General features: G+C 35.1%; 2 protein-coding genes and 3 non-coding genes across 15 annotated transcripts; 2 read left to right on the forward strand and 3 right to left on the reverse strand.

Moving 5' to 3' along the window:
• Positions 1 to 50,689: 50,689 nt before the first annotated feature.
• Positions 50,690 to 918,576, forward strand: Diaph2 (diaphanous related formin 2). Of its 11 annotated transcripts, none has more exons than XM_046427823.2 (30): positions 50,691 to 51,117; positions 114,059 to 114,091; positions 116,787 to 116,963; positions 138,249 to 138,353; positions 143,553 to 143,573; positions 256,847 to 256,986; positions 282,363 to 282,437; positions 282,512 to 282,581; positions 287,046 to 287,182; positions 289,331 to 289,439; positions 301,209 to 301,319; positions 304,938 to 305,056; positions 306,943 to 307,059; positions 309,542 to 309,660; positions 313,615 to 313,679; positions 316,652 to 316,756; positions 323,584 to 323,892; positions 325,863 to 325,977; positions 439,834 to 439,935; positions 443,188 to 443,282; positions 467,910 to 468,011; positions 480,781 to 481,020; positions 506,754 to 506,883; positions 588,824 to 588,948; positions 687,267 to 687,431; positions 731,395 to 731,530; positions 766,506 to 766,601; positions 796,869 to 796,906; positions 877,014 to 877,049; positions 913,668 to 918,576. In XM_046427823.2, the coding sequence occupies exons 1-29, from the start codon at positions 50,986 to 50,988 to the stop codon at positions 877,017 to 877,019; spliced, it is 3,294 nt and encodes a 1,097-aa protein (XP_046283779.1). In that variant the 5' UTR covers positions 50,691 to 50,985; the 3' UTR covers positions 877,020 to 877,049; positions 913,668 to 918,576. The 11 variants fall into 11 exon arrangements, with proteins under 11 accessions (XP_046283774.1, XP_046283775.1, XP_046283776.1 ...); XM_058573738.1 differs by having other exon boundaries at positions 796,873 to 796,906; XM_046427818.2 differs by lacking the exon at positions 877,014 to 877,049 and having other exon boundaries at positions 50,690 to 51,117.
• Positions 130,250 to 130,444, forward strand: LOC124081633 (U2 spliceosomal RNA). The gene has a single exon (XR_006848093.1). It is a non-coding gene; the product is annotated as a U2 spliceosomal RNA (small nuclear RNA).
• LOC124081627 (U6 spliceosomal RNA) lies at positions 495,506 to 495,613 on the reverse strand. The gene has a single exon (XR_006848088.1). It is a non-coding gene; the product is annotated as a U6 spliceosomal RNA (small nuclear RNA).
• Positions 541,873 to 541,975, reverse strand: LOC124081631 (U6 spliceosomal RNA). The gene has a single exon (XR_006848091.1). It is a non-coding gene; the product is annotated as a U6 spliceosomal RNA (small nuclear RNA).
• LOC124081613 (etoposide-induced protein 2.4 homolog) lies at positions 720,929 to 723,425 on the reverse strand. Its single transcript, XM_046427831.2, has one exon. The coding sequence runs from the start codon at positions 723,312 to 723,314 to the stop codon at positions 722,292 to 722,294; it is 1,023 nt and encodes a 340-aa protein (XP_046283787.1). The 5' UTR covers positions 723,315 to 723,425; the 3' UTR covers positions 720,929 to 722,291.
• Positions 918,577 to 1,153,433: the final 234,857 nt, after the last annotated feature.

Here is a 1,153,433-nt window from a genome sequence, read left to right on the forward strand (position 1 = left end):
ACCTCAAAACTTTCCAATATCAGTCCACCTCTCTTTAAATCAAAGCCAAAGTCCTTACAATGGACAACAGAACTCTTCAGAATAACTTGCCTCCCTTACCCTTCAATGTTCTCTTTGAACCCTTTTTCTTCTCCCCCTTTCTCATTCCATGTTAGCTATTCTGGTCTTCACCTTAATAATTTTTCTAATAAGTAGCAGCCACAGAGAACTTATACTTTGATATTCTTTTTTTTTCCTTTTTTTTTCAATTTTTTAATTTTTTTTTATTGGTTGTTCAAAACATTATAAAGCTCTTGACATATCATATTTCATACATGAATTTTTGATATTCTTTATGGTTATAAAAGTAGTAATCAATGAAAAATCCATGGCAATATCCCAATGTGCTTTACATCATACACTTATCCATTCTGGAAAAACCCCTCCTTTTTTGTTTGTTTTTTCCTGGTACTGGGAATTGAACCCAGAGCTCTACGCATGGCTGACAAGTGCTCTACCATTGAGGTACACTTCCAGCCCTTCTCTTGGTTCCTTTCACTTCCCTTCCTGTCTTCTTGCTTCTTCCTTCCTTTCTTTCCTCCCTCCCTCCCTTCAACAGGATCTCCCTAAGTTTCTGAGGCTGGCTTTGAACTTGCAATCCTCCTGCCTCATCCTCCCAAGTAGCTGGGGTTACAAGCCTATGCTACCATGCCCAGTCTCCTTATTCATTTCTTAAACACTACTCACCTAATTCATTCAGTTAGTCAATATTTATTAGAGCCTATTTTTGTTCCAGATACTGCTCTACATCCTTGGCATATGTTAATGAACAAAATAAACAAAACTTTTTACTGAGGATTTCGCTCTACAGGGCAGGGATTATGTAACAAGTCAATTGTGAAGTATGTTAGAAGCAATAATATTACAGAAAAATATAGAGCAGGGATGTGAAGTTGGGAGTGTTTGCATTTATGTATGCATAAGTGTGTGTGTGTGTGTGTGTGTGCCCAAGTATACAGTTTCACTGTTGTTTTTTGTTGCAATGTCATGCTTGGATTTGACATAATTCATGGACTGCATTTTGAATAAGTCAGAGAATCTGTGTACATGTGATATCCAGGTTTCTGACATGGGTTCCCCCATAACTTGGCTGTTATGTGTGGTGATCTTCCTATACTTTCCAGCATAACCTCCTGTTTCTTTAATTTGCTCTTACTCATTCCTTTGCTTAACATCTAATGCACTTATCTTGCTGCCCTCTGGGTCTGTGGTTGAAATAATGGCTGGCACCTTAAGAATTTATTGGTTATCTTCTACCACAACCACTTTTCTTCTTCCTTTTGGTATTCTCTCTTGTTTATGCCTCAGGCCTGCCAGTGGCTGTCAGTGACACTCACACATATTCCTTAACCTCAAGAGTTTGATTGAAACTGCCATAGTCAGAAATGAATTATCTGCAAGGAATTAGACCGGTTGAGTCAACTGGTTATATTTTTAAAAATATGACAATTCCAGTCAGAACCATTGTTCTTTAGTTTTACATCAGTCCATTGCTAATCCTGGATATGTTCAAATAGCTGAGATGATTCTGGACTCCCTTAATTTCTCAAGTCTGAGACTTGGGCTTACTGTGGAACAATGCTTTAGGTTAGCCCTAAAGGTTTCAGGAAAAAGGAATTTTTTAATCTACTGAACAGCCTGACTATTCAGATAACAGGAATTTAATTGGCTTACCTATTTAGGTGATTCTGCTTAGAGATGAACTATGGCAAAATATAGCTCCACTATGAACTTTTCCCTTTTCTCTCCTTAAAACTGATTTTCTCATAGTCCAGTCCAGCTCACAAGGGTTTTAAGCGGATTAATTAGTGCTTAAAAAGCACCTTTATAAATGAAAAGTGGCAAAGTACTAAGATAATTGTTTAAATTCTGGATGTTTGCCTTTTTTATTCATACCACAGTTTTAATTTCATACTTTTCCCATAATGTCACCAGATTGTAGGTGAACTCCCAAAATAGACTGTTACTAGGACTAAAACTGTTGTATGACCCAATATGCAAAACAGCTCTGGGAAAGGAATGCTGAAATTGACTTGACTGTAGCAATGGCCTATTCTTTTTCAAGAATTCTTGTTTATTTGATGTCATCACAAACAGTTTTCTAGGGATTTGGAAATTGGAGCATTTTGTATTTGGTGAAGGGCAAAAAAAAGCTATTTAGTATAATAGTCATCACAGATTAGCTATAATGCTTTAAGAAATTTTGTTTCAAAATTCAGGCTTGTAACTTGAGTTTAGCAATAGGTCAGATTAATTTTCATGAAAATCTTGGTATTGTGAGCCATCTTCCTCCTTCCTTAAAGTTTTCATTGGATTTTTACAAATAAAGCTTAACAGGTAGCTTTGAGATATTTCTCTCTGAGACATTGAAAAATATTCTCTTATATTTAGAAACAAGTATCTACAAGAGAAACAAATCAAAATATTAAACCTACAGGCAATGCAAAAAGACCATTACATTTTAAGAATTTTCTATTTTATTTTACCTTTCCCCAAGTATCTTGCCAAAAAAAGAGAGAGAGAGAGAGAAAAGACTGAGGGGGAAAAGAAAAGGAAAAAAAAAGAAGCAAAGAAAGTAAGAAAGAGCAAGCTGATAATATGAGCTGAAGCTACCAAGATTTGAAACAGGCAGGTTACTGAAAGGTGGTTGAGAGTGTGTGGGTGTATCATTATTTCTAACTTTGAACAAGTTTAAACTTTGGTAATTAGTTACTTTGGTAACTATAATTAGTACATAGATTCTATTACAAAGAAAGTCTTGTTAGTTTGATATATCTACCAGAACATAATGAGGATCTATTGTCATCCATAATACAGAAAATAATTACTTAATGGTCTTCTCAACTAGCTCTATGTATATAATATTAAGCATAACAAAAACTTAACTGCCATGTCTATTAATTTATTAATTTTCAAACTTTGATCTTTGGAAATAATGCCTTGGTTTTGCTCCTCTAGGAATTCTATAATATAGTCTCTGAAAACTTAAGTGATCAAAATTGGTATATTATATCAAAAATGAATTAAATTCTCATGTAGGTTTCTAAACTATTGGTACATAAAAATGAGTCAAACATTTGCTATAAAGTGTCTTATGAATACATGTCTTAAATGATAAACATGTCAGATGTGTTTAGTTGGTTAAGGGAACAATAGTTAATATATGACAAGATTTGGAATACTGGAAAAATTATTTTTTTCTTTTTTCCCTTTTTTTTTCAGTTCCTGTTGTGCCCATCAAGGAAGAAAAGGCCACTGTGAGGCCAATCCAGGAAAAAAAATATTTTTAATGAAAAAAATTAGAGAATAGTAATTTGTGATATTGAACAGGTAAAATAAATGGCTAACCACTAAGGTCAAAGTGTTTGCCTTCATGAAAACAATAGTATTCTCACATCTTTCAATGCTGGCCTATAATAATCAAAAGGTGAGCACATGCCACTTTAACTACAGAGTATAAAGTATTTAAGATCTGGAAAGCTAATAATATAAATAAATGACCAATTTTCAATGTGTATTAAAGGTTAATAAGGAGGTGCTATAGTCCCATGTATGACTGGTAAGGTTGCAGTTTTATAAATTTATTAGGAATCCAAAGAGGGATGAATAGTAGAACTAGTCAAGACGGGGGGGGGGGGTGGGTTTAAAATACTCCTGGGGAACCAAGCAAATGTTATCATTGGGCAACAGATGAACAATGGCAGATACAATTTAATATCTCTGTGTACAAGTCAATGCACATTAGAAAATGTTAAACTGCCTGCATATTCTTAAAGATTCTGAATTATATCTTGCAGAAGTAAAAAAAGACTTAAATGCCCACTACAGATTGTTTAGTGAAATTGTCTGCTCAATGTTCAGCTGTGGTCAAATTCTGAGCAAAATATTTTAAAATATCATGGAAAACTGGGCACAATGGTGTATGCCTGTAATCCCAGAGACTTGGGAGGCTGAGGCAGGAGGCGCTTAAGTTCAAGGCCAGCCATGGCAACTTACTGAGATCTTGTATCAAAGTTAAAAAAATAAAAAGGAGTTGGGGTATACCTCAGTGGTAGATAATCCCTGGGTTCAATCCCTACTACTACTACTACTACTACTAATAATAATAATAATAATAATAATAATAAAATGAGTGAGTGAAAAATATTCATAATACCCCCACATACATATATAAGCTTTGCAACCATAACACACATATACTATATACATAAAATAAATGAATGAACAAATAATCATTTGGCCTTGTTTAGAGCAAACAAATATCTTTCCACTTTATTTTGTATCATGAAACAAAATTAAGAATACATTTAGTAGTTCATTGTCCCTTGGTATCATCAAATACATAAGAAAAGAAAATATACAGAACCACAGCTGTTTAGCATAAGTAGATAAGAAAGAGAATATCTAATCAAAACAGAAGATAGCACAGAATAGTAGATATGAGAATGGGCTTTGTTATCAGACAAATGGGAATTCCAATTCCACCACATCTTTTAAAATGAAATCCTAGACTGGGGTTGTGGCTCAGTGGCAGAACACTTGCCTCTCACATGTGAGGCACTGGGTTCAATCCTCAGCATCACATAAAAATAAACAAAATAAAGATATTATGTCCATCTATAACTAAGAAATTTTTTTAAAGATACTTTTTTTAAAAAGGCAATCCCTACGTCAAGAGATTAACCTATTTTCGGACACGTAGTAAATTTTCAGTAAATGAAAGTTTTGAAAAATGTAAATTTCGCATCATAGATATTCTTAGAATTTTGGTGTTTTTTTTTTTTTTTTTTTGGTAAGGGGATTGAACCAAGGGACATATAGCCACTGAACCACATCCCTAGTCCTTTTTTTCTAATTCTTTATTCAGAGATAGGGTCTCACTAAGTTGCTTAGGGCCTCACTAAATTGATTTGAGATCCTCCTGCCTCAGCCTCCCAAGCCACTGGGATTACAGGTGTGGCACCTGGCTCTTAGAGCTTTTATAGAACTCAATAGATCAAATTGGCTCAATGATTAAATGCCCCTGGGTTTAATCCCTGATATAAAAAAAAACTAGTTTCTTTAGTACAGTTTGTATCAAAACATAACATACATTCAAAAAGTACACAAGTCACAACCATACAGCTCAATGGATTTTCATAGAAAAAAAAATCTGGGTAACCATCACCCAAACTCAAGAAATAAAACATTAATCAAACTCAAAATGTACCTCTCCCCAGGGGACTAAGGGAAGGTAGGAAAGGGGAAGAAGCTTGAGGTACTAGGGAAAGAAATTGACCAAATTATGTTATGTGTTTGTATGAAATCCACTATCATATATAATTATAATGCATCAATAGAAAATGAAAAAAAGCCCCAACTCTCCTTCCCACTTATTAACTCCCCTCCTCCCCAATGGTGAGCAATATTTATTATCAGACATCAGTTTTGTGGTTTTGAACTTGTTAAATGACATCAAAGAGTATGTGGTCTTATGTGTCTGACAGTTTTCACTCAACATGCTTGTGAGATTCATCCATGTTGTTGCCTATGGCAACAGTTGGTTCATTTTCATAGCTGTGAAGTGTTGAGTTGTCTGAATACACTTCAGTTTATGTATCCATTTTCCTGTTAATTAACATTTTATTTTTTTCTGTGGCTCTGGTATAATGCTGCTGTGAAATTTCTGGTAAACACTTCTTGGTAAATATATGTATGCATTTGTCAGGTTTGAATTTTCTGGATCATAATTAAGCATATATTTAGATTTAATCAAAACAGACAAGCAGTTTTCCAAAATGATTATACCAATTTACACTTCCACCGGCAGTCATGAGAATTCCAGTTGCTTCACATCCTAACCAACACTTAATTTTGTAGAAGTTTTTCTTTTTTTTATTTCAGTTATTCTTGTGAGCATAATAATTTATTATGAATGCATGTTTCCAGATGTCTCTTATTTATACAGAAAAAAAAACAGATAAAACAATGGTGAGATTCTTTGATTATCTATATTAAACATAATTAGGCAGGTTAAGCAGAATTACTTAGATATACTTCTACTTTCCATTCCTTTTCTCAGTGTCATAATTGAAAGTTTTAAAAGCAAAGAAAATCTCAGCAAGCTATGTTATAGATATTGACAAACTAATTCTAATAATTACATGGAGAGGCAGAAGACCCAGAATAGTCAAAACAATATTGATGGAGAGAAACAAAGTGAGAGGAGTGACACTACCTGACTTCAGGAGTTACTATAAAGCTACATTAATCAAGAAAAAAGTCAATCATTGGAGGAAAAAATAGTAAAACAGATCAGTAGAACAGATTAGAGAGCCCAAAGTAGACCCACACAAATACACTCAGCTGAACTTGAAGCAAGAGCAAAGGCAATACAATGGAGAAAAGATATAATCTTTTGAACAAATGATAGTCTTTTCAACAACTGGGCATACACATGCAAAAAAACCTCAACACAGACTTTATATCCTTTACAAAAATTATTTAAAGCTGGACCATAGACATAAATACACAAATATAAAATGCAAAATTATAAAACTCCTAGAAGATAACAGGGAAAAATATAGATGATCTTGATATTGGTGATGATCATTTTAGACACAATAACAAAGTAATAACTCACAAAAGAACATTTTGTTAAGTTGGACTTAATTAAAAATCAGAACTCCTGCTCTGTGAAATAAAATGTCAAGAGAATGAAAAGGCAAGCCACAGACTAGGAGAAAATATTTGCAATATCCAATAAAAGATTGGTATCCAAAATATACAAAGAATTCTTAAAATTCAACAATAAGACAAACAACCTAACTTAAAAATGGACCAAAGATCTGAAAAGATAGCTCACCAAAGAAGATACATGAGGTAGCAAATAAGCACATGAAAAGATGCTCAACATCATATGTCATTAGGGAATTAAAAATTAAAACGAGATCCATTGCATTCTATTAAAATGGCTAAAATCCAAAACACTGACAGAATCAAATGTTGGTGAGGATGTGGAGAGAACAAGATCTCTGATTCACTGCTGGTGGAAGTGCAAAATTTACAGCCACAAAAAATTTGGAAGAGAGTTTGGTAGTTTCTTACAATACTAAACATAATATCACTATATGATCCTGCAATCTTGCTCCTTGGCATTTACCCAAATGGATTGAAATCTCATGCACACATAAAACACAAACTTGGATATTTAGAGCAGCTTTCTTCATAACTGCTCAAATTTGGAAGCAACCAAGACACTCTTCAGTAGGTGAATGGATAAATAGACTATGGTACATCTAGACAATGAAATGTTATTTAACACTCAAAATAAATGAGCTATCCAGCCATGAAAAGTTCTAGAGGAATCTTAAATGCACATTTCAAAGTGAACAAAGCCAATCTGAAAGGCTGCATACCATATGATTCCAATTACATGACATTCTGGAAAAGACAAAACTATGGAGACTGTAAAATGATCAGTGGTTGCTAGGGAAAGAGGGAGGAATGATTAGGCTGAACATAGATGACTTTTAGAGTAGTGAAACTATTCTGTATGATACTTTAATGGTGGATATATGTCATTATTCATTTGTTCATTCCCATAGAAAGTACAATATCAAAAATGAATCTGAAGTATGGACTTGGGGTAACAGGATGTATCAGTGTAGTTCCCTTGATTGTGATAAATGTACCTCTCTGGAATGGGATGTTGATAATAGAGGAAACTATGAATTTATGGGGTCAAAGGTTGGGGAGAATGGGAACTCTCTGTACATTTGGCTCAATTTTCCTGTGAGGCTAAAACTGTTCTAAAAATTAAAATCTATTTTTAACATGTAAAAAAAAAAAGGCTAGTGGTTCCTGGGGAATATACTAAGGATACAGCCATTGTGAACTTTATTTTATTAGAAGGCCAGGATTGCAGGAATTTTTAAAAGCATGCAAGCTTTCATTTGGACCCATCAACACTCCATTAAAATTATGTTTTTATTATCTCCATTATCATATAATGGGAATCCAAACTGGGAATACACTTCTGAGACACTATTTATTCCCTACCATATGAAGTAGAGGTACTTTTTAGGTAAGCAACTGAACTGTGTGGTGAAATACAATTCCATCATGGGATCTCCTTCTTTGACTCCCCCTACTTTAAATGAATCCTTCCTACTTTTCACTTTTAACATCTACTATCTATCCCATTCATAGAATGACATTTAGAAGGTGTTCTATATTTGTTGAATAAATTAACTGATTCTGTTTTTATTTTTATTCGGATTTTTAAAAACAACATCATATGATCCCTGCCATCTTAAAAATGAGTATTTTCTTTTTACTTTTTAACTTGTTAAACCCAAGTTCTTTAAGCCTGGATATCTCATACCTTTCTTTTGAACTAGTTTATTTACTTTGTTTCTTACAAGGGCAAATAACATGACTTTTAAACAAACAGACTCTCAAAGTGGGTTGAAAGTCCAGATGATTTTGAATTCATTGATGTTGTTAACCATGCTCATCTTCTAATTTCCATATGTGGGCTTATAAAGTGTACATATAAATGAAATTTATTCTTGCCTTTTATTATATTGGTTCTCCTAATAGAAAAATTAGATGACAGTCTAGATGGCTCCAATTTACAAGAAGGAAGTTAGAGCTCATTTCTATGAGTTCAGCTTTATTTATTTTTCTTTTCCTTTCTGTTATACTTATCTTAAGGCATCAATACTTCTTCCTGTATCTTCACACGTCCACTCAAACTGGCATCAGTGTGGATCTTCTGTCATTATGGCCACTACTTACCACCTGGTCTGACTCCAAATCACTATAATGCCTTCATAGACATATACCCATTTCTTTTCTAGCTTTGTGATTGATTGCTAAGCCTTTGATTCTATACTGACATATAGCCAAACTGCTTTAGAATTTAAACAGTTTGGTATTCTGCAAAGTACACTAGAAAATGAAAGGGAGAAACAATAATTGAGGTAAATCAAAAAAATCACACATTTGTATGAAAACCATCTGTGAGGAGGTGGTAGAAAAAAAACCTTAAAGCAAAATGAATATTGTCCTTCTGTATATAAGATGAATGTAATCTGGGATCAAGAAAAAAATTCCCCTTGGAGTGTTTTATTATCCAATCCCACAGAGTGGGATTTATGCTTCCCCTCTGCTATTGAGCACTGTGTCAGAAAGATGTGAATTAAACAGATGGCTAAAAACACATTTGATGCCTAGGACTCTAGGCCTTGAAATAATAATTTAGCAAATCCTACCCTAGTGTCTGACTTTACTCCAAGGAGTGTTTTACAAACTCACTTATGAGCATAGTCTCCAAAGAAAATAAATTTTGTAAGGTAATCCTTTAAGTTTTTCCTTTGAAATGCCAATAAAGCTCAAGCAGTCCAGTCAACAACTTCCTAATCTTATTTATAGATAATAAAAGCCTGGTTATTGTCCAAATATCTGTCATTTTTCTATCACATCAGTATCTGCCTGTGTATTGGAAGCAGTCTTCCACTGTTTATGAATAGTAGCAGCACATATATAGTGACAGCATCTTTTCTAAGTCTTCTAAAGTGCCCCCTCTAGACCCATTTGATTCTAAAGCAGTATCATTAAGCCAAACCCTACCCAGCTGAAACAAATGGTTACTGTTCTATAGTTACTTGGTTCAAATATGGGATCCTGGTTTATACAATCAAGTCCAGAAGTTTAAGCTCAACCAACCTTTTCCAATCATTGTTCTCAGCTGCAGACATCAGCATTTTCACTGTAGCAGGTATGTGTCTGAATAAGCTTCAAATGATAATAATTTATTTCATTGCAAGCATTTATGTTACACATTTACAAGTTTACTGTTACTCCTAGGGAAATTGTTAGGTTATGAAACATAATAGATATGCTGTATATACATGTACACATGCATGCACACACACACACACATACATATATACACATATACAACTGCAAAATAAAAACACTAACAGATGGCACCATCACCTTATTAAAATGATTCAGAATATGAATAAAAAATTTACAATAAAAACTAAGTTAAAGGTTAAAAAAAAAAAACAAGTGCTAGCCTACTCCATCCTTTATCCAGGCTTGGCCTAACTAAAGAAAGAATGTCTAAATGGACAAGAATGGAAGTAGCTTTCATTCCCTTTGCCATTTCCAGGGCTTTATGTTCATATTCCCTAGGCTGGATTGAAAGAACCCAGACATTGCAAAAATATTTTAATGAAAGTATCAAGTAAAACTCAAAATTGTATCATTACTTAGCAATGCCTCGAGCCTGCATCTCCCTGCCACCATTATCACAATAAACTCATAAAGGTGTAAAACTATGCAGAGCTATGTCAGACACATTAAAATAACATCTGCTAAATGTCTCATGCTTTCCATTCATCATTTTCTCCTTACCTAGTATTGAATGGAGCTGAAATAAGAAACAAATAGAAACTTTACCTTGGTTTCTGTAGTATAGCTGTTTTACTAAAATTTTTTACATACTTTTTTGTATCTATGCTCTAAAAAATATTAAAGGATAGCACATAACTAATATTGTTCAAAGATAAAATATTGTTTCCTTGATCTCAATCTACTTGGGAACTTCCTAAAAATAATAAGTATATATTAAGTGTCAATTTTACATGTTGAGGAAGTATTATTACTACTTCAAAGAGACACATTTTTGTTACAGTTGACAAAACACACATTTACTTTGGTTATCAGATATATCAGAGTTTGGATTACTTCACTGTCATCTCCTGTATTTCCTATCTTGGTGAACCATCTGGTCACCCAAGACAGAAACCTGTGATTCATCCTTGAGATGTCCTTTCCTTTAAATTCCAATAATCAATCTACATTGATCCTACCTCTTGTTATTTTAATTTTATTTTATTTTTTTATTTTTGTCACTAGGGATCGACCCCGAGGGTCTGAGCTACATCCACAGCCCTTTTTATGTTTTATTTTGAGACAGGCTCTCATTAGGTTGCTTACAGCCTTGCTAAGTTACTGAGGCTGGCTTTGAACCTGTAATCCTCCTGCCTCAGCCTCCTGAGCTGTTGGGATTACAAGTGTATGCCACCACACCCAGCTGATCCTATCTCTTTGATATATTATGAGTCTGTTCTAGGGACCAGTAATTAGTAATACCAATCTTTTCTATCAGTTCCTATTTCCACTATCTTTGTTTGGTTTATAATCAGCTGGATTATTCTGTGTCCTATCTATTCAGCCCACCATCAAACTCTCTTCTCCCAACCATCCTAAATATTCTAGTAAAATGATCTTTCTAAAATGCAAATATTAGGTCATTTAAAAATTCATAAGTGATTCACCTTACGACCTTACAATGAAGCCTACATTCCTTAATATGGGCTATAAAGAACTGGCCTTCACTTCCACTATAAAGAACTGGCCTTCACTTCTCCAATTTCATCTCTGGTCACTTTGCCTATATAAATTCATGCAGTGTGGTCTACTTACAACTTGTTTAGCTTAAACACTTCTAACTCCATGCTTTTGCATGTGCCATTATTTCCTATGCCTGGGGTGCTTCCCTTGAACTCTCTACTACCAAACCCCAATATGTTTTTTTTTATTATTTTGCACTTTAACGATACATAATAGACACAATAGAAAAGTGACCATAGTGACTTGAACAAATTTCAAGTAAAATAGAAGTTGCATGATGTCATCAATGACCCAGATTCCTACTATCTTATTTTACCATTGACTATAATGAGGCTTTTGTTCCCAAGGCCTTAAGATGGTGGTTCTGTCTCTGAGTTTCACATCTGCATTCTAAGAATGAAGAAAAGGAAACAGGAAGAATTGGCCAGTTTGGTTTGTTTTTATCAAGGGGGAAAAATACTCAACAAAACCTCATCCAGTGGACTTTCATGCATATGGTCATTCATGAGGGGGTAAGTAATTTTGTAACTGGTCAGATGCTGCCTAAAAAATATTCAGGGTTCCATTTGTGTGCCAGAAGAGAAAAATAAATGTTGTTTGCCACATCCTTTTACCTTTGTTACTGCTTACAAGATACAGATTAAGCTTAACCTTCTCTTGGTAAGTTGGTTTATGATGCCACAAATCTAGATTTAGGGTCATTCTCTGATTCCCAGACTAGTATCTGGTAAATAGAAAGGCATTCAATACATTGGTTAACTGAATCACAAATGAATGAATGAATAAATAAAAGTTACCTCTAGGAGCTGGGGCTGTAGCTCAGTGGCAGAGCACTTTGCCTAGCATGTGTGAGGCACTGGGTTCTATCCTTAGCACCACATAAAAATAAATAAATAAAGTAAGGGCATTCTGTGCATCTACAACTACAAAAAAAAAAGTTACCTCTATTCTCTGTGCTTTCAGCACACTATTCTAGAATCATCAGTTTAGATAATTATTCCTTCATGGACCTGTAAGTTTTATAAGGCTAAATAAAGGCTTGTTTTATTCACCTTGATATTCCACAGTATATAATATATAGCACTCATTTGACAAATGTTTGTTGAGTGAGTAAGTAGAAGGACACATTTTAAAATGAGATTTTATAGGCAAGTGGAAAAATTTAGAGATGCAAAGATTAAATTTTTCCTGAGTTGAGGAATGGTAGCAGGCATCTATCTAAATAGAGGTACCATAGGAATATATTAATCTTAGTATCCAGCATAGAACTCCAGCCGCTAACTAGTACCAATAGCTGAAGCCATTGAATTTCCTACAGATCCAACTCCATCCCCAATACTGGAAATATAATCTCCAATATCAGTACTCCTATCTTTATTTTAGATGTCCTTCTGACCTCCTGTCTTATTATAACCAATCTTAGTTTCATACCTAACCTGAAATCCTTGTCTAAAACGTCTCTTTCTTTGCAATTAGAATCTGTTTCAAAACATATCTTCATGATTCATCTCCTGCCAATATCTTGCAAACCCCCTTTTATATCAATCCTTGGCCTGATTGGACCTCAACGTTGTATCTGGGCTCTGTATCTGGCCATCTTCCTGATGCCTGCTGTTAGGATCTTTTCAGACTGTAAGTCTGAATTAAGTTCTCAGCCCTATCCTCTTCCTCTCTGGACATTCTGTCAGTGAGACCAAAGCCTGGTTTTGACATTTGCGGGTGGGGTTGTGTTGACCTAGTGAGCACTTTCTCAAAATAACTACAGTCAAAGAGGAAGCAGACATTTGATAATAATTCTGAGAAATACTCAGAGAATTGAATGAAATAAAATTTTTATTAAATACATAATTTTCTGAACTAATTTGCATAATGCTTTCTGTTTCTTAAAGATCTTAGGAAGCCAACACACATATTTTTCTTTTTTATGCAAATGGTGGCTCCCATCAATCTCTCTATTTCTGATTTAAGGTTATTGTCATAGAAAAATGTAAGTTTAGTGTTTTTCACAGCTGTCAGAATTACCTTGTTTTTTCTACCAGCAGTTAGCAAAGAAGTGTCAATAAGAATACAAAAAAATCTGAAATATCTGATTTTTATGAAATATCACTATTTCTACAAATTATCTCTTTTATATATGATGACTTTAATGCCATGCCCAGTGTCTACACCGAGGAGCGTTTCTCTTTGTTCCTAATATGTTTTTACATAGATTCACCTGAAATAATAGGTATGAAGTTAGATAGCAGGTAATTCATATCTATACAAATATAATGGAAGTGAGTAGATTTGTTTAAGTTTCTGTAACTCATATACTGAGGCCTATAGATTCTAGTTGTATTACTACAAATCATAGGGATGATTCCTTTCCCTCAAATTGTAAATGACACCTGCCAGTTTTCTTAGTCTTCCATTTATTTTGTTAATATTGATTCAGCTATAGTCAATCCTAAATACTGCCATTTTAGGGGTGCAAAATATAAATAGCAAATGCAAGAGCAGACTTGCCAAAATTTTACCATCCCTTGCCCTATGCTGCTCTATGTCATAGGCCTCAAGCTAAGCACAAAGTGGCTATGTGGAATTCTTTCATTCCCATCTAATGTACATTAAATCTTTATTGAGAGTCCATTATGGGCACCATCCTTTGCTAGATGGAGGAATACATAGAAATCTGAGACAAGGTGCCTGCCCTCAGGAAGTTTACCATCTACTTGATTGGAAAAGGTGATAATACTCTTAGTAACAGTTAACAGCCAAACCTGATGTGACAGTGCATGCCTGTAATCCCAACTACAGAGGAAGTTGAGGCAGAAGGATTCCAAGTCAAGACCGGTCTGGGCAACTTAGTGAGTCCCTGCCTCAAAACAGAATAAAATGAAAAGAGTAGGGGATACAGCTTAGTGGCAGAGCACTTGCCAGTCCCAGTACCACAATCAATCAATCAATGAAATTAATAGTCAAAGACTGAAATAGCAACAGAAAATCACTGTATAAGTGAAATCTCAAATTCAGTTTAACTTCCAGTAAAAGCTATGCTCTCTGGCTCCCCCATTAGTGAAATAGCAAACCAGCCCTATGTTACATGGATTTTCACAGTTGAAGTACATTTACCATAAAATAATGAGATGATTTCACAAAATGCGTACCTTGACAATACAAACATTTCCTTCATTCTTCAAATAGCACTGAAAAAAGGTTTATCCTTCACTTCTTAAAAAGTCTAAATGGCCTCTATAAAGACAGAGGGCGGGGGGAAAGCTAACCATGGAGAAACAAACTAAATTAAAAAAAAAAAAAAAGAAGAAGATAAATAATCAAACATGGCTGGAAGTACAAACCATATATCAATAGTAACTCTAAACATTAATGGCTTAAACTCTCCAATAAAGCGACATAGGCTGGTAACATGGATTAAAAAAACAAATCCAACAATATGCTGCCTCCAGGAGACACATCTGATTGGAAAAGACATACACAGGCTGAAGGTGAAAGGTTGGGAAAAAATATACCATGCACACGGTCCTCGTAAGCAAGCAGGGGTGCCCATCCTCATATCGAATAAAATTGACTTCAAGACTAAATTAATCAAAAGGGATAAGGAAGGACATTATATACTGTTAAAAGGAACCATTCACCAACAAGACATAACAATTATCAATATTTATGCACCAAATAATGGTGCTGCGACGTTCATAAAACAAATTCTCCTCAAGTTCAAGAATCAAATAGACCACAACACAATAATTATGGGTGACTTCAACACACCTCTCTCACAATTGGACAGATCCTCCAAATAAAAGCTCAATAAAGAAACTATAGAACTCAATATCACAATCAACAACCTAGACTTAACTGACATATATAGAATATATCAACCATCATCAAGTGGATATACTTTTTTCTCAGCAGCACATGGATCCTCCTCAAAAATAGACCATATATTATGCCATAGGGCAACCCTCAGTAAATATACAGGGGTGGAGATAATACCATGCATTTTATCTGATCATAATAGAATGAAACTGGAAATCAATGATAAAAGATGGAAGGAAAAATCCTACATCACATGGAAAATGAACAATATGTTACTGAATGATCAATGGGTTACAGAAGACATAAAGGAAGAAATCAAAAAATTCTTAGAGATAAATGAAAATACAGACACAACATATCGGAATCTATGGGACATGATGAAAGCAGTTTTAAGAGGGAAATTCATCGCTTGGAGGTCATTCCTCAAAAAAAGGAAAAACCAACAAATAAATGAGCTCACACTTCATCTCAAAGCCCTAGAAAAGGAAGAGCAAAACAACAGCAAATGTAGCAGAAGGCAAGAAATAATTAAAATCAGAGCGGAAATCAATGAAATTGAAACAAAAGAAACTATTGAAAAAATTAACAAAACTAAAAGTTGGTTCTTTGAAAAAATAAATAAGATCGACAGACCCTTAGCCATGCTAACAAAGAGAAGAAGAGAGAGAACTCAAATCACTAACATACGGGATGAAAAAGGCAATATCACAACAGACACTACAGAAATACAGAAGACAATTAGAAATTATTTTGAAAACCTATATTCCAATAAAATAGAAGATAGTGAAGACATTGATAAATTCCTTAAGTCATATGATTTGCCCAGACTGAGTCAGGAGGATACTCACAACTTAAACAGACCAATAACAATAGATGAAATAGAAGAAGCAATCAAAAGACTTCCAACCAAGAAAAGCCCAGGACCGGATGGGTATACAGCGGAGTTTTACAAAACCTTTAAGGAAGAATTAATACCAATACTTTTCAAGTTATTTCAGGAAATAGAAAAAGAAGGAGATCTGCCAAATTCATTCTATGAGGCCAACATCACCCTGATTCCGAAACCAGACAAAGACACCTCAAAGAAAGAAAACTACAGACCAATATCTCTGATGAACATAGATGCAAAAATCCTCAATAAAATTCTGGCGAATCGGATACAAAGGCACATCAAAAAAATTGTGCACCATGATCAAGTAGGCATCCCTGGGATGCAAGGATGGTTCAATATACGGAAATCAATAAATGTTATTCACCACATCAATAGACTTAAAAATAAGAACCATATGATCATCTCAATAGACGCAGAAAAAGCATTCGACAAAGTACAGCATCCCTTTATGTTCAAAACATTAGAAAAACTAGGGATAACAGGAACTTACCTCGACATTGTAAAAGCTATCTATGCTAAGCCTCAGGCTAGCATCATTCTCAATGGAGAAAAATTGAAGGCATTCCCCCTAAAATCTGGAACAAGACAGGGATGCCCTCTATCACCACTTCTATTCAATATAGTTCTCGAAACACTGGCCAGAGCAATTAGACAGACGAAAGAAATTAAAGGCATAAAAATAGGAAAGGAAGAACTTAAATTATCACTATTTGCAGATGACACGATTCTATACCTAGAAGACCCAAAAGGGTCTACAAAAAAACTACTAGAACTCATAAATGAATTCAGCAAAGTGGCAGGATATAAAATCAACACGCATAAATCAAAGGCATTTCTGTATATCAGCGACAAAACTTCTGAAACGGAAATGAGGAAAAACACTCCATTCACAATATCCTCAAAAAAAAATAAAATACTTGGGAATCAACCTAACAAAAGAGGTGAAAGATTTATATAATGAAAACTACAAAACCCTAAAAAGAGAAGTAGAAGAAGATCTTAGAAGATGGAAAAATATACCCTGTTCATGGATAGGCAGAACTAACATCATCAAAATGGCGATATTACCAAAAGTTCTCTATAGGTTTAATGCAATGCCAATCAAAATCCCAATGGCATTTCTTGTAGAAATGGATAAAGCAATCATGAAATTCATATGGAAAAATAAAAGACCCAGAATAGCAAAAGCAATTCTAAGCAGGAAGTGCGAATCAGGCGGTATAGCGATACCAGACTTAAAACTATATTACAGAGCAATAGTAACAAAAACAGCATGGTACTGGTACCAAAACAGGAGGGTGGACCAATGGTACAGAATAGAGGACACAGAGACTAATCCACAAAGCTACAACTATCTTATATTTGATAAAGGAGCTAAAAGCATGCAATGGAGGAAGGATAGCATCTTCAACAAATGGTGCTGGGAAAACTGGAAATCCATATGCAACAAAATGAAACTGAATCCCCTCCTCTCGCCATGCACAAAAGTTAACTCAAAGTGGATCAAGGAGCTAGATATCAAATCAGAGACTCTGCGTCTGATAGAAGAAAAAGTTGGCTCCGATCTACATATTGTAGGGTCGGGCTCCAAATTCCTTAATAGGACACCCATAGCACAAAAGTTGATAACAAAAATCAACAAATGGGACTTACTTAAACTGAAAAGTTTTCTCTCAGCAAGAGAAACAATAAAAGAGGTAAATAGGGAGCCTACATCATGGGAACAAATTTTTACTCCTCACACTTCAGATAGAGCCCTAATATCCAGAGTATACAAAGAACTCAAAAAATTAAACAATAAGAAAACAAATAACCCAATCAACAAATGGGCCAAAGACCTGAACAGACACTTCTCAGAGGAGGACATACAATCAATCAACAAGTACATGAAAAAATGCTCACCATCTCTAGCAGTCAGAGAAATGCAAATCAAAACCACCCTAAGATACCATCTCACTCCAGTAAGATTGGCAGCCATTATGAAGTCAAACAACAACAAGTGCTGGAGAGGATGTGGGGAAAAGGGTACTCTTGTACATTGCTGGTGGGACTGCAAACTGGTGCGGCCAATCTGGAAAACAGTATGGAGACCCCTGGGAAAGCTAGGAATGGAACCACCATTTGACCCAGCTATTGCCCTTCTTGGACTTTTCCCTGAAGACCTTAAAAGAGCGTACTACAGGGATACTGCTACATCGATGTTCATAGCAGCACAATTCACAATTGCTAGACTGTGGAACCAACCCAGATGCCCTTCAGTAGATGAATGGATAAAAAAAATGTGGCATTTATTCACCATGGAGTATTACGCAGCACTAAAAAATGACAAAATCATAGAATTTTCAGGGAAATGGATGGCACTAGAGCAGATTATGCTTAGTGAAGCTAGCCAATCCCTAAAAAACAAATACCAAATGTCTTCTTTGATATAATGAGAGCAACTAAGAACAGAGCAGGGAGGAAGAGCAGGAAGAAAAGATTAACATTAAACAGATACATGAGGTGGGATGGAAAGGGAGAGAAAAGGGAAATTGCATGGTAATGGAGGGAGACCCTCATTGTTATACAAAATTACATATAAGAGGTTGTGAGGGGAATGGGAAAATAAACAAGGAGAGATATGAATTACAGTGGATGGGGTAGAGAGAGAAGATGGGAGGGGAGGGAGGGGGGATGGTAGAGGATAGGAAAGGTAGCAGAATACAACAGTTACTAATAGGGCATTATGTAAAAATGTGGATGTGTAACCGATGTGATTCTGCAATCTGTATTTGGGGTAAAATTGGGAGTTCATAACCAACTTGAATCTAATGTATGAAATATGATATGTCAAGAGCTTTATAATGTTTTGAACAACCAATAAAAAAAATAAAAAAAGAGAGAGAACTAGGACAAATTTGGAACAAAGAATCAATATTTTAAACTTTCAATCTTGATTCTTTCACTTCCTATTAGTGAAAACAGCCAAATTTCAAATGTCTACCTAATGTTGAGATTATAATATGTTGTAAGACCAGTATTAAATGAAAAGATGAATCTAAATTTACTTTGAAAAAATATACATGAAAATATTATATATAGTAATATTGTCAGGACGTAGCAATCAACTATGGCAATAAGTGAATTAAAAGAAAGAAGTTTTAATTCTCATCTCAACAAATTAGTTAACAATCTGGTACAAAATATTGGCACTTCCTCTCTTTCTCGTTTCCTTATTTATATGTGAGGTTAAAATATGGCCTTACTCAGAGAAATGCTGTCAGGGTCAATGAATTTTCCACGATAGCAGGTCATCAAATATAGTTTATCTCTATACTGGAATGTGTGTTGGGGTTCTGATATTTGGTTTTTATGGTACAATGTTTGTGATAACTTATTCATCTGCACCATTAATGCTCATAAAAGTAATATTAATGTTCAATGTTTGGAAAAAAAATATACACAGGTTTATTCCTACAAAAAAAAAAAAAGAAGTCTAAATGCCTTTTCAAATAGTGTCTGCATTGTACACCTTGTTCTTGAATTTCAAATGCATTCCTAACATAATTTACCAATGAATAATAATTCAAGAGTCAATTCTGATACTGTTATAGTGGAAACTACTTAAGGCCTGAGAAAAATAAACAAGAGGAGTTTGAGAAGTCTAAGGAAAAGTTCTCATATTTCAGATCTTTCCTATTCTTTTCATCCTATTCTCCAACTAGAAAAGAACTTGTATCTGCCAGTTGGTGGCCTGACCTTAGACCAGGTTTAATTAATTAGCAGTCTTCTCCAGCTGTCATCTGGCCTCATTTGCCTAGGCTGTAACCACAGCTCAGTATATTACTGAAGCTAAGACTCAAACCATGACCTTTTTGGTCCACTGAGCAGCAGTGACTCAACAGCTAATCAGATCTACTTCCTCCTTCTGCTGTGCTCCAAACTTCTTCACTCCTGACAACAGAGACTAACTTTAATTTACCCCATGTACATCAGAATTTCTCAGAGCATGGTTTGGACTAGTGCTCTGTACAAAACTGTGGGTGTTATAAAAATGCAGATTCCAAGGTGCTGTTCTCTGAGATTCTGATACAGTAGACAGGGGATGAGGCCTGAGAATGTGCATTTTCAAATGTTCCCCTTTGTGACTCTCATGCTGTCTAAGCTTTAGCCAAACTGTACCATTCCTTCTTTCCTAAACATGCCCCTTGTTTTCCTTGCTCCAGGTTCTCACCAGCTCTGTTCCCATTGTTTGAAAATTCCTCCCCCCTCCATCTGTTAAGTCCTTATTTATCATTCGGGATCCAGCTCCAGTACTACCTCATTCATCCTGCAACTGAATGTATTCTTTTCTTCTTGGGATTAAAAAAAAAAGCATCTTGTGTTTTAAAGCTGCTTATCACACTCACACTTCCACCATTTAGGGGATGGGAGACTTGTATTTCCACAGAGCCTTTCCCATAGCACTTACTTTAAAATTGTGTGAAACAAATAAATTACCTTTTCCATAGCACTAGGGAAATACCCCAAGTGAAGCCTACTAGTATAAAGAACAAGAGAAGCTTTCCTCCCAGCATATGTCCTGGGTTCATCTTCTCTGAGTCTTTGTTTATCCTTATGTGCACCCTTAACTCTATGTCCCTATTCTCCCCATCTTTGTATTTCTCTCTGAGTCTCTTCAACTCCCTGCCTCCTCTATCTGGCACCACCCGTCTTTCTCTCTCAGCATCTTTTCATAGTCTTTTCCTTGTTATCCTTGGTATGTCTTTGACTTGTTTTGTTTTCCTCTATTTGTGTTTCTCTGACACCCATCCCCTTCTAACCTGGAGGTCAATCTGTGAAGCCCTCTCTTTCCAAGGCCTGCTTAAACTGTAACTCAAAGTAGAGTGTTATTGGGCCTTTTCAAGTTGGAACTTAGAGGCTAAAGTCTAAAAACATTGTAATTGCAAAGCTGGGGATGTAGTTCTGTAGTAGAGTACTTACCTAGCATGTGTGTAGCCTTGGGTTTAATCCCTGGTACCAGAGGGAAAATTCTCCATCATGAAAACCTTGTAATTGCAAAAAAAAAAAAAAAATCAACTTCCCAGACACAGGTGACATCCAGTTTCTGTGATAAAGGGTATGAATTGGAATCCTCAGACACTCTGGATGCTTAATTTACATGATAAGACTAAAGATATAAAAGATGACCCACAACAGCTAATCACACTAACAATGCTAATTTCTCTAACTGGTTTCAAAGATAAGAACATGTTAGAGAGGAAGAAAAAAGTTCTAGAAAATCATGGACCATTTTGGCACCTTGCCTGGGAGACTCAAAGATTCATATGCAACTATGAATCAATTGAAATTAAAGACACTTAATAATAATCTTAACTATTCTTTTTCAATGCCCACTCCAAGACAAAATGTTTTACATACATTAACTTATTTAATCCCAAAACAAAATTTGTAGGGATGGAAACTGAAGTTGAAGGTAGTTGATGAACTCCATGATCAGTCATCCCCAAAGAGGGGAACTAGAATTTGAACTCAGGTATCCTCTGATAACAAAGCCTGGGCTCCTAACCCCTCCAGCATTTCTCAAATTTGCAAGCTCTTAGAACTCTTCTGGGTGCTCATAAAACCTTCAGATTCTTGAGCTCCATCCTAAACCTACCAAATCCTAGGGGAGGGGTCTGGAAGTCCACTTGTTTAAGAAATGACTCAGATGATTCTGAAGGTTAGACCTGTTTGTGAAATACAGCACTACACTAATAGCTTCCCTAACCAGGATCTAAAGGAAGGGAGAGTTAGAGTTTCCTGACCCACCTTCTGTCACTCAGTGCTTTTCCTAACCTCTCTTCTCCAGAGAATCAAAGATTAGCCTTAGAATCTTCATTCAATCTATTGTTTAAATCCATAGAAGTATCCACCCTGGGGCCAGCTGAATTTTGAACAAGGTCAATAGAGAAATGGGGCTTTAATGGTGGAATGAAATTGAGTAGAAGAATATACTGTGTTTATGTGGGGAGAGGTGGGATGATAGGGCTAAAATCCTCTTGATAGTCTTAAAATTATACCAAGTAGGTGATTGATCATTTTACCTTTTAAAGCTCAACCCTTATTATATCAGGGATTTTTCTTTTATTAATAGAATGGACCTGAAACTAGTAATAGTAAACAGCAAGAAAATATACAGGCTGAAAATACAAAATAGAAATTATATATGTACAAAGCATTAATTGTTGGGCCTTATGCTTAGTGATTTACAAGAATTTTCTCATTGAATATTTACAACAAATTTGTGAAGTGGTGTATTAGTTTGCTCTCATAGGGAAATGCCTGAAAAAAAAAGACACTTAGAGAAGGATAGATTTATTTTAGAGATTTCAGAGGTTTTAGTCTGTGGACAGCTGACTCCAAGGAAGAAACATCATGGCAGAAGGGCTTGGCTGAGAAAAAGTTGCTCACCTCATGGCAGCCACAAAGCAGAGGGAGACAGAGATAGAGACAGAGGGAAGACAGGGCCAAGGACAAGACATAACCTTCTAAGGCGTGACCCCAGAAACCTATTTCCTCTAGTTGAGCCCTATCTCCTACAGTTTCCACCACTCTTCAATAATGCCATCAAATTATAAATCCACCAATGTAACATCCACCGATGAGGTCACAGCCCTCATGATCTGATCACTCCCTAAAAGCCCATCTCTGAACCTGGTCACACTGGGGACAAAGCCCTCAATACACAAGCTTTCTGTAACAAGTAGCTACTTTATCTACATTTTTACAGATGATGAGACTGAGCCTCAGGAAAATTATTTGACCAAGACCTAAGATTCCAACTCATTTGTTTGACTGCAGTGGGTGCCCATAGTGCTCTGCTGTACAGCTACCACTACAAATAGGTCAAAAATTTTAGGTATCTTCAATGATGTAGATTCCTAATGAGATATGAAAAGATGTTTTAGGATAATCAGGGAATTTTGAAAAATCTTTTGAGGTTATTACTTGGGGGAAAGTACAGAATCATTCCGCAAAAATATACTATGTCTCTTGTAAAGAGATACTGATTTGATCCACTATAGCATTTCCTGCATTCTTATCATTTGGGGTTTGTTAGCAACTATTCTGTTACTCAACTAGTGCACCATTTGAATCAACCCTTTTGAATTTGAATTCACTATGAATGCTTTTCCTGAATTCTCAGAACCTCAAATTTCCCAAATTTATCACTTTAAGACATACATTTAAAATATTTTTCCTCTATGATTGTCAAAAACTCCCTGAAAGTAGAAGGATGAGGGGAAGAAGGATGAAGATATTTTCTTGATTTCTCCCCTGTTCCTGAGTTTTTCTCCCCATTATGTAAAGAGGGATAATGGTGATGTAGCATATAATAAAAATGCCTTTCAACCAGGAGTACAAGATATTTGATATATATGTACAAGTAGCTTGTCAACAATTCTTTTCAACTCATAATGCTGTACCAAAATTATATATTCTTGAATAAAAGCCTAGTAGCTTTCAAATATCTGAGTGCTTACCATTTCCAAATTTAGAATTCCTTTCTTCTACTCAAACTGTACAAGTAAGAATAAATCAGAATTTAAAAAAAAAAAAAACTTCAGCTTTCAAAAAATGAGTGATTATCAAAATGGCTAACTTTATTGCTCTAATCATTATCTGACTTACATAGCTTAGTGACTTCAAATAAGGGAAGAACATTTTAACCTATCTAATGTTGACTTATTAACCCATATTCTACAAACTTGTTTTTTTTTTTTTCATAACAAAGCAATACACATACTGGGTACATATTTAACCAGTAAAGAATGGCTATTCCTTTTTTCCCATATTTTCAATGGTAGTATACAACCACTTTCAAATATTAAGGTTTTAGTTCTTCTGTGTAAGCTAATAACTAATATTCCAAGCTGATTTTTTTCTATAATAAAGCCCATATACCAATCTGGGATTGTAGCTCAGTGGTAGAGTGCTTGCCTAGCATTTGTGAGACACTGGCTTAGATTCTCAGCACCACATATAAATAAATAAAATAAAGGTCTATCAACAACTAATATATACAAATGAGCATTAGTGCCTTATCTAGATCCCCCCATTCCATTTATTTCCCCTGGAGTTTCTTTTCTTTTTTCTCCCTACTAACCAACCATTTCTTAGGGCCAGGGGGATCAAGTATATCTTCTAGCTTTACTCTCAGCTCTCGTATACCTTGTCCACTGCCTGGAAACTCTATGTTTCCTCTGTTGTTTGCAGAGGAAACTGTTTATATGGCTAGGAACACAAGAGAAAATTCAGAATCTGTAACATTAGGTGGTCTTTTAAACAGCACATATTAGTTTTATATTTTTAGTATAACTAATATACAATGAACTGCATATATTTAAAATGTACATTTTGAAGGTTTAAAATATGTATACACTCATGAAACCAATACAAAGTAATGAATGAACCCTTTGACCCCAAATGTTTCCTTTTCTTTTTCTATTCCATGCTGAAGCTTGAACCCAGGGCCTCCCACTTGCTCAGCATGCACTCTAACACCAAGCTAAACCCCTGGCCCCTCCCTAAATATTTTCTCTCTAAACCCTTCCCCCAATCTGAAATCCATTGATCTGCTTTCTTGCATTATACATCATTTTCATTCCCTATAGTTTTAAATAAAGTATAATTATTATGTGATTTACTCCTGTTATTGTGTGATCCATGATTATTTTATTTTGATTGCTGAGGAATTGTCCATTGAATGGATATATAACAGTATGTTTATTCACCTCTTGATGGATATTTAGGCTGTTTCCTCCTTGGGGCTATTACAAATTTGGACATTCATGTAAAAAAAATTTGTGTGAAAATATGTTTTCTTTACTCATGGGTAAATATATAGAATGGCTGTAGTGGGCTGTGCCATTTTATATTCACATCAGTAGTGTGTGAGAGTTTTAATCCCGCCACATCCTTGCCACACTTGGTATGATCAATCTTTTTAATTTTAGTCATTGTCTAATAGACACATAATAGTATCTCTATGTGCTCTATTTTGTATTTTGCATTTCCCATACGACTAATGTCATTAAGGAGATTTTCATGTACTTATTAGCCATTATTTTATCTTCTTTGGTGAAGTATCTGTTCAAATTTTTTTCCAATTTGTCTCAGGGCTCTTAAAACAACTTCAAATTCACTAACTCACTAGAAGGACACAAAACTGGGCTGTGGCTGTAGCTCAGTGGCAGAGCACTTGTCAGGCACATGGGATACACTGAGTTTGATCCTTAGCACCACATAAAAATAAACAAATAAGATAAAGGCATGTTGTCAATCTACAACTATAAAAAAATAAATAAGTAAGTAAATTTTTTAAAAAAAGGACACAAAACTCCATGGAAGCTTTTACTCATGGCTAATATTTCTTTCAAAAAAAGTGCACAATATAAGTGAAATAGGAACAAAATGTCTATTGGGTGCAGTCCAGAGTAGTCAGGGACAGAATATCAAGTCCTTTCTAATCTGGGTTCTCACAAGATATAGTTCTTCTCTGGTTGTGAACTGCAGGGACATATTATATGAAGACTATATATGGAAGCCCATTGTCTTAAGATCTAAGGTTTTCATAGAAGGCTGGTCACATGGGACAGTGAGATCGGGTGCACATCATCAAACTTGATGTTTGTGAAAAGCAATCCAGACAACATGATATAATACAGTCCACTCTTCCAGTTGAACACAATAAAATCCTCAATCATTAACTAAAGATTTATCCAAGTACCACATTTCCAGAATTGTCCAGGGATTGATAATGGATTCAAGTTCTCTTGGAGATTTGTGATGAGTGAGTAACAAGACCTGCTGTGACAAATCTTTTCTCATGCCCATTTTATTATTGGGTTGTTTGTTTATTGATTATTTAATTTTAGCAGTTCTTTATATATTCTGAATATAATTCTTTATTAAATGCATGCTTTGCAAAGATATTGTCAAGCCCTGGACTTTTCTTTTTATTCTCGTAAAAGTATCCTTTGAATAACAGAAGTTTTAAAAACAATTTTATGAAGTTAAACTTATTAATTTGTTCTTTTATTCATTGTGCTGTTGGCATCATATCTATGAAATTTTGGCCAAATCCAAGATCTTAAAGATTTTTTTCTTATGTTTTCCTTTAGGAGTTCAAGGTTTTACATTTATGTCTATCATACTTTTTTGAGTTAACTTTTGTATATGTTTTGACCTGCAGTATTTTAAAGCAAATCTTTAACATCATGTCTTTTCATGCATAAATATCTTAGTATATATCTCTAGAAGATGAGGATTTAAAAAACATAATCCCGTTAACTTTATCATAATTGCTGACTAGCATCCAGTATCTAATCTGTGTTCAAATTTCCCCAACTGTCCTAAAAGATATTTTTAAAATTTGAATTATATCCAAATAAAATGAGCATATTGCATTATGTTGATTTGTTTCTTAAATATCTAGTGATCCACATCAGTGCCCATACCCATTTCCCCTGAGCCATATCCTTTGTGCTATGGAATTTACCACATTCTGTATTTGGCTGAATGTATCTTTATGGTGTTTTTAGTGTCTTTCTCTGCCCCTGTACTTTTACTAATACTGCTGTTTCTTGACTTATTGATTTTGGATATTACACATTTATGCTGTGCTATGAAAGAAGCTTTGACTAACATACTACTCTCTACTTCCCTCTCAAGAATTATTCCTTCAATATCTTTAAGACATCAAGATTCATGAAAAGTCAACATGTATCATTATTGGCCTTTTAGCAAGTAACATCTTTATTTTGTCTTGGCTCTGCCATGAACTACCCCACACTACAATAAACTTGCTTTTATTCAAAGTAATATTGAGGGAAGGTGGAGAATAGTAATTTGAGAAATATCTCAGAAGATCTGATAACATTGAATAATGGAAGGTAGAGACAAGGAATGTAGAGTGACTGTTGTGTTTCTGGCTTCAATGACTGGGTACATAGTGAAACCATTGCCTAGATAAAGAATAGATGAGGAAGAATAGGTTTGGGGTAGGAGTTTTGAGCACAGGAGGAAAATAAGTTTAATTCTGAACATGGAGACATGGGGTACATTTAACAATAGAATGGAGATGTCCAGTAAACAATTGGAAGTATGAAGCTGGAGTTCAGAAGAGAGGTGTGGGCTAGAGTTATATGTACATGAAAGTCATTACTTATATGGGTGATAATTGAAGCCATAGGCATGGATAATATTGCCCAGGAGATATGTAAAGAATGGAGAAACAGGAAGACAAACAACAAAATCTTAAGGAACACCATGATTTAAGGAGGCAGAAACAATTGTTACGGCATGTAATAAGTACCACAATAAAGACAAGCATGAGATAGTCTAGCTACACAAAATGAGATTTAACAGCTTTGTGGGAAAGCGTTATCATCAAAGGTCCTACTTTGGTTTGTATGTTGAATGTGTAGGAGTGTATTAATGGAATGAAGGACAGGAAAGCAGACTCCTATTTTACAAGGAAAAATGGAGGATTCAATTGAGAGCTCTTTCAAGAATTCCTCACTCTATATTATTGGCCTTTTACCAAGTAAAATCTTTATTTTGTCTTCGCTGTGCCATAAACTACCCCATACTACAATAAACTAGCTTTTTATTTTAAACCTAGTTTATTTATACAAACTAGATTTTCTGGCCACACTTTGAGAAACACTGTAATTCAGATTCAGAGCAGTGTTTCTCAAAGTGTAGCCAGGAAACCCCTGATATGAGAATCTTATAGGGGCTTTATCAAAATGAATATCATGCACTGAATTTTGTATGAACTGATCTAAGATGTAGCCATGAAATGCACAGCTAAAGCGGAGTGGAGATAAAAGGCTTTGGAGCATATGCAGTCAAATTGTAATCTTCAAGTTGTCAGCTTTACCAGGAAGGCATGGTGGGAAAAATGGGGAGAGGGAACAAGGAGGTTTTGCAAGGGTATAATTGACTCAATCTATTTACCCTCATTAGAAAGGAAAAATGAGGGCTGGGGGTGTAGTTCAGTGAAAGAGCGCTTGCCTAGTGTGTATGAGGCACTGGGTTCAATCCTTAGCACCACATAAAAATAAAAAAATAAAATAAAGGCATGCTGTCCACCTACAATTACAAAACAATTTAAAAAAAAGAAAGGAAAAATGAACCAGATAAGACTAAGAAAGGAGCAGTTTTCCTTTGAGCTTGTCCCAAGTAACCTTGGCAGCACATAGTCACCTTGATGAAAAAGAAATCAACATTTGATTTGGTTAATTGGATGTGCTTGCTAAATCAACAAAAACAACAACACACCCATGAATTACCCTGGTTTTGTTTTCATTTTTCAGCTGGTTATGTGGCACTTTTTTAGCCTTTCCTAATGAAATGATGTTACCTGATGTCACTAAATGTTTAGTTTTTCATTTGGTCAGTAATGCTGAGGAATAACAATTCCTTAATTTTTATCCTAAAAAGAAAAAAATCTGTTTAGTCAGAAAATGTTTATATCTTCATAAAAAAAGATAACTGCATGTTTGGAAATACATTGTTTGAAGTACATCATGAACTAGAATACTCTTGGGAATTAAGTTACTTGTGTCTTTAGAGAGTCCCCGGGCTGTGCTCTCAAACTAAATTTGATAACCTATAAATATTCTACTATGGTTAGAAATATTCTTCTGAGAAATCTGCTAATGCATTTTGTTATTACGTCAAAGCAGCTATCTACATGGTTCTCCAGAGTTGGGTATATCTTGTTAGAAATATGCTATTGAACTTCAAAGATTGTAACATATTACTTTGTTGTCAGAAAATCTCTGAATATTTCTATTAATTCCTAGTAACTTCTTGGGGAAAAATCATATAAAAACAATAGCATCCTTTGAAAAGACTAAAATATCAGGCCATTTTCTGTGATAAAATTAATTTAATTCTGATTTAAAAACTAAATATGAAGAATGATAAGATTTCATAAAATAACTAGCTCTTCTCTTTGTGCATTTACTAATTCCATTTCTAATTCATAGTTTTTGGAGATAAATATCTTGGCCCACATATTGTCCAAGCAAGTTAGTAATGCATGAGAAACAGATGATAATCCCTAGTTAAACGGAAATTAGAAGAGTCTTTAGGAAGCATGAGAGGTGTGAAGGAGAAATGAACTGTCATTTCTGCTGTGATTCTCTTACCCAAGAGCTGAGGGATTGTGTCATGAAGAAGGAGGAGGAGGAGGAGGAGGAGGAGGAGGAGGAGGAGGAGGAGGAGGAGGAAGAGGGGAGAAAGAAAGAAAGAAAAATAGAACCATGAAATCTAGAGAGAGCAGAGTCAGAAAATAAGGAATTGTCAGTATGTGTGCAAATTTCTGTAAGGGAAAGACACTAAAGAAAAGAAACACTGGGTCACACTAGAGTTACATTTTCTATAGTATATGTAAATATTCCCACAGGACCATGAGATTTCTTTTTTTAAAATATTTTTTTAGTTGTCAATGGACCTTAATTTTATTTATTGATACATGGTGCTGATGATCGAAACCAGTGCCTCACATGCTAGGCAAGCATGCTGCCACTGAGCCACAACCAGCCCAAGAGATTTCTTTTATTGGAAAAAAAAATCATGCACTGGGGTTGTGGCTCAGCGGTAGAGTGCTCACGTAGCATGTGCAAGGTCCTGGGTTCATTCTTCAGCACCATATAAAAATAAATAAATAAAATAAAGGTATTGTGTTCAACTACAACTAAAAAATAAATATTAAAAAAATCCTGTACTTACCAAAACAATCCTTTAGTGATTTTATTAGTTTGCTAGCTATTGTATTAATTTTTTTGCAATTAAATAACAAAGTACTAGATACTAAGTGGCTTAAACAACAGAAATTTATTTTCTCATAATTCTTGTGGCTAGAAGTCTGAGGTCAAGGTGTCAGCAGGGTTGGTTCCTTCTGAGGCCTCTCTCCTTGGCTTGCAGATAGCTTTCTCTTCCTTGTGTCTTCACAAAGCCTTTCCTCTGTGTGTTTGTGTCTTAATCTCCTTATTAGAACACCAGTTATATTGGATTAAGGCCCTAATGAACTCGTTTTATCTTAATTACCTCTAGAAAGGCCCTATCTTCAAATACAGTCACATTCTGAGATACTAGGAGTTAGGATTCCAAAAAATGAATTTTGGGAGGTACAGTTCAACCCATATCAGTCATTATTTCAGATTTCCACATATATTCATGCAAAAAAGTTCCCTGAAAATATATATTATATATTATCAATTTTTTAAGTTCAAAATAGTCACATACATTTTATTAAATATTGGTATCCATACAACATCAGAGGAAATCAAATAAATTCCTATAAAGAATTGTAAAGCATCAATTTTAAATATCAGATTGTTTGGCAAAATCTGGTTCACTGCAAGTTACATTTCTGAAGTCCTAATCCACCTGGGGAATCAACATGTATTTGCATGAATGCCTGCTCTATTACAGGTACAGGTGTAGATTCTAGGCCTGGAAAGATGAGGGAAATACATTTGTTGACCTTGGGAAGTTGGCAGTCAGGAGGGGGGCAAACAGCATAAATATGCAAGTACAATAAAATGTGCTAAATATTTTTGAAGTGAAAATGCAAATTCAGCAAGATCCATGATGACCCAAATAAAGCAAAGCAATGTATTAAACCCCAGAATACTAACATAAAATATTAGTTACTATTATTTTTTGTGTATGTGGTGCTGGGGATTGAACCCAGGGTCTTGTGCATGTGAGGCAAGAACTCTACCAACTGAGCTATATCCCTAGCCCTAAAGCTTATTGATTTTAAGGCTTAATTTTTCATTTGTTTAAGTTTTTTTTTTTCCTGGAGTCTTAAAATTCATTTGATGTCAAAATAAACAAAACTACTTCATAAAATGCTATGGTTATATTGGTTAAAAATATTCAGGGGCTGGGGTTATGGCTCAGTGGTAGAGTGGTTTCCTAGGATGTGTGAAGCCCTGGGTTTGATTCTCAGCACTGCAGATAAATAAATAAAATAAAGGTCTATTGACAACTAAAAAAACATATTGAAAGAAGAAAAATTTAAAAATATTCAATAGAGGGCTGGGGCTGGGGCTCCTGGTGGAGCACTTGCCTAACACAGGTGAGGCACAGGGTTTGATCCTCAACACCACATACAAATAAATAAATAAATAAACTTATGTCCATCTACAACTAAAAATATTTTTAGAAAATATTCAGTAGAAATGTCAAATTTTTTTGTCATGCAAAGATGGTCATGACCTTTCAAACTATGTTACCCAAATTAAAAATTATCTTGATAGGAACTTATAGCTAAGTCATCATTAAACACCAAGAAAAAAAATACACACACACACACACATATATACACATATATATGTATATATAAACTCAGAAATCCAAGGAAAGTTTTAAAAAACTACACATGAATTGTTTGCCAAGAACTAGAACAATTCCTAATGATACATAAGAACCAGAGTGAAAAAATGGTAATGCAATTCATTATCAAGTACTGCATCACTTAGATAGCAGTTATCTATCTTATAAAATTTATCCTGAAATTATGATACACTTCAAGAAGCATTGAGTTCATTCTAAATTATTTTTCATAATGTCACCATTTTTCCTGATAACCAAGGATAAATTTATCACAAATCTCTACATACACCAGTGATTCATCATTTTAGATCTATTTTCTCTTTGGTTCTTCAAAGATGCTATTAGAAACCGAAAGAGAGGTTTCTGTTCTGCAAATGATATCAAGGAAAGATTAGAGAATTTTCTTTGGAGTTGTATATTCAAGATGATATTCTAATATAACAAATAAAGAAAAATATGGCACAGCAATGCTAATAAGTTAAGGATAAGGTTGTTAAGGACTGTTAAGCCCATTTCATCAAGTAACTACCTTTTGCTTCTTATAGATTTCTTCTTCCTCAGTTTTCTTGAAAAAAAAAGCATAGATATGTGATTTAGATTTGAAATATATAAAATGAGAAAGTTGAATTAAATTATTTCATTGTCCTTGACAGGAACTTTGAGCGGTCTGAGATTTTACACTTTGTACAAGTTAACAAGTTAGCCAGTTAGCCATTTTCACAGATGCTGGCAGAAGACACAATACTCCAGGGTCAGAGGTAAATAACAGCAATGACAGTAGACAGAGTATCAGCATTTGTATTGGAATTGAGCTCCAATTCCCAGGAGGTGATGCAAAGAAGGCCAGAAAATACCTGCCCATGAAGTAGGGCATTTTATAAAAGAGGAATACTGAATTTACGATTTATCATAGGCAGTGAGCTCTTGAGGGAAACACTACTGTTTTCCATGGCTATTCCACATACATTCTTTTTAAAATTGAGATAAAATTCAGGTACTATAACCCTTTCAAAGTGCACAGTTCAGTGGTTTCTAGTTTGTTCAAAAATTTGTACAACCACCACCACTCTATAATTTCAGTAGATTTTTCATTATCTGAAAAATAAACCTCTTATTCATTAATTTCCACTTCCATGAACTCCTGGGAATCAGTAATCTACTTTTGTCTTCTGGGTTTACCTATTCTGGACATGTTGTATAACTGGAATCATACAATATGTGATCTTCTATGACTGACTTCTTTTTACTTACTTAGCATAATTTTTTCAAGGTTCATCTATGATGTAACATGAATCAGTTGTTCATTTTTTATATATGGATAACATTCCATCATATGTATATAACACTAATTGTTTATCCAATCATAAGCTGGACATTTGGGTTGTTTCCATCTTTTGGCTATTATGAATAATAGTTATGTGAACATTCATATACAATTTTTTGCAAGGACATGTATTTTCTATTCTATTGAATATACAACTAAGAGTGGAATTTCTGGGTCATATGGCAACTCTGTTTTACTTTTTGAGAAAATGCCCAACTGTTTTCCAAAGCAGCTTTAACAGTTTGTATTCACACTAGCTATGCATGAGGGTCGCAATTTGTCCACACTCTTGTCAACACTCTTTTTTTTCTCATCTTCTTGATTATAGCCATCATAGTTGTTAGGAAGTGGTATCTCATTGTGGTTTTGATTTATATCTTCCTTATGGCTAATGATGTTGAACATCTTTTCATGTTCTTATACTTTTCAATTTTTTGAGAAATATCTATCAAATCCTGTCTCCTTTTCTACGCAGGATTGTCTTACTATTATTGTTGTGTTGTAGGAGTTATGTATATATTCTGAGTATTAGGCCATTATGAGACATATAATTTGCCAATATTTTTCTGTAGGTTGTCTTTTCATCTTTTTGATGGTGTCCACCAAATGACAAAATAATTTTAGTTTGAAAGTTTCAATTTATCTATTTTCTTTTGGTCCCTTGTTCTTTTGAGATCATATATAATATAACAAGGTCAGAAATATTTGTAACATATTTTCTTCTAAGTGTTTGATAGATTTAGCTTTTTTATTTAGGTCTCTCACCCATTTTGAGTTCTATAGTGTGAGGTTAAGGATCCATCTTCATTCTTCTTCATGTATATGTATTGTCCACTCAGATGTATTTATTGAAAACATTATTTCCCATTGAATATTTCCCTTGTCAAAAGGTCAATTGACCATAGTAATTGGTTTATTTCTGGTTTATCACTTATGATAGTATAACATGATCTTGATTATTGATGCTTTATGCTCAATGTTGAAATCAAGAAGCTGACAAAATCCAATACTTTTATTGTTATTTCTATTCAACATTAGTACTGGTAGATCTACCTTCTGCTATTGAGCATAAATAAGAAAATAAATGCAACTAGATTGCAAAGGATGAAGTAAAACTGTCTTTTTATTTTCTCCTTTTAGAAGACATGATTTTCTATGTAGATGATCCCGTGATTTCTATAAAGGAGTTACTGGAATTCATAAGTGAATTTAGCACTTTTGGAAGAATCAAGATCAATATGTGAAAATAAAATTGTATTCTATACAATAAACAATTTCAAGCAATGAAAAATTGGAAATTAATTTTTTAAATACCACTTACAATATCATAAAATATTAAACAAGAATAAATATGACAGGAGAGAAACCTTATATTTAAAACAAACCAATCCTGAAAGAAGCTAGACAAGGCCTAAATCAATACATCAATACCTTTTTCGAGGACTGAAGGACTAAAATTTGCAAGTGTGCCATTCTTCCCAAATTGTTCCATAGAATCAATGCATTTCTATCCTAGTCAAAGTCCCAGCAGAATTTTGTTTTGTTTTGTTTTTTACCCTTTACTTTTTTTAGAAATGCAGACAACTTTGAAAGGAAAGAGCAAATTTTTTATTTCAAAAAATATTTTAAGCTATAGTAATCAAAACAGTGTGATATTATACTAAAGATAGATGAATGGAACGGAGTCCAGAAATAAACCCACACATATATGAAAAACTGATGTTTTACAAAGGTGTGAGGTTGAGGAAAGTGAAAAACTGGAGAGAGTATAGATTTTTCAATAAATGGTAGTAAAACAACTGGATGCCCATATAAGAAGATAAAAACCAAATTTTCAGCCAGGTGCAGTGGCTACTCAAGAGGCTGAGGCAGGAGGATCACAAGTTTGAGGATAGCCTGGACTACTTAGCAAAATACTGTCTCAAAATAAATTTAGAGCTGGGGATATATAGTTCAATGGTTGAATGCTTGCCTAGCATGCTTAAGGCCATGGATTCAATCCCCAACACCAAAAAAACAAAAACAAAACAAAGCAAAAACAAAAATAACTCAACTATTTAGAAGAAAAACTAGGAGAAACATGTTAAAAGCTTAGGTTAGGAAAAGAGTTCTGTGATATCATACCCATTGTATAGTTGCTAACATAAGGATTGGTAAACTGGACATCTTCAAAATTAGAAACCTCTGCTTTTCAAAAGATATATTTATGAGAGCAAGACAAGCCACAGACTAGTAGAAAATATTTGCAAATCATATATCTAATAGAGGACTTGTATTAATATAAAGAGTCTCAAACTCAATAACGCAATCCAAGTTTAAAATAGTCAAAATATTTTGAAAAACACTTCACTGTTGTGAAGATATCAGGATGGCAAATAAACATGTGAAAAATGTTCACCATCAATAGTTATTAGGAAAATACAAATTAAAACCTAAGGAAATGCTGCCATACATTTGAGTGGCTTAAGAAAGAATGGCCTCCAGTGTTGCCAAGGATATAGAATGAGTGGAACTCATACATTGCTGGTGGTAATTTAAAACCATCCAACTTCTTTGAACAATATATTGACAGTTTCTTAAAAAGTTAAACATACACCTAGCATATAATCCAGCCATTTTACTCCTAGGTATTTTCTCAAAAGAAATGAAAATCCACCTATATATAAAGACTTGTATGTGAATATTCATAAAAGGCCTACCTTCCTCCCTCCCTCCCTTCCCTTAGTAATGGCTTCAAATCCAAATGTTCATCAATAGGTGAATCAATATAAAAACCTGTGGTTAAAAAAAAGGATGGTATATCCATAATATGGAATATTTTTCAGTAATAAAACTAAGAGTACAGATGAATCTGAAAATAATTATGCTAAGTGAAATAAAGCAGAAAAAATGAGTATACATTATATGATTCCCCGTATACAAAATTTTATAAAATGCAAACTAGTCTATAGTGGCAGAAAGTGGATCAGTATTTGCTCGAGGACAAAGCTGGAGTGGGAGGGAGGAGAGGTACAAGGAAACTTATGGCATGATGGATATATCCATTTTCTTGTTTGAAGTGATGTTTGTACAAGGTTATATGCATATGTCAAATTTTATCAAATTGTACACTTTGTATGTGCAGTTTTTGTATGTCAATTATATTTTAATAAAACATTCAGGAAATTACACATAACCTTGAGGAATAATAATAGTAGTTAACATTTATTGAGTACTTATTATATGCCAGGTACCATACTAAGCATTTTACATGCCTTAATTAATTTCTTGGTCAAAGCAAGCTATGGAAGTGGCATTATTAATACCCTATTTTATTTATGAGGAAACTAGGCACAATAGAGATCAGTTGTTTGGGCAAGGTCACAAATGCTGAAGTAAATCATAACACCTACTTCCACTGACAAGTATAGCTGAAATGTATTAAGCATTTTATGTGTCAGATTTTATGTATCAGAGCCTGAAATAATCATTTGGCACACACAATCTCATTTAACTTGAATCAATGCTATGAAGCAGGCACTATTTTACAGATGAAGAAACAGGCACAGTGGAATTAAGCAACATGCCTGAAATTATACAGTGCATAATGGAGGAGCAAAGATTTGAATCAAGGATCTTCATCCATCAGACACGTCCCAGTGTGAAATAGATTGAAAACTACTTCTCTGTTGAGCAGTTGGAATTGTGGTACATGCAGATAAAACTGTTCCTTGTTCAATAAATCCTTGCCTGATGTTTAATACAGTTATTGGCTACCTGGATCCCTCACTGCCTCAGTCCACCCACCCAACTTGATTCTTAGGTACTACCTATAGCCTGCATTTACAGTGGACTCTGCTAAGTGTATTTATCTGAGCAACCACCTCCTTGCTCCTTCCCATTGCCTCAAGTCAAACTATCCAGATGTGTTGGTTTTCAGGTCTTTGACCTTAAAACCTGGGCTTTTTACCAGCCCTAGGTAGTTTCTTCTCACAGACTTTGCATGCATGATAACCATAAAACCCCCTAGCAAGTATATCTGAAATAGGAAAAATAAACTAGTTCACAAACCATCTTAGGTTTAAATGTTTATCTACTTGCTACAGATTGTTTTAGTTACCTTTTAGTCACTGTGACCAGTATACCCAACAAGAACAACTTAAAGGAGGGAAAGTCTATTTGGGGCTCATGGTTTCAGAGCTCTCAGTCCATAGATGGCCAACTGCATTACTCTGGGCTCAAGTTGAAGCAGAACATCATGGCAGAAGGGCCCCATGGAGGAAAGTTGCTTAGCTCATGGCAGGGTCAGGAAACAGAGAGGGAGAAAGAAAAAGAGAGAGAGGTGGAGGGAAGGACCACAAGGAAGATGTACCCTTCCAGGGCATACACCCAGTGAATCACCTTCTCCAGCCACTCCTTACCTACCTGTATTTACCACCCAGTTAATCCATTTGAGTGGAGCAATGCACTGGTTAGGTTAATGCTCTCAAAACCCAATCATTTCACCTCTAAACTTTCTTGCATTGTTTTACACATGAGCTTTTGGGGGACACCTCATATCTAAATCATAACACACAAGAACCTTTAGGAAATAACTCATAACACAGATCCATTGATTTCTGTTCACATGAGATATTCCACTCACTTGAGGACTGTGAATGTGGAATAAGGCAGTTTCATAGGTGATATTCCCTGCCAAAATACTGAGGGCCTGTATTATACTAAATGCCTTGATTCTTTCAAATACCCACTCAGGTAATTTTGGAACACAAACACTGACATGTCTATCTTCCTTCCTTGACCCCATTCCAATCCCTGGAGCTGCCTGTTCTCTTCTCTAGCAGTTCAGAGCTTCCCTAACCATCAGAAGCAATGGAGTCATCTCTTTGCTCATCTACCACTGTGGTACACTGTTCCACTCTTGAGAGTTTCTACTGGTTTGGATTTGATCCATCTCTTATGCTATCTATTCTGACTCTGTTCTTGTCCTTCACTGAACATTTGGTTGTCACCCTATTTATTGCTGCATTTTAAATGTGCAGTTTTGCACTTTTTAAAACATCAGCATAATAGAATTGTTATTGAGAAGGCAGTCAGAGAGATGCCATTTTGGTGAACTACACCTTCAGTTTTCCCCTCTGTAATTCAATTACATCTCCATCACTGGTACCTTATTAGTCTCTTCCCTCTGTTCTCTAACCCCCCCCCCCCCGATCATTACTTTTTTGCTTCTACCTCAGTTGTTCTCATACTTTATTTGAGCATCAGAATCAGGTGGAGGACTTATTAAAATATGGATTGCTGGATCTCACCATAGAGTTTCCAATCCAGTAGGTTTGGGTTGGTGCTCAAGAATTTTCATTTCTAAAATGTTTCCAGGTAACACTGAAACCTAACACTATTAATATTGGCCACCTGTTTATCTCTATGGCTTGTTTTTTTAAGCCCTTCCTTGTGAATTATTTTGATGTGCAAAGCTGGCTGGTGTGGCTAAGAATCCTCACTTCTGAAGACAACATGGTAAACCCTCTGGTTTTGACATAATCACTCAGAGGCAAGTCTCAATCATGAATGATCTTGAGTGATCCTAATGTTAGAAATTTAATGTGCTGCCTAGAGGTAGGAACTCAGAATCAAGATATAGCATCTTTGCTGGAAAGATCTTGAATGTATTTCCAAAGTCTAGCTCACTATCCAAATTAAGCCAGTTCCACTTTCTAGAAAAGAAAGAATGAATTTAAAAAGTGAAAAGCAATCTACTCCCAAATAACCAAAATAAGTGTGGCCTCTCATATTCATATTCTTTCTTTCTGTCATTAATAAAATGGGCGTGTTTGTATGTGTACATGTTAACATGATGAATTAAGGATTATCTATGTGTGTATCTATTTGTGGGATTTGTATATGCCTTTTAATATATAAGCATACATCTAAGCAATTCTTAACTTACTGTAATTTGCACATTATAAACCTTCAGCACTTATAGCAGCCTTCTAGAGCACAAATAAAATTATGGTGTTGTTTCTGATACATTCTAACTACTGCTCCCCTTGGCTGCTAGATTGAATTTGGCTCCTTGAAAGTAGCTCTACCCTGTATACCCTGTTTACTCTGTGTCTGTTAACAGGCCAACACCAGCAGAGACTGTGGAACAGGCATTCAGTGTTAGGACTACTACATCTGGCAGAAAAGGGAGAATAATGAATTAACTTGAATAAGAGAAGGGGGAAGAGTAAAAGGGAGAAATAGACACACATAAATTCCAAGAGTGGATACCCTCTGACTATGGAAAAATGAGAGTGTTTTTCTTGTTTGGCTGGTGAACTGTCTCTGAAAGCAATTTCAAAAGTGGAGTTTTTTAAATTGAGCAATGTTAGCTTTATTTTGATATGGGTACAGTCTTTCAAGGATACCTCATTTCTAGAAGGAGCAATCTGCCATCAGTTTCCTAATTTCTGTCTTTAATGCCACCAAAGCCCTCATCCTTTCTGACTAACATCTCTTCAAGGTTTATGTATGGCTTCTATATTATTGCACTCTCCTGGATCCATCCTACTTGTTTGAATTTTTGTATATATGCATATGTGTATGTGTGTGTATTTTTTTTTTTTTTTTGAGACATGGTTTGTTATACTGCCCAGGCTTGTTCTGAATTCAGGCTCAAGCAATTCTCTTGACTCAGGCTCCTGAATGGCTAAGATTACAGATGTTTGACATTGCACCTCATTTATCATTTTTGTTGTTACTATCCAGCCATCCAGTATTTCTCCCAATCTGCATTATTGTATCATGTTATCACCCCACCCCAAACCCTTGTCACTCAATATTGAAATCTCAGAATCTACTATGAGTAATAAACTCCATTAGGCTCTATCCTTGGGTGATTTCTTTCCCCTGTCCACACTTAAAATGAGCTTCCCACACACTTCTTTCCTTGGTTCTCATAGCTGTCTATACTCTTGATGATTTCACCTACTCCTGTATCTTCATCTAATATGTTACTCAAATGACTCTAAATCTTCATCTTTGTGTCCAAATTTCATTTTTGTCTCCACACATTTTCAGAAGTACCAGACTTAATTTCTAATGAAATTTCCATCTGCATTTCTTGCAGGCATCTGAAGTGTTGCTTTTTCTATATATAGCTCATCTTCGTAATTTTACAAATACATGTCTGCTTCTAGATTTCCAATTTGAATGTAGTTTTATCATTCTTCAAATCTCAGAATCATCTTCTACTCTATCCATTGCCTATATCCGGTCATCAAATTCTGAGAAACTTACCTGTGAAATCTGTTCTTATATTTTTATTCTCTTTTCCACTAGCCCAGATTCTGGTTTTATTATTGTGTTTATCATTGAAATATATAAGTGGCTTTGATCCCTTGAACCAGACCAACATATCTATGTTGGTTATATCAGCTAACCAATAAAGTTAGTTTGTGAATGCCTGTAGGTTGTTTACCACTGATTCTCCTTTCTTCCTTAAGATACCATCTTACTTTAAAAAAAATTAAATTTATTCTCATTTGTTATATATGACAGCAGAATGCAATTCAATTCATATTACATAAATAGAGTACAATTTTTCGTGTATCTGGTTGTACACAAAGTAGAGTCAAACCATTTGTGTTTTCATACATTTTTAGGGTAATGATGTCTGTCTCATTCCACTGTCTTTACTACTCCTACGCCCACTCCCCTTTGCTCTATGTAAAGTTCATCTATTCCTCACATGCTGCCCCAGCATCCCCATTATGAATCAGCATCCTTAAATCAGAGAAAACATTTGGCATTTTTTTTTGGGGGGGGGGGATTGGCTTACTTCACTTAGCATTATATTCTCCAACTCTATCCATTTACCTGCCAATGCCATGATTTTATTCTCTTTTAGTGCTGAATAATATACCGTTATGTATATATACCACATTTTCTTTATCCATTAATCTACTAAAGGGTATCTAGGTTGCTTCCATAATTTAGCTACTGTGAATTATGCTTCTATAAATATTGATACAGTTGCATCAATGTAGTATGCTGTTTTTAAGTCCTTTGGGTATAAACCAAGGAGTGGGATAGCTGGGTCAAATGGTGGTTCCATTCCCAGTTTTTCAAGGAATCTCCACACTGCTTTCCATATTGGCTGCACCAATTTGCAGTCCCACCAGCAATGTATGAGTGTGCATTTTCCCCCACACACTCACCAACACTTATTGTTTGTATTCTTTTTTTAAAAAAAAAATTTTAGTTGTTGATTGACCTTTATTTATTTGCTTATACGTGGTGCTGAGAATCAAACCCAGAGCCTCACACATGCTAGGCAAACAATCTACCAACTGAGCCACAACCCCAGCCCTTATTGTTTGTATTCTTAATAGCTGCCATTCTGACTGGAGTGATATGGAATCTTAGAGTGGTTTTGATTTACATTTCTCTAATTGCTAGAGATGTTAAACATTTTTTTCCATTTATTTGTTGATTTATTGGATATCTTCTTCTGAGAAGCGTCTATTCAGTTCCTTAGCCCATTTATTGATTAGGTTATTTGTTTTTGTGTGTGTGTGTGTTAAGATTTTGAGTTATTTATATTTTCTAGAGATTAGTGCTGTATCTGATGTGCATGTGGAAGATACCATCTTACTTTGATCCTGATTCCATCTTGCATATTCTTGGGTCCACAAGCCAAGTCTGATGAAGATTTTTATGCTTTGCACTCTGTTAAATCTTTTTTTTTATTTCTAAATTATTATTATTATTATTATTATTATTAACTTATCTTCAGCTCACTCTTTCAGCTATTCTTTCTCTAGACTGTCTTGATTATATATCTGAGGTGGGGTTCCCATAGCTGGCACACAGGCTGAGCTAACATAGTCATTTCCCAATAAGAGAATGACTTTTGAAAGTGGTATTCTAAATCAGATAAATTATCTCTCCACCTCAAATTTCTCATCTTATAAACCAATACCAGAGTATTTTCCCTAAAACATAGATCTGATAATGTATTTCTCTTATTTATATATTTTTCTGGAGACTCTATAGCCTATAAATAAATTTAAAGTTTAGGTTATTATTCAAAGTCTTTCTAATTTGGTCCCATTCTGCTTTTCCAGCTTTATCTCCCACTCTAAAATCACAAAATCTACCTTCCAGCCTCATTAGACCACTGATTGAACTCAGCCCACATTTTCCTTTCTCTGTGTTGTTGGTCATGATATTCCTTCTACCTCAAATGCCCTTTCCTCTCATTTTCCACATTTGGGATGTTATTATATGTAAAGGCCCAGCTTTTTTATAAAACCTTCCCAATTCTCTTCCTCCTATCTGCTCCTGAAAAACTCTTTGCAATTAGTGTGTACATATCAGTTGTATCCATTAAATACTAAGCCCAGGGAGATCATGAATAGTGTATCTTTCACCTATCCTTAGCACATTGCCCTGGACATGGTTAGTACTAGTATTTATTAATATTATTTAAACTAAAATTATAAATTCTAACATGCTATATAAAATCTGGTTATCATATAAACCTACATCATACTAAATAGCAAAAATAGTTTATAAAAGGAAAAAAGAAATCTTCTAATAACAGTTAACCACATCCAGGGATGTACGTGCAATGGAAGAACATTTTCTGTGGACTTGGAATCAAGCTGAGCCCTATATGTCCATGAATTTGGCCACTACTGAAGCCAAGTTTTGGAGGCATTTTAATTGTGCAAGGCAACAACATGGTGAGGGATTAAAGTATGAAAATTCTGATGCTAATCAGAGTTGTTCATAAGGTTTAGAGGTAGGTCTGCCTTCATAAAATGCCTGGGTGAGAGATGAAGCTAATGCTGATGAAATGGCTCAAGTTAGCCTTTCTGTTTTAAAGGCAGTAGAAGGCCAATGTTACAGGGCTTTATTTGAAAACAGTAATAAATAAAATAAAAGAGCAGGAAAATAGTTATTCAGGCGTTCATTTTTTTTTGCATAGAGTGACCAAAATCTTTCCCTCAAATTTTCTTAAAAATTCATGTGATGGGGATGTATCTCAGTGATTGAGCATTTGCCTAGCATATGCAAGGCAAAATAAAATAAAATAAAATAAAATTGGTTGTCAATTTCCACAAAGAAGGCCTTAGGAATGATCTGATGCCATTGTAGATGTACATTTTTATGTTTAATATGTTGGCATAGAACACTTAACAATAAATAAGACAAGATCCAGTATTCTGTGCTAGAGTATTAGGTAAAAAACAATGCAATTGGTTTCTAGGTTACCTGGTTTAATCAACTTAAATAAATTTAATCAATTTATATAAACTCTTAAGAGCTGTTCTGGCACATAATGTATACTTGATCACATACAGTGTTTGTGGTCATTTCTGTAAAATGTGAGATATTGGAACCTAGGTTAGAATTCCATTATATCATTATGTAGGAATTGAACCCCAAATCCCCTGCTTTTTGCAAAAGAGGTGGGCAAGATTGATGTTCATGTGAGAATGTCAGCTCTTTGGAATTGCAAGCAGTTTGTTACTGTGTGCACAGAAGGGAGGGGGCTTAAACAACTGACTTCTATCTATGTCCAATAAACAGGTAAGAATGAGCAAATAAAACTTGGTACAGGATGGATGAAAGTTGAAGACATTATTCTCAGAGAAAGACACCAGTCACAGAAGACCACATATTGCATGATTCTATTCCTATGAAATGTCCATGATAGGCAATCTACAGAGACATGAAGTGAATAAGTAGTTGCCTTGGGCTGGGGGCAACTGCAATTGTGAGGACCAGGGGAAGTAATGACTAAGGAGTAGATTTTTTCTTTCTAGGTGATGAAAATATTCTCAAATTGTGTACAATTTCATGAATACACTGGACACTTTAAAGTAGATTTATGATATGTGAATTTTATTTATTTATTTTCAAGATGTTAAAACGGATGGAAGAGAATATATAAAATACAAATAAACCTGAATTTAGGCTTGCCTAGTTACTGATCCCCAGATATGTTTTTAAATTTTATAATTTACAGATGTCAACACATGTTCTTTAGTTTTCATGTAATTCATATTTTGAAAAGGTCAGAAAATAAACATAAACCACAAAATAAAAAAGATAATAATTGCACAATTTTAGTCCTGCTTTTGGACTATATTCATTTTCATGAGACTGCATATACTGATTTTTAAAACAAGTATAAACTTCATAAAAAACATATCCCTAAATACCATCATGTGTCTCTCTGATCCACATAATTTAGCAAGAAAATTGAAAGCTTTTCTTTCACTGTTCATTTCTATACTTACATCTTAGTAACTTACAGATTGTACAATTACCATTCATGATCTGTTAAGCCACACTTGAAAATCACTTTGGGACTTTAGTTAATGTATAACAGGGAAGTCTGTTCTTTGTTGGAAATATATTTTCCATGTAAAATTCAAAGGGTTGATTTTCAGCATACTGCATTAAAGCATAGGGGACATGAATCTGGACATTTTCAAAGTCTCTATGAGGTTTGACACTTTCTTCAAAAGGAGAAAATGGTGCTGTTTTATCTTAGACAAACTTTGCCAGGGCTCTGCTTTACTTGCCAGGCTTCCTATCTCCAAAACCCTATAACTGGTACATTCAAACCATTAATCTGTACTTTCAAGTAAATGACCATCTCTGTTTATTATTTCCAGGTCTTTTTTGTTGGTGGTCTTTTCCTCAACTGGGACCAGTCTTGCTCCTAGTCAGACAGGATTTAAGGAACAGAATTTTAGTAGTTTGGTGGTTTAGCCTCAAGTGGAGCTATTGCTGGTGGACCTACTCTGACCTCACAGATCAGGTGAAGTAATTGGGCATTTTGGGTACCAGTTTTATTTGCCTGTATCTGCCTTTCTTTCATGAACTTCATCTAATATGCTTCTCTGTCTTGTTCACACTTGTATTGCTAGACTTCTTAAGGGACTTGTATTTTGTTTCTTAATTCCAATCTCTATGACTGGATTCCTGCTACATACTATTTGATTCAACCTCTGCTTATTGCCTGCTGTCAGATTTTCTGGATTTTAATTTTCTGTCTGCTTGCCAGGATATCCATTGCTGAACTTCCAGAGTCTGGCTGCTTGCCTGTTTGTTGCCTACTATTATACTCCCCTTATGCTTTACCAGCTTGTCCAGGTTCTTCCTGTTGGTGATTACAGGGACCTTCTTAGCTTTCCTGTCCTGCCTTAATTGGTTTCTTCAGTTTCTGGATAGCAGGATTCTTGATCTGGCTCTGCCTGAAAATGAATGCACCTGTTGAGATAATATCTCCCAGTTTACCACTAGTCTTCTTTTATTTTCTTGGGCCAATGTTTTGCTAATTCTTGTTACTCTTTATTTTCCTTTGCTTCCTGCATATAATCAGTGAGGGGAAATAGTTTGTTTCTTTTATAACATCTCTTGGATTCATTCCTTTCTCTTCATTTCCTCTGGGGCCTCTGTAGTTCCAATCCTCAGGATTTATCTTGTTTTAGCCAGAGTTCAACAGTGGTGCCTCAAAGGGTTCTCAGAGGATGAGAGAGAAGCCAAGTGAACATGAGCAGGTCTCTGCTTCCACACCAACTTCAAATAAATCAGCCCTGTATCTATCGTGTATATTGGGGTTCTGTGAAGGACTTTATTTACAAAAATAATTCCTGTACTAATGGGAAAATTAATTTGAAAATCAGTGTTCAAAGTCATTCTGCATACCACTGCCAAATCAGCTCTTAAAACACTCCTTGTTTTATAACTTCCCTGTTAAAGATCCTTATCGGTTACTACCACTATGTCGTACATTCAAATCTGTTTGCATAGTGGGAAAAGGCTGTGGGTATAACCATGTTTCCTACTATTCTTCAATAGCCAGGTTCTCAGCATTCTAGTCAAGTCCCACTGGCCCCTCAGCATTATAGGTCAGTATTGTTTCCAGACAATTCCATATGTCATCTTTTCCTTACTTCCTTTGTTTTACCTATTCAAATCTGATTTCTACTTTAGAGTTAAGCAGCTCAAGTATTACCCCCTTGAAAACTTTATCATCTATTGTAGGCCTAACTGATCTCTCCCCTTCACTTTATTATGTTGAATCAGTATCTCTGAAATAGGCAGCTAATTTCCTGTTTTACACCTTTGATTTCTTGTTTGTCTTCTGAAGTAGATTTTAGGTCTATTGATAGCAGAGATTTTCTATTTCATAGTCTGTTCCTTTACAAGCATTTGTGTACCAGAAATAGTACTTTAGCAATTAGTAAATAGGATAATGATGTCAAAATAATGCGGAAGTCCAGTTGATTCAAGTGTGAATTTTCTTTGCACTTTAAGTTTTGAAGTAATCCAAAGCAAACTTTCCTCACTATTGAAGCCAGATATACAGATAGGTAGTTAGTGTAGTTACGTAAATTGGGTCTAACATCGAGTAAAATAAAGAATGGAGGCCATTATAGAGAATGGATTCCAGGAAAGCAGAGCAACACTTGGGGAAATTGAAATGTTAATGTCCCCAAGGCCCCCTAAACCCATCCTAAAGAACAGCAAACAGGGAAGTGCTAATCCAAAAGCCACCCCAGGCCCTTCTTTCCCAGATTACTCCTTCAGCCCCCCTATCTCCCACCTTTTGGGCCTTCCCACCTGCATTCTACCACTGAAAGATAAAGGGAAACAAAGGACTGGAGTGTGGGAAAGCTGAAAGAAGACCTTAGCTATAAAAAAGGGAAGACCTCCCCCTTTCACAGATTCTGCCTTTTGGGTCCCCTTCTTCCTCAAGGGAGAAGTCTTTTCTGCTGTCCTTTAATAAAACTTCTACTTTCCACTCTAAACTTGCCTCGAAGTGCTTCTCTGGTGTTATACTTCAGCATTGGGGAAGCAAGGACCGGTAAACAGCGGTAACACTACTAAGGAGAAGTCTTTACAATATATGAAGACTTAAAAAGTGAAGAATTGTGCATATGACTCTGCCTTAAAGTGTAAGTTGACTGGTTTAGTGGATTAAACTTTGAAGTTTTCAACAACTTTAAACTATCTCTTGAAGCTGTGAGAACTGATAATAAAGCTGTGAAGACCTTTCATTACATGTTTTTTAAAAAATTGCCAGGTACAGTGATGCACTCCTATAATCCCAGATTTTTGGGAGACTGAGGCAGGGGAATCCCAAATTCAAGATTTGATAACATTGAGACCCCATCTCAAATCAAAAATTAAAAATAATAAAAAGAACTAGGGATGTAGCTCAGTGATAAAGCATCCTGAGTTCAATTCACAGTATTAAAAAAAAAAAGGAAAGAGAAAACGTTGGCTACTCTTCAATTAGATTTTTAATTCTGGTGAAAATGGCATCTATTAAAAGTGAATGCCTTTGAGGATCCACACAGGAAAGAAGCAGCAGAAGCATGAAGTCTACCAAGCATCGATGACTGTGTTGCTTGATACTTGGTGTAAATGCCAATGGAGATTTAACCTCATCAGTATTTTTGTTAGTATGGTTATTGTTTTCTTTAGTGCTCTGATCACAAAGTTGCATTAGATTTAAGTGGTTTTCCTGAACCATATTTTTCTAGAAGCCTGATTATCTTAGGCATGCAATTTTGAAGAATGAAAGATTCTTCAGGAAGACATGTTATAGCAGAATGTTTGGCACTTTTTAAAAATCATCTGCATGATATCCAGTTTGGTGTTAGCCACATAACATGTTTAAAATAAATACTTGTTTACTTGTAGTTATCTTTTAATTTATAAATATTTTTGCTGTGACCCTGGAGTTGGTGATTTCTCATTTTTTTCTGATCCATATTTCCTTTAATTTCTCTATGAATGACCCAGATTGTTTAGATGAGGATAAAGGATGGCCCTAAGGTCAGTTTGAAGAAAGATAGAGCCCTACCAGCCTCTTATCTTTCTTTCTTCCCAGAGCTAGCTTTTAAATGCTGATTGGGTTCTAGGAATCACCAGAAGCCAAAGGGAGAGGCCACAGGATCAGTGGGTCTAAAGTACAGTTTTGATACTCCACCTGATGGGGTAGCCTCTTTTATTCAGCTTCAGAGAAAAGAGTTCTCTCCATCCACCAGCCTATTTGTGTGTCCCAGGGAGGCAAAACAAAGGATCACAGGTAAGATGAGGGCAGCTCCAGGAATTGGTGAAGCCCTTGGTTCACAATTGGTGACAAATGTCCTTGCCTGAGAGCTGTGGCCCCTTTTGTGTATTAGCTTCTAAGAGAGGCCAATGACCCTGATGCCTAAATAAGGGATTTCTGTTTTATTGTTTTTAACTGTTCTTTATATTAACTGGAGCAAAATGCTGAAAAACAAACACCAAGAATTAAGACAGGGGCTGAGATAATCACATTAAAGTCAAATATAAGCTATATCTGGAACAGGTTTTTTAATTTTTATTTTTTCACTTTTTGCCAAAAATATTGTAGATCTTTTCCAGTTACCTCTAAGTGAATATCAAAGGTAGCTTAGCCTGGCCTGAGGATAATGAAATGCAACCTTACATTTGAAATAATATTAGTTAATTTATGAGTCCATTTATGTACTCCTAACAGAAATCATTCATATTTTAATACCCTTCCCTTGCCCCCACTCTCCATTTCTTAAATAGTGATGAAATGAAATTTACAAGTACAGGGGGGCCTTCATGATCTGGACTTCCTTATCTGTTCTGTTTCTTCTCTTGCCAACAACCTCCCACACAGTCCAATTTCTTAACCATAGGGTCTTTTTGCATGTGCTATTTTCATTTCCTTTGCCTGGAATGCTCTTCACTTACTTGTATTGAAATTGCTCAATATATTTTTGTTTCAAACCCTCTCAAAGAGCCTGAAGGCTTCACAAGAGCAAATCATGACTGTCTAGTAGGTTGCCAACAAATACTTACTGACTTTATTCAGAACTTTATCACTCAGCTAGAACATTATCTTCTTTGGGATGGTGTCCCTGAATCTTTGACACTTGGTTAGCTACCTCTTTCATAGGCTCCCTGTTCAAATCTGTTACTCTGTAGTGCAATTCTTTAACAGTCTGTCTCTTCCATTATATTGAGGTTCTAAAGGACAGAAATTATGTCATATAAAGTACCCACAGTACTTTGTTTATCATCTGGTATACTCCGAGGAGTTATGTGTACTGAGAAGTTTCTTTCTTCCTTTTTTTCTCTTTTGCCATATTGGGGATTGAACCCAGGGGTGCTCAACCAATGAGAGGCATTCCCAGGCCTTTTTTTTTTTATTGAGAAAAGGTCATGCTAAGTTGCTGAGGCTGCCTCAGCCTCCCAAGTAGCTGGGATTCCAGGTGTGTGCCACCACACCCAGCTGTAACTCAGCAGATTATTGAGTAATGTTTGAACTTGGAGGGCCCTTGACTTCCACCCACAGCCACATCTCTCATAGAGAAATTATATGAAAGCACTGGGTAAATAGTTCATTCCCTTCTGCAGCATCCATTTTCAGTATTTCAGAAGGGGGCACATTTAGATCAATTAAATCCTGTGCATGCATATATGTGTACAGTGAGTCAAATTCAAAATATACATCAAATTTAAGTCAAACAGGAACTTCAACATAGCAAATTTACCTTGGGGCTCCTTGTTCAACCTGTCTGGGAGTGTGCATTCCTTCTTCACTCCTGTCCTTGGGTAGTTTACTACTTTAGTAAAAAGAAAGTTAATGACCAGGACAAAGATATCCAATGTTCTTTGATTCTACTGTCCAAGTTAGTTGCCTTATCACACCTATATCATGGTTTAATTCACTGTAATGCACTCTGAATAAATATGTTCAGATACAAACTGAAGTCAGCATAGGGAACTCCAGGTTGAAGGGAAGAAGCTTAAAAGAAGCCAGGGCCCTAAAGATTTCTTCAGTAACAAGCATGTGGACATGTTTATGGACTTTACATTTTCAAGTAGCTTCTCTAGCATATGGGCTCTTATTCCACCATGGGGGTTCATTCAAATACTGCCTTGCTCTTCTAATGTTCTTCGTGTGCACCTTTATTTTTAAAAGGTTCCCTTTATAAAGGATGGACAAAACGCTAGTATACTCTAGGGACTAAAGACTTTACACCCTGGCCTGCAGCATAAAAACACCTACATTTGTCTAGAGATTTATATTTTAAACAAAGCTGTGACACACATATCTTATTCACTGCCCACGACAAACCTAAACCTAAACTAGTGCGGGGAAACTTAAGATAGCACTCACTGGATGCAATTGTAAACTTTAAATCAGTGCTTTGGTTAAAGAGCCTAACAACACCTTCGGGATTAAGCAGTGGGCGCCTGCTGCTCCAACTACCTGGCAACCTGGGAATAAGGGAAAGGCTGTTATTTCTTTGGTCACAACGCAATCATGGCAACAGAAGCACCCACTCTTTCCACTTTGACCCATACAATCTGTCTAGGTAATTAATCAGCACTCCCTGCGGTTTTCCTATAGGCTGCCAGTTGTCTTGCTAATTAAACCTTCCCACGCAGTGTAGCAAGACCACACCCCCGTTGAGGCCTCTCTAAGGAAAGGTGCTTTGGTGTACACTTCTGGAAGCTGACGCTCAGGTCGGGGTGCCGATGAAACTGACACGGGAATTCTCCTAGACCTCAGTTTCCTCATCTTTAAAATGGGCTACCCCTCTCTCTTGATTAGGTCCCTGCCATTTCACGCTGGGCGGGTAGGAAGTGAAATCAGTGATTAACCACAGCTGAAAGTCCTCTGTTGGGCTCCAGTCACCATGCCGGGCATGCTCAGTAGCAGGGGCCGGCTCAGCACCCTGAGTAGGAAGCGGCTTTCCGCGCCCCAGCTGCAGACTGCGGGCACTTTGATGAATCACGTGTGTTGAGGCCCTCTTAAAGAGATAGGCACCTACTTTCCCTCCACCCTAAACACCGCCCTGAGGGCGGCGGCGACTGTGGTAATTGCAGCTGCTTAGGGGCAGGGCTTGCCCCAGCACTGAGTAGTGGCAACAGCGTGGTTGCGTCGGGGGTGTTGGGAGCCGGCAGCCCCGGGGGCCTGAATTAGGCTACTCCCCGGGCTGACACTCTCTCCCTAAGGGAGACGTGCTGTCGAATCAGCGCTGGGCAGCGACAGCGCCCAGGGGGGCTTCTTCATTTGAGGAGAGGTGGGGTTATAGGGCACAGGTGACAGGGCCGGAGAAAGATGGAGCAGCCCTGGGCGGCGGCGTCGGGAGCGGGAGGCGGCAGCGAGGAACCCTGTGGGGGCCGGAGCAACAAGCGGAGCGCGGGGAACCGAGCTGCCAACGAAGAGGAAACGAAAAACAAACCCAAATTGGTGAGTGCTCCCGCAGCCCCCGCCGGCCTTGGGGATAGGGAGAGCCCCGGGGTCCTCCTGCCATTGAACACGGGGAACCCGGGGCCCCCTCCCAATGGTGACCGCGACCTCGCTGTGCTACTCCGGGAGCTGCTAAAGGAGCGGAGCGGCCAAACCGAGGCGCGGAGACGGCGTGGGGGCGGAAGAGCACCCCCTTCTCCACTTAACCCCTTTCTCCCTCTTGTCAGCCTGGGAGGCAGTGAGGGAAGGAGAAAGGCCCCACCCCAACTTGGGGAGACCCCGAGTCCTAGAGTATTGGGTAGGGCTGTTGTTTGTCTAACTTGTGGCCACGAACCTTCTTTGAGCGATTCCATTTCCCTCCCACCTCTTGTCAGTTGCTGTTTTGACTCAACACTTAGGGTCCGGGGCAGGGGAACCTTCCTCCTTTTTGGTCCCAGGACTTGGGAGCCCGCTCAGAGCCTTTCAAATCAAGAAAAACACAACGTAGGCCCCCAATTCTTCAACTTAACCAGAAATCTAAGAGGCGCCTACGTGCGGCACCCCCGCCCCGCACCCCCGCCCCGCACCCCCGCCCCGCACCCCCGCCCCGCACCCCCGCCCCGCACCCCCGCCCCGCACCCCCGCCCCGCACCCCCGCCCCGCACCCCCGCCCCGCACCCCCGCCCCGCACCCCCGCCCCGCACCCCCGCCCCGCACCCCCGCCTCTCTCTCCATGTGCTCTCCCAAGAAATATTTCTTTGGAGGAGTGGGGGAAGCGTGGGAGTTGAGGCTGGGTGAAGTACCACCAACTGTCCTTTGTGTATGTTTATGTAGTCATACAGTACTTCAACCCAGTTGATTATGAACACTTAAAAGTGGTAGGCAGACTGTGCACTTCTCACAGTCCTGGTAGTGTTGAACCACTGGTAGCAGTCCATTTCCTGCCGCTGAATGTGCAAAATGAAATCTTTGGGGCCTGATATTGCATTGGGAAATACAGGATTTCTTCAACTCAGTTAAAAGGGTTCCTCTTTTTGTAAACTTTGTAATTTGGGTGACATTGAGGGGGAAAGGGTTTTTTCCTGCACAAATTCAGCAAATACTGCCAAATAATCTTAGTCCAGATCCGAAGTACATGCCACATGTTGCATATGTAGATTTTAGTTTTGAGCAGCAACTTGACAGGGGAGTGGGTGGGATGGGGACATATAAATAAAGCCATTTCCCATGGAATCTGGCCATTTGGTATGGACATGTTGTATTTGTATTTTGGTTCCTATTTGCTTTTCAATTATGGACTATCTATTCATAATGGAAAACAGTGGCCAAAGAGTTATTGTTTTAGGAAATATGCAGCCTTACATTATGTGGGAAGGGATTTGTAGATTAAGATGGCAAATTTAAAATCTCATCAATTCCACACTAAGTGGACACAAATTGAAAACTAGCTTAATAGGTGCGACTTTTACCCCAGTATTTACAAATGAAGAATTTGAGTCACAGGCTCTTTGTGACTTGTATGTGCTGGTGAGAGGCTAATGGGTGCCTGCACAATCATAAAACTTAAGAAAAGTTTTGAGTGTATCACTAGAGTTTCATGTGTTTGAAATTCTGTTGTGATTTTGAAATTTATTGGTTTTCCTTTTTTTACGGTAGCACAAAACTGTGGTTTAATCAGTAATCACAATTTTAAGTAAACATAAAATTTAACTGATAGTTTCCACAAATAGTTTTGTACCTATACCAAGAACCCTCCAGTTTTAAGAAGAACACTATCAAGAAAAGCATCTATCTCTAATAACACTTTGAGTATATTTTTCCTTTCCCTTTGACTATTTGCCCTGTTTCATCTTTTGTTTTACTTGGTTTGACAAGCAAACTAGATAGTTATGAGATGGTATCACTTTCAGTTCCTAACTAACCTCACTGTTCCATGTTGAACATAGCTTGATAGAGCAGAACAAGTTTTGAAATCCAAGAGTTTCTAAAATATCAACATGAGTGTTTTTCCTGAAACATAACTTTTGAGCCTTACATGATTTTACAAGCAGATGTGTCAGAACTGATAATAAATTTAGGAAATCATTATAGGACATTTTAAGGCAAGCAACTTCATCATACAAATAGACTTGGTAAAACTTTGTAAGAAAGTTCATCTGGGATTCTTCAGATTTTGCTAAGTTAGATGAAACTTGATTGAGTCTAAACTTTATTATTTTAAGCATTATGTCAGTCACTGTAGTAGTGCTTAATTCGTGTGTCTAAGTATGTACAAAGGAGTTGTGGTATGGAATTATAAAAGCACAGTGGTACAAAAAGTTATTTGTGTGGGTGATTGTAGGGTACAGGGTCTCAAACTCTTCAAAAATTGAGTGCATGTTCTTTTTTCTGGGCCCCATAGCGCTCATCAGCTTCTCAAAGGCAATGATCACCTTTAGAAAGAAGAACTATTGCAATATCAACAAAAGATAGTAAAGGAAATGATAGTTGATGCTAAGTTTGGGATGGGAGGACGTCAGTGATGAAGGGAGAAAGGAAATCACACTGGCCACAAGGGTGATTGACTTGAAATTTATTCTAGGGGTAAAAAGTTAACTACACAATGTCTAAACAGTATTAGGTAGGATCAAAGTTTCTACTACATAGAAAAATTAACTTGGTCACTCTAGTGAAGTATAAGGCTTGTGATTCAGTTGTTTGCATTTAGTTCATCATGGTTCTGAAGAACTGGAAATGGAAGGCATGCATTCTATAAACAGGAACTACTTTCATTTATATCCTCCATTTTTTGATGGATATTATTAGTGAGACTTTCTTTCAGAGTGGCACTTTCGAACTGTAGAGACTTCTGTTTAGGGTTAATTAACTCAAAATTCAGCAAAATTTGCTTCAGTTTTCTTCATATATACATCTTTATAATGATCCGTTCATTTTGACTTCTTTTTAAGTGCATTTGTGGGGGAGTTTTGGATTTTATGTAACTATCTGGTTAGGCCCAGATAGCAGCATGCCAACAAGCAGCATGACTCTTAGATTAATTAGTAATTTTATGTCAACTATGAAATGTATGTTGTTAAATTGAGTAGGAGAGAGAGCTCTAGAACTGTTGTGAAGGAACTTCAATCTTGAATCTCACATATTTAAAGCAGTCACTTAATCATTGAAAGAAGGCCTCACACACAATGGTAGGTATATAGTGGCTTGATAGTATTTGATATTTTGCCTTTTGAATTTGCATTTATGTGTACTTTCTGAAACCTTTGTTTCTTTAGACAGTAAATTCAGATTAGTAACTTCAAATAACACAAGTTGTTTTTTTATTGTTATATAACTTCCTGCATATTTGGTGATTTTTTCATACTTAGATAAATCATGTTTTGATTTTAAATAATTTCTGAGCACAGTGGTTTCATTTATGCAACAGATTGACTAAAGTACTACAATGCTGCATGCTATTCTAAGGATTGGTGATATAAAGATGCTCATAGTCTACTAGACAGGAAAATTGATAAAAAGCAGTGACAGTTATCATAGGAATATACTTTGGAGGGTATTATAAATGTACAGAGAGGCATCTACTCAAATCAGATGCTGAGGGAGGTAAGGAAAGACTTATCATAGTAGACAATATTTTGTTGAGATTTGCAGAATAGGGCATTGAAGAAGTGGGGAAGGCATTCTAGGTTGAAAGAATATCATGTACAATGGTAGGGAAATACAGGAGCATGGCCAATAAAGAAGATACATGTGGCTGAAATAAAAGGTATATAAAATATTAAATCTGCCAGAAAAGTCCAAATCACAGTGAATCTTTGTGTGTCATGTTAGAATTTCAACTTTTTCCTGAAAGAATAAGTGTTGAGAAGGTTAAAACAGTAGACTTGGGGCTGGGGTTATGGCTCAGTGGTAGAGCGATTGCCTTGCACGTGGGTTTAATCCTCAGTACCACATTAAAAATAAATAAATAAATAAAGGTATTGTGTCCATCTATACCTAAAAAAAGAAATTAAAATAAAAACAGTATAATTAACTGGTCAGATTTGTTTCAGAAAGAAATTTAGAACTGTGGAAAATTCCTTGGATAGGATTTCCAGAATGGAGGTAGGAGGAGCACAGTGTAGTGGAATGGAGTTCTACATTTAGGGTTGGAGACCTGAATTCTGGTGGCTGCTCACCTTCTCATCCATTTACCAGCTTATCAATTTCCTAGTACTATTTCTCTATACCCTAGTTTCTTCCTGCCACCCATTGTGAACATCCTTACCAAATCTGAAATATCCACTCTGTTTCTCTTCAGTAAATCTCACTCCTTTTCACTGCCCAGTTCATGCCTAAGTGTTTTCCTGTTCTATTAGACCTTCATTAATTACTTCAGTTTACTGAGGGGTCATCTTTCTTCTGAGTCCATAACTATTGTAAGTTTAAATGTTATGCGTTCATCTAGTCTGTACAAAGATTTAAAATTGCTTTTGGGCAACGGTCCTTGTTTATGTTATTCTTTAAAATCTGACAGGTTAGTGCTCATGTGCAAAATAACTTGGTAAATGATTATTAGCTGGGGAGTTTTTCCTTATAAGCCAGACATTTTGAAAGTATAAATTGTTGAAAAGAGGCTTAAAAAAGTGTACTTTTATACGTTTTTTCTTAGCATATATCCTTCATCAAATGAATATATCTCTCTGTACATTCCTCTATGTCATCTCTAATTTTGAAATTCTGGAAACTTATGGCTGAGAGAACTCTCCTACTCCCCTTGTTTGTTTAGATTCTTGTGATGTTGGAGCTTGAACTTTCATGCCGAGAAACAGTACCCAAACCATGAGCCAAGTAACATTTTGCTGTTAGTAGTAGGAGGCTTCAGATTATTGGCAAACGAATATGGGAATGGAGAGCCAAAGGACCTGGGTTCCAGTATCCCTTCTATCTTTTATTTGCTTGTGATCACTGCTGAGCATTTAACAACAGAAGTTTGAGCTCTTTGATTAATGTTAATCAGTCAGAGATAACATCAACATTGCTGGCCTTGTTTTTGTTTTTTGAGAGGGTCCCACTATGTTGCCCAGGCTGGCCTCAGATTCTTGGGCTCCTGTGATTCTCTTCCCTCAGCCTTTTGAGTAGCTGGAACTATAGTCATGCACTATTGTGCCCAGCTCACCTGCCTGATTTGTTTGACAAGGTTGTTTAGATAAAATATAGTAATGAACGAGAACAAATTTAGGAAATTCTATACTATTATATAAACATAAAGTATTATAATTAATTTCTTATATTGCCCAAATCCAATGTAATTGTGGGGCTAGGGGAGTAGAACACTTGCCCAGCATGCACAAGGCCCTAGATTCTATCCCCAGCCAATCAATAAATAAATGAATAAAAGTGATTGTGGTTGAGTGGTTTAATGACTTTCTTGCAATTTGATAGCTCTAATATTATTGTAATTATTGCACAAAGTACCATAATCTGGTTATATGTTGATTAACTTCTCATTCTCAATTCCATTTGCCCTTTTGAGGATTATGCATTCTTTCCTTTTACTAATAATTCTTTCTTTTGAGTGAATATGGGATGTGAGCTTAACATTTTTTCACAGTAATTTTTTTTTAAGAACTAGGCTACCTTTTCCCTTTCAATTTATCAAAGGTATTTAAACTCTTTTGTTAAAAACTTTTGGGACATATTTATGACATCATTCCTTGTCATGAAGCTTCCTGATGTATAAATAAGGAAGCTGAGTCATTGAAGTTTTTAGTGGTCTGACTTAGAAGTTTATAAGCTATTACCTCTATTGTAGAAGTTATCTATAGTACTGAGTCATTATGCTTCAGGGATTCTGAAAGGCAAGAAAAGTTTTCAATCTCTGTCATCTCTTGTTCCTTTTGAACAATTTATAATTGTAATCCACCCAGATTTCACTCCAGGTATGAAGAGCTCTGGCAGTAGCAACATGTCATTGAAGTGAAATATTCTTTTACAACCTGGTCTCAAAGAATACTGTAAATGCTCTGAAAACAATACATAATATATGCTAATTTACATGAATCAGCACATCTGGTTAAATATTACTGGCTATCATTAGCACCATAAGAATTGTTCCTGAAACCTGACTTCCCCCTGTTCCTGTATTCAGTCTGCCATGCAGAAAAGACCAGCTCTTTTTGCCATATTTGGGGTGGTTGATACTTAATTTTCTTCTGAAGACTGAAGAAGCTAGGATGATGGCTAGGTGATTTAAAAATAGTTATAAATTTGATATCTAAGTGGTCATTAAGTAGAAGACACCCATTGTGGAAGACAGCTCAAAATTGGTGCATGTAAAGGAAGGTTTAGGTGTATTTTCATGTAGCTGTTTATCATGAATGTCAGCCATAGAAAGAAATTAACTCATACTAATTTAAAATTTGTTTACTTGATCAAGCTGAATCTTTTCCAGTTTAAGTGATATGCTCTGGCTGTAGCTTTAAATAGAGACTCAACTGAAACTTGGTCTTTCCTTGCTTTGTGTGAGATGGCCTGGGAAAAAAGGAATTGCCACCTTTCTCATAAAAGAATGTAGAAAACAAAATTCTAACTAATCACCATTTTCACAGGCTTTGGTTTAATGAAGTTACATGTGTTGCTTTAAAAAGAGTAAGCTATATTGCTCCCAAACACAGATCCACAGGATTGGCCACCAATCTTTTCTTCCATCAGGGCTCTATAATAAAGTGATGCCTATTACAAGTCAGAAGTTTCTAGGTGGCTCTTCAGGTAGGCTGCCTAGGAATCCAGGACTTCATTAGGAAGAAATTAATCCCAAGTGGCTATTGAGTCAATCACCTGGCAATTCTGATAGTCACATAAGTGAGAAGAGATCTAGGGTACAATCCTCTTTTTTTAAACTACTTTTTATTCTGTGATAGCCACATTTTGATAAAGGTCTGTTCAAAATTCTGAGGATTTAAAAAAAATCTAACCTTAATTTGTTTGTCTCTTTTCAAGCTAAAAGTAAAAAATAAAGTTTTTACTTTATAATAAGGACTAATAATTTTTTTTGTAAAACTTATGAAAAATTTCAAAAATATTAAAAAGTGGAGAGGACAGTATGATGAACCACCATCTATCCCAGATAGATATCCCAATTAAGATAAGTATGCTTCATCCATCCTTTGTGTTTTCCTTGCTGAAGTATTTGAGTGCAAATCCCAGATATCATGTCATTTTACTTCTACATACTTCAGTGTACATCTCTAAAAATTACTGGCTTCTTAAAAACATAATCACTGTCACTGTCACATCTTTAGAAATTAACATATTCCTTGCTATCATTTAACACTCAATCCATAATCAAACATCCCCATGCCTCAAAATAGATTTTTAATCTAATGTGTGCCTAATTAATGTACATGCCACTGAACTCTTAAACAAATAAAACTTTAAACTGATGGTAAGATCTTGTTCGAAGTTATTCCACATAAAGTACTCTCATAAAGCATCAACCCAGGATAAATTCACTCCTGTCTTTAATTCTGTAGAAGTATCTGCAAAAATTGACTACACAAGTGTGGGTAGACACTCTGGAACAGTTACTATGTACCATAGAAAAAAGGCCAAATTAATACTTTTGGCTTTCACTAACTGGTTGAGTAATCACTCATTCTTCATTTCTGCACCTTGTGAAGTAGGGTGGGGTTTTCATGTGAAAAATTTCTTCCCAGGGAAATGTAGATAGTTGGGTAAAGGAAAAATATTCTTGTATTCTCTTGATAAATGATTCACATAAATCTCTGATACGTGCACACAACAACCATGTTTATGTTACTGGCTTTAGTTTTATTTAAAAATAAATGCCAATTTTGTACTTGAGGTGTCTGTTTTTTAGCCACTTTGGTAAATTCTGGGTTACTCAATCTGGATGATTGGGGTGAGCAAACTCTTGGAAAGAACTATTATCTCCTTATTTAGATATCCAGGGTTACCAAAAAGAAAAAAAAGCAGGATTTACTAATGAGGAGCTGGGGATGGGTGGAGTGGGTATGAGAAATTGACTTGGGCAAATGGCCTAGACAGGGATTTACTAAAGAAGCTGTGTAACCACTACTTTCCAATCAGCAATTTAGTGCTATTATTGTGCTGGGAAACAATGGGCATATTATTTCTCTAATTTTGAGTATTCAAGTAGGTTTAGACTACTCATCCATCTCCACTCTACATCTTCTTACTGTCCATTTACTAACCCAATCAGTGGGGTGATTTTTCAGAAAACAGGTAAACGAGTGATAGTTGTTGGGGTCTGACTTGCTCAGAGGAAGGAAAGCTATGGAGATGTTTTTCATCAGCTTTGAAATCAATCACTGGTAAAGTCTTAAATGTTTAATAGCATATTATGCTGACTCCAGCTGTTAGGAAGATTCTTTCTTAAAGAGAGTAAGACCTAGTGTAGTCTATATACTTATATTTTGAAATTTAAAAGCATGTATGTGTGGTAGAGACCAGAGCTACTTTATATGATTGGGATCTCCTCAAAGGTATAAAACCATGGGGATCACATTATTTACCAAAATGCCAGTCACAAGCCTGTGTCTTCCTGGTGCTACTTTTTATAATTCAAACAAAGGTCACATCTGGGCTTGTTACTGCCATTTAAAACCAGGTGGATTCTATCCTTATCCCTGATAGGAAATTCAGCAAGCATAGGACATGTTTTAAAGTCTTATTTAGAAAGAGAATTTTTCATATGTCACTGATTCTGAGAAAGAATATAAGGTGTATATTTATATAATACATTGTTTTATACCTGATCACATCTACTTTTGAATTACTGGAGTCCTCAAATATGGATGACTGTGTCCTTGAGGGCCGAGGTTGGAGGTTCAGTATGTTGATCACCTTCTCTAATTAAGGATCCTCCTTTTTGTACCCCTCCTAGTCCTTTTCTTGAAATTGTTTCATAGAGCTTCCCATAGTTACAGATAATATGGATAAGATATATTGTTTAGAAGTTTGTGTCATAACTTTAGCTTACTTTCATTTATATTACTCATGCTACAAAGCTAGAACATATAGAAAGTTAAGATGGGTTAAAATAAATTGGCAGAGACATTTCCTCTAATAATATGTTCTGCAGTCTGTTACCTCATATTACAAAATCAATGTTTTCCAGAAGAGTCAGTGTGTACATAAAACATTTGTGAGTGAAAATAACCTTTTCTTAGGCTGCCCTCACAGCTTGTTTTTCATTGGCTGCATTAGCTTACATTTCTCCCCCTTTGGTTGAGTAGCTAATGGTCTTTCAACAAGCAATTAAAGGGAAGAATAAGTTTACAATGCAAAAAATAAAAATGGCCTGGATTTTATCCATGTTGGGTGGTTTGGATTTTCATGTGTTTCCTCACTAAAGCAGGGTTTACCCACATTCTCTAATATATCTTTAAATTCTTAGATTTCTTCAGTGTAGCCTATACTTGCTTTATTGACTAGTCTTATGATTTTCTGTGAGGTACAAATCCTCCAGTTTATATAAGTCAACTTGGCCCAAGACCAAATCCTAAATTTTAAGTGGCCATATTTCTATATGAAATGGATTCAGGGTGTTAGTTGTAATTTAAAGTAGGGCTATGGGCCCAATTTTTCACTTTTCTCCCACCAATTCTGTTGTAGCTAATTGTGGATCAAAATGTTATTATTTTATGTTAAAATCCCTGCTTTCAACCTCCTCCATCCCCTTTAAATAATATTATCACTTGCATGTTTCTGACTCTGTTTATTCCTTGCCATTTTTACTAGTTTCTGTGAATATTATCAGTGTCGTATCCTATTGTCTGATCACAAAAGTTATGTGCAGAAGGATGGCCATTGGATGTTAAATTAGTCAAGTGTTAGATTTATTTAAGAGCATTTCCCATCCATACCTATCACCAACCATGTTGCTGTGAACTAGTGGAGAGTGTATTTTTATCTTACCACCGACAGTTTGTGTTTTTAAGACCCCACATCTTATTTTATAGAATTTGAAAGTATTTCATATGATGCACAGAGTTGAAATATGCTAAATAGGATATCTAGCTGATCCTGTTAGGTGTTTTTAAAGGAGTTTGTTCTTGGCTACTTAAAAGGGTTATATAGAAGTGAGCTGATTACTTTTTAAAAATGTAACTGTGGGTAAGTCATTTATTTATCTTCTCTGGCTGTCAGTTTATTCTATAAAATAAGAGAGTCTAAATAGATGAACTGCAAGTTTCCATTCAGCTCTAACATCTGAGAGTCAAAGTTTTGGGAGCTGTAATGAATCTGCCCTAACATAAGTATGTGACATATGGATTTCAGTTAGATGAAGAGTTGGAATTATGAAAGATGGTTGTTAAAGACTGGGTACTAAAGAGTAACTATCCCAGCTAATTACTGAGCTGTTTTTGGAGTCTGATTTATTTTGGTCCAATTAATTCCTCATCAACATTCTTTTTTTTTTTTTTTTTTTTTTTTAGTACAGGGGATTGAATTCAGGGGCACTCAATCACTGAGCTACATCCCCAACACTTTTTTGTGTTTTATTTAGAGACAGGATCTCACTGAGTTGCTTAGTGCCTTGCTATTGCTGAGGCTGGCTTTGAACTTGTGATCCTCCTGCCTCAGCCTCCTGGAGCCATATGGATTACAGGTGTACACCACTGCACCTGGATCAACATTCTTTTAATCACATTTCATATGTAGGACAATGTACTGAGTCTTAGAGAGTGTTGGCTTTGTTTTAGTCCATCCTGACTGTTTTCCTCAGTTCAGCGACCAATTGCAGAACTCAAGATACCTAGAGGTGATCCTCAATAAAACAATATCATGGCACCAGTTGGTATTCTAAGGACTTGTATGTATTTGTCAAGAATTATGCAAGGTCTGGGATTTTATCTACTTACCTATCAGTTATTGTTTGGTGGATGATTGCAGAAGACCCAAGACTCCAAGGTCAATTTATTATTCATTGCAAAAGTAGTATTCAGAATGTGAGCATGACACACTGATTCACCATGATCTTAGGTCCCACAGGTGGACCAGGATGATGCCTACACAAGCAGTTAGTTGAGTTACACGAAAGGAACACCACACTTGGGGGATTTGTTACTTTTATGGTGAGAGGAAGCCAGCCTATTCTTTTGGGGATGGGGAGATATTACCTCATTCTGAAGATCACTTGGTACAAACAAAGCCCTGGGAAATATCATGTAAAAAATGCTGTCAGCACCTTTCACCTTGGCATACCCAGCCAGAAAGTGCAAGGATGCTTAGGGATTGATGATGGGTTGAATCCCCCTCAGTATTAACTCACTTTATCCACATAGCAGTCAGTTTGTAGGTGATGAAATAGGCTCCTAACAGATAAGTAATTTGCCTGAGGATATTCAGTGGTGAATTTGAAATTTAAGACCAGTGTGACTGAAAAATCCATGTTTTAAATCACAAGTTTTCTATACTTCCTAAGAGCCTAAACTTTGGGGTTGCTCTAAATTAACCTGGAGACCTAAACCTAGTTAATGGTCTTCTAGATTGTTTTCTAGATTCATATATACTATGTGTATATATCATTTAGAAGAGAGATTTAAGGGGACATTCATTTTAGTTACCAATAATCAAAAGGTAAAATTCTTTGAATCACTGCTGTAAAGTGGGGTAGACATGTGACTACTTGTTAGAAAAGAGCCATAGGCATGAAACTGATGTAACTATGGATTTTAAAGACACATGAACACAATTCTTAAAAATAGCAGTCTGATCAATCTGGCCTTTATTAAATAATTTTATGGTTACCACAAGGCTTCTGTACTTGACTTACTGTTGCTGATTTTTTTTTTTTGTCACTTGAATGTTAGCCTTGTAGAGAGTGGATTCTGAACCAATTACATGGCAAGTCCTACTGCCTGCCTCATTTTTCAGTTGTTTTCTCTGCTCCTCTCCCCACTCCATTTCTGTTTGTGAACTTTTGTGCAAAGTAAAACTGTTTGAAACAACTAATGCTATCTCCTGTTATACAAGTACATGACATGCATTGTTTCTTGTTCAGGGGAGTGCCAAGAACCACCTACCTTCTCCTGCTGCTTCCTGTGTCTGCTTTGCCTAAAGATTGGCTGCTATAAAAGTGTGGCATAGTCAGCCAAGTGCTATTTTTTAAAATTAGTCTGCAGAAAGTGTTGTGACAAACTATTTCAGAATTGACTTGTAATGAGTAATAGAGCCCTACACTATGGACATAAGTGCCAAATAATATGGAAGTGCATAATGTAATTTGAGTTTTTCTTCCTTCAGCTTCTCCTATTATCCCTCTCAAAAGAAAAAGGAATCTTTGATTTTAAAACATGTGGTAGATAAAATCAATCACGGATATACTACTATATGCCTAGAACTTGGAATTGGGCTATTTGGAACTTAAGATGACTAATACAAAAAAATTGATTTTTTTGTGATACTGTGGATTGAACCCAGGAATGCTTTACACTGAGCTACATCCCCAGCCTCTTTTTTTTTTATTTTGAGAAAAGGTCTCACTAAGTTGGTCAGGCTGGCCTTGATCCTCCTACCTCAGCCTTATAGGTGTGTGCCACCATGCTTAGCTTGAAAAAATTTTTTAATGAGACATGATATTTATCTTTATGGGGCACATTATAGTAATTTGCTGTATGATCACTAAGCCTAATAAGTTAAACTTTCTCTGTTGATTTTGTTTATAGAATTACCTATATTGCAACATGAAACTAGAGGATGAAGGATGGAAAAATTGTTAGTCAGCTTGCTGTGATCAAAATGCCTTGTAAGGGCACCTCTTTAGTGCTGGCGAGGATGTGGGGAAAAGGGTACACTTGTACATTGCTGGTGGGACTGCAAATTGGTGCAGCCAATTTGGAAAGCAGTATGGAGATTTCTTGGAAAGCTGGGAATGGAGCCACCATTTGACCCAGCTATTCCACTTCTCGGTCTATTCCCTAAAGACCTAAAAAGAGCATGCTACAGGGACACTGCTACATCGATGTTCATAGCAGCACAATTCACAATAGCTAGACTGTGGAACCAACCTAGATGCCCTTCAATGGATGAATGGATGAATGGATAAAAAAAATGTGGCATTTATACACAATGGAGTATTACTCTGCATTAAAAAATGACAAAATCATAGAATTTACAGGGAAATGGATGGCATTAGAGCAGATTATGCTAAGTGAAGCTAGCCAATCCCTAAAAAACAAATGCCAAATGTCTTCTTTGATATAAGGAGAGTAACTAAGAACAGAGTAGGGTCGAAGAGCATGAGAAGAAGATTAACATTAAACAGGGATGAGAGGTGGGAGGGAAAGGGAGAGAGAAGGGAAAATGCATGGAAATGGAAGGAGACCCTCAGAGTTATACAAAAGTACATACAAGAGGAAGTGAGGGGAAGGGGAAAAATAATATAAGGGGGACAAACGAATGTCAGTAGAGGGAGCAGAGAGAGAAGAGGGGAGGGGAGGTGAGGGGAGGGGGGATAGTAGAGGATAGGAAAGGCAGCAGAATACAACAGACACTAGTATGGCAATATGTAAATCAATGGATGTGTAACTGATGTGATTCTGCAATCTGTATATGGGGTAAAAATGGGAGCTCATAACCCACTTGAATCAAATTGTGAAATATGATATATCAAGAACTATGTAATGTTTTGAACAGCCAACAATAAAAAATTAAAAAAAAAATGCCTTGTAAGAATACTTAAGAAGGAAGGATTTATTTTTGGGCTCTTGTTTTCATAGGTCTTAATCTATGGTTCACAGCTCCAAGTCAGAAACAACATGGTGAAAAGGGCATGGCAGAGGAAAGCTACTTGTCTCATGGCACACAGGAAGCAGAGAGAGACAGATACAGATAGACATGAAGGATCCAGGGATAGATAATAGTCCCCAAGGCCATTATCCCATTGACATATTTCCTCCATCCATAGCTTACCAATATAATTTTCACTAACTCCCTCTAAGTCCATTCAGATTATTAATCCATCAAATTGACATTCTATGGACAAAGTCAGAGTTGTCACAATCCAAGCATTGCCTAAATGCCCCACCTCTGAACATTGCTGCATTGTGGATAATGTCCTCCACACGTTGGTTTTTGCAGGAGACAGTCTAGGTCCAAACCATAACAGCTGGTAATTCAGCAGGTTAAGAATTTTATTAAATTTCTGTTTTTCAAATATTCTTCTTTTCCATCCTCACAAATTCATATTTCCTCTAATACAGTCCTGGTTGTTGATATCCTCCTTCTTTTTTAAATTTCACTTAACCCAAAGAGCTTTGTGTTAAGGACACATATATATGGAGTAGTATTCCTCTGTCCCCAAAAGTTTGTTATTTTTCTTTAGACCAGTAGTTCTTAGTGGGGGATGGTTTACTAACCAAGGAGTATTTGGTATTGTCTGTAGACATTTTTGGTTTTCATGATTGGGTGAGGGTGCTGCTGGGATTTAATGGGTAGAGGCCAGGGATGCCTGGGGACATCCTGCAATTCATAGGGCATTCCCCAGACGCAAAGAATTACTCAGCCCAAAATGTCAAGGTTTAGAAAGATTGCCAAGATTGAGAGACCTTGCTTTAGATATTATGACTTTGTGTATATTTTGTTTGAAAAACTCCTATTGTTCTTCAGATGCTCTTTAGTTTCCATTGTGCCCTTTGCCCTGTATTGAGACAGGGTCAGATCATCCCTGTCCCTAAGGAAGCATCCTTTGTTTCATTGACTGTTACCACTTTTCTTCTTTTCTACTATCACAAACTTGCTGGACTGGATTGTTACCAACTTTGTGTTTGCAAACATATCTCTTGTCACTTATCTCATTTATGACATCCCAGGAAAATGTTCATTCTCATTCTCATGAGTTTAAAAATCTATTTTTCTATCTGTTCATTCCTTGATACCTAAACACTTTTGATGCTGGAAACTTAATTCATGTGTATGGTTTTTAGACTTCATGGTACAGTCTTCTCTGGTAGTTCTGCTTCTTGTTAACTGCCAAAGTCTGAGCTTTCTTTGCCTCCATTCCTAAAAATTCCTCACTGTTTATCTGCTCTTTTCCATATACAATCACAGGCAGTTATGTGCTTCTTCAAATACCACCTGAATGCTGATGATGCCAAACTTTTCTATCTACATTGGCATCTAAGTTCAGTACTCTATCATTGTTAGCTCTGGAGACATCTCTGAACTATGTTAGTTATACTAGAAACAATTTATAACTTGAAATACTTTATGGCAGTGTTCATTTTAATATTCTTCCTCTTTTCTAGGAAAATAAAAATTAACTTGACCCCCTACCCCATACTGGGAATTTATAAAGTTTACCTTTTCAAGCTAAGGTTTGCTCTTTGCCTCATTTATTATCAGACTATATTTCTCTATTATGAGTCACTCACTGACCTTTACAATTTGTGGTCTAATTGAATCAAGGTTATCTTCCCTATTTGACCAAAGTCAGTGACTACTTTGCACCCAACTCATTGGGGCCAAGTGCATTTTTATATTTAGGGATACTATTAAGCACCTAATTGTATCATCTTATCTTCCTCAGTCTATTTGTGCCTTTATTTAAACAAGCCATTAGCTGCATTGTCCCATGTGCCTGGAATAACCTCTTATCCTTTTTTTTTTCTTAGTGAATTCTAAGGACTTTTCTTCCATTTCTTCCTATAACTGTTAAAATCTTTATTGCTTGTTTGAAGGTGACATGATCAGTTTATTCCTGTTCAACCTTCAATTTCCAGTACAGAGCCATTTCATTCTGCAGCATGTATGGCTTTATTAACAGTTATGCTTATTATAATTATATGTTACAGTGTGTAATCATTCCACACATCAAATTCTCATTTTGTATGAAAAATTATAGTGAGGCATAAATATGATTATACACAGGTTTTACTCTTGAGGAGTTCATGGCCAAGTCAGAAAAGAGGGACAGATAGGTAAAAAGTCATAAGTACTATAGTAAAAAGACTTGAGCAGAGTGCTCTGAGGAATGCCACATACTGTGCTTAGTAGGGACAGGAGAGACTTCATGGAGTCAGCATTTGATCTGGATCCTAGAGAATGAAGAATAATTTGGTAAGGTTAAAAGAGAAGTCATTCTAAATAGACAGTTCAACATGTACTCAAGTTCAGAGTTATATAAAGGCAATTACTCAAAAATGGTAAGATTGTGGGAAGAAGGTTGCTTGCTTTATAACTGAATATAGGCAAGCCTAGAAAACATTTTTTTTTTCCAAACCATAGTGGGATAGAGATAAGGAACTAACATTTCTGACATCTACAATGTTTCTGGCATCTTTCTAGGTGCTTTATGTCACCATCTTAATTTTTATCATAACCATGTATGTTAAATTTAGTTATTTCCCACATTAACAAGTAAGGGAAGTGAATCTCAGGTTAACTGATTTCTGATTCCAAAATAAATGCTTTTTTTTAAATAAATACTGCCATCTTAGAATTAACAGACTATTTTTAAAATATACAAATGAGCTAAAATTTCTCAATTTTATTTTTATATATTCACATTTTACATAAAATTCTAAATACTGTATTTTTCTCCTATCACAGACACTATTAGAAGTCCACTAAATGCATCTTAACACATTTTGTCTTTGTTGGATTAAATTAGTTTAGAAGGAATAGAACTTGAGAAGTTGGCTGGGAGTTGTCTACAAGCATCTGATTAGTAGCTATATGTGGCTAGTTTTACTACAGAGGATTTAAGTAAGCTTTTCATTTGGAAAAATTCTCACTCTGAAATTGTTTTCATTCAATACTTTGATTAATTCAATATTAATTAAATAAATGTTTTGAAGAAGCCCACCTCAATACTGTTATAGACATAATTAGAGTTAAAATAAATAATTTCTGCCTGCTCTGAACATAGAACTGGAGAATCAGATGTTTTCAAACCTATGGGCCAGGGTAGAGTAGGGATAAAAGGTGCTGTGGGAACACATATGATATCACTTATAAATGGAATGTTAGAGATGGCTTCATGGAGAGAGCAGCAATCAAAGAGAGTCTTAAAGAACAGGGATTATTTTTAGCAGGTAGAAAGGGCATTTCCTGTAGTGAGAACAGTATGCATATCTTAACACAGACTCCTATAGTAAAGTATCATTGGCTTATGAACAATAGAAATTTATTTCTCACGGTTCTGGAAACTAGAAGTCCAGGATCAGGGTGCCAGTGTGGCCAAGTTCTGGTGGCTCTCTTGCAAGTTGCAGGCTTCTGACTTGTATCTTCACATGGCAGAGAGGGAAAACAAGTTCTCTTAGAACTCTTTAACAAGGTCAGTAATCCAATTCATGAGGGCTCCAATCCTTCCCACTCCCAAAGACCCCACCTCCTAATGTTGTCCCTTGGGAGAGGAGAGCGTTTCAACATAAGAATTTTTTGGGGGGAGGCTGGGGTTGTGGCTAAGTGGTAGAACACTCGCCTAGCATATGTGAGGCCCTGGGTTTGATCCTCAGCATCACATAAAAATAAATAAACAAAATAAAGGTATCCAAATACAACTGAAAAATAAATGTTAAAAAAAGAATTTTTGGGGTACACAAACATTCAGTACATAACAATGCACAACTGTAAGGGAGCTAAGAACTTAGGGCATGTTTGAGGAAGTATGAGTTAGCCCAGTGAGGCCCAAAAGTGTGTATGAGAATATTGGAGGTCAGCCTAGATGGGGAGATTCCAGGTCAATCATGGTGCATTGAAAGCTTGCCTAAAGATTTTGGATGTCATTCTATAACCCAAGTGGCATATTGGAACAGGGGAGTTAGAGGAATGATGTGATCAGAGCTTATAAACGACCTTACTTTAGACGTTTTATAATTGGAAATATCATGAAGTCAAAAATCTTTTGTCAAAATTCCATGGTAATTGGCCCGTTTGTAGTGTAAATATAAAGGCATCCATTAATTCTGATACCATTTGCCAAGCTTTAATTTGACAGCTTTGAACCTGTGAAATTAAACATGTACTGTAAATAGTGTGCACTTTGATAACTTACAGTTTTGTACCAACTTAATTGGTCCTTGCTCCCAGCCTACTATTCTGTAGATTTGTGCCTCTGAAGTTCTTGTTCTAATTCTAAACAACTTGCTTTTGTTATCCCCCTTCCCCCCAATAGATACTGCTCTAAATGTCAGATAGCTTAGATTACAAGGCTTTTGCTGTCACATGAAAGTGTTATGTCTTGGCTGAATTACAGTCTTACAGTCCCTGGAATATTCCAAGAGTAGCTGCAAGATTTATGACATATACAACATTTTCATGTGTGGCTCTCCTAAGACAAAAGAAGAGAGACACTGTTCTTATCTATGGCAAAGTACTCTTAGGGCTATGCGTTGAACTGAAGTCCTCTACTTAAAGTAGTTGACTTAAACAATTGAGATTTGTATTCAGACACTGTCAACTTAGTTTTATTTCTATAGCTTTTAAGACAGAATAATTAGGAACAGGGCTCCATATGAATTTGAGATAAGAGCTGGGAGAATGAAAATTTATCCATTTTCATTTGGAAAACTTGTCCAGGGTTCTACATGTGTTGAGCTATCAAAGTCTGTGTAAATGTGTATTCTTATCTAGTTCTTATTCAAACCCTGATTTATAACATAACAAATAATGACAATTATAATTGTTATTATTACTGATTATTTTAATTTGAGCATATTTGTGTGTGTGTGTGTGTGTGTGTATACGTATATGTGTGTACTGTTTTTTGGGCTTAACTGCCCCCTTAAAAGTAAATTCATTCTTTTGATGCATATAAAAAGTCATTTATTGTTTCAGTTTAGTGGAAGGCAAAGATACTTAGGCTAAAATTGAATGTTTTGTGGTTATTTTCTGACTTTAGAGATAATACTGATGATGTGTTTTACTGAAATTGAATGATTATTCTTTTGTGAAGTGTGTTGTAGCTATAGAGACAGGACATTATTTCACAAGGTATAGGTTGAGAAAGATTTCAAGCTCATTCTTGGGTTACAAAATTATTCTATTCTAAAAAGACATAGTTCTTTGGAATGTGAATTATTCCTGGTTAGACAACTTTCTCATGAGAGATTTGTGATTCTTATAAAATCCCTGTTGAGCCCTCCAAACATGAAGAGTGTTTTACTATAAACGCAAAGGGCAGGAACTTCCTGAGTTATAAATACATGGCCATATGAAAGGCCCCTGGGCAGGGGCTCCCCTGGTATGTTGAGCCGAAAATACTTCTGGCCTGTTTCTCCTTCTTCCCACTGATGTTGTCTTGGGAATTGGAGGCTCACTCATCAGTTGGAGCAATCTATTTTGTTTCTTTCTCAATGACCCACCCCATCAGTATTGTGGTACTGGGAACAATCTATTTCTCAGGCATCTTTGTCATTGGTCCTGCCGTATGAGTTCATTACCAAAATGTTGGGGCTGGTAGGAGATTTTCCCCTGCTCCTGTTTCTTCTTACCTTTCTTTTTGCTTAATACTATGGGTCATATTTTCCTATTGACATCATTCTTTTGTTTGATATTCATTGTAGTATAGTTCAGTTTCCTATTATTATATTTAGTGCTAAAGTGTATAGGTCATGAAATATAGATGCTTGTGTCAGGAATTTACATATTATAAGGAAGATAAGATTTGTATATACTTTAATATTTGATAAGTGATCTAGAATCTAGACACAGCAAAGATTAATAATTTGGGTTAAAATATGTCAGGAACTGGGTCATGAGGAACTAGTCCCTGCCCCCCCCCCCCAACACACACACGTTTAAGGCATAGATATGTCTTACTTTAAGAAAATATAAACCAGCATGAAGTTTGAATTTAGGAAGCATTCAGTTAATGAACAATGACTGCTTTTTGAAGAATCAACTCAAGTTTATTGTAGACAATTCCTTTCATCTTTAGAATGTTTGACCCACCAAAAATATATAAATAGCACTTTTTAAATAAATACTTTAGTAAAAAAGCTGTACCTGATTTTCTTAGAAGACTGCCTTATATTTTAATGCTAATTATAACTATCACTCTGCTATTGATCTGAAATGTCCAGAATGTTGAAAAAACTTATTAATAATTCTCATTGGATTCATATATCACTTGAAAATATACAATGAATAAGCACTATTGTTCAAAGTTGAAACACATATGATACTTATTTGTTCTTTCTGGGACAGCATTAAAATAAGAACATTTTGAAGTATTTTAAATGTATTAGAAATATAGTTTCCATTTTCCCACTGTTCTCATTCCATTCAACCTTTGAGATTCCTTTTCATGTAGATTCATCAAAAGTGGTTTTAGAACTACCTGCCTCAAAGCCACCAGGAAAGCCTGTTAGAAAACTAGATTCTGGAGCCCCAATGGACCCACTGAATCAGAATCCTTTGAGTATGGGTCACAGGAATCTGCATTAATAAGCTTCCTAGATGATTCTGTACTCTAAACCACTAATCTCATGCATAGTTTGCATTATGGTAGCTCTGCAAGCATATCTGGCCCACAGATTTGTTTTGTTTGGCTTTCAGTGTTTTGGCAGTGTGGTTTTAAATTTGATTTGTTTGCACTCTTTAAGAATTGGAGTTTACACATATAAATCCAAATTTCTGGCTTCTTTGGAAACATCAGAATATTTTTACAGTAATGAGCCCATGTTCTCACATGGTTGGCAGCAATCCAGTATACCTGAATAAGATTTGTCTCATTTGAATGGACCATGTATTCTTGGATTTGCTACAATACACCCCTCTTGCATTTCAGCCAGGGTCAAGAGTTAGTTTACATTTATTTTCCTGCAACTGATCTGCATCACTCAATTTTGTTACCTGTTTAGAATCCATATGCATTTGTATTTTTGACTGTGGATCCAGAGGTTTAAAACAGCTAGGAGAGATGTTTGAAAAGCAGTGCAATTGGAGGCTGGAAGTTATACTAGTAAGTTGTACTAGTATAAAGTTAACTAAAAGTTACACTAGTAGAGACAAGAAATGAGTCTCTGAACTAGTGCAGTGGTATTAGGAATGAGAAGAGGAAGTTAGGATTTAGCCTTGGTGATCGTACTGTGGTGAGAACTGGATGGGAGAAGGAAGAATAGGCATGGTGGAATGGGGAGAGATGGGAGTAGGTTAGAAGATGGATTTGTTTTCAGGTCTGCAAACTGAAAAAAATTACAAAATTGTTATTAGCAGGAATAGACAGAAAACAGAATATTCTCAACCTTGATCTAACTAGGGCAGAGATACAAACAGAATGCCCAAGTAGGAGTGTACTCCAATCCTTAGAGGATGTGAGAATTTTATCCAAGGGAGTCACAGTTTAGCAAAGGTTGACACATTGCAATAAGATATCATGATGACAGAGTGATTTAAAGTAGCCACTTCTTTATTGCACATGGTAACTTTATTTTTCTTTCTCCCTTTACCTCTGCTGCATTTAAACTTTTTTGCTTTGAGTATCCTTTTCTGTGGATACTAGGAGCATGCTGTATTCTAAAAATTGTTTGCAAGAATTTTTGTTTCTTTTTGTATATCTTAAAGAAATTGTTTCTTGGGGAACATGTTATAAATGGATGTTAGGTTCCCAGGGTAGCTCCCCTTTTCTAGATCCCACTTAATCTACATTGCATACAAGTGGTTTTATTGAAGAAACTGTAGTATGAGTCTGATTTCTGGGAGAAGACATGTGCCATATGGTTTAGGAATAATAATGAAGGAAGCTCTCTTTTCTTGGTGCAGGACTATGCTTTTAAACTGGTCAGTTTTACCTGTGAATCCCTTATTTCTCTCTTTGTACCCCTTTTCCATATAATAGTGCCCCACTATTCAGTAGACACCTCTTCTTCCGTGACTGTGTCCTCATTTCTAGCCCAAATTACCTACCTCTTCCTCCCAAATCTTGATTCCTGTCATACAACTTAACACTTCTAAGTATCAAATGAACTAAATTGTTCTAAAAGCATTTCTGCATGTGGTATATTTATCATTTTTAAAATGATTGTTAAAAAATTAATTGCTTGGTAAAATATCCATCAGGTAGCACCGAAAAGTGAATGAAGGGAGGCAGCAAAGGAGAATGTTTGGGGAATGTATGAGTAATCATAAACACTTCTCCCCTAGGGATTACTGTCTTGAAACTGTTTGAACTTTTTTCAAGTCTTGCTTTTATTTACTTAGGAGCTATCTCTCTCAGAGTTTCTCATTTTTTATGGCTGCTCCCAAGAGAGCAGCAAAGAAGCTTCTGGAACTGAGGGTAGGCAGATAAGGCAAAGAAGAGTGGCTGTGTGGGACTTACATGAGTCTGGGATTGCCTATATGGCATTTTGAGTGAAATGAATATTCTGTAATGGCTTAATTTAAGCAGTAATTAACAAAATAGTTTCTTCTTTCTGTCCCGCTCTCACTGTTTTTGCAGTACTGGTAATTGAACCCAGGGGCACTCTACCACTGAATTACATTCCCAGTGCCTTTGAGGCAGAGGCTTGCTAAGTTGCTGAGGCTGGCCTCAAACTTGTGATCCTTTTGCCTCAGCCTCCTGAGCTGTTGGGATTATAGGAGTGTGCCTCTGTACCTAGCAGTGTTTCATATTTCTTCTCCACAAATGGCAATGTGCAGTATGTAAACTTAGACAGTTTGATCATTGAGGAAATGATGAATATCAGTAAAAGCATTGGTTTCTAATACTTTATGAAGTTCCTATCTGTTGAACTGTGTGCTTACCAAAAGGGCAGTTGCCTCTATTCTCAGATGTATTTCCATTTATTCCCAGAACTATATCTGCCAGCTGTAATTGCTGTTGTAATTATATGATATAATAAAACATCATGTAAATTGATGAGGTATGTGTGTAAGAAAAAAGAGATCAGTTTATGAAAATTCAGTTCTTGCATGAGTTGGTAAAGCAGCTAAAAGATTGCTACTGGGGACTAGGTTTGTGGTTCAGTGGTAGAGCGCTTGCCTAGCATGTGCGAGGCCCTGGACTCGATCCTTAGCACCACATATAAATTAATAAGTAAAATAAAGGTTAAAAAAAGATTGCTACTCTTTAAGCATAGGTGAGGTAACTGAAAGCCTAGGGAAAAAATAACACCAACCTAGGATTCATATGGTTTTGCAGATATCTCGGGTTCTCTCTTCTAAAGAAAATGAAATTGCAGATAGTAGACAATGCATTTAAGGATGTGGTTTATGAAAGGAAGATTGCTCTGAATTCTAGCTGATGAGTCTATATTAAACAGCCTTTATTCTATGTCAAAAGATCCATAAATGATTGCATATTTCAGTGTTGTAAAGTATTAAAAGTGTTGAAGAGCTGGGCATGGTAGCACATGCCTGTGATCCTAAGTGGTTTGGGAGGCTGAGGCAGTTGGATCACTAGTTCAAAGCCAGCCTCAACAACTTAGTGAGGGCCTAAGCAACTTAGTGAGACCCTGTCTCAAATTAAAAAAAAATAAAGAGGGCTGGGGATGTAGCTCGGTGGTTAATCATCTCAGGTTCCAATCCCTGGTACCCCCCACCTCCCCAAAATGAGTTGAATATAATTTTTCCTTTTAGTAATTCCTCACTCTAACTAACTTTTAGAAATTATCCACCCACTGGACCTTGTCATATCCATATAATACTTTATGGTAAAAGCTCATTTTCCATGCTATGAATGGAATTTTAGTTAGTATTTACCTTCTTTGCTATTTCTTGGCATAATGAGGGACTAATGTACCTTTGAAACAAACTTTATTGAATGTTCATGGTAGCCAAACAGATTTTATTTTAACTCTTTATAAATTACTAATCACAAATTGTTGCTTTATTACAATATCCTTGCCATTCTGAAGAAACAAAAGTCCAGTGGTTCACTTTCAGAATACAGTATTTAGCTTTAAATGTAAAATGATTTGGGATGTAAGAAAGGCAGATGGATATATATAGAGATGTGAAAAATTGTGGTATATATGTGTAATAAGAATTGTAATGCAAAAAAAAACAATAAAATTTTATCATATTAAAAAAAGAAAGGCAGATGGAGGGGTGAACAGAATGAAAAATTATAAGAAGTTAACACTATAGTGTAAAAATTCACAGATCCCTGACAGACAGGAGGTGAGAGGGAAGTGGCCCCTACCCAACCAAAGGAGAGAGACAAAAGAACAAAGGAAGGTGGGGACAATGAAAGGTATATATAAATAATCTAATAGGAGACAGTGAAACCTAGGTGATGTGCAGGAAGATTATGCACCCCATAGTCCTTAGCCAATGAGGAATTGGGAGAGAGATCTTGTGCTTTAGGGGATAAAACACTGGTGGTACCCAGTCTGTGGGTCCCTGACCACCAGGCACCTGATCTTGAAGACCATCATTAAAACAAAGCCTTGCTTTTTGCTGTTTCTTGTATCTGTTAGTCCATTCTTTGGGCTTGGACAGATGAGTGTGTTTCTCACACCATGCAGATGAAAGCATTTATTGAATATGGAAATTTTATTTTGTGGGAATCATAAAGTAGGAAATGATTCTAATATAGTGACCGTGTCCTTTTTTAAAAAAATACTAGTTAGTTGTAGATGGACACAATATCTTTTTATTAATTTTTATGTGGTGCTGAGGATTGAACCCAGTGCCTCACACTTGTGAGGCAAGTGCTCTATCACTGAGCTACAGCTACAGCCTGTGACTGTGTCCTTCTAATTAAAGAGTTTTTCAAGTACACTTATCCAGGAATATACTTTCCAGAGCATTCATGGTTCCTCTTAGGTAACCTTGAGGGATTCTACATGTTTGCACGTTGACTTTTCCTCTTAGCACTCCTTGTTTTTTGATAGGATTTTTGTTTAGGAGGTTGGTAAGTGTCATTTATAATTGAATTCTGATAGGGTGATTCTGGAGCCATTCCCATATCACAACAGTTCTTTTAAAATGCAGATGAACTGTCATTCAGAGAGACTACCTAGGCTTTCTTAGATCTGGCTCAGCCTTTAGGGTAGGATGAATGAAGTAGTATGTTTTGTTCATAACTCCAGTCCAAAACATAGCATACTTAGCCACTGACCCTTTATGTAGTAGTCAGGTGGTTAGAATGTGGATGTATAAGCATATGCCATATCAGAGTTTTCATTGCAAATTGCTGCTTCACTCTCCCGTCTACCACATTCTTTCTAGTGATTCTAGATTTGTATTGATTGCTTTTGATGGACAATGACGTTTCCATTTTTCTTTTGTTTCTTGGCATAGATTAGTGCTCTGGATTCTAAAACCTCATGCTAGTCAATCTTTGGATCACAGGTACCCCCTTAGGAGGAGAGGGAAAATTAGCAACTTGTTAGGTTATTAGATTTAGAATTTTTTACCAATATATTTTGTAAATATATTGGTGATACAGCATGGTAGCATCCCCATGTATTTCCATGTCAGGTGTATATTTAATCAAATGGGTGAAATATCAGAGATTCTATATGAGGTAGAGAATGTGTCTCATTTTTCAAAAAAAAAAGTTCTTTTTACTTTTTTCCACTTTCAGAAATAACTTTTAGCTCACAATTGCTTTGTTTATCTAGATGAGATTTTAGATGCAGCAGTCTGTTCAAATGTCATTGTATTTGCTAGCATTTTCTGTTTCTTTCATCTAATCAAAGTAGACTTTATATAGGAAACATGTCTGTAGTCAGAATATAACAAAATGAAAAACCCCAAACTTCTCAGTGGATGATATTCTTGACAAACTGAAGTGATTATCTGGCTAGATATTGAATTCTTAGAATATCGAACTCTGCTGAATAAGCAGGCTTATTACAAAGAGATTGTAAAAAGGTGAACTTGGGTTCAGATCTTGATTTTTCTGTGGTTTTGGCCACATCACATCACTCTACTCCTTTGGCTCTCCTTTGTGTTCTGTGTCTGTCATCTTGTCTTTAATCATTATATATTTTTCTTTCCAATTGTGTTTCCATTGAATTCCTCAAAGCCTACCAATCCTGTCCCTAATGTTATTTTTCAGATGTTTTATTCACTTTATTGTTGCTTCTTTTGTGGATTTTTAAAATAATTTTTCATCCTTTCTTTCTAGAACTCTGCCAGTTTGGTTTCTACTTCCTCCTTTTATCATTTTGTTCTTCAAAAGGTCATTATTTTTATTCAAGTACTAAGTGTGCATAATAATAGTGTATAGAAGGACTTGTAATAAAAAGTAATAATTCATGCCACACCCTTTCCTGTCCTTAGTGTTGCTCACCAATGGCACCACCACTTTAGCCCTTTTAATAGTTTTAATTTTTTCCTGGTAACTTTCTTATCACTTAACAACATGCTTACACTATTTTGTATCCTTTTATCTATTTTAGATATTATCTATTGACTTCCTTCTATGATAGAGAGGATTAAGCTCACATACCACACTTCTTCATGCCATTCTTATCATTACAATATAGTTATTACTATTTTTAGTTTCTCTAGTCTAAGTGTCTTCTTTGATTTCTTCTTACATAATCACATGTAATTTATTTGCAATTATGAAGAACACTCTATGAAGTCCACCCAGATTTTGTTTTTTTCAAATTTTATGCATGGATTCTCTTCTGGTCCCCTTCTGATCATTTCTGTTTTTCTCTTTTTTTCTTAAGTTCTTTTTTTTTCTTTAATTTTCCACCATGTTGGCAAAAGTTACCAGCAAGCTTAATATTTTATAACCATTTTAACTGTAGCTCTTTTCCATTCCCTTCTTTTGAATTTACCAAGCAGAAAGGAGGAGAGCATGAGTCCCAATTTTCAGTGGTTCCAGATCTTTTCTTGGTATGGGGTATGTGGTATTCAGATGTGCACATGTCTCTATAAGCCATTATTTACATAGAGCACATCCTAATATATATATTTCCAGGTTCATCCATTTGAGGGGAAATGATAAAGAGGACCTGGAGTAATTTAAAGCCTGAACTTGAGCTTATATACCTTTTTACCTAATTTTCTCCCCAATCATTTATCTTGACAGCAAGTCTTCTTCAGTTTTTGTTTTTTGCTTTTGGGGTTTTTTTGGTACCAGGGATTGAACCTAGGGATGCTTTACTGTTGAGCTACATTCCCAGCCCTTTTATGTTTTTATTTTGAGATGGGGTCTCCCTAAATTGCTGAGGCTGGCCATGAATTGTGATCCTTCTTCCTCAGCCTCCCAAGTTACTGGGACTACAGGTACATGCCACCATGTCCAGATTCTTCCTCAGTTTTTATAATTAATGGTCTATGTAGCAGTGTCAAGATAAAAAGTCCTGCCTTGACTGTGTGTGTGGGGGTTATTTTAAAAACCCTATTTTTATAGCATTTTTAGGTTCATAGCAAAACTTAGAGTTTGCATATACCCTCTGCCCCCACACATCAACAGCCTTCCTTGGTATCACATCCCACACCAGAATGCTACATTCATTAAAATCAAGGACCTGATACTGACTCATCATTATCACCCAAAGTTCATAATTTACTTTAGGGTCTTGGTATTGTGTATCCCATTTATTTGGACAAATGTATATGACATGGACTCAACATTATGGTACCACACAGAGGTTTTGCTTCTTCCCCCTTACCCTTGGCAACCACTAATTTTTTTTTTTAACTGTCTTCATAGTCTTGCCTTTTCTAGAATGTCTCATTGTTGGAATCATTTAGTATGCAGCCTTTTCAGATTGGTTCCATTCATTTAGTAATGTGCTTCTAAGATTTCTCCGTGTCTTTTTTCTTTTTTTGTATTAACTTATTTATTTTATTTAGGTATATATGGCAGCAGAATTAATTTTGATTCATTGTACACAATTGCAGCACAACTTTACATTTCTATGGTTGCACATGATGTAGTGTCACACCATATGTGCAGTCATAGATGTAAGTAGGATAATAATGTCCATCTCATTCCACCATCTGTCCTGCCCCCTTTCCCACATCCCTCCCCCCCTTTGCTCAATCAAAGTTCCTCCATTTTTTCCCATGCCCCCCCTTTATGGATGAGCATTCACTTATCAGAGAGATCCCCATGTCTTTTGTGACTTGAAAGCTCATTTCTTCTTTATGTAACAAATAGAATATACAACACCAAGAGCCTAAAGTAAATTATGAACTTTGGATGACAATGATGTGTCAATATTGGCTCCTAGATTTTAACAAATGTAGCACTGTGGTGTGGGGTTGATAGTGGTAAAGGCTCATAATATTCCATTGTCTGGGTATACCATAGTTTGTTTATCCATTCACTATAGAGGTCCTACTCAAGGATATCTTGGTTTCATCCAACTAATTGGGGTAAATGAGTGCAATTGCTGGATCATATGGTATGAGTATGCTTGGTTTTAAAAGAAACTTCCAAAATGTCTTCCAGAGTGGCTTTTATTGACTTTTGCATAGGTTGTTCCTACTGCCCCCTCTTTTTGTTCTAATTAACCTGTACTCTTTTGTTAAGATTTCAGTTTAGTTATCTCTCATTACTTCATTGATTTAGTAATTTCCTCCCATCACATGCTTTCATAGCATGTGGATCTTTCCTTCATACCACTATTATAAGTTTGTGTGTATAATTACTTAATGCATTTCTTCCCTATTAGTTTGTAAGCTCTGTGAATGCATGGATCATGTCTCATTTTTTTTTTGCTCTCCATTTTATCTCTAATACTCATCATAGCATCTGACATTTTAGCAAGTATTTATGAAATGTGTATTAAGTGGGTGAATGAATGAGTCAATCAATAAATTGGATCGATTCTATCTTTTCCATGGCGATTGATAATGAGGTTTTGATTCAGAAACTTTATTTTGCTTAAAGAATTCTACCTAGAAGACAGCACACCAGCTAGGTGAAATCACTTGAAACTGTATTTCTCTAGATTCCATCTTCTGTATGTGTCGCCCTCTGTATATTCCCATGTGTATACCCATGTGTATATTTAAGTACTCAAAATAGCATGTTTTCAAGGGAATTAATTTGTGATGGCTATTCAGCTAGCAAAGAAAATATTGTTTTTGATAAGTGTGTATTAAACAAGGGATTTTCCTGATTTCTGTTAAGTATCATGATTAAATAGTGAATCAGAAAGTTCTGTATCTTTTTGAAAGTCTCTATGCTAAAACTTGACTTGTATTCTTGTTAGGATAAATGCATATTACTCAGAAAAATGCAAATGTAATTTCAATCATAATGAACACTTGCATGTAGTTTACGTTTTATAATAATTTGATTACCCTTCAACATGTAGCAAAAGAATTTATGGAGCACAGTGTTTGTTCAAGACATTTATTTTTGTGCAACACAGGAGCCCTGCAATTGACAATGAACTTTAGAACAAAAATTTTCAGCTCATGGCAACAGTTATTGACTAATGATTCAAACTATTAATGGAGTCAAAACTAGTTGAAAGTGACATTTTAGGGACAATTATTACAATACTTCACTCTTTATGGCTGGATTATATATGCTTCCACATGGAAATATTGATAAAATAGTGAATATTTATCTTCTGTCATCATTGGAGATAAGAAGTTAAGAGGAAGTGGGGCACATACAAGATGAAATGTGATGTTTTGCCTCATCGTGTTTTTTTTTTCCCCTATTTTAAGCTTTAATGATCTAGAGTATTTGGCAAGAAATTTCACATATAATTAAGAATGAGTCTTCATGTTTGATTATTGATGAAAAATGATTTGAGGGAGTGACTACTACCCAGATGTATTTAAAAATAGCCCAAAGTAGGACAGTTACGATAAAAAAAAATATTTTAATATAATAGCCTGAGAATAAGATTTCTCCATTGTCTTCCTTGCTTTTGTTTAATCTTTTTTTGTGTGTATGATATCACTGAAAAACAAAAGTATGATATCACTGAAAAACAAAAATCTAAACCCTTTTTATGTACTTTGAGTACATCTCTTCTATAATGTGTCACATATTGAACCCAGAGACACTGTACCACTGAGCTCCTTCCACAGCCCTTTTTATTTTTTGAGACAATCTCGCCAAGTTATTGAGAGTGTGATCCTTCTGTCTTCAGCCTCCAGAGTCACTGGGATTACAGAAGCTACCACACCCACCTATAGTGGTAATCACAGTTTACTATTTTTGGAAGAAAACAAGTGATTTGAATATGTATATTTTAGTATATTAAAGAATAAATTCAAAACTAATATTTTATTTTCACACTATAGAGATAAGTTGGTTTCTGGAATACAGTCTTTATTTAAACAGCTTTATTGAAGAAATTAATGGAATATAATACACTGCAAACATTTAATGTGTCTAATTTGCACATCTGTAAAACCATCTGCATAATCAAGGTAATAAACATATCCATCACACAGAAAGAGGTCATGCCTCTTGGTAAGCCCTCTATTCTCTCTCTTGTCTCTTCCTTTTAAAAAAAAAATCCTTTTAAATATATTGAGAATCAGTTTGCATTTTCATCCGTTTTCTGGAAGAGTTTCTGTGAAATCGATGTTTAATAGAATATAACAGTGAAGCTAGAGTTTGAGTCTTCTCTACTTTTTTTCTTATCAGTTATTATGCATCTTGGTTTTGTTGATTTTTCAAAATCCTCATCTTCACTCTTCTGCGTACATGGGTTTCTTTTTCTATTTGCTTAAGGCTGTAGCTGAAGGTTGTTGATTTGAGAACCTTCTTATTTTATAATATAGGTATTCATTACCCTAAACTTATCCCTTTATTAGTGTTTTTGTAGTATCCCATACATTTTGATATGTTTAGATTTGATTTTCCTTTTAGTTCAGAATACTTTCTAATTTCTGTTTTGATTTCTTCTTTTACCCAACATTCATTTGGAAATGTATTACATATTTTCCTAACATTTGTTGGTTTTCCAGAAATCTTTTGTCTTTGATTTCTAATGTAATTCTGCTGTGGTTAGAGAACAGACTTTGTATGACTGAATTCTTTTAAATATATTGAGTTTTTTTGTGGTAAATGTACCTTGAGCACTTGAGAAGACTGTGAATTCTTTGGTTGTTGGCTTGAGTGTTGTTCAAGTACTCCATATTCCTGCTGATTTTGTCTTCTTGTTCTATCAATTACTGAGAGAGGGGCATTGAAATCTGAGTATAATTGTGGATTTGTCTGCTTCTCCTTGAATTTCTATCAGTTTCTGCTTCATGCATTTTGAAGTTGAGTCAATTATAGACATAAACATTTTATGTTGTGAGTATATCCTTCTGATTAATTGGTCATTTTAGCATTATGAAATAACATTTTTTTAATCCCTGGTAATATTTGTTGCTGTGAAATATACCTTGCCTGCTATTAATATAGCCATTCTAACTTTTTGACTAGTGTTCATACGGCTTACCTTCTATTCTTTTATATAACATGTTCTCTTTTCTTCCCTTAGACTGCTTTTTAATTTTTTTTTTTTGGTACCAGGGATTGAGCACTAGGCCACTAAGCCACATCCCCAGCCCTATTTTGTATTTTATTTAGAAACAGGGTCTCACTGAGTTGTTTAGCACCTCACTAAATTTCTGAGGCTGGCTTTGAACTCCCCTGATATTCCTGCCTCAGCCTCCTGAGCAGCTGGGATTACAGACTGAGCCACTGTGCCCCACAGCAATTTTTTTTTTTTTTTTGTGGTGCTGAGGATTGAACCCAGAACTTTGTGCATGCTAGGCAAACACTCTACCAACTGAGCTATTTCCCCAGCCCCCTTAGACTGCTTTTAATATTTTCTCTGTATCACTGTTTTTCAGTAATTGAAGACTTGCCTTAGTGTAGTTTTCTTCATGTTTCTTGAACTGCAGGGTTGTTGAGCTTTTTGGATCAGTAGGTTTATAGTTGTTGTTTTTTTTTTTTTTAAATCGGTTAAATTTTTGGCCACTAAATCTTTTAAGTATTTGTCATCTCTTACTCTCTTCTCCCTTCGAATTTCAACTACACATATGTTTTGTTTTTTTTTTTTCATTTTGTCCTTGTCTTTGTTTGTTGTTTTCTTTTTTTTATTTTCTTTTTTTTTATTGTTGGTTGTTCTAAACATTACATAGTTCTTGATATATCATCTTTCACACTTTGCTTCAAGTGGGTCATGAACTCCCATTTTTAGCCCATATACAGATTGCAGAATCACATCAATTACACATCCATTGATTTACATATTGCCATACTAGTGACTGTCATGTTCTGCTACCTTTCCTATCCTCTACTATCCCCCCTCCCACCCCTCTTCTCTCTCTACCCCCTCTATTGACCTTCATTTCTCCCCCTTGTATTATTTTTCCCTTTCCCCTCATTTCCTCTTGTATGTTCTTTTGTATAACCCTGAGGGTCTCCTTCCATTTCCATGCAATTTCCCTTTTCTCTCCCTTTCCCTCCCACCTCTCATCTCTGTTTAATGTTAATCTTCTTCTCATGCTCTTCGTCCCTACTCTGTTCTTAGTTACTCTCCTTATATCAAAGGAGACATTTGGCATTTGCTTTTTAGGGATTGGCTAGCTTCACTTAGCATAATCTGCTCTAATGCCATCCATTTCCCTGCAAATTCTATGATTTTGTCATTTTTTAATGCAGAGTAATACTCCATTGTGTATAAATGCCACATTTTTTTTATCCATTCGTCTATTGAAGGGCATCTGGGTTGGTTCCAAAGTCTTGCTATTGTGAATTGAGCTGCTATGAACATCGATGTAGCAGTGTCCCTGTAGCATGCTCTTTTTAGGTCTTTAGGGAATAGACCGAGAAGGGGAATAGCTGGGTCAAATGGTGGCTCCATTCCCAGCTTTCCAAGAAATCTCCATACTGCTTTCCAAATTGGCTGCACCAATTTGCAGTCCCACCAGCAATGTACAAGTGTACCCTTTTCCCCACATCCTCGCCAGCACTTGTTGTTGTTTGACTTCATAATGGCTGCCAATCTTACTGGAGTGAGATGGTATCTTAGGGTGGTTTTGATTTGCATTTCTCTGACTGCTAGAGATGGTGAGCATTTTTTCATGTACTTTTGATTGATTGTATGTCCTCCTCTGAGAAGTGTCTGTTCAGGTCCTTGGCCCATTTGTTGATTGGGTTATTTGTTATCTTATTGTCTAATTTTTTGAGTTCTTTGTATACTCTGGATATTAGGGCTCTATCTGAAGTGTGAGGAGTAAAGATTTGTTCCCAGGATGTAGGCTCCCTATTTACCTCTCTTACTGTTTCTTTTGCTGAGAAAAAACTTTTTAGTTTGAGTAAGTCCCATTTGTTGATTCCAGTTATTAACTTTTGTGCTATGGGTGTCCTATTGAGGAATTTGGAGCCCGACCCCACCGACTGTAGATCGTAGCCAACTTTTTCTTCTATCAGACGGCGCGTCTCTGATTTGATATCAAGCTCCTTGATCCATTTTGAATTAACTTTTGTGCATGGAGAGAGAAAGGGATTCAGTTTCATTTTGTTGCATATGGATTTCCAGTTTTCCCAGCACCATTTGTTGAAGATGCTATCCTTCCTCCATTGCATGCTTTTAGCCCCTTTATCAAATATAAGATAGTTGTAGTTTTGTGGATTGGTTTCTGTGTCCTCTATTCTGTACCATTGGTCCACCCGCCTGTTTTGGTACCAGTACCATGCTGTTTTTGTTACTATTGCTCTGTAGTATAGTTTGAAGTCTGGTATCGCTATACTGCCTGATTCACACTTCCTGCGTAGCATTGTTTTTGCTATTCTGGGTCTTTTATTTTTCCATATGAATTTCATGATTGCTTTCTCTATTTCTACAAGAAATGCCGTTGGGATTTTGATTGGCATTGCATTAAACCTATAGAGAACTTTTGGTCATATCGCCATTTTGATGATGTTAGTTCTGCCTATCCATGAACAGGGTATATTTTTCCATCTTCTAAGATCTTCTTCTATTTCTCTCTTTAGGGTTCTGTAGTTTTCATTGTATAAGTCTTTCACCTCTTTTGTTAGGTTGATTCCCAAGTATTTTATTTTTTTTTTGAGGATATTATGAATGGAGTGGTTGTCCTCATTTTCATTTCAGAGGATTTGTCGCTGATATACAGGAATGCCTTTGATTTATTCGTGTTGATTTTATATCCTGCCACTTTGCTGAATTCATTTATTAGCTCTAATAGTTTCTTTGTAGAGCCTTTTGTTTCTGCTAGGTATAGAATCATGTCACCTGCAAATAGTGATAATTTAAGTTCTACTTTTCCTATTTTTGGGCCTTTAATTTCTTTCGTCTGTTTAATTGCTCTGGCCAGTGTTTCGAGAACTATGTTGAACAGAAGTGGTGAGAGAGGGCATCCCTGTCTTGTTCCAGATTTTAGAGGGAATGCTTTCAGTTTTTCTCCATTCAGAATGATGCTAGCCTGAGGCTTAGCATAGATTGGTTTTACAATATTGAGGTATGTTCCTGTTATCCCTAGTTTTTCTAGAGTTTTGAACATAAAGGGATGCTGTACTTTGTGGAATGCTTTTTCCGCATCTATCGAGATGATCATATGGTTCTTATTTTTAAGTCTATCGATGTGGTGAATAACATTTCTTGATTTCCGTATATTGAACCAGCCTTGCATCCCAGGGATGAATCCTACTTGATCATGGTGCACAATTTTTTTGATATGTTTTTGTATTCGATTCGCCAGAATTTTATTGAGGATTTTTGCATCTAGGTTCATTAGAGATATTGGTCTGTAGTTTTCTTTCTTTGAAGTGTCTTTGTCTGGTTTAGGAATCAGGGTGATGTTGGCCTCGTAGAATGAATTTGAAAGTTCTCCCTCTTTTTCTATTTCCTGAAGTAGCTTGAAAAGTATTGGTATTAGTTCCTCTTTAAAGGTTTTGTAAAACTCTGCTGTATACCCATCCGGTCCTGGGCTTTTCTTAGTTGGTAGTCTTTTGATGGTTTCTTCGATTTCCTCAATTGATGTTGGTCTGTTTAGGTTGTCTATATCCTCCTGACTCAATCTGGGCAGATCATATGACTTAAGAAATTCATCGATGCCTTCACTATCTTCTATTTTATTGGAGTATAAGGATTCAAAATAATTTCTGATTATCTTCTGTATTTCTGAAGTGTCTGTTGTGATATTGCCTTTTTCATCCCGTATGCTAGTAATTTGAGTTCTCTCTCTTCTTCTTTTCGTTAGCATGGCTAAGGGTCTGTCGATTTTATTTATTTTTTCAAAGAACCAACTTTTAGTTTTGTCAATTTTTTCAATTGTTTCTTTTGTTTCGATTTCATTAATTTCAGCTCTGATTTTAATTATTTCTTGCCTTCTACTTCTTTTGCTGTTGTTTTGCTCTTCTTTTTCTAGGATTTTGAGATGAAGCATGAGATCATTTATTTGTTGTTTTTTTCTTTTTTTAAGGAATGAACTCCAAGCAATGAATTTTCCTCTTAGAACTGCTTTCAATGTGTCCCACAGATTCCGATATGTTGTGTCTGTGTTTTCATTAATCTCTAAGAATTTTTTAATTTCCTCCTTGATGTCTTCTATAACCCATTGATCATTCAGTAACCTATTGTTCATTCTCCAAGTGATGTATGCTTTTTCCTTCCTTCTTTTATCGTTGATTTTCAGTTTCAGTCCATTATGATCAGATAGGATGCATGGTATTATCTCTACTCCTTTATATTGTCTAAGCGTTGCCCTGTGACATAATATATGATCTATTTTTGAGAAGGATCCATGTGCTGCTGAGAAAAAAGTGTAACTGCTTGATGTTGGGTGGTATATTCTATATATGTCAATTAAGTCTAGGTTATTAATTGTGTTATTGAGTTCTATAGTTTCCTTATTCAACTTTTGTTTGGAAGATCTGTCCAGTGGCGAGAGAGGTGTGTTGAAGTCTCCCATGATTATTGTATGGTGGTGTATTAGACTCTTGAACTTGAGAAGAGTTTGTTTGATGAACATAGCTGCACCATTGTTTGGGGCATATATATTTATGATTGTTATGTCTTGTTGGTGTATGGTTCCCTTAAGCAGTATGTAGTGTCCCTCTTTATCCCTTTTGATTAACTTTGGCTTGAAAACTATTTTATTTGATATGAGTATGGACACTCCTGCTTCTTTCCGATGTCCATATGAGTGATATGATTTTTCCCAACCTTTCACCTTCAGCCTATGTATGTCTTTTCCTATCAAATGCGTCTCCTGTAGGCAGCATATTGTTGGGTCTTGTTTTGAGATCCATTCTACTAGCCTGTGTCTCTTAATTGGTGAGTTTAAGCCATTAACATTTAGGGTTATTATTGAGATATGGGTTGTTGTTCCAGCCATATTTGTTTATTTATGTTACTAAACATGGTTTGTTTTCCTCTTTCATTATTCCCCCCCCTTTACTGTCCTACCTCCCACTGTTGGTTTTCATTGTTATTTTCCATTTCCTCTTCCTGTAATGTTTTGCTGAGGATGTTTTGAAGAGATGGTTTTCTAGCTGCATATTCTTTTAACTTTTGTTTGTCGTGGAAGGTTTTAATTTCATCTTCCATCCTGAAGCTTAATTTCGCTGGATACACAATTCTTGGTTGGAACCCATTTTCTTTCAGTGTTTGAAATATGTTATTCCAGGATCTTCTAGCTTTCAGAGTCTGTGTTGAAAGATCAGCTGTTATCCTGATTGGCTTGCCCCTAAATGTAATCTGCTTCCTTTCTCTTGTAGCTTTTAAAATTCTCTCCTTATTCTGTATGTTGGGCATCTTCATTATAATGTGTCTAGGTGTGGATCTCTTATAATTTTGCACATTCGGCGTCCTGTAGGCTTCTAGAATTTGGGATTCTGTCTCATTCTTCAAGTCTGGGAAGTTTTCTCGTATTATTTCATTGAATAAATTGCTCATTCCTTTGGTATGGAGTTCTATACCTTCCTGTATCCCAATGACTCTTAAGTTTGGTCTCTTAATGTTATCCCATATTTCTTGGATGTTCTGCTCATGGTTTCTTAACAGTCTTGCTGAGCTGTCTATGTTCTTTTCCAGTTGAAATACTTTGTCTTCATTGTCTGATGTTCTATCTTCTAAGTGTTCTACTCTGCTGGTAGTACTCTCAATTGAGTTTTTAAGTTGGTTTATTGCTTCCTGCATTTCTAGGATTTCTGTTTGTTTGTTTTTTATAACTTCTATCTCCCTGTATAGTTGATCCTTTGCTTCCTGGATTTGTTTGTGTAATTCCTTGTCGAAGTGATCTTTCATTGTCTGATTTTGCTGTCTAATTTCTTCCTTGATACTCCAGATCATCTGAAGCATATATATCCTGAATTCTTTTTTTTTTTTTTTTTTTAAAGAATTTTTTAATGTTTATTTATTTATTTTAGTTTTCGGCGGACACAACATCTTTGGTTGTATGTGGTGCTGAGGATCGAACCCGGGCCGCACGCATGCCAGGCGAGCGCGCTACCGCTTGAGCCACATCCCCAGCCCCCTGAATTCTTTATCTGACATTCCATCTGCTGCAGCTGTTACCTCTTCTAAAGTTGAGCTGACCTGCATTGCTTGTAGTCCTTTCTTTCCTTGTCTTTTCATACTGCTTGCGTTTCTTTCTTCTTGGTGAAACTGTTGTGTTTTTGAAATTCCCCCCCCCCCCTATATATTTATATTGCTCTTGTATAGTTGAAAATTCTCCCTTGCAGGTGCGGGCAGGGGCTCTGCTCTGCCCCTCCTCCAATTGGTGTGAGGTGTCTACCACGCCCGCGGACCCCTGGGCCTGATCCGCTGTTCTGTCGCAGGTCTGCCTGCCTTGCAGGTGGGGGCGAAGGCTCTGCCCTGCCCCTCCTACCACGCCCGGGGACCGCTAGGCCTGATCTGCAGGTTGGTCGCAGGTCTGCCCACCTTGTGGGCAAGGGTGTCAGTTCCGCTCCGCCCCCACTCCAATTGGGGTCACTTGACCACCACACAGGCGAGCTGCTGGGCCTGATCTGGGCGCGGGCTAAGGCTCTGCTCTGCCCCTACTCCAGTTGGGGTGAAGTGTGTACCACGCTGGCAGGCCGCTGGGCCTGATCCACAGGTCTGTCGCAGGTCTGCTTACCTTGCCAGCGCGGGCGGTGGCTCTGCCCTGCCCCTCTTACCTCGCCTGCAGACCACTGGGCCTGATCTGCAGGTTGGTCGCAGGTCTTCCTACCTTGCGGGCGCGGGCGGCGGCCCCTCTCCTCGCCTCTGGCTCGATGACAAAGCGAGAGAGACTCGGGTGTCTGTGACTCACCCTCCCTACCAGGGGACCAACTGTTTCCGTCGCCGCTGGCACCGATGAAGTTTTCTCCTCGGCCGCTCTCCGATGACATCAGATCTCTGCCATGCTGGCATCCCCTGTTCTATGGCTGAATCCCATTTTCTTCTCTTCCAATAGGCGGAGCTGTGCCCTCTGAGCTGAGCTTCTGCCCTCTATGTGCTGACAGAAATCCCTGTACGGTGGCTCCTCTACACATATGTTTTGGATACTTGGAATCCCCCCCCCCTCCATATATCTCTGATCCTTTTTTTTGTCTGTTTTTTTAAATTCATTTTGGAGAGTTTATGTTTCATATGTCTGCAAATGTACTGATATTTCTATCTATAATATATAATTTGTCATTAAGCCTATCCAGTGAATTTTTCTGCTGAGACATTGAGTAGAGTTTCTTCTCTAGAAGCTCAATTTGGGTCTTTTTTGTATCTTCTACATTGTTGCTAACCTTTTTTTTTTTATCATGTAGAATAGAGTAAAAATAAGCTTTAATGTTCTGGTCTGCTAATTTTAACATCTGGGACCATTTTGATTGATCAGTTTTCTTTTTTGCTTCATTATGAGTTATATATTTGTGCTTTTTTTGTGTGTCTGCTAATCTGTGATTGAATGCCAGATTTTGTGATAAACATTTTACCTTGTTGGATGCTGGATATTCTCATATTCCTATAATTATTTTAGAACTTTTCTGGGATGTAGTTAAATTACTTGGAAACAGATCCATCCTTTTGGGTCTTGTTTATGTTCATTTGGCAAGGCCAGAGCAAGGTTTAGTCTAGGGCTAATTTTTCCCTACTAAGTAAGGTAACAGCCTTCTGAGAGCTCTATCCAGTGGCACATTCGTTTTGAGGTTTTCCATTCTGGCTGATAGAAGCAGGTTTTATTCCTGGCTCCTTGTGCCAGATAGTTTTCTTCTTCTTCAGTCTCTTGGATGGTTCTTTCCCTATCATCAGTACCATTTGATACTCCACTGAATATTCAAGGTGGATCCTCTGCAAATCTCCTGAATTTTTTCTCTGTGTGGCTATCTCTCCCTTCTGGCACTTTGTGTTCTGAGTTCTAGTAGCCTGACCTGCATGGATTCTTAATTCCTCAAAAAGAGTGTTCACAGAGCTCTGCCTGGGTTCCTTATCCTGAGGCATGGCCTGGAATCTCTCAAGGCAATATGGGGCCCTGGGGATGTATTTCAATGGTAGAGTTCTTGTTTAGATGCATGGGGCTCTGGGTTTGATCCCCAGTATCATACACACAAAAAAATGGATTGTGGGAGGAGTGGCCTGGGGAGGTTCAAGGGATCATAGGGCTAACCTCATTTGTTACTGCCCCCCACCAACCCTATACTAGGGACTGAACCCAGGAGTGCTTAATTACTGAGCCACATCCCTAGCCCTTTTTATTATTTAGAGACAGGGTCTCCAGAAGTTGCTGATGGCCTAAGTTGCTGAGGCTGGTTTTGAACCTGAGATCCTCCTGCCTCAGCCTCCTGAGCTACTGGAATTACAGGTGTGGCACCACTAAGTGAAACTCTCATTTGTTTACTTTTCTGGTGGTTTTGGAACATATGGTAAAACAGGTAGAAATTGAAGTTTTAGGCACTCTTTGTCTTTTTTTTTTTTTTTTTTTAAAGCCAGTTTGACTTAGCTAATTAATGTGATTGGGATTTTTTTTCCACTACTGCCTGGGACACCTGGTCAGTCTTGGATGAAAATTAGCCAAGCAATTTCAACTTTCTTGCTTAGATTCCAGGTATAATCTCTTTGATTTAGGTTGGAATTGTCTACTCAACAATTATTGTAATTTCAGTTTGGCAGTCTTCCTGTACTTTGATCAGTTGTTATTTGGCAATTCTTTCGTTTACTGAAATTGATTCATTCATAAAAAAATGTATATATATATATATATATATATAGCTTCTGCCACTTCCCAGTTTTTTTTCCTGTTTTTCCTCTGCTCATGTGATATATTTGTTTATTTCCTATTTATTACAACACCCTCCCCAGCTTTGGTAAAAAATTCCATCCTTCTGGGTTTACATACCAAAGTCTTTAGCTCAAACACATCATTTAAAAAAAAAATTAGAAATATAGTAGTCCCTTCTTATCTATTGGGGATGTATTCCAAGACACAAATAATAACAAACCTATTTCTACTATTTTTATCCTAACATACATATGACAAAGTTTAAAAAGTAAGTATAGTAAAAGATTAACAATAATTACTAGTAAAATAGAAAAATTATAACAATATACTGTGGTAAGAGTTATGTGACTATGCCTTCTGTTTCTTGAAAGGGTCAAGACAATGTAAATAACTAGTTTTTGCTGGTAACTGAAACTGGAGTCAAATGACAGATAATGGGGACTATTGTCTAGCACAGAAAGTGAATTTTAATGCTAACAGTAACATTACAGTTTATGCTCTCTAGTAAGCAGGTTTTGCCTCATTGCACAATATTTAAAATGTTTATCCTTGATTATTGTAAAAACTCATATAAAACCTTGTTATAATGCTTACAATATAGAGTATAGTTTGAGGATTATTTTATTAGTTTAACTTTGTGTATTATTTAAGCTAAAACATTATCACTGGTCATGCTGGCATGGAAATAAAAAGGCAGAAGAAAATCTAAGTCATTGTTCAATAAGAACAAACATTGCATTTATGCTGGATGGTCACATCAACGTGGATTTTGGCAGAAAACTCTTCAATTTGACAGATCTTACTCATGATAAATGTACTTCTAGAAGGCTTACAATAAACTACTAGGTTATAAATGAATATTTCTGAAGTAATCCTGTCTTATTTGTTTTCACTTCCAGTTATCCCCCCCACCTGAAACTCTCTCCTAAAATGACTTAATTAAAACACATGGGATGTAGGGATTAGGAACCTTTTTAGTAGCATATTATACACATGACTTCATTTTATCCTGGGTTTCCCCTCCTGATTCCAGTTAGCTAGACAATTGTCTGTACTTCTACCTTCTTGCTGGAATTTGAGGGAAGCTTCTGTTTAATAAAGTTAGGTCTAAGAAAGAGAATGAATTCTTCATTATTGGCATTCTCTAAAGTTTATATTGAAATTCTGAAGTCCTTTAGGGACTTATTTTATGCTTATTTTATATGATGCTGGAACTAAATTTTGGTGGATGAAAGCAAAAAAAACAGGAAGGTTACTATTATTATTATTTTTTTGGTACCAGGGATTGAACTCAGGGGCACTCAACTACTGAGCCACATCCCCAGCCCTATTTTGTATTTTATTTAGAGACAGGGTCTCACTGAGTTGCTTAGTGCCTCACTTTTACTGAGTCTGGCTTTGAATTCTTGATTCTCCTGTGTCATCCTCCTGAGTCTCGGGTATTACAGGCATGTACCACCATGCCTGGCCCAGAAAGTTTCTTTTTTTAATGTTTTGTTTTGGATATCAATGAACCTTTTTAAATTTTATTCATTTATTTATATATGGTGGTGAGAATTGAACCCAGTGCTCTGCCACTGAGCCACAACCCCAGCCCTCAGAAAGGTTTTTAATCTTTGTTTTAAGATTTATTATATATGAATGGAAGACCTAATTTTCTTGTCATGTAATTGAAATAAATAGCATAAATGTTTTTAATGCAAATTCAGAAAAAATCATCTTACAGAGATCATTAGTATTTATTTCATGACATTTTCCTTCTATATTTTTTTTTCACACAAATACCATGGAAAACTCTTCTCATGTATGCTTATGAGGGTGCATTTATTGCTTACTGACTATTTTGTAGTCTGCTAGTCAAGTGCTGATTAATGAATGCCTGCAAAGGTCTGTGTCAGAAAATAAATTCAACAGCTTTATATACAAGCTAAGTTACACGAGTTAAGTTCATAGGAAGTGATCTGGGAGGCATGTGACATTTGAGCTCTATAGCTCTTGTTTAAATTCTGAAAGTAAATTATGTAAATGATCTAAGATGTCTGGTTAGAAACTTTCATTGTTTTTCAACTAAGGAACTATGAATATGCTGAAGTGCTTCCACCTGTACACTATGATGGGTCACACCATACCCTAGCATTGTGTTTGCTGCTTACTTTGACTGGCACAGTTATGTTGCATATAAGTCAGGGAACATTATATAAAATGGTTTTGATTCAAGCATAATAAGCTTGAATCAAATGTATGAAATATGATATGTCAAGAGCTTTGTAATGTTTTGAACAACTAATAATAAAAAAATTAAAAAATAAAATGGTTTTGTTTAACCTCTGTGTGCCTCGGTTTGCTAATCAAAAATACAGGAATAAGAATAATACCTATATTATAGATTTGTTGTGAGGTTTAATTAAAGCACTGAGAACAGTGCCTGGCACATAGTTGGTGCTTATAGTATTGATAGTTTTGTCTTTAGGTCTAGCTTTTTTAATTTCTTTTTTTCAATTTTAGTATACAAATTATAAATTAATACCATTCCCTGATTGGTATTCCCTTCTATAATTTGGCAGTTAAAGAGATTATCATCATTCATTCATTTATTCACTAATTCCCTTTCTGCTTCCCTCCCTCTCCCTTCTGTTTCTTCCCTTCCTTCTTTTTCCTTCCTCCCTTCCTCCACTATATTTATTTGACATGCTCCTTTCTAGCTGCAGCAGTATATGCCAACTAGGCAGGCTCTTAATGCCCCCAAATTGGTTTATTTGGGCTACACTTAAGACAAGTGACTGTATAGAAGTTTGCATTTCACTTATGTGGGCTTTGAGCTAATGGGTCTTAGCCTGATATGAACAAATAAATAGCATAGGGCTGATCAATATACAGAGGCCATCTTTGCCTAATTTACGTAACATATCCCAAACTATATGAGATCCAGGCTCTACCTCAAGAAATTCATACTTTGTAGTGGGAAATTATATACTATGATAAATACTATAATTAAGGTTTGAAATAGGACCGTAGGAGTAATAAAAAATACCAATTTTGTGGCATTTCCAGGTTCTTTAAAGCATACTGTAATCAGTAAAGCAGTCTGTGCTGCTGGCTCTTGGTGACTTCAGAATTTTAAACCTGTCACCCCTTCAATGTTTGTGAGTTACATGTTCATGTTTAGATACTACCTTGGTTTGGATCGACATATAGTCTCATTTCTGCATTTTTTTTGTGAAACAAAATGCTTGTCTTAGCACATTCTATTATGGTATTATTAAAGAGGAAGAGGTCATTAAATGTTTACTATTTAAAGCTCAGCTAGGCTGGTTGCTTATGTATAGTTTGTGAAATTTGAGGTATTCTGAGTTCAACTGCTATCTAAAAAATGAAGAGACTTTTCACTTGGTGGATCAAATTTGTTCTTAAGCTCTTGAACAAATTCAATGTAAGTGCTATAGAGGCAGTGTTTATGAAGGGATTTGGATCCCAGGACAATTTCTTTTAACAGAAGGGGCAAATTGCCCCGTTTCCCAGTTAAGACACCCAAGGAGGTTAATCTAGAGAGTTGTCTTCCTCTGTGTTACTCTTTGAACTCTTAAACTGAAGTAAGTGGTTTCTCCTGTCCTCTTGTGGACCACTGTTAATGCAGCCAGCCTTGCCTACAAAAAAGAAAAATCAAGCTTTTTTTTAATACCCTGAGTCAGAATGTATATTTTCTACAGAAAATGTTTCAAAGGAGGACAGAGTTAGAATATTGCTTACTTGAGGTGTGGATCTGAAGTATTATAGGTTAAAAAAAATTTCAAAAGCTGATTTGGGAATTTGGTTGTCATTGAGAACTTTGGATCTCTAGGAAAATGTAGTGACCAAACTAAGTTCACAAGCTAAATCTGGGCTATTTGTTAAGAACTTATTTAGTATTAATTCTAGTTTTTATACCATATTTCACTTTGTTTAGAATAAGAGCACCATTATTAGCAAATAGGATGGTACTTGAAGAGAAGTCAATTTAGGAATTTTGTAAAAATCTTGGCTATCATGCTGGTACTGGTACATTAATTTAGGGCTAGAATTCCTGACAACAGAGCCAGAAAAATTCTATAAATGTTTAAGCACATCTATATTTGTATTTCAGTGATCTACTGATGATAAATCATTCTGTCAGTTGCATAGTAACTTTTAAGTTCAACCTTCCTAATCCCTAATTTGCCAAAGTGTTATAAGACCAAACTACTCAGCAGCGAGGAAAATAGAAACTTCGACAGACACTATTATAATAAATTTAGACCTTCTCAAATTTATGCTGCAGAACTCAGACTTTCTGTTTTATCAAAGAGAATTTCTCATACAAACTGAGTGTTATTGGCAACATTAATATGGCTGAAGTAGTAATATAGATGTACTCTATATTTTTTGGTTTCAGGAGTTTCTATGAAAGGGCTTGATTTTGCTGGTCAGAAGCCTTTGTTGCCATCAGCAAAGTCCAAGAATTGTAAAAGAGGTTAATAGCCTCTTTATTTTCTTCTGACTTTATGCAAACTCTGATCTATATATTGATGTATAAGACTGGTGTTTTAAAATCTAGGTGAAAAGAAAAAAAGTATGTTTTCTATCTCAAAATCTACAGACCAAGATATTTTGGTGATTCACTCTGTGTGTGTGTGTGTGTGTGTGTGTGTGTATATATATATATATATATATATATATATATATATATATATATATATATATATGTAATTTTTTCAAGAAGAAAATTTGAATTGTTTGCTTTGACCTGCACAAGTGTAAGGGTCATTGTGTTAGTTCTTTGGCAGGTACAGGGACGAGCTCATTTTTTTTTATATTGTAACATAGTGATTATATACTACACATGATGCTTCAAGAGCAAGTATACTTACTGATTTTTATTTGCAGTTCTTATTTATCTTCAGTTATTCAATAACTTAAAGGGTTCATTGTAAAAGAAACAACAACACAGAATTAATGTAGAAGAAATTGAGGACTATCCAAATAAACATTAATATAATTGTTACATTGCCTAAAATCATAAAAAAGTCAGAAAATTAGAACTACCTGTTAATTCATGATGATAAAAGTTATAAAATACAGTGGCATGAATGACATTTTTTTTTTGATACTAGGGATTGAACCCAGGCCTACTTAACCACTGAGCCACATCCTCGGCCATTTTTATTTTTTATTTTGAGATAGGGTCTCACTAAGTTGCTTAGAGCCTTGTTAGTTCCTGAGGCTGGCATTGAACTTGCAATCCTCCTCTCTCAGCCTCCTGACCTACTGGGATTATAGGCATGTGCCACCGTGTTGGCTATGACATTTTTTTTTCCTGTAACATGTTTTCTGTTTACTTATTGACAGAGTTTCTGTTCCTATCCTAGGAAAGAATCCCTTAACCAAATTAAAACCAAGGTGTTTTTGTTTTTGTTTTTGTTTTTAATTAAGGAATAGTATGGGACAGAAGCTTTTAGTAGAGTTGTTACTTCTCAGGATTTTTCCCCAAAGTGGGAAAAGTGAATTTTGCAAAATTTAATAATTTATTGTTAATACTACATTCTCTCTCAAACCCTTTGTAAGTTTTCTGAAAATAATCATTTTACCTATTATCATATATTTGTATTTTGCTTAAGTTTTAATGTTTTAAATATTTTTTAGAATATTTAGTTATTTTTAAGTTCGTCCTATATAAGTCCATATAGGCTGTTTTTATTTTCCATGGATAGAAGGCTGCCTACTTTTAGTTTGGAAACCATTTTTCAGAGTTGTACCTTTGGAAACATATTTTTCCAAGAGATGAACAACTACTATTCAAATGAACTTTTAGACATGACTCATACCTGAATTGAGGATTGTTTGCAAATTCAGGAATAACAGTTAAAAGTACTGATATTGAAATTAACTTAAATTGTTGGTTGACTTTTGTGTATTTTTTCCCTACAAAAAGTATGTTATAATAAAACCTTATTTACAACTCAGGTATAATTTTCAGTTTTAGGTGATTTAGGCTCTTGAATTTTTAAAGGAGTGAATCATTTTGTTTTGTCAGATTAATTTTGCAGCTACATCAGAAAACTAAATGATGTGGTTATTTATAAAAGCTACTTGAAGTACATACATGGCAAGTCATTGTGAGGTGAAGTATCTCCAGAGTGATAATCATAGCCATTTAGAGGTTATTTGTGTGTTGTGAAGTTAGTAATCACAACAACAGATATTTAAATTACTCTATTTAATACAAACAACAATCATATGTCTGGTACATTGCTTCAATAACAAGTGTAATTTTAAACAAAATTACATATACTGTCTTCTGTGTTCCTATTACTACCATCAGTCTGAGCTCTTATCATCTCATAACTGGATCTCTCCCTTTTTCGCTCTGTCTCCCTCCTCCCCCCACAGCCCCATTCCATCAAGCATCACAGATTTGAGTTCTTACTATAAAAAACCCTGAGGAGACTGGGAACTATGAGAGATCCAGTCCTTACTACACTGAGTTTACAGTACAGCAGGAAAGGCCCATATAGATAGGTGAATATAATTTGATAATTGGAATGTGTTGCAAAGGGAGAGTTCAGGAACTATGGGAGTCTATAATAGCACAAATGTAAAATTTGCTGAGAGTAGGAAGGATGAATAGCAGATGGACAGATAAAGAAGAAAGGAGGGTGGGAGGGGTGGGTAGGTCACACATAGCAGAGCAAAGAGCACATGGTATGGCCAAGATTGAAAAAGAGCTTGAATTCTAGCCAGATATGTCCTGATAAAGACTCTTGCACATAGATTTCAGAATGTAGATAGAGATTATAGAGTTCTGGTGTAGTCAGACCTAAATGCTAATTCCAAATGTGTAATTTATTATCTTTGTGACTGAAAGCAAATGACTTAATGACTGTAAATCTTGGTTTTCTAAGGCAAAGCACAGGATAGTACATTCCTCTTTTTCCCCATATTTTTTATTGGTGCATTATAATTATACATAATTATGGGATCTGTTATTACATATTTGAATACACATGATATAACAATATAATTCAGCCAGTATTCCTTACCAGTATTCCCCCTTTCCCTCCCCAGGGTGGCATATTCCTATACATAGCATTATTGTGAGGATTTAAATGAGGCAATACATGTAAAGCTCTTAGCATAATACCTGGCACATAGTAGATGCTCAGTAAATGGTAGCTATTGTTTAGAACAAATTTAATGATTTCTGGGAGCCTTCTCTTAGACCTTTGATTCTTCCTCTAATAAGTCCTGAACATTAGAGGTCCACAACCCTTTTCTGAAATTCTAAGTTCTGAAAATTCTGAAAACAGACTTTTATAATTTGACCACTAACTCTAACCTACTTGAGGATATTTATAGTTTCTATACATCCTTTTTTGATGGAACATTCATGTTTTACTGCTTAACTTGAATGCATTTGTGGCAGGTGCTACCCCAGATCTCATTGAGTGTGTTTTGTGATATATGGTACACATACCATAGTCCTTTCTCAACTACAAAACATTCTGAATTCTAAAACACATCAGGCTTTAAGAGTTTCATGGAAACATTGTGGTCTTGTGCTACCCAAAGTCAGCTTTCTAAAATGACACTTTCTTCGTGTCTTTCTGTGAATCCCAAAGTCCTAAGGACCCTCAGTAGTTGTCAAATTTAGTCTAGACTTCTCCTCCTAGGTGTCAAGACTGTCTGTAATCTGACCCCACCAATATATATTCAAAATTTATCCCCCTCTCTTCTTCCCTGAAACAAAATATTAATGTAATTCTTTTGGTGTTTGACATCTTCTCTTCTTTCCCTCTATTTCTGCCCAACAGTTAAAGTACAGTTCTTATATAGTTTCTCAATGAAGCTAGATTTATCTGTTTCTTCTCTGAATTCTTATTGTACTTATATGAATTTATTCACCAAGTATTTGAATAGGTATTATGTGCCAGCTGTTGTTCTAATTATCAGAGAACAGAAAGTGAATAGGACAGTTAAGGCCTCTGTTGTGAGGGAACTTGTTTTCTACAACCCAGAACCCAAACAAGTGAATAATGAACAAGGTTATTTCATATAGTGGTTAATGCTTTGATATGAGAAGACAGGACAATGTGATAGTGCCAAGGGAGAGAGAGAAGTGACGTACCTTAGAACCTCATAATTTAGCATTCATTTATTTATCTATTTGTTTTTATGTGGTTAGTTTTTACTCCTTGGTTATGTTGTAAAAGCTTTAAAGGAAGAATTATACCTTACACTTCTATATGGCATAAAGTGCTAGCTGGTATTTGATTAATGTTTGGTTGATTAATTTGTCTTTTTGTTCAAACAGAGAAGGTAGAAATTTATTTATTAAATATTAAGCCCCATTTGTCTAAGAGTATCTTGTTATGTACTGGGTACTATGCCAGGTTTATAAATATGTGTATTTGTGTAAAACTAGCTTTCTTTTTCATTCTATTTTATTTCATTTTTTTTCAATTCATAGACTTAAGAAGAACTTTCATGTCCAAACATTTTTCCCCCTTTGCAATGGTTTAGTAAAAAACATACAAACACTATTTGTATACCTTTAGAAGAAGCTACTACTTTTAAAAATCTGGATGATTCCTGCAATTGGTTGTATTTAATTCAGGTACTGAGCAATTTCCTCTAATTCATTAGTGTGAACTTTTTAAAAGACCTAAGTGGCAAGCATACATTTCCTGAACCATTTACCCATAGTCCTGGAGTTGATCATTCTTGTTAAGCAGAAGAGACTGCTGGATTTCCCTATCATAGTCACCCCTCTTGAAGTTCAACATTGAAATTTATATAAGACAAGGCAGTTCATTTAAGATTGAGCATATGTTGTTTTGACAGATTAACAAAATTAATCCAGTGACTTAACAGCTTATTGCTTCATGAAGAAAACTGAAGCCCTGTACTGTGATGTCATATTTGACCCTTTGAACATAAATATTTTGTTTTTTATAAGATGTAAGAGCATGTTGGGAGGAAAAATCCCCAAAGGATTTTTTTGTGTGTCATTAAAGTGGTGAAAGTAATTTTGATTTGTATTAGCAAAGAACTCTGTTGGGTTAATTTTTGAGGCTTCTGATTTGACAGTGCTTCTGAGATGGTATGCTTATGGTTGCAAAAATATAGAAGTATTGCTCTACTAAAATGATGAAATGGATAGTTTGAGATGTTAACGATAACAAACTAAGGTGAAGAATTGGATTGGGGCTTAATTAATGTCTGTGACTTCATCTTCTCACCTACTAGGCAAAATACTTCGGGGATAGGGCCATATCTTTAAATTCCCAGTGCCTAGCACACTGCTGATTGATCTGACATCTATTTGTAATTGCTAATGGTAATAGAGGACAGAAGTGCCTGAGATGATATACGGGTATTTGAAAATGACCCTTATTGTCAGAAAGTAGATGAAAGAGTGTTTTGGGATAATTTTAAATACAGGCAGTAAATATTTCAATGATTGTGAAAACTAAAATTTGTTTTCCTCCAGTCATTCTTTGAACCAAACCTCTACATTGAACTTGCTTCTAAAAATCACATGATAGATATCTTTCTTGGTGAAAGATACAACCGAGCAGTACTCAACTAATGCATAGTTCTTTATAATAAAGTATTTGAATGTCTACACAGAATGTTCAGCTTGGTTACCAGGTGGTTGAATGGCTTTGGATTGTCTTGATTGCTCTTACTGTTTTTTAAAGTCCATAGTTTAGGATCTGAAAAGTTGGAGGTAGACCTTTGAATAGTAAGTACTCCTTTTGTGACTGTCCCTGATCTGGATAGGTGTTGGGCAGGGATATAGTCCAGAGGAATCAAACCCTGGATCAGTGGTTGATACTGATCACCTTCCTCGAGGTCTTTCTCACTTGGAATATGTTTGGAGGCTTTATCAGAGCTCTCAGAATCTTTTTATTGTTATTGTTCTTTCTTTTCTCTGATCTTCAACTAAACTATAACCTCCATAGGAGAAAAACATGCGTACCTTGTTTACCATTGTATTCCCAGCGCCCAGCATTGAACAGGTGCCTTGAAGATGCTCAAATATTTGTTCAGTTGAGTTAAAAGTATTTTTTTTCCTGTGTCCTGTTGCCCCTGTTCTTGGAGAGCATGAAACTTAAAGCTGGGTAAATAATTGACCCTTCATCTTTGTTATAATGGCCAACTTATTGATTTTCTTTAAAGAGAAGAAAATTGTCAAAGAGTGTGACTAAGTTTTTGAGTTGGTGATGAGACTTTTGAATTATATGCAATTTAGTTGTCCAATTTCTGTGGTACTAGAGTAATTGCACAATGTTTATAAAACATTGTATTAGCATGTAACATTAGCCATAAGAGAGTTGAATCTTTACATCTTGCTGTTTTTGTTCATTTCTGGCTGATTGAAAAAATTAAAACTTAATTTTCTTGGAATAATGATCTCTCACATTGCAATGAGAACTACAGCATTAGAGTTTATAAGTAAGTCAGCCGTTTCTCTTATTCTTAAGGGGTTGAGGCTCTAGAGTGTTACTTTTATAATCATACAATACTCACATAATACTGTACTATTATATTTAATATAGCTGATCATAAGTGAAGTTTAATAAACTCTGATTGTTTCACTAATGCACAATCTGATTGCTTTACCAGAGTTGATTTTAATGAAAATATATGGTCACTATACTTATTGGTGCAATCTGCCCTTATTGTAATGACTATTATCATTAGATTTGCATAATAAAAACTTACCAAAATGACTTTAATCAGTGCTTTTAATTCAAGGGTGTGATTCTAATAAAGATTTTGGGGGTCATTTTTTTCTTTTGGCTTGTAAATATTTTTAACTCCATAGTAGCTCTATAGGTTGTACATAGGAGTAAAAATCCATGATGTTTACTTCTATGTGGTGTGAGGAAGAGATGCATACACCTATATAAATTTGGATAAAATTTGAGAGCTTATCCCTGAACACTGTTATTGTAAATAAAAATGAATTATATTTTATTTATTATTTTTTTGTGACACTGAGGATTTAACCCAGGGTCTCATGCATGTCAGGCAAGCATTCTACCACTCAGCTGCACCTCAACCCTGATGATGTTTTTTTTTTTTTTTTTAAATTTTTTATTGTTGGTTGTTCAAAACATTACATAGTTCTTTTTTTTCCATGTTTTAAAAAAATATTTATTTTTTAGTTGTAGTTAGATACAATATTTTTAATTAATTAATTAATTAATTAATTTTTTTAATGTTTTATTGTTGGTTGTTCAAAACATTACATAGTTCTAGATATATCATATTTCACACTTTGATTCAAGTGGGTTATGAACTCCCATTTTTACCCCATATACAGATTGCAGAATCACATCAGTTACACATGCATTGATTTACATATTGCCATACTAGTGTCTGTTGTGTTCTGCTGCCTTTCCTATTCTCTACTCTCCCCCCCTCCCCTCCCCGCCCCTCCCCTCCCCTCCCCGCCCCTCCCCTCCCCTCCCCTCTTCTCTCTCTACCCCCTCTACTGTCATTCATTTCTCCCCCTTGTATTATTTTTCCCTTTCCCCTCACTTCCTCTTGTATGTACTTTTGTATAACCCTGAGGGTCTCCTTCCATTTCCATGCAGTTTCCCTTCTCTCTCCCTTTCCCTCCCACCTCTCATCCCTGTTTAATGTTAATCTTCTTCTCATGCTCTTCATCCCTACTCTGTTCTTAGTTACTCTCCTTATATCAAAGAAGACATTTGGCATTTGTTTTTTAGGGATTGGCTAGCTTCACTTAGCATAATCTGCACTAATGCCATCCATTTCCCTGCAAATTCTATGATTTTGTCATTTTTTTAATGCAGAATAATACTCCATTGTGTATAAATGCCACATTTTTTTTTTATCCATTCGTCTATTGAAGGGCATCTAGGTTAGTTCCACAGTCTTGCTATTGTGAATTGTGCTGCTATGAACATCGATGTAGCAGTGTCCCTGTAGCATGCTCTTTTTAGGTCTTTAGGGAATAGACCGAGAAGGGGAATAGCTGGGTCAAATGGTGGCTCCATTCCCAGCTTTCCAAGAAATCTCCATACTGCTTTCCAAATTGGCTGCACCAATTTGCAGTCCCACCAGCAATGTACAAGTGTACCCTTTTCCCCACATCCTCGCCAGCACTTGTTGTTGTTTGACTTCATAATGGCTGCCAATCTTACTGGAGTGAGATGGTATCTTAGGGTGGTTTTGATTTGCATTTCTCTCACTGCTAGAGATGGTGAGCATTTTTTCATGTACTTGTTGATTGATTGTATGTCCTCCTCTGAGAAGTGTCTGTTCAGGTCCTTGGCCCATTTGTTGATTGGGTTGTTTGTTATCTTATTGTCTAACTGTTTTTTGAGTTCTTTGTATACTCTGGATATTAGGGCTCTATCTGAAGTGTGAGGAGTAAAGATTTGTTCCCAGGATGTAGGCTCCCTATTTACCTCTCTTATTGTTTCTTTTGCTGAGAAAAAACTTTTTAGTTTGAGTAAGTCCCATTTGTTGATTCTAGTTATTAACTCTTGTGCTATGGGTGTCCTATTGAGGAATTGGGAGCCTGACCCCACAGTATGTAGATCGTAGCCAACTTTTTCTTCTATCAGACGGCGTGTCTCTGACTTGATATCAAGCTCCTTGATCCATTTTGAATTAACTTTTGTGCATGGCGAGAGAAAGGGATTCAGTTTCATTTTGTTGCATATGGATTTCCAGTTTTCCCAGCACCATTTGTTGAAGATGCTATCCTTCCTCCATTGCATGCTTTTAGCCCCTTTATCAAATATAAGATAGTTGTAGTTTTGTGGATTGGTTTCTGTGTCCTCTATTCTGTACCATTTGTCCACTCGCCTGTTTTGGTACCAGTACCATGCTGTTTTTGTTACTATTGCTCTGTAATATAGTTTGAAGTCTGGTATCGCTATACCACCTGATTCAAACTTCCTGCTTAGCATTGTTTTTGCTATTCTGGGTCTTTTATTTTTCCATATGAATTTCATGCTTGCTTTCTCTATTTCTACAAGAAATGCCGCTGGGATTTTGATTGGCATTACATTAAACCTATAGAGAACTTTTGGTAATATTGCCATTTTGATGATGTTAGTTCTGCCTATCCATGAACAGGGTATATTTTTCCATCTTGTAAGATCTTCTTCTAATTCTCTCTTTAGGGTTCTGTAGTTTTCATTGTATAAGTCTTTCACCTCTTTTGTTAGGTTGATTCCCAAGTATTTTATTTTTTTTGAAGATATTGTGAATGGAGTGGTTGTCCTCATTTCCATTTCAGAGGATTTGTCACTGATATACAGGAATGCCTTTGATTTATGCATGTTGATTTTATATCCTGCCACTTTGCTGAATTCATTTATTAGCTCTAATAGTTTCTTTGTAGAGCCATTTGGGTCTGCTAGGTGTAGAATCACATCATCTGCAAATAGTGATAATTTAAGTTCTTCTTTTCCTATTTTTATGCCTTTAATTTCTTTCGTCTGTCTAACTGCTCTGGCCAGTGTTTCGAGAACTATGTTGAACAGAAGTAGTGAGAGAGGGCATCCCTGTCTTGTTCCAGATTTTAGAGGGAATGCCTTCAGTTTTTCTCCATTCAGAATGATGCTAGCCTGAGGCTTAGCATAGATTACTTTTACAATATTGAGGTATGTTCTGTTATCCCTAGTGTTTCTAGAGTTTTGAACATAAAGGGATGCTGTACTTTGTTGAATGCTTTTTCCGCATCTATCGAGATGATCATATGGTTCTTATTTTTAAGTCTATTGATGTGGTGAATAACATTTATTGATTTCCGTATATTGAACCAGCCTTGCATCCCAGGGATGAATCCTACTTGATCATGGTGCACAATTTTTTTGATATGTTTTTGTATCTGATTCGCCAGAATTTTATTGAGGATTTTTGCATCTAGGTTCATTAGAGATATTGGTCTGTAGTTTTCTTTCTTTGAAGTGTCTTTGTCTGGTTTAGGTATCAGGGTGATGTTGGCTTCGTAGAATGAATTTGGAAGTTCTCCCTCTTTTTCTATTTCCTGAAGTAGCTTGAAAAGTATTGGTATTAGTTCCTCTTTAAAGGTTTTGTAAAACTCTGCTCTATACCCATCCGGTCCTGGACTTTTCTTTTCTTTTTTTTTTTTTTATTTATTTTTTATTGTGGTAGTCTTTTGATGATTTCTTCTATTTCCTCAATTGATATTGGTCTGTTTAGGTTGTGTATATCAACCTGACTCAATCTGGGCAGATCATATGACTTAAGAAATTTATCTATGCCTTCACTATCTTCTAATTTATTGGAGTATAAGGATTCAAAATAATTTTTGATTATCTTCTGTATTTCTGAAGTGTCTGTTGTGATATTGCCTTTTTCATCCCGTATGCTAGTAATTTGAGTTCTCTCTCTTCTTCTCTTCGCTAGCATGGCTAAGGGTCTGTCGATTTTGTTTATTTTTTCAAAGAACCAACTTTTAGTTTTGTCAATTTTTTCAATTGTTTCTTTTGTTTCGATTTCATTAATTTCATCTCTGATTTTAATTATTTCTTGCCTTCTACTTCTTTTGCTGTTGTTTTGCTCTTCTTTTTCTAGGATTTTGAGATGAAGTATGAGATGATTTATTTGTTGGTTTTTCTTTTTCTAAGGAATGAACTCCAAGCAATGAATTTTCCTCTTAGAACTGCTTTCAATGTGTCCCATAGATTCCGATATGTTGTGTCTGTGTTTTCATTTATCTCTAAGAATTTTTTAATTTCCTCCTTGATGTCTTCTATAACCCATTGATCATTCAGTAACCTATTGTTCATTTTCCAAGTGATGTATGCTTTTTCCTTCCTTCTTTTATCGTTGATTTTCAGTTTCATTATGATCAGATAGGATGCATGGTATTATCTCTACTCCTTTATATTGTCTAAGAGTTGCCCTGTGACATAATATATGATCTATTTTTGAGAAGGATCCATGTGCTGCTGAGAAAAATGTGTAACTGCTTGATGTTGGGTGGTATATTCTATATAAGTCAATTAAGTCTAGGTTATTAATTGTGTTATTGAGTTCTATAGTTTCCTTATTCAACTTTTGTTTGGAAGATCTTTCCAGTGGCGAGAGAGGTGTGTTGAAGTCTCCCATGATTATTGTATGGTGGTGTATTAGACTCTTGAACTTGAGAAGAGTTTGTTTGATGAACATAGCTGCACCATTGTTTGGGGCATATATATTTATGATTGTTATGTCTTGTTGGTGTATGGTTCCCTTAAGCAGTACGTAGTGTCCCTCTTTATCCCTTTTGATTAACTTTGGCTTGAAATCTATTTTATTTGATATGAGTATGGACACTCCTGCTTGTTTCCGAAGTCCATATGAGTGATATGATTTTTCCCAACCTTTCACCTTCAGCCTATGTATGTGTTTTCCTATCAAATGCGTCTTCTGTAGGCAGCATATTGTTGGGTCTTGTTTTGTGATCCATTCTACTAGCCTGTGTCTCTTAATTGGTGAGTTTAAGCCATTAACATTTAGGGTTATTATTGAGATATGGGTTGTTCTTCCAGCCATATTTGTTTATTTATGTTACTAAACATGGTTTGTTTTCCTCTTTGATTATTTTACCCCCTTTACTGTCCTACCTCCCACTGTTGGTTTTCATTCTTATTTTCCATTTCCTCTTCCTGTAATGTTTTGCCAAGGATGTTTTGAAGAGATGGTTTTCTAGCTGCAAATTGTTTTAACTTTTGTTTATTGTGGAAGGTTTTAATTTCATCTTCCATCCTGAAGCTTAATTTCGCTGGATACACAATTCTTGGTTGGAACCCATTTTCTTTCAGTGTTTGAAATATGTTATTCCAGGATCTTCTAGCTTTCAGAGTCTGTGTTGAAAGATCAGCTGTTATCCTGATTGGCTTACCCCTAAATGTAATCTGCTTCCTTTCTCTTGTAGCTTTTAAAATTCTCTCCTTATTCTGTATGTTGGGCATCTTCATTATAATGTGTCTAGGTGTGGATCTCTTATGATTTTGCACATTCGGCGTCCTGTAGGCTTCTAGGATTTGGGATTCTGTCTCATTCTTCAAGTCTGGGAAGTTTTCTCGTATTATTTCATTGAATAGATTGCTCATTCCTTTGGTTTGGACCTCTATACCTTCCTGTATCCCAGTGACTCAAGTTTGGTCTCTTTATGTTATCCCATATTTCTTGGAGGTTCTGCTCATGGTTTCTTAACAGTCTTGCTGAGCTGTCTATGTTCTTTTCCAGTTGAAATACTTTGTCTTCATTGTCTGATGTTCTATCTTCTAAGTGTTCTACTCTGCTGGTAGTATTCTCCATTCAGTTTTTAAGTTGGTTTATTGCTTCCTGCATTTCTAGGATTTCTGTTTGTTTGTTTTTTATAACCTCTATCTCCCTGTATAGTTGATCTTTTGCTTCCTGGATTTGTTTGTGTAATTCCTTGTCGAAGTGATCTTTCATTGTCTGATTTTGCTGTTTAATGTCTTCCTTGATACTCCAGTTCATCTGAAGCATGTATATCCTGAATTCTTTATCTGACATTCCATCTGCTGAAGCTGTTACCTCTTCTAAAGTTGAGTTGACCTGCATTGCTTGTGGTCCTTTCTTTCCTTGTCTTTTCATACTGCTTGCGTTTCTTTCTGCTTGGTGAAACTGTTGTGTTTTTGAAAATTTTTCCCCCTATATATTTATATTGCTCTTGTATAGTTGAAAAGTCTCCCTTGCAGGGTTGGGCGGCGGTCTGCCTACCTTGAAGGCGCGGGCGGCGGCTCTGATCTGCCCTAACTCCAATTGGGGTGACGTGTCTACCACGCCGGCGGGTCGCTGGGCTTATTCCGGGTGCGGGAGGCGGCTCTGCTCTGCCCTTACTCCAATTGGGGTGACGTGCCTAACATGCCAGTGGGCCGCTCGGCCTGTCCTGGGCGCGGGCGAAAGCTCTGCTCTGCCTCTACTCCAATTGGGGTGACGTGTACCATGCCGGCAGGCCACCAGGCCTGATCCGCGGGTCGGTTGCAGGTGTGCCAACCTTGCAGGCGCGGGCGGCGGCTCTGCTCTGCCCCTCCTCCAATTGGTGTGACTTGTCTACCACACCCGCTGACCGCTGGGCCTGTCCCAGGCGCGGGCGAAGGCTCTGCTCTGCTCCTACTCCAACTGGGGTGACGTGCCTACCACCCCGGCCGGCCGCTGGGCCTGTTCCACCGGTCGGTCGCACGTCTGCCTACCTTGCGGGCACGGGCGGCGGCTCTGCTCTGCCCCTACTCCAAATGGGGTGACGTGTCTGTCGCGCCGGCAGGCCAGTGGGCCTGTTCCGCTGGTCGGTCGCAGGTCTGCCCACCTTTCGGGCACGGGTGGCGGCTCTGCTCTGCCTCTACTCCAATTGGGGTGACATGTGTACCACGGCAGCAGGTCATTGGGCCTGTTCCGGGCACGGGAGGCAGCTCTGCTCTGCCCCTACTCCAGTTGGGGTGACTTGTGTACCACGCTGGCAGGCCGCTGGGCCTGATCCGCCTGTGTGTCGCAAGTCTGCCTACCTTGCAGGCGCGGGTGGTGGCTCTGCCCTGCCCCTCCTACCACGCCCGCGGACCACTGGGCCTGTTCTGCCGGTCGGTCGTAGGTCTGCCCACCTTGTGGGCGCGGGTGGCGGCTGCTCTCTGCCCCCACTCCAATTGGGGTCACGCGACCACCACGCCGGCGAGCCGCTGGGCCTGCTCCGGGCGCCGGCGGCGGCCCCGCTCCTCCCCTCTGGCTCGACGACAAAGCGAGAGAGACTCGGGTGTCTGTGACTCACCCTCCCTACCAGGAGACCAACTGTTTCTGTCGCCGCTGGTATTGATGAAGTTCTCTCCTCCGCCGCTTTCTGATGACATGAGATCTCTGCCATGTTGGTATCCCATGCGAATGGTAGCATTTGGTTCCCTTTGCCGGGTGACCAAAGCAACGAGTGAGTCCTGTCCGGCCCTCACAGGCCCCGTCTCAGTCCCGTTGCCATTGCCCATGAAGGCTCGGTTGATATTTACCTCCATAGTACTCAGCAGGAACCAGACCGAGAAGCAGTTTCCGCGGGCTCCTTAGCCCTGGGCCAGAGCAGTTCCGGGAGCCGGAACTCGGCCGCTCCGTGCTTGGTGCATGCTCTGATAAGAGCAGGCTCCAAGAAGCTCTTTCCGCGGTTTATTTAGCACTGATCCTGAGTAATTTGTCTGCAAGCCGCAGGCGAATGGCAGCCTGAAATTACCTGTTCTATGGCTGAATGAGCTGCGATCAGTCGGAAACAGGGATGGTGACGTCAGCTCCCCAAGATGGTGGCCGCTGGCCTCCTCTGTGGTCTGACTGGTGTGGAGAACCGAATTGGACCGCTTCCTTCCCCCGTCTCAAACCCAGAATTCAGCACTGAGTACGGTGCTTGCATAGCTGGCAGAAGCCCGCAGAACCTGCAGCGCTGTATCCCTGCGTTGCTATCTCCTCGTTTCCCAGCGCGCCGCAGACTCTAGCCGTGGGGCGATTTGCCGAACAAGCAGCGTGACCCTCCGTGCAGACAAATCTCTCGCGTTTGAGCCCCCGTAGCCGATCCTCGTGCGATGGAAATCCTTCCTCCAGGTTCCGGAGCACCCCACTTTTATTGGAAATTCCTAACAAGATAGCCTTTAGCCGTCCTGACTCGTCATTCTCCCGCACAGTGACGCGGCACACGGGGGCAATGCACTCCCCTCGCCTCCATCTTCTCCCTCATGATGATGTATTTTAATACAGCCATTTTTCACATGTGTTTTAAAGGTCAGTTCACATAAAAATGACTGATTTAATCTTGTCAAAAAGCAGCTCTTTACAATTATCTGAAGTTGTTTCTTTTTGGTGGTGTTTTTGTTGCTATGATGGAGTCCTTTTGTACCTTTCTTTTTTGACTTAGATTTAAAGAAAATTGTGTGGCAGAAATCTTTTCTGTTGCAGGAAATTTAGTTGGAACTTATACAATGATTTCAATACATTTTTAATGCACAGTGGCCCAAAATCCCCACTTCTGAAACTCAGTCTCTTCATATGTGCTTTAAGATTTTCATCTTTTATAGACCATGTTTGTCTCTTTTCTCCCTAAAGTGTTACAACGAAAAGTTCTAAATAATGTTATTATATTCATAAAATGATATTTATGAAAACATTTTTCATGAGGGAAATATATGATAAAATATCCATAATCTAATATTATTAAATGTGCACAATTATATATATAGTGTGTGTATATATATATTTTTTTAAAGAAAATTATATATATATACACACACACATACTGTAGCTGAATGAAATGTATAAATCAAGAAATCAAAAGCAGAGTGTTTTTTTTTTTTTTATGGTTCTCCATCACAAGTAATTGGGATAATTTTTTACATGAGTATAATTTCCTATGTGCCTTGGGGTATTCTATCACTCTTGAAAATGTGTTAGGAAAATAAATCTTTAAAATAAAGCACAATCCTCTTCCAGTATTATTTTTGATCAGGGTTCCAAATTTGGTTTATTTTTTTCCACATTTGGTTTATTAAGAACCATATTTTAAATTCAAGGGCTCTAGAAATGGAAACCTATCTAACAATATGAGTATTTGAGATCAGAGGGAACATGGAGGTACAAACAGGAGGTACAAATAGGACATCATGGAGCATGCATTGGGAAAAGGATTTAAATTTTTGTTTTATATAGCACAGGGTTCATGAAGGAAGAAGAAGAATGTAGCCTTGGGCAAAATGCGTTATTTGGGAGATTACTCTTTATAGGTCATGGAGAGGCATTGAATATTTATGAATGGGAGCACGATAGTCATTTATAATATTTAGTGCACTTCAGTGTACCAAGTACTGCTTTAGGCATTAAGGGTATATCCCCAAACCAGACAGATGAAAAGTCCCTGATCTTGTGGAGTTCATATTTTTAGTGAGAAAAAGACAAAAGTTAATAATAAAGGAAATTACAAATTGTTTGACATGTTAAGTCCTATTGGAAAAAAGAAAAATAGCATGATAAAGCAGTTCAGGAGTGACAGGAGTGTGTGGAGAGAGCACCATGGTTCCATTTCAGATAGGATGGGCAGAATAGCAGGGATTGAAGGAGTAAGTCATGGGAATAATGGAAAAGAGCCTTCCAGGCAGAGGGAAGAGCCAGTGCCTGTGGCTTATTGCCTGCCTGGGGAACAGCGAGGTGCTTTGTGTGGCTAGAGCTGGATGGATGAAGGGACTGCAGTGGGAGGTGAGGTCAGAGGGATCTGGGCAGTGTGCAGATCCACAGGGCCTCATAGGCCATTTTAACAACTTGGATTTGTACTAGGAGGGGAAATAGACATTGCAGAATTTTGAACCAAAGAGTGACATGGTCTGACTTTGGATTTCACAGTATCACTTGGTCTGCAGTGTTCAAAATTAACTGTAGGAAAGCAAAAGTGGAAACGGAGATAAGTTAGGAGGTTAATACAGAAATCTAAGAAAGAATTGATGGTGACTTGAGTCAGATCTTTGTGAACTGTAGAAATATGAGAGTGGGACTGGACAGCTAGATGATTGGTTGTTGTGAATGAAGGAGAAGGGAGAGACCAAGGTGACATGAAAGTGTTAGATGTAGAAAATTGGAATGCAGGTGTTACCCCCATTTTTTAAAATGAGAGTTTAGATCAGATTATCTCAAATTTTCTCCAAATCTTGGTAGTCAATACTGTGTGGCTTAATGTGGACACAAAGTATGTTAATTGCAAAAAAGAATAGTGAGGGATGGAGATGAAGACTCAGTCTCTTCCCTTAGGATCAGGTGGAAAAATTGCTAGTGATTTTTTTTCTTATCTTTGTCTCCCATCATTAAACTGTCAACATGTATTCAATTGAGACACAGATTTGAAGCATTTCTGACATTTGTGCACCTTAGGGAATTTGACTAAAGCAAATTATATTTCCCTTTAATTTACATTCTTGCTTTGGAGATACAGGTGTGTTTATAGTTTTGAGTTTACAACTCCAAAGGATGGGAAAAAAACAAAATAAAAATCTACTCGTATAACTGTATAATCTATCTCAAAGTCCCAAGTGGAGAAGGCACCCATTCAGATGGTAGAAGGTTTACTTCAGGCAATTTTGATACGATGACACTTCTTTTTCTGACTTTGTGTTACAAGAAATCATGAAGCTCCTCATTGTGTATTAAAGTTTTCTGTAACCCACTAGAAAAACTAAAGAGAAAACTAACAGAGTCCTATGGTGCTTTTATCTTTCTTAAAATGGCTTCAATTCTCATATAAATAATCCCCCCCCTTTTCTTTATCTATGGCAATAGATTGGGATTTGTGATGAAAATAAAGTATACAGGTTAGAAGTTTAGATTCCCTAGGGAATCAAAAGATCAAAAGTAGAAAAACAGGTATCCATATAATAGTATATTTACCCCAGCTGATCTAGGGAAAGTTGAACTTTATAAAGCCACAGGTTTGGTGGTATTTGAAGACAATTTCCTGAGATCCTGAGACCAAACAATTCTCACTTAAAACTCCTACTGGAATTCTCCTCACCATTGAGAAGACTGTTTTTCTTAGTAAAAAGGGGTGTGAACATGCATGATCAATATTAATTTGAAGAAATAAGTGTATGAAATGGGGCAGAAGGCTTAATTTTTTTTTTTTTTGTCCTGGAGATTGAACCCAAGTGTGCTTATCCACTGAGCCACATCCCAACCCCTTTGTATTTTTTATTTTGAGATAGGTTTTGACTAGGTTGCTTATAGCCCTGCTAAGTTGCTGAGGCTGGCATCAAACCTGTGATCCTCCTGCCTTAGACTTATGAGCCACTAGGATTATAAATATGTGCCACTGTACCTGGCCCCCTAATGGACCATTTTTAAAAATCTGATGCTTTCCAATTAGATCTCTTAATTGATGCTTCAATGTATAGTCCTGAATACTATAACAAAATTTCAGTTAAAATGGACCAACATATGGACCAGTCCCATAAAATTTTATCACCTTGTGATGTCATGGCCATGTTAATTTGTGTAGTACATTATTTGCAAGATGAAATCAGCATGCATTTTGTAGAACATATCCCCAACATTAAGCAATGCATGACTGTTTTTATTATAAGTGCACTCCAGTTGCGCATGGTGGCACTTGCCTGTAATCCTAGCAGCTCAGGATACCGAGGCAAGGGAACCACATGTTTAATGCCAACCTTAGCAATGCCATAAGTAATTTAACAAGACCCTATCTCAAAAATAGCTGGGGATGTAACTGGTTGGTAAAGCACCTGGGGTTCGATTCCAAATATAACAACAAAAAAAGATCTTGGGAGATTTTGAGAAATTGGCATATATTAACAGGATCACAAGATTCAGTTTTATTTAGAATATTTATAAAGGTGTCCTTTAAGTATCCTTCAAATGTAACACTGAATTCTGAGACAAAACTGTTTCATTACTACTATTAAATGTGACATTTAGGATAAGTGTACATTTAGGATAGTGTACATTTAAAAAAATTAGATATGTTTAAAACATGGTTATTCATTGAAAAACTGAAAAAACTTGCAAGACTTATTATTTTGCTGTGTTTTTTTTTTTTTTTCTCATTTGGACACTGATATCTGATCCAGATTTGGCTTTAGCGTCTTGGGATCCATATTTAAAGACAAATAGATCACCACTTCTCCCAACCAAACCTTCGTTTTAAATCTCTAAGCTGCTATTTTTCTTTTGTAAATGATATATTGCTTATATATTAAACTTTATACTTCTTTTTGACTATAGTTTATAAAATAAAAAATAAGAACCATTAACTTACTATTGTCTTGTTTGATATGTGAATTTCTCTTACCTGACTGGTATTTCTTTTTTGTTTGTTTCTTTTTGGTTTTAATAGAACATTCAAATAAAAACTTTGGCAGATGATGTGGTAAGGTGGTTGTAGCAGCATGTTATTACTTATGCATGTTGCTTTTTGAAATTAATATGTGTGGACATTAAAACATTGATATATGTAAGATGAAGTGGATGTTTACATAGAATAGAATAATTGTTAATAAAATGACTTCTCATTTTTGAACATTAACAAAGAATTGTGTGAAATTTCAACAAAATTTTGCTGTCAACCTGATATATACTGTAACCAAATTTTTTTTAAATTCTGTGTTTATGTCTGGATTTTGAGAAACACAGATGTTTCCTTTTCCTATAGCCAAATCAATTGTGAATATATTAAGCATTAATATTAGAGGAAATTAATTTGAAATAGAAAGAAAAATAAGTTTAATATGTTACATGTGTACTGTTAAATTTAAAAACCTTAAATATTTCTAAGCAGAGTCTATCATAGTAAAATTTATTAGAAGTTATGTGCTCAAAATTCAATTATGCCCTTTTATAGCTAAACTTTAAAAAATGGTATTGTAAGCAATGTCATTTTTTTCTGTGTGAAATTACCTACCTATCTACCAACACTACTCTATGGAGGTGAAAATGTGTGGCTTGACTTGATTTTCTTACCAGGACACAGCTGAAATCAAAAGCCAAATTTTCAAGATAAAAATGAAGGACATAGTGAAAGATCAAATTTACATGTTAGCAATGGTACTAATACTGCAAGAGTAAATATTAAGTCATATGAAGGAATGGAAGATAGATATGTTAATTTATTGTCAATTGCATATTTAAATGCTTTCATGTCCACCATATCTTTTACTGACATTTGAGTGTTAGAAATATACTCAGCTTATTTGGGATTACTTAATTTGTTTTTCTGGAGTTATGTGAAGACAGACAAATCTAAACCAAATTAATTTCCCTCAAAGAGTTAAAAGAAAATTGATAATAGAGTTCAGAATAATGCAAAGAATAAATTATATGTTATGATGAAGACTGATAGGAACCAGGGGCTTATGAATTTAGGTGAGTCACTTTTCCTGTGAAATGAGGGAATTGGTCTAGATGATTTTTCTTGTTCTTCCCAGCTCTAAAATATTGTACTTTATATAATCTCTTTGTAAGCAACCATGCACTCAAATCATTTTTTGTAATCCTCAATAAGCTGCTTAAAACTGTTCATATTTCTTTCAAAGTACACCTTTTATTTAAAAAAGGTATTCTTTGAATCAATAAAATGAAAGACATGTTCTTTTAATGGGGTCAACATGCTTTTATACCAGATGAATTAATAACATCTGTGATGCTTTTTGTATCATTGAGGTAATTTGTAAGGACCCCTTTCAACATGGCAGTGAACGTGCATTGTTCTCATATCTAACGGGTCTGCTTGTGTAATGTGAGCTGATGATATGCATGTGCTTCCTAACAGAAACCCAAATAAAACTGAGTTGCATTCAGTTTTATGTACATTACTAATTTTTGATGTCTAATGTTTTGCAGTCTAAAATAGAGTGGCCTGTTTACATGTAATTGAAGTAATTAACTCACTTTATGTGAAAGAGCAAGCTAATTATTAGAGATTGTACATGGAATCAATGGTTCAAAGTCAATATCCATAAAATAGTGAGTTCTTCATAATTGTATTTATAGGAAAAAGATATTTCTGTTTATGTTATATTTCCAGTAAATGGAAAAAATGGTGTTTTTATTTTTGTCTTGCTTTTGCCCCATGTTTTAGGAAATAAAATGTTGGAGGAAAATAATAATAATATTAATAACAACAATAATAAATAGTAGCTAAGCATGTTTAGCATATTATTTAAAACTCACAATAACACTGTGGTGTAGGTCATATCCTGTTTTTAAGAGGAAAACATATCCCTGTTTTTAAGAGGAAACAGACATAGTGAGAGCACGAAGCTTTTACTGGATTATTCAGTCAGTGAATGGCAGTCTGGATTTGGACCCAGGTCATTTGGTTTCAGAGTCCATGCTTATTCAATTGCTACATTGACAGATTATTGATATATACTTGCCACAACTTTTGTACTTCTTTTTTGTGGTGCTGGGGTTTGAATCCACAGTCTTGGACTCTCTAGGAAAGTGCTCTATCACTGAGTTGCACACCCAGTCTAGTTTTTGCATGAATTATTGCCATAATTTTCCCTTAGAATTGAGTACCCACAGTTCTCTTCATTTTCTTTCTTTCCTTTTTTATTCATAGTTCTAAATTTGCCACTAAAGACATATTCTTCCTGAAATAACCACAGGATTTTGATTACTGGGGATTGAACCCAAGGGCACTTTATCACTGAGCTACATCACCAGTCTTTTTTAAAATTGTATTTTTTTTTTAATTTTGAGACAGAGTCTTACTAAGTTGCTGAGGCTGGCCTTGTACTTGTGATTCTCCTGCCTCAGCCTCCTGGAGTCACACTTGTCTCTGAGACTTCTTTGAACCTACTTATTGTGCAAAATAGAAATGGCAAGAGACTTAAGTTTTACTTTTGAGGAATACTTTTCACCCTCAGACTTCTAAAGTTGAAGAGCTACTTCAAGGTTTCAAAATAGTACAATCTCTAACTTGAACTTGCTGCTTAAAATAACATTTTGTCAAGAGACAATAATAATACATATTATACTAAGTGCCATTTTGATATTTCAGTTCTTTATGTTCATGGGTCTCGATCTTTTTCTTAGGGCTTTTTATCTTTTTCTGTTTGCAGCGTGACCGAATTACAAGTTTTAGAAAATCTACGGTCAAGAAAGAAAAGCCTTTTATTCAACATCCTATTGATTCCCAAGTCGCAATGAGTGAGTTTCCAGCAGCTCAGCCATTATATGATGAACGATCTTTGAATTTGTCAGAAAAGGAAGTACTGGATCTCTTTGAAAAAATGATGGTAAGTTAGACCTAATTTTGTTGTAGTTTTAAAATGTGTGTGTCAAGAATAGCACTGGATTTTAGGTACATGTGTTTGTGTAAACTGTATATATCATGTATAGCACAGACCAGAAACTCATTGATACAACAGAACTATTTGCACAAGTATGTGTTTTTTGAGCTAAAACATCCTTGCCTATCTCTTCCACTGTGAGCTCCCAGAAGCAGGGATAGTTTGACTTACCTTTGTCCTCTAGTATTCACTAGTTTCCAGCACATCAGTCAATTTTTCAATTACTGATTTGTATGCTTCTTTCCATAAAGCAAAATAAGTCTTAAGTCCACAGGGTTTCTTGTTGGTATAGGAAATGGAGTTGAAAGAACAAAGGGTAAAAAGAAAAACAGAAAACCAAAACAAAACAAAAAACAAACAGTAAACGGAAAGAGAAATTAATTCAGTCAAGTTTGTTCTATTAGCAAGGTATACCACTTATATTTTAAAACATATTTCTTATGTTTTCTAGCTTGTTGTCATAATTATTTCTTATATTAGATAATAAACATAATAATTTGACTATTCAGCAGTCTATGGAAGGACAAGGGAGAAATGAGGCATTGGGCCATATTACATTGGTTAGCCTCACCAGAGAAGAACTGGAGCTCCAAATCCATGGTTCATTATTTTAAATTTCTGTCTCATTCATCAGTGTAAATTCTATATAAACAACTTTATAACATTTGTAAGCATTTCCTTCCTTTATCTAATAAGCCCTATTCTTCTTTAGTTGCCAGTATTTTCTGATTACCTAGATGTTCCTCAGTTTACCACTCTGTTGTCCTATCTAAATTTTCAAAAATGGTGGAAATAAAAACAAAAATAGAAACAGTCCTGGAGACTGTTTATTAGCACTTTAATCTTTTTAATTCTTCTTTCTTCACTCAAAAATAATTCTTGCAGCTTTAATCTGCTGATCCTTTTGTTTACTACTTTTTGCAACATTCGAGTGTATCAGTGGCCTTGCCATACTCCAGTTGTCTTAAGCTCACCACTGTGGGACCATTTTCTACTCTATTCATTTTTCTTAGTCACTCTTAATTGCTTACCAAATCCCATTGGTTCTACTTTTATAATAACTCTGACATCTGTGTGTCCTCAGTTGTCCTCTAGCTGTTCTTGCCCTAGTTTAGATAATCTTCCTCTTGTGTTTCTTGTAGCCACTAAGATGGCCTTTTAACTGGTCTTCCTCCCATCTTCCAGGTTTTGCCTATTCTAATCCAGTATTGCCCTATTTATAATTCTGAAAGAGGGCTGAGTGAGGTCTTAGCTCATTGGGTAGAGCGCTTGCCTCGTACATGTGAGGCACTGGGTTTGTTCCTCAGCACCACATAAAAATAAATAAAATATTGGGCTGGGGATGTGGCTCAAGCGGTAGCGTACTCGCCTGGCATACGTGCGGCCCTGGGTTTGATCCTCAGCACCACATACAATAAAACAAAGATGCTGTGTCCACCGAAAACTAAACAATAAATATTTAAAAAAATATCTCTCTCTCTCTCTCTCTCTCTCTCTCTCTCTCTCTCTCTCTTTTAAAAAAATAAATTAAATAAAGGTATATATAAAACTAAAAAATATATATAAAAAAATTCTGAAAGACATGCCTTTTCCAAAACCCCTTATGTTTTCAGATGATCATTTTATATGTCCCTATTCCATTCCCTCAACTATGCTCCTTGGTGACTATTTCCCACCTTTGCTGCTTAAACCTTTGAACTATTCCCCATCTTTATTTTTTGCTGATGACCTTGTTGCTTAATGAGTAAACTGAAGGAATCAGAAGAGAACATCCATAGACTTTTACCACCACACCTGCCTACCTTTTAGGATCTGTACTCAAGTAGTCTGCCTTGCTTCTTGTCATCATAGATGAACTTTTCATGTCTCTGTCCTTCCACTTGTTCCATCCCATTCCCTTTTATTTACTCAAACATTGTTTCAGTGACCTTCTCCTCTCTTTTCTACAATTCCCATCAGCATACAAACATGCTGTCCCTTCTTTTAAAACATTCCCTCTATCTCTGTTGTCAGCTACCTCTCTGTTTATTTACTCTACTTTGAAATGAAGTTTCTCACAATAGTTTTACTTATATGCACTGTTTTCAATTCCTCTCTTTTCACTTTCTCTTCTGAACTCATTCCAACTATGCTCCTCTTCTACCATTTCACCAAAACTGCCTTTATAATGTCAACAGAGATCTTCATGCTGCTAAATCCCATGGTAAGGTTTTAGTTCTCATCTTAATTGACACATCAGGAGCATTTGATTCAGTTGATCAATCTCTCCCTGTTTGAAGCACATTTTTTCCCTCAACACATATTTGTTTTCCTACTACCTCTCAGGCTTCTCCTTTTCATTCTTTCTTTATGATCCCTTTTTATGTCTTTAACCTGTAAATATTGGCTCAGGGATCAGTTCTTGGACATCTTTTCTCTATCTCTTTTCTATCTTCAATCTTTGATGATAGCAACCAGTTATATGTCTTTTGAATTTCATTTGTATGCTCATAATTCTCAATTTTTCTCCACCCTAGTCCACAACTCCAGACTCATATGTCTAACTTTGTAATGAACATCTCTCTTGGATGTTCAAAAGATCTCTCAGAATAATAGCCAAAACAGAACTGCTGATATTCCTCTCCAAATCTTCTCTAAAATTCTTCCCCTCATTTTTTGGGGGGTACTGAGGATTGAACTCAGGAGCTCTCGACCACTGAGCCACATCTCCAGCTCTATTTTGTATTATATTTAGATAAAAGGGTCTCACTGAGTTGCTTAGTGCCTTGATAAGTTGCTGAGGCTGGCTTTGAACTGGAAATCCTCCTGTTTCAGCCTCCTGAGCTGCTGGGATTACAGGTGTGTGCCACTGGGCCTAGCTAAAATTCTTCTGCCTTACAGTTGACAGTATGCCCATCTATCTTCACAGGCCCCAAATGGGGTATCCTTTATTCCTCTCACATTTGACATTCAGGCTTTTAGGAAATTCCATTATCTCTCCTTTCAAAGTAAGGAACTTACAACATCTGACCATTTCTTACCACCTCTATTGATACCATATTTTTTGAAGTCTCATCTGGATTGCTACAACAGTGGTAGGACTATTAGGATTACCAGAACTCCTAACTGGTCACTCTGCCTCCATCCTTGATCCTCTATAATATATTCTCAACAGAAAAAAAATATTCATTTAAAGCATGAACATCATATTACTTGGCTCCTAAATCTTTATCAGGGCTCTCTGTTCCACTTAGTTTAAGAAAGGCCATCGTGGGGCTAGGGCTGTAGCTTAGTGGTAGATCACTTGCCTAGCATGTGTGTGTAAGGTACAGTGGGTTCGATCCTTAGCACCACATAAAAAATGAAACAAAGGCATGGTGTCCTAACTACAATACAAAAACAATTTTAAAAAAGTTTATTTAATCCTCCCATCCCCACCCCAGCATATTATGGATCAGCATCCTTAATCTGATCTGCATTTGGATTTTGGGATTGACTAATTTCACTTAGCATTATCTTCTCTAACTCCATCCATTTACCTGCAAATGCCATGATTTTATTCTCTTTTAATGTGAGTAGTATTCCATTGTGTATATATACCACATTTTGTTTATCCATTCATCTCCTGAAGGGCATCTATGTTGGTTCTACAATTTAGCTATTGTGAATTGTGCTGCTATAAACACTGACGTGGCTGTGTCCCTGTAGTATGCTGTTTTTAAGTCCTTTGGGTATAGACCTAGGAGAGGGATAGCTGGGTCAGAAGACACCAAGGATATGACTCTACTTTGTGTACAACCAGAGATATGAAAAAGCATGTTCTATATGTGTAATATAAATTGTAATGTATTCTGTTGTCATATATAATAAAATTTAAAAATAAATTAATTAATTTTTAAAAAGACTGTGCAGAAAAGAAAAAAAAATAAAGGCCATGGTACATACAATAGCTTATAAAGCACTATATGATCTTGTCCCACCTTTTACCTCTTTGATATCTTCTTCTACTCTCCTCCCTTGCTCACTATGATTCAGTTCCACTTATGGCTTTGATGTGATTGTAACCCTAAGCAACAGTGAATCCTGGTCATTTTCAATTTGTGTGCAGTATTGTGTTTTAAATGTTCATTCTAATGTTTCTTCAGAAAATTACCATTTTCCTCTATAAATGTGGGATATTTTCAAAAAGATTTGCTTGTTGGGTTTATAAATGTGATGTAAAGAAGTGTACAACTTGGTGCCACATTTTCCCTAATGGGAATTTTTCTTTTCATGGAAATTTGGGAATAAGATATCAAGAAAAGATATCTTTCAGGTACTATCATATTGTGTTATACTTTAATTTGTTGGATCTCATTAATGTTATTATCAACCATATACTCACATATTATAAACTTGTATATTGGCTAAAAACTTATTTATATTCAGTAGTGGGATTGCTGGATCATGTGGTAGTTTTATTTTAAAAATTTTAGGACTCTCCATACTATTTTCTATAATAGCTGTACTAATTAACATTTTCATTAACAGTGTGTAGGGGGTTCCCTTTTTCCCACATTCTTGCCAACACTTTTTATCTTTTGTCTTTTCCACATTAGCTATTCTAACATGTGTGAGATTATTATATCTATTTATAATTTTAGTTTCCATTATGTTAAATGAGGCAGGTCAAGCACAGAAAGACAAATATTAGGATTTCACTCATATATGGAGTTTAAAAATGATGATCTCATAGAAATAGAGGGTAGAATGGTGATTACCAGGGTTTGCGGTGGTTGGGGAGGGATTGGGGAGATGTTGGTAAAAGGATACAAAGTTTTAGTTAAGAAAAATAAGTTCAAGAGATCTATTGAACAATATGGTGATTATAATTGATAATATATTGTATTTGTGAAAAAAGCTAAGATTAGATGAAAAGTGTTCTCAACACAAAATTGATAGCTATATGAGGTAATCCATATGTTAATTAGCTGGATTTGGTCATTGATATACATCATGACATACAGTTTTGTCAATTAAGCCTTATTTATACATAAATGAATAAAGATAAAATCAAATACATAGTTTTTGAATATATATATTATTTTTATAATAAATAAATATTATAAAGGTCTGTAACAAACATTCCCTCCCATTCTCAAATAAGTTTCATTATTTCTTCAATTGCCAATATTTTCTGATCACCTAGATTCCCTCAGTTTATCACTGTTGTTCTATTTTAATTACCAAAACAGTGATGATAATAACAGCAAAACCAGAAACATTCATTATTTATTAATGAATATATTATTTTAAATAATAGGATAACAGGAGTTGGATATCAAGAAATATGCTGTGATTTAAAGTTAACAACCAAAATATTAAAGGAAAGATTTTAAGGATTATATCTCTTATTTGAGAAAAGTCTACTTGAACATTATGTATATGAGGTATTATTTTTAGTTTGAAAATCATTGATGTACAGTGAAAAAGTTATTTTATGAATAAGCATAGTTTATGTTTACTTATGACCCAGGCACGTAACTAAACAGTTTGCATGTATTATTTCAGTTGATCCTTATGACAGTGCCACAAAGTAGGTAACATTGTTATCCCCCCTTTTCAGATAAGGGAATTGAGGCTTAGAGAGAGGCTTAGAAAACTGGTTCTGTAAATTGCCTAATAGCTGAGCTGGAACTCAAATCTAAACCATTGGCATTTTTATAACATCTACATTTAATAGTGTTTTATTTAAGCTACATATAAAATTGATATGTTTTTCTTGCATACATACTGTGTGGAAATAAAAAGCAACTCACAGGTACATTGAGTGGTAGGTAAAGCCAGCCTGGGGTAGATTATTTCCTACTGATGACAGAAAGTTATCTGTAATCACTTTTTACAGAGCATCAATTGAAAAGAAAGAGGCCAACAATCTAGTAATGGAAAACTGATAAAATGTCATTATCACAGTTGATTGGTAGAAGGCACTTAAGTCATTTTGTTTCTAAAACACAGTAGTAGATTTTTAGATACAAAATTTCCCCTTTTGATTTCATTCCTGTAGGTGTCCTTCTTTCTGCAAACAATGTAAAAGATGTTCTTGTCCTATTTGATGGCAACCTTGCTTCTCTTGAGTCTCTTGATGTTACCCTTTATTGTGCTGTTCCTGGTGATTGGCTTTTTTAGACTTTAGAGAACCATCATACAATGTTTAGACCATTTGGCCTAAATGCTATATCCATGTTTTAGCCTAACATGCTCTGAGATGTAAAACATTTTAAATAATTGGATCAAATAGCAGGACATTATACACAATAACAATGTATGAGATGCTTGACAAGAAATAAATTACCTTAAAATTACTGATACAGTTTATTACTTGGGATTTCTGGGTAATGATATGTTTTCATGAAAGTTTTACTTGCTGAAAAAAATTAATGAAAAACAATATTCAAATATAACTACCTTACTCTGATCATTGAATCTCTTGTTGAATGAAGAGTATAACTACCAACAATAGTTCTTATACATGGCTGTGTCTGAAATTAACTGCAGGATGGAAGTTTTAAAGAACATTAACTATTTTATTTAATTAGTAATACCTCATTTTAAAAATCACTTGATTCTTTATACTTAAGGAAAATTCTGAAATGAATCCAGTTAAGTAAAAGATCTAAGTGGCTCAGTTTCACTTTACTGATGTTTTAGTACATTACTAATGTTCCATTGACTCTGACATCTGTTCCATGCATTGATAAATCACTTCATATTGTAGATACTCAATGAAGCAATTATAGACAGACTTTCTGAGTAATGGTACCAATGGTCATTGCTGACAGATTTAAAGCCCAAAATCTGAGATTTTTTAGGTGATTATTTATTTTACAGAACACTGGCTTCTTAGTAAACAATGTGCCACCTTTAGTTTGTAAACTGAATTTTGTGCTTAGAGTATGGTCACCAACAATTGTTTGAAAATTGAGAAATGGTTCTTATATTAAAACTTTCAGCAGCGCATGGTGACACATGCCAGTAATCCCCGCAACTGAGACTGGAGGATTGCAAGTTCAAAGCAGCCTCAGCAATTTAGTGAGGCCCTAAGCAACTTAGTGAGACTCAAAAATAATAAAAATGGTCTGTGGATGTAGCTCACTGGGAAAATGCCCCTGGGTTAAATCCCTGGTATCAAAACAAAAACAAAAAATAAGACAAAACAAAACAAAAAATAAGACAAAACAAAACAAAAAACAAAAAAACAACTTTCAAGAATTCAAATATATCATTGTTTTTATATGGTTGATATAATTACCTGCATGGAGTAAATGATACTTTTATAGGGTCCTACTCCCTTCTTCCCAGAGTCATGTTTTTCAAATCTTCACCAGTGGGTAAAGTTATCAGGAAGAAAACAATACTGCTTCAACATTATTGATTTAGTAACTTTCAAAGGTGACTGAACTATAGTGGTATTACACATAATTTGTAACCCCAAACTTAAATTAAATGAAGTTCATATTTTTAACCTTTCTCATGTTAACCAGAAATATTCTGTATTGCCCTTAATTAAGATTGAAAGAAATCTCTCCACTGTTCACTTTAAATCTAAGAAAATTAATAAAATGCTGCATTTTATAGTGATTCAGCATTTAAAGTTTTCATAGCTTTGAGCTTCCCAAGAATAACTGAACTTTGTTTGTATACTGAATATACTGCTTGGGAATTTTTAAACATTTAATAGTATAACTTATTTTTATACAAACAGAATCAAGGCAGAGTCCTTTGTTTTTTGGGAGGGAGTATGGAGGAGTTGAGAGATTTCCATTTAAACATTAAAAATATAAACACACAAAAACTTCTTGGGAGTTCAAGTTGGAATTTGATTTCTATTAGCTATCACAAGGGTCTGGTCTATCAGTGGAGGTACCTAGGTTTCGTTGGCAACATTGGATTCATATAGAAATGTCAGTAAGGACTGTGTTCTAATACAGGTAATTAAATAGTTTTTTCTTATGCAAGTGGATAAGGCTAGAAATGATTTGTGATTTCTAGGCAATTTCATTTAATATATACGTAGTAAAGATAATGTTTCATAGGTGAATACACATGAAATTTTATGTTTTAAACTTTTTTTTGTGTGGCAGTGCTGGGGATGGAAAGTAGGGTCTCATGCATGCTAGGTAAGTGCTTTACCACTGAGTTATATTCCTGTTCTTACATGTTTTTCTATTCAGTGATTTATATTAATGCAGTGTGCATTTTTCAACAATTTTAGTATAATTATATGCACTAAATGCTAAATTATCCGCTATTCCATCTGTTAGAACTCTCATAAATAATCTCAAGGTTTTTAACTTTTGTTCTCTCAATTTTCCCTTTTCTTTGGATAGCAGGTGTTGTACTTTAACCCAAGTATACTTGTTTTCTCTTGACTGTTATTACAGGTTTCTTTTTAATCCAACACCAGTCTTGTAGAAGTTGGTTAGCTTGGATGAGAACCTTTTAGTGCTTTGAGCATAAGTACTTTTAATTAACTGTTAAACTACCATAAACTAAATTATAGTAAACTAGGTCTTAGAGTCTATAATCAGCCATAGAAAAAGCTGTCAAAAATGGTCAGATTCTCAGAAATTGTCTAGATGGCATAATTTCCACTGGTTACATTTACATTCCTAGTATCCTTACTTCATATTATTAGACTATTGTAATGCCAGCATTATTCTGGACAATGTGTTTTATTTTCTCATACAGACTTTTAAGAAAAAATAAGAAGGAGCAAAACTTATCCAGAAAACAGATTTAAAAGGTAACTAAATATGACTCAATTTTAAATTTCCTTACCAAGTATGTTCCTCATCAAAGGTCTACAGCTGAGGGGATAGTAGAATAGGAGTTCTAGGAAGAGGAATTCAAAGAAGCATGTTTGAAAATTTACTGTCACTGGTAAACTTCACAAATTCACTGCCTGTGTTCTATGTTTATATATAGAAATATTTTTTTAAATACTTCTGTTTAAAAAGTTCCTGCCAATATTTATTGCTATAAATGCATTTCAGCAACCATTTATTGATATGTGTAGTGTGCTAGGTAGTGCTGGAGTTATAAAGATGAATACAATATCTCCCTTTCCCTTAGAGAGTTTGGAGTTTAGTCAGGGAGACAAGTAAAGAAATGATTTCTGTAATACTAGAATAGCTATGAATAGGCTACTTTGGTGGGTACGTAATACTGTGCAGGGGCTCAGGAAGGAAGCAGAGAAAATCTAAACAAACTGAAACTGAGTGTCACTTTTGAATTATCAATCTTAATTGGGGCATAAAAATGTCCTTATAGTGTGAACAATTTAGTTTGTCAAAGTCCAAGGCCTTCTATAAGCAACTTGTTTTTAATTTTTTTTTTGTGGTGTTGCAGATTGAATCTAGACCCTGTGTGTGCATGCTACGCAAGAGCTCTACCACTGAGCTCCATCCCCAGCTCTAGGTACTGTTTCAAGTTCTGAAGAGTTCAAAGAAAATCCCTACTTTAAAGTAGCTCTTGTTATGATGATAGGGGTGACATATAGAAGCATAGGTGGGTGGAATTATAACGAAGAAAAAGCAAAGGCAAGTTTCCATGTCATGGTAAAGTTTCTTTGATGGCTTTCTGCCAAATGCCAGACACTTTGCTAGTCATAGAGGATGTAAAGATGTCAAAGATATTATTGCTGCCACAAGGGTTTTATTTTGTTTGGCCTGCAAGCTAAGAATGGTTTTTATATTTTTAAGTGATTAGCAAAAAAGAAAACTGTTTATGAGCCCATGAAAATTATGTGAATTTCAGTTGTCCACAAAAAGGTTTTGTTGAATGCAACCACATCCATTTGTTTATGCGTTTTCTAGGGTTCCTTTGTGCTACTGTAGAATTGAGTTCAAAGACAAAGATTGTATAACCTGTAAATCCTAAAACATTTACTATCTGGAGATTTACCCCAAAACTGTCCTAGTCTCTGGACTAGTGCATTAGTCTCTAAACATTTTGATTTCTTACCCCATGGTGGGGGATTTGTTTTCGTGTGTGTGTGTGTATACTTTAAAAATATAGATATATTGGGCTGGGGATGTGGTTCAAGTGGTAGCATGCTCGCCTGGCATGCGCGGGGCACTAGGTTCGATCCTCAGTACCACATAAAAATAAAAAAAAATAAAGATGTTGTGTCCACCGAAAACTAAAAAAGAAATATTAAAAAATTCTCTCTCTAAAAAATATAGATATATATACACACATACATATATATAAAATTCATATATATTATGTGTGTATATTCATACACATTTGAGCAAGTAACCCCAGTATTTTAAATTATATACATATTGCATATACTAATATCATTTACATTATAAAATGTAGACATAATAAAGTGTGAGAAACATGAAATGAACAAGATTTTAAAAAATGATTGAAAATGAGTTTGTTTTTTAATCATACAAAAGCCTTTGCTGTCATGGTTAATAATGTTTTAGTGAGAGTAGTGTCAATGTGTCATTATTTTTTATGTCTTGCTTAAAAACAGGCAGCAATTAGAAGGTTTAGTTCCAAGATCATTTTATTTTGATATTTGGCTTAATGTCTTTCATAGTTGAACATAAATCTGACAAAGATACGTAGATCCGAATAGTTGCAAGTACATAGTTAGCAACACTTATTAAATCATAGTATTAACTTTCATCAGTCCAATTCATGAATCAAGTAAATGTTTCCTGCTGAACAGTGACTAGTAAATTTCCTTCTTTGTTGATGATAGTCAGTTTCTCTTACAATGAATCCGGAGTGTTGCATTTTTATGGTTTTAAATAAATGGGTTCAAAATGGGTTTTAGTGAACAAACGTGTCTTCAACAAATGTCATGAGAGAAATGGGCTCTTTCCTTTTTTTTCTTCCTTGTCTTTAATCTGTAGAACCTTATCTTCATGTTTGTCTATTCGTTCCTGCTTCAGACAATATATCCAACACCAGGAAGAAAGAGGAAGTAAGGGTGGAGGTGACTGATCTGGGAAGGGGGATGGTGTCCGTTGTCAATGTGTGTCTTTTTCAGTGAAGTTTGTTGAAAGAAGTTATTTTCTTATTAATTATCTTTTTTTGTGTGAATGATAAACGCCTAAGTCATGCTAAATTTCAGTGGTTTTAAATGGCTTTGAGATAACCAGAGATATCTTTTGTAAGGTACAAAATGTTTTCATGTTCCTTTCCTGTCTCATTTCAAAATATTGTAGATGTTCTATTGTATTTGAAATACCTTGGTTTATTTTAAAAGATTTTTTTAAAGAGCTACACAAAGCGGGAGGGAGGGTACGGAGTGTGCATGGGGGCAGGAAAGATGGTGGAATGAGATGGACATCATTACCCTAGGTACATGTATGACTGCACATACGGTGTGATGCTACATCATGTACAACCATAGAAATGTAAAGTTGTGCTGCAATTGTGTACAATTAATCAGAATGCATTCTGCTATCATATGTACCTAATTAAAATAAATAAATATTTTTTTTAAAAAAAGAGCTACAATTTTGACTGTGTAGCATTCTGTATTCTTTAAAATTCTGGCTTGAATTTTACAAGTTGGGCTACCTTATTCAAGAATCCTGCCCACTTATACTTTCCATAAAATTTCTTTTGTTAAAGAATAATTAAGTTTGGAAGTATGTTTTCTCTGTTATGTTGTCCTATCAGTGACTCAAAAGTGGTTTATTTATTCCATTATTGAAACAATTTAGCAGATACTATAAGCTGTTAAAAACAACCCTGTATTTTCATCCAGCTATGTGGTAAGCCTCCCACATCGAGTAATTTTTCTAATGCTTGCTCTAGCAAATTTTCAGCAATGATTTCTATGTGTCTTCTGACAGTATTTGCTGACAAGGGATGTATTTTAGTTGACTGCTATGCTGTTTTGTATGTATTATTTCATTTGCTTTTACCAAATGTTTCCTCCATGCCATGGGACCTTTTGTCTTTTGCTATCAAAGAAAGAAAATTCTAAAGAAGCTTCTAAGCATGTGTCATTAAGTTTATATGGTATCAATAAGGTGCTTGATTATCACATGATTCTAATTATTGCTGAGAAAATTGAAGAAGTTTTATTCATGCTCTGGATGCTTGGATTTTAAATAGCCTGCTAATTTGAGGTGGCTTTATACCATCATTAGCTAACATTTTAATGTACAATAAAGTGAGGGTTATCACAGATGATTGATATGCATCCGTATTTTAAGTAGTTACCTTAATAATTTCAATCTTGTGGGTTTGCAGTTTATTAGCCTTAGATTTTTGTTATTTTTGCTGTGTGATAAAAGAATCAGAATTATGAGTAGGAGAAATAGCAGTCTAACATTTTCTTGTTCCCTTGTACTTGCATTATTGGTATTACTATCTTCAGTCTGTTGCCTTTGTAGGAATCATTTATAGCTACTTTTTCATATCTTTAGGGTCAATTGAGTTAAAACTAGATAAAATAATCAATAAATCCATTAACCAGGTACATGTCAACTGCAGTATGCTGCAGTACAGAAAATAAATATTCATTGTACATACACCACTTTTCCTGTAAGCTCATGTACCTTTTGAACCTGTAGATCCAATGAGGGATCTAGTGGTTACTCTTGTGAAATATCAGTAAGTCTTCTTTTCCTTTTTTTTTTTCTTTTTTGAATAACAGTATTTCCTAAACCCCAGTGGGTCTTTTATGTAATCTCTGTACTCTGGAAACCATTGGTTAAAGACAAGCTCAGGCTTAAGGATTACAATAGAAAATAAGTAATATTTATGTTTTCTAATATTGAATCATGTTCTGAATTTACCCTCTTGATAATAAAGGGGGTATATGTAGGTATTCAAAGTTGGATCCTTCCAACAGGGCTTTGAAAGCAGAAATAGATGAATTTTTGTGCTGTACTCAGTAATATTCACTTAATATTGTGTCCTTTTTTCCTGCTTTGGGCTGCACACTATTTTCACAAATAATGTATTTGAACAACTTTTTTCCTTTATCTTTGTTTTCTTCCTGAGCTCCCATATTTTCAATGGTTATTTAGATAAAATTAACTGGGTCTTTTGAAAACATGAGGTAGTTAATTAATATCAGGTAGAATTGGCCAGTTAGTTTATTATGTAGAAAAATACCTGATATTTTCATTGGGATTTTAAAAAGAAGTGTTTTGTTCTTTCTAGCTAGAAATAATTATGGAACCAAACTAGAATAATTATTCAACATCCCTTTACAAAAGAATTAAACAACAATCGCTTCTCGGCCTTTTGGCTAAGATCAAGTGTAGTACAAAAGAATTAAACAAATCTTATAAAAATTCATTAATTTAGAACCTTAATAAAACATAGTTGTAATCATTGTTTGTGCTAGGATGTATTTTAGGTACTGGGGTGCCTTCATTCATTCATTGTCTTTAGAGGTACAGATCTTCCCAAGCCTAGAAGTTGAAGGATACTTGAATAATTACTATTTTAAGAAACGAAAGTAAGATGGCAAGCATTTAGTGCTGAAGTTGAGTTCAGATTTAAGAAGAGCAAGTGTAAAATTCATCCTCAAGCTGAAATCAAGACATGTTGCAGGAACAGAAATATATAATTTGTAGAAAATATATATGAAATTTATAACAGATATACCAGTGTTACTTTTGTCTTACAGGGAAGGAAGAGAGAGAAAAACATAGAAGGTTGACATTTGTCTCATAAAGCAAAATAGAAAACCAGAGGGAAAGAAAGGAAAATAGACATAATGTTGGAAGGTGAAGGGAAAACTAAAAAAAAATTATATTGTCCCCTACTTAATTATGGTAGTGGAGAGAGAAGGAGAGAAAGAATGAGAATGAATTAATTAGAAAACAAATGAATGAATAGGCAGCTGGCTTAACTTTTGACTTTCTCATATGACTCATTTTATGTAGTTCATTATTAAAAATTTTAAGAAGATATTGTTTGTGGCTAGGGGTGTAACTCAGTGGTAAAGTACATGCCTGGAGTGTATGTGGCCATGGGTTCAAACCTCAGCACCAAGAAGATAAAAAAGAATACAGTGTTTGCTGAAGAAGTGAAGGAACTTGTCTATAAAGAAAAATTGTATCACAACATATGTGGACAGAGGAAAAAATACTTTCTTAGTTGCAAATGGGGCTTTGAAGTATTATAAGTGGTCAGCTATTGTGACTTCAAAGAACATGTTTTTAGTAACTACACTCCTCATATATGGTAGATACATTAAATAAATGTTAAACAAGCTAAAAGCTTGTTTTTGTGTTTTGACTACTGTAAGAACTCTGTGTTTAGAAGTAGGTTCATATTCAATTAAGTTGTTTAGTGTTAATACTGAATTATGAGTATTGCTCTATTTAGTTTTGCTATTATATTATAAAGCTAGAGTTAATGATTTGGAAGTATCAGCTGCCTAATTAGTAATATGTTTTTATTTCTAGAAGGAGAAAATAAGTATGGACTCTTCTGTTCACATGAATGATACCCATTTTCAGTCAACCTATACAATAAATTTATAAATATAAAAATGTAGATGACTCTAAAGCAATTTAAAATATTTAAAGAAAATGTCCTAAATATCGCATTGGTTCAATAAATCTTTGTTTATTTCTTAGTACATTCCCAGAACTGTTCTTTGCTGGGAGTAAAAGGATAAATAAGTTCCTGCCCTCAGCTCAGTTTTGAGGAGAGAGAGATTTATCATGTAGTTTTAATGTAAGTGGAATTAAAATGAAAGAAAAGGATGAGCCATTTCCAAATGAGGTATTTTGGGGTGAAATCTTCCTGAAAAATTAGTGAGCATAACCTTGAAGTATAATAGTTAACCAGATATGGATTTGATGGGGAGCTGTGGTTTACAAAGGGAGAGAGGTGGCAAATTGGACAGTATTTCAGGCAGAGCAAGAAGCATCATGAACAAAGAACATAGTACTTGTAAGAAAACTATGAAGAACATAGTGTTATTAACACATAAGGGTAAGATAAAGGTTCTTTTTTTTTAAATATTTTTAAAAAATTTTTTAGTTGTCAATGGACCTTTATTTCATTTATTTATATGTGGTGCTGAGATTTGAACCCAGTGCCTCACACATGCTAGTCAAGCATTTTACCATTGAACCACAACCCCATCCCTAAAGATTGGTTTTTAGGGCTCGGGTGGTGATAACATTACTAATAGCTAGCATTCTTTGAAGACTAGTTAGTACATTACTTGATATGTATGATCATACTTAATCTTGACAACATTCCTCTGGGGCATATAATCCATTACCCTTATTGTCTTGCCTACTTTCCTACAAAATAATTTTACTCTGATGGCATGATCTCAGCATTGTGCATCATTAAAAATTGAATGGAAGTACATAGTGATGTAGAAATGACACTGGAAGGAGAGGAGACTGCTTACTTAGAGACTGCCAAAAGCAGCACACCACCCTCTTTGGCCTGAGAAGTATACAAATACACAACTTAATCTTGTCAGTATTCCAGAGTTGATTCTACTGGGAGGGTATAGATTCATGATAACCACATTTATTGGAGACTGCAATTTTACCAGAAAATTTGGAGACTGAAGAGACCTAGTCCAGCATATGTGAGCAGAAAGAATTTAGGGATTTTGATGAAAATGAGCACACTATAAATGAGCAAAATGATATGCTTAGCCAATAAGATTGTTAAATCAGAGGCCGAATTAAAGAGGTATACTACAACAAGATGAAAGAGATGGAAGTCTTTTCTTTCCTTGTGTTTATCAAACCACAGAATATTTGAGAGATAGTCATGGATGCTAATCGATGTCACATGAAAATAAATTGAATTTAGTAGCTTGAAGGAGAAAATGTCACCTTCAAAAAACATGTATATGGTTCTTGAGTTAATTTCCTTTTGTTTTATCTATTGTCCTTATCACTAGTCACTTGAAACACTTTACTAGCCCAAATATGGAACGTAAGAAAATCCATTCTGGCTACATTAAGTAGAAGATATTATTAAGGGATATTAAACAGGAGGGTTACACAAACAGGCTCTAGATACCATCATAGGAATAACTTCCAAAACTACACAACTGAAACACAGTCCAATTAAGGAGCTGTTGCCACCCTGGAACCACTTGGTCAAACTGTCTTAATAAAAAATCTGCCATCGATTCTGTAATTTCATGATTTCTGTTGCTACCAAACCCCCCCAAATGGATGACCTATTCATGGCCCATTTCCTCTAATATACTTCACTTCTGGATTTGCATCTCTTATAAATGCATTTTGTTGGTGGAGACTAAACCACATACCTGTCATCTAATTTTTAAGAGAGACTGGCAATTGTAACTTTTTAAAATTCTACTTTTGTTAGGTGGGACTGATAATGTGAGGATATATTAAAATATAGAGGCCAGGTTCAAATGATGTTGGGTAGCCAAAAAATAAAAGATGACCACTAGAATCTCCTAGCTAGTCTCATAGCCTTTAGTCAGATTTTCCTTATCCTTCATGACCCAAATCCTAGTGAGGACTTCTCTGACTTTTCCACCTGTCCTATGTGTTTCCAAAGAGTCCATCTATTATGTTTGTTTCCACTAGACCATGACTTATATATGTGTAGCTTTCCCTAAGTGTCAGGCATTGCTTTATAAATAATAACCTTTAATTTGAATATAAAAGCAGTCTCTCAAATTTATACTCTCTTAACCAGCCTCACATAGTCCCTTGTGCATAGTATACATCTGGTAAATAAGTGATTATAAAATTTAAAAGTAGAGAAGGAAAGAAAAGGTACAATCTTGCCACCTTAACACATTAATATTCTGTTACACATATTTCAAGTCTAGTCTTCCAAGGAAAAAAGCTAGCAAAAATTTAACTGTCCTAAGATGAGCTGAGCTGCTGGAGGAGGTAGTGAGTTCCCCGCCAGTTGATATAGTTTTAGAACATAGATGAGCATCTGTGGAGTTATAAAAGTGCTGTCCAGACTAGTTACTCTGATTCTGTTTGGATTCAACAATGCTAGAAACTAAGAGAGGGAGAGGCAGAGTGTATTTTCTGCTTTCTAGTAAGTTTTTAATAAGCTATACAAATGAAAAAAATATGGGTATAAGATAGAAAAGGTGAGAGTAGAGACAGTGATCCAGATGAGTATGGAAAAGAACTTGTATATATAACATGAAATTTATAGATATTGACTGTGTATAGTCATAAGAATCACTGCAGTGGGTACAAATATAGGTCAGGTGATGTTTGCTGTCACTAAAGTTAACCACGGTATACCTTATCCAAAGTGTGTGGGACCAGAAGTATTTTAGACTTTCACATTTTGTAGTATATGCATAGGCTTTACTGGTTGAGCATTCCTAATTAGAAAAATGAAAGGCTCTAAAATCTGAAATGTTTTCAATGTCATATTAACATTCAAAAGGTTTCAGAATGATATCCTAAAAGTTTTGGATTTCAGAACATTTTGGGTTTTGTATATTAGGGGGATCTGTATCCAATAGATAAATGACACTTTGTTACTTTTCATAGATTCTTTGGTTTTTCCACCACATTATCACATAGGAGTCTCTAAAATAGCTTTAGTATTATTCTTTGTCAATAAATTTACTTTATTGAAAATAGAATTGTCAGAATTACCGAAAGAATAAAGAAATAAAATATTGATTTTTTTAAAATTAAGATAAAATTTTTTAGACTCCATATATGACAAAGAACGTGAGGTATTTCTTGATCTTTCTGTGCCTAAACTTATTTAACTTAATGTCATGATCTCCAGTTTTATCCATTTTGTCACAAATGACAGGATTTCATTCTTTTTTTTTAACCGAATAGTGTTCACTTTTTATATGCACCACATTTTCTTTTTGTATTCATCAGTTGATGGACACTTAAGTTGTTTCTGTTTCTTGCTTGTTGTAAAGAGTGCTGCATTGAACTTGGGAGTGCAGATGTCTCTTTGACCACTGATTCCATTTCCTTTGCATATATACCCAGTAGTGGGATTGCTGGATCATACGACTGTTTTAATTTCTTTTCTTTGTTGTTGTTGTGGTACTGGGGATTGAACCCAGGGCCTTGTGCATGTGAGGCAAGTACTCTATCAGCCGAGCTATATCCTCAGCCCCATGATTGTTTTAATTTCTGAAGGAAATTAACTTTCCACAGTGGCTATACTAATTTACATTCCCATTAATTTATTTTCTCATAGAATTTGAGAATAGAATAGTAGTTAACAGAGGCTAAGAGGCAGTAAGGGGGAGATAGGATAGGGAAAGGTTGGTCAGTTAAGTCCTGGTGTTCTATTATACAGTAATGTGTCTATAGTTTAAAAATAATGTTTTCTATATTTCAAAAGAGCTAGAAGATTCGAGATCATTTTGGATATTCCAATACCATAAAGAAATGACAAACGTTTAAGATCATAGATATGCAAACTACCCTGATTCAATCATTACATGTATCCAAAGATGATATTGTACTCCAAGGATATGTGCAATTATATATCAATCAAAATTAAAACTTAGGAATGTAAAATAAATTAAGATATAATTCACATAACATAAAACTCATCCTTTTAAAGTGTACACTTTGGTGTTTCTTGGTATATTTCAAAGATCACCATAACAATCAAACTGTTTTAGAACAGTTGCATCCCCCCAGAAAGAAACACCATACCCATAAACAGTCATAATTTAATCTTCTTTTCCTCTTTTCTGGGCCTTGGCAACCAATAATCTATTTTCTAATTCTGTAGATTTGATTTTTTTATTGATGGAATCATACAATATGTGGTTTTTGTGACTGGTTTCTTTTACTTGCATAGTATAATTTTAAGGCTCATCCATTTTATAACAATACTTTATTCCTTTTTATGGCTGAATACTATTGTATATGACAAATTTATATGGATATACCACATTTTGTTAATTTAGTCAGTACTTGATGGACACTTGAATTGTTTCTACTCTTTGACTATTAGTAATAATGCTGCTATAAACATTCATGTGCAAGTTTTGGTGTACAGATATTTTCATCTTTCTTGGGTATATGATCTGAATCGTATGTGTGACCTCTCAAGAAATTGCCACATTGTTTTATCAAAATGGCTGGCTGCATTGTTTTACATTCCCACCAGCAATAGGTTAGTGTTTCCTCGACAACCCTTCTCTAACATTTGTTGGGGAGTGAACCCAGGACCTTGAACATGCTAGGAAGCTCTGTATCCTCCCCATCCCTTCCTTCCAACATTTATTATTTTAATCTATTTTATTCAAGCTGTTTTAGAGAGAAGGGGGATCACATTGTGGTTTTCCTTTGCATTTCCCTAATAAATAATGATGTTGAACATCTTTTCATATGCTTATTGGCCATTTTCATATCTTAAGAAAAATGTATGCTCAAATACTTTGCCCATTTGTAATTAAGATATTTGTCTTTTCATTGAGTTGTAAAAGTTTCCTTCTATGTGAGTATCCATCCCTTGGCAGACACAATTTCTAAACACTTTGGCCCATTCTCTGTGTTTTCTTTTCACTTTTCCATTTTGAAGCATAATCATTTCCATCTTGGTTTTGCAATCCCATCCAGGGTGTCTTTTTCTGTTGTGGGTGTTAACATAAGTGTCAAAATGAAGAAAAATAATTTGTGTAATGAAAGTGTTATATGTGTGCATATTCACAAAATAAAGGTGTATTCCCAATCTCATAAAGTTTACTGAACCTCAGTGTGTTCTTATAAGTGAATATTTTTCTGTCCAATGAGTCATTTTAAAAATTTTATAAAAAAATATTTATTTTAATTAGTTATATATGACAGAATGCATTTTGATTCATTGTACACAGTTGCAGCACAACTTTTTATTTCTCTGGTTGTATACAACACAGTATTGTATCATATGTGCAGTCATACATGTACCTAGGTAGGGTAATGTTGTTCATCTCATTCCACCATCTTTTCTGCTCACATACCCCCTCCCTGCCTCTCCCCACCTTTGCCCATCAAAGTTCCTCCCTTTTTTCCCATGCCCTCCCTGCTTTATGGATCAGCATCCACTTATCAGAGAGAACATTCAGGCTTTGTTTTTTTGGGATTGGCTTACTTCGCTTAGCAAGATATTCTCCAACGCCATCCATTTATCTACAGATGCCATAATTTTATTCTCTTTTAATGCTAATACGCCATTATGTATATATACCACAGTTTCTTTATCCATTTATCTATTGAAGGGCATCTAGGTTTCTTCCACAGTTTAACTATTGTGAATTGAGCTGCTATAAACACTGATGTTGCTGCGTTACTATAGTATGCTGATTTTAAGTCTTTTGATCGAGGAGTGGGATAGCTGGGTCAAATGGTGATTCCACTCTAAATTTTCCAAGAAATCTCCATACTGCTTTCCAGATTGCTTGCACCAGTTTGCAGTCCTACCAGCAATGTATGAGTGTGCCTTTTCCCTCACATCCTCACCAGTACTTATTGTTGTTTGTATTCTTGATAACTGCCATTCTGACTGGCATGAGATGAAATCTTAGTTTCAATTTTCATTTCTGTAATTACTAGAGATGTTTAACATTTTTCATATATTTGTTGATCGATTGTATATCTTCTTCTGAGAAGTGTCTATTCAGCTCCTTAGCCCATTTAGTGATTTTTGTTATCCCCCCCTAACTATAATTCTCTTTTTTCTTTTTTAAATCCAACAACTTATTATGAATTTTTCTTCAGGGATATGTTATGGATGCATATTCCCTCTTTGCCAGTCATATTTGCTTTCTTGGATAATAGTAATCCTAAGCAATTTGTATGTGTGTATTTGCTTTTGCTATCAAGTTAAACAAATAGCTTTGGTAGGGCAGTATAATGTATATCTATGCTCTAAACTGCCAATTTATTCTGTGGAATAGTTTAAAAATACCTTTTTCTCCCTGTTTACTGATTGACTTGGTAGTAATATAAACCTTGGGTGCATGGTAAAATTTATGCAAGGTTATGGAATCTAGAGTGAAAAATAATAGTGAAGTATCCAGAAAAAAAGAGTTTTGTTAGTTATAGCAGGAAGTATTTATTTAAGAAGTAGATTTTGTTAATATTTGTTATTATGGTATCTTAGGGTAAAAAATAATAGTGAAATATCCAGAAAAAAGAATTGTTAGTTACAGAATGACTTAATATTTTAAGACATAGACATCATTAATATTTATTCATCACTTTAGAAATGCTTAGGCAGAAATTTATCAATGCTCACAGTGAATGTTCTTTCTAACAGGAGGACATGAACCTTAATGAAGAAAAAAAAGCTCCTTTACGAAACAAAGATTTTACCACCAAGCGTGAGATGGTTGTCCAGTATATTTCTGCTACTGCCAAATCTGTAAGTAGAGAAACTTTCCTGGTACCAACAGAATGAGCTTAAGCATTATCTACTTAAAAGATGAACAAACCTCAGATGTTCAAGTTCTTGCTGCAATGTATTCAGACTATTTAGGAAACAATTTGTGTTTGATTTTTATACATTTATATATTTCAAAATGTATATATTTAAAAATGAAACTGTTCATCTTTGGAAATGAGAAGCTGTCATTATTATAAACAAGAAAGCTTAGAAAGGACAGCAGGCTCTTGAAGTAATTCAGTGAGTTTCAGGGCAGAGGCTTTGTGCAATTACTAAAAATTGACAGCATTTTGCAGGTATTTCACTTAATGTATGGATTGTTAGATAAAATTTTTGTATTTTGAGGGAGAATATAAGAAACAACATAGTCATCTTTAATTAAGTTGACATTAAAGCTACATGTCTGGTGTCTGCTTGCATGTAATTTTTAGCAATGCTTTTTAATATGCAGTGTTGTTGGCTTTTTTCATCATTTATGTAATGCAGACTGTGTAAGCTGCCTCATAATTGTTATTGTACAGCTTTGTTCAATATAAATGAAAGTGCTTAATAGGAACTTTAATCAAATCTGTGCGAGTTTCAAGACTTGAAAGTAGGTTTATTGAAAGGACTTGTTATCAATGGGAAAAACTTACTGTTTTAATAGAGTATTTTGTTTTTTTTTTCACCTCTTAAGGCACTTCCAAATTAAATCTTTGGGTTTAATTTTTTATGTAGAAACATGTATTTTTGAAAGGGCAAAATGTGTCTTTTACATGTCTATAAAGAAACAGCTTTTCATATTGAGAGATCATAAAATCAGTGGATGTGTATGTGTGTGTGTGTGAGTGTGTATATACAGTGATTTTATCTGTAGGTATATGCATATATATGCATGTAGACATGCACATTTAAAACATTCTACACTTGAAGAGTTGACAACTAAATTTCTTCATTGGAAAATTATATTCTAATATTATTTGGCTATGCTATTAATGCTATTAGCAATTACTGAATTTTGCAATTGTATTGATTCTATATTGTACTTTAAGCAAGCTAAATCTGAATGCTGAACTATTTAAACATAACGCATCGCAGCTCTGCCAGAGCAGAGCAACAGCATGTTTTTTAATTTGCTTCTGGTATCCAAGGGCAGAAATATGTTTCAAGTGATAAGTGAAATTTGCCATGAGCGTCGTTTTCAATAGAATTAGATGATGCATAGGGTTTTACTTTGAAATTCTGATGAATCTCTTCTCATTTTTGCACTCAAGTTATTGTTCACAGTAAAATGCTTTAGGAAATGCAGGGTGTACATTTAGTGTTATTTTTCAAATACCTAAAGGCAAGTATGCTAGTAAATCTATATAACTAAATCTGAATGCAAAGTACAGATAATACTATATGACTAGTCATATGATATTTTTAATGATAGGATTTTGTTAGTGTCTCTGGCTTATTTGGGTCGTTGTTTGTGTAAGTGGGACTGACGATAATGGAAATTATATATAAATGATGCTCTTCTACTTTGACCTTTTGATTAGTATCTGATCTGTATGAAGAAGTTGTTTGTATTTATTCTCATAGTTTCCTCTTCAAGTGATCAAGGAAATGCACACCTTAAGTTATATACTCATTTTTCAGATTAAAATGCAGATTTGTTAAATATTAGATGAGCTCATTCAATCTGCTTTTTTCAGAAGATGGAAATGGAATGTTCTCAAAAGACATGAAAATTTCATGTTTAAGTCACCAGCCTCAAAACCAGTACTACTGAGTATTTGTCCTTATTTGTTTCATTCAGAATAACTATGAGCACCTCATATATGCATAGCACATTCATAACAGTTCCAAGATTATATTTGTTTTTCATGGACCAAATATTATGATGGAAGAAAGCCTGTTGACAACTATGTTTTGAAGCTTTCTCACCTTGGGGAAACATTAATTAGTACTGTTTTCTGTCATTAAAACTCTGAAAATTATTTGTGTTATTTCTTTTTTAAAGGTGAGAGGGATGTGTATGTGTGTGTGTGAGTGTGTATATGTGAAAAACAATATTCTAATCCCTTGACCTTTTCATGATCAGGACAATAAAATTTGCACCAATTATTACTGAATGTATGACTGTTTTCCCACATGTAACCAGGCTTCCTTCCCATCCTGCTGTCTTTCATTAGGCTTTGGTTGTGCTTTGTATGTCTTGTACTTTTTTTACCCTTACTTTTGCATTATATTGATGTACTCATTAAAAATGTTTACTTGTTTAGGGCTGGGGATATAGCTCAGTGGTAGAGTGCTTACCTAGCATGTGTGAGGCTCTGGTTTCTATCCCTGGTATGGGGGGAAAGGTTTCCTCATTTAAAGCAAAGTTAAGGGCTAGAGTCCCTGATAGAAAAATGTTTTAGACTCAAGTGTAAAACGTGGCAATTAAAAATCAAACATAAATTGTATATTTTCCCATTTAGTCATCTGCATTAGTCCTTTGGTATGGGATCTAAAACCAAAAGAACAAAATGTGAGCTCAGTGAGAAATGTCCATTATGCTCCTTGGGTTCTTGGGTAAGGACATTAAAGAGAGATGAAGCAATATACAGAAATATAATCAAAACCTGTTTCTAAAGCAAACAAGACTCTTTTGTTGTATAATTAACTTTATTAAAATTAACATGGAATAAGAGAATATTAAGGAAATCACAAGATAATGATGTAAACCGTGACTTATTTTTTTTTCTTAATTCATAGTAGAGAAAAACCATATGAGTGTTATAGGAAAAAGTACCTTGAGTAACTCTGTAATGAGTGAACTCCAAATAGGTGGGTAGAGAAGAACCACCTGTCTGCATTTATCTCCTATGAGTTGTACTTTTTTTTTTTTTTTTTTTTTTTGTTGGTGGGAACCAAACCCAGGGGTGCTCAACCACTGAGTCACACCCCCAGCCCTTAAAAAAAAATATCTTATTTAGAGATAGGTTCTCACTAGGTTGCTTAGGGCCTTGCAAAGTTGCTGAGGCTGGCTTTGAACTCCTGCCTCAGCCTCCCGAGCCTCTGGGATTACAGGTTTGTGCCATTGGCCCATCATGAGTTGGACTCTTTGATTACTGTAGGAAGTGTGGTTATGGACTGACCTAGGCTAGCAGTATATGTGGATGATTAAGCCACAGATAACCTGGGAGACACTCTATTTTCAAAACATGAGCATGTTTTTAGAAATGGAAAACTGTGCTTTGTTAATATTGCAGAAATTGTCCTACCGATTCATAATCCTGAAACAGGCACAACATGTTGGAGATTTATAGAGGGTTTTACATATATTTAACAGCATATTTTGACACTTAGGAAAAGTTATTCACTGAAGTCTTAACATTAGTTTGCCAAATGCTAGTGACTTCATTAGAATACCAAGAATTTAGTTTATTTCTAATTTAAATCAGTCTTTGAAGTTGAGATTTTAGAATATGTGAGATTATATTTTTGAAGACATAGGAACCTTTGAGAAGAATCATTGATTTAAAAAATCTCAAATAATTTAAGAAGTGAAACCAACTGTATTCACAGATTTGCTAGACTTACTTATATAACAAGTACTTAAAAGTTGTAGTTCATCTGTATATGCGTGTGTGTATGCATTTATTATAGTTTTGCTTTTGTCATTATCAGAGACTTTCTTTCTTGGGTCATTTCCAGCTATGGTCTGGATATGATGAAACAATTAAACCCAGACATGACCAAACTAGTTTATTTTAGCTTCCCTTGGCTAATCAATCTAATCTAATGCTGTATGTGCTTTAGCTAAATGCAGTCATTTTGCAATCTAAATGAATCATTAAATGGCCCACATTGTGGTTGTTTCACTGAGTATAGACCTGCCTTAATTGTTGAGACAGGCTTGCCTTCTCTTTTTAGTCTTATGTCTGTGCTAAATAGACAAGGGACAAATACAACCTCTGTCTTTTTTGGTGGGAGGAAATAATTTAGGTCAATAGCATATCTTTCAATTCAGAAGAGTGTTAATGGCACCAAAGAGGCTTTTATTCAACTAAATAATCACTGACTGTAAATAGTCTGTTGAATGAATATTTAAGAAACATGCTTCTCCATTTGGAGATTCTTGGATTCCTCTGAAATAATTTACTTGGAAACTGTCATTATCTTTTTGCATCTTGTCATATCGTGTTTCATTTGGGATTCTTACTGGGGTTGCAATTAAATTTGATTTTTATTTTTAAAGCACTGGCTGAAAAATAGAATGCATCTTGATAATAACCGCTATCAGATTAATGGTTTTAGATTGTGGATTAGTTTTTTTGGGGACACTGCTTGATATTCAAATGTGGGAATCTGATAACAGTGATTTGATTTATATTTGGATTTTGGCATAAAATTATGTTTAGGACTGTGAGTTTACTTCTTGTTTTCTTAAACACATCTTTTCCTCTCAGATTCTCTTATCTCTTATCTAAAGCTCAATATTGAGATTTTTGGATTATTTCCTCCCAGTGAATATAAGCATTTATATTTATATATAAAATCTTCATTGTCCTCACATTATATAGAAAACTCTGATTTTATAATAGAAATTCTAGGATGACCTAGAAAACTAGAATAATAAGCAATCTTTCCTTGTAATTTTCAAGTATAAGATAAAACAATAGTATAACCCTTAAATTTATAACAGATAAAATGTTCCAATTTTCAACCTAAAGTTTACTTCTGAACTTAATGCATGACTTTAAATGTGACAGTTTGTTTTAAAACACCTTATTTTAACCTTAATAGTATACTTGTCATAACAAAGAAAGAAAAAAGGGCAATATTTGAAAATAAAATCTATTTTGTATTGATAATTTTTTTGAGGGGCTGTGAGCTGATTCCAGATTGCTATTAACTTTGCATGACTTGATATTTAGATTGTATTATAAGAGAAGCTCATTAAAATACATTCAAAAATTCTCAAAATATAATTATCCTTTATTTTGGAATCCTTATTCCATAGAGGACATATTTTTGAAATATGGTAGAAATGAATATTTATTGATTTGTTTTAACTTCTAGATCTAAAGTATTCAAAGTGTAAGTAGGGTTAACTGTTTACTAATTTACTAAACACTTCTGTGAAAAAGCTTCTGATTACTAATATTGTTGCTGTTTGTTTTTTTTTTTACACCATAACCTCTCTTCGTTGACCACTGCATGCAGATAGTTGGGAGTAAAGTTATGGTAAGTACAAAAGATGTGTTTTAACCTTAGATATAAATTTGTGCTTTGGGAAATTATGATTGTTGTTAGTATAGTATTTTATATGTTTGGTTCTTCTTTTGGCATATATTTTACCAAAGCAATGGGATTCATGTTAAGATCAGGTGATTAGGATTTATCTCTGTTTTGTTTTGGGATATGGTTTAGAATTAGAATGCTGGTATATTTTCTTAGAAGGTTTACCTTTTGTTTTTTGGAAGTACTCTTGGGTTAGTCTGTGTGAGTCTCATGAAATTGTATGTTGTACCTCAGTTTCTCAGTATGGCAGAGGAAGATTCCTAAAGTATTGGTTTATGTACATTGGAGTTCTTTTTTTTTTTTTTAATACCAGGAACTGAACTCAGGGGAACTCAATAACTGAGCCACATCCCCAGCTCTTTTTATATATTGTAAAAATTTGAGACTGGGTCTTGCTGAGTTGCTTAGGGCCTGGATAAGCTGCTGGAGGCTGGTTTTGAACTCTTCTTGATCCTCCTGCCTCAACCCTTTATCTCCCCTAGGCACTGGGATTACAGGCTTGCTCCACTGTGTCTGGCACATATAGGAATTCTTATTAGGCAATCTGAATTTGACTTTAGTATCACTGGGCATATAATGTAATGAAAATGACATTTGCCATGCAGTCAGGGGGCCTGGATGCTTGTTTTTGTTGGGTGCTATTAATCAGCTCTTTGAGTTTGGGCAAGTCATATTTATTTTGGGTTCATTTATTAAATAGATATTTTGAAATCATTTGCTTAAATTATCTACTAAGGGTTTTTTTTTTTCCTTTATTGGTTTTGTACTCAAGGTGTAGTATATTGTAGTTCTGTAATTATATGATGCACTACTATATAACAAGCTAAAATTGGCCTATATTGTGATTGAGAGCTATCTGTAATTTGCTGTCTTGATTGAGCATTCTTTTTCAAAAATTTTTTTAGTTGTCAATGGACCTTTATTTTATTTATTGATATATGGTGCTGAGAATCGAACCCAGTACCTTACACATGCTAGGCAAACACTCTGCCACTGAGCCACAACCCCAGCCTGAGTATTCTTTATTTAGAGAAAAGGATAGCAAACATTACCTTTAATATATTTGAGCACAGAGGTATCTAGAACAGTGCATGTATTAGTATCTGTTTTGCTTTTAAAAATATATTTTCTTTAATTCATGTGACATCTAGAGGGAAAAAAAGCCATCAACCTTTTGGAGTAATTTCAAAGATCAGATATTTATTTAGTTTTTTTTATGTGCCAAGAATTTTACTAGGTACATTGATTAGAAAGTTTATGTTAGATAAGACATGTTGAAATAATCAATATATTAAATTGTGCACACTACCTATAAGTGTAATAGGAATTCATAAGTGGGAGAGAGAGGGAGGGTTGGTGTAATTAAGGGAAAATTCATGCATATTTCTGGACCTAAGCTTGGTTTTCTGGAATCTTTCCTTATGAGGATTCACGGATTTGAGGATTTGGATTTCAATAGGGAGAAGCCCTCAAGATAGTAAATGTAAAGGCCTGGAAAGAGAACCACAATGTGTGTGGGGGTAGGAAAGAGGGAAATGAGATGAGGTTGACTTTGACTTTGTTAGAATGTATATTAGAAGGATTTATAAAACCAAGTTGAAAGAGGGTCTGGAAGTTCAGGAAGAATATAAAAAAAATTAGTTTGGGCAAGGAGTGATAGAATATAAACAGGATTTAAGAAACATACATTTGATAGGTATTTAGGTTAGATAAGGATAAAGGTTCTCAAACCTGACAGTGCATGAAAATGCAAATGTACCCCCCTCCCATCCCAATCCAGGATTGTGATTCCTGAGGTCTGGGAAGTAGCCAAGAAATTTGCATTTTTATCTAGCACCACAGGAGATTCAGTTAAGGGAGCTTGAGGAGCACACATTGTGAAATATAGTCATGCACCAAATAACCTTTTGGGGGTGGAGATGCTGTTTCCTTAAGATGGACCTGAAAAATTCCTATCAATTAGCATTTCACTATATATTTAGCTTTGTTTAAATACACAAGTTCTTAACACTGAATTTCAGTGGCCTACAGGATTAAGTATGGTAAAGTGGTGCAGTTTTATAGCCTATGAGCTGAAGGGGGAAGGGCAGGATGGAACAGCCCAGGACACACTAACAACTTTTACAACTCAATGAAGGGAGGGCCAATTCCTGGGACTGGTTACATTAGCAACAGGTTGGGGGTGGGGGTGGGGGTGCTGGTTATCTTGATTCGGTGGAGGAAGGGCTCTGAAAGCATTTCAGTCCCTCTGGGGGCAGTCTCCAACTTCCCAGACTCATTCAAATTGGCCTCCTTGATCTGACCTGACTCAATTTACCCATCTTTACAGATTGCCTGTCTAACTCTGGCTTCAATAGGACTATGTCAGAAGCCAGTGAAATATTAGAGATTCCTTCATATCCAATCAGTTATTAAATTCTGTTGATGATTTTTCCTAATTAACTCTCAATTTGTTACCTAAAGCTTGTTCTTTGTCCTCGATGCCAATTCAATAAAAAAGGACACATTTAAAAAAATATTTTTTTAGTTGCAGATGGACCTGTATTTTATTTATTTATATGTGGTGCTGAGAATTGAACCCAGTGCCTCACACATGTTAGGTAAGCATTCTGCCAGTGAGCTACAAGTATCCCAGCCTCCAAAGGGCAGATTTTTGAGAACTTGGAGAAAGAAGGTTTATTGCTTTGCTAGCAAAGGAGAAACACAGGGGACTTCAGCTCTAGAGGCTGTGATTCTGCCAATCCCTGAGAACAGGGGTTTTTAGAGAAGTGATTCATTCCAGGTGTTTCCTCTTCTTATGGCTGAATAAACTGTTGTATATATATATGCCATATTTTCCTTATCCACTCGTCTATCAATGGACACCTAGTTTGGTTCTATAACTTGGCTATTGTAAATTGTGCTGCTATTAATATGGGTATGCATGTAACTTTGTAATATGCTGACCTTAATTCATTTGGTTAAATACTGAGGAGTAAAGTAACTAGATCATATTGTGGTTCCATTCCTAGTCTTTTGAGGAGCTTCCATACTGATTTTCATGATGGCTGTACAAATTTATATTTTTCACCAACAGTGTATGAGTTCCTTTCCCCCCACATCCTTGCCAGTATTTATTATTGTTTGTATTCTTGGTGCTTTCCATTCTAAATTGAGTGAGGTGGAATCTGACTTTAATTTTGATTTATATTTCCCAGATTGCTAGAGATGTTGAGCATTTTTCATATAATTGTTGGCCAAGCACATGATGTTTGAATAGACCTCAAAGAAATTGGAGAGATCCATATAAATATTGAAGGGAAAGCTATGCAGAAAGAGAATGTCAAGTGCAAAGGCCATCATTTTAGGAGAGAGATGCCAAGAGTTGTGACTTTAATAGTCAGTGAAGCAGCTTAGAAAGACCTCATAGTTTTGAGCTATGGAATGACAACCTCTGATGTATATTTGGAGGAACATAAATGTGACAGTGGAAATTAGAGAGATTAGAGATGAGAGCAGGGAGATCGAACTAGGGGTTGTTGCAGTAATAAGTAATAAGACCCTGAACTGGAGGGTGGAAATATAATGACCATGCCATTAGGAACTAAATGGAGGGGGGAGAGAGGGAGAGAGGAAGAGAAAAAGGAATATATCAGCCTCAACAAATGATTAGAAAGGGCAGAAGAGATATGTGAGTCAATAATGATGAGATGATGAGTTCAGTTACATACGTAAATCAAGGAGAAATGAGTAAGATCACAAAAGCAGGAATGAAGTTTCACCATGCAATAACATTTTTCTAGCATCAACAATGTAATTATCTTGTTTCAGATAAGACTTTTGATATTTTAAATATTCTTTGTGCTATTTAATATTTTAAATTTACCTTTGATGAAAATGTTGGTTATCATTCGAATACCTTTTTCCCATTTGTAGAGGGAAGCCTGAACATCTTTACCAGGTAATCAAGGCTACATGCACATCTAGATGACTCAGTGAAGAGCTAAACATTTTGGTAGCCTGTGGTACTGTTTGTGAGATACAACTTCTTAATTAAAAGTCATATTTGTGGGGCTGGGATTGTGGCTCAGCAGTAGAGCACTAGCCTAGCATGTGTAAGGCCCTGGGTTCGATCCTCAGCACCACATAAAATAAATAAAATAAAGATATTGTGTCCAACTACAACTAAAAAATAAATATTAAAAAAAGTCATAGTTGTAGTTTTTGCAGTATTTCTAAATATCCCCATCATAGTGAAGGTTTAGTAAAAATGTCTGTTCATATACCCTAAATGAAGCATGAGACTATTAAGGGACCACTATTAAGGGACCTTTTTCTCAAAATAGAGCCACGTGGGTTTGTTTCCCCAGGCTGATGAAGAAGGTAATACCAAGAGAAAGTTCTTGTTAAAAGTATAAAGTTCTGGTCAGGTTCAAAGTAAAAAATTTAAAATACTATTGATACATTCTTACCATAAGCTTCCTAGTAATAGTAATATTCATAAAATACTACTGTGCATTTTTGTGGGCTGTTTAGCTGTTCCTACATGATTAAATTGAAGTTTTAATAGCTTATTAATAGAGTAGTTTCTTAATGAGTACCTCATATAATATTACATTTGTGTCAGGCCAATTATTTGAATATATTCTGCAAAACAAAATTAAATTTTATTTTGCTTTTTTGTTTTTCTTTTCATAATTGTGTAGTCCAGAAGGGGGAGACAAAACATTGATTATTGGAGTTTGAAGTAGTTACTTCATGATGATAAAACATTGCTTTCTTGGTCTCCAACTTGATTGTTTTTTTTTTTTTTCTTTCTTCTTATGAGTTTAGAAATTATGGGATAGTTGCTACTGTAAAATGTTTAGTTTTATGGTAGTGAGCATTTTGTTAAAAATCTAAATTCAATCAGAATGAAAATAATCAATGCCATTATTTTTAACTAGTATATATAAAGTAGAAAAACTCATTCGGTAATCAGATGAAAATAAGACCTGAGACTACTTAATGATGGTATATAATAAGTGATCTTTTAAAAATAGCACAAACTCTATTAAAGTACCAATTTCGGTCCTTTCTAATTTCAGATTCCTTATATGCAATGAGTAGCTATTTTCTCATTTCCTGATGTTTTAACACTTTAAGTTGGCTTGTGTATTATACATTGTTTTGGATAAGGGTATTTGCATATGTTTTGAAAGCTTTTATTACTTAAATGTGCATTCTTTCTTAGAATAATTTCTTAATGGCTCCTTATCCCCTAGTACATTGTCATTATATTGTTATGCCACCTTAAAAATTGTTTAAGTAATACAAAAACAATGTAGATGATGAAATATTAGCAAGTCATCTCACCTCTGGCATTTGAAAGCCTCTAAAAAGCAGCATGAACACCTATGTTATATTTAGACATATGCTTTGTACATTGATAATATTTATGAGAATGGGATAGTTTGTTTTAAAATATTTCGATATTAGAAACAAAAAGATATACTTTTCTCATAGGATTCTGTGTTGAAAGTTTATTAGCTGTGTATCTTGGTTGTGATCATGTTAGAAATTTCTTTTTTTAAAAAATATTTATTTTTTAGTTATAATTGGACACAATACCTTTATGTAGTGCCGAGGATCAAACCCAGGATCTTGCACATGTGAGTCGAGTGCTCTACCACTGAGCCACAACCCCAGTCCCCATGTTAGAGATTTCTATTGAGCATTTCTTGGTGTGTACAATTGGATAAAAGAATAGATTTAAAATAAGATGCTTGATATAAGACATATAAAACTAGTATAGAGATTATTCAAATTGTGTTGGTCTATTTTTCTTTTTTTAAAATATTTATTTTTTAGTTGTAGTTGGACATAATACCTTTATTTTATTTATTTATTTTTATGTGGTGCTGATGATTGAACCCAGGGCCTCACACGTGCTAGACAAGCGCTCTATTGCTGAGCCACAAGCCCAGCCCAGTCTATTTTATTTTTTAACTATGTAAAAATTTTGATCAGCTACATAGCATGAGGTAATTGTATGATAAGTGTTGTTTTCCTGTGGTTTTTTTTTTTTTTTGGTGGGGAGTATGCCAGGGATTGAACTCAGAGGCACTCAACCACTGAGCTAGATCCCCAGCTGTATTTTGTATTTTATTTAGAGACAGGGTCTTACTGAGTTGCTTATTTCCTCACTTTTGCTGAGGCTGGCTTTGAACTCATTGATCCTCCTTCCTCAGCCTTCTGAGCCACTGGGATTACAGGTGTGTTCTACTGCACCCAGCTTGTGTGTTTGTTTTTGTTGTGAAACTATACAATCTCTAAGCTATGAATCCTTTAAAGACTCTGTGTAAAAATTGCTGTTACTATTATAAAACTTAAAGTGGGAGGACATAAAGATATTTTTTCTGAGATGATACTTTCTTGATCCTAGTTTTGCCAGCAGGAGAAAATGTGGAAGCAATCAGGTTAATGTTTAAAAGCTAACTTAACTTATGTATAGCAAAATTGTCCTTTTTCTCACATATTTGATTTCATTTCCTATTTTAGTTAATCAGTTTTCTTTTATCTGTTTGAACCAAAGTTAGCTCTTTTGAATGATATAAGGGCATGGTAAGTGCTTTAGGGTGTTTAAAGCCCTTTCACATACTTTCTGACTTAAGCAACAATTTTGTGTGTGTGTGTGTGTGTCTGTGTGTGTTCTTGTGTGTGCGTGCATGTTTATTTCTGTGGGTTTGTACACCATTTTTTTTCAGGAAGACATTACCCTTATCCCCCAATTCCTGGAGGCTGGTTAGAAAGGGTCTGACCTTGTCCTTTGGATATTTTTTTTTAATGGCAGATAATTATATGAATAGTAGATACTGGCCAAGGTATATTCATAATTTGAATTAGTATCCAGTTTAGATTCTTGTATGAAATGCTTTGTGCGTCTCTGGCTCTAAATGGTCACATGACTAGTTTCATTAAGCATATATTTTTTTAAACTGGTGTCACCACAATTCAGATACTATGATTACTATATTAATTGCATGTGCTACTATAGTTGCAATCACAGTTACCTGTATCAGTACAGTATAGAAACTAAAAATGAATTTTAGCATCATCAGTGGAAGATATTAGAAGCTGTCTGGATTCAGTTTTATGCTGATTTGTTTATAAATTTCTACTAACCTGTCATATCATTTTTTCCTTCAATGAACTTGTGATTTAAGGAGAAAGTGACTACTTATGCATTGTGATTCTTGTGCTTTGACATCAGTAACTACTTTGTGTACTATAGATAAATCATTTATGTTTATTGATAATGATGATTTTTTGGGCAGTTTTTTTTGGTCATGCATTCATTGAGCTGTTTTATAAAACAATTAGTTTCTGTGTCCTAGTTTTACTATGTATGTGTACACGCGTCTCTATTTATTCATCTATGTGTCCATCCTCCCAAAGTGAAATGAGCTAAAATAGGTTTTTTCCATGTTAGAAAGCTGAGAAGTATTATAAAAAAAGATACCCTTTCCCCAAATTAGTTCAGATTTTCTTACTGAGTGGAGTGCCTTTGGTTGGTATAAGAAAAAGTGTATGTTATGGGCTGAATTGTGTCCCCCCCCCCCCATTCTGATTGTTGAACACCTAATGCCCAGTCCCCCAGAATAGGACAGTATTTGGAGATAGGGTCTTTAAAGAGTTAAATTAAAATGAGGCTGTTAGGATGTGCCTAATCCAATCTAACTAGTGTCCTGATAAGAAGAGGAAATTTGGACTCAAAACATAAAGAAAGTGGCCTTATGCAGTCAAGGAGAGAGACCTTAGAAGAAACCAAACTTGCTTACATCTTTTATGTTGGACTTTTAGCCCTGAAGGACTATGAAAAACTGTGTTTCTGCTGTTCAGGCTACTCAATCTATGGTATTTTGTTATGGCAGCCCTAGCAAACAAATTTATAGTATTCGTTTTATTTTATTTAATACTTAAAAATAGCTAACTTTTAGAGAATACTATGTACCAGGAACTGTGCTAACCAGGCTCCATATAAAAAACTAATATAATTCTGATGACAATTATTACTGCTATTTTATAGATGAGAAAAGTGGAGTTTAGAAAAGCAAGTACATTGTCTAGGGTTGTGCAGTAAGTAAGTGGAAGGGGTGGGATTTGAATCCAGTCAGAAAGAATTCAGAGCTTGTCCTCTTACCAATACCTAAGTAAGATTCGGTGGATTTCAGGCAGTTGTGGATAATGATCCACATCATGTGTGCCTACCCTCTCTATCACTGTTAATATTTTGTCCTTTCCCATGTGCCAATAGGTGATTCTTATTTTCTGCCACCTAGAGAATACTCACAGTCATACATACAACACCTTGAGAGCCCTGCCCATGGAAAAGCTGTTGTATCACACATAGTGAAATTCCTCTCTGCTCATGTTCCTCTCGGTAAAAAATGACTGAGCAGAAATTATCTTTGTGTTTCTGTAGCAGGTATTTGCAAAGAGGTAACATCAGTGCAGATAAACATGATATAGTTTAATGATACAGTGAGGAAAAAGATACTGCCACCTTAGGAACCAAAGAACAATATTAGAAATAATTCAATTTTTAGCAATATTGTGTAATTTTTCCTTAGTTGTATGTCTAAAGTAGATTAAACATGTGCCTCTTTGAGTTTTATACCATCCATGTTCACCTTTCCTATGCACTCTTGCCTTTTATAATTAATTTCAGTTAAATATTAGTTTTGTTTAATACTGTGTAATTAAAATGCTTATAAGCTCTCAGAGGGCAAGGACCATGTCTTAATATACCATAGACATTTTAAGATACACTAAGCTATAACAGCAATAAAATAATTAAACATCCTTTTCTTCAGTCTCTACACATTGACAACTCCTATGACACTGAACTATATATAAACTAAAATCAGAAACTGTTAGTTATTTCATAATGCTTCTCAAAAGTAGAGTCCTCTTCCTTTGGAAATTCAGTCCAGCCTCTCAAGATCTTTTCAAGAATAAAACTGAATTTTTTTCTACTGCAATTTAGGTTCCTTTCCCCTTGATAGGCTTTCTACTGGGGACTGTTGTTCATTATTGCCCATGAAGTTTCTGTCAGAGTACTTGTAAGTTTAAGTGGCCCCTTAGCTGCTGTCTCATACTTTCTTTATCTTTTCTAGCTATTGCGGTCTACTTTCTAATTGCTTTTAGACTTTCTATAGTTTGGCGCCTCAGAACTGTAAATGCTACTTGATAACATACCCAATCTAAATGTTCTTATTGTGTGTGTGTGTGTGTGTCTCCTCAGTTTTCGTGGTGGTGCCATTTTTATTGATGATGACTGTGACTTTTGTGTATAGATGTGACTAACAAATACTGAGAATCCCACCCCACCTTCTTTTCCAAAAACTATCTAGGGAACTCCAAAAATAGCTGTTCATCATACCAGCTAGAAATATCCTGAATGTTCACCTGCACTTTGTTTCCAATTGTGTTTGGTCACAGTTTGGTGAACAAAGTGAATCTCTTACACATGAAAAAACACACGTGAAATGGATACTTAAATATAAGTTAGAAAACAGTGAAATTTATATAATTTGGACTTTGAAGGCCTGGTGTTTGGATTGAGGCTCCCTTTCTCCCCTCTCTCTCTTCTTCTTCTACTTTTTCTCCTTTTCTTCTTGAGACAGTGTCTCACTTCATTGCCCAGTTGGCTTGGAACTTAATATTCTCCTAGCCCGACGAATAGCTGGGATTATAAGCATGCACCACTGCACCTTGCTTGGGCTCCATCTCTTAACGGTTGAGTGATTTGGGGTAAAACACTCGAACTTCCTTTAGCCCAAGTCTCTGTCTGTATTTACTGTCATCCTAATAGAGTTATGAAGCACTTTATAAACTGTAAAACACACCATGTTTAAATCATTATAGTAACATTCACTTAAATAAATGATCTTCATCATGGTTCCTAATACACATTTTGGAAGAATGTGTTGAACTACAGCTACTGCTAGCTTATAATGCAGTCGTACATTCATTCCTTCATTACTCAGTGTTAGCTTAGAAGATGGATATGGTTATAACCTTTATGAAAGCTCAGGTTTTCTAAGGTGGCTCCTGGGCTACAGACTGCCTTTAGAGTCACCGTCTTTAGGAAAAGGCACAAACATTGGTGAGCCTTATCCCTAATCTTCCAACTACATGTTAAAATACCTGCATTTTAAACTGAACAGTTGTAGTATCCATTTCCTTTTTCATGTGAAGTCTGGATTTCTAATGAATGCTTAATATACTGTATAAATTAGGGTTTTGACAACTATTTCTAAAGATAAAATCATATGAACTCAGAAAGGGGAAGGTTTCTGGAATACTACTTTGAGATTTGGGGTGGTAGTAAAGAATTGCCGCCCTTTCTGGTAATATTAAATGTTTAAATACAAAAAGTCACATCTCCTTTAAATATATGGTTTAAAGCAAGTCCTTTTCAATTTTACTATCCTCATTATAAGACTAGTACAATCCACTTCTGAAAATCAGATAATGGAAGTAAGGGAAATGGATTTATAAAAGACAATTACTCCTACTCTTATATTTCTTATGTAAACCACTATTAATAATTTCATACATTTATATCCAATCAATTATTTCTGCTGCACACTTAGAATTTTAGAATAGTTCCTACCAGTTTTTAGAGATCTATTTTCCTTTCAGAAATTAATCTCTGTTTTAGGATGAGGTAAACTGATATAGATAATTTTGGTAGATTATATAGTTGATTACTACAACGTATTATTTTAATAAACTCTAGCACCCTTACTTCCTTTAATTATAGTCTGGTTCCTGACAACTCTAGAAGCATTTTAATTCTTCAAATAGTTGTGGCATGATTTTATCTTTAGAAATGTTTGGGTTTATGAACAGTTTGTAATGTGCTTTCCTGGTTAGCTTTAAAAACTTGGGGAGGAATGTCCATGATTTTTCCTATTATTGGATTAAAAAAATAATACACAAATTGCTATCAAGATGTAAGACAACACTAAAGCTCCACTTTCTCAGATGGGTAACTATAACAATAATTTTTTCATACTTATGATATATGAATAATTTGGTGAAAAATATACAGGTGTTAAATGCATAAGTAGTAGCAGGAAATGTACCAATGTGTCTCATGAAATTTTGTGAATCCCTATTCATTATTTTTGGGGGGCGCTGTTGAATTGCTATTGCAAATGAAGCAATATTTTCATTTGGAAAAATTACTTGTATTAAACAGATGACTAGGCTGAAATAGCTGCTAAAACAATTTCATGCTTTTGTTTTTAATGTAGTCCAATTATGAAATGTCACATCAGATTGTATGTGAGTACACAAGTGCATAATTTTATTTCTGAGTTATCATGTTTCAAGAAGTTGATTAAAATCACCCAAAATATTTTCTAAGCTTTTTTGTATATAACAAATTAACCATTTTAAATGAGTTAAAACAAGATTGAACTTTTGGCAGTTAATACCTTTATTAAAGGAATTGACAAGTTATAGTTATTCATTTTGTCCTTTTTCTTTATACATATGTTAGAAAATGCCATATTTTATTATAAAATCTTATCTGCCAGGGGCTGGGATTGTGGCTCAGAGGTAGAGCGCTCATGTAGCATGCATGAGGCACTGGGTTCAATCCTCAGCACCACATGAATATAAAAATAAAGACATTGTGTCCACCTATAACTAAAAAATTAATAAAAATATCTTATCTACCTATCGAATTAGAATGCTTTTAGCAATCTTCGTTTTCAGGGGTCCACTTCTGTTTAAAAAGTTATGATGCTGTATATTTCTTTGTTATCAATCGTGAATACCTCCAAATATGTTTCTGGAAAAAAAAAACATTTATGGTGCCTGCCTAGACTAATGTTGGTGCCAGTGTTTGATCATCCAGAATAGAGCTTTTTCAAATTATATTCTTTTCTAGCTCTTCATCCTAGGATTTTATAGAGGTGCTTCATAAGCTTTGCAAATGTCTCCCGTCCTCAGGTCTGTTTAAAAAGAGAGCTCTACTTATTTAAAGAGGTTACAAAACTAAAATCCAAGTTCAAAGTTCTCCTAATGAATAGTTTATAAGACTAGATAAATTCATTATTGTATACAACTCAGAATGTAGCTTCTCTTCACTTTTTTAAGGCTGAAGTATCTTAAGATTGCAAGATATGCTATATTAAAATTCTTAACATTTCTAGATTCTTATTTGTGAAAATCTTGACTTTCTTCATATCCTACAACTAAAGCAAAATATGTAAATCATTTAGCTGTTTTGTTTAATAGGACTTGTAGCTCTTGTTTGGTGTTAGATGTTTCTATTTGCCCAAATAGTTTTACTGTTTTTGATTGACTTACAAAATCAATTCCTACTAATGGAATACTACTTTAATATGCCTGAAAAATGATTAAGGGAAGAAAGCTTTTTTTTTTTTTTTTTTTTTTTTTTTTAAATTGGAAGAAAGCTTTTAAACCACTGATCTTAGAGAAAATATCTATTTCAGTATGTGAATTTAGTGTATCCATTATTTAAAGTGTGTGTGTTTGTGTGTGTGTGTGTGTGTGTGTGTGAGAGAGAGAGAGAGAGAGAGAGAGAGAGAGAGAGAGAGAGAGACTTTTAAATGAGTTTGTATTCCTATCGTGGGACACTGAGTCAGAATTTTAAAATTAGCTCTCCTTGATCTTTATAAAATAAGATAAATGGTGGAACTTAAGATTTCTTGTGCTGCTCTTATGTAAAAAAAAAAAAAAAAGAAAATTTTAGTGGTCTGGATTGAGGCATCATGAAAAGCAGGTACACTTAGCTATAAATCTTTGTGGCTAAAGTTTAGATTATGGCAAGTGGCCAAGTAGCTTTTAGGAGAGTAGCAATATCATGACCTTTACATATTTCAGATCTGTCATTGGAGTTTATATTGTCTGTAAAATCAAAGTAAATTTTATCCAAAACTCTTGTAGTCCTTCTTAATCTGAACCATACGGATTGTGTTAGTCAGTTTTTGGTCACTGTGACAAATACTTAAGAAAAATCAATTTAGAGGAGGAAATATTTATTTTGCCTAAGAAATTCAGAAGCTTTAGTCCATGATCAACAGACTTCATTTCTTTGTGTCTGAGGTTAGGGAAAAGGTATGGTAGAATAAGGCCACTCAGCTGGTGTTAGCCAGGAAGGTGGGTGAAAGGGCAAGAAACAAGATATAGTCCCCAAGAGCACACCCGCAGTGACCTACTTTCTCTATCCATGCCCTGCCTACCTATACCACAACCTTCCAGTAGTACATTCAGCTATCAGTGGACTAATCCACTGATGAGATCAGAGCTTTCATCTAATCCCAAAAGCCTTATCTCTGAACATTCCTGCATTGGTGTCCAAGCCTTCAACATTAGTCTTTGGGAGACATTTCACACGTAAACCATAGCAGAGATGGAACATTTCTCTCCAACACAACCATTTTCCTTCTGACAGTGTTCTCCGAATTACCATTACCAAATTGAACTGTCCATTTTGTATCTGTATCTTGATTTCTGCCCTTTTGATTGGTTTGCTTTGCATAATTATGATAAAGCATTTCTGAAGTTTAATTATATAAGCATTACTTGGTTTCTTTTAGGGCAAAAATAACTTTTCATGCACATTTTCCAATTTTCAACACTATTCTTTGCATCTACAATTAAATTATTTCCTTGAAATATTATATCACATACAGAAAAAGAAAATGACTATATAAACATTTTATAAGTAGAACATGAGATAATTTCCTTATGTGGGGAACAATAATACATGAATTCTTTAAGGTCTTGTTTATAATTTATGCAAAAGAATACTTCAGGTAAAGTAGTATATTGGATAATTGTTAGGGAGAAATAGACTGAACTAAAGATGTCTTAAAACACATTTATAAAACAGGCTTACATTTTATGAAATAAAATTATATACTATCAAAAGTAGAGATATAAAAATGATCATATAGGGATTTTAAATGTATGTAAATTTCCCCAGTTTCAAAGGTGTGAATCTATTCAAAAGTGAACTGTCATTTTACGCTATATAAGCCCCACTGTATTTCCTCAGTATTTTTTGTGTTATTTATTTATTTAGAAATTTCTTAGGTGTGCTAGGGTTGGATCAGGCCACAAAAGGGGACAAAAGTTCCCTGGAGATTCAAGTTTACTTGGGATTGTTTTAGAGTAGACCACTGACACATGTGTTTGTTTGTTTGGTTTCAGTTCCTTCACTCTAAGGGAGGTGGTGGTGGTGATAGGGTAACATTTTCTAGTTTTAAATATATCTTTATAAATTGAGCATTTTACTTGATTAAAATGTACTTGCATTAGCCTCTCCTATTTTGTTTCCCCCATAAGGCACTAGTTAGTATTAAGTGACCAATGCATAAAATCAGACCACACTGAAATCTTAGTAAGCCAAGGGTAAATCTTTTTGATACTGCTAAAACAACCAGAATAGATACCACTCCACAGTAAAGAATGGGGTGAGGATTTACTGAGAAAGAGAGAAAAGCTCTGAAAATCTGAACAGTGACTAAAATAGAAGAAGACGGGGAGAGAAGGAGGAAGGGAGGAAGAAAGAACGAACATGAACACCAGCCAGAGCCAAGGAACATTCAGGAATTACCTTTTTACATTAAGTCATTTTACATTAAGTCATTGGTTTAAAGACAAGAAAAAGGCAAATTCTGACTTTGGAAACCTAGCCTTCTTGGACACATGCTAAAAAGAAAAAACAAATGAAGAAGGGAGAGAAGAGTGGAAGAGATCAGTGGTAACATTCATAGCAGTCGCTTGCAGATATTAAAACTGTTAGTAACAGATACAAACTAGAGGTGGTGGTTATTATTTTCTAGTGGTCTTTAGAATTAGTAGTTGAGATAGTTGGATGGAGAAGAATGTAGTAAAGATAGATAGAAGATCTCTGTATATTAGCAGTTCAAGGGTAAAAAGATTGACAAGGAAAAGTCACAAGGTATTACCTCTGTGGAGTCAGCTGCAGATAGGAATGTCACCAGTTTGAGAAACCTCCTCTTCCTCCTCTCAGCTTTGATTCTGAGGACAAACAGTTTTAACTGGAGAAACTTCCCTCCCTTCCCTTTATTGGAATCATTCCTGTATTTTGTGTGCTTTAAGACTGTATGAAAAAGAAACAACTACTGGTGTCTTAATAATATGATATTGGGTGATTGTAGAACCTGTGACACACATTGGTCAGTCATTTGGCCCTAGTAACCATCTTTTTGCATCTGAATTATTCCAGTCATATCTTGAGCATATTATAACATGTTCAGATCACTAGCAAGTATAATAATATATTGTAGACAGAGACATGTTTCAACCTAACACCTTAAAATAGATGTGTTGGAATGGAAACTTTCATCTCCTTAGAATATTTTTTTCCTAAAATGTCTCGTTTCCTACTGATTCTAGGTAGGGAGGTATTTGGCTTTGCTGATCTGCTTCCTGGCTGTTGGGGATTTTAATATTCCATATAAGTGCACCAGTTTTCTTTCCAAATAAGGACACAGAGATTACATAATTATAAATATAAGATTCATGTTGCTAAAGTAATGCAAGAGGATGAGCGTATCTTTGAGTAAGCTGCTTATTTTTATTAAAATAGGAAGATTCATATTATAACCTCATCTAATTTATTTGTTTATTGTCCCCTAGTTGGAATCAAGGACCATATTCTGGCCTTTGATTTCTTGTAAATTAGTGATATTGATTAAATTGTAATGCAGTCCTTTTAACTTTGGTATTTTACAAGGAGATTCCTCCATCCACTAAAACGTTTCTGAAACAAAAACAGTAAGCACTAGTATAACTATAAGCATCCATAATTAAATGGGTAAGATGAAGTTCATTTTCATGACTAGTAGAGTTTTAAAAAGTTGTGTAGTTTGAATAAATTAAAGCAGAGGAGATCATATACCAAACCAATTTAAACATATCTTGCCTTTCTGATATATCTACATTATGTATAGGACTTGCTTAATTAGAAAGATGTGTTGGAATCATGGCCCGTGAGTTTGGAGAACAGTGAGGGGCATCAGGGCCTGGATGATAAAGCTGGACTTGAGTAGAATCAAGATTATCTAACTGTCTAGATATTGAATTTTTGTGGAATAAATCATCAGTGCAGAATAGAGACTTTGGAAATGTTAGCTGGACCTCAAGTACAATTGAGGAGAGTAGCCATTTCTTTAAGGTTGGCTAAATCATCACCAGATGATCTTAGATATGATTAGCAGCAGTGGTTAAGAATGTAACCTTTGGAGTCTAACTGGACCTGAAACCTGAGAGGCTGTGTAATCTTGGTTTTCTCATTTGTAAAATGAGATGATAAAAAAGAGCCTCTACTTCCAAGGTATGTGGAGAAAATTAAATGTCAGTCATTGCCACTGTTGTTCCTAGAAGAGGCAAGAGATTTGGTTTTGGATACCAAAAAATGGAGTTGTTTTGTAGAAATAGTTCAAATGTTAAGTGGAAATATCTGCCAAGCTGTTGGAGAAATTAAACAGAAATTAGGTAAAAGGGACAGAAAAAGTTTTTGTAGGTCAGTGTCTTAGTCTATTTGTGCTGCTATAAGAGAATATCTGAGATTGGGTAATTTATAAAGAACAGAAATTTAGCTGCTCACAGATATGGAGGTGGCATCTGGTATGGGACTTTCTTGATGCCTCTTCCAGAGGGGAGGAACGCAGTGTCCTAACATGGTAGAAGGCAGAAGGGCAAAGCGGGGGAAAAAAAAAAGGCCAAAGTTGTCCTTTTATAACAGCAGTAATCCCTCTCAAGAAGGCTCTGCCAAGGGTTCCACCTCCAAAAATGACCATAACGACAATCAGATTTCAACATCGGTTTCAGAGGAGTCAGAGTTTCAAATTATAGCATTCCTCATATAGGAGTCATAATCCAAACCATAGAGAACTTGGGACTTCCTGAGGGAATTTAGAGGAGACAGAATAAAGGGTCCAGGAGTGTATATCAGGGATTATTCACATTTAGAGAGCAGAAAGATGAACTGAAGCTAGTGGAACAAATAGGGCTGACGAGGAGCATGGCTTTGAGGACCAAAGCAAAAAGGAGGTGAGCAAAGTGAAGTGAAGACTTTCACAAAGTTGAAGAAACCTGTGTATTCTTGAAGACAGTTGAAGAAACCAAAAGAGTTGATCAAATATGTGATCATACCCTCAGTCCCTTTCCACAGAAAAGTACTAAAAGTATCCTGTTTCCGTCAGTGAAACTTTACACTATTACATGGTATAAAAGTTATTTAGTGTGGTAGTAATCAAGAATTTGGCAGCTGAAATGAACTAAATGGCCCCCTGATAACCTCCAAAGAAGTTGCTCTCCTACTGTAAGTGCTCACCTGATTACCAGGGAGTAATTAAGGTAGTGTGAAGAAAGGGGCTTCTGGTAATTAGAACTTGGAATTAGTCCTGTCTGTTTTGAAGAGCTGTGATTGTAAGCAGATTCTGTGAGAGCATCAAAACCAGTAACAAATATAATTGATGAGTACTGCCAATGTTATTTGCATAGCTGTTTAACAGAGGAAATAAATAGTTATAGAAGATAAGCAAGAGAGCTCCAAACTGAAACATTGCTGCCTGGGCTTTACTGTCAATGCTGATGATACACTTACTTTTACTTCAGTAATAATTTAATGCTTTGTTCTGCAGACTAGACTCCTTATAGTATTAGGAAGAATTCAAAAGGTAAAGAGAGCCCTGGTCAATATTATATATGTTATTGCTAGTAAATTTTCTTTTAATATTGCCTGTGCCAAATTTTAGAAAATGTAATGATCGAAGCTAGTATGCAAGCAGTAGCTTCTGTAATAAAATAATTTTTTATTATGTACCATGATGTAAGCCTTATTGCTTGCTTTGATTTATATGCAAATATTTCTTTTTCTTAGAGTTTATACTGCTTTCAGCTGCTATCTTAGTTTTTGTGCTCTAGACTATCTCCATTTTTTCCATGATTACCACAATAAAATAGGCAAGCAAGAAAAATTATGGCTAGTTCCTGTCTCATTTTGTGTATTTGTTTCAGTAGCAGTACCAATCTTTTAGGCAACCAGTATTGTCAATGTCATGAATTTACAGTAAACCCGTGGAATTTACATATATAAAACATAGATGTCATGCTGGTGAATTCAACTTACAAGCCATGGAATAGAACTCTTGCAGTGAGGCTATTAGTTTCAGGTAATTTAAATCTCAGTGGGAACCAAGAAATGGATTTTGAACTAATATATTTTTGAAGTCCTCAAAGATAGGCGGTTGTAATATTCTGTGTAAAGAGAAAAAAAACATCGGTGATGTTTTTAAGGTAAAGAGGTTTAAATTTAATGAAGTGATTAAAAGTAATTTCAAGATTTATTTCCCCTCTATAAACATTGTTTTTTGTTGGCTCAAAGGAAATTGGTTTAAAAATTAGGCTCCTCTTCAACATAATGTCAAATAGAATGAAATATCTCTCTAAATGTTGGGAACTTTTCCTAATAGGAGAAATGCAAAATTACATGTTTTTGAGGATATACACAAGGCCTAATGCAATTTATTCATTAGGTTCTGTTGTTGATTAGGATGGTAGGCATTGCTTTCAAAGGATATTTTATACTAGCTTTTATAGCAGGTAAATTTCTATCTTGATAAAATGTTTTGCTAATTTTAGAACTTAGAGGAAAGTGTAGAACTATTTTAAAGTACAGGTAGGAGTAATCAGCTAATTTCAAGACTAAAATTTCTAACATTTATGGTAACTAATGTTAGAGATCATCAGTTATGTGTTCCTTGTCTACATTGTCATATCATCTTGTGTAAGTTTCTCGCCCATGTAATCTGGAATTATAATCATTTGTGTACTTCTGTATCTCTTTTAGGAGACTGTGGGATCCTTGAGGTTAGGACTGTATTTGTGTTTCTATTCCAAACAAGTTTCACACACTGCGGAGTCATTCTGGGAAGGTTCCTACAATGTGTATTTAAAGGATCTAGCAAGATTTGGGACCTACTCCTGCTCCCTCTCTAAAGGTTTTGAGGAAAGTTAATACCACTATTATTATCCAAGGAAGCATGTTAATTGTGCAAGTCAAATTATAGATCAGAGAAAATAGTAATGTCCATGTTGGAATAATTAATATCTTTTTGTTTTTAGTATTTCAGGCAATGTCATTTCCAAGAGGACCGCTTGTTACTGTGTACAAATTCTACTAGTAGTGTAAGTCCTTTCATAAAAGGGCTGTGCTTAGTTTTTATGTTTCCATTATGTCATTACTAACATTGCCAGGAATTCAGTAAATGCTCATTAAAATTTTGAATAACTCATCAGTGTGTGTTTATTGTCAGTATATTCTCCCTACTCTCCCATTAGATAATAAGTAATTTTGAGGGTAGGATCCAAATGTTAGCCATTAAAACAAAAATCATCCACATTCAACACAGTGCCACATGTGTCAAAGGTTACTATGAACATTCCCATTTTGGGGGGTATTTGTTAAGAGAATTTAGAGGATCTAGAGTATAGCTTTATTAACAGCTATGATTTATAACTGTGACAAAGTAGGGATACACAGCTGGATCATAAGGGGAAAAAGATAAAGGCAGAGTCTGGAGGAATCCAAAAGCTGCCTTGCTGGCTCCCTCCTAAGAGAGGTTAACAAAAAACAACTCTGTTCCCCCAGCATGGAAAAGGAAGCAATATGGAATGGGGATATAGCTCAGTTGGTAGAGTGCTTTCCTTGCATGCACATGGCCCTGGGTTCAATCCCCAGCACTGCCAAAAAAAAAAAAAAGGCAGCAACATATGTGCCATGTTCCCACCTGGGGCAGGCCAAGCTGGTCATTAGGCACTCTGTTTAGCATGTACCCAAGTTCTAGTCTCTCAAAAGGAAAGGCATAAAATTTTTGTTCATATAAATAGCATGGCAAACTATCCTGATCAGTTAGAGAGCAGTGGCAACCCTCCCCAAATCCACATTCCCTGACACTAGCCAAGGACCAATTTTGTAAGCAAGCCTCTGTAGAGAACAGTCTTAGGCTGTTTATGTTTTTCTGTACAACATGGCTTTGGATGAATACTGCTTTTGGTAATAGAAGGAAACCATATGGCATTTCTTTTAGTATTTCAAATGAGTCACGTGTTTAATTCTTTGGACAGGGGGATTAAGGTTTCTATTCTTTAGTAGAGGTGCCTCTGATGCCTTGGCAGTTTAAGTGCTTGTTCCTCAACTGGCACTCTTGTTAAATTCACTTTTTGAATGAATCTAGCAACCATAGCTGATTCCTCCACCCCTAGCCAGAGCTTGAAAGCTTGCTGAAAGTATAGTTGCTTATATTCCATGTCTTCTTGCAAATACAGTCAGCTAGACATACTGTTGTTGAATTCTGGTTACAGATAGTTTTTATAGAGCCATATAATATTGTATTGGCTTATATTCAGACTTTAATTTTCTTTAATTTGGTGGGTGGGGTATTCATGGGAGTAAAGAAAATAATAAAGCAAAGACACATATGCGTATTCTAGAAAGTCTGGGCTTATTGTTGTAGTGTCACCTGTTCTAAAAATGTTCAAAGCTTAATTTTTGAGCTATTTAGATAAATCATGGATAGATGGCACCTCCATGGTGATTGATAGAAAACCACCTTTGATTACTGCTTTATTTGTGGTTTTTCTATGATAACATGTTTTCTGATTCTCAAGGTTTCTATCAATTGGGCTTTACCTTCCTACTTTTTGGAATACAATTATGGCATTTTTGTATTCAGCAGAGGCCCCCACACTTATCAGGAACTCAGTACTTCTGGCTGATTTCAACTATTTGCAGTATTCCTTGCATTTTTGCAAATTAAGAGGAAAAAAAGACACGTATGTATCTTAGAGAATCGTGGGTGTCAGCTCAGGCTCTCACCCAGTTAATCTTATGTTTTGAAAAGAAAAAAAAATGAAAGGTGCTATTGACAGTGAGATGTGACAGCTAACAGCAGAAGGAGGAACTATAAAAATATAGTAGTCTTATTTCACAGAGAGAAAAACAGCCTCACAGTCTTCAATGGTTTCAGAGGGCATTGCTGTATTATTGCACAGAATAGAAATTGATCCTGATGAGGAATCATCAAGGGGAGATTCAATGTACTCTTCATCAGTGTGGTCTATGTATAATATATTTTCTAAAAGCTTCCATCAGGAATGATTAGCTCCCCCCCTTTTAAAAAGATGTCTTTCAAGCACATGACATAATTCATGGATCACTGATTATGCTGGATGAAACATTTACTGTATTTAGTTGTCCTTATGAAAGCTCATGGAAAAACAGATACCTATGACATACTCAGCACTTAATATAATTAAAAAAGTTAATGGGTATGACTATAGAATAACTGCACCAAATGAAGGAGGGAAGATTCTAGAAATTTTTTCTAAAATTTAGAATGTTTTTTTCATTTTCCCTGGTGTTACATTAATATTTCTGAGATTTACTTATAAGGAAAATAATTGGTTACCAATAAAATATATTGTTTTTAAAAAGTTTTGGAGGCATAGAAGTTTTAAAACATTGTTGGGAAAGGTAAGGGAATTAAGGATAGAAATAAGATAAAAAATACTTGAACCCTGGTGCCATGCTACAGGGAGGGGAAAAATATACCCTATTTTTCAGGTTTTTGGAATGTGTTTCTTTAGCAAGCTGGCAGTTTTACTTATCAAGTGGGAGAGGAATGATGCCAGTTATATAAAGGTCTATTCCTGTCCCAGCCTGTCTGCTAGGCAACTGTGCAATAACATTTACTGATCACTTACTATGTGTGCCAGGCACTGAGATAAATAAATGTTTTTCATGGATGACCTTATTTAATCCTCACTGTAATCCTACAAGGTGATCATTATTATCTCCACTGTGGGTAGAAACTAAAATTTAGAGAATGTCATCAACCAGCCCAAGGTTAGCTGTGCATGAGACTGAACTCTGTTATCTCTGAACTGCTATGCTGTGCTGTTTCTTACCAACACACTCCCTAGGTGGCATGATTGATACCCAGTGGGTTTGTTCCAGTCACTATAGGGCTACTTAGATAATTGTATATTAAGAACATGCAACAAAGTGGTTCCTTTTTCTTCTAGGAATTTTTTAGTAGAGAAATTTACCAGTTATAAACTCTTCCTGGGTTGTCTTGATACTTTCTTTTTTTCATATTTTTTCAGTTGACAATGGATCTTTACATGCTAGGCAAGTGCTATATCACTGAGCTACAACTCCAGCCCCTGATACTTTCTTATAAGCATCTCCAATTGTTCATTTACAGATAATTCATTTATCTTACTGAACATGGATATTCAGAAACCATAATTCTGGAACTCTCTTTCATTGCTTTTGGTCTCCTTAGTGCTACCAAAGCTGGAACAGTGCTCCTTTTCTCCCCAACACCCAATATTGAGGGCTTCTTCTTGACCCCCAATCCCTTGCTGCCACTAGTTGCAAGGGATTCAGGGATTGCTACTTCTGTTATTGTTAATGTACACTATTTTAGGGGTCTAAGTGAATTTTTCTGGGTAGTCTTGAAACTTAAGTATTTTATTTAAATTTAGTTTACTTGTAAAATATGTCCCAGGGTTTTTTTCTTTTGACAATGATTTACAAATAGACTTTAGAATACAACTTTTGTGTAAATTGGAACTGCTTGCATAACATATAGAGAAATTTGGGGATACTTTTCTATCAGATAAGCTTGAATATTCTTGTTAATTTGAATCCTGTGATATATATGAAATTGTGTATGCTACAGTTAGTTTAACACTTCAGTTGCTATAAAAACATAATTTCAATAGTATGTAAATTTAATGTAACTTTGGAGACAGAGTTGGTTTGTTCATTTCAATGTTAATTTATTTAAGTTTTAGATATTTTAAAATAGGCTTGCTTGTGTAGGCCTGGTAATGTCTTTTATTTCAGTTTCATTACATTTTGAAATGAAAGTTACTTTAAAATAGGCTCCAAGGAGGTGTTAGTTAAATTATTAGTAATGAGTTTGGATGCTTTGAAAAAAGTATACTTGTCAATGAATAAACATAATGGGACAGCAGTAGAATCCCTTTGTAATGCTGCTGTTACACGGCACACTACCTGTTACAATGACTACTTTTGCCATAGCATTGTTTTACTATGTAGGGTGAGTTTTGGGAGCAGTAGGATTTTACTTGGACATTAAAAGCTCTGTTATTTTGGGCTGTTGAATTTTAGATTATATCATATTACAACTTCCATTAGAGGCAACCACACTTGGAAACCTACTTCCAGAATCTTGGAGAGTTGGTTCATTATCCAGTTGGTTCATTATCCATTATCCCTGGTTCATTATACAATTTGATTTTGCTTCCTGTTGTGTATATTTTTGCTGGTATTTGTTATGTTATCCTTTGAATTTCTGTTTCCTCCACTTGTACACATACTACAACCACCTTATAGAAGAACTAGTTAAGAAAAATAGTCTTCCCCCTCCCTATTAAAAAAAGCCTTTTAATCTCACTGTCCTGAGGAAAATAGTGTTAAGGTTTGTATGTACGTGATTTTTTTATTGTTACTCTCCACGATATTATGGTTGTCTTTTCATGAGAATATATACAACTACATACTTTTTAGAGGGTCTATGCTATTCTTTTACACTACAGATTTGGCAGATACTCCATTCTCCAAAAAACCTGTAGACTATTTTGGTAGTAGGGAGATCCTAATTGGCTTACCTTAGGGAAATAAACTGTAGGTGGGCAGCATTAGACTTATAGGGGGCATGTAGGTCCAAGTTAAAAGAAGAAGGAAATAAGATATGGGTTGATAAATGAGTAATGAGCTTTAACAGAATAATCCTGCCTCATAGTGAATGGAGGCATAATGAATGACAGAGTCCTGCCAAATGCGTTGTCTAGATAAACAAGTCATTTCAGGTGAAGGGGAAAATGAGGACATAGAGAGGAAGATGAAGAAAGTTTCTTACTAATATTGTTCCCTCACAGAGAATGAGGGAACAGTCCTCTCTCTTTGAAAGTGTATGTTTTGCATTTGATGGATATATACAATATACAAGTATTTCAGTGTCAAAAGACATTTAGAATACTTTCAAGGTTTTACCAGTACAATTCTAAAATGAACATGTTTATTTGTGCAACCTTAAATACATGTTTATTTTTTCTCTTTAGATATAATAAATAAAATTTGTCAGAGAGTATGCCTACTTGAAGACTTTTGATAACTTCTACAAAGTTGCCAACCTTCACTCATGTCTTTTGTGTTCCATTTTTATTAGGGAAATAGAAAATAACTTACATTTTAGGGTACTTACTATGTATGTGACATTTACTGTTGTTTAATTTTCACATTTTTTGAGGTAGATGGTATCTTTACTTTCCTCAAGAAGAAAAACCTGAAGCTGAGAGGGATAATATAACTTGCTTAAAGTCACAGAATTTGTGGGATGTTTTTAGATTCAGGTTTGATACCAAAGTGTCTGGTCTTTGTACTGCATTGGATGAATCTTTTTAATTCTTCTGTCACATTTCTGTAATAATAAAACCATGTTTTACTAAAGAATAGGTTATCTAGACTGAGAACACAAGAGCAATTGAAATTAACATCCCAGGATTTTGTTTCTCTTTACTTTGTTCTCAACATAACCATTTAGTAAGAACACCTCTGTTCTCTGACTAGAAAGATTAGTCTTCTCCTTAACTAGCCATATCATCTTCTTTATCAGAAAGGTAAGAATGTCAGAAAGTGGAAAATTCAGAGCAAGAAACTTATCCCATCCCTTATCTTGAGTTTAAAAAAAATCTGTAGATAGGTCATTTTACATTTGACTAGTTTCAGAAAAGTTTTATTGAACTTTTCAGGTACAAAACACTGGAATAGCCGCTATCAGAGAGGTAGGGTTACTATAGAAATGGAACCTTATTCTTACCAAATATATAATCTAGTTCAGAGAAAAAATAATGTGTAGACATACATACATATATATCCATGTATATTCATGTATATTTTGTTGTCTTAGTCAACTTGGACTACTGTTACAAAATGCAATAGCCTGGGTGTGTTAAATAACATACCTTTTTGACAGTTCTGTGGGAAGGCCAAGGTTAAGGTACTGGTATGTTTAGTTTACTGAGGGCCCTCTTTTTGGTTTATAGACTGTCTCCTTCTCACTATGTCCTCACATGGCAGAGAAACTCTGATATCTCTTCCTCTTCTTATAAGGGCACTAAATCTCATTGTGGGGATTTTACTCTAAACCTAATTACTTCCCAAAGCCCCCAACTTCTAATACAGTCACATTGGGGGTTGGGCTTCAACATAAGAATTTTTGGGGGGAGCAATCAAACATTCAGTACATAACAGATATTTTTTTATTCTATTATTATTAGAACTTTATGGTTATACATAGTAGTTTTGTGTTCATCCTGGTAAACTCATACATGCATGGAAATTGATTTCAATTCATGATCCTCTTTACCTTTCTCCTTCCCTCCTCCCTCTCATCCCCGCTCAACCCTCCCATTCTTCTTCCTTTAATAGACTTTCTTTTGTTCCTCTATTAATTTGTATTTGATTGGCTCTTTATATTATCTCGTCCTTCTCTCTCCCTTTTCTTTATTTTACTCTAGCTTCTGCTTATGAGAGAAAACATTCAACCTTTGAGTTTCTGAGATTGGCTAATTTCGCTTAGCATGATATTCTCCATTTCTATTCATTTACCAGCAATTGCCATACTTTCACTCTTTTTTATTTTATTTATTTATTTTTATTAGTTGCTCATGACAATTCAATGATCTTGACATATCATACATTTGAATCAAATGGGGTATAATTTCACTCTTTTTAATGGCTGAGTAGAATTCCATTCATAATCAGTTTCTTAATCCATTCATCTTGGACAGGCATCTGGGTTAATCACATAATTTAGCTATATTGAGTTGTGCTGCTATAAACATTGATGTGGCTGTGTCACTGTAGTATGCAAATTTTACATCTTTTGGAAAAATGCCAAGGCGTGGGATAGCAGGGTCATATGGTGGTTGCATTCCTAGTTTTTTTTTTTTTTTTTTAAACCACAGCTGAACTTTTATTTTATTTTTTTTTGAGAGAGAGAGAGAGAAAGAGAGAGAGAGAGAGAGAGAGAGAGAGAGAGAGAGAGAATTTTTTAATATTTATTTTTTAGTTTTCGGCGGACACAACATCTTTATTTGTATGTGGGGCTGAGGATCAAACCCAGCGCGGCGTGCATGCCAGGCGAGCACGCTACCGCTTGAGCCACATCCCCAGCCCCCCATTCCTAGTTTTTGAGGAATCTATAACAAGTGTTTTCTTAAGAACTTAAATAATTTAAGAGACTATATTAGAAAATAGTGTACAGTAAATATTTCAGTGCTTTGGGCATATAGATTAGAGGAAAACTTGAGGTAATGTAGCTAGTGAGGCAGAAAGACAGAGAGACAATATATTGTTCATATATATATATATAAATAAATATATATAACCTGTCTTAGTTTGTCCAGGCTGCTGTAATAAAATACCAAAAGTGGAGTAATGTATAAGCAACAGAAATTTATTGATCACAGTTCTGGAAGCTGGGAAATCCAAAATCATGGCACCAGCACACTTGATGTCTGTTGAGGATTCAATTTCTGTTTCATAGATGGCACCTTCTTGCTACATCCCACATGGCAGAAGGAGCAAATAAGCTCCCTTGAGGCTTTATTATAAGGGTCTTAAATCCATTTATGAGGGTTGCACTTCCATAGCACTTCTCCAGCTCCCTGCCATCTTAATACTGTCACACTGGGAATAAACAAACATCCAGACCATAACATTATCCTTAGTAGAGATCATAGTGCCTGTCACAAAGTAGTCTCTCAGTAAGGTGTGTTAAATGGATGAATGAAAAATCATGGAAATGTACTTTTGAATTGCCAGGTAGTCAGGTAGTCCACTTGCCCAGTTCAATTCTAGTAGGGGCATTAAAATAACAGAATACCATTTTATACTCAATAAATTGCAAAAAAGTCTGAAAGTACTCTCATTTTCTGCTTTTAAAAGTGTAATAGGTATAATCATATTGGACAGCAAATTGATAGTATCAATTGAAGTTGAAGATAACTAATTATATCTTATGATATAGCAAATCTCCTTTACTGTGTAAATTTTTGAATAACTCCCACCTATGTTATTGTATTAGTATCCTGGGGCTGCTATAACAAATTACCACAAACTGAATGACTTAAACAACAGAAATGTATTATCATATTTCTGGAGGCCCAAATCTGAATTTAAAATGTTGGCAGAGCTGCACTTTTTACAATAGATCTAGGGGGAAATTTTTTTACCTCTTTGTTTCTGATGACTCTGGGCTTGTTGATGCACCATCTATTTTTTCAGCTTTACAAGGTCTTTTGCTTTTCTTGTTGTGACTCCTCTCTGTCTTTTTTTTTAATATTAGTTGTTTCCCTCCCTCCCTCCCTCCCTTCCTTCCTTCCTTCCACTGAGAATTGAACCCAGTGCCTCACAAGTGCTAGGCAAGCAATCTACCACTGAGCTATAACCCCAGCCCCCTCTATGTGTCTTTTATAACCTGTCATTGAATTTAGGGCCCATTTATTAGTTGACTATTATATAATTATAGGATATCATTTTTTTATCTTTGGGACTATTCCTTGTTCTAAAGTCTTTACCATGTAACATTAAGTAGCTACTCTAGATTTCTTATGATTACCATTTGTGTGATACATCATTTTCTATCCTTTTAAACTAACCCATCTGTATCTTTGTATCAAAAGTAAATCTGGTAGACAACATATATTTCACTATTTTTTATTATTTCTTATGAAGGAGTTAGAACATTAGCTTTTTTAGTATATTTTTTTAGTTGTTGATGGACACAGTATCTTTATTTTATTTATTTATTTTTATGTGGTGCTGAGGATTGAACCCAGTGCCTCGTGCAAGGCAAGCACTCTACCACTGAGCTACAACCCCAGCCCTATTTCAGTATTTTTAATTCTGTGTGAAAACCTCCATGTTTTAATTGGTTTGGTTAATTCATTTGTATTTAATGCAGTTGTTAATATGGTCATTTATATTTTCTTTTTTGGTATTTGTTTTCTATCTACTCCATTTTCCTTTTTTTAATCTCTTTTCTTACCTTCCTTTTGATCATTATGTTGAAGCTTACCTGTTGATTTATTAGATATGCCTCTTTGTTATGGTTTCCAGTGATTTCCAAAGGGTTTATAATATGCAATTTTAACCAATGACACCATAGCTTTAAATAACATATATATTTTCTTGTATGAGCACCTTAAAATAAGCATACTTATATTTCCCCCATTTTTTCAAAATATATTTTTTTGTTGTAGTTGGACACAATATCTTTATTTTATTTTTATGTGGTGCTGAGGATCGAACCCAGGACCTTGCACATGTCAAGCATCATAACCCCAGTCCCATCCCCCATTTTTTGTTGTTACATATTTTATTTCTACATATAATTCTGACCATACATTATATTTTTTCTTTAAATTATCAGTTATGTTTTAAAATAAACTGTAAACAGTGTCCTATGTATTCTCTATATAGTGTCCTATATATCCTTTCCCACACAGAGTTCTGTAAGTCTTGATTCCTTTGTGTAGATCTGAATTTGTGTCTGTTATAAATTTCCTTCAGTCTGAAGGATTTCCTTTAAATATTTTTCATAGTATAGATATTCTTACATTGGACTTTGCATTGCAGTTTTTCATTGAATTTTTAATGTATGTCTATATATGTATTCATCTTCATTTTTGAAAAAGACATTTTTACTGGATACAGATTTCTAAGATGACATTTGTTTTTTTTTTTCCCTTTTTGTGGTTTGTTTTCTTTAATCACCTTGAATATATCATCCATGATTTTCTTATGTGTATTGGTTTTGATGAGCAGTCAGAAATCATTTTAAAACTCTGTTCCCCTCTATGTAACATGTCTTTCTATCTTCCATTCATACTTTTTTGTTTATCATTTTTTGAGAAGATGATTATGATGTTCATTGGAGATGTTTAATTTTTTAAATGTTTATCTTATTAGGGGTTCATTGAGTTCTTAAATATGAAGGTTGATATCACTTATTAGATTTGGAAAATTTTTGACCATTATTTCTTTAACTGTTTCTTTGTATTTATTTCTCCACTATTTTGGAAGTCATTTCTATAGAAGACCACTTTATGTCATTGAGGTCTGGATACATTTTTTCAGCCTTTTTTTCCCTCTCTATGCTTCAGATTGGTTGTTTTTATTGAAATTATTTTAATGTCACTCATGTTTTCTATTATTGTGTCCAATCTCCTAAGCTCATATTGTGGAATTTTTCAGATATGATGTTTTTTTCAACTCTTGAGTCCCAGTTGTTTCTAATAGTTTTTCTTATTATATTCATGTTTCTTTTAAAATCTTAAATATACTAGTAATATCTTTTTTTAAACCTTTATTTTATTTATTTATTTTTTTGTGGGGCTGAAGATTGAACCTGGGGCCTCACACATTCTAGGTGAGCGCTCTACCACTGAGCCACAACCCCAGCCCTTATACTAGTAATATCTGTGTTAAATTTCTTGCTTGCTATTTCTATCACTTCTGTAATGTCTGGGGATTCATTTCCATTAAGTCACATTTTCCTGCTTCTTTGATAATCTAGTAGTTTTTGATTAGCTGCTAGATATTAGAATGTGACATTGCTCAGTGTTGGAATTTAGCTATTTTAAAGAGTATTAGGCTTTGTTTCAGGATGGAGTTTGTTTGTTTTGAGATGCTAGGGATTTAACCCAGGTCCTTGTGCACCCTCAGCAAGAACTTTACCACTGAGCTACATCCTCAAACTCCAGTTAATTATGTGCAGATTAGCTTGATTATTTTAAAACTAATTTTTAGGCTTTGTGTACATGGCTCTAAGGTAGCACTTGCTCTGGGCTAATTTAGTCCTACACCTAAAGTGTGACCTTTTTCTGGTCTCTGCGCTCTGAGGAATCAGAACTCAAATGTCTCTGAGTTGTAGGTGATCTCCATTAGGTGCTAATTCTCTGGTAGTTCTCTTTCTGATACTTGTTCTCATGGAGTCTCCTCTATGCAGGTGCAGATTGTTATTCAGCCAAAGAATCAAGTAGACTGTACTGCAAATCTGGAATTATTTTTCAGTGGGGATTACTCTTCTTTGGTACCATACTCCATAAATCCAAAGTGCCTTAGCCTCCCCCATCTCTAGTCTCTCTTTTCAGCTCTGATTTTATGTAGTACTCTGCATGTTTTGTCCCCTTCCTGCCTTGAAATGTGGAAAGTACTTCCAACACAAAGCCTGCATGGCTATAGGGCTCACTTAATTTGTTTCCTTTGTCTTGGGGATCATAGCCCCTGCAGCTTATTGTTCAAAGTATGCAAACAATTATTTTATGCATTCTGACTGATTTCCTAGTGTATACAGATGGAAGGCCAGTATAGTACCAGTTATTTCTTTATGGCTAGAAACAGCAGTCCCTCCATGTAGCTTTTTTTTAGATGTAGAAGATGTTTTTAGTTGCCTGTTTTAGTTAATAGACTCTTGGATTTGTATTCACTCTTTTTTTGGATGTTGCATTTTAAGAGTAACCTTTCTTAATTCCAGGACAAAATCACACACATGTAAAACTGTGTGATAATCCTATAGGTTTAACCAGTCTTGTGTGTTTGTGTGTGTGTGTGTGTGTGTGTGTGTGTTTAATTCCTGCATGTATGAGAGGCATTTACATGCTGAATTTGTATGAAGTCTTTTTCAAGTAAAAGCAAATCATTACAATTGTGACCTACTTTTTTCCCATTGGATTTTATTCACTAATAGTGAATGAAGTATTTTGATAGAGTATAAAGCAACATTTTATTAATTTCTCAAATCCCTTGCTATGCTCTTTTGCAGAATGAAATTTTTCACTATTTACGTCTTAGTGATAGAATATGAAAATATAATTGTCCACTTCTCTTAACTGCAATTGCAATTTGAATAGTCTCACAAGATGCATTTCTTTTCTCTTAGGTATAAGTGAAGCCTCTTTCGAGTTCAGATCTAAAATTAAGGACTATTTTAGATTGAGTCCCCAGGACACTCAGTTTTTCATTCTAGGTAGCACTATCTCATTTTTACATTTCCTGTGTTGTCTCTGTAGATGGTTAGAAAAGCAATACTTCATCAGAACGATGGGTTACTGCCAGCACCCCTCTGTGAGATGGTTATTAAAAGCATGTCCTTTCCTCTCCAATTCAGAGTGTAAGGCTTTCACTGATGTTATATACTTGAGCTCTTCTGTCACAAGGGAGAGGATAGCTAAAACAGCCCTCAAAGCTGGGTTTATAGCCTTTCATATCATTTGGCATTTCCGTGAACTAGGTGAGGTGGTTCTTAATCTTTCTCTACCTCTCTTATCATTAATATGGTTGATCGTCAGTGAGAGCTGCAGTCAAACAAAAATGGAAACTTTGTAATTTATGTATAGCTTTAAAAAGGCAAAGAAATGAAGGATTATTGCAGTTGGTACAGTCCCCGATACAATTAATATCAAATGCATATAAATCCTATTAGAGATCTGTCATGGGTGGAAAAGGAATATGAAAAATGCGTGACCTATCTTTATTAGATTCAGTTAGAGAGAGACCATACAGAGTTAAGGAGCTTTACGAACTGCATATTAATCATAACCAGTCTTCTGAGATAAACCTATTTCTTGTAACTTATCAAAGCCATACAGAAGATTAGTCATTCCCTTTGGTAAAGGAATGTTTTACATATTGTTCTGAGTTTTGAACATCACAGCTTTAAAAACTGATTAACAGATATTTTAATACTAAAATATATCTCATTGAATTATGTAGCTTAGACAGCTATTATCCTGTAATGCCACCTCAATAGGGAGATGGGCTCTTTGTCAAAACCTCTATATCATTGTTTTGTTATGTATTGAACAAGACACTGTTGGGAGTTGTATTAGAGACCAGACAAAAGAACTTTGCTATAGCAAGTCATCCTTAAATCATGCAGAAATATTTCTTTCTTAAATCTTTACTTTAAGCAACAATTCGTAGATGCCAGCACCATTTTTTAAAATGTCACTTTCAATTCCTGAAGTCTTTTATCTCTTTGAGAAGGAGGAGAATTAGCTTAAGGGGACCGTTAAGACCATCATATTAATGCACAATATTCCTAAAGATAGGGGATGTATAACAGGTATAATCTGACAAAGATAATTAAGATTGTATTTTAAGAATATGAGAGAGGGTTTTATAAGATTATGAAACTTTTAAATAAAATATAAAAGGTAACACGTTATAAAATGGATTTTGTGTTGTTGGCTTACAAAACTTTGAGGTATTGAATGATTTAAGGATTTAGTTTTTGACCTTCTATTGCTACTTGAGTGCCCACAATTTATTAGGTCATAACAATAAAAATGCAGAGCTTGGTGGGAATTTTAAAATTTTAACATATTATTTTATAGTTTTGTTTTTATATTTCTAAAACAATAGTTTGTTTAAGAAGCTACATTTGACAATTTGGTGTATGATAGCTCTAAATACTTTAAGAACTCATTCACTGAAGGAAGACAAACAGAAAAGTGTATAAATCACAAACTTACAGCTCAAAGAATTATCTCAAAATGAATGTGCCCAATTCAAGAAATGAACATTCCCAGTTCTTCCCAGTTTCTACTGCCTTCATCCTCCTCAAAGACAACCATTAATTTGACTTGGAACCTTCTTCTAGTTTAGTACTGCCTGTTTTTTGAACTTTTATGTATCTGACTTCATTCACTTAACTCCATGCTTATGAGTCTTGACAGTCTTGAGTATAATTATAGTTTTTCATTTTATTGTTCTGTTGCCAGTCAGCCAACTTTTTTTTTTTTTCAAAGGGACAGATGGGAAATATTTTAGGCTTTGGGGGTCATATGGTCCTTATCACAACTGTTCAACTTGACTGTTGTAGCACAAAAGCATGTAAATGAATGTGCATAGTTGTATTCCAGTAAAACTTCATTTACTAAAATAGGCTTCAAGATAGATTTGGCCTCACTCATAGTTGGCCATAGATACATAAACCAAATTAATGAATGCTATAATATAGTACAAGATTCCAATGTATGAATATTTCACAATTAACTTGCCCATTCAGATATTGGCAGACATTTAGTTTATTGTTATGAATATTCTTTCAACTGTTTTTATGCATATGCATTCATTTACTTCTGTTTAGTCTATGGAATTGCTGCATAATAGGGTATACATTGATTTAACTTCCATAGTAATGACATAGTTTTCCAAGGTGGTGGGTTAATTTATAACTCTGTCAGTAGATATGCTCATTATCATTTGCTACCATCAGTCTTTTTAAAAGATATTTTCTTTACTAACTTAGGTTATATATAATATATGATATTTTCATTTTAAAAATTATACTATTATTAATTATGCTATTAGAGTTTATATTTACCAAAGCACAGAAATCCAGCTAGAAAATCTGATAGTTTTCTGATTTAACGTGTTACTGTCCTTAATCTTACAATACTAAAGGATCTTCACAGCATACATTTTGTGATTTTATATAGTGAACTAATTTTCATTCTCAAAAAATGTCTAATAGTACCATTAGTGTAGCCATGAAGAACAAAGGAGAATATGTAAATCCTAGATAACATAATTTCTGCACACACATTCTTATTAATATCCCTTTCCAAGATTATCTCTGACCAAGAGTCCAAATCCAAAAGTCCCCTTTTCAAATGTCATTTTCTTCAGACCCTTTTTGGCATTTGATACCATGTACTATCCATTCTTTCCTGAAACTCCTGTGCTTCTACCTCTCTGCACCCTGCTTCTATTACCAGCATTCAGCCTTCTTGCCCCAATAATTTTGCTTAATTCCTGTGTTTTTGTTCAAGCTCTTTGTTCTTTTCCTGTTCAACTCTATACATCACAGTAAGTTTATTTTACCAACCTTATGTGAATACTTCTAAATTTATGTCTAAAATCCAGATTTCTCACCTGCTTTCTGGTCTCATATTTTCAGATACCTAAAAGTTACCACATTTCATCTCCTCAAATTTAAATGTCTAATGTGAAACTCCTAATATTCATATTCAGTCTCTCTCCCCTCTTACCCCTCTTCTGTACCACCTAAAATTCTCAACTTGCCCTTTTCTCCATTTAGCAAATATGAATACAAAGAAGTGTTTTTGTAAGCTTTGATAAATAGCAAAGAATTGAATTGTTTCTCTTGTTCATTAAATGAAAGGTAAGGGAAGGAGCAGTACATTTTATATAACTCTTGTTAGGAAAGAGATTTGTTGTATTCTAAATGATATGAAATATTGTTAATTTTAATATGTGTTCACCAAATATAAATCATTTTGCAGTCCTAATTTGGGGGTGGTAAGGCAAGTTAATTTTGGAAGATGGTGCAGAAATAGTGCTAAATCATTCTAATTGAACAATGATCATAGTTCAATTCTTTCTAGTGTTCCAAAAATAAAGTTATAAATATATGCTAAAATTTAAAAATAATTCATTCAGTATAAATAAGTGATAACTATCATTTTGAAAAAGTAATTGCTTTGGGTAGAAAGAAAAAGTATGTCTTTCTGTCGAAGCACTTAATATCCTCTGAATCTAAATGGAGTTAGTTTAAAACTTTTGAGAAAAGCATATAATTTGTCAGAGTGTCATTTTCAAACTTAGAAGCCCTTAATTTCATAGGGAATGAGGAGAGTGACTGAAATTCTTTAATATTCCCTGATGTACTACCAAGAAATGGGGTTACACTGAGGTGAATTCCCTGGTGATAATCCCAGCAATTAGGTAACGTAGTTTTTTAGTTTATATATTTGGGCACTTACTGTCTTCCAAGCATCATTGTAGTAATTATATTCACACACACACATATCCTTTTACATTTACATATCTGTATTTTATATACATAGGCATTTACACACACACACACCACCCACACACCCACCCACACCACCCACACACCCACACACACACACACACACACACACACACACACAACAGGTGTATGTTTTATGGAGAAATGGAGAAAAGAAACAGGACATGGTAGGGTGAAGGTTGCAATTTTAAATAGGATGATGGAGTAGGCCTCACAGAGAAAGTGGTATTTGAACAAACCTAGGAGGAACAAGGTAAGGGAATGAGCCAAGGGGATATCTTATATGGTCTTTATTTACTTGGATTTTTTCTTAAAATTAACTTTTTACTTCATTCCTGAAACGATTCAGTCTCTAAATTATTTAATGGATTAAAACTTAAGAAAAACTTGATACACTGACATTTTCTCTTTTTGGTAGTATAAGGGGACCATGCTAGGGAAAATCTAGTCCACTCTGGAGAATGCTGTGACTGGGCTTTTGCCTGTCAGAGCTCTCACTGGGTAATAAGCTGCCACAGCTATGTAGGATGGATTATTTATTCCATGTAATGTGTCCATACCTCATGCAAATGGCTTATATTGAAAATAACCCCATTACCTTAACCACTGAACTTGGCTCTTTATAAGCACAGATTTTCTATTGAATAAAGCAAATGAGAGAGAATATGAAAATGTTTACTGGAAAATTCTAGGTAAAGTACTGTATAGGTGTTGTAACAGTGAGTCTTTGGAAATATTTATTCTAGTGTTATTATCTATTGAGTGGAATAATGCTGAATATTTCTGTTTAGGTAAAGGGGAAGGCAGATGAGACCTCAGAATAGCCCTCAAATCACATAGTATAGAAAATTACCTTTTCCAATTATGTAGAATCTGCCCTTATTGCTGACTTTCCCCATTACTTGCCATCACTGTAATTGGGAAACATGGAAAGCTTAGAAGTGAAATTTGAATAGAGGGCTCTTAGTTTGCTTTGTTGCTAGTAGCTATCATTGGAATAAATTCAGGTGTAGTTTTACAGGTTGTTTGGTGATTTTTTTACTTAGAAACCTAACAGTTGTATTATAAATTCCTACCTCAGTATTCAGAATTCTAATCTATTTTTCCAGTTTTTCTTTTTACTTATGTAGAAATGTGCCAATACATCCTGTTTTTTCTAATATAATAACTTATCACTGATACTTAAGTTAGAATACCTGAGCTTGTAATTTGAAAAATTAGCCATTGTAAAATAGATTTCCTAGATTATAGCTAAATATGACCTCATGCACTTTTGCTTAGTTTTCTGGTTTCTGTTTAACTGGACTTACTATTTTAACATGAAGTGCATTTGTACATTTTACTATCTGTTATTTATTTTTTACTCTTACAAAAGGGAGGATATTTTAGATAACCTGGACTGGTTTGTGAAGGTAATGTCAGATCAATAATAATTCCTCTGGGTCAGTGAACAACTTACTTTTGGTACCAGGGATTGAACCCAGTGGTGCTTAACTCCTGATCCATAACCCCAGCCCTTTTTATTTTATATTTTAAGACAGGGTCTCTTTAAGTTGCTTAAGGTCTCACTAAGTTGTGGGGGCTGGCCTCAAATTTGGCAATACTCCTGCTTCAGCCTCCTGAGCCACTAGGATTAGTGGTGTGCACCACCATGCCTGGCACCAGTGAACAACTTTAAGGAAGGCAGTTAACATATAGGTCCACAAAGATAGACTCCAGTAATGAAGAGGAATCACCAATAGTGTACTGTTAAAAGATGAACAAGCATATGTGAAGTTTTAAGGAGTGTATTTTAGCAAACAGAGATTTATGCAACAAATAAGGCCAGACCATAAGCAATTTAGGGGCTCAACTCAAGGAACTTGAGGGGGAGGCTTTTATTGGGATGGACACTGAAACAGGGAAAGGAAAGTTCTTGATTGGTGAATGTGAAGCAGTAGCCATGTTTGGATCACTGCAGTGAAAAGTCCCTAGTTAAAGGTAAGTGCAGTTTCTGATTGGTGAAGTGTAAGTTTAATTTTCAAAGAAGGTGACTTTTTTTTTTAAGAGAGAGAGAGAGAGAGAGAGAGAGAGAGAGAGAGAGAGAGAGAATTTTTTTTAATATTTATTTTTTAGTTTTTGGTGGACACAACATTTTTATTTTTCATTTTTATGTGGTGCTGAGGATCAAACCCAGCACCCCGCGCATGCCAGGCGAGCGCACTACCACTTGAGTCACATCCCCAGCACAGAAGGTGATTGTTTATCTGGATTGGCTTTTGGTTTGCATACATAAGAACCCAGGATACTAGATTTGCCTCAGTCTAATGATCTCCCAATTAATTTCTTAACACTAAGAAACTGGGAAACAGAGCTTTGAGACTAGTAAGAGGGTCTGGATTAAGAAACAAGTTTTAAAAATGCCAGACAGAGGGAAAAGTGCACTGGGAATTCATAAAACTTGATATGGAAGTAGTGGTTTAAAACCATGGGCTCTCCCACTCAGGAACATATTAGTGCAAGAAGGACACTCAGAGAACACCTTGTTGCAGAGTCTCAGATTGACAAAGGGAGAGATCCCACATGTACTGTTCATGTCTCTGTGGACCTTAAAATATATATAAGCCTTCTTTGAGGTTAATTTTTTTCATAAACCCCAAATAACTAATTATATCACAAAAAAGAACTGGTATAAAACTATATTGTTTGGCCAATTCTTAAATGGGAAGATTTGGTTTCATAATGCTGTGTATTACTTATCACTCTAATTCCTGAGTATTTTAATACTAATGCCATCCTTTTCATTCTCTCATCTCTTCATGGTGGTGCTCATTTAATACTTAGTAAATAGAGAAAACTTCACCTAGCATTAATTGAACTCAAATGAGGAAAAATAAAGAATATAACAATAACATTTATAAAATGCCATATAATGTGCTAGTACCTGTATCACTGTAAAAACTAATTATTATTCTAAAGTTGTAGTGACAAAGGTTGAAGTGAAATTTTTGTTCATTCTTTTCCTATCGCACCTTATATTTTAAATATACTTGCGAGGCTGGTTTGAATCTTGCTTAAGTTTACATTAAAAAAATGTATGTACTTCACATAAGGGTGGTAATGCTTAATTGTCCATTAAAGAAGACATTTTGAATTTTCAACATTGAATGCTTCCATACTCTAAACATTTTTATTAAGTCATTTATTCAGCAAAAGTGGGCCTGCACAGCAAGCATTAGTGTGGTTATTTTTCAACTACTACTGTCAGGAACTTAGATAGAAATACATTTGAAGTACCATGTTAAAACAAAAAAAACTTTAATAGAAATCCAGCTAATACCAAAAATTATTATTGCCATTGAACTGTAAGATGAGAGTTCGATTTTATGACTTTTTATATATTCTCTCACCATTTCTTCCTAAATTTTCTTCTAATGAGTGGTATTAAATTATACAATGCTAAGGATCTTATTTCAACTTTGTTCTCCATTCAGAAATGCTTTTAGTACTGCCTTGAATAGTACCATGTATTTATATATTTGAAAGTTATTTTAAGATGTTCTTGAGAAGGATATTATTAATTGCTTATGTATTAATTCATTGATTGACATATAATGTAGAAAATTATTGCATTTTTGGACTCTCATTCACAAATATTATCACCTGATATTCCATGACAAGTTTGCATATTGCTCCTTTAAGTAGTTAGTGTAAAGATACTATGTCTCTACTCCCTTTACCTCTTGCTTTCCCTCTTTATTCCAACTTTTTTGAAGACTTAAATATGATCTCTTGATTTCTTCAGAGAGAAATGTAGTAGTGGCTTCGTGTTCCAAAAAATAGTAACCTCACTTTTTCAAAGCAGGACTGAATATGTTTGCAGAGTCCAGCTGTATTTTATATGGCTCTGTTTTTTCAAAAATTATGCTAAAAAGATATAACATGAGCTCTACCCTTTTAACACTTTTTAAGTCTACAGTAGAATATCGTTAACTTATAGGTGCCATGCTATACAGCAGAACTCCAGGATTTTTTCACCTTGCATGATCAAAACTTTATATTATCAAACAATTCCCCATCTTCCCACTTACCACAGACCTGGCAACCATAGTTCTATTTTCTGCTTTGATTAATCTGACTATTTAGATACATCATATAAATAGAAGCATGCTGCATTTGTTCTTCAATGATTAACTTTTTTCAGTTAACATAATGTCCTCCAGATTCATCCATGCTGTAGCATAATAATAGGATTTCCTTCCTTTTATGGCTGAATAGGATTCTTGTATGTTTTCTTTTTTAAAAAATATTTAATTTTTAGTTTTAGGTGGACACAATATTGTTATTTTATTTTTATGTGGTGCTGAGAATTGAACCCAGTACCTCATGCATGCTAGGTGAGCGCACTACCACTTGAGCCACGTCCCCAGCCCCTCTTGTATGTTTTTTATCCATTCATATGTTGATGGACATTTAGGTTGTTTCCATTTATTGGCTATCATGAATAATGTTGCACTGAACATGACTGTACCAATTTCATTTGGAGATTCTAATTTTAATACCTTTTGATAAATACACAGAAGTAGGATTGCTCCATCTTACAGTAATTATATTTTTAGTATTTGTAGGAACCTCCATACCATTTTCCATAGTGGCCACATCATTTTATATTCTTAACAACAGGGCACAAATGTTCTGGTTTTTTCATAGTCACGCCAACCCCTCCCTTTTTTAATAATGCCCATCCTGACAGTGAAATAATTTATAATTGTGGTTTTGAATTATATTTCTTGGTGATTCATGATATTGAGCATGTTTTCATATACCTGTTGACCATATGTATGTCTTTTTTTTTTTTTTTTTTTGAGGAAGGTCTCTTCAAATCCTATGGCCATTTTTTGAAGGGATGGGTGGGTGGGTACTGGGGATTGAACCCAAAAGTGCTTTATCACTGATCAACATCTCCATATCCCACCCTCCTTTTTGAGAGTGTCTCTTTAAGTTGCTTAGAGCCTCTCTGAATTGCTAAGACTGGCTTCAAATTTGCAAATGTTTCTGTCTCAGCCCCCTAAGCCACTTATGCCCATTTTAAAATGGTATTATTTGATTTTTTTAGCTGTTAAGTTATAGGAATTTCTTACACATTTTGTGTATTAACCCTGTGTCAGATATAAAATTTGCGAATATATTCTCACATTCTATATGTTGGCTTTCACTGTATTGATTATTTCCTTTGGTGTGCAGAAGGTTTTTTAGTTTGATGTTTTCCCACTTTTCTATTTTTGCTTTTGTTTTGTGTGTTTTTGGTGTTATATCCAAGAAATAATTGCTAAAACCAATGTCTTGAAGCTTTTGCCCCATGATTTCTTCTAGAAGTTTTGTAGTTTCAGTTCTTATGTTTAAGTTTTTAACCATTTTGAATTGTTTTTTTGTGAAGGGTCTTTTGCCTATGGACTTTCAGTTTTTCTACCACCATTTATTAAAGAGACTATTCTTTCCCCATTATGAATTCTTGGCACTCTTGTAGAATATCATTTGACTGTATATGATTTGGTTTATTTTTGGGCTCTTTATTCTCTTTCATTGGCGTATATGTCTATACCATATTGTTTTGATTATTATAGCTTTGCAATATGTTTTGAAATCAGGAAGCTTAAGGTTTCCAACTTTGTTATTCTTGAAGTTGTTTTTGTTTCTCTTTTTTCTTTATTTATGGTCTTCATGGCTTTTTAAATGCATACTGGGGATTGAGCCCAGAGGTGCTATTGAGCCATATCCCCAGCCTGTTTTTATATTTTTATTTAGAGACTGGGACGCGCCGAATCACTTAGGATATCACTAAGTTGCTGGCTTTGAATGTGTGTTCCTCCTACATCAGCCTCCTTAGCTGCTGGGATTATAGGCTTGTGCCACCATGCCCAGCCATTTATGGCCCTTTTAGTTGCATATTAATTATATGTTTTCTATATATCTGTAAAAATTACTATAGAAATTTTGATAGTGATTGCATTGACTCTGTGGATTGTTTTGGGCAAGGATGGACATTTTGACAATATTATGTTTTTTCATCCATGACCATGGTCATCTTTCCATTTCCTTGTGTCTTCTTTCTTTCAGCAATGTTTTGTAGCTTCCAATGTACAAGTCTTTAATTTGTTTGCTTAAGGTACTAAAGCAAAGAATTCCTGTTTCTCCATAAATATTCAGAAGCAGAACAAACCTTTTGAAGTAAGCAATTTTGTTTCTAATTCATCATTTGGAACTTTTTGTATATTCATTCTTTGTTTTATTTATTGATTCATTCAGGAAATTCTTAATGTATGCACTGAGCATTCTGTTAGGTACTAGAGATAAAGCTGTAAACTAAACAGACAAAAAAATTCCTTCTTTCAAAGAATTGCCATTTTAGTGAAATTAAACTTTAATCCAGTTTAGTAAACTTTTGAGATGAGTAAAAGGAAAGGATTGTCTCAACTTGCCATCTCCTCCCCACAAACACCAAAAGCTGGTTCATGTTCATAATGTGCTGTGCTACAGCATAATTTGTTGTGGCAATAAGAGAGAGAAACAGGGCAGATCCAAATGGCAGGCAGAGGCAAGAACTCTTATCCATTCTTCATTCTATTAGAGATATGAACAAGAAAAACTAATTAGAAATACAGTTCATTGATCGTAAAATATTTTTCAAGCAAGTTTATCTTTAAAATAAGATATACTCATGGAGACCTGATCTGTTCTCAGAAGTAATCATGATCATTCATAGTTGATGAAGGATCATTCACAGTTGATTTTCAGAACAAATAAATATGCAAGCCAGTTAAATGTATTTACTAAAAAATTGAACAGTATATTACAGTGTTATAAAAATACTAGAGATAAAGCAGTGAACAATGTCAGGTGCAATGGTGCATGTTTATAATCCCAGCTATTTGGGAGGCTGAGGTATGAAGACTGCAAATTCAAAGCCAACCTCAGCAACTTGTTGAGACCCTATCTCAAATTTAAAAATAAATAAATAAATAGGGGCTGAGAATATAGCTCAGTGATTAAGCATCCCTGGTTTGAAGTGAACAGACCAACAACAATTCTTGCCCTCTTGTAATAAAGAGAACAGGTAAACAAGTAGTTGACTAAGAAAGCAAAACAATAATGGTGCTGTAGAGAGAATTAAAATGGAAAGATGTGATAACAAGGTAACTACTTTCAGTGGATTCCCAGAGAATCCCTGTTCTGGTCTAGTGAGTTTGTAATCCCAGACCTGAATGGTATGAAGAATCTAGCCACTTGCAAATCAGGAGGAATTTTCCATGCTGAAGGAACAGTTAAAATAAAATTAACATGGAAAGTACATGACACTGTTTCAAAACCGGAAGAAAACTATTTTGGGTGTGAAGTAGGAGTATGAGAATCAAGTAATATGATAGTTTACAGAATGAGGTCTGTTTGCATTTCTGATTAGGTCAAGTATTTCTATTTTACATATGTCAAAGTGAGCTTAAACTGATATCCATCCTTACAGTAAAATTGATTCCTGAGTGGCCAATCCTAAGTACTGTCCAGGTGCTCATAAACGAGAATGGAAATCATTATAGTTTAGGTTTCACCTAGTAGTGAACACAATTTCAAGTTCCACTGTTTCATTTTAAGTTATTTGTTTTGTATTCTCCTTTGCTCATTTTTCAATGATTTTTTGTATTACTCTGCATTTCAATCTCTGAGTTCCTTGCATGGATGAACACAGAGTGAGCTGTGACAGTCCTTTAGCCAGGGCTCTGGGGTGGGGGGGAGCAGGAGTCTATACAGCTTTCTAATTCTCTAGATGTGTATGCAATCAATAATGATCACATCCATGTCTCACAGATGGTGGAGTCAATCATTTAACATGTTTGAGGTTATAGTAGTCTCTTCTTTTCCATGGGGAATACATTCCAAGACCCCAGTGGATGCCTGAAACTGTGGAGAGCCAAACCTTCATATGTACTATGTTTTTCCTATATATGCCTACCCTTATCAACCTTACTTTATAAATTAGTTACAGTAAGAGATTAACAGCAATAAGTAATAATGAAAAAAATTATAGCAATATGCTGCAGTAAAAGTCATTTAAATTTTATGTATTGTTTATTTCTGTAACTTGCCATTGAACACTTTCAAACTGCTGTTGACTATGTCTAACTAAAATCATGGAAAGTGAAACTGGCTAAGCAGGGGACTATTGTATTAAAATATTGGAATTAGAAACACTAAAGAATATAGTAATGACTTTTAATTTTTAATGAGGTTTTTTTCTTTTAAGTTACCTTATGGCTGAAATGTAACTTTTCAGTCTTAAATCTAGCATCAATCACCCTCCCATAATTTAAAGACTATTTGGTTCTATTATATAGTTTTTATATCCTTTGAAAGTAAGAGACTGAATGTAACTCTGATAGTTTGCTGTCACTAATATGGGTACTGGATCTGACTTTTAGCTCTTAAAAGTTATTTTCACTTTGGAAACATTTTAAAGATGCATTGGACTCTTTTTCTAAAGCTCTATAATCCATTTATATACACAAGACATAGTAGCATACGTCTCCCACATACAAGGCTCACAACAGGCAAAATTCTATAGGTCTGCTTTAGATTTTCCTGTCAAATACATTGTTGTGGCTGCTTTTAAAGCATCAAAGATATTTCTGCTAGGTTATAATTTTCTGGGGGTGGGATCTGGACCTTTTGAACATTTTTATATTACTCTTTCTTAGATTGCATATAGAATATAAAGTGCAGTTAAATTTTATGAACGATGGGTATCTTGAAGGCCTTCTGGACATAATAAACTATCAAATTCACATTAAAATCTGCTCTTCTGTATTGTCAATTTATCTCACTAATATAAAAATAACTATTTTGCAATGATACAACATTAAACAAAGGAGCGATGGATTTGGTTTCCTGAGCAATGTGTTCTTCTCTTTCCTGTCTTCCCAGTACCCACTGGCTTGCTGTTGGATTATGCATGAAATTAAAGGGAACTTGATTATATAAATTGTGCAGTGGATTTGATTGATTGAAGGGATCTTATTAACTCAAGAATGATTTTGATGCCTTTGAGCATTATCATAAGAATTTTAGTCTTGAGAGAGAGGTGGCTAAGCATATAGCCTTCACAACTACTGCTACTGGTATATTTGTGAGAATGAAGGGAAGAGAGGGAGGATCGGAATAGGAAAGACAGTAGAATGAATTGGATATTACTTTCTTATGTTCATATGTTAATACAAGACCAATGTAACTCCATATCATGTAAACCACAGTAATGGGATCCTAATTGGAACAAGTTATTCCATGTATGCATAATGTGTCAAAATATTCTGTCTTATATATCTAGAAAGAACTAATAAAAATAAAAGATTTTAGAAAATTTTTAAAAAGTGTCAGAAGAGTTATTGCAAAGAATTCTTTTTTAAAAATATTAAAAATTGGGTCTATATGTGTAATAAGAATTGCAATGCATTCCACTATCATTTGTTTAAAAAGAATAAAAAAAAATAGAAATTGATAGAGACATTTGAAATGAGAAGAGTATCACTTAGTTGACAAAATATTTGTGAAAAATATATAAAATATATAAAATTCCCTGTATCACACCTTCACCAGAATAGATTAAATAACAATGAACAAATTGGGTATAGAATGAAATCACATATAAGCTAGGGCTAAATATAGATAATATCTATTTGCTTTTGAGGCAAGAATAGCTTTGTAAAAATAAAAACAAAAGTAGGAGATGTAAAAGAAAAAAAAAATCTTTCCCTCTACACAAATTAGGAACTTTTGTAAACTGAGAGTATAGTATGTTTTTGAAGAACAAGTGATGAATTTGGAGTAAGTTTAGAAAGCTTTGATAATAGATTCATATCTTTATATATAGAAGTTTCTATATATCAACAAAAATAAATATCCAAATAGAAATATGATTAAAGACAATGAACATAGTATTCACAAGGTGTGAGTTATATATGATCACATGGTATATACACGGTATCTATGAGTGCACTTGTGTGCGTGTACATGGGAGTTCATACAGTCAGCCTCACTAGCAAGAGAAATTCGTATTTTAAAAGTATGTACAAGGATGGTTGGGTGGTAGGGTGAGTTTGAGGCCCTGAGTTTGATTCTCAGCACCACTTAAAAAAGGTACATATGTCACAATGAACCCTACAGTTATGTATAATTATAATGCACTAATATGAACAAAAAGCATTGTATAGTTTAATAGACAAAAAGGGGAGGTGCAGAGGAGCATACATTCTCATTTTTGATGCTGATTTGTAAAATGATCCAATCTTTCTTGAAGGAAATTTAGCAGACTGAAACACAAGCAATGAAAATCTTTATATTGACACCTAATAATTCCATTTCTATAAAATTTCCTAATGAAGCAGATGTATGCTTCTGTATCTGTACATGTATGTTTCTGTATCTGTACATGGATATTCACTGCAGCATTTTTTCTATTAGGGATAAATTAGAAAACAACACAAATACCCAGTGATAATGGTTTTTAAAATACATATTACATGACCATTAAACAACATTCTGAGTATTTTATGAAGATGTTCATGACATATTAAGCAATAAAAGCAGAGTATAATACACACAAACACACAAAAAAAACCTTCCAGTATGACCTCAGTTTTTTATAAATTGGAAAACAAGGTTAGACTTTGTTATAAAATATTCTGAGAACTATGTTGATTTTTATTTTCTTCTTTTGCAATAACTATATTTTCTAAATTTTCAGTAATGAACATGTGTTTTCTTTGGAGTGAGATGAAAGGAAAAACATGAGAAAGAAAGAAGGAGTTAGATTGTATTATCTTTATTTCCTCTTAGTGTTTACAGTATGGCAATTATTGATAGAATTAATAAACTCTCTGCTTGTTTACTAATTTTGAGTTTAACAAGAGGAACTATTATTTAAATAACATGTTGTTTGTAAAATTAGAAAACATTTTCTGTCTTTTCTATAGTGAAGTGAGGGGGTATAAAGAAAGCCCAGCAAGTATTTTTTAACCTACCATTTATTTTAGATATTAAATAAGATAAATATTCTATATTCTATTGATTTTATTAAGGGAAAACAAGAAATTAGATATATAAAATTATCCACATTTCCCTTCACACCTTGATATCTGGGAATATCTAATCTTCAATTTTAGATAGGGCATCACTGATAATTTTTAATTTTTTTTGAGAGAAAGAGAAAAATTTTTTTTTAATATTAGTTTTCGGCAGACACAACATCTTTGTTTGTATGTGGTGCTGAGGATCGAGCCCAGGCCGCACGCATGCCAGGCAAGCACGCTACCGCTTGAGCCACATCCCCAGCCCATCATTGATAATTTATTTTAACCACATTTGTGGGGTCTTTTACCGGGGGAGTCTCTAATGATAATAAATTTAATGAGATTTAACATTTAGAAATAGATGTGGAGCAGGTTTTGTGCTTTTTATAAAATAAGCTGGAAAGTTAAAAATAATGCCTTTTAAGGGGAAAAATTGCAAACAGATGAAATTTAACTGAGCACCAGACATTGAAAGTTGAAGAGCACACATGGGGGAAATTGTATGTCCTTAAATTTTCAACTTATTGGAAATGAAATGCTTTGGTACAGATGTGAAGAGTAAAACAAAAAGAAGTCTGATAGTTGGTAACATCTTCTCATCTGCTCTTTATATTATAAGTCGGAGTCCCACTGTCCAAGTTCATGGCAATCAGCACATAAAAAACAAACAAATAAATGTTTCACAATATCAGCTTTAGATAATGTATTCAGAAAGAGATGATAATATCATGTGTAGTTGTAAGGGACAAATATACTAGTTTAATTTACCTACAGATGTTCTTTGGGATGCTTTTCCCTCAAAGAGGTTTTGATTTTCTCAAAGACCAGTCTCATAAACTACTTAAGAAAATGTCAGTTGATTGGCATTTGTATACAATTGAGTTCATGAACTATATGATTTTATCCCCTAATTATTTATGTAAAGTTTTAAATTGAACTTATAACACATATCACAAACCTGTGCTGCATGTTAGCCACGGCAATTGCTTTGCTTAGGTTTCTCTCTTAAGGTGGGACATTGAATCCTTTGGTAAGTGCTTTTCTTAAAAATTTTTTATTAATTAATTAATTAATTTTAATTAGGTATATATGACAGCAAAATACATTTTGATTCATTGTACACAATTACTACACAACAATATAACGTCACACCATATGTGCAGTCATACATGTACCTGGGTAATGATATCCGTCTCATTCCACTGTTTTTCCTGCCCCAATGCACCCTCCTTACCCTCCCTCCCCTTTGCCTAGTCAAATTTCTTCCATTTTTCCCCATGCCTCCCCCCTCTCTGTTATGGATCAGCCTCCATTTATCAGAGAGAACATTCAGCCTTTGGTTTTTGGGGGGTGGGCTTACTTTGCTTAGCATGATATTCTCCAGCTCCATCCGTTTACCTGCAAATGCCATGATTTTATTCTCTTTTAGTCCATTGTGTATATATACCACAGTGTCCCTTCATCTATTGAATGGCATCTAGGTTGCTTCCCCAGTTTAGCTATTGTGAATTGAGCCTCTAAGATTTCATCTCAAAGCCAGTCAGAATGGCAGCTATTAAGAATACAGACAACAATAAATGTTGGTGAGGATGTGGGGGGAAAGGCACACTCATACATTGATGGTGGGACTGCAAATTGGTACAAGCAATCTGGAAAGCAGTATGGAGATTCCTTAGAAAACTTGGAATGGAAGCACCATTTGACCCAGCTATCCCACTCCTCAATCTATACCCAAAGGACTTAAAATCAGCACACTATAGTAATGTAAGTGCTTTTTTATATGTAACTAAAGCTTTCCCCCCTTCCTACTGAGGGGGAAATACTTTTAAATTCAGGTAGAATCTTCATTTTGAAAAACACAGAATTTTAATGTAATTTGTCTATTACATTGTTTTTTTTTTCTTTTGCCATGTTGACAAAGAATATAGTCAGTTATAAACTGATACCATGTATATTTTCTTGGGAATTTTAAAGTTTTTTTTTAATTGGCCCTGTTTATATGGGTAAGAAATAATGCTACTATCAGAAGGACTTAAAATTAGCATACTTCAAAGATGCAGCCACGTCAATGTTTATAGCAGCTCAATTCATAATAGCTAAGCTATAGAACCAATGCATGTGCCCTTCAGCAAATTAATGGATAAAGAAAATGTAATATATAAACACAATGGAATATAACCAAGCCATAAGAAAGAATGACTTTATGACTTTTCCTGGTAAATGGATGGATCTAGAGACTATCATGATAAGTGAAATAAGCCAATCCCCCCAAACCAAAGGCCAAATGTTCTGATACATGAATGCTAACACACAACAAGATGGAGGGAGAATAGAAGTGCAATGGATTAGACAAAGAGGAATGAAGGAAATTGAGGGGGTATGGGACTAGGAAAGACACAGGAATGAATCAGACATAACTTCTGGCAAAGGGTTGCTTCATGAAGTCTTTTTCATCTATCACTATTTAATTTATGTTTTCATTACATTTATATAATACGAGTCTCCCTAAAACATTATGAATTCAAAATATGATAATTTTCATGGTTAATGCTATTGAAAAAACAATAATAATAATGATAACATAGAAGGGGTACTTTGCTATCAGTTACCTGTTGGTAGATTACTGCCATTTTTGGCGGACTCAAATCATGTACTATTGTGTAAGTTGAATATATGTATAACTTTACCTTGAATAGGTGCTCTCTTGGATAGTAGGGGGCATGTCATTTATTCTAATACCCTCCTTTTACAGAGGGAATGGAGTGTTTTTCCCAGGTTTTTGTAGCTATATATAGACCTACATAGCTAGGAGTAGAGTAGTTGAATTTATTACATAAATGAGCTAATGTTTGAATTATGTAGGAGAAAAATACTTAAACATTTGAAATAGAATTAATTTTTAATGAAGTAAAAAATGTGTATTGTAGTGCTGGGATTGTGGCTCAGTAGTAGAATACTTGCCTAGCATGTGTGAGGCACTGAGTTCGATTCTCAGCACCACATATAAATAAATAAATTAAATAAAGGTCCATCAACATCTAAAAAAAAGTGTATTGTATTTTTAAGTTCAAAATATATTGTGAAACACATGGACATATTTTCTTGGTAAATATCGGCGTAAAACAGGATAATTCACTAAGATAAACATTATCAGATTACAATTGATAGATTATTTGTTACCTAGTTAACAATTAGGTAACAAATAATCTGTATCAATATTTGGAATCTAGATTAACATATTGTTTTAACTCATACCTCTAATATTTCAAGTTCTATTATCTGTGCCTATATAACACTTTTAAAGGATACGAGTATTTTATTGTAAAATAAGGGAGAAATTATTAGCTAAGGATTTAAAGAGAAAAATCAAGCCCAGGGCTTGAAAATGATTTTTTGGATAGAAAATTGGCAGAGCTAAAGAGGGTATTTCAAAGAAAAAAATATCATGTCGTTTATGTATCTATTAAGCCATAGTCCAAATAAAGAGAGTTTGTTGGGTTAAAAACAGAATTAGTACCTTGAAATATCTGGAGGGCTGCTTTTCAGGGAGAGAATACCAATTGTTTTAGAGGGACAAAACCCACTTAAGCAGTTATGTGTAATGCCTTTTAAACTTTTTGGTCTTAGGTTCCTTTTGTATCCTTCAAACTATTGAGGACTACAGATAAATTTCTTACAGTGATTTATATTTATTGCTATTTTTCAGGGATTTAAAACTGAAAATTTTAGAACGTAAGAATACACAGGGACAAGCTTCCATTTGCCATGGTAACTCCACTCTACAGTTGGGAGTGAAAAGGCCAAATAACTTCTTCCTATTCTTACGAGAACAGTCTTGACTTGGCATTCACCCATAAGGATCCCAGGGATCCCTGGAGTCCTTTGAGCATACCTTGAGAACGGCTGCTCTTCACCAGTAGTCTTTGTAGGTGGACCCAGTGAAGCCAGACAGATGTGTATGTTAAGAGACTAATGTGTAAAAAGAGAGAGAGAGAGAGAGAGAGAGACACACACACACACACACACACACACACACACACACACTAATGTGTATGTCCTTTTCTCTTCTCTTTTTCTCTCAGTGGTTCAGTCTCATTCCCTCCTACCAGACATAGACTTTTCAGGTTGGCAGACATCTTGTTTATCAAAAGCATTGAGAGCAGTCAGATTGGCTAGATAGTTTTTCCCTTTTCTGTGTTTGGGTGCCAGTGTTCAGTGTGATTGTGTTTTTCCATGTATGATTGTGTGAGATGTTTTAGCTGAATAACTTTGGAAAATTTGGCGTGCTATATACACCTTCACTCTCCATTTCAAGAATTACAGTGTACATTAATGTTAAATAATTTGAAATGTCTTATGGAAGAAAAATTAAGTTTAGTGAACTCACTAATTCTGAATCTTAGGTGATTGTAGAGCATTTATCATTATCTCATGAGATATTACTGTCCCTTATGAGTTTGTGAAATCTTGATTTGGATAATATAAAACTTTGATCCCATTTTTACATTGTAGAATTTTTTATATTGCATTCTTCTTTCCATTACTAGTACAATTGGTGTGGTCTATGTGAATAAGGAAGCAAACCAAAGGAATTTAATGTTTTTTTTTTTTTTTTTTTTTTTTTTTTTTCTCATGGTGTGGATTGAACCCAGGGCACTCTATCATTAAGCTATATCCCAAGCTATTTATATTTTATTTTGAGAGAGGGTCTCACTTAATTTTTCAGGCTGGCTTCAAATTTGTGATCTGCCTGCTTTATACTCTAAAATTGCTGAAATTATACAGTTGTACACCATGCCTGGATCAGTGTGATAATTTTTTTGGTACCAGGGATTGAACTCAGGGGCACTCAACCACTGAGCCACATACCCAGCCCTATTTTGTGTTTTATTTAGAAAGAGGGTCTCACTGAGTTGCTTAGCACCTCATTTTTACTGAGGCTGGCTTTGAACTTGTGATCCTATTGCTGTCTCAGCCTCCAAACAGCTGGGAGTACAGTCATGTGTCACCTGGCCTGGCTCAGTGTGATAATTTGATACATGTATTCAATCAGATTTCAGATTTGATTCCTGGAAAGAAACATGGTTGGTCAAGGGAGATGATAGGCTGCAGCATTGGCTGCAACTAGCAGTCACTTATCTCTGCAGGGATTGCCTTTTTAATCTTCTAGAGATGCTGGGATTATATCCATGTGCTACTGGCCCCATGGCAAATATGCATCATTTGGTAGCATGTTACTGCCAGGGAAAATTGTTCCTAAATAATAGGCTTGGATTTTTTTTTTGAGCATAGATAAGTAGAAAAAAGTACACAACTCAATATGTATTTTCAAAAGGTCTTTGATTGTGGGCACAGAGGTGCATCCCTGTAATTCCAGTGGCTTGGGAGGCTGAGACAGGACGATTGCAAATTCAGAGCCAGCCTCAACAACTTAGTGAGACTCTATCTCAAATTAAAAAATATAAAGTGCTTAAGTGATCTTGAGTTTCCCCTGTACCAAAGGGAGGTGGTGGTAGAAAAAGAAAGGGTGGAAAGAAAAATCCAACAAAAAGATCTTTGATAAAATTTAGCATATTTTCTATTTAAAAAAATAACACAATAGGGATAGTACTTATTTTGTTAATGTGATAAAAGTGTATATCCCATAGCAAATGTCACCCTTATATATGATGAAGAAACACTTGAAGAATTCCCATTAAAGTCATGAGCAAGACCATGGTATTTATAATAACCATTATTTTCTAGCTTATTTTTTTTTAAAAATATTTCTTAGCTGTCAATGGACCTTTATTTTATTTATTTATATGCAGTGCTGAAAATTGAACCCAGTGCCTTATGCATGCTAGGCAAGTGCTGTACCACTAAGCCACAACCTCAGCCCCTCTAGTCTCTTTTTCCCCACTTTTTTAATAGGAAGATGACAATGCATATTAGCCAATGCAAAGAGATATTAGAAATAGAAATTTTAGAAAGGAATATGTGAAGATATTTGCATATCATATGAATATCTGATGAAAATATGTTAACATTAATAGCATTTCCATATACAAATAATGAGTTAAATGGTTACTAATGAAAATAAGTCCTGTTTATTATATCAATAACAAAGATTCAATAACATACCAATAAAATTGCAGCAGGATTTATTTTAGAAACTGGCAGCATGATGTTAAATTTTATTTGGAAGAATAAACATGAGAATAGCCAGGGGAAAACTGGAAAAGAAATGTAGTGAAGTAGAAAACTCCTACCAAATACATAAAAAAAGTTAAAGACATAGTAATTAAAATGGTTTTATTTGTTTTAGGAATAGACAAATAGATTAGTGGCACAGAACAGAGAGAGTCTAGCAATAGACCTTAATACATGAGGGAATTTAGTGTATGATCAAAGAAGTATTTGAACTCAGTAAAGATCAATTATTATTCAATTTCCTAAATTTGGGTGATAAAAGGATCATAAGCAAAATTAAGTGCTACATGTTGAAAAAATATATTTGTAACACATTGACAAAGGGCTCATGATGTTAATATACAAAGACTTTTTAAAATAAAATAAGCATAAACAAAGTAAACTCCTAGTTTAGAACATGGAAAAGCCTTTAAACTTGTACTTCACAGCTAAAGAAATACAAATGACCAATAAATATAGGAAAAGGATTTAACTTCAAACAAAATTAAACAAATTTAGATAAACTAGCAATGGCATAGCATTTTAAAAAAATCTAACACATTGGCACAGGTTTTATTTTTATTTGTTCTTTTTGTTATACATAACAGTAAAATGTATTTTGACATATGTTCATGGAGTATAACTTTCTCTACTCATAGTTGTTTGTGATGTGGAGTCACACTAGTCATGCATTCACTTATGAACATAGGAAAGTTATGTCTAATTCATTCTACTGTCTTCCCCATTCCTATTCCTTTTCCCTTCCCTTCATTCCCCCCTGTCCAATCCAGTGAACCTCCACTCCTTCTCCCTCCCCCTCCCCCTGGCCTATTGTCACTCAGCATCTGCATATCAGAGAGATTAAGTGGCCTTTTTTGGGCGGGTTTGTTTTATTTCACTTAGATCTTCTGTTGGCAAAGGTTTCAAAAGTATGATATTAGTGTAAGAGAGGGTAAGGGAAACAAGCACTCTGTTCTGTTGGTGCCTGTTTATCTGCCAAAATTTGCCCCAGTGATTCCAGTTATTAGGATTTATCTTTCACTTATTCCTATACAAATTCATGCAGGTGCATACAGAAGAATATCAGATGCAGACAATGTTGTCCACTATTGGAGAATTGGTAAAATAAAACTTCTCTCACTCTTCCCCTGGTCCAAGTGCTCCAACCACACTATCCATCCTTCTTTCTGTTTCTGGAATACACCCAGTCATTTCTTTTTTTTTTTCTTTTTATATATTTTTTGTTTTAGTTGTAGTTGGACACAGTACCTTTATTTTTATGTGGTGCTGAGGATTGAACCCAGCACCCCGCACATGCTAGGCAAGCGCTCTACCACTAAGCCAAAACCCCAGTCCCACACACAGTCATTTCTACTTCAGGAACTCTATACTACCTAATCCTGCTTGGAATTGTTCCCTGATCCCCCAGGCTTTTGACATGAAGGACCCTTGTTATTCAAGTCACAGTTTAAGAATCACTTCCTTAAAGAAGCCTTTTCTCACTTTATTCCATAAAGTAGTTCCCACTCCCTATCATATTAATCTGTTTTATTGTCATCATAGTATAGTAGCTATTAGTATTTGACATTACTTGCATTTTCATGAGTTATATGTTTCCCTGGAATTTGGAAACATGGTATAATTTGGTAATTGAAAGCATTGGCTCTGGAGCCAGACCTGGGTTCGAATTCGGGCCCTGACATATTTACTATGTACTTGGGGACTTGGGGACAATCTCACCTTCATCTCCACATGTTTCTCTTTCCTTTTCTGTAAAACTGAGCAAAAATAGAATCTGCCTCATGGACTTCTGGGAATTACATGAACATTAAGATTGAAAGTGTTCAAGGCAGTATTTTAGGACATGCTAGACATTCAAAAAATACTTGTTGATCAAGTGAAATAAAATAATCATTCATTCATCCAAAAATATCATTCCAGTGGATGAAGTATGTCTGTATGTGCTGATATGTGTCTACTTCAGAATGTAATATTAGTGAGAATAAACTAGGATACACTGTGAGGATAACATCCAAATCTCTAACAAATAAAGGCTTATTTCTTGTTCATGCTACATATTGACTACATGTCAATTAGGGTCTCTTTCCCATGTTATCCTTACTCAGGGTCCTGAGTTCCCACCATGTGGCAAAAGGAAGTAGAAGATGGGTAAATGGCATTTTAAATGCTTCCACCTTGACACCCCATCCTTTGCTTCTACTTATGTTGCATTGTCAAAAATTAATCCCATTGCCACATACAACTTCAGGGGCTAGGGAAACACAATTCTACCATAGCTCTCTAGGGAGGAGAACCAGAAATATTGGTGAGCAGCAATTTTTAATGAGACTGCAATTATTGAGAAAAAATAGGTACAATTTTTTCATATATGTATATACATACATACATAACACATGTGCCAATTATTGGGGTATGTTTATGACTTGATTGGATTAAGAAATGTGGAAGATTAAGAGATTTATGGGTGTGTCAATAAGGGCATGTCTAGAAATTATTGACATGTGGGATAGCAAACTGAAGTGGAAATGCTCCCTCTGCATGAGTAGCACTTAATAGGATGGTGGCTTGAATGGAGAAAAAGTTGAAAGAACAAGGAAGCAGCAGCATTTGCAAGCTGGATTCTTCTTGGTGGGTTCTTGACTGCTGCTGAGATCACCTGAAGATATCAGACTCTGGTTCCTTTAGTCTTCCAAAGCGGACTCTTCCAATGTTTCTCCAGGGAGTTTCCTAGTCTTAGACTAGGGTAGCACCATTGATCCCTCTTGTTCTGAGGCTTCAGCCTCTTGGACTGCACAGCTACTGGTTCTTCCAGCTCTCCAGCCTGTACATGGCTATTGTGGACTATCCAGCATCTGGTCCTGTAAGCCTATCTAATAAATCCCCTTTTTATAACCATACTTCCTGTTGCTTCTGTTCCTCTAGAGAACCCTAATACAATAATAAGTGCATGAACCAGTAGCGTAGTCATTTATTATGAAGTATTATGTACTATAAAGATTGCATATGCTGTACTTTTTATTTTTTAAATTTTGATTTGTTATATATGACAGCGGAATGCATTACAATTCATATTACACATATAGAGCACAATTTTCATATCTCTGGTTGTATACAAAGTATATTAACACCATTTGTGTCTTCATATATGTACTTTGGATAATGATGTCCATCTCATTCACCATCATTTGTAACCCCATGCACCCTCCCTTCCCTTCCCATCTCTTTTCCCTATCTAGAGTTATCTATTCCTCCCATGCTCCCAGTCCCTACCCCACTATTAATCAGCCTCCTTATATCAGAGAAAACATTTAGCATTTGTCTTTTGGGATTTACTAACTTCACTTAGCATTATCTTCTCTAACTCCATCCATTTACCTGCAAATGCCATGATTTTATTCTCTTTTATTGCTGAGTAATATTCCATTGTGTGTATATGCCACATTTTTCTATCCATTCATCTATTTAAGGGCATCTAGGTTGGTTCCACAGTTTAGCTATTGTGAATAGTGCTGCTATAAACATTGATGTGGCTGTGTCCCTGTAGTATGCTGTTTTTAAGTCCTGTGGGTATAGACCAAGGAGAGGGACAGCTGGGTCAAATGGTGGTTCCATTCTAAATTTTCCAAGAAATCTCCATACTGCTTTCCATATTGACTGCACTAATTTGCAGTCCCACCAGCAGTGTATGAGTGTACCTTTTCCCCCACATCCTCACCAACACTTATTGTTGTTTGTATGCATAATAGCTGCCATTCTGACTGGAGTGAGATGAAATTTTAGAGTGGTTTTGATTTGCATTTCTCTAATTGCTAGTGATGATGAACATTTTTTCATATATTTGTTGATTGATTATACATCATCTTCTGAGAAGTATCTCTTCAGGTCTTTGTCCCATTTATTGATTGGGTTATTTGTTTCTTTGGTGTTCAGTTTTCTGTGTTCTTTATATGCCCTATAGGTTAGTGCTGTATCTGATATGTGAGAGGTAAAGATTTGCTCCCAAGATGTAGGCTCTCTATTCACCTCACAGATTGTTTCTTTTGCTGAGAAGAAACATTTTAGTTTGAGTCCATCCCATTTATTGATTCTTGGTTTTAATTCTTGCACCACAGGAGTCTTATTAAGGAAATTGGGGCCTAATCCCACATGATGGAGATTAGGGCCTACTTTTTTTTCTATTAGACACAGGGTCTCTGGTTTTATTCCTAAGTCTTTGATCCACTTTGAGTTGAGTTTCCTGCATGGTGAGCGATAAGGGTTTACCTTGAACATACCTGATCTAGTCTGATCTCGAAAGCATATGCTATACTTTTATACAACTGATAGCATAGTAGGTTTGTTTATATCAGCATCACCAAAAACATAGGAGTAATGCAGTACACTAGTGTTATCAGTAGATGGTAATTAATTTTCAGCTCCATTATAATCTTTGGGACTACCATCATATGTGAGGTCTATTGTTGACTGAAATATTGTTATGTTGTGCTTGACTTTATGTGTGTGCACTATATATATATATATATATATATATATATATATATACAGCATGTATGCATTATTAAAATGTTTGGAATGGTCCATCAAAATCTCTTTATAATATGCCAGGCATGGTGATGCACCCCTGTAATCCCAGCTGCTCAGGAGGCTGAGGCAGGCAGATTGTGAGTTCAAAGTCAGCCTCAGCAAAAGTGAGGTGGTAAGCAACTCAGTGAGATCCTGTCTCTAAATAAAATATAAAATAGGGCTGGGGATGTGGCTCAGTGGTTGAGTGCCCCTGAGCTCAGTCCTCAGTACCCCCTCAAAAGTAATCTCTTCATAATGGTATACTGCACAGAAGGATATTTACTTGTCACATTATATGTTTATGTATTATTTGATTTATTTTTCAATGTGTACATGAGTTATTTGTATGACTTAAAATTGTCTCCCAAGTACCGTCACATACACTTTGACCAAGTGCCATGGTTAATATTATTACAATTGAGTCAATGTGGGATGGCTTATATTATATAATCACATGCAGAAGGAAACCAACTTAGCATGGAGAATAAAAGAGGAGAATAAAGAAGAATAAATAAATTATGTTCTGCTTAGAGAAGCACAGAGTGGGGTTCCTCAAATACTGGTAACAGTACTAAAGTTTTTTTTTTTTTTAATTAACTATCTGATAGATGAGGCTGCATGATAAAAATTTCTAAGATCACTAGTAACAAAGTATTTTGGGTAGTTAAGTGCCAAGCATGTAGGAGCAGACGATAAAAAGATTTTTGCACCAATTTGCACTTAGATAGATATATAACATTTGTAGGATAATATATTCCTAAATAAATATTAGTAATCCTTCCATGACCTCTTAAAGTTACTGTTGGCAGTCATTCCAGAGTCTTTCCCAGCTTGGAGATTTTAAGTTTTCATACTTTTAGTAAGATATAAAATGATTTTAAGGCGAAGTGGCAAGATAACGTTTTATCTTAATACTGTTTGCCAAATTACTTTGACGAAAATGTGAACATGTATTTGTGTACGATTTGCAAGAATATGGAAGAAGTATTGATTTTAGGAAATATGTTTCCATTTAAATGTTATTTGAAGTATCTGAAACACATACACACACAAGGTTTGTGTGTGTGTTTATTATCTTTTGCTTAATCATACATATATATATATATATATATATATGTGTGTGTGTTTATATATACACACACACACACACACACACACACATAGTAAATTAATTTCCTTTTTATTTACTTTCTATTCTTTTTGCATTCCTTGGAAATGCATATGGTTTGGAGAGAGGCTGAAATATAGGATATTCTGTATACAGGCACAGATTTAGCCCTAGTATGTAAAATGGTCAATTGAAAGGTTTTTGCAATTAAATGATGTACAAAGTGGTATAAGAATTTCATACACAGAACATATTCAGAAAATTTGAATGAAAATTTTGTTTTCCTATACTCTGTAATATTTTAACAATTGGTATTTAATACTTACTTTTAATTAAGCTATATTTAAAATTATATTTAAACCAGAAAATTATGATTTAGAATATCTTAAGTATGTGTTTTTTGTTCCTTTTCACAGCCTTTGCCAAAAAGAGTAGCATAATGCCTGAATTTTACATAGGAAGTCAATTATAGGCCTATTGAAAATTAGTCAAAATATTTAAAGGATTGGGTTCAGGTATTGAAAAAAATATACATCGAGCATTTTATAAAGGAGACTTCAGAAAAATCACATAGGCACATAAGCCTTTTAATTACTGAGTCTGATAACTTTTCAAATGGGTTTATTGCCATGCACAGAGATATGTGAGAATGTTGCCTTACAATCTTGCATGATCATATTTAACACAAGAGGATTTGCTTAACTGTCCAGAACATCTATTATGTGAAGGAATGTTTTGATCTAAGTATTGTTTATTAAAATCAACCATAGTTAGACTGTGTGCCACACTTTTATACCTTGGTTTTTGATCTGCATCAACTTGTGAGATAGGAATGCCTTCTAAACAAATTGAGATACATCTTGAAGTATTTTGAAATAGTTATCATAGTCTCCCTTTCTTTAAGTTTCCAATAATTGTGAACATTTCCCTTTAATAATTATTCATGCATAATGAGTTTTCTAAAATGACTGGATATGGTAATCAAAATAACTATCAAAATCAACATGGTGAAAAATAGGAATATATATTCTATACAACCTTGAAGATTGTTTATATATTTAATACAGATGGGGACCTCTACATTTTAGCAGTATGCTAATTTTGTTTAAAAGGACATATTTGTTAAACATTGCCTTTACTTTTTTCTTGTATTAATAAAATAATATTTCTTGATAAAAATTAAAATGAAAAATATTGAGTCCAGATTGGTCAGCTATTATTGCACACTCTCTTGTGGAGCATGCTGGTAAAAATAAATAAAATAAAATAAAATAAAACAACAAGTCTACTAGTTGACCAATATTATTTGTTGAGCTTCTTTTATTTATATAGCACTGTAATTACATGCATAGAGAATTCAAAAAAACAAGTTCAAAATATCTTTATTTCAAGAAAGTTAAAATTTTACTGTTTGATCTGTTGAGAGGTTAATTGCATAGTTTAATTGGACTTCATGCTCTTGGGAGAACAACATCAAAAATGCAATTAAAAAAAAAGTGGCAATGAGAAAAATGGCCCAATCCAAACAGAGGGTGTACCCAAGGAATGAAGAGTAGCAACAATAATAATCGATTATGATTATATAATCCAATGATTTAGAGAATTTCTGTTATCTAGAGTTTAAGGTACTCATAAAATGCTGTTTGGTTACGGAATGAATTTTCTTTTGATAAATGACTGTTCTCAAAGGCATATTGATTTCCATATAATTATATAGCTAGTTATACTTTAGTTTATTAGCAAAACAGTCTTGGATTTTGCATAATTTAATGAATATAATTAATGACTAACTATTCTTCTTTCCTCTGATAGGCTAAGTAATCAGGCTGACCTAGACTAATTCTTTATACTCATTATAGAGTAGAAAAAATAGCTGCAAAATATTATTTTGCATGATGGCTCTATTTTTCTCAAATTCCAATCATACACCTGATTAATTTCATTTCAAAGCAGTTTTACAGGTATATTTAATGTAAGAAATAGAGACATTCTAGCCAAAATAATGGTAAAGTAAAACTCAAATGTAAAATATCCCTTTCCTTGCATGCCTCAAAGTAAAATGATGTCACTGGGAAGACAGGCATTGGTATTTTAGATATCCACTTATCTTTAATTAGTTTATTATTTAATTATTAAGTAGGGGTGTTTATTTTTGTGAAATATGTATGTAAAAATCTGAAGTATAAATCATGTTAACTAATGACCAGTTCCCAAAGGGACCTTATAAATAGCTTCATGAACATGTTCTCATTTATGCTTTATCTTTTTAGCAGCTTACTGTGTGTGTGTGTGGCTGAGAGAGCAGCCAAGAAATTAACTTCAAGGTGAGGTAGTGAAGCCCCATGGTTGGGAAAACAGAAACCACCAAAGCAATTCATCTCCTTAAAGGCAGAAAATGTATTTTATTTTCCCTCTAAGGCCTAGAATAGTGTGTAGAAATAGTAGATGCTCTAGAGTTTTGATCATATTATTCTAAGTAAAAAAGGGCTTTGGATTTTGGTTTTAAAAATGTTTATGCTTTTTTCAGGGATGTGTATATTTTATCAAATAGAATAATTCTGTTATGGAAACCTTTGTTGCATATCAGAACTTTTGACTATACTTATGTTTTTTTTTTTCTTTTGTGTGTGTGTGTGTGTGTGTGGGGTGCCCTTTTCTATTGATTTCCCATAGCATAAGTGTATTATATGCATCCATTGATTTCTTTTTTTTACACATTTATTTTAATCCTTAATTTATTCAAGGGCAAAAATGAAATATCAAAAGGGAGCTTGAAAGATAAATTAGCTTATGCAAATGAAACAAATTGTATTTTACTAAATGGCTTTAGATTTGTTACTTTTAAATACAAGAGGAAGGGAATCAAGGGGATATCTTGATTTCTTACTTTTTATTGGGCACCATGCTACTACTCTTACAAATGCTATATTTACCAGACAACCTCATTATGTGCCTGAGAGTAGACATTATAACCTTAATTTTTCAAGTTAGCAGATTCTGACTCAGAATTTAAGTAAATTGCCCATAAGTTGCATGGTAGTAAACTCTGGGGGTTATACTTGAACCCAAGTGGCATTTCTCTCAAACATCCTTGCTGGAAGTAAATCTTTATCTACTGAGAGTGAAAATAATCTTTGGAAATAGCCCAAATTTTCTGCCTTAAGTTTGATGAATAAGACGAGTGCCTAAATTGATCAAATTCTGCCTTAAAATATAAAGCAATGAGACATGTTTTATTGTTTGGGTGGGAAGCTGTCCCTGAAGGTAATTTCTTTATCCAAAAAAAGATGTTCAGAAATGTTTTTAGCAGTGGCAGCATAATTATAGTAAGTATATAGCCCCTGAGATAACTGTGATAGACAATGCACATTTGGAAGATTAAGTTCCGTTTGTTAAAAAACAAAAACTGGATAGTTATTTATAGTCACATTTTGTGATGCCAAAGTAAATCATTTTCATTTCGTTATCTAATTGTATACATTGTTTTAAGAAATGTAAAGAAATATTGCATTAGAGCACAAAATTACACCATTTATGTTAGTGTGGAACATTTGATCATTTCCAAGGGAAAATTACAAAACTATTTAGCTCACCTTAGTTTCTATAGTGCAGCCTCTAAAGTCTCATTTCCTTAACAGGGCCTTGTGGGTGTTCTAAAGGAATGATTGAAATGAAAAAAAATGAGAGAGTCAAACAGTGTACCATAATAGATGAAATGGAAAGTAATTATGTTAATGTTGACTCATTATGAAGCTCTAACCATTTTTACCTGCTCATTTCTGTGTGGAAACCTGTGCAGCTGAGATGCTGAATAAGAAATTCTTGTACAAATGAGCCTAGAGGCATGTTTCTAATATTGGAGCTAAGCCTATGCAGAATTGTAATGAATTTCCCTAAGTCAGTATTTAAATGTGCTATCAGAGGAGGTAATTCACCTGCCAGAAAATTTGGAGTCTAATGTTTACCACCAAAATTTTCGCTATATATTTGAATGTTCATAACTGTATATAATTAATTCTCTAATTAGGAGGAAACAGTGTTAAATTCTATAGTACATCAATATCATATATTGTGTCAGATTTTCCAAGAGATATATAAGAAGCATTTTAGATAAATTGAAAGGAAAGGATTAGTTAGCAGGGCAAAATGATAAATACCACTTGACAAATATGTACTCTGGAATATTTTGTAAGAAAGCAGTTGTAAATTACTCATTCAAGAACTTTGGCCTAGTGGTGAAGATTTTTTGTTCTTTGGTGTGTGTGTGTGTGTGTGTGTGTGTGTGTGTGTGTGTGTGTATAAGTACATAATCAAAATCATCTGTATACATGAAAATATATGAAGTGCTTAAGATTTGGAGTCAGGCATACTCAATTTAAACCAAGTTTGTCTGACTCTAAATGGAAGCCTTTATGCATGGTCAGAGAGTTTTTAAGTGTCATTCCCCTGAATACTTACACTGCTCCCCCCATTGCACTTAAATGTCTCTCTTTGCCCATATCCTGTTTCTAAAGCATTTATCTTTTGGTCATAATGTATAATAAAGTTTAATGCTCTTAGCTTTTATAACTAAAATGTCCTGCCTGTATTCTGGAAATAAAATATTATAGAGAATCTCTCTATGTTAAATTGCCAACTCTGGTTTAATTACTTCTTAGAAAAATGGTACATTGTCATTTTTAATTTAAAGAGGCTTAATTTTTTTCGATGCCAATGAGTGACTTCTAAAACAATTCAATTCCTAAAACAATTAAATACCTAATTTTTGTCAAATTATGTTCAACATTAATTTAAGAATTTAATTGAAGCAAAAGACTATTTTACCTTGAGCATGAACTTTTCTTGCCTGCTGTCAGTGCAAATGCTTTTAAGTAATAAACTTAAATTTCATTTTCTTAAAATCAACATTATTGCTTATAATGCTCTTTTGTATTTGCTGGTTATTTAGTGTCAGTCTTTTATTTTGAATCTTTTATTTTACATTTTTGTATTTTTTTCCCAGCAAAGATGCAAAACCTAGTTATACTTTATTTTTAACGGTGAAATCTTGAGAGCATAGAATTATTGCACCAGAAGGAATGTAAAAATTTCATCTAGAGCAGAGCTGTCTAGAAGAAATATAATGTGAGCCACACATGTAATTTTAAATTTTCTAGAAGCCACATTTAAAAAGTAAAAAGAAATAGGAGAAATTCATTTCAATAATATGTTTTATTGGATCCAGTATATTGAGTACATTATCATTTCGATATATAATTAATATAAAATTACTGATAAGATATACTACAATCTTTTTTATACTAACTCTTCAAAATATGGTATGTATTTTATATTTTTAGCACATTTCAATTCCAACTAGGTGTATTTCAAGTGATCAGTTGCTTCATGTGAATAGTGGCTATCTTATTGGCTAGTGTACATTTAGTCTTGGTTTATTTTCTATCTCTGTATCCCTAAAGATATGGCACACTGAAAATAGTGCCAAGGGCTCACTCAATGGGACATACCTGCCTATTAAGGCATTATTAGAAAGTCCAAGTGAGAGGAGCTGTCTTCTATAGTTTGGGAGGGGAAATTCATCTCATGGATCTAATCGATATCCCCCCCCCATTTGGGACAAGGTAGTTTTTAACTGTCCATTGAACTTCATGTGTCTTATTTAACATCCTAATTTTGTGCATGAGGAAATAAGGCCCAGATTCATTAAAAGTCCTGTGTTGTGCAATAACACAGATTTCTTCCTGTCTTGAAATTGCCTTTTTCTGTGTTGTCATTTTGGAGATGTAAGCTTTCTTTTTGTTCCAGTGTGGATATTTAATGGAATGGAGATACCATATATCATTGGTGATGATTCTGTTGATCATTTCTCTTATTCAGTGTCTATTGCCTCTGCTATGGTTTGGATATCATTTCAATATGTTTGCTAAGGGTTCATGTGTTGGAAGCTTGGCCCCTAGTGTGATGTTATTGGAAAGTTGAATAGACCTTTAACAGGTGAGGTCTAGTAGGAAGTCCTTCGGTCACTGAAGCTCCTGCACTCAGAAGGGATTAAAGTAGTTCTTAAGGGACCTTAGAGTTAGTTGTAAGAGTGTTGTTACAAAAAGAGCAGAGTTGGCTCCCAGTCACTCTCTGGCTTCCTGTTTAGTGGTGTGATTTTTTTCTGCTTATGTGTACTCCTTGTATGAGGCCTGCACCAGAGGTGATCCAGTGGGGCTTGGTCTTTCAACCTCTAAAAACTGAGCTAAATAAACCTGTTTTCTTTATAAAGTCTCCCAGCTTGAAGTATTTCATAATATGATGAAAATGGACAAATATAGCTTCCAGTTCTTCAAATCTTTCTTAGTCATTTAAGCCACATTCTGTTGAAGGCATAACTGGTCAGAACCACTTGCTTTGCAGATTGAACATGAATTGCTACATATTCTCTGTATTGAACAACATTTCCTTTTCATTGGTTTGTAACATGGGTTTTGTTTCTCTTGAACATGTATTCTAAGCAAAGAGCCTATCCCTTCACTTTCATGCTTCCATTATCCTCTTATCAAATAAAGTAAAGCCCATAGTGTGATTGTTCATTGGGAACTAATTGAGAAAAGTATGGCAAACAGAAAAAAAATCTCAAGAATTGAATGAGGCTGGCTCCCTGTGTTTGATTTGTTCATATTTCAAACTCTGATGAAACAGCTTTTAAAACAATTGCTTTCACCTATTCCTTTTCTACTTCGGTACTTTTTTACTAGAACTTGTAGGAGAACCTCCCAGATTGTACCCATTATCCCATGTAAGTGCTTCCAGAGTTATTATTCTAATAATAAAGCTTGTCATGGGGTTCCTTGTGGTTTAGCATAAACAACAGTGAGATGCTTAGAGTCCTTAGTAGCCTGGTTCCAAAACCTACCATTTCCCAATATTGTCTGTTAGGGTGTAGATATTAGGTAATCCCTAAAGCTCATGCATGAAATAACACAAGAATTTTCAGAGTGAAATGATTAGATTATGAGAGATATAACCTAAAATGTGGACTAGTCCATTGATATGGATAAATTGGGAGGTAACTGAAAGCAGATAGGGTGTGGCTAGAAGTAGGTCACTGGGGGCATGCCTTTGAGGTTTATATTTTATCCCTGGCAGTTGGAGCTCTTTGTGCTTGCAATATCCAGAGCAGCTTTTCTCTGTCATACCCTTCCACCATGATATTCTGCCTCACTTGGGGGCCCAGACCTGTGGAGTCACCTGATCATGAACTAAACCTCTGAAACTGTGAGCCAAAATAAATTTTTCTTCCTGTAAGTTGTTTGTTTCAGGTCTTGTAGTCAGAGATACAAGAAAGCTGAGTAAACTTATTCCCTTTTTCCTTGATATCCATTCCCTGCAAACCTAAACACCCAGCACTCTAGTCTAATTTGGTTATTCATAATTTCCAAATTCACACAAAATTTCCCGCCCCTATTCAAGATTTTCCTCCATCACAAAATATTATCCTTTAAGCTATTCTAAAGATCCAGTGTCATCTGTGGTGTCCATAATGTCCCTTTTCTCCATTGGAATTACTCTTGTTTGTATTCCCTTGACACTTTTTCATTCATAAATTTCTTGCTTTTTACATCATGTGGTAATTGCACATCTCTTACTTCTTTTTGATGGTAAACTCCTTGAGTTAGAAATAAACATAACTGGCATTGATTGAGCATCTAGATGCTAGACATATTTCACTTATATCTTCAACCACAGCAGTAGGGTAGTATATAGTAAGTATGCAGTAAATATTTGTGGAGTTATATGTTGTTTGCTGCTTTTGAAATCCATTGAAATTCCTTTGGGGGATCCTAACTTAGCAGTTCCATATGGGAAGAAAATGACATGTATTAATGCCAGCCAGGTGCTTTGCCCACATTATTTCATCTAGTACTGGTGATACCACTCTGCAGTTGGTGAAATATCCCCATTTTAGAGATGATATGAAGCTCAGTGATCTAATTACCTAAATTACTCACCTAGTAAATGGCAGGGCTGCGATCTCAATCCAGGTGTGACTCAAGAATGCCTCTTTAGTTTTAAAAGTATGGACTGTAGTACAGAAATACATTTGGATGGAGACAGGAGGTAACAGTCTTTGGTAACTAAATTGATTGATCCAAAGATGACAGGTATTATGGTACAGTTATTTCCACCTGACAGCCCTTACTTAACCTTCCTCAAGTTTAACTGTGTTTCCATCTCCATTTTCCTGTGTTGGTATATACTAAACTTTGAGAAGGTTATTATTGATATTCTTGTAATGGTATATACTAAACTGTGAGAAATATACCCATGTAAAATGTGAGTTAGGAAAAGATGGCTATATATAAAGACTCTTTTTAAAAAAAATAAAATATCTTTATTTTATTATTTATTTTTATGTGGTGCTGAGAATCGAACCCAGGGCCTCGCACGTGCTAGGTGAGCGCCCTATAGCTGAGCCACAACCCCAGCCCCAAGACTCTTTTTTTTTTATTGGTTGTTCAAAACATTACAAAGCTCTTGACATATCATATTTCATACATTAGATTCAAGTTGGTTATGAACTCCCAATTTTACCCCAAATACAGATTGCAGAATCACATCGGTTACACATCCACATTTTTACATAATGCCCTATTAGTAACTGTTGTATTCTGATACCTTTCCTATCCTCTACTATCCCCCCTCCCCTCCCCTCCCATCTTCTCTCTCTACCCCATCTACTGTAATTAATTTCTCTCCTTGTTTATTTTCCCATTCCCCTCACAACCAAGACTCTTTTAATTAGTAAAAACCATGGGTTAGAGGAATTTTCTTCAAAAGAAAAATAGTGATTGGGTGTAGGCTAACAGCATTGCTTAGCAGAGGACTTTAGGGAACCGGTTTTATTGGATGTATGAGAGCTTTCATTAATTGCCATATCAATAATTTGTCAATATGAAGGGACTTCACAAATACTTAAGGGCACTTGAAAGAGAGTAGAATACTAGCTTTAATTGAGTGTTGCAATTTATGAAATCCTCACATTGCCCTGTGAGGTAGGTTACCAGAGATTTGTAAATTGAGGTTTGAAGAGGTTAAACCACTTTCTTAAATTACACAGTAAATGAGTGGCAGAGTAACATCCAAGTACATGTTTCTCTGACTCCCCCACATATCCTTTAAGATATGCTGATAAGTATTTTCATTATTCTTTCTGTAATATTTGTTACAACATTAATTTTATTAGCAAACATATTTCATAAGTAGTACAAAGTTGAATTTCAAAACTGCTCCATCAATACACATACAAAATACACATTCATAATTCTTGACTATACATGCTGAATGAAACCATATTGTAACCATTTAAATGGCCATGAATCACTTTCTTCTTTTCTGTTATGCATAAACTTTACATATACTTCCCTTATATATTCATGGCCTATTATTGTCTTACTGTCATTCTAATTGCTACCATTCCTTTTGTCCTCATGCACACTGCCATGACATTCTTTGCTGCTGTCTCTGTGAATGAAAGATAATATATATAGAGAGGAAGATGGCGTCGAGGGGAGTGCATTGCCCCTGTGTGCTGCTTCACTGTGTGGGAGTATGACAAGTCAGGACGGCTAAAGGCTATCTTGTTAGGAATTTCCAGCAATAGTGGGGTGCTCCGGAACCTGGAGGAAGGATTTCCATCGCACGAGGATCGGCTACGGGGACTCAAACGCGAGAGGTTTGTCGCACGGAGGGTAACACTGCTTATTCAGCACATCGCCCCGCGGCTAGAGTCTGCAGCACGCGCTGGGAAACGAGGAGATAGAGATGCAGGGATACAGCGCTGCAGTTTCTGCCAGCTGTGCAAGCACCGTACTCAGGGCTGAATTCTGGGTTTGAGACGGGGGAAGGAAGCGGTCCATCTCGGTTCTCCACACCTGTCAGACCACAGAGGAGGCCAGCAGCCACCATGTTGGAAAGGTGATGTCACCATCCCTGTTTTCGACTGACCGCAGCTCATTCAGCCATAGAACAGGTAATTTCAGGCTTCCATTCGCCTGTGGCTTGCAGACAGATTGCTCGGGCTCAGTGCCTGGGTGCTTCTTAGTGCCTGCTCTTATCGGAGCGAGCGCGAGCGCGGGGCGGCCGAGTTCCGGCTCTCAGAACCGCCCTGGCGCAGGGCTGGGGAGCCTGCGGAGGCTGCTTCTTGGAGTCTGCTCTTATCAGACCATACACCGAGCACGGAGCGGCCGAGTTCCAGCTCCCGGAATTGCCCTGGCCCAGGGCTAGGAGCCCGCGGAAACTGCTTCTCAGTCCGGGTCCTGCTGAGGGCCGCTCAGGACTCACCCTTTGCTTTGTTTGTCCGGCAAGGGGAACGAAATGCTGCCATTCGCATAGGATACCAACATGGCAGAGATCTGATGTCATCAGAAAGCGGTGGAGGAGAGAACTTCATCAATACCAGCGGCGACAGAAACAGTTGGTCTCCTGGTAGGGGGGGAGAGGCACAGACACCCGAGTCTCTCTCGATTTGTCGTCGAGCCAGAGGGGAGGAGCCGGGCCGCTGCCAGCGCCCTGAGCAGGCCCAGCGGCTCGCCGGCGTGGTGACCGTGTGACCCCAATTGGAGAGTGGGCGGAGGGGAGCCGCCACCCGTGCCCGCAAGGTGGGCAGACCCACGACCCAGTGGTACACGGGCGTGGTAGGAAGGGCAGGGCAGAGCCGCCGCCCGCACTTGCAAGGTAAGCAGACCTGTGACAGACTGGCGGGTCAGCCCCAGTGGCCTGCCAGTGTGGTACACACGTCACCCCAACTGGAGTAGGGGCAGAGCAGATCCTTCGCCCACGCCCGGATCAGGCCCTGCCGGTGTGGTGGTCACGTGACCCCAATTGGAGTGGGGGCAGAGCGAAACCGCCACCCGTGCCCGCAGGGTGAGCATACCTGTGACCAACCTGCAGATCAGACATAGCGGTCCGCAGGCGTGGTAGGAGGGGCAGGGCAGTGCCGCCGCCCCCGCCTGCAAGGTAGGCAGACCTGCGACAGACCAGTGGATCAGGCCCAGGAGCCTGCCGGCGTGGTAGCAGAGTCGCCGCCCGTGCCAGGAACAGGCCCAGCGACCTGCCGGCGGGGTAGTCACGACACCCCAACTGGAGTAGGGGCAGAGCAGAGCCACCACCTCTGCCCGAAAGGTGGGCAGATCTGCGACCGACCCGCGGGACAGGCCCAGTGGCCTGCCGGTACAACAGACACGTCACCCCATCGCGCCTGCAGGGTAGGCAAACCTGCAACTGACCGGCAGATCAGGCCCGGTGGCCTGCCGGCGTGGTACACTCGTCACCCCAATTGAACTAGGGGCAGAACAGAGCCGCCGCCAGCGCCCAGAACAGGCCCAGTGACCTGCCGGCGTGGTAGGCACGACACCCCAATTGGAATAAAGAGAGAGCAGAGCCGCCACCCGCGCCTGCAGGAAAGAAACGCAAGCAGTATGAAAAGACAAGGAAAGAAAGGACCACAAGCAATGCAGGTCAACACAACTTTAGAAGAGGTAACAGCTGCAGCAGATGGAATGTCAGATAAAGAATTCAGGATATACATGCTTCAGATGAACTGGAGTATCAAGGAAGACATTAGACAGCAAAATCAGACAATGAAAGATCACTTCGACAATGAATTACGCAAACAAATCCAGGAAGCAAAGGATCAACTTTACAGGGAGATAGAGATTATAAAAAAAACAAACAAACAGAAATCCTAGAAATGCAGGAAGCAATAAACCAACTTAAAAACTCAATGGAGAATACTACCAGCAGAGTAGAACACTTAGAAGATAGAACATCAGACAATGAAGACAAAGTATTTCAACTGGAAAAGAACATAGACAGCTCAGCAAGACTGTTAAGAAACCATGAGCAGAACATCCAAGAAATATGGGATAACATTAAGAGACCAAACTTAAGAGTCATTGGGATACAGGAAGGTACAGAGCTCCAAACCAAAGGAATGAGCAGTCTATTCAATGAAATAATACGAGAAAACTTCCCAGACTTGAAGAATGAGACAGAATCCCAAATCCTAGAAGCCTACAGGACGCCGAATGTGCAAAATCATAAGAGATCCACACCTAGACACATTATAATGAAGATGCCCAACATACAGAATAAGGAGAGAATTTTAAAAGCTACAAGAGAAAGGAAGCAGATTACATTTAGGGGTAAGCCAATCAGGATAACAGCTGATCTTTCAACACAGACTCTGAAAGCTAGAAGATCCTGGAATAACATATTTCAAACACTGAAAGAAAATGGGTTCCAACCAAGAATTGTGTATCCAGCGAAATTAAGCTTCAGGATGGAAGATGAAATTAAAACCTTCCACGATAAACAAAAGTTTAAAAAATTTGCAGCTAGAAAACCATCTCTTCAAAACATCCTTGGCAAAACATTACAGGAAGAGGAAATGGAAAATAAGAATGAAAACCAACAGTGGGAGGTAGGACAGTAAAGGGGGGGAAAATAATCAAAGAGGAAAACAAACCATGTTTAGTAACAGAAATAAACAAATATGGCTGGAAGAACAACCCATATCTCAATAATAACCCTAAATGTTAATGGCTTAAACTCACCAATTAAGAGACACAGGCTAGTAGAATGGATCACAAAACAAGACCCAACAATATGCTGCCTACAGGAGACGCATTTGATAGGAAAAGACATACATAGGCTGAAGGTGAAAGGTTGGGAAAAATCATATCACTCATATGGACTTCGGAAAGAAGCAGGAGTGTCCATACTCATATCAAATAAAAGAGATTTCAAGCCAAAGTTAATCAAAAGGGATAAAGAGGGACACTACATACTGCTTAAGGGAACCATACACCAACAAGACATAACAATCATAAATATTTATGCCCCAAACAATGGTGCAGCTATGTTCGTCAAACAAACTCTTCTCAAGTTCAAGAGTCTAATAGACCACCATACAATAATCATGGGAGACTTCAACACACCTCTCTCGCCACTGGACAGATCTTCCAAACAAAAGTTGAATAAGGAAACTATAGAACTCAATAACACAATTAATAACCTAGACTTAATTGACATATATAGAATATACCACCCAACATCAAGCAGTTACACTTTTTTCTCAGCAGCACATGGATCCTTCCCAAAAATAGATCATATATTATGTCACAGGGCAACTCTTAGACAATATAAAGGAGTAGAGATAATACCATGCATCTTATCTGATCATAATGGAATGAAACTGAAAATCAACGATAAAAGAAGGAAGGAAAAAGCATACATCACTTGGAGAATGAACAATAGGTTACTGAATGATCAATGGGTTATAGAAGACATCAAGTTGGAAATTAAAAAAATTCTTAGAGATAAATGAAAACACAGACACACCATATCGGAATCTATGGGACACATTGAAAGCAGTTCTAAGAGGAAAATTCATTGCTTGGAGTTCATTCCTTAGAAAAAGAAAAAACCAACAAATAAATGATCTCACACTTCATCTCAAAATCCTAGAAAAAGAAGAGCAAAACAACAGCAAAAAAAGTAGAAGGCAAGAAATAATTAAAATCAGAGCTGAAATTAATGAAATCGAAACAAAAGAAACAATTGAAAAAATTGACAAAACTAAAAGTTGGTTCTTTGAAAAAATAAACAAAATCGACAGACCCTTAGCCATGCTAGCGAAGAGAAGAAGAGAGAGAACTCAAATTACTAGCATACGGGATGAAAAAGGCAATATCACAACAGACACTTCAGATAATATATAAGGAAAAATAGGTCAAGTGGCTTATTTTTCATGGGGTTCACTTGCTTAAATGCACAATTTAAGGTAGTAGTCACTGTCACACCTTTTCACTGACATTAATATTCTTCAGTGAGTCATTTAGTTTGCTTTTCCTTTATTTTGAAGCAAGTCAGGTTTTTAATTTGGCTTTAGCCAAAAGGAAATTATATAAAAATAAGTGTCATTTTTAATGTGAGGAGTAAAAATTTTGTTGATTTACATGTGGGGTCTGAAGATCTAAATGCTTATTTGATTTTGTCAATCAAATTTCTGACCCACTATAGTACATGAGAATAGCCTGATTTCATATGGTTTTGTGGATAACAGTAAACCCATATGAGTGTAGGAGATTTATGTTGACACACAGATTTTTCAGGGATACTTAGCATTTTGCAGAGGGAGGCTATTTCACATCAATACACTAACCCTCTCTGAACCCCCCATTCATTGAAAACACTGAACACACTATTCATTACACTGGCCAGAACTCTTAAAAGCTAGCAAGTTTTAGCATTCTCCTTATAATTCAGTTATGGTTATGAAATATGAAAAATAATATTTGAAGATTTACTTTAAAACACTTTGGTAAGGAAAACACATTTCTTCTCAGCCTGTCATTAATCTGGTTTTACATATGGGCCAGTCCCACTTATCCTGGAGGCAGTTAATCATTAAACATTTTTAGTGGCAAAAGCCTCTCCTTATAAAAAGATTTTTGTCTTCCTGTGATAAATTTCTCATTTTTCTTCCTGGATTTTTAAGCTAGAAAATGCCGTAAATATCTTAAGGTAGCATTGCAATTTTTCTTCCGAACTCAAATGATAGCTGTCCAACATTGTTTATCCTTCTTTATAAGTGGCATATTGTTTACTAGTTGCTGACTTGTCTCTTCAGAGATATTTAAGTACTCAATCCTATTCAAATATATACTGATTACATTTCACATAGACTCTAGATTGACTATCTAATTAAAATAACATTAATCCTACTAGCCCAAACCAAGGATAACTGCTCTTGAACAGGACAAGCTATTAATAAATTAAGGAACATTAACATCTTGGTGGGCTTTCCCTTAAAGTGTATGGAAAGTCAGTTTATTGATAAAGCACCATTTCCATGTTTGAAAGGCAGCAATGTGTTACCCTTTTCTTTAATGAGAGGATTCATAATTTTTTCCTGTTTCTGTCTCTGTTAGGCCTGATTAATAAATAATGTTTCCATGTAAGGAAGCAGGTAAACTTTACATTTACAATTATTATTATTATTTTTTTATGTTTTTGTTTTTGTCCTTTTTTTATTGGTTGTTCAAAACATTACAAAGCTCTTGACATATCATATTTCATACATTAGATTCAAGTGGGTTATGAACTCCCATTTTTACCCCAAATATAGATTGCAGAATCTTATTATTTGGCATGAATTTCATTCAGTGGAGTTCTTGATACAGGGATGAATATGGCAAGAATATTTCTGCATTTTACCTTTAATCTTGTAATTTAATTTAATTTCATTTGCTGTAAAGTATAAATTAAAGCAGGAACACCATTTATAGTTAATCGTGTGGAATCCTAGCAGGGGTAGAAAGAAAAAAGGGATTTTCATCAAGCAGTGCATTTCTTTGGGTCTCCTCAGTGACTCTGTATTTTAATTTGAGTACCCTTAATTATGAAGCCTGCAATAATCAATAAAAGGTAAACACCAGACTAAAGCAAATGTATAAGTTTATCCAATTGTATTTGAATTCAGTTGCTCCAGTTTTTCATTTCACACATTTAACAAAGCAAGCCATGATAAAATATGCATATCTTGAATATTATCATTTGCATTTAAAACTGCAGACTTTTCTGGCTGAATGAATCAATACTACAAATATTTTTCTGATTAGCTATTTAGTGTTCTTTAGTAGTATTTTGTATAGTCTAACAAATGAAAAATATATATTTTTTTATTTTAAAGGAATCTGACAGATTTGATCATGTGTTTCAAAGTATGGTGTGAATTCTGTCTGTAATCAGGATAGTTTTTGCTACACCAAACTTGAGTTCTATATAATATCTGTTTAGAAGCACATTCTTGTGACTGCTGGAAAATTCAGGTTTAGTAGAACAAAAAAAGCTATGTTAATAAGCTTTTCTTGAGAGAGAGGATTTCCTGGCTTAGATACTTCCCTTATATATTCATGGCCTATTATTGTCTTACTGTCATTCTAATTGCTACCATTCCTTTTGTCCTCATTCACACTGCCATGACATTCTTTGCTGCTGTCTCTGTGAATGAAAGATAATATATAAGGAAAAACTTGTAGGAGGGGCCTTATAGTTATTTTAACGATGTAAAAAAGATTAATTTAGAAGGATTAGGCCTATTCCGTGTTGGCCCAAAAGGAATAAGAGGAACCAAGGCATAAATTACTGAGAAGTATATTTTACATCAATAAAAGAGCTAAATAATCGATAACCCAATATTCCTTGATTTGTTTTGGCTACCTTAAGGGGTGCAGAGTGGAATGATGACCGGGCGGTAAAGTGGAAAGAACAGTGAGCTTTGGAACCAGGCAGATCTGTATTTCAATTTTGGCTCTCCTTTTTTTTTATTTTTTAAAAATAATTTAGGGAATGGGTATTTATTGAATTTTAAACATATATACATGCCCATCAGGCATTAAGCATTCCACAATGTGTTATAATTTTTTTTTAATTCTGCTTGCAGTAGACACAAAAGTATTAGATATACAGCCTGTCCAGGGGGAATGAATTATTTTTTTCCTTTTTAAAATTGGTACATTATAGTTCTACATAATAGTGGGATTCATTATGCCATATTTGTTCATGTACATAATGTGATTTGATCACTTGGATGTTATAGCTGTGTGGCTCTGAATCACTGAGTGTGACAGACTTCAATTTATTTACTTCTAAAGTGGGAGAACAATGCTTAACTTGCAGGTTGGTATAACGGTTAAGACATGATGTGAGTAAAACTCAGCACAGCACCTGGCATGTAATAGTCATTGTTTTATCCATTTAATGAGTGATCAAAAGCCACACTTTAGAAACCATGGTAGAAGATCACTCAAGGTAGTTAATTAAATTAGATAACTAATATTGTTCCATTTACCTTGCTCATATAATCTTGTATTGTTTTTAAAGATTTGTGGGTGTCTGGTAATGAGCATTTTTCCTGTCTCTCACCATGATATGTTAAATAGGAGAGTAATTTATGGAGAGAAAACTAGATTGATGCCTTGTTCTCTAGAACCCCACAGGTTTTTCAGGTGAAAATATGAGTTATTATATGGGAATTAATTATTATTAATGGCTATTTCAGCAACCATTTTGTTTCTTTTGAACCATTTTGTTTCTGAGCTATATGACATGGAGCCATAGCCCACACAGATTTTGAGGGCATTTTCCAAATCTTTATTTCTGCAGTGCCTAGCAATGCGCACATTCTATAGCAAATAGCGGTAAATGTTTTTTTGTTGAATAAGTGGATACCAGGATTGAGTTGTTTGGCAATTTGATGCATTTCCAGTCTGTTGAAAGTGAATTGACCATTTGCTCAAAATCAGTCAACATTAAGCTATTAAAGTAATTTTCATGTCTGCATCACTGATAATTTTTTGGGAAAAAAAGTAGGAAATATAGAGGAGGATCATGATAAAATGCATTTGCCTTAGTCTGCCTTTTGAAGAGAATCTTAAAGGGCACAAGCTTTTTGGCTCAGAGATTATTAAGTGATAAATGATTAGTGACAAGAGTGGTGATAGTTTTTTATTTTTCCATCACAGTTTTTGGAATCAGGGTAAGTTTGAGAGAATAATATCCTAAACCTTAGCTTCATTAAATGCTAACAAAACTGTCATTTGTGTTCTTTGATCATCACAAGTATTATCTAGAACATTATTCACTTATGACTGTAACTTTGGGCCTAATAGGTATGTGATTTTATGTAACATACTTCCTAAGCATTTGTGAAAATAGCTTTGATTCTTTGAAGTTGATGTGTGAAGCACCAACATTATTTTCAAAGTTTTCTTACCTGAAGGGGCTTCTTTTCCCCAAAATAACTACTGTTTGTATGGGGCCAACACTTTTTTTTTTTTATTACTACTATTAAAGATAATCTTATTTTTCGTTACTAACCTTAATATATACTTTGGCTCCTTTTACTCACCTGTCATTTGTCAGGAGTAGGAGATAACTGGTAAAATCATTCCTCACAAATGAAGCCACCAGAGATTCAGAATACTTTTGGATTGGAGACAATTGCACACTAAAATATTGTAAAAATGATCTGAATGAATAATGAACCAAGACTACTTCTACTCACTTAAGAACATACATAATACAATTTTTCAAAAGAATGCAGTGACCTTTCTATTGCTTAATGGTTCAATAACCTTTCAATGCCTCTACAAATGCAAAATACTTCTTTAATAAAATGCAGCAGATATAGAAAATCTTCTATTGTTGTTTTAATGGAACACAAAGGGACTCATATGTGACACTTTCACATTTTCTACTTCTGTTCTTCTAATAAAAAACTAGAAAATTTATTCCCAGAGGCCTTGTGATATTCTCATCCTTAGGGTTCATACTGCAGTTATTTCAATAAGACCCTCCTTATAATATTAACTACCATAATCTAACACGGTGTATTGACATAAAATTGATGTCCTGTCTAAAAAAAGTGTTTATCTTCATGTTCAGAATAGTTACAATCCAGAAATAGGTTAGTGGGCTTGATAACAATAGATAATTTTATTGAGCACTTACTACATGCCAGTTCTAAGTGTCTTACATACCTTAATTCACTTGTCACAACATTCCAGTGAAGTAAGCTTGTATTTTATTGCATTCCAAACTGAGATTCAGAGAATTTCACTTCCCCAAGATTGCATAGCTAGTTAAATAGCTCTAACCAAGTCTTAAACATTATCTGATACTTTGATATGCTAGAGTGCTTTTTCACTACATGACTGTTTTAGTTTCCATGGCCATGTATTCAGGGAGATCATTGAAAGGGAAAATACAGAAGCTCCTGTGTTTCTCCTGTTTATTTTAGATTGTCATCCTATGGTGTCTGTCTCTGTATGAGTTTTCTGAGGTCAGTAGAAACTATTATTATGCCTTATGTTTCTAATCATCGTAATTGCTTCATGCTCTAAGACACACATCACTTGATATTATTTCCATACACATTGATTTTCAACATTTACAAATGCTGGTTTAAATGGCAATTGAAATATAAACTTTAATGCAGTGAGTAATGTTTGGTTGGTGTCTCAATTGAAAATTTTGACTAGATCTTGTTTTTTATTCCATTCTAGAGTGAGGTACATTGATACTTGATATTAAAAAAGATTGCCCCGAGAAACTTATCAAAATCTTTTGTTCCTTATAGTATATTTATTGTTATGGTTTGGATGTGAGGTATCTCCCAGAAGCTCATGTGTGAGACAATGTAAGAAGGTTCAGAGGAGAATGATTGGATATGAGAGTCTTAACCCAATCAGTGAATTAATCCCCTAAGAGGGATTAACTGAGTGATAAATGGAATGGTAGGGTGTGGCTGGAGGAGTTGGGAATCAGGGCATGGATTTGGGGTATATATGTTTGTATCTGGCAAGTGGAGACCTCTATCTCTGCTACCTGATCATCATTCCTCTGCTACACTCTTTCACCATGATGTTCAGCCTAAACTTAAGCCCCTGTGGAATGGAACTGGCCTTATGTGGACTAAGACCTCTTAACCTGTGAGCCTTAAATGAACTTTAACTCCTCTATAGTTGGGCCACAGTAGTGAAAAAGGTGACTAAAACACTTATTAAAGCAGGAATGTGGAGGCTTATGTATTTTTACCAGCATAGGTTTAAACAATAGTAGCAATGATTAAACCAAGGTCGTGTAGCCATGAAAAGTTTAAAGTGAAAGTTAACTACAACTGCTATGGTATGAATGTGTCCCCGTGTTCATGTGTTGATATAATCCATAGGCAATAGTGTTGAGAGGTAAGACCGTTAAGAGATGATTAGGTAACAAGGGCACAGATTAATATTGTTATTTCAGGAGTAGGTTCATTATTGCAGAATAAGTTTCTTTTTAAAAGCAAGTTTGGCCCTCTCTTGCTGCCTCTTAATGCACACCGTCTATTGCCTTGCCTTCTGCTATGGGATGATATAGCAAGAAGGCCTTTGCCTGGTCTAACCAGCCTCCAGAACTGTAAGACATAAATCTTTGTTCTTCATAAATTATGCAGTCTGTGGTATTTGATTACAGACTACAAAACAGACTAAGATGGTAACATAGTAAATCATAATTTATACTATAATTTATAATTATACCATGAATTGTAATTTATGGTATGTTACTGTTAATCAATATTTTGATTTTGAAAGAGAAGTAATTGCATGTATGTCATAAAAATTCCACTGTGGTGAGTCACAGAGGAGATTGGTAATCATATTTTGTTTGTTATAGTAAAACATCTTGTTCAAAGCTTTATTTAGTACTAAATGAATTCAAAATGTATATTACTCTTACTTTAGACTGTCCAGTATCTAGTCTATTTCATATTTTGAATCTAAAATGTTAATTTATTTTAATTATTAATTTATTTTAATTATTGATTGAAATAAAATAGATATCAAAATTTTCTTTTAATGCAGTAGAATATCCTTTGAAATCCTATAGTGTGCTGGACACTGAATGTTTCAGAGACCATTAAGAAATGATTCTGGGCATGGTGGCAGACACCTGTAATCCCAGGATTTCAGGAGGCTGAGGCAGGAGGGCTGTGAGTTCAAAGCCAGCCTCAGCAACAGCAATGTGCTAAGCAACTCAGTGAGACCCTGTCTCTAAATAAAATACAATATAGGGCTGGGGATGTGGCTCAGTGGTCAAGTACCCCTGAGTTCAATCCCCAGTACTGTTCCCCGTCAAGCCTCTGCCAAATGGTTCTTGTGTTTCTGAGTTCTTTAAAACAGCGTGTTCATTAAATTCATCAAAGTTATTACATTTTTAAAGAAATATTCTTCTTTAAGCTGTGTGTAGTGGCATATGTATGTAATCCCAGATATTCAGGATGCTGATGCAGTAGGATCTCAAGTTTGAGACCAGCCTTGGCAAGGCAACTTGGGAGACCTTGTCTCAAAATAAAAAATAAAAAGTGCTAGAGGTATAGCTTACTTGTAAAGTACTCCTGAGTTCAATCTAGTACAATGAAAAAAAAAAAAAAGGAAATATTTCTGACATTATTAAATTGCTGAATTCTTTGAATATATTCATGTCAACTTTGCAGAAATTATATTGAATGTGATGCTTTTAACAGGTGCTCATAGTTTCTAGAAAATTTTTGTTGCCTGGTCTTTATAACAATATTTAATGAATATTTGGTTCTAGCCAACTTCCTGCTAGTTCAGCTAGAGGGAGCTAGGATACAAAGGAGGACTCTATAGAGGGACCATATAAAGGAGAGTCAAAATATTGTCCTGGGTTGCTGATCCGAAAAAACAGAAAGTCTGAGTGACAGAGTGAGGGAGGCAAGAGATTGGATGCAAGTCTCCAAAAGTCTAAAGATATGACTTCCCATAGTTTTCTTTTGCTCTGCTGGGTCATGAAATGTGGCTCCCTTGAAATTTTGTTACACAATTGGAAAAAACATTTCTGATATAAGTATTAAATTCTTATGATCTTTTAGTGAATTGATCATTTTGCAAATAAATTTTTCTTTGCTGTCAAAGTGGTTCCAATGCAAATGGAAAATATTACCTATAACAATTTTCAGGTTAAAAAAACCCCACATCTTAACTGTTCCGAATCTAAAACAACCCATCAGAAGTGGAGTTATTATTCCTATTTGCTATATCTACTTAATACTGGAAGGTTCACAGAAGCTGAGTTACTTGCCCTTGGTCAAAAAATAATGAAAATGGAGGAGTCAAGATTTTACACAGGTGTTCTGGCTATAATGCCAGTTAATGTATTACCATTAAACCATTTTGTAGACACACACTTTGTATGGATTGTTTTATTCAGGTTTTTGAGGGCTACAGAGATGGGGATGGGAGATGAATTGGTAGCAAAGTTTTCCCAATTAATGACATAGTTATATATACTTTTCTCATGCTTAGGAAATCAATTTTAACAGGAATTGTTCCAGGAAGTTTTAAACACATTTAGACATAAATTAACTTATATATTATTGGTTTAAAAATTATTAGGCATTTGTTACTTTTGTATATATGAGAGGGGGGAGAGGGAGAGAGGGAGGGAGGTGGGGGAGAGAGGGGGGAGGGAGAGGGGGGGAGGGATAGAGAGACACCCCCCACCCCAAGGACAGAATATAAACCCCATGGAATTCTTCCTCCAGCCAGACCCTACCTGCCTACAGTTACCACCTAATATTCCATCCAAATTATTAATCTGTAAATGGATTGATTCACTGATGAGGCTATAGTACCCATGATCTGATCTAATCATTGCCTAAAAGACCTACCTCTGAACCTTGCTGTATTGGGGACCATGGCTTTTAAACATGAACTTCTGGGGGGAGATTCAAGATCCAAACCATAACAGTGGCATTAGATCATATTAAGTTCTAATCTTTTGATGTTTTTTTCCAGTTTTTAGCTCTATTCTGTGTGTTCTTTTCAAGTTTTTTTTTTTTTTTTTTAACTTAGCAGGACCAGAGTTTTCCTGTTTTAGATTGCTAGTTACTCATACTAAGTTCTGTTGATTCTCAAAGAGAAATTCACAACACCTATTGAACTGCTATAGTCTGTGTCTTACTATTCTGTTTTAGTACTTTACTTTTCAGAAATAGCTGTAAAACTTTCTTAAGCATTATGAATACAATATTTTTCAAATAATCTTAAAACATTTACTATTTATTATTTCTGTTATTAGGTATGGCTTTGAAAGTGGTTTAATTGCACTTCAAGACTATAGAATTTTATTGATTTTGTTTTTTGAAAGCTGTTTAAGTTTTATAGTGTTTAATGGAGGATAAGTCACCAGTCACATGATAGTGCGCATATTCTAGATTTAAGTGTTTAGTGCTTACTTTTGACAACTTACTAAAGAAGATCTATGTACTAGCTCAAGATTTATTTTGAAATTGAAAAATTGTGCTTTTAAAATTATTATGGGTAGCTTCAGTTTGTATTATAGTTTACCAACACAAATACATTATTGGTGTCACCTTATGTGATGTATGAAAATATGAGGTACTGCAGTATTGATAAAATTCTATTTATTCCCATGTTCTCATTAATTTTAATCCATAGATAATTCTTCCCACACTTATGACATATTCCCTTTACATCATAATCAGAGATTCTAATAACATGACACAAAAATATATATAGAAAATAAAAAAATAAAAAATAAAAATAAAAACGGCCTAATTCGTCTTTTAAATGGTTAAAGAAACTGAAGTAAAATGTACAATATAGTGACATGATGGCTAAAAATACTCAAACCTTGTAGCTGAGCTTGTTCAATTATGGATTTCATATGAGCATACTTTGAAATGAAATGCTGTTAGTTTAAGACTTTTGTTTTTTTGTTTTTCAACTATCAGGTGGCATGCTTATAACATAATCTTTGGTTTTTACACCTATCTCAGATTTATCTGTATTGAACATTGAGCTATTTAGTGAATATTTTATAGCAGCTCTCTTTTTGTGAAGCTGTCTTTGCTTTGCTTTCTTCTAAATTCTAGAGTTACAAAGCTGATTTGCATCACATTTTGCACCTTAAATTTATTTACTTTTTATTCTTTTTAATCTTATGATTACTCTTTTCTTTAGAATGTCTTTCTGATGCTATTAAAACTTATTTTTCCTTAGATTTTCATTGAAATGCTGATATAGTTTAATGGTTTTACTTTATTTAATCAATTAGAGAAACTATCTTGATTGAACATATCTTATCCAAATTTGAACTGAGAGCTGTGGTTTTATCTTCAGCACTAGCAACTTAAATATTCCTAACCTTTATTTTAACACCCTTCAAATCTGGATTGCGTTTATTATGTAGCATGTGAGAGCAAGAGCTATGTAGCCTCTGGTTTATAAATAAATATGATACATATTGAAGAAATAATATTTTGCTGTATATTCATTTACTGAATATGCATTTTTATTGAATATTCTACAGGAAGACGCAACAAAAAATAAGTGTGGCTTAGCCCCTATCCCAATGAAGATGAAGAGGCAGATATAAAAACAATATTCATTTTAATTATCCTACATGTTTAACTGAGATATCAGGAGATTAGAGAGACATCATTTGGGAGGACAGGGAAGGCTTCTCTGAGGAAGTGATATTTAAGCTGAATTTTTAATGATGAATAAGAATTGGATAAACAATAAGTAGGAAGAACATTTTTTCAGTATAGGTAAATTACAGACTAATGTTTTAAAAATAAATGAATAGAATCTGATATGGAGGATAATCAGAGCTAATAATTGAAGTTGTTTATAAACATTTCAAGCTTTTAACCAACATGGAAATAACAGACTATGGCAATTTTATGGTTCAGATATGAGGTGTCCTCAAAAGATCCTGTTAATGCAGGAAATGTTCAGAGGTGAAATGCTTGGATTGTGAGAGCTCTAACCTAATCAGTCCATCCTAGTTTAAATGGACTGACTGGGTGGTAATTATAAGCAGAGGGGACATGGCTAGAGGAGGGGGGACACTGGGGGCATGCATTGCAGGGTGCATCTTCCTTCCCCCTTTTTATCTTTCTCTTTACTTCCTTGCTGCTATGAGGGGAGTGGCTTTCCTCCAACATACACTTTCTTTCACCACACACTCACCTTGATGTGTTCCTTCAACTTAGACCTTAAACTTTTTTCTTTCTCTAAATTGTTCTTGTTGGATGTTTTGGTCACAGCAACAAAAAAGCTAACTAAAACAGGCAGTTTTAAAACCTTGCTGTCAATTAACCTTAGTGAATCTAGATTTTATTTATTTTTATTATATTTATTTTCCAGTACTGGGGATTGAACCCAGGGACTCACACATGCTAGACAAGTGCTCTACCACTGAACTACATTCCCAGCCCTAGGTTTTATTTTGAATGAAGCTTTGAGGTACACATTGGTTCAAACTGGCTGTAACTAGAATATTGGGAAGGAGATGTGGCAGCCAGCCATATGTCATTGGGTACTTTAAGAATAGAATATGGTAAAACAAATACTTTAAAACTAATCTATTAATTCATGTGTGTGTAGAAAAGAGGGAGGAATAGTTCAAAACCTGAAAGATATTGATAAGGAGCTGCTGTGCTATCTAATTCTCCATGTCATTTAATAAGCTGACTGAGCATACATGATTGGATGCCTGACTTATTGATCCCAATAACTCACAATTAAAGTGTTTACTAGATAATTTTCATTCATTAACAATTTTCAGTATGTCTCTCCTAGTTGAATATATGCGTGAGCCTTTTGGGCAATAAAAGGTATTTTATTAATTGCTTTTAGACACCCCAGTTTTCACAAGGTTAAATAAGTTGTATGGCTTCTAAATTTTAGCAGAAGATTTTAACATAGAATTCAAAGTTGTTGATGTTGTTTTTTTCTCTAGCACTCTCTTACTATAGTGACACTGTCTTTAAACTTTGTAATACTCTGGTAGCATAGGTCTTAATTAGTTTGATTTCTATACTTCAGAAGAGTTGAATATTTGTCCTTAAAAAAAGGAAAGGAAAACTTATAGAGAAGGGATAATATAACAAACTTTCTGATAATTCAAAGCGGCTATAGCTATTTTTTTAACTCTTTCAGCAAGTATTTATTGAGTATCTCTGGTGTGTGGTATTGGAAAGATCTTAAGAAACACAAAACAGGGTCTCCATACTTAAGTTTGCAATATTACTAGTGAAATGAAAGGTATATTCCTTATTACCAGGTAGTAAGCTGGAAACAAGAAGTATTTTTTGAATTCAGGATTTTGTGATTGTTTTTTTTTTTTAAATTTCTTTTTTTAAAAAAATCATTTTAAATTAGATATATATGACAGCAGAATGAATTTTGATTCATTGTACATAATTGCAGGACACCTTTTCATTTCTCTGGTTGTACACAATGTATACAGTCATACATGTAACTAGGGTAATGATGTCCATATCATTCCACCATCTTACCTGCCCCCATGCACCCTCTTCACCCTCCCTCCCCTTTGTCCAAAGTTCCTCCATTTTTCCCATGCCCTCCCCTATTATGGATCAGCCTCCACTTATAAGAGAGAACATTTGGCCTTTGGTTTTTGGGATTGGCTTACTTTGCTTACGATATTCTTCAACTCCATCCATTTACTTGCAAATATCATAATTTCATTCTCTTTTAATGCTGAGTAATATTCCATTGTGTATATTGTTTTGTTTTTAAATTAAGGAGAGATTGAAAATATTTGCCTGGGTGTTTCATCTCTGATGCATTCTACATGAATATGATGTGAACACTTTTTGAACATATATGCTATAGAACTTATTGAAATTTCAGCAAGTTTATTTACATCATTTTCAGGTGTATGTGTTTCCATTTTTATAGGAAAAAGTGAATAAATACATTTCATAATAATATTACCTATTTACAGAAATGTTCACAAATTGCAAATTACTGCTTTAACAAAAAGTTAGAATAGGTTTTCACAGTAGTGAAAGTTCTAAAATACAATTTCTAGAGATATTACCTATGTTCAAAGAAACACTTAAAATTCATTTAAATGTAGATTTCTACAATATTTCCTGCAATATATGTCACATCTTCATATAAAAATTCAGTATCTTTAACAGGTACCAAAGCAACTATTTTTGAGTATGTTTCCAAAATTTTTTGTAAATTATATTGCTTTTATTATTTTGTTAGAAGTTTCTTTCCAATGGCATAAACAGATTTGTCTTTAAAAGGTCTAATATATAATATAGAAAAGAAAACTGAACCAAAAATAGCCAAATATCACCCAGTTCTATTGCTTTCTGACATGTTGCTGCATGAGTTTCAACAGTGCATTCAGCTTGTGTGAACCTTGGTTTCTTTGTTCTATTCTTCTTTGCTCTGTATCACATGTATATCAACATAGCTGTTATAAGAATCAAATGACATAATACATATATGAAAATGCTTAATACTTGCTATTTAATGTAAGGTACACCTATTTAATGGAAGCTAAGCTTTAAATATTTTTATACAGTAGAGACAATTAACTATATGCCTGTTATAAAAACCAGATCTAAATTTCTCCTCTTGTTAAGATTATTTATTATGTTAAAGTAAATGTTTGAAGCAAAGTAAATGCATGTGAAAAAAACAAATTTTATGTTTTTTTTTTTTTTTTTTTTTTAGTTGTAGATGGAAACAATGCCTTTTTTATGTGGTGCTGATAATTGAACCCAGTGCCTCACTTGTTAAGCAAGTGCTCTACCACTGAGCCACAATCCCAGCCCATGATTATGTTTTTATCAATAACACAAATGATAACATATTTGATAAATACAAAGATATTTAATAGTATATTAAGTAAAATGACAAAGCTCATTTGATTGTCTGGAAGTATATTTCTAGATAACTTTAGTGTGTATTTTAGCATACTGGAGAATGTGATTCATGGTTCTCACTGGTTATTTATACTATACATTAGGCTGTTTCAGCCTTGAGGCTTCCTGTATTCATTGATGTAATGTCCATTGGTAAAATGGATTAAACTAACAACCATGAATTATAATTTCAGAACTTATCTGAACCCTCCACGTGGGGCAACCATAGGTGAAATCAAGGTTAGATAGATGTGTGAAAAGGCATGTTATCTGACCCATTAATGGTATTTAAAGAATCTGCTCTGATCATGAGTGCACAACTACATGATCTTCTTGAAAGGCCTTTGGCAGAATTGTGGTTCCAGGTGATCAGTCTGTTTTGAAGCAAACATATTTGCTAAACTTTGGGATTTACCATGCAGGATGCTGAATTCAGTTCCCAGGAGAAAAATTTTGACATGATGCCAAGTTACCTAGGGTTCAGGGCAAGTTCCTGTCTCAGCAGGGGATATTTCCCTAAGTGTACTGGGTTTAATGCAGAGTAATGGGAATCCTAAATATTTGAGTTCCTTGATGATAACTGAGCCTGAAGTTTGAATGTGTCAATGCCTATAAGCAGTCATTTGTAAATCTGTTGGAACACAGTAGCAACGTGAAATATGCAGCTGATACACACACACACACACACACACACACACACCTCTTGAATTCAGTTGACTAATGTTAGGACTAATGGATACAATCACAAAAATATGTGAGAAATGCCTCTAAAGACAATGAAACTCTGGAATAGAAATCCAAGAACGTGGGAGCACATATATTTTCATCTCATCTTCCAGCTGAAGGATGGAATTCTGAGAGTTATGAGGATAAAGATAATCAATAGCACTGGATACGGTGGTGCACACCTGTAATCCCAGTGGCTCGGAAAGATGAGCAAAGAGGATGGTGAGTTCAAAGCCAGCCTCAGCAACTTAGCAAGACCCTGTCTCTAAATGAAATACAAAAAAGTGCTGGGGATGTGGCTCAGTGGTTAAGCACCCCTGGATTCAATCCCCAGTACTGCCCCCCCCCCCAAAAAAAAAGTCAATAGCTACCTGTGTACCTTAATTTAAATCTTAAAAATTTAATATTTACTAACGTGATATGCTGTCAATTCTATTTCTTATAATGATAACATACAGTTAGAGGACACAATTCAAAAGATCACGTTCATAAGAGTTACAAGGTGTGAGTTGATTTGAATAAATGATAGGAGATGTATATAATCTACATAAATACAATTATAACACTTTGAAAGTTATAGAAAAAGACTAGAATGAGAATAAGACGGTATAGTTCTAGATGGGATTAGCAAAGGTCAAAAATAGAAACATTTTCTCTAAACTTATACTTTTGACATAATAAAACTGAGCATTTTAATTAAATTTAACAAGATTATTATACATATGAAAAGGAAACTGTCAAGAATATTAAATGCCATTTTGAGAAACAGGGCAATAGATTGGTGGCGGAAAACTAGTCCGATAGTAAGATAAAGCATTATAATTTTAAAAAGAGATAATAGCATATATGTTCATATAAATAAGTGGGAATAAAAAGAAAGCTCAATAGTAAATTATATTTTTGAATATATATTTTAAGTTTAGCATAAAATGTTTTTTTTTGGGGGTAAGGATATAAAATAATGGGGAAGAGATGAACACTGCAACACAGTTCATTAAAAACCTGCCTATAAATCTGGGGAAAAATAGGTCCATAACTCATATTGTATATCAAAATCATAGATTCACAGTAATTATTAAAGTAAAAATTTGTAAGCTTTGGGCTGGGGATGTGGCTCAAGCAGTAATGCGTTCACCTGGCATGCGCAGGGCACTGGGTTTGATCCTCAGCACCACATAAAAATAAAAGAAAGATGTTGTGTCCACCGAAAACTAAAAAAATAAATATTAAAAAATTCTCTCTCTCTCTCTCTCTTAAAAAAAAACTTTGTAAGCTTTGAATAATTGAGATCACAAAGGAGAAAATTTACTATATTGAATACGTAAAAGGTAAACAAGAGAAAATTATTTCAAGAATGAAACAGAAAAATAAAATTTATTACACAGGGATAAATATTGTTGGAATGTAAGCACTGTATATAGCATGATGGAAACATTTAGGTTCAGATAGATAAATGAAAAAAATATAGACAATTATGTACAAGAATAAATTAAACTATAAAAATTGGGAAAACTTTAATGTAACAATTGAGAAATGCAAATTTTGAAAATGAGATTATTTTCCATCTATTCAGTTGGAAATAATAAATGTGACATTACTCAATACTATAAAATTTTGTACATTATAGTGTTGTGCTGGTAGCATGAAATCTGTTTGAAAATCAATTTGACAGAATACACAAATTGTTTATACCCATTGACCCCTGTGATATAGTATATTGGAGAATTTATCCTAAGGAAATTATCCTAAAAAAGGAGAGATGTTTCCTAGCAGGATTTTTTTTATACTAATGGAAAATTGGAATGGACAGAAACCTTAATTTGCAAAAAAGGGAAAGCTTAAATTATAGACTGTGTACTATGGAGAATATGAGGAAGGCAGTATAAAATGACTTATATAGAATATATAGAAAAATGAAAACAGTCTTCTAACAGTGATTTTAACCATGTAAAATGTAAGCATGTAATCAAACATAGGATGAGAATGTGAAAACCAGTTTCTGGTGTGGTGGGATTTTTTTCTTTCTTTCCTCCTCTTCTCTTCCTTTCCCTTCCCTTCCCTCCTTCTGGGGATTGAGCCTAGGACCTAGGGCATGTTAAGCAATGACTCTACCAGTGAGCCACATCCCTGATCCCATATGGTAGGATTTAAAAACGTTTCTTTTAATGTTTGCCTCAATATTTATTTTTAGAAGATACAGAGAAAATAAGAATGAGATTAACTTTAAAATATAATGTTAAAATGCTAAAGTATGCTTCTAATTAATAACCATAATAACTTATTAAGCACATTGTTTGGACTATGAGCCACTTTAACTACTTTGCATATATTCTTTCATTCTAAAACATTTGAAAGCTGAAAAATGTTTAGGCAGGATATACTTACTTGTCTTTATATAATTGAAGGACCATGATAGGAGAGCACAATTAGAATAGCCTTATTTATTCCTTTTTGGAAGTTTAAAAGATATGTGTTATGAACAATGTATATCTAAAAAGAAGAAATAAATTTAAAAAAGAAGAGGGTAAAAAACTAGAAGGAAACAAATTTTGGCTTATTACTAACAAAATAAATTGAAACATACATGTTCTTCCTGCATGTTCAACTTTGGGAAATTGACACCACCATGTGTCACAATGTCAAAATTGGAAACCTACCTTTAATTCTTTTTTCCCCTTCTTTTTGCATTGCATTTTAATTTAATCTTCATATTTTTTTTGACTGTAAACATTGTACAAATTCATGGGGCATAACATGATATTTTGAAACATGTATACACTCAAATGAGGTTAATTATTATATCTATCACCTTAATGATTTATCCTTTCTTTTGTTGAAACATTCAAAATCCTGTCCTTTAGCTATTTTGAAGCATAGAATACATGATTGTTAAGTATAGTCACTCTAGAGTGTCAGAATTTATTCCCTCAATTAAATTAATTTTACACCTTTAGAACATGCCCTACTTTCTTGATTCCTTAAACTTCCTCATTCTATACTTCCAACAATTACTTTATTCTAATAACTGAAATATTTCAGGTACTCATGCACTCCTCCCTGATTGTACTAACACTTTCTCAGTTTAGGCCACCATCCCCTTTATCTCAATTATATTAGCAGCCTCCTAAATGATCTCTTTTCTTTCAGCCTTGCCTCCCTTCCTTTCACTTTCTACACAAATCTAAATATGTCACTCCTACATTAAGGGTTGTCAGTGATTTCATTTTGCTAGATTAATTCCAAAGTCTTTATTGGGGCTTTCAAGAATCTTCATGCTGTGGCCCATTATTTATTTAACCAGCATCTGCTGCCCTGCAAATAAATTCAGTCCCCCTTTCCCTCTTTCTCCCAACTCTTAGTCTGTCTCTCTATTTCTCTGTCTCTCTGTCTTTCTGTCTCCCCCCTTCTCTCTCTCTCTCTCTCTCTCTCTCTCACACACACACACACACACACACACACACAGTTAGCCATGTTGAATGTCTTCCATTTCTATAACTCTATTTTATTCTTTCCCATCACTTAGTCTTTACAAGCACTCTCACTCATGTGTCAAACTCTGCCTAAACTTTTTCTTATGTTCTTTAATTCTTGCTTAACTGTCAGGTTTCCTTTTATATATTACTTCTTCTAGGAGTACCTTATAGACATCTGGGTTTCACTCTCATGTGTGTTTCCATAGTACTCTATGCCATTCTCTTTCTATGTATGTTACTAAAAAATAAGGATCAACTGAGTAGAGGCCATTGTTGACTTGATTTTTAACTGGATCCAGTTACACACTGTCTGGCACATAGTATATTCTCCACCTATATTTGTTGAATAAATCCATATGGTTACAGAGTATATTTTACAGTCCTTAAGATTTATATTTTTAACTTCCAATATGAGCACTGTCTTCTTAGCCATCATCTCATTAACATGAAGCACAATGCCCTCACACAATAAAGTTTCACTAACAGTTGGAAATGATGAATTACTAAGTATTTGATTGAATGAGTCACTGTAATGGTGACACGTCATTGAGGTTAATTAGCACTCCCAAGTTCTTGGAAGGCAAAGACTATCTCATTTGTCTCTTTTACCTACTGTACGGAATATACTGACTTTACATATAGTAGACAATCAATGAATAATTACCTTGAATTCCCATGACTGAATACTACCTAGAGAATTGTAGATAACATTAGTGTTAATTAGGTGATCTTAAACATGTCTGCAGTTTGGACTTTAGCTGGATATCTCTTTATATTTATGTATGTGAGCATATGTGTGTGGCCTTGTCAACATTATTTCTTTAAAAGAAGTAGACTGGTTACATATTCATTTATACTAATTAGTGACCATTAAAACAATACCATCATCTACAATTCATCCATGTTCTCTTCTCATTATTAGGTTGTTGATTTGCTTTACTGTGGTTGTTTTGTGGTTGATATTGTAAAAAATCCTGGGCTGCTATGTAAACATTTAAGGCAAGGTCCCAGTAATACAGTGTCAGGACTTTAGGGTAAAAAAAAAAAAAAAAAGCTACCCAAAGGAAATACATGAGAAACTCTTTATGGGAAAGTTTTTGGATTTTTCCTTTTTTTCCCACTTGAATATAGAACTTAAGGTATTGCATAACACAGATTTCTTCACCTTTTCCTCCTTTCAACAATGTTTTACTTACAAAATCTGCCTATAAAGAAATGTCCTGAGGCCTGTTTTAACAAACAGAAGGTGTTAAGTTCTTGAATAAATATCCTCTTAGTGTTTGAGGTTGAAGGAGTACAAATTGTTTTTGTTTGAAGCAGGATTATTTCTGCTTGATTTTGAGGGAAGTCTTTTCTTTTTTGCTGTATGTTTTTTCTTTCTCCATTTTTTTTGACCTGTGCTATTTTGTGTCTCATTTGTTTGTTAATTATTAATTTTATTCTTTCTTTAACTGTTTTATTTCAATGTTTTCTACTCTATTAAAGCCTTATACCTATGTATATATATAAATTTGACCAAAACAAATGATACAGCTTTCTTTTTTTTAAAATAGTATTTAACATATTTTAATTATGAAAATAATGACCTTCAATTTAGAAAACCTAGAAATAAACCAAATCTTTTTTTGTCTGTTTTTTACTGCTGGTGATGGAACCCAGGGTTTAATGCATGCTAATCAGTCTACTGTTGCGCTACATTCCCAGCCCCTACAAAGCAAGTTTTCCTTTTTTTTTTCAACCTTTATTTCATTTATTTATTTTTATGTGCCACTGACCATCAAACCCATTGCTTCATATGTGCTAGGCAAGACACTACCACTGAGTCACAACCCCAGTCCATAAAGTGAGTTTTAAAGAGGAAAATATGCACTAAAATCCTATTACTTAGGTATAATTATCATTAAAATTGCCATAGATTACTGTTTAAGTGGTAGAAACTTCTTTTTACCTAATTGAAATGGTTCTGTACATAGAATTTTTGTATCATTTCAAGTAACATTGATTCAAAGACATATTTCTACATCATTAAAACATTCTATTTGTTGTATAAGATTTCCTTTTAAGGGTCTGGCTGGGGTTGTGGCTCAATAGTAGAGTGCTTGCCTAGCATGTAAGAGGCACTGGGTTCTATCCCCAGCACCACATAAAAAACAAACTAAATAAATAAAGTAAAAGTATTAATAAAAGTATCCATTAAAAAAAGATTCCCTTTTATGTAGATATCACAATTTTACCTCTTCATTTCTCTATATATGGATTCTTAAAAGTATTAACAGATTTTCATATTGTAAAAATGATGTCATGAACATCATGCTCCACTGCAGTTCAGATTATTTCCTGTGATAGGTTCCTAGGAGTAGCATTCATAGGGGAAAGAGACTTCACAGTTTTTGAAGGTCTTGGGTCATTTTACCATTTTGTTTTCCAGAAGGGTTATGCCAAAACTGCAGTTGCTGCTAGCTTTATGAAAGAATTTCCATCCTTATTACTTGGGTAGAGCTTTTAATTTCTTTTTTTTATTGGTTGTTCAAAACATTACAAAGCTCTTGACATATCATATTTCATACATTAGATTCAAGTTGGTTATGAACTCCCAATTTTACCCCAAATACAGATTGCAGAATCACATCAGTTATACATCCACATTTTTACATAATGCCCTATTAGTAACTGTTGTATTCTGCTACCTTTCCTATCCTCTACTATCCCCCCTCCCCTCCCCTCCCCTCCCATCTTCTCTCTCTACCCTATCTACTGTAATTCATTTCTCTCCTTGTTTATTTTCCCATTCCCCTCACAACCTCTTATATGTAATTTTGTATAACAATGAGGGTCTCCCTCCATTACCATGCAATTTCCCTTTTCTCTCCCTTTCCCTCCCACCTCATGTCTCTGTTTAATGTTAATCTTTTCTTCCTGCTCTTCCTCCCTGCTCTGTTCTTAGTTGCTCTCATTGTATCAAAGAAGACATTTGGTATTTGTTTTTTAGGGATTGGCTAGCTTCACTAAGCATAATCTGCTCTAGTGCCATCCATTTCCCTGCAAATTCCATGATTTTGTCATTTTTTAGTGCTGCGTAATACTCCATGGTGTATAAATGCCACATTTTTTTTTTATCCATTCATCTATTGAAGGGCATCTGGGTTGGTTCCACAGTGTAGCAATTGTGGATTGTGCTGCTATGAACATCCATGTGGTAGTATCCCTGTAGTACGCTCTTTTAAGGTCTTCAGGGAATAGTCCGAGAAGGGCAATAGCTGGGTCAAATGGTGGTTCCATTCTCAGCTTTCCAAGAAATCTCCATACTGCTTTCCAAATTGGCTGCACCAATTTGCAGTCCCACCAGCAATGAACAAGTGTACCCTTTTCCCCACATCCTCTCCAGCACTTGTTGTTGTTTGACTTCATAATGGCTGCCAATATTACTGGAGTGAGATGGTATCTTAGGGTGGTTTTGATTTGCATTTCTCTGACAGCTAGAGATGGTGAGCATTTTTTCATGTACTTGTTGATTGACTGTATGTCCTCCTCTGAGAAGTGTCTGTTCAGGTCCTTGGCCCATTTGTTGATTGGGTTGTTTGTTCTCTTATTGTCTAATTTTTTGAGTTCTTTGTATACTCTGGATATTAGGGCTCTATCTGAAGTGTGAGGAGTAAAGATTTGTTCCCAGGGTGTAGGCTCCCTATTTACCTCTCTTATTGTTTCTTTTGCTGAGAAAAAACTTTTTAGTTTGAGTAAGTCCCATTTGTTGATTCTAGTTATTAACTTTTGTGCTATGGGTGTCCTATTGAGGAATTTGGAGCCCGACCCCACCGACTGTAGATCGTAGCCAACTTTTTCTTCTATCAGACGGCGCGTCTCTGATTTGATATCTAGCTCCTTGATCCATTTTGAGTTAACTTTTGTGCATGGCGAGAGAAAGGGGTTCAGTTTCATTTTGTTGCATATGGATTTCCAGTTATCCCAGCACCATTTGTTGAAGATGCTATCCTTCCTCCATTGCATGCTTTTAGCCCCTTTATCAAATATAAGATAGTTGTAGTTTTGTGGATTGGTTTCTGTGTCCTCTATTCTGTACCATTGGTCCACCCGCCTGTTTTGGTACCAGTACCATGCTGTTTTTGTTACTATTGCTCTGTAATATAGTTTGGAATCTGGTATTGCTATACCGCCTGATTCACACTTCCTGCTTAGAATTGCTTTTGCTATTCTGGGTCTTTTATTTTTCCATATGAATTTCTTGATTGCTTTATCTATTTCTACAAGAAATGCTGTTGGGATTTTGATTGGCATTGCATTAAACCTATAGAGAACTTTTGGTAATATTGCCATTTTGATGATGTTAGTTCTGCCTATCCATGAATAGGGTATATTTTTCCATCTTAACTGTACTCTGTATCAGCATGTGCATAATTTCTGTGTATTCTACATTATTAAATCAAACTATTATAGAAAGAATTCACATACCCTTTCAAATCTTGTACAACTTATTCTGAGGGCAGTGAGTACATGGTGTATTTTTCACTTGAAATCTGTGTGCACATTCATGTGTGTGTGTGCACGCACATGTACACTTGCATGCATGAGTACTGGTTTATTACTGTGATATTGTACTACTATGTTAAATTCACAAATGAAAGTAGTTAATTTCTTTTATAAGTTCTGTATTTTTGTGACCTTGAAAATTGAGTTAGTCCTTTGGAGAATAAGGCAGCTTGGATTGCATTTTTGGACAATAAGAAGTGCCAAAGGCATGAGAGAGAAAAACTAATGGATAGGACACTAGAGTATAAATCAGATACCTAGGTTCTGTTCCCAGATCCATTTGTCTTTGTATATCATGGCCAAATTTTATTAAAGAACTTGCCCAGTCTGTTAAACAGGGATAGCATATGTTATCTTGCAGGGATACTACTGGGATTACTGAGATATATTTTTCTAATACATTTTGTGTTTTTCCAGGACAGTTCTAATATTAGGGACCAAATGCTAAAGTCTATGTAAAATTTGAATGGTAGAAACTACTTATTATATTTTCAAATCTTTTGTCTCCAGTTGTTTATGTTTTGATGTTTGGGTACTAGGGATTGAACTCAGGGACACTTGACCACTGAGCTACATCCGCATCCCTATTTAGTATTTTATTTAGAGATAGGGTCTCACTGAGTTGCTTAGTGCCTCTCTTTTGCTGAGGCCATCTTTGAACTTGGGATGCACCTGCCTCAGCCTCTTGAAACTGGTGGGATTATAGGCTTGTGCTGAAACATCTAGCTTCCATTAATAACCAGTGACTTTAATAATTTCTTATGCAAAGAGTAGACTGATCACAGAATTTCTCTACATGTAGCAAAAACTGATATTTAGCATATGAACAATTAGTTTCTTCTTTATAACTTTGTAATTTACATATATTATTTTGTATTTATCATATATTGCATTAAAATTCAGATGGGAAACCTATTCTTTAAAATACTTTCCATGAGTTAACATGGTAGGTTTAAAAACACTATACAGGGGCTGGGTAGAGCACTCGCCTCGCACATGTGAGACCCTGGGTTCAATCCTCAGCACCACATAAAAATAAATAAGTGAAATTAAAGTATTGTGCCCAACTACAACTAAAAAATAAATATTAAAAAAAAAACATTATACAGTTACTTGCTAATTTGTGATATTTCATTTGGAGAAATAGACAATGAAACTAGCATGAAAAATAATTTATCCTCATTACTTGAATCAATTTTTTTATTTTTCAACATAATATCTTTTTTGATATCACTTTCTACAATTGAGAAAGATTAGTATTTGAAAAATAATAGAAATTTTAGAATAAATGAAATATTTATTAAAATTCTGTTATTAGAAAATGCTATTATTATCCTCTTCAACCTGCCTTTGAGCTGTGTTTTAGCCTTCTTTGTTTAACTAGTGTCTAGCACATAGTTGTTGCTTAGTAAATGTTCCCTGAATCCACTGGTAGAGATAAAAAAAAATGTGATTCATGAAAGTAATTTGTTTCCATGAAAACGTTTATACCACAGGAACTCTTAGATTCTTTGGAATAATTAATGTTGTATGTAAAATAATAACACTTTGTACATGTAAGGCACTTTCCAAGGACTCAATGCATTTACCACTATTCAAAATTCATGTTTCTCTTTTGCATCTCTTTGAATAGAAGGTAGGGTCATCACTACAGCTCCTAGGCTCAGGCCACAACTTTTTCAATAGGACCCTAAAGCTCAGGAAATAATATCAATAATTAATAAATGGCATGGCATCACATTAAACAATTGTGCCCAGCAAAGGAAACAATTAAGAATGTGAAGAGAGAGCCAACAGAATGTGTAGACATCTTTGCTATCTACTCTCTTGGCAGAAGATTAATATCCAGAGTGAAGAACTCAAGAAACACCAAAAACCTGAAATGACTCTTCTAATACATGAACAGATGAATTAAAGAGACACTTCCCAAAAGATGTGTCTACAAATGGCCAATGAGTACATGGAAAAATGTTCAACATCTTTAGCAGTTAGGGAAATGCTGATCAAAACTACACTGAGGTTTCATTTCACTTCAGCCAGATTGGCAGCCCTCAGGAATATAAGCAACAATAAATGCTGGAGAGGATATGGAGGAAAAGGGATACTTTTATTCAGTTGGTGGTATTGTAAATTACTACAAGCACTGTAGAAATCAATATGGAAGTTCCTCAAAAGTCTGGGCATGGAATCTCCGTATGACCCAGCTGTACCCCTGCCCCCCGTATTTATCCTAAAGAATTAAAGTTCTCATACTATTGCAATGAATGCATACCCATGTTTCCAGCACCACAGTTTACAGTAGCCAAACTGGAACCAGTCTAGGTGTCTGTAAAGAGATGAATGGGTATGGAAAAATGTGGTATATATACATAATGGTGTTTTATTCAGCCATAAAGAAAAAGGAAAAGGGGAAACACTTGGGAATGATATTGCCCAAATTATATTGTTATATTGTGTGCATATATATGAATATGTAACAACAAATCCCACCATTATGTATAATTATAGTGCACCGATAAAAATATGGAAAAAAAGTCATGTTTCTGTGGTATAAAGGTTATGATGTATGTTGACATTTCAGATTGGTTCTATTTTGACCACCAAGAGCTTTTTAAAATTTAATTTATTTTTTAATTGTTCTTTTAGTTATACATGATGGTAGATTGTATTTTAACATATTATACATCCATGGAGTATAACTTTCCATTCTGTGGTTGTACATGATGTGGAGGTACACTGGTCATGTATTCACATATGAACATAGGAAAGTGAGTTCATTCCACTGTCTTTCCTATTCATATTCCCTGTGCCTTCCCTTCCTTCCCCTTTGAAGAGCTTTTGCTTTGTGTGAAGCCATACAAGTGAGTATTTTTCTGGGGGAAGAGTGCATTCTAGTTTTTGTTTTATTTTTGCTCTCAGGGATTTAGCTGGTTTGATAGTGGGCCTGAATCAGTTTTTATTATTCTAAGAGGGACTCTTTTCTCTGAATGCTTTGGAATGTTTCAAATTAATTTTTTGCCATATTTAGTGGTAATGATGCATGACATTTTGTTTGAATTGTCACAAATTAGTTGTAAGATGCACATCTGTAAATTTACTAATGTATATGATATTTCTCATAAAATTGCTTCCCACATTCAGATTTTTATGCTTCAGTAAATGAACATTATATTGGAGGAACAATGCCCCTTCTCCAACCCTTAGGTTTTATAATATTCTTATAATATAAAGTATATCACATGTTAAGCAATGGATATATTCCTAAGGAAGTGTATAAAACATTAAAAAGTCCCTGTACTGGAAGAAATTTTCTGAATGGGTACAAGTTATATTGACTGGTGGATGAAGTAAAGATTTATTGAGAATAATGGTGGAGCATTAAGGAGTCTCAAGGGTAAATAATCTGTTCACCTCTGATATCTATGCAGTGACATAGAATAAAATTCAAAAATTTCTAAGTCATATGGGACTTGGAATTCCAGTGGAATATGGCTCTTAGACACTTAGGTTTTCAAAAATGGGGCTGGGGATTAGCTCAGTTGGTAGAGTGCTTGCCTGTTACACACAAGGCCCTGGATTCAATCCCCAGCACCACCAAAAAAAAAAAAAAGTATGTGCATATGCCATGTTTTTTTGTCCTGATACTACCCACTCTTCCTCAAGGGTCTTAGGTAATATCATTTCTCATTATTGTATCCTAGAACTGTGGAATGTTCAAGCCATAAGCACTCATAGAGATAATTTGCATAAGAGGAGGGAGCAGATTCACCCAGAGAAGCTGGGTGCTTATGTCTTATGGCACAAAGCAAATGGTAACATGGTTTTTATTTCAACGAGTTTCACTCTTCAGTACAGCGCCTCCTTAATATTACTGGTAGTGTGTTTGAATTGGCAACCTAATCTAGTGAAATCTCTTAGACCATCTTCTCCTCATCTAAGAAGACAGATGTGGGATGTTGACTGGTCAAGGGACTTGCCAGATGAAATGGACTGATTGATGGATCAGAGTGTGGTTCAGAAGGAGAACAGATCCCCAGGTTTCTATATAAAGTCAGGAATATAGAGGTTTGTTTTCAGATCGGGTGAAGGGCATTGATCTGTCTAAAACTAAGACAATCTGACTTAAGTTGAACAGTTTGTTCTCAGTACAGGTTAAAGAGTGTATTTGATATGTGATAAAGTATTTTAGGCAAACTTGCCACAAATTGTTTCCGTAAAGATTTGTGTCTTGTGAAAAATCATCTACTACACAAATTTGGTGTACATCTGTGTCTGTGTATACATGTGTATTTTGATGACTGAATTAAAATCTCAAGTTGTATTCATTTATTTATTATACGTATCCATTCCTTTATTTATTCATCCAACAAATTACTAACAAAGTGCCTATGTTCTAGGCACTTTGCAGTGGGCTGAGGATAAAGTTTGTCAGACAAAACTGCCTCTAGGGGACCTTTATTTTAGTGAAAGGGATAATCAAAATATGAATAAATAAAGAAAATGCCAAATAGTAATAAGGACCCTCCAAAGACTAAAACAGTGACATATTTTTTAATAATGTTGTTTTAATAGTGAGCTACATCATATAGAATGGTTGGAGAAGGCCTATGTGAGAGAGTGATGTTTGAATAATTTCAAGGAGGTAACCATGTACAAATTCAGGACAAGAGTCTTCTAAGAAGACAGAAGACATGCAGAGGCCCTAATGTGAGAATGGCTTTAGGATATTTCCATGTCATATAACAGACTAGTGATGTGAAGGCTAGTGAGTAAGAATGGGGAATGGAATCAGATGAAATTGTAGAAGGAGGTAGAATCAAAATCATACAGCCTTGTAAGCTCCTGGAAGGAGTTCAAATGGAGCAAAGTTTGCATCTAGTTATTTACTTTGCGTCCTCAGATAAATTTCTTAACTTCAGTGAGCTTCACTTTTCTCATTTGTAAAACGGGAATAAGTATTGCTTTGCAAGCTTGTTTTTAAGGATTAGAAAAATAAATATACAGTGACTGGCACAAAGTACACTTAAGAAGTGGATGTCATGGATAATGATAATAGGCAGTAAATATGCACTATAAACCCATGTGTTAGGTGTAGTGCTGTGTTCTTTATACTTGTTTAAATCCTCAAATCTGTAATATGTATAGAGCCTCAGAAAAATTACTTGTAGAGTTAAATTAAGTAACAGACACTGGATTTAAATCAAATTTCCATGACTCTAACCCTTGTACAATATCAGGAGACTCAATCATCAATAATGTGTTGGTTGGTTTTACATGTTAATTCAATTTGAGATGAGATCATTCTTTGATCCTACATGAAGAGCTCCTGCCAGGCTGGAACTTTTTTTTATATGTTCACATTTCTTTCAATGCTTAGTATAGTGTCTTGTTCCTTCTAGAAACTCTTATGATATTGTTTGACTAAGTGGATCTGTATAACAACATTAAAACTTGCTAGCAACGTGCCACAACTTTTGAAGTAACCTAAGGAATCTTCAGGTTTTTAATTTTTCCCAAGAATCGTTATTTTTCCCCAAAGCACACATCTTACAGCAGTTACTTCTTTGGGTGTGCTTTGTACTTAATTGTACTGATTTGAAATGTCAGAATAGTGCATTAACCTACTGAGCTTCAGAAGGCGCTTTTTTTGTTGTTGTTGTCGTTGTTGTGTCTTTGTCTTGTTTTGGGTAAAGAATGTGGTATTGGCAGCAGAGCCCTCTAAGTGATGTCAGATTTGGACACTGTAACTTGTTGTGTTTAATATAGAGTAACACATGAGTTGTGTATTTTATTTTTTACCATACAAAGTATTATGGGATATATTAATAAAGACTAGATATATTAATAAAGACTCATTTTGTAAATAAGTTTAAAAAGAGATTATTGGGCATATTAATCACTGAAAATGTTTAATATGTGTATCCTCCTTCAGATGGTAGGAGGAACGAAATATTTTAGAGGGGTGTTTGTTGCACTATTAGATAATATTATTATTTTTTCTCTAGAAAGTATAGGACATGCTAATTTAATAAATTATAGAATTTGAACCATGAAGAAATATTGTTTCTAAAATAATTATTTGGAGGAAACAGGAATGTATATTTCCTTACATTCATTTTCACAACTTAGGTCTTTAGAGGTAAGACTGCTATGAGCACAAACAGATGGTTGGTAATCTATAAAAGTCATGCCATTATGTTGGGTAATGTTTTACTGTTGTTTATATTGCCATAACCTCTAACTGTAGCATGATATACAGCACTTATGGACTGGAACATTGTACTTTTATAAAAACTCTATGAAGACTATATGCTTAAATACTAGCTCAGTATTCTTATCAGGTTGTTCTTTCAAGTTAGACTAGAGCTTTGGGTAAGCAGTATTTCCTAATATTCATTGTATACTATTTGAGAACTAAAATTGGTTCTCATGCGGCACAGATGAATTATTTATCACAAAAGCTTGAATAACTTCTAAATTCATCACTACTGTATGAAATAAACACAAATGTTTGAATTTGTTAGGAAAAATCAGTTTATTGAAATGAAACTCAAAAAGCTCAACTTCTGTGTATTCTTAAATTTACATATACTAATCTAAACAAATCATTCCTCTTTTAAACACTAAGTAGAAGACCTTCCCACTAAAATATTATTTGATTCCAAAGATGTGAGTTTATTTAATTAACCTGAGCATTTGTAGTCCTTTTTAATGTTGCAGTGATTTTTTTTAAGGGAGGTTAGCTTACATGAAACGAAAAATGAGTATCTAGTTTGCATGCATACAAATTAAAATTCCCTCTCTCACATGTGCATTCACTCTTGTCCATGGATAAAATATTATTTTCTATATTTTTTGCTATGTACTTCTAAATGTGAGCCCTGTTCAGAGATTCTTTTTCAATGAATTCATTTTTACATTGACATATAAAATTTTATGTATTATGTACAATATGATGCTTTGGTATATAAATATATTGTGTAATGGTTCAATTTAGCAAATTAACAAGTGTGTTACCTTACATAGTTATTTTTTCTGGTGAAAACTCTTTGTATTCACTCTATCATTTTTAAAAAATACAGTGTATTAATCTTTAACCATAGTTACCATGCTATACAGAAGACCCCTTGAACTTATTCTTCCTGTGTATCTATAAATATGTATTTTTCGACTAATATCTCCTTAACCCCTCCTCACCTATAATTGTCCCAACTTCTGGGAACCACCATTCTTCTCTCTACTACTGTAAGATCAACATTTTTAGATGACACTTATGAATGAGATCACACAATAATTGTCTCAGTGGCTGCCTTATTTCACTTAACACAAAGATTCAACTACGTTGTTGCAAATGGCAGAATTTCCTTCACTTTTGAAGCTGAATGGTATTCCATTGCGTGTGTGTGTGTGTGTGTGTGTGTATGTATCTCACATCAGTCTCATATCTTGGCTCTTGTGACTAATGCTGTAATAAATAGAGGAGTGCAGTTATCTCTTTAGTACAGTACATTCCTTTGATTATATACCAAGTGATAGAATATTGGATTATATGGTAATTCTGTTTATAATATTTTAAAAATAGATCCTCTGTATATTTTTTATAAGAGCTATACAGTTAATATTCCCACTAATAGTGTACCAGCATTCCCTTTTGCCCACATCCTTGCAGTTACTTAGTTATCATTTGCCTTTTGCTAATAGCCTTTATAGTAGGAGTGAGGTAATATCTCATTTTGGTTTTGATTTACATTTCCCTAATGATTAGTGATGTTGAACATTTTTCTTATACAGTTGGCCATTTGTATGCCTTTTTTGAATAATATTTATTTAGTTTCTTTGCCCATTTTTATATTGGGTTGTTTTCTTTGTATTGAATTTAGGTTTTTTGGGTTGGTATTGTGTCACATTCCAAGACCTAATACTCAGGGTCGCTCCAGGTTAACTGGACTGGAATGAAATAATCACACAGAGGCAGAGAAATACCTTTTGCTTTGGATCCTGTGATGGCTCCTCTGACTTTAGGGGTCTGTGGAAAGAGAGAGAGGAGCATGTGCTGAAACCTTTTATTGGGCATAAGCCATTCAAATGAGGCAAAGGGTAGGATTACAAAGGAATAAGTGAGTGTAGCTCAACCCCCTTGGGTGGGTGACACCTACACCTGGAGACTTGCCTTGCTATCCCAGCTGGGACAACGCCCAAGTCACCATGAAATGTAGTGATTGGTTATAGCCTCCTGCTTCAGGACTGGAAGGAGTGTTCATTCACAGTGGCTCCCCACAGTATTGAGTTTGAGCTTCCTGCAAAGGGTCCTAGAATGCTATGGAAGCCAAATGACCACTTCCAGCTTACTCCTCCCACTGCAGAGCCCATAGGCCCAGGGGAACTTTCTGTTTATTGCATGACCCTAGGATGGGGGAGGGACAGTACAAAGAGAACTGTTTCTCTTATTATTGGATAGAGGAGAGGGTGGCCTTGCTGCCAAATTCTATGATATTCACTATTGTATACAAGCCTGTGGATAGTTGTTAGTTGGGTTTCTGTGTGAAGGAGTGAAGCCAGAGAACTTCTATTCTGCCATCTTGACATCTTGGTGATGTCACTTGATCATGTTGATCCTCCATAACTACATCTCCCCCATCTCAGTCCTTGAGAAAAAGGAAGGCAAAGAGTCAACTCTGACCCACAGGTTTTTACTTGCCTTCTCATCTCACTTTCTATATTCTTGAACTGAACTTTGTTACCATTAATATGGAGATAAGCACTCAGTTGTTAAGCACATATTATTTAGAGATAGACCTGAGATCAAATTTCAGTTTCTGCCACTTACTAGTCAAGTGACTTTTTTTAAAACCTCAGTTTCCGAATCCGTAGAAGTACAGATAACATTAACACTTACCTTAGAGGGGCTGCCTAATCCTGGGAAGCATCTTAGTTGCCCTAACATTCCTATTACCTTATCTAGATGAAATAAATGTATGAAGGGACTCCCTAATCCAGTATTTCTAACCCAGAGTCATGATTAGTGTGTATCGTTACATTTTTTCTGGATAATTAAAAACAAGTCTTTATAAACAAACCCGCTGCTTCCTTTCCCTCCCCCAGTTGCTTCAACATACTCCTTTGCCTGAGTGATCATTTAACATACAGATATGTTTGTTACTTCCCAGCCTAAACGTTTTTAGAGCCTTCCTCTCACCTATGGCAGTTTCTGAAAAAAAAAATTAGATCACTTTTAAATGAAAGTCCTTCTCAAAGACCCCAGTGCTGACTTAAATATTTTAATTATATTATTTAAGTATATGTCAGTGTAAAATAAGATATAAACTATGGTAATAGCATTATACAACTGATAAAATCAAGTAGATGAGTTAAAACAAAAATACAACACCAATGAAATTTCAATTAACATGATTTTAGTGATAAATGATTTTCTGAATCTGAATTGCTGTGCACATTATGAATTTACTATAAACTACAGGCACTTTTGGGCTCTCTGTGCCTATAGCTCCATAGGATGCCCAGCTGTGCCACCTGTGTTTGTTCTGTTTGATCTTTGGTTAAGTTTTGATGAATATAGACAACATGCTGTGATGTCATTTGTCCTTTACTTTGGTACAAACATATTTTCATACTAGGGTTATCTCGTTAGCCTGAGATAATGAAAGTTTTACTTCCCAGTGATATTGTGATCCTAAATGCAGATATGGATACTGAAATTAGATGGCAGGACTCAGTTAGCAGGTGGCTATTAAGATGATCCGGTTTATATTGTGCTTTGTCATATTATCTTAAGAAATGAAACTATAGAATTTTTATTTATTTATTTATTTATTTGTTTGTTTGTTTATTTATTTATTTATTTGCTATGCTGAGATTCAAACCCAATGCCTGACACATGCTAGGCAAGCACTCTCCAAATGAGCTAAAACCCCAGACCCAGATTTTATTTTTTTAAACTCTGCTCACAGACTGCAATAATTCATTAGAACTTTTTTCCTAATATTCAATAGTAACATTGTCTCCCCTGCTCAGCTAACTAATATTCTACTCTCAACCTCTATGAGATCAATTTTTCAGTCTCCATGAAAGAGTAATGTTATGCAGTATTTGTCCTTCGAAACTACAGAATTTTTAATCACCTTACTGGACTCAGAGACCATTGAGACTAACTAATGTTGAGAAACATTAGCCCTGAGTTGCAGGTGTTTTGATCTTTTGGCAAATTCTGAAACATGATCTCTACTTATTGTCCTCACCATATTCCAAAGATTGTATGCTATGTTATGGCAAGGGTGTATCTTAGCTTCTCTTTACATTTCCACATCTTGGACCTCATGAGAACTCAATAAAACTCAATAAATGTTAAGTGGTAATATTTAATATGAAAAGGACACATAAGTATGATGAGAGAGAACTTTGTTTCTGTAAATTTGTGAAGAAACCAAAAACCTGAATAATCAATGTGTGTACAGAGCATATAGTGCTCAATTAAAATTTCATACTACAAAAAAGTAAAACTTCTGCTTTAGTAAGACTATGGATTCATACTTTGAATCACAGATTCAAAATGGCAGGACCTTTGAGATCATCTAGCTTAGTGGGTTTAAAACTTCCTTTTATTTAACATTAGAACTGCTTTTCCAAAAGAAATAGTATATGGAATATGAATATATTCAGCAGACAAATGTGTAAATGCTCTCATTATTTGGGGAATGGAAGACTTGGGGGACTCTGCCAGTGAGCCTTCTTTTTTGCACATTCTCTTCTCACTCCTTAAGACAACTCCCAAGACACCTGAAGGAACTTTATGGACACTCAGAACACAGTTTGAAAATAAGGGTCTACTCTCCTACTTAAGTGATAACATGAATAAATTCACTCAGCTATTAAGTGTAAGAAATATTGAGGAAATTTGCCCACTTTTCTTCTTTTGTTATAATTCTATTAGGGTGAACAAACAACCTTCTTGAATATGGTTTTGTACTGTCTTCAGAAAGGAAGTCTCTAGGTTCTAGCTTGCTTCCTGAAAATTACTTGCTAGTCATATAGTCTCAGAAAAGTCATGATTTCTGCATAACTCAATTTACACAGCTGCAAAAAGCTTTAGTAATATTTTCCCATTGTTGGACTCAAATGATGTAGTGTATTGGAAAAGTTGTGTAAGCAGTTTGTGCTACAGAAATGTAAGGCATTGTTTACCTAAATCAATCTCATTCAATGCTTAAGACACACATCTATTTTCATGTCAGTTAGTGCAGTTCTTTTACTTTTTCTTGTTTGCCCACCCTTTGGATATTTTACTATTGATTCAGTACCTACTATCAGCAGATGGGCAAGCAATTGAATAGTTTTTGGTACATTCATTTTGGTTGGTAGCATTTACTAAAATGTTTGGAAAGCTAGGGGTTTGAAAATAATAGGATAATTTTTTGTTTTGTGGGAAGAATTTTTCTTTATTTCATTTACAATTTATAGCTTCATTACCTACTTAAAATGTAGTTTCTATCTAGGTTATAGGAAACATTTATAATCTGGAAAAGTATTATTAAACTGGCTTTGTAACAGTGTCTAAAGTTACTCTTGGAATTGAATCTATAAAATGGGAAAACATATTTAAATATCTTCATAGGTTTTGCTTCAACATAACAAACACTAATAAAGTTTTTACTATGTTTCTTATCTTTAAATAGTATAGAGAAGAATCTGGCTGGGCCAAATATATTGGTTATTTTATTGCACATTATCATTGACCAAATCCTGTTCATATTTTAAAGTCACTATTTACATGGATGATCTTTCTCTCTTTATTTCATAGGGTAGTGAGTAGAGTAAATAAATGTAGTATGATTGGAAAAAAGAAGAAATAGTGTTCTTATTTCATCTCATGGACCATTTGGCAGTCTCACAAGCCTATGGACACCGTCTTAGAATCGTGTTTTTAAATGAAACCACAAAATGCATAATATTAAAAAGGAAAGTAATTACTTGAAAATATACTTACCAAATTATTTTTTTAAATTGACACATTCCAGATGCATAAAAGCTTACATTTACACAAAAACCTGTGTGTGGATGTTTTAGGAGTTTTATTCATAATACATAAAAGGTCCTAACAGCCCACATGTTCTTCAATGGGTACATGATTAAATAAACTATAATATAGTTACACTGTGGACTACTTTTTAGCCTCAAACAAGAGCAAATCATTGATTTATGCATTAATTTGTATGATGTTCCTGGGATTAGGCTGAGTAAAAAATGCCCATGCCAAAATATACATGGAGTATGAGTCCACATATATGACATTCTTGAAAAGAGAAGAAAAATTATAGAAATGGAGAGAAGATTAGTGATTGTCAGGTTGAGAGTTGTGGCAGGTAGGTAGGTCTGATTACAAAAGGGCATCATGAGGGATCTTTGTGGGGAGGGAACTGTTCTACATGTGGTAGTGGATACATTAGTGTACACATGGTAAAAATTGCATAGAATGATATACATATACAACATCCTCATACAAATAAGTGCAGGTAAAAAATTAGTACACTCTGAATAAGATAGCTGGTTTTTACTAGTGTCCATATTACAGGTCTGCAAGATATTGCTATTAGGGAAAACAGGGATCTCTTGTAAATTATTTTTTTTTTACAATTGCTTTCCTATTTCCAGAATCTCAAAACAATTTTAAAAATTGAGACACAGTAATATGTTTCTTTACAAGATTTATTGAGTAACAACACAAGGGTGTAGGTTGTATAACAGGCTTAATTTTGAAGAAGTTATGAGCAAAAATGATAACTGGATACTTCTACAAATGTTGTATATGTGATAGCATAGGAAACTATCTGTGATGTTTATTGGTTATTAAGTTGCACATGCTGCTGATACCATTGTAACCCATTGCCTCCATTCATAACTGAAAGAAGTACTACATTTACATGAGAGGTTACTGAAAATAAAGATGTTATATTTCCCCTTCAAATTTACATACTCCCTGGATTGGGATCTCAGGCTAAGAACCCCTGCATTATGTTAGATCTGTTTACATTTAATTATCTGATATATCTTAAGGGGTTCTGTCAAATAAAAAAAAATAGACATAAGGCTCATACCTTTTTCCTCAAGTACTGTAAGTAGTTATAAGGGCTCAATAAAAATGGTAGTAGACATACTTTATAGTTTTAAAGATTTACTTGGTGTCATTCATTCATACACATTGTTCATTATAATTGCTTAATACTTATTTTAAAAAATGATTATGATAGATTTTAATTACAGAAGGGCCCACACATTTATTGTTTGATATGAAAGAAAAATGTATAAGATTGATTTCTTTTTATCCAGATTGACTAGTATTGAATATCATAAAATATTTTAATTTGCTTTCATTACCAAATCATCAGTGGGTTACTTAGCCTTTTGGTATTGATATCTCTGAGAATGTCTAGATCAAATGTGGTAGTTTGGTAGTTGATTTACAAGGAATGAAGTGCATTGTTTAGAATAAACATTATTCTTTAGAATATCACCTTTTTATTTCAGTTAATGTTAAAATTTCAAATTTATTGTCTTTTAAATATGTAGTTATTTGTTATTATGAAGTATTTTCCTGTATATGCTATTAGTTAAATATGTGTTCACAACAAAAGAAAAAAAAATAATAGGTCAGCAAAATTGAATGTTTAGAGTTTCTTTGTGTATGTGATATTTCTAATAGTCACGTGTGCTCAAAAAATAATTTAAGCATGAGGTGTAGCTCAGTGGTTGAGCACCTGCCTAGCATTCACTTAGGCCCTGAGTTAAATCCTCCCCCCATTTTTTCCGTCAATATAATTTGTTGGTGAATGCTTAACTGATATACCAAATTTTCAATAACAAAACAATAAATAATTTCATCACAGAAAACCTTATAAGTACCTCCACTTGTTAAATATTTTAGCCAATCACATTTAGTTAAATTTACTTAGTCAAATCCTTTTGAGGAAAAAAATGGGATGTATAATCTAAAGAATTATGATGCTTCTACAGTGTAATATTTTTTTTATTCCTACCCTAGAATTTGGATTTTTTTAAAAAAATTCACATTACTTTCACCCTCTGAAAATTCCTTAATTAAAAACTGTTTCCTGAATGGGGAATGAGGGTATATGAAGTAATCTCATGATAGTCATTTTCTGCATAGGTTTTTTTCTTGCAGATGTTAAAATTGATAATAAATAGTAACTTTTACCCTTTATCTTTCATGTAATTAAAATACTTTTCAATGAAAATTGCAAATGAAAATATTTGACATATTACAGTAAAGTTAAGATGCTTTTTGTATTTTTTAATAAAAGATAATGCTCTTCCTTTAAGAGTTGTTTTTCTTATATATGTAGAAGCCATCTAAAAGTTTGGTAATATATTCAGAGTGATGTCACTCACCAAATACATCATTATCAGAATAAATAAGAACACTTATTTTGTGTTCTCTTTCTATCCTTGACTCAAAGAACTGATGATGAGGAAAACAATTTTTCAATTTCTCATGTTTTTAAAGTTATAGGAGTCTCTTAATGAAGTATACTGTCAATCTTTGTAGATATAATTTCAAATTTGTTAATCAATAAATTGGGTATTCCAAGAACTACACTGATAAGAAACTCACTTGATGAAAGTAAAGCTTGAAACTTGACTGCATTAGGGTTTCTAAAACATAATAACAATAATATTATTGTTTTTACAACAATATTGTTTTTCTGTTTGAATATGATACCACCAATAGTAATTGCTATCTCTGTGCACACTGTAGCTGAAAAGACTTGTGTACAGTCAATAGTTCCATTCAGTGTCCATGGCAAGATATTTTTATAGCTAAGAACTCTGAAACTTTTTCTCAAGTTGTAAATAATTCTGAATTTATATTAAAGAATGAAATATAATGATTAGATTAAGTATCTAAACTCAGAAGTAGTTATCTCTTCTGAAAAGTTAAACTGATCTTTTTACAATATTGCTTGTTTGTTTTGGAAATTAACATTTTATATCAGACTAAGGGGAATGTGTGATTATTAAACACACTGAAAGTACCTTTAAGTTTTTTGTGTACTGTTTTACAATAACACAAGCACAGTCATACTGACAACTATCTATATCCTAATGATTTTCAAATTAAGGAATGACTTCAAATTAGGAAAGCTTTTTGTTCACCTAGCTTTGGAATAGCATGATGTACACTAATTGCTAACTTTGTTGCATTATTTTTTAAAGATCAAATGGGCACAGTGGTAATTTTCATTAATCTCATACAGAGCAGCTAATTAAAATTTCCATTATTATCCATCCATTATCTAGTTGTTTCCTTTGTTCAGTATCAGAACAGGGTTTTAATAATAAGCCATTCTTGTGTTACAGCCCTATTAAGTATGGTGAGATTTAGTTTAATCTGTTGTACTGTTTTGTTTTTAGGTGATTTCTTGAATATTATGCTGCACCATATTGATTATACTGAGGATACATCGACACTTTGACATTATGTAATAGAGATTTCAGAATTAAATACTTGTTGCTTCAATTTTTTTTATTCAGTATTGGGGAAAAGTAGCATATAGTGGATAAAAGAATGACCTGTGGATCAGAGTGCATGTGTTTTAGTCCTGCCACCTCACTAATTATGTGAACTTAGTGATGACCTGAATTCTTTATTTTTATAATGCAATATTAGAAGAGCTGATCTTCAAGGGCCAGTCTGGCCTTAATGTGCAATCATATTTTCATAATTTCTCAATATGGACTTCTGTTAAAACTCTAAATTCTTTCTAAACTTATAATGACAGAGTATCCTAAATTGTGTGATTTAAACAAGTTTCTAAGTCTTGGTGGTGGTGGTAAGGATAAACTCCAAGGTGATGGGCTGGCCCAATTCTCCGTAAACACTGTTTCAAATGTGACCACATGCCCTAATTAAATCAACCCAATAGAAAGTCAGTTAGAAAAAAGGAACTGACATTTTCTGTGTCTGTGAGAGTGTATTTATGTACACACACACACACACACACACACACAAACACACAAAATGCCTGTGTTAATCCTCATAGTAAACATGAGTGGTAGATATTTCTTTACCCTTTGTCATGGTTGAGCTAATTGGGTTAAAGAGATCAGTTAATAATGTTCCTGGAGATTGCTAGAAAATAAATGGTTAGAACCATGAATCAAACAAGGTGGTAAAGTCTAAGTTGTCCACAGCTCACAGTGTCCCAGTTTACCTGTTCTGTACTCAGCATCTCTGAATATATTCTAACTGCAAGTTTCAGAACCTATAATATTCTGAAGGAAACCTAAACTAAGCTTAGATGCTCCAGCATGTTGAAACTCATCATTCGTTTACCTATCTCCCTGCCTCCCTCCCTCCCTGCCTCCCTTCCTTCCAGGAAATACGTATTAGATGCTTACTGTGTGACAAACACTTTGTTAGGATCTCAGGATAGAGTGGTAAACAAGGCAGACAATATTCCTACCTCATAGAACCCATGTTCTGTTGTGGAAGACCCATTAAACAGCTTGATAACTAAACAAGATAAACTTACATGAAGCTAATACTATCAATGAGATCTAAAATGTTGTAATGATAACTAGAATGTGGAGGGGAGACTTAAAAGATGTGAGTCAGCAGTGGAAAGGTTGAGCTGGATCTTTCAGGCAGAGAAAATGGCAAAGTACGAAAGAAGAAGCTCTATATACAAGCCTGGTTCTACTGTAGGATCAATAGGGATCTTTTATTTTTTTTATTTTTTATTTTTTTAATTTTTTATTGTTGGTTGTTCAAAACATTACAAATTTCTTGACATATCATATTCCACACTTTGATTCAAGTGGGTTATGAACTCCCACCTTCACCCCATACACAGATTGCAGAATCACATCAGTTACACATCCGTTGATTTACATATTGCCATACTAGTGTCTGTTGTGCTCCGCTGCCTTTCCCATCCTCCATCATCCCCTCTCCCCACCTCTCCCCTCCCCTCCCCTCCTCTCTCTCTACCCCCTCCACTGTATAACCCTGAGGGTCTCCTTCCATTTCCATGCAATTTCCCTTCTCTCTCCCTTTCCCTCCCACCTCTCATCCCTGTTAAATGTTAATCTTCTTCTCCTGCTCTTCATCCCTACTCTGATCTTAGTTACTCTCCTTATATCAAAGAAGACATTTGGCATTTGTTTTTTAGGGATTGGCTAGCTTCACTTGGCATAATCTGCTCTAATGCCATCCATTTCCCTGCAAATTCTATGATTTTGTCATTTTTTAATGCAGAGTAATACTCCATTGTGTATAAATGCCACAATAGGGATCTTTTAAACCTATTGATTAAGAAAATAAGTGTGAGGATTGTATGAAATTGGTATGAGACTGTAGACTGGCAAAATTTTAACTTCTTGTAGTTTTCAGACTGGGGCATGCAGTGAATATTTCCATTCATTGTTGTGAAAAGTGAGTTGGTTGAGCAAAAATATTATTTCAGAATTATGATACAAATGTCTACTTGCTGTTGTTACTTGTTGAATAAGAGATGGGTAGATAAATTGCAGGAATTAAACATCTACTGTATCTGTTAACAAAAAAAAGGGGGGGTGCTGGGGATGTAGCTCAAGTGGTAGCGCACTCGCCTGGCATGCACGGGGCACTGGGTTCGATCCTCAGCACCACATTTAAAAAAAAAAAAAAGATGTTGTGTCCGCCGAAAACTAAAAAATAAATATTAAAAATTCTCTCTCTTTCTTTCTCTCTCTCTCAAACAAAAAGTCTAGTCCGTGACTATTGCACAAAGTATGGGAGCTAGAGTGTGAAATTATATTTCTTCTTCTGTAATTGTTATTAGCAAAACCAAGAATAGCACATTTTGGTTGACGCTCACTAAATTCAGGCACTCTGTTAGGCACTTGGCTTACATGGTGTTTCCAGTGTGGAAGAGATAGACACACATGATAGCTTCTACTGGAATATGTTAGATACTATAATAGTGAATATAGCCACAGTACTATAAGCAAATAGAGTTTCTGTATATGTGTAAGCCCTTTTCAGACTTTTAACATTTATTATTTAATGGAATTTATTAAAATTCAAAAATTAAAAATTATTTATAATTTCTATATTGTGGAGGTATTTCTTAAAAAGTCAAATAATATGAAACTCTAGGGAACCAATTTCTCATTATTAACACATTGTTTTTTTAAAAAATCTATGTACTCTAATGATATAACTTCTACCCAGTGGGGGAAATTGGCTTCGATACTCAGTATAAACTTAGGGTAATTAGTATGAACTTGGGAAAAGGGAATCTAGCTAGAGTCTTAATTCAGGAGAATACATTTATAGTGTAGGAAAATAACAGTTATGACTGGGTATGTCTAGAATGTGAAGCTATGAGTTATTAGTCTAGTGAATGTGTTGATGGTGTTTCTCTCCTAGTCTTTTCCCTGAACTACTTATATAGTTATAGCAAGGTGATGAAGCTAAGGAACTGTGATGAGATAATGAGTTCTGGAAGTAACCCTATGTATATTAGAAATTAAGCTAAAAACTAGTAGCTATTAGATAAATGTATTTAATGACTTTTTTAAATTAATCTGCAACCTGGGAGTAACAGTTAGGAAGGAATACCTTGGAATTAGTGAATGCTTTACACTGATTTAATTATTTAACATTCTAATTGGAGATTATATTGTTTTCCATTTTAATAAGTGTTTTCACTTGGTTTTTGAGATATGATATTCTGATATATCTTTCAGTTTGTTTTATATATTTTGTGAAATTGAATATGAATATCTTAACTAGGGAAATTAATATGATGATTTTTTAGTGTTCATTCTTTGGGTTAAAAGAACTGGGTAATCTTAATCCTAATGCCTGAATTTTAAGTTTAGACATCAGCAAAACTTCATATAATTTAGGTCCATATTCTCTTTATGTCATGAGCACCAGCAGTGGAATTTTCTTTTAAATGATGATGAGGAGGGTGTTGCAATATATATGATACAATTTTACCTGTCAGTTCTTTAAACACTTTAAGATCTGCTTACACAGATCAAGTATGTTTAAGTGCCTAGTACTGCAAACATTTTAGATGGTAAAGTATTTATAGATTTATATATTTTATGCAGTATTTACTTTTAAGTGTTTAAAATATAACTTGTTTGTTTAAAGTTGTTTCTCTTTTTTAATAGGGTGGTCTGAAAAACAGCAAGCATGAATGTACCCTGTCTTCACAAGAATATGTTCATGAATTACGATCTGGTATTTCAGATGAGAAACTTCTTAACTGCCTAGAATCCCTGAGGGTTTCATTAACCAGCAATCCTGTCAGGTAGGTGGTTCTTATGATTTTAGTATGATTCATACAATTCATGCTATATGTTATTGTTTGGGAATATAATCAGTTATATTAACCTCAGGATTTTGCTCTGATATTAACTAATACAATAGCAGTGTCTGAGCATTAATTTGTAAACATTTAAAAATATATCTAGTTAATCTGGTCTTTAATAATGTGTAATTTTTAAGGGTTCATATATTACTTGAATATTTAATTATTCTTTATTGTATAAAACAGAGATAGAAATTAAATATCCACATTTACGTGGAAAGCTGTTTGTGTATTCAGATAATGATTGTTACATATTTATTTATAAAACAAATTAAGTATATTTAGCTCTAGAATTTTATTCACTTTAAACCTGAGAGTTATATATAATTTCATATCCTTTAACAATTTTACATATACTATTCACATATTTCTGTAATTTTGAGATAGAAATGAAATTATTTTAACCAATAGAAGAAATGAGACAGAAAATATTAACAAACTATTTAAAACTTTACACATTTAGGCTTTTACATAGCTCAAAATTATTTTTAAGGAACAGGGTACTTACCAGTGATGGATTGTAGAAACTATTATTCCTTTATTAGCCATATAAAGCCTTTAAATTAATATCCAAATTAAAATATATATAAAGAAAAATATATTGCATTGTAACATTGCAAAAAAATTTAAGATCTGCATACACAGTTGCTGGAATCTTGAGTTAAGAATTTACTAGATAAGAGTATACAAAAACATGATTTTATTCATGTTTTTCTTAATATTCAATAGGCTCAAGTCTTGTACCTTTTTGATCTGTACACAGAGCCTTGAAAATAATTTAGAGCTCAGTCATTCAGTTTGGATATATTTATAAATTCAGATGTATCAGTAATTAAAATATTAGTGCATTTTGCAAAATAATTGGAAAAAATTTATGACAAAATTTTAAAAGACTGTGATAAAATATGCATTTTTTGGAGTATGATAATTGTTCATAGGTGCCTATCTTGCTCTTTCTTTCATAATGCTTTTAGTAAATGATTTGAGCAGCTGGTGTGAGTTGAGAACAGTAACCACCATGTACCCCCACTCCTACCCAATATACCTGCAGCACCCTATGTTAGTACTCAGCACTTAGGTGCTCCAAAATTTTCTATTGAACAGTAGATTGGTTGAGTAAATAAATATTTTAATAAGGGACTATGGAAGTTGTGGCATTCAGAAATAAATGGGGAAATTAATGAAATTCATTTTTTATAAAAAGAATTGGGAAAGCTTGAAATTATGTGTGCATCTTTTAAAATGCAGAACAATAAGGAGCCACATATCCCCAAAGGGTTAATAAAACAAGCAGGTGCCTGGCAGGCCCTGATTGGCTGGAGGCAGCTGCATTCCAGTAGTTGATTGGCTCTGAAAGTAGTGTGGTGTGGCTGTGTTGTACATTCCATTGTTGCCCCAGGTAGATCTCCTAGGCAGCCTGTGGAGCAGCCCTGACAAGAGACAAACTGTACCTCCTCTCCTGCTGAAGCTATCTTTAAGATAAAAGTGAGTGTGTTTGGGGGTTATGGCAGTATCTCTGCTTTGGATGGGACCAGTGGAGGTAATGGCCAACAGTCTGAGGGAGGCCTAGCACCTGCTACTTAGATCCTAAGATCCAGGATCTGAACCCAGAACATTTTACCTTGTTATTTTAACTGGTTGACAATATGTTCAAGATTAGGGGATTCAAGGTTTCCCATGTCTCCATTGTGGGGAAAATCAGATGGGCAGTAGGGCTCCAAACTGTATTTTTTACAAAGTTGATGATATGAACTCAATGCAAGTTGAGGCCAGGTAGTGCTTGGCTCACATACAGCCAAGCAGGGGATGACTGAACTGCTAGTAGGAATATATGCCAAAGTGTTCAGTGTCCTCAAATCATCTGTGGAAGGAAAGAGTTTAAGATATTGAAATTCCTAGTCCTAGAGGGCATGAACCAGTTCATCGTATATATTTTGGAGACCATCAAGACACATGTGATGGTGGATAAGGCTCTCCATGTGTCCTGGGGAATGTGTGTCCTGGTGCAATTAGAAATGGATGATGCCGCTGGGTGTAGTAGCACATGCCTGTAATCCCAGTGACTCAAGAGGCAGAAGCAAGAGGATTGGGAGTTCCAGATCAGTCTCAGCAATTTAAGGAAGCCCTAAGCAACTTATGGAGACACTGTGTCAAAATAAAAAAAATAAACAGGTCCAGGGATATGATTTGGTAGTTAGGCAATCCGGTTAAATTCCCAGTTCCCCCACCCTCACCCCCAAAAAAGGATGATGCCAAGGATTATCCCAAAGATTACCTCAACTTCATCCAGAAGGAGGTGCTGCTTTTGATTCACAAGTGTCCTCTGTAAGAAGGGAAGAAGAGCTTTAGCAAGCTGCATACTGAGCTCTGCAGCCTGAAGCTTCAAGGTTATCAAGCCTTGATCATCAATCAGGTCAGATTGATCATCTGGCCATTGAGGGTCACATTTATCCCTATGGATCAGGAACATTTTAAATCTGTTGGTTGAAACAGCCAAAATAACTTTTCATTTTCTGAAGACCCTTGCCTCCAGCTGTGAGTAATTTTGACCTGTTGACTTAAAGGAAGTGGAATTTTTCAAAAAGATCTCAACTGGCATCATTTGTCAACTTTTGTAACTGGTTTGAACTTTTTTATGTTTTTCTAATTATATTTGAAGTTCAGAGGGAGATGTAGATGGATAAATTGGGGCTTTTTGCAAGATTTATCAGTAAGATAAAAGAAACACTTGAAGATAGATGAATTTGGGAGATAAAAGCTGTGGAAATAGTTGAAATTTATTATTTAATTGTGTGCAAGTTTCTTTCTCTGAAATATCTATATCTATATATATCTATATCTATATCTATCTATCTATATCTATATCTGTATATATATATATTTTTTTAAACCAGAAGTCAGGGATTCAGCTAAGAGAAAAAAATTAACTAATTTTTCATTAGACTCATTTTTCATGTTTGGATAGCTTATTATGGCTATTATTACTTCTTAAACATAGTAATTGATTAATTCAAATGTGTTAAAAATAGTAACTTATGAATCAGATGCTCACTTTGTTTATTGAGTGAGTTGCTCTTATACCATAGATTCATGTTTTCTTTAATTAAGATTATGCTATAAATACTTTTATTTATAGCATAATTTATTTATTTAAATAATTTGAATAGATAACATATTAAAAACCTGTCATTTAAATTATCAGACATTTTTGAAAACTCTGTCTTCATAAGCATAAGAAATGCTCAACTATAGTTTGTTGAAAAATAGTACTGTCCTGGAGAAAAATGGGAGGCCAGGAAGGATACATTTCTTCATCAGAATTACAGTGCTGAAAGAAATAATCTGAGTGACATTTATCATTTATACAAATGCAGAAACGTAATATCTAAGATTAAGATCTGATGTTTATATCATAATATAGGTCACTATCTTAATTGTGATTTGATTCAACTGGCCAGTGGATGAATAGCCAGTTTTCTTTTTCCTACTCTAGTTGTATACTTCCAGAACTAGGGAAAAAAAAAAAAAAAACAAAAAAAAAAAAAACGAAGTTGCTTTTGTGCCTGTGAACTGATATATTGAGGTATGTGTACCTGATTATAATGTGGAAAAGCAACCTTTCCCTGTCCTCCCAGGGGAAAAGTCCTCTATGATCCTTTTGGTGTTATTAACTTTACCCTGTTTATTCTTCCTAATGGAGTTATGTGCTTTACTGGGATTCTGCTGTAGGTAAAGGACTGGAAGGGAAGACTAGATAAGGAAGTCTAACTATAATATGAGAGGAAATAACAAGCATTTTTAGGGAGAAAATAATTGCCGCACTGTTTTATGTACATACAATTTGGGACATGGTAGATGTGTCTTAATTTTAAAGACTCATTGTAAACTACCTACCTGGCCTGCATACTTTTCTAGTTTTGTTTAGCCTGGAAATGACTTGGCAGACACTTCTCTTCCTCCTTGGTCCTGACCTGTATGTGAGCCAAAATTTGGAGAATAAGAGACATATTCTGGAAAAATACTATGGATGGTTTTGGGCAAGAAAATCTAAGCATGACAAACCTGAAAAACATAATTCATGATTATAATCCACTTATAGTTTTTTTTTCCTGTGGCTCATAGGCATATGGGATATAGTTATATATATTGAAGTGGATTCTAAATTAACTATAAATAAATTTAAAATTATTGTCAATTTTATTTATTATTACAGTTTATTATTACTGTTGTCATAATTATTTTTGATCATTTTATACTTTTACCTACTAAATGTAGCAATATTTTGAGTATAATCTAAGAAATATAAATTCTTTCATTTTGGTAGTTAAATTTTGAACTTATCTGCTGATTTATTGGGGATGATACTACTAGTAATTCAAATGCCATATGAAATATATTTAAATTTGCCATTACATGATAAATTAATTTTTTAACCAATAAGAGTTAATTTTCTTAGGCAAACTCTTAAATTGAATCAGTTCCAGAAATACTACTTAATATTGTATATGGCCTGCTTTTACATATCACATGGGTATCCTATAAAGAATAACAAAATAAATTTCCCTCATCCAAATAAGAGTTGTTCATATGGAGCTTACATTCTAGTAAGGGAAATCAGACAATATTTTTAAAAAGGATACCTAAAATGTGATACATGCTGTGGAAGGGATGTTGCTATTTTATGTCAGATGGTCAGCGGAGGCCTCCCTGATTTTAATGACATTGGGAAGAAGTGTAAAAAAGTGCAGGAATGTGTAATAGCAAATACTGGAGATGGGAGCATGCTTTGGCATGTTCCAGAAATGTCAAAGAGACTATTGTATGTAAAGTCATATAATGTAGAGTTTGGAAGCCACTGGAAGAACTGTAGTTTTTATTCTGAGTGAGCTGGGAAGCTGTTGGAATTTTTGAGGAGAGGAATGACATGACCTAGCCTACATTTTTAAAGGACAACTCTGGATAAAGGAGGGAAGCTATGTTATACATTGTAGCAAGGGAGCTACAAATCCCACAGGAATTCTAGGGCCAGCTTAGTGTAGCTGTGCTTCATAGAGGCTAAGATAGAAGATCATTTAATATCAGAGGATAGTACCAGAACTCAGTTATTTTTGTCATGAGCCTTCCTCAATCAGCCACAGAAATTCATGGCACATCACTTTGAAATTCCAGTGTTAACATGGACTCTCTATGAATTGGCTTGTTTTTCTCATATTTATCTGCCTGACCTTCTGATTTGTATTGCCCAGTTGAAAAGTCTGAAGAGAAGATACTGGTCCTTATTGTTTCTGCTTAGGCAAAACTTTCCATGCCAGGCCACCTAGCAGGCCAGATTAAATGCTTGTACATGGGTCAGGTGCCTATCCATAATCAAATCAGTTTTGCCCTTGGTGAGGGTGTGGGAATCAAGATGATGAAGTTCAGAATTTATCCACCTAGGACTCTTCCTTGGGAAGGTGGTTTATGGGGAATTCTCCTGCTAAGAAGGGTTTATAAGCTTGTTAGGCACCAGGTAATAAGGCAACTTTGATAAGAGGAGAGGGAAAGTTACTTTGTAGAGAAATTCTTGAAGTTGAAGAAAATTATCTTTTTTTTTCATTGTATATATTCTACATGAATGTATATTTTAGCATAAAAGTTGTGGCATTACAAGTTGAGTAAGTGAAATGCTGTTGCTGCCAAGTATTTGTTGTGTGCCTGTATCTATATGTGTGGGTTTTAAAGAGAGGAGAAAAAAGCAGGGAACACACTAGTTTCTTTTCCATTCAGTTTCCTGAAAATTCTTTTCAAAGTTTAGCAAATTTACCTCTATGAAGTGACCCTCCTTGGCTTTTTTATCTACCATTCTAATTGGGTCCAAAATTCCTTTTTCTTTCTTCTGATAAGGGGATATTTTCCTCAACATACTTCTCAAAAAGAAAAAAATAAATAAATTAAAAAAAGAAAATCAACAGCAGAAATAAAAAACTGGTGGTGGTGGGGAATGTGTTTATGTAATGTGGTTAATTATGTTCTGAAAGTGTAGTGTTGGATTTTTCTCTTTGGAATTCACCATGAACATAGGCTTTGAATTTACATAAAGCTTGTAGAATTCTGTGCTACAGAATAGAAACTTATTTAACTTATTAACACAAAATTTCCAAACATGATTTTATTAAAAATTTTAAAAAAACTAACTTTTTATTCCTTGAAAAACCTCTACATGTATTACTACCAGATTCAAATCTACCATAAACCATAAGACTTTGCTCTCTAGCTAACTTCCACTTCAGAACTCATAATCTCCCATACAGAAACAACAAATAAGCAACCAAACGAACATATCATACAGCTAATTAATCTTCCTACTGGACAGAAACAAATATGTAAGTGAAGGCAATGGAGCAACAACATAAAAGTCAGAAAAAGTTAAAACCAATATAAGAATTAATCCAAGAATAAAAATAATTTATATAAGAAAGAAGTTTAACAGAAAATAAAGAAAATTAACAATGGAAACGTAAATCACCTCAGCGTTCAGTGTTTTTTTTTTAATGCTTTATTTTTATTTATTATTCTTGTACATTACATTAGAATGTATTTTCATGTATTATATATTCATGGAATATAACCTCCAGTTATTGTGGTTGTACATGACATGCAGTTACACTGTTCATGTATTCATGTATGAACATAGGAAAGTGATGTCCACTTCATTCTACTGTCTTTCCTATTCTTATCCCTCTTCCCATTTTCCTTTGTCTACTCTAATGAACTTGTATTCACCACCCTTCATTGTGTGTTAGCATCTATATATCATTGAGAACATATTCAGCCTTTGGTTTTTTGGGGATTAGCTTATTTCACTGGCAGGATAGTCTCCAGTTCCATCCATAATTTTATTCTTCTTTATGGCTGATTAATATTTCATTGTGTATGTATACCATATTCTCCTGTATCCATTCATCTGTTGAAGGGCATCTAGGTTGGGTCCATAGCTTAGCTACTGTTAATTGAGCTGCTATAAACATTGATGTGGCCACGTCACTATAGTATGTTGATTTTAAGTCCTTTGGGTATATCCTGAGAAGTGGGATAATTAAGTCAAATTGTGGTTCCATTCCAAGCTTTCTGAGGAATCTCCATACTGTGTTACAGATTGGCTGCACCCAGGAGCCATGTATTTAGTGTTATTTATATAACTGTAAAAATTTCCCTGAAATTAAACAGAAATCATTGACTATAATTTTTTAAATTTCTTTTTTAGTGTAAAATATTTTATTTATATATGACAGCAGAATGCATTACAATTCATGTTACGTATATAGAGTATAATTTTTCATATCTCTGGTTGTATACATAGTATATTCACACCAATTTTTGTCTTCATACATGTACTTTGGATAGTAATGTCCATCACATTTCACCATCATTAATTACCCCATGCCTCCTCCTTTCCCCTCCAATCCCTCTACCCTATATGGAGTTCATGTATTCTTCAAATGCTGAATGTTTTCTTTGATATAAGGGGGCTGATTTTTTTAAAAAAATCTTAGGGTTTCTATAACATTCACCACAAACTGGTGTGGTAAATGTAAATGTATGAAATTTATTGTTGGAATTTTAAAACAAAAATTTGATTTTTCACAGTTTAGGTAGCCAGATGTGTGAGTCAAGATGCCAGGTAGCTTCCTCCAAATACTTTAGGGAGGATCCTTGCCTGTGTCTTTTCACTTGTGGCAATCCTTGGCTTGTGGCATCATAGCTCCAGTGTGGGCCTCCATCATCAATCACATGGTCTTCTCTATGTGCCTGTGTCATCTTTCTGTCATTTTAAAAAATATTTATTTTTTAGTTGTAGTTGTACAGAATATCTTTATTTTATTTATTTATTTTTATGTGGTGCTGAGGATCAAACCCAGGGTTTTGCAAGTACTAGACGAGCGCTCTACCACTGAGCCACAACCCCAGCCCTACCATTTTGTCTTTTATAAGGACATTATAACTGCATTTAGGGCCTACCATGATACAATATAAATGTTACCTTGATTCTTACCTTAATTATATTTATCCTATTTCTGAATGAAGTCATATTCTGAGGCTCTGGGTGGATACTGTTCAACCCACTGCAATTATGCAAATGAATATTATCCTTAAAAGTATTGACATAACAAAATTAAGCTACATTCTATCTAGGTAACAGCATTAACTAGTTCAAAATAGCTGGAAAAGTATACTTATGTATGTGTGAAATTAATTAATGAATTTAAAAAATTGCCTTATAAAGTAAAATATTCAGTAGTACTAAACTCTGAGAGGTAGAGTGTTATATGATAGTCACAGTGGAATACCAGTTCTGAGATCTGAATTCCAGTTCTTGATCACTTGCTCCATGTGTTGACCTTAGTCTAGTCAGTGGATCTCTTTGAGTCTTAGTTTATCCATATGTAAATGAGATTGAAGCCTTCTAGCCATAAACCTCTAGGTTCTTTATTCTCATTTCCTTAATTCCAATTCTTTTGTATTAGAATTAGAAGATTAGAATATGAGAATTATTTTGAAGAATGAGAAAACAAGTTTCCCCACAAGGCTAGAAGATTTCCTAGCATTCTATTCTTCTGCTGTATTTATACACATATTATTTAACCCCAGACAGATAGTTATAATTTCCTTTAAATATTGAAGAAACCAGTTTCTAAAATTGTTGATTAACTATTTTTCAAGCTTGATATTAATTTTAACTCAGTCATTTGCCCTCTCATTATCCTTACCACAATTTTAATTGATTTCTTCTTGTTTAGCCACTAGTAAAATAAAAAAAAAAATAAGTACATGTACATACACAGATACACATACTAATAACTTTACTCATTTTGCAATATAAAATGTGGAGTCATGACTTTCAAATTCATATGGTATTTAATCTCTCCTAATAACGGCTTTAAAAATCTTTTCATTATATTATTTTTACCTAAAGGCAAATATTTAAAATCACTTTTATAAACCATCATCAATTGGCCATATCCCAAATCACTTCCTTACTATACATTCCCATAACATTTATTTTCTACTGTATATATTTACCTGTACCTGCATATGCTCTAAAATAGTTTTATACATATATGTCTGCTTTTCTCATTTAGATTTTAGTGTCTTCTGGGGAACGGGCCCTCTTTCCCTCTTATTTGTTTTGTGATGGCTGATACTGTGTAATTTATATACAATAATGTGTGATTTGATGTGGATATTGACCCACTATCAGTAACAACCTATGCTTTTCCAGCAGTGAGAATGAATTTGCATTAATCTGGCACTATTTTGTGGCTACGCATTTTTAGCTATAATCAGAGCAAAAGAATGCAGCTAACTTCCTCCACATAGGAATGAAATGTATTGGTTTGATTTGAACCATATTCATAAGCTACAGACAGCATAGCATGCTTTACACAATAGTCCTTTTACAGTTTCATGGTGAATTAATGAAATTAAATGTTTAGAACTCTATTTAATGCCCTAAAAATCCATGTGCTTTGACTATAAAATAAATCCCAATCTGCCATCACAAATTGCATTAGAATTCACATACCATGGTCTGTCTGTGGTTTAGAATGAGAACTACATTATTTACAGGTTTTTATTCCTACTCCTTTACTGAAGTTTATGAAAGGAAGCAGTGCCTATTGAGAAATGACCAGTGAGTTTGGATGATTTTATTCCCAGCCAAGCCCTTACAGGATGTATAGGTATTGGGCAATGCATTTTATGAAGATTCAAAGAAATGTGCAGCAATAAATCATTGTCACTAAGGTTTCTCAACATATGACAAAAACGGCAAATACGAGTTTGAAGAATAGTATCAGAGAGTTGTGATTGCATAGAATTCTTTTCAGAGTGTTGCTGAAATTGCCTTACAGCTTGAGGGCTATTTTACCCCACTAGGAAACTGTTTTTTTTCCTGGTTTGTTTTGGATATAGTTATCTGCCAAACTCATGGCTCAGTGTCTGTGTTCACTCCCTGTGATGTTAGTATTCTTAGTCAATGTTTCCAAGCAGGTGAAAATATAGAAAATATCTTTTTAAGTTTATAAATATGTAGTTATTTGTATTACCTCTGGAATATTTGCTTTTACTTGATGTTTTCTCATCTCCCTTTAGACTTAAATGTATTTTTTAGCATATTAACAAATATGCATTTCACCATAATCATCGTAATGAAAATAGCTGAATCTTGACAGCAATACAAATTAGAAATAAAAGCACTTTCCCAATTATGAGTGCTAATAACTATTTAAACAGTCTGTATTAAACTTATTAAAAGCTTGGCAACACAGCCAACACTACTTAGAGAGTTAATATAATGGTAGGTGCAGATCAATACTCTTTAGAACGTTTTACAGGGGACTACCTATGCAAAATGGAATAATGAGGCCAATTTTTTTATGATGCAGAAATGTGAACAGGACTTAATATTGTGAGTACATCTCATAAGGCAGTATTATGAGCAGTATTACTAAAGCAAGATTTTAATATTGGTATTTTGAATTTGTTTGCTTTAACTTTGAATTACATAAATAATTTTTGAGTACCACTATTACATTTATACATAGTGTAGAAAATTCATTGCAGTTATGTCATTTTATATGCCTTATTTCAAAATGTTGATCAACAATTTCAATTAATATCAACTATATCCAAGCTAATTTTATTAAACTGCTATCATAAGTATTAAAGCAACCTTGAAGTTTTAATCCATATACTATTAGCTTAAAGACAGAGTTTTGACTTAGGCACCCTTGATATTATGCCTTACAATAAAAGCAAACTAGATTTATGTGTCCTGTATTATTTTTTTAAAAGAATTAGGCACAGAAAATACTGTCCGATTTTTGAAGTATTGCTTTAGGGGGGAGAAAATGTTATAGACATTAAGATAAATAGTGGCTCTCATGTTGACATTTATTTTATTACAATATGGCATATGTAAGCTCCACCAAGGCAACAGATGTTTTTATTTAAAAGATGTATTTTAAGTTAGAGGACCAATTTACATATAAAAAACATCTAAAATATTTGGTAACTTGTAACTTGACACACAGTTATATATGTATATAAAATCTATTAGCAGAATCTAGGCACACTAATTAAATGGATCCCTTAATAGTTGGTTAACTTCATTTTAACTATTTTGGATATGTTGATTGCATTTTCTCTACATTCAAAATTATTCTTTGGAAGAAAATGCTTATGCATTTATGTCACTTGAAATATTTTGAGTTATATGAATTTAACTAAATGCCTTGGACACATACTAGAGTCATGCCCCCTCCCATACTGAGAATTTGGTAATTGAACCCAGGGGCACTTTACCACTGAGCCATAATCCTAGAATGACTGACTATCTGTCTGTCTGTCTGTCTATCTATCTATCTGTCTGTCTGTCTGTCTGTCTATCTATTTGACAGGATCTCACTAAGTTGCTGAGGGAGGGGGCACTTTACCATTGAGCTATATTTCTAGACTATTTATTTATTTATTCATTTATTAGACAGGCTCTCACTAAGTTGCTGAGGGTTCTGCCAAGTTGCTGAGGCTGGCCTTGAACTTGTGCACCTGGTAGAGCTTCAAAAAATTCTCTTTTTATGAAACTATTACTAAAGCAATTGAAACTTACAATAAGATACAATATCCCATTACTGGTAAGACCAGGATAAAAATACAAGCTCTAAGTGACTAACGAGGGAAGGTTGTACATACCAAAAAGCCTAGGATTATGCCAGGTAATGATACGACTATAAAGTTGTCTCAAGTTTTCATGTATTCAAGGGAGGAAGAAAGGCAAATATTGAGAAACATAGTTGTTACCTGACAAATGGTAGTGAACTTTTTTCCCCCTTAGGAGGGACATTCTTCCCAGTTGTGAACTCAGAGAATTTTATTTTGTGGCTCTTTAATGAGGGATATTGAACGACATAGTAGACTGAGTCCTTGATATTCTTTCATAAAGTACAGAGGATCTCTATGAATGTCCATTTCCTACATGAGCCTGTGACTTAAAAGAAAAAAAAATCAAGGTCATGATATTTCTACAAAGACCTAGAGTAATAGTATTGGTATGCAGTTTTCTAGTAAACGAATCTGCTACTAGGTTGTACTGTACTTGAGAAATGCCCCTGAGGCTCTCCTTCTGGAATATCTATCATCTCAGCTGGACTTTTTATAGGAGCTGGATAGCAGACAATTCACAATTAAGATGCCAGGTAGCACCTGGAAAGCAGGTATTCTATATGTTTGATTGAAAGAAGATCCATGTGCACTAGATAACAGTATTTGCTCTATGACCCCAGCTGTTTGACTGGCGTTAGATAATGGACAGCTAATTTGGAGAGATTTCCCACCTGGTCAGCAAAGCTCTAGGTGTATAACTTCTCAAATCAGGAAGTTTAAACCTGAACATCTTCTATAGAGATGGAGTCCATGTAGGTTGATTACAGAAGACAGCATAATTTATAGTGAACTTTTAAAACTAAATTGACATCCTTTAAGATAGTTTAGTAGCTTGCCATTTAAATGTGAAATTCAAGACTTCTTAAAACCCCAATCAATCCACTTCTAATTGTTAGATCTGTTCTGGAGAATTTATTGTTCTTAACACTCTGTGTATTGACTCCATTCGTCTGTATTTTGGAGGATATTGCCTGAGTAGGTTTTTTATGTGGTTTTTATATCATACCTACCTAGATACCAACTTCCAAGAGTTTCATGGAGATCCTTTGTTAAATTTGTGCATTCAACAATTCATTCATCATACATTATTGAAAACTGGAGTGGCATAAACAGATTTTCAAAAATTGAGTTATCATAAATTTTCATATGTGCATTAATGTTTGTCAAAGAATAAGAATACCCTGAAGTAGATTCACCACTAAAACTATTAAACATGTAATGAAATTTTCGTTGATATAGAAAGTTTAAGAATTTGTAGTGCCTTTGAGATCAGCATTATTAATATCAACTAAAATACCACAATATTTTAAATGTTTGTGGTATTGGATATTGACCTGGGGGTATTCTCTGACCTTATGACATATTTTTCATTTTAAAAACTTATCTATTTATTCATAATTTCTTTCTCCTGACAGGATTGTGTTAAGTTGTTTGTAGGCTTTTAAGATAATTTAATTATCTGCTATTATTTTTTCTAACTTCATATTGACACATTCTAACTATACATATGTATGTTACATTTCAGTACATATATACAATGTGTAATGATCAGATCAGGGTAATTGACATATCCATCACTCCAAACATTTATCATTTCTTGGGAACATTCAAAATCCTCTTTAGTATCTATCATGAAATATGAACTTAATTTTTGTCAACCGTAATTCTCCCACTGTGCTATAGAACATTAGAAATTATTCCTTCTGCTTTGTTCTACTATTTTTTTTATTATTTCAACATGTAGATAATAATAATTTACATGTAGAAATCATGTCCTTTAATTTGATGATGACCATAGTTTGACTCCAAGCATTAAGCTTCATGAATTTCTCAACTCTTTCAAATGAACTTGAAAAATTGGAGTAATAAAAGGTAAGAATAAACAGGTTTAGAGAATTCATTTCAAGGAGCTGGAATAAATTGCATATACAGTTTTTTTTTTCTTTTTCAATATATGACTGGAAATTTCTGAAACATCAGTATGAAGGATGGTAGATAAATATATCAAATAGTGGGGCTGAGATTGTAGCTCAGTAGTAGAGCACTTGGCTAGCACATGTGAGGCACTGGGTTCAATCCTCAGCACCACATAAAAATAAATAAGAAAAAAGGTATTAAAATATACATTAAATAGTACAATGGATATACAAGTACCATGTTGAGTACATACTATGGAGGTATTTATGAGCATGGTGCTAGACATTGTAGTCTGCAAGCTCACAACAGATTTGTAATCAGATAATAGCATTTAAGTATTTATAGAAACAATCCTCAGTCTATTCTCTATCTTCTTAGAGAGACTATCCATCCATTCAAGATTTTTGCTTTCACTGTGTGTGTATGGTTTGGAGTCATCTTTCATACTCTTGTGTTTATCACATTTGCCCATTTTTTAAAATTTGTGATATCTCTTGTAGCTTTAACATTTTCATTACCAGTACTTTAGTTCAGGTCTCACTCTACATAGAAATATGGATGAACAGAGGAACTGGTTTGTTTAACAAAAAGAGGTCACTGGGTTTATTGGAAATTCAGTATAACCAAAATCAATAGGGCAAAAAGCACAAATGGATAGTGAAGTAAGGAAGTTAGCAGGAAGCAACCTTAAGAAGACTGACCACCTTATTCCTGTTGGGCAGAGAAGTGAGTAAAGATTAACCAAGGACTATTATTCCCAAATTAAAGTCAGTGTTCCATTTTTTTCCCCATGTGCTTCCTGTTATATGTATTTTGTCAAGTTAAATATTTCATTGATATGTTTCCATCCCATAATAATGAATTGTAGTATAAAAGGGCTCTGTTGTCTATGCTGACCAACTAAATGTTTTATATTTGTTGGTGTGCAGAAAACAAAATATGTTTTTAGACATGTCCAATGTTTTTTATTATCTTAAAATTTCCTTGCCTTCATGGTGAAACCTAACGTCAATAATTAAAAGGTAAAAAGCAAATACCTCACTGGAATTGCTTTCAATTATGGTTATATCCATTGTCAATTTAAAACAATATCATTTAACTTTTATCCACTAGTCAGGAATGAAAGGAAAAGAATCAATAAACTTATATACATTAGTGGATAATTTTTATTTTATTGATAGTAAAGTTGAATCTGAGGCAGGTAAGAAAGAAGTTCTGGATTCCAATCATGGACTTGTTATTAGGAATCTCTGTGATGTATGACAAGCCACTAAACTTTAGTTTCTTTTTCTGTAAGATGGGGTAACATATTTGATTTTATAACCAGTAAAGCTAGACTATTCAGGGTGCATTTTTCCATGGGAATTTGTAACTGAGGACAAAGCCATGCCATTAATTTAAACTTTTAGTTGTTTATTTTGATATCTAGTTGTTCCAATAAAGAAAAAGTCCCTGTCATTTTGAAGAAGGCCAAAGTTCTTTCAGCAGTTAAAACTTCACACTTTTTAGAGCACACTTATATTTTCTGAAAGTCTTTATTAGCATAAATGCTTATCTTTCAGCAGTAGCTGTGTCTTTAGGTATTTCTGAAATAATTGCAAACCAGGATGAATACCACAGAGGCTAATGCCTCTTTCTTAGGGACTTTATATCTTTATATTGTATTTAGTGATATAAAGGTTTTTTCTATGTGTTTTAATATACTTGGTAGTTTTGTTCTGATTTTATTGCTTCAGATGGTTTAAATCATTGTGATAGAGAAAAATGATGAGTAGGTTTGGCTTAATTTGTCTTAGATAGCCTTAACAATTCCCAAGTTGTTGAATATGTGGTTATTTAGGATTTTGAATAGTCATTGTTCAAAATTATGTTTTGAAAAATTTTATTGACATGGATATATTAAGATATTTATGTTTTTCAAAAGATACAAATTTCATTTAGATAGGAAGAATAAGCTCAAGAGATCTATTGTATATCTTGGGGACTATCATAAATAGCAGTATATTGTACACTTGAAAAATGCTAGGAAAGTAGATTTTAAATGTTCTCACCACAAAAATTGGTAAGGGTGTGAAGTAATTCATAGGTTAATTAGCTGAATTAAGCCATTCCAAAATGTATGCTGCCATCCAACATCTTTTTCAATCCCATAAATATATGCAATTGTTTTCAGTTAAAAATTAAATGTAATGAATGAAGAAAAGGTATTTACCATGAATATAATGAATGAAGAAAAGGTATTTACCATGTATGTGCTACCAGAACAACACGTAGTCTCCACAGTATCTTTCTCAGTTATAGGCAGAAATGGTTTAAAAATACATGAAAATAAACAAGAGAAGACTAAAGCAATTACCATTACAGATCACATTCTGAGAAATAGAAATTTGAACTTGCCAATTTTTTTTGACATCCAGAGTAAGAATCCAAGGAAATAGTTCTTTTACATTTGCTTTCAGTTGTCCTGTGCTAAAAATATCTGTGAACATTAAATTTCTTTGATCTTTGTCTGTGTAGCTATCACACGCTATAATGAGTCTTTAATTATATATTTTTGGCACTGCACCTGGTAGGTGAGAAGGACTGTTGCATTTCTGTTGTTCAGTCATCAAATAGCAATTACCCTTCAACTCTCCTTACCCCTGTTACCATGCAGGAAGATTTATTTAACTTCTCTGCTGCCCATCAGAATTAGATAGCATAACATACAAATTGGATTAGAAAAAAAAATATGTACAGGTATATGTGCTAATGTCTCTGTTTTCGTCTTGCATTCAAAGAATTTCTTACTTACCTTATTCATTACAGATAAACTCAGTGTCAGCTCTGTTTCATTTCCAGGGCTTACAGATTAGGAATGTGATTTCTTGGAGTAAGTTCACTTTAATAAAATTCCACTAAACTAAAAGAAATTGGATGTCCTGTGGAGTACATGATAGAATTTTAACTGTATTACTTAGCTTAGGAAAATAAACCAATACATTTTTCTTGTGGAAGTTAACATTTTATTATAGGTTTGATTCGTTATATCACTAAGAAGGCAGCTTTAGTAAGTGTCCTAACATAGTTATATTTACAATTTCAGATGTAAAATGTGGCTGGCTTTTGCTTGACTATTTGGAATGGCCTTTCTTCTTGCCTCGTCCTATTGACTATATATTGAAGATTTTCATTTTTATTCACATTTTTAATAATTTTTCCATCAGTAGTATAGAGTAAGACCTTTTCATACAAAAATTTTTAAGGGAAGGTGGGAAGGAAAATATTATTGTGTAGCTTATAAGACATTTGTACAGATTCAGACTTAAGCCATTTCTTAGACTATTTTCAAATTAATTTAGGCAACTTAAGAAATTGATTTTAATGAATATGAAATTTTTATCCTTTGCTAGAGAATTTTTACTTAAATTATCTCCATAGGGTTGGGGAGACAGCTCAGTGGTTAAGCATTTGCCTAGCATGTGTGAGGATCTGGGTTTGATTCCAAGTACTGGGGGAAAAAAAGTGCATCTCAACTCTTGTCCTAAGGATATTTTTCTACGTAACTGGAGCATTTACCATTTCTTTTGTAAATATGGAAAATGGATTTGTTTATATATAATATAAACAACTGGAAATAATGCATATTTTATCTTTGTAAGTGGCTCTTAAAATATATACGAATAGCATGAAACAGAGCAGAAATTTTCAATGCAGCCAGAGAAAAAGATGGTGTTTTTAAGAAAATTATAATCTATCATAGCATTGAAGTCAGAACCACCAAGAAGTAGAGCTGGAGAATTGACACATTCAATCTGCCTATGTATCAGGTGAAATAAGCGGTCAGTTGAATGTCATGCTTCAAAGACTTATGCACAAGTGTCTAGAAGTGGTAGCATTACATCAAGTAGGTATTTATAATTGGTTAGAGATAGTTCTCACATTAATCCACCAGTGGATTATTTGCAAGGATATTCAAACATTCAGTGCTATTGTATTTTGGTACTGTGTTTACTTTCATGTAGACAAACCTGAGTGAATATATATATTTGTATTGGATTAAGACCAAGTCAATCATAATATATAGAAATCCCTCTTGTTGTGTTTCTCTTAATTTTTTAATTAATGAATGTGTATGTTGATAGTAGAACTGTCTGTGGTGTTGATTGAGGCTGAAAAAATTGTGTAATGATGCCAAAAATATGAAGTTTTTTTTGGCTACCCTTTGGGCTACCCTTGTAGCCATCTGTGGATTGAATGTGCAGTATTGTTTATGAAGGGTTACACATTGGCTTTAATTACCTAAGGATCTTTTTATTTTCCCAAGTACACATAACTAAGGATTGGTTTTAATTGCATTGAAAAACATTACATTGGCAACATTGGTATTAAAATGAGATGTTTTTCAGTAAAAACAAAAACAAAAACACCATTTACAATAAACCTTTAAAGTTTCCTCAGCTTTTTGAATTAGTTCTTTCATGTGTTATAATTTTTTACCAACTTTCTGAATTTCCCCAAGAAACTCCAGACTATCATTCATTTTATTTGATGTTCCTGTGATTTGAGTTGTAGTATGAGATTACACATGGGAATTGAAGACCATTAGAGAGAAATAAAATCTTTTGTACAGAACACATACTATACTAGCCTTTAGCACTGCACAAACAGTGATAAAGGGATGACATGACAAATATTGGACTCCTTCACATGAGACCAATAGCATTTACAGTTTATGGGACTCAGTATAGAATTTTCTAATTTTAGCTTTAACCATTTTGAAAGATAGACGTTAATCTGAACAATCTAATCGGAAGTGAACATGCAGTTACTATGGCTTACTGTGTCTGTATTGTGTATAAGGTACTGAACTAATTTGTCCCCCTATCTTTAAGTTATATTACATTAAATATAACTGAATAATTCAGAGTTAAAATTTCTAATTTACAGATAGAAGGTTGAGGTTTGGGGAAATGGAACGGTTTTGTCCTTTACATGGATCTGAAGGGAACAGAATTTCACTCACTCCTTTAATAGAATAGGTACATTGCAGCGTTTTTCTCATTTTGTTTTGCTCTGGAGAACTATGGAGGGAAAGAATCTTGCTTTCTCTTGGATTTCGGATTAAATGAATCCTCTGATACTTTCATGAAATGTAAGATTTTCTTTCCTTTGATAATGCTGATCAGTGTTAAGTGGGCCCTTTAAAAATAATGACCTCAGAAATTCTGAAAGCTAGGGAGATATTTCTGTCTTAAAACTTTAGTGTATTTTGATATAATTCTCACTGTCAAATTGTGCATGAACTATAAATTCTCTCTCTCTATTTTTTTTGCTCCTTTTTCACCCCCGCACCATTATGATTTCTGTGACTATTCTAATGTAAACTGGTCAGCACTAAATATAGTTAGAATTAAATATACACAAAAGTAAATAACAAATTAAAGAAAGTACATCAGGCAATAAGAGTTCCAAATATTTCAGTTGTGAAGTTTATTTGTCTGACAGTGAATAGATGAAGTCTAGTATGGTTTTAGAGTCCTCTGCATATTTCATAAAAATTAAAATACTTTGTACTGAGTTAAGTGTTAATATTGTTAAAAAAGATTCTTATCTGAGTGTGGTGACACACACCTGTAATCCTTGCAACTGAGGAGGCTAAAGGAGGAGGAATGGCTAAAGCAGTTCATGGCCAGCCTGGGAAACTTAGTGAGACCCTGTCTTAAAATAAAAGAGGGGTAGGAATGTAACTAAGTTGACAGAATATTTGCCTAGCATAAATAAAGCCCTGAATTCAATTCCCAGCACCACAGGGGCTTAATAAAAATATTCTTTAATGCATGTATAAAATTTATACTGGTCTTTGGATTAGAATATTCAAAGAGTTTGCATTTTGGATTTTTAACATTTTGGAAAGTATTTTAATACTAGCTTCATTGTGCTGTTTCACATACATTATTATTCCATTTAATAGTCACAAAGAGTTTATGGGCACTATTCTCATCCCTAGATTATAATAAAAAACAAGGTTAAGTTGTTTAAGTAATGATCAAAATAACACAGCTAGAATTCCTAGAGATGGGATTAGAACCTAGATCAGTTTTTCTCTAAAGTTTATGAATTTGTCATAGCACCATGTGGGCTCACAGCATAGTTCATTGATGGATGATGGAATATTTTTTTGATCCTCAGTAAGCTTAGATTCTAATACTGTAGCTGCTTTCTATATCTGATAGATATAGTCAAACCTTTTGGTATAACAATAAAAGACTTTTTTACTGAGAGTCATTCTTGTTCCTAAGATATTCATACTGGCTTCCTTTTCAGATCTAATCCTGGTCTCCTTCTTACTTGTACATTAATTCTCCTGGTCTTTCTATTGTTTTTGTTTAGGTGGTTCATTCGTCCTACCTGGTTCCCTGACAAGTGGCCATCTAATAGCAGCTTGCATATCAAGATGATTCTCTAACCTAATAGCATAAAATTAACAATATGTATGTTAATACAATAATGTCTCAGAAATTGAGATTGTAGTTTTATAGCCCCACTCCCCCCTGCAAAAAAAAAAAAAAAAAAAAAAAAAACTAAGCCCTATTTTGACTCTATTTTTTTCTGATAAACTTCTTTTCCTAAATCCTGACTGGAAATTTTAGCTGCAGTCACAAGATATCTTAGCAGTATTTGCTAGACTTCTTAACGAAACTCGGGTCTTTAAAGATAATAAAAACATGGATTATAACGTAATTAGCCTATCTAAAGAATTGAACTAAGCTATATAAATAAATATAAGTGTGTGTCTAGGCATAGATATATAGATATAAAATCAATGCAGTTCTGTATCAATCATAAATTGTTCTTCATTGAGTTATTGGTGAGATCATTAGCCAGATATTTTTATAGAAAACAGTGTAGTGCTCTTGTTTTAGTAATTTCTAATGATGTGGTTGAAAGAAGTAAGGTCTTGGGAGTCCAATATGGGTTTAGATTCTAAAACTGTAGCTAATTTCTTATTGACTGATGTTTTCCAAGTTACTTAACTGCTTTACTTATCAAGTTTCTTTACCTGAAAGCTGTTTTTAGAATGGCTGAATTTAAAAAGACTTTCAATATCAAGTACAGACAAGGATTTGAAGAATTTGGAACTGTAACACTTTGCTGAAGTAGTGTCAAATAGAATGGCTAACTTGGAAAGCAGTTTTTTTAAAAGTTAAACATGTACTTACCATCAGACCAAGGAATTTCACCGCCAAGTATTGTCTGGAGAAAAAATAAACATATGCTTACACAAATACTTCTATGTGGATGTTTATAGCAGTTTTATTCATAATTATTAAAACCTGGAAACAACTGAAATGTATATCAACTAATATTAGTAGATAAACAAATGGTGGTATATCCATATAATAGCAAGGAATGGACTGCTGAGACATTCAACAAAATTGTTGGCTATTATAATTTTTATGCTGAGTGATTCTAGTGCCATGTTTAATGAAAAAAAGCAAATAAAAATATTTATGCTATGTTAAATAAACCTGACATAAAAATGTGCAAACTGAATAATTCCATTTATAATGACATCTGGAAAAAGCAGAACTATAAGGACATAAATCAGGTAAGTAGTTACCAAGGGGTGAGATAGAGAAAGGGTATTGACTACAAAGGAGAATTGGGCAATATTTTGGGATGATGGAAATATTCTGTATCTTGTGTTGGTGATTATATGACTGTAAAATTTGTCAAAATGTTGAATTTTACAGTGTATAAATCATCTCAGTAGAAATGAAAGAAAAATGTTTTATATTTCAGGGTAATTATGGAAATTATAAAAGATCATTCTTCTTCCCCATGTTGTCTTCTGTTTCGTTCTTCCTTATTCTCTGCTTCTTCTATGTTTCGCAAATTTAAGATCTGTGATGAATTGCTCTTTCTTATTTCAGGGCTATTATGCGACAACAAAATTTAGGTCTGTCTGTCTTGATCTGCAGTCCCCATGTTGGACTTTAAATGAAGTCATCAACTTTATTTTTAAAGTTCTGGATGTCAATTAGTATTGAATAACTCAGAGCTGACATTTTTATACTTTGTAAAATATGCCAATAATACCTGCTTCACATCAATTCCTTTTTGTCCTGTGGCAGTGGGAGTACACCGTATGGTTAGGAGGATATACAAAGCAGTCTTGGATTCTGAGCCTGAGTTCTGCCTGAGAAAGCTTTCCTCTACTTCTCTGTAAACCATGTTCTATGCCACTGGTGCTAAAATATGAGCAAGCATTAGAACTACCAGGGAGGACTTAAAACATAACTTGTTCACTCCGCCGTCCCCCTGCCCTATTTACTGATTTTATAGTTCAGGACCCAAGAATTACCATTTCTAACAAACTTTCAAGCAATGTTGATGATGCTGGTTTTGGATGCACCCTAATAAATACTAATTTATACTTCTTTTGTTGCAGTGTCAAAATTCAGCCCATGTATGGGAGCCAACATTTTGGTTTTAACTGCTTCATCATTTCATGGCACGTGTGTGTGTGTGTGTGTGTGTGTGTGTGTGTGTGTGTATACATACGTACATACACACAGAGAATGAGACTGTGTATGAATAGCAAACACTTGGATAGAGGCCACAAAGGCTTGATGTCTGTAAGATAGAAAAATGGTACTGGCAAGAGAAAAAGGAAAAAAGATGTGCAGCTGCACATTCTTTTAATCTCCTGAGTGTCATTATACTGCATCATAATTGTTGTATCCCTTTGGCAATAAACTCCTTTCAGGCTACTATTCTATTTTAAAAACTCTGAACTCTTTTATTTATTTTTGTATTGGGGATGGAATACAGAGATGCTGTACCACTGAGCTATACCCCAGCCCTTTTAATTCATTTATTTATGTTTAATTTTGAGATAATCTCACTAAGTTGCCCAGGCTGGCCTTGAACTTGTGTTCTTTCTTCATCAGCCTCCTCACATGCTGGGCTTACAAGTGTGTGCCACTGTACCTGGCTGAAGACTCTTATTAGGTCTCCTGTGGCCATCAGCCTACAGTATTCACAACTGAGACTTTTCATTGACTAGTTTGTAATAAATAGGCCCTTCTTCCTCACACTGAAATTTCATGGTTATTTCCTCCCCCATCCAAGATCAATAGAAATTTTTACTGAATGAAACCAAAGTACCATAAACTGCATGATTTGATAACATTCTGAGATGTGTGGGTGACTGATTTGTGTCAAATAATTTCCTAGACCAAGAAAGAAAAAATCCTAATGATTTTAATAGCACTAGATGTAACAGAAATATGAATAAAACCTATAATTTTAAAAACATTTTGTAAATGTTAAATTTAAAGAAGTCACAGATTGTTTTTTCTTCTTCCCAAATGCCAAAGAAGATATTGACACCAAATTCCAAAGCAGATATTGAGGGCTATCTACATAAATTTGTTCAGAATTCCTACTATGTTAAGGTTGTAGATTATGCTGTGCAGTAATGATATCTGCTGATTATTCTCTGTGATAGATTAAATATAGTATATTATGCTTAGAGCTGATGTCCCTTTAGCCCTCTACCACCACGTCACTGATTATTGAGAGTCTTTATAGAAAATAGCTTATTGCATTGGGTGATTACATGCTTCAATTGAATAGTAGCTTACTGCCAATTATCATTACAATGCCATATTGATTTTTCTCCCTTCCATTATGGAAATTAAAGCAGAATTTGTTTAAAGTTAGCATCCATATATATTATAGATGTGACTAGCTCTGAAAATGTGCTATTTCTAAATGTACTTTCTTCAGTGATCTGGTCTTACTGATAGGCTCTTATAAATGTAGATCTCTCCTATGTTGGTAAGCTTTACCTTAGGTAGGGATGAAGTGGATAAAGACTGTGGAATGGAAATATGTGCATGGTTTAACTATTTGAAGTATGAAGCTGATGATGTTGCTCTGTAGTAGAATACTTGCCTAGCATGAAGGAAGCCCTGGGTTTCATCCCAGCACCGGCGCGGGGGGGGGGGGAGAATAGACCATAGATTTTAATCAATGTTTCACAGAAATCTGCTATATATTTATTTTGATGTATGAACTTCTTGGGCAACGTGAGACTGCTTATTCTCTTAACTACACACATTAGTAAATTTATTAAATTTAAATTAGTCAACAAATATTCATGGACTACATATAAACTACTATGGTAAGTGAAATAGTAGCTAGAAAGATAAATGAAATAATGTACTGTCTTTAGAGAATTCATAACCCAAAGGGGTGGGTAAGCCATGTGTGTCAAGAATCATAATGTCAGTGAGGGTTCTTAACAAAAAGAATTTGTATATTGTTAGAGGACTTACAGGGGGAAGACATCATTAATGGTTCAAAACAGTCCTTTTGAGCTTTGAAGGTTTAGTGAGATGGTGTTGGGGTGACCTTTTGGAAGAAAGAATAAATGAACTAAAACAAGGAATTGAAGGTAGTACTACAGGAATAATAATTTGTTTGATTTTATTGGTACATATAGTATAAGGTCTTAGGCTAGAAAGTTAAACTGAGGCTAGATTAGAATGTTGGGCCAAATTATTTATATATATTAGGTAGTTCAGGGGAAATTGTTGGAAAAAAGACTATGATTAAATGCAATTTAATCTGGCAGTTAACAAAATGAACAAAAGAAAAAATGAAGCTACAGAGACCTCATTTGGGAGTCTCCAGGTATATAAAGGAAAGGTTAATAGGGCTAAACTAGACTGTTAGCATAGATAACAATAACAAGGAAGGAGGGGGCATTTGAGAAATAATTCTAGAAAATTTATGCCTGGATGCCATAAAGTTAGATCAAGTTCTATTTAATCTGTCTTCTAGCTTTGTACCATACATGGTATTTGATCTCCTTAGTCATTCCTCTCCAATGCACTGATCTCCTCACAGTCTTTGGAGCATTTCAAACATACTATTTAACACCTCAGGAAACAGTTTGCCTTTAATCCTGTACTGAAAAATTCTTCACTTCCTTCAGGGCTCTGCTCAAATGTTACCTTAACTGAGGACCTTTTGCTGACCACACACTGAAAAGTAGCATCTTGGTTCTCCATTTTATTTAATTTACCAATTGTTATTTTTCTTCCTTGCATCAATGCACTGATATTTATTATAGTTGGTTATTTGTTATCACCTGTCTCCCTCTTTCTACATGGTTGTCTTCATGAGTGTAAAGGGCTTAGTTTTGTTGTCTATCATAGCTCGGTCACCTAAAACATGCTTGGTATAGACACTCAGCAAATATTTGTTGAATGCACAAACAGAACAAATGCAAAGGGGAAGTAGAATGGGAGATCAAACAATTATGGAATATTTCAAGTATGAAGGATTCAAAGGGTCATAATGTTATTTACAGAATGTTGTAGAATAGAAGAGGAGTTGATTTAGAGGATTGGAAATGGGAAGATAAATTCAGCACATAAATTCAGACTTAACTATATGATGGTAGTGAAACAACCAAGGCAGTGCTGTTTAGTGGGCAATCAAAAATGTGAAGAAAGTTCTTGGATTTAGGAAAAGATCTCTGAGTTATGCATATACAGTCAGTATTTGAATCAGTATCAGCAGAGAAAACAATAGTAAGATAACATTATCAGAAATGAAAATCAAAATGTCATTCTGAATATTTAATGTCTTAAATACATGAATTTAATCATACTTTTTTTGTTTGTGTGTTCTTTTTATAGTTGGGTTAACAACTTTGGACATGAAGGTCTCGGGCTCTTATTGGATGTTCTGGAAAAGATTCTGGACAAAAAACTGTAAGAATAAACATTAAAAATTTTTCATCAAAGGGGAAAATTTGAAGTACAACACCTTATTATTTTTTTCTTAGGCAAGAAAATATTGACAAGAAGAATCAATATAAACTCATTCAGTGCCTCAAAGCATTTATGAATAATAAGGTAAGTAGTATTTTCTTCTGCCTTTGTTACAAAAGGGGGAAACTTGCTTGACAATGTGAAAGTATGAAACAGATGAGATAGTATTTATTTAATTTACAAAATGTCTTTATGATGCAAATCATAAGTTTCATTGAAAGACTATTTAAAATATACTTTTGTTTTATACAGTATTCATTAGTAGGTATTGCAATCATGTAAACATATCAGTCTTGTTTTCAAATTAGAAATACTTTTATTTTTCTTTTACTGTAGCAGTTAAAGGTCATAAGTTGGAATACTATTTCTATACGGTTTTTATTCCATTGAAAAAGAAAATTTAATGGTCAGGTTTGACTTGGTTTCTATGAACATCATAAAGTTAATATTCTCTTTTATGTTGAGTAAATGTCATTTATGAGCATTATGGTTTGTAAATGTGATGCCCCCCCAATCCTTTGTGTGAACGCAGGAACATTCAAAGGTGAAATGATTGGATTGTGAGAGCTCTAATTTATTTAGTCCATCCTAGTTTGAATGGACTGACTGTGTAGTAAGTGTAGGTAGGTGGGGTGTGGCTGGAAGAAGTGGATTACTGCATCATGCCCTGGAAAGGTTCATCCCTGCATCCCCATCCCATCCCATCCCACTCCACTTCCTTACTGCCTAAAGGAGAACAGCTTACCACTGCCACACTCTCACACTCTTTCCCCATGGTGTGCTGCCTTATCTTGGGCCCAGAGCAATGGACTTGGCCACCTATGAACTGGACTTCTAATATCATGAGCCAAAATTAATGTTTCTTCCTCTAAGTTAATCTTTTCAGGAATTTTGATCACAGTGACACAAAAGCTGACTAAAACAGAAATTGGTACTGAGAAGTAAGATCATTGCTGTGACTGATCTGACAACGTGGTTCAAAAGCATTTGGAAATGGTTTGTGGGATAAATTTGGAAAAGTTTGGAAATGCATGCTGGAAAGCCTTAGTATATTTTAAACAGAGCTTAATGGATGATTCTGATGGGAACCCAGAAGACCAGAATGCTGATAAGAGTGAGAGCTATGATCTTGAAGTTTCAGAGAAAAATGAAGACTTTGTTGGGAATTGGACTAGAGGCCTTTTAATGTTACATTCTGGCAAAGGACCTGTGTACAATTTATTTGTGTCCTGAGACTTTGTGTCAAGCTTAATTTAAAAGTGATGAACTAATTAATCTGTCAAAGGAAATTCAAGGTAGCACAGCATTCAATCAGTGGCATAGATATTGCTGGCAGCTTTTAGCCAGGTTTACTGTGACAAACAGGAGCAGATAGCAGAAGTGAAGTATTTTAAAAACCTGTAGTTTGACCAAAAACATGCATGTACAATTAATGCCAAGAGAGTTGTGCTTGTTGAAGATATTATGGTACCTATAGAGACCCTAAATACATCACAGAGAAAATAGGAAAGATGGCTTGAGGACATCTCAGGAATTTACATGACCATAACCCTTCTGGGCTCTAGGGTGTAGAAGGGAAAGTTCCTTTGAGAAGAGATCACTGGGATTCACTGCTTTCACAGGGGTACCTAGGAAGTTGTACCCAGCCATCCAGAAACTCAGAGTCTGTAGAAGCCATGATTCCACAGGGCCCAGGTATTGTAAGAGCTGGGCTGGCAGCAGACCTTGTTGTCATCCATGTCGTGTTGGTTCTTCAGGAATACAGGATGCTAAAGTTAAGGGGTCATGGATGTTTACACTGAGAATTAAAAGGAAGGCCTGGGAGGCAAGGGAAAGTGTAACACCATCTGTCTATGAGAGGGCAATGCATGAAGCTGTAAAAGTGAAGCCAAAGCTGAAATGGAGACCCTAGGAATTAGGAGATTCCAGTAACATGGACTATCAGCCTAGAAAAGCTGCTGGCTATGAGCAAGCCAGGTTAAAAGATAGCCCAAGTGCACTGTAACTAGCCAGACCAAAGAGGGGAGGGGTAGGGCTGCCCAAGTCCTTCGGAGAGTACATCTTATGGGTATGTGACTTGCTATAAGCATATTTAGCGGACTTGTTTGCCTGGCTGACTTTAGACTTGTTTTAGCCCCACCTTTTTTTTTCTTTTTTGTGCTCCTATTCCTCCCTTTGGAATGGGAGTGATTATGCTGTGCCACTATATTAGATAAATGTAACTTCCTTTTGATATTTATAGGAGCTCATAACCAAGAGACCAAGAGTTTGCCTTGAGTCTCAGAAGAGACTTTGTTTGTTTGTTTGTACTGGGGATTGAAGTGGGGCAGGGGTGCTTAACCACTGAACCACATCCCCAGCCCCCTTTTAAAGTATTTTGAGACAGGTTCTTGCTCAGTTGATTAAGGCCTAACTGAGTTGCTGAGGCTAGCTTTGAACTCGAGATCCTCTTGCCTTAGCCTCCCGAGCCACTGGAATTACAGGTGTTGTGCCACCAGGCCGCCTCAGAAGAGACTTTGAACTTCACTTTTGGGAAGTATGGGAACTCTTCAGACTATGGGAGTCTTTGGGATAAACTAAATGTGTTTTGCATTGTGAGAAGAACATGAGCTTTTGGGGGCGGAATGTTATGGTTTGCATGTGAGGTGTCCTCCAAAATCTCTTGTATTAGTGCAGGAATATTCAGAGATGAAATGATTGTCAGAGATGTAGTCCAATCAGTCCATACTAGTTTGAATGGATTCAGTGGATTTTAACTGTAGGCAGGTGGGATGTGTCTGGAAGAGGTGGGTCATTGGATGGGAAGGTTGCATCTGCTCTGTAGCCCCTTTGCTCACCTCTCTGCTTCTGTGCTACCATGAGAGGAGAAACTTCCCTTTGTCCTGTCCTTCCCCCATGATATGCTGCCTCACCCTGGGCCCAGAGTAATGGCGTCACCTGTCTACTGTGAGCCAAAATAAATGTTTCCTTCTCTAAGTTGTTTTTGTCAAATATTTTGGTGTCAGTGATGCAAAAGTTGACTGAAACATTAATGACATCTCTGGAAGACAGCAGGGCTTTATTTTTTGTATAATACCAGTTGTGTAATTAGGAACTATATGAATTTTAGGCTTTTTATTAGTGTCTTAGAAATGATGTAACTTATATACCTACAAGTAAAATACCATTGATTAATTCACTTAATTACATAATTGCCTTTAGATGGCATTCTATAATCTCAAAGTGCCTAATAGAGATATGTAATTATATGGAATCTTGCCATATGTGAAATAAAACTATTAATAACCAATGAAATAAAATTTTGTATTTAAGGAATCTGCAGTCTTTCTTAGGCATATGAAGTTATATAATCATATATATTTTATGTACATATATCAATGAAAAATATTATTGGCACATATGGTAGATGCTTGCTAGTAGACATGAGATTCTTAAATACACTTATAATGCTGTTTCTGGAAGTTTTTCACAGAAAGATCCCTATCCATATTAGTACAGAATTTTTCAAATGCTGTGCTCTTAGTCTTTGGTTACAATGTTATGCAGACTTTGATGGGTAACAAGAAAGAACTTACTAAATGTTGCTTCTCCATGGTTTACAATGAATCTCTTTTCAACTGAGGGAAATAATGACATAATGGAAAGACAACATAATACCAGAAATCAGGGGTTCTGCTGAACTATACAGAGTTCATGCTTTGCTACTAATAAGTTGAGTGGCCTCTGAAAAATAAATTCACCTCTCCAGCTAATCAGTCCACTCATCTGTAAATTCAACTATAGTACCCTTTGTTCTGCATTCTCATTGATTCATGTTGTCAACTGTCACAGTTTTCTAGGACACCAACTAATTATAATCAGTATAGTCACTAGAGAAAATTATATTGGTGAGATTTTCAATAGAGCCTTTTCCCCACACTTTGTTATATCAACACATAGGTTCTTATTTTGTAAGGGTTTTGCAGTTTTTGAAGAACCTGCTAATTTGACTTAGATTATTCTAAACTAAGGGTAAGTTTTAGTTAGACCACATTTATGTCTTGCATGTAGGCACTTAGAACATGAACAATTGGATCATCTAAATTACAGGCATGTGAAACAATAGGCATAAATACATATTCAAAATAGAAAATATACTGTTTTGTATTAATTTCACATGGAATAAATTGTCTAAATCAGAGGAGGAAACATTAATCAGAAATTACTTAAATGTCAGGTTTTTTTTTTTTTTTGGCCCCTTGGAATTTAGATTACCTTCTGAAACTCTTATGAAAATCATAAAATGTAAACCATTATTCCTTAGCTTCCATTTTGATAATATTGCTCTGATGTTTGGATTGATGGTTTTCCAGATACATGTCTTATATCTTTACATATTTAGTATGTCACTGCATGTAAAGAACATTTATATAATTAGTGAGAACCTCTTTGCGGAGGTACAGATTTTTTGGGTAATTTTGGTTTAGTTCCTTTTTATTTAATGAAAGATGCTCCATAGACATTTCATTTTGTATGAAAATTTTATATTTCATATTTTCCTCTCTTTAGTTTGGATTACAAAGGATTCTAGGGGATGAAAGAAGTCTTTTACTATTGGCAAGAGCAATTGACCCCAAACAACCCAACATGATGACTGAAATAGTAAAAATACTTTCTGCTATTTGCATTGTTGGAGAAGAGAATATGTAAGTATTGCTGTACTATATTTATTGCATAGAAAACAACTCTTTGAGATAAGTCTTACTTTTAATAAGTCTTACTTTTGTTCTCTTTCATTGGATAACTTGTATAAAAAAAGTATTAGACTTTAGGGTTTTTTTGATTGACACTTTTGTCTTGTATATTTATATTGTAACAGTTTTTGGAGATTATGGAAGCTAGATTTAAATGGAATCCTACTGGGGAATTTTTTAAGGCAAATTTAAAGTGAATAAATAGAATGTTGTCTTGCCAAAGGTGAAGCCATCATTAGAAAAGTGGGCAAAATTTAAAAGTTAGTTATTTTGGCAGTCTTTCTCTCTCTCTCTCTCTCTCTCTCTCACACACACACACACACACACACACACACACACCATGCTGCACATCACACAATTTTATGTCTGTAGTTGAATTGAATATATGCTTTTATTTTAGTATAATTTTTTGGATAGCCTTTTAGTTTGAATACCTATGATAATTGAAAAGATGAAGTACTTATTGATAAGTGAAATTAATTAACTTTTCTTTTTTTCTTTGTTTTTTATAGGTGTGTGTGTATGTGTATGAATATGTATGTATATATATATATATATATATGCATATATATGTATATATATATATGTGTATGTCTATATATATGCACCCAATTTAGCAAGTTTTGCTGAGTATGTTTTGGATCATATATTCCTATGGAAATGATATTGAATCCAAATCAAAATTTCACATTTATTTCATTAGTAATTTTAGTTTGTAAGAAACCATTGTGTGAAAATTGAAATATGTACTATGGACATGAAATGAAATATTTTTCTCAAACCTTTGTGTGAGAGTAATAATTTCAGTTTGATTCACAGGGTGGACCATGCAAATATTTAAGGAAATTTCAATATGCTGACTTTCTCATAATTGTTAGAAAAAATGAGATGTTGTTTAGTGCTAGCTGTTGTCTTCAGAACTCAAAAGACAAACATTAAACCTAAAATATTACCTATAATGTTAACTCTTTTCTCAGTGAGAACAAATGAAGTAACATATGCAAAAGTAAAGTTTCCCTTGGCTTTATAGAAAAATCAGCTTATACATGAATAAGAAATACTGTTTTCTAGTCAAGTAGATTTCCATAACTTAATATGTAAAAGTCATCCTAGCCTGATATAATTGTTAGGAATTAATTATAATTTCAGATATTATTTGATAAAAATAGAGTACTACATAGAGGTGCATTTGATTTCAACATCATATGGTATAGTTATCAATATTTTTATCTAGGTAAACAAATTTCTTGTGCTAGATAAGGATGTTTCTTCAATTACCTTGAATTTCACTTTTGGTTTCTTTTTTTCTTATTCTTTTATCAAATAATGTTGATTAAAGTTATTTTTAAAATATTCTCTCTGTCCAGCACTTTATTATTAAATCACAGTGTGTTTACAATAGAATAATCTATTAATTATACACATAACATTATACTTAAGTGATATGAAGATCTTTATTAACACATGATATTTCAAAACCTGAAAATTTAAATTTTAATGTTTTTCTATCAAGAATTCTTTTGAAGGTATCACCCAGAAACATTATTTTTCTCAAGACTTTTCTAATTGAATTTGAATTTTCATGCTCTAAAATTATTTAAAGTTATCAGTATTCAACTTGTAGGAATATGTGGACAGTAGCTCAATTATTATATCGTAATGATCTTTCAGTTGGAAAGAATAAATCAAAGAGATCTATTGTATATTACGTTGTCTATAGCTGATAATATAATCTGTAATTGAAAATAGATGAGTAGATTTTAATTATTCTCTTTACACACACACACACACACACAGAGAGAGAGAGAGAGAGAGAGAGAGAAACACACAAGATAAGTCTGTGAAGTACTGCAGATGTTAATTACCTTGATTGAACCATTTTATAATATATGCATATTTCAAAATATTATGTTGTACACTATAAGTATACACAGTTTTATTTGTTGATGAAAAAATTAAATGATTTTAAAACATGTAATAACATACATAAACATTATGCTCCAAAAGTAAAACTGGTAAGACTGAAAGAAATAACCAATGTTCATAATATATGTGTAAGAAGTATTTTTCATTTCTGTTTCTTTTTTTCCCCCTCTGTAGTCTAGATAAACTTTTAGGGGCTATAACTACTGCTGCAGAGAGAAATAACAGGGAGCGATTTTCACCAATTGTGGAAGGATTGGAAAATCATGAAGCTTTGCAATTACAGGTAAGTTAGTTTTGTCTTTTCTTCAGAAAATAATAAAACTTGCTGTCCTTTTCTAGGTGGTTCAGGAAATGATCTATGTTAACTTTATTCTTGAGGAATAAGAACTCATATTTATGGCGCATATTTATGATATGAGCTCCTAGACTAAACATTTTAATTTGCATATGTCATTTGATTTAATTCTCCCAACAACCCAGCTTTATAGGTATTAATATCATCTCCATTTTGCTCATAAGAATGAAGAGTAAATAACTTGTCTAAGGCGATACAGCTTGTAAGAGACGGAAATTGATGCCAGCTTTTTTGGTCTCTGATGCTAATACTCTTTATTTTAGATAATGTATGCCATTAAATGCCATTAAATGCAATGTGGAAAATTGCTGAATGAATTTTTTTTATGCTGTTGAACTGTCATTCAGCAAAGACAACAAGTTTTTATATTTAATTTTATCAAATAATTTACTAGTATTTAAATATTAAAATTTCTTATGAGAAACTAACACAATTAATTTTCTCCTTTTCAAAGTTATATTCTGAAATATATCTTTTTTTCTCTAGAGTTTGAAATTGTATCAGATAAATGAATTGGCTTGTTTAAAGAGAATATGTGATGTTAAGAAACCTTAATGCTTCTTCAAATATATAAGTAATTTTCTTAATCGTGTGTTCTTCTAGTTCAATTATGATGAACATTTTAGATAAACTTTTATAGTGTGATTATGTCAAAGGTATTACATATTTAAAAGTTGGAATATTTTCCCAGTTTTTTTTTTACGAATACATTTCTTCTTGCCATAAAGCTTTGTACTTCTCTTGTAAAGTATCTTTAGGAGGAATGAAGTAGTTTTAGCTATATTCAAAGTTTTCATTACATTTTATATTTAGTTTGTCATACTTGGGCAAAGTACAATTACATATTTTAAAAATCCACCTTAAATGAATTTTAAAGCATAATTCTGTGAATTACGTGTTATTACCTCCAGTTTACTGATAAGAGAATTGATTTGCTGGAAGGCTAAATCCCATTGAAAAATCACATAATGGTTAAGTGGTAGAACTGTGATTTGAACTTAGGTCTTTGTGATGCCAACATTTGTATATTGCATTGCCTGTATTTTAATGTGACACCACTACCATAGATTAGTTTACCCCAAACAATGAGATGAGATTAATATTTGCTATCCTTCAGGAAGCTGGACACAATGGAATGATAAAGTAGAAAATGTTTAACAAATAACATATGGAAAAATCACAGACATCTTGCTAAGTATTCAAGAAATTGTTGAATACTGATTATAGATGCAAACTACAATTTGAAATTTCCTATTCTAATGAGCTACAAAAATTAGCAATTTGTTATATACTGAGCCTTGTACTCTCACAAGAATTGAGTGAATTTGTTTATTTGTTGTATTTAATGTGAATAAAAAATATCCTTGAAAAGTTTAAAAATATATTCAGAATGCAGAAATGAAAAACAAAAGTTTAAATTTGTCGTTTAAGAAATATAATTAGTACAGTATTTTAACAGAATTACTTTTCTATTTTGGTAGTATCCTGAGACATCTCAAAATGTTATTATAGTCTCAGGAAGTAATTTTGTTAAAATACAGGACTAATTATATTTTAATATAATAACTATATATACCCCTCTTTTATTTTAAAACAGATTATTGACTTCTCAGTTTTTTTCTTAGTCCATCTGTAAAGTAAACTTTTGTACCTGTGATAGGTTTTTCAAGAAATAGGCAGAAGATAAACCATCTATCTTGACACGTTCTATCTTTACTGTCTTCCCTTTAACTTAGTGTCATTCTCCAGTCTCACATCCTATGATGCTGGTTTTCATCTGAGTTATGCTTTTAACTAGCCTCTCATATTGCTTTATCATTTTATAGTCCATGTCTCTAAAAGAATAATCTCTACTTGTTTTCTGTTTTAAATTACCTTTCATAACTCAGATTTCTCACAGTTCTCAAAAAGGCATACTGTCATCCTCTAATTTCAAAAATCCAATGGCCTCTTTCCAGTGGAAGAATGCCACTGATATCTAGGTACTCTTCCTCATCGTCTTCTTTGAAAGTTTTTCTTCCTTTGCCTTCCAGGCACAGTTTTCTCTCTGCTTTATGACTACCTGTAATGGTTCTTTCTCTATTTTTTTTCTTTTTTGATACTGGGGATTGAACTCAGGGGCACTCAACCACTGAGCCATATCTCCAGCCGTATTTTGAATTTTATTTAGAGACAGGGTCTCACTGAGTTGTTTAGCACCTCACTTTTGGTGAGGTTGGCTTTGAACTCCTGACCCTCCTGTCTCAGTGGTATGCCACTGAGCTTGGCGTTTCTCTATTTTTAAATATTTCTCCACTTTTGACATTCACATTTTCTGTCATTGATCCTCTCTATTATCATTTTACATCCACCTATCCATATATACATATGTACTTATACAAATACATGTATATATGCTCATAGACATATACATATTTATTTTCTCCATACATATTCTCAGTTACTTCTCTAGTTTTAACATACAACTTATATCCTAGGAAATCTCCAAGTTTATAAATGCAGATCATACCTTTCTCTCCATTCACAGCTGTATATCCAAATACTGAACTAGTTATCTTACAAATGTTGCAAAAATAAGAAATTAAAAATAGCATTCATGAGGCTGGGATTGTGGCACAGTGGTAGAACACTTCCCTAGTGTGTGCAAGGCCCTGGGTTCAATCCTCAGCAGCACGTAAAAATAAATTTTAAAAAAAGGCATTGACAACTACAACTAAAAATTAAATATTTAAAAAAATAGCATTCATAATTGAAAATTGCCAAGTGTCAGACAATGTTCTAAATACATGTTATCATGTTTAAACCTCACAGGAATTCTAAGAGGAGATAGTTGCAGTAGCCCCATTTTATGGATAAGGAAGCTGAGGCCCATAGAAATTAAGTGATATTTCTAAGGTCACAGCATGGCATAATAGGAGATAAAGCCTAGATCAGATATCAAGGTGTCTGGCTCCAGAACAAATGCTATAACTACTACACTGTACCACCTTTTCCATTGAAACTTAGCTTATTATTTCTTCCTCTTAACCTGATTCATCCCAAGGAGTTCTAGTTTTCTCCTTGTGTTTTCCATTTTAGAATTTACAGGCATTTTTTTCTCCCCAAATCTTTAATTTTCCTGAAGACATTGTTCTTCTTTGCCCCTGTAGCCAGGCAATCATTATGTCTTCTTATTGTATAGTATAGACTATGACTATCACATTCTCTCTTCACTACTGCCTTTATCTTCTCCCACCAATATTATTTCAATAATTTCCTAATTAATATCCCATATTTTTACACCCTTCCCCTCCAGAAAAATGCTCTATGATGTTCTTAGTTATTCTCAAGAAAGAAATCTGATTCTACTATAAGCATATATTAGAAAAAAACCTTATGTTTATTACCCAGTGCTATCTTGATGAAAGTGGAGACCTTACTTGTGACATATGAACTTTTTCAGCATGGCCCCATCTTAACATGATGGCCTTTTAGCCTGTTATTCTTCCCAAAGTACCTTGTGTTTTAATGAAACTAAATATAGTACTTCCCAAACAGTATATAGGCTTTGCAAATACCTTCATTTTATCATGCAGAACACTTTGTCTGAAATATCTACCCTTGACCACCAATATCCCATTACTCTTTGTAAAATTTAGTGAGAGCCCAAAGGAAGGTGAAATTAGGTATATCCTGCAGGAGACTGGGAAGTTTTCAGTGATGATAATTCAACTAGGACATGAAGGGTAAGAACATTCCAGAAATTATCTTCTCTAATAAAAAGTAGTATTGTGTAGGATGAGAGGCAAGAAGTGCTTCTGATAGGTAATAATATAGGCTACAGTAGTATCCCAGTTACTTCACCAAAGAAGACAAAACAAGGTATTTTCAACATTTAGTTGAACCTTATATTTACATAGCCAGACAGGAGAAGCCAGGGTATACTGAGCATTAATAATTGTTTATGGAAAGAAAAAGTAGTATAGTTAACATCCAGTGACATGATATCAAAACAGTCCCTGTCTTCGTAGACTGCAGTTAGTATGAAAGGTGCCATGTCCTTTCAGCATTTAGGAGCTATGTAGAGAAGTGTGTTAGTCTGATTTAATACATTTTAAAATGATTTTCTAACATGTCAAAAATAATAGACATGTTTTCCATGTTGTAATTGGATCTGGTACACAAAAACAGAGCAGTAAATACACCTGCTTCTAATGTGTAATAGCTTCACTATCCAGACCATACCTATTTAATAAATTCATCCTTTTGGAATATAAATGAGAACCAAAAAAATGGTATGCAATCTGCAAAATGCCACCAAATCCATCTCTTAAGCTTCGTGGGAAGAAAGACCCATGAGCCTTTTATCAGCCTCTCATCCTTCTCCTTGCCCCTTGTGGTATCTTAATGAGCTTAATTATCCATTTTCCATCCATCTCAGACCAGAAGCACAAATTAGGAGAGGGTTTGTCCCGACTGTTGTACTGGGATCATCAAGAAGTGATGGCTGGGACTGGGGATGCAGCTCAGTGATAGAGCCCTTGCCTGGCATGCATGAGGCCCTGGGTTCCATCCTTAGCACCACCAAAAAAAGGGGGAAAAGTGATGGTTGATAGCCTAGCAACAAGAGAAGAATACTTAGAAACAAAAACATAAAAATACTGAAACTAGAATGCAATCAATAACATTTTATTTTACTTGTGCCAGGGCGAGTAGTCATGCATACTTCAATAATTCCCCAGGGTATCTGTGTTTCAGCAAAGCCCACTAACTCCCATATTTAATCTTCCTGATGAGTCATCAATAATTTATTTAAATGGTATCAACTATGATTTTTAAGAATGTGAGAATTATGTAACTCAGATCATGTCCTATGTGACCACATATGGTGATGTTTAAGTAAACGTTCAGATATATGGAGTGATTTTATGTAGCTTGATTCTTTCCACATTGTTCTTAATTTTTGAGATTTTACTCTTATCATACTTTTGAACTAGCTATTACCTTTGCTTCTGGATGCTAAACTTTTCTTGTTTTCCTTTTGCCTCTATGTTTTATTAAAATTTCCTATGTGGTTAGCCTTTAAATTTGCTGATTGCTAGAGCAATCATCAGACCTTTGATCCTCAGTCCTTTGCTTTTCTCATTCTGATGATCCTTGAGCAGTGTCATTCAACCTCTGGACTTCAGGTAGCACTCATATATAATGTCTCCTTCTGAGCTTCCAACTTTCTCCTGACTAACAGATCCCTTATATTTGTCAGCCTCCAATTGAAGTTTTATGTTGTTCTTAACTGTGCTTATCTTCCTGTTCTTCAGCCTTTTCTAAACTTATCTCTTGACCTATCTTCATCTTATATTTCCAAATCTGGTTAGGCTTACCGTTATTGACCATTTGGAAGACACCAGAAAAATAGTAGTCATATTTACCCTGATCCACTGTCCATTCCATTATTCAACGAATTCTATCAATTTTACTTCCTTACTGTTGTACTGCCCTTCCTTGGCATAGTATTCCTCTCTCTCCATCCCCATTGCTGTTTTTTAAATTTCAGGGTATTGTCACATGCCATTATTTAATCATTTCCTCAGACCCTTTAACATCTTCTCTCCTTCTTTCTAAGCCCTTTTAAGTAATATCCTATAAAATTATCTTTCAAAAATGTAATTCTTGTCAGAATAAAAACCTACAAACACATTCTATAGGCTCTAGGATTAAAATCTACATAAAATACTCAATCATCTAGCCATTGATTTCTCTTTGACCTCATATTCCACAGTTCTTCTACATAACTATTTCCTTGAGCCATACTATGCTTTATTTCCTGAACATTCTATGTTTTTCATCCCTCTTAACTCCATAACTTTGTACATGGCTTCCTTTGCCTGAAATCCTTTTCTATTTCTTCACCTAATTAACTGAGTCTGTACATGTGTATCTTTCTTGGTAGGTACTTATGTTGACTTAAACCATCTTTATCCCTAACTCCTGCTGGGCTAGGATAAAGAAACACCTTATTAATGTCAACAGAGTACTTAATAAGGTCAAGTATGTGACAGTGTCAATAAAGTTTTAAAAGCACAGTTTGTCACAGTTAATGGCAATATGGATAATCTGTCTGACAGTGCCCTAAAGTTGGCAATTATTGCACTCCATTGCTCTATGAATTGTGATCCAACAGATAGTTTGTATTATTTCTAAGCCTGTAAGTTAAAATAAATAAGAGGTTTTAGCATTTCTCAGTAATTTTGAAGAAGCTCATGTTTAAATATTTTTTCCTCCTATGATGAATAGCACGCACATGTGTGTATATGCTAGTGAGTGAATACATATAAAATGTACAAAATATAGAAATTTCCTTATAATGAGATAATTGACTAAAATTACAAATATAGAAACTGATTCCATTTGCTCTTTAAACATCAGAATCATGTATAATCAATGTACAAAATTCACGGCCTTCCTGGAAATTCGATATTTTGTTTCTGATGGGATCAGTATTAAGAACTGAAATATACACACCAATTTGTGTCTTTATACATGTACTTTGGATATTAATGATCATCACATTCAACCATCATTAATTACCCCATGCCCCCTCCCTTCCCCTCCCACCCCTCTGCCCTATCTAGAGTTCATCTATTCCTCCCATGCTCCCTTTCCCTATCCCACTATGAATCAGCCTACTTGTATCAAAGAAAACACTCGGCATTTGGTTTTGGGGATTGGTTAACTTCACTTAGCATTATCTTCTCTAACTCCATCCATTTACCTGCAAATGCCGTGATTTTATTCTCTCTTATTGCTGAGTAATATTCCATTATGTATATATCCACATTTTTTTATCCATTCATCTATTGAAGGATGTCTAGTTTGGTCCCACAATTTAGCTATTGTGAATTGTGCTGCTGTAAACATTGATGTGGCTGTGTTAGTATGTGTAGGCTCTATATTAACCTCACAGATTGTTTTTTTTTGCTGAGAAGAAACTTTTTAGTTTGAATCCATCCCATTTATTGATTCTTGATTTTGATTACATATTGGTGTGAATATACTATGTATATAACCAGAGATATGAAAAATCATGCTCTATATAAAGAATTGTAATGCATTCTGCTGCTATATAAAATAAAACAAAGAAAGGGGAAAATGTAATGTATCTTACAATGGAATATTATGCATCATCCTTAGTGAGTGAAGTACTGCTATATGTTACAACATGGTTAAACCATGAAAACATTATGCTAAGTGAAATTGTAATCACTTAGATTATGTTATTCCATTTATGTGCAGTATTCGGAGTAGGCAAATCTGTAGAGATAGAAGATAGATTAATGGTTGCCTAGAGGTGGGGGGTGGGATGAGCAGGGAAGAAAATGGAAAGTGACCTGTAGTGGGCACTTTGTTTATTTTAAGGTGATTAAATATTCTAAAATGAATTGTCATGATTTATGTACAACTCTATAAATATATTAAAAAGTGTTAAATTATATACTTTAAAAAATAAGAGAGAGCCATTTGGATGAACCTGTATTCTTCAGTTTTAATCAATCAATCTCTCTACCCGCCCCCCCCCCCCACACACACACATGCACCAAGTCTTTATAGCAGTAAGAACTCAGCCTTCCTTATCTGAAAGAGCATTAGGCTATGCCTTTATTTACTTCTTCCCAGCAAAAGGATATTGTTAACAGAAGGTATCCCTCCAGCTGCTCTTTAGTCTGCAGAGAAACTGAGGCATTTGCAACACTGAGTCAGTTAGAGGCCATCACCCATGTGATGCTGGAGAAGAGATTAGATTTCTTAGGATGAATCCTTTTCTTAGGGTCATACTTGCACATTACTATTAACATGGATTTTTTAATTGTGTACAGAAGGGAAAGAGTTAAAATTTAACAAGTCAGTGATGACCAGTAATTTACAGAATATAATTAAAATAATTATAGCCACAAAAAACCCCTGAAATACATATGACCATTTTGACATCTAAAGCTATTATAAAGAAAATAAGCAACAGAGGAAATCTGGGTAATGGACTCTATGATATTCAATTCAAGGGCATTTATTTTCTTTTTGCTATAAAGATAAATGTTATTGAGCAAGACTAGATTAGCATGTTATGATGTAGTAGAAATAATCCAAGGTTAAATGTCATAAAGCCTCAGTTCTAATCCCAACATTGGGGCTTATTAGCTATATGAACTAATTAACTAGTATCTCTAGGTTTTATTTCTTTACCTTTAAATGAATATACTAGCATAAAGTATTTTATGTTTCTCTGATTTTAAAATACCATGATTCTTTACTTTCTATCTCTGGAGTTAGATTTTTTTAAAAGCAGATTGATTTTACATTGTAAGAGGACAATACAGTTCACTCAGGCTTTTAAAGATTTTTATACTTGGAAGTTGAGCATACCAATTTTAGAAGATTCATTATTTGGGAATGAGTTTTGTATTTCTTTGGTGCTTAGGTTTTAGAGATTAGGCAAGAAGGTTTTTTTTTTTTTTTTTTTTTTTTTTCTTTAAAGTCTCCAGTGCTGGACTATTTGGTCAGACTTTCTTCAGTGTTCTATATCCATGCCATCCACTATAGTAGCTACTAGCCACGTGTAACTTTTAAGCACTTGAACTATGGCTAGTGAAAATGAAAAAATGAGTTTTTAATTTAATTATAATTACATTTCAGCTGTGATTAGGGAGTATAATATTAAACATTACGGTGTTATAGTATAAGTGTGTGTCTATACATGCACACGTGCATGTATTTGCATACATATGCATGCAGAGTAGGGAGTAGTATGACAGAAAGGAAGGAGAGTAAGAGACCTTTATATTGGATGAAGGAATCCTGTCCATGTTACTGCTCAGAATGTATGGATTTGGATTCCCCAATCCAGCAATCATTTTCTACTTTTGTGGATTTTTTATTCATATTTTATTATATATATGAATAACCTACTACTTTATGTGGTAGGCAACATGTTGTTAAAATAGTTCTGTTTTTCTAAGTTTGATATTCCTAGTATATCAAGCACAATGTACCCATTAAATTTATTATCTTACCTATCTTTAAAATCTTTTATTGGATCAATCTGTGAATGGAGTTTATGAGATGTCTGGATTATGTGCTGAAATTTTCTGTATTTGTAGTAAAGTGATATTATTTAAGAACATGAGTTTTCTCATTGCTCTCTGACCCCATGTAAGTTATTTATCTGCTTTTAGCCTTAGATTCCTCATCTGTGAAATAAAGATAATAGTAATATTTATCTCATATGTTTTTTAAGAGGATGAGATTAGATAGTGACTTATATGAAGCTCATACTACATTGTCTGGCATTTAATGATATTAAAACTAATGATGATGATGAAGAGTTGGGGTTTTGTACTCTGCTAGGAATTCAGAATTCACCCAATGGATATATTTCATATTCATAATTACATAATTGAATATTCTTTCCTATAAGTCAATTAGGTTTTTATTAAATTTTGAATTTGTAAATAGTGTTGTTATTCCAATTTTGAATTGATATTCTGTTTTCTGGAAAGGGCAGTAATTGTGACATAAAGGAATGAAGATAATTAGGTGACTTTTGTATTCCTCAAATTCATGCAGTATAAATATTTCTATAAAAGAGTTCTGTTCTAGCAGTGAAAATTGGAAAATGATGTGGTAATATTATGATTCATTGTGTTGTTTGTAATTAATTAGATGCCTATTAGAATTTGATGAACAATAAATGGTACATTGTCAAACTATTCCCTTTATTAAAGTACTGACTTGAAAGTGTCTCATAATTATTTTATACCATCGTCAATAAATTCATCATCCTTGTTCAACTATATATTAATATACTGTAGGTAAAATATTTAGTGGCATTGCAGTGTTATCTTATTAAATATAGTTATTTAGATGTTGGTATATTCATTAATTTTGACTTTTACTATTTTTACTGTTTCTTGGTTTAAATACTTTTATTTGTGCAAAGGTACAATTATAAGACTCATTAAGTTGTTTCTTATGGAAATGTTCTCTTTACTAGTTGGGTATTAATACAAGCCATTAAACTTGAATTTCTGGCAAAAACCATCATAGCAGATGGAAATTTTTCTCTCTATTAATTTTGGATTGGTCATGTACTTTGGCTTGTTTGGTCTTGTCATAGTTGTAATGTAACAAGAATCATTCAAGCAAATACAATGTTATAGTACTATACACAGGATGCAAACATATATCCTAGCCTATGAAAACAATATAAAGTCTTACACAATTTCTTATTTTAATTGTAAGGTTATATATTCCATTAATACATAAACTTCATAATAACTTGGTTGGTGTATCCTTGTAACATAATGCCAAGTCTATGAAAATATTTAGTTGTTTGAGTATGTTCTCCTGATATCTGAATATCTTAGAAACTGGACTACATTGTTCACTTATCATTTAGGTATAAGTAATGTTCTAAACATCCTTAGTTGTCTTCTTCAACTCCTTTAAAACATGCAGCTTTTGATTTTTTAATCTGGATGTGAGATAGAAGGGTTGATCTCCCCAAGAGCAGCTTTAGATATAAAATTAAAAGCAATGTACCTTTTTAATCTTCTCTATGTTAAAAAATTAACTCTATGTTAATAACAGGTCTAGAGAAGTCAAATGCATTTGAAATATATTTGTTAATGTGTATTTTCCATTATAACTACTTATTTATGTTTTTATTTATACATATTTAATATCTTTACTAAATTTGGCATTTTCCATGAATCCCCTAGAAGTCAGCTCTTTAAGTATTCTACTACCTATTACATATATTAAAAATAGTCAGTTTAAATGTGTACCTCTTCAATTAAACTATTAGCCAGTTGCCTTAGATTTTTATCAGCATTTTCTAAAAATGCTATTCAAGAATAATATATGCAACACCTGGAAATGAGCATTTTGCCAGTTCTCTTCTTGCTTGCAATTTCCAGATAAATTTCCTTTTGAAAGGAAATTTCAAAATCAGAAGGTTAGAAGAGCAAAATTCATTTTCTAATAGAAATATAATTAATGAAACATTTCTTTTGGAAACAAACATGTACACTTCATTATGCTGAACATGTTAGTATTGGTATCACAGTGCCTTCTAGTTGATCTTAACTCACTCACATTAATATTTTACACTAACCATGTTAATTCATTTAGTTACATATTTTAATACTCTATATATCCCAATAAGAGGACAGAAATAGTGTAAATCAGAGTAATTATTTTCCCAAGATGTTACTGTTCCCTGTTTGATAATAGGCTAATTTTATAACTATATTTGATTGATTTTAGAAAAGTATAACCATATAGAATTGAGGCCAAGTGCACTCTGAGGAAAGCTGGATATGAAAGATGCATTTCACGAACTTTTCAAGGGGCCCAATATGCACACTCTTTGAACTTTGGTTTTCTCAGAGGGAGTTTAATATTCTTTCATATTGTTCAGTAAAGCATAAAATACTTGATCATACACCACATTTTTGTTAGAATTATTTTGACATCAGAAACTTTATTGTTTCTTTGTTGTTCTTAATCTAAAGTCATAACCATCGTTATAAGTATTTGCATTTCTTGTTTTATAATATGTGTGTATTTTTGCCTTCAGTGAATGCATTTATCCAAATGCATTCAGTAAATATTTCCTTAATTTATTTGAACATATTTTTTAACAAATTTGCTTTCTTGTTTCAGGTGGCGTGCATGCAGTTTATAAATGCCCTTGTCACTTCTCCATATGACCTTGATTTCCGAATCCATTTAAGGAATGAATTCCTTCGTTCGGGACTAAAAACCATGTTACCAGTAAGTTTAGTGTGTATATTATGCTGATGAACTTTTAACAATTTTCTCTTTGGACAAAAGTATATTTTGAAATAACATACTTATGTGCCTTGCAGTTTTCTTTTGTGAAGCTTTACATGTTATGTAAGCTATTTTTCATTGCGGTAATGTCATTCTCAGTGTAGAAATCATGATTCCAAATTCAGCTAATGGTGTGCCCTGAAGTGATGTAGATTTTTTTTCTTCTTCAAGTCAAAAGGGAATTTCTTTTCTTTGAATTTTGAGAATATAGAAAACTAGTTTGTGTGTGCATACGCGTGTGTTTTTGTGTGTGTGCAGTCAATTTTCAATTAGAATTTTTTACTTTTTGATAACTTAGATTGCTCTCATTTGTATTCAAAATAAGTATGTATAGAGTTCTCATTAGTTTATTCTAGATGCATTGCTTAAGAATGGTGCTCTTGTAACAGTGCTTTAGGAACTTTTGTAAAGAAAAGTAGTTTTACTTCTTAATTGAATGTGAATTTTTGTTCTAATTAGTAGTGTTAAAATAGGTTTGGAATAATTTCATAGTCAGAATTGGAGACAAATGAACACACTTATTCTGTTAATACAAGTCCAATTACTGTGGCTCTATATTTTATTGTGTTAAGCATATTAACTGAAGAGTGACTTTCTTTAAGATTAAGGCATTGTAAAAGAGACAAGTGACATTTCACTATTCTTTTCACTTAAGCTATTGAGAACACACCTGAGAATTAAGAAGTAAAAGTCAAGGAGGAAAAAGAAAGGGCTGAGCAAAGAAAAATCTTAATAATTTATGTGTAGTACCTGGGTTACTAGACATGCCAAAATTCGGGAAATTTCTTGGTGAGGAGCCAGCATGCAATATGCATCTGTCACTTGTGGTTGGATACTCTTAAATGAAACCCATTATACCAAATTGTAAGATTGGGTGTATTTAAACCCATTTTAATAAAATATATTTTGAGTCTTCCTCATTTAATGCATTTCTATGTTAGTGTCATCTTGAGTGGCTCTTTAATTTTTGACTTAAAGTCCAGTCAATTGGACACAGTGAATCCAAGCAACGTTTTTTTGTGAACCATGTAGAGATTCACGTTCAGTGTGTAGTTCATGTAAGTGCATTCACCAGTTATAGGATATGTGACATGTCCTTATTTTTGTTTTATCATTAATCTCTCTTTCTGCAAAACCTGTGGCCTTAGATAGCTAGAAATGATCTTATACTCTTTTTATTTTTGGTTGCTTTTAAGTTGTCATCTTAATGGTTTTCATGGCTACTCTTACTTGTCTTGTTCTCTGTTTCTGGGAAAATAATGTGTTTGGATACTTGCAGTTTCCAGGGGATCCTTAGCATACTTTCCTCATTTACTAATATGCCATGTTTCTGCTGTACTTATTACTACACCTTTCAGTTCCCTCTCTCTAGAATGAAATGTTCATTTTCTTACTACTACTAATGAATTGCTAGTTAGGAATACTGTAATATTTGTTTTAATTTATTTTATTCCTCATCTTTTCAGAAGAGATATGGTAGGGTTGATCCTCAGCACCACATAAAAATTATATATAAAGATATTGTATATATAAACAAATATTTTTTTAAAAGGGCTGGGGGGTGTAGCTCTGTGGTAGAGTGCACTACTACTGCAAAAACAAAACAAAATTCCTAAAAAACCCTAAAAACAACAAAAATCTGAAGCATATTTTTAATATTTTCCAAATTAATGATAGTATAATTTCATATTTTTTTGATATTTCACATCTTATAATATAAAACCTTGGTGATACATTTCCATTTTCCTTTATGTGATATCTATCATATCATTTGTACTTCATAAACTTTTTTTATTTCATTAAATATTAAATATTTGGGGATATATCTTTCAAGATTTGACATTTGAAAAGATATTTTATAATTAAGAATAGATGTATATATATATGTATGCATATGCATTTATATTAATAGTTCTTGGCCATTATTAATAAAGAACATATATATTGCATTTATATGTGTCTATATTTTTTATATTATGCAATGATATTTAGACAGTCATTTTCACTGAAAATATTTCATTCATGCAGACTGGTTTCAATGTTTTGTAAAGTTTTGATACTAATTAAACGATGGTTTTATTTAAATTTTTCTATTTTTCACACATTTACCTGTGTTCAAGTTTTGTGATGAATGTCTAAGACAATATATTATGACATGAGAATAAAGAAAATTTCATATTATAAAATATGTGAAAGGTTGTTTCTGTAATAATCAGCATACTGGACATCTCCAACTTCTGCAATTTTTTGAATAGAGTTCAGAAATTAACTCATGATATTACCCACTAATGTTAGGTAATTTTGCATTGCAATAAATCCTCTATTCCCCTTCAAATTGGAAAACTGGTGTCAAAGCAGGGTATTATTAAGAAGGAAACTAAGTGGAGATACATTTATTCATTATGTATTTTATTTCAGATTATTTAAAAACATTAAACAATGTCTTCATATGCTCTATACATAAAGATGAATGTTGATAAACATAGGTAAATGTGAATGTATGTTGAATGTTAGAAAAAGAACATCTAAAAATTTCTTATACTGGATTTGCCTTCAGTTATAGCCATTACATCCTCATTTATAATTGTTCTACTGAATAAAATACAAACAAGAAATGCATCCCAATTTGTTTTATTTACCTAATTTGAAGTACACCATGCTTGCATTTCTTTTTAGAGTTCAAGCTCAACTCTGAATATCCTATTCCCACTTTCGGTAACACCCTTGAGCATCCACAGTTGTGATTATCGATTTGGGTTTTGAAAGCTGCAACTTAATGGACACATATTAAGAGATATTCCAGGTGATATATATTAAGCCCAACAATCTCTAGTGTGGCATGCTCCCAAAGTTTTTTTTTATACTATTCTTTTGAAAACTATCAGAGGTTTGTAATGCATGTGCTTAGGATGTATTACAAAAATCTTCAAAGCCCAAGTTGATATTTTGTGATTAGGCTAAGCAAAAATGAAAGGTGGGGGAGGAGGCTAAGAATTACAGTTTGATAAAAAATTCCTAACACCTTTTTGCTTTAAAAATCACAAAATATCATTTAATATAAATTTGTTTAGACAACTTTTTCACGCCATACTTGGGACTGTTGTGCTTGAATATATCCTTGCATTTGTCCTTTATTAATACAATTGGTCTATATTTGCTCATTTTTTTTGGCCAGAGGCTATGTGTGAATGTTTTAACTGCATGAATTCTTTTGTGATCTTTGATTAGTATGTTTAGTCAAAACCACAGCATTTATTTGAGTTGTTAGCAATTAGTATTTTAGTTGTTGTTGTTGTTGTAGAAGTAATCATTAATTTTTTAATGTGAATATCAAAATCGGGGCATGGAAGGAAAGTGCAGTGAATGCAGTGAGGATCTTTTATTTTTAAATAGAAAATATTTGTTACATTTACTTTCTTTCAGGAAACCAACTGCCTTGGTCCATTTTTGAAATTGCTTATGTGTGTATAAATGAATAATTGTGTTATTCCCCTTATTTTCAAAATTTGCTGTTGTCAAACTTTTATTCATCTGCTAAGTTTTATGTTTATATACTAGGATCTAAAAGAAAAAGAGAACGATGAGCTTGATATTCAGTTGAAAGTATTTGATGAGAACAAAGAGGACGACCTAACTGAATTATCCCATCGTCTCAATGATATTCGAGCAGAAATGGAATATCCTTTGACAACCCCAAAATAATTTTGTGCATATCATGTAAAAGGGATTTGTGGGTAATTTGGGGGACCATTATTAGAGTTCTTTTCTGCCAGCCCAGATTGTATCCGTGTATTTACAATGGAATCTTGTTCTGATGTTGTCCTGGAGATTTATGCTGAGGAGCTGTGAGACTCTCTTGATGGTGTGTACAGACTACATTGAAATCTAGATAGTGGCTCAATGTATTATAGGGATATTCTGCTCACTAGTCTTGAATAGACAAGTATAACTTACATATAAGAATGAGGAAAAGTCCACAGAGTTCCTTTGTGACTATAGGTAATATGGTTTTTCAATTTATTAAATGGTACTCCAGTGAGAGATATCAGTCCATTAAAATAAATGTCTTATTCTCTATCTGATGTCTGTTTTCTTTAGTAGTAATAAAAATGTTTAGATACAATAGTAATTGACTCCATCAAGGCTATGTCATAGAAGGATCTGGGTCAAATATAGCTAGATTATAATCTTCCCTTGGCATGGACATGTGAAATGATTTTTGACACAAGACATGGTTGTCATAGCACTGTTGGCCATTTGCTTCACATCCATTGAATTTCTTACTCATAGATTCTGGGAAGTTGGGAAATCTTCAGAACCATAGTGACCTTTGAGCTGGACTTTTTCCCAGTGATATGTTCTCTTCCCTGTAAAAAAAAAAAACTGTAGTTATATTCCCTTCCTTGACATTCCCAGAGTACTTTGTTTGTTCTGTCTTATTTATGTACACTTCTCTGCTCCTGTGAGATTGAGGGCAGAAATGTTATGTTTCATTTTTTCCTCCAGTGCACCTATCGAAGTCATATAAAGATAAGTGTGTATGTAATGAATAAAAAATTTATTATTATGAGGAATAAGTTCTAATCCAAGTTTTAGTGATATATGTCTGCACTAGCTTTTCTAATATTAAATGCTTTTTATATCAATTAATAAATATCTTGCTTTTTATAGATTTCCCTTATAACCAAATGTCACTGTATAGCTATTGTTGGATTCATTCTGTAGCCATTTAAGGGACCTTATGATACTTTAACACAAACCTCTTACATGGGTCTAAGAAGTAATCCATCATATACTTAATTCTACTTCAGAGAAAATGTTGACATTTCAAGTTATTTTTAGGGTGTTGGATTACATCTTGTCTTTTACCTTTATTTTCAATCGATTTTCTAGGTCTTCACTTTTGTTATGAAACTGAATTCATTTTTGAATTGTTTTCTCCTCCACTAAAAGCACCTGCACTTCTACTTTATTCCTAAGAAAAATATATTTTAACCTCCTTTGTCTTTACTCTCCCAACTTCTTTCAAACCGTGAACAACAAATGAATACAAATAATAATTTCATATTTAGTATTTTATCTAGGTAAAATAAAACTGCTTTTTTGATCTTTTAGTAGTTTAAAAGCATGCTCATTTGCCTTCTATCTTATATGGCATTGAAAATACAGTAGTAGTGGTTTGTACGGATAATGTAGGCCCACTTTGAAAACCACAGGGACATCAAGATAAAACCATTTTCATTGATGGTATTGCTGTTCTAATGGTACCAGCTATAATCTGTACTTCAAAATATAATGAATGAATTATTACTCAAGCTTTTGACAGCCAAGTGGTCTTGGAAATGCTCTTTAGGTCTGATTTTCTGGTTAAAAGACTAAAATTATTCCATAGAATCATTTTCTTTACATAAATGTTTAAATACTGGATCATGGTGTTGAAGGTTTAGAAACAGTAATAGAAGTAAAATGGTAAACGTAGTTTTTAAAAAATTAAGTTGCTTTTGTTATGAGTGAAAATTTCATCAAGAATCTTTGATATTTTTTCCTTTACTTACTTTTTTACTGATATGAATGAAGTATATCACCTTCTATATAATATGTTGAAAGATACTGCAGCTGAAAATTACTTATTATCCATTCTGCAACACTTTTTGCTCATCAGAAATGATTATTATATCAGGTAAGAGGCACTTCTAAGAGTAGCATATTTATAATTTGAAATGGATGTCAAAGGAATAGAACCTAGGCAATATATACATATGTACATAGATAGGATATAGGAACTTGACTAGGTTACATTTTTTGTGGGGGGCACCAGGGATTGAACTCAGGGATACTCAACCACTAAGCCGCATCCCCACATCCCCACATCCCCAGCCCTATTTTGTATTTTATTTAGAGACAGACTCTCATGGAATTGCTTAGTGCCTTCCTTTTGCTGAGGCTGGCTTTGAACTCGGGATCCTCCTGCCTCAACCTCCTAAGCCACTGGGATTACAGGCATGTGCCATTGCCACTGGCAGTAACATTTTTAAAAATGTATTTAAAATGAGCCAGAAGAGAGATGTACTTATAAAAATGGCGTATCCCAGGAATAGGACTGTTAGTAGCAATGAACCCAATCGAAACTACTGACTCTGATGAATTTCCTTTGCTAGATAATGGTAACACAGAGAGGTAAGACCAAAGATTCTAGGACATTTAAAAATCCTGAACATTTTAATAAGATTTTATGATTATTTCTCTTTTATAGCCTTTATAGAGTAATAAATATAATTTAACACCTTTAGAAAATATGTATGCAGGGGCTAGGGATAAAGCTCAGTTTGCAGAGTGGTTGCCTCACCTGCACAGAGTTCTGGGTTCAATCCCCAGCATCACACACACACCCACACCAAAAAAAAAAAAAAAGCAAATATTTCACTTTTATGTCCACTGATATAATTTTTCTAAATGAGTCTGATAATAACCCATGAAGTTAAAAGTTTTAGAATTTGGTAACAGGGAATGTGTATGCAAATCAAAGTTATAAAATGGTTTCTGAATGATGGAAATTATTTATTGTCTACTGACTTTGATCTTATATTTAGCTGTTAATTGTCTTCATATTTTAATTTGCATAAAATTTTGACCACCTACATTTTCTGATTTTCAAAAAATGCTTGATTAAGGGGAAAACGAAGGCGACCATGAAGTAAGGTTTGGTTGCAACAAAAATGATGGTTTTAAAGCAATATGGAGAACGTTATAGATCAGTACAGATCAATAATTTGATAGATATCACAGCATTACAGAAACATAGAAAAAATGTTAAAATATTAAATTATATGCTCTTTTTAAGCAGGAGAGATGCTACTGCGTTAACAATGATTTATTGTTTTCTATATTAAATTATGACAGTTAAAGAGATATTGTGCTCTGAGGTGACCAGTTACCTGGGGTAACCATTCATATAAAACTATTTATTTCTCAGTAAGTATAATAAATGACAAGTTGCCCACACATGGTTTCCTTTTCATACTGAGAATATCTCTTTGAGGTAGATGTGTAACAAATACTTTTATTCCACTTGAGATTATTAACCTGGTTTCCCAGAGAACAATTATATTTGCCTTATTTACTCAGAGTTGTCAACTAGACTCGGATCATGATCCAGTATTATTTACCATATATCAAATAATGACTTTGGGGGAAAAAGCTCCAGATATATAATGTATAGTAGTTCTTAATCTTATGACCAGCCTCATAACTAAGGACAGAGAAAAAACAAATAGAATCTGTTTGAGTTCATTTTCAAATTTTTTTAGTGGGTTGAGAAGCATTTATTTAGGAATGTTTATGTCATGATTTGTCTATAGTAATACTTATTACTGATTTTCTCTGCTGAGTTTATTAGCCTCTCCAAAATTCTAAATCTTCTTAAAATTTTAATGCAAAAATTGCCTTTTTTATTTTGTAGTATGAATGTCATCTTTTTTTAAGGCCAAAATTACCTTGATAGATTACAGAATCACCAGATGTTTTAAAACCTTTGACACTTTAAACAAATTGGGACTACAGCCATGCATATTAAGTGCACATGCTTTTATGAAATGGATCTTTTAAAATATGTTATACAAAAAAATCTTTGAAATAGTTTGAAACATCAGTGGCTCAGTACAGTTTTATAAACTGTTGCACATATCTTAAGGAAAAGTACTGTAGTAAATTTAAGATGTTGCTTGCCCCCTAATACCAAGAAACTCATCACTTATTGAAATTTAGAACTTGTGCATGCCTACAGTCATTTCTGTGTCCATGGATATAGAATAAAAGGGGTCATCTTTTTCATTAACTTTAGAAACAGTAGTTCAAGCCAACAGATAATGTTTTTAAGTATCTTTGAACACAAGCGTGAATCTCTGCAGACTAGAAGATTAAGTCACCAAGTATTTCCATTTGATTATATCACAATGGGTTTGGCACTATAACATCCAGAGCATCTTTCTTTAAGCTTTGGCATATTTTTTCCAAAGGTAGTGTACTGGTTAGAGGGCTTTCTTTCTTTTTTTTAAATAGCTCTAATAAAAGACAATTCTTTGGACACACTAATTCTTTTCTTAAGAAAATTTATTTGTACAAGTAGAAAATAATTATTCACATATACTTTCTCTCTTTTTCAGGCCACAGTATTATAAAATAATTGAGGAGTGTGTTTCTCAGATAGTGTTGCACTGCAGTGGCATGGACCCAGACTTTAAGTACAGGCAAAGATTAGACATTGATTTTACTCATCTGATAGGTATGGAATATAATCTTCACTGTCCTATGTGCTTTATATCTTCTATATAATGGTACTTTTTAAAAGTAGGTCTCTCATTGAATAACTTCTGTTACCATCTGGTATATCATTATGTCTGTAAGTATCTTATTGCTGTAATTATTAATTATGATGATCATGGAAGTTCTGCCTGTGTGATTAGATCTGTTAACCTATTTGTTAAGTACCAATAGTACTGAACTCAGTTTTAACTCATTGTCCCACAAAAAGGCATTTTATTATAGATGAATGCCTTGCTTTTTAGAAGCATGAAATATTTTAATTTAATATTTTAAATATTTTAATTCAATATTTTAAATATATTAATTCAATTTATACTGGTGTCTTTGAAATCATGTGTATAATGGGATATCCTTAGTATTGCTAAAGCTTAAGAGATAAAATACTCACTTATTTCTGCAACTTAAGACCTTTTTAGGCTATCAAATAACTCAGTTTGTATTTTCATAGACATTAGAGTTACCAAAAATTCTGAGGTCATTATGTACATGTCTTTGGATTGCTGAGGAAATAACCTTATATCATCCTAGACTGCTATTTATCAGTGCTTTGTAGAATAATCTCAGAAGGATCATGTGAAACTTCCCTCATGAAATATGCTATGATATATGACTTTACAGTTGAGCAGTTTTATTTATACCTAATTGAAATCACTATTGCTTAGGTTCAAGCACAAACTCACTTCTAAACAACAGCTGTTGAATGCCAAATATCTATTATTTTTCACTCCATAGCACAGGGCAGAGTTGTTGGAATGTTCAAACATGTATAACTTAATATTACCATGTATTCTTTTCTGTTTTGAAATGCAATCCACACTTATTGTAGGAATCTTGAGTCACAATTCACATTACAATTAGTCCCTTTTCAGTTCTGTACATTTCCTTTTGTCTGTTTATCTATGTGCTTGCCTTTCTGCCTGTTCGTCTGCCTGTCTATATGCTGATTTTTCATGGAACATTATATGATGATTTTTTTTTATGTTAACTTTCAAAATGTGACTTTTAATGTCTGTATAGTATTCCGTTGTATCAAGTATCATGATTATTTTAATGAGTTCTTACGTATTGTATATCTAGATGGTTTTCACCTGAATTATAAATGAATCTTCACCAGCATTCTTGTTTAAAAATGTTTGACTTTTTCTCGTTATTTTCTTAGGATTGATTGCTGTAAGCACAGGCTTGAATTTTCAAAGCCAAATGATTTTCAGAAAGCTTGTGTTATTTGCCTTTGTCCTAGCAATGAATGTGAATGCTGGCCTTAGTTCATATTTTTCACTGAGTTTGATAAACTTAGTTTATTTCACATTTTGTTGAGCAAGTCATAAGGGACTATTTCCAAATCCATGTGTTGGCTTATAATCCATTAGGGTCCCTAGTTGGCACACATAATCTATTGCTGATTTTGGATAGCTGTTTTACTGTTCAACAGATATTTGTTTTGTGTGCTGTGTGCCAGGTGCTTACAATTGTATAATGTTTATGAAAAGAATTGAGGATGACAAATGAAAGGATCAATTGAGAGAGGATAATCAGCATCATAAACCCATTATGACCTCATCCACATATCATCACTGTAATTGTGAACAGATCTTTAACTTCTTTAAGTTCCAGCTGCCTCAGTTCTAAAACAGGCAAATCAAATATTTAGGTAGCTCTTGGTTAAAGTCCTTTTTGAAAAGCTGATGAATCCCATGAACCTTTAATTAGAACACATATACACACACACAAATACACGCAAAATTATCAAGTGCTTCAAGAACTCCTGGGAATTCTAATAATTTCTTTTTTAAAATTACTTAGACTGAGGTTGCTAAGATTTCTTAATTCTGTAAGTCTAGTATCTTTCACAAATTGGATCAGATTGGATCCTTGTGTAAAAATCTCCTGTGTTAGTTTACCTCAGCATTTCTGTGACCAAAATACCTGACAAATATAACTTAGAGGAGAAAAAGTTTGTTTTGGCTTCTGGTTTTAGAGCGTTATTCCATGGTGTCTCATCTCATTTCTCTACACTCCAGTGTGAGGCAGTACATTATGAGGGAAGGGCCCAGAATAGGAAAGAAAGTTGTTCCTCTTTTGCCAGATCAAAAGGTGGTGGGGAGGCCAAGGAGTGCAGTGAAGGAGCCATTGGGAAGATGCATGTTTCCAGTGCAGGACCCCATTGACCCATCTCCTCCAGCTATGTCCCACCTGCCTCTGATTACCACCCAGTTAGTTCATCCAAACTAGGATGGCCTGATTAGGTTACATCTCTCATAATATATAATCATTTTACCTCTGAACAGTCTGAACATTCTTCTATTATTAACATTCTTCTATATATTCTTCTATATAACATTCTTCTATTATTAACATTCTTCTATATAACATTCTTCTATTATTACCTATTAAGGTAGAAGTATTAACATAGTTTGGAGTTGGGGAGCCTCATATCCAAACGATAACATCTCCAATGCCTTCCTATTCAAATTTAAAGTCAAAATCATTTCCAAGTATGGCTAACACAGCATGGGTGTGGCCTTCCCCTTTGACCTAAGAACCTAGTGCTTTTCTTCTTTGTTGCTTTGCTCCAAACACACATTTAAAAAAGAAAGAAAGAAAGAAAAACTGTATTGAGATAAATGTGACATAATAAAAAATACCTATATTCTAAGTATTCAATCTGACAAATATTGAGACATATATACTTAAAATCATCAGAAAATCAAGATAATAAACATCACTATTGCTCATTAATGTTTCTGCATACTTTTAATCCCTCCTTTTGCCTTCTACCTGTCCTTATTCTAAGAAAACCACTGATCTCTCTTTACTTTCTCTTACTAGTTTCATTTTCTAAAGTTTTAAAAATTTTGAAAATTTGTTCATCTTCTAATATTTTTATATAAATAGAAGCACATAGCATGTACTCTTTGATTCAATATAATTATTTTAAGATTTATCCTAATGTTGTATTGCATGTATCAATAGTTCATTCTTTTTTATCACTGAGTACTATTCCAGAATATGGATATATGAAAATTTATTTGTACATATATTTGTTGATGATCATTTAGTTTCCAGTTTTTATCTATTATAAATAAATCTGTTATGAACATTCATATAAAAGTCTGGGTACAGACATATTTTCATTTTTGGGGATGGGATTGAATACATAGATGTGGAATGGCTAGGTATTATAGACTTTTTATGTAATTATGAAAGATACAATTTTTCCCCAAAGAAATACGTCCATTACTTATAGCTTGAAGTACTTGATTGGACCTGAGAAGTTTTAAGTTTGTTTCCCTATGTTCATGGCACATTTTGTACCATATTAAAAGTTATTTTAAATTGTTCACTGGAAAGCATGAAGTAATGAATGTGACTCTTGTCTCCCCCCTTCAGCATTTTTTGAAGAATCATCTTGAGTCTTTATGATCTTAAATTTGAGATCTTTGCCACCTGTTCACCCAAAGTCAAATACAAATTTTTTAACAATTCTATAATTGTATAAGTTGAAACATAATTAAATATCTTTATAACAATGATAAGTTAGTCAGATATATTTATAGATGCTTGGTTTTGTGCTTTAGAATGCCATCATTCAATTCAGTTAGTTTGTCCAAGAAAAATGTCATGTTTGTTTGATATATGGTATAGGTTAGTTTCTCTTTAATAGCAACTGGCATAGAAATGATAGTGTGGGGTTCGTGTTGTAACTCAGTGGAAGGGTGCTTGCTTAGCATGTGTGAGGCATTGGGTTTGATTCTTAGCACCATGTATAAATAAATAAATAAAATAAAGATCCATCGACAACAAAAAATATTAAAATGAAATGATAGTGTGCATAGAATTATAGGCTGGCAGCTACCTTTGGGCTAGAGATCTCATGTTATAATTTCTAATTATTTCTGATAAATCTTACTAGATTCTTGTGTGAACAAGGCAAAAGTTGAAGAAAGTGAACAAAAAGCAATGGAATTTTCAAAGAAGGTAAGGCTTATAAAATATTAGCCTAATTGTCAAATTAATCAGCATTTTGTCTACTTTGTTTCTTTATATGAAATCTGATAACTTTTGTTTCAGTTTTATAGTACTTTATATCTCAGGATTCAAATGAAACAACAGAATATTGATTTATTTCCTGATAGGGTAAGGTCATTACTCTTCCCTTCTCATCACCTTGAAAACACTATCCATATTATACTAAAGTGATAAGAAAAATTCAGCTGATGAAAGCACATATTTAGAAACATTCAACCAAAATAAAATGTCTCATTGCTTTCCTGTATCTCTTACTTAAAATAGGTATCATTTTGGCTAACTAGGAGATATTTTACTGGTCTTTAAAGCTACTGTCTTTAAGTCAGTGTTGTTGATAGCAATAGAAAGTTGTAGTATTCTCTTTCTCTGTCTCTTCTTAGACTTAGCTTCTTTAATTTTGTAATTGCCACTTGTTAAAGGATGCTGCTACTTCATGGAGTCTTGCTGGAATCTCACAGTGCCCTTTCTTTCTGTGCTAATGCCTTATGTAAATGTCTTTGAATATTGCCAAAATTATGAACATCTTAATTTTATTTAGACCTAAGATTACCTTTTCATTGTTTCCTATAAGCATAGTTACCATTTAATTAATTTCTACCAAGTTTCTTCCTTCCTTTCTGCTTTCTTTCCCTCCTTCTTTTTGTTCTAGATCCTTTTAAGAGTTGGTGTAGTGTTTCTTTCTTGTTGGGTGCAGGGAAGACCAAAGCACAAGTCTAAAAGCTCTCCAGTTTTCTGCCTTCTGACAGCAAGATAAAGTGCTTACATATTGCTGTCTCTCCAAAGTTATGACTTACCTTGAAGATTAGATAATCACTTTTGCTATCACTCTAGAAATTATAGAGTTACTTCAGGGCATCTGAAGAAATGTCTTTGCTCTTTCAGTTACTAGAATAGATTTTTAAGAGCTTGAGCATAAAATGTTTGTGTGAAGCTGTCATTTTTATTGGCGAATGAAAATGTGTGCTTTTTGATTAATAGACCTTTATATTTCTGATGTTCTTGTTTTAAGTAGCACACTTTAAATTCCTTTTGAAAATCTTAGAATCTCCTTAGTTTTTGGCTGGTATTGTGATTAGACATCATGAGAAAAGTAAATTTTGATTATCTTTCTAGTGAAGCTTTCTATATGCACATAATATGGGGAAAGGGGTCCTGAAATTATGGAAATTTTAGTGTTTGATGCTTTAGTCTCATTGCCAACATTTAGAATAGGAAGGTGTGGAGATAACCCATTGGTTATCTACATGCATTCTTTTGTTCTGGTTCATCTTGAGAGACAATATAAAGCAGGTTTTTAAAAAAGTGTTTGAATGAGAGGCACTAATTGTAAGATCTGATTAACAGCTTTTCCACTAATTAGCTTTGACTTGAAACCACTTACTCTCTTTGGGTCTTAGTCTCTTCATCATTAAAAGGAGAGGATAAGATTAGTTGACTTGTAAGAAGACCTCTTTCAGCTCACATATTTCAGTCTTCTGCGATTCCTTTAAAAATAAAAGTAGAGACATTGTGTGCCTCTTTTCAGATGTATTTATAAACAATTCAGAGGAAGAAGATGTGTACAGTGTGTTTGTGTAGATACATGTTTGGACCAGCTTCTATGGAGCACATAGGAGATGAGAGTATAGCTTCAGAGAAATCTTAACATGTATGATAGTGATGTCAAGCAAGCTCACATTCAAGAATCTCCATCTTCTTGGTGAACTGGGAAACAAGGTCATTGAAGGATCCTTCACCCTAGGTACCTGGAGTGCTTTTGAAATGTAAAGATAATAGAGATTTGGACCAGATTCTATGGGGCATTTTTCAGGCACTCAACTAGAGGTGGATAAAAGTATTACCAAATAATATTTCAGGTTTGATGTAAATATTATTATTATCCAGTCTGTCCAGCATTCTTTCTTTAGACTTAAGATCACAATGGCATTCTAGAATATCCAAAGATCAAATCTGCTATGAGGATGAATATTTATTACAGTGAACATACTTTTGTATTGTTCCACAAACTATAAAGACAGCTTTGGGCAGTAAAAGATATTATTTATAGAAACAGAAATAACATTGTTGGAATAATGTGTAGATCTATATAATGACTTCATGTGACATTGGCAATAAAAGGCAAATAAAATATTCTGTAGCCGGATGAAGGCAGTATGCACTATAAATTGTAGGCTGTTGTGGGCCGGCTTAAGAGTTCTGACTGAGGCACAGACTTGGGCAGGATGCAGCAAATTAATATTCACTATGTAGACAGTTTCTTTGGCTTAGTCTGTGTATCTTAACTTCTCATGTTTCCCTCTTGTAACATCTCATACAAGTATTTTGGTTAACCATTTGACCGAGAATGGTATATAACATATCATTCTACTATAAGATTTTGTATAGTACCACTTTTTGGATACTAGAAAATTAAGATTTGAGAGAAACATTCCAGATTGTATTCATGTACATTCATTTGTGGATTCTAAAAGTGCAATACATTTTCAAGATTAAATATATTTAAGGAGTTGAAATTCTTTGCTGGCATACTTTTAGATTCCATTTTCAAATTCACTAAACTTAATACTATGGGATGAAACAGTAATTATAAAATCAACATTTTAATAATAAAGCAAGAAATGTGTCCATTATACAGGAAGAGAGAATTCTCAGTTCAACCTTTTCTTTTGTATTTGTTTTTCAAAAGTGAAAATGGGTTTCCTTACCCCTCATGGGGAATATATTTCTTCTTTACTCTCCAAAGTTAGAGCCTCATCCTAACATGGATACTTAATTATCATGAAAATAAACAAGAGCTTTGATTTTCTAAGTGACCTAGAAATTCATATAGGAAAGAACACTCTAGTTATTTACTATATAATGTTTAAAGCTTTCTGAAAAATATATTATTAACTCTACATTTATGGTGGTGATCATTGCAGTTTGATGAAGAATTCACAGCTCGACAGGAAGCTCAAGCTGAGCTTCAAAAACGAGAAGAAAAAATTAAAGAACTTGAAACAGAAATCCAGCTACTTCGAATCCAGGTAATGAACAAGATATAGACTTTGTGTCATGTCACAGTGAGTTTCATGGTAGAAAATTATCTTGTAAGAAAGAAGGAAAACATGTAACTGGAAGTGGACTTTTTTTTTTTTTTGGCAGTTTCACATTTTAGTTGAAATAAACATACAGATTTTATTTTTGTGAACAATAAATCATTTTAGTATTTGGAAAAAATAAGGTATCAGATGCTGCAAGTGCCCTGCATATTTTAAACAAAATGTTATATGAGCAAAACTGTTTTTGAGATGAAATTTTCATGACTGAAAAATTACATGGTATTTTCTTTCCAAAAAAGTATGAAAATGCTCATTAATTTTAATTATCCCCAAAGATTCTTACAGTCTCTTTAATTCCAGATTATCATCATTTCAACCTGTACACTCAGAAAAACGAGAAATTATATCCCATCTGATTCAAATATAAAAAAACAAACAAACCTGTACACTTTACATTTCCACCTACATTCCTTAGGATGAAAACTTCCCATATGCACTTAAAGTCTTAATTAGGGTCTCTAAAGTTTTAGAATTGATTAAGTACTCTCTTTAACACACTTTATGTCTCAAATGAATATTAAGAAATTGAAGAACATGCCTTTAGTTAGTGAATGTTTGGTCAGTGTTGGTTGATTAACTGGACAAGGTCTGGTTTTATCCTTCTACTAAAAATATTTAAGTGAGTAGTAACCTGCAAAGTACCCAATGTGGTAACCTTTTTCTATCCATAATCTACATCACATATCCTTAATATTTGATCATTTCTTTTCACAGAATCATCTCTCTTCCCTCTGTACCATCTGACTTCCCTTTTGAAATGTCTGAGGACTGTTTTTCTTTAGTTTTTCATTCTCCAAATGGAGATATTCCTCAGTGTTCTGTCTTCTGTTATTTTTCTCTGTATATTCTTGTTCAAAATTCCATTCAACATCGTATATTCAAATATCACCTTTTATTAGGTGTCAGATCTTTTTTTGTTGTTATCATGCTTTAGGATTATGTTTTTTTTTAATGTTTATTTATTGTTTTAGTTATCGGCAGACACAACATCTTTGTTGGTATGTGGTGCTGAGGATCGAACCCGGGCCGCACGCATGCCAGACGAGCGCACTACCGCTTGAGCCACATCCCTAGCCCCAGGATTATGTTTTGATGCTGTTATTTTTTCTTTTGTAATTGGTGCATTATAGTTATATAGAATCATGGAATTCATTGATACACATTTGTGCACATAATATAATGGTATAAGTTGATCAGTTTTATTCCTAGTACCTCCCCTTTTCCTCTCCCCCTCCCTCCTCCTGGTCTCCTTTTGTCTGTTCTCATTACCTCCCTTCATGAAATCCCTCTCCTAACTTTATTTTCCTTCTTCCTCTCTTACTTCCATATATGATAGAAAATATACAACTCTTGACTTTCTGAGTTTGGTTTATTTTGTTATACATAATGCCCACAAGTTCTATTCATTTTTTTGAAAATAACATAATTTCATTTTTTATGACTTAATACAACTTGATTATGCATAGATACCACATTTTCTTTATCCATTTCTCCATTGATGGATATCTAGAATAGTTCCGTAATTTGGCTGTGGTGAATTGTACTGCTATAAACACTTATATGCATATAACACTATAGTATGCTGACTTTAATTCTTTTTTTAAAACATTTATTTTTTTAGAAGTATTTGGACACAATACCTTTATTTATTTTTTTTTAATTTTTATGTGGTGCTGAGGATCCATCCCAGGGCCTCACTCATGCTAGACAAGTGTTCTACTGCTGAGCCTCAATCCCAGCCCCCTGACTTTAATTCTTTAGGGTAAAAACAAAAGGGTGCTATAGCTGGGTCCTTTGGTGATTCCATTTCTAGTCTTTTGAGGAATCTCCTTACTGATTTCTATAGTAGTTTTATTAGTTTACAATCTTACCAACAGTGTGAAAGTGTTCCTTTTCCCCCATATCCTCTCTAGTATTTATTATTGTATGTATTCTTGATGGCCTCCATTCTAAATGGAGGGAGATGAAATGTCATTGTAGTTTTGATTTGCATTTCCCCGATTGCTAACTATGTTAAACCTTTTTAAAAATATATTGTTGGCCATTGTGTTTCCTCTTTTTTAGAAGTATCCATTTAATTCAGTTTCCTACTTATTGATTTTTTTTTGGTGTTATACTTTTTGAGTCAGGATATAAACCTTTTGTTGGAAGAGTAGCTAGCAAAGATTTTTCTCCCATTATGCTCTCTCATTATACCCTTAGTTGTCTCCTTTATTTCACAGAAGCTTTTTAATTTGATGCCATCCCATTTATTAATTCATTATGTTTTTTTCATGACCTTTATGAGTCTTTTTGAGGAACTTATTTGTGCTTATATGTTGGAGTATTGACCCTATATTTTCTTCTGTCAGGAAAACAGCTGTTTTTGGATCAAGTATATCTGAGCTGTAATTCATACAACTCTAATCACAAGTGATTTTTCTTTGGCCATGTTTTATAAATTCTCTAGCCTCAGTATTTTCTTCTTGGACAGGTTCATTCCCAGCAGTGTAAATCTAAGTCAGCATAACAGACCAAAGAACTGGAGTGAGAGAATACAGAACTTTGTGGGATATTTCCATCTACCAGGTAGTTCATTACAGTCAGGTTACTAAGACCAAAATGTTCCCAATTTCATTTAAATCTACATAGGAAATAGTTATGTAACAAAGACTTGGTTTTGCCAATGTGAATGTTAGCACTGGTACTGAAGTTCAAACACAAGGGTTCTCTGTTGGAGTTAAACATCTCCTTTAGCTTCAGATTTGGACCCTGACGTGGAATATTTCACTAGATCCTTCTTTCCTCTGCTGTTTCAAGAGGCAAAGCAAAGCTCTTGAAGCAATCATGAGCTAACTTATGCCTTAGGAGCCACTTTCTTCCAGACCAGTCAAGCAAGTCACTTGAGTTCTTTTTATATTTCCAGCTCTTGATTAGCAATCTTTATAGGAAGGTCCTGCTGCATATAGAAATCAGACCTAGTATCCATGATTTCTTCTTTTCCTCAAACTAGCTTGGTATCCATTTTATTTGTTTAAATTTTACCACCGTTTTTGAAGATAGTAAAGTGGGAGTTTTTTTTAACTTTGCCTTGTTCCACCTGTAGCAAAGTAACCTACTCACAGTTTTTTGTCAGTTTTTTTTTCTCTTTTCTTTTTTGCACCAAATCCCAGAACTGGTCAGATCCACTCTCAATATATCTTGCCTGGACTATTATAATTGTTTTCTAATTTTTCTCCCTTGTCTATATTTTATTCCTCCTCAAATTTATCCTTTATGTTAGTGGTAAATTAATCTTCCTGAAACACTGCCATGATTATTATCATTCCAGCTTTAGTATGTTCAGTGGTTGCCTGTTATCATCAGGATTAAATAAAATCTCCTTACCGGGAATTTTAAGCCCTTCTGGCATGGGCTCCCTTGTTCCCCTTTGTACTCTAGGCTCTGATTGCTCCCTTAAATATAGTCTCTTTTGTAGCTAAGTTAACTTTCCTTCCTTCATATTTGCAACTTCTTGTCTCCATACTTTTCTTCCTGCTATAATTTCTCAGATTTAGTTAGAGAGATGTTGATTTTTTAATCAGGAAAACATTTCATAGTCCACTAAATTGAGTACACATGAAATTGTCTCTTGGTAATTTACAATATTCATTAATATTAAACCATATAAGAAGTCCTACGCTGGAGAAACTGTATACCTCTTTTATATAATTTTCCTAGACAGGTTTGACTACAGAACTCTTAATGTCAGAACACATATTAACATCTCTTGGAAATATCACTTGCATAGAATTTACTTGAGAAATGCTGGTTTATGTTATACTCTTTCAGAAATCCCATACCTTGTTCATATGTGCATGTGAAACATATACTATAAAGGAGAAACTAAGTAAGGTGTCCTTTGGAAACCTTCAATACCTCTATCATGGAATTTCTCTGAAATTCCATATTACTATCTAAGTCTACTATTGTTTTATTTATTTATATGCCTTCTCTATTTATTCCATATGAGTGTAAGCACCTTTAGGATTTAAGCTCACCTAGCACAGGGCCTTATTACTTAGTAAGTATTTATTTACTGTTAACTATAAAATTTTGTTACACTGCACTTTCTAGTGTTCCCCAAATGGTTTAAAATATAAAATTATTAATTTAGTGTGTTAGGTCACAGTACTATATTGTAGCCTAAATTAATTGATCAATTCCTAATTGCTTATTAGAGGTAAGAAAATACTGATAATATTTGAATTTAAAGGTCTTTTAATTTTTTTAATTGAAATTGGGGGCATTTTACCACTGAGCTACATCCCCAACCCTTTTATTTATTTATTTATTTTTATTTTGAGACAGGGCTCACTATGTTGCATAGGGCCTTGCAAGTTTGCTGAGTCTGGATTTGAACTTGTGATGCTCCTGCCTCAGCCTTCCTAGCTGCTTGGATTATAGGTGCTTGCCAGTGAGCCTTTAATGTAAACACTGGAGATTCTTAATTAAAAATGTAAGATGTATATTTAACTTAAATGAATTGTTGATTTTTTTTTTTTTTTAATGGTGGTGCAGGGGATCAAACCCAGGGTCTTAAACATGATTGGCGATTCAGCCATACTGAGCTATGCCTCCTGCCTAAAATTCTATTTAAAATAATAACATTGTTGTGGTTATACAAGTTTTATAATAAACATATGACACAAAAATTTGATGTTTATACGTGTGTCTTATTTGCTATTTCTTCATTTTTAATTTTGCCATCCAATAAAAAATGGGCAACACATTTTGCATTTCAAAATATTTAAAAGTCTATTTATGCACAAACACTGTAGGAAAAATTACTATGATCCTGAATTTTTAATTTCCCCACAATTTCTTTGATCTCAGTCAAGACTGTGATTGTCACTTTTTTATGATTTTGCTAATTAAAAGTAAAATTAAAAGTGTTTTGCATATTCAAATCATGTGTGATTTTTCCTGACTTCAGGAGAGGATTTGATTCCCTGGGAAGATTCATTGCTAAGTACAGGAACACTTTATTAATATATATTCATATAAATACATAAACATTCATATATATGAATAAAATACTTGATCATTGTGCATTGAATATTATGGAAAACATTTCGCTGATCATACTGACCTATGGCTGTTAATTTTTAATATTTTTATGAATAGGAAAATCATCTAAATTGATTCTTCCAAAAATATGTTTTAAAGTGTGTTGTAAAGATATTTCTAAGTTTAATTAGTACAATTAATAGTCCAAGTAGAAAATGTATATTAATAAAGGTAAGAGGATTTTCTTCACAGATGAAAATAATACTATACCAAGAAATTTCATTAGTTTTAAACCTGTTGTTTGGTTAATCTAATGTCCTTTCTTTATTAAAGCAACGTATGTTCATTGATAGTTTTCTGTAAGAATATTTATAATGAACAGCTCCACTTTTATATTCGTTTTAGAAAGTGAATCATAGTTATCAGTAATGGGTTAAAGAAATAGTCACAGATTCATCATCAAACAAGAAGACAGTATGTAATGCAGTATCTCTTTCATCCATTAACCATTGTCATTAGCAAATACATTTGAGGTTACTTTCCCATAGTAGAAAAAAGTTATTCTTCTTTCATAATCCAGTCTGTGAATGAATTCTCCTCAAGCAGATGACACCCATTCATGAAAATATAGTCTGTTATTACTGGAAAGAAGACCACATTTGCTGTTAGAGGCATCACATTTAAATCCTAATCACCTTTCCAACTATGTAGCTTTTGTTCAATCATTTAACATTTTGCAGTTAGGGTTTCCTCCTCTGTAAGCAGTGAAATAAAAATGCCCTATCTATACTGCAAGGTCATAATAAAAATTAAAAAAAAAAGAAATAATAGCTGTAAACTGTTGATAAGCATATATTAGTATGCAAATTAATGCTCTTTAGTATTAATTATTGGTATTAGAAGACAGCTAAGTTCCTGGTGCTAAGAAAGAGACTCTTGTGTAATGCTAATTGGCCCCCAAGGGATTTGAATCTGTGACCTTGTATTAATTAGCCCCTAGTCAAACCAGCTAGTCTAACATGCCCAAACTATATACAGTACTTCTTCTTTGGATATATTTATGATGAAATATAGTTTTTCATTATTTTTGTAGAGTATTTCAAAAAATCTTGAATGATGCCAGCTTTTGTATCCTTGATGTATTAGCAGTACTAGTTGCTTTCCAGACTTTGTAATGCTTACCAAAGTGTACACAAGTCTTTTATATGTACTATTAAAGTATAAAATCTTAAGGCTTCAAAAAGGCATATGTAGGGGAAGTTTTGTTGTTCAGCGGTAGAGTGCTCGCCTCGCACATGCAAGACCTTGGGTTCGATCCTCAGCACCACATAAAAATAAATAAGTGAAATAAAGGTATTGTGTGCAACTCCAACTAAAAAATAAATATTTACAAAAAGGCATATGTAGTCTTTTTTTTTTCTTTCTTTTGTACCAGGAATTGAACCTGCGGGTGCTTAAATATTGAGTCACATCCATCCACAGCCCTTTTTTAAACATTTTATTTAGAGATAGTGCCGCTCTGTGTTGCTAAGGGCCTTACTAAGTTGCTCAGGTTCGCTTTGAACTTGATATCCTCTTGTCTTAGCCTACCAGGCTCCTGGGATTACAGGCATGTGCCACTATGCCCAGAAAGCATATATAATCTTAAACCACAAATGTCTACTATGTGTATACTTTCTGCTGTATTTTATTCTAAGGTTAAACTCATACCATTTATTTTTTAGGGCCATGGATCCTTGGGTTCATCAGGAACTCCAGGTCCTCCTCCACCACCTCCCTTGCCAGGTGTTGGCCCACCACCACCTCCACCACCTGCACCTCTACCTGGAGCTCCTCCTCCTCCACCTCCATTATCTGGATTTGAGGGTATTCCACCACCACCACCACCACCTTTATTTGGAGGACCTCCTGCACCACCACCCCTCGGAGGAATGTCTTCTCCCACAGGAGTGCCACTTGATCTACCTTATGGAATGAAGCAGAAGAAAATATATAAACCTGAAGTGTCCATGAAGAGAATCAATTGGTCAAAGGTAATTGTTTTAGACAACTTTTCGTCACCATTACCTAAAAATCTGATAAGAATGAGGAGGAGAAGTTTGATGCTCATGGTTTCAGAGGTCTTAGTCCATTGATGGCTGATTCCTTTGCTCTGGGCCCAAGGTAACATTATGGCAAAAGTGTGTGGAGTAGGATAGCAGTAAGGACATGGCAGATATGAAGCAGAGAAAGAACTCTGCTCAGTAGGGACAAAGTATAAATAGCAAAGGAAGACCCATGTGTTGCACTTCATCCCACCACACCCTAACTATCTATAGTTACTACCCAGTTAATCCTTGTCAGTTCATGAATCTACTCATATGGTTACAACTCACATATCTAATTCTTTCTCCTCCAAACAATTTTGCATCACCTCACATGTGAGCTTTTGGGGGCACATCTCATACCTAAAACATAACAGTAATACTGTAACTATAGAGATTTTTGTCTTTGTTTAGCCATGATTGACCATTAATGTGCTGAATTCATTAGTACATGTAAGTGTTGCATAAAGTTTGAGATGACTAATGACTTGTACTGCTTTCCTTTGTGAATTCACCATCTTATGTCCATCTTTCAGATTACTACCTAGATGAGTAGAACCCCCCCCCCCCCACACATAGTTTGAAATTATAAGGAAGGCAAAAGGAAAATTAAAAGTAGTATAGAGAATGCTATATGGAATATATCATCAAATGAAAAATAATTAAGATTTTTACCTCTGTTAACTTGAAGTAACCTTTCTTAAATAAAATCTCTTCTGTTATTGGGTTTTGTTTTTTTTTTAGTTATTTTTACTCAGAAAGTAATTATTTTTTGGTTTTAAACTTTCAGATAATGTGCAGTAGCTGACAATATTCAGTGGTGACATAACTTAAGTATTTTTGATATTGTATATGAAAATATTTTCTTCTGAATGTTATTTTGCTTTGCTATTATTATCAAATAATATGTTTTTTAAAAAATTATTATACAGATTGTCATAGTTCTCATTCATTGGAAATTAATCTTCTAATGAGAATATATTTACCCAGAAACATGTAAAGCTATATCTGAACCTGTGTGTATTAAGTTGTTTTAATTCAATTGATGATTCACTTGTTTTTAAAGATTAAGCTCAAAAGAGTATATTAATTATAAATGGTTTTAGTGTACAGTTATTTGTAATTAGTCACAGTCCACCAAAATATATGATTCAGAATTCGTTAGTTCAGTTTTCTGTGTATGTAAAAGTAATGATAGGTTTGTTAATTTAGTGTACACTGGAATGATACTTAATGTATCACCAAAGCATCAAAATGTACTGAAAATGCATAATTCTAATTTTGGATTTGTTGTAGTAAGATCACAATTCTACGGAACTATACTGCCTGGATTGAAAACCCAGCTGGGCCATTTACTAGCTTCAGCAGCTACTTAAACATTTCGGAGCTCAGTTTCCTTCTCTTTAACATGGAGATAATAATAGGTCCTGCCTTGAAGGACTATTGTGAGGATTAGATTAGTTAATATATGCAAATCACTTAAGACAGTAACTGACACATAGTAGGAAGTATGTGTAAGCTGTTATTATGGTTGTTGCCTTCAACTTAATAAAAGAACATGGAAAATTCAGTGGTTCTGAGTCTTACATTTCCTGTTTTCAAATAATTAGTGTATATAGAATGCATGTGAATTGAAGAAGGATTTACTAAATTATTTTAAGACTCTTTTCAGTAGAAGAATTTTTAAAATGTAATTTTCTATATGGCCTATTGTTGTGTATCTTTTCTGCATGCCAACAGAATTTTCAGAGTTTTGCAATGAATATTTACTCTATGTGTGTTGTTTTGATAGATCCTAAAATTGCTTTAGTGGTAGATGAATAAAAGAATTGCCATTCAACTCTGCTGAAAGTGAAGTCTTTGAAAAATTTAATATGAAATAATAACTTAGAAACTTATCTTTGCTATTTTTGCCTCAGATCGAGCCTAAAGAATTATCTGAGAACTGTTTCTGGTTAAAAGTAAAAGAAGAAAAGTTTGAAAATCCAGATCTCTTTGCAAAATTGGCACTGAATTTTGCTACCCATATAAAAGGTACATCTTTTAAAATATATAAATTTCTGATTCTGATGTATTGCAATTTAGTACCATGCCAAAGATTTTTAGAAATGTGTATATGTGAAATTTTTCCATACTGGATAGTGTCAAACAAATACATTAACAAATTAGCTATATATTATCCAGTAATGAAAAAAAGAAAAAAAACCTCTTTTTCCTTTGAATTTTATTTTGTATAAATGTTATTGTTCATCTGAAAATATAGGTTTTATCTTTTTGTGTTTAATATGTGTACTATCCCACATATTAAATTACAAAATTGTTAGTTTTCCTGAGGAACAGAGGAGACAAATTTGTTGATTCACCATGTAACGGAATGAATGAAAATAATAAAATAAAAAGTTTAACAGAATACTAATGTCTCAGAAGTTTTCACAAAATTGGGATAAGATGTTGCCTTGGGGCTTACGTAGTCTTTTTCTTTTCCATTTATATCACTAACCAAGTTGGTTTCTTAGGAAATATCATAGTTTTTGTTATGGGTAGGTTTTCTGGATTAATATAAAAATCTGATGCCCAATAAGTATGTTTACTTATTTGATAATAGAGTACATTATTTATGATTAGATCCTTAACCTCTTGTGTATTTCATACATATTTTTGATATTACTTTGTTAACTTCTCAATCTCATGATTAATTATTGTGGTTCATGATTTCAGGTAATTGTCATTTCTGTTTCATAGTTACTGCAGAATTGATAATTAAGAATAGAATTTTTCTGTCTGAAGGAGTCTTAACAGCTAAGAAATGGAAATATTCTGTACTCTTTTGCCCTTAGAATTAGCATTTTTGCCATCATTTGTCTGATTTGTCACACATGCCCTACAGTGTGAATTCTGGAAAATTTAGAGAGAGAAAGAGATGAAAATTATTTCTTTTTAGTTCTTTTAGCACATCTTGCACACTGGGAGTGCCCATGTTCTATTTATTGTTTCTTATAGATTGAATTTTATACATACTTGCATCTGCACATGCTTGCGCACACAGAGAAATCTGGGGTGGTTAGAGTATTCTGAAAATTTTTTACCTTAAAAAAATGTTTTGCCAGTAGTATGTTTTTTCCTTATTTATCATAATAGACTTCACATTTAAAAGGTTCTTCAGTGACTTCAGAAATAACTATTTATTATAGTCACTTCTTTAAATTGAAAAATTTCTTATAGCTAATTACTACACAATTCTTATGATAGTTATTAAAATAATATTTGTGGTTAAAAAAGAAAGAACTTTCCCTTTAATCAGATTTTTACCTTTCTTCCACAGAGAAAACCATTACTACTGAATTCCCACATTGTCTCCTAGAAATAATCTGTGCCTCTAGAAGCATATGATATTTATTATTTATTTTTTTTGATTCATGCTGTTTTCACTAAATGTACTTGTGGCTTATTTCATGTGAACTTGCATTTATTTACTGTGCTCTCTTTGCATACTGCATTGCTTTCTGTGGTATGGAACTATCTTAATTCATTTCAGCAGTCCCCTATTGATGGTTATTTAGACTGGTTCTAGTATTTTACTTTTTCAAAAAAGTGGTGTGGCAACTCAGTTTGCACATGTACTTTTGTGTACATACATGAGAATCTCTAAGATAAATTCTAGAAGTGGAATTTCCTGAAAAAAATGTTTTCTACATTTAAAATTTTTATATTATGAATTTTCCTGCCATGAAGTTTGTGTCTATTTATGCGATCATCAAGAATGTATTTGAATACAGGTTGAACATTCCTAATCTGATAAACTCTGAAAATTTTTGATTGCCAATATAATGTCACATGTAGAAAATTCAATGCCTGACCTCTGTGACAGTTTGCAGTCAAGACACAGGCACACTATAATTATTGAATAAAATTATCTCAGGCCACATGTATAAGGTATACGTGAGCCAAAAATGAATTTCTTGTTTAGACTTGGGTCTCCTCCTCAAGATATCTCATTATGTATATGTATTTCCTAATTTGAAAATAGAATCTGAAATCCAAAACACCTCTGGTCCCAAGCATTTTAGAAAAGGGATCTTATGCACATCTCCTTCTCTATAGCCATTGTCTATCTCAGAGGTGAAAATAGTAAGTCATGGATGTTATAATTTTTATTTTTTAAGTCAGAAGTGAGGTTGAACAGTTTTTATCCTGTTTATAGGCAATTTTTTACTTCTTTTTCTTTGAACTCCCTCCTCCATTTCTTTGTACATTTTCTATTGACCAGTTGCTGTTTTGCTTATTGATTTATTTGTATTGAGCATTATAAGAAACATAGGTTTCATAAAATTTTATTTAGCCTGGACCACACAACCAATTAAACACAGACTATTTTACTGATGAATAAACTCAAGTAAGAGACAGAGAAGTTAGTGTAAAAGTCAGTGTAGTAGAGAGTTTCCAAATGTAATGTGTTAAGAGTAGAAAAAGCCAGAGTATATAGAATCATATCTTCTCCCTTTCTGGCTTTGATACTTGTAATCTCAGTTACTAAATTTTATGATTCATAAAATAAATACACTGATGTTTACCTAGTAGTATTGTTAGAATTAAATAAAATTATATATTTAAAGTACCTAGCATAATGATTGCCATCAAGCATGCACTTAATAAAAATTAATTGGCTTCTCCCTCTCATTTACTTGATACTGTTTATACGTGTGTGTGTGTGTGTGTGTTATTATTGTTGTTTTGGCTATTGTCACTTAATACAACTGTTAATTCAACAGGAGATTGTCTTCCTCTTCTGTGTAGCATGTGCTAGAGCTAATCAGTTACAACAGAAGCAGTCTTTACGGCTGCTACCAAAACCTGATGAAACCAAAGTAAATCCAACACAAAAATCATATAAACGCTCTCAATTACTCACTGCTGTGAATGTTGCATTTTCATTCGTCTTAATTTAATTCTCTAAATTTTTTATGTTAACACTACTCCTAGTTTCCTTACTTTGAATATTTAAGTACAAATCAGGATGGGGCATCATCCCTTTCACCAAGAGTTATTTCTGAAGGGACATTTAAGGGATGAATTAACCATCATAGAATATTCTAGATATGCACAGCATAGCCAAAATAAATTTTAATGATAGAAAACTGCCATTTTTTTTGTAACACTCAATAACTATTGATTGGTCTTCCAGTAATATCTGAAGTCCCTTGTCACTTGCAGTGCCTGGATTCATAATTTGGTCAATGGGTGGCAGGCTCAGTAAGAAATCAGCAGGAGGTTCTGGCTCCAGCAAACTTAAATAGCACTGCCTTGGCTTCCCTAGCTCTAGGGCACCACTTTATTCCCCATTATGCTTCTCATTGCAGTTCATTCAGCTGTATTCTGGAATGAGCAACACAACCCTTGTTTCTAAGACCTATTTCTAAAGCTCTTAGACTCAGTGTTCCAAAACCTTTGAGAACATTCCTCTCTTGCAAGGGCATTGGAGAGTTCACATCTCTCTTCTTGCTAAATGCACTGTAAAGCATCACTAGTCTGTTTGCAAGAAAAAGTTAAAAATTTTATAGTATCTTACAATTGTTAAATAGAAGTTTTAAAATACACTAGTTCTGATATGTCTAATATTCAAATATTTAAATATTTAATATATGAAAGAACCATAAATTTTACTATTTGAATTATTTTTTAGAGTTTTAGAGAAAATTACTTTTAATATTCTGTTAAAGATAGATTGTTTCTGTTTTAGCAAAGAATGACTCTTTTATTTCATTTTAGTTTGTAGAGTACCTAATATGTGCAAATTACTAAGCAAAATAGGAAGGAAAAATAAATAAAATCTTCATTTACTAGGGTACCCATAGTCTACTGAGGGAGGTGGGAAGATGTACACTTCATTTAGTCAAATCATAATTTTTTAAAACTATAGGACCACAATAGAAATGGTTAATTTTGAGTAGGGACAATAGAGAACCCAGAGGTGGTATTCCTTGAGTTGGGCCTTAACAATTAAGTAGAAGTTCAACAGAGAAAGTAGAAGAAAAAGGCATTTTAGCTAGAGAATATCATGAACAAAGTCTTAAATTAAAAACTAAAGATGAATTAAATTTAGCAGAAATTATTTGAGCAAAGAATGATGTATTATACATCACTAAGAACCGGAAGAGGTTCAGAAAGCTCTACCTAGCATTGTGAGCAGTGATCTTTTATAGACCCAGCACTGAAACAAAGTAGAGAAATCAACTAATTGTCTATAGTTTTGCATTTGGCTTATTCAGGCATGGTCTTATCACTTGACTACCTGTGACTAGGTGAAACTTGGCTGTTTGTGATGGGTTGAAACTCACCTGTGTATTATAAAAAAATAAACTTCCAAATTAGGTTTTGGTTTCTTAAGTAGGAACTCCATGTTCAGAGACAACTCAGGCTTATGGTCTATCATTAATTTAACAGCATGGAAAAGAGAAGCACGTATTTTGTTGAAAGCTCTGGAGGGAGCTGGTTGAATTGGGGCTGTGGAGTGAAGGCTCTTGGGAGTAAAAGTAGTAAGGAGAAATTCACACTGAAGAATTTTGGTTTTATTTTTTAAGCATTAGAGGTACAATAATTTGATCATTTCCCCTAGACTAGACCTTTTTGGTGGATAGATAGGTGATGGAATTGACAGATAGGTAATGGACTGATGATTGTGAATAAATATTAGTAGGATAGATGAGATATGATATCCTGACTAGTGTGGATGTTTAATATTAATCTCTAAGATCTCTTCTAGTTTTAGAATCTCATATTTTTATGCTTATGACATTTAGGTTCTGCCTATAAAACCATCATGATGCCTTAAGACAAAATGCATATTGAAATCTGGATTAATGAAATATACATGTCTTTTCTATTTTTAGTGAAGTAATGGAAAGAAAAAAGAGAGTAAGGTGGGGGAAAGGAAGAGGGAGAAGGAGGGGAGACAGCTGGAGAAGACTCTATTAGTGATTAAGAATATGATTGTATGTGAAACTGTTGTAATGTGTATGTGTGCATGTTTTCTAGTTTATTAGTCAATTTGATAATATTTGGAGACATATAGTCATCAAGGCTATAATGATAGTGTCATTTTCCTTTAAAAATCTGTAGTAATTATAGATAATGATGATATTATATAAGAATTAAAGTAATGATGTTTTACATTAACTAAATTCAAAATAATAATAAAATATGTAGCTTATAACTTCTAATTCTAATTAGAATTTCTAGGGTTCTCTAGAGGCTTCAGGAAAAACAAAGATAGTGTGTATGTGTAAGTTGTAAGCAATTTTTTGGTTTTAATGTTGCTTGGAGGAAATATAAGAAATAAATATAAGAGGTTAATAAAATTTAGCTTCTTCAATAATATATTTCTACAGTGCAATTTAGCTTTAATAATAACAGGAATTGAGGTGTTATAAATATTTCAAATCCATATAAATGTCATTTTGCAATGCTTGAAATATTGGGCATAGCTTCAAGATTATGGTGGAGGTGCATTTGAAAATGCATGTATATAAAAGGACTTTTTCTCTAGGATCATATTTTAAATTGTGTTTCTCAATCTTAGAATCAACTGGCAGCTTTTAAAGATACACACCATTCTATCCTTGTTTGATTACTCAATACAGTCAAAAATTTAGTGAAATAATCAATACACAAAAGAATGCTAAAATCTAATGAATCAATTTTAATGATAAATAAATTCTTAGAATTGACTTGAAAATAATAAGATTTCGGTCTCACAATGTACATTCCTTATAAGATAGTGCTAAACTGTCCAGAGAGAGCCTATGTCCTATCAAATAATTTGTCATCTTAATGACATAATTTATGCATGCTTCTGTAATATAAGCTTTCTACATAAGGGAACAAACAGAAAAGGCTTAATTTTTTCAGATAGCAAACTAAAAACCACACCTACCTGTATTACTTTGGGCTGCTATAACAAAATAATGTAAACTCAGTACCTGATTATTATGGATTAGACATGAGGTGTCCCCCAAAAACTCATGTGTGAGACAATGCAAGAAATTTAGAGGTGAAAGATTGGGTTATGAGAGCCTTAAACTAATCAGAGCATTAACCACTTGAATGGATTAATTGGGTTATAAATGTAGTTAGGTAGTGTATGACTGAAGTAAGTGGGTCATTTGGGATGTGTCTTTGGGCTTCATATTTTTTAAAATTTTTTTTTTAAAGAGAGAGAGAGAATTTTTAATATTTCTTCGTTTTCGGCGGACACAACATCTTTGTTTGTATGTGGTGCTGAGGATCGAACCCGGGCCGCACGCATGCCAGGCAAGTGTGCTACTGCTTGAGGCACATCCCCAGCCCTGGGCTTCATGTTTTGTCCCTGGTGGTGCTTCAGTTTCTCTCTGATTGTCATGTTCTGAGCTGCTTTTTTCCACCATGATGTTCTACTTTACCTTGGGCCCAGAAATGGAGTGGCCATCTACGGACTGAGACTTCTGAAATTGTGAGCCCTCCAAAAACTTTTCCTCCTCTATGTTGCTCATTGTTAGTCACAATGATGAAATACTAACACACTTATAAACAACATATACATTTGTCTCACAGTTCTGGAGCAGGAAAGTTCAATTTCACTTGAAGTCATAGAGGGGGATAAGCTTGAGGGTTATGTTTCAACATATGAATTTTAGGGGAACATAAACATTTAGTTTATTGCAATACCTGTGTATAATTTCATCATTGTTATTACATATTATGCTTTTCGGCTTTCTGAGGATATACTGATTATCTTTGTTATTTTACCAAAATTTGTTTTTTACAGTATGAATATTTTATGTATTTCATCTTAGTATATCATATGCATTCATTTCCCTCCAATTGCCATTTTCCAGCATGAAATAATCCCTTCCTTTATACAAAGGAGGAAGCAAGGAATTTTTGAGCCAGGATAACATGCTATTGTTTAATTATAAGTCACCAATTACAGAGATCAGTTGAGACTGAACATCTCCTGCCTTCTAAATAAGGAGGGTCTCTAAATGGCTCTGTCTTTACATATTGGTCATGGTCTGTTGATTGTACTACTAATATTGACACCATCACTATAGTGACAACCTCTATCAATAATAATGTCAATCATTATAATAACAATAGTACATTTATGAAGCATTTAGTATGTCCCAAGAGCTGTGATAAGTATGTTAAATCCATATTTCATTTAGCCTTCACACCAGCCCTAGATACTTCTATTATTGTTTTATAGGTGAAGAAACTGAGGCTATGAGAGATTAAGCAATATGTTTGGTTATATAGCTAGTAAGTGAGAAAAATGGGATTTGAGCCCAGGTTTGTTTTTAATCACTTCCCTATGCTGTAGCAATGACTGTTAATGGCTTCTATGCTCTTGTAATTTGTGCATTTTGTTGCATAGTTAACGAGCTCTTTTTTGTACAGTTAATGATATATTTCCACATACATTGTATTATCTTGTGAAATGTGTACTCCTATTACCTTGGCACTAAAGACAGTTCTTAAGACCTGAAACCAAAGTTAGGAAGTTGTCTACTATCCACTGAAGGGAATAAGTTTATTCTTTCCATGACTTAGATGTTTTTTAGGGATTTTCTGCATGGAATCTCTCACTGATAAAACATTGCTGTGAGATGGATTTCTCTCTTCTGATAATGGATGAAGTAATGTGGTCCTCATGTCATTAGGCATTTGGTAATGATATATTAATATACATGGAATACATCAAGTAATCGTATCAGTTTTTCACTTGGGCTCTTTCAGAGTTGACTTTTAACATTATAAATACTTTAATCTTAACCCCTTTAAGTCTTGAGTTAGACTGCCTTTCTTATTTCGGCTTGCAGACATTTTATAGATTAAGCATCGTAACAGGTGTTCTTTTGATTGCATTTGTAAATCACAGTGATTCTCATTCACATTTGGCACCATTGTTCTAGCTAAATCAGTTTTGTATACATAAATATTAAATTATTTACATTGAAATCCTGGAAGTTTTTAACTTTGCTTCATAAAACTACAAAGGGCTATATATTAGTGGTAGGTAAACTAGTCCTAGACCATATCTTGCATGGTATCAGAAGTAAGAACAAGAGGTTTCTCTGATTTATGAAATATATTTAATTAAGAGCAGTTCAGATCTTGTTAAATTTTCTCAGGCATTATGTATTAGTTATCCCTTTGTTAAATTAATCCATGATGGTTAGAGTGCATTTAAATCTTTCTTCTATTTAGTAATACACACAAAATATTTAGAAAAAAAACATAAAAGGCAGTTTGCTTTATTAAATAGTGAAGGAGTGAAGTAAGAATTAAAGCAATAAGGAAGTCATGGTCATTTATAGCTACAGATGATCTTTAGAGGCAAGTAACTAGGTCTCACCCTCATGCACACATACTCTCACACTCACATGGAGGAGATCACTGATAGGTACGAAAACCCAGAGACAGGTTTAGGAGCCATTTTAGAAGTTGCCTGCCATGTGGTTACTGAAAATATGATTTCTCAGTAATTACAAATGCTGTAACATCTCTTTTCTTGATAATTTCAAAAGAGTGTCAGTTAGTCTCTGTGCCTTCAGTCTCATTTGTTGTGATCACAGCTGTCAGGTGTTTGTAACATTTTATTCATTATCCATTGTCTTCAGGATGACATTTAAGCTCTTTCTCATGTATGTCAAGGCCATTTACCTTTTACTCCCTGAGATTGTACTTGGCCTGAACTCTTATGCTCCTCAAATAGAGACTTAACAAGAATCTGCAACTTCTTTTTGAACACCCTTAACATTTCTTCACTTTGCATCTTTCTTAATTATTGTCTTTACTCACTGTGTCCACTGTTAGACAGTGACCTTCTTGCAGTCAGGATAAAGCATTGCCATTTTGTGTACCCTAGTTTTCCCAGCATGCACTACAGCTTCTGTCAAGTATAATTCTGTTCAGTGAATACAAAAATAAATTTTAGTTAATTATGGTTAGTTTCATAATTCCAAAGCAAATAAAATAAAGGATGGTTGGTAGCCCATATAGTATGAACTCATTCTGTCTTTATTTAGTAGTTTATCTAGTGATACATTCACATACATACACACACTATATTTCAGTCTCTTAAAAGTTTTTCATTAATCCTGAGCTAATAAACATAAATCTGCATAACTAAGATAATTGAGTCAGATTGTAGTAATTTGCGAATGTGAATTTGCACATTTATATTTCTATGATTTAGTAATTCAGTTAAATTGGGTGTTTATTTTTGTTTCTTTAAAAACAAATTTGGCCAGGCATGGTGGTGTACACTGGTAATCCCAGCAGCTTGGGAGGCTGAGGCAGGAGGATTGCAGGTTCAAAACCATCCTCTTACCTTAACAGGGCCCTAAGATACTTAGTGAGACCCTGTCTCAAAATAAAATATGAAAAGGGGCTGGGGATGTGGCTCAGTGGTCAGGTGTCCCTGAGTTCAATCCCTGGCACCAAATAGATAGATAGATAGATACATAGATAGATAAATAACTTTATTTATTTATTTATTTATTTTTCTTGATTGAAAAACTTGTTTTAGTCTATCACATATTATCTTTTTTCCTATTTCTTCTTAATTTTAATTTTTGTTAATTCTAATCAGTTATACATGCCAGTAGAAAGCTCTTTGATTTATTGTCCACAAATTGAGCAGATTTTTTTGCTTCTTTGTACATGAAGTAGAGTCACACCATTCATGCAATCATAATTTGTACCTAGGGTAATGATGTCTGTCTCATTCCACCATCTATTCCAACCCCTTGCCCCCTCCACATATTTTATTTAAGTTTTCAAATGTAAAAGCTAGATTTTTTTTCCACATTGGCTTATGGTTGATTTCATCATGTATGGTTGGCCTGCTTAAGTATACAGAACTTTAGTGTGCTGAAATATGTGTGTATAGGCTTATTTGATGTTAAGGAAAATGCTTATTTTCTTATTGTCTTTAAACAAATAAAAACATATGATAATAAAATAGGATGACTATCAAAAGGGTTTTGCTGACAAAATCGATAATTTCAACCACTGTGTTAATATTTGTTGTATACTTAGTGTATGCCAGGTTATTTGTACGGTTTTTTACATGGATTAGTTCATTTTTCTTTTGTTCTCTACCCTATGTAGTAGGTACTGTCATTATAGCTATTTTGCAAAATGAGCAAAGTAAAACTGCAAATCAAGTTCAACTGCAAATCATGACTGACACCATACTATACTTAACCATGTTACTTTACTTTGACTACTAAAAAAGCAGGGGCATGGAAACACCGTGCATTAGAAGAAGCCTGAATCTACTCTTAAGCATTACTATATTGCTCTGTAGTGTATCTGTGCCCATGAAAGCTCCATTATCAGCAATATTAGTTTAAGTCCCCCTTATCTATTCCATGGGACAAGAATAGGTTGTTACGTGTGAATTTTTGTCATTTGAAGTACCTAACTCTATATAATCTGTGTAGAGTGTAAGTGTGTTTCTAGTAACTGGACCCAGTAAAAATATATTCAATAAAGAGGCAGAACTGAATTTACTAATTTGCCCACTAAGTCATTTACAGTGTGTTGAAACATGTCTTTCAATATAAAACTAATCTCGAATGAGAATGGAAAAATATTTAAGTCACTGGCCACCATTAAGTTCTCCATGCATGTGTGGTCTACTTTTGGCTTTTAATGGAAAAATATTAATGCTAGTCTCATTTTTCCCTGCCTCCTAACACCATTTCCTCATTCTCCTTGCAATCTGTTGATATGGGCTTAAGAATCATTATTTTTAATTTAAATTAATTTTATAGAAGCCTAAACAAAATATGTGATGCATTGAAATGGCTTACTGAGAGTTGCCTGTGTCTGGTTTCATGTGATAAGAATAGACTGATAACGTGCTCCTGGCAATGTGTGAGGAACAGTGTTGTTTCCTAGCATGTAATAGCTTTTAATAGAAGGCAACGAAAGTTAACTACTCTGTAACATGTGATGCTATTAGGATATTTGTAATTTTCTTTGAAAGGAGAAGCTGGTGTGATCAGATACCTTTTGTCAACTAACAGCAATAATAAAGATGCTATCACTTTTTGGTTTTACTTGATGTTTGTTTTGGCAGTATCAGATCACATCCTTGTTAATTATTGGTATTTTGATTCTATTACACATGCTTTTGTTTTCTCAATGCTGACATTTTAAAAATTTTAATAATTTATTATATTTTCAAATGTTAATATATCTGCATGATAAATAGTTCAGAGATCTTTGTATTGTAGTTTATAGACATTCATTTTATTAATAATAATACAAATTGGCCTTACACAGTTTCTCAGTCTATTTCAGGGCATAAACGGAGAATCATAGGAAATTTCTCAGATTTCACATAGGGCTTTGGGACACTAGTCTAGCCATTTTTTAATTTTTCAAACTAAGGTATAATTTAGATAAGAGATTCCATAGGAATTTTTTTATTATTTACTTAGAAAAGACTTTCAATCAACTATAATATTTTTTGAGTTCACTTATGTATCTAAAGTGGGTTTTTTGGTTAGTGTTTTCTATTGGAGAGTCATTTGGTCTGCTAATTGGCTGTTATCTTTATATAATGATGATGATGCCCACTGTAATTAGTAGGACATAATGCTGTTTTTATTTCCAGTAGTAATGATTTTTTAAACTCATCATTTCATCTAGCTGTGTCCAGTCCTTCCTCTGAGCAGTGAGATTATGATGATAAGGGACTAGGGGCATAGTGTGTGCCCATGGTGGAGAACAAAACAAAATGACCAGTAAGCATTATATTAATGACCTTGGTGTTAGTACTGTGGTGCTCAAATGAATTTAAATAACTGGCCACAGGTAGGTTTATATGATTACAAATATAACTAAAGTGGTTAATTGTTTTAATCAGCCTTTTCTATAGTAGGTGTGAATTTGATGGGGTTTGCTTTCTGTATTAGCAGTACTTGAGAACAGCTTCATATTATACTTATGCTATATTTCATACTTCAATTCTTTAATCTTGAAGAAATTTGAACATGCTTTTGGAATTTGTTACATTCCCAGATCAAAGTGTAACAATACATAATCAATATTGTTTTTATTTCATATCCATTGCATAACTGAATATATTTTAACTAAAGTTTATGAAGAAATATTCACTAATGCAAAGCCTTCACAGCATTTTCCTAATATTATACTGTCATTTCCACTTTGTTTCAGTGATAGTTTCCATATCCTTATACCCTCAGAGATATTAAGGCAATTATTTAATATTATCAGTTCTTTCAGATTTAATAATGTTACTGAAAATACCATTATACATTATCTGGGTGGGAAGATTATAATTGTGCCTCAACATTTATATATTGCATAATATTTGCTTGAGAATTATTAACAATAAATTCCTTTAATTAGAATGGACCCTGGTTGGAACCTAATAAGTATTTAGTCTTAAAAGTTTTCTCTGATCTTTATGAATTTTACAAATGGCTACTAATGGGTAATCTCTTTAAAAATTTAGTATATTATGTGACATATGTAGCTACTCTCAGTTATCTCTTTTAATAGAGGGGAGCAAGTATACAGAACATTAGAGATATATGTGAAAGGGAAAAACAATGAAATGTTTTTATAGTATTTTTTGTTTGTTTTTGATATCTTTAGTGCAGGACTATTTGTATTCTCCTAGACAAGGGATAAGAAGAAAGAGTGGTGAGGAAAATCATTCTGTGATTGGATCTCTAGGGATTCTTTAGAGATTTTTCTCAAAGATAATTTGAAGTTTTGTCAGAAGAGAAAAAACATGGAGTGTATGCCTTTGGAAAACTTGCTATACAGATCATTCTCAGTCCATAAAGTTATTCTGGGTCATATATTTTAATCAATCCTATGTGAATTATTGATTCCTTCATGGTCATAAAAATTACTATAGGTGTGTGCCATATGGAGTGTTAAGTTGCTAGACAGTCCTTTGGAGAATTATCTTCACATTCTCCATTAATTGTCTCTCGTAGCAGTGGTGATATTGTTGGTTAGTGTTTTAGTTAGCTTTTTCACTACTGTGACTAAAAGACCTTACATGAACAATTTTAGAGGAGGAAAAGTTTATTTGGGGGTTCATGGTTTCAGCGGTCTCAGTCCATAGACAGCAGGCTGCATTCCTTGGGAAGAATGTGGTGGAAGGAAGTGTTCCCATGATGATCTAGGTAGCAGAAAGAGGGACTGTATTTCCAGGTACAAAATATGTGCCCAAAGTCACACTCCTAGTAACCTACCTCCTCTAGGCACACCCAACCCACCTTCAGTTACCACCCAGTTAATCCTGTCAGGGAATTTGTTCACTGATTGCGTTAAGATTCTTGTAACTGGATCATTTCTCTTCTAAACCTCCTTGCATTGTCTCACATATGAGCTTTTGCAGGACATCTCACATCCAAACCAAAACAGTCAGGATCCAGGACTTCTTGATTGATGGGTCAGAGTTATAAATACAAGTAAAATTAATTAATTCATTATGGTCTTCCAGATTCACTTTGTTCTGTAAGCATTCTGTTGGCTGTTTGTTGAGAGTGCTGTATGTTCATTAGCCTCTGTCTAGTTGCCAACCCAAAATATATATAATGAACCAGAAATTCAGATATTTAGTAAGAGAATGGGTATCATAGAAAGGAGTTGATTCATACAGCATTTGTTTCTGTTCATTCTTGAGAACATTTTATATAAACTAACTTATTTAATTAATATTTATGAAAGGAAATCTGTAAGATAATCATATTTCTCCAGGTATATAGATGACTTATCTATGTACAGGGAGATTAAGTGACTTGCCCAAAGGTCACAAGGGTAGTAGTGAACAAAGCTGAATTTAAATCTAGTGTTCTTAATTACTATATAAATTGCCAGCCTCTGGTTCATTCATATGATGTCAGTTACATAACTGATAATCTAGATTCCTTTTTTCTGTATTATAAAATATGTATAATGGAAACCATAGAAACCCATTCTGTCAGCCTGGTATGTGTCCCCTCAGGTCTAAAACTTATCTGGATGCTAGGATGGATATGACAGGGAAGAGAGTTATTTCAGATTGATGGTCACCTTTGTGGGAGAATCTCCAGACTATCCACATTTCTGTCTTGGAATTACTTCTGAGTCTGAACAGTGTTATTTATTCTTGGCATCTCAGTGTACTTATTCTACAATCACATCTTGAAAGAGACACAATTTGCGATGAACATAGAAAAACTCTTAACAGAACTTGCTGTTGTTTTAACCCTTGTAATTCTGTATTCTTACCAAAAGACCTTTACTATTATAAGAAAGCTAAAGATGTTTTGAAAGTTTATTTTATTCTTATGTTAAAGGCTGAGCATTCTAAACCAGTATTACTATATCTTCTTTTTATGTGCATAATGATCATTTTTTTCTCTCATTGATCCTAACTAAAAGGAGGAACTATATGGGGTTAGATTCAGTTAATAATGTTCTTTTGCCTTCCTGGAGGCCTCAACTTCACATAAATCTTAGAAATACTGTAATCTAAGTACCTAAATTCCATCAATATGCCTGAATATAAATATTTATGCTTTCCTAATAGTCTTTTGAAGTGAGGGATTTTGAGACCCAAGGTCATTCCATAGTGTTTCCTAAGAGGTTATTGTTAGCAGTGGCAGGCATGACAGCATGTGTTTTTGAATGAAAGGAATCAATATGTCAACCTATCAAAATCCCTTTTGTATACTGTTTCAAAAAGGTTGCTTTCAAATGGTATTAAAAATATAAAACACTTAAAATGTTGTGGAAAGCTTAATTTCATAAGAATTTTCTGTGAGGGGTACCAGGGATTGAACTCATGGGTACTTGACCACTGAGCCACATCCCTAACCCTATTTTGTATTTAATTTAGGGACAGGGTTGCTTTTGCTGAGGCTGGCTTTGAACTTGCTATCCAATTGCCTCAGCCTCCTGGAGCCACTGGGATTATAGGCATGCACCATTGTGCCCAGCTCATAAGAATTTTTGCCAAATTAATTATTAGTAAGAACATTCTATTTGATGGCTATCAGTACTGTTTAATCAAACTGTTTGGTGTTCATAGACTTTGCCTTCAAATTTTCTGTTATTTCCAGTTTTGAATTTGGGTCAGATTAGAAGGTTCACATGAAATATTTTAAATTTGAATCATGAAAGGGGGTCATAAAAATGAACTTGTATATGTAGTGATATTAGTAATGTCATATATTAATAATTGTGAATTATGATTAAGTTAATCTTTCAGTAGTTATCTGGATTTGGGTTGCTTTGGTTTGAATTGAAGAAATTTTTTCTTGACCCTTGTCACTGAGGTAGTTCATATTAGAACCAAGCAACTTTCTATATTGTAAGAAACAGTCAGTAGGACATTGGAGTTTTTGAAATGGCTCCATATAGAACATCAATATTTTGCTTATATTATTAAAATTCATTTTTGGTATCTCTTGAAAGGCAATAAAAGAATGTCCTGCTTTATTATTCATATTTGCATAAGAGAAATACAAAACTTAAGGAATAGATTTGCTAATAATGCCTTTGCTTGAAGGACGTGTACCCTTAAATTTATAGAATTACAGTAATTTATTTTCCTTATAATATAGAGGTTGGCACACAGGATACATGAAAGATTACTTATTTTTCAGTTAAAATAGACAGTGTTTTGATGAAATAGTAACTTTCAGTGAAGGAACCAGCTAGGAGTGAAATAAACCATTTAATAGACTTAATATGTTAATATGTCAATCGATGTACAGAATTTGCTGTATGGACATTTCCCAAGAGATACTCAATGCTAATCTCTAGTAGTAAGCACTGATTGAAGTTTTTTTGAGACTAAATTTTAATCAAAGACTAAATAATTTTTACAAACATTACAGATAATATCATAAGCCTAAATTCAATGTAACTGAACTTTGAAAAATAGTCCTTCAGGCTATTTCCATCATTCACATCTCCCTTCTCTCACTAGGTCCATATACCTGAATAATCAACATAGTGACAGATTTTCTTCCTTTTTGAAGTCTTGAATCAATTGGTGCTTGGGTGTTTGGAGCTACATTTCAGTATATAGGTATTAATAAGTAATGGTGGTCTATGTAGAGATTAATTTACTGTAGAAATGAGATAACAGCATTAGTCTAGCAATTCTTTCAAGCTGCCATTGAGGCTGTCCTCCTTGTCTTATTTGTGCATTCAACAAATATGTATTGAATTTCTATCATACAGTATATGCTACCATTTTTCACAGAATGCTTATTACTCCATTAGGCCTGTGACCCACAGAATGAATAACTCTGAATTCTCAGTGGTGAAAATGAAATTTGTTTATCTCGTTTTGCATCATTGTGTTTTTGCACTATAGACGTTGCTTATTTACCTAGATTCAAGATAAATATTTTTTCCTACTCCCTTAACAGTTTCCTAGGGTCCACATTATTATTTTTGTAGAGGTTGTTTAGACTTGCTTAAACTGTTGTGTTTAACTAACCCAACATCTAGTATGATAATCAGTTATTTTCCAGAGACCTTCTGTTATTCTTTTATTCCTGGCTCATTTTTAAATCTGTGTCCTCTCATTGCTTCCTAATACTCAATATGATCAAAGAGATCTAGTGAATGTGGGGGTGATCTGTAATTCGAGTTTAGAAATGGGAGCAAAGAAGAAAAGAAGAGTAAATAATAAAAACTAAAAAAAAGATAGTGATAGATGAAGCCTGTTAGAGGTATTGTGTGTAACATGCTTGCTACCTCACTAGGCATTTGTTTTATAGAATTATTAATTGAATTTTTGTTTTAAGGCATTGCTTCTTTTTCCTCAGAAATGTGCTTTAAAATAAAAAAACAACTTTTCAGAAATCGTGTAGTAAAGTGTCTTTCTGTATATGAGTCCCTTAATAGTAATTAGTAAATTCATTTTTCTGTGTATTCTTAAATTCTGGCACACAAAGAGTTATATCAGTCTCAATGTGTACACTCATATATTTACACACACACACACACACACACACACACACACACACACACACATTTACTCTGTGCCAGATTCTAGTCTAGGCCTTGGAGGATATAGCTTTGATTAAGACAGATGTGATCTTGACTTTTTCAGAACTTATAGTCTAACAGAAAAGATATAATAATAAACATGCAATTAAATAACTGTGAATTTCATGTAGTGTGAAGTGTTTTAAAGAAGACAAAATATAATAATAAGATGGAGAATTACGTGGGAGATTAAGGGTACCAGTTAAGGAAAGCAACTTTAAAGGAATATCAATTGGTAAATTTAAAAACATATCTTGAGAAGCAGAAGCCAATAGGCCAATAGGCCTCATTGATGGAACCTAAGAAAAATCAAGGAATAAAGATGCCTTATAGGCTTTGGGTTTGAGCCAAAGACAGTACTGTCCAATGAATATCCTATATTAAGCACCACATCAGAAAAGACTGAAGAGGTAATATTAAGAAAAATGGTGGTTGAGGATTAAAACAATGATAATCAAGCCAACCATGAGTTGATATACTGTACTAATATTTTGAAAGGAATGAAATATGGTGTAGCTTGTATTAGTTCAGTGTTGATATATAGAAATAAACTATTTCTTTAGCATTAACCTTTGCTTTAATTCTAGGGATTTGTTCCTCTTTTGATTTGACTGTAAAGAAAACCTTTACTTTTTTCTCTCTATTTAACCATTTGGTCAGATGAATAGTGCCCCTCTAAGTGTTTCTTTTGATTTACTCCAGGCTGAGGTCATACTGTATAATATCTGTGAATTAATTACAAATTGAACAATTGTACTCTAGTGAAGAGAATTTTATTCTCATTCTTATTCAATCTGTGATCTTAGAAAGATTTTTATATTCTTTATGTGCTTGAGGGGCACTGAAAGTATACTGATTAAAAACCCTTCTGATAAAAATACTTATTTGGAAAGATATAGGTCATTTCTTTTGAATCTTTTACTAAATGATGTAAAGCATCATATTCCAAAGTTCTTCCCTTTCTAGATAGAAATAATATCTTATACCCAGGAAAGTGTAAAAGGCTATGCATAATCCTGTTCTAGAATTTGAGAGTAAATTTAGCATTTTAATTATTGTGAAATTGCCAATGTAGATTATACATTTATGCCTAAAAAAATCTTTTCAAGTATTCTCATTTTGATGCACTATTATTTACCATAGACCACCAAGGGACATTTTACTCATTTCTTGGTGGTCTCTGTTTAAGTAGACATTTCTCTTAATAACTGAGTCATACAGAATTAATATAATTAGGTAAGCACCTGTGGTTTTTGATTATTTCCTCATCCTCTGTAGCCCAGAAAACTTCTTAATTCTCAGTGGGTTGACTGAGCTTTTAAACTTTTATCTTGGACTACTGAAGTATGTTCAACTATAGTAATTTAACTTATATCTGCTTGGAAGAGAGGTATTATTTTCATCACCCTACAAGAAAAACTTAGAGCAGGAAAAGTTTATATGGGGCTTATACTTTCAGAGGTCTCAGTCCACAGACAGCCTATGCCATTGCTTTGGGCCCAAGGTGAGGCAGAACATCATGGTTGAAAGGTGTTGCAGAGGACAGCTGCTCAGCTCAGGGTGGGCATCACAAAGTGGCAGGGGTTGGGGATCAGAATGTGGAGAAGAGAATCACAGAAGATGTACCCTTCCAGAGCATGTCCCCAGCAATCTACCTCCTCCAGCCATGCCCTCCTACTTGCCTACAGTTAACACCTAGTCAGTTAATTCCAAGTAGGATGTACTGACTAGTTTAAAACTCTCATATGCGATCATTTCACCTCTGAATATTCCTGCCTTAATACTGGACCATTTGGGAATATCTCATATTCAACCCATAACAGATATTTTAGCATTGTTATAATTATACTGTGAAAATGTTGGGGAATGTCATTCATCAACATACTGTAATTTTTCTGTATGACAATCTTTTCAAATAGCATTCTGTCACATGTTCAAAGTATATTGCATATTAGATTTACTAACCTGTATCTAAGCTTAGTTTGTTTGGTTAACTAACTCCAAAGAAATTATTTTGAAATAATAATTATTATTGAGAAATACATAAAAATGTTGAGAACCAACTCTTGCAGGCAACTGGTCTCCCTTCTATTTCTAATGTTTGTTGTTCACTTCACATTTGAATTAGTAAAGTGAAATGGATCATATAATTTTTGTAACTGGGCTTTTGTGTTCTAGAAGGTATATTATACTATGGATTTTAATTTATGCATATATCATGCATATGTGTATGGAAGGGTATATGTGAAAACATTGCTTTAGTTTTTTTATGCTAAGCTGCACATACCAATACATCTTGAAATTTATGTAACGTTTTTATATTTCTACCTAAAATCTCAGTTATTTCTGTATGCCCCAAATTACACTGAATTCTGTTCTGCTTAGTGATTCTTCCCTCTTGCTAGGGAGAAAAATGAAGTTAACCCCAGAGAAAGTACAGAACTAAGTAATGGAAGTGTGTTTGTGCCAGATTTAAGAGACCTCAGTCTTTCTACATTTGTCTCCCAAACAATTTATTTCTAGTTACGTAGTAATGAAGGGCAAAGACTTTCATTCTGATAGTTCCTTGTACAAAGATAGCTTGTTGAGGGTTTAACTGAGGGCTGAATTTTGGCACGTACTCAACTTGCCCAGCAGTATCCCCTCAGATTTCTATAAAACAAAAGGGATTGACTTGTTTAATTTGTACTGTAGTGTCATGTAGTCTGGATATAGTCCAGGAAGGCCATACTGAAGGTAGCCATTGCAGTTGACTCTACTTGCCTTCATTCTTCATGTTCTTCTGAAAGTATTTTCTTCAGACCTTCTGGCTCTTTGCTGCTCCACTCTTTTCTCTCTTATTCTTTTCTGCCTTTCCCTTGCTATCAGGAACCTAATTTTATTAAGTGTACTTAATTATTTCTCTTTGTTGGAAATAAGGGTAATGTTACCCTAAAGAGTTATATTTGCTATCATTATTATGTCAGTTTGAGTATCACTGGAGTCCAGAAGATATCTCAGCATCTTCTTTCTCTCTCAACACCTCTTTACTTCTGAATGTAGCCTCTTTAATTGTAGTTTGCATACCTCCTGATCTCTGCATGAATAATGATCATAGTTTTACATTTTCAAAAATTCAGTTTAAATAAATAGATTCAGAAATGGAAGATGGAAAAGAAGTGATAATAATAAATGCTTAAACTTACATAGCATTTAGTACTCTATGCCAAGTAGTGTTATAATTGTCTTACATGCATTAACTCATTTTATCTTTTCAATAACCATTTAAGGTTACAATTATTAGTCCCATTTTATGCATGAGGAAAACAAGGCACAGAGATGTTATATACCTTATCCAAGATAACACAGATATTAAATAGGGAAATGGTGACTGTTTTATGGCTGTTTAAAACTGTGCTTTAATTTATGAATTTGCTAATTGCCTCAATATTATTTTCTCTTTAACTTTTCATGAAGTTCTACAATAAATCATCACTTATTTTTTCTGGCTGTTCATTGGGGTTAAAGTAAAGCCATATAAGTAACTATAAGAAGTTTTCCATTTAATCAATGTAGTACTTTTATAAGTGAGTACATTATAAAAATTGCATTTTCTTAATGGATGACTGGAAAAATCGACTTATTGTCTAAATATGAACAAATATATAACCAAAAGTTTGCTTTCTCTGTCTTTAAGCTAGTGAGGGAGTATATAAATTTCAGTATACCTAAAGGATGGTTATGATACTTAAAATCATAGGCATTTCTTTAGGAAGAAGGCAGTACTCAAAAATGATTGGAATGTATCAATGAAGTAATGAAAATCCTGGTCTGTATTGACTTTTCAGTTTCATTCACTATCTCTTTCCCCTGGAATATACATGTATGTCTCCAGGTGGTCAAAAACATTGAGATGTACATCTTCACTAAATTTTCATAATCACCTAGGTTTGCAATAGTAATTTAGAGTTCATACATATATATTCCACGAGTATAGGGAAATATCCATATATGCATGCTATATACCATTTTCTGACCTGAAATGTTAATGTGATGAATATTGGGATTTGGATCCATTTGGATCTGTTAAACTAGATCAATTATTGATAATAGTGTTTTGACTGATTCATTGGCATAAACCTCGATAGTATTGTCAAAATGTAATTGGGTAAAGGGCAGTGATAAAACTAACTTAATAAAAGCACAAAGCAGAAAAGGATTTACCCCCCCCCCCCTTTTTAACACAGGCTATGCTATTTGCCATTTTCATTTTGGAACTTTGCTACTTGCACGTAGTTGAAAGTATTTTGTGAAAGAGATCTACATCAAAACTTTCCTAATGAAAAGATAATGGATAGTGCTTTCTAGTAAAGAGAATGTTATATCATAAATTCCTGTGTTAGTTAGCTCCATGTTTCCGTGACCAAAATACCTGATTAGAACAGTTTATTGGAAGAAAAGTTTGTTAGGCTCCTGGTTTGCATGGTTGGTTAACTCCATAGCTCCAGGAGAAAATAATGCAGGCAGTGTGTGGCAGAGGAAAGCTACTCACTCCATGACAGCTAGAAACAGAGAGTGAGAGCATAAGAGGAGCCAGGCCAAGATATATAGTCCCTAAGAACATACCCTCCATTACCTGTTTCCTCCAACCATGCCCCACCTGCCTACAGTTACCATCTAGTTAATTTGTTCAAATTACTAATCAATCAGTTAGATTAATCCACTGATTGGGTTACAGCACTCATAATCATTCTACCTCTGAATATTTCTACATTCTGACATGAGCATTTTTTGGGGGGAGGGTGTGCACCTCACATTTAAACAATAAGAACCACTATGTTTCTTTCACTTTTAGGCTGTAGGCACAGAATGGAATGACCTGTCTATCCTCTTCATGCTACTTCCTCAAATAATGACTTTTTTGTTCCTTTTATTTCAGGTTTTATAAGTGGTTTTTGTGTTATCAGGCAATGCATTTTTCCTTTGCAATTTTTATATCCATAGTAATACATCAGTGATCATCATAACTGTTTAATGTTCAGACAATAGGATGGGATAGTGATATGAACAGTGTAAACAAGCGGAATTAGCAAGGGAGACTTATTGAGATGGTAATGCTTGGCAGAACTCAGAGATAGTCTCTCTAAGTGGGGAATCAAAATAGAAGTCTAGAAACTCATTTCTAGTTGAAAAGATGTTGGGAAGTCTATGTGGAACAGAAGTTTTCCCAACCAAATTCAGTTAATGAATGATGTTTATATCATGATTGCTTCCATGTTTATATAGAAGGTGTTATGCAGTTATTTCTATGCTAGCACTAACTGTTATGTTCTCTCTCAAAAGACTTGATAAAATCTAAGTTAGAATAGCTTTATTATAGAGGACACCCGGAATCTACTTCATTAAAAAAAAGATTTCCAAATTTCCATGAAGTGTTTCTAAAAATAACAGCTTAAAATGTTTGATTCGGGAATATGGTATGAAGGACAGAAGGGAGATGACTTGGAAATATAAGTTGGAGCCAGTTCGTAAAAGACCTTTTTATTATGACCTACGGGTAACCTTTAATGGATTTTTAATTAAGGTTTGTGATGGTCTGATCAAATTACATTTCAGGATGATCACTTTGTAGGAAAATTTAGGATTGATGGGAGACCATTTCAGAGGCTTTTTAATAATAGTCTAATTGAGAGATTTTAGTGATTTGAATTAAGATGGTGGCAGTGTAGATATTATGGAGGGAGCTAAATATTTAGAAAGTGAAATTAACACTTATTAGTAACGTACTCAACTTGGAGAATTGAGAGAAAGTGAAGAAAGAGGAAAGAGGCATCTAATCTGATTCTCATGTATATTGCTTATGCAGCCAGGTAGATGATGATGGTATTTTCTAAGATAGGGGAGAACAGAAAAACAAACAAATCAACCACAGTTCCGTAGATGAAGCTTCATTGACCATCCTCATGGACATTTAATTGAAACAAAATTGGATCCAGTTCATTATGGAAAATTGCCAAGTTTTATTAATGTCTGACATATAATAGCAATACACACATACATCACATTTTGCTATGGAAGACAGTTGACAAATGAATGAAATGTGTTAGCATAGCTTTCTCTAAGGACTAATTATATGAATATACTATAATATGTCTTAATGCATTTTATACTTGAGTGTGTGGCTTCTTGGTCTAAGATCCTAGTTAGTTAAAATAAATAGTGAAATCAGGTATCCATATGAAATCCATACCTAATCAGGGGGCTAAATATGGCTCAGTGATAGAACACTTGCATAGCATGCAGAAGACCCTGGCTTCGATATTCAGGTCTGCCCCTCCAGAAAACAAAACAAAAATAAAATAAATAAGATAAAAAAGGAGAGAGAGAGAAAAAAGCCAAACCTTATCAGTAGAAAAGAATGGCTTAAATTTTTATCATTTTTACAATTTTTTTTAGTTGTCAATGGACTTTGTTTATATGTGGTGCTGAGAATCGAACCCAGTGCCTCACGCTTGCTAAGGCAAGAACTCTACCACTGAATCAAACCCCCAGCCCATATTATTAATAGGTTTCTATTTTATGTATGTGTATATATATATATATATATATATATATATATATATATATATGCCTCATATTTCTGTCAAGTTCCATATATTATATGCTTATTTATCTCTACTGTTTACCTAGAGAATAAATACAGTCAGACAAATAGCTGAGAAACTCTGAAATTCAAAGTACTTGTTTAGAAAATTAATTCTCTTTAAGATGTATGCTGAGATGCTTCTTCATTCACAATGGAGTATAATGGTTGAAAATGTGGAAATGACCACATTTGATTTAAATTATTTTTGTCACATAGTTTTTGATACTAGTAAAGAAACATTGGGTATGATTGACCTTATTAATTTTAATTTTATACAATTTAATAAAAGTTATGTTAGTGATTTTACAGAATGAAACCTTTATTCATTTATGCTTCTGAAAAATGACCTTGTAAAATGTCAAAATTGCTATTGTATGCTTTTGAAAAATACTTAATGATTTGTGCTTTATGCATGTAAACTCTTTATTGAAGGTCAAGGATTATATTAGGGCATTTTAGTCAGTAAAATGTTGACAGAAATGAACTAGGTGGTTGAATTCTCACTGACAATATGTCATATTTGTTAAGAAATTGTCTAATGATAAGGCCAGATTTTTGCTCATTATTTTTCTTAGTAACAACCACTAGTTCATTAAATATGGCCTTAATTAGAGTATGTGTTATGTCAAAACTTAGGTTCTAGTCACAATTCTTATTTAATAGATATTTAGTTTAAATTGCTATAGTTATGTTTTCTTCAATGAATATGTGTATATGCCACGTACTTGGATGAGATGGAATTGTGGGGATATTCCAAAGGCATTGGTAATTATGTTGACCTCAATGTATTTTTGATATTCAGCATTAAATTTAGACATCCATAATTTGATCTAAGAAGTCATACTGCATTATGGTTGAATAGAACATGTCCTATCAAAGCTGTTATCCTTCTATAGGAATATTCAGATATGAAATGGAATTCCTGGTGATAATTATAGGAAGGTGGGACATGGCTGGAGGAGTTGAGACACTGGGGACATGCCCTGGAATGGTACATCTTACCTGAAAGCCTTCCTATATTTGTGTCTCTCTCTCTCTCTCTCTCTCTCTCTCTCTCTCTCTCTCTCTCTCTCTCTCTCTCCTACCTGGCTTCCATGAGCTAAGTAGTTTTCTGCCTCTGCACACTTCTGCCATGATGGTTTTCCTCACCTTGGGCCCAAAGAAATGGAGTGGTTGGCCCATGGTCTCAACCTCTGAAACTTGATGCCAAAATAAACTTTTCTTCTTTTGAGTTGTTTTTGTCAGGCATTTGGTCACAGCAATGAAAAGCTTACTGACACACACTTCAATCTAGAAAAGCCACAAAACAGAGGCAGTGAAGACAAACTGAGATCTTGTCTTATTTTCTTTTTTATAACTTTTCCTTATCACCTGATCAGTGCAGTATATTTGTTACCACCTACAGGAAGAGTTGTCTTTGTTTCATGGTGGTGTTTTTTTTTTTTTTTTTTTTTTTAAAGCCTAGTCTTCTTTAAGGAGATGGTTGTGATAAACAAAATAGTTGCAAAGGCCTAATATTGAAGTATAGTGAGCAAGTAGACATGTGAATTTAGTGTTAACAAATCTTGAGATTGCCTATTTTATGTATTACTTGAATGAAAGCTGCTTATGTGAATCTGTCTAAAGATCACATTGTCTTCTCTGGATTTTTCTTTATCCATACCTGCACATATATGTCTTGTTAATGTAGCATATGGACAAATATCTTAAATGCATGCATCTTTGGAGATGCTGCAATTTTAATTTCAAGGAATCATGTAAATATCTTGAAATTATCCTTTAGATTTCATTTGCTATAGTGTGTGAGAGAGGCTAGATGATATTTACAGTATCATATTCTTTCATTCATACTGTCTCATGATATAAATAATCATTCAACTTATTTTTCTCAGTCACATTTAGAAAATTGATCTGTATCTTGTGGCTCCCCAATACTTTGGTATTTTCTAAGTCGTTTTTGATGTTTTGAATCCCATTAAACTTTGTGTGGCCTATAGGAATCATGAGGCTCTAGGTTACTGATGATTACAGGTCTATGTCAGTCTCAAAGCTCAGAATACAATTGTTCTTTTTTTATGAGTTGTTAGTGAGTTTTATGGGTCTTCAGAAGACCTTGAAGCACCATTGCTCTTTATCTAGGTAGGCTGTATTCATACCCTCACTTAGATAGTTATCTCCATTTTATTAACAGTCTTTAATGTTTAATGTGCTTTGTTGAATTTTCTCATTAAATATGTTGATTGTGGTAATTTTATTTATATTAAATGTCATGTTTTAATATTCCACCTTTGAAAAGATATTTCGATGAATAGCATAAACATTAAAGGTGAGATAATGAATTTATGCTAACATGTCTTAAAGAAGAAAACTAGCTATCTTTTGGGTAATTCACGCTTTTATTACAAATGTTATTGCCTACTAATGCCGACTTAGTTTTTTTATCAGATTAAATTTTGGGAGGTTGTATTCATAGTCAAATGACAGCATATTACAGTATTTGCTTCCTCTGTAATGTATGTGTATTTTATATATATATATATATATATATATATATATATATATATATAAAATACACATCCATCTTTCATATATATATATATATATATATATATATATATATATATATCATCCTTTGCTTCTACATCTTGTGATTTAAGTTGTATATTTTGCCTGTGAGAAGAAATGTTTATACTGTATCTCAATGAGCATAACAATTAATACATATTAGCCTTTATCCTCTGTGACAATACTGTTTGGTGAATGTGAATAAACTCCATGTTATTTATCTCAAAATAAGGAGGAAATAAAAAATCTAAAAATCTATTTTACTCACATGGTTTCTGTCACAATTTACTGGATGCAATTTTTATTTGGAGGAAAAGTGACATTTGTCTCAGAACCAACTTTTGTAATACATCCCTAAAATTTTTTTATATAAGGATGAAAAATATTAATGGTCAGTTTATGAAAGACAAAATTATTTTAAGATTGAGAAACAGGATTCACTTAATATTAGTAATTTTTTGTTGAGTAAGCCAAACATATTAATTTTCTATTTTTTATGATATGAGTGAAACATGGTTTAATGTACATTTTCATGCTAAAGGGATTCCTTTATGATAGAGTCAATATTAATGAACTTCACTTGCTTTATTTCTATGCTATAGCAGCACAGGGTCATGGTGAAAAGTTAAAGAAGCACGATTAGTAAAGCAGGATATGAGCCAGGTACCATGGGTTGTTAAAGAAAATTGTATTACTCCCCAAATTTGCAGAAGACTCTCAATGGTTTAATGGAGTCCATTGTAAAAAACATTATTTTGTAATTTGTAGTAAAACTTTTCTGTAGCCTATGATATAAGATTATTTTAAGTTTTCACTGAAGGGAAGAGTGTTTCCCTAGCTTTAACATGACTACATTAAATTGTAATCATGCCCCATCATTTATATGTATATGGTTTTACATAGGTAGTGTACAGGATGCATTAAGCTCTCTTATGATATAAATTTTAATTATTTGGGACCATATGATCATTTGTCTGAGAAGAGCTTTCTGATTTCATTATGCTTTTCTTACCCAGCAGAAGTAAGCTGTTTACTTTAGAATTAAATTCTGTGGGTAAAGTAAGTGGTAAACCTCTGAACTGCTTTCCCAGATCTTCCTATTTTAGTGTAGGACAATGTCTTGCTAAATTGTGCAATCTAAACTTGACATCCTCCTGCCTCATGTTTCCAAGTAACTAGAAGTACAGGCAGGCACCACTGTGTCCCACTTACTGTTAGGTGTATTTTCTACCTCACTTTAGATTAAAAATTATATTCTCAGAGTAGTCACAGCTATGATTTGTTCAAGACCCACTTCTGAAAAAAAATGTGGTAGTGGGCTGGGGTTATAGCTCAGTGGTAGAGTGCTTCCCTAGCACAGGCGAGGCACAGGTTCTATCCTGAGCACCACATAAAAACAAATAAATAAAATAAAGATTTTTATCTACAACTAAAAGTATATTTTAAAACTATTGTTAACACCACAAAAAGCAAATAAAAAAGTTTAAATTCATAATAATAAAAAAAAAATAAAACTCACTTCTAATACTGGTGTGAACCTGGGTAAGATACTTAATATCTAAGTCTCTTCATCTATAAAATGGAACAGTAATAGCATCTATCCTTTAGGTTTATTTTGACAGTTTTAATTTATATAAAATGTTTGGAAAAATACCCACCATGTTGACATGGAGTTGTGATCATTTTTATCATTTCTTTAGTACAGAGGTGTAGTCAATTTTTTTGTTGTTTGTTTTCAAGGACAGTGGTTGACATATTTGACAACTTCAATACTGTTCTTATCTGCTCCACTTGATTTAGAGACTATGAGCTGGTTAACTAAATGTAGCAATCTGATTTTGCAGAGGAAGACACTGTGGGACAGAAATGTATCCTATTACAGTAATAAAACAGTAATTAAGTGTCTAGTTTTGAATATAGCTCCTCTGAAAGTTTATTGTCATTGCTCAAATTTGTATGTTCCTCCATTTTGGAATAATGTGTTCTTTCAAAATAAGTAATATGTGGTAAATGTATAAAATGTTAGTACATGTATCCATCATTTTGCTTTTCTTGGGGGAAAAAATGTGAACTCTGAAACATCTTACTGTTGATGTGTGTTATCAAACTGTAGATATGTATACTTAAAATGTAACAAACATTTTGTCCAAAATGTAGAGGGACCAGGTTAAAGACAAAAAAATGAAGAAAAGACTCAGTTCTTGGCTTAAGCTGTTATGTTGGTAGACATAGGGCAAGAAAAGAAAAAGGAAAAGGAAAAAAGTCTATGGTTGGAATGTAAGATTGCCAAGTTGTTCACTCTCAAAGTAAACATATAATTTAATATTTACAAATTGTCCATTTTCAAAGTAAAGTTCTAGCAACTATTGGATTGAAATTTCCTCCAACTCAGTAAAAAGCAATGGCTAAAAGTTTTAAGATTCATTTAGTCCTAAGGCTGTCAGATGAATACTATTGATTCATCTCTCTTGAGTCTTAATTCAGAGGTTCAGGTTTCCATGATATGAGTATTTTATCAAACATGAAAAAAATATATATACCTTTTGATATCTGTGGGATTTTATTTACTTTAAGTTAAAAATATACCTGTAGCACATTTGAGTATGAGAATAAAAATTAAAAATTCTTGATGTGTTGCTATTGTCATCTGTCATTTTATCTACCAATTGACCATTGTACCCTCATTTTTTGAATTTTAGTGTTCAGTGTATGTGAACTATACTTTTACTACAGCAAGGCCAACTTGATTGTCCATTTATGCATATGAATTATGTAGTCTGTGCATATGCCTATCACATACCAATTCCCCAAGTGAAATATCTGATACCTCTGAATCATCTAATCATGGCACTTACCTCCTTTATAGTCCTGTTTACTCTTTCTAATTAATCCTGACTTCAAATTTGAGAATACAGAAGAGAGTTAACTGTGCCTTAATGGAGCCTTTCATTTTCTTAAAATGCATTCTATTAACTTATGCCATTTGCTTTCTAAATGCCTTTGAGTTGCTTTTAAATGTTCTCTTTGGTATCTTCAACCTGCATCTAGCATCTCCAGGGTAGGAAACAGGTCACCTGTTTGTTTTGTTCCCTTCACAACACCAGTAGGTGTTTAGTTAAACTGTTTCCTGACTTCTTTAGTGAGGAAATGCTCAGGATATACAAATTTATTTTAAAGTAGCTTACATAATACAAAACTGTTTAGACACAGGAGTTGGTGAGGTGCATGGTCTCCTTAAAACCCTAAGCCAAATATGTTCATTATCTATATGGTGTATATATATGTTGAACTCCCCCTTTGTGCATCCTTTGTATATTTGTGTATTTTTGGTTCCAGAGATTGAACCCTGGGGTTCTTAAACACCGAGCCATATCCCTAGCCATTTGTATTTATTTATCTTGAAACAGGGTCTTGCCAAGTTGCCCAGGATTACCTCAAACTTGTGACCCTCCTCCTGCTTCAGCTTCATGAGTAGCTAGAATTACAGGTGTGCATGACTGCACCTGGCTTCACAATTTTTCAAAATTTATTTTGTAATACATGTTTTTGAATCCTGTGGCACTTAAACACTGAGCTATATTGCTCCTACCACCTTTTTAGCTTTATTTTGAGATAGGGTCTCACTAAATTGCAGAAGTTGACCTCAATCATAGGATCCTCCTGCCTCACCCTTCCAAGTCTCTGGGATTCCAGGCATATGCCACCATGCCTGGCTTGTCCATTCCTTATTTTTAACTCTAAATAAGGGAAAAATTCTTAGAGATTTTAGGTATTGAAGATATTGCCTGTAGTCTTGAAATTTTTGCTTGGCAAAGTAGTCCTGTTTAGCAATGTATTTTAAGTGGCTATATAGCTGGAATAATGTTGATTTTATTTTCAAATTTGATTCAATATTTTATGCAAGCTTAGTTTTATCTTGAAATCAGAATTAATATTCCAAGATCATAGAGGAAAATAATGCATAGATATAATTAACTTTTCTGTTAAAAAAACAATAAAAAGACCTATGAACAAATAGGTGATTCAAACCCTTAATCCATGAATGTGTATTAGTCTCACTGATTGGGAGTCTCTTGTCACTCAGTAGGTCAAATCTAATCCATGTATCTATAGTCTTAACTACTCATTTGCACATTGAGTTAACTCTGTGTATTTAAGCATTCCATGTTTTTATAATCTAAGCTTGAGTGCATTATTGAAAGTTTTATTCATTATCTTTGCTTCCCTAATGAAGAAAAGTGATAATGAATACATACACATTTGCATCAGTGTCATGAGTCCCACCGCTGTAGACTGTAACAAGTATGAACAAAATATCTGAGTTCTTAGCTTTCATTTAATTTGCACCTGTTATATCAATGAATTTTAATAAAACAATAGGTAAAATTGACATTTTCTTAAAGCAAGACCAGACTGATTCCATAAGAGACTTTGTTAATTGTTAGGCTAAGATCTAAATATGCTCTACTTTTCCTTTTTATTTTTGCTCACTGTATTAGATTGATCACTTTTTAGTATATTTTTAATTATGATTTGCATCAAGAATGAATTATGGGCTGGGGATGTGGCTCAAGCGGTAGCGCGCTCGCCTGGCATGCGTGCGGCCCGGGTTTGATCCTCAGCACCACATACAAACAAAGGTATTGTGTCCACCGATAACTAAAAAATAAATATTACAAAATTCTCTCTCTCCCTCTCTCTCTCTCTCACACACACTGTCTCTTTGAAAAAAAGAATGAATTATGTTCTAACTTTTCATTTCTAATTGTTTTTACATATTTTTTTCTCTCAACTCACCATGAAGTAGAACAGGGGCATGGTAGAGAGTCATTTTCTTTGTGTAACATTTTCTTTTTCTAAACACTTTTTTTGGTTGTTGATGGACCTTTATTTTATTTATTTATATGCTGTGCTGTGAATTGAACCCAGAGCCTCTCACAAGCTAGGATAGCACTTTCCCACTGAGCCACAATACCAGCCCCCTATGTGACATATTACATAAAGGTTTAGGATATTATTTTCATTATTATGAAACGTATTTAATACTTGTAAAAATTGTCATACCAAATAGTCTTAGATCATATCCAGGTAGTGTTGTAGTATTTTTTTCAACACTGTACTATGATTTAAGATGATAATTTGCTATTTTCCATTCTACTCTTTAAATGCAAACCAATCCCAGTTACCTTTATTTAGCATTTTCTTTTCTGCTTTGCTTTCCATTTCTAGCCTTCTCCCTATTTTTTTCTCTTTTTCCTTTGCTTTTCCTATACAAACATACTTCTTGGGTACACAGAACTACAACCATACAAAAGGAGGAAATATTGTAAAATCTTCATGTCTTTTAAAAATCCACCCCATATATTATTATTTATGATCATGCTATAATTTCAAATGCTTCTGCTTTGTAAACACAAGACAAGGTGGAAAAGCTTAATTGTTTGCACAAATTCCAAATATTTATCTACATATACACTTTCATGTTATTCCTTCAAACTGAAATAACTCATGAAGATGTGAATTCTTATCAAAATATTTTCTCTGAAATAATTGTAGTATATAATTTATAAATGACAACCTGAAGTTTAGTTACTTCATAATCCTTCAAACTTCCATTTAGACATTACATAATATATTGTTTAGCCTTTGCTTGCTTCATTTATTCATCAGTCATTCATCCAAATAAATTGTTCTTGAGAATCAGCCATATGTCATGTTCTCATTGGGCTGGCTCTTAAACAATGAATAAAATGGGAGTCCTGACATGGAAGAATTCACAATCTAGTTAGAGACATGGGTGTATAGATGAACAGATAAATTACAGTGTAGTGACATAATAACTATAGTTGAGGTGTGAAAAAACTGCCCTGGGAATCTTAATTTTGCCTGAGGCAGTTGAGAAGGTCTCACATTGGAAGAAATTTTGTTTCTGAAGAATGAAAAGAATTTTGCCAGATGGAGAAGACAGTTGAGGGTATTTGTGGTAGAGGGATATACACATGCCTGTATATCATTGTTGAGGATGATGTTCCAGAATGGAATAAGATGTGTCCTGCTCAGAAAGAAGAGTTTTTGCAGCATAGGGAGGTGGATATTAAAACAAATAACTACTATTCATTCTCGGTAGAAATAGTGTGAGTTAAGATTGAACAGAAACATGAAGATATTCCTAAGTGTGCCTGACTGGGGCAAGCTTTTTAGAACAGACAATAATCTTGCTGAAAGAAGTAGTTCCTGAGATGATCAACCTCAACAATAAGAAGAATAATAGCCACTAACATTTATTGAAATGTTACTCAGTGCTTGCCACTGTGCTAAGCACATTACATGCATTCTCTCATTTAATCTTCACAGCATTTTGAAGTAGATACTATTATTGAAACCTAATTAGGGAAAAATAGTTGAAGCTCCAGATGGTTAAGTGACTCCCCTAAGATCTCATGGAAATGACAGAACTGGAAATTGAGCCTGGTCAGTCTGAGTCTAGATTCTTTGTCCAGATATAAATTCCATGCAATAAGCCATCTTATATGTTACAGTAGAAGTTAAAAATATGAATATTAACCATGATTCAACCTCTCTCCTTGAAGGTTTCACAATCCAGTGCTTGCACATGACAACTCTTATAGATAGTTATCTAATAAAATGATATGTCTTAAGTTTGAGATATTTTTAAGATTCTGGGGGCAGCTCTATAAAGTTGTAAGACAACCACAAGATTTATTGCAAAGGAAAAAATTTAAAACTTAATCTGTTACTACTTGTGTACTGCTCAAAAAGTTATCTAGCAGCTTTGAAGCTCAGGATTGTAAATTGAATTTAATAATAAGTGCTTTTCAGCACTGTTATTAATAGTAAAGGAGATAAAAAATCATAGGCTGCAGAAAGCACTGAGTGACTTGGACCTAATATCTTCAAATGATAACGGATAGAATTTCTTTCAACAAAAATGATGTTTAAAAGAATGTGGGTTTTGGAGTTTGACAAATCTTACTGCATATGGAACTTTAGCAATGTGGAGTCATAGTAGAAAACTATCAACTTTATGTGGTAGGTTTGGATATCCTACTACACATTCCCCAATAGTTTATGGAATGCATCAGAGAATAAGTTGCCTTGGAGTTTGGAATGAGTAAGATTTCACTGCAGAAAAGGAGTTTGAAAGAACAGGATGATGTCTTTAGAGGCCTCTGAAGAAAGCACCTGGAGTTTGTTAACAAAGTTGCCGAGTTAAGTATTGCCTCTGTCTGTTATATGGGAAACTTTGCAAGGAAAAAGAGACAGCCGCAGACCAAACACAGAGAAAACCGGAAGGACTGGAGAAATAACTCTGCCCACCCCCCTTTTTCTTTCATATGTTCATTGAGCAGAAAATAGTCATGAAGAAAAGAGGGTAGACAGCTGCTCTGTTCTTGCTTGTCAGTTTTCAGTTGGAGAGAAATGCACAGAGAGAATACCAGGAGAGGCTCATGGTCCCAGGCTGCTGTCACTTAATAGTTTTTGTGTCTTCTTTTTATAGGTATGTTGTCTTCTCCCTTGCTGTCAGCTGTCAGTTTGCATGGTTGTCAGTGTGTCTTCCATACCTCAGTAGTTGGGGCTCCAGTGCTAGCATTAAAGAAATTAGAGGCAGTAACACCTTTGTATTTAAGTTACTGAATTAGCTTGGATTTTTCAAAAGCTTCCAACCTCATCAGGCCAATAGGAGTACCGGAAGAAAGATACTTAGCAGAGTTAACGGGGTGTGCCAGCAAGATTACTGGGGGCCTTCCAGTTGGGTTAAGAAATGGAATGGCAAAGGAAAAGAATAGGGAAAGTAGTACAAAGAAACACTTTGGATTTTAGATTCTCCTAGAAGAACTTGGACAGAAAGTTGAAACTTACTATTTGGTTTCGGCTATCAAATAGTTAAACAATACCTATTTTCCAATGATGTGATGAAGGCTCACTTAGCACATTTACTTTGCTAGAATAGACATTAGTAGTCATTCATTTACAATACACCCCTATAAAGAAATTCATGTAGATACGTATTAAAATATGCAAGTTCTTCATATTTCAAGTTGTTTACAGTTTGCAAAAAACAATTATTGGATGATAATATATATTTTAGTCAGTTTGAATTAGTAAACACATTGAATAATAGTGAGAAATACATTTGAGAAGGTTACAATGGGAAATGAAAAAGGGAGAACTGTTCAGATGGTTCACTGAAGACAAATTCTGGTCATGAACTTAAATCTTACTGGCATTGGTAACCTTGATGGATCTAGCAGGTTAATATTTGAGAGGATCAGATCTGGCATGGGCACTAGAATGGAAGAAATTGGGTACAGGGATATGAACTATGTGATTTTTAACAAAGGTTGAAGTATTGAAAACTTACAAACTGTGTTAATAGAAGTGGATTTTGAAGGGTAGGAGACAGGATCAGTGAGTGTTGATGATGGAGCCATAGGATCAACTGGATGATAAACCCAGGAAATTAGAAAATGGTTCTGGTGATAGTACAGTAGCAAAGGACCTTTTTGTAATGAAATGCCCATGCTTACTTTTCTGATACAAATGTTATAATTACAGATGTTTTTCATGCAGCTAAAAATAAATATTTGGAAAAATAACTTTTCTAAGATTTTCTAAAGATCAAGGAAGAAGAAATACAATATTGAACCATAGAAGGCAAATATGGTTAATGGCAAAAGGAAGAAAAGAGAGATGTGGGGATGGTGATCAGTGTTTAAGATTAAGTAATAGTTCAGGAAGAAAGAGAATGGGAAAAATTTCAGGGGAAATTTATGGACAAAATTAGCAGTTTCTGTCAAGTGGTATATCTGAGAACCAGGTTGCTAGAGCTTAAAGATGGAACAATTTGTTTCTTGGCTGTGTTTCTTAGAGTGATTTTATTTTCCTTTTATAAAATTCACTTCTATTTTTGTTTCACATTTCTGGAGTTATTACTTTTGATATGTACTTTTCTTTGCCTCTCTTTCTCCCCACACTTATTTTCTATTCTTTCTCATGAAACATCATATTTTTAACTTTTTTTCTAATCCTTTCATAAATCATGAGACTGTACCTTTATGACACTTTGAAACAGATCAGTTCCTCAGCTTCTACTCCTCTGAGAACTAGGTACAGACATTTGTCATTTAAAAACTACTTGCAAGAAACCATCAGCTTTTTCCACAGTGATTAGAAGTTTCTGAAACTCCAGTGTAGTGCTAGAAAGCAATGAACTCTGAATTCAGTTTTATCATCTGTAAAATAAGATGGATAATAATTTTACTTTTCAAGTAAGTTAATAATGAACCCAAACAAATTATGGTATTTTTGAGGTTTCAAAACATGAAAATATTTAGAATAGTTACCTGGCTCATAGTAAATCACTTATGAGTATTAGATACCATTGCTTTCCTCTGCTTATTATTCAAATTTATTGGTCTTATAAACTTGAAGTGTGTTGACTATTAATTAGAATTATCCAACTTTTAGACATGATTTCGTTATATCCTTTGGTCTGTTAGTGAAGTTTGCCCTCGGAGTAATTGATTTTATTTTTAAAAGATGCTGTTTAATCCAGTCTTATTAAAGATGGGATGGTAATTTCCTTAAGGATACATTTCAGGAAGAATACTCATATCTCTCAGTCATCAAAATATACTATAGTTAGCTTCAAAAATTCTCTAAAGGTGAAAGACATCTACAATGAAAACTACAGAACATTGAAAAAAGAAATTGAAGAAGACCTTAGAAGATGAAAAGATCTCTCATGCTGTTGCATAGGTATGATTAAAGTTGTCAAAATGGCCATACTAACAAAAGCATTATACAGATTTAATGCAATTTCTATTAAAATCCCAATGATATTCTTCATAGAAACCTAAAAAAGCAGTCATGAAATTCATTTGGAAAAATAAGAGACCCAGAATAGCCAAAACAGTCCGTAGCAAGAAAAGTGAAGCAGGGGGCATCAAAATACAAGACCTTAAATTATACTACAGAGCCATAGTAACAAAAATGGCATGGTACTGTCAACAGAACAGACACATAGGCCAATGGTACAGAATAGAAGCCACAGAGACAAACCTATATAAATACCATGATATCATATTAGACAAAGGTGCGAAAAACATACCTTGTTGAAAAGATAGCCTCTTCAACAAATGGTGCTGGGAAAAGTGGAAATCCATATGTAGCAAAATGAAATTAAACTCCTATCTTGTACCCCACACAAAAGTCAACTCAAAGTGGATCAAGGAATTAGGCACAGAGACTCTGTGCCTAAAAGAAGAAAAGTGGGCCCAAATCTCCACCACGTTTTCTTAGGAACTGATTTCCTTAACAAGACTCCTCTGCTTGGGTGTTGGCTCAGTGGTAGAGCACTTGCCTACCATGTGTGAGGCACTGGGGTTCAATTTTCAGCACCGCAAATAAGATAAATGGTCCATTAACAACGGAAAAACAAAACAAGACTCCTAACTCACAAGAAATAAAATCAAAAATCAATAAATGGGATGGACTCAAACTAAAAAGCTTCTTCACAGCAAACTATAACACGAAGAGAGAGCCTATAGAATGGAAGAAAATCTTTACCATATACACCTCAGAGCATTAGCTCTAGGATATATGAAGAACACAAAAAACTTAACACCAAAATAATAAATAGCCCAATCAATAAATGGGCAAAGGAACTGTACAGACACTTCATAGAAGAAATATAATCAATCAAAAAATATGTGAAAAAATGTTCATTTTGGGAGCATATTTCTGCCATACACACATCAGACAGAGCACTAATCTCTAGAATATATAAAGAACTCAAAAATCTTAACACACACACACACACAAAAAAAAAAAAAACAACAAAAAAACAAATGACCCAATGAATAAATGGGCTAAGGAAATGCACAGAGACTTCTCAGAAGATTATATTCAATCAATCAACAAATATATGAAAAAATGTTCAACATCTCTAGCAATTAGAAAAATGCAAATCAAAACCACACCAAGATTCCATCTCACTCCAGTCATAATGGCAATTATCAAGAATATCAGCAAAAATATAAGGTGGTGAGGATATGGGGAAAAAGGTACACTCATACACTGCTGGTGGGAGTGCAAATTGGTGCAACCACTATGGAAGGCAGTATGGTGATTCTTCAGAAAACTTGTAATGGAACCACCATTTAACCCAGCTATCCCACTCCTAGGTGTATACTCAAAGGACTTAAAGTCAGCACATTACAGTGATACAGCCATATCAGTGTTGATAGCAGCTCAACTCACAATAGCTAAACTATGGAACCAAACTAGATATCCCTCAATAGATGAATGGATAAAGAAACTGTGGTATATATAAACAATGGAATATACTCAGCCCTAAAAGAGAAAGAAATTATGGCATTTTCCAGTAAATGGATGGAACTGGAGAATATTATGCTAAGCGAAATAAGCCAATCCCAAAGAACTAGAGGCTGAATGTTTTCTCTGATATGCAGATATTAATTCACAATGAGGGGGAGAGAGGTTCTTTGTATTAGACAAAAGGGAGGGGAGCGGGTATGGGGGTAGAAATGATAGTAGAATGAATTGGACATTATTACCCTATGTGCATATATGATTACACAACCTGTATAACTGTACATCAAGTACAACAAGGAGAATTATACTCCATTTATGTATGATGTGTCAAAATACATTCTTTTGTCAAGTATAACTAGAACAAATAAAAAAATTGAAAAAGAGAAAACCCAAATATCTTCTAAAATCAGTTGCTATATGTGAAACAATAATCAGTATTAACAAACATTGTATTTGAAGAGACATTATTCAACAGCATGGCATTTCTTATTGTGTGAATGTTCTGCCTTTTATAAGTCCACTAGTGTTTCAATTTTGGGAACATCTCATTTTGATTTTCACTGATGCCTAATAAAACAGTAGTGAATTAAAACTTTTCCACTGTCTTTCCTATCTACATTCATTTTTTTTTTCTTCAATCGACTGGGTTTCTCATGAGCCTTCCAGGTTTGTTATAGTAGTAAGTGTGATCCAGTATGTTTATTTTATGTCAAATTTACTTTTTTCCCTTTCTCGTTATTATTTATTCCTAATTATTCATGTGCATGTCCCTTCATGGAGTGGCTCTGTAACACTTCTTCCTCAGCTCCAGGAAATGCTGCTTCAAAATCTCATTTGTCTCTAATTTTATAGCAGATGATATGTGTAAGAGAAAATTAATAGCTGTACCCAGAGTTCTCTAACTTCATATTTGTACACTAAAACTATATATTGTTCAAACTTGTATGCTTTCTTTAGTTCTGAGCAAATTATATTTAAATAGTTTTGTTTCTAGTAATGTCTTTTTTTATTTTTAATTTTTTATTGTTGGTTGTTCAAAACATTACAAATTTCTTGACATATCATATTCCGCCCTTTGATTCAAGTGGGTTATGAACTCCCACCTTCACCCGATACACAGATTGCAGAATCACATCAGTTACACATCCATTGATTTACATATTGCCATACTAGTGTCTGTTGTGCTCCACTGCCTTTCCCATCCTCCCCCCTCCCCCCTCCCCCCTCTCCCCTCCCCTCCCCCCTCTCCCCTCCCCTCCCCTCCTCTCTCTCTACCCCCTCCACTGTATAACCCTGAGGGTCTCCTTCCATTTCCATGCAATTTCCCTTTTCTCTCCCTTTCCCTCCCACCTCTCATCCCTGTTAAATGTTAATCTTCTTCTCCTGCTCTTCATCCCTACTCTGATCTTAGTTACTCTCCTTATATCAAAGAAGACATTTGGCATTTGTTTTTTAGGGATTGGCTAGCTTCACTTGGCATAATCTGCTCTGATGCCATCCATTTCCCTGCAAATTCTATGATTTTGTCATTTTTTAATGCAGAGTAATACTCCATTGTGTATAAATGCCACATTTTTTTAATCCATTCGTCTATTGAAGGGCATCTAGGTTGGTTCCACAGTCTTGCTATTGTGAATTGTGCTGCTATGAACATCGATGTAGCAGTGTCCCTGTAGCATGCTCTTTTTAGGTCTTTAGGGAATAGACCAAGAAGGGGAATAGCTGGGTCAAATGGTGGCTCCATTCCCAGCTTTCCAAGAAATCTCCATACTGCTTTCCAAATTGGCTGCACCAATTTGCAGTCCCACCAGCAATGTACAAGTGTACCCTTTTCCCCACATCCTTGCCAGCACTTGTTGTTGTTTGACTTCCTAATGGCTGCCAATCTTACTGGAGTGAGATGGTATCTTAGGGTGGTTTTGATTTGCATTTCTCTGACAGCTAGAGATGGTGAGCATTTTTTCATGTACTTGTTGATTGACTGTATGTCCTCCTCTGAGAAGTGTCTGTTCAGGTCCTTGGCCCATTTGTTGATTGGGTTGTTTGTTCTCTTATTGTCTAATTTTTTGAGTTCTTTGTGTACTCTGGATATTAGGGCTCTATCTGAAGTGTGAGGAGTAAAGATTTGTTCCCAGGGTGTAGGCTCCCTATTTACCTCTCTTATTGTTTCTTTTGCTGAGAAAAAACTTTTTAGTTTGAGTAAGTCCCATTTGTTGATTCTAGTTATTAACTTTTGTGCTATGGGTGTCCTATTAAGGAATTTGGAGCCCGACCCCACCGAATGTAGATCGTAGACAACTTTTTCTTCTATCAGACAGCGTGTCTCTGATTTGATATCAAGCTCCTTGATCCATTTTAAATTCACTTTTGTGCATGGCGAGAGAAAGGGATTCAGTTTCATTTTGTTGCATATGGATTTCCAGTTTTCCCAGCACCATTTGTTGAAGATGCTATCCTTCCTCCATTGCATGCTTTTAGCCCCTTTATCAAATATAAGATAGTTGTAGTTTTGTGGATTGGTTTCTGTGTCCTCTATTCTGTACCATTGGTCCACCCGCCTGTTTTGGTACCAGTATCATGCTGTTTTTGTTACTATTGCTCTGTAGTATAGTTTGAAGTCTGGTATCGCTATACCGCCTGATTCACACTTCCTGCTTAGCATTGTTTTTGCTATTCTGGGTCTCTTATTTTTCCATATGAATTTCATGATTGCTTTCTCTATTTCTACAAGAAATGCCTTTGGGATTTTGATTGGCATTGCATTAAACCTATAGAGAACTTTTGGTAATATCGCCATTTTGATGATGTTAGTTCTGTCTATCCATGAACAGGGTATATTTTTCCATCTTCTAAGGTCTTCTTCTATTTCTCTCTTTAGGGTTCTGTAGTTTTCATTGTATAAGTCTTTCACCTCTTTTGTTAGGTTGATTCCCAAGTATTTTATTTTTTTTGAAGATATTGTGAATGGAGTGGTTGTCCTCATTTCCATTTCAGAGGATTTGTCGCTGATATACAGGAATGCCTTTGATTTATGTGTGTTGATTTTATATCCTGCCACTTTGCTGAATTCATTTATTAGCTCTAATAGTTTCTTTGTAGAGCCATTTGGGTCTGCTAGGTGTAGAATCACATCATCTGCAAATAGTGATAATTTAAGTTCTTCTTTTCCTATTTTTATGCCTTTAATTTCTTTCGTCTGTCTAACTGCTCTGGCCAGTGTTTCGAGAACTATGTTGAACAGAAGTGGTGAGAGAGGGCATCCCTGTCTTGTTCCAGATTTTAGAGGGAATGCCTTCAGTTTTTCTCCATTCAGAATGATGCTAGCCTGAGGCTTAGCATAGATTGCTTTTCCAATATTGAGGTATGTTCCTGTTATCCCTAGTTTTTCTAGAGTTTTGAACATAAAGGGATGCTGTACTTTGTCGAATGCTTTTTCCGCATCTATCGAGATGATCATATGGTTCTTATTTTTAAGTCTATTGATGTGGTGAATAACATTTATTGATTTCCATATATTGAACCAGCCTTGCATCCCAGGGATGAATCCTACTTGATCATGGTGCACAATTTTTTTGATATGTTTTTGTATCCGATTCGCCAGAATTTTATTGAAGATTTTTGCATCTAGGTTCATTAGAGATATTGGTCTGTAGTTTTCTTTCTTTGAAGTGTCTTTGTCTGGTTTAGGTATCAGGGTGATGTTGGCCTCATAGAATGAATTTGGAAGTTCTCCCTCTTTTTCTATTTCCTGAAGTAGCTTGAAAAGTATTGGTATTAGTTCTTCTTTAAAGGTTTTGTAAAACTCTGCTGTATACCCATCCGGTCCTGGGCTTTTCTTAGTTGGTAGTCTTTTGATGGTTTCTTCTATTTCCTCAATTGATATTGGTCTGTTTAGGTTGTCTATATCCTCCTGACTCAATCTGGGCAGATCATATGACTTAAGAAATTTATCGATGCCTTCACTATCTTCTAATTTATTGGAGTATAAGGATTCAAAATAATTTCTGATTATCTTCTGTATTTCTGAAGTGTCTGTTGTGATATTGCCTTTTTCATCCCATGTGCTAGTAATTTGAGTTCTCTCTCTTCTTCTCTTCACTAGCATAGCTAAGGGTCTGTCGATTTTGTTTATTTTTTCAAAGAACCAACTTTTAGTTTTGTCAATTTTTTCAATTGTTTCTTTTGTTTTGATTTCATTAATTTCAGCTCTGATTTTAATTATTTCTTGCCTTCTACTTCTTTTGCTATTGTTTTGCTCTTCTTTTTCTAGGATTTTGAGATGAAGTATGAGATCATTTATTTGTTGGTTTTTTCTTTTTTTAGGGAATGAACTCCAAGCAATGAATTTTCCTCTTAGAACTGCTTTCAATGTGTCCCATAGATTCCGATATGTTGTGTCTGTGTTTTCATTTATCTCTAAGAATTTTTTAATTTCCTCCTTGATGTTTTCTATAACCCATTGATCATTCAGTAACCTATTGTTCATTCTCCAAATGATGTATGCTTTTTCCTTCCTTCTTTTATCGTTGATTTTCAGTTTCATTCCATTATGATCAGATAAGATGCATGGTATTATCTCTACTCCTTTATATTGTCTAAGAGTTGCCCTGTGACATAATATATGATCTATTTTTGGGAAGGATCCATGTGCTGCTGAGAAAAAAGTATAACTGCTTGATGTTGGGTGGTATATTCTATATATATGTCAATTAAGTCTAGGTAATTAATTGTGTTATTGAGTTCTGTATTTTCCTTATTCAACTTTTGTTTGGAAGATCTGTCCAGTGGTGAGAGAGGTGTGTTGAAGTCTCCCATGATTATTGTATGGTGGTGTATTAGACTCTTGAACTTGAGAAGAGTTTGTTTGATGAACATAGCTGCACCATTGTTTGGGGCATAAATATTTATGATTGTTATGTCTTGTTGGTGTATGGTTCCCTTAAGCAGTATGTAGTGTCCCTCTTTATCCCTTTTGATTAACTTTGGCTTGAAATCTATTTTATTTGATATGAGTATGGACACTCCTGCTTGTTTCCGAAGTCCATATGAGTGATATGATTTTTCCCAACCTTTCACCTTCAGCCTATGTATGTCTTTTCCTATCAAATGTGTCTCCTGTAGGCAGCATATTGTTGGGTCTTGTTTTGTGATCCATTCTACTAGCCTGTGTTTCTTAATTGGTGAGTTTAAGCCATTAACATTTAGGGTTATTATTGAGATATGGGTTGTTCTTCCAGCCATATTTGTTTATTTCTGTTACTAAACATGGTTTGTTTTCCTCTTTGATTATTTTTCCCCCTTTACTGTCCTACCTCCCACTGTTGGTTTTCATTGTTATTTTCCATTTCCTCTTCCTGTAATGTTTTGGCGAGGATGTTTTGAAGAGATGGTTTTCTAGCTGCGAATTCTTTAAACTTTTGTTTATTGTGGAAGGTTTTAAAGGAAGGTACAGAGCTCCAAACCAAAGGAATGAGCAGTCTATTCAATGAAATAATATGAGAAAACTTCCCAGACTTGAAGAATGAGACAGAATCCCAAATCCTAGAAGCCTACAGGACGCCGAATGTGCAAAATCATAAGAGATCCACACCTAGACACATTATAATGAAGATGCCCAACATACAGAATAAGGAGAGAATTTTAAAAGCTACAAGAGAAAGGAAGCAGATTACATTTAGGGGTAAGCCAATCAGGATAACAGCTGATCTTTCAACACAGACTCTGAAAGCTAGAAGATCCTGGAATAACATATTTCAAACACTGAAAGAAAATGGGTTCCAACCAAGAATTGTGTATCTAGTAATGTCTTAAAAAACTTCTTGGCCCTTTTTGGGAGATGTAAGTTAAAGGATTATGTTAGGAAATACAATTAACTTTCTATAGTAGGAATATATTGTCTTTAAATTTTAATCCTGGGGTTGCTGGGGTTGTGGCTCAGCAGTAGAGCCCTCACTTGCACATGCAAGACCCTGGGTTCAATCCTCAGCACCATATAAAAATAAATAAGTGAAATAAAGTTATTGTATCCAACTAAAACTAAAAAAAAAATTTTTTTTAAATTATAATCCTGGCAAAAAGGTATGTCTTGAAACAAATCACAAGCTGTCAAATTATTGGTGATATATATATATATATATATATATATATATTTTTTTTTTTGTATTTTCATTTGGATCAGTAGGTGGGGCAGTTCACCAAGTGTGAAATTTACATTTAATCTTTCTTTTCATGAAATGTAAATCCCCTGGTGGCTATTTCAAGTATAATTGATACTGAACTTTTCTTAACCTTAGGTTGTTCTTGTTTTTCTTGGAGAACACCTCAGCTTGAATTTATTCATTTTGATACATTGTGAAAACTTCTTTGGAACTATGAAAATTAATTTATGCTGGTCTTTGTACAGTAGAATGTAGACTTTCAGTCTCATCACAGTGTTAGTAGGAAAGAATAAAAAAAAATAGGAGAGATATTCACCTTTCTTTATAAACAATACGGTTCAGTGTATTGTAGGTTACTCATCTTTACTGAGTATGAAAAGATTTGGTAATATTGATCGAGTTTCTGCCCTCTCTCTGCAAGTTTACACTCACAGATCAGGAGATAGAAGCCCCCCCTCCTTTAAAAGTTTGAGACTATAAACACTCTTTATAAAAGACTGGAGTGCTGTTGAGAAGTTGCTTCCATCTCTTCTGAAGGAAAATTGTTCAAAAGGAATTAACTCATTCTAAGGTGCGTTGTATTTAACTGTTATCTCTGCTTCTGTTGTTTTTCTTCTATTGGCCAGAATGTAATTTTATTAACCTCGCAAATGTATCATCATCAGGCACATTTTATCATTGTATCCATTTCCTTTTTCTGTAATTGCCTCAGTTCATACTGTGGCTTGTCAGAGATGTTGGTATTTTATCAGTTATGGCAGGAACTTCTTGGTGATTTTGTGTTGCTGTTTAATGTCAAAGGTGTCTATTTTTTAATCCTTGGCACAGCAGGGAGTCTGTGGGGTCTGTCACAGGCTCCTGTGTTCAAGCTGGCGATTAAGGTGTGTCTTCCTTCCTTCCTTCCTTCCTTCCTTCCTCCCTCCCTCCTTTTCTCCCTCCCTCCTTTTCTCCCTCCCTCCCTTCTTTTCTCCCTCCCTTCTTCCCTTCCTCCTTTATTTCCCCACTTCCCCACCTCCTTCCCTCCTTCAGTCCACCCAAAGGAAAGGACTTTCTAGCTACCTTTGTTGGAATATGCTTGTTTTAATATTTGTCAAATGTAATTACCAGGACACCTTAACTTTGTGATGTCCCTCAATACAAACTTGGTAATTGCTACATCTTTTTAATATGGACCTTAGAGGAAAGGATTGTAAATAGCTACCAGGAGTCTTTTCATTTCTCTTTTAATATTACTGTATCTGAGTAGGTAAAAATTTTAATCTTTTTTTCCTTTGTGTGGTGGTGAGGGAAGAATACTCATTTTTCAAAGATTATAAATAGTATATTAAGTCAAAGTTCATACATACAGTAAAATCTTGAAAAGCATATGCAGTAACATGAATTCTTATATAATTTGAAAGGGGAGGATTAGAAAGTAAATCTGTGGATAATTTGGGACCTTCTTTGTTCATTTTATAATCATATATATTCAATGTAAACTTTATTCTCTTTGTTTAATATTTTAAGGCAGTACAGATAATTTGAAATATATGGTTTTTAATTAAACTCATGATAACACAACCATCCATTTTATTTAATTCAATTTTTAACCCCACCTGTGAGCTTATTGCTTAGCTTGATGGTAGTTGGAAGTGCAAGTAATGCTCAGTAATGTGTTCTCTTAGTGCTTTTCAAATATTTCAATGATGACAACATAAAATAAATAGAAAGTTTCCGTGGTGTGGCTTAACATTTTTTTCCTGATTGCCTCTACTCTCAAATACTGGCATAATTTTCATAAAACCCAGATAATAGAAGGAGGAAAAGCCATGTGAGTGGAACTGACCAGCTGAAAATTGATTGTACTTTGTACATTGTGCCAAGATAGCATGGTGGAAAGCCAGGACTTGAGAGAGACACATGAATTATAGCAGAATCTTAGTTGCCTAGGAAAGGAAATTGTTGCTTGCAAAACCTATTGGAAGTTATTAGTTAATATGAGATGTTTTAGCATTTGCATTTATTAATCTGACTTATGCATTTAAAATAAGTTTCTGTATTTAAATGTACACCTGATCTAGAGGACACTGAGTGCCCCATATGTCCTTGAACACCAATATCATAATACTCATATGTTTTCAATTGATTGATTAAACATTTTAAGTAAAATGCAGTTGTCTTGTCATGTTACCATGCCTCTGATTTTATTTACCTATTCATATGTGAGACAGGACAGTCTAGCATCTTAGGAATTCAGTATAAAAATTATACATGATATACACTTATTTTAATGAAGTTTTGGTATGATTTTTTAAGAAGAATCCTTCAGTTATTACAATGTAAGTATATGATTCCAATTTCTGTTACTATAGCTAAACAACCGAAGTTGTTTTTAACAAGAGATTTATGTAGCTCATAGTTTTGGAGGCTGATAGTGGTGCATCAGCTCTGATAAGGGCCTCCTTAGATGTATCACATCATGGCAGATATCGTTATGGTAAGAGTGTGTGCTGGAAGGAGAGATCACATAGCAAAACCAGAATCCATTGCAAATTTGAGAGGGACCAATAAAGATCTTCCTCTAGGCCTCACCCTCTAAGGGCCCTATCAGCTGTTAATATCAGGATACTGATAATCAAGCTCTCAACACATGTACCCTTGGGGAACACAAACCAATTCCAAAACATAGCAGTAAGGGTGTAAAACAAGATTCATTTATTATTGGTTTTTAGTTTTTGTTTTTATGCTATTATGCCAACATTACTAAGATACTAACATACTAACATTTTTATATATTATCCTTTTGTTTTTGCATCATGCTTAACATGACTTTCAGAGGGAAATTAGTCATATGTTGTGAACCCATGTCCTTAATTAGCCATTCACAAATGATTGGTGCTATATTTTTTTAATGTTTTAATTAATGGAAATTTTTATAGCAGGTTTAGGATTACAGAAAAATCAAGTGGAAAGTAAAGAGAATTCCCATGCACACCCTCACCACTGCTCCCCCTCTCCCAGTTTACATTATTAAAAATATTAGGGTTTACTTCTTGAGTTGTACAGTTCCATGGGTTTGGAAAAATATATACTAATATATATTCATCATTACAGTATTGTACAGACCCTATATGCTTCATCTACTCTCCCTCTGCTGGCAACCACAGATAATTTTATACTAAGTATCTCTGATCTTTCCACCCAAAACAAAATGGAGAGTCTTGACAATCACTTATTACTTAAGTATGTTCATCTCTTAACAGTGTATCCCTTGTGTCTTTCACACAGAGACTAAAGCCATTTTAGCTTTAAATGTTATAATGGTTTTATATTCATACTTATTTTTTAAAACTTATTGAATTGTTTGGGATATCCTCCTCAGGAATAATCATCCAATGAAGTTGAAATGGTTTTTCCCCTCTAAATATACAATAGGCCTTACTAGATTTTCACTTGAACTAATACTAATTTTGTCCATTTTGATGCTGTTCCATGCATTAATGATGTATTTTCCACTGGCAATATAAAAAGAAAATCATATGCTGAAAAACTAAGGCTGTTAGTAAAGTTATAAAAATCAGGAAAGACTACGATTGTCACATCATTATGTGAAAGAGATCCTTGGGGGAATACATCAAGTTGTTAATGCCAAGACTCCTGTATTTTAAATCTACCTGCAACCTAAAGCTAATGGTAATAATGCCATTCCAACTGAAGCATCAACTAGATTAAGAGAGATCCCAAAGGACAAGGCAAATTCAAACATTTGGCTGTGTGGTGCTGCAGCTGACCCATTTGCCTCTCTGGTAAGGTAATGTAGTTAATATCAGCTTAGGTATCCATTCATTTTAACACGGGATGGTCAATGGCATTGTTTAAAATACTTTCTCATGAAAATGAACCTGAGTTATCCCATAAATAAACTGTTGTTTGAAGTGACTCAGGAATATAATTCCTAATTTTCTTAGTGCTCTTTGAATGTGCTTATGTGCATTCCTGTGTGTGTACATGCACTGCTATAGCTTATGGGATTTCTTTTTAATTAACAATAGTTAACTTTTGGATGCATGTTTATGGTAGAAAGGTAACTTCACAGTTATAGTTATTATCACTTTCTAGCAAATGTTTTTTTGAATGCTTTTTGTTGTAGATGAACACAGTAACTTTATTTTATATATTTACTTTTATGTGATACTGAGGATCAAATCTAGAGCTTCCTACAGTTGCCCTATCACTAACCTACAACTCTTACCCTGGCAAATGGTTTTACATATAAGGAAGAATATTTAACCATCACAAAAGTTGTAGATAAGATGAGCATTAACTATTGTTTTCTTATGATGCCCTTAACTCTTTGAGAAGAAAAGAATGTCTTTCTCCCAGAAAGTAAGATTTTAAAGATGGGATAGGGTCATCTTTCATTCCTCATAATGTCCTTTGGGACTTATGCATAGAATGCCTTAAAAATTATAATTGTATCTATGCATGTTGACAATCTTGACTAATGTTATTTATAGCAAATATTATGAAGAGCTCTCCTAAAGACCAAAAATATATAATGTAAACACTATTAAATCCAGAAATGAAAATAACAATGGCCAGTAATATTGAAATATAAAAAATAACTAGAATCTGAAATGATGAGTGAAAATAGTAATTCCTTGTTATTATGTAAGTATGTTTGATAAAGAAGAAGTCTAAGACTGGGTAAGTAGATTATATTGTATAAAAACTATAGTTTATTCATTCAGACAGTATTAACTAAAGTTTTTCTTTGAGTAGAATACTTTCCCTCATTTGGGGGATACAAAGTTAATCAGTTAAGACCACTGTTATAAGGGAGTTTATACTGTAGTAAGGAGCAAAGCTTGTAAATAACTAGTTAAAATACAGTAAAATTGTTGTTATAATGGGATAACTAAATATAAAACTAGTGGAAATGATAGGGAAAGAAAGCCTAAGGCCTGCCAGAACAGAGATGAGGGTTTGCAGTTAAATTTTTAAAGGCCATGGGCTACAAGGGATGTGCCATAGAATAAAATATATTTACATACTGGGAATCAGAAGATACAAGTTACTGACTCAGGTCTAAATTTCTAGCCTTGACATCAAGTAGGTCAATTTACATGTCTGAACCTTTTTCTTCTAATATAAAAGGTAGTTATTGTTGTTGTTGTTATTATTATTATTATTATTATTATTATTATTATTATTATTATTATTTTATGGTTAATGAGAAATGGTAGAATTTTTTATCCCATATTATGGTATATACTTTTTTCACATACATTGCCTCTACTGTTGACAATGTCTGGTGCCCAGCCTGACCTGAAGTCTGTTTGTTTGGGGAATGGTGTGTTATTATTTTCCATCTGTTAGGTAGAATAGGAAAAGTTCAGCAAGGTAGCTAAGATGAGCATTGGCAAAGGAAGACCTGTATTTATTCTCTAGGAAGATGTATGTACCAAAATGTAAATCTTTTACAATGCAAAGTTTTTTTATATTGTTGCTTTTTCTCTGAAAATAATATTTCAAAAGTATTAACAAGAAATATTTTATTATGAAATTTATAGTTGGTTATAAGAAAAATATGGAAAATCATTACTAAATTTGGAAAAGAAATATTAGTTAAAAAGTTAATATGTTGATTTTTGGCGTCTTTTTAGTTATATTCTGAAAATCCCAACCCTTCAGACAGATACAAATTTCTCAACATGTTACATGTGTGTATGTGTAATACAGTGATATATCTGTGGTACTCACAAATATAATTGAAATTCAATATAGTACTCATTTATTATTTAATAATATGAGTTTATGATGCATGCTTATTAGTGGATTCAACTACATATAATACTCTGTTACCTTGAAAGCAATAAAGATTTTATTTTTGGATTTTAGTTGCTTCATTTTGCTTCATTTTAGACATTAGATTTGCTATTTTTTCTTGTTCTTTTACTGTTTCTAATTTTCTTTATGCTGACTTTTATAGAAAACTTCATGGTTTTGATATGTTTCTGTATACCTGTTAATTGACTCTGCTTATTTTACTGATTGTAAAATATTAGCCAGCATCTATCTGGAACTTGTTATGTGACAAACATTGCTCTGTTTTACACATATAAACTCATTTAATTCTCAGATTAAACAAAGAAAACTATATTATCTTTATTTTAAAGGTGAGAAAAGGTGAAACACAAAGAGTTTAAGTGAATGAACCAAGGTCACACATCTAGTAAGTGGGATAATTTGAGTCTGTACCCAGGCAGTCTGTTTACATAGTTCATGCTTTTAACTCTTTCATCATAATGTTCCGCTTGACTTATAGGACATTTAATCAAAGAAAATAATTAACCAAAATAGGCATTACATTTTCTGTATTCAGTTATTTTTAGATGACAAACATACTTGTGTTTCCTAATCACTATCATATTAAAAGTTTTTGAAGAGTGGGTCAAATGGTGGTTCTATTCCAAGTTTTCTAAGGAATATCCATACTGCTTTCCAGATTGGTTGCACCAATTTGCAGTCCCACCAGCAATGTATGAGTATACCTTTTCCCCTGCATTCTCACCAACACTTATTTTTGCTTGTATTCTTGATAACTGCCATTCTATCTGGAGATAAAATCTTAAAGAGTAGTTTTGATTTGCATTTCTCTCATTGCTAGAGATGTTGAACATTTTTTAATGTATTTCTTGATCAGTTGTATATCTTCTTCTGAGAAGTGTCTGTTCAGTTCCTTAGCCCATTTATTGATTGGGTTTTTTTGGTGCTAAGTTTTTTCAGTTCTTATATATCCTTGAGATTAGTGCTCCCCCTTCTCCTCATTGGTTGTTTCTTTTGCTGAGAAGAAGCTTTTAAGTTTGAATCTATCCCATTAATTGATTCTTGCTTTTATTACTTGTGCTTTAGGAGTCTTGTTTAGGAAGTCAGTGTGTAATCCAACATTGAAGATTTGGACTTACATTTTCTCCTCTTAGGCATAGGGTCTCTAGTCTAATTCCTAGGTCCTGATCCACTTTGAGTTGAGTTTTATGTATGGTGATCGATAGGGGTTTAGTTTCATTTTGCTGCATATCGATTTCCAGTTTTCCCAGCACCATTTCTATGCATTAAATACTTAAAAACAACATACTACAGTGATGCACACACTTCAATGTTTTTAGCAGCACTATTCACAATTGCTAAACTGCGTAAGCAACCTAGATGACCTTCAATAGATGAATGGATAAAGAAACTATGGTATATGTACACAATGGGATATTACTCAGCTATAAATAGAATAAAATTATGACATTTGCAGGTAAATGGATATAGTTGGAGATTATCATGCTAAGCAAAATAAGCCAATTTGAAAAACCAGGGGCCAAATATTTTGTCTGAAAAGTGGATGCTAATTCATAAGGGGGCAGGGCATGGGATGAGTGGAGGAACTTTGGATGGGGCAAAGGGGAGAGGGGAAGTTGACAAAGGGTTAGGAAATATGGTGGAATGAGAATATAGTGGAATGAGATGGATATTACTACCCTAGGTACATGTATGATTGCTCCATAGGTTGGACTCTATCTACTTCATGTACAAGCAGACAAGTAAAATATTCTGCTCCATTTGTGTACAATGAATCAAAAAAGCTTTCTACTGTCATTTATAACTGATTAGTACTAATAAGTAAAGAAAAAGAGAGAAAAATATAGCAATAACTAATTAAATGTGATGTAAATTTATGAAGAAACAGAATTAAAATAAGTTGATAAAAATAATAAATAAAAGGTGAATAAAATAAAAAAGAAATATTTCAATATATGAATATAGCACAGTAAATCTCAACATTGTGTACATCCACAACACTGGGATCCTAATTAGAATAAGATATACTCCATGCTTGTATAAATATGTCAAAATGGACTCTACTGTCATATATAATTAAAAAGAATAAGTAAAGAAATATTGCAATCCTTGGAAAAAAAGTTTTTGAGGAAAACAGATTAGAGGCTTGAATCCAGATCTTCTTCCAATTTGGTATAGAGAAAAGGAAGGGATCCTTTTATTCTATTATTGGGAATGTAAATGAGTACAGCCATTTTGAAAAATAATATGGAGGTTCCCAAAAAACCTAAGAAGTGAATTACTATATAATACAGCAGGTCTTCTTATGGGTATATTTCCAAAGGATTTAAAATCATGTATGTCCAAGACATACTGTACATACCAATGATCATTTCACTATTATTCACAGTAGCCTAGATATAAAGGCAATCCAAATGTCCATCAATGGATAAAGAAATGTGGTGTATGTACACAATGAAATAATGGCCTTGAAAAAGAAGAAAATTCTGACATTTGCAACAGCACAAATGAAACTGGAGGATACTTTATTAAGTATAATAAGCCAGGCATAGAAAGAGAAGTAGTTTATGAGCTCATTTATATGTGGGATCAAGAAACATCAATCTCATAACAGTTTTCTTACATATCAAGTAACATGGGAAGATGCTGACATTGTAGGTCATAGGGCTAATCACAGTGGATTAGAAATTTGCACACCCCTTATTTCCATTTAGGATATTTTACCTGCCAAAATGTTTCTCCTTTGTACATAGATTTTGTTTAAAGTATGATATTGCCTTTATTGATAGCAATTAATACTGGCAAACTCTTTGAAATAGAGAAATATTTAAGATTCTTCAATGTCTATGAAACGTTCAGTAATACCTTCAAATGAACCCCTAGGAATACTATTCATATCCACATATATTCCAGAGCCAGTATCTTAAAGAACTGTAGATTCAGATCATTTCCATATCATTGAATGACATGCTTCAGTCTGTGTGGGCCAGGAAGGTACCCCTAACTCTCTTTCTATTTCTGTCATTTATTACTCTTTTACCCAAATTAAGTCTTGGTCTCCTTTCTCTCAAGGCTCTTAGTTTTTTGGGGATTGTGTTCAAACATCAATTTACCAGAGATGTGCTATAGTAGTGGTCTTGAATAGCTTCACTTCTGTTTCTTTATTTCTTCTTAGTATGATCTGATGAGAAGAGGTAAAGAAACAAAGCAAGCCGAATTTATGAAAGCTGTATTATCCCTGTCTGTAAAAATCTCTGATTGCTCTTGATATCTAACTCAAAATGATTGATTTCTTTCTCAAGTTGGGGATGATCTTATCTGTTAAAGACACATCAGCTCATGAACTCTGACCAATTCTTTAAAAACCTAATAGGTTCCTGTTGATTAGACACCATTCACTATATTTTATTTTTGTAATATTCTGTACTGGAGGGAGGTTGTTACTACTGGGACAGCTGACACAAAGCTGTATGTGGAACATTTGCTTGTGACAATAGCCTTAGTGTTCTTTCATGTTAGTTTTTATGATAGATTCAGCTCCACACTTTAGAGTTATCTACCCAGAGGTCATATGAGAATAGAGTAATCTCTACAACAAATCTTAACAGCTTAGTAATCGTGTAGTTTTTAGAATTGGTAGAACATATTAGAAATCATTTCATCCAAACTTCTCTTCAGTCTCAGGTGAAATAGATTATACTTCATTGTGAAAGGTGAAATGGGAAATAAGCTATTCTTCTTGCCTAAATATTGATATCCTTAGACTGTAGCATCCAGCAAAGACTTACGGGCCAATACCAAGTATGACATTACTTCTAAACAGACTCTCATGGTTCATAATAGACTGCTCTTGCCTGAAGTCTTTGTGGATTATCTGAGATACATTCATTTGAAAGTCTATTTCATACTACCATGAGGACATTATTTTACCCAACTGGTGTTAAAGACAATAAAAGTATTTGAGAATCATTGTAATCCAAACTTGTAAATGTAGACTTCCCTTTAAAAAAAAAGAAGCACAAGAAAACTTTATATTTTGACATTCTCCCCTAAACTTGAAGATGGAACTCATGTAGATTAATATGATTGCATAATTGATATGAAAATATCACTTATGAGACAAGATCAGCTGCCATTTTGGTAGGATATAAAAATCAAACAATGTAATAGGTGTTCAATAAATGTGTTTTGATAAGTGAATACATCAGTGTACAATTGTACAAAACTAAAAATTTGAGATTGAAATGATCATAGATCTCAAAATGCTATATATTAGTTTTACAATATTTCTGAATTATATTCTTATGTGCCTTCCTAACCAAGTCTAAATTAATCAATAGTACTTGGAGACTCATCCCCAGAAACAATGCTTTTAGGTGGAGGGTCAGGAAGTTTCATATTTCTGAATTTCAAACTGCAGGTGGCTCTCTTGATCTTTCAGTTCAAAGTTTAGAGTAAGAACTGGTACCTTCTACCTGTCTTCTAAGTGCCTAGAAAAATATTTTCATCTAGATTATCAGATTTCCTCTTGAAACTTCTGATAATTGTCTTATTATTGGATTGCAACAACACAGCTTTTTTTTTCTCACATGTGGAAGTAGTTTTGTTTTAAAATAGATAACTTACTCTTAAAACGTCTCTGACTTTCTTTTGCATGGGATTTGCTGTATGTAAAATACAGTGTTGCTGATCCTTCCTAAAGACCATACCACTGTTCTAACATTATTTAAACAAAAACAACAAAAATGCCCCAGTGATTCTCACCTTCCTTCCTCGCATTGTCCCAGTTACATTGCTATTTTATCCAATTATTTATTTTAGGCACACTTGGTACTACAGGAATTATAGAAGTACCAAAATAAATTAATATGTAAACCTGTTGATAATATTTCTTTTTTCCCCGAAGAAGTTATGGTTTTTTTTATTTTTTTTAATGTGTGTCACATTAGATTGGGTAGAGAGAAGTGATGAGTGTTGATAAAATTTCAAGCAAAAAAAAATCTAAGCTTCCTCTATATCTTAATACATTCTGATTGTTATTTTTAACAAATTGCCTAAGTCCATTAGGGTGAAGAATATCAAACATTTATGCAATTTATGTGCAGAAATCAAGTAGTTGTTAATGTGAGTTCTACAATCATCACTTGAATATCACTTGACAATTTTATAAACTACAAGTCAGATCCTTCCCTTTGCGAAGTACATAAAGTATATGCAGTTGATACTTTAAAAATAGTAGATTAGTCAAAAATATGATGCATAATACAGAAAGTGCCATCAAGAATTTCTTGTCAATATTTAATTGTGTTAAAGTGGTAAGCACCAAGAGCTAAAAGATTGTTTGCAACAGAGGTCTTATACTAAGATCAAGTAATGAAATATAACCCCAAATTTCAAACTTTATGTGATGTAAGCCTTCTAAATATCCTTGTGATACTACTATAAAAAAAAAAGGAACAGATACCAAACTGACCTTAAAAATGACACATGTGCCATTACTGCAGCTGGGCTATTGTCTAGGAGATTCACAGAGGAGGCCTCCCAGGAATTATTTGTATGTTTCTTTTGTGTAAAGTTTTTGTCTGGCATGGCACTGTGCAAACAGTAGCTGTTCCATAGCACCTGCTTCTGTTGAGAGAGAGAGAGTCTTTTATTTAGAGAGCATCAGTAGCCATTTCATTCATCACTGCACAATGGACCTACATAAAGAGTAACATTCCAATGATGCTGAAGAAGCCAGAGCTTCCAATAATCCCAGGCGCTTGTAAACATCGAGTCTGCCTATGTTTCTTTTTTACTTTTTATGCAATTAACATTCAGGTCTTTATTTTGAGGAAAAAAATAATTGATTCAGAACAATCCTAGGAAAAGTTCTAAACTGCAGTTTTTAATTTAAAAAGATGTATTATGTAAAGAGCTGCGGCAATGTCATATATAAGCTTGGTTATTTGCATAAATATTACTTTAATCTTCTTAAGGTATTAGAAAATTAATTGCATTATAGAAGTAACGATGCCAAAATATTCCATAGAATATCTTCGTAAAATGGTTATGGAATTGTTTTCAATGTTTCTGTTATCCTAGCATGGAAATGATTTTGGTTTTTATCCTTTTCATGTCCAATTATGTTCAATGTGAAGTCTCTGCCCAGTACTTTCTAGCTCTTTCAGACTGCGGGCAGTGTGATGCCATCTTTATTACTCTACTGAAACTACCCTCTCGGAGGCCTCTAGTCACAATCCCCCAACCTTCCCTGGTATACATTTCTTATCTTTCTTCATCTTTACTTTGAACATGTGATCCTCCTGCCTCAGCCTCTGGAGCTGCTGAGATAACAGGCATGCATCACCATGCCTGATGAGCTAGTACATTATTGTGGTTTGATTTGCATTTGCCAAGTAAGTAAGTGTGTTAAGCATTTCTACATGTGTTTATTGGCTCTTTTTATATCCTCTCTATAGAAATATCTGTTAATATCCTTTGCCCCCTTTCATTTGATTTATTTGTCTTTTTATTGTTGAGTTGTTGCCAATATCTTCCCCCATTTTGTGAATTTTCTTTTTATTTCCTTCATAATGTCTTTTGAAACACAAATATTTTCAAAGACTATATTATTTTTACTTTCATTGGGTGTATTTTTGGTGTCATATTTAAGAAATTTGTCTAATCCAAGGTCACAAAGATTTATGCCTATATTTCCTTCTAAGAGTTTTATTATTTTAGCTCACTTAAATCTTTAACATATGACCAAGAATCACAGCATCATTTGTTAAGAATGCTCTTTCCCTTAGTCATTTTGAAACCCTTACCCAAAATTCATTGACCATAATGTCAGTGATTATTTCTGAACTCCCAGTTTTGTTCAATTGCTCTGTATATCTATTTTATGCTATTTTTATGCACCACAGTGTCTTGATCAATACAGTTTTGTAGTAAGTTTTGAAATTGACAAGTGTCAGTGTTCTTCTTTGTTCTTATTTTGATACATAGACTTTTGCTTTCTTATGATGATCAGCTGATCAGCTTTTCTTCCCACCAGTTTGTGACTTCCTTTTCTCTGGTTCCTTTTAAACATTTCTTTACTGGCTTCCATTACACCAAGCACTTAACATATTTACCTTTTCAGATGATGTTACATGATCCTATTTTCTTCACAGAAAAATATTCATAAAGTTACAAACTCTACATAATTTTTGTGGGTTGAAAAATGGTAGTTTGAGGAACAAGTCAAATATCTGAGCTTAGCTTTAATCCACCTCTGTCTTACCCAACTAATATAACTCAGATGTGAAGCAAAATCATAATGATAGTAGGGATGGAGAAGTTGTTGAGAAATCCTTAAAAGATAGTATTAACAAGCTGGGTGCTGTGACACACACCTGGAACCTCAGCAATTTAGGAGCCTTTGGCAGGACTATTGCAATTTCAAAGCCAGCATCAACAACTTAGTGAGGCCCTTAGCAACTTAGTGAGACCCTGTGTCAAAACAGACAGACAACAAACAAACAAAAAAAAAGGGCTGGAGATGTGGATCAGTGGTTAAGCACCCCTGGGTTCAATTCCTGGTTAACCCTCCCCCCCAAAAACCAATTCTATTATTGATAGAAAGATAATAATTAACATCACATTTGCTATATTTTGGCCAAAATTGTAATCATCACTATTTTCCATTTTCGTTCACAAATTGGATAATTGCATTTAAGAAAAGTGTAAAAATCTGAGTGCTGTGGTGCATGCCTGTAATACCAGCTACTTTGAAGCCTGTGACAGGAGGATTACAAGTTCCAGTCCATCCTTGGTAATATTTAAATAGGGCTGGAATGTAGTTCAATAAACACACACACACACAGTATTATTTCATTTCAAAGTGTGAGAACATGATACAAATGTTTTTGACAATTTTGTTATATCTACTAGTAATTTTGCATGAGAGGGTTAAGCCTATTTACACCTTCCCTATCCACAGGATATAAACTGTATTTGGCTTCAAGGAAAGAGATGCAAATCACAGAAATAAAGAGCTCATATTTTTGTATTGAGATCTTCAGAATTATTTTAATGTTTTCCCTATGTCACTCATCAATTATGATTTTGGGGAAGTACTGGGGATTGAACCCAAGGATGTTCTATCACTAAGCTATAGCTCTAGGACTTTTTATTTTGAGACAAGGTCTTCCTTAATTGCTCAGGCTGGTGTCAAACTTATCCTCATAACTCAGCCTCTCGAGTCAGTAGGATTACAGGCACATGTCATGGTGCCAATTTCATCAATTATGGTTTTAAGTATAAAATTACATTAACCCCTATGGATTTTAACTGAACTGTTTTTTTCATGGCAATTTGAAATTAGACCAGTTTCAGTTGTGCCATGATGATACAGCTAACAATTCAAAACTGTCAAGATTTAAATTTAGTGACTGAAAATATATGTTTAAATTAGTTTTAATGCAATAAAATATTCTTTGCACTTTTTCTTTGTGGTACTAGGGATTGATCCCAGGGCCTCACAAATCCAAGGCAAGTGCTTTGCCACTGAGCTACACCCCCAGCCCAATAAGCCATACTTTTGAAATATCTGGTCTTTATTTCATTTCAAAGTGTGAGCATTCATTTTATTTCCTGTTTAATTGAGAAAAGAACTTTATTCAGGGTTTTAAAATATGTCTAGCTCAGTAGCCATTACTTCTTTTACCTTCTTTACATTTGTTCTGACTTTCAAATCTCACTGATAAACTATCCTTTGCAGTATTTCTTAGCTCTAATACATGAGCTCAAATCATGGTTCAAAGGAGTATATTAGGCATTTGTAGTAGCCAGTGTCCACAGGTTACCTCAGGGAACCATTAATATATGGAGGCCATTGGCATCTGGAGCCCTATAAAAGGTTTCCATGACTAGTTTTTGCCAGAATGCAAAATGATAAAATTTTAAGGAATAATCTTACATTTTCATTTAGAGTCTATAGAGGGAAATCCCAAAACCCTTATAATACAATATAAGAAGTGGGAGGAATAATGAAAAATCTTTAATTCTATAAACCATATAGCAACTCCATCCCCTGCTCCTAGCAGAAAAGGATATTCATTATAGAAAATACATTCCCATATTTTTAAAATGTCATTCCATTGAGGGACTGCTTGCCTTAATCCAGTCTTTTTAAAAAAATTAAATGTATTTTTTAAAATATTTGTTGTCAGTGGATTTATTTTATTTATTTATATGCAGTACTGAAAATTGCACCCTGTGCCTCACACATGGTAGGCAAGTGATCTACCACTGAGCTACAACCTCAGCCCTCCAGTCTTGTTAATAGGATGTTAACTGTAAATTTTAGTTGCTTTTCTATTCTCTTTAATCAATACTCATTTATTAAGTGCATCCTTTTTTTTTTCTAGACACTGTGCTGAATGCTAGAGATACAGAAATGAGATATCCTCAGAATTCAAAGATAGTAGGGAAGATAGATGGGAAATAGATTATTATCACAACATATATAAATGGCAGAATAGGGAAGAATAATGTAGGACCATAGAGGAGGAAGGGGCGGGAACTCACATGAAGAGGAGTAAGCAAGAATTTCCAGTGGATATAGGTACCAAGTATGAATTTCATAGTCTTAATGGGGATTAGCCAATTAAAAAAGGATTGCAGGAGCAAGAAATTCTAGCTAGAGTTAGAAGTACATATTTAAGCACATATTCATTTTTGAGAAAACATGATGTTTTGAGGAAACTCAGATGGTTCTTAGTGTACTTCTAGGGAAAGTAGTAAGAAATATTGTATGTAGAGGTGATTAAAGGACCAACTTCTTAGAGTTAACATGCAAAGTTTTGATTTTTAATGTAAAGACAGAATAAAATATGAATATGTTAAGCAGAGAAAAGTAACATTGTCACATTAAAATATTTGCACTCTGATAATGATATGACAGATGATTGGGATGTGGTTGAGAGTGGGACAGGAGCATTTGACCTTGAGGCAGAGAGACCTGACTGGAATTTATTGCAGCAGAAATCTAGGTAAAGAATTGCACATACCCGAACATGTTAGAATAAGAGGTTGATATATATTCTATAGGTGCAGAAAGTATAAAATTTAGTTTTAGAACCTGATATGGGCTATTATATCATATTATTCAATTCACAAAATTACATTTCTGTTACCTGAGGCCATCCCTGTCACCTTAATTGGAATTTTGAGTTTTGGTTAATTTAGTGCCAAATCTTTGAACTAACCATTTTCATGAGAGTAGATAGCCTGCACGTAATGGCTACTATTAGCTATTTTCTAGTCTTGTTTTCCTAATATTTTAGCTCTTAAGGACTGGTATGTTACTCTCTCCTGTCCCTTTTTTCATTATTGCTATTTTCCACTGAGAAATTCATTCGAGTCCATAAATCTTAGTTTTTAAGAAATAGATTATCCCAATTATGAAAGGACTTACATCAGTTTCCTGGAATATTTCTGAGGGGTGTATTCTGAAAACATTATTTTATTTGCACCCTTTTAATGCTTTTGATTTTTCGCGCTGGAGATTGTACTCAGGGCCTCATGCATGCTAATATGCATGTACTCCACCACTGAGCTACGATCTAAGCCCTGTTTTGCCCAAAGGATGGGATTCCTTTATTTAATAGAATATAATTTCATAAGTAACTACACTGTTTTTTTCTCAAATATTATATTGAGAATATTTGATCTTCAGATGTAGTTATGTTTCCCTAGATATATCTAGTTTATATATCCATTCTTTGTGAAGAAATGAAAATGTGAGATTTTTATGAGCAATATTAGAAAACAAAACCAGTTAGCATCTTTAAATATTTAAAATCCTCACATTCATAATGTACTGATTCTCCAAAGTAAGGTAATAGCATTGGAGACCAGAAAGATGCGAGAGCTAATAAACTGAGTCAGTTGCATTATAGCTCTATAGTAAATGTCTTTTTGAAAGGTCATCTCCATTAATTTATCTGTTCCTGTCCTTGTGGGTTTTTTCCCTCTTTCCCTCTATTCCTTTTTCAAATGATCACCAGTGTACCATAACTTACTTTTTTTTTAATTTTTTTATTGTGGGTTGTTCAAAACATTACAAATTTCTTGACATATCATATTCCACACTTTGATTCAAGTGGGTTATGAACTCCCACCTTCACCCCATACACAGATTTCAGAATCACATCAGTTACACATCCATTGGTTTACATATTGCCATACTAGTGTCTGTTGTGCTCCTCTGCCTTTCCCATCCCCCCTCCCCACCTCTCCCCTCCCCTCCCCTCCTCTCCATAACTTACTTTTAACTAAATAGAGAACTTTATGAATTATTCAAAGTCCCTTTGCAAAACAAAGCAATAGAGAATGTCTAAATAGTATAACATAAGTAAACACATACTTTCTTTAAGGATGTTTGAAAGAAAAGAGCTGAAAAATCAGTCATTGTTAAAAGAATTAGTAAATTCCTCAGAGTCAGTTATTTTTAGTACAAATAGGTAATTTTTTTAGAAGTTGGTGGATTGTGGTAACTTTATAAACTCTTAACCTATAAATGTTGCCTCAGTCCTTGCCTTGATTGATTATAAAAGTATGAGTAGGTATTAAACAAAAGGATTCCTAAAAGAAAATTTAAGCATATTGAAAGTACCAAAGTGATTTACACTTCTTCTTTTACTCTTTATATTTCATATCTAAGTTTTTCTACTAATTAGTATGAAAGGAACTTCCCTCTTAAGTGGAGATGTCATAATGTCAACTTACTTTAACTTTCTATGCTATTGATGATTTAATAGGGATTTAAAATTTAAATTCTGAAATCATTATTATTATACATTAGGCATTGTTACATATGCATTTCTTTGGGACAATGTTTTATGAATTAAATTTAATAAGGGAAAATACTTTATCACTGCAAAAAGTGAAAAGTATTGGCAGAAAGCATTTGGTCAGAGTTGGTTGTATATAGAACTTAGTATGAGGAAAAAGCCATTGAAAAGTATAATTATTCCACTAAGCTTTTTAGTCCACTTCATTATTACATATGTAGATTTTTAACAGTTTCAAACATTCTGAGGAAAAACACATTTGTGATATAGATTGGTCTTTAAAACAATCCATACAGTATATATAGGACAGAATTTTTTCTTCATGTTGTTAGCCTAAGGTTCCAAAAAAAAGGAAAGTGAAAATCAATGTGGAATTGTCAAGTCTGCAAAATATCTTACCTTGGGATTGTACAGAACTGGTTTTGAAAGAAAAGTCAAAACTTCATCCTCCAGCAATGTTCTTTCATAACGTTAGACTGGAAAAAAGATAGAAATCAAACTACCACCATGTAACGATTTAAAAATTAATCCATACTTGAGACCCCTGTACTACTGTATTATTTTAACATAACCTCCTTCTGTCACTTATAAAGAACTAGATTCAGAACATTATAGTTCAGGCAGGAATACATTACCATTGTAACTCCTGAACACTCTCTGCTACTTAATTTAAAAAAATAAAAATGTATGTGTGTGTGGACTGGATACAGTAATCTAGGAAAAGTCTCTGTGTAACAAGGAGCATGGTATTTTTCTAGACATGGTTAGTCTCAGAGGTCCCCATTAAAAAGAATAAGGGTTGCTACTTCTCAGACCTTGTCAGATGCTGGGCATATTACCTGCATGCACAATGGAGGCATTGAGGATACCAGTCTACCTTTGTGATAACCTTGTTTATACACTCACAGAACATATTGACTACTGTATGCATTATTTCAACACCACTACCAGAGCTTTGCTTGTAAGATTTTGTAAGAAATACACAAGAGGAAGGAATCATAGGCCTTGGATTCTGAAATGTCGAATTCAGTCACAGTGATGCAGTGCTCAAATGAACTATAGCAGATTTAATGAGCAATCTAGGACAGAGGCACATGTACTGGACACACCAGGGAAAGAGATTACATGTACAGAGACTAATTAGCATGAAATATGAATACATTCATATAAGTAGTCTTGATCTATGGGATGCCTTCATTATTGGGAATGATTTTTGCATGAAGTTAATGAAGAGAAATTCAGGGATTATGCTGTATAAAGAATTTTAAAATAGTATTTTAAACTTTTTGGTTCTGCAAAGTCTCAATTTCTAGACCAAAAAAGAAGTTGCAAATCATGGAATAGTATGATCAAATGAATATGAACCTACTTTTTATAATGTCTCCAATATATAAATAAAGTAGGAAACATTAGCTGTCCTTCAGATAACAAGATAACAGTCAACAATTAGTTTTACTTCAGTCTCTAGGACTAGAAATGCCTTAGATATTGGGTATCACCTTGATATTTTACATAAGGAGATGTGGGTACATTTTATTCTAGAATATGCCCCTCTATGTCAAGAGATGCAAACCTTGTATTTAGTTCTTCCAAACTTCTAACTATCCTTACTAAAGAAATCAATCTTGAAGGGATCTAGAGAAGAAATGGAACTCTTTTAAGTTTGCTTAATGCTCATGAGAATGAGAGTCAAAGAAAATGGAAGGAGGAACAACATTCAAAATATATTTCACTCTGATTGAAAGAAAACTCCAAGATTATAATATCCATTTGAACTTTATATCTTCAATTTAACCACCATTTTTTCTTAATTCAGTGTTTGAAATTTAACATATGAACACTTAAGAGTTTAAAAATACTTTTGATAAGTGTTAAACACTGTGTTTGAGGAGTTGAGCTTATTTTTACCACTCCTTCTCTTTCAAAAAATAGTTCAACATTAGATTGCTTAAATATATGGCTAGATTTTATGTAAACTAATGAATGATAATATTTTAAATTTGACATTAGTAACATTTTTCTATTGCTGTTTGCGGATACCTTAGAAACTACTATAAAACCCAGTATTCTTGAAGAAAATTCTGTATATTTGGGATGTAACATTATAATGAAAAAAGCTAAAAGAGTCTAGAAACTCATTTTATAGACTGTTTGCAAGAAATAGAATATTTTTATGGAGGGTCATAGCACTATCTGTCATCTAGCAGAAATATAAGACTCTATGACTCTGTGTTACGCATTCTCATGGTTCCCAATAATACTGAATACACACTTTTATACACATAAAATGTGCATAAGTGGATCAGGGAATTACTGGGGCTGGTGATAACAATATAATATAGTCAGAATAGCAATTAATTTACAAATGACCATCATTCTATCTGTAGTAGCCTTGGGCAAGTCAAAAAACATGTCATTATTTTTTTATTTATTTATTATTTTATTTTTTTTATTCATGTCATTATTAGGGCACCTTTTGAGAGAAAGAGTTTACTGACCAAAGGTGGGTCTTGAGTCAGACTATTTCTTTGTTTTATGGGAACATGGTTAATTGTGGTAACATTAACTTTAGGGAAAGTGCAATAGCTACTTGAGATTCATTATGTTGTATTTTATAATGTGCCAGATGAGTTTACCTCAGTGTCCTCACTTAAATGCTACCAGATTGCTTGTGATGTGTAGGCACTATGCTTAATCTCACACTTTATTTGAAGAAACAGCGGGTTAAAGAGCCAATTATTTTGCTTGAAATTACATGACTTTTAAGTAGTGGATTCAGAATTCCAATTTGAGTTACTCATAAAATTGAAAGTGTACCTCAAATGAGGGGGGTGCAGTAGATTATAATTAAACAGTGAGATGTATAAAAGTTATCTCAAGTTTTTCTATTTAGCTGGGCAATAAGGTGACCTAATTTCAATTTTTCTTTGTGTGTGTGTGTGTGTGTGTGTGTGTGTATTTTATTATAATCCAGCTGAAGTGAAATCACAGCAGGCTTTTTCTGCTGGTTAGATCTGAATATACATATCCCAATGCCATTCCTCCTATCTTTTGCTTTTGGAAATACTTGTAATTTGGCCTAAATGTTCTTTGTCATAGATTCTGTTTGTCCCAAGATTTGCCTTGGGGGATAGTTTTATCTGACATGTATGTTCATTTGATACCATTCAGGAAGAGACTCTTTTTACCCAAGTCTCTTGAATTACTAACCCAATTCTAATACCCAATGATACCATATTGTTATATGTTTATTTATTTAGTCAACTTTTTTTGCCACTGTGCCACAAAGGCCAGACAAGAACAATTAGAGGAGATAAAGTTTATTTTGGTTCATGGTTTCAGAGGTCTCATTCCATAGATAGCTGAATCCATTCCTTGGGGGGCTAAACTGAGCTAGAACATCATGGTAGAAGTGTATGGTGGAGTAAAGCAGTTCATGGTATCAGGAAACAGAGAGAGCTTGGCTCAACAAGGACAAAATGTATACCCCAAAGGCCCACTTCCTCTAGACACTCCCTACTCCCCTATGGTTACCACCCAGTTTATCCCTATCAATGGATTAAAGCACTGATTAGGTTATAGCTGGCCTAACTGAATCCCAGCTTTCTTGCATTGTTTTGTATATGAGTTTCTGTAGACACCTAATATTTAAAACATAAGGTTTTTTGCTTGTGTTTTGCCATGCAAATATACCTCCTTTTTAAGAAAATAAATAGTACTTTATTGTATATGTTATATATATTACAATATATATAGTAGATATTGTATCTTGCTTTTTGAACATAAAATTCTATAATTGGAGCATAAATGATAATATTCTATGAATACTGGATAAATACATGGGTAATGGCTATATGAAACTCATAAGCATGTCATCAAAAAAAACTATTCTTGTTGTTTTAAAATTTAGATTGTTTCTGATTATTATTATCTTATACCACATGAAATAGTCTTGTATATAAATCTTTTGGTAAATTGCTAACTGAAATTACTGGGAGAAGAATATTTTAAACTTGTTATACTTGCTAAATTGTTTCTGGAAAGAGTTCAAAGTTTTATTCCTAATATATATATATATATATATATATATATATATATATATATGACAATCATTTAAATACCCCATCAATACTAAATATTATGATTAAAATATTTGCCAAATTTATGAGTGAAAAATTTTGCTTGTTTTTATTTATACTTATTTGGATGATTATGTTAAACACTTTTATTTCATGTATTGATTATTTGTGTTTCTTTGTCCATTATTTTATTTTTGCTCATTTTGCATTACATGAGTATTATTTTTCTTATTTCTTTAAAGATCTTATTATATGTTTATATTAACCCTTCATTACCTTTGTTCCAACTGAAGATTTTGTGGTGGTCGTCATTTGTGTAAAATTGGTAAAACTAGAATTTTCCTTTTAGATAGAGAAGCTTTGCTTTAGTTACTTCAGGGAAACAGAGCAGAATATAATAATTGTAATAGAGACAGACTCAAGAGAAATTATACAAGTAGTTCTATTCATTATCCCTAGCTTCCATTCAAATAGAGCTAGATTTGTTATTTTCATATTCTTCTTCCTGAGTATCCATCTGTGACAATCTCTTGGCAGGATTTCATCCCACTTCTAACTTTCATATTTGTGGTTGGAGCATAGCCAATTTCTCTTGCTTTCTGGGGGGAGTGCCTCATCCTTGTATATCTATTGTCTTGGAGCTCTTTTAATAGCGGCATAATACATGCAAACATGGAGGGCATTGAAGTTTAGTTAAGTTTAGTTTCCTAAAAATCAAATGGGTCATATTTATTTCATTAAACCAAAGCATTTGAAATCTGAAAGTTGCCATAAAGATTGAGGTCTAAAATTATCACTATGAAGATGAGTCAAATCTAGAGATAATCATTTTGCATGCTTTCTCAGGTACACAGGCTTTACTGAAAAAGGGTGAATGAACTTGGTTGATTCCCTTGACAGCCACGTTCTGTTGTAGAGACCTTGTTATTATTGATCTCATTTACATATTTAATTTACACCTTGTTTATGAGAGTGAATAGTGTCTTTACTTATCTAGGCATGTTTCTTTATTGAGTGATTTGTATGATTTATTTTTGTCACATATTTTGAAGGATGGGACTTGGCAAATAATCCAGCCTTGAGTGTGTGTGTGTGTGTGTGTGTGTGTGTTTTCCAAATGTGTCTATAGTAGTATTCTGTCTTAGGCATTATTATGGAAAACATTTATTAAACACTTTTGCATTTTTGTTAACATAGTGAGATAAAAGAAAGGGGTCTTCACAGTTTACATAACTTAATAAAACATATCTCAGTCAGTGTGAGTGCTACTTAACTTATAGGTCCCACACAATTTTGCCTCACCATCATTTCCCAGCTGGGGAGGTTGTAGGCATGAAATATGACGGGCCCTTAGATGAAATATATTATTTCTTCCTAACCTGACATGTCTGTAGCTCACATCATCAGATGTCAGGACTTTGAGCAAGTCTGCCTCTAGGTGGTTTGTCTTTTTCAGTGATTTGAGACTTGTGCTTGCATTGAATGTACTTTGAATTTCATGTATATCTAAGCTTTATTAGTCTGTATTTGGTTTGTTTTTGAAGGGTTTTTATTTTAATATGTAGATTGACATGCTTTTATACATGTTGCTGGAGGCGCTTTTGCACTGCTGCATTTTAGAAATCAAAATAATAAATAATACATATGGTGTTCATTATTTTTCTCTCCTCAGTCTTTTCATGATTGTAATCTTTCAGTTGGAAGTGTAACATTCTTTCCTCATTTACTTTTTATCATTTTTAAAGTAACAATTAAAAAGTTTAGCTTTTCATCCAGGCCTGGCATTTCCCAATTTGAAGACATAGTGTTCCCTTTTGAATAGACTTTAATTTTCAGGATAATTTTAGTTTTACATAAAAATTAAGTAGAAAGTTCACTTCTCATCTATTCCTTGTCTCACCAACATCATTCCTTGTGTGTGTGTGGTGCTGCAGATGGAAGCAAAGCCCTTCCTCACCATGCTGGGGATGCTCCCTACTCCAGCTCTCCCATAGAATTGCCCATATTATAAATATCTGAGTATGGGAAATTTTTACAGTTTCAGAACAATGTTTAGAAATTATTATTCTGTAAAGTCCAGAGTTTATATTGAAGTTCACCCTTTGTGTTATTCACTTATGGATTTTGGTAAATGAATATTGTCTTTTGTATTATATACTGGTATTTAATTTTCCCCTTGAGGATGGTGTAGTCATCTATTTATTTGTTCATTCATTGTTTTCATTTATACATTTTTCTGGTAACTATTTATTGAGAACTTCCTGTAATATGGCACTGACAGATGTTGTAGGAAATTGCCAACCTATGCACCCCCAATGACAGAATGAGGTATTGTGTGAAGACAGGCCTTATAAGGATAAAACAAACAAGCAAACCTTTGGTGACAGAATGGATGATTTCTGCTTATTAAGTAATTGCCTCATTTCAGACAGGAGTGACATGTTCTAATTATGTTTCAGACATTTATTTGCATAGATGTGGGGTGGTTATATCTCTGTTCATGATGGATATTTCTTTATATTTTGCTTATTATAAGTTGGCAGTGATATTCTAAAGAGCAGTATTTTCCCTCAGAACTAATTATTTGTTGATTCTGGGAAATTGTAAGTTAATGGGAAATTTTGACTTCACTTAATGAATTTCTCCTTATAAACTTTCCGCAATAAATCTATTGATTTGTGAGAGAAATTTTGTAATATTTACATTGGTGAATGAAATATGGGTTGTTTTTGTTACTGAAACATAGCATTCAAAATAAGTAATTATCAGCAGAAATGAAGAATATAAATGTAGACTTCATGTTCTTTTTGGATTCTATTAGTCTGTTTTCTTATTAGTATTATACATTCACAAGCTAGCTGTGACACGTTTAAGCTAGGCATTATTGTAATTTTATTTATAGACTCTTACATCATCTTCTGACTGTTACTCTTGCAGAGGTCAAAAATATGAGGTTAAGTATTAGCTGTTATGAAACCAGGAATAGGTGTGTTAACTTCTCTGAATCTGAGATATTTTATGTCAGGATATGTTAGATGAATGTTAGCATGATTAAATAGAATCATATACATAAAAGCATTGTTATTAATCACTTCTTAGAATTGATATGATGATAATGGCAACTATATTGTAATAGACCATCAGAATTCTAGATCTTTGAATACATTTCTGATGTTTTTTAGATGAAGTTATTGAACATTGGAAATATTTTTTTTAATTGCTAATGACTGTGCTTTGGAAAAAATTCATATTAAATGTGGAACTCCAATCTTCTTTCTGGGTGAATGGAGAAGGCAGTATATTACCTTTATATGATTTCACTGGGTGGATATTGGATCATTGCTAAGTCATAAAATAGAATCTGTTCATAATTCTTTCAACTATATATTACAGTAAAGAAAGCCAGACTTTTAATGAATTTTAGTATTATGATACTAACTATTTCATGTGTGTACACATGTATGAGTTGCTGGGGGGGGGTTCCAGGGATAACCAGAAACATTATTTCTGTTCATATTTGTTTTGTGAGGAAACTCCACTATGATAGTCCTGTAAGAATCAAAGAAATGCAGCAATTATTGTTACTACATTGCTGAAACCATTGCTTATCTTGTTATTTGGGGTATTTGCTATGTAAATTGACATTGAAGCAAAATTCATCTAAGTTTATGTTGACTAGAGTTGCCGAGAGTTGAAACTTGCTGTAGTTGATTAATGTATATCAAAAGAAATCCATTTTTATTCTATTTTTCCTCTCCCTACCCTTCCTTGTTGTGGGTTAGCATCTACATATTACAAAGAATATTCAGCATATTTAGTGTTTTGTTTTTTTAGGACTGGCTTATTTCACTTAGCATTATATTTTCCAAACAAAGGGGGATTAAGGGAAGGGAGGGGGAAGAGAATAGGAAGGACAGTGGAGTAATTCTGACATAACTTTCGTTTGATCATAAATGAATACAACACCAGTGTAACTGCACATTATATTAACTCCACATTATATTAACTCCACAATATATACAACCAAAAGAATGGGATCCCAATTGGAATGGGTTGTATTCTATGTATGTATAATGTGTCAAAATACACTCTGCTATAATGTATATTTTAAAACATCAAATAACAACTTAGGAAACATTTAATACAAAAATCCATTTTCAATTGAAATCATTATGTTGAAGATACACCTCTATTTGCATGTATATTGCAATTCTATTCACAGATTGCCAAGATATGGAATCAGTATAGGTGTTCACTGCCAGATGACTGGATAAAGAAAATGTAGGATATATGCACAATGGAATATAAGACAGCATTAAGTTCTGTTATTTACAGCAACATGGAATGTAACTAGAGAATGTCATGTTAAGTGAAGTAAGTCAGGCACAAAAAGACAAACACCTTTTCTTCTCACTTATATGAGGAAATAAATATTTGATCTCAACTGTAGAGGATATAATGGGCCAAGGATCTGAAGAGATACTTCTCAGAAGATGATATGCAATCAGTGAACAAATACATGAAAAAACCTTCATCATCACTAGCAATTAGAGAAATGCAAATTGAAACAACTCTAAGATTTCACCTCACTCCAGTCAGAATGACAGCTATTATGCATACAAACAACAATAAGTGTTGGCAGGGGAAAAGGTAGATTCATAGACTGCTGGTAGGACTGCAAATTGGTGCAGCCAATATAGAAAGCAGTATGGAGATTTCTTGGAAAATTGGGAATGGAACCACCCTTTGACCTAGCTATCCCTCTCCTCGGTCTGTACCCAAAGGACTTAAAAAAAAACATCATACTATAGGCACACAGCCACATCAATGTTTATAGCAGCACAATTCACAATAGCTAAACTGTGGAAGCAACTTATGCGCCCTTCAGTAGATAAATGGATTAAAAAATGTGGCATATATACACAACATATTATTACTTAGCATTAAAAGAGAATAAAACCATGGCATTTGCAGGTAAATGGATGGCCTTGGAGAAAATAATGCTAAGTGAAGTTAGCCAATCCCCCCAAAAGAAATGCTGAATGTTTTCTCTGATATAAAGAGACTGACCAATAATGGGGTAGGGAAGGGGAGCATGGGAGGAATAGTGGGAGGGAAGGGAGGGGGCAGGAGGTTAGCAATGATGGTGGAATGTGATAGACATCATTATCCAAAGTACATGTATGAAGACATGAATTGGTGTGAACATACTTTATATACAGTGATGCGAAAAATTGTGCTCTATCTGTGTAATAAGAATTGTAATGTCTTCTGCTGTTATATATAAATGAAAAAAGAAGAGAATATAGAATAGTAATTACCAGAGCCTTAGAAGGGTGTGGTAGGTGGAGGGATGGAGAAACAATGGTTAATGGATATAGGGTAACAGTTGAATAGGAGGGATAATTCTTAATATTCTATGGCACAGTATGATTAGTTGAAAATAATAATTTAGGGTTGGAGATGTGGCTCAAGTGGTAGCACACTCACCTGGGATGCGTGAGGCACTGGGTTTGATCCTCAGCACCACATAAAAATAAAATAAAGGTATCGTGTTCACCTAAAAACACTAAAAAATATTTAAAAAGAGAAATTAATAATTTAATATTACAAAATAACTGTAGAGATATATGTTAGCCAACTTTCTGTCACTATAACAAATACCTAGGATAATCAACTGATAAAGAGAAAAGGTTTACTTTGGTTCACAGTAACCTCATCATTAGAGGTTTTAACCAGTGGGCCTGTGACAACACACCATGGGGGGAGCATGGGGCAGAGTAAAACGACTCATCTGGTGACCAGGAATGAAAGAGGAAGACACTGATGTCACACAATCCCCTTAAAGGATATGTGCCTAATGACCTTCCATTAGGTCTTTTAAAATTTCTACCACCTCCCGATAGCATCAAGGCAACCACCATGCCTTTAACATATGCACCTTTGTGGGACATTCCAAATCTAAACTACATCAAGAGAATTTTGATTGTTTTCAGCATGAAGAAATGATTTTTGTTAGAGTAGATATGCCAGTTATCCTCATCTGATGATTACATATTGTATAACATGCATTGAAATGCCACACTGGACCCCATAAACATGTAAAACTACTGTGTCAATTAAAAGTATATTTAAAAGACCATTTTTCAACCAGATTTTTTAGGTAGGTAGATAATCCATTGAAAATGCTTTTATTTTAAAATAATCTTAACTATTATGATTAATATACAAATTGATAATTATGAATAAGAGTGGTTTTTAAATAATACTTTTCTGGAAATATCTACACATTAACATGTGGAATTCTTTCTAATAGTTAAAATTTACTTATTTAAACATTTGAAAATGTGATTTTTTTTTGTTTTTTCCAGAGTAATATTTTGTAAAACCCAGTGGATAATGCATTTCTTTAAAAAAATGGATACATTTTATGGCTGTTAGTATTAGTGAGATTAGAATGTTTACCCCTATTGGTGGTTTTGCAAATGAGTGACTGTGATTTTTGTGAATATGGCCAACTTCACTAATTTTAGTATTTCAACTTTACCTCTGCACCGAAGACTTTACCTCTCCAATTCTTGCTATCTGTGCTTTATAGAGAAAGAGGATTGGATATCTTTGAAAACTCCCTTTTGCTTTTTAGCCTAAGTAGTGTTTTAGTTGTTCTGTAATAAAGTGGTGATGAAAATTGAAAGACTTTAATAGCTTGGAATGTTTTATGTTTCATGGATTTATTTTATATTTATATCTGGGCGGGCATTTGTGGATTTTGATATTATTAATTTATTTTTTTCTGCTGGGGAAATAAAGTCGCCACAATATCAGTTTATTTCCTTAAATAAAACCAGTAATATTTTGCCTTTTCTGGAAGAATTTCTAATGGTATACCACAGAGGTTCAGTAAGAGAGAATGTATGCATGCTTGTAATATTTATTAAGTATTTTGTGGGCCATGCATGAAAGCTGTATATAAACATACTACCTATAATATAACACCAATAATACAATTGAGATATTAAAAATAAAAAGTCAACTTACTATCAAGTAAGCAGGGGTTTTCTTTCCCTAATTTGCATTTAGAAAGCTCTAAATTAAAATGCTAAAAGGAAAGCAAACAATTTCAGCCAGTTCTGCTGGTATTGTAAATACAACTTGCTTACTTGATATCATTTTAAATAAATACTCTTGACATTAAGACATCATGCTCTCTGATCATGTAATGGTAAACCACAGAATAATAGAAACATGCTTGAATTGGGCATAGTTTTTACCACCGTGCAACTTTAATTGCATGCTTCTATATCTTCAAATTAATTTCTGACATCTCTGGACAGAAAGAGATTCATATAAAGAAAAATGAATAACTTGTTTGTCTATAATAGTGTCATTTCATGTTGTGAACCATTATAACAGAGATTTCTATTTGGATATACAGCAAAAATATTGTTTTCTTACAAAAATACTTTGCTTGTAATGAGAAATTGTGCTTTCACAGTAAAAGAAAAATCCACTAAACTGGTATGTATGTGAATTTTTTTTTCTTTTTTGTCAAATACTACATGTGAACAAATAGGCACTCAGTGCTGTTGTTATATTCTCTGTCTTGCTGTTTAACATAACTGTTTCCCACCTTTTATTTTCAACTTATTTTATGCCCCAACCCTAGGTACCTAAAGTACACACTACACAAAGTCACACAAATGCACACACATACCTGACAATCCATGTCATAATGCATTGACAAATCTAGAAGCCTGTACATCTTTCCCTGTTAAATCTACAAAATTATTCCTCATGTTTCTCCGTAATACTTCTTATTACTTTGAATAAAGAGAGTTCCTGCACCAATTGAAGACTGTCCACTTGTACCATGTTTTCCTTCCCTTAGTGTTTTAACTCCTTCCCTATGCCACATTCATTTTTTTCCCTCAAGTGATTCATTTTAAGCAGCACACTAACATGCTCCAATTTCTCTTTTCTTGATTAAAACACACACACACACACACACACACAAATGTCCCCATAGTTTTCTTCAACTATTCCCCATCTCTATGCTTCCTAGAGACTAAAAACCCTTGAAAATTTTCTCTATTAGTCGATGTCTCTGTTTTTATATTCTTACTCCTTCAGAGTCCATTTAAATTAAACTTCCATCTCCATCACTCCACAGTGCCTGCCCTACTCAAGAAATCTAGTGCCCTTCAGTGTTTGTGTCTCAATTATTATTTTAACCTTCTGACAGCATTTGATGCAGTTGACCGCTTTCTCTTTTTTTAGAGGAGATTTTTATATTGGTTGTATGATTTTGTAGTCTCCAGGGTTTCTTCCTTTTTTATCAGCCCACTCTTTCTCAGTTTTCTTTGTTCACTGCCTTCATTGCTTTTGAGATGGTTTTTGGGGGTAGAACCATTAAGACTTGTGGTGAATTGGATGTGTGGGATTAAAGAAAAAGGAATCCAGACAGACTGCTTCATAATTGTTTAGCGTAAACAACTGGATGATGCCACTATTTATTGAGAAGTGGGAGACTTGGGCAGTGGCTCTGTAAGGGATTAGGAATAAAGAGTTTTGCCTTGCCCATATATTTTAAATATCATTTTGACAAAAATCATAGCCTCGCATGGAAGCATATGCCTGAAATCTTATTTGGGAGAATAAGACAAGGGGATTGTAAATTCAAGGCTAGCCTGGGGAACTTAGCTAATAGTATCTCAAAATAAAAACTAAACACAGGCTTGGTGTGTAGCTCAGTGGTATAGTGCTCCCAGGTTAAATATCTACTACCAAAAAACAAAAAAAGAAAAAAAGAGAGAGAGTGAGAAAGATAGATATATTCATTGATCTTAATTGAGGTGTTAGGTAAGTAGTTATATCTTCCGTGTGGAATTTCAGTCATCAGTCATCACTAGATATATCAGTTTGAGATCAATGTCATATAGTTGACATTGAAATAATACATGTGTATGAAATTGTTTTGTGAAAATTTGTGCATGCAGAAGAGAAGAAAGTATAGTTCCAAAACTCTGGAGCATTCTGTCAATTAGAGATTGAGGAAAGGAGAATGATTCAGGAAAGTATGGCTAAATAGTAGGGACATTGTACTTTCATAGAACAAAGATAAGAAAATGTTCCAAGAAAGATGTTATTATCAAGTGAAGCAAATGTTACTAAGTGTTTAGGTGGGAGGTGACCAAGTATAAACTGAGGTGACGAAACATGGGTGTCATTTATGCCTTTAAGTTTTGGAAGAAGGTTTGATTTGGACATTGTGTTGGTATGAGTTGAAAGATGAAATAAGAGGTTATAGGAATGTAAACAGAACATGTAGATAACTCTTGGAAAGTGTGGCTCTAGAGAAGCAGAGAGAAGGTGTTACCTTAAAGTAGTATGGTGGCAATTTTATTTTTTATTAAAGAGGGAAATGCTGATGGGAATAATCTTGTTTGGAGGAATAGATTGAAGATATATAAGACAAATAAGATTAAAAGTTAAAACAGATCAAAAGAGAGTGGATGCACTTGTGGAAGAGAGTTGATGTACATGTGGAAGAACTTAACCTTTGACACGATGACCCTTTTTTCATTTATACAGTAAAGAAGATGGTGTAAATGCAGGATTATTTGCTGGTGGCATAACTAGTTTGTTTACATTTGATGATGTCTATTGTTTTATCAGTTAGGTAGCAAGATTATAGCAACAGTGTGGGTTATTGTTGATGAAGAATGGATCATTTGCAAAAAAGGGGAATAATTATTGGTATGGTATTGTTATCACTGGGCAATAGTGAATATGTATTTGAAATTGATGATTATTGCTTTCAAGTTCTGTTGTTATTTGTAGTTATGTTATTTGCAAAGTACGCTATACAAATGCAGGCCTAGAAAAGGATGTTTAACCTTTAAGTGGAAAGAATGTTAGGTATGGGTGCTACACAATGATTATTAATGTCAAGTGATACTTATTGGGTCAAGGACTTAAAATAGAAGACTGTAGAGGAATTATGGTGGATGTAAGTAGTAAGTGGAGGATGTAAGTAGAGGATGGTGGATCAAAGGTTGTTATCTTCATTGACCTTTAGAACTGATTCAGAGGCAGAGGATGCAGCTTAATGTGAGTGCTTTCCTAGGATGGGCAAGGACCTGGGTTTGATGCCTCACAGCAGGGTGGTGACCTGGGTAGGGATAAGTAAAAAGAATTGTTTTTGAATGGATTCTTGATCAATTAAGCTTGAACTCTAGGGAAAACATATTCATCAGATATTGTGATTGAATTGGAATTAAGGAGCTTTTCTCATTTGGGTGCTTAGAGTGTGACCATGCTATTTGTTTGGTCTAGGCTACATTCAGGAAAAAATAGAAAAGAGAAAGTAAAGAAACACAGACATAGGTTTTGAATGAAGATGATGAAGTCACTGAAAACATTAAGTAATTAAGAGTTGACAAAAAGTTTCTAGTAAATGAAGGGGTGTGACAAAGATATCTGAATATAAGATGCAAAATGCTGTTTATCCAAAGTATGCTAGCTAATACCCATTTTTCATGCAAGGTCAATATGGAAATTAAATATTGGCAAACCAATTATTTTATAAACCAATGACTGAATGAAAATCACTTAATGCATTGTTAGAAGTCAACCAATGAAAATGAGTTCTATTGTATTTATATAGTTTAGATTATACATTTAATGAACACAGTTTAAGTGGAATGATGGCTACCAATGATTACAATGAAGTTTTCAAGTTTCTTCATTTAGGTTTACATAGTACCCCTTATCTGATAAAGCATGTCGTAAAGAAAAGGTATATAGTTATGAACTATTTTAAAATGCACACACTCAATATAAGTTTTAAGAGTTTAGGGAATAAAGCACATTTTTGTGTTATGTTTAATTAGAATAGTATATACAGGATTACTTGAAACATTTCAGATTGTTAAAAAATTCTTTGGCATGTAGTAAATCTCGAGTAGTCCTGATGTTTTAGTGTTGGTTCTCTCTAACTGTGTGACATAATTTTATAAACCGAAAAATGAGGTGCTTGTAGTAGACATTTTTAAGGGATCCTCTGATGGTTCTATGAGTCTATGAAAAAGAAATTTGAAACATATTTGTGGAAATTGTCTCTTAGCTTTTAATCAGACAAATTAAAATATTCTGTTACATGTTTGTACCCCCTTCACCTAGGATTCCAAACTATTAGTGGTATAATTTAGTGATAGTATGATGGTATAATTTAGTGATAGTATGATTTAGTGATGGTATGATTCTGATTATCCTTTTTCTCTATAATAATATGAATCATAATCCAATTATTTCCTTTAAAGCAAGACCAAGAAAGTAGTATAAATTGGTCCAATAATAAACACCAAGAAATCGCTGTTTATATATTGTGTTTTTATTTGAAAATAATTTCAAACATACAGAAATTACAATGTTCATAATACTACATATCTTTTACATTTAGCCTCCTCCTTTCCCCCCTCTCTCTGTTCCCCACCTCCTCCCTATCCCTTTCTTTTTAGGCCTCCCTTAGTCCCTATCTCCATCTCTGTTTCTTCTTCAGCCTCCTTTCATTTGGAAGATTTTGACAGCCATTCTTTGTCTGTTATGATATTAACATTTAAAAAGAATATCAATCTCCTTTTTCATTAATAGAATTTTCATTTGGGTATTTCTAATGTTATCTCACAATCAGACTCAGTATGGGCATTCTTGACCAGAATTGACACAGAATTGTACACAGGTGTTACACGAAATATCACAGCTGGAGGAACACAGTAACTTTCTGCCTCTCATTAGTGAAGTCAATATTGATCATTTGGTAAAGTTATTATACAGTTTCTCTAGTATTTAGTTATTATTTTCCCTTGCAAGTAATAAGCAGTCTGTGTGGAAACACTTTAGGAACTTGCAAATATCCCGCTTTTCATCAAAATGTTCCCATAGGTTCTCGAATATTTTCTATAATAGTTATGAAGTGATGAGCTAACAACTCCAATACTTTCTCCATACGTAACAGTTGGTACTTGCCATGTGAGATTTCTCCCCCCTTATCTATCTACCTACCTAGCTACATATGTACTTATTGATTGATTTCTTACCAGTATGGATGTATAAATTCCTATTTTCAATGTCTTATCATTTATTATTCTAGTAAATAATTTCAGTGCTCATTTCTCCCATATTTTGTCAGTGAGAGCCCCTGCAACCTGGCCTTGTAATGTGTCCCCATTGTTTTTAGCACTGTTACTTTATAAAATTAAAATTTATTTTAATTTCATTGGGATAGCTACCCTTCCACAACATTGCCGTCAATGATTTCTCTGAGGAGCTTGGTTCCTTTTTCCTGAGAACTGTAAGAGAAACCAATATTTGTGTAGTGAGTGTGTGTTTGTTGCCACTGGAATATCAGAAAAGACATTTTAAATTAACAGATTACAAAACATTAAAAATATAAATAGGATATGATCTTTAAGTTAAATCATGTGGCTCTACTTTTACTTATGCCCCATTTCTGTGATCAGCTGTGAGATAATTTAAATCCATATATAGTGGCCTAATTGTAGTTAATATATTTAATTTTTAAAAATAATAATGTATAAGGTGTGGAAGTAGCAATACATACTGCTATAACAAAGGGAAAATATGCTGATTTATCTAAAGGCTGTATATCATTTATCTAGTTCAGTGACTCAGTAAAATAAATTAAAATATCAAGCAATTAAATGTATGGTTTTAGTGAAAAATCAGAATGTGCTCCTACCTCCAAAAGTCACAATTATGCCATAGCTTTACCTGTTCACTATGAAGTACTAAAGGTGTTCAAATATTTTCTTGAAATTGTTTATATATTTCAACTTAAAAAATCTCAGCTTCATAGAATTTATGTGTGATAATTCTTTGTTTTTATAAATACATCTTTATCATAATTGGGAAAGAACATTTGATGAAACAGACTTCTACATGTTCAATGAATTGAATAATTCAATTCGGAGCTCCTATATTCAGTGTCCTAGTTTATTTTCTCAAATTATGTCTGTTTATTTTAATTCCTTTCCTCCTCTTAAAGAATCTCAATTGTCTCCCTTTTCTCAGGGCATTGTTTGATAACTGATCTTAATACAAATAAGCAAATGCTGAGCCACAGAAACAGACATGTAGTTCACATACTTTCTATTATACTCGAGATAGTAATTGAGCACTTAATACATGCAAAGCACTGTGCAGGGACCTCTGTTTCTTCTACAGTTATTTGAATTACTTGTTTGCAATGAAGCTAGCTAATGGTTGACCATTCCCTCCCCCACAAAACTACATTAGACCAGCTTGTCAGTTGCATTATTCATTAGGTTGCTAAGACATAAGGTCCGACCTTGAGTTTTATGGCTTGATGACATATTTTTCTTCTATTGATTATCTGTGCCATGTCTGGTAGTGAAAACAGATATTTTTAATCTTTTTTCTCTCAAAATATATTCTAAAATCTCATATTTTTAACCATTAAGTTTTCTTTAAAACATATCTTGGAATTAATGGTGTACTTTTTCCTTCTTTATTATGACAGTGATGATCAAGTGCTTGCTTTTTGAAACGTTTTCCTGACATGTCTGAACTGGATATATTTTTAACCAGTGCTTCTTTTTGATTCATCTTTTCCTTTTATTGCCTTCCTTTTGATTCATCTTTTCCTTTTATTGCCTCACACTTTATGAATAATCATGTATTCTCACTTGGTTCATTAAATAGTAGTAGCATAATTAGGAGAGTATATTAATAAAATTTCATTTAGATGGAGACATCAACAATTTACAAATAATTGAGTGATGGTTTGTGTTTTTTTTTTTTTCTCCTCTGAAAAGGAAATACTCTCACTACTAACATTGAAATGGGAGTCATCTTTGGACTTTTATTCAGATGTGTCAGTTTTGTGAGACCATACCAAGATGTTCACTTAGCTTAAGGGAACAGAAGAACTTTGTTATGCTCTTTGAGTGTTACATTAAACTAGATCATTGCCTGAGGACCCTATTTAATATGTCCATCTGATTTATGTTTTTTTTGTACTTCTTTTTCCTTTGATTTGTCTCAGCTTTGGAAAACTTGGCATTTATTTCTATTTTACTTTTTACACTGTCTCAACAAATATCTGTACATTCATTACTTTTAGTTCAATTACGTGTTGAATTTAAAGTAAATAATTTGGTATGTCGTGTTTTGAATTTACAATCATGCAGAGTGAAGGAAGCAGCATGAGTTGTGGGTTTGCAGAATGCTTTTTTTAAAAGTATGTATTTCAGGCTGGGGATTTAGTTTAGGGATAATAGCATTTGCCTAGCATGCAGAAGGCCAATCTCAGCACCCCCTCTCTAGGTATCAATTACTGTAAATTCTTAAGAGGCTCTCTATAACAATATGAGTAGAAATATATGTTCATTCAAATTTTTATTATTGATTTAAAGAGACTTTAAATTTCTGTAGCAAATCTCATTTCTCCCTTTCTGGCCATCTATCATATAATTAAAGTGATATCAAAGACTGATTAGAATATTTAAGTCATTAAGATTTTAATTCTTAATTGTATAATCTCCCTTGCCAGGGCTGTTAACTTTTATGATACAGGGAGGGTAGAAATTCAGCAGAGGCATTTATTTATTTTCTTTTATGAACAAGGCTGTACAATTTGCATTTTTTCCAGGTGGTACTGGGACTGTGTGAATAGATCACACAGCTGCTGGCTTGGTCGGTTTGAGGGGTATGTTTAGCAGATGTTTGCAGGATCTGGATTTTAAAGTATTCTCAGATATATTTAGAGACATAGATATCTAGTCTCTGGGTTTATATTTTAGGTAATGTCTATTTCTTTGGTGTCTTGGTGGTATGTTACTGCCTTGCTTTGTTTCCTGTTGCTTGAGTTTGTTTAGAGAATATATTTACCATAACCTTTAAATTATATGGCTATTCTTGTTAGGTAGCTGAATACATTTTTAAGGATAATATGGGATTTCTATAATTAGTTCAAGAAAGAAAATGAAAATACAGCTAGCCACATTTACATGGCTCATGCCTGAGTTAGAATCACAGATTTGGAATAAAGAAGTACCACTTTCTCCATTTATTCTGAAATGAGCCAGCCTGTGAAGAACTTGCACCAATCTGATTTTTACAAACTTATTTATATTTTTTGCTGATTTGGTTAAAAATAAAAGCTGACAAATGACAGGAATTTTCAGTGGCTATGATTCATTTTATAGGTCCTTGATATCATAGTTGCAAATATAAGTGCTTATGAAAGCCAATGATTTTGGTAATTATAACAGTGTTTCTTGATAACCTATTATATGAAAGGTACTATAAGTATTATAAGGTCAGATTTGGGCCCTTACATCTAGGAGCTCAGTGTTTAATAATAAAATATGTGTACAACTAATAAGAAAACACCAAACATAAACCACCGATAAATGAGATAAATATGAAGTAGTATTTCTTTCAAAAGGATGAGGGAAGGGCAGACAAAGGGGAACGTTGGGAGTCATCATGGAAATGGAGGTCATTTAGCTTTTTCTTTAAAGCTAGGTAAGATTCAGTCATTTAATAATGTGACTGAGGGAAAAAGGATGTTTTCCGCATAAAAACTTACATGTTGAAAAACCTGGAACTTCTAATGTTGTTTTCTCAAAGAATATGGGTGCATAATATGTGAGTACATTACAAGGTTCATGTTGGACATGAAGAAGGGCTAATTTCATTGGAAATGTCTGAAAATACATTTAGAGAGGTATGTTTGAGCTGAATTTTGAGGCCTTTAGATGTTAGTCTAAAAAATACAGACTTTAATTGATAAGAAATTTGGAGGTATCTTAAGAAGACAGACATGAGTAGACTTATGCTGAAGGAAGTTTAGTGCATTAGTTTAAGGAGAGAGGATTGAGTAAGAGTACAGGTGTTGAGTTGGAATTTCTAGGACTAGGACTCATGTTGTCTAGAAGGGCATAGGGAGGAGTTAAAGACAACTTTGCAATTTTAAGACTATATGACTGCAAAAAATGGAGGTACTTTTAACATAATTAAGGAGAAGGGAAAAGGAACAGCAGCTTCAGAGAAAGGTGATGAATGGATTTTGATAACTGGGAGATTGGTTTGCTGTTTAACACTGTCTAACAGGAAATACACAATAGCCTTGGACATGCCACTCTAGTCTTGCATGAGAACTCTCTTAAAGTATATTCCTGGAAGAGAATTTGCTCCGCTGTTGAGTATGTACATCATCAGAAAAAGTAGAATTGTTATTGCAATTGTTTTACTAAATCAATATTTGTTTAGATTTGCCCACATATTTACAACTTTCTTTCTAAACATACTTTCACGTATTTCAGATCTTAATTCTGTAATCATTTCTTTCACTAAATTATGATATACTTAAAACATTATCTTTAGTAAGTGTCTATTCGTGGTATACTTCCAGGTTTGGCTTCTTTGAAAATTCCTTTATTTTGGTGTCTTTTTGAAAAAAAGTTTCTTCTTTGGAAACATGATTATGAATTATTTTTTTCTTAACACATTGAAAGTATCATTAACCAGTGTCTGGCTTTCACCGTGTTAATTCTCACTATTTGTTCCTTTTAAGGTAATGTCTTTTGTGTATATTTGATTTTAAGATCATCTTTTTGTCTTTGGTTATAAAAGAATTTTGCTGTAGTAGGTTCAGGTGTAGATTATTTATCTTTCTAGGGATTTTCTGGGCTTCTTATATCTGTGTTATTTTGTCTTTCTGAATATTTTAAAGTTGTGAGCCATCATTTCCTTAAATATTGCCTGTGCCTTTTCCATCTCCATGTTTGGACCTTCCAGGATTTGGATTAAATGGAAGTTACATGTAGTTGGTTTTGCTCCATATTTTCCATCAGTATCTCAGCAATACATTCTGGATAATTCCTTTAGCTTTATCTTCTATGTCATATATATTTCTTAAGCTCTGTCTTATTTTCTACCAATCTTACCCTCTGAATTTTAAAATTTTAATTGTTACCTTATTTAATTTGAAGAAATTTTATTTAGTTATTTTTCATATACATTCATTTTGATAGTACCTTTTTCTTTATTAATATTAAAAATCTCTTTCATTTTTTCAAATTGTATTAACCATGCTTATTGTTCTGGTACATTCATCTGTGAGAGTATGTTAAGGTTTAGTTTGAAAGTTAAATTTTCTTCAGGGGAGATTCATATTTACTTTTATTACTTTGTCACCAACCTAGGATCATAACATTTTGGCTTAAGGTATGCTTTTATTTTGGTTGGTTGTTTTTTATTTTTATAAAACTCTTGTGGAACTATGAATTTAGGCTGTATGAAGGCTGAGTTTTGGCTAGGAATTTTCTGAAAATTCTTACCTTTTTTTTACTCATCACCAAGGTTTGATATGGACAGTTTTCTTTTTAGGCCGCTAAAGAGATGAACAAATTCATTTCTAACTTATTGTTAAACCAATGTTTAGTACTTTGTGGTTTAAGGTGCCATTTCCTATAGTTCTTTCCACTTTGATAAGGCTCTGGGCTTGGTTTCCATTCTCCTTTATTTGAGGTCTTGGAAACTGTAGCTGAAATCTGAGTTTTGACAATTAAAGGTCAAGGCTGGCTCTGCTGATGTACTCTGAGTTCACCTTTCACTTATCTTTTGGCTGTTAGTATTCTTTGCTTTCTTACCAATTTACTTGTACATTTTATATTACTTCAAGCATTGGTCAAGTGTAGTTCCTTTTACTGAGAGTTTATAATCGAGGTATATATTCTATCATACTTTGAGAAATGGACATTCAGGTAAGGTATTTTTATATGGACACATGACATCTCAAAATTACTCTTTTCTATTTTACAGTTTCCCAAATGTAAAATATTTGTACTTGAATAGAGAAATTACTGTACCTGTCCTTTTCTGATTCAACTTAATTATATACTAATACTCATTTTTTAGACTAGAGACAGACATTGTTATCACCACTTTTTGGAAGAAATAGTAATTCAGGAGATGGTTTCATGAGTCGTATCTATGTTTTGTCAATAGTTGTAGTTGCCAGTCACTCACACAATTCTCCTCTTTACCATTCACAAAATAATTTTTAACATGGGAAAGTCCAAGAAAACAAATCAATGCAGTATGGACAGCATTATCTTATTAATGGGCCATTAATAATGATTGCACACATGCTTCTGTGTGTATATGTATGGCTAAGATTTTTTGGTCCAGGATGAGAGGGCTTTGAGTGAAAACTGCCTGCATGCAGTTGCTTCAAGCTGTAGGATCTCTTACAGAAGCTCTGTTTGCCAGGTAGAATGACTTGATACTGTAGCATTTTGCCAAAGGAAAATCTTGTCTTTGTTGTTACCTGCCACCAATAATGGGTTTTACTAGAGAAGCACATATACCAGCTATTAAGTTTTCTATTAGTGATGGGAATATAAACTGTGAATTAATGGTAGAATAGCCATTATTAAAAGTGAAATGTACCAATGAATGACTATTGCATTTTACATGTAAAACTTAGGAATTTTTACATTGCACTTTCATTTAATTCATCAAGCATTATTTTCAGTGCCTAGGCAGTTTCAAATTCGTACTAGTTTCTCGGGATTCGAAGATCATCAAGACATGCCTGATGCTCTAAGGAGCTTACACTTAATTGGGGTGCTGGATATATAAACTAATGATAGTACATTATATTATGTGTTATATCCATGTTAGGAATAAAACATAGTAGGGACCCAGAGGAAGGAGTTATTAATTTTGCCTGAAGACTTCAAGATGGCATCCCAGAGGAGATGGTATTTTAGTCATGCCAAATGTGTTCAGGTTGAGAAATATTGGGATATAAAGAACACTCAACCAAAAGTAACAGGCTTGGAATTTCCTGACTTTGTCCAGGATTGGTGAGTACTCTGGTGTGGCTGGAACATCTGGGGACCTGGGAACTATTAAGTTAATTTGGAGCTGCGCTTTGAAAGGCCCTGAATGCCATGCTTATTACTTTAAGCCTTAATGTATAGCTAGTAAGAAAAAAATTAAGAATAAAAAAATAACATCTTGGGGGCTGAGAATATACCTCAGTTGGTAGAGTGCATACTTTGCATGCAAAAAGCTCTGGGTTCAATCCCCAGCACCACAAAACAAACAAATAAATTCTTAATATTCTAAAAGATAACCCCAATAGTGAACATCATTAAGAAATTGGAGTAGATTGAAGGGAAGAGAAAAGTGCAAATCAAAACAAAAGTCCAGAAGTCTAATGTAAATTTCTAACTGTTTTCTATACCTTGATACATAGTTTCAGCTATTCTTTTTTTCCACTAACGACCAAGATTATGCTTTAATAATTTCTGCATTTATATTGCTTATCATAATGTGTGTAATAAATGTACAATAAATGAATTAATGAATGTGTGAAATAAGCAAGAATTATCGAGGGTTCTAAATATGAGAGGAAAAATGAAAGTATAATTTATAGGAGGAGGGTTGGCTTAGAGAGAGAAGAGTCCGAGATGACTTGAAAGTTTCTTCTGGGATCTATATTGGGTTCCAGTACCTTTTGCCAGTTTAGGGAACAGGCATAAATGAATGAATGAATGAACGAAAAAATGAATGAATAAATAAATAAACAAACAAACAAACTTTTTAGGTTACTGGGAATAAGTTCACGTTGGAGAATCTTTATTTGGAAGGTTCAAGAAATATGAGCACATTGATCAATGAATAAAGTCAGTAGTGTGGTGGATCATATGTGGTAAGAATATAAAGCAAAAAGACTAGATCATGGGAGTTTGGGGTCACTTATATTTAAGGTATAGACAGAATAGAGGACACAATATGGAAAACTAAAAGTTTAAATAGAAGCACAGGATTATTAGAGAAGTCTGGTCTCTGATATTATTGAGAAGAAAATTTCAAAAACAAATTATGTTCAAAATTTAATAATTCTAGTTTCCAGTATGGATGGAGAGATATATATATATATATATATATATATATATATATATATATATATGAATGAATATATAGCACACACACATTGATATATAGTTGAAAGCCAACAAGATGGCTTTTGATTTGTGTTACACAATTTCATATTGTAAGCCAGTAAAACAATTTTTAGGAAGGATTGAAGAGAACAAAGAACAGACACTTCTTTTTTTAATTTTTTTTTAAATTTTTATTGTTGGTTGTTCAAAACATTACATAGTTCTTGATATATCATATTTCACACTTTGATTCAAGTGGGTTATGAACTCCCATTTTTACCCCGTATACAGATTGCAGAATCACATCAGTTACACATCCACTGATTTACATATTGCCATACTATTGTCTGTTGTATTCTGCTGCCTTTCCTATCCTCTACTATCCCCCCTCCCCTCCCCTCCCCTCCCCTCTTCTCTCTCTACCCCCTCTACTGTCATTCATTTCTCCCCCTTGTATTTTTTCCCTTTCCCCTCACTTCCTCTTGTATGTAATTTTGTATAACTTTGAGGGTCTCCTTCCATTTCCATGCAATTTCCCTTCTCTCTCCCTTTCCCTCCCACCTCTCATCCCTGTTTAATGTTAATCTTCTTCTCCTGCTCTTCGTCCCTACTCAGTTCTTAGTTACTCTCCTTATATCAAAGAAGACATTTGGCATTTGTTTTTTAGGGATTGGCTACCTTCACTTAGCATAATCTGCTCTAATGCCATCCATTTCCCTGCAAATTCTATGATTTTGTCATTTTTTAATGCAGAGTAATACTCCATTGTGTATAAATGCCACATTTTTTTTATCCATTCTTCTATTGAAGGGCATCTAGGTTGGTTCCACAGTCTTGCTATTGTGAATTGTGCTGCTATGAACATGGATGTAGCAGTGTCCCTGTAGCATGCTCTTTTTAGGTCTTTAGGGAATAGACCGAGAAGGGGAATAGCTGGGTCAAATGGTGGTTCCATTCCCAGCTTTCCAAGAAATCTCCATACTGCTTTCCATATTGGCTGCACCAATTTGCAGTCCCACCAGCAATGTACAAGTGTACCCTTTTCCCCACATCCTCGCCAGCACTTGTTGTTGTTTGACTTCCTAATGGCTGCCAATCTTACTGGAGTGAGATGGTATCTTAGGGTGGTTTTGATTTGCATTTCTCTGACTGCTAGAGATGGTGAGCATTTTTTCATGTACTTCTTGATTGATTGTATGTCCTCCTCTGAGAAGTGTCTGTTCAGGTCCTTGGCCCATTTGTTGATTGGGTTATTTGTTATCTTATTGTCTAATTTTTTGAGTTCTTTGTATAATCTGGATATTAGGGCTCTATCTGAAGTGTGAGGAGTAAAGATTTGTTCCCAGGATGTAGGCTCCCTATTTACCTCTCTTATTGTTTCTTTTGCTGAGAAAAAACTTTTTAGTTTGAGTAAGTCCCATTTGTTGATTATAGTTATTAACTCTTGTGCTATGGGTGTCCTATTGAGGAATTTGGAGCCTGACCCCACAGTATGTAGATCGTAGCCAACTTTTTCTTCTATCAGACAGTGTGTCTCTGATTTGATATCAAGCTCCTTGATCCATTTTGAGTTAACTTTTGTGCATGGCGTGAGAAAGGGATCATGCAATGGAAGAAGGATAGCATCTTCAACAAATGGTGCTGGGAAAACTGGAAATCCATATGCAACAAAATGAAACTGAATCTTTTTTTAATTTGTAAAGTTGGAGATGGATATGATCTTTCTTTCTTTCTTTCTTTGTTCCTTTCCTCCCTTCCCTTTCCTTCCTCCCTCCCTCCCTCCCTCCCTCCCTCCCTCTCTCTCTCTCTCTCTCTCTCTCTCTCTCTTTTTCTTTCTTTCTTTCATTTTTAATGTGGTGCTGAGGATCGAACCCAGTGCCTCATGTGTGTGTGGCATTCTACCACTGAGCTATGACCCCAACCCCAAAGAACGGACACTTCTTGATTTATTTCTCATTTGAGAGAATAATACTCTCCATTTTTCTAATGATCAGGTTGAAGTAGGGTTTTTTTTTCATTATTTGTGTTTCTACATTTCAGTTTCATTGATTCTGTGCTTTAAAAGGTTTTAATGTGGCCAAGTGTTGAAGATGTAGCTGTAAGAGTTTTTATGTAGAGGTAAACTCCAGCATTTAATAACTGCTGAAAATACAGCATCTTCTCTCTTATTGTATTTGACAGGGTTTTTGTTATTGTTTTGATAGTCTTTATTTTGCCAACAGGTAGCTTATTCCCAAAGGTTTTTTTATGCTGGGGAAATTTCATTCCACTTTGTATAGAGGGATAGATTTTATATTATCTTTTGAGTGCATTTTTACTGTGGATTATTAATTACTAGAATTACTTAAGCAAAATTCATACCAGGGGTCTTTATTTTAAAACTGATAATGAAACTGAGCCCGCGGGGGCTGCTTCTTGGAGCCTACACTTATAGGAGCTTACACCGAGCACGGAGCGGCCGAGTTCCGGCTCCCGGAACTTCCCTGGACCGGGGCTAGGAGCCCGCGGAAACTGTGTCTCGGTCCGGGTCCTGCTGAGGGCAGGTCAGGACTCACCCATTGCTTGGGTTGCCTGGCAAGGGGAACGAAATGCTGCCATTCGCATAGGATACCAACATGGCAGAGATCTGATGTCAGCAGAAAGCGGTGGAGGAGAGATCTTCATCAATACCAGCGGTGACATAAGCAGTTGGTCTCCTGGTAAGGGGGGTGAGGCTCAGTCACCCGAGTCTCCTCAATTTGTCCTCGAGCCAGAGGGAAGGAGCCGGGCCGCCGCCAGCCCCCGGAGCAGGCCCAGCGGCTCGCCAGCGTGGTGACCGCGTGACCCCAATTGGAGAGGGGGTGGAGCGGAGCCGCCACCCACACCCGCCAGGTGGGCAGACCCACGACCCAGTAGTACATGGGCGTGGTAGGAGGGGCAGGGCAGAGCCGCCCTTCGCGCTTGCAAGGTAAACAGACCTGTGACAGCCTGGCGGGTCAGGCCCAGTGGCCTGCCAGTGTGGTACACACGTCACCCCAACTCGAGTAGGGGCAGAGCAGATCCTTATCCCACGCCCGGATCAGGCCCTGCCGGTGTGGTGGTCACGTGACCCCAATTGGAGTGGGGGTGGAGCGGAACCGCCACCCGTGCCCGCAGGGTGAGCAGACCAGTGATCAACCTGCAGATCAGGCCCAGGGGTCCGCAGGCGTGGTAGGAGGGGCAGGGCAGATCCGCCGCCCGCGCCTTCAAGGTAGGCAGACCTACAACAGACCGGCGGATCAGGCCCAGGAGCCTGCCGGCGGGGTACAAACACCACCCTAATTGGAGTAGTGACAGAGCAGAGTCGCCTCCCTTGCCAGGAACAGACCCAGCATCCTGCAGGCGGGGTAGTCACGACACCCCAATTGGAGTAGGGGCAAAGCAGAGCCTCCACCCGTGCCCGAAAGGTGGGCAGATCTGCGACCGACCAGCGGGACAGGCCCAGTGGCCTGCTGGTACGACAGACACGTCACCCCAATTGGAGTAGGGGCAGAACAGAGCCGCCACCAGCTCCCAGAACAGGCCCAGTGACCTGCCGGCGTGGTAGCCACGACACCCCAATTGGAATAAGGAGAGAGCAGAGCCGCCGCCCGCACCTGCAGGAAAGATACGCAAGCAGTATGAAAAGACAAGGAAAGAAAGGACCACAAGCAATGCAGGTCAACGCAACTTTAGAAGAGGTAACAGCTGCAGCAGATGGAATGTCAGATAAAGAATTCAGGATATACATGCTTCAGATGATCTGGAGTATCAAGGAAGACATTAAACAGCAAAATCAGACAATGAAAGATCACTTCGACAACGAATTACGCAAACAAATCCAGGAAGCAAAGGATCAACTATACAGGGAGATAGAGGTTATAAAAAACAAGCAATCAGAAATCCTAGAAATGCAGGAAGCAATAAACCAACTTAAAAACTCAATGGAGAATACTACCAACAGAGTAGAACACTTAGAAGATAGAACATCAGACAATGAAGACAAAGTATTTCAACTGGAAAAGAACATAGACAGCTCAGCAAGACTGTTAAGAAACCATGAGCAGAACATCCAAGAAATATGGGATAACATTAAGAGACCAAACTTAAGAGTCATTGGGATACAGGAAGGTACAGAGCTCCAAACCAAAGGAATGAGCAGTCTATTCAATGAAATAATACAAGAAAACTTCCCAGACTTGAAGAATGAGACAGAATCCCAAATCCTAGAAGCCTACAGGACGCCGAATGTGCAAAATCATAAGAGATCCACACCTAGACACATTATAATGAAGATGCCCAACATACAGAATAAGGAGAGAATTTTAAAAGCTACAAGAGAAAGGAAGCAGATTACATTTAGGGGCAAGCCAATCAGGATAACAGCTGATCTTTCAACACAGACTCTGAAAGCTAGAAGATCCTGGAATAACATATTTCAAACACTGAAAGATAATGGGTTCCAACCAAGAATTGTGTATCCAGCGAAATTAAGCTTCAGGATGGAGAATGAAATTAAAACCTTCCACGATAAACAAAAGTTTAAAGAATTCGCAGCTAGAAAACCATCTCTTCAAAACATCCTAGCCAAAGTATTACAGGAAGAGGAAATGGAAAATAACAATGAAAACCAACAGTGGGAGGTAGGACAGTAAAGGGGGGGGGGGAAACAATCAAAGAGGAAAACAAACAATGTTTAGTAACAGAAATAAACAAATATGGCTGGAAGAACAACCCATATCTCAATAATAACCCTAAATGTTAATGGCTTAAACTCACCAATTAAGAGACACAGGCTAGTAGAATGGATCACAAAACAAGACCCAACAATATGCTGCCTACAGGAGACGCATTTGATAGGAAAAGACATACATAGGCTGAAGGTGAAAGGTTGGGAAAAATCATATCACTCATATGGACTTCGGAAACAAGCAGGCGTGTCCATACTCATATCAAATAAAATAGATTTCAAGCCAAAGTTAATCAAAAGAGATAAAGAGGGACACTACATACTGCTTAAGGGAACCATACACCAACAAGACATAACAATCATAAATATTTATGCCCCAAACAATGGTGCAGCTATGTTCGTCAAACAAACTCTTCTCAAGTTCAAGAGTCTAATAGACCACCACACCATAATCATGGGAGACTTCAACACACCTCTCTCGCCACTGGACAGATCTTCCAAACAAAAGTTGAATAAGGAAACTATAGAACTCAATAACACTATTAATAACCTAGACCTAATTGACATATATAGAGTATACCACCCAACATCAAGCAGTTACACTTTTTTCTCAGCAGCACATGGATCCTTCTCAAAAATAGATCATATATTATGTCACAGGGCAACTCTTAGACAATATAAAGGAGTAGAGATATTACCATGCATCTTATCTGATCATAATGGAATGAAACTGAAAATCAACGATAAAAGAAGGAAGGAAAAAGCATACATCAATTGGAGAATGAACAATAGGTTACTGAATGATCAATGGGTTATAGAAGACATCAAGGAGGAAATTAAAAAATTCTTAGAGATAAATGAAAACACAGACACAACATATCGGAATCTATGGGACACATTGAAAGCAGTTCTAAGAGGAAAATTCATTGCTTGGAGTTCATTTCTTAAAAAAAGAAAAAACCAACAAATAAATGCTCTCATACTTCATCTCAAAATCCTAGAAAAAGAAGAGCAAAACAACAGCAAAAGAAGTAGAAGGCAAGAAATAATTAAAATCAGAGCTGAAATTAATGAAATCGAAACAAAAGAAACAATTGAAAAAATTGACAAAACTAAAAGTTGGTTCTTTGAAAAAATAAACAAAATCGACAGACCCTTAGCGATGCTAGTGAAGAGAAGAAGAGAGAGAACTCAAATTACTAGCATACGGGAGGAAAAAGGCAATATCACAACAGACACTTCAGAAATACAGAAGATAATCAAAAACTATTTTGAATCCTTATACTCCAATAAATTAGAAGATAGTGAAGGCATAGATAAATTTCTTAAGTCATATGATCTGCCCAGATTGAGTCAGGAGGATATAGAAAACCTAAACAGACCAATATCAATTGAGGAGATAGAAGAAACCATCAAAAGACTACCAACTAAGAAAAGCCCAGGTCCCGATGGGTATACAGCAGAATTTTACAAAACCTTTAAAGAAGAACTAATACCAATACTTTTTAAGCTACTTCAGGAAATAGAAAAGGAGGGAGAACTTCCAAATTCATTCTATGAGGCCAACATCACCCTGATACCTAAACCAGACAAAGACACTTCAAAGAAAGAAAACTACAGACCAATATCTCTAATGAACCTAGATGCAAAAATCCTCAATAAAATTCTGGCGAATCGGATACAAAAACATATAAAAAAAATTGTACACCATGATCAAGTAGGATTCATCCCTGGGATGCAAGGCTGGTTCAATATACGGAAATCAATAAATGTTATTCACCACATCAATAGACTTAAAAATAAGAACCATATGATCATCTCGATAGATGCGGAAAAAGCATTTGACAAAGTACAGCATCCCTTTATGTTCAAAACTCTAGAAAAACTAGGGATAACAGGAACATACCTCAATATTGTAAAAGCAATCTATGCTAAGCCTCAGGCTAGCATTATTCTGAATGGAGAAAAACTGAAGGCATTCCCTCTAAAATCTGGAACAATACAGGGATGCCCTCTCTCTCCACTTCTCTTCAACATAGTTCTCGAAACACTGGCCAGAGCAATTAGACAGACGAAAGAAATTAAAGGCATAAAAATAGGAAAAGAAGAAATTAAATTATCACTATTTGCAGATGATATGATTCTATATCTAGCAGACCCAAAAGGCTCTACAAAGAAACTATTAGAGCTAATAAATGAATTCAGCAAAGTGGCAGGATTTAAAATCAACATGCATAAATCAAAGGCATTCCTGTATATCAGTGACAAATCCTCTGAAATGGAAATGAGGACAACCACTCCATTCAAAATATCTTCAAAAAAAATAAAATACTTGGGAATCAACCTAACAAAAGAGGTGAAAGACTTATACAATGAAAACTACAGAACCCTAAAGAGAGAAATAGAAGAAGATCTTAGAAGATGGAAAAATATACCCTGTTCATGGATAGGCAGAACTAACATCATCAAAATGGCGATATTACCAAAAGTTCTCTATAGGTTTAATGCAATGCCAATCAAAATCCCAATGGCATTTCTTGTAGAAATAGAGAAAGCAATCATGAAATTCATATGGAAAAATAAAAGACCCAGAATAGCAAAAACAATGCTAAGCAAGAAGTGTGAATCAGGCGGTATAGCGATACCAGACTTCAAACTATACTACAGAGCAATAGTAACAAAAACAGCATGGTACTGGTACCAAAACAGGCGTGTGGACCAATGGTACAGAATAGAGGACACAGAAACCAATCCACAAAACTACAACTATCTTATATTTGATAAAGGGGCTAAAAGCATGCAATGGAGGAAGGATAGCATCTTCAACAAATGGTGCTGGGAAAACTGGAAATCCATATGCAACAAAATGAAACTGAATCCCTTTCTCTCGCCATGCACAAAAGTGAATTCAAAATGGATCAAGGAACTTGATATCAAATCAGAGACGCGCCGTCTGATAGAAGAAAAAGTTGGCTACGATCTACAGTCGGTGGGGTCGGGCTCCAAATTCCTCAATAGGACACCCATAGCACAAAAGTTAATAACTAGAATCAACAAATGGGACTTACTCAAACTAAGAAGTTTTTTCTCAGCAAAAGAAACAATAAGAGAGGTAAATAGGGAGCCTACATCCTGGGAACAAATCTTTACTCCTCACACTTCAGATAGAGCCCTAATATCCAGAGTATACAAAGAACTCAAAAAATTAGACAATAAGAGAACAAACAACCCAATCAACAAATGGGCCAAGGACCTGAACAGACACTTCACAGAGGAGGACATACAGTCAATCAACAAGTACATGAAAAAATGCTCAACATCTCTAGCTGTTAGAGAAATGCAAATCAAAACCACCCTAAGATACCATCTCACTCCAGTAAGATTGGCAGCCATTAGGAAGTCAAACAACAACAAGTGCTGGCGAGGATGTGGGGAAAAGGGTACACTTGTACATTGCTGGTGGGACTGCAGATTGGTGCAGCCAATTTGGAAAGCAGTATGGAGATTTCTTGGAAAGCTGGGAATGGAGCCACCATTTGACCCAGCTATTCCCCTTCTTGGTCTATTCCCTAAAGACCTAAAAAGAGCATGCTACAGGGACACTGCTACATCGATGTTCATAGCAGCACAGTTCACAATAGCAAGACTGTGGAACCAACCTAGATGCCCTTCAATAGACGAATGGATAAAAAAAATGTGGCATTTATACACAATGGAGTATTACTCTGCATTAAAAAATGACAAAATCATAGAATTTACAGGGAAATGGATGGCATTAGAGCAGATTATGCTAAGTGAAGGTAGCCAATCCCTAAAAAACAAATGCCAAATGTCTTCTTTGATATAAGGAAAGTAACTAAGAACAGAGTAGGGACGAAGAACAGGAGAAGAAGATTAACATTTAACAGGGATGAGAGGTGGGAGGGAAAGGGAGAGAGAAGGTAAATTGCACGGTAATGGAAGGAGACCCTCAGGGTTATACAGTGGAGGGGGTAGAGAGAGAGGAGGGGAGGGGAGGGGAGAGGTGGGGAGGGGGGAGGGTGGATGATGGGAAAGGCAGCGGAGCACAACAGACACTAGTATGGCAATTTGTAAATCATTGGATGTGTAACTGATGTGAATCTGCAATCTGTGTATGGGGTGAAGGTGGGAGTTCATAACCCACTAGAATCAAAGTGTGGAATATGATATGTCAAGAAATTTGTAATGTTTTGAACAACCCACAATAAAAAATTAAAAAAAAAAAAAAAAAAAAAAAAAAAAAAAAAAAAAACTGATAATGACCATATGCATTAAAAGGCAGGCCCAGAAAACTGTCAGTGAATAATCGTCTTTGCCTTTGGGAAACATTTAAGTCATTGCATCATGCTTGAATTACCATCTAATTTATCAGTGGATATGCTCATTGATTCATTTCTGTTCTTTTCGTTAAACCAGCATTTTCTTGTATCATCTTTTAGTAATGGGATTTGTTATGTCTGCTATGCTTAGCTATAACTTAACAGAACTTTGTGTAGGTCACTCTGTTGGACTGCACATAATATAGTGTTTGTTGGAGGCCACTGAATGGAAATTGGCTTAGATATTCTGATTATATGTCAGTCATTTTGTTTTGTGTTTTATATGTGTTAGTTTACTTGATGAAACTATAGATAAACATGCTAAGAGAGGGAATTTGCTATAGTAGAATAGGGTGGAGATTGGAAAGTATACTGATCTGAATTTGAATCTTTGCTCTGTTAGTCATTAGGTGGACAAAATTACTTCATTGGTCTGAGCCCCAGTTTTGGTATAGAAAAAAATGAAATTCTTACCTTGAAGTGTTAATATTATAATTAAGGGATAGAAATATATATAATCTAAGACACTCATTAAATAGGATATATATATATATATATATATATGTATATATATATACATATATGATAATCAACATCATTAATAACTACTATTAGAAAGGATATTAAATATTTGCTTTGCTTTGGGTGCTATTACTGAATGATAAGTCATGCTGGGCATACAGAGATATGGGAGGATAGAGATAACCATTTTTTTTTATGTAAAACTTAAAAGATTTAATGGAACTATTAATTTGCCAGTCATATCGGACATTATAAGGTTTTTGTTAGCTCTTCATTGTTGTGACAAAATAACTGAGAAAGACAACTTAATAGAGAAGAGATTTATTTCGGCACACAGTTTCAGAGGTTTCAGTCCATGGTTAGCTGGCTCCATTGCTCTGGACCTGAGGTGGGCAAAAGATCATGGAAGAAGGGCATAACAGGGGAAAGCTGCTCAGCTCATGGCAGCCAGTAAGCAGAGTGTGAGAGAGGAAATGTCCAGGGTAGAATACATCCCTCAAAGGCATAGCCCCATTGACCCATGTCTTCCCACCAGCCTACCTCTTACAAATTTAACATCATCTTCCAATAACACCACCAAGTAGGTACCAAACCTTCAACACATGAACCTTTGGGAGACATTTCCGTTTTAAACTATAGCTCTTTGGCTTCCTAGGGTCGTACTTTGCCTGCCCAAACTAGGAGCTGAGCTGTTTTTTTTAATTATGTTATGCTTTCATTTTGAGAAAGCATGCCTTTTCACTAAATGAACCCAGTAAATTTTATTCTTTTATTAGAATGGTTTCTCTTAGTAAGGTTTACAATTCAGTCAGTAAGTTAAGAGAGTTACCTGTTATGTTATTGGCAGGCCACTTACCTGGTCCGTCTGTACTTGGTGTTGAAGCTTTAATAACTACCATTAGGTTTATATATTGTGAGAATTCACACATTCAGGACACCATCGATAATTTTGTGACAGCCAGGTTATTTTCTTCAACTAACGTTGTAGGTCATACTCCATATTAGTTTTCCCCAAATATAATGGAAGTAAATAGTGCTCTAATCTTCATTAGTTGTTTGCTATCCAGTAACTTTTTGTCTGCCAGTAAAAATGGTAGAGGCTGCTCTTCAGTGGCATTTTCCTTTGAACATATCAGTTTTGTTGACTCAAATGGGGTTGTCATGTTTCTTTGCCAGAAATGTTGACAGTCTCATGCACTGTTTGTTATATAGTCTTTCCTTCCCTAAAGAATCATTTCCAGCCTGGTTCTGTTGGTATACTGCTACATGCTACTTTTTTTTTCCTTTTGTGATATTGGGAAATGCTGTTTTGCCATCAGTGAAAAGAGGGAGTGGTACTTGATTACTGTGTATGTGGACTTTATTTTTCCAGTTGATTTTGTTAAAGAGCAATTTCAGGAAGCTTTGGGCCATTGTATCACCTTGCCTTATCCCATTATAGATATTGATGCAACATGGATCGTTGAGCAGTATAATCTCTTTTGTACAGTTTCTATTGATCTTTTTCAGTAAATCATTGTATGCTGGGTTTGTTCTGAAATCATTTTGGGCATAAAAGATGATCTTGAGTTTGACATCCAAGTACCTTCTTGTAATGGGCAAACTTATACAAAGCTCAGATGCACTAACTTTGTTTCTGTCTTTTTCACACTATAGATATAACTATTTTATTAAATAGTCAAATGTTAAATGCCTCAAGTGAGTGGCCTCTACTCACTGTTTCCATTTACTTGTTTCTCTCTACTGTAACATGGCTTCTGTCATTGTTCATTTGAAATTGTTCTATGTGGTCTGAAATGGCCCATTTTCTTCTAAGTTTTTTTGGGGGGTGGGGGATGGATTTAGACTATGCCTGATCTTCCTGCTATTTTTGACACTGTTGATTTACTTTCTCTTATTGGAACATTTTACTTTCTCACTTTTGTGACAATGTACTCTCCTGTTTCTCACATCTTTTCAATTGTTCTTTTTTGTCCCTTTAATTGGTTGTTCTTTCTTCTCTGAGTCTGATATCAGACATCCTCAGTGCTTAGGCTTTAGTTATATTTCGAAGTCAGATGATCATGAAATTCACATTTTTTCCAGTACCCTCATCATCATCCCATTTAATATTTCATATTATTCACATATTATATCCTGAGTATTACCTTCCACATACTTTTGATGTGGAAGATAAAGTTGTATCAAGCATGTTCTTTTTTGTAAGAGTTTGCAAATTGTATGTAGATGAAGAATATAGTGGAAATTAAGGAAGATTTTGTAGAGAGTGACACCTTATTTGGGTCTTAATGGATAAATAAAAATGATGTTAAATGAGGCAAGCTCAAAGTATTTTGCAGCCACTTAAGAGTTCTGGCATACCTTTTCTATTTCTGCCTGTACTTTCCATAATCTTTTCATCCATATTAGGCACAAAGAATTACAGTATACATGGAATCATATCATGGCAGTAACATATTAAAAATGCATATAATTTGGTAGTAAGACTTTAAGTATGATGTTAATTAAGTATAACTATTTCACTTATATATCCACTTATACCTGATAGGCCTCAGTTTTCTTTAGTATACCAGGTAGTTGATATAATTGATGCCCTTTCAAATGTCTTGTCAGATTTAATTCCATGTGATCTAAATGGAAATCAAGACATACTAGCATTCTTTAGTTATTTGTTTTTGCCATACCCAACTTTGGAGTGCAGGTTTTTAAACTAATACTTTTGGTATGATTTCCCAGTCAGAAATCTGTGTTAGTCAGGTTTCTGTCACTGTGGCAAAATGCCTGAGAAAAACAGCTTAAATAAAACAAAATCTATTTTGGCTCATGGTTCCAGAGGTTTCAGTTCATGGTCACTTGGCTTCATTGTTTCTTGACCTGTCATGATAGGGATACATGGTGCAACAAGGTTACTCACCTCATAGCAACTGGGAAGCAGAGAGACGAAGGGGCCAGAATCCTGTTCAGTGACATTTTGGGGTCACTGGGGGTGACTTTTTCCTCCAAATAGTCCCCACCTCCTAAAATTTCCACATTTTGCCAATAGCACCACCTGCTGGAAACCAAACCAGTAACACCTGAGCTTTGAGGGGATCTTTTATATCCAAACTGTCACACTATGATTTCGTATTTGTCAATTTGAAGCTTTTAATTTGATTGTGTTTATTTATGATACTTCTTTTCCAAATTTTATGTATTAACTTCCTCCTCTTGGTCTGTAGTTTTAACCAGTGGTTAAGTTCAGATTCAAAGCATTGTAGGCTAAAGGCAGAAGCATACTTTGGTGGCAGCAATGAGGGAAACAACAATGATCCCCCACAGTGATAGGACTGAAGTGGCTGGGTTGAAGTAAAGGCCAGCTTAATGGTGAGCACAGCAGGTTTGAAATAGTTTGCTAGGAAAAAGAGCCAGCAGGTTGCTGTCCTGATCCAGTCAAATTTATTTGCTGTCTGTGACTATTAGCAGCTGCATCTTACCTGGGCTATTTCTTTCTCTTTTATCTTTAGTAAGTTTCTGGTAAAACCTCCAATTACAGAGATTTCTGACCTTTTTCTCCTTACAATACAGATTTCATTCTAACATCCAGGAAATGTGTTTTACTTTACACACTAATAGCTGTATCTGCATTTTAGAGATTTCAAAATAACTAGTTCGAGTTTTCAGGGCCATACATGGTGAATATAGTGTACATTTGAATTTTTCTTTACTCTAGAAATTAGTGTTCAGTTTTAAACATTGTTTTTATCCTATGTGCTTTTATAAACAGTATAGGATCCTTTATTGTTTAAACTCTTGGTCTTAAAAGTTAATAAAAGGTACACAGTAGGAAATTACTAATCTACAATAAATTACTAGGTTTATATTCTTGTTCAGTATTATATCTTTTACAGTAATGTTAAAAATGCTCAGTAGCACTAAATATGGTAATATTAAAAGATAGTTCTCAGAGGAGATAGAGGTTTTCATAGCTGGGCCCTCCTCCAAGAATTAAAACACACACACACACACACACACACACTCTCTCTCTCTCTCTCTCTCTCTCTCTCTCTCTCTCTCTCTCTCTCTCTCTCTCTCTCTCTGTCTCTCAAGTTCTTAAAAGCTTACAGTCCAAACCATTTCTGGCATTTAGTAGAATTAAGTACCTCATGGATGTTCATTGTTAAAACTACATAACTATGATCTATTTAATGATATATACACATAGAGAGACCAGTTGTGATTATCAATGACTCAATATTAAACTGAGTTCACCTATTAAATTGGTTTTATATCAGTTGAGTATTTTTTTTGATAAATAGCTTTCATGTTGAACTCAGGTGATCATTATTCCCATTTTTTATAGGTGGCATCAATATGCTGCTAGCTAGGAACATAAGTAAAATTTAGCTGACATGAACAGAGTATTATATTTAGGAATATGCATTTTCAGTAGAATTTGGTTCTGTTGATCTAAGGCACACAAGCTTTAAACTGACTACATAGTGTGCAATAGCAATGAAACTAAGCTGCAGTATGCTTGCTTAGCACTTTGTCTAGCTCATCTCTGTGTTTTGGTTAGACTGAATTTTCCCTTTTTTTGAAGTACCCAGTTTTTATTGAATAAAATATTTTATCTCTTTCTATTATACATATTCAAAGTCCTTACCAGCCCTGTTCATTTTCAGTGACCTGGCAAAATAGAAATATATACACAAGCAGGAATACATTTGATTACTAACTATCATTTGCTTTCCTTTTCAATAGCAAACTTTTTTCTTCTGCCCCTGTGAAACTTTACCTATGAAAGCAATAATGTCAGTATTTATTTTAGTATTTATTATGTGCACAGGCAGTTTTAATTACTGCATCAAATGTATTCTCAATTATTCTAAAAGCTTCTATATAATACAAATATATGATAGATCCTAGTTTTCAAGGATATATCTAGTTCAAAATTGATTTAGAAATAAACTTAGTGTGCCTTGAGGAAACTTCTCTTTCTTTTAAACTCATTATTTAATCACTATTGTTAGCTCAATTGTTGACCAACTATTGCCTTTAGTGTTAGATTCTGAGATTTAGAAGAAATTACAAAAAGGATTTCTGTGGGTTATTGTTGACGATATTTGTACTTTTCAATTTGAAAAGTATTTTCAATTTGAAGTACTTATTGAGCTATCATAGAATGTTCTGTTATGTGCTATAGAGTGGTTGCTTCCAACCTTGCTAGTAGTATCCAGAGTAACCCAGGTAGTTTTTAAGAGATTCATGTCCAGATACCTTTCTTATAGAGATTTTGACATTCTGATTCTGTATGTAGGGATGTGGTTAAAATTCAGATTGCAAGTCAGTGAAGAGAAAGGAAATACAGAGACATTGTATCAGGTACTCTTGCAAGAAGCTTGGTAGTCTTTTTTTTTTTTTTAGAGAGAGAGAATTTTTTAATATTTATTTTTTAGTTATCGGCAGACACAACATCTTTTGTTTGTTTGTGGTGCTGAGGATCGAACCCGGGCCGCACGCATGCCAGGCAAGTGCGCTACTGCTTGAGCCACATCCCCAGCCCACTTGGTAGTCTTAACAGGAAAGCCTGATAGATTGAAAATAAGAAGGGAGTTGTGCTTCTCCTAAGAACGGGAGAATGTAAAGTTTTTGTGCATTTTATTATTACTGTAATTTTTCACATCTCAACAAGAGTCCCAGTATTTACTTTTATTCTTTCAAATAAAGTCACCAAAAAGACTAAACTGGAGCTAAAAAAGAAAGAAATGAAAAGTTTGTATACTCTCTCTCTCTTACCCTCTTAAATTTTTTCTAATGCTTCAGTCACCTTCAGCAGAACACACTGATGTGGTTTCTGAACTAAAGAAAATTGCTGCTGGAAGATAAAATTGAAACCAGTTGGAATCCGAATGGGAAAAACAGAGACAATGAAGCTCTGGTTGTTTCCCATTGAGCTCAGCCAGCAACAAACCAAATTGAGATACTCAGTAATATTTTTATGTGCATAAAGTAAGAGAACTGTATTATATAAAATTCAAAGGCTTGGTTTGTGTGTTTTTTGTAGAACTTCCTTTTTTATTTTATCATAAACCAGTGTATCCCAAGTGAAACATTACTAAACAGTGTAGCACCTTATGGGTTCTCATTCAACCCCAATAATAATGGGATTGTAGAAATAAATTTTATGATGTTATTAAGGTTAATTTACTTTGATTGGTATATTACATGTAGACATATGGTAAATTTATGTGAGAATATATGTGGAGTAAAACAAAGGATAGTTACAGTTAGGATTGACACATTTAAGAAACATGAGAAGTATAAATGTGTTTGATTATGTGAATGCTATTTGAAAATCAGAATTACCAATAAAAAATTACAATAGGGCATTTCTAGATGCTATTTCACATGGGAAGTGTTGAGTATTTTTCACGTGTTCAAAAGTAGAAACAAGAATAAATTGACCTTAGCTGCAAAAGGAAGGGTCTAAGGGACCAGACACATATGAGGTTCCTACTATGTCAGGGGTTGACAGACTATAGCCAATAGGCCAAATCCAACTAGCCAGCTATTTTTGTAAACATGATGTTATTGGAAGCCTGCCCTACTCATACTTCTTGTTAATGGCTGCCTTTACACTAAAATGTCAGAGTTGAGCTGTTGCAATAGAAATTACATGTCTTACAAAGCCTAAAATATTTGCTATCTGGTGCTATACAGATAAAGTTTCGTTGGGCTGGGGATGTGGATCAAGCGGTAGCGTGCTCGCCTGGCATGCGTGCGGCTCAGGTTCGATCCTCAGCACCACATACAAACAAAGATGTTGCGTCCGCTGAAAAAACTAAAAAATAAATATTAAAAAATTCTCTCTCTCACTCTCTCTCTCTCTTTAAAAAAAAGTTTGGTGACTTTTATATTATGTTACTAGAAGTATTACATGTGTGCCCCATGTATTCTAATAATGCCCCTATGAAACATGTATCAGTACACACATGGTTTAAATAATCTAAATTTTCTGTAATTGAAAACTCACAGCTGCTTTCTTATTAATAACTACCTTTTCATGGTCCTGATCACTTACTTCTCCTACTCCTAGAATTTGGCTTTATTGCTTTTCAGAGGTTCTCTTGGCTGATGCTGGGAGTCAGGAGTAGGGAGGAAGTAGTCGGAAATTAGTCAACTATTATTCTTTGGCCTGGGCTTTATCATGCCTATGCTTTCTGTGAGCATGTTCTTCTACTCTGCACAACCATTTTTTTTTTAAATCCAAAGACTTCTTTGAGTCCTTGTATCCTTGACATATCTTCCTACCATCTCATTAAAGTTCTTTGGTCATAAGTTATACAAACATCAGGTTTATAAGGCTGGTCTAAGTAGGAATGGAAAGCATCTCAAAGCATTGCTCAATTTCTATTATCTTGTCTTTACTTTTCTCTGAGACTGATAAAATAAACACCCCGTACCTCCTGCAGAGATTACTGATCACGAAACACAGAATTCAAGTTTGGACAAGTAAGGATACCAAACCATATGTTAAAAACAAAGCAACCACAGCTTTGAATTAATTTCTTACATATCTGTCTTAGTCCATTTTGTGCTGCTATAATAGAATATCTGAGTATGGATAATGTCAAAAGAACAAATTTATTTCTTATAGTTCTGAAGGATGGAAAATCCAAGTTTGAGGGGCCAGTATTTGGCAAGGTCTTCCTTGTAGTCTTATCCCACTAGAGAAGACAGCAGGACAAGTACATGTGTGCATGCAGGAGAGAGGAAAGAGACAAAACATGCCACAAGCATGTATACATACTTCCCATGAACAGTCGTGTGTGTGTGTGTGGGAGAGAATCAGACTCACACCAATAACAAACCCATTCCTGTGATCAGGAACCCATGTCTATAATCAATTCCTGGCAATCCCTTTGTGAGTGTGGAGCGCTTATGAACTAATCAGCTCTTAAAGTTCCCACCACTCAGCATGGTTGCTTGTAGGATTACATTTCCAACACATGAGATTTGGAAACACATTCAAACAACAACTATATCCTATCAGAAACATACTATGCATACACCAGATAGTATGTATAAATATTGTTGTTTTTCCCCGCATAAATGGTAGCATGTATTTCACAGTCTATGCACTCTATTTCATTTGATATTATTTATTAAAGATCATCTCATATCATTTCGTATAGAATGGCCTTGGTCATTGATATAGCAACAGAGTAGTCCATTTAGTAAATGTTCCATAGTTTAACTGTCTTTTTGGAGAAGATTTTCACGTGCTTCAGATTTTTTTGCTATTATATACAATGCCCAATGTATCACAGTTTATTCACTGTGACTCTGTTTTATGAACATTTATAATATTTTGCTATTGGCAATACTAATACTTAATGCCTTTTACATAGGTCTTTTTGCACTAGCAGGTGTGTGTGTGTATAATGATTCTCTTCTAGGCATAATTATACATACTAGTATAGGATAGTCACTGTTACAAACAGAATAGTCACAGATCCCTTGTTTTTAACTGAGCTGACATCATAGACAATATAAAAATAAGTAAGGCATAATACTTATAATAGTAGTATAGACTTATGTTGGGTAGCTATAACTGCTATGGGGAAAAGTGAATCAGGCCTAGGAAATAAGGAGTGTCAAGAGGGAGACATTACAATATTTAATTGCCTCATCAAGAAAGTTCTCTGTGAGAGGATGGCATAGAACAAGATCTAAAGATCTGAAAGAAGTGAAAGACAATCTGAGGATGATAGAACATCATATGCAAGGACTCTTCTCTAAAAAGGAGGTTTGAAATATTTGAAAAAAAAAAGAAGGCATGTGACTGAAGTAGAATAAATGAGAGAAAAGTAGTAGGAAATGAGGTCAGAGTAGCTAAGGAGTGGGTGTGAAATAAAGTAAGGCACTCTAGACTTTTTTAAAGGTTTCAGCTTTTACTCTGAATAAGACAGGAAGCCATTGGAAGGTTTTCAGCAGAGGAATAACATTGATTAGCTAGTTGTCAGGATAGAATGAAGGTGATATGTCATAGTGTAGACCAGTTATGTGGCCACTGAAATACCCCAGGACATACTTGATGGTGAAGAGAAGTGATCAAATCCTGGGTTTGCTGAAGAGTGGGATGTGAACTGTGTGAGAGAAGACTCAGTGAAGGCTCAATATTTTTTTGGCTTTAATAATTATGATTGTGTCACCATTTGTGGAGACTGAGATGAAGGAGCAATTTTGAGAGTAAGATCCAGACTTCAGTTTTGGATATGCTAAATCTGAGAAACTCATTATAGAAGTAGCGATATCTAAGAAAAGAAAAGGAACCAGCAAAGCAGCCTCTTTTAGGAAAAGTAGTCCCAGTAGTCCCATTTGAATAAATCTCTGGTGAAATCTACAACTCTGATTTTTTTCTGCTTTTCTAGTACTGTGACCAAAAGACCTGACAAGAACAATTTTAGAAGATGAATGTTAATTTGGTGCTCACAGTTTCAGAGGTTTCTATCCATAGGTGGCTGACTCCTTTGTTCTGTGCTTGAAGTGAAGCAGAACATCATAGCTGATGGCCATGACAGAGGAAAGCTGCTCGGGAAATCCCCCCCAAGAAGCAAAGAGATACTTAGCTCTGTTAATCTCACCAGGGCTCTCTGGCTCATCAGGGCCAAACTTTATATCCCAGAGACACACCCCAAATGACTCCCCTCTTCCAGCCACAGTCTACCTACATAGAGTTACCACCCAGTTAATCCCTACCAGGGAATTAATTCACTGCTTAGGTTAAGGTTCTCATAACCCAGTCATTTCACCTCTAAGCTTTTTTGCATTGTTTCACACATGGACTTTTGGAGGACACCTAATATCTAAACCACAACAACTGACTTCTAGACATGCTGAAATGTCCCTGAAACTAACACTTAAAGATCCTGCATTGTCAAGGTGAGACCCTGGCTACAAATGTTTTTTCACTGAGTCTTTTTAAGCACAGTTTGCTGTGTTCTGCATAAGACTAAATTGTGTGCAAGATTTGTACCCATCTAAGATTAACCACATTACATCAGAAAAGCCTGTGTGTAATGAGTTCCCAACTTATATCATCAACAAGAACTGCCCTATTGGCCTAGGGTACTGGATTTTAGCATTGTATTTTATTCCTTTATGCTTTTTCTAGTATTTTTCCATATTTGATTCACCAACCTCTTGGAGTTTATTACTTGACTCATTGATTTGTGACATGAATTATGAGATTTAGTATAACAGGGAGTTCTGAGTATATGGGATAGCCAGAAAAATGTCACTTGGTACTTACAAATCAAGAGATAACGTGTGGTAAAAGGACTGACTGTATCTTGAATAGGCACTTCCTCAAGGTTGAAGGTTAAAGGTTTACAGGAAGAACTTCTGCAAACTCGTTTGTTAAATACTAGTTTTGAGGTAAGAATCAAATCCTCAGTTTGGGTTTTTAAATTGCCCCTTGACATAAGGAAAATTTGTTCCTAGAACCCTAAGACACCTTTATTGGACCTTCCAAAATATACATTACTTGCTAAGCTATGGAGGTCCATTTGAAAATATACAACGTTAGCTATGCACATTGTTAAACATAGTGTTCTGGTGACATTTAGCATTGCTCAGTAATTGGCTTAATGAACAGGTGTACAAGTATATTAGTTATGCAGATGTTAATTTGCAGTAACATGTGCTTCCTGATTTTGTGTGTGGGGGGGGTTCTTGTATAAACCACAACCAGTAAGATTTCTTCCTTAATTAGGAAATCATTACAAAGTATGTGTGTGTGATTCCTATCATTAGAGCCATTAGTCTTGTTTAATGTGCTCTGAACTTCAGGAACATACCTGATAATGCCATTCCTATTGCTTCAGGTACTATGCAGGTGTCAGGAGGAGACCTGCTTTTCTGTAGGATACCTTAGTGTACAGCTGTACACTAAGGAAAGGGGAAAGGGGAAGTTTCATAGCTACAATATGTAGCATGTAAAAAGAGACAGAAGTGCAATGTTTTATGCATATTACAGCAGCTTTCCCTCTCAAGGTTTGACAAACAAACATGTTATTATACACAAAATAGACTCACAAGCAATTGAACACAAAGTTGTGGTTCTTTCCCAAACTGAGTAATATTTACCTGCATTTTTATTATTCTCTTCCATATTGTTTGTGATACCTATCTAGGCTTGATCCTCAGGATTTCCAACACTTAACAGTTTATAAAAATTGTCATGTGATTTTTTTTCGGTCAAAATTAGAAAACTGCAAAGGCTAATATAGTAAAATCCCATACACCAGCCACCTATAATGAACAGATGAGATCGAACAGATGTTAACATTTAGTTGTATTTACTTCAGATCTTTCCTTTTAAAGAAATAAAACATTAGAGGTAAGTTTTATGATTCCAAGGTTGTACCTATTCCGATGGAACTGCTATTATTAATCTGCTTTGTATATATTCATCTATGAACAACACACAAGACAAGTCTCTGTATTATTTTTAATTTAGATGAATGATATTGTACTGTGTGTGCTGTTTTCCACAACTTTTATTTTTCTTCTGTTATACTTGGGATCTGTCCTTGTTGAAATATGTAGCTATAGTAACTAAAGATGTGTTTTGTTTCCTTATATTGATATACCACAGCATTGTTTTATCCTATAACTCTTGGATCTGTGCATTATTTCCAATTTTTGTACTTTTATATACATTGCTTTAGTGTACATCCTTGTTTCCTTGATTTTCCTACGTTAGGTTTTAGTTATGGTAAGCACACTTTCAAATGATTAGATGTTAGTGTGTAAGGTTGATTCCAGATTTTTTACTACTGTTGTTGTTATACTCAGATTCTTGTTAATAATGTCATCAATACTGGTATACTGAAACTTTTTTTTAAATTTCCAGTTATATGACTGAAATGATATTTCTTTTAATTATTTTTATTTACATTGCTCTGATTACTGGTATGCTGAGCATCTTTTCATTATTACCTACATGAACTTGGTCAGATGTTTATTTTTTTTTCCTCATTTGTAAAATGACCGTAGTAACACCTGTCACATAAAGTGATATAAATATTAAATTAGTGCCAGATACCCACTGCAAATATTTAATTAAATGTTTGTTTTGGTGATGACTGTGGTAGGAGGGACTACTAGTACTGTTATTTTTTTATATTTGCCTGTGCTGTTTGTTGTCTGTCTTTTTCCCTTGCCCATTTTTCCATCAAGTTTGTATGATATTTCCAAAAATACAAAGGCAAGGGTGATTCAAAAGAGAAAATGGAAAATAACAAATAAACTTATTGCAGCTATTACAGAACTCAGATATTCCTACCTGACATTGTCATTGTACTCACTTTAACATTACCAGGTAATTAATTGAAATTAAAATGATACCTGCTTCAATTAATTAATTAAAATTAGTTTCATGTATTTAGAATCAATTATGGAATTGTATCAACATGTATAAAATTACATTGAAGTTTATGTTGATTGCAGTTCTTTTATTTGTATGATATATCTAAAAGAATGGTCAAACATTTGCTTGTTGAATATATCTATAGGTATATGCATGAAATTATTACAAATTTTCAATATGGTTTTGAAAACTAACATTATTAACTTTCTTTTTATATATGTTGTATAGGATTTATTTATCTTTTAATTCCCCACATATTCTTTATAATATGATACAACATATCAATTGATGCTAATTCAAAAAATACTTTATTGCATAATATGAAACTAAATTATTACAAAAACAGAGAATTCACTGTGTGACATGCGTGTATACATCTAAATTCTCTGGGTATGAATAGAGGAAATCATAAATTTTAGAAATCTTTTGGAGATATTTCCAGAATTTGTAGTTTACATATGATGATGATATATGAGTAGATGTTATGATTTTATGCCACTGTTATGTACACTCTTGCCAAAGCTAACATATAGTAGGTGTTCAACAAAAATTTATTATTTGTTCTTTTTAGCTATATATGATACTAGAATGTATGTTGGCAAATTATACATGCATAGAATATATCTTATTCTATTTTGTACCCTATGCTTGTGGTTGTCCATGATGCAGAGTTACACTGGTTGTGTATTCATTTACAAGGCTAAGAAAGTTATGTCCAGCCAGGTGTGGTGGCATACTCCTGTAATCCCAGGGGCTCTGGAGGCTGAGACAGGAGGATCATGAGTTCAAAGCTAGACTCATCAACGGTGAGGCACTAAGCAACTCAGTGAGATTCTGTCTCTAAATAAAATACAAAATAGGGGTGGAAATATGGCTCAGTGGTTAAATGCCCCTGAGTTGAATCCCCAGTATCAAAAAAAGAAAAAAAAGTTATGTCCAATTAATTATGTTTTTTCCTATTCCCCTCCCCCTTCCATTCCCTTGGTTTTCCTTTATCTAATCCAATGGATTTCTATTATTCCCCCCCTCTCCAAACTCCCTAGTTTTGGGATCTCATCCACAAATCAAGGAGAACTTCAGTTTTTAGGTTTTGGGGATTGGCTTATTTCACTTACCATGATATTCTCCAATTCTATCCATTTATCAGCAGATGTCATTATTTCATTATTCTTTAAGGCTGAGTAACATTCCATTGTGTATATAACACATTTTCTTTATCCATTTATCTGTTGAAGGACACCAAGGTTGTTTCCATAGCTTAGCTCTTATGAGTTGAGCTGCTATAAATATTGATGTGGCTACATCACTGTATTATGCTGTTTTTAAATCCTTTGGTAGTAGACCAAGGAATGGGACAGCAGGGTCAAATAGTAGTTCCATTACAAGTTTTCTGAGGAATCTCCATATACTTTCCATAGTGGTTGCACCAATTTACAGTCCCACCAGCAATGTATAAGTGTACCTTTCTCCCATATCCTTCCCAAAATTTATTGTTACTTGTATTCTTTTTTAAAAATATTTTTAAAATTGTCATTGTACCTTTATTTTATTAATTTATATGTGGTGCTAAGAATCGAACCCAGTGCCTCACAAATGCTAGGCAATCGGTCTATCACTGAGCCACAACCCCTACTTGCATAATTTTTTAATCTCTTTTTAAAAATTTATTTTTTATATATGACAGCAGTATGCATTACAATTCATATTATGCATATAGAGCACAATTTTTCATATGTCTTTTTGTACCCAAAGTTGAGTCACAGCACTGGTGTCTTCATACATGTACTTAGGGTAATGATGACCATCGCATTCCACCATCTTTCCTACCCCCATGCCTTCTCCCTTCCCCTCTGACCCCATTGCCCTATCTAGAGTTCATCTAATCTTCCCATGCCCCCTAACCTCATTATGAATCAGCATCTTTAAATGAGAGAAAACATTTGACATTTTGTTTTTTGGTATTGGCTTACTTAGCATGGTATTCTCCAACTCCATCTATTTACCTGCAAATGCCATGATTTTATTCTCTTTTAATGCTGACTACTATTCCATTGTGTGTGTGTGTGTGTGTGTGTGTGTGTACACATCACATTTTCTTTATCCATTAATATACTGAAGGGCATCTAGGTTGGCTCTACAGTTTAGCTATTGTGAATTGTGCTGCTAAACATTAATGTGACTGTGTCCCTGTAGTATGCTGTTTTTAAGTTCTTTGGGTATAAACTGAGTAGTGGGATAGCTAGGTCAAATAGTGGTTTCATTCTCAGTTTTCCAAGGATTTCCATACTGCTTTCCATATTGGCTGCACCAATTTCCACTCCCACCAGCAATGTATGTGTGTGCCCTTTTCCCCACATACTCACCAACACATATTGTTGTTTGCATTCTTAATAGCTGCAATTCTGATTGGAGTTTGATGGAATCTCAATATAGTTTTAATTTACATTTTTCTAATTGCCAGAGGTCTTGAATATTTTTTCCATGTATTTTTTGACCATTTATATACTTCTGTGAAGTGTTTCTTCAGTTTCTTTGCCCATTTATTGATTGGGTTATTTTTCTGGTGGTAAGTTTTTTGAGTACTTGGTGTATCCTGGAAATTAATGCGTTAACTGAAATACTGGTGTTAAAGATTTTCTCCTATTCTGTAGGATCTCTCTTCACGTTCTTGATTGTTTCCTTTGCTGTATAGAAGCTTTTTAGTTTGATATCATCCTATTTATGGACTCTTGATTTTATTTCCTGTTCTTTAGGAGTCTTATTTAGCAAATTGTTTCTTAAGCAGACATGTTGGAGAATTGGGCCTACTTTTTCTTCTAGTAATAGCAGAGTTTCTGGCCTAATGCCTAGGTCCTTGATCCACTTAGAGGCAGACTTTTTGTGCAGTGTGAGTGTGTATATTGATTCTGATTGTAGCAAACTATCTCACTAGAACTTTAAGATAAATTAGTTATACATATTTTATTAGAATTTATGGTTAGATATTACTGTGTGAAACATCCAGTTACTCACTTAGAATATCTTAATATTTGCCACAAATTATAAACATTTTTGTCACATGGTCTGTGTATCCAGTGGGATAGCAAAATTTGATAGGGGATTTCTCAACATTTGCCCAAATTAGTTTGGGAAAATATATAACCATGTTTATTTTATTTGTGTCGATGAACATCCCTCAGTTGTAAAGGAATAAATTTATAGTACAATTGCTTATAAAAATCCATGCATTAAAGGAAAGATGAGAATACTCAGTGGGCATTTTATCTTAGATAATGAGTATCTTGATGTTAACGTATCTTTAATAATAATACAAATGTCTTTATTATTAGCATCATTATCTTCCTACAAGACACTATTTTATAATGTTTCATTATTATTCTGTCGATTAGAAGTGCCAGTTTAAGCACTTGAATTAATTTGATCCATTGGATTCAAACCTAGTTTCAATATGTTTTTTCATTTGCACAGGGAGATCACATTTGACTGGAGGCATTGCTGAGTACCTCAGGACCTTAGGACAATTGATGACAAAGCCAATTCTTGATATTTTTGTACTAAAACTTTTTTTTAAAAAAAGTCTTCAGTCCATTCTAAGTAATTTCAATTAATTATAGAATTACTATAATCATTTATTTCAAGTTTTGTAAGCATTAGAAATGTACATAGAGTAAAATCATTCTATTAAAATGACATTTTGAGGGTATTATGAATTCAGGCGATTTTTAACATGAAGTTTTCAATTCTATACAGATATTTGATGTTTCATTGTTATTCTTTGAACTCTCTATCTAACTCTGTGATTGTGATCCCTGGAGGAATACTTTTTAAAACAAAAAGCCAAAGGCAATAATAGCCACCAGTCAATTAGCTACTTATCATGGTAAAAACATGATTGTTTTAGAAAGCTTGTCTAGTTAAAGAACTATTTTAAGCTTGCTTTTACTATAGTGATTCTCAAAGCAGCAGTTCTCACTCATGGAATTCCTGTTTGAACCCAGGATTTAAGCCAAGTTGTATAACACAAGGATTCCAAAAGATTCCAAAAGCAAAACTGTGACTATTGATATTTAGGATGACAAAGTCTAATTTTAAACAATTTGTTCATTTGAAAAGGGGAAAGGATAGACTATATTTTAATGAAAACATGCTTAAGTATGAAGTCATGTATTGAGCATTATTTATGCCTAGGTTAGCCAGGAGTCTGTTTACTGAATATTTTTAATATCCTCTTCATGCTATAGCACTTTCATCTCATATGTACTTGGATACTTAGTCTCCCATACTGGAGATTGAGGTGTATAAAGAAATTAGGATACTTTTCTTCACTATTTCTGTGGCTTCTAAAATTTGCATATGCTTCCAGCAGTAACGTCAATATGATTAATATATTTTCATAGACAGAAGAAATGACTGTTGAAATGTGATTTCTTCATATACAGTGGTCTTAAGAAACTTAGGGTGTCTGAGAGTGGCTTGAAAATTAGAATAACTAAAATGTGAGGATGACATAGGTGAGACACTGTGCCCTTAGAATGATCCTTTGAGGACACTTGAGTTGATTTTATGTGTCTATGTATGTGATGCTGTGGATTGAACACAGGCTAGCCAAAAGCTCTACCACTGAGCTATATCCCCAATCCTAGTGGTGGATTTTGAAAGAAATAACATTAAATGCAGTTATTCTTTGAGTAATAGCAGTGACTTTGTGTTGAGTTAGCATGGAAACTATTTGCTACCTCTTATAAAATGATAATTTTCCAGTGTAATTATTATCTAGTCTCCTGAGACTATATATCATTTTTAGATTGGTTAAGTCAGGTAAAGCTTAGCACTATTAAGAATTTAGTTATTTAGGTGACTTATTTTGTCTTTTATTTCTGTGCTTAGTTGTGTGTATTTTACACCATTCAAACAAAGATAATCTTAATAGACTTGCAATACGTTCATGCGTTTAATGCCATGCTGAGATTTTTTTCCCAGATGCCAATGTTCATGAATACATTGTCTTTGTAAAAAATGTACTATACTAGTAACTTTTCCCTAAGAGAAAAAAAGTTACTTGTAGTATCCTTCACAAGTTTTAGATCACAGTTAATTTTTTTTTAAATTTATTTGTTTTGGTTTTTGCATAGTACTTGGGATTGAACCCTGGGCTTCCTACATGATAGGCAATTCAGCTAACATGGATCTACACTCCCAGCCCTGAAGTTATATTTTTTAAAGTGCAAAGAAATAGCACAATTGTGGCCCTAGGAATCACTTATACAATTGAGCATCACTCATTTGAGGACAAATGCCTATCAGTGTACTTGATTGAGAAAAAATTGTCCCTTTTACTTTTCTCACATAATTTGATGGTCCCATTAACCACCACACTATTTTTATAATGGAAGCTGTAAACTGCCATACTTTAGGACAATGATAATTGAAGATGTTCTGTACAGGAAGGGTTTATGGATTTGACTTCTTCTTTATTCGTGTAAGGTTTTTACATTTTTTTCTGTGGTGGCTTCTTTGGAAGGTGTACTCATAGAGATTATGGATAGGTAAAGCCACTCCTTAGCATTACTACTCCTTACAGTTTTTCAGTTTTTTTAAGTCCCTGTGACCATTTGAATTAAAATGTGACCTGAGGAACTCAAAAGTAAACATTTTGTTGAAACAAAACAAACAGTATTTCAAAAATGGGGAAGGAGACAAGGCTAACTTAATCAAAAGACCATCACTTTGAGGTTCAGCACACACACACACACACACACACACACACAATGCTACTGTTTTTATTTTATTTATTTATTTTTGAGACAGAGTCTTGCTAAGTTGATGAGGCTGATTTTGAACTTGAAATCCCCTGTTTTAGCCTTGCTGGTTAATAGGATTACAGGCATGTGCCACAACAGTCTGAATTATATCTACTCTTCAAAGTAGAGTCAGCTGGAATTTTTTTTTATGGCTACCTGTTTATCAATTAAGTTACCTTAGGTTCTTTAAAGCATTTTCACTGAATTAAAGAAATTTTTGCATATTTTAGAAGAAGTCTTTATCTTCCTTTTTTTCTCACTTAGTCCAAATTAGTGAGATTTTATTATATATTTAATTCCATTGTGCTGTAGGTATCTGGTAAAGGAGTAATTAATGTTACACATTAGGTAAGAAGCATCAATTGATTTTTGTTTCTATTTGGCTTATCTTTTCTGCTTAAGTGCTGATATTTAATTTGTAGGGAAACCTCTAAACAGGTCTGTATTTTTATGTTTATCATCTTCCCTGAACTAATTAAATAAACACATTTATTGATTTCAGAATGAGTTTTATTAATGTAGTTAATATGCCTTACTAATGTTATTTCATGTACTTGGATTAGTATCATTAATGTTTATGAATAAAAATTTTTCTTTCAGTTCAAAAAAATACAGAACCTTCAGAAATAAAGAAGAGTATACCTGCAAAGAAGAAACTGAAAGAATTAAGAGTTTTGGATCCGAAAACAGCTCAGAATCTGTGTATGTAGTATCTTCCACTTAGGGGGTGGTTGTGGTGATGGTGAGGGGTTGCAAAATGTATTTAAACAAAGTTGTAAATTTTTTGAACAATATTAGTATAGATGGAAACAAAATTCTGTAGGTGGACATGGTGGAACACACCTTTAATCATAGAGACTTTGGAGGTTGATTGCAGGAGGATCATAAGTTCAGAGCCAGCCTCTGCAAATTATCCAGGCCCTAAATAATTTAGTGAGACACTGTCTCAAAATACAAAATAAAAACAGAAAGGGCTGGGGATGTGGCTCTATGGTTAAGCGCTACTGGGTAAATCCCTGGTATAAAAAGAAAGTACTAAACAAATAAAAGTAAAAAAAAGGAAAAGAAACAAACTTCTGTGTAATTATGATTTGGGTTACCTTTTTGTCACTTAGCCACTATAAATAAAAATCACAATTTAGCCTTGTTCTGGAAAGTACTGTTAATAAAACCTTCTTAGTGAATCTTGTCAAACAAGGCAAAGTTGAAAAAAAAGAGTATTAGGTTTTTTTTTCCCTTTTGCTTGAGTCTGGCATTTATAATTTTAGAGTATTCACATTGTTCCCATTCTGCAAAACTCCTTTTACTGCTATCCTTTGCACTTGAGTAATTGTGAGGCCAGCTAGTAAAAATTTCAACTGTTGCACTTTAAGAGAGGTTACTGACAATTAGGGATATAGTTCAGTGGTAGAGTTCCTGCCTAGAAAGTGCCGGGCCCTGGGTTATATCCTCAGCACATCAAAGAAATGACAAAAATGGTAACAAAAATCAAGAAGAAATGAAGAGTAAGAAAGCCCAGACTAATTACTGAACCTTGAAACCTTTACCAAAACTGTCAGCCATTGCTACAGTAGATGGACAGTTAAACTCATCTTCATTTAAGTAGCCCTTTAAGTTTTATTTTGTTGTACTCTTCCCTCTGCGTTGGATTCAGAATATTTTTTGTCAGTATAGTAGACTGTTGAGATTCCAAGTGTACTAAAACACTATGCATGAGAAATTTCAACACATCAAGCGTTTCTAATTGCTTAAAGAATACCATGGGAATTTATTTTGTTAAAGAATGTGCTATAGAGAATCAGATTAAAATAAACAACTCATCATTCTTGTGTCAGTAGGAATGTAGCTGTAAAAAAAAGCAGTGTACTAATAGCTGTTTTGAATTTGTACATTGCTTACTTGGTCATACATTTTCTTTATAAATTTGATGTTCAGTACTTTTTAAAAAAATACAATATGATCTCAATTGCTTGTTGACATCTGTCAGAATTATTTACTTAGATTTTGGAGATCTCCTTTGCTTTTTATGTGTAGGTAATCATTTGCATAGACAGGATTCATTTTTCTTTTAGTACCTAAAAAGTCATATAGACCGTTTCGTGAAAAATAAATCCTATACAACATAATATTGATTAAAAAATAGAAAATCTTAGGTTCTAGTGATAAGAACACATCTATCTATATTATTTGAAAAATATATTTAATGGAGATTAAATCGAATGTGTTGGAAAATACTTTCTTAGTAATTATAAGCTATTCTAGGTATAATTTGTTGAATTATTCCAACATGACATAAAATTTGTGTAATTCAGTCAATGTTGACAGGTGAAATAATGACTTAATGCATAAAGCAACTAACAGTACACCACATGAGTGTCGGCGGGAACGCAGGGTACTTTGATGACTCAGGCACTTAAAATTTTTTCTTGTGTGGGAGAACTGCTAAGTACAGTAGTTCTTCCTTCTCTGCGTGGGATATGTTCCGAGATCTCCCATGGGAGCAAGAACCACTGATAGTACTGTACCCCATATGTGCTATGTTTTTTGTTCATATATATTACGTACCTATTAAAAAGTTTAATCTATAAGTTAGGCACAGTAAAATCTCAACTACAATAATAAAATAAAACAATTATAATTGGCCTAGGGATATGGCTCAAGCAGTAGCGCGCTCCCTGGCATGCGTGCGGCCCGGGTTCAATCCTCAGCACCACATACAAACAAAGATGTTGTGCCTGCCGAAAAACCGAAAAATAAATATTGAAATTCTCTCTCTCTCCTCTGTCTCTCGTCTCTCTCTCTCTCTCTCTCTCTCTAAAAAAAAAATTAAAATTAAAAAAATTATAACAATCTGAAATAAGTGTTATGTGAATGTGGTCTCTCTCTCGTTTTTTCCTTCTTTCTCCAAAAATATCTTATTGGTCCGTGCTCACTCTTTTAGTGATTTTGTAAGATGATCCCTAAAGGAAGCACTTTAGAATTTCTCTTTGGCAAATTGAAATTGTCAGAATCACTATTTTTTTCAGTTTGGGGCCATTTTTAAGTAAAATAAGGGTTACTTGAACATAAACACTGTGATAACATAATGGTAGTTCTTATAACCAAAAAGACTATTAAATGATGAAGGGGCAGGTAGCATATACTTTTGGATACACTGGAGAAATGGATAATTTATACCACCAGTGAGGCAGAAGTGACACTGTAAAATGTCATTGGGCTTCTCAGAACAGCACATACGTTAAGATTTACAAATTGTTTATATCTGGAACGTTGCTTGTATTATTTTCAGACTGTGGTTTATTGAATGTAAATTTAAAAAAAACTGTTGTGGGGAATACCATAATATTGATTTGATTTTTTTAAATGGATAATTTACTGTCATTCCTGAAAAGTACTGTGTTTTTATGGATCATTTTATCAGCTCAACTTAACCTGCCTAAGACATACAGTCAAGAGTGTTGTTTAGCCCTGCATGGTGGTGCATGCCTGTGATGCTAGTAGCTTGGGAGGCTGAGGCAGGAGGATTGTGAGTTCAAAGCCAGCCTCAGCAACAGTGAGGCACTAAAGCAACTCAGTGGAGACCCTGTCTCTAAATGAAATAGAAAATAGGTGTGGGGATATGGCTCAGTGGTCGAGAGCCCCTGAGTTTAATCCCTTATACCAACCCCTGCAAAAAAGAAAAAAACAAAAACAAAATGCTGTTAGTAGTTGTATTTTGTATGTAAATATTCATGATCTATAAACATTAGAGCCTAAGTTAATAGACCATTTTGCCTAGATGGATAGAAACTTATCTATCAAATGGAAACAACTTTTGATTGTTCATAATTCTGTAAATTGGTATGAATGACAGAAGTTTTAATATTTTGAATCTATAAAATGGAAAGCATATAAACCCTATGGCTTTTACATTTATTGCTGTCCTAATGGTAATAAATTCAACTTTTATTTTAGCTATCTTCCTGGGATCATATCGCATGCCATATGAAGATATTAAAAACAGCATTCTAGAGGTTAATGAAGACATGCTAAGTGAGGCCTTAATTCAGGTAAGTTGAATATATTTCTTTTAAAATTTATTTTCACAGATATTTCTGGATTTCCATCTTCTCAATTGAGTTGAAACAGAATAATTTTCTGTTTTAATAATAGTATCAGAAGTATATACCTGTACTGATTAGTAAGAGGAATTATACCCTACCCTTTAAGACCTAGGTTTTAAATCTCTCTGCTATTTATTAGCTACACATCATTTTAAATATAAGCATATGTGTATGTAGGCATATCATTCTCTGTCATTCATTGTACATGAAATTACATGTGTTTTATCATTACATTGGCCCCATTAAGTAGTTATTATTAGCATATTATGGATGAAAATCTAAAAAGTCAAGAGGTTAAATAGCTTGCTCAAAAATCAATGGATAAGTGGTAGAGTTACCTTTTTATTGGGCTGGGAACTTACATATTTTGGGGATCATGTCAATTGCTCTATGTGTTTATTATCTCATTGAATCCTCAAGTAATTCTGTGAGAGCAGCAGCTATCCTTCTTTTACAAAACAGGCAACTGAGGCTTAGAGAAATTGTTGAGTTTCATAATGCTCCTTAATTCAGAGTAGTAGACAAGGGATTCAAAACAAGGTCTATCTTGACATGAAAGTCATTATATTATTCTGGATAAGTTAAAGCTTTCTAAATCTGTTTCCTTATCTGAAAATATAAGGCCCTTTTAAGAATTAAACCAACTAAAGTGCTTTGTAGTATAAAATAGTATGGAAATATAACATATTATTAGAATTCTTGACGTATCTGGGCCTTTCTAGTTTGGTTTCTGGGAATAAGTGCTTCAAATATTTGTGCAAGGGCATAGACACATGTTCCCCCCAACCCCGGGGCATTGTTGTTTGTTGTTGTTGTCTTTTGTTTTTGAGCCATACAGTTTGTTTTTATTTCAAGAGGATATCAAGTAGTTTATGCTACATAACTTAAACAATTTAGCCATAACCCCCTCTCACTCCCTCTAAATCTCAGAGAACTGGTAATAGTTTGAGCAAGCCATGTCTATATGGAAATTCCTCTATTTGGGTGTGTGGGCCTGCATAATGGTTTACCTCAGGTGTTTTTATCTATCTATCTATCTATCTATCTATCTATCTATCTATCTATCTATCTATCGGTACTAGGGGTGGTTAACCACTGAGCCACATCCCTACCCCTTTTTCTTTATTTTGAGACTCACTAATGTTCTCACTAAGCTGCTTAGGGTGTTACTGAGACTGGCTTTGAACCTGTGATCCTCCTTCCTCAGCTTTCCGAGCTGCTGGGAATACAGATGTCCAACATTGCCCACCAGCTGTTGTTTTAAATTTAGACATTATTTTCTATAGGAATGAGGGCGAATGAGTATATTTAAGCTCCTTATTATTACAATACACCTACATCTATAAGGGATACATTTTCATAAGAAATAACTTTGTTGAAACAATATAGATAAATACACCACACAGACATGCCCCTCCCCAACACACACCGTTCCCACCCTGGGGAAACAAGCAAGTTCATCGTTCTCTGAGTTGAAATGGGTAGCTGATTATCTGAGTCCTACATCTCTTAGTTCCAGGATTGTTTGCACAATAATCAGAATGAGCAAGGCATTTGGCTTAAATGTAATTTAATTTTTCCTCTTTTCTTCAATTTGAGGATTTAGCTATAAAATATAATAAGGCAAATAAACTTTTGACTCCTACTCAATAATTGAAGCTTTCTAATCTTCCCTGTATAATCGAATTATACTAAAATAGAACTATATTTTGAAGAATTAACTGACATAGTCATTATTTTATTCACTAAAATAGTATACCATTTTTTTTACGTACCTTGGTAAATGCCAAAAGTATAAATATGGAGAATGTTGCCATGGTATTTATTTGCCAAGGACATTTAAATAAATCTTTATTATTAAGTCACATTTTCAACTCTTTAGGGAATGTAAGACAGGAACAGAGGTTCTCACTTATGAATGTCCCTTACATACAACAACAAGCTTTTAAAATGTATATATTACCCAGGATTTTTGTTTACTATTTCACTTTATTATACACACACACACACACACACACACACACTTCTCTTTAAATTGGATAAGCCTGGTCCAGTTGGGAGAAATGGATTCCTTATAGTTTGGAGATAGCAGTAAATTACATGTAAATTCTTGAATTTGCTAGTTTAATCGTGTCTACTCTGCAGTCAAAACTATTGCTTTAAAATCACATTATTATGCTAAAATTTGAATTGTACTCTAAGAAGGTGAGTGAAGGAGAACCAAGTGTAGCTCCTGCCAGATTACTTTGTACTTCCATATATTTCTTATTTGCTGTGCATGGGTTGACTTGGACCTGTCTCAACTCTTCCTATTTACTATACTTCCATTCACTTTTCTAAACTTTAATATTTTCTTCTCCTTCACATTCTTACATTTTACCCATTTCCTTCTTTGCTACACCAATTTTATGCCTTTTATTTATTTCATGCTGTATCCATCAGCTTCTCATTGCTGAGACAAAATACCTGACATGAATACCTTAAAAATTTTAAAAAAGATTTCAGGTTATAATTTCAGAGGTTTCGTTCCATCATCCACTGGCTCCATTACTGTGGGCCAGAGGTAAGGCAGAACATCATGGTGTAAAGGCATGGCAGAGAAAAACTGCATATCTAATGGTAGCCAGGAAGCAGAGAGAAGGAGAAGGAGCTGGGAAAAGAAATACCCTTCTAGGGCACACCCATATGACCTCCTTCCTCCAACTACGTCCTACCTCCTAAATTTTGTACCACCTCCCAATAATATCATTAGCTATGAATCCATGAATGGATGAGGTCAGAGATCTCATGATCCATTCACTGCCCAAGAGCCCTACCTGTGAACATGGCTGAATGGGGACCATGCCTTTAACACTTGAGCCAGGTGGGGGACATTTTAGATTCAAACTGTAACATGTGATTTCTGTTTACTAGAATTTAGTTTTAAGAGCCTTCTATTTCTTGTCAGTGCCACATAGTCTCAATTTTTTTTCTCATTCCTTACTCCACTTAATCAGAACTCAGTTTTTTCTTCTGCTTACAAGAAGCAAACATTTTAAAATGTAAGATAGTATGCATAATCAGAATTTGGCTACTTGGGTAAGAGACAAACATTGTGTAACTCACTTGAGTTATTAAGGTAAACATTGCTATTATCTAGGTGAACCAAACATCTGAGTATCTTCTGATAAGGAAGATGCTCCTAGGTTGAAACAATTCTATGATTTTCCAGTCCCCAATGAAGAGTGCTTCCTTCATGCAAGAAAACAGACTAGAATCACCAGCGTCTCTCTCTCCCTCCCATCTCACAAATGTTTGCTTCAGTGATGCAGAAGTAACATTAATTTGCCATTCATATGAGCTGTTTACCATTTATGTCTAATTATCATGTAGCACATCGATAATATGTAGCATTAAATATGTATCATCAGATTAACTTTGTTGTAAGTTCTGTTTGATTACAGTGCTAAACTCCATCCATGCATAATCATAGTTTGTTGCTCATGTAGCATGGTTGTCTCCTCATGACAACAAAAACAACAAAAATCAATTAAAGATACATCATTTCCCAGAGACTTGAATTAACTCCAGTATTTTCTCTGCAAGTGTGGGTCAATAGTCACTTCCTTGCTAGGCAACTAATAGATTTTAGTTATTTTGTAGGATAAATGTCTTAAAAATAATTAAAAAACTATTTTATTTAATCAACAAGATCAAGGTAAAATGTTATGGTTATTAATAAAAAAACTAATTTCTCCTTTAGTTCAAAATGCCTAAACTTCAGTGATAAACTGAATTTATCTGTAGAAGAAATTGAAATGTCCTAAACTATTTGCAGTAATACATAGAAACTTTTAAAAGTACACCATATCCTGGGGTTGTTGAGGAGATTTTAATATGTGCAATTATGAATAAATTCCAAAAAATGTGTACTAAATTTAGGTGATCCTTTGCATCATTTTTCCAGCTTTGAAAATCTGCTTCAGTGTAATTTCATTTGATCTGTTTAGAGAAAAATTCAAGATAGTTATTACGTGTGGTATCAGTGGAAAAAGAAATACTTGTAGACACACTTACATATATAACATTGACAAAGAAATTAATCTACCAGTTTCAAAAAAGTGATTCAAGTGTTAAAGGGAAAATATATGTTCTATTAGAGACAATTAGTGCATGCAAATGATTTTTTTAATACCTGTATTTTATTTATTTATTTTTACATGGTGCTGAGGATTGAACCAAGTGCCATGCACATGCTAGGTGAGCACTCTACTACTGAGCCACAATCACAGCCCCAAATAAATGATTCTTAAATGCTCAGGAAATATTGTTTCGGCAGGAACTTTATGCTCATATTCACAAGGCATGTGTAAAATAAAACATGATCCACAGAGAAACTAGTATATTGTTATTACAGAATTGGGGACCCATGGAGAGGATTCAGAAGATTCAGAACTTGGATGTGAAAAATATTGCATCTTTATTTTTTTGCTTCTAATTAATATTTAGTATTTCATTTAATTAAGAATGTAGGTAACAAACCAAAGTAGTATTAGCAGTACTTCTAACTTTGACACTAATAGAAATAATAAATATTTTCATATTATATTCCAGTGATGGCAGATATCTTGAAACATTGTTTACACTCATTACCACTTAAGAATTAAAGTACTTATTAGAGCTGCCACTAGATCTTTTTAATGCTTTAATCATGCACATATGTTATTATATCACTACTTACTTTTATAAATACGGTGATAACTGTTTCAATATAAGCAATTTCTGTTATAATTCTATGTACTTTATTTTATTCTGAGAAGAGATCCCAAAGTGAAATAAGTCCATGACACACAAAAACATGCCAGAAACAGGTACAGTGGCTTATGGAGGGGAACTGTGAGAATGGGCTATAGCTAAGGTGGTCTTCCTGGAAGAAATGCTCTTGAACTGGACTTTGAAGCACTAGTAGGTTCAGTTAGGAATTAGGAAAAAGAAATGTTATACAAGAGCTTGAAAAATATAAAGTCTGATATAGTTCAATAGTCATATAGGGTGGAAAAGAGAAAGAACATATAAAAAAAGTCTTAGATTGGTTCAGTTCATGATGTGGAGCCATAGAGATCACAAAGTAGTGACCCTAAGTCGTTCACCCACTCTCTCCAAATATGTTTTATTTGGCCCTTATAGTGGTTAAATAATAGAATTTTAATGTCCCACATTCTCCAGATTGCCACAGTTCTCAATGTTCCCTATAGCCTACTCACTTTGACTCATTTTTGGTTTCTGTAACACTCAGACATTGTGGTCCCTGGTAGATACCTTGAATGCCAAGGTGTTGAGTTTGTACAGGGTCAAGTTGTATGTTTTGGAAAGTTAATGTAGCTACAGCATATACTAATTGGCTTGATATAAAGAGACTAGTTAAATTATCACAATTTAAAGTTTAGTTATAATAAATTTCTGACATATCAGGGGCATAGAAAAAGGAAAGGTAACTAAACAAGAAGTAAAAAAAAAAGTCATTGAAAAATCTTGGTGATAGAATCTTTTTACCATTGACAACAAAAAGAGGCAAAAAAGGTAGGATAGAAATCCAGGGCAGAGGAGAGAAATTGTACAGATAACATTACATTTGAACATGTAGTGTAAGTCATAATAGAGGTCAGGACTGAGAATAGAGTATTGGAGTCATTTGCAAAGAAGTGATTGTTGGAGTATAAGGGCTAGTGAAATTCTTGAGGCTACTAGAGGAAAAAGGTGGCAAATGGAAGATTAAAAACTGTATTTCTGGAGACCACATGCTTTGATGGAAGGGGTGGTGTTAAGAGATTTCAGATCATTGCAGACCAGGATGCTATGATGTGTCATAAGTCAATAGAGGGCTTGAGTTTTTAGGTAAAGTAAGTAAGAAAATGAGATCCAGGGAAGAAATATCTTTTTTTCAAAAGCTTATTTAAAATTATTATTTTTTCACTGCTTTGACTAAAAGATCTGACCAGAGCAATTTATGGGAAGAAAAGTTTATTTGGGGACTCGATAGTTTCAGATGACTTGGTCCATAGAAAGCCAGCTCTATTTCTTATGGGTCAAAGTGAGGCAGAACATCATGGTAGAGCAAAGCGGTTTACATGATGATCAGGAAATAGACTCTACTACCAGGTACAAATATATACTCCAAAGCCACATCCCCAATTCCCCACCTCTTCCAGCCATATCTCACCTGCCTCCAGTTAACACTTAGTTAATCACATCAAGGATTATTTCACTGATTGGTTTAAGGCTCTCACAACTTAATCATTTCCCCTCTGAACACTCTCATATTTTTTCACACATGAGCTTTTCGGGAACACCTCACATACAAACCATAATATTCTATAAAGTTTAAATCTGACATAACATATCTATCTCTTTACACATTTATCATTTTTCCTGGAGAAAACTTCAAAGTCCTTTCCCACCGCCAAGGATTTTGAAATGGACTGTACAACCCCTGTAGTTCTTTCTTAAAACAATCCACACAATGTATTGGACACCCATATTTTTAAAGCAAATGTTCTGTGTATTCATGGTTTTTTGGTATCCATCTCCCTCATGTTTAAGGGAAAAGTGCATTCCTGCTGGACAGGGTACTGTCTGATGTCTGATTAGCTGCTCTCTGTCCACTTGGTTCATTTTCTCTATGTCACCCTCTACCTTCCCTCTCCCTTCCTTTTATTTTAAATACATTCTATCTTTAGTGAAAAGATAAATTATCTTCAGTAAGACCCTGGATTAAATCCAGGTCCAAGATACCTCCTTAATGCCTAGAAACTACTCAAATATTTCCGTAAGTATTCCTCTGCAGTGCATGCATGGGAATATTTCAGCTAACCCCCCCCCCATGATTTCCATATATCCTGGTTATATTACTTTTTAAAAACCCAGACAATATCCAGGACCATGTTGTATATGATATGCAGAATCTACAGTTTGCCACATGATTATGTTTCCCAAATGTGATTTTACATCTCCAAACAGTTTATATGATCTATATAACTTATTCTTTAATCGTGACAGAATGATTAGAGGGAAGCAAAGGTCATGTAATCCATCGCCTGGACTCCAAGCAATGCCACACCTAAGTCATCAAAGATAGATGGGTATCTATTGATTCTGCTGGCAAAAAAAGATTCGTCACTTCCCTCAATTAACCAGTTCTAGAGAATAATTATTCTTATAGTCAGGAAGTTCATGCATGTGTAATAGTAGAGCTCGTTTTTGTCTCCTCAATCCATCTTTGTAATCATTGATCTATTTACGTGGCTATCGACCATCTGTATTTTATGCAGGCTTGTGAGTCTGCATGTGTTTGTGTGCTTTATAAGGGTTGATGTCTTTAGAAGACTACAAGTATATCAATTAGGACTATAATAGCATTAGTATTGTAGAATTTGAAACATTTTTCTCTTAAATAACAACTGGTATTCACCATGTACATTTTCATAATTCTTTAGGGAAAATGAAATGTTAGCGATGACAGTAACAATCATAAAACATTTCTTTCTTATTTCTCGTCATAGTGGAGTGAATAATTATTTTTGGCAGGCTATTACAATTTGAAAATACTGGTATTACTTTTATCCATGAACTGTCATTCTTTTTCCGTCTTTTTGTTTTAATTGGTTAGTTGAATAATTTTTTAAAATACAAGAAATATCTTTCTTGACTGAAGTCCTGTTTGACCCTAATTTACTACTTTCAGTCTATTTTTAAAATCACACCTATTCCAAACAAATGTTTTAGCTCCTTATTTTCATTTTCTCATGTCCATTGTTGATTAATACCAGTATTTCATTTTTCACCAACACTGGTTGTTTTATTGTTTATAAAGAAAATAAATTGTAATTTTTAGTAATTCTTTTTTTAAATCATACTAATTTGTAAGAAATATTCTTAAGGTGCAAAAAATTGAGCCTATAAATGTGTGTGTGTATTTCTTATTAATAGTCAAGCCACATGTGGCCTCAAAGATCATATTTTTGTTGTCTTATACACTTTAAGCCATAGTTAAGCTTCATTAAAATTCTGTTTCTTTCATACTGTAGATCTATTGGGTTTATTGGACTGAGATCATGATCAGCCTACAGCAGCAGTTCCTTTGCAATTGTAGAATTTGGACACTGTAGGGTTTTTTGTTGTTGTTGTTTGTTTGTTTATTGTTGGTTTTTTTAGATGTACTTTCATAACCATGAACTGGGAAATGGGTATTAATGTTATGCCATAACCATTACTCTAATTTGAGGCTTCAAGGCTACTTCTAAATGAAAAGCGGTAATCTCTCAATCCAAGAGAACCTAGGGGCAGAGTGCACTCTCCAGTAGCCTCAATAGAATTCATGGAACAAGGTGGAGGACAATAATACTTTGTTTTCTTACTGGATTCATATTCATTTTTTACCATTCTGACACCATTTTATTAAAGTATAAAGTAGTTCATTGGCTCAGCCAAAGTTCATTTTTATAGTGTATAAATTTGCCTCAAATCCAACGATTATCAGGTAGTCATAAATTTAATGAATTGTAACACTTCATAATTAATTATATGTATAAACCCACTTTATATTATGTATTAAGGAAGTAATCAAAACCTTTTAATACTCAAGGAATGAATCATTACATACTATATGTGCTTTGCAAGTTTTTATTATAATTCTATATTTCAATGTAAAGTAGAAATGTATGTAGTCATTGAAACTACTAAAGAAACATGTTTGCACTATAATTTAATGTAATATAGGATAATTATCATGGTATTGTATAGTTTATCATAATGTAATATAGATTAACCATAATATTACCTTAATTAATCTCTTTAAATGTATTTTATAGAGACAGGAAGGAATACCCAAGAAAGATTAACTCCATTTTTTTTTTAATTTTTTATTGTGGGTTGTTCAAAACATTACAAATTTCTTGACATATCATATTCCACACTTTGATTCAAGTGGGTTATGAACTCCCACCTTCACCCCATACACAGATTGCAGAATCACATCAGTTACACATCCATTGATTTACATATTGCCATACTAGTGTCTGTTGTGCTCCGCTGCCTTTCCCATCCTCCATCCTCCCCCCTTAACTCCATTTTTTAAGCTCAGTATTCACTGTCTTATGGTATATATTTTTGTATGTCTAATATTGCATAATCAATATATTGAAAACAAGTTTGGTGGGTGTTAAAATCTTACACTTAAGGCACATTTTTTGAACACAGGCAGTATGATATTTTAGCCCCCACCCCTTTTTCGTTTTTTGCAGAGTGATGTCTTGTTAATTCTAAGACATTTAGCAACTTCCTTGGGCATTACCCTCTAGATACCAGTAGCAATCCTCATCACCAATTGTGACAACCCAAAATGCCAATGGACTTTGAAAGATATCCCCTGGGGGGCAAACAATGTTTCCAGTTGTAAACCATTGTCCTAAAATTGCTTTTAAATATGAAAGATAGTAAGGTTTTAGAATTTAATAATCTTTTGGTCATCTGCTTCTATTTTCTATATTCATTACAAATTTCATTGACAGAAGTTTTGAACATTTGATTAGTATGGGCCAAAATAAAACAAGAAGCCATATCATGCATTTAAAACATCAATTTCCCAGAAATATAAAGTTCTTATGTTTAATTCTGATTCTGACAGAATGCATTCTCATGCAGCTTCAAATACCTCTTGTCGACATTGCTTTAAATTACAGGCCATGTTATTTTTCAGCTGTGAATACAGATAACCATATTACTTGTGAATTGGCTCATTTCCCTTCATCACATAGTAGGTGTTTTTTGTTTTATATTTATAGCTTAATTTTGTTGAACTCTTTACTTTATGCTATTTTTAAAAAGAATTTATTGGGCTGGGGCTGTAGCTCAGTGGTGGCGGGCTCTCCTCACATGTGGAAGGCACTGGTTCGATCCTCAGTACCACATAAAAATAAAATAAAGGTATTGTGTCCATCTACAACTAAAAATAATATTTTAAAATGTATTTATTTTTAAACATGTCATTTAAGTCATTCAAATAATATCACACAGCGAGTCTTGGATCGCAGCTCAATTCGCAGTTGATTGTTTTTTTTCTAAACCCCTTTGTTTGGTTGACTAACCAATGTTTTTACTTCTGTGGTATGCAGGTGGGTGAGTGAGTTGAACTAACTGTAGGAAAGGAGTAAAATGTAGCCACAGGGCTGGGGTTGTGGCTCAGTGATAGAGTGCTGGCCTAGCACATGTGAGGCACTGGGTTGAGCCTCAGCAACACATAAAAACAAACAAATAAATGTATTGTGTCCTACTACAACTAAAAAATATGTATTTTAATAAAGTAGCCACAAAATGCAGTTAATCAGCTCATGCAGTGTCTATCATTGGAAACTGGAGTAGGAATTAAATTATCCTTTAAAATTTCTTCTTCCAGTAGACTGGGGATACAGCTCAACTGTATGCTTGCCTTGTGCTTACAAGGTCCAGGGTTCAATCCCCAGCACTATACACCCCCCAAAATGTCTTCTTCCAGGACTGGAGATGTAACTCAGTTGTAGAGTATTTTCTTAGCATGTATGAGGCTCCCTGTGTTGAATGCCCCAGTACAGCAGAAAAAAAAAATAGTCTTTTACATTAGAAGACATGAATTCATTGACATTATTGTTTGTGTTGTGAAGTATGTGATACACACACACACACACACACACACACACACACACAGGAGGTACCAAGAAATAAAGATTTAATTTTACTTAATGCCATGTAAGATGCACTGGATCCTATCTATATTAATAATAACATTTTAATAAAATGAAAGTGTAGTTCAACTACTTAATAAGTCCATTGTTTATTTTGTCCCATTTGAAGGATTCAAGATGACAGAATTATTCATTGTAATACAATCTTTCAGTTTTGTGCAAAAATTAAGAGTAAATATTTGGGTTTTCACTTTATAATTTTTCTTCAGTATATGTAGCTCTGTAAAGTTGAGAAATTAATTATTTCTCAGGAAAAGCATATAATATGTTTGCTTCTCCACCTTGAGTACTAAGACTAATTGCCATATTGTCTCCTTGGATTTTCTATTCTTCATTGGTTTATACTTAAAATACCATTTTCAGTGTAGTGGTCAAAAAATTGTGTTTCATTCACTTATTCCCTATATGACTTTGGTCATGTCAAATTTTATTCTTTTAGTCTTAAACGTTTTAGCATAGATGGAGTCAAAATATAGTCTTACAAATTGGGTTATTAGGAAAATTAAGTAAATGCATATGTTAAAACCTTTGCAAGCTATAAAATGCTAAACAAATGCAAGTATTGGTGAGTCTCTTTGATATATATTTAGCCCTAACTCCTCATGTTTTCTAACCATTTATCTAAGATAATATTAACTGTCTACTTGAACATTCAGTTATCACTTGAAAGAGTATCCTCAAATTCATATTCTTGTTTCAAACTTTTCCCAAATAAAGGCCTTCCTTTCTTGAGTCTCCTATGTCATTATCCCCACTCCGTGAGACTCAGCTTCTTGATGTGATTTAGCCAACGGAATATCTGTGGTCTCTATTTATCTAAGTTACTGTGAATAATATGTTTAGCATATTAGATCCAATGAGAATGGCGATGAGGTTCAATTTTTATAAGTTATATATTGTATATCATTCTAAAAACAAAATCATGGCTACTTTGAGATGAAGAGATTTTCTGTTGATGATGAGCATCATTATGTTATTGACTGCCCTAAATCCATGCAGAACATTTGAAATCCTGTGAGGAACAGGTACCAAACAGATGCATATAATGTGAATGTATACTTCCTCTTTGCATAGGAAAAGTGACAGGTCTAGGTAAGGGTTGTATGTACTTAAAGGTCAATATGTGGATGTTTACCAGGCATTTCTTTAGATACTGAACATATGGACTTATGCTCAGGTCTCCTCAGAAGGCCCAACAGGTCAGGTGTAATCAAGAGGATAGGCTTTCAGAGGATGAATGACTAGTTGATGACTGATTGAGCCATCCCATAGGAGTGACTAGTTGGAGTGGGACTATATATAAAATAAAACCGGGATTTCACAAAATGATTAACTTTATTGTTTTTTTTTTAGTTTTTTTTTTTTGTAATTGTAGATGGACAGAATTCCTTTATTTTTATGTGCTTCACACATGCTAAGCAAGTGCTCTGCCACTGAGCTACAGCCCCAGCCCTATGATTAACTTTCTTAACCAAATAAAATCAATCATGGAAAAAGAAATATATTTGGTCACCCTATATTGGTACACTGACTTTTCTTTGTTAATTAATAATCATTTCTTTTGTGGAATTCAGCATCGGCATATATATTCCAAATCCTTTCTGCATATAATCCCTGTTCCTTTGCATTTGATGGTAGTGTTGGTACAGTGAGCTTGGTGAATGTTTATAAATAAACATGAACACATATTTCCAGTTGGGCAAACAATCAATTTTTGAGGATTAAGGTGAAGACTGTTATTGGTATTATATCTGTTAGAAACTCAGTGCCCCAGGCCAAATACACTTTTATGGGTTATTTTCATAGATAATTTGAACACTGCTTTTAGAGGGAAATATTTCAAGCAAAACTAGGTTTGTAATTTATTGTAGAATTTTTTTTTCAATTTCTGTTTGACTAGCTCCCCTCAGTTCATGTTACAAATGAATTCCTAGGACTAAGACTTGTTCAAGATCATCCGATGTGTCTTACCTCACTATTTTAAAACTCAGTTGACAATTCTCCTTGTGAAAATATATGAGATATTTAGAAAGGGTTCACAAAAAACAATAATTATTATTTTTTAAATATATTTAACTTGTTAATAGACCTTTATTTTATTCATTTATTTATATGTAGTACTGAGAATCGAACCCAGTGCCTCATACATGCTAGACAAATGCTCTACCACTGAGCCACAACCTCAGCCCGTAATTATTTTTCCTCCCAAAAAAAAAAAAATGCTGGCTTAAATTTAAGTGAGTTTAAGTCTTGGGGATTATAATTTAATCTTCATAGGTAAAGGAAACTGAGGAGCGAGGATATACCTTGCAAATGTGAAGGGTCATTATCTAGATGATAGACAACAAAAAAATGTTCCGGACTGCCTTGTCAACAGAAAATTATATTGAGTTGGATCAGATGAATAGAAAGCTAAGGCCCAAACTATAAAATTTTAAGGAAACAATGTGGACTTTCCTAAAGTGTTAGAATATTTTTGAGAATAGAAAGTTCAACTAAGTTTTACTACAGGGTCATTTGGGACACTTCTATAACTTTAAGCTATATGCCTGTAATTCATTGCATAGCATTAATAAAATCTAAACATCTATATCAAAACCTGTGAAGCCCATTGTTTATACTCTGTCCGAAGAAGAATCCACTATTCTGAATCTTCTGCTCCTCATCTTTATTCTTTTCTTTATAATTTTCTTATACATGCATGTATTTACATATATATGTATTTGCATATATATTTACATTTTTCCATGTTTAAAACTTTCTATAAATGGAATAATACTGCATATGTATTCAAAACTAATTTTTTTTCATATTTTTGAGTTTTTTCCTACCATTTTGATGTGTGAAACCTGTTAGTGGTTGTTATATAGTTTTCCATTATGTTTATATATATTCTTTGATTTATTTGCCTTTGGATAAAAGACAAATATAAAAAAATAAATAATAATAATAATAATAATAATAATAATAATAATAATTTGGGCCACTTGTTATAGGATACATTAGTGAACATGCAAATTGTTCTGAAGTTTGAGTTTTATTGCTATTGTTGTTATTGTTATCATTATTATAAGTAATACTGCTAGTATAAATAATGTTGCCATGAAGTCTGTATGCATGATCTTGGTAGAAATGCTGACAAACTCCTCTCTATCAGTGGTTCTCAAAGTGTGATAGCTAGACCAGCAGCCTCAGCATCACCTGGGAACATGTTAGAAATATAAAATCTCCACCCAAACCCAGACATACTGATTCAAATTTTGGGGGTAGGGCCCAGAAGCCTGTATTTATCCGTTCCTTTGACTCTGTGAGACACAAATTGAAACAGGATCTAGTGTCTCAGAATTGCTGTAGAGTACTATATATCTTTGGCATTACTGAATAATGTCAAATTATTTTCTGAAATTGCTGTACAATTTATCCTGTTGTTACTACATTAGAATTCTCATCACTCTAAATTAGTAATTATCAAATCTGGCTGTATGCTAGTATTATTTATGGAACTTGAGGAAAATATAGTTGCCTTGATCACCCCCCAGATCAATTAAATCACCATTTCTTGGAATGGGATCCAGGCACCATTTTTTTAAGCTTCCCAAGCTATTTTTTATCTGAAGATTGTGATAAAAACCAATGATATACATCCTTGGAGACACTTGATACTCTAGAATTTTATATTTTTGCCAGTCTGCATTATATCTGAAAGAAGAATTTCATTTGTGTGTTCAATAAGTGTTTTCTTGGTTACTACTCAGTTTGAGCACAGTTGAGGACATTTTGGGGCCACTTGTGAGCCATGTGTATTTTCTCTTCTGTAAATGCTTGCTTTGATTTTTTTTTAAATTTTTTTCTCATATTGCTTATCTTTTCATGTTGATTTGCAAATGTTATTGATGTATGCATAATAGTAAGTTATTGATTATGTATTAGAAGTATTTCCCATCTTTTTAATTTATTTATAGTATCTTTCCTGCAAAGATAATATGCTAATTTTAATGTAGTCTAATTCATCAGCTTTTTAAAAGTTTTTTTTTGTTGTTGTTGTTTTAGTTGTTGATGAACCTTTATTTTATTTATTTATATGTGGTGCTAAGAATCGAACCCAGTGTCTCACATATGCCAGGCAAGCATTCTAACACTTAGATACAGCCTCAGCCCACTAATTCATCAGCTTTTTCTGTTTGTGTTTTCATATCTGATTTAAGAAATTCCTTTCTTAGGCATAGCCAGAAAGGTATTGCTCTTAAATTGTCTTCTAAATGTTTTAAAGAAATTGTCTTTTTTCTTTAGGTCATTAATCCATCTGTAATATATTTTTGTGTATGCTGTGAGAAGCATATCCAATTTCAATTTATAATGTATGAATGACCATTTTTTGTGAAATAATCATATTTCCCCTAATTTTTCTAATATTAACAGTATCCAGGTATTCATGACTCCGTTTCTGAAGTTTTTAATTTGGATCCATTGGCCCATTTGTCTATACCTATACCAATGTCATGTTATTTTTTTAATTGTCATAATGTGATTTGATACGTGATAGGGCAAGTCAGCCCCTATTGTAGTTATTCTTCAGGGTTGTTGTGACTGGTACTCGCTCTCCAACCAGCCACATAAATTTTAGAATTAAATTTTAGAATCAGCTTGTCAAGTTCCAATGACAACAATAACAGTGCTGTCAGAGTACTTGATTTGCCTTTGGTGTTCTAGTTTCATTGTGATGTTTCTGTTTCTTTATGGATTTCTTTTATTTATCATTTGTTTATCCTGAGTCTATGAGTTCCTGAATTTAAAAATTGCTCTGTTCCTTTAGTTCTAAAAAAATTTCTGGTATTATCATTTAGAATATTGTTTTTCTCCTACTGTTTTTGCTTTCTGTAGCTCTAATATTAGAGTTTATTTTAAATGTTGTCATTATTTTTTTTAATTATCTTTCATATTTTATCTGTGTATACTGTACTCCAGTACATTATTTTTCAGGCTTATATTCCAGTTCACAAAGTCTTTTCCCAAATCTTGTAATTAATCCCTTATAAAGAAGTTCTAGTATTATTTATTGTAATTTTTATATCTAGAGATTCTTTGTTTTTCTAATGTTATATCTTATGTTTTTATAGATTTTATTGTGGTATTTATTTTTGCTGACGCTTACTAATGTTTTTTGCTTCTTCCTGTGTTATCTACATTTTTGGTTTGAAAACTAAATCTTTATCTGTGAAAAAAAAACTTTGAACCTGGAAGTTAAGGTACTTTCATTCTTAGACATTTGTGTAAATTATTGCCAGGTTTCTAGAGGTACTACCAAAACCTTAAGTTTAAATTCTCAGCTTACTTTTTGACAACTCAGTAGTTTATATTCTGGGCCAAAATATGCATGGGGGCTATGTTGTAGATACAAGTTTTTGGTAAAGAATTTCCTTACCATCCATCCCAGACTCAAAGACAAATAAGATTCTTTAGTCTTTTCCTCTGCAAATAGGCTTTGTTTTTTCTTTTTTCCTCCTAGGTATACCCTTCCCTTGAGATATTACTTTTAGGGTTCTAGTAGGTAAGGATCTTTATTTACCCTCTCATCTTATGAAAGCTTTAGGCTTTGTGTACTATCCTCTGTTTGAGCCCCATTAGAGATAAAATTGCTAAACCATTGGAGATTGTTAGATGTTTCTAGTGCAGTCTTGGCCTTCAGTGTTTGGTTATGTCTCTGTGCTTTCTTCTTTTTCCCTTTTAGAGTTGTGAAGTTTGGTAATGAGAATGTTTTCTTAATTTCTAGCCAGTTTAGCTTTGCATCTAAAGATATTTTTAAAGACTTTTATCTAGTATTTTAGGTGTTCTGCAAATTGATGGTTCCTTGGTAACTCCTCAGCTATGTTGCTATAAGCAGAAGTCTTTTTCAGTGTATCTCTATGACATTTTAATTTGGAAATTAGGAGACATATTATGTACTGTTTAAAGTACCACTCTGTTCAGGTAAGTGTAGCTTAAGTTCTTGTCAAATGTTGTCAAATGTTGTTTGACAACTTGTCAAATGTTGTTTCTGCTTAGTTTAAAAGAAAAAAAAAGGGCTGGGGTTGTGGCTCAGCGGTAGAGCGCTCACCTAGCACATGTGAGGCCCTGGGTTCAATCCTCAGCACCATATAAAAATAAATAAATAAAATAAAGGTATTGTGTCCAACTACAAATAAAAAATAAAATATTTTTTAAAAAGTGTCAGCTAGATATACATATCTGGTTTGTCAAAATGTTCAGGATATTTTGGATGCTTCATTTTGATTCATATTTATTTAATTGAAGGGATTACTGAATACTTTTGTTTTTGATGCAGGCATCTCTAAGTAGTATCTAATGGAAAGTAGGAAAATAAATACTTCAAAAACAGTTGTCATGTTTGGTGGTTTTATTAAAAATCTTTTGATTTAATTGAAAGTACTCCCTTGATTTTATAATGATTCAAATGTGGACACAACTCAGGTTTGGGTGATTTGTTTTCCCTGACAGAGAAATATTTTTGTCTTATGACCTACATAAAAGTGATAGCTTTCCAATGTACCATGTTTCATTTCACTGTGGTCATTCTGGTAATGTGCTAATTTTCATAGTCTGAATAGAATTATGTAGTTTCACATGCTCAAACCAAAATCATGAAGAATAAACATTGACATCTAAACATGAAATGATAGAGTATACCTTAGTGAAATTTTCAAATTGTCCTTCTGGGTAGGCTACAGAGAGTACATTGCACCATTCTTATTTCAGGACATACATCTGTTAATTACCTTCAAATTCTACAGTTGCCCTAGATAGAAATCTTGACCATTGGGGTAGGTGTCAGCTTTAGAAGCAACAAAATGTAATGCTTTATTGTAATGAATCCTTGTGTTGCTTTGTGGTAGTTTTCCCTGTCCATGATACGGTGTAGCTAATGAAAGTAGAATGCTGCATGAACTGAATATTGTACACCTGTCATCCTATTTTGTCTATTGAAAATCTATTGTGTATCTGAGCTTATCAATTTGACCAGTTATAATGAAAATATACATTATGTTTCATTTGAAATATGGTAATTTAAAGTAAATGAAATGTACTTAATTTATAAAAGAATATCAATAACATGAATGCCATCTACATTATACATAGGAAGAATATGTTTTATTTAAACATGATTGTCCACACCTCCTATGCCTTTTAGTCATCCTAATGAGTTATTCTATATGTTATTTATTCAATGCTTAAATCACCTTTTAAATATATTATGGTTTATAATTTTTATTTTAGAGTACAAACTGTGACATAGACAAAAATAAAAAGAAAATTAGGATTCATGAATACTTCTTTTACTTACCTTTTGATTAATTGAAAATTTCTTAAGTTATTTTGGAAAGCAACATGTTTCTGCTGCCAAGGGGATCATGACATAGCAAGAGTTGAATTTTTATATACAACACAGTTAAACTTTTTTTCCTTTTAAAATTTAGGAGTTGTGTATCTGTCATCTATAATAGAGCTAGAACACTTTGAAGAATTTAATTGAACTTAATTTAGGAAATGTTTAGATACCATGTGGGAATTCCAGATTTTTGGCTGTGGAATGTAAAGGAATGGTTGAACCTGAAAGAGGTTTTTCTGGGATGAATTATCAGAATTTGTGCCAGAAAAGTAATTGCTGGTTAAAAATCTTAGAAGATAGAGAGGAGGTCAGTTCTACTGGAAGAATGCAACCATTTGGAGGAGCTGTAAGGAGTGGGAATGTGGTATCACAGGAAGAAATAATCCTCCTTTAGATGGATTTCATTTGAGTTGATGGTGGGACATCTGGGTGAGAATGTCAATTAGAAACATGGAACTTGATAATGATTAAAAGTGGTCAGGGCTAGTGATGTTTATTTAGTCTCATTGACACTGAGATGATATTGATTCTGAGGGAGCAGGGGACTTGAGTATAATCTGAATGTTTGGTCTCAGAATTTCAAATCATTTAAGAAAACTTTTCCTAACTGGGACATTATCAAGTAATGATTTTTGGAAGTAGTGGTTCCAAGGAGAGGATTAGAAAAACCTCCTCTGAATGCCTTAAGCCAGTTAATAAGCATTTTAATATACTTTAATATGTTGACTCTTAGACTTTAGGAATGACAGAACTATTAGGAATTTTGGATCGAATGAGATAATTTTACCATCACCACTTGAAGGGCAATATCATTTAGAGTAAATGGAATATATAGTACTGTCTCTGGTATGTTGATTGTGTTTTCACAGTGTAAACAGGACATACATGGTCTTTTTGGACCTGTGATCTTACTGAGAGCAGAATTTCTAGTGGCTAATGTGGTGAAAAATCACATAATAGACACCCAGTATATATCAATTGAATGGATGGATAAAACAAAAACTTAGCTTAGAACCAAGCTCTGACATCAAAGTGTTTAATATTTAACTTAAATGAAGAGGAGAACACATGAATAGAATTCAGTAACATTAAATGCACATGTACATATGCTCATATTTAGCCATATATTATAAGAAATTCTTGGAACACATGACATCATAAATTATAATAGTTAAGGAATTGAGTTTTCTGATCAAGAAAAATGGGAGAGAAGTGTGTTAATATAGAGAGATTTAGAAGACTTTGGGGAAACATTTGTTACCTGGATTAAGAAAAAAATATTTATCAATATAAGTTAAGACAATACTGATCTATCTAAAATAATGTACTGATATTTTTTAAAAAGAAAAATTCGTTCCATTCCATTTACGTGGAAAATTATAGACTTAATCAGAGTGAACCTAACTATACTATCCTACTACTAAAATGACTTAATGATATATAAGACAAAAGAGAAAGGTTATGTTTTGGCAAGAAGGAAAGGGCATTATGGTTCAGTACTTTTACTTAACTAACCTTTAAGTGTGCAATTAACATTTAAAGGAAATAAAGTTTTGGAAGCATTATAGAGTAATAGCAGAAATGTAAAAAGTAGTTAAAAGCCTATGGTCTGTAAGGAGAATTTCCTTCAGATAAAACTGACAGTCATCAGAAAGTGAATTTGTCATGCATAAAAGATGAAGAAAAATCTGCTCATATGGTGACATAGTTACCGTTTTCTCCTTTGTTGTTTTCTTCGTGAACTTCAACTCATTGACATTTTCTAGAATGAAACTTTCATACTGACCCAGAATTGATCTTTTAAACACAATTCTGAAGTTTTTTTTTTTTTTTTTTTTGGGGGGGCGGGGAGGAAGATGCTTTGCAAGTGAGCAGGAGGAGGGAGAAATGGAAGGGCTTATGCCTTGAAATTTTACAGGATATTTGCCTATCAACTTGAAGTTTTTCAGAATCTGTTATATTTAAAAATTTATAATATCTAGCTTCTGCTACTATGAATAGCTTTTCACTTACAGCAGGTATTCAGGGTGTCTGAACTATCAACTCACCTTTGCAATTTATTTTGAGATCAGAAGTAGTTGTAATGTCAATTAAATGTGAAATTCAAAAGCTATTTTTATTTTTTAAAATACAGAGTACTTAGATAATATGAATTTTACAACACTAGCTGATTCACACCAGTTTACCTACACTGTTCTTGCTCTTGCTCCTAACTGCTACTTCAGGACCCTAACTCTTTTCAAAAGCCAATACACTATATGTCTGTAGGGACTTCAGGGAATAGCTTGTACATTCTCCATATAATTTTTTTCAGCTTCCACGTAGCAGCTTCAGGTGATTCTTCTGGTTTCCTGTTTTGACCCGTCCCCTAGGGACAACTGTGTGTGGGGAGAGGGAAAGAATTTCTCATGGGGCACAACTATGAAGCCTTCTAAATGAAAAGGCTGTTTTGGGGGGGAAAGTATGGAAATATATCTGTTGTCTTCTCTTTCTCTCTCTCTTTTTTCTGTGCTGGGGATGAAGCCCAGGCCTTATACCAATGAGGCAAATAATCTACCAGTGATCTACAGTTTAGCCCCTCTCCTTTTTTTAATGTACTTGATTAAATTGGTACCAAAGTAGTGTTCTTTATACAGTTCTCTTTTCCACAGCACTCAGAAGTTTGACCATTTTGAGAGTCAGTAGGCTGGGTCTGGAGACACATTTAGAAAACAAATATGTTGCACTCAGAATCACCTCAACTCTTTGCAAATTGAAGGCCTTCTTGGTGCACTCTGCTTGCCACTGGCTTCCCTTCCTTTAGATTTTTCTCCCAGGAGGCCCCTTAGTTCACCACACAAATACACTTCAGACTTATTCCTAGGATTGTACACATCAGTCTCATGCTGTGCCTTACACTACTACATTTTTTCCATTTTCTTCTCTTGATATACTTTTGATGAGTAGGTGAAAGAGAGTGGAGGCAAATGAATACTGCTATATCTCTCTTTCCTCTGTATCTTCTTATCTTTATCCTCTTCTATTCAATTATTTATAGGCATGAAATATTGTCGAGTTTTATACTACATTTTTGTCTTCAAAGTAATGTAAAAAAATGAGGTATCATTAAGCATTGGCTATGATGATCACTTGCAACATGGAACAATATAGAAGCTGACTCATTGAAGCAGTATGTTCTGTAATAGTAATCTGAATCTGTGATAAATTTATAAATTTGATAGTGAATTTGATTCTAATTGTCATTTTCAAATAGAAAATACTAAGCAATGGACGTTCTAAAAGTCTATGCCTTTCAAATAAACTATTATCCAGAGTCAGAATATACCCAGGCCCAATGAAAGTGTTAAATATTTCATATAGCTGAACAGAGAAGAAAAGATATGTCACCTCCTACTGCAGAGCCTGCATTTGGAAGATGATTTAACAGGTTATCTATAGCAATAAGTGAAATAAAATAACAACAACAAAAAAAATCACATTCTGTGCTAAAATTCTGTTTTAGGCTAAATTCATTCTGTATTGCTTATTTGCACAGTTAAACCTACAATTGAGAAGGAAAGTTTTCAAAATAGAGAATTGAATTATTTCATAATTATAATAATGTTCTTAATCTTTCTAATTTAGTTTCACTATAGTAAAAATTATTCAAGTTACCAGTCTTTGTTTTTTAATAATAACATACTGTACAAAATCCCACTAACAGTAATATTTTTAAAAATTGAATAATTTTCATGCATCAAATATTCTAGTAAAATGAAAATAATATTTTAGCAATTGTTTACATTTTCATTCTATTTGACAAAAATCATACTAATGAAACAAATAATGTATGTTCTTGATTTCATTTTAACACATGTATATTGTCGTTCTATCCATATCTGTATCTCTTTTAAATCAAAAAGCACAATATTTTAAAATTTGAGTATCATAAGTTAGATAATGGGTACCATTACAGGCTCAGAGATTAATGGAAAGCCAGTTGAGTTGAAGAAGGGAAAAATAAATGGGGAGAAGAAAAAGCACACTTGCAGGGGTGTATGATATTTTTGTTATTTTCTTCCTGTTATTAGATTTAGATTTAGTTTTTCCTTTTCTAGTTATGTAATATGTAAGTTAATTTATTGATTTAAGATTTTTCTTCCTTAATTTAAGTATTTACTAGTGTAATTTTTTCCTCTTAGTATGACTTTTACTGTATTTCATAAGGCTTGGCATGTTGTTCTTTTTTTTCCATTCATCTCAAAGGATTTTGTCATTTCTATTGTACTGATTTTTTGGCCCCATTGGTTGTTTAAGAATGTGTTGATAAATTTCTGCATAATTAGAAAATTTCAACTTTCTTTTGTTATTTCTTTTTATGTTCTTCCCATTTTGATCACAAAAGATACTTTTGTTTAATTTTAGTCTTTTTAAAATTTGTTAGTACTTGCTTTGAGGCCTGACATATGATTTTTCCTGAGGAATGTTCTTATGTGTGCTTGAGAAGATTATACATTCTACTGTTATTGGTTGAAGTGTTTCGTATATGTCTGTTTGTTCTAATTGGTTTGTAGTGTAGTGTAATGTAATTTCTCTCTCCTTATTACTTTGTTTTCTAGTTAGTCTATCCACTATTGAAAGTAGGGTATTTAATTCTCTTTGTATTATTTTAGAATGCTATAATTCTTCCATCCAGTCTGTCAATTTTTATTTCAATTTTGGAGCTCTAGTCTTAGGTGGGCATGGGCTTATAATCATCATACTTTCTTGATGGAGTAACCTTTTTATCCATATGTAATGTCCTTCTTTGCCTCTCATTATATTTTCTTTTTTTTTTTAAAGTCTGTCTTGTGTCAAAAATGTAGGAACCTCAGTTCTTTTGGTTGTAATTTACATGAATATCTTTTTTTCTATTCTTTTTTTTGGCCTTTTTGTATCTTTTTATGTAAAATGACTCCCTTTTATACCAGTAAATAGATCATATTTAATCTATTCTACCAGATACTTGTTTTACTTGGAGAGCTTCTTCTTTTTCATATGTCCATGAAAATTCCATACAAGCCCCACAAATATTCACTGCAAGACAATGTAATGATTACAACTGTACCATAGGGTTGAGGATGTGGATTAGTGGCAGAATACTTGCCTAGCATGAATGAGACCTGGGTTCAATCTCTAGCACTGCAAGCAACAAACAACAATAACAAAACACAGTACTATATTTAAATATAGCCTGAGTGGAGATGACTTTATTAATGTTGATTCTTTCTGGCATTATTAAGCATAGTTCAGGTTTTTATAACATAGTATTATAGGGCTAGGGATATAGCTCAGTTCATAGAGTGCTTGCCTTGCATGTACAAGGCCCTAGGTTCAATCCCCAGCACCCCAAAAACAAACAAACAAAACAAACATAGTATTATAGACTTATAAACAACAAAATTTATTTCTCATTATTTTGGAAGCTTAGAAATCCAAGTTCAGGGTGCCATCATTGTTGGGTTCTGGAGAGGGCCATCTTCTGGATTGAAGACTCCTTAGTTGTCATTGTATCCTAAATGGTGGAAAGAGAACAAGCTAGCTTTCCGTTCCCTTCCTATTCTTTCTTTTTATTTTCCTTTCCTTTCCTTATTTCTTTCCTCATTTATTTATTTGTTATGGAGATAAAACCCAGAGGCACTTAACCACTGAGCCCCATCCCCAGACCTTTTATATATTTTATTTAGAAACAGAGTCTCTCTAAGTTGCTTAGTGCATCACTAATCCTCTTGCCTCAGTCTCTCAAGCTGCTGGGATTGCAGGCATGGGCCAGTGCACCTTGAGGTATAGATTTCAACATATGAATTTTGGAGGGACACATCCTCTCATTCTATAACTGGCCTCACACTTGGGTATGCCTCATATTTCATTACTTTTGCTGGATTCTCCATTATAATAAGAATCCCTAACGTACTTAAACATAGATATTGTAAATAATAGGCAATTTTTGAACAGGCCAAGTGTGCTTTATAAGATGGAAGGTGGTTCCAAATTTTGAGAAATGAATAGTAGAGTTGATATTTTGTTTTTTAGTATTACTATACACAAGCTAATACTACATAATGTTTGCAATTTCCAGTTTAGATCATCATGACAGGAAATCAGAGTTTAAAAATTATGATCTGTATTTAAGGCCCAGAAGCTTAGTCATTTTTTGAAAGCCATTTATTCTTACATACACTTTTTATTTGACATTTATGTACTATAATGCATAGAAATCAATCAAATTTGTACATTGTATATACTTAATTTAGTTTATTTTTAAGTTACATTCTGTAGGAGATAGGAAGGGAGTGTGTATCCATGCAATAACAGCTGCAACCAGAAATTTACTAGTTTATCACTTTTAGAATTGTTTCTGCATGCTTAAAGATCCTAGTCATAAAACATTAATTTTTTGCTTCCATTTCTTTTTAGAACCTTGTAAAACATCTTCCTGAGCAGAAGGTACTCAGTGAATTAGCACAGCTTAAGAATGAATATGATGACCTCTGTGAGCCTGAGCAATTTGGAGTTGTGGTATGTATTGAGTAGAAAGGCCTCAAAACTCAACTGGGAGGTAACACTTGTCAGAAACAGTGAAAAGAGAGATATTTCCGATGTTGATTTTTTTTCTGACTTTGTAACTACATAATTACATATAATATTGACTGTCAGGAAAAAATCCTTATTTACCTCTAATATTTTTCATGGTATTAAAAAGTAACCAAGTTAATTTTTATATTCACAAAATACCTTACGATATCTCACGAGATCCTCTCTATTAAATTAAATTGAAATTAAGTTGTATTACTATATGTAAAATACAAAATGCAATATTGTATTGGCTATTTTTTCTTCCATTCAGATCTCCATGTTAGAATTTGCCTCCCCCAAACCTAGTCTTCAATGCAAGGATAATAACTGGATAACTAGCTAAATACTAGAGACTTTTCCATGGTATATATTATGTCAGAAAAAGCATGGGTATTTTCAGATTTTCTAGAGTGTCATTAATTGATTGAAAGCTCTAAATATGCTGTTTCAGGTGAGACCAATATCTTACAAATATACCTCATATGGTTGATACTATTGGAATTAATCAATTTTCTTTATTCCCCCTTCTCTTAAGTGCTTCCAAAGATGACTAGGTATAAGATATGTACTATAGAATGTAGTTAATATATTTTAAGTATTCCCAAATTCTGCTATTCAAATAGTTGGCAATTTTTTTTCAAAAAAGGTAGGGAAGAGGACATCATGATTTACTTCATTTATTGGAGTTCAAAAGGTATATTTTACTTAGATATTCAATACAAATTTGTTTGTCATGTGAATGAAACAGTTCCATTATGAATGCTAGGTTTTCTCAGACTCCCTGAACATTTTCTGTCTGCATAGTAAACATTTTTAAATCGCCATTTGGCCTGATAGTCAAATACTGTTGCTTCATCCAAAATATTTTATAAGGTTTTTTAATAGTTGTATATTTGAAACTTTGCAATTTCAATATCTTGTTTAAAATCAATATATGAAAGATGAGGCTCTGCATATTCCATTTGAACATGTGGAATAACTGCCTGCCGATATTTAGAGTAATTTAATTCTAATACATGTCATTCCCTACTGATTTAAATGTTTTTTTTTTTTTTTTTTGTCAAATCCCTTAAAAGAAAATCAGACATAGACATTTGAGATCAACAAGAGCATAAAAAGTTACCTGAAGAATATATTTCACTAACTTTTGAGTTAGGAAAATTAGTCAACTGAATCAGCTAAATATTATTTATTAAATTGCAGCATTTCTGCTCCCTCTACTGACATTCGTTTGTCCCCAAGAGGGGAGGGGAGGGGAGGGGAGGGGAGGGGAGGGGAGGGGAGGGGAGGGGAGGGGGGATAGTAGAGGATAGGAAAGGCAGCAGAATACAACAGACACTAGTATGGCAATATGTAAATCAATGGATGTGTAACTGATGTGATTCTGCAATCTGTATATGGGGTAAAAATGGGAGCTCATAACCCACTTGAATCAAATTGTGAAATATGATATATCAAGAACTATGTAATGTTTTGAACAGCCAACAATAAAAAATTAAAAAAAAAATTGCAGCATTTTAGCACAATGTTAAGTAATAAAATTTTCTAAACCAAAGGCCACACTTGAAACCTGAGCTTCTCAGATTCATATTGTAATTGAAGCAGGGCTATACACCATGTGAGATTTCCACTGTGTCATGATGGTTATGAGTTTTACAGTAGGTACACTACGCAATTTCTCTGAAGCCATTTTTTTCTTTGAATGCAGTTTATCTTAGAAGATGTATTAGTTTGCCAAGCAAGTCCTTCAAGAGGAATATCCTTGGTACCACTCAGGAAATGAAGTTTGGGACATAAAAAGCAATATACCTTCTGAACTAAAGGCAAAATAGAAAATGGAAGAGATTTCTTGTTTATGCACATAACCCTAAATAATTCTCAGTCTGTGTGTACATGAATTCACCTAGTCCTCTTATTTACTCTCACTATACTTAGTTACATGTCTCTGGAGGAAAATATCAAGGCAATTACAAAACAGTTATACTATGTAAATTACCTAAGAACATATAAAACAGAATTTGCCAAATAAAATTTAGGTAAATGCATTGTTAGGAAAATATTTTTAAAATTTTTTTAGTTGTTTGGGCTGGGAATGTGGTCAAGCGGTAGCACGCTTGCCTGGAATGTAGGGGGCACTGGGTTCGATCCTCAGCACCACATTAAAAAAAATTAAAAATAAAGATGTTGCGTCCACCAAAATCTAAAAAAATAAAATAAAATAAAATAAATAAAAAAAATTCTCTCTCTCTCTTTAAAAAAATTTTAGTTGTTGATAGATATTTATTTATTTTATTTATTCTTATGTGGTACTGAGGATTGAACACAGTGCCTCGCACATGCTAGGCAAGTGCTCTACCACCAAGCCACAACCCCAGCCCCAGGAAAATATTTTTTAATTAATTATATACTTTAGTCGTTTAAGCATGTATGTATGCATTGCAGTGTTCAGAACAGTATCTTGCATAACTAAATGATGTTTATTGAATTGAACTATAGGACAATTATTAAAGGGCAATTATTAAAGACAAGTATGTGGGCTGGGCAAGGTGGTTCATGCCTTTAATCCCAGAGGCTTTGGAGGCTGAGACAGGAAGATAGTGAGATCAAAGCCAGCCTCAGCAACTTAGCCAGGCTCTAAGCAACTCAGTGAGACCCTGTCTCTAAATAAAATACATAAAAGCGCTGTAAATGTGGCTCAGTAGTTAAGAATCCCTGGGTTCAACCACTGCTACCAAAGAAACAAACAAAAGAAAATAAAAGTACGCAACTGAGCTATAAAAGTAAAAATCATGCTAAAACATAAAAAGTTAAATTATTTTGGTGTGAATATACCCAAATACCTTAACTGAGGATACCTTTAGGAATACATGTACTCTTCTGCACTAATGAGAGAGGCTCCAAACTCTAGAGATGCCTTATGTCTGCTCTTTTCACCTATCAACACTATTAATTTAGTCTTCTGAAAAAATATGTGTTTATCATATAATTTCTTATATCAAAAACCTTCAATGTCTCCCTGAATTTACAGAATAGAAGTAAAACTCCTTTGCATTCTCATCCTGCCTATTATCTCTAGCCATATCTTTTTGTTTTCTTGATATGGGCTCTTTCTTTGTTGCCTAATGTGATCCTAAAATCATGAGCTCAAGTGATCTTCCCAGCTTAGCCTCACATTTAGCATTTCCTGACTTAATGATTTTTTCTGGGGGGTGCTGGGGATTGAACCCAGGATGTTGCACATGCTAGGCAAGTGGTCTACCACTGACCTATATCCCCAGCCCCATATATTTCATTAACTCATTTTCTGCCAAACCTCAGAAAAAGAGATGTACAATTATTATTACCAATATTATTGGTATTATTTTTAAATTTTTTTGTTTATTATTGGTACTGGAGATTGAACCATTACAAGTGATGTATTGTGAGTAGTAAAAGTATAATGGAGACTTACTGTGTCATGTTCTGTGCTAAGCATGATTACTTGAACTATCTTATATATTGTGAAGAACCCTTTGAAGTTGGCAATATTATTAGCTTCATATTACAGAGGATGAAACTGAGGACAAGAAAGGCTAGGTAACTTGTCCAAGGGTGCACAGATACAGAATTCAATCCCAGACAGTCTGAGTTCATAGCCAGTGCTTTTAGCTACTGTTCCCTTCTGGGGTGTGTGTGTGTGTGTGTGTGTGTGTGTGTATGTGTATGCGCACGCGCATGCGCGCATCTGTCTCTCCTGTGCCTACTTAAAGATATCAGTATTTCTTGCCTGCTTAGCTTCCATTGCATATTCAATTTGCCAGGCTCCACTATACTTTTATTATTTATGGGGGAAAATAAGTCACTTGCTGTCTAAAAATGAATGAATCTATAGATGGATGAATGAATGCAACATCTATCATTGACCCTAAGGCCTTTGCAAGCTACTGCCCTTTCTCCATTTCTCACTTTAGTTTTGTCAAAGATTAGTCTCCATTTACTCTCTAAAGCCTTAGCTCTTATTCCCTCTTCAACCAATAGCAATCAAGATTCTGCCTTAAATAATAAATTGAAATTGATCTAGGAAAGAACATTAATTACCTCTTAATCACACTTGAAAAATACATCAGATCTACTCACTTCTTACCATTTGTACTAGTACTGCCTTAGTCCAGATTAGCATGGCCATTGTCTTTGACTATTACAACATATATTTAATGTTTGTGCATACATACAGTACTAGGATTAAACTTGGGGGTGCTTTACCTCTGAGCTTCATCCTGAGCACCCTTTTTACTGTTTATTTTGAGACACAGTCTCACTAAACTGGGGAGGCTGGCTCAAACTTGCAATCCTCCTGCCTCATACTCCCAGGTAGCTGGGATTACTAGTGTCCATCACTGTGTTCAGCTTTAACAGTATACTTGTAGCTGGTTTCTCTCACTTACACTTTGGCCTTTTTCTGCGAATCAGTCTAAGCATAGTTGTCCTCATGGTGGCATTTCTAGAGTATATTTGTATTGCATTATATTATTTATCTGCTTAAAACATCAGTACTGTTCTATAGCAGTAAAACTATAGTATTGTCTCCTTCCTGTGGCCTTTAAGGCACTGCCTGGTCTGATACTTGCACTCATCTACTACTTTTCTCTCTTTCTGCTTGGCCTCTTGCTTATTATGCCTTAGCCACATTGTATTTCATTTTTATGATGGTTGGATTCGGCTCTCAGCACTTCCCTACCTCAGGACTGTTTTATGTGCTGCCCTATCTTACTCCCTCTCCCTGCCTGCCTCTCCCCTGCTTATTCTTCAAGTATTAGCTTAGATTTTGCATTCCCAGTGACACCATCACTTACTTATCAATCAAAAATTGGTCTCCCTATTAACCTGTCCCAGAGCAACTTTTTAAAGATTATCATGCTGTTTAATTGTTCATTTGTTAGGTTGAACGTCTGCAACCCTTACTAAATTGTAAGATCTATAGGTAGATGAATCATGTCAATTTTATTCATGCATATGCACCTAACAAATCTTGATTGAGTCTTTTTGCATAAATGCAAAATCAAGTAAACTCTTTTCAGTCTAGTCTTAATTTGTATCCATAAGGCTCACATAACATTGAAGAATTTAAATTCCTTTTTGAAACCTTTTCTGCCCTTGCCTTCTTAAACAGTAAATACTCCGCTGATTTTATTCCTGTAACTCTGGCCAGTGCCCTATAGAGTTTCCATTGTTATGTAACTTCCTAAATGATAAAAACAGAAGCTCACCAGGTGGGATAGACATATACCAGAAGTGAGATTTCTCCTGCAAGAGGGATTAAAATAATAATAATAAAACAATAAAATTTTCACAATTGGCAGAAATTGTGAAAAAGCTTATCTGAGACAGTGGCTGGGCTGATAATCATTTTCCAACTTTTTTGTTTCTTTGGAAGTCATATCATTGGGTTGACTTATAATTAATTACATATAATCAGATGGGAAGGGTGAAGAGAGAGAAATAAAGAGAAGAGAGTTAGGAGAAAGAGAGGAAGAAAAGGGAAAGAAACAACAACAAAAAAACCCATACACAAAAAATACAAAGACCTTTCTACTGTCTAGTAGCAGACCTCCTGTTAAGAGGGATATGCTAGTTCCCACATCTTCTGTGATCAATAATCCTCTTCTTTAGGGGGGTAGATTGGCTGCATAGCTTCCCACTGACTTGTCCTCCAACCTGCCTCCAACAGAATTGAATTTGGTACATAGTTGTAATTATGTGCTGTACCTTTACTGGAAGAAAAGCACAGATCTTTGAAAGCTCTGGCAGTTAGAACCCCCAGCAGGAGCTTTTAGACTCTTCAGAGTGTTTGCAGCTCAGCTGTTCTTAAACCTCAGAGCTATGGAAATTCCCACTTGTCTTTCACTGGGGATGGAGACCCATACTGTGTACATCTATTAAACTAACACATCTTCTGAGAAAAGGAAGGCAATAATTAGTATTTTTAGTAATCTGTGCTTTGTTTTTCTGATTTCAAAATTACCCATATTTTTCAATTAAAAACATTCTAAAGCTATAAACAAAAAGATGTTGAGATAGCCTACATAAAAATCATTATCATGAAAAGCACAGATTACATGATATTGCTGACAGCACATGGAACATTTTTTTTCTTTTTTTTACACAAACATTTGAAGATGGGAGGAGAGATTTATGCCTGTAATTGGAAGTATGATTATTAAGTCACTGTGGCATTTAATTTTTTTAAAGCCTTATACGAGTTCATAAGCTCTATTCAAGGTAGCTTACCCAGGTGAAAAGAAAATTCTTAAAAGCGTTTTAAAATTTTTTCTCCTATGTATCATCAAAGGCAATTAGTGTGGTAGAAAATTATAGGTCCTCTGTTATATTAATATTGAATCAATTTTTGGTTTGCATCTTCATTAGGGAACATCTTTTTCTTTATTTTATCTGCTTGCATTCAGAGTATTCATTGTTTTGATATATAATGCCCTGATTGTTTCTGTTTTTATTCCTTCTGAATACATGAATGGTACCTCTTAATTCTACATGTGTATTCATCTTATGTGAGTAAAAGCTCATTTAATAATTTTGAGATCAGGTAAAAGAAAATTCACCATGACTCATTTGTAAATCCCCGTATTTATGTTCTTGTTCATTTCATTAAATTCTTGTAATAACCCATTCTTGTGACAGGATTATTTATTTTCATCTGTTTTTGCAATGAAATAAGGTAAAATTAATCCACCTGAAAATTGGATGTTTACAGTTGTCTGTAGCTGTCAGTTTTGCAATTGATTGCTTTTCATTAAATTCAAAAAATCAAAATCTGACCCCCTTGTTTTTTCCCCATTTATCATTAACTAATCCCTAAAACAACAGCATAACACCACAACAGTTTTAATGGTCCTACTTGGCCTGAAGCCCTTGTTTTCAGAAGCAATTTTTGAAATCTTGCTTAACTTCTTAGTGTGATTCTTCTCGAGTTTTCAGTGTCTTTTGGGGCAGACATTGTTATTATGTTCTGTTCCAGACTAAAGGAAAGTAGGTATTTGTCAATGCATAATCTCACATATCACTATCTTTGGGGAAATATTCTGTATCAACACATCATTATTTTTCTGATGTAGTGTCAGTTTTCAACACTATTTTTTCAAAGATTCAATTCGCAGATTAACTATGGTTCTCATCTCTCATGGCATCTAATGTGCAAATATTTGTCATTTACTTATAGCTTGTATACATGTATTGTTTTTTTGTCCAGGCCTAGTACTGAATTTGTTTTTGGAAGTACAGCAATGTATTGTAGAGGCCCTGACCTCAAGAAGGATATTATCAGTAAGAAGATTAGAAAATTATTTAATAGAGAATGACAAATGTATTTGCTTTATTTTCATGCTTGCAGGCAGAATGTTGCTCAGTCATTGACTCTGAATCTCAGTTTTATAGGCAGTTATGCCTGCTCTCTAACTTAAATCCATCCATCTTTAATGATATTTATTCATTTCCTGTATGTAGTTACAGATACAAAATTATTTTGTATATTCAGTGAACTCTTGGTCACAATAGTGAATATGTGTTATAAATTTATCTGTTTATTCTAATGAATTCTAAATATTTATATTTTGAAGAGACTGGAGTTTACATTATGCTTTTGTATAATAGTTGTTAAGGGTGTGTTTCTTTAAAAAAAAACATTTACTTTTTAGTTGTAGTTGGATACAATGTCTTTATTTTACTTATTTTTATATGGTGCTGGGGACCGAACCCAGGGCCTCACACATGCTAGTCAAGCGCTCTACCACCGAGCCACAACTCCAGCCCAAGGGTGTGTTTCTTAGCAGTTCAGAAGGAAAAGTGATAGAAATAACTCCAAACATCACACATGAGTGCAGATGTGACATATAGCGATCTGTGCATTCACACATAATTTTTGTACTCTTGCCATTTTTTTTCTGTTTCTTTGAATTCTTTTGGTAGTTTGGTAGTAGATCAATATTCACCAGCTGTATAGGTATGAAGTACATAAAATTCAAATTATATAAACAAAACTGTGTCTAACTCTTTGGGGAAATAACCCAGTTGTAACTGCTCTCACTAAAGCTGTCAATGCACTTTTTTTTGTTTTAAATATAGTGCAGATCAGCTAAAGAAATGAGAGTTGCTTGATGTGATTTGATAGACAAGTACCTCGTAACACAAATAAATCCCCTACGTAATACAACACCCTGGTCAGCTTCCCATAAGCACTTCAAGGAATGAATTATAAAACAAAGAATGCCAGTCAACTAAAGTGCTGCCAAGGACCACAATGCAAAAGAAGCACACATTTCAGCAGAGTTTTTGTTTTATTTACTTATATCACTTAGGTGCATTCAAGTGCCTTTATGAGACATGAGCCATTTAATAATTATATATAATGGCTGGGGATATAGTTCAATGCTTCCTATTTTTTCCCATGCTTGATTGTCCAAGATATTTCCTTACATAGCCAAATCTTTTGATGGAAGTTTGTCTGTTATATATCAGACACTGGTCTGATCATAAAAATGCATATTTTTGATTGCAAAAATTCTCTAGGTCTAATCAATACATACTGATTTGTTGCTTGTATTAAGAGATATACCCATATAGCTTCACCTCCTTGAAGTCTCTTGATTTTAAAAGAACACATTTTCAAAGATAATATTTCAAATGGTAGAAGTATATTATGAATTAATTATGGCTCAGTAGAGTACAGCACAATTTTTGTGGTGTGTTTAAAGATAATAAGCTGTGTTGTTCAGTGGACTCTGGAAGCACCCTTTCTTAAATTATGGGTGAGAGGAACTTTCCCTCAGGTTTGAGAGAACAATTAGGAGTCATATTTCCTTCTTACTGAAACTTTATGAGAAGAAATAAAGAAGGTAAGGACAACAATAGCCATTTGTGTATAGTACTTACATTGTTTCAGTAAGTATGAAAAGAAGCCTTATACATAGTATCTCATTTAAGTGTTTCTACAACTTGCATAGACTATTTAATGAATATATTTTCCAGATAAGGAAGTAAAGACTCTAAAACATTAGAGAACTTACACTAGGCCACACAGTTAGAAAGTGATTGAACTGTAGTTCAATCTCATATCTCTGTAATTCAGAAGTCCCTATTTCTTCCATGGCAGCATACATCATAGGTCTGGAATTTATACTTTTCCCTCCTGAGGTTAGGTAAAAAAATCTCTCTCAAAATATATCCTTAAAAATGTGGCATTCCAAATGTGAGTTATTTGTTGTCCTGGGCAGTATTGTTGGAATGACCTGCCTTGTAGCAAATGACCTTGCATAAGATACCTCCTCCTTCCTTACCTGTCTTTCTATTTTACCTGTTCAAACTATGCATCTTCTTAATCCAGCACTTTGTTGATATTGCAGTTTTTATTTGTGTGAATGAGGAGTTTCATTTATTCGTTAACTTTACAATAATTTATTTTTAAAGCACCTATCATATATATCATCTGCCATGTATTAAACCTTCTTGTAGGGGAATGAATGAATGAAGAATGATTTATCAGATCCAAAGGCAGCTCTGGCCTCCCTTGTTATATACCACTTATTCCTAAAATCAGGGTGATTGATAACAGATTAATATCCAGTGCTAGCAGTTTAGCAATGATAATTCCCTTGCATTCCTGTTTTGACATCATAATCAGAGGTATTTGTGGGGACGGGGGTAAAATATTTCCATCAGCTCTTAATTTTGTTCAATAATTCTTCCTCTTGGGAGAATATCTGGAAAATGGCTAGTCAGCTGAGGAGTGCTGCTAACATCAGCAAATATTTGAATGTCTAACATATGCAAGACTCTGTGCTTGGAACTTCTCAAAGTGCAGTCTTTCTTTAATGGAGTGTAGATACCATGAGATCATGAGAAGGAAATTCACTTACATTCATTCTCTGAAACAAAAGCCACGTAATAAAACACCAAATCAGCCTCACCTTCTGCCTTAATTAATGCCCATATTGTTCTGCCTCAGAGCAAACTTAAATCCTTGGAGCCATGTTCGACTTCCTTCTTCTGTACATGGTCAATTGCTAAGTCCCATTGATTTTTGACTCTTGTATCAGGCCAATCCTTTTTCTGCCTACTGCCAGCATTCTTCCTTATTAACTGTTTCTCAAGCCATTTTGATAATTTATTGATGGTCTCCCTGCTGCTGGTCTCTCTTTCCTAATAAGACTTAAGAGGCAGTGTGATGTAGTGGTTGAATCTGGCTTCTGTAACATGGATGCGTATGATCAAATCTCTATTTCTCCAACACACAATTTGACATTTCCTAATCTTTACAATGATGGATGATGATGTTGATGTTGATGATGATGATGATGATAATAATTTCTTCAAGTATTATATGCCGAATCAAAACAATTATGTTTTAATAAGCTTTTTTTTTATCACTGTGACCCAAAGAACTGACAAGAACAACATAGAGGAGGAAGAATTTACTTTGGCTCATGGTTTTAAAGCTCTGAGCCTAAGATACCATAGAATATCAAGGCATAAAAGTATGGCAGACGGAAGCAGCTCAAGATACAGCAACTAGGAAAAATAGAGCTTTGCTCACCAGGGATAAAATATAAACCCCAAAGACACATCCTCACTGACCTACCTCCTCCAACCATACTCCAACTTCCAGCTATTTCCACCCTGTTAATCCATATCTGATTCCATTCTAGCTCTCATAATATGATCATTTCACCAATGAATATTCTTGCATTATCTCACACATGAATTTTTTGGGGGACACATAATATCCAAACCATAACAGATTTATACATGTGTCATACATATGTAGAAGAATGCCTGTAATAAAGTACTCAGTAAATGTTAATTGCCATTATTATTTTTACTATTCTTAGTATAGTTTTGATCATGTTATTGCAGTAGGAGCTATTATTAAAAAATAAAGATCAAATTCATACTCTGACCTTGTAGGGCAAGGATTTAAATACAAAGCCCAGTAAGGATAATAATATAAATGAAGACATATGATATTAAAACATAAGCAAGACTAAGAGTTTCTGCACATCTAAGTAAGGCTTATGTTTCTTGTTGATCTGGGAACAAAGGCACCTTGGCGAACTGAATCCCTACTAAGCATGGTCAGGAGAACACTTCCATGGTGATTAGCAGCTGGTCAAGTAGATGCATGGCTTTTTCAGCCATCAAGGACACTAGCTAACTATTCCCTAAACATATAAAATGATAGAAAACATGCTTTTTTTTTCTAGTAATGACCATTTACTAGTGAAAGGAAAATAAAAGTAAAGTGGAAATAGATTTGGAAACAGTGGTAGAGTCAGATATGAAGGGAAAATACATATTGAATCCCAGATTCCTATATAAAATAATTTGAACATTAACAGATACATAGCCTTTGATGTGATTAGTTTCCAATTTCTTGGCATTTATATGAGATCTTCAGATACTTTGGTCCATATTTCTGCACCTATTTGTAAAACTCATATATGCCTAACCCATAAGCTTTTTCTTATACTATTCTCTCTCTCTACCTATTTCTCTTTAGTTCTAAGTGTGTGTATTGGCATATGCATACACACACATATATACACATGCATATGTATATATGTGTCCATTTATTTTCCCTCTATAGTGAAGCTTTCATTAAACACCCAGCTCATTTGCTGGTTTTGAAGGTACTTTACATTTTAAAGACTTTCATTTATGTTGTCTAAGTATTTTCAGATTATTTGATGTGCTTAAGCTGTGCTCATAATTTTTATTTAAGAAAATAAGCTATAACTATAAAACAAAGATAATTAGGATGGTTAATAATTTCTGTTCATTGTGTGTATGTAGATAAATGTTTATATGGTGTCTACTCTCCACCAACCTCTCTTCCAGAATTTGTTTATAATAAAAACTAGTAAAATAATTTGGAGCTATAGCAAGTTAAAAATTAAAAATAATTATTTATGTAGAAGCTATGCCATAGGTATATATGATAATTTTTTGAATCTATATATGTATAGATACAATCTTAAACAATTAACTAAAGTTAAACTCCTTTGAAGAAACCAACATAGAATTCTTAAAGAATTTACTTGAAAGTAAGTTCATGTGATTTTATCATAACCTAATTATTTAGCATCAACATCTGTCACATAGGTGAAATTCCTTAGAACATATATAAATATTTAATGTATTTTATGAATAGAAATCTTACATTTAAAATTATTAAATGGTCAATCAGAGCTGGGTGTCTGATTTCAAACTGCATAGTAATAGGTAATTTCTTAGGTAATGTTTCACTAATATTTTCTGTCATCATGTATACCTATTATCTGTGGCCCAACTATTCACTCAATTCAATTTCCTATTTATGAATTTCCCTAGTTCGCTTGAGGTATAGATTTGGACAGCTTGAATTCTATAGATAGCTTATCATTATGTGATTGTCATATAGCAACTATTCAGCTTCAATAATAATTTATTAATGCTATCAGAATGATTTATTTTATTTTTAAAAGATGAATAAGAAACTGTTATTGAAACTTTGTTACAATTTTCCTTTGGAATGTTTAAAGCAAACAGAAATAATATTTTTGAATACCCAGGGACAATTTGCTTTAATGTAGGCTTTTACAATATTGTCTATGAAATTTTCCCCACTAAAGAGATAAAATAACAGCCTTTCAATGTATGTTCTCATAGAGTATTCTTCATCTTACAGATGAGCTCAGTGAAAATGTTACGGCCTCGTCTCAATAGCATTCTTTTCAAGCTCACATTTGAAGAACACGTAAACAACATCAAACCAAGCATCATAGCCGTAACTCTTGCTTGTGAAGAAGTGAAGAAAAGTGAAAGCTTTAATAGACTTTTAGAGTTAGTTCTTTTGGTTGGAAACTACATGAACTCAGGCTCAAGAAATGCCCAGTCTTTGGGATTTAAGATCAACTTCCTTTGTAAGGTAAGATGACATTTTACCATGCTAATTTATAATAATAATCTTGTAGATGTGAAGGTTAATCTAAATGTAAATACCGAATATCTGCAAAGTTACATGCATTGAGAGTGAAATTTATGGTATGCAAATTCTATCTCAATGAAAACAAACAACTTTTTAAAAATATTATTGCTATAAAATCCAAAAGATTGAATTCTTTGGTAGTACAGTACTTAATTCTTGCTGATTAAATTTTGCTGAAGTTTGTAGACACAAAAAATGCTGTTATAATGCTTGTGTTCCAATCTATTTGTACTTATTTTATGTCTCTCCAAAAAGTATGTGAGAAACTAAATTTAATGAGGAAAATGGTCAGAAATTTCTTCTTGAATATACTTCACTGTTTCTACTTTTAAGAAAATATCACTATATTTGAAGACTGTTGTATTACTGGGTTTACACTGGTTTTTATGTGCATTACCTTCAAAGATTAAAAAAAAAAATCAAGTGATAGTCGTCTTCACTATTTTGATTGTGCCATTTCATAATATTATTTTTCAGACTGAATTTTTGTGAAAAGTAAACAAAGAAACAGAGAAGCCCAAAAGTAATTGCCTGTGTCTATTTTGAGGCTGGGGCAAAGCACCTTGTTCAAGAAAAAGATCTGTCTGTTACAGAGAGAAAACTGAACTGACTCAGGGGTGAAGGCCTAGAAGAAAGCTAGAGATGAAAATAAATCTGAAAACAAGCAATCTATCTTTGACATCTCACCATGCTTTCACTTTTTTTCCTTCTCACATCTGAAAACATTGCAGAATTTTGGTTAGTTCCTAAAGTACATTATAACAAGAATCCCTAGGAATGGATATGAATTTCTTTTGTGTTCATACATTAAGTAGATTTGTATTACATATCAATAGAATGATATTTTAATATCTGTCAATAAAGATTTTATCCTGATAATTCTAACTCAGACATAAAGATGAACATGTATAGATAATTAGATATATAATGAAATTTTATCTGTTTACTCCTCATATATTTATGAATGGTATAAGAAAAGAAAATAGAGATTATTTGCAAATGCCAATTTTTGTTTTAAAAAAGTATTTCTTCTTCTTGCGATATTTGAGGACATGCAGAATTATTTGATAATACCAGAGGAGGAATAAGGCAGTGTTCATAATAAATTAGAATAAATCATAGCTGGATTTGAGGTAAAACTATTTTTAGCACTTTCTCATTATATCTTGCTGCCATATTGCCTGATACTAATGAAGTCATATCTTACCAAGATACAACTTGGTTACAGTATATTTCAAATGCACAGTGAGTAAATCCAAAATGATCTTTGGTGATGCCTATAAAAATAACATACATTATCATTAAATATTTATACTAGATGTCTATTTCACATTTAGTTCACATAAAATATCTTGAACAATTTGAATATGAACAAATACATTCCTTTATTTTCAATTGTTTTGATTTTACCATATTCAAATTAATTACATGAACTTATTTCTTTGAAGCAAGAATGTATAAGTCCTTTATGCATAGGAACAAAAGATTACATTAATCTCAAGAAAGGTTTTATAGTTATATCTTATATTTGGGAGAAAGGCTTCTTCCTGTCATCAACCTGTCAAATAAAAGTTCTTCCACACAATGCTGATCTATCACTAGAGGTATGCTCAAAGGATTCAGCACAAAGATTTTTGCCAACTTCAAATAAAATATAAAAATAATCTTGTGGGAAATACTATCATGTAGTAATAGGTGTTCTAAAAGAGAAAGAAGTGAAGGTTTTAAAATACTTCCCCTCCCACTTTTCAGTAGAATTTTTATCTTCTGGTAAATAATTATAGGGAAATAGTTGTCATTAATAAAGCAAAATGTCATATACAAAAATGATATTCCCATAATTTATACAATTTAAATTATATTCCTAGAATATAAAGGATTCTGCATAGATATAGATATCTAAAAATGACAAAAAATTACTGAAGTACATAGAAAACGCTTAGGTCTATAATCTATACAAAATGGAATTAACTACAAATTTATTATTAGCTAGAATTGCTGCTAAATTTCATTTATGTCATGAATGGTTACTTGGTTGATTTTTCTTTTTTGATTTTTTTTTTATTTACAAAATAGCAGGGAGAATTCCCTGTTTAGTGTTTACTCACCTAATTTTTCTTATGTTAATTTCCTTTCTCAGTGATTTTTAAATGTAATCAACTGCATTTTACTAGAAGCCAAAATGTACATTAAAATATTTTCCCACTTAAAAAGGAGTCCTGATATAAACAGTTAAACTTATCAGATATGTCTTAAGAGTAAGGTAATATAAAAAATTCAGATGGTCACAATTGGCTGCTATGATATTTGGGAAGAAAAGGAAAACAAATCGGTTAACCAAATGATAACACTTAAAGGGTATCGTTACTCTAAGTACCACCCTCACCACAAAATGCTTTATTAATTTCAGCAGTGAATTATCACTTTGTGAGTTACCAAACAAGTGTGTTGAACTGTAATAAAAATCATTTCAGTGGAGATGAGTTCTACATGTTAGTTTGCCTTGTACTTGCCTGTTGGTTATTAAAATTCTAACCAATAGCAAAGCTGTACTTCAGAGACATTTGTTATTTTTGTTTTCAAGATGTAATAGCATATACAATCTGCACAAGAACAAAGCATTTAAAAATACTGAGCACTCCCTAAGTGCTAAGCTTTGTAGGTATTTTATATAAGGATCTTTGCATACAATAGAAAGTGACTCTGCTCGATTCAAGGTAAACATGGAATTTGCTGGAAGAATATGAGGTAGCTCAGCTAGAAATTGGGGTAAAGCTGAAGAAGTTGGCCTTTAAAAAGAATACCAATTGTGGCAGCCTAGAGAATTCAGGTAGCAGTAATGAAGGAAAATCTTTTAAGAATGTTGCCTTTGGGAGGTAAGAACCCCAGCCATTTTCTTTTCTTTTCCCTGATCATTTATATTGTAATTAAAGTGTAATTAACCTAGAATGTATTACAGGGCCACTGCTTTTCCAAGGGGAGAGCAAAGAACCTTGAGTAACAGTGCTACCAAGACTACCTGTAATGGCAGACAGATCTTGACCTACAGAATACTCTTGCCAAAGATAGGGATACCAAATTTGAAGGGGTATCAGGCAGGCACAAACACACAAAGAAAAAACAAAACTGATGGGTTTGTGTACCAGGAGCATGCAAACAGTTAAATAATATACATAGAAAATATCATGTGACATCACAAGGCACACTGTCAATAACTGCAAAAATTAATGACCACTCAGATTAGGAGTTCAGAGGAATGATGTTAGAAATTTGAGACAGAAAGATCTTGAAGAGTAGAAAGTATTAGGGTAAAAGAAGAAAAGCCATAGCTGTACCCAAGAGGAAAGTGCCACGGGCTTAGAAACTAAGCACATTTCAGTTACTACTTTGGCAATTATCAGCCAAACATTCATGGCTAAGGCTATTCCCCACTCTGACTCTCAGTTTCTTCATCTGCACATGAGGAAATTCACTGACCCCTGTTTATTTTCATGTGGTTGTTTTCAGGTCAAATAAAATGAATTTATGATAGAATACATTGAGAAATTATAATGTTAAACAAATGCTGGTTCTTTTTAATGATGATACACAACTAGGAGTAATCATGATATATATGAGAATGAATTAGAAAACCACACTGCCTGGAATATTGGGTTTATGTTGGAAACAAGTAATAACATGGTAGGCAAGTTGTAAAATTTTTAGTCTTTTGTATACTAGTTTGGATATCTTGGCTATTTTGGGGAAAAATCACAGCTCACTTAATAACTTTAAAAAGCCTAAAATCTTTGTTTAGTATACTGTCCAGAGACTTCTGAAACTCTTTCACTAGTATTGTGACTTTCTAGGCATTCTGCTAAGCAAAACACAAAAATTATGATACAGCACAATGGTATGCTTACATACAAATGTGAAATATATCATTGAAGAACTCCAAAGAAAACATGTATGTTCACTATGGAGAAAGTTTTAGATATGTTTAAGTCATTAGGATTAACATGATAATGTAATTGCACTGTATTTCTAATATTCACCATTTACATAGACTGTGAAAGTAAAAGCTCTATAACCTGAAGGCCATCTCATGGTATTAGTGACAGAGTATTATAGGCATCACCCAAAATATATAAAGATTCATCCATTACCTCTCTGTAGAACTTATAAGAGGGGGAAGTAAAATAAGTTTACCTCCTTTGTGATATGGAAGATTAGTTACCAGAAAAAAAATGATTTGTAAAGAAAAATAGCCAGGTGCAGTGATTCATGCCTGTAATCCCAGTGGTTCAGGAGGGTGAGGCAGGTGGATCTCAAGTTCAATGCCAGCCTTGGGAATTTAGTGAGGCCCTAAACAACTTAATGAGACTCTATCTTTAAATAAAATACAAAAAAGGGCTGAAGATGTGTCTTGGTGGTTAAGCACCCCTGGGTTCAATCCATGGTACCCTCCCTAAAAATAAACAAAAATGACTCCTGTCTATGGCAGTAAAATTTGTAAATATATAATCCAAGAGAAAAATCTATAAAAACCTAAGAAAAAAAATCTCATATACTTCAAAAATTTCACATTGTCTAATTTAGCTGAAATGATGTGGATTCTGTCCATACAAACTTAGAATTTAGCATAAGAAGATATCTAGTCTAGCCTCTCCAGTCTACAGCAAAAAGACTTATGGTCAAAAGGGGAAACTACTTTGGTTAGTGTTTTAGTCATCTTAGGCTGCCATAATAGAAATACCATAGGGCAGATGGCTTATACAATAGAAATTTGTTTTTTCAAAGTTTTGGAGATGTGAGGTCCAAGGTCAAGGTGGTTTCTGGTGAAGCTTTCCTCCTCTGGCTACACCACTTTCTTGCTGTGTCCTCACTTAGGACTTATTATAACTTAACTCTTATTTTTCGGTCTCCTTCTCAAGATTCATAACTCATCAAATTTGGGTGGATACTTTATTCTACATTATATCCCCAGTGTCTATTATGTATGAAACCCTTAATAAATGGCTGTTGAGTGAAAGGCAATTTAATTAATTAGAAGTTTGTTGTTAATATTCAGCATAAATGTTAATATTTTTATTGTTTTTTTAAGTGAATTTTGTTTCTCACAGGTATATAGGGCATATTTTTACCAGCAAAACATTTAAATATGTAATTATAAGATTTTGTTATGGCTCATATTTAAAGACATAAAAAATGTATTGTTTCCTATAAACCTAAACCACTATTACACCTTCAATCATGGGTTAATAAATAAATTAATATGGGAATATTAATTTAAAAATACAGATAATTTAGAAAATAAACACCTTAGGATTTTCTGAAAAATAATCTTACAAATATTAGTAAATCCTGGAAACAGTCTATACTTTTAGGTAGTTGTCTTTTATAGTTTGTGAAGTACTTTCTTTGTGTTCAATGAAGTTAAGTATTATTAACCCCATTTTGAAAATTAGAAGACTAAATCCCCGTGAGTTTGTATAATATTTCTAATATTAGGAAGCTAGAAAGTATGGAAGATGGGACTTAAGTCTGGGTTTTCTGTATCCAAAGCAGCGGCACACCCTGCTTCTCATTGCATTATAAGTGAATTTTGGTCATACTTGGTTCATTTCGACAGAGCTTTACAGAACAAACTCTGCCACTTACAGATTTTGGAAAATGGAAAAAACAGAAACAACAACAACAAACACCTCATGTGGATTTTTATGGCTCTCTGGCAGCTTATGAAACTTGGACTCTATTTTTTTCCTTAAATTCAGTTGGAAGTAATCATAGTCATATTAATAGAAAGTTTCTCTTCCTATGATAGACTGAAATGTATCCAGGCAATAAAGATGTGTAGGGGTGTGTGTGTGTGTGTGTGTGTGTGTAAAATAAAATGACACCTAATAATCTGAATAATTATAAAGCCATCTCCTGTTGTTATGTAAATTCTCTGAGTATATCAGTTTTATACAGGCAATGTTGACTGCTATTCTCAAAATTTATAGATGTGAATCTGCTCTCCAGAGAGATGTCTTACCAGTGATCACTAAGTGACAAAGGCAGAGGTGGGATCCATCTTCTTTTATGACTCTAACAAATTTTTCAGTGGATCCTGTTATTTTTGTAATTTGCACTGACTATTTGACTTCACCAAAATATGCTTTTTCCTGTCAGGGTTTAGCATTATTTGACAGTTTGTCAAGAAGAAAATGACTTTGAGGTTTATAATTTAGCTTGGGGAAAAAAATCTATGGAAGGAAGATTAGACCCTTTACCAAGTGAGAAGTGAGGTGAAATAATGGGTCTTCTGTCCAGATTTCTTCTTCTCTTTGGATCCTTTAAACTTTTCTTTCGGTGAGGTTGCTTGCAGCAAACAGTTTTCATTTGTTGAACCATCCAAGTCACTCTTTGGTAATCAGTGATATATGATGTTATGCTATGGTAAAATGTAGAGGAGTGCATTATGGTACTTTGCATTTAAAATGTCAGCATATAATATACTGACACACTGTAGCATTTGTTCATAATTCATGATCAGGGCATGCAAACATTTCGATTTAAGGGTCTGTCTGTACCTCATTATATTACAATGAAACCAGAACATTCACTAGTTTAGACCTTTGGAATAACTAATCTCCACAGAATGACACAAGGATAGGATATCATTCTTAATTTTAAATAGTTTCCTTTGTTCAATTAATGTGATGTTTGACCTTTATTTAAGTCCATGTATTTTATTGTATTGTATTTACTGGGCTCTCATCATCAAGAACCACTGAATAGTTTCTCAAACTTAAAAGTGAATGTTATATTGTGGTATTATGCCAATGGTAACATTCTATAGTTGGCTTTATAATTGTGTCATATCTTTTTGTTTTCTGTAGTTCATTGTGTAAATCAGTACACCAAAATTTGTAACTCTAAGGCAGAAAACGTTAATATTACTTGAGTCAATTCGCCCAGAAGAGTTTAAGTTTATAGAATATTAATTTTAGTTTTTTTTAAGGAAATAGTTTTCCGTAAGATCTTCTATTACCATATGTTGTTACTCATTATACATCCTGAAGCACATACTGTTAACCTGTGCATATGGATTTATGCTCCTAGGCAAATGGTGATAGTGAAAGATTGCTTTCGGTGAAACATGCTGACTCAAGCTTGTAATCCCAGCTCCTCAGGAGGCTGAAGCAGGAGGGTATTATATCTGAGGCCAGCGATAGGATCTTAGTAAGACCCTGTCACAAAATGAAAAATGTGAAAGAATAGTGATAGAGCATCTCTGCATTCAATCCCTAGTACCCAGGGTGTGGAATATTGCTTCAGTAATTTCTCCAGTAATAAATCTAATATTAGCTCAGACACCCATGGAAGATTGATTGCTTCAGTAATTTCTCCAGTAATAAATCTAATATTTGCTCAGACATCCAATCCAAAGTCCTCACCTCTTATTTCCTCTATGCCATTAAAAATCTGAATGAACACAGGCTTCTTCTTCTGACTTTATCTAATTTAAAAAGGCCACCCTGTTAAAGTTGGAGACAGCTGATTATGTTGCCTTGACTTTATACTCCTGTGTGCTTTGAAGTATTGTTCTTCAATTAGAAAATCAGCTCTTTTCCCACTCCTAAAATGCAGGGTATCTGGTTTGGTCTCCTTACCTATATTCTATAGTGTACTTTTGTGTACTTGGTCAAAGTCATACTTACCTCTGTCTTCATAGTGGCCTGTCTCTCTCTATTTCTCTGTCTCTGATCTTTATTAGTCTCATCTCTTCTTTCCTTCTGCCAATTTTGGATTTGGTTGGTTCTTTTTTAAGACCTTGAGATGGATGCATATTATATTGAGATATCTCTCTCTCTCTCTCTGTCTCTCTCTCTCTCTCTCTCTCTCTCTCTCTCTCTCTCTCTCTCTCTCTCTCTTTTTTAACTGGGGATTCAAACCAGGATCACTTTACCTTTACTTCACCATTCCTTTTTGTTTTGTGACCAGGTTTTGCTAAGTTGCTAAGTGTGATGTCAAACTTGTTATCCTCCTGCCTCAGCCTCCTGAGTTGCAGGGATCACAGGCATGTGCCACAATGTCTGGCTAAGTTATTATCTCTCTTACTCTCTGTAGCCCACATTCTAACTTTCTAATAAGCCAACCCCAACAGGGGGAAAGCTACATGATCATGTTAATCACAGGAATTAACAACGTTTGTAGATATACTTGTTCAAATTGTTGTAGTTATGAAAGAGTATGTTTCTCAGAATATCTTTTTTGAAAATGTGAGTCATGACTAAAACAAATAAACTTATACCTTATTCTCTTCCTTGCTTCTAAAAATATAGAAGTCCCATGAGCTTACTTAAAAGATTTTTTTTTTTAGTTGAAATCATTAATTTACATTCATTGGTGCAAATTAGCTAATACGTGCTTGTTTTATCAGAATTTGATTACATCTGTTTACACATCATCACATTTACAATACTGTAGTTTTGCTTTTGGGAAAACTTCATTATACCTCCAAATTTTCAGTTTCTTAAATTCTCTAGTTTCTAAATGTAATTTATCTGATGTAGACTTGATTACTACTCCTTGTCAATACTGACTGCTTCAAAGACTCCTTTTGTTCCTCAACATATTTTTCTCTATTATAGTTATATGTACATTAAAATAGTTTAGCCCCTAAACACACACACAAATGCACATGCTCATGCAGGCACACACACCAGGTCCTTATGTGCATTGATGCATTGATTAATATTATAAAACCTGGGCTACTATCTGATTTAACTTATATGTTATATATATATATATATATATATATATATATATATATATATATATATATATATAGTGTTGAAAGAGAGAATGACAGAGAAAAGAAAGTAAGTTTAAAGGAAACCAGGAGTGATTTTCAGAATTATGTTATCAGAACAACAGGATTAAGTTAATGTTTATTCTTTTACATAAATGGAAATAATTGTAGATAGAATTGAAAAAATAAGAGTTGCCAAATTATGTTCTTTAGATTCTGAAAATAATAAGTATTAAAAAATCAACTATATATATTTGTATTCAGAACTGGAGTGAAAGATGTAATTTCTGTAGAGGACTCATGTATGGCTTAGTTTCCTTTTAAAATTTTTATTAAGTACTGAGAGACCTTTATTTATTTCTTTGTTTGTATATGGTGCTGAGAATTGAAACCAGTGCCTCATATATGCTAGGCAAGCGCTCTACCACTGAGCCACAAGACCAGCCCACTTATGGCTTAGTTTTGACTCATTCAATACAAATCTATTTCACGGAAACAGTGAACAAGAATATATCGATATTTTCATTCTTTTTTTCAAAAATTATATTCTCATACACTAATACAAAAGAAAAGGGTAAAGCGTATACTGTGCCATAATTATACTTGTTGAATTCATTGTAACTAAACAATAATGAGGATGATGAGCTGTTCTGAGTAGTATTACTGGCAGAGATGAATAATTCTCTAGTTTACAAAATTTGGGGGATGATTATGATGAGTCCCCCCACATACCAGAAGTGGCAATACATGTTGTCAGTACTGGAGTAGGCAAAAAATGATGATTTATGGGACTAGCTGTGGGTCTTACTTGGTTCACCACAAAGACTGTTTCCATAGAGGATTTAAATGAACCCAGCTGGCTTAGTATTCTGTGAATTGCGGTAGTCATTTTCTGAGTTTAATCTTATGACTGATTTTGTAATTCTCACAGTGGGGGAAAGTTGACAACATGAACAGCATTTAGTGAATATAATTAGTAAGTTTGAAAACAAATGCCTTTTTATTCTATAAAAGCTCTGTTCAAAGGGGATTTCAACCCTGTGTGAAGCTGTTGTTGAAAACACATGGCTGCAGGGCTGAGGATGTAGCTCAATGGAAGAGCACTTGCTTGGCATACACAAGGTCCCTCGGTTTGATCCCCAGCAACACACACACACACACCACACACACACAAATAAAAAACACCAACTACAAACCCATGGCTACAGTTTTACAAACTGATTTTCATGTCAAATGAAGCTGTCCTACTTCAGGCATTGTGCAGTCTTAACAAGGAGAACCAATGACCATGGAAGGTGGTTTATAAAGTGGCAGTTAATGTGAACATAAAACTCTGTGGTAATTTTGGAGAATCTAAGAATTATTTATATTCATTTAAATTCCTTTTAGTTAGAACTTAGGTAGCTAGTTGATCATATTTATTGAGGCTTTACTCTCTGTGGAAACCAGTGTTAGATATTTTGCAGGGATAAAGAGAAATAAAACATATATCTCCAGTCCTTGGATTACTTATGAGCTAGTTGTTAGATATAGAACATTGTAATACTAAAGCAAGAGACAGGAGAGAATACTGTGTGTATGTGTGTGTGTATGTATAAAGCAGAATGGATTTTATATTAATAACACACATGAAAAATAAATAGTGTTGTTCATAAATACTGGCTAACTAACTACAAGACAATACATATCCCACACTGAAAAGCTGCTCTACCTCTTTGTAAAGGAATACTACAATACTGGCCCCATTTATAACATTTACTTCACTTCTATTATACAAATAATATTTTCAGTCTTACTTTCCTTGACTTATTTCATGGGGGCAAGCACAAATCCTTGCCCTTCTTTGATTTTTCTCCCTTCGTTTCCTGCCCCCCATTTAAAATCTTGATTTGCATGCTACTCTCTTTCCTCTTACACTATTTTTTTTTTTGTGTGGGGGAACTGGTGATTGAACTCAAGGGTACTCGACTACTGAGCTACATCCCCATCCCTATTTTATATTTTATTTAGAGACAGGGTCTCACTGATTTGCTTACATCCCCACTTTTGCTGAGGCTGGCTTTGAACTCAGAATCCACCTGTCTCAGCCTCCTGAGCCACTGGGATTATAGGCAAGCGCCACCATGCCTGGCTAATAATGGTATTTTTAAAAATGTTTCTCAAATTACTATTTTCTACATATAAATAAATGTCATTAGTTTTTATTTTTAAATAAAACTCATCAGGAAGTTTTCCAAAACTATAAAAATGATACTACTCTATGACTGTTCTATGCCATATCCCTTCTGATTCAATAATTATGTAGAACCATCATATTTCTGTCATGAAGAGGCTGTCATGAAATTTTCGATATAAATAGTAATTAAGAAGGTTTCTGTTTAACATTTAGTATGAGGGATCGCTTTATAATCCAAGCATCCAGGAATGAGGAAATATAAGGTGTGTGAAGGGTTATTGTTTTAGGAAAGGAGCTCAAGTCTTCAAATTCAAACAAGTGAGAAGGTGCACTTATTAAAAAAGAATACTTGGAAATTTGTGCTTAAGGAAATAAAGTATTATAAGCTACATTCAAATATTTGGGGGAAACATGAAGATACTGAATTGCAAGGATTTTTCATCAGTCACAGACTGGCCCATTCAGATCCCTTCTTGATTCCAAATTTCAGGTTTTTTGAAATATATGAGAAAGACCAGATTATTAATTGATATCTTAAAGCATCTCCTTAGGACTTTTATTGGGTTTTTATATTGTTATTTTATCAGAAGTCAAATGTGTTCATGGTTAATAGAGCTTAAACCTAACCAAGCTTCTTTTTTTAATTTTAAATTTATTTATTTATTCAAATTTGTTGTACATGACAGCAGAATTCATTTCAATTCATAGAGCACATATAGAGCACAATTTTTCATGCCTCTAGTTGTTCACAAAGTAGAGTCATATACCATTCATGTCTCCATACGTGATCTTAGGGTAATTATGTTCATATCATTCCACCATCTTTCCTACCCTAATGTGCCTTCTGTTTTCCTCTCTAGCCTTTACCCTATCTAAAGTTGCTCCATTTCTCTCATGCTGCCCCCCATCCCCATTATGGATCAGCATCCACATATCAGATAAAACATTTGGTCTTTACTTTTTTGGAATGGCTTTTTTCACTTAGCATAATGTTCTCCAACTCCATCCATTTACCTACAAATTCCATGATTTTTTAAAAATATTTTTAAAATTGTCAGTGTGCCTTTATTTTATTTATATGTCATGTGCTGGCAGCTGGAATGCCGCAGTCTGGCTGGGCACAATCAGGAGCCACTTGTCAAAAGAAACTAACTTTATTTTTAGAACCACACACGCCAAACAAAACAGCCTCTCAGGAAAAACCCTCAGAGCCTCAACTGCCACCACCGGCTTTCCACAAGCCTCTCTCTCCCCCACAAGCTTCTCTCCACCTCCCACAATCCTCCTGCTCTTGAGGCCGATTGGCTGGGTCACGTGGGCGGAGCCAAAAAAGTCCCCCAATGAGCAGCTCCGTGGTCTGAAAGAGCAGGGAAACAGCCCAATGAGCATCACCGCAGAGGAGCCAATCAGCTAGATGTTGCTGGGGCCGAGGAGCCAATCAGCTAGATGTTGCTGGGGCCGCTGTGAGCCAATCATCAGCCAGCAGCTGGAAGTTTGCTGGCAGCTGGAAGTTTGCTGGGGCCCCTTTGGCTGTGGCTCTCAACAGTCATGCTGAGAATCAAACCCAGTGCCTCACAAATGCTAGGGAAGCACTCTACAACTGAGCTACAATCCCAGCCCAAATTCCATGATTTTATTCTCTTTTAATGCTGAGTAATATTCTATTGTATAAGTATACCACAGTTTTTTTTAATCCATTCATCTACTGAAGAGCATCTAGTTTGATTCCACAGTTTAGCTATTGTGAATTGTGCTGCTATAAACATTGATGTGGCTGTGTCTCTGTAGTATGCTGTTTTTAAGTCCTTTGGGTATAGACGCAGGAATGTGGTAGCTGGGCCAAATGGTTGTTCCATTCCCCGTTTGTCAAGGAATCTCCATACTGCTTTCCATATTGGCTGCACCAATTTTCAGTCCCACTGGCAATGTATGAGTGTGCCTTTTCCCCCACATCCTCACCAACACATATTATTGTTTGTATTCTTAATAACTGCCATTCTGACTTGAGTGAGATGAAATCTTAGAGTGGTTTTGATTTTTCTAATTGCTAGTGATGTTGAACTTTTTTTCTTATGTTTGTTGATTGATTGTATATCACCTTCTGAGAAGTGTCTGTTCAGTTCCTTGGCCCATTTACTGTTTGGGTTATTTTTGTTTTAAGTTTTTTGAGTTTTTATGTATCCTAAAGGTGCTCTATCTGATGTGCAAGTGGTAAGACTTTGCTCCAATTCTGTAGGCTCTCTATTCACCTCACTGATGATGATGATGATGATGATGATGATGATGATTTTGCTGAGAAGAAGATTTTCAGTTTGAATCCATCCAATTTATCAATTCTTGATTTTATTTCTTGTGCCATATGAGTCTTATTAAGGAAGTGAGGGCCTAATCCAACATGATGAATAATTGGGCCTACTTTTTCTTCGATTAGGTGCAGGGTCTCTGGTTTAATTCCTAGGTCCTTAATCCACTTTGAGTTAAGTTTTTTGCATGGTGAGGGATAGGGGCTTAATTTCATTTTGCTGCATATGGGTTTCCACTTTTATTGCACAATTAGCTAGGTGTAGGAAAGTTGAGCCATATGGAAAGTATAGGTTTCATTTGAAAAGATATTGTTTTCCAAATTGTTCAAATCATTTTTATTTATACGATTAAATTAAGTAAAGTCAAAATAAAGATGAGGAATAAAGGGAATTGCTGATAAAATAGTAACTGGGTGCATGCATTGTAGAAGACAATTTGGTACAGTCTAGAAATGTTGAAGGAACAATACCCAGATCTGCTAAATCAGTACTCTTGACAGATATTCAAGAATGATCACACCATCAAAGGTCATATCAACAAAGTAAAAAGACTACATACAGAAATGGAGAATAAATTTGTGAATTAGGTATCCAATAACAAGTTAATATCCAGAATATGTGAAGAACTCCTATGACTTGGTAACACAAAAACAAGGAACACAGTTAAAAAAAAAATAGGCAAAGGACTTTTTAAATCGATATTTCTCCAAGAAGATATAAGCATGTGAAAAGTTGTTCACCATCACTAATTATTAGCAAAAGCACAATGAAATACTACTTTGTACCTATTAAAATAATTGCTGTCAAAACTAAACCACAAAACAAGTGTTGGGAAGGATTTGTGGAAATTGAGATCCTTATATATTACTAGTAAGAGTGTAAGATGGGAAACTGTATGGTGGTTATCACAAAATTAAGTTAAAAATTATTGTATAATTCAGCAATTTTACTTCTGGGTATATACATAAAAGTCATGAAAGTAGGGATTCCAGTGATTGCACACTAATATTCAGAATAGTATTATTCTTTTAATTTTTTTTAGTTGTAGATGTACCAAATATCTTTATCTATTTTTATTTAGTGCCAAGGATCGAACCCAGTGCATCACATGTGCATGGCAAGTGCACTACCACTGAGCCACAACCCAAGCCCAGCATTATTTATTTTTTTAATATGAAACGCTTCACGAATTTGCATGCCATTCTTGTGCAGGGGCCATGCTATTCTTCTCTGTATCGTTCCCATTTTTAGTATATATGCTGTCGAAGCAAGCACAGCATTATTTTTAATAAGAAAAAGTTGGAAAGATCCAAACGTCCATGGATAGATGAATGGACATACAAAGCTTAGTGTATAGGTATAATTGGATAGTATTCTGCCTTAAAGAATAATGAAATTTTAGGGGCTGGAGAGATGTAATTCAGTTGTAGAGCACCTGCGTATCATGTGGGAGGCCCTGAATTTCATCCATAGCACCACCAAAATAATAAATAAAAGAATGAATTTCTGGTACATGCATATGTGATCCTTGAAGACATTTACAGAGTGAAATAAACCACACACAGAATGACAGATATTGTATGATTCTGCTTATTTGAGAGTTACCTAGAATAGTCAAATTCATAGATACAAGAAAGTAGAGTAGTGGTTACCAAGCATTAAGGAGAGAGTAGGATGAAATGTTTGTGTTTAATAGGAACAATTTCAGTTAGGGATGATAAGAACCTCTGAAGATGGAAAGTGGTGATGGGTGTACAACAGTGTCAATGTACTTAATGCCATTGAACTATACATTTAAAATGGTTAAATGATATATTTCATGTGTATTTTACTTCAATGAGAAAGGATGTTTACAACAGGATTATCTGTAATAATATCTGAAATAATGATTTCCCTGTGCCCCCTGCTAAAAAAAAAAAGTAAATGAAAAGTCCTTAAGGAAAATTTTCAACAGGAAAATATAACTAAAATTAGTTATATGGCAAAATAGTATGTAGCAGTGGAAATTAATGAATGAATATAGCCACTAGCATCAACATAGTTAAAAAACATCCCTAACTTTAAAATGCTGAATTCTAGTTATCTTTCCAAATAATACATGTCTTAAACCAGTTTGTTCTAATCTTTGGAACTATGTATGGAGAAAACAGCAATAGGAAAATTATTATTTGACCCACTCCAAAGGCTAATATAAACAATTTTGTTATTTCCTTTATTTTATTATATTGTGTGTGTGGGGTCTCACTCTGTTGCCCAGGGTGGCCTTGTACTCGAGATCCTCCTGCCTCAGCCTCCCAAGTATTTGGGATTACAGGCATGCACCACCATGACTGACTAACAGTTTTAAGTAAAATACTCATTGTAATAAAAGTTAAATGTTTTAGCTAAGTGTTTATATCTGAGAAGAAACCATTTAATACCCAAGAGATATTCTTGTTCATAAACTATTTCTATACCAATTTAAAATAATTTGATTTTTATTAAATCTGTTCTCAGAAGAGTTTCTAGTTAGTAAACCTAATATAGACAGGTTGATTAATTGAAAACACTTGAAAGTAGCAGAACAACTTTTCTTTGTTAAGTATAGACATATTTCATTAATTTATTCTGGGCTTTACAAAAATGAGTACAAATAGTTGTTGATTTGCCACTGGTCACAGCTACATTAGGCTAATGCACTTGCAGCATTTTCTCCTTGAATAAGTGGAACTAGAAAGGAAAATACTGAGAGGTGGAGCAGGAAGTGTAGGAAAGCAGTAATTGTCTTGTCTGAGAAGCTAACATCATGAGTGCCCTGCTGGGCCTAAAGGTGGCAATTGAGATGAATCCTTATTCCATTTAATGTTGTCATGGTTTCAAGTTTAAGCTCTCCTTTCACAGATTGCTACAATAAATTAAGCTAACAAGTGTAAAACTCTTAAATTGCTTGACTTTTTATACAGTTGATATCATCTGTTCCCTTTTTGTTGGCAATACCATTATAAGACCAAAATCAAGAGTGTAAAAAAGGGACAATCGGGCCTACATAAAGAATTAAGACATCTTTCCACCATAAATTACATTTGGCTGAATTAATGTCAGTCCTGGTCATGTAGGACCCCCCAAAAAGGCATTTTTGGTTACAGATTTAGAAATAAAACCAGGAAAATGTGTATTAAACCTGTCTGGTCGTAGCTACAAAGCTAATGTCTTTATGGTAATTGCAATTCTTAGAAATACTTTATCTTTCTCAATGTTATTGCAATGTGTGGTGGTGTTGAAGAATGCAATAATTTGTAAACAACCCTTGGCAGAGAGCACAGAACTTAATTTTGTTTAAATAAAGGAGACTAACATTAGAATTCATGTGCTGTATGAAGACTGGCAAGCAGTACTAGTTGTTTTGATATATGCACTGGAGCATTCATGATTGCTTAAATATTAACTGTTCCAAGAATATACAAACATAATAGAGGGAAAAGAAGCCATGATTAGGAAAATTTTTACTAAAGCTTATAAAGTTGAATTATCTGATTGTATTGGTTGATGGTTTTGTTTCAATGGCTCAACCAGATTTTTTACTGTATTTCAGTATCTCTTTTTCAAGGACTGTTCAATATAAATGTGTACTGTGATGTGTTGCTATATGTTAGGGCTATTTCCTTGATACAGAGGGATGAGGAAATTTTGGGTTTTTCTGAGTATGGGACCTGTTAGGTTTGCCGAGATCCATGAGACCATTTCTGTAAATATCATGTAATAGGAGGAGCTCTGAAAGGGCTTCCTTCTGATACAGTCTTGTAGATGTGGGAAGTTATCTCACACTAATGTTTTAATACACTTTGATAATAGATCTGTTTAAGTGTGCCCAGAAACGTTTCCTTAAGTGATAACATTTCATTTCTTTCATTCTTTATGTGTGAATCAGTTTTTGTCTCAGATATGCATTCAACAGCAATTTGTGCAAGAGCATGGTGCTCCCCCCATGCATTTCTGCCTCTTTCCAGAAGAGCACCCATTTCATGAGGCTGGATGAATATTTATTCCTGTAATCCTTCTTATCCTTCTCTGCACCACTTTACATTTGAGGTGTAAGATTGCTTTTGGGCAGTGGTATTAGGCCTACTGCTTTGACACAATATAATATGTAATGCACTAACTGAGCAACATCCTCACACTTGACTTTCAACCCTGAATGGGAATGCTGAGACTGGTAATGCAGTACCAGCATATGCCAGTTGAAGGACAGGGATAGTGTTTCCTCCTTTCCTTTCCTTATTCTTTATATACACACACTGTGGTCTGATTTCATATAAGTGAACTGTTTAGTGTAAGGGTAAAGATATTAGGCTTCTAAAAGTCAATGCAATGGCAGTGAAACTCAGACATGGGAAATTCATTAACAGTTTATGAACTTTGATGTTAAGCACTGAACTCTGTTATCTGCAACATAAAATTTTGTATTCTGATTCAAAATTCCTGGGTAAATATCTGAGCAATAATTTAAATGTGCCAATAAGAAGCAAATTTGCAGCCGGTGTTAGCTTGGAAAGCATGGATGATATGCCATTTTATCTAGTCCATCACTCTGCTGATCATAGTAGACAAAATTCACTATAGAGTTATTTAAGTGTGTTTTAATACACTTTCAGGTGAAGGATGAGAGTGAGTTTGGAAGACTTATGAACATGTATCTGAAATCTTCACAACATGGGGCATGCCATTTGGCTCATCTCTTCTTGCACTAGTAGATGCTAAATTATGGTATAAATCAGTCTCATTTCTTTTATTAATGAATCAAGAATATTCAGAGCAATTCTATCCCTCATAATCCACAAATTGCTACATAATTCTCTAGTTGTAAATTGACTTCAAGCTTTGAAAACATGTTGACAATTAAACTTGTTATGTTTAAAAGTAATTGTAAGAGTGCCTAGGAAATATGAAGATAATTCCCAAGCACCTTCTCATCTGGAAATTTCCTTCAAGTTTGCCTTAGTGGCTCTCAGATTTATCTCCCTAACACATTAAAATACAAAATGTGAGACCAAAACCTCAAAGTTTCTGATTCACTTAATTTGAGCCCAGATTCCAAAATTTATATTTCTAATAAGTTCCCAGGTAAGGCTGAGACTCTTGGTTCAAAGATCACAGTTTGAGAACCAATAAAGTAGTCAGTGTCCATGAATTCTCAATTGTTCATTCTTATTTCTTCCAGTGCTTATTCCCCTCAGGCCTAATTATGCTGAACTTATTTAAGATGATAATTATAATAACTTTTTGTCACTAGCCTCACCATTTTCCAGCTGCTGGCTCTGCTGCCCCCTCTATTATCCAGTTATTATCCACAGTCAATATTTTGAATAAATTATCCTTACATGTTACTTCCTCTCTCTGGCCACCCATTCCTTTTAATTTTGTATCCTTTGCACTGTACTGCAACATTGCTTGAAGGACACTAAAGATTTCTCTAGTCATCAAATTAGCTCTAATCATCTTTGACTTATCTGTAGTATTTATTCATTCAACATTAGTGAAAAAAATGATAACAGTCCTAATTTTTCAGGAGGTCACAATCTGTTGGATGAGACTGATTTTCTAAACAGAATTATATATTTTGGATAAATGCTATAAGTAGAATATATAAACCACTTTGAGACAACAAAAGCAGAATTACTCATTCTATTCAGGGAAGTTTAGAAAGGCTCCTTACTAGTAACTCTGTTACCTTTGAATGATCCTTCCCCTCTTCATAACCCATGAATCTTAATGCAGTCCTGTAGGTATGAATCAAATACCCAGTGTGCGTAAGCAACCACACCAGGTAATTACACTAACCCTTATTCGTGGTGTGAATTAGGTTAAACTGATTATGTGCTATGACTTACCTTTAAAATGACCATATTAATAACTAACTTGCTGAATTGCATCAAGAATGTAAAAGAAAAGTGACGTAAATCACTTATCAAAGTGCTTGACACATAGGCACCTGGTAGATGGGTAATGAATGCTGGTCCCCCTCCCCCATTTAAGGTGGGTAAGATGATACCTCCTGATGAAGAGAGGAGGGTCTTCTGAGTTGATAAGGAACACAAGTAAATGGGTAGAAATCTTCACCCATTTTTGCAATCTACAAATACATATTGAGTGCCATTATTCTAGATGCTGAATAGATAAAGTGAACAGGACAGACCAAAACAAAACAACAACAACAACAACAACAACAACAACAACAAAACCTTTTAGTTGTGTCTGGCCTAGCTAAAATAGAGCTGAGAGTGGGAAAGGCATAAAACCAAACATGAAATCATAGTTGTAATAGGGGGACCACACCACACAGAGACTTAAGTGATGGTGATTTACTCTATGTGAAGATGGGAAGCTAAGGTAGGCTCTTATAACTTCCAATTTGGATAATGCTTGTGGTTATGATAATGTATTACCTTATTCAGATTTTGGGGGGTATAACAGGAATTGAACCCAGGATCACTTAACCAGTGAGCCATATCCCCAGTCTTTTGTATTTATTTTTATTTTGAAGCAGGTTCTCCCTAAGTTAATTAGGGATTCACTAATTTGCTGAGGGTAGCAATGAACTTGAGATCCTCTTGTCTCAGCCTCCCAAGCTCATAGGATTATAGTTGCGTGCCACTACCTGTAGAATCCTTATTGCTTTCTATTAATGGGTCTGTGAGCATTGGTACTTATTTAATGCCTATTTTATAATTCAGTTTTTTATGAGCCCAGCATCATAGAACTAGGAAATGGTGAGTCAAACTTTAAACTTGGTTTCAGCTGAATGCAAATTCTGTGCTCAATAATTATTGTGAACACAAAATTTAGTATTATGTAAATTTTTGAGACCCATTGACTTTTTTTTAAAGAAGGGAGTGATATGGCCATATATATGTTTAAGATCCATAGCATGGTTAAATCATGTTGGATACAATGAAGCAGAAAGAGAGTTCATGACCATCTTCTCAAGACAGTGTGTCTACATAGCTGATACCTCTGTTTAAAATATTACTGACAGGGGCTGGTGTCATGGCTTAGTGGTAGAGTGCTCGCTTGGCATGTGTGAGGTACTGGGTTTAATTCTCAGCACTATATATAAATAAGTGAATACAATAAAGGTCTATCACCAACTAAAAATATATTTAAAAATATTACTGACATCTCCTTTCTAAAAGCCAGCTCACTCTAGAATCATCATTTTCCTTTTCTGGGCATAGTACATCATTCTTTTAATCATAATGACTTTAAAGCTTTTGGAATCTTTTTTCCCTTTTTCTCGTGCCATCATTCATTGAATAAATCCTGCTGCCCCCAATGACTCTCAAGTTTGCCTTTGCCTTTTTGTATGCCTATTCTAGTTATCATTCTTTTGTAATATTTTTTATTTATTTATTTTTATGTGGTTCTGAGGATCGAACCCAGTGCCTCACACATGCTAAACAAGTGCTCTACCACTGAGCCACAACCCTAACCCCCTAGTTTTCATATTTAATTTTACTAGTCTTTGAAATTTGCCACTAAATTACTTTTATACCATGTCTTTTCTATATAATTTTATAATTTCCACTAAATTCTGAACTGGAAGCTTTAAAGGTACCATACCTTATTATTTACCTCTTATCTCTAGTATTAAGTACAGTCTCCAACTCACAGTGGGAAAAATTATAACTTATTCTAGAATTCACTTCCACCTAACTCTTTGCACATACGGTGTCCTGGAGAAGCTTCCCTCTGTAGTCAACGTGTGTGTGGGCATAAAAACAAGAGTAAAATTTAGAAGTATTACTTTATACTACACACGAGGGATTTTATGTGGAGAAAAATTCTTTCATACACATTTATTGACTGCCTAGTAGGTTCTAGAATTCTCCTAGGTACTGTGTATGTGTGTGTATGTGTGTGTGTGTGGGTGTATAAACAGAGTGTCTCCCCTTGATAGAGCTCATATTGAGTACAAGAAACTACCATGTTGAAATGTTTACAGAGGAGAAGATGATCTAAAAAGTCCTAAGTCACTCCTAAGATAGCGAAGTCTACAGAAATGAGGTGATACTTGAGTAGTATTCAACTGTAAAGTTATTTACTTGACAGAAAAAAAAAAAGAGAGAGAGAGATGGGAGGACATTTAGACAAAGCAACTGTGCAAGAGCACAGTAGTATGAAACTGTGGTATGTGTTTAGGGAGTTGTAATCATACTGAAAGCAGCAGGAAGCAGGTTAGAAAAACAGAGGAAGACCTTCTCACAGTGGGTCTTATATGGAAAACCAAGAAGTTTGCCTTATTTCCCAGTAGATGACAGCAGCCTTTGCAATGGAAATTTTGAATGAGTCCTAATCACTGTGAAAAAAATTAAACATTTGAAGAATAGTGTCTATGTGGAGAAGTTGAAATACCTGCATTTATTTGGTTCAGTTTAGAGATCAGGACCAAAGAGAAGCATACTTGACTCTGAGAGGTTGTTATAAAGAGGATAGTGACCAGTTATTTTCAGTTCACACTGAGGACAAAGCAAGAAGAAATAGGCTTAAATCTTAGCTGAAGGGAAAATTACCTACAGGAGAGGTCCTTCACAGAAAGATGGAGGGTGACTGACGTAGATCATTAAAATGTTGTGTTGGACTGTCTGGCTGCATGCTGGTTTCTGTGTACTCAAACAGCCAATTTTAGAATTATGGGAAGACTGATGATTTTCAAACTTGAATAGGGTATTTAGAATAAAGAAATTTCTTAAGGGTCTATTATTTATTCAGATATTTTACTATGTGCCCAACAAAAGTTGTAGTAATATATTTACGTGCGGAAAAGTTATTATTTCTTACACAGCATTCATATTCCTTTAAAAAAGAGAAATAATCAGAATTAGTTTTAGAAATAGGTATTGTTGTATTAAAGGTATTTTGTATTCATGTACCATTGCAGAAAGTTATTAAAGATCAGGTAGATATAATTAATTTAAATTCAGTTATTAATCTTTATGGGTAACATTTATTGGTCAGATGATTACAATGAAAACCACTACTTGGTTTATTAGCTGGTGGCACTTTGTCAGTTAAAACAGTGACTCACTCTTCTCACTGTTTTAATTTGTGGGTGAGTCATTTATTAAAATAATATAAATGTTTTTTGCTTTTTCAAAAATGCTTAATTTCTGAAACTGCTGTATGTGTGCTTCTTGTTGTAAAATGTATACAAGATGGAGAGTTGTAATCAGACTGAAAGCAGCAGGAGTGGCTATTATGTTCATCTTTCTGCTCCCTTAGTCAAGTGTCTGTCTTGTGGGCTGCCTAACAGTGAAAGGAAGAAAGAGATTTTGCTTCTGGCTAGAGAAAACCTTGAAATGCTTACTGTATAGTCTTCAATAAGACTTAGGCAACCTTGGCAAGCACTGTTTGGATATTTGATGTTAATGTAAAATTTTAACATGACTTCAAGTTAATCAGGTATCAAATGGTAATCAATTTTATTTCCTAGTAAATCATCCCAAACACTTTGGAAGTGATTTTGTACCTACTCAGATTGAATTACTTTTGCTGTGCCCCAAGAGATATTTATATCCAGCTAGTACACTTGCAAGAGCAAATTATTGGGTAAATGTCATTAACTAGTAGAATTGATGAAAGTGAATCTTTTTAGTTGCCTTCTGTGCTGACATTGAACAACACAATAGGGCCTTGGAGAGAGACAATAGCTAGTATCTGAATGATATAGACTAGGTAAGAGAGATAGAAGACATGATAATAAAAAGTAAATGTACTTCACTAAGGAAAAATTCTGTTCTGTTATATTTTAGTATTATGTATTTATTTTAAAATACTTGGTTTAAGGGTCATACACATAAAGATTTAATTTTAATAGCTTATTTGTCATGATTTCCTGCCAGTTTGAAACATTAAAATGGACTGTGTGAATTTTTTTAAAAAAATTAAATATTGGGCTGGGGATGTGGCTCAAGCAATAGCATGCTCACCTGGAATGTGCGGGGCGCTGGGTTCGATCCTCAGCACCACATAAAAATTTAAAAAAAAATAAAGATATTGTGTCTACCGAAAACTAAAAAAAATAAATATTAAAAAATTCTCTCTCTCTCTCTCTCAAAAAAAAGTAAAAATTGCAATTCAAATTAAGCAGTTTCTCTTCCAGATAAATGAAGATACTTCTCAGCTTGACCAGACAGGTGGTTGGCCACATTTGCCCGTGCTTTGAAAGGAATATTGTGATTCCAAAAAGCACATGTATTCTCTGTGAATGAGCCTTTCTGATTTCATCAGATACTAAGATATTTACTTAACTGAAAATGTTATGCTTCATTTATCTTTTTAAAATGTGACCATTAACTCTACTTAATTTCATAAGAAATTAAGTTGTTAATGACACTGATATTGAATATTTTAAAAAATTTTCTGAAAATTAAACTCTTTATAAATATATGCCAGAAGCTAAATTTTTAATGTAAAATGATAACACCCATGAGAAAGAAATAGAAGAATATCACCCATAAAATTGACACGTGAGCAGAATGCCATTTTTCTGTTTCCGTGTTTCCAATATTAGTTATGTGCAGTTTTTTAAAAAACACAGTGTCTTTTTAAAAATATTTTTAGTTGTAAATGGACACAATACCTTCATTTTGTTTATTTAGTTTCTGTTTTTTTTTTTTTTTTAAGGTGGTGCTGGGGATGGCACCCAGTGCCTCATGCATGCTAGGCAAGCACTCTAACACTGAGCCACAACCCCATCCCAACCAGAATGTGGTGTATATTTAGTGTCATTAAAAAACATGGTGGGTTTATAGTATTGTTTAGTATTTTGTTCTTTGTTAGTTATTTTTGTTTGATTCTCAACCAAATAAAACATAGATCACTTTCCTGCCTTTAGGAAGATGTACCTGAGTTTCTCTAAGCTCCTGTTGTTTTTAGGATTTTAGGATTTATGAGGCTAGCTAATTTTTTAAGAAAAAAAGAAACTGTTAATTTTCTTATTATTTGAAATGTCCAATATATTCTGAAAATGATGTACTTTATACACAGATAAGCACCCTAATCTCAGATAAAGACCCTTTGTCAGGAATGAGAGCCCCCCCATTGAGTACTCAATAGCAGCTGGCTTTACTTAAATACAAATTGCCCTTGAGGTTTGTATTGTTTTTTCTTCTTATACCTTGTCCTTGAGGTGTGTTGTTCTATCTTTAAGCATTTAAAAGTACTTAGAGGATCTGTGTGCTAATGCCAAATTTCAAACATTTTACCTACATGGGATAAGGCAATCCTAGAAATTCTAAAAGAAATATTTAAGACCATTAGAACTATCAATATTATGAATCCCCTGGTCATTTGTATTTTTGCAGCCTTGAGATTAAAAGCTGTAGTACAAAATAGATTCAGTATGGGCCTGATTTATTAAGCGCTATTTTTTTTTCTTAGTCACTAAAACAATGAGGATTAATTTACTCTATAATTAACTAAATATCCTCTGCAGTCTTTTCATAAACCTGTTTGTGAAGAATATTCATTTATCTTAAACAGAGTAATCTTTAACCCATCATCTAAGGATTATAGAATTAAAACATCCAATAGAATGAAAAAAATTTGATACTTTATGCTGTATTTATGCTTTGTATCTAAGTAAATCCTTGATTTCATTTGTAGCTTAGTCTACTATAAGTTATATTCAAGAAGGCACTAGAATCTCAAATATATATATATATATATATATATATATATATATATATATATATATATATATGCATACATATATATCTATACTTTAAAGATTTTTTTATTTTTATAACTTTGACATGTTTAACCTGGTGTCTCTGAAAAATCAATGTAATATGTAAGCAGATACAGAAAATATTTCATGTTATCACAATTGTGTGGTCAGATTCCTTTTATAATTCTGAACAGAGCAGCCTCGAGAATTATTGTCTGATGGCCCATGCAAGTAAAGGAGGGTAAAATGTACTTACTCTTACATTAATTTACATCAATGATGGATAGAAATAAATACAATTTCACAAATGAATCCAGCTTTCAAGAATATATTTTTGTAATAAGCAAAGAACAGAATGCTGCTAACATAAACACACATTAACTTAGACTATTACTATAAATATTTAAATGAATGCTTTTCTCTCATGAAAAGAATAGTTCATTTGCCATAATGATGCAGACATTTAAAAAAATATATATTAAGGTTTAATTTGGCACATTTGTTGGTCATATTTCTTGCTTTTATAATGTGATGCTTGTTTTAAACTCCACATCTTTGCCACTAGACCCCATTAACAATCTGCCCCTGAGTTTTTAAAAAAATTTAAGGGAGTTATAACGAATTGAATTCACTCATTCATTTGTTCCAGTTTAAAAAGTCCATTTAAATTACTAAAAAATTACTCAAATGTTTTATGTTGTTTCCTTCCAGATTAGAGATACTAAATCAGCAGATCAAAAAACAACCCTTTTGCATTTTATTGCTGAAATTTGTGAGGAAAAATACCGAGACATCCTGAAATTTCCTGAAGAATTGGAGCATGTAGAAAGTGCAAGCAAAGGTAATTGATTTAGAACTGCTTTGAAACTATTCCTGGTCTACATATTAAATGATAATATTAAAGAATTTATAAACATTAATCATAAAAATGTTTTTGTTCACTGATATAAGAAATGCAAGAGATAGTTTTCGTTAGTATGTATTGATAGTGTTGTACATTTTAATGGCCTGTTTTTGTCTTTTTTTTGTAACGGTACTAAGTTATTAAAGTATTCATATGTATGGTCAGACAATATGTTCATTCTTTAATTTGATAAGCAATGAAGGGCATTTTATGTTATATGTAGTATGGTATCTTTTAGTGATTTGAAAATGATCATAGAACCATTGTTCTTTGAATGTGTTTAAAATCTTAAAGTTGAGGAAAAATAATTATGTATATACACACATCCACATGAATAACCGATAGAACAAGGATGAATGTGAGAAGGGTACATGAAAAATAATATCTTGTAGTTGAAATGCGGAAGAGAGTACTTTTGAATGTTTTGATTAGAGAAGTTTTTATGGAAGAGGCCAGGAGTTAAAATATGAGGGATAGAGTGTTAAAGGCATGGAAAGGGGCTTGTATTTTTAAAGAGAAAATAAGCTGAGCAAGGCACAGTAGTAGAATGTTTTAGATCAAGTGAGAAAAATAGTTGACAGTAAGGCTGGAGCAGTAAAGTAAGCATCTCAGAAACTTCATTGACAGCCTAATGAGTCTCTGCCTGATGTTGCAGGCAGCAAGGCATCAGTTAGCAGGAAAGAAAGGGCAGTTCTTGGCACCAGTGAAGAACACAATGGGGAAAGTAATAATGCTTCTAAGATTTTAATTTGAAGTAATTAGCCTTGTCTGTTTGTATTATTTACTCCTGTAAGAGATTAAAAAGTAATAGGAGGTTAGATCAAGGAAACATTTTCTGAGGATGAAATTATATATTTTGCCTTTTAAATAAATCTTATATTTGAAATATATAATCTTATATTCAAATCTTATATTTGAAATTGTATTGCATTGTATTATAGAATGGAATTATTCATTTTATAACTCTGAGTACTTTCAGAGCTCAAAAGTGTATGTTTGCCAAATTTATTTCAGACCATATAAACCTGTTTGTGTCCTTTGAAGGAAAAAAAAAAGTGATTCCATGAAACCTAGAATTTTGTTTGTTTAGTATGGGTTGTGGTAATCTTTGCTGTTTTGGTTTTATCGATCAAATAGACCATGAACATATCCCCAGTGTATTTTGGTTTTTGTTTCACAGAGCAGGATGACAGTAGAATACAAGGTACAAGTCCATGGTGCTATGTGTATTCTTTATTTTAAGAAAACTCTCTATATGATTGAAAATTATACTTTCTACTATCATAATACTAGCTTTCTGGCAATTGCTTTCTAAAGAACTTCTGTATCTTGAAACTTGTATTTAAAAATATGCCTTTGTAGTTGGGTATGATTGATAAACCTATAATCCCAGCTGCTTGGGGGGCTGAGGCAGGAGGATCCCAAGTTCAAAGCCACCCTCACCAATTTTGCGAGGCCCTCAGCAACTTAGTAAGACACACACACACACACACACACACACATACTCTCTCTCTCTCTCTCTCTCTCTCTCTCTCTCTCTCATATACATATTTTTAAAAGGGCTGGAGATGTCTCGAATTATAAAAAAATAAAAAGCTGGTGATGTGGCTCAGTGGTTGAGCGCCCCTAGGTTTAACCTTGGTATTAAAAAAAAAAAAAAAAAAGCCTGTGACTAAAGGCTTTTGAGTATGTAACTAATGTGGAATAATCACAATGCTTTAATATTGTATTGTAATTTAAATACTATAAAATGCCTCAAATAGGACCAGTTTTGAATTTAGATCATTTTGGTGCCACTATTGCTTTTTGATTGCCCTTTATCACATTATGTTTCCTAAATTCTGTTTAATACATTGAAACAGTTTTGAAAAGATTTTGGGCCAGTTGTGGTGGTTCACACCTCTAATCCCAATGGCTCATGAGGCATAGTCAGGAGGATCATGACTTTAATGCCAGCCTCAGCAATTTAGCAAGCACATAATCAGCTTAGTGAGATCCTGTATCAAGATAAAAAGCTATGGGGGATGTGGTTTAGTGGTTATGTGCCTCTGGGTTCAATCTCGAGCACAAAAAATAAAAGTAAAAAAAAAAAACAATTTTAAAAGGAAGTATATCAATAATATATTCAGATAAAAGTTTCATCCTCAGTTTTGTGATGATAATTTTTAATTCTTATATGAAAAATATTTTATATGAATATATCTTTTATAAATATATGTTTTTAGTCAAAAAATCTGCAATGACTGAAGTGAAATAGATAATAAAGCTTGTGTCAGCATCTAAACCCCTAATAATTATGTGTGTGTGTGTGTGTGTGTGTGTGTCTGTGTGTGTGTCTGTTTCATGTTGCCATGACGGAACTCTGCAAACCCGTAATTTATAAAGAGTAGGATTGTTTCTTGTAGTTCTGTAGTTCTGTAGGCTGGGAAGTTCAAGATCAAGGGGCTGCATGTAATATAGTGAGCGCCATCTTACTGTATCATAATGTGGTAGAACTCATTACATCCTGAGAGAGAACAAGAGCTTGAACTTATGGCCTCATGCCCCTTTACAATCAACATAAATGCATTCATGATGGTGGACCTCAACTTCTCCCATTAGGCCCCACCTACATGTTTTTTGGAGAACACATTCAAAATACAGCAGTGTGTGCTCATATCTATTTATATGCTATAGGTATTGTAATAATTATATAACCATACAGTCATGAACCACATGTTTTGGTCAACCATGGACTAGACTACATACATGGTAGTCCCATAAGATAATATCTACTGGTGATACTATAGCCATGTAAGTTTGTGTAAGTACCCTTGGTATTTTACCAGTGATTAAGTTGCCTAATGACTCATTTAGGACTACATTTATAAATATAGCATTTATGTGTGGGTGTTTTGAAGAGCTATAGAGATATGAAAAAATATCATGTACTTTGACCTGTTATTGCTAATGATAAAGGTAGACTCTAGAGCACAGTCTTTTTAGTTATATATTACAAATTTCTAATCCTAGCCCTGCTACTTACTACTTCTATAAACTTGAGCTTCCAAATTTTCGTTTCCTCATCTGTAAAAAGGGAATGAAAGTAACAATAAGATTATATGAGTTTACACATACAAATAGTACACAACTGTCTCTATACTTCTATGTTTAGTATTACAGAAGCAGTTGTTATACTACTAAGAATATGATGGTTATTTTTATTGTCTTATTAGAAGGGAATAATCTTAAGGCAGTCATAAATTTCTTCCAATCTTAGACAAGAATATATTCAGTTTTATTTGTTTTTTCCCTCTTCCTGCGTTTTTGTTAAATCCTTTTTTATTTTTCTTTTATAACATCACCAAGTTCTTTCTCCCTATTTCAAGAGCGAAATATGTCCATTGTGCTTTGTTTATTTCTGCTTTTGTGCATTCTTCCTGACAGTGTATTCAAAAGACTGTTGCCAAAAATCCGATTTCTATCCCACTGTTTGGGATGTAGCAATCCCCATTCTCAAGTTTTTTTTTTTTTTTTTTGTCTAGTTATTTCTTTTTCCTATGAAATTCAAACTCAGAGTTCACAACTCGAAAAGTTCTTAAGCACATTCTGCCTGCTTGCATCCCTCTTTCATTTCTTCCTACTTTTCATTTCATTGTACTGAGACATATATTCTCTCGAGCTGTTTTTATACCTTTATAATATCCTGTCTCTGTATACAATTTTATGCTGCATCCTCTGCCTGGAAATCTCACCTGCCTTGTCCTCTAAGGAAACTGACTATCATTTGTCAAATCACTGTTCAGAATCCATATTTTTTTCTTTTCTTTTTAATGTTTTTTTTTTCCCCAAAGCCTTAGGAGAAAGTATTGTTGAATTTAGTCTGCAGGAAGAAACAAAATATAGTGAAAGGTCAAACCACTTACCTCTTATTTATAGTTAATGTTTTTCCTTGTTATTTGAGTTGAACTTGTCTTTCTTCCTTAATATACCTTTTAGCCCCATATGAGTCCAGGATCCCACCCTCAGTACTGTGCATAATATACTGTATGTATAATATTCATACTCTACCTGTGAAAATAAAATTAGATTAACATTATATAATTCATTTTATTTGATAATGGACTACTTGTGAAATGGAATCCCCATTTTGTCAAAAACAACCACAAAAATGTCTCTTACAAAAAACTGAACTGAAATAGATAAGAAAAAGCTAATTTAATTAATTATTTGAAGAACAGTATTGTTATGTCTAACATTGCTTTTTTTAAGATTAGTAGAATCAAAGTACTTCTTTGAATGAAAAAAGGATCTATTCTATCTAGTATAGAAAAAAAGTTAATTTTCTTTCAGTCAAACAAAAACAAAACAAACAAAATACCACCTTGAAGTAAAAGGTAAGCAAAAGGAAAGAAGTATGTAAGATCCATGGGAAAAAATTATAATTACCTTTCTTCTTCATAAATTTAAGAGTGTTTCTTGGAAGGTGCAAAGCCATGCTGTAAACTTAGCATATTTTCCTAGAGTTCTGAAACTCAAAGATATTGGGGGAAACACCTAAATTTTAGATTAAAACAGATATATATTATAGAATAGAATGCAAAATCCACATGAGTTTTTAAAATAAAACAGATGACTTCAAAGCAATTTCACACTTGCAGCAGATCCTTAGGGGCACTTGTTCAATCTTCTCTTCCATCAGGGATACTTTGGTGGGAAAAATATAGGAAGTATTGCCTGGAGAATTAGAGAGTAGTTTTGTTTTGACTTTGGTTCATTTAGTTAGGTAGTTATTGTTGTACGGAGAGGGGAGGAAGGCAGGCAGGGTCAGAGAGGAGAGTACTTCACTTTCTTCAAAATAATATTGTCATAGCCCTTAGGACGTTCAGAAGTAAATAGTATAATGCAACTTCATTACAAGAAAAATTAATACAATGGCATTGCTCTGGTCATTTTATTTCTGGTTAAATTATAAATCTACAAGTCCTTTCATTCATGATTGACATATCAATGAGTCTTTAGAGAGAGAAAAAAAGGTTGCTATAGAAACTCCAATGCCTTTAAAACAATGAAAATACTTGTGATAAGCCACAATTACCTTTCTTCCATTGATTAACTTTAAAGATTATGTGTGTTTATGAATATTTGTAAGATTATATGCAGTAGGTATATATTACATAGATTATTTCTGGATTATTAGACATATTTGATAATTTCTTTATTTCTACCCCCTGTGGAGGATTTTCATAGTTTGATTTAAACCTTTACTGCTTTATAGGTCAGCTTGAGGGATTAAACCAAAAGGGTTAGTAAGGTTTAATTAAAACTATTTCATTCAATAGGGGAAAATTATATTAATGTATTTGAAGGCACTATTAATCCTAAGGTTCTGCATAAATCCAAAATAGGTTTCACTTTAGTTAAATTAGTACCATCCTACAGGATAAGAACTAAGTAACTTTGCTATGAAGTGTATTAATTTCTTGTGAATTGAATTATTATAAATTTTAACAGTCAGCTATTCCTTTCAATAACTGCCACGTTTCTATAGCATATTAGTAAAGCATTAACTGTTTATCTGTTCTGACTTCTACACAGAATAATTAATGATGAAAATTCAGATTAAGAAAAATGTAGAGGAAACTTCAGGAAAAAATAAAAATAAAATTGTAACACTATGAAAGGAGAGGGAAAGGGAAAAAATAATTTGTTTTCAGAAATTTCAGAGCTGGTTAAAGCTTCGGAGATGATCTCATCCTTGTAAAAGGGGAGACCCAGAATGATGAAGGAATTTCCCAAGATCATACAGCTAGATGGTAGGTTAGTGTATGTTTATAGACCCTAACATTTATTTATTTATATATATATATATATATATATATATATATATATATATATATATACACACACACATACATATATACACATACATACATACACACACATACATATATATATATATATATATATATATATATATATATATATATATATATAATTTATATTTCAGCTACATTTGTACTTCCTTTGTGGTTTAAAATATACAACAGAGATGCATGATCCAATATTGGAAAAAAAGAAAGTAAATACTGAACTAGAAAAAAAAAACCTGGGATTATAAATGCTATTCCTCTATGTAGTTGTTGGTCTTCTCTCTAGCTCCATTTGGACCGAATTACTACTTCCCTTGGGTAAATAGCTACATGGTATCCTTATTGGTAATATAATATATACCACATTAGCATTTTTAAAAGTGTTTGCTTCTATCTATACCTCCTGGATTGAATTCCTTAGTTTCAAGGGCTATGTCCTTTTTGTCCTTACAGTCTCTGTGCTAGCACAGCATCCCAGGACAAAGTGCTTAATAAATGCTCTTTAAATTGAATAATAGCAAATTATTTTAGTACAACAGGCATATTTCAAAATAAGACATTGTGGGAAGTTGACAAATAGAAAATAGCAGTCTAACAATTATTGTTCTCTATAAATGCAAGAGGGAAAATAAGGTAAGTTAGAATGAGGAGAACAGTGGGACTTCATAATATTTCATGTACAATGTTTTATTCCTTTCAAAGAGAAAGTTAAAATTTGAAAAAATTGAATTAATAATGGAGAGGACCTAAACTTAATGGCAACCACCAAATAGTAGTGGTTCATGGTGTACTAAGTAACATCCAAGTCTCATAGAATTTAATAGGAGCTGATTGTCCCAATATCATGTGTAACTAACTGTTTAAACAGCTACTATCTTTTATTCTAATGCCTTCCTGAAAAAAAATGTATTTTGTGTACTGGTATTTTCATTGGAAAGTAATTTAGTTTTGGAAGAAAATCCTAGTGTTTTTAGAGAATTTAACTTACAGGGCCTATCTCTATGATTCCCTAAAAGATTCGAACTTTGAGTTCTAATCTTATTTTCTTAAAAGCACAGAATGATAATGTACCAATGTGACAAAATATCAGTAGAATTCCTTGACCTTACTTATATGTAAGCAATCCAAATAAAAATAAATCCATGTGTTATTGCATCATTGTAATTAAAGTTAATATTTTTACTTCCTTTGGACTTTTTTTGTATATATTGTTTAAAATAATTCAAACCATTTTTGCTGAATTAATTGCATTATATTATATGAACTCCAAAAACATGTTATAAAATTTAGGGAAATACCATTAAGATTAGGAAATTAAATATATATTTATGTAAAATTTTCCAGTTTTTAATAATTTTTCTTCTTTACTCTCACCAAGTCACTTCTAAGAGATTTTTAAACCAAGTGTCCTTAAAATAAGATAACACAGTAAGAGATCCTAAAAATGCATAATTTTTTAAGTATTGTAAGAATAGTTAAACTGAGATTGGCATAATAAATTCAGTCTATGAATGCTTGCTCAATATCAACCTAAAACTAGCTGCCTTCTTTCTTTAACCCACCGAGAAACTTTATAAGTATCGGGGATTCCTAAATTATACTTGTGGATATAGAATTTCTACTTCTTACCTTTTAAGCAACAAGTAGAAAAAAACAGATCTTCAAAAAATATTCTTTGAAAAAGTGGTTAAAACAAAAGCAATCATTATTAATAGGTATCTTTGGGATTGGTTAGTATATGAGGGCTTTTCAGGGACTGGCCATGTTCTATTTCTCCATCTGAATGCTGGGTTGATGTGTCTATGTGGCTTGTGAAAATTCATTCAGCAAATTACTTATTTACCTTTTTCTGAGTGTATGTTGGACTTCAACAAGTCATATTTAAAATGCCAGTCATTCAAAATTTTAAAATGTGTAATGACTTATGAAAAGTGAGGAAAGAACTACATATTAATTCAAAAGGTTCTCTTATTTTTATGCATGCTTTGTTACAATGATCACATGCATCTGACAAGGCAGCTGCTATCAAAGATGATTTGATGTTATTGTAAATAATTATTGTTTTTCAGCAGTTGTGTGTATGACACTTAAGGCTTTTATCAAATCATCTTTAGTATAAGAGTAGATGGTTTTGCTTTCTTAAAAAAATGAAACAAAAAATACACCTATCAACCACATTATATACCATTTAAATATCACAGTGGGCTTTACCATAGTTGTTATCAATAATATTATGCTATTGTTGTCTTATGTGTCATTCAATTCTAATGTGTCCTTAGCACATTCTGAATTAAAAATTTCCACCAAGAAAACTTGTCATTGCTATTTTGTTTTGTTTTAATTATTGAGCCTTTACTTCAATGTCAGGAAATACAACATATGATAATATTGGCCAGTTTTATCTTATTAGGTATTCAAGGTAGTTTGTAAGAATGTAAATTTTCATACATTAAGTGTCCTAATTTGATTGACTCCTGATGCAAAACATAGGGACACATTTTATATAGGAGGTTAAATGACTGATGTTGAGTAGTATGGTCAAGGTGAAGGGGGAAGTAGGGAAAGATGGATGAAATGAAGAAAGAACAAAATTTCTGATGACATAGCAAACTTATTTTAAAAAAAAAGGTAATTTTTTCTGTGAATGAAGACTCCTTTGTACTGCTATGCCAATAGGTGGAACCTACTGCTTTAACTTTGCTGCATTTCTACAGTTTTCACCACTACCAATCCTTCTGATATACTAATCAATAAGCATGAGACTGGTGTAGGGAAATAGAGGTTATGGAATTTGGATCGGTATTAGAAAATCATGAGAACTACCTAAACAATTGCCCACATTTTCCACTTTTTATGCATTTCAAAACTAACTTGACTACAAGGACTATATCCTAGGGGCTACCACTGCTATTGTGATTTCCTGAAATTAACTGGAGTCTTTTGCTGAAATTTGGATCTTAGAAATTGATGGGACAAGCTTAGTAAGTGGAGAATATAACATTTCCATGTGCTGATTGTATATGACCCAAATTCTTTTAATAGTAGTATTTCCATGTAAAATAAAAGGGAGCTGGCATGATTTGTAGATTCATGGAAGTGGGTAAGTAAGAAACTTTGCCTCCTATTGGAAACTAACTCTGTGGCAAAGGATTTTGGTATAGTCATATCTGAAAGAAACCTGCTAATGTGAATGATAACATACACATTCTAGTTTAAGCTAAGTCACCCACTTCTTATTTGATCATAGTTTGGCCATCAAACCTTTCATTTTCCTAATACCTCATTTGTATACATTTGAAATTTGAAAAATAGAGTTGGTAATTTTTAGCCTACTTTTTTTCTGAAGGTGATTAGGTAAACAAAATCAGATATTCAATGTGTAAATGCCTTAGGGATGTTATACATAAATAATAATATGTTATTCAAACTAGTATAATGATATTAATTCAGTTGATTTTGGTCTGGTTTTTATTGTTTAGTGTCATTATTCATTATTTTTTTTTTTTGTATCAGAGATTGAACCCAGGGATGCTTAACCACTGAGCCACATCTCAGCCATTTTTTATATTTTATTTAGAGACAGGGTCTTGCTGAGTTGCTTAAGGCCTCAGTAATTTTCTTAGGCTGGCTTTGAACCCATGATACTCCCGTCTCTGCCTCCTGAGCCATTGGGATTACAGGTGTGCACCACTACACTGGACGTGTTTAATCTCACTTTTATTTTTTTTTTATTATTTTTTTTATTTCCCCTACTATTCCTCTAACTTTAAGATAACCTAGAGTATTTAAAATACAGTCAGACTCATACAATTTTTACATTTACACAACATAGCTATCAACTAGGCTCTTAAATAATTTTTGTAAGTGTAATGCAGAAATGAGGTTTGAGATGTCATCTCATAGCTGGTCATCTGTATCCAAAGAATGTTCATAGAGGTGGAAGCCAACATAGAAGATTTCTATTGACCTGCCTTAGAATTCTTTACTTGATAATAACATTTCTAAAATTTTCTAAATGATTCAAATATGCAGAAATCATCTCAAAAAGCTCAAAAATAAAACAGTGAATTTGAATAACAACCAGATTCAAACTTGATGTCTCTTAGCTTAGAACAAGAACTGAAGCTAAGATTATATTTTCAAAAGGATAGCTGTGAGGTCCATTTAGTTTCTAAAAGCAGTCACCAAATAACTGGGTTTTGAAGTCCTAGATTACCAACAATTGGGTTGTTAAAAATAATTTTAGTTCACTTGAATATTAGCTAATAGTAGAGAAGAAATTAGTGTTATACTTTATTTGTACTCATAGATGAATAAAGTCCAGATTAAAGAAGGTCAGCAACAAAAATTACAGCATGTTGTCCATAAAGTGATGTATTTTGGACCACCTGTCAGGGATATAGTAAGAAAGAATGCCTTTACTAGGTGGGATGTTAGCTTTGATGACCTTAAAAGCGTCTTCTAAATCTGGTTGTGCAGTTTAAATTGAGTTTCCAGGCACCTACAAACAAACCCACCAATGTCTAATTAAGCCTTATTGACATATATGTAACTATTTTACTTCATTTCTTTGATTTATAATGAATATAAAACATTATTTTCTTTTTTTTAATTAATTTATTTATTTTTTATTGGTTGTTCAAAACATTACAAAGCTCTTGACATATCATATTTCATACATTTGATTCAGGTGGGTTTTGAACTCCCAATTTTACCCCAAATGCAGATTGCAGAATCACGTCGGTTACACATCTACATTTTTACATAATGCCCTATTAGTAACTGTTGTATTCTGCTACCTTTCCTATCCTCTACTATCTCCCCTCCCCTCCCCTCCCATCTTCTCTCTCTACCCCATCTACTGTAATTCATTTCTCTCCTTGTTTATTTTCCCATTCCCCTCACAACCTCTTATATGTAATTTTGTATAACAATGAGGATCTCCCTCCATTACCACTTTTAAAATGAAGTTTTGTAACAGAGGGTGTAGCTCAGTCATAGGCCCTGGTTTGATACATAGTGCCAAAACCCAAAAATAAATAAACATCAAAATTCACTTATTAAATCATAAAACTTTCTGAAATAGTTTATGATGTTAGTAATATTATTTTCTTTATGTTTTCTTATACTGTTTTTCATTTTGGAGTCTTTCAGGAATATTATATAATCATAAAGGCTCATCTCATTTTGAATTACATCTCCAATTTTTGATGGAAAAATCATCATCTTATATTAAAATGCTGATCATCAAAGTTCCAACATCTTGGTTTATTAGGGTCTTTGTCCTTAGCATGTATAAACATAGAAGAAAAGAAAATGCATGTAGAATTTAATTGAATAGTCTAAATAATTGCTGATAAAGTTTAGGGACAAACAAAAATAGTTTGAAAATATTATTAAAAATGATAACAAAGCATTTTCTTTTTAGTTCATTTTAAAGGAGTAGATTCTGCTAGTGTTTGTAGCAGAAAACCCAAAGCTAATGTGAATGTCAGGTACTGTTTATTCACTTAGTTATACAACTTCTGATAACTAATAGTCACAATAATAACTACTACTATTTCAGAAGAGTTTACCAAGTACCAGGTATTATATTAAGTATGGTTTTCTAGAAAAAGAGACTGAGTTTGGAAAATTCAAAGAAAGTCCTCAAGTTCACACTGTGAATGTTGAAAGTTTCTTCGGCTTATACCCAAATATGTACTTGTAAACTAGAGCTTTTTTCAAGAAGGAAGACTGAGGTATATGCCTATATTTTGATTATATTTTCATATAAATAAATGTAATTATTCTCAATGTAGTTAAAATAGGCAGGCAATTTCAGGAAGTGGACACAGTTTAAATCTTAGTAGAGATCCTGTGGATAGTGGATAGCACTATCCACTGTTTGACCCCGCTATCCACAAAAAAAAGTGGATAGCGGGGTCAACAGTTACCAACAAGGATTTTGTGTTAAGATTGGGGTAACATCTTCAAAGGCCTGACACCATTGCAATGTGCAGTAAGCAGCACATCTCTAACATTTTGCATTGCTAACAATGAAGTTAGACAGCTGTTCTTTCCAAAGTAAGTGAGCCAAATGCCAGCCCAGCTAATTGCTTCACTTGGAAAATGCTGTTTACCAACATAAAGTTTAGAATAGTGAATTTCCAGTACATACCTAATAAACTCCATCTGCATGCAGATAACCAACTAATCTTGAATTACACTTGCTCCAGCACCAAAGCTATTACATGGTTTATATAGTTCTCTCCTGGGGAGGAATACACAAAAATCATCACTGATTTTAAATTTTTTTCTCTTTCACTCTTTTTTTTAATCCATGCATCTCTTTTGTATAACTCTCCATATTGTCAAGTCTTAACTAAGTAATGAATGTGGAACAACTCCCAGAAAGAAACATATTGCTAACCTTAAAAGGGTTTTTCTTTTTAAATGATTTATAGACACAATTTGAACTCTTTAATAATACAGTCAAATATTTGCTTTATAATATCCTTCAAGATCTGGAACCTCCAATTTTAGTATAAGCTGAGGAGCTATATTAGTGAAACTAGAAAGGATAGGAGTCGGGAACGATGTAGGACTTAAATATGTATTTTATTTGGGATGTGACATGGGTAGTGAATGAGGAAGCCACCAGTGGGGAGAAAAATTGCAAAAACAATTGTTAATATTTGAATTCAGATACTGCATGTAAATAATATATGTTATAATTTGAAATTACCTGTATCTATTCTTATTATACATGATTCCATAAATTAATTTTATTTCTAATATCAACAGTGCCATACCACTAACACTGAAAAGTAAAATCAAGATTCTATAATTAGCTGTTATTTCATGTTTAATATCATCAATTAAATTTGGAAATATTAAGAAAGAAAATGTTTGTTCTGCCTGACCAAATCTCTAAAAAATGTGGATAGCATATTCAGTTACCATATTTGTAGTTTATGTTCTATTTTTCACTTTCTCAAACTAATTATTTCTCTATGATTTACTAACACTTGAAGTAGTTAGCACATAAAAGTATATTGTGAACCTTATTGTGATGTTAAATGCTTATGAAGTTCAAATATTGTATAAAGTATAATTTAATTATCTGTAGTTATTAATTGAGTTGAGTAACCCTCTCTGAACACAGTATTGTATAAAATCATATAGTCACAATTTATTACATATGAAAAGAAACATATTCATAAACAATTTTTATGCTTACTTCTCTAAGAACCATAATCAGTTAATCATCTTCATTCTTTTGCTACTCTGGTCTTCCATGGTTTGAGAAAATGGAAAATGAATGTGACTAATGAAGGTATTTGCAAGATTATATTTAAGACCATATTCACATTTAAATGTGACATTGTTTAAATTATAAACAAACATCTGAAATTAGAGGAAATATAGAGTTCTGTATCCTATAAGTAATTATCAAATTGTTCTAATAATAGTTAATGTCAGTTAGATCAATTCTGTTTCATTCACTAGATTCTTGAATTCCATTTGTGCAAATTAGACTTGGGGGGAGTATCTACATACAAGAGCATCAACTCTCTCTCAGACTATCAATGTTCTTCTCACCAGTGCTCATAGCCAGCTATCAAAATGTGCAGTGTGTGTGTGGCTCTGAGTGGTTGAATACTGTAACATTTTAATTAAAATATAAATACCTGCACCTAGGGTGTAGGGCAGTGGTATAGTGCTTGCCTAGCATGTACAAGGCTCTGGGTAGGATCCCCAACACTGCAAAAAAAAAAAGTAAATAAATAAATTGCAACTATAACTGTTGATTTTGCTAGTGTATATTTCTTTTTTACTGAAGTGCTTGGTTTCCTTTTTTCCTTTATCATTCAATATTTGCAAAAAAGAAAATAAATCACTCCTTTGATATGGGGGCAATGAATAAAGTGCTAATTAAAATAATATGGTGAAATAATACTGTCCTCTTTAGTTCTACACTGACATTTCTAACACAGAGACACTTTAACAAGCCTTGCAGATCAGAATCTGGTGAGCCCCTTTATTATCTCTCCAAATTCAATGAACAAGTCCATTCCCTAGGATATTAAAAATGTAAAGCAAGACCAGACAAAAATAACATTTATTTCATAAAAGTTACATTAGCAGTCTCACCAGCTAAAGATAAAGGAAAAAAAATTTCACAGGGAGTCATAGGAGATATGAATATACACAGATTTTTTTAAAAAACCAAAACACAGAAGTCTGCAAAACCATCAGGTACTGCTTTGAAAGGAATACAGAAGTACATGGATTTCGAATGTGTTGAAAAATGGCTTAAATACACTGAGCTGTTCACAGCCCTTGGCTTTTACTTTTTATGTGAGTTATATCTGAACAAGGATTTTATTATAGTCAGTGTTGTTCAGGCTGCTATACTTAAGATCGTCAGCATTTCCATTACAAACCCACTATTTCAGCTGGGTTCATAACTCAGCTTTAGACGTCACCCAAGGCTAAAGGTTGGCATATGCATTTTCAACCTGTAGTGGTGGTGATGACTGTGAGATTCAATATGTAGTCAACATTCAAATTAATTAGTATACTTGTGCTTGCAGTGTTGTGGATTGAACCCAGGACCTCACACATGCTCATGCTAGGCAAACACTAACTACTTATGCATCCCTTCCCAAACATATATCACTTTTTTATTTTATTAAATATTTGAATACCATAATGTATTCTGGTTCCTTAATTTTAGTAACTGTCTCATAAATATTAAGTCTGTCTGTGTAACTGATTAACTCTGTTAAAAGAAAACTTTCTTTTCTGCCCCAAATCTAATTAGTCCTCATAGCCAAGAACTCTGAATTTATCTTGGAGCCATAGGCCAAAATACTTTTTGTCTACCCAACTGAGTAATGGCTTTTAAAAGACACTCAGAAATATATCAATATTAAAACAAAATAATATCCAAAGATTAGTGAAAGCCATCAGGATTGAAAGGTTAAACTAACAGTTTGAAATTTTATATGAATCCATAGCCACTGTTTAGGTAGCTAGCAGATTTAAAAACAATAGAAATGTAATCTTTTGAATTAATCACACATTTTTATTATAAAGTTCACATTTAGCTGGGACTATAGCTCAGTGATAGAGTGCTTGCCTAGCACATGCAAGACCCTGTATTTGATTCCCAGCAATACAAAAAATAATAATAAATAATAAAATTTAACTAATATCCCTAGTTACTAAAATATTTTAGGCTACTTACTCAGTACAATTTTTATATAAAAAATAAAGAAGAAAGTAGGTATAATTTATCAAACTGGAAATAACTAGTAACATGTTGGTGTATGTATCTAATCTTTCCTTTATGAACACACACAGATACATGCATTACAAAATTGGGATTATCAACTTAATGTACCTATTTTTTTTTCTATGCAAGAGAGCACAAACTTATCATTAAATATCTCTCTAATGTATAATTTCCATGGCTGACCAGAATTCTTCTGTATGGGTATACTGAAGTTGAACTTACCAGATACTGTTTTGGGTTTTGAAATTTGTTTCATTTAATCTTCTATACTTTGCTTTACTTACTTTAGAATAAAAATCAGAAAACCTCTTCAGCAGCTAGAGTTTGCTCAGGCTCTTTATCTTTTATCTGCCTTTAGCCATTTACAGATACCCTACTTACTGTGTTTCCCAAATGTTAACAACTTATAATGATTGAATGGGGAAAATGATTTGAAAATTTATTATAGATTGACTGAATAGAGATACCACATATCAAGTACTCAAAATTATATTGACAGGATTACATATTGATACTTACAATATTAATGGAACACTTTGAGAATCAGTTTATTTCCAAACAATGGAACAATCATTTTCTTTGAATTCCTATTTTTCAAACTGAAAAGTGGGCAAGAAAGAAGCTGTATTAGAAATAACACTTTTCCCTTTAAGGTTTTTTGGATTTGGGGAATAAAATCGGAAGAGGTTCTGCATAGGAATAGGATGTGATGAGTTCTGTGATGGAAAGACACACATTTAAATCTCACCTTGTGTGTTTTCTAACTATGTATGTGATGTTAGATGAGGTTTTTCATCCACATGTGCCTTATATTTTTCTTCTATAACATATAGATAATATCTTTTCTACAATATTGTTATAAATATTCAATGGATTATTATCCAACAAATCATTTATTCAGCTGATATTATTGAGTCATTATTCTCCTGCCTCATAGTGGATTAGATAGATATAACTCCTGCCATCTTGGAGTTTATCATTTAAAGGGAAGAAGAAAACAAACAAGTAGATACATAAATATGTACTCATGAAATGGGATGAGTGCTGTGAAATTATATGACAGATGCTCCTGATTTGGTTGGGTGGGTTGAATGTCCCTAAGGGTGTGATATTTTGGATTTCCAGGGAGGGGGAATAACAAGGAAAGTAGCCTCTAGGCAGAAAGAGCTTAGCTATTCTAGCCCCTGAGAAGCAAGTGAACTAGGAAATACTTGGAAAAGGGAAAGTGGTGTAAGAAGAGGCTGCAAAGATACACCAGGTGTGGCTAGGTCATGATAGAAATGAGTACCTAGCAGAGTGCCTCACAAAGAGGACGTCCTCAGTAAATTTATAAACTTCCTTCTTTCTGAACTTTAGAAGTGAAACCTTCTTTGTCAAGGGCTTTAATTCTTCAAGTCATGTGATTTCTTTTTAGGTGTTTCTTTTGCAATTTCATGATGATTTTAAATAAAGTCAGCCTTGTTTACTTGGGATTTCTGTGCAGGTAACTCCTTTTTCTTTTATTTGGACCCTCTCCTCTTTCCCTCTCTCCTCCATACCATCTCATTTATTCACAAACATACAGATAATCTCCCTGTTGATGATGTCCTACATTTTTTACCTTTTCCTTCCTGCCTCATCTTCCTCTCCTATCATCCTCTACCTAGATTTATCTTATCTTCTTTTTCAGATTATTTTATTATTCATGATTAGCCTTTGTAATATGAATACTGCAAATCAGTGAGAGGTCAGTAAAATGGCAAGATGGTCAAGTGAAAAATTCTTAATACTGTGAATCTTTAAATATCTCTGTCACTCAAATGAAGAAATAAAAGTTCATATGTATCCTTATACTGCCCCATGTTTTTTTTTTTTTTTTTTTTTTTTTTTTTTAAACCCAGGAATGCTCAACCACTTGCTACTTTTATTTTCTGTTTTGAAACAACCACTTGCTACTTTTATTTTCTGTTTTGAAACATGGTCTCACTTTGTTGGTGAGACAGTCCTCTAACTTGGGATCCTCCTTCCTCATCCTCAGGAGCTGCTGAGATTATAGGCATGTGCCACCATGCATGGCTCCTATGTGTTGTTCTTATATCCTACTTTCCTCCCCAGACTCTGAAGGTTACCACTGTACTGGACTATGTGTCTATTACCCCGTTCTTTTTCTTTTTACTTTTGCCACATATTACATATCTCTAAACAATATAGTGTCTAACTTTGCTCAGTTTTAACCTTTAGGGAAATAGAATCATAAATATGCATTAGTCTGTGATTAGCCTTTTTTTCACTGATCATCGTATTTCTGAGATTGATAAGATTAGTTCATATCTGAATTCCATTCACCTCTCACATAGGATTCCATACTATATGTTGAATATGCAGCAAAATTTATTTAGCCATTCTCCTATCAGTGTATGTGTGGTTACCCCCACTAACAAGTCCCATAATCCCCTTTGAAGGCATGCCCCCAGTGGCCTAAAGACATCCCACTAGGCCCTACCTCTTAATATTTCCATTGCCTCTTATTAGCACCATGCTGAGGGTAAAACCTTTAATTCAAGGGCCTTTGAAGGACATTTAAGATCCAAACTATAGCAATTATGAAGAGAGTGATAGATGATAAAAGGGAAGAGGCCTTGAGTCCAACCTGAGATATTATCACGTTTAGAGGTCTGGGAGACCTGTAAAGGAACCAACAAAAGGGACAGAATGATGACCAGGGAAACAACATTTTATTTAAGTAAAAGCCACATGAAGAAAGTCTTTATTGGAGAGAATTGATGAAACTTATGATATAAAATGAGGTCAAGTAAAATTAAATCTGTGAATTAAATATGAAATCTCACAACATGAAATCCATAGGTGCTATTGAGTTGGAGTGGTGGGGATCAAAGCCAGATTGGAGGAGGTCGAATAGAGAAGAAAAAGGGAAGAATTCATAATGACAAGTGTTTTCTTTAAACACTTAGATTTTAACCACATTCTTTAAATGCTTTTCTTTTTCTTTATTACAAAAGTAATAGTGTCCCTTGTAGAGAATTAAGGAAAGACTTAAAAAGAAGAAAATAGGTATTTTCTATGATCCAACCATTCAACTGGAACCGTATTAATGTTTTGGTTTCACAGCACTTGGGTATTTTTTTCCCTGTGCATTTTTAAAATTGGTTTTCAAAACAAAAAAATTAAAATACAGGACAGACCAATTTACTATGATTTTCTTCAATTACCAGGTATACAATGTTTTATCTTCTCAGTGATATTCTTCATGATTTTTAATGTTAATATAGCATTATATTATGTATTATAGTTTATGTGCAGCCCAAATCCTATCATTAGACGCTGAGGTCATTGTCCAGTTTGTAACCTTATTTTTTTAGAAAACATTGCAATGTGTTGAAAGTGTAAGTGTTGTCTTTTCATTGGTATATTCTCAGTAATTTAGACTATTAGTCCACTGAGATATGTCAAGAAGAAAATACTCTGATGGTGGTGGGTCTGTAATCCATGTCATATAAAGAGAGAGATTAGGAAAAAATTGCTCCCATAGCAACGGTTGGCAGGGTTTTTGTGGAAGAAGAGAAATATCCAGCCACAAAAAAGTAATTGTTAGGAGGGAAGGGAAATTCTCTGCCAGGTTGAGGTCCCATCCATAGAGAAGATCTAGGTGGAATTATAGCAGTTGTTTATAGCAAATCTAAATCAGACACTCTCCATATTTTCTTGAATTGTAGGACATACAATCTAAGTTATACCATATATCCTTTATAAATACAAACATTGTATGCATTCTAGAATCAAACACAAGCCTATTTGTGTGTTTGTGTATCTGATGAACGTTTATTTGTATGTTACACTAATATTTTACTGAATCAAGATTGAAATACATTTCTAGAATTAAAAAGTAAATTTGAATCATCTTGGAGAGGACTCTATTTTTTGAAAAAACAAAAAGTGTAAGCATTTTCTCTTTCTTTACCTTAAACTACTTAAACTCTAGTTTTCCAGTTTGTATACTATCCTGAGGAATGTTCATCAGAATTTAAGAACATATTTTTTTTCTGAAGTTTTCTGTTGTGTTTTCCAGCAAAAGGGTCAATGTAGATGGTGCTTTACATGATGTTAATGTTGCTTAGAAACATAACTGACAATCAGGTGTAGTCTCTCAGTTTAGATTTACTAAAGGCCAAATGACTTGGATATCATTAATATTTGCAGAAACATCTCTCACCTTCCTTTTCAAGCATTGTATGTATTTCAAACACTAATAAGTAAGATAATTTTTTAATGCTTTTATATAGCCTCTGATTTTCTTCTCAGTAAGAGTGCACTGCTTGAAAACTCAAGGGGAAAAATAAAACTATCTAAAATTATTTTAAATAATGAAAAGAGGGCTCATATGAAGAGTTTATTACACATGATAGTACTCCATTTTATTGCATATGTGTACAACCAATTATGCTGCTACTTAACAATTAAATTCTAAACACTTTGCTCTGAAGATCATGTCCTCTGGTTCTAAATCATCTTCTACACTTCTCATTATTGACTCTGTTCTCCCAGAGAACTGAAATACTTTCTCTTCACTATTCACAGAATGCTTAGTTCTACTCCTTTCTGTATGATATTCTCTTTACCGAGCTTTCCTGTGTTCAATATTTTGTAAGTCTATATCCAATCCATAATTTAGAGTTCAGTTAAATTCCCATTCTCTCCAAGTAGGTTTCTCTGAACACCACAGTGGAAGTAAAGTTTCTTCCATTGAACTTTCATCTATTTCTGTATTTATTTTGACTATTCAATTAAATTCTACATGTGTTTTATTTTCTTTCATGTTTATACATGCTAAAGACAAAGACCTTAACAAAACAAGATGTTAGAACTCTGATGATCAGCTTTTTATCTGGAACTTAAAGGCATTATCTTACTTGCCTAAGTTTCCGTAAATAGTCAAAGGCCTCAAGACTTTTAACCAATTCAGTATACTGAAATTTAAGTCTAAGAGAAGCCCCCAAAAGAAAATAAAGCTTTAGAATACAGAAAAAAAATGAGAGAAATTGTATTTGGGTTTTAGGAGTACATGCCCATGTATTTATGGATGAAGATACTACTTTGTTGTTACAGGGATGAGGGCTTTCTGGGAAACTGAGACAGCATGAAGAATCCCCTTCAAACCCTGATCCTTATGATTAAGTCAGAAAGATTTCAGACATATCACTCAGAGTAGTAGGCTTGAGTTTATTGAAGGGATAGGAAAAAGGAAAGGGAACACTCTCAAGGGAGAGTGTGGGTCCTCACAGAGAGCAGAACAGTATGCTTTGCCTGTACTCTACTTTTATTGAGAATCCCGGAGAATTTTCCAGAGGGTCCCACCCAGTTACACCTCTTGACTTTTGACAGCAGTATGTGATCAGATTTCCAAGTCCCTACTGCTGTGACAATTCTAGGTCACTTGGGCCCATGCTGGCTAGTTCTAATTGGATTCTTAATCATAAATTCTTATAGACTTTATGTTTAGGAGGAATTACTCTTATCTCCCCGAGTTTCAGGATCTAATCTATGAAAAAGGGTCACAAAACCTCCCCTTTCAGGGTAACTTGGGTTCCTCTTATCAACATTATTTCAAGTCTGTATTTCTCCTTTAGATAACAGGTGTTTTGCTGAGGAATGTGACATATCCTTTATACCTGAGCCAGGCAGGGCTGCAGATAAGTTGCTTCTTGGAAAAGAAAGCATGTAGAAGTCAGCACAGTTGGCCCATTTTATAGAAGTAGTCCCTTGACCTCGTGTTCCCACCATTTGCATCTGTCTATCTTCATCATTGTGACTAAGAAATGTTTTATCTGAACTATGAGAGATGGTTAGAGAGATGGTTAGGTTAATATATCTTTAGTTGTCGTAGATATTAAGGGGAAATTATTTATAAGAACTTTCATAAAATAATTTGATTCCTTTATGCTTCTAAATCTATTTTCCCTTGAAACATTAGTTTTAAATAATAAATTATCGACTGTGGGGTTCTTAAGAAATCTAATTCTTAGAGTTAGATTTTTAAGAGTTTGTGTCTGTTTTAAAGAGCTGTTAGTAAAACTGCAGTATACTTTATTCCATTGTGCTATTTTAATTATTTTTGACTGATCCTGCTTTCTAAACTTCAAATTAGAACAACCTCTTTAAAATATTTATTAAGGAGAAGTGCCTTAACCAGTTTAACCTGACATTTGCAAACAACATCTTAGAGCTGTTCTTTCCTTAGAGAATAATGACTTAGAGAAGGCTGTATTGGTGCTGTTTGATAAGCCTGTTACACTAACATGTGTTTCTGGAAAGAAAGAAGGAAAGAAGCAAGGAGGGAGGGAGGGAAGGGGAGAGATAGGGAATAAGGGAGAGACAGAGAGAGGGGCAAAGGTAGGGAGGGAGGGAGTTATTCTGAATTCTTTGAAGATTTCTAGCCAAAGAATTATAGTAACCATTATCACAGTTTTGACCACCTGGATGAAAGAATGTTTATGCCAGTAGTCCTACAACCAACCTGACAGGTATGTATGACATTAGCAACCTATTTCCAAATATTAAGAAAGAGTTTGTAACAGGTTTATGGTTTCTTTTTTGCAAATGACATTTATAGCATTATGGTATCAGAAGGAACTGTTGAAGAAAATAATCACTTACCATTACCTCGAATAGGAAATTCCCTGTGCTGTTCCTTCAGTATCTAATAGTCTGTCATTTGATATCAGCATTTAAGTAATGTCACAATAGGTGGTGCCATAGTTCTATACTGCCTTACATAGAAAAATATAAAATATTATTTGACCTGTTAAATAAAAAGGAGAAAAGAAGTATTTTTAAAGTCTTCTGAACTCTGCTTTTAAGAAATTCATGAACAACTGAAAAATTTTCAAAGGACTGCATTCTTCCATTCTCAGTAAAATACTTCAACTGCCTTCTTGATTCTGCTAGCAGCCAGAATGGCAGTACGCTAGGGTTTGAATGGCAAATGATATTATCTGCGGCATTGATGTCAGCCTGCATGGAGATTAATTACTATATTTGTAGTAAAGTGTTTGTTATGTTGCAGGCACAGTCTTTTAAAACTCCTCCCCTCCTTTGGTCATTTCTACTGACAATTTACAGTAAACTAGCTGACAACTGCCTATGATTAGTTTAGCCAGATGCTACTTGCTCTGGTAAATTCATTTTGAGAATTTGACAAGACTGCAAAGATTAGTGCCAGCCAAACTAAAAATATTTTTACAGTCTTAAGATGTGTGAAAAGTCGGTTACTTTCCAGGTGTATGATGACTATGTAAATTAACTGACAACATACCTTCATTGGTGTTTATTTGTGAATCACTTGTCTACTTCATACCACAATTGGTGGAGTTATCCTTCACAAGCTATGTTCAGATGTCACCAAATAGAGTGCTTAGTAGTTTCTATATTTTATTATGTTCTGTGAATTTCCTTCACTCCAAGACTTAGGAGTTGAAAGATAAAATTAGGAACCTCTTGATTAGAGAAGGAACATAAAATGAGGGTTTCTTTCTTTTATGTTATTGTTTGAATATGAGTTATCCCCCAAAGGTCCTATTAATGCAGTAAATGATTGAATTGTGAGATCTGTAACATGATCAGTTCATCCTAGTTTGAATGGAGTTATTGATTGGTAACTGTAGGAAGGTAGGGACTGGATGAAAGAGGTGAGTCACTAGGGGCATGCCCAGGAAGAATTTATCATCCCTATGGTCCCTTTCTCCCTTAATGATCCATTATGACTACTTGATTATTTTTTTAACCTTTGCTCATCCTCCCCCCTCCTCTTTATCTTTAGTTTTCCTCTTAAACACCCATTTTCTTTCTCACTGTTAGGCTTTCTTATACCATAGAAATATTTCTATTCATGATTATTGTTTAAAATTTGATTGCTTGAATAAAAGTGAATTTAGATTCTAGATTCCATCTGTTCCTTAGGATCTGACAGCACTATCAAATGTAGCTATAACTATAGGCTTTGAGCAATTTCCAGTCCTCCTTTATCCAACTGGAACTGACCTGGTATATTAAAATTTCACATATGCTTGGTGCTGTAGTGACTTTGAGATGCTGTCTCCTCCTATCACATTTTACCAGTAATGAAACGGAGGTCCTGTGATTTTAATAATTTTGTCAAATAGCACATAGCAAATGGCTTAGATAGAATTAGAATCTAGTTTTCTTCACATTCCAGTATTTTATGCACTGGGTTGTGCTCCCTCCCAACTTTCTCCACTTTGTAAATTGAATTTCTTTATACTTTTCTGACTTTGAATTCTTCTGCTAACATCCTGACTTAACTAAGTTCTGAATTTATCTTCAAAACAAAATACCTATATGAAAGTCTTCCCTTATGCCCCATTTCTTTCTCCTGTTTTCTTTCCTATTTCTATCTCCCAATCCCAATGAGTACTCCTTCATTTACAGCTTTTTCAAACACTGTGTAGAATCAATGATTGGCACTTGAAATTTGCTTATAAATTTGTTTATTTTCCCACATTCCTTTTTATTATAGCTCTGAAAATCTTCCTTAAAGAAAAGTTTTTTTAAGTCAATTGCTAATTGCCTTTTCTTCTTGGTCTATTGAATAAAGCCCTAGATTGCGAGTAAGGAAACCTTGATGCTCTTCCTTACCTTGACTAATGACATAAACACTCTATGCTCTGCTTTTTTACCAATAGCTGTGTTTATCTGCCCTGCATTGTCATCAACCTAATATAATTTAAAAGTCTAGATAATGTTTAGGGGTTTCTCAGAGAATGGTGAATAGAATATATAAGATGGTTAAACTAAGATATGTAAAATAATCATGGCTGTTTTCATATTGATGGTTATTATTAATTTTTAAAGACCAGTATACACAGAGCTTTTCAGGACATTGATTAAACAATCTTTTCCTGTGACACAACTACATTTCTGTTCACTCTTATTTCACTACTGGTATGATCTGAATGTTCCTCAAAACTCATGTGTTGAAACTTAATCACCATGGGATGGTATTAAGAGATGGAACATTTTGTATTAAGTAATGAATGTAGAGCCCTTATGGATAGAATCAGGTCCCTTATAAAAGGGTTCTAGTAAGTGAGTTCCTTTTGTTTTTCTCTGCCATGTAAGGGATACAGTATTTTTTTTTTCCTTCTGGAGGACACAGCAAAAAGGTGATATCTCGGAATCAGGAAGAACCCTTACCAGACATTCAACCTCTCAATGTCTTGATTTTGGACTTTTCAGCTTCCTCCAGACCTGTGAGGAGCAATTTTCTATTGTCTATAAATTACAATGTCTTATTCCATTATAGCAGCCCAAGCAAAGTAAGATGATTATTAAATGCTTTATATCAACTCAGCCTCTACCATACATCTAGGAAATTGGTGTAATTGGTGGTGATGGGGTTACTAATGTGTGTATTATGTATATAATGAAAAGGATCCTGTTTCTAGTTTTGTTCAATGTAACAATTGTAGTCTTTTACAAAGTAAAGTATTACAAATAGGTTAATTTTAACATTGAATGTGCTTTAAAGATTAAGACCAATAATGTGCTGTAAATTTAATTTTTACAATATCATATGTTGATATGTTTTGCGAGATAGTTACAAAGAGTTTACAAGCCCTTTTCTTATGCCACAAGTCATCAATCAACCATTTGCTTTGCCTCTTATTACTTGCTGTCATTTATTAATATCCTTAACAATAAAAATAGATCCTGAAATGCAGTATATGAAACACCTTTGGAGTTTATTGAAGCTGGAGATAACTTTTAGCTTTGGACCAGGAGAAAAGCCAACAGAATGATGGAATCACTTGGGATTTCAGTAGGTTGAGATCTTGATTTGGCCCATGTTGGCTAAGGATGATAAAGGACAGAGAGGTTGGAATTTTAGTATAGAAAGAACATGTTAAAACCAGACACAGGGTGAGTAAACTTTGAGAGGAAGAGAGTAGTCCCTTTTGGCTAAAATGCAGGATATGATTATGGAATTAATAGAAATTGCACTGAGAATGAAGTTTGAAAACCACATCAGAATGGCCTCAAATGTCCTGATAAGGATTTAAGATTTTATTTATAAGGCAGAAGGGGAGCCACTGCATGATTTTTAAGGAGGAAAAGAATATTAGAAATGGTTTGGAGAAGAACAATCTGAAAGATATGAACAAAATGGATGCAGAAAATACTAAAGAAGGAGAAACTAATTGTTAGCTTATAGTAATTGTTCAAAAAGAAGAACTTAAAGAAGGGCTGGGGTTGTGGCTTAGTGGCAGAGTGCTTGCCTCACACATTAGAGGCACTGGGTTCAATCCTCAGCACCACATAAAAATAAATATAAAAAAATAAAGATGTTGTGTCCATGTATAACTAAAAACTATTTTAAAAAAGAAGAACATTGTGAAGTATGTTCAACATTGTGAAGTATGACTGAACAGTATTTCATTTTTCTATATGTACAGAAAAAGATCAAAGACAATCCTGAACCTGAACAACTTTCTGAATAGGGATGTGTTTTTGTCCTTTTTTAAAAAATAAAAGGAGGAAGGATCCTGGTTGGGGGAGAAATTATTTTTTTAACTTGTCTGGTTTGATGTATAGACCAAGTATATAGGTATAATTGCTTACTGGGGAGGTAAACATATGGTGTTTGAATTAGGAGAGGAGTGGGTGTCAATACTTTTCTAATTTTGAAGCTTCCCCTACAAAGGTAATGATTAAAATGATGAGATTTAAAAAAGATCATTGAGGCACAGAATGTGAGAAGGAAAGGACAAAGAAACATCTCTGTTCAATTTAATTATATAAATAAGAATCACTAGGGAAGGAAAAGTCAAAGAAGTTGGGTGGGGGAAAATGTGCTTAAGCAATGTTTAGAAAACCTATGGAAGAAGGGCTGGAGTTATGGGTCAGTGATTGAGTGCTTGCCTCACACGTGCAAGGCCTTGGGTTCCATCCTCAGCACTACATAAAAATAAATAAATAAAATAAAGGTATTGTGTTCAACTACAACTAAAAAAATAAATATTAAAAAAGAAAACCTGTGGAAGAGATTTCATGAAGAGGGGATTAATCAACAAAAAAGTTTAAAGAGAAAGCACATAGGCTGAGGATGAAAAAGTAGGTCACTGGATTTTCTGGCCTAGGTCACATGTCTGTTGCTGCAACAACAATTTTGGTAGATTGGGAAGGGCAGAAATCACATTGTAAGGGGATAAATAAGTCCTGGGTGATAATATAGTGAGGTCAGATTTGTATAGATTGCAGTCTTTATGAAAGGCAAACATAGTTTATTTTGCCTTCATAATATTAAACTAGGTCTATCCTAAATTTTAATATCACATGAAAGAAGCATTTTTGTAATTTTGCAGTAGATTTTTGAAATTATAATTTCATATTTTTTAACTGATCAGCATGAGACAGACTCTCTTTAGCACCATTTTTGTTCTGGACAAAATTCAAGCTGGGTATTACTGATTATTCTGAAATGCAAATAGTGCTATTTTGTTTTACAACTATCATTTAAAAAGCCATGTACTCATTAAGATAAATATGTACTGCATGAACAACAAAAAATGAGAAAGAAAATGGATATTATTTGTATTTTGTAGGATCTCTGATATAGAACTGAATGTACTAATCTTCCAATACTAATGAGCAGCAAAATGTAATTTACCAATGCACAATTAAGTTCTGACTAGCTTCTGTTGATTTGTAGCGCTATAACCTGATACCAGGTGAATTTTTCCATTTTTGGAGGTTTTATTTAACCAACCTTTTTTAACCTTTATTTTATTTATTTATTTTTATATTGGGCTGAGGATTGAACCCAGTACCTCACACATGCCAGGAAAGCACTCTACCTTGAGCTACAACCCCAGCCTCTTTAAGCAATATTTCTAATTGTGGCCAAATAATTAGATGATTGTCATGAAAAATATTATGTTGGAGTAAATCATATTTCCACGGAGCTCTGTTTATACTTTTTGTATTGAGTCATCTGTTACTAAGGTTATGAGCTTTTGTTTTCCTCTTTTTCTTTCTGTTCTTGTCTTTTTGTCATTAATAAGGGCTTCCCTCCAAATTCTCAATTTGGAAATAGCTAGTACCTTGTCTTTGTTCCAATATATTATATCTTATATGACTATGTTGTCACTACTTCTCTTCTTTCTCTTCATCTTTATTATTGTGTCATGTAATTTATATATATACATATAAAGACATTTGTATACACACATATGATTGCATATATACAGCCATTCATAGATATGCACGTGTATACATACATAACATCAAAGAGTAATGGAGGAAATGGTTGTAGGATATAAAACTTAGCTGTTCAGTTCATGGTCTATCGAGGAAGATTTTTGTCCCTTACTTCACATGAGAAAATGCCTACTCTGTAGTCATAAGCTAAAATTCTAAATTCAGCTAGCCATTTTATATATATACCTATGTTACCTGGGGCAATTGGGGTAAAGAATATATGGCTCAGGAATTGGGTTAAAAATATATGATATGATAAGACCAATCATAATTGTCAAATGAACTCAAACTATTAGGGCAGTCAGGAATTTTGTCTGTGCAACACCCAAAGTAAGTAGCAGATTACAAACCAGTGGAAAACATTGAAGTTGTGGTTCTCCCATGGTTTCGTTTAATAATTGTTTCATAGAATCTTGAAATCTTGATTGCTAGAGAGACCTTAGAGGATCATCTAATTTAATCTCTTTTTCTAAAGCATCACTACTTTCTGTAACACCCTTGAGAGATCAGTGTCTGGTGCCATGGAATTCCTTACTTTATGTGGGTGTCTACTCCCTTATAAATACATTCTTTGTATTTAATATAAATCCGTCTTCCTGTAAGCTCTCCATTCATTTCCATTGTGGAAAACAGTACAGAATCTGAGTCTTACCTCTTCCTCATAATAGTAATTCAGATATTTGAAACTCTGTCCATTTTGTTTGCTTTTCCAAAGTACTTTTATACATAGCATGTATGTGTAGCTTTGTCAACCATTCCTTAATTATTCACCTCTCCAGAATGTCAGTTGCTCCTGTTCTCACTTGTTATGATTTGTAAATGCCCCTCCTAAAATGGTATGTATTATTTAACCTAATACTTCAAATAAGATTTTACCTTAATGTTTGAGCAATACATTATATATACATTAGAGGGTAAAATGTCAATTCTTTAGAAAATATAGGTTCCCATTCTAGATTATCTATGACAGACTATCATTTATAGCTTTTATGGTAATTGTGTCTTGCTTTGGGTCGCATGTTGACTCTGTGGCTATTTAAAAACCTTATTTCTTTTTGTTTTGTTCTGTTTCACTTAAAAAAAAAATAAAAACTACACGCAACTTAGTCTCCCAAATCCTAGACCTATGTAATTAATATTTATTTTATTTTTTATAGGGGTGTACCAGGTATTAAACCCAGGGGTGCTTAACCACTTACCACATCCTTAGCCGTTTTTAATATTTTATTTAGAGACAGGGTCTCTTTGAGTTTCTTAGGGCCTGGCTAAGTTGCTGAGGCTGGCTTTCAACTTAAAATCATCCTCCTCAACTTCCCAAGCCATTGAGATTACAGGCATGTCACAGCTATTGTCTGATTTTTTTTCAAACTAGCTGTAAGATTTGTGTCTACCCTTATTAAATTTAATTTTCTTTGGTTTAAATTCATTGTTGCTACCTATTCCAAATTTTGAATCCCAATTCTGCCACCTAGCATATTAACAATTCCTTTGGGTATTGTGTTATTCACAAATGAAACATGTGTACTGTCAAACAACTTCTTCTAACTCATCAATATATTGAAAAAGATAGGAATAAGAAGACATGCCTCTGACTACTAGAAGAAACCTCCTCTTAGGTTGACACCAATCTAATAATTAATAGTCTTCAAGTTTAATTTTAAACCAAATTAAAATCTACCCAGCTGTACTGTTTTCTAGTGCATCTACCTTTTCCTCTCCCGCAATGGTATCAAGAGAGAATTTGCCTAAAGTCATTATAAAATAAAAATATTTCATTACTTTATCACCCAACTGGTTTTCTCTAATAAAGAATTGCCAGTAATTTGGCATTGGCCATTTTGCATAATCCATGCTACTTCTTGGTTTTAGTATGATATTATATAACTTCATGAAGACCTTTTTGTACACACAAGCATGGGACAGGGCTAAGGGTTCTTCATTTTTGTGACACAATTGAGAGAGATTGGTATTTATATCCATACATTTGCTAAAGAAGAAAGAGGTTGAGGTATTAGAAACCTAAACAAAATGGTTTACTAATACTGGAGTAACATAGGCTCCAAGGCCTGACCCATTCCACTGGAGAACCATGAAAGGTAAAGGCATCACCTTGATGCCCTCTTTCCAGTCTTTTGTTCTGCTTCCACATTTTGAGTATCATTTGATAATTATCATCCAGAATCCATGTGTGATGATGCATACCTGCAATCTCAGTGGCTCATGGGGCTGAAGCATGAGGATTGCAAGCCAGCCTCAGCAACCCTGTCTCAAAACAAAAACTAAAAAAGTCTAGGGATATATCTTAGTGGTAAAGCACCCCTGAGTTCAATTCCCAGTAGTAACACACAAAAGCAACAATAACAAAACCCCTCTAATTATACAGGATAGTTAATTCTTGATATTATGACCCTTGAATATAGACCAACAGAAGCTATGTCCTTTCTTTGCTTGTTTACCTATGCTAGGTGTGTGCTCTGTTTGTTTCTAGAATGAAATATATGCCTTTTCTAAAGGTGAGTGTTACCAGAAATGGCCTCATCCTGTCTGAAACCCCACTGTACCCACATGCTTATGAGCTTTGTTCATACATATTTTTAGAACTGTAACTTAATTCATGGTGATGTGGAATTCATATAATAGGAATTTCCAGTCTTTAACAGAGAATATGATCATCATTTGCCACTTATTTTGGCCCCAGTTTTGAAAATGTATAAGAGGAATGGTGAGTAAGTCATATGATCTGCCCAGATTGAGTCAGGAGGATATAGACAACCTAAACAGACCAATATCAATTGAGGAAATAGAAGAAACCATCAAAAGACTACCAACTAAGAAAAGCCCAGGACCGGATGGGTATACAGCAGAGTTTTACAAAACCTTTAAAGAGGAACTAATACCAATACTTTTCAAGCTACTTCAGGAAATAGAAAAAGAGGGAGAACTTCCAAATTCGTTCTACGAGGCCAACATCACCCTGATTCCTAAACCAGACAAAGACACTTCAAAGAAAGAAAACTACAGACCAATATCTCTAATGAACCTAGATGCAAAAATCCTCAATAAAATTCTGGCGAATCGGATACAAAAACATATCAAAAAAATTGTGCACCATGATCAAGTAGGATTCATCCCTGGGATGCAAGGCTGGTTCAATATACGGAAATCAATAAATGTTATTCACCACATCAATAGACTTAAAAATAAGAACCATATGATCATCTCGATAGATGCGGAAAAAGCATTTGACAAAGTACGGCATCCCTTTATGTTCAAAACTCTAGAAAAACTAGGGATAACAGGAACATACCTCAATATTGTAAAAGCAATCTATGCTAAGCCTCAGGCTAGCATCATTCTGAATGGAGAAAAATTGAAGGCATTCCCTCTAAAATCTGGAACAAGACAGGGATGCCCTCTCTCACCACTTCTGTTCAACATAGTTCTCGAAACACTGGCCAGAGCAATTAGACAGACGAAAGAAATTAAAGGCATAAAAATAGGAAAAGAAGAACTTAAATTATCACTATTTGCAGGTGACATGATTCTATACCTAGCAGACCCAAAAGGGTCTACAAAGAAACTATTAGAGCTAATAAATGAATTCAGCAAAGTGGCAGGATATAAAATCAACACACATAAATCAAAGGCATTCCTGTATATCAGCAACAAATCCTCTGAAATGGTAATGAGGACAACCACTCCATTCACAATATCTTCAAAAAAAAATAAAATACTTCGGAATAACCTAACAAAAGAGGTGAAAGACTTATACAATGAAAACTACAGAAACCTAAAGAGAGAAATAGACGAAGATCTTAGAAGATGGAAAAATATACCATGTTCATGGATAGGCAGAACTAACAGCATCAAAATGGCGATATTACCAAAAGTTCTCTATAGGTTTAATGCAATGCCAATCAAAATCCCAACGGCATTTCTTGTAGAAATAGAGAAAACAATCATGAAATTCATATGGAAAAATAAAAGACCCAGAATAGCAAAAACAATGCTAAGCAGGAAGTGTGAATCAGGCGGTATAGCGATACCAGACTTCAAACTATACTACAGAGCAATAGTAACAAAAACAGCATGGTACTGGTACCAAAACAGGCGGGTGGACCAATGGTACAGAATAGAGGACACAGAAACCAATCCACAAAACTACAACTATCTTATATTTGATAAAGGGGCTAAAAGCATGCAATGGAGGAAGGATAGCATCTTCAACAAATGGTGCTGGGAAAACTGGAAATCCATATGCAACAAAATGAAACTGAATCCTTTTCTCTCGCCATGCACAAATGTTAATTCAAAATGGATCAATGAGCTTGATATCAAGTCAGAGACACGCCGTCTGATGGAAGAAAAAGTTGTCTACGATCTACATACTGTGGGGTCGGGCTCCAAATTCCTCAATAGGACACCCATAGCACAAAAGTTAATAACTAGAATCAACAAATGGGACTTACTCAAACTAAAAAGTTTTTTTCTCAGCAAAAGAAACAATAAGAGAGGTAAATAGGGAGCCTACACCCTGGGAACAAATCTTTACTCCTCACACTTCAGATAGAGCCCTAATATCCAGAGTATACAAAGAACTCAAAAAATTAGACAATAAGAGAACAAACAACCCAATCAACAAATGGGCCAAGGACCTGAACAGACACTTCTCAGAGGAGGACATACAGTCAATCAACAAGTACATGAAAAAATGCTCACCATCTCTAGCTGTCAGAGAAATGCAAATCAAAACCACCCTAAGATACCATCTCACTCCAGTAAGATTGGCAGCCATTATGAAGTCAAACAACAACAAGTGCTGGCGAGGATGTGGGGAAAAGGGTACGCTTGTACATTGCTGGTGGGACTGCAGATTGGTGCAGCCAATTTGGAAAGCAGTATGGAGATTTCTTGGAAAGCTGGGAATGGAGCCACCATTTGACCCAGCTATTCCCCTTCTTGGTCTATTCCCTAAAGACCTAAAAAGAGCATGCTACAGGGACACTGCTACATCGATGTTCATAGCAGCACAATTCACAATAGCAAGACTGTGGAACCAACCTAGATGCCCTTCAATAGACAAATGGATAAAAAAATGTGGCATTTATACACAATGGAGTATTACTCTGCATTAAAAAATGACAAAATCATAGAATTTGCAGGGAAATGGATGGCATCAGAGCAGATTATGCTAAGTGAAGCTAGCCAATCCCTAAAAAACAAATGCCAAATGTCTTCTTTGATATAAGGAGAGTAACTAAGATCAGAGTAGGGACGAAGAGCAGGAGAAGAAGATTAACATTTAACAGGGATGAGAGGTGGGAGGGAAAGGGGGAGAGAAGGGAAATTGCATGGAAATGGAAGGAGACCCTCAGGGTTATACAGTGGAGGGGGTAGAGAGAGAGGAGGGGATGGGAGGGGAGAGGTGGGGAGGGGGGAGGGTGGAGGATGGGAAAGGCAGCGGAGCACAACAGACACTAGTATGGCAATATGTAAATCAATGGATGTGTAACTGATGTGATTCTGCAATCTGTGTATGGGGTGAAGGTGGGAGTTCATAACCCACTTGAATCAAAGTGTGGAATATGATATGTCAAGAAATTTGTAATGTTTTGAACAACCAACAATAAAAAATTAAAATAAATAAATAAATAAAAGAAAAAAAAAGAATTGAAAAACAGTTAATTAGCTATTATTATTGTTCTTGTGAGACATGGAGAATTACTTCTTTGTAGCAATGTGAATTAAGTATACTTAGTTTGGTAGCAGAACCAGCAGTTGACAAAATATATGAGATAAGGTAGTAAAAAAGTCAAGTATAAATATTTGAGCCAAGATTGTTGAAATTTGTTGTTCTTTTTAGAAAAAAGAAAGTTATGAATAATATGGAGTGGACTGTGAGGACAGGGTGAAAACTAAGAATGGGTTTAAAATAGTGCTGGCATACTCTGGGTAGAGATTTTAGGCAGCCAAAGTTCCTACCTCCAGAGAGATATTTGGAAGTTGCCAAAAAGATAACTGGTGAATTCACATAGTTTTTGGAGCACAAGAAAGGCTACAGATAAAATCATAGAGAATAATGCCTACATCTAGGATGGGAGTTGAGAGGAACTTGCAAAGAGAGTGTTAGAAAAAGGTTGAGGATAAACAAAACTGGTGCTACCTCTTAGGAGCCTAGGGAAGAAAGCATTTTTTAGAATAGTATGGAGTAAAACAACACCATCAACTTCCAAGAAGAAGTTGAAAAGTATAAACTGCTATCAGGTTTTTAAGTTTGGTGCTAGTATTAGTTATTGGTCACATTGAGCAGAAGAGGTTCTAGAGAATGTAAAAGGTAGATTGGAAGAGTTTACATAATGTATGCAGCAGTGGAGGAAGCTGAGGCAATAGACTAGCCTGTTTAGCTAGTAGTTCTTTGGATGAAAGGCAAGGGGGAGTTAGATAAACTTAGTTGTTGAAAAATTACTGGAAGTTTGTTATATTGTTTTAATTGATTTTAACTTCAGACTGTTCAATAATGAGTGCATAGTTTAACCACCATAGGAATGAAATTAATTGAGTTCTTTGCTCTGCATAACTTTTATAACAGACAGATGTTGGTTTTCCAGTAAAAGCAACGGAGATTGTTCTCTAAATTACTTTGGATTTACAGTGCTACAGAGCATTTTAATTACAGTCATATGTGCATACATTAGAAACATAATTTCAATACATTTTACTTGGTAATAGAAGCACATTTATGCCACACCATGTGACATGGCAAGCATTCTCTGTTGAGTGGTGTAAAATCTTTGTAACTCTTGCATTTTGCATTTTTTGCTTTGAGATTGCCACCATCATTTACATTTGCTAGTAATCCAATTTTGGATTTCATGGGTATATATGAGCATGTGTGGACAGGGTGCCAGTGGAAAGCTACGAAATGAAGAAAGGTAAAGAACAGCCAGAGGACTTGGCAAAATTACTCTTTCTTCACTGAGCCAAGGCAGCTATTTTAGCTAAAAATAAGGAAGAAGGGGTGTGGAAGAATTTAAAATTAGGTACATATAGGAAGATAAAAGCTGGGTAAATAATTCAGGTATATAAGCAAGTTCAAGAGATGAATGAAGATATTACTCTGTTGAATAGGAGAAGGCCAGGCAAAGGATGGCTTACAAAAAGCCATATGTGAACCTAAGGTAATGAATAATTGTGGTTAACTAGAAGTTTTGTAACAGTGGTATTTAGAAGAATAGAAGAACGATGTGGTTCCAAGCACCATATTAACCAGAAAGAACTTTCTGAGAAAGGAGACAAGTCTGTGAAATTTTTGTCAGGATTCCTCCCTTACTCCCTCCCTTCCTATTCTTCTGTGCTATATAATGCCTGGGTACCTCAGATGTGGTTTATCTCAGGAATGGATAGTAAGTTAAATTATATTTTTATCAAAATATGGGTTTTTTTGCTTTTTAATTGACATAATAATTGTACATGTAATGGGGTAAAAACAATTGTTCAATACAAGTATACAATGTGTAATGATAAAATATAGAACACTTGGCAAATTTGCATGTCAGCCTTACACAGAGGCCATGTTAGTTTTCTATCATTCCAGTTATAGTGAATGGGCTATCAAATTTAGCACTATAAATGATATTTAAAATAACTATTGTAGTACCTGTGTATATAAGACATTATGTTCATTAAAAATTGCCAAGTACGGGCTGGTGTTGTGGTCAGAGGTAGAGTGCTTGCCTAGCATGCATGAGGCACTGGGTTCGATCCTCAGCCCCACATAAAAATAAAATAAAGGTATTGTGTCCACCTATAACTAAAAAAATATTTAAAAATTTGCCACGTTCAACAGATAATGGTAGAAAATTGAAGCCTCAAGTAAATGAAGAAAAAATAAGAAGAAGCAACTTAAAAAATGTTGTTTGCCTAGCCAAAAAGGGGGAAAATGCAAGTAGGATTTATTATGAGAAAATGTAACCTTTAAATCTGCCTCTGTAGGGCAAGGCCCTGAAGAGATGCTTAACTAGGCAGGTATGATGATTGCAGAATTCTTAGGGCAATAACAGAGGCGGAGATTGTCAACACGTGGGCAGTGAAGTCTGCATACTCAAACTCTGGGCACTTTTTCTTGGCTTCTCAAGTTGTGTGTATTTGCATGGGTGTGTTGGCTCAGGAGAAAAACTCCAGTGCTGTTAGAAAATGTCTGTTACACAGACAATATCAAAACAGCTTTACCAGTCTTAAATAACAAAGAAGGAGTAGAGACAGATTTAGAATTTAATCCCTTGGGGGGCTGGGGTTATGGCTCAGTGGTAGAGAGCATGCCTAGCAAGTGTGAGGCATTGGGTTCCATCCTCAGCAACGCATAAAAATAAGTAAGTAAAATAAAGGTATTGTGTCCAACTACAACTAAAAAAGTATTTAACAAAAAAAGTAATTTAATCCCTTGGTTTTGTTACTTGCTTAGCAACTGCTGATATGCTGTTTTCCAACCAAATTCTGAGTGCATTCATAGCATTTGTAGCTCAAACAGTGCCCATAACTGGAGTGATACACAGTTCTACTTACAGTGGTAGGGGTCATAACCAGGGTAGATAGGGAGATTTATGATTCTAGGATGTGTGCTAACCCTAACTGGAAACATTTTAAAGGCTTAGAGGTTTTTCTGGGGGTTGCCTTTTGTTTCACTAGAGTGATAGGAATTATAAAGCATGCACCCTTAATACTACCAATAGAATTTGAACTTCGTGTTGTGTAATGTTTAGAAACTTTTTAAAGTATTCATCTAAGAAACTTCAGAAAGACAACATGAGATTGAGCCTCATTGGAGACTGGAGATACCATCCCATGTTGCTACCAAGAAGGAGAATAAAAATCAAAGGTTTTGATCTCTGGGTGAGCTGGTTTCTAGAACATGAATCACTGCCAAACTTCACCCCCACTCTGTTATCTGAAGACAAAAGGCAAAGTTCTTGGTCTTAACCCTATAGAGCCCTTTTCCTTTTCTCTCCTAAATTTCTGTGTGATAGGCCTCTCTTTCCTATGCAAAGTGAACCTGGATCCCATACACAGGAATAAAAAGTTACACATTTGTTGAATTTCTTTCTTTAGGCAATTTGAGTAGAGTTCTTCCTTTCAAAATTTTCAGGTAGGATCAACACACAGAAAGCATTTTGGATCCTTAATGGGAAGTAGGATTAAGGAAAGCCTTGTGTGGCATATATACACAATGGAATATTACTCAGCAATAAAAGAGAAAAAAATCATGGCATTTGCAGGTAAATGGATGCAGTTGGAGAAGATAATGCTAAGTGAAGTTAGCCAATCCCCAAAAAACACATGCCAAATGTTTTCACTGATATAAGGAGGCTGAATCATCATGGGGTAAGAAGGGGGGGCATGGGAGGAATAGATGAATTCTAGATAGGACAGAGGGGTGGGAGTGAAAGGGAGGGGGCAGGGGATAGCAATGATGGTGGAATGTGATGGACATCATTATACAAAGTACATGTATGAAGACACGAATTGGTGTCAACATACTTTATATAAAACCAGAGATATGAAAAATTGTACTGTATATGTGTAATAAGAATTGTGATACATTGCGCTGTCATTTTTCAAATCAATTTAAAAAGAAAAAAATAACAAAAAATAAAGGTGTAGGCAAGGCTGCTTGAAGTATAGCTATATTTCTATTTATTTTAGCATAATTATGTTAATTACTTGCTAAGTAAATAGAATAACCCTTAAGAAACTTACTCTTCATTCATTACCATTCTGTGTTTATATGATCCCAAATATGACCAGTTATTTTTATAGTTTAGTCTTCGCAACTTTCCATTTTCATAATATCATCAGTTTATAATTAAATTTGAGGAAGAGTAAGAAAAATAGGAAAGTGACTGCTTGGCAGCATGAGCTTTGTTGCCTCCAAATCAATGCTGAAAGAATGAACATGAATCTTCCATACCCATTTTGAAAGGAAGCAATGAAAAACTAAAGATTACTGTGGCCAATGAATATAATGCTTAAATGGCCCCACACTCAAAAATTCATCCTTCAAATGATAAGACTCTTTGTCTTGGCTGAAGGGAAAATAAGTAATTTATTAACTAAGTAAAAATTCCTTGTCATCCTCACCCTTAACAACCAAAATTAATACCTATTATATATACATGCATATACTTATTTTGTGAAACACGATCATGCCCCCCAAAAAACGAAGAAAGAATTGAGCCATAGAATATAAGAGCTAGAGGCATGTTTTCAATGGTCCTAAAACAATCAGTGGTTCTAAAACACTGATCCATGGACTAGTGTCAATCTATGAAGTTTTCACCAGTATGTAGCTGACTATTTGAAAGATATTTCATAAACAGAAAGTTAAGCAAAATTTAAAAGCTATTGAATGTAAAAAAGTGCTCCTTTATTCTGAGATTCTTTCTTTTTTTGAAGATAACATATCCTTTAATGAGATGGTGATGATGATAAATGGTAGGATTTTTCCTCCTAAAATAATAGCCTCTTTGACAGTATATAAAATAAGTATCTCTTCCCTTCTTTTTCATGGATTCTCAAATCCTAACACCTTAGAAAAACTTGTATCATTTACTCTTCTTATTACACAGTTGAAAAAATTAAGGCCTTAGTGAAGTCAAAAAAGTTACACAAGATTTGCCACCAGGAAATCATGGAATTAAAACTAGAACCCAAGCATTCATATTCCTACTTCAGAGCTTTGAATTAAGGAGCAAATTACCTATTCTTTTTTTCTGAAATAACACATTTCTAGATTTAAATTAACCTTAATGTTGTCTATTTTATTTTCCTTTTTTTATCAGATTCATACCTCTATATTTTTATATAACAGTGCTACATTTGATTACTTTCATTATGCAGTTAAATTAGTTTGTCAAGTATTTTTTAATTATTGATTTGTCTTATTAAAGTGAATTAAAGGTACATTTGTCTTCTCAAAAATTTCAGGCCTTTTTATTCTCCTTGTACAAAGACTAAGTCATCTCCCATTTGTATCATTTAATAAAGACATTGATTGCATTGTACTTGACCATCTCCTGGTGCTGCAAAGCTATTTCATCTGGTGAAGTTTATGCCAACGAGTTGTATGGAATGGGTACTAGTATAATGCATTTAATTATGTGTTATATTCATTTATTTTATTTTGCTATTTATCAAGCAGGATTTTAGCATCTTCACAAATTATTATTTGACTCAATGAACTGCCTAGTCAATTTGCTTTCTTTGTTGGAGCTAAGATATCAAGTCAACTGGAGAATTTAAGTCCATGTGTGATGGGTTCTAATTCCTGGTATATAAATAAGTTGATAAGACTTTATATTTATCTACTGCTGTAAATAATGAATGTGTTTATTTTTATTGGTTTTCAGTGAATCTTTTTGCTATTATCAGACTCCCCCCCCAATAACACTGTGAGGATATATTTACTGTAATTACTATTTTTTCATGACACAATCAAATATCTTAAGTAGTATGCCCAAAGCCACACAACTAATGACTAATCATCTGGATCAGGACTAGATCTCCAGGTCCAGTGATTTCAAAGTTCCAAAATTCAGCTCCAAAATGGTACTTCTCTTTATATTTTGTTTTTAAATCGTTTCTCTTTTCCCTCCCTAATAGTGATATAATTTTAAATAAAATATCCCTTCCCATCTTAATTTCCTAGACATGTTTTCAAATGGTTGAACTTATTTTAGTGCTTTCACCTGCTAGGTAGGATCAAACTATCTTAAATAATATGATGAGAAAGGGGGAAATAAATCATATTGTTACAGAATTTAAGCTTAAAATAAATATAAAATCATCAATTCATATTAAATGTGATTAAGAGAACCATTTTATAGCTTAGAAGTATACAAAAACATATTATTATCAGCAAGAAAAGCAAACCATATTCATGTTATAAAAGACTTATGTTTTATTTTAGATACATCGAAATAGCTTCCCATACTTATAACTACCTTCCTGAAGGATGAATTTCTTAGTTAGTAGTTCTTAAATTGGGTGGAGTAGTAGTTACAGTTCAACCTCACACCATATCCTAAAATGAATTCCACATAATTTCAAAAAGGAAAAGTTAATAAAAAGGAATCAATAAAAGTGAAAAAGCAAAACATTGGTGACAATTTTCTGTTCATGTTATAGAGCTTGAATTACTGAACACAAAAGTCTAAGAAAAACCTGCAATAAATCTTATGAGATATGTATCAGTTGGTAGATTCTGAAGTCCATAAAAGGTATTAACAAAATATAAAGCAAGTTGTATCCTCTGGGAGATACTTAAAACAGGTAACATCCACAAATATTTGAATAACATTTCATCAATTATGGGTATTACAATAAGTGGCTGATTAAACATTTAAATATAAATAAAGTTCAGCATTGTTCCTTGAGGTATGTTTAGAAACTGACACTGAGTATTCTCATTCATAAATGGAATATAATTAAAAGTAGATCCATTGTTGTAAGAACAAAGTAGTACAAACCTAAGATAGCATGTTCCAGTGCAGCACTATGGATGAAACCTAGTGCCTCATGCATGCTACGTAAGCACTTTATCATTGAGCTGTATCTCCAGCCTGATGCTGGCAAATTTGGTGTTGAAATATTCTATACTACATATTAATGAATAGAAAGGAAGTAAATTAACTATATTGTAAAATAATAGACATCCATGGGGCATTGGTCACCATGATTTTGCATATATCAGAATCAGTTCTGTAGCTGGATAGTTCACTGATAGACAAAACCTAAATATGTAAAGAAAACACAAGTTAATTACTTGATATGATGGCATTGTTTTTCCTTTTTTCCATGTTTTCTTATTGGTGCATTATAATTATATATAATGGTGGGATTTGTTGTTATTTATTCATATATGCATGTGGTATATCAATATAATTTTGCCAGTATCATTCTCCAGTATTTCCTCTCTCCCTCCTGTTCTCCCTCCTCCTTATTCTTTTCCTCTACTCGATTGATCTCCCTTGATTTTCATGAGATTCTTATACCTTTCTTTTCTTTTTTTTTTCCTTTATAACTTCCTCATACCAGAGCAAACACATGACCCTTGACTTTCTGGAGTTTTGATCCCATTGTTTTTCAAAATAAAACAAAGCACTCTTGGGAAGATTCCATTGTGATGAATGTCTCAAAGGATAACTGTGTTCAATTTTAAAATATGGACTATAATAAATGAAAAAAAAAATATATATATATATCTCCCTGGTATCTTAATAAACTATTAGTCTTCTGAAGCACATGGTGACAATTACAGAGCAAATCTTGGTAACTTAACACTGGATTGAGAATTCATAATTGGCATTACATCCATATCCATAAAAATATCTGTAGATGTATACACATACACACACACACAACATACATGTGTATGTGTGTATAGTTTTGTTAGAGTTCAGAGAATGGAAAAGAACAATAAATCAAGGGATTTTCAGCATTATATTTTACCATCCTTCATTCAGTTCCACGTTACTGCCCTCTTATCTGTTCTGAAGCCAAAAAGGATATAACAAAAGATTGTAGGCATTAGGATATCATCAGATACTAACAGATATTTGTTGAAAGAAAATATGGTTGTAGTGGTATGAAATTCACAAAACTAATAACAAGGGAGTTATCTCAAATGTTAATAAACAGAGAAGTGGTAGAGATGCCAAGAAACAAATAACCTGAAGTACTTCAATTATAAGCTGGTATTGGAAATTTGTTACAGAAAAAGAGGGAGAATGTTCACTATGACCTTTTCCAACACTGTATACAGTAGCTCTTCTATATCTCTGGTTTTACTTCCAATGGTTTCACTTACGCAAGGACAACCATGACCCAAAAATATTAAATGGAAAATTACAGAAACAAACAAGTGTTAAAGTACATGCTGTGTCTTGAGTAGCATTATGAGATCTCACCTCTTCCTACCCCAACCAGCCCAGGACATGAACCATCCCTTTGTCCAGCACATTCATACTGTATATGCTACCTGCCTGTTAATGGCCCTTTGGGTGATAAGTTCATCTGTTCTGGTATCAAAATGCTTGTTTTCAAATATCCCTTACATTGTAGCCTTATGCTGTGTCATAGTGAGTAGATCACTCACTTAATTTTAGCTCACATTAGCATTATATCATCTCACATCATCATAAGAAGCGTGAGTGTAGTACAATGAGGTATTTTGAGAGAAATCATATTTAAATAATTTTGATTACACTATATTGTTATAATTGTTCTATGTTATTATGGTGTTGTTAATCTCTTACTGTACCTAAGTTATAAGTTAAACTCTGTCGTAGGTGTGTGGATAGGATACAGTAATGTATTTAGAGTACAATATTGCCCACAGTTAAAGGCATGCACTGGGAGTCTTGGACTATATTCCCCTTTATCTGCATATTGAGAATATTTATTTGAAGTTGGTATATGCCTGATTTTCATTTTTAAAATGTAAATGGCAAAAATTTTTTAATCAAGTATTTGAATGATTCCATTATTTCTATTATTTGGTTTTGAGGAAGGTTGGTAGATTATGTCAAGTTCAGAAAATTTTTCAGTGTATGTATTACACATGGCAGTTATAGTCTATATTCTTGATTTGTGTCTATAAGTGTGCAAAAAATATGTAGGTGAATATACACATAACCTTCCATATGAAGTAGAATGTATCACCTAGAAAATATAGTTTTTCTTATTGTATACCTAAAAATTAGGTAACCATTTTTCTTCTGTAATATTAGAGGAAACAAAACTAGTGCATAAATATAGTGAGTAAAACAGGTAGGCAGTGGCAGAGCAAGTTGTCTTCTGTTTACATTCTATTTCATTTTTTCTTCTCCAATTAATAATTTTTATGTATTTCCTCAAAACTGCCTAACACCCACCTATTATGTATTTTAATTTGCATTAGATTATCTCTAATTAGAATAATCTATATTCATAAGGGAAAACATTTGATTATTTCTTTTATATAAGGATAGAGTGCAAGTTGTTCTTATAAATTTCCTTTAGGTCTCTAATAATTCCATATATGAGAAATTTGCTTAGTCTATGAGAATATAATTCTATAGTAGGAAGCAAATTATATCTCCCTTTTAAAATACGTTTACTAAAGATAGCATGTATTTCAGTTCCTTTGTTTACCAGGATCATTGGAGGGTGATATTTATATCACAAAATTAGTGGCTTCAACTTAATATTCACTACTCTTCAGCCTTTAACCAAAGTTAAGTTTGAAGTGTACAAGTCATTTTTGGGTTTGCTTGACCACAGCCAAATTGGATGTATAAAGCTCGGATATTTGCTAATGCCATCTGATCAGGTTGTTCTTTAAAAACCAGTTACTTTAGTTTTTTCTCTCTTTCTCAAGCCTCTGCATTTCCAGTTGAATAAGAGATAAGTAGAGAAGGCTACTCAGTATTCTGAAGCAAATCAGTTGTGTTTGCATGGCTTAGACAGCTTTATAGGACTCAGAGAAACTGTCAGATTTATGAGAGTCAGTTGAAAACCATTTTTTTTCCTTTCAAAAGACAATGGGAATGAATGATCCTGGTGTATGTGTCATGAATGGTGAGAAGCTCATCTTATGGTTGAAAACAAAACAAAACAAAACACCACATTGGACTGGATTGTTCTTGTCAGAAATACAAGAAACCCAAGGATGCTGTGTTTTACCTAAAATGTGTCAGATCAAAGCAGTGAGATATCTATAAAAAATGTATATATGCATACATGTATACATACATGTATATAAACACATGCATTCATATGTGTATTTATGTATATATGGATAATTCTATTAATATATTATTGAAGGCAATATTTTCAAATATTGCACATGGTCATAAAATTCTTTCCCATAAAAAGTTCTGTAGGAAATGAAATTAGAACTTATTTAATTTGAATAAATATAATGTGCAAATGTGTATGCACAAATTGTATTAATTTGTGCTACTATATTTGCGTTTATAATTAATACACATTTATTGTATGTAAAATATCACTGCTAGTTTACAAAATCATCAACAGTACTTTTAAGTGTATTGTTCCTTCTAATCTTTTAGTCCATGAAAATTGTAAGTGCTTCAAGCTAATGGTCCATACCAGCTACAATGTTTTTATCTATTAATGGAGTGCTGAGTATAGACAAGCAAGTACTTGATAGATTTAATCAAATATATTGAACTTCACCTACACACTTTAAGCAATGTGGTCCTCTGAAATCTTCAACTTACAGTGTTTTCCCCACACCTTCATTTGATATTTTCATCCCTGACAGCTCACAAATCCTCTCATACTTATTGACAGCATTATATTTTGTTAAGGAAAGAAAGCAAATGATATCCTTTATCTTTCAAATATATTAGGTTGACATGTGGGCTGTGGTCAACCTTGATTAAAGGTGAGGGGGAATTAGTATAGAAAGAAGAATTAACAATCAGAAAAATAGATGACTTGGGATGATGGGGTCCGAGTGGGAAATAGGAGAGGGTTTAGCCATAAGCTAGGACATGTTTCAGAGGGAAGGCAGTGCTAAGTTTTTCCCTTATTTTATAATCTCCCCTTATAATAGTAAGTCACCTTCCATCTAAATAATTATCCTGTATGGTTAAATATAAATCTGAATTTATATGAATTATATAAGTATCAACTCCTTGGTGCCTCACATTTTCACCTGCAAAGTGGCGTGTGATGATGATAGTTCTCATCTCATAAGGTTATTATAAGGATTAAATAAATTAATTCATGTAAAGCACTTAGAACAGGGCCCAAAATACTATACTATGCAGTCAATAAATGAGAGTTCTTACTATCATCACTACTATCTGTCTTTGTTATTATTGTTAACAAAATTCCATAAACAGTCTTAAAAGATGCCCATAAATCCTTAATGGATAAACATATATTATAAAATTAACTGTGGCTTTATCATGATTTATAATTTAAACTGGTTTTATTCTCTCTGTGTGTGTGTGTGCGTGTGTGTGCGTGCATGAGTGCCTATTCCTCCAAGCAAGAATTTATGGAAAGCTTGTTCCAGTGACATTTCTTTCTTTATATTGTGGTCCTTTCCTTTTTATTGAAGCAACTTTTACTTGTCCTTTCTTTACTCCCTTAATGTTTTAGTTCTTGTGAAATAGTCTTCTCAGCACTGAAGCTGGGACCTTGACATATACCAACTGCTGTTTTCAGTTTTGATTTGAACCAGAGCTGGTTAGAGGGGTGGGGAAAGGAGACTTCCTGAAACCATGTTGATATTAATAGCAACTTAATGCTTTGGCTTTCACTCTGATGTCTATAGACTGTACATTCATCCTCTTGTCCTTGAATTATCTGAAACCTTTCTCAGCCATGAAGAAATCTGAATATATGGTTTATTATATTTCCTTTCTTGACCTAACTGCTTTTTATATATTGCCTACTTTTAAAAGAATCAGACTGAGTGAATAAAAGTACACACCCTTATAGGAACATTATTTAGCTCTGCCTATCAGGGCTACTTCTGGAAATGATATGTTGTAGAAAGACCAATCTATTTAAATAATGGAATGATTTTGTATATATTTATCAAGGGGTCCTGAAATGCTGTTTCATTATGGAGTTTAGTAGTTAAAATGGATACTTATCTTTCCTAATGTGGCACATTGAAAGACTTGAATCATACATGAAGAAATGTACAGAGGCATATATAATGTATAACCATATATATGTTTATATATATATATATATATATATATATATATATATATATACACACAAACACACACACACACACATATATATATATATATATAATTTAATATCCATATATGTTAGTCATATCTATTGTGATATTAAGTGATAAACACATACATTTAGAATCTAACCCATTTTAAGCTCTGTTGAGATAATACTAAATGTAATTAAAAAAAAAACCCTAGTGACTTTAAGGTAGTATGACCCCCCACAAAAAAATCAAGGTAGTTATTCCAGGCAATGCTTTTATGATGTTAGGGTTCAGGAAGACTTAGATATATATACTTGTGATACATCAAAAGCGTCCTTGCCAGGAATGATAACATTTGGCAGAATTATTTTAAAGCCCTGTGACTGTATCTTATGTCTATATTACCAATGACCTTGACTATGTTTTCAAAACATGCTGTAGATTTTGGATTTTGTCATCTTCCTCATTCTAACCTCAATATCTTATAGTGACCTCCTATTATCTACCTTCTCCTTGCCTCTTGGTATTTGTAATCACTCCTAACCAATTCTTTATCATGGTAACAGTATCTTCATTGGTATTTTGGCTAAATTAATAGCTGAGTTGAATATTTCTGTGTCTAATTACTTAAAAAGAAATTACTTAATATAGTAAAAAATGTTATCATTTTTGTACTTTATTTTTTTTAATTTAATTTGTTTTAATTAGTTATACATGATAGTAGAATACATTAATGCACTTTGATACATCATACATAAATGGGATATAATTTTTCATTTTTCTGAGTATACATGTTGCAGAATCATATTAGTCATGCAGTCACATACAGTAATAATGTCTATTTCATTCTACTATCTTTCCTATCCTCACATCCTCTACCATCCCCTCCCATCACTTCCCTCTACCTAATTTAAGGTAATGCTATTCTTTCCTAGCCCCCTCCCCGCCTTATTTTGAATTAGCATCTGCATATTAGAGAAAACATTCTGCCTTTGGTTTTTTGTTTTTTTTTTTAGTTTGTCATTTATTTTTATTTTTTTTTTAATTTATTTTTTTTATTGGTTGTTCAAAACATTATAAAGCTATTGACATATCATATTTCATACAATAGATTCAAGTTGGTTATGAACTCCCAATTTTACCCCAAATACAGATTGCAGAATCACATCGGTTACACATCCACATTTTTACATAATGCCCTATTAGTAACTGTTGTATTCTGCTACCTTTACTATCCTCTACTATCCCCCCTCCCTCCCCTCCCATCTTCTCTCACTACCCCATCCACTGTAATTCATTTCTCTCCTTGTTTGTACTTTAGATACCATGTAAGGATGTCTAGAGAGTTTATTTGAAAGACTTTGACATTTTAAAATATAATATTAACTGAAATTATGAGTGACTTTTAACACTATTGGAATTTTGTAATAATAATAACAATAAGTATGTTGACGATGATGATGATGATGATGCTGACAACTTCTAGTTACTGACTTTGTAGTTATGTCAGACTCTGTTCTTAGCACTTTAAATGAACTAATTAACTTAATCCTTGTAACAACTTTGAGGTAAGAAGTATCATTAATCATCCTACTTTACATGAGGAACTACTGAAGTAACAGAGTTAAGTGAAAGACCTAAAGTAGGACAGTTAGGAAATGTAAACGCCAGAATTTGACCTCTGTATTCTTTTCTCATACATGAACTCCACATTTTCCTTGCCTTTTGCCAAGTACTTGATTAATAAATTTTGAGTAGTTACACAAACCTAATACTCCTTAATTTTTTTTATTGATCATGATCTGTGTATAGAGAGGACTAAGCTGTGTGCAGTAATGATTTTCCTATGCAAATTCCCATTTTATTTTGTAAAAGTAAGAACCATCATGGAAATGAAATTCTGGTGTCTTACTTTCTGAAAATTCTTTATTTCCATCCATCCATCCATCTTTAAGGAGTTCCTTTGTGATAACAGTGATAGATGATGAGAATATGATAGTAAACAAGACCTAGTCCTTGTAAAAAAAAAAAAAAACTTAATGGAAGTCAGGAAGAGAACAAAAATCCATTTATATTTCATCATATATTCACCTTCCTAAAGGCAGATTAACTCTCAAGAAGGCAACCAGTTCTGCAATTCAGATTGTAAGAATAAATTTTACTTCAAAATAGAATTTAATTTGCTTAATTTGTTTTAGTCTGTTTTCAGATTAGTTTGGATCTAATTAATGCATTAGGTATTATTAGATAACAGTTGCTTTTCTCTGTTAGCCACTTTTGCCAAAAGGGAATGAGTGACAAAATCTTGCATAAATTCAAGGGGAAGAATAGTCTGTTTTCTGTGGCAATATATATTTAGGGAGGAATATGTAGAACTTTTGAGTGTTTCAAGATAATGAAATATTCTCACAAATGTTCTTACAAAAAATATCTTTTGAGTAGGTTGCTCATTCTGTTGGCCCAGAATTAAGTGGAATATTATGTAAGCCTTTGCATTATTATAATTTTATCATATTTATGTTTTAAGCAACATTAAAGCAATATAGGGAAGTTTTCAATATTCCTTTTCCAGTAATCTAATAAAATGAGCAATTCTTTTTATCTCGATTTTAAGGATTTCCCCAAATCTTTGTCCCTAGACAATGTTTATAGAACTATGTGTTATTTATTCACATTTATCATATTAATTATACTTAATATGTTTAAAACATGACACTCAACAGTTCTTAAGGCAATATTTTCTTGCTCAATATTTTCTTCATATGGATTTTTAGTAATTCAAACTTCACTGAAACTGATACACCAAATTTTATCAGATCTTTCTCTTATAGAGTTCAAAAACCTCTAAATTTTGACACTTGTTTTTTTGGTGGTGTGAGAGATTGAACCCAGGGTTTTGTGCATGCAACACAAGTACTCTACCAACTGAGCTATGTTCCCATCCCTATAGTTTGACTTAAAAATTGTAATTTCTATTTTACCATTTCTTCAGTTTCTTTGATTTATTTGATTATTTCCTTTATATGTTAAGATCAACTAATATTTTTCTGCTCTTGAACTTTTCAGAAATATTATTTTCCAGGTAGATTGTATCAGTGTACATAGTCATCAGGAATAAATAAGATTGTGAGTTTCTCCGCAGCCTCAAAATAGTAGTTTTGTTCAATTTTTTATGTTATACTGATTTTCAAAAATAGCTGATGATAAAATGAAACAAACATACAAATGCAATAAAAATATTTTTAAAATAAGATATTAAAAACATTGTTACAGTAAATATATAGCAATAACCTCTTTTGTTAAAATTTAAGTTTCTATCACTCTGAATGAAAGAGTACATTTTCTATTTTATTATCATATTTGTGAATTCACTCCTTATGACTTTTGTCCATTTGTTGTCTGAGATCAAATGATTTGCTCTTTATTTTGTATGAATCATTTATATAACACATTTATTGAAAATGTTTGCTGATTTCTGGTATAACTATACTTATTGTAAAAAATCTCATCAAGATTTGTGACTATGATTTGGTGTATTTGCATTTGCAAATAGTAATTTACTTTTAAAGTTATTCTCATGTAATTTTTACATGAAATGCCTATTGATTTGTAATCATAGATATTAATTGTGTTCATATTCTATCAGAGCTGTTATAAACTTATAACAGCTTATAACTCCATTCTATTTTTCAGACTATCATCTTCTTATCATTTTAACTGAAGTCTCTTCCTAACTAGTATATCTCTTCATATTTCTTTTAGACATGCCACCCTTATTTTCATTTCTCTTAATAAGGGAAATTTTCATATTTTAAAAACATATTTAATGCTTTAATTTTCCAACAGTGTATTTCTCCTCACTTTTGAAGTGTCAACACCACTCTGTGTTCTCAGGTGGTTATGACAATGATGACACACTGACTTATGGAATTAGCATAGACACATGGAAGCTATTTTATGGTACTGACATAACAAGAAACCAGTTCTGGGCCATGATTGAGACCATGAGCTAGTGAGGTTCAACAGTTTCTATTCCACAGAGTGCCATTTTGTCCTAAATGATTGATGACATTCTCTTGCCCTATTCTCCACAGATTATAAGAACACTATTGCAATCTAGAGCTTCTGTAGATACCCGCTTCATTAAGCATGATCCCAAAATGTCATTTAATTTATTTCTTAGATCGAATGTCTCATTAAACTCTAATGAGGCCAGGAGCTACTTTGGGCTGGACTTGTTATGAAGCACTCTTATCTTAAAATTTAGTTCTGTCCCTGTTGGCAAAGGAAATGGACAAGACATTGAAATCAATGCACAGTGCACTTTATCTTTGACAAACTGAAATATTGTTTTGCTAAAATAGGCCCATGGGGTAGAGATTAAAATCAGACATAAAGCAGATCAGTCTAAAGAATGAAATTACAAAAGTTACGCGGCATTTGGTGTGTGTGATTTTATTTTGGCTTATTTTGACAAATAGAATGTGTCTACTTAATTAGGCAAGATACTGACTTCCACTTATCCACATTTGAAAAGTAATATATATATTTTTTTACTTTTTGAGTTATACAAGATGAAGTAGGGTATGAGCAATATTCTTTCAATTTTTGATAAAATGTATAACTCAATAATTGTTTTTCTCACCTTATAAAACAGTTGTATACCACACAACAAAATGACCTTGTAATAATTTTATTTTCCCTTCATTCCCCATTGTACAATTAGGGGCATAAGAGGTTGGTGTGGGTAGGAGATGGAGAAAGGAGCTGAATCCTTCAGTAGATCAAATACTTTGTGAATAAGGAATTAAGTGTTAACTTTGGTCATTAGGGCTATCATAATACAAGTTGTGGATGCTTCCTTAGTGTTAGAATCACTCTGGACCTACTGATTTTTCTTTCCCAATTCCTACATCCTGCCAGTCTATCACTGCCACATTATACTCTCAGATCATAACCCCATGTACCCTTGCTCTAATTCCACATCTGAATTTATAGAACTCTGCTCTTCTTTTGTCTTTTCTCTGAGTCTTTATACAGCATACTAGAGAGCTACTCTGCTGTCTAATACCTTGTAAATAAATAGTGTCATATTGTTGTATGCTGTTGCCTAAAATATCTTGTGTCTGCAGGCTCTTGCTTCGCAAAATGTTATTTCTCTATCTAATCAGATATGAAACTTTGAAAATTTGGCCACTTTTTGAATTATCACTGTGAAATACTGTTAGGTGTAGATAAAATCATCAGAAAATGAGAGGGTGGTAAGACAGTTATTTAATAAACATGGTCAATGTTTATTAACATTATCAGTGTATTTCAGGGCATGTAAAAAATAATCATGATTTCATGTTAGCATTTTGTAGAGTATTTAAGAAAAAGATATGTGAGATCCTTTGGATTGTGTTTTTGCTTAAATCATCAGCTGCATGAGTAGGGATGCCCAATTTCAGTTTGTTTTGTTTAAACAGCTGACTTTATTTTTATCATAGTGATTTTAAGGCAGACCCAATCAAGTTCCTATTTTTCCCTTTCTTGCTGAAGAAGTAATGATAAACTGGGTGGCATTAACTAACATGAATCCATTTTTTCCCCAAATTGTTGTTATGGAAGATGAAAGCAGTCTTAGGTGGATGGGCTAATTCACAGGAGTCCTAGGAGTTCCTGATTTTTTAGTCCTTCCTCTGTGAGTAAGTACATGTGGGATATTAGGCATACTTATAGAATTTCTCAGGAGTAAGCTCCTCCTGTGAAATAACTTTGGTTATATTATTCAAATCTGCTTCATTAAGACTATTTCTAAAATTAAATGAGATAATCCACCTAGTCAGTACTTTGCTTGTTATAAAGCAGGAACATTTGTGGTTTATCACATTATGTAGCCTTTTGAATTTGTAAGTAGGAATTTATTAGCTAAGTAGTTGAAAGTAATGTTTAGCAATATTCACCATTATACAGCCATTATTATTGCTTAATTTTGTGTCCATGTTGTAAAAGAAGAGTTGAAATGTATAGCCAATGTGGTTTTGGTCAGTGATATTTAGAATATGCTTTATATAAATTACCTTCACTGTAGAGAAAGGAATTGTACATAGTTTCTTATTGAAGCATATGAACTTTAACAAGGCAACCTAAGACTAATCACCAAGATATGAAAAAAGTGTTAAAATTTTAAAAAGTGTAGACGTGTTTCAAACTATAACTTCAGTTGAAAACATAGATCACATTTTCAATTCACCAAATCCAAGTAGATTGTTTCCTTCTTTATTTTTCTCCCTTTCTATGCTACTCATCATAATCTCTTAAGAATGTTTCTATTTTCACTTTGTTCCCAAGATTAAGAAATGCATTTTCATTGAAATGTTAAAATATGCATACTATATGGCATTATGGTGTTAATATCATTCAAGACTAACAACTAAGCCAGTTCTTTCATTTTCTGTCAAATTGCTTTTAGTTACCAAAGCCACCTAAATACTATTATATATCAGGTTTTAGAATTTTGCTTTGCTTTATAAGAAGCTAAGATGCAGCAAATATAAACATGTTTCTAATAACTTGTAACTACATTAAATTTTAGTAAGGGGGGTAAATATTCTTGGGCAATATGCAAATGTATTCTTGATTTACTATAGAGAATCATTTTGTTAAAATGATTGTATTTTCATTTTCACTAATTCATTCAATAAACAATTACTAAAAATCTCCTATAAATCAGATATTTGAGGATACAATGATAAATACTGTGTAATTCCTGCCATCTAGAATCCCACATTATGACAAGGGAAACAGATATCTAAGCAATTATAGTTTAGCATAACCTCAATACCATGGAATGCATTGGACATGGCAGTCAACTCCACCTATTAAAGTCCAGGACCATTTTACTGAGCAACTGGCTTTGATCTTGATCTTGAAGTACGAGTAGAGGATTGCCTAGTATAAAGGAAACTGTATAAGTGAAGGCAAATAAATGTGCAAAAACTGGAATCATAAAATATTCTAACACCTGTAGACAACATAGGAGCTAATTGTATGAACACAAAGTCAAGTCTTTGAACACCACAGACTAAATTATATTAATTGTAGAATTTGAATATTACATGCTTTCACTGAAAAGTAACAACCAAATGTATTTGTTTTTTGTGTGTGGGGGTGCTTTTATAGTGTTAAAAATTGTAATATCTTGGACTGTAGTTTAATGGTAGAGCACGAAATTCCTGTGAGGGATGCCGTGTGCGTGTGCGCGCGCACACACACACACACACGCCCCTGCACACAAATTGTAATATCTTTTCTTCCTAGAAACTTCTTTTTTAAAAAGGCATTGATTCTTACTTTTAAAACCTCTGTTATAAACTTGGAGATTAAGTTCTGTTTTTGTTGAGTTATTCAGATTTTTTTCTACAATAATAAGCATGGTTTAGATAAGAAATGCTTAACTTAGTGAAATTTTAGAAATTCCAGTAATGAAAATGATGAAGTTGGTTTAGCCTCCTATAATCTTGCTTAAGAAAAAAATCCCCTGCTATTCAATTTATATATAGCATGCAATCTAGATGAATAGGTTTTTTTTTAATAACAACATGAATGAAAGGAAATATAATGATCTCATCAAATCTGTCTCCTTCTGAGAGACAGTGGCCTTCTGGTCTTCCTCTCAGCATCCTTCTAATGTAGTTTTCTTGGATATTAGATGGTTTTGTATCATTGAATCTTGGCAGTTTATTGCTTTAGAGCCCTTTTACTGAGTTGGGTCAACATTCCACATTGAGATTTTTCTTCCCTAGTCATGCAAGAATTCAACTATTATTAACAGTGATATGAATCATTCATGTACACTAAGAGGGTAATAGGTTCCAGTTGTTTCAAAAACTGTTAATTTCTAGTTCTAACCATGAGTAGCTCTGTGAAGCAAATCATATCACCATCTGTGGAAAAAAGAAATGGGAATTAAGTTCTTTTTTCAGTATCAGCTGTGCGTTCATTGAAGATGAATGCTAAGGAGATAAATCCTCTACTGAGTATTCTGTCCTTTATCCAAAAGGGCATTGTATACCCATTTAGCCTCAAAATTGTATAGTAACATACTGCATGGTAGTGTGTGAACCCCTGTATTTTCTATTAAAGACTGTGAGATGAAAAATGGGGATTAAACTGCTCTTTTATTCTGTTAAACAGCCGCTACCCTTTAATGCCAGATTAAAACACATTTCCATAGTGTGGATATTAACATACCTATACAGATGGTCTCTGGCTTACATGGTTCGACTTACCAATTTTTTGACTTTCAGATGGTGCAAAAGCATACAAGTTTGGTGGAAAGTATGCTTCCAATTTTGTATTTTGATCTTTTCTTGGGCTAGCAATATACTATAAGAGAATCTGCTGCATTGCTTGGCAATGGAAGCAAGATGCAACTGCTATGCAGCCAGCTGACCACAAAGGGAAACAACCTCTACTCAGCAGTCTACTGTGTTGTGAAGCACAACTTGAATAGATTGGATATATTTCATGCATTTTTGGATGGAGACATTTTCAAATTATGATTGATTTATTGGCATGAAACCCCATCACATGATGAGGAGCATCTGTATAAACATACATGCATTTATACAAAGGCCACCTGTACTTATATGGCATACATATTAGTGTTGACAGCGAGGAAAAATTAGTCTATAGTTTACATACTTGAAAAAATTAGTAATAATTAACTAATATAATCATAGTAATTACTGTTTTCTAATTACACAAAGAACATACTAATATATTTTTTGTATTAATGTAAACTCTATGAAATGAAAGTCTTCCAGACAATATCCATCCCAGCTCCATCCCAGAAATCACTTGTTAGGAGTGATGTGGTCAGGGTCAGTGGCACACCCCATAATCAATGCTTCTCAACAGGATGAGGAAGGAGGTTCAGAAGTTCCAAGCCAGTCTAGTCAGTTCAGCGAAAACCTGTCTCAAAATAAAATCTTAGGTAAGGGGTGGGAATACAGCACAGTGGTAGAGTACTTGTGGTCAACGCCCTGGGTTCAATGCCCAGTAGAGGGAAAAAAAAGTATTGTGATGTTATTGTCTCTTTCTCATCACATACACACACAGAGATAGACAAATTTTGTTTTGCCTTTGCATAATTGTACAATATATCTTGTTAGTCAATTTTTAACTTAAATACATATGTTTTGAAGATCTTTCCTATCAATAATACAGTCAAACTCTTTCTTTTTGTACTGAAAAATATATAACAAACTGGGTGTATCAGAGTGTATTTAAGCCCTAAACTCCTGATAGATATTTAGGTTGAATCCAACTTTTCTCTAACAATAACACTATAAAAATAACTTTTCCTAACAATAACACTATAAAAATCCTTTTTAAAAAATATTTGTTTTTTTTAGTTATAGGTAGACACAATATCTTTAATTATTTATTTTTTATGTGGTGCTGATGAGTGAACCCAGTGCCTCACGCGTGCTAGGTAGAACGCTCTACCTCTGAGCCATAAACCCAGCTCTATAAAAAATCCTTTTATTGCCTTTTTCTTTAAGTTATTATTTTTTAAAAAATGTTTTTGTTAACATATCATAGTTATACCTAATATTTGGGTTCATTATATTCCATGCATACATGCATGGAATATTATGTGCTCCAATTCAAATTAAGTCCAATTCCAATTCAAATTAATTCAAAAAAATCCCCAGTGCTTCCTTTTTCCTCTCCCTTCTTCCTTCCCTCTCTTCCCTTTCCTCTACTGGTCTTCCTTCTATTTATTTATTTTTTAAATTAGTACTTTATAGGTATACATAAAGGTGGAATTCACTGCTTTATAGTCATACAGGTACATAGCATAATTTGGTCAATTTCATTCCACAGTTTCTCCCTTTTCCCATCTCCTCTCCCTCCCCCTCAGTCTCCTCCTTCTACTTCCCTGGTCTTTCCTATAATTGAAAATGTTTTCTTCCCAAACATACAAATAAAAATTGATAGTCAAATCCTGAGAGCAATATTATACTATGTAGCAATTGAGCGTTTTTTGGTTGTGTCACAATTCATCCACTGGACTAATTTGCTGAAAAAATGTTAAACAGCCATATCAATCCAAGAACTGGTAGATTTACTTGAGGGATGTAATGTATATTTTTTCTTAGTGAGGAATGCTGTTATACAAATATAGATACCAAAAGGCTTTTAACAAGAATCTTCCTGAAAACCATCTTTTCTATGATATTCACTATATTAAAGATATTTTTGGTCATAGAGAAGATAAACTTGTTAGCTTTTGCCTCGCATTTTCTTAAAAAAGCAACAAATGTTAAGAAAAGAAAGGGGGAAGGAAAAAAAGAAGAATGAAGCTGTGAAATTTGTGTGATCCTGGTATCTATGTGGTACTGAGTTAATATTAATCAATTCACAGAAAACATTTATACTGGAATATGGAGTAAAAAGCTAAGGATAAAAATTAAATATAAGGAAAAGTATAGTCATACAGGAAAAGTATTCCAAGCTTTAATAAGTAGAACCCAAGCTATACCCATCATCATCACCTTTCCTATGCACCCTTAATCTTATCTGTAGAGACATTCAAGACCACATTAAAAACTATGGGATTAGTTCATATCACTTCAAATTTATCTTGTTTCCTCAGAACATACTGAAAAGATAAGTACAAAACATCATACAAACTCCATCCCCTACTTAAGTCCTTTGGCCCCTGCTTTGGAAGCTCACCTGCTGTTATAAGAAATAAGAAAAAACTCCTCTGTTCCCTGGTTTCTTGTGGATAGTTGCCCTGACACTATCAGGATCCCACTCCAGAGCTATTTTGCAGACCCTTTCATGTTTTGTCTTGCATCTGTATTCTAGGCCACTAATTCTACCAGATTCACATTTATTTTCCAAAAAAGATACTGTTCTGTCCCCACCCTGAGTAAATGAGATTTTTTTATCCCATTATCCCCCATTCATTTCCCTACCTAAGCAAATTTTGCTGACACTTTCATACAGGGTTTCATTTATACTTTGTTTTTTCCAATTTCAACAACAATGCTCACATTTTTGACAAAAAGAAATTCAGGATTTCTGAAAATTTAGAGTTGGGTGTGCTCTAGGAATACAAAGAACAGAACTCCCAATTTCTGTTTTGAGGTGTTAGTACAAGTTTTTCTCATGTAAAATGACATTTGAGCTGATTCTTCCATGTAGCACTATAAAACATGCACATGTGACAAACATCTAATAAGTTGTATAAATAATGTCAGTTGTTATTATGATAAATCTTAGGTGTATGTATATTTTATTTCACTGTTTTCATTTGTTTTATTGATGATCAAGCCCAGAGTCACTTTACCTACTGAGCCACATCCCCAGTTTTCTTTACTTTTTTATTTTGAGACAGGGTCTCACTTAGTTGTTGAGGCTAGCTAGCTTCAAACTTAGGATTCTCCTGCCTTAGCCTCCAGAGTTGCTGGGATTACAGCTGGGAGCCAGTGTACCCTGCCATTCCATTGGTTTTTTTTAACTTTAATATCTGGAAGAAATACAAAAAAATTAAATATTCCGTTTCAGTATAAGAAAAAAATCAAGCCAAATGTAATTGCTAGCAAAAAATTTTCTTATCTATGGCATACTGTAACTCATACTTACAAAATTATTTGTTAAAATTAGAATAGGATATTTTAGACTTCTTCTAAGTATAGACTTCTAGTAGAGAGTCTTCAGAAGAATTATACCTTCATATAATTTGTTGAGTATATATGGAATTAACAAACTAATGTAGTATAAGGTATACATGAAAAATCATTCCTGTGCTCTGCAGGTTCTTTTTTATTTACACACTGGGGATTGAACTAGCATGTGCAATATAACTAAGCTTTATTCCAAGCCCTTTTTATTTTTTACTTTGAGACAGGGTGTCACAGGGATGCCAAGGCTGGTCTCAAACTTATGGACCTTCTTCCTCAGCTCTTAGTAGGATCTTCTGAAAACAAGTCGAAGTCATGGAGAAATAAATATAATTTTCTTTTAAAGTAAAACTTGAAAACTTGATGCTATATTTAATATCTTAATGATTTCTATTATAGACAGTAAGTATATAAAGCTGGCATGGTAGCATAAGCAGATTACTTTGAAGGTACATTAAAAAGTTATAAATGTAAATATGAAAAGGGAAATATGTATTACAAGTACTGTTGTCAATTTTAAAAATCCCATCCTTGACACATTTTATTATGATAGTACAAACTCTATATATATATATATATATATATATATATATATATATATATATATATATAGTTATTTATGTAATCTTATCCTTCCCTCCCCTTTCCTTTATTTTACTCTAGCTTTCACATTTGAGAAAAAAACATTCAACCTTGGAGTTTCGGATTTTGGCTAATTTCACTTAACATGATATTCTTCATTTCCACCCATTTACTAGCAAATGTCATCATTTTATTCTTTTTAGTGGCTGAGTAGAATTCCATTGTTTATATATTCCACAACTTCTTAATCTATCCCTCTATTGATGGGCATCTATCTGGTTTGCTTTCATAATTTTCATTAAAAAAGCTATTGTGAATTGTGCTGCTATCAACGTTGATGTGGCTGTGTCTCTGTAGTATGCAATTATAGATCTTTCAGGAAAATACCCAGGAGTGAGATAGCTGGATCACATGGTGGTTCCATCCTAGTTTTTTGAGGCATCTCCAAACTGCCTTCCAGAGTAGCTGTACTCGTGTGCAGTCCCACCAGCAACATAACAAGTGTTCCTTTCTCACCAGCGTTTACTGTTGCTTGTGTTCTTGATCATTGCCATTCTGACTAAAGTGAAACTCCAAGTAACTTTTCAAGTTGTGTACAACTTGGCCGACTGCAGACATATATATATATATATATATATATATATATATATATATATGCAGACATATATATATACTGCAACATATATATATATATATATATATATATATATATATATATGTTGTTGATAGACCTTTATTTATTTTTTATATGTAGTGTTGAGAATCGAACCCAGTGCCTCACACATGCCCCCCTTGACACATTTTTATACTTAGGAATTCACATTTAAAGTTACAATGAAATTCATTGAATAAATATGACTAAACATATATATACAACTTTATATGTTCTTTCGTCAATAAAACAAAATGTATATAAATGGAAGTAGAATACTAAAGAGAAATTAACCTGATAAAGTTAAATGACTACCAGTTGTAGTTTCATTGCTATCCCATGATAGACTTCAGATTTCTGCACAATCATTTTTCATCTTACTCTCCAACTGAATATCTTTTATAGATGTCAGGGTGATTAGATTTACTGTCTGCAAAATACTCATCATTGAGGAATTATAGACCACTTAGAAGATTGGCAAGGACAAGTTAAAACTGAAAATAGGTCTCTCAACAGGCATGCAAAATCATAGCTGTGATTCCGTAAATTTTCAGGGACAGTTTCCTTTCATGATAGGGGAACATTTATATTTTCACATTGTTTGCAGACTAAATACTTGGAGCAGAAAATGACTCCAGTATTTATTTGCAAGGTGCATTTGTTTTATAATGCATTATCCTCCTTCAAAGACACACCCCACTTTCTATCAGAATATTTCTTTGCTGTGCATGGGGTTCAGTTCTGTTCAAACTTCTAGGATTCTGGTACTTTCATACTTTTCACCTAGAGAAGTGAAAGTTCTGTTTTTAAAAATCCTGAATACATATAAGTTTCATTTTGACAAGCCTCTTTTGGTCTGACCTTATCAGTGCTTAGAAATTTTAGAAGAAAAAAATCTAAGATGACCTTTAATGTCATTATTTAACTTGGATCTTGAGGAGAGTAAAAAAGGAACAATTTGAAGATGAAGGTTTACTGGTAAACACTTCTGTTCCACCATCTGCTCCCCGCCACCCCATAGCAGAGTTAAATAGGAATAAGATACCAAGATGGGCCAGGGGGGCCAAGGTACAATGGGGATGAGGAGATAGCAGGGGAGGTGGCATGGGAGCAGATGGTATCTGGGAAGAGAGCCACTCCATGGCACTGTTGGCATGGTTACAAACAGGTAGATGTAGTAACAAGCTGTGCCAATTTCTGAATTTTCAAAACTTCACTTTGTGGCTTCTGGCTTCAAACTTTACTCATTTGCTGTCATATAGCTTCCCCTATTGCCAGGAGTTCTTAGGAAAGCACTCTTCTAATACTGCCTAAAAGCTATTTAAAATTGTTTCATATGCGCATATTGTAATTAACCTGAAAAAATGCAGGGAAGAAAGTGTTCATTGTCTTGGTCCTCACATGAGTAATAATTTGTGCATGTAACAAATTCAATAATAATGTAAAATCTATTTATATCACTGGAGCAAATACTGTTAAAAACAGTTTGGTGTATTATTTTTTTGCTTTTTTACATTCAGTATGTAGGATTCATATGAGCATTTGTTTGTCTCATCTTTAGTTGAATTTCTATTTTTCATTAAAAAAAGGAAAGAAATGGCCTAATTTAAATTGAAATAGGTTCTTGGCTAAAGTCTTATTTTTCCCTAAAAATGCATCCATTGCAAATGTTACTGCCATTTCTAGTGCCTAAAGTGTCCTTGGAGGATATGCATAGTGAGTCAATTTGAAGTTTGTGGCCATATGGCATGGTTGATGCAAAAACATTGTAGTGGGTCAAACTGTGTAATTTCCGATACTTCAAAAATTTTAAATTATAAAAAAGCAATTTTGCATGGTTCAAATTGATATAAACTTTTTATGTTGAATTTGGATAAAAATAAACAATAAATTTTAAACCATGCACATGTATGTTTGATCTTGCAGCTAAATAAAGATGATACAAAATTTTCTAAGCCTTCAGAGTACCGTTCAACTAAAAATACTATTTGCACAGGTGTGGAGGTTTGTCTCTGTAAAAGTGCTCTGAGAGCATTGGTTGATATACAATTTATTAAACAAGTTTTTTTTTTTCCTTATGGATCTACTCAGAAGTAACTTTGCAGTACAACACTAAAAATTTTCATTCGACAGAGAAGTTAGGGTTTTAGTTAGCTGTACAATGTCCTTTTTTGTTTACTAATTCATATGCTGGTCACTGGAATTTCATGTTCAAAATTTAGTCCAAAGTAACAGTATTAAAATTTTTCACAAATAAACAAAATGATTCTTTTTTTTTCCTTTATGAGGCTGTTTTCAGATTGGAATGAACTGGTTCTATAAAGTATACACATTATTGCTATTAATTATCTCTCTCAGTGTTAATGTGAATAGTGTTTTAAACAGATGAACATTGAATTGGGATTTGTGCCAAAGATTTATGTTTTGATGAAGTTTTTCCAACAGTTTAGTAATTGTTAATTACATTTCAGTAGCAAACCTCATTGTGGTACACGGAAGAAAATATAATATTTGAAAAATTTCTCATCCACATCCAGGCTATTCCTTTATTTTGTTTCCTATGTTGGTATTTGAAGAATACAAGGAATAACTAGATTTTTAAACAGAAAAGGAAGTGCTCCTCAATGAGAATATTTCTGACTAAAGTATATTATCCAATATAGAGAAATTAAAATTGATTTTTAAAGCAAGTACACATATTAAATATGAATTTTCTCTGGGATTTCTCCTGAATTTATATCAACAAATCTGATAAAGTGTGAGTTTTTAAAGGAAGGTCAGAAAGTCATATAATCAGTCTTTGTTCATTTGCATGCTTATATTAAAGCACAATGCTAGTATATGTGACCACTGAGTTCGGAGAAAATTATCTAGACATTATAGTTTGTTTTGTGGTTTGTTTCTGCTTTGTATTATGATGCAAAAGGATCTCAATTTTGTTCTTTTCTTTAAGCTTTGCTTAATTCTGGGTTGTAAGTGCATTTTTATGTTTTAAAATTAACAAATTTTACTGTTTTACATGTGGTTCAAATATTCACTCAAATTTTTAGATAATTTATCTAAGTGTCTTCTTGCTACCTGTAGATTCACCTCCAACTTTGCCTCCCTAAATTTCAGCTCACTAACAGTATTGCTCTTATTTTCTCAAACACATGTGATACAAATTGACTTATATCAGTGATTTTTTTAAAGACATTTTATCTCCCGCTGCTTTCTTGGACAGAAAATGGCAGCTTATTTTATACCATTGTTCAATTATTTTAAAGTCAAATACTGTCAATTTGTCATTTATTTTGATATGTTTTATTTGATTATATATATTTCTCCACATGCAATTGAATAGATCAAGTTAAAAATGTTCTTGACAATTTCATAGTGCCTTTCTCCTTGTTTTATTTATTTGTACCTGTTACTAATACATGTATCATGAATGATCATTAATAATCATTTATATGATGGGCTATAAACCCCATATTTCTACTGAATTAAGTCAACAGTTTCCTACCACTTATGATCCATAACATTAAGCAGCCTTCAACTCTTTTAAATTTACTTGTTTCATCCATAGGATCAAGTATGTGTTGAGGGAAGAATTTTCAAAATAGCAATTAAAGAAGCAGCAGTCACATTTTCGTTTTGGTTTTCTCGGTCAGAAAACAGAGATTGAAATGGCATAAAGTAGAGGAAATTATTAGTAATTTGGTTTCCTTTTTTATTGTGAAATTAAATGAAAACCACAAGGATAGATAAGTCTTGACTAGCAAGTGGAGTAGCATGTACTCATGAAAAGCAACTATTTCCTGATGAAAAATTAGACCCTTACTAACTGTAAAACCTGTAGTTATTTCATTTATTTGGGGTATGCTGTTATCCTGATTGTTAGTTATTTGTTTTTGAGAATATCAGTTTGCAACATTTGCAAGTTTTCAATTATACCATGGTGACTAATGTCAGTGTTTCTAATTACTACAGATTTATTCAGAAAAATTATGATATGGTCTTTCTTAGGTATTGTTAGGTCACTTAGTATCTGCTTAATCTTTTTACACTTTAATAAACTAAAGGAAAGATTGAGATCATTAGAAATCCAACTGTAATTTGGCATTGTCGAGATTAAGGACGGGATTATGGTCATTAGGAACAAAATGGTTTTATTTATGGACTGAGAACAATGAGGCCCATCAATAAATCACTTTCTGCCTCTAATGATCCTACTTTTCCCTAATTGTGTTCAAATCCAACAACAACTCATTTTCTTCTTTCATTCTGAAAAGGAAGATCGTTAAAACAAATACTTCAGGTTTGTGTTGCTTTTGATTCCTTGTATTTTGGTTTGTATTCATGAATTCAGTAAAATAACTGATATGTCTTTTAAGAGAAATATGCAGTGTTCCCTCCTGATTTATCAACATAGTTTTTGGAAAAGAATAGATTTTTTTTACATTAGATGAGCTCCAATATAATTGGCATCTTAATTCTTATACAAGTCATTCATTTTTGAGAGAGATACATGTCTTATAAAATCCCTGACTCATAATATCTGAATGTGCTGAGAATTGAAATTTATATCTGTTGTTGGGTGTTCTGCCATTCTTTGCCCTTATGGTAGGAAATAACCCATCTCCCTATAATCAAGTTCCTTCAGAAATCAATTATACTTCACTAGATATGAAGTGTTGACTATGGACTGGGGCACTCTGAGTGCCTACAAGGCATACACCCTGGCACTTATACTCTTGACATTTCAGATTGTGGTTACCGTGAATAAACTGTGCTTGTTCTCCAACGTTTCTATATGGGGCAGTTGTACTTGTTAGTACTGTTATTTACTTCAGTTAAATATTATGTGTACTGGGATGGCATTGTGGCTCAGTGGTAGAGCACTCACCTAGCACTTGCAAGGCCCTGGGTTCAGTCCTTAGCACCACATAAAAATGAATACATAAATAAAGGTATTATGTCCAACTACAACTAAAAATAAATATTAAAAATTATTATGTGAACCAAGAAATCATTTTAGAAAAAGAAAGATGGATCATTGTTACAAAAACAATGTTAACTTCTTTGGAAAAATCTTGTCATTTTAAATTTGCTCTCTGATATGACTAAACAAAAGATATGGACCAATTCCAAAAAAAAAAAAAAAAAAAAAAAAAAAAAACTTCTGTTATCAGATTCCTTCATAAAGGTTTAAGTTTTAAGAACTTAAATAACTCTAGAAACCCGTACATTTTGTATGTGCGTTATGTGCCAACAAGGCTCTGCTGGGAGCCAATCAGGGGATCCTAACTCATATAGGAAACCTTAGCTCCACATCAAAATAATACATCTCCTAGTCATGTCTAATATATTAAAAACTTTATTGCTGCGAGCCCATATTCAATAAATATGTTAACTATAATCTAAGTTCTATCCTTCTTCTTTCCAATATACTGTATAAAACGGACCTTTGCAATTTATTTTTTCGTGGTACTGGAAATCCAACCCAGGACCTCTTCTATGCTAGGTAGAATTCTACAATGAGCTACACCCTCAATCAAGTCATTTATATCTCAAAGATTCATTTCACCACCTCTGTAAGATAAACACCCATAGGCTGTTACCATTTCACCCAATTAATAAATATATGTGTGTATATTATATGTATACATAAATATATGTGTGTATGTATATATAAAAAAAATATATATAATTATGATAAGGAGGACTTCCAGTGGTACCCAAGTATACTATGTCCTTGAGGAAAATGTAGCTTTTCTAGAACAACTTCCATTTTTATTAAAGAAAGAAAATTTTGAGCTGGGAAACGTGGAGAGCAATGGAAGAGACTCTAATTCTTATGAGATATGGGAGATTATACATTTTCTAGGACCTAAGAGAAAGAAGAGCTAAAATGTATCATTATAGTCCCAGTCTTTAAATATTTACTCATGTCTGAGTAAATGGAAGAATGGGTTGGAAAGACTTGGAAGTTAGTAGGTATTATTAGTGGAGAATCCTTTCCACTGTAGACTGGGAAATAGCTGATAAAATGTAAGCCTATGAAAATACATACTTCAATAAGAATTATATAATATAATTAAAAACACACCAGGACTTGTTTCTGCAGGGTGATGATTGTATATTTGAAAGCATATAATGTAAATACTGAGATAGTCAATGAAGTCTACATAATTCTGCTTAGTAGGCTGATATTGTAACATGTTCCATCATCTGTACCTTGACGTGGATCTATTGACCTACAAAAATTGCATTTTCACGTACTTCAGCCATTACTTTTATATTCAAAATTCCCTAGAGAATTTTAATCAGGATAAGTATGTGAATGTGTATGTGTGTTGTGTATCTAGCAGTCACATTTAATGGATATAAGTATGTCATAACAATATTGAAAATATGTTAATGTTAAAAATTATATTACATTTATTTATTTATTTTTGTCTTTTTTAAATTGCTTTTATTTTTAGATACATGACAGCGGAATGCATCACAATTCTTATTACACATATAGAACACAATTTTCATATCTCTGTTTGTATATAAAGTATGTTCACACCAATTATGTCTTCATACATGTACTTTGGATAATGATGTTCATCGCATCCACCATCATTGCTAAGCCCCTGCCCTCTCCCTTCCCCTCCCACCTCTCTGCCCTATCTAGAGTTCGCCTATTCCTCCCATGCTTTGTCTCCCTACCCCACTATAAGTCAGTCAATTTATATCAGAGAAAACATTCTCCATTTGTTTTTTGGGGGATTGGCTAACTTCACTTAGCATTATCTTCTCCAACTGCATCCATTTACCTCAGAATGCCTTGATTTTATTGTCTTGTATTGCTGAGTAATATTCCATTGTGTATATATGCCACATTTTTTATTGGTTGCTCAAAACATTACAATGATCTTGACATATCATATTTCATACATTTGGTTCAAGTGGGTTATGAATTCTTATTTTTACCACGTGTACAGATTGCAGGATCACATTGGTTATACATCCAAGTTTATACATACTGCCATACTAGTGTCTGTTGTATTCTGCTGCCTTTCCTATCCCCTTCCTATCCCCCTCACCCCTTCCCTCCCCTCCCTTCTTCTCTCTCTACCCCATCTACTGTAATTCATTTCTCTCTTTTTTCCCCTTTCCCCTCACATCCTCTTATATGTAATTTTGTATAACAATGAGGGTCTCCTTTCATTTCCATGCAGTTCCCCTTCTCTCTCCCATTCCCTCCCACCTCTTGTCCCTGCTTAATGGTAATCTTCTTCTCATGCTCTTCCTCTCTGCTCTGTTTTGAGTCGCCCACCTTATATCAAAGAAGACATTCGGCATTTGTTTTTTAGGGATTGGCTAACTTCACTTAGCATAACATGCTCTAATGCCATCCATTTCCCTGCAAATGCCATGATTTTGTTATTTTTTAGTTCTGAGTAATATTCCATTGTGTACAAATGCCACATTTTTTTTTATCCATTCATCTATTTACAGGCATCTAGGTTGGTTCCGCAATATAGCTATTGTGAATTGTGCTGCTATGAACATTGATGTAGCTGTATCCCTATAGTATGCTCTTTTTAGGTCTTTGGGGAATAGTCCGAGAAGGGGAATATCTGGGTCAAATGGTGGTTCCATTCCCAGCTTTTCAAGGAATCTCCATACTGCTTTCCAAATTGGCTGTACCAATTTGCAGTACCACCAGCAATGTACAAGTGTACCCTTTTCCCCACATCCTTACCAGCACTTGTTGTTGTTTGACTTCATAATGGCTGCCATTCTTACTGGAGTGAGATGGTATCTTAGAGTGGTTTTAATTTCCATTTCTCTGACTGCTAGAGATGGTGAGCATTTTTTCATGTATTTGTTGATTGATTGTATATCCTTCTCTGAGAAGTGTCTGTTCAGGTCCTTGGCGCCTCCATCTTGTGGGGTCGGGCTCCAAATTCCTTAATAGGACACCTATAACACAAGAGTTAAAATCAAGAATCAACAAATGGGACATACTCAAACTAAAAAGTTTTTTTCTCAGCAAGAGAAACAATAAGAGAGGTAAATAGGGAGCCTACATCCTGGGAACAAATTTTTACTCCTCACACTTCAGATAGAGCCCTAATATCCAGAGTATACAAAGAACTCAAAAAATTAGACAATAAGAAAACAACCCAACATGCCACATTTTTTAAATCTATTCATCTACTGAAGGACATCTAGGTTGGTTCTACAGTTTAGCTATTGTGAATTGTGCTGCTATAAACATTGATGTGGCTGTGTCCCTGTAGTATGCTGTTTTTAAGTCCTTTGGGTATAGACCAAGGAGAAGGATAGCTGGCTCAAATGGTGATTCCATTCCACATTTTCCAAGGAATCTCCATACTGCTTTCCCTATTGGTGGCATCAATTTGCAGTCCCACCAGTAATTTATGAGTGTAGCAGACCTTAAACTATACTACAGAGCAATAGTAACAAAATAGCATGGTATTGGCACCAAAACAGACTGGTAGACCAATGGTACAAAATAGAGGACATAGAGACTAACCCACAAAATTAAAGGTATCTTATATTAGACAAAGACACCAAAAACATGCAGTGGAAAAAAAGATAGCCTCTTCAACAAATGGTTCTGGGAAAATTGGAAATCCATATGCAACACAATGAAATTAAACCCCTCTCACCATGCACAAAACTCAACTCAAAGTGGAACAAGGACCTAGGAATTAAACCAGAGACTCTCTGTCTAATAGAAGAAAAAGTAGGCCCTAGTCTTCATCATGTGGGATTAGGCCCTAACTTCCTTAATAAGACTCCTACAGTGCAAGAATTAAAACCTAGAATAAACAGATGGGATGGACTCAAACTAAAAAGTTTCTTCTCAGCAAAAGAAACAGTCTGTGAGGTGAATAGAGAGCCTACATGTTGGGAGCAAAATTTTTACCCTCACACATCAGATAGAGAACTAATATCTAGGGTATATAAAGAACTCAAAAAGCTAAACACCAAAAAGCAAATAATCCAATCAATAAATAGGCCAAGGACATGAGCAGACACTTCTCAGAAAAGGATATTTATTCAATAAATATATGAAAAAATGTTCATCATCTCTAGCAATTAGAAAAATGCAAATAAAAACTACTCTAAGATACCATCTCACTCCAGTCAGAATGGCAGCTATTATGAAGACAAACAATAATAAGTGCTGATGAGGATGTAGGGGGAAAAGTACATTTATTTAATCACCTAATATAATTAGCATAGAGAAAATACTTAGCTATCCATGGCTCTCACATGTTCTGAGCACAATGCAAGATTTACAAAATCATTAAAGTAGGGCTAGGGCTATAGCATAGTGATAGAGTACTTAGTTAGCATGCATAAGGCCCTAGGTTCAATCCTCAGCCCCACAAAATATAAAATAAAATAACAAAAAATCATTGAAGCTATGTGGTCAACACAGTACATGAATATCATTAAGGATATTTCCCCATTCTCTTTATTATTTAGGACTTCATATAGGCATTCTTAGCTGATTAACAATTAAACCATTGAATAGTAAGATGTTTATTCATTTAACACAACAGTTACATAGTTAACTATGTGTAGTGCCCTAAGCTAGGCTGAATGACAAGCACAAAAAGTACCCCTTATCTTCAGCCAGGTAACAGAAATAGAATTTTCTTGATAAAATCATTACAAAATATTTCATGGATTATCTCAAACAGGTCTTCTTTGTTCCAAGTCTTGCAAAGTCAGAATTACATCTGATGGTAAACACTGAAGCAAACATGCTGAAGCAAACATGACTATTCTTTAGATCATATAAGAAAAGGCATTAATCAGAGTCAAACCCATTTGTTACATTTAGGTCAGTTTAAGTCATGCACTACTGTGTAAAACAATTTGTACCCAGCTTTTAAAACAGCAAGTTATTCTTAAGCAAATATTTAGATCCTTAAATTATGTATATTATTAAATCCTTCCCCCAAATTTATGTTAGGAAACTCAGCAGGTTCATGGTAGTATTTTTGCCTAATACTTAAACTTTCACTGAAATAATATGAGAAAATGGGCCTCAGAATTTTGGGGGTCATAGGCTGGATTCTGTTGAATATGATAGAAAATTTGAAAATAATATTTTTGTGAGGAGAGAATTCATGTAGAAAATGAAGTTTGTTGACATATGGTAAATATGACAAGTGAAAACAATATTTTCCAATGTTACTTGTTTCTCTGGTACTACTCATTAGTGTAGGCTCACTTTTTTCTTCCTAAGTTCATACCCTTTATTAGGCAGCAATATCTTGCTAATGGAGAAAAGAAAATGAGCAGTTTACAATTATGTAAATAAGACATAGTTTTTCTATTTCTGAAAACTAATAGAACTTTTCCCCATAAATGAATAAAATCTCAAATGAAATTAGAATCTGTGCACCTCTCTTCTCATTAAAGGGTGACACTAGTAACAATTTGCAAAGAGGAAGCTGTAGAAATGCAATAAAATAAGATTATCTTGGCAAAATTGAGATTTCTCTCTGTATATCATGCTAAAAATGTAGCCGTGAGCTGGTCTTTGCAAGATCAATGAGGGATGTATGCATGAAATGGGATTTGCATATTTAAAAATTGATTTAAATGATGGTTTATAACCCACACCACAGGGAAAAATAATAATGTAATGCTGATGTACCCCTGTCCATTCATGTGTTAAGAGGGCACAGGTGCACTTTTAATTCCCTAGAGATGGTAAGGCTGCTATATGGGTTTTGTCAAAGCTATTTCACTTTATGTTCACCATGGAGATTACGAGTTTTTGTGGTTTTTTTTTTTTTTTTTAATTTGGGATGGCACTTCAGTTTCCCACTAATTTGTATTACTTTAATGCATTCTATCCTAAAAACCTCTTCATTTGTGTTCAGGATATTAGTCATATTCATTAGTTTCTAATTGCATTCTGTAACCTATGGTAGCTTTTGGGACTTCAAACGTAATTGAAGGTTTTAATTTTAACTCATAGAACCAAAGAGTGATATGGTGACATCAGTGTTCTAAGAATTATTTTCCTCTCCCAAGGTATTATGTGAGATAGATTGAAAGCATGGAAACCAGTTGCAGTTGTCTAACCTTTAGGTGATGTGAGCTTTGGAAAAGCCGCAGTTGCAATGGAAAAGCAAAGATGAAAGCCAAAATGTATTTTGAAAAATAAGGATAGATGATACGTGGTAACCTGCTGGATATAGTTAACAAAAAAAGATAGACAGGAAAAGCTAACTGTGTGGTTTTGAGCAATGGCAGCTTGAGAATTGTGAGACCAGCGGGAAAAGAGGATAATCAGAAATTTTCAGTCTCTGGGGGAAATGATCTCTTCGTGTTTGTATATTATGTGTCTGAAGACATGGAACACCAAGTTGGATGTGTTTTATTGTATGTAAGAATAGATGAGTATCCTTCAAATAAGAGATTGGTGATTGGATATATATTTGGAGACCCTCAGCTTATATATAATAAAAATGTCTTCATGCAAGAGCAGTACATTAATATGAAGAGTTTATAAAGAAAAGAGCACAGGGTCTTGGGGACTGTTTCCATCTAAATGGTGGGAAGAAACCTAGAGAACATCAAATGAAACAGATTATATATATATATATATATATATATATATATATATATATATAATCTGTTTTGTGTACCACACACATAAACACATTTAAAATGAAAGAAGTTTGCATTTGGAATTGAAGTTGCTTTATATTACTGATATTATTGGCCTCAAATAATATTTCCATGTGTCAGATCAGGTAGTCACTTAAGTAAAATATAAGAAATCTTCACAGATACCTTAATAATGGTCCCTGGAATTCTTTGTGTTGTATACTAAGGGATTAAAATCAACCATAGTTATTTTTATGAGTTATACAGTTCTACTAAGTGCAGACATTCCTTGTTGTAGAATAGAGGCATTTCTGAAAAATTTCCTATGAAAATTCTACTCCATGCACTGTGCCTTTCTTTCTAAATATTACCTTTATACAAAGAGACTTATGTGAATGAGCCAAAGAGTAGCCTCATCCTTATACCAAGTGCAGTGTCCTTATGGTAACATTTATAATACCATCAACTAATGATTTTTATAACACAAATATTATTTACAAAGAGGCATAACTCATTTGTGTTTTTATAACCACCCTACAAGGTAGGGTGTGTTAATGTTGTTTTCCAAGTGAGATAAATGAGGATCAAAGATGTGTAGGCCTCTTGCCCAAGATTTTATGGAAAGTAAGTGAAACCAAGGTCTTCTGATTCCAAGACCAGCTTTCTTTTTGCTGTTAATGTGCTGTGTTATATTTGTTACATTTCCTAAAGACAGTTGTGAGAGAAACTTTAGAATTTCATCAAAGCAAATCCTAAAGGTATATGATCAATTTGTTCTCTGCTTTAGAGAGTAAAAATCTGTTTAGGCAGTAACCGATATGTTAGGTCACAAGTCTAAAGTAATTGATTACTGGGCTCTTTTGGCACATTTTGAGGCATATTAGTTCTTTTAGGCTTGTGGTTGGGGGTAAATTCCTCTTGAAAGGGTTCTTATTGATACCCTCCAGAGGCATAGAAGAGTTAATTGGCTTACAAAACATATGTGGATTGTACTCTGGGAATAGTTCACTCATCTCTTAACATCTGGATATACTGTTTTATTATTTTTACCATTATGTATTCATAACTGAAAACTATTGCCATTTAAAAAATAAATATAGTATGTCAACAGTATGTATGTAATTAAGAACAATTCACTGTAACTCTGTGACACTTTATAAAAATGTTTTTTGAAAAAGAAAGAAAAAGAAAAGCTTTCAAGTTTTTAGTGCCATGTTAGAAATATCCTAGTGTATCTATGTAACTTATGAATTCAATGTAATTTAAATAACTAAAAAACAATTTTTACAGTAACATGCCATTCACATTTTGAAAGTATTGCCAATTATTTTTACATTATCTACTTTGAAAATATGGGAAACAAAATTATTCAAGAAGTTTCTGTGCATGTCATTCTGAGAACCAAAACACAATTTTTGTCAATCTGCATTCCCCCAGAGAGATAATAAAATATTGCTCTGCTAAAATCTGATTTTCACCTTATGCTAATCATACCCTCTTCCACAGACTTTTCCTACTTCCTTCTAAACATAACCCTCCATCAAAACAAAAAACAACACAAAAACATCCTCCAAGGAAAAACATTACAAAAACACAAAAGCAATTAAAAAAGAAATGAATGTTTATTTATCAGGTAACAGGAGATGAATGTTCATGCCTCTCCATTGAAAATGATGTCCAATCCCACACCTCGGCCTCAGAATTCCTTGGCCTTAATTTCATCAGCATAATTTTTTTTTCTCTCTGTTCTCAGCTTCCCCATAGCATGTAAGCATTCATGTTTGTAATCTCATAGACTATGGCTATCACCAAGAACTTCTCTTTGTGCCTTTCTATCCACAATCATCCTTATATAATTGTTGACTCTTGATCCTGTTTGTCTGTTGCCCTCATTTTGTCTTGAGCTTTACTGTTCATTATTCCCCCCACTTTTCTCCCAACGTGTGTGTTCTCCTCCAGCTGTATTTGCCACACACCCTGCTATTCCTGTTGCTATGTTCCAATTCCAACTTCTGCATAGGTGAAAAAAGTCACACAGTCCACCTGTTGGGATCCATTATTCCTCGATTTGTAACCTTAGGCTCCTAGGGAGTCAGAGGAGCTTTCTATTTAACACTCCCCCCACCACCTGCCAACCACAATTCCAAACCAGGCCTGTTCTCCTCAAACACTAAAGTGCATCCTCCATTATCCCAGATAATTATCTTTTCTCATTCTTGACTGTAAACATGAAGAAAATACCCCTTCCTTTTACTATCATATATCTCAAAGGATACACTTTTCACCCTCCCTTTTACTATTGAGTGTATCAATTTGACTGATATTCCCATGAATGCAGAGACTGTTTTGCTGTTCTCTTATTTCCTTAAATTTTACTATTGTAATCTCATATTTTTGTGTCATTAGCAGATACAAATTATAACTACATGTTAAATTCCAGGCATAAAAGAACTTTCTTTAGGTACCAGGTTCTGCTTGTACTTCCCTTACTTGGAGATGCTACTTATTTAAAACTTCTCTCATTCCTGAAAGACAGTAGAGCACATTGGTTAAGAACAAAGACTAGACTGCATAACTTCAAATATGAGCTCTGCCGCTTACTATTACATGATCTTGATGAAATTATTAAATGACTCTTTGCCTAGGTTTCTCATATATAAAGGTGAGATAATAACAAGATATATCCTATACCACTGTTGTTAAGAGGATGAAGTGTGTGTGTGTGTGTGTGTGTGTGTGCGCGCGCGTGCACCGGCAGAGGCACACACACACATAACTATAACATGGAGATCTTTAACTTGGTAACTTGCTCAAATGTATTGGAGTATCATTTTAATGCCCATGATTACTATAAAGAGAACATTACTACAGGATATGTTTTGGTCAATTATTAGATCATTAGAAATGTCCAAAAGAAAAATATAAGATAGGATAATAGAGAATTTGATTTGGATGGAGAATTGGATTTAGATTATTTTGTGTTATTCTGAGAAGTGATATTTGGCCAATGAGATTGAGTTTCATGTTGCTTTTTAGTGGCTGAGTTTTTTGCTTATACTGACTGGTATATAAGCTCTGCATTTGTGTGTTGCTTTTATATTTTATTCAGTAATTTGAGGATATTTAATGTATATTTTCTCAGGAGTACCTTGATCCTGTCATGAGATATATGTGCTAACTGTATTAAAAAAATATTTTTGTGGGGTGGAAGAGTCTTGTTAAATTTTTATCATTGATATATTTGGCAGAAAAATCTAACAAGATCTACTCCACATTCTCCACATTATGGAATTCACAATGTATGTTTGACCCCTCAGAATGATGGAAACTGTCTATGCAAAAAATGCAGTTATTTGTATTTATACAAGAACCAGAAATCCGGAAACCTGGCTCTGTATTCCTGAGCAGGCTCCTTTTGGTTTCTCTCTGTTTTTATACCCTCATGAGAAACCTGGACTAGGAAAATGCAGATGTCCCTCCCAAGATTGCTTTTTTATGAATCTAGAACATGGGTCAGCAAACTTTTTCTGCAGAGAGCCAGATATTAAATATTTTAGGCGTTGTGGATCACACAAGGTCCCTGTCACAAGTCCTCAAGCTGCCTTTGTAGTTCAAAAGCAGACAGAGGTCTTATGTAAATGAAGAGGCCTGGCTATATTCCAATAAAACTTTATTTATGGACATAGAAATTTGAATTTCATACAATTTTTATGTGTCATAAAAATATCCTTCTTTTTTCAACTATTTAAAATGTAAAAAGCATTCTTAACTCAGGCCATACAAAAATAGACAACAAGACAGATTTTCCTGTGGGCAATAGTTTGTCAACCCCTGATGTAGTATAGCAAAACAATTTATACATAGATCTATTTGAGAACATTCTGTAGTACTTGTATTAGTGACCAGTTTCACATTCCTTGCTCACTTCAAAGATGGGATAATAAGTGTATTTGTGCTTGTATATATTTTTGCCAGACCCTTTGAAAGTCTGTGGGCTTTCACTTCCTAGTATTTTCCCAATTATGCAGATGAATGGAACATTTCAATAGCCTATCTTTGCATGACTTTTGAGACTAGGTGCTGTTTAAATTATTAAAAAATGTATCTAATAGCCCTTTGCATTTTACTCCTTTTTTGTTGTAGTAGAAGGACTTTTTACCAATATATTTGAATAGGTTGAGAACTCTGTAAAACAGTTTGTGTGTTTATTTGGATCTTACAGAAAACCAATTAGGAAATTCATATCATATCTGATTGTATCATTATGAGTAATTCCTGTGGCCATATCCATTAAAATGTTATTCTGAAACTTTAAAATAGCCAACCATATTTGACACAGAAATAATCAGCACTTTCAAATTTGTGGAAGATTAATCAACCTGCATAATTAATATTAAGTTTTGGTTGTCCAAGATTAAAGGTAATTATCATTTTTTCATAACTTAGTATCCCCTAGGAAGATATCCAAAATATTGACAAAATAATTTGGGCAAAATGACCAATATTGTTTTACCTTATTTTAGAATACTAAAGGCTAGATATTATAGTGGCAAATGTAACTTAAATATGATAGTTTTCCAAGTTCTAATCAGTATGTTGTTGATGAATCTTTCGAAGTTTATAGAAAGCTAGATTCTTAAACAAACAAGAAGAACTTCTTGAAAGACTTTATTATATCTAGGGAAGCAACTGAATTACCAATTTGTGAACAAACATACATGTGTGAAGCATCCCCATGCACGCAGAACACTCAGTAGTGGTAACTGTATTGTTCCAGTTGTACTAAAATATAGGTAAGCATTGTTCTTTGTCTTAACAGTTCACCAATAAGGAACTCAGCATTTGATTGCAATGACTGTTCAAAGAAAATCAGTGTTGATCCAGACAAATGGCACATGCCTGTAATTCTAGCAACTTAGGAGGCTGAGGCAAGTTCAAGTGTAGCCTAGGCAATTTAGTGAGAACTTATCTAAAAAAAATTGAAAGTCTGGGGATGTAGCTCAGTGGTAGAACCCCCTCTATGTTGAATCCCCAACACCCCCCCCCAAAAAAGTGAGAGAGAGCAAGAGAGAGAGAGAGAGAGAGAGAGAGAGAGAGAGAGAGACTAACTACATTGAAAGTGAGAATGTATATATCCTAAAAAAAGACTGTAGAGCTACAGCCAGGAAGAAAATATGCCTTTGGATATGAAGTGAAGGGATGGAAGAAAGATGAAACATACACTGAAATTTATTGGCTAAACCACCCTTTACCCCTCACTTTCGTACTAGTGTTAATGTGCCAAATGAAAAACAATGGAGTCTTTCAGATTTTTCCTCTTTTAGGCTGAAATTGTGGCAGTTATTTTCATACATTACAGGGCTGGCAGTCTTTTTTTTTTTTTTTTTTAATTTAATGAACTCCCTTTACCTCCAAATGTAGTTAGCTTCTTGGTTCTTATTGACAACATTTGTTTCAAAAGAAGAGATAAGTGTAACAGCAAGCAAGAATTTTGAGGGAGGAAACAGTCTTAATAAAAATATTCATGGTATTTGTGCAAGTTCATATTAAGTCAAGGAAAGATAGACTTTAGGAAATGTAGGAATAAGTTACAAGCATAGCCCAGAGGAAAATGACCTTAACCAACATCTAGAAATGTTTCTACTTGAAGTGGGTCTGGGATGCAGGAATTATTATCTGAATTTATATACCCAGAAACCTAACTGCAGACTAAATTATATAATAACAATATAATGAAACATAACTGTTCTGAAGTGGGATATATATGCAAACGGCTTCCTATTTCCTGTGTCCTTCTCAGACCTCTCTTCTCTGCTCCAGATTCAGTTGCCTATTTTAAATCTCAAAAGGGATGGCTCTGACATTTGAAACTTATTAGACCTAAAATTGAACGCTTGATCTTTTTTGCACAAATCTTCCCTCCAAACTTCTCTGTTTCTGGCCTTGAAGCCAGAAACCAGAATTTGTTTTTATTAGCTTTCTTCTTTACCTTTAACATCTCTTCTGCTTCAAGTCCAACCACCCCTACCTCTAAAATACATACTGCAAGTCATCCTTGGTCATTCTAATCTGAGCCACCATAATTTGCTGTCCAGGCTACAGTTATTTCCTATTTTCATTTCAATCCTTCCCTCCATCTTTCACAATAGATGCCTGTTGTGGTTTGGATGTGAGGTGTCCCCCAAAAGCTCACGTGTAAGAGAAAGCAAGAAGGTTCAGAGGAGAAGTGATTGGATTGTGAGAGTCTTAACCCAACCAGTGAATTAATCCCTTAATGGGATTAACTGAGTGGTAACTGCAGTCAGGTACAGTGTGGCTGGAGGAAGTGGTTAATTGGGGTTGTGGCTATGGGGTATATATTTTGTATCTGGAACTGGAGTCTCTCTCTCTCCTTCTTGATCACCATGATGTAAGCCATTTCCCTCTGCCACACACTCTGCAATGATGTTTGGCCTCATCTCAAGCCCTGAAGACTGGAGCTGGCCTTCTCTGGACTAAGACCTCTGAAACCATGAACACTCAAACAAACATTTCCTCCCCTACAGCTGTGAGTGCCTCACCATTGTTGAGGTTGGCTTTGAAATTCTGGTCATCCTGTCTCAGTCTCCAGAGCTGCTGTGCTTACAGGTGTGCTGCATCCAGCCCCTATGCATATTTTAAAATTGCATTTAATAAGAATGCTCGTTACATTGCATGTTCCATGGATAACTTTCCTTTTTTATTTACAACAAACTTTTTATTAGAGCTTTGTCATTATACATAGTAGTTGGGTTCATCCCTACAAATTCATACATGTATGGAATTTGATTTCAGTTCAAATTCCCCTTTACCCTTTCTCTTTTCCCTCACAGTCTCCCTCCCCTCTTCAATTCTTTCTCTACTATACTAGACTTCCTTTTGCTCATCTATTTATTTATATGTGATTGGTTCTTTTTACTTAAACATAAAGGTGAAAATCCCTGTGGTTTGTTTGTTTATTTATTTATTTATTTATTTATTTATTTATTTATTTATTTTGGTTGGTACCAAGGATTGAACTTAGGGGCACTCAACCACTGAACCCCATCCCCAGCTCTATTTTTGCATTTATTAGAGACAAGGTCTCACTGAGTTGCTTAGTGCCTTGCTGTTGCTGAGGCTAGCTTTGAAGTCATGATCCCCCTGTCACAGCCTCCGGAGTTGCTGGGATTGAGGTGTGAGCCACCACACCGTGCCCTATAGTTTATTTATATATGCACATTATGTGATTTTTTAAAGTATTCATTCTGCACTGCCTCCTGTTACCCATCCCTCCACTCTGCCTCTCAATCTCATTCTTCTGTATTACTATTGTAGAAGTTAATTTTCTTACCAAGTTTTTTCTCCTTAGAATGAGTCATTTTCTAATACAATTTTTTTTTATTGTATGGATTTCTTATTTGGGTGCCATTTAAAATCTGAAGAAGCCACAATGATGATCTTTTGTTATTGTGTTTGTATAAACATATTTGCTTCATTTCCATGTAAAGCTTTCCTATAAAATTAAACTATAAATGTATAAATGCACTTGAAAAAGAATAAAACAATGCTTATTGTTCAATGTGCTTCCAATATTCCTTTGTTATTTTGTGTTTTTTTAATGTGTGCTTTCTGGATGAGTCACTTTAATGGTGTGCTGTCCAGCTGATACTAATTCTACAACTAAAAATATTCAGTTAAGGAACATTACAGAGTTATTTTAATCATGTTTGGGTCTGCTCATATTTAGAGTTTCCAGAGTAAATTTTTATGTGGCCTTTCTTAGAGCAAAGATGTAAGAAGTGCTCTGTTACAAATCAGTAGTTAAAATTAATAGAAGTATTTAATTCTGAGAAAAAATCCACAAGATAATTGAAAAGCTTTTATATTTACATAAAATTATGCATTTTGAAATGAGCTAGAGAATGTCAGCAGAGAACTGATTTTTTCCTTAAATTTATATTAGTTTTCTTACATACTATGTAATTGAAGAGTCATTTTATTCAAAGTCTCACTTAAAATATGTGTCTTTTTCTTTTTCTTTCTTAAAATCATGAATTAGCAAAATTTTATCACTTAAAATGTTTTGAGTGATGATCAGGCCACTGTCATATTTCCTCAAAGTCAGGAAAATGTGCATGTATATTTTTCAACTGAAACAAGTAGATAAGAGAATGTACTAATGTTAAAAGTTTATTTATAGAGTACATGAAAAAAAGTTATAATAGAAAAACCAATAGCTATAATTTAATTTTTAGTGTTACAATTCAAATTCAGTAATTTAATAGTAGATGTAAAAATGAAATCAGAGAAAACAATTAAAGTGCCTTCAGACTGACTAATCAGTCATTGAAAATGCCTGTAGTGGGAATTTACTCAGATATAAAATGTTTGCACTGTCATTAAGTACTCCCTAATTTATATTAGTGAACGAATATAATGACAGATACAAAAATATACTCCGAGGCTGTGGCTGTGCAGAAGACAAGCATTCCTAACCCACACTTTTGTTTAAATATCCCTGTGGCTCCGAGTACCTTCATCTCTCTGCCACCTTCAGTTAAATATTTCTGTCTCTCTCTGTTTCTCTTTATACATATAGACACACCCTGCTAATAACTATGAAGTGTTAGGTGGACTGATTAAATAGTTAAGCATAACTTTCTTTGACTCCCTCTTAAAATTGAGGCAAATGCATCTAAGGCAAGTCATCAGGCTGGTAAACACATATTAATTCTTTTCTAATACTTTTTAAAATTTTTGTCTGTTTTGTTTTAGACAAATCTAGAAAGCCAAAATAACTATGTTATAAATGTCTCCATGGAAATATAGACTATTGTATAGATTTCAGTTTCCAGAAATCATCTTTCAATTTGAAACTTACTACTATTTCAAACAGATTTGCTATTTGTTAGTATAATTGTCACTGGTTCCCAAACCTAAAATTCCACATACCTTCTAAAATATACGAATAGAAAATACAATCTAAGTTTCTTTCTCTTGATTAGAAAGAAGATCAATATTAAATGAAATCAGACCCTAGTAGAGGTAGCAGTAAATAAGTCTGGTTTAGTTTTGTTGTTTCCTTCTGCTTTTTTTCTTTCTTTTTGTTTTCCTCTTTCTCTGATTCTTCTTCATTATTTTTATCCTCCTTATCCTCTTCCTTTTTTTGTTTATTGCATCTCAGTTGTTTAATTCTTGTTGGCACATACACAGAATTTGTATGTTGGAAAGGAGGATATAGACGGGAAGGTAATGAAATATGAAAGGAGTATTTATGGATTAACGTGTTATACATCATATATAATGATAGATACTTACATTTATTAAAGCATTTAACTTGAATGACTGGCATTTATTTAAGGAGAGTATTATCATCTGAATTTTGCAAATATAGGAAATGAAGGTCCAGAGAAGCTAATCCATAGGCTTATAATTGGTATGGCTAATAATTGGTATGGCTGAGATTTAGAATGTACGTCTGTCCGGTTCCTAAGACCATTGTTGCTGCATCCAGCTCTCCACAGCTGTGTGTAAAAGTAATATGGCTTTGTGCCATGAGTGATAAAAAGTACAGATTTTATTTTAATATATTATTGTGTAAAAATTTAAGTAATTAATTATTTCATATCATGGGAAGACTAATTGAAGGAACTGGTTTACCTGAGTAGATTAAAAAGATGCATCTAATCCATTTTTCATAAAACAGAGTAGACTTGATCAGTGCAGGCAAAATTATTGCTAATGGGTATGAGTTCAGGTAGGCTGGTTTTGAGTCTTAAGTAAATTTAAAAAATTTCTAACAATTTCAACTGTCAAAAAAAGGAATAAGCCACTTAGGATGTAAGGAATACTCTGTTCAAGGTCCAGAGTATGCATCATCCTAGATTTACTGGGCACCCTTTCTTTGACATGCCCCCACCACCAGGCTATTTGCTCCCCAGCCAGAGCAAGAAATTAACACCCTTTAAAACAGAATTACAGTCATGAAGGAACTGGCAGGTGAATGAACTGCTCACTCCCTCTATCTAACTCTGTAAATTATATGTGCTTTATCTGGAGACTAACTATATAATTTGTGAGGCCCAGGGTAAAATGAAAATGTGGAGCTCTCCTGCAGAGGTTACTTACTGGGCTGAGGCTATAGCTCAGTTGGTAGAGTGCTTGCCTTGCATGTACAAGGCCCTGGGTTCAATCCCTGGCACCACACAGAACAAAAAAAAAAGGAAAGAAAAGAAAAAAAATTACGTATTTAGAATTATTTAAATTTTATCTGTAATGGTAACTTTCAGGAAAAAATAAAGACCCACAAGAAAACACTTATATCTGAACATTTTATGTTGGTTTGATGAAGAATATTGAATCCCAAACCCTGATAGGAGAAAAACACATAGGAGCTCATTGGAATGAGGGAACTTTTGTTGTTCAGAGTTTTCTGTCTCATCTTCAGAGATTAGAAGGTTTGTTTTCTCTGGGTTTAAGAAGGATACTTCCCACATGAGAATCTTATGACCTCTTTCAAGGACCATCTAAGTCTCTCCTATACATGTCATTTCTCAAATTCCTTTAGCTTAAAATCCTCAGTATGACAAGGTGCAATATTTTGTGATAGCCTGCCTCGAAACCCTTCACATCCGTGTAACATGAATGACACAAGCAACTGTTCAATTTCATATGTTTAGTTTCAAGTAAGTGGGGAAGAACAATTTTACAGAGTTATAGAGAATGTACCAGTAAAACCTAAGGGAAAAAAAATTCTATTTTAAAGTTAGGAAGAATGTTTTCCTTCCCAGCAAACTCATTCTTTAAATAAATGAGTAGTGATTGCTGAATCATTAGCAAATTTTGGGCAAGACAAAACTCTTATATTCTCCAATAATAATGATTTCCAAGCTTGTCAGATCTAAACAAATGGAACTAACTTGGACAGAGCTATTTAATTGACAGATTAATAGAAAAAATAGTCTAAACTATTGGTATTTGATTTTCAGTCTCTTGAACTTCCATGTGTATCTAAGGTGATTTCTCCTTGTTGAGTATGAAGGTGTGTGTGTGTCAGCATGATGAATTTGTATCAGAACAGTCTGGTTGAAATTTGTCAGTAGGTCGATTTTTTTCAATCTCTTAAATTTTTCATTGTAATGCTGCTGTGTCTCTGAATGAAACAAAATTTACTTTAAAAATAATTATATAATATTTTTCTATTTCTGCTACACAGTCTTTAATGAAAAGAACAGGGCTCAGCAGCCAGGACTTAAAATCCAGTGTCACAGGCTGCCTACCTGTGGAGTTGTAATGCTTACCTTGTCTCTTTAACTAGAATGTTGTATCCTTCTGATGATAGTGATACAGATGTCTTTGTACATAGTTGGCAGTCATGCTGTATCTATAAAACAGTTAAAAGTTTCTTTTTAAGTACCTCTGTGAAAAGAAGGCATCATGAGAGATCTGAAAAGTATGCAGTTTGAACACAATACTTAAAATTATTAGTTGTCAATGAGAGAAAAAGAGAAGTGCAGAGAATGTTAGGGGTAATTAAGGCAACTAATGATAGTGTTTGAGGAATGCCGAAGCTTTGTGGGTGTGTATGTGCATGTATGTTCACTGGGGTTTGCTCTAAATTTTCTTTCTATATCAACAACTATTTTTCACATCTCTGTTGAGTACGAGAATGACTGAAGATGGAAACTTTTACTACAGGTGTTAGTTTATAAAAATCAGCATATTTCAACAAAAGAGGAATATTTGATTCTTTTATGTAATTTCACCTTAAATCATTTATAGAGTGAAGAACATGCATTAATAAGATAAGGTCTTTTTGAACCTTAGTTTCTCTTTAATCTTCAAATTAGATTTTAAAGAATGGAATACTAGAGATTTCTTCAATAAATTTAAATGGAAATGGATTCATTGAACTAATGGCTGAGTAAAATGGTGACATTGTCATATTAAACATGATGAGTTTTTTATATTACACATTTTCATTTATTTCATGGAGAGTAGAAATTTTATGAGCAGTAATTCGGAAAAATGTGAGTTGACTTTATGTAACTGTTCTCCCTGTTAAAACAACACTTTAAAACAGTACTTTAAATGATATTGGTTTTAGTTATTTTGTGGAACACCTGGTAAAATATTCTAAACCTTTTGCACCTTGTTATTTAGTTTCAGCTCAAAATCTTAAGAGCAGCCTTGCAGCAATGGAACAACAAATTGTTCATCTGGAACGTGACATCAAGAAAGTTCCCCAAGCAGAAAATCAACATGATAAGTTTGTTGAAAAGATGTCTATATCCTTTATTTATTTAAGTATTTTGTTTATTTGTTAGTCTGTGTCTGTCTGTCTATTTACCATGTGGTTAATTCTAGACTCCATGGTCTCTAACACTGTCTGGTTGAATTTGTGTGTATGCTGTTTTTATATTAGCTGCATAAATTTTGTTTCATGATGCTTAGAAACAGATAGAGTATAAGCAAGGGAATGATTAGACCTGAAAATTGCCATTTCTCAAAGAAGAATTTCATTTGAAAGCCCATAAGATATGCAAGGTAAGTCTTATGAGGCTTGATTAGACCTAAAACAAAACAAAAGAAAAGAAAGAATCTTCTTATGTAACCAAGAGCATAAAAGAGGTGATGGATATTAATTTTTTTTGGTCTGAGATTTTCATTTTCTTTTTGCATTTGTGCATTCATTTTTTGAGGACACGTGTGTATTTTCTGATGGCATTTGTATGTTTTGGAGGACAATTGGAAGATGACTAATATCAGTAGACTAAGAGGATTATGAAATACAAATAGATGCAGGCATGAATAGATGAATTGATCAGTAGGTGATATATTTAAATTATAATTTATATTTGTATATACATATAAATGTAAAACATTAAGCATTTCTGGCTAAAATATTTTTCAAACTCCTATTTTACATGTGGTATACTCATAAATTTTAGAAATATATGAAAGGAGAACTTGAGAAATAGCATTTAGCTTGAATTGTTTAATGTTAAAGCTGGTGTCTAAAGATAAACTACATTAGAGCTGAGTTTTTTTTTTCTATTTTGGTTTTCAAAGTTAAAGCCATATCCTCCTCCTCTGGGTTTAAATAAATATCTTGAACTGCAGATTGATTCACCATTTTATATCTCTAGAGGGAATAAATACTGTAAATTCTTTATCTGATATTAATTCCTTCTACAACTACATGGGAGTCACCTTGTTTCAAGGTTAAAATATTGCCTTTTCTTCTCTCATATACTTTCTTTCCTTTCCAACTTGGATGTCTTGGTTCTGAACCCAAATTATTTGAGCATGACAATTTAGACTTATGTTGAAAGTTCTCTTTTGTTTTTACTGTTTTTGTTCATGAATTAACACTGTGTTTTATGTTTTCTTTTAATTATGCTGAGTACTTTTATAACTAGGAATATTGGAAGCATAATCTCACAAGTGTTTGGAGATAGGTAATCCTCAAAATTAACCTTGGATTGCATAACTGGCTACATTCAGATACTTACCATGAGGGTTTCACTGTATCGCTGATTAGATCATTTTCATTCAGATATAATATATTGTCCTGTCACTGGAAACACAACTTTCTTTTTTCACCTTTTGATTTTGGTTCTTGCCTCATACATTTGAATTTAATTCCTGATCCCCTCATTCATTTGAACAGTTTCTTCTGTAGTTGGCTTATGGCCACACAACAGCTTGCAACATTGAGTTTCTGTTGCTCATTTAGAAAAAGAAAAGTAATTTCAAACCCTCATGAACTTGGCTTGGACTCCTTATTTTATTTCTGTCTTCGTGCAGGTAATTAAGCACTTTTAAATGAAAATCCAGAGCATTCTGTATCTGTATGTTACAGATGAATGGCTATTCTTTATTTAAGTGGCACTAAAGTGTGACTGTTTGCCCACAAGGGGATTGAAAACTATATTAAAATGTAAGGGGCTGTTACTTTGCATATCATATTTAAGAAAACAAAATAAAATATACAGCAGTTTATTTCAGAGAAAAAGAATATTGAGTTAGTTAAAAACTAATTAATTACAGCAGTAAAACTATTGTAGAGATTATTATTCTTGTGTAAGACTCCTTCAGTATTTATCGAGAGTTTCAGTCTTCCAGAAAGAGGCAGACAAAATGCATGATCATCATGTATACATTATGTGAGATCCGATGCCTGCTTTATATTTTTGTACCCTTCTGGACATCTAAAAAAGAGAAGAATTTTTTGATTGTGTGATAATTGATCCTGTTTTAAAATCAGAATCATGTTTTCATTTTTATTATAGGATTCTTTGTACTGGATGATCTTCCAGTGTTTCTGTCCCCTGTCAAAAATTGCTTTGCTTTAGGCACTGGCACTTTAAACTGAATTACTATGGGCACAGTATGACAGTAGTGTGTCTTAAAATCACCTTTCCTACTACATGCTAATATTTCTATATGAACTGTGAATTCAGAAACTGAATAGGATTCTCTACCGTTTTGGACTTTGAGAACAGGAACAGGGCTATGGTAAGCAGCAATGGCATGATGGCCACAGAGCAACTAAATAGGTACATTGAATCTTTTTGCCTAATCCTTAGATTGGTCTATGTAAGACAGCACCTTATGTTCACCTTACTCTTTCATAGTATCCACCAAAGCTTACAGTTAGTGTTCAATGGTTTATTGCTGAGCAAAGAAAATGTAGCAGTGCACAAAGTAGAAACTTGACCTTAAGCTGCTGACAGTCTGGCACTTACATCATTTTTGCTGTCCCCATCACAGAGATCATATCTGGTTTATTAATTACCATGTACTCATAATAATGCCCACCACCTTGCCTAGTGTAGGCATTTAGTAAATGTCTGTTAAATCACAGAATTCTGTAGGTACAGACAATGGTGATCACCATAGTGAAGCATCTACTTTTACTTCACATATCAACAGGGATATTGTCAAGCAGTGGCAGGTTGTGCTTATAGTAATAAAAATTTTCATCATAGACGTGTATAGTGGCATATACCTGTAATCCCAGTGACTTGGAAGGATGAGGCAGGAGGATTGCAAGTTCAAGGCCAGCCTTAGATCTTATCGAGACCATAAGCAACTTAGTAAGACCCTGTCTCAAAATAAAAACATTATATTAAAAAGGCTGTTTTTATAGCTCAGTGGTAAAGCATCCCTAGGTTTAATCCCATAACCCCCCAATTATTTCAGTCATATAAGTCTTCTCAGGAACTTGAGTAACATTAAATCACCTTTTTAGAGTATGCCTGTAAAAAGGTATAATAAGTTTTAGAAGTGATGGTTCATGCCTTTTAAGGTAAATGTCAAAAAAATTGACCAAAAAAGAGAAATACTCTCCTGTAAAAAGAGTTGCCTGGCTGCTTTCAGCCTTCTGATGCCAGTGATTTTAGAAGGAAACACATCACCTTTGTCTCCCTTTTCTATCCAAAATTGGTTGCTTTTCTGAGTCAGAAGAAAATAGATAGTGTGGGGAAGAAAAGATTCCTTCTCTTGCCTATTGCAAGGTTCATGGCTGAAACCTCTATAAGAAAAGACATTATCAACAAAAGAAAAGCACACACATTTATTTAATGCAAGTTTTTATAACACAAGAGCCTTCATATATGAAGAGCCAAAGAAACAAGTAATACTGTATTTTTATGAATTGTTGTGATCATAAGACAGAGGAGTATGATGTAATTATAATAAACTGGGATGGGCTGCAGAGGACAACTGAACAAGGTCTGTTTGTTCAGATACTTGACTTCTCTATGCAACATTGCTTTCTTCTGGGTATGGGGCAGGATACCTGTTCCATGACAGAGGAAGGAGGAAGAAGGTCAGACAATGACCCTTCCTAGGTTTTATAGCCTACTTCTCTGAATAAGAGGCAAGAAGAATTCTAGTTTCTGTGAACTCCTTCAGAAGAGAAGGGTAACAGATTAGGAGAACTTTCTGCTTCTGACATGTACCTCTGTTTCCTTCAGCTTAAAACACTATGTAGGCCAAGTGATATGGTTTGAATATATCCTCTTTAAAATTTGTGTTGAAATCTAATGTGCAGGTTATCAATAAAAAGAGGCAGGGGTTTTCAGGAGATGATTAGGCAATGTAAGTTCTGCTCTGATGGATGGAATTAGTGCCTTATAAAAAGGCTAGAAAGAAAGAGTCCAGCTTCCTCTTTGGCCCTTTCTGCCATGTGAGGATACAGCAAAGAGGCACAAGCTGCCCCGACCAGATATTGAATCTGCTAGTGCCTGATCCTGGACTTCTAGAACCCTGAGAAATTTCTGTTACTTATAAATTACCCAGACTAAGGTACTTTCTTATAGCAGCAGGAACAAATATGTCCACATGCCGTATTTGGAGGTAGCATTTCCTGCACCCCATGGAAGAACAAAGCAAACTAACCTGATTAGATTATAAAACAGGAAGAAAGTCAGGAAATTCTCTCATACAACATAGGTGAGACGTTCTAGAAGTAAAAGGGGTGATCTTGATAACCACATGGAGAAAATAGTAGTTATCCTGATATTTTTTTTCATGAAACAGTATTCTTGGTACAGATACTCCCAACTTTAGACAAGGTTATGTCCCAATAAACCCATAAAATATCAAAAGTTGAAAATGCATTTAATATACTTAACCAACCAAACAGATACCTTAACTGTGCTGACCTCAATCATGGTCAGAATACTTACATTAGCCTATAGTTGGGCAAAATCATCTAACAATAGGCCTATTTTCTAATAACGTGTTGAATACCTCATGTTATTTATCAAATACCTGTAACAAATAAACAAACAAACAAACAACAACAACAACAACAAAAACCTCTGGTGACCTAGTACACTATAGAGTATTGGTTGTTCTCTCTTCTTATTGCCTGGCTCATTGAGAGCTGGGGCTGGTTGTAGTTATCCAGCATTTCAAGGGGGTATATTACAGAATATTTCTAGCTTGGGCAAAGATTTTAAAAACATTCAAAGTAAACTTTCTATTCAATGCATATTAGCATACACACTTGCCGCAGTCTGGCTGGGCACAATCAGGAGCTACTTGTCAAAAGAAACTAACTTTATTTTTAGAACCACACACGCCAAACAAAACAGCCTCTCAGGAAAAACCCTCAGAGCCTCAACTGCCACCACCGGCTTTCCACAAGCCTCTCTCTCCCCCACAAGCTTCTCTCCACCTCCCACAATCCTCCTGCTCTTGAGGCCGATTGGCTGGGTCACGTGGGCGGACCCAAAAAAGTCCCCCAATGAGCAGCTCCGTGGTCTGAAAGGGCAGGGAAACAGCCCAATGAGCATCACCGCAGAGGAGCCAATCAGCTAGATGTTGCTGGGGCCGAGGAGCCAATCAGCTAGATGTTGCTGGGGCCGCTGTGAGCCAATCATCAGCCGGCAGCTGGAAGTTTGCTGGCAGCTGGAAGTTTGCTGGGGCCCCTTCGGCTGTGGCTCTCAACATCTCCCCCTCTCTGTTTAAACAACAAGCATGTGGCTTAGGGACCATGTCTGTTAGGCAGTCCAATTCAACATATGGTCCTTACCCGTCATCGGATGAACTGACCTCTAGGCGTCAGCCTCCTGTCTTAGGTTGGTACCACTGCAATTGGATCATACCCGTCACTGACTACCGGTCCAGCATACAGCTATACTTGTGGATAGGCCTTTGCACCAGTGGGGGGGTGAGGTTCTTTGCCTCACCTCTGTTGGCCCCCAAATTTTAGACCATCACTAGTAGAGGAGGATGCAAAATGCCATGACATTAAGCCAATTGAGGGCTCCTTTGAAAAATTGTACCACCGGTGACACCATCAGCAAAAATACTCCAGCACTACCACAATTCGCTGTACCAACAGATAGTTCACAATGCATACAGGTGACCTCACAATGTGTCCAGGCAAGTTCTGCAAGCAGTTCAGTGATGGCTATTGTAGAAGCTGTAGATTGGTTTTATCTTTGACTTCACCAGCACTGGGATGAAGATAGGAATTCTGGCAATAATGGCTAAAGAAAAAATTATGTAACATTACAGAAGGCACTAAAAGAAAACAATTTTCTTAACAATTTACATTGTCTTCACCGGCACTGGGATGAAGATAGGAATTCTGGCAATAATGGCTAAAGAAAAAATTATGTAACATTACAGAAGGCACTAAAAGAAAACAATTTTCTTAACAATTTACATTATCTTTAAGAGAATTATTAAATATAATGAAAAGGAAAGGTGAAAGTAAACAAACAGATCTGTTAACCTTTTTTGTTTACATATTAAAACAATCCTCAACAGTTGTTTACCCAATTTAAATTAAACCATATAAATCACGTGAAAAAAAAAATATTTGGATCCATTTTATCATGAGCGCTCATCATATATGATATATGGACATACGTACATTCAAACATATAACACAAAACACAAGTGTGCACACATAATATAATACATACAACACATAACATTATAGTAAAGGCCTTATAACTTTTTACAGGTGACATCTCCATTGCAATGTTTAAAAACTCTATAGTCAAAAAATAGAACTGATCAGCAAAACATTAACCTAGGTCTGTATGAGCTCAAAAAACAAAATAGAACTTCATGATATGGCAAAGGGCAATAATAAAATAGATATTGAAAAAAGCATCCTGGTTCTGTTGCAGATGTAAGAATAGCCAAACTGGAGTTTTGGATATCAGTTGTTATGGATTTGAGCCAAATCATCTTCTTTTTGGTCTGTAGAAATCGCTTTAGTTAATCTTTCTGGAATCCAAATCGGCTGCTGTTCTCCCTGTGGAAACACATAAACAGACTCCCGACTCCAGACAATCACTGGGTCAGGACCTTGGTTAATCTCTCTGGAATCCAAATCGGCTGCTGTTGGTTGGACACTTACACCCTCTGGTGATAGAAAGGTGTTAGTAGCAGTCTCCTGTTGTAACTTTCCCCCTGATGGCTTTTTTCTGTTTTACACTTTCTTTCTCTGTCTGACTAGCTTGAGAGGCCTTCTCTTTTACTTGAATCTTTTCCTCTGTCTGACTAACTTGAGAGACCTTCTCTTTTGCTTGAATCATTATGTCTTCTCCTTCCTCTACCATTGTCTGAACTGAAGGCTTTGGACTAAGCAAACAAGATACGAAGGTCCACAATGGCAATGTGCCAACTGGCAGAGTCCCTGGGCTTTTCTTTTCTATTCTTTTTAAATCTTCACCATGATGCTTCCATTGTGATATATTTAACAACTCCTCCTTAAAAAGCCATGGGCTACATTTTTGTATTGTATCAACGTATGCCCTGATTGTTCTTGATTTTACTGAGATGCCTCCTTCCTCTAACAATTTACTTAACACTCTTTCAGTTTGTTTTTTACTAATTTCTGATCCCGTATTTCTAGTATAATACAACCCAACAAGATGACGCCAAACAAAACCGAGACAGAATGAAATAAAAAGGGAACAACAAAAAGTCATTATAGCCTTTCTATCCTCCTGACATGTGCATCCGTCCTTTCTTCCTATCTGTTCCTCAGACGTAAATAGTTTTTCCTCAGATGTGAGCGGTTTTTCTTCCGTCTCACTCATCTCCAGGGACAGGCAACTTAAAACAAAAGTGAAGCAAAATAAAAGAGGAATCTTAAAATGGCTACCCATCCTCTCGCCCTGCCCTCAGGGGCGAGCAGTTTCACTTACCCTCAGTCGCTCCCCGTGCGAGCCACCAAATGCCGCAGTCTGGCTGGGCACAATCAGGAGCCACTTGTCAAAAGAAACTGCTCGCAGTTAGCATACACACTTAAGTGCCACCATAAAGTTGAAAAATAACAAGTCAAATTCTAAGTCAGAGACCATCAATATTCTTTATATTAACATGCTCATAACAATCCTAGTATTGGAAGGTTTTAGCTCAATTGTTTGCTCAGTGAATTGAAATAAAATCTTTACTAGTCTTTAGTAAATGCTATAGATATTCATTTATCAAATATTTATTATGTATTACATATTGTCTAAAGTTACCTTCGTGAACTTTCCAAAAAATGTTCTCATTATTAAATGAGGAATATTTTCCATTTCTGATGATAACATCAACCAGTTGTCCCTGTGTCATTGTAGTGAGCTAGAGTTATGTTAGGATAGCATTAGTAACTTATAAACCTATTTACCACAGTTCATATTCTTCATTCATTCATTTCTAAGAGTCATCTCTTTTTATCTTTTAAAGTTACTGTGAATTCTATAGTTTATGTCTGTATTTGGCATCTCCTGTGAATATTTGTGGGGTGAGGTTCAGAGTCACATCTGGTTTCCGCTCTTTGAACAATAACCCATGCTTGAAAGAGGTGAGAAGAAACATCATGAATAGACTGCTAGCTGATCTTGGGTCTTCTCTTGGACTTGACAGTGTATGTGACACTGACATCATTTGCAAAATTGTAGCTTTTGTCTTCTTGGACAGTAGTGTGACTGAAATAATTTTTCTTTTGTAGTGGAGGAAAAGTAGTATATTTTCCTCACACATCACAAGGTTGATGGCTCACATCACCTCCATCAAAAGATAGATTAATAAGAGAAAACCACAGCAAATTTAATTAACCACCATTTTATGTGATGAAGACTCCAGAGAAAACTGCCTATTGCTTATTGCTAAGTCTGTTAAAAGAAGTGGATAGTTGAAGAGAAACATGATCAGATGAAAAGTGGCATAATCTCATGTTAATAAACAGGGAATTCACTGGACAAGATTCTTTCTGGGGTCTCTGCATTGACATTTCTTCTCTCTCTCCCCCCCTGGGTATAGGGCAAGACTCCCACCAGTCACATGAACATTTTCAGTGGAGAAGGGAGGAGCTCCGAGTGATTCTTCGATATTTTATGGCTTGACTGGAGGGGAATTCTATTTTCTGTGATCCACTTCTGGGAAATGGGCAACAAAACTTCAGAGAGATCTTGTTCTGGGGTCAGTGTATCTCCTGCATCTGAAAATACTTAGCATGCGAAGGCACCATGTTTTAGGAAATTGTGTTCTGAGGCCTAACACCTTTGCTTTCTATCATTATTTTTCTCTTTTAATCAAAGTATTATTTTACTTACTTTTCATTGCTTTTTCAGACAGGAAAGAAGCCTGTTCTTAAAAGAGGACTTCATAGACTTTTAAATATGTATTGTGGCCCTTCCTTAATATCTTAAGCTGTCTAGAAAAAAGCACATTAACCACAGTGTTGACCTTAGTGCTTATATCCTGTTGACAAATTTCTTACCACATTTACTCACAGAGGTTTTGTCAATGGCAGGGCTGTCTATTGCCCCACATCAGCTTAGCTTTTTGATTGACTGCTGGCGAAATCATTTCCCCAACTGGAGGACAGGGAGTGACTGAGCAGCAGGAACACCATTAACACATTGACAAGAAGAGCTGACAGAATGTTAATGACATTAACACCCTGTCAACTAACTATCAACACCTGGGATTTCCTCCTAGTATGAGGGAGAGTCATTCCAAGTGGTTACAAATGAAATCTGTGAGGAAGCACATTGTCCTTTCCAGATAATTCAAAACAGATTTGAGGTCTCTAATGCATTGCCATTATGTTAATTTTATTCCTCTATTCATTATTAAGAGAATAATTTAAAATAGATGAAAAAAATCTAAATTATTATTCAACTATAAGTAATACTTATCATCTTTGAGAACATGCCAATAACAGGGTTTAGTGGAATGATAATCTAAATGTCATTTAAAGTTCACAAAACAAAAACAAAGAACAAATATATTTTTTAAAATGTAGTATACAGGCCATTTTTTGTCTTTTAAACAAAAATTGAGAATGTCAGACTAGACTTAAGGGAAAATCGCCACTTCTGACTGTTGGTCCTTACTCTCTATTGCCGGTTGTTCAAAAATTCAGAAAATTCAGGAAGTTCTAAGCAAGGTTTCTTTAATGAGACTCTTCAAGTAGGAGAGGGTATAGGATAGAAAAAAAAAGAAAAGGGGCATGGTCAGTAATGGAAATAATACATACATTGAAATGCATATTGTTGCCTGACATGGTGGTACAGGCCTGTCATCCCAGATATTCTGGAGGCTGAAGCACGAGTATCTGAAATTGGAGGCCAACCTCCACAACTCAAAGTAAAAAGAACTGGAGATGTAGCTCAATGATAGAGGGCTTGCCTAGTATTCACAAGGCCCTGGGTTCAACTACCAGTACTGGCAGGAAAAAAGCAGATTGTTTCCAAAGTCATTATGGAACCTTATCCCACGGAAAAACCAATGACTGAGAGAAGAGTATTAGGGAGAAAAAAAATGCTTTATTCATAGGCCAAAGAATAGAGAAGAAGGTACCTTGTTCACAAATAAGCTTCTCACCTTCAGGTAGTTGAGGGGTTACAGATATAGGATGGGAATAATAAAAGAAATGAACTGGCTAATAAAAGAGGAATATTAATATATTTTCAGGGAATGAGTGTATATATTCCAGGAACTCAGGGTCACCTCTTTTCATTCCTTTTATGATCTTGTGTTTCCAGTCTTGGCAGTTGGGAGGTGGGGGACTAGGCAAGTGTACCTCAAGTTAACCTTTTCAACCAGATATTTCTCAAATGATTGTCATGTCTGTAATAAGTGGTGAGTAGAATCTGGTCCAAAGTTTTAAGTCAATAAAGGAAACAGACAAAATGAAGACAGAGATTCCACACATTTTCATTGTGTTTCAGTCACCCATTGGATATCTTCAGGCCCATGTGAAGAGTCAGTGATTTCAGCAAGAGAGACCTTCAGTTCCCTGAAGAGTAACCTAGGTAACTATTATCATAACACACACATCAGGTGTTATCTATAGCAAAGCTAATAGGAGAGTAATAATGTATGACCTCCAAAATTAATGATTTTTAAGTTGACTAAGAATAAGTGAAGCTAGAGGGTTTATTTAGATTTCTCCTTGGTAAGAAAAGCACATAGGGAAATACTGTTCTTTTTAAAAGGGAGATTCTTAGCATCCTTTGAAAGGCACACTCTTGATAGTGATATTGGAAATTTTCTGTTCCATTGTACATTGAACTAGATAGAAGGTATAATCATTCATGATAAAATGGTAATAACATAGTAATAATAACAACTATTATCGAAGAGAATCAGAACCATATAGAAGTGAAAGCAGTCAAGGCAAATTTTATTCAGAAACTATTGTGATAGAAAAGAGATTCCAGTTTACAATCGAGATGCATTTCGAACACAAGGGCAAGTGGGGATTTGTAGCCATGGAACAGGGTAGAAATCAATAGACGGAAAATTACCAAGAGGAAATATCCAGGATAAAAAGGATTCTGGCTTAACCAATTTGACAAGATTCTTGATAAAGGCACACTGGGTTGAAAAGAAACAGAAGTTTGGAGATGAGGAATTTGGTCATATACCCAAGGATGGAGGATTTTCACTCAACTGACCCATCAGACCTCTTGCTAAAATTGAACCATTCAGGACTAAAGAGAAAACCCAATGGTGCGGCCTAGTCAAAAAGAAGAATCGTGGTTCTTGTTTAAAGAGAAGTGTTTTTACTATTTAGTGAATGTCATGTGCCAGCCATTATGCCATGGTGTAACTATACACACACACACACACACACACACACACACAGAGAGAGAGAGAGAGAGAGAGAGAGAGAGAGAGAGAGAGAGAGAGAGAGAGATTTTGAATATCCCTTATTTGAAATGCTTGAAACCACAAGAATTTCATATTTCAGATTTTTGGACTTTGGGTATGCATAATGAAATATCTTGGGGATGGAACCCAGTCTAAACATGAAATTCACTTTATATTTCATAAACACATTATGCACACATAGGCTGGAGGCAATCTTACACGATATTTTAAGTCTCCTGCATTTTAACTGTGACCTATCACATAAAGTCAGGTGTGGAATTTTCCACTAGTGTTGTCACATCAGTGCTCAAAATGCTTCAAAATGTAGAGCATTTTAGAATTTAGGTTTTCAGATTAGGTATGTGTAACCTGTTCCCTGCCACAAATCATCTCCAAAGCAATCCTATGAAGTAGGTACTATTATTAACCTTATTTTAATTAGCCTTATTTCAAATATAAGAAGGCTAAAGAGGTTCAGCCATGTACTTGATATCACATAAGTAATCAATATCGCTGTGAGAGTTGAGATCCAAATTTTGTTCATTTGGAGTTTAACCCTTGTCATAGTGTTATGTGGCCTTTGAATTCAGAAGGGTTCATAAATCTGAGATGAATTCTACATTTGTTCCCTGTGAAACTACTTTATTGTGTCCTTTCCTGTCTCGCTCAAAATGGAAAACTATTCTTTTTGAAAGGATTGTAAGCTAATTTAAAAATTAACTGTTCACTTACACTATCTCCTCCAGAAAGCCTTTCTAATCATAGCAATCAAAATTAATTTCCTTGTCCCTTGTGTTCTCATAATATTTGAATACTTGGATTAGCATACTTGCTCATTTGCCTATATTCTGTTTATGTACATGTCTGTTGTGTACACTGGGTTATAAATTTTTGAGATATGTATTTTTATTCATCTGAATATTCTGCAACAAGCTTAGCACAAAGCTTCATAGAAATTTAAGTACTTAATAAATGTTTAGTTAAATAGGTTTCAGTTTCATTGTATAATGATATTAAACTTAGCACTCTGGCAAGTAAATAGAGAACATATTATTCTGGCATGACCTCAGTTTGACAAGAGAGGACTCTAACATGTATCAAATATTAGTCCTTTATCATGTTTTGACTTTAAATGCAGGTATTGAAAATTAGCTCTTAGCAAACCCTTAGTAGAAATTATATTCTAAGAAACGCCTGAATATAGCATGTTTTTTAGGATCTGTTAGTGTGTGTGCACACACACACACACAGAACACACACACACACACACAAGAAAAAACGTTTCTATTTGAAGAGTCTTGCTTGTTTGAAATTCAGCCTGAAATTACACTGACTATAAGTACATTTTTCAAACATTGTTCAGGGAATTGACAGACATTTGGTGCATGATGTTGATGATGAGAACAGAATATATTGCTCGTTTAAAGGGTGCGTAAACCTTTTCAGGCCTCAGGAGACTCATCTGGGAAATCATCTTTTTCAGAACATAAAACGGGACTTAATTTGTCTGAAAGAGTTAATGTACCCTCAGTCTGACAAATTCTCATCATTCTTACCAGAAGCTAAGTTTTAACAGATTAAAAACCTTTCTGTGGGATTTATATATAGAAATAAAACAAAAGGAACCTTGAGAAAATTAAATTACCCAAAATGGTTATTTTTATGTGAGTGTGCATATATACTAGAGAACATATAGCATACCTATTATATCTATTCATAGTTATAAAGATAAAGCCATTTGGATTTTTACAAGACCATAAATTGGATATAGTAATGAATCTATGAATTTGATTCATTTTATTTTGATTTAAAATTTACTGAAACTCTTTTCAAATATGAAATGCATTTGTGGTATGTTAAACAAGCATGCAATGATAATGATTATGTCAGTCAACTTCTCATCCCTGTGTCCGATATACCTGACAAGAAAACTTAGAGAAGGAAAAAATTATTTTGGCTCATGCTTCTAGAGTTCAGTCCATGGGCAATCAACTCCATTGCTCTTGTCCAAGGTTAGGCAGAACATCATGGCAGAAGGGTGTGAAGAGGAAAGCTGCTTAGCTCATGGCCATCAGGAAGCCAAGAGAGAAAGGGTGAGGGGGACACAGGGAAGATGCATGCTTTTAGTGCCTAACCCAGTGACCTACCTCCTGCAGCCACTCCCCACCTACATACAGTTAACACCCAGTTATTCTGCTCAAACTAGGATAGACTGATTAGGTTATATTTTTTATAATCTATCATTTCACCTCTGAATGTTCCTGCACTAACACTGGAGCTTTGGGGGAGCACTCCATATCCAAATGTTAACAGTAATGTTAGTATAACTCTTTATAACTAACAGCAAAAATCACAGTCATACTATTTTCAATATGTAGAAATATATATCAGTATCTCTTTCTATCAATGTCTGTTCACTTATTTGTAGTTGGAATATGTTTTACATATAGTTTATGAAAATACAGCAAAGTAAACTTAGCTTCCTGGTGACTATTCACAGTTTTATTTATTTTTCTGGGTTTAAACTTTAAGATAATGAAAGAAAATTCACTTTATAAGGTGAAGACTGATAAAAATGTAAGAAAGCAAGACTGATTATTTAGTAATCATGCAATGGTACTCTCCTTTGTGTTGTAAAGATCGGATGATAAACTTATACTTTTCCCAACTCATTACTGAAGTTAGAAATCGAAAGAACTGTATGACTAACATTACTGAAAATTATCCAATTGAATTTTGATTTTATACACACACACACACCCCTCATAAGATACATTTAGAGTGATAATGAACTTGAGAGGATTATATCTCACGTACACATTTAAGGCTAAGGGACTCACTAATGGTGAGAATGGAAAATCAATGAAAAATAAGAAAAGAATAACATACATGCTTTCCAGAGGTCATCAGTGAGAGGGGGAACAGGACCTAATCATCATTTGATACTGCCTGAGTACAGAAAAGGAGTAATTGAGATAAAAAATGGTTCAGAGGTGGAAGTATCAACCCCTCTTTTCCTCATCAAAAGTAAATATTTAATAAATGGTTTTTTGATATCTGCAAAGGCATTAACAAATTTGTGTACAGCAACTTTGTTTAATTACCAATATCTAGATTCCTGAGTATGGGCCTGAGTCCAAACGTACAGCAATATCATTTCATTTTGCACACCATTTAGAAATGCTCTGGCCACTTTGTTTGTCATATGTACACACACACACACAAAGTTCTTTCAAACTTTGGTGTTCTTACAAATGCAAAGTGACTGTCTTAATCCATCTGAATGAAATATTTGGACTGGATATCAGTGGACCTAAGATCTAGCTTTATCTTCTGATCTTAGAAAAGATGTTCCATTTACTCTTTTGTAAAACTGAAATGATAATATTTGCTTGCCTACCTCATGTATGTTGCTATTTGGATTAGTTATAATGACTCAACATGCTTCATAAAGTGGAAAAGATACATAAAAATTGTCTTTTATTTATAATTCTGCCCTAAATCTCACAAATAGAAAATTAATTATTTGTCTACCGGAAAGCCATGATCTGATTTTGTCCAACTTCATTCTATATAATTTTCTTTAAAAAATCTGTTTTACATTTTTGTTTGAGTTTTTTTTTTTTGTTTTTAGACTGATAGATAAAAGGTATGTTCTTCAAAATGTAGTAAATGACTATGAAAGAAGTAGGATAGTTATTCCTCATTATGGAAGAAGTATCCAGGTGTTTACTGTTAAAGGAATCCATACCCTTTCCATCTGGGTAGAAAATAGGAAGAGACAACAGATGGAATTTGAAGATTCTTGCATGCTTCATGGAAAAGAATATTCTAAATTCTTTGGTACTTATAAGATTAGGGTATGTGTTCTGCTTTCAAGAAAGTATGTAGTCAGGGAGGTAAAACTGACAGAATACAACTACAAACAATACAAGATTATTGTTTAATTTTCAGCATTTCTTAACCATATTTTTATTTGGTGAGAAAGCAAAACCTTTGGCCACAGTTGGGAATTAATATTGCAACTTCACTGTTGGAAATGTATTGTCAAACCAACCAAGAGACCCAAATGAAATGTTATATATGAGAAAGCATTCCAAAGCTAAATGACTTTTATATTATCTTTTGTTTTGAATTAACTATCTCCTTTAGCACAGATAATTGGGAACTGTGTGTGCCAACAATTCCTCTGGGTTCACAAATACATTGCTTTCCATGTTTTTATTAGTCAGACAGCATATATTTATTAAGCAGTCACTGCAGTTTCTAACACTATAGTAAGTGCCATGGTACTACAGTATAAAAATGAAGGGCAAAATATTCTCTTGGCTATAAAGGAACTTAGCACTTAGTTAAGAGCATACATATGAGAAAAGTGATTCTAAAAGGATGGTATTTAATTAAGTTTAATTATGTGGCATTGTTATAAATTCATTAAGAGTTAACAAGGCAGTGCATATTGTGCTTTGGAGTAGCTTCATGAAGAACTTAACATTCAACTTTTGCTGAAATGCCTTAAGTGTACACGAAGTTTACCATGTTTGCTTTGTGGTGATCATCTTTTGTACTCCCAGTGCCTGGCACATAGTAGGGCTCTATTTGTGTCTGGAAAAATGAATGAATATATGACTTGCCCTTCTCTGTCATTTTATTTTAATGTTATACTTGACCCTGAAAAAACATTTTGCTCAATATTCTCACAGGTCATCCAAAATGTTATTCTAATTGATTTTGGAATTCACTTCATGTCTTTATTTAAACAAATGAAAATTCCTCCTTAATTATGTCTATATTAGATTAATATTAAAAATGATTTGAGGGCTAGGATGCAGCTCAGTGGTAGAATGCTTGCCTAATATGCATGAGGCCACCCCTGCACTGTTCCTCCAACACTTCAAAAATTGCATTTAAGGAACTCTACTAAACTAGACTGGGTTAAAGAAGAATTCAAAATTTAAGATATAACATAATCAACAGATTAAATTTAAATGTATAAATAGATTTTATTACTAAACTCTGTTTTGTTTAGAAATCCCTGTATTATGTGATTAAATAGTTTAAACTCACAAAGCCTGTTAAAAAATGATTGATTGTAAACATTGAGATGGCATATGACGGGGCATATGTGTTAAGTCATCTAACATATCTGCCTATGCATTCATATATTAGGACATAATTGACACAGAGAGTTTTGCCTTCTGCTCTATGCTGCATTTCCCTTTATCCAAACATATCTTTTGCCATTCTTGTAATGCCTGGATATGCCTTCTGTAAAAAGCATTAGGATTGGGAGGTATACAAACATTAATAAGACATAGAACTTCCATTTCTGAAACATGTACGTTAGGAAGCAGAATCAATAATATGCCCAAACCATTATAAGACAATATAGGTATGACAAATGTACATACATGTTTGAAAGTTCTTTCTATAAAATAATGAAACCTAGTATTTCCATCGAGATTTTTAGTCTTCATAGTATTTGCATACATTGTCTTAGTAGTAGTTCAGATCAGAAAAAGATCTGTCTTTCTGATGACTTGGTAGTGGAGGTTTTATGGAGAGTTACAATCCAGACACAGGCAAAAAGTCAGTCCATAAAGTTCAAAAAAGTGTTGAAAGAAAATGAAGTAGACCTGTTTGACTGCAAGTAGTAGGATTTATTACTAGGAAAGGGGATAAAAATCAAGTTCCAAATGATCAAGAATAATAGTCTAAAGAGTTCAAACAGTATTTGGTGGGTCATAAATTATTGAAAGGCCAAGGTTCCTCTCTCCTTCCAAGTACCACATGATGTTCCCTTAAATGGGGTGGTATGGTGGTACTTGCCACTTCCCCACTACTGATCCACATAAGTCAGAATCATTTCCAGTATTAGAAAGCTGAATGTACATATTCAACTATATTTGTATTCTTAATAACAATTTGCATTTATATTGTTTTTACAGTTTTAAACTGTAGAGCTATTTTATTCACACTCATGCCTACTCCAAAATGTTCTGTAATTAAACCATGATAACTGTATGTTAAGAAAAAAAGTATCATTGTTTCCTCTTCTCTACCACCACAGTCTACACAGAAGACTTCTCTCACCTAAAAAGTGTGGTGAGTTCTCCCCACCAGCAAGAAAGCAACTTTGCAGAAATGGATAGCAGCTCGAAGTCCTCAAATTTAATTCAACTCTAACATGTCTCCCTGGAGATAGCATCAGATACCACAAGTTGAGAGTTCTGTAGCAAGACTGTGGTCCTCCCTCTGAGCCCTGCCCCAGCAATTTAGTAAAAGGCGAAAGATTTATACGATCTGAAGAGAAACCAGAGTATGAGCAATTTAGAATCTAGTCAAAAGCCCCAGGTCATTTTACCTGGGCTTCTGATCCACCAGCTATAAATGGAGGTTTTGAACTTCCCCTCCTTGGATATGGCCAATTTTCTTGAATTGTTAACAATCTGGTGGGAAACACTTATGTTTACTTGTTTGTTATAAAAATGCAGATGAGGGAGAAGGAAGATGGCGGCGAGGGGAGTGCATTACCCCCGTGTGCTGCTTCACTGTGTGGGAGTATGACAAGTCAGGACGGCTAAAGGATATCTTGTTAGGAATTTCCAGCAATAGTGGGGTGCGCCGGAACCTGGAGGAAGGATTTCCATCGCACGAGGATCGGCTACGGGGACTCAAACGCAAGAGGTTTGTCGCACGGAGGGTAACACTGCTTATTCAGCAAATCGCCCCGCGGCTAGAGTCTGCAACGCGCGCTGGGATAGAGACGCTGGGTTACAGTGCTGCAGTTTCTGCCAGCCGCGCAAGCACGCACTCAGGGCTGAATTCTGGGTTCGAGACGGGGGAAGGAAGCGGTCCATCTCGGTTCTCCACACCGGTCAGACCACAGAGGAGGCCAGCAGCCACCATGTTGGTAAATTGACGTCACCATACCTGTTTTCGACTGACCGCAGCTCATTCAGCCATAGAACAGGTAATTTCAGGATGCAATTCGCCTGCGGCTTGCAGACAGATTGCTAGGGTTCAGCGCCTGGGTGCTTCTTAGAATCTGATCTTATCGGAGCGAACACCGAGCGCGGGGCGGCCGAGTTCTGGCTCCCGGAACCGTCCCGGAACCGCCCTGGCTCAGGGCTGCGGAGCCTGCGGAGGCTGCTTCTTGGACCCTGCTACTCTCAGAGCATACACCAAGCACTAAGAAGCCGAATTCCGGCTCCCGGAACTGAGCCCGCGGGGACTGCTTCTTGGAGCTTACACTTATAGGAGCTTACACCGAGCACGGAGCGGCCGAGTTCCTATAGGAGCTTACACCGAGCACGGAGCGGCCGAGTTCCGGCTCCCAGAACTTCCCTGGACCGGGGCTCCCCGCGGAAACTGCGTCTCGGTCCGGGTCCTGCTGAGGGCCGGTCAGGACTCACCCGTTGCTTGGGTTGCCCGGCAAGGGGAACGAAATGCTGCCATTCGCATAGGATACCAACATGGCAGAGATCTGATGTCAGCAGAAAGCGGTGGAGGAGAGATCTTCATCAATACCAGCGGTGACATAAGCAGTTGGTCTCCTGGTGGGGGGGTGAGGCTCAGTCACCCGAGTCTCCTCAATTTGTCCTCGAGCCAGAGGGGAGGAGCCGGGCCGCCGCCAGCGCCCGGAGCAGGCCCAGCGGCTCGCCAGCGTGGTGACCGCGTGACCCCAATTGGAGAGGGGGCGAAGCGGAGCCGCCACCCACACCCGCCAGGTGGGCAGACCCGCGACCCAGTAGTACATGGGCGTGGTAGGAGGGGCAGGGCAGAGCCGCCCTTCACGCTTGCAAGGTAAACAGACCTGTGACAGCCTGGCGGGTCAGGCCCAGTGGCCTGCCAGTGTGGTACACACGTCACCCCAACTGGAGTAGGGGCAGAGCAGATCCTTCTCCCACGCCCGGATCAGGCCCTGCCGGTGTGGTGGTCAGGTGACCCCAATTGGAGTGGGGGAGGAGCGGAACCGCCACCCGTGCCCGCAGGGTGAGCAGACCAGTGATCAACCTGCAGATCAGGCCCAGGGTTCCACAGGCGTGGTAGGAGGGGCAGGGCAGATCCGCCGCCCGCGCCTTCAAGGTAGGCAGACCTACAACAGACAGGCGGATCAGGCCCAGGAGCCTGCCGGCGTGGTACAAACACCACCCTAATTGGAGTAGTGACAGAGCAGAGTCGCCTCCCGTGCCAGGAACAGGCCCAGTGTCCTGCAGGCGAGGTAGTCACGACACCCCAATTGGAGTAGGGGCAGAGCAGAGCCTCCACCCGTGCCCAAAAGGTGGGCAGATCTGCGACCGACCAGCGGGACAGGCCCAGTGGCCTGCCGGTACGACAGACATGTCATCCCATTTGGAGTAGGGGCAGAGTAGAGCTGCCGCCCGCGCCTGCAGGGTAGGCAAACCTGCAACCGACCGGCGGATCAGGCCTGGTGGCCTGCCGGCATGGTACACTCGTCACCCCAATTGGAGTAGGGGCAGAACAGAGCCGCCGCCAGCTCCCAGAACAGGCCCAGTGACCTGCTGGCATGGTAGCCACGACACCCCAATTGGAATAAGGAGAGAGCAGAGCCGCCGCCCGCACCTACAGGAAAGATACGCAAGCAGTATGAAAAGACAAGGAAAGAAAGGACCACAAGCAATGCAGGTCAACGCAACTTTAGAAGAGGTAACAGCTGCAGCAGATGGAATGTCAGATAAAGAATTCAGGATATACATGCTTCAGATGATCTGGAGTATCAAGGAAGACATTAAACAGCAAAATCAGACAATGAAAGATCACTTGGACAATGAAATACGCAAACAAATCCAGGAAGCAAAGGATCAACTATACAGGGAGATAGAGGTTATAAAAAACAAGCAATCAGAAATCCTAGAAATGCAGGAAGCAATAAACCAACTTAAAAACTCAATGGAGAATACTACCAGCAGAGTAGAACACTTAGAAGATAGAACATCAGACAATGAAGACAAAGTATTTCAACTGGAAAAGAACATAGACAGCTCAGCAAGACTGTTAAGAAACCATGAGCAGAACATCCAAGAAATATGGGATAACATAAAGAGACCAAACTTAAGAGTCATTGGGATACAGGAAGGTACAGAGCTCCAAACCAAAGGAATGAGCAGTCTATTCAATGAAATAATACAAGAAAACTTCCCAGACTTGAAGAATGAGACAGAATCCCAAATCCTAGAAGCCTACAGGATGCCGAATGTGCAAAATCATAAGAGATCCACACCTAGACACATTATAATGAAGATGCCCAACATACAGAATAAGGAGAGAATTTTAAAAGCTACAAGAGAAAGGAAGCAGATCACATTTAGGGGTAAGCCAATCAGGATAACAGCTGATCTTTCAACACAGACTCTGAAAGCTAGAAGATCCTGGAATAACATATTTCAAACACTGAAAGAAAATGGGTTCCAACCAAGAATTGTGTTTCCAGCGAAATTAAGCTTCAGGATGGAAGATGAAATTAAAACCTTCCATGATAAACAAAAGTTAAAAGAATTTGCAGCTAGAAAACCATCTCTTCAAAACATCCTCGACAAAACATTACAGGAAGAGGAAATGGAAAATAACAATGAAAACCAACAGTGGGAGGTAGGACAGTAAAGGGGGGAAAATAATCAAAGAGGAAAACAAACCATGTTTAGTAACAGAAATAAACAAATATGGCTGGAAGAACAACCCATATCTCAATAATAACCCTAAATGTTAATGGCTTAAACTCACCAATTAAGAGACACAGGCTAGTAGAATGGATCACAAAACAAGACCCAACAATATGCTGCCTACAGGAGACGCATTTGATAGGAAAAGACATACATAGGTTGAAGGTGAAAGGTTGGGAAAAATCATATCACTCATATGGACTTCGGAAACAAGCAGGAGTATCCATACTCATATCAAATAAAATAGATTTCAAGCCAAAGTTAATCAAAAGGGATAAAGAGGGACACTACATACTGCTCAAGGGAACCATACACCAACAAAACATAACAATCATAAATATATATGCCCCAAACAATGGTGCAGCTATGTTCATCAAACAAACTCTTCTCAAGTTCAAGAGTCTAATAGACCACCATACAATAATCATGGGAGACTTCAACACACCTCTCTCGCCACTGGACAGATCTTCCAAACAAAAGTTGAATAAGGAAACTATAGAACTCAATAACACAATTAATAACCTAGACTTAATTGACATATATAGAATATACCACCCAACATCAAGCAGTTACACTTTTTTCTCAGCAGCACATGGATCCTTCTCAAAAATAGATCATATATTATGTCACAGGGCAACTCTTAGACAATATAAAGGAGTAGAGATAATACCATGCATCTTATCTGATCATAATGGAATGAAACTGAAAATCAACGATTAAAGAAGGAAGGAAAAAGCATACATCACTTGGAGAATGAACAATAGGTTACTGAATGATCAATGGGTTACAGAAGACATCAAGGAGGAAATTAAAAAATTCTTAGAGATAAATGAAAACACAGACACATCATATCGGAATCTATGGGACACATTGAAAGCAGTTCTAAGAGGAAAATTCATTGCTTGGAGTTCATTCCTTAAAAAAAGAAAAAACCAACAAATAAATGCTCTCATACTTCATCTCAAAATCCTAGAAAAAGAAGAGCAAAACAACAGCAAAAGAAGTAGAAGGCAAGAAATAATGAAAATCAGAGCTGAAATTAATGAAATCGAAACAAAAGAAACAATTGAAAAAATTGACAAAACTAAAAGTTGGTTCTTTGAAAAAATAAACAAAATCGACAGACCCTTAGTGATGCTAGCGAAGAGAAGAAGAGAGAGAACTCAAATTACTAGCACACGGGATGAAAAAGGCAATATCACAACAGACACTTCAGAAATACAGAAGATAATCAAAAACTATTTTGAATCCTTATACTCCAATAAATTAGAAGATAGTGAAGGCATAGATAAATTTCTTAAGTCATATGATCTGCCCAGATTGAGTCAGGAGGATATAGAAAACCTAAACAGACCAATATCAATTGAGGAAATAGAAGAAACCATAAAAAGACTACCAACTAAGAAAAGCCCAGGTCCCGATGGGTATACAGCAGAATTTTACAAAACCTTTAAAGAAGAACTAATACCAATACTTTTCAAGCTACTTCAGGAAATAGAAAAAGAGGGAGAACTTCCAAATTCATTCTATGAGGCCAACATCACCCTGATACCTAAACCAGACAAAGACACTTCAAAGAAAGAAAACTACAGACCAATATCTCTAATGAACCTAGATGCAAAAATCCTCAATAAAATTCTGGCGAATCGGATACAAAAACATATCAAAAAAATTGTACACCATGATCAAGTAGGATTCATCCCTGGGATGCAAGGCTGGTTCAATATACGGAAATCAATAAATGTTATTCACCACATCAATAGACTTAAAAATAAGAACCATATGATCATCTCGATAGATGCGGAAAAAGCATTCGACAAAGTACAGCATCCCTTTATGTTCAAAACTCTAGAAAAACTAGGGATAACAGGAACATACCTCAATATTGTAAAAGCAATCTATGCTAAGCCTCAGGCTAGCATCATTCTGAATGGAGAAAAACTGAAGGCATTCCCTCTAAAATCTGGAACAAGACAGGGATGCCCTCTCTCTCCACTTCTCTTCAACATAGTTCTCGAAACACTGGCCAGAGCAATTAGACAGACGAAAGAAATTAAAGGCATAAAAATAGGAAAAGAAGAACTTAAATTATCACTATTTGCAGATGATATGATTCTATACCTAGCAGACCCAAAAGGCTCTACAAAGAAACTATTAGAGCTAATAAATGAATTCAGCAAAGTGGCAGGATTTAAAATCAACACGCATAAATCAAAGGCATTCCTGTATATCAGCGACAAATCCTCTGAAATGGAAATGAGGACAACCACTCCATTCAAAATATCTTCAATAAAAATAAAATACTTGGGAATCAACCTAACAAAAGAGGTAAAAGACTTATACAATGAAAACTACAGAACCCTAAAGAGAGAAATAGAAGAAGATCTTAGAAGATGGAAAAATATACCCTGTTCATGGATAGGCAGAACTAACATCATCAAAATGGCGATATTACCAAAAGTTCTCTATAGGTTTAATGCAATGCCAATCAAAATCCCAACGGCATTTCTTGTAGAAATAGAGAAAGCAATCATGAAATTCATATGGAAAAATAAAAGACCCAGAATAGCAAAAACAATGCTAAGCAAGAAGTGTGAATCAGGCGGTATAGCGATACCAGACTTCAAACTATACTACAGAGCAATAGTAACAAAAACAGCATGGTACTGGTACCAAAACAGGCGGGTGGACCAATGGTACAGAATAGAGGACACAGAAACCAATCCACAAAACTACAACTATCTTATATTTGATAAAGGGGCTAAAAGCATGCAATGGAGGAAGGATAGCATCTTCAACAAATGGTGCTGGGAAAACTGGAAATCCATATGCAACAAAATGAAACTGAATCCCTTTCTCTCGCCATGCACAAAAGTGAATTCAAAATGGATCAAGGAGCTTGATATCAAATCAGAGACGCGCTGTCTGATAGAAGAAAAAGTTGGCTACGATCTACATACTGTGGGGTCGGGCTCCAAATTCCTCAATAGGACACCCATAGCACAAAAGTTAATAACTAGAATCAACAAATGGGACTTACTCAAACTAAAAAGTTTTTTCTCATCAAAAGAAACAATAAGAGAGGTAAATAGGGAGCCTACACCCTGGGAACAAATCTTTACTCCTCACACTTCAGATAGAGCCCTAATATCCAGAGTATACAAAGAACTCAAAAAATTAGACAATAAGAGAACAAACAACCCAATCAACAAATGGGCCAAGGACCTGAACAGACACTTCTCAGAGGAGGACATACAGTCAATCAACAAGTACATGAAAAAATGCTCACCATCTCTAGCTGTCAGAGAAATGCAAATCAAAACCACCCTAAGATACCATCTCACTCCAGTAAGATTGGCAGCCATTAGGAAGTCAAACAACAACAAGTGCTGGCGAGGATGTGGGGAAAAGGGTACACTTGTACATTGCTGGTGGGACTGCAGATTGGTGCAGCCAATTTGGAAAGCAGTATGGAGATTTCTTGGAAAGCTGGGAATGGAGCCACCATTTGACCCAGCTATTCCCCTTCTTGGTCTATTCCCTAAAGACCTAAAAAGAGCATGCTACAGGGACACGGCTACATCGATGTTCATAGCAGCACAGTTCACAATAGCAAGACTGTGGAACCAACCTGGATGCCCTTCAATAGATGAATGGATAAAAAAAATGTGGCATTTATACACAATGGAGTATTACTCTGCATTAAAAAATGACAAAATCATAGAATTTGCAGGGAAATGGATGGCATCAGAGCAGATTATGCTAAGTGAAGCTAGCCAATCCCTAAAAAACAAATGCCAAATGTCTTCTTTGATATAAGGAAAGTAACTAAGAACAGAGTAGGGACGAAGAGCAGGAGAAGAAGATTAACATTTAACAGGGATGAGAGGTGGGAGGGAAAGGGAGAGAGAAGGGAAATTGCACAGTAATGGAAGGAGACCCTCAGGGTTATACAGTGGAGGGGGTAGACAGAGAGGAGGGGAGGGGAGGGGAGAGGTGGGGAGGGGGGAGGGTGGAGGATGGGAAAGGCAGCGGAGCACAACAGACACTAGTATGGCAATTTGTAAATCAATGGATGTGTAACTGATGTGATTCTGCAATCTGTGTATGGGGTGAAGGTGGGAGTTCATAACCCACTTGAATCAAAGTGTGGAATATGATATGTCAAGAAATTTGTAATGTTTTGAACAACCCACAATAAAAAATTAAAAAAAATAAAAAAATAAAAATAAATAAAAATAAAAATGCAGATGAAGTGATGCACAAGGTTAGGTATGGGGGAAGGGACACAGAGCCCCTGGTCGTTACATATGCATGGTTGATTAAATCTTTGGCCATTGCTGATATATTTAACCTTAATTCCAAAATCGTGTCAACCCCCAGCCCAAAGCTACCTGAGGGCTGGTAGTCATCAGTCATCTCACCACAGTGAAAAACAGCAAGATCACCTCAGAGATCCTAAGAATTTGTTTAGTTTTATGCTAGGGAAAAGGGAGAAGGGCTGAGGAGAAATAAAATACTTGCACCTAGTTGATGTTTTTGAGGATTTGCCCATCACACAAATATTTATTTATTTATTTACTTACTTACTTATTTATTTAGATACTGGGGATTGAACTCAGGGATGCCTACCATTGAGATATTCCAAGGTCTCTTTATGTATGTATGTAATTTTGAGCAAGGGTCTCACTAAGTAGCTGAGGGTCTTGCTAAATTGCTGAGGCTCTCCTCAAACTCTAATCTTCCAACCTTTAGCTTCCCAAATCTCTGGAATTACAGGTATGCACGATCATGCCCATTCAAATATTTACTTATTTATCATTTACTATGTGCTACATACAGGCCATGTAAGGCATTTGCAGTACTGTGGTGAAAAAAACTATAAAAAGTGTACCCTAAAGAACATTTTTGTCTGCTATAAAATGTAAACATTAAGTAATTATATATACAACCACGGCAGGTGATGTGGAAGATATTTCTTTTGGTCGACTAAGGGCCTCCTAACATTACTGCTGAGTTGAGAAATAAAGGATGGATCAGAATTAAGACAAGAGGTGTAGATGAATCTTTTTTTAGCCTGTTTATCTACCATTGCTTAAAATATTTGGAAGCTGGGTAATTTGACAATTATTTGGTTACTTGCATTTCTAGTGAATTTTAGTTTCTTCTCTGTGGTCTCACTGGATTTATACTCCTAGTAAACTTTGAAAGTTGAACAGTTAGAATGATCTCAAATTGAGCCAAATACTGAGGACATTTTTTATTTCAAAAACTCTGTTAACTTTTTTTGCCAAAGTTGCCTTTACTATTAGCTAGGGATTGAGTGTGGGTATTTTTGAAGAGCTATGTCAGATTTAGTGGAAAACCTAAAGCTCTACTAACCTTGTGGGAGTTGGAATTTTTCAGCTAAAGAGGTTCCAATAGATTTAGGTATTTATCCAAACCGAACTTTCAAACCACCTGAGATTTTCCCATTACTAGTTTACATAGGGCTTAACTACAGTGGTTTCCTCTTTCAACATTTACTTTTTTTTGTTTAAACAGCTTAATCGAGAGCTATAAAAACACTGGATCAGTCTTTTCAAATAAAAATGAAATGCAGCTGCCATGGGTTAGTCTTACAGAAGAAACCCTGCTGCCTGCAGGTAGTTTAGGTGTTAAAATGATATTTTTTAAATACCAGAAGATCTACTTTTTGATTGCAAGGTCATATCTTTTGAATTGCAAGTTTATATAAAAAACTGGCAATTCTTTTGGTTAGTGGTAGTGTGGAATGTGGACATGAGCATGTTCGTGCATGTGTGTGAAATACCAAAAGAGTTATGAGATTTACATTATTTGTATGTTAATTAAGGGAAGTGTCCCATAATTTTATTAACTTAGTCACACTACATATGGGACATAACTTTCCACTTTTTTTCTGCATATATTTTATATGTTGTTTGTGTTTTCATAAAATGCCAAGATGTGCTTAGATTAATAATATTAATACTCATCCAAAATTCTTTAGACATATAAATGATTATTGCCTATTTTCACCTTCTATAGTTCATTACATTGCATTTAAATTCAATGTTATTAGGGAAAAATCTTTTAGTACTCATTTTCTTTAGAGGAAATAGATTATCAACTTTCAGTAGATTAGCCTGAGCATGGAAAGTTAGGGAAAATGAAATACTTCCAAATTATGCAAATAAATGTTTCAGTACAAAGTATTGTATTATGTAATCTTGAACATTTTTTTCAGCTCTAAACCATTCTTAACATCCCTAATTCTATGTAGTGTATTCATTGTTGTTCTGCTTAGACATTAATTTCCTCCCTGATTCACTTCACCAGTACTGATAATATGATACTTTTAACAGTATTCCCACTGGTAACAAATTCATTTATTCATTCAGCAAATATTTATCAAATACCATGTGCCAAGTCCTGCCCACCCTCCTGCCTTGGGGAATAAAAGATGAGAAACTTTTTTGAAATTTTCTCTTTGAGCATATTCTAGCATGATAGACTGTCAAAAACCAAATATGTAGTAAGATATGATATGTAATATGATATCAGATGATGCTAAATGTTAAGAAATTTAAAGCTGAGTAAGCTGAGTAAAAGGAATAAGAAATAATGATTGTTTTTTAAACAGATAAATTGGTCAGAGCAGGACCTCTCTGAGGGAGTGACATTTGACAATAGAATTGAGTCACTTGAGATAATTAGTGGATAACAGAGGAATAAACTTTTCTTCCAGAGGGCATAGTTAATGTAAAGTCTGTAAGATATGAACATATGCATACTCAAAGTGGACCAGCAGCTGGATTGTAGCAAGTGCAGGAGGACCAGCAGCTGGATTGTAGCAAGTGCAGGAGAAAGTCCTCAGAACAAGAATAGTTCTGAGGTGAAATTGTGGAAATCCTTGTTGTTTAGTGGGACATCATTAGAAAACTGAAAATGGAATGAAAGTTACAGAGATGGAAGATTGGATGAACAAAACAGGAAGTTGTGAGGTGATGAATAAAGAGTTTAGTTTCAGGTATGTTGGGCTTGGGATGTGTATTAGGCATCTGTTATGGTTTGACTCCTCTTAATGTGCAAATATTCTCAAATGAAAAGATGAGATAATGGGAGCTGTAATCTAATCAGTATTGATACTTTTGATGGAGTAATAATTTGAAAGAGCTACTGTATTGGGTGGTAACTGTAGCAGGTGGGACATGACTAGAGGATATGGATCACTGGGGGTATGCCCTTTGGGATTATATCTTGTCCCTCTGTATCCTCCCCCTCTCTCTCCTTCCTGACCACCATGAGGTGAAGCTTTCCTGTGGCATGCCCTTCTACCATGATGCCTTGCCTCACCTTAGGCCCAGAGCAATGGAGTTGGCTGACTATGGACTAAACCTCTTTAACTGTGAGCTCAAAATATACTTTTCTTCCTCTAAGTTGTTCTTGCATGGTATTTTGTTCACAGCAACAGAAAACTGACTAACCCAGGATCCAACTAGAGGTGAAGATACTTAATCCTAGAGCATAAGGAAAAGGTACAAATTAGGAGTTGCCGGCATATGGATTGTGTGTAAAGCCATAACACTGGTTACAATTACCTAGAAAGTGTGTATAGACAAAGAAAAGAAAAGTACAAGGACTCAGGTCTGAGTCACTTCAACATTTAGAAATTAGGAAGATGAGAAGAATTTTTAACAAAGCTGTGGGGAAACTTAAAATGTGTAGCCTGTGTAGTAGGGGGAAGCCAGAAAACTCTATTAACCTAAAAGCCAAGTGATGAAAATGTTTGAAGAAAAATCCTTTTGAATAGAAACTCGTTTATTCTATGCATTGATTAAAAAGGTATAATGTATAATACATTGAACACAGCTGAGATGAGCTAGTGACTTCATATCTCTTGAAGTATTTTATTGACAAAATGAAGACTTACATCACAAATTTCTTCTTTTACTTTGCTATTTGTTTCGATGGCACATGCATTAGATTTTTTTTCTTCTGTCATATTTGACTTTCTATTTCCAGATCAATCAAAATGCCCCCTTTAAATTGTCAGTTAAATCACAAACAATTGTCATAAGCCATTCATTTTGTGTTTTTAGAACCTTGTGCATTAAAGGATGTGAAATTCTTTGAGCAAATGTTCAGTGAAGTCTCAATTATCTGGAATTCTCTTGACATATATCCATTTGTAGATAGCAAGGGCTTCCCAAATTTCAACATTAACGATTTGACTGCTGCAATCTACCTTTATTTTTTAAAGAAAAAGTCTTCTGAAGTATGTTATATGTGTGGTAGGTGTTTTGACACTGCAGCTATATATTCTTATCAGCCTTTCTAAACAATATTCCACCTGTAATTTAACCATATCCTGATGACCTGGGATAATGATCAATTCCTGTGGAGTACTTCAGAGATATCTCTGGTGGTGCACTATTAGATGCATCTGTTTTTCCTTAGTTTTCAAACTTTGTTTTCTTTTTTGGCCATAACAGTGTCACGTTGGGACTCTTGAGGCACAGATGATTGATTGTGATTATGATTATGTGTGAACACTTGGACATATGTCTTTCTTGTCTCTTTTCAGTCATTCTAATTGCACATACATCTCAAATACTTCTGCACAGATATATATGCACCATGACATATTTAAGGGCATTATATTGAAGTAAAAGTGGCTGTTTATTTCCTGTTCATGCACTGATAAGTTCATACATGCACAATTGTGTGCACATGTCTCTGATGCCATTAGTAGATAATTGGTCCTTGAGTGTGTATATTTTAGAGGAGTTCTCTCACTTAAAGGGGTGCATTGCCATTGTTTCTCTTAATCACCCACCTTTTGAGAATTCAGGGATGGGCAATCTTCTGTCTTTAGAAATGATTTTACTATCTATGGTCAGTGTACTCTATCCCTGTTATTGCTCTGAATTTCTGCAAATGTTAGTCTACCATTACTTTTATTCCAAATCTCATCAATCCATATCAGTACAGAGTAAGAATTTCAAAGCTGACAATAGTGAAGATGGAAGACATAAAACATACCCCTTTCTCTTGTAGGAAGCCTGGGCATTGCATAATCAAAGAGGAGTGTCAGTTTAATAAGATGGCTCTGCCAATAGCAATAGAGTGAATAAGCAAAGCTAGAGACTGAAAACAGGAATATTAATTAACACAGTTTCCTACACATAGCCCCCAACTTATGATGGTTAAGCTTGCAATTTTTTGATTTTACAAAGCTACAAAATCAATACACATTCAGTGGAAACATTACTTTGAATTTTAAACCTTGATCTGTTTGTGGGCCAGTTATATGCTCTACTATATTTTTAGGAAGCTGAGTGGCAACATTGAGTACAGCTCCCTGTCAGCAACATGATCATGAAATAATACCCCTCATAGTCTATAATGCACTGTGTTCCTGAACTGTGATGTTCAGTATGTTAGGTATAATAAATGCATTTTTTCAGCTTATGCTATTTTCAGCTTATCAGCACATAATTATCAAAAGGCAAGAAACATCTGTATTTCCTGTGTGCCATAGGAAATAAGCCCTTGAGGTAGAGAGATTAATGAAATAGACGAGGTTCCTCCTCTATTTTTGTTAGGGACAGAATGGGGTTGAGGAGTTAGTGCTATATAGTGCTAAGTGGTATTAAAAAATATTGCAGGGTTATGTAATAATGACTGGAGTGCTACTTTAAGTTTGGAGGGAAGAAAAAACCTTTTTTGTCAAGTTGATATTTTAACTGGGGCCAAAAATGTACAAGGATTCCAACCATGCAAAATATAGATAAAAGCATTTAGGGCAGGGAAATATCTCATTCAAAAATGTGAGGAAAGGAAAATATACTTATTATGCTCAAGAAACAGAAAGAAAGCCAATATGACTTGTGTGTAGTTAACAACAGAGAAATTAGTATGAGTACTGAGAAACAGGCAGGGGAAATCTCATGGAGATTTTTGTTGGCCAGGATAAGGAGTTTGACCATAGCTGTACCAATCTGGATGTCCAGTAATATTAAGTTCAGCTGATTTTTAACTAGCCAGTTCTTTAAAAAAGTTAGTTAGCTTTTAGGACTAACCTATGCTCACAGCATCACTCAATGTCTACAAATTTTATTATTTGTTAATGCTCTCAGTTTCTCACATTCTTGAAATTCATTTTTTTTAAATAACAAAGATAGCCCTAATTGGATTTCTTGCAAGAGCATTTTTTTTTCTGAGCGTGTGTGTGTGTGTGTGTGTGTGTGTGTATATATATATATATATATATATATATATATATATATGAGAGAGAGAGAGAGAGAGAGAGTGTGTGTGTGTGTGTGTGTGTGTGTGTAGGTTATAACTCATTGGTAGAACACTTGGCTAGTATGCATGAAGGCATGGTTTTGATCCCCACCACTGTGAATAAATATTGACATGATTGGGCTGTGGCTCTAACTCAGTGGTAGAGAACTTGCCTCACATGCACAGGATCCTGGGATCAATTCCCAAGTAATGCCTAAACACACACACATACACATACTCACACACACAGAGTAGTTCTATTCAATCTCATTGACTACTTTGTTCATTTCTTGAACTATATTGTTTGACTACTGTGAGCCAGAAACTGGTGAATGCTGCAGATCTAATGGTGAATAAGTCATAGTATTTGCCTGAAGGAATTTATAATATAAATAATAAATAATATATTTTTTTGATTAAAGAAAAAAGAATTCTGTCCATAACACAGAAGAATATTGGCTATTTTATTTTTTGTTTTATACAAAATATTCTGTCTGGTTAGGTAGGTTGCCAGTGTTTATTTTAATGATGGACTTTGAAAGTGTACATTTCATTCACTCTCAATTTGTACAGTATTATCTTTATGTTCAGTTCCTGAGAATTAGCTTAATGACTGTTATTATCTTTAATGGAATACCACCAGGACATCTGGCAACAATGTCTAATATAAAGCAACTATGCTGGCTCCTTCCAAATAAATGATTCTTTGGTGGTTAGATATTCTATAACTTCTTCACTTATGTAATTCTCTCTGCCATGATCTATTTTACAGAGTAGAGAAAGAGAAAAAAGGAAATTTGCAAAGAAATACAGAACACAAACTCTTTATCCTGGTAAAGTATCTCACATTTTAATTGTTGCTCTGTTTTTCAGTATAGAATAAAATGTGATTGTAAATATGGCTTTTATTTTTTTTTACTCTTGGTAGAATTTTTTTATGGTAGGATTTTTTTTAGCCAAAACATGCTTTTAATTGCCAAATCTATTTTGGCTTTACCTTTAAAGAAAAATTACTGAACTTTGCTGCATCTGTCAAAAATGGCAGGCTAATTATTTGAGCCAAAACAGTGTACATGAAATGTGTTTTTTGTTGATTTTCTGAAGTATAACAGAACTTATTTTTTGACACATCCTTTACTGTGGTTATGATTCCATGGCAGAAAACAAACTGCTTATTTTGAGTTTGCAAAATATAGCTAATCTATAAGAATAAGCATTCCAATATCTGCTATCAAACCAAGAAATGTTGTACTTCACCAGAAACAGACACATATAAAAGCATCAATTTTCTCACACAGGATGCTGCCACTCGGACTGTATGTAGAGTTGATTTGTAATATAAATTAACTTGCCAATTATCGATTGTTCCATCTGACTTTTTACACATTAAGAATCTGCAGAGTTTCTGAGTTATCAATAATAAGAATGCTGTATATGAAATGTAATGGGGTGCGTCAGCTGGATCTGAGTTAAATATTTCAGTAAATGTTGCTCAGCTTTGCCATCTGTCACATATTCTTTGTGTGTAATATTTTAATCCATTAAATGTGGGTTATTTTCTTTAAAAACATAACTTACTTTGGCTACAGTGGAAAACCTATAAGATCTAGTCTCTGACCACTGACCTTTCTAATGTCTTTAGTTTTACTGTAACTTGTTTTCCAATCTTTGTACCCTCATTTAGATGAATATTCACAATACTTAGAGCATTCAAAGCTCCCAGTTGCAAAACTAACAAGTAGGAAGTTCCATTAACTGCTTAACTTCTCAGACAAGAGATAAATTTGACTATGAGATATTTTGGGGAGGAACATTTTGTTCTGAGAAGCAGTGGCAGAATAAACTAAAGACTTCATTTCACTAAGTAGAATGGAAAACTCATGTCACAGCATGTCAATTCCTGCTTTATGAATAAGATAATCCCCTGGGACATATATTAGGTACTTTACCTACATAACTCTTTAAGGGCATTTGGACCCTATTGATTTCCTTCTGTGGAATATCATCCACGTAGCTTAGAAGACTTAACATGCTGCACTACTTTGACTTCCATGAATAGGTTCCTCACCTGGGATGGTCAGGTTCAAAATAGTCTCCTCTCCTTAATAAAAAAGTGAACTCTTTGCTCCCTGTTGGCTCACTACTCTCAGGCCAGTAAATGAAAGCCACTTGGGTGTCATTTAGAACCATTTACCAAATGAACTATTGTGGCCTGAGAAAGTTAAGCACTGTTGGGCCTGGCAATTTACCATAATCAAAGAATTACAGTAAAAAATATGCAAGTTCTGATTTCTGGCCAGTTGTGTTTTTCCAGTGTTGCTTTTGGCAGCTCCCTATGTTTTGAGTAGCCTGCTCTTTTACTTTGCCCCTTGTTATTAATTTGTAAAATGAAACAAATTACTGACCCTTGAATTGTGCTATTACACATGCTTGAGTAATTTTATTTCATTTACAAAGAATTTCATCTCTTTTATTTATTACTTACGCTCTACCTACTTCCCAAACAGTGTGCATTGGCTTATTTATAAATCATTCTAACTCAAATTAACAATATTTTTCCAAGTCCTAACCTGAAGAAGGCTTATGTCATTGCATATTATTTCACATTTGCTGTTCCTTAGTGATATGTTGATTATTATGCCATTTCTTTGATCACCTAAAAATAACTCTATTAACAAAATATCATGCCTGCAATCAAATGTAACTTCTCTTGAGATTATATAGTCTCTTGGGAGAGAACATGTAACTTAGAGTTATATGCCTACTTCTACCAATTCTGGAACCTTGGGAAAGTATTTGCTATTTCTTGTACTCAGTTTTAAATGTAGGGGTGAATGCTTATTTACCCAAATCTTAAAAAGATAATAATAATCACTGTAGTAAATATTTATTGCATATAAAGTATTTTTGAATTCCCATGTTTCTCCCATTATTAACATTAGGTAGTGCAACTGTCATTTGAATTGAACTTATCAAGCAACTGTCTTGTATTTGAGCACTGTTCAGACAATTGGGAGCCAGAGTGACAAAATGGAGTCCCTATTTTGAGGAGTCCTTACTGTTGCTGGGAAAAATGCCTAGCACACAAAAAATTATGGCAGTTTCTGATGGTATAAGTGGCAAAAGTATAGGGAAGTGCCAAGGTTGACAGGAAGAGGAAGCAATGAACACTGATCCAGGAATTTGGAAGTAAGTGAAAATTTTGGATAAAGCATGATAATTTCTTCAAAAACACTTTTTTTAAAATTTGTAAGATATTATAAGACACAATCTTATCAATAGTGTCATTTATTTAACAGGCATCTTATATAAAATGTGGTATATGCCAGCCACTGTTGTAAATGCTTTATAGTAGTAAATCATTTGATGGTATTAACAATTATAACAAGGCTGATACTATTGACTTCATTTTACATGATGAAAATAATTGTGTTCCAGAGGAGCTAAAGTTGCCCAGGGTCACACAGCTTAGTGACAGAACTGGAGTTTGAACTCAAGTCAGGCTCTGGAGGGGCACCCTTAACTCCGAAGTTCTACTGCTTCTCTATCACCTATTGATTCAGAAGTTGACATCTTTGCTTGAATATGGTGCCAGAATTCCTTCTCTAACATCCTGACAAGTGGTCATTTTGATCTCTGTTTGAGAACTTATAGAAATGACAAGGACATAACTAGCTCTTGACACAGCCAGCTACATTTTCAGACAGCTGTAATCACTAGAGTGTTCTGAATGTGAGCTAAAATCTGCCTTTCCTATAATGTCCATTCATTGATTCCCATGTCTCCTTTTCGACTCTGCTCAGACTAAAATTTCTTCCACATGATAACTGTGAAAGTATTATAAAACATCATCTATGCTTCCTGATTAAATTCTGCACTATCTTTCCCATTTGTTGGGCACCAACATATAAAAGCAAGTGGCATTTAAGAATACTTAGTAGATACCATTTTTTCATTGAGTACATACTGTGTGCAAACTATGCAAAGTGTTACCAATTGGAGATAAAATGAATGTCAGATTCATATACACCAGATTCATATACACAAATTATGTGCTCTCCAATAAGCTACTTCATTGCTATGGAAGAAATTGCAATTATTATTGAAGACACAAACCTATGAGTAGAATTATTGTCTATACTCATTTAAGTCAGGTTTTAAATAAGCAGTGGCTCCTAGGTGCCTTAATTCATCCACAGGATTACACACCTGTATGCAGAGACTGCTAAGGAGTCTTGTATTTCTCACAGTACTTTAGCAACAGGCCTTATGCAGAGTAAAGGAATAGTAGATAACTTTTGAATGAATGATGATTGAACTAGTCAATGAGTGAGTGAAATGCAGTATTTATTAATGTAACCCTTCAGATAAATGTTCTTAAGATGTGCAGATGTGGTTATAACCATAAGGATGACAGTTTTTCTTTGATATTTAAATCTCTTTAAAGTTTTGTTTGGCAAGATAAATAATAGCCCTAGTAAGGCAAATTTCCCTGGAAGAAATGTCTGAATGAAATGTTGAGAAGACAACAAGGTAATATAGCAGCCAGAAGGATAGGGCTTTATACTATTGATCAGTCCTCAACACTGTTTGAAAAGATTCACTGTTATCATCTAAGGAGCTCTGCCACCACATGAGTCCAGTAGAGGCAATTTCTAGGTTACTATCATGGGGTGCTCCTGTTGTGCCAGTTGTTCTGCCTAATTTTGTTATCATAGTGGAGAATGTGACAACACATTGAGTCTGTACCCTGGCCATTCAGTTAATTCCTGCTTTATGAATAAGATAATCCCCTGGGACATATATTAGGTACTTTACCTACATAACTCTTTAAGGGCATTTGGACCCTATTGATTTCCTTCTGTGGAATATCATCCACGTAGCTTAGAAGACTTAACATGCTGCACTACTTTGACTTCCATGAATAGGTTCCTCACCTGGGATGGTCAGGTTCAAAATAGTCTCCTCTCCTTAATAAAAAAGTGAACTCTTTGCTCCCTGTTGGCTCACTACTCTCAGGCCAGTAAATGAAAGCCACTTGGGTGTCATTTAGAACCATTTACCAAATGAACTATTGTGGCCTGAGAAAGTTAAGCACTGTTGGGCCTGGCAATTTACCATAATCAAAGAATTACAGTAAAAAATATGCAAGTTCTGATTTCTGGCCAGTTGTGTTTTTCCAGTGTTGCTTTTGGCAGCTCCCTATGTTTTGAGTAGCCTGCTCTTTTACTTTGCCCCTTGTTATTAATTTGTAAAATGAAACAAATTACTGACCCTTGAATTGTGCTATTACACATGCTTGAGTAATTTTATTTCATTTACAAAGAATTTCATCTCTTTTATTTATTACTTACGCTCTACCTACTTCCCAAACAGTGTGCATTGGCTTATTTATAAATCATTCTAACTCAAATTAACAATATTTTTCCAAGTCCTAACCTGAAGAAGGCTTATGTCATTGCATATTATTTCACATTTGCTGTTCCTTAGTGATATGTTGATTATTATGCCATTTCTTTGATCACCTAAAAATAACTCTATTAACAAAATATCATGCCTGCAATCAAATGTAACTTCTCTTGAGATTATATAGTCTCTTGGGAGAGAACATGTAACTTAGAGTTATATGCCTACTTCTACCAATTCTGGAACCTTGGGAAAGTATTTGCTATTTCTTGTACTCAGTTTTAAATGTAGGGGTGAATGCTTATTTACCCAAATCTTAAAAAGATAATAATAATCACTGTAGTAAATATTTATTGCATATAAAGTATTTTTGAATTCCCATGTTTCTCCCATTATTAACATTAGGTAGTGCAACTGTCATTTGAATTGAACTTATCAAGCAACTGTCTTGTATTTGAGCACTGTTCAGACAATTGGGAGCCAGAGTGACAAAATGGAGTCCCTATTTTGAGGAGTCCTTACTGTTGCTGGGAAAAATGCCTAGCACACAAAAAATTATGGCAGTTTCTGATGGTATAAGTGGCAAAAGTATAGGGAAGTGCCAAGGTTGACAGGAAGAGGAAGCAATGAACACTGATCCAGGAATTTGGAAGTAAGTGAAAATTTTGGATAAAGCATGATAATTTCTTCAAAAACACTTTTTTTAAAATTTGTAAGATATTATAAGACACAATCTTATCAATAGTGTCATTTATTTAACAGGCATCTTATATAAAATGTGGTATATGCCAGCCACTGTTGTAAATGCTTTATAGTAGTAAATCATTTGATGGTATTAACAATTATAACAAGGCTGATACTATTGACTTCATTTTACATGATGAAAATAATTGTGTTCCAGAGGAGCTAAAGTTGCCCAGGGTCACACAGCTTAGTGACAGAACTGGAGTTTGAACTCAAGTCAGGCTCTGGAGGGGCACCCTTAACTCCGAAGTTCTACTGCTTCTCTATCACCTATTGATTCAGAAGTTGACATCTTTGCTTGAATATGGTGCCAGAATTCCTTCTCTAACATCCTGACAAGTGGTCATTTTGATCTCTGTTTGAGAACTTATAGAAATGACAAGGACATAACTAGCTCTTGACACAGCCAGCTACATTTTCAGACAGCTGTAATCACTAGAGTGTTCTGAATGTGAGCTAAAATCTGCCTTTCCTATAATGTCCATTCATTGATTCCCATGTCTCCTTTTCGACTCTGCTCAGACTAAAATTTCTTCCACATGATAACTGTGAAAGTATTATAAAACATCATCTATGCTTCCTGATTAAATTCTGCACTATCTTTCCCATTTGTTGGGCACCAACATATAAAAGCAAGTGGCATTTAAGAATACTTAGTAGATACCATTTTTTCATTGAGTACATACTGTGTGCAAACTATGCAAAGTGTTACCAATTGGAGATAAAATGAATGTCAGATTCATATACACCAGATTCATATACACAAATTATGTGCTCTCCAATAAGCTACTTCATTGCTATGGAAGAAATTGCAATTATTATTGAAGACACAAACCTATGAGTAGAATTATTGTCTATACTCATTTAAGTCAGGTTTTAAATAAGCAGTGGCTCCTAGGTGCCTTAATTCATCCACAGGATTACACACCTGTATGCAGAGACTGCTAAGGAGTCTTGTATTTCTCACAGTACTTTAGCAACAGGCCTTATGCAGAGTAAAGGAATAGTAGATAACTTTTGAATGAATGATGATTGAACTAGTCAATGAGTGAGTGAAATGCAGTATTTATTAATGTAACCCTTCAGATAAATGTTCTTAAGATGTGCAGATGTGGTTATAACCATAAGGATGACAGTTTTTCTTTGATATTTAAATCTCTTTAAAGTTTTGTTTGGCAAGATAAATAATAGCCCTAGTAAGGCAAATTTCCCTGGAAGAAATGTCTGAATGAAATGTTGAGAAGACAACAAGGTAATATAGCAGCCAGAAGGATAGGGCTTTATACTATTGATCAGTCCTCAACACTGTTTGAAAAGATTCACTGTTATCATCTAAGGAGCTCTGCCACCACATGAGTCCAGTAGAGGCAATTTCTAGGTTACTATCATGGGGTGCTCCTGTTGTGCCAGTTGTTCTGCCTAATTTTGTTATCATAGTGGAGAATGTGACAACACATTGAGTCTGTACCCTGGCCATTCAGTTGGCCTTTGTATACAGACAAAGTCACACATTCAAGTTTAGATCAGATTTTAACCCCGATACTTTACTGTTAGCTATGCTTTATGATGAGCATAGAATGTGTGTGTGTGTGTGTATGTCTGTGTGTATTTCACTCTGTTTTTCACATTTATGAAAATATATTTATTTTCAATGTGTATGAATGTACTATATAAATAATTAAATAGTAATAATAAAATGTCACATGTCCTTTTTAAAAATTTTAAGCATCTGTTTGTGAACAAATCATTTCTGAAGTCTCATTTGGCATAACCTTATTGCCATGCATTTATTCATATTACCTTATTGAACAATTTAGAAAATTTTGATAGCCAAGCACAGTGGCACATGGCCTGTAATCCCAGCAACTTGGGAGGTTGAGGCAGGAGGATTGCAAATTCAAAGTCAGCCTCAGCAACTTAGTGAGGCCTTAAGAAATTTAGCAAGACCCTGTCTTAAAAAAAAAGGGCTGGGGATGTGGCTCATATAACCCAGTGTATAAGCTCCATGGGTTCAATCCCTGGACAAAAAAAAAAGAAACTTTAGTATAGCAGAATTTTTAAAAATAATTTTAAGAATAACTTGATATTTTGTTAGACAGGACCTCTACAAAATGGCTCTTTAAGATGAGAACAATAATATAATGGGAAGGGAGAGGTTCTTTCATTATGTTAGAGATTTTGATAGTGCTAGTCCTATAACTAATTAACATTTCATTAATGATCTGTAAGGAGTACCAGTAAACAACACTTTAATTAAGTTCATGGGCAATAAATTAATAGGTGTAGAAAATATCAATGAAGATAGGAAAAATAATTCAAATAGACAAGAGAATTTATAAGATAGGAATATAACAGGAGTTTCATCAACTAAATGTAATCCCCTACTTCAGCAAATAAAAGGGGATATTCATTGCATTCATGAGATATAGAATATAACAAGCACAATTAATAAATATCCTTTCAACAATGCAGTGGCTACAGGAAGCCACAACCTTTGTTTGTGCTTAGGCTCTGAAAATATTTCAACGTATAAGTATTTTAGCTTTCTATATTTAGAAAATAATTATATTATTTGAATAGTAGGGCTTGTAAAGAAGCTACTGACATTTCGAATACAAAGTACTAGCCAGTCACTGTATTTAGGCACATTAAATACATTATATGTTTTCAATATTCTCTCATTTTTTAGGCTCATAGACATTGTGTAAATTCTCAAAATCTCATTTCCATTTAGTGGTAGAGCTGGATTTGAACCTAGATCATTCCATGGTGCATCCAATAATGGTATGAAGGTTTGTGTGATCATGTGTGTGGTGTGTGTGTGTGTGTGTGTGTGTATGTGTGTGAGAGGGAGAAATAGTTTTGGAAACATTTGTCACCAGTTAAATGCTATGCTACTCAGAGTGACTCAGATATTTTTCTGTAAGCTTAGTGTTTAAGGGGAGAATTATTACATGTAAAATAGTTCCAGAAGTCTGTTTGACTAATTAGACCAACTCGGGACAAGGATCATAGTTATTTTCTTATTTTCACTGAGTCATTGTCTGGTTTAACATATTATTAACCATTGGTCATTTTAATAAATACTTGAGACTTAGGAAACTTTATCCACTATGCCAGTAATTACATGTGTTTACTCTTGGCCTTGACATCATTTGCTAGCCAGAACTAGATATAGTCATCATTAATTTTCTTCTAATGACTTAAACCAAAACAAATCTTGAAACTTAAAGAGCAAGTAAAATTAATGACCTGTGTGTGTTGTAGAGAGAGATGATGCAATTTTTATTTTCTTTTGTCTAAACTATATAAACTAAGTAGATATTGAACATCCATTTATAACAATTATATGTGGCAGTAGAATATATGGCAGAATATACATACATAAAGTATAACTTATTCTATTATATTCCCACTCTTGTGGTCATACATGATGTGGAGTTACCCTGGTTGTGTACACACATACAAGACTAGGCAAGTTATGACCAATTAATTCTATTGTCTTTCCAATCCCCCTCCCCCATCCCTTCCCTTTGTTACCCTTTGTTTAGTCTAATCTCTTTCTATTATTCCCCTCCCAATCTCCCTTGTTTTGGGGTTAGCATCCACAAATCAAAAAGAACATTCATCCTTTGTTTTTTGGGGGTATTGGCTTATTTCACTCAGCATGAAATTTTCTAGTTCCATCCATTACTGGCAAATGCCATAATTCTATTTTTCTTTATGGCTAAATAACATTCTCTCGTGTATGTGTGTGTGTGTGTGTGTGTGTGTGTAATACACATTTTCTTTATCCATTCATCCATTGAAGGACACTTATGGTGTTTTCTTTTGGGGGGGAGAGAGAGAGAGAGAATGAGAATTTTTTTTAATATTTATTAGTTTTCAGCAGACACAACAGCTTTGTTTGTATGTGGTACTGAGGATCGAACCCAGGCCGCACGCATGCCAGGCAAGCGCGCTACTGCTTGAGCCATATCCCCAGCCCCACTTATGGTGTTTTCATAGCCTGGCTATTGAGAGTTGAGCTACTATAAACATGGATGTAGCTGTGTCACTGTAGAAGCTGTTTTTAAGTCCTTTGGGTATTCACTGAGGAGAGGGATAACTGGGTCAAATGCTGTTTCCATTCCAAGTTTTCCAAGGAAAACTTGCTTTCCATACTGCTTTCCATAGAGGTTTCACCAATTTGCAGTCCCATCTACAATGTATGAGAGTACCTTCCTCCCCATATCCTCACCAACATTTATTGTTACTTGTATTCTTTATAACTGCCATTCTGACTGGAGTGAGAGGGAATCTCAGTGTAGAACATCCATCTTTGAGTTAAATAACTCATCAAGCAAAACTAAGTCATTCTATTGGCAGGGGATCAGTAAAATCATGTCAGTGTATAAAGGGCATATTTTTCTTCCATCGTCTTTTCAGCCTAAGTTTTAGAATTATTTTATGATTTTTTTTTCCTTTTCTTTTGCTTGCCTTCAGTCCTAAAGCTTTATGTGGTGGAAAAAAATGAGAGGCAAAGTCATTTACCTTGCTGACTCACTACAGTGAGTTCATTCCATAACTAAGCCACACACCAGTTGATTTAGCCATGAAGTCCCACCTACATTTAGGGTTTTACTTTTAAGAGGTGGAATACCTCATATGAGGTTCCTTTGTTAAGTAGAGCCAGAAATATGAACCATATTTCTAGACTTACTATCTTACCATTCTTTCTACTATCAGAGATGACCTCAGAATTCTTCTCAACACAGTATTATATGCCATTTTGCCAGCTGCTTTGAGTTGTCACATAGGCTGAAACATACATTTTTATCCTCTCCAAAGTTTACCATGTGAATCTTCTTATAGAAGATAAATGCCTGTAGTTATAACTCAGTGTGACATTAAGTAGTTTGGACACAAACAAGTTAATTGGCATATTGTAAACAGCTTTATATGAAAACATATCCTTGAAATATATAAATTGGTCTGTATCTATTCCATAGAAAAAGAACCTAGGTGTTTAAATTTAGTTGCCTAGGTGTTTAAAGTGGATGTTAGAGAAACTGAAATGAAACCTAAATGGCAAAATCTATGACTCTATGGCACCACTTCTTCTAGTCAATGTTAGATGTTTAATCCTGTGATCAATTAAACATTTTTAAGAAAAAAAATGTTACTACTCAAGAGACACATGGGGTGATAGAGTATGAAACTAGAAGATAGGGATCCAAATCCTGACCCTCCCCTTCCCCCAAAGAAAGCTGTACAGTTGTTTAAAAATCAACTCCTCTCTATAGTTCTCATCCCTCATCTGGAAAAATAAAGAAGTTGAACTAGATAACCTTTACAATTCTTTCTAACTCTGAATGTTGAGTCTGCTCCCACAGGTTCATAGGGGATATAAATAATGGTTCCTCTTTGAATTTGAATGTCCTGTGAATATTGCATGAAAGACAAAGAAAGCTTGAAAAGACAAAGTCATTAGAAAAAAAAATGAGAACATTATAAAGTAAAATTTAGGAATACTGTCTGTATTGAGAAACTTGTTTATCAACCAATCAAAAAAGTTTATTTAGCATGTTTAACACAGTAAAGAAAATCCATTCATCCAAGAAATTGCTATTGAGCACTTGCTGTATTTTATCACATTGTATAAAATCCAACCCTTAAGCAGCCTGTAACTCAGAAGAGAAGCTATAGCATTTGTATAAAATTATGATACAGCAAGGCCAATTTGGTTCCTTTCAGATATTAGGTTAAATGTGGAGGTATCAGAGGAGAGACAGAGAGATCAACACTATTCTGTACCATTGGTCCACCCGCCTGTTTTGGTACCAGTACCATGCTGTTTTTGTTACTATTGCTCTGTAGTATAGTTTGAAGTCTGGTATCGCTATACCGCCTGATTCACACTTCCTGCTTAGCATTGTTTTTGCTATTCTAGGTCTTTTATTTTTCCATATGAATTTCATGATTGCTTTCTCTATTTCTACAAGAAATGCCTTTGGGATTTTGATTGGCATTGCATTAAACCTATAGAGAACTTTTGGTAATATCGCCATTTTGATGATGTTAGTTCTGCCTATCCATGAACAGGGTATATTTTTCCATCTTCTAAGATCTTCTTCTATTTCTCTCTTTAGGGTTCTGTAGTTTTCATTGTATAAGTCTTTCACCTCTTTTGTTAGGTTGATTCCCAAGTATTTTATTTTTTTTGAAGATATTGTGAATGGAGTGGTTGTCCTCATTTCCATTTCAGAGGATTTGTCGCTAATATACAGGAATGCCTTTGATTTATGCGTGTTGATTTTATATCCTGCCACTTTGCTGAATTCATTTATTAGCTCTAATAGTTTCTTTGTAGAGCCTTTTGGGTCTGCTAGGTATAGAATCATATCATCTGCAAATAGTGATAATTTAAGTTCTTCTTTTCCTATTTTTATGCCTTTAATTTCTTTCGTCTGTCTAATTGCTGTGGCCAGTGTTTCGAGAACTATGTTGAACAGAAGTGGTGAGAGAGGGCATCCCTGTCTTGTTCCAGATTTTAGAGGGAATGCCTTCAATTTTTCTCCATTCAGAATGATGCTAGCCTGAGGCTTAGCATAGATTGCTTTTACAATATTGAGGTATGTTCCTGTTATCCCTAGTTTTTCTAGAGTTTTGAACATAAAGGGATGCTGTACTTTGTCGAATGCTTTTTCCGCATCTATCGAGATGATCATATGGTTCTTATTTTTAAGTCTATTGATGTGGTGAATAACATTTATTGATTTCCGTATATTGAACCAGCCTTGCATCCCAGGGATGAATCCTACTTGATCACGGTGCACAATTTTTTTGATATGTTTTTGTATCCGATTCGCCAGAATTTTATTGAGGATTTTTGCATCTAGGTTCATTAGAGATATTGGTCTGAAGTTTTCTTTCTTTGAAGTGTCTTTGTCTGGTTTAGGTATCAGGGTGATGTTGGCCTCGTAGAATGAATTTGGAAGTTCTCCCTCTTTTTCTATTTCCTGAAGTAGCTTGAAAAGTATTGGTATTAGTTCCTCTTTAAAGGTTTTGTAAAATTCTGCTGTATACCCATCCGGTCCTGGGCTTTTCTTAGTTGGTAGTCTTTTGATGGTTTCTTCTATTTCCTCAATTGATATTGGTCTGTTTAGGTTGTCTATATCCTCCTGACTCAATCTGGGCAGATCATATGACTTCAGAAATTTATCGATGCCTTCACTATCTTCTAATTTATTGGAGTATAAGGATTCAAAATAATTTCTGATTATCTTCTGTATTTCTGAAGTGTCTGTTGTGATATTGATTTTTCATCCTGTATGCTAGTAATTTGAGTTCTCTCTCTTCTTCTCTTCGTTAGCATGGCTAAGGGTCTGTTTTGTCAATTTTTTCAATTGTTTCTTTTGTTTCGATTTCATTAATTTCAGCTCTGATTTTCATTATTTCTTGCCTTCTACTTCTTTTGCTGTTGTTTTGCTCTTCTTTTTCTAGGATTTTGAGATGAAGTATGAGATCATTTATTTGCTGGTTTTTTTCTTTTTTTAAGGAATGAACTCCAAGCAATGAATTTTCCTCTTAGAACTGCTTTCAATGTGTCCCATAGATTCCGATATGATGTGTCTGTGTTTTCATTTATCTCTAACAATTTTTTTAATTTCCTCCTTGATGTCTTCTGTAACCCATTGATCATTCAGTAACCTATTGTTCATTCTCCAAGTGATGTATGCTTTTTCCTTCCTTCTTTAATCGTTGATTTTCAGTTTCATTCCATTATGATCAGATAAGATGCATGGTATTATCTCTACTCCTTTATATTGTCTAAGAGTTGCCCTGTGACATAATATATGATCTATTTTTGAGAAGGATCCATGTGCTGCTGAGAAAAAAGTGTAACTGCTTGATGTTGGGTGGTATATTCTATATATGTCAATTAAGTCTAGGTTATTAATTGTGTTATTGAGTTCTATAGTTTCCTTATTCAACTTTTATTTGGAAGATCTGTCCAGTGGCGAGAGAGGTGTGTTGAAGTCTCCCATGATTATTGTATGGTGGTCTATTAGACTCTTGAACTTGAGAAGAGTTTGTTTGATGAACATAGCTGCACCATTGTTTGGGGCATATATATTTATGATTGTTATGTTTTGTTGGTGTATGGTTCCCTTGAGCAGTATATAGTGTCCCTCTTTATCCCTTTTGATTAACTTTGGCTTGAAATCTATTTTATTTGATATGAGTATGGATACTCCTGCTTGTTTCCGAAGTCCATATGAGTGATATGATTTTTCCCAACCTTTCACCTTCAACCTATGTATGTCTTTTCCTATCAAATGCGTCTCCTGTAGGCAGCATATTGTTGGGTCTTGTTTTGTGATCCATTCTACTAGCCTGTGTCTCTTAATTGGTGAGTTTAAGCCATTAACATTTAGGGTTATTATTGAGATATGGGTTGTTCTTCCAGCCATATTTGTTTATTTCTGTTACTAAACATGGTTTGTTTTCCTCTTTGATTATTTTCCCCCCTTTACTGTCCTACCTCCCACTGTTGGTTTTCATTGTTATTTTCCATTTCCTCTTCCTGTAATGTTTTGCCGAGGATGTTTTGAAGAGATGGTTTTCTAGCTGCAAATTCTTTTAACTTTTGTTTATCATTGAAGGTTTTAATTTCATCTTCCATCCTGAAGCTTAATTTCGCTGGATACACAATTCTTGGTTGGAACCCATTTTCTTTCAGTGTTTGAAATATGTTATTCCAGGATCTTCTAGCTTTCAGAGTCTGTGTTGAAAGATCAGCTGTTATCTTGATTGGCTTACCCCTAAATGTAATCTGCTTCTTTTCTCTTATAGCTTTTAAAATTCTCTCCTTATTCTGTATGTTGGGCATCTTCATTATAATGTGTCTAGGTGTGGATCTCTTATGATTTTGCTCATTTGGCGTCCTGTAGGCTTCTAGGATTTGGGATTCTGTCTCATTCTTCAAGTCTGGGAAGTTTTCTCGTATTATTTCATTGAATAGACTGCTCATTCCTTTGGTTTGGACCTCTATACCTTCCTGTATACCAATGACTCTTAAGTTTGGTCTCTTAATGTTATCCCATATTTCTTGGATGTTCTGCTCATGGTTTCTTAACAGTCTTGCTGAGCTGTCTATGTTCTTTTCCAGTTGAAATACTTTGTCTTCATTGTCTGATGTTCTATCTTCTAAGTGTTGTACTCTGCTGGTAGTATTCTCAATTGAGTTTTTAAGTTGGTTTATTGCTTCCTGCATTTCTAGGATTTATGTTTGTTTGTTTTTTATAACCTCTATCTCCCTGTATAGTTGATCCTTTGCTTCCTGGATTTGTTTGTGTAATTCATTGTCGAAGTGATCTTTCATTGTCTGATTTTGCTGTCTAATGTCTTCCTTGATACTCCAGATCATCTGAAGCATGTATATCCTGAATTCTTTATCTGACATTCCATCTGCTGCAGCTGTTACCTCTTCTAAAGTTGCGTTGACCTGCATTGCTTGTGGTCCTTTCTTTCCTTGTCTTTTTATATTGCTTGTGTTTCTTTCTGCTTGGTGAAACTGTTGTGTTTTTGAAAATTTCCCCCCCTGTATATTTATATTGCTCTTGTATAGTTGAAAAGTCTCCCTTGCTGGGTTGGGCGGTGGTCTGCCTACCTTGCAGGTGCGGGTGGCGGCTCTGGTCTGCCCCTCCTCCAATTGTTGTGACATCTACCACGCCCGCGGACCCCTGGGCCTGTTCTGCAGGTCGGTCGCAGGTCTGCCTACATTGCAGGCGCGGGCGTTGGCTCTGCTCTGCCCCTACTCCAATTGGGGTGAGGTGCCTACCGTGCCGGTGGGCCGCTGGGCCTGTCCCGGGCACGGGCGAAAGCTCTGCTCTGCCCCTACTCCAATTGGGGTGACGTGTGTACCATGCTGGCAGGCCACCGGGCCTGATCCGCCGGTCGGTTGCAGGTCTGCCTACCTTGCAGACGCGGGCGGCGGCTCTGCTCTGCCCCTCCTCCAATTGGTGTGACTTGTCTACCACACCCGCGGACCGCTGGGCCTGTTCCAGGCGCGGGTGAAGGCTCTGCTCTGCTCCTACTCCAATTGGGGTGACGTGCCTACCCCCCCGGCCGGCCGCTGGGCCTGTTCCACCCGTCAGTCGCAGGTCTGCCTACCTTGCGGGAACGGGCGGCGGCTCTGCTCTGCCCCTACTCCAATTGGGGTGTCGTGACTACCATGCTGGCAGGTCGCTGGGCCTGTTCCTGGCGCGGGCGGCGGCTCTGCTCTGCCCCTACTCCAATTGGGGTGACGTGACTACCACACCGGCGGGCCGCTGGGCCTGATCCGGGCGCGGGTGAAGGCTCTGCTCTACCCCTACTCCAGTTGGGGTGACGTGTGTACCACACTGGCAGGCCGCTTGGCCTGATCCGCCGGTCTGTCGCAGGCCTGCCTACCTTGCAGGCACGGGCGGCGGCTCTGCCCTGCCTCTCCTACCACGCCCGCAGACCACTGGTCCTGTTCTGCCGGTCGGTCCCAGGTCTGCCTACCGTGCGGGCGTGGGTGGCGGCTCTGCTCTGCCCCTACTCCAATTGGGGTCATGCTGGTGTGCCGCTGGGCCTGTTCCGGGCGCGGGCGGCGGCTCTGCTCTGCCCCTCTGGCTTGATGATAAAGTGAGAGAGACTCGGGTGTTTGTGACTCACTTTCTTTACCAGGAGACCAGCTGTTTCTGTCGCCGCTGGTATCGATGAAGTTCTCTCCTCCGCCGCTTTCTGATGACATCAGATCTCTGCCATGTTGGTATCCTATGCGAATGGCATCATTTCGTTCCCTTTGCCTGGTGACCAAAGCAACGGGTGAGTCCTGACCGGCCCTCACAAGCCCAGTCTCAGTCCTGTTGCCACTGCCTATGAAGGCTCGGTTGGTATTTACCTCCATAGTATTCAGCAGGACCCAGACCGAGAAGCAGTTTCCGCGGATTCTTTAGCCCTGGGCCAGAGCAGTTCTGGGAGCCGGAATTCTGCCGCTCCGTGCTCGGTGTATGTTCTGATAGGAGCAGGCTCCAAGAAGCATTTTCCGTGGGTTAATTAGCACTGAGCCTGAGTCAGTTGTCTGCGAGCCGCAGGCGAATGGAAGCTTGAAATTACCTGTTCTATGGCTGAATGAGCTGTGATCAGTTGAAAACAGGGATTGTGACGTCAGCTCTCCAAGATGGTGGCCGCTGGCTTCCTCTGTGGTCTGACCAGTGTAGAGAACCGAATTGGACTGCTTCCTTCCCCCGTCTCAAACCCAGAATTCAGCACTTAATACAGTGATTGCACAGCTGGCAGAAGCCAGCAGAAACTGCAGCGCTGTATCTTTGCATTGCTATCTGATCATTTCCCAGCGCGCGTCGCAGACTCTAGCCGCAGGGCGATTTGCTGAATAAGCAGCGTGACCCTCCGTGCGGACAAATCTCTTGCGTTTGAGCCCCCGTAGCTGATCCTCGTGCGATGGAAATCCTTCCTCTAGGTTTTGGAGCACCCCAATTTTGCTGGAAATTCCTAACAAGATAGCTTTTAGCCATTCTAACTCGTCATTCTCCCATACAGTGACGCGGTACACGGGGGTAATGCACTCCCTTCGCCGCCATCTTCTGCAATAGTTTTTTAAGATAGTCATCTTTTATTTAGAAATATGCATTTAATCTTCCTCCATGGCTTTTATATTTATATATGACATCAGAATTCACTACAATTCTTATTACATGTATAGAGCACACTTTTTCATCTCTGGTTATATACATAGTATATTCACACTAATTTGTGTCTTAATATCTGTACTTTGGATAATAATTATCATTACATTCCACTATCACTAATTACCCCATGCCCCCTCCATTCCCCTCCAACCCCTCTGCCCTGTCTGCAGTTCGTCTATTCCTCCCATGCTCCCTCTCACTATCCCATTATGAATCAGCCTCAATATATCAAAGAAAACATTTGGCATTTGTTTTTTGGGGATTGGCTAACTTCACTTAGCATTATCTTCTCTAACTCCATCCTTTTACCTGCAAATGCCATGATTTTATTCTCTTACTGCTGAGTAATGTTCCATTGTGTATATATACCACATGTTTTTTTATCCATTCATCTATTGAAGGGCATCTAGGTTGGTTCCACAGTTTAGCTATTGTGAATTGTGCTGCTATAAACATTAATGTTGCTGTGTCCCTGTAGTATGCTGTTTTCAAGTCCTTTGGGTATAGACTGAGGAGAGGGGTTGCTGTGTCAAATGGTGGTTCCATTTCCAATTTTCCAAGAAATCTCCATACTGCTTTCCATATTGGCTCCACCAATTTGCCGTTCCACGAGCAATGTATGAATATACCTTTTTCCCCACATCCTCACCAGAACTTATTGTTGTTTGTATTCTTGATAACTGCCATTCTGACTTGCATGAGATGAAATCTTAGAGTAGTTTTGATTTGCATTTCTCTAGATGATCGACATTTTTTCATATATTTGTTGATTGATTGTATATTATCTTCTGAGAAGTATCTGTTCAGGTCCTTGGCCTACTTGTTGGTTGGGTTATTATTATTATTATTATTATTATTATTATTATTATTATTGGTGTCTAGTTTTTTGAGTTCTTTATATACCCTAGTGATTAGTGCTCTATCGGATGTGTGAGGGGTAAAGATTTGCAACCAACATGCAGGCTCTCTATTCACCTGACAGATTGTTTCTTTTGCTGAGAGTAAACTTTTAAAGCTTGATGGCTCATTTATTTTTATTGCTGAATAATGTTCACTCATCAGGATGCCGAGAAATAACCATTTAAAAAAATAGTTCCAAGGCATATTCCTATTTGGCTTTGTCCCTGGCACAAGTTGCAATATATTGTTGTGGTAAAATACACTGTTAAAACCATAGGATTGTTGTCACTGAGATGAGTAATTGATTTGCAGCACTGGTTTGCTGGTCAAAACATTTGAATGTTGAAAACTGGAACGCAAGCTTTCAGGCATCTGAAGTTCATGTTTGTGCTCTGCAGCTTGCCAAGTGACTTAAAGAAGATACTTCATCCTTCTGCATTTTGGTTTCTTCATCTATAAAACAAAGATGCCCTCCAAAGCTTCTCTAAATTCTAAAATTTGACTATCTGGTTTCATCCCCTGGTATTAAAGGTGAGAAAAGTAAGGGAAATTAACAGATCTAAATGAGATCATATAATGCTAATTGTTGACATTACTTGGATCAGAAATCTGGCCTATACAATTGGTCTAATTTTTTTTTTTCTATTTTTCACCCTGTGTATTTTTTCACCTTGTGTGACTTGATTTTTCATATTAAGAGCCTATCTTTATCTTTCTTATAAACCACTGATTTGTATAGGTAAATTGGTAGAACAAGATTATATATATATGGAGGATCTATCTCTTTGACTCCATGGAAAATGTCCACCCAGTCTCATTTCTAAAACACATAATTCTATAATGCTCCAAGGATGACAGGTTTTGATAACATTTTTTACCATTGGTTGTTCAGACTTAACATGTGAGATTCAAAAGGGTATTGATCATTTATATCCATAAGGACAAGTGCAGAATATAACAAAAATAAGGAGAAGAATATTCTTCTTGAGCTCTCTTTACTATGTATAGTCAGGTGACAACACTTCTAACAACTATAATCACCCAGGACTGAGGTCACTGGTGACAAGAAAGGTGAACAAGTTAGCCTTCTGTTTGACTTGGTTGCAATTAATGTGTGTTCCAAAATCTCCCATTTTATATATCATAAATATATTGAAAGGTAAGTAGATTTATAGATAAGGATTTTTTCCTATCCTTCATATTTACAGAGTGTAGAATTCTGGAGTGTTTTTCCTTTTAAATATCACTTTTTTTTTGTTTCAATCCTTTTTAAGTGTTTAGTCTCTTACATATGAGAGGTGAATAGGTTCACACCAAATTAGAATTACAATAGCAAAAATTAAGGACTAGCATGAAGACTCTTTTTAATCATAGAGTTGCTAAATCTGAAGTGTAAGTGAACATTTGTAGTAATCCATCAAGGTTAAGTATTTGTTTAATATGATAGTCAATGAAAAAATTTTCTAGATGAAAGCTTGGTGTTAGAATTATTTTATGTGTTCAGGTTGCCTAGAGAAGTTGGTGAGGAACTAGATGTTATATCCGTTCTCCTTGAGATCATATAGTTTTGATTTAATTAACAGAGAAAGTCTGCATATACAATAGGGGATAGAATGTGGATTTTACTTCTTTAATAGTTTGACAAGCAGATTGCAACAAACAAGGCATTTGGAAGCCTGTTAGGGTCCCACAGGTCTTATAAATATGCAGTGCACTTCTCTGCATTTCCCTGGGTCCCTGAGGTAGAGAAGTGATGAATAAAATTTTAAAAACCACCAGATCTTTTTGTATAGCTTTCAGCTATCACTAATTTAAACTGAGTAATGACTATTTTACAGGTGTACTTTCAGTTGTTTAAAAAGTAAAGGAAGTGAAATGTGAAAATATGTTCTGACTTTGTATTAAGTTCTTCTTAAAATGAAATGTTTTCTACATTCTATATCATGATGCCTTTTCTTAAACCCAATTCCAAGACTAAAACTCTTTATGCCCCCTTACATTGGTATTATTTTTAATAGTACTATTGAGACTCACATGGGTCAAAGCATGCAGATACAGTATTTTTTTTGAAAAGTGATATATATTTATGTGTAAACACCTCATTGAAATAGCCTAATCCATCTGGAAGAAGTTCATCCTTAGAATTTGATTTTAATAGATTAACACCGTTGCTGTTTATCGTATTTGTAGTTATTCATGATTGAATAGATCTCACCGGGCCATTTTGAAGGAATTTTTGAAACTTTCTGAAATTCATGGATAGATCTTTAAGGCATATTATCTAGGAATAGTTGAATATATTATAAGATATATGAGAATTGTTAAGCTAAAACACAATTCATTGTGTTTACATTTGCAACAAAGTTCATTGAAGTCAGTGGGAAAAATGTGTGACATAAAGCTCCTTATGTTGATCTATAAAACCACAAAAGGTAAATATTGCAGTAATATTATGCACACACACACACACACACACACACACACACATATATATATATATATATATATATATATATATGAGAGAGAGAGAGCAACAGTGCGCATATATGCACGCGCAATTTTTTTTTTTTTTTTTGAGAGAGAGAGGGAATTTTGATATTTTTTAGCTTTTGGCGGACACAACATCTTTGTTTGTATGTGGTGCTGAGGATCGAACCTGGGCCACTCTCATGCCAGGCGAGCGTGCTAAGGCTTGAGCCACACCCCCAACCCTCGCATGTGCAATATTGGCACTGAATGGATTTACATTTACTGAAAAGGCTGGAGTTTTCTAATGTGAACTCTAAGGGAAGAGGGGGAGTCTCTTGATTTAAAGCCCACATTGTTATGTGCTTTTAAGAAAGAGAAAATAATTGATGGTGATATGAAATTTTTATTTACTGATTAAGAAATCAGTTGAGAAGCTTGGGGAGTGGGAAAACTAATTTGTCAAATTATGCCCTCTTAGTTCAACAATAAGCTAGATGCAGTCTCCAGGGCTTATATATAGCAGAAGGCACCTGTACTTCGTTTTAATGTATCTGTGCCTTCACAACTGCGACTGAATCACACCCAGAAGTGCTAAATTTTAATTCCCAGCAGCCACTTTAGTGCATTTTTAAAAGAATATATCCAAATAACAGACAATTGAATTAAGAAAAGCACATTCTTTTACTGAATTCATCCTTAATTCTTTCCTGTTATTGTCCTCTCGATAGATGTACTTTATATTTTTGTATTTTGACAATTTCAGCCAGAGGCATGGTGTAACTAAAATGAGGTAGGAAACAACGCTAACGTGATAAGAAAAGTCTCTGAATTAATTTATGCTCATAGTTTCCCATTGTTCTTTTCATACCTTCCCAACAACAATATTTTCAGAATCAGAGAACCAAAAGATTGTGACTTAAGCCATGATATACATAGCAAATTTCATGTACCATACAATGTTTCATGTTTATCAGACTTTGGCATTTTTTCCTGCTTAGATACTAGGATGTATATAATTGGATGTCAGACATAGGCTTGGAAATGATTGGTATTGGTAGATGGAGGCTGACAGATACCTTCCAGATCTGATATAGTATTCTCTAGCCAATTATGTAATTTGCACTGGTGATATAGCCAGTTGATAGCCAAATCAGGAATAAAATGTGTACCTTTCTATCTATTGTCTATAGATCTATGTATTTACTTATTGACAGGGAAGAATATACATGTATGTCTAAGTGATTTCCATTTTGTGTTTATTTTTTTTTAACTCGTATCATAAGTGAAAATGTTCATGGATGTCCTACCTGTCTAATGATGACCAAGGATATTAGCCAATGAGGTAGCCACTATTCTTTAAGGCTCAAAATGCATATTTATAGAGATACAATAACATGCCAGTGCTCACGTATGTAATAAGTTTGCAGAGAGCTAGATAAGTTCTATCTTATGTAGATAAAGAACAGCTTAAAGGGAAAACTGCTCTCTCTACATAAACTTGTAAGGACACTTTTTCCACTTCCATACATGTATGTTCAAAGGAGTCTTGTTGGCTTGGGCAGTTTTAACATTTCTTTGTATTCATGGGATGATATTTTAAAATGATTTATCAACTGCTTTGTCAGAGGTACTGACTAATCAGAATGGATGCAGTCAAGCTGGAGTGGTACCTAGGAGGCCCATGCTTTGCCAGGTTAACTTTTAAATGCCAGATCATGGACTCATATTAATAATTCTGAGATGAAAAACCAGGATAGCAGCTATTTTTCAATTGGTATATAAGTACTATTCATATTTTAATAAGCATGGCCATTCCCACGTATCCCGAATAAAATTCATCAGAGTGTGTTGTCCCACAGGTGGACATCAACATCATCAATAGTGATCATTGTCACATTCATAAGAACATCTCTAATTGCTATTTATGTGTGCAGGACATGAATACAAAGATTTTTTTGGCACCAGGGGTGCTTAACCAGTGAGCCACATCCTCAGGCATTTTTATAATTTATTAGAGACAAGATCTCTCTAAGTTGCATAGGGCCTTGCTAAGTTGCTGAGGGTAGCTTTGAACTCATGATCCTCCTGCCTCAGCCTTGCCCAGAATAAAAATATTTTTGAGAAATCAATGACCTTGAGCCCTTGTACAAAGGCAGATATCATGCTTCATGTTCATTGTTCCTCTTACCAGTCCCCCCAGGAGTTTTGTAAACTGGGAATAGTTGGAGTTAAAGCCAGAGAGTGTATGAGAGAGAGAATGTACACATGCACACTAGAGTGCTCAGCATGCTGTATTTTGTATACCTTTCTTGTTTCAGAACTGTGAATACTTATGAGTAATATATAGCCCTTGACTTGTTACATAGTATAGTACTTGGCATGGAGCAGCTACTTAATAGTTATGGAACAAACAAAAGCTTTGGACCCCACTAATGAAAGATTGTTCTATTGACAATCAAGAAGCATAAATTTTAAAAACTCAGTTCCCCAATCTTGCCAAAGTCATTAAACTGGCTGTAAGATTGCTTCTTTATAAAATTAATAACAATACAGTGTCCCCATTGCACACAGTGTGAGGCCAACTGGCAAATGTTTATAATAATCAGATTTGGTGGCACATGCCTGTAATCCCAGGGGCTCGGGAGGCTGCAACAGGAGGATCACAAGTTCAAAGCCAGCCTCACCAATGGTAAGGCACTGAGCAACTCAGTGAGACCCTATCTCTATACAATATAGGGCTAGGGATGTGGCTCAGTGGTTGAGTGCCCTTGAGTTCAATCCCCAGTACCAAACAAACAAACAAACAAAAAACCCAAAACCACCAAATCAGATTTTCAGTAAAACATCCAGAAGCATATTCAGTTACATAAATGAATTATTTTCATTCTACCTTTCTTATATTTTATATGGCAATGAATGACCCTTTCAAATGTAGCTTTCTAGGATGTTTTCAAGGTTCAGTCATGGTCGGACTTTCAATTTCTGTGATTGCTTCCAATGCTCTGTTGTACTATTTTTTAACATTAAATCAGTGTGTTGCATAGATACTACAAAGTTATAGCTGGAATCTTGAACTTTTAACCTGTTCTTGGAACAAACATAACCCATAGAATATGATCAAACAGCAATCATGTGTCTTTTGCTACTTCTTCAACATTTATTCCATGGGGATTATCTTGCCCTGCATGTAGATGAAAATGTAGGCAGTTCCCATGACTTTTCAGCTTACTTTTAGGTCTCTAAAGTCTTTTTTACGTTGCAAGCACAATCTCAGTCTAGAAATTAGAATGCTAGCCTCTAGCATGCTAGCAGTACTGGCAATCTAAACTCACAGATTTAAAGTTGAAAGTAAAATCTATTCCAGTTTGCAAGCTGGCTGTTTCACTGCTAGAGGGGGCAAGGTCCTTCCCTCCTTTGATAGCTTCCCCAGCATCTCCCTTGATATGGATAATGCATTTCCTTCAGCTTGCCACATCCCCCTTGTCACACTCTCCTGGGAGCTCTGTATGTATGAGTGATAGCAAGGATTATCTGGTGGAATATTGCTACCCTCCCAGATGTTCCTCTTGGACCACACTACAATGTGGGCACGAGATCACTCTGCCATTGAGTGGGATTTAGAGTTTAAAATTTCAGAGGTGGTAAGTATTTGTCATCTGGGCAATGACAAAGTGCCAGTGTGGGAAAGGAGGACTATTTAAGTCATGCAGAATGATTTTAAGTAGGATTAGCTGTGGAGAATCGATCTGTGAGCTAGGTGCCAAAGACCTAGATACTGGAGCATGGTTGAATTGACTGTGGCTTGCATTAAGGGAACAATAGTAGGATATTGTTGGAGTTGAATAGTATGCATACAAGGAAAAAGATGAAAGTGGAGAGGTTAGAGAAGAGAACTTATATAAAGAAGACTGACTTTTAGAATCTACCATGGATTGAGCACTTCGTGTTTATTTCTAATCTTTACCCTAACCAATGTAGATACAACTTCTTTTAATTTGTTTGTTATGGAAAACATTGAGCATATTCAACTCCAACAATTATAAATATTACCACTTTATCCATTTAAAGATGACAAAAACCTGAGGGTCATATAGTTGAAGTCGTTTGCCCAGGATTCCATGGCTAGTATGTAGGTGGTTAATCCAGACTCAAACCTAGACCTATCTGACTTCAAAAGTCCATGTTCTTTCTACTACACTTTGCTCTTTCCCTACAAGCTGTCACGTTTCTCTTTTTAAGAACCTTTTTCACTCTAGGAGCATTTTCCTTTAACATGGGAAAGTCAACCAGTTGTAACTGATTAATCTCTTATATTCTTCTTGATTTCTTAGCATCCCCATGGTATTAACATGTCATTTCCTCCAGGTCTTCCATTTTAAATTTTATTGTGAGCAGAATTTATTCTCTTGTAACAACCTTATCATTTAATCTTTCAGGTTAACTCTTGGTTTTAAACTGAGGACCTCTTCTCAGATATTTTCTGAGCTTACCAACATTTTTTCCAGGGTGCTGCTTCTCCCCTGTATATTTTATAGGTGGACATACTATTTTTGCTCAGTTGAATTGTGGACTCTACCTGTGAAATGCGGAATTGTTGAGAGAAATCTGAGAAACCAACAAAGATATAGAAATCTTGCTTTCTCAGTTAACCTCAAGACATAACATATCCATAATTATATAATATTTATTTGTGTATAATTTTCTCAGGTGTTGAAATGGTAGTTTCACACCACTTGCCTTTCAACATATGTAGACATTGTTTAATCAGTTCAGAAACTTGGAAATCTTTGAGATGAATCACAAACACATGCTGTAATGCCTCTAATCTTTTCTATTTGATTTGCTCTAAACTGTAGTCTGTTTGTATCTTCATTTATGTTGTCCATTTAATAGGCTTTCCCGGCAGTCCTGCTCTGGTAATTAGTTGGCTTATTTATATCTTAACACCTTGAGCTGCTACATCTCATTTAACTTATTGCTCTTTAAAGTTCTTGTAACTCAGTGGTTCTCAGCCCTGGATACACATTAGAATCACCTGGGGAACATTAAAAAAAATACTGATGCCTGGGTACTATCCCAAACCAATTAAATAAGAATCTGAGAGATGTAGTTCTGAGAACCATGGTAGTTCCTAACCTTTGACCAGTGCCACTCAGAACACCATGCTCAATGTGAGGTTGAAGCAATAAAACCAACAGTTCAATTGTTTATCTCATCCCTTCCACTTTCATTTTTCTTTCTTTGACAATAATCTAAATTGTATGTGGGTGTGTGCTCTATGGGTGTGGTTGTGATTAGCTTCCATCACATTCATGGGTTCTTAGAGCTTGGTATTTTTCTAGCTGCCTCAAATGCCATTGCAAAATGCAGCAGGATTCTGGAAGTAAGCTTGTATTTGAAGATTTTTTTAGATGCTCATTTTCTTTGCCTTCAGTTTATGTAATACAAAGGGGAAAGGGCAATGAGACTAAATGAGGAAAGACAAAGGAAATTGAAAAAGCATAGAATATTTAGGGAGCTAAAGATTGTTTAGCATGATTGAGTCTTAGAATAGGTTCTGAGGGAACAGGAGAGGCAAAACTGGAGAGATAAGTACCACATCTGGAAGGACTTTGGATTTCATGTCTATGAGTTTTATCATGACTGGCTACATAATTTGTGGAAAAGTACAAAATTAAAATGTGAAGCCCATGTTAAAAAAAATCATGAAGAATTTCAGTAAGGCAGCAAACAAGTGTTAAACCAAACATAAGACCCTTGTAAACATGGGTTCCTGTGTGACTGCACAGATTTCAAGCTCATGAAGTTGGTCCTGTGTTTATACCCTGAAGGTGATGAAGACTTGAACTATTTAGGCAGGAGAATGACTTCAGGTTCATTATAAAGATTATTCATACCATGTGGTAGAAAATGGACTGTTGGACTTAGAGACAGTATACTACCAGTTGCTTTAATGAAACTGGATATGTCTATGTCCTTATTTTTTCTTTAATTTTAACTGCTATGATGGTAATAGTAGTGATAATATTAGTTACAGCTTCTATTGGTGTGGCCCTGAAAAAATTTCATATACAATACTGCCATTGAGCCTTCAACCATCTGGCTGTCAAGTCAGACATATATTGTTATCCTTGGTTTACAGATATTAAGTGACTTGCCAAAAATTACATGACTAGTGATTGATGAATACAGGATTCGAATCAGTCTTTCTGACATTTACACTACTGATATTTCGACCTTACTAATACTTCTAGTCTTATTATTCAGAGCTATTTATAGGAATTTCCTTATAGAATGAAATTTATAGAATTTCTTATGGAAAGAAATTTTAAAGCATGCATTTGTATAGCATTTTAGTGGATTTTGCTAAATTGTAGTTGAAATCATTGTCTACTGTGTTTTTACAACACCTCATATAGAAATACACATGATGAATTTTTTAGTTTAATGCCCGAAAGGTCTTTGTGTAGAAAGATGCCTATTTCCTTCTGGTCAGGCATTATAAATTATTATTACATGACTCCCTCTTTTGCCAAGCTGCAGGAAACTTTAATTCAAGCTTAGTACAGAGTTATCAGAACTAGTTTATATAGGCCCTCAATTACTTTAAGAAAACATCTACTGTCCTATTTTCACATTTTATTTAATTTTTATACTGCATTTTATGCTAGTTCAAATACATGTGGCAGCAACCAGAATATACATCCTTATATATTAAATTAAATACTAACCATTTGGAAATTTATGTAAAAGAATAAACACTCTTTTAATGACCAAGCAATGATATAACATACTTTCACATTGAAACTTATTAAAGCAGGATGTAGCTAACAAGTCAGATAAGCATTCCCTAATTAAATGAAAAATAGATTGAGTGGTAACAGGAAAGTTTAAAAAGATGTATGAAACTACAAAAGACTTAGGCCAACAAATCCACACTTAGAGATTATATGTCACTAAATTCTAGGACCTCAGTATTCTTTTCAACATCTCTCATGTTTCTGTAGTATTTAAAAGTCGGGTCTTATAATTTTAATTTTAGCACTCAGTTTTTTTGGCATTTGTTTATTGTTATTATCTTGTACCATGACTAGAGATTTAGATATTTGAAGGTGTAGTCTCTCACAGTGGATATAATGACTAAATTTGGGAGATGTTTGTTTTATAAATATTTGATTATTTTTATAGAATCACTGTTTTAATTGTTTAGTTGTTTATTTCCTTGTTGTAATTTAAGCAATAGGACTTAATTATACTCCAGGGAAAAAGAACATTCTTTTTAATAGTCTTGGTTTCACATTTTCTTGAGTTTCTCATCTTTCTTAGTTTGCCTCAAATTTGTACACAAGTAGTGAGTACAGTTCAGGCTGGCTATTGCAAGAGATAATATTTGAATTTCAAAAACTACCTTATTGCTTTTATGATAATAGTATGTTAAAAGTATCTAAGGTAAAATTTTAGCATATGAGACCAAGTGGAATATAAGCTGCTATGTACAAAGACGATTCTATAAAAATACCTTGAAGGAAGGTATTTACCAAAATACATTGGCTGGATCCAGTCTTTAGTCTACCAATCACCCCTATACCATAATGGAGTCCTTGTTTATCTTGTCACTTGGCAACTCTTGTTGTCTACCCTTGAATTCATATCTTTAGTCACAGATAACCCCTGAATTTTCCCTTAAATTATTTGATGGTCAGTACCCAGTGCCAGACTTTTCAAGCAAGATTTCTATAAAGATATTATCTTTATTTATTAGGACTATTAAGTGCTTTAGAAATATTCTAGTCCATGGATCTTAATTTGTGTATGAGAAAACTGAGACCCAGAAAAAGGAAGTGACCTCTATCTGCATTGAATAACATTTCATGACAGTTTTATTGAAATCCAGAGATGGAGATTGTTCTTACAGAGCTTTGAAAGAAATTATATTTTCCTTGAGTTATTCAAGTTATATTTGTACATATTAGTTGTAAGACGCAGACTGGCTTTTTATTTGTTTGATTGATTGATTGATTGATTTTGTTTTACTTTATTTGGCATCGATAGGAATGTTGAGCAACCAAAAGAAAAAAAAAAAATAGATAGTACTTAGCATAACAATTTAGATATATTATACTCTATTGAACCTTGAAACTATCTGTTACACAGTACCATCATTATATTATTTTCTCTAGAAAATATGTAGGGCATACACTTGAATTGCAATATTGGGAGTAATTTTGTTAATTTAGCAAATTTTAAGCTAGTATTTATGGAGCTTTAAGAACATGACTTCAATTTATATTTTATTTACTCCATTAATATAGTTGATCTTGCCTTTGGATTTGAAACACTCCATCTACTTTTAGAATTTCCTTCTCTTCACTTCTTTCCTCTTTTCACTTGGCAGTTTTCACCAATCACATAGTACCAAATTTCTCATTACTTCTTACCAGTAGTAGTCTAACCAGTTTGCCAAGACTCTGTCTTCCTCCAGTCCATTTCATATACTGTCCTGAAATAAATCTTCCTGAAGCATGATTAAGTGCATTCAGCTTTCCCCAGCCTAAAAAACAGTGGAGTGGCATTAGGCCTAATAGGAATTTTCCATACTATCCCTCATTTATCCCATGCTCTAAGGAAACCTAATTACTACCTGAAACACCATTTTCTTTATATGTTGATTTATCTCTGGCTGAAGTTCTCAGCTTTCTGTTCTCACTTATGTATAAAATTATATATCAATATCCATATTGTACATTATCCTATGTGTGTGTGTGTGTGTGTATATCTCCATATATCCATATATCTTTGGAATATATAATAGCCACCATATGTATATTACTTGTTTGTCCTCTGAAAGCTTTAAAGTTCTTTCACATGTAAGCATATATTGTTGATGTATTCTGAAAATGTTTTTGATGTGTAACTGGCATGCTTATGATTTTATTACTATAACTTCCCAATGTTTATGTGAATATATTAAGAATGCTACTCTCTATTTGAATGTGAAAAAGAAACTCTTTACTTGCTCCCATTGAGGCATGTGCCTTGGGGTGTCTTACCATCTCCCTCTAAATCTTCTCTAGTTCCTTTTCTTACCATGGACAGGAATCTGTATCCTAGTTAGTTGCAGGTACTGGCTGTATAACTTTTCTTTTTCTTACAAAAGTAACTGGCTCATACAGGAATCAGGCTCTTGACCTTGGCCTCATTAGCACCTTGAGCTAACTGACTCTGACATTTATATATCACACAAGTAACAAATCATAAGAGAAAACAGAATTGTAAGATGGCATATTGGGAAATAATTTTCATAAGGAGCATATATGAATTGAGGACTACATTTAATGGCTTATATCAAATTCTTGATCACGGGGTTGCTTCATCTTAAGAGTGAAAAACAATATAACAATAGCAATAGAGATTGAAAGCAGGAAAGTTGCCCTGACATACTGTTTTATTTATTATATAATGTAGATTTATATAGAACAAGGGCTTTAATCATCTGTCAGTAATATGTTAATTTTGTCAATTTTCCTGTAGATTTTTATTCATGAAAATAACACTGATGGCAAACATGAGCTAGTGAGTGAAAGTATCCTACACAATTTCCCAAATAACTCTGCCAGTTTATTTCAGTGTTGATTTGTAGTGCATTGATTTTTCCCCCCTGTGTTGTTGGACTGAAGCAAAGAATAAGGGAAAATTGCCAATGGTTCTTACAGTTTGGATGAATGGACAGGTGCCAAAGATTACCCCAAGATAAGCATTACTATTACTACTATTTTGTTTTCACCTTACAACGTGTGGGGTGAAATCTGATAGAGCTTTTATAGTGAAAACTAATGCCTATTTCTGATTCTCCTCTGTATTTCATAATTTAGGAAAATCATTTGGTTTGAATAAATAGCAAAATATGGAAATAACAGTTTTGGGTTGTTTTTATTTGAGATAGCTCAAGACAGACACAAATATTAAACATGAAATGTGACATTATCAATACTATACTTAGTAATAACAAGAAACAGTCAAGGGAGTCTTCTTATGGTTTGCTTACTTTTTTCAATATGGAAGTGAACCTAACATATGATAAATAAAGCATAGCTACCTCACTGTACTTAAATTTAAAAGAAAATTAAAGTTGAATGATAAGATTTAAGAAATCATGTTTGCAAAACTTGTAAGTATGGAAATTCATCATTAGAAAGCTCAGTATAAAGAAGTTGTTATTAAATCATTTATGAAATTACAGGTTTGATGTATGTTATTTCCTCACATTTACTATCTCTGAACTCTCACTTATTCTCGTACCTGTGTGGGTTTATCCCTGCAACACAAACTAAAAAGGATGTTAATGGGCTGGCTTACTTCCCTTGAACTGTTAACCACATATTTGAGGCAGAATGGAAAAGGAGGGGGACTTAATTAAATGTAATAAACTTTGAATATCGTTCCAGGCCAATCAAGCATTCATTTCATTACTTTTCAGACAGGCAAGAAATGTTCTGTAAAGAAGGAAAATAATAGAAGTGAGCTGTGTATATTAAGACAAAAATATATAGGGTACAGCATAATGTGGAGCACATAGTGTCCTATACATAGTAATAATAATAATTATTATTATTACGGATAAGATCTGCTGTGGGCCTTGTATCACAGTTAGTATTAATAATAGTAATATTAATATTAGAACTACTAATACTATTCTGTTTTCAGGTGGCAAGCTATATATGTGAAAACATAATAGTTTAGGTTTAAATATGATGAGAGGGTTACCATCAACCCATATGGATATGATGTTTCATTTTGGAGAACGCTGGTAGAAAATACTAGATGGACAAGTCAGAAAAATCCCATGTTACAGAAGAAATATTTTGAAATTAATCTTATTCTAAGAATTTCAATGATGGAAAATGCTTTTGCAAGATTTAAATCATAAATTGAGTTTTAGGGGCTTTAGACATCAAAGAGTTCAATCCTCCTCATTTCTGAGATGCTGTGAGGTCCATTAGTGGCAAAACAAGGTCTTGTACCTCAGCTAGCTGACACAAAGGTATTCCAGTGCTATTTCCATTTTAACAATTCAAGAAGAGAGTTTAAGATGGATATTTTAAGGGAAGTTTCAAATATCACTCTAAAGCAAAATATTTTTGTTTTTCAATTAGAGAATGAAGAGATGCATTCAAATTAGATATGATATAACTATGCTGACCAAAGTAAACAGACTTTTAAAATTTGAAACTTTGATAAAATCTGCATAATAAATGCCATTTATAGTTAATTTATTCCCTATGTCATACATTTAGAATGCATTCCAAATCAAATATCAAAACTAAATTGTACTCCAATTTAAAAAGCCATGGCAATTTCCTTTTTGTTCAAATACTAGTTGAGATTTTTTATAGCACCTCTTTCTTTTGGAACAATAGATACGTGAGAACTATACTTGGCAATATAATAAGAAAACCTGATTATAGTTATAAATGATGATATGAAAATTCTATTCCCAATTGTGTGTTGTAAGACTGACAAACATCAGATTAACATTGAATAGGTAATATGCAATTCTGTTCTATTTGCAGAAATCTCATATTTTGCTGTTTCTAGGAACTTGCATATGAGTTTCTTTGGAGGTTTTCTGACAACTGAAAGACTTTTAAAATGGTAGACTTTTCCCATAGTAATTCATGGAATAAGTAGAACATGTTATTTCCTAGAGTATATACCTTTCTATTCCATGTGCATAGTGATACAGCTTCTTATTGTCTACTAAGATATAGAATAATAGATGTATTCAATAGTGGAGTACTCAATTTAGTAGCAGATTTTGATTGATAATGAACAACAGCTCAAAAAATTGAATGGTATCTTGATTCCTTTTTTAGTTCCAAAATGGGAACACTCTAAAACATAGTATAATGTTATTCAGATCTGTTATCATTTGGATTTCTGAAGAAAAATAAAGATTTCACATGAGTAATAGAGTTTGATATTTAGGAACATGTAAAAGATACCTTATCTTACAGGTCATAGAAAAATGTACTGTCCCTATTTCTATTGTGAGATAAATGAAAGATGCCATATTTCAAATCTTTTATTTTATTTGAAGAAAAAGAAACAATTTTCCATATTCTGATATAGTATTCTTACTGTTTGTATTGAAATATTTTCTATAATAATTATTCAGTATATAGTTATAGAGACAGAATAATTCAATGAAGTTTCCTAACTTTATCAGGACCTAATTCCTGTATTCTACCAACCCCAAAGTGAGTAATTCTAGAAGAGAACTGGTAATAAGTTAGTCAATTTTTAAAACCAGTCTAGAAGCATGGTGCCGTACTTACTGATAGCAAGTGTGAAACTTTAAGTAATTAGAAAGGCATCTTTTTTTAATAAAATTGGCAAATATATTTTATATGTTTCTGATGTTCAGAGAATTAAGATATATACAGATGGCCCTCCACATCTCTGGGTTCCCCATCCATAGATTGAACCAACTGCAGACCAAAAATATTCAGAAAAATAATTGTAGCTGTACTATCATTATTCCCTAAGCAAAACAGTATAACAGCCATTTATTTGGCATTTACATTGTATTAAGTTTTATAAGGAATCTAGGGATGATTTAAATTATACAGAAGATGTAGGCAGGTTATATGCAAATAGTATGCCATCTTATATAGGGAAATTGAGAATCTGTGGATTTGGGTATCTGTAAGTGGGTTCTGGAACCAATGCTCCAGAGGTAACATTTGATGACTGTATATACAATTAGTCATAAGTCATTTGACATTTAAATAAACATTTAAATAAAATGTGTTGCATATGATACATGGCACCTTAAGTTGTATAAGAGAGCTTAAGTTATAAACTCTTTATAACAACAAAGAAAATGAAGTATTCAAAGTGGCTTGGAGCAGGATACTGAGACATGTGAAGGACTACCAGATTGTTCTTGATAATATACTTCCCACCTCTGGCTCAGTTATGGTTAACTTTCAAAGAATACGCATAAAATATGTTAGTAAAATAATCAGATCTGTTATCTGCATAATAAATGCCATTTAATCTTTTAAGGATTTTAAAAGATTTTACTAAAATGTTAAGTTTTAAACAAAACTTCAATCCTAGAGATATGTGAGCATAAAAATGATGAAGTAAGAGAAATCTGCAGTTCATTTTTATGAGAAAAGCTTCAGTATCCAAAACTGACCTGAGTAGTCTAGTCTTGAAGTAACTATTCCCCAAATAGTGACAGCTGATTTACATTCTTGCCTCAATACCTTATCTCATGGTGAACTGGCCCTTTGAGTAGTATGGCTTAGTTGATCTGAATTATTAAGATCAATAGAGCTTAGCATAGGACCATAGAACTGTAATGCTGCAGTCAATATATTAGATGCTTATTAAACCTTTTATAAAAATATTGAATAGACTTCATTCACTCTCTGTGGAATCCATGAAACCCAAAGAGTAAAAACTTTTTTACCTATTTCTTACATACAGCTCAGATTTCTGCTGCATATGTTCACTATTAAACCAGCTATTAAAAGTAATTCTGAGGATTTCTCCCCTATATCATACATAACCATATTATGTGAGGAAAGTTTAAATTAATTAAAATTCCAGTTTAATTTGGTTTTCATCCTTTTGATATTCTTAGTACTGACTTAACTTTTTGATTTACTGATTTTCATGTTACTTACTCTTTTACTTTATAAATAAGGGGTCTGTGCCCTTAATGGTTTAAATTTTAGTTACTTGGTATCTTTGATCAGTAAAGAGAAATAATTTGGTTTAGCATGCAATGGATTTCAGTGTTTCCCAATTGCTTTTGTTTTCCACTCCACTCAAACATTGAACACTAGATTATCTTGTTTTTGTTACTAATAGGAGATACTCAACTGTAGTTTGTGTTATAACTTTGTATACATAGAGGGTTTCAAATTCCTAATGTTCTCCTTATACTAGACAAAAATGTTTCATACCAGTCTTGATAAACTGGCATTCTTTAGGGAAAAAAAAGGTTATGATTGGTTGCTGTTTTGAGATGTTGAAATTATGTTAAATTATACATGGGAGATATTATTTATTTATTGAGTTTATTGCTTGCTCCCAAACTGTTTTCTACAGAGTATTGTTCCATGGGATGTTAAAATAACTTTAGAAGAGAAAAGGTCTGGCGGTAGTCAGGGGGATTGTCTATGGCAAAAAAGTTGTGGAGATACTGGGTTAAACAAAGACAATGGTTCTGTTTAGTGCAAAATTTCTCATGACTTTCAATATGCCTACTTTATTATATATTTATAAAAGAAGCTGTGTTATAAAATATTTCCTTAAATTATTTAAGGCAATAATTAAATACTTTGTGTGTGTGCAGTACATTTTAACATATCAAGTATGGTACACAGTTTGGGAAAACATGGTCTAACTATTTATGAAGCATAAGTAAAATGGGCACAAGGAATAATTTCTTAGTTATTTGTAAAATGCCCAAAGATTTTATTAGCAAAACTTCTCGACTATAGGAAATCAACACTGTAATGTTGGGGATGGGGGAATATAAAACAGGATTACTTTAGAAGATACATTGGCAGTACCCTTGGTGTTGAATATAGGAAAGAATAGAATACTTTTAGCTATCATATAAATAAAAAATATAAATGATTTTATAATTGACTTCAGAAAAGTATAAAGGTATGCATGAATGCCAGCCTGGTTATTGTTAATTATTTGTGGCTTGGGACATATGATCCAGTTATACCAACACACCATAAATACTGTACAAGCACCATCAGTTTCTAAGCATATTATTTACTGTGTGAGTTTCTTAAAACATAGAAAAGGTGGGTTGGGGTTGTGGCTTAGTGGTAGAGTGCTCGCCTACCAAGTGTGAGGCCCTGGGTTTGATCCTCAGCACCACATAGAAATAAATTAATTAATTAAAGGTAATCCAACTAAAAAATAAAAAATAATAATAATTTAAAAACATACAAAAGATGTGTTTAATAACAGAACTAGTTGATCTGAAAATAAATAATAGTGGCTGAACTTGAATAATTATATCAGCAATGTTAAGTATGTGGGACTGCAGTGAAGCTGTGAACATGAATGAACACCACATTACAACATAAAACCCTCTGTGAACCATTACTGAGAACAGAATAACACTGAAAATGGCCCAGATAGATATATTGCTAAGAACAGTTGCCCTAGTTCTGTAGTTTTGAAATGAAGTACCAGAGAATTCCATATGTGAAAAGCACTTGTATGTATCTCTGTGATGGTGATCATCTCATGATGTTTGATTCCATTTTGATGGTTTTGTGGATAGTATGATTCTGGCTGTCATTATGATTAGTGTTTATTGTAGCTATTTCCTTTTTAATAAAAGATGCTGTTGCATATAAACACTGACATGAAGTTGTCTTTTCAGAAATTGCATCCTGTATGTTGCTATAGTCATTGCAGTGTTGTAACGTGAATATTGTGCTACTAACAGAGTAAGATTATATTTTAATGTATCAATTAGTATGTTTTGTTGTTTCATTATAAGAAAGGACTTATAGTTAAATTTATTTTGCATTTTCCAAGGTATTGTGCACACTTTCAAGGAGAAATAGCAATGTAGGCAATTTCAGTGTGGCTGAAATATATTTTGATAGAACAACAAAGAAAGGACTGTGCAGAGGTGAAAATGAGTATATAGAAAGTAGGAGGGTATCATATTCACCATAGTCTAAGAGTCCTGGTAAAAGAACATCCAAATCAGTAGGCATCATTTATCCTATATTTTGGGGAGGCAGTGTCTAATGCCATAGCCAAGAGTAGGTGCTAAGGGATCCCAGACTGAGAGCAGAGCCAAAGAATGGGGTACAAGAAGGCAGGGAGCTGTCACTAGAGCAGTTGTAGTGGGTGGTGTTTTTCTCAGATGGAGTTGCTTTTAACAACCACCTGCCCATTGTCGTTTTCATATTCCTGTCTGAACCCAGAAAGGGTTTTTTGTGAAATAAATAGAACAAGGTTGAATAGACTGTATGAAGAAAAAAAATGAAGTAAACCTGCTGTAATTAATTTGCAGTGTTCTAGCAAAGTGTCGTTGAATGCATTCTGATCAGGCACAGATTGGCAGCAAACCCAACCTTACTATTCCCTCTCCTCCCAAACTCCTTCTCAGGTTAGAAAAAATTCCCAGTTTTATTAGCTAAGGATGCACCACATTGTAGAAAGTGTGGGCAGAAGCACATGCAGAAGAATTTAGCATAGCTATCCTTGGCCTGGAGAGTTGCTTCAGGGAGCAGGACTGGCGGGGTTGGGGAGTGGGAGTAGGTAGGGGTTGCAATTGGTAGGAATATGTTTGCTATCCTTTTACTTTTTGCTGTCACCAGATCTGAAAGTTTAAATCTTGCCAGGCCACTGCTCATTTTCACAGAGAGTCCTATCATTAACCATTCATGGAAAAATTTCACCATCTGTGTAAATTCTTATTGAATGGAATGTTATAAACACTGGACATCCCTTATCTCTGAACCAAATTCATCATTACCAAAACCAGATAAAGTAGAGTTAATGCTGGGTAGCCTGGAGCAGTATTTCTTTCTCTGTTTCCTCACATTTAGTTTATGACCCCTCTCTTCTCCCCACCACCTACACACATGTTCACTACTTCCCTTTTATCTAGGTAGTTATGATTCTGCCTTGCTTCTGGAGGGCCACAGTCACAAATCCATTTCCCCAAGAGTCTTTTTTTGTATGTGTATTTATCCAACTTAGCTTCATGGAAGAGATAGATAAAAACTTGCTTTGGAACTTTATCCTCTATCTCAAAGGAATTGGCTTTCAGCTTTGTATCCAATGTAGGGAAGGAGATAAGACTTTCTACACCAAAGGGACATTGAAAAAGGATGAGAAGTGGGAAAATCTAAAAGTTAAGAAGCAGTGAGTTGTTGTATTTAATTGGATTACTGGGAAGATAATGAATTTTGAATGGGGTAGTGCAAGATAAGGTCCAAATCGTCCATGGAGACGAGGCCCCTCAGGGTCTTCAGTGCCTAAAGAAGAAACTCTTATTATCTGTTTAAATAAAATTTTGGGATAGGACCCCACTGTGAGGGGGTAGACTTGAAAAAGCCAAGGTTAGGTCACCAAGATGATCTTGCCAGTTACAGAATCCTTGCCATGTGAAGCTAAAATTTTATCGCCATAAAGTTCATATAGTCAGAGCACTCGCATGTGTTTTTTTCCCCCTCTCTCTCATATATATCCATACATATATATACATATATGAAGAAAGTATTTGTATAAAAGCTCGGAGTGTTCACTTGCCTTTCAAGTTTAATTCTTTTGTCTTATTTGTTAAACCAGTTTTGCCCTTTGAAATAGTACTCTCCTTTATCATAACGGGAAATCCTTTCTGTTACAAGATTAAATGATAAGCTGATTGGAGGAAGACTATAATTACATATGATTTATAAGCAATACATTTTGCTTCTGGAAATTCCAAAGTCTTGTATAAGTTCTCTTTTTAATGCTTCATAATATTCACTAAGCTCTTATAGATTTTTTTATAAGTCTGAATAGAAGATAATGCAAGCACTAGTTATATAAATTTTGTTACCACATACTGTTAGCTATAAGAAAGCATCAACCCTGGATGTGGTAGTGCTGGCCTATAACCCCAGGGACCCAGGAGCCTGAGGGAGAAAGATTGCAAGTTTGAGGCCAGCCTTAGCAACTTAGCAAGACCATGTCTCAAAAATTAAAAAGGACTGGGGATGTGGCTTAGTGGCTAAGTGTCCCTGGGTGTAATCCCTGGTACCAAAAAGAAATGAAAGAAGAAGAAAATAAAGCATTAGCACAAGCTAGTTTGATAATTCTACTTCCTTTCAAGACTGGTTGTTCCTACCTAGTATATTTAGGCCTGCCATTTGGGGACCTGGAACTATGGTAGTATTGTGCCTTAGGTAGTTTGAAACATAGAACCTATAGATTATCCAAACATAGCCAGACAAGTCTCAGAGACTCACCTACTTTTCAATGTATTTTTGGTATCAAAAGGAATCATTTCAAACAGTACCATAACTGTCTAAACATAATTAATCAGACATGAATATTTGCAATAATAAAAAAATTATTTGAAACAAGATTGGTAAGAATGAGAATCACCTTGGCGTAAATCACATACCTTTCTAATTAAGTCAAACAGTATTTCATTACTACTTAAGCTACTCTTGACTCACAGACTGACCTTGACTCACTTCCAGGCCAGAAGTCTTCCCACACTGTGCTCATTAAGGTCCCTGATATTTGAAGTGCCAGAGCTACTCTGATCCTCAAATCCTGCCACTCTGGTTTGCTTGCTATATTCCATTTTCCCTTCATTTTTGTACAGCCTACAAGGTCTTATGTGTTAAAAAGTGTCTGCTGGCAGATTTTTGTTCAACATTTTATATTATCAGTGGTTTGCCTCGATTTTGCTTTTCTAAGACCCAGTTTTCATTAATACATTTTCAAGGCTTACATCATAATCAAAACACCTACCATATATATGTCTCCTGATGCTCCATTGACTTTATCAGTTAGACAACTTTGTCATAGAAGAACCAAAAGGAACTATAGTTAAGCTTTTAAAATGGCTTGTTTTAGGGCTGGGGCTGTGCTTGCTTAGCATCTGCAATGCCCTGGGTTCAATCCCTAGCCCCCCAAATAAATAAATAAGGATGAAATGGCTTGTTTTTCTAGTGTTACTATAAAAACTATTTATAAATAATGCTTTATAAATAAATTTTAAGAATGCTGTTACTTTGAATATCTTTATAGTTGCCTGAATGTTTCCCAGCAACTTATCTTATGTCTATGAAGAAGGTGGTATGTTTAGATAGCGATCACTTCCCAACCATTTATGTAGATAGCAACATTAAATACCTGTTATACAAAGCAATAGATAAGCTATCTAATATTTCATCTCCTCTTTTGAATGATCTGCTTGAATCATTGAGTAGTAGAACCATTTTGGTGAGGAAAACTAGTAAAAAGCTTTAGGGTCCAAGGTTTGGCGATATCATGAACCTGTTTCTTCTCTGATAGTTCAAATCATGACGTAACATGAAAATTTCTACACAAGCAATCATGACCTTACTAGGGCAAGAAAGTAAAAGGAAAGAACAGATAAAGGTTAGGCTGGTATTCTATTTCTAACAAATGCCATAGAGGAATTTAAAGTAATCCTTACCATACTACTTTACTTGACCTTCTCCTGGATTAACACATACTGACTCATGAGGCAAATGAGATTTCCTCACTCTGAATTTTCCAAGGGACAAGATTGCCACCACCAAAGAATTATCATGAATGAGATTTGAATAAAATAAGAATAATGAATTAACCTACTCATGAGCTTCATTTTTTAAGACTCATTCATTCATTCAGCAAAAATGAATTGAATGCCTCCTATTATGCTAGACACTGCACTAGACTCTGAGAACACCAAGGAATGCAGAACATATAGAATTTTCTGCCTTCATGAAGCATAGGAACTAATAAGTAAAAGCAGACAAAATAAAGGAATTGTTAGGACTGAAGGAATAGCTCAGTGGTAGAGTAGTTGTCTAGCATGCATGAGGTCCTGGGTTCTATCCTCAGCATTCCAAAAAAAGATAAGGAATTACAAAGTACACTGTACTTTGATAAATGTCATAGGGGGAAAAGAGTGGAAGAGGAGTTGGGGCTATTTTGATATTTAGGCAGAGTATCAAGGACAAGTTTGACATGGTGATTTCTGAATAAGGATCCAAATTTAAATCACTCAAGTGCATGGGGAAAGAGTACTCCAAGCAGAGGAATGAGCAAATTCAAAGGCCCTGATGCAAATAGCATACCTTACATTTCAGGAAAAGTAATAAATCTAGCTACCTGGAATAGACAGAATGAGGGGGATAGTAATAAAAGATAAGATTTGAAAAGTCTTGAAGAGGGGAGGGGGTTACACACCTAAATGATTTCAGACTATATAGGTTATAATAATACTGTGAGTTTTTATTTAAAGAAATATGAGATGCCATTGAAAGATTCTGAACAGAGACATGCATTGAAATTGATATTAAACAAAACCACTCTATGGTTTTAAGAACAGACTATTAATTGTGGCAGGCTAGAAGGAAGGAGAACAGAGAAGTAGTAATTGCAATAATCCAGGAGGCTATTGCAATGATCTAAATTGGAGAAAATAGGTGTTCCGTCCACAGGAGTCTTAGTAGAAGGGATAAAATGTAGTAACATACATAGATCTATACATTTGAGCCATATAAAATTACCAATATTTGGCCACTTTTGATCAGTAAAAACCATAGCTTATTATGGTGCTTTCTAAAGTTTTGAAAGTAGAATGTATACAATCTTACTAAAACAATAGAATAGCTGTGTGCGATATGACAGGAGAGAAATCAAGAAAAACTCCCAAGGCTTTTGACCCCAGCGACTCTTAAGAACAGAGTTGCCATTAATTGAGATAATAGTGATCCCAAGGGTAATAGTTGGACACCTTTTTGAGCTAGTTAGCTTTACTGTTTACTGAACTTTAGCTTTAAGCAACTGTTTTGTTTCTATATGCCAATGACCAGAAGTGGACATTAGATAATAGCCTGTTCATGATTCATTATAGGTCCATCCACATTGCTGACAAAAATAATCAAGCATTCCTGTTATATGGCTTCAGTGTGGCCATCTTCATATAATAAAAACATATTACTTCTGTCTTTTCTATAATATGGTTTGAAACCTGTGATTTCGTCATTTTTTACACCATGCCACTTCTTTGAACTTTTATTGTCTAAGCTCATTTTCTTCCTATTTTATTATATTTTCTTATTACTTCCTGCCATTCTAAATCAGTTAAGATTCAGCTAGAATGTATGTGGGTGCATATAATTGGGAAAGATTATCTTTATGCTCTGTGATCAATTGTCGAAATAGAATCAAGATAGAGTAAGGCTTTATCATTTTGTAAAGCTGCTTTGAGGAAGCAATGAAGGGAGATACAAAGAAGTTGAAGTTGAACAGCATGGCATCTCACTTATTTGAATGGCCTTACCAGTAATATTTTATATTGCCTAACATAAAATATGCATAATATAAAATAATTTATTACTTCTGTGTGTGTTTCTCCATTAAAACAGAAGCAAAACATTTGGCAATATATCTTCTCTAGGTACGTGAATATATGAGGCAAGTTCATAGCAGCAAAATATAATATTGTGTAAAATTTGAAGTATTGAGTTATACTCTAATCAGATATTAGAAAACACTGATAGCTACTTATCAAGTGCTCTGATAACTGTGCTTCTGGTAGGAACCACAGTGTTTGCCTACTATGAGTTGAAGATAAGCGTCTACCCATGTTCTATGACTATCTTTTGCCTGGCTATCAGTTTCTGTGGCATATATCTTTGTATACTGTGGGTGCTGATTTCTTCTTCTGCATTTGAATTTATGGGGGAAAAATAGAACTGGACTGAAAAGGTGTTAAAGAATTTAGAGGAATACTTAAATGAGTCATTGGGTTTGCCCAAATTTATAAACCATAAAAGCTGTTTGTTCAGGTTACTATTTTCAAGATAACATGTATATGGATGTAAGTGGTGCCCCAAGTCACTGGAAGGCAAGCTTGGATTTGTTGCTGAGAAATGCTTCTGTTGAACAATCCTTAAAAGCAGAATTGGTTACATCTTTAACATTTTCCTCCATTAGATATGTGATAAGAAAGGAAGGGATGATGAGAAATAATACTCTACCCTTTTTATGGTACCATGCCTTACATGTACAGCTGAGTAAGTTTTATTTACTGTTCTCCTTTTTATTAGATTCTTACTTTCTTGCCTCTTTCATTAAAGACCTGTGGTAAGAGAGACCAAAACAAGTCCACAAATGTAACAATGTGCTTTTAAGAAAGAGAGGCGCTGGGGTTGTTGCTCTATGGTAGAGGCTTGCTTAGCACATATGAGGCACTGGGAATGATCCTCAGCACCACATAAAAACAAATAAAAATAAAATAAAGATATCATGTCCATCTACAACTAAAAATATTTTTTAAAAATACATTTGTGTTTTAAGTTCAGTTTTTACTGTAGATTAGCATGTGAGAGGATATGAATTTAAGGTTTGATGATACAATACAATAATTTCTCAAAGCATGCTCCAGGATGCCCTAGAGGTTTCCATCAAGATGCATCAGATGTTGCTAATGGGATAGGGACCTCCCCCTCTATTTCTGTCCCCTTAAATACATATTCACACATAGCCACTCTACTTCATCAGTTTTATGAATTTGATTTTATTTTAAGACTTTGTGCAAAGAAATAGTTCTTTTGATTTGAAATTTCCAAAACCACAGGTTTAGTAGGAGAACATGATCTTTGGAATAAGTGACATCTGGGTGCAAGTGTCAGTTCTGCCCTTAGATGATGCTTAGCCCATACATCACCATAATCTCTCCATATAACTCTCTCCATTATGAAGATCAAATGAGAGACTTGTGCAGAGTGCCTGTTGCAGTGGCTGACGAAAGTTTCTTATTGGATCAGAAAAATGTGAGTAAAATTCAACTATTTCTATTTGTACCAGAAATCAAACCCAGGAGTGATTAAACAACTAGCCACATCCCCACCTCCTCCTTTTTAATTTTTTTTTTTGTTTTTATTTTGAGACAGGGTCTCACATAGGGCTTCGCTAAGTCCTGAGGCTGTCCTCAAACTTGCAATCCTCCTGCCTCACCCTCCTGAACTGCTGGTAATACAGGCATGTGCCACCATGGATAACTACTTTTTGTTTCATGGATATTATTTTTAAAACTTAAGAAAAACAGGTTCATGTACTGACCAAGCTGATGATTAGTGTTTTATACATGTCTATTCCAAGTTTCTTCATGTGTTTTTGCCTAAATAACTATATCTGGCTTTGTTTAAACCATCTTTCTATATTTGTATTTGTTTCTCATCCCCACAAAACATATAAGCATTTCAATTATATTTGATTCTACAGAGATTATCTTCTTTCTTGCTAAATTATATAGATTTGGGGATCTAGAGCAGATATTCCCAAAATTTCAACACTTTCTGTGTTGAAATATAAAACTCCTTAGCCTTTAGCATAGGCAGTACCCTCTAACACATTGCTTTAGCATCTTGGAGCAATTTCATGCATTTCCCTTAGCAAGCCATACAAATGAAATATTGTCATTTCTTATCCATGCCTATATATACTAAGATTTAGAGAAGCATAGGTGGTCATTCCTATTCCCTTTCCTTTTCTCTTTTTCTCCTTCCCCTCTATTCTTTCTCTTCTCATTTTCTTACCTTCAAACCCCCTGGTTTATAAATACAAAGAAAGGAGTAGACTAGTGGTAGTGGGCATGGGCCATTTGAAAAAGGAAGACTGCCTGTTCTTCCCCCTCCGCCCGGACACACATACACACACACACACACACTCTCTCTCTCTCTCTCTCTCTCTCTCTCTCTCTCTCTCAAGCCCTATTAGATAGACTTTTATTTACACATTAAGGGAAAAAATGTGTTTTGACAAGTTCACTAGTTTCCCTCTGGGTTTCCATTTGCCTTGAGCAAAATCTTCAACAGTCTTGTGTAGATGGTGTTTATGTATTGGGGTCCATGCCAAATGAAAAAGTTAGATGTGCATTGGCTTCCATAATAGGAACAGCACGAATTGAAACAGAAGGATAATAGAAACCAGTGCAGGGTGTCTAGGCAAGATGAAAAAGCAAATTGCTTGGAATATGAATTGCATGATGACTATTGTAATGTTCCTATTATTTTCTGAAAACTCAGGATGACTTTATGTTGAGCTTGAACCAGAAGGATTACTATGTCCATTCTGGGTGCAATCTATAAGAAATGAACTAAAGCAGGTGAATACTGAAAATGTTAAAATGTCATCATTTGTTTTACAGCCCAATCTCTACTTTTCTGATTGCAAAGTAAGGTCTTCAGTCTACTCCATTGTTTGTCAGTAGTTCTTATGATTAACTTCTTAAAACTCAAATAACCTTATAAGAATGTTTTAAAGTAAGCATTATGCTAGAGGTGCAAGGACTGTTTTTTTAAATACCTCACCTTTTCTTGCCTAGGGAATGCAAGGCAGAATTCAGATTTGAAATATAATTTTCCTTTCTTCTGAATGATTGTTCATGTCTTTTAGTTGATTATAAATAGACATTTATCTTGTACTTATCATTACCTGATTATAATTCAATTTAAATTAGTAAGATGTTAAAACTTATATATATATTTGATGGGAGAAATGTCACGGTTAACACCAAACCACATTGAACTTGATCTTAGAGATATAAGCCCTTTTGCAAGAGTGTGTTTTTGACTAATAATACCAGAGGGAAATTAATGGAATTGTGGAATATTACACTTTGCATTTATGAAAGAATTCATATGCATGAATGTGACTGAAGGGAATAGTAAATATCCACATTCCTTTCTGCTTTAAGAACAAATGTATCTTGACATTGTCAGTGACTGTAATCACTGTAACTTGATTACAGTGTTTAAGATGTCAAGTCATCACTGTTTCTTATAGAAACAGTAAACTTAGGTAAACCTTCTCCAAAGTAATATATTTTTTTCTATTCTTTTTTTTATTGGTTGTTCAAAACATTACAATGCTCTTGACATATCATATTTCATATATTTGATTCAAGTGGGTTATGAACTCCCATTTTTACCATGTGTACAGATTGCAGATTCACATTGGTTACACATCCACGTTTATACATACTGCCATACTAGTGTCTGTTGTATTTCCAAAGTAATATTAATAAAATCAGAAACATACAATTCTTTCTCATAGGGACTCAAATAAAAGAATCTCCAGGAAGCACCAGTGGTTGTATTTTTTCCCCTTCTGAGACAATGGTCAGACTATTGGTAGACTTCTTGAGATATTCTATTTTAATTCTTTAAATCTAGAATGTTGAGACTGAATATTTTGTATTCATAATCCCAAGAATTTTCTAAAATTGGTGAATGAACAGCTTACACAGTAAGAAAAAAATTGAATAAAAGTCAGTTGATAAGGAATTTCTTTCTCTCTCCAGCAATCACTGAAGTTTCAAATCTATGTTCCTTATCTCCTCCATGGCAGTGGAGAAATTTTATGCATTTAATTCAAGTTTGGAAAATGACCTTTTCTCCTACTCTGATTAAAGCAATTTAATTCTTTTCTAGACTATCAGAACTTTATACTACCTCTGATGAAATACCTATAATATTGTTTCAAAAAAGAATTAGTGCCTCAAATGGTACCAGGTATTATGTAGGCATTCAGTTTATATTTGTGTAAGAAAAAATAGATGGAGGATATTACAAATACAATTGATGTTATTACATATAGGAAGACTGCCCTTCTATTGGCTGTGAGACATAGTATAGTATTTTCTAACTAAAACAACAAAAAAAGCCTAATAAAATTTTTATGAACTATTCAGAGCACAAATGGTTAAACAGCCTAAAGGACCATGTGAGCATGTGTTTGCACTTTACCTATGGATTAGCCACTTTGAAGATTTCACAGGGAACTAGAGAGTTCTGCCATCCTAGGCTTTGAGTGCTAAAACCAGGAACATCACAGACCAAGTGAAATAGTCTCATCACTTTCAACTTTGTCTCTCAATTTAAAGTTACATCATACGTAGTTAAATCTTTCTGAATAATGTGCATTAAAGTTTTGGCCCATTTCTTAAATAAAACCTAACATTTCTTAAACCAAACCAAACAAAGGATCCTTCCTTTTACTTGAATTATATAACATTATATTGAGCATAGGAGGAGTAAAAAAAGTATAAAAATTATTTTCATTAAAGGCTATGTCTTTAATTTCAGATGATATTTGAAGAGATTTTATTACTAATTCATTTAGTATTTATGAGTCCACTATGGTTGTCAGTTACCCTTTATGATATCATTTATAAGATGACTGAATAGGAGCACATTTTCTAAGCTGAAACATTTGAACAACATTATGCAATTCTTTAATAGCTAGAAATTGGAAGAGAGAGTGCTAGATAGAGAATTAGCCTCTACATCATGTTATACACTAGGGAGTGAGGGTTGCATTTGCAGTGGCATGGAAACAAATTTAAGAATAAAGTAGGTAGTAGAACTTCATAGCATGTTTCATTTTTTAAAAAGCCAGAGATCAAGTATATCATGTGAACTATAGCATTACTATGCAGCAAAACTCAGAAATAATACAAGTAGCCTTTGACAGGAATTGAAATAGTTCTTAGTATGCAACAAAAGATGTTATTTTCCCTGCTGTTTCTTTGCTCTAGGAAGTTATCATTGCAAAATAAAAAGCAATGTATGTTAAATGATTTTACACTTGCATTCAAATTCACATACATATATGCATGCATTCACATTCATATATATTCACATGTGTATGTGTTTTAAATGGCCTCTTGTCAGACCTTTAAAGTTGCCTTCCAAAATGTGTTGAAAATCACATTAGAAAATGTTTTGATTTTAGGCATACTCATCCAAATGACATGCTAATTCATACCTTCATAAGTATATTTGCATGTAGAATAATTTGGAAAGATACAGTATTCTTTGGATTAACAAATACTAGTGTCAAATGCAAGAGTCCATAGCAGTGGAATTGAAAATTTATTTGTTTCTAGGTTTTAATGTGTTCATCAAATATATATCCCACTGTGTTTAATGAAAGTATATTGTTTTATCCCTCACTTTGGAGACCCTTTTCTAAATATATATATATATATTTGTTGATGTCCCTTTAGTTTTATTCATCTAATTATATATGGTACTGTGAAGCAAATCCAGTGCCTTACACATGCGAGGAAAGTGCTCTACCACTGAGCCACAACCCCAGCCTGCTGGAGACACTTTGAACACAATAAAAGCATACTTTGAGGAAATAAAACTGTCTATATATTTTGCAAATTGGAGCCAATATTTTTCTGAGCTTATCCTTATTAGTGCCAGTGCAATTTTTTTTAACAAAATGAATTTAGAAGCTTCATATTATTGTGGCACATTTCTGTAAGTTAAGCCTATGGTTCTTTATGGGAAAGTACAAAAAAATCAAATTTATTTTGTGGGTTATAGGGGAAGCCGAACATAGGATATAGAAGGGGCAATGCCAAAAGGAAAGGAAATTAGTATGTGGAAGGTCCATATTTTTAATTACTTCCACAGGGCACTGGTATATGTTTTATAAGCATTCATCTCTGTTTTTATGAAGCACTAACTCCTTGAAGCACAAAATTACATGCGTGTGCCTGAAGGCATACAGGAAAAAAAAAAAAAAAAACACCAGACACCATAACTGAGTCTTAGCTGCAAGTTTAATATGTACAGTTTTGGAGAGATCTAGGAGTCCAGCAGAATCTACTGATTTTGATTATTTTTTCAAGCAGAAGAAACTCTTCTAAATGAAAACCTACCATTTATGTTAGAGATAGTAGTTTGAAATTCTCTTCCTGACGTATCAAATAGGTTGTTAATAACAAAGATCTTTTGCAACTCTATTTGGCTGTAAATGCTGGTATATCTTTGCAAATGGAAATATTGTAACATTTAAGTTTTTCTCAGTCCTTAGAAAACACACTCAGAGAAGAGACGCTTTTTAGACTAACCTAAGGAACTTGTTGAACATAATTCTAAAATTTGGCTCTTGTCAATTATACTTATTAGTAGCTAATGTAATCTGACTCTACTAATAATCAACTTGGAGGGAAGGAGCTAACCTCTCATGCCTAAACATTACCCTGCTTTTATGAAAACATATTTGAATAGATAATAAGTGTTTTGCTCATAATTCAGACTTCAGTGATATTCCCATATGGGAAGCTATTTTCTCAAGTAGTTCCAACAAGTCTTCAACAGAGGGTGATGTGGGACTCATAAGAAGGAGTGCCTTGTTTACTTCTATAGAATGCTATAATAAAAGAAGCAAATAAATGCCTCGCATAGCTTAAAGTCACATGTATTTTCAGATGGCAACTGCACTGTCATTTCACATAAAATTCCTTTCATTAACTATAAAAAACAGTACCTGCCTGCCAGATGTTTAGAAAGCATCCTAAGATCAATAAAATGGCAAAATAGTCAATTCCACACTCACAGTGGATACAATAAGCTAGTCAAATGATAAATTTTTTAAATTCGTCTTTTGCAAAAGGAATCTTTGCTTTTCATCTCTTGCAGTTCTTAATGACAGCATCTCGGTTTTTTTTTTGTTGTTGTTGTTGTTGTTGTTGTTCATTCTGTGTGATCTAACAGGCATATTGTGATAGTGTGTTGTCAAATACAGAGGTTTAAAAGATCTGGGAGAACCTACATATAGTACAGTAGGAAAGGAATAAAATACATGTATAGCTTAAGACTATATCCATGTATAGATGCCCAGAGGAAAAGGCCATTGATCAGAGCTTTCTATATTCTCTATTAAGGCAGTGATAAACTAAATCATCTCTGCAAGACTGCTGGAAAGTTATAAAAATAATTTTTCTATTAAACACATATCTCTCATCTTGGACTTTAAACAGAGTGACTCAAGCAGTGATCATGGTTATTTGTTCACATGGCAGTAGAGGAAGAAGTCAATTGGCAGCCTGCATTGTCCATTACATGCATTGAATGACCTTGTGTGTGATTAGTGTAGAAGTCTGCATCTGTAACTCTAATTTATAGAGATGCAATATAACTGATAGCATCTCTCAAGGAGACATAGTACATATACACATATTCAGGAATATAAGACCATCTGCTTAGAATTACTTTTAATAGCTACATTGAATATTAGTAGTTGATTGTTAATACAGATAGCAGAAAGGTCATTATAATGCGCAGTAGTAGTTCAGTGTGGGCAGTCACTCAAATATCTTAGGCAGGAGGAGTAAGTCTTGCAATGTGTAGTTTTTTTTTTTTTCCTAGTGTTATTTTATGTGTTTTAGGTGTAGTGCCTGGTTTTTCATTCTCACTAAATATTTCTTAATGCCTAGTTCTAGGAGGCTTCATTTTAATGTGATCTACTTTATTTAATCCAGGGCATTTGTAGCATTGTTTCTATTCTTTAATTTAGTCAAGGGAATGTTAATAATTGCACTCTTTGGAGTAGAAAGTCTTTGTGAATTTAAATATATGTTGTATAGAACTCTAACAAACAAAATATTCTTTTAAAAATATGGTCAAAAACAAATTGAAAGCAACTACCATCTGTAGAAAATTTTTCATAAAAATCATTGACTGAAGGAACAAAAGCATGTCACTGTGTATACCAACCTTTTTTTATGCATTATCCACTAAAATGACATTTCAAAAGATTCACAGTGGGTAGCATATGGAATACTCTATAAACACTGATTAGATTTAATAATGTTTGTATCACTGTTTAGGAACATGTACAAGGGACGCAGCAGCCATATATTATTAACATCAAAATAACTCAAAAGAAAAGCTCTTAATTAAAGCAGGACTAGTTTAGAAACTTAGCAAAATTGTTGCCAGAAATAAGCACCTCTCTACCTCCCCAAGACTTGGGACTTTCTTTTCTGTATGCAAAACAGACTTGATTCCTAGAGCTTAGAGATGGCTGCTATGAAAATTATAATGGCTGTGACAATGCCATTTTCAGCCTGTCCAGAACTACACAAAACCTAGTCTCAGAAGGACAATGTTGTTGCTAGAGTTGTTTCAGCCAAGTGGCATCAGAGGAAAGCAAGATTGTGGTCTGCATTTGTGCTGAGCTGCACTTCCTGATTAATCTCCTTTTGCTTTTCAAATATGCATATATTAAGCTCAGCATTGCAATAGCAGAGATTCACTCATGACCTTCCATGGTAATTGATGCACACCTGTCCTGTGGAGTGATGTGTGTAGTTCTGTTGTGTTTTCATAGAAGGAGTACCTGGGGTATTTTTTTTAAACATTTTTTTTAAGTTGTCAATGGACCTTTATTTTTATTTATTTATATGTGGTGTTGAGAATCGAACCCAGTGACTCACACATGCTAGGCAAGCGCTCTACTGCTGAGCCATCACCCCAGACCCCCTCGGGTATTTATGCTTGATCATTCTAGAAGACAAATAGAAGGAGATGAAAAGTAAACAGGAAATAGAATTTGGGGGGGTGTTTTTGTTGCTGTTTTACTTGTTTGTTTTGTGGTACTGGCATTTGAACCCAGGAGTGCTCTTCCTCTGAGCTACATGCATCCCCAACTCTCTATTTTATTTTTAAGACAGAGTCTTGCTAAGTTGCTGAGGTTGACCTCAAAATTGTGATCCTCCTGCCTCAGCCTCCCAAGTGGCTGGAATTACAGGTGCATGCCACCATGCCTGGCTGAGAATGAAACTGTTACATAGAAGGGTCTTAAATTCTGTTTGGGGAAAAATAAACCTACAATCAAATTCAATACTTAAAATTAATTTATATCACCATATTGTAAAATGTAAGAATGTTCCAATAATTTTGTTTTTATGAGCAAGTTTCTTTGGACTTAGGAAATTTCTGTTACTAGTTGGAATTTCCCTAATACTTACATTGCCTTTTTAAATAACATTTTTATACCTTCTTTATAGCCATTTAATCAGTTCTTTCTTAAGTCATGTAAAAGCAAAAATGCTCTCAAAATAAAAAAAGAAACAAAACCACAATCAATTCACTTTTCTTGTTTTTTAATGGTTTCTAAACATATAGCTAAATAGTATTTTGGAGTCTAGTTTAATCATGTCACCCTTTGGTCCTAGAAATATAGTAAGTATCTCCTTAAATATTAATATATCTTATTGTTTTCTCTAGATCGAGCATTAGTAATTACTCTTATTTAGTTTATGCACCTCTGTTTCAATCAATTTATATAAAATGTCAATTTTATTAGCTAAAATTACTTCATCAAAAAAATGTAAAAATACTTAATGATAATTTTCCACATGTTCTTTTAACAACCTATTTTCTTTTTTTTATTTTACTTAGTTACACATGACAGTACAATGATCTTGACATATCATACACTTGAATCAGATGGGATATAATTTCTTATTTTTCTGAGTATACAGGTTAGCAACCTATTTTCTACTTTTATTTGGATATGAAAAAAATAACTTCTAAACAGGATAATATTAAAATATATAAATCATGTATTAATTTGACCCATGAGTTTAAGACACATTTTACATATACTAAACAAATGTACACTCATTCATCATATTTGCTATTAAATTAATATTTTTATCTAAATTAGTTTTTATCCATCAATGGATTGGAAACACTATAAAACATTAGAATTTTCATTCCTAGATTATTTCCCTGAATACATTATTATGTAAGCATATTCCTTCCAACTCCCTTTTCCATCAAAAAATAGATTTAAGGCATCATGATAAAAATGATAATGTATTTATAGAGACAGGATAAATCCAAAGCAGTGAAGATGAAAGGATCAGATTAGACATTCCATTTGCTTACTCAATATGGTGTCTCTTATGCCCAGGTTTCCATCTTTACAGAACTTATTGGGTTTGTTTCACCCACACTGAAATCTAACTGATTTTCATTTCTCTGCCATCTGCTATTCAGTTAATATGTGTTTGGATGTGTGTTTTATGCAAAAGAACTAACAGCCTAACATTTTGGCACATTTTGTTCTTATGTCTTGACAATGTCTGGGCATTTGTGGATAAAAGAGATATATTTTTGTTTGTACATATAAGTGAGTGAAAATTGCTTGCCCCCATCCAGCCTACTAAAATGAGAATACATTGAGAAGCCAAAAGGAAAGAGCCTACATTTAAAAAAAAAAAAAAACCACTAAATCTTATTTCTGAGAAATTCAAGTATTGATACATAATAGAAGCATACTTTAACAATTACAGTGTTTTGGTTTTTTCTTCCCCCCTTTTAAAAAAATATTTCATTAAACTATCCGTTGTGTGGAGCTTATCTCTATATGTGGATTTCCTTATAGTGACTAATGACTTTCAGTATTCTCAGGCAGCAACATGTTCCCCACGGCATTGTGCTGTTAGAAAGGAAGAAAACATGGAAGAAAACCAGGCGGTTTCTTCACATGTGGTCAGCTTAACCATAGAATTTTTGTGTTATAATTTATTGCCCCAGCTCTGTGATCTTCCTTTTTTAAATTTATTTGTTCTGATCAGTTATACATGACAGCACATTGTTCTTCTATTCATTGTACACAAATGGAGCACAATTTTTCACTTCTCTGATGATACACAAAGTTGGGTCACACCATTCATGCAATCATACATGTACCTCGGGTAATGATGTCCATCTCATTCCACCATCTTTCCTATCCCCATGCCATCTTCCCCTGAATCCCCCTTTGCCCCATTCAAAGTTCTTCCACTCGTCCCATACCCCCCCCCCATTATGGATTAACATCCACTTATCAGAAAAAAACATCTGGCCTTTGATTTTTTGCTATTATGATAATGCTATTTAGCATAACAGTTCTAAAATGTATATGTCAAAGTCAAACTGGGCTCCTCTACTAGAGTTTTTCTACCCTCCGTTACTCCTAGACATACACTCACACATATATACACTCTTCCTTGGGCGTCTTAAGCTAAGCCTGTGTATATTACATTGTCGAGGGGAGAAAGAAAACGTCACTGACCTTTCTACCTTGAACTTGCACAGAGCCATGAGACTACTTAGAGATAAAAATAAAATTTTGAATTCACTGTGTGTGTGTGTGTGTGTGTGTGTAATTAGTGACATAAATAGAAGTTTTCATTTCCATTTTTCTTTTTCTTCTTTGTGGTAGTAGGGATTGAACCCAGGAGAGCTCTACCACTGAGCTACATCCCCAGCCCTTTTTTATTGTTTATTTTGAAACAGGGTCTCACTAACTTGCCCAGCCTGGCCTTGAACTTGCAGCCCCCCTTTTTCAGACTCTCTCCTGAATAGCTGGGATTCCAGGAATGCACCACCAAGCCTGGCTCTTTTTCTTTTTTATTGTGATTTTATACACACACACACACACACACACACACATACAAAATGAGTACTTTCCTATTAACAAATTTTTAAATGTACAGTATAGTAGTGTTGAATATAGACAGTATTATTCAGCAGGTCTCCACAAGTTTTTTTATCTTGCCTGATTGAAACTCTATACCCATTGCACAGCAACTCCCCACTTCCTTCTCCACCTAGTCCCCTATTTTCTGTTTATTTGAATTTGACTACTTTTGATGCTTCATATAAGGGAGATAATACAATATTTGTCCTGTGACTGGCCTATTTCGCATGGAATAATGTCTTCACCATTCATCTATGTTGTAACATATGGCAAGATGTTCTTTTATAAAGCTGAATAATATTCCATTGTGTATATGTTCCACCTTTTCTTTATCCATTCATTAGTCTATAGTTGTTTTCTTATGTTAGCTATTGTGAATAATGCTGCAATGAACGTGGGAGTGCAGTTGTTTGTTCAAGATTCTTTTTCTTTTTTTTTCAATACAACTTCTGCCTTTGAATAACACACTGACATTGAAACATATATGATTCCTAAGATCACGTAATTTCTGAGATGTCAGAAACACCTAGAGACAGCAAACACATTAAAGATAGATGTGCAGGCCTAGTTTATATCCATGTCACAAACTGAACACTACTGAAGTTATTTTGTTATTGTTTGTTTTGTTCAAGCAGAAAATTTTCAGAGTACATTTTTATCTCTCCAACAAAGGAAAGAAAAGGAAAAGGAATGCGTCCTTTGCATGTAAAACCACTGCGTTTGAATAAGTTCCTCTGCATAAAAAATTGAAAAATATTTTCAGAATCAAATAATGCCATTTCATATTTAAGGCATACATTAAATTGATACTAGAAAAGGCATAATCCACTAGAGACCCAGAAAAATCAATTATTTCTTACATATGTGTGTGTGTTTGTGTGTGTGTGTGTATACATGTACATAAACACTGTTATACATGTACATAAACACTGTTATTTAGGGAGCTTTAGAAAATAAGATAAGAACATAAGAAATGTGATATAAGAAACAACTTTGTTTGAGGAAAAAGATTTTGTAAGAAAAATAAAAATTCCCTAGTGGAAATTCTGCCCCAGAGATGGACCAAAATATGCTTTTACCTATATTGAAAAAATATACGGAAATATTCCAAAATGTTTGACCACTGTGACTGAGGTATTAGACAAAAGCTCTTTATATCCTGAAATGGACTTTCCATTTTATCTGGATATTTATGGAATCTTTCACAAAAGTTTTAGTATGTTGGAAGGACATCAAATTTAGGGTTAGAGTTACATAATCACCTAAGTTAACTTATATAAGGAGTTGGCATGAATGGACTCCAGTAAGGAGACAACAATCTTCAAAGACTAGAGTTCTAGGAGTTGCAAGTTTAATGCAAGAGTGATAAACATCCCAGATTGTAAAGTAATGAGTTCTCAATAAGCATTTCGATTAGAAAATATAAAGTTATCTTTCAATGCTGTTAATTTAGAGTAACATGTTTGTCTTTGAGGCAGTTTACTGTAGGTTAAATTCTGAATGAGATTTCCATGTACTTCAGAAGTTCTTAAACCTGTTTTAGAGATCGCAGGACATATGAAAAGTATTGTGCCATCAACTGCCTTCAATCTAGAATAGAAAGATTACGTAAACTTAGCAACTCAAATAATATATACAAATATTTCCAAAAATCAATGTATTCACATTATCTCAACAATTAAGTGCTTCCATTTTACCTGGATATTTATGGAATCTTGTGTTTCACAGTTAGGAGGAACCATACAGAATATCTGCTCTAACTGCTTTATTTTATAACTGAACTGAGGGAAGTGAATTTCCCAGATCTCTTTGCCACAATTCATAGGTCTTTCCAATTCACACAGTTGGTCTTCATTAGTAAACTTGATTCAGAAAACTTTCCACATTTTTTATGCTACTTCTTTTCCTCACTGGCAATTTTAGTTAAGTAAGGAAAGGTGAAGGAGAAATAATAAAGCAATGTCAGCTGAATTTGAGTCTCCTACTTAGATTTTGAAAGGATGGTTGGAAACTACCTTCATTATTGCAATTCCCAAACCTGACACAGGTCATTTCAAAATAACTAGGAAAACTGAAAACTAAAATACCCAAGAATTCAGAGAATTATATTAAAGCACACAATAAACCCAAATATCTACACATTCATTCCAAAGCAGCAGACATATCAAAATTACTGGTTTCCATAAACATTAAAACACATACACATAAACACTGCACAATAAAAAATGAAGAACACAGTGATTCTCAGATACTTGGCATCACCATTTCTAACTTTCATATTGAACACAGTTATGTTTGAGTCTGTAATAATATTTCTTAAACTCCTTTATACCTCAAGTTTGTCACTGTTCAGAACAATAAGACTCAATTTCCCAGGGATCAACCCTTTGGCAAAATTTACACTGACTATACTCTTTGCTTCATTGACAGTTGGAGCTAAATGATCTTTTATGACTATTGGAAACTTTTAGCCCAGACTGTAGGATCTGATATTCTGCTCTCTTAGCTAGACTTGTATTTCCAGAATATTCTGCATGGAGAGAGGAGCATATCAAAGCAAGTATATTCAGACTAAATTATGTTCATTGAACAAATGAGAGAGGTAAGGTATCGTCCTGATTGAGCTCTAATTCAATGAGAACTCTTCCTGCCTTTGTACCGTTTGCTTTGGCTTTTCACTTCTCACTGCTGCCATACAGCTGATCTCCATTGTACTAAGGAGCCCACATAGTAGTTCAACTGCCTATTAGATATTACTATTCCAGTATTTCACAGGTATCTCAAACTGTGTCCAAAACTAGTCATTAGTCTCTCCCTCTGGAATAGTGCTCCCTTTTTTGTCTTTCAGTTTCTGATTTAAAAAAAAAGTAAAGGAAAAAACAACTCTCACAATACATACTCTGAGTCACCTAGGCTAGAAAACTCAAGTGGCATCCTCATTACTTTCCTCTCCTTACCACTAACATCTAGTCAGTCACCATGCCCTATGCAGTCTACCTTTTCTATATTTCTTATGTCTGTCTCTGATATTCTATTTGCAGTGCTATTCTTTTAGCATCGTAAGTACTCTCTGTGGGTCCACTCTCATATCTCTCCAAACTATCCTTCCTCTGTTCCCAGACTTGGATTCATAAGATCATGTTACTCCTCTGCATACAAACTTTCAATACATTAGAAAAAAACATGAAAACCATAATATGCATTTGACTCTTTTTCAGGTATATCCCCCCTGACATCTCCCTGTGTGCCTAAACTACCTTATCTCAGAATAGCTACAGTTGTTTGATAACTCCGGATACGTTAACACCTTTGCTCATGCTATGCTCACTGCTTTCACTCTGAATGGAAAAATCTCCATATCTCAAGATGGAGCTAACATTACTTCCTCCTGAAATATATCCCCATTGTCCCAGAATCACTCCTTTATGTGTGGTTTCATATGTTTCTTTGATTCTTTTGTGGATCTTGTTTTATTTTGTCAAGCACTTTTTCTTTTCTTTTAAACATGGGGAGAATTATGTCATGCTGGTATAGCATGCAGTTTAGTGGGGGTGTAGGAAAGGATGCTCAGGTTCAAATCCTGAATCTACTTACTGTCTAGGTGGCACTGAGAAAGTTGGTTGACTTCCCTGAGGCTAATTTCATAATCTGTAAAATGCAGTTAATAATAGTATATATAAGTCATAGGGCTTGGGCTAGGGTTAAAAAAAAGACACTTGTAAAGCATTTTCTTCAGTGACTGGTTTATTTTGAGAGTTCAATAAACATTAGTCCTGTTACTGCTGTTCTGTTATTTATCTGTCTTCCAACAGCAGTTTATAAATTCAGTGAGGGTTAGGAGCCATGTCTTATCACTTAACTTTCTTTTTCTTTATTTAATCTGTAGCAGTTTCTTATACATTATCAGCACATGATAAATGATGCTGAGAGATGAATGTGAGGTAGTGCAGGAGGTAGGACTTGTTCTAATTAATGTCTGTATATGCATACTATGTATATTAAATAATACTGACATTCCAAAATATACACATCAATCTAAAAAATTTATAATCATAACTCTTATGCTACTCTAAATACAACTATTTATATGCCAATCTTAGTCATTATATATTGCCTACAACCTGTTATTTTTTTAACTGCATCTGATTCTAGGTAGCATTCTCAATCATTTATCAAATATACTTCAGTTGACTATATATACAATATATATTTGTCTCGTCAGTAGTTAGGAACTAGCAAGTAAACTTACTACCATTTGGACAGTATTCTGTGTTCCACTAGTTCTAGGGGTTTTTTGTTTTGTTTTGTTTTTGTTTTTTGGTATGTGTTTTAATTTAGGTAGCATTTCTTATACCTTTTGATCGAGGGAAGTGTGATTCTACTACTCCCCTATGGAAAACTCTTTTTTTAATCTTTTTATTGGTTTTATTTTTTAAATACATGACAGCGGAATGTGTCACAATTCTTATTACACATATTCCAAAACCAGGCAAAGGCACATTAAAGAAAGAAAACTTTAGACCAATATCTCTTATGAACATATATGCAAAAATTCTCAATAAAATTCTGGCAAATCGAATAAAAAAAGATCATGCACCATGATCAAGTGGGATTCATTCCAGGGATGTAAGGTTGGTTCAACATATGGAATTCAATAAATGTAATTCATCACATCAATAGAATCAAAGATAAGAATCACATGATCATCTCAATAGATGCAGAAAAAGCATTTGACAAAATATAGCATTCCTTCATGTTCAAAACACTAGAAAAACTAGGGATAACAGGAACATATCTCAACATCCTAAAGGCTATCTACACTAAGCCCCAGGCCAACATCATTCTAAATGGAAGAAAAATTGAAGGTATTCCCTCTAAAAACTGGAACAAGATAGGGATGCCCTCTTTCACCACTTCCATTTAACATAGTCCTTGAAACACTGGCCATAGCAATTAGACAGATGAAAGAAATTAAAGGGATATGGATAGGAAAAGAAGAACTCAAATTAGCACTATTTGTTGACGATATGATTCTAAACCTAGAAGACCCAAAAAGCTCCACCAGAAAACTTCTGGAAAACTCTTTAGTGCCGCAGTCCGGCTGCAGCAAAATAACCGGGGGTTGACAAACAACTTGTGTACATTGATACAGCAGGAGTGGGAGCCGTTTATTGTAGGACAAGAGGGGTATATATACCGTTACACACAGCTTATCTTAATTAACATAAACTAGATACAGCAGTCAACCAATAAGGAATCTCCACACTTAATGGCTCACTGGCGTTACTTCACAAACCACTCCCTCTGCAAAATGCCAGGCGCCATCTTGACTTGTTTACAGACTCTAACACTTTAGTGACATTTTTCTCAGGAAAGTTTGAAAAATTTTCTCAGAAGAATTTCAAAATGCTTGATAGACCTGTATAATCTGGTCCCTACCTGCTACAGGAACCTTCTTACTGCTCCCTCTTCTCTCCCACTCCATACTCCCAGTTTCTTTTGTTAATGTTCCTAGAATGATTAACATACATTTGTGCATTCCCCAATGCTCTTTCTTCTAGCTCTTCTCACTCAGGTCTCAGTTTTAATGTTTCATCCTTCAAGAGGCATCACCACCCTTCTGCTCTACTTTTGTCTCCAACAAGTCCTAAGTTAGGTCTCACATATACTCTCCTATGCCAACCTATACTTCACACTTTAAAAAATATTTTGTATTTGTTCACTTGATTGAACTGTCATCTTCCAGTAAACCAGTGACCTTGTCTGAAAATTTGAATACTCTGTCATCTATACATAGAAGATAGCTGGCACACACTAAGCATTTAATTAAGGTGTTTGAATAAATGAGTGAAGAAATCACTCAGTTGGATATCTAAGTATAGAAAGACAGATTGTCTTCAGAGAAAGGATAAAGACACAGAAACACAAGCGAGTGAATAAAGAAGGGAGATACAGAAAAGGAATACCAATGTTTTTTTTTTTTTTTTTTTTTTTTTTTTTTTTTAAGAGACAGGGTCTTGCTAAGATGCTTATGGGCCCCTTTAAGTTCCTGAGGCTGGCTTTGAATTACAGTCCTCCTGTCTCAGTCTCCTGAGCTGCTGGTGTTACAGGCATGTGCCACTGCATCTGGCTCCAAATGTCTTTTTTACCTCTATAATAGCCATTATATTTGTGCCTTTAAAAGGAGACTGATTTAAAAGTACTCTCTTTATCCATCTCATTCCAGCCATCTATGGAAAAGTTGTGTTATCACAAAATATTTTCATCTATCCAGTAGCATAGTTGCCTCCTGTATGTTAAATACTAGGGACTTTGGTTCAAAATCATGAACTAGGCTATCTTTGTTATATTATTTAAATATTCTATGCTTCAGTGTTGCAATATGATTTTTCAAAGGATTTTAATCTATATCCTGATTTATTATAAAGTACCCTAATGCTTTCCATATTGTCCATGTTAATGTTTCACATATTTAAATATTTGTCAAGATGTTTTAATTCACATAATGTGTGGTTTGTAAGTAAATTTCATTTTAATTATACCTTAATAATAACTTAAAAGGTATTTATTTGAACTATTAGTAATTCTCACTAAAAATTATTCCAATGAAGTGGAAAAATTCATATTTTTTAACATTTAGAGGAATCTTTCCTGAAGGTTATGGAAAGTAGAATTGCTATCTATATTTTCAATAGATAGCATATTTGTGACTTCCTTTATTTAAATAGGTAATTATGCCATGTTGCTAACTAAAGCTTATGTGAAGGTTAAGTGTATCTCAAGTTGATTTTTCCATGTTTTCAACAATCCAACACTAATTATATTTAATATTTCAAATTTTTTTAAAAATTTTAAGTAATATACTGCCTATAAAGATGAGAAATTTTAAGAAATGATTCAACTCAATTAGCTGTGTGTATGTACACTCCTTCATCCCCAGTGCTCTGCTAAGAATTATTCCAGTTCTAATGAAATGCATTTTCTGTGGTTACAAATGCTCTTTACAAAATTAAGATGATAAAGAATTTTCTCCTCCTAGTATTTGAGGAAGTGTTGCTATTTTGCCAGTTAGGGACCAAGAGTTACAAAAGTCATGTTCAACCAGTTTATAGACAGGTAGATATAGAGTGTTAGTCAGCTTTTTGTTACTGTGACCAAAATACCTGACAAGAACAATGTAAGAAAGGAAAGATTTATTTTGGTTCATGATTGCAGAGGATTCAGTCATGGTTGGTCTGCTCCAAGGTGGAAACAACATAGTGAAATGGTATGTGTCTGATGGAGAGCTGTTCAGCTCATGGCAGCCAGAAAGCAGAGAGAACAAGCAAGGCAAGGACAAGATATGGTCCCCAAGGTCATGTCCCCAGTAACTTACTTCTCCAACATGCCCTGCCTGCCTACAATTACCACCTAATAGTCCACTCAAATTCCTAATCTATCAAATGGATTAATCCATTGTTGAAGGTACAGTCTCATAATCCACTTTTTTTTTCCTTCTAAACATTACTGTAGTGCCTAACACATGAGCTTTTAGAGGAACATTCAAGATCCCAACCATAACATATAGCTACCAAAAATAATCAAAGTCTATGCCAGTGTACCTAAATATTTGAAGAAAATAATTTTCTATTTGAGTACTAGCCTATGGAGAAGTTACAACTATTTTAGGTTGAATTTTAAGGTCTTATTTTCCATAATTTATTATAAAAATGACTTGTGAGTATTGGGATATGTTTTATAAATTAACTTTTCAAAATCATGAATTAGTTTCAAATTAACAATACTTTTGAAAGGTTAGCATTTTACCTATTAATGTTTTAAAATGCTGCACATATTTTAGTTTATAAACCTGCAAAAGATACTTCTGTTAGAAGATTTTAGTTCATAGTCATCGTGAATAACTTTCATGCTTAAAAAATCAGAAACATTTAGCTTTATAGAACTTATCTTTTTCCCCCCCTCACATTTGATCAGTTTATACATATTGATGTATCCCCATTTTACTACCTTAAGCTTATATTTATTTCAGGATATAAATTGCTATGAATTACCCTCTTCTTAGAGAGCTAATAAACTTTCTAAATAATGTTTTTTCAGCATTCATCTTTCTAAATATTTCAAGGACTTCCAAGGTTTCTTACATAGATGGAAGACTGTATGTGTTTCAATCCCAAGATATTGAATCATTCTCCCCCAAATGCACTATTCTTTGATTCTCTTCTAACTGTTGTCCCTCTTATAAGGCACCAAGGCCAAGAAATCTGAGTATAAGAGTAAATGACCTTTTCATTGATGTTCATAGCATTCTCTTCAGTAGTTTCTCAAAGAACTGTGCCAGCATAAGTTTTAGCCAGCAATAGTTATATGGTACCTACACACCTGGCCTTCCCATTCCACTCTAAATATTTCACAGGCTTCCCGATCAGTGTTCTTAAAACATAACTAAGGGCCAGATGCCTGTCCTAATCAAGTCAATCCCAGTAGTCTATAATATATTTTCTAAATTTTTGGTTACATTCTATCTTAAATAATCCCAAGTAAGGAGTAACAATAGCCTATTTCAAATCTCAGCTTATGAAACAGCTTTTTCTTCTCCATGGACACTGTCTAGTTAAAGATATATCCTTTTATATTATAAATAGGGTTAGATAATGCCTACCCAAATTGGTGTGGGTGATTTTCTTTACTCAAGTCTACTGATTCAAATACAAATATCCTCCAGAAACACTCCCAAACATACCTAGAATAATTTTTACCAGTTGTGGTTGTGGTGGCATCTCTTAACCCAGTGAAGTTGACATAAAATTAACTATTAAATCTGCTAACAGGGCTGGGGATGTGGCTCAAGTGCTAATGCGCTCACCTGGCATGCGTGGGGCACTGGGTTCAAGCCTCAGCACCACATAAAAATAAAATAAAGATGTTGTGTCCACCAAAAACTAAAAAATAAATATTAAAAAATTCTCTCTCTCTCTCTCTCTCTCTCTCTCTCTCTCTCTCTCTCTCTCTCTCTCAAAAAAAAAAAAAATCTGCTAACATATCTACTGAGCAACATCTAGGTCTAAGGATGCAAGTTTAACTTAAGCTGACCATCATTCTACAGATATATTTACTATTACATATATAGCATTAAAACAAAGTTAAACGAAGTTCATTGTCATTGTAAATAATTCACATCTACCGTATGAAAAGATAAGTATCATGCCAGGGACTATCATGATATCTGTATTCTAACTCTGTAAGGTTGAGTGCCTCTTATCCGTTTTCTAAAACTCTAAAATTTGCAATCTCATTTCTATGCCTTTTTGAAAAGGTTGTTTTGAAGAATCTGGAGCATAATACAAGATAATTATATTATAAATGACAAAGTTCTATATAAATACAAATTAATGATGGTAGAATTATTTGTAATATTATAATATAAATTTATTCAGGGTAGAGATTGACTTTAATGATCATTGTGGGAACCACAATGTTTAGTATAGTGCCAGTCAATATCTTACATTTAGTGGCTGCTCAAAAAATAAAAATTCCCTAAAGGAAATAAATGTATGAAAAAGAATGACATCATCTAGTTCTTTTTTTATGTGCCATCCCATGTAAGATTTGGTGACATGGTTGAAATTCTGAAAGATTTCAGTGCTGACTTATGCCATATATCCCTTTTACAAAGTAATCACTTTGAAGGTAAGTGAAGGACTTAAAGACTGGGCTACTTTCCATTTGTTATTTCAAAGATAAGCCATTCCCAGAATTTTTCAAATTTTCTCACTTTAGTGCACAGACAGAATTTCCGAAATCAATTTTTGTTCTATAAAAACAAATTTATGAAATTGTATATCACTACATGAACATGTTTTAGCCAGTGAAAAATTGTGTTAGGATAAATGGGGAACATAAAATTCTTGCCTTTTTTGTTATCTATTTCTTTTTCTCTGTGTTTTGTAGATGTTGAGCTTTCTGAAATATATAAACAATTTAGTATTTGCATTGCAAATAGATTGTAAGTAAGTGACCTTTGTAGAGCGTTTCTGCCTAGCAAGTCCCTGGCATGAGTCTGAATTTTTTTTAATGGAAGAAAGTCTAGAAATACCCCTTTAATTCTGTGCTAAGATATGAAGTGTATTGTCTCAGTTCTGCGACACTTAAACAGTATGTTTAACATACAGTATATGGTAATAGTGCAAAAGGGAAAATCAGAATGTATGTAAGCATTATGTTCCCTTTTGTGTATAAAAAGAAAGTAGAGTATGTCAAAAATGTTATTCTTTCAGGTCTATTAATATCAAAATGGACTAAAGAGTTGAAATATTTAATGTCACCTATTGGCCTGAAAGGGGTTGTTGTATTGCTAATGTGAATGCTAATAGTTAAATAGAATAAAAAAGAACATAGGAAGGAGGCATCTCATTTTAAAAATCATAGTGTATTCCATAAGTGTCAGCTGCAAAGTAATTTTCCAGAAATGGTCTAATTTCCCCATCGACTACCATTGTAAAACTAGAGCTGTGTTCCCATAGAAAATAAATTTGGCCCCAGGTTATAATAAAACACTGAAGAATTCAGAAAACCCTATAAAATCAAATATCACAATTATCAGTTCCCGATAAAAAATTCTATCACAAAATATTAATACCACTGGAGTACATCTTAAACTAGTACACCACAGACAGTGTTATTATCCTCTTTCTACAATTCCAAGTCTGTTAAATTTTATTTTGGTGCTAAAGATTGAACCCAGAGGTACTTCATCAGTGATCTACATCCACAATCCTTTTTATTTTTGTTTGGGGACAGGGCTAAGTTGCTGTGGGACTTTGTACATTGCTGAGACTGGCCTCAAATTTGTAATCCTCCTTCCTAAGCCTCCAATGTAGCTGGGATTATAGGCATGCACCACTACACCCAACTTACTCTTATTTAAAAAATTGACTGGGTTCTCTTTATTTTTCATGTTTAGTGTATTTAAATTTCTCTGAAACATTCTTTTTGTTGTGTTTGTTTTGTTCATAGTCCTAAGGGATTGAACCCAGGGGCTCTTTATAACTAAGTACCTCCCCAGTCCTTCTCATTATTTTTTTTTTATTTTGAGACAATCACTAACTTGCTAAGTTGTATGAGAATCTTGGAGAGTACTTCATTTTGACTCTAAGACAGTAACCATTTTTGTTGATCTCAGCAACTTCTGAACTCTGTTTCTGGTGAGTAATAGTTCTGAAAGCATTGCAAATCCTGTTGGTTTTCTTTTTAAACTTCTATTGGCATTTATATACCTATCAACTATATTGATTTCATGTTATAATCCTTTAACAGGACTTATCAGATATTTTATACCTATGAATTTCACTAATTTGCTGAGGCTGGCCTCAAATTTGTAATCTTCCTGCCTCAGCCTCATAAGTCATTGGGATTACAGGCATGTGCCACCAGCAAGTATCTGTGCTTACATTTGTTGAACACTGGATATAGGGAATTAAAATTGGATAAAGGGAGACTTATCAAGGCATATTTTTATAGATTCTTCTCTGAGCTGTGTATGTCTAGAGATAAAGGCAATTTTTTCCTCTGTGTATGGGATGGACAGTTCAGGATTAAGGGTCTTATGACCTGCTTCAGAGGCATTGTCAGAGAATTTTTTTCCACCTGCTTCAGGGAAGAACCAAGAAGGGAAGGTATAAATGACATTCCTAATTCTGCTGTTTTATCAAATAGCAAAGTACCATATTTTCAGGATAGTGTATACTGAATCTGATCACTTTCTTCCTTCTTCTCCCTCCCTCTGCTTCCTCTCCTTAAGCAGTATGGATAGTTGGTGTGTGTGTGTGTGTGTGTGTGTACTTGATATATGTGTGTGTTATACATATACATACACATATGCACACAAATATAACATATGTAGAATTCACTATAGCCTCTGTATTTCTGTGTACTATGTATATTATAAAAGAAATTTTTACTGCAATTTGTATTTGGGGTAAAAGAAAATTTTATATATTTCTTTTTCTCTAAATTTTTGTTGCTATTCCTTTATCATTGCGTTACTCATAAATATATATGAAGTTATTTTCTACCTATGTGCTTTCATTTAGCAAACATGATCTTGCAGACATATCCAACATGGTTATATATTAAATAGTCTCCTTGTTTTAAAAAAATTTAAGCTTACTAGTCAATATGACTCTAACAAATATTTTACTGATTGATTCTGTATGCAACTTGCTGGAGACTAATTTATATGTTGATGATCTAACCATCCAGTACCTCAGAATGTGACTGTATTTGGAGACAGGGCCTTTAAATAAATAAATAAGTTAAAGGAAATTAATTAGGGTGTGCCCTAATCTAATATGATTGGTGTCCCTGAAGAAAGAAGAGATTACAATACAGACCACACAGGGGGACAACCATATGAGAACACAGCAAGAAGGTAGCCATCTGAGAGCTAAGGAGAGAGACTTTATAAGAACCTCTCACAATTCTAGCTTCGGGATCTATGAGAAAATAAATATATATTGTTTAGCCACCCAGACTGTGGTATTTTATAATAGCAGTCCTAGCAAATGAATATACAAGTATTTGTGAAGTGCAAATATGTTTACAGGAGTGATTATTTAATTCAATCTCTATTAAGTGATAGCCTCTGAAGTAAGTCTTATTGGATCATGTTCCTTAACACAAAGCTACAGCTTTACAAAGAGTGCGAGAGACCAGTATGAAAAACTGTCCACAATGCACAATAACATGGTGAAGCTGTATGAGAATCTTGGAGAGTACTTCATTTTTGACTCTAAGACAGTAACCATAGAGGACTTTTTTGGTGACCTCAGCAACTTCCGAACTCTGTTTCTGGTGAGTAATATATCTGAAAGCATTGCAAATCCTGTTGCTTTTTTTTAAAAATTTCTATTGGCATTTTATATACCTATTGACTATATTGATTTCATGTTATAATCCTTTAATAGGAATTGACAGATATTTTAAACCTATGACAAGGATAAAAATTGTTGACTGGCTTAAAGTATAATGGGGACCTAACTGAATTATCTTCAACTTTAGGTATACAGGGGTGTTTTCTACCAAAGTTTTATTGGGAATAAATGAATTGCTAATTAAATGACCTTGATTTTTATATAGCACAGTATTCTACTTTTACTTAGCTTAAAAATTAATACCTAAAAATCATCTTTTACTTAATACATTAAAATGCTATGATTTATGAACAAGTTTCTTCTACAGCCTAAATGAGAAACTGTGATTTTAAATTGGACAATGTAAATGACCTTGAATACCTAAAGTTACTTTCACAATGTGGGCTTTTGTTTTAAACTGCAACTATTGGAAATAATAGTAATATTACCATTAATTGGGAATGAACAGTTAGGGTGAAAGTTATCCTAGAAGGAAAAAAAAGGCTTTGCTACATAAATGCTTTGTTAATTCATCTCCTCAGAATTCAATAAAGAAGTAGAAAATGCAGCATAGATTGATTATGATAGAAACAGAAAGATATACACAATAATTGATATCAAACAGGTAATGGTCCATATATTTGAAAGAACTCTAGAGATTATACCCAATGGGAAGATCAGTTAGCAAACAGATTTTTGCAGTTTGAGGTATGTTTCTCTTCCAAAGCAGTTGTTTGTTAAATAAGGCTCCCTCTCATAGTCAGTGATGCCCTATGACATCACTTAATTTTGGTGTGAATTATACAGTCTGTGAGATGTTAATGTACTTATAGAAACCAAATTGTTTTCATATACTAACCCAAGAATACAAACCAGGGCACATGCCAACAGTTATATGAGCAACTTTGGTAACAGAGGCTACAAGCTACACCAAAAACTTTCATAAATATTATCATTGGCTTTCATTTTTGCTGAGAATGTTAGCTGATTTGGGTCTTTGCCCCTTAACAGAGATACATATTTATCTTTTTAGCTGACCAATAATTAGTATAACGTGTTGTACTTAGCAATAAGAGGGCTAAGAGACAGTAGTAGTCAAATCATTTTCAAAATTTAAAAGCTATCAATATGATACAAGTACACAAACATCTATCTACCTGGATTATATTCCATAAGGAAAGAAACAGTACACTAGTCTTCCCTTACTTGTGTTTTCACTTTCCATAGTTTCAGTTATTCATGGTCAACTCTGGTCATAATATCAAGTGGAAAATTCAAGAAGTTAAAAAACTCATGTTTTAAATAACTTTTATTATAGCTTATTGTTATAACTGTTTTATTTTATTATTAGTTATAGCTAATTTGTTACTGTGCCTAATTTATAAATTGAACTTTATAACAGTTACTTAAGTATATGTTTAAATATATGTATGTATAGATACATATGTGTTTTGATACATATATGTATCATGCATATAGATCTATAGATGTAATTTGGTATCATCTGTGGTTTCAGGTCTACGCAGAATATCTCAGAAAGCATCCTCCACAAATAATAAGGAAATGCTTAATGTTAAAAAGGAGTAAGAACCAAAAATATATACTTATTTGGCACATTTAAATGATAAAACAAACTATTTTTTAACAAAACAATGCATGTGGGTAAATGGAGAAAAAAGTATAAAATTAATATTATAAAACTCCACTGAAAAACATCTTGTTTTAATAAGGACCAAGTCCTAAAACACTGCCTGTCACATTATGTGCCTCCTCATTTCCCCAATAAGCAGAAACAGGATAGTCAATGGTTTATTTTTCCCACATTGCCGCATTTTTTTATTGGTTGCTCAAAACATTACAATGCTTTTGACATATCATATTTCATACATTTGATTCAAGTGGGTTATTGAATTCTTATTTTTACCACGTGTACAGATTGCAGGATCACATTGGTTACACATCCAAGTTTGTACATACTGCCATACTAGTGTCAGTTGTATTCTGCTGCCTTTCCTATCCACTTCCTATCCCCTTCCTATCCCCCTCCCCTCCCCTCCCCTCCCATCTTCTCTCTCTACCCCATCTACTATAATTCATTTCTCTTTTTTTCCCCTTTCCCCTCACTTCCTCTTATATGTAATTTTGTATAACAATGAGGGTCTCCTTCCATTTTCATGCAGTTCCCCTTCTCTCTCCCATTCCCTCCCACCTCTTGTCCCTGTTTAATGGTAATCTTCTTCTCATGCTCTTCCTCTCTGCTCTGTTTTGAGTCGCCCTCCTTATATCAAAGAAGACATTCAGCATTTGTTTTTTAGGGATTGGCTACTTCACTTAGCATAATCTGCTCTAATGCCATCCATTTCCCTGCAAATGCCATGATTTTGTTATTTTTTAGTGCTGAGTAATATTCCAATGTGTACAAATGCCACATTTTTTTATCCCATTCATCTATTGACAGGCATCTAGGTTGGTTCCACATTCTAGCTATTGTGAATTGTGCTGCTATGAACATTGATATAGCAGTATCCCTATAGTATGCTCTTTTTAGGTCTTTGGGGCATAGTCCGAGAAGGGGAATTGCATTTTTATAAAGACAATTCCTGTATTATAGTCTATGTCTAGCCATATTAGCCAGATGCTTGGTGAGAAGTATTCTTGTGTTACTTTTTAATCATAATGTGTTTTTTTTTGTGAATCATATATTTTATTTCAACATGTAACATGTAATCAACATAAAAATTAGTGAGATATTATACAGAGGGGTTTTTTTCCCTTTGTTTTTTGTTCTTTGTGGGTTTTTTCCCCCTTTGTTACCAGGGATTGAACCCAGGGTGTTTAACCACTGAGCCAAATCCCCAGCCCTGAGATTGCATCTCCTGCCTCAGTCTTCTAAGCCACTGGTATTATAGGCCTGCGCCACCACACCTGGATGTACAGTGTTTTGTAAACCATGTTAAGTCTTCATATTTCAGTTTTACAGTTCCAGCCCATCTCAAATTGGACTAGCCACATTACTTGTGCTCAGTAGCCACTATATCAGCCAGTACATTAACTAGACTCAAGTTAAATGTTCTCACTAAAGTCCCTGATAAACTTTACATTATAAGGGGCTTTCTTTGCTGAGTGCTCTGAAATTATTAAAAATAATGAATGTGCTAATCATCACTGGTTTTCATAAGTTCTTTCACTATGATATTCAGTAGTCTTTTATTTGGTGACTCTCATGTATCCATCTGTCCTTCCATCCATTCAACTTTCTATCCACCTTCCCAAGTGTCCCTACCTGAAAGAGTCCTCTGATTTTCAAGCTTTTGCCCTGTGAGTACAGATCTGGAAGGAGTTCAGCGGACCAGCTGACATCTGTCACACCAAGCAGGGCCTTGAGGAGCACTGCTAATGAATCCTTTGTCAATAATGTGTTTTTTTTAAATAAACCAATTCTGTGTCCTTCTGCAAGGCAAAATATGTGACTTTAGGTAAGTCATTTACCCTTTCTAGTTATGCATTTTTTGATGTCCTTGTTTTATTTATTTTTTGTCTTTGTAAAATGAAAGGCTTTGAGTACTGATCTCTGAGAATTTTATTCCATTTTAGTATTCTGAGTCATGGTCAGAATTTCAAAAATGGCAGTCATATCCATTATCTTTTTCTTTGGGGGGTGGTATCTTCACTGCATATTTAGCTTAATAAGGGAGAAATTTCTCATTCATCTTTCTCTGTGTAAATAATCTGACATCATTATGTCTACTTTCATGTGCATTAAACTTCTTGATCTGTTTAGACTTGAGTTTCAAAACAAGTAACCAAATCTTACAATGTGTCAATTAATATCAAATACTTACTAATGTAGTCTTGGCCAGCTGTTGCCATTTGTGCCTTACACACAGTACTGCTACCACTTCCATCTACAAAATTTTAACAACATACTGCAAGAGAACTGGGTGTACAACTTATTAGCTGTATTTAACTTGGCTTGAGCATATAACCTCTCTGGGCATTGGTTTCCTGATCTGTAATATATGAATGATATTCCTGCCGTAATCTTCTTGCCAATATGCAGCAAAACATTGTAACCTTTGCTAAGCAGATGTAGATTATTAGTAGCCATTCTCTGGTCTTTCCAGCAATTACTTAATAAGAAACAACTTGATTTTGATAATGGTCTGGTCCAGAGATAAAAGGAAGAGACTATCATTGATAATCTCTATCCATGAGTGGAGAAAGTAAAATAAATGCAATATTATTGAATAAGTAAGTGTAATACATAAGTAATACATACATAGTAATACATTAAGTTATGATATTAGCATGAAGGAAGAACTGCCTAATTCTGCCTACACTGTCCAGAAAGCCTTCATAGAGAATTTGACATTAGGGCAGGGTCTGGAAAACTCCATAGGAGTTTGACAAGCAGACTTTGACAAGCAGGTTTAAGAGTTTACACCTGATCTGTAAACTGAAGACTCCTAAATCAACATCACCAACTTCAGTCAATCACTTGTGTTCACCATGTTCCTGTTTCATAGTGAGCTTGAAGTGATTTCACTCTCCCAGGGGAAGGAAGAACCCTGAAAGAGAGACAAAATTGTAATCGCCTGAAGTTCCCATTTTCTTAGTGCTTTGTGTGTTTGGCCTCAGGGTTCTTAGCGCTAAAAGCATATTGGACTATAGATGGAAGCAATAAAATACCAGTAGTGCTGAGAAGAAAATAAGAGTTCTGATTCATGTGCTACCAAAAATTACTTCCAAATGAGCTCAGAGTTTCATCTTGGGAGATCTATTTGGCATGTGTAGCATAAACAAAATGCACATACCAAAAATTCTTCCTCAGAGAGAGAGTGTCTCTAAGAGATGGGAAAAACAGAAATAAACAAAAGTGGTTGACATTATGGATTAAGACCTTTTGAATCACATCAGATGAATAAAGGCAGAAATGGATAATTTCCATGGGATGCTGCTTTATAAATTATTAATATGATTCATATAGTACTCAGCTAATGAGGATATTAAAGGTATCCAAAAGAAATGCATAGTATATTATTACAGAGATAGATGTTGAGAGCCACAGTTTAGTCAGAATGACGCCTGGCATTTTTGCCAGAGGGAATGGTTGAAAGGTGACCCTGCTCCGGGATTAGGGCGGATCCTGCTAGGATTAGGGCGGATCCTGCTGCCTCAGGCGCCTGCTACTTTGGAGTTCCCATTGAGTTCTCCCAGGGTTCTGATTGGCACGCAGAGCCCGGTGGAGGCAGTGTGTTCCCATGAAGTGTGTGTAGAGTGCCAGTGAGAGTTTGGGATTAAAGGTTGCTGTTTGAACCTACAAGGCTGTGTGGCGGCTTGGTTATTTTGTGCCCAGACTGCGGCAATATATGTTATTGGAAACATTTACAAATTTAGATTTTCTAGTTAGTTTTTCTGGGATTTCATCAGAGTTTTTAAAACTGCATATAATCTAGGCAAGATTAATTAACAACCACTAGATTCAAGTTGAATATTGTGTGGAAGAAAATTAAATTCCATATTTATGCAATGTATAAACATCTTGTTTGCTCATTCTCCTTTATGCTTCAGTCATTCTACTAGTTTAAACAGTTGACTGCACAAACACTCTTTTTTCTTTTGAGATATTTTGAATAGAATATTCAAAATCAGTGAACCTTATATATTTCACTACCATACAATATCTTGCTTAGGCATAAAAATTAATTTCAGCTGTTGGAAAAATGTTTGAGGCAAGTATTATACTTCAATAACTTTCATAGCTCCAAATAAATTATAGAAAATACTTCTTTTCTCTTTTAAATCTGTCAGTTTCCTGCTGCTTCTGTATGTTTTTGTTTTGTTTTGTTTGTAAAGAACAATATGTTACCAGGCACTCAATAAATATTTGTTTTGTGTACCTCCATTCTATACCTCATACACTAGAAATATACAGGGATAAGGCTTTGTAGAGTTATTAGATGCAATGACATAATTTAGAAAGAAAATGTTGCCATTACTATTAATCATGCTAGCAGATTTCCCCTGAATCAAATAAATACATTCATCATTTGATAAATAAACATTGGAACACCTCTTAGATGAGTATTAAAATGGCTGTTAGGAGTAATACCAAATAATCATGGAGTTGTATGCCATTGTTCAGTCTTGCTACTTCTACCTTCTAGATATCTTTTTAATCTATCCATTTGTCTCTAAGCTCACTAACACTATTTTAGTTCTGGGCCTCCACCATCTCTTAGCTGGACTGTAACAGTGACCTTATGTCTGGTATCTCCATCTCTGGGTTTACATTTATGCATTACTTTCCTTTCTCTCTCTCTCTCTCTCTCTCTCTCTCTCTCTCTCTCTCTCTCTCTCTCTCTCTCTCTCCCCCTCATCATCCCTCCCTCCCTCCTTCTCCCCCCCTCCATCCCTCCCTCTTTTCAGTACAGGAGTGCTGGGGATTGAACCCAGGGCTTCTCAAGTGCCAAGCAAGCCCTCTACCTCTGAGCTATACACTAGCTCCTCATCCATTTCTATTTCTAATTTTTAATCCATTCACCACATTGTTACCAAGTTAAAAACAAACCAATATTTAAAAGAAAATATGATCTTAACTCTCCTTACTTAAGATTCTTTCATGACTTCCCTATATAGCCTCATGATCAACCTGATCTTTTAAAAATTAAAGTGGCATACAAAAGAACTATGCTTTAAGGCCAGACCATCTTATGATTGGTCCTGAATGAGCCACATTACTTACTCACTCTCTTCTCAGATTGGGAAAACTCAAATCTGGAAAGTAGAAGCAGCACAAGTCACAGCAAGTTCCTAAGAGGACCAAAGCCTCGCAGAACAGAGAGAAACTTTAGAAACACATTATCAAAACTAGAGGAAGGCTAAGAGGCCAGTGTGTGATTGTCATTATGCCTTAATTATTCCCAAAGCTGGTAAGCCATGGGAAATTATGACAAACAAGTTCAAACTTATGACAGTTCTCAGGGATATTCTTCCTTTTTATCTCAAGGAATTGTTCTTTAAAATCTGAACTTTTGGAGAGCTCCCTGAGTAGCCATGTTGCCTTTTGGAGATACTTAATTTTGAGAATTTCTCATCTCTCTGAAGCCAACTTCCCATTTACAAGGCCTCAATCATCTCTAAATCTAAACTTTAATTGGAAAAGCAAAGTGAGCATCTGCACTTACTTAGACTCAAAAGACTAAATTGATAATATACAGAAAATTTTATTCATTCATTAAAGGCAATTTGCCTTTTGCTGGCAGCTGGAATTAACTTCCAGCTGCTGGCTGATGATTGGCTCACAGCGGCCCCAGCAACATCTAGCTGATTGGCTCCTCGGCCCCAGCAACATCTAGCTGATTGGCTCCTCTGCGGTGATGCTCATTGGACTGTTTCCCTGCCCTTTCAGACCACGGAGCTGCTCATTGGGGGACTTTTTTGGCTCCGCCCACGTGACCCAGCCAATCGGCCTCAAGAGCAGGAGGATTGTGGGAGGTGGAGAGAAGCTTGTGTGGGAGAGAGAGGCTTGTGGAAAGCCGGTGGTGGCAGTTGAGGCTCTGAGGGTTTTTCCTGAGAGGCTATTTTGTTTGGCGTGTGTGGTTCTAAAAATAAAGTTAGTTTCTTTTGACAAGTGGCTCCTGATTGTGCCCAGCCAGACTGCGGCATTTGGTGGCTCGCACGGGGAGCGACTGAGGGTAAGTGAAACTGCTCGCCCCTGAGGGCAGGGCGAGAGGATGGGTAGCCATTTTAAGATTCCTCTTTTATTTTGCTTCACTTTTGTTTTAAGTTGCCTGTCCCTGGAGATGAGTGAGACGGAAGAAAAACCGCTCACATCTGAGGAAAAACTATTTACGTCTGAGGAACAGATAGGGAGAAAGGACGGATGCACATGTCAGGAGGATAGAAAGGCTATAATGACTTTTTGTTGTTCCCTTTTTATTTCATTCTGTCTCGGTTTTGTTTGGCGTCATCTTGTTGGGTTGTATTATAGTAGAAATACGGGATCAGAAATTAGTAAAAAACAAACTGAAAGAGTGTTAAGTAAATTGTTAGAGGAAGGAGGCATCCCAGTAAAATCAAGAGCAGTCAGGGCATACGTTGATACAATACAAAAATGTAGCCCATGGCTTTTTAAGGAGGAGTTGTTAAATATATCACAATGGAACCATCATAGTGAAGATTTAAAAAGAATAGAAAAGAAAAGCCCAGGGACTCTGCCAGTTGGCACATTGCCATTGTGGACATTCGTATCTTGTTTGCTTAGTCCAAAGCCTTCAGTTCAGACAACGGTAGAGGAAGGAGAAGACATAATGATTCAAGTAAAAGAGAAGGTCTCTCAAGTTAGTCAGACAGAGGAAAAGATTCAAGTAAAAGAGAAGGCCTCTCAAGCTAGTCAGACAGAGAAAGAAAGTGTAAAACAGAAAAAGCCATCAGGGGGAAAGTTACAACAGGAGACTGCTACTAACACCTTTCTATCACCAGAGGGTGTAAGTGTCCAACCAACAGCACCACCTCTACAGGAGACTGCTACTAACACCTTTCTATCACCAGAGGGCGTAAGTGTCCAACCAACAGCGCCACCTCCATATGCTGGCAGCTGGAAGTTTGCTGGGGCCCCTTTGGCTGTGGCTCTCAACACCTTTGAAAAAGTAAGGATGAATTTTTGCATAAGAAGATTGTGTGTATAATTCCTGATCCAAAAAGACTTAAGTTATTTTGACACATTTTAAAACCTTTAATTCAAAAAGCTTCTGACATTTAAAGGAAACTCTAGTGTAGTACTGTGTTATTAAAATGGGTGGACTTACGTAAGAAACCAAATAGGTTGTTTAACCAAATAGGGTCTTAATCAACAATATAAACTGTTATCTAGAATTCCATGATCCAAAAATCTCTATTAGATGCCATATAAGTTGATTTCTCTTTGCTTTGCCAATAAAATGGTAATTAATATTATGAAAATGACCTTGAGAAACTGCAGACCCTGATGTGCCTCTTAAATAATTTAGTTTTCTTTGTAAGCTAAATGTCTTCCAAGTCTCATCACTTGGGAATTCAAAGGGAGGTTGCCTTAGTAACAATAATCCAAATAGTCCAAGTTATCTCATCTTTCCCCCCATAGGCAGGACTCAAGCTTTTGCAATCTACATTGCCACAGACACATCTGGAGTCATCTCATGCATGTTAAAAAATGTCATCTGCAGTCACCATTTGACATTTTCTCACAAACAAGCTACTCAATATCCACTATTCTAGCATTGAACATCACAAAAGCCCCTGCCCCTCCTATCTGGCTATAGCTCTAGTTCCCCTCAGCTAAAAATGTTTATTTTTCCTTGGGATGCTTCTTGGGGTCACCTTCAATGAAAATTCTATGTGTGGGACAAGGGTGCTTCTACTGCTCCAGTTTTGTACCAATACTTGAAGTACTCCTGTGGTATTGCACTCAGTGCAGAAGTAGCCATGTGTCAAAGACACTTCAGAAACAGTTCCTTTCACTTCTCTTCTGATCCCTTTCTCCTTGGGGGATTTAGAAAATGTTTCAAGTCTTAGAGACCTAAAGGGGATCCTAATATCATAAACCCCTCCTTTTCCCTTCTTCCTCCCTTTTTTCCAGGCACTGAGGCCTGTATCTTCCTTTTCCTAGAAGCCAAGAATAAATAAAATGCCAGAATAAATCCTTTCATGCAAATAGAGCCCTAAGGGCCCACCAACTCCCTCTAGTTAATCATATACACCCAAATAATTCCCTTTGAGCTCAGCTGGGACCACCCTGGCTACATAGCCTTAGGTTTATTTTGATCTATTGCAACTCTTTGAAAATAGGTGATCCATGTAAAATATATGGTAACTCTATTAAGTAGAATATTTGACCAGAATACCTCATTCCCCAGCTGTGCTGAAGAGCAGACTTTACTGTATTATATACATATATCATTGAATTTTTCTTTGGAAGAAGATGTCACCTATCAACTGCTGTATTCTCTTTGACTGTTTACTTTAGGCCAGAAGTGGATGTCCTATTTTTCTGATATGATTGTTCTTTGTATAAAAAAGTTAAACATTATATCATAAAGAACTAAAGGAATATGTAATAATGGTACACATAGTTTAAAGAAAACCCAAATTCCCCAACATCATAAAAATGCCTACTGGTATGAATGATTTTAAAATATGTATACATTTTAGATTAACACTATAAAACTTAGAACTATTTTTGGAAACATTTATGATACTTTTAATAATTGTCAGAATTTTCTATGACAAGCTAAATTTTGCCCTTTAAAAATCCAGGACAATGTAATAGTTAACAATGAAGATATTAACAAAATCCCTTAAATGCCTTTTGAAGTTTAGTAAGAATTAGATCCAGGAAATAAAATGGAATATCCAGTTCTGGTAACATTTCATGTAGGATTTTTCATAGAAGTTTTCCCTCTAAAGAAGTTACTATTGAATTATGTCCTAATACCAGGAAGTTGCAAAGTTATTAGGTAAGGAAGCAAGTGTACAAGCTGACCTTTTCTTAGGATCTTGAGACTGACCAAAAATACTTCAAGATATCTCAAAGGTATGTATCAAAGCATGCCTATTATAACCTGAGCCTGAAGATCCTTGAGGTTAATGCTACTGGTGCTTTTTTCAGCTTGCTGAGTATTTCTTCATTCTGTTTCATCTTTGTTCACTAATCATTTTTTTTTTTTATCAGAAAAGATGCCCTAGCCCCTGTGTAAGGCAGTAAAAGGCAGGACTCTTCCATTACATTGGGCCCACTGAATTCCCTTTGTCTAATATACCCACTCCCTCTTCTCCTCCATCATTCCTCATTTGTTGATCACCTTGTTTGAGTTACTTCCTCTAAGAAGCCTACCCTAATACTCACAATTTGGTCATGGTAATCCCTTCCACATACTTTTACACCTCCATACTAGCACATTTTACCCTGTATTGTGTTCTTCTCCAGATCCTCAGTGATTAGCACTATGATTAGCCTACTATGAACCAAGCAGTGCTAATGACAGGAAATATATGGAATGATTCAGTCCATTAAGAAAACAATGAATGAACCAAGCAACCAACAATCACAAAAGTATCAGAATGATTGCCCACTGGAGCCCCAGTCTACTGGGAACAAATAGTAATAAAGCAATATAATAAGTGTATATAAAGAGCATGTTAAGCACAGGGGAAAGACACATTTCATTCTGTGTGATTTAAGTAAGCACCTAAGACAAAGTGACATGTGAACTGGATCTTTCTTTTGCTACTATATAACATTTCATGTTTAAAGAATTCCTTTCCTTTTTGTTCTCCCCAACCTCATTTTGGTGTTTAAGTTTAATGGTAAATATATGTTGTCTCCTAGTGTTCCATGATGAGTTCAAAGTGGAAAAACAGCTATTTTATTGCCAGAGAAGCAGTTATCAGCTAATTATTATGATCTACAGGTTATCCAACATATGCTTGGATGAGCAGTAACCAAACTTCAATTACTTCTTATTGACTGACAGCTGTCCTGAACAATAGGACAATCAATGCTGATTATCTAGGGCAAAAGCTACTGCTGAAGGACTGATTCCTGCGGTGTTCATTTATACCAGTGTTTCTCACCAATGGACATTTTTCAAGGTCTAGAGAAATAACTAAGGAGGAGGTGATACTGGCATCTAGTTTGTAAAACTAGGGATGCTGCTAAATATCAGTAATGTACAGGATGACCTCCCTCAACAAAGGAATATCTGGCCCAAAGTATTAGTAGTGCTGAAGTTGAGAAACCCTGTTTCAGAGTTATCTGCTAATGATTTGATTTTTTAGGAATCCTTTGGAAAATAATATGCAGTGATCCAAATAAGTAAAAAAAAAAAATCTGTACTAGTAAATTAATAATGCAACTGTTAGTCACATTGATTTAATATTTTAAAGATAATTTCAATTATTTATTTGATCACCGTATTATTTCATTTCTTTTTTTGTATGGTGCTAGGGATCATTCATGCCTGCAAATTTTAGGAAAATTAGAAAATATAGATGTAAAAAGAAAGAAATAATGTTTCACCAAGAGATAATTAATATGAGTACCTTGGCATATATCCTGCCAGCCAATTCCCTGTGCATGTATGGATATATAGATATATAGATATAGATATAGATTGTGAAATTGTTTTTCTAGTAACAACAGAAAATCTTATGAAAATGTGGTCCTAAATTATTTGGTGGCTTACACATATATGGAAATGTCCTTCGACATTCAGTGGATAATGCCATTGGTTGTGTCTTCAGTTGTGAATAAAAATCTTAATCTGATTTCCTGATGTCCTTTTAAAAATACCTTGTCTTTAAAGCATGCTAATAATTCTGATTTTTTTGGAAGCCACCTGTGAATGGACCAGTTAAGTCTTGTTTTCTCTTTTTCTTTTTTTGTATAATATACACACCAAACTGCCACTTAGCAAGGGGTCTTTAATTAGTAATTGATGACTGGCTAGTTGGTTCAGTTTATATTAATATTTCCTTAGCATCATCTGTTTGTCTCTGCTGTGTACTTGGTTTCAAAATTATTTACCACACCTAGGGTGTCATTCCATTTTTGAATGCAAATTGTTAATAATATAAAAGTTTAATAGTTAACCACAAAAATCCTTAACAACAGTAATATTATGATTTAGAATGAGAACAAGTGTCTTGAATGTATCTGTGTATGCATTTTGTTTTTCTTGCATTTCTTCTCATTTTCTTCTTGAATCAAATTTTTAATATCATGGGATATATATAGTCTCTTAAACTTTTCTTCTTTCCTTTTTTAAAGACCTAAAACATGATAATTTTACTGATGAAACAACTATTTTTGTTCATATGTCAGTTTTGATTTCAGTTTCTGCAAGCATTTGGTTTCATGATATTCAGAATTTTCTGGCTTTCTTCATGGGCTATTGGGCAGACCAGAGAGTGCACAGTATTCCTAAAAGGCCTGAGAATAGACCAGTCATCCATTCAAATCTTGATATTTTGAAATGGAAGATGCACAAAGTTGATTATTCTTTAGGAATCTTGTAAATTCCTTGTTCAAACTAACAGATTACTTAGTGGTGTAGTTGGAATAATTTTAGTTGACTTTTCCATATTTCATAAATACTTCACAAAAGAGCCAAACTTTTTCTTTTCATTTTTCTTTTTCTCTCTTTTCCTGTACTAGGGATTGAGCCCAGGGGTGATCTAACATGAAGCTGTAGCTATACCACCAGCTTTTTTTTTTTTTTTTTTTTTTTTGAGACAGGGTCTTTTGCTAAGTTGCTTAGAGCCTTGCTAAATTGCTGAGGCTAGCCTTGAATTTGTGATACTTCTGCCTCAGCCTCCCCAGTCTCCTCAGTCTCTGGAATTACAGGTGTGCTCCATCACATCCAGCTATAACCAAAATTATTTATCCTGGAAGCAGTATAGCTTGGAATAGTGTGTGCATGTATATGGAGATATATATGTGGGGGGTGGGTGTGTATTTTCTCTCTCAGTTGTCTTTGATCTTGGAGTAAAAAATTGAAAGCCTCAGGTACAACAGTGGTTAAGAAGAGCTAAATGAAGAAAACCACAACTGAGCTGGGACATAACAGTGGTGCATGCCTGTAATCCCAACAGGTTGAGAGGCTTAGACAGGAGCATCACAAGTTTTATGCCAGCCTCAGCAAAAGTGAGGTGCTAAGCAACTCAGTGAGACCCTGTCTCTAAATAAAATACAAAATGGTGCAGATGGTATGGCTCAGTTTTAAAAGCAGCCCTGGGTTCAATTCCCACCATCAAATAGAAAAAAAAAGGAAATTAAAAATGTAAAAAAAATTGAGCTAAACAGATAATTATCTAAAATGTGGTTACAATCTTAAACATAACCATAGTGACCAATATAAACTCCAGATGGGAGATATAGGTTGATGTCCCTCACAATCTTGAAAGTTTATTTTGAATGATAAATATTTTTAGTGCTATAAGCCATCCTTCTTCATCAAATGACATCTGAAAGAAAGTATTTCCTAAAGTATTTGCTTTTTCATTTAAAATAGGAGATTTATAAATAAAAATTCAATTTAAGATGATTCCTCTGTAATACATCCTGATCATGTGGATGTTTTTTCATACTATATTGAAAGTTTACAAATAGAATATTTTTAAAGAAATATGCTTCTATAACATTTGAACATTGCTTAGGCAAAATATATTTTAGGTAACCCTTTAGGTAATATGATTTAATAAATAGGCCAAATCAATTTATATACTGTAACTATTTGCATATATAGATATTACGGTCAAGTATTTTTGTGTCTGAAAATAATTGGTTTATTTTTTCTTTTCAACAAGCATGTTTCAGTATTTGCTCTTTTTCATAGTATTATAAGGATGCTTTTGGCTTCCAAGTGAAATTTTAACAAAAATTGGCTTAAAAATATGGTTTTACTGTCTCATATCACAAGAGGGATGGAGATAGAGGCAATTAATTCAATATCTTAGTGATATCATCTAGGAAATGAGACTTCCCAGATATGTCTGTTTTGTCATTGTTACCATTCTGTTTCTTTGTTGCAAAATGGCTGCAGTTTTTTCAGGCATGTCATGCAAATATGATGATATCTAGGAAAGAAGAGGATATTGCCTCTCATAAAGCTGTTTTGTATTAGGGAGAAAAACTTTTCCAGAAGCCTCTAGGAATTTTTTTCCTCTGGATTCTGTTTTCTACAATTGTGTCACATGCTCATCCCTATACTAATCACTGTCAAAGACAATCTTAGAGTAACTGTCATCCACCCCTGTGTCTAAAATAGGGCCCTTCCCCTGAACATGTGCCTGTGCACAGAGTGAGCAGCAAAACGAATTCAGGGCACTGCCAGCAAGTAAGGTTGGCACTGAAGAAATAGGGGTAGGCTACAAAAAGTATCTGTAAAAGAGATGACATAAAAGCAAATTGTTGTCCAGCATTGTCAAAAGTTCCAAGCTGGCAAAATACAAATTAATGTGTTTTGTTTGTGAAATGCATACTTGCAATTATTTAAGTATTTAAAACTACCTTGGGAAGTATGAATGTAAATAGAAAACATAATGTTATGGTTTAGATATTGTGTCCCCCCAAAGCTCACATGTTAAACAATGAAAGAAGGTTCAGAGGAGAAATGATAGAGTTGTGAGAGTCTTAACCCAATGACTGAATTAATCCCTGATGAGACTAACTGAGTAGTAACTGGAGGCAGGTTGGGTGTGGCTGGAGGAAGTGGTTCATTGGGGACATGTCTCTGGGGTATATATTTTGTATCTGGAAAGTGAAGTCTTTCTCTCTCCTTTCTGATCATCATGTGAGCTGTTTCGCTCTGCCAAACTCTTCCTTCCAAGATGTTCTGGCTCACCTTGAGCCCTGAGGAATGGTGTCTGCTGTATATGGATTGAAACCATGAGCCCTAAGTAAACCTTTCCTCCTCTACAGTTCTTCTGCTTGGGTATTTGAGTTACAGCAGCAAAAAAGCTAACTAAAACATATAATCTGTTCATTTTCAAGTTATCCTTCCCTGTTTGTGTTTTGTCTTTTACTTGTAGGAGACTGTTCTACTTTTCTAGCTTGCTTGCTTACATTCTTGCTTTTTCTCATTCATTCATTCAACAATTATTTATTGAGTGCCTACTAAAGGACCAGACACTATTCCAGTCAAAGGCATGGTGTCTGTAACTTACTTTAGTAAATCTCTACCCTTCTGGCACCTGAGTTGTAAAGAGGGTGAGTGAGATATTAAACTCATTCAAATAATAGACATAATTATTAGGAAAATTATTCTACCTGTTCGAATATAAATGGTTCGACAAAAGAAACAATGTCAAATGGAATGGCCAAATGATAATGGCTGGAAGGTTTCAAAATTAGTTACAAAGTTCTATTGTACAATCAATATTTTAAACTAAGATTTAAATTTTGACATTATAGATTTGTCCTTAAATGCAGAGTTTTCAAGTTTAGAAGACTCCACTGGTTATATTTGGATGATTTTTATAAGCTGTGGTGACTTTAGTACACCTCTCTTACCACTGATGGATCTTCCAAACCGAAACTAAACAACAACAACAGCAAAAAATAGAACTCGATAAAAAAATTGATAATTTAGACTTAACAAACATACATAGAATATTCCATCCATCAACGAGCAAATACACTTTCTTCTCTGCAGCACATGGATCTTTCTCCAAAATAGACCATGTGTTATTCCACAAAGCAAGTCTTAGCAAATACAAAAAACTAGAGATACTACCCTGCATTCTAATTTACCATGTGGAATGAAATTACAAATCAATGATAAAATAAAAATAGAAGCTATTCCAAAACCTGGGGACTAAATAATATGCTTTTGAATGACACATGGATAAGAGAAGACATCAGGGAGGAGATTAAAAAATCTTAGAGGTAAATGAGAACTCTAGTACAACATATCAAAATCTCTGAGACACTATGAAGGCAGTGCTAAGTAGAAAGTCCATTGCATGAAGCTCATTCATTAAAAGAATTAAAAGTCAACAAATAAATGGTCTGATATTACATCTCAAACCCCTAGTAGTTAGAAGACAGGAAATAATTAAAATCAGGGTGGAAATCAATGAAATTAAAACAAAAGTAAAAATTAAAAAATTGACAAAAAGCTGATTTATGAAAAAATAAATAAAATTGACAAACCCTTAGCCACCCTTACAAAAAGGAGAGAGAAAATTAAAATTTGTGATGTTAAAGGAAATTTCATGGCAGAAACTACTGAAATACAGAAGACAATTAGAAACTATTTTGAAAATTTATACTCCAGTAAAATAGAAGACTTAAGACACCCACAAATTTCTAGAGGGATATGATCAACCCACACTAAGTCAAGAGGGCATACACAATTTAAACAGATCAATTTCAAGTAAGGAAATAGAAGATGCCATCAAAAGCCTACCAACCAAGAAAAGCCCAGGACCAGATGGATTCACAGCTGAGTTCTACAAGACCTACAAAGAATAATTAATATCACTACTCAAATTATTTTATGAAATAGAAAATGAGGAAACCCTTCCAAACTTATTCTATGAAGCTAGTATCATCCTGATACCAAAACCAGGCAGAGACACGTCAAGGAAAGAAAATTTCAGACCAATATCCCTGACGAACATAGATGCAATAATTCTCAATAAAAATTCTGTCATCTCACATACAAAAACATATTTAAAAAATAATGCACCATGATCAACTGGGGTTCATTCTGGGGATGCAAGTTTGGTTCAACATATGGAAATCAATAAATGTAATTCATCACATCAATAAACTTAAAGATAAGAATGGTATGGTTATATCAATTGATGCAGAGAAAGCATTTGACAAAATATAGCACTCTTTCATGTTCAAAACAATAGAAAATCTAGGGATAGTAGGAACATACATCAACATTGTAAAAGCTACCTATGTTAAACCCAAGGCCAACATCATTCTAAGTGGAGAAAAATTGGAAGCATTTCCTCTAAAAACTGGAACAAGACAGTGATGTCCTTTTTCACCACTTCTATTCAACATAGTCCTTGAAATTCTAGCCAGAGCAATTAGACAGACGGAAGAAATTAAAGGGATACCAATAGGAAAAGAAGAACTCAGATTATCATTATGTGCTGATGGCACAATTCTATTCTTAGAGGATTCAAAAAACTCCACCACAAAACTCCTAGAATTAATAAATTAATTCAGCAAAGTAGGAGGATATAAAATCAATACCCATAAATCAAATGCATTTCTGTACATCAGTGATGAATCCTCTGAAAAAGTAATTAGGAAAACTACCCCATTCACAATAGCCTCAAATAAAATAAAATACTTGGGAATCCTTATGTGGTATATAAGAAATAAAAATGAATTCTATCCCAGTTGAGAGGAGGAGTATTGCCAAGGTCTCTATCATATCAGTTAAATAACTGTAGCATTATCTTCTGTAATATGGAGGATATGCAAATCAAGAAATTAGCTTAGGAGTATGGCACACTGCCTACTTTTAGATACAGGTCAAGTTCAAAACTTGAAAGAGGAAACTCATGAGAGACATCTGTCCTTTTCCCACTGCCATCTCTAAATCTATGGTTCTTGTCACTGTTAATTAAAGATGTTAAAGCCTTTCCTTTTTTAAGAGAAAAAACAAAACAGTATTTTTGCTTGTAAAAATACTAATTTTCAAAATACCATTTCAATTTCAATGTCTATTTCTTCCACAAGGTAACCCAGATATATATTTTTAGGAAGATAGACATTAATATCCTCAAATGGATTTCCCAGCAGGAAGTTCTGACAAAAGATGAGATGTATAGCAAAGGATGTAGTGGAGTAAAAGCATATTTTTAGTGCCAAAAGTAGGAAAAATTATAAGGAACTTACAAAGACATTTAGTTCATCTTGGATTCCTTCCCCTTGGTCCTTGTTCACTGCCAACTGTCAGCTAGTTGATCTGATAAACTAATGCAGTACTAATGTGTCACTCATTCTGTATTACATACATGCCCTTTAAATTCAGGACAATGCTTTAATGCAGCAGAGCAATTCTGTCAAGAACTTCTTGCAGCTCAGCTAGCTGATGGAGGAAATTCTTGGAAAAAGGCAGCCTTTCTTCTATTGCTGAAAGAATATCAGCTATGTAGTTATCTATTCTTTCAGGGTCTAGAATTTCCCTCCCCCATTAAAAAAAAACAGTTCAACAGTTTAACCTGTTATGGTATCATAATCCAGCTTTATGGTTTTGTTTTTCAAACTGGCATCCTTCTGGGAGTGATGTCTCCATTGAAGATCTCTCCATTGATCTCTCCACTTTGTTCTCTTTATTTATTGAGACAAGGTCTTGCCAAGTTGCTTAGGGCCTCACTAAATTACTGAGGCTGGCCTCAAACTTAAAATCCTCTTCCCTCAGCCTCTTGATTTCTGGGATTACAGGCATGTGCTACCATGCTCGGCTCTATCAAATGCAGTCCCTCCTTAAGAAGGGAGATCACTTTTTGACAGGATGGAAAATTGGTATTTCATTGTCTGAGTTGTGGTATCAGCTCAGTTGTTGATTTATCTTCTCTTTCCATGTGACACTGACTTTTTTATATATTGCCCTTTAGGCAGAAATTCTGTACTCATCTTGTATAATAAGCAGGATGATTACAGGGGGGTGACCCCAGGCTTGTTATATGAGCCAAGTCATGCTCAATTGGTAACCCAGATGTCACTTATTCATTTACAGAGACAAAAGACACTTAGTGCATGTAGTATTGTATTACACAATAAATGATTCATATTCCCTACCCCCCATACACTGCCTATCATCTAAGACACATATAGCCTGTCACAAGAACAATCTTTTTTATAATAATGGCAATATTTATTGTGTTTGATTTTATTTTCCATAGAAATATCTTCTCAGTCTGTTTGGATCTCCCTCCTTCATTCTTAAATAGAAGCCTAAGGCTCTATCCTTAGGCCTACATAATTTTTCCTGGGTACTTTTTGTCTAGTCTCCTATGCTTTCCTGAGTTTTAATCTTGTTCTTTGACTTTAGAATCAAGTTTATTGGCTGTTGGATACCTGTAACCAGATTCAACACAACTGCCTCAAAATCAGCATATTCAAAATGGAACCCATTACTTCTCTTTCCACCGTGCTACCATATTCTCATTGTTAAATGACTTGGTATCTTCTTTTCCCTTGCTGTTCACACCTTTTGAATCTCTGATTTATGCTGATTATATCTTAAATATATTTCCCAAATCGATCCTATCTTCATCCTCATTTTAACTGCCCTAATTCAATATTCTTCATCCTTCCAACTAATCTTTTCAGTTGTCCTGTGTTTAGCCTTAGCACTTTCCAAATTCTCTATGCTACTGTCAATTTGGGGGGTTTTTGTTTTGTTATTGTTGTTGCTGTTGTTTTCTAAAACACAGGTCTCTTTGAGACACTCATGTCAGAAACCTTCAGTGGCTTCTCATGGGTGACTGTACAGACTAAACTAGCATTTGGAAACCTTTCACATTCTAACTCCTCTCAATCACTATACTTTGCTTGGAGTGCCATCAAACTTGCAATCTTTCTTCCACTTGGTGAAATAATTTTCATCCTTCAAGACTCCATTTAATGGCTACTTTATCAGTTACGTCTTGCCTAATACTGTCTCCCCAACTCCAGGGAGAATTAATTGCTCCTTATTTTGTATACTCATGTCACATTGTGAATATGGTTGTTATAACACCCCATTTATTATAATTAGTGATGTACAGACCAGCCTTTTTTATTCCATGAGTGTCTCTGGAGTAAATGTGTCCTGTTGTCTTTGAATTTTTATTAGCAGAGTATATGGCACATAGAAGTAACCAGGAAATATTTATTGATTGGTAACCATGTTTGTAATTGGTAGTCATGCTGCCCCCGTACTAGAAATCTAATAATAAATGGACTTTTTGATTAATGCTTCAAAACCCTCTAGCTGTTTGCTTTTTCTCTTCCCTTCTCTCCCTCTCTGCTAGTTTACCCAAGCCTGACATTATTTTAGTCACTCTTTTGATTCTTCATCACCATTGATTCAGCAATTATTTGGGTGAAGTACTTAAAAACACGTCTACCTTTACCCCCTTCACTCTTTTAAGTTATAAAATCCCAAAGTGAAAATCCTTTCTAGGTGTGACACTTGAGCAGAGCTAACAATAACTATAAGAAGTATCTTAATGTTACTCCATTTTATTTGTACATTCTTGTAGCAAACCTCTCCTTTGCCAGTGTCACTTTGTGATTTACTATTCATTTATGACCAGCTATGACCCTTTAAAAATTCATTATTTATCCATAGCCAGTAACTCACCTGCTTGTGTCTCTAGGATTTTTTTTTCTCTTCATGATAAAAATTATTACAGAAGGACTATTCTTCAAACATATACCTGATCTTTCTACTTTCTCTAGGTCTTGCCATCTTCAAAGACCCTTTGAAGAGAAGAAAAAATTCAACTTTTCTCTTTTTGGGGAGTTGGCAATTTAAAAGAACTGAAATACTCATAAATTTTATGGGATAAAATCTAGTCATACTAAATTGCTTATGTGTAACAAAGAGTGTCCTGTTTTACCTTCATGGATGCTTAGTATAAACATACAGTATTCAGAAAGTATCATTGAGATTTCATTGCACCAGAATATCCATGAGTCAAAAAGTCTTTATTCAGAAGTTCACATTGAAAGAAGTCAAGCCTAAAAATATGATGTCTATTATTGCAAAGTTTTGTACAAGGAAATAAAATTCAGTGTGTCTATAAACTCCCTAAATCCTTGTGTTAGTTATTTGTCCAACATGTCAAGACTAATGGAAAAATCCCTTTATTCCAATAAATAAGGCAACTTAAGCAGAAGATTCATGATGAGGCCAGAAAACTCCTCTATAAATAATGGCATATTACCCAGAGAGGAGGGAGGTAAAGGAGAGGGCAGTAGATCATTAGCATAGTCAGAAAGAGATATTCCCATCAGTAAGTAAGAGTGGTATTTGGCCAAATCTAGGTCATCATCAAGGATATAATCACAAGTGAGATGTGTTTTACATTGTGGAATGTAGCTAGAGTTTGCATATACAGATGGAATGGCTTGCTTCCCAGAATGCAATCACTAGTATATAGCAGTGCCCTTGTTATTTCTAGTTTAGAAAAAAAAGGATTTTAAAATAGAATACCTCAGATTCCTACCTCTATATCATTCAAATCGAATTTTTAAATGATCCAAACTATATTGTTTTCAGATATTTTCACAGATCAACTCTTTCTGCTGTAGCAAACCCAAGATTCAAGGTGTCAAAGAGAGACATGAAATTATATATTCATTTTATTTTTCTTGTTTTATAATCGAATGACTCAAACATGGATACCTATGGAACCAGATTATACTAGAATAGAAACTTAGACATTCTCTATTGGTTTATATCATAACTCAGGCCTCTGGTATATTTTCCCTAACCCTTCAATAACTAACTAGCTAATCTTTCAAATAATTTTCTGGAGATACCTGTTTCTTAATTTGACTTGGCTTCATTGCTTTGCCATCCTTACCTTTAAATTATTTTAAATTCTCAGAGTTTCTTCAAGTATAAACACAAGTCCTATTTTTCTGACTTGTGGAAATCTGGAAGATATCTAATAAACCTTGCCCTTTAAATATTCACTTCAGGTCCATAGATATAGTTCTAGCCCTTAATCCAATTTTCCTTGAGATTAATTATCCATCTTTTGTTCATTGCTTGGCATTTCCCAAACTTGTAGTTCTTCTCTTATGCTTCATCAGATTTTTTTTCAGGTTTGTATATATTACTTAAACAGGGAAAGATCCAGATTTGTGAGGCCTGAATTTATATGTGAATCTGCCTCTGCCCTTGTAGTTGTTCAGCCCACAAATGAAGCATAGCTTTTCAAAAAGGCCAAACTAGCAAAGAGGAAAACTCTAAGTAAGAATGTTTTTATCACATATATGTGCTAGGCTAGTATTTACACTTAATTAACCAGCACTGTCTTCGTTAGGAAATAGTTATTATATGCCTCCTTTATATCAGGTACTCTATTAAGCTTACAGTTAAAACTGCTTATCTGAATAGAATACCACTCCCGAAGCAAACTAAACCAACACAGAGTCTGCCCTTTCAGAGGCTGTAAAACCAAGCCAGGCTGAAACAAATGTGCATAATGGAAATATGCAGACATCTGAATGCAGGTTGAATGTGCAACAGATTCATTATAGATAAGAAAGGATGTATGTATCTTGTGGTGGTGGTTAGTGAGAAGCAGCCCTCCCTCAGAGTCTCCAGTTTAAGGAAGGAGAAATTTTAAAGATAGCCTTGCTGTCTTCTGTCTTTTAATTACTGAAAATTTCATTTCCCTTACCAGCAATATTATACACTGGTATCAGGGTTAATTTGTGGACAACTGAGTGCCGTGTTCCTGTACTTTTTCATACCTCATCAGGGTTCCTATTATGTGTTGCTTAGTTTCCAATAATTTTTAAATTTATGTATGTGTGTGTGTGTGTGTGTGTATATATATATATATATATATATATATATATATATATATTTCTCTACATATGAAATTGTAGAGATATTTCTCTACATATGAAAATGACCCTGATTGTTCAGATATCATCAATAAAGTGAGAGGTTTTATCCCATAATTACTGGAAGGGCATCTTTTTCTCAATAATTTGGAAGATAGGACAACATAGCATCAAATAAACACTTTCTACTTAGATGAGTACAGCATTCTGGTGATCAAGATAGCTTTGTGAAGAGCAAATTGAGTACAGTCATTTTCATTTACTTCAAAAACTGAATCAGTGTCCCATATCCAAGAACAAGAAAAAGAAATATCTCTTTATTTGCTGAGATGTTTATTCCCTCTCATGTGACATTCATTCTCAATGATAATTTTAAAAAGTATGATCTAGCCATGCTTAGAAGCATGCATCTGTAATCTCAGCATCTTGGGAAGCTGAGGCAGGAGGATAGCATGTTCAGAGCCAGCCTCAGCAAATTATGGAGGCCCTAAGCAACTTAGTGAAACCCTGTTTCAAAATAAAATAATAATAATAATAATAGGCTAGAGATGTGGCTCAGCGGTTAAGTGCCTATGGGTTCAGTCCCTGGTACCGAAAAATAATGATGATGATGATGATGATTATGATGATCTAGAATACTGGTTCAGCTGAGAGTAAGATAATGCCCCAGTTGAGTCTGGGAGACAGACCAAAAGAAGACTAACACTGCTACTGCTTCTTTGGATGACCTCTAAGTGCCATGAGTGAAGAAGTTTTGCCTATCATACTTATTACTTATTCCCCCAGGGACTAGAACACGCTGTGACAATACATGATAGACAATGAATGAATGAATAACTTTAGTATCTCAGTGAAGACACCACTGGATATTAATCATGTTACTTTCTCTTAGTTTTATTGCTTCCTTGCCTCTTCTTCCTTTTCCTGAATCTCCCATCACCCAAAGGATAGATAAATGGCAATATATCCAGAGAGATTTCTAACACTTCATTAAAAAATAAAAGAAGAAAATAGAGCTGCGTGCTGGGGCACATGCCTGTAATCCCAGTGGTCAGGAGACTGAGGCAGGAGCATCAAAAGTTCAAAGCCAGCCTCAGCAACAGTGAGGTGCTAAGCAACTCAGGCAGACCCTGTCTCAAATTAAATAAAAAAAATAGGGCTGGGGATGTGGCTCAGTGGTCGAGTATCCCTGAGTTCAAATCTGGTACCCCCCCAAAAAAAATAAGAAAATAAAATTTTTTTAATGTGTATGTTGCATCATAAATAGGATCAAGTTCAGTTAGGAAATAGTAAAATATAAATTAAAGGCATCAAGCAAGTATCATAGATAAAGACATACACAAATTCTCTTGAAAAAGATTAATTTTAAGTGGAACAATATTAACTCTGCATCATGCAGTATATGAGGTGTGACTATTTTTCCAAGAAGACAAATCAGGAATGTCCAGAATCAAAGGAGTTTTATATATTTTGTTTTCTTTACTGAAAGATAATGGCATGAGTTCTATAATATTTATAGATCTCATGTGCTTGATTTCATTAAGAGTTATGCCACATAATTTTGATCTTTCCATCCATACTTAATCTTTGCAATTTTAGAATGGATTTGATTTTTGCAAATAGCCAAAAGTGATATTGAGGCAAGTTCTTTTCTTTTTCTTTCTTTTAAATTTTGAGACAGTTCTCACTAAGTTGCTGGGCCTCAGTAAGTTCCTGAGGCAGGTCTCAAACTTGTGATCTTCCTGCCTTAGCCTTGCAAGTCACTGACAATCCAGACATATGCCACCACACCTGCTAGAGCTAAGCTTCAGGAATAAGATATGTGATACAACCAGGTAATAAAATCTCTGGTCAAAATTAGTGTGACTCTAAAGTAATTAGACTGATTTCACTTGATTCAGAGATGAACCCTAAGAGAGGAGCTTCAATCACTGAGTAATGGCTTTCACCAAAAAAAAAAAAAAAAAAAAAGTTATTTCCTTCCCAAAGACAGGATTCATGGTTTCAACAGATGTATTGGAATCAGTCTTATAAATTTACAGTTGCACTTTTAAGTGCTACACAGCATGTGCTATAATATTTTAGGAGAATTAGAGCATTGAAAACTAGTTGGTATTGGACAACACATCTCTTATTGTTTCTAGCTTTGTCCTCTTCTTTTTGGAGAAGGCATGTAAGGATGGAGAAGCCTATAATTTAACAATAATGTGCAGCAAGTAGAGAAGATGCAGAGACAAACGTAAGCATTGTTAAATTTATGGAAAGGAACCTCTGTGATGAATTTTTATTCTATAAAGGGTCATTGAGTGGCTTAATTTGGAGTCCAAATAGATTTTCCCAAGGGCCTCTCTAACTCATCTCTCCCCCTATTGTTCACTCTGTAAACTAAAGAATTTTTCTACATTGCCTTAGCTTTACTTTTGTGGCACCATAATGATTCATGGGGATAAGTTATACTTCCATGAAAATTTTTTTAGTAAAGATATTGACCAGGTTTCTTTTTTACAGAGACTAATAGATACAATACGGGCTCAAAAAACTGACATCTTTTCATGATACATAAGGTAGTGTTTCCTTTTACCAGTGACTACATACCAGAAAAGATTCCTGAGGGAAGTCATGGAACCCTATTTATAGACACAGGACCAGATCAAGTATTTTGAATGTCTTTCTTGTTCTGTGAGTCTGTGATTCTACTTGTCAAGATAGTTTGAAATGCTTATCTGTCTCCAAGGTGTTTCTCATCCCACCCAAAGAGGTCTCATCAAAGTCCTTATTAAGGATCTGGGGCTATGTCTAACTGCAAGAGCACTTGTGTGAGGCCCTGGTGCCATCCCTAACACTGCCAAAGAAAATAATATATATATATATATATATATATATATATATATATATATATATATATATATATATATATATAGTGCTGCCCCTCTTCCATTTTCTAAGATGGTGACAGTGTTAAGGCAGTGAAGTCAGGTCTCAGGTCTCAGACCTGTAACGTAGTACTTGTTTTGTCATTTCTTCCTTCCATACCTCCCCTAGACATTTTCCCATTAAAGTGTGGTTATCAGTCACTTTAGAATTTCATTTTCTTCGTTTGGTTCAAAAAAAAAGGTTACAGATGAATTTCCTATAGTTACTCAAAGTGCTTAATAGATTTTAATCAAATACAGGTCCATAGAGACATGTTGAACTCAATTGTTTTTCTTTCCCAGATGGAAAGAAGGCTACTAACATATCTACTATGAAAAATGTCTGCAGAAACCTGCAACTTTTGAAAACCTTTTCCATGCTACAGATTGCAGATTAACTTCTAGCTAATCATAGTTCAGCATTCTAATGGACTGTGATGGGAGAGACAGTTTTTCTTCCAACTTCAGATCACATGTTTTTGCAGTTGTAAGGCAAATTTTAAAAGAAGGCCTTGGGGATCACAGTCAGCCTTCATTATCAGTGCATGACCGCTTTGTAACCAACTGGAAGTTTAATATCCAAGGAGATTTGCACATAACAGTCTTTTTTCTTTCTTCTTATTTTGAATAATTTACCTTTGAGATTCTCTTCATGACCATGCTGGTGTGCAAAGATCTGTTTGTCTGTCAAAACTCCAGATATGTACCACATGTGCAAGATAGATTAATTTTTTATTTGTTTCTAAGGAGGGTGAACAGTAAGCTGGTTGTACTGAATACAAGAAGGCTACTTCCATGAACACTTCCTTAAGTTCACTTCAACTGGTTTCCCTCACATGCAGCAGATCTCTGCTAAAAGGGAATCACTTATACAAATCAACGCTAGGAACATCCACCCAAACCTGAAAAGGTTTTTGCCTTAAACCAAAAGATTAGTAAAGAAGCTGTGTAGTTCATGGATCCTGCAAGTCTCTCACTCTAAACAAAGACCTCATTTTCAAAATTAGAATGCATCTTTTCTTTTAACCTTGGGGGCTCTTTTTAAATTCTAATCTCTATCCAAATGAATTTTCTCAGAAGAAGATTGAGCTACATCAGTGTGACAAATGTCATGGCTATCAGGCCTCAGAAACCCTATGAATTGACATTTTTTAGAAAATAAATGTATGTGTCAGTGAACCATAACTCATAGATTATTAAGGAAAAAACACCATTCCAAGGTGGATAATATTTTTCTCAAGGCCACAAATATTTTCCACAATAAAGAAATATGAGTTGTGTGGGGAACTATGTGTGAAAATGTTCTTGGTAATATAATGTTTTGCCAGTTCCCAGACTGAAAACTGTTATTATGTGAATCAACTAGATCCAGCTGCTAATTCTTAGAAAATGTTTGGAGTATCAAGTTTAACTAGGGTTTGACTTTTTGTTAGTTATGAAGACAACAGTAGGGAAGAGGGGGCAAAGAATTGTTTAGGCGATTATTTTGTATAAGGTGTTCAAGGAGAGCCTCACTGATGAGAAGAAATTGAAACAGTAACCTGATGGAGGTATCTGAGGCCTAGAAGGAACATACTCTAAATGCTCATGCGGAGTGAAGTAGATCAGTGGGGCTGGAGCAGAATGGCCAAGGAAGAGATGAATCCAGAGAGGTAATTGAGGGTCAAATTATGGAAGGTCTTGTGACTATTGGAAGGGCTTTTTCCCCCCAGCTATGAGCAGTAAGAGATGGATTCTCTGACAGACAAAACAGGGCAGAGACAAGGACAGAGCTTTAGGAGAAAGTGAAAATTAAAGTTTAGGAGAGAAGTATAGTTTAAACAAGAGAAGAAGAAGAGAAATATTGTCTATAGGAAGAAAGGAACATAGGATCCTAGGAAACAAAGAAGAGAGAAACTGTTTTGTTTGATTTGATTTAGTAGGTTACCTCTAGCCCATAATACATCTGTGATTATTTTACCATATTTACATAGGTTAATAAGCATGACTTTAATCCATATCTAGCAACAGTATCAATATATTTGTTCAGTGTATATTACTGAGGCACCTAACTACTTGAGCAAGCTAATCAAGGTTTCAATTACTCCAGCAAGGAAGAAAGTTATACCTCTCTGTTGTGATCATACTTGATTGGTTGATGAAGTATTCATGAGATCTTTCATAAGAGGAACTTTAAAGGTCACTTGTACCATAATAAGTGGAAATCTCTAGGAAAGAAAAATGTTTAACAGTATTACAGTGCTAATAAAGTTTTTGGAGAGGCTGACTCTGAGAGTCTGGTTGCTGCAGCTGAAAATTCTTTGCCCTGAGCATTTGTCATGACTCCTTCAATCCAAGATGCCCTTTAAACACAGTGAAACTATAGAAAAGGAATATCTAATGTTGTTTGAGGTTAATTAAAGATAAGGTATCCTTCCTTTCTTTAGTGGAAAGCCTTAATTTGTCTCTGGTTGCTTTTGAAAATTCTAATGAATCTTTGCCACCATCTTATGTAGGTTTTTTTTCCCCCTCTGATCATCTAGCTGTTCATTTCCTTTTCAAGTTTCCAATTTGTAACTTGTTGCAATCATTCTAAAATGGGAGCAAAACTACTTACCACTTAGCTTTTGATATTTCTTAGGATTTTCACCCACTTAAATTAATGAATAACTAATCTCAGCCCAAGTTACACATCATTAAGTGGTAGGATACCTTGGGATCTGTTTTTTCTAGCAACTCTTTCACCTTGGTCCTAGGCAAGTGTTTTTTCTGATATAAGGTAACTGACTCATAGTGGGGTTGGGAGTGGGAGCATGGGAGGAATAGACAAACTCTAGATAGGGAGAGGGGTGGGAGGGAAAGGGAGGGGGCAGGGGTTTAGCAATGATGGTGGAATGTGATAGACATCATTATCCAAAGTACATGTATGAAGACATGAATTGGTGTGAACATACTTTATATACAAACAGAGATATGAAAATTGTGTTCTATATGTGTAATAAGAATTGTGATGCATTCCGCTGTCATGTATTTAAAAAATAAAAGCAATTAAAAAAAAAGAAAATTTTAGAAGGGTCACTAGCAGTCAGAACAATTAAAGCAAAGAATGGGTTAGGTAACTATAAAGCAGAGCAAAAGAGAAGGAGAGAGAATTTAAAAAATAATGACACAATATTTTTTTTGTAAGATGATGAAAAGCTGTCATGTATAGAATTACCTTTCCTCATCGTTATGCACAGGACATCTTTGGGATAGGGAAATGACACTGTGACTATAATTGTAGTTCACTGATCAGTACCACCTTTCCATCAGTACATCTTGTCATAACTTCATGAGAACTACATGAACAAGCAAAAACTTTCTACCATTAATCTTATCTTCTACTTGAAATCTCTCAGTGAAGGTTTTCCAGCAGGACTAACAGACTCACATGAGGAATAATGGGAAAAGTTGAGAAAGTTTAGCCATGTCTGGGTCAGAGGACTGAGCGTGGGCTAATTTCCTGGACCCTCTGTAAACCTTTGGGCAGATTAAGTGACTCTTCTGCATTCTCAGATAAATGGTCACTAAAGAAATAAAAGCAAACTCCTAAGTTCCAAATCAAATGGCATTTTCTTGGACTGTGTACTTCATTTTCTCAGGGAGATAACAGAACTAACTCCAAATGTTAAAAAAAAACAACTAAAAATCAGTAACTCCCCCCCTGAAATCTACTCCCTTCCCCTTGCAAATGTCATCCCAGTTTATACTATAGTTAAGTAATGTGTTACCTTCAAGTAAAACCATACATGAATTTCTTTAGTAGCTCAATTGGCAATTAGTCTATGATTTTTTTCTAGATTCATTAAGATGGACTCTTAATAGCAAGAATTTTCCCTTAAAACTTCCTCTTTTTCATTCTACCTATTTTTTTTTATCTCATGGCTCAGGAAGGCAAGTCCTACTGTCTATTCAAAGTTTGTGGGTAAGAGATTATGTGTGTTTTCTTTCTTCCTATTTTTACCTGATATTACAAGTTTCTATATCAAAAAGAATCTTTTTCCTTTTCTCAGTGTACATGAACATATGCAAGAATGTTCCTTGGCTGGGGGAAATGGGACACCAGACACTGAAAATGTATATATTGCCCAAATGTGAAATGATATAATAATAAGAACTGATAAACTATAACTGATAAATTATAATTGACAAATTATATAACACTTGATGAATTATTTTTAAGTACCAGTCACTGTGCTTAATAGCTTTATATGTAGTTTCTCATTAACTCAAACAAACACTAAGAAGTACAGGTATTTCACAGGTCAAGAAACCAGGTTTAGCACTGTGAGAAATAGAATGTCTGGTGGTCCATTTTCAGAGTATAGTATTCAATCTTAAATGGATCCAATTGTAGCCATTTTAATTATATCCCTTCCCTTTTGCCCACCCTAATTTTAAAATTAGCCAGTCATGAAGATTGTACCCCTGAGTCCTACAATCAGGGTGAAGGGCAGCACTGCCTTAGGTATAGTAACTAGTAGACTACCTGCCCAGGAATGTTTGCTAGCCAGATTCTGTAGAATGTGCTTCTGTCAGAAGTAAATGCCTTGCCCACCCACTTTCTACCACATGTTTGACTTCTTGTGGTGCCTAGTATTTCTCATAGCACAGTTAAGTAAAAGTCCCAAAGGAATAAAGCATGGTAGTTCCTAGTAGAACTTGTATTTAAACCATCTCTCTCACCCCTCAATGCCCTCCTATGTTCACTAGGGTATGCTGTTTATTTAAAATGTTTGCATTTTTGGTCTTGCCTGACTTCAAATGAGCAACATGAATAGTTCACTTTCCCATTATTTGAACTCTGGCCATAAAATTACAGATCAGGAATTTTTAAAACTCTTATACCTGAGATGCATTAAAAAATGAAGCCCTAAAATCATCATACTTACCTAGGAAATATAGAAATTTATAGTGCCCATGACAGGAATTCTGTGGTTTAAATTTTAACTATTCTATGTTATTTTAGAAAGAAGTGATTGGAAGAAGCAATTTGAAGCTTTAAAGTAACTAGCATAAAATGCAAAGTTAAACAATATTCTGAAAGTATAATTTAAATTAAATAAAAGCTAAGGTGAGAATCAGGAGCTAAGAGAATTCAAAATTTAAAAATGTGGAGAGAATTGTATCTTTTTGTTTAATTTTTATTAAAAATAACATTTATTCATGTTTAGTCTATAATTTTTTTTCAATATAATACATACCAGGTTTCTTGAAACAAATAATTTGTCTCAGTATCATTCAGAAATCCTTCTAACATCCCTGATGAATGAAGAAATACTCCTCAGTGTGATCATAGTATGCCTCTGGCACCAGAGTTACCAATTTGGTCATCAGGAAACTCCAATTTACATTCTTTTATGGTTATGTGATTCTACTGTCATACAGCTTCTGATACTATAATAAAAGCCTTGCTGAGTATATCTGCACATGTAACCAGAATGATTCAAAACCCAGAAGGGAAAATGAATAGATTTCCAGTTTGTTTTTTTGTTTGCTTTCATGAAGGCCAAGTGATACAGGTTGAGTTCCCTTATCCAACATGCTTGGGACCCAAAGTGTTTCAGATTTCAGAGTTTCTTGAATTTTGAAATATTCCTATATAATATATTTGGTTGAGTATCCCTAGTCTAAAAATCCCAAATCAAAATACTTTGATATCGGAGCATTTCATATTTGGGATTTTCACACTAGGAATGCTCAGTATATACACACAACACACACACACACACACACACACACACACATATATTTCCCCCCAAGTTAACTTAGATGCCAGTAATATGGTACAGTTAAAAATTGTGTAAGACTCCAGTAAGATTGGCAGCCATTATGAAGTCAAACAACAACAAGTGCTGGCGAGGATGTGGGGAAAAGGGTACACTTGTACATTGCTGGTGGGAATGCAAATTGGTGCAGCCAATTTGGAAAGCAGTATGGAGATTTCTTGGAAAGCTGGGAATGGAACCACCATTTGACCCAGCTATTCCCCTTCTCGGTCTATTCCCTTAAGACCTAAAAAGAGCATGCTACAGGGACACTGCTACATTGATGTTCATAGCAGCACAATTCACAATAGCAAGACTGTGGAACCAACCTAGATGCCCTTCAATAGACGAATGGATAAAAAAAAATGTGGCATTTATACACAATGGAGTATTACTCTGCATTAAAAAATGACAAAATCATAGAATTTGCAGGGAAATGGATGGCATTAGAGCAGATTATGCTAAGTGAAGCTAGCCAATCCCTAAAAAACAAATGCCAAATGTCTTCTTTGATATAAGGAGAGTAACTAAGAACTGAGTAGGGACGAAGAGCAGGAGAAGAAGATTAACATTAAACAGGGATGAGAGGTGGGAGGGAAAGGGAGAGAGAAGGGAAATTGCATGGAAATGGAAGGAGACCCTCAGGGTTATACAAAATTACATACAAGAAAAAAAATAAGAAAAAAAATTGTGTAAGAGCTTTGAGGTATAGATCAATGGTAGAGCACATATCTAGCAACCCTAGGTTAGATCCCCAGCACTGCAAATCTTCATCTTCATCATCATCATCATCATCATCATCATCACATTTAGTATGCGTTTGAAGGATGACTGAACCAGGACTGTGCACTTTTGGTCATAGAACATATCATTGTGACTTCCCAAAAGTAAGGGGGAGGGTATTATGCAGAATTGAAAACAAATGTGGTAAATTACCAATTTCTTACTGTTCAAAATTTCAAATGCTTCTATTATATATAATTATCACAGTTGCCATGTAAGGAGCATTTCTTCTATATCAGGTATTGTCTTAAGTGTTTTATAAAAGCATTATTTCACTTAATCTGTTTAACAACCCTGTGATTTAATAAGCATTATCTCTTTCCTATAGATTTGGTAACTGAAGCTCAAAAAGATGAAGTAATTACCTTGATCAAGGTGACACGGATTTTAGGTTAAGTGACAGAGCTTGGATTTGAAACCAGATTTGTCTGACTGGAGTATCCATACTCCTAATTATTCCATTTCTCTCTGCCTGAAATACACCTTCAGCTTTTCAGTAAGGTCATGGTACTTGCAAAGTGAGGTCAACACTGGAATAGTAAAGCCCCTGGAAGCAATGTAAATAAGGAATGTGGTAACAGTGGTGGTGGTTGTGTATTCAACTAGCACAAAGTTGGAAGATGTTTGCTTCCTATATACCTGACAGAAATGAAGCTAACTTCTAAGCTGCTTGCAATTTTTTTAAATCAATTTCATCCATTTTTTTAAAGCTTAATTGGAATAAATGAGAGGTCTTAGCATTTACATGGTGGTGGGTTTTTTGTTTGTTTGTTTGTTTGTTTACATGACATTTTTTGGTCCATAGGTCTCATTTGTTAATTATGCACAACAAGGGAAATAAGATTTTTAATTTATTCACACTTTTTTTTTACAATTCCCAGCAACAATTTTTAATTCCTTATTTTGCTGTATACGTAGTGAAGGTTTCTGTTAACCAAATGTCTGATCTCTTCCCTTGACAAATGAATGACATATTCAGTACACTGAAATCTAGATGAACCTTCCTCCCTTCATGAATACACAAGATACACATAGACTTTAAAACAATCAACCCAAAGATATACACACAATTATAATATATAACCCAAATTTCCTCAGGGGACATTTTTCAGAGCTAATCTCTAAAATCTATAACCAGATTATCCAAGACTAAGTCTTGTGTTTGATGAATACATCTCTCAATGTCATGATTTGTAAATTTAGCCATTAGACACATTGTGGGAAACCAGCTCACATTTAATTGTGACATTTTAAAATTGTACAAGTATTTTGACCACTACTCTCCCAGCCCATATTTAGTCTCTTAAAATGACAGAAAAACATCACTGATCACAGATTTAATGGGTTTAATAAGTTTACCCCTTTAGTTCCTATTTGCAGCACCCAATATTCCTTTGAAATACCAGTAAGACCCGGCAGTGACCAACAGTAAATTTCCACCTTCCAGAGTTGAAAAGTTCAGTTCAGTTTCTCTGAGCATTTCTGTGTTACAGTGGCACTTGTCCAGAAGTGGTACCTCCCCATAGCTGGGGAGCTTTAAATGTACCAGTAAAAAAAGTTTTTTCCCCTTCAAGGGGAAGGAAAAAAAAAAGATTACTCCTCAAAACCCAGCCAATCTGGCTGTGAGGTCTTTCATTCTGTCCCATCTCTTCAGGCTCTTTTTTTTTTTTTTTGCTTTGCTTCTTTTTCTTTTACTTTTTTGCAGTAGAGCAAGAGAGACCAAAACCTAACCTGAGATACAAGAAACAAGACAGTGATGGCTATAAAGGGAGTAAACAAGGAGCAACTGAGATACTCCTTTACCTCCCGCATCCAATGTATGTGCTTCACAGAAAATCAACAAAAATAACAAACCCACAAAATACAACAACTAGAATTACAAAACCCATTCATCCAAGGTTGCTAGAAGGCAGGAAGGAGAGGTGGGAGGGTAAATGGCACAGGGAGAAAAACAAAGTATTTAAATCAGTCCAGGCACAGGGGCTGGCAAATGCTAGAAAATAGCTGCAGAAAAACCTGTGGTCCTTTCAGACTCACGGTGGTATTAAAAATCCACATACTGGTGTCAGAAAGATCCTGCCTCCCATGTACCAGAGACAAAAATTCCTCAAAGAGAAGGGAATACACAAAGGGCCCTTGGCAGAGTGGGTCCTGCCTTCCCTAGCCAGGAGAGGATAGAGAAAAGAGCTGCCACAACTTCTTTCCAATCCACCCATCCCCTTTAGATGACAGGCAACTCAATGGCCCACAGCAGCCTTCAGTTTGGCAGGAGATGGATGCGGTGAAGGGAACTTCTCTGCAGACGTTGAGCTACTCAGGGCAGACTGCAGATAGACTGTCTTGTGGAAGAGTCTGTTGCTTAAAAACACCACTAAGGAGAACAGGGGCAACTGGAAAAGGTATGCTTTTCCAGGCATCTTTGCTTCATTAGCACTGATAATGAATAAAGGAAAGAGAATAGAGAAGAGGCAGCCACTGATAATGTATGAGGACTGCATTGCTGTGAGGAAAGCCAAGGGCAAACCAAATCCAAAGTAGTAAGGCCAATTCCTTTCAATGTTTGACAATCGCTGGTGCATTTCAATTCCTTTATTGAACCAACGATATTCAAAGCAGTACAGTGAGTAGAGAAGGGACATATGCAGCAAACTGACCAGCTGACCAACAAGATGAATGGGAAAGAGACTCACAAACATTCCCTGGATAAGGAAAAGAGCCTGTAGCAAAAGGTTGAAGAGCATGTCAGCAATTATCTTGCTGACACTAGGGAATGGATGAGGCTTCCTCCCTGATACCTCAAATGCTAGGTCAGCAATATCTTGAAACCAAATGGCATTCACAACTTTGCTAAGCACAAACAGGGGAAGCACCCAAAGAGCACTGAAAATTGATGTGAGGAAGAATTCCAGCCGCGACCAAACATCTCCATGTAGTGATGGATCCCCAATAATTCGGGCTGTTACTGACTGAAGCACAGGAATAAACACACGGTAAAACAAGAGGAGACTGAACCAGAATACTCCACCATTCCAAGCACAGCACTGGAAAATTCTACTAACAATACGTGGCTCACTCTCTTGCTTCCGCTCTATACTCTGGGCTCTCCTCTGTGCCAGGACACTACTTGCCCTTCTTCGACGTTGCTCCTCTCTTTTCTGCTGGATTCGAGCATCTAGCTTTGAGATGGTACAAATACCCCAGATGGAGTCTTTGATTCCCCTGCCAATGTCCTGGAGAAAGGTTTTGACACTGTCAGCCATCTCCTCACCACCCAGACTGTCAACTACACAGAAGAGAGAGAAGCACCCCAAAATCTCTCATCATGAAGGACCAGCAGCTCCCTCGCCCACCGCGGACGTCTGGGCCCCTCCGCGCCCCGCTGCCCGCTCCGCCGGGGCGCTCCCAGGGCCAGGCCGCTCCCAGGGCCGGGCCGCTGCGCCCACACTGGGCATGCCCGGGCCGCACTGGCCGCTGGGAAGTCGGGCGGGCGCCGAGCTGGGCCTATTCACACTTTCAACAAGGCCATAGAGATTTCAGTGAGAGATTTAAAATTAGATTGGTGAATATTTGTAGTAATCCTAGACAGATTTTCTATTATATCTTGCTCCTTTTGCACTTTTTACTGACTCTTGAAGAACAGATATGCCAGTAAAACTGAGATTCTTTTTTTCTGTAAACATTTTTCTCATCTTGCATAAAGTTACTACCAAAACACTTTTTTTCAATTAGCTTCCTTTTAACAGAACACATTTCTGACTAATGACAGAATCTAATCAGTTGGTGATGTTCCCAACCCTGAGAATTAATGATTGATGTTTACTGGAGAATGATGTTTAAGTAGTCATAAGTTAGTGTTTTAAAATGTTTAGTGAAGTTGAATAAGTAATAAAGTATTGTTAATCATAATCAATTATATAAGGATTTTTTTAACCTGAACTTAAATTTGCTCCTTTTGTTTTTGTTCTTTTATTTGATAAGGATATACCCCATCCTCCAAAATACTTCTCTATTTTTACATTTTTAGAAGAGTAAGTCAAAATCTTTAAAATCTTTTTTATAATGTAAATTATATGTGCACATATATTTGTTGTTTTTGCTTTTATTTATTTTTGTAGTGCTGGGGATTGAACCCAGGTCCTCATGCTTGCCAGGCAAATGTTCTACCACAGAGCCATATTCCTAGCCCAAAAACTTAAAATCTTATCTTTCATTCTAGTAAAAGTGAAGATTGTTGATATGAAAATATCCTTAATATCTCCCTTTTCCCCTCCTTTTTTTTCTTTTGGTTTTGTTTTGTAGCACTGGGGATAGAACTTTAGCCTTGCACATGCTAGGCAAACTCACTACCTTTGAGCTAAGTCCCAGACCCCTTTGTTTTTGTTACATTTTTCATCAGAAATGGGAATTAAATAAGCTTTTGTTTCCCACCCCTAATTTCCTAAGGTGGATTTAATAGTAAAAAGGGACTATGATTTCTTCTCAGTATGAGGCCTTTCCATGAAAACAGAACTATTGACATCAGGACAGAATTTTACTCCACAGTCGCTGTTGCTTTAAAAATGCGTGCTTTTGTATGTGTTTTCATTTGTATTCATTAATGCCAAACTACAAAAATTATTTTCCTCTTCTGTTTTGGCCTCTTTAGGATTATACATGCCATTACAGATTTTGTGATTGTTTTGTAGTTAAATTTATTTCTGAGACATTTAAGGTATAAAATGATGGAGCTCTACTTGGTCTTTTTTATCCTTTACTAGATAGATCTTCATTTATGTTGATTTAGTAGTACTTTTTGCAAGCCTCCCTCTTATACAGAAATTTAATCTGTTTACATATGCCAAATTTCTCAATTAGAAATTCTTTGACATTAGATATTGCCTTATTTTCTTTTACATCAGATTACATGAGTTTTGACTTTTATATAAACTGGTATTTTTAGTTTTATTTTTATATTTTCAAAAACAAGTTAAAAAGGAATATCTTGGGAATGTAGCAGAAATAACATGACTCAAGTTTGTGGATAACATAATGCCTATGAATAATCTATACCAAAATTTTTGTTCTCAAAATATTGTTTGGATTTGAATGTTTTAGGGCAATCATTTCTACTGCCTTCATTAGATGATCTTATTTTATCAAACGATGCTTGTAAAAAATAAACAGATTCTTGAGAATAGGACAGTCAGACTTATCAAATGAAAATAGAGGATGCCCATTTAAAGTTGAATTTTAAACAATGAATAACTTTTAGTATCAAAGCCTCCTAAATATTATATGATTTTTTTTGGTAGAAGCATATACCAAATATTGTATAGGACATACTTACAGAAAAAAAAATCATGATTTTTCTGAAATTCAAATTTAACCAAGCATCCTATAATTTTTCTGGCAACTCTACTTGAGGGGGGTAGTGTAAATGACTACAGATGTGGATGCCTAACAACTCTAGGTGTTTGTAGTATTTAAGTACCTGTGTGACCATGGGCAAGTCACTTAACCTACATAAAGCTGTGTCCCAATCTTTAAAATGAGATCATACCCACTTGACAAGTTTGTTTTTTATATAGCTATAGAAGTTTTGTTTTTGAAATACCTACTACATAATAGATTATCATTAGAGTAGCTGTTATTATCAGAATAAAGACGTGTGTAGAAAAATTGTTTTCCCTCTGCTCTTCCACCACAATAATCAACACAGAAGACTTTTATGGCTGTAAAACATGTGGATGTTTCTCCCTACCTGTGAACAATTTTGTAATCATGATACCAGCTGGGTGTGCTCTAATCTGCTGGGAGCCATTAGCCAAGTAGGTATGACAGTTTCCTTGCCAGCGTACCCCATGTTGCAGTGACATTGAATGTAGGTGACCTTGCTCAAGGACCAAGGCCAAATTTGGGGGCCAACAGAGGTGAGGCAAAGAACCTCACCCCCCCACTGGTGCATAGACCTATCCACAAGTATGGCTGTATGCTGGACCGGTAGTCAGTGACGGGTATGATTCAATTGCAGTGGTATCAACCTAAGACAGGAGGCTGACGCCTAAAGGTCAGTTTTCTGACAACGGGTAAGAACCATATGTTGAATTGGACAACCTACCAGGCACGGTCCTTAAGCCACATTGCTTGTTGTTTAATTAATCAGAAGGGGGGAGATGCTGGGAGCCATTAGCCAAGTAGGTATGACAATTTCCTTGCCAGCGTACCCCATGTTGCAATGACATTGAATGTAGGTGACCTTGCTCAAGGACCAAGGCGGATTAGGGCGTTCCCGGTTTAGGGTCCAGGTTTAAGGTTTAAGATTATTCCTGCTGGGAATAGGGCGTATCCTGCTGCCTGAGTCCCCCTTGAGTTCTCACGGGATTCAGACAGTATTTTTTGGGAGACAGATGCCCAGTGGAGGTGGATTTGGGCAGAGAACGTGGATTTGGGCAGAGAACTTGGATTTCCCCAGAACGTGATTGTAGACGGCTGGTGTGAGTTCGGGAATAAAGAGTTGCTGTTTGAATCTACAAGCTGTGTGGTGGCTCGTGATTGTGTGCCCAGCCAGACTGCGGCATTTGTGCCCAGCCAGACTGTGGCACTAATCCATGTCAACTCAGGCACTATAGTGTTAGATCCCAAAGGTTGATGGCTCAGTCCCCAAGATTGCTTCTCTTCCCACTTCAGATACCAGGCCCAGGTTTGTTTGACCTGTGAAACTGGTTATAATTCAGGGTTCCACGGGCACCCCCCCACCACCATCACCCTCACCTCAGCTTTTCAATTAATTTGCTAGAATGGCTCACAGGACTCAGGGAAACATGTTTACCAGTTTACTATGAACAATATTTAGAGGATACAATAAACAGCCAGATGAAGAGTTATACAGGGCCAGGTCTGGAAGAGTCCCAATTGCAGGAGTTTCTGTCTCTCTGGAGTTGTCTCCATGGAGAGTATACCACCCTCCCAGCACAGGGACACGTTCCTGTTGATCTTCCTGCAAGCCCCCACATATTTATCTGTCTGCAAACTCTCTGAACCCAATCCTTTTGGGGTTTTATGGAGGTTTCATTACAAAGGCATGATTGATTAAAGTGTTGGCCATTGGTGATCATTTTAACCTTCTGTCCCTCTTCTCTCCCCAGATTGGAATTTGAAATTGAAAATTCCATTTTTTTAATCTTCCCTTTATTTTTCCAGAAGTTATGAAGTGGCTACCAACCACTTTTAATCTTATTAGCCTACGAAAAGACACTATTACTTTGCAGATTCCAAGGATTTTAGGAGTTGTATGCCAGGAAACTGGGAAGACCAAATATATATTTTATATTACCAGAAGAAGAAATACAAATGCAAGATAACAGTTGGGATCTTTTCCCTCCATTTTAATGAACTTTTAGTGAAGATCCCTAATGACAGTAATCTACAGCTAACATACCCCATTAGATTATTAATACAGGAGTCTACTGAGATCTTGTGATTCTTTAGCACATCAGAGATTTGACAGGTAATAACATATGCATGACGTTAACCTTCTTTCCTATGCTGCTTGCATCTTATGTTACTGACCAAAAGTCATACAGCTTATAGCATCAGGGTCTGAATATATGATACCTTTTCACATTGTCTTTCTTTTTCCTTGAGTTATTATTTTATTTCAATCCTGCCTTTCTCCGATATCTATTTTTTAAATGTTCAATGTTAATTTTTGAAATGTAATTTATATATCATAAAATTTTCTTTTAATGTATACAGTTCTGTAGTTTTTAGTATATTCACAAGGTTGTGCAACCATCACCACTAATTCCAGAACAATTTCATCACCCCCAGGAAGAAACCCTTCCTCCACCTCCTCACAACCATGCATCCACTTTCTGTCTCTATGGATTTGCCTGTTCTGGACATTACATATAAATGGAATCACACAATATGTGACCTTTTATGCTTGGCATCTTAATTAATTATGGTATTTTTTGAGATTCATCCATAATTTCAGCAAGAATCAGTATTTCATTCTTTTTATTGCTGAATAATATTCCATTGTATGGATATATACTGTATTTTGTTTATCCATTCACTAGTTGGTAAACATTTGAGTTTTACTTTTCAGCTGTTAGGAATAATGCTCATGTAACTGCAATGCTTCTGTAGGTTGGGAGGCATGACTCTGGGGATCTCAACAAATCAGGTTATGCTACCATTTACTCTGCTTAGTGTTTTAAAGAATTCCCAGTTTTCTCAAATGACCACCATTTTACATTCACATGAGTAATTCACAAAAGTTTCAATTTCTCCACATCCTCATTTGTTTTCTGTTCTTTTTAAAAATTACTATAGCCATCATAGTGGGTATGAAGTAGTACCTCAATGTATTTTTTTTATTTTCATTTTTGGTGGCATTGGGAATTGAATTCAGAACCTTCTACATACTAGGCAAGTACTCTACCACTGAGCTATACATCCAGCCCATTCAATATGATTGTGATTTGTATTTTCCTAGTGATTAATGATGTTGAACATCTTTTCATGTACTTATTAGCAATATTCATGGTTTCTGAGAAATATCTTTGCAAATGCTTTGTACATTTTTATTGAGTTGCCATTTTATTGAGTTGTAGATGTTCTTTATATATTCTTTTTTCACCTTTTAAAAATTCTTTTTAGTTATACACAAAATAGTAGAGTGTATTTTGACATATTTATACAACATGGAATACATCTTGTTCTAATTAGGTTTCCAGGCTTGTGGTTGTACAAGATCTGGAGATTCACTGTGGTGTATTCATTTATGTACATAGGAAAATAATGTCAATTCATTCCACTGTATTTTCTTCTTCTTTCTTTCTTCTCCCTTCCCTTCATTCCTCTTTGAGATGTTCTTTATATATTCTTTTCTTTTCTTTCTTTCTTTCTTTCTTTTTCTTTTTCTTATTGGGGTTTGATTCCAGGGGCACTCAACCACTGAGCCACATGCCCAGCCCTTTTTGTATTTTATTTAGAGACAGGGTCTCACTGAGTTGCTTAGTGCTTCCATAAGTTTCTGAGGCTGGCTTTGAACTTGCAATCCTCCTGCCTCAGCTTCCCAAGCAGCTGGGATTACAGGAGTACACCACTGTGCCTGGCCTGGCTTATATATTCTTATTAGATATATTATTTTCAGATACTTTCTCCCATTCTGTGGGTTGTTTCTTCACCTTCTTTGGGTATAATTTGATGAACAAAAACTTTGAATTTTGTTGAAGTCTAATTTGTCTATTTTTTGAGGGGCTATTGCTTATACTTTTGGTGCCACATCTACATTTTATTTTTCCTTAATGAACAAAGCTGACACTAAAATATGAGTGAAAAGACAAGGGTTCTCTTCCCAACCTTGTAATTATATAAATTTAGAGACCCTAGGTAAATATATATGCTCATTTGGAACTCATTTTCCATGACTGTAAAAGGACGATTGGTTCTACAGAGTAGTAGTATGTGATATTTTTTTCTGAGTACATTATCTTTCTAAAACCCCTTAAGTTAGTAGTTCTCAAGTTAGTCAGTTTTCCCCTCTAGGCAACCTTTGGTAATCTCTGGAGACAGTTTTGGTTGTCATATTTGAAAAAGATGCTACTGGGTATCTAGTAGGTAGAAGCCAAGGATGCTGCTGAATGTCCTATAATGCACAGGACGGCCTCTACCACGAAGAACTATCCAACCCAAATTGACAGTAAAGCTGGGCTTGAGAAGCTGCTCTAAAATTCTGATTCTCATTTTCCAGTTTATTTTATATGGTTTTCTTTGAGTTTGTGTACAGTTGCCAGATAGTTTTGTGCTCATAATCTTTTGCTAGGAGATATTAACCTAACAAGGGTAATGTAAGAGGAGATACCAATAAAGATAAAATCATTTAGAGGTTTTGTGTGTGGTTTTTTGTTTGTTTGGTTTTTGTTGTTGTTTTTCAGTACTGGGGATTGAATCAATGGGCTCACTTTAGAGGCTCACCCACACTAGGAAAGCACTGAACTATATCCCCATTCCTTTTCATTTTTTAAGATCTGGTCTTTCTCTGTTGTTTAGGCTAGCCTCAATCTAGCAATCCTCCTGCCTCAGCTCCTGAGTAGCTGGGGTTACAAGTGTACAGGACCATCCACAGCTCATTTAGATTTTGTAGAAGAAAATCAACTCACACAAGTCAGGAGAGTTTGGAAGTGTTTTTAGGGATATTTTAAACTATTGTATCTTTTTTTAGTACACAATATATTTATTTATTTTTATGTGATGCTAAGGATCAAACCCAGTGCCCCACACATGTGAGGCAGATGCTTTACTACTGAACTACAGCCCTAGCCCTAAACTATTATATCTTTTAACATGAAGAAAAAACATTTCAATATAGATTGCTTCAGGCAAAGTCTTGTAGATGTATTCTTGTTATTGAGTCTTTTTCTTTAGGGTTTCTGGAACAAAGTAAGTTGGGCAAAATAGTTTGTACATGCTATGAAGTATATCTAATCAATCATAACAGGAAATAAAACCAGAACAACTTGATGGAAGGAACTTGTAGTTGATATGTCTCTGTATTAGTGACTTGTCTGAACTCTGAGGAAGTTGATATTATTCCAGCCAATCATTTTACTTCAACTCTAACACCATCTACTTAAATATACTCATTCACTGACATTCCACAAATAATCTAACCAAAATAAAACAGACAATAGCTTGAAATATGTTTGAAGATTTTGAAATATTTTTTCACATAAAAAGTGACTAAACTTACAGATATTTCTCTTCTGTGATAATAGTGCTGATTGTTTTATGCTCTGCATCATTAGATGTAATCATTACCAATAGCACTGTAACCACCACCATCATCATCATAGTCTAAAATTTCTTGATTATATTAAACTCTGTTCTAAGTACTTTAAGTGCTTAAAACACTTCTCACAAAAATCCTCAGTTCTCCTCACAAAAATCCTATGAGGTAGTTGTTTTTTTTTTATTTCCACTTTGCAGATAACAAAAAACTGTACAGTAAGTAATAAAATACTTGCTGAGCCATATTAAGCTTTTCCTCGTATCAAAACTATTTCATATTTCAACAATGGAGAAAGCATTTTATTGCTAAATCTGCAACATTGATGTCCCTAATTTTCCTGCACCCCAGATAGTGGCAATTGAAGACTCAGTTATTTCTAAATTATTTTCAAGAAGAGCTGTCTTAAGATTAATTAGTTGTCATTCTTAAAAACATATGCACACACTTTGAGGATGCTATAGTAACTTTCCATCTCTGCATATTTGTATAATTTTAAAACCATGCGACTTCTCCATTATAAAACTCATGGAAAGGATTTTGTTTAATTGTGTTTATACCTACAGGAAGCAGTAAAAGAAAACAATAAGAGAAGAGAAATGGAAGAGAAGACTAGGAGGGCAAAGCTTGCAAAAGAGAAAGCTGAACAAGAAAAAGTGGAACGCCAGAAGAAAAAGAAACAGCTCATCGATATAAACAAAGGTACAGAAGTATTTCTAATTATTTTTAAAAGATAACAAAAGTGCAAAATAATTTCACTAGTTGATTTTTCGACTATAAAGTAAATAATCATATTCATAGAAAATTTACAGTATTATTAATTACTTGTGTCCAATTTCTCTAATGATACTATCTATCACTTCTCACGCTACACTGAGCATTCAGGATTTTGATAATCAGTGCAAGGTGTTATGTTGTTGAGATCATCTTTTTCTCATTGATTTTATTATAATGATCTGAATGAGGCAGTGGTAAAGGAAGAAGGGAGTGAGATGAAAAGTGAAAAACACAGCATGGAGAGATGTGGCCTAGACCTTAGTTTCACTTTGGTGGTACATATCAGTTGGAAGTGCAGTTACAACAGTCTTCCTTGAGGGCTTGAACACTTCAAGTCATAATAGATATTGACAGCACTATTACAAGTTGAAAAAAATAGCAGAGCATCTTATTCAGCTCTGAGCCTAAGTAAAAGTTGCTGGCCCATCCACATTAGTGTAAAGTAAGTTGTTTCCTTGCTTAGCAAGAATGATCATATATTTTAGGTGGGTTCTTTGATTTGACTTAGTTTTTAAAGAGAGAGAAAAAGAAGAAAGTGATTGGTAGACAGGTATTTGTACTCTGAAAATTTAAGAATAAAGAACATAGCCTTCACCACCAGAGGCTTAGAGAATTTCAAACAAAATAAAATCTGAATAAGATAATAGGTAGTATGACTAATATTGGACCATTTATCATTGAAGATAACAATAGTAAAACTTAGAAGCACTGTATAATATCAGCCACATGCCAAGCACTATTTTAAGATTTTTAGGTCAATTCTCACATATGTATGAGGAAGATGCTATGATTATCTTATTTTACATACAGGAAATTGAGGCTCGTATAAATTAAGGAACTTTTCCAAATTTGCACAAATAGAAAATATTAGCTTTGAAATAGAATCCAAGTAGTCTGGCTATATTATCTGTGCACTTATCCTTACCACTGTCAAAATAGCAACTGTCATATAGCATGTACCAAGAACTATCTTAGCTGTTTTACATCTTTAACCCTACTTAATCCTCATAAAACCCTATGAAGAAAGTTCTATTACCTCATTGTAAAATGAGGAAGCCAGATGTGGTGGTGCACATCTGTAATCCCAGTGGCTCAGGAGGCTGAGGCAGGAGAATTGCAGGTTCAGCTACTGAAGCCAGCCTCAGTAACTTAGGTAATAAGCAACCTAGTGAGATCATTTCTCAAAATAAATAAATAAATAAATAAATAAACAAACAAACAAACAGGGCTTGGGATATGGTAAAGCACCCTTAGGTCCAATCCCTGGTGCCAAAAATAAATAAATAAATGCTAAACTAAGAGAAGTTGCCCAAGATCACAAAGGTAGTAAGAGGTAGAACCTAGATTTGAACCCAGGCAGTTTGTGACCAGAGTTTAATTATTAACTGTTATTATGTGTTTAAAGTGATTAATCATTATCAAGTATTCTGCTGTAATGCCTTTTAATGGCTAATTTCATAAAATAATATCTATGCCATTGATTGTATTCTTCATACTTTTGAAATACATAAAATTTTTCAGAAATTGACTGTAGTTTATTTCTTCTGTCCAAGAAACACATTAACATAATTTCAAGAGAATAAAAGTTGTTATATAAACACCTGAATTTTATAGAGTAGTCTCCACATAATTTAGCAAACAAATTTATAATTAGGATCAAGAGAAGTAGTGTTTTGACTGAAGGTTACTCAATTAGGAAGTAATTGCCCAGTATTTCAATGTATATTTGCAGGAACTTATCACTTATAAGGTAATAAAAGTAATAGAAGAGTGCTAAAAGTTAGTTCCCTTTTGTTCATGGAGGAGTAGTGAGAGAAGAGGCTCACTAGAAGTGGTAGTAGTGGGTAGATTGTGAGCTTTCTTTTGTGGTGTGCTAAGGGTCTTATCCTGAAAAATATTGGAAGCGTATGAATGTTTATAAATTGGAAAATGATGAACTTAGGTTTCTTAGACCATTTGGGCAAAACCAGAAAGAATGCATCCAGACAGGAAAGGTTTGAGACAGCAAAGGTTTTGAGGATACTCTCATGGTGCAAACAAGAGCTGATAGTGGCCTGAACTATGCAGCAACAAGAAGGTTAAAAAAAATGATCAGTAAGAGGTGTATAAAAGTTCTCTGTATTGTAATGCAAATAATAATAATAATAATAATAATATAAATAAGTAAATTAAAAAAAGTTCTCTGTAGAGAGAGTGGAGAGAGGGACTTCTTTTAAGGAATTGGTTCCTGTGATATGAAGGCTGACAAGTCCAATATCAACAGAGTAAGACAGCAGGCTGGAGACCCAGGGAAGAGCCAATGTTGCAGTTCAAGTCTGAAGATTATCTGCTGCAGAACTCCCACTTGTTCAGAGGAAATTAGTCTTTGCGTTTTATTCAGGTCTTAACTGATTGAATGAGGTCCATCTACATAATGGAGGGCAATCTGCTTGACTCAAAGTCCACCAGTTTGAAAGTTAATTTCATCTAAAACATCCTCACAGAAACATCCAGAATAACATTTGACCAAATATCTGGGCCACATGAACCAGCCAAGTTGACAAATAAAATTTTATATCAAAGGGATGTTGAAAGATTGAACTACCAGTCTCTGATGATTGGTAAGATGTGGGAATAAAGGGAGGAAGGCATTTGAGAAGGTGACATTATTCTCAGAGAAATAAAATTCAGGAATAGAGCAGATTTGGTCGGGGGCGGGGGTTACAATGATTATTGTCATTTTGACAATGTTTAGTTTCTAGATGCCTAATAGAGTAGGAAAATTTCTGATAAGTCATTGTTTATGTGAATATGAAACTCAGGAAAGAGGTCTGAGCTAGACTTAGGAATCATTGTTTTTGTTGAAGATTAAAATTATGATATGCTAGTTTGCTAGGTTTCCATAACAAAATGCCAAAAACTGGAGGGCTTACAAAAATAGATGTATACTATCTCATACTTCCAGAGGCTAGAAATTCAAAATTAAGATATCATTAGGGCTATGTTACTTACAAACACACAAGAGCAGGATCTGTTCCATGCCTTTCCCCTAGCTTCTGGTAGTTTATTGACTTGTGGCACCATGACACTAGTTTTCATATGGCATTCTCCCTGTGTGCATGTCTGTCTTTTCACATGGTGTTCTTATAATAAAGACACAAGTCATGTTAGAGCAGGCCCACCCTACTCCATTATGAACTCTACTAATAATGCAATTCAGCCTATAATATATGGGATTCAATGAGATCACCAAGGTGAAATAAAAACTATTTGGTCTCTGAAGCCATTTATACTAAAGAATTATTAAGGACCCCAAATACATTTTATTTTTATAGATTATTTATATTGTCATTTATCATATTAGAATTAAAACCTAGACAACTTTTAAATTATTTGTTTATTCATTCAATTAAAATAACAATAGTAAACCTATTATATATTGAAAATAAATAACACTGTTTATTAAATGTAACTGTATTTAAAAAAATATTAGCAAGAGAAAAAAAATAGAGTTATAAATCTCTTCAAAGTCTGGCTAAATTAAAAAAAAAACAGCTTCATTCTCATTCTTGCTTCTGTATTTAATCTAATGTGATGTCATTCATCATGTAGCTTCTGGAAAACTCCACTGTACACTCTTATAAGAATGAAATAAAAAATGGCAAAAGAGTTTATAAAAATAGTTTTTCTTATTGGCTCTTTTTAGTTATATATGATAATAGAATTAATTTTGATATAATTACAAAAGAATGGAATAAAATTTCATCTAATTAAGTTCTCAATACTTCTCTTCCCCTCCCTTCCTCCCACCCTGTTCCCTTCCCTCAGTTCTACTGATTGTTCTATTATGTACTTATAGTTTTTTTTTTCTTTTTAAATTAGTGTCAGACCCCCTAAAATGATTTTGTGGGCCACTAGGCCTCAAAGTCCAAACTTTGAGCACCTCTGTTATAAACAAAGAAAAGTGTAAGCACTTAGAATTTGAGTGTACTTGTTTTGTGTCAATAAGATAACCTTTCATACTACACTGATTCTCATCTACATCCAAGTATTTACCAACCATTTCCCCTATAAATAAGCCTGTAATAAGAAAAAAAAAGGAAAGGTCCTGTTTTAATTGGATCCATAGTCTATACTTTCGTTCGTTATTTGCCCAGAATTTAATTACCTCTTCCAGTGCCATTGAAGGCACAGGATGGATATTCAAATAAGTTTCTCTGCATATGCTCAGCTGAGTGATTTTAACATGAAAGATACATTTTCAAATAGGGTTTATCATTTATCTTTTATGTGTCATTGCCTAGCACTATTTACAGATCAATAAAATAGTGAACTGTAATGTTAGCTTCTTGATTTGTGGCCCATGTGTTGCAAATATAATATTATTTTTATTTATTATAATATAATGTTACATTTGGAATATATGAGTATGAGTATTTACAAATATGTTTCCAAAATGCATCCTTCTCAGAGTAGAAGTGTGTAGTTTAAATTGGGAAGACGAAATATTCCAAAAAAGAATAAGAATAGAGTTGGATATCAAGATGAAGCTCAGTGTTAGTGAGTTCCCCTTAGTATGTTAGGAAAGATGCTGTTTTGACTAGGTGAAAGTCAATTGCAGGCATTTTAAGAGCTGCAAGGAGGCTATGAAGTGTGAATCTATGAGGTGTGAAAGTCTATGGAAGATATGAATGAGGTGTAGTCAGAAAATGATTTTCAGAACTTTGAACGTATCTAGTTTGAATGTTGTAATCTTCCTCTCTGCTGAAAGAGAGATGTTGTAGAATATTTGATTGCCCTTGAAAGATATGTCTTCTATAGAGTATAAAGGTATTTCATGCCCATGTGACTATAGTAATACCTACCAATGGAAACAAAGGACTTTACCTTACAAGAAAAGTATTGCTGGGTGCAATGGCATACAAATTAGGGAGACCCTGTCTCTAATTAAAAATATTAACTGGGGACAGGGATGTGTCTCAGTGGTTAAATGGTCCACAGTGCTTTATAGATATACACAAAGGTGAAATTCACTGTGGCACACACACACATACACACACCATAATCTGGTCAATTTTATTCCACAACTTCTCCATTTTCATCCTCCTCCCTCCCCCTCTATCTCTTCCCTGTATTCCACTGGATCATGGGATCCTCCCCTTAAAAGTTTGTGGAGACTAAAAAGTAGAGGTCAATTTTAGCTCTTCTGCCTAGTCTTTTGACTTTGTTCTCTTTCATCATCTCTTCATGTCTCAGTTACTTTATCTGTAATATAGGACAAAGACCTTTGCCTACTATAGTTTTAGTGAAGATTAAATGAGATAATTATGTATAGTATATAACATGGGACCTAAAATATACTTGTCATTGAAGAATCTGGAAAAACTCAAGAAATAATCCTTACCCTTAAGAAATTTTCAGTTTTCTCAGAGAGATTAAGTAAAGCTGAATCAGCAAAGAATACACTGTATACTGATATATAATAGAGATTATTTGCTCTGAAGAACTATCTAAAAGGGGAAAACAATTAGGTCTGATGAAATGACATCAGGTTTCATGGAGAAGGCCTAGTATAGTCTCTGGGCCTCTCAGTCCAGCTAGACCCTGAAAGATGGGTAATATTTGGCTGAACAGAAGCAAAACTACTCCAATAAAAAGGATTAAGATCATCAGCAGTGCACATCAGCCAGCACAAGAAGGTGACAGACTATGTTTAATGATCCAGGGGAAATACACTAAAATAATTGGGAGGATGGGTCCTGAATTTGAGTCCTGGCTCCACAGTTTACTAGCCATATAATCACTGACTAGATATTTTAGTTTTCTGTGCCTGAATTTATTCATCTATAAAATGGAATAACATTAGTACCTGTTTTATCATGAGGGCTATATGAGGTCAGAGACTGGTGTTATTTGCACTGTAGTCTATTTATCAATTATATATTTTTGTCCTTTAGCCTATTGCCAGTGTTTGATGTTTAAATGTTCAGTGAATATTTTCTGTTGTTGCTATGGTTAGAGGAGAATTTAATTTGGAATAGTGTCAGAAAGGTAGGATGGACTGGCTTGCATTTAACAATAAAAGATATAAAAGGAAAAAACAAAAGGTAGGATGGAGCCAGACTGTGAAGAGCTTTCAAAGTGAGATAGGGGAGTTGCAGAATAATGAGGGAGGAGAGCTAAGGTTATTGCAGGAATCTGGTTGGGAATTATTGAGGATACTAAGCCATAATCACAAAAAAGGAAAGGTGACTACAAGGACGATGTCACTGGAAAACAATAGTGAAAGGTGAAGAAAACAGAGTTAGCATGTACCTGATTCTCATTTCAACCTGTGGCAGTTTAAGAAGGTGGTAAAAGGAAGGAAAAATTTCATAAAAGGATGAAAAAAAAAACAGTGGAAGTTGCCAGCAACAGATTCAGTGAGGAGCAGAGACTCCTTGTAAGAACAGCACAGTTTTACCAATAGATAATCATATATTAACATACATGATTTTTTACATATTTGCTTATTTCATTCATCCAACCAACATTTATTGCACCATTTCCCAAATAATTATAATTAAAGCACGAACAGTAATACAACATTTATGTAAATTTAAAATGGAGAAAGTTCATTCAAATGCATCAAAAAGTATACTAAATCAATAAATGTACTCTAAAATGTGTGCACACAGTATGCAAACTATACAAAGAAGTTGGTATAATCTATGTTCCCCAACCTTTGATTATATTGGTATAGATGATAATTGACTTAGGGACCACAAAAAAGGTGAATTAATTCCGTAGGTAGAGAAAGAAATCTTACCAAATATTTGTATATAAATCTCTTTCTTTTCATGTTTATGGAAGTCAGCAAATTAACTGCAAGGAGTTGGAGGTAACAATAGGAGAGAATACATAAAAATGGATGCTTGAAAATTCCAAACTACAACTGAGATTCTTATGCAAATATTATTTAATCAGAAACAGTTTGCACCTCCTTATATGAGATTATATGGAAATTAGAATTGCCTGTTTACTTCCAGTATGATGATAAAGAATGAGTTCCCATAGTCAGATTCAATGAAAAACCAGTCTTCAGAGAGTAGATTAGCAAATGTTGATGAATAAACCTAAACATTTTAATTCTATCAATAGTGGTTGATAACAATTTTCTTTTTACTTGACTTAAAATAATTACATCTTATAAGTGAATAAATACAGATGACATTATTTTGATCTGAATAGGTCAAAACTATGTTTCCTAATATCAAATTCCAGATGCTAAATTATAGTAACCAAAATTATAGATTGAAAAACCTACAAATGATTGAATTGATTAAGTAGTATTTAAGCACCTCTGATAAATCATTGAGAAATTTGTACCATCATTCCACCATATTTTACAAATACTGATGAACAATTCATAGATGCTAATGCAAAGCTAAACAAGTTTGTATACTTGGTTGACCTAGAAGAAAATTATTGTCCTGTCTATAAAGAGAAAAAGACTATCTGATTTATACTCTGTTTACTTAAATTACCTTGCTCCCTACATTAATAAGCATTTCAAAAAAATCTGTTTATTCAAAATCAGAGTTTTTATCTTTGTTTTCAAAGTTCGATTTTTCAATGAAGATGGGAGATTTGTTTTCTTAAATAAAATTATTCAGTACAGTGAAGACTTGCCCAGATATCTAGAGCTTAGCATACTAAGGTGTTTAGTATGAATTTGAGTCCTTGTTATTTGAATAAAACATCCATTTTAAGGCAACATCATAGCATGTTATTTTCATTCATCCAATAAGCATTTGTTGAATTGTTAAGTACAAGGACTGGGTTAATGAGGTGCAAAGAGGAGCTCCCATTGTGTCAGTTATCAAATGGTAAGTCACAACCTGCTGGTTGAGTCTGCTGATCCCCTTTGTCATGTCATCTATGACAGATCTCTCTATCATTGATTTAACCTGCAATTGAAATGAGTTCAACTCCCTTTCCCATAGAGGCAGACAAATCTGAGTTCAAATTCTGACTGTGCCTTCTACATCTTGCATCCTTGGGCAATTTACCCAACCTCTCTGATTCCCAACTTCTTCACCACAAGACAGGGAAAGGAATAGCATATGCTCATAAGTTTTTCATGAGCACTAAATGAGAGGATAGTTGCAAAACTCTTAGCACTTGTGTGGCACACCAATACTACTTAATAAGTATTCAATGGTATTATCTCTTTATTAATAACAGTTATTTTAGTGAACATATCAAGGGAAACTATCAATGGCAATAGTCATTACAACAGAATCTTAGTTGGCTAGCCTAGATGCAGAGAGAGGTATTTGAATTAATCTGATTTTATAATTAATAAAAAGACCATTTGTGTATCAGGTTTTATCATCCATAATGCTTCTGACCTCTATTAGTGACCTCTATTAATGATTTTATGACCTTCCTCGTATCCTCCTAAATCTCTCCCCTGCCCACAGTATTTTTGGCTTTACATTTTACACAGTTGGAAGTGTGCAGCATATGGTACTTAAAAATAATTTTGGACATAGAGCCAGCACACAGTATATATTTGCTGGTAGATCATTAAGATCTTGTTGTAGACTCTGGACCATTATTCAGAGCATCAGTCATCAGTGTACATTAGTATTGGAGGGTATACTTAAGCTGTACTATTTCCAGTATATATTCTAGATTAATTGGAGGTTCTACTTTTTTTTCTTGTAGCCTATTTGAGCCACTTATCACTAGTGTTTTTTTTTTTTTTCTGACCTCATACTAAGATAATTACATTTCTGGCATGAATTCACTGGGAATCAGCGTAAAAATCCCATTCTATCTGCCGTAGCAGTAAAACAATTTATACATCTACTAAAAATATTCTTTTAAATGGGAAGACAAAAATAAATATGTGAAATAAGGTAGGTAATTTACTTAGGTCTCATTAAATGAGTTCTTACATTCTAAATGTAGAAACTAAAATTTGCAAAAACTAAGAGCTGTCTTCAATGTGCTGAACATTGAGCAAGATTTCATCAAACCTGTGTAGAAGATGAGCAATGCTGGCAGTTAAAAATTTGGCTTTTCTCTACAGTATATGTTTGTTGCATGTGTGCCCAAATGCAGCTTTACTAGGCAGAAATCCATGAAAATATTGAAGCAGGTAGGTGAAAACAGTAAAATTGACTATATAAGAAATGACCAAAACACATCGTAAGTGGCCTAATCATTTATTAGAAACATGTATTGGTTCCATATTTTAATATTCCAGTTCTTATTACAGAAAAGTATCAAATGAATAACAGCTGTTACATACCAATATTGCAATTAATTTGGCTCTGTTCTCAGTCAAATGCATTTAGATTCATGTCAGTAATTACACCTAACAGATTCATAGAACCAACAAACTGCACTGAACGCAACCAAGTCAATAATAACTTTTTAAAAATTATATTTGTTTCACTCATGTTAAATCCCTGAGCCCCTTTGCTGGTTCAAGAATCAGAACAAAAATCTATTTTTCCACTAAATGTGCAAAAGGATTATTATGGACGAAAACCTTTCGGTGATTTTTTATTTAATTTTACAAGTATTTATTGAGTACCACTGTGGGTACACCCTATTCATAGTATTGTCTGATAACTCAGCACCACTAACCTACTTAAGGAGTTATTAACCATCAGCTTTTCTTCTTCTCCATATATATCTTCCATAAAAAATAATGACTCTTTGTATGTGTCTCCTATATGTATGTGTATGCTCACAAAGGACTGTGAACAGCATATGACATAAAGGTTTCATGTTTTTCACATTTATACATATTTATCTTTAAAACATCTATTTTTAATAGTCATTCCTCATATACACCCTTCATACAGATAATCTATAAAGTATTAACTAGGTTGACTAGTTAGTAGGAAAAAATGGGAGAGAACATGTTTTAAGAAAACAATTATGCCTTTGTTATACTATTAGAAAAACATTGAAACTTAGAATATCTGACCTAATCTAAATTAATTGTAGGTTTCATATGCTTTTTTGGAATAGCTCAGAAGATGATGATATGAATCATTTGGGAATTAAAAAATAATTACCTTTTAAATGTGCAGAAACTATGGGTGACATAATACTTTTATTTGTCTGAAGCAGTACTAGAATCTATCTTAAATGTACATTTTTTAAAAAAATTTCCTCATAACAGAGTAGATATTTCAGAGCTCCTGAATTTGAGCTAGCATTTCTTATTTGCTCATCCCTGAACAAGGTTGCCTAAGAATTATTTGGAGCATCATTAAACAAGATAGAATGCTTATAAATCCAAGAAGACTTAGGGATAACCCTGCTGAGGCTCAGAGAGCGTCCCAGAAGTTCTTTTCAGGCTTATGTGGTTCTGTGGTATAAGACAATCGCAGGCTCAGTGTATGCTGGGTTACGTTGTGCTATAATCTGAAAGTCATAATATATTGTTTTATTTGTGTGTGTAGTCCCTCATTTTTATAATGTAATCCCTACTCTAGTTTTTAAGGTAATGATTTTATGCAGTTGAGTGTTTGAAGTTACCAGTTTCCTCGATTGTCTCACCAATATCTTGCACATTCTTGGTTGAGTTGCTACCTTGTCTGATTTTCTAGAACAGCATTTCTGCAAAAGGAAAATATGTTCCCTCTAGTCCTCTTTTGTCAAAAACCCTTTGCACTTACTTTCTTTTGCCAATTGAACCTTTTTTGAAATGCATCAGTAGGGAAAGCTTGCCTAGCCTTTCCTAGACAGGAGTAGCTGTAGGTGCATTTAAACAATCCAACTTGAAAAGGGGATTTCTCTCTTTTTATTTGAAAACAATTGAAAATGAAAGGTATGTGTCTCAGGACAGAGTGCTTAACCGACCTCATTCTACTGAACTTCGATATGGTATATGAAACTGCCTCCCCTGTGTCTTCCCCAGTATTTTAAAAAGATGCTTTACTTGTTTGAGGCAACTGGTTCTGAGTCAGAGCTCTAGCCAGCATAACCAGAATCCATTATGTTGTTAGGTCTTGTTATACCATTCTTTGCATCAAATAGTCAATACAGCTTTGTTCTAAGGACTATCTGATCGTATTTTGAGGGAAAATCGAGACCAAGCTTTTGAGATGGACTAGGGTTATGTTAAGCTTTCATGATAACCACACTCCCTCCCCCACAATACATACAGCCTGTACTTTTAAGTAATCCTGAAAGCTCCTGTGACTAAAGCATGTTGAAAATATCCATTTTCACTTGAGTAACCATGACAATAAATGAAACCCCCCAAACGTACCCCTCTCTTAGGGCCTGGGGGTGGGGGTTGCCAGCACAGTTTCTAGCTCATCTCCCTCTCTTATTTTAAGACCCCAGCGGAATAAAGTAAACATTTTTGTAAGAAAATATGTGGGGATTTCCTTTTTAAAATTACAGATGCTTAAAACCTTAGGAAAATATATCATGTGCCCTGGACTTCAATGGTTAATACTTCTGAAGGATGTGAATCTTTAAGGACACAGTAACTAAATACTAATTGGTGCTTACATAACAAATCCAGATGCCTGTATTATTGAGGAACCAATCTCAAAAATTTACTCAGAGTCCTATATCCTTAAAAAATAAAGAAAAAGAAAATGTATAATTTAAATGGCAAATGGGACAAATGTGCCAAGTTAAGTTTATTTGCCTTTTGATTTATTTTGTTTTGAGAAGGTGACTAAGAAGCAAGTTGGTTATCTATAAATGTGGTAGGGAAAGGAAATCTTTCTGTGGAAGTTAGCCATCTGTAAATTAAATCTCTGGTATTCAAGAAATGCCAAGCTTTAGTTCACCACATATAAGTCCTCTGCTATATGCATCTTCTCTCTCTCTTATTTTTTTCTTCTTTTTTTGTACATAGTTTCTAAAACTTAGTTTCTGATTTCCATGTAATACTTTATGTGACAATTATCCATAAACTGCTTGTGTTTTATGAGTTGTGATGCCTTTTTATCATTCTGTTGCACCTCTCTCCCCTCCTCCTTCAAGATTGTTGCACTGTTGCACTCTTCCTGATGCATGGCTTCTTGGTGGGTGACATCATGATTTGTGAGCAATCCGATATATAAATAAGGTGGTGAGAACTGCCTCAGCAATTCAGTTTCTATTTGAAATGAATTAAGCAGTCTCTTTCTGTTTTCTTACATTTTCCTCTACTTTGTGTTTTCACAATTATATTAGGCACTGTAGGAGGGATTCTTTCCTCTTTCATTCCATTTCTAAAGAACATTTGGGTGACTCATAATTTTCTTTTATATGTCTTGTCCTCATATGTTATAATACACTATGTATACTGTATATATTTTGGTAATGTCAGAATGTATAATTCAACAATAGCTAATAACTATTAATTTCCCAGGAGGATCCTGAGGCTACAGATGCTTCAAACAGCATTTTTAAAATTTATTTGATTTTTTACTGATATTAAAGGAGTGTTTGTCTTAGAAGACTGATAAAAATAATGCACCAAATAGATTTTAATTGTTGACTGTGTAGATATTCTATATACATAGGTGTTTTGTGTGCTTTGGTAGGTATGAAAATACTTTGTGAGTTCAGTACAACTTTACCTCAGTATGTTGTAAAGTGAATAGGGATATAGTTTTAGGGGCTAAACTCATTGGCAAAGGTTCTTTAGCATCAAAGGTTGTGGTATTTATAACATCCATGAAAAAATATAATATACATATATTATTACTTCCACAAATTAAATAGGTTTTTTGTATGTGTGTCTATTAAAATATAATTAACTATTGTAGCCCAGCTACAATAGTGATGCAGGCCTGTAATTCCAGTGGCTCAGGAGGCTAAGACAGGAGGATCTGAGTTCAAAGGCAGCCTCAGCAACCAAGGCAACTCAGTGAGACCCTGTCTTTAAATTAAATACAAAATAGGTCTGGGGATGGGGCTCAGTGGTTAAGTGTCCCTGAGTTCAAGTGTCCCTGAGTACGATGCCCAATACCAAATACATGTGTGTGTGTGTGTGTGTGTGTATCATAAGTCATTTAAAATTCCACTGACATAAAGCTAATTAGAAAGACATGTAAAGGTCTTGCATTACCTATTTTAGATTAAGAAAGTATAATTGTTTTCATTCAGTTATTGTTCATTTATACTTAGAAATATATTGCTCTTCGTTCCATTTTGTATTTCAGAGCATCCATTTGGAATTAGTTTTTCTGCCTGAAATATATCTTTTATAATTTCTTCCAGTGACTGGAAAACTATTTGAGCAAAGCCACTTGGGTCTTTTTGGGGCCAACATAGGCCCAAACTTAGTCCTATCCCATCCAGAAGGTATAGGACCTTTGCCCCTCTTGTTAACTTCATAGGAACATGCATTCGTTCTTTCCATTTGTCACATCTCACCGCACGTATTCACATCTTGATAGTTTAAGCTGACTCTCTCCCAAATTTGAATTTACAATGTGGCAAAATATTTCATCCAACTTTGTGGGCCACCTGGTTTTATTTTCTGATTTACGGTTTTCTGATCAGTCTCAGCTTCAGGTCCCAGCTTCCTCATGACTCACTAAGCATCACTTCCCTGTCCCCACCCTACCACTATGACTAATTGGCAGACCAATGGACTACCATCCTTCAGCCTTAGTTCTCCATTTGAAAAAACACTGTTCTCCATTGCTTATGTAGTACCTTCACAGGTACCTCAGGACCTACTTGTTACTCCATTGTTAATGTAGTACTTGACAGGTACCTACTGCTGTGGGTGTAGCACTTCAAATTCTTGTCTTGGCATTGTAAGAAGGCAGTGGTTCTCAAAATATTATGCCTAGTCCAACAGCTTCAGCATAACCTGGGAATTTGTTAGAAATGTGACATTTCTGGCTTCATTATAGACCCATTGAATAAGAAACTGGGCTTGGGAAGGTGGGGGATCTGCAATCCATCTTTTAACAAGCTCTCTAAGTGATATGATGCAACTAAATCTTAAGAACCCTAGAGTCCAATGGCACATCTTGTTTTATAGGTACTGAAATACAAAAAAAAAAAAAAAAAAAAAAAAGCTTACTCAAGGTCACAAAGCTAGTATAACACTAACTACATTAGAGAATAGAGCCTACCACCCACTGCCCTTTCTCCTATGCTACTCTAGATTACTAGTGCTTAAAATGACCTTTAATTAGCTGATATTATTGTTTACTTGCAAATGAGAGGCTTATCCTCTGAGCTTTACATTTCTATAATTTTTAATCTACTGCCAGTGATTGGATCAATAAAAATCAAGTAGTTTTCATTGACAAGGTGGGAAAATGCTCTTGGCATTGGATACTTTATAGGGAACTCAGCAGTCTTCATATTATCCGTTATGGCTTTGATTGATGTCTCTTGCCATGTTTTCAAAGCTGTGACCTGCAAAATGAACTGAGTTATGAAGGAAAGGTGTTTTTTATTTTTTTTGCATTTTCTATGTATGTGTTTTGTGTGTATGTGTGTGCGTGTGTTTAGTTTGTAAATTGAATTGCCAGAGAATTTCTTAAGTAGCATTGTCCCTGGCAAACTAAAATAGAGTATCTTCAGAGTGGGAACAAGATAGAGAATGAGTTGCATCTAACAAAGAACACTTTTACTTCCTATTAGTTATTTGTATAATATTTAGAATACTTATTTTATAATTATCTTTATTCATGTATATTTTAAGGCCTTTTATTTGACTTTGGTGAATATTCTCATACATTCTTCATATAGCAGATGAACACGTGTGACTCTGCATTTCTTTTAGTTTCACATCTTTGTCCCACTCATCCTCATGGATTTGAACTTGGAGGAAAGGAAATCCCAAACTACTATTTCCATCTTTTCTGCTTTCAATTTTGTTTTTAACAAACAAACATTTCAATGATAAGGAATCGTAGTACTAAGACCATTTTAATGAATAGAAAAAGAGCAGCCCCAAAGGAAGTGACTTAAACACTAGAAAATTCTTCTTGATATGATAGTATAAATGCAAAAGAAAATAGAATTAAGAAAGTATCAGGAATTATAAGTACTACATCTTTTTTAAACTTCTATAGTCTTTTTTCAAGTGTTTAAAAAGAAATTTGTGCTGGTCGCAGTGATACATGCCTGTAATCTCAACTACTCAGTAGGCTGAGGCAGGAGTATGATTGAGATCACCCTGGGCAACTTAACAAGAACTGGTCTCAAAATAAAAAATTTAAAAAGAACTGGGGATGTGGCTCACAGGAAGAGGTCTCCTGGATTCAGTCCCCTAGATCACAAAAAAAGAAAAGAAATGAAACTTTAAAAAAAAGACAATGAAGATAGTTCTTAAGTTACAAATGGGTTTTGTTTTCATAGAACTAGCTCTATAATTTGCAGGGCTCACTGTTAACTGCAAATGTGGGGACTTATTCTCATTTAATATTATTAAGAATTCAAATATAACATCAGCAAAGCATTAAACCAACTATGATCCCTTCCATGTGAGGGATTCAGGTATGGGGAGGGGGTGGACTGCACAAGTTACTGTGGGCCTGCACACATTGTATCCCCATGAAGCCTCTGTGTTTTACCTAAGTGATACAATTACTGAAAGAGGCAAAATCTGCACCACTTTGTTCATGAAACAAAATGAATATTTCGACTTGAATAAAAGTGAGAATCTTTTAACAAGAATCCATTTCTTAAAAAAAGGTTCTTCCTGCAAGTGACCTCTTTTATTTATTTCAAACTGTCTATCTCTTCCTATCAATTCTAACATGATCTCTGTAGCAAATGAAAAAGGGAGCTTTTCCCATGAGAACTTCTGTCAAGAAATAATCTTCTTCAGCCCTCTTCTGATATATTAAGAAATAGTTCTCATCTCTCTTAAAGTAGGTTTGAACATTTTTCTCTGATGAATACTTTACATACTCTGAGCAAACAGCTTCACATTTCTCATATATTTTGCTGAGATTCCTATTTCTCTTTTTTAATCCCTAGTGATAAGGTATTCTATCTACAAAGAGTTTATACCACATTCTTTATAAGTAGTTGTCTTGGTCTGTTTTCTGTTGGTAAAAATGATACCACAGACTAGGTAAGATTAAATGAAAACAGTTTTATTTTGGCTTATGGTTCTGAAGGTCCAAAGCCACAAGACCTCATCTGAAGATGGCTTTCCTGCTGACAGAGTCTTAAGGTGGCCCAAGGCAACACGTGACAAAAAAACAGGGAGCATGCACATGTGTCCTTTCTCATCTCTGTCCCTCTTCTTATAAAGCCACTACTATTTAATCATGACGGCTCCACCCTGATGACCTTATCTAAGCATAATCACCTTGCAGAGGCCTCACTTCTAAATCCCATAGTCAGATTAAATTTCCACCCTCTTAATATCTCACAATGGGGATTAAATTTCAACATGTGAATCCTTGGGGGACACACTCAAATCATATCCAAACCATAGCAATAATGTAATAGAGCTTATAGCTTTTCATATTATGGCATATCTTTGGGTCTGTTTGCAATTGATGTAAAGTTCACATTGAGCAATATCAATCCTATGAATTTGTTTTCTATGATTTGGTTTTCTTAGAACATTAGGATGTTCTCCCAATTATTTAGTCCAGTTCCCCACCTCTAGGTATCCCTGCACATAAATGTAAGACAAACAATCAGACAGCGTGTTTCTAAATGGCCCAGGAAAAGAAAAGTGAAAAGAGACAGATAATCCTTATATAGTAAGGAATGTTCAGGGAAACACCAATTGAGTGGGAAACACCAAATGAACTTATATTCTTCACAAATTCCATTGTTCTTGATTGAAGTCTTTATTTTTTCTTTTTATTGCAATTATTGGATATGTCCAAGCATTTTATTTCTAGACCTGACCTTAATTATGTTCTTATTGAGAAAACAGAAAGCAGATTTTTCTAACCAGTATTTTTAACTGTGTCAAAATCTTGAAAACTGTCTCAATACATTTGTCAGCCTTCTCTGATATATAGACAGACCTTGGCTAATAATTATTATTGTTTTCATTTCTTTTTTGTTTAATGAAAAGCTATTGAATTATTCAGTTTTTCTTAAAAGTTCAGTGATTTTGTATTTCAGAAGCTCTTTAGTATTTGATATATTCATAGCATGTTCAGAGTTTCTCTCACTGGTCCACTGGCTCTAATATTTATTAGAATAATTTTATTTACCATATGTTTGTGTCATATTGGAAATGTTAGGAGAAAAAATTGAATTTGAATGTGAAAGGTCCTTTCTTCTTTTATCAAAAGGAAAAAATGCATTCTCTGACATTAATAAAAGTCATGCTGACGTTCTCTTATAAGAAACTCACTAAAATGACAAAGAGCATAAAAAATGTAATTAGGTGTTTGGTTGAACTGAGTTGGTTGGTTTGTTCTTCTATCTGATAAATTCTAATACACAAAAATAAAATTATAATTAATAAGAAAGTGCAATCGTGGCAAATATATTGATATGCTGAGTAATATGAAAGCAATTGTCATTGTTTTATGTGTTTACATTAGAAAAAATAAATTTGACTCTTTGCAAATATTGCTGAATTTCTTTCTAAAAACACTATACTAAGTGAATTTATTTATTCAATTCTCAGTGAAGTACTGGCTGAATCAAGGTTTTGGAAAAATAAACAAGTATTCTCTATTTCTAAGTATATTAACTAATCTATAAAGGTTTGACATTCATTAATGCTTGCTGGGGGAAAAAATCAGTTCTAGAGATTGTGTTTTGCACAGTACTGCATAACTTACTTTCACGAGCCCTTCTTAAGCTTTGATTTCTAAATCTCTCCTCAGTGAAATCATACCTCCAAGATGTTTCATTAAAATGACAAGATAAGCTGCCTTGCATGCTTATGCTGGAGTGGGGGCAAGGTACAGAGTTCTGGGAGATCTTGTAAAACCATTCCTAGTTTTAGGGAAAAAACTGCAAAGTATTGACCTCACTAAAAATTGGTCCATCATTCCTATAGTGAAGATAATAGCCAAAGGTCAGGCCCATTAAGTGCCAGGCCTTGGCTTGTCTTCATCTTGTTCTCATAGCTGTTTTAATGACTCATGCAAAATTAGAAGAGGATGTTGGAGTTGTGGAATGTAAAAACTGCTAGAAAGACTGTGCTTTTTAAGTTATGCATTTTAGAAAATATTTTAAAATGCGTATTTTCCTTCTTGCAAACTTCTGCCTTCCACTTTTCTTTCTCTACCCCTCGTCTATTTGAAAATATTTTCTCAGAGCGTTGGTAGTAGTTCAAGTGGTTTAATTACATCTTTAAATCTTAGTTCAAATCATGTAAACGTGTTGCTGTTTGACCATTTTTGACCTGCAGAAATAGCAATCTCATAAGGTTCAATGTAATTTAAAAAAAAAGCATAATTCCCAAACAGAAAGTAATATCCTACTACTACTATTCCTAATCATTTTTTTTTGTTGCAGATGAAACTCAAAATTTACCTTAGTTGATCATTTACAGGTTGTTGGACATTTAAGAAGATTCCATTGCAGATTTTTGGCATTTAAAACAAACTTTAAAACAGGAAAACCTTTTCCTTGTTCATGTAGGGCCATCCTGGGAAATGGTCCTTAATGAAGTTGTTGATCAGTAGCCTGGTCTCCTGGGGATACAGTTCTCTTGTTTATATAGTATCTCATTAGAGAAAATGCAGTGGAGTTAGTTGGTTAATTTATCATTATCTTTCTTTTTGTTGCAAACAAATGTACCTGGTCATTCTAATTAGATTGAGAGATACTGTAATATCTTTGATAAAGCTGGATGTTGACAAGGTTTCATCAGCTATCAGTTTCTAAACCATCTCTTTAAAGTGGATGATTAATCCATTCAGCACACATAGATCCTCCAGGTTTGGTTTGAGGTGGAAGTAAGCACTTTCTCCCTTACTCCTCACTTCTGGATGCATCTTAAAATAGTTTCCTCTAGATTCACTGGATATAAAGAAGATTACAGCAATGAATAAATTCTCTAAACTTACTTTTCATTTTTTGTTGAAGATAGTGCTCATGCAAATGCTTAGTTACTAAAACAGTTTTAAAGCCTCAAAGGTTAGATAATTGCTATAAAAATCATGGTACATTTTTCTTCTTCCTTCTTCTGAAATAGAAAACCATAGTCCTGTTGAAATTCAGAATTCCATACATCATGAGAGCATAAGTAGTGTATTCCTTTTAAAGGATGGGGATAAATTTCCCCTATACTAAAAATCACTAGCTGCAATAGAAGTGCTAAGTGAAAAATGGTCCTTATCATTTCTCTGTGGACTGCAATTTCCTCCTTTTGATATAGGCTATAAATAGCAAATAAACACTCTTGAATGAAATCAGATAGTATGCAAAGATTTCACTGATGAGTTTAGATGAGCAAATCATAAAAACAACAAAATATTGCCTGGTCCTAAATCTTTGCCAAGGAGCCTTTGGTAACCTCCTCACTCTTTACCATTTTAGAAAATACCACTTTTAACCCCATTTTTAAAAAGTAATAGATTCTTGGGTTTTTTAATTTTCCTTATCTAAAGTGGAAAAATAATGAATATTAAAAATTATTACTACTCAGTAAATAAGACAAACTCTTTAATATCTTGTATTTAATAAAATCAGCAGTTGTTCTCTTTATGACGTATTTATCTGAGGTAATTTATCAGCATATGGACCATATTAAAATAAATTGCTTCTCTAAACAGTAGAGCCTTGGTTCCTGCAAATAGTTGATCCATGCCCAAAGTAAAAAGTAAAAATTGGCTATTCTATTAATTTTTGCTCCATGAGCGAAAAATCTATATTTTTCTCTGTGTTCTTAAGATGCATGACATATAAAATAAATAGAGATTTTCAGGCAATATTTCAGTTTTCCTTGGTTTGACCAGCAAGGCTCTTTATTAGCCAAGAATTCTCTTTAATTTTCAAATTAGCCCACAGAGAGGAAAAATGCATAAGTTACCTATTTGCAGCAACCTTGGGTGGATGCCTTACTGTTCTCTGTTTTACATGGTGCTGTCCAGTGAGTAAGTGCCCAATGGCTATGTGATGATAGCTTGAAAGAGTTGATTAAAAACTACATAAAGAATGTGCTTTGGGAATGATTGAAACAAAGTTGATTAACTTAATCAAATTTCTCCCTGCTTTCCTCTCTGGAGCCAACTGTTCTAAGAGACATAGTTGAAATAAATTTGAAATTGTAAATCTTTTCCAGTTAATCTCAAGAAATTAGGTGCCTATTTACAAATCTGTCTCTGACCACAGATCTAGCTGTTTTACTCAAATACAACAATATTTACAAACACTATTAACAAAACATTAACTGGAGAATAGCATGGTTTCTTTTTTAAATTTTTTTAAAGTTGTTGATAGGCCTTTATTTATTTATTTATTTATTTATTTATTTAATATGTGGTGCTGAGAATCAAACCCAGTGCCTCACACATGCCATGCAAATGCACTACCACTGAGCCACAGCCAGCCCAGCAGCATGGTTTCTTTATAGGATAGTATATGATGTAAACCATGGAAGTTTTTGAATTCAAAAAACAATGCAAAGGTCAAGTAGACACATCAGCTAAATGCATTTATGAAGTTAAGCTCCAAGAAATGACAATCTTTAAATGCCAGTATTTTTTTTTCTGGTTTCACCAGCCTTTTACATGTTGTTTGTGCATAATTGTCATCCATAACTTTATTTTAAAAGAACCACATAATGTTCAGAACTTGACATAATTATATCTCTGAGGTATCAGTACCTAATTTTGTAATTCTGAAACCGTTTTCTGGTAACTGATGAGCTCTCATGTAATTCAATGGCATCTATATTATTTGCTCAGTAATCTGTAATTATAGACTTCCTCTAATGAACCACCCTATGCTTTATTGCCCTGTGCTCTCAGTAGCTCTGTGGGTTTCAATTTTAGAAAATTTAAAGTAGGAAAAGCTACTTTTTTTCCCAGATGAACATTTTAAAGTAATGAAGAGGTTAATCAGTGCTGCCTTGATTATTTGCAACAGCATAAGGCAATACCACCTAATATCCAATTATCATATTACTTTTAATATATCTTCTTTTTAATTTAAAGGTTAGATTCAATTAAATGGTAGTAGCAGTATGTTAAATTTACTATGAGTATCTGCCTTAGGGAGGGGGTATTTATTTATTTATTTATTTTGAAATTAATTTTTTTTTTCTACTGGAGACCAACTTTTATTTTATAAAGACTATAATTAAAGTCCATCTGAATTTAATTATTTAATAAAGCAATACTATTAATATATATTTGTATAAATTGTCTCAATTACCTGAATAGGTGTTTCCAAAGCAAACATTCTAGATATTTGAACCCTGTAATATATCTGGTGAGTTAAAATATGTTCATACCATAATCTTTCATACTGTACCCACTTAAACTTGTAAATGTAAAATATCTTTTACTGTTTTCTTCAGAATTTACATTGATCTTTTATTTTCTAAATTAAGTATATAAGGGGAAATGGTCAGGTGTGAACACTTAGGGTATATACAAAAATGATCCATCCATAGAAATGTTTGGCAGATGTATCTGCGGAAGCCAAAGAAAACTTTGGAAGTACTTTATGAGACCATTATAATTTGAATTGGATCTGATGAGCAGTGAATCTTTGAAAAGGTGATAGTATGATTAAAGTAGTAGTTTCATAATGGGAGAGACTAGAAACTGGGAATTCAACAAGCTTATTCATGTAGTAATAATCTTGGTTATGGAGTGAGTGAAGTTTGGGGAGGGAACTCTGATTCTGAGATATTTTGTCTGTAAAGAAGTAGTACAGCTTAAATACTAAATTTAGTGATGAAAAATACGTTTCAAAGAACATTAAAAAATTCCAAGCCTGCCAGCAAGGTGTGCACACCTGTAATCCCAGCAGCTTGAGAGGCTGAGGCAAGAAGATCTCCAGTTCAGAGATAGCCTCAGCAAAAGTGAGGCACTAAGCAAGTCAGTGAGACCCGGTCTCTAAATAAAACACAAAATAGGGTTGGGGATGTGGCTCAGTGGTTGAGTGCCCCTGAGTTCAATCCCTGGTACCAACATAAACAACCAAGCAAACAAACAAACAAACAAAAAACCTTAAAGGTAAATCCTCCACTCTCCTATCTTGATAAATCAGTATAAATTATGATGTTGAGATTTAGCATATCAGGAGTACATACTTTCAGCTCTTTTTCTGAAGCAAATGTCTATAGGCAACCTCATATGCATTGCTGATTATGTTTTGTATCATGTGATATTCCATTCCTTTCAAATTGGGCAAGATATTGATTCTTGACCCAAAGATAGCCATAAGAGATGACCTGGAAAAAATACTTCTCCAAAATTGCTGTTCCATACTAGTTGAATTAATTTGTTATATTTTTTTGGACATGGTGTGTTGAACTCAAAGACACCAAGATGGGCAATTAGTTGGCAAATGGCAGAAGAGAAAATAAAAACAAATAGAGTAGGTGCCCATGGGTAGAGTGTGTGGGTAGATAACAATGGACATCAAGATATAAATGTAAATAATATTAATGTTATTTAGGACAGTTATTGTTCCTGTAGGCAGAGAGTCATGTTTATCTTTCGAAAAAATATATATTTAGTTGTAGATGGACACAATACCTTTATTTTGTTTAGTTTTTTTTATGTTGTTCTTTTATGTGGTGCTGGGGATTGAACCCAGTGCCTCATGCATGCTAGGCAAGCATTATATCACTGAGCCACAACCCCAGTCCCTCATGATTATATCTTATGCACTGTTTCAGTTCCTCATGCAGCCTTACCATGCAGCTGGTAAACCCTATTTCCTATTCCTCCTTACTTCTCCTTTACACTAAATCTCCATCTTTGTTTATGGTAAGCCATCTAACATTAGTCAAGAGAGTTAAACAGTCACCAGTTAAATAGTAGACATCCCCTCTTTTTTTCCTCCTTCCTCTGTGTCCTACCTAACTAGAGGACCTAGTTCCTCCATGGGAGGGAATAGAAGGAGTAGTGGGACAGATTATGCTACCCGTTTGTCCCTTCAAGTGACCTTGTCCAAAGGACTAACCAGCAGTGGAAAAGAGAAACACTTTGAAGCACATATAAGATTAATATTGGAAATATGGCAAAAAATTCTGGTATCTTCCCAAGGTTTCATGTAGAACATGAAAAGGAGATTTGACATTCCATGTCTGGGAACAGAATTGAAGAAAACCTCCCCCCCCCCAAAAAAAAGAAATTTATGTTCATACAGTCACTGAAATGAGACTTCTCTGTATATTACTTGCCTTTTTTCAAACTGCTTTTGCTTTTATAAAAAGGCAAAATCTAACATATTATCAAGAAAAAGTTCCAGTATATTCCTCAGTTTGAAGAAGGTAATTGTACTAAGGACACATATTTCTGCATCAGTGTGCACTCTGTAAACATTCAAAAGTAAGGTATTCAGAAAACTATTCAAATAAGAGCTTCTTTTTTAAAATTGATTTTATTTTTTAAATACATGACAGTGGAATGCATTACAATTCTCATTGCACATATAGAGCACAATTGTTCATATCTCTGGTTATATAGAAAGTATTTTCACACCAATTCATGTCTTCATACATGTACTTTGGATAAGGATGTCCACCACATTCCACCATCATTGCTAACCCCCTGCCCCCTCTCTTCCCCTCCCACCCCTCTTCCCTATCTATAGAATTGGTCTATTCCTCCCATGCTCACCCTCCCTACCCCACTATGAGTCAGTCACCTTATATCAGAGAAAACATTTGACACTTGTTTTTTGGGGATTGGCTAACTTCACTTAACATTATCTTCTCCAACTCTATCCATTTCCCTGCAAATGCCATGATTTTATTCTCTTCTGTTGCCAAGTAATATTCCATTGAGTATATATGCCATATTTCTTTTATCCATTCATCTACTGAAGGGCATCTATGTTGGTTCCACAGTTTAGCTATTGAGAATTGTGCTGCTATAAACATTGATGTGGCTATGTCCCCGTAGTATGCTATTTTTAAGTCCTTTGGGTATAGACTGAGGAGAGGGGTAGCTGGGTCAAAGGGTGGTTCCATTCCCAGTTTTCCAAGGACTCTCTATACTGCTTTCCATATTGGCTGCACAATTTGCAGTCCCACCAGCAATGTATGAGTGTGCCTTTTTCCTCGAATCCTTGCCAACACTTATTGTTGTTTGTTTTCATAATAGCTGCCATTCTGACTGGAGTGAGATGATATCTTAGAGTAGTTTTGATTTGCATTTCTCTAATTGCTAGATATGTTGAATATTTTTTCATATATTTGTTGATTGATTGTATATCCTCTTCTGAGAAGTGTCTGTTCAGGTCCTTGGCCCATTTATGGATTGGGGTATTTGTTTTAAAATAAAATACTTGGGAATCAACAGAAGAGGTGAAAGATCTATACAATGAAAACTCCAGAACCCTAAAGAAAGAAATCAAAGAAGACCTTAGAAGATGGAAAGATATATCTTGCTCTTGGGTAGACAGAATTAATATTATCAAAATGACCATACTACCAAAAGCACTATACAGATTTAATGTGATTCCGATCAAAATCCCAATGGCATTCCTCATAGAAATAGGAAAAGCAATCATGAAATTAATCTGGAAAAATAAGAGAGCCAGAATAACTGAAACAATCCTTAGCAGGAAGAGTGAAGCAGGTGGCATTAATACCAGACCTTAAACTTTAATACAGAGCAATAGTAACAAAAACAACATGTTATTGGCACCAAAACAGACTGGTATACCAATGGTACAGAATAGAGGACACAGAGACTAACCCACAAAATTACAATGGTGTTATATTAGACAAAGGTGTCAAAAACATGCATTGGAGAAAAGATAGCCTCTTCAACAAATGGTGCTGGGAAAACTGGAAATCTATATGCAACAAAATGAAATTAAACCCCTATCTCTCATCATGCACAAAACTCAACTCAAAGTGGATCAAGGACCTAGGAATTAAACCAGAGACTCTGCATCTACTACAAGAAAAAGTAGGCCCTAATTTTCATCATGTGGGATTAGGCCCCAACTTCCTTAATAAGATTCCTATAGTGCAAGAATTAAAACCAAGAATCAATAGATGGGATGGACTCAAAATAAAAAAAGCTTTTCCTCAGCAAAAGAAACAATCTGTGAGGTGAATAAAGAGCCTACATCTTGGGAGCAAATTTTTACCTGTCATACATCAGATAGAGCACTAATCTCTAGGGTATATATAAAACTCAAACAAAAACTTCTTATTGTACTTGAAAAATAAATAGCAGTTAAGTTCTTGTGCAAAAAATGGAGTGAAGTCTTTATCGCCTTTCCACAGTTCTGTAGGCAGTTGGTGGGAAAGTTGATTCATTATAGAATCTCATGAGCAAAGAAAGAACACTATCATTCAAAGTTGGATTAGCAGTTTTTGAATTGTCCACTTGTTCCCTGCATCCCAAACATCAACAATTAAGAGTAACATTTCCCGCATTTACAACATTTTTATATTTGATGGTAAATTGCCATTATTGCTCTGATGTGTGACACTTGTTACAAATGCCTGAGTGCACTCTCATGAGAGCAATTCTTGAAAAGTCACTTCCATCCCACTCTTGCCTTGTATTTGTACTAAGTATTCTAGGAAGATACAAATACACATTTGTCCTCTTGATGGTGCTCTGGAAGCTACCCCCCCAGTAGGATTGTGTTTGTATTTCTTTTGAAGATGAGTTTATTATAATAGTATTGTATTCTATTATGGCAGTCCAGATGAAGTCCATAGGTAAGGAGTTAGGCCTTTTGGAAAGAAGCTGAATGAACCTAGTATTAGAGGTAGGATCTCAGGAAAGGAAAACTTGGAAAGTCGATCTCCCACTGGCTTTTGGAAAAACTCTTCTCTTTGTGACTGTTCTTTTGCAACTGGACTTTAGGAACTCTTAAATGTCAATCTAGATAGCTTTGTTACGGTCTCACTCTTGGCTCTGGCCCCCCAAAATACAAATATCTCATTTGCAGGTAGACTTATATTGAATGTTATTATTCGTTCCTACATTCCCCTTGTGATGAGGCTTTCTTTTAAGTTATGGCTGGCCTTGCCAAAGTGCTTCAGCACCTTAGAGGAAGATTGTAAGATCCACAAATGTCTGTACCTAGCATGGTGTTGATATTAATGGTGTGTACTATAGAGCAGAAGTCAGCAAAATTTTTCTATAAAGAATCAACTAGTAAATATTTTAGGCTTCAAGGGCCATGAAGTCTCTGTCTCCACTAAATTCTGTCATTGTAGCTAAAAGTCATCATAAACAGGGCATAATGAATAAATATGGCTGTGTTTCCATAAAACTTGGGGACTGAAATTTGAATTTTGTCAAATTCTTATGTAACACAAAATCTTCTTTTTAGTTTTTAAGACCCCTTTAAATGTGAAAACAGTCTTAGTAAGTGGGCTGTACAAAAGCAGGTGGTAGGTTGGATTTAACCACAAGGACTATAGTTTAATACCCCCTACTGAATGCACCTCATGTATTCTAATGCTGGTTCTGTCACTTTCCAGCTATGTGACCTGGAGTAAGTTAATTCACCTGAATGTGCCTCAGTTTCTTAACCTGGAAAATAAAAATAAGTTGGTGTGGGGATTCAATATAAATCCTTTAAAACAGTGCCTTACAGATAGTAAGTACTCAACAAATGGTAGATATTAATATTCATAACTCCGAAAACATTTTTCTTCATTTTTTCCAAAAGTAAACTTAGATTTATTTGGTAGGTGATTTTGAATTGAGTTAGATTTGTTCTTTTTTCAAATTTGTTTTTACTTGCTTTTTCTTTCACAAGTGTTCCATGCCCTTAGTAAATGATTGATTCTGATAAGACACACACAGTATTTCAAAGGTCTCTTTGAAATATTAATTATTTAAAATATTGAATGTGAGATATTTTACCAGAGGCATCAACAGTGGTTTTTCTGGTAAGCCTTAACATTCAGGTTTATTGGTAGTTTGCTTATTTATAGAATGTATAATTTTCTTTCCCCAATCTTATAGCATATAGGTAACTGAGGGAAAAATTAGTAAGCATAAATATTATTTTCTTAGCTACCATTTACTATTAAGCTCTCTTACTTTGGCAAACTGCCAGCAATGTGCCTCTGGCCAAAAAGTTCCTACATGGAAATTGTACCATTAGAAATCCATTCATTTGTGTTAACAAGCTTCTCTTTAAATCCAAATACATCAGGGAAAGTCAACTCACCAGTTCAGTTTCCCTGACAAACTTAGGTAACAACTATCTTGTAGATATCCTTCATTCATCACTTTGGGGTGGAATATCCACTTATCTTGTGATCTCCAATAAAGTATTTATTCCATGACAAGATGTACCTACAATGTTAACATTAAAGTAAAATTATTTAGAAAAGTAGTATTCACTTTGAAGTTTATCTGGAATCTGATAATTTACCTCACTATAGGAAACTGTTAATTACCTGTTCTAGCAAGTAGATGAGATAACAAAATGAATGAACTCTCTAACGGAAAATTTCCCCTAAAGTTTTAAATTTTAATTGCTCTGAGTTTAATTTTGCTTTTTGGTTCATACACCACTGTGCAAGACCTCAACCTGGGAATGAAATGTTTTTCTGTTTTGTTTTACAAATTTTCAGCTACTGCATAATGTAATTACTACACTGCCCCTAGCTCATCCTGTGGTTTCTAGTAATTTTGTCTAAACTCCCGTGTCCTCTTTTCCCTCTTGAAAGTTTCTTGTTTTCAGGAGGAGCATCTGCCTTCATTATTTCCCTTAAAACTATAGACTTTCTATTTATGCCCTCTTTTAATTTCTTTGGAATAATATGTTGATTTTCTTAAACACTTTGTGGCCATAAATAACTTCATAGACTATTAGTTACCATCTGTTGGTTTTCCAAGTCACCATTAACTGACTTCCAATTAAGCCAGAAACTAACAGAAACCTCCCATCTGATAGAGACTTTCTAGATATCTGTGGAATGGAACTTACTCAGACTTTTGTTCTGTCTGTTACAGTGTTTTGCCAAATGGTTTGTGTCTTATTTTGACTCATTTATGACAATACTATTACTTTTACCCATAGATATTTAGGGCTTTGGGCACAATGTGCTATTTGCACCATATTGCAGTAGCCTTTTATTTGGTCTTTATCACCTCCTATTGTCCCATATTAAATTATAAGAGCTATTTGTTATCCCTCAGCATTATTTTTGGTCCCAGAGAAGATATTTTGTTTCCTTCCTCTTTGATAAGTGAGCATTCTTCTAATTTTGTGTCATGTACAAATCCATATACATCTTACAGCATGTTCTTAATCTGGACCATGATAGAGAGTGTGAAAAAGATTGAATCTAACACTGATTTTTCTTACACCCCACTTGTCACTGCTTTCTTATGCTGTCAGCTCCCATTTACTACTGCTGATGACCTTGCTCACAAAACCAATTTTCTTTTCTATTAAGTCTTTTACCAATAATGCCAAAATTGGCCATCCTATCTTGTCCAGATTTATATGCAGAATAATATTTTTCACTGTGAATTCAGTGCTATTCTTTATATAATTGATTTCCTTCCCACTATGGTTCATTTTCATCTTAATGTAAGACTGATCTTAAATGCCACCTTTATTATGCTAGAGTCCTGCTGAAGATCTAACAAAGGCTTTTAGAGTTTCTGGAAACATATTCAAACTTCTTACTTTGAATGTTCAAGTCCATTCAGAACTTCAGCTCTAATTTTACCTCTTTAATTGTAATCCTGTATCTTTCAAATTTTTTCTCTCCCTATGGTTTATTATACCCACCATGTATATTTTATTTCAGTTGAATATGCTGATTCAAAGTGCCTTGATTGTTGTTACCACTTTAAAAGTAAATGAAGTGAATAGGCAAAACTAATATAAGATGATCAAAATCATTTTGTCTGAGTGATGGGGATAAGAATGATGAACAAGGCATGATGGAAATGTTGAATACCTTGATTATGGTGGTGGTTACATAGGTTTATGCATTTTCAAAAACTCTTTAATTTGTACATTTAAAATCTCTGCATTTCAGTATTTGTAAATTTTTACATGCACATGCATACAGTGTCACACATGAATGTACACTAGGAGTTAAGAAGTTTAGATTTTAATATTTTTTAACCAGTCATGGTTTGATTTTTTGAGGGAGTGGGGTTTATTTCAGTGTCACTTAAATGGAATTATAATACTTAAAGAGCTACAGAAATTTAATGTTTTCAAAGGCTTAACAAATACATTCCATTAAGGCTTCCCGAATTCCTCAAGTCTACAGAGAATATAGTTTATTTTCATAAATTAATATGTTTAAGTATTAGCTCATATAGAAGGGTCCTGCCCTCACTAAGAAGCTTTTTGCTTTTTTTGGGGGGGGGTCAACAAACACTTACTTGTTGATAGAAACTTTCTTCAACTTTGGCAGCTCAACTTTTGCAGAAATTTTAATTACGCATTTGAGAATTTAAGGTTATTATAATAGTTATTTAAAACCATAATTATGCCCAGGTTTTTAGGATTTTATAAAATAGATTTTATAGTGCAGTAAACTAAAAATCTAAAAACTTATATACTCCAAAATTTGAAACATTTTTAAAATTTTTTGAGTTTTTAATTAGGGATGCTCAACTGGTAAAAATCAGGGCAAATACTCTAAAACTAGATGAACTCTGAAATCTGATAAACTTCTGCTTCAAAGCATTTCAGATAAAAAAAAGGATACTCGACCTCTATTGGCTTTAGTTTAGTAGTTTTCAAAGTCTAGTGATATGGAGTGGGGTTTTTGATAAAGGAAGGCACTTAAGTCTCTAGAATAATAAGTGTTATTCTAATTAATGATATTTGATTAAAAGGAAGTATAGTTTCAAACACTGAAGAGTTCAGATATTTTTACATGCTAACAAGTTAGCCTGCCTCAGTTTAATGGATGTTGACCTAGGACACAAGACTCCTGGGTCAGAGACATAGAATTCCATTATTATTCATGGTATAGCAAGCAGAATGAGTTTCATGTTTGCATTGCTTTTTATTGCCTTCCAATTCCCATAGAATGGTGTAAAGTTGTGGCTAGGTGGATGCTGAACACAGTGGGTTTGTGTCAATGATGAAGAATCCCATGCTAAGAAAACCCTAATCTTTTGTAAGAAAGCAAACCTACTTGGTATTCACCCTGGAGGTGAGGAGGGGTATAACCTATCTTCAAAACAGACTGATCTACCCTTTACACTGGATAGAGGCACTAAGCCGTCTCAAAAGATTATATTCTATAAAAATGTCCTTGAAAGGATAGTCCAGAACAAAGGCCACCAGTGCCTCTGTTTGTAAAATGTATAGAAATGTGAAAAATCCACAGAAAATTGTCCCTACATAAGTATGTGCTAGCCATCAGGAAGTAGTCTTGCACAAAAGTATAAGAGAGATAATTACCCGGTTCTATTTTTAATCTGTAGCCTCTCCAAACTCTTTTGGGGAAATTAAGTCAGCAAACATAGGTAAATGTTGACAATTTAAATTGAGATCAGGAGGCATTCAACATCTACTGAATGATAAATACTGTGGGAAACATGAAAAAGAAGGTTCAACCCATGCCTTTAATTTTATCCAGTGATAAGCAGCTCACACAGAGCTCTGGAACTAATTTTGGAATGAAAGCTTATGAAGTGGCCTCTGAATCATTACTTCTCAGCCATGCCCATGTATTAATCATTTTAGTGGCTGAAAAGCATCACCAAGTTTTTCCTTGATATTCTTTCACTCAGTATAAGAGGTATTATAAGTTGTAAGAAGGTACATCGTTCCATATGTGTTTGATAAAATTATAAATTTATTTTACTTTAAATGATAAAAAACACTTAAAACTATTTTTTTTAAATTTTAAACTTATAGACCAAACAAAGCTAGTCACATGTAAGTAAATGTTCATGATTCTATTAAACTGGAAATTCTAAGTAAACCAATCAAATTGTCAAAACACAATTTGATCATAGATCAAATTTCACTGAAATTCATTCAAAATGAATTTCAATCTTCAAATGATCATGTTGGCTTCCATTTTGTGTTAGGGAGATTCACTAAAATATAAAGCAATGCTATGATTGTATTCACAAAATTTGATTCAGTAGAGTTCAATATTTCATGAAAATCACTCAGCTTTTTCAAAACTTATGAATGAAGCAAAGGAAAAAGTAATGAACTGATACTCACATTTCTTTCCTTGAATATGCTCATAGTTATTTTGTATAACACATATGTGATATTTACAAACAGTTTTTTTTGTTTGTTTTTTACAGAACCACCTAACATGTATATTTGGCAGGGGCACTAGAAACCCCAAGGTGATGAATGTTGGTTCTTGGGAAGATAGATAGAAAAAAAATCTTAGTTATTGCAAAGGTTTGGGGGTCCTCCAAAGGGTCACAGTACAGCAACAGATATACAGTACATCTATGACATTAAATTTTGACTGTAGGGTTCATTAGGAAAACAGATGTCTAAAAAGGCTCCTGGCTGGGGAGGGGCTATAATAATGAAGAAAAGGATGATAGCCTAGAAGTGTTTTGCTAAGTGTTGTCAGGTGGCACTCACTAAGTTGAGCAAAGGGATTTATTTTTAAATTTTCTGTCATATTTTTTTATTTCCTACTTTTTAGTCTAATCATAATATAATCCCATTAAAGAACTTTAAGAAAACAACATCCATAATGTCCTTATGTTATAAAGTATTTTATGTTTGCATTTATTTCTTGTAAACCATAAATATATACTGCTTTGAATTTTTTTATCCACTTATTTATATATATTCATTTTTATATAATCTTTATAATTGCCACTTTTACAAGGCTACATGAAATTCACTTATGCTAGTCTTCTATCTTGTTTATACTTGTATATCTCTGAAAATTTCTTCCCCTTCTTTGTAGTTCTGCTTTTCCTTACTGCCTATTAAAATTTGTGGTCCTAGGCCATGTGTGAAGTTTCAAGCAGCAATGTTGGTCAGATGACATTAATTTCATTTAGACAGGAGGAATAAATACAAGAGGTCTATTGTGTGCATCATGATGGCTACAGTTAATAGTCACATACTATATACTTAAAAATTGCTAAGAAAGTAGATTTTAAGTGTTTTACCACAAAATAATTATGAGGTAATACATGTTAAATAGCTTTATTTAGCCATTCCTGGCATATACATTTACTCAAACACCATGTTATATACCAGAAATACATATAGTTTTTACTTGTCACTTAAAAAGTTTTCAAGGTGTTTAAAAATTTGAGGTCCTCCAGAATTGCATTTTCTGCCTCCCACTCTCCTTTTGATACACTATGTCAGGGTAATCTCATCCATCTTCAGATGACACAGAAATCTTTAGTTCCAACCCACATTTCATTTCTTGGTTGTACACCCATATATTCAGGTTCCTGCTGGTTATCCCTATATAGCTATTACTTAGGAATTTCTAGTAGTAATTCCTAATTAGTAATTTAGTAATTAGTAATTTCTAATTAGTAATTTCTAATCACCTTTTCTCAAACTGTTTATCCCTGGTCATTTAGAATCCTTTCCCTCCTCCTCAATCTGTCCTCTCCCCAGCAAAGTCCTACTTGTCATAATAATAATTTCAAAATATCTGTCTTTTCTCTCTGGTTTCTCATTACTTCAAGACTTTATGTTTTATTTAGATGATTATGCTTTGCTCCTGAAACTTCCCCTGTCTTCTATTGGAGATATTATTATCCTTTATAATACTACCCAGCAAGTCTTTCTAAAGTATAAATCTGATCAGTTCACTTTGTATTATTTTTATCTGTGCTATACAGTACTGTAACCATGAGTTACATGCACTTAATGAGCACCTGAAATTCAGATAATATGAATTGCGGTATGTCAAAGGACACCTACAATTCTAAGACTTAATCTGATAAAAGGAATGTAAAATATATCACTAATTTTTGTAGATATTTATTTCACTATTTACTTAATATGTTGAAATGAATTTTGTAGGGTTTTTAATTTTTTTCATATGACTGCCAGAATATGCAAAGTGATATGGCTTGCATTTGTGATCTTCATTATATACCAATTAGATAGTACTGATATTAGGGTAGTGTTCAAATCCTGTATCATAGAATTATGATCTGGCTAACATGTGCTTTGTCCATTTCAATTTATGCTAGCTATTGTGCGGAGCGGGCTTTCTTGGGACCAGGGCTGTAATTTAGTTGTGGAACCCTTGCTTAGCATGCTTGAGGCCCTGGGTTTAATCCCCAGGACTGAAAAAAAAAAAAAAAAAAAAGGATGGGCAGCTAGTCTTATTCCCTGATAGATCTGGGTTCACACCTGGGCACCTTTGTACGCCAGCCATGTGAAAACTGCATTTCAGTATCTCTAAATTAAAGATATAACAAATATAAAGTATCTACTTCATAAAATTTAATTCTCCCTGGTGCATTCTAGCCTGTCCACCTTCTTTCAATTCTTCTTTTCTTTCTATTGAAAAGAACAGGTAATGGTTCACATGTGTCTGAGACCTTACTGAATATTAAAAGTACACAATAAATTCTCTTTTCCTATTTAGTCATTGGGGCTCTACTTGCCTTGTCCTATTTTCACCAAATGTAGGACCTGAGAACCTCTGAGTTTCCCCGTGTTTTGTATTTAATATCCTGTTCTAGATAATTTATTTTAATAGAATAAATTATTATAACATTGAATAAGTCTCAAGTCAAATGATTTTAGCTTGCTCTTGTCCCATAGGAGATTTTTTTTCTATGATCTGATACCCCATAGTTAATTTGACGCCCCTTAGTTAATCTGATACCCCCAAAGAAGGATTTTGATTTAATTTTGGAGTGACATCAGAAACAATGTCTTCTCCCTCACACCTCCCTTCTCCTCTTAGCCATCCTGCCTAAAATATCTTCTACCCAAGACACACATATTTAGCTACTGCTCAAAGTAGCCCCCTAGTTAAATTCATTTTCATCAGTTAGCCATTTGGGATGAGAATGCTCAGTTCCCTGTGGATTTCCCACAGCTTAATAGAGTTTTTGGTAACTGACACCTTGAGAAAAATGCTCTAACAAATCTTAAAAGTGTGTTTGATTACCACAGTTGTTAAAAATAAGAGTAAGACAAAATATTTTAAATGTTGTTTCTGTTAGGGATTTCTATGAACATCTTTTGAGTATTCCACTCATGGCTTCTTAACAGTTTTTTCCCAGAGGAAGAGTTTAAGCACAGGACAACATTTTGAAAAGGAAATGAGACTTTGGCTGATGTCTCTCAAATGTAGAATGTGGCCTTTCAGATAATGTGATCACCTTTTCTTTATACAATGTCAGCATTTCAAAATGAGTATAGGATATGGATTAGGTAGGAATTGAATGCAAATGTGTTTTGCAAAAAGTGTCTTTTGAGATAATCACAGATTATGGTTGAATGCTGAAGGTATTAATACAATCAGTATTTAACCTTGTGTAACTCCGCTTCATCAAATTGCGCCCTGCACATTGATTGCATTAAGCCGGGTCAGTGGTTTCTTGCTTAGGAATATCTTATAAGAATCTTAACAGGAAGGCAGCAGTAGCTGATCAGCTACTGTTTATTTGCATACTGAGCGTGTCATCAATAATACAAAAGACAAGGTCTTTAAGTTGAAAGAGCAATGGGATTGGCATGAATTTTGCTTAATGGTGCGTAATAAGCAAAGTAGTCTGTGGTGCCAGAAACTGACAGGATCCATTATGTTAAAACAGATATATGTCTTTAATTTAGTGGTATTATGTAAATCTGACAGGAGTTTTTCCCTTTATTTTCCTGTAGTTTAACTTTAATTGCTCCAAGATTAATTCCGATTTCTTCCTTCCTCCAGAGGGTGATGAGACTGGTGTGATGGATAATCTTCTAGAAGCCCTACAATCAGGTGCAGCATTCCGAGACCGCAGAAAGCGGATTCCAAGGAATCCAGGTAATATCTACTCTAGTTCACATGGTCTTATCAAATCTGAATGTTCAGAGCCAAGTACCCCATGCCTTCCAAAAAAAGAAAAATAATGAAATTTTCCCATACAGGCTTTTTTAAACAGTTGATCTCATTTCATGTGTGAAATCTCAGCAGGCGTCTATATCTACATGATTGCAAATTTCAGCTCACTAAATGTATCTTCAAATAACTGTACACTTTGCAAATATATCAAATATAAGGACTCCCACTGTGTTTAATATTAAATATTTAATTGTTATTTTATGAACATGTGGTTTGGGTGGAAGGTGGTTTAAAACCATGAGTGTAATTAAATCATAAAAAAATAATTGGCCCCAAGCTATTCACAGGTAAGGAAACTGAGACAGTGCCCGTTTCTAAAGGCCATTTTGCTTTTGTAGTACAGTAATATAAATAATAGTCTGTAGTCCATGTTAATAAAGGAAGAAGAGTCACAGATCATTCAAGACCCTCAAAAAATCACAAAGCACTGAAACAATTTTTTATGAGTGTAATTGATTGATAACAGATAAAGGTGCACTGTGAAAATTGGTCTGAGGGGGGAAGAACACAAAAGTAGCAAAATAAAACTTCTCTCACTCAAGTGCAACCAGAAAGTTGGCTTCCTTATCTATTCATACCTTATGGCTGAGTAAATAATAGTTCCTCTCAGGAAAATCCAAGGAGTCCTAACTCTCCGCCTCCACCATGAGGTTTTATGTTTTCAGTGCATTTCTTTCTTAAAGTAGAGGAGGAAATTAGGTCTGTTGATTTTAAAAGTCTTCCTCATGGGCTATGACACTATATTGGAGAAATAAATGAAAAATTACTAGTAAATATGTAAACTACTTAATTTAAATTAGCAATATTTGACTTGGATAGCCTATACTTCAGAAAGTTTTCTTTGATCCAGCAGTTATTATGTTATAAGAATGGAAATTCATAGCTTCCAAGACCATTGTAATTGAACAAACTAGTGAGAGAAGTAGAACCCAGTGCAGTTGTTCATGAAAGCTTTTGGCAATGGTGAAGTTCATGATGGAAGCAAATTTAAGTTATATAAATCTTTTTCACATTTGGGTGAATCCTGAGGGATAGTAGATAACACTCCATCTATTCCCTTCATGGATGCTCTGTCAAGATTAGCCTAAAGATAAGATTTCATGTAGAGGAGAGAAGTGTTTTGGATAGAACACAAGACTGCTTTTTATATATATGAAGAAATTGAAAGTAGCCAAAAAAAAGAGTCAAAGATTGGAGAGAAGAACATGGAAATCTGTATTTTTACGTTTATAATAAAATTTTTAAGGTATACTTGCCTGGCAGAATGCCAGAGCACTACTACTCTACAACTATGAGGCAACCATGCCACCTATCCTCAGTCTTTGAAAAGTGAGGATGTTCTACCATGGTTTCAGAATACCTTCCATCTCTTAAGGACAATAAAAACCTTCACTGCTCTTTGTTGAACTATCAGAACAATAATAGTCAGTGAAAGCTGAATTGAAATAGTAATTTTTGTATCAATAAGTAAAAGCATGTTATTCTGGGCCATAAAAGGACTGCTGTAATCTTTCTAGTCTGCTTATTTTAAAACTACACATTTGTTAAGGCCCCTTCCTGATAAGTCTCACACCTCATACTGATTCTAGAAAAGCTGTACTGGAGAGAGATCAATCCTTGGGGGTTTCCTGAGCCTGATACTCTGGGGAATGCAGTGTCATCAACTGTGAAACACCAAGGATACATTCACAAACTGTATAATTTTATAGTACTAATTCCAAGTCATCTAAATTGTTATTTTTGGTTTGTAGCTAGATTGCCCCAATTAACACATAGGGTCAAAAATGGTGCATTTAAATACAGCAGTCATTCCGATTGGCAACAGCCACAGCAAATATGCAGAGGCAAAAAGAAACCAGCATACAGGCAGTGGCAACAGTTAGTAAACATCTTGGACATCAGTAGAACAGGAAGCAAGAGAAGGGGAGGGAAAGGCACAGAGTTTATAAGTCTTCAAAACCTCTTCTGTCTGCTTGCCTCTTTTATAGAAGTGGCAGAGACAGGGACTTTTAGAGATTTCCTCCTCATCTAGATCTTTCCTAGCTAAGTCATCTTTTCATGAAGGTCCCCTGTTGTTTTTGCTTTCTTAGTCACCTTATTTGATTCCTTTCCAAGTTCCCATTGGATTTGGTATTGTTACCCTTCCCCTGCTCAACACAAGAATCCTTGTTCCTTTCTAATAACTTCCATTTCAACATGATGACATAAAAACAGAAAAACAAAATTATGAAGAATAGAATTTTCCCCAAGGGAAGTAAAATACAAAAAAATAGACCAAAAAGTTTCACATCAGAGTCTAGCACAAACAGCAAGGATGTACTCTGTTCTGCTTGCCATTTCCATTATTATCAGTTACAGAGGAAATTACTGTATTTACACAGCTCAACCATTGTGTTTCTAATTGGAATGTTTTCAATTATGGATTTAAACAAAATGAGGTAATAGTCTGTATTTTTATTAGCAAATCAATATATTAAACAATGATATGATTACTTGCCTAAATTTTAACAAATCTTTCTACACTGGGCCTGTTCCCCCTCCCCAAGACCGTAACATTAGATAAGTTAGAAAGAGCTCCCAAATATTGTCTACTTCCCATTCAGCTGAGTGTGCTGTTTCCATTAAGAGCATAGTTCCTGTGAAGGGAACTATGCTAGATGTGATGGAAGATGCTGAAGTAATAAAGATAAGATTTCCTTAGTTATAAAACCCTTGTGTCTAGTAAGAAAGATAAAAAGTACAGAAAGACTACAAAATAAGGCAGAAGATAAAAGAAAGCAAAAGGTGTTAATAACATACTACATAAGTTCAAAGAAGGAAGATAACATGCTTTATTGAGTATATCAGAAAGATAATCATGGAAGAAAAGGTTTTGCAGGATGAATAGAGATTTCAATAGTGGAAGCTGGTGCCACATCATTAAATACTGAAATGAGACACTAGGTGTAGCATGTATTTCTTTAGGCAGAGGAATCTAATGGAGGTTTTTCAGCCATAGGAAGATGATCAAAGTTGTGCATTATGACATTTAAGCTATAGGTGTGTAAGAAATGAAGTAGGAATCTACAGGCACATTGTTAAAGGAGATAACGTAGAGAGAGAAGAATATCTAAAAGTCAAAGATAACTCTAAGGTTTTGAGTTCAGGTGACTAGGAGGACAAGTAGGTTACTAAACTGTTAAGATCAGGAAAAGGAATGGTGGTAGTAGAAGATAAATTCATTTGGGGACAAATTAAACTGGAAAGTGGTAGCAGAGCATCAAAATCAAGATTTACAGAAGGTTCTTAGAAATATGGGTATAGATTTCATAAGGAAATGGTTGGGTACTTAAGCATTCTGATTATACTTTGTGAAATGAAAGAGATTGTTGGAGGGATTATTAACAAGACAAGAGAGTCAAAGATAGGACCTTGAAAATTCTTCCATTTAGGAGCTAAAAGCAAAGAAGAAAACTGACAAAAGCCAGTTGGACAGGTAGGAGGAGAATCCAGACATTGTCCTGGAAGCAAAGAAAGACAAAAGTATTCAGAAGGCAGAAAGGGTAGGCATTTTCAACAATGACATATTATGTAGTGGAATCAAAAAGGATAAACCCCAGTGATTTCTACTTGGGAGCTTTCTAATTCCTTTGTAAAGAATGTCACTTCAATATTATAATGTAACTAAGAGCCAGAATGTAGGAGCTCCACAGTGAGTAGATGGTGAAACTATGGAGATAGATAGTATTCATTCAACATTTAAATAATTTTATTGAATGCCTCCTCAGTGCCATATACTGGTTTAGGTGCTGAGGATGCAAAACCAAAGAGGATATTTGTCTTGAAGAGCTCATATACTGTTCAAGGAAGTGTGAATATAAACTGTATGATCGAATTAGAATGCAGTGTTCTGTAATAAAGATAGGAATAATGTACCTGTGAAGCATGGAAGTTACAGGAACTTCCCCCCAACTTTTCTCCTCTCTCCTTTGTGTTCTTAGCATATAGACTATTCTTTCTAGTAGTTTAGTGGGTGAAAGGAACATCTTATTTTCCCTTAACAACCTAGTATAGACCTAGTGTCTATGAATTTTTATCTATGAATTTTGATAAATTCTTCTTGACTCTCTTTATCACCACTTAAGGTAATAAGTCCTGTATGTTTATAATCCGTGTGGTAAAGAATTGCCCACCAATATTCCTTACTTTTTCATTATAAGATCAAATATAGGGAAAATAAGCACATAAAGAAAGACCTCACAGGAGTGAGAACCACACTTAAAATACAAATGCACAACTCCACATGAGTTTTATTACTAGATAACTATAGATACTTAGAGCTTGCTTGTTGTCCCCCAGCCAATGACTTCTTTCCTTGCCTACTATAAAGAAATATAAATGGGCTTCTCAGCAATAGGTACATATCTAACTTAGCTATTTGGGCTAAGACTGGATTTTGGTCTATAGTTCTAGCCATTCATACAACTCACAAGAGAAGCATTATGAAGAAATGAAACCAAGAAACAGAATAAGTATTTTTGGTTTTAGAACCACATAGGGCAACCAAGAAAACTGAATTTAAGAAAACAGAAGAAACTCAGGAGACACATGATCCCAGTTTTATGTATCAGCAAGATAACAATATAAATGAGAAGGTATAATTTACCATTTGAGAATAGAAAGAGGACAAGACAAAATGGTATATACCACAGAGGGAAAAACAAACTCTAAGTATTATAGAAAAAATAACTTCCCAACAAAACAAAACTCACATTTCACCAGGCCTCTCTACTTCGCATAAATAACAGAACCCCAATTGTGCTGGCTGTTGTCTCCTCATACACATTCAGGACCTCTGAAGCATTTCTGGAAGTTCTCAGGGAGCATTTCAGAAATAAAGACAATCTCCCACTACTGTTCCTCCACTTCTGCCTAGAATACCATGTATTTCATGCCTGTTGCTTTCTGTTGCATCTGGGATCCTGAAGCTTTCATAATGCCAAAGCTTTACAGTGGTCTTGGGCAAAGTATATATGGGAGGTACTTCTGTCTTCTTTTAGGGAGGCACTCCAGCTGTGTACCAAAGTAGTACTGCTTATGTCTCAAAGTCTTACAGGCATTTTTTTGTAGAAACAGTTTTAAATTACAGCCCTCTTGATATTCTAGGATATGGCCCCACTAAGCAAGGTCCAAAGATAAGCCCATGTCAAATTCCATGTAGCACTCAGTATCATCTTCATTCCTTGATGCCCTTCTGCTTATTATTGTTTTGTTATTAATAAGCCAAGCTGATCATTCATTCTAAGCTGTTTAGGTCTTTCTTCCTCAGGATGAGCTCTCCCCCATGAATTTCCTCAGTTTTTACTTTGTAAATGCTGAAATCCTATGCTAGCCCACCAAACACCCTTTAGTCTAAAGTGTATTCATTATGTTCTGCTGCACAGTTAAAATCAACCAAAAATGTAATGCAAACAAATACACAAACAAAATCATGGCATTCATCCAATAATAGTCAACTGATCAACTATCAGTGGCTTGACAACAGTGCTAATACCCTAGAATGCAAAGATGGATTAAAGAATGGTTCTTGCCCTCAAGAACACAGAATCTCATGGGAAAGACATATACTCTCATCCTTCACATGATCCCACTTGTATGTATCAGCAAGATAACAATATAAATGAGAAGGTATAATTTACCATTTGAGAATAGAAAGGGGTCAAGACACAATGGTATATACCACAAGCTTTCACAATGCCAGAGCTTTACAATGGTCTAGGGATTGGTTCTAAGATCCCCAGTGGACACCCAAATCTGTGGATGTTCAAGTCATATGAAACAGTGAAGTATTGGCATATATATGATCTGTGCACATCCTCCTACCCATATACTTGACATGATCTCAGATAACTTCTACCTCCCAGATACATTAAATAATCTTTAGATTACTTCTACCTAGTACAATGTAAATGTTTAGTTGTTACATTATTCAAGGAATATAAGAAAAATGTCTGTAGTTTATTATAGATGCTATTTTTCATTATTTTTAATCCATGGTTGGTTAGATACACAGATGCAGAACCCATTGAAATGGAGGGATTACTATATATGATATAAATACTATGAGTGTGCAGAAAGTGCTAAAACTGCCTAGAGAATTCAAGAAAAGTTTCATGATGAAAGTAGCTTGTGAATTGTGTTTTCAAGGAAGAACAGTAGTTTGTGTGTGAGAGAACAGGAGGGAAAATGCATTTTAGATAAAAGAAAATGGCAAACACACAGGGTGGAAATATAAAGGGGTATGATGGCAATGATAGAAAGTTTGTTGCAGAAAAGAGCTCTGATGGATTAAAGGAGGAAGAATGTCTTTTGTATCTTGAATGCTGAGGTTTGAAGAAAGGAAGTAAGGAGAATGGAAAGATAAATTTTATCTTTATAAGAGATTATGACAGGAAACTTTCAGTGCTTTCAAAGATCTTACATGAAGTTGCCATATTTGATTATTATGCCTGATTTTTCGTCCACATATGTGACCACCTCCCCTTAATTCAGTCATGTTTATTGAGCATACAATGCATGGTGCAGCTAAAAACCTTATCAGTCTATAATACCTAGTGTTACACATGGAAGAAAGCACTTTCTCACTCGTTATGTAATGTGTGTTTCATTCCCTTCCAAAGCAGAGCTTTAACTGTCTTTAACTCTCATAAGTTAAAATGAAGATCAATTGTGGCCCCCAGGAAAGAATGGGTTGGGATACAAAAGAGATATTCTTCAATTAACTGGGCAGAACCTGGAGGAGGGAGCAAAGTGCAGAAGGCAGCAAAAACTATGGGAATAATCTTTAGAAAATCTTCATTAATTATAGAATTGACTGGTTTGCAAGTGGTGAAAGTCAGGGGTGGGTCGGTTATAGTACATATGTAAAGAAAGGAGATGGCGGGGAAGAGGCAAATCAAACACTCCATAGGCCAGCCACATAGTGTTGTCAGCAGTGTGAGTTAGCTTGATTACTCTTTGATTACTCCTTGACAATAATCAGTCAGTGAATACCAGTAGTCTCAGGGATATGACCGAGATGAGATGATGGTTATAAATATGAGAGTGGGTGAGATAAGCTGATAAGAAGGAATAGAACAGTGGAACAAAGACAGAACTCAGGAGAAAACATTTATGGGACACACTGGTTCTCAGCCCTGGCCCCACAATGGAATCACTTTGAGATACTTCTAAAAAATACATCTAATTTCTCTCTGAACCAATCAAATCAAAATCCGTTGGGTTGAAACCTGGGTAGCAGCATACTTTAAAATTTATTTGGGTGATTTTAATATCCTACAAAATAGAAAACTATCCATTTATAGAATTAGTTTGGAAGCTGTAGCCCATAAAAGAGAACATGAAAGGATTGATTTTGAACATAGAAGATGAGAAGAAAGTCAGTGTGGTATCACAGAGGCCAAATGAGTAGAGCTTTTCAAAGAAAAAATGTAGCATCAGATGTAATTGAGAGTATCAATAAAATGAGCATTGAAAATGATCCATTAGATTTAACTATCAGGAATTCTTTGGTTCACCTTAGCAAAAGCAGTACTAGATGAGTATATTGAGGTAGGGAGGCGAGAGATGGTGTATATGTCAGATTGCACTGAGTTCTAAAATGCTGTTAATTTTTAAAACCATTTAACTTAGAATCTTGTAATTGATGTGTGTCTGTGTTCATTATATGATTTTTTGCTTGGTTGTTGTTGTTGTTTGTTTTGTTTTGCCTTCATTTCATTTCACGAAGTTTTACTTTTGGAACATATACATATGTATTGATTAGTAAGATTTAGGTTTGCATTAAAGATGCTAGAAACAGAAGATTGCTATGTAGACTGTCCTTGATCTTTCTTTGTCAACTAGTGAACAAATTGAAAATAGACCATTTATGTGCTATTTATATGCAAAATTGTTCTAAGCAAGCACTGATGATGTTCTCTGTAGAAATTTCAATCATTTTTTGCTTGTCTGTTCTCCTAACAATATAATCAGCTCTGCTGCACATTTCTTCATTGGTGATCTCTGTAGGCCAGTAGGAGATAAGGTCAATTCCAGTTGATTTTTATGAGAAAGTGAATATAGCAGGCTTCCTTTAGATATTGGAATGTGGGAAAACTTAGAACAAGCAATTATTATGCAGCAGAACATTTCTCTTAGTAGTTTTAAATCCATGTCAATAATTCATGGACATGTTAATGTTGGGAGCTAAGCTCACACAACTACCTGATTATTAACAAACCTTCAAGTCAGGAATAAATGGTTGGGACCCTATTTGTCAAGTTTGTGATATCAGTAAGCAGACACTTTGTGCATTTGCAACTACAAAAACTGACAAGGTATTAATCAGATTGCCATAAGGACCTAAACTTTTCTAGAAAATGAAATGCTTTCACAACTTAAGGAAAATAATTGTTTTACTTGGTGGCCTTGACTATGGGTTCATTTTTCTAATGTGGACACATTGGTATATTAGAATTTTCATATTAGCATTTTCCTTAAACAAGTTAAAAAATGTAAGCTCTGCTTTCTCTTCAACAGTTACATCTGCTGGCCCAGTGGCCAAACAAGCTGGATTCACCTGCAAATGAATGTACTCCTGGCCCTTCAATTTCTGTTATACCTTTGGATATGTATCTTTTATGTATTAAAACTTGAGCATCACTCTGGTTTGTCCCTTTCCTTGTGCCCCATAAAGTAATAGGGGGAGAAAGTGAAAGAGGGAAGAAAGGGAAGATGGGAGGGAGGAAGGTCCAGGACAGTGGGGATGTTCTTTGATAATTTATCAGTACCTTTTGCATTTGCAAAAAAAAAGTGAGCCTAAGTAACACAGTCCATTTTCCCAGGAAAGCTTTTAAGGTTGTGGTCAATGTCAACACTCTTCAAGATACAGATGATACAAATTTTTAAAATACTACAAAGATTATAACTGTATATTGCCATTAAAAGATTGTGATTTATTTTCAACATCTAGCACATAACTCAATATAGTATATGCTCTTGATAACTGCTTGGTGAATACTTCACAATTATCAAAAAATATTGAATCTACAAGAAAGACTTTTCAATTTATTGTACTGAAAGCTATCTCTGAAGTTTGAAATTTGAGGGATGAAGGAAATAGAAATTTCATTCTACATCATAGTAAATGGAATTCCATTAAAGCTGAGTTTATTTTATGGGCAAACTCGAATGCCCTATGTATGTTACCTTCACATGACCTTTCTATTCAGTAATGTTTAGGCTTCATAAGTGAAGAAAAGTGCCAACTTTATATAAAAAACTAAATATAACTATATGTCATTACTCTTACCTCTTTTGTGCTTGCATTTGACTGCCACCTCTTTGTCATTCTTACCTTCAATCCCAGTTTGTTCCACTACCACCTAGCTATTTAGAAGACAAAATTCCTAAATGCTACCAGCAAAAATAAAGGAAAAGTAGAATGACAATCACAGCCCTTTTGTTTCAGCTTTACATATCTTCTCATAAGTCTTTGCAAATAAACTCTGAAAGACAGAAGCAGAAAGAAGTTAGTGAATCTTCCTAGAATAGCATTAAGTAATTAATTGCTTTTCCAACTTTCTTGCTGAATTACTCAGGAGAACAGATCTTTCTGAAATTTAAGGTTTTCTCCTAATATGTAGGAACATTCTAAGGATTTAAACTGTTTGTTTGAGGGACTTCTGGTATCCACGAAGGTATTTTCCCTTTCCACCTGGGAAGGTTTTAGCTTGAGATTTTAGCTTTACTGGTCTGTTCTATTGTTTGTCTAGCACAGATGTAGTGTACTGCAAGCAATACAGTTCTCTCTGGGCAATGAACAAGATTTTTTTTATTTCATACATTATTTACAACTCTGCAGTGGTTTTAGAAAGTGAATGTATATCCTGGACACAAAGAAATGAAAAGCACAAAAGCATAGATATGATTGTCATATAGTTGTTTAGAAAGTTAATACTATTATACATGGATTTCTCCTTTATTGCACTTTATTGTACTATTATACATGGATTTCTCCTTTATTTAAAATACCTATTAGAGGTTTACCAGCCTAATAATGGCTATTAATCAGAAATGTGCATACTTATTTTGTTTCATAATAAACTAATAGAGTACATTTAAATATGTGGAGCTTACCTATAAGTAAGCAGTATGATTTTGTATGGATAATCCAATGTTTATTTTAGTCATGTTTGTGACATCATCTCATTTGTGTATATCAGGTCTATTTTCAGTGACAGAGATAATGAAAAATAATGGTGCTTTATATATAATTTTTTTCCTATTTTACTTTATTGTACCAAACATAAACATTATTGAATCCTAAATAAAAAGGACTAAAAAACATTTCTATTATGTATATTTTATTGTTTTAGTCCAAGTTTAAATGAATTCTTCAACACCTATCAAGTGCATTAACACAATTTCATTTAACTAACAATCAACACAATTTCATTTAAATAACAATCTTCTAATCCCCCAACATGAAGTCACCAAGAAAATGCCCATCCTTAGTGATTGGTATAACAAATTAGTGAGTAATGGGGCCAAGATAGAAAATAAAATGAGAAATGAAGTTCCAACATGAATTTTTAGGACATTATTAGAGATATTAAAAAATGTTGAATTCAGGTGTGATACAGCGTAGGAAAGACAAATGGGAAGAAAAATACGCCATCTAGCAATTTGAATATTTTTTCACTAGGCATGAATACTATTGATTAGTTTGCATGGCTTATTTAGAATTGAAACTTTCTGGGAAGGGAAGATACAAAGCAGAGAAGAAAATATTATGGTCAAACTGAATGCTGCCCATACAGATTCTGTATGGTGTAGATTATCCTGAGGCTTCCAATCTCTTTATTTTTCTCTTAATTTCTTGGGGTCCTTTGCATACCACTTTGCCACTTCCCTCCACCTGCTTCAGAACAGTCCGGTTCATTCATTTATCTTGCTCACAAAACTGTTTCACAAGTCCATTATCCTAATTACATAGTTCATACATTAGCACTGAGTGAGAAAAACAGGAAATAAATACAGTTGCTTCAGCATTGTTTGAGGGCTATTTATTTCTGTTCCATCTCAGCATTCTGTCTATTTGAGGGGGAGGATAAGACTGACATGACAGTACATACTACTCCAAATAAATGCTCTCTTACTTTATGGGAAATTATTCTGGTGTTAGTAGCAGGGTAGGACAATCAATGAAGTATGTTCAAAAGTGATAGAGAAAAATTCCTGGATAGAACTCTTGGCTCCCAGCCTTTTATTAAAAATTGTGTCATCATAATTGGGATTTACAAGTGCTTGTGATGTTATGTAACACATCAAGTAGACAAGCAACCTTCTATATTGCTATGCCAGTGATTTCATCAATTAGTATAGACATTTGCAAAATGACTTACAGAATTATCTGACTCTCAAAAAATTGTACACTTTTTTTTCTAATTTTGAATTTTTCTTTTTAGAAATACATGACAGTAAAATGTATTTGTCATACATACATGGAAGATAACTTCTTATTCTTGTAAATGTATAAGATATGGATTTACATTGGTTGTTTATTCATATATGAGCATAGCTTTCTTATGTCCAATTCATTCTGCTGTCTTTCCTGTTCCCATCCCCCTCCCTTCCCTTCATTCCTTTTGTTTAATCCAATGAACTTCTATTATACTCTCTTTAAAAAAAACTCAAAAGGGGAAAATATATTTTTATGAAACTTCTTCCAACCACACAGTGGTGCACACTTATTGACAGCATAACAGGTAAAAATGTATTCAATGAAAAAGGAAAAGTTGCAGATTTCAACAAGTAGAGCAGTTGATACATTTAGTAATTTTTTTAAAAAAAGTCTCTTCACATTCAGTAAAACAAAATAGTAGTTTCTGCTAGGACAGGTCATAATTAAGTACTATTTCAAGTGAAGTATTTGATTATTAAGACAGATAAAACAAACAAAAAAATGAAAAGCACTTCCCTTATAAGCCAACTGATATTTTAACATGTTTCTCTGACATCTTGAAAATAAACACCCAAGCTCATTTACTTTTTTGTTTTTAACTTTGAGTTAGAAGGGGGATTCTACAGTGTGTGCATTTATCTGTTTACCTAAACTGAAGCATGGTACTTGTAAAGTAGCATCATTGATTGATTGCTATTTTTCAAAATCAAATTATACAAAAATACTTTTATTATGCATAACTTCAAACTGCTATTTAACTTCAGTTCTTGACCATCAAATAGGTCCTGTTCTCCTTTTGGGTTATAAAAGTTAAATGTCGGGTGGGGAAAATAGAAGCTCAATTTTGAAGTGTGACGTCTTCTGGCTTCTCTTCTGGGATCCATAATATGGGGTACATGTCCTGGCATAATTGAAGGTAAAAAGGGTAGTGGTTGGGTGAAATTCATCATAGAGTATCATTTCCTAACTGTGTGTCCAAAGCTGCTTTTGTACCAATTAGCTATGACCTTTTCTTTTAGCCTTGGGGTATGAGATTATTAGTGGCAACTGTTTCTGAATTATTTTCTTTCTAATATTAGTTTAAGCAAATTTCCTTGCAGAACTAACTATTCTTTCATAGCTGCCCCCCCCCCGCCCCTTCTGCTGCTCCTTTTCACTAAGCTGCTAAATCTTTTGCAGAGGAATTAAATGTGATGTTTCTAGAAACATTAATAGCTTGTGCCCTTTTCTGAGTGTTCTACTTCAGAAATATTGCAGCTGCAGTGATATTACATGCAGTCATTTCTTCCTGTTTCTCTCAGCAGGGAAGTTCCAGCTTTAAGGTAGATGCAAGTTCTTTTATTCCTGGGATAGTCTCAGAGATTCTCTTTTTCTAAAGGATGTGAATGCCTCAGTGAGGATTTCAAAAGCATATTGCTTCTTTGTCCACTTAGTTCACCTCAGTTGATTATGCAGTTCATAGGAATAATGGAGAGTGGGCAAAAGAGTATAAATGAATGATTGCAAATCAACCCGGCTATTAGAAAACCAACCCAAAGCAGGGGTTCTACTGTCATCTCTACATGTAGTTCTTTAAATGTGGATGTACTCCAGGGAAAAAACTCCACAGGCAGTAAAACATCAAAAAATGCAGCTAAATTGAAAACAAACCACTTTTGCATTTTGTATTGCAGCTTTGTGGCCAAATAAATAAAAGAGATTTTTTTCATTTTAATTTTTTTATTTGTCTTGTTTTTTGGTGCAGAGAAAGACAGGACTTGGCTAAGACTTGACTTATTTATCCTTACCTCTCCAAAACATGTTCTTTATATGATTCTTCTAAATTTTCCCAACATACTTGTTATTTTCTTTGTTTTCAATTTTAATATCACACTGCTTATGAAATTGTCACCACTTTTGAAGTTTATTTTACAGAGCTGTTAGTTTTATTAAGAGAAAAATTATTTTCTATAAAGTAGTTAATAGAAAAAAATTAGTTAAATCCCATTCAAATAATAGACAAACTTGACTTATTCAACTTTGACATCTAATTTGAATCTTTTGTGCATACTGTTCTGGAAGCTACTACCACTTGTGATATTTGAATAAGAGGGAACAAAATAGACATAGTAGAATAATACTTCTTTTTCACTAGCTTCAAATTAATTTTAGATTATACTGAACCACATCTACATTATTAAATTGAGGAATTAAATGTTTACTCCAAAGTGTTCTAACTCCTTTAATAATGTCAAGATTCTGCATCAGAAGAACAAGGGAATTATCATATAAATGTTTTTCTTTTTTAAACTAACATGAGGTTAAAAATTATTTTTTCCACATTTATGATTCTTTTAGGCTAATTTCAATATAATTCCACATGAGTAATTTGTAATACTGACTACCTGCCATGTAAACAATGATAGAAGGAGAAAGTTTTAAAATAACAAGAAATAAGTCTGTTTTGAAAATGCTAAATATCATCAACAATTTTGTAGTTTATACTTTTTAAAATAAGTTAACTTTGAAATATGTATTTAGATTAAGCTAGAAATTCATCTTACTTATGGTACTGCTTGTTATAATTCATAGTTAGCACCAATACAAACTGATAATATGAAAACCTCACAGATTTTTACTGTTATTTGTACCCATTTTTGTCAGCTATACAAATGATAAAAGAATAATCAAAGAACTGATGGCTTAATATAATGGCTATTGTATTCTAAATATCTTTTGTGCTTTGATATTAAATGTCTCTCTTGCCTTGGTATCTACTTTCAAAACTACTACCCATTCCTGGTACTATTTAACTGGGGATATTAGTCCTTTGACAGTGGTGTGTGCTATTGACAGTATCTTTTAATTTGCTTAATTTCCTGACATTTGCTATGTTAATTTTTTTTTACTTTGGGATTTTTTTTAATGCCAGATTTGTGCTTAAAATAGAAAAACCCTCTCTCTCTACCTCCTCCACTGTATAACCCTGAGGGTCTCCTTCCATTACCATGCAAGAGAGAGAGGAGGGGAGGGGAGGGGAGAGGTGGGGAGGGGGGAGGGTGGAGGATGGGAAAGGCAGCAGAGCACAATAGACACTAGTATGGCAATTTGTAAATCAATGGATGTGTAACTGATGTGATTCTGCAATCTGTGTATGGGGTGAAGGTGGGAGTTCATAACCCACTTGAATCAAAGTGTGGAATATGATATGTCAAGAAATTTGTAATGTTTTGAACAACCCACAATAAAAAATTAAAAAAAAATAAAATAGAAAAACCCTCTACTAATAAGATTTAGTCATATCACCTAAGTACTACAGAGTTGTCCCAGATGTAATAGGGAGAGATAAAGAAGGGATCACAGATAATAAATTTGCCCTGCTTTCCCCACAAAGTTATTACTGCAAGCTTTAAGTCTCAGCTTTTATTGATAAATATAAATACCGGTTATGTAAGGAAAGCCTATTCCTATTTATAATAGCATTCAAATCTGGTTTTAGTAATTGCTTAGGCCAAACCACTCCATAAACACTCCCAAGGCAATTTGAAAACAGGTATTTGTTGCATAATCTGTTTTTATTGCATATGAATTTTATTTTATTATTTTTGTAATTAAAGCAATAAAACTTAATAATACTTCCTGGTAACTAGCAGGTAAACAACTTTATACAATATTGGTATATTTTATTTTCTGAAACAATTGATGGTCATTCAAAAGAAAGATTGTTGGGGAGTGGTGGGGGAAGGAGGTTAGTATTTTCAATTGGTTACCAGGCTTTTAACAAAACAATTCCTATTATAATCCTAAGGAATTTCATCTGACTAAATCCCCACTCAAATGACAAACAAGGAGTGAGAGCTGTAGCTAAAAGAACAAAGGGTAATGGAGGGACCTGTATCTGAATGAGCCCCACCATGGTGCCCTTTAGAGGGTCCCATTGTGTCCTGGGTTAGCACCTCTCACCATTGCTTATGAAAACACTTATCATTGAATGATGCTGTATGTCTTTTATTGTACTTTCTAAAATTGCTTATGCAATTTCAATTGGCTATGGTGTTTATCATGTACTGTCCTCGGTATTATGTAGCATGGATTAGCCTAAGAAACAGCTGCCTTTTTTTTAGTGCATCAAGTGATTATTATGTATTGTGTGAATATCAGTTCAAGTTTCTTGAGTGCTGTGGCATCTCAATGAAGAGTAGTAAATAAACATTAGGCTTTTAAAATAAAAAAGACTTTTATGCTATTCTTCAATTTCTACATTCTCTTAAAATAAATGGTGGCTATTGGAACCTTTTATTTCAATAAAAGATAAACACGCCCACTGGTGAACACATATAAATCTGCACTTTAATGTTAATGGAAGTTACACATGGATATCAAGAAGTAAAACTCAAAGAAGTTACTATAAAACCATGTTATAGCTCAGTTTTCAGAGTGTTTCAAACCTAAGGGGCATTGGTTCATGCTTTAAGTTTATATGTATACAATCTCTAACCTTCAATATCCTTGATAAAATGGCTTTCAAATCATAAGCTTGGTTTGTTTCTTTAAAATATGGGGTGGGGTGCATTGTAATTATAAAAGCCTCTTTGAAAATTGGACTTGGTAAAAGGATCTATATTGTGTGTGCATGTATGTAGCTCCTTTGGTGTTTGTTAAGAGCAGTAGGTTCCATTCTCCTATTTTCCCCATTCTCTCCTTAGACTGTTTTAGGTCATAGGCTTTCTCCTTTTGCTTTCCTCACCTCCCCATGACGCCTGCCCTGATCCCTTCAATTGCATTGACTCTTTTCTTTCTCTTTTCATTTCCCAGGAGAATCTGAGAACTCTTAAGTCCCACAATTTACTGAACTGCTATAATTATAGCCTGTATCTTTTATTAAAATACCTACATGCTATGTTTTTCTATGGTAGCACAGAATAGTAATGCAATTAGCACCTTTCATTAAGATGTACTGCCCATTTTGAGTGACAGCTTTAAGTCACAGGATAATTCTCCTACACAATGGTCTGTACTTTTTTAAAAGGAAGAAGGGAAGATTTGTAATTGAGGAAAAAAACTAAAATCCTCTAGAAAATCTGCCATTGTTAATATACCCAACTCTCCACCCCTACCCTCCAAAAAAAAGATTAAGTTTAGTCAATGAAACTTTGAAAATCTTCATATTGATAGCACATTTTCCATACTTTAATAAGTTAACCCCAATGTCAATCACAAATGAGAATACGTGTGCTTATTTCCCATAGTGACTGTGAAAATAAAGTGAGATGGTGACAATGAAACTTCTTCCAACCTTTTAAAATATATTTACTTTAAAGTCAAACAGTTTTAAAGTGTTTTTGTTATCCAGTGTTTTGTTGCTGTAGCCAAAATAACTGACAGAAACAACTTGAAGTAGAAAAGGTTTATGTTGGTTCATGATTTCCAGAGGTTTAGTCCAGGGTCAGCTGACTCCACTGCTCTGGGCCCAAGATGAGGTAGAACATCATGGCAGAAGGGCATGTCAGGAAAAAGCTGTTAATCTCATGGTAGTTGGGAAGCTGAGAAATAGGAATATAGCATAAACTATCAGGTGTAAGGCACAACCCCCAGTGACTTATCTCTTCCAGTCAAACCCCAGCCTACAATTACCACCCAGTACAGTAGTGATTTCAAATTATTAATCTACCAAATGGATTAATCCACAGATTAGGTCATAATAATCTAATCATTCCACCTCTGAACATTCCTACATTAAGAGGAGCTTTTTGAGAGATACATCATATTCAAATCATAATAGTATTTAAATATCATTTCTATACTAATCAATGCAGTTAAATCCTTCAGCAGCTACCTATTACTACTAGGACAAAATCTAGATGTTTTATAGTAACTCAGAAGGCTCTGTGTAATTCTTTGTGTACCTACATTATCTGTCTCTTCTTTTTTCTTTTTTTTTAATAGTTACACATGACAGTACAATGACCTTGACATATCATACATTTGAATCAGATGGGATATAATATCTAATTTTTCTGAGTATACAGGTTGCAGAATCACATTGGTCATACAGTCACATATATACACACAGTAATAATAATGTTTGTTTCATTCTACTATCCTTCCTATCTCCCCACCCCCTCCCCTCCCCTCCCCTCCCATCACTTCTCTCTACCTAATCTAGGGTAATGCTATTCTTTTTTCCCCCCACATCTTCATACATGTATTTTGTATAACAATGAGGGTCTCATTCCACCATCCATGCAATTCCCTTTCTCCCTCCCTTTCCCTCCCACCCCTCTTCCCTATGTAGAGGTAATCTTCTTCCCATGCTCTTCCTCTCTTCCCCATTTTGAGTCACCCCCCTTATATCAGAGAATACATTCAGCATTTGTTTTTTTGGGGGGAGGGGATTGGCTAACTTCACTTAGCATAATCTGCTCTAATGCCATCCATTTCCCTGCAAATGCCATGATCTTATTATTTTTTTAGTGCTGAGTAATATTCCATTTTTTATATACCACATTTTTTTTATCCATTCGTCTATTGAAGGGCATCTAGGTTGGCTCCACAGTCTAGCTATTGTGAATTGTACTGCTATAAACATTGATGTGGCTGTGTCCCTGTACTATGCTGTTTTTAGGTCTTTTGGCTATAGTCCGAGAAGAAGAATAGCTAGGTCAAATGGTGGTTCCATTCCCAGCTTTCCAAGGAATCTCCATACTGCTTTCCTAATTGGCTGCACCAATTTGCAGTCCCACCAGCAATGTACAAGTGTACCCTTTTCCCCACATCCTCGCCAGCACTTGTTGTTGTTTGACTTCATAATGGCTGCCAATCTTACTGGAGTGAGATGGTATCTTAGGGTGGTTTTGATTTGCATTTCACTGATTGCTACAGATGGTGAGCATTTTTTCATATATTTTTTGATTGATTGTATGTCCTCTTCTGAGAAGTGTCTGTTCAGGTCCTTGGCCCATTTGTTGATTGGGTTATTTATTTGTCTCTTTTTTTTTTTTGAGAGAGAGAGACAGAGAGAGAGAGAGAGAAAGAGAGAGAGAGAGAGAGAGAGAGAGAGAGAGAGAGAGAGAGAGAGAGAATAAATTTTAATATTATTTATTTTTTTAGTTTTCGGCAGACACAACATCTTTGTTTGTATGTGGTGCTGAGGATCGAACCCGGGCTGCACACTTGCCAGGCGAGCATGCTACCACTTGAGCCACATCCCCAGCCCCTTGTTTGTCTCTTCTTGAATGAAGTTGTGAGGAAATTTGGCTCTCAACTTCTGAACTGTCATTATGTTAGAAACGGAAGCACTGTTTCAAGTGTAGAGATCTTCTCGTATTCAAACTGGCACTTTTGGATAAAATGCAAATATAATTTTGATGATTAAGAAAATGTGATGCCTGATAAGTTTTGCTTTATAATTGTTTTACCTACATAAATATAGGTAAAATATTATTAGTTCCATTTATATCTATAATTGATTAAGATAATGAACAATTAAAATGTAAGCCAGAATTTATGAAGTATTTAATTAATAGCAGTAAATATATTGCATTTCCAGTTGCATTGTCTACCAGAATCTTTCAATATATAATAAATCTTATATTTTTGAAGTTGAACAATTAGAATAAATTTTATTTAAAAATATCACTCTCCCTATGCTTCAGGTTCCAACTAATTATAATTAAACCTACTGCTTCTGCTATTACAAGTTTACAAAGCAATGGAATTATTGCCAGTACCTGGCCTTCCTGTTCAATCTTTCTTTCTTCTTCTTTTTTGTTTGTTTTTGACTATATCTATAATCTGTGTAATGCTTTATTCTCCTGGCTAGCCTATGTTATTGCAGTGAAAGTTTTGAAAGAAAGATTATTTTGAATCAAGGACAGAAAACTCCAGGAGCTTAGTAATTTTTTCCTCTGATTAATTTTCAATTTAAGAACAAAATTAAAAATATCCCACCAAACATTTTGCTTCGATAGGCTGAAGCTTCAATTGTTTTAGTTAGAAGTAGACTACAAAATTAATATATCTTTCTTTAGAAAAGAAACTAATATAATTGACTATGCATTCTGAAAAGATAGCTTGTTCATACTTCTACTAGTATCTCCATGAAGATTTTCATGTTATTCTGATATATGTCCATTATTAAAGACAAATGCATTTTTAAATCTTGTAATTAGAAGGTTCATAGCCATCATAGGTCTGTTGGAAGCAGAAATACACATTAATATTTTAGCTTTCCATTTGCTTTCATGAAATCTATGAACAGAAGCTATCAGCATCTAGGGATTGTCTTCAAATGACAAATTCAGCATGCTACAAAAAAGTGATACTGGGATTTCCTGCTGAATTCATCTAAAGTTAGGCCATCCTGAGTAATGATTCAGAGTGGATTCTTATTCTCACATGCCAAAAGTTATTTTTCTCTTTTTATATTTGATTTTGATGGTGATGAATATGACTGTGAAAAGGAATTATGCCACATAAAGAGAAATACTCATAGTTTTACAAAATGGTCAATGACAGAATAGTCTGACTAAAATGATAGTTTGATTTCATTTTCTCAGAGCTAAAATACAAAACATAATGAAAATGGACTTCTGAAGTTTTCTGAATCACCCAAATGATAAGTAATGTCTAAGACTTTATGTACCTGGGGCATAAACAGGACATAGTACATCCTCAGAAAAGATTGGTTGTGTGAATGAATAAATTATGTAAATAAATGTATGCTCTATTTTATCAACTACATGTCCCTTTTATCTTCCCTTTTTCTTTGACAAAATGATTTGAAATGTATTATTATCATGTAGTTTTTCTCTTCTATGATATTTTGTGTTATAAAAGATAATGCATACTTACTCTAGAAAATTTAAACTTTTAAACTATAAGGACAATTAAAAATATCTACAATTTCAATATCCAGAAGCATTGACTATTAACATGTTGGCTTATTTTCTTCTACCTTGTAGTTGTATGAATTTTACATAGTTCATATTATACTATATACACAGTTGTGCATCCTATATTTTCACTTAATTTTGAAAGCATTTTCACAAAAATAATCCAATTAAGTCCCAAGTTTTCAATTCTGCAAATATTTCAATGACACAGGTACATTAAAATGAGTTAGAAATCATAATAATAATCTGCACCTTATATTTCTTTTATTATCAATGAGAACAAAAATATAGATAATAACAAGGGCAGGTGGGCATCATTTCTGTGGCCCAGAACCACTCGACAGTGTGGTGCACATTACTATGCAGTATACATTTTCCCATTGTCCTATTTATAGGATAGCTATTTTTCCACCATTGATAATTTGAACTGCAGTGTATTCTTTGAAATAAAATGGCAACCTAGTTCTAGGAAATCCTTTCATGAATACATTTCTTATATTACATACCAGGTATATATGTAATATTTTGTTCAGTTGAACATTTTTTATTGGTTGTTCAAAACATTACAAAGCTCATGATATATCATCTTTCATACATTTGACTCAGTTGATTTGATAGAAAACTTTCACAGCAAAGTATATGCCATTTTCACAATGAATTTAAAAGTATTTCCAAATACTTTAATCATTCATCTATTACTTTTCTCAAAATAATATATCTCTACAACCATAATGATTATTTCAAAGTTAGCATAAGTGGTATATTTGTTGCACAATTTAAGTTTTTGTAAGTATTCCACATCTAGAATGGTAGGACAAAATTATTATTAAGGAATGTGAATAGATATGCTAAATTCATGTATATGCACATTCTAACTGTGAATATATTATATATGCTTATTTCAAAAATTATATTTACATCTTTAAGTAAATAGTTAAAAATATTTAGTATAGTCAGACCCTAAGAGTAGGAAGATGTACCTTACTCCAAAGGAATGCACTAGTTAGTTTGGGAAAGAGTGCCACAATAAACTGTTAGGTTGAGCCATATGAAATTGTAGATTTTTCACCTATAAAAGCATTCATATCATGTGATTCATCCTAGCATAATACACCATGATAAGGGTAATATTGTAGCAAGTACACAGTAGTGTGAGAATGCCAAAATGAAAGTGATTAGTTCTTCTGAAGAGAGATAACAAGATGACTGCTGCTTATTCAGCAAATATAAGTTTAAATGAGGGTCTTTTGTGTCTGTGTAGGGGTATGTGTGTGACAAAGATGCCAGGTAATATTCATGCACCAAATTTATAATATTATTTCACATTGCATGCCAGCAACACTTCACCTCTCTGAAATCCAGCTATTCCAGCAACTCTACCTGCTTGGAAATGCCATTTATCTTTTCGAAATATGGCCACAAACCTGAAAGTAAGCAAAAACAAAAATATCCCTTAACAGGCAACAGGAATCTGATCAAATCCTTAAGCAACAGCATGTAGAATTTCATCAGAAAACAGCCTTCTGAGGCCCTCACTCAAAATCTGTTTACTTTTAAGTTATACACAGTTCTATAAAATTTGATTTTCTCTTTTTTTTTCACCCACCTACAAATGAGAAAGAGCATACAATATTGGAAGGTAGAGATATTTTAAGACTCAATGGCAATACTAAGAAGTGATAGCTAATTTCCTGACTGCAGTGGAAGAGATGAACTTATCAAAGTGGACAATATCTTTAAAAAATATAGGATACAAAACTGTTCATAACTGATCTTAAATTTCTGAAATATATGTATACAATTTCTTACAAAAACAGGCATGAAATAATACCAAAATATTAACAATCTGTGGCTATGCCATGGTGTTGTGGGTTATTTTTCTTTCTTACTTACCTCTTACAGTATTTTTCAGTGGCCATGTGCTGATCATATTACTAGAATAATTTAAATAATATTTTAAAATAAATGCTTAAAATAAGAAAGAGCCTGAAGTATAGAGCAGTTTGGGTCTATTTAGAGAAAAAGAAAGACACACCCCATTATGCCCTATGGATCTTGAGAGCACAACACAGTACTTGATGATCACAATAATTATGTGAATCAGCAAAAATGTATTTTCAATGGATTCTCTTTATGAAGGCAGCAAAGCGTATATTATATCTGCAAAACATTTCTGTACAAAATGCCTAAGAAAGAAAAAACGTTGCTTCTTGTGATGTATAAGCCCTCAGTAATCCAGATTGACTCATTGTCTGAGCTTTGGGGATAGCAGAAATCTTATTTTAGGTTTTTCTATTTTAAAATGTTATTACCCTGTAGCTATTTGTCCTATTAAATTATGCAATATTATTATATCTAAGCTTCCTCTCCTAAGTGTTTATAGCTATTTGTTGAGGCATTATTATCAGATGGGCATGGAAACATACATTTAACTGATCATCTTTATTCTTTTGTAAATAGCAGGAATATCTGTTAAAATATACCTTCTTTTCTGAAATGTGAGGTTTTACTGTTTGATGCCTTTGTTGGCCGACCCTTGATTTTTCCAGAATTTCACACAGAAAGAGAAGAAATATTTACATGTTTCCAATCTATTACAAAGTATTAAAATCAAATTATAAATTATTCAAGCTATTGGGCAAGTTTCCTGAGAAAATATATACAGCATAAAGAATATAATATTTATAATCATATTTCCTTGTTAGAAATATTACAGTTGAAACACAGTTGCTACTCACTCCTCTCTGTTTAAAAATATAAATTGAAAAAAATGACAACAGACAATATAAATGCAAAATGAATCCATTGCCCTTGTGGACAATTCTCAGTGTCTTTATCTTTCACATATGTGCTGCAATGGTAGCATTACTTGCATCATCATCACAACTTAGCCTTGTCCTTATTCACTTTTCACTGAGTCATATGCTTTGGTAGTTGTCCCAGATTTTCTTTAATGTCTTCAAGACCCATCAGTGTCAGTAAATGATCATATGGATCTTCATTCATTTTCCCCCCAGTGTTCCTTCTTGTGACAAACTTTGTCCCCCTGATGACCTCACTCCTCCTACATCCTTCAGAATCATGCTCTTTTTCTTCTTAATGTTTTTCTTTAAATAGATGTCTTCTTTCTATAGAAATGCTCAGGTCGTCCTTATACTTAGAAAATAAATATCTGTGATAAATAAACCAAACAATAAATTAACAAAAATTATCCCCAACCTACTATCCTGCATCTAACTTAAGAGCAAAGACATGGCTACACCAAGAAATAAGAAATAAGATATGTGTATATCTATATGTATGTGTGATGTATGAATTTGTATGCACTTACATCTATAAATGAACCTTAGGTTGTTATTGGGATTGTGCTGCTCTTAATTGTGTGGCTTGGTTGGAATTGCTTCATGCTTCTGATATGGGGCCCCAGTGAACAGTCAGTGATTCTTTTTCCCTTTTGTATTTTGAAATTTTGAAGTACATATAAAATAGAATATTATAAGGAACCCCATGAACAAATCACCCAGCTTCAACAATGACCAATTTGTGATCATTGTTAACCCAATCCTTGGATATTTTGAAGCACATCTCAGACCATAACATTTTTAAATGTGTAAATATCTCTATAGATATCCACAAAACAATGATAATTATTTCTAGCATAACCAAATACTATTATCATAACTTACCTATCACCAAGTTATTAAATAAAAGATTTTTAGTCAGTGTTCACATTTTTCTGATTATGCACTACCTATATTTTCTAGTTTGTAACAAGAACTAAAAAGGTTTATTTTGGCTCATGGCTCAGGAGATTCTGGTCCAAGAGGCCCCAGAGCTTTGGGCCTTTGGTGAAAACAGCATATTATGGCAAGAGCATGTGGCAGAGTAAACTATTCATCCCATAACTCAGGAAACTGAAGAGACATGATGGGCTAGGGTCTCACGATCCCCTTCAAAGACATGCCCTAAGTGACCTAAGAACCTTCCACCAGCTTCTAAAGGTCCCACTACCTCCCATTGCATCACCCTTTGAGCCAATCCTTTAACCCATTTACCTTTGAGGGAAGCTCATACAAACCATAATGCTACCTCATAGAGTTATTTTGAGGACTAAATGAGTAAATGCCCATGATGTAGCTAAAATGGTGCCTAGCATACAATAAGTATTTTGTATGCACTCACCAGATGTTATTACTGTTATCATTTTTAATTAAGTTTATTAGTTTAGGTTTTCAATAAGGCAGCAGTAAAGAGTGAGAGATTGAAGGTGCTAATAGAGGAGAGAATAATTGTAGAAACATTAACCTTTGAGAGAGGAGAAAAGGAGAACAATTTCTACCCCAGAGATGACTAGGATAGATTATCAGTGTCTAGGTGAAGGCAGATGCTAAAACTTCAATGATAGACTCATTCTTACAGGGTAAATATTAAGATCATCTTTTAAGAATGAGGAAAGGGGCTGGGTTGTAGCTCAGTGGTAGAGCTAGCATGTGTGAGGCATTGGGTTCAATTCTCATCACTGAATATAAATAAGTAAAATGAGGGTCCATTGACAACTAAAAAAATGAATGGGGAAAGGAATTTAGGAGTGGAAGCCTGTGGCAGCAGAGGAAGTTTGGAAATACTTGAGGAATAAGCCAGAGAACACACAATAGGCACAGGCAAGTTGTGTCAGTTCTTGATCTAAGAACATTAATGTGTCAGGAGGGGGATCCCAGACTTTTGGAGTGGTAGCCTATCAGCCTGGTGAGGGCAGTGAGTCTGGGCATGGATGAGTGGTAAGACTGTGATAAAATAAAAGTGAAGGAGCATTGAACAGGGAGTTGGGAGACTTGGATCCATTTCCCAACTCTATTGTCATCTAGTTTATATGACCTCAGATAGGTCATTTACCTTTGTATCTCACATTCACTTGTGAAATGGGAGAGTTACCTCAATTTGTCTCTAACACTCCAATTCCAGAATTTATGACTTTAAAGGACTGATTCTAGAGCCAAACTGAAGAAGAAAGAAATCCGTTGAAATACCAGGGTTGGAAAGTGATGAATAGGCGGAGGGAGGTTGGAATGTAAGATCACTAAAAGGGAAACTGATAGGGAAACTCATGCCATTTAGTCTCAATATCTCAATCTTCCTGCCTTTAATTTTTTTCTGCATTCAAAAAGGAAGGAAGGAGGGAGGGAGGGAAGGAAGGAAGGAAGGAAGGAAGGAAGGAAGGAAGGAAGGAAGGAAGGAAACTCGTTTGTAATTTTTGTAGCAGATATGGATATTTTTAATTTAATAGAGATTCACACTGAAAAGTAAATGTTATTTATTTTAGATTTATGTATTTAAAATGTTCATTAACACATCGAAAATAAACAGTTTACTTGTTGGGAGGACTTTTCTGCTCTTAAGCAGAAGATAACAAAAGAGTGTTTTATGCCTCCCTTTGCCTGTAATACCATTACACTTTAGAGTAGCTAACTAGGTTGCTTGAATATGCTGTTACAGAACTGGTTAATCCATAATTCAGCAGGTTCTTGGCTTCCAAGTTGCCTTATTGACAAGCATGAAGAAAGTGGATGGAACTAATTAGCACTCAGCATTATAAAATAGGAAGAATTAAATAAAGCAGCTTCAATATTAAACGCAGACCCCTATGAAGATATTCCCTTTAGTTATGGGGATTTTGAAATGATGGACAGGCTAAACCAAAACTCATAATCCTATTACAGTCTCCTACACCCTCCTAATAAGCTTCAAGAGCCGTTTCCTTAGAGTCTGGGATATTGCCATCTTCCTCTAGGCTTTTCTGTATATAGCTTATAAATTCTTTACTGTTCCCACTAAATACTTTGTTATTTAAAATAGCATAAAAGAGAGTATATAAGTATATATACATATTGATGCATTTTAACTGTAATAATACCCTTGGCCTGTAGGGAACTTCATATTATTAATAATTTCAGAGGAAAGCTTTTTAAGAAAAAAGCTCCAGGCTTAGCTGTAATGAGGCATTTGAAAAGGAGGAGGGGGTATGTTTGTGTGCATAATGAAAATATTGAACCCTTTGGGATGTTATGAACCATGGTGTACTAATAAATGATCTTTCCATTTCAGTATTCCAGCAGACATATTTGTACCCCTGATGTACCCTTGCAAAATGCCTTTAGCTCACATTTCCTTTTAAATATTTGTGTCTCCTGACATTTGCTACTAGAGGTGGGGGTGAAATAAGGTGAATCAGATGGAGGAAGGAGGACAATACTAAGAGGCAGGCAACGTTGGTGGCTTAAAATAATGAGCCCATTTTCAGCTGAGCTGTGTGGTTCATATGAATTAATTAACCCCTTACAAGCATTTGTCTGACAATCCTAATTCTCATTCAGTTCAATGAGTTTTATAATTATCATTTAACTAAATAGCACTAAAAACTGTTTATATCCTACCATTAAGGAAGCTTTGTAGAATTCCTTTCCTGTAAATCATCTGAAGTTGTTTACAATTTGCAGTAGTCTTATTTTTCTTCTAGTTTGTGCTCAGGTTGCTGTTTTGCAATTTAAAAAAATGTTTTCAGGATGCTAATTATAGAATATGCTCTAGAGTTTGGTTAGCCTTGTAAGGGTAAAGGACCTCAGTAAAGAACATTTTCACATTTTAATTGGAAGAATGTTGGCTTAAACTATTATCTATCATGTTAAACAAAATGAATCCAATGATGCTAAATGGATATAGAATGATTAATTACTCGTTCTTAAGACCTGTGCCATTTAATTCCTGGTGTTAAGATGGTGATAAAGCACTTTTACCAAGAAAGAGAGACATGAGACTTTTGTGTTGACAGTGCTAGAAAACAAGGTTGAGAACACTAGGAAAATATGTTTGAGGTGGGAAGCCCGGGACATCCCCTACCGTCTATGCCCTGTATATGTAATTACTTTTCATTTTCATACTAAAAGTTAAGGTAATATTAATAAACATTTTACTTAATTAAGCTTCTTCTGATTGCAAAGGACAAAAAGCTACTTAAATTGAGTGTTTATGGAAGAGATACAGAGAGAGGCTCAAGGGAATGCAGAGCAGAAAGTATCATACATCTAGACCTAGATCCCTGAAAATAGAATCTTTACTATTTATGCAAGGTGACTCTGGGGTCCTTCACAGCAGGAGTTCACAGGCCTTTCAGCTAGTGCCTGAGGTGACACTTTACTGTCCCTTCTACCTTCTGACAAGGACTCTTGAGTCCCAATTCCATATTTCTGTGAGAGAAATGTTATTTGGCTCCTTTTTTGTTCTTTTGTACAACCCCATGTCATTAATGAGCCTAAGATGGCTCCCCTCTTTCCTCCCCTAGTCAGTCAGCTATCACTATTTGTGTTTTATGGAACTACTTTATTTCTCATAACAACTTTATTAGATAGGTTAAGTATTATTGCTGTGGAGGAAACCAAGGCAAGGAGAAGTTAAGTAACATTTCCAATGTCATCATATATATTCAGCGTCTGTGCTTGGAACCTGCGCCTTCTACTTATAAGTGCTGTGTGTTGAGTTAGAAGATCTGGTTTCTAGTCCTTGACCCAACACTATATGGATGAGTCTGAGTGAATCACTTAATCTCTCTGGCCATTCCATGAAGAGTTTATTATTTTCAAATTTCATTGTCCTAAGGCTTGTATGGTTACAAGGAATAGAAATCTACTCAAATGAGTAGGAAGATTCAACACAAGTTAGTGAAGGAGGATGTATTCAGTGATATAACAGACAACCTTTTGATTATCTAAGGATAAGAAACAAAAGTCAGACCATAAAGTGTCTTAGATTGGAACCAAATTTTGAAAGTTAAAAATACAAGTTGCTTTCTCTGTCCTTCCATGGTCTTATCTCTGATTCTTCTTTTTCTCAATGGGTTTCCTGTATTTGAACATGGCTGCCATAGCTGTGATTCAGTATGACCCTTACTTCAAGTCCCTATCTGTATGTAATATTGATTTCTCTGAGTTCAAATTATTGTGACAGATTCTGACTGTCCCAGTTCAGCCTGAGGAGTTGGTCCCATTTGGTCAGGTGTCAAATCTGTATCCACTTAGCCAGGGCAAGAATAAGGTCACATACTCTTAACACTCTTAATACTGTTTTAAAACATAATACATATTTCAAAATAGATCATCATTTTGTGTACACAGATAATATTTTAATTGCTGTGTACCAAGTATTAGAATGATATTAGGTGTTGGGCCTCCATTTCCAAATATGTTCACTATCTTGTTCTACTTTGGAATTCACACATACTTATATGCAGACATGCACATACACACATGTTTATGCATTTATCTGTATTTTACTGCATATAATCAATTTTTTTTTACCAAACTAACCAGAATTTGTCCAAATAAATATTCTAAAATACCTTCAATTTGAGTAGAGAAGAAATCCAGTATGGTTTCCTGTGTTTAGAGTTACATCTACTGTTTAACGAAACAGTATTTCACAGGTTAATTGCCCAGCTTATTTATCATATTTGGCTTTGAAATAGTTTTATGTTTCCCAATACTTGGATCTATGACAGGTCAAAGATTAACTGTCACTGGAACTAATCCAAAGAATATGAAGCGGACACATCAATGTTCATAGCAGCTCAATTCACAATAGCTAAACTATGGAACAATCCTAGGTGCCTTATAATAGATGAATGGATATTATATTATATCCATTATAATAGATGTGATATATGTGCACAATGGAGTATTACTTGACCATAAAGAAGAATGATTTATGTCATTTGCTGGTAAATAGATGGCTCTGGAGACTATCATGCTAAGTGAAATAAGTTAATCCCAAAAAACCAAAGGCCAAATATTCTCTCTGATATGCAGATGCTGACTCACAAAGGGCAGAGTGGGGAGTGGAGGTCCACCATATTGTACAGGGGGGAATGGGGAGAAGGGAGGGGGAATGAGAATGGGAAAGATAGTAGAATTAATCATACACAACTTTCCCATATTCATATATGAATACATGACTAGTGTAACTCCACATGATGTACAACCACAAGAATAGGACAATATACTCCATGTATGTATGATATGTCAAAATATATTCTACTGTTATGTATAACTAAAAAGTCAAAAAAAAAAAAGAAAAAGAAAAGAATAAGAGGGGCTGGGATTGTGGCTTAGTATTAGAACCCTTGCCTCGGAAGTATGAGGCACTGAGTTTGAGCCTCAGCACCACATCAAAATAAATTAATCAATTAAATAAAGGTATTGTGTCCATTCACAACTAAAAAAAGAAAGAATATGAAGCAAACTGCAAAGGTATCCCAAAGAAGTGATTCACAAATATTTCATGCAGTGATAGAATCATTGAATTGGTTCTGTAACTCCCCAAAGCAACTCCATTGTAAAAGACATACCTAGCTTACTAAGGTTGTTTAAAAATTGCTCACAGTAGCAAAAAGGTTTGAATCATGCAAAATACAAATATTGAGCTAAATGTAGAGTTAGCCAAGTAGAAGATTTAAAAAAATAAATTAGTCAGACTTTCTCCTGAATTATAGAAAAGAAAAACAATTCCATCTATTTCAACTACTGTGACCCAAGATCAGTATACTTCTCTTATGCCCACATATAAAAAATATGAAGTGCCTAAAAGTAAGCAAATGAATTTAGAGACTTTAGAAGAATGGGAAGAACCCCTTGCCACAGATCTCCTTCTGAACCAGCCAAATTAATTAATCTTTGTTCCTTGTTGTTGCTTCTGTTTTTTTTTTTTTTGTTTGTTTGTTTGTTTGTTTTTTGTTGTTGTTGTTGTTGTTGTTTTATTTTGTTTATAACCATCCTTCTGCAAAAGCAAGGAATCAGGGAAAACCCCAGAAGATACAGTTGAAGGTGAGTGAAACAGATTTACCAAATTGTTGGTGCTTGCCTGGTTTCCTGTTGCTATTTAGATGTTGTATTATTGTAGTACGGGTTGAGCTTGAATTTGTGTGTGAGTGTGCTTGCTTGTACTTTTCCTTCTTGCAGTGCTGAGGATTGAACCCAAGGCCTGGTGCATGCTAGCCAGCGTTGCACCATTGATCTACATCTTCATCCCATGTTTGTATGTGTACTTGCTGATACGTTCAAAATCATTAGATTAAATATGCTTTATTAAAGATGTAATTTGATAAAAGTGCATATACTTTTTCTCTTCTCCTGTGTATTAAAATATCCTAATTTCTGTGGTTGCTTTTTTTTTAAAGAGAATTAGTCCATCTGGATTAGTCATTCTAGATTCTAAAAGGAATGAAAGACAATTTACATCTTAAATTAAAATTCTGCATAAGCAGTGCAATCTGATGAACACACCCTTTTTCTCAGATTTAGAGCAATAAATATTTTTCTTATTTTGAGAAATATAAGATATGAGAAGTCCATCATAAAAGTGGTTTTTGAAGTTTGGAATGTTAACTACAGCTTCCACATGCTAACATGGTCCTCATTTAATCCCAAAGCAAGGCACCAAGTACTCTATTGTAAAAAGATTTTAAATGAATCCACAAGTTTTCCCTCTTTCTAATAAACTAGCTTTTATACTTTTCCTATGGAATCATACATTAAGACCTAAATACAATGTAGAACCATCTTCTAAAAGTGACCCAGGGACTTGCTTTGTACAGGACATGTTCTTTGGCATTAATAAGAATCCTGACTCATTCCTATCCTGTCCTCATGCCTCATCCTCCCATTATGCACTTATCAACTGGTTCTAATGGTTTAGGAAGAAACAAATAAAATAACCATAAGATAAACACTTGATTAAAAAAATCTTTTAAAATATATTTTAGTCTATAGGAGAATAAACAGATACTTTGCATATAAACTGTGTATGTACATTTTTTTCCATATACAATAATTTACCTCATTGGAAAATCCTAGTGAAAACCATGTATATTTCTGGGGATACACAATTAGATGTGCAATCTTGACTTGAAACAATGTTATTTGTGCTGATTTACAGAGGGACTATAAAAGCTGAAACATCACTTTGACAACATTCCTGCTGAGATTGTCCTGCAATGAATGTTTGCAGTGGTCTTTGGAGGCTGTGCCACTTAAGTCAGATCACTGAAGCTTAGGGATGATGCCTATAGTAAAACTTGGTTCCCTGCTTATCAGGGAATGTGTGAAGGCTCCCAGGCTGAAGGTTCATTAGGTCAGTCTGTAAGAACTGTCAATCAAACCAAGCTTTCAGAGGAAAACTTAAAAAAAAAAAAACAGAAGCAAAATTTTCCCACTTAAAATTTTTCCACATTGTATTCCTACTGCTATCAAATTGTGCACACCAGAGACTCTTCTTTCTAGAGAGTGGAACACTGGACTATATTATAATATTCCGTTGGGTAGCTACAGATAGTTAACAGATCACAGGTACAGAGTAACCTCAGCTGGGAAAGCTCGTCTCTGCTCATCTTTGCCTGTGGAGTCTTTCACCCTGAAGTTTGGCCACTGTCATAAGCATGGCCACTGCTGTTAATAATCATTGTTGTCACCTAGGCTGAATAGAATAGAATGATTGTCAAAGTATACAAGTCTGTAAGGAGATACATACTCGTGTCATATTCATTAGCCCTAGTATCTCATTGCACTGACAAAACCATTGAAAGTGCTTAAGTGTTTATTAATCTTAGTGTAAATCTAGCATATATATAGACACATAGGTTCTACTACCTCATTCCCCATCTCTCTTGGCCTAACAAAATATGGCAAAATTACTTCTTGTATTTCTTTCATATTTTCAAGTATATATTGTTTTATATTTAACAGTACCCTTCCCAGAGTGGAGATTTAGAATATTTATTCCATTTAACATCAGTTGATTTTATTTCCAGGTGGTGTCCATTAGGACAAACATCATGAAAAGGCTACCGACCAAAATATTGTTTCCCTGGCTGACACCTGGAAGAAAAAATAAACTTATGTTTAATGGAGTAGACTGTCTAAATCCCTGTTTTGAGAAGAGAGCACATTCATGAATATGCATTCATTGTTGAATTCAATAGATTCTAATGGTGAAGGACATCCATATCATAGAAAGTATCACCTATTCATTAACTTATTACTTTCCAAAGAAACAAGTAAGAATGCAGCTTGGAAAGATTGCTTGAAATAACCAGTTCATTCCTTTATTATGTGACACATTCATCATGACCTGCATGATAACTGATGAAATAAAAACGTGTATTATCTGTGATCTAATTTGCTGGAATTTTTATTTTAAGTTATAGTAGTGCAACTGTAGACCAGTATTATAAATAAACTGTTTATAGTTTTGTCTTACTCAGTGTCCTAGGGTATAGTATAATATCTAGTTATTTATACATTTTAAATATTTTTTTCTCTTTTATGTAATGATAAATCATCCTAGATCAGCTATATAAATGACCTAAGTGCTGTTTTAGGCTGGAGTGGGTGGTTGTACAATGTGAATTTTTAAAATAATCAAGTGGCAAGAGTTTTTAGTAGCAACATCATATGTATTTTACTAAGTCCCCTTTCTTTCTGCCTAAGGCTTTCTGATAAAATGGATGTTATGTGCCCCTGAATACTGTCTTCAAAACAATTGACCAAATATATGTATGGGAAGAAAATATAGACATGGGAAGAAAATATATATTATTTTTACAAAGTGTATTTCCAAGGTCCATTCATTTGACACTATATGTCTTCTAGGTGGTACAGGACATTCAACGAGGCATTAAGCAGGATACAAAAGATGTCTTAGAGTCTATCCCTGTCTTCTAAATTTCTTTTTAAAAGCTGCATACTGGTCACTAATGAAATGACTATTATGTAAAGCAAAAGCCATAAGTATAGCCATGTTTTTTGCCATATATATTCCACATATGTGTGTAATCTATAACAGATGTAACATAATTTCACTATATTCAAATTAATTCACATTTTTAAGAACATCACTAACTTGGAAAACCCAGAAATACCCTAGGTATTTTAATACAGTGACTGCAAATAACTGTTATAGTCCTTAAATTTTTCTATCTGCATATACAAGGTTTATGCATTCCAGCTTGTGCATATATATGTCTATATTCCTGGTTATTTATTCTTCCCTCTGTAGAATCTCAACTCTTCAGATATGATTCATAAAAATGTGATTTTTTTTACCAATTGGTATTCTATTATTGGGATATTGGGGAATCCTGTGAACTGTGTAACTAGAAATATAAACTTGATTTTATTATTAATTCACTCAAATCATCTAATGGGCAGTAACCTACTGCATGTACATATAGTAGATAATGCAACATAATGATTTCAAGACTGTGTAAAGAAATCATGCAACAGACTCAATTCCAAAGTGTGTAAAATATTCAGATTAAGAACAGAACTGCAGGAAACACTCCCAGACCGTGAGAGCTGCTACTCACAAAAGGGGTATGCTTGTATCTCTGAGAGGCTTCCAAATACATTTTTTACTAAGGAAGTCTCATTTTAATTCTGACTAGAAAAGCACAAATTACATGTCCTTAACAAGTGGCAGTATTAGTATTCTAGCATTTTAAGGGTATGAGAATGAGTTTGAAAACAAACTGAGAAAATGCAATGAATATTTGTTAATTACTGTGGAAAGCAGAGGCATTAAATCAAGGAAAATTTGTTTTCCTCTGCCTTTCCTCACCACTTTTTCTTCCTTTCTTCTAGGAAATGGACAATGATTGAGATAGGTTTTAAGTAACAGAATGAAAGTGGATAATGCAGATGCATGTCTGGATTCAGGACAAAGGGAGGTTTGAGAAGTGCCTGCTCTAGTAGACTCAGTTGTTCACCAGCACTACTGATATGCTCCCTGTCATAACCACAGAGGAAAGGTTACACATGCAAAAGCCTGTGCCCTCTTTTGTGCTCGCTCACTTTATTTGGGTCTTTCATCCTGCAAATGACATCTTCATGCCTGCTGTTCAGGGGCTTTTTCCTTAAAAAGTTGAGTGGAAACTTACAATGAAGAAAGAATGGAGGAATTTAAGTGAGTATGTGCTGTTTGTTAGGTACTGTGTTAGATGTCACATATACACCATCTCATTGCATATTTACAGCCTTCCTGAGAATTAGATTTTATTTCCTCAAGTTTACAAGTGAAGAAATGGGGGATTATAGAAGTTTAGTAGCTTGTCTGAGGTCACAGCTAGCCAATAGTTGAATCAGAATCTGAACCCCAGTTAGTCTAATTCCAAACCACATACTATTTACTTACAATATTACCTTTCACTTAGGTGCTCATGGAAAAGATTTATGAGATTGCCCAGATTTTTCTTTGCTTTTATTGGTAAGAACAATTATAGCTGAATTTTTAGTTCTTGTCTCATAAGACTAGTAATATCACTTCGTTTTTAAAGAATGAGTGATTATTTGGTAGAAATATTCACTGGAATACTTCTAATAGTTTTCAAATCATAGAGTTGAAATTCATGTTGTGCTGTAGGCATTATTGATCCTGAGCCATCTCATGCAGGTAGATATAAATCCTTTTTTTAAAGATCTCTGATGAAAAAACACTCCAGGCTTTTCCACAGTAATTTATCTCACTGCTGAAAAGGTTTACAGATAGGTATATGCACATTGTTAGGACCAAAGATATAATGCCCAGTTCCAGTGAATGGAACCAATAAAAAATCACTTTTAAAATTATATTCTTCACTGGAAATTACTTGTAGGAAGTTCATATGATTTTGTCACTTCTCTAGGAAAGCCAGTTACATTTGAACATGTAAATGATCAGGCAAAGGATGGGTCACAGAAAGATTTTTATTTTGCATTTGCATTCCTTTTAAGGTTTAAGTCACAGATCTTTAAGTTTAAAGTAAATGAATGGAATGTTGAGAATTGGCACAATTTCTTTAAAAGTATCTCAGTTGTTTTTATAGAGATTTACTCTTCAATGTATGTATCCTATCCCATATTTTATCCTGTAATTGTAATTGTTTGCTTATTTGACCTTCTAACAAGGCTAAGCAATTGAAGGGCAAGAATTGTGTCTTACTCATCACAGTCTCTCTAACATTTAGCATAATGCTTGACACAGAAGTGATCAATACTTATCTATTGAATGAATTAATTAATTTATCCAATTGACTCAGCTTAGACAGGCTTTCCTCCTACTTTCCCACAATGCTAATTCACATTTCTCTGTCTTGGTTCATAGTAGCTCTCTTATCTGGAACACTCTTTCTTTCTCTTCTCCACTTCCATAAGTACAATTAGTTCTCCCTTATATAAATAGTTCCCACTTGAATCCTGTTCTGACTATCCATGCTCTCATGGAGTGATGCCTTTTGCATGTCCCAACTCTTTCAACCCCTAAAGGCTAACCACACACATTAGCTTGCTTATGCGCTATTTTATATTATTTACTGATCTTTTAATGTTTTTTTTTAATATTTAAAAAAAATTTCTACAGAGATTTTTAAGAACAAGGTAGATGATTATCATTCTGGGATGGACTAGATAACCTCTAGTATTGTGCAGACCACTGATTCCTTGAATGTCCTCTGCATGTAAACCTTGCTTTATTAGAATTAGGAATATGATTTATGAAAATGAAGTCACCTCATCCTCCCAACTCCCTGATTCTCCTTTTCCAGAACCTCCCCTTGCCCTCCACTTTTGGTCTAATCTAGTTCTTTTAATTAAATATGAGATAATTAAAGTTCACAGAGTTTAAACCCAGCAGGTTTGATTTAGTGATAAAAATCTGTGGTTTGTCAGCTTTTCAAGGCATAATCCTAGCTTCAACCTTATCTGACAGGTAGTCAGCCTAGCAGGTTTGAGGATGAAAACCAAAGCATCTCATCTTTTCAGGCATGACTTGCTATTTATCTTCTGAGGTATAATTTACAATTGCCCTGTGGAAAGCAGGTAGGGTTAAGTAAGAGGTAAAGGCCCCCTTTTGCTTTGGCTCAATTAATTCATTTAGTACATAGTTGTCAGTGACTAGGCCTACAAGGTGCACAAGTACATTTCAAATGGGGGGAAAAGCCTCCAAACATAGCTTATTTGATTAATGTAAATTATTCCTTTACTCACTGAATATGTAAAGTATGTAAATTTAGTTCTCCTGTCAAAAGGTACCTCCATGCCATTAGTTTCTGCAGCAGACAAGGCCTGCTGCATCCTGTGCTGCATTTTCAGAGAGGTAATGCTAATGACAGTTTGAGCAATTGCCTTGATGAGCCAGAAAGGTGTTCTTTTTTATTCATGTTTAGCTACTTAGAGTCATCTGAAATAGAGATCATCTGTAGATTTACAGAGTGGGAAAAAAGCATGGGCTATCTTATTAATGTGGTTTTCCAAGCATGCTAAGAGTGAACCATCAATCAGTTATTTGCCAAGAAAGTAGCTTGTTGTCATCAGTGCTGTATAGGTGATATGCCATCTTGAAATGCAAGTTCAGATTTTAATTACCATGCTAGCTAAGTATATATAGCTGTCAAGTTGAATCTCTAGGTCATTTAGGGAAATATTGTAGGGCTTCTTAAATTGATTACAAAATAGCATTTGTATCAAAAACCTAAAGTGAACAACATGACCCATTTCAAAACATAATAAAGCACTGTATACAAGTCATCAGGAAGATGTTAGAAATCCTCCTGTGTACATCATATTATATATAAAATTTAGCTCAATTGCACTTGACTTTGTATTGTTAGAAACCAACACATTAATATTAATATTTCAGACAAATTTCCTGTGGTCTAATTTTTCATTCCAAGTGAAATAGCCATATTTTCTCATTAATTTGGGTTTGTTTAGAAACAAATCACATCACATTACCATAGAAAGTCAAGTTCAAGTTTTGGTTAAATTCATGAAATACTCATAATCGGCATACAGTGTTTTCATTTGGTGATGAACTTTAGCTGTAATTTTTACATGGAGTCAAGTGCAGTAGTGACATCAGTGGTGGAAAGTGTAAATTTACACTTAAGCCACTTCCCTAGCCAAGGATTTGAATAAAAAACTAGCAGAATTCAACCTTGGCTTGTGTTAGCAAAATAGCAACGATATAGGCACTAAACTAAAGGTTCTTTCTGCCACCACTGTGTACAGCCCATGCCTGCATCTTGCCTAATCTTAATTAAATTGTATGTCTCCTGGGTCTGATGACTGAAATTCAATCAATATTTAAGGGGTTAAAAGTGCTTCTCTAAAGGACTTATAGTATGAGATATGATTTCAAAAAATGCCTGGACTAAAGAATTAATTTTTTTCTCAATTGAATGAGTAAAATTATTTTTGAAATATTCTTTTCAGACTAATAATCCATTGTATTAGAAAAAGTTATACAAGTGAATCATCTCTACAGTTTTTAGGAGGTGAATCAAGTAATTACTAAATTGAAGTACATTTAGACTTGAAATATCATGCAAAATTATATTTCCCCATAAATTTCCTGTTAAAACCTTACATTGATTTCTGTGAGTATGTTTGACCACTGAAGTAAAGTGTGGGACTCTTATAGAATTTTGATTTAATGACTAGGTAGTGGGTACTTTTATAATTACACAGCTTCATGAAGTTTGTAATGGGGGAAAAAAACGAGAAAGAGCTTCTCTTCTCAGGTACACCAGAAATGACAAAACTCAGCTCTTTAGGCATAAGTCCATGATAAGTGGAAGAGGTACTCTTCTAGTTAGTTATTCAATTGTGGAATTTTCCAAACTTAGCTTGCATTGTAACTATTCAGTATTGTCAGAACCTTGTAAAAGTCCTCTAAGAAGCCTGATATGCATACACTTAACACATTCAATTCTTAATTCTTATTGCTAGTCAAGCCAAAAATTCTATTCCATAGTAGCACACTCATGAAGAGGATAATTATACTGCATTATTTGTCAAATTATTTTTCAAAATGCCAAAGAAAATATGACTGTGTCTTTGAATCCCTGATTATGTAAATTTATTTATGTTAATCTATAACATGCTAGTTGGTTGCTCTGCAGCTCCGTTTTCAAGCCGATGATGCTAAAATTTGTGTTAATTCAAATCTAGGCATATAGGTATACTTGAAATCACCTAATTTGAAATTGCAGTTCTTAAAGTTAGCTCTGAGAAATGTAATTATGTAAAGAATATTTTGAATGAAATATTGAATAAATTAGTAGAAACATAGTTAATTTTTCAATGCGTCCCAAAATAGTACACTTTGAAAGTGGTGCTTTTCTACTTTAATTTTAAATCATCTCCATTTTATGAGAAGTAAGCTTATCCTTATATTAAGCAAGTCTGATTAATTAGTAGTTCCATTAATTCCAACAAACTAGTTTAGTCAATGATGATTTAATGCTGGTTGAAAAATAAAAGCATAAATAAATTCTAGGTTTCTTCCTGTAGTTTTTGTTTCAGATTTTTTTTGTTCTTTTGTCAATCTTTAGTTAGGTTATGGCAGAATGCCATGTTACTTCATTATTCTTTAGTTCCAGTGGCTGATTGTTTTTAATTCCATTGCTGGTAGTTTTTTCCTAATGCATCAAACATTTTCTGTAAAAGGAAAAAGGAAAGAAGAGTTTTACTACCACACTGACTTGTAAGCTATTCCAAGGATTGATTGTACTTGAAGTTGGCAATGTACCCCCAACCCCATTTTTTTCTTCAAAAATCAGTAACACTGTATATTTACTTCTTAAAACAGGAAAGAAGAACCATGTATCACAATTGTCTTAGATAATAGCAAAGTCCTGTGTCCTTTCTCCTTGTCCCCCCCACTCTATGGGACTACTTCTCCAACATCTGGGTATTACAAAAGGCAGAAGAGTATAAAACCAGGAGATCCCGTCTTACTTTTGTAAGGTAAATTAGCCATTGCTTCCCCAGATAACTTGATGTAAACCCACACCCCAGGGGGGGAGAAATAAAAGATTAGGGAGTCATTTGACTTCCTGGGAGGCTTTAGGAAACAGGACCAAGGAGAAGATAAAGCCTTGGCATCTACTCCATAATTGCCCATGACTGCTAGACTTCAATCTAATCTCTCTATAGTACCTCATCAATATTCAGTGTATATTTCTTATGTGAAAGCAGAATACTAGTTGGATTTCTTTAAAATTCCACCCTTCATTTCTTTCCCTTGCATGTTCCTTGCAATTAACTTTGCAAGCCCTGGGCAAGTTAGTTAACCTCTCTTGGCCTCAAAGGCCTCATCTATAAAACGAGTGGTTTGGAATAGATGATCTTTATGATCCCTTCCATTGTGAACATTCTATGTTGTGAATCCTCAAGGCTGTAAACTATATGAGTATAGGAGCCAATTTTTTTTATCATTTTTTTAAATCTCCCCACAGGGCCTAATATAACTGAGTACATTACCTTGCTCCTGCTATGTGAAGTACAGAATAGATTTTGAAGATAGCTTTAATATGTGCTAAATTAGAAATTAGACATTGCATTTTAGTTGATAGGTTATTATGAACTTGCTTGTTTCAAAAGAAAAAAAAATCATGGAAAATGAATCATTGGGATGGGATTATGTAATCTCATATAGGGAGATTATACTTTAATAATTGGCTTATCGAAGGAATGTGGGTTGAATTGTATCACCCAGAAAAATATGTTGAAGCCCTTACCCCGTGTGTCTATGAGTAGGGTTTTATTTTGCAAAATAGAACCATACGAAATAGGATCTTTACAGATGTAATCAAGTTAAGACATGATCATACTAGATTAGAATGGGCCTTATATCCAAAGACTAGTGTCCTTATAAGAAGAAGATTTCATTCAATTTAATTTCATTAAATTGAGTTTTGTAGTAGGGGAGACGATTAAAAATTCCAACTACAACAGTACCAAGGGGAGATTTGTAGCCATGGAGGGATCAATAGATGGAAAATCACTAAGAGGAAACATCGTGAGGATGAAGGGAGTCATCTTGGTTAAACTGACTTGACAGGTGTCTTGCTGAAAATAGGCTACAGTGATAAGATATCCAGGGTATAGATAAGGAATTTGGTCAGATATCAAGGGTGAGAGATTTTTGCTAAGAACAAAACTGATTTTGGACTAAATGGGCTAAGCACAGAACTCAAGGCCAGGTCTAGTAAAAAAGGGAGCCTGACTCAAGTTTGATCAAAGGAGAGTTTTTATCATTATCTTCTTAATCAGATTATTTCAAGAGGATAGGAATTATAGTTCATACTCTTCAGTATCTCTACTCTGAATCTCTATCCCCATGGACACACACCACCCATGAAGAGCAGTATATGTGTATCATAAAGTAGGTTGTGGAAAATTATTTTCAAAGATGGTGGACTAATTATGACAAGCAATACCTTAACTCACCAGTTAAGCAGGCTCTAGGCACAGCCTTATATAACTCATTATTATTTGACTAAATGAAGACAATCTATATTCTAAGCCTCTGGTACAGAATTTCTAGTTAACAGTGGTTGGCATAATTTATTCTCTTGCCTGCTATTTTCAGATGATGTTACTGCTTTGAATTCATTATTTTTATTTTTTGAGTTGTAGATGGACACAATATCTATTTACTTACTTACTTACTTATTTTTATGTGGCACTGAGGATCGAACCCAGGGTCTCACACCTGTGAGGCAAGTGCTCTACCACTGAGCTACAGCCCCGGCCCTGAACTCATTCTTTAAAGTAATATTTATAAATATAATTGGTAAAAGTATGAAATTGTTGGCCAATGAAAAGAATTGCTTTGCCAGCTTGGGAAAAGAAACATAAAGCACTATAGCATAGTGGAAACTGCAGACATCCTCACAGAAGTGATGGATTAATGACCACATGCAGCATTATGAAAGCTAGTTATAGTTTGCTTAAACCAGTCTCTGTTTATAGCATTCTCAATCTTTTTAAACAGCTAAAATATAATAACATTTAAAAAATTAAAGTATTTCCCATAACCAAGAACTTGATATGAAATGAGCAACATTAAGCACAAAACAATTGAAGCTTCAAATACTGAACCAGGCGAGAATTTTAAACAGCCCAAATGAATAAGGATGCAACACTGTTGTGCTTCTTTGGATGCAGTAATAATCAGGCTCGGAGGTTAGCAGGAAGAGATTTTATAACAATAATGGCTCCAAGTACCATTTTTCTCTTGTGACTTTGACTCACAAAGGTGAAGCTTTTATTTCAAGTTTTGATACAATGCAGCTACTAACAGGGGGTGGGTGGTGGGTGGGGGAGTGTTGGCCAAATGACTGTACCCTCTCAAACATCTATGAGAGAGAGAGATTGAGAGGGAGAAACTTGGAGGAATTGAGTGAGATAGAAAAGGAGAAGGGGAGGAGACAAAAGGGGGGAAAATTACATTACGAATGACAAATCAGAACTGAAAGTTTGCCTTGCTTGTTGTCATTCATTGCCATTCATATTTGGAAAGCAGACTGCTGTGATAATTGATTTGATGGTCCAGCTTGAGTGGAAGCACTTCTGGGCATAGCAGGCCTCAGAGATGCCAAAAAAGAAGAAAAGGTGGGAATGAAATAATGCACTACTTTCTCCTCAGAGGCATGTGGCCCAGTTTTTAAGAACAGAAAAACATGCTCTGGGGTGGGGGGAATAGAATGGGGGGAGGATCTAGAGAACTTAGTAATAAATACAAAAATGACCATATAGCTCCAGTCAGATAAAAATAGGCATTCAGACCGAGACAATGAGAGGACATATTTTACTGACAGGTGAATAATAGGGGAGCGTGGTGGAAATAATCTGATTTTTAATGGACTCTGTCCTTGGGAGTACCTTTTTTGCTGTTCTTTTATATAAGGACAAAAGTGATTCCTTTTCTAAAAAGCCTTTTAATTTTTTAAGCTTTTCATACTAGATTAATAGTTCAGAAGGAGAAAAAGAAAACAATAATTGAGACTAAAAAGCTATATATATGTGCCTAGATTATCTAAATGACATTGAATTTATTTCCTTGAAGGAATATAATAATGAAGCTTGTTCTTAGATTTGTGAGTAGAGGGTGGTGTTCAGCCATTGCATCCTGCTGCTATGAATAAGTTAAGAGACTAAAGTGCCAGTTGGGTTAGGGGGTGGGGGAGAGCAAGATTTTTAAAAAAGTACTGAATTCACTGCCTGACCTCTTAATCACAAATGCCAATTGGATTGTGTGCCCTGTCATTCCATTTAAGGACCTAAACAAAACCAGATAAAAGACATGGCTGTCAAAACACAAATTTTAATCAGAACCTGTTTGTTTTATGAGAGAAGTGTACTTATTTGTGTTCAAAAGTAACTCAGTCTTTTAGCTTGGCCCCCTTTCTCTCTTTCCTAACCTCTCCCTTCTACCTTTCTCTCTCTTTTCTCTCTTCTTCTTTTACATACCTATCTAGCTTCCTCTACTTTATGCCTACAGAGAAAGCCTGCTGTTTGGCCTCATTGAATCAGACCAAACCTGTTTAATACATATGCAGGCATTATGCAAATATCAATACCCTCACATCACATCACACTAAATTTCTATACTCCTGGTAAGCTTCTCAACTACAGTGAGCTTTATGACACAGCTTTATGAGTTTTTAAAAAAAGAAAAACTACCTCAAATATATGAATTGCTTTAAAAAACTCATATGAAATTAATATGAAGAAAGCAATGTTAGCTATGTCAGTATAATGTATGCCAATATTTTTCAACATCTGCCCAAAAAAATCAGCGTGAGAATTACCTGCAAAGCTTATTAAGACTCAGATTTCCAGTCTCCACCCCAGATCTACTAAATCTTAGTATATAATACCAAGAAATCTGCACTTTAACAAGTGCCTCACATCATTCTTCTGCACATTGCAGTAGTTCCAGTGTCAGAGACATAATGATTAAAGAGAACTATTTGATCAGATAAACTAGATTCTGATCCATTCTTACCATTACTAGTTGTGTGAACTTAGGCATTTACTCAGCACTCTAAATTTCAAGTTTCTTATCCATAAAATGTACCTTTTTTTGCTGTTCTTTTGTTTATGTAGTAAAGTTGCTCAGAGGATTAAGTAAGATAATGAATTAAAAAAAATGGCTGTTGATTTTATCAATACATAGTCAGTATTTTATCTTTTATGATTTAGAAATAGGTTCTTTCGGTTATTTTCTATTAATTGTTCACATTGCCTCTATGTACATACAGTATTAGCTTTTAATTCAATTCAGTGTCCACCTGGGCAGTACTTTTTCTTGCCTCGATGAACATAAGATTTAAAATCATGCCCATCACTTAGTCTTACCCAGTGGGAATATAGAACCATCTTAGATTAAAATAATAGCACATATTTACTGGCATAGAGTAAATTTCTCTTATTAATACCAACTGCATATAATACAATAAAATATGCACAATAATCATAGGTGAATATGAATTTAAACAGAATTAAGGCACTAAACTTGATAAGTGAGGGAGGAATGCCCAGGATGTCCATGTGCTTCTGTAAATACCAAAGACAATTTACAGTGTAACTAGCAACAGCACCTATCTCACACCAAAAGGCAATTCATCAAATATTATCACATATAAAGTGATTATTTTTCCTCATAGCCTAGAACAGAGAAAAGATCAAAAGACTTTCATTTTTTTACTCTTAATTCTTTTTTACTTCGTAGCTGTTATCTCAGATGAAACTCTTACCCTTAATGCCCATTTCTATAAAATGAGAATAATCATATTTGTCCTACCTCACAGTCTTGAAGTGAGAAGAAATGTGGTAATGCATGTAGAAACCTCTTGTAAACTATGTGCTATGCAAATGAATGGTATTAGTTCACACCTGTTCAAATGGATGTATTTATCAACTTTTGATGAGGATTGCATTCTGATTCTCCAATAAATCCAAAGTATAGATGAAATGAGAATTCTTCATTGTTGTGCCTTGCTGATTTTTGCTTGAGGTGACCAAATTGCATTGACACATTTTTACACAGCTTTTGTTGAATATTCCTTGGTCCAAAAGCTTTCAACTTTGTGTCTTTGAAGCTCCAATTCACTGATCAATGTCTGAACTTGTGAAGCTTGAAATTTGTCATTTGGCATTGACTTATGTGTAAATTTGAGTCAAAACTCAGTGTCCTTTAAACATCATGGGGCAAATTTTCAGCATGGCCTCATTTTTTACTGATATACTTTGTATTTGTAAGTACAAATTGCCACTTTTGTCCTCAAGAGAGCACAAAGTGGTCATTGCACCTGCCATGAGGTAATTGAAGGTGCAAAAAAACACTTCTACAAAAAGGTCTTTGTGACACTCCCTTTCCCCATACCCCTCCTCTCCCTTTCTCTGTGTGTACAGAAAGAAAAAAAAAAAGAAAAGAATACCATTAGCAGGCTCTGAATAGAGGTCGGCACTTCTTTTCAAGAAAAATAAACTGCATCTAATTTGTACTTTTTTAACAGAAAAGAAATACACAAAAAAAAAAGAAATACACAAGTTATCCTGAATAATTTAAGACAAAAAATTTGAGAGAAATGGCAGTGTCTTTCACAGTTATTATTTAACTGTGATGCTATATACTCCTTAACTTAAGCAAATGAATAGTTTTGACTAATGAAAAAATAGCTTTGGGGAACCAATTATGAAACTTGTGCAGCACCTAGAATTTCAGTTGCCTAAATTTATCTTCTAACATTTCTTGAGACCAAGAGAGTAACATTTGGTTTTAATATACTCTTCTTTGCACTGTTGTTCTTCAGGTCTTTAGGTAATTCTAGAACCATAGGAAATGAAAGGGAACCCAACCTAGAGCTTATCTGTTATCTAAACAGGATATATGTTGTAACCAACTTGTAAAATTATTCAAACAGTGGGAGAACTTCCTAGACACTTCCTGGTATGCTGCTAATGGCCATTCTAAACATTGCCTGGAAATTATTCTCAGAGCTTGATTTATACTGCTAAGGATATATATACACATACAATTTATCCTAGCCTACTTATATACAACATATATGCTTACTAGACCAATGCAAGTAGGCAGTCACTTTTTCCCCCTCAGAAATAGTAAACTCATTTACTTTTCCTTTTTGAAATTTTGTTATATCTAATTTTTGATAACAGACCATGTACTCTGAGATCTACCTATATTCAACGTTTTGTGCGTATGAGAGTTTAATCTTAAAACATAAAAATTCCATGTGTTTGGCTTTTACTCCTCCTGATCTCCAAAACCGTCAACACATTTTTAATTGTTTGATATAGTAAATAAAACAATGGCTTTATGCTGTAACAGTTGATATCTACAACTTATTCATTTTGTATAAGTGAAACATAATACCAGTTGAACAGCAACTTCCTATTTCTCCCTCACCCCAAACCCTGGCAAGGTTTCTATAAGTTTGACTATTTTAGCTATTTCATATAAGTGGAATCATGTGCTATTGGTCTTTTCATGACTGGCTTGTTTCACATGCCTTTAAGATTCATGCATGTTGTCACACAGGACAGAATTTCTTTACTTTCATAAGGTCAATTAATATTCCATTACATGCATATCTCACATTTTCTTAATCCATACATTCATTGATGGACATTAGGGTTGTTTCCATATCTTGGCAATTTTGAGAAATGCTATAATGAAGATGAAAGTGCAGATATCTCTTCAGTATCCTCTTTTTAATTATTTTGGATACATTCTCAGAAGTGAGATTGGTAAATCATACGGCAGCTATTGTTTTAATTTTTTGAGGAACCTCCATATTGTTTTTCATAATGGCTGTACTATTTTACATTTTAACCAACAAAAGTTTGCATGGGTCTGAATTATCCACATTTTCAACACTACTTGTTATCCCTTTTGATAATAGTAATCTTAATGTGTGATGTAGTTTGGATTTGAATTTCCCTGGTGTTTAGAGATGTTGAGCATCTTTTCACATACTTGTTAGCTATTTGTATGTCTTCTTTGGAGAAAATGTTTATTCAGGATCTTTGCCCATTTTTCAATGAGGCTGTATATTTTTCTATTGAGTTGTATGAGTTACTTATGTATTTGTGGGTATTAATCCCTTATCAGCTGTATACTTTGCAAATATTTTCTTCCAATCCATAGGTCGCCTTTTGTAGGGCCATTTACCTGCTGTTGCTTTTGTTGCTTGTATTTTTGGTATCATATCCAAGAAATCATTGCCTAGATCCATGCTATGAAACCTTTACTTTGTTGAAGAAATTGTTTTAGTTGTTATGTTTAAATCTTTAGTCAATTTGAAGCTTATTTTTGCGTATGACATATAGATAAGACTCCAATATTCTTTTGCATGCACATATCCAGTTTTTTTAGCACCATTTGTTGAAGGGGCTATCCTTGACCATCGTGGGTTCTTGAGACTCCAGAGATAATTTTGAAATCATGATGTGATAAGTCCAGCTTCATTATCAATACTAGGCTATTTAGGATCTTTTATGTCTTCACATGAACTTTAGGATGGGTTTTTGTATTTATGTGAAAAACTCATTGGGATTTTGAAAGAGATTGTATTGAACCCACAGATTGAATTGAATAATATAGACATTTTTTAAAAAAGAGAGAGAAGAGAGGAAAGAGAGAGAGAGAGAGAGAGAGAGAGAGAGAGAGAGAGAGAGAGAGAATTTTTTAATATTTATTTTTCAGTTTTCGGTGGACACAACATCTTTATTTTATTTTATGTGGTTCTGAGGATCGAACCCAGTGCCCCACACATGCCAGGCGAGCACGTTACCACTTGAGCCACATCCCCAGCCCAATATAGACATTTTAACATTAACTCTTCCAATTCATGAATATGGAATGCCATTCAATTTATTAATTTCTTCTTTGGTTTCTTTCATCAATGTTTTATAGTTTTAATGTACCGATCTTAAACTTCCTCAGCTAAATTTTATTCCTATGTATTTCATTCATTTTTGAACTGATAAAAAATTGTACGTTTATGAGAAACCATGTGATTTTTAATACATATATACATTTTTTTATATTCAAATAATGGTAAACCTATCTTCTTAAATACTACTTCTTTATGGCAGAAACCATTTAAAAAAAAAAAAAAAACCTAAACAGTACTTTATAATTATCAGTAGTCACCCTATTTTTGATACTATATAAATGGAATTGTTTTCTTAATATTTTTAGTTTATGTCTTAGCATAAGAAATACGTTTGATTTTTGTATGTTGACTTTATATCATATAACTTCACTGAACTTTTTATTTTATTTTTTCAACTTAGTTGTACATGATAGCAGAATGAATTTCAATTTATTGTATACAAATAGAGTGCAACATTTCAATTCTCTGGTTGCACATAATATAGAGATGCACCATTTGTGCAATCATACATGTTCCTAGGGTAATTATGTCCATCTCATTCCACCGTCATTCCTAGCCTCGTAACCCCTCCCCACCCTCCCATTTACCCAATCCAAAGTTCCTCTATTCTTCCCATGTCCCTCCCCGACCATAGATCCGTCTCCGCTAATCAGAGAAAACATTTGGCCTTTGGTTTTTTGGGATTTGCTTACTTCACTTAGTATAATGTTCTCCAACTCCATCCATTTACCTAAAAATGCCATGATTTTATTCTTTTAGTGCTGAGTAATCTTCCATTGTGTTTATTACTAAAGGTGTTGAACACTTTTTCATATATTTCTTGATCACTTGTATATCTTCTGAGAACCGTCTGTTCAGTTCCTTACCCCATTTATTGATTGGGTTGTTTATTTTTGGGTATTAAGTTTTTTTGAGTTCTTTATATATCCTGGAGATTAGTGCTCTATCTGATGTGTGTGTGGTAAAAATTTGCTCTCATACTTTAGGTTCTCTCTTCACCTCAATGATTGTCTCTTTTGCTGAGGAAAAAAATCTTTTTACTTTGAATACATCACATTTATTGATTCTTGATTTTATTTCTTGCACTTTAGAACATGATTCTATATTTTGAAGATCCAAAATATTCCACCAGTAAACTTCTAGAACTAATAAATGAATTCAGCAAAGTACCAGGATATAAAATCAATACCCACAAATCAATTGCATTTCTATACATAAGTGATGAATCCACTGAAAGAGAAATTAGGAACTCTACCCCATTCAAAATAGCCTCAAAAATATAAAATACTTGGGAATCAATCTAACAAAAGAGGTGAAAGACCTCTACAATGAAAACTACAGAACACTAAAGAAGGAAATTCAAGAAGACCTTAAAAGATGGAAAGATGTCCCATGCTCTTGGATAGGCAGAGTTAATATTATCAAAATGGCCATACTACCAAAACTTTTATACAGATTCAATGCAATTCCTGTTAAAATCCCAATGTCTTTCTTCATAGAACTCAAAGAAACAATCATGAAATTCATTTGGAAAAATAAGAGACCCAGAATAGCCAAAGCTATTCTTATCCAGAAAAATAAAGCAGAAGGCATCACAATACCAGACTTAAACTATACTACAGAGCAAAAGTAACAAAAAGAGCATAGTATTGACACCAAAATAGACTTGTAGACCAACAGTACAAAATAAAGGACACAGAGAAAAACCCACATAAATACAATTATATCATACTAGACAAAGGCCTCAAAAACATACATTGTAGAAAGGATAGCCTTCTCAATAAATGGTGCTGGGAAAACTGGAAATCCATATGTAGCAAAATGAAATTAAAAGTCTATCTCTCACCATGCACAAAACTCAACTCAAAGTGGATCAAGGACCTAGGAATTAGACCAGAGACCCTTCACTGAACTTTTTATTAGTTCTAACGGGTTTTGGGGGGGCATCTTTAGCGCTTTCTACACAAAAGATCATGTGTCTACAGATAGATACATTTTCTATTTTCTTTTGAATTTCAATTACTTTCATTTTTTTATTAGTTGAGTTGCTTCAGTTGTCTGATACTATGTTGATTGTAAGTGGTAAGAAGGGGATTTTTGCCTTTTTTTTTGATATGAGAAGAAAAGCTTTAGGTTTTCATCAATGACAATGAGGTTAGCTGTGGGCTTTTCCTATAAAGCCTTTATTGTTGAGATAAATTCCTTCTGTACATATTTTTTTTTTAATTTTTTTTATTGGTTGTTCAAAACATTATAAAGCTCTTGACATATCATATTTCATACATTAGATTCCAGTTGGTTATGAACTCCCAATTTTACCCCAAATACAGATTGCAGAATCACATCGGTTACACATCCACATTTTTACATAATGCCCTATTAGTAACTGTTGTATTCTGCTACCTTTCCTATCCTCTACCATCCCCCCTCCCTCCCCTCCCATCTTCTCTCTCTACCCCATCCACTGTAATTCATATCTCTCCTTGTTTAATTTCCCATTCCCCTCACAACCTCTTAACAATGAGGGTCTCCCTCCATTACCATGCAATTTCCCTTTTCTCTCCCTTTCCATCCCACCTCATGTATCTGTTTAATGTTAATCTTTTCTTCCTGCTCTTCCTCCCTGCTCTGTTCTTAGTTGCTCTCATTATATCAAAGAAGACATTTGGTATTTGTTTTTTAGGGATTGGCTAGCTTCACTAAGCATAATCTGCTCTAGTGCCATCCATTTCCCTGCAAATTCTATGATTTTGTCATTTTTTAGTGCTGCGTAATACTCCATGGTGTATAAATGCCACATTTTTTTTATCCATTCATCTATTGAAGGGCATCTGGGTTGGTTCCACAGTCTAGCAATTGTGAATTGTGCTGCTATGAACATCGATGTAGCAGTATCCCTGTAATACGCTCTTTTAAGGTCTTCAGGGAAAAGTCCAAGAAGGGCAATAGCTGGGTCAAATGGTGGTTCCATTCCCAGCTTTCCCAGGAGTCTCCATACTGTTTTCCAGATTGGCCGCACCAGTTTGCAGTCCCACCAGCAATGTACAAGAGTACCCTTTTCCCCACATCCTCTCCAGCACTTGTTGTTGTTTGACTTCATAATGGCTGCCAATCTTACTGGAGTGAGATGGTATCTTAGGGTGGTTTTGATTTGCATTTCTCTGACTGCTAGAGATGGTGAGCATTTTTTCATGTACTTGTTGATTGATTGTATGTCCTCCTCTGAGAAGTGTCTGTTCAGGTCTTTGGCCCATTTGTTGATTGGGTTATTTGTTTTCTTATTGTTTAATTTTTTGAGTTCTTTGTATACTCTGGATATTAGGGCTCTATCTGAAGTGTGAGGAGTAAAAATTTGTTCCCATGATGTAGGCTCCCTATTTACCTCTTTTATTGTTTCTCTTGCTGAGAGAAAACTTTTCAGTTTAAGTAAGTCCCATTTGTTGATTTTTGTTATCAACTTTTGTGCTATGGGTGTCCTATTAAGGAATTTGGAGCCCGACCCTACAATATGTAGATCGGAGCCAACTTTTTCTTCTATCAGACGCAGAGTCTCTGATTTGATATCTAGCTCCTTGATCCACTTTGAGTTAACTTTTGTGCATGGCGAGAGGAGGGGATTCAGTTTCATTTTGTTGCATATGGATTTCCAGTTTTCCCAGCACCATTTGTTGAAGATGCTATCCTCCCTCCATTGCATGCTTTTAGCTCCTTTATCAAATATAAGATAGTTGTAGCTTTGTGTATTAGTCTCTGTGTCCTCTATTCTGTACCATTGGTCCACCCTCCTGTTTTGGTACCAGTACCATGCTGTTTTTGTTACTATTGCTCTGTAGTATAGTTTGAAGTCTGGTATCGCTATACCGCCTGATTCGCACTTCCTGCTTAGAATTGCTTTTGCTATTCTGGGTCTTTTATTTTTCCATATGAATTTCATGATTGCTTTATCCATTTCTACAAGAAATGCCGTTGGGATTTTGATTGGCATTGCATTAAACCTATAGAGAACTTTTGGTAATATCGCCATTTTGATGATGTTAGTTCTGCCTATCCATGAACAGGGTATATTTTTCCATCTTCTAAGATCTTCTTCTACTTCTCTTTTTAGGGTTTTGTAGTTTTCATTATATAAATCTTTCACCTCTTTTGTTAGGTTGATTCCCAAGTATTTTATTTTTTTTGAGGATATTGTGAATGGAGTGTTTTTCCTCATTTCCGTTTCAGAAGTTTTGTCGCTGATATACAGAAATGCCTTTGATTTATGCGTGTTGATTTTATATCCTGCCACTTTGCTGAATTCGTTTATTAGTTCTAGTAGTTTTTTTGTAGACCCTTTTGGGTCTTCTAGGTATAGAATCATGTCATCTGCAAATAGTGATAATTTAAGTTCTTCCTTTCCTATTTTTATGCCTTTAATTTCTTTCGTCTGTCTAATTGCTCTGGCCAGTGTTTCGAAAACTATATTGAATAGAAGTGGTGATAGAGGGCATCCCTGTCTTGTTCCAGATTTTAGGGGGAATGCCTTCAATTTTTCTCCATTGAGAATGATGCTAGCCTGAGGCTTAGCATAGATAGCTTTTACAATGTCGAGGTAAGTTCCTGTTATCCCTAGTTTTTCTAATGTTTTGAACATAAAGGGATGCTGTACTTTGTCGAATGCTTTTTCTGCGTCTATTGAGATGATCATATGGTTCTTATTTTTAAGTCTATTGATGTGGTGAATAACATTTATTGATTTCCGTATATTGAACCATCCTTGCATCCCAGGGATGAATCCTACTTGATCATGGTGCACAATTTTTTTGATGTGCCTTTGTATCCGATTCGCCAGAATTTTATTGAGGATTTTTGCATCTATGTTCATCAGAGATATTGGTCTGTAGTTTTCTTTCTTTGAGGTGTCTTTGTCTGGTTTCGGAATCAGGGTGATGTTGGCCTCATAGAATGAATTTGGCAGAGCTCCTTCTTTTTCTATTTCCTGAAATAACTTGAAAAGTATTGGTATTAATTCTTCCTTAAAGGTTTTGTAAAACTCCGCTGTATACCCATCAGGTCCTGGGCTTTTCTTGGTTGGAAGTCTTTTGATTGCTTCTTCTATTTCATCTATTGTTATTGGTCTGTTTAAGTTGTGAGTATCCTCCTGACTCAGTCTGGGCAAATCATATGACTTAAGGAATTTATCAATGTCTTCACTATCTTCTATTTTATTGGAATATAGGTTTTCAAAATAATTTCTAATTGTCTTCTGTATTTCTGTAGTGTCTGTTGTGATATTGCCTTTTTCATCCCGTATGTTAGTGATTTGAGTTCTCTCTCTTCTTCTCTTCGTTAGCATGGCTAAGGGTCTGTCGATCTTATTTATTTTTTCAAAGAACCAACTTTTAGTTTTGTTAATTTTTTCAATAGTTTCTTTTATTTCAATTTCATTGATTTCCGCTCTGATTTTAATTATTTCTTGCCTTCTGCTACATTTGCTGTTGTTTTGCTCTTCCTTTTCTAGGGCTTTGAGATGAAGTGTGAGCTCATTTATTTGTTGGTTTTTCCTTTTTTTGAGGAATGACCTCCAAGCGATGAATTTCCCTCTTAAAACTGCTTTCATTGTGTCCCATAGATTCCGATATGTTGTGTCTGTATTTTCATTTATCTCTAAGAATTTTTTGATTTCTTCCTTTATGTCTTCTGTAACCCATTGATCATTCAGTAACATATTGTTCATTTTCCATGTGATGTAGGATTTTTCCTTCCGTCTTTTATCATTGATTTCCAGTTTCATTCCATTATGATCAGATAAAATGCATGGTATTATCTCCACCCCTGTATATTTACTGAGGGTTGCCCTATGGCATAATATATGGTCTATTTTTGAGGAGGATCCATGTGCTGCTGAGAAAAAAGTATATCCACTTGATGATGGTTGATATATTCTATATATGTCAGTTAAGTCTAGGTTGTTGATTGTGATATTGAGTTCTATAGTTTCTTTATTCAGCTTTTGTTTGGAGGATCTGTCCAATTGTGAGAGAGGTGTGTTGAAGTCACCCATAATTATTGTGTTGTGGTCTATTTGATTCTTGAACTTGAGGAGAATTTGTTTTATGAACGTCGCAGCACCATTATTTGGTGCATAAATATTGATAATTGTTATGTCTTGTTGGTGAATGGTTCCTTTTAACAGTATATAATGTCCTTCCTTATCCCTTTTGATTAATTTAGTCTTGAAGTCAATTTTATTCGATATGAGGATGGCCACCCCTGCTTGCTTACGAGGACCGTGTGCATGGTATATTTTTTCCCAACCTTTCACCTTCAGCCTGTGTATGTCTTTTCCAATCAGATGTGTCTCCTGGAGGCAGCATATTGTTGGATTTGTTTTTTTAATCCATGTTACCAGCCTATGTCGCTTTATTGGAGAGTTTAAGCCATTAATGTTTAGAGTTACTATTGATATATGGTTTGTACTTCCAGCCATGTTTGATTATTTATCTTCTTTTTTTTTTTTTTTTAATTTAGTTTGTTTCTCCATGGTTAGCTTTCCCCCCGCCCTCTGTCTTTATAGAGGCACTTCCCACTGATGGTTTTGGTTATTGTTTTTCATTTCTTCCTCGTGTAGTGTTTTGCTCAAGATGCTTTGCAATGCTGGTTTTCTGGCTGTAAATTCTTTTAGCTTTTGTTTATCATGAAAGACTTTTATTTCGTTATCGTACCTGAAGCTTAATTTTGCTGGATACAGAATTCTTGGTTGGCATCCATTGTCTTTCAGTGTTTGAAATACATTGTTCCAGGATCTTCTCGCTTTCAGCGTCTGTGATGAAAAATCCGTTGTTAACCTTATTGGTTTACCCCTGAATGTAATCTGCCTCCTTTCTCTTGTAGCTTTTAATATTTTCTCTTTGTTATGTAGATTGGATATCTTCATAACAATGTGTCTTGGCGTTGGTCTACTGTGATTTTGTGTGCTCGGTGTCCTGTATGCATCTACAATTTGTATATCCGTTTCCTTTTTTATTTCTGGAAAGTTTTCTGTAATTATTTCTTTCAGCAGGTTACTCATTCCCTTGGTTTGAATCTCTGTACCTTCTTCTATCCCGATGACTCGTAGGTTTGGTTTCTTTATGTTATCCCATATCTCTTGGATGTTTTTCTCATGGTTTTTAACCAGCCTTTCTGAGTTGGCTAGGCTCTTTTCAAGATGATATATTTTGTCTTCATTATCTGATGTTCTGGCTTCTACTTGCTCCACTCTGTTAGTGATACTCTCAATTGAGTTTTTAATTTGGTTTATCGTTTCCTTCATTTCTAGAATTATTGTTTGGTTTTTTTTTATAATCTCAATCTCCTGATAAAGATGCTTAACTTCTTCTTTTATCTGTCTATGTAATTCATTTTCAAAGTGTTCTTTCACTGTTTGGATTTGCTGTCTCGTATCTTCTTTAAGGTTCCATTCCATCTGTCTAAGGTATTCCTTGAGTTCTTTATATGACCATTTTTCTGCTGACTCTAGGTCCTCCTGAATATTTAGGCTGTCCTTCATTGTTTGTACTCCTTTTCTTCCTTGCTTTTTTATGCTGCTCATGTTACTTCTTGTTCTGTTTGACTGCTGAGTTACTGTTTACTCTTATAGATTTATTTGATGCTGTCGCGCTGGTTTCAATGCAGTTATCTCCTCCGCCCGTGACACCATTTCTCAAATGGCCAAGGTGTTCCAATCTTACTGCATTCAGTTTCCTTTTTCTCCAAGTACAGAAAGATGTAGCAATCCTTACAGTGCAGGGAAGGAAGACAGGAGTTCCTCAAAGCAGAAGGGACTTCAGCAGCTCCCTTCTGTACATATTTTGTTGAGAGTTTTTTTTTTTAATCATGAAAAGTGGTTAAATATTTCAAGTGCTTTTTCTGTAGCTATTGAGATGATCATGTGATCTTTATCCTTCATTATGTTAATGTGGTTTCTCACATTCATTTATTTGTGTATGTTGTACCATGTTTACATCCCAGGGACAAATTCTACTCTGTCATGATGTATGATATTTTTAGGGCTGTGGATGTAGCTCAGTGATAAAGCAGTCATCTAGCTGTCTATATGAAGGTGATAACTTTAATCACATGTAAAAACTCAACACTTTTATTTCTTCCTCCCCACACTTTATATTACTGGTATTCAAATTTATATCTTCTTATATTATGAATCCAATTATAAATTTATGTAGTTATAATTATTTTAGTAAGTTTTTCTTTTTTAACTTTTGTAATAGAATTTAAAGTACTTTACAAACCACCATCATAATATTATCATATTTATATTTCTCTGTGTACTTACCATTTCCAGTGAGTTTTATACTTTCATGTTTTTTGTGTTGCTGTTTGGCAACCATTTATTTCAATTTGAAGAACTCCCTTTAATATCTCATCTAGTGATAATGAGTTACCTCAGTGTCTGTTTGCCTGGGAAAGTCTCTATCGTTCCTTCAATCTTTGCCACATATAGTATTCTAGTTGGCATATTATTTATCTTTTCATAAATTTGAATATTAACATCCAGTACCTTCTGGCCAACAAGGGTATCGATAAGAAATCTGCTGATAATCTTATGAGTGCTCCCTTGTACACACACTGAGTCACTTTTCTCTTTCTGCATTAAAAATTGTCTGAATTTAGATAAATTGATTATGATGTGTTTTGTTGTAGACTAGACTTTTTTGTGTTTTTCTTATTTGGATTCCTTTATATCCAGTTTTTTTGAATCTAGATATCCAGTTCCCTCCACAGGTTTAGGGGGAGGTGATTCTCTATTAATTCCTTAAAAAGCTTTAAAATTTTTTTTTAGTTGTAGATGGACATGATACCTTTATTTATTTTTATGAGGTGTTGATGATTGAACCCAGTGCCTCACATGCACTAGGAAAGAACTCCATCTCTGAACTACAACCCTAGCCCCTTAAAAAGCTTTTTATCCCTTTCTCTTTCTTCCTTTGGAACTTCCATAATGCATACTTTTGTTTTTTTGATGATGTTAAGTAAGTTCCTTAGGATTTCCTCATACTTTTCTTTTTTATTTTCCCCCTCTGACTAGATATTTAAATAACTTGTCTTGAGGCTAACTGGTTCTATCTTCTTCATCAACTCTGCTCTTTAATTTAGTGAATTTTTAAATTCATTTATTATATTCTTCATCTCTATAATTAATATTTGGACCTTTGTATACAGTTTCTCTTTGTTGATGTTCTTATTTTATTCCAGAATCATTTTTCTAGTAGTGTTTATTTGTCTATACAGGTTCTTATATAACTTAGTGAATTTTCTTAAGATGATCATTTTTAATTATCTGCCAGGCAATTTATAGATTACTTTTTCTTTAGAGTTGATTACTAGAGATTTATTTTATTTCTTTGATTATGTCATATAACTCTGAATCTTCATGTTCCTTGTAGCTTTTCATTGGTATGTTCAAATTTGAGAAAGCAGCCACTTCTCTCATCTTTATGGAGTGACTTATAGAGAAAGAGTCAACTAATCAACATGTCTATAAATTCTGGTCTCAAAAACTTTTTCTACAAATGTGTCATCTCTGAATCTGTATAGTTTCCTAATTAGAGAGACGTACTGGTTTCTTTTTTTACAGGACCCTCTATTTTCTTCTTCTCTGGCCCCTGACTACTATACTATAAACCAAGAAGTTGGAGACATTCTCTATCTACTCCTCTCACTCCTTCCCTCTGGAGAAGCCTTGAGCTCTCTGACTTGTCCCAATTTTAGAGGCATGCTGGGTACAACAAGCCACCAGCCCCTTTCTTTTATTTTTGTCTGGCCCCACCAAACTATGCCAACCAGTTCTCTCAGTGCTACATGTGAAGTGAGACAGAACCAGCCCCTCAGGTAGTACACTGAAAAGCTAGTTGGTATGTTCCATTTCTCTTCCACTGTCCTGTGGGATAATCCTCATGGTGTGCACTTTTTTGTTAAGTGCTTACAGACATTTGAGCTGTATTTGTACTGTCACTGTTCCTTGTGAGGCAAGATAGAAACAAGCCCTTCATGCGGTGCACCAGGGATACATTGAAGGCAGCCATGGTCTATTTTCTCTTACCTCCTGAAAAAGAAATTGAGGGCCAAGGTGATTTTTTTTCAGAGTTGAGCAATGCTAGCTTTGGGGAGGGGCTGACACAGGTAAAGGAAGATTGTTTTCTTTTCTGTTTCAATGAATTGTTCTTGGTTTGTTCTCATTTGGAGTACTGCAAACTCTTAACTAGATTCTGGTCCTCTCAGAAAAATATTTTTGTCTGTACATTGTTAAAATGGTGTTTATGTGTGTGAAAAGGGGTTGGCACTTCAATATTTCACGATTTTGTTGATATCAGCCTGCTATTATTTAAATGGAAAGTTTATTTTACATAAGTGAGCTATATAATTTAATGTAGGTTTATCTATGCATTTCTCCTTCAATGACTAAATTACAAAAGGCTATCTGGAATTCCCCTTCTACCCATCTTTGGAGTAAGAAAAAAAAATGTTTAAGTGGTACCTGGGTAGCTGACAGGATTCCCTATAGGCAGTTTGAGACCTAAAATAAAACCAAATGTCCCTTATAGGTTTATAGGATGATAGCCAGGAACTCCAGACTATTAAGTTTTATTAATCAATATGGTAGAAACTAAGATTTTGAAATTTGAAATTTATTCAAGGTGATGAGAGGGTAAGAAATAGATGGGTGATAAAAAAATCTTTGAAAATGTGTTTTCAAAGGAATGTTAGTTGTAGAGCACGTGCTTAGCATGTGAAAGGCCCTGGGTTCAATCAACAGCACACACACACACACAAAAAAAAAAAAAACTAAGCAAACCAAAAGTAGTGCTGTCACATATTAAATATACAGCTTGAACTCTTTCTTGTCCTGATGACAAACACTTATCTAAGCCAAGATTACTATTTTGTTTCATTTTATCCCTTCCCTTTCACAGTAATATCCGTAGTGATGACCAGTCCTGGAGAGTGTCAATCTGATATGTTAGGAATTCATTCCTTTTTAGGTAGCCAAAATGTAAGTGAATTACAGTTTACTACATATTGTCAAACCATAGAAACAACAACAAAGATACTTAAATGAACAAGCTCTGGTCTTTTCAAAATCAAAGAAGTGTAAGAAAAGCATTCAACTTAAAGGGCACACTCTATCCCAGAAGGTTACTGCTACAATATAGATAGTAAATAAAGTATAAGAATTATACATTTGTAAAATTGACCAGATTATGTTGTGTTCATGTAAAAATATGTAATTGTAATCCCCACTATTATGTATCATTATAATGCACCAAGTAAAAACTTTTAAAAGGATTGAAATAACAAATTCAATTTGAATTAGTGCCATTTTCAGTCTTAAACTCATTCACATATTAAAGTCAAAAGGAAAGAAAGAATAACCATGTTTTATTTTCCATCATCATATGAGATAGCACAATGAATGGAAATAGTTATCTTCTAAAAACCCTCACACTAATTGATACTTCAGTGGGTACATTATTCCTTGTCACTCTGAATTAAAAGAAGCATTAGATCGATAGTGTTCTCTTAGGAAATAATTTTCATAATCTAACATTCCATAATTGAAATTTAAAAACTAATACATTTCCATATTTCAAAATGAAGAGAAAATAAAGCTATGAATTGTATTTTCTTTCCATGATCAGTTTGAAGAGCTTAGGCCCATTTAAGGTATATAGAACAGGAAAACAGTACCCTAATAAATGGTGATTTAACTGAATCCATTCAAATAAGTGGGGATATTGTGGGATTTGTTGACCAGAAGGAAGAGTGAGTTCAGTTAGTCCAAAGGTAATTTGAGTTTGGGAATTAAGCTAGGCATGACTTCCCTGAGTGTCATTGCTATGGATCGGAATTTGAGCCAATTTTTAGGATCTGGCCAGGTTCTAATTAGGTATTTTTTCCTGAGAAGAAACTATGGCATATGGTAATAACTGTCCTTAAAATAAAAAGGAGAAATTGAATGGACTTATTACTCCATCTGTGGCCTATGTGCACTTCCTGTCCTCCATTCCTTGGGTTTAGCCACTTTGTAGCTCTTACCACAATCTCTGTGTACCCTATTTTTAACTTCTTCTTGTTGTTTAATATTGTATAAAGGATTTTTTCTATTTGCAAGGAACAGAGGCATGTTGGAGTTTTCTGATAGGGTTAAGGAACCACGGGAAAGAAATATCATAGTCATTTCCCAGCCATCCCTCTTCAAAACTATAATGTTTGAGTCACAATGGTGGATCTGGCAGTTTGACAGCAACTCCAGTTACACAATGACCACCCCACTGGTAATGAGCCTTTAGGAGCAGGTGTCGGTTGTACTTGACTAAAGTTATGCCTTATTAATCTCTGTACTTTGATGCTTTGCCATTATAGTGACTCAGCCACTCCATTTTTATTTTTCTGTTTAATTCTTCTTTATACTTTCTTAACAATGAATGAACTCTCTGTTTTCCTTTTTACACCAAGGTGTCTGCTTATTCATGGCTTCTACTCTCATGTGGCTTTTAAGATCCTCTCTCTCAGCTTCTATTGCTGCCTAACATTTGTATCCTTTTCTGTATGTGTCTCATTAAATTCCTTCAAGGAAGATTTGTTTAGTTTGATTCAGAGCAGAGAGTTCCTACTGTAAAGAGCTCTCATATCAGTATATCAACACTTTTCTTTGGTACTTAACCATTATTTAATCTATTGTTATTGGAGTCATATGATGCCAAACATTATGCCCCATATATAAGGCACCACTTTAGGAGATGCTAAAGTATCTCTGAAGGGGACAGAGCAACTGATTGGCATTATGTATGTACAGAATGTTCTGTATATTGAGCTGTTACTATATGAAGGGACTTGAAGTAGTAGATGCTCATTTTTTATCATATATCATTGAATCTAAGATGATATCAATCATGATATATATATATATATATATATATATATATATATATATATATATTATTTTATGTGCCACTAAGAAAAAATGCTGCTAATTAAATCAGAGTATACCAATGATTATTGGATGCATCTCAGAGAAGTAAAAATGTGGAAAAAATGCATTTTAAGATGAAACATGATATATATCATGTATATGAGATTGTCTAAGGATCAAAATGTATCAAGTTAGCCCCAAGAGAGGGTCCCAGAGGATTGACTCATAGGGTGGTATAGACCATAAAGATTCCCTTTGGGTTATTAAACTGGGAGACCAGAAGGTAGAGTCAAGAGAATATACAACCAGATATCTGTCTACAAGTGGAGAAAAAACCAGTCACTGGTCTACAGCATGGTTTGTATCAGGAATCTGATAGAAATAAAATGGTAGATCTAAAGGGAATGGTGAAGTATTTCCATATTGATCGGAATAACATGGGTTTGTCAGGGAGTTCTGCTTATAACTTAAGTGGTGCTTATAGGACCTCAAATCTAATCTGAGATCACTTTAGCTGTGTCTTTTTTCTTCTAAAACACCTCCTTGTTTATTATTTGTTCATTAACTATATCTCTGGATTAAGGGTCATTTTATAAACCAAATACTGTATTTTGTCTCTTGGGCACATAAAGTAGCATGGCCAAGGACAGCTTAAGTCACAGTTCTGATACATTAATGAAAAGTCTCTAGGCATTGACTTTCTCTTATTATTGAAAGGATAATATAGCTTTAATCATAATTATGAATCAACATGTCTTCCTTTTTGTCTCTTTAATGTTGGTAATGCAGAGTCACAGATTAATATGATTAGCATGGCAGTAGGACCTTACCAAATTCACTTTGCTCTACCACCAACTGCTAGGACAAGGTGAGTGGTTATCTAAGGAGACAACCCCAGATCATCTCCACAGCATTCAGGGATCACTTTGCTCCAGGTTTATAGATACGGGATTCAGGGCAGCTGTTTGTTAGGACCACATTTCAGTGTATTTCCAATGAACATTTATTTTATCTGCTTTTGCTACAACTTTTATATACAGGGTTTGGGGAAAATGCTAGGTAGAATATAGGACTCTGGGAACTCTCTATTTAGTGTATGCAGATCTCTTGTTGGATCTCTTAGTCCTTACTGTTCATAGATTCATAGCTATTATAGCCCAACACAGCTAATATGATTTTCAGGCTGGTCTCTTGGGCCCTTTCACCTTCTGAGACCCCCAATGCCTATGATATCTAATATTTTCATATATCCTTCAAGACTACTATGGTCTCATTTCAGCCTCAAGGGGACTCCTTTGAAACTGAGAACAAAAACAAGGTTGGTTCAGGAAGATAGTAAAGTGCCTAGTTACATGTGCCAATACACTAGACCCTTCATAAGAAGCATTTCATAAGAGAGCCAGTTTAGTTTCTGAGACTAAATTCAAGTCTCCATCTTCCTTATCTCACACCTGAAGGGGCAGATTGATTATTCTAAATGTTATATATCCTAGGAAGAAGCTTAGTTTTTTGTTTGTTTTTGGTACAGAGTATTGGACCCACAGGTACTTTACCACTGAGCTACACCCCAGGTTTTTTTTTTTTTTTTTTTTTTTTTTGGATAGAGCTTCTCACTAAATTACTTAGGATCTCGCTATGTTGCTGAGGCTGGCCTTGAACTTAAAATCCTCCTGCCTCATTCTCCCAAACTGCTAGGATTATAGGCATGTGCCATCATACACGGCAGGAGCTTAGTTTAATTTTAAAAAAGCTCTCTCCTCTTTTGCATGGTACTTTTCTATCCATTATTGCAGTTACATGACCCTTGTCAGAATGGAAATATCATGTTAGCTATATTCAAAACTTGTTAACAATGTCTATAAATATGCTCTGATTTCACAACAGCCAATCAAAGGTATATTTTTTGGCAAAATAGTGATAAAGTATTCAGTAGTTTCCAAGCTGACTCAAATGACCTATATTGATCCTTTTGTGATATATATATAAGCCTTAGTCCTTAGCAAGTGTGTTCCAGGGCTATTGGAACATGTGTTCTTAAATCCTCTTCTGTTGCTTGCCAGATCACTATTGAAATAACAACTTTGTCTTATCATCTTGAATTCACTCTTATATTTCTTCTTTTTCTTTGCTTTTTACTCCAACCTTCTATTTTCCACCCCTTAATAAAGAAAATGGCTAATGTGAAGGAGATGCTCCTCCACCATACTCCTTCCCCAAATCCAACATTAGGAATAAAAGACTCCTTAGTTCTTTTTCAATATTTAAGTGACTGCCCCCCACTGGCTCTATACTTGCTAGTTTGTGTTCTCCTTTTATAGAGCTAGTCACATTGAGAGGCCACTGTACAAAAACATATACTTTTCTTTGGGGTCATGGATTTTCTTAATAAACTGACCATGGAGGCTAAAAATCAGGTTACACAGGAGTCTAGAAGGAAAAGTGATTGAATGATCTCATCCAACCTCTTTTCCAAAGCACTGTATGGTTTCCAGGTAGTAGAGTTTATTGAAACAATTAGCAGACAATAATGGCAAGAAAAACAGAACTTCTGTGAGATACATTAGCTGTATGATTTTCATTAACACATACCTAATTTTGGTATACAGATATTGACATTATTTTTAAAGAAAAATATGTTAGGGAATTTGTCTACTACATAGTGACATGTATAAAAGTGAAGAATATGGTCTTTTGTTTTATTATTAGTATTTACTAAAATGTTGCTATAGATTGGAAGATCATAATTTATTTCCATGAATCAAATTATGTTCTTCAGACTGACTTTCACTTATATATTGTTGTGTGAAAGAATTTTTTTTGGGGGGGTGGCAGGACTATTTTACGCCTTTTAATAAATGTGGCTTTTAAAAATAGTTATTTTAGTTCAACTTTTCATCTCATAAAATGTTTGAACTTAGCTTTTCTTTCTTTTCTTATTTTAAATATAGCTCCCCAAATATGTCAGTTTTGTATTAAAATGAATGAATTCATGAAGTTGCTTTCTTCGCAGCATGAGGGGCTAACAGCTAGAATAAAAATAATCAACCTAATATTTCTTGTTGCTGGAAAATAATTATGAGAATATTACACAGAGGAAGCCATGCTTAAAATAAAGGCTTCATATTGCATTTAAAACTCAAGTGGGACTTTCAAGTATTCTGTTTAGTAGAATAATATATTGATGAACCCTTGGAGAACTAATTATGTTGTTTCACATGAATTACAAATGCATCATTTAGCTGCATTATAGTCTTACATGTGTCCTTTACAATTAATCATCATTAAATGTTAGAAGTGTAAAATTCAAGATGCAAAGAAAGCAGACTTTTTAAATAAAGTAGGCCAGACAAATACCACCATTTTAATTTGACATCAGTAACATGTGTACAGATATTCTTTTCTTTTTTGAAAGATCAATGTATGAATCTGAAAACTTCTTTTAATAGAGCTCTCTCACTGAATTCCTGTTGTTAATGGCAAAAGTAAGTCATGACAGTAATTTTTATTATACCACTTTAGACTTACCTCTGGAAATTGAGCAAGAATAACATGTTATTACAACTTTTTATTATTTTTGTAGGTACCTTTTCATAAGTGTTTCCAAAAGTCATGGTATTGTAAGCCTTTGACTCTAAATGTCATCATTTCAAGTAGGAACTGAAATTCTAGTAACATAGGCAGTGCACTGGTACACAGAGTTTTAGCAATATGTTTGAATGAATTATTTAGGAGGCAAACATTGATTCCCTTATGAGTCAGTAGAGTCTCTTCCTGAAGCATTGTTGTTTCCATTAGCCCTGCCATTTTACAGAAAAATATTATATTTCAAAGAATTGGATTTTATTGGTAACTAAGTATCAGAAACCATAGATACTGAATAGTTTGTTATAAATCTAATAAATCTCTATAATATAATGTTTATGGATAGAAAATGGTGAAATATGGAAACACAAAGCAGAGGAGAATTTATTCATTGCCATTAAGTTCCAGGCAATGTAATAAGTGTTGGACATACTAAAATGAACAAAAAAATGATCCTTTCCTCAAGAAATTATACCATCAATAGAAAAACTCTGAAAGGCCCAGAATGGAGAAATCACAAGTTGACATATTATGGACTAACTAGATCTACTAATATAGCCTGAAGTCTATAGGCAAAGTCTAATGGATTTGAATTGTACTTCATAACTGTTATTCTGTATAATTGCTGAAAAAATTATAGTTGAGGAATGGTAGAGCCAGAAGGAGTCTTCGAGATCATTGATTCCAAATCCCTCATTTTCCAGAAGAAAAGATCAGGCCCAAAGAGGGTAAAGTGATTTATTCCAAATTAAACAGCAAACTAATAACAACAGGTCTAGAACACAGGTCTCTTGCTTCTTAGATATTATACCCAGCAACACATTTTCTTTTAAGCCCTCTTTCTAATTTCTCTGTCCTTTACTTAAATGATAAAAAGCAGTGTCACAAAAAGTTCATGGAAAAATTAAATGTCCTAAATGAGATTTAAAAAAAAAATTCTGGCTAAAATGCTCATGGGATCAATAAAGAAATTGAAGGCAAGTTGGAAAAAAATGGTTAAAAAGGAGCAAATACAGACCAGAAAAAAATTAAGTGAAACCCAACATCAAGAATGAGAGAATAATAAAAAAGGAAAGTTGAAATAATAAATAACAATTAATTTTATGGAAAATAGGCTAAAATGCCATAAGTCTAATTTTATGCCTTCCATCCATCTCAAAAGTTTTCTTTTGTAAAATAGAGTCAGCTATGTTAGATACCCTCATGTTAAATGGAAGAACACTCTGGTATGCAACATGTTTGTATAGGTTCAGCACAGTGATAACTGACTGTTCTAATGTTGACCCTAAGACAGTGTAATGCCCCCAAATTACTGCAGAAAAATCTATTATATTCAGCCTAGTTTAATTGTTAACTATATTTTATATTTAAGTTCTTATAAAATGAGGAATAGATTTATGATATTTCTGGTAGTTACCTATGAATGAATCACAATCCTTCAATTCTTAGCTAGGCTACAGAGTAGAAATTTTATCATAATGAGAAAGATCCTGTGTTATTGCCATACTTGTCTTCCCAGCTACTTCCTTTGTTTTTTGTTCGTTTGAGTTTGGGTTTGGGTTTTTTGTTTTTGTTTTTGAGATGGGGTTTGCCTGTGCTTCCTAGGCTCCTCTTGAACTCCTGGGCTCAAGTAATGCTCCCACTTCAGGCTCCCAAGTAGCTGGGACTACAAGTGTGTGCCATTCCACCTGGTTTAGGATGTTTCATTTTTTAGGTCTTTGGTGATTTCTGAATTTTCTTGTTTGTTGTTGTTGTTGTTGTTGTTTGTTTGTTTGTTTTTAAGAGGGGACTGGGGATTGAACCCAAGGTTGCTTAACCACTGAGCCACATCCCCAGCCCTTTTTATTTTTATTTTTATTTTTATTTTTTTGAGACCTGGTTGCTTAGAGCCTCACTAAATTGCTGAGGCTAGCCTCAAACTTGTGATCTTTCTGCCTCAGCCTCCTGAGTCTCTGGGATTACAGGCATGCACCACTGCACCCAGCTTCTTGCTCTTTTTCTAATTAAATGTGGATTATATCACCTGTTGTGATTTTAGGCTCCCCTGCCTTATTGTGGACCATCTGGAGCTTTTAAAAATATATATTATATAAATAGATTACCTTACCTTCTACTCCCTTACAAGTTATTCTTATATGGTGGCAAAGGAAGATTATAATGTCACTGGCTCTTAGTTCCCTTTTCATGTAAGCCAGCTTCCAGGCAAGCATCCCAGATCTCTTTTCTAGAATCCACTTAAATGTCTGTGATAAATAAGTCATTGCTCATTGGAGCTGCCTTTGTGAGGCAGATCCTATACTTACTGTTTATTTCACCTGCAAAATGACAGCAGTCAACCTAATTGAGTATTACTTGGTCAGTTTCAATGTCAGAAGTGATGCCAGGTAAAATCGAAAGGAGAAATCTAAATTCAATTCATTTCTGTTTAACCCCAGAAAGGTTTAGTAATAGAAAAAGCTACACTAATTTGAGTTTCTCAGGGATTAGTGTTCCCTGAGGATGAACTTTAGACCACCACATTCTTTCTCACAACTGAAACTGGTTTTTAAGTGGATGTCTAAGAGTGAGTCACTAATAGACATGTTGACATGGTATAAAATGTGTCACATGGCTGTAATAAACATAGGTCAATAAAGGCTACACAACTGTAATAAACAGGTCAAAATTACAGTTCAATTAGTCAAATGCCAGAATTCTTTTTGTATGCTGTCTTTCCTAATGTGAAATCTGGAAGATGGGGTACAAAATGGTCATCCTAATAAGTTCAAACTTTAGTGGACAATTATATCTTTCAAACTTCTACAGTTATGCTTTGCAATTAAAGAGTTCATGATTCCTACATTGCCAAGCAGGCTTCTTCTGTGACTGATGCTGCCCTTCCTTTCTGTGTCATGTTTGCTTTGGAATCATCGTCATTATGGGGTATGACACCAGTCGTGTTAGGCCATGCTGCTGACAACAGTGACTTTCAACAGGAAGAAGTAACCAGAGAAAGGGCATCCATCATCATGTACATTAGGAAGAAAAAAGCCAAGACTCAGAAACCTCCTTAGACAAGACAGCTTGAAGCAAAGAACTGTTTGAGTGGGAGAACAAACATCCTAGATTATGCACATTAGCCTTGGATTGAGGGAAAATAAAATCTGAACAACCTCCTTTGAGTAAATGGGTATCTTGGAATTTGCAGTTATGGTGTCAATAGCCTTGTTGCATTTTGTATCCATTTGGATGTCATGTAAAGAATGAACATATGTACTATTTAATAAAGAAAGGTCAATTCTGCCAGAGTGATCATTGAAACATAACATAGCAAATGAGGAAGGACTTTCTTTTCTTTCTTCCATTTTTTATTAAATCATCAATTCTAGAACATTCAAATTTATCTTTTTGGTAAATTGTGGTATTTTTAAAAATCTCTTGCATCTGTTCTAATCTAAATGAACAATAGCTTAAAGCCAACTCTACACCTATGCTTATATATTAAAAATGTTGAAAATTTTGTGTAAAAATGCTGAGATGAGGTTTCACTCAGAGGGTCTCTGGTTTGTCACTGTCCTTCCTATTTATCAGATATTAAGTGAATTGTTGAGTTGATTTGGCTGTGTATATCTGCCAATTTTTTTTTCTTATTTTTGGATTGCATTTCTTTGATTATAGTTAACAATCAGCCTTGAAAGATTTCTTATGGCTACAATACTTTGTTCACCTCATAGTATTCACATTGGCATTTGTATGTTACCAAAACCAGTCCACTGAATTCATATTCTTCTCCCAAAGAAAAATAGCTTCCTTGAGTTTCAGCATAATGTTTCTGGCTTTATGGTGTTTTATCTTTTCTTCTTTACAAATGGTGAAAGAAATGGTGAACTAAAAGGAATTAAATCTGTAACTTCTGCATGTGCTATAACTCTTGGTTTTTAGTTTCTGAGAGGTATGGAAATGACTACATATTTTATCAAATGAGTTCCAAAATTACCTAATTCAGGTCATTAGAACTGACTTCCACCTAGAAGACATTTGAACCCTTTTTCACTAAAAGTCCTGTTTGGGAGTCAGCTCAAATGTCATGTTCTTTGGTCATTCCAACTTTCCTCTTTTGAGTTTTCTTTTATTAGTTCTAGATGCAGTTTTGTCCATTTGTCTCCTTTTCTTATCTATTAATTCTCAGAGGGCATCAACTATACTATCTTTACTGTTTCCACATTATTTATACATCACTGAGATTGAACATAATCTTGAATACATTTATTCAGTTCTTAAACATATTCAATGTGTTTTTTATTAGTGCTGGGCAATGATCTATATCAAGGGTTACTAAACTATAGTCAGTAGGTCACATCTATCCTACAGACAAAAACTAAGAATGTTGCTTATAATTTTAAAGGCTTGTAAAAACAAAAATACAAAGTATATGCAACAAAAACCATATGTGACCCAGGATGCCCAAAATATTTGCTGTCTGGCCCTGAACAAAGAAAAGGTAGTGGGTCCATATTCTAGATGCTAGGGATATATACCAGAGCACAACACTGGAGGGGGGCAGAATCCCTACCTCCCTTCAGGGAGTGTAAATTCTTTTTATTTATTATTTTTTAGTTCTAGATGAACACAATATATTTATTTATTTTTATGCTGAGGATTGAACCCAGTGCCTCACATGTGCTAAGCAAGCACTCTACCACTGAGCTACAACCCCAGTCCTCTAAATTCTTTATATACAGCTATTTTATAGAGAATAGGTATCCATCTTTGTTATTTCTATAATACTTATATATGCTAATCCTCACACTCAATGAATATTTTTTAAAGGAATGAATAAAGCATTAATAAAGTACATCTTCTAGTATCACAAAATATGGACAAACATTTCTATATAATATAATAAAATGTATTTTAAAGACTCTTTATATTAAGGATCTTGCCCTAGATAGTTGTTTTCACATTTGAAACATTTTTTAAATTAAATAATTTTTTTTTGCAGTTCTGGAACTTGAACCCAGGGCCTCACACATGCTAGGAAAGTGCTTTGCCACTGAGATATATCCCAGCCCCACAGACATTTCCTTTTAGAGACAAAAAACTCAAAACCCTGCCTACTGGTCAAGACATTTTATTCTGGTACTTGATAACGCCTTCCCATCTTAATGTAATTTTCATTCATGATGAGGTTTGGATTATCTGGCCTCCTTATCAGAGGTAATCATAATTATATTTGATTCTGAAAGCTTTCTAAAATGGTGGTTGTTTCATAAGAGATTACTTTGTGTATTTGACAGTTATAACAATGAGTCTTCCAAAGAGTTCCATCTTGAGTTCCCCAAGTTTGTGCCATTGGAAATCTTCAGTTCATATGAAGTCATTTTACTTCACATTCAAAAAGACAATCTTTTTCATTACACTCAGAGTTGAGTAATATTTTGGCAACTTTTCATGAAGTCAAGCTAGAGATGCACTATAGTTCTCCATCAAAGCACACTGCCTTTTAACTATCCTCACCCCCAACCCTCCTTACCATCAAGTAATTTCCTATATTCTCTTCTATTTCTTAGAAAGTTAAACTTAGAAGTATGTAAGTTTGAGGTCTAGAAGGAATATTCACCTGACATTTTATTTAAATCTGTATTTCCAATGGCTTTTTAATCTGAACTGCTCTTATTCCTAGTACTAGCCTGTATATTTCCTGGTTAGCTATCTTATTGCTCTTAATCAGAATACCTTGCTTTGTTAAGGAATACTCATTCCCCATCTGTTGCATATATTTAGAAATGACAAAATGAAGGTTTAAAATGCAGTAACAAAGAATCTTAATTATGAATGAAGGAAATTGAAACATACTACTGTGTTACTGATTTACTTTCCATTTCTTGACCTTTGGCAAGACTAATGAGGTTACTTATCTAGTATAGTGAGAAAGAATAAAAATTTTAATAGTCCTGCCTAGTTGACATTGTTAGCAATTATTTAAAATTTAGACTTATGCCAGCAAACCTCTTCATGTGTTATCACTGGAATTGCTCTTACTGCTCTCCACCACCAGGCCACTACCATCTTCTTTGTGCTTTGCCACTGAGCTATATCCCAGCCCCATAGACATTTCCTTTTAGAGACAAAGAAAAAACTCAAAACACTGCCTACTTGTCAAGACATTTTATTCTGGTACTTGATAGCGCCTTCCTATCTTCTCATGTCTATGCTTAATATATAGGATGTCATTATGTTATGAAGTGACAAACAGGAAATCATGGTTTTGTTTTCTGAATGTGAATAACTCATACCCATCAACATTTATAATTTGCAGAGCTTTCCTTTGGATGAAGCTAGAATGCCAGGTAAAGATGAAATAGCAACATTTCTTCGATATGATTTTAGCACAGAACTTACATTTGTCCAAAGCAGTCCTTCATCATAACAGTTAAATCTGTTTCCTAATGGGGTGTGGAAATATATCTCCCCATCTCAGGTTCATAGCTGGGGCCCATAATATGAGACAGATTTCTAAGAGAAGTATATACAGATTTATTCTGTATTTTTATGCACACAGGTTTCCCTGATTCTTGGATTTGATAAAGAAGCAGATGTGGAGAAGAATGATTAGACAAAGGTGGCAATCTAATGTTAATAAATTGGGAGTAGTTAGCAAGACCTTTTTTTAAAAAAAATATAGTTGTAGGTGGACACAAAACCTTTATTTATTTATTTATTTATTTATCTATTTATCTATTTTTACACGGTGCTAAGGACCAAACCCAGAGTGTCACATGTGCCAGGCAAGCACCCTACCACTGAGCCACAACTTCAACCCCAGCAAGGCCTTTTTAAACTCAGGTTCTTCTCAGTGTCCCACTGCCTTCAAAGATAAGGAGGTTCTTTTCTTCTGGGTGTAAGAAGAGCATCTCTGGAATGAGCATTTCATGACCTGCTTCAGGGTATAAGGGTGAGGGGAAGACGAGACTGATCTTCCTATTTCTGCTGTTTTCTCAAATGCAAAGGTGACATATTATGGGGTAGAATGTCCTTAACCCCATTGGTAATGAAACCCCAAGAGTAGACTTCTCACTTTGGAAAGCTTCTGTATCAGTGAATTCTTATTTCCCTTATTTCCATATAAAATAACCCATAAGGCCATGTACTCAAACAATAGGTTTTTATTGAGAAAATATGATGAGCTTAATATTGTGGGAAGCTTATTAAAAAAAGGCTGCTCCCTTTCCTTGGGGAATCAAGACTTTAAAAAAATAAAGCAATTATACACAAATCTGTACTAAAATGCTATTCCATAGGTTCTCAAATATCCTGAGTTTTCCAAACAAATTTCAGTTCATCATCATACCACATTGTTAGTGCAAAGGAAGAAAGAAAGAAAAGACAGAAAAAGAAACATATGTGGCAATAATACCTGAGAAATGGACAGGATCACGGCAGTCTGTTGTACTTCAAGAAGTCTTCATATAGGAAGCAGGAGTTTCTTTATCCTATCTCTCTTTTTAGATAATTTTCTAGTTAAACTTTTTTGCTATTTCTTTTTTAATTTACTACTTGTTTTCTTTTTGTGTTCTTACTTATTTATTCACAATAATGCAGGATTGGAAGCAATTCCAAATCCTTTTTTTCAGTCTCATTCATGTATAATTGATGGATAAAAATAGCATACATTCAAGGTATACAGCATGATATTTTAATATAGGTGTATAGTATGAAATGATTTCCAAAATTAAGCTGATTAACCTATCCATCACCTCACATTTTTTTCTTCCTCCCCGCCTTTTGGATTAATACTTGCATTGTTCCAACACTGTTTCTACCAGAAATCCCATTCAAGCACATTTCGTTGTGAAGTTCACAGTAACAGAATAAATTATTGTAGAGCATTTGAAGTCAGTAAATTTACCCATTTATTGTGATCAGGCAGCAAATATAATTCTGTAGTCATTTTATAAACATTTGTTTTATGTTTTGAAGAAAAACATTACTTAAAGACATCAACAACCTAACTTTATTCTGTTTTTTTTTCTTTCTTATCAATGACATAATAAAGATAAGCTACTCAAACACTGTTTCTCACAATTTCTCAAAAGCGCAACAATGATGCAAAAATTATGCATCTTTCACGTAAGGGTGACAGTCATTGACAAGACCAAAAGGGAAGGGGGATGTCCTCTTTCTGGATAAAGTTTCTCCTGGCTGTAAAAAGAAAATACTTGAGTTTGGAGAGGGTGCAATAGCATTTTATATATTGTTATTAAAATATATTGCTAATAAAAACTTGAGCCTATTGATCTCATTTGAGATGCTTAAAACATTGAGCTGATAAAGCTTTAGTCAGACATTCTTAGAGTTTCTCAGAAGCCAATACTTTATGATTTTAAAAAATCTATTTACAAACATCATCTCCACATTCCTCTAGCCTTGTTTTTATTAAAGGAAACCCTACAGGCAAAAATGTAATTTTTCCAAGGTTGGACATATGGCTGATGTCAGAACTACAAAATCATGTTATATAGAGCCAAATGCCGAGTTAAACCTCCCAAGGCTGATGCTCATCAGACCCCAGAATAAGTGTCTCTTACAGGGCAAGCAAGATGTTAGCTGCAGAAGTAGAACTCTATGGAGATATAACTACTCACCTGCAAAATCAGGTGACTCTGAAAATGAATGGCGCTGTAGTGTTGGGCCAATTCCTGCTGCCCCTGGCACTGAGAATGTGATCTTGTATGGTAAATCAAATGAGCAGGAGTCTTGGGGCCAGAGTACTCTCAAGCTCGCCTCAAACTTTAAATTGATGAGAAGTCCTGCTTGCTGCTATGGAACCTGGCATGGATTCTAAGTGCCCAGTAGGCCATTTTATTTTGTTTTGTTCTGTTCTGTTCTCTCTTGCTTTTAGTAAGCAGAACTGGAATTATGAGATAAACCTACACAAACCCTTGAGTTCATTTATATTTATTTCCCACATAGATCTAAAGTTAATTTTATGTACATGTAGCTTTAAAAGTAAAAGAAATAAAGGAATAGTATAGTAGTATATTGAAAAATCAAGTTAGGAAAGAATCTCAGAAAGCTTTAACATTGTATCAATCCCTATTGGAATACATATTGCAAAATTGTTTTTAAAAACATCCCTCTATTTTTTTAAGTCCATGTATATGTGTGTGTGTGTGTGTGTGTATTTTTTCCATCTACTTTTCTCCTAGTAATGTCCAGCTAGTTTCTCAGGCCATGGACTTCTCTGTGGATTAGAGTCTGTGTATGAGAACACAAGTGAATGCAGTTTCAGTCTTTAAATGAGCTAGGAAACTCCCCAATGACAAAATATGAAATTGTACAAGAAACTTGTTTTGCTACTGTTCTCCAGGGTCCTTCATGCCCTTCTTGTTCTTAAGCTTTTCTCTCTGGCTGAGGATAATCACTACATATCATCTAGCTCCCTTAGTTCTAAAAGCAGGAATAATAATGCCTTGAGAATCCGTAAAGAAAGTTTGTTCAGCCCTCAGGATTCCCAATGCTGGCTCACTTTCTAATCTTCCTCCATAGTGACTCATACCTCAAAGGTAATTTTGGATTTAAAATGATTTTCTAAATCTACATAAATAATTTCTGGATTATTTGCTATTTTAAATTAGCCACACCACTGTTCCTCTCCATTAGCCTAGATAATTGAGAGTTGGCTATGTAATACCTGATACCTATAAAAATAAATGAACATTATGAACACTACATTTTGATGGCAGCAATTTCAGGTGCCAAAGCCAGGCCAGGGTACTTCACTTTTGCTCATTGTTGTGCACAGGTGTGTCCCTATTTAAACAAAATTAACAAGTGACATTATTATTTTACCAAGGTGATTTTCCCCGCTCTGGCATCTCTTATTTTTAAAAGAGTTACATTGTAGTGTTGCTTTAGAATGTCTGACTAAAGCTTTAGAGTTACATTGTAGTGTTGCTTCATGACCTTAGAAACATGTTTCCAAAAAACATATTTTTCCTAGAAGCCAAAAGACAAAGGACAACAATAAATGTTGGTGAGGATGTGGAGGGAAAGGCACACTCACTCATTGCTGGTGGGACTGCAAATTGGTGAAACCAATCTGGAAAGCAGTATGGAGATTCCTTAGAAAACTTTGAATGGAACCACCATTTGACCCAGCTATCCCATTCCTTGGTCTATACCCAAAAAGACTTAAAATCAGCATACTATAGTAATGCAGCCACATCAATGTTTATAGTGAATCGATTCGCAATAGCTAAACTATGGAAGCAACTTAGATGCCTTTCAATAGATGAATGAATAAACAAACTGTGATATATATATATATATATATATATATATATATATATATATATATACTTTAGAATATTACTCAGCATTAAAAGAGAATAAAATTATAACATTTGAAGGTAAAAGGTTAGAGCTGGAGAATATCATGCTAAGTAAATTATGGCAATCCCAAAAACCCAAAGGCCGAATTTTTTCTCTGATAAGTGGATGCTGAACCATAATGGGGGGGGGCAGGGGAAAAATGGAGGAACTTTGATGTGGCAAAAGCGGGAGGGAGAAGGCATGGGATAGGAAAGATTGTGTAATGAGATGGACATCATTACCCTAGGTACATGTTTAACTGCATATATGGTGTGATGTTACATCATGTACAACCATAGAAATGTAAAGTTGTGCTGCAGTTGTATAAAATAAATCAAAATGCATTCTGCTGTCATGTATACCTAATCAAAACAAGTTTAAAAAAAAGAATATAAAATAAAATATAAAAATAAATACAATAAATAAATTTAAAAAAATAAAAAAGCAAAAATTTTAGTAAAAAAGAAAATATGGTATGTTCTAGAATTCTTATCATCTAACAAAATAAAGACAGTTTAAAAATAGAAGCCAAAGAACAACATTGTTTTCAGTAGCAGTTTTAGAGATGTTAAAAATTTTCATGGTCACTTGCTTCATCAACAAATTGCTTTCATATGGCCTCCATTCTGTTCATGTATGAAATATAGTTATATATCACTGCTGCTATGGTCTCAATGTTTGTGCCCCCTTCATGAATAGAATTAGTGCCCTTATAAAAGAGGCCTGAGGGAATTTGCTTACTCCTCCTTTCCTTAAATTTTTTTTTGTAGTTGTAGATGGACAGCATGCCTTTATTTGATTTGTTTCATTTTTATGTGGTGCTAAGGATTGAACCCATTACCTCACACATGCTAGGCAAGTGCTCTGTCACTAAGCTACAGCCCCAGCCCCTTCTTGCCCCTTTTGCCATGTGACGATGCTATAAGACAGGACCATCTATGAAACAGGGCCTTTACCAGGAGTCTTGATCCTGGACTTTCCAGCCTCCCAGCCTCCAGAACTGTGAGGGATACATTTCTGTTTTTTATAAATTACCAAGTATATGGTATTTTGTTATAGCATCTCAAATAAACTAAGATGATCATATTTATGGAATACACTTATAAGATGTATAAAATAATACATTTTCTAGAATAAATCCTCTCCTACTCCTCACTCCCCTTTCCTCATATGCATATTGCTTGCCTTTCCTTACCCCCAGAGTTAAATGATTGCTGATAATTCTGGAAGAGAATAATTTTCATGTATTTCTAAGAAGTTATAGAATATTCATTCTATTTGCAAGCATTTATTTAGCACAGCCTTTGTGCATCTCTCTTTCAAATTAAAAAAGATTTTTAATGTATATGAAATATTAACCCTGTAACTATTTCCAGCAATTATAGGAATTTATGATTAATAGCTATATCTTCCTGTAGAAATAATTTGCACATAGGTCCTACAATCATAGAAATTGGTGGAAATGAGCTTATAGTACATTCAGTAATTCCTTCATTTTTCATAAAGGTTAAGGAATTGTTCTCATGTATAGTTAAGAGAAAAAATGGACTATTCTAGTACTTTTTCTCCTGTCACACACCATAGATTACAGGGTGATAGATGCATTCAAAATGTGCTTGCATCCCTCTATGTGATTAACTTGATTATCATACGTGATTATCCCTCGTGTGATCTTATTCCTCTGTATACAGAGCTTATATACTCAGTTAATATGTATACTCTCAATTTTTAAGTTTTATAATGTCTACATGGGAGATTAATGATCAATGAGATACATTCAGTCAACAAATATTTCTGAACTATATAGTTCCTAGTTTGAGATGTATTTGTATAAAAATCATGACTCTCCATTAGCACTTTAATTAGCTAAATTTCATATTTCACAGAAGCAAAAATCAGGAACTTGGTTTTACTGAAAATTGAATTACAATATGCCTTTTAGGCAAGTGAAATTTTTACTTATTGTCCTTAAAGTCACTATTAATATTCTGTTTGCTCTTGATTCTGTTAGGAGGAGAATTACAACTGCATTACTAGAAACAGTAAATATATTTACCTCCTGCCCACAAAAACTCCTTTCCCTATTTGGAGGAATGAAGACTTTGTTTACAACTTCACAACCTCCCTAATGGTCTGTCAGTTATCAGCAGCAACCCTGTACCAAGAGCACAAGAAAATGGAGCTAGTGATCACAAGCAAAGAACACACAGGTTTTTAAACATTTTCCATTACAGACTCAGGCAGGGCTTGCCTATTTGATTATCTAAGGTGTTGCTATTCCCTTTCATGCCTTTGGAGATCCTGGAAAAGGGGGAGCTAGCTGAGTCAAACCTCTGTCTCACAGGGCTTTCAGGAACAATGGCAATTCATTTCAGCCTAGAGGCAAAGAGGATGCCTTTTCTTATAAGACTTTTGTTCTTATTGCCTGGTGAACTTTGAAATCAAATTGGTGTAAAATTGGACTGTTTTCCACTCTTGGGTCCCTTCCCACCTCTGTATCCTCCCTCCCACAGTATTTTTGAGACCAGATAGAGGCAAACAGACTCAGGGGATTTCTTTGTCCGTATAATCCTATCTACAATACTTGCCCTTTCTAATATGTATAGAAATGGTTTGAAAGAATTCTAACTAACCTCGGATACAAGCCTGAGATAATGACCACGATTAAATGGACTGAACATCTCATTCATATCAATTCCAATTCATAATCCTATTTTATTTAAGTGGTTACCTTTGTCCTTTGGAATTCCAATTAGCCAAAGGATGCCAATACTGATAATAATACTGCCTGCCAAGGGAAATTGTTTCCTCTGCTTCCAGTAACTACCAGGTTCACTTTGTGAAAGGTGTGTCATGACATAATTACTCTTGCCAACCCCACCCCCACCCACTTTGTGCAAATATTGTTGGGGGGATGGGCAAAACTGGCAGGAAAAAACACTGAAGTAAATTTAGAACAGTCTCAAAACCAGATCTGCTAATTTAAAATAATACTTGAAATAACAGCTGTTGCTTCAATTTCATCATTTTTAAAGACTTATTTTATTTTTATTTTCTAAATTACTTAAAATATTTTAAGCTATTGATACTATCACAATTTCCCCCAAATAATTGGCTTCTAAATTCATCTTCCATGTTGGATTTGTAAAATTTTGAACTGTCTTTATTTGAGAAATACAATTAACTAGATTTTAGTGTAAAGCTATATAATAGTGCCACCCTTCTTTGCCCAATTCCCCTACTTCTTTTTTCTTCTTGGGATCTGTTCGCACCTTCCATGTATTATTTGTTTATTGTCTATCCCCTACTCCCCCAATGAATGTAAACTCTGTAAGAATAGACACTAATTTTTCTAGTTATCCAAAGATTCCCCAGTGCCTATAACAGTGTCTGACAAATATTTGCAACAGTTGCTCAGTATTTGGTGTATTAGTGATTAGTCCACATGAGCTATGCAACTTGCCCATTTCAAATGTTATGATGAATATCTTCCTATATCTGAGAAATTTTTCTCCAGAGTGGATCGTTACCATTATCTTCATTTGCCATTTTATTACCAACAAGATAGTACCCTGGGTACCATAATGAAAATGACTTAAGTGCTTTCCACTTCCAGGTAACTTTCAGTTTCACTTAACACTATACATTCTTCACATTAGCATACTTTTATTCATTCTATAAATATTCATTGACAGGTTCCAACTTGCATAGAGAGATTTACAGATAATTAAGGTATTAGACCTTTGTTGTAACTGTGCTAGAATACAGCCTCAGATGAAATTCAGCTATCTCTTCCATTTCCATCATTGTTTGTGGATTTCTCCACAGTGTTGTTTTTGTATGCCACTTTTCCAGATTTTTCTGTTACCTTCCCATTTCTCCTTATCACCAATGTTTCCCTTTGTTCCTGCCCTTCAAATGCTGCTATTTTTAGTTTCCACCCTTAACCCTTGCTCTTCTCCCTACACAAGAGAATTTCTCTAAGTGATCTTACTTACTCATGTTTTTTTTTAAAAAAAAATCTATATGCAGATAGTTGCCAACTCTGTAGTTACAGCTTATAGTTCTCCATGGAATTTCAGAATCGCACAACTAAATACCTGCTCAACAATTCTATCTAGAGGTCTCATACACGCCCTCAATTCAACACATCAAATCTTAACTCTACTTTTTCCTTCTGAATTCATTTTCTTTTTTGGATACTTTGTAAGTATACAACCAGTCTTTCTAGCTGGGAACCAGGCATGATACTTGACAACTACTCTTATTTCTGTGGGTTTTAAAAAAATTATTTTTGTTGTTGTTGTTGTTATTATGATTATTGATTGAATCTACCACTAAGCTTCATCCAAGCCTTTTTTATTTTTTTTTATTTTGAGACAGGGCCTCAATAAGTTGCTGAGGCTGGCCTTGAACTTGTGATCTTCCTTCCTCTGCCTCTTGAGTCACTGGGATTTCAGACATGTACCATGGCACCTGGTTTGACTCCTTCTTTTCTATAAATCTTCCTATCTCACAATCTCCATATCCTGCCTATTGGCTTGCCCCAAAATTTTTTGATCATGTCACCCCATGCCATCCTAACTGTCATTATCCTGATTCTGTTTCTCACTATCCTTTGCCAAGACTGCTACAACAATATTCTAAATGGCATTCCGGCTTCCAGTCTTGTCTCCTCTCTAATCCATATTTTTTTTTCCTTACTACTCATTGTGATTCTCTGCCTGGACTACCTTCCCTTGTTCTTTTCACTTGATGAACTCCTGCTTAACATTTAAACCATGGTTGGCCCCATCACTAGGAGGGCTGAATACATTTCATCAGTTCCCATGATACTTTCAATATGTTATTCCCACTGAACTCTCACACTGCTTTATGTTTATTTGTTTTTGGCTTGCCTGTCTCTCCTGTTAGACTATGAGCTCACTGGAGGCACCATGTCTTACTTATCTTTGCAGATCCAGCATTAAGTATGTCACTTGGATCCTAACAGGCCCTTCAAACATGTTTGAATAAATGAATAGACAAAGAATATAATATTATATTCTTTCTAGTTTAGATATCAGTCTTATAAATTGATTAGGAAAAATAAAAACTTGAAAGAACTATAATCTACCAGTCCACATATAATTATATTTTCCAGTACACTTTTTATCTGACTTTGCCTTTTTCATAGGGATGACACAGAAAGTATCTGCAGGGAGATAAACAGCTCATGCTTTGGACTGTATGTTGAATGTTATCATAAGAAATTCTTTCTGCCTGTGGCTTGGTTCATTGTATGCCTTTTGAGTGTGGACCTAATTTGCATAAGTATAATAAATGAAAGATGTTTATGAAATGAAGTTCTTCAGATCCATAAATCTGACCTTGATCAATGACAGAAAACCAGGCCCCTGGCTATCACTTTACAATTTTGACATCCAAAGAAGTTCGTCATTCTCTTTAGACAACTGTACCCTGGAATGGCAGGTTGAGTTAGTATCAGTGGAGCCTTGTCAGACTTTTTTCCTAATAAAAATTACCTCAAGCAGGAGTATGTAGTTTTCTCTGAGAAAGCCTTTCTTCCCCTGATCAGATCGTAGCCTCCACAGATGTCTTTGAAACAGTCATACAGTAGGTACTTTATACAGATCATGGTGACACTGAACATGAGGTTGATTTGAATCGTAATCCTCAAGTAACTCATCAAACTGAAGGGCAAAATGCCACTGCTCTTGGGTCTTAAAATAGAATCTCTTTTTGCTGAGTTCATGTGAACAGGAAAAAAAAAGTGATCTGGCCATTTGAGAAAAAGTAATACCCCCCCCCAAAAAAAAAAAAACAAAAAACAACAATGTAACTGTATCCATTTGTCACTGAACAAAAAGCCAAAAATAGACATTTAACATCAGACTGTGTTTAATAGCCATCCCAGCACAGTGCTGAGCACCTCTTCCCTCCAAAGTATATTTCTGTCTACCTTCTCCATCTCTAGCAGCAATGAGCCCATTCACCTAGGTTCAAATCTAGGAGTCAACTGTGATTCAAGCCTTTCCTTGATCCCATAGATTCAGTGATCACCAATTTAGATCTCATTATCTCTCGAAACCATTAGAGCTCTAAGTGTTCTGGAAATCTGTTATTTGAATGCAGGCACTTCTTTTCACACCAAGTGCACTTGTGCTTTTCCATGTGGTGTTCTTCAAGCCTTTGTCGCATTCTACTTTTCCCTCTTAGATTCAATTCTGCCCCTACCCATCTATAACTCTACTGGCAGCTGTTTCAACACCATCCTCAAGAACACTGCCCAATTCTTCAGTTGCTGCTCTCTCTGCAGCCTCAACCCTGGAAAGAGCCATGGACCATTTTCTCCTCCACTGCTCCCAGGCTAATTAATGCTTGTAGGCAATGACATACAACAGTGGTAAGTTGATTGGGTCCATTGCTAGTGAAAGAAAAACTTAAAATTCATTAGACAGAATTTTGAAAAGAAAACATCTGTCCCAATGCATCTACTTGATTTTGAAAAACTGTGATTACTGTAATTATTGAGAGGTTTCTGTAACCTGAATACTTAACTGGTGTCTTACGTGTTGAAAATTATTCAAAAAAGATTAAAAATAGAGCATCTGTTGTACTAACAGAATTTTCTTTAGGATTTACATGAATCTAATTTGATAGGAGGAGGAAAGTAATTGAAAATGAGGAAGAAAAATCCAGGCATGGAACCTCATCATCCTAACATTTCCCCCCTGATTAAGAGCAACATACTAGCATGTGTTTTTAAAATATGAGCAATACCCATCCTACAGATGGCTTGTAGACAGATGTAGGGCATATTATTGTTTGAATCCTGTGGGAAAACTTCGTTTGGATATCAGTTGTTTGGAATCCAGAATACATTTTCCCATCAAAGCAATGTTTTATAAATGGTGATTAGGCTCCCACAGAATAGCCAATAATGTCACTATTAAAAGACTATACATTTTCAGTGACATAGTAGTGAAGATGTTGTGATTGTACTAATGAAACAAAAGCAGTAACATTGAAAAAGAAAATTTTATATTTTTTGCTTGAATGGGAGTGCTTGAGGAAAAACAGGTTTCATTATAAAAGGATGAAGAAATAGATTGAAAGTAAAGTATCAGGATGATAGGATCCATGAACATTTTTTAAAAAACTTTAAAAGATACCTGTTCTTTATCAAGACTCAACTGAATTTTATAACTTGTGAACATCAACTTATCTGGTTTTGGTTAGGAGGGTTTTATCTTGGGACTGCTATACTATGATTGAGGTCAGGATTTTTATACAAATGTGAAAGCTAAACAATAAACCACATACTTTAATATTCCATATGTACCATCATCTAAAGAAAAAGGGAGTTCTTTCTTGCTTAGTCAGTTCTTAGGCCATTTCTCTCTCTCTCTCTCTCTCTCTCTCTCTCTCTCTCTCTCTCTCTGTGTGTGTGTGTGTGTGTGTGTGTGTAAACAGAACAGTTGAAGTATAGAGAGAAGTTGAGCCCTACTACAGATATGATACAAGGAGGGAAGAATAAACTATAGAGCTTGACTGAGCCAAGACAGGGACAGAGTTTTTAGTTGGTCTCTTTTTTTAAAATTACATGGACTATCTTAAAACAAGAAAGAAAAAGTTGAGAATGTGCTGCCTTAAGGATGGTATGAGAGGTGGAGTCAGAGAGTGATATAGAAAAACATTTTCAGTTCTGTCACACATTGTAAATGCAGTCTTCCTTTGGTGTCCTTGGAAAGAATTCAGTAACTATTTATGTTGTTTTTCAATCATGTTTTAATTGGATTGCTTAACACTCAAATGTGCCTCCATGACAATAGGGAACCATGGGGTAGCTTGGCTTTATTGAAGTTATACAAGTATGAGATTATCCAAGATCATATTAATTGAGATGTCAGCGAAAAAAAAGAAATGCAGAGTTCCTCATAGTGTGATTATGCTGAAGAGGAATTACATTGAGCCACATATGTCTTTTACTATTTACCAGCTGATTGCCAAATGTTTATTCAACAAATTTTTATTGTGGTAATTGTTAGGCATGTGCTAAGTGCTTAGAGAGAAACGCTGGGAAAAGTACTGGGGATATAGTAATAAACATGATATTATCTCTGCCTTCATATATTTGTACAGATAAGTAAAGAAGAAATATTGGTGAGTTGTGATAAGTGATAATAGGGAGTTACTATTGAGTATTAAAGGAAAATCACCCAACTCTGACTTTGGGAACTAACCTGGTGCGGTGTTATGTACCTGTAGTCCCAGCTACTCAGAAGACTGAGGTAGGTATCACTCTCTGACTCCACCTCTCATACCATCCTTAAGGCAGCACATTCTCAACTTTTTCTTTCTTGTTTTAAGATGTAGTCCATATAATTTTAAAAAAAGAGACCAACTAAAAACTCTGTCCCTATCTTGGCTCAGTCAAGCTCTATAGTTTATTCTTCCCTCCTTGTATCATATCTGTAGTAGGGCTCAACTTCTCTCTATACTTCAACTGTTCTGTTTACACACACACACACACACACACACACAGAGAGAGAGAGAGACTTGAGTCCAGAGGTTCAAGGCCAGCATAGTTCATGGGCAGCATAATGAGACCCTGTCTCTTAAAAAAAAAAAGAAAAGAAAATCCTCCTGGAACATTCTAAACAGATACAAGAGATGTGTAGGAGTGAAACAGGAAAAGAGAAGTTAAGGGAAGGGCAAATGTTCCTAGCAAAAGAAATTATACTTAAGATTCAAGAGTATGGCAAGAAGCCTGGAGAGAAGACTAGAGAAAAAACAACCAGAGTTCTATTTTTGGCAATGATGTAGTAACTTGTGGCAGAACAATGCTATACCAAGAATATCTACATAATCAAGATATAAGACAGATCCAGGGCTTGAGAAGTCAAAATCTCAAGTAAGGAGGACCATAGTTCTTTGTAGACAAATGAGGAATATTTTCCTTTAAGGTATTTGCCATGCCTTTTTTTCTCCCTTTAATTTATATTTGAGGAAAATGAGTTTGACAGCAGTTTTCCACTCTCTTCCTTCTCTATACTTTAGTGCTAATTTAATAAAGAACAATAATAGAGTAATACTACTATAATAACAGTAATTGCTAATAGGATTTTTTACAGTTTTTCTGATTTTTAATTATTTAAAATGTTATTTTTTTTTATTTTGAAATAGTTGCAGATTCACAGATATTGGCAGAAAAGGATAGGACCCGTGCACCCTTTGCCCCATTCCCCCAGTGATTACATCTTACCTCATCTCAGCACAACATTAAAACCAGGAAGTTGACCCTATACAACACATGCATATGTAACTCTGTGCCATTTATCTCAGGCATAGATTTTTCTCACCACCATTGCAATCAAGACAGTGTCTCCCTCATGATACCAGCTCCTGTTCATACCCTTCCCCCTCTCACCAGAAGTTCCCAGTTCTAGACACTGGCAGCCATAATCTGTTCTCCATCCCCAATTATATCATACATTAGGTGACTTGTAGAGATTTTTTACCATGTCCTGGCACATGATACAGGAAAGTCACCAGAGGTTTCAGCTATATCATGGGACTGGGAAGATGAAAAAGAAAGTGAGGAATGTCAATGTATTCAACACTTAAGGGGACAAAATACTGAGTTGACCTTGGCATGAGAAAACCTAACTAGTCAAGCAGAAAGTGACTGAAAAGCAGAGTGAAATTTTCTCCAATATCATTGTATTGAATAAAGAAAAATTATTATTTTAGGAACTTCCATAGAGGAACAATTCCAGGAGCCACCTCAGATTTCAGTTGGTACCCCTTGAAGAACTATTCTCATGGAATGAGCATGAGATAGATGTGGTTCAATGGCTCAAATGTTTTGAAGCTAGAATCTCATCATTCTTTTCACCTTTCCTTCAAGTTCACAAGAGAGCTGCCTTAGTATCAGGTATCATCTGCATTCAAGGCAGAAAGAAAATGGAAGGAGGAAAATGCCAGCTCCTTCATTGCTTTTGTAAAGAAAATAGTTTCATTTGCATCTCACTGACAAGAATCATGTTACTGCCTTAGTGCAAAAGATGCTGGTAAAGAGGATATTACCTCTAAAGGCAAGAGAGAAGGTCCTTGGGAGTGGTTGCTGAGTTAGCCAGCCACCACTACCCACAATGAAATAATAGCACAACCATGGACTATAGGTTGTAGGCTATAGACAGAAAGGGGTTGGAGCTCTTGACGAGGTTGATAGCTGAAAAAAAGGGAGGGGATGGCAGGGGTCCAAAAACAGGAAATGCATATCTCGCTGAAGACAGATACAATAGAAGTTAGTACATGAAAGAAATGGAAGCCTAGGAGATGGTGGTTAGAGAAAAGAATGCCAGAAGGTACATGAACTAGAGTTTTAAATTTTATTAGTTCATTATAGTTACAAATAGTATTGGGGGAGTTCATTTTAGCATAATTGTGCAAGCATGGAATATACACTCCAGTCCTCAATACTTCCACTTTCTCTCTCCTTCACCATCCCCATTGAATTGGTTTTATTTTTTATTCTTTTTTTTCTGAACCAGGGATTGAACTCAGGGGCACTGGACCACTGAACCACATCCCCACCCCTATTTTGTATTTTATTTAGAGACAGGGTCTCACTGAGTTGTTTACCATCTCGCGCTTGCTGAGGCTGGCTTTGAACTCACGATCCTCCTTCCTCAACCTCCCCAGCTGCTGGGATTACAGGCAGGTGCCTCCATGCCCAGCTTATTTATTTATTTATCTACTTTGATATATTTATACAAGCATGGAATATATCTTATTCTAACTAGGATCCCAGCCTTGTGGATGTTGAATTCATATATGTACATAGGAAAGTTATGTCAAATTCATTCCATTGTCTTTCCTATTTCCATCTCTCCTCCCTTCCCTTCATTCTCCTCTGTCTAATCTACTGAACATCTATTCTTTCTCTCCTCCCCTTTGTTGGGTGTTAGCATCCATACATCAGAAAGAACGTTCAGCCTTTGGTTTTAAGGGGGATTGCCTTATTACACTTAGCATGATAGTCTCCAGATCCATCCATTTACTAAAAATGTCATAACATCATTCTTCTTTATGGCTAATATTCCATTGTGTATATATACCACATTTTCTTTATCCAGTCATCTGCTTAAGGGTACCTAGGTTGGCTTAGCCATTGTAAATTGTGCTGCTATAACCATTGATGTGGCTGCGTCAGTAGAGTATGCTGATTTTAAGGCTTTGGGATATATATCAAGGAGTGGGATAGCTGGGTCAAATTGTGGTTCCTTTCCTACTTTTTTGAGGAATTTTCATACTGCTTTCCATAGTAGTTATACTAGTCTTACCAACATCCTCACCAATTTATTGTTATTTGTATTCGTGATAATTGCCATTCTGAGTAGAATGAGATGGAATCTGTGTAGTTTTTATTTGTATTTCTATAATTGCTAGAGATGTTAAATATTTTTCATATATTTATTGACTGTTCATATTTCTTTATTTGAGAAGCATCTTTTTAACTACTATCTTAAATGAAATGACTGGAGCTAATGATTGGAAGAGATGTATATTTGAGGGGCAAAAGAAGAAATGCTCATGGAAGGTGTGTGCTATACTTGGCTATATGAGTATAAAAACAACCCCTCATGTATAAACTAAACAGTTATTAAGATATCTTTTAAAAATGATATAAAATTCATGATGATATTCACATCAGTATTTATTCTATTTAACACAGCTGTCCATTTGCATTTGATCTCATTTTAAAATTAAAAGAATCCATGTTATTTGTAGGTTAGCAAAATCAGGTGTGACCTTAGGTTGTTCAATTTCCTGATGATTGTCATTCTTTGCATAATAAGAGAGCTAGTACAAATGAGTTTCTGCAAGCTTTCATGAATGTGGTGGTTTACTGGGCTTTCTCTAACCCTTACCCTTTCCCCATTCACTTTCCCCTTTCTACTTCCCCTTCCTTTGTTCCCCATTCCCTATTGACTTCCCTTCCTCTTGTCATTTCCCATATTCCTTCCGTTTTCATTTCCATTTTACAAGCTTTTCTTTCCTTTTCCTTTACTTTCTTTCCCCTTCCTTTTCTTCGCAGTAGTGGAAATTGTGATAACATTTGTAGTTTGGAGAAAGGGAATCTACATAGATAGAAAGATCTACCATACCCTGCCATCATAAACCTGAAATGATTTGTAGAATAGTATATATTCTAGTAAAATCTGCTGTACTACTTAAAGTTTTAGAGACATAGCATAGATCATAATTAAGATACCTTTTAGAGGCCCATTCTCTTTAATAAGACCACAATTAAATGTGTATATACTTATACACACAAAATTGTGTAAGTATCCATTTATAATCCAACACAATACTTTACTGAAGTAAATTTCTGGGGTTGGAAAAAATAGGTTTCTCTAGTCATATATACTGCTTATTAAAACATTGCAATCCAATTTTTAGGGAGGTGATTATTACAATTTATTAGTCCATCACCATTTGTAACAATAGCTGTTCTAATGTAATTAACCATTGAAAGAAATACATTTTACGTGTTCTAATTTGCATTTCTAATTACTTGTAACTAAAACTCACTAGAATTTTAAAATCCATTTTGTCTTATGAAAGGCTTCATTGGTTATCCCTGTTGTTACACTATTATTTTAGATTAGAGTAACTTCATTTTAAAATTACATGTCAAATATAATTTGCTGGTGGTAACACGAAATGTATGGCTTCACTCTGAGGAAAAAAAGCCCATTCAGCATTTTTTACTATCATGTACCAAAACGGAACTTCCAGAATGATTAGATCACATCTGGAACAATATAGATCTATTTGTACTTGCATAATGCATGTACATGTACACACTGTTATATTTTATGACTATTTGGGTACATTGATTTTTCTATAAAGAGAACTATTATCCACATCTTTTTGCACAGAAGTACACTTAAATATTGGCATAGGTAAACAACTTACTAAAATAAAACCCATGCTTGGCACAACTATTACTGGTGTCACAGATTTTACAACCATAATATTTCTGAAAAGCTAACTTGAACATTTTGGATCATTTTTTTTTCAGACTGAATGCAGAGGCAGTTTGGTGAGCTGTAAAACTGCTACATTTCATTTTGCACTCTAGTCTAGGCCAAATCTTAAGTGTCACTAAATCTGACTCCATTTTGAATTGTGGCCCACTGTCATCTCCAGAAAAAGGCTTCTCCCCCACACTGGGCAAGCTGGCTATTTGAAACAAAGGAAGTGGCTCCCATAGCAGTTAGGAGTCGGAAAGAAGTAGAAATAGGTTAACAATCTGAAAAAAATAAATCCCTTATCCAAAAGTGCTGGTAGGTTTAACTCTGTAATATTTTTATTTTGTAATCCTGTTTGAAGAAAGGTATCAATAATTTAGAAGTACCTAGCATATTATAGAAACAATCTTAAACTAATAAATATTCTGTCTCCTCACTTAACATAATATAAACCCATCTGAAGACATTAGTTCTTCCTCTTCAAGAGGAGGAACCTCTCCATAGACTTTGTGAGTGTCCTGGGGACACGTGGTTGACTTATACCAGCATGAGATCTCCAAAAGGCAGTTGAGAAAATTGTTATTGCCTGGGTGCTTAATATATAATTAGTCAATTTTTATCTTATTTGATAATTCAGTTCCCCAAACCCATCTTTATATCCAAGTATTTTTATTTTGCAATAGTTTCTGACTTATGGAAAAGTTGCAACAATACTGAAATTCCTATAATACTCTTTACTCACATTCACCATTGCTGTTGCTTGGCTAGGGTTTGTGTATACCCTGAGGCTTATTGTGTTGAAATTTAATCCCCAATGTGAGGTATTAAGAGGACAGAAACTTAATCTGACAATGATGTTTGGAGGTAGGACATTTAGAAAGTGATTGGGATTTGATAGTCATTAGGGTGGAGACCCCATGAATGAATCCTGGTGGCTTTTTAAGATGAGAGAAACTAGAAAAGACACATACACACACATGCACTCCCTGTTACTTCCCATGCAATGCCCCATGCTGCCTTAGGACCCTGCCAGCATCAAGGCCATCACCAGATGAAGCACCTAGAACTTACATCTCCAAAGCTTGAGCAAAAGTCAACCTCTTTTCCTTCTATTTTGCCCTACCTATGGTTTGTGTGATTGGCAGCAGAAAATGAACCCATAAAATCCATAACCACATTTACTTTGTTATATACCTTTACTTTTTAATACTTCAGTGACAACTTCCTAACAACATGATTATTAGAAAACAAGAGTAAAATTACCAAATTCAGGAAGTTTATCATTAAAATATTACTTTCACCTATTCAGTTGTTCATATTCCAGTTAAGTCAGTTTTACCAACGATATCTTTTTTAAAAACATTATTTTTGTAGTTGTAAATGGACAGAATGCCTTTATTTTATTTGTTGATTTTCATATAGTGTTAAGGATTGAACCCAGTGCCTCATATGTGCTAAGGCAAGTGCTCTGCCACTGAGCTACAAGTCCCAGACCCCTCCAATGATATCTTTTATACTAGTTACCCTACAATAGAGGATCCAATCCAGGATCACATATTGCATTTACTCATTGTGTCTTTGTAGTCTCCTTAATATGCAACACTCCTTATGATATTCTATCAAATTATTAAATGTAAAAATACTGTTCAGTTATTTTATAGAATATTCTTAATTTGCTTTTTTTCTTGGGATTATTTCAGATTATACCCTCCTGTCCAGAATGGCAAAGCATATTATTTTTAGGGTAAACAGTGTCTCTCTGTCCCTCATTGGTTGACATTAATTTTGATCATCTGGTCAATGTATTGCCTGGTGTCTCTACTTTATAGGTATTATTTTCCTGTTTCCACTAATAAGCAATCCATGAGGAGACACTTTAAGACTATGTAAATACATTGCTTTACATCAATTCCTCCTCTAGATTTAACAACTATTGATGATTCTTTCCTGAAACAATCTTTACTACGATGGTTGCAAGTCATCTTGTGTTAATTTTTTTTAGAATGGGAGGGGGAAAGCTCAATAATTTATTCTGGTAGTTTTCTGAAGAATCCAGTTCATCTCCTTTGACCATGTTGTAGTAAAGGAAATTGTTTGCTTTGGAATTACAGTGATCTGCATCTACTAATTTGTCTACTCATTCTACTCAATTAAAATATTAAAAGCAAATGTAAATATTAAAAGCAAATGATTTTTGCACTAGAATCAATCAATACCTATGTTCAGAGTCTATATATACGCTCTCCAACAAGTAGTACTACAAATATGTACACAAACACACACAGAGTTTTCTGCTTCTGAAAAACAAAAAGTATGTTCAGCTGATTTAATGGCCAAGTTCTATAGTTTCCAACCACCTTATTTTTCCTGTAACTTTTAAAAAATGGTACTGGAGATTGAACCCAGAGGCACTTAACTACTGAGATACACCCCCAAACCCGTTTATATTTTATATTGAGACAAGGTCTCACTAAGTTGCCTAGGGCTCACTAAGTTGCTGAGGCTGGCTTTGAACTTGTGATCCTCCTGCCTCAGCCTCCCTAGCTGCTGATATTACAGGTGTGCTCCACTGCACCCAGCTATTTATTTGCTTTTTAACTTTTCAGCCTTTTCTTTCCCATATCTTTCACAGATATCACCTCACCCATTTAGTCATGCTCCATCTAACTGACATATTTTTATTATTCCGTTCTTCTGCCCTTTCATATTGCCTAAATCTTTGTGGTTAGGGTTACTTAAATTTTAAACCTAGTTTTTATTCATACCTGATCTTATAAAATATTCATATCATTTATTTAATAAATTTTTGGCCATATTCTAAAATTAGACATGAGAATTTTCAGGTACCACAATAAAAGAGATTAAATATATATTATATCAACGTTATTTTAATAGCATGTATAATTGTTCCCAATTTTAATGTATTAAGTGAACTGTACAGAAGACAACTTCTACTCAGTATAAAAGCCCTAATTTTAATCTTAATTTTAAAAATTTAATCCTTTCTCTCTAGCATTCCCCATAGGTAGCTGACAATTTTAATGTTTCAATGAAAAATAAATTCAACATCCTCATAAACCCTGACTACTTAGTATATACATATGTAAGATGAAAGAAATTGTTTCCCTGATAATGTTCTTGTTACTACTTTAAGTCTCTCATGCATTTTTGATAAACAAAAATGATGAAAATTAGGTTAATTGGGTATCTCATCCAGGTGATCAAAGTTAACATCATTAGTGATAAGACATATATATTCTCTCTTCACGTGTTAAGAATTCTATTTTGCCTCTTTGGTCTTCTACCCCAAAATAATATAACCCTTGTTTAATTGTGAAGAAAAACCTTTAAAAAAAAAAAACCCTGCTAGCCAATCACAGTTGTGCACACCTATAGTCCTAGCAGCTCAGGAGTTGAGGCAGGATAATCATGTGTTCAAAGCCAGCCTCAGAACTTAGTGAGGCCCTAAGCAACTTATTGCGAACCTGTCTCCAATGAAAAGGGCTAGGGATGTTTCTCAGTGGTTAAGCACCCCTTGGCTCAATCCAAAAAAAAAAAAAAAAAAGACAACTCTGTTGAGGATATCATACAAAATACTTGGCCATTACTCCTCAAAAATATCAAAATCATTGAAAATGAGGAGAGTCTAAGAAATCTCATAATCTAAAGAAGCCCAAGGAGATACAAAAGCTACAAGTGATGTGATATCTTGGATGAGATCCTGAAGGACATTAGGTAAAAACTAAGGAAATTCAAATACAGTACGAACTTCAGTTCATGATCATTTACCACTATTGATTCATTACTCATAACAAATGTAGCTTAGTAATGTAAGATAGTAACAGTTTGGGAAAATGGGCACAGGTTAGATGGGAACTTCTGTACAACTCTTGTAGTTTTTTTTCTAAACCTAAAATTATTCTAAAATAAATTTTTATTTAAAAAAGTATATTGATAAAATGATTTTGATGATATGAAGTTGAATTCTCAAGATCAGCAGAAAGATCCTGAAAATATAAAGTACTGTGAAAATAGCTTTTAAAAAAATATTTAGCTGTAGATGGACACATAGATATTTGTTTATTATTTTTTTATGTGGTGCTGAGGATCAACCTAGTGCCTCACACATGCTAGGCAAGCACTCTACCACTGAGCCACAACCCCAGCTCTATGAAAATAGATATTTTTATGCTTGGGAAATAAAAGATAATGCCTAAAGCCATTATTATCTAGCTTTATATTTTAAAATAAGAAATAATGCAAATATAATTTGATATTTGCTGATATACTGATTATCATGAATCATCATTTCAAGTACTATATGTAATAAAAAATCATTAAAAGACTGTGGTCCTACTACGTGGAAACATCAGTGAAAACAATTTATATAAATAAACATCAGAGAATATTCACTCCAATCTCTTACTCATCCTTAGGGAAAGCACTATCTAAAAGAGATAATTGCTTTATACTTTATAGAGATGCCATATAAATGAAACATTTATAATACCAAGGAATTCTATGATTTTTAAGGAGTTTACTAGATGAGGGATTCAAGGAAAGTACAACCAATTATATCATAAAGAACTAAAGTTTAAAAATATATCAATGTAAACTCAGGCTCAGCTATTACGATATATGGCATTTTATGGATAAAGACAAAAATAAATCTCTGTGGAAACTTAATACTAGTTTTAACCTTGAATATTCAATGTAAAATTTTCTATGAATAAGAGAGAACCAAGGCACTCAGATGTATTATTGACCATATGAAGCCACATTAGCACTACTGGCTCTTTGAAATAACAATCATATGAGTCGGCTTTTTAATTTAAAAATAATTATTTTAGTCTCATCTTTACTCATTAACTACATGAAAATTATCCTGAGCATTTTGATCAGCTGTTTTAAAATTGAATATTAAAAGAGAATATTGTGGAGGCATGTCAAATGTACTAAAAGAACCTAGTCATTTCATATTTGTAACAGTATATTTCCCATGCCCTCAAATATTCCACTCTAGAAATACTGACTGGTAGAATTTCTGTACTGGATCATTTACCTCTTCTTTCTAATGGCATTTTGGCTTCACACCCTCTTTCTCATAAATACAACAGTCTGGTTACACTTTTTTCTAGCATGTTTAAATATTGGATTAAGAATCATATACCCTGAAACATCATAAAACATTGTCACCAAAGAATATGTCATCAGATTGAGTGAGATTCAATACCAGCCTGAATTATATAAAAAAAATTATACAAAATTATGCACAGATGATTAAACCTAAAATGCATTTGTTTAGTGCTGAATTATAAGCAATATATTGTTCTAGGTGCTGTAAAATTGAAAAATAAGCTCTGTAACTCATGATCACTGTCTTCAAGGAGTATATAGTTGATTGTGGGAGGCAAGCTATATTCAAATAATGTTGTTATGGCACATATTCATAATGCTGTAATACAGATAAAAAACTAAATTATATGGACATACAGAGGAAGGATTGAATTTCATGAGGAGCATCTCAGAATCATTCATGGTAGAAAAAGTATTTGAACCATGTCCTAAATGAATGGTCTAAGCTTTAATAGGCAAAATGGAATAGGAAGACAGGGAATGAGGTATTTCAGACAGAAATGAGTATGAGGTGGAAAAGTGTTCAATGTTTACAAGTAGTCCTATGCAACTACAGTGAGAAGTCACATCTTGGAAGACCAAATTTATGCTGGGAGTTTGAATATCCTTCTGTATGTCAGGAACCATAAAGATTTTTAAGCAGTAGAATTTCAAAATTATACCTGCTATATGAAGGATAATTTGGAAGGGGCAGAGACCACTTAGGTAATGTTATGATAAAGCTCAAGTTTATTTAAGTAAACATTTAATTTAGTTCAAATTAAATGTCTGTTTAATTTGAACATGTTAGTAGGTATGGTAAACGGCCTATATGAGGGTTCATTATGATTTCTGCCTCATTGAGTATGGACTGAGCTCAGTGACTGGATTCCAAAGAAGAATATAGAAAAACTAAAGAGATGTCACTTCTGACATTTCTGAGATGTGGGTATAAAAAGACCTTGATTGGGCTGGGGATATAGGTCAGTTGGTAAAGTGCTTGCCTCACATGCACAGGGCCCTAGGTTCAATCCCCAGCACCACAAAAAAAAAAAAAAGACCTTGTTTTTCTTCCATCTTTTTTACCCTGTATTTCTCATAAATCACCAAATGCCATGTTGTGAGGACACTTAAGTGGATTATAGAGAGGCTCACATGTCCAGAAACTTTGGCTGCCAGTAACCATGGGAAAGAGCTAGGAAGAAAATCCTGCCCTTATTGAACCCTCTGATGGAAAGGAAGCCTTTGCCAAGTGGCTTCAATGCAACTTCATTAAACCTTGTTATCAGAGGCACTACCAAGCTAAACCCAGTCTCTTAGCATATAAAAACTGACATACTAAAGGCTTATTATTTTAAGCCACTAAGTGTTGAGGTATTGTATTTGGCAACAATGAGAAATTAATACAGAGATCAAATCCAATATCTAGCCTTGCTTATCATTGTGCTAAATTATCAAATATTTCATTTCTGCCATTTCTACCCATAATGTGGCTTAAATATTACTGAATTATTAATAAAAACCAGAATTTTCTCCATAATGCTTGGTATAATCTTAACAACTACATGTTGCTGCAAAAGCTTTGTGATTCCTTACATGTATAGCTTTTAGAGAAATGAAAGATACAGGATTTCTGTGTTAGAGAGGTCTGAGGAAAACTAGACATTTTTCATATCCCCTGGTCATCCTTTTTTAGGAGATCAAAGTTTTTTTTTTAAGTTTTTAAAGTATCACAGCTAAAGAACACCAATGTAAAGAATTAGCTGAAGCTTTGGTAATGAAAAAACTACTGGAAAAATAATTAAAGAAGTTGGTAATCAGTTCATTAATCAAATGTATCTGCTGCACATTATACTGAAACAAATTGAAGAGGATGCTGTGCTAGCCAGATACTCCCTCTCAAATAAAGTCAAAAGTGAAGATAAACAAAATTGACTTTTCCTTTCTGGTTGATTTCTATCTAAGTAGATCCATCTCTAAATACCAAGTAAAGAAAGTTGTCTCATGCAGAGATTCAAGTCTCCACTAGAATTCTGTGGCTTGGTTCTACAGAGATTATTTTCAACTATATTTAATCTGTTCATCTTTAGATTTTTTATTTTTTTGCATTTTAACCCACAGACCATTTCATTCCCTAAATGTTAAATATGCTTAGAAAGAAGAGAGAAAACCAACACAACACTTTGCTCACTGCATTAAGATAACTGGATTTGCAACCAATCAAAAATAAATATTAAAAAGCATATAGTTTTATATGTAGGTTACCACAAAAAGTCTTTCAATGGATGAAAATATTTGTCAGTGGTCAGAATGATTCTAGTCCTTTCCATTCTCTGTGGTGCCTTAGCTATAATGACAGTGAGGTACTGTAGTCTGAAGAAAAAATGTAGTCAGATTTTCAATTATGATTAGAGTAGATCTTCGAAAGAGGTCTCTGAAGAAGGTCCAAGGTTCTCTAAAGGGTAAAAAGAGTGAGTAAATTCTGTCTTAAAACAATATAGTCCTTCCTCTCTTTTCTTGATACTGACCTTCAGAGATACTGCAGTTTTTTGAAGACAAATCTTAGAAAAATTTGCAGGTTCAAAAATGGAATTCTCTTGAGAGTTTCATTAAGTTTTAGCCAGATACAAGCCTATGTCATTTTATGAAAGCAGAATAATTTAGATTTAAAGCAATAGCACAAGCAGAGCAAATATGTGACTTGGTAATCACATTGACTCCCTTGGTGTGGACAAATATATATAAATTCTTTACAGGCTATTTTACTTATTCATTCATTTAATTTTGGATCTCAATTTTTAAAAAGCCAAGAAGCCTTTGAGATATATATATATATATATATATATATATATATATATATATAATATATATATATATATATATATACACACACACATACATACACACACACACACATATATATATATCACATATATACATACATACATATATATGATAGGTAAAAATATGAAATCTGCAAACTCAGGTACATAAGAAATGTAATTTTCCTTTTTTTTATTTGAACTTAATTCTTTCTTGAGAGCCTATTCTACTGAGTGGTACTATGAAGAACAAGAAACCAAACTAGAGAAATAATACACAAATTGCTACTTTATATACTATCTCTACCACATTATAAGGATATAATACCAATGCATTAGAATGCAGATTACAGTTTATCCCAGGATAGGGAATTTAAGATTGCTTTAGTCAGCTTTTGCATCTCCATGACCAAAATACCTGACAAGAACAACTTGGAGAAGGAAAAGTTTATTTTGGGTCATGGTATCAGAGGTTGCTATCTATAGACTGCTGATTCCATTGTTCTGGGCAGAACAACAAGGAAGAAGGGTGTGGCAGAATAAGGCTGCACCCCTTCTGGCAACCAGAAACCAAAGAGAGAAGAAGGGGGAAGGGAAGAAGGGGCCACAGGGAAGATATATACTGACATATACTTCCAGGGCATACCTCCAGTGACCCACCTCCTCTAGCCTATAGTTACCATCCAGTTAGTCCATTCAAACTAGGTTAGACTGATTAGGTCACAGCTCTCACAATCCAAGCATTTTACTTCCAGATATTCCTACATTAACACAAGAGATTTGGGAGGACACCTCATATCCAAACCATAGCAAAGATTTTACTGAATTTACAGATGAAGATAATAAGGGAAGAAATACTACTGGATTAAAGAGGACTTAGCCTTCCAAAAGCATTAATTTAAGTGACTGGCCCATTATTGTCCTTCTGTTCTAGTAGCAAAAGATTCCTAAAGACAGTGCTTGTGTTCTGTATTTATTGGACTAAGTCATCTGTTGGCATTAGCAAACATTTGCCCAAAAGTTCTTAATTCAAGATCTAGAATAGAAATACATGAACTGCAGTGAGTGAAACATTTTTACATTTTTGTAAGACTTATGTGAAAGAACACAATTTTCTATTCTTTTGCTTATCTTTGTTCTGTTTCTCACTCCTACCCACAGTGAGGGGGGGGGGAGGGAACGAATACAAAAAAAAAGAGTTCTGGCTGGGTGTGGTGTAATCCCAGCAGCTCTGGAGGCTGAGTCAGGAGAATCACAAGTTCAAAGCCAGCCTCAGCAACTTAGTGAGGCCCTAGGTAATTCAGTGAGACCCTGTCTCTAAATAAAACATTTTTAAAAGAGTGTGTATGTGTTTCAGTGTTTAAGTGCCCCTGGGTTCAATCCCCAGTAGCAAAAAAAAAAAGTTCTAGAAAGTTGGAAATGTCAACTAGATATAGATACATTCATTCACAGGAGTTTTGATAAGATGAAAACCAGATTTGGGTTTTTTTAATCAATTTTCTAAATTTACAGTAGACTTTTCTGGGAATTAGCATCTTGCTGAAATTTTTAAGTTATAGTTAAATTCAAAATGGTCTACTGGACTTATTTTGAATCATGTTTAATTGTTTCACATGTTTTCAGAAATCAGATTGTAAATTAAAAATATAAAGAAAGTCATAAATATCACTTATGAATAGATAATTGATCATAATTATGCAACCAATTAGAAGATATAAATATACAAATCAATCATGTGTAAAATAGTAGGTATTGCAGAATGTTAAAACTGTGTAGGCAAGTGCTTGACAAATAATTAGCCAAAACGATAGTCTAGAACAAATAGTAGTTTAGCAGCCTTGTTGGACACTCTAGAACTGAAGATGCATGATCTTTAATGCCTTTGCTAATCATCATAGATACTTACATTTTAAAATTTACAATAATTCAGTACTCAGTAATTTTTAATAAAACTACATTGAACTTACTAATGGGGTTATGTCCATGTTTGTCTTTTGAATAAGAGAAAAAGATACAGAGTCAGGGAGAGAAAGAGAGAGAACACTCATACAACAGCACAGCTGGTTAGTACCATCAGGGAGATACAAAAAACTACCTTGTACCTACAGTGAAAATTGTCCATTCCTCAACTTAGCCTCTCAATTGACCATGATATTTCCTTCAAATATTAAGTACCAACTAGAATTATGTTTCTGAAGCAAAGGATATTACAAAAAAAAAAGAATCAAGAAGATAAGGAGAAGAGTTAATTACATTTACCAAGGGTTCCAATCCACTTAGATCCTTACCAGGGTGCTCAGCACTTTTTCACAGAAGCATTTACATTTGGCACTTTTAAAATTGGCATGAAATGAATTTTATAGATGCTAGAGGAATCATTATGAGGTCACAAAGAAGTATTATAATATCATAACTGAAGCTGGGAGAAGAGAAAGTGAATTCATATCCCAGGGGGAGGGAAGCTCATCTTTCTAGTCAACATTACCTGCATATCACATGTAGTGTGAAAAGGGGGGAGGGTTAATGAAGTACTCAACGGGAAGATGTAATGATCCAAAATTCTTCTTCAATGACTCTACTCATTCCTGTCATATCCCAGAGGAATGTGAATATTTCTCCGCTGCTATGCCATAATATGGTTAAGCTGGGAAGGGGAGGACCAATCTAAAACAATGATTCTTTTTTTATGCTGTACATAGTGTGTGTGTGTGTGTGTGTGTGTATGTGTTCACATGCATGTGTGAGTGTGAGCATGTTGCAGGCATACCCCAAGACCTCAAAGCCTACCCAGAAGTATGCTCAAGCTTCTTGCATGGCAAATACAAAGAGATCAAGAATGAAAGCTACAGCCTGGGTCAGAAGTCACACAGTGTCACTTGTACTGCATTTTGTTGTTCAAACTAAGCCACAAGGCCAACCAAGATTAAATGGGTGATAAAATAGAGTGTACCTCATATGGGAGAAGCAGCACGGGATATGTGTCCGTATCTAATCTATCACAGAATTTAAAGGAATGGAAAAAATGGCAAATCTAGCATATTCTTTGGTGGAATCATTTTTAATGTCCATTGTTTTATAATACTGTAAGTAAAGCTCTGTTTCACACTTTTTTATATGTCTCTGGTTATTTTATTCTTGAATCTCTTAAATGTTAATAGTAATGATATGTTTTATTCATTTAGTAAACATAGAATACCTGTTGGTGTCAGGAGCTATGATTTATCTATCACTCTCAGTTCTATCAGTAACCTTAGATGTAAATGGATTCTCTGCTGCTTTATTATAATCATCATTGAACCTTTTTTGTAAGTGAATTATTGACCCTTGATAGAAAAAAGATGATTCTACATGGTATTTATTCATCAAAAACACAAAAAGTGTCCTTCCCTATTAAATTCCTTCAGTTATCACCCCTTCACTGCCCCCAAGATACAAATTGTATCACATGAAATTGTACCTAGAATGGAAGGGGAAACTAGTGTGGGTATGAAATTGTATTCCAAGCATATAAAACATATCCTCGTCCTGAGAAATCAAAGCTAGTAGAATATTAAATCAATAATAGACATAGTTAAATATATATTATTTCATGGAATATGTTAACAGTTCTATAGAATGTCTCAAAGCAATGTGATTCAATTGTCATTACCATCAACTAAATAAGATTTATAAATGGATTGTTACCAGCTTCTTTTTAGTTTGTTGAAGAGTGTTCCTCTACAGACGCCAGAAATCAAATAGTACATAATCAGAGTGTTGCCTCATTTCCATTTTTCCATGCCAATTTTAGTTTTGATGTTATTTCCCTATGGAGGCTATCTGAAAGCTAAAACCCTGCATAAAAATCACTTAGACCATGTCATTTTTACTGACTGGAAGTCCATTTTCCTATAAAATGTACCAAAAGATATTACTTTAACAGCTTTGGTTCAAGGGGCACCAGCCTGTTCAGACTACCTGAGTTTCAGCAGTGGCATGCTTTCAGGTGGGACTGTTAAGGTTGTCCAAATCACTGGGTTAACATTCTACTCATGTTTTCATCCTAGAAAGGTCATTTAAGGTCTATTTTTAGAAGAAATCCAAGAAGAAGACTTAAGAAAACGTTTTTAAAGAACTTGAAAATCCATTGAAAAATAGTTTAGCAATCTATCTGTTAAATTCCCTGAGTTTTATTGCAGACCTTCTATATACCCAAGCATGGTGTGCCTGGCTGCCATGGGAACAGCAAAAACAACTGTAAACCATCTCTGCACCTGAGGTTCTTAGGATCTGGTTGGTGAAATAAGCATGAGACACATTTAACTATAAATGACTCACTCAGCAACCCAATGTAGAAGAACTTCCACAATTTTTTTTTTAAATTTTTGGACCAAGAATTGAACCGAGGGGCATTTTAACATTGAGCTACATCCCCAACCCTTTTTCATTTTTTATTCTGAAACAGTTGCCTCCCTAAGTTGCTAAGGCTGGCCTCAAATTTACAATTCTCCTTCCTCAGCCTCCTGAACCACTGCTATTATAGGTATGCACCACCACATCCAGCCAGATTGGCCTTTAATTGTTCCTTTCTGTTTATATTTGCCACCATTCCTCTCATCTAGCCTATACTCCAGCCCAAATGAATGATGCCCCTTCCCTAACCATATCTTCCCTCTCCTTCCTTTATGGTTTTGCTCATAGTTTTCACCCTATATGCCCGTCTAGGCTCATTCTAAGCACAAATTCCTTCATGAAGACTTTTCTCCCAAGTAAGCACAACACTATGCCACACTCACCCCCAAATCCAATGTTATTTCTCCTTTTTCCTCTCCTATTGCACTTTAATTCTTCTTTGGGTACGAGTTGTCTCTGTATCTTATCTCTAACACTAACTGAATTTTAAGTCATAAAAATAGTAACATTGTTTTATTCTATCTCATAGGTATTTGTGTTTCATAAGAGATAAAATAGAAGACAATTTCTTGTTTTAAAGAATTAAAAATGAATATAAGAAAATATCATGGTCATCTGCCAAAATGTATAGCATAGATTACAATGTTTGAAAATAGGTAGCTTATTTTTCCTTTAAAGTTCAATTTATATATATGTACATGTATGTATATATGTATGTGTATATATATGTATGTGTATATGTATGTATATACACACATAAATACATATATATATATATATTCCTATAAAATTAATTAATCCTTTTTCCAAAATTTAACAGCTAAACTAATATTTACTGTATGTTCACTGCTCTATATAATATAGTTTTCACATATGTAAAAGCACATTATTTAGTCAAAACTATCATATTGAATTTTTCCTGTAATTCCTAGGGGCTGTCAACTGCTCATTAAATCTTGATTTTCTGTCAGGAGGAATTAATAATCTTGCCTTTGAATGAATTTGGAAGCAATGAGGGATTGAGCAGAAATATTTGAATACCCTCTCGGTGGTAAATTAGTTATCCAATTTTCAACTTAGTCTTAATGGGAAAAAAGGAATAAATTGAATTCAGAAGCTGTTCTGTACTTTTTAATATTTCCTCCCCTTCTTAACTAAATTAAAATGGAAGGGTATAGTTCATTCTCAATGATGGGGGGAAATCTATTTTCATTCACTTAGAGTGAGACTTAATATTCAAATGAGACTTAATATATGTATGGGCATTCCATAAGGCTGATTCTATAAGGCAATCCTCTGGAAATCAAAGAAAAATTCATTATGATAACACAGAAATTGGTTTGAATGAGGTTTAAATAGTGTGGTTTTTGACCTAAAAACAAAGAATCCTTCTCTTCTCTCCTCCCAAATGAATTTTATTGTCAAATATTGGTAATACCAATTATTGATATGGCACCTCAGTCTCTAAAAGCAATACTCTCCTATTATTGCCATAGAGATACTAACTTGCATCAAACTATAAAAACATAGGTCTTAATTTTTAGTTTCTGCTACACATGTCTGTACTATGACCTTGGATTTAAAGTCCATTAAAGGATAAAATATTGAACGACATTGATAAATAGTCATAAAACCTTGTGGACTTTTTCCTTCTCCACTCATTCTTTTTTCTTGGCCAAGAAATATCAGGTACCATCCATCAGTGTGTTTAATCATCATAAGACTGCTAATAGAAGATGTCCATCCACTAAGCAATTCAGGATTACAATCATGTTCTCAGAGAGACAGAAACGGGTGGAGAGTATTTCTCTCTGTGCAGCATGACTATATGACCTCATTATGTGTCACTCACTTGCACTCTCATTTTCAAACACCAGGTATCACTTTGCTTGAAATTGCCTGGACTTTTTTTTTCCTGCAAGTTAAGAAGTAATAGTACAACATGCAACTTCACTAAGCATTTTATATGGATGTGTTTCACTTGCATGGCAGTCATTATACTTCACATGAAGCAATAAGATCCAACAGTAAGGACCCCAGTCAGAAAGAGCTGAAGGCCCATGTATGTCTCATCTTTTCTCCCTGTTTCCCCTACTTTTGCTAGGGTTGGATGACATCACCACCCAGACTGGTGGTAAAACTGTACAAGAAACTGTCTTCTATCTAGCTCAGATACAGTACTTATCTAACTCAAACCTGCTTTGGGTATGGAAGGTTTTGTCTGGTTATGTTGGATAGACTTTCTCTTATAGCTTTTGCCATCCTAAAGCAAGAAAAATCTAAATGTCAACAACAGAATAAAATGAGTATAATAAGAAGTAGAAAGAAGTAAGGAGTGAAGGACAAATGCTAGATACTCACCTGTGGATAATTGGCAGTTGTCAACAGATCTCTAACCTTTTCCTTAAAAATATGTTAAAACACAACAGGCATGCCTCTTTCTTTAGATAGATGATGTTTGGATTTCCACCAAAGCCTATGCTTTTTAAAAATATTTTTTATTTGTTGATGGACCTTTATTTTATTTGCTTATTTATATGTGGTGATGGGGATCAAACGCAGTGCCTCACACATACAAGGCAAGCACTCTACTGCGGAGCTACAACTCCAGCCCCCAAAGCCTATGATTTGGATTTTAAAATCACCCTTCAGATTAGATGCTGATAACCTTTGCTTTTTGAGGTAACTAGTACCAGTACCTCCTTTGAAGGTTTCTCCTGACTCATTTTGATTTATTGCATTCCAATCTTTGCTTCCACACAACACTTATTTGTGTACCAATTTGGAGCATATGCAGTCACTTCATCTATTTCTCAAAGAATTTTCACAGGATTAGTATCATTATCCCCATTTATACATGAATAAATTGAGACCCAGAGAAGTTAAATATGTTGCCTAAGGTCATATAGCTGGTAAATGATAGTGAGTTGACCTGAGATCTGCCTAATTCTGAATCCTTTGTTCTTTGTGTTGCTCCATGTCATTTTCCTGTTATGGGATCTTTTATACATTTGTCCTCCACAAAGAAATTACAGTGAGTTTGGCATCAATCCTTTTGAGTTGGTCTTGGCTGAAGATCACTGATGGAAATACTCAAGTGATGACTGGGAAAGGTCCAATTTCAAAGCTATGCTTTAATACCTGTCAGCCTGAGGATACTAAAGTACTTTGTGCATCCATAGCCAAACTCCCTACTCATTCGTTCATTCCTATTTTTTTTTGTGTGTGTGTGTTTGTGTGTGTGTGTATCAGTTAGACAGATACAGGGGGCTACTGTAGTCTAAATAACATTTTTATAGATGCACAATTTTGGGTGGATGCACAATTTTAAGGTTATTTTTAATCTAAGGAATATGTTCTTCTCTTCATTCCTGATTACATGGACCACCCCAAACAGTAAAACTCACTCTCTTTGACTCTCCTGTGCCCCTTTGTTGTGAGTTCTAATTTTGTGCCTCCTTTTAAAACATGCTTTAAAGATCAGGGATGGCCTTTGGCTAGAATAGCATGTCAGGAGGGTTCTGTAAGCTATGTTGCTTTTTTTAATCATGAAAGGTCACCAGCACTCAGTGACATGGCCCAGTTTTCTAATCTAATTTAATTGAACATACAATGGTGGGCATTGGGGATTAAATACAACTCCACTTCTATCCAAAGTTCACATTGCCTTTAGAGCAAAGTGTAATATTTTGTTCATTTCCTGTGAATGGTTTTATATATGTGTCATGTATAATTTTGTTTATATTCTCTGTGCAAGGTGATAGCCTTAAAAGAAAAATTATTTGTAAAATGACTAGTATGGCTTGATCTTTGGTGATATGGCTTGATTTAATTAATGGACCAGGATTATTCTAAGCCTGTACATTCTTTCAGAAAGTTTTCTTTTGTCACAACAAGAACTGGAGACCTGTCCCAACAAAGTACCAACTCACCTGCAATTGAAATGAAGTGAACTCCTATGTCTGTCACATTTTTTTAGTTTTTTTTTTTAGGTGGACACAATATCTTTATTTTATTTTTATGTGGTGCTGAGGATCGAACCCAGTGCCTCGTGCATGCCAGGCGAGCATGCTTCACTTGAGCCACATCCCCAGCCCCATGTCACTTTTAAAAGGTAATCTGTCTCAATTTTGCTGAGTTATTTGTACATTAAAGTCCATATCAAGAATGTGCCAAGTTATGAAGTGAATAGATAGATATTTTTTCCAGGTATTGACAAAATATACTAAATTTTAAAAGAAACTGACTTTTTAAATATTTCTAATTTGTTATATTTTGTGATTATTAACACTTTTTTTCAGTTACTTAGTCTTTTGTTCATCTGTTACCAGGGACAGGGGGCTACTGTATTCTAAATAACATTTTTTATATAACAGTAAGTTTCTGAAAATCCATAGGTTAACATTGATAAAATACTATGTATCAAATATTAGCAATGATAAAATACTATGTAATCTATAGACTTTTTTTCAAATTTCATCAATTCCCCTACCAGTATTTTTTTTCTTTTTGTTGTGCTGAGGATCAAACCCAGTGCTTATATGGGCTAGGCAAGTGTTCTAAAACTGAGCCATAACCACAGCCTGGACCTTTATATATTTATATGTGGTGCTGAGAATCAAACCCAGTGCCTCACACATGCTAAGCAAGTGCTCTGCCACTGAGCCACAAGCCCAGCTCCCCCGCGCCCACCAGTATTCTTTATAACAGAAAGAAAAAAAGAAATCCCAGACCATGGGTTGTGTATAGTTAGTATGTCCTTTAACCCCCTTTAATTTGGACTGGTTTCCCTGCAAAATGTGCATGCCCTGAATATAATCATGAGGAAACATCAAACAAATCCACATTGTACAAAACAATGCTTTGCATGCTTCAGAAATATTAGTTTTTAAGTTGTGGTACATCTCCAAGTAAGTACATATGCATATTTTCATTTTTTATCATGCCTGAGTATATTTTTAAATAAAGCCTCTTTTTTGAAAGTCAAAGTGCAAAACTTAACCTAAATTTTTATTTAAACATAGAATGGCCATTTTGAAGCAACAATATTATACCAAATATGTGGTATGTATAAGTTAGGGAAATCTAGTTTTCATATACAGACTTTAGACAAATCAGTTGTGCATTCTGAGTTGAGCTGTGCTGTCCTCCCTTGAGCTCTTAGACTAAGAACATTTCGCTGCTTGTCAAGTACTTTTGTTTCTTTCATCCAGCCTCATGACCATCTTCCACTGTCGTGCACATGTCAAAAACATTTAATTCTGAACCCACAAGTCTAACTGAAAAATCTGTCATGGAAAGTAGTTAAGAACCTTCTTCTCAGGAGAGGTCAACAAAGGGTATTAGGAAGATTCATCTGCCCCCAAAGATCTCCCAAATATTTTTCCTCTACCACTATGAATTGTGTTTAGTTTAACAGGATCTTACTATAAAATACAAATGAGGGTAGCTAATACTTCAGCAGTATTTCCACTTCCATGATAACTACTCCACTCTGGCTACTTTCTGGATTGTGAAGGAATGTAATATTTTATTGAGGGGCTAGGCCAATGGAATAATTAATGTAGAGCAAGGGATCTTTGGCAAAATGACCTGTTTGGTTCCCAACATTAGGGAATTTTAAGTAGAATGAGAGCCTCATCCATATATCACCCAAGAGAGAGCTGAGTGGCATGTATAAAAAGGGTAGAAGTTAAACTACTTTGCAATTTTGTCTGGTAACACCAACCTAGACAGCCCAAGCCTAGTTTTAGACTTGTCACAGATGCAAATGATGATAAACAATATCAGTAATTCCTCCTGGTTGTTGTCTATTTGAATTTTAAAGCTGAAATTTGCATATTTATGTTTATTAAAATTAGCCAAAAAAATTCTTTTTTTTCCTTTTTCCCATTCTCCAGGCTGGCATTATGCAGGTAAAAGTCAACAAATACAGTCCAGAAAATTATTGAAATGTTCCATAGTTGTACATGACACATTTCTGTCATAATAATTTGTGAAAGTCTCAGTGACTCAGCTGGCTATCAGGGAAAGAGTCTTAAGAGTCAGAAGACAAATTCAAGTCTGTAACTGTACAACATTGATCTGAACACTGGGTTCTCTGGCCCTCAGCATTCTTCCCTTGTATGAAATCAGGTTGTTGAAATAGAGGGTTCTTGTGTTTTCTCCCACATTGTAAACTCAGTGATTTTGAGTATATAAATTTATGGAAATTTATGAAGTCACCTAAGGGGAAAAAATCCATTCATTTCTTTTTTTCAAATGCTGAAAATAAAAAAGAAAATGTGTTCTTCTCAAGAGCTGAAGATCAAACTCTGGGCCTCATCATGCTAGGGAAGCATTCTACCACTGAGCTATATCCCCAGCCCTTATATTCATTTCTTGATGAAATATTTATTGAGTTCCTATTATGTGCCATATTCCATAGAATGAAAAATGTAAATGTCTTAACCCTACTAGATTGTTTATATCTGATTAGAGAACCATTTAGTTGAAAAATCAAGAAGTATACATTGGAAAAGTAGATAAATTAATAAATTTTGTAAGCAATTAATACATAGTTAAAATATTAGAGTTCTAAATGAATGGAATCGTGCCATTCCTCAGTGCCTGAGGAATGATTTTGTGTTCTGGACCCATCCCCTCAAAATTTGGCACTTAACTCACTTTACTCTTCATTCATCATTCATTTCTTTTTTAGTGTACACAATTTCTTTCCTTTAAAACAAAATGAAAAGAAAATCTCAAGATGGCTAGAGTGAGTTTGTGTGTTTGTTTCAATGATAGTACAATTTCACATGGAAAAGCAATATATATGCTCCTATCTGAACAACATGAAAAAAGAAGGATTTTGAAGGTATAAAAATAGTTGCTAGGGCTGCTTTAACAAATATCACTGACTAGATGCTTTTAACAGAAGTTGATTTTCTCACTATTCTAGAGGTTAGAAGTCCAAGAGTGTCAGCATGTTTGGTTTCTTAAAGCCTCTCCTTGGCTGGCAGATTATGACCTTCTCACTGTGGTCTCACATGGTTATCCCTCTATGTATATGTTCTGTACTTTAATCTTTTATTTATTTACCTCTAACTATATTTTCTGTATTTTAATCTTACTTATTTATTTTCCTTTCTTTTTCTTTTCTTTTTTTTTTTTTTTTTGCAGTCCTGGGGATCTAACCCAGGGTCTTGCTCATAAGCAAATGCTCTACCACTGAGCTCCATCCCAAGCCCCAATGTCCAAATACAGTTACATTTTGAGGTACTGTGGGTTAGTGCTTTAGCACATGAATTTGAAGGGAGACACAATTTAGCTTACAACCCTATGTTTATAATAAGGAACAAGAATTTCTTTCATTCTATATTGTTTTGTGCACTGAATATACTTTTAAGTTTGATTATATGATTTGCCTTATGCATGCATCAGCTTATCACAGTGTGCCAAGTATGTGAAATGTATTGTTCCAAAATACATCTTAGTTAAGATAATTAAATATTCATAACATTCTCATAGCATTTGATTTTTTCCTTGCTAAACATAATACAGAATTGGCTGTTGTTCACATATCACGGATCAGCCAATATTCTAGACATTTTACCATGCATTGTGTTGAGAAGGGTTTTTTGTGGTGGTTGTTGTTATTTTTGATGTTGTTGTTGTTTTGGCATCATAGCAATGACAAGTTTCATTGCCTTTAACTTCTAAGACTCCCTTAGTTACAAAAACAATGGGCTTTTTACTAGGGATCTTGTATATGTAGCAACTGTTTAAACCTGCAATAGAAATGTTAAGAGGGAAAGTATTCAAGTCCAATGTGGCCTGGTGCTGAAACACAAAATTGCAGCTTTTGACGTTTCACCAAACTCTTGATTCTGTTCTGTGGCTGATTTTTAAAAGGCTTTGTGTAATAAGTAGGTTGTAAAAAGGGGAAAGTATAAAAGCAAACAAGTAAGGATAGGGCCCATATTAGTCAACTTTGCATTAATACAACAAAATACCTGAGTTAATTGACTTATGAAGAGAAGAGGTTTGTTGGGCATGGTGGCACACTCCTGTAACACCAACAGCTCTGGAGGCTGAAGCAGGAGGATCATGAGTTCGAAGCCAGGCTCAGCAAAAATGAGGCACTAAGCACCTCAGTGAGACCCAGTCTCTAAATAAAATACGGAATAGGGCTGGGGAATGTGGCTTAGTAGCCAAGTGCCTCTGAGTTCAATCCTTGGTACCGGGGGAGGGGGCACAGGGAAGTTCAGAATTTGGAAGTTCAAATCCAAATCAGAAGCATTGTTTTGGCCCCTGGTAAAGATGGTATATGGAATGGGTAGGAGCATGTATCAGAGCAAGTACTCACATCTTGAGCCAGGAAGCAGAAAGAAGAGACTGGGCTTCCACAATTCTCTTGGAGAACATGCCTCCAATTACTTAAGAAGCTCTTGCTTAAATGGTTTACTACCTCCCAACAGCACCACCCTTAAGACCAAGACTTTACCATACAGACCTTTGGAGGGGGCACTCTAATCCAAATCATAGTAAGGCCTAACTCAAATGATGTGCAATAGATCACGTGACTATGGTGTCAGACAGTATGGGTTTGTACTTTGACTCTTCCCACTTACTATCTTACTGTTCTTCTTTGTACCTCAGTTTTCTACTCCATAAGATGAATAGTGATACCTATATTACAGACTTAATGTGATGTAAAGCACTCAGCACAGTGTCTGTTGTATAGTAATTTCCCAACAATTTCCAGTTGTGTATTAGTTTATTTATAGATATGTATGCATACATTATATATGTGTATATATGCATGCATTCATATACATGATATGTATGCATATTTGTGTTTGTTTTCATATTCTCCATCCTCCCATTGATACACTAACTACAGCTAGTCCTGCTCTCATGATGGATGAAATAGCAGAGACCTAGTCAGCTGGAGAAACCAGTCTCAAATGGTATATCTTCCCATAAGCAGACATGTAGGATCTATAGCAGCATGTCTAGTGATTACCTCACAGATACTATTTCTAACCTACAGGGAATTGTTGCACAGAAATCCAAATCCCTCACTTCATCTACTTTCAGTACTTGAGCAATCTCTTGATACATATAAAGCTTTGTAAATATCAGTAAATTTTTCTTTGGTCTACATATGGCCTTTATGTTTAAGTTATTTTTAAGCTCTCAGAGGACAAAGACTACATTCATTCCACCTACAATTTTAGCAGTATCTGCTATAAGTTTTTTTGCACCTTAGATGCTGAATAAATCATGAAGGCTGATGGAATCCTGAAATGAAGCCACGAAACAAGAAACTGAAAAAGGTTAAAGATCTCTCCTACTCTGGGCCCACATTAGTCTAGAAGCTAAATCACTTCTAGAAATCACCGAATGGGATAAAATAGTGGTTAATATATGGACTACAGAGAAGGAACTATCTGGATTTGAACCTAGCTTTGCAATTTAATATATGTCTGACTTAGACAAATTATTTGACCTCCCTGTGCCTCATTTTTCTTATCTATAAAATGGATATAATCAGATTATCTGTATCCTAGGGTTATGAAGATTAAGCAAACTTAGATCTTAGTTCCTGGCACAAAGTTAAGTGATTGCACTTTATCTAAGTGTGTACTTCATAAATAAGTGCAAATAATATATAGAGTCACAACAGTAGCTCATAAAGTATTCCTCACAGGTCTTCCAGACAAGAGTCACTATAAACCTAATAGAGACTCCCCACAAGGTAGCTGTAGGTCTCTCAGTGTTAGTGTTGGGGATTTGTCAGCAGACAGGGTATTATAAATTGGTTTTCAGCTGAGCCTTTCCTGAAGCTGTTTTACAAAACAGACTGGTGGGACATTTGGTATGTGTTTCTTTAATGCTTTACAATCTGTGTTTCTGGTGTCTGCTTCATTAATGTATGTCTCTTTCTAGATTTAAACTATGTCATTACTCAGCTGTGTCTGTTTTGACTTAAACTCATCACTGGAAGAGAAGACGAATATGAATCTCATTGAATTCTATTGCTTCTTGATGGTGGTAACTTTAGTGCCCACATAGAAATAGTTTGTTGCCTTCTGGTGGCAAACAAAATCTGCATTCTTCAAGAAAGAAGCTATATGGCAACCTTTATGAAATACAATCTTCTTTTACCTTCTGTTTGGCATTTTATTTTTACTCTACAGTTTTTAAGTAAGGGAGATAGGAAGAAAGAGTGAGCTTCATAGTTGAAAGCTGAAATATTTTTACAGAGACATCATAATAAGGAATATGATGGACTATAGTTGTAAATGGGTAAGTGGGAGAAAAGCTTAAGAAAATTAGAAACACAGATGAGGAGGACTCCAAATAAGAAACTAGGAAATCAATTTCAGCATAGGAAAAAAGATAGTAAGGTGGAAAAGGAATCTTTAATGAAAAAAATGAATAAAAGATGTTTGATATTGATTCTAAATAAGACTGTATGTCAAAGCCTTTTGTAAACAACAAGATTTTATATGATTGTAGGGGACGGTAATTTTTTTTTTTTTTTTTTTTTTTTTTTAGCAAAGGCTATGTTAATGAAATGGCTAGAGAAGCAACATCTTACCTATTTTTAAATTTAGGTCTACTGTGTCCATCACTCTGATTTTTGTTGTAAACTTACTCTAAAATAGTTCTTATAAGCAACAGCAGAAATAGCAATGTGTGCTATTCTTCGAGAAAGAAGCTATATGGCAACCTTTAAGAAATACGATCTTCTTTTACCTTCAAATTGGCATTTTATTTCACTCTTACAGTTTTTAAGTAAGGGAGATAGGAAGATATTCTACCATTCTACCATAGATGGGAGAACATTGTATGAGGATTCCAGCACTATATGACCTGTTTTATTTTTCAATAATAATATTTATAATAATAAGTATTATTATTGTTATTATTATTTTGCAGTACTGAGGAGTGATCCAGTGGTGCTGTGTCACTAAGGTAAATACCCAGACCTTTTTATTTTTATTTTCAGACAGGATCTCACTAAGTTGCCCAGGCTAGCCTTAAACTTGGAGTCCTCCTGGCTCAGCCTCTTGAGTAGCTGGGATTGCAGGTTTGTATGCTAGGCAATGTGGTCCATTTTAGAACACAATACTCCAACTAAAACTTCAAAGGGAATTTCCCAGAATATGAGAGGAATTTCAATTAGACATTCATGATCCTAAATCTTTCAGCTGTGTCTTTGTAGGCTTCTCTCTATTCCCACTGGGGATTAGGCTTAGAGAGAAGCAGTTGACCATGGATTTTCTGACTTTCCCCTTCCAGCTAGAATCATCTTGGAATTAAACAGATATAGAAGTTATAAAGTACTCTGCATTATGCCAAGTGAAAAACTTAGTAGACATAGAGATTTTGGAGAATTTACTGGACATAAAGGATCTCCTCTGTTATATCATTCATCATCTATTTATGTATACATTATATAGAAGTATATTAGGTACTATATTAGTTTACTAGAACTGTCATAATAAATGATCACAAATGGAGAGATTCAAAATAGAAATTTATCCTCTTACAATTCTAGAGGCTGAAAATTTGAAATCAAGGTGTCAGCAGGGTTGGTTTCTTCTGGGAGCTGTAAGACAGAAACTGTTTCATGTATTCCTTCCTATCTTCTATTGCTTCTGCAGTCTTTGGCATTCCTTGGTTTGCAGATACATCACTCCAGTCTCTGCCTCTACCATTACATGGCCTCCTTTCCTTTGTGTGTCTGTGTCTCTGTGTGTCTAAACCTCTGTCCCCTAATAAGGACAACAGTCATTGGATTTAGGGCTCACCCTAATCCAGTAATTAATTAATTAATTAATTTTATTACATCTGCAAAAGACTTATTTCTAATATGGCTACATTTATAGGTACCAGGAATCAGAAGTTAATATTATCTTTTAGGGGGACACAATTGATCCCACAACTTGTTTCCTTATACCAGACACATTCCTAGATGTGCGGGACAGAAAGAATAACAGCATGAAGTTCTTACATTCAAAAACATTATTCAAATTGAACAGACTTCAATATATGCTTATAGTATCATAAATAAAATACTCTAATATATCTCAATAAAATGTCATAGAAATAGAGAAAACGGTGACTGACATTGTCTAAGGTAATCACAAAAGCTTCACTCTGGTGATTTCTTCGAGTTGTGAGGTGTATTCGTTATCATGACTATGACCAGAATAATTGACAAGAACATCTTAGAGGAGGAAAAGTTTACTTAGGGATGATAGTTTCAGAGGTCTCAGTCCATGATCAGCAGAATTCATTACTCTGGGCCCAAAATGAGGCAACACATCAGGGGGGAAGAGCATAATAGAAGAAATCTGCTCAGCTCATAGTTGGTTCAGAGAGAGAGAGAGAGAGAGAGAGAGAGAGAGAAGCTAGGAACAAGGTATAATCCCAAAAGGCATGTCCCCAGTGACTCCTTCCTCCAACCACACCTCACCTGTCCACACTTACCACCCAGTAAACCATTCAAATTATTAATTCATCAAATGGATTAATCTATCGATGAGGTTACAATTCTCATAACCTAATCATGTCCCCTCTCAACATTGCTCTATTGGATATCATGTTTTCTATACATGAGCTTTTAGGGGGACACATTGTGTCCAAATAATAACATGAGGTAAAATATGTTGGAGTTCATGGATGAATCCATGATTGTGAGTGTGCAAAGGCCATTCTAGAGAAAAGCAACAATGTTTATGACAACATGTATTATGAAAAGACATTGTCTCTCTCAAGAAAGGCAAGGAGTTTATGTAACTAGATTCAACTTAATAACAGGTGTAGCAGAACACATAGGTGGAATATCTAGGAGAGAATAAATAGCAGGTGGAATATGATAGAGGACCTTGTATTTTATGTCAAAGAGTTGGGGCTTGGGGCTAGGTTTGTGGCTCCGTAGTAGAGTGCTTTTCTAGCACATGCCAAGGCTGTGGGTTCAATCCTCAGCACCACAGAAATATAAACAAATAAAATAAAGGTATTGTGTCTGACTATACCTAAAAAAATAAATATTAAAAAAAAGATTTGGGGCTTTATAATATATAATAGAATGTCTCTATCAATACTCTCTTGTATGTTTTTAATCCTTTATATAACAATGCATTTAAGTCATATAAAACGAAGTAAAACAGTAGTTAATAATTAATGTTGCAAATCTGGAAAGGCCATTTTGATTTTGTGAAAATTATTTGAATTACTGACTATTTTAAGGGAATGACTTTTTATTTATCTGTAGTATGCATGGGAGCACAAACCAAGGTAACAAGATTCAGTCATTCCAACCATTGCCGGATAGAGGTCCTTAAGGAGCCAGTGTTAATGAACAAATATGGCTAAATTTTAATTAGCATATCAATTGTTTATATGTAAATTGATGCTTATAAAATACTTGAGGGGATATGAAAAGTTTGTTCTCTTAAGCATTTTAAATATTCTCTGTATAGTCTTATTTATACTATTAATCTTAGATTACCTTTGGGGAAGGGCTTTGCTAAACAAAGGGAAACATCAACACTAGTCCCTAGGCAACTATAATGAATTCTAAATTAGTCATTTTTTAAAATTTATTCAATGAGTATGTGTTACTTAACACCTGTGAAACAGATCCTGTCTTAAGGAGCAGGGATCCAAAGGTACTATAGAGCATATCCTTGTCCTCATAAAAGTCATAGTCTAATTGGGGATTCCAAGGAGAAAACAAATAAAACACTCCATTAAAATGTGTTTAGTTAGATGATGGTGTATTCAGGGCTGTTGGGTGAACATAGTGTAAGGAAGACCCAACTCTTTGGTGGGGAAGGAAAGAAGCCTGCCAGGGGAGACTTTATATTTAGGTTGAACTTTGAAGGATAAAAACTGATTCTCTTAAGGAAGAAAGAAGCTGGACACTGTAAACAGTACCTTGACATTGGAAATAGCTCTTTAAAAAGTGGTTTGAGCTGGGAACAGGGTGCACACCTGTATTGTAGCAACTCTAGAGGCTGAGGCAGGAAGATCACAACTTCAATGCCAGTCTCAACAACTTAGCAAAACCCTGTCTCAAAAAATTAGAAGCTGGATATGTGACTCAGTGATAGAGCACCCCTGTGTTTAATCCCTAGCACCAAAAATAAACAAATATTAAATTAAAAGTGGGAGAAATGATGACTATTCCAAGGGCCCAGAAATACAAGCAAGTGTAAGTGTGTGACTTAAGGTTAAAATGGGAAGGGACACGGTAGGAGATAAAACTGGGGAGTTGGGCAACAGCTAAGAAGGGTTCTGACACAAAGGAGTTAGGTAGGATCCATTGACATATTTTAAGCACAAAGGGGCCATGGTCAAATTTGGGTTTAAAAAGTGATCTCTAGTAACAATTTGAAGGAAGATATTAGAGCAGTGGTTTCCAAGCACTGCTTTTGTAATGCAGAAAAATCTTTTCCAAAGAAAACCTGTTATCAAACCAAGAAAGAGAAAAGACAAGAGTGATATTTCATTAGAATAAATGCATATGTTCAAGTGTATAACATTTATATAGTATGAGGTTAATGAAAACAGGCTGCTTGTAACTCAAAAGTGAGGTTATATTTGGGGTTATATATAGACCTCCTATGTTACATTAGACTTAGCATCACAATTATATGTAAACTTATTACTATACCGCATTGATACAATTGTGATTTTGCAGTGATAAGTTGTTGTAAATAACAACAGTTTATACAGTTCCCCTTGCCATGTCAGGGAGCTCATCTCTTAAGTTGATGTAGAAAAACAACAGTGGACTAATAATGGGAAAAAAAATCCCTAACAAGAATCACCACAACTCATGTTCTTAACCATAAATATAGACATCTAAAATCTTAAAAATGCTAAAAGCATCCATACCATAGTATTATATTTCAACCTTATGTAATCACTTTTTGGGAATACATGCATGGTAGATGTGGTAAATATTTATTGAATTGAACTGATCAACAACAAAGTAAAGGGCTGGGGTTGTGGCTCCATGGTAGAGTGCTTGCCTCAGCACCACATAAAAATAAAGGTCCATCAACACTAAAAAAAAAAAAAAATTAAAAAGAGCAAAGAAAAGATTTCACAAACAATTCATAAACAATGTAAAACCATTAAGGTTTAAAGTCAAAAGTAGCTCTATTCTACAGCAAGACAGATACTCATGAGCATTTGTCCTCCAGTCCAACTGGTAACCCTGATTTATATAATCTTGACCTACAAGAAAATTGTGATAGATATCACTTCATAGAAAAGGATATCATACTTTAAGAAGAAACATAAATCTGTGTGGGATTAGAGAGGGAATATTCCTCTCTAGTTCCATTACAAACTCTTGTTCAGAAGGGTTCCAAACAAATCTTACCTGCTTCTCCAGACCTAGATTAGATTTCATCTTCTCTGTGACACCTTATCTCCGAACTTCCTGAGGGTCACCCATATGCCAATAATAGCACTAACATGCCACAGATACATTAAAAGAGAGTTCCTATAGTTTTTCATCTAAATTCCTAGTGTCTGTTTCCACTCATTTGCTATTTAATCACCTTTATGTCTCTATGTTTGAGACTGAAAGGTATATAAGAAAAAGTTATCTATAAGTTTAATTTAGCATACTTCTATTGACCACAGGCTGTGTGTAGGCCTTATGTTAAAGGTTAAGAGATTAAAAAAGAAAAAAAAAGATTAGAACATGAGTCCTAAAGTAGCTTGTACTCCAACCTGTATAAACCTCAGAGGGCTACTACCATATGATCATGAATAGCCAGCTTCCTGTAAAGGTGAATACTTTAATACACTGACCAGACTAAAAATGAAATTTGAATGTATATTCTCTTTTCCAAATATGTCATTTTAGATTTCACTTTCTTCTTCAGACCTTAACGGTGCTCTTTGAGAAACCCTTAGGCCCAAGTCCAATTATACCTTGTATCCTAGAATGGACCATTACAACAACAAAAATTGTATTATGCTAACCATTACAAAGTTCTTCATATTATGAATGTACACAACTGATTTTCACTGATTTTATTTGGGGTTATAGATCAGACCTCCTATGTTACATTAGACTTAGCATCAATGACACATATATTGCCACATATATCAATATTCCCTATAATTATTTGAAGCATCTGATCAGGAATATTTTTAATTTTCTGTTCCTGGGAGTATTTTGTTGTTATTAGGCTGTTTTTTCCTCTTTCTTTAGTGCTCATCATTGTATACCTCTCATATTTTATAATGTGTGTCATCTGATGTCTATCATTGACTTAGATCAATTCCTTTCCCAGATTTTTGTACTGTTGTGATGCATGCATCTGTTTTTCTTTAAAAGGAAAAAAAATCAACAATTGAATTTCCATTGATAGATATACCCATAGGAGCGCTCTTAATGGATGCACAGAGATAATTTTTATTCTCTGAAAGTCTGAATTATCTTCCCCTCTAGTGCCTCTTAAATGCAACTCAACAACAGTAGTCTAGTGACTGTTGGACAATGACTGCTTCTAGGCTGTGTTTTTAATTGTTGGCTTTTTAAAGTAATTACTTTTCAAAAAGGAATGAGGATGGTTAAAAATATCTATTTTGACACTTCTTGAAATGTGTTAGTTGACTTTATCTGTCTTATGTTACCTTACACCTGTTCAGCATCACTAATCAGAATGCTAAAAGACTTTTTATTTTCCTAGGCATTAAACTTAGGCTGCTTTGACCTTTGAGGACCAAGCAAGCCTTTACCCAGCACCCTGTTGTATCCTTAGTACTGAATTCATGAATCATTGTCCATCTTGAGCATCTGCCTTGCTTTAGAGGTACTCTGACATTTGCTAAGACTTCCCATTGGACCTTGCAGACATTTCCAGATCATGACACTGTCAGTTGATATCTTGGTTTTAAACATCATGAGCGTGACTTGTAATGAAGAACCTGACTAAAAAGAAAATGGTAAAATAAAAACAACAAGGCTATTTCCTTTATGTTTATTGTTAAGATGATATGGAAATTTTTTTACTATGCATGTAGTCATAAACATTTATTTTTCAAAACGCCATAGTATACAATAGAGAGCCAAGAATAGAAAAAATAGAAACTAGCCTATTTGAAAGAGGGTCTATCTTTAGTTAGGCCTTGTAGTTAGCAAAACCAATTATAGAAAAACTTTTTTTTCAAAAAAGAAAAACTTTATAATTACCTAGTAAGCTGTTGTATAAACTAACATAATTTTACAAGATGGTATTTGATCCTCACAATAAATGAGAGAACATATTAAGATAGGGTTACTCTTCATTTTGCAGATGAGGAGACTGAGGATCAGAAAGGCCAGGTGACATTCAGTTTCCTGGATTAAATGAGGCTAAAAGGGAATTTGAGTTTAAGGCTCCTATGTCCAAATTTACTGCTCTTTCTAATATATCATGCTGCTTCTAATTATAACATGGTGGCTCAGCCTAACATTTAGGATTTTAATTGAGGAAACTGTTCAAGGTAGAACTTAAAGCTAAGGAAGAAGCCAGGTGCAGTAGTATACACCTATAATCCCAGCAACTCAGGAGGCTGAGACAGGAGGATTGCAAGTTCAAAGCCAGCCTCAGCAATTTAGCAAGGTCCTAAGCAACTTAGCAAGACCCTTCTCAAAATAAATAAATAAATAGGGCTAGGGATGTCGTTCAGTGGCTAAGCACCCCCTGGGTTCAACCCCAAGTACCAAAAAACAAATAAGTAGAGATTAAGGCACCTCTCTAGTTGTGCAATTTGTGTTTGTGTAGGCTGTAAATGAGAGGAATGACAAGGTTATTCTTGGTTGTTCTAACAACATACCACTTTGGGTCCAAATTCACAGACACACCCCTGCAATAAGTATAGATGAATTATACAAATTAACTTTGTATTCAGCAAAACAAAACAACCCCCCTTTAGAATTATATTTCCTTCATGTAGTAAAATAGCTGCAATAGAACTTAACAATTGTATCATTATTTCTGTTAAAATGTCCACAGGAAAATTCTAATTCTAATTGATTTTTTAAATTCAAAAGCAGCCCTCACATAATTGAGGCATATCTGAGAAGGGTAGAAGTCTATTTTATTTATCTTACAATCTGAAAAGGCAGTATTATAAAAATTAATAAGGCTTCCCAGAGTAGGAAATAAAAATTTTTAAAATGAAGTAATGATAAACATTAAGCTCTTTAAATATGTAAGAGGCATATAGAATTACAAAGCATTCTAAGGGGGGGGGAGGACCAATTGGAAGGATTGAGGACAATGAAAGTAGATGCATTTTAAGGTATTTGGCAGATTAATCCTTCAGTTTTATGCCTTAAGAGATGGGCAAGGCCAGTAGCATGTCTAATTCCAGGCTTATATTGTGATCTACTTTTTATTATCCCTAGGAGGAAGGGTGCATGTTTTTAAAAAAGAAAAAAAAAAAAAAAACTTATCACTGTGTGGAGCACACTCTCTCTTTTTTTAATTGAAGGGTAATTTTAAACTTAAATTTCTCCTCCAGTTTCAAACATTATCACATTAATTACTTCGAGGAAGTAGTTTATCCTTTCAGAAAGTTAAAGAAAAATGAAGTAAGTTTCCAGTTGACACTCAGCTATTCTGAGTTCACTGAAAGTGAAATGCCAAGCTGCCAGGGACCCACTGCAAGAAGCTCTTATGAGGCTCCTGAGGGGGGTGAGAAGTGGCAGAATAGCTTCAGTGTAGATGCAGTAATGCATTTAGGGAAAAATGAAAATAAGAGAGGCCAGCCTGCATTCACATGCTGGCAGACTCTGACTTCTCAGTTTCATTCTTGAAAGGAATCTAGGAGTGACTGGTAATCATTTCATGAAAAAAAATAGTTCAGGAAGGTGCTGTAGCCACAGTGTTCAACATTCTGCTGGTCAGCATTAGGAAAGAGATTGGCATTCAAACAATAGACAGTTTACCTCCTTAGTACAAATTAGGATCCTCCAGAATGGAGCTGGAGAAAATATTGCCAGTAATTCTGGTTACTGCTCCTTTTGAAAAAGAGGCTGCTGCTATATCAGGCTAGAGAAGGTCATTTCTAATAAACTAGGAACTGGTGAAGATTCCCTGTTACAAAGGCTAAAACAATTAGGGCTCTTCTTTTGGAAAACATAATGGTCAAGTGAGGTTATGTTCAGAGCTCATGAAATCACAAAAGGCTTGAATAGGATGGATGCAAACCTGTTTATCAAACTTAAGCACATTGGAAATAAGGTGTAGCTTGGTCCATTTCAGCTACTATGGCAAAATACTTTGGATTGAATAATTTATAAACAATAGTAATTTATTGTGCACAGTTCTGGAAGCTGGGAAGTCCATGGTTAAGGCACATGTTTGGTGAGGACTTGTTCTGATTCCAAGATGGCACCTCTTGCTGCACTTTCACATGATGGAAGGGATAAACACTAGTATCTTCTCATGACAGGAGTAGAAAGCCTGGGCATTACACTGAAGATTCTTTTGTAAGGGCAGTAATCCCATTCATAAGGATTGAGCCCTCATTACTTCCCCCAAAGGCCCTACCTCTTAATACCACCACAATGGGAATTAAGTTTCAGTATTAATTTTGAAAGGACAGAAATATTCAAACCATAGTAAGGAGTATCCCTGAACCATCATTGATGTCAATGACCGGGAAAGGGGAGTACTATACATGAGTTAGGGAATAACTTACCCCAGAAGTAAGAACTAGAATGTTTTAAAAAGCAAAATGATTCAAGTCAATTCATGCACAGTAGACACAAGGATTTTGTCAGAGAACAAAGGAAGATGAACCATTCCTTTCTACAAAGCAACCTTAGTGACTCCCATCAGAAATAGAATTTTGAGGCTAAATAGATCATGAGTATGATATTCTTCATGTTTTCAATTTAAAGGTGTATTAAAAATTTGCTAAAAGAGTGAATATCAAAGTTGATGGCACATTTATGGATTACAGAGATTCTTGTTCTTGTCTTATATTTGAGTTCACCTTTGTTTTACAAGTACAAGCCTGTCAAATTCAGATCTAGAAAACCAGTCTCAGTGCTTGTGGAGGCCATATGCTGTGGTGGTTCAGGTTATGGACTTTGAAACCCCACAGATGTTCACTACTTACTAACTGCATGATCTTGGGCAAGCTCTTTAATTTCTTGGAGGTTTCTCATTTGTAAAATGGTTTCATAAATACCTATCCATTAGGATTATTTGAAGAATTATTTACATGATACATGCAAGTCATTTCACATGGTACATGGCATCTAGTAAATGATGAAGGAATAGCAGATCCTACTATTGTGAGCTAAGTGATCCTGTACTCAAAAGGTTGTAGCAATATAATGGGTAGGAGAGTCCCATTTTGCTAATAAAGTTTTTTAAAAGGGTTTTGGCCATGTGGAGTATAGATAAATCTTTAGAAATGTATAAGAAACAGTAAAATGAATAATTATGATATTTAGTTATACAGATCCATTAAAATGGCTTATGGTGTAGAATATTATTTTCATAGCCATATTTTGCGTTTTCTTTCTACTATTCATTTGGTAAAAACAATTTGATTCAAAACTCTTCATATTTATCTCTGACATCAGTGTTTCTGGAGCAAATTTTCAAATCATCTTATGGAACATTCATGTTCATTTAAGTTGTTAGATAAAGATACAGCACTTTCTGCATGATAATATTGTTGTACTTTTTATCCCAAGCCATAAATATCAATTTATATAACAAGTTGTTGTTTTTTTTTTTCATTTGTTCTTATGTGTAAATTTGTGATCCTTAACTATTTACTGCATTGCAATTTTAAGTGATCTTTCAAAGGTTTGTTTGCTGTGATATCCAATAGTTGCTACTCTAAGGTCATATCCTGTAAACAGTTGTTAAATCTGTGTTAATTTTCATTATCTCAACCCCCCCCCCACAATTTTATGTTTACTTCCACAGGCATCTAATATTCTTGTTAATTGAATATTTTCCAGACTAATGTGTGTTTTCCAAAGAGTATTTAAATATTAAAAATAATTTGGAAAACATCCCTTATAATTAAAGACATTGTAAAGACCTGAATATAAGACAGCTTTCTTTTCTCCTGAGAGATAACTGGGTAAGGAACTACAGTAGAGTATGCTTTTTATTTGGGAAGATAGTAATAGAAATTTTCTTGAAATGTTTATCTAGTTATATAAATTTAAAATTATTCAAATTTCTTATTTTTGTTCAATACATGTATATACACATAATATGTATATATTCATATATATATATATATATATATATGAATATATATATAGTTTTGGAATGATGCAAACATTCAGGGAACAAAGTTCCTGCCATTATAAGGGTTTTTAGACTTTGGTGAATATTTAGTTTAAAAATGAACTGAATACCTGCCATGTATAAAGTAATTACAGGGAGAAATATATGACTTATAGCCCATCCTCAACAGTTTATGAGAAATTGCCAGGAAATATAGTTATGTTCATATTGGATATAACGTGTCTGAGGATCCTGTTCATATAAAAAGAGGTAAAGAAAAAAGATGTGTGGTAAAAGGGTAAAGAGAGAATATTTACATGTTTAAACCATTACATATTAAATCATCATATGGAAAAACATATAAAGAAATAAAGAAATGCAAATTAAAGTAAGATAGCAACATATGTGTATTGTAATGTCTGAACATAAAGTGAGGTGTTGGAGAAGCTGTAGGGAAACAGATATACTTTGATGGTGCTTCCATTGCTTGACAATTCATGGAAATATGTGCACAAAACTATGTTAAGTGAAAGAATTAGATCACAATAGAGTATATAAACACCGATTATATCTATAATAATGCGTGTATGTTGACATGTATTGGAAGAGGATTTAAGGAATGTAAGTAGTTTAATGTTCATTTGCATTTTCTTTCTGGAACAGTTATTTAAGTGCATACTAATTTGAAAAGAATGGAATGAAAAATTATTCCTCATCACACCCCTAAAACACATACATATACACGCATCTTTGCAAATAGATTGTGGTTGAATATGATGTTCATTGTTTGTGATGTTTCAACATTATATATAAATCAAAGACTTAATTGAAGTTGTAGCTCTGTTCTTTATCTATGAAGTATTTTTGATCACTGTTTATTATAGTAATGAGAAAAGAGGAAATCTTTTCCTCATAAATCCTGACAATCTACATTTTAAATCCTTTCACAATATGAATTCTTTGCCCCCACTAAATAAATACAGAAATTATAAACTTGCTATTGCTGCCTTATTCTCCCTCCCTTCCTTTCTACACTGAGTAGTTCTTTTTTGACCTTTCCCTGTCAGTTGTGTTTGAGGGGCCTATAGACACATTTCACAAGGAAGTTCACTTAGTGGGAAAAAAAAGAGAGATGACAAGAAAACTCTTTGCCACCAAAGGCTGATACATTGATATGTGTTTATTAGACATAGGCAGCTAAGATTCAGCTAACACAGAGAAAAAAAGTGAATACCTACTATGGGTTACACAGTGTTGCCTGGCACTCTATAGGGGGAACTTAGTAATCCTCCAAGCTATGAAACATTATTCCTATTCTTGCTTGACAAAACTGTCATTTTAATAGGCAGTTTTCTTTACCACCCAGGAAAGTGGTCTTTCCTTTCTGCTGTGATGCCTTTGAAGTGGTCAGTTCCCAATGAAAAGAAGCTTCTCTCTGTGTTATGGGTTATAGTGTAATTTAAAACATATAGTTCTTTAGAAAGCAGGATATTTTTAAGAAAGATATTTTTAAAAAATAAGTGTGCTGCTTTTCTCATTAAAAAATGTATATTGTTGCTATAAAATTTCTTTATAAGGGCATTTGGAAAATTTGATACAAAGCAATTTAAAATTATATAAGCAATTTAAGTGGAATCTAAACATGAAGCAAAACTATCTACTACTTTAATGATATCAATTAAATAAACTTATGAGCTGATGAAACTTTTCAATTTTTATTTAGAGAGGATATTGGCATGCTGACCAATAACAACAGGAAATTCATGTACTATTATAAAGAAATTTTTTAGAGAATCATACATAGCAGACTATTAGGACTGTAGATTGAACCCTCATGGGGTGATGGGACCAACAAGGATTATTAACCAGTAGAAAGTTTTCTGACTTGTCACATAACAGTATTAAAATCACATGAAAATGACTGCAATAGTAGCTTCTATGACTGGTGGGATATTATGGAGATTGGAATTGCATACCAGATGATAACCAGTATTTTAAGGTAGAGGCAGGAGGAACTGCTGGTATGAATCATGTAGAAAGATTACATGGAAGACTGTCTTTTTTAACAGAAGGAAAGGGGAGGAAAGGAAAATATTTTAGAAATAGGATAGGAAATGTGGCTATAATATAATAAGACTCATTTATATAAACCACATATACATAAAGATCCATCTCCTTTTGCTGTAGCCACAGTATGTTTGTGGCACACAGGAGTAAGAAAGCTGAATAGGAAGTAATTGTTCAAGAAAAGAATTACAGAGTTGAAATAAGTAAAATGGCAGCATTTTATAGTAATTTAAAATGGGTACCCAATAGTAAGTGGCATGAAGAATGCTTGCAAAAAAGGTATTGCTTTCTAGTCAAGTCTAAACAACTCTGTTGATGATGTACAGCTCATTCAAATTCCAGCAAATAATTGGAAACAGATTTTATGAAACAGAGCTCTCATTTAACTTGTTCACCTGACAAGTTGGCTTTGAATTATATTTTATTACCAATCAACCTAAATTAAAAATACTGAGCTCACTGCAAAACCCTGCAGACAGTGTCTCGAATACTAAAACACATGCTGTAAAGACTATACTTTCAGGGATCATTTCTATAGTTCGTTAAAACACATGCTGTATGTAAATAATGTTAAGGTAAGGACAAAGACTGACAAAAGCAATGACAGTGAACATTAATGTGACACCAGTAGCTTTAAGTTCTTTCCTTCAAAAATGTGAAACATAATGAAATTACTAGAAAGGGCAATACAGTCAGCTTTTCTGACTTGTGTTTACTAAAAGAGCTTTTAATTATTCAATCACAAGTCTAATAACTTCTAATAAAGGCATGGTGCCAAACATCAAATATATATACATTCCTACATATACCTAAGTATGTGTGTATGTATCCATAATCACCCATACATTCCAAGATGGACATGTCACTGAAATGCTAGCCCATATAATTACATTTTTTCCTCAGGTCTTTGTATAAATGTGTATAAGGACTTTATGGACTTTGCATGATGTAAATGTTTTAGATCATAGAATCCAGGTAACTTTTGCTTACCAAAGAACTAGATTGCTGAATATCATAGTATTATAAAATTGCAGGAGTCTCAAACTCACTCTGTAATTACTTCTCTAGAGTACTTATTATATGGGATCATGAGATGATTATGGTCTGTCATGTTATTGCTTTCTTTCTTTATAAATATTTTATCAAATTTTAATCATATAATTATCCAATAAATGAATGATAGAACCATTATTGTTATATGGTTCATTTCCTTACATCCATTTCCCTTATTTAAGCTTCTCAGTTTTATCTCTTTGTTGTGTAGAATATTTGTTAACAAATTGATTCTCTTTTCTGGAAGTTAGTGTCATTATCTATAAAGGGTTGGACTTTAATTAAATAATCCATGAATTCTCTGAAAGGAATTTGAATGTTCCATTGATTATCCCCAAATTATTAATACAAATTCATGAGGTTCTTTTTAAAAATATATGTATATTTCAAAAATACTTTATTGACATGCATGAATTGAGAACTGATATACTATCAAAACTCCTGTCTGCTTTGCTTATGTTGAGGGATGGATGCATTGAGAAACATCAAGTTCAAGGAAAGAGAAACTATGAGGCTAATCAGTCTTAGGTTTATGATGAAATAGTGATTAGCTTTCCCTCTCTTGGTAAAGAATACACTAAGAACAAAAGTGCATAATGTAATGTTACATCATAAAATTAGCCTTAAAAATGCCATACAATCATGGTATGTGAAATAAGCCAATCCTAAAGAACTAAAGGTTGGGTGTTTTCTCTGACATGTGGATGCTAATCCACAATAAGGGGATGGAGAATAGAATTTCAGTGGATTACACAAAGGAGAATGATGGGAAGGGAGGAGGGTGAGAACAGGAAAGACAGTAGAATGAATGGGTCATAACTTTTCCTAAGTTCATATATGAAGATACCACAGTGAAACTCCACATCATGTACAACCACAAGAATAGGATCCTAATTAGAATAAATTATACTCCATGTATGTACAATGTGTTAAAATATACTGTCATGTATAAGTAAAAGGAACCAATAAAAAGTTCTGTAGTGCTGGAGATGCTTAGGGAAGGTAATCACTCGATGCAGAATATTAGCACACCTCTTCTTGAATGTGCTTTAAAGCCAGGGTACAAAACAAGAGTGGAGCTATTTCTCACAGTGCAACAGAAAGGCAATTTATGTGTGCACTTATGTATTATTTATTTATTTTTCTGAGCTGTTTCTCTTTAAAGAAAATGCTCAGACCGGACCTATAGAAGGTGTACTTACCATTGGCCTTTAATGATACAGACATCATCATTGCTACCAAAGTTAGATCATAATCAGGTTTATATGAAGTTAGTTTATGTGTATCAAGATGTAAAGACAGACTTGATCCCTCTCCTTCCTATATATAACCAGTTTATAATCTGAATGTGATAAAAATCTGTGAATTTTGTTGTATTTTTTTCTATATCAATTCTTGTAACCACACAACATTTTATAAGACATACTTTGATTCTAAATAATCATTAGTACAAATTTAAGTCAAAGTTGTTGGGCACAGAGATAGGTAACAGGCAATAATGAGATCACCCAGCTAAGTTCAGGTCTGAGTGTTTTCTTTAAGGTTGTATAATGAAGGTAATGATGGGCAGTAAGAATGACAAGACCCTCAAGAAAGAACCAGTCTCAAAATTTGCTTTTTTAAGTTTCTTATAACATATTCAATTCCATCTAAATATTGCAAGCAGCTGAATTGCAAATGTTAACCTACACATGAATAAAAAATGTTGATATTTTATTTAACCTAAAAATAGTGATTATGGATAGGCTGCTTTTATTATTATCATATTAAAATATATCATTTTACATTGGGAATACAGGAAGAATTGTCATTGTTATTATGTAATAAGAAAATTTGTTTTGAGTGCATTAAAAATACAGTAGATGATTATTGCAGTATAAGGGGGAAAGTTGTTTCCCTTTGACAGTCTATCAGTAGATGTAGCCTAGGAAGAAAAGTATGGTGGCTGCTTTATATAAAACAGTAGAAGGACACAAACTTAGAGAAATTTTTCCCAGCTGCTGTTATTAAAGAAATTCTTTTATAGAAGAGAGACTGCTTTTAAAAAAAAAGTCTTTCCATTTTTGCTCCCATCTCTGAATCCATCGCTTTCATCTGGCATGCAAAGCGTCTGTGTATGGCAGCCTGTAACTTCTGTTATTTAAACTGCCAACTGTTAAAATGGATTGAGTTGAACCAGAGGAGGAGAATAGCCCCACTGAGGCAAATGCATTTTTACACCTTTCTTTAATAAAATATTGTAAGGAATAGCTAGAAAGTTTCCTCTCACACTTTCATCTAAAATTGTTAGACTGTAACTGTGTGAAAGAATCATTATTGACTCCTGTCAGACAGTCTTGGAGAGAAGGTGAAGAGACTCCTCTCCTGATTTTTTTGCCCGCTTTGTCAAATCAGGTACTTTGAGCAGAAGTACGAAGTGAAGGCCAATGTCAGGCAGTGCCTTGAAGCAGGAACTTGTGCTAGTCTCCTGTGACTTTCTTCCTTATTTATTTATTTTTAAGGAGTCAGATTGGATTGTAAAATGATGGGAATATGACTGGACAGAAACACGTTTATTGCAGGCTCAGCAGCCACTACATATCATTAGTGAAAAGATGCAAAGGTATGAGGGAGACAATTTTGTTGTCAGTTTCATTCTTTTTGAGGACAAATACATTCAGTGATGAGAGAGAAACTGGCATCTATGGAAATTTAGGGATCTGTAATAATTTAATGCCTACTTTTTTCCCTATAGGTAAACATATAACCTTTTAATAGTCATTAATATAGAGATAATAAACAGTGTTAAAGTTGCTTTTAAGGACACCAATTTTGAAGCAACTATGACTTATCAGAATCATTAAATTTCAGTTTCAAACTGATCTGTTTCTCACCTAGCTACATACAATTGCTGTTATTACCACTTTTTCTGCAGTTAATGCCCAAATACAATATTTCAAAGGTAAGAATACTTTTTTGTAGGAATATAATTTTGACCTTAACTTAACTTTCCACCTATAAAAGATCATATTCCTTACACATAACCTCTAAAGTTAGTCCTATTTTCTGACTTTTCTTTATTATTCTTGCCTGAGAATATCTGTAATTGGCTTGCTCTGCAAAGCATTTTATTTACCCTTCTGAATATTAGCTATTTTAAGGATCTGAATGTATTATGACAAGGAATGCAAGATTTAACTTCAACCCCTCCCTTTCCCCACCAACAGCCAAATTAATGCTTTATCTTTTGAGTATTCCAGAAAAAAAGTGAAACTGCTACAGTATAACTAGTACCAACAGGAATCTAAACAGAAGAGATATTTCAAGGGGTGTGGTGTCTCTGTGCCCAGCATGGATCATGGCCCTGCCCTACTTCCAAGCTTCTAACCTGTCCTCATAACCATTTCTTCTGTATTGTGATTTTTTAAAAGTGAAGCACTTTTAGATGTCCCATATGGTTTGAAACAAATCAGAAATTCATGTCCTAAATGTTTCGTTAGTCAGAATAATTAAGTTGATCAGTTCGGGGAGCAGTGGAAGCACAATAATGGGGTCATTGAAGCAGTCAAGCTCTAATGGGAACCTAAGCTCATTCAGATATCAAATCTAATAATTGTTCTACACCTGTATGCACAGTCCCATTGAGCAAATTCACATTAAAGGTTTAGTGGAACTGTTTCAATGCTGTGGTCCAAAGGGACTTGCTACTGTTTTCATAAGAAAGCACTGAATATTTTTTGGCAGTATTTTTTTGTGTGTGTGTGATGTGTTAACTAGGCTCTATGTTTGTATGTTGGTGCCCTATCCTATCCAGGGAGGAAGGAAAAGGAGATATGTATTTCTTGAAATGGTTTTCTTACCATTTAAAGATAATAAAGAATCTTTCAAGTATTTACCACCTGGAGGCAATTTGAGATGACTGAACTCACTGAATTTTTGGGTGGAAGGAGGAAGGGTTTGTTTTCATATGCAACCTACTAGAAATAAGGGCTTCTTAACCCCTTCTCACCATAAAATTGTATCAACTACAATTTGGGTTATTGAAGTAGAAAGTAGCAATTAGACATTCTGTAGTAATGCAATGTTTCATTTCTCCTATGTCACTATATGGCTGTAACAGCAAATTGACTGCCTTTGATTCTCCTACAAGCTATCTAAGGAGAGCTGACAGACCTAAAAAAAAAGTAAAGATCTAAAGAGTGGAAAGATGAATTTAATTCTGCCCTATAATGACCGTTGAACTAACCGCTCTCCAATAGAACTCTCTTACCAGAGGCTTCAAAGCACACAGGAAAATGAAAAGATGAGCAATATATCTTGAGCAACTATGAAAGACAGATATGGCTAGCTCTCTTTATCAGAAAAGGCAATCAAAGCTGAATTCACTTACTTGAAAAATAGTTTCTATGCACATACAAGCTTACTTATTCAAATGAATATTGTGCTCTGGTATGTTTGTTTTCTTTGGGGCTAAACAAAAGAACGTGTTCATTTAAAAATCATTCACAAAGTGCCTGTTACATTCTAGGCACCAAGAAAATAGGTAAAAATGGCAGTTCCTCCCTTTCCAGAGCTCACAGTAAAGCGGGGGAAGACACACTGCACAGAGACAATCATGGTAAAAAGCTCAAGCTGAATCTTAACCCAAGTATGAGTTTCTTGAATAGGAAAAGAAAAAAGAAGAGAGGCATAATCCAAAAAAAGGAGCAGCATTATTGGAGGCAATAGGAGAGCACGATATCCAAGGAAGAGCCAGCTGTTCACCATTGCTGGAATTATAGGTATAAGAGGCTGGGAAAACAAGTAGTCATGTTAGGCTTTGTTAGATAAGGCATTTGTTTTACTTTTTTTTTTCCTCATGGGTGATGAGCCATTCCAGGCTTTGACTTACAGTAGCATGATCAGGTGTACCTTGTAGCATGACTTTTTCCTAAGGTGCAGCTGGTGAGGCCAGAGGCAAAAGGATTCAATAGGAATCTACTATAAGAACCAAGGCAATAGAAGGCCTGCACTAGGGTAGTGGCAGAGGAGTTGCTGATGAAGAAGAAATAGATACAAGAATGATCAGGCTGGACGCAGTGGCCTACACCTATAATCCCAGTGGCTTGGGAGGCTGAGACAGGAGGGTTGCGAGTTCAAAGCCAGCCTCAGCAAAGGAAAGACACTAAGCAACTCGGTGAGACCCTGTCTCTAAATAAAATACAAAATAGGGCTGGGGATGCGGCTCAGTGTTTGAGGGCCCTGAGTTCAATCCTCCGTACCCCCTCCCAAGGGGAAAAAAAGAATGATTCAGAAGTTAAAATTAATTGAACTTGTTGAGTTACTGGATATGAAGGTTAAGATAAAAGGAAGGAGTATAGTATGATTGGTTGATTGATTGATTGATTTCATGAATAGATGTATGATGGCTCTATTTGTTTTCTGGTGCTGCTATAACAAAAAACAACAAATTGAATAGCTTAAGCAACAGAAGTATATTGTCTCCTAGTTCTGGAGCCTTCACACCTGGGATCAAGGTGTTGGCCTGGCTGTGCTTCCTCTGAAGGTGATAGTAAAGGGTCTAGTCCAGCCTTGCCCCTAGGTCCTGGTGGTTTTCTGACAGTATTTGGCATTCTTTGGCTGGTAGAAACATCAGTGGGATTCTGCCTTTGTGTTCACATGGCATTCTTTCTTAATGTGTGTTGGCCTCCAAATTTTTCCTTGTTATAGGACATCAGTCATAAGGAATTAGAGTCTACTCTAATAAGTTCATCTTAATAACTTCTATATATATTCTGCCTTGAAATGAGGTCACCTCACTCTTATATATGAGGACTTAAATACTCTAACATATGAATTTGGAGGGACACAAATCAACCTATAACATGGTGCCAGTTATCAAAACAAGGAAACACAAAAAGGAGGGAATAGAGTGGAAAGAAAGGAAGTCAGTTTAGTTTGAATCTTGAGTGTGGTGTAGCTTTTGAATAATAAGGAGAAATATTAGGAGGTGATTGAAGCAATAGGTCCACTAGCATACAGAAGGTTGAAGTTGTTGAAATTTTGCAAATAGATGAGTATACTCATGGAAAGTTAGGTCATGCAAAATATAGAGAATAATATGGAAAAGGACAAAGAGTAGAACATGAAATTAACTCACCACATTGGGGCAGGAAAAGAATAGTTGCTTAGAAACAGAAGGATCAGATGTAAAGGTAGTTTGAAAATGAAGAAATAATAGTAAGAGAGTTTCATGGAAGGAATAATTGTCAATAGCATTGTGCTACAGACAGGTGAAGGAAAATGCAGATGAATGGACTAAAATTCTAATGCTTGAAGTAGTATTGATTTAGAATAAGCCTATTCATAGAGTCATCATGGAACATACCCTGTATTCAATAGAATTTTACTCTGTATCAATAGGGAAAAGAAAAGATGATTTATATGGTATAAAATTTTATGCTTACAGAAATTGTATTTTTATAATCTAATTTTATAATCTGTAAGAAAGTATTCACTATTGGAGTATATTTCCAAAGGTAATAAAATAAACCTGAAAGAGAATCTTTTAGAAATAATGTGTGCAAATTCTGCCTTGGTCTTGAGATTTTGCTATTTATGGTTATTGTATTTGTGACTAGTGTTCAGAATAGGATAAAATAGAGCATCTCAGAATGAGATTGTAATGCGGCTGGTCAGAAGAGCATCTTCTAAGGAAGGATTTTTCACTTCAAGTCAATGTCTGATTTTATGTAGTCAACACTGGAGCTCTCAGGGCTGCTAAATGTCAGTTTATGTACAATTTAACAATGTAAGCATACATATTATCCTTTTCCCTCAATTTCCTTAAAAACACAAAGCCATCTCTGGAACCTGTTCACAATTAGATCCATAGTAAAAGAATATATTGAAAAGGTAGAGTTTGTAAACTATTTATTTCCCCATACAAATAGGTGTGTATAGGAATGAATGGCATGTTTATACATCTATAAACCCTCATAAAATTTTTACTCAGCAAAAGAATCATTGTGTATTTATTTCATGACTGTGTAGTATTGAGAAAACTAATACAGAGGTAGATGAGATGGCATTCTCTGCCATTCTGGTACTATCTTCTTGGAAAGATGAGACTGAAGTTATAGTGAATTGGTATGAAGCTGGCTATAATTAACAGTTGAATTGTACAAGCTAAGTTTGTGCTATTGGAGTCCAGATGAGAGAGAGACATGTAAAGGCTAGAAGGATTGGGGAAGTGGGATTTTAGTTGGGCTTAGAAGGATGGATAGTCTTTAATAGAGGGGAAGAAAAAAGAAGAGTGGGCACATAAGCAAAAATCTAAAATAAGTGTGTGTTGTGGAACAGTTATGAAGTGAACCTAGCTAGATTCAAGGATGGGTAGTAGAGAATAAGAGAAAATATGATAGATGAAATAGGATTTATGGAAAAACAAACAACAATAACCAAAAATACCCAGAAAATGTGTATTCTATAGAGTTCCCCTTTACTTTCTTAGCTGCCACAAATTTTAGAGCCAAATTTATTACACACATAGATTCTAATCTCCCTGAGCTACTTCCTTAGCATGAATCTGTTCACTTTTATCTTCATATGTCTTATCTTGCAGAAAATTTTAATCTACGAGCCCTCTGAAGTCATTTTGAAAGTTAACTTGTTAAATTTTTCATTGCCACTTTGTCTTTTTTTTCACCACTTCAAATTAGGGGTGAGCCAGGTTCATCCTATTTTAAATCACCAATAGCCTTTTGAGCTAAGGGAGTAAGGTCTCTTTCAGAAGCCTACTCGGAAAGGCAGGGTGACAGATCCCTTGAAGGGAAGAAGGCGTGAGTCTAATGACTAGTCTAGCCAGTGCACTGCTTCTCAAATTTTATGAATAATAAAAGGGATCTGTGGATCCATTTTAGTGGGAACTTCACTCTTTGGAATCCACAGTAATTGAATTAAAACTATTTCTAATATATTGTGACTTAAATTTCAATAAATATAAAAGCAGGCACAAACTCCATATGCTTTCATGATTTTAATAAAACTATAAAACAGAACAACAAAATTATCATTCATTTAATATGCCCACTGATGCTATATTTAATAATAGAAAGATTTGACTTCAGATCCAGTTATACATTTTTGCCTCATTGATATTAATACAGAGAATCTCTGCTATATAACTAAGCCAGACAAAATGGCACCCATAACTTTGAGGGTTTGTGACAGAACTCAGGGTCATCAGACTCCACACTGAGTGAAAACTCTGGCAGTGAGCAAACCTCAAATTCCAGTTTTCATTGGTCTCAACTGAGTAAGTTTGTAAAGTTGTCTTGCTCACATGAAGATAAGGCTAGGATTGAAATCTGCATAACATGAGATAACCCATTTATATTATTGGAATCTGGAGTACAAAGGTTGTTTTGTGCATATTTTCCACTCAGTTTACAATTGATAAACAGCTGTAAGGGGACCCAGAGCAATTACATTCTCATAATACATTGGCACACATCATGAAGATGGTACTGGCTGCCATGTCACAGTTTCTCTGTCATATGTGCAACTCACCTGTGCTGTTATGTGAGTTAGTGTCACACCCTGTGATGACTCAATTGCAAAAAAAAAATTGTCTATTCAAATTATTGTGGAACCTTAATTAGTACAATACACCATAAAGTTACTTGGCTGTCAGATAACACAAAAACAAATGAATGTACATGTAGACCTTGCCATATATTAATGATCAATGCACTAGTTACTTAGAAAGTGATGATACAGAATATGCCTATGTCAACAGTTTTTACTGCCCCATGAAAATGAAAACACAAAACTTTAAGTATATCTTACTTTAAGAAATAAGCACATGGTGAGCTTCATTGGATTTTTTTCATGTGAAATTTGCCACAACATTAGGAATTACATAAAATAATTAATGGTTTCTTTTAGAACAGAAACTTCCTCTGGACACTTTAAGAAATAAAATGAGCTTCACTTCTTTCTGTGTGTCTGTTCATCCTTTTCTATTTTTCTGTAACTGGCTTATTACCCAATTGAACAGTGCCTTTTTATCATGAATTATATAATTAGTTACTAGCCAACCTATGAATTGGCTGCCCCTGGGGGGCAGATATCCATCATGGTATAATCAGTGGCCACTGATAGGTGGGAGGAGAGCCAATTTAGTACTGCTACCTACGTAAACAAATAAATGACAACAACAAAAACATTTGAGCAGGATGGTTTTAGTGAGACGTGGGTTGGGACTGTCAGGCACAATGCCCTGAGGTAACTGTTATGTCTCTAAAAAATATCATCTCTTTCAGGGTCACAGGAAATGCAAGTGTAAGTTATATTCATTGCCTCCACTTATTCCTCAACCTTCTGCAGTCTGGCTTCTGCTCCCCTTATTTCACTGAAATTGCTCTCATTAAGGTCTCTAATGACCTCCATATTTCTAAATCTGATGGTTTTCTGTCTTTATTTTACTGCATCTTTCTACAATATGTGATATTATTGCTTATGCCACTTTTCAAAATATCTGCTCCCTTGGATTCCATAACATGCACTCTCATGGCTCTTTTTGTATGTCTCTGAATACTTGCTGTTTCCTTTGTGGACTCCCGGTGCTATGCTCATCTTTTAAATATCAGTATTTCCCAGGATTTGATTATCAGCTCACTGCTCTTCTCACTCTCCATACTTTCCAAAGTCATGTTTTCAATTACAAAATATGTGATGATTCTCCCAAATCACTTTTATTCTTTCCAGGCCACTCCCCTGGCCATCAGCCTTTTAATATTTAACAGCCTGTTGATTGGCTCCACCTTAATGTGTTAAAGGTAACTGTTCATTTTCTGTGCTCCTGAAGAGTGTACCCTAATGATAGCACTTACCGTCTTATTGTCTTTGTATGCTACCCCTATTTGAATGACAGCATCTTGATTCATCCTAGTATTAAAGGATGTAATCTAGGTCATCAAACATACTGAGAACTATAGAGCAGAGTACAAAGGTGGCCAAGACATATCTTCATCAGACTATTAAACCAAAAGACCACAGTCACTACATAGTACCTGCCTTGAAAGAAAAGACTGACTCATTATCTCTGTATCCCTCTAGTAGTATACTAGGCACATAGTTAGTGTTCAAGAAATAAATCATAGGCCTGTTTTTGGACAGAGAGAACTATGCCCAACGTGGGAATAGACTCTGCTTATGATGGCAAGACTCTCCCCTCTTTCCACTGAACAGGCTACTCAGGAAACCAAATTAAAGGTCAGCAGGTTGCCTGGTAAATCTGCTGTACTAAGGAAGAAAAAAAAAAAAAAAACAAGTGACTGGTTTTACTAGATGCATCATTCAAGCCAGACCAGAATCTCTAGAAATAATCTCTTTCTACCCTAAGGGACAAATCTGTCCAGACAACTGGAATCCTAGAGTGAAGAAGTAATATAAAGCAGTCTGGCAACATTGCTATATCCACTGGATGACAATAAGAAAAATAAATAAATTGTTATAAAAGATTTTCATTGCTTCTCAAAGGCATAAAAATTACCCCAGCCCATGATGACTTGGGAAATAAATAAAGTCAAAATCTTGATAAATTCCGATTTCCTGACTAATCTTAATTAAGTCTTTGTTTTTCTAGACTAATCTAAAAGAGATTTTTTAAACATCTGTTTGCATCTTATCTCATTGTCCCAGAAGTAACTAAAAAAATGTCATAATGCCATGAGGTGGTCTTAGAATTTAAAAAGCGTAATAAGATCTTGATGCTAGAATCTTTGGAATTTGATTCTTATATAAATTATGTAATAAAATATAAATATCTTATGTAAGTTTTATATAATTATCTAAATGCTATAATTATTATATAATATAAATGTTAAAAATATAAACTTTTATTCTGTATTAGGTTCCATTCTAGCCCATTTACATTATTTAATTCTTGGGACAACCCCATTAGATAGGCCTTTAATATTATTTCATGTTCACAAAGGGGAATTTAAATTTAGGAAAACAATGCTAATAGGTGGCAGAAAAATGAACAATATGTACCCCTCATGGCTACTACAAACTTTGACCTATGCCTAACACTAATCAGTGGATATTCATTATAAGCAGAGACAGCTTTTTGCTTGAAGTTTATTGACTGATGTGTTTGTATGTGTGCAGCTTACTTTAAACCTATTAAAAGATTAATATGGGCCAGGTACTAAATTATGTTATTTAGTCCTATTAATACCCTATAGTGTATGTACTATTATTAAAAATCTCCATTTTGCAAATGAGGAAATTGATGTTTAGAAAGGTTCATTTTGCAAATAAATAAATGTGAGACTGGCCTAATGAGTTAGAAAAAATGTGTCTAGTAGTGTACCTTAATAAGTTCAAAGACTACATATAACAATTGGCTTTACTTTGTCATAAATTGCACCAGTATAAATGGTGGTAAGAGAAAGAAGAATGCTTAGTGCCATAATTCTTCCCACCACTCCCACACACCACCACCTGCACTATATAGGGAAAAGTATGCCTTGTGGAAAATAGATCCATATCATTTACTATCAAAGGATAGTTGGTTCATTCCTCTTTTAATTTGTTATTTTTAGGCAATGTGTTGCAAAGCAGTTTTAAAGTCTGATGTGATTTTATCATTGAAGTAAAGCTTTCTCTCAAAAGATGATATAATGACATACTTCCATATCTTTTTGGATTTTTACTCATATTTGTGAAATGAGTGAATCTTTTGAAGACAGTCACTTTTTTATGACTTGAACTTTTAGAATTTAGAATCTAACAATATGTGAGATATCTTCATAAATGATAATAGCATGGGAAGACACATTTACTTATGTTCTAATACTTGTCTTTACCATCAGAGAACATTCTGTAGCCCTTACTGAAGCAGGGAAAAGAAATGGCACCTATTTTCTGTTCTTTTTGTTCCTTTCCATTATGATGTACTTAGTGATTGTATAATCAACCAGGAATTAATTCAGAGATTATTGACTGCTCTTTTTAAAAAAAATGAAAACAGTATGTGCTTTATAGCTGAGGACTGAGAACTTAAGACCTTGTCTATATTTCTCCCCTAACTTGGCAAATTGATCATGCTTAAATGCCCCAAATACAGATGTTTAGGGAAAAGTAAAAACAATTGTAATTTCTCCATTAAGACAAGAGCCAGTTTTTTGGGTGTATATCCTTTCAAGCTTTTCAGAATTATATTTTAAGTTATAATTTAAAAAATAATAATATGATATTCTCTTTTATAACTTGCATTTCTCACTTTATAATGTGGATCTCTTTCTATCCAGACACACAGATCCATATAACAATTTAGATGGACTGCATAGTATCTCAGTTTATGTAGGTTCCATATTGCATCTAATCCCATAATGATATGTAAGCTGTTTGTGATTTTGCTTGTACAAAAATGCTGCAAAGAACATTGGAAGAATGGCTATTCACATTTATACATTTTTCTGATGTTGTGGGGACTGGCTTTGTTCCAATAGACTTTAACAATCTGGAATGATTCTTTGAGACTTCTTATATGAGAGGTAAGTTACTAGTTGCAGCCATTTTTATTAGGCTGTAGCCTGGGCCTGGCACTCAGGTTTTGTATGGGTTGTATTAGACACTAAAATTACAAAGGAACTTCTGTCAGTTATGAATATGAAATTGAGAAGCCATGTTTTAACTCTGTCCTAATTGCTCACATTTAAAACAACTGCTGACTGGCTCCTACCTTAAGGGAGAGTTTAGATTTTTAAACAATGGCACTGGCAGCTGCTAAAGTGTCTGGAATATTAACCACACAGGTTGCCTTTGTCCATACAACTGGTTAAGTAATTAAGCACAGACTAGCATGGGTAACACTACTAATGGGAAGCACCTGTTTATAGACTCTTGCATTGTAAGTGTAGGTTAAGTATCTTCTCTCCTCAAAAATCATAGGCACTGGCATATTTCAATAACCTGGTACATAGAGAGATGGAGGCATCATGCAGGGGAAGGACTGCCATCTCTGCCTTACTACTGAAGCCATTGAGTTTATTCCCTCTCCCCCCACCCTTCCTGGGGCTACTTAAGTTAGAGAGTTGGGCTGTCTGCTCTAAAACTTCCTTCATCAACAAAAAATAGAGGAAAGCAGCCCAAGAAATGGGTTGCACATGTTAAAAACAAAAAGTAGATAGGTAGACACTGAGCAATTCAGAAACAAAAGCAGATGACAAGTAAGTGTATTCTAGGTCAGCATATCAGCAACAAGGCTCAAGAAGATCACAAACAACTGCCACAGAAAATGACAGAGGACTGTCCATCGTATGATTGAAGTTAGAGAAATGGCTGATGCCTAGTGTTCTTAGTCATAAGGATTTGTGCCACACATGGAGTAGGAAGGCACAGAGATGACAGGTGGTGGTAATGAATTGACTCTCTAGCCCCAATGTCATTTGAAAGCTAGTTTATTCTGCACCCACATAAATGGCTGCTCATGCTCTCACCCTGCCAAGCACTCTTGGCCCAGGTCATTGTAATCTATGCCTTGATCAGCTCTTGTACTGTCATTCTTGATAGGGCCATCTAGACTTCAAAAACAGATCCTCACCAGATGATTTAAGGGATCCCCCTTTCTGCTGGGATTTATTTATTTGTTTGTTTGTTTCTTGGAGCAGAGCTGCTGTCCTCCATATAAATGCTTCAAGACTGTTTATAAAAATATAATTGAAATTAAAATCACCTGCATATGGAAACATCCACCTTTATCTTAGTCCTTGCAACTACAAATCTGGCCAGTGCATTTCCTTTCATTAAATTATTTTCTTCTTAGGGAAAAAGTAAAAGATGTACAGGCTTTCTGATTCATCCTTATTCATTCATTGTTTTTCATGCCTCCCCAAAAAGAAAAATTTGGTAATTGAATGGTCAACAATATAAGGAACTAAAACTCACTTTTTCCTACTAAGTAAAAACTGACAGCTAAATTTTTCTTCTTGTTGAAGTGCCAACTATCCTTTTTTTTTGGGGGGGGATACCAGATGCTTAACTACTGAGCAACATCTCCAGCCCTTTTTAATATTTTATTTAGAGACAAGGTCTTGCTGAATTTCTTAGGGCCTCAATAAGTTGCTGAGACTGACTTTGAACTCAAAATCCTCTTGCCTAAGTCTCTTGAGCGCTGGGGTTACAGACATGTGCCACAGTGGCTGGCTCCACCTATCTTTTTTTTAAATTTTTTTTTAGTTGTAGTTTGACCCGATACTTTTATTTCTTTATTTTTATGTGGTGCTGAGGATTGAACCCAGTGCCTCACATGTGCAGGGCAGGCGCTCTGTCACTGAGCCACAACCCCAGCCCCTCCACCTATCTTTTAAAGCCTAATCATGATGTAGTTTTCCATGACCCAGATTTCCTGCACTTAATTTCCTGCACATAGTTCTCTACTATGAACCTCTACTGTACTTAGAATCTAATAAATGCTACAAAAGACACATAGTTACATTTCATATAATAATTTTTGGTACATTTATCTTTTCCACTTTAATAATATGAGTGCCTGTTATATTCCCTGCAGATAGATAGTTTATGCCAAAACAATTTGTAATGGATGGATGATGGAAGTGTTTCTTTGTATTAATGGCAAAATATATTCCCTCCATGTAAGCAGCCTAGTTGAAGGTGAACTCAAGGATCAGTTCCTGATTCATTACTAATGACTGGATGATTACTTAATCAACAGTTTCTAAGAAACTGCTATGTATAAGCCACTATGATAGACATCTTGAACAGTGCTGTTACAGTTTGTGTCATTTCTGCTGGTTTGCTCTTCAACATCAGTTTCACTTATATAAATTCCTTGGGAGCTTTTCCCACTATTTTCTAACACTCTTCATATTTTTATTTGTCACCATTTTCTGTATTTTCCAGGTATGCAGGTGTCCACATCAGACTTTCAAACTCAGAGAAAGTTTTGTTTTAGGGCCCAGTTGTACTCTCTAGTAAGGAAACAAACAATGCATGGCTTATGTACAAAACCAAGGATGTTAAAAAAAAAGATCTATTCACTAGCTTTGACATTGAGTCTAAAGATAATCAATTGGAAGGTCTATGGGAATTGAAATTCTGAACAATATACTGATTTTATTTTTTTCTGCACCATATTTTTCTAAAATACTTGGAAATACTCAAGTTATCAATTATGTAAATGCTAGTCATTTAAAATCCCAAGAGGTTGGTTGGACACATTATAAAAATATATTTTTGTGATAGATAAAAGTAAGTATTGCATATTTTCTCCATTCATAGCTTAATATGGATTAAGTTTTTAATGCCTTGAAGTAATATTATTGTACTATGTGATTTTACTTTTATCACATATTTCCATCTTCCTAAAGTTACTATAATTGAGTTTGTTTGATAATGTACCTTTATATTACTATGAGTCTTGATAGTTTGCAAAATATGAGGTTCATAATAGAGATAGAGAGTAGAGTTACTACCTGGCAGAAAGGATAAGAAGAAAGTGAAATATACAAAAGTGATTTAATCTCTCTACAGCAGTTTTGTAAAATATAATTTGTTTTTCCCCTAGCACAGCAGAGTTTCATGCTGATAACAAGCTACTGAATTAATAAATCCATTGCAACTATTGAGACTTTTCCTTTAATAACATAACGAATGCTGAGCATTAAGGAAAGGCATTCTTTGTACAGATGTTACCCCAAGCAGATCTACTACATCCCTAAGCATAGGAAAAATACCACCATCATACCCTCAGCAATATCAATGTGAAAATAATTTGTGCATCTCAATTAGAATACTGTATTTTCCACACAAAAGCATGCTGTTTCCTGGAACACATTTGCTTATTTTCCAATTGGAAAGACATTTAGGGGTCTATTTTGTTATCATTACATGTGCTTAACTCCAATTACAGTTAATGGGAGTTGTGTGTCTATAGTCACAGTAGCGTCTGAACTATTTTAACATTATTGCTTTCCATTACCATCATCGTTAAAATAACTTTCCTCTCTTCTGCCAACCTGAAATACCACAGTAATCTGGGTTTCTGTTTTCTTTGCATGGATTTATTTGCATGTAATGAAGGACATAGATTACACAACATGGCCTGTTTCAAGTTTTAAAAACATTACAATGTCATGGAGATTAGCATAGGGCTAGAAGTATTTAATTGTTAACTGAAGGTAATTGATTGGCTCTCAGCCATGCATTTTTGCATAGCACCCTGTGTATACAATTCCATAGGAATGAAACAGTTCAATGTGGTTTAATATCTATGGTACCTAGTAGAAGCTCAAAATGTAAATTTATTATAAAATCTATGAGAAAATAAGTTTTACAAATTAGAAGCACTAGAATCTATCATCAGCTAACGAAATTATACACTTAATTTCAGTTATTTGAATCTTTGACACGACAAAAACAAAGAGAGTAAATGTATTATAAAATGTCTAGGTGAGTGGGTGTGATGGCTCTTGCTTGTAATCCTAGCTAGTTGGGAGGCTAAGGCAGGATGATCACAAGTGCAAGGCTACCCTGACAAATTTAGTGAGACCCTGTCCCAAAATTAAAAAAAAAAAAAAGTGGGGGGGTGGATGGAACTGGAGACATTGCTCAATGGTAGACTGTCTCAGATTTCAGTTCCCAGTGATGGAAAAAAAATGTCTAAGTGTAATTGGGGATACTCTAGGTTAGTGCTGGAATCTGCTGTATTTCTAAAAGAAAATGGCTAGCTGTCAGAAAAGTTGACCAAAAAATAGGTATGAAGGCTTGTTCAGTTTTCAAGAAAATGAGGAACAATCTGAAAAACATCATTAGGGATCTTAGCATCACTTAACTCATTGGCTTTCAGAGGCAACTGCCTACTTTTTGCTAGGAGGAGCCTAGGACCCATTGTATATGTTTTTCATGTTGTACTGGTTTTTAGTTGTTTTGTGATTATAATGTGATGTAGAACACCAAAGTGTACCCCCAAAATATTTGTTTTAAGTGAAAATATAAGTGATACAGGTTTAATTACACCAGATATTAAAACATATTATGAGGCTCAAATGATGAGATAAGAAGGTATTGGCACAAAATTGCAGAAAAATATCAATGTTAACAGAACAGAAACCCTAGTATAGATACTTTAATATATGATAAAAATATATTATGAATCAGTATAGGAATTCATGATGATTCAACAAATAATGCATGTCCTCTTTGTGAGGAAAAAGAAGAAATAAAACAGTGTGAAGACTTATTTGATAAGGCACTATAAAACAAAATAAAACAGAAAAAATAAAACACAGATCATCTAAATTATTAAATATAAAAAATCAGGGCTGGGGATGTGGCTCAAGAGGTAGCGCACTTGCCTGGCATGCGTGCGGCCCGGGTTCGATCCTCAGCACCACATACAAACAAAAAGGTTGTGTCTGCCGAGAACTAAAAAATAAATATTAAAATTCTCTCTCTCTCTCTCTCTCCCTCTCTCTCTCTCTCTCTTTTAAAAAAAAATCAAACCTTAAGGGGCAAGAAAACATGTGATTGAGTGTTTATCAGTGTCTATGGCTAGAGACTTTCTAAGCTTATAAAGAAAGGAAAAAATCACAATATAAATGATGGATAGATTTAGTAACATAAAAATGGTAAAAATGAAACCATATGTTCCTTAAAGCTTACAACACAAAATAGGTTATCAACAAACTAAGGAAAATATTTCTAATATTTTAATTGATTACTGTCATTAATTATTTAATGTTCAAAGCCAAAACAAAAATAACAGGCAAAGGAAATGGTCAGCATATAAAGGACGAATAAGTGGACAATAACATGAAAAAAATCTGCCTCTCTAGTATTTGAAGAAATGCCAAAATCATGAATCATGTTGTTTTTACTTTTTAAATCAGCACATATTAAAAAGAATAATACTTAATGAGATTAGACAAATTTATATACTGACAATTGGATTTAAATTAGTAAAACTACTCTAGGGTACAATTTGCACCTAATTTTTCACACCACAACAATGCCATCTACATATACGACACATGTATAGATGTAACTATGAGGATATTCATTAGTATGCTATTTATACCAGCAAGATATTGGAAGCAACTTGAATACTTAAATGCCCTGAAGTAGATAAATGGTTAACCAAATTGTGGTCTATTTATGTAAAAAAAAAAAGAAGAAGAGTATATGCCATTAGAGATCATATTTGTGGGCTGGGGATGTGGCTCAAGCGGTAACGCACTCGCCTGGCGTGCCTGGGGCGCTGGGTTTGATCCTCAGCACCACATAAAAATAAAATAAAGATGTTGTATCCACCGAAAACTAAAAAGTAAATATTAAAAAATTATCTCTCTCTCTTTAAAAAAGAGATCATATTTGTAATATAATAATCTAGAAGTTTAATGACATATAAAATTTCTGTGCTAAAATATTTAATGAAAAAGTAGAATGCCAATTTGTATAAATAGTTTGAGTTCAAGCTTTTTTAAAGACTGTATTCTGGTAACAGTGAGGAGAAAGAATCTGGTCAACTGATAGAGAAAGGTCCTCTATCAAGAGATTAGGCCCAAGCCTAATTTGGTTACCATAGGCCACTCATTTCTAGTGAGGTGAGAAACTTTAATCCAATTTAGGATCCCTAAAATCACAGAGAAAACCATAAACAGTTTTGAACACAGGGAGGGCGAATGTAAGTTCACACGATGATTTCAATATAACTGTCTAAAATAAGTTATTTTTCTCTCACTACTGTTTTGGGATACAAATAGCTACTTTAGTGAACATTTCTGGAAGCAATAACTTTCCTTGGTTTCCTTAGCCTAAGCTGCATAGACCCAGACCTTCATTTGCTATGTTTGCTGGAAACAGTGCCTACACTGAAGGTTTCTTTTACTTTGTTTTCTAGACAACTAATTTGCATTAAGATGGGATATTTTGAAATAGTGAGGTATGTACTGGGCATACACTTGGTTTAATGTTATCCTACTGTGAGGGATTAATATGTTTGATTAGGGCAACATTGATACAACTGTTTTTGAAGCAGAAGGGAAACGGTCTCTCCTTAGACAACAAGAGACAGACACCTAACTTTGAGGGGAATGAATAATGAATGTGGTCCTTTTTTATTGGAATTTTTCAGTTCCAACTTGATCTCATGCAGTGTGCAAAGACACAGCCTTGTACTTTGGCATACACTCCTTTTGTTATAGGATTAGTGACACACTCCCAGGTTACATACTGTAGGTTTGAGTCTTCTAGACTATCTCATGTTATGTAATGTGCAGGCCTTATCTGGGCTGTGCTTATTCCTCAGTTCACTTGACAAAGTTTTAGGAAGAAGGAAATTAATGATATAGATTTAGGGATGGATCTAAAACTTAGTGACATTCAGTTATTTCATGGATGATGTGCTTTGTACATAGTTGCTGAATAAATGATTGCATGAGTGAATTCTAGAGCAATACAATAATGGGATTAATCCATTCACTTGAAAACTCAGTTGGGAAGATTTTTGAGATGAATGCCAAATCAATTTATGCTCAGGAAAGTCATAAAGCATAAAGCTTCTTCTCTTATGACAGCAGGGAAAGCCTTGGCATCACTTTGTGCTGGTTAACCTGATATTCATAAGGTGCTGAACCATAGTTAAGATGAGCCATGTATTTTATATTCCCTTTGGATGAAAGATTTGAATATTGGTTTTGGCCATCTTTGCTCCATAGGATGCACATTTTCATATACCTATATCCTTCTTTTCAACTTCATTCTTTGATCAGATCAATCTCCACAGTATCAGAATCTGTTCACCTTCACCTGGGGCATTTCAGAGACAAGTCTTTGATGACCAAAGAGAATCTGTTAGGGTGTTCTTACCAAACTATGGTGGAGTTTTCCTCTATCTCATTGCAGTGTCCCCAACAAGTACATACAAACAAGTTCCATGCACTCCCATCTCTTTCCCTTTGATTTCCAAAATTATAAGAGGCAGATTGGGAGGAGATGCCACTACTTGTTAACAACTCCCCACCCAGTATCATTTCAGGTAAATACATGTGTTTTAACCCACTCACTTTTGGGATGAAAGGCCTCTATTTTTGTCATCGAAAGTACAGTAGCATCAATAGTGTTATAAGATGAAGACTAGTTAGAAAAGTGAATTTGGCTTATACTGGAGTTTATGGAGCTCTCAAATTATATCACATGGGCAGCTACCTCCTACACCTGTTTCCAAAAGAGAAATGCTATCACTCTCACAATCATTGTTTGTCACCTCTGACAACAATAATATCTAACATATGTTCTCATTATTATGATGACTACTTATGAGGGCCCTTAGTATTTAATACCATAAATGTAAAAGTCATATTTCAAACAGTTCATTCAGTGATATTTCAGTCTCTCATTCAAGACGACTCCAAGCATGAAAAGTTATCATCGTTAGATTGCTAGTTACCATTAGAACGTGGACAGATAGGGGAAAAGAAAGTTTATGTATATCTAAAAGCAACAAAGCATGTGTACACTTTATGATAGCCTCTAAATTCTACATGTCTTGATTTTATACAAGTCTAAAGTATAAATATATATTTTGCAACTAAATTAATTTTAACATAAACACAGAATTGGAAACACATCAAAAGATCTAGATAGCAATTTCTGACATTGTTTCCCCCATAGAAAAAGGTTGTAGGTTAACATTTTGAAAATGTAAGTGGTGACCTTTACAGAATTGCTTCTTCATATAATTATCTCATTAACATAGGGACCTATTAGGTACCCAAAATGAAGGGGGAGAAAATCTAAAATAATTTTTCATGTGTACCAAAATCTGGATGTTTCAGTGATCTTTTTGGTGTGACTGAAAGACGTGCCTAGAACAATAGTAGAGGAGGAAAAGTTTATCTGGGGACTGGTGGTTTTAGAGGTCTCAGTCCACAGATAGCTGGCTCTGTTCCTCAGGGCTCAAAGTGAGGCAGAACAACATGGCAGAAGGGTATGACAGAGGAAAGCAGCTCATATGATGTTCAGAAAGCAGAGAAAGGCTCCACTCACCAGATACCAAATGTATACCCCAAAGGCCATGCCCCAGGGACCCACCTCCTCTAGCTATACCCTACCTGCCTTCAGTTTCCACTCAGTAAATCCCATCAGGGGCTTAATGTATAGATTAGGTTAGGACTCAATCATTTCTCCTCTAAAACTTGCATTGTCTCACACATGAGCTTTTGGGGACACCACATATCCAACCATAACACTGGATTGGGGTCCTGAACCAAAGTTTAGCCTGTCTTCCAAAAGCTTCAGTGTCCTTTCTTCAGTGTGCTTTCACTCCAAAGTTCATTTTCTCACACCAAATGCTACTGATAATTTGCAAGTTGATGTGAATTCTCACATCCTATCATATAATGCTGTGGGGCTAAGTTTTTAGAGGTGGTACTCATGTTGGATCCATTGAGTGGTAAGCAATGGAATGGATATTTATGGCACCAAGGCACAAGCCTTTTCTCAAGCTGGCACAAAACTGTAAGCATGCTAGATCTGATGGCTTTAACACTGAACTCTTAAATGTTAGCGATGCAATGGGAACCATTGTATTGTTATCTCATTTTGAAGTATTTTCTAAGAAGCCCCAAACCAATGTGTATGCAAACCAGTGACTTCTAAGTAATAAATCCTTTATCCAGGAATGGTATCTTCACATTTTTAGCTGAATTGTGAAACATATCACAAACTAAATAATAGATTTTTTTCAATGATATCATCAAAAGGATATCCCAATAATCCATCATTCAGATATATCTCTGAGTGGAGAAAATGACTTTTGTTTTCTCACCTCTCTGAGATATAGTTGCATTATGAAGCTCTGGGTGGGCTTTAAGCTTATGGATAGTTGGCTCAATGTATTCACAAGGAGCATTAATGAGGTGAGGATCATGGGGGCCAGTTAGGTTTACTCTGGGTATTGATCAAAAACTCCAGGAATCAGTCAAGAGGTGCTAGCACAGATGAGAAAGGCACTATGGCCAACCCTCAGCACTTTTCAGTCCTTCCTTCCCATGTAACAGGCAGGATATATTGGTTGGGTATCACCATCTCAGGGAAGAAATGAGTAGCAGCTTGGGAGGCCCCAACATGTACTTCTGGACAAAGCTGACCTGACATTTAGGTATTAACTTTGCATTATAATCCCCCATCACACCATTGATTTGCTGTGTAACCTCCATCACTAAAGCAGAGATAATAGGATAGAATGAAATGGGCTTACCTCCCGGGGATGTTGTGTGAATTAGCAAATTAACGAGTGGAAAGTGTTAGCATTTATGTAAGTGTTGGTGCTTGTCATTATTTCTAGGGACCCAGTCTCATTCTAAATGGAGAATCTAAGTATATTATGCTTTTGTCAAAAAGGGATTTTCACCCACATCAATTGCATTTAAGCTGAGCATAAAACAGAGGTGATAATAACATAGCAGTGATCATCACAAAGCAGAGCTGTAAACCTTTTTTTCTATTAAAATGAAAACTATTTTCAGCAACTTTCAATGCTTTTAAACTTTGCTTTCCAAGCTTTGTGCCAACAGTCATCTTTACAGTGATTATTCTTCCTGTGATGGGTAAGAGGAATGGGATCTATTCTAGGTCCCATTCATTATTCATTCCCATAATGACTATATAATGTATTGAATTTGTTTACATCATACAATCAGGCCAACTCGGTAGCCGGTTTGATTGCCACATATTGCAATCACTGTGAAAAATAAAAACTCTTTTCTGCTCTGCCCACGCTGGTGTCCTCTAGAGGTAGCCAACATACAAATTGAAAACTCATAGGGAATTGAAGTGCTTTCCAACAAAAGGCACTGTACATAGATCCTTTCAATTTAACATTTTTACCAAGGAATTTTGTTGTCGCCTGCTATTTCCAAGGGGACTGTGCTTGAGAGAATTCTTCCATTTCTTTTATCACTCTGACTTTGCTTACCAAGAAAAGTCATTTATTGCTGATTGTAGAACTCTTGAACTCAGCCTGGCAGCTGCAGCATGAACTCCTCAGATCTGGGCTCCTTGTTGCCTATTTACATATTCGTTTGAAGTGATTTTTCAGTACTGTTTGAAAACCTCTCTCAACCCGGTATCATGTAATAGCCAAGATCTAAGGCTCACCATGTTTTTGGTTCTTTTTCTCTTTGTCTTACAGATAACAGACGGGTACCTTTGGAAAGGTCACGCTCTCGCCACAATGGAGCTATCTCATCTAAGTGATTCCTGATGCCAAAGAATATGAAAAATATTTAAGTAAACAAAATCATATGTTTTCAGAAGAACAAAACATGCATTCAAGGGTCAGAGTGGATATAAGTGTATTTCTGCAAAGGTCAAGCTAAACTGGATGAATTGATGTGCATTTGTAGAACTATCACTAGACTCCTCCCACAATACCTATGTGACAGCTCACAGGACTAGAAATATTTGTTCCACTTTAGCGTAAAAATGTCTGTTCTTTGTTGTTGTGTGACCTGACTCTGAAGAGGGAATTGTAAAAAATTGAAGAGTTTTGAGACTTTCAAATATTTAAAATCCTAAATTTCTAGGTCACTCCCACTAAAAGAAAAAGAAGAAGAAAAAAAGAATAGACAGATCTATTCACTGTCTGCTTCCAATTTAATAGATAGCAAAGGAAAAGGCCAAGACAAAATGTGCATGCTAATGATTTGGAAAGGTGCTAATATTGCACACAGTGTAAGAGAAGCCATTTTGAAAACTCAAAAAAGTATAGCTCCATGTCAGTCAAGTTATTTAGAATCTTATCTCAAGTGAAAGCTGATGGATTCATCTGCTTTGGCTGAAATTAAATTTATCATTAGTCTAGCGTTTCAGCATGATATTGCAAGCACACATCATTGCTAAAAATAAACCAAAGTTTAACAGAATCAGTTAGGGAAAATGACTTCAACTTTATTTAAAGAGGTATTTTCTAATATGCATAGATGTCTACTTTATACAAATACTTTATATGACTATTTTTTGAGAAAAACTCCACATTTTAATGTTTGTGCTAGGGATGTACCTGAAAGTTCTATTATCTTTATTTAGATTTTAAAGGCAAATATTGATTCTTATTTGTGGTTTATTTCTTCTCTCTATTGCTTCTTTCTCCCTTGACCCCCTTGAAGGCAGGGAATGGAGTTCTAGAAGACCTGGGAGGAAAGAGATTTCTTTCTATAAAAGGCAGCAGAAAACTGTGTGAAAGGTCAACTGTTCTATCTTCCTTTCTACTCCCCTTTCCAATTCTGTTTTGGTGGTCTGAAGAAGAAAAAAAGAAATTCTATATATGTATATGTATATACATGTGTGTATATATTTGTATCTCTTGCTGCAGTAATTGCACATCCCAGTAACTAAGTGAACTTCTCAGTCATCATCATACTTACCTTATATTAACAAATTTAAACGTTGCTGCCACAACAACTCTGGGGAAAAAAACAAGGTCTATGTTTTTCTCAAATAGATGAAAGTTAAAGTTATACTTAACTTATCTGTTATTTTATGATATGCATTGAAATAATTGGTGTAACTTCTCTGGAGTGCAATTTGAAGACCAATTCATGCAGATGATTGTGATTACTGTAAAAGAGTTATTATATGTATATTTCTTATGTAGAAAGTCCTATTTCTATTCCTCCACTGCACATGATAGAGAAAGAACAAATGACTGGCTTGGCAAGTCACCATCTGAGATAAGTGACCAGTAGCTCACAGAATTCTTTATATAGATGTATAATAATTTACATGGTTGCCTTGTCCTCCAGTGCATTCTGGCTTGAGTATTATACTTCAAAATTCTCTGAAAGCTGCTATAATAGAGAAATCAAAGTCACAACATCTGAGATTTTTTCCACGTTTTCCTGACTGAAAACACACATGTGCACACATAAACATGTTTGAGGACACATCTGTTTTCACACACTATTTTTAACAACAGCAAAAGTTTAGGTCCTACTAATTTAGGTAAATAACTAATGTGTGCATTTTTGACTTTGCAAAGATTTTTTTCTGAAATCTTCATGGTATCACTTCTTTGAGTCTTTTGACTATAGAAAAAATTATTTTGAAGTGTCAACCTTGACTAAATTTTGGAGACATTTGCCATGCCATATTATCAAATTTGTCAAGGTAGAAATAGTGATGTGTATTGCCTTTTCCAGATGCAAACTTGCCTTATTTTCTAGTTTGTGAACAAGAATGAATGAAGTGCTATTCTTGATAAGTTATATATTTGTATTTACAGCAATCCACATGCTTTCACAAACATTAAAAAAAACCTTTCAGGGTCCAATAATTAAGTTAAAAGATTTACTTATCAGGTTTATAATGGTCCTGTTTTAGCCACTTGCATTTTTTATTTAGATTGAAAAGTACATAGTGACATTTTAGTATAAAACCAAATTATACTAAAATCTTTTGTTTCTTACTACCACACAGGAGAAGCACCAATTATACAGATTTTTTTCAGAATCTTAAAAAAATAGAAAACACATAAAATGTTAACTAATTATATTTGTTTCCTTTGGCTACTATAATAAATGACCACAAATTTGGTGGCTTAAAACAACAGAAATTGATTCTCTCATTGTTCTGAAATCTAGGGGTTCACAGGGTCATGCTCCCTCCAGAGGTTCTAGAGAATCCTTTCTTGTCTCTTCCAGCTTCTGATGGCTATTGACGTTCCTTGGCTCATGGCCACATTTCCACTCATCTTTGCAGCACCTTTTGTCTGTGTACCTAATCTCCCTCTGCCAGGATAATCTCTTCATCTCAAGAACTTTAAGTTAATTACATCTCTAAAACCCCTTTTCCAAATAAGGGAACATCTAGAGGTTCTGCCCTCTGTCCCCCACCCAAAATTGATGTCTTTCTCATGTGTAAAATATATTCACCCTATTCCAACATTCCTAAGTCTCAGCTGATTACAGTTTCAACTCTAAATAATTACAAATGTTCCTATTCCAGAAGGAGATAATGGAAAAGGGAGTCAGTCACCTGTCTTAATCATTTTCAAAAACTAACTAAATTCCCTTTAGGATTCAAGGCCTAGCAACAGTCCTCTCTGTCTCAGTGCCCCACCCTTTGGGTCTGAAGTTCTCCCCTCTTGGACCATGAACTGGGCCTCTGCCTCTGTGCCCATGGGTCACAATTCTGACTCTCCCCTCATTCTTGGCCCTCCAACTTTGCACTTGCAGCTTTTCCCTTGGTGCCATCCTCCTTTTATCTTGAAAATTGGCACATGTTTGTAGCTGAATAGTTTATATTTTCCTGTTTTTCTGCCTGTAGAATATTGTTAGTCTGACAGCCTTCTCTAATTTTGTCCTGTCTCTGCCCCTTGCAGGCCAAGCAAAGACGTTTCTGCTGATATAGCATTCTCAAAAACTTGGTAGAGCTCCCATATATCATGTTGATTCACACAATTAGAAAAGAGGGCCCTATTACATATCTTTCCTGGATAACTTTCTCTCTATTCCTGGTTTCTGCTGAGATGGTTGAGTAAATCCATGACTCAATGCCTGATCTCTTTAGCACTAGGCAAAGAATATCCAGCCACATCCTTAGCCTTGGCCCTATCTTCAGAGTACACTTTCCTAATATTGAATCTCCTAACTTTAGCCTCTTTTACATTCTGAATAGGCTTGGAATCTCTTAACTCATCAAGTACTGGTTCTTTTCCCACTTAACAGTCTTTCCTCCATTTTTCTTCCCTATTTTACTCTAGGCAGAGAAGAAACTATGCCATACCTCTAATGCTTCAATTACAACTCTCCTCAACCAAATATCCTAGTTTGTCACATGTTCCCCTTGCCACACAACTTTAGGTGGCAATTCATATAGGCTTTTTGCCAATATAGAACGAGCATTGCCTTGCTTACAATATCCAATAAAATGATCTTCATTTCATTGCAGGCCCTCACCAAAAATGCCTTTTAACACTCATATTTCCATCAATGGTCCAGTCTATGCTTTTTCTATCACATGCATCAAAATTCTTCCAGTCTATGCCCATTATTCAATTTCAAGGCCACTTTCACATTTTAAGATATTTGTTACAGCAATAGCCCATTTGCCTGTACTGATACCTGTATTAGATTTTTGTGGCTGCTATAACAAATTACCCCAAACATAGTGGTTTAAAATAGTATTCTCTTCCTGTTTTAGAGGCCAATGTCCAAAATTGAGTTATGTTCACTGTGGGAGAAATATGTTCCTTGCATCTTCTCATTTTTTGTGTCTGTTATCATTCCTTGGCTGCATCTCTTTCTGCTCTTTCTCCACATCATCTTCCCTTTAGTGCATCTAATCTACCTCTGCCTCTCTTGTATTAGGACATTTATAATGGAATTTGGGGCCATTCAGATTACCCATGATAATCTTATCTCTAAATCCTTAATTTAATCATATCATCCAAATTTAATTACATTTTCCAAACAAGCTAATTCACAGATTATAGGGATTAGGATGTGAACATATCCTCCTTTTTTGGAGGGGGCACCATTCAGCCACTACATTAGTCACTTACACTTTTAAAAATATATCTTTGGTGCTTGAGACAAATTTAAGGTTTTCTCTAAAAGCTATTATCTGTACAGGCTACTGCATGCTTTGTTAAGTGGACAAAGTGGTTATTCTAAACTTTGGTTGATACTTTAGCTAATATGGCCAATTAGCTTGAAAAAAATGGATCTCAACTCTGCGCTTGAGTGTATCTCTTCTGCCCCTTTTTTAAGAAGTCTTTGACCAAATGTCTTCTATGATTCATAATGCAGACACAAAACTACCTCTGATACAGAAGAGTTCCTTACACGCTTATTTTAGATATTGTGAATCCCTCAGCTGATGGGAGAGGTGAAAGCAAAGACAACATTAAATGAGTATTGAGGGAGATTGTGTCCATACCAAGCCACCATGAAGAACCATTTCAGTAGCAGTAAACTGTGCATTTGTGCTCTCATTTTGCCTCAGAATAAATGTCTGTATCTATGCAGGGCCATGAATGACTTGCAATCTTTATGTAATGCCTACTTTACTTATTCAATAAAGTTAAGATAAACATTAAATGTTGTGTTGCCTATGATAATTTAATTAAGGCTGAATGAAAAGACATGAGCTCTGGAGTGTCAAGAAAGATGTAATAACATTCTGTGAGAATCTATGACTGAACAGAAGTCCAAGAGTTGTTTTTATAAGTGCCTGAATGGTGGAGATCACAGGATCATATTCAAAGACTCACATACACTTGCAGGGATCATAAGGTTTCCTTTTAGTATTCTTTAGAGGTGTTTGTACAACCAAAAAATCTAGAAAAGTCAGAAGGGTGATTTACATGCTCCAGAGAAGCTGTTTCTATAGATTTTTTTTTGTCAAGTATGGCACTAAAGCAAATGGGCTTCAAATACTCAGAGGGGTAAATATCTGGAGAAATTAATTGAGGATTATGGGTTATTATTCTCTGGAGGACTTTGAAAAGAATCTTTCATCATGGGTGGGCTAGCTTGAAGAAGAAGGGTGTAATAACCAGGTCTGTAAATGACATGATCCAAAACCTGGCAACCCATTGTTTCCCTTGGAATGATTTGCTCCAGCAATCAAATACATCAGATTTTTCTCCTCACTGAAACCCAAACAGGCAATTTTTTAATAGAGAGTATGAAAACCATGATATACCCATAACTAGGGGAGTTGGAGCTTGATACCAAGAGTTCAAGGGGAAAATGGAAATATGAAAATTGATATATATGCAATGCATATAACATGCTATATAGTTTTGATTATAATAAAAAGAAAGCTATAGCCAAAGACCTCATTTAGAGACTGAATTTCCTTAGATGTCTAGAGTTCCAATAGCCACAAATAAAACATTATTACAGTGAGTGAACATTGCAGAGGAAACAACTTGCAAATACACAAATTATGCAAATCATAGCTTTGTTCCTACTTCTTAGAAATTAACCAGAGTTTGAACTTTAGCCATGATGATACTATATCTTGGCTAATACAGGCTTGGGTAATATTTTCATCTGTATCTTGGCAAATTGAGGTCCAGCCAATATTTTTACCTTTTAATGTTTATGAACTATCATTAATTATAATAATAATAAATAACATGAAACCTTCAACTTCTCTGCCTTACTAAAGCCTCTCCCACTCTCATCTCCCAGTGTGACTATTCTAATCACTAAGTGTCTATTCAGTGGAAACTACTGTTTTCGGAGGCCTGTGGTATTTCTAAAAAAAAAAAAAAAAAAAAATCACCGTTAGTTTCAAGAGGTAGAGTGGGACACAAGTATCAATGTTGACTTTTTGGATGGAATGGCATAAGAACGGAAATTGAAAAGGTAAGTAGATTTGGATATTTGATAATTGTATTCAGCCAGTCCATATTTATTATGTGCCTACTTGTGCCACATACAGTGCTACACTGTGAGAATATAGCACTGAACCTGATAGATGTGGTCCCTGTCCTCATGGAACTTCAATGTTTCTTAGGAGGGAAGCCATAAAGAGAGGTATAAACATGGAACTTCTTGGTGCATATACAGGGAAAGTTGAACAATTTGGTTTAACTAAAGTGTAAGATCCCTCCTAGGTTCATGTATGATTGAACAAATGGTGCATTTCCACATCATGTACAACCAGAGAATTAAATGTTGTACTCCATTTGTGTATGATGAGTTAAAATACATTCTGCTGTCATGTACAACTAAATAGAACAAATAAAAAATAATAAAAAAGTGTAAGATCCATGAAAAGCAGTGGTGGTTGCATGATTAGCACTTGATTCTATAACAGGGAAAATAAAGGATTTTGTGCAAAGAAATTATATGAAGGACTTAAGAAGGCCCTGTGTAGGACATATAGAGAAAGAAGAGGACACAGAAGGCCAATTTGGGGGGAAAAGCAGTGCAATAATACTTTTGAGAAAGAAGGTTTACATTATGGTAGCATCAAAGGGACAGATCCTGGTGAAATCTAAAGAACTGGCAACCAATTGGATGTTGAGGGCCTGGGAGAAAGGAGGAGTAAAATCTGACAACAAGGTTTCAGACTGGAATGACTGATGAGCTACCTTAATAGAACAATTGAATACAAGACTACCTTATCCTTTCCAAGGTGCCATAGATATGCACAGCTGCAATTCTGACACTTGGCATGATCCTATTATCTATACAGTTTGAATGGCTCATACAAGTCTTATGTACAAGTAGCAGCAAATCATGGAGACATAGAGCAGACAAGAGAACATGATTTCTGCTCAAGAATTTATTCAGTATTATTATAGTGATTATGGTAATGAGAATAAGGGTAAGTTCTCTAGGTTGCTTTCGTTCTCTGTCCTTCTCTTTTTTTTCCCCTTTGTTTTTAATAATGCTGAAAGCCAAGGCAGGGGAGGAAGAATGGCTGTTCAAAGAAAGAAAAACTCTGACAAAGACTGAGTGGACATTAAAATGCCCCGACTCAGTTTTGGTCTCATACTGACAGGAAAGAAAGGCATTTAGGTGATGAAGTATAATTCATAGGAAAAGCTTTAATTAGTTGATAGCTAGGTCTTCTTAAGTGTCTGGTTAATATTTTAAGCTGTACATTTAAGAGGTCCTTGAATAATTATTACTCTAAAAGAACAGCAAATTCTCCCATTTTTCCATTTTCCTGGAAATCTCTCAGATTTCTAAACTATGCCCAAGTATTTTTAGGCTAAATACCTTTCTACTCAAAAAACCGTAAGGCTTCTCTTCCCATCAAATGTTGGATCATGTGACAATGAATAGCTTGATTTTAGGTAATATTTTGTTCTGGAATGGAACCTGTTTCTCAATCTGTTCTACTTTCCTCACCCCCCCAATATCTTGTGTTATTTTCCTACAAAACCCCAAGTAGCATAAGAAATAAATTTAAAACACTTTGAAAACCTATAGCATATAAGAACACAGTGGTCTAGACTTTTGACAAAAATCAAGTAATGAAGTATTTTACCTGGCTGACCAAACTGATAGCACTTGTAGTGGCACTTGGAGGGAGTAAGAGAAGGGAAATTAAAGGAGTCATGTACCAAGTTCTCCTAGCAGAATTCAGTAAAATGATAAAAATGAGAGCACCTTACAGATGTCCATGAGTTTTTGACTCCAGAGCATCTGTGATAAAAAGCGGACTTACTGTGTGACCTTATATTGTATACTCTGTATTTCTGAAAAGGACTTCGACTTTTCAGGTCCATTATTCCATTGTCTCATTTCCTCTCAGTCAACAAACTTCCTCAAGTTTCCACTATCCTATCAAATAACAACCTTCCTGTGAATCTCTCCTTCAAGGCCACCAATAGCCACCTAAATGCCAAATCTCATGAATTATCCTGATTACTCTTCCCCATATCATCTACCAAGTTCATTAAGCCCTCAATTCCCTACCTCTCAGGAAACTATACAGTCACCTTTCTTAGTGGTTGTCTTCACATGACCCGTAATATAAGGATTATCCCTAATTGTATTTGTATTTATATTTATATTTATATTTGTATTTGTCCCACTCATGGTCATCTTAGTTCCATTCATGGCTTTGACAATTTCTTTCATGCAGATAACTCTCAGTTCCCTCCATTACCCCAGAACCACCTTCCCACTGAAAACAATAGTGAGCACACTAAATATTCCTGTTTTCTGTCAGCTTTTTTGTCACTGTGACCAACAAAAGAGAGAAGAACAATGTAAAGGAGGGAACCTTTATTTTGGCCCATGGTTTCAGAGGTCTCAGTTCATAAGTAGTCTCTTCCATAACTCTAGGACCAAGGTGAGGCAGCACATCATGGTGGAAGGGCATGGTAGAGGAGCGCTGCTCAGGACATGGCAATAAGGAAGCAGAGAGAGCTCCACTCACCAGGGATAAAATGTAAGCCCCAAAGGCATGCTCCCAATGACGCACCCTTCTAGTCACTCCCTACCTGTGTACAGTTACCATCCAGTTAACCTATATCAGTGCATCAATCCAGTGATTATGTTAAGGCTATCATTATCTGATTATCTCACCTCAGAATTTTTTTGTGTTGTCTCACACATGAGCTTTTGGTACACACCTCATATCTAAACCATAACAACTCCATATCTTACCAATCAAATAGGTTCTTTCCAGCAAACTTACTTTTTTTCTATCCATATTATTTGTCTTATCATTAATAGTAGCCCTTTACTAATTTCCAAGTCTGGAAACTACTGAAGGAAGTTAGTCTCCCTGTTTTAGTCTTACCTCTTCAACCCATCCTTCACATTGTTACAGACTTCACCTCAAGCTGTCTTTCTCTGCCCTTTTCAAAAATCGTTGTTTCCCTTAACAAAACTACTGTGGCCATCAAATGTCTCAGGAGCAGATTCAAACATAACTTTCAAGCCTCTCTTACTCCATCGGTCCAGCCATGCTGCACTGGGTTTATCATGGGTGCATAGCAATGATAAACATATGATTACTTCCTTGAATGTCCACATACCTTCATGCCATGATACACACATGCAGTTCACTGGACTGATATGGCCTCACAGCCCAACCTCACTTTTTTTCCTCCTATTAATCCTTCAAGGACCAACACTGCCGTTTGTAGCCTTACTTAATTTTCCTTCCCCCATTAAATAATAAATTGTGCTACTATGCTCCCACAGCAATTTGCTCATACCTCTATTATGGTCTTTATTTCATTCTGCCTTCTACCAGAGTTAGTTTTCTGTGTCCTTGACTAAATTGTAAGTTCCTTGATGGTCATAACTGTCTCATTCATCTCTGGGCCTTTACACAAAGCAATTGCTCAATGAATTAATGTGTAGTGTCAACTCTCAGGGAATTAAACAAATGAAAAGGAATGTTTGGTACAGGTAATAGAAAATCATAGCTAATTTCCACATTCAGGTGAGAGCATAGCCTTCATCACTATCTTGGGAACTGAGGACTTGCCTAAGGTCCATGATGTGGACAAGCTCCCCAAACTGTGAATGGCTGGAAGTTGACTGTAGAGGAGTACATTCAGTGGCTGATGACTGATTGAAGACAAGGAGGAAGTTCTTTCCTCCAAGGTCAAGTTTTTAACAAGTGTCTGCAGTGTAAACTGAGGGATTTGGCTGTATTCCAATTATGCTAATATGTTTTATATATGGGCCTCCAGCATCCAGGAACCACATCCCTAAACAATTTAATAAGTGTAAATATCAAGACAGAGTTGTAAATGTGGAACTTATTTGTAATGTACCAACCTTGTTATTATCAAATGTCATGGGGTAGAGGATCCAACATGGCGGCCGGCAAGGAAGCAGCACTTTCAGTATCTCCACATTAACCGGATCAGAAACACCCATTAAAACAGCTACATTCTACCTACTGAGGAACTTCTAGCAAAATTCCGCTGAAAGGAGACCTGCCAGGAAGTAGTAAGTTATATTAGAGGTGACAGTTGGCCCCAGACAAGTGAATCTTGGCCGGCCACGCGGGCGCAGAGGTCCAATCCCGCAGCCACCGCCCAACCGGCTCTGCAAGCGGCCCCCGGCGGCCCGGGGCAGCGAGAAGGGTCCCCGCCTGGCCAGGCATACGGCCCCCGCCATCCTGGCTCTCCTGGCGGCCCCGCTCGCTCTGTGATCGGCCACCCCGCCCGCCCGGCTCTTAGCCACGACACCGCTGCCTACCGGGTTCTACAAGCGGCCCCCGGCGGCCGGCGTGGCGAGAAGGGTCCCCGCCTGGCCTGAAAAATGGCCTGCGCCCTCCTGGCTCTGCTAACGCCCCCCCCCCCCGCCCTCCCGGCTCTGTTGGCGGCCCCGCCCCCGGCTAGCGCAGGCTCGGCTCTGCAGGCGGCCCCCAGCGGCCCTGCACTATGAGAAGGGTCCCCGCCCGGCAGACAGCCTGTGCCCTCCCAGCTCTGCTAACGGCCCCACCCCCACTGCGAACGGACCCGCCCACCCGGCAAACAGCTCCCCCCCCCCCCAGACGACGTGAAGGAAATCTAACCAAGCCTTTATGAAATAGCGAACTGGGAACTAAAACCAGAGATTGGGTCAGACCAGAGACAAGCCAGTTCCACCCCTCCCTTCGGACACTCCAGCAAGGAGGCAGGGGCCCGCCATTGCAGAGAGGGGAAGTCACCAAAGTTCGGCCAAAGAGATTCCTTCCCAGCGGAATCTACTTTAGCAGGTGTATGACTCCCACCCGCATCAGATACAAACAACCGGGAAACTTCAAAATCTCTCCGTGGGCGTGACTGTAAGGGCCAAAGGACTCTCGACCCCCAACTCCCAATACTGCCAGTGACGTGGGCGTGACTGTAGGGGCGGAGGGAAGCAGAGAAGACTCCCCACCCCCAACTCCCCCAACCGCCAACTGAGAGGGCGTGACAGTAGGGGCGGAGGGAAACAGAGGACACTCCAGACCCCCAACTCCTCCTACTGCCAGCGGAGTGGTCGTGATTGTAGGGGCTGAGGGAAGCAGATGGGATCCTCGACCCCCAACTCCCATTACCACCAGTGGCGACACCAATGGTCTTAGCCGCCAGACTCCAAAGGTGTGCCCACCAAAGGGGTCCAGAGAAATTAAACTATTGACTCCCAGAACACAGCTCCACAGCACTGGGGCTTAGATGAATGACAGAAAGAGTGCTCAGTTGTTAGGGAAATAGAGCACTCAGAGGGGCTGAAAGTGTAACCAAATCCTTGGAGAACCTCCTCTGGTGCACAGGACCTGGCTGGCTGGCAGGAGGAAGGGGAGGAGGGGCTGTAGAAGTGAAACTGCTCTGGACCAACAGGATTGAGAGACTCCCAGGAGCCACCTTACAGGGATTGCTGTTGACACATTGAGGGCAAATCTCAGCCCGGAGGGCACAGCTTTGCCTACGGGAAAAGAAGAAAATGGATCTCTAAGACCTAATTTTATTTCTTATTTTATTTTATTTTTTCTCTCCCTTTTTCCCTCTTTCTCTCCCCTTCCAAGTTTTATTGTTCTTTCCATTCTCCTCTATTCTATCTATCTCCCTCTCCTTCTTTCTTTTCAAGAGCACCTTCCTTCCCCTTCCCCCCAACTTTTATCCCAAGCATTACATCCTCCATTTCGTGTAACTGTCTAAATGCAAACAGGTAAATGTTTCGAGGCCGTCTATAGTGCTCCTAAATACCTAGCTACTACCAACACCCTGATCCAATTGACGGTTAGCATCCCCCTTCAGTAGAGCAATCTTCTAAAGTAGCCAAGACATACTAGCCCTTATACCTTCATAGCACCTAACATAAAGTCCTAAGAACAAAAACCAAATCACTATATGCATACAAAATCCGGAAGCCCTTTATAAATTGAATGAATCAGCTCTAAAGTACAATAAAGCCCAACATCTATAGGCATAATCTCCCACCACAAAGGAGAAACAACAGATATAAACAAAGCCAAAACAAATGTATAGGAGAAAGCAGTTACAAAGCAGTCAAACAGAGCTGGAAAGTAACGTGAACAACATGAAAAAACCAGGGAAAAAAGGAGTACAGATAATGCAGGACAACTTAAATCTACAGGAGGACCTAGAAGCATCAGAAACATGGACAGGGAAAGAAATCAAGGCATACCTAACTCAGATGGAACGGAATTTTAGAGAAGACATGAGACAGCAAATCCATGAATTGAAAGTATATTTTGAAAACCAACTAAACAAACAAATTCAAACTGCAAAGAATGAGCTTTACCAGGAGATAGAGATCTTAAAAAAAACCAAACACTGATTTTAGAAATGCAAGAAACCATAAACCAGATTAAAAATGCTAACAAGAATATTACAAATAGACTAGATCAAGTAGAAGTCAGAACATCAGATAATGAAGACAAAGTTTATCAACTTGAAAAGAATATAGTCAATACTGAAAAGATGCTTAAATCTCACGAGCAATCTATCCAAGAGACATGGGATCTCATCAAAAAACCAAATTTGAGAGACATTGGGATAGAAGAAGGCACAGAGATTCAAGCCAAAGGAATGGACAACCTATTGAATGAAATAATCCTAGAAAACTTCCCAGAGATGAAAGATGGAATGGATTGCCAAATCCTGGAAGCCTACAGGACCCCAAACATCCAAAACTGTAATAGGCCAACTCCAAGACATATAATTATGAAGATAGCCAACATACAGAACAAGGAGAGAATATTAAAAGCTACGAGGGAAAGGAGGCAGATTACATTCAGGGGTAAACCAATTAGGTTAACGGCTGATTTTTCATCACAGACTTTGAAAGCGAGAAGATCCTGGAACAATGTATTTCAAACGCTGAAACATAATGGATTCCAACCAAGAATACTGTATCCAGCAAAATTAAGCTTCAGATTTGACAATGAAATTAAAATCTTTCACGATAAACAAAAGCTAAAAGATTTCGCAGCCAGAAAACCAGCACTGCAAAGCATTTTGGGCAAAATTCTACAAGAAGAGGAATGGAAAAACAGTGCCCAAAACCAACAGCGGGAGGTATCTCAGTAAAGGGGGAGGAAAACAACCAAAAAGTAAAAACTAGCCAAACTAAAATAAATAAATAAATAAACATGACTGGAAGTACAAATCATATTTCAATTGTAACCTTAAATGTTAATGGACTAAACTCACCAATCAAGAGACACAGGCTGGTAACCTGGATCAAAAAAACAAATCCAACAATATGCTGCCTTCAGGAGACTCATATGATAGGAAAAGACATACACAGGCTGAAGGTGAAAGGTTGGGAAAAATCATACCACTCACATGGCCCTCGGAAGCAAGCAGGAGTGGCCATACTCATATCGAATAAAATCAACTTCAAACCTAAGTTAATCAAAAGGGATAAAGAAGTACACTATATCCTGTTAAAAGGAACTATTCACCAACAAGACATAACAACTATCAATTTATATGCACCAAATAATGGTGCAGCAACGTTCATAAAACAAACTCTCCTCAAGTTCAAGAGTCAAATTGACCACAACACAATAATTATGGGTGACGTCAACACACCGCTCTCACCATTAGACAGATCCTCCAGACAAAAGCTGAATAAAGAAACTATAGAACTCAATGACACAATCAATAACCTAGACTTAACCGACATATATAGAATATATCAACCATCATCAAGTGGATACACGTTCTTCTCAGCAGCACATGGATCGTACTCAAAGATAGATCATATATTATGCCATAGGGCAACTCTTAGTAAATATAAAGGAGTGGAGATAATACCATGCACCATATCTGATCATAATGGAATGAAACTGGAAATCAATGAAAAAAGAAGGAAGGAAAAATCCTGCATCACATGGAAAATAAACAATATGTTACTGAATGATCAATGGGTTACAGAAGACATAAAGGAGGAAATCAAAAAATTCTTAGAGATAAACGACAATTCAGACACAACATACCGGAATCTATGGGACACAATGAAAGCAGTTTTAAGAGGGAAATTCATTTCCTGGAGTTCATTCCTCAAAAAAAGAAAAAACCAACAAATAAACGAACTCACACTACATCTCAAAACCCTAGAAAAGGAAGAGCAAAACAACAGCAAATATAGCAGAAGACAAGAAATAATTAAAATCAGAGCGGAAATCAACGAAATTGAAACAAAAAAAACCATTGAAAAAATTGATAAAACTAAAAGTTGGTTCTTTGAAAAAATAAATAAGATCAACAGACCCTTAGCCATGCTAACGAAGAGAAGAAGAGAGAAAACTCAAATCACTAACATACGGGAAGAAAAAGGCAATATCACAACAGACACTACAGAAATACAGAAGATAATTAGAAAGTATTTTGAAACCCTATATTCTAATAAAATAGAAGACAGTGAAGACATCGATAGATTTCTTAAGTCATATGAGCTGCCCAGATTGAGTCAGGAAGACACACACAATTTAAACAGACCAATAACAAAGGAAGAAATAGAAAAAGCCATCAAAAGACTACCAACCAAAAAAAGCCCTGGACCAGATGGGTATACAGCGGAGTTTTACAAAACTTTCAAAGAAGAATTAATACCAATACTTTTCAAGCTATTTCAAGAAATAGAAAAAGAAGGAGCTCTTCCAAATTCATTCTATGAAGCCAACATCACCCTGATCCCGAAACCAGACAAAGACACTTCAAAGAAAGAAAACTACAGACCAATATCTCTAATGAACATAGATGCAAAAATTCTCAATAAAATCCTGGCGAATCGAATACAAAAGCATATCAAAAAAATTGTGCACCATGATCAAGTAGGATTCATCCCTGGGATGCAAGGTTGGTTCAATATACGGAAATCAATAAATATTATTCACCACATCAATAGACTTAAAGATAAGAACCATATGATCTTCTCGATAGATGCAGAAAAAGCATTCGACAAAGTACAGCATCCTTTTATGTTCAAAACACTAGAAAAACTGGGGATAACAGGAACTTACCTCAACATTGTAAAAGCTATATATGCTAAGCCTCAGGCTAGCATCATTCTAAATGGAGAAAAACTGAAGGCATTCCCGCTAAAATCTGGAACAAGACAGGGATGCCCTCTCTCACCACTTCTATTTAATTTAGTCCTTGAAATACTAGCCAGAGCAATTAGACAGACAAAAGAAATTAAAGGCATAAAAATAGGAAAAGAAGAACTTAAAATATCACTATTTGCGGACGATATGATCCTATACTTAGAAGACCCAAAAGGGTCTACAAAGAAACTACTAGAACTAATAAATGAATTCAGCAAAGTGGCAGGATATAAAATCAACATGCATAAATCAAAGGCATTCCTGTATATCAGTAACAAAACTTCTGAAATGGAAATGAGGAAAACCACCCCATTCACAATATCCTCAAAAAATATAAAATACTTGGGAATCAACCTAACAAAAGAGGTGAAAGATTTATACAATGAAAACTACAGAACCCTAAAGAGAGAGATAGAAGAAGATCTTAGAAGATGGAAAAAATGTACCCTGTTCATGGATAGGCAGAACCAACATCATCAAAATGGCGATATTACCCAAAGTTCTCTACAGGTTCAATGCAATGCCAATCAAAATCCCAACGGCATTTCTGGTAGAAATAGATAAAGCTATCATGAAATTCATATGGAAAAACAAAAGATCCAGAATAGCAAAAGCAATTCTAAGCAGGAAGTGTGAATCGGGAGGTATAGCGATACCAGATTTCAAACTGTACTACAGAGCAATAGTAACAAAAACAGCATGGTACTGGTACCAAAACAGGCAGGTTGATCAATGGTACAGAATAGAGGAAACAGAGACCAATCCACAAAATTACAACTTTCTTATATTTGATGAAGGCGCTAAAAGCATGCAATGGAGAAAGGATAGCATCTTCAACAAATGGTGCTGGGAAAACTGGAAATCCATATGCAACAAAATGAAGCTGAACCCCTTTCTCTCGCCATGCACAAAAGTAAATTCAAAATGGATCAAGGACCTAGATATCAAATCAGAGACTCTGCACCTGATAGAAGAAAAAGTTGGCTCCAATCTACACATTGTGGGGTCGGGCTCCAAATTCCTTAATAGGACGCCCATAGCACAAAAGTTAATAACTAGAATCAACAAATGGGACTTACTCAAACTAAAAAGTTTTTTCTCAGCAAGAGAGACAATAAGAGAGGTAAATAGGGAACCTACATCCTGGGAACAAATCTTTACTCCTCACACTTCAGATAGAGCCCTAATATCCAGAATATACAAAGAACTCAAAAAATTAAACAACAAGATAACAAACAACCCTATCAACAAATGGGTGAAGGACCTGAACAGACACTTCTCAGAGGAGGACATACAATCTATCAATAAGTACATGAAAAAATGCTCACCGTCTCTAGCAGTCAGAGAAATGCAAATCAAAACCACCCTAAGATACCATCTCACTCCAGTAAGATTGGCAGCCATTATGAAGTCAAGCAACAATAAGTGCTGGCGAGGATGTGGGGAAAAGGGTACACTTGTACATTGCTGGTGGAACTGCAAACTGGTGCGGCCAATATGGAAAGCAGTATGGAGATTCCTAGGAAAGCTGGGAATGGAACCACCATTTGACCCAGCTATCGCCCTTCTCGGTCTATTCCCTGAGGACCTTAAAAGAGCATACTATAGGGATACTGCCACATCAATGATCATGGCAGCACAATTCACAATAGCTAGACTTTGGAATCAACCCAGATGCCCTTCAATAGATGAATGGATTAAAAAACTGTGGCATTTATACACAATGGAGTATTATGCAGCACTAAAAAATGACAAAATCATGTATTTTGCAGGGAAATGAATGGCATTAGAGCAGATTATGCTAAGTGAAGCTAGCCAATCCTTGTTAAAAAAACAAATGCCAAATGTCTTCTTTGATATAAAGAGAGCCACTAAGATCAGAACAGGGAAGAAGAGCATGAGGAAAAGATTAACATTAAACAGAGACGAGTGGGGGGAGAGAAAGGGATAGAGAAGGGAAACTATGGAAATGGAAGGAGACCCTCATTGTTACACAAAATTACATATAAGAGTTTGTGAGGGGAAAGGGGAAAAAAAACAAGGGAGAGAATTAAACAACAGCAGATGGGGTAGAGAGGGAAGATGAGAGGGAAGGGGAGGGGGGATAGTAGGGGATAGGAAAGGTAGCAGAATACAACAGTCACTAATATGGTATTATGTAAAAATGTGGATGTGTAACCGATGTGATTCTGCAACTTGTATTTGGGGTAAAAAATGGGAGTTCATAACCCACTTGAATCAAATGTATGGAAGATGATATGTCATGAGCTTTGTAATGTTTTGAACAACCAATTAAAAAAAAATTTAACTGCAAAAAAAAATGTCATGGGGTATAAGTCATGGCAATTATGCTGCCTGCTTTTTATTACATTTATTTTACTTCTTAAAAGTGCAGTATATCCCCATAAGCTTGCCCTATTCTCCTCTGCCTGACAAACCTCACCTGGCTGTGTGTTCTGGAGTCACAGAAGGCAAGAACTTTAGGGTCACAGGATTAATGGGCATCCTGTAAGAAAGGGACCTCCTGGTTCATTGACTCTACCCACTGATGCTATACCTCTACTTTAGGCCACACTGAATGTGTCACCAATTCAAGGGTGATACCTTGTGGGTTTTTCCATGAACGACATTTCATTATCTAACTCAGAATTGTTCCTTCCCCTTTCCTCCTGCCAGTGAGTGTGTGAATGTATGTGTGGCCCTGTCACAGAGAAGTTGGCCATTTTGCAAAAAGTCTTCAACCCCTTGATTGCCAGCTTGGCACAATATACTCTAGAGCCACATCTTAAGTGGTCTAATTGGCAGGTGAAAGTGAGGGAAAGAACACCTGATTTTTCTGATTTGGACCAAAAACATGTTAATTATACCCAGCCCTTAATTCCTATTTCATAGTCCTTTTCCCCTCCCTGCTTCTCACTAAACTGCATCAACCACTGAGAAGGGGAAAGGCAGGTGAATCTCTTATTCCATATAACTAAACACTATAGCAATGGTCTTCTTTCAGTCAAGTCTTTCTAGTCCAGCTGTAAGCTTCACCAGGCTTCTGGGAATCATGCAGGAAACCTTCCAGAACACAGAAGTCTATTGGAAGTAGATGTTTTTAAGGATTTTGAAAAGTATACTGCTTTTGAAGTTTCCTTCTCAGAGAATGTCTGAAAAGAAAAAAAAAATAGTAGTTCATCCTTATACTCAGGTTGTACTTTAAGAGACTTATTTCCTCTATTGGCAGTACCCTCCTCCCTTTTTTTGGTTTAGGATCCAACAACAATAAACAATAAACTATTCACCTGTTCATCATTCATTCCACAAATATTTCACTAAGCATCTACCGTAAGGAATATACAAAATAATCTCCAGAATGAGAACATTTTGTGTATTAAAATGCCATATAAACACTAATCATTATTAAAAGTATCTTAACTGAATTACACCTCTAGGAAGATCCCCAAATCTGTCTTTCATACCCTCAGTCACATTTTGGTCAACCACCTCAAGCTCACCATGTCAGGAATAAAAATTAGCTGGGCACAGTGGTGCACACCTGTAATTCCAGCAGCTCTGGAGGCTGAGGCAGGAGGATTGTGAGTTCAAAGCCAGCCTCAGCAACCTAGTGAGGCTGTAAGCAACTCAGTGAGACCCTATCTTTAAATAAAATATTTTAGAAAAAGGGCTGGGGATGTGGTTAAGTGGTTAAGCACCCCTGGGTACAATCCCTGGTATCAAAAAAAGGATCAAAATTATTTTTTCTTGGGGTTGGGGATGTAGCTCAGTGGGAGAGTGCCTGCCTTGCATGTGTCAGGCACTGGGTTCAATCCTCAGCACCACATAAAAATAAATAAAGATATCATGTTCATCTACAACTAAAACAATATTTTTTTAAAAATTATTTTTTCTTCATCTACCTCCTTCTTCAAGACTCCATTGAATTTATCACTAGCACTGACATTCTTCTAATCACCAGGGGTGGATATTTTCTAGCTCTCTCTGGCATCCATGCCCCCACTCCACTTTATCAATTTTCCACTCATAGCATAATTTACATATATCTCTTTCTAATTTCAAAGCCACCACCCAAGACCAGAACCTAGGACTTCACTCCTTGATTACTATAATAACTGTTCTTCCTGCCTATTCTTCTATTCATTTCCAAAGCAACCTTCTGATCATCTGATTCCCATACCCAGAGCCCTGCAGTGGCTTACCAGTGAATACAAAGCTAAAGTCCAAGCTCCAGCTGAAGAGCCAACCTCCTACACAATTTGATCTGGCCCACTTTTTCCAAACTTTCCTCTCAGTCTTAGCAATATACCTTCTATTACACCCATACAAACTTAAGTCACCATTCTCTGAAAATTCTCTGTGTTCTAGGTTGGCACTGATCAGGACAAATATGATGCAAGCAACTTATGTGATTTTCAATGATCTAGAAGGTACATTAGAAAAAGGAGGAAGAAGCCAGACACAGTGGCACATGCCTGTAATCTCAGTGCCTAGGGAGGCTGAGACAAGAGGATCAAGAGTTTAAAGCCAGCCTCAGCAATGCCAAGATGCTAAGCAACTCAGTGAGGCCTGAAAGAAAATACAAAATAGGGCTGGGGATGTGGCTCAGTGGGTAAGTGCCCCTGAGTTTAATCCCCAGTCCCTCCCCCCAAGAAAAGAGACAGTGGGGGGGAAGGGGAGGAGGAAGAGAGGAGGAAGAGGAGAAATGGGGAAGAAAATTTTATTTATGCAAAATACTATTCTGTTAACATATAATCAATATAAAAATTACTGATGACAAATACATTCTTTTTTCATACTACATCTTCAAGAATCCATAAGTATTTTATACTTATAGCAAACCTCAATTTGTACTCACTGACCATATTTCCAGTGCTCAATAGCCACATGTGGCTATCAGTTACAATACTTGATGGCAGAGATCTATGCCCTACCTGTACCTCTTATGCAATCTCTGTACTGCCCTGGACATGACTCCTATTCAAACTGTCACCTGTAGAAATGTTCCCATTCAAAATCCCAGGTTCATAGCCCACATGCTTTAAGGAGTGTCTCAAATAAAATTCATTTTCCCTTCACCCATTCTACTGTATCCACTATTTTCGTATGTATTTCTAAATGTTTCTGATAGTACATTTATTTGTTTATCTCAGAGGCAATCAATGGCTATGCATGCACATTCCCACCCATAGCCATGCTAATTTCCTTCCCTAGAGGCAACCAATATTATGAGACTTTGTGTATCCTTGCAGATTTATATACAAATTAAAATACTAATTTCTTCTTCCCATACCTTTAAAACAAACATACTCTTTCGTACCTTACATCTTAGCCCTGAACAGTCTACTACCTTAGAGAGCATTTCATATGGAACACATGTAAAATGCTCCATTGAACTTTCTACTACGTATTAAAGATCATCCTATTTATGTCCATCTCCCTGACAAGGCTTTTAATTCATAGAGGGTATAGATTTTGACTTCTTTTCTATATGCTTACATAGCTCTGTACTTTGGACTCTCGTGCTATACATAATGCTCAATAAATGTTTGTTAAATTAAATTGTGCAAACTGTTACCAGATTAATCTTCCTGAAATGCCCTTTTGCATATGGCAACCCACCCACATGAAAACATCATTAACTTCTAATTGCCCACAGCATACATTTCACATTCGAGGACCTTCACCATCAGGTCCAACTTTCCTTTCCAAACTAATCTTTATTCCTTAGAAATACACCCTTTGCTTTAACCAATAGGTCTCCTCACTGGAACTTTGCCAGAAGTTGGTATGTATAGTTCTCTCTGTCTCTCTCCTCTCATATTCCAATGTCTTCCCAAGTAAAGTATAAACCCCTGAAACAGAGTTGATATTCAATGCCTTTATTTATCCCAGGACAGTACCTGCAATTTGGTAATGCTTACTGCATACTTGATGGGCTTTGTAAATATCTTTCTCCCGGCTTGTTCCATCCTTTACCATCCCTTGGACCTGGCCTGCTCCAGGCAAAATCATAATTGCCTAGATTCTACATTTCATTCTGGCAGACACAGAAGACCATTTGTTTCTCTAATTCATTTTTATTTTTAAACCATCCTTTCCTCATTCAAGGGATTTTCAAGCCAGAGAAGTTGTAGGCAGAGGCAGTGACTGGGGTCAAAGCTCAAAATAAGCATAGTTTCTGCAAGGGAGTTTTTGTTCCCATTTTAACATTTTGTCTAGAATTCCATTTATTTGAATGTAAAATCACTGACTTTTCATATGTCTCAAACAATGGATGCTACTTTGAGATTCACATCAAAAGCCAATATGGCCCTAACATGGTTGACTAACACTTTAATAAAGCCCAATAGTACTTAAAGAGTATCAGCTCAAAGATGGGAAATGTTACAATAGCTACCACTTAGTGAGCACCATGTGGCAGGTGCTGTTCAAAAGCTTTACACTCTTCATTTCATTTATTCTTCACAACCATTCTGAGATAGGTTCTATTATTCATATTTTACAAATGATTCAGCTGAGGCTTTGCAGGGGTGATAAGGTAATATGATCAAGGTGTCTATTAATAAGTGGTGGAAGTGAAACTTGAACGCAGATAATATGGTTCCAGAACACATACTCTCACTGTTAGGCACATTTTAGCTCCTACCTTGAGAAAGTTGCTGCCTTTCTGGTGTGTGTGACTTGAAATATATTATATTTGAACCCCACTGTAGCATGGGTGTCAACAGCCTTATCTCTGCATCCCTTTTGTTTTCTTTGTCCTTGTTCTGATTTTCCATTGAATCTCTTGTATTTCCTCTGCTACTAGCCAAGAAAGCCCTTGTATCTAGATTGTGTCTAGAGCATTCCTTGCTACTTGAAGTATACCCCGTGAACCAGCAGCATCAGTATCACAAGGGAACTGGTTTGAAATGAAGCATCTCTGTCACCACTCCAGACCACTGCATCAGAATCTGCATTTTAAAAGATGTTCACGTGATTTGTATGTACATTAAAGCTGGAGATGTGCTGCTCTCCATCTTCTGGAGTGTTCCCTTAGTGATTCCTAGCTGGAGTCTTCTGGACACAGAAGTCGAAAATCTATGGCTTGAAATGGAGGGAATCATTTAAGTTGCTCCCTTTTCTCTGGCTTTGAGCAACTTCATTCAGTCAGAGACCATGCTAAGAGTATATCTTGCTGTCTTTCAAATAAAAAATATCTGGATGAAATGAAGACAGCCACATGTTAGCCATGATTCCTTCCCCAAACTTCATTCATGCTCTCCTGGTGTCTCACACTGCCACAACATACACCTTTATTTTATATAAAGGAGGTATTTTAAATTCAAAGCATTGGAACCTTTGAGAATAGATACTCCTCTAAAAATCAAGTTTATTTACAAACCTGCCTTTAATTTGGTGGTGACAATAAGATAAATGAATTGCCTCTGAAGGTATATAGAGAAATGATTAAGTTAATTTACAATAATTGCTTTAATCATGATATATTGAATTGTAGTATCTAAAGTGAGTTCTCTCTGACTGAGGTAAAGAAGAAATATATCATCATGCCATCTGAATCACAGTAGAGATTCTGCCCTTTGTGTCAGCTTTTCATCACATAATCCATGTGATACACAGGGAGATATCTGGAAGTGGCTTCTCAACCCATCCGCAATGTCTGACTGCCACTGCTTTAAGGTAGAAAGCCCATTTCAGAAGCAAAGCCATTAGCAGCTATTAATTCCTTAGCTCTAATAAATTGTCCAGACCAGAACTTAATTGGAGAAGGCACTCAGGAACAGGACACTGGATAAGAAAGGATGAAATAGAGAGTAGTCCTGCCAGCTGCCATTTCCAAAGGTACCTATGATTTTGTTCCTACACTTCTCCAAGAAGCACCTGGAGTAGAAACATGGTGTTTAAGGTGATACTTCTTCTTGATACTGGTACCTCTGCCTACCCCATGCCTGCCTTGTGGTTGCCCACTTCCCTCCTGGAGTGGACTTCCTAGGTCAAACCTGGCTTTTTTTTTTTTTGAGAGAGAGAGAGAGAGATAAAGATATAATTTTTTAATATTTATTTTTCAGTTTTCGGTGGACACAACATCTTTATTTTATTTGTATGTGGTGCTGAGGATAGAACCCAGCTCCCCACACATGCCAGGAGAGCACACTATTGCTTGAGCCACATTCCCAGCCCCTGGCTTTGCTTTTTGAGTGATTCAGATCTGAACCCACTGATCAAGAGGAAGGGCCCCTATTCACTGGTGCACTCCTTTCAAGTCAGAAGCATGGAATTGTATTGAAAGCAACTGAGAACTTTCTAAGACACTTGGCTGACAGTTATCCTATTATTTTATTTGATAAGAACTATACTTTCATCTTTGGCCCTCCGTGAGCTCGGCTCCACCCATGATTTCAATCTCAAAGTTTCCTGGAGGGCTCTGGCCAGATGTGACCAGTAGCTTATTTTGATCTGGTATCTGGTATGTGGCCTCAAACAACAGAGAAAAGAATGACTGTGGGTATGTGACATTTATGTGTCAGCCTCCAGATTTTGGCAAGAAGCAGTGAAAGTTAAAAAAGAAAAAGAAAAAAGAACCATGGCTTTTGAATTGGAAATAAAGTACTTGGCAGCTAAAAATATGGCAATGAAGCCCACTTTCAACAGTAGAGGACATTGTGTGTTGGGCTCTCTTGGTGTCAAGACTTTAAAGAGAGGCATTATCAGCAAGAAGCAGATGTGGATCATTATTATTAATATTTCCATACACTAACTTCCTTCTGAGGAGCTTAGCCTGTTCTACATTGATTATCTCACATATCCTTGAGGGCTTTTGATTACTGTGGGGAGCTTGGGGGACAGAGGGAGTTGACACACAAGTGTGTACCCTTTAAGAATTCACAAAACACTTTTATATCTAGCATCTTGTTTGAACCTCACAACACATCTATGAGGTCTTCAGAGGTTATCATGCCCTGTTTGTGAAAGTACAGCATTTGAAAGCCAGGCCTTCCGGCTCCAGTGGCCTGCCTCTTTGCACTACATCCCAAATGCCTCAAGGGCAGCAGCTTTCAGAACTGTTGTTGCTGTAGATGGCATTCGTTGCAGATGGCATTGGCTGTTTTTTAACTTCCAAACATGTAGGAATAGCCATGTGTTTCAGAACAGGGCAGGTGCCAGGGTCTTCTTCCACAGCCTCATTCACTCTTTATTAAACTCTGACTCCATATTGAAGGTTTGTAACACTAAATACAGTGTATTTATATCTGTCTCCTTCCCTCCCACCCCAGGTAGAATTCACATCTCTATAGGTCTCATATGTTTTTATGCCTAGGTTCCAAATTGTTTCTTGGCTATTTAAAACATCTTACACACCCTGCCATTCTTTCCTGTCCCTCCTCTACCCCCTTGCTAGACACTGGTATGTAAATGCATACACAATTGACAGACCTGACTCCCTACCAGAAGCAAAATTTTACTAATCTTTATTTCCAGTCTTAAGCAACCAATATGCTTCTTTTTTTTTTTCCTTCTGCTTATATGAGGTGACATGATATTGTTAGGTTCTTTAAAACTATTTCTTTTTCACCCTGATTCTCAAATATATAGCCCCTTGAAAAACATTGCTGTATCATTACTTATCAAATTTTATTACATTTGGAGCTGTTTTAATTTCTGTCCCTCTTTATTCTGACCTCCTCAAGGGCAGGGATGTAGGCTGGTTCATCTTTGGAATGTCAAGTGCCAAGCAAAGTGCCCTGGATGTAATTTGTTGAAGAAATGAATAAATAAGCAGTTCCAGAAGAGGACATATTCAATGCTACTACATCATTTTTCCCAGGTCTTGCTGATTTTCGCAAGAAGTACAAATTAGAACTGTTTAAATTCTTGAACACACAACTGTGAATAACATCAATGAAAATGACAAGAGGTCCTTCTCTAACCTCCCCCCATTCTGTCTATTATCCCATTGAATCTTTACTGCTCAGGTTCTATATGCCTGTGCTTGATTAATTATACACTTTCTTCTTTCATCTTGTATGTTTCAACTGACAGTAGTTGCCCAGAATTGAATGCATGACCTCTAAGAATTTAAGACTACTAACAAAGGGCTGGTTTCCCACTCTAATCTGCTGTCATGGTAATCCTCAAAGGGGTTGATTCAGTAATTTAGAAGAAGCTGCCATGCTAAACTAAAGGTTCAGATCAGTGCCACGGGTGAGCCTACCACTTGCACCTGAACTTGAACATACTTTCATGTTGTTTTCATACTTGTTTGCATTTCTATTATGTGTATTAGACCCATGCATTACAGACTATCTGGATTTGAAAAAAAAAATGTGTTTTGTTATGTTTTGCTTATTTTCAATTTCATTATACCAAAAACATTTTCTTGGTAAATCCCATCTCTTTATTACAATTACCATGAGTGGAACATATTGACTGAGCTTGAGTTCTTGTGTATTAAGGTAATACCTATTTAATCCATACATACATAAGAATTAAAACACATTATTCCTTTCTGGTGGACATTAAAAAACTTTAGTTCAGACAACGTCAGTCTATCACAACTTGTATAAAATACAGTAAAACTAAATTACTAGACAACCGTAAAGAAAAAGTCATGAGAGCAAACACGAAACACCAAGAAGCCGAATTCCAGCTCCCGGAACTGAGCCCGCGGGGACTGCTTCTTGGAGCTTACACTTATAGGAGCTTACACCGAGCACAGAGCGGCCGAGTTCCGGCTCCCGGAACCGTCCCGGAACCGCCCTGGCTCAGGGCTGCGGAGCCCGCGGAGGCTGCTTCTTGGACCCTGCTCCTATCAGAGCATACACCAAACACTAAGCGGCCGAATTCCGGCTCCCGGAACTGAGCCCGCGGGGGCTGCTTCTTGGAGCCTACACTTATAGGAGCTTACACCGAGCACGGAGCGGCCGAGTTCCGGCTCCCGGAACTTCCCTAGACCGGGGCTAGGAGCCCGCGGAAACTGTGTCTCGGTCCGGGTCCTGCTGAGGGCAGGTCAGGACTCACCCATTGCTTGGGTTGCCTGGCAAGGGGAACGAAATGCTGCCATTCGCATAGGATACCAACATGGCAGAGATCTGATGTCAGCAGAAAGCGGTGGAGGAGAGATCTTCATCAATACCAGCGGTGACATAAGCAGTTGGTCTCCTGGTAAGGGGGGTGAGGCTCAGTCACCCGAGTCTCCTCAATTTGTCCTCGAGCCAGAGGGAAGGAGCCGGGCCGCCGCCAGCCCCCGGAGCAGGCCCAGCGGCTCGCCAGCGTGGTGACCGCGTGACCCCAATTGGAGAGGGGGCGGAGCGGAGCCGCCACCCACACCCGCCAGGTGGGCAGACCCACGACCCAGTAGTACATGGGCGTGGTAGGAGGGGCAGGGCAGAGCCGCCCTTCGCGCTTGCAAGGTAAACAGACCTGTGACAGCCTGGCGGGTCAGGCCCAGTGGCCTGCCAGTGTGGTACACACGTCACCCCAACTCGAGTAGGGGCAGAGCAGATCCTTATCCCACGCCCGGATCAGGCCCTGCCGGTGTGGTGGTCACGTGACCCCAATTGGAGTGGGGGTGGAGCGGAACCGCCACCCGTGCCCGCAGGGTGAGCAGACCAGTGATCAACCTGCAGATCAGGCCCAGGGGTCCGCAGGCGTGGTAGGAGGGGCAGGGCAGATCCGCCGCCCGCGCCTTCAAGGTAGGCAGACCTACAACAGACCGGCGGATCAGGCCCAGGAGCCTGCCGGCGGGGTACAAACACCACCCTAATTGGAGTAGTGACAGAGCAGAGTCGCCTCCCTTGCCAGGAACAGACCCAGCATCCTGCAGGCGGGGTAGTCACGACACCCCAATTGGAGTAGGGGCAAAGCAGAGCCTCCACTCGTGCCCGAAAGGTGGGCAGATCTGCGACCGACCAGCAGGACAGGCCCAGTGGCCTGCTGGTACGACAGACACGTCACCCCAATTGGAGTAGGGGCAGAACAGAGCCGCCACCAGCTCCCAGAACAGGCCCAGTGACCTGCCGGCGTGGTAGCCACGACACCCCAATTGGAATAAGGAGAGAGCAGAGCCGCCGCCCGCACCTGCAGGAAAGATACGCAAGCAGTATGAAAAGACAAGGAAAGAAAGGACCACAAGCAATGCAGGTCAACGCAACTTTAGAAGAGGTAACAGCTGCAGCAGATGGAATGTCAGATAAAGAATTCAGGATATACATGCTTCAGATGATCTGGAGTATCAAGGAAGACATTAAACAGCAAAATCAGACAATGAAAGATCACTTCGACAACGAATTACGCAAACAAATCCAGGAAGCAAAGGATCAACTATACAGGGAGATAGAGGTTATAAAAAACAAGCAATCAGAAATCCTAGAAATGCAGGAAGCAATAAACCAACTTAAAAACTCAATGGAGAATACTACCAACAGAGTAGAACACTTAGAAGATAGAACATCAGACAATGAAGACAAAGTATTTCAACTGGAAAAGAACATAGACAGCTCAGCAAGACTGTTAAGAAACCATGAGCAGAACATCCAAGAAATATGGGATAACATTAAGAGACCAAACTTAAGAGTCATTGGGATACAGGAAGGTACAGAGCTCCAAACCAAAGGAATGAGCAGTCTATTCAATGAAATAATACAAGAAAACTTCCCAGACTTGAAGAATGAGACAGAATCCCAAATCCTAGAAGCCTACAGGACGCCGAATGTGCAAAATCATAAGAGATCCACACCTAGACACATTATAATGAAGATGCCCAACATACAGAATAAGGAGAGAATTTTAAAAGCTACAAGAGAAAGGAAGCAGATTACATTTAGGGGCAAGCCAATCAGGATAACAGCTGATCTTTCAACACAGACTCTGAAAGCTAGAAGATCCTGGAATAACATATTTCAAACACTGAAAGATAATGGGTTCCAACCAAGAATTGTGTATCCAGCGAAATTAAGCTTCAGGATGGAGAATGAAATTAAAACCTTCCACGATAAACAAAAGTTTAAAGAATTCGCAGCTAGAAAACCATCTCTTCAAAACATCCTAGCCAAAGTATTACAGGAAGAGGAAATGGAAAATAACAATGAAAACCAACAGTGGGAGGTAGGACAGTAAAGGGGGGGGGGAAACAATCAAAGAGGAAAACAAACAATGTTTAGTAACAGAAATAAACAAATATGGCTGGAAGAACAACCCATATCTCAATAATAACCCTAAATGTTAATGGCTTAAACTCACCAATTAAGAGACACAGGCTAGTAGAATGGATCACAAAACAAGACCCAACAATATGCTGCCTACAGGAGACGCATTTGATAGGAAAAGACATACATAGGCTGAAGGTGAAAGGTTGGGAAAAATCATATCACTCATATGGACTTCGGAAACAAGCAGGCGTGTCCATACTCATATCAAATAAAATAGATTTCAAGCCAAAGTTAATCAAAAGAGATAAAGAGGGACACTACATACTGCTTAAGGGAACCATACACCAACAAGACATAACAATCATAAATATTTATGCCCCAAACAATGGTGCAGCTATGTTCGTCAAACAAACTCTTCTCAAGTTCAAGAGTCTAATAGACCACCACACCATAATCATGGGAGACTTCAACACACCTCTCTCGCCACTGGACAGATCTTCCAAACAAAAGTTGAATAAGGAAACTATAGAACTCAATAACACTATTAATAACCTAGACCTAATTGACATATATAGAGTATACCACCCAACATCAAGCAGTTACACTTTTTTCTCAGCAGCACATGGATCCTTCTCAAAAATAGATCATATATTATGTCACAGGGCAACTCTTAGACAATATAAAGGAGTAGAGATATTACCATGCATCTTATCTGATCATAATGGAATGAAACTGAAAATCAACGATAAAAGAAGGAAGGAAAAAGCATACATCAATTGGAGAATGAACAATAGGTTACTGAATGATCAATGGGTTATAGAAGACATCAAGGAGGAAATTAAAAAATTCTTAGAGATAAATGAAAACACAGACACAACATATCGGAATCTATGGGACACATTGAAAGCAGTTCTAAGAGGAAAATTCATTGCTTGGAGTTCATTCCTTAAAAAAAGAAAAAACCAACAAATAAATGATCTCATACTTCATCTCAAAATCCTTGAAAAAGAAGAGCAAAACAACAGCAAAAGAAGTAGAAGGCAAGAAATAATTAAAATCAGAGCTGAAATTAATGAAATCGAAACAAAAGAAACAATTGAAAAAATTGACAAAACTAAAAGTTGGTTCTTTGAAAAAATAAACAAAATCGACAGACCCTTAGCGATGCTAGTGAAGAGAAGAAGAGAGAGAACTCAAATTACTAGCATACGGGATGAAAAAGGCAATATCACAACAGACACTTCAGAAATACAGAAGATAATCAAAAACTATTTTGAATCCTTATACTCCAATAAATTAGAAGATAGTGAAGGCATAGATAAATTTCTTAAGTCATATGATCTGCCCAGATTGAGTCAGGAGGATATAGAAAACCTAAACAGACCAATATCAATTGAGGAGATAGAAGAAACCATCAAAAGACTACCAACTAAGAAAAGCCCAGGTCCCGATGGGTATACAGCAGAATTTTACAAAACCTTTAAAGAAGAACTAATACCAATACTTTTCAAGCTACTTCAGGAAATAGAAAAGGAGGGAGAACTTCCAAATTCATTCTATGAGGCCAACATCACCCTGATACCTAAACCAGACAAAGACACTTCAAAGAAAGAAAACTACAGACCAATATCTCTAATGAACCTAGATGCAAAAATCCTCAATAAAATTCTGGCGAATCGGATACAAAAACATATCAAAAAAATTGTACACCATGATCAAGTAGGATTCATCCCTGGGATGCAAGGCTGGTTCAATATACGGAAATCAATAAATGTTATTCACCACATCAATAGACTTAAAAATAAGAACCATAGGATCATCTCGATAGATGCGGAAAAAGCATTCGACAAAGTACAGCATCCCTTTATGTTCAAAACTCTAGAAAAACTAGGGATAACAGGAACATACCTCAATATTGTAAAAGCAATCTATGCTAAGCCTCAGGCTAGCATTATTCTGAATGGAGAAAAACTGAAGGCATTCCCTCTAAAATCTGGAACAAGACAGGGATGCCCTCTCTCTCCACTTCTCTTCAACATAGTTCTCGAAACACTGGCCAGAGCAATTAGACAGACGAAAGAAATTAAAGGCATAAAAATAGGAAAAGAAGAAATTAAATTATCACTATTTGCAGATGATATGATTCTATATCTAGCAGACCCAAGAGGGTCTACAAAGAAACTATTAGAGCTAATAAATGAATTCAGCAAAGTGGCAGGATTTAAAATCAACACGCATAAATCAAAGGCATTCCTGTATATCAGCGACAAATCCTCTGAAATGGAAATGAGGACAACCACTCCATTCAAAATATCTTCAAAAAAAATAAAATACTTGGGAATCAACCTAACAAAAGAGGTGAAAGACTTATACAATGAAAACTACAGAAACCTAAAGAGAGAAATAGAAGAAGATCTTAGAAGATGGAAAAATATACCCTGTTCATGGATAGGCAGAACTAACATCATCAAAATGGCGATATTACCAAAAGTTCTCTATAGGTTTAATGCAATGCCAATCAAAATCCCAATGGCATTTCTTGTAGAAATAGAGAAAGCAATCATGAAATTCATATGGAAAAATAAAAGACCCAGAATAGCAAAAACAATGCTAAGCAAGAAGTTTGAATCAGGCGGTATAGCGATAGCAGACTTCAAACTATACTACAGAGCAATAGTAACAAAAACAGCATGGTACTGGTACCAAAACAGGCGTGTGGACCAATGGTACAGAATAGAGGACACAGAAACCAATCCACAAAGCTACAACTATCTTATATTTGATAAAGGGGCTAAAAGCATGCAATGGAGGAAGGATAGCATCTTCAACAAATGGTGCTGGGAAAACTGGAAATCCATATGCAACAAAATGAAACTGAATCCCTTTCTCTCGCCATGCACAAAAGTGAATTCAAAATGGATCAAGGAACTTGATATCAAATCAGAGACGCGCCGTCTGATAGAAGAAAAAGTTGGCTACGATCTACAGTCGGTGGGGTCGGGCTCCAAATTCCTCAATAGGACACCCATAGCACAAAAGTTAATAACTAGAATCAACAAATGGGACTTACTCAAACTAAGAAGTTTTTTCTCAGCAAAAGAAACAATAAGAGAGGTAAATAGGGAGCCTACATCCTGGGAACAAATCTTTACTCCTCACACTTCAGATAGAGCCCTAATATCCAGAGTATACAAAGAACTCAAAAAATTAGACAATAAGAGAACAAACAACCCAATCAACAAATGGGCCAAGGACCTGAACAGACACTTCACAGAGGAGGACATACAGTCAATCAACAAGTACATGAAAAAATGCTCAACATCTCTAGCTGTCAGAGAAATGCAAATCAAAACCACCCTAAGATACCATCTCACTCCAGTAAGATTGGCAGCCATTAGGAAGTCAAACAACAACAAGTGCTGGCGAGGATGTGGGGAAAAGGGTACACTTGTACATTGCTGGTGGGACTGCAGATTGGTGCAGCCAATTTGGAAAGCAGTATGGAGATTTCTTGGAAAGCTGGGAATGGAGCCACCATTTGACCCAGCTATTCCCCTTCTTGGTCTATTCCCTAAAGACCTAAAAAGAGCATGCTACAGGGACACTGCTACATCGATGTTCATAGCAGCACAGTTCACAATAGCAAGACTGTGGAACCAACCTAGATGCCCTTCAATAGACGAATGGATAAAAAAAACGTGGCATTTATACACAATGGAGTATTACTCTGCATTAAAAAATGACAAAATCATAGAATTTACAGGGAAATGGATGGCATTAGAGCAGATTATGCTAAGTGAAGCTAGCCAATCCCTAAAAAACAAATGCCAAATGTCTTCTTTGATATAAGGAAAGTAACTAAGAACAGAGTAGGGACGAAGAACAGGAGAAGAAGATTAACATTTAACAGGGATGAGAGGTGGGAGGGAAAGGGAGAGAGAAGGTAAATTGCACGGTAATGGAAGGAGACCCTCAGTGTTATACAGTGGAGGGGGTAGAGAGAGAGGAGGGGAGGGGAGGGGAGAGGTGGGGAGGGGGGAGGGTGGATGATGGGAAAGGCAGCGGAGCACAACAGACACTAGTATGGCAATTTGTAAATCAATGGATGTGTAACTGATGTGAATCTGCAATCTGTGTATGGGGTGAAGGTGGGAGTTCATAACCCACTAGAATCAAAGTGTGGAATATGATATGTCAAGAAATTTGTAATGTTTTGAACAACCCACAATAAAAAATTAAAAAAAAAAAAAAAAAAAAAAAAGAAAAAGTCATAATAAAAGCCTTCGTTTTTCAATTAGTATCAACAGACATAAAAGCACTCTATCAAATTGCTCTAAGGTTCCTGAATGCTTACTCTCAACAACTACAATTACCTCATCGTGGGCCATCATCAATCTACAAAAGCAAGATATAAGGAGCACTGCATGAGGTTATGTGCTTATCCAGGACTTAGCCTAACCTTATAAAGGTCTGGATTGGTTTTGGATCCCCAGGGCTTAGCCTCCATAATGCATAATAACCATGTATCCAAATGAATGCATGCACCCTTTTTTCAATGACTTTCAACCCTTGCTGGCATGAGTTAGAATGGATGTGAACAACCTAACACTGTAACTAAAGGTGCAATCTCTTAGAGACAGATTTAGGTTAAAATTCTGGTTTAGACACTTATAAGCTGTGCAACCTTGAACTAGTTATTTGACCTCTCTGTGCTTCAGTTTTGTCTATAAAATGAGACTAATTATACTACCTCACAGTGGTATTGTGAGAATTAAATGATATGATGCATTTAAAATAGTTAACAGCAGGGCATGGTGGCACATACCTATAATCCCAGGAATTTGGGAGGCTGAGGTAAGAGGATGGGAAGTTCAGAGCCAGCTTCAGGAAATTATTGAGGTCTCAAACAACCTAGTGAGACCCCATCTCAAAATAAAACAATAAATTAAGAAGCATTGGGGATGTAGCTTGGTGGTAAAGCACTCCTGGCTTTTATCCCCAGTACCAAAATAAAATAAAGCAGAATAATAAAATAAACGATTTTGCAAGGCACATAGTACAAATTCATTAGGGTGAGCTGTTAGAGTCTGTAAACAAGTCAAAATAACACCTGGCATTTTGCCAGGGGAATGTTAAAGTTCGTAAACAAGTCTGGATGGTGCCTGGCAAAATGCCAGAGGGAGTGGTTTGAGAAGTAACAAAAGCGAGCCATTAAGTGTGGAGATTCCTTATTGGTTGACTGATGTATCTAGTTTATGCTAATTAGATAAGCTCTGTGGAATGTATAAATACTGCTCCTGTCCTGCAATAAACGGCTCCTACTCCTGCTGTATCAACGTTCACAAGTTGTTTGTCACCCCCCGGTTATTTTGCTGCAGCAGGACTGCGGCAGTGAGCTATCATTGCTATATGATTATCTTAGTCCATATGGGCTGCTTTAACAAAATTCCATAAACCAGGTGGCTTAGAAACAACAGAAATTTATTTCTCAAAGTTCTGGAGGTTGGGGATTGTAAGACCAAGGTACAGGCAGACTTGGTATCCGGCTAGGACCCACTTTCTGATTTATAGGGGGTAACTTCTTGCCATGTCCTCACAAGGTGAAAGGGGTAAGATAGGTCTCTGGGGTCTCTTTTATAAGGGCTAATCCTCCTAGTCAACTTCCAAAGGCCCCTCCTCCTAATACCATCACTTTGAAATTAGGATTTCAACATATGAACTTTGGGGAGAGGAACACAAACATTCAGACCATGGTACTGATTATCAAGTCATGTTATGTCCCCTTAATTTCACAAGAGAGGGAAATTCCAAATTTGTTGTTCTTGGGCCCCTTATCCCATGACTCTGGGATTATACAAATTGCTTTATTCAGCATATCTCAGGCTTGGCAGGACTGCTCTGGAAAGATTTTGTCCTTTTTCCTTTACTAAAGGTGATTACTCATTGCTCCCAATAATGATCCTGCAACCTATCAAATCAGTAAACTTACTGTTCTTTCCATATCCTCAGCTAATTCTTACCTCTTGGTATTTTCTCAGGAACACCCTCAACTTGGAATGCCCTCTCCAATCTTTTCTGTCTCAGTCATTTTCCTCATTCATAACTAATCTCCAAATTATTCTCCATAATGTGTGGTTCTCAAACTTTCATATTCACCAGAATCATCTAGGGAGACTATTAACAATGCTCCTTCCTCAACTCCACTCCAAATTCTGATCTAATAGGTCAAGGGCAGAGCCTAGGAATTTGATTTTTTTATAAGACCTTCTCTTAACCCCACCAACTTCTATGGGCTCTCTGACGCATTAACTTTTTTGGATCAAAGATGGAGAAATATAGTTTTATAAGAAAACACTAGTTAGCATCTCTTGAATCAATTATTTTCCCCAAATTTCTTTAAATGCTAATACTTTTAATAAAGTAACACCTTATTAACTCAGCTCCATTAAATTGGAATTCTTGATAATGGAACAGAAACCAGGCTGCCAAAAAGGGAGGTGGGAGGCTGAAGATGAATCTCCCTTCAAGATGATGAGTAGAGCTAGCCATGCATATTTAGATGGGTGCCAAGTAATTCCTTGCTGATTTATTCATAGACTAAAAGTTCCTTGATTAGTCCACTGGAAAGCTCATCTACCATTTTCTCTCACTTGGATTGCTGCCTTAGCCTCTTATTTGGTATCCCCACTGCGACTGTTGTTTCCCAGTGGTTCATTCTCCACATAGATACCTATGTGATCTTTAAAAAATAAAATAAAATTCTGTTGCATTACCTGAGTCAATAAAACCTTTTAATGATTTTCTCTTGATCTTAGGATAATAACCAAATGCTTTATCAAGGTATATTAGCTTGTCTGTGTCTAAAATACCTGACAAGAACAATTTAGAGGAAGAAAGATTTATTTTGACTCATGGTTTCAGAGGTTTCAGTCCATGATAGGCTGGCTCCATTTCTTTGGGCCCAAGATGAGGCAGAATATCATGGAGGAAGGCTAATGGCTTCCCAAAAGCCCCACCTCTGAAGCTTGCTTGCTGTATTGGGGAGACCAAGCCTTCAACAATAATACTTTGAGGGACCTTCCAGATCCAAACCATAACACAACATGTACAAGTCTCTGCAGAATCTGGCCTTGCTGACCTTCCAGGCTTATTATTTTCACCCCCCTACTTTCTTTCAGTTCTATGGCTAGAGCACAGTTCCTCTTACTCTACAGCTGGTGCATATGCTGTTCTGTCAATTTCATCCCCCCACCTTTTTTTTTGGAAAGGTCACTCTACCATTGTGCTGCATCCTCAGCCCTTTTTATTTTTCATTTTGAGATAGGGTCTTGCTATGTTGCCCAGGCTGGCCTTGAACTTGTGATCCTCTTGCCTCAGCACTGCTGGGATTACAGGCATGGGCCTCTGCACCTAACTCTTCCATTGATTTAAAATGTTCATCTCTGCATTCCTTCCCCACCCTGCACCCCCACCCAAATATATACTTCACCAGCCTCTACTCATCTTTTGAATCTTGGTTCAAATGCCTCTTCCACACAGAATCCTTCCCAGCTTCCTACTCTGGGTCGGCTTCTTTTGCTATATGCTTTCAGACAATCATGTTTCTTTCCCTCAGAATACTTCATCAGTTTGTGATTATACAATCATTACTATTATTTGGTTAAAATCCACCTCCTATTCTAGATAATAAACTCCCTAAGGACACAAAGCATATATTTTTGTTTGTCACTATATCCTCAGCATCTAGCATAGTGACCAGCAGATCAAAGTGCTTGGAACAATTTATTCAGTGAATGGACAGAATGAATGCCTTCTATTCCATCCCAGGGCAGACCACATTGATCCAAATTTCTCCTCTACTTTTCTCCCAAATCTAACACTATTCTGACTATGTACAAGTGAATGTGTGCGACATGAGTACAAACTCCCCTGGCGGGGACATCATGCTCAAGGGAATGGCATTCAAAACCTGTCCATTAATCTTTAGCTTTGAGCTAGTTCTGTGAGCCAGGGGATGAGAGAAGCACAACACTGATGACTCCTGCCCATTGGCTTCTTTACCCAATAGTTAGCTTGTTCCACCCAGGTATCAGATGGTAATGATGGAATCCTTGTTCAAGTCATTAAGTTACAGTACAATGTTGTCAAATCTTGTTAGCAGAAAATGCCCTCTATGCTAAACATATAACACTTTTGCTTTAAGGTTACCCAACTTGCATTTTCTTATATGCATGTAATTACAGTTCTTGAAGCAATGCTGAGGAAAAATGGTACAAGAATGACGGGTGATGGTGATGGGGAATGGGTGGCTGGTTTCATTTGATGTGCCATTTCTTGGTACCAGAATGCTACATTTGGCCTGGCAGGGTGGGGGGGAACTGAAGACTTGGATTTTTAAAATCTCAGATTTAATCAATACGTTTTCTTTGCTCCCAACATAGGTAAACACCACATAAATCCTGCGACTCTGGATGGATGGAGGCATAACATGCTAATACTCCATCAGTGAAAGCCGTAACTATGGAGCAACTGGACAATTGAAATGATTTTCTAATTGGTCATAATTCTCCAAACATTCTAATATCACATGTTGTCCCTGCAGTCCATCTGGGGAGATGCATGCCATAGGAAGACTGTAAAAGTGATTGGCCTCACAATTACTTTATTTGCTCAAATATTCTATTTGGATTTTTTCCCCAATTGTGGCTATTTTAACTATCCCTTCAAATGATGCAATTAGTGATATTCTTCAACATCTGAGATGCTGTTGGCAGGACCTGTGGATTTGAGGAATTTGGGTAGCTTTCTACAGAGTTGGCAGAGCCATTTTAATATAATGATTCTTCAAATGAGTGTGCTTTAGTGTGTTATGATTTTTCCTTTTTAGTCACAACTGGCAAGTGGAATAAAATCAAATGAAAGTATTGTTAATCTTAAAATAGGTAAAGGAAATATCCCGTCCATGTGCTATGCTTTTCAGATAATCTTAATCCATCCTCTATTAATTTGCATGCATATCCGTTGGTCTCTATGAGTGGGAAGCCTAATTTCTCTCCTTGGTGATACTCAAGTTTTTCTCTATATATGGTTTTAAGTTTCTCAATAAAACCATCTGTTATGTAAAATAATCTCCCTGGTTGCTAAAAATTCATTCGGAAAATGTTTGTAAAGTGTCCACTAGATATAATTATTCTTTGCCTACTCCTTTTTCCTAAACTCCATTGAAAATATGCATAAAGATATTGTTCAAATGAGGTCATCAGTGAGATCAGATGGTGAGTTACTATATGACCCCAGTACTTTGTCATGGCCAACTGAACTATGCATCAACACTAGGCCCAATTCAGTCTTTATGGGATGACGAGTGGCCTATGAGTTACTCTTGCATAAGAGTACTAACCAATCAGACCCTCATTCATAGAGAATTTCAATTTGAGGCTCAAAAAATCAGCTCATGGGGCTGGGGATGTGGCTCAAGCGGTAGCGTGCTCGCCTGGCATGCGTGTGGCCCGGGTTCGATCCTCAGCACCACATACAAACAAAGATATTGTGTCCACCGAAAACTAAAAAATAAATATTAAAAAAATTCTCTCTCTCTCTCTCTCTCTCTCTCTCTCTCTCTCTCTCTCTCTCTCTCTTTAAAAAAATCAGCTCATTTGTCAGTAGTGGGAAAAGCAGTAGCAGAGACAGGATAGCAGAGCTAAACTACTAGCAGAGCAGGAGAAGATGGAAAACTAGGACACTCCTTGTGAAATCATAGCTAACATAAGAAAGATAGCATGAGAAACAAAGGTCAAGATTTTTTTGAATTGTATAGTTTGTTTTTTTACAATAAACTTTCACTAACTGAGATATGCTGAGCATATCATTATTCTTTGTAACTTGACTATATCTAAAACATGAATCAACATTTTAAATTTTTCTGAAGTCTAGTTTTCAATATAGATCAAATTAGAGGCTGAGCTAATATAAAAACCCAGGTCTCCTTATTCCCGGTCTAATAATGTTTGCAAGATCAACATACTATCTATTGGAAAAGCTTTAATCTTCAATTAGTTGAAAAGTCAATTCATAATTGAGATATTAGTTCTTCAAGCTTGCTGCTATCAGCTGCATCAACACTATAAAGCTGTCATGTATAGGAAAGGTTGGTGAGGATTCAGTAAGATGATAGGTAAATTTCTAAGTGAATTGTATAAAATATTTGATTAGCAAAATGGCAACTTTGAAATGAAAGAAAGAGTTGAAGAAATGAAGAAAAACTTCCTTGTGGTCATTTGAGGCCCTGGCAAGGAAAACTTGCACCCAAGACTGAACTTTCTTTTTTAAAAGACTTCTCATTTCCTAGTTGATGGAATTTATTTTTATTTATTAATTAGGTTATTATTTATTTTTCATGGTGCTGGGGATTGAACCCAAGGACTTATGCATGCCAGGCAAGAGCTTAAGCACTGAGCTATATCCCCAACCTGGCACTCAATTCTTAAAGCCTCAATCGGAAAACAATTTTCTGCAGTGTTTCAGAAGCAGCCTTTAAACATGCTTTGCATGCTTAGATTTCAGTAAATGTTCCTCTTCTAAAATGAATCTCTTTCCTTCAGATCTGCCCAAATTTCTGCAATAATGCCACCATTTCCCATACTTCTTAGGTTAATACCCAAGGCTCCACTTTGTTTTTTTTTTTTTAATTTATTTTATTCTACATTGTTATATATGACAGCAGAATGCATTACAATTCATATACACATATTGAATACAAGTTTTCATATCTCTGGTTGTATACAAAGTATATTCACACCTTTCGTGTCTTCATACATGTACTTAGGGTAATTATGCCAAGACTCCACTTTCTAACAGTAATTATTCCAAGACAAGACTTAAGTTAACCAAAGAAATATTATGGTTCATGCTGATGTTTTAAGCTCTAAACCCTCCATCCCTGCAAAATTTTTGGTGTACTATGAAGTATCCAAACAAGTGAAACTTATTGTAAGACTTTCCAAATACCAGTAGGTTCAGTTAACCCATGAAATCAAAGACACTTATTAAAAGAAACTTTGAACTTCTTTGAACCTCTGTAGCCACACATATAAAAAGAAAATGATAAAACCTGCCATGCCAACATAACCCCTCTGAATACTAGAACATGAAAATTGGAAATGTCTCCCCCAACCTTATTCAACCTCCCTCCTTTACCTCATGGGTAAGGTATGAGCTTCCAATGGGGTAATATAAATGCATTTAGAAGAATGCTACAAGGTATTAACATCCTTGCTCTTTGTTTTCATTTGAATGATGCCATTACTAACTGTTCCAAAAGAGCCTCTTGGCTGCTCACTTACTGGTTATCTCAAATGGAAAGACTTCTATTTATCACCTGCTCCTGCCAACACTTTCTGTCCTAAGCTTTAGCTCTATGCAGAATAACATCCAGTATTTCTTTTTCATGTATCTGCCTCCACCTTTGGTGATTACATCTAAATTTATCCCCAGAAAATCTAACATACATCCCTAGCCAAGATGGCACTTCCTGATTTGTCCTATTCAAGTCTCATCCTCCTTGTAGAAAAACAGTAGGTCTTATCTGGAACAGCTTTGAGAGATAATCTTGTCTAAAGATTCCCTAATGCCAGTCTGCAAGCCAGCTGCATCTGAATTATCTGGGGGATTTTTGACAAATGTAGATTTTTTGGTTTTTAGTTTTGTAAAACTTTTCACTACAGAAAACATTTCAAACATAATAAATGAGACACTATAACAAAAAAACTCCTAGATACTCATCACCCAGTTTCTACAATTAGCCACCCATGGTCAATCTTTTTCATTTTTAGCTCATCCAATCACCCCTCCCCCTGGGTTATTTTGAAGCAAATTTCATGAGTAAATATTTCAAAATGCAAAACATGTATATTTTATTTTTTCAAATAAAAATTCCTGGAATTAGTATTCACTAGTTTGAAACAGGGCCCAAGAATCTGTATTTTTTATAAGTGAACTTGATATGCAAATTTGAGAACAACTGCATTTGATTCTCCTTTTCAAATGTTGGAAAATAGAAACTAGACAGGGAAAGTCACTGAAGGTTGCTTCATTTGTCACAGACTTGGTCTACTGTTTTGAATAGAGAAATATTCTAAAGCCCATTTGGAAAATCCACTATTTCAGTGGTTAGTTCTTTGCAAATAATGGGCCAAATACCAGGAGGCAAAGAAACAACTTCCTGAGATGTCAACTAAGCAATGAAGCCTTCCCAGTCTATGCTGAAGTCTTATGCCTTTGAGCTCAGCCTTTGTTGTCTGGACTACTCATTTGGAAGTTAATCACAGACAGCCTTGTGGCAGCTCATGTATTATGGAATTTATTTCACTCTTAAATTGCCTTAACACTTCAACTAAAATTTAAGCTCATGAAGGGTGAGGACCTTGCCTGATCCAGCTTTGTATCACTCTCCTCCCCATCCCCTGACAGGAGCCTGCATGATGTCCTGTCACATGTGACATTTTATTACAGCATGTTACTTCATACCTTATACCACTAAGATATTCATTCATTACATTTCTTTTTAAAAAAATAGTTGTAGATGGACACAATACCTTTATTTATTTTTATATGGTGCTGAGAGTCAAACCCAGTGCCTCACACATGCTAGGCAAACACTCTACCACTGTGCCCCAACCCCAGCCCCAACATTTCTTTACTAATGTGCTCAGTGCAGAGAAAAATTGTGTTTCATAATGCCCCTAAATACAAGGATACCCATGTGTTTTAGTCTGCCTTTTTCACTGCTGTGACCAAAAGACCCAACAAGAACATTTAGAGGAGGAAAAGTTTATTTCAGGGCTCACAGTTTTTAGAGTTCTCAGTCCACAGATGGCCAACTCCATTCGCTGGGGCTTATGGTGAGGTAGAATATCATGATGGAAGTGTATGATAGAGGAAAGTGGCTTAAAATATAATGATGAGAAATCAGAGAAAGAGAGGGCTCTCCTCAACAAGAACAAAATATAAACCCCAAAGGCATGCTCCCAGGAGATGTACCTCCTCTAGCCACCCCTACCTGCCTATAGTTACCACTCAATTAATCCCTATCAGGGGATTAACACACTGATTAGTTTAAAGCTCTCATAGTCTATTCATTTCACCTCTAAACTTTCTTGCATTATATCACACATGAGCTTTTGGGGGACATCTCACATCTAAACCATAACACCATGTGTTATGGCTCATCATTTTGCCTGGAATTGCCACCTGTAGTCATCTATTTAAATGGCTGGATTGAAACCTTAAGGTTCAAATAGGAATATTATTCCAGGAGATTCTAAGCATAAATTAGCTGACAGGGATGATGGTCTTCATTAGGATGAGCTCTCTGATGGCATAAGGGGTTGTAGGCATTGCTTTGATTCTTTAGTGAAGGTCAAGGGGTTCTTGAGTACCCGGTGGGTAGGAATGGGTTTACCAAAAAGGTGCATAAGCTCAGGGACTGGTAATGCAGGTTTGAGAGTGGACTAAATCTCAGCCCTGACACTCCCATTCACCAGGTGTGTGATATTAAACTTTTCCCTGAGCCTGATTTCCTTCATCTGTAAAGCAAGGGGTTACTAATAGAATTTAATTTCATTGATGTGTTCAACAAATTTTAGAGCCTCCTGTCTGCTGGACACTGGGGATACCACAGACAACAAGCCAGTTAAGGAATCTGTTTCACTGGACTTAAATTCTATATTTGAATATTGTGCTGAGATTTAAATAGATAACACACATGAAGAACTTAGCATGGTGGCCAGATCTGGGAAACATTACAAGCATTACTTGTCTTTATGGCTATTATTATACAGGAATAAGAGTGGATGGCACCACAGAAAGATATTTTACAATTTGACCAAGAGTCCCACTGTATACACAATGATAAAGGAAAACTATGACTCAGATCCCCCGAGTGTATAAGAAGGCTGGCAGCAACCCACAAAAGGATATTTGAGAAATGGAGAAAAACTGCCCTCAGCCCAGAAGAGATTCTTATTTCTGTTTAAGATGAAACATACCCAAAAAATAAATAAATAAATAAGGCCCTCTTACCATTGCAACAAATGTCATGTTGGGGTCTATGCAGGCTAATATGTTTACATCACATGAACTTATGTAATAGAGTGATAAAGGTTGGTGTAAGGTTTTTGTGTAGTTGAGACAAAAAGCTCATATACTTTAAAATCTTACATTTGCACAATTGAGGACAAAAAGGGTGAGAACTCTCACTGTGGTTAGCACCAACAGACCTGACATTGGTAAATGATCATATGGATGAAGAGTCAAATGATAATGGAAGAGGAGGGTAGAAGACTTACCTCTGAAAACAAGACTTGAAAATTCATTGTAAAATATCGAGGAAGCATGCTGATGTTGGGAATTGATAGAAGGGAGGTCCACTCTGAAAGGTGGGACAAGGAAGCAGCACCCAGATATACAAGGATAATGCCCAGCATGTGAGGTAATGGGTCTAGGACAATAACAACAACTGGAGTCCCTAACTATTAGTATGTTTGAAATTTCTAATATATTTTCTGACCTGGTCAGGACTAGCTTAATAACTTGGCAAGGCTGAGCCTGCAGACACCATGCATTAGTGACTCCAGCTGGGCAGGCCTGACATCAGGTGTCTTTGTTTTATTTGTACCGTAATAGATGAGGAGAAATATAACTCACAAGTTACAGGGTCAAGCTTAACCACTGTGTATAGAAACATCTGAACACACACAACAGAATTCCCAGACAGACTCATTCAGATCCACATCCCAGAGCCAAAGTCCAATTGTTTTTTCAAGTGAGTGCTTATTACAACCTTCCCTTAATTTGTTTAGAAAACTAATATTTATGCATAGCATATATTCATGGCTTCAAATAGAGGCCATTGAATAAATCTAATGATGAGTTTTGAACAGGTCTTTTGCCCATGTTCTCTTTCTCTTCCTGCAACTGAGTAATGCTAGATTCCAAAGGTCACTTGTCGTTAGCAATTACTCGGAAGCACTACATCCTACCTGCAGCCTTTAAAACAGTCTAGCCTAAAGAGTATTCATTCTATTTTCTTGGAAATAAATGTGAACTGTCAATCGAATACCACTAATAAGCGTTATAATTGATGTTTGAGGAGAGGGATTTTTTCCCCTTAGGCATGCTGCCTTTTATCTTGGTCAGTGGCCTTGTTGTTTGTAAAAAAAAAAAATTGTGTATTCACGAAGCACAGAATGAGAGCTAAAGGACAAAACTTCACTTTACTTTAGTCAAACAGGATAAAGACACCATTAGCACTGAAGGATTTTTCTTCTCTCAGTATTTAAGGCCAGTAAATTTTAATAGTCAAATCAAACACAGATTCAGATGTCAGTTTCACTTTAAATATCATCTACCCTAATCAAGTGCCTGAGGCTAACTCATGTGTTTGGAAGCTTGAATTTGGCTCCTCCCATTCCCGACTTCAGTGAGCCATCATTCTTTCAATTGTAAAATTGGGATTACAACATCTAACTCACAGAAGTACTGTGAAGATTAAAGTAAATAAGATATTACCATGTGGTTATTGGGGAGAGAAAATAATTAACATCTGATTTCAAAGCCAACTGAACAATAAGATACAGGTTAATGCAAATGAGGATGAAAACATTACCTTCATTTCCAATAGTGCTGAACTCAAGGTTATAACTTTCATGTTCAGCCAAATGGTTTTAGTAGTTCTCTTTCCTTTGCTGGTCAATGAGGTGGTTTACCCAAAGGAGTTTGGATCTACAGAGTAGGCAAACTTGCCCTAAATTTCTTCTAACTTCCACAATTGCAACATGTGGACAATAGATCGATTAAAAGAATTCACTCCTCCTCCCATAGGTAGGATCACCAGATTTAAGATATAAAAATATATTATACACAGTTAAATTTGAATTTTAGATAAACAACGAGTAATTTTTAGCATAAGTATATCCCATGTAATGTTTAGGGTATACTTATATAATCAGCATTATTTATTGTTTATCTGAAATTTGAATCTAATGGGACATCTGGTATTTTATCTGACAACCTTATCCATGGGATGAAAGTGAATAAGGGTGGGAAGAAAATTCCAGAGGGTTATTATAGTAGAGGGAATGTTAATTATAAGACAACAGTAAAGGATAACTCACCTTGCAACCAAAGAAAATGGGAGCACAGTGCCTAACATACTGCATGCTGAATACACATTTATTGCTTTATTTCATGTCCATAAGAACCCTTGTGGTAAACTTGTTTGTACCAAGACATTAGTTTCTTACAATGATGCTCTTCTAGAAGTATTTTTCCTTTAAATGAGGTCCAGGAGGAGATCAATGCTTAACCCACAGAAATTCTTCTTTAATGATAGATTTTCAACTTTGACTGAGCATCAGTAATGCCCTGGGGAGCTTGTTAGAAATAAAAATATCGAGAATCCCCCTCCCCATGTTTGATTTTGGGGCAAGAGCTAAGAATTTGTATTTTTAACAAGCTTCCCCAGGGACCCTGATGTAGAGGAAAGTTTAAGGCACATCATTCTAACATATGAGTGTGGTGCCAGGGAGCAGACTTGGTATATCCAGGTGCCTCTACCAGAGAAACTGTGATGCAAGCTTATGGACCATTGGTTTAGAACCACTGCTCAAGACTGTGGACAGACAGAAGCATGCCTTCCTTCTAATCTCAGCAGCAATAGGCTTAAGTGCCAACAGTAAAATTATGAGTATTGAAGTACCTGAGTAGAGGTCATTTTAAACAGGGGTTTCTTTCAGTACTCTTCAACCACATTAGACATTATGTGTGACTGGCCTTGAGATCAGACCTGGTCAGTCATGTCGTTCCTTCTGATTGCAGATTATAGTCCAATGTGAAAAGGCTATTAAAGAGGCAAGTTAAAGGAGAAGAGGGTTGGGAAGCAGTAGGAAGGAAGTGTCAAGAATAGCTTTACAGAGAAAGTGAGTTACCCTTCAGTCCTTGAAGAATGTACAGAAATTCACCAAGGAGAGAGAAAAAAAGATAGATGTATAGAGGCCAGTGGCCAAGAGACTGCTAGAGCCAGAGAAGGACCGAGACAGTTATAGATTCTAAAACCAAGAGAGTTCCAGAATGGTACAAAAATAGACAGATATAAGACAGGGGGAGAAAATAAAGCAAAAAAGAGAGAGAGACAGTTACAAATACTTACCCATATACACAGTTACATTGACAAAGAAAGATCCTGAAGACAGAGAAAGCAGAAAAGGGCTGGGGTGGGAGATAGAAATCCACATTTAAAACTAGTTCCAATAACCTTTACTATAGGATTCTCACTGTTGTTTAAGCATAGGATCATGGTGAAACAAAACACCCAATAATACATTAACTTTCTCAGGAAACTAGTTCATGGATGTGGGGAATCTGAATGGGTAGGAAATGAACACCACATTTACTCATTCTTGATGACATTTGCTATTTACAAATGGCCATTTTCAGGGGAATTATTGATTATAATTCTAAAATTAGGCAGATACATCATTAATATATTTAATAATTAAGGGTAGAATCATAATACAGTATTGAGAAATTAAAGCAGCCTTTTTCCTGAACTTGATCTTAAAGTAGAACGTAAAGCAGCTATTTGAGATTCAAATCGCTGCCACTGCAATTCTGCAGAAATATAATATGTCCCCCACCTCAATTTTTGTTATCTGAATTCATTTTCCTGTTGTTATGAAACTTTTGGAAAGCCTTTTGCAGCTGATGAGCCCAACTGTTAAGTGTAGGTGATTTGGTTTGTGCTCTGGGCAATGTTGTTGAGCATACCAGCTTCCTGGAAGAAACACCAGAGAGAGAGATCAATTTTGCTTCATGGTGCTTAATATCACCTCAAGGTCTTTTCCCTTCTGTTTCTTTTTCCTCTTCCTTTTGAATCATACATTCAAATAACCACATGCATGAACATTCAAAGGAACACAGCTCAGCATGTCTTTGTAAAGGTACAGAAGACAATATGGCATTACACATGCTCAATATGCTGTTTTGAATTCTCTAGAACTTTGTTGCTCCAAATTCAAAAATCTTCTGATAAAGGGAAAGTATGTTGCTCAGTCAGAAAAGCTTAGGTGCCAAGTTTGATTTCTCCTCTGTATAGCTACCGTTTTTGGCATCTATTTTGCAAACTGAAGTTTTTTTTTTTTTTCCCTCCCTCTTTTTTCTTTTCCATTTGTAGTTCAGAAAGTAAGCAGTAGGTGAAGAATCACTATATCTGAGAAGGGTTCTGGGTGATTTCTTTTTGAAAAGCTTTTATTAGTTATAGTCATAAACCTAAATGGGGATGAAGCTGGAGATAGCTGACGTATATATGATAGATCAATGGACAAAGGAGAATAAGCAAGCCAAAAAGACTTAACCATCTCCTCCTTACCCAAGGGGTGAGAGGAAATAGTAAAGAGGTTGCTGTAGTTATAGGCTAGGCCATGAGTAGTGACTGCCTGAGCTAAGGTAGTGGTGTGAGGATGGAGCAAAATGGGTAGATTTGAGATAAAGAATTCAATAAACTTAGATGTGGGAGGACTGGGAAAGGAAAGAATCAAGATAGCACCCAGAGTTATTTGGATAACCCACTGGGAAGACAATGGCAACATCACTTACTAATGTAGGAAATATAAGACAAGTAATAGGTTATGGGACAAAAAATGCCCTCAATATTACAGTTTGAGCTATCATTAAGACATCCAACTGGAGATACCATTAAACAGACATTAGATTAAAGCACAAAAAAGAAGTCAGAGGAGAAGCTCTATTTTTGAGGGCATGTGAGAATATGAACTCGCCTAGGAGGAGCATGCAATGTCAAAAAGCTTGTAATCCAGGAGATAACTTTAAGGGACACCTGCTTTAAGGACCACATGTAGGCACAAATCTTGCAAAATGTCTAAGAATGAGTCGTCAGATGAGCAGAAGAAAGACTAGTAAGAGGGCTGTGTAATAGAAACCAACAGAAGAGATAATTTGAAACAGGAGGATCAACTGTTAAGGGCCAATGAGAATTCAAACAAGATAGAACAGGACTGAAAGAAGTGCTTTGGACTTTATTATATGTAGGCTACTGGATACCATATTTAGGACATTTTCAATGGAGTCATGGTGAGGCGGGGCTAGGGATCCTAAGAGTTGGAAAGTAAAGCAGAATGCAGTGGGTTGAGGAGTGACTGGGAGGCAGGTAAATAAAGACAGTGAATCTAGAGTAGACCATGCTTTTGAGGAATTTGGCTGAGAAGTGAGGAGATAAGTAAAATGGTATCAAGTGTGGTAAGTAGAATGTATGGAAAGGTTCTGTTGTTGATGCTGCTGGGTGGCTCTGCAATAGAAGTGAATATTTTGATTTCTATTTATTGACTATGACATGGAATTCATGCTGTCTGCAAATTCCTTCTCTTGAGGGAGTGAACTGTAGAAGTAATACAGGAAGTAAAGAGACTTGAACATGTTTTCAAATACAAGAGTCTTTGTCCCTCATTTCCCAGAAGTGAGTCAGTCCCCAAATGCCTTCCTCATCTCTCCCATGGGACCATGAAACCTGTGTGCAAAGAATACTTTGGATGATATTCTGGCTACCTCCTGTGGTGAATAAATACCTGAGATCCTCCTCAACCCCCAACAGGACTCTTTCTGCATTATTCTTTTAGAAATATTCCCAGAAATTTTATTTCTCCTTCTTGGAGGAGAAATCATTACAAAGCATTGTTCTTGCTGCTACTTGTTCAAGTTTTCTATGAAGATAAAAACACATGTCTGCTATTATTCCTGTGTGACCCCAGGTTTCATGCCTTCAAGAGAAGAAATTCACAGTCAACATACATTATAGGTCATAGACCAGGATTAGAAATCAAAGTATCTATTTCCATTCCTGAGCCCTGTAGAGGTTAACTTTCCCTGTCAAAACCCCAATTAGAAAACTATTTTTGAGTTAGGAAAATGCAAACGTGTTTCTCATCAGCATATTATCTCTCATTTGATCTCTCTGTCAATTTTAAGACATTTTTCTTCATCTATCTCCTAACTAGGCATAGCAATTAGCCCTCAGTAAGGATTTGAAATGTGCTAAATTTCGGGTTTTCAGAGATTTAGAGTTTAATTCTGATAATCAAATGAAAAAAATCTCTACTTTTTTAGTGTTAACCTTTTGTATATATTCAAATTGCTGACCCACATTCTCTTAGGCACTTTAATATTTTTTTAAAACCTACAAATTGTTTCCCATTTCACTCCATGCATGAATAGTTTACCCCCTAAAGCATTCCTTACTAACTGGCTCCACGCTATTTGTTAGGAAATGGGATAATATCTTTCTTTTTTAATATTTTTAATATTTATTTTTTAGTTGTAGTTGTACACAATACCTTTATTTAATTTATTTATTTATTTTTATGTGGTGCTGAGGATCGAACCCAAGGCCTCACACACGCGAGGCAAGCGCTCTACTGCTAAGCCACAACCACAACCCCGGGATAGTATCTTTCTTCCTGGCTTTTACAAAGGCTCTAAGCCCCTCATGAAAGAGAGAGGAAGAAGAGGAGAACCATGGATGGTTCTCAATGACAGCAATTGCTTTGTTTGGCAGTCTCAAGTTGAATTTTGCCCCATCTTCTCAGTGTTTCCTACCCACCAAAATGACCATGTGCATACACTCCAACTCCACTTCAACTCCACTCTAAACTCTCGGGGCTAGATTAGAGCTCAGGATACAGAAAAACCCAGTCTACCCGAAAGGCAGGCTGTTGAATAGAGTCAGGATTAGCTGGCAATGCCTCCTGCCTGCGTCCCTCCCAGATCCAGGCATTGCATTGCTGCATCCAGATACACGTGACAGGCCCTCCAGGCTTGTGCCTGAGCACTGGCCCTTTTCCTTGGAACAGCCTTGCCTCTCCACAAGAAATCCCCTTTTGAGCTACTTTTCCCATCATGTGATTAGCATGATGCCTCCATACGATCTATCACAGATGCTGACACATTCGCTTCCAAGTATGAATTGGGCGTCGTGCAGTGCAGAAAGCAGAACTGCGGTGAACAGACCCCATCTGCAGCTCACAAGGCATGGTTGATGTTGGCTCTGGTAGTAAAAACCACTTTCCTGGATGGGTAGTAAATTGCCACCACAGGAGATGATAATATTTGTGAGCCTTACTAACAAGCTTGAATTCTAACATAAGGCAGTTCATTGTTATGCTGCAGAATGTGAAATCTTAATGCTTTTGCTATTCAGACTCATCTTATTTCACAACATGATTTACTGCAGCTCTAAGGAGGCAGCAGAAGGGAAAAAAATAGGGGAGGTGGGAGGCAAAAAGAGTTGGGAGTGGAAACACGGATGAGCTCAGCTTTGTGAGCAAATTTCATCGCCACTGATAATGTAATATTTTGCTTTGATTAACACTCAATCTTGTTGAATGTGTGCAGTGTTCTAATAATTGTTTCATCAGCCCAGTTGTTGATTTTTTTTCTGGATTCTACTTTCAAAATAGGCATTGTGCTGCATATAAATATGGGGAGAAAAGGAGAAAATCATCACACGAAAGGCATGCTTCTGTTCAAAGACAAGCGAAAAATGTTTGCCTTTCCAGATTCGTTTTCTCCTGTCAGGAATTTTCAAACAGATGGTGGAGGAATTGGTGTTTGACCAGACAATACAAACTAATTATCATAGAATTCTATTAATGGTACCTATCCTGACTGATTCTCACTGACAAGACATGAGTTTTTGGTACTAGTATCAGGTATTTTCTTCAGGAAAGAAAATAAGTTCAAAGAGCTAATTAGGCCAGTGCTTCCAGAAAATACTAACTCACTTTAGGAGGACAGTATTTTAAATACAGTTCAGTGTAGGTATAGATAGTCCATCCTGTATGGGGGACTGGCATGACTGTTGATAACATCAACTTGGAATAAAAAAAATGCCCTTAGAAGATATTCTATAGTCATTACACTGAGATCATTTCTACCTCTAAAGTCCTGGGTTCCTGTAATAACCAAATAAAGGAAAAATATAGCTGAAGGTGTCAAAATAGGATTATGTGTTGAGAGCTACTGTCTTACTTAAAAGAGGTTGTCAGAATTTTGTATTTAGCCTATAGTCAAGTTTACTCGTTGAGTCCCTTCACCTAAATTTCAAGCACCTATTTCCTTGTGGGTATACAAATCAATTCACAAACAACAACAGCAAAAACAAACTTCTGGTAGGGGTACCATTTCCAGAAACTTCCATGATATGGTCACAAGATGAATCTTTGACATAATTGTTTTTCACATTTAGGACAAAATAAAAGGCACAGTGTTGCTGAGTGAGTCCTTTGTAGAGTTTTAAAATTAAAGCTTGACTTGGAATGTAAAATAATGTCCATCTATACACTAAGAAGGCAGGAAGAAGGCAATGGGGTAAACACATATAAAATTACATCTTTCCCAACTGCCTCACCACAAATAGAAGCAGCTTTGAATGTATCAGTCTTTGTATCTGGATGCTCCTGAAAGATTAAGTAGAAAATTGCCCTTCCCAATAGGTGTCTCTAGATGTGACAAAGAAAACTCACTTATGCCTTATTTGTCACTTCAGACAGTTGATGGACACTTTGCCAATGTCAAATTATTTCAGTATCTGTTTACCTGTGCAAACTGGATCAAGAAGGCATTTCAGAGGGTGGAAAAGACAGGCCTCTAATATTTGCATGGGGCCATTCTATGGCTGAATGAACAGCCTACATTGTATATGTACATAAAGGTGTGATTGTTCAGGAAGCACTAAGCTACAGTCCGATTTCCATAGATAATCAGAAATGGGTAAATGCTTTCTATTGACTGGTAAGTGTTCGTTATGTGCTTTATTAGACTTATTATACTGTGTAATACAACTTAAAATGCACAACAAGAAAGGAAATAACAAAAATAGCTATTACCCTGAGTATTTGGTGCAAACAACATGTACAGGTTATTTCTAAAATGCAGTTTTACATTTAAAAATAAGAACTAGCAAGTATTTTGCTTGAATGTTGGGGGATTTTTAGAACAATTAATAGTGTACTACATTTCAATAGGATTTTTATAATGGGCAGCCTTTATACCACCTCACCTTATAGCTTTCTTTTGAATAAAGGATCAAAGCTAGTGTGTAATTTATCTCTGGTGAATATAGTAGAAACAGAACCTGGGATACAAGTGTTAATACCTCAACAGGAATCCCGTCTGTTATAAAATCCCTTTGTTTCATGTCCACTTCTTAGAACTGTGCCACAGACCCATCAACTTCTTGTAAGTAGCAGAGCACTTTGCCATGATTACAGTAGTTTAACAGCGATGAAGTAGAGGATACCTTTTTTGTGTTTATTCCACTCCATCTGAGCCTGAACAAAAGCATCTGGCTGTGCTAGTGTACAGAGAATGCTGCTTACAGAGGGGGAGGAGACTGCAGGAGTTAACAGTGGTCAGGAAGACAATGGCATCAAGGGACCTCTGCTGCTGCTAGCAGATTCACCTGCAGTATTGGCAATCTCAGGGCTGTTGTGGGTTTTTTTACAGTGAGTAACACCATCACAGCAAAATAGAGGAAGTAGATGAGACTTTAGCTGGAATTATAGCACTGAACTAACCTATAAACAGCCAGGATGGCAAAACGCTTATGATTTTCCCTCAGGTTTGTTATCTATCACAACCATTTTCATGAGACTCGCCAGTGAGATCAAATATTTCTTTGTGGACTACTAGGATAGGTCTTATCAGCCCTAATTCTCTCAGTAATTCCAGGGTGGACATCTGGCTCACACTCTGGAGGACGTTATAGCCAGCTGCAAAGAATTCATCAGAGGAGAGAACTTTACTTGGTTCACAGTTGTGCTACATGTTTGTAATGAGATGATGGACACGTGGCTTAGAGCATGAATTTTGTCACCATCTACACCTGGATTCAAATCCTCACTTGGGCACTTTCTCTTTGGTAAGCTGGTCAACCTCTGTGTTATTTTATTCATCTAATCAATGTAAACCAGTGTGAATCCTCATGAGATTGTTAAGATTAAATTTAAAAGTTCTGAAAAACATTTTGCATAGTGACCAACACATACCAAGTGCTCGATAAATGGTAGTTGTTATTACAAGTGGAAAATTTTGTATCCCCTTTAATAACTGGGATTAATAGCATTATTCAAATTCAATGTCATGCTCTAGGAAACATTAAATTCTTTCTTGAGAGTAACACAAAGGTCAACATGCTGACCTGTCTTTCCTTTGCTGGGAATCTTAAACCACTAAGTAGAACATGACGGCATATACTTTTCAGTGATTCCAAAATACTGGTCGAATGTTTCCAGAATGCCTGGGAAGCTTTCCAAAAATACATATTCCTGGGATCCTTCCCCAGAGATTCTAACACAAGATCAGACCAGTGAGACTCCATTAGTAAGAAGTTCCATTAAGTGATTCTGACACATCTCCCAGATTAACAGTGTTCTTTCCAGTATTTCCAATGATGGAAAAGACAATAGGCCATAGTACAAAAGTTTATTTAAATCCAGAAATGGGCATTGGTAAAGATGTCAGGCAATGAATGGGAGGCTAGCAAAATTTAGGTAAGTGTGAAGATGAAAGGCAGAGAGTGAGGTAGTGATCCTCCAGTAAGCAGATAGACTGTCAGCCATTGAGGTGCCGGGGATGCTGGAGAGTTGGCAGAACAAGATGATCCAGACCAGCCAGAGACCTCTGTAAACTGGGGTTCATGAGATAAATTATGTGCATACCTCTTTCAGAAAAGAAATCCCTTATAGGCTGCCATTTTTTGATTATTTTTTTTTCAGTCAGCCTAGTCTTAAAGGGCTACTGCTTCTTAATTAATGGCAGTCTTATACAGTTCTTAAAAGAGAGAAAGAGCCCAATGCAGAAGGTGAATGAAAGAAATCAACAGAACTGCTACTTTTTCGACTTAGGAGAAAGAATCATTAAGCTTCCTTTATTTACACCTAAGACAATTGACTTTCACCATATTCCCCTTTCAATAGTTAAAATGTGCCCTATCAAACTGAGACTCCTCAGCATACCCACACCGTGAATTGCCCTTGGCAATTTTGTAGAGCCAAGTGCTTGGTTCAATAGTATCTATTCAATACTTAGAATTTATTCATTGAGTATATTGTACATATTGAGATGGTGCTTATTTCTTTGTACACCAGAGGCTATTTTTGTGAGATACTTGTGTTTTCTGTACAGCACAGGCAATAACTTGTGCTAATTGAGGCTAAAGCTATATATGTTCACCTGATCAAATGTTTTTTTATAGAATTAATCAGTTGCTATTATCCTGTCTACACAACCTGAGCAAGGCTTGATTTGACCATTTACTATGTAGATTTCAGCATGTCCCAGAGCTTCAACCCTAATTTGAACAGATGAGTGTCCAGGAAACTCTTTTTTATTTAATGTATAAATGGCAATGTTTGAAGGTATGTATGTAGAGAGGCTCAAACTTTCCATTGCAATGAATTGTTTCAAAATCGATCAGTGTACTAAGAGGACTCCATAAAATCCAATTTTCTCCATCTTCATCACCACCACCCTAAGGTAAGCCATCAACTTACCTGAACTACAAAAGACATCTAACTGGATGCTTCACATGTGCTTAGCCAAATCTGATACAGGTTGAGCATCCCTAAATGTGAAATCCAAAATACTTCAAAATCCAAACCTCAATATGACACTGAAACTGAACAATTCCATTTGACCTTATGTTATGGGTCACAGCCAAATGCCTCTGACTATTGTCATGTATGTAAGAAATAAATACATAAATAATTAAAAAGTTTTAAGGTAATGAAGATAATTTAAAAAATTATTGCATACAATTACCTTTAGGCTATGCACATAAAGTATATATGAAGCATAAATGAATTTCATGTTCAGACTTGCATCCCATCCCAATGATATCTTATTATGTATATGGAAATATTTCAAAATCTGAAAAAAATACAAAATTCAAAATACTTCTCATCCCAAGAATTTGAATAAGAAATTCTCAACCTGTATTCACATTCAGGCAAAAATCATCTTTTCTAAATGCACATATAATCATATCTACTTCCCTTCCTTCCTTTCTTTTTACTTCTAGATCCTGGATTAAAAAATTTAGAAGCTTCCTATAGTTTTCAAGGACAAAACCTCTTACTATGGCTTTCTTTGCCTTTCAGAGGTTCTGTCCATGGTTTGCCAACTCCATTGCTCTAGGCCTATGGTAATCCAGAACATCATAGTGGAAGGGCATGGCAGAGGAAAGCTGCTCAGCTCATGGCTGCCTGTGGCAAAGAGAGAATGAATGAGGAGCCAGGGACAAAATATAATCCCCAAGATCATACCCCCAATAACCTACTTCCTCCAGCCATGCCAGTTGGTCCATTCAAATTTTTAATTCATAAAATAGATTAATTCACTGATTAGTTTACAGCTTTCATATTCATTTCACATCTGAACATTCTCACATCAACAGCTGAGATTTTTAAGAGGGCAACTCATATCCAAACCATAGCATTGGTACATATTATGCAATCAATAATACTTGCTCAGTGAATAAATGGAGACTGTATACAATGAATATCTACTTCCTTGGTAGGCTCCCTCCTCTAAAATTTCAATATATATTTAAGCATCCAGTATTCTCTGGCAGGATAGGTCATATCCGGGTATGGCATATCCTCTATAGATATCATTCCATGTTCCAAACCTCTCAGAATCCCAAATAAGAATGTACCTAACCAGTGTAATATTTCCTTAATACTTTAGTCTTAAAGCATCAGAAAAACTCATCAAGATTAATGTTTAGCTTATATCAGAGATGTCTGAAGTAATTCTCTATTAGAGCAGGAATCAGGGCAGGGCATGGGATAATTCCTTTTGACGGAATCTATCAGAAGGTAGGAATCTTTCTCCATGTGTATCTACAAATATACACAAACATACACAACTTTATATACTTTAGGGGGTTCTTTTAAGATAGCCTAACCATGGAGAATTTGGCTAATATGAATTTATTTCTCACAGTTCTAGACTGTGAAGTCTAAGGTCAAGTCACTAGTAGTGCCTGGTAAGAGCCTGGTTTCTGATTTTAAGCTGGTACAGAGGGGGGAAATGCTGTGTCATCACATGGAAGAAGACACAGGAAGGGCAAAATTGCCGCCTTAAGCCCTTTTATAAAATACTATTCCATTCATGAAGGCAGAACACTCATGGCTTAATAGCCTTCTGAAGACCTTACCTCTTAATATTATAACAATAGAGATTAAATTTCAACATGAATTTTGGAGGGAAAACATTCAAATCATAGCACCATCCAAACACATAAGTACTTTATAATTCTGGAGGCTTTGTTCATCTCTCAGACAAAGATCTCCCAGTTTCAGAGTGCAGAGCACCCCACCTTCCCCTTGGGTGCTAAATGCTCTAGCTAGACTTGTTCACTATCTCACAATATATAACTCATAGATCCATATTTTGAGTAGTCCCATGCCATTATCCCCTTTATATATCAAATATCTTTTTTTAATATTTATTTTTCAGTTTTCAGTGGACACAACATCTTTTATTTTATTTTTATGTGGTGCTGAGGATTGAACCCAGCGCCCTGTGCATGCCAGGCGAGCACGTTACCACTTGAGCCACATCCCCAGCCTGATATATATCAAATATCTTATTGTCATATTTCCTTCTCTTGAATTACAAATAAAACATTTAATCTGGATTGTCAGGCAATGAATTTTCATGATGACTACAAAAAGAACAAACAAATGAATCTAGAAAAAGCAGCGACTTCTCTCTTTTCTTCTCTTCTTAAGCACCTTACAACCCCATGTGAAAGGCATCTCTCCCTTCTTCTAGAATGCAGCAGACTAGTCATTTCGTCCCTCCAATTTATCTTAGGTTGATCTATGTGAATTTGCTATGGTTCTACTATTTTTGACCTATAAAAATGGCAATATCACATGGCTTAACCTAATACATATTGGTAAAAATAATCTCATTACTGGAGCAATGAGAACAGGCATGACCTTCTTTTTACTTCAGGGCTTGCATATAGTTGCTGCTCAGAGAATATTTATAGGATGATAAAGGTCTACTCCTTGAGATTTCTCAAATTAAAATAAGATATTCCATTTGAAGAAATATTGGTGAATGAAATTTCAGTAAAAATATTTGACAATACTTGGCTTTTTTGGATGCCCCTTGATTGAAAAGAGGTGTTTATGAAGATTTTATGAAAAAACACTGACAAAGTATGTATCCATTCTTTTTAGATCATATAATGAAGACCTTCCTGGTAAAAGCATTAATGATGTCACCTGCTAAGCAAATTGCATGTTTGCCATGGAAACAATCTAAGTCTGTATAAACTAGAGGCAAGGAAGCAAACATACAAGCCAAAACTTCTCCCCTGCCCTTTGGACAGAACTCCACACTGTGAGAGTGTTCTGAAATGAACCCTTAGCAGCTACTGAAGTAGAAATACCCTGACTGGTATTTCTACTTTGAAAGGAATCACCTACTAAGTAGCAGCACTTCCATAAAGCCTATGAACATTTTGTAAACCTCCAGAAATCTGGTTGAACATGTCCACAGAAAGTTTTTGGTTTTATGTAGTCCCACTTTAATTTTGCTTTTGTTTTCTGTGCTTTTGCTGTCATACTAAAAAAATCATTGCTAATACCAATACCATTGAGGTTTTCTCCTATGTTTTCTTCTACTAGTTTTTATAGTTTTAGTTTTTAATCACTTTGAATTGATTTTTGTGAATGGTGTAAGATAAGGATACATTTGGGGTTTTTTGCAAGTGTAGATCACTTTTTCCCAACACCAAATAATGAAGAGGCTATCCTTTCATGTTGTGTATTTCTGGGTTTTTTTCAAAGATTAGTTAAATGTATATATGTGAGTTTATTTCTGTGTTTTCTGTTCCAATCTGATGGTCTGTGTGCTTTTATGACAGCATCATACTGTTTTGATTTCTATAATATTATAATATAATTTTAAATCAAAAAGTGTGATGCTCCCAGCTCTATTCTTCTTCATTAAGATTGTTTTAATTATTGGGAATTATTTGTGGTTTCATACAAATTTTAGATGTTTTTTTCTTTCTGTGACAAATGTCCTTGGAATTTGGAGATTACATTGAATCTATAAATCATTTTGAGTAGTATAGAAATTTTGACAATATTGTCTTCTGATCCATGAACAAAGATTATATTTCCATTTGTCTTTTTAAATTTCACTGACCCTCTGTTTTATAGTTTTTAGTGTACAGATCTTTTGCCTCCTTAGTTAAATTTCTTCCTAAATATTTTATTCCTTTTGATGCTGTTGTAAATGGGATTCAATTCTGAATTTATTCTTTGAGTAGTTTATTGTTTAAAAATGTTACAGAAATGCAACCAGTTTTTGTCTGTTGATTTTATATTCTGCAATATCAGTAAATTTATTTATTAGTTTTTATTTAAAGTTTTTTGGTGGACTCTTAGGGTTTACTATATGTAAGATCATGTCATCTGCAAACAGGTAATTTTACTTACTCATTTCTCATTTTAGATGGCTTTTATTTCTTTTTCCTGACTAATTGCTCAGAATAGTACTTTTAGTACTATATTAAATAGGAATAGTGAGACTGGGCATCCTTGCCTTGTTCCTGATTTTATAGGAAAATATTTCAGCTTTTCATTATTGTATATGGTTATCATCTATGGGCTTGTCATGGATGGTATATTTACTATTGTATGGAGGTATATTTACTCTATACCTACTTAAGGGTATTATTGTGAAAAGATGTTGTTTGGCCTAATGAATTTTCTGCATCTACTGAGTTTATCACATGATTTTTATTTTTCATTGTGCCAATGTGGTGTATCACATTGATTTGTGTATATTAAACATCCTTGCATCCTAGGGATAATTCCCACTTGATCATAGTGTATGATACTTTTACTATGTTATTGAATTCAGTTTGCCAGCATTTTGTTGAGAATGTTTGCATTTAAGTTCTTCAGGAATGCCAGCCTGTGATTTTCTTTTTCTGTAGTATCCTTGTTTGCCTTTTGTATGAGGAGTAATGATGTTTTCATAAAATGACTTTGGAAGTATTTCCTCCTTTGCAATTTTTTGGAAGAGTTTAAGAGGGATAGATATTAATTCTTTAAATGCTTCATAGAATTCACCAGTAATGCCATCAGGTCCTAGGCTTTCCTTCAGTGGGAGACATTATTTTATTGTTACTGATTCAATGACCATATTGGTATACTCATAGCATTTATTTCTTCATAATAAAGTTTTTATTTTTAATTGAGAAAAATTTTATAGAAATTGAAATGCAAATCTTAAGTATAAAATTCAACGGTTTGATAAATTTATATGCCCGTGTAATCAAGAGATAGAACACTTCTATCACTTTATAATCAACTTAATCTTAGAATCAACTCTAACACAGGCAATAGTTAGATTTCTATCACCATAGATTAGTTATGCAAGTTTCGAAATTTCATGTAAAATGAACCATATACTATGTATTCTTTTGTGACTGGCTCCTTTCACTCAATGCAATATTTGTGAGGTTCATCCAAGTTATTAAATGTATTCATTATTTTTATTGCTAAGGACTTCACTATATTAATATATCATAATTTATTTATTTATTTATTTATTCATTTATTTTTTGGCAGTGATGGGAACAAGCCTGGGGCCTTGATCATGCTAGGCAAGCAATCTACTACTGAGCTATGCTCCAAGTCCTATCTATTCATAGTTGACAAGAATTTGGGTTGTTTATACCTTTGGTTATTATAAATAAATTCGTTATTAATATTCTTATACAAAAAATTTTGTACAAAGTTTTTATTCCAGGTAAATAACTAGGAATATGCATTCTGGGTTATAGCTAGGCATAGACTTACCTTCTCTGTGTGTGTATGTAGGAGTGGGGAATCTGCTAAACAATTTCAAAATGGTTGTATTATTTTATATGCCTATCAACAATGTAGAAGAATTCCTGTTCATGTGATCATTCTTGTAATGTTAGCCATTTAATGAGTATATAATGGTATCCCATTGAGATTTTAATTTGTATTTCAATGATAATACATAAGATGGTGCTCAAAACTATTAACTTGTTGATCATTTGCATATTCATGTTTGTGAGGTATCTGTTCAAAACTTTTACCATCTTTTTTATTAGGTTGTTTTTATTTTTGTATTGATAATAAAAGGTCTTTGCATATTATAAATGTAAGTACTCTGTTACATTTATATATTACATATAATTTTTCCCAATCAAGCTTGAATTTTCTTTTCCTTAATGGTATCTTTTTTATTACTGTGTTTTTTTTTTTGGAATTTTCTTTTATTCTTAATGCATTTTGTGAAATATTGGCTCAGTCCAAGATTTTGATGATATTCTTCTATTTTCTTTTAAAAGCTTGTAGTCTTAACTTTTATATTCAGATATGTGGTTCATCTTGAATAATTTTTTGTGTATGTGAGGGTGGTGTCAAGGTCCATATATTCATACTATTATGTAATTACTTTAGCATTATTTGTTAAACTGACTCTGGTTTCTCCATTGAATTGCCTTGATATTTTTGTAGATGTGAGAATCCTTTCTTGGATTTCATAATCTGTTCCATTCAGTTCTGATACTAGAGCCATGGACTCTTAAATGCTATAGTTTTATAATAATAAGTCTCAAGATCAGGTAATATGAGTTATCTGAATTTACACTTTTTCAAGATTGCTTGGTCTATCTAGGTCTTTTATCTTCCATAAACTTTAGAGTACATTTATTAATTTTTATTAAAATATTGGAAATTAGATTGGGATTAAATCAGTTTAGTTTTAAAACTTATGAATTATGGCCGGACACTCAGTATAGCCTAGAGTATGTTCTATGTGCACTTGAAAATAACGTATATTCTGCTATTGTTAACTGAAATATCTCATAGCAATTTGTTAGGTCTAATTGGTTTATAGTGTTTCAGTCTTTTATTTCCTTAATGCCCTTCTGTCTTCTTGTTTTATCTATTGTTGAAAGTAGGATATTAAAGTCTTCTACTATGATTGTTGAACTATTTCTTCTCTCAATTCTGCCAATTTTTGCTTCATGTGATATGTTAGTTGCATACATATTTATATTGTTGTATCTTCTATATGGATTAATCCTGATACCATTATATAATCTTATTCTTTGTCTCTAGTAGCAATTTTTGTCTTATAGTTTACTTGTTTATTGTTGGTATTGGGAATTGAACCCAGGAGCACTCTACTTCTGAACTGCATCCCCAGCACTTTTTAAATTTTTACACAAGGTCTTGGTAAGTTTCCTGCCTCAGCCTCTCTAGTTACCGGAATTCCAGGCATGCACCAGCATTTCCAGCAGTTTCTTTATTTCTTCAGACTGGTTATTATTTGACCCATCTTGACTGAAAAAACCTATTGACTACAGATCAAATCTGGTAGTGAGTGCCTCCAGTAATTTCTTCATTTCAGTTGTTACGTTTTTTAAAATTCCAATCAAACTAAAAAGTTTCTTCTCAGCAAAAGCAACAATCTGTGCGGTGAACAGAGAGCCCACATCCTGGGACCAAATTTTTACCCTTTACACATCAGATAGAGCACTAATCTCTAGGATATATAAAGAACTCCAAAAGCTAAGCACCCCAAAAATAAATAACCCAATCAACAAATGGGCCAAGGACCTGAACAGACACTTCTCAGAGGAGGATATACAATCAATCAACAAATACATGAAAAAATGTGCATCATCTCTAGCAATTAGAGAAATGCAAATAAAAACTACTCTAAGATTTCATCTCATTCCTGTCAGAATGGCAGCTATTATGAAAACAAACAACAATAAGTGTTGGCAAGGATGTGGGGGAAAAGGTACACTCATACATTGCTGGTGGGAATGCAAATTGGTACAGCCAATAGGGAAAGCAGTATGGAGATTCCTTGGAAATCTGGGAATGGAGCCACCATTTGACCCAGTTATCCCTCTCTTCAGATTATACCCAAAGGAATTAAAAACAGCATACTACAGGGACACAGCCACATCAATGTTTATAGCAGCACAATTCACAGTAGCTAAACTGTGGAGCCAACCTAGGTGTCCTTCAGTGGATGAATGGATAAAAAAAAAAAAAAAAAAAAAAAAGTGACATATATACACAATAGAATTTTACTCAGCATTAAAACAGAATAAAATCATGGCATTTGCAGGTAAATGGATGGCATTGGAGCAGATAATGCTAAGCGAAGTTAGGCAGTCCCAAAAAACCAAATGCCGAATTGTAGGGCATGATGTAAAGTGGGGCATGTTGCATCAGAAAAGAGGAAAGCCTAACTTGCTGGCTGCTACCAGCTTCCCAGTCCTGGGGCCACGTGTGGTTAAGATAGCACCTGGCGATTAGCCAGAAGGCATTGCTGTGGATTGTGATGGAAATTGGACCACCTCTAAGATAGGCTCACAACCCTTCTGCCCTCACGGACAGCTCATGTCTCCTATTACTGTCTGTAGGATGGGTATACATGTAAACTCTCCTCACCCTGCTGACCTTTACCCTGATTGGCTCCTGTACATTATATTAGCTATGTGTGTTTTCTCAATAAATGAGCTCCTGCTTTGACTGGTCTCCCTGGCATGTCTGATTGTCCTCCTGCAAGGGAGGGCTGGGTGTGGGCGGCCAGTCGACCTTTAGGTTTCTTGGTTCGTCCTGGTCAGGGCGTGCTCCCCCAATCTCTCCCGCAGGTCAGGAGGGAACAGGGGGCTAAAACCCCCAACACTGAATGTTTTCTCTGATATAAGGAGGCTGACTCATAGTGGGGTAGGGAGGGGAAGTATGGGAGGATTAGATGAATTGTAGATAGGGAAGAGGGGTAGGAGGGAAAGGGAGGGGGCAGGGGGTTAGCAAGGGCAGTGGAATGTGATGGACATCAGTATCCAAAGTACATGTATGAAGACATGAATTGGGTGTCAACATACTTTATATATAAACAGAGATGTGAAAAATTGTGGTATATATGTGTAATAAGAATTGTAATACAAAAAAAGTACATGTCTAAAGGCATGAATTGGTGTGAACATACTCTATATACAAAGATATAAAAAATTGTATTCTGTATGTGTACTAAGAATTGTAATGTATTCCGTTGTCATGTATTTAAAAAAACATAAAATCAACGGAAAAAAAAATTAGAAAAAAATTCCAGATTATTTGTTTCCTCTTTGTAATTCCTGTCTCTTGACTGATAGTCTCTATTTTATGAAACATAGGTCTCATAATTTCCTTTTGCTCTTTAGACATGATTTGTTTTAATTTTATAAATATATTTTAAATAGCTGATTTAATGTTTTTGTTTAATAAGTCCAATATCTGACTTTCCTCAGGACAGTTTCTATGTATTATATCTTATGTATTGGCCATACTTACTATTTCTTTATGTCTTATAATTCTTGTTGTGGAAAACTGGACATTTTCAAAATTAAGTGGCAACTATGAAAATTAGATACCCCAAGGACTATTGTTGTTTTATTTTGTATTAATTGTTAGGGACTTTTCTAAGCTAATATTGGAAAGTCTGTATTCTTTGCTGTATGTGGTTGGAAAAGTCTCAGTAGTGATATTTTCTCTTGTGTCCTCAGTATTGGTAATTTTTGTTTCATTTTCTACTGACAATATTGGTAGAGCTTTTATTTGTTGCATTATTCTTTAGGAAGAACCAAATTATGTGTTGTTCGCTTCAAATCCGCTGATTTCCCTCTTTAGATTTATTTTTCTCTCTTCTACTTATGAGTTTATTTGGTACCTCATTTTCTAGCTTCTTTAGGAAGAATGCTAGATTACTGATTTTAAGCTTCTTTTCCTTCGAAAGTCCTTAAAGCTAAAAAATTTCCTCTAGATACTGTTCTAACTTCATCCCATAAAGTTTTATATATGCTGCATGTTCATTATAACACCGTTTAAAGTATTTTTCTAACTTTCCTGTTATTTTTTTTGATACATGATACATGAGTTAAATGCCAAGTGTGTTTTTAAACTTCCAAATATTTCAACTTAATTTTTAGAATTACACATTTAATGTGATCTACTACATATTATTTTTCCAGCTTTATTGAGGTAATTGACAATATTTGCCATGTATAATGTGGTGTTTTGATATATGTATACTTTGTGAAATTATTACCACAAATTATCTAATTAACTGTTGTATGTAGATGTAGTGTAATTGTTTATGTTCCCCAAAGGTCCATTATTATTGAAAGATTGATCCTCCAGAGTGTCACTATTGGGAGGTGATAGAATCTTTCGAAAATAGAGCCTAGTGGGAGGTTCTTAGGTTGTTGAAGTCATGCAATTGTTCATGATTGAACACTTGTAGTTCTTGTGTGTTCCCTTGAGTTCTTGCAAAAGGGTTGTTATAGCTGAACAAACCTGGGCCTGCCTATCTTCTTTCATTCTGCTTCTGGTTTGAGATGCTGAGAAAAGTCTATGTGTATGTCTTATGTTAAGAAATGATTTTCATTGTCCAGTATTAATCAGGTTATTTGTTTTTCTGCTATTGAGCTTTCGGAGTTCTTTATGCATTCTAGCTATTAATTGACTGATTAATGCATACTTTTCTGATATTTTCTCGAGCAAAGAATGGATTTTACATTTTTAAGAGAGTATAAAAATAAAAAAGGGGGGAAATTCTGTAGATTGTCTCTGCAGTCTATTCATCTTTCCTTTGCTGTGCAAAAGCTTTCTAGTTTCATGTAACTCCATTTGCCTATTTTGGTTTTTGTTTTCTATGCTTTGGGCATCTTTTTTTAAAAAAAGTTTATTAGTTATTGATGGACCTTTATTTATATATTTGTTTATATGTGGTGCTGAGAATCGAGCCCAGTGCCTCACACATGCTAGACAATTGAGCCACAACCCCAGTCCCATGCTTTGGGCATCTTATCCTGAAAATTTGTACTCATTCCCATATATTGAAGAATTATACCTGTGTTTTCTTCTAGTAGTTTTAGGCCTTACGTTTAAGTTTTCAATCCATATTGAGTTAATTTTGGTCTATGGTAAGAGATAAGAGTCTAGTTTCATTCTTCTCCATGGGGATATTTTCCCAGCACCATTTTTTGAAGAGACTGTCCTTTCTCAAATGCATCATATTAAATCTTCATTGAGCTATAATTCATAAACTGCAATATCCATCCATTTAAAGGTTGCTATTCAATAATTTTAGTTTATTTGAGGAGTTGCACATCCATCACCATTATGTATTTTGTGATCCACTCTCTCTCCCCTCTCCTTCTGGAAATCCACATACTTGTATATTACACGCAACAATCCTATTTGCTTGAGGTGTTAACATCATAAACAAATTATAGCCTAGAGAACAAATTTGGTCTGTTTTTGTAGGTCCCTCCAGCTACAAATGGTTTTCCTATTTTTAAAATGTATATAAAAAGGAAAACAGAAAATAATATAGAGTAGAGGTTTTATGTGGTCTAAAATATTTATTATCTGGCCATTTACACAAAACCATTTCTGCCTATTGTGTTAGATAATGAACTTTGGGGCTGTTAATATTGAGTGAAATTTGAAGGGGGTGAATCCTACAAAGGAAGGAGCTGTAGATGGGGAGAGCTAAAAACTCTGCTTATAAACTCTCCTCTGCCTCCATGGTAGTCAGATTAAGAATCAGTGTCAGAGGAAAAGGTATATGACAGTGATAGTCAACCAATGTAATTTTCTTGTTTTAAAGGTCAAAGCACCTTCATTTTCTGACATCTTTTGCTTTGTAATCAGTTTCTTCAAATAAAAGTTATGTTTATATTTTTCTCAGAGTTTATAATTTTTATCTACGGGAGTTTTAGTAAAATACAAGCTATTATTTCATTCTGGAACTTGCCCAACACATTTTTAATTAAATAGGATATGGATTTATATAAATAGGATGTTATTATGGACACTTGAACTTAGTTTGTTTGCCCAGGTGTTTCAGTATAGAATTTTGGTCTACCCATTTTCATCTTACCTAAGTGTGCAGTTAATTCACATGTGTCTGTGGAAGAAAACTGTCAAAATCATCTGAAAAAGACCATGTTCCAAAATCCTACTTCCAAGTGATATAATATAAGAAAACTGGAAATAGACCCCAGTGGATAAATCTAATGTAGGGATCTCTTTTATAACCTCCCTGTAGGGTAGGTACTCAGACTTATTAAATTCTAAGAATTAAAACCTTATAGTTTTTATATTTTCTATAATATTTGGACCATGGTAGCAGCTCTTGCTCAAAACGGAGCCTTCTAGACGGTGGGGCGCCGCCGAGAAGCGACCAGCAAGCAGAGAGAAACGTTGCTATGGATTCTGTGGAATCCTGCCAGCTGTGCCCTCACTAAGCCCCAGGCTGAGTTCGGGATTTCAGACGGGGAAGGAAATGGTCCAGTTCTATCCCCCACAACGTAAACTCCACCAAGGAAGCCAGCGGCCACCAACTTGGAGAGCTGACATAACCACCGCCAGTCTCTGACAGATTGCAACAATAAAACAGGTGTGTGCTACTCAACCCATCTCCCATACAGCAGGGAATTCTCATAAAATCTCTCCTAGGCTTTCTGGGGGAGGGATTATCAGAACGAGCCTGCATAAAGACGGGGGGAAAGCTACAGACACCTGACCTCCAACTCCCCCTCCCATCAGTGGCAAAAACGAAACCTGTCTTGCCAGCGCTGGGGGAGGGGCAAGTGGAAAAAATCAAAACAATAGAGTGCCTGGGTTCCCAATAGCCACCCTCCACACCCAGCAAACGGCAGGCCCAGAGTACAGTTTGAACTGCCGAGAGGCATCACTCAGGGGAAGACTGGTCTAGCAGGAGAAGCCAGGAGTAGCAGGAGAAACCAGGGGACTAGAGGCCAGGCCCTCACGACTGGGCGGCTGGAGACCTCACACCCGCTGGCGACCAACCGAGTGACTGGGCGGCTAGAGATCGCCCGCCCGCCGGAGACAGCCCACCCGCTGCCCACGCGCCTGGGCAGCTGGAGTCCGCCCTCCTGTCGGTGACCAATCGCCCACTGGCTGCCATAGCGACTGGGCGGCTGGAGACCACCCGCCCGCAGGCGACCGGGAGCTGAAACCAACCAGAGACAGTCCAGTCCCACCCCCCCATTCGGACACCCTGGCAAGGAGCCTGGGGCCCGCCATAGCAGAGAGGTGACTTCACTGGAGCTCGGCCGTCGGAATTCCTTCCCAGCGGAATCCACTTTAGCAGGCATAGTCTACCAACACAAAGGAGAGACAACAGAGATATACAAAACCAAAACAAATCTATAGAATAGAGCAGAAACACAGCAATCAAATACAGCTGGGAAGTAATGTGAACAACATGAAAAAACAAGGGAAAAAAGGAGTACAAACAATGCAGGACAACTTAAATCTACAAGAGGACCTAGAAGCATCAGAAACATGGATAGGGAAAGAACTCAAGGCATACCTAACTCAGTTGGAAAGGAATATTAGAGAAGACATGAGACAGCAAATCCAAGCAATGAAAGTATATTTTGAAAATGAATTAAACAAACAAATTCAAATGGCAAAGAACGAGCTTTACCAGGAGATAGAGATCTTAAAAAAATCAAACAGTAATCCTAGAAATGCAGGAAACTATAAACCAAAATAAAACTCAAATGAGAATATTACAAATAGACTAGATCAAGTAGAAGTCAGAATATCAGATAATGAAGACAAAGTTTATCAACTTGAAAAGAATATAGTCAACACAGAAAAGATGCTTAAATCTCACAAGCAATCTATTCAAGAGATATGGGATGTCATTAAAAAAACAAATTTGAGAGTCATCGGGATAGAAGAAGGCATAGAGATTCAAACCAAAGGAATGGACAACCTATTAAATGAAATAATTCTAGAAAATTTCCCAGAGATGAAAGATGGAATGGATTGCCAAATCCTGGAAGCCTACAGGACCCCAAACATTCAAAACCGTAATAGACCAACTCCAAGACATATAATTATGAAGATGGCCAACATACAGAACAAGGAGAGAATATTAAAAGCTACAAGAGAAAGGAGGCAGATTACATTCAGGGGTAAACCAATTAGGTTAACAACTGATTTTTCATCACAGACTTTGAAAGTGAGAAGATCCTGGAACAATGTATTTCAAACGCTGAAAAATAATGGATTCCAACCAAGAATACTGTATCCAGCAAAATTAAGCTTCAGATTTGACAATGAAATTAAAATCTTTCACAATAAACAAAAGCTAAAAGAATTCGCAGCCAGAAAACCAGCACTGCAAAGCATTTTGAGCAAAATACTACAAGAAGAGGAATTGGAAAATAGTGCCCAAAACTAACAGTGGGAGGTATCTCAGTAAAGGGGGAGGAAAATAACCAAAAAGTAAAAACTAGCCAAACTAAAATAAATAAATAATTAAACATGACTGGAAGTACAAACCATATTTCAATTGTAACCTTAAATGTTAATGGCCTAAATTCACCAATCAAGAGACATAGGCTAGGAACCTGGATCAAAAAAACAAATCCAACAATATGCTGCCTTCAGGAGACTCATATGATAGGAAAAGACATACACAGGCTGAAGGTAAAAGGTTGGGAAAATCATACCACTCATATGACCCTCGGAAGCAAGCAGGAGTGGCCATACTCATATCGAGTAAAATCAACTTCAAACCTAAATTAATCAAAAGGGATAAAGAAGGACACTATATACTGTTAAAAGGAACCATCCACCAACAAGACATAACCATTATCAATTTGTATGCACCAAACAATGGTGCTGCAACATTCATAAAACAAACTCTCCTCAAGTTCAAGAATCAAATTGACTACAACAAAATAATTATGGGTGATTTCAACACACCGCTCTCACCATTAGACAGATACTCTAGACAAAAGCTGAATAAAGAAACTATAGAACTCAATAACACAATCAATAACCTAGACTTAACAGACATATATAGAATATATCAACCATCATCAAGTGGATACACGTTCTTCTCAGCAGCACATGGATCCTACTCAAAGATAGACCATATATTATGCCATAGGGCAACTCTTAGTAAATATAAAGGTGTGGAGATAATACCATGCACCATATCTGATCATAATGGAATGAAACTGGAAATCAATGATAAAAGAAGGAAGGAAAAATCCTACAGTACATGGAAAATGAACAATATGTTACTGAATGATCAATGGGTTACAGAAGACATAAAGGAGGAGATAAAAAACATTCTTAGAGACAAATGACAATACAGACACAACATACTGGAATCTATGGGACACAATGAAAGCAGTTTTAAGAGGGAAATTCATTTCCTGGAGTTCTTTCCTCAAAAAAAGAAAAAACCAACAAATAAATGAACTCACACTACACCTCAAAAACCTAGAAAAGGAAGATCAAAACAACAGCAAACGTAGTAGAAGACAAGAAATAATTAAAATCAGAGCAGAAATCAACGAAATCGAAACAAAAAAATTGAAAAAATTGATAAAACTGAAAGTTGGTTCTTTGAAAAAATAAATAAGATCGACAGGCCCTTAGCCATGCTAATTAAGAGAAGAAGAGAGAGAGCTCAAATTACTAACATACGGGATGAAAAAGGCAATATCACAACAGACACTACAGAAATACAGAAGATAATTAGAAAGTATTTTGAAACCCTATATTCTAATAAAATAGAAGATAGTGAAGATATCGAATAATTTCTTAAGTCATAAAATCTGCCCAGATTGAGTCAGGAAGACACACACAATTTAAACAGACCAATAACAAAGGAAGAAATAGAAGAAGCCATCAAAAGACTACCAACCAAGAAATGCCCTGGACCGGATGTGTATACAGCGGAGTGTTACAAAATATTCAAAGAAAAATTAATACCAATACTTTTCAAGCTATTTCAAGAAATAGAAAAAGAAGGAGCTCTTCCAAATTCATTCTATGAGGCCAACATCACCCTGATCCCAAAACCAGACAAAGACACTTCAAAGAAAGAAAACTACAGACCAATATCTCTAATGAACTTGGATGCAAAAATTGTCAATAAAATCCTGGCGAATTGAATACAAAAGCATATCAAAAAACTTGTGCACCATGATCAAGTAGGATTCATCCCTGGGATGCAAGGCTGGTTCAATATACGGAAATCAATAAATGCTATTCACCACATCAATAGACTTAAAGACAAGAACCATATGATCATCTCGATAGATGCGGAAAAAGCATTTGACAAAGTACAGCATCCCTTTATGTTCAAAACACTAGAAAAACTACGGATAACAGGAACTTACCTCAACATTGTAAAAGCTATATGTGCGAAGCCTCAGGCTACCATCATCCTAAATGGAGAAAAACTGAAGGCATTCCCTCTAAAATCTGGAACAAGACAGGGATGCCCTCTATCACCACTTCTATTCAATTTAGTTCTTGAAATACTATCCAGAGCAATTAGACAGACAAAAGAAATTAAAGGCATAAAAATAGGAAAAGAAGAACTTAAATTATTGCTATTTGCAGATGACATGATAATATATATATTTTTAATTTTTTTTTTGTTGGTTGTTCAAAACATTGCATAGTTCTTGATATATCATATTTCACACTTTGATTCAAGTGGATTATGAACTCCCATTTTTACCCCGTATACAAATTGCAGAATCACATCAGTTACACATCCATTGATTTACATATTGCCATACTAGTGTCTGTTGTGTTCTGCTGCCTTTCCTATCCTCTACTATACCCCCTCCCCTCCCCTCTTCTCTCTCTACCCCCTCTACTGTCATTCATTTCTCCCCCTTGTATTATTTTTCCCTTTCCCCTCACTTCCTCTTGTATGTACTTTTGTATAACCATGAGGGTCTCCTTCCATTTCCATGCAATTTCCCTTCTCTCTCCCTTTCCCTCCCACCTCTCATCCCAGTTTAATGTTAATCTTCTTCTCATGCTCTTCGTCCCTACTCTGTTCTTAGTTACTCTCCTTATATCAAAGAAGACATTTGGAATTTGTTTTTTTAGGGATTGGCTACCTTCACTTAGCATAATCTGCTCTAATGCCATCCATTTCCCTGCAAATTCTATGATTTTGTCATTTTTTAATGCAGAGTAATACTCCATTGTGTATAAATGACACATTTTTTATATCCATTCGTCTATTGAAGGGCATCTAGGTTGGTTCCACAGTCTTGCTATTGTGAATTGTGCTGCTATGAACATTGATGTAGCAGTGTCCCTGTAGCATGCTCTTTTTAGGTCTTTAGGGAATAGACCGAGAAGGGGAATAGCTGGGTCAAATGGTGGTTCCATTCCCAGCTTTCCAAGAAATCTCCATACTGCTTTCCAAATTGGCTGCACCAATTTGCAGTCCCACCAGCAATGTACAAGTGTACCCTTTTCCCCACATCCTCGCCAGCACTTGTTGTTGTTTGACTTCATAATGGCTGCCAATCTTACTGGAGTGAGATGGTATCTTAGGGTGGTTTTGATTTGCATTTCTCTGACTGCTAGAGATGGTGAGCATTTTTTCATGTACTTGTTGATTGATTGTATGTGCTCCTCTGAGAAGTGTTTGTTCAGGTCCTTGGCCCATTTGTTGATTGGGTTGTTTGTTATCTTAATGTCTAATTTTTTGAGTTCTTTGTATACTCTGGATATTAGGGCTCTATCTGAAATGTGAAGAGTAAAGATTTGTTCCCAGGATGTAGGCTCCCTATTTACCTCTCTTATTGTTTCTTTTGCTGAGAAAAAACTTTTTAGTTTGAGTAAGTCCCACTTGTTGATTCTAGTTATTAACTTTTGTGCTATGGGTGTCCTATTGAGGAATTTGGAGCCCGACCCCACAGTATGTAGATCGTAGCCAACTTTTTCTTCTATCAGACGCCGGGTCTCTGATTTGATATCAAGCTCCTTGATACATTTTGAATTACCTTTTGTGCATGGCGAGAGAAAGGGATTCAGTTTCATTTTGTTGCATATGGATTTCCAGTTTTCCCAGCACCATTTGTTGAAGATGCTATCCTTCCTCCATTGCATGCTTTTAGCCCCTTTATCAAATATAAGATATTTGTAGTTTTGTGGATTGGTTTCTGTGTCCTCCATTCTGTACCATTGGTCCACCTGCCTGTTTTGGTACCAGTACCATGCTGTTTTTGTTACTATTGCTCTGTAGTATAGTTTGAAGTCTGGTATCGCTATACCGCCTGATTCACACTTCCTGCTTAGCATTGTTTTTGGTATTCTGGGTCTTTTATTTTTCCATATGAATTTCATGATTGCTTTCTCTATTTCTACAAGAAATGCCATTGGGATTTTGATTGGCACTGCATTAAACCTATAGAGAACTTTTGGTAATATCACCGTTTTGATGATGTTAGTTCTGCCTATCCATGAACACGGTATATTTTTCCATCTTCTAAGATCTTCATCTATTTCTCTCTTTAGGTTTCTGTAGTTTTCATTGTATAAGTCTTTCACCTCTTTTGTTAGGTTGATTCCCAAGTATTTTAATTTTTTGAGGATATTGTGAATGGAGTGGTTGTCCTCATTTCCATTTCAGAGGATTTGTCACTGATATACAGGAATGCCTTTGATTTATGCGTGTTGATTTTATATCCTGCCACTTTGCTGAATTCATTTATTAGCTCTAATAGTTTCTTTGTAGACCCTTTTGGGTCTGCTAGGTATAGAATCATGTCACCTGCAAATAGTGATAATTTAAGTTCTTCTTTTCCTGTTTTTATGCCTTTAATTTCTTTCGTCTGTCTAATTGCTGTGGCCAGTGTTTCGAGAACTATGTTGAACAGAAGTGGTGAGAGAGGGCATCCCTGTCTTGTTCCAGATTTTAGAGGGAATGCCTTCAGTTTTTCTCCATTGAGAATGATGCTAGCCTGAGGCTTAGCATAGATTCCTTTTACAATATTGATGTATGTTCCTGTTATCCCTAGTTTTTCTAGAGTTTTGAACATAAAGGGATGCCGTACTTTGTCAAATGCTTTTTCCGCATCTATCGAGATGATCATATGATTCTTATTTTTAAGTCTAATGATGTGGTGAATAATATTTATTGATTTCGGTATATTGAAACAGCCTTGCATCCCAGGGATGAATCCTACTTGATCATGGTGCACAATTTTTTTGATATGTTTTTGTATCCGATTCGCCAGAATTTTATTGAGGATTTTTGCATCTAGGTTCATTAGAGATATTGGTCTATAGTTTTCTTTCTTTGAAGTGTCTTTGTCTGGTTTAGGAATCAGGGTGATGTTGGCCTCGTAGAACGAATTTGGAAGTTCTCCCTCTTTTTCTATTTCCTGAAGTAGCTTGAAAAGTATTGGTATTAGTTCCTCTTTAAAGGTTTTGTAAAACTCTGCTGTATACCCATCCGGTCCTGGGCTTTTCTTAGTTGGTAGTCTTTTGATGGTTTCTTCTATTTCCTCAATTGATATTGGTCTGTTTAGGTTGTCTACATCCTCCTGACTCAATCTGGGCAGATCATATGACTTAAGAAATTTATCGATGCCTTCACTATCTTCTAATTTATTGGAGTATAAGGATTCAAAATAATTTTTGATTATCTTCTGTATTTCTGAAGTGTCTGTTGTGATATTGCCTTTTTCATCCCATATGCTAGTAATTTGAGTTCTCTCTCTTCTTCTCTTCGGTAGCATGGCTAAGGGTCTGTCAATTTTGTTTATTTTTTCAAAGAACCAACTTTTAGTTGTGTCAATTTTTTCAATTGTTTCTTTTGTTTCGATTTCATTAATTTCATCTCTGATTTTAATTATTTCTTGCCTTCTACTTCTTTTGCTGTTGTTTTGCTCTTCTTTTTCTAGGATTTTGAGATGAAGTATGAGATCATTTATTTGTTGTTTTTTTTTCTTTTTTTAAGGAATGAACTCCAAGCAATGAATTTTCCTCCTAGAACTGCTTTCAATGTGTCCCATAGATTCCAATATGTTGTGTCTGTGTTTTCATTTATCTCTAAGAATTTTTTAATTTCCTCCTTGATGTCTTCTATAACCCATTGATCATTCAGTAACCTATTGTTCATTCTCCAAGTGATGCATGATTTTTCCTTCCTTCTTTTATCATTGATTTTCAGTTTCATTCCACTATGATCAGATAAGATGCATGGTATTATCTCTAATCCTTTATATTGTCTAAGAGTTGCCCTGTGACATAATATATGATCTATTTTTGAGAAGGATCCATGTGCTGCTGAGAAAAAAGTGTAACTGCTTGATGTTGGGTGGTATATTCTATATATGTCAATTAAGTCTAGGTTGTTAATTGTGTTATTGAGTTCTATAGTTTCCTTATTCAACTTTTGTTTGGAAGATCTGTCCAGTGGCGAGAGAGGTGTGTTGAAGTCTCCCATGATTATTGTATGGTGGTCTATTAGACTCTTGAACTTGAGAAGAGATTGTTTGATGAACATAGCTGCACCATTGTTTGGGGAATATATATTTATGAATGTTATGTCTTGTTGGTGTATGGTTCCATTGAGCATTACGTAGTGACCCTCTTTTAACTTTTGATTAACTTTGGCTTGAAATCTATTTTATTTGATATGAGTATGGACACTCCTGCTTGTTTCCGAAGTCCATATGAGTGATATGATTTTTCCCAACCTTTCACCTTCAGTCTATGTATGTATGTCTTTTCCTATCAAATGCGTCTCCTGTAGGCAGCATATTGTTGAGTCTTGTTTTGTGATCCATTCTACTAGCCTGTGTCTCTTAATTGGTGAGTTTAAGCCATTAACATTTATGGTTATTATTGAGATATGGGTTGTTCTTCCAGCCATATTTGTTTATTCATGTTACTAAACATGGTTTGTTTTCCTCTTTGATTATTTTCCCCCCTTTACTGTCCTACCTCCCACTGTTGGTTTTCATTCTTATTTTCCATTTCCTCTTCCTGTAATGTTTTGCCGAGGATGTTTTGAAGAGATGGTTTTCTAGCTGCAAATTCTTTTAACTTTTGTTTATCGTGGAAGGTTTTAATTTCATCTTCCATCCTGAAGCTTTATTTCGCTGGATACACAATTCTTGGTTGGAACCCATTTTCTTTCAGTGTTTGAAATATGTTATTCCAGGATCTTCTAGCTTTCAGAGTCTGTGTTGAAAGATCTGCTGTTATCCTGATTGGCTTACCCCTAAATGTAATCTGCTTCCTTTCTCTTGTAGCTTTTAAAATTCTCTCCTTACTCTGTATGTTGGGCATCTTCATTATAATGTGTCTAGGTGTGGATCTCTTATGATTTTGCACATTTGGCGTCCTGTAGCCTTCTAGGATTTGGGATTCTGTCTCATTCTTCAAGTCTGGGAAGTTTTCTCGTATTATTTCATTGAATAGATTGCTCATTCCTTTGGTTTGGACCTCTATACTTTCCTGTATCCCAATGACTCTTAAGTTTGGTCTCTTTATGTTATTCCATATTTCTTGGATGTTCTGCTCATGGTTTCTTAACAGTCTTGCTGAGCTGTCTATGTTCTTTTCAAGTTGAAATACTTTGTCTTCATTGTCTGATGTTCTACCTTCTAAGTGTTCTACTCTGCTGGTAGTATTCTCAATTGAGTTTTTAAGTTGGTTTATTACTTCCTGCATTTCTAGGATTTCTGTTTGATTGTTTTTTATAACCTCTATCTCCCTGTATAGTTGATCTTTTGCTTCCTGGATTTGTTTGTGTAATTCATTTTCGAAGCGATCTTTCATTGTCTGATTTTGCTGTCTAATGTCTTCCTTGAGACTCCAGATCATCTGAAGCATGTATATCCTGAATTCTATATCTGACATTCCATCTGCTGCAGCTGTTACCTCTTCTAAAGTTGAGTTGACCTGCATTGCTTGTGGTCCTTTCTTTCCTTGTCTTTTCATACTGCTTGCGTTTCTTTCTGCTTGGTGAAACTGTTGTGTTTTTGAAAAAATTTTCCCCCTATATATTTATATTGCTCTTGTATAGTTGAAAAGTCTCTCTTGCAGGGTTGGGCGTCGGTCTGTCTACCTTGCAGGCGCGGGCGGCAGCTCTGGTCTGCCCCTCCTCCAATTGGTGTGACGTGTCTACCACACCCGCGGACCTTGGGCCTGTTCTGCTGGTCGGTCGCAGGTCTGCCTACCTTGCAGGCGCGGGCAGCGGCTCTGCTCTGCCCCTCCTCCAATTGTTGTGACTTGTCTACCACACCCACGGACTTCTGGGCCTGTTCTGGGCGCGGGCGAAGGCTCTGCTCTGCTCCTACTCCAATTGGGGTGACGTGCTTAACACCCTGGCCGGCCGCAGGGCCGGTTCCACCGGTCGGTCGCAGGTATGCCTACTTTGCGGGCACGGGCGGCGGTTCTGCTTTGCCCCTTCTCCAAATGGGGTTATGTGTCTGTCACACCAGCAGGCCACTGGGACTATTCCGCTGGTCAGTCGCAGGTCTGCCTACCTTTAGGGCGCAGGTGGCAGCTCTACTCTGCCCCTACTCCAATTGGGGTGTCGTGACTACCACACCGGCAGGTTGCTGGGCCTGTTCCGGGCGTGGCCGGCGGCTGTGCTCTCCCCCTACTGCAATTGGTGTGATGTGTGTAGCACGCCGGCAGGCCGCTGGGCCTGATCCGCCGGTTCGTGGCAGGTATGCCTACCTTGCAGGTGCGGGTGGAGGCTCTGCTCTGCCCCTCCTCCAATTGGTGTGATTTGTCTACCACACCCACGGTCCGCTGGGCCTGTCCTGGGCGCGGGCGAAGGCTCTGCTCTGCTCCTACTCCAATTGGGGTGAAGTGCCTACCACCCTGGCCGGCCGATGGGCCTGTTCCACCGGTCGGTCGCAGGTCTGCCTACCTTGCGGGCACGGGCGGCAGCTCTTCTCTGTCCCTACTCCAAATGGGGTGACTTGTCTGTCGCGCCAGTAGGCCACTGGGCCTGTTCCGCTGGTCGGTCGCAGGTTTGCCTAACTTTCAGGCATGGGTGGCGGCTCTGCTCTGCCCCTCCTCCCACACCCGTGGACCTGTTCTGCTGGTTGGTCGCAGGTCTGCCTACCTTGCGGGCAGGTGCGGATGGCGGCTCTGTTCTGCCCCTACTCCAATTGGGGTTACGTGACTACCACACCGGTGGGCCGCTGGGCCTGATCCGGGCGCGGGCGAAGGCTCTGCTCTGCCCCTACTCCAATTGGGGTGATGTGTGTACCATGTAGGCAGACCGCTGGGCCTGATCCGCCGGTATGGCTCAGGTCTGCCTACCTTGCAGGCGTGGGCGGCAGATCTGCCCTGCCCCTCCTACCACGCCCGCGGTCCGCTGGGTCTGTTCTGCCGATCCGTCGCAGATCTGCCTACCATGCGGGCGCGGGTGGCGGCTCTGCTCTGCCCCTACTCCAATTGGGGTTACGTGACTACCATGCTGGAGGGCCGCTGGGCCTGTTCTGGGCACGGGCGGCGGCTCTGCTCTGCCCCTCTGGCTTGATGACAAAGAGAGAGAGACTCGGGTGTTTGTGACTCACTTTCTTTACCAGGAGACCAACTGTTTCTGTCGCCACTGGTATGGATGAAGTTCTCTCCTCCGCCGCTTTCTGATGACATCAGATCTCTGCCATGTTGGTATCCCATGAGAATGGCAGCATTTCGTTCCCTTTGCCGGTGATCAAAGCAACGGGTGAGTCCTGACCGGCCCTCACAAGCCCCGTCTCAGTCCTGTTGCCACTGCCCACGAAGGCTAGGTTGGTATTTACCTCCACAGTATTCAGCAGGACCCGGACCGAGAAGCAGTTTCTGCGGGTTCTTTAGCCCTGGGCCAGAGCAGTTCCGGGAGCCGGAATTCGGCCGCTTCGTGCTCGGTGTATGTTCTGATAGGAGCAGGCTCCAAGAAGCAGTTTCCACGGGTTATTTAGCACTGAGCCTGATATGGCTGAATGAGCTGCGATCAGTCGAAAACAGGGATGGTGACATCAGCTCTCCAAGATGGTGGCCGCTGGCTTCCTCTGTGGTCTGACTGGTGTGGAGAACTGAATTGGACCGCTTCCTTCCCTGTCTCAAACCCAGAATTCAGCACTGAGTACGGTGATTGCACAGCTGGCAGAAGCCCGCAGAAACTGCAGCACCGTATCTTTGTGTTGCTATCTCCTCGTTTCCCAGGCACGCACCGCAGACTCTAGCCGCAGGGCGATTTGCTGAATAAGCAGTGTGACCCTCCGTGCGGACAAATCTCTCACGTTTGAGCCCCCGTAGCTGATCTTCGTGCGATGGAAATCCTTCCTCTAGGTTTTGGAGCACCCCAATTTTGCTGGAAATTCCTAACAAGATAGCTTTTAGCTGTTCTAACTCGTCATTCTCCCGCACAGTGACGCGGTACACGGGGGAAATGCTCTCCCTTTCCCGCCATCGTCCCCCCTCCATGATAATATATTTAACAGACCCAAAAGGGTCTACAAAGAAACTGCTAGAGTTAATAAATGAATTCAGCAAAGTGGCAGGTTATAAAATCAACACGCATAAATCAAAGGCATTCCTGTATATCAGCAACAAAACTTCTGAAATGGAAATGAGGAAAACCACTCCATTCACAATATCCTCAAAGAAAATAAGATACTTGGGAATCAACCATACTGTGGGGTCGGGCTCCAAATTCCTTAAGAGGACGCCCATAGCCCAAGAATTAATAACAAGAATAAACAAATGGGACCTACTTAAACTAAAAAGTTTTTTCTCAGCAAGAGAAACAATAAGAGAGGTAAATAGGGAGCCTACATCCTGAGAACAAATTTTTACCCCTCACACTTCAGATAGAGCCCTAATATCCAGAATATACAAAGAACTCAAAAAATTAAACAATAAGATAACAAATAACCCAATCAACAAATGGGCCAAGGACCTGAACAGACACTTCTCAGAGGAGGACATACAATCAATCAGCAAGTACATGAAAAAATACTCACCATCTCTAGCAGTCAGAGAAATGCAAATCAAAACCACCCTAAGATACCATCTCACTCCAGTAAGATTGGCAGCCATTATGAAGTCAAACAACAATAAGTGTTGGTGAGGATGTGGGGAAAAGGGTACACTTGTACATTGCTGGTGGGACTGCAAATTAGTGAGGCCAATTTGGAAAGCAGTATGGAGATTCCTGAGAAAACTGGGAATGAATCCACCATTTGACCCAGCTATCGCCCTTCTCGGACTACTCCCTGAAGATCTTAAAAGAGCGTACTATAGGGATACTGCCACATCAATGATCATAGCGGCACAATTCACAATAGCTATACTGTGGAACCAACCTAGGTGAATGGATAAAAAAAATGTGGCATTTATACACAATGGAGTATTATGCAGCATTAAAAAATGACATCATGGAATTTGCAGGGAAATGGATGGCATTAGAGCAGATTATGCTAAGCGAAGCTAGCCAATCCTTAAAAAACAAATGCCAAATGTCTTCTTTGATATAAAGAGAGCAATTAAGAACAGAACAGGGAGGAAGAGCATGAGGAAAAGATTAACATTAAACAGAGTCGAGTGGGGGGAGAGAAAGAGAGAAAGAAGGGAAATCATATGGAAATGGTAGGAGACCCTCAATGTTACACAAAATTACACATAAGAGGTTGTGAGGGGAAAGGGGGGGAAACAAGGGAGAGAACTGAAAAACAGCAGATGAGGTAGAGTGGGAAGATGGGAGGGGAGGGGGGATAGTAGGGGATAGGAAAGGTAGCAGAATACAACAGTCACGAATATGCCATTATGCAAAAATGTGAGTGTGTAACCGATGTGATTCTGCCATTTGTATTTGGGGTAAAAATGGGAGTTCATAACCCACTTGAGTCAAATGTATGAAAGATGATATATCATGAGCTTTGTAATGTTTTGAACAACCAATAAAAAAAAGAAAGAAAAAAAAACTGAGCCTTCTCCCTACTTTTTGAAAAGAAAGTGAATGGTAAGCAGGAATTCGTGTTCATGTTTGAGGGTTATGCTAAGTTCTGAGTTTAATCCCTCCAGGTGGTTTTTGGAGTAAGGTAGCCAAAGCTCTCACTGGATGCTCAGAGAAAGTAACAGACACACACTTTTTTTCTGATGTACTGTTCTCCAGTTTAACAGTGGGCTGGAACATTTGTAACATGTGAGAAACTATAGATATCCACTTACAATAGTATTCTACAGAAAAATAGTCATTCAGGTGTTATAAATGTACTTTTCAAAGATGCATTCTTTGAAATACCCTGATTTTCCTTTGCAGTCAACTTAATTTTCAATACATTAAAATTTTTCAAACTAAAATAAATACTTCCAGCATAAGTTATTCTCTTCAATGGAAATCTTTTAATCACTTGATAAGTTATAGGACTGTGAATTGTAGTTATCCTGCATTTCTATCTACTCACTACTTCCTAGTTTCTTTAGTGGGAAAATGGCCATCAAGTAATAACTTGTGGTCCTAATTTCATGTGCAGGTTAATGCTGTTGCTCTGGTATTATAATTTTACAGATAAATAAAGACTACATCTTAATATTTGTTCTCTAATTTCATTACAAGATATGGGGAAGTCGTTACTAATATGAAGATTTACAACTTGAAAATATAGTTTCCAGCTAAGGTAATTTATCACCCAAAAGAATTCTAAGGAAGAATACAAACTATTTTCATCTGTGTTAATTACTGTGCTCTTGTACTTTCATTTCCATTTATGTGCTTGAAAGTTTTGCTTGCCCACAATCTCATTCTATTTTCCGTACCTACAAATAATACACCTCAGGGATGTCCAAGACCAACATTCCTCAAGTGAGAAACTGAAAGATAATAAAACCGAAAGATAAAAACCAAAACTTTGGTTAAAAAGAAAACATTGAAAACACATTTGGGTGTTAGGGGAGATAGAATTAAATCATAGATCTTAGATTTGGAATACCCTAAATCTACCCTGTCTAGGTTATAAGCCAGATGAACTTTTAAACTTAAGTTTCTTTTAAGGAAAGAGGGAGAGAGGGAGAAAGCAAGAGAGTGAGAGAGAATTCAAGAACAAGAGAGGTTTTTGTGTCTTGCTAAATATCACATTTGAAGTATAAATGCTAAAACCATAAAAGTCTCTTGAGATTTTTTTTCTAAAATATATTGTGAGAAGAAATGTTTACTTGAACCCATTGCCAGTAATTGTGTGTGTGTGCACGTGCATGCATGAGTAAATGCACACATGTAGGCATATGTCAAGTCTAGACCAATAGGGTATTTGAACCATTTCTCTCATCAGCACTGTCAGTGCTGTCTGCAAACTCACACAGAGCTTTACAAATGAAAGAGAAAGAAATCATGCTCCTATTTTTGAGAGAGTCAAAACCACCTTCCCAGTGCTATATTAACAAGCTTTTGTTTACAGTTCAAGGCATGGGAGTGGTGGCAGTGGTGGCAGGGGAAAACAAGTTCCTGATCCCAGTGGCCACTACCAAAAGAAATAAAATTATTTTTAACAATTGCCAAAATAAAACGACAGCGTCTTTTAAAATTTGTTCTCAGTGTTCAATTTCACACTGACTTGGCTCCATTGTTAGAACTCCCTAAGATATTTTCCCACTATTTGCTTTGTTTAGGGAGTAACAGTAGAGAGAGTTTTCTTGGGGTTTGGTGAGACTTTTTAACCCCAACTGTGATATTGTTGGAGATGCTCTCCTAGTCACATGGACTGACCTCTCCTCCCAATTTCATATACTCTCCAGGAATCAGAAAAGGAAACTTTATATTTAAGGACAGTAGTTTACTACCAAGCTTCTCTAACTTTATAGAAACAGTTACTGGGGCTGGGGTTGTGGCTCAGTGGTAGAGTGCCTGCCTAGCACATGTGAGGCACTGGGTTTGATCCTCAGCATCACATAAAATAAATAAAATAAAGGTATAAAATAGAAACAATTATTCCTAAGCAGCTCCTATATAATTTGAGATGCAGAGATCAACCTAGAGGGATACTTCTTGGTTGCCTTCACACTGATTCAAAATTCTGCTAAACCTTAAAGAAATAGTTAGAGAATGGCCAAGAACTGTCAAAACTCCATTAATACATTATTGATGGTGAGTAAGTCCCTAAACTCTATGCTTATGGGAGATGCCCCCAAAATATTAGTCACCCAGAATTCACTGATTATTGAATATTATCCAAATGGTCTAGTCTATACTCATCATATTGGGCATAAGCTAAATGCTCTATTCTGATTAAGGTTTGTGTTTTGTTTGTGTGAGTATATGTGTATTTGTGGTGCTGGGGATTGAACCCAAGGTCTTACACATGCTAGTCAAGTGCTCTACCATTGAGCTACATCCCCAATCCCACAAATATTTCTCTTTTTCCCCACCCAAGCACACATGTGAGACTTAGGTCATATTTGCATTGCAGGGTATAAGAGGAAATAGACATCTATTTGTTCCTTGTTTGAAAAGAACAAAGAGTTCCTTTCTTGAAGTCCAAAATATTTAGCTATGATGAAGTTTTACTTAATAAAATGTTGATTTATGCCACTTTAATGATGTCTTCAGCTGAACAGCCTTCTGATATGTACCATTCATAGATTGGCTGGCGTTTAAAATAGATGGAGAGGAACAATAAATAGACCTTAATGTTATTTCTTCAAGGGTGTGGATAGAACTAAATATTTGGAAGGCATTTATGCACATGTAATTTAGTGGTTCTTATAGCATTAGTGCCTGTTAATGCTCTGAAATTGTTGCTACATTTCACCACAGGCACTGAAAAATTTTGGTACATTTTATAGACCAGGCAGACACTGAAACTATAGCAGTAGATTTTTTTTTATCTTTGGGTTGCATTTGTATGTCACTCATCTATAATAAGAACTTGCCCATTAATATCTGTTCCCATTGCCTAGAGATGTCTTTTTTGATCTGTTCACCAATGTGGCTAATCAAATGATTTTTACAGTACAACAATGCTGGATTTAAAAAATGTGTAACTTAGTGACTGGATGTGAAAAGAAAATTGACTCCTCCCTCTCTTTTTGGTACTGAGGATTAATCTCAGGGACACTTGACCACTGAGCCACATCCCCAGCCCTATTTAGAGACAGGGTCTCACTGAGTTGCTTAGTGCCTTGCTTTTTTTTAAGAGAGAGAGAGAGAATTTTTTAATATTTATTTTTCAGTTTTCAGCAGACACAATATCTTTGTTTGTATGTGGTGCTAAGGATCGAACCCAGGCCGCATGCATGCCAGACAAGCGCGCTAACCACTTGAGCCACATCCCCAGCCCTATGGTGCCTTGCTTTTGCTGAGGCTGGCTTTGAACTCAACTTGTGATCCTCCTGCGTCAGCCTTCCAAGCTGCTGGGATTACAGGCATGTGCCACCACGCCCAGCTCACCTTCTCTTTTAAAGAGAATTTAATTCATGCTTTTAAGACTTCTGAATAATTTATATTGCATACTTTCAACCCAGATATCCCATGCCTAAGAATTCATCCTAAGACAATAATCATGACTGTGTAACATATATATCCACAAAGTGCTCATGTCAACATCATTTTTAATATAATATTGGAAAACAACCTAATGCTCCACAACAAGACATTAGAATTTAAAAAGTATGTGAATGAATGACAGAATGCTATTATGACAATGGTACAAATGAAACCAGATAAATACATTTCAGACCAGGAAAGAATATACTCCCAATGTATAAATGGGTGTGTATATATATTTGCACACATACATGCAATTTATGTAAATTCACCATTTGCTTTCTCTGACAAATTGAGTGATGAGTGATTTGTTTTCCCTTTATAAAAATCTATTATTTTGCTAAAGAATTGGTAGATTAACATTTTGGACTGTGTTCAGTAGATGGTGCTGACCTGGGTCAGGCTCAGTAGATCTTTGTAGTGGGTCTTACTTGTGTCTGTGATTGGATACTAGGTTGGCTGGTGGCTGAATGGCTGTTTGGTCCCTGGTTTAGTTATATGATGTCTGATTAGCTGTCTGCTGAGATGTAGTCTGGTATCCTCCAATAGACCAACCCCAGGCTCATTCATACCATGACAATGTTCCAGGCCTAGCAAGTTAATAAGCTTCAATACATAGAGTGCTTTTCAAGCTACTACTGCTGCATCTAAATTCTCTAGACTTTTAATTGTGGTAAAAAATGCATAAATAAAATTCACTATCTTAACCATTTTTAAATATATGATTTAGTACTGTCATTTTTAAGTATATGATTTAGTACAAATCTCTAGAACTTTTAAACTATTCCCATTGAATGACATTTCTCCTTTTCCCTCTCCCAAATCCCTGGCAACTACCTTCTATAAGTTTGACTAATCTTGACACTGTATAGTAGTGGAATTATACAGTATTTGTCTTTTTGTTACTGGTTTATTTCATTTAGTACAATGTCCTCAAAGTTCATCAATGTTGTGACATGTGACAGGATTCTGTTCTCTTTTTAAGACCGAATTACATTCCATTGCATGTATCTACTACATTTTCTTCTTTCCATTCATCTGTTGATGGACATTCAGGTTGCTTTCTTACCTCTTGGCTATTGTGAATATGGTTGTAATGAACACAGGTGTGCAATTATCTCTTTGAAATCCTGCTTTCAAGTTTTTGGATATACACCCAGAGATAGGATTACTTAATCATATGGTAATTCTAATTTTAATTTTTTGAGGAAGCTTTGTATTATTTTCACATTGGCTGTACCAGTTTGTATTCCCACCAACGGTGCACAAGGGTTTTGTTTGTTCCACATCTCTGCCAAGGCTTGTTATTTCCTATGTTTGTTTTTTTCACAGTGCTAGGGATGGAACCCAGGGCCACTATTCCACTGAGCTACATTCTCAGACCTTTTCCTTTCATTTTTATTTATATTTTGAGACAGGTCTAAGTAAGTTATTCAGGCTGGCTTGGAACTTATAATTCTCCTTCTTATCCTCTCAAGTAGCTGGAATTTCAGGCATGCACCATGATGCCCAACTGATTTGCATTTTTCTAATAATTAGTGATGTCAACATTTTGGGGTGCTTGTTGGCCATTTGTGTTTCTTCTATGGAGAAATGTTTACTCAAGTCTTTGTCTCTATTGTCTTTTGTGTGTGTCTTTTCTGTATATTTTATTTTATGCAATGAGCACTGACTTTCGTACTGAAGAAGTTATTAGGAATAATAATAATTACAAGCCAGTGTATCAAACAAGTTGTTTCAATAGAAAAATGGGTCAATCTTGAGTGGCTAGTTGGGGTAATTTGTGGGTGGGGCTACTGTCCTTATTTTGGATTAAACAATTCAAGAATGATTAAGGCAACATATAAAGAGGGAGTTTCATTCTAAAACCAAGGTTCCTATACCTTTTGTGGATCAATTAGTGTGGGTTACATAAAGCAGAGCAGGCAGAGGGTTAAGTAACTGAGGCAGGGCTGGAGGTGCAACCATTAAGCAGTAGCAGTCTGTGCCTTAAACCTGTGTGGGATACTCGGTGATCTTTCACACAAAATCTTGGTCTGGATACTGCAAATGATTGTTCTCTTAGGGACTTTGATATTTAGAAGGAAACTTTATTACATAATTAAGCTTTATGGCTTTTATCTGGCCTATTCAGAAGAGGTAACTAGCTAAATCACCAATAATTTTGTAGTCTGGGTTTCAAGAAATGCTCTGTAAGCATTTTGGGTGCAACTTTGTGTAAAATAAAGATAAGCAAAGAAAAGCTCATAGCAAGGTTTTAACTTTTAAAAAACTCCTGTCAAAAAATTTAAAAAGCTCCAGAGTTAAATGGTTGACGCCCATGAAGCAGGTTTCCCAAAGGTCTTGACTGATGAAAGCACAAGCAAAGTTGTTGAGCAGAATCGCTGGCCTGAAAGGAAATAATGGGGAATAATGGCATTTGGACCTCTTAACAGGGGATGCAAGCTCTGACTGTGATTTTCTTGGATGACAGGCTAATATGATAACACAGTGATCTGGGCAGGTGTCTACATTCATTCTACAGAAGCAAATGCAAACTGGACATGCAGGATAATTATGAGGAAAAGATACTGGGTTCAATGTATGTACCAATATTGTTCTGTTCCTGCTTTTGAACTCTTTCTTTATTGAAGTCCTAGATAGCATGCATGTCAAAGTTCCATATTTGATCTTATTATGCTACAAGTCTCTTCCTATAAGGTCCTGCCCCTCACTTTAGTATCATCTTATTTTCTTTCTTTTGTGTTATGGTTCCATTTCTCTCTTCCTTCATATTCCAATACCTGACTGAAACTGCATTCTGGATCATATTCTCACTGTCCACCTCCTCTGCATTTTACTGTGTTTTTTCTTTATTCAACCTGATAAGTTACACTTTATGACTTGCTTATTATCTTACTGCTATAAATTTTCTCTCTAATTTTCCATCATTCCCTGCAGTTTTGATTACATCAGGTCTCATCTCCTGTGTTTTGGTTCAGTAACACTGGCTTGGTATTACAGTGTCCACCTACCTACAACATTAATATTACCCACCTCCTCTTCCTCTTGATTTATTTCCTCTGGGACAAGTCTATCTAATTATCTAGTCTCATCTCTTGCTTTTTGTACCACAATGCTCTCTGCCTCTTAAGATCAGTGTCCTATTTTCTTTCTTGAAAGATTCGCTATTTTTTTCCTACCCACAAAGCCTTGAATTACATTATTATATAGTTCATCCTCATCTTCACTCAGCCTCCCACTTCTAGTCTCTGGATATGGATCACAGTATTCTATTAGCTTCTGATGATTTTTTAACCTTTTTATCCCCCCTCTTTCAGCTTATATAAAGCAATATACCGCTTAGGGATATTTTCTTTCTATTGTTCTAAAATAAGAATGACAAACATTAAACAATCTATTATTCTATGACCATTCTCCAACCCCCTCCCCAACTTAGGTCTTTTTTCCCTCTCAGAAGTTCAATTTGTCATATGTTTATTTAGCACATTTTTACATTTGAACCATATAAGAAGCTAATTAATCCTTGGAGTAGTCTTCTGGGATGCAGGGAGGCTATAGAGGCAGTTGACATTAAGGCTGGGAGCAAAGCCCAAGCATTTCTGTTTTCAAATCACTGTTCAGACTGTATTTTTTTTTCATTCTGTCTCTTTACAACTGAAATAGATACCATCATGAATAAATTACTTGGATTTAGTTTACAAGGAAGCTTCCATAAAATGTGTGACCCTCCTAATACCCAAGATTTCTCTATTAGACCCATGCTAGTCCTTCGTGAGTAGCTCTGGGGAAGCTGGGTGTTAAACCACAGAATAAGATTAATGGGTATCATATGTTTTTCTTTCTCTTAGAAAGACAGAATTATTTACCTAAATCTGTCATTGCAGCAAGTCATTTCTGAGAATACAGTAAGAAAATCACCATGTTGCTGTGTGTATAAGTATTGAAGTTGAGGAGAAAAGGAGCATAGTTTTGTGTTGATCTGTAGGACTGCAGGATTACAAAGACAAAGGAACTGGGAGAAAGAGCACTCTTATTTTCAACTCTTGGCAAGATCTCTTTTTTTTTTCTTAAACAACATTGAAAATATGTTCTTTTCAGCCCTATGGCTTCTATGCTATATGAGGCCATTTGGGATTTATAGTTTGGCTATTAAGAAGGGAAACGAGTTATTGAGTGCCAAATCACTGTTTTATCTGGCTGTTATTATTATGTTACTGAGCAGTAAGGAAGGGCTTTTGTATAATGAGGAAAAATTACTAGCAATTAAATGACTTTCCTTCTTCTTTTTTCAATTCAAATGCAATAGGTAATTGTTTAACCATTACATCCAAATTATGGAGGCTATTGTTGATCATTAATAAATAAAACTGCAAGTGCAACTGCACACTGAAAAATCCAGCTCAGACAACACTTTCTTGATCAAATAAAAATGATGACAAAAGGCATTTAAACATATTGGACTCTTTTCAGTTCCTATCACCTTGCTTTGCTGTGGACATTGCTATTCAAACTTAGATAGAATTCAGTCATATTTCAGAGAAAACTTTGAAATATTTTCTGTTCACAAACACTATTCATAGAAGACTAGACCATTTCCTTTTGAGAAGTAAAGGACTTATTGTAGTCTTTATTGAAAGATGCAAAAACAATATTGATTTTCCTTTCTCTTAGCAACTAAGCATTGCATTTAGCAAATATTCCAAATTTTATGCTATCATTTTGGGGACTTAACTTCATGTTATTAATAATTACCATAAGAGCAACAATAATTGCAATCAACATCTATGTGCTTAAGTGTCAGACATCGTGCTGAGTTATAATTGACATGTGATATCTCATTAGTACTCACTTATACCCATTTTCAGATGAGGCAGCTAAAGTTGAGGGATTATGTGGCTTGACAAGAAGTATATATCTATGCAATGGCAGAGCTGGAAAGTAACTTTAGACAGCTTATTCTTGTCATATCACCTTATCGAAAGCTCAAGTATGGGATGAGGTCCAGAGTTGTGTTTTAAAGCCTTACTTGCTAATAAAACTTTCTTTGAAGCATACAATTTAATGGTTTTCCTTTTAGAACAAATAAAAAAGTCCCCAAATTAAACAAAAATATAACACAAAGCACCACCCTTTCAGATCGCCATGAATCCTCATCTATCCATCTCTTTCACCAGGTTCAGATCTTCACATTTACCTTGCAATTATGATTGGAAAACATGTGCATTTACAGAAATGCTGCTACATTAAAGTATGAATCGATTAGCAGAATGCTATTTGTAAACTCATCAAGATAATAATGATTCACTATCTTCCTAGATGCAGTGTGTTCTTCAGACCTAAGCTATAGAAATCTCACCTTCTCTAATAATAACATGTAAAACCCAAACCAATATAAATGAAATGAATGCATTGCAATGATAAAGACACAATGACAACTGTCATTGAATTCCATACCCTTGGCACACAGAATTTCCCTTGTTATTCTTTTATTTCCTTCACTCCTTCTCCTTTCCCCAACACTGGCATTTGTTTTTGATTTTGCTCAATAATATTTGTGTGTGTTCCTGTGTGTGTGCTTAATGCATAAGTGAGATGTCAATAAAATAAGGAGGAAGTAAGAAACAAAATGAAAGCAGAAACCCAGAAAAGTAAGCTAATTTTTGCCTTGAGGGCATTTTCCAAATAATGAGCTTGAAGTTTCAGGTTTGTTTATTGACCTTTTAAGTATGGGGAACAAGAGATAAAGACTAGGGACAACCAAATGGGGAATCTGACGAGATCAGGTGAGTTCAGGGTGGTATGGCTGTAGCCAAATGGGGAATCTACATTTGACCCCCACTGTCACATAAAACTAGGACCCCAAAAGCTATGTCCTTAGGGTAAAGGTGAACTAGAAATAAGGACACTCCTCCTTCCTACATTTAGGGGCTCTAAAGGAAATTGCCTGCCTTGAAACAGTATTGTGTGAAGAGGCAAAATTCTTTCCTGAAAATTAAATTTAAAGTAGTTGGGAGCGACCCTATGTGGGTTTCAGCGAGTCAATTGCTTATCCATATAGGAAATAATAAATTTGAATACTGTGGTCAGTTAAAGATGGTCTCAAATTCTTTGAAACTCCCCTTTTGAGAGGTATAGTATATTTTTCCCCATTGAAAATGGGTGGGTTTTGTGATTGTTCTGAACAATAGATATGGCAGAACAACAGAATATGTGTCACTTTCTGGCTTGGGCCTTTAAAACCCAACAGCTTCCACTTTTGATCTCTTGGACTATTTGCCCTGGGGTAAGGGAGCAATCATGTAAATTTAACTACTATGAGACTACCATTCTGTGAAGAAACCCAAGCCAGTTACATACATGAATGCAGAATTCTTCAGATGACTCCAGACTCAATTATCATTGATGGTACCTGTATGAGGGACCTCAAGTGACAATATATCAGGTGAGTCTGTCAACCCCCAAATTCATGAAAGCTAATAATTTTTTTTAATCCACTAATTTTTTGGGTAGTTAATTAGCATCAATGACTTATATTCAAAATCCTTCTCAATGGACTGAACACCCAAGTGAAAAGGGTAAAAAACTACTTTCAAAGGCACTTGTAGGAGAATATTTTTATTCCTCCAGGGTAGAAAAATATAGGAAGCACAAACTATAGAGAAAGAAAAATGGTTGAAATTCAACTCCATTTGCTATGGTTTGAATGTGTTCCTCAAAGTTCACATGTTGGAAACTTAATCCTCAATGCAACAATGTTGAAAAGTAGGACCTTTAGGAGATGATTAGGTCAGGAGAGCAGCCTTATGAATGGATGAATGCCATTATTATGGGAGTGTATTCATTATTGCAAGATCGGGGTCTTTAAGAAGGACGAGTTCAACTGGGATGAAGCTCAGTGGTCCAGTGCTTTCCTAGCATGGGCAAGGCCCTGGATTTAATCTCAAGCATCGAACAAAAAATATAGGAGTGTGTCTGAATGTGTCTGTTAAAAGATAGAATAATATGCATTTAGAAAAAGTACTTGTTAAAAAAATGTTTTGAAAATATTGGAATGCAGATTAAAGCAAAAATAAAGGATGACTTTGCCCTCACCATATGATGCCTTCTGCCATGCTGTGATGCACAAAGAAGGTCCTCACTGGATGCAGCTCTTTGATCTTAGGCTACCCAGCCTCATAAACCACAAGTCAAATAAATTTTTGTTGAGTATAAAGTACCCTGTCTGTGGTATTCTGTTACAGAAATGTTAAATGAACTAGGATGCCACTAAAATAAAGCAAAAACTCCTGTTCACCAAGTTCACTATAAAGAATAAAATGAAGGGCTGGGGTTGTGGCTCAGCAGTAGATCACTCACCTAGCACGTGCAAGGCCCTGGGTTCTATCCTCAGCACCACATAAAAATAAAATAAAGATATGTGTCCAACTACAACTAAAAAATATTTAAAAAGAATAAAATGAAAAACTGTAATTTGGAAGAAGATATTTGTAACATACATTGAGCAAAGGATTTGTATCCACATTTTACTTGCACATACACTTAAAAAAAAGATAGTGAAATGGGTAACAAAACACAGAGACATCGACAAGAATGTTTATAGTACTACTGTACTAATTATCCCCAAACTGGAATAAACCAAAGGTCCATTAACAGTGAAATGGATCAACAAGTTATTTTTTATCCTTAGAACTAGATAGCAGTGAAAATTAGGAAAGTACAGCTTCACTTCTTAGAATATTGCATTAAAAATAAGTGGAAGGACATAGATTCTATTTTTCTTAAAATTAAGTTCAAAGCCTTAAAACCAAACAAAATGTTAATATATATAGATACATATGACAAACTATAAAGAAATGCAAGGGAATGATAAAGACATATTTCAAAGTAGTGATTACCTTTGAGGGAGACAGACAGGATTGGAGAGGGGCATTCAGGAGACATTGAAGTTGATGGTAATATTTTATATTTTAAATTGGGTAGTAGTAGAAACACATGCTCATTGTATCATTATTCTTTATAGTTTTAATATTTTATAAGTATTATGGTGTACCTCAATGTTGGATATATACAACTATGTGTACATACATGTATATACACATATTTTTATAAGATGTAGGAGTGATATTCATTAAAGTAGACAGACCCAAACCCAAACCAAACTCTGAACCAAACTATTTTGAAAAATAATTTGTGATGGTGATCTATGTCCTCATTTGAGTGCTTCCTTATCCTGCAATGCAATCATCCAGCCATAAATATTCAAGTGAGAAGAATACATTCCTCTCCATTGGATCTTTTACCCAAAGGGAAAAGCAGAAAACTGAGTTAGGATAAGTCCCTGGGTACCAGAGCCTTAGACAAGCATGTACAGATTGAAGACTAACTGTATATTCTGAAAGCTCAAATATTAAATTTGCTTCTATTCAGACTTGGGGGTTCCCATTGTGACCCTTCTAATTATAGTTCCAGATTGAATTAACAGCATGTATTCCATCACTTATTCTACTCTAATCTTTTAGGCCCACAATGTTTCATGAAGGTACCCTTTTATTTACCAGTAATTCAACAAATTGCTGAAGAACAGATATAAAACCAACAAACAGGCACCAATCTTAACAGTCAATGATAAATTGGGCAAGAAGGCATGAAAAACCTAAAGAATTATTTCTGAATTGCAAATTTGCCATGAAACCTGAAAAAAAAAATGACTGGCTTCCTCTGATATACTTGCTTTGCCAGAAATGATAAATGAAACACAGATTCCATTATTCATTACTTTAAGTAAATTTGTCTGTACTACTACTACTTAGCATTTCCTTAATCCCCTTTAAAAAGCACTAACTTACTAGCCTTCACAACACATTAATAAAGAGGGAGATTACTGTTATCTAACTCATCTCATAAGTGGAGCAACTTAGACTCCTATAGGTATACCTCCTCATTATTACTCAGTGATTACATGACCTTGCTGGATAGGTAGGGATGTCTCTCCATGTCTGTGCTTGTGCTTCACCATTTTCCTAAGACAAACTTTCATATTTCTTGTACCAAACTTCCTTACTTTGACATGATACAAGCTGTCAGGCAAATGTGAAATCGTCCACACATCTCCTAGTCACGTGGTCCATCACAGAAAAGAGGAATTAAAAAAAGGAGAAGAATGAGTTTTTAAATACTCTTTATTGCTAATTTTTCAAAAATCCTAAAAGTCATCCCCAGGTACAAGGTTCCTGTACTTGAAGGAGTTAGAGGTGGCAATGGAAGGGAGGGTAAGAAAGCAGACTGCAACAAAGAGCTTTTAGCAGGGCAAAGCCTGAGCAGCTGATGCCTTGCACTGCAGATAGTGGTTCACAAATTTTCTTATTCCAGTTGCAGCATAGAAGATAGAGGATGTTGCTGTGTAGTCACACATCTTTGAGTATGGCTGTAGTTATATGCAATACTGTTTCCTAGATGTAATTCTGTCTCTTTCTCTGCCACCCAAGACAGCATTAACGTAATGGAGATAAAGGAGAGGGATGCCCTTAGAAGAATAGCTTTGATTTAATTCTCTTTAACAATTAAATCATACCCAAATATTCACACTTGACTCTGTCCATCAAATCCCTTGTGACATCCCTAACAACATATAGATGTATACACTAGTGAATGCAGCTTCTAGTTTTATTTTTTCTCATTGGAATAACTCTATTTGTTAATTTGTATGGATAGAGTCTCATTCTTTCAATTCCTCATATACATCTGCATTTGGCCCTATAGGTAATGCTACAATAAATATTTCTAAGAAGATAGATTGGTGAATATTTGAGACAATGTTCTCAGTTTAAGATGCTGAGGTGGAATAAAAATACTCCTTTTTGAAAGGTTTACCATTCTGTAAGAGCCAAAAAGAATGTGTTTTGTTGGATGATTCTAGACAGAATTTTAGCCACTTTGTAATTTTGTTCTATAATACAGTTGCTATGTATTTTTCTAGCTTTTCTTTGGGCAATTGTGATCTATGAGTATGTCTTTAAAACCATTGAAATGCTTTGAGCCTGGGAATTTCTTACATGTGTACAATGTGTCGTGGCATATGGAGAGTCTAGGTGGCAGACAATTTGGATAGTGGCCACACTCACTAATCAGAGTACAGACTTCATATGTGCTTAGTTTGGAAGGTACTATTGATCCCACAGTGACCTTTTCAGTTACACTCACACAAAGTTCATAATGGGTTTTCAAGTAGTGTCAATGCATAGAAAGGTTAACTGAGGTTTAAACACTGTACCACGGCTAAAGGCCAATTACTGGGGAACCTCATTGGCTGAGCTTGCTGCAACTCAAAACTGATAGGACTATGCATCCTTTTTAAAGTTGTTTAGTTTTATTTTCTTGCTGCATAATTTCAGTGGACATTGTCACAAATATTAATAATGGCTATAATGAAAATATTTGCCAGGTACTTTGCTAAATCCTTACTCTGTTTGGCGGGAGCAGTACCAGGGACTGAATTCACGGGCACTCTACCACTGAGCCACATCCCCAGCCTTATTTTGTATTTTGTTTAGGGACAGGGTCTCACTGAGTTGTTTAGTTCCCCGATTTTGCTGAGGCTGACTTTGAACTCACGATTGTCCTGCCTCAACCAAGCCACTGGGATTATAGGCCTGTGCCACCAGCTAAACCCTTACTCTTTGACGTAGGGAATATATTCTCCATTTTAAAGTGAGGAGACTGAATTAAGAATGCTTACATTAAAAGTAGAAAAACTGGGTTTGGACCCTGTTGTCTTCTGCTCTACAGCTTCTCCAGCTCCAGATTAAAGACTTGTGACTTTAATTACAATACTTTTATTTTTATTTATTTATTTATTTTTGTGGTGCTGAGGATCGAACCCAGTGCCTCACACATGCTAGGCGAGTGCTCTACCTCTGAAACACAACACCAGCCCAGGGCTTTAATTACAAAGAAATTAACTGGGTCACAAGATCCACTTTACCAAAAATACCACTAATATTAAATGTATTATGAATGCTATTTGGTTACTTTTATTTGTTTTAAACATATCTAGTTATTCAAATTTGCAACTGGGTTGACTATAAAAATAAAGAAAAATTTTCAGTGTGAATTTAATACTATTTTCTTTTCCAGTGCTGGGACTTGAACCCAGGGCCACTCTACCACTGAGCTACATCATTTTTATTTTATATTTTGTTACAGGCTCTAAGTTGCTGAGTCTGGCCTCAAATTTGTGATCCTTCTGCCTCAGCCTCCTGGGTAGCTGGGGTTACAGGTTTGCGACATTGCATCCAGTTTCATTGAATACTTTTAAGATAATTTCCTGTGACTTGAAATAACTAGAATAAAATCAAAGCTGAAATACCTAACCAGTGTCTTCATTGAGCTCATCCAGTGCCTGAAAATATTTCAGGTAGTTTTATATTATCCTGAATGCTTTTCTGCATGTGGACAGGGCTGGTTAACCTATTTGCAGAATTATTCACTACTGTATAAATGGGTTCGTTTCAGTTTATGGATAGCTAAATAGGTCTCCACACTTACAGGGAAACCTCAGTGACACGGGCCAAATAAGAGCAAACCTCTTAATTTGTGAAGGGTCTAAGTTTTATAGTTTAAAAAATAGATAGTTATATTATTTGCAATAATACATTGTAACAAACTAACTGGTAAGAAAATGCTTCCAAATTAAGTCCTGCTAGAAGATTTTTAATGACTAGATAAGACTTATTTGTAATGAACAGCCCTAATTTGCATGCAAATAATTAATGTGTCAAAGCCTTTAAAAAGAGATCGATCCCTCCTCAGTTAAACATGCCCCTTTGCAATCTTGTTTACACTATTACTTTGCTTAGCTAACCATTCATTCAGAGATAGTGCAATGGTAATTTCAACAGGAACTGGGCAGAAATTTAATCACAAATTCTGAATTACTGGGGCCCAAAATAATGAGGCTTTACTGTATAGTCATTTCTTGATTATCCACATCAATGAATATGACACTGATAATTTTTAAATCATGTCTATTTTACCTTGTATATTATTTGGGGGAAAGTTACCTTCTCAATTATATTTTGCTTGGGCTCCTGTTAAACTTAAATTTGCATTCCCTCAGCGCAGATAGATGGGCAGTCAAAGACACAGCCAGGAAGCGTAAAATAGAGAGTTGTGCAAAGCCTGTCTGGGATGAATTATTAAGCACAGCTAATCCACAGGTTGAGAATCATCTTTATTGAAGATTTCTTCCCTTCTAAAGATGTGTTCAACAAACTTTTCTAAACAGATGAGAATTCTCTGTTCCTAACAAAGGATTCCTAAAGAAAAGACTGCCTTTCATTCTAAGGCAACACAGTGACCCCAGGACTGGGTATTGGACCCTGATCACATAGTTTAGGGATGCCCTGAGGCTTCAAATGTCCATGAGACTTCTCATGTGAAACCAGAGCATCTGGAATGGAAATAGAATAGATAGGTGGGTAGGTATGTGTCTTGTGGAATATTCTAGATCATAAGTTATTTTTATTTTAAAATATTAGCAACTCAACTAGTATACTTTAATGAAAGTTGCAACTGGATTGAAAAAAAAATCACATTATTAGCTTACCAGATTAAAGATGAGACAGTGCTGATGCCCACAGTATACCATATAAATGAGCAAATGAAAACAAGTATGTGGAGACCATGTAGGAGAGAAACACTGATATTGTATGTGACTCTTCCCCTCCTATGGACTCATTCTGCATGCATTTCCATTTTGTTTAGATTGTGAGAAACATTTTGGATAGATTGAAACACAGAGAAGCAGAATTGTCCATACATTATACAGGAGGAAAAATTTAAAAACTTGACTCAATTATTTTTTCCTCATCACCTACACTATACTTAGGACAGGTATAGCCAGTTGACCCTCAATGCCTATTCTCTTCATTTGTAATAAAATCATGAGTTTTATCAAAACACATGCTTAATACTACATTTCCCAACCTCCTTTGTGCCTCAGTAAAGTCACGTATCTAAGTTCTGCCACTGATATATATAGTGAAAGTTTCCCATATGACATCTGCAGTATCCTTAAAGGAAAATGTTGCCCAGAGTTGAAGCAATCATCTTGGTTCATAAGAATGAGACACATCCCAGTAATGATGGAGCCAATGTCCCTGGCAAATATAAGAAACTGGATTGTTAACCTCTAGATTTTTCACTGTAACAGGATTACATTGTATGAGTTTAAGTCACTGTTAATTTGAATTTCCTGTCATTCTCAGCTGTACATAACCTTAACCAATATAGAATTTAATCAAGTTCTTCCTTATGGGGAGAATCTATCACATGAGCAAAAAAAGCTTTTATTTATTTATTTATCTATTTATTTACTTATGGCAGTGCTGGGGACTGAACTCAGGCTCTCATACATGCTAGGCAAGCACTTTACCCATGAGCCACATCCCCGACCCCCCCAAAGAAAGCTTTTTAAAAAGAGTTAATTTGGAGCATTAATAATGTCTATTTGAGGGGAAGATGGCTGCGAGGGGAGTGCATTGCCCCTGTGTGCTGCGTCACAGTGTGGGAGAATGACGAGTCAGGACGGCTAAAGGCTATCTTGTTAGGAATTTCCAGCAATAGAGGGGTGCTCCGGAACCTGGAGGAAGGATTTCCATCGCACAAGTATCGGCTACGGGGGCTCAAACGCGAGAGATTTGTCCGCACGGAGGGTCACACTGCTTATTCAGCAAATCGCCCCTCTGCTAGAGTCTGCGGCGCGTGTTGGGAAACGAGGAGATAGTGACACAGGGATACAGCGCTGCAGTTTCCGCGGGCTTCTGCCAGCTGTGCAATTACCGTACTAAGTGCTGAATTCTGGGTTTGAGACGGGGGAAGGAAGCGGTCCAATTCAGTTCTCCACACCGGTCAGACCACAGAGGAGGCCAGCGGCCACCATCTTGGAGAGCTGATGTCACCATCCCTGTTTTCGTCTGATTGCAGCTCATTCAACCATAGAACAGGTAATTTCAGGCTACCATTCGCCTGCGGCTTGCAGACAAATTACTCAGGCTCAGTGCTAAATAACCTGCGGAAACTGCTTCTTGGAGCCTGCTCTTATCAGAGCGTACACCGAGCACGGAACGGCCGAGTTCCGGCTCCCGGAACTGCTCTGGCCCAGGGCTAAGGAGCCCGCGGAAACTGCTTCTCGGTCCGGGTCCTGCTGAGTACTGTGGAGGAAAATACCAACTGAGCCTTCATGGGCAGTGGCAACAGGACTGAGACGGGGCCTGTGAGGGCCGGTCAGGACTCACCCGTTGCTTTGGTCACCCGGGAAAGGGAACAAAATGATGCCATTCGCATAGGATACCAACATGGCAGAGATCTGATGTCATCAGAAAGCGGCGGAGGAGAGAACTTCATCAATACCAGCGGCGACAGAAACAGTTGGTCTCCTGGTAGGGAGGGTGAGTCACAGACACCCGAGTCTCTCTCGCTTTGTCGTCGAGCCAGAGGGGAGGAGCGGGGCAGCCACCTGCACCCGGAGCAGGCCCAGCGGCTCGCTGGCGTGGTGCTCGCGTGACCCCAATTGGAGAGGGCGCGGAGCGGAGCCGCCACCCGCACCCGAAAGGTGGGCAGACCTGCGACCAACCTGCAGATCAGGCCCAGCTGTCTGTGGGCGTGGTAGGAGGGGCAGGGCAGAGCCACCGCCCGCGCCTGCAAGGTAAGCAGACCTGCAACAGACCAGCGGATCAGGCCCAGCGGCCTGCCAGCGTGGTACACACGTCACCCCAACTGGAGTAGGGGCAGAGCAGAGCCTTCGCCCGCGCCCGGATCAGGCCCAGAGGCCAGCCTGTGTGGTGGTCATGTGACCCCAATTGGACTGGGGGCAGAGCGGAACTGCCACCCGTGCCCGCAGGGTGGGCAGACCTGCGACCAACCTGTAGATCAGGCCCAGCTGTCCGCGGGAGTGGTAGGAGGGGCAGGGCAGAGCCGCCGCCCGCGCCTACAAGGTAGGCAGACCTGCGATAGACCGGCGGATCAGGCCCGGGAGCCTGCCGGCGTGGTACACACGTCACCCCAATTGGAGTAGGGGCAGAGCAGAGCCGCCACCCGTGCCTGAAAGGTGGGCAGACCTGCGACCGACAAGCGGGACAGGCCCAGTGGCCTGCCGGTGCGACAGACACGTCACCCCATTTGGAGTAGGAGCAGAGCAGAGCCTTCGCCCGCGCCCGGAACAGGCCCAGAAGTCCGTGGGTGTGGTAGACAAGTCACAACAATTGGAGGAGGGGCAGAGCAGAGCCGCTGCCCGCGCCTGCAAGGTAGGCAGACCTGCGACCGACCGGCAGAACAGGCCCAAGGTCCGCGGGTGTGGTAGACACGTCACCCCAATTGGAGTAAGGGCAGAGCAGAGCCGCCGCCCATGCCTGCAAGGTAGGCAGACCTGCGACCGACCGGCAGAACAGGTCCAGGGGTCCGCGGGCGTGGTAGACACCTCACACCAATTGGAGGAAGGGCAGAGCAAAGCCGCCGCCCGCTCCTGCAAGGTAGGCAGACCGCCGCCCGACCCTGCAAGGGAGACTTTTCAACTATACAAGAGCAATATAAATATATAGGGGGAAAAAAATTTCAAAAACACAACAGTTTCACCAAGCAGAAAGCAACACAAGCAGTATGAAAAGACAAGGAAAGAAAGGACCACAAGCAAAGCAGGTCAACTCAACTTTAGAAGAGGTAACAGCTGCAGCAGATGGAATGTCAGATAAAGAATTCAGGATATACATGCTTCAGATGATCTGGAGTCTCAAGGAAGACATTAGACAGCAAAATCAGACAATGAAAGATCACTTCGACAATGAATTACACAAACAAATCCAGGAAGCAAAGGATCAACTATACAGGGAGATAGAGGTTATAAAAAACAAACAAACATAAATCCTAGAAATGCAGGAAGCAATAAACCAACTTAAAAACTCAATGGAGAATACTAGCATCAGAGTAGAACACTTAGAAGATAGAACATCAGACAATGAAGACAAAGTATTTCAACTGGAAAAGAACATAGACAGCTCAGCAAGACTGTTAAGAAACCATGAGCAGAACATCCAAGAAATATGGGATAACATAAAGAGACCAAACTTAAGAGTCATTGGGATACAGGAAGGTATAGAGGTCCAAACTAAAGGAATGAGCAATCTATTCAATGAAATAATACGAGAAAACTTCCCAGACTTGAAGAATGAGACAGAACCCAAATCCTAGAAGCCTACAGGACGCCAAATGTGCAAAATCATAAGAGATCCACACCTATACACATTATAATGAAGATGCCCAACATACAGAATAAGGAGAGAATTTTAAAAGCTACAAGAGAAAGAAAGCAGATTATATTTAGGGGTAAGCCAATCAGGATAACAGCTGATCTTTCAACACAGACTCTGAAAGCTAGAAGATCCTGGAATAACATATTTCAAACACTGAAAGAAAATGGGTTCCAACCAAGAATTGTGTATCCAGCGAAATAAAGCTTCAGGATGGAAGATGAAATTAAAACCTTCCACGATAAACAAAAGTTAAAAGAATTTGCAGCTAGAAAACCATCTCTTCAAAACATCCTCGGCAAAACATTACAGGAAGAGGAAATGGAAAATAACAATGAAAACCAACAGTGGGAGGTAGGACAGTAAAGGGGGGGAAATAATCAAAGAGGAAAACAAACCATGTTTAGTAACATAAATAAACAAATATGGCTGGAAGAACAACCCATATCTCAATAATAACCCTAAATGTTAATGGCTTAAACTCACCAATTAAGAGACACAGGCTAGTAGAATGGATCACAAAACAAGACCTAACAATATGCTGCCTACAGGAGACACATTTGATAGGAAAAGACATACATAGGCTGAAGGTGAAAGGTTGGGAAAAATCATATCACTCATATGGACTTCGGAAACAAGCAGGAGTGTCCATACTCATATCAAATAAAATAGATTTCAAGCCAAAGTTAATCAAAAGGGATAAAGAGGGACACTACGTACTGCTTAAGGGAACCATACACCAACAAGACATATCATAAATATATATGCCCCAAACAATGGTGCAGCTATGTTCATCAAACAAACTCTTCTCAAGTTCAAGAGTCTAATAGACCACCATACAATAATCATGGGAGACTTCAACACACCTCTCTCGCCACTGGACAGATCTTCCAAACAAAAGTTGAATAAGGAAACTATAGAACTCAATAACACAATTAATAACCTAGACTTAATTGACATATATAGAATATACCACCCAACATCAAGCAGTTACACTTTTTTCTCAGCAGCACATGGATCCTTCTCAAAAATAGATCATATATTATGTCACAGGGCAACTCTTAGACAATATAAAGGATTAGAGATAATACCATGCATCTTATCTGATCATAGTGGAATGAAACTGAAAATCAATGATAAAAGAAGGAAGGAAAAATCATGCATCACTTGGAGAATGAACAATAGGTTACTGAATGATCAATGGGTTATAGAAGACATCAAGGAGGAAATTAAAATATTCTTAGAGATAAATGAAAACACAGACACAACATATCGGAATCTATGGGACACATTGAAAGCAGTTCTAAGAGGAAAATTCATTGCTTGGAGTTCATTCCTTAAAAAAAGAAAAAACCAACAAATAAATCATCTCATACTTCATCTCAAAATCCTTGAAAAAGAAGAGCAAAACAACAGCAAAAGAAGTAGAAGGCAAGAAATAATTAAAATCAGAGCTGAAATTAATGAAATCGAAACAAAAGAAACAATTGAAAAAATTGACACAACTAAAAGTTGGTTCTTTGAAAAAATAAACAAAATTGACAGACCCTTAGCCATGCTAGCGAAGAGAAGAAGAGAGAGAACTCAAATTACTAGCATATGGGATGAAAAAGGCAATATCACAACAGACACTTCAGAAATACAGAAGATAATCAAAAACTATTTTGAATCCTTATACTCCAATAAATTAGAAGATAGTGAAGGCATAGACAAATTTCTTAAGTCATATGATCTGCCCAGATTGAGTCAGGAGGATATAGACAACCTAAACAGACCAATATCAATTGAGGAAATAGAAGAAACCATCAAAAGACTACCAACTAAGAAAAGCCCAGGACCGGATGGGTATACAGCAGAGTTTTACAAAACCTTTAAAGAGGAACTAATACCAATACTTTTCAAGCTACTTCAGGAAATAGAAAAAGAGGGAGAACTTCCAAATTCGTTCTACGAGGCCAACATCACCCTGATTCCTAAACCAGACAAAGACACTTCAAAGAAAGAAAACTACAGACCAATATCTCTAATGAACCTAGATGCAAAAATCCTCAATAAAATTCTGGCGAATCGGATACAAAAACATATCAAAAAAATTGTGCACCATGATCAAGTAGGATTCATCCCTGGGATGCAAGGCTGGTTCAATATACGGAAATCAATAAATGTTATTCACCACATCAATAGACTTAAAAATAAGAACCATATGATCATCTCGATAGATGCGGAAAAAGCATTTGACAAAGTACAGAATCCCTTTATTTTCAAAACTCTAGAAAAACTAGGGATAACAGGAACATACCTCAATATTGTAAAAGCAATCTATGCTAAGCCTCAGGCTAGCATCATTCTGAATGGAGAAAAATTGAAGGCATTCCCTCTAAAATCTGGAACAAGACACGGATGCCCTCTCTCACCACTTCTGTTCAACATAGTTCTTGAAACACTGGCCAGAGCAATTAGACAGACGAAAGAAATTAAAGGCATAAAAATAGGAAAAGAAGAACTTAAATTATCACTATTTGCAGGTGACATGATTCTATACCTAGCAGACCCAAAAGGGTCTACAAAGAAACTATTAGAGCTAATAAATGAATTCAGCAAAGTGGCAGGATATAAAATCAACACACATAAATCAAAGGCATTCCTGTATATCAGCAACAAATCCTCTGAAATGGTAATGAGGACAACCACTCCATTCACAATATCTTCAAAAAAAAATAAAACACTTCGGAATAACCTAACAAAAGAGGTGAAAGACTTATACAATGAAAACTACAGAAACCTAAAGAGAGAAATAGACGAAGATCTTAGAAGATGGAAAAATATACCCTGTTCATGGATAGGCAGAACTAACATCATCAAAATGGCGATATTACCAAAAGTTCTCTATAGGTTTAATGCAATGCCAATCAAAATCCCAATGGCATTTCTTGTAGAAATAGAGAAAGCAATCATGAAATTCATATGGAAAAATAAAAGACCCAGAATACCAAAAACAATGCTAAGCAGGAAGTGTGAATCAGGCGGTATAGCGATACCAGACTTCAAACTATACTACAGAGCAATAGTAACAAAAACAGCATGGTACTGGTACCAAAACAGGCGGGTGGACCAATGGTACAGAATAGAGGACACAGAAACCAATCCACAAAACTACAACTATCTTATATTTGATAAAGGGGCTAAAAGCATGCAATGGAGGAAGGATAGCATCTTCAACAAATGGTGCTGGGAAAACTGGAAATCCATATGCAACAAAATGAAACTGAATCCTTTTCTCTCGCCATGCACAAATGTTAATTCAAAATGGATCAATGAGCTTGATATCAAGTCAGAGCCACGCCGTCTGATGGAAGAAAAAGTTGGCTACGATCTACATACTGTGGGGTCAGGCTCCAAATTCCTCAATAGGACACCCATAGCACAAAAGTTAATAACTAGAATCAACAAATGGGACTTATTCAAACTAAAAAGTTTTTTCTCAGCAAAAGAAACAATAAGAGAGGTAAATAGGGAGACAACATCCTGGGAACAAATCTTTACTCCTCACACTTCAGATAGAGCCCTAATATCCAGAGTATACAAAGAACTCAAAAAATTAAACAATAAGAATACAAATAACCCAATCAACAAATGGGCCAAGGACCTGAACAGACACTTCTCAGAGGAGGACATACAGTCAATCAACAAGTACATGAAAAAATGCTCACCATCTCTAGCAGTCAGAGAAATGCAAATCAAAACCACCCTAAGATACCATCTCACTCTAAAGATTGGCAGCCATTATGAAGTCAAACAACAAGAAGTGCTGGCGAGGATGTGGGGAAAAGGGTACACTTGTACATTGCTGGTGGGACTGCAAATTGGTGCAGCCAATTTGGAAAGCAGTATGGAGATTTCTTGGAAAGCTGGGAATGGAGCCACCATTTGACCCAGCTATTCCCCTTCTCGGTCTATTCCCTAAAGATCTAAAAAGAGCATGCTACAGGGACACTGCTACATCGATGTTCATAGCAGCGTAATTCACAATAGCAAGACTGTGGAACCAAACTAGATGCCCTTCAATAGACGAATGGATAAAAAAAATGTGGCATTTATACACAATGGAGTATTACTCTGCATTAAAAAATGACAAAATCATAGAATTTGCAGGGAAATGGATGGCATTAGAGCAGATTATGCTAAGTGAAGCTAGCCAATCCCTAAAAAACAAATGCCAAATGTCTTCTTTGATATAAGGAGAGTAACTAAGAACAGAGTAGGGACGAAGAGCATGAGAAGAAGATTAACATTAAATAGGGATGAGAGGTGGGAGGGAAAGGGAGAGAGAAGGGAAATTGCATGGAAATGGAAGGAGACCCTCATGGTTATACAAAAGTACATACAAGAGGAAGTGAGGGGAAAGGGAAAAATAATACAAGGGGGAGAAATGAATGACAGTAGAGGGGGTAGAGAGAGAAGAGGGGAGGGGAGGGGGTATAGTAGAGGATAGGAAAGGCAGCAGAACACAACAGACACTAGTATGGCAATATGTAAATCAATGGATGTGTAACTGATGTGATTCTGCAATCTGTATATGGGGTAGAAATGGGAGTTCATAACCCACTTGAATCAAAGTGTGAAATATGATATATCAAGAAACATGTAATGTTTTGAACAACCAACAATAAAAAATTTTGAAAAAAGGGTTAATTTGTTGGTGATTTTGTTGCTGCTCCGTCAAAGCAGCCTGTGTCTATACAATATCTCCCAGGCTATAGAAATAATGTAGCTTCTTTGAGTCAGTATCTTCACACTGATAATGCTTTGCCTTTTTGTGTACCTCTTGCTGGTTTGCAAGAATAGATGCCAGCATAAATCTTTCTCTATCTGTATACTAACAGTATTATTGCTAACTTCATACAAATATGGTTATTCTCCAATGATAGCAGTTAAGATGTGATGAGGAGGGAAGAATTGATTCTTGGTGACACAGTCAATACCTATGACAAAGACCCTATGATTGCCTATTTTGGTAGTACACCCTGGAAATATCTTGTAAGAGAAACTCAAACCTACTTTGCTTGCAAATTGCTAAACTTCCCTCCTCATGTTACCATTCTGGAATGTTGAATTACATCCAAATCCAGTACATAGTGTACTATGGGTTAATAGGGTTGACAATTGACTGTGTTTAAATGGTATTAAGGTAATGCATTTAAACATCAAAAGTTTACAACCCAAAATTGATCACCTTGGCCAATTTACACAAGAGGGATCAATATAATCAGCTCCCCCCTCTTTAAATGTTAACAAATGCTTTAACACAACACACCTGACTATGGGATGCAGATTAAAATTAGATACGGAATTAAGTTCCTTCTACACAGTGGAAGAGTCAATTTGAAAATCCTGATAATCAGCTAGAGCTGCCCACAAGGCTTGGCTTTATAGCATTTAACAAGAAAGGAAGCTTGTTCCCCACAAACCTAATGATTTTTGTTTAATTCAGCAATGGGAAAGACAGGAACAATAATAGGGCTGGGGATTTTTCCAGCAATGGTCACCATTCTGCCTAGGGAAGGACAGTTCTGAGCTCTGTGTGGTAGATTCCTGCCACTGCTGCCTGATAAATGCCTGCAAAGGAGAGTAACCAGCTTCCCACTCAAAATTGGGCTACACTGTTCTCAAGGACCAGGTAGGCCAACTGTACCTAGGAGGGTCCCTTCTCTATCTACACATACAGCAAAGATTACAATCATGTTTGATAGTGTGCCTGCCTCTCAGACACAACTGAAAGTCAAGTGCAACTTCTGATGAAATGATACCATATACTCAAGAGTTTCAACCTGAGCCTATCTACTACTTGTAGGCAAAATAGACTTGTGGGAAAATTTTAAAGTAAAGCTCTCTCCTCCTTCTCTTTTTGATACCTCTACCAGAGGCCAGGACTTTCACAATCCCATTTGTGTTAGTTAGGCTTTCCTTGCTGTATCCAAAACACCTGACAAGAACAATTTAGAGGAAGAAAAGTTTATTTTGAGTTCATGGTTTCAGAGATATAGCCCATGGTTGGCTGACTCCATTGTTCTAGGCCCTTGGGGGCCCAGAGAGGCTATCATTGTGGAAGAGTATGGTTGAAAGGAAGATGTACACTTCTAGTGCACACCCCCAGTGATCCATTTCCTCCAGCCATGCCCCACCTGCCTATAGTTACCACTTAGTCCATCAAACTAGGATGAACCGATTAGGTTATGGCACTTATAATCTAATCATTCACCTCTGAATATTCCTGCATTAACACAGAAGCTTTTGGGGGAAACCTCATATTCAAACCACAATACCATCATTCTCTCTATATTCTAATCATGCCTTCCATGAACTATGATATTGTAAAGCTGGATATGAATGAGCTAATACTCATTAATTTCACATCTTAATTCTAGAAATATTTATATTTTAAAAAGGGCCAAAGCCCCAAACCAATGAATCTTTGATGGTGGCACTTCATGTCAGTGGTTCTCAAGTTTAGGGAGCTTTATGATCTCCAGAAAAGCTTGCTATTATTGCAGATTCCTGGGCCTCATCTACAAAGACTTTGAATCAACGGAACAAGAGGAAGCCTAGAAGTCATCCATCTTTCTTTCTTTCTTCCTGCTTCCTTTCTTCCATCTTTCCTTCCTTTCCAGATAGAATCTTGCTGTGTTGCTCAGGTTGGCCTTGAAATCCTGGGCTCAAGAAGTGTTCCTCCTTCAGCCTCCCGAGTAGCTATAAAAACAAGTTTGAACTACTGTGCCAGGATCATATATCTACTTTTTAAATGCACCCCTCTACAAGGCAATTGCAATGTAGTGATGAATAGACTTCTTTGGTTTAAGTGGTTGCCTATGCCTTTGGTCCATTCTGAAAAAAAATATATATTAGCTTTATTTTAAAGAAAATCCTCAAAATGAATACTAGTTTTAAGTTTTAATGCTTTCTTTATTTAGAACAGTCCTGGTCCATCCAATTGGTGTTCCTTTCTATAAATAATTATGATGTTAGCTATAATACCTGTGGTATTGGACAGGCTGCTGTTGTTTTTTCATGCCCTCCAAAAGTTCACTTGTTAAAGTCTTGGTTGCCAGCTTTTTCTCTGCTGTGACTAAAAGACCCCGCAAGAACAATTGTAGAAGAGGAAAGTTTTATTTAGGCACTCACCATGTCAGAGATCTCAGTCCATAGACAGCAGGCTCCATTCCTTGGGGCTTGAAGTGACACTACATGTCATGGTCGAAGAATGTGGTGGAGGGAAGCAGCTCACATGGTGATCAGGAAGCAGACAGACTCCACTCTCCAGATACAAAATATATGTGCAATGGCACAACCCCAGGGATCTGCCACCTCCAGTCACACCCTACCCACCTTCAGTTACCACTCAGTGAATTCCATCAGTGGATTAATTCACTGATTGGGTTAAGGCTCTCAAAACCCAGTAACTTCTCCTCTGAACTTTCTTGCATTGTCTCACACATAAACTTTTGGGGGACCCCTCACATCCAAACAGAGGCATTCTTGGGGGGGTGGCAGAAACTTTAAGAGGTGGGGCCTACTGGGAAGAAGTTAAGTCACTGGAGGTATGCTTTTATATTGGGACCCTGACTCCCTTCCTCTTTTTCTTTGAATTCTGGCCACTTTCAATCAGTGGATAGATCAGAGTTCCTAAAGAGGTTGTGGGGGAAAGGAGGGTGTGACTGACATCTCTAAGCTAGACAAGTAGCCAGAGCCCCAGAGTGGTGTTAGAAGAGATATGCCCCATGCCAGAGGCTTCTAGGATCCACACACTTTTACTGTATAGGGCCAGATGGTAAATATTTTAGGTTTAGTGGGACAGATAGCCTATGTAGACAACAACTTTACTCTGTGGTACAAAAACAGACACAGACAATAAGTAAAACAAAGGGTGTGGTGTTGTTCCAATATGACATAAAATCAGCAGAAAAAAAAACCCAAATAAACAAACATAAATCTGGATTTGGCCTGAGGCTTGGAGTTTGCAGAACTGTATTCTGGGACAAAGGTCTCATTAGGAAGTAAAAATACTTGTATATATTGCATCAACCTGGCTTCTTTCTCTCTGAATTGATGATATTATCTTGTTTTTACTGATTTCTTCTCTTTTTTTAAGTCTACAATGAATTGCAATGCCTAGTTAGTATGATGCAGAACATCCCAATGAACTGGGAAGGCAAGTAATTTACTATATTACAAAAAAGGAGCTTCAAGTACCAAGTTATACTTATTTGAGCAGAATAAATGAGAATGAGCAATTATTCTACATATTGCTAGGGTGGTATAATTACCCAAACTTTAAAGGACCATTTCCTTAGAAACAAATCATGGCATCCCTTCCTACCTCTATACCAACAACACTCCACCACTATCTTAACTGGCACTAGGGGCTATGTTTTTTCTCTCACTTCACAGGATAACTCCTTCTAAAGTCGCTTAATAGAGTATAAGAAATGAAATAAGGGTACAAAAAGGAATGGGGACTGGAACCAATGTGTGTCACCATTGACTGCACGGATTGTTTGTCAAGTAGAAAGGCAGAGAGTTTTAAATGTAGTTTATTTTAAAGAGTTGGTGTTTGTAGATGCAGCCCATGTGGCTGGGGCTAAGCTTGTAATAACTTCCAAGTGCTGTGAAGAAGCCCCAATTTCTTTCTGAAAGTGGTTTTGTCATACTGTAATATAAAAGGATAAGGGAGTAATCTTACTGTGTGTTGCTGGGTGGATGCTGTTGCCTGCAGTTTATTATATTTAGGTAATGCTTAACTGCACACTTGATAGACATTACTTTTATGTTGTGGTTCCTGGACTGTTTTATGCTCCTTGGTCATTATGCTAAGAAATGAGGTTCTCATATCTTTCAGACTTGAAATCCCCTGTTCTCACCCCATATCCCAATAAAAGATTCTAAGCTCTCCTTTTCTCAATTAAAAAGAGAATGAGTCTACTCTGAAAAGGCTTGGGGCCCTTAAAATGGATGGATTTGCCAGTAAAATAGCAAGGTATCAACACATTAATTAAATGCTATTAGAGAAAGCTGTCCTCAAAATGTGGAGCAATTGCCCAGCCACTGGGAGAAGGAGAAGGCAATTAAGGTAACTGTGGTAAGCACTAGTTTCTAATCATCTCCCTCTTCAAGGCCAAGGTTGAAGGATTGTACTACCTCCTTTCACACAGCGTCTTCCTTAGGCAACATTATGCTTCCCTGACTTTTCCTTCTCCCCCAACCCTTTGGTAATGAGCGATGTCATGGGTAACATCCTCAGAAAAGAGAGATCATTAGGATAAATGATGGAACCAGTATTTTCAAACCACAGCCAAAACAGTCACTGCAATCTGATTCTCATAAGTCGGGTGTTGCAAAATGACATTTCAAACACTTGAAAAATAACACCTTTAGTAAATTGGCTTTATGTTTCTTGCTCCTTTGTTTTTAAGAACCTCAAACTTATAGAAAAGATGAAAGCACAATGAAAATAGTATTGTTCTCCTAGACTACTTAAAGGTAAGTAGGATCAGTATCACTTCATAATATTGGGGTAGTGATTATTTCCTACAAGAAAGGAGGCTCTCCTACATAAACACAGCACATCGGCCCAAATCAGGACATTATCTACTACCATCCCATCCTAAAATCCCATCCAGGTCTTGCCACTTGTCCCATTAATGTCTTCTAAAATAAGAGAATCTACTTCAGAAAGAATCAGATGTTGCCCTTAATTATCAAGATTCTTTACTCTCCTGTAATCTGGGACATTATTTTAGTTTTACTTTGAGTTTCTTGATTTAGACTCTTACAAATATGGTGGGCCAGTTATTTTGTAGATTGTCCCACACTTTGTGTTGTCTAGTACCTCATCCTAATTAGGTTCATATTATAGACTTTGGTCAGGAGTATTCCAGAAGAAATGCATCCTGTAACACAACATGTGACTTCTACTTGTTACATTCTTCTTCTTCTTCTTCTTCTTCTTCTTCTTCTTCTTTTTTTGGTACCACAGATTGAACTCAGGGGTACTCGACCACTGAGCCACATCCCTAGCCCTATTGTATTTTATTTAGAGAGAGGGTCTCACTGAGTTTCTTAGCGAATCACTGTTGTTGAGGTTGGCTTTGAACTCGTGATCTTCCTGCCTCAAACTCCCGAGCCACTGGGATTACAGGTGTGCGCCACCGTACACGGCTGTTCCATTATTATTGAGGGTCCCTTCATAATGTGATAAAGATAAAATGTGCCAGGTATCTCTGCCATAAATTTGATTCTTACCCTGTGTTATATTTTGTAATTTCATAATTTTAAAGTAATTTTAGACTTACACCAAGTATACAGTGCACAAATTCTTACATACCCATCACCTACTTTCCCCTAATGTAAATATCTTTGATGACCATAGTAATATTTGGGGGGGCAGGAATGTTGAAGCCATGTAGAAGTCTGTTCCTCATTGCATTTTCACTAATTTTATTTAAAACAAAATATCATCATGGACTCATGCTTTCCTACTTTCTCCAATTGATAATTATCAATTACTATTAGTAAATATTGTTGTTAAAGTGAAACTCACATAGCTTAATATTTACCATTTGAAAGTGAAACAATTTTGTTATTTTAATAGGTTACCTACCTCTATGTAGTACCAAATATTTCTATGACCCCAAATAAAACCTTGCACTTATAAAGCAATTATTTTTATACCCTCTTTTCCCAGCCCTTGACTACTACTATGCTGCCTTCTGTCCTTATAAATTTACCTATTCAGGATATTTCACATAAATGGAATCATAGGTGTAATATCCTGTGTCTGGCTTCTTTCACTTAACATAATGTTTTCAAGGTTCATCCATGTTGTTTCATGCATCAATGTTTTACTTTTTTATGACTGAATAATATTCCATGATGTGGAATATATGATGGCTTAATTATCCATTTATTGGTTGATGGATATTTATATTGTTTCTATATTTTTGCTATTGATAACAGCCCTCTTATGAACATTTATATGCAATGATTTCTTTGAACACCTATTTTCAATTGTTTTGGTATATACCTAGGAGTACAATTGCTGGGTCATATGGTAGTTGTCCATTTAAATTTTAGAGCTACAAATTGTTCTTCAGTAGCTACACCATTTTACAGTCCCACCAGAAAATTATGATTCCTAATTCTTCCACATCTTTACCAACATTTTTCATTTTTTGTTTTTAAAATTCTAGCCATCCTAGTGTGTATGAGGTGGTATTTCATTGGGGTTTTGTGTGCATTTCCCTAATAACTAATGAGGTTGAACATCTTTTTATGCACTTGCTAGTTATTTGGATAGTATGTCTAGAGAAATTTCTTTTAATACATATCTTGGCCCATTTTAAATTGGATTTCTGTGGGTTTTTTGGTGTTCTTTAATATTTGTACATCCATACACACATCTTTTATGGAGAACTCTGTAACAGTTATTCATACATTGTGGGTAATGGAAAAATGTATGATTTATAAATATTTTCTCCCCAAATTGAAACATTATCTCTAAAAACTGGAACAAGACAGGGATGCCCTCTTTCACCACTTCTATGCAACATAGTCCTTGAAACTCTAGTTAGAGCAATTAGACAGACAAAAGAAATTAAAGGGATACAAATAGGAAAAGAAAAACTCAAACTGTCGCTATTTGCTGAGGACATAATTCTGTATTTAGAGGATACAAAATATTCCACCAGAAAACTTCTAGAATTAATAAATGATTTCAACAAAGTAGAAGGATATAAAATCAATATCCATAAATCAAATGCATTTCTATACATCAATGATGAATTCTCTGAAAGAGAAATTAGGGAAACTACCCCATTCACAATAGCCTCAAAAAAAACTAAAATACTTGGGAATCAATTTAACAAAAGAGGTGAAAGACCTCTATAATGAAAACTACAGAACATTAAAGAAAGAAATTGAAGAAGACCTTAGAAGATGGAAAGATCTCCTACGACATTGGATAGGCAGAATTAATGTAGTCAAAATTGACATACTTTAAAAAGCACTATACAGATTCAATGTGATCCCAATTAAAATACCAATATTATTCCTTGTAGAAATAGAAAAAGCAATCATGAAATTCATTTGGAAAAATAAGAGACCCAAAATAGCCAAAGCAATCCTTAACCAGAGTGAATCAGGAGGCATCACAATACCAGATCTGAAGGTATACCACAGAGCTATAGTAACAAAAATAGCATGGTATTGGCACCAAAATAGACATGTAGCCCAATGGTACAGAATACAAGACATAGAGACAAACCCACATAAATACAGTTATCTCCTACTAGATAAAGTTGCCAAAAACATACATTGGAGAAAAGTTAACTTCTTCAACACAAGGTGTTAGGAAAACTGGAAATCCATAAGCAGCAAAATGAAACTAAACCCATATCTTTCACAATACACAAAAATCAACTCAAAGTGGATCAAGGACTTAGGAATAAGACCAGAGACCTCATGCCTAGTAGAAGAAAAAGTAGGCCCAAATTTTCATCATGTCAGTTTAGGCCCCGACTTCCTAAACAAGACTATTAAAGATCTAGAAATAAAAGCAAGAATCAATGAATGGAATGGATTCAAACTAAAAGCTTCTTCTCAGAAAAAGGAACAATCAATGAGGTGAAGAGAGAGCCTACACATTGGGAACAAATTTTTGCCCCACACATTTCAGATAGAGCACTAATTTCCAGGATCTATGAAGAACTCAAAAAACTTAACACCAAATAAGTAAATAAATAAATAAATAAATAACCCAATCAATAAGTGGGCCAAGGAACTGAACAGACACTTCTCATAAGATATGATATACAATCAATCAACAAATATATGAAAAAATGTTCAACATCTCTAGTAATTAGAAAAATGTAAATAGAAACTACTCTAAGATTTCATCTCACTCCAGTCAGTTATCAAGAATACAAACAACAATAAGTGTTGGCAAGGATGTGGGGAAAAATGCACACTCATACATTGTTGGTGGGACTGCAAATTGGTACAACCAATCTGGAAAGCAGTATGGAGATTCCTTAGAAAACTTGGAATGGAACCACCATTTGACCCAACTATCCCAATCCTCAGTCTATACCCAAAGGACTTAAAATTAGCGTACTATAGTAACACAGCCACATCAATGTTTATAGCAGTACAATTCACAATAGCTAAAATGTAGAACCAACCTAGATGCCCTTCAATAGATAAATGGATAAAGAAACTGTGGTATATATGCACAATGGAATATTACTCATCATTAAAAGAGAATAAATTTATGGCATTTGCAGGTAAATGGAAGCATTTGGAGAATATCATGCTAAGCGAAATAAGCCAATCCCCCAAGACCAGAGGCCAAATGTTTTCTCTGATAAGTGTATGCTAATCCACAATGGTGGGGGAGGGGGGATAGGATGAGTGGAGAAACTTTGGATGGGGAAAAGAGGAGGGGGAGAGGGGGCATGGGGGTAGGAAAGATGGTGAAATGAGACATACTAATGATGTACCCTAGGTACATGCATGATTGTAGGAATGCTGTGACTCTACTTCAAGTATGACTAGAGAAATGAACAATTCTGCTCCATTGTGTACAATGAATCAAAGAGCTTTCTGCTGTCATGTGTAACTGATTAGAACTAATAAAAAAATTTTAAAAACACAAAAAAGAATATTTTATCCCTTTTTTGTAGTTATCTTTTAATCTTTTTTCTGCCAGTGCTGGGGATTGAAATCAGGAGAAGTACCACTGAACTATATCCCTATCCCTTTTAATTTTTTTTTTTTTATTTTGACACAGGATATCACTAACTTGACTAGACTGGCTTCAATCTTAAAATCTCTTGCCTCAGATTTCCAAATCACTGATATTACAGGTGTGAACCACTATGCCTGTCCTTCACCTTCCAGATAATGTTCTTAGATACAGAAATATTTTTAATTTTGATGAAGTCTAATTTACTTATTTTGTTTTTTGTTTTTCATGGTTTTGGTTTTATATATAAGAATCCACTATCAAAAACAAGATGACAATTTACCCTTATATTTTCTTTCAATATTTTTATAGTTTTAGTTTATATTTAAGTTGTTGATTCACTTGGATTAATTTTGTATATGGTGTAAGATAAGGATCCAACTGCATTCTTTTATATGTCCCATCAATATTTATTGGAGAGACTATTCTTTCTCCATTGAATGATCTTGGCACCCTTGATGAAAATCAACTGCCCATAGATGTATGTTTTTATTTCTATAAATTCTTTTCTATTTTCTGTTTATCTATCTTTTAAGGCCACTACAAGTATTGTGATTATTGTAAGTCTGTTGTTAGTTGTGAAATTGGATGTCTTCCCACTTTGTTCTCGTTTTGCAAATTGTTTTTTTTTAAATTTTGTTTCCTTCCCCTGCCCAATCTGGGATCCTTGCAATTCCATTTGAATTTTAGGAAAAGTTTTCAATTTCTATAAAAGTGGCTTTGGAAAATTGATAGGAAATGAATAGAACCTATAGATTATTTTTCAAAATATTGCCATCTTAAAAGTATTATTTTTTTCAATCCTTGAATAGGGGTTGTCTTTTCACTTATTTATGTCTTTAATTTCTTTCAGCAATATGTAGTTTTTTAAAATATATTTTTAATTATAGTTGGACACAATATCTTTATATAATTTTTATGTTGTGCTGAGGATCAAACCCAGTGCCTCATACACATTAGGCAAGCACTCTACCACTGAGACACAACCCCAGCCCCCAAATATGTACTTTTTAGTTTATAAGTTGTGTGCTTCCTTGATTAAAGTCATTCCTAAGTATTTTATTCTTTTTGGATATTATTATAAATGGAATCATTTTTCTTAAATTCTTTAGTAGATTTTCATTGCTTTTATATAGAAACACAATTGTTTTGGTGTTTTGATCTTTATACACTGCAACATTAGTGAATTATTTTACTAGCTCCAGCATTTTTTTCAGGGGACTTACTTATTCTACATGTAATTCAGATCATGTAATCTGAAAATTCTTTATTTTTTGATGCTTAAATTGTCTCAGGTTTGGCTAGTGAGAGACCCATTTACACTGACCCCTGTATACTATATACAGGCTTCATCATTTGGGCACCTTGTTACATTCTATAAGGTATTTCATGATTACTTTGTATTTTCCCTGCCCTCAATGCAGAATCATCAATTTCTCCAGAAAGTCATGGGTTTTTTTAGTGGAGAAGTGTAATGAGGAACTACAATCTGAGAGCCAAATGTGTTCACTGCTATTAAAATGTCATTGTTGCCATATTCCATGAACAGAGCTAGGGAATGTATGTGCATACATTATATATATATATATATATATATATATATATATATATATATATATATATATATATATATATATATTACACACACACACATAACATAGGCTCACAAATTAACATTTGTATTTATTTTTATCTACCATAAGTTCACATCAATAACTCTAATTTCATTCCACCAATAGAGTTCATTCTATAGTTCTCCTTTGTCATATTTTGACTTTTCTCAGGTATGAGAAATCTTGCTCCTATAAATCTTAATGTGTTTACTTATTTGATAAATCCTGCATGTTCTGATATCCTATTGTTGTTATAACCTTCTTCCCTGAGCATACATCCATCTTCCTCCACTTGGACTATGAACTCCATGCCAGGATGCTTTTTTTTTTTTTTTGGTCCCCCGTATAGATTCCTTCTAATCCTGCTATGTTTCCTCAGACATTGTTAGCCTTTCCCACTGTGCGACTTAGTTTCTTACATCCTCTACAAGGATATTTCTTGCTGGGCTGCCCCTCCACAGGTCACACTACTCTTCCTATTTTTGCTCTGGTATTCCTTTCACGGCTATGTAAGAATGTCCTCTTCACCTATGATTCTAGCATTTTTCTCTAGACTAGCAAAGGAGCCACACTATATGAATTTTTAACAGGCAAATTTAACTATAAACACTTAGATCACAAAGGAGAAGAGGGAGAGGAAAGAATGGGATGAGGAAGGATGGGAAAAGAACAGGGAGAAGAAGAGCAAGAAAAGAAGGCAGAGGAGAAGGGCTGGGAGCAGAAAGAATAGGCATAGGAAACAGGAAGTTAAAGAAATTACTACTATAACAGCATAGTGATTTTACTCCCCTTTACATGTCCCATGCTGAATGTTTAATTACACCTTTCCTATTAGGTAGCCACTATTTGCTCCTTTTTATATATGGGCAAATTGGAACTTAAGGAAGTTGAATGTTACCCTAGGTCACATAGCTAGAGTATGCTTGTATTCTAAATTTTCTGCCTGACTCAAGAGAGATACATTTCTTCATTCAAGGATGTGAAGTGTACTTCCTGCAGTGGCAGACCAGTCCAGCCTTGGATTACCTTGACTGTTAGAATGTTTTATCCTTTACAGAATTGGAAATCTGTCTCCTTCATGTTTTTCCACTCATTGGTCTTGGTTTCACCCCTTGGGGATGTATAAAACAATTCTATTTGCTCTTCCACATGACAGCCCTTAAAATATTGGTGGACAGCTATCACAGCCACTGTATTTTCTCTTCTTTAGGCTAGACATTTCTAGTTTTTAAAACCATTCCTCTTATGAATGGAAAAATGCCATTCTCGGAGCTTTTTATAAAGTACTAATCTTCTAAGGTAAGAAGGGCTCAGCTCATATACCAAACTTATTCCATTGTATCCAGGGTAAAAGGAGAGTTGAACATTTACTTGAACTGAAATGCCAAGTATGTAAATCAATGTGTTTTCCACTGTGGATGTTTACTAGTATGTGAAACATAAGTGCTACGTTCTCAGTTTTACATAGGTCTTTCCTATATAAGGCCAAGTCATTGGTCTACACTCCATTCTTTTGAGAAATGTCCAGAAGTTTCCAGGTAATATTACTACTACTCTGTCATTAAGAATGTGTAATATTATAAATAACTTGATTATTTCAAAATTATCTGGAGCTCATATGTTTGATAAGAGTTTAATACCAAGGCTATATAATAAACTCTTATAATTTGATAACAAAAAAGTCAAACAGCTCATTAAAAAATGGACAAAGGCCTTGAATAGACATTTCTAAGGCAGATATAGAAATGAGAAACAAGCATATGAAAAGATTCTACACATCACTGAACATTAAGGAAATGCAAATCAATACCACAATGAAATACTACTTTACACCCATTAGGATGGTTAGAATTAAAATATATATATAAAATGAGAAGTGTTGGTGAGGATGTGGAGAAATTATGTCATACATTGCTAAAGGAAATGTAAAATGGTGCAGCTTCTGTGGAAAACAGTTTGGCTGTTACATTAACGTGAAACAGGGAATTACCATATGACCCAGAAATTCTATTCCTGGGTATAGACCCAAAAGAAGTGAAAACAAGTATTCAAACAAATACTTGTATAGAAATACAGCAGCACTATTTTCAATACTCAAGGAGTTGAAACAACACAAATTTCCATCAGCAGAGGAATAGAAGACACATTATCTTATATAAAAATAATGGAATATTATTTGGCCATAAAAATGAATAAGTACTATTAAATGGTACAGTGTGGATGGTGTTTGTCTGGTGAAAGAAAACAGACAAAAAACATTATGCTATGTTAAAGAAGCCAGACACAAAAGACTACACATTGTATGGTTAAATTTACATGAAATATTGACAATAGATAAACTCACAGAAACAGAAATCAAATTATCCAAATTGCTATGGGCTGGAGGGAGTGAGGAATGAAAAATAACTACTTAATGGATATGGGATCTTCTTTGTGGGTATGAAATTATTTTAAAACTAGATAGGAGTGATGGTTACATATCATATACTAAATACAATTTAATTTTACACTTTGAAATAGTCAATTTATGTTATGTATATTTTGCCTCAATAAGCATGATTATCTGAAGCTCTCTGGCAGGTAAGAGGCTAGTAAGGAGGCAAACGCAGTGTTTTTCCCTATTTTTGTTACTCAAAGCTGAGTTACTTGTTTCAAAAGATGTTCTAAAGATAGAAATGAAGTCAAAGTTGAGAAAAATCATGTTAGTCTAGGGATATGGTAACTGAATATTATCTGAGCCAAGGACGTGTTTTCTAGCCAGATTGTTCTGAAAACCATGCTAATTAAGTAAAATAATGGCAATTATAATGAAATGTCAGCCAACATTAGGCTTCATAGATGAGTATATTTATTACTTAAATATATGGTCGTTAAATCAGGGCATTTTCTCCATTATGTACTCTTTTGGATGGAACCGATTCTTATTTTCTGGAAGAAATCAATTTTAACTAGAACCATTGCATTTTAAATTTCCTTGCAATGCGGCTAACTTAGTATTCATTAATATTTGCTATATGTACTTTCACTCACAAGGTGTTTTCTTCCTGGATTCAACAGTCTATCAGAAAGCTGTGAAAAAGAATCATCAAACAGACAAAATTCCAACTGCCTTCCAAACAGCCAAATTTTATTTCTGCTCCATAGTCCTTGAGTGAACCTCACATATCTTTCATTGTTAATGAGCCAAATTCTCTGAGGGCTTGAACTCCTTCCTGGGGGAAAGTTAGACACTTGGAGAAGCTGTATCAATGTACAGATCAGGAGGGTGCCATTGGGTAAATTACAGCTTACATGTTCTGGGACCCTACAGGAAATTAATATCAGTTCTCCAGCTGTCAAAGTTCTTCTCATAGGTAGATGGGAAAATTAATTAAATTACTGAGTAAAATTTGCAGGTACTTTTTAGATAAGCTGAGTCAAACAGCTAAAACTAGATTGCCATCTTAAGAATTAGATGAAATAAATTGGAAGTTAGAGTAGGTGACTGTGTTTTCATTTCTAAAGAGTCAGGGAGAAATATTTTTGTTTTCCTGAAGTTGGAATATTGCATGAAAATTCTTGTAATTATTGCTCAAAATCGCTCTCAACATAGCTACCTTTCATTTACAGATCCCATTGTGGATGTTTCTCCAGACCACCACCTTCCTCTGTTTGTTCAGAGCACATCACACTGGTATCCTAGAAAGACGGATGGCAATTTACTGCATGGGTAATTTGCTATCTAAGTCAATCATTTCGTAAGGGGCATATGAGTATCAGAAGAACTTACAGTAACTATTAAGTCAGTCAGTAAATTAGGATAAGCCATTATATCTAAATTGATTTTTTTCTTCTTCCTTTTCCTTCCCTTCAGTTGTCTTTAAGCATATTCTTTGTGATTATACATCACTACAGACTGACAAACATTGAGTAACCAAAACAATTTCACCACCAAATCCATCATCAGGCTCATTATCACACACATTTCACATATGGGAGCAATGGATAAACAAAGGACTAAACAAAATGGTGTTGATATAAAGATAAGTTATTTTTTAAAGGAAAGCAAGGCTAGATTTATTTTTAAGAGAGAACATACAGCTAAGAATAATCATGCATTTCCTCATCCTCTTTGTTTTGAAGTTTTTATCCTTAAATATTTTTTGTTTGCCTGTTCATTCCTCAGTATCCCTGGTATTGCTTGTAGAAGGACACCAAGGAAAGTCTGATACTGTAGATGTTGAGGTTATTTTTCCTATACTATTTACCATTGCTAAGGAACAAATCATTCCAAAATGTAAAGGAAGAAAACAACAGAAATCATTTTCCCACCTGTCAGGGTTTCTGTGGATTAGGAAGAATTCTGGCTTAGAAGCCCCCTGCAGTGTCAGCCAAAAAGTGGCCATAGCTGGACAGTGGTGGGTTAGATCAGAAGTGGTTGGACAGATACTTTATTTTTAAAAAAATTTTTGTAGTTATATATAGACAGCATACCTTTATTTTATTTGTTTATATTTATGTGGTGCTGAGGATTGAACCCAGTGCCTCACACGTACAAGGCAAGCACTCTGCCACTGAGCTATAGCCCCAGTCCCAGACACTTTCTTTTATGTACTTTTGGGGTTTCTTCTTGTGGTTTCTTTGCATAAGCTAATTTTGAATTTTGCAGAGTAGGGCAATTTTGGGGCTTTCTGAAAACTTCAAGTGTGATCATTCCAGCAAATGAACAGAAAACCTAGCCTCAGAAATCCCTCTGTATTATTTCTATCTCATTATTGATTACAAGCAAAAGCCCAGCTAAATTGAGGGGAGTAGAGAAGAGGGACTCAGTTGCACATTTTTCTTTTCATATTTTTATTGGTGCATTATAGTTGTACTTAAATGGTGGGATTTGCTGTTACATATTTGTACATGTACACAATATTAAAATATAATTTGGATAATATCATTTCCCAGTATTTTCCCTTTCCCTCCCCTCCTTCCTTTGCCTGGTCCATTTTGATTTAGGAGTGGCAACTTTATAGAGACCATGTGGGTGGGAGATGCCATTACTGCCATCTTTGGAAAATATAATCTGCCACAATTCCTTTGATCATAGCTTTTCTACTATTTTGTTTCTAAGTTCAGTTGAAGCATTTTTTTCCTTTTCTTTCTTGCTTTCTTTTTCTTGTTTTTTATAATCGAATAGAACAATGGTAAAGTTTTTACTATATTCTGTCATTTATATGGTATTGTTCAAGACACTTTAGAATTGATATGAATAAATGTGATTCTTTCCCTCTTAATGATTATCTTCAAATGAAAAGAGTGCAAACCAAGAGGTGATATTGCTTTTATTCTCCTCTTTCTGGTCAAATAAGGAAATCGGGGAAAAAAATCAATAAAATAAACGTAGTGCATTCTTTAAATCACACCCCAAAATCCTTTCCCTTAAAGAACGAGACTATGTGTTTTATATTCCAAGATACGTTACTTAGGAATTCTTTTTTGAAAGTAATGGAATACTAACTGTATGTAACGTAAGAGTGGGGGCTTCATAAAAAGGATAAAGGAATTTCTCAGATGGCCCAAAGACAGAAATATTACTGTGCCTCAAGAACAAACTGGAATGAGAACTCAGATGTTGTCTGAGATTTCTTCGTTGTTCTTTGCAGTCCAGCTTTTGCAGATTCTTTTATCCACATTATAAAAAACCTGGCCAACTTAGTGCTCATGATTCCATACTCTTGTGCAGCCCCTAAGAGAAAAACTGGTTTCTTAGTCATATCTGTGTCCAAATTGGTTCAGCTCATCCATGGTCAATGAGAAGTGTGGTGAGGAATTGGAGTCAGTGTGTAACAATGACAGCTTCAGAGGTGATCAGGTAGATTGGAGAAGGAGCAAGCCTTAGAAAAGGTAGGCTAGAGAATTAATCCTATAGATGTGAAGTCCAACATTGAGACATATATGAAGGATTGGCTCCATGCATAGGTAGAATAAAAACATGACCATCTGGTACTATTTAAAATCTAGTAAAAGGCCCTTGTCAAGTCTGAGCATCTCACCCAATAATCTATCATAATTTTACTCTCATGCTCCCTGACTTATTTTGGAAGACAAAGGAAAATCATCTTAACAAATACTTGATCCTCAATATACTGGTTGACATATTGTTTCTTTCTTTAGAACATCGTTTGAAACAACTCTGCTAGAGTTTAAGGTGATTATATTTATTGAGGTGAAATTCACATGACATAAATTGACTATTTCAAATCATAAAATTAAGTTGTATGTAGTATATTCATAATGCTATGTAACAGGATAGCCCTATAATATCACCAACAATACTTCTTTGCCCTTAAATATACTTTCTTGGGCCAACTAGAATTACATATTGTGCACAAGGAATTACACAAATACTGGTGTGTTACAGGAGCTTTGTCACATGTATAATATCATCAGGCAATGTACTGCAGTGGAAATAAGACCGAAAACCTGTGTAATAAGAATCCCAAAGAATATGAGAGAAATTAAGCGTGGGGATGCACACCTGTAATCCCAGCAATTTGGGAGGCAGATGCAAGAGGGTCACAAGTTTTAAGCAGCCTGGACAACTTAGTGAGACCCTATCTCAAAAAGAAAAAAATAAACTAAAAGGGCTGGTGATGTAGCTTGCTGGTAAATCAATCTCCAGTGCATAAAACAAAGCAAGCAAACAAAAGCATGAGAAAAGTTTAAATCAGCTTAATATCAACTTGATTGGGGAACTTAGGGAAATGTGGTGTGAGAATCCCTGGGCAGGGTCTAAGGGAAATTTGAATGAGAAGGAACATCCTGGACAGAGAGGAGAGAACTAGAATATGGCTCAGGAGAGAATGTTGCTGGAGGAGATCTGAGGGAAAGGGAAAGAAGGCAAAGCCTGGAGGCAGAGCTTTACATATCTCACAATTTTGCCCAAGACAAGACCCAAATGTGCAACGTCATTGAAGCCAGATTTAAAGTTAGGTAGTCAGTGTAGTTAGGTAAATACGGGTCTAATATCAAGTGAAATCTAAAATGGAGACCATGCGGAGAATGACTCAGGGAAAACACAGGACAACTCATGGAATGTTAATGAAGTCCCTAAAAGGCCCTAGGCCAAAGTCCACCTCAAAGAAATGTTAATGAACAGCCCCCAGCAAAAAGGTGCTGACTCAGAAGTCCTTCCTGACCAGATTACTTCTTTGGCCCACCTGTGTCCCACCCCTCGGTCCTTCCCACCTACATTCCAACACTGAAAGAACTATAAAAAGGGGAGACAACATCCCTTCCACGGATTCCACCTCTTGGGTCCCCTTCTTCCTCCGGGAGAAGTCTTTTCTGCTGTCCTTTAATAAACTTCTAATTTCTACTCTGACCTTGCCTCGGCGTGCTTCTTATCATTATCATATACTTAACATGTTTTCATCAGGATAAATTTTTTATTTATATAATGAGATTCTTCCTGTCTTGTTAACAAGTTAATCAAAGCATTTGTGAGCCATGCATACAAACCCATAAGTGCATCTCCAATACTTGGCAATCTATATAGCACTTGAAAACAAAAATGATTCAATACGTATGCCAAGGCCAAAGTATCTTGAATTAGCAACCAAGAAGATAAATGTAATGGTAAAATGGCAGAAACAAATCATGATCTTTTTATAGAGAGGTGGAATAATAAGTGTCCCCAAATTAACTGTAAGTAGCTGGATAAGTATTATGATATTTTCTGTCCTTCATATTTTGAGTTTTGCATTTTGACCTTTGAGGCAATATTAACAATGGGACAATCAAAAAGAAAGAATATTGTAAAATCTTAAATTAGGTATGCTGCCACCAGGTGGTAGTTGTATGATACATTCTTATAGTCCAAACAATAAGGTACACAATATAAACATGTGTCTTATGGAAAACATTAACACACTATTCCCATCTTTTAAAAGGAAAAAAAATTATTACAACAAAAAACTTTGGCTAAATCTATAAGCAGACAATTTGTTGGGCTGGGGATATTGCTCATGTGGTAGAGTTCTTGCTTAGCATGTACAAGGCCCTGGGTTCAATCCCCAGCACCACACACACACAAAAAAGACAATATGTTTATAATTTTTTAAAATTTTATTTAATTGTATTTTAGTTTTTGTCTTTTTGAAGAAATATATGCTATGTACAATTTGGTATCAGTTTTATTCATCTTTAATTTTGTGATACCACTTTGAATTATAACTTATAGTCAAAAGCCATCCTACAGCTTTGGCCTCAACATCCTGGTGCTTATACTGGAGGTCAAAATGGCCAGGGTACTTATTGCTCAGCAAGGGCCTACTCTTTGTCTTTTTGTAGGGATCCAATTCACTTTGCTATTCTAAGATAAGTTCTTTCTGACTCTCCAGTTTATAGTAGTCCTGATTCTTTCCTCTAAAGATAACCAAAGAATAGTTGGGAAAAACACTTCACTATTTATAGCAATAGCTTGTGTTCTCCACAGCATTGTTTGTCATGTTTCCTTAATAACATTTGTTGAAGGAAACATTGTAGGTTTACTAACACTTTCTTTTTGGTGGGAAAATAATGGAGATGTATGCATTCATCATATGATGCATCCAAATTGGTGATACCTTAAAATGTGCAAAAAATATGCATTAGAATTTATGAAATAAAGTAATGCATTCATCTCTCTAAAAGATCCTTTAATTGATTTGACTGAAACTACAGGTCCCTTGATTTACGCGAAAAGGTCCCTGATTTACTTACCATATTACTTCTAGCTATTTAGTTGAAAGAGGTGGCCAGAATGATGTTTCCAAAACGGAATTTTTAAAAGAGATTTCTTGCATAAAATAGAGCATTCCACATTAAACAATACAATGGTAGAATAATATATATTGACTACATTATAATATGTACAAGTCTCATAGTTGGATTATGTAAGACTAATGTCATCATCATTATCATTCTCCTTATTGAATCATCATTATCCTCACTACTGCTAACCGTTCTCTCATTTATTTATTTATTTATTTTTAGTGGTACTGGGAATTGAACCCAGGGCTTCCTCCCACTGAGCTATACCACTAGCCCTTTTTATTTTTTATTTTAAGACAGGGTCTTCCTAAGTTTCCCAGCTGGCTATAAACTTGAGATCCTCCTGCCTCAGCCTCCCAAGTTGCCAGAACATTAGGCTTCAGTTATCTCTTGAGCAATTAGTATTCACCAGGCTCTGTGCTAGGTGATGCCTACAGTTATTATACCAGAATTCAACCAAGGATAGCCTGTCATTTATTGACATTTCCCTCTCAGGCCCAACCTTCTTCATGTTGCAAACCATATGCTATATATTTTTATTATTGTTTTCTAAAGGTAATTATCATGGATTTTCAGGTAATATATAATATACATTCAGGACTTCATATTTGACCATGTGATGCAAATATTCCCATTTTGGCAAGAAGCAAATGTTTCTGGAGCTTTGGTTTATTTGTACTCTTATTTTGCCATTTTATGAGTATACCAGAAAGACAATTTATGTAAAGGCACTCAATTTCCTGATACATAATTTATGGAAAAAGCCATCACTCACTGTTCCATAGCAAAGTGATTAGCATGGTAGTGTGATGTACCTCTGTTTCAATATTGATTTGAACACCATGGATCTTCCCTAGATAGTTTACCCAAAGCAATGACTTTTAACATCCAGATATTTATCTGCTCCTGGATGGTGGATCTCCAAGTGATAATACTAAAGAGATTTTTAAAAATTATGTAACATGAATTTCAAAGTGAATCATTTAGCAGGATGATGAGTGTTATCTGGAGCTTGTTAGTGGAGTTCTCTGTCTTTTAGATTCTGATAGACCAAAGAAAAATATAACAGGTAAAGGCAAATTGCTATGGAATTTCTTGGCTGAGCTATAATTTCTCAGTCATCAACATTTGGAAATATTAGTCCCTTGTTTTTTTTCTTAAAAAAAGTCATGGGGCTGGGGATGTGGCTCAAGTGGTAGCACGCTCACCTGGCATACGTGCAGCCCGGGTTCGATCCTCAGCACCACATACAAACAAAGATGTCGTGTCCACCGAAAATTAAAAAAAGATAAATATTTAAAAATTCTCTCTCTCTCTCTCAAAAACAAAACAAAACAAAACAAAACAAAAAGTCATTATTATGCTGTGTGTTATATTCAATTTCAGAAAAAAATGATGCTTTAAGTATCACACATAGAACATATTCTTATCTGTCCTGATCTCATTAGTTGCAATCTCTGAAGGCAACTTAGGCTATTGTTACAAAAAAGGTAAAAAATAGAATTCAAAGGCACAGTCTGAATTCATCCCAGCAAATGCATCTCCACCCCATTCCGTACCACTACCAGCCTTCCAGTTCTAATTCTTGATGTGACTACCTTAAGATGGGTTATAAATCTGGACATATGTTTAAATTATTGAAAGATTTCCTACATATCAGCTCAATTATGGGAACCAATACCCTCAGTAGATTCATGAACATAATGCTCAAGTCACACCTATTGTTAACTCTGATATGGATACTTACATACAATATCCACCAAAGTACCAATGTGCATAATGAATTATGTTGAAAATATTATTATTCTTTTAATTTAATTTTTATTTTTTTTAAAGAGAGAGAATTTTTAATACTTATTTTTTAGTTTTCGGTGGACACAACATCTTTATTTTTATTTCTATGTGGTGCTTAGGATCCATCCCAGTGCTCCGCGCATGCCAGGTGAGTGCATTACCACTTGAGCCACATCCCCAGCCCAAATTTTTATCTTTTACCTTTATTTTATTCATGTATTTTTATGTTGTGCTGAGGATTAAACCCAGCGCCTTGCATGTGCTAGCCAAGCACTCTACCACTGAGCCACAACCCCAGTCCCTAGAAATATAATTGTGTTCATTTCTCTGTGTATTATATAGACTAGCATCCTTCTTGAAGTAGATATGGTAATATACCCCCTAGAGTTAGTATAGTATTCATGATTTCTTTCAAAACAGGCTATTATTGGGCTAAAGAACAAACCAGAAACTTTTCAAAAAAATATACACAAAAGGCTAACAAATAATGAAAAACTCTCAGTGGTATTAATCATCAGAAAAATTCAAATCCAAACCACAGTGTCATCTCACCCCAGTTGGAATGGAAGCCTCAAAAATAAAATAAAATAAAATAAAATAACAGATAGATTCCTGTGAGGTTGTGGAGATAAAGAAGCTTTTATATACTACAAGTATGAATATAAATAAATGCAACCACTAAGGCAAACAGGGTGGAAATTCCTCAAAAAATGAAAATAAAAATAAAACTACAGTATAATCTAGTAATTCCAGTATGAGTATTATACCCAAAGGAAAATAAATATTTATACCACAAAAATACTTGCACCCCCAGCAGTATTCACAGTAACAAAGATATGGAATCAACCCAGATGCCTTTCAGTGGATTAATGGGTAAACAAAATGTGGTATGTTTATATAATGGAACACTATTCAGCCATGAAAAAAATAAATCCTGTCATGTTCAGTAACATGGATGGAACTAGAAATCATTGTGTTGAGTGAAATAAAGTCAGATACATCAGATACAGAAAGACAGATACCACATGCTCTCACTCATTATGGAAGACAGTAAGTCAACCTTGTAGAAGTAGGCAGTGGAATAGTGGTCACTGGAGATGGCAAACGTAAGGAAAGGTACACAAAGAAATTAAGAGGGTCTTCTAGGTACTGAGAAGGGTGTTGGGGGAGGATAGAAGGGGTATCAAGGGTGGAAGAAGGGTGGATGGATATGACCAATGCACGATATATACATATATGGAAATATCATAGAGAATCCCATTAAATTGTATAATTAATATGTGTTAATAACTATAACAAAACATAAAGTAGGCCATTTTTTAACCTCAGATGATTTTTAGATATTCCATGAAAAACAATTCATTTCTCTCTGAGGTTAAAGCTCTGTCTTGCTTGTCAGGTAGCATGTTGGACATCACATGGTTTATTAGTGAAGTTCTTGCTCAGCACTACTGTCCCAGAAAATATAATATCATAATATATATAATTTTAGATAATAGTGGTGGCAGAACTGGTTCATTTTTTTCATCTTGAATTTTAGCTTTCATGTAAGATGAAAGGGCTCAGGTTGGTGGTTAATTTGGTTCTTTACAAATCTAACCAACCTAATGTACATCATATCAAGATATAGCAGCAAATAATAAATTTCACTCTGTAATCTACCTTGGATATTTAGCAAGTAGAGTTGATGGATAAACTCTAGAGAAAATGGAAATTATTTTTATTATTTGAAAATATCAAATAACAGTAAATAATATGAAAATAAAAGTTCTATAATTTTGGGAACCAAAATGTATGGAATCATAGATGATAAATGGAGGAAGATGCAAGTATTGGGCTCTTAACAGATGTTCTCCTTCTACAATCTAAAGTAAGCAAGCAAAAGAAAAATGATATTATTTACTTATATAGTACTTAAGCACTAGTTCAATATTTGAGACTTATAAATGTGGAGCTTGTTGGTGATTTTTGAAAATTATTTAAATTGCAAATATATAAAAGGGCTTACTTAAAAATAATACAATTAGGGCAACTGTAGGTTTTGTCATTGCTTTCCCTCCCAACCTAAATAAAAGCACCTAACCTAAAGTCCTAAGATCAAACAACAAATCACTATATGCATACAGAATCCGTAAGCCTTTTATGAATCAAATGAATCATCTTTAAATTACAATAAAGCCCAATATCTCTAGGCATAGTCTCCCACCACAAAGGAGAAACCACAGAGATATACAAAAGCAAAACAAATTTATAGGAGAAAACAGAAACACAGCAGTTAAACAGAGTTGGAAAGTAACATGAACACCATGAAAAAACAAGGGAAAAAAGGATTACAAACACTGCAGGGCAACTTAACTTTACAGGAGAACCTAGAGGCATCAGAAAAATGGACAGAGAAAGAATTCAAGGCATACCTGACTCAGATGGAATGGAATCTTAAAGAAGTCATTAGACAGTAAGTCCAAACAACGAAAGAATACTTTGAAAATGAATTGCATAAGCAGATTCAAATAGCAAAAAATGAACTCCACCAGGAGATAGAGATTTTTTAAAAAAATCAAACAGTAATCCTAGAAATACAGGAAACCATAAACCAATTCAAAAACTCAAACGAGAATATTACAAATAGACTAGATCAAAGAGAAGTCAGAACATCAGATAATGAAGACAAAGTTTATCAATTCGAAAAGAATATATCAATGCAGAAAGGCTGGTAAGAAAGAAATCACGAGCAAGACATCCAGGAGATATGGGATGTCATAAAAAAACCAAACTTGAGAGTCATTGGGATAGAAGAAGGTATAGAGGTTCAAACCAAAGGAATGAACAATCTGTTGAATGAAATAATCTTAGAAAACTTCCCAGATATGAAAGATGGAATGGATTGCCAAATCCTGGAAGCCTACAGGACCCCAAACATACAAAACCGTAATAGACCAACTCCAAGACACATAATTATGAAGACATACAACATACAGAACAAGGAGAGAATATTAAAAGCTATGAGAGAAAGGAGGCAGATTACATTCAGGGATAAACCAATTAGGTTAACGGCTGATTTTTCATCACAGACGTTGAAAGCGAGAAGATCCTGGAACAACGTATTTCAAACGCTGAAAAATAATGGATTCCAACCAAGAATACTGTATCCAGAAAAATTAAGCTTCAGCATTGACAGTGAAATTAAAATATTTCACGATAAACAAAAGTTAAAAGAATTTGCAGCCAGAAAACCAACACTGCAAGGCATTTTGAGCAAAACACTACAAGAAGAGGAAATGAAAAACAGCACCGAAAACTAACAGTGGGAGGTAACTCAGTAAAGGGGGGAAAATAACCAAAGAGGAAAAACAAGCCGAATTAAAATAAATAAATAAATAAACATGACTGGAAGTACAAACCATATATCAATAGTAACCCTAAATGTTAATGGCTTAAACTCACCAATCAAGCGACATAGGCTAGTAACCTGGATTAAAAAAACACAGATCCAACAATATGCTGCCTTCAGGAGACTCATATGATAGGAAAACAAATACACAGGCTGAAGGTGAAAGGTTGGGAAAAATCATACCACTCATATGGTTCTTAGAAGCAACCAGGAGTGGCCATACTTATATTGAATAAAATCTTTTCATATAGAGAAAACCACAGTGAAAAATGAGAATCATTTAATTCCCTGTAATATCATTTATTGTATACAGATATACTAAGCTCCTTTTACATCCCTTAGGAGACATCAGAGGCTAGTATTACTCAGGAATTGTATACTGAGTGTTGTTCACCATAACTCTAAGGATGTTATCACCTCAGCTTAGGTTTCACAGAAAATTTTCACAACAGAGGAAAAATGCATTAGAAATTTAGAAAAGGAGGGGTTTTATACACTATGTGCACTAGAAAAAACAATCATAGTTCCAAAAGAATGGCAATTAGGATTTTCAACTAAAGATGATAGGTTAAATAAAAATAGTAGCCTCTGGTTTCTCCTAAAGCCCTACAAAAATTAAAGGGACATTTAAAAAAGCATAAGCCTATAATGAAAAGTAAACATAAGAGGCAAGTAGAGTAAAAACTTTGGAAATAGAAAAGCTTATCAACAAACAATACTTGATTTAAAAATCCAAAGAAAACCTAATCCTAAACTGGTAATGGGAAAAGAGAAACAATTAAATTTTCATTGTTAAACTTTAAAAAATGATTAGAAGTTAACAAATTCCCTTCTCCTGTCAATGCATTAGAGAACCAGTCTTCCCACATATTGGTATAAAACTGAGAATATATTCTCTGTACAGAGGAAAATAGAGGTTTCAAGTAGGAACACCAGTCACAGTTGAGGATTGGGTACTATACTTAAAACAGAGGTATTACTTAAAAATTCAAACTGGGCAATGTAATCAAAACAGGAATATTAATTGAACATTAAGATTCCCAACCTTCTCTTCCAACTCATCTCTCAGAACACAATCATCTAGACAGAAATCCAAGAGTTTTCATTAGTAACTCTAACCATAAAAGAAATAACCTAAAAATAATGAAATTAAAAGTCCCTCAAAGAAATGGCTCAACCAAAATACCCTACAATGAAACATACAACCCCTGAGTTTATAAGTAGTTTTTCAGCTTCTAATTTTTTAATAGACATAGATAACCAGGGATGGCAAGGCAATTGTTTATAGTCTCAAATATGAATGATGAATCCCCAAACAACAAACAGGTACATATATAACAATCAAGCAAAATCAACTGGAGAAAGAAGGAACTGGACTCAGAGGGACTTATGTCCCTCTTAACTTGAAATATTAGAAGTTGGAAGGCAATTTTCCACTTCGAATGTTATGCCCAGCCAAACACTTAGTTTTGAACATAGCACTTTTAGATTTGAAAAATCCCAAAATATGTCCTCCTTCCCAAGTACCCTTTTCCAGCAAATAAGTAGGGCATATCTTTCACCAAAATGGAGGAGTATATAAGAAAGAAGAAGGCTCAGAATAAATATCACATAGGATCCAGCAAAAAAAGAAAGGTGAAGGAAATCCCCAGAATAATGATAAAATAAACTCTTGGCACATTCTACTTTAAAGAGTTTCGGAAGGTTTTTTTTCCTTTAATTTTTGTTGTTGCCAAGAAGATGGAATTTATAGAATACATGATATATGCGAGTGTATTTAGAAGAGATTTTACATGGCAAAGTATAAGTACATAAAAAGCTAAGAGGAAAAGCAAACACAACTGTTAACTATGTTGGTTTAACCAAAATGATGTAAGGGAAGGATGGATAGATAGCAATAGAATATGTGTATCTATCTGTGTAAGTTTGGGAAAAGTAAAAGAAACATGTCTTACTCTCACAGCAGGATGTGGATTCTATCTAAAACTAAAAAAGTGACAATGTAATCATTTTATTTAGAGCTGCATCATATAATACATTAGTTACTGCTACATGGGGCTATAGAGCAATTGAAACATGGCAAGTGCCATACATTGCTGGTGGGACTGCAAATTTGTGCAGCCAATATGAAAAGCAGTATGGAGAATCCTTGGAAAACTAGGAATGGAACCATCATTTGACCCAGCTATCTCACTTCTCGGTCAATACCCAGAGGACTTAAAAACAGCATACTACAGGGACACAGCAACATCAATGTTTATAGAGGCACAATGCACCATAGCTAAACTGTGGAACCAACCAAGATGCCCTTCAGTGGATGAATGGATAAAGAAAATGTGGTATAAATACAAAATGGAATATTATTCAGCATTAAAAGAGAATAAAATCATGGCATTTGCAGGTAAATAAATGGAGCTGGAGAATATAATGGTAAGTGAAATTAGCTAATCCCCCAAACCAAATGCCAAATGATTTCTCTGATTTAAGGATGCTGATTCATAATATGCTGTGGGGGAGGAGGGGGATGGGAGAATTAAATGAACTCTAGATAGGAAAAAGGGGAAAAGGGGAGGGAGGGGAAGGGAGGGGGCATAGGGATAGGAAAGACGGTGGAATGCAATGGTCATCATTACCCTAAGTACATGTATAAAGATACTAAGAATGTGACTCTACTTTGTGTATAACCAGAGATGTAAAAAATTGTGCTCTATATGTGTAATATGAATTATAATGCATTCTGTTGTCATATAACAAATTAAAATTTTTAAAAAATTTAAAAATGTGGTGAGTGCAATTAAAGAACTGAATTTTTAAATTATTTAATTTGAACCAATTAAAATGTTAATCACCAAATTGTCATTTTAATTTCATACCTTATCCATGCTTATATTATTGTTATTAATACATATTATACAAATTAATGGGTTTTACTCTGATATTTCCACACATGCAAATATCTCACATTGACTATGTCCATACATTCATCTACTCTTTCTTCTCCTTGTACCAAGCTCCTTCCCAGTCACTAATAATCCTTCTCTTACTTTCAAGTTGTTTCCACTTGCGGAAAAAAAATAAAACAAACAAACATACAAATAGGCAATACTTCTTTTTGTCTCTCTATGTCTGGCTTATTTTACTTAATATGATATCTTCCAGCTTCATTCATCTTCCTGCAAATGACAGGATTTTCTTTTTCTTTATGTCTAAGTAATACTCTATTGTGTATGTATACATATTTTATTTACCCATTCATCTGAGCTGACTCTATATCTTGGGTACTGTGAATAGTGCCACAAACAACCTAAGTATATATTTATCACTATAGTATGCTGACTTCATTTCCTTCGTGTATATAACTGGAAGTGGGAGAACTGGATCCTCTGGTAGTTCTAGCTGTAGTTTATTCAGGAATCTCCAGAATATTTTCCATAGTAGCTGTTTATTTATGTTCACATCAACAGTGTATAGGGTTTCTTTTTCTCCACATCCATGCCAGCACTTCTTATTTTTTTTCCACGATAGCAATTCTAACTGGAATCAAGATGGGATCACACTATAGTTTTGAATTGCATTTCCCTGATGGTTAAAGATATTGAGCATTTTTTTGATATATTTATTGGCCATTTATACTTCTTTTGAGAAGCGTCTGTTCAGCTCATTTGCCTATTTGTTGATTGGATTATGTGGGGTTTTGTTGCTGTTGTTTGAGTTCTTTATACATTGTGGGTATTAGTCATCTGTTAGACCAGTAGCTGGAAAAAATTTCTCCTGATCTGTCGGTTGGCTCTTCAATAGCCTTTTAATTTGATGTAATACCATTTGTTAATTGTTGGGTTTGTTTGCTGTTCTTTGGGAGTCCAATCCAGGAAATTGTTGCTTGTACCAATATCTTGTTTCCTCTAGTAGTTTTAATTTTTCAGGTCTTACGTTAAGATCTTTATTAATTTTGAGTTGATTTTGGTACAGGGCTAGAGATAGGGGGCTAGATTCAATCTTCTTCATGTGGGCATTCAGTTTTCCTTGTACCATTTCTTGATTAGGCTATCCTTTTTTCCAGTATATGCTTTGGACACTTTTGTCAAGAATCTGCTGGCTGAGGATGCATGGATTTATTTTGTTCCATTGGTCTACATGTCTGCTTTTATATCAATACCAGGTTGTTTTATTACAATGGCTCTACTGTATATCTTGAAATTAAGTATTGTAATGCCCCCAGTTTTGCTCTATTTTCTTATGATTGCTTTGGCTATTCAGTATTTTGTACTTCGATATATATTTTAGATTTTTTTTCTAGTTCTTTGAAGAATTTGGGGGGGGGATTTTGATGGAGACTTCATTGAATCTATAGTATGCCTTTGAAAGTATGGATATTTTAATAATACCAGCGATTCCAATCCATGAATATGAGAGAAGTTTCCACCTTCTAACATCTTCAATTTCTTTCTTCAGTGTTTTGTAATTTTCATTGTAATGTTTTTTCACATCCTTACTTAGGTTTATTCCTAGTTATTTTATTTTTTTGTGGCTATTGTGAATAGGATTAATTTCCTGATTTTTTTTCTCAGCAAGACCATTATTGGGGTACAGAAAATCTACTGATTTTTGTATGTTGATTTTATATCTTGCAACTTCACTGAATTCTTTTAATAGTTTTAATAGTCTTTTGGTGGAATCTATATGATTTTCTATTATAGGATCTTATTTAAAAACAGGGATAATTTGACTTCCTCCTTTCTTTTTTGTGTGCTTTTTATTTCTTTCTCTAGCCTAATTTGTTCTGGCTAAAATTTTGAGTACCATATTAAATAATAAGTGGACACCCTTGTCTTTTTCTTAATCTCAGAGTAAATGCTTTCAGTTTTTCCTCATTCAGTATAATATTGGCTATGGGTTTGTCATATATAGCCTTTATTATGTTGAGGTAAGATCCTTTAATCCATAGTTCCTTTAGGGATTTTGTCAAGAAGGGGTGCTGAATTTTGTTGAATTCCTTTTATTCATATATTAAGAGCATCATGTGATTTTTTTATCTTTCAGTCTATTTATGTGTTGTATTATATTTACTGATTTGCATATGTTGAAGCATCCTTGCATCCCTGGAATAAAATCACCTTGATCATCAAGCATGATTTTTTTAATGTGTTGTTGAATTTGACTTACAAGTGTTTTGTTGAAGACTTTTGCATCTATGTTCATCAAGGATATTGGTCTATAGTTTTCTCTTTTTGTTGTATCCTTGACAAGTTTTGGTAGCGGGGTAATGCTGGCCTTGTAGAATTAATTTGGAAGGGTTCCTTCACTTTCAATTTAAAGAATGGTTTTTGAGGAACAATGATGGTACTTCTTCTTTAAAAGTTTGGCGAAGTTGGGCATGGTGGAACATGTTTATAATCCCAGAGACTTTGGAGGTTGAGGCAGGAGGATCGTAAATTTGGGGCAGCATTAGCAACTTAGAGAGACCCTCAGGAACTTAATAAGACTGTCTCAGAACTGAAAAAAAGGGTTGGGGATGTAGCTCAGTGGTACAGCACCCCTGAGTTCAATTCCCAGTATGTGCCCCCCCCCCAATGAAATTTGGTAAATTTTATCAGTGGAGCCATCTGGACCTGAGCTTTTTATTTTCTTGGGAAACATTTTATTACTAATTCAATCTCCTTAATTGTTACTGGTCTATTTAACTTTTTAATATCTTTTTGGTTCAATTTTAGTAGGTCATATGTGTCTAGAAATTGGTCCATTCCTTCTATATTTTCCAATTTATAGGCATATAGTTTTTCAGAATATAGTATTCTGCAATGATATTTTGAGTTTCTGTGGTATAGGTTGTAATGTCTCCTTTATCATCTCTAATTTTATTTGGGTCTCCTCTTTCTTTTTAGTTTACCTAAAGGTTTCTCAATTCCATTTATGTTTTCAAAAAAGCAACTCTTCATATCACTAATCCTTTTTACTATTTTTGAGACTCTGTTTAATTTACTTCTACTCTCATCTTTATTATTCTCATCTATGCTTTCCTTCTGCCAAATTTGGATTTGGTTTGTTCTTTTTTTTTAAGACCTTGAGATGAATGCATATTATGCTATTTGAGATCTCTCTCTCTCTTTTGGTCAATTTTTTCATTGCCATGACTAAAATGCCTGACAAGAACAATTTTTTTTAAAGCTTATTCCAGTTTTTTTTTTTTTTAGAGAGAGAGAGAGAGAGAAAATAAATAAATAAAATAAAAATAAATTTTTATTTATTTTTTTTTTAGTTTTCGGCGGATACAACATCTTTGTTTGTATGTGGTGCTGAGAATCGAACCCGGGCCGCACGCATGCCAAGCGAGCACGCTACCGCTTGAGTCACATCCCCAGCCCAACAAGAACAATTTTAAGGAGGAAAAGTTTATTTGAGAGCTCAAGGTTTCAGAGGTCTTAGTCCATAGATGGCTGACTCCATTGTTAGGGCCCAAGGTGAGGCAGAATATCATGGTGGAAGTGTGTGGTATGGCAGGGTATGGCTCAGTACATGATGATCAGGAAGCACAGAGAAAGCGACACTCTACTCACCATGGACAAAATATATACCCGAAAGGCACACTCCCAGGGATCCACCACCTCCAGCCATACCCCAAAGGCACATTCCCAGGGACCTACCTCCTCCAAGCCATACTCCAAAGGCACATTCCCAGGGACCCACCTTCTTCAGCCATAACCTACCTGCCAACAGTTACCATCCAGTTAATCCCTATCAGATGATTAATGCACTGATTAGGTTAAGGGTCTCATAACCCAATCATTTCACCTTTAAACCTTCTTGCATTGTTTCACACATGAGCTTTTGGGGGATACCTCACAGTCAAACCACAACATAGGCACTCATTGCTATAAACTTTCTTGTTAAATTTTCTTCTTAGTACTGCTTTTGCTGTAATTCACAGGTTTTGGTGTGTTTCCATTTTTGTTTAACTTGAGGAATTTTTAAATTTCTCCTTTGAATTCTTTAGTGGTCTTTTTGTTCAAAAATGTTTTGTTCAATCTCCATGTGTTTATAATTTCTTTTGCTGTTAATATCTAGTTTCATTCCATTGTGGTTACAGAAGTTGCAGGATATTATTTAATTTAAAAAATTGTTAAGGGGGCTGTGGTTGCAAAGTGGTAGAGCACTTGCCTTGAATACACGAGGCCCTGGGTTCGATCCTCAGCACCACATAAATAAATAAAAAATTTTAAAAAAATGTTAAGACTTGCTTTCTGGTCTAATATATTACCCAATTAAAATTTGAAGAGCTTATACTCAATTCAGTTATTGCGAAGCTTTTAACTGCATTTGGAATAAATAGGGTATGTGAATTTTCTTTTTAAAATTTAGGGAATCTAAATAGATCAAACATTTCTATTGAAAACATAACATTCAAATTGAGATATTCTGCAGGGGTAAACTACATACCAGATTTAAAAAAAAATTAATAGGAAAAAGTGCAAAATATCTCATTAAATTTTTGCATTGAGCACATCTTGAAATGATAATATTTTGGATAAATTGAGTTAAATAAAATTTGTTTTCCCTTATTCTTTGATTTTTTTTGGTACTGAGGATTGAACCAAGAGGCATTTAACCACTGAGCTACATCCCCAGTCCTTTTTATATATTATTTAGAGACAGGGTATTGCTGAGTTGCTTGGGGCCTCGCCAAGTTGCTGAGGCTGGCTTTGAACTTAAGATCCACTTACCTTAGCATCCCAAGCTGCTGGGATTACAGTGTGGGCACCATACCTGGCTTTTTTGGTTTAATGTTACTACTAGAACACTTATCATTCACATATGGACTTCTCATATTTCTACCACACAATCTGAATTAGGCTAATGGCATAACATTAATTAACAAATGAACCACTAAAATTGATGAAAGTTACTTCTAGGAAAAAGTTATAGGGCATAGAAGAGGTCAAGGGACCAGTGTTTTAAATATTATTTGGGATCATATTGTACTATACAATAGAATTATTATTATAGAACTATGTGGTATTATTTAACTCTAATCTTAATTAATTTGTATAATTTAATGAAGAAATGAACAAGAATGGAAAGCAATTTCTTAACATTTTTGCAGCCTCAGAGAACTACACCTATGTTCTTTTTACTTGATATCCCTTTTTGGAGAAAAAGTAACATCAGAATTAATGTTTTTGGAAGAACTAAGATGCCTAGAATCTACCCAGTACCGATAAACCATATGTCCATTCTGCCATCTCAGTGTGTGCATTTGCTAGCAAATTGTACTTTGTGCAATATTTTCTTTCCCAGACGAAGGTGTTGAAGTTTAGGAACTAAAGGTACAAAACACTAAACATTTAATTTTCTAAAACATTCAAGCTGTGTAAATAAATCAAACCCCATAATGGGTTAGCATTAAGGTATAAAACTTCCTTTATTATCTCCTCCAATTCTACAATCCTGTTCAGAGAAACCATAGCATATTTTCTAAAATCAACTATTGCTGCTAATCAAGAAAGGAGATAGAAACTCTGAGACTCTGCCACTCCAGTGATTAAAAAGTTTGGATTTGTTATGTTTCTGGTCAGCTTTGGTACTGCAGTAATTAGAAATGATTTTCTTGATTTTTCTTCAGTCTTTCTAGGCAGGAGTACTCTCAAGAGGGAGAGGTGACAATTTGCAGTTCAGCTAACAGGCACGACAACACATTTGAAATAGCAGTCTCCTAGAGAATTGTAAGCTGTAGACTGTAAAGGGAATTGAAAAAAAAAATTATGTAGGAAAATGGAGAAAAACATTGGAAAAAAAGTGCATGACTCTACTCTTCTCCTCTTCACTTTCCCCTTCTTGCCAAATCTAGCTTTCCATTCAAAAGTGCTATTATGATAAGGAGAGAAGGCTTATCCTTATCAATTTAGTGTGTATTTGCATTTGAAATAGATTTTATCTAAATCTCATTTACATTTTTGTAATCATTTTAATATTGACCTCTATACCTTCAGAAGAATTTTAATGTGAGAAAAACTTAGAGGTCCCAAAGGAGGAACAGAGAGATGACTAAAAAGTCAAAATGGTAAAGCATATTTAGACAAGTGACAAAGATGACAGAAGGCAAGTGAACACTGGCCTTCAAAGAAACCCTCAACTTGGGAATAGTATAAATGAGGGGTAGAGCATCGATCAAAGGGAGATTTGTGATCAGTGGAAGTCATTAGTGCTTGGAATACTTTACCACAAAGGTTGTAAAATTTCCTTCTTTTATGGCCTTCAGCAACAGGAAAAAATGTGTGTTTTGTAGAGAATTTAATATGGATTTGGAAAAGATAGAGAAAATAATCATATGAATTTTCTTAAGGTCTTTTTCAGCCATAGGATTCCCTGATTGTTTACCCATTTGAAATTACTTATTTAATACTTACTATAGGCCAAAATTTGTTTTGAACTCTGGAGAGACAAGAGTGATCAAGGATGACCATCCCATACCCCTGAATCTTATTAAAAGCTTTCTCCAGCATTTAATATCAAATTTAAAGCACAGATTTATAAATGTGTTGGACTAGGTAATCTCTAATATTCTTTTGGTTTGAAAATTCAAGATAGATTGGCAAGAGCATTTTTCATAAAAGGCAGAGGGAGAAGCATAACCCAGAAAAAGCCAGTTCTGAAGTTAATCAACAGGCTAAATTTTATTTGTAATTTTTAAAATTTCTTATCTTCTTTATCCAAAAAAAGTCAGTGTTTAGAAATGTGGCCAGTTTAAAATCTTTTCAGGTGTAACATTTAGAAATCTATAAAGACATTATTCTTGGGGCTGGGGTTGTGGCTCAGCTGTAGAACACTCTCCTAGCTCATGAGGGGTGCTGGGTTCAATTCTCAGCACCACATAAAAATGAAATAAAGGTGTTATGTCCAACTACAACTAAAACAAAATATTTTTTAAAAAGACCTTATTCTTGCAAATCACTTAATAATAATGGTGATTTTATTCCACAAACCTGGAACTATGTTGCCCTTGAAGCTTCTGACACATATTTGAAAAACACCTGGTCAGTGCTGAAACACCTGCCTAAAGCTGACTTCTTATGGTTAAAACATGCAAATTTCATGATAGGTTCCATTTTGCTCTTCAACCTCTTGCTTCTATTTTGAAAAAGAAGAGAAAAATTCTGCTACAACAGTTCTTCAGAAAGGATAAAGGCAGCCCTAGTTGGTAACAATTAACTCAAGTAACTCTGAACAAGCAAGACAGGTGTGACCTATTGAAAAGTCAGATGTTTATGATGTCAGTCCAAAAGCAGTTTTCTGTGGGTTCAGGTAGCCTTTATCCTATGCTCTGATAAGACTGGTGTTCACCTTTATCTTTCATCCTCACTGAGAATAGGAAGTGAGAACAGAATCAAACATACCTAGCAACTGGGAAGTCTTTAGGAGATAGGTATTGAGGACCTGAGAGTGAAGCCAAGGTTTCCTGGGGTTTTATTCTTCATAGAATTTGTTATATCCCAAATGAAGGAATTATGATATAAGAAAGATGGGGCTATTCCTCAGGATATCCTCTTCTGGGAAAACTCACTCAATATAAATTGGTCTTTGGGTAAATAAATGGTATCCTGACCTCCTCATCTTTCATATTCAAAACAATGATAAGGTTCAGTTCAAAATAACTGCCATAGGTCTGCCTCCATCCCACATTAAATTAGAAACTTCAGAAAAAACAAGCTACTAAGGAGGTTTCAATGATGGATTAGGGATTCCCACTTTCCTGTCATAAAGTTAATCTAGTATAGTGGGTGAAAGTGTGGTAGTTCAGGATTGGCTTCAAATCTCAGCTCTGATACTAACTAGTGCCCAAGACAAGAAATCTCATACCCTTATGCCTCAGTTTCATCATTTCTAAAGCCAACATCACAATTATATGTTATATGCTGAGTTGTGTCCACCCAAAATTCATATGTTGAATTCTTAATTCCTAGTATCTCAGAATGTAAACTTACTTAGTGATACAGTCTTTAAGGAAGAGATTAGGTTAAAATGAGGCCACTAGGGTTGGTCCCTAATCCAATATGACTGTCCTTGTAAGAATAGGAAGATACACTGGTCTGTGAGTACACAGAGGAAAAGACATATGAAGAGTTGGCAAGAAGGAAGCTATGTATAAACCAGGGAAAGAGGCCCCAGAGGAAACCAACCCTGCTAGCACCTTGGACTTTCAGTCTCCAGAACTGCGAAAATACACTTCTCTGTTTAAGCCATACAGTCTGTGGTATTTTTAATGTTAGCCCAAGCAACTACGAGAGAGTAAGATTACTATGAGAATTAAATTAGCTGATCTATGTATAATGCCTGAAATAATGACTGATCCACAGTTTAAACTGTATGTTAGTTATTCTTAAGTGGAATAACAAAAAGAGTTAGTTTGAGGTTGATAGCCTCTTTGATTCATGACCTTTTGGTATAGAAATCAGGACTCCTTCAGTTCTTGCTAAAGACTTGGATCAAAGTAGAACCCAGATTATTCCCTGAAGCAGATTGTAGATGCTTGGTTTTCCTATAAGAATGTTGTGACTGGCTTTTTGCTGGGCATAGGAATACATGTTCAGCTTTTCCCACTATTTCTCTAAGAAGTTTTCTTTTCTTTTTCTTTTTTTTTGCCCTGGGATTGTGAATGCTTCTGGTGAACATTAGTTTAACTTTATTATGTACCATCACAACCTGTCAGTTTGTAATAACACAAGTTTTATAGATCATATATATCAGACACTGATGAATATAAAAATATAATGATTTTAGCACATATGAATTAATTTTTTCTATCTCTATTAGATTAAAAATGCAGGGGGCTAAGCAAAAAATAGGTTAGGGCTTTACTGGAGAGTATTCTTTTTAATAAGGGAGTGTTGCTTTTTATTTAGGAGCCACTGATGGTACATACTTTCTACTAACCTAATGAAGTTGCTTTATGTCTACTACATTTAATATTACTAATCCTATATAATGATGCTTTCTTTCTTGAAATAATTAAAATGATTTGTTCATATTCCTCTGGAAGTCTGGAAATGATATTGCAAGCTCTATTCTGATTTGAAGAGTATAAAATGGATGTGTCTCCCCAAATCTGCCTAGTCCTCCACCTGTCAAAGTATATTAAGGATAGCATTCCTAGTAGAACCTATTATAACTATGAATACATCATATGGATCAGTTATCATCACAAGTGATTCAATATCACCTCACCTTTTTTGTAACAAAACAAATGGCTATAATAATCCCCACTTTGCACAATTTAATGACTTGTTTATAAGGACAAATAAAATCATGGATAACCACACACTATTGTTTGTTTAGCACTTACTTATGTATTGCCTCATTTAAATTCTCAAATGGCATCATGAATTAGATAACTTGATTAAACTATACCCATGTTTTATGGAGGAATAAACTAGCACTTACAGAAGTTAACTAACTGGCCCAGAGTTCAAACAAGTAACAAATGGCACAGCTTGAAGATTATAATTTAGTTCTCAGCTCAAAGGCCACCTCCTTAGAGTGACTTTTCCTAATTCCTGTCATCTGAGGCATTGAGCACTCCATATGAGTCATTCTATATCATATAACCCATTATTTAATTTTATTTTCTTCATAGCACTCATCACATCTAAAATTGACATTTGTTTATTTTTTTTGTCTCATTTTCCTGAGTAGAATATAAGCTCCATGAGAGCCAAGAGCTTATCTGTATTTTCTACTACTGTGTCTCCAGTCTCTAGAAAGTGCCTAGTGGGATGGAATAATTGTAGAATGAATTGATACTTGTCTGAAAATAAAGCTGTTTGGTAAATTGGTAAAATCTAGTTAACTCCAAGGTCTTGCCATCATTATCTGAGCTTGGTCAATTAATCATAGTAGATAGGCCTGGGAAAACCCAGGCAATGTTTTAACTAGGAAAAGTGGTTGGACACAAATCCCCAGTGTTGTAACACAAGTAGGATTTTTCAGTCAGGGGTAAGAGGGCTGGAATGTCTTTATTTGGGGGTGCGGGTAGCAAAACTATTCTATATAGTACATATGATATGGGTAAGTATTGTTCTCCATTTGTCAAAACATGCAGAATGTACAATGCCAAAAGGGAAGCTTAGCATAAACTACTGATATGGGTGATTGGTATGTCAATGTGGTTTATCCGCTGTCACAAACACACTGCTCTGGTATGGGACGGGGATACTTAAGAGGTTGCACACAGGGGATACACAAGAACTCTCTCTACTTTCCCCTTGACTCTTCTGTGAACCTAAAATTGCCTTAAAAACTGGTATCTTTTTTAAAAAAATGACACGATTTATCATCAATGAAGGAAACTGAGTCATAGAGGGATTGCAACTTTCTTAGACAAATGATCCAGGTAGTGGCAGAAGCTCTTGGTTGCACTGCCTACTACCCTACAAGTACATGAGAAAAAAAAAGGAATATAAACCAGTCTAGGAAGCTCATTTTGAAATACATCATGATAGGGTGTCTAATCCCAGAGCAACTCTTTCCAGGTAGCTTTCCTGTATTATCTCTTTTGAATCAAAGACAAATATCAATCTTAGTTCCTTCATTCACCTCTGGCTGCCAGTGGTTATTTGGAAAAGTGGGCCACATCCATTTCTCTAAGTAAGAACATCTGTGTGGAGGAAAGAATTAATTGGAGAAACACCATCCTCCCTGAGCTGCAGCCTTCTCCACTCTCTCCCAGTTTGGGGTGGTGGATACCTAGGCTGCAGCCAGGCAATTCATTTTTGCCAGGCCTGTAGACCCCTCATTGCTTTGGGTGCTGCTGCCATTTGGGTTCTGCCTGCCATCCTGGAATGTAAAGGGAGAGATAATTTCAAAAAAAAAACAGAGGGAAGATCAGTCCAGTGGACAAAGGGGAGGGACTGGTAGAAAGGAGGGATGGGAAATGGGAAGAACAGTGGGATAAATCTGACCAAACTTTCATATGTACATATATGAATATATCACAGTAAATCTCAACATCAAGTACATCCACAAGATACTAAAGAAAACTGTAAATAAATTTCAGAAAGATCATTAGATTAGGAGAAAGAATAGGGAGAGAAAAATGGGGAAGGAGGAAGTGCTAGGTATTGAATTAGAGCAAATTATATTCCATGCTTTTGTGATTATGCCAAAACGTATCCTAATGATATATATAACTAAAAAGAATAAATAAAGGGAATAAAACACCAAGGGAGACAAAGTATGTAAAGGGAACAAACACTAACTCACTTTATCCAATTCAAAACTAATAAAATGTAGTAAGACTTGCTGAAAATAAAAAGTAAGTATTAGACTATGATTTTCCCTATGATAGGTGCAAAACACTCTCAGAGGGACCTTTATGTTGGTGAGAAACAGGATTATGAGACAAATAATAACCTCTTTGAACCTCAGAAGTGGTTTAATTGGGAGAAAATATCTGCCCAGTAAAAGTTCACAGAATCAACAGGAAGATCAAATGAAATAATGCATATGAAAGTGCTTCTCAAGATTTAAAGTCCTGTGATATAAAGTATAAGGTGGGATTATTATGTTAATTTGATCTACTTAAGTTTCCATTTCAAATGGCTAACACACAATTTATTTCCTGGAAAGTCTTTCCATAATCATATGATTATGGAAACTCTTCAAATGGTATTGGTTTATTGAATCAAACTCAGAGCTAGAAATACCGGTCTTTGCAAAACAGCAAGTAAAAAGAAGACTTAATTGTGGTGGTCTTTGTGTAAGGGAACCTGAAAAGATGGAATGGTGGTGGATAATCTAGAATAACAGGCAGATTCAATTTTCATTATGCAGTTGTGCAGTTTTTTTACTGTTAGAGATTTAAAAGAAAACACATTTACACAATATCTTAGAGGAAACACAAGAAACAAAGCAATAAGGTGACAAATAAGGGTGATCCTGATCATAGTTACCTAAGGCAAGAAGCTTTCAAACAGAAGGTGAGACCAACTCTTGTTCTCTGTCTTAATTGGATTGGCATTCTTGGTATCTCCAGTGTGCTTCATGATCATTTTTGTTTTGGTACTTATAGTAGACACTTTGTAGTGCAGTTGTCCCATTTGTAATTTTCTTTTCTCTGAAAATGATTCAGGATATAAAGTACTTATTCTTATTTTTTCTGCTCTTTGCTGATTGGCTTATGGGTAGATGTTAAAATTGCAAAGCTCTACTCTAGGAAGATTTGTGAAATGCATCTGAGACTTTTCTGTAGCTGTATTGCTTATGGCCTCCTTAAATTGGTTTCTTACTTCTAAGAAACATTCTAGTGACATTTCAATAAGCATCTTCCTTCCATTGTCCACTGCTTAACATAGCTCCAGGTCAGTGAGAGTGATTCTAGTTTTAAAAAATCCTGCATCTAGGCTGAGAAGAGTTACCCTTCTCCATTGTTACATTAACTGTTATGTACATACAGCTCACATAAAGATCTTGTGAAATGTAGATTATGATTCAATAGAAATGTGGTTGAGCCCAAGAAGCTTAATTTCCAACCACTTCCTAGGAGATGTTGATCTCACTAAACTATGGATCACATTTGAGTAGCAAAGTTCTGGTTTGGTTTCTGTTGCTTAAAACCAAAAAAATGTACATATTATCTTTTCCCTGAATGCAACCCAATCTTGTAAGGCTCTACTCACTTTTCCACCTAATCAGATCCTACTCATCATTCAAGAACTGATTATATTCTTGTTTGCCATTATGAAAACATCCTTAAATAATTATAATCCCCTCTCTCCTTGTTGATGGCCCATGGCACATATTGCCTCCATCAAGTAGGATATCATTTAATTGTCTTAGATATAGTCCACTTAAAAATACTGGGCCATATTAAATGGGAAATTACAGAAATAATTCATAAATTTTAAATAACATAGTATATTGTAATAATTCTTAATTTTATTACTTGTCAATCTCTAATTTATAAACTAAACTTTGTCATAGGTATGTATAGGATAAAACATAGTATATATAGGACTCAGTACCATTCAGTTTCAATTATCCACTGGGGGACTTGGAATGTATCTCCTTGTTGAAGATATATATATATATATATATATATATATATATATATATATATATATATATATATAATCTTCAACTTATCTTGACAATCAGCACAATAATAAGAACATGGCAGATATTTAATAAATGCTTGTTGAAATGAAGGCATGTGGAAAAGGAAAATGTGACTACCACCATTATGTAAGACATGTAAAGCTAAAAATAAAAAGTAGAAGTGATCAAAAAGCAGATTGGAAGAATGACCTAACAAAGCTTATAATCATGGGTCCCAGAGAATAGATATATTTGCATAGGTTTTTGGCAAGGATAGCAGTTCAGTGCTCAGGAAGAAAAGATGGATCTGGACATGCATATGTTCAGGTCATGTGTGCAAAGCCCTGCTACCTCAGATTGCTCATATGCCTTTTGGCAGAGATATTATCAGACATACCCCTGGGCTCAGGAGTTTGATTCAAAACAAAGGAAGAGGGAAGAAAATAAAATGCTAGAAATGAAAGCTACACTAGAGATCATCTTTTATCCAATCTTCTCATTTTTAAGGGTGAGGAATATGTAGCTCAGAAGTAATCAAGCTAGAGATGGACAAATCTTAGCCTCAAAGTCAGGTCTCCAACTGAAAGATGATACTGTTCTATGACTGACACCAATTTTTTGAGAATCCTTAATCTATATAGAACTCCGCCCTTTCTCATAATATCCTTTGTTGCCTTTATTAGAACTGGAGGATTCTGGCATCTTAGTTAAAGTGTCATGAAGTGGCAGAAGTAATCAGGCCCTGTGATGTGTGGGACAGAGGTTGAAGCATAAATGAATGTAGCCTACTGCATACTGACATCTATTCTCCTGAATCCAGTTCTCTCTTTGGTTTCAGTGGTGTCCCATTACCTAACATGCATTTAATTCCACCTAACTTCCTTGTTTTGCTCTATTTTGGTATGAGTCAATTACAGTTTTTTCAGTGATGAAAGATTTGGATGAATAAAAAATGAAATGAGCGAATTCCTCTTGAATGGTGAGGTTCCAGCCATGCCCCACCTACTAAGACCACTAGTACTTCATATTCTCTGCTCTTCCCTACGCAGTGCTTAGTAGGTTGGCTAAATAAAATAGAGTACTAAATTTTCTATGTTACTTCATGACTCAAAGCAGTGTTAGAGGAACTGGGTGGACTTCCTTGTGAAGCAGGTACATGAAGCCCTTCCAGAAAGTCTGTGTGTTGTAAAGAGAAAAAGGAAAAATGAAAACAATAATAAACCCCTAAACCAAACCAGATTCTAGCTGTGAATTCATTTCTGCATGTGGTGTAGAAATAATATCTGAAAATTAAGAGGTGACCGTTTTGCTTTAGAGATATTTGGGAATCTTTTCTTTGAAGCTGTATTGCATTCTGCTTAGTGGTAAAATTAAAAGGAAGAGAAATTGAGCAGAAGGATCCAATAAAAATAAAATTTTGATTTTTTTTCCAAATAAGCATGGCTGAAATGGTAAAAGGACATCATAGTTTCTTGTTCTTTAATTTGTCTTGCTCTCATTTTAATAGATGTATTGGCATATTCTAGCTTAATTTCATGATAAATAACACCAATATTTCTTAACAAATCAAATATTTTTGGAAAAATAAGAGCCATCAATGTGAGCTAGCTTGATAAGGGTGGTTACTGATTAAATTAACTTAAAAATCAGAATCAGTCTCTGTTTAAAAAAGACAGAGGAAAGATTCTGAGTGAGTTAGTGTAAACAATTTTGCTATAGTATACCATTACTTCAAAAAGATAGCAACTTCAGGTTTAAAATCTAGATACATCTTATGCTCTGTCTTTTTAAGATGAAATCAAATAAAAACAAACCGAAAACCTTGATGTCCTCTAGAATGGTTATTTATGTAGTAAACACACCTTTGCCATAGTGAGGCACATTAGAGAATAATTAAACTCATGGGGTCATCTCTATTTTGAAGCCACCTTGATTTAATGCTGCATAGGGAAGTAATTAGATGAATTTGAAACCATAGTCTTAGGGGAGAAAAATAGGGCTGAATGTATTCCAAGAAGGGATTGCAGGCAGCCTCAGCTACCACTATTATACAGAAAAGGGTCTAAATATAAAAGTGGAGAAAGAACAGGCTGTGGAGTACTTTGTTCTCAGTAGCATGCAGTCTGGCTTTTTGGTGTCTAGTGTTTCTTCTTGCAAATTCTGGGAACTCCCCCACTTCAGAATCAGGAAGTACTTTGTAAAGAATCAAATTCTGTTTCCACAGTGGAGAGATTGTAAACTTGGATATATAGGGGCTTGGGCTTTAATGCATTTTTTATTACCTTTCCCTCCAGTTATCCCTATGCCCATATTCCTGACACAAGTTTGGAATGTATAAATGGAAGGACAAAATAATTCCCACATTCCACAAATAACAAAATCCTGTATGGAAGCAGTAATCGTTCAGTGGTTAATCACTTAAGTGATTTAAGTCCTGAAATCAAGTAGACCTGGGTTCATATACCCATTCTGCTGTGTACCAGTTAGATTTAGCTCCTAGTTCTATTCACCTCTTAACTCATGCCTAAGCCCCATTGAGAGCAGGAACTGGGTTATAAGTAATTAACTGAAAGTACCTTTTTGCCCCAAACTCTTAACATGTTGTCATAGAACCTGAATCTTTTACCCTAGCAGGTGGAAGTAAGAAGCAGAGCTATAGGTTATCACCATAAAATAGCCGCATCTGTATTTGCAGTTCCTGAGGCTTGGGAAAATTTGAATTTGGGAAGCATTAGTTTATGGTTCTCTCTCTTTTTTGAAGGTGGGGGCTGTCTAATTACCTTTTGAAGCTTTGGTATAGGGCCTGGAATTTAACAAGTATGTTAGTCAGATTTTCATCGCTGTGTCCAAAATACCTCCCCCAAACCACTTAGAGTAGGAAAAGTTTATTTAGGCTCATGGTTTCAGAGGTTCAGCCCATGGTTAACTCCATAGCTCTGGGCCTGAGATGAGGTAGAATATCATGGTGAAAGGGGATGGCAGAGGGAAGCTGCTTAGCTTATGGTGGCAGGAAAGCAGAGAGGAAGGGGAAGGGCCCAGGGATAATATATAATCCTCAAGGGCATGCCATCAGTAATTTACTTCTTCTGACCTATGAGAATTAGCACCACTAATCTCTTTAAATTATTAATCCAATAAATGTGTTACTCTACCCAATTACATAATCTAATCATTTCACTTCTGTGCAATTTTGTATTGTCTCATGCATGAGCTTTTGGGGGACATCTCATATCTAAACCTTGCTGAGTGAAAGAGGAGAGCACTGCATATGAGGCGGAGAGCTAGGGTCTTCCAGGAGAATTGGTCGATGTTTCCTGTGTTCTCCAAGACAATAACTAAGGAGTTTAGGGCAGAGTGATGCTAAGGAAATATTACAGTAGATCAAAACAGGTTCAACCTAGAGTTGAAAGCACAGTTATGTGATGCCACTGCCTTCATTAAATCCAGTTGCTTTAGTCATGAACACATATAGTCATGTGCTTATATGTGCTCATGACTAAAGAAAGTGGATTTAATGTTCATTGGATAAAGTTCAATGTATTAAATAAAAAATGAGAAGGAGTCATGGTTCTTCTTGGTGAGCCACTATCACTTTGGGTTCTTTTGAAAATTCTTCTCCCATTTGACCCACTTTTCCTTCCTGGTACCTTTTCTTCAAGCCTCTGGAAGGCATTTCTATTTGCACTGCTTCCTTGGCTATGGGGAGAATAGCTTGGTGACCTGTGGATATCTCCATGACCCAGAGTCTCTGGATTCCTCTGAAGAGGATAATTATGTTTCAAAGGGCAGGCGCTGAAACAATCTTGGCATGCTCGTACAGAATCAGCAAGAACAGCCATCAAGAATAGGACTATGCAGGAAAAGCAGGATTTTTTTATGGTTTTGTGCACCTGCTAGCAGCCACTTTTTCACCTGCTCATTGGTGTGTTGGCTGGATTTTTTCTAATGAGACTTTCCCTAGGTGCATTTGGCAAATGATGTGTAGAAGCTATTTATTCTCGGCTTCCCATGGACCCTCAGGCTCCCCTCAAATCATCCAGGCCTTTACAGTTTCCTTCCTTATTTCTTGCCACCTGGTGTCCTTTCAGGCCAATTTTTGACTGTAATGGTTTTTATCTGCAGAGTTGTGCTTGGCAGAATTACCTCTCCCAGAACAACTCTGCTCTAGAGATAGTGACATAGCCATTTGGGCAATGGACTGTAAGGCCACAGCCCTGTGCCTGAGTGTGATGCAGACAGTGAGAACACACAATTCAAGTGCTACAGAGCATGCTTGGGATAGCCTTCAGCATTAGCAAAAGTGACCCCCACAATGATATTTCACATACATTACACACAGACGGTATAGTATAGGGTTACTTACAAAGGCTCTAGTGTCAGATTGTTTGAATACAAATTCTAGCTCCGCCTCTTACTACTTCTGTGACCTTGAGCAAGTCACTTACCTTTTTTCGACCCGAGTTTCCTTGTTGATAGCATGGGAGGAAAAACATCTACCTCTTAGACTGTTGTGAGGATTATATTGGATAATCCATGTAAAGCACTTGGTGCAGTGGCTGGGAAATAAGAAGTGCTCTACAAATGTTAACTCTTATTTTAAAATTCATGGAAATGTTTTTAAACTTTTGGGATCTCTCCTATAAGTTTGCACTTCTCCATTTGGTTTACTTGGCATAGGTCCCTGTAGGATGGGGCATTTCAGGCAGAGGTTTGAGAAAAGTAAGACAAAGCTCCTGGAACCTACTTTGTGACCTGAAATAAAAAACCCCAAGCTGGAGGCATAACACTGGAGGATTAGGCTGCTTACAAGCTAGGAAATGATGGTCTCTGGGCTCTGCCAGCATCTCCTGTAGGCTGAGTACTCCGTTCTGCCTAAGGCCTCCCCTGGCTGTTAAAGCATCTGCTTAGACTGTATTTGTTTGTCTAACTGCCAGATCCCAGGGCACTCAGATGCTTATGTTCGTCTTGAAGCTGTTTTAGTATTTACCAGCTTAAAAAAATCCTTGGAATTTAAATATGAAAACCAACAGTAAAACAAGGGTAATGATCCAAAATCAGACATGCAAAATCGGGAAGCTTATAACTTATAACTGTGTACCAAAACAAACATTTACAAGTTAAGGTAGCAATAAAAAATGTAATGGAATGAGTCAATTAGCATTGTCACGGTCAGGAAATTATTGGCCTGTCTCTAGTATAGCTTTATCAGTAATATAAATATAGGTTAAACATTCCTAACCCAAAAATCTTAAATATGAAATGCTCCAAAATCTGAAACTTTTAATAACTAATATGACTCCACAAGTACAAAATTCCACATGTTATTCTATGTAATAGGTAGCAGTGGAAACACAGATGCACAAAAAATATTTTTATAAAATTACCTCCAGGATATGCATATGAGATGTATATGAAATATAAATGAGTTTTGTGTTTAGACTTGGACTCCATCCCCAAGATATCTCATTATGCATATGTAAATATTCCCAAATCTCTGAAATGCTTCTTGTCCCAAGTGTTTTGGATAAGGGATACTCGACCTATATTATGCCTTTAAATGTCAAATTTCATGGATAATGGATTAATGCACGACTACTCTTTCTTAAGGTGTATCAGAAGCTCTTTCTCACTTTGCGTATTGTTTCTTAAAAACTTATTAAGAATGGGTGTTATCAATGGAATTTTACTCAGCAATATAAGAGAATAAAATCATAGAATTTTCAGTTAAATGGATGGCATTGGAGAAGATAATGCTAAGTGAAGTTAGCCAATCTCCAAAAAACCAAATGCTGAATGTTCTCTCTGATATAAGGAGGCTGAATCATAGTGGGGTAGGGAGGGGGAACACGGGAGGAATAGATGAATTCTAGATAGCAAAGAGGGGTGGGAGAGAAAGGGAGGGGGCAGGGGATTAGCAAGGATGGTGGAATGTGATGGACATCATTATCCAAAGTACATGTATGAAGACACGAATTGGGTGTCAACCTACTTTATATACAGAGATATGAAAAATTGTGGTATATATGTGTAATAAGAATTGTAATGGAAAAAAAAAAACCAAAGTACATTTATAAAGGTATAAATTCGCATGAGCATACTCTATATACAAAGATATGAAAAATTGTGCTCTATATGTGTAATAAGAATTGTAATGCATTCTGCTGTCATGTATTTAAAAAATAAAATCAATGAAATTAAAAAAAAATAATGGGTGTTATTATGAACAGATACCTAACAAGCAATACAAATAAAAGAATGTCTTAGCAATATAAAGCTACACTTTCAATAGTCAATAATCTAAAAGTTTTCCAGATTCAAAAATAGTTTTCTGAATGTCTGTAAAATATCTAAGAGGCCCTACAGAATGTTTTGCAGTTCACTAAAGCATATGAAGAAAAGAGCTAATCATTCTAGAACCTGCTTCAATGGCATAAGTGAATGACAGTTGAATTCCCAAGCTGCATAAGCCTTTGACATGGAGGAAAGTTCTAAGGCAGAATGGTCTGAACAGTGAGGAGAGAGTTGATATGCCAAACCTGGAGTCCTTCTTAAGAAATTGTATGTAGATCCCTAGTCCCTAGGGAGTCATATAACTTTCAGAACCTCTCAATATGTAGTTATTATCATTGGGATGAGATGTCCAAGAATGTTAGACATCTAGAGATGAGCAGAATTCATTGAAATGGGCTTACATATTAAACAGCAGGAGCCTAGATGGCCCTTATTAGAGAGGGTTGATCTAAGAAGCCCTGGACCCAGAATTTATCCAACTTGCCCTCTGGAAGTAGGCTAATCCTCCAGGGAGTATGACCCTCTAACAGCAGCCTGGTGTTGTCTATGCTGATCTCCAGTGGTTTCTACATAGCCTTTAGCAAGATACTTTTAGGGTCATGTTACTGTAGCTCCATTTACAAGCAAGTGATTTTAGCTTTTATTATCCCCTTAACTCTTAATCTTAACCTTCAGGCCACCCAGAAGCTTCAGAGGAGCCGAGTGTTTTAAACATCACCCAGTCCAAACCTCTTTATTTTATAGAAGAAAAATGCAGCAAAGAGAAGGGGAGTGATTTGCTTAAGGTCATATAACTAGAGCACAGAAGGGCCTGGGCTAGAATCCAGGTGCCCTAACTCCCCATTCAATATGCTCTGGAGTCCCTCCAAAAGTGAGGTTTGTATCCTCAGTAGCCCAGACTGTTGCTTAGATCATATGCAAACAAAGCATGTTTTAATTATTTCGGGGAGCTATAAAGAGTACTAAAAACATTGCAGTGTGGAAATGAAGTCTAGAGTATTTTGATAAAGTTGCCACTTTTGTTTTTCCACTAAGGATTTGCCTCTGGAACTCTCTTAAGGAGTTAAAATTCTCTACAGTTGTCAGTAATTGTGTGTATGCATAAATAGGCAGTGCAATTCAATAGAGGAGTTAAATATGTGATTAAGAGATGTCTTACAATCAATGGGAAATTGTCTTAGCTTAGCATAAAGAAGGGTGTTTTTTGTTGTTGTCAGAGAGGCTTGTTTTCTTTTAGTCTTTTGATGCTTATTAATTGTGATAAGGATGGTTAAAAGTAATATTCTCCTCAGAGGAATAGAATAGTCTTAGAAATTTTCATATTGCTCAACCCTTAATGAGTTTAAGAATATTACATTCAGTATTGAGATCCATATTTTCTTTTCATCATAACCTTGAAATGAACTCTGAGTTTAGTAATTTCTATTTTACTGTGATGTTACTAGAGTATGACCCTAGAAAAATCTCAAAAACAATATGCCTTGTGAAAAATAGGAAAGCTAATAGAGAGTAGGCCCTTAGGAATTAAAGCATTTATTAAGCCAGGCATGGTAGAGTACTGGTTCTCAAACTTTAGCCCAGGGTTTGTTAAAACACAGATCACTGGGATCCTCCCCCAGAGTTTCTGATTTAACAAGTTCCCAGGTGACACTGATGCTGCTAGTCTAAGGAGCACATTTTGAGAACCAATAATGTAGACCTTTTTTTTAAATTTAAAGAATTCTTAAACATTTGCAGAGTGCCTTGTGAATGACATTGTGCTAAGAGAGCTGATGGATGTATATAGGACAGAGACAAAGTGGGTGTCAATGTCCAGTTAAACAGGGCCTGCGGCCTAGACCAACAACTCATGCAGTGAGTTATAAGCAGGAATCATATTTTGACAACCACTGGTAAAGAGACTATACAGAGGCAAAGAGTTCCTAAAGAACAAAGGACAGAAGTAAGGGACCAGAAAATTACTATACAGTGTGATAATAAGGTGATGCTTTAAATATACACTTTTGATATAGACTTTATTACAGATAGTATGAAAAAATAATAGCTAATATTTTGAGTATCTTCTTTATATCACACTATAGATCCTTTATACTGTGTTAAGTACATATTTTACATGGATGAAATCATTTGATCCTCATAACAACACTTGGATAGGCACAATTGTTATCTTTTACAGATGAAGAGACTGAAGACCAGAGAGGTTAGGTATCTTGCTCAAGAGGTAAGTTTAGAATTTAAACTTAGTTCTAAGCTCTAAGCCACTACATTACATTTTCAGAAGAAGAATGCAATTAACTCTCTTGACTCAAGAGAAAGAGATGAGCAGGAAACGATTTCTAAACATAACATTTAGGTAGATATTAATGAAAAATAGAAATAAAGAAACATTTGTGCTAGACAGGAGACAAGGGCATTCTAAATATAGACTAGACACATGATCTCTGCTTGGGATTAGCAGGTCCAAAAGGTAAGGGTGTAGATAATGTAGAAGAAAATAAATAAAAAATTTAGGCCTGGGTGCAATCCATAGCACCACATACACACACAAAAAGAAATAAAAAAATTAAAGGTCTAGTATAGGCTGGCAAGGAGAGCAGTTCCTGGGTACCAGAAAGAATAGCACAAAGGTACCTGGGGCAAGGTCAAGGCACTACTGAGATGGAAGGCAGTAAGAGATTTGAGCAGTCACCTGCATAATCTCTAGTCAGACAGACTGCGTTAATTTGCATTTCTCCCACTTATAAGCCACAGGGCCTTGGCCAATTTCCCCAGCTCCCTTTGGTGTTAATTTCTTCATCTGTGATCAGGTACTAGCTATAGGACCTTATTCAGAGAGGTGTTGTGATGTTTATGTGAGGCAATACACATAAAATCTGAACAGTGCCAGGCCTACGTTTAATGGTTATTTGTAGTTGTTTTAATTTTACAAAATAGGAATTCCTAGTTTACTGTATGCTGAGAAGCATATAATAAGTTAGGAATTAACCTAGCAGTTTGCAAAATGTGGTCCCCAGCAACAACAGAATCATCTGGGAATTTGTTAAAAGTGCACATTCTAGAGATATCCTCCAGACCGACTGAATCAGAAACTCTGGGGGTGGGACCCAGAGCTCATTTCAGAGAACCCCTCCAGGTTTTTTTGATGCATGATAAAGTTTGAGAATCACTGTTCTAAGCATGTTACATGAAAGAACTCCATTTATTTCTCATAACAACTTTATGGGGTAGGTACTATTATAATTTCTATTTTATAGATGAAGAGACTGAGGCACAGAAAAGTAAGTCTAAGGGCACACACCAGCGTGTAAGGGAAACAGGATTTGTACCCTGCTATGGTTTAGATACAGTTTCAGTGTGTCCCCAAAGTTTCATGTTTTGGAAGCTTGACCTTCATTGTGGTGGTATGAGAGATGACTGAATCTTAAAGAGATGAGGCCTAAAGGGAGTTCCTTAGGTTATTGGGGGAACTACCCTTGAAAGGGATTAATGTAGTTTTCATGGAACCACTGAGCTGTCACAAGAATGATTTGGTGTAAGAGAAAACTTGACCTTGCATCACTTTCAGGCTTCCTGTTTAGTGATGTGATCTCCTTCTTTCTATTGCCATCCACCATGAGGTGATGAAGTCAAGAGTGGCCGTCACCAGAGCCTGTGAAATGCTATTTAATTTTTTAGTCTCCTAACTATGAGCTAAATAAACCTCTTCTTTGTAAAGGTAGCCTGCCTCAGGGGTTTTGGTATAGTAATGAAAAGCAGACTAATACACATCCATTTTAAATTTCTCAAAATTAAAAAAAAAAACTCTCTTAGTACTAGCCTTTTTAGATTTCTTTTCACTTCTTTCCACTTTCCAATTATATCATATCCTGTTTCCATCTCTCTTGATGTCTTTAGTATACTGCACCAGAAAGAAATCACCTCCTACTCCCTTATCTGTACCTTTTTGGACCCATTGGTCTATAACAACCATACTGCTTTGCATGGGGCTTGTAATGAATGAAAGGGCAGGGATTGTATAAGCCACCCCACTCCAATAACTCTGGGCATTGCCTGCTGAAGTAGAGAAGTCTGATATGGAAAACACCACTGTCAGCAGTGTCAACTTAGATTAAAAAGGACAGGGCTGGGATTGTGGCCCATGGGCTGGGGTTGTGGCTCAGTGGTAGAGTGCTTGCCAGGCATGTGTGATGCCCTGGGTTTGATCCTCAGCACCACAAATAAATAAATAAATAAAGTAAAAAATCCATTGACAACTAAAAAATATTAAAGAAAAAAAGGACTGTTTGGGGAACCATTAGACACATTATTTTGACCTACTTTAACAATTTAAGTATCACTCATTTCATTTTGCAAGTAAAAAAATTTGAATTCTATGACTTGATCACACCGTCAAAGTGTCTCTGGACAGAAAATGCAATCCCAAGTGACCTTAAGTGGTCAGACTTTTATCAATATGCTCTTAATCAGCAGTCATATTGAGGTCTGAATAGCATGAACTCACTGCAGCCTGAAGTGGTAATGATGCCTGTTTGCCTTTCTTTAGTAAGCATACCTAACCTTCTTTCTTAGCTTCTTTGATGGCTGCTTTTCAAGGCTGGCCAATATATCATTAAAAACACAAAATAAGCACATTGGGCCAGATCTGAGAGATTCTGACTGTTCTGATTCCTACTAAAAGCTAGTTCCTCCTGAAGAATTATAATAAGTTGCTAAAATTGATCCTTATGTATTTAGATTGTAATCACACCTGATATTTATATTAAAGGACAAGTCTCCCATGGCCATGGAAGACCTAATGACCTTCAGGGAATGAATATTTGGTAAAAATTTCTTGCTGATAATGATCTCTGTGGAGAGAAATTTAAAAGATAAAAATGTGCAGGAAAGTATCTGATGGCATGTTAGACAAAAAAAAACTACAAAGAAAGGTGGAGATTATGGTTATAAGAAAACAGTTGTCAAAATTCACTTTACATTATAAATTATATTTTTGCCTGAAATAAATATTTTACAGTATATTACATGCTTTCTCATAACACAGGGATACTGAAGTCATTAGGTCTTATCATAAATAACTTTTCTCATTGAGGTGAAATGCATGTAACATAAAATTAATCATTTAAGTGAATAACCCACTGGAAATTAACACATTTATAGTTATCATGTATATTAGTAGAATACAGTGTTGTGCAATCACAACCTCTATCTACTTCCACAATATTTTCATCAGCTCCAAAAGAAGCCTAAGACCTATTAAGCAGTTATTCCCCATTCCTCCTTTGAGCCCCCAGAAACACCAATCTGCTGCCTCTTATGAATTTACTTATTCTGGATATTTCACATAAATGTAGATAATACAGGATTTGGTCTTTTGTGTCTGGCTTTTTAGAAAGTTTTCAAGGTCCATCTACATAAAGCATTTTTTCAAGGCCAAATAATATTCCATTATATGCATGTATCAGATTTTTAGATTTCATTCTTTTATGGCCAAATAATATTCCTTTGTATGTATAGCTCAGATTTTGTTTTCTTTGGGAATACAAACCTAAGAGTAGACTTGCAGGGTCATGTGGTAATTCTATGTTTAACTTATTCAGGTACCTCAGTAGCTGAACAATTTTTATTTTGTTCCCACAATACATGAGGGTTCTAATTTCTCTATATCCTTACCACCACATACTTGCCTTTTTGTTTTTATTATATTATATTAACTATTTTTTTGTTTTGCTTTACTGTGGATCCAATCCACAGCTTAGCACATTCTAGACAAAGGCTCTACCATTAAGCCATAATCTCAGACTTGTTTTTAAATCTTATCCATCCTAGTGAGTGTGTACTGGTATGTCATTATACTTTTGATTGGCATTTCCCTAATGACTACTAATGTTGAGTATCTTTTCAAGTGTTTGTTGGTCATTCATATATCCTCCTTTGTAAAATGTCTATTCACATCTTTTACCCGTTTTTAAATTTGGGTTATTTGTTTTCCTTGTTCAGTTTCTAAAAGATCTTTATATGTCTCATTTACTGGACCCTTATCAGATATATGATTTGTAAATATTTTCTCTCATTGTAAAGGTTGGTTTTTTTGTCATAAATAATTTGATTCTCCTCTTTTCAGTTGAATTCTAGGACCACACATCACCATCATTCCTTGATGTGAAAAGAAGTAATGTGCATCACTTCTATGGGGAAGCCCTAGGAGTTAGTGTGCTATTTGACTTAAGCTATAGTGAATTCCACAGCAAAAGTTAATGATCTAGATCATGGTTGTTCCACCAGTTTGCATCCTGGAATGAAAATGACATGTAGCAAAATTTCCCAATTGACCCAAGATGAACATCTATCATAAGCAGAAAATAAACTCTTGTTGTTTTAAGCTTTTGAGGCTTAGAGGTTGGTTGTAACTACTGTTCATTGCCTGCTGAGGTAGAGAATTCTGATATGGAAAACACCATTGTCAGCAGTGGCAACTTATATTAAATAGGACAGGGCTGAGATTGTGGCTTATGGGCTGGGGATGTGGCTCAGTGGTAAAGTGCTTGCCTGGCATGTGTGAAGCCCTGGGTTCATTGTTAGCACCACAAAGAAAGAAAGAAAGAAAGAAAGAAAGAAAGTTAGTTAGTTAGTTTAAAAAATCCATTGACAACTAAATAATATTAAAGGAAAAAAGAACTTTTTTTTTTGAATCCTGATTCAAAGGGTCAAGTCAATTACTAACAGAATGATCATAGGTAGTTGTTGTTGCACTGTACTATTCTCCCTATGAAAGAAAGCATGGGGCAGGGAAATGGATGGCATTAGAGCAGATTATGCTAAGCGAAGCTAGCCAATCCTTAAAAAACAAATGCCAAATGTCTTCTTTGATATAAAGAGAGCAACTAAGAACAGAACAGGGAGGAAGAGCATGAGGAAAAGATTAACATTAAACAAAGACGAGTGGGGGGAGAGAAAGGGAGAGAGAAGGGAAAGCATATGGAAATGGTAGGAGACCGTCAATGTTACACAAAATTACATATAAGAGGTTGTGAGGGGAAAGGGGGGGGGAAACAAGGGAGAGAATTGAACAACAGCAGATGAGGTAGAGAGCAAAGATGGGAGGGCAGGGGAGGGTGGATAGTAGGGGATAGGAAAAGTAGCAGAATACAACAGTCACTAATATGCCATTATGTAAAAATGTGAGTGTGTAACCGATGTGATTCTGCAATTTGTATTTGGGGTAAAAATGGGAGTTCATAACCCAATTGAGTCAAATGTATGAAAGATGATATATCATGAGCTTTGTAATGTTTTGAACAACCAATAAAAAAAAATCAACGTTAAAAAAAAAGAAAGAAAGCATGGGAGGAAAGTTGTGGATTGTATGATATGTAGGCACTCTGCGTTTGCTTTTAGTCTTCTTAGAACAGGTGGTTAACATTAGAAAATGTAAATCTGATCATGCTAACATCTTGGTTCAAAATCCTTTTGTGATTTCTACTTGCTCTAAGTCATTAACAGTTCAAAATATTTAGTACAATCAACAAAGTTCTTAATGACATCACCACTACCTACTCTTAACCATAAACTTCCATTTCTTGAATTACATTTTGTTTATACACATTTTCCTAAAAAATTCATTCCATTTAAAATTCCAGCCTTTTCCCCAACTATATCCCCCTCAAGGCCTTTGCTTTATTTATTGCATCCCTTGGGATATTCTTCACCACCACCTGCACAGTTTTCTACTTCCTTCACTGTAGGATAAATTTTACTCATCATATAAGAGTAATCTCTCATGAAGGTCTTGCTTGAGTCCTCATTCTGGGTTAAATATTCTTCATCTATAGTGTCATAGCACCCAGAACTTTGTCTGATGTATCACATATTAGATGATCATTATAATTTCCATGCATCTGATTACTTATATGTCATACTTCAATAGGATATAAATTTCCTGAAAGTAAAGACCTTGTTTGTATAACTCAATGTACTTTCGGTGCCTTGAAGAAAGCCTGGTATATAGTAGGAAAAGAGAATGATTGAATTTATTTTTTAGCCCTCTATCTTTTGCAAATGATTCTAGAACCAAGGTAGAGCTAATGCTGAATATTTAATCATATAGTTGATATTATGCTAACTTTACTACTATTCATGAACCAATTTTGTAGTGTGGAATAATAATTCACCTTAGGTTCTAAGTATTTTTGAATTTATGAAAAGACTGCATCTTTCTCCTATTGACAGGCTCTGGCTTTTTAAAGAGTGCCATTTGCAAGAAATCGAGTTCAGAGTTGCCTCATCAGTCTGGGGAAGCTCAAGCATGCTTAGGTCCCTGAGCCTTTTATGAATATGGTTGTTATTACAGATCAAGGATATAATCTATCTTAATAGTCCTGTGTGTGCTTTTAACAATAGATATGCCATTATAGTTTCACTTATTTTGGATTTATTACAATTTTACTTATTTATTTTATTATGAGATAACACAGAAAATTATAGGAAATAACAATGTTCTGAAGTTTCCCCCTCCTTAAAACAAAAAATTAAGCAAAACATTCAATCCTGCTGGATTGCCCAGCTAGTTAGCATAATGTCAACTATATGATTGAATATTGAGCTAGACCATTGCCTTTATTATACATACATAAGCACTCATTAAGCAGCTTAGCACTTAGTCCTCTTTTAGATAGAACATACAAAGTAATATAGGATATGGTCTCTGTCTTCAGCAAGTTTACCATGTGTAAATAAGAATCAGATACAACTTCCTAAGTAAATACTTTCAGACCTTACATTCAAAATAAGACCCTTAGCTATCAGTATAGATTTATAAATCTGTTATTGTTTTAGTATTGTCCAGTAATATGATTGATGGCTACACATGTATAGTTGAAAGATGTTAACTTTGTTTAATGATAACAGATAGAGAAATCCATCTATTCAGAAACTACTATATAAAGCAGAAGATAATGCTGCATGAACCTGAATGGATGTATCACTTCCCCAGATCTCCCAAAAGTTTTCCACAGTGATTTACAGCTGTTGATAAAAAACATGGTATGCGGAATCTGTGAAGCATTAGCCTCTCGTTTTTTGTCAATTTCATGGACATTTCCATGCATTTCTCTACTGTTCATTCCCCTATCATCTGTTATAGGGACTATGCATATTTGTCTCCCTGTTCACCAAACATAAGTAACTAGGGCAAACATTCGCATTGCATTTCTAAGATTTGCAGTGGGGATATGTAATCCCAAGTCAATTTCCCAAGTGTAACAACTCTTAGCAAGATAAGGCCTAAAGACATGCTGTTTTCTGACATGTGTGTTGTCCAAGTCAGAGGATGACACTTTTTTTTCTATAAAGGGACACATAATACATATTTTTCAGATTTGTAGGAAATACATAAGTGAATACATGTGTCTGTTCACTAAATAAACTCAATATTAACAAAGGGAGATGTTGGGCTAGATTTTTGGCCCATTAGCTTGCTAATCCTTAGCTCTAGTCAGTGGGGCATTACACAGCCTGTGACACCATATAGAACAGTCATACCTCAAGTCTGAGACCATTGAGTTCCTCATCACATCCCCCAAATTGTGTTTAATCTACAAAATCTATATAGACCCAAACATTTCTCATGCAGTGTGCATGTATCAGAAAATTATGTTTAATATAAGAGGTGAAAGATAAGCAAATGTGAGGAAAGAGGGAGGAAAGAGTGCTCCAACCAGAGGAAGGGATTTGGATTTGAACCAGGCACAGTGGTGCACACCTGTAATCCCAGATGCTTGGGAGGCTGAGGCAGGAGGATTGCAGGTTCAAAGCCAGCCTCAGCAACTTAGAAAGGTCCTCAGCAACTTAGTGAGACCCTGTTTCAAAATAAAAAGAGCTGTAAATGTGTTTCAGTGGTTAAGTGCTCCTGGGTTCAATCCCCAGTATAAAAAAAATAAAAAAAGAAAGAAAGAAAAGAATCTATATTTGAGAAAGATCAGTATTTGAGAAAGGAGGTATCATCCATGTTAGACACTGGTTTCCCAACATTCATTCACTCTTTTGTTACTCTTCATGGGATTTCAGTTTTATTCAGATACCCAATCCCATCTCTGGATATTAAAAAGAATCCTAATAGCATAAGCTAATAAATGTATGCATTTCCTGATAACTGTTATGTGTTCCACATTAGTAGCTGACCTAGGTTAGCCCAATAAAACTAAATGAAAGTACAGTTGATCTTACTTATGATTTCTTGACTTTACAATGGTGAAAAAGTGATATACACCATACTTCAAATTTTGAACTTTAATCTTTTTTTCTAATAGCAATACTGGAAAGCAGCAGAGGTGCAATTCCCAGATACCCATGCAATCATGAGGCGAAACAACTGATACTCTATAGTATACTGTATTGTTAGCATATTTTGGATGCAGATATTCAATAAATTGCATGAGCTATTCAACACTATACTACAAAATAGCCTTTGTGTTAAATGATTTTGCCCAAGTATAGGCAATTGTAAGTCTCTGAACATGTTTAAGGTAGGCTTGGCTAAGCTATGGTGTTGGGCAAGTTAAGTGTATTAAATGCAATTTTGGGGGCTGGGGATGTGGTTCAAGCGGTAGCGCGCTCGCCTGGCATGTGTGTGGCCCGGGTTTGATCCTCAGCACCACATACAAACAAAGATGTTGTGTCTGCCAAAAACTAAAAAATAAATGTTAAAAAATTCTCTCTCTCTCCCTCAAAAAAAAAAAAAATATATATATATATATATATATATATGCAATTTTGACCTATGATATTTTCAACTTACAATATGTTTATTAGGCTGTAACCTCATTATAAGCCAAAGATGTACGTACCCAATCCATGAAGAGTGATTTTCCTCTCTCTTTTTCCCTGGACATGACTTAATAAAGCTTTGGGCCTTCATTTCCACTGGCAATCATCTTACCAGAAGGTAGACAGCCAGCTTTAAGATGAAGCTAAACTGTAGGTATCTTTGCACAAAGCTGGCATAAATTTAGGTGTTTCATAATATTTGGGTAGGTACTGATTTCTATCATACTTAGAGCTGTCATATGTTTGGACCTCCAGTTTAGAGGTAATAAATTCCCTCAGTATTTGAGCTAGTTTGAACCAGGATTTTTCTGTTACTGGGAGTCAGAAGGATTTTAACTAAATATTTGAGGAGATAAAGAATACAGTATGAAATGGATCATGGTAAGGCTGGAGAAGTAGGCACAGGACAACTCTTGTACGTCTTATTTCTCCTGGCATCACATGCTAAGCTTAGGGTATCTATAAAGAAAGTCTTCACAAACAGACAGATGACAGAAATGAGAAAAGGCATACAATAATGTTTAAAACTTCATTTTTAAAAAATATCTATTTTTTATTTATAGGTGGACACATTATCTTTATTTTATTTTTATGTGGTGCTGAAGATCGAACCCAGCGCCCCACGCATGGTAGGCAAGCACTCTACCTCTGAGCCATAACCCCAGCCCAAAACCTCATTCTCATAAACACCAGAACTCATTCCATTTAGGCTCTACATTTTGTCAGTGCTTATTTTTTTTGGTTTAACTGGTTCAATTTTATCTACATGCATTCCCCATCACAGATAAGTTAATCTTTTTTGAGGGCTGAGCCCATATTTTGAGTACAGTAAAATATATGAAAAATAATATCAGAGCCATTGATGCTGGTCTTTGAAATTATAAAAGGTTTTTAAAATTATTCCAGAATGGAAAAATGTAATGAAATGTGGAGAACAGATCTAGGAGATCAAAATTTTCCAATCACATGAATAGATCAAGCAAAAGCAGAAACCAAAGTTTAGAAGAAAACTCTGATCTGAAAAAGTCAATATAATGCAAAATAAATGAAGCAGGTAAGACCAGATATTTCCTTCCAAACTTTTAAAAATTCAAAATTTAAAAATAAGTTATATTAACATCTATATATATATCAAACATTCTTCTACTTATGCTAGGGATAGTGTAGGGGCAACAGGAGAAGCTGAGAAATACTTGACATTGATAAGAGAAATACAGGTATAAATATTTAAACCCAGAGATAAATTAAAAACATGGTTAATATTTCCAAATATCTAAACAAAATAGTCCAGGAAAATATAGTATATAAAAGAAAACAATGCAAACAACAAGAAAATATGAAAATATTGAAGCTGAAAGGACTTATAGGAAATAAAGCAAATGTAAATGAGTTACAACCCTAATAAGACAGTTTCAGACTGAACTGACAAAATAAAAACACAACTACTTGCAATTTATGAGAGGTGTCTAAAATAAATGACTTAATAGTTAGAAAAAGTTCAAAATAGGCAAAAATATAACAGAAAAGTATAATAAAAGGCACAGGCAGTCATGAATAATAAAACAGAATTTTATAAATGTGGTGTTATCATTTTACATTGATAAAATGATACATGGCTAATAAAAATAAGACACATAGGTCTTTATACAATAATGGAACAATGTGGCCAGGTACTCTGCTGCTGTTTTCACATATATTCACTAATTTAATGTTCGTAGTAACACATTATAATAAACATGGTTATTATTCTCATTTTACACATAAACAACTGAACAGAGAAAGTTTAAATAACATACTCAATTTTCTTACTGTTGAGGGTACAACAGGGATTTGCACCCAGGTTTTTCTGATTTGAGAACCTCTGTGACAGTACACTAGAGCATGAAATGTTACTCCTGATATCAGAATTACTAGGGGTGCTAACTAAAATTGTAAACTCTTGGCATCATCTCATATATATTGCAAAGCTCTGAAATTTGCATTTCAACAAATATTCCTGTTGATTCTGTGCATATGAAAATTTGAGAACCAATGCATGTTTTGCCTTCAAGAAGATGAGAGAAACAAACTGAAGTGGAAATCTTTAATCCATCCTTTCTATCTTAGACATATTAAGTAGAAAAATAACAAATGATTTAAATATTAATCAGCCTGTTACAACAAACTTAAAACACTACAGAGACTTTACATTACCTTCAAATAACCATTTTACATTTTCAAAATTGATCATATATTTGTTCCTAAAAGAAAATAAATTCCAGAACAAGTTATAAAGACCATATCATTTAATAACAGTGTGATACAACCAAAATTTAATAAAAGCTTAAGGAAAAGGAAACAACCAATTATAACTTCAAAAACATACAACTTAAAAAATAATTATTTAATCAAGTAAAAAAACCTATTCCTGCAACTATGCAAGTACACAAAGTACAGTATACATAAAAACGTGTAAGTCTGACTACCAGAGTGTTTACAGTGTGAAAAGTCGAAAACAAGTAGTTGATAGGGAGGTAGAGCAAATGGAACTCCCACCCATTACTGGTGGGAGTGTAATGGACACAATCACATTCAAAATGGTTTGGCAATATCTACTTAAGCTACTCATGTGCCTATCTTATGATGTACATTCAACAGCCTCCAAATGGAAACTTCCTAAATACTCAATATAGAATGGAAATAAATTGTGATATACTCATGAAATTGAATACTATAATAGTCCTCCATTATTTACGAAGAATACATTCTAAGACTCTGAGAGGATGCCTAAAACCATAAATATGTATACATATATATGTATATACATATACATTATTATGGCACCAAATCCTATATATACTATGGTTTTTTTTTCTCATGCACAGATAGCTATGATAAAGTTTAATTTATAATTTGGACAAAGTAAGAGATTACCAACAATAATAATAAAATAGAATAATTATGATAACATGCTATAATAATTATGTGAATATGGTTTCTCTCTCTCTTGAGAATAACATTAGACAAATATTAATACTTGTGGACTGTAGTTTACCATGGATAACTGAAACCATGGAAAGGGGAATGATGGATAAGGAACTACTATATATAGTAGGGGAAAGAATAATCTACAGCTACATGAAACAATATGATTGATTCTCATAAATATAATGCTGCAGGAAAGAAACCAGACACAAATGCCTGTATTCTTTATAATTTTATTTACACAAAGTACAAAAACAGTCAAATTATTCTATACAGTTAGAAGTCAGAACAGTGAAAACAGTCAAATTATTTTATACAGTTAGAAGTCAGAACAGTGATTACCTTGGCAGTAGTGACTAAAATGTATCATGAGATGGGCTTTTGGAGTTCTGATAATGTTCCATTTCTTGATCTAAATTCTGATTACATAAGTGTGTTGAGTGTGTGAGAATCCATCAAGCTGTACACTTACAGCATCTGTACTCTTCTGCATGCATATTTGTTATGGTTTAGACAGAGATGTCTCCCAAAGCTCTTGTGTGAATGCAGGAATTACTCACAGGTGAAATGATTAGATTAAAAGAGCTGTTAAACTAGTTCCATTCTAGTTTGAATAGACTAAGTGGTAACTGTAGGCAGGGGGAAAGACTGAAAAAGGTGGGCTACTGGGGACCTGCCCTGGAAGCATTCATCTTTCCCATTGTTCCTTACCCCATCCCTCTCTCTGCTTCCTAGTTCCCATGAATGGAGAAGAGATTCTCCACCACACCCTTCCACCTTGGTGTTCTGATTCAGCTTGGGCCAGAGCAAGGGACTCATCCCACCACTGACTGAATTCCTGAATCCCTGAGCCAAAATAAACTTTTCCTCCTCTAAGTTGCTCTTCTCAGGTACTTTGGTCACAGCAATGAAAATCTGGCTAACACAAGATTATAGAGTAATACAAAGTTTAATCATGCTACTCAAAAATTATGAATATATCAGCTGTATTTCCACATTTATCTAAGATAGATTTCCAAAGGAAATAAATATAAATTATCCAAATGAAAAATAAAGTATGTAAATTTAGGAACTTGATGAGCATAGTAGCTAAAACTATACATAATGCTTCATAGAAAGTCCAAATATTGAGGGAAGATAAAAACAGAAGGTACACAAAAACTTCATCATGTTTATCTGAAATCCCAGAAGTCTAGGTAGAAAGAAGAGAGTATAGGAAATAGCAGAAGAGATCTTGACTCAGAATTTTCAAGAACTAATCAATTAATTCAAACATTCAAGAATCCAAACAAATTTAAAGTGGGTTAAATAAAAATAAATTCATTATAAAGCACATAATAATAAAATGGTATAATACCAAAATTAGTAATTAATCAGAGAAAAGATAGTCTACTTTCAAGGAACAACTGATGAGTTTATGTATGATTATTCAAAGACAACAATGGAAATCAGAAGACTATGTAATGAAATCTTTCATGTGATGAAAAACATGTTAATTATAGAATTCTACATCTGGTTAAAAAGAGGTATTTGTTTAACAATAATGTCAATATACAAAACATGTTCAGACAAACGAAAATCTGAGACAAAGAGAACTTATGACAAAGAGAACTGCAATAAAGGTAATAAGAAAGAGTGGACTTCAGTGCAGAAGGAAACTGATCCTAGATGGAAAATCAGAGTTGAAAGAAAGATTGAAGAGTAGAGACATTAATATATGCCTGGATAAATATTTAAAAAATGTTGGTTGTATAAAGCAAATAATAATTGATATATAATAAAATCTTGAGATTAATTAATACATAGAATTAAAATATATGACAAAATACCATATTAGGGAAGATATGAGTGGAGTAAAATGGTTTTAAGGTCATTTTGTTATCTGGGGAAGGGTAGCATAATAAATTAATATTAAAATTTAATAAATGTTTTAATATCTAATTAATCATAAAACATGTCTTTTATATCTTCCAAACTATCAAGAGGAAAGAAATGATGAAAATATTACAAAGGATGGAAAGAGGAGCATAAATGGAAAAATAGAAAGCACAAAGAACTAATAGATATAAATTCATATATCAGTAAATATAATAAATATAAATAGGCTAAATGATCCAATTAGAATACAAAGTTTGTTAAATTATAGAGCAAAACGAAGTCTATCTATATACAGAATTAAAAGATACATTTAAAACACAAAGATATAGAAAGTTTGAGAATACAATGGTGGACAAACTTATTCCATTTAATTAACAAGGAAAAGACCTGGGCACACCAAAAATTGCAGTAGCTCAGGAGGCTGAGGCAGGAGGATTGTGAGTTCAAAGCCAGCCTCAGCAAATGTGAGGCGATAAGCAACTCAGTGAGACCCTGTCTCTAAGTAAAATACAAAATAGAGCTGGGGATGTACCTCAGTGGTTGAGTGCCCCTGAGTTCAATCCCCAGTACTCGCCTCCCCCCAAAAAAAAGAAAGGAGAATTACTATAGACTGAATAGGCTTTAAGGAATAAACAATAAAAAACAACAAAACCCAACCCAAAACATTGTAATGCTTAAGATAAAGAGGGTCATTTCATAATGATAAATGACAAATTTTACTTTGAGTTCATGTTACTAGACCATGCACTTTTAAAATCATTATGTTTTAGTGGTGGATTAAGACATTTACTATTATGAAGTGATATATTTCCAGAGAAAATATGCCAAGTGCAATGATAAGGATATGCACAGGATATTATGGAGCATAGAGAGGCACAGTACATGGGAAATGAATACAGAACCATTGCTAATGGTTTAGCCTTTCTGAAAAAAGTTATATCTGAGCTAAGTCTCAAAGAATTATAAAGGAATTAGGCAAAGTACATATTCCAAGCAAAAATGATAGCAACAGCAAAGGCATAAATGCAAGAACATGTAAGTTTGGTAGCAGAATAAATTATGAGGCAGGAAGTAAGGGTAGGAGATGAAACCAAAACAATAGTAAAAAAAAAAATAAATCATAAAAAGTGTCAATCTGAGACCTTTGGAGTTAACTTTGCAGAAAACAGAAAACTATGAAATAGTTAACATGGTGGGGATGGAATGGGACAGAGTACAGAATTATACTATATTTCAGAAGGATCTTTATAATAGCTAGCTGGAGAACAGAATAGAAAAAGGCAAAACTAGAGTCAAAATTTTTGTTATGAAGACACTGTGATGATTCTGACCAGAAATTATATTTCCATGAACCCAGGCAGAATTAGGATGAAAGGAAGAGAGAATAATTGAGTAAAATTGTCAGATATTCACCAAACATTTACTGAAAAGAACAAATGTGTTATCTCAAGAGAGATCCCCCCAAAACATTTCACCAAATAATTCTACTTCTAAGAATTCATCTTAAGCTTAATTAGAATTGTCAATGAAGATTTATGTGGGAGATTTCATAAGCAGTGCTGAAATTAGCTTTTAAGAAATATTGAAAATAACCTACAGGTCCAACAGTAGGAAAATAGTTAAATAAATTATAGTCGAAACCTAGAGTTAAATATTGTGTAGTATTTTAAAAAATGAAATTTCCCAAAACCATGTAATGACTTGGAGAAATTCTCATAAGTAGGAGAAAAGCAAAATACAGAATTATTTATCATTTGGTCCTGATTTTAGAAAGATGGACTTTTGCATAAAACAATTCTTGTGGTGGGGAGAAAAAAAAATCCCTTCTCCTGAAAGATATCCATTCCTAAAGCCTATATAACCTCACCTGGCAGACGAAACTTTGCAGATATGATTATATTTAAGGACCTTGAGATGGAGAGATATTCCTGAATTATCTAATTGGGCTTGATCTAGTATGGCCCTTAAAAATGGAGATAGTTACCTTGCTGTGGTCAGGGGCAGATATTTCTACTGAAGAAAGGCAGAGAGAAGTACAACACTGCTTGAAGTACAGAGCCAAAAAAACAGAAGCAAAACTGAAATATAAGTTGAATACTGTATTTTTATGTTGTCTTGTAGCACACATACGTGGGACCACTTTATTTTACAGCATGCTTACACGTGCTTCTTAAGCCACTTAAAAGTTCTCTTGTGACTCCAGTCTATTACTACTTACTTTCTCATTATTCTATTGAATTTCAGAAGGGCCAATGGTTTCTTCAAGATTTCACCCATCTGATTCAAATGTATGATATGTCAAGGTCATTGTACTGTCATGTGTAACTAATTAAAACAAATAAAAAAAAATTTCATATAGACTTTCTAGAACATTGTAAAATACTTTTTTAAAGAGATTTTTCTTTGGAATACAAACTCTCTTCTAGCCTTTTTCCCCCTTTTCTGTATCACACTTTTTACTGCCTGAAATTCTCTCAGCAACAAGTTGCAAAGCAAATCTAAGTACCTGTGTTGTTGTTTTTTTTAATATTTATTTTTAGTTGTAGTTGTCAATACCTTTATTTATTTTTATGTGGTGCTGAGGATCGAACCCAGGGCCTCAGCACATGCTAGGCAAGCACTCTACTGCTGAGCCACAAACCCAGCCCCCAAGTGCCTGTGTTTTTAACAAGTCTTTACTTCCCTAGGATTTGCATCTTCTCCCTGCCTATAGGTAAGAGATCATTCTTCAGCTGATTTCAATCAAGACTCTCCAGCTGATAAATAACTTTAAGGTATGAATTCAAGGGACAGGTAAATGTTGAAGTAGAAACAAAATCTATGTGATAATTCAGCACTGAGTTCCTGAAGACTATCATAAAATGAATTAAATTTCTCATAGGAACAATTAAAATTTGCATGGGGTTCACCCAATTTACTAAGCATCCAATAGCCAAAATAAATAAATAAATAAATAAAAACTGGAACTTTAATCAATGATATACAGTAAATTTATGTTTTCTGAAACATGTATTAAACATGTGAAAATGTAGCTATAACTATCCTGTCAATAAAAAGTGTGAAAAATATACTCCATATTTAATTAATAATATTTTCTTGTCTTAGAATTTAGAAAACACATGAGGAAATGATTTAGATAGCCCTGTTGTCTTTTAAAAAGCTGTCCAGGTAATTTCCAACTGATGTCTTCTTTTTCTCTTCATAAATCTCTCAACACTAAATAGTGACATTTAAAATCATTCCTCTGACCTTATAACTACTCTGAAAATACTAAGTACTTGAAAAATATTTGTTGTTGTTGATGATGATTGTATTTATCAGACCAAAAACCATTTTCAAATGTAAAGGCTGACCCACCATTTATTCCCATCACCCTTTCCTATCTCCTCTCTTTATTCAAAGCTGCAAATAAAGCTAGACAACCTTGGAGTGAAGTAATGCCACCAGGATAAACAAAGTGCTGTTAAGTCATTTTTTATCACCCTTCTCCTCTCCAGTGGTGGAGTGCCAGCTCTATTCAATATGCTTAATTCAGTTTGACTTCCCTACTGTGTAAGATTTGAGCAAGTTGCCCCATATTCTCTGCTTTTGATTCTCCCGCAATCTCAATCTAGAAGAAATCACATTCCCTAAGCAAAAAAACAAACAAACAAACAAAAAAAAAAAAACATGTGGTAGGCTATCTTTGAGCAAACTGAAAAATAGGAACTGTTTCCTATACAATCACCATGTTGATTGATACAGTACAATGCCCAATGATTTACCTACCGGCTAAAGTGAGTAAAAAGGCTTCTCTCAAGGAGATTTTGTCTAAAGGAGTGAACCCCCTATACAATCCTGTGTGAAAGATAAAAAAAAAAACTTCTTCAAATTATTTTTAGATGTATCCTGAGATCCACAATGTGTTGAGAGTTATTTAAAAAACAAAACAAAACAAACAAACCTTCTAGGTCATGAGCATCATTTTTAAAGGGAGCTTTTAACATTCACTTGCCAAGACAGGTATATTAAAAAGTCTCTGATTTTGCTGGAGACTGTGGGAAATACTGAATAACTGGATAAATTTGAGCAGAAATGACATCTGAGCCTTTAATAGCAACTTCTCAGCAGATGTATCAATTCCTTATGTTTTATTAAATAAAAATAAGGTCTCATTCTTTTCTTAAACTTCTCCATGACACTCATTTGACTGTCCTTCTTACCTACTTCAAGACAAGGAACAAGCTCTTATCATTAAATTCTACTTTTTCCAGGACTATCAAAAATTGTCCACTTCTATTTCACTTCAACATTTCTTATATCTTCAATCTCTTCTCTCCACTAACTTGTTCTGATTATATTTTAAGCATAATTCAATCTTTGTTATTCCCAAAATTATGAAACACCCTTTTCAAGGCCATGATTTCCTTTGAAGTACATATTTTTAAAGCTAGCTTTTACTGAGCTGTTACTGTCTCCCAAGCAAGTGTTTCAAATACCAACTCTTTAAATGCATTATTCCATTTAATCCTCACCATCAATATTATGAGGAGGTAAATTATTATTCCTAATTGACAAAATAAATGAAAGTTCTTGAATTTAAACTTGTCCCAAATAATTCAAGTATTCAATGATGGAGATGAGATTTGAATCCATAATCATCTTACTCCAAAGCTTAGCTCTTAAGCAGTTAACTAATACCAGTGCAATGAGCTGTCCCCCCATCCCCCTCCCCCTCCCTCCCTCCTTCTCTCCCTTGTCCCTTCTGTCTTCTTTTTCATTCCCTTTCTGTCCCTCCTTTACTTTCATTTTCCTCTTTCAAGAAACAATATTTTCTGGCAATGATTTTTGCTTCCAAAACTGCTTTATGGTTACTCTATCAAATAATCTTTTAATCATTAAACTTGACCTTTACTTTTCACCTGATGTTTTTTAGTCTTTAGCTTCTTCTACCTTTCTTTTCTTTAAAAAAATAAAACTGATGCATAAAGATTGTACATATTTATGGGGTACCATGTGTTGTTTAGATACAGGTATTCCACCTTTGTACAACATTTAGCACCAGAGGATCATATCAGTGTTATTATGTATACTTTTTCCTCTTTTTTTTAAAATTTTTTATTGTGGGTTGTTCAAAACATTACAAATTTCTTGACATATCATATTCCACACTTTGATTCAAGTGGGTTATGAACTCCCACCTTCACCCCATACACAGATTGCAGATTCACATCAGTTACACATCCATTGATTTACAAATTGCCATACTAGTGTCTGTTGTGCTCCGCTGCCTTTCCCATCATCCACCCTCCCCCCTCCCCACCTCTCCCCTACCCTCCCCTCCTCTCTCTCTACCCCCTCCACTGTATAACCCTGAGGCTCTCCTTCCATTACCGTGCAATTTCCCTTCTCTCTCCCTTTCCCTCCCACCTCTCATCCCTGTTAAATGTTAATCTTCTTCTCATGCTCTTCGTCCCTACTCTGTTCTTAGTTACTTTCCTTATATCAAAGAAGACATTTGGCATTTGTTTTTTAGGGATTGGCTAGCTTCACTTAGCATAATCTGCTCTAATGCCATCCATTTCCCTGTAAATTCTATGATTTTGTCATTTTTTAATGCAGAGTAATACTCCATTGTGTATAAATGCCACATTTTTTTATCCATTTGTCTATTGAAGGGCGTCTAGGTTGGTTCCACAGTCTTGCTATTGTGAATTGTGCTGCTATGAACATCGATGTAGCCGTGTCCCTGTAGCATGCTCTTTTTAGGTCTTTAGGGAATAGACCTAGAAGGGGAATAGCTAGGTCAAATGGTGGTTCCATTCCCAGCTTTCCAAGAAATCTCCATACTGCTTTCCAAATTGGCTGCACCAATCTGCAGTCCCACCAGCAATGTACAAGTGTACCCTTTTCCCCACATCCTCGCCAGCACTTGTTGTTGTTTGACTTCCTAATGGCTGCCAATCTTACTGGAGTGAGATGGTATCTTAGGGTGGTTTTGATTTGCATTTCTCTCACTGCTAGAGATGTTGAGCATTTTTTCATGTACTTGTTGATTGACTGTATGTCCTCCTCTGAGAAGTGTCTGTTCAGGTCCTTGGCCCATTTGTTGATTGGGTTGTTTGTTCTCTTATTGTCTAATTTTTTGAGTTCTTTGTATACTCTGGATATTAGGGCTCTATCTGAAGTGTGAGGAGTAAAGATTTGTTCCCAGGATGTAGGCTCCCTATTTACCTCTCTTATTGTATCTTTTGCTGAGAAAAAACTTTTTAGTTTGAGTAAGTCCCATTTGTTGATTCTAGTTATTAACTTTTGTGCTATGGGTGTCCTATTGAGGAATTTGGAGCCCGACCCCACCGAATGTAGATTGTAGCCAACTTTTTCTTCTATCAGACGGCGTGTCTCTGATTTGATATCAAGCTCCTTGATCCATTTTGAATTCACTTTTGTGCATGGCGAGAGAAAGGGATTCAGTTTCATTTTGTTGCATATGGATTTCCAGTTTTCCCAGCACCATTTGTTGAAGATGCTATCCTTCCTCCATTGCATGCTTTTAGCCCCTTTATCAAATATAAGATAGTTGTAGTTTTGTGGATTGGTTTCTGTGTCCTCTATTCTGTACCATTGGTCCACTGGCCTGTTTTGGTACCAGTACCATGCTGGTTTTCTTACTATTGCTCTGTAGTATAGTTTGAAGTCTGGTATCACTATACCGCCTGATTTACACTTCTTGCTTAGCATTGTTTTTGCTATTCTGGGTCTTTTATTTTTCCATATGAATTTCATGATTGCTTTCTCTATTTCTACAAGAAATGCCGTTGGGATTTTGATTGGCATTGCATTAAACCTATAGAGAACTTTTGGTAATATCGCCATTTTGATGATGTTAGTTCTGCCTATCCATGAACAGGGTATATTTTTCCATCTTCTAAGATCTTCTTCTATTTCTCTCTTTAGGGTTCTGTAGTTTTCATTGTGTAAGTCTTTCACCTCTTTTGTTAGGTTGATTCCCAAGTATTTTATTTTTTTTTGAAGATATTTTGAATGGAGTGGTTGTCCTCATTTCCATTTCAGAGGATTTGTCGCTGATATACAGGAATGCCTTTGATTTATGCGTGTTGATTTTAAATCCTGCCACTTTGCTGAATTCATTTATTAGCTCTAATAGTTTCTTTGTAGAGCCTTTTGGGTCTGCTAGATATAGAATCATATCATCTGCAAATAGTGATAATTTAATTTCTTCTTTTCCTATTTTTATGCCTTTAATTTCTTTCGTCTGTCTAATTGCTCTGGCCAGTGTTTCGAGAACTATGTTGAAGAGAAGTGGAGAGAGAGGGCATCCCTGTCTTGTTCCAGATTTTAGAGGGAATGCCTTCAGTTTTTCTCCATTCAGAATAATGCTAGCCTGAGGCTTAGCATAGATTGCTTTTACAATATTGAGGTATGTTCCTGTTATCCCTAGTTTTTCTAGAGTTTTGAACATAAAGGGATGCTGTACTTTGTCAAATGCTTTTTCCGCATCTATCGAGATGATCATATGGTTCTTATTTTTAAGTCTATTGATGTGGTGAATAACATTTATTGATTTCCGTATATTGAACCAGCCTTGCATCCCAGGGATGAATCCTACTTGATCATGGTGTACAATTTTTTTATATGTTTTTGTATCCGATTCGCCAGAATTTTATTGAGGATTTTTGCATCTAGGTTCATTAGAGATATTGGTCTGTAGTTTTCTTTCTTTGAAGTGTCTTTGTCTGGTTTAGGTATCAGGGTGATGTTGGCCTCATAGAATGAATTTGGAAGTTCTCCCTCCTTTTCTATTTCCTGAAGTAGCTTGAAAAGTATTGGTATTAGTTCTTCTTTAAAGGTTTTGTAAAATTCTGCTGTATACCCATCGGGACCTGGGCTTTTCTTAGTTGGTAGTCTTTTGATGGTTTCTTCTATCTCCTCAATTGATATTGGTCTGTTTAGGTTTTCTATATCCTCCTGACTCAATCTGGGCAGATCATATGACTTAAGAAATTTATCTATGCCTTCACTATCTTCTAATTTATTGGAGTATAAGGATTCAAAATAGTTTTTGATTATCTTCTGTATTTCTGAAGTGTCTGTTGTGATATTGCCTTTTTCATCCCGTATGCTAGTAATTTGAGTTCTCTCTCTTCTTCTCTTCACTAGCATCGCTAAGGGTCTGTCGATTTTGTTTATTTTTTCAAAGAACCAACTTTTAGTTTTGTCAATTTTTTCAATTGTTTCTTTTGTTTCGATTTCATTAATTTCAGCTCTGATTTTAATTATTTCTTGCCTTCTACTTCTTTTGCTGTTGTTTTGCTCTTCTTTTCCAAGGATTTTGAGATGAAGTATGAGATCATTTATTTGTTGGTTTTTTCTTTTTTTAAGGAATGAACTCCAAGCAATGAATTTTCCTCTTAGAACTGCTTTCAATGTGTCCCATAGATTCCGATATGTTGTGTCTGTGTTTTCATTTATCTCTAAGAATTTTTTAATTTCCTCCTTGATGTCTTCTATAACCCATTGATCATTCAGGAACCTATTGTTCATTCTCCAAGTGATGTATGCTTTTTCCTTCCTTCTTTTATCGTTGATTTTCAGTTTCATTCCATTATGATCAGATAAGATGCATGGTAATATCTCTACTCCTTTATATTGTCTAAGAGTTGCCCTGTGACATAATATATGATCTATTTTTGAGAAGGATCCATGTGCTGCTGAGAAAAAAGTGTAACTGCTTGATGTTGGGTGGTATACTCTATATATGTCAATTAGGTCTAGGTTATTAATAGTGTTATTGAGTTCTATAGTTTCCTTATTCAACTTTTGTTTGGAAGATCTGTCCAGTGGCGAGAGAGGTGTGTTGAAGTCTCCCATGATTATGGTGTGGTGGTCTATTAGACTCTTGAACTTGAGAAGAGTTTGTTTGACGAACATAGCTGCACCATTATTTGGGGCATAAATATTTATGATTGTTATGTCTTGTTGGTGTATGGTTCCCTTAAGCAGTATGTAGTGTCCCTCTTTATCCCTTTTGATTAACTTTGGCTTGAAATCTATTTTATTTGATATGAGTATGGACACGCCTGCTTGTTTCCGAAGTCCATATGAGTGATATGATTTTTCCCAACCTTTCACCTTCAGCCTATGTATGTCTTTTCCTATCAAATGCATCTCCTGTAGGCAGCATATTGTTGGGTCTTGTTTTGTGATCCATTCTACTAGCCTGTGTCTCTTAATTGGTGAGTTTAAGCCATTAACATTTAGGGTTATTATTGAGATATGGGTTGTTCTTCCAGCCATATTTGTTTATTTCTGTTACTAAACATTGTTTGTTTTCCTCTTTGATTGTTTCCCCCCCCCTTTACTGTCCTACCTCCCACTGTTGGTTTTCATTGTTATTTTCCATTTCCTCTTCCTGTAATGCTTTGGCGAGGATGTTTTGAAGAGATGGTTTTCTAGCTGTGAATTCTTTAAACTTTTGTTTATCGTGGAAGGTTTTAATTTCATTCTCCATCCTGAAGCTTAATTTCGCTGGATACACAATTCTTGGTTGGAACCCATTTTCTTTCAGTGTTTGAAATATGTTATTCCAGGATCTTCTAGCTTTCAGAGTCTGTGTTGAAAGATCAGCTGTTATCCTGATTGGCTTACCCCTAAATGTAATCTGCTTCCTTTCTCTTGTAGCTTTTAAAATTCTCTCCTTATTCTGTATGTTGGGCATCTTCATTATAATGTGTCTAGGTGTGGATCTCTTATGATTTTGCACATTCGGCGTCCTGTAGGCTTCTAGGATTTGGGATTCTGTCTCATTCTTCAAGTCTGGGAAGTTTTCTCGTATTATTTCATTGAATAGACTGCTCATTCCTTTGGTTTGGAGCTCTGTACCTTCCTGTATCCCAATGACTCTTAAGTTTGGTCTCTTAATGTTATCCCATATTTCTTGGATGTTCTGCTCATGGTTTCTTAACAGTCTTGCTGAGCTGTCTATGTTCTTTTCCAGTTGAAATACTTTGTCTTCATTGTCTGATGTTCTATCTTCTAAGTGTTCTACTCTGCTGGTAGTATTCTCCATTGAGTTTTTAAGTTGGTTTATTGCTTCCTGCATTTCTAGGATTTCTGATTGCTTGTTTTTTATAACCTCTATCTCCCTGTATAGTTGATCCTTTGCTTCCTGGATTTGTTTGCGTAATTCGTTGTCGAAGTGATCTTTCATTGTCTGATTTTGCTGTTTAATGTCTTCCTTGATACTCCAGATCATCTGAAGCATGTATATCCTGAATTCTTTATCTGACATTCCATCTGCTGAAGCTGTTACCTCTTCTAAAGTTGCGTTGACCTGCATTGCTTGTGGTCCTTTCTTTCCTTGTCTTTTCATACTGCTTGCGTATCTTTCCTGCAGGTGCGGGCGGCGGCTCTGCTCTCTCCTTATTCCAATTGGGGTGTCGTGGCTACCACGCCAGCAGGTCACTGGGCCTGTACTGGGAGCTGGTGGCGGCTCTGTTCTGCCCCTACTCCAATTGGGGTGACGAGTGTACCACGCCGGCAGGCCACCGGGCCTGATCCGCCGGTCGGTTGCAGGTTTGCCTACCCTGCAGGCGCGGGCGGCAGCTCTACTCTGCCCCTACTCCAAATGGGGTGACGTGTCTGTCGTACCAGCAGGCCACTGGGCCTGTCCCACTGGTCGGTCGCAGATCTGCCCACCTTTCGGGCACGGGTGGAGGCTCTGCTCTGCCCCTACTCCAATTGGGGTGTCGTGACTACCCCGCCTGCAGGACGCTGGGCCTGTTCCTGGCAAGGGAGGCGACTCTGCTCTGTCACTACTCCAATTAGGGTGGTGTTTGTACCACGCCGGCAGGCTCCTGGGCCTGATCCTCCGGTCTGTTGTAGGTCTGCCTACCTTGAAGGCGCGGGCGGCGGATCTGCCCTGCCCCTCCTACCACGCCTGCGGACCCCTGGGCCTGATCTGCAGGTTGATCACTGGTCTGCTCACCCTGCGGGCATGGGTGGCGGTTCCGCTCCGCCCCCACTCCAATTGGGGTCACGTGACCACCACACCGGCAGGGCCTGATCCAGGCGTGGGAGAAGGATCTGCTCTGCCCCTACTCGAGTTGGGGTGACGTGTGTACCACACTGGCAGGCCACTGGGCCTGACCCGCCAGGCTGTCACAGGTCTGTTTACCTTGCAAGCGCGAAGGGCGGCTCTGCCCTGCCCCTTCTACCACGCCCATGTACTACTGGGTCGTGGGTCTGCCCACCTGGCGGGTGTGGGTGGCGGCTCCGCTCCGCCCCCTCTCCAATTGGTGTCACGCGGTCACCACGCTGGCGAGCCGCTGGGCCTGCTCCTTCCCTCTGGCTCGAGGACAAATTGAGGAGACTCGGGTGTCTGAGCCTCACCTCCCTTACCAGGAGACCAACTGCTTATGTCACCGCTGGTATTGATGAAGATCTCTCCTCCACCGCTTTCTGCTGACGTCAGATCTCTGCCATGTTGGTATCCTATGCGAATGGCAGCATTTCGTTCCCCTTGCCGGGCAACCCAAGCAACGGGTGAGTCCTGACCGGCCCTCAGCAGGACCCGGACCAAGACGCAGTTTCCGCGGGCTCCTAGCCCCGGTCCAGGGAAGTTCTGGGAGCCGGAACTCGGCCTCTCCTTGCTCGGTGTAAGCGCCTATAAGTGTAAGCTCCAAGAAGCAGTCCCCGCGGGCTCAGTTCCGGGAGCCGGAATTCGGCTGCTTAGTGCTTGGTGTTTGCTCTGATAGTAGCAGGGTCCAAGAAGCAGCCTCCGCAGGCTCCGCAGCCCTGAGCCAGGGCGGTTCCGGGACGGTTCCGGGAGCCGGAACTCGGCCGCTCCGTGCTCGGTGTAAGGTCCTATAAGTGTAAGCTCCAAGAAGCAGTCCCCGCGGGCTCAGTTCCGGGAGCCGGAATTCGGCTTCTTAGTGCTTGGTGTTTGCTCTGATAGTAGCAGGGTCCAAGAAGCAGCCTCCGCAGGCTCCGCAGCCCTGAGCCAGGGCGGTTCCGGGACGGTTCCGGGAGCCGGAACTCGGCCGCCCCGCGCTCGGTGTTCACTCCGATAAGATCAGATTTTAAGAAGCACCCAGGCGCTGAACCCTAGCAATCTGTCTGCAAGCCGCAGGCGAATTGCAGCCTGAAATTACCTGTTCTATGGCTGAATGAGCTGCGGTCAGTCAAAAACAGGTATGGTGACGTCAGTTTACCAACATGGTGGCTGCTGGCCTCCTCTGTGGTCTGACCGGTGTGGAGAACCGAGATGGACCGCTTCCTTCCCCCGTCTCAAACCCAGAATTCAGCCCTGGGTGCGGTGCTTGCGCGGCTGGCAGAAACTGCAGCACTGTAACCCTGCGTCTCTATCCCAGCGCGCGTTGCAGACTCTAGCCGCGGGGCGATTTGCTGAATAAGCAGTTTTACCCTCCGTGCGACAAACCTCTCGCGTTTGAGTCCCCGTAGCCGATCCTCGTGCGATGGAAATCCTTCCTCCAGGTTCCGGCGCACCCCACTATTGCTGGAAATTCCTAACAAGATATCCTTTAGCCGTCCTGACTTGTCATACTCCCACACAGTGAAGAAGCACACGGGGGTAATGCACTCCCCTCGCCGCCATCTTCTACTTTTTCCTCTTGATCACTGTAACTCTGCAATTCTAGTGCTAATTAGACATCCACAGAAATTCTTTCGCTTGCTCATTTATTCATCTATTCATTTGATAAGTGTTTATTAAAGTCCTATCACACATTGGACCTTGTTGTATGTGCTTGGAACTTACATGAATGAAACAAAAGTTTCTGCCTTCAGAGAGCTTATACTTTAGTACAGAATGAGAAGCAAGAAACCAAGTCTTTTGAAAGAGTAAAATTTGTAATGAGTTATGTATTTAAAATGTGATATATCTAGGAAAAGAGCATTCAGACAAAGGAACAGCATATACAAAGGTCTTGAGGTAGAAGCAGAATGGAATCCATTGCAACTGGAGCACAGTGAATAGGAGAGTGGTAAGTAAATGGGGAGAGGAACAGGGATCAGATCATGAGGGAAGGCTCTGTTGACTAGGTAAGGACTTTGGCATTTGCTTGTGGTGAGACAGAAAATCATTGGAAGATTTGAGCAAAGTAGTAACCTGATAGGTCATTGTTTTCAGTAATAACTTTATTTGCTATGTTGCCAATACACTGAAAGAAATAGAAGCAGGAAGATCAATTAAATAATTATTGCAGCCAGGCATGGTGGTGCACACCCGTACTCTCAGAGGTTTGGGAGGCTGAAACAGGAGGATCACAGGTTTAAGGCCAGCCTCACCAACTTAGGGAGGCCGGGGTAACTTGGTGAGATGTTGTCTCAAAAAAAAAAAAAAAGGCTTGGAGTGTAGCTCAGCGGTAAGGCATACATGGGTTAAATCCCCAGTACCACATTAAAAAAAAAAGATTATTGCAGTAATATTAGTGAAAATTATTATAATTTGAAGGATCATGGTAACAATGGAGGTTGTGATAGGTGAATGAATTATATATATATATATATATATATATATATATATATATATATATATATTTAAGGGTAGATTTAATATGCTGTACTAACAGAACAACTGTGGAGTGTGAGACAATGAGAGAAATCAACTTCTGGTTTTAGTTAGTGGAGACCCAGGTGTTGTGGGAACTGAAAATTTTACAAGGTATGAATACAAAATTGCAAATGAAAATAAAGTATGAAAGGAAATATTTATTTTGAATGTGTGGTGGCCTGCCTCCAAGATGTTTCCTAATGATCCTGACTGTATCCTACAATATCTTGACTGCAAAGAGTCATGATGGATCCTGAGCCAAAACCACTTGCTTAAGCCATTTGTGAATTCTAATCGATAGAAACCATGTGAGATAATAAATATATTTTAAGACACTAACTTTGGGATTAATTTTTTATGCAGGAGGAGATTGAATATATATTTTCGTGTCAGAAATGGAGTCTACCATGACAAAACTTTAAAATAGAGAGAAGCTTTAGAACTAGGCAGTGAGCAGAAGCCAGGATGAGTTTGAGGAGATGTTAGTGAAAACCTAAAGAATATGGAAGAGACTGTTGGACTTTAAGGAAGCTTGAGAGGAGGACTTCAAGCAAAGTGGGAAGATGTTATTGGAAACTGGAGGATAGGAGTTCCTTGTTATACAGATTTTGAAAGTTTACAGTATTGTCACTTGTGGTAAAGTGCAAATACAAAAATATACTGGGTGAATTGAGTGATCTAGTAATGGAGATGACCAAGGGGTATTGAGGGTGATCTGGGTTTCTTCTTGCTATTTATAGTACAATGTGAGAAGAATGTGGTAAGCCAAAGGAAGTATTTTTAAACCAAAAGAAGCCAGGCTTCCTGGTTTTGAAAATCTCCTACATCTCCAGATGGCAGAACTGTTAAAATTAAGGGATTGCTTTGGGGCAAGGATCAAATATGTGTCACTGTCAGAAAAACAGGGTACAGAAATAATATGAATATGACTATAAAATCCTTTGTAAAGACCTCAGAAAAATGCAAAACAGTGCTGAAGATATCCATTTAGTTAAATAATAAGTATTCTAGAAAGCTTAACATTGTTGTCCCTCACTAATGTCAATAGAAGCTAAATTGAGTGAAAAGGCTTCTCTCAAGGAGATTTTGTCTAAAGGAGTGAACCCCACAAATATTCATAAGTTATACACAAAGTTTTTAAATAATTATGGTAAAATTGTAGCTAGCTTATACTTATACTTCTTTTCTTATACCACAGAAAATAAGACTTTGGACACCAGCAAGTTGAAATAATTGCAACTGGACACATGGACTCAGAGGGTAGAAGCAACAGTGCAGGAGGTAGAGAAAAGGGTCACTCAAAATAATCCCTGAGGAATTTCACCTTTATACTTGTGTGGAAAGCGTGAATGGATAATGCATGAGCAAGGGGAAGATCAGTGGAAAATGTGTGTGTTGGGGGTGCTGAGGAGAGATGTGGGGAGGGGTCTGAATCAATGCACGTATGATTTTGTCCAGATGAACCAAGCTACTATGTATAACTGTAATGTACTAATAAATTAAGAAAAAATAATCCTTGAGTTAGGAGTTAGGCCTACCCAAAGAACTTCCAACATTCACCCAGCTAAATATCAGAATTTCTTTGGACTACCGTGCTTCCTGTTCTGCCCCTGGCCTTTACAGGAATGTATGTAGTGGTTATCATAACTACTACTATATATTTGGTACATAGGCAGCAGGCATTTGATAGGTCTGTGGACCAAGAGGAAGTATTCATAATGAGCTATATGTAAGAGGAGCCTCATCTGTAGTAGGACATGATTTAGATGAGAAGATTCTCTGAGTTAATGTTGAAATGGTATTAAACTTTTGAAGACCTGGGGGAGAGTGAGTATATTTTTCATATGGGAGGGACATAAATCTTTGGTGTCCAGAGGTAGGGCTATGGTGGCAGGCTTCCAAAATGAGCTTTACTGATTTTTTTCTTTCCTGATATTTATGCTCATATGTAGTCCCTTCACATGCTAAATAGGGCTGACCCATGTAACCAGTACAATAGTACAGAAATGACAGTGTGTGACTCCTGAGATTAAATTATAAAATGTATTGACTTTTATCTTAATCTTTTGGGTTCAGTCACTTAGGGAATATCAGCTATTATGCTGTAAATGATCCTATTGAGAACTCAACATGTGGAAAAATTGAGGCTTCCCATCAATAGCCAGCATAATTTGCTGGTCATGTGAGTGAGCCATTTTGTAAGTGGATTCTCCAGCCTCAGTTACATCTTCTTATGTTTGTGGTCCCAACCAACATTTTAACTGTAGCCTCATGAAAGATCCTAAAGAAGAACTGCCAACCAAAGATATTTCTGAATGCTTCACCCACAGATACCCTAAAATTACACAGGTTTTATGGTTGTTCAACGCACTAAATTTTGAGGTAAATAGACAACTGTTACAGAATGACAAAGGATATCTCCAGACTTCAATTTTTTTTTTAACTGACAACTACCACAAACATGATACTAACTTAGGAAAATAACATAATATTTTTATTAATTAACTGCCAGGTAAATTGTTATATTACCTTTGTTCCTACACCATTTGTGTAAATATTCTTTAAGAAGAAGTCAATCCTCTCTTTAGTGTGCTTGATTAATGTTTTATTTCTGACAGTTTTTACACATTTCTTTCAGCTTCACAACAAGTTATTGGTAATGTTATATACAGTTTTGTGATTTTAGTCAAATTTGGAGAAACTTCTATCAAATTTACTTAATTAATAAACTGTGAGATTTTGGAGCATATTTTATTGTGTGGTGACTAATATTAAATACTATTTGAATTGATGATACTCATTACCCAGTTTTAAGTCAATGTGTTTATTGTAGTGACATTATTCTGAGTTTTACGTTACCTTAATCAATGACAGTATTTTGTGTCAAATCTGCAAGAAATTTAAATCCTTTTCTGATTTATTCATGTGATTTACTTCACTATTTGGATTCTTAAATAATCCTACAGCCTATTCATTACTTCTATTCAAAATTTATCTCTTTCTCTTAATTAATGATTGCTTTTGGCATAATCTGGAAAAACTGTTTCACTTCTCAATGTCAAAATAATTTTTATTGATTTCATAACTCATCTTTATCACCTTTGCTTCTTATTTCATTAAATTTTGACCTGAATTTTCTCGTTCTTTAATAAATATATTTAATAATGAGAAAAGAAGTGTCTGTCATATTTAGCCAAATCAGGAGTCTGTCAATTTTTACTTGTTTTACTGAAACTTTCTGTGGTAGTTAATTTTACTTGTCAACTTGATTGGGCTATGGGATGCCCAGATAGGTGGTAAAACAGTATTTCTAGATATGTCTGTGAGAGTGTTTCTGGAAGAGCTTAACATTTGAAACTGTAGACTGAACAAAGATCTGCTGTTATTGATATGTACAAACATCATCCATTCCATTCAGGGCCCAAATAGAACAAAATGGCAGAGAAAGGGTGAATTCTCTTTCTCTTTTAAACTTTTTCTGCCTTTGGTTATGATAGCTCCTGACTCTCAGACCTTTGGATTATCAGACTTATACTAGTGTCACTCTATATCATCAGCTTCGGTAGCTCTCTGGCCTTTGACTCAGACTGAATTACATCCTACTGGCTTTCCTGGTTCTCCAACTTGCAGATATTTTGGGACTTCTTGACCTCCATAATTCAAGAACCACTTCCCATAATTATCTGTCTGTCTGTCTATCTATCTATCTATCTATCTATATCATTGGTTCTGTTTTTCCTAAGAACCCTCACTAAAACATTTTCCAAAGCATATTTCCGAGTCTGTTTTTCACTGTCAGAATACTTGGTATCTTAGTAAATTTTGTAAAACTGTATGACTAAATGAATAGATTGCTAAGGCCCACACTTGAAGTCTTAGAAGAACCCATAAACATAAGGAGTCATTAAGACTTTATTAGTTATACACCTGTAGTGGTGAGAAATTATGTGAATGGTGATATCCCTCACCAAGATGGAGAAGAGCACCAAAATCTTGGGAAAGAACATGAGGAATTCATTTTTTGACATGTAAAATTTGAAATGTCTACTGGTAGGGTGACCATATAATTTCTTTTACAAACTCATAACAGTTTCAAGTGTGAAAGTGTCTGCTATTTATAAACAAAGTTATAAATTGGGACTGATCCAGAAAAACTGAGATGTATTGTTTTCCTATCTATTGAACATTCAAATAGAGAGATTGAAGTAGGCAATTCTTTATGGAAGATGGAGTTCAGATAGAGTTCTGACATGCATATAAATTAGAGACAGGGTATTAATATTTAAATGCCATTTAATGTCTTGGAACAAAATGAAATCACTCAGAGAAGGAATGTAGATAGAATAGACAAGGACATTGAGAGCCGAACTTGAGAAAACAACATTTTAGAGTTCAACAAGATGAGGATTAACTAGGTAATGAGAGCCAATGGAATTAAAGGAGAACCAGGAACAGAGTATTCATGAAGTCATGTCAAGAAAAGATTGCAGGAGTATCTGATCAATTCAGTTAAATTCTGCTTTGTTTAGAAAAATGAGAAGTCAGAAATGACCTTTGGACAGAACTATCTATATAATTTTCTATGTCCAGTGAAAAAAGAAAAACTTGGGAATCTTTTAAAAAGGTACTGAGATGGGGCTGGGGTTGAGGCTCAGTGGCAGAGTACTGGTCTCACCAGCATGAGGCACTGGGTTTGATCCTCAGCAAAAATAAATAAATTTTATATATATATATATATATATATATATATATATATATATATATATATACACACACACACACACACACACACACACACATAAAATAAAGGCATGCTATCCAACTACAACTACAAAAAAAAAGTTACTGAGAATTTCAGGATGGCAACAGCAAAGCATTAACCAAGTATGTCTTTTTCTAATAATAGGGCCTTGTGCAATTGTGTAGGTTGCACAAATACTATAAAACTGGTATGGCTTGTTTTCTTTTATACATGTAAAAACATTTTTTGTACTAAGGATCAAAGTCAGGGGGCACTCACAGAGCTGCATCCCCAGCGCTTTTTATTTTTTTTATTTTGAGACAGGGTCTTTCTAAGTTGCTTAAGACCTTGCTAACTTTCTGAGGCTGGATTCAACCTTGCCCTCCTCTTACTTCAGCCTCCTGAGTCACTAGAATTACAGGCATGTGCCAACTGCATGCAGCTACATTTTAAAACCTTTTAGCAGAGAAATGAGATGGTGGCTGGAGAGAATATTAAGTTCAATTGAATGTTTATTTAGGATGAGAGAATAACAGAATATTTGTATGCTGATTCGAATAATCCATTAGATGGGGGAAATTTTGATGATTTAGAATAGTGAGATAGTTAAAGAATGATGCCCTTGAGGAGCTAATGGAATAGGATTCAAGATGCACATGAAGGTATGGACAGGTCTTCCACTTCAACAGGAAGAGAGGAAGAATGTATGGTAGAAGATGAAGGAGGGTTAATAGATTTGAAGGTGAAATCATGATGAGGTTCTCTTTATATTACTTCTGTTTTCTCAGAGAAATAACAAGGAAGATCACCAACTGAGAACAAGGAATGAGTGAGGTTGCATAGGATATTTTGTGGAATGAGGAGACAGTGTCTTTTGTTTATTGTTGTATGACCTACATTAGCATAGCATCTGGTACATATTAGGCATAATCACACATAATGGTCATCAAATTCTCATTTTTACACTCTCTGGATGTCTTTGGACTATTCCCCTTTTTTCACATTCTCACACTGATTACCCTTTTTAGGCTACAGTTTTCCTTGTTGAACTGGTCTCCCATCTTGAGTGTCTCCTTCCTTCAAACTGTCTCCCACCTTTGATATTATTATGACTGCATTCTTTAATAAAATAATGCAGAATGAATAAATTAATAAACAAATTAATGGTTATGTAAGTATCAAAATTTTACAATTACAAACACGATGGATTTCATTACAGAGAAAAATCTAAATATAATGTGAAACAGGCATCTCCAGCTTGGGTTTAGAGAATTCTCAAGTATCAATGTCATGTACCTCAACAGAGAGAGTGAAACAGAGAAAACGTAAAAAGTGAAATTCTATCACTCTTGGCCTTATGTCAGAGTAGTTTTTGTTTTGTCTCTAGAAAGATAAAAATAAATCATAAAAATAAGTCAATACAAGTTATTTGTCTGAAAATAAGCAGAAAATTTTAAACTTAGATTTTATAAAAACTGTTGTTATTTTCTAATAGCAAAACAAATACTTTTATTGTAGGATATTTGAGACCTGCAGAAAAGCACAAAAGAGAAAATAATACTACCACCCAAATATACCCATTGTTAATATTAAAGTTTGTTTTTCTTGTAGTCATGTATCTTACATTGAGCTCATAGTCTTCTTATAGTGCATTGTGCTATTTTTATACATTTGTATTTTGTTATTAAATATCCTTAAAAATGTTTATTATAATGGTTGCAATATGTTCTATCATATGAGAGTATATATATATATATATATATATATATATATATATATATATATATATATAATTCAAGCATATCTTGATTATTTGTCATTTATTTTAAGACTTTATGTTTGGGCGAGCTAAAACTATCATGAGACAAAAGTACAGTCATGATATTTTTTTTTCCATCATGTGATGATTTGATGAGTTCAGAGGAGTGGAATCTAGTAGGCAGTTAACAGTTTTTTCCCACCCCACACCACCTTGATCTTTGTTACATCGTCTTCTATCCTGTATTTAAAGTAAGTTTATAATATTCCTTCTGAAGAATAATTCCAGGGAAGCAGTCAACATGTTTTAAAACATCTGAGCTCTGGAGCAGACACATTTTGCCACTTCTTTTTTTCTGTTCTTTAAGATAACACAGCAGGGACAAAATGCTTGAAAGAAAAATACTGCTATAAAAGCTACACAATCTTTTTAGATAATGCTGCTAGACCTTTTTTGAAATTGGACTTTTACTTGTACTTTACATTTTGTTACAGCAGAAATTATTAAGATCCCATGAAGACAGAAGGAGTGTGTGGAACTGAGAGTAGATACTTTCTACTTTCCTTGTCTCTATTCCATTTGCAGGTGACTTGGAAATCCCCAAATTACAGACAATAAAAAATAAAAGAAACTTTTTATGAAGTTTGTGAATTCCCAGAGCACCTGTTTTATAAAACCATTCTGCTCTGATGATGAATCACCCAAGCTTTATAAAATGATTCATCATTAATCATCACAAAAACAGGCTTAACAATTCATAAGCTCAAAATTATACTATTTTATTAGGTCTATATTTATTAAAACTATATTACTTTGACTAAGTTTGGAAATAGAGAAAATCCAAAAAGTTCACTTCTAAAAATGATGGACCTTTTCCATTCCTTCAATGGTCTATTTAGCCATTTCTATCAAGGTGACATTTTTTTAGCAGAGGAAAACATTGATAAATGACTTATTTTTTCCTAAAGGGGAATATCATTTCTAGGTCCTTGGCCCATATTTCTACATAGAGTATTATATAAAGAAAAATATTTTTTTCTTTCTATACTCTCAACACAGAACACTTCTGTTACTAAAGATGTGATTTTTTCCTCTATAACAAGCAATTCTCTGACACTAGCTAGGTGTCCTACAATTCAATTCAATTCTGACACTAACCAGGTTAGTGCAGACCCCATAGGTTAAGTGTTCAGTGCCATAACATTCCCCTACCTACTTCAGAATCCAGATTTTACAACTTCAGTCTGACTTGGCAAAATTAGAGGTTCCCACAACCCTTTTATTCAGGTTTAATTTGCAAGAACAGTTTACAGAACCCAGGAAAGCAAATAAATTTTTATTGCTAATTCATTAAAAAGAATATGTTAAAGAATATGAATGAATAGTCAGAAGAAGAAATTCATAGGGTAAGATTTATTCCTGAGTGTGGGAGTTTTGACTCTGTAGAGCCAGGGTACAGTCACCCTCCTGGCATATGGATTTGTTCTTGTTCACCAACCTAGAAGCTGCCATGAATCCCATACTTCTGGGACTTTTATGGAGACTTCCTCATGCTGGTATGAACAATGACTAAGTCCATTTTTATCTCCTTTTCCTTCTCTGAAGAATGGGTGATGGGCCTGAAAGTTCTAAGTAAGCTTCTAATCATGGTTTAAGCTTTCTAGTGATCAACTCTCATCTAGGAGTCCACCAAAATGCCTCTTGAAAGAAATTATAAAGGTTTTAGGATCCCTGTGCCTGGAATCAAGTACAAAGTCTAATATATTATTTCATAAGCACATACTTAACTCTTTACAGAACTATGTGATGTATATTAAGCATGGGATACCAGCTTCTTTTTTTTTTTTGGTACCAGGGATTGAACTCAGGGCACTTGACCACTGAGCCACATCCCCAGCCCTGTTTTGTATTTTATTTAGAGACAGGGTCTCACTGAGTTGCTTAGGGCCTCACAGTTGCTGAGGCTGGCTTTGAACTCAAGATCCTCCTGTCTCAGCCTCCCAAACTGCTGGGATTACAGGTGTGCACCACCATGCCCAGCAGATACCAGGTTCTTGATATTTCATGTCACCTGAGTGTGTTTCCAATTATTCTGTCTCCATATCTAAGTCACAGATGAGAAAACCGAGGCCAGCATACTTCATTAATAAGATCAAGGTCACATCTGTGCTCAAAGAAAACTTTAAGAAATAACAGTCCCTGGGTTTCCAATCTGTTGCTGATCCAGTGAGTAAATCTGTGTTTACCAGGAATAGTATAAATCAGTTCAGCTCCCTGGGACTCATCCTGATCAGTGTCAGATCAGATCTTTTAATTCTGATGCACACTGGTTGGCATATGTCTTTCCTTATTTGCCTTTCAATATACAGGGGAAAATGTATACTGAGATGAGTGAATGGGACTCCATGTGCTTTGGAACCATTTTGAAGTAGCTCTACCACTTAGTGGGACAAATCACTTAACCTCTTTGAACTTTAGTTGCCTCATATTTAAAATGGAGATGACTTAATTCCTATGTCTGATGATTTTGTAATATTTATTTACAAATTAAATTCACTTAGTACCATGCCTGGCACAAAATAAGTAGTATATATTTGCTGTAAAGGAATATAAATACTACTTTACTGGTAAGCATTAGATTATGAATCTATTTCTTTTATTGTTTTGTGAAGATTGCTTTGGTGTTTTCTCTCATATTAACAGACAAGCACTTAGTTCCAGCTTTAACATGGTAGGAGTAAGATTCCTATATAGAGTTATTTGTCCAGAAGTCTCAATAACATTTGAATTTTCAAAAACTTTACCTTAGAAAAAAATAATAATGGGTAGCTCTGCTTTCTCATTCTTCTATTTCATTAATCATGAAACTAGAAATAAACGACATTCTAAGAGAAATGACCCACTTACTTTATTGAACCCTCCCCGCCCCCAGAATGGCATGTGATTGTTTCTTGAAGAGTTCCAGTGACTTGCTTTTTAAAATGTGACTTTATATTTCTAAGATCATTTTCCATAACTGTGACTAGGAAGGATATGAGGTTACACCAAATTTACACTTGCTCTTTGGCTTAAAACATGTGCTTAGTACATAACAGATTAACACATACACTGAAACAAATAACAAGTCCCAGATCAGAGAGGTCTAAACTACTTTATCACTACACCTTGTTGTTAGTTGCCTTGGACCCTGGGTAATTTCTCTTAAGGGAGAAAATGTTGGAGCTGTAAGACATTGGATTAATTACTTTAACCTACTTCTATTTACGAATGTACAATTCCTGTGGATCAGTCTCAACCCCACTGCTTCTGAATAACAAAACAGCATAATTTAGGCTCACCCACTAAGGTCCTGTCCTCATTACTGCAAATTAGGCCCAGAACAATCCCTTTCTTGAAGATGGACTTTCCCCAGCCATTTTGGTTCAATTTCAAGACCATATTAAGATAGTTTTTCACTAATTACCAAGAGGTTCTTTATTATTATTTTAAAATTAGATCAATAGGAACATATCAAAAACTTCAGAGAAATGGAACTCTAGAATATATAGCTACAGAAGATATAAATTAATTATTATGTGAAGGTAACAAGGAAAATTATTCCTTGGCCAATAAAAAAATCAGTTCTCATCTTTCATGATGCTGTAGTTTGGATCTTGGATGTCCCCCAAAGGTCCATGTGTTAAAAGTTTGGTCTCCAGGGTGGAACTATTAGATGGTGATGGAAGCTTTAAGAGGAAAAGCTGAGTGGGAAGTTTTTAGATCTTTGGGGGATGTCCCTGAAAGGAACTGTGGGATTCTGGGCCCCATTTCATGCTCTCTTTTGCTTCCTGGACATGAAGTAAACAGTTTTACTCTACTGCTCATTCATATAATGATGTGTGCTTGCTTCCTCACTTGAGGCCCAAAAGTAATAGGGTCAATCAACTGTAGACTGGAAACTTTAAAACTATTAGCCAAAATAGAACCTTTATTTTTATAAGTTGATTATTTTAGGTACCTTGTTACATTGATGGAAAGTCGACTAACACACATGGGATATATTTTTATTCCCTTTTGTTTGGGAAACAACTAGGATCAACAGAATCCAGATTTTATTGTGATTATTGGAAAGTGCTTGTCTCCCTGAAAAACATGGGAGAGATATGTAAGGAAATGAAATTCAAGAAAAGATGTAGAGAAAGAGTAGGTTGTATAGACGTGAAGTCTCAAGGCTTTACCAACATGAAGATGCCTATTCACACTGAAGTGTCCTGCTTTCTATCCAATAATAACACCTCATCCTCAGGGGCTATGCTTCAAGACTCAGTGGATGTATGAACCTGAATATTACTAAAAGCTATATATACGATGTTTTTTTCCTATACCTTCATACGTATGATGAAGTTTATTTTATAAGTGAGACACAATAAGAGATTAACAACAATAACTAAAATATAGTAATTATAACAATATGCTGTCATAAAAGTTATGTAAATATGATTTCTCTCAAAATATTTTGTTCATTATTCTTAACTTTCTTTCTGTGATATGAGATAATAAAATGGAATGAGATGAAGTGAGATGAGTGGCATAGACACTGTGACATAGCATTAGACTACTACTACACAAAGGTTACTTGAACACAAGCACTGCCATAACATAACAGTCCATCTGATAACAGAGATGATTTCCAAGGGACTAATGGGCAGGTAGAATATATAGTGTGGATGCACTAGACATAGAGATGATTCATATTTTGCAAGAAATGGCATGAGATTTCATCATGCTATCTAGAATGGTGTGCAATTTAAAACTTATGAATTTTTTATTTCTAGAATTTTCCACTTAAAGTTTTCAGACATGAGTTGACAACTGGTAAATGAAACTACAGAGGGCAAAACCACAGATAAGGGGCGAAGATTGTAACAACATTTTAGGACTTTTTGCTGAAGTCCCAATTCCATCAGTGTAATAAATTCCTTTTGGTTGGGAGATTGTTCCTTATTTAAATGTAAATCCCCTGAGGAATTAAACTCAGGGTTTTTGTTCCTAAGCAAATTAGCTTACTAGGCACCTCCCAGAAAGGTGGTTGGTGGAGTGTAGAAAGAAGATTGAGAGACATCATTACTACTGTAATGGACGAAAAGGCCCATTGGAAGGTACTGAAAACAAACAGATTGAATGATGAAAGATTATTCTTCCTGCAAGCAATAGGAGACCATGAAGAAAAGGTGTAACTTTATAGCAGAAACTAAATATTTCAACAATGCAAGTTTATTCTGCTGTGTGGGGGAACATAGGGGTATAGGGGGAATTGTGGGAGGAGATGGGGACATGAGGGGAGCACACAGACAATGTGGCATTTAGGAACTGGATTAGAAAATAATAGATATGTGTGCATATGTGTGGGGTGAGGGTAGGGTGTGGTCTAGGTTCTCTAAAGAGTGAGAGGAGAGCTAGCTTTCCTTTTCCATTTCTGGATATGTGCTTAGTTAGAAGCCTAAATCCTTTTTGAGGCTAGAGTATCACAATGTTGAGTTGTAGCTCTCTATTTCTTGTGCTTTGTATGCTAGTATGAGGAAATGTGTTACCAACTGTAACCCAAATGTTCATTGACTTGTTAACTTCGAACTGTGTAGAAGCAGGGCCTCAGCCTCACAACCTGCAAAAGTTCCACAGTTATTTTGGAGAGTTCCTAGAAGAGTGCTACACATGTGCCTAAAAATCATCCTGTTAGGTACTTCCATGAGTGGAATCTTCTATAGGCTTCCTTTCCTACTCACATTTGTAATATCCCCTGCCCTTAAAATAATCCTGGAGGGACCTCACTGCTGTTTTAGACCATAATGATCAGATCATTGTCCATGTAAAGGATGTTGTCTGTGGGAACCAAGACTAAGTTTTGTTTTCAGCTTCTGCATTTAAGCTTCTCTTTATATACTAATATTAAAGTCCATTGAAAGATCTTAGTGTAAATGGAGTTCATTCTATCCCTGTGGGTCCTACATTCCAGTCTTTCTCAGGCTCGCTTTCCCAGTAAGAGCTTCTTTTTTCACCTAATTGTTTAACTAAATCTCCTGCACATGGGAATGGAAACCATTCCCTATATTTTGGCCCAAAGCGAGACAATGTGTATATGTGTATGAATGGATAGGTGTGAATAAAGTTATGGAGGGGTATGAAGGAGAAGTGAAGATGGCAGTCTCATAGTCCATTTTATGTTGCTATGAAAGAATACCTGACACTAGGTTATTTCTAAAGAAAAGAGGTTTATTTTGACTCAAGTTTCGGGAGGATCACAGGTATGGTGCCAGTGTATGCTCAGCTTCTTGTGAGGGCCTCAGGGTGGAAGGGCAAGTTGGCACGTGAGGAAGAGAAGCAAGAGAGAGCCAAGGAAGCTAAATTTGCTCACAGCCTATTCTCCTGGTAACTAATCCACTCTTGCAGGAATTTTGTTGATCCCTTTAGGAGGATGGAGATCCCATAACCTAAACACCTTTTAAAGGTCTTTCCAGGTGCCGTGGTGCACACCTGTAATCCCAGTGACTCATTAGGCTGAGGCAGGAGGATTGTGAGTTCAAAGCCAGCTTCAGCAAAACCAAGGTGCTAAGCAACTCAGTGAGACCCTGTCTCTAAATAAAATACCAAAAATTGCTGGGGATGTGGCTCAATGGTTAAGCACCCCTGAGTTTAATCCCTGGCACCAAAAAACAAAACAAAACAAAACAAGCCTCCTAAAGTTCTTACCACTTCTCAACACTGTTGCACTGGGGACCAAGCCTCAAAATGAGTTTTAGTGGGGGCAAACCATGTTTAAACCATATCAGCCAATTAATAGACACCACATTCTTTGACTGCCTGAGTCATTCCAAATGATCAGACTAGGATGGATAATTCATGAACCTTGCATTAAACAAGGGAACAACATTTGCATAATTGTTTATATTTAAATAGTAGTTTAACCAGGGAGAAGGTTGGTCAGGAAACACCAGCATTATCATCTTCCTTCAGTTTGTTGCCTATTGTAGCCCATGTATCTTTTTGTGGCTTTCTATGCCTCCCTCCTTAAAAATTGGGAAATCATTTTTGTTGAATTGGAACATATAGGCAGCCTATCCCAGGAATCCTGCCTGGATCCTGGGTGGCTGGATTCTGCCACCTGCCTGTATAAGAAATAGACAAAAAAATGGAAAAAGGAAAAAGAAACTTTATGCAATTTGATCAAGCTGGGGAGAAGCAGCTAGATTGCTTATTCCCACTGACCCCACAGAAGCAGTTACAATTTATAGAAGCAAAAGCTAGATGATATACAGATGTAGATTTAGTTATCCTGTGTTAGGATGGGAGTAGGGAACTGATCTCTGTTCATCACTCTCCTGCTTCTTTGAGGCCTCTGTGTGTGGGTGGGGAGGGGAAGGTGATGTCATAACCCTTTAGTTTCCTTCTCTTAGCAAGAGGAAGTTCATTCCTGATTCAGATTAGGGCCCCAAATTCAGTCTGCTTCAGACACCATAGTAGGCACTCAATGAATATGAGCCAAATTAAATGAGGTACATGACATTTGATTTGTATGTTGTTTTTGCTCTTGGATATGAAACAAGAATTCATGAGCTTAGGGTATGAGCAGTATGAATGCATTTATTCCACTTATTTAACAATTGAAACATGTAACAATTGGAAACGTTAATGCCATAGACTTGTCCAAGGCAATATCACAAAAATGTTACTGGAATAGAGAACACTATAATGTGTTCTCCAAGTGTAATTTAGTGGTTTGGGTGGTGGTCCTTCCCTGAAGGCTGGAAGCAGGGGCGCTCTTTGTAATGCTCCTTTAAATCCTATCAACAAAGGACATGGATACTTCAAATTACTGAGACAATCTCCACTTAACAAATAATTTCAAATTTGTCTGATTTTCTGAATTGCTTTTAATGTACAGAGGAGAAACCACACAGATTGGTGATCCCTGTCCACTGTGTAAAATAAAACAAAATAAAATATCTTAATATAAGAAAAAATTTTAAAGAGATTCCCAACCACCACTACCAGTGTTCATGCTTACACACACACACACACAAATCAGAAGTTCTGGAAGTCACTGTTTTAGTATAATCAAGTTCATATAATCAAAACAGTTGAGTAGGAAGAACAAGCAAAAATGTTTGTAGTGATACTTGGAGATTAACTAAAAATTAACAGAGCCAGACCCCAAATGGAATGATTATGGTCCAAGAATAACAAGTTGTGTAGGAGTGGAAAAAAGACTTTAAAATGCTGACACCTCCATAAAAGTTCAGGGCGAGAAGATTGAATCCTAAGTATTAAAACCCACTGAAAAAGAAAATAAAGTCATATGTACTAAGCTGGAAACACTCAAAAATCAAGGTTTCACTGAAACTCTCTCCTGAATGGGAGAGAATGAGTGTTGAGACTTTTAGAAAACAAAGAGAAATCTTAAGAAAAAATAGGGATCCCATGGCCAGGCCATGTCATGATGGGACAACTTAATTGGGAGAAGCATATACTGCAAAGTGTACATTCAAGGGAACAGCTCAGAAGTGATTGCTATTGATTTACTTCTCATAACTAATCCTACTCTTGATAAGGAGACAGACTCTAAAGAAACAAAATCTTGTGGGAGAAAATGTTGTAAGGGCTGAGTGGGAGAAACAGACAGAATTATCTTACAGGGAGAAAATAATTTGACAAAATCAACATGAGAGACAAAGATATTGTGCACAAATATTTTCTATGAATAAACATAATAAAAGGAAAACTAATTGTTGGCCACTATTTGAATATAAGCTAAAACTGAGTACTGATATGAAGGGGAAAAAGGATAAATCTGGGCTACAAGAAGTCAGGTGAGGGGTTGAGTGGATGGCTAGGGATTTGGAAGGTGAAATGCAGTATAATTAATTGAGCCCTGGAGCAATGTCCCAGTCCCTTTACCTATAGTAGCTCATTTTACTTTTGATGTCCCCTCAATGAGGTTATGGTGAAGTGACCTGTCCAAGGTCACATAGATAGTAAGTGGCAGAGCTATAATTCAACTCAAATCTGTCTGATATACACCCTGTCTTCACTTCATTAAACTATGTCTGGAAAGCATATGACAACCCTTTCAATATATTCAGCAGAGTGGAGTCACCAGAAAGTGACTCTGGTCATCTTTCATTTCTCAGCTCACAATCCCAATGTCATTAAGAACAAGAGGAGTGTTAGGAGTGCTTCAAATCTGTGAACACCACAATGAAAAGTTGTTAATAAATTTCTGCATACATAGAAAAAAAGACAGATCTGGGGATAGACAAAGAGGAGGCAAAATACCCCATCTCCATATACACAGTAGTTTAATAGGTGATTGGGTATATTAGTCAGTGTTTCGTCACTGTGATCAAAATACCTGGCAAGAATCACTTAGAGGATGAAAAGTTCATTTGGGCTTACAGTTCCAAAGATTGGCTGAGTCTATGCTCTGGGCCCAAGGTGAGGCACAACATCTTGGCAGGAGGGTATGGTGGATGAGCACTGCTCCATTCATAGCAGCTAGGAAGCAGAGAGAAGGAGACCGAGAAGGTGCTTCAGGGAATATATACCCTCCCAGGATATGCCCCCATGACCCATCTTCTCCAGCCACTTGCTTCAGGGAATATACACCCTCCCAGGGCATGCCCCTATGACCCATCTTCTCCAGCCACACCCCATCTGCCTATAGTTACCTCCAGTCAGTCCATTCAAACTAGGATTGGCTGATTAGGTTACAGCTATCATGATCCAATCATTTAACCTCTGAAAATTCCTGCATTACCACAGGAGATTTGGGGGAACACCTAATATCTGAACCATAACAATGGGGATGGAATATTTTTAATTTTTAGAGGAGAAGGAAAAAATTGGATTTCAATATAGAACATTACAAAGAACCTCATTATAAAGAAGTAGTCTACATAACAAAACAGTTTCTATTTTTTATCTGGTAGTTCACACTAATTTGATATTATGAGAAATCATTGACAAATAATTTGATGCAACAAATGTTTTTTTTTCTACTCTTTAGATTTATATTAATTATCGTTTGTAAACAGATTATTTTGTAAGTGTTTATATTATCTCCTCGGAGACATTGTTGAGCTGACATATATAACAAACATTCTTTCATTCACTCTCACATTTGGAATAGCACAACTGGTTTCCTTGACTCCAGTCCAGACTGTCTTGGTTATACTATTCATACTGCTGCCAGAGTAAACTTTGTAAAATGCAAATCTGACAATGTCAGTTCTTTGCTTAGAACTTGTCAATGACACCCCATTGCTGGGGCCTGCTTTTCCAGACTCATCTCTAGTTGTTCCCTCAAGCACTCTTCACTTTAACTGTACCAAATTACTCACTGTTCCCAAAGGGAGGAAACTGTACTGCCTTTATGCCTGCTATACTGCATGTCCAAGATGTCTCTTCCTGACTTGTTTTTTTTTAACCTGACACTGCCATCTTTCAAACGACATGTCCTTAGTGAAACGTTTCAGAGCCCATCAGCCAGAATCAGCATGAATTTTTTTTTTATATTTTTAATTTTTTATTGTGGGTTGTTCAAAACATTACAAATTTCTTGACATATCATATTCCACACTTTGATTCAAGTGGGTTATGAACTCCCACCTTCACCCCATACACAGATTGCAGAATCACATCAGTAGCATGAATTTTTTTATTCAGGTTTCAGAGTAATATTTCTGAAATCTAGATACATACATATATATCTAGATACATATTATCTAGATAATATGTATCTGGATATATATACACATATATATGTATCTATATATATATACACATATATATAGCTATATACATACATGTGTCCCCCATCCCACTGAAAATCTCAAATTATATAATACATTTAAGATCAAGGAACTATTAGAGTTGTTTCTCATCTTTGTTACCATAGCATTGGCATTCATTCATTTAACAACTCTTTAAATACCTATGAAGTAATAGATATTCTACAGTGTTGGGAATAGTGAAAAACAAGACATGGTTGATTCTCTTAATACATTCATGTTGGGGAGATTGACCAAAAAAAAAAACAACTAACGGGGACTGGAGTTGTAGCTTAGTGGTAGAGCCCTTGCCTTGCACATATGAGGCACTGGGTTCAATCCTCAGCACTACATAAAGATAAATAAATAAATACATAAATAAATAAATATATTGTGTCCATCTACAACTAAAAATATTTTTAAACAAACAAAATAAAACAAATAGCACCAACAAATAAACCTCATATTCACGAGCAGATAAAGTAATGACATTTTATGATAAGTAACAAGCAATAATACATCGTTATTGGAATGTGTTTTTTACTGTGGTGGTGTTGGGTGCAAACCTATTTTTTCCATTTCTTTGATATATCATTAAACTCCATTTTTAGAACTCTTGTAGTCAGGTGGGGGCCACATGATTTGCTCTTGCCAATGGAATATGAGTGACAGAAGCAAGTTGCGTCATGACTTGACTGAGGTGGGTAAGAACAGATGAACCTTGTATTATTCTTTCTTTTTTTAATACCTTTATTTTATTTCTTTTTATTTTTATATGGTGCTAGGAATTGAACCCAGTGCCTTGCACATGCTAGGCAAGCGCTCTACCACTTAGCCAAAACCCCAGCCCCTGTATTATTCTCTTTCTTGTTAGCCAGAAGTAGAGGATCCAGTGAAGGTCTATGATACATTAGGATACCAGATCACATCAAAGGTGGAGTCTGAATTCCTGAATTACTTTGTATAAAGCTTCTCACTGATCACCTAATTTCAATTTGAGGCAAATATTATTTTGTTTAGGCATTGATATATTAGAGTTCTTTGTCACAACAGACCACCTTGCTGTACAGTGATCATAGCTTTCCATGACCAGAGCTAACATAAAAATTTGAGACAGACAGCTGGGTATTTCCAAAAAGTGTTTTTCTCCTCTTACAGATTGTCACAAAGAACCTTCATTTCTGTCTTCAATATGTAGGTTATCTAACTCTCCATATCACATGCCATGGCTCAGGCTGTTAATTTGACAGAAGTGATACTAACTTCCTGCCAAAGGAAAAGAATCCTGATCTATTTCAGAAAAATCTTTGTGATTAGGTAAACAAAATTCTAAGTGTATCAGTCCTTCTAATGTATAGTTAGCTGATTATTGCCTATAGACACTTTTTATAGGACTTTAATCATTTCTATAGTCACTACATGGTATCATATGTCAATTGGAATTTTGAAGCAAAACACAATGAAAGATTTGACCTCTGTCTTGGTGTAATGACCCATTTGCTTCAACAGTAACTAGTATGTGTAGAAAGATATATTCTACATGTCAATTAATTAAGCCCAAGCCTTTTCAGTACTTGGTTCATGACATGCAGGTAATTTGTTCAAGCATTACCAATTATAAAGAAACATTTGCTGAGACTGGGGCAGAAATAATGTTGTTGCTTCCAAGTTGAGCCACACATTTTCTCAAAAGAAAGAACCCAGAATATTGCCTCTAACACACTTTACCTAGGCTGGATCATTTCTCCTGGATGAGAAATTAAGGGTAATTATTTCATGAAGTACCCATGTACCTACAGAGACATGTTAAAAATAGATGAGCTTAATACATTCAGTGAATATTGTCCAGTTTGGCATTTGGAAATATGGATGGGGATGATGTGGGCCATTCATACTATTCTGGTGAAAAAGCCCTGAACACTATCAAGGCTTTCAAATCATTAATTCAATTGAGACTACAATATTTAGAAACTTCATTAAAAATTTGAAAAATTAATGTCTGTAAGTAAGGATGATGAATCATTGACATAAAGGTATAATGTTTTTTTTCTCATCATTTTTCTTGGGAACAATATGCTGCTTAAAATTCTCTAAGAATATTCTAGAACAAAGCCCCATATTTGATCTGACCTCAGCTAAGAAGAAAAAAGTAGTACTTGGCAACCAAAGTTGACAGGATGTCTAAGGTTCTAAGCTGCTGTGTTATGCTCGAATTCGGGACCCCCAAAGACCACCAGAGACCCAAGATCGATGCAAGCAGCAAAGAGGTGTTTATTGCGAGCTAGCTCGGTCCTCTGCATGCACACACAGCAACTGGTAACACTGAGAGGCCCCGAGCCCAGGGTTTGCAGCATTTTTATACATTTTTTGGAGAGGGCAGGGACTTCAAATACATCATAGCACCTCTTAGCAAATCATCACACACCACGGGAAAATCAAATAACAACTCTAAAACATGATTAGCACATTCACTGGCGGGAACAAGTTGGGTAGGGGTGATTGATCTGTACAAAAGGGGTATTCGTTTGAACTGATTGGTTTGAGCCAAGAGGGGTGTACGTGCTGAACTACATGGTTTCCCAACTTGTTATTAACCACCATAAACCACTGGGAGGGTTATCTGGCATCCCAGGTATTTCCCTGTCTCATGCTGATTGGTGGCTGCTAGGAGGCTGCTATGGATCCCCACCTAGCCTGACTGAGTCAGGGACACCTGGCACAGCAGATCTCTCCTGTTATTTGTAGCTAAACAACTTAGCAGGGTAGGGATGTGCTTAGGAGTGCTCTGTGGGTTTTTCCAAGGACTAAAGTCACGTCCCTTCCTTGGACAGGCTTTGCTCTGAGGTAGAGGCTGGATTTTCACTGGAAGGAGTGACAGATTCTTCCTGTTACTTTGATATAGACATTTACCAAAGGACCAAATTTCTACTGGACTCAGTATGCAAATATTTAAAGATCATACTCTGGTCATTTCCAGCATCTTAATCAAAAGTAGTAAACTGGATCATAGTAAAACATACTTACTTGAATCCTGGCTATATCAGTATCACGTGACCACAGACAAACTAATCAAATCCTCTGATTTTTCAGTTTCCTTATCTGTGAAATGGGGTTAAAAATTCCTATTTGATGAGTGTAATGGTTTAGATATGATGTGTCCCTCAAAGGCTCATGTGCAAAAACGCAAGAATTTTCAGAGGTGAAATGATTAGATTATGAAAGTTATGACTTAATCAGTGTATTAATCCCCTGATATGGATTAACTGCGTAGTAACTGTAAGCTGATAAGGTGTGGGTGGAGGATATGGGTCACTGGGAGAGTGCCTTTCCAGCTTATATTTTGTCCCTGGTGAGCAGAACTTGTTCTCTCTCACTTTGCTTCCTGATTGCCATGTCCTAAGGTGATTTCTTTCTTCATTTCCTTTTGCCATCATCTTCTACCTAACCTCAGACCCAGAGCTATGGATGTTGGCCCTAGATGGACAAAGCCCTCTGAAACCATGAGACCCAAATAAACTTTTTGTCCTCTACATTGTTCTTCTTAGGTATTTTGGTTACTGTGATACAAAAGCTGACTAAAACAGTATTTTTAAATGTTTAATTAATGCATATTAATTATGTAGAATACTAGGTTTTATTGTGGAATATTCATACATTCATATACCATACTTTAAAATGACTATTGAAAAGCATTTTCTTGCATCATGACTAGCACAATTTGAGAGTTCAATAAATGGTGGATATTAACGATGCACCCTTCAAAAATGAACTGCTTCCACTTGCCCTTTAGACCGTCCTCCTATTCTCAATATCTATAGATACATGCTTGGGTAGTTTTAGCAAATGGGAGTATTGTAGGAGTATTATGAAGCATACATACAAACTTAAGTTATAACAAGTTTATTATTTCAAAGTATTCCAAATCAATGCCAGAAAGGGAAATAGACATGTTAATAATTATGATTCCATAACATTTTGTGTTGAAAAGTAAATTGCCTTCTTTCACAAAAGGTAAACTTGTCGTATTTGATCTTGAACAAAATCACAGATGTGATTAAAAACCTCAGGGAACAAGTTAAATTATTTAAATTAGATTCCATAACTCTATATTTCATAATTATGAGGATCTGCTTATTCAAAATTATGTGTAATGGCATGATTGTGGAATTTCCTTGCTAATAAGGATAAAATACTAATAAAAAATCCATTTTTCATCAGTTCCATGATGCTTATCATGTAACCAATCTCAGTGGCATTATTTCATTAATACCAATTGAAAGGGGACCAAACTTTTGTAGTTCAGGCAATAAATTATGTGGGAGAATTAAAAAATTACAGCTGTAGGAAAACACATCGTTCTTCTTTTTGTCACTACTTCATGAAATAGTTGAATAATTTTTCATTGGCAGGCACGATAGATATAAGATCTACCTGATATCTCTTGTGCAACGTGTGAAATCTTCCGGTTTTATCTCCCACCCAGTCAAACCTGGGTGACCGAGCAGGCTTTGACCAGCTTTTATGCCACAGTCACCCAGCAATGCCTTGTTTTTTATCAGTTGCAAATGTCTCCTCCTGCTTCCGGCCCTGAGGCTTCTCTGATTCTTGGTCAGGGATGTTCCTAGAAGGCATTTGGCATTCAAGCAGGAGCCACATGAAAGTAGGGTAGAGAAAAGTAATACCCAGTAGGACAATCTTTAGACAATGCAGAACCCAGCCATCATGGTTAAAGGCAAAACTTTGTTTTAGGTGGATGGTCTTGGGTTACATTTCATGAAATAAATTAGATGTGGCTGACTACATGACTATGCATCTTCAAATGGTTTCTCTGTCCTTTCTTGTTTCATGCCCCATATCCCTCATTTTTGCCTCTTGCATCACATTCCCAACTAAACGACTTATATATAAACTTTCATTTCATGTTCTGTTTGGGGCTAACCTAGGCTGAGTTATAGGCATATTCGAATACCTTTCATTGCATAAAAACAACCTTCTATCGATAAAGGGAAGGCCTTAATACATAGGCATATTCATCTCTGCATTTTACATGACTCAAAAATAAAGTGAAATGGTTGTGATTTGTTTAGTCTTATCTATAATATACATTTGAAGTTTACTTTATGGTACAGGGATACAGAATAAGGTAGAGACAGATTACAAGGTGCTGATACCATAAAAAGAAATCTCATAGCACAAAAGTTAATAACTAGAATCAACAAATGGGACTTATTCAAACTAAAAAGTTTTTTCTCAGCAAAAGAAACAATAAGAGAGGTAAATAGGGAGCCTACATCCTGGGAACAAATCTTTACTTCTCACACTTCAGATAGAGCCCTAATATCCAGATTATACAAAGAACTCAAAAAATTAGACAATAAAATAACAAACAACCCAATCAACAAATGGGCCAAGGACCTGAACAGACACTTCTCAGAGGAGGACATACAGTCAATCAACAAGTACATTAAAAAATGCTCACCATCTCTAGCAGTGAGAGAAATGCAAATCAAAACCACCCTAAGATACCATCTCACTCCAGTAAGATTGGCAGCTATTATGAAGTCAAACAACAACAAGTGCTGGCGAGGATGTGGGGAAAAGGGTACACTTGTACATTGCTGGTGGGACTGCAGATTGGTGCAGCCAATTTGGAAAGCAGTATGGAGATTTCTTGGAAAGCTGGGAATGGAACCACCATTTGACCTAGCTATTCCCCTTCTCGGTCTATTCCCTAAAGACCTAAAAAGAGCATGCTACAGGGACACGGCTACATCGATGTTCATAGCAGCACAATTCACAATAGCAAGACTGTGGAACCAACCTAGATGCCCTTCAATAGATGAATGGATAAAAAAAAATGTGGCATTTATACACAATGGAGTGTTACACAGCAATAAAAAATGACAAAATCATGGAATTTGCAGGGAAATGGATGGCATTAGAGCAGATCATGCTAAGTGAAGCTAGCCAATCCCTAAAAAACAAATGCCAAATATCTTCTTTCATATAAGGAGAGTAACTAAGAACAGAGTAGGGACGAAGAGCATAAGAAGAAGATTAACATTAAACAGGGATGAGAGGTGGGAGGGAAAGGGAGAGAGAAGGGAAATTGCATGGAAATGGAAGGAGACCCTCAGGGTTATACAAAATTTCATACAAGAGGAAGTGAGGGGAAAGGGGAAAATAATACAAGGGGGAGAAATTAATGACAGTAGAGGGGGTAGAGAGAGAAGAGGGGAGGGGAGGGGAAGGGGGATAGTAGAGGATAGGAAAGGCAGCAGAATACAACAGACACTAGTATGGCAATATGTAAATCAATGGATATGTAACTGATGTGATTCTGCAATTTGTATACGGGGTAAAAATGGGAGTTCATAACCCACTTGAATCAAAGTGTGAAATATGATATATCAAGAACTATGTAATGTTTTGAACAACCAAGAATAAAAAAATTAAAGAAAAAAAAAGAACTCTCAACATTCTAAAATCAGTGTTGCTCATCTTGCATGGCAAGTCACTATGGTATGTTACCCCAATCATGAATCAGGTGCCTGACAAGGTTAGCCTTTTGACAGTTATACTACCATACATAAGTTGGTGACATTTTGACCCCAAGTGATAATGGCTGTGATTCTTGAGTTACCTTATTTGAATCTGGGCAACTTGAACTTGAAGAGGCAGGAGAACATACAAAAATCATTGTTTAGCCAAGTGTGGAGGGGCATGCCTCTAATCCCTGTGGATCCAAAGGCTGAGAAAGGAGGATCTTGAGTTCAAAGACAGCCTCAGCAACTGTGAGGTGCTAAGCAACTCAGTGAGACTCTGTCTCTAATAAAATACAGAATAGGGCTGGGGATGTGGCTCAGTGGTTGAGTGTCCCAGAGTTCAATCTCTGGTACCAAAAAAAAAAAATCACTGTTTAGGAAAGATTCAGCTCAAAGTGAAGGCAAAAGCATGTTTTCTGGGGAAAGTGTCTTCAGAACTATTTCTAATCACCCAGATTTCCTATTTTATGAGAACTACATGCCTCAGGGAAAAGAAACTACAGTTCAACTGTAATAAAATTGCATTTCAAATGCGATAGACATTGAAGTCATGTTATGCTCTTAATGTCTTTAGGATGCTGATACCAACTTTGAGTATTTGGTAGTAAGCTCCTGTGGCACTGTGTTGAAAGTTTCTGGTGCTCGATGAGAAAAAAAAATCCACAATAGATTAACCCATTGAGTGTTTTTTAATCACTGAGATTTTCAGATTGTCACATGAGGGATTTCTTCCTCACTGAAATCCATCCAATTTATGAAAACTTTAATGTGACTTTGATATCTTGCAAACTCTGGCAGGTCCATCATCACAAAAATCCAAGTAGGATGTGTTTTCTGAAAAAGGTGTCTTGCCCAAATTGGGGTCATCTTCAGGGAGCATGACTTCCAATCTTTTTCTGCATTCTGAAGTTTCTTCCAAGTTTTAGTCCAGAAAACCCCAGAAGAGCTACAGAAATACTAACTGAACTTTAAAGTCATGTGTGTACAAGAAGATTTTTATCAGCTTTTGGGTTGATTACATTATTTATCTGATCTACTCATTGGAACAATGAAAAATTTAGACAAACCACTTTATATTTGATATAAATGCACACAAATGCACCTTAAAGTTCAGTGCAATCACAAAATTCAATCAAATTTTAGTTCTGTATAATTACAGTGTGTCTGTGCATTCCTACCTAGATTAAACAGAATAAAAGTGCCATAATACAGAGGATATAGTGCTACAAATTTATTTTTGATACTCTCCCCAAATCATCTTCATTTCAAATCTAAAATATTGAGAAAATTTGTAGTTCAAATGGTCTAGTAATCCTTGTGTGAATACTTTTTGCCTTTTAAGAAGAGTTGGGAAAGGTCAATGTGAATGTTTTGTCATATTTTAGAATATTGCTAATGATTTTAACACAAGTTCCTTGTGGAGAGGCAGAGGTCTTTCTCTGCAAGAGACATGGAATGTTTATTGCCTTTTTTGTTTGTTTCTTCCTGATAGACATGTCTACACTGCAAGAGACATAAGATCCTGGGTATTTGAAAATTAAACAACAGCAGCAAAGGGCCAGATGCTGTAGTTATAAAAGTTGCAAAAGTATCATAAACACCAGGTGTGCCATATAAATGCACAGGTTTTTTACCCTGCCACACTATTATCATATGGTTTCAACATCTGTTCATTCCTGTCCAGGCTTCCCGCAGACAGTATTTATTAAAATCAAATACACGCTAACTCTCACTTATGTGCCTTGAGCAGGAAGTGCCACAGTGGCCTTATTATGGAGTGTAAGTGAGCCGATAAAAATTGATTTTTATCAGTAAACGTACAATTATCCTTACAAGCCAATATAGTATCGTCTGGCTTTGGTGTGCCTTCTACTTGCTAATTACCCTGTGGTTTCCATTAGAGTGGGGCCAACACAAAAATTCTTTCACTAATTCCAAATAATTGGAGAATGAAAGGAGAGGTCAATTACACTTTGGATACAGCCTGTATTAGAGACCATTATCTAAAGAACAGTTATTTTCTTATTTTCAACTGGAAGTATAAGTAAATATAAGCAGGCATTTACTTAAATATTTAAAATAAATATATTAGTGAAAGATATATGTTATTTTAGTGAAATATTTTAATGAAAGCTCTATACTATAAAATGATATATTAGAAGCAAACAACCTAGTATATAGGAAATAACAGTGGTTTGAAAATTCAGAACTTTATCCTCTGGTTCCTAATTTGTCCTTGCTGCTCTTTAGGCCTTAGTTTTCTTATCTGGGAAATGAACAGCCTGGAAAATGTGTACTACTATGATTCCTTCCATTTTGAAGATTTATGACTCTAATGACTCTGTAACTCTTCAGTGGCAGAGAATTACTTTTCTCTAGACTTTGGTTTGATAAACTCTTCTGTTTTTATTGTTTTTCTGTTAACTTAATAGGAAACATCCACATTGTATCTGAGGTACCACAAACACCAGACAAGTAGAATTCAAGTTAATTAGTGCTTTGCTAGGTTTTGTTTTATTTTAAAATTATTTAAAAAGAGAAATGATGCACAATGAACTACCATGTCACTGTTGACTATCTATTTGAATAGGAAAATAAGAACCTCTATCTCATTTCTTACATAAAAATAAATTCCAAACAGATGTAAGCTTATGAATATAAGAAAAGTAAGTATCATGCAGACAGGGCTATTTGAATAGAAAAATCAGAAATTCTATCTAACTCAGATCAAACATAAAAGCAAATTCAATGGATGCAAGATTCTGAATGTAAGGGAAAAATATCCAGATATAGCATCCCTGTGGTAGAATCTGTGAAATACTCCCCCAGTTGCTGAGATTGCCATCCATATATAGTCTTCAAATACGTATCCATTCAGTGATTGCCTCAATTGGAAATGACTGACCAATTACAAATATACATAGGCATTCCATCTCAGCCCAACTCAAGAAAATTTTGAATGGCCTTTCTGGACCCAAAGCTTTCCATAGAATCAACTGAGGTAGTCACTGGCCCAGCAAGGGAACTTAATCTCTTCCTCTTATATCTTATGTTTCCTTTTCTCCCATTTGACAGGTGCAGATGGCAAGAACCCATGTTCATAAACATGGAGGTCAGGCTTGTTCTCAGATTCTGTATTATGGGAAACACAATTGCTAGAACATAATAGGATAAAATGTAAAAGAATATCTATTTTTGAAAAAAAATGAACTTGGGAAATTTGTTCTTAGAAATTAAAAGGCAGAATAAATAAAAAAAAAGTGGACAGATACAACTAAATGAAAATTAAAAATTTGTTTCAGTATTATGAAAGACATCCTACAAAAAATTAAAAGACAAGTTTTCTTAGTGGTATATGTATACAATGAAGTACTATGCAGCTATAAAAAGGGTGAAATCCTGTTATTTATGACAACATTGAAAGATGAGTGACTCACCCGAGATGGAATTCAACCAAGAGATTTTATTGGGGGGTCTGCCTGAAGGAGAGGCAGAGAGCAGAGAGAGAAGAGGAGGAGGGCAGAAAGAAAGGGTAGAGAGGAGAGAAAGAAGAGGAAGAGGGCAGAGAGGAAGAGAGGATGAGGGCGGAGGACAGAGAGAAGAGAGCATGTGCTTACAAGCTTTGGCTTAAGAAGGATTGCATAGGGGATGTGGTGGGTGCTGATTGTCAGGGTGACTCAGGAACAGCAAGTGGAGACTGTGTCCTATGGGGATTGGTCAAGAGGAAACCTTTGAATTCAGTGCTCTTGGCTTGGTGCCCTTTGGAGAGGAGCGGGAGGGGTAAGGGATTTAGTGAAATTTTCGTGAGAAGGGGGAGTCTCCCACACACCCAATATTCCTCCCTTTTTGTTTTTATGTTGGGAGCAGAGTGATAAGATCGCCTCTTCCTGCTGGAGAGGGACGGGACGAGTGTGAAGGAAGGGAGGGATGGTCAGGATACGGGGACAAGAGAAGCATCGCTGTAAAGGCTGGGGCGCTGAAGATGTGAATTTCCTTGGGGCCAAAATCGATGAAAGTTCCTCGAAGCCATAGGTCATGGATAGTCTCCATCCAATCCTTGTCCCTGCAAATGGGTGGAGTCAGCCAGCCCCTGTCAGAGGGCCTCCGCGAACTCCATGATCCAGGTGCACCACATGATGAGCCTAAGAACACCAAAGATACCCGAAGGCAAGGAGAAGAAGAGGGAAGAGGAGACACCACATTAGCTTCTGGCTGGAGGCCCAGTGAGAGGGACTGGCTGAGAAAGACCAGCCGTCAGGAGGAGGCACATGAAAGCGAATGGGCCTAGAAACCCTGGGTGACAGGCTAGTGAAGTTCCCACTAAGATGTCCCTTCCCAATATGGGAACAGGGCATTGGGGCATTACCAAAAACTGGTGGGAGAAAGGATGGTGGTAAAACCTACAAGAACGCACGGTGGTTTTAAGGGGAAGGATTATTTGTCCCCCTACCCCGACAATGGGGGAACAGGATGGAACAGTGGGTCCCCAAAACTCCCTCAAAACTGAATAAGTAGCCCCTGTGTTTATAAGGAAGTTAATTGTTCGTCCATCCACCATAATAGTGACCCTGGGCTCCTGAAAGGTGATGGTGGTCATCGGGGAGGGAGTCCCAAGGCCCCTTCAGTCATCCGTTGCAGATCAGGGTCTAGGCTTGGGGCCGATCTGGCTTCCCTTCGGGGCTGGGGCAGTCCATGTCCCAGTGACCCCTTAATTGGCATTTAGGGCATGGGCGCATAGGTGGCCTGGGATTCGGCCACACTCATGCCCAGTGTCCCTCTGTCCCACACTTAAAACAGAGCCCAGGGGCCATCTTTGGTGGTGGGTGTTTGGCTGGGCCTGAAGGGGCCCATGGGGTAGGTCCCTGTAGACCCTGTGCCAGCATCAGGCATTTTTTCTTTCTGGCCTTCTCATCCCAATTGTGGTACACCTTAAAGGCTGTGCCCAGGACTTCAATCTGAGGGGTCAAGGGTCCCTGTTCCAGTTTTTAAAGCTTTGCCCGAATGTCGGGGTAGCTCTGGGAGAAATAGGTCATTAGGAGCTGTCTGTCATCGGGGGGTCTCAGGGTCTAAATCAGAGTATTGCTGAAGAGCCTTAGTCAGTCTATCTAGGAAGGTGGAAGGGTTCTCGTTTTTTTTTTTTTTTTTTTTTTGTCCAAAATTATTTCTTGGAGTTTTTCAAAATTTATCGCCTTCTGAGCTGCCTGTCTGGCAACTAGACAGGTAGAAAATTGGTCCCTCAGGGCTAATCCTGCCTTAGGCCAGGGTGGTTTGATGGACCTCATCAGCATAATTATGGGCTTGTTCCTAGACCCGCCTGCCTTCCTCTGGGAGAAGGGTATTGGCCAGGATCATGTAAATGTCATGAAGTGAGACTATGGGCTTGGAGCAGGTACTGAAACTCCGTTATGTATGAGGCAGAGTTGGTGGTGTAGGAACCACGCGTTTTTCAACTGTGAAAGGTCTGCTATGGAGAAGGGCACGAGGACCCTAACAATCCCTTCCGCCCCAGCAACCTCTCTCAAAGGAGCCATAATTGAAGTAGGGAGTGGCTGGGCAGACTGTGGGCTGAATGGAGACACAGAATGGTGATGGGAAGACTGAAGGGGGAGGTGGGGGCAGGGCCTGAAGGAGGAGCCCCGGAGGGGCGGGGACTGGTGCAGAGGAGGGAAGAGGAGAGTGGGGGGAGGGGCTCTTGGTGGTGGCTTCAAATCCGTGGATGAGGAGGCAGAAAGAGGCCAAGGGGACATGCTTTGGGTTGCAAGAGGTACAGAGAGATGGATTCGAGCAAAGGAGGATTTTCGATCGCACACAATAATTGTAGAGATCCTGCAAAATGGCAGGGTTGACAGAGAGGAGGCATCCCCCTTGGGTCTGTGAGGAAGGGTATGAGATGTTGACTGCAGAGGCGTCCCACTCAAGCCAAATATCAGAAAGAGACCTCAGGCCAGGGATACGGTCATTCCTGGAGGGCCCTGGGAGCTATGGGTCACCTGGCACCAGGGTTTCTGACAGAGAGGGGGAAAGAGGAGACCCACGCTTCAGGAGGGGAGGTGTTATGCTCGAATTCGGGACCCCCAAAAGACCACCAGAGACCAAGATCGATGTAAGCAGCAAAGAGGCATTTATTGTGAGCTAGCTCCGTCCTCCGTGAGCACACAGCAACTGGTGACACTGAGAGGCCCTGAGCCCAGGGTTTGCAGCAGTTTTATACACTCTTTGGAGAAGGCAGGGTCTTCACATACATCCTAGCAGCTCTTAGCAAAGCATCACACACCTCGGGAAAATCATAAAACAACTCTAAAAGATGATTAGCATATTTCACTGGCGGGAACAAGTTGGGTAGGGGTGATTGGTTAGTACAAAAGGGGGATTCATTTGAACTGATTGGTTTAAGCCAAGAGGGGTGTACGTCCTGAACTACATGGTTTCCCAACATGTTATCAACCACCATAAACTACTGGGAGGATCATCTGGCATCCCAGATATTTCCCTGTCTCATGCTGATTGGTGACTTCTAGGGGGCTGCTATGGGTCCCCACCTAGCCTGACTGAGTCATGGACACCTGGTGCAGCAGATCTCTCCTGTTATTTGTAGATAAACAACTTAGCAGGGTGGGAATGTGCCTAGGAGTGCTCTGTGGGTCTTTCCAAGGACAAGGGTCATGCCCCCTTCTTTGGTCAGGCTTTGCTCTGAGGCAGAGGCTGGTTTCTCAGAGGGGGTTTGCCAGTTGTCAAGTCGGCCGAGGCCTGTTGGAAGGGGAAGACTCCAAGAGGACCACTGTGATGGTGAAGGTCTGGGTGGGGTGTATTCTTCCCCAGGAGACACCACAGGGGCTGCTACCACAGGGGCTGCCAGATGATCAAGGGCCAGTTCCCGGTTATCTTGCCTTGGGGGGTTTAGGAGTCTGGAGAGGGGGACTCACTAATTTGTAGGCCAATGGTGGATGCGATGTAGGCAATGGAGAAGTTAGGCACAGGTTGGTCTCCGCTCAGGTGGTGGTCTCCAGCGGGATGGGGATCCTACTTAAAAGCAGGGGAGTCCTATCCATGTCATAGCACCAATGAAAGGTGAGTGACTCACCTGAGACAGAAATTGAACCAAGAGATTTTACTGGGGGGCAGAAAGAGAGAGACAAAGGGCAGAGAGAGGAGAGAAAGAAGAGGAAGAGGACAGAGAGAAGAGAGCTTGTGCTCACAAGCTTTGGCTTAAGAAGAGTTGCATAGGGGACGTGGCGGGTGCTGATTGGCAGAGTGACTCAGGAACAGCAAGTGGACACTGTGTCCTATGGGGATTGGTCGAAGAAACCTTTGAATTTGGTGCTCTTGGCTTGGTGTTCTTTGGAGAGGAGGGGGAGGGGTAAGGGATTCCATGATGTTCTCTGAGAAGGGGGAGTCTCCCACACGCCCAACATTTATAATGAAAGCAATTTAAAAGATAAGGAATAAAGTATACCAGATAAATAAGTTTTGATGCTTTTCATTGATTTGTATGGCTTTGTTATTACTATTCTTATTGTTTTACACTTCTGCTACTACTAGAAACAGTCACTTGGAATTTTCTTTAGTCCAAAGCCCTCTAACGTGTCCATAGAATTCCATTTTTCTGAAAATGATCTAATTTACATTACCTAATTTCACTCCATCCTAATACTCTTTCACACAAATGTCTTGAAAACCAGGTAATTGAAATGGGTTACTGAATCTTACAGATAATAATTCATATTTTAAAATTTCCAGATTCGAGTTCACAGGATTCTTTTTATTCCCCCCAATGGCTATGGTCATCTAAAAGTGAATGAAATATTTAAAAGATGGGAATGAGCTCTGAAAAGTGGAAAGTTAGGGTTTCAGAATATGAGAACATCCCTGGAGCAATTTCTTCACAGAATAGTGTAGAAACTTGGAAATGCCAGTGGTGAACTGGGGATGTTCAGACAACTTTGTGCTGTATAAACCAATTTAAAATAAGTCAGTATGGGGAGGTGAAGTTTACACCTTCATTCTTTGCTTTCTGAAGCTTAGTTAAAGCCTTCAGCCTCTAGCAAAACCCCCTGCTCTTTTGAAGTTCTTGCCCTTCAGCTAAGCCACAAACAGTTCCTCCTCTGGTATTTTACATACTGACTTTCTGCCTGGTATCTCAAATTCAGCAGAGACTCTGCCTTGTGGCCTTCTATTCTGTCATCTGGAGACTTCAGTGTTCCTTTAGATAATCCTTGCAACTTTAGTGCAAGGGTTCCCAAATCAGAATGTACATTGGAAACATCAGTATAAGTTTTCACAAGTACATAATCCCTGAGTTCTACCTACTGCATCAGAATCACTCAGAGTGAGGGCTATAAGGTCCTTGCTTAACATCTGGATGGCTATCTTAAGTGACAGCTGCCACTTTAAGGAAAGAATTTCACTTTCCTGCCCAAGGGTGTTTCTGAGAAAGGCCCACCACTCCCTCATACCAACCTAAACCTTCACCACCTGTATTAGGGCCCACTTAGCTCTGATTCCTGACCCTGCCCTATAAAAGTCCCAGAACCCAAGCCTGTTTTGCCTCTCTCTCTGTTACAGAGAGATGACCTTTATTTGTCAGCTCTGAGGAATAAACTCTCCTATGTATGTCAGCCTGGTTTCCGTCTTTCATTTCTCAATTACCTGTCTCTGGTTCTCACTTTCCTTCAGGGCCCCAGTTTCTGTAACTTTGAAAACCAATGATTCTGCTGATAGGACTGTGACTATCTGGCAGCCCTGCATTTTGCCTACCTCTATGTCTGCATTCAATCTCCATGGCTGTGAGGTAGACATTTTCATTACTTAGGACCCCACCACATAGGAAATCTTAAACTCCATTTGGGAGGCTGAGGCAGGAGGATCAAGTTCTAAGTCAACCTCAACAATTTAGCAAGGCCCTAAGCAACTTAGCAAGACCCTGTCTCAAAATAAAAAATAAGAAGGGCTGGGTGGTCAAGCGCCCCTGGGTTCAATCCATGGAAAACAAACAAACAAACAAGGAAAAACAACAACAAAAAAAAACCCTGAGGCAATGCCAAGACCCCTTCTTCAAACCCCAATTCTTATAATCATACCAGAAAGATTTCAGACTGTTACTGGAATAACAGGCATGAGTGTATTAGAAGGAATAAGAAAGGGAAAGGAAGACACTCCCAAGAGAAAGAGTTGGTCCTCTTAGAGAGGATAAGGACAGGGAGCATCTCCTGCATTCTAGGTTTATTTGGGGTCCCCAGGAAGTTTCCAGAGATTTCTGACCAGGTTTTCCTCTTGACTTTTGACTGACAGCAGGGTGACATCAGACTTTCAAGTCCCCACTGTGCATGACAACTCTAGGTCACTTTCACCCATGTTGGTTCTAATTTGAATCTATTCTTACATATTTTATGATTCAGGATAATTATTTTTATCTTCCTGAGTTCTGGGATCTGGTCTGTATAAGTGTCACAAAAGTACCCCTTCAGGGTAACTTGTGTACTTCTTATGGAGATTTCAGGGCCTGCACCCCTCCTGAAGATAACAGGTAATGTGCTGAGGAATGTGACATATCCTGTTGACATAAGCCAGGCAGGGTTGCAGGTAAATTGCTTCTTGAAAACAAAGCATGTAAGGGTCAGCAAAGCAAGCCCAGTTTATAGAATTACTCCTTTAACCTCATATTCTCACCCATCTCCTCTGTCTGTTCCCAATCAATTCCCTCTCTTTTCCCAACCCTTTCATTCTCCACATGAAAAACCAGCCTCTACCTCAGAGCAAAGCCTGTCCAAGGAAGGGACATCACCTTTGTCCTTGGAAAGACCCACAGAGCACTCCTAGGCACATTCCCACCCTGCTAAGTTGTTTATCTACAAATAACAGGAGAGATCTGCTGCACCAGGTGTCCCTGACTCAGTCAGGCTAGGTGGGGATCCATAGCAACCCCCTAACAGCCACCAATCAGCATGAGACAGGGAAATACCTGGGATGCCAGATGACCCTCCCAGTAGTTTATGGTGGTTGATAACATGTTGGGAAACCATGTAGTTCAGCACGTACACCCCTCTTGGCTTAAACCAATCAGTTCAAATGAATCCCCCTTTGGTACTGACCAATCACCCCTACCCAACTTGTTCCCGCCAGTGAAATGTGCTAATCATCTTTTAGAGTTGTTATTTGATTTTCCCGCGGTGTGTGATGATTTGCTAAGAGGTGCTATGATGTATTTGAAGTCCCTGCCCTCTCCAAAGGGTGTATAAAACTGCTGCAAACCCTGGGCTTGGGGCCTCTCAGTGTCACCAGTTGCTGTGTGTGCATGCATGCGGAGGACTGAGCTAGCTCGCAATAAACACTCCGTTGCTGTTTACATCGATCTTGGTCTCTGGTGGTCTTTTGGGGGTCCCGAATTCGAGCATAACACACACAGTAGCTGGAGTAGCTTTTTCAAATGCAAATTCCAGAACTTGACCACCTCCCCCACCAAACTGCCTTGCTTAAGCCTTTAAATGGCTCCCCATGGCTCTCCAGATAAAGCCCAAACTCCATAACATGCCATACAAGATCAGCTGTAGTTTGTGTCCTGTAAATATTTTTTAATAATTAGTTTTTAGTTATAGGTGGTCACAATAACTTTATTAATTTATTTTTGTGGTGCTGAGGATCGAACCCAGTGCCTCCTGCATAGTGCTCTACCTGTGAGCCACAACCCCAGCCCCCCCTGTGAATATTTCTGCTCCCAGCTCCTACCTCTCCCTCTTTGGAACTCTGTGCTTCATCCACACTGAGATGATTGTACTTTTCATCACACTCATCATAAGTTTCTTATTCATGAATGTGTGCTCACTATTTGGAATGCCCTCAGCTCCCTTTGCAAACTTGGCTCGTATTTATCCTTTAAAGACTTGTCTGCAGAGGCACCTCTTCCCTGATGAAGTCTCAAACGTGACAGTTTTTAAAACTGAAATTCTCTATTCACTTTATAATAAATTTGGTACCTGAACCCTGGGTGATATTAAAATATTAAGAAATCAGATACTAGGGCATGCTGGTTGTATATCAATCCTGTTCAGACCATAAAATACCTTAATATTTAAAAAGATTTTCTCCTTTCCTGTCTCTTCTTCCTTCCTCATTGGCTCCACTTATCACCAAAACTCTGAACAATTGAGCTGGGGTGAATCAGTAGTTGAAATCTTCAATGTACAATAGAAACTTTGAGGCTTAACCTTTTCTATCCTTATGCAACATTGCCAACAGGTTTCAACAGACCACTTCCATAGTCTTGCCTGCCCCATCTTGGTGATCAGTGTCCTTACAAAGGTAGGCCCTGGTTTAGCAATAAATTCTTTACACATGAATAAATCAAAACACAAAGTCAGTATATTATACAATGATGCAAAAGAGGTAGGTTGTATTGAAATTAAAATTTCAAGTTAGGAATGTGTTTCCCTTTCTCTAGCTTTTGATATATATATCTGCCATACCTATTATCTCTTTATTCCTGTTGTTTGAGGTATTACTAGATCATGTAGTATTTGCTCAATAGATGTTTGTTGGCTGACTGAATGAAAAGAAGGATAGAACTGAGCTATACCACAGCCGCCTTTTTTTTTTTTTTGAAACAGGGTCTTGCTAAGTTTCTGAGGCTGGCTTTGAATTTGTGATCTTCCTGCAGCAGCTTCCTGAGTCTCTAGGATTATAGGTTTGTGCCACTACACCTTTCTGATAGACCATTCTTTTTTTCCCAGTGTCTTTAATTTATTTATCTATCTTTTTATGTGAACCTGAGGATATAACCCAGGGCCTCACAAGTGCTAGGCAAATGCTCTACCACTGAGCCATAATCCTAACTTGATAGACCATTCTTCAGTAGAGATGAGCAATTATTATTTGGTGGAGGAATATACAAACTAAGGAGAGTGTTATAGTAAGAAAACTACAACAGTTGGAGGGAGCAATTTAAAGTTGAGTTGAAATTCTTTAGTATTGTTATCTCAAGTATCACAATAAGGAATTCATTCTTTTGTACTGTGAAAACTCGCTTGTGTGATACCTAGCATGTAATCCCAAACCGTTTGCATGCTGCTCAAAGAATTGTTCTGCATATAGATTGGTTTGTGTGCCCATATGTTTCAAAATTCAATTTAAAGGAACATCTGAATTAGTCAATAGGATTGAAGCTTCTCTTCTACATTTAGTTTAGGTGAAGAGGAAGCAGCGGGTATTCATTTGTACATTTAAAGAGGAAAGCTGGGGGGATATTTGATGCATGTCATACGAAGGAAAAACTGAATATTTGCATTTTCCCTGTTTATCATTGTTTTCTCCCTTGCTTGCTTTCTGTATTGCAGACTTTGTGGCTATTTCTTGATGATTTTCAGGCTGCAGTTCATTAAGATTTTTGCAATTGGTGTCTCTGTTGAGGCTTTTACTACTATCTTTCACTAGCAGGCACATACAAGGTGAATATGCTTTTAAATCACAGTTATGCTCACTTCAAAATTCTAACAGTTGGATTATCTGACTCAGTACTGTCTCTCCTGTGAAATAAATAAATTCACCCGCAAATCTCTTCTGGAGCAAAGCCTAAATCACTGTTCTAAACAATTTTTCTAAGTTAAAATACAAAGATTTCTGTGGCACTGTTTTAAACACACTAAAAATTGTGAATTTAAAATATTGAACAAATATTAGACAGACTCAGCCATAAAATAAAACTGTTTTATAGTTCCCCATCACTATCTTTTCACATGCAGGTTAGGTCTCTTCATTGATCGGCTTTCTTTTATTACAAGGTGTTCTGGGAGAAACAAAGCAATCTCAAGCACCACAAAGGTCAAAGGAACCATGAACTTGTGGATTAAACTTGCAAAAATGTTGCATTGATGAGGACTTTTTGTCTTTCTTGGCTTCTGGTAAATCTCAATTTGCAAATTAAAGCAGAACCTTTAAGGCCTTTCTGATATCAGCTTGAATTCAAAATGGGTTACATTCTCCAGATTCCTTTAGCTGATATTCTAACTCATTGTGCTCAGGTTCAAAGCTGCCAGAATGTTTTTCATTTTGTAAGTGTCAATGGAGCCCTTAATCCTCTTCAAATTGGTTAAATAAGTCAGTTTGGGAAGTAGTGTCACGGGAAGGTGTAGCATGGACTTGGAACTAAACAGATTTAGGGGAAATTACTTAGGTTCTCCTGAGAGGGTAGGCCTGCTTACTCTAACCATCACACCTTGGGAGAGATTGGTAGAGGATGAAAAGCAAAATGCCTCTGAACTTCTCAATCTAGATTTCTGTATGCAACTTAACTCAGCCTTAGCTCTTGTGCCTGCCCATCTCCATTTTTAGAGCCAAAGATGAATTTTCAATATACAAATTCTGTTGCAGGATCAGAATGAGAAAGATAAGCAGATGAATAGAACTTTGCTTTACAGAAGACAGAAGAGGAAAGGAGAAATGGGAACAAAGGACATACTTGCACAAATGTGCCTTTCTTACCTTCAACATTTTGTCAACACGTTAGGATCTTGTACTGATTGGTTCATATTGGACAAGGAAGACTCATATTCTTGCATTGAAAAAAGGCAAATCTATGTGAATGGGAGCAATGTTATCAGGAAAAATTGTAAGAGGAAATCTGAGCTACTTGTGATGTAAAGAATCTTTTACCTCAAGGGTCAGTAAATTGTGGTCTGACTGTTTAGTAAATAAAGTTTTATTGAAACACAGGCATATGGGGAGAAAAGTACTCTCATACATTGTTGGTGGGACTGTAAATTGGTGTAACCACTATAGAAAGTAGTATGGAGATTCCTCAGAAATCTTTGAATGGATACACCATTTGGCCCAGTTATCCCACTCCTCGGTTTATACCCAAAGAACATACAATCAGCATACTATAGTGACACAGCAACATCAATGTTTATAGCAGCTCAATTTTCAGCAGCCAAGCTCTGGAAATAAACTAGGTGTCCTTCAATTAGATGAATGGATAAAAATAAAATGTGGTATATATACACAATGGAATATTACCCAACCATAAAGAATGAAATTATGGCATTTCCCAGTAAGTGGATGGAACTGGAGATTATCATGCTAAGTGGAATAAGCCAATAACAAAAAACCAAAGGCCAAATGTTCTCTCTGATTTGTGTATGCTAATCCCAAACAAGAGAGGTTGGGGAGGGGAATAATAGAAATCCATTGAACTAGACAAAGGGGAATGAAGAGAAGGGAGGGAGGCTGGGAATAAAAAAGGCAGTAGAATTAATTGGACATAACTTCCCTAGCCTTGTATTTGTATACATGACCAGGGTAACTTCATATCACTTACAATCATAAGAGTGGGAACCTAAATAAATTTATACTTTATGTTTGTGTATTCTGCCAAATGTATTCTACTGTCATGTATATTTAAAATAAAAATAAAAATATTTTTAAAAAAGGAACACAGACATGCTTATTTGGTAGCTGGTTTACATATTGGTTTTCTTTTCTTAATTTGTTTTTTTAGATATACATGACAGTATATTTTGACATATTATGCATACATGGAGTATAAATTATTCTAGTTAGGATTCTGTTCTTGTGGATGTATTTGATGTGGAAATTCACTGTGGTGTATTCATATATGAACATAGGAAAGTTATGTCTAATTCATTCTACTGTCTTTTTCGATTCCCACTCTCCCTCCCCTCCCTTCATTCCCCTGAATATCTGTCCATCTCCCTACCTTGTTGTGTGTTAGCATTCACATATCAGAAAGAACATTCAACCTTTGGTATTTTGTTATTCAGTTATTTCCCTTAGTATCATAGTCTCCAGATCCATCCATTTAGCAGTAGAAGTCATAAAGTTGTTCTTTCTTTCTTTTTTTTTTTTTGGTATCAGGAATTGAACCCAGGGACACTCAACCATTGAGCCACATCCCAGAACTTTTTAAAAAGGTTTTTAAAATATATATATTTTTATTGAGACTGAGTCTTGCTAAGTTGTTTAGAGCCTCACTAAGATGCTGATGCTGGCTTTGAACTTGTGATCCTCCTGCCTCAGCCTCCCAAGCTACTAAGATTACAGGTGTATGCCACTGTGCCTGGCAAGTCATTCTTTTTTATAGTTGAGTAATATTCTTTTGTGTTGATTTACATATTGTTTATATCTCTTTTTAAGTAGTTATGATAGATACTATATGTTCCACAATGTTAAAATATTTACTGCTTGGCCCTTGACAGATAGTTTGCCAACCCTGTGCTATGCAGCAGAGATCCAAAAGCCATGCAATGGTTCTGTGAAGTGATCAATAGATTTGATCACTTTGAGGAAACATTTATAGTTTATAATATAAAGTTTAAAACTAAAAAATTGTAGCAGTATATTAGTTATTAATTGATTTGGTAAGTTTATATCATATATACTTTTTATCAATATAAATAACTTACATTATTGATTTATTTTGTTGTGTTGCACAGATTTTGTAGTCACTGGAAATGTATAGAAACAAAGTTGCTATTTGGCTTTTTTTTGGTATCAAAAAAAAACATTTTTTGGTCTAAAATGCTAATAATATTCAATACTCAGCATTCATCAGACATCCACTTGGTATAGAACTCTGTTCCAGGTCCACTGGGAGGAGGGGAGAGCCCCAAAGAAGCAGATGATAGTATTTTACCAAACACTCTAGTTAAAAAGCTGTTACATATTCCTGCATTGATTTCTGAAAACTCATGAAGTACGAATGAAAACAAATGAAAAGAGCTCAGAATCTAGAATTAAAGGATAAGGGATAATTTGCCTGTGTGTCAGTCACCTGGACGCTTTTGCAGGTCTTGAGGCTGTGCATTTGCCCTGATTCTCTTGTTTTAGGAACTGGTCTAAACATAGAATTTATACTCTGGCTTTTGAATTTCATCTTGCTGACTCTTGCCCATCACTAAATGTGTTGAGATTATTTTAGAATTTTTACTTAAATTTTAATGTAGCAATGTTTCATTCTGACATTTTATTTCCTGAAAAAATATTGTATGAGCTGGGGCAGTTTGCACATACCTGTAATCCCAGTGGCTTGGGAGGCTGATACAGGAGGATCATAAGTTCAAAGCCAGTCTCAGGAACTTAGTGAGGCCCTAAGCAATTTAGTGAGACACTGTCTCAAATTAAAAAAGTAAAACAGCTAGAGATGTGGCTCAGTGATTAAGTGCCCCTGGGTTCTGTCCCTGGTACCCCTTTCCCCACCAAAATTAAAGGAATGGGCATATGTCTTCATCCAAGTGATAGGTCACAGTCCTAAATGTAGCTTTAGAGGCTATCTAGAGTAAAGACTTCTCAAACATTGATTTTCACATGAACAATTTGGGGATCTTAAAATGCAGATTCTGATTGAGTTGGTCTGGAGTGGGTCCCAAGAAGTCTGCAGATGAGACTTTGAAGAGCAAAGTGCTCCAGGATCAGCTGGTGAGAATTTGCTCTGCAATCTCTCTGAAGGTTTTCCTCCAGCTTCCAGATGAACACTCCTAATTTACACTAAGGACTCACCATTTTCAAGGCAACCTACTCTGCCATTTAGAACCCCAGTGGTTGGAAAACCTTTATATTATCAGTTATAACTTGTGAAGTTTTTCTGATGAATTCAACTTCTTGTGAATTCAATAGTGGTTTGTATTGAATTGCCACTTTTGAGTCATCGGCCAATTCTTTTTTTTTCCCTTGGTCAAAATTAATCCCACCAGGAGACTCTGTGTCATAAATTGCTGTGAAAGTTGTTGTCTGAGTAAGTGAGCAGTGTTGGGAGGTAGGATTTGAAGCTTCACTTGCTGACTGACTACTGTTCTTTCCCCATATGCTGTTTCTTTTGCTTACTTTCTTCTTTCCTGAATGGAGAACATATCACATGCACACTCTATCATATGTACACATTAATACTTTTTGAAGGGTTTTATGGTGTGGATCTTCAATGTCCCCCAAGGCCCATGTGTTAAGGCTTGGTTGTCAGCCTATGGCACTACGGGAAGGTAGTAGAACTTTTAGGATGTAAGGTCTAGTGGAAAGAAGTTAGGTCACTAGAAGTGTGTCCTTGAAGGGGATATTGAGACCTTGGCCCTTTGTTTCCCAGCTGTCAAGAGGTGAACAAACCTTCTTTGTCAAGAGCTCCCTATTGTCATGTTCTGTCTCATCACAGGCCCAAAAGCGACAAGGCCAAGTGACCATGAACTGAAACCTCTGAAATCATGAGCCAAAATAAATCCTTCTTCCTTACAAGTTGAGCATTTTAGGTATTTTGTCACAGTGTCAGAAATCTGACTAACATTGACTCTGAAATAGTATGATATTTGACCCCAGTGGTATGTTAGTAAATATTGAACAACAGACTCTGGAAGTGAGGGTGCAAAATAGTAGCATTTACGGATAGTGTAAACATTCCCATCATGACCTATTTTAAAATTGCCAATCATTTAATTACCTTTCAAAATTCCTGAAAATTTAATAGCCAGTAGGACTCTAGCATAGCTCCATCTGATCCCACCATAGCAAATGGTGGTTAACATTTATAGATCATTTAAGAAGCACAATGTTGCAAGTCTTACATATAGGCCTCTAGCAAAATTGAAAGGAGACCCCATTCATTCATCCAACAAGTTACTGAATTTCTTTGTTGGTAGATGCCAGAAAAATAAAGATGAATGTGAAACAACCTCTGCCCTCAAGCAATTCATGGAGTCTAGAAGGGGAGACAGATATATAAATAGATAAATTATACTGTAACATAATAAATAATAGAGCAGATGGTTGTGGTAACTGCTTTAGTACCCATTTTGGTCCCTGCTGGGAGTAAAGAAAGCTAAAGGGAGACCATTTTCTTTACTTTCTTGAAAAAATCCATGCTAACTGTCAAAAAACTTTTGTGAATATTTTTTATGTACATATATTTTATATTGAATAGAATTGAAGAGTATACCAGTTCCTTTAGAGAGAAAATTGTTGACATGCATGTTACATCTTAGAATTGGGTCTAAATTATCTGTCATATAAACTTCAGAAAGAGAATATGGAATATAGACAAGGAACCTTTGAGAACAGACAATTTGCAGACCTCAAGAGTACTATCCTATTCAAATTCAATTTCATTTTAGAAAGCTTGAAGGCATCAGACAGTTAAGAGATTAAAAAAAGGCAAGTATTAACCTTTTCAGTTAGCATCTCATTTAAGCTGTTGAACCTGAGAACAGTTTGCAGGATTCTAAATCTCTCTTAAAATTAAAGATAAAACAAAAGAAGTTAAAAAAAAGCAAACACACAAAAAAAAAGCAAAACAAAAAAAATTAAACAAATCAGGGATATCAGAATGGCTTCTCCTTCCTTGTCCAATTCATTATAACCACTGCTTACTTATTTTATTGCATAAAGTCCCTCCTGTAAGTAGGATAGGTAGAAATAATGAAATGCCATTTTATTTTTCTCTCAGTCTTCTTTACCTCGGTACTCTCTTTGTCCATCACTTTTATATTGGCTTACATAGGCCAGAATTATATTTTAGCATTATAGTCAGGGTGTGAAAACAGGGTATGGGTTGCATCAAAAACCAATCTTGATGTGACAGAACATTGTGCCAGAAAACAAAGTTGTTATGCTTCTTTCTCTGCTGTCTGCCCTATGTGGGCCTAGCATGAGTGAGGTGATGATTTAGTGCAGAATTTTTGATATTTCACAAGGAACCCTACTGAGCAAGCTTGCTTTGGTTTCTCATAGGATTATAGAAGACAGAATGAAGGATGACACTTTGAAAGGAGAACAGTCAGGGACCTAGTAACCAGTCACAGCCTCCTAATTCCTTTCAAGGCCTTGGGGTACTCTGCCAAAATTTTTAGGTACAAAAGGACAGTAAGGCTTTATATTTTATACAGAATTAGGACAAATGGAGAAAAAAAAGTAAATGGGAATTCAATGATTATTTGATGATCAAGTTCTTTAAGTAGATATATTCTTATGTTATGAAATTATTTACCTTTATGTTGACTTCAATTTCACATTCTATTTTACCTTTTTATAGTTTTGTGTATAAGAATAAACCTCTGGTAGTTCAAGAGTAAACAGAGACTATCTACTTGCAAAATTGGATATTTGCTCATCCTAACTGGGTCATTTAATAATGGCTATTTGGTCACCACTTGGATTTCATTGGAATATCTGAAAAAAACATGTGAAGTCATGTAATTTAAAAAAAAATGTCCTGTGGGATTTGTGTGTATTCATATCATGGCAATTTGAATGGGGCTCAGAAGTAGTGATTTGCTCCCTTATGACTGAAATAAGAGAGTGAGAAGAAGCCTTTCAAAGTTAAATGATCCTCTTCCCAGGTCATTACTTCCCCTCCATCTCTCTGAAGCTTATGCACCTACAATCCACAGGGCTCAGAAACCTTCTCCTACTGTATTCTTATTACAGCTGCCTGAGCCCAGGCTTTTTTCATATATCACTTGGGGTAGAGCAAAAACCTTCTAACTGATCTCTCTGCTTTCAGTCTTTCTACAACTCAAATCCTTTCTTTATACAACAGCCAGACTGGTTTATCTAAAATGTAAAGCTGACCATATTATTCTCTCTTTCAAAATCTTTCAATAGCTGCCATTTTCTTACAGTACAAGGTCAAAACCACTGCTCAGGGCCTACAAGGCCCTCCATAAATCCATCTTTATGTACTTCTTCAGCATTACTCCTTAGCGGTGATATATTGTTTCTATGTCTCCACACACACCATAGTGTCTTGTACTTTACTTGACCTTATCTGCACTTTTAGAAAACATTGCAAAAGATTCCTCCCCCAGCAGAAAGAATGGAGTTTGCTTCTGTGGATATCTTAATCCATCACTTTTTAATTTATACAGAACACATCCGTGTTGTTGCATGTATTGGTTGTTCATTCCTTTCTATTATTGACTAATGTTTCATTGTGTGGGTGTAGTATATTCTGTTATCTATTCCCCTGATAAAGGGCATTGGGTTGTTTCCAGTTGTGAGTAATTATGAATGAAACTGCAATGAGCATCCTCAAGCAAGATTTTGTGTGAACACAGATTTTCATTCCATTGGACAGAAGCCCAGGTGTGGGATTTCTGGATTGCATGGTAAATGTAAATTAATAAGAAGACTGGCAAACTGTTTTCCAAAGTGGCTGTATGGTTTTTGCATTCCCACCAACAATGAATGAAGATTTGGTATGATCAGTAGCTTTAATGTGAGCCATTCTCTTAGGTGTATAAAGGAATGCCATTACGGTTTAAATTTGCATTTTCATAATATCTAATTATGTGGAACATCTTTACACATGATTTTATGCTATCCATATATCTTCTTTGGTAAAGCATTTGTTCAAAACTTTGGCCAATGTCTTTATTGGTTTTTCAGTTTTCTTATTGTTAAGTTTGAGAATTCTTCACATACTCAATATAATTTCCTTGGCCACGCATACAATTTGCACGAGTTTTTTCTCCCATTCTTTGGTTTATTTTCTATTATCTTCATAATGTGTTTTTTATCTCTATATCTATCCATCTATCTATCTTTCTAAAATTGGCTCATGCAATTAAGGAGGCTGAAGTTTTCTACAATCTGCAGTCTGTGAACTATAGACCCCACCCCTGCAAAAAAAAAAAAAAAAAAAAAAAAACAACAACAACAACAAAAAAAACAGTGGTGAAGTTAGTCCAAGTTTGAAGGTCTGAGAACAAGGGGAGCTAATGATGTAAGTGTCAGTCTGAGGGCAGAAGATTAATGTTCCAACTCCAGTTAGGCAGAAGAATCAAATTCTTTCTTTTCTGTCTTTTGCTCTGTTTAGGCCCTCAACAGATTGGATGATGTCCACTTATATTAAGGATGGCAATCTGCTTTACTGAAAACATCAATTTAAATGCTAATCTTATCCAGAAACACTTTCACAGACCTATCTATAAATAATATGTAGCCAAATATCTGAATACTGGGATCCAGTAAAGTTGACACGTATATTAGCATTTCAGTCCTAATTTCCTCTTCCTATAAAGATGCCAGTCTTATTGGATCAGAGCTCATGCAATGACTTCATTTTATCTTAATTAGCTCTTCAAAGACACTCTCTCCAAGTCAAGTTATATTCTGAGGTACAAAGGGTTAAGAATTCAATATATGAATTTGGAGGTGGGTGTATGGGTTGTACCATTTAGCTCATGACACAAGGCCTTGAAGATTTTTCCTGTTTTCTGCTAAGTGGACACAATTTGAATAGAGATAATTGTAAAGTTACTTAATGAGAACAGAGACTATTTGTTCTATGCTGTACTGCCTGTGCTAGCACAAAGATTATCCTATAAAATATGCTTACCAAAGATTGTTGAATGAATGAGTGAATGAATATGAATCACATTCTTTATTACATGTTCTATGAATCTCAGAGATTGCTTGTAGCTTATCTTGCTGAAGGAAATTTATATTTTTCATGACAAATTATTACATAGAATCTATCAAGTCAGGAGTGGTGACAGCAAGCCTGTAATCCCAGTGGCTTGGGAGGCCAAGGGAGGAAGATTGTTAGTTCAAAGCTAGCCTCAGCAACCTAGTGAGGCCCTAAGAAATTTAAAGAGACCCTGTCTCAAAAAAAAAAAAAATATAGAAAGGGCTGGGAATTTGGCTCAGTGGTTAAACACCCCTGGGTTAATTCCCTGATACAAAAACAAAAACCCCAAACCTATTGAAACTCAAAAAAAATTCAAAATTGCCCTAAATATCAATATTTATTTAAAACAAACTTGAACTTACTCTAAGACCATTAATTTCATTCCCAGGAATATACCCCATATATTAGTACATAAGTTTACCAAGAGACACATCTGAGAGTGTTCACAGCAAATCTATTAAAAAAGGACAAAACTGGATGCATTCAAAATATTCATCAACAAAAATTAATATACTTTGACATATTCCCCAAATGGAACACTATACAGCATTGACAATAAACATATTACTTATATATGCAACAACACAAATACTTCTCAAAGACAATGAGCAAAAGATAGTTGAAAAATTACACAAAATGTATGACTTCATTTATATAAAGGTCAAAAGCAGGCAACACTTATGTATTATGATAAAATAATAACAGTTGTGACCTTTACAGAAAAAGGAACTGGGAAGGAACACTTGGGCTTCTGTAGTAGTGGTATTTCTATTTATTTATATAGATGGTGGTTATGGAGGTATATTTGCTTTGTAAAATGTTGAACTATGATTTATATTTTGTGTGTTTTCTTCAGATAATTACTCCATATGGACATGGCCTTGTTATTTCTATATAAGCAGAGAAAAAAAACCTGGGAAGATGTTTTATTGAGCTTTATCAAAAAACAAAGCCAATAGAGGTTGTGTGTGGTGATGCATGCCTGAAACCCCAGTACTCAGGAGGCTGAGGCAAGAGGATCATGAGTTCAAAGCCAGCCGCAGCAACTTAGTGAGGCCCTAAGAAACTCAGTGAGACTCTGTCTCTAAATAAAATACAAAAAAGAGTTGAGGATGTGACTCAGTGGTTAAGTGCCCTTGAGTTCAATCCTGGGTACCAAAAAACAAACAAACAAATAAACACACACACACACACCAAAACCAATAGACTATAAGTTATTTTCCTATTTTAAAATATTATGGTTTTGCAACCCCTCTCTCTAACTTTGGTTTCCATAGCTTGATTATCACAATCCTTTGGCTGTGGAGATACAAAATTTGAAAAAAGAGAGAAAGAAACACAATAGGAGAAAGCTTTCTTGAAGAAGTTCTGAGGAAACAGTAGAATCAGGTCAAGTTCATATGGTCTTATTTTTTGACTGCCCATAATCTGATCATAAATGACAATTCAGGGCATCACAAAAAGTTGGATTTATCAGCTGCCTTTCTTTCTACCAGTCAAGCCATTGCATTTTCACTGTTGATCTATTTGTAATTTGCACTTAAATTTCACTAGTGGGGAGACTTTCTTTGTAAAGAGGTACTCAGCATTATGTTCCTGAAATGTTAAAGGACGTTGTTCAAATTGCTATCCACCTTGAGAGGTGGTGCATGCTTATTGAAGGTTGCCTATTGTAAAACCATTATTTCTTGGTACTCTCAAGATACAAGTGGAATCAATGACTTTTGAAAAACAAGGTTGTTGAACATCAAGAGATGCCCTGTGGTGTGATTATGTGTGTGTGTGTGTGTGTGTGTGCATGTTTTGAAAGACATGAGCATTAAAATTAATGTTTGTTCTAAGATTTTCTCATTTTGATAGATATGCCTAGAATAGTTAAAGGGATTTATTCTTCTAAATCAAAATTCTTACTCAATCAGCTTTCTAAATTAATCCCAATGTTTATAAGAATTAAAGAAAAGGAAAATGACACTCTCGACTTTGTTTTGTTTTTTGATACTGGGGATTGAACCCAGGGGCACTTTACCACTGAGCTACATTCTTAGTCCTCTTTATTTATTTTTTAATTTTGAGACAAGTTCTTGCTAAATTGCCCAGGCTGGCCTCCAACTTGTGATCCTCCTGTTAACAGCCTCCTGAGTTGCTGGGATTATAAGTGTGCATTGCTACACCCAGCTCAACTTCTAAGAGAATCATCATTTAATTCAGTTTTTACAAAGTAGAACATCATAATGGCATGTAAACATTTTCTTTTATTTTTTATTTTTTATATATTTATTTTATTTTATTTATATTTTTATTTTTTCTCCCTTCAAACACTTTTCACCTGTTAATGAAATTCTAGGAAAGGGAGGCTGGGGGTGTGATTTAGTAGTGGAGTGCTTGCCTGGCACTCTGCCAGGTCCTGGATTCAGACCCAGCACCACAAAGAAGGAGAAAAGGAAAAAAAAAAGAAATTCTACAACTTTGCTCCTGGTCTTCAGTCTTCAGCCGCTGCATGTCCCTCGGGTTACTCGCGTTCTGGGAGCAATCAAGGAAGCACAAGTGCTGACACTGTCCTCTTTCAGGAAGGACACCTCAATGCTCCCAACCCTCCGCAGATCCGAGAAGGTGGGTTTCTGCTGTGACACCTCAGTGTCATGGTCCACCAGGAGGGCCTTCAGCCGGGCTTGCTCCCCCACGCTCTTCAAAATTATGAACATTACTCGGTGCTCTCTGTGCCTGCTAGGTGCTGGGGTTGCAGCTTCCTTCACCTTGAGGGTTAGCTGGGGCTTGCCCTGGAGGAAGCAGCTTCTGATCTGCTGCTGGAGCATGTAAACATTTTCATGTATGGATCAAAAATTGGTAGAATTTCTTTGTAATGTTTACCAAATAAATCAGTTAATATTTTTCAAATGTGCTAATAAGCTGCCAAACCATATCATTGTTTCTTTGTATACACAGGGAAGTTTACCAAATTATATATTAATAAATTATGTCAAATTGATCTTTTATCACAATATAGAGGATTTCTACCTCTTTAATATGAGATTTTCTTCAGGATAATTTAACCAATGGTTTAGTGATTAGTTGTTTTCATAGTTATGGGGAAGAGGTTAAGATGGACTTAACATTCTGTCCATGTGATGCCCATAAATGAACATAAAGAAATACAATATCAATATGCTATCAAACTTCTTGATGTTTGTACTTTGAGCCCAAAAATTTCTTTTAGACTCTTCAAAATATAGATGATCCTAAACTTATGACGGGATTATCCCTGATAAGCCTATTGTAAATTGAACAAAAATGCACTTATTGAAACTACTGAACATCACAGTTCAATGTAGGTTATTGGTTATTTCCCCTCATGATTCTGGACCAATTAGGAGCTGCAGACTGCTGCTGCTACTCAATATCTCCATAGAATATCCTATTACATATAGCTAGCCCAAGAAAAGATGCAAATTCAAAATTGATATACAGCTTCTATGGAATGTGAATTGCTTTTGTACCATTGTAAAGTTGAAAAATTGTAAATCAAAACTAATTTGGGAATCATCTGTACTAAACTTTAAGTAATAACAACAAATTAAAGTGTGTGAAAAGTTGTTAATAATTATAAAATCTGGAATAATTATATATAAATATTATATATTATAAATATGTATAATTATACATATAAGATTATATATTTTTATGATAAATGTTAAAATACTGAAAATGTGTCTAAGAGCAGACAGAAAAGAAGAAGGAGGCAAGCTTACTCTTGAAAAACTGCAGTTACAGGAGGAAGAATTATAAATTTATGGCTTTCATTCCTGAGGCTTTCCCCTACTTCCAAGGGTAAAACAGAAACATAAATGACAGCTTTATAAGAGCAAGTAGGAGTCTGAAGCAGTATAAATAGGTGTCAACTTAAGGGGAGAAATTTGGGGAGCAAGATAATTGTAAGGGATGAGATACAAAATGTGAGAATTAACTCTAATTAAATCTAATTAAATCAAATCTAATGCTGGTTTGATGGCTAAACAATGCATGTGTGGAAGAAATAAAAGGGTATCTAGTGAGAAAAACAGGACACAGAAAAGAAGACATCAATGAAAAATAGTCGTATTAGGTGAGATGTGTGAGTTTGCAGCTTTTAAAAACAATCGGAGTATGTTCTCCAACCTGCGCAGGTGGCAGAAAACTGAAGTTTTACTGGCTTGATGAATCAGAGGCAGCAGAGAAATTTAGGGGGAGAGTCCCATAAGCAAGACAAGTACAGAGAGGGTAAGCCCCAATACCTGAGTGTAAGCTGTGCCCAAATCCTTGGCTGAACACCAAGATAATCAGGTGCAGGTGAAACTCCCAGGAAGCCAGGATAAAAATAGCAGCATCAAAAAGCTTTAATAACTGAGCAAATATATCAGCTGCTACACACCACAGGGGAGACAGAGTTTGCAGTTTGAATTCATGCAAGTGAATGGCCCATTTAGGGCCAAAACAACAAAAATCCTCAGAACACAACATGATTCTGAATCACCATAATGTATATCTATAACGTCTAATTCTAACACAAAATTATAGATATCTAAAGAAATAGGAAAATTTATCCCACATTCAGGGGAAAAACGCAGTCAATAGAACATGTATAAGAATGAGTCTTAGTGTGGAGTATAGCTGACAAAGTTTTAAAAGTGCTACTATAAATATACTCAAATAATTAAGAGAAATGTAATTAATGAGTAAGCAGAGAAAAAATTCCAACAGAGAAATGAAAACTATTTTAAAAATGGAAATTCAAGAACTCAAAAATAAAAGAATAAAAATGAAAATTAATTAGATGGACTCTAATACAGGTTGGAGATGACAAAAAAATTAGTGAGATTTATGATATATCCATTGAAATTATTGAACTCAAAGAAGAGAAAGAAAAACTTGAAAAAATAAATAAAAAAAAACAGGGACTGGGGTTTTGGCTCAATGGTAGAGTACTCACCTAGCATATCAAGGCGCTGGCTTCAATCCTCAGCACCACATAAAAATAAATAAAAAATAGAGGTATTGTGTACATCTACAACATATATATATATATATATATATATATATATATATATCCAGACTCACTTTTGAGACAAAACCAATAATAGGAGAGCAAGATAAAAGGGAAAAACTAAGAAGAAATAATTGTCAAACCCTTCCCAAATTTAGTGAAAAATATTAATTTTCACTTCTGAAATCCTCAATGATACCAAGAAAAACACAAAGAAATTACTTCCAGGCACATAAATACTGAAATTGTTTAAAGTCAAAGATAAAGTGGAAAACTTGGTAATAGAGAAAATGAATATATTACACTTAGGAGAACATAAACATGATTAATGGCTGATTTCTTCATAGAAACCATAGAGAACAACAGACATTGGGACAATATATTCAAAGTGCTAAAAGCAAAATCCAAACAGGGTACAGTAAATGAATAAATACAAAAACCTATTGAATAGGAATTGTATATTTGGCAAAAATATCTGTCAAATATTAAAGTAAAATGGATACATTTTCAGACAAATAAAAAAAAATAAAGAATTTGTCACCAGGAGCTTGCACTCAAGGAATGCTAAAGGAAATTCCTTGAAAAGAAATTATATGAGAGGGAACTACAATATGTAAGATTTAGATCCCAAACTATGTATATATTTTTTCTTTTCTTCTCTTAATATGTTGCAAAACATATGACCACTTAAAGTAAAAATTATATAAATGTATTTGGGGATTTATGATGTTTATAGGTATATTTGACAACTCTAACACTAAGAACATGGGGTGATTATTAGAAATGTACTTTTGGAAAGTTACCTTTTTTTGATACTGGGGATTGAATCCAGGGGTGCTTTACCACTGAACTACATCTGTACCCCTTTTCATTTTGTAATCTCACTAAGGTGTTTAAGGCCTTGTAATTGCTGAGGTTGGCCTCAAACTTGCAATTTTCTTGCCTCAGCCTCTTGAGTAGCCTAGATTACAGGTGTTTTCCATCATGTTTGGCTTATTGGTGGACAATTCTCATGTTTTAACTGAAGTTATTTAATGTTCATTCTGAGGAGCATGTCTTAAAGTTAAAATGAATAATGTAATGTATTCCTCAGAACAAATAGTAAAAATAGGGCAAAGACATATATCTTACAAGCCAATAGAAGAACTAAAACAAGAGAAAAAATATTAACCCAAAAGAAATAAAAAAGCTGGGCATGTTACTTGGGAGGCTGAGAAAGGAGGATTATAAGTTTGAGACCAGCCTGTGCAACTTGGCAAGACCATATCTGAAAAGTAAATAAATTAATGACAAAATAAAGTAAAAATAAAAATGAAGGGGGCTGGAGATGTAGCTCAGTGGTAAAGCCTCTCCTGTGTTCAAGCCCAGGTATTGCAATACAAACAAAAAGCAAGGCAAGAAAGGAAGAACAAAAAGTAAAATGAAGTGAAAACAAATGGAGAAGTGGCAGACATGACTACAATTATATCAAGAATAACTTTAAATGTAAGTGGATTAATTTAAGGTATATTGTGAGACTGGATTCAAGAAAGAATTGTTTATAACAAATGCACATTAAATATAAAGATGTCAATAGATCGAAAGTTAAAGAATGGAAAATGATATAAAAACAAAAAATAGGATCAAGAAAACTGATACAATTAATTTTGCATTAGACCAAGTAAATTTCTGAACATTATATATTAACAGCTTAAAAACAATAAACTCTATAATTATAAAATATTAACACACCAGGAATATATATCACTTATGTATATGTTGGTACATTATATTAATAGTTCTGAATATAGAAAATGACAATGGCAGGGGCTGGGGTTGTGGCTCAGTGTTAGAGTGCTCACCTGGCATGTGTGAGGCCCTGGGTTTGATCCTCAGCACTACATAAAGATAAATAAATAAAATAAAGGTATTGTGTCCAGCTATAACTAAAAAAAATATATATTTAAAAAAAGAAAATTACAATGGCAGAATGAAAAAGAGAAATAAGCAAACATAATTGGAAACTTATACGTATCACATTCAATTATTTATAAAAGGACCAGATTATAAATAAATGAATATAAAAAGATCTAAACATTGTTTTCAAATACTTTAATGAGGATTGATAGACCACTAATCTCCATAGCACAGTGTACATATTTTTCAAGCACATATGGAACATTCATAAAGCTAAATCATATATTATGTCATACACTAGTTATAATAAATTTTAAAAAATTAAATATATAGAGTGTTTTCCTCACCAAAACAAAATTAGAAATCAATAGCAGTGTGACATCTTGGAAATTCCCAAATATTTGGACACTAAAATACTGACTTCTATGGTTGTACACAGTGGTACATGCCTGTAATCCCAGCAACTCGGAAGGCTGAGGCATGGGATGGCAGGTTCATGGCTAGCCTTAAAAAAGGCTCTAAGCAACTTAGCAAGACCCTGTCTCAAAATAAAAAATAAAACGGACTGAGGATGTGGTTCACTGGTTAAGTGCCCCTGGGTTTAACCCCCAGTACAAAAAAAAAAAAAAAGACCAACTTCTAAATAACTTACAGATCTATGGAAAATTAGAAAACAATTTGAGCTGAATGATAAGGAAAACAGAACATGCTAAAATTTATGACATAATAAGATTAAAGCAGTACTCAGAGAAAAGCTTAAAATGGTTGTATTAAAAAATGAAGAAAGTCTAATATGAACATAATTTATTATAATTTATGAAGTTGTAAAATAAAGAGCAAATTAAACTCCAAACTAATAAAAATAATAAAATTAAAGACAAGATTTACATTAATAAAATGGAAAATTGATAAGCAACAGAAAAAATTAAGGAAACCACTATCTAGTTTGTTGATACATGCCTATCTAATGTGAGTAAGAAAAAAAGAGAAGATACACATTATCAATAACAACTAAAAAGAGCATCATTACATATATTTCAGGTTCAGCTAATAATATCAGAATATTATAATAAATTTAACCCAGTAAAATTGACAATTAAGAGGCTATGGACAAATATTGTAAAAAGACACAAATGACCAAAGCTGCTATCAGAAAAAATACAAAAATCAAAGTATCCTTATATTTACTAAAGAAGTTTAAATTTAATCTGTGAGCAAAAATCTTCCCACAAAGAATATTCCAAATCCTGATGGTTGCTTGGGTGAATTATCTCAAAAATGAAGGGAATAGATAATATCAATCTTTTAAGATAGGTCAATGGAAATTACCTAATCTGAAGAAGAGAATGAAAAGCAAGTGAAGAAAAATTAACAGAACCTAAGAGACATATGAGACCTCAACCAAAGCAACATATGTATAATGAGAGTCCAAGAAAGGAGAGAAAGAAAGGTGAAGAAAGAATGTTTAATAAATAATAGCTAAAACCATTATGAAAATATTTGATAAAAACTTAATTTGCATATCCAAGAAGTTAAAAGAACTCCATTTAGAATAAACCAAAAGCATTTCACATCTAAATTCATGTAAACATACTTTTAAAAACAAAGGGGGGGGGGATCAGGAAAACAACAAGAGAGGAAGTTTCCTAAGAAAGATGGTATCCATAGAAAGCCAAAGAAAAACAGAATTGTGAAAGCAGCAAGAGAGAAGGCAGCTCAACAAGGTGTCCTCAAGAATATTAACAACAAATTTCTCATTATAAATGATGAAGGCCAAAAGACAGTGGGATGAGAAATATTTAAAGTTCTGAAAAACAAACAAACAAATTCTATTTCCAGAAAAACTAACTTTCACAATTGAAGGAGAAAGAAAGAGCATCTCAGAAAGACAAAAACTGAGAGAAGTCATTACTTGTAAACCTACCCCACAAGAATTATTAAAGAGAGCCATGCGTGGTGGCTTATAATCCCAGCTTCTCAGGAGGCTGAGGCAGGAGGATCACAATTTCTAGGGCAACCTTCACAAACTAGGAAGACCTTGTCTCAAAAAAAAATGTAAAAGGGTTGGGGATGTAGCTTAGCGGTAGCATGCCTCTTGGTTCAATCTCAAGTACTGCAAAACAAATAAGCAAAAAAAAAAAAAAAAAAAAAAAAAAAACACAAAGGGATTACTAAAGGGAGTTCCATGGGCTGAAATAAAATAACACACAGAGGAATTTGAATTCAGATGTAAATATTAAAAAAATGTTAAAAAAGTACAAGTGTATATTTTGCTTGGAACATTTTCTTTTATTCAATTAATATATATATATATGTATATATATATATATATATATATATATATATATATATACATATATATATATATATATATATATCAGAAATTTTGAATCTGTATTAATAGGCATACAAAAAATAAAAATACAATTTCTATGACAATAGCAATACAAATGATGGTGGAGTAATAGGACCTATTTAAAAGAATTTTTTGTATGCTATTGGAATTAAGTTGACATAATCTGGACTAGGAATGTAGACCAGCAGTAGATCACTTGCTTGGCACAAATGAGGCTTTGGGCTCAATCCTTAACACTTAAAATAAATTGATAGTACTATCTAATTAGATTTTCATTTGTTAAGGTATTTATTGTAATACCTGGTACAACCACAGAGAAAATGATTAAAAAACATGAAATAATGCAATAAAAATTTAAAATTATACACTATATAATGTTTATTTAACACAAAATAGCTAAAAATGAAGAAATTAAGGAAAAAGTGACAGGAAACATAAAAAAAGCAAAGTGATAGATGTTAAGTACTACCTTATTAGTAACTATTAAATATAAATGGCTTAATGACTCTTAATAAAGTAAAGTTAGAGCCAGGCATGATGGTACATGCCTGTAATCCCAGTGGTTTGAGAGGCTGAAACAGGAGGACTGCAAGTTTGAAGCCAGCCAGCAAAAGCAAGGTGCTAAGTAACTCAATGAGACCCTGTCTCTAAATAAAACACAAAATAGGGGTGGGGATGTGGCTCAGTAGTTAAGTGCCCCTTCATTCAGTCCCCTGTACCTTCCCCCCAAAAATAAAGTTAGGTAGAATAGATAACAAGTGATCCTGTAAGGGTAAAAGAAATTGAAGTTAAAGCGTAAAAGTTAAAGGGTAAAAGACCGGGTGTTGTAAAGTTTCTAAGCTGCAAGGTCTGAGTTAAAATGTAAAGGATTAGGTATTGTTAGGTTTCTATGCTACCTGCAAAACCTGAAATTTCTGTAGCTGTTGAGACAATGCTTGGAACTGCCCAGTAAATATTTCCCCTGACTATTGGTTGTTTAATAAGGGCTCTGTGTGGTCGCACGTAGGCATTGCAGGGCCTGGACCAATCAGTTTAAATGTAACCCCCTCCTTAGGAATGACCTATCACTCCAGCCTGACCTGTTCCCGCCAATGAATGAACCAATCATGTTTAGGAGTTGTTATTCAATTTTCCCGTGCCTAATGATGATTTGTTCTGATGTATACAAAGCCCTCCGCCCTCCCCAAAAAGTGTACTTAAGCAGTGCTCAGCCCCTGCTCGGGGCTCTGGGCTGCTTTCCCTTCTTGAGTGGGCACAGAGCCCCAGCATGCTGGTTCAATAAATCCCCTTTTGCCAATTACATGAGTTGTCACTTGGTGGTCTCTTTCTCCGACGTTTCGCTGGACCCTTACAATCCAACTATATCTTATCTTTGAAGAATGCATTATGTATTGAGCTATTTAGACTGAATATAAAAGGATGGAAAAGACATATTATGCAAACAGTAACTAAAATGAGCTTAAGCAGCTTTAATAATATCAAGAAAAAATAAATTAAAAACAAAATTTTGTATTAGAAACAATAAAAAGTAATTTTCTAATTGCTAAAATATCAATTCATCAAGAATACAATATAGCGGCTGGGGTTGTGGCTCAGCAGTAGAGTGCTCACCTAGCACATGCAAGGCCCTGGGTTCCATTCTCAGCACTACAGAAAAATAAATAAATAAAATAAAGATATTGTGTCCAACTACAATTAAAAATACATATTAAAAAAGAATACAATATATGTATATATGTACCTAACAACAGAGCCCCCAACGTACCTAAAGCCAAAAACAGTTCTGGGGGTTTAGATCTGCAGTAGAATGTTTGACTAGTATGAAGCCCTGGGTTCAATATCCAGAACTGCAAAATAAAACAAACAAATAAAAGCCAGTCAAACAAACAGAAACAGAATTGAAGGGAAATATAGGCAATTAAAAAATAATCATGGAAGAGACAGGAGGATTGTGAGTTCAAAGACAGCCTCAGCAACGGTGAGGTGGTAAGCAACTCAGTGAGACCTTGTCTCTAAATAAAATACAAAAATGAGCTTGGTGTGTAACTCAGTGGTCAAATGTCCCTGAGTTCAATCTCCAGTACCAATCATCATCATCATCATCATCATCATCGATAACTTTAATGCCTCACTTTCAATAATTATTAGGACAATTAGAGAAATAATCAAGAAGAACAAAGAAGCTTAAACACTAGAGACCAACTAGATCTAACGAAGCTCTAGGAAACTCAAAATAAATCTTATTTTCTAGTGTACAGGGGACATTCTTTAGGATGAGAAACCAGCCTCTGCCGCAGTCTGGCTGGGCACAAATGCCGCAGTCTGGCACTTTAATAAGATGAAAGACTTTCATGTTTTTTATGATACTATAATACTATAATTGAAACCCAACTGAAATTTTTTCTACTCTTTGTATATAAATTACACATGATAGAATCTTAACACTTAGTAACCTTGTTTTAGCAAAGACACAGACACAAAGCAATATTAATCCTTTTTCCATTTACCAATTTATGAAAACACACATAATGTTTAAATATATTACCTTATGGAACTTAATAAGTAAAGAGTACTTGATTTTATATTTAGTGGTTGATATTTTAACACTTCAGCTTTGTAAATTAATCAGATGTCTGTAAAAACCAAGATCTTAGACAAATGTAGTAAACAGAACTAGCCATCTCTTTCTTGTTGAGGAAAAATTCTTCTACAGGATACCATGATGGTCCCATTGATATACTTAATAACTCGTCTTTAAAAAGCCATGGGCTACATTTTTGTATTGTATCAACATATGCCCTAATTGTTCTTGGTCTCACTGGGGTGCTTCCTTCCTCTAACAATTTCTCTTGCTCGGAGGCGAATAACTTCAAACCTTGAGTCAACCATTTTCCCCAGTTTGCCTGAGAAAGTTCTAGGAACAGGCAACTTGAAATAAAATCAAAATAAATCAAAACAATAACACATTGTTTTTTGAAATGTTCACCCATTCTTTCTCTCTTCCTCAAGGGTGAGAAATTTCACTTACCTCTAAGATTCAGAAGTTCCCCGTAGGAGCCACCAAATGCCGCAGTCTGGCTGGGCGCAAATGCCACAGTCTGGCTGGGCACACGATCACGAGCCACCACACAGCTTGTAGATTCAAACAGCAACTCTTTATTCCCGAACTCACACCAGCCGTCTACAATCATGTTCTGGGGAAATCTACGTTCTCTTCCCAAATCCACGTTCTCTGCCCAAATCCACCTCCACTGGGCTTCTATCTCCCAAAATATACTGTCTGAATCCCGTGAGAACTCAAGGGGAACTCAGGCAGCAGGATACGCCCTATTCCCAGCAGGAATAATCTTAAACCTTAAACCTGGAACCTAAACTGGGAACGCCCTAAACACGATTATCTTAAAACCGGGAACACCCTAATCTGCCTTGGTCCTTGAGCAAGGTCACTTACATTCAATGTCACTGCAACATGTCAGCAACATGGGGTACGCTGGCAAGGAAATTGTCATACCTACTTGGCTAATGACTCCCAGCAAGCCTCTACCTCAGAGCAAAGCCTGACCAAGGAAGGGGGCATGAACCTTGTCCTTGGAAAGACCCACAGAGCACTCCTAAGCACATACCCACCCTGCTGAGTTGTTTGTCTGCAAATAACAGGAGAGATCTGCTGCACCAGGTGTCCATGACTCAGTCAAATTATGTGAGGACCCATAGCAACCCCCTAGCAACCACCAATCAGCATGAGACATGGAAAATACCTGGGATGCCAGATGACCCTCCCATTAGTTTGTGGTGGTTGATAACATGTTGGGAAACCATGTAGTTCAGCGGTACTCCCCTCGTGGCTTAAACCAGTCAGTTCAAATGAATACCCCTCTTGTACTAACCAATCACCCCTACCCAACTTGTTCCCGCCAGTGAATGTGCTAATCATCTTTTAGAGTTGTTTTATGATTTTCCCGAGGTGTGTGATGCTTTGCTAAGAGCTGCTAGGATGTATGTGAAGACCCTGCCTTCTCCAAAGAGTGTATAAAACTGCTGCAAACCCTGGGCTCCTGGCCTCTCAGCATCACCAGTTGCTGTGTGCGTGGAGGACCAAGCTAGCTCGCAATAAACACCTCTTTGCTGCTTACATGGATCTTGGTCTCTGGTGGTCTTTTGGGGGTCCTGAATTCAAGCATAACAAGGATAGATCATATACTAAGTTATATAACACATCTGTTATTGTTTGGATATAAGGTGCCCTCTAAAAACTCCTGTGTTAATTCAGGGATATTCAGAAGTAAAATGATAAGTTATGAGAACTATAACCTAAGTAGTCCATGCTTGTTTGAATAGACTAACTGAATAGTAACTGTAGGCAGGTGGGGCATGGGTGGAGGACATGGGTCACTGGGGACAGGTATTGGTAGGGTGCATCTTCCTGATGGCCCCATCCCCTTTCCTCTCTTTCTGCTTCCTTGCTTCCGTGAAGGGAGCAGCTTCTCTCTGTCATGCCTTTCCCACATTATGTTCTACCTCACCTTGGGCCCAGAGCAATGTAGTAGGCCATCTATGGACTGCAACTTCTGATACCTGAGCAAAAATAAACTTTTCCTTCTCTACATTGTTTTTGTCCGATATTTTGGTCACAGTGATACAAAAGCTAACTAAAACAGAAATTGGTACCAAGAAGTGGGATCATTGCTATGACTAACCTGACCATGTGGTTCAGAAGCCTTTGTTCCTGGTTTGGGAGAGAAATTTTTACAAGTTTAGATGCATGCTGCAAAAGTGTTAGAATATCATTAGCAGAGCTTAATGGGTGATTCTGGTGTAAGCTTAGACCAGAATGCTTATAGGAATATGAACTGTGCTCATGAGGTTTCAGAGGAAAAGGAGGAGCCTATTGGGAAGTGGACTAGAGGCCACTGGTGTTATATCATAGCAAAGAACTTGGCTACATTTTGCT

This window comes from Marmota monax, unplaced genomic scaffold (assembly GCF_021218885.2).
Source record: "Marmota monax isolate L192 unplaced genomic scaffold, Marmota_monax_Labrador192_F-V1.1 WCK01_AAM20220418_F8-fsc00067, whole genome shotgun sequence".
Classification (NCBI taxonomy): Eukaryota; Metazoa; Chordata; class Mammalia; order Rodentia; family Sciuridae; genus Marmota; species Marmota monax.

Bases quoted from the DNA above. Each gene is read 5' to 3' on its own strand.
- Diaph2 (XM_046427818.2), top strand. From the start codon at position 50,986: ATGGAGCAGCCCTGGGCGGCGGCGTCGGGAGCGGGAGGCGGCAGCGAG. The intron at 481,021-506,753 runs GTAAGATGACAT...GTTTCCTTCCAG, and splicing joins AGATCAACTTCCTTTGTAAG to ATTAGAGATACTAAATCAGC. The intron at 588,949-687,266 runs ATATCCTTTATT...ACACAAAGCTAC, and splicing joins AGTTTGTTGAAAAGATGTCT to AGCTTTACAAAGAGTGCGAG.
- LOC124081613 (XM_046427831.2), bottom strand. From the start codon at position 723,314: ATGGCTGACAGTGTCAAAACCTTTCTCCAGGACATTGGCAGGGGAATC.